Here is a 1153433-nt window from a genome sequence, read left to right on the forward strand (position 1 = left end):
CATTCCTGTGTTGCGTCTGGCTGTTCACTTACACTGGGACACAGCTAATCCCATGCCATGGCATGTGGAGGTTCACAATCTCCGTGTGTAGCTGGGTCTTGGTAGGAGTGTCACCTGGCAGCCATACGTGTCCAGGGCATGTGGCACATACCTCACTCCGTATGTCGCATATGTGTATTGACAGATTAACATGTGCTCAGCACCCAAAAATTGTTGTAGTAGTGCACTCACTCTTCCTTGTCACTTCCAAATTACTGTAGAGCGCCGCCTCTTCCCCGAGCAATTCCGGACTTGGCTGACATGCGGGAGAATGACTGTATCCGGTGCTACCGCTTCCCCCAACCGTTGATTCTGGAGTTGACGGCGAGGCTGGCACCACACCTGCAACCGCTGCACAGGTATCCTACGGCACTGACACCCAAGCTGAAGGTAATGGCAGCCCTACATTTTCTTGCCACGGGTACCTTTCAAAATACCATTGCTCATGTTGGTGGCATGTCCCAGAGCATGTTCTGCCGTGTGCTGCATGATTTCTTAGAGGCCATGTTGCTTCACCTGGATGAGTTCATCCATTTCCCAACCCCTGAAATGTTGACTGGGGTCAAGCGTGGATTCTATGCCCTGGGAGGGATGCCCCATGTCATTGGGTCCATAGATGGGACACATGTGGCTTTGGTACCACCACAGGCACAGGAGGTAGCGTACAGGAATCGCAAACACTACCACTCCATCAATGCCCTTGTGGTGTGTCTGTCCAACATGGTGATTTCACATGTCTGTGCTCGTTTTCCAGGATCAGCACACGATGCCTACATCATGAGGCGTAGCAGGGTGCCTGAAATGATGACGCAGCTGCGCAACGAACGAGCATGTGTTGTTGGTGGGTACACTCTGTCTGTCCTGTATTTTGCGTAGACTTCCAGCACGACCGCTTCTCCTGTCCTACTTATGTCCATGTGCTTTCCATGTAGGGGACGCTGGCTATCCCAACATGCCATGGCTGATCACACCTCTCCGCAACCCCATCACGCCGGCCCAGCTCCGCTACAACACCGCCCATGGCCGGACAAGGCGAGTGATAGAGAGGACATTTGGCCTCCTGAAGAGCCGATTCCGATGCCTCCAGAAGACCGGCGGCGCCCTCCCATATGCCCCGGCGAAGGTCTGCAAAATCTTCATGGTCTGCTGCATGCTGCACAACATGGCAGTTGAGAAAGCTGTGCCACTCATCCTGGATCAAGATGATCAGGACCATCCACCCGTGGAGGACCAAGGTCTTGGCAATGGGGCTAGTGATGTGGAGGATGTGGTTCCGCAAGAGGACATCCGGACTCGGCTCATACGCGACTTCTTTGCTTAGTGGTGAGTACCAGTGTCTGTGTGTGCACGCATTGCTCCCCGTGTGGCATGTGTTGCGATGTGTGTGTCCATCTGCATGTATGGCACGTGAGTCAGAGGTGTGTGTGGATGTGTCACTGGAGTGATGGTGCCAGTGATGTGTATTTCCCCAGTCATAATTGTGACCTAGCATGTTGTCATCCTTACATGTGTCGAGTACATGCACATGCAAGTGGCTGTGCTTTTTGTGGCTGACTTCTTGTGTGTCTCTCTTCCCCAGGTACATGCGCATGCCGTCTGCTGCTTGCATTGTTGTGGCACTGCTATTCCTCATGGACACGTCATCGTGTGCTGACTCAGCGTTACACGCACGGACAAGTTTGGAAGTCTCCTTAGGGTAAGGGATGCATCAGGGGTGTATTGGGTGTGGCAGTTGTTTACGATGTATGCACACTGCCCCTGTCGATGTTTGGTTCCTCTGCAGACATGTCGCATCACCATGGTACACATGACATGCAGCTGGGTACACCTGAATAGATGGTCAGACTTGTTGACAGTCATCAGTGATGGGATTGTGGAATGTGATGATGGCATCAATGTGTGTTACACTGCCCTCGGACACATACGGTTTGCATTGGCTTGACATGGTGTGGGACTTCCACATCAGCGGATCAATGGTGTATGGCAGTCTCTCCGTGAGCAGCAGGGGGTGTTTAGCTGTTAGCCGACACTTGTGTGCCAGTTCCATGGCTATCACGCATTCGTGCTGCAGAAGGGGGGTTCCAGTGTTGGACCCACATGTTACTCCACATGACCCGTTCATGTGTACTCCGAGTTGCCTCTGCAATCCCGAATACATGACTAATAAAGGTGTCCCTATGCTTCCAAGGTGCCTCTTCTCAGTCAATGCTGGTGTGTTGCCACGGTGCATCCGGCATGTCTGGCATGGTTTTCCGTGATAGTGGCTATGTGTCTATGTGTAGAGTAGCAAGATGCAAGCTGTTTGTGTGGGATTAGACTGTGTATTGTGCATGATGTCCATGACTGTGTGGGTATTGTGACATGTGCCATCCCCATGCATCCAACGTTGGCCAGGCCACCATTCTCTGCATCCACCTGACTCAAGCTTGCAGGACATGGTTCTGCCACCTGTCCACACATACCTGGGTGCCCCACAGGACACTCCACATGATCCCTGACCTCTGCGCATGGCTGTCGCTGTACTCAAAATGTCTGTCGGCACGGTTGTGCGGCCACCCCCTCAGCTGGTTGGGCCCATCACGGGTGTGTATGGTGCTCCATGTCTGTCTTGCCTAATACAATGTGACCCATGTGTGTCCTGTGCCAGACTCAGGCCCCAGGGTGTGGATGGTTGAAGTCAAATGAGAACTCAGGCATGGTTAGACTTTACAAGACACATATAAGGTAATAATGCAATAAGTAGGCATCTTCTCTTTATGGTGTGACTTTTTATTTTGGTTGGGGTAGGGGGGGGGGTTTGACATGAGGGGCTTTCCGGGTGTGTGGAATCCAAAGTTCACTAGGGGAGTTGGTGTCCTTGCCATTTGAAATCCTCAGAGTCCATGCCACAGTCTTTGTCAACATTGGTCAGACACTGACCAGCAAGTCCATGTGGCAGAGAATGTCTTTTGCTGCTGTGCTGCTGTTGCTCCAGTGGGCCAGGTGCCAGGCCAGGTGTCCTGGGAGATGGTGCTGTTGCACCGACCCTCACGGTCTTTTCCGTGGACGACCCGCCCTCCTGCGGGGACCCTCAGAAGCAGGCCGTGACGATGTTTGGGATGCTCCGTCGGATGTCTCCTCCTCCTCCTCCTGATCCCTCCCTGTGGGTGGTGATGTTCTACGCCTGATGGCACAGGGAGGGTTGCCCATGTTGTCGGCTATCCGACGGAGTGTACTGTGAATTCCCCTGAACACCGTCACGAGCTCAGCCTGTCTGTCCTCCATCCGCCCTTGGTGTCGCAGTAGACAGGCATGTTGCTCCGCATGTTGCTGGGCCTGCTGGGTCTTGATCTCATCGAGGGTCCCCTTCATCTCGTTGAGGGTGGACACAACCTGGGCCATGCCCGTGGTGTCCTGCCGGTATGTGTCCAGGATGTTTCGGACATGGGAATATACCGGTTCCCCAGCCAACCGGTCAGGCTCGCGCCTCCGCCGTCCTCCACTCCCACCACCCCTGCCCACTTGCACCTGGCCTGCCCTTGTGGGCACATCGGGTCTCCGGGACCCCTGAGGGGTGGCATTGGCGTTGTCGCCTGCCTCCTCCTGGGTGCCCGGGACACCGTGTCCCTTCTGGCCAGCCTGGCTGCATTGTGGTGGTGGGGCAGGGATCCTGGGTGTCTCCTGGGATGTGGCAGGAGTGGGGGTGGTGGTTGGCCCAGTTGTACCTGATGCAGGTGCTGCAGGTGGTTGGACACCAGAGGGGCCAGGTTGGTCGGGGTCTGGTTCGTCCACAGAGTGGTGAGAGTCGTCGCTGCCGGTGGGTCCGTCATCCCACCGAGCCGGGTCCTGTGAGTCTTCCCCCCCAGTGTTGGGGGGTGATCCATGACGTTGACCTGTGTGTGAGAGAGACAATGTTAATTTTGTTCCATGCAACATCCATGTTTCATTGGTTTCTAAGTTGGCACATTTCCTCTGGGAATTTGGATATGTCTTGCATTCCACTCACAGTGCACTTGTGCATGGGTATGTCCCTTGGCCACAGCTTTTGCGACTTTACCTATGTGTGGCACAGTCTTACTTGCTGCGTCAATTGTGACTGCAGTCAGCAGTGGAGTGGGCAGGTGTGGCGAGCTATGCATTGGCGCCTTCCGTGTTGCACTGTACGTGGGCACATGGAGTGGTTCCACACACTTAGATAATGCAGGTAGCCCTCGTTGTGCTCGTGCACAGGTTGTGACATGGCCCTGTGTTTTGCCATGGAGAAGAGGGGGGGTTCTGGCACTGGCCACCCTTGTCTACATGCACGCAGTCCACCTGCTGACGAGCAGACATTCCCACACCCCACAAGGCTGATTTGCTCTCCCTGTGTGTCCCTTTCTCGCTCCCTCTCTGTCCCCCTCTCCCTCCCTCTGTGTGTCAGCCTCCTCCCTCTGTCCGTCTCCCTGTGTCTCCCTCCCTCTCTGTCCCCCTCTCCCTCCCTCTGTGTGTCACCCTCTGTCACCTCAGCCCAGCTTCCTGGGCACACACTGTTAGCAGATCTTTGAATGGCCCTTGGATTGTTGATGTGAGTTTGTTTCTGATCTGCAGGCACCCATTGGGTGTAGTGTCTGTGTGTGCGCTGCTGCTGTGGTGGTGTGTGCTGCCACTCTTTCACAGTGTTGGCTGTTCATTAGCTGCTGTCATGTGCAAGAACGTGCCGTCACCCCTATGTGTTAATGCAAGGCGTCCGCCATTTGCTGGCAAGTCTTTCCTGTGTGGTGACACACTGTTTGTCTGGCTGTTACCTAGGCCATATGGGCAGGGGGCATTGTTGTCTGCTTCTGAGTTGCACTATGTGATTTTTGGGGCCCACACTCCCGCCATCCGGGTTACCGTGTCTTGTGTTGGTCTTTTCTGTGGCCTGTGACTTGGCATTGTCCAGCTGGGTGCATGGGGCATGGTGGCGCCAGTGGCATGTGCGTGTTCATGGAGTGTGGTTGAGTCATGCGATAGCTTGGGGTGGTTGCGTGCCTGTTTGTGAGTTTGGTTGTGGATGACGTTCCCCCCATGTGAGGTGAGTTGTTTGTGTACTCACCCGTGTCTCGGAGTCCTTCTAATCCGTCCACTGCCACCACCGGCAGTATGGCCATCACCCTCTCCTCCCAGGGATGGTATTCTACGGGTCTGCGGGGCGGCCCTCCTCCAGTGACGTTGGCCTGGTTGTGTTAGTCGGTCATTTTGGCTCGGACCCTCCTCCGCAGATCATACCACCTGGCTTTGCATTCATGCCTGGTCCTTCTGGTGTCCGCAACAGCATTCACAGCATCGACAATCGTCTGCCACATGGCTGTTTTTTCTGAAATGCTGGTCTGTCTGACCAATGTTCCAAAGAGGTGTGGCTCGACTCTGAGGATTTCATCGACAAGGACCTCCAGCTCTCGGCTAGTGAACTTTGGATTCTTGTTAGTGGGCATGGTGAGGGGTGTGGGGGTGGATGGTTGTGGGGGGTGTGTGTGGATGGTTGTGGGTGTGTGGGTGTGGTTGTGCAGGTGTGTGTGTGAATGTGATGAGGGTGTGTTTGTGAAGGTGTGTGTGTGAAGGTGTGCAAGTGTAAGGTGTAGTAAAGGTTCTAGTATGGTGCTGTAGGTTGTCTGTGGGGTCTGGCAGCAGTGAGTCTGTTGCAAAGGCTCATGGTGTGTGTGCCCTTTTTATTGGTCCATTGGTGGGTGTGGCTGTGTTTGAAGTTTGGGTGGGTGTGTTGTAAGGAGTGGTTGTGTTTTGGGCCTCTGTTTGGGATTTTGGCAGTTGCAGGTCAGTGAATGTGTTGTTTTTGTGCTTGTTGGACATGTTTAGTGGCTTTGTGCCATTCGAATGGTGTATTCTTGTGTTGTTTTGCTTTGTCCTGGTTGTGTACGTGCGTTTTTAACGTGTGTACGGTGTGTACTTCGGGCATTTTGTTGTACAGTGCTGTCCTTGTGTCTGGCTTGGTACGACTCGTACATGCGCGATGTTGTGTGAAGGTGATGGTGTTGGGGCCTGGGGTGCGCTCCGTACTTAGAATGTTGGGGTGGGGGTACGCTCCATGCATACGCGGGTGGGGGTACGCGTCGTACATACACGGTTGGGGTGGGGGTACGCTCCATGCATACGCGGGTGGGGGTACGCGTCGTACATACACGGTTGGGGTGAGGGTACGGGTCGTACATACACGGTTGGGGTGGGGGTACGCTCCATACGTACGCGGGTGAGGGTACGGATCGTACATACACGGTTGGGGTGGGAGGACCGGTCGTACATACACGGTTGGGGTGGGGGTACGGGTCGTACATTCACGGTTGGGGTGGGGGTACGCTCCATACGTACGCGGGTGAGGGTACGGGTCGTACATACACGGTTGGGGTGGGGGTACGCTCCATGCATACGCGGGTGAGGGTATGGGTCGTACATACACGGTTGGGGTGGGGGTACGCTCCATGCGTACGCGGGTGCGGGTACGGGTCGTACATACACGGTTGGGGTGGGGGTACGGGTCGTACATACACGGTTGGGGTGGGGGTACGCTCCATACGTACGCGGGTGAGGGTACGGATCGTACATACACGGTTGGGGTGGGGGGACCGGTCGTACATACACGGTTGGGGTGGGGGTACGCTCCATGCATACGCGGGTGAGGGTACGGGTCGTACATACACGGTTGGGGTGGGGGTACGCTCCATACGTACGCGGGTGCGGGTACGGGTCGTACATACACGGTTGGGGTGGGGGTACGCTCCATGCGTACGCAGGTGCGGGTATGGGTCGTACATACACGGGTGGGGTGGGGGGACCGGTTGTACATACACGGTTGGGGTGGGGGTACGCTCCATGCATACGCGGGTGAGGGTACGGGTCATACATACACGGTTGGGGTGGGGGGACCGGTCGTGCATACACGGTTGGGGTGGGGGTATGCTCCATACGTACGCGGGTGAGGGTACGGGTCGTACATACAGGGTTGGGGTGGGGGTACGGGTCCTACATACACGGGTGGGGATTCAACTCGTACATAGGAGGGCTGGGGGGGTGTTGGGCGCGTATGCGGGCACATGTCTCCATGGTTGCTATGGGAGTTCGGTGCGGACGGTGTTTTTTCCATCCGGTTGTAACATCGGACGCACGGGATGGATCGTGATTCCGCGGTCGGACTTCACTTTTCACATTTGTACGGTAAATCGTCCGAGGACGTGTCGGACACATTTTCCGACCCGAGGACGTGTGGGGAATAATTCCCAATGCGGTTCGTATGGACTTTTTACCATGCGAATCGTGATTCGCAGTTTGTACGGCACTTGTACGATTCGTACGGTAAAAAGACCGGATACGAGTCGTACGGGGAATTTTTTTACCGGATTGTGATCGGCACCTTTATGTATATGGAGAATGGATAATTTATTGACAGTTTTATTACTGTGATAATTAGTTAATTCCTACACAAGTTTTATTCAAGAGAATGCACAGGGCTTGTTAGATTGGTTCCCTTATCTCTTTGCCAGATGGAATTGATGTGCACTCATCAAATAAACTGAATGACCAATGACTTATGCAACGATTTTGGATCATTTCCAATATTTGCTAATTGGGTTATAGCATAGTAACTTCAGATAGATGCTTAAACCGACAGGTTCCTTATCTTATGAAATCTTCAATAGTTTCCCCATGCCCATGGGGGTAGGAGGCACTGGCTCAACTTCGTAGATGCTTCATGACATCACTGGAGGTATAAAGTCAACCCGTAAATGTGATGACGTCAGTTCCCTTTTTTCTGAACCAACGTGTTCCAGAGCTCTCCATATCTCTACAGGAGTGTCGACGTTGCAGACAAACTTTCTTCAAATATCCTATTTAGGTGCAGTTTTCCTTCACAGTGTTGCAGCCTAAGTGGTCCGGTTTCAACCCTGTTGGGATTGTGATGGGCAGATCTCGATTACTGAACACACAACATCTGCCTTTGATGCTTAGAACCAGACAATGATATTGGGCCCTGTACTTCCTGGGTCGTGAAACGCTGCCTGAAAGCGTCCCGACGTCACGTCGGAGAATTCCCGGATCACATTCGTATGTATATTTTCGTCGGTCGGTGTTTTGTACGACTCGTACGGAAATGGTGTTTCCGTGCGAATCATACTTCCATGTTTGTAATGTTTTTGTCCCGGGTACGAGTCGGACGGAGAAAACGCTCCGACCGACGGTTCGTACCCGGTTTTTCCAGGATCCTAATCGGCACCACAATGTGTATGGCATAGCAGATCATTCAGTTGTTTCCAATTTAGAGGAACCTCCATTACTCAGTCCTGTTGATTGGGCACAGCATGTTAATATATTTAAGTGTTTTCAGGAATGAGTGAACATTTTTTTCTTCCATCGACTGAAGAGCTAAGATGGTAGGTGCTTCCACAAGTAGTGTTTCCTCTTCATGGGACGGGACAAGGCATCTGCTTTACTGTGTTGATTCCCAGGTCTATAAATTATTTCATAGAGAAATCTAGAATAAAAGTGAGCATTGTGCATGTTGAGGATTAGAGCACTTCATTGCTTTGAGATAACCAAGATTATATTTTATGTAATTCCGGATTTAAAGAACTAGAATACAAGGCCACAAGATGCAGGGATGTGTAGTCAGATGCTCTTATGATAAAATAGCCCTAATGGCATAAGTTGAGGTGTCAGGTTCCGTGATACAAGGGGGTGAATGATCTGGATGCCTTTGTATCGAGGCACATATGAAAGCTTCCTTTCAATCAGAAAAAGCTTTTCTGGACCCTATGTAAAAGGAACTCCTTTCAAGATTAACTGAGTTAGTGGGAGGATTTGGTTGGGAAATCTTGAATGAATCATCTTAAAAAGTTAGCAAAACCAAGGAATCTCTCTATCCTTGATAGTTTGAGAAAAAGGGCATTCTCATGATACAGCTGTAACTATATCTGAATCAATTTGTACTCCATCATCAGCTAGATGTAACCCCAAAAAAGTGACAGAGTTAACCTCAACTAGGCACTTCTCTCAATCACTTCATGATTTCTTTAACATGTTGTTGATGTTCCTTTTTGGTTACAGAGAAGTTAGAATTTCACCCATATATATTACAACAAAGAAGTCTAGCAGGTCCCTGAAGATGTATTAATGAAGTGCTAAAAATCAGAAAACGCATTGCATAGGCTGAAGGGTATTACTAGGTATTCACGGTGGCCATTTTGGGGTTTTAAAGTGCTCTCCCATTAGTCACCTTCCAGGAGGCACTGTAGACTATATGCACCCCATCGATCTAAGTTTGTATAGTTCTTGGCATCCTTTAGTTGATCTAACAATATTAAAATAAGGGGTAGTGGATACAAGTTTCTGTTGGTAGTTTGGTTCAATTTGCAGTAATCTACACATGGGCGTAACACCTTGGTTTGATACAAAGAAAATAGGTGCTCCTGCAGGGATCGGTGAGTGTCTAATCAATCCTTCTTGTTATCCAGATATTCCTTAACAGATCCTCTTTAGGACGTTCAGTGATACATTCTTCAGTGCAGTATTATGGCATCAGGGAGCAAATCTATGGAGCAGCCATAGGTTTGATGCAGGGGTAAAATATTGGCCCCTTTCCTTCTAAGCACATCCACATACTCTTGATACGCAGCAGACATCCACATACTCTTGATAAGCAGTAGGAATCTGGAGTGTTTCTCGTGAAGCCTGTGATGCAAGACTAATGAAGTTGTGTTGAACTGCAAGATGAGCATGGAACGAGCAGCTATTTGTGCAGTAGTGATGTATAAATTAAACGATTTCTTATTGCCTATTAATTTGTGAATTATGTTTACATAACCACAATCTTCATAAAACAATAGTAAACGTGGAGCAACAATGAAATCAAAAATGAAAGATTATACATGTCTATGTAATTTAGCCATGATTAAGTTCCCAGTTTCCCAAACAGTATCTCCAGTAGTCAATTATATTATTTCAATACCTCTAATAAGTTCATTTTTCTTTTTTTCTTTTAGAATCTATACTCTTTCTTGTAAGGTCTGGCCCATTAGAACTCCTGGTGCTCCCGAATCATAAAAGTCAAAATTAAGAGTGGGTTTAAAGGAGTGGACAATTCGACCTATAAATGGGAATGTTCCTTAGCACTGGCAAACTCTCTATCTGAGTTCACCCTTCAAGGTCAATCACTGGTGTTTTCCAGCAGACGGAAATGGTTCTTACGGAAATATCCGGGTTTTCCTTGATATAGAAACAGGCCTTCTCTCCATCTCTTCTGTTTTTCCTGGGCTGTGAGGTGTTTCTGCAATCACCCAAACTGCACAGTTGCTTCTGACACTTCTGTAGGTATTCTATGAGTCATTTCCTTTTTTGCTCAGTGTCACTGTTTGTGCCGGAGTCTATCTGTAGTACTAAGTCTATGAAACCATTCCAATCAAAAGTTAGGCTCACCACAACTGAGATGGCATCTTTCAAATCTTTATGTACACAGCTCTCTAGAAGGCAGCAGTTGCCGCTTCATCTGTCGATCCTGGTTTGAGCCCAATTAATTGTAATGGAAAATATAGTTAATCAAACCTCTTGCCCCTTGTAAGAGATTAAGCAGCCCCATATAGGCATCTTGTTGAGTTTACAGTTTACCAAAGTTTGTCTTGAACTGTTGCAGGAAAAGTGAATAATAGACCACTAGGGACCATTATTATTAATTAACATAACTGTCCACACCAATGCATCCTTGGCCAAATATAACAGCAGGAAAGTAGCCTTGGATTGATCACTCTGAAACAGATGAGGCCGAGTAAAGATGTGTGAATTGCATTTATCGAAAAAGGCTTGAAAGGCTTTGGGTTCTCTGAAAGACTGTTCCGAAAGAGCCAGACTTGAAGTAGAAAGGGTGTTAGGCACAGGTACTGTTTGTGAATTTCCTGATGTATTTGTTAAGCCACTGTCAGAAGGGAGGGTAGAAAGTACCCACTTTCCTATTTGACTTTTTGCATCTCCTCCTTTATTTTACCAGTGGCCTGATCTATGGCCTGTAATCAGTTAACATTGGAATCTACAGAGTATATATTCCTTGCAAACTGTCAGAAATCCAAGCCAGGGATTTGGATGCTAACCCCATTCCTTACCCTTTTATTCAAATTATATCTAAAGTCAACTCAAAGTGACTGCATGGGGGAAGTAAGACAGAAAAGAAACACTATGAAGTGTCTCTGTGCAATAACATCAGGAGCACGGCTGGTGGAGGTAAACCCTGTAATCCTATAAGACAAAGTACCATTACATTGAATTTACTTGTGTACAACAGGATACAATGTCTTAAGAGTATCAGTAGAATGTGTTACCAGTGTTTGGAAAGCAAAGAGGTTGCGACTAACCTCCAGACGACCAGGGTACAGCCCAGCAACCCGAATACATATCCACTTCCAATAGTAGAGACACCAGGATGTGTTTGAAGTTGGAGCAGGAATGCTAGAGTGGCAGCAAGTTAAGCTCAGTATCTTTAAGGGTTAACCTGAGCTGCCTTAACCCCTGAAAAAAATGAGGGGAGCAAAACAAAAAAGGTGCAGGGAACACAAATGGTGCAAACCATGCTATCGGAATAGAGAACCAATCAACTGCTGTGGTCAGGCAAAGTGTAGCGCTGGGATTGTTCTGTACATCTTTCCACCTCTTACTGACTTTGAAATGTCTCCAACCGTCTAGCTCCTTCCAGATTGTTCCGGCAATTCTGGATATGTTCTGGCTTTTTTCATCTTGTCCTTGAAGTGCTGATCTGAGGTACCTTATGACTCTCCTCTCCTTCACCTGCCCAGCTGCCACTGGACCATATGCCATAGTCAACAAAGCCAGCCCATAGTAAGCATGTATTGTGGACTCTGAGAAATGTGACCACGTTCCTGCGAGACTGGACATGTTACACAGACAGAATCAACTACAGTACTCTCAACAGCTCATCTTTATCAGCATGACAAGGGATATATGCCATCTCTCAATTTAGTCACACAATCTATGGGTTGAGTTAGAGGATGTTATTGACCTGTAACACAAATAAACGTGCAACGCAATTTTGACAGATATGGCATGTGCATTACTTGATACAGGAGTATTATCACATTTGACAAAAACTGGAACAAACTTCCTCAGCACATCAGAACTGCTATTCCACTCTTCAACTTCCACAAGAAGCTGAAGACCTGGCTGTTCAGGAGCTCACACTCCTGCTCCTGGATACCCTCACGGGGATAAGCTGCGCCAATAAAATCAACAGAACAAAATATACATAGGAGTTAACACATCACTGACCTGGTTAAACATACTATGGTGCCGATCACGATCCGGTAAAAACCGGGTACGAACCGTCGGACGGAGCATATTCTCCGTCCGACGCGTACCCGGTCTTAAAAATATACAAACATGGAATTACGATTCGCACGGAAACACCATTTCCGTACGCAGCCTGCCATTCACGAACCAGGAATCACGATTCGCACCGACGTCATCCCGCACGGTGAATATTTTCCGGCAGCCAAAAACTGCCGGGAAATCAGGACGACGCGAACAAGGAGTACCTGTACGTGACGGACAGACATGGACCTGAACCTACGTGTCATCCCGGCCCTCATAGCAGTCGACCTCCTCTACAGGTTCGGACGCAGACGCCGCAGAAGGTCAGAACAACAACCAGGGGCAAAGGGGGGGGGCAGGGGCAGGACACAAAACCCCCACCCAAGTCACAAATCATACATGCCCTGGACATACCTGACCCCCAGGCCCTGGTCACTACGAGGGGGTGGGGGCGTGTCCAGCAAAGCCAGCGTCCGCCACAACGGAAGTGCTTGACGACGCGAACCGGCAACATAACAATACAGGTACGTCCCGTACCCACGCCTAAAGAGCGTGGGTACGAGTCGTACCATGCCCACACCTACGTCATCCCAACAATGGCGGGACGACTGTACCCACGTGGCAAAGGCCTGGGTACGGCCCGCACAAGCATCACATAGCGTGGGGATGCATATGTACGGACCGTACCCCCACCCCCGTATGCATGGAGCGTACCCCCAACCGCAACAGTGTAAGTACGACCCGTACCCCCACCCGCGTATGCATGGAGCGTACCCCCACCCCAACAGTGTAAGTACGACCCGTACCCTCACCCGCGGACGTATGGAGCGTACCCCCACCCCAACAGTGTAAGTACGACCCGTACCCTCACCCGCGAACGTATGGAGCGTACCCCCACCCCAACAGTGTATGTACGGACCGTACCCCCACCCCAACCGTGTATGTACGGCCCGTACCCACACCCGCGTATGTATGGAGCGTACCCCCACCCCAACAGTGTAAGTACGACCCGTACCCCCACCCGCGTATGCATGGAGCGTACCCCCACCCCAACAGTGTAAGTACAACCCGTACCCTCACCCGCGGACGTATGGAGCGTACCCCCACCCCAACAGTGTAAGTACGACCCGTACCCTCATCCGCGGACATATGGAGCGTACCCCCACCCCAACAGTGTATGTACGGACCGTACCCCCACCCCAACCGTGTATGTACGGCCCGTACCCACACCCGCGTATGTATGGAGCGTACCCCCACCCCAACAGTGTAAGTACGACCCGTACCCCCACCCGCGTATGCATGAAGCGTAACCCCACCCCAGCAGTGTAAGTACGACCCGTACCCTCACCCGCGGACGTATGGAGCGTACTCCCACCCCAACAGTGTAAGTACGACCCGTACCCTCACCCGCGGATGTATGGAGCGTACCCCCACCCCAACAGTGTAAGTACGACCCGTACCCTCACCCGCGGACGTATGGAGCGTACCCCCACCCCAACAGTGTAAGTACGACCCGTACCCTCACCCGCGGACGTATGGAGCGTACCCCCACCCCAACAGTGTAAGTACGACCCGTACCCTCACCCGCGAACGTATGGAGCGTACCCCCACCCCAACAGTGTATGTACGGACCGTACCCCCACCCCAACCGTGTATGTACAGTCCGTACCCACACCCGCGTATGTATGGAGCGTACCCCCACCCCAACAGTGTAAGTACGACCCGTACCCTCACCCGCGTACGTATGGAGCGTACCCCCACCCCAACAGTGTATGTACGGCCCGTACCCCCACCCCAACAGTGTAAGTACGACCCGTACCCTCACCCGCGGACGTATGGAGCGTACCCCCACCCCAACAGTGTAAGTACGACCGGTACCCTCCCCGCGTACGTATGGAGCGTACCCCCACCCCAACAGTGTAAGTACAACCCATACCCTCACCCGCAGACGTATGGAGCGTACCCCCACCCCAACAGTGTATGTACGGACCCTACCCCCACCTCGTATGCATGGAGCGAACCCACACCCGTGTATGTTCTAAGCGTACATATCCTGAAATAGGAGGGGTGGGTGCAGAGTCCTCCCAGCAGTGCCCAGAGACTGGAGGGGTGGGTGCAGAGTCCTCCCAGCAGTGCCCAGAGACAGGAGGGGTGTGTGCAGAGTCCTCCCAGCAGTGCCCAGACACAGGAGGGGTGTGTGCCTATCACTCCCAGCAGTGCCCAGAGACAGGAGGGGTGGGTGCAAAGTCCTCCCAGCAGTGCCCAGACACAGGAGGGGTGGGTGCCTAACACTCCCAGCAGTGCCCAGAGACAGGAGGGGTGTGTGCAGAGTCCTCCCAGCAGTGCCCAGAGACAGGAGGGGTGGGTGCAGAGTCCTCCCAGCAGTGCCCAGACACAGGAGGGGTGTGTGCAGAGTCCTCCCAGCAGTGCCCAGAGACAGGAGGGGTGGGTGCAGAGTCCTCCCAGCAGTGCCCAGAGACAGGAGGGGTGTGTGCAGAGTCCTCCCAGCAGTGCCCAGACACAGGAGGGGTGTGTGCAGAGTCCTCCCAGCAGTGCCCAGACACAGGAGGGGTGTGTGCCTATCACTCCCAGCATTGCCCAGAGACAGGAGGGGTGGGTGCAGAGTCCTCCCAGCAGTGCCCAGAGACAGGAGGGGTGTGTGCAGAGTCCTCCCAGCAGTGCCCAGACACAGGAGGGGTGGGTGCAGAGTCCTCCCAGCAGTGCCCAGACACAAGAGGGGTGTGTGCCTATCACTCCCAGCAGTGCCCAGAGACAGGAGGGGTGGGTGCAGAGTCCTCCCAGCAGTGCCCAGAGACAGGAGGGGTGTGTGCAGAGTCCTCCCAGCAGTGCCCAGACACAGGAGGGGTGTGTGCAGAGTCCTCCCAGCAGTGCCCAGACACAGGAGGGATGGGTGCAGAGGCCCCCAACAGTGCCCATGGAAAAAAAAGGGTGGAGTACCCACAGATCCAATAGCCACAATTGTCAGTCAGGTGCACAAAGACCCTGCAGTACATGTAACACATGTGTGCGAGGCTGGGAGTACACACATGCATACAGCCTAAAAGGGAACATGTCCACATGAAGTCATGTCAACAGACTACATACACAAGTACAGTGATCACCAAGGATGCCACGAATGATGCAGGTGGAGACATCGCTCTGCATGCATGGCCAAAGTTGAAGGGGTCCGTCACACACCCAGCTAATGTACACACAGCTCAGCGCTAAATATTGGGAACACCCTGCAGGGAAGATGTCAGGGTACACAGAGGAAGGAACACACCTTGGGACAATTTCACCATGCAGTAACTGCTTACATGAACAGAGAAACCTAGCTAACACCTTGTGATGGCACACAGATACCAGGGTACCACCTATGACCAGCACACTACTACATTTCCCACACACCCAACACATGATCACCACCCAAAATCATGTAGCAGCCCCACCAACAGCAATACCACAAAAGCAGTAGTGTTCTAAGGAAAAGAAAAAGGCTTTATTCAGCATTTCTAAGTTCAATATTTACAAAGCCCATAGGGCAGTCCATGAGTCACAGCTGGATGGGGGACACAGTGGGACGCGTGTCCCCTAGCTTGCCTGCACAGTCAGACTCCTTCGTCTTCCACAGCGGGGAGGGCATCATGTGGGGGGGAAGGACCAGGCACCGCAGGGACATGAGGGCGAAGGGTAGGCGTCGTGGGTGCAGGGATGGAGGACTCCACCACAGGGGGTGGGGCAGGGCCAAAGGCGGAGGCCAGGATGTCGCTGCACACCTTAGCAAGGTCCTCCAGAGTCTCCCTTGCACCCGAAGGAACCACAGGCCCCAAGGAGGAGGGGCGGCCGAGGGATGGGTCGCAGTGCCACTGGGGGAGGGTGTGGACAGGGGGGGGACTCAACCACCCTGACCGGGGACTCCCTTGACCGCTTGCGGGGTGGTGTCACAGTGGGGCTCAGGGATAGAGCGGCCATGAAGGAGTCCATGCCGGATATGTGGCCAGGAGAGCTGAGGGGAGGGGATTTGGAGGGAGTGGATTGGGTGGAATGCGGACTCCCACTCTGGCTGCGTGGCTTACGTTTGCCCCCCCACCCAGTGGGTGTGCCTACTTCACCCTGTGTGTGCGTGCCAGGAGGTGTGCGTATGACCTTCCCTGCTGGTGTGGTGCCTGTGTTTTTTGTGGTGGGTGCATGCTGACGTCTGGGTGTACGTGGGACAGGCATGGGAGTGGGAAGTGTGGAAGGGTCAGGGGTAGGGGGTGGGACGTAGCGCTGCAGGAGACCCACTGCTGCAGTCAGTGTCGAGTCAATGGACCTCAGCAAGTTTCGTTGGTCAGCCTGCGATTAAAAAATGCCCTCCAAGTATGCCTCCATGTTGTTCAGCACTTGGCTGTGGCCATGGAGGACATTAAGCATCGCAGCCTGACCAACCTGCAACTGCCGCTGGATGTCCACAGACTCGGCATTGGTGGCAGCAGTGGAGACAGGGGCAGGGGGTGCGGTGCCTGGCATGAAGGAGACATGTGGTGACCGGGCACGCTGGGAAGGGACACGAGTAAGTGGGAGGCGGCTGATGGCAATGGAGGGGGCGGGGTGAGATGTTGTGCCGCTGTCAGCTGCTGGTGCAGCCTCCGCCCACTCGGAGAGATCATCCTCGGACCCGTCAGCTTCATATTCTGTCGTGCCAGTGGACAGGTCCTCGGCCTCACTCTCCTCCGCCTCAGTTCCACTCAATGTGCCAGCCACGACGTCAACGCTGGCACTGGTGCTCGGTCCCTCCGCTCCGTCTGTGCTCATGTCTCCCTCCGTGTCCCCCGACGATGCTGTGGGCAAGGTGAAGAGACAGCAATTAATCACACACCTGTATACATATGTCACATGAGTCAAATCTACATAGGTTACAGTGCATAGCCTGAAAAGAAAGATCAGTAACATCTACAAAACAAGGTACAGATGTAGGGCATGCAACACACAGTTGGTTGACCCACCATGCCACTGAAAATCCATGGAGAGCATGACACAATAGCAAATGACATGAAATGGAGTTTGACATAGGAGCCAGGCCCTGGGGACAATCCAGCACTGCATCTGCACCACACAGCGTTGCCGAAAATAGGGATGAGCAGGGACCATATCCATGAACTTGAGGCACATGCTGCATAGGTAATACTGAAAACATGCCCACCATGACTGGCTCACTGCACCTTGAGTGTATGTCCAGACAAACATCACACACTGGCCAGACCTAGCAAGGAGAATTCTGGTTTTGACATGTAGGCTTGGCCCGCACCAACCACCCCCTACATGAGACAATTTGTTCAGACACAGGTGGCACTTACATCTCCTAGTCTGGGTGAAATACACAGGGGCTGCATGAATGCAAGATTGGACGCCAAATACCCAAGGTGCGCCTGTCCAAATAATCATGTACAAATGGCCATCATCAGATGATTGTAACAAGACACACAGGCACTGGCCACCGTGAGTATGAACAAGGAAAATCAGGTCAGGCTGTACAGTGGACACTTGTACTACATATTACGTCAATATACATGGTGCCAGGGGACAATGGCACAGAGCACAACCTATGCTGTAGACACTGAGAGTGTCCACGTTTTGTGATGACACACATGACACCTAGGAAAATATGCCCCAGGGGACAGTAGTGGCCACAAAACTCCATGGTCCTGAATGGGAATGACTGCAACACACGCCACCATCCCTGCACTATGCGTATCGCTCACTCCTGCACATCATGTCACAGCCCACAACATAGGACATGCTTGCTGTAAGGCATTACACTTCAGAGACATACTCCTATGTCTGGACTCAGCATCAGTGCCAATTGACATGGACCCCACAAGTACTGAACTGGACAGGGCACAGGCAAGGTCCCAAAACCTGTTAGACACCACCCCCACACATGATGCTACAGGCATAGTTCACGTGGAGAAAGCGCCAGCCTACATTACCTTGTGAAGGAGTGACTACACACAGACCAGGGAACACATTGCAAGGAGGGGAAGGGAGGCAGGAGAGCACCGCTATACTGTGGGTAACAGGATCTGCACAGCACCTTTAAACCCTGGCAGTGTATCCATGCAACTGTGCACTTACAAATGCTGGTGACACACAACAAACACACATGTACCTACCCCCTTCCTGCTGCTGCTTCTCCTGTAAGCGCCTCTCCAAGTCTGGAAATACCACCGCCAGCACACGCTTGTGGATGTGGGTCAGACGGCGGCGCCCGCGGTTCTTATGGGTCTCAGGTGAGTCCCCCAGCAGGACCCGTGCGATCCTCCGCGTCCAGCACCGGATATCCTGCCAGCGTTTCCTCACCTGGGCCAGGCGCCGCTTGCGACCATCCGCATTCCTCACGGCACTGACGGCGGTCAGCCATATCTGCTTCTTGGCAGAGGCGCCTACCTGTGAGGATGAACAAGTGACACTACATCAATACACCAGGCACATGTCACAGAGAGACATATTAGAACAAATTTGCTGTTTACAACAAGGCATAGTATGCATCCAACGCATTGCACCTTTGTCATAGGGACATGATCCTCTGGGGAAGGGCAAAAGCAGTACGTGCCATTGAAAGTACACAGGTGGAATGAGGGCAACTACACAATCAATGATCCAGGCTCACACTGTGCATCACAAGCTACACCAGGATAATGTGCAGCACCTCTAAGCAGTCACATGCCACAGGCCACTGACGCTACCGCAGCAGATTACACAGACACACACAGGCACAGGACATTCACCTGCCATTGCCAAATGCAGCTACAAACCTCACTCTGCACATGTGCCACTAGACGGGGGGGGCTCACAGGTGTGGGGCTGGCCCTGCACATCAGACACACAGCACTGCTCCCTGCTCACATCACATGGGCAGGGTATATCCATCCCTCATGCAGCCCTGGTGCCACACTCCACATATGCACCCACCCACATGACAGGGGACTTACACACACACCGATGTCCAGGGTAGGAACACATCATGTGGACACTCTCAGCACAGGTACACAAAACTAACACACATCTGTGGGTACAGTCACCTGTCACACTGGGCTGACCACATAATCACATGAGGACTGTAGAGGCTACATTCCCAGGAGGACAAGACAGGCAGAATGTGGCATGCACCATGCAGTGATTGTCACAGTAAACACAATGCAAGTGAGGACGGCAGACATGCACCACAGCATGCACTGGCTGGGAGACATCAGGCATTCAACCCCCTGGGACCCCCCCTACAGTACATAGCATGTGTGCCACACCTGGACACAATGCCAGAAGTCACAGTCACAAACAAGGGACACAGTCTGTGCTATTAGACTCTGCACTCACCTGATACCCTGGTCGCCCATACAGCAGGGGGTACTGTGGGAGGATCACATCCAGCAAAGCCAGGTTCTCCTCCAGGGTGAAAGGCTGTGACCTCTCCACAGACCTTGACATGGTTCCAGGGAATCAGTAGCAGCAGCTGGGTCGTCGAATCCAAAGATGTGCAGGCAAGTGGTCCCTCATGGGACCTGGCTGCCTTATATCTGCCTTGCTGGCCTGTTTCATGCACAGGAGTACAGAGTGATTGGTCACTCACATTTGCATTCTATGTTTCCTCCAATCCCTTCAAACCTAGCACAGTCAGTGGGTTCTCATTGTGTTTTTTTCTTGAGCATGATGTCAACTCCAGAACCACATTGCAACAAAGTAGATTCATTCAAACTGACTACTGCTGTGCACCTGCTTAAAAAAATTCCAACTTTAAACTTGGTCTCCATGACAACCAGCATGCATGTAGGCCTTTATACTTGTCCCTCATGTGTCCCATATGTAATTTGGAGTTTCACACACAGGTACGGTGTGTCCCGGGGCCCTAGGGCACCACAAATGCATAGCAACGGCCCGTACAGGCGTGTGTACGGTCCGTACCACTATGAGTACGCATACGCGGGAACACCCATAGTGAAAGTGAGCGTACGCAGGCGTGTACGGTCCGTATCACTATGGGTACGCATACGCGAGAACACCCATAGTGATAGTGAGCGTACAGGCGTATGTACGGTCCGTACCACTATGGGTGTTCTCGCGTATGCGTACTCATAGTGGTATGGACCGTACACACGCCTGTACGCTCACTATCACTATGGGTGTTCCCGCGTATGCATACTCATAGTGGTACGGACCGTACACACGCCTGTACGCTCACTATCACTATGGGTGTTCCCGCGTATGCGTACTCATAGTGGTACGGACCGTACACACGCCTGTACGCTCACTATCACTATGGGTGTTCTCGCGTATGCGTACTCATAGTGGTACGGACCGTACACACGCCTGTACGCTCACTATCACTATGGGTGTTCTCGCGTATGCGTACCCATAGTGATAGTGAGCGTACAGGCGTGTGTACGGTCCGTACCACTATGAGTACGCATACGCGAGAACACCCATAGTGATACGGACCATACACACGCCTGTACGCTCACTATCACTATGGGTACACATACGGCAGCACTCCCATAGTGATAGGGAACGTAAACAGGCCCTCTGAGCGAATGTACGGTGCCTTTCACACATCACAGTGGTGACAGGCAGCACACAGGAAGGAATAGGGCTGACATACTTGTCCATGGATGGACATCAAGGCATTGTCTGGGCAGTGCTACATGTGTGGGGCACAGGTGTGAAAGGCTGTGATGTGGCACATTACTCCTGAGTCGAGAAGGCACCAGATGTATGTTGAGATGTGTACAGATGTTATGTGTGACGGTGCAATGTGTGCCAGGCATGCCCTAACTCCTTTGACATGTGTGCATGTCGTACTGCACACTTGGGATGAGCATCACTGGCATGGCACAGTCAACAACACACGCAAGTGTCCCCTGATGCCCGCTACAGGGGTTACCACAGCACACATGTCACTACCCACGGTGCACGATGTGACTATGTCATGTATGTGTGGGGGTTCCCATTAGCTTGATGTTGGAGCTCCTTCAATAGCATCAGCTGTTGCAGCAACCAACATGTGTCTGTGTGTAGATAGACATGGCACACTGTTCCGCACACCAGGCCACATGTGGTATCGGTTGTGAGGTGCGTATGTATGCATGGGACACGAAGTAGCGTGACAAGGACATGTCTGCATCCTCTCTATGAATGTGTGGTGAGTCATTACATGTACACCTTATTGGCAAGGTGTGTGGGCTGTCCTAGTGTAATGTCATGTGACCTGTGGCTCCAGTGTTCCGCTACCAGTCTCTGCAATCGACATCCTACTTCTGCTGATGTGTTGATGTATGTCATTCCTGTGTTGCGTCTGGCTGTTCACTTACACTGGGACACAGCTAATCCCATGCCATGGCATGTGGAGGTTCACAATCTCCGTGTGTAGCTGGGTCTTGGTAGGAGTGTCACCTGGCAGCCATACGTGTCCAGGGCATGTGGCACATACCTCACTCCGTATGTCGCATATGTGTATTGACAGATTAACATGTGCTCAGCACCCAAAAATTGTTGTAGTAGTGCACTCACTCTTCCTTGTCACTTCCAAATTACTGCAGAGCGCCGCCTCTTCCCCGAGCAATTCCGGACTTGGCTGACATGCGGGAGAATGACTGTATCCGGTGCTACCGCTTCCCCCAACCGTTGATTCTGGAGTTGACGGCGAGGCTGGCACCACACCTGCAACCGCTGCACAGGTATCCTACGGCACTGACACCCAAGCTGAAGGTAATGGCAGCCCTACATTTTCTTGCCACGGGTACCTTTCAAAATACCATTGCTCATGTTGGTGGCATGTCCCAGAGCATGTTCTGCCGAGTGCTGCATGATTTCTTAGAGGCCATGTTGCTTCACCTGGATGAGTTCATCCATTTCCCAACCCCTGAAATGTTGACTGGGGTCAAGCGTGGATTCTATGCCCTGGGAGGGATGCCCCATGTCATTGGGTCCATAGATGGGACACATGTGGCTTTGGTACCACCACAGGCACAGGAGGTAGCGTACAGGAATCGCAAACACTACCACTCCATCAATGCCCTTGTGGTGTGTCTGTCCAACATGGTGATTTCACATGTCTGTGCTCGTTTTCCAGGATCAGCACACGATGCCTACATCATGAGGCGTAGCAGGGTGCCTGAAATGATGACGCAGCTGCGCAACGAACGAGCATGTGTTGTTGGTGGGTACACTCTGTCTGTCCTGTATTTTGCGTAGACTTCCAGCACGACCGCTTCTCCTGTCCTACTTATGTCCATGTGCTTTCCATGTAGGGGACGCTGGCTATCCCAACATGCCATGGCTGATCACACCTCTCCGCAACCCCATCACGCCGGCCCAGCTCCGCTACAACACCGCCCATGGCCGGACAAGGCGAGTGATAGAGAGGACATTTGGCCTCCTGAAGAGCCGATTCCGATGCCTCCAGAAGACCGGCGGCGCCCTCCCATATGCCCCGGCGAAGGTCTGCAAAATCTTCATGGTCTGCTGCATGCTGCACAACATGGCAGTTGAGAAAGCTGTGCCACTCATCCTGGATCAAGATGATCAGGACCATCCACCCGTGGAGGACCAAGGTCTTGGCAATGGGGCTAGTGATGTGGAGGATGTGGTTCCGCAAGAGGACATCCGGACTCGGCTCATACGCGACTTCTTTGCTTAGTGGTGAGTACCAGTGTCTGTGTGTGCACGCATTGGTCCCCGTGTGGCATGTGTTGCGATGTGTGTGTCCATCTGCATGTATGGCACGTGAGTCAGAGGTGTGTGTGGATGTGTCACTGGAGTGATGGTGCCAGTGATGTGTATTTCCCCAGTCATAATTGTGACCTAGCATGTTGTCATCCTTACATGTGTCGAGTACATGCACATGCAAGTGGCTGTGCTTTTTGTGGCTGACTTCTTGTGTGTCTCTCTTCCCCAGGTACATGCGCATGCCGTCTGCTGCTTGCATTGTTGTGGCACTGCTATTCCTCATGGACACGTCATCGTGTGCTGACTCAGCGTTACACGCACGGACAAGTTTGGAAGTCTCCTTAGGGTAAGGGATGCATCAGGGGTGTATTGGGTGTGGCAGTTGTTTACGATGTATGCACACTGCCCCTGTCGATGTTTGGTTCCTCTGCAGACATGTCGCATCACCATGGTACACATGACATGCAGCTGGGTACACCTGAATAGATGGTCAGACTTGTTGACAGTCATCAGTGATGGGATTGTGGAATGTGATGATGGCATCAATGTGTGTTACACTGCCCTCGGACACATACGGTTTGCATTGGCTTGACATGGTGTGGGACTTCCACATCAGCGGATCAATGGTGTATGGCAGTCTCTCCGTGAGCAGCAGGGGGTGTTTAGCTGTTAGCCGACACTTGTGTGCCAGTTCCATGGCTATCACGCATTCGTGCTGCAGAAGGGGGGTTCCAGTGTTGGACCCACATGTTACTCCACATGACCCGTTCATGTGTACTCCGAGTTGCCTCTGCAATCCCGAATACATGACTAATAAAGGTGTCCCTATGCCTCCAAGGTGCCTCTTCTCAGTCAATGCTGGTGTGTTGCCACGGTGCATCCGGCATGTCTGGCATGGTTTTCCGTGATAGTGGCTATGTGTCTATGTGTAGAGTAGCAAGATGCAAGCTGTTTGTGTGGGATTAGACTGTGTATTGTGCATGATGTCCATGACTGTGTGGGTATTGTGACATGTGCCATCCCCATGCATCCAACATTGGTCAGGCCACCATTCTCTGCATCCACCTGACTCAAGCTTGCAGAACATGGTTCTGCCACCTGTCCACACATACCTGGGTGCCCCACAGGACACTCCACATGATCCCTGACCTCTGCGCATGGCTGTCGCTGTACTCAAAATGTCTGTCGGCACGGTTGTGCGGCCACCCCCTCAGCTGGTTGGGCCCATCACGGGTGTGTATGGTGCTCCATGTCTGTCTTGCCTAATACAATGTGACCCATGTGTGTCCTGTGCCAGACTCAGGCCCCAGGGTGTGGATGGTTGAAGTCAAATGAGAACTCAGGCATGGTTAGACTTTACAAGACACATATAAGGTAATAATGCAATAAGTAGGCATCTTCTCTTTATGGTGTGACTTTTTATTTTGGTTGGGGTAGGGGGGGGGGGGTTTGACATGAGGGGCTTTCCGGGTGTGTGGAATCCAAAGTTCACTAGGGGAGTTGGTGTCCTTGCCATTTGAAATCCTCAGAGTCCATGCCACAGTCTTTGTCAACATTGGTCAGACACTGACCAGCAAGTCCATGTGGCAGAGAATGTCTTTTGCTGCTGTGCTGCTGTTGCTCCAGTGGGCCAGGTGCCAGGCCAGGTGTCCTGGGAGATGGTGCTGTTGCACCGACCCTCACGGTCTTTTCCGTGGACGACCCACCCTCCTGCGGGGACCCTCAGAAGCAGGCCGTGACGATGTTTGGGTTGCTCCGTCGGATGTCTCCTCCTCCTCCTCCTGATCCCTCCCTGTGGGTGGTGATGTTCTACGCCTGATGGCACAGGGAGGGTTGCCCATGTTGTCGGCTATCCGACGGAGTGTACTGTGAATTCCCCTGAACACCGTCACGAGCTCAGCCTGTCTGTCCTCCATCCGCCCTTGGTGTCGCAGTAGACAGGCATGTTGCTCCGCATGTTGCTGGGCCTGCTGGGTCTTGATCTCATCGAGGGTCCCCTTCATCTCGTTGAGGGTGGACACAACCTGGGCCATGCCCGTGGTGTCCTGCCGGTATGTGTCCAGGATGTTTCGGACATGGGAATATACCGGTTCCCCAGCCAACCGGTCAGGCTCGCGCCTCCGCCGTCCTCCACTCCCACCACCCCTGCCCACTTGCACCTGGCCTGCCCTTGTGGGCACATCGGGTCTCCGGGACCCCTGAGGGGTGGCATTGGCGTTGTCGCCTGCCTCCTCCTGGGTGCCCGGGACACCGTGTCCCTTCTGGCCAGCCTGGCTGCATTGTGGTGGTGGGGCAGGGATCCTGGGTGTCTCCTGGGATGTGGCAGGAGTGGGGGTGGTGGTTGGCCCAGTTGTACCTGACGCAGGTGCTGCATGTGGTTGGACACCAGAGGGGCCAGGTTGGTCGGGGTCTGGTTCGTCCACAGAGTGGTGAGAGTCGTCGCTGCCGGTGGGTCAGTCATCCCACCAAGCCGGGTCCTGTGAGTCTTCCCCCCCAGTGTTGGGGGGTGATCCACGACGTTGACCTGTGTGTGAGAGAGACAATGTTAATTTTGTTCCATGCAACATCCATGTTTCATTGGTTTCTAAGTTGGCACATTTCCTCTGGGAATTTGGATATGTCTTGCATTCCACTCACAGTGCACTTGTCCATGGGTATGTCCCTTGGCCACAGCTTTTACGACTTTACCTATGTGTGGCACAGTCTTACTTGCTGCGTCAATTGTGACTGCAGTCAGCAGTGGAGTGGGCAGGTGTGGCGAGCCATGCATTGGCGCCTTCCGTGTTGCACTGTACGTGGGCACATGGAGTGGTTCCACACACTTAGATGATGCAGGTAGCCCTCGTTGTGCTCGTGCACAGGTTGTGACATGGCCCTGTGTTTTGCCATGGAGAAGAGGGGGGGTTCTGGCACTGGCCACCCTTGTCTACATGCACGCAGTCCACCTGCTGACGATCAGACATTCCCACACCCCACAAGGCTGATTTGCTCTCCCTGTGTGTCCCTTTCTCGCTCCCTCTCTGTCCCCCTCTCCCTCCCTCTGTGTGTCAGCCTCCTCCCTCTGTCCGTCTCCGTGTCTCCCTCCCTCTCTGTCCCCCTCTCCCTCCCTCTGTGTGTCACCCTCTGTCACCTCAGCCCAGCTTCCTGGACACACACTGTTAGCAGATCTTTGAATGGCCCTTGGATTGTTGATGTGAGTTTGTTTCTGAACTGCAGGCACCCATTGGGTGTAGTGTCTGTGTGTGCGCTGCTGCTGTGGTGGTGTGTGCTGCCACTCTTTCACAGTGTTGGCTGTTCATTAGCTGCTGTCATGTGCAAGAACGTGCCGTCACCCCTATGTGTTAATGCAAGGCGTCCGCCATTTGCTGGCAAGTCTTTCCTGTGTGGGGACACACTGTTTGTCTGGCTGTGACCTAGGCCATATGGGCAGGGGGCATTGTTGTCTGCTTCTGAGTTGCACTATGTGATTTTTGGGGCCCACACTCCCGCCATCCGGGTTACCGTGTCTTGTGTTGGTCTTTTCTGTGGCCTGTGACTTGGCATTGTCCATCTGGGTGCATGGGGCATGGTGGCGCCAGTGGCATGTGTGTGTTCATGGAGTGTGGTTGAGTCATGCGATAGCTTGGGGTGGTTGCGTGCCTGTTTGTGAGTTTGGTTGTGGATGACGTTCCCCCCATGTGAGGTGAGTTGTTTGTGTACTCACCCGGGTCTCGGAGTCCTTCTAATCCGTCCACTGCCACCACCGGCAGTATGGCCATCACCCTCTCCTCCCAGGGATGGTATTCTACGGGTCTGCGGGGCGGCCCTCCTCCAGTGACGTTGGCCTGGTTGTGTTCGTCGGTCATTTTGGCTCGGACCCTCCTCCGCAGATCGTACCACCTGGCTTGGCATTCATGCCTGGTCCTTCTGGTGTCCACAACAGCATTCACAGCATCGACAATCGTCTGCCACATGGCTGTTTTTTCTGAAATGCTGGTCTGTCTGACCAATGTTCCAAAGAGGTGTGGCTCGACTCTGAGGATTTCATCGACAAGGACCTCCAACTCTCGGCTAGTGAACTTTGGATTCTTGTTAGTGGGCATGGTGAGGGGTGTGGGTGTGGATGGTGGAGGGGTGTGTGTGGATGGTTGTGGGTGTGTGGGTGTGGTTGTGCAGGTGTGTGTGTGAATGTGATGAGGGTGTGTTTGTGAAGGTGTGTGTGTGAAGGTGTGCAAGTGTAAGGTGTAGTAAAGGTTCTAGTATGGTGCTGTAGGTTGTCTGTGGGGTCTGGCAGCAGTGAGTCTGTTGCAAAGGCTCATGGTGTGTGTGTGTGGGCCCTTTTTATTGGTCCATTGGTGGGTGTGGCTGTGTTTGAAGTTTGGGTGGGTGTGTTATAAGGAGTGGTTGTGTTTTGGGCCTCTGTTTGGGATTTTGGCAGTTGCAGGTCAGTGAATGTGTTGTTTTTGTGCTTTTTGGACATGTTTAGTGGCTTTGTGCCATTCGAATGGTGTATTCTTGTGTTGTTTTGCTTTGTCCTGGTTGTGTACGTGCGTTTTTAACGTGTGTACGGTGTGTACTTCGGGCATTTTGTTGTACAGTGCTGTCCTTGTGTCTGGCTTGGTACGACTCGTACATGCGCAATGTTGTGTGAAGGTGATGGTGTTGGGCCCTGGGGTGCGCTCCGTACTTAGAATGTTGGGGTGGGGGTACGCTCCATGCATACGCGGGTGGGGGTACGCGTCGTACATACACGGTTGGGGTGGGGGTACGCTCCATGCATACGCGGGTGGGGGTACGCGTCGTACATACACGGTTGGGGTGAGGGTACGGGTCGTACATACACGGTTGGGGTGGGGGTACGCTCCATACGTACGCGGGTGAGGGTACGGATCGTACATACACGGTTGGGGTGGGAGGACCGGTCGTACATACACGGTTGGGGTGGGGGTACGGGTCGTACATACGCGGTTGGGGTGGGGGTACGCTCCATACGTACGCGGGTGAGGGTACGGGTCGTACATACACGGTTGGGGTGGGGGTACGCTCCATGCATACGCGGGTGAGGGTACGGGTCGTACATACACGGTTGGGGTGGGGGTACGCTCCATGCGTACGCGGGTACGGGTCGTACATACACGGTTGGGGTGGGGGTACGGGTCGTACATACACGGTTGGGGTGGGGGTACGCTCCATGCGTACGCGGGTGCGGGTACAGGTCGTACATACACGGTTGGGGTGGGGGTACGGGTCGTACATACACGGTTGGGGTGGGGGTACGCTCCATACGTACGCGGGTGAGGGTACGGATCGTACATACACGGTTGGGGTGGGGGGACCGGTCGTACATACACGGTTGGGGTGGGGGTACGCTCCATGCATACGCGGGTGAGGGTACGGGTCGTACATACACGGTTGGGGTGGGGGGTCCTGTCGTACATACACGGTTGGGGTGGGGGTACGCTCCATACGTACGCGGGTGAGGGTACGGGTCGTACATACACGGTTGGGGTGGGGGTATGCTGCATACGTACGCGGGTGCGGGTACGGGTCGTACATACACGGTTGGGGTGGGGGTACGCTCCATGCGTACGCAGGTGCGGGTATGGGTCGTACATACACGGTTGGGGTGGGGGGACCGGTCGTACATACACGGTTGGGGTGGGGGTACGCTCCATGCATACGCGGGTGAGGGTACGGGTCGTACATACACGGTTGGGGTGGGGGGACCGGTCGTCCATACACGGTTGGGGTGGGGGTACGCTCCATACGTATGCGGGTGAGGGTACGGGTCGTACATACAGGGTTGGGGTGGGGGTACGGGCCGTACATACACGGGTGGGGATTCAACTCGTACATAGGAGGGCTGGGGGGGTGTTGGGCGCGTATGCGGGCACATGTCTCCATGGTTGCTATGGGAGTTCGGTGCGGACGGTGTTTTTTCCATCCGGTTGTAACATCGGACGCACGGGATGGATCGTGATTCCGCGGTCGGACTTCACTTTTCACATTTGTACGGTAAATCGTCCGAGGACGTGTCGGACACATTTTCCGACCCGAGGACGTGTGGGGAATAATTCCCAATGCGGTTCGTATGGACTTTTTACCATGCGAATCGTGATTGGCAGTTTGTACGGCACTTGTACGATTCGTACGGTAAAAAGACCGGATACGAGTCGTACGGGGAATTTTTTTACCGGATCGTGATCGGCACCTTTATGTATAGGGAGAATGGATAATTTATTGACAGTTTTATTACTGTGATAATTAGTTAATTCCTACACAAGTTTTATTCAAGAGAATGCACAGGGCTTGTTAGATTGGTTCCCTTATCTCTTTGCCAGATGGAATTGATGTGCACTCATCAAATAAACTGAATGACCAATGATTTATGCAACGATTTTGGATCATTTCCAATATTTGCTAATTGGGTTATAGCATAGTAACTTCAGATAGATGCTTAAACCTACAGGTTCCTTATCTTATGAAATCTTCAATAGTTTCCCCATGCCCATGGGGGTAGGAGGCACTGGCTCAACTTCGTAGATGCTTCATGACATCACTGGAGGTATAAAGTCAGCCCATAAATGTGATGACGTCAGTTCCCTTTTTTCTGAACCAACGTGTTCCAGAGCTCTCCATATCTCTACAGGAGTGTCGACGTTGCAGACAAATTTTCTTCAAATATCCTATTTAGGTGCAATTTTCCTTCACAGTGTTGCAGCCTAAGTGGTCTGGTTTCAACCCTTTTGGGATTGTGATGGGCAGATCTCGATTACTGACCCACACAACATCTGCCTTTGATGCTTAGAACCAGACAATGATATTGGGCCCTGTGCATCATGCCAGTTAAAGATGTTCATGGCCAGAGCGCAGGAGGAATAAGGTAGAAGCCATAATTCTCAACCGAGGTCAAAGTCCTCATAGTCTCCACCTTCTTCGAGATCTTCTATGAAGAAGCACAGGAAGAAAAGAAGCCACAAATCTCACCGCCACACATCAATAAGAAAGTCGCCATGGCCTTCTTCACATCTCCTGGCATCGAATCAAGGGCCAATGGAAGAGGATCCATCGCCTGCAGGTCCATCTGACACGGCACGCAGTTCCAAACACTCTACCACCTGTGGCACAGTCACCATGGCCCCAGCCTTCTCAGCCATACCCAAAGTTTCCAAGACCTGAGATTGATTCATTAGCATTTCTGAACACGATGTTCAGCCTATTCAGCAGAACAATGGTCCCCTGTGGTTTGCCAATGCCCTACCACTCAGTGCCTTTCACATAATTTCTGCTGGAGCCTACTGTATTATAAGTGAATTCAATCCCCAACTCTGATACTTGGGGGATTGACGCCACCTCTCTTGGTCGTCCCGTATTCATCTTTCTCTGAGACGTACTCCATCTCTCCAACGCCACAGACAACACCAGAGCAGCTGTCAACGCCCCCATAACCTCCATCTCTGCCTCCGCTGGTGCCTCATACAACTCTGCCACTGACGGCCACCTGCTCCAGGAAAGAGATACAGAGGCTAATAGAAGGGGGCAGATATTTTGGGGGGAAACAGCCCTCAGGCTGATCCCAGTGCGGATGATGAGGGGACCCCACATTCGACCCGGACTTTGTGTGATTGAAGGATGCCAGTTAGCATGATACCTCCCCTCCCCAGCGTGGCAACTTACACCCCCAACATTCCTTCCCCCAGCAGAGATGACCTCCTATGTTTGTTATGTTATGCTATGTTAGGTATTCTTATATAGCGCGCAGCTGCCTCAGCGAAGAGGCATCCCGGCGCTGGTAGCAGTGTCAGTAGAAAGCTAGGGACTAAACCAAGGGGAATAGGTAGGTTTTGGTGGCCTTACGAAAGGATAGCAAGCAATCCAGGCGACAAATCTGAATAGGGAGGGAATTCCACAGTATAGCGGCTAGATACCGGAAGGACCGGCCCCCAGCTCTGAGGCGCTTCACCCGTGGGACTGTAGCCAAATATTGCTCAGCAGATGGGTACATAGGGAACCAGCAGATTAGACAGAATCTCAAGGGGATGAAAGCTTTAGTATTTTGAAAGTCAGGCATAGCGTTTTGAATTCAATCCTTTTGGACATGGGTAACCAATGTAGACGGCGCATTGCACCCATCACGGAACAAGTACTAGGGAGCCTCAACAGGACTCGGGTGACTGTATTCTGGACTCGTTGAAGACGAGTCACTTCTGCCTTGTTAGCGCTTAACATGACTAAGTTAGAGTAGTCCAGTCTGGACAAAATAGTTGCCTGGACCATCAACTGGCGGGTGAGTGGATCGAAGAAACCCAACATGGGCCTCAGTCACCTGCAACCTTCTTAGTGTGCTCCTGAAACCCAAGAGTGGAATCGAGCCAGACCCCAAGATTTTTCACAGCCGACTTAGGGGTGGGGGGCGCTGCCTAAGGTCGCCGGCCACCATTGCGTACTCCAGAGCCGCTTATCTCTCCCCACCAACAACACTTCTGACTTATTAGCATTGAGCTGAAGGCAGTTGGTGGTCATCCATTGTGCGACCGCCGCTAGGCCGCTCCGAAATTTGGAGGCACCCCGCGTAGGATCATCGGAGAGGGCCACCACCAGCTACGTATCATCAGCATACGAGAACATGGTCAAGCCATGGTCCCTCGCCACCGCAACCAGGGGTTGAACATACAAGTTGAACAGTACGGGGCTCAAGGCTGAGCCCTGGGGGACCCCCTGCTTGATGGAATGGGCGTGGGAGAGAAAGGGGGAGGCAGTGACCTGGAATGTTCTGTCAGACAGAAAAGATCGAAACCAATCCAAGGCAAGACCTACCACCCCAGCCTCCTCTAGGCGATGTAGGAGGATCCGGTGGGAGACCGTATCAAAAGCGGCGCTTAGATCGAGCAATATCAGGGCCGCGGTATGTCCCTCATCGAGAATGGTCCGTAGGTGTTCGGTCACAGCTAAGAGTGCAGTCTCGGTGCTGTGACCAGGGCGAAAGTCATTCTGGGAACGATCCAAGACGCCGGTGTTATTCAGAAAGCCCGAGAGGATGTTATTGGTGTGGGCCTCAGCAACTTTAGCAGCCCAAGGCAGTAAAGATATAGGACAGAAGCTTTCCGGTTTAGTCGGGTCCAGTGAGGGTTTTTTCAGCAAGGGGACCACCCTTGCTTGCTTCCATAGCAAAGGCACTACAGCAGTGGTGAAAGAGGAGTTGATTACCTGACACAAAGGCGTAAGGAGTACAGGTAGGGAGTCCCTAAATTGGGCAGGCCTCAGAGGATCCATAGGGGAGCCCGATTTGACCTTCTTTCTCAGCGTGAGAAACTCATCCTGGGAAATAGGGGGGATAGCTGCCAAGGTGAGAGTGGGGAGAGGGGCATGCGAAGCAGCGGGATCGATAGGGGATATAGGGAAGGATTTGTAAATGGCTTCCACCTTCTTAACAAAGAAGGTGGCCAGGTCCTCGCATTGCTGCCCAGACGTGATCACCGGGATAGAGGGGTCTTTCCTGTTTTTGTGGTCGTTAAGTATTTTGAAGATACTTTTGGCAGGGTTCTTACTAGACTTGATCTAATTAGTGAAGTAAGACGCTCGTGCCAGATGTATGGCCTTGTGATAGCACTTGATCGCATCCTGGTACGACTTCTTAGCCCCAGGGTCGTAATCCCTTCTCCAGGCCCGTTCTAGTTTTTTGCAGGTACTGCGCAGGGCGGCCAGAGAATCGTTGAACCAAGGATTGGAATTCGAGCAGCGACCCTTGGACCATTTAGCAGGAATGAGTGTGTCTAGGGCATGTAGGATCCAGTCGCAGAGTGATTTGTACACCAGATCCAGATCAGTGGCTGGGATAGGGGGACAGGATGACAGCTATGCCCCCACCTCTAGACTCCCCGTTTACAGTCAATATACTGAAACCGGGGGGGAGTGCTAAGCCCCGTTCAGCCACCGTGACATCAGTCAACCAGGATTCGGTTAGGATGAACACATCAGGTGATTTATCCTCTATTAAGTCGTAGGTCTCCATGTAATGCTTAGCCAGAGAGCGGGCATTGAGGTATAGAATTTTCATAGATGGCCTGGGTGGAGACGGGACGACAGGGGGGCAATGCGGGACGGGAGTCATAGCCACAGTTAAGACAACAGAAAGGCCCTTCCACAGCATCCACCAAGAGCTGTCTGCATGGGCTTACCCGCCGGCCGATGAACATCAGAACTTCTCTGGTATAAATTGGCACACCAGACTTAAAACCGCCAGTATTTCTGGCGTCTGGCGACATATCATTCACACATCAGAAGGCTGCTGGCATGTTGAACCCGTAGCTTCTATCCTCAGACGTTAAATCGAACATACTTACTGAGGTTCTGCATTCTACCTTACACATGTGTGAACCCTTGCTTCTGTTTAATGAAGTGCTGACAGAACCCATTATTGCCATATAGGAGAAAATGACAGCTACTAATGCTGTCTCAAAAACAAGTACCTGGCAATAGAAAATGGCTGTAAAGGAACCCAGCTTCTTATCAACTCACCCATCTCTGGAGAGCCTAGTTGTACAGGCTTCTTGGTCCTCTAAGTTGATACCAGGCTCCTTTCCCTCTACACCATCTGACAGGGAATCGAAAAAGAACAGTTCACCAAGATAATATTTTCGGCAGGAAACCTGGCACGTGAGTCAGTTAATGCTACTTGCCTTCTTGTTAAATGTGTACATGGATTCCACAAAGGCGTCTACACAGGCAGATGATCTGCAAGTGCACTTTAGGGATCTGTTCGGGGATAGTGAGGGTGCCGTGAAGCAGGGGATACAGTTTTGCCTGGATACTGCTGATTCAGGAGCAAGAAGCAGGTGGACAGCTATCTCCCTATGTTGTCATGCCTTGTTACGAAATTCTGGGTTTTCGCAAGACGTAAAGACCATGCTGATAGATCTTCTGTTCGATGGATCTCTACTCTTTGATACCAGAGTAGACTCTGCACTGGAAACATTCAAGGACAACAAAAGTACAACCAGATCCCTTGGTCTCCAATCACCAACCACAGACTATCATCAATGTATAATTTCTTAGTAAGACTGTGCGTTTTTGGGCAACATAAACGTCAAAACTGTGCGAGACTGAGTCCATGCACACCATTAGGATATGTTGGCCTCAGTCCTGGCTAGCTCACAGTGCACCATCTTAACCCCTAACCTTACAAAGTAACATGTGCTACGTGCAACCTCAGAGCATGACAACCCTGACTAACCAAGGAAATTGTGGCAACAGATCTAAACCCTTTCGTTTAGTAACTCATGCAAGTCCAAAGGGAGAAACACAAAATACTTAAATTGGCATTTCAAACCTTTTTTGAAGCAATATGTTTTTTATGTAAAATACGTGCACTGAAATTATTAATAGAAGGAAACAAAACAGAGTAATCAGCATCACAAGAATGGTAAAGAAAATGAACAGGTCAATCATTGTGCATGGACTATATGCTTGCATATAATTATAGTTATGCTCCTATCTAGCGCTCTCTCTCCTAGTGTGTCTAGAGTGGGTGAATCTGCCAGAATCCCTTAGGGTGATCAAACACCCCAGTAACATGTGGGAATGTTTCATCTAGGGGCCGACTTGGTGTAGAGCTGGGCACCATCCATCTCAGGAGGTAAACAGGATTCAGCTGGCCTGGAATTCCAGTATGAGGAGACCTCCACAGCGTCAGTGAAATGCTTCTCTGTCTAAACAAAGGATTGATGTCGTTTATATAATAAAATTCACCTATGTTACCATCTCGAAGCCCCAGTCATGCCGCCCTTATTGATTCTATCTTTAAAGAGCTATTGCCGAGCGGACAATAACAAACATCAACATTTGCACAGTGAACTTAGCCCTTGTACAGAATGTTCAAGGAATTGATAACATGCCTAAGAAGATATGTAAATGTAAGCAAAGCCATTTCAGATAATATTATCCGATACAGGCAAGTCAGCAAATGTGTGTCGAGTGTCAACGTTCAAGTAAGATGTCAAATTTAAACATGAGCATGTAAAATAGTGGTGTTCTTACCCGGGCCTAAGTGACGACATATCACTCACTCCTTGGACGTAAAGTGACCAAAGCTTCCTAAAAACGATGCTAATAATATATATTTAAACGTGGTAAAGACTAAAATCTTAAAAGCACAGTGCTCTTTCATAATAAAAGCACAGAGAAAGACAAACTGTATTTAAAAGTCAATATAAAAAAGTGAATACAACTGACTGCATTTAAAAGCAATTTAGCAAGTAAAAACATGGCCGAATTAAAACAAAATCTTCACCGCCCAAAACTGCCAGCTTGTTTAAATGTGCTGAGAAGCAGATGAGACATTGATGTTCCCAGCTACCACAGACGATGTTTCCGTTGGCACCCCTCTTACCAGTTCCAATGAACAAACATGCTCAAATCCACGCCCCCTCAGTAGCCGCTGAAGGTGTGATGGCCAGTAGTGCAGCACAGAGGATGAGCCAGGTTCCAGAACTCCTGAAGCTGAAGTATCCAGGGAAGGCTCATAATGTATGTTTTGGAGCAACGGCCATTGGGCAAGGCATCTGTGCACATGAGTTTTTTAAGAAACTCACCAGCAGTTTTATCTTTGTAGATGGGATCAGTTGCATTCCTAAGCATATATCCAAGGCACACTCGGAAGTGTATCATTGACAGCGGAATACAGGCTGCACAAAATGTAGCCACACAGGCCAAAAGGACAAGAACCAGTTCTCATTTAGTTCCTGAAGCAAAGGTGCACCAAAAGACTGTATCGTTCTCGCACGACACAGTAGCACATGTGGTTGTACCACACTCATTTGGAAGTGTTACAGAACTTCTGTTGCGGAGCAAACAAAATCAATATCCCAACATTGAGGAACAGGAAAAGTGGCAAGCCTTCAAAAAACGCTTCCAAGCACAGAGTGCATTAAAGATAGACTAACTCCTAAGACAATCTGGAAGGTGTTAGCCAACCCTTAATCAATTTTTTTTAGAAAAGTGAGCTACATCCACAGTGTTTGAGACATTGAAAATGCAGTGCACTAGCTCCCCACAATGGTGTAGGAGATTGGTGTGCAGTAATGACTGTATTTCAAAAAAAGTATTTTCAGCTTGAAGATCAAACACCTCCTGTGCAGATTTTAACGCCACTTCCTTCTAAAACAATAAGGGTTTCAGTCTGCTCAAAGCATCAAGTTCACATTTGAAATTGTAATCGAAAGCCAGATTGTCACATCCCTAACTGTATGGTCATATGGAAAAAGCACTTGTGTACAACAGGTCACGACCCCAGAAACCGTCACCAGATATGGTATTCCTGGTTTCATCTCAAAGCAACCTTAATCATTCGAAATCAAATAGCTTCCATTCGAAAGCAATCTGAATGCTGGACAAATTACAGCAGCTGGGGAACCTTTCAGGTAACAGGGCAAGTTCGCCTTGGACGCATTACAGGCGCTATGGAGTGTGACTTAAGTGTTCTTGCAGTCTGTACCACTAAGAAAAACCTCAGTTGCACCATTCCTACAATGTTTAGTGAAAGGTAGGATCCATGCCTCATGGACATATCCCTTCCCTAGCCCTTCATACCTACCTACCTAATAAGTGTTGCAAGCACTATTTGAAGTGAAAAGTTGAAATTGGCAGAGAAATAAACCTGTGTATTATCCAATCTGCTGATGGTACCTTCACAATGGTAATTGTTTTTATCTATTCTATGTGTAACATAGTGTATGTCGCATCTTTTCTGCCCATAGTGGTCAGTTCTTTTACTAAGTTGAGAAAAACAAACTAGTGGGGTTTAAGTGCTTCCGTGGAACACAACCTTTCTATAACGTCTGTAGAGTCCAGCTTAGTAGCATGATAGACCTAAGCTGTGATTGCCCATGTTGCAAAAGGGGCATGTCCCTCTGTATGATATCAGTAGCAGATGACACAATGTTACCCAGAGAATATATCCAAGTGGATAATGTAGTCATACCATTGTCAACCACTGCTAGAGCGTTTTCTAAATTTGCTCTTTCAATTTCACATATTCTCTCAGCATCTTCCTGCTGTGAAACTTTCCATACTTCATTGTATATAGCATACAGAAAGCACTTTTGACGTGGCTTTCTAGGACCTAACAAGAAATGATGTAAAACCATGTCTCAGAAAAGAGAGACAAGTGTTCCTTCACCTCAGTCAACGTTTAATGTTTTAGCCAGTCTAGGCACAACTTTGCAACACTGTATGTCGTTACCACTCTTGATTGCTGTGTCTGCACATAACGTGGGTCTGGCCTATTTATTCGGAACCCTTTTATATTGTTAAGAAAACGTGCCTGAAACACCCTTAGTATCTAACGGCCATACAAGCTATCCCTCTGGACCGGAACGTGAAGAATTGTATTTACCATTTCTAAGCATGCAGTCAAATGTGTCCTCCATGTAATTTGTGAATTATTCTCAAAACATGCAAAGGTGGGAATGTTTTGGTGTATTCATATTTTTTTATCTTGGCCAAGCTGAGGCAGGACATTTGCTGCACAGTTTTATGCAGATAAATTAGTTGTTGTGGTATAAGGCATGGTCTGAATAAAGCGTCATTCCCCTAATGTTGCTAATGTCTAGATCTCCCTACAAAGATTTCAAATCAATATTGTCTATCCAAAAGTCATACCCTTGTGTCAACAACTGTGAAATGGAAGAGGCAAAATAAATCAACTTTGTTTCAGTTAGTATATTTGTCTTTGCAGGGCAAGATGTAAGTTTATAATAATAGGATTCTGGGTCTACTGGATTGTGACCATAAAGATATGCAAACTTCTGTCTGTGCAAATGTCTTTGAGCTACCCTGGGGTGGTGTATGGCAGTGCTCCCATTGTGTGTAATTGAATACTGCACATGGAGTACTTGCTTTATGTAAATAATGGTGACCATAATAGTGCAAACAAAACATTTCATCATAATTAGATGTACCATCATACATTCCTTCACTTTCAAATACAATATAATGATCTAAATCATCAAGCATCTGTTTTACTATGTGAATGTCCCAATCATCATAGATACTACCAGGACTGGTGACATAATTTAAAGAAATCCGAAAAACATACGGAACTTGTAAAGTTCTGTAGGTCCAAATATATCCTAGGGTACCTTATCCCAAGCAATTCAATCAGGAACTGGAACCGCTGAAATGTTCACCAGGGAAAGGTCTCTTCTTTGCACTTTGTGTGATGAAGAATTAGGCGTCAATATCTCATTTACCAGTTCAACAGCAGGGCATTCCGGGAGATAATATCCATTCAGAAGCAAGAAAAAGACAGTCACAAAACAATCCAAAGGAAGAGGAAAAGCAACAAAAGTGTAATCCAAATTTATATCCAAGGTGGGAGGGACAAAGTATGTATCTTTGAGCCAAATTAAAAATTCACTGGGATGTGGCCGGCAGCCGAGGAAGATGGCTGTACACTAGTGAGGCTCACGTGACCCGCAGCCAACATCCCTTCCCATCCGATATGCAATACGGATAAAATGGTGCAGTAACTGCAGAAAATCATCCAGTAGCCACTACATGAGCATACCGAGGAACTATGAGAATTGGCGGCCGAGAAGGGGCTGAGAGTGGAGTGTGGCCTAGCGGCAAGGTGAACCTGAGATATAAAGTGGAAAGTGCGCCCGCAGAGGAGAACGCGAAAAAATCCTCACGCATGGGTCAGGAAGTGTGCAGAGAATGGCGTAAAAGGTGCTGCCAGACAAGCGGGAAAGAGCATGTGTCCCAGCAAGGGTGGTTGAAAAGTGGCGTCCGGCGAAGAACTGCAGCAGGAGTGAAGAAGACGATGGAAGAGGTCCAAGAAGGGGACATCTCAACCTCTGGCCTCTGACCGCTGGAGAAGCGACAGTGACGGTGTCCTACTGTGACTGTGCAGACTATGTTAAACCAGATTGGTCGCACACTGCTACACCTACCAGGCGTGTTCCCCCAATGAAAATGGTCCCTGAAGGTCAGCATCGGCGGATACACCTATGCTCGAGTGTGAATGCAAGTATGCGTGGCGTGTGCCAACCCTGGACACGTGTTTCGAGGTAGTTGCCTCTCGTCAGCAGGGAGTAGGAAAATGTGTGGGGTTGCTGTGTAAGCTGCTAAAATCGTTATCAGGTCTAGTACCTCTCGTAGCGCGCAGGTGCGTAACCATGAGTCCGTCGACTCCACCGGCTCAAGGGAGCCTGAATATAAAGTTAAAACAGATTGGTCGCACACTGCTACACCTACCAGGCGTGTTCCCCCAATGAAAATGGTCCCTGAAGGTCAGCGTCGGCGGATACACCTATGATCGAGTGTGAATGCAAGTATGCGTGGCGTGTGCCATCCCTGGACACGTGTTTCGAGGTAGTTGCCTCTCGTCAGCAGGGAGTAGGAAAATGTGTGGGGTTGCTGTGTAAGCTGCTAAAATCGTTATCAGGTCTAGTACCTCTCGTAGCGCGCAGGTGCGTAACCATGAGTCCGTCGACTCCACCGGCTCAAGGGAGCCTGAATATAAAGTTAAACCAGATTGGTCGCACACTGCTACACCTACCAGGCGTGTTCCCCCAATGAAAATGGTCCCTGAAGGTCAGCGTCGGCGGATACACCTATGCTCGAGTGTGAATGCAAGTATGCGTGGCGTGTGCCATCCCTGGACACGTGTTTCGAGGTAGTTGCCTCTCGTCAGCAGGGAGTAGGAAAATGTGTGGGGTTGCTGTGTAAGCTGCTAAAATCGTTATCAGGTCTAGTACCTCTCGTAGCGCGCAGGTGCGTAACCATGAGTCCGTCGACTCCACCGGCTCAAGGGAGCCTGAATATAAAGTTAAACCAGATTGGTCGCACACTGCTACACCTACCAGGCGTGTTCCCCCAATGAAAATGGTCCCTGAAGGTCAGCGTCGGCGGATACACCTATGCTCGAGTGTGAATGCAAGTATGCGTGGCGTGTGCCATCCCTGGACACGTGTTTCGAGGTAGTTGCCTCTCGTCAGCAGGGAGTAGGAAAATGTGTGGGGTTGCTGTGTAAGCTGCTAAAATCGTTTTCAGGTCTAGTACCTCTCGTAGCGCGCAGGTGCGTAACCATGAGTCCGTCGACTCCACCGGCTCAAGGGAGCCTAAATATAAAGTTAAACCAGATTGGTCGCACACTGCTACACCTACCAGGCGTGTTCCCCCAATGAAAATGGTCCCTGAAGGTCAGCGTCGGCGGATACACCTATGCTCGAGTGTGAATGCAAGTATGCGTGGCGTGTGCCATCCCTGGACACGTGTTTCGAGGTAGTTGCCTCTCGTCAGCAGGGAGTAGGAAAATGTGTGGGGTTGCTGTGTAAGCTGCTAAAAACGTTATCAGGTCTAGTACCTCTCGTAGCGCGCAGGTGCGTAACCATGAGTCCGTCGACTCCACCGGCTCAAGGGAGCCTGAATATAAAGTTAAACCAGATTGCTCGCACACTGCTACACCTACCAGGCGTGTTCCCCCAATGAAAATGGTCCCTGAAGGTCAGCGTCGGCGGATACACCTATGCTCGAGTGTGAATGCAAGTGTGCGTGGCGTGTGCCATCCCTGGACACGTGTTTCGAGGTAGTTGCCTCTCGTCAGCAGGGAGTAGGAAAATGTGTGGGGTTGCTGTGTAAGCTGCTAAAATCGTTATCAGGTCTAGTACCTCTCGTAGCGCGCAGGTGCGTAACCATGAGTCCGTCGACTCCACCGGCTCAAGGGAGCCTGAATATAAAGTTAAACCAGATTGGTCGCACACTGCTACACCTACCAGGTGTGTTCCCCCAATGAAAATGGTCCCTGAAGGTCAGCGTCGGCGGATACACCTATGCTCGAGTGTGAATGCAAGTATGCGTGATGTGTGCCATCCCTGGACACGTGTTTCGAGGTAGTTGCCTCTCGTCAGCAGGGAGTAGGAAAATGTGTGGGGTTGCTGTGTAAGCTGCTAAAATCGTTATCAGGTCTAGTACCTCTCGTAGCGCGCAGGTGCGTAACCATGAGTCCGTCGACTCCACCGGCTCAAGGGTAGGGGTGGGCGGAATTTGCGGAATTAACTTCCGCAAATTATCGCGAGAATGCAGAAAATCTCCGCAAACACGCCGGAAATATCGCGAAGATGCGGAAGTTTTTTTGCTGCCTGTTCGCGGTATTTTTTGGGTGTTCGCGGGTCGCCAACTTACCCATGCGGTCGCTCACGGGCGCGGCCATCTTGTTTTCACTTGTCCCGCCCTCTGGCATTGTTTACTTCCTGTTCCGGGTCGCGCAATGCATGTTCGCGGTCGATATTTCCTGTTCGCGATCGCTTTTACTTGATCGCGTTGCTTTTTGCTTGCTCAGGGAGAAAATATCGCGCGAACTTGCGCACGTGCTCGCAACGGGCGCGGCCATCTTGTTTTCCACTCTATTGCATGGTTCTGGGGCCTGATTTTCAATCCTCCCTAAATCTTTTCAATCCTTTGTTTATAGCCACTTTTTTTGGATCTTTATTACTTATTATTTCTCTAACTATTTTCCTGCCTCTATATTTTTTGTTTTTGTGTACTTTTTTTTTTGTTTTTTAGCTACTTTTTCTCTTTGTATTGCCCGCTATTTATTTCCTTTACTCCTTTATTTATTTTACCTTTTCTTTCCCGCCCCGTCCCCAGAACCATGTCCAAGGGCAGGGCTGTTCGCCGGCGCAGCCAGAGCCGCGACCGCCTTCCTTGCGGAAGGCGGCGCCCACAAGGGGTGCATGCACGGGCCTTATTTGGGGAGGCGGAGTTGGCTGCACTAATTTTCTTTGTGCAGCGCCACCTCCCCTCAACCCTGGCAGCAGGTGGCAGGCCTGGGTCCGGGTACGGCCTCCGGGAGCGTCGGCAGCGGTGGGGGAAGGTGCGCCGGGCAGTGTCGCGCATCTCTGGGGTCCGGCGCACCCAGGCACAGCTGACGCACCGGTGGTCCGACATCCTGGACCGTGAGCAGGACCTGCTGGACCTGCTAGGAGTGGAGGTCCCGGGGCTTGGTGAGTACCTATTTAATTATTACAACTTTGTGTCTGTTCTTCTGCTCTATGTTATATATTGCGAATATCTTTTTTTCCTTCCAACCAGCTAGAATGTTGCTGCTTGCAATACATTCCAGGTTAATAACGTTTAAAAGTCTTCTGTGATTATGACACAGGTGCTCTTCTGCGCTACTACTAATCTTACTTGTTTGCAGCTTTGCGCTTGCTTAGCGTGATTCTTTACGAGTTTATTTTAGAGAAATTAAGTTATGTAATGCTACAGTGACTCACGTCCACTCCTTACTTTGTCCTGTCACTAATAGATAGGGGCGGATTGATACATAGGTTTAGGTACTTTGTATGAGCTTCTAATTGGTTAGTGGTATGCGTGATGCCCCCCTCACTCAGTTACGTGACGTGCTGCTAGTACGCCAGTCTTTAGAACCTTTCTAGTTTGTTCAATGAGTGGAGGTAGGCTTTGCAGTTACTTAGCAGTAGCAGATCAGCATCAATCAAACCAAAATTTGGTGTATACAAAAAATGTAGTCATGTTCATGTGTCCTCCATGATTGGATCATACACATTGTTGAGGAATACAGTGGAAATGCATACTTAATGTACAATTGGCATGCCTGGAATAGGTGGGCTAGGTTGGGTGGTACGTTGTACTAATACTTAGGCTTACTTGTAACTTAGTTTTCTGGAATCAGAATGGAAGAATGGATTACTGTTGATAAATAGTAACTTAAGTAGTCGAACTGCGAATCCCCCGATATTACATGTTGACCAGATGAGATCGGTCAATGTAGCTATTGCAATTGTTTACATATGTGTTTTTTGACCGTTGTTGAAAAATATTGTATTTGCTTAAGTTGACACCATCCATCAATGTTTGTCTCTTTCTTATATCTTTCCTGTTCATCAGCACCCAGGGGCAGACGGGCAGGGACTGGGCAGTCGGCGGGACAGGAACACCACCAGGAGGACACCGCTGAGGGCTCCTCTGCTGGCCCCAGTAAGTCTTCTTGTTTTTAATAATATTTCTTATTCCATAACTTTTACTGCCCCATTTCTCCCGAACTATAGTGTGTTTCCAAATGCTATTTTTTTACCACCAATTATCCTTCGATCTGTACGGTTTCAAAAAGCTTATCCCTGCCTCCGCTATGATGACTGAGTACTACTACATACTATCAGTCTGTCTGTCTGTACTGTAGTAGCTAGTCTTGCCCAGTTGGCCAGTGCCACTCTTTGTGAAAGGTTGTAATATAAAACTCATATTCACCAGTAGCTCGTACAATCCGTTGGGTCGTTGTCTTGTACTACTTTTTACTCTTGTTGATGTTTAGGCTTTGAAAATTCACAGCAACAGCCCTACCAGATTTCTTAATATTTTGATATGATACCCTATAGGACATACAACTGTTGTAGGGATCTTGCACATACATTTGCACCAGAAAATAGGATGTTGGTGATGGTAGGTTGGACCTTCCTTGCACACCTCAATCAGAAATTCCGCACCCACCACAATTCCACTGCTTGACTATAGTACTGTCTTGTCATACCTATTAGGTCTCGGAACCCTCCCCCCAAGATAACCAACAAGTAGACAACCCAGAACATTAACACACCCAACCTCTGTCGTGGAAGCAATTCACATGCACACCCTTACTTTAATTTGCTCACTCGTGTAAGTTAGTCCACTCCACACCAAATACCACAAAGTCTATGTAAGTTTAAAATTTTTATTTCAATTTGAGAAGGTCTGTACACTGTTTTCTTAGCAGCACCAACCGGCAAATCAATAACATTAAAACAATATACATTGTTACACTTATACAGTTGGGAATTAAATCATGATAACTGAAGTGGTGGAAGGCAGCACCACCATCCCATAGCAATTTAGTTTATATATGAAGATGTGAGTGAAGGGACCCCTCACCTCAGAAGAACAACCTAGTACTGGTAGTTGGTGCATCGTTCAGAAGCTCTGGTTCGTAGAAGCGAATCTTGCGTCTGTAATGCGAAAAAAGAAATGGTGTGCGTTAGTATATTGCAACTTGCAAGCATTTCTCAGCCGTGCCAAAAAGTGTAGCATCTATGGATAAGCAATATGGACTAACAGTAACAGTAGTACACCAGTTCTTCCTAAAAAAGTGGCTTGTTAATGTTTGTTGACCGCCTGTACGCAGCGCGTAGACTAGACAGTAGCAGTGTGAGGCAGGTCATGTGGGCTCAAAGGTGTCTTAAGAAGCTGCAAGGTAAAGGTAACGTCACATGTGCATGGCTAGGGCTAATCAAGCAAATGCTACAATGATCATATAACTTAGTGTCTTCTCTACTACTACCTGATTTGTACTAGTGATTTATGTTAGTATTAACTCATTTTTCAACCTTGCTACTGATCAATAGGGGGGAGGTGTATATGTTGCCTAATAAATGTGTAATGTTTTCTAGGCGCACTACCGACCACCATTGCTGGGGCCAGCGAAGGCGACGCAGAGGGCGAGGATGCGGCAGTTGCAGATAGCAACGGAGGGGGAGTGGCAGCACCAGTGGCAGGCGGTGGTAAGTTAGATTCATAATCTTTAACTATTGTTGAACTTGACAGCACACTCACTGCAAAGGTGTACTGTATGTATATGTATACTGTACAGTTGTGAATTAGGGCCCCATTAGGATGGTGGGCGTATTGCCCCCGCCGGGCTGGCTGGAATTCACTGCCGTCACAGCAGGGGCAAACCTCCCGCCATCCCTGTAGAAAATATTCAGACATGTCTAGGCGTAAAAGGGTTCAATATGGCGGTGGTGTCTCTCTCACCACACCGGCAGCCTTATAATCTGCATTTTGGAATGCCTTTGCGTGGCGGCATTACCGTCCGCCACGGAAAGGCATGCACACATTGCAGAGTATGCTTGGGGGCCCCCATGGAGGGTACCTACCGATGCTATGGTACCCCCCCGACTTTCAAAGCAAAACGTGACAGGCTCCGTGCGAGGCCCGTCATGTTGTGCTTGGAAAAGCAGCACAACATTTTAGCATTGCTTTCAGCAAAGCCAACCAGAATTTAAATTTAAAATAACAGGGTGCGCCCGCCACTGTGCCGGGCGCATCATCCTAATTAATTGTCCCCACGGGACCCCCACCCTTTTTAGCAGTCGGATGGCGGGCGGACAAAGTCCGCCCGCTATCCGATGTCGTAAGTAAGTATGAGTTCTTGGGGACGTTTGAAGAGTGAACTAGAAGACTAGAATTCCCTTTAATTGGTATAGGACTAGGAGCCGGAGTATTGAGTAACCAATGTCCTCATCTATCTGATTTCAACTCCGCTTTGAAAGTTTTATGGAGAAGAGCACCTGGTGCACTGTTCAACTAAAAAGTGTAAGACAGGTGGAAGGAAGAAGGACGGGCGACATTTAAAATGTTATGTACTACTGTGCTTTATTTTATAGTGCTACTCTACCATGCCACTATGTGTATAAATAATTACCTTGTCCTACTGTTTTATTAAGACTATATTTTACAATTGTCTTGTTTTTTTCTTTTTGATACACAGCAACTCAGAAAGTCAACCGTAAGGAGTTGGCCGCCAAGGCACGGCGCCGGAAGCTGGAGGCAATCCAGCAGGAATACCGGCGGCTGGTGGTCCTAGCCGAGGAGGAGGAGGAGGCTGCTGCAGCTACTGAAGGCTCCTCCATTGCCCCGGGCCCCAGCCACCGCCCTCCAGCGGTACGGCGCCACCGCCGGGCGGCTGCCCGCCACCACCGTGCCATCTCCGGTGCCCCCCCCCACTGTGGCTGCAACTGCCGCGGCCTTAGACGCCGCGTCGCCCATTTAGAGGACCAGATTCGTGTCCTCCTCCAGTCCCGCCCCACCAGTTAGTCCCTGTCACTGCCACTTTTTTAATTCCTGTTCGTTCTTCACTCGTTTGGGCGTTCTCTATTTCTATGGACAGTCGTTGGGGTTAGGGAGGTGGGTGGGTTAGCTTTTGTGGGTTTAGTTTATTTGTTAGGGTCAATTAAATATATTTTTCTATGTTACATGCAATGTTGTTAATGTTTTGTAGGTGGGGTAACTGTTTTACATCACACTGTTTCTTTGCTGGTGCATGGCCGCCCATAGCGTGTGTTTGATTTCAATAATTTGCTGACTGTATAAGACACAAACAGATAGATGCGACACACCTCACTCATTGACTGGTCCTACTATGCATTCCTTGGAGTGGTGTTTGAAACTGACATCATTGACAACATGTCCATTATTGATTCTGCCTCCCCCAAACTTCTCTCTTACCGGTGCTTGATGTTTATGTCCAACTGTGGCACAGCACTGGCTGCATGGTGAAGATGGTTTCCTTTTTCATACATGCCATGATTGGGGTGGTGGTGGTAGTATAGTAGTAGTAGTATACACTGGCAGGGTGGCAGCATTTCCAAAAAAAGAAAAGGAGATAGTCAATCGCCTTTGAGAGACTGTTAGAGGAGTAGTTGAATGAAGTACATCACAGAATTTACCGAGCAACAATTATATGCTCAAATATTTGACAAAAAAACTGAATGCTGGTTATTATGAGGATAGCCTACTAGACAGAGTTACAAACTATAGTTTTGTCGACTTGGCTATGCCTACAGTCTAACAGTTAGTGCTGTATATGAGGAATGACAACGAACAAATCCAATCAATGCCGGCAATTCATGCTGAGGTATATGTTCCTTTGTTAAATAAAATAACCTGTGAAATATCCTACTCATGGGTGGGCAAGCAGAAGAAGATCATCGCTCTGCATTGAAATTGAAGTAGTGTTGCTTTCACCACATCCGCCCCAGCAAGTGTGTGATTAAGTATTGGTGTACATTTAATTTAGTTACACCTCGACAATAAGTCACACAGCCCGGGGGAAGAGGGTTAGGGTCCGTTGATTGGATGGGAAGGGGGATTTTGGGAAAGGTTTGACATAGAAAAACAGTATGCATACATAGACAAACAAACGACAATCATTGAAGACTACCATACCATATCCATTCCATATGTTAAGGTATAAAAAAGGAAATGCATGCATGATGAGACCCGGATTACATACACTTCTATTTCTTGTTCTGTTCCGGCCTTAATACTTTAACAGATAGCAAATAGAAATTTTAAATATTGGTAGTGAAGAATCGTAAACACAGAGCAAACGTAATGATGATTGATAATAACAACTCCAAGAACACACTGTTGTAAAGAATGTATACAAGATATTAATCAAATTATTTAAAAGAAGTGAAAAGTGGATACTGTTACTGTCTTATCCTGGTCAAAAATGTGGACTGGTTTTTTGCATCTCGGCATTCCTCTTGCTCCTCTCGTCCATCAATCTTGGGTGTGTCGCCTCACCACTCGCCACTGCCCGGCTGGAATAAAAAGGTGATTGATTGGTAAGGTAATTAATATGCATTGTAATGTTTTACAAAGTTTTGGACAAGGCCCGGCCTGTAATTTTAGATTGAAAACCAAAGGGGATATTCAGAAAGAAAGTGAAAACAAATGCACAAGTGATGGTGTAGTGCAACAAGAACACTTTCCGAGGTGGCATGTATGCATATGCATCATCTCTACTGTAGTCTGTTTCCAGCATAGACCTTCAACAGTAACAGGAGAGATCAGGCCCACAGTGCTTACCATTAGCACATCCTACGTTAACACTTTAGAGTCCTTTTTTTTTTTCTCTCAAAGAGTTGGACAAACGCAAAGCACATTATCCATTCCAGACATAGCATTTTACAGTTAAAGTTAGTAAAATCAATGCACTGCAGTCATCCCACCGCTACACTCTATTCAACTTCTACACGGACATTTGGGTGTGCTGTGGTTGTTGTTCACGTGTTTACCTTTAGGCTTTTCCGTTTTATGCCACTCATGAAACATCCTCCTGACTTCATCATCAGCTCTGATACTTCTACTGACTGAAGATCGGCCTGCAGTACAAGTGTAATTTTTATAACACAACAAGAGTAGAAATATAAATATTACTGACTTGAGTCATTCTTTATTGTGTACAGAAAGATAGATTACCACTAGTACACTTTGACATCACTTTGTGCACACACAAAGACCAATAGCTCAGAGTCAGGTGTCCAATGCATGCCATTAATTATCATCATTTATTACCTGTTCCTTCTCATCTTAAGTTAACGGGCCGTCTCTTTCGCCATCATCATGACGGACGGTGCTGTTAAGTCACAGTCATTTGCATTGCGCAGATTGAGTGAGTCCCCTCCCTGTATTGAATTAAAAGCAATGTATCACCAAGATGCAGGAGAAGTACACATTTCTTGTTTGCCAGAAGAGGAAAATTAGTAATTACTAGTGTGTTCTGTAGAAAGTTGATTAGTGGCAGTGCACAATTACATCAATTCATGCGCAACACACCACAAAATCTACATCATTCAGTCTGCTATTCTGCGGCCAATGCATGGCATCAATCATTACCTGTTGCATCTCATCTCGTTAACGCTGCAGGCCGTCTCTTTCGCCATCATCATGATGGACGGTGCTGTTAAGTCACAGTCATTTGCATTGCGCAGATTGAGTGAGTCCCCTTCCTGTATTGAATTAAAAGCAATGTATCACCAAGATGCAGGAGAGAAGTACACATTTCTTGTTTGCCAGAAGGGGAAAATTAGTAATTACTAGTGTGTTCTGTAGAAAGTTGATTAGTGGCAGTGCACAATTACATCAATTCATGCGCAACACACCACAAAATCTACATCATTCAGTCTGCTATTCTGCGGCCAATGCATGGCATCAATCATTACCTGTTGCATCTCATCTCGTTAACGCTGCAGGCCGTCTCTTTCGCCATCATCATGATGGACGGTGCTGTTAAGTCACAGTCATTTGCATTGCGCAGATTGAGTGAGTCCCCTTCCTGTATTGAATTAAAAGCAATGTATCACCAAGATGCAGGAGAAGTACACATTTCTTGTTTGCCAGAAGAGGAAAATTAGTGTGTTCTGTAGAATGTTGATTAGTGGCAGTGCACAATTACATCAATTCATTCATGCGCAACACACACAACAAAATCTACATCACTCAGTCTGCTTTTCTGCGGACAATGCATGGCATCAATCATTACCTGTTGCATCTTATTTTCAGTTAATGGCCAGTCTCTCTCGGCTCTGAAGGAGGATAGCTATAGAAGTCATCAGATTCATGGTCCACTTGTTTTGGAAGGACGAGGAAAGTTTGAATTTGTTGTTACCATCATCCAATCATCATTCATGAGGGAAATGGAATTGACCAGGAGATGCAGTATGATTGAGCGGAGGAGCTGGATTCTGAGGACTGTAGTGTCAAATGGCAGACACCTGAAACTTGTATCTTAAATTAGAAGATTAGAAGACGGTGATAATGCATTGGTTGCGATTCACAAGTTTATAACCGGAACAACAGACACAAACAAAGGGGGAAAAAAGGGAGGAAGACAGTAAGTGCGAGCCTAATTGTCAGGGAAGTATAGCTCGTCCTCAAACTCTGGGGGATCTTCCAGTAGTAGGTAATCATCTGACACAATACTTCCGTCACCTGAGCCGCTGTCCTCATCTTCCTCTGTTGATTCATGCATTGTGTAATTCGGTGGTATGAAGTGCTGATTCATTTTGATCATTGTTAACCTCTCCACGTTTTTGGGAGATAGACTGGTCCTTCTCAAGGTTACAATGGAACCTGCAGCACTGAAAACACGTTCGGAAGAGACACTTGCGACAGGGCAAGCCAGATAGCTTATCGCCAGCCTGCTGAGCTGTGGCCATTCAGACCTTTTCCTATGCCAATACTGCACTGGGTTTTGATCAACGTACACCTCTGTTGGGTCGTCCAGATAGGCCTGGACCATCCGCTCAATGTTCAGGGTTGCTGCTGTTTTTTCTGTGCATCAGCACTGTGCTTAAGGCCCATCTTTACATACCAATCTGATAATGATTGTACTCGTCCGAATGATCCAGTTATTGTTTTTGTAGTCGATGGTGATGGTGAGTGTTGCGATTGTGAGCCAACCGCACTGCCCTCAGCCGACGAAGTTGCACTTGATTCTGCATGGCCTGCTTCAGTATCAGTACTTGTTGTGGGTTGATGTGGCGGGCTTTTAATTAGCAGCCCTTCGTTTTCAAACTTGATGGCTGCTTCAGCTATACAACTTTTGTAGCGGGCAACATCAGTGTCGGAAAAAGAACGGAATAGTCCTAATTTTGCACGTGGATCCAGAATTGTGGCACAAATGTAATGTTCTTGTGACAAAATTTTATTTTGTATCCTTACATTTTCTGATAAGCGCCTGGATAAGCTCTCCACCAAGTCATGGGCTTGCCTTCTGTCCTCTACACCTTTGTAGGATTCAGACACATTATTCAGCTCATGCTCTAGCATTTGCAACAATGGGATAGCTTGGCCCATTGTACAGTCCTCCTTGCTGACTTCACGTGTGAAGACCTCAAAAGGAGACAGCATCTCAGTCAGGCATTGAATTAGGGTCCATTGCTCCCTCTGAAGGGTCATGCCTTTAACACTAGCATCACTGCTTCTGTACCAGACATAATCATTGAGTGACCTGTGCTGTTCGTACAGACGATCAAGCATGTAATACGTTGAGTTCCAACGTGTTGCCACCTCCTGGATGAGTGCCTTGACTGGCACCCTACGCTCACGTTGGAGGATCCTCAGCTGCTTCCGAGCTTTAAAAGAATGGCTGAAATGAGTGCATATTCTTCGGCAGATGGACAGTAAATTGCTTACTATGGGTTCTTTTTTCAGAAAGTCTTGCACTATAATGTTTATGCAGTGTGCCAAACACGGAACCCTGAAATAGGAACCAAGTTCCATGGCCTTAAGTACATTACTGCCATTGTCTGTGGCAACAAAACCAATACCAAGCCCTCTGGGCTGCAGCCATTCCAAAACCTTGGTGCGAAACTCTTCTAAAATTTTTTCAACCGTATGAGATTTCTCCATGGCGAACATGGCTACAGTTGCATATTTCCGAGTACCTTCAAAAATCGCAGCTGTGTCAACAACACCTCGTGCAGATAGTTGATCTTTAACACCCACAAAAGAGATCCAGTGTGCAGTGATACACATGTAATCTGTGGCTTGGCAACTGGTCCACATGTCTGTTGTCAGGTGGATATTGTGCACAGCACTCTTCTGCAAAGCTTGTCCAACCAATTCCAGCACATCATGATGTAGTGCCGGAACAGCAATTCTTGCGAAATAGGACCGGCTTGGAACTTTCCATTTCGGGCAGATGGCAGACACAAATTCAAGGAAACCCACCCCTTCCACAAATGAAAAAGGAAGAAGGTCCAGCGCTAACATTTTAGCCAGCTTCGCATTGTACAATCGTGCCGTTGGGTGGTTGCGTTGGAACTGCCCCTCCAACCTAAACATGCTGTCAATGGTAGGCTGGCTTACTTTCCTTAGTGGTGCCATTAACCCACTAAGGCTCAACGACACAGATTGTCTCATTGAGGTACTCGCCGGTCGCCTTGGTGTCTCACCCACACTCTGAGTATGGCTCTTACTGCGGTGCCACTCTGATGTTACTGAGGAGGATGTGGGCGTTACCACTGCAGTGACTGCACTACTGGAGACAGGGCTAGAAATGCCTCCCTGTTCTTCACCTGCCACCACAATAATATCGCTCCCTGATTCCTGACCAACTTCAAAGGGTTTAGTTTTCCTACTTTCTTTTAACTTAAGTAGGTGATCCTCCCACACAATAGTGTGGTGTATTCTGAGATGACTTGCTTGTCCTCCGGTACCATAGTTTGTACCAAGCTTACCACGCCGAACACCTTGCCGACAAATTGCGCATATAGCAACGTTCTCCTCCTTGGCGCTAACAGAAAAGAAGTCCCAAACTGGGGAGGAGAACTTTCTGGCACTGCTGGATGTGCCACTTTCAACAACAGATGAACTTGAGGGGGTGCTTGAAAATATGTGACCCTGTCCACCTACACTGTGACTTTTACTACCACTTCCTACTGAGGTGGTTGAGCTGGATGTAGGTCCCTGCCGGGCCTTGGAAAATATGGCAGCTGGAGGTAGTGGTGGTGTAACCTGTGTTGGTGAGATCCGTGCTACATCCCGCTCAGTAGCAGCCTTTCTGGATAGGGTTAGAATGTCGGTCTCCAATCCCTTTGGGGCGGGAGTAATGTGCGTGATGACTGGCTCGTCTTCATCAACATCATCACCCCCCTCTTCTACATCTACCTCCATAACTCTAAGTTTTTCTGGGACCTTCCTTTTCAGAAGCAATGTCTTGTGGCGTACTTCACTCTCAGACCGAGCTGGTGGGACCCAAGTGTCATCACGATCATCAGAAGCGGGGCTTGAAGAAGAAGATGATGGACTAAGCCTCCTTTTCCTTGCTGGTGGTCTGGAAGACAATAGATGTTCTGAAACAGTGGTTTGACTTCGCTCCGCTTTGTCTGCAGGAAGCTCGATTTCCTGAAATGCCCCTACGTCAGGAGCAACAACTACTATGGTGGGCTGTTGTGGCGGCTGCTGCTGTTCTGGTTGCGGCGGCTGCTGCTGTTCTGGTTGCGGCGGCTGCTGCTGTTCTGGTTGCGGCGGCTGCTGCTGCTGTTCTGGTTGCGGCGGCTGCTGCTGCTGTTCTTGTTGCGGCGGCTGCTGCTGCTGTTCTTGTTGCGGCGGCTGCTGCTGCTGTTCTTGTTGCGGCGGCTGCTGCTGCTGTTCTTGTTGCGGCGGCTGCTGCTGCTGTTCTTGTTGCGGCGGCTGCTGCTGCTGTTCTTGTTGCGGCGGCTGCACACTGATCTGCTGAGTTTGCGCCTGCGTTGAACTTGATTGTGTACTACTTTGCGGTAATGACATTTCTTCAACATCGCTGCCCGTTAGTAGACTGGCTACCTCTGCGACAGTAAAGCCCTTGGGCCTAGGTTGGTGGGGTTGCTGGACCGCTGTGCTGCTCCCAGCTTGGTTCCCGGACAACGCTTTGGTGCCAAAAAAAACCTTGGCCGGCACACCACCAGTCGTGGTTAATGGCACTTCCTTTTTCTGTTCCTTCTTCTCACCAGCAACTTTCTTGGTACTGGACCTGGTACCTTTCTTTGGGGCCATCTTATTCCGACGTCAGGCAGGAGGCAGATGCACAACAAGTTCTGGTCACACGTGGGCGTGATGCGCAGCAGGACTTTTGTCTGGCTGGCAGTACAACGGGTAGCCAGGTGATGCCGATGACACCTCCTACTCTGTCTTTTGTGCACCTAAAAGCAAAGAAGACAGGAGAAGAACATCAGTGAAATGTTGCATTTGTTTTTGTGGTTCAGTTACTTAGTACTGTACTAGTGCAAACAAAAGATAGTCTAGCCATTTATGAATTGTTTTTAACTAGAGCTATGTTATACTACTAGTACTGTGTACAGCCACACTACACTCTCAGGAAGGTGATGTCTAAAAATTCAACAGATCACATAGAAAACACTTGATCAATAAAGCTGTGGCTACCTGCTCTGGTAGCAGTGGATGAAAGCAGGCCTGCTGGCAGACAAGGCCAGGCAAGCTTGCAGGCCTAGGCCTCAAAATGGCCACCAGCCACATGGCCAGGCCCAACAACATCAGCAAGGCCACCCCAAAAAACACACTTCCCCAACTCAATCCAATGCCATCCATGCCCAAAATGATGCCTAAATTCAACAGAGCACACAGAAAACAGTAGATTACTAAAGCTGTGGCTACCTGCTCTGGTAGCAGTGGATGAAAGCAGGCCTGTTGGCAGACAAGGCCAGGCAAGCTTGCAGGCCTAGGCCTCAAAATGGCCACCAGCCACATGGCGAGCCCCAACAACATCAGCAAGGCCACCCCAAAAAACACACTTCTCCAACTCAATCCAATGCCATCCATGCCCTAAATGATGTCTAAATTCAACAGAGCAAACAGAAAACAGTAGATTACTAAAGCTGTGGCTACCTGCTCTGGTAGCAGTGGATGAAAGCAGGCCTGTTGGCAGACAAGGCCAGGCAAGCTTGCAGGCCTAGGCCTCAAAATGGCCACCAGCCACATGGCCAGGCCCAACAACATCAGCAAGGCCACCCCAAAAAACACACTTCCCCAACTCAATCCAATGCCATCCATGCCCTAAATGATGTCTAAATTCAACAGAGCAAACAGAAAACAGTAGATTACTAAAGCTGTGGCTACCTGCTCTGGTAGCAGTGGATGAAAGCAGGCCTGTTGGCAGACAAGGCCAGGCAAGCTTGCAGGCCTAGGCCTCAAAATGGCCACCAGCCACATGGCCAGGCCCAACAACATCAGCAAGGCCACCCCAAAAAACACACTTCCCCAACTCAATCCAATGCCATCCATGCCCTAAATGATGTCTAAATTCAACAGAGCAAACAGAAAACAGTAGATTACTAAAGCTGTGGCTACCTGCTCTGGTAGCAGTGGATGAAAGCAGGCCTGTTGGCAGACAAGGCCAGGCAAGCTTGCAGGCCTAGGCCTCAAAATGGCCACCAGCCACATGGCCAGGCCCAACAACATCAGCAAGGCCACCCCAAAAAACACACTTCCCCAACTCAATCCAATGCCATCCATGCCCTAAATGATGTCTAAATTCAACAGAGCAAACAGAAAACAGTAGATTACTAAAGCTGTGGCTACCTGCTCTGGTAGCAGTGGATGAAAGCAGGCCTGTTGGCAGACAAGGCCAGGCAAGCTTGCAGGCCTAGGCCTCAAAATGGCCACCAGCCACATGGCCAGGCCCAACAACATCAGCAAGGCCACCCCAAAAAACACACTTCCCCAACTCAATCCAATGCCATCCATGCCCTAAATGATGTCTAAATTCAACAGAGCAAACAGAAAACAGTAGATTACTAAAGCTGTGGCTACCTGCTCTGGTAGCAGTGGATGAAAGCAGGCCTGTTGGCAGACAAGGCCAGGCAAGCTTGCAGGCCTAGGCCTCAAAATGGCCACCAGCCACATGGCCAGGCCCAACAACATCAGCAAGGCCACCCCAAAAAACACACTTCCCCAACTCAATCCAATGCCATCCATGCCCTAAATGATGTCTAAATTCAACAGAGCAAACAGAAAACAGTAGATTACTAAAGCTGTGGCTACCTGCTCTGGTAGCAGTGGATGAAAGCAGGCCTGTTGGCAGACAAGGCCAGGCAAGCTTGCAGGCCTAGGCCTCAAAATGGCCACCAGCCACATGGCGAGCCCCAACAACATCAGCAAGGCCACCCCAAAAAACACACTTCCCCAACTCAATCCAATGCCATCCATGCCCAAAATGATGCCTAAATTCAACAGAGCACACAGAAAACAGTAGATTACTAAAGCTGTGGCTACCTGCTCTGGTAGCAGTGGATGAAAGCAGGCCTGTTGGCAGACAAGGCCAGGCAAGCTTGCAGGCCTAGGCCTCAAAATGGCCACCAGCCACATGGCGAGCCCCAACAACATCAGCAAGGCCACCCCAAAAAACACACTTCCCCAACTCAATCCAATGCCATCCATGCCCTAAATGATGTCTAAATTCAACAGAGCAAACAGAAAACAGTAGATTACTAAAGCTGTGGCTACCTGCTCTGGTAGCAGTGGATGAAAGCAGGCCTGTTGGCAGACAAGGCCAGGCAAGCTTGCAGGCCTAGGCCTCAAAATGGCCACCAGCCACATGGCGAGCCCCAACAACATCAGCAAGGCCACCCCAAAAAACACACTTCCCCAACTCAATCCAATGCCATCCATGCCCAAAATGATGCCTAAATTCAACAGAGCACACAGAAAACAGTAGATTACTAAAGCTGTGGCTACCTGCTCTGGTAGCAGTGGATGAAAGCAGGCCTGTTGGCAGACAAGGCCAGGCAAGCTTGCAGGCCTAGGCCTCAAAATGGCTACCAGCCACATGGCCAGGCCCAACAACATCAGCAAGGCCACCCCAAAAAACACACTTCCCCAACTCAATCCAATGCCATCCATGCCCTAAATGATGTCTAAATTCAACAGAGCAAACAGAAAACAGTAGATTACTAAAGCTGTGGCTACCTGCTCTGGTAGCAGTGGATGAAAGCAGGCCTGTTGGCAGACAAGGCCAGGCAAGCTTGCAGGCCTAGGCCTCAAAATGGCCACCAGCCACATGTCCAGGCCCAACAACATCAGCAAGGCCACCCCAAAAAACACACTTCCCCAACTCAATCCAATGCCATCCATGCCCTAAATGATGTCTAAATTCAACAGAGCAAACAGAAAACAGTAGATTACTAAAGCTGTGGCTACCTGCTCTGGTAGCAGTGGATGAAAGCAGGCCTGTTGGCAGACAAGGCCAGGCAAGCTTGCAGGCCTAGGCCTCAAAATGGCCACCAGCCACATGTCCAGGCCCAACAACATCAGCAAGGCCACCCCAAAAAACACACTTCCCCAACTCAATCCAATGCCATCCATGCCCTAAATGTGATTGAAAATGAAATATATTCAAAAAACAAAAGGAACAGTTGCTTCATCATGCACACACACACCCATGAGGCCATGCCCATGGCTAGCTTGGGCCTACTACTACAACCCACAAAATTAAAAAAAAATAAAAAAAAAAAAAGGAATGATGATAATTAATTATCAAAAATAAATTGTAGTTACACAACAACTGCAATGCCCACAATCAAACACAACAACCACTTACTTGTAAAATATCCTATTCCAAAAATCCTGAAATCCAATTGCAATGATGCAGCAGACAAAAAGAGTGATCTTTCCAGCTCCAAATCCAAAGGCAGAATGAGCAGGAGATGGACAAAGCACTGGGAGGAGCCTGCTGGACAGGAACAGGAAGTTGGAGAATCTGTGTCACTTCCTCCCTCTCTCCACCTTGTAAAAAAAAAATGACTCCTTGCACAAAAAAGGAAAGCCAAATGTGAATGTAAGGAGTTCTTTTCATCCAAAATCAGTATTTGCAGATGGTTTCATGCTGCTAGAGCCGATATTCCTCTCCAAATTGTAAATTTTACGTTGTTGAGTTCTCCAGCTTCACATTACTTCCACCGGCGTGTCGAAAACGATATGATCGCGTTCTCTTCTTTGTCCCTGTCGCGTTGGATATGACGTGTTCGCGGTCTCTTTCTCCTGTTCGCGTTCGATTTCATGTGCCCGCGTCCTCATTCTCTGGCTCGCGATGTAGAATGACATGTTCGAGATCTCAATCTTCTCATACTCGCGCGGTGCATGATCGCGAGAAGAAAGACGTGATCGCGCGACAAATGACGTGATCGCGTGAAAAATGACTTGAATGCGGCCGCGAACTCTCGCAAGACAGCGCAAAATGGCTACCAAAATTCAACATCTCGTGGAGAACGCGACCGGGTCAAGAAAACTTGTCGGAGAACGCAGGGATTCAGGTAAGGCGATCGCGCGTGCGCGAGAATGTATTGTTTTACAGCGCGAGCAAGAAAAAAATTATCGCTAAGCTGCGGAATGCGGAAATTTTGACATTTTCGCGCTTTCCGCGGAACGCGAAAATGCCAAAATATCGCAATTTCCGCGAACGGAACGGAATTTTGGCCCAGGCCTACTCAAGGGTGCAGACTATGTGATTGAACCAGCACAGAACTACACACATGGGTGCATGGAAAGTAGCCTAGAGGCACAACGAAGACCGGTGGAGCCGCCTACAAACAGAAGGCACCTGCCGAAGGTACACAGAAATAGCCCGGGGTGACATTGCTAGAGGGCTATCCAGTGAGACCCAGTATAGAAGCGGGCTAAAGACACTGAGTTCCATTATGGGGGGAAAGTAAAAGGAGCAGCAGTGAGTCCCCGCAACACATACGTACTGCAGAGTGCGGCGGAACGAGCAAAGCCTAATATTTGGGAAATGGCTACACCCGCGAGGGCCAGAATATAAAGAAAGGGAGCGCAGTGAGTCCCTGGCACACAGCAGAGGAACACTGGTGATCGCCAGCAATAAGCCTCCCGTGGAGGAGGTCAGTCCAGACTGGGCATCCTAAAGTGGTGAGATAGAGGCTCTCCTCGGCAAATAAGGAGACAGACCTCAGTGGGAAAAGTGCACGGATTAGGTGCCGCGGCCAGTGCTCACTGAGCTTCATGTGGAGGTAGACGATAACACCTGCCACCAGAATTCACACTACACATCAGCCAAAAGATTGGCGAGGGTGACAACCGAACACAGCCTCATCTTTTCAGATACGCACTTAATAAACAAGTGACTAAGAACTGAACAAACCTTGGCCCAGGCAACTGAAATATAAACCGTGCTTCAGCAAGGGTGCCCAGGGGTGGTGGTAAGTGAACAGCAGCGGGGAAAAACCTACAGACCACAAAGCGTGTACCTTACCAAGGCCGGCGGTGGTGATTACCCTGGCGAGCTACTAACTCCGGCCTCATTGACCAGACAACCTACCCCTAGAGGCGCAAAATGACTGGTGGGAAAGGAAGGCGCAGCTCTCACCAAACCAAACTGGATAAACATGGCAAAAGGGCCAAGAAGCAACTTTGAGATCTCAGGACCCGCTCCAGTATCTGGCAAACAAACGACAAAAAAGGAAGACTTCACCCTAGATGATATCATGGCAGCTGTTAACAAAGTGAGCACTTCTCTGGAAGCACCAATGGATCAGTAACAGCTGAGGTCTCCCTGATCAGAGCCGACCTATGTAAAATGGATGCAAGAGTCAAAGAGGTGGAAGACCCAACGATATACCTGAAGGCTGATACAACCGTCCTCCAAACAACATATCAGTGATCCTCAAGCCACGAGTATAACACTCAAAGCCAAACTTGATGACTATGAAGGCAAATTGAGGCAAAACAATGTAAGAATCATTGGCGTTCCCGAGCAGCCAAAGGGGCCTGCGGCAGACTGGTTTGTGGAAGACCTGGTCTTAAAGCACTTACAGCCTTGAGGTCTCTCCAAGTATTTCTCCATTGAAAGAGTGCATTGGGTCCCGGAAGGAAGACCGAAGCCAGGGGCCTCCCCAACACCGATCTTAGCCCAAGTCTTCAACTTCCGGTTCAAAGATGTCATAATGCAGATCTCCCGAAGTGCCCCGCCTGTTAAGTATAAAAACAGTACAATCATATTCTTTCCAGACTTCACCATGAAAGTGCAAAGGCGCAGCTTTATGGACATTAAGAAAGCCCTAAGAGAAAAAGAATACAAGTATGCCATGCTATTCCCGGAAAAGCTAAGGGAAGAGACTGAAGGTAAGACCTGTTTTTTTCCGGTCCTAAGGAAGCGTGGAAATGACTGGATGGGTGGCGGAGATTTGGAGGTAACAGTCCTCCAGCACAATGAGATAGACGAGCATGGCAGCCACAGAAAGTACTGACCCTAGCCCTGAAGAAACCAATCAAGGTGAAGAGACAGCAGAAGATCAACAAAGTGCAAACAAACATCACTGACGGATAAACATATTTACTCAATGACGGCAGTGGCAAGCAATGGCAAGTACCATACAAGGACTTCATATAAACACGGGTGGGTTGGGGGGTCACAGTCCTCCAAGTTTTAGTTGGGTTGGGGTGACAGGCACTCTGCAATGTTGGGGAGACAAGTAGTTTGTAAACTGTCATGCAAGGAGACGGGGGGTGGGCTTACCAAGTTAGGGGGAATAGGTTTAGCAATGTTACAGCAAGAAGAAGAGGGAGGAAAAGGGACAGTTATTACTCTACAACTCTAATATTCCACTTGGGACATAGAGGCGACAGAATCCCCAAGTGGCAAGCGTGAGTGGGACTAGACAACAAGTGGGGGATTAGTTTCAGCTTCCATCCACGATACAGTCCATTATAGGGAAAGTGGGTGGGTATGCTTCACTGACTGACTGAAAAAAATGGCTAACAATACTACCAAGCCCTTGCTCCAACTGCTCTTGTGGAATGTCAATGAACTGGAAGACAAACTGAAGAGGGGGAGAGTGCTTTAATTCATAAAGCGTCATACACCAGATGTAGTCCTCTTACAAGAAACGCACCTGGTAAGGTAACTCATGCAAGGCCTTAGACAGGTGGGGATACACATTAATAGCACATACAGGATTCACTTCAGGGTCCGGAGGGAAGGGAATACTCTTACGAAAACACTTCCCTTTCATATTGGAAACAGACCTGGCAAGCTCCCTTCGCTAGCGTCAGTGTGCCTCTCAGATGTGTACATCCTCCCAAGAATAGATCCCTATTCTTCCAAATCTCGCTCCGCATTCTCGTCTGTGTGCACTGCTCACAGGCGGCATTCTTCAGCCCCTCCCCATTCCCTCACATCAGCCAGCCATTTGTGGAGCCTGAGGGGGATGTGTGCATCCAGTGAATTGCTATGCGGCGCTTAGCCAGCACAAGGCCTAGAAGGGCAAACCTATGTCTAATGCGCGCACCCTTTTTCGGTGCGGGGAGGACCCCTAGGAGGCATTGACTGTCTCCTCAAATTGTACGCTTGTGGCCAATTGGAGTCTCTGTGTCACTTGCTGCCAGTATGAATGCTATCTGGCGCAAGTCCAGGTCATGTGAACGAACATGGCTGTGTCAGTTCCACAGCATGGGCACGACGGAGAGCAGTTGGTTTTAAATGAGCCAGCCTTTGTGATGTTAAATACCTATTTCATTATTTAACGCTGAGGCCAAAATTTTGGCCAAATTGGTGATGTCCAGACTACTCCACATCATCACTAAATTAGCCCACCTGGACCAATTTGGCTTCATGCCAGTGTGCAACACAGCGCTCAGCCTGTGCCACTTTAATAGAGTGTTGGGAATAATGAAGACAAGGAGGTATTATCTCTGGACACCTGCATGGTCTTCAACACCGTCAAATGGCCCTATATATTTGCAGTCTTGAAGCGAATGGGATTTGGCTCGAAATATTTGGCATGGCTCAAACTGCTATATGCGGAGCCTCTAGCATGGGTGGTGGTGAATGAATTTAAGTCGCAAGGCTGTACCCTGTTGCCACTAATCTTTGCTCTGATACTAGAGCCATTGGCAACTTGGGTCTGGGGAGACACGCTAATTCGTGGACTACGCTGAACTGAGGGATGGGTAGATAAAATCTCTTTATACGCTGACAATGTGCTATTATATGTGGCATCACCACGTTCCTCCATTAATAGAGTCTTACAGATCTTCACCAACTTTGGAAATTACTCCAGCTATACTATAATCTGGTCCAAATCCACAATATTTATTCTGCATGGCCCAACTCCGATTCTGCCCCCGGACTGCGGGGTAGCGGTGGTAACGGAGGGTTTCCATTATCTAGGGATCTTTGTCACAGCTGACAAGACCTCTTTTATACACACAACTTACAAGGCCCCATGACACACTTACAGAGTGACGCACAGCACTGAGATCATTACCACTCTCCTTGCTGGGCCGAGCAGCTCTCTTTAAAGTGATGGCGCTGCAGCGATTTCTGTACGCCTTGCAAAACACACTGTTCATGGAACAAAAAACATATCAACATCATAGGAGCGCACAAACCACTCCAGCATTAAGCGGACAATGAAGAACCCGACATGCCAACCAGAAGTTGCTTCCTTAAATTTAAATTTAATTTTAATAACTCAAAAAAAGAGCCAGCCAAGATAGGAAACTCCGTCCTGCCGCTCAGCCATCAGGAGCCTCCTCCTGATATGTACGCACTTTCCGCATTTTGCGTAGTGGCTGTTCGGCACTATTGTCTTACACAATAGATGCACACTGCAGGCCACACTAACCATTACCATCACAGCCATGTAGCACTGAAGCGCATACCTTTTAGGGCTCCTGCTTTTACTGTCAAATTTTAATGGCACCCATCGAAGGGTTTTATAAGCCTTTTTGTATATTTGTATTTAAGCACTGCTCAGCACTTTTATCATGTATATCAATGCTTTTACTGCAGATTTTTTATCCTGATAGCCAATGATTTTTATTAACTATGCATAATAAAAATAAACTTTAAACTTTTCAGGGTGTCAGAATCCTACTTTCGAGCAATTGATAGTGGGGTTAGAAACCTACTTTGGGTTGGATAGCCCATGCAAATAGCGACACAAAAGCTCACAAAGGGATGGTACGATGGTGGGATTGCAGTACCAAACATTCAGACATATTACTGGGCAGCCCAACTGGTAGTCATCAACCAGTGGGTACACCATCCACACGACGAACCAGCATACCAGATGGACAGGTTACTCATGGGTCCCGCAGGCTAGAGGCGAGCGATGAACACGAACCCTAGGTACCCACTTCTTACGGGCCCAACAAAACACACAGTCGCACTTTGGCACCAGGTGACCAAGAAGCTGAGGCGCCATAATAGAGAGACCCAGGCGACGCCGCTATGGGAGGCAAAAAAACTCTGTAGGCTAAGTGGCTGCCCGGGTTTTGATGATTGGGGCCTCATAGGTATTTGAGAGTTGGAGACCTGTGGTCAAGGGGGGGCGTCATCCCTTTTGCGGACTTACAGCGGGGATACAATATGGCGGCTTCAGAAACATTTAGGTACTTACAAATATGACATGCCTATACAGCAGCCATTCCACCAGATGGAGACCTGCTAGAAGCATTCCCACTAGAAGATAGACTTCAAAAAGACCATATGGCCTGAAGGGCAGGTTCCATGATGTATGAAAAACGAATCAATAAGTCACCTAAACCTCTCCTGCATCTTCACAAACATTGGCAGGCAGAGCGGGGGGACTTGGAGGATGAGAATTGGCAGGAGTTGCTAGCCTCCCCAAAAGAAGCGGCCATATCATCCATACTTAGATTAGTCCATCTTACACTACTTCACAGGTCCTAACTTTCAAGTGGTACTCAAGCAAAAATGGGAAGGAAAGAGGACTCTAAGTGTAGTAGACTTTGCAAACAAGAAGGAACGTTGTATCATATACTAAGAGAATGCCCAGCTGTGCTGTTATAATATATTGGAAGGCTATTACATCCAAATTGGCTATTACATCCAAATTGCAGAGTATGTGGGAGGGACCTTCAAACCACACAAAAATTGTGTCTTCTTAACATTTATTTATTTATATAGCGCAGCTAATACCCTTGGGCGTCTAGATGTTTGTCATCCAACAGCAAACCATCACTGAGATTTATTAGGAAGCTAGAATCTGACTCCAACAAAATTATGCAGTATATAGCCAGGTCTTCAAACCTTTCCTAAAAGAAAGCAAGTCAGGTGAGTTTTTAAGTTTGTAAGGCAACCAATTCCAAAGTCTGGTTGTGATATTTATAAAGCTTTTACCACCCCAATTTGAAAGTCGTGTTTTAGGGACCGCCACCAACTGTGTGAAGAGGACCAAAGCTTTCTGGTAGGGGTATACCAGAGGAATTGGTCAATCAGGTAGATAGGACCTCGGTTATGCAGGGCCTTAAAGGCGATGCAGAGGGCCTTCAAATTAATCTGTTTTCCCACTGGAAGCCAATGTAGAGCATTGAGGGCCAAATTGGCAGAGGAATATTTTGGACTACCAAACAACAATCGAGCGGCAGTTCTGGAGAACCTGCAGTTTAACAAGTAGTGTTTTATTTATGACAGTCAAGAGGGTGTAGCAGTAGTCCAGCCTAGATAAGACTAATGTAGAGACCACCATTTTCTGAAGAGCTAGCTGTATGAATGGTAAGATCTTCCTCAGCATATTCAATATATAGCAAGTGGATGAAGAGACCGCTTTCACATGATGAGAGAAGGACAAAATCATGTCAAAAATGACTCCCAGATTTTTTGCCTTGGAGGCTGGAATGGGGGTGCCTAATTCCGTGGGCCACCAATCAGAGGACCAAATGGACGGATCTCTGCCAAAAAAGAAAACCTTGTTTTTATTGGAGTTCAGCTTAAGGCAGTTCTCTGCCATCCATCTACTCACCTGTCGCATACAGGCGTGAAAGCTGTGAGCTGTGTCCCGAATATTATTTGAAATGGACACTATAATCTGGGAGTCGTCTGCATATGACACCATGGTAAAGCCATGTAATTTAATCAGTCTAGCCAGGGGCCCACATGTAAATTAAAGAGGGTCGGGCTCAGGGATGAGCCCTGAGAGACCCCACAGGGGAGCTTAAAGCTCTGAGACCTGAGGCCATCCACTTCCACAAATTGTTCCCGGTCCATAAAGAATGATTTAAAAAGAGACAGGGCAGTGCCCGCTATGCCTATTTCTTGAAGGCGACTTAATAGGAGGCTATGATCCACCGTATCAAACGCCGCTGAAAGATCCAGTAATATCAAAGCCGCCATGCCTCCATTATCCACCGAGCGCCTGATTTCTTCTGACACCCTGATCAATGCGAGCTCGGTGCTATGTTCACTCCGGAAACCATACTGTGTTGGATCCAGAATATGATTATTATTGATGAAAGTGGACAGTACTTGGTTCATATATTTTTCCAGAAGTTTGGCTGGTAGTGGCAGGCCGGCAATTGGACGGTAGTTGCAGGATCTAATTTATCCAAGTTAGCTTTTTTTTTTAGAAGTGGAAGAATGGAGGTCTTCTTCCACATTTTAGGAAATATTCCAGTTTTAATAACTAGATTAAATATCTCTGTTAGATAACAAGCGACTAGCTCAGTTGCAGAATGTATTACCTTAGGAGGGCATAGGTCCAGAGGTGATCCGGACTTGGTGGCAGAGAGACGTTTGATAACTTGTGTGAGAAGTTGGCCTGGTATATGCTGTCCACTAGTTAAAGTGGGCACCTTGCACCGGTCCAAACGACCCTTATTGATAATTAGGTTAAAGACAACCTTTATTGAAAGCTATCCTAGTGGTAGCTATGGGGAGCAGCCTTCAGGCTAAGTCTCAAAGGAATGTAAAGCAGCTTGGTTTACCAGATTATAACCTCTTGAATGACCAAATGAAAGGAGAAACACACAAGGTATATATATATAAAATATATGTATTTATTACTAAACACTCTCTACTAACCTCTTTCTGAGATTAGAGAACAAGGTACACAATATTAACACACTAGAATGACAGTAAATAGCACAATACACAGTGGGCCCGAGGGGGAGACCAAACCATATAGTAAGAAAGTGGTTTAACAACCACCACTTGACTAGACACAGTGCCTAGAGCAAGTAGAATCGCTGGGACCTCAAGGAACCACCCAAGGTAGTAACACAGGGGCCCCGCGGGGGACACGTGCAGTGTGAGAACACAGCCGCAAGCTTCGTACAATCCTATGGGAAAGTCGCGGTTGGAATTTTAAAGCTTAAGGACACTTAGGAGAGGACTTTGAGCAAACCCTTTCGAACTTAGAAGGTTCTAAGGCCAGCACCCATGTGAGCACCGGAGTACTCGTGTTACCTAACCCAGGGAAGCCAGGTGCATAGGTGTCAAATGGTGTCGGGAATCTTCGTCGTTTTCAATGGCGTGATGCTGCAAAGTGCTGCTGCCAGGAAGGTGAGAAGTGTCCGGTGTGATCCAAGCCTGGATCGGAGCTGAGAAGAACCTGAAAGCAGAGGGGACAGAGCCTAGGTCACTTCAGGGTGACCAGGGGCTCGGTAGACTAATGCCCACCGATGTCGGGTGTTTCAGGTGTGAAGAGGTGAAGCTTGACTCTGCAGCCACAGGGACCAGGAGACGTCGACAATGACCAAAGTCCGCAGGCAAACTGTCCCACGAAGGATGTTGAGTGCTGGGGGGGTCAGTATCCGGATTGGAGACCATGAAGCCTTGGCAACTGCAACCCACGCGGTCAGAGAGAAGATGCTTCTGTGTGGACCAGCAAGGTCCTGTGGGCTCCCAAAGTGATGGAGAGTCAGGGCAAATCTGGAGCAACCAGGAAAGCCCACTGAAAGTTAAAGTACCCTTCTCAGGGACCCACAGGTCAACGGACCAGGGATTGCGAAAGGACCTCGAGAGGAATCACACAATACCAGCCCACGGAACACTCGTGGAGTGTAGGCCAGTAATCTTCAGTGGAATCACTGCTCGGGGTCTGGACTACAAGTAGCCCAAAGCACAGCCTCAGGGGTCACCAAAAAGCATATGCTGCTGCAAATGTGCACGGTGTCCAGGGGTTCGGGTTGCACGGTCCCCACGAGGGCTGCGGGTCTTAGGTTTGCTGAGAGCACTGGTCGGCCTCGGGGAAGCTTAGGAACCCACCTCCTGTGTTGCAAAATCTTCGGAGTCCTTCAGGAGCTGCGTAGATGCAAACCGGTCAGATGCGTCTTTGGTGCCATACAACGTAGGGTAGATAGTTGAAGTACTTGGTTTCTGTAGCAGGGTTTCGGCCAGGTAAATCTAAAGTCCTGTAGCCAGGGGTTCCTACTTTATACCCAAGGAAGGGGTGGGACAAACTCTGGGAACCCACCTACCGGAGGGTCAGGACAGAGGGGCGGCTACACCCATGTCCTTTGTCCAGTTTCGCGCAAGAGCAGGGGTTGATAGCCCCTGCAATCGGTTTGAGCTGGACTATGCACAGGGACTCCAAATGTGCCCCCAGTGCAGACATCAAAGCACTCTCAGAGTGCACCCACCCAGCCCCAATACACTAAAGCCTGTCTGGGAGGTGGTCACACCTCCCTGTAACAGAAAACCTATTGTCCAGCCTTCCCCTGCCGGAGTTTCGTCCAACCGCAGGATGGCAGACTCGTGTCTGTGGCTGGCAGAATCCATTTTGTGATGCCAGGGTCTGTAAATCTGGTACTGGGTGTACCGGTGCTGTCATATTTCTCCCTCTAGTAGGGTGGAAACATACCTCTCACACCAGTTACTGGTGTGGAGGTATGATTCCAAGGTGTTTGACACCAAACATGTTTCCATGCAGCCGTTTTAAAGTTAGCATTTACCGCGAGGTTATAATGCACTTAAGTATATATGGTTGGCTGCATCACAAACAACCCCGGAATATAGGTTCCGAAAGCTGCAGAGGGGCTCTGCTCATGCATGGGCACCCTCTCACATAAAACCCAGCACCCTGCCTTCATGATTGACAAGGCCTGCCATAGGGGTGACTGATAGGTTTATATGTGCAGTGATATGGATATATATAGTGAACCTATATCTAAGTAAGGGGTGCATGCACCACCTTACACAGGCTGCTGTAGCAGACCTGTTGTGTCATTTTGAATGGTCTCCCATGGGTGGCATAATACATGCTGCAGTCCCTGAGAGGCCTCTGGGGTACCTAGGCCCTAGGCACATAGTATACCATATACTAGGGACTTATAAGGGTACCCCGGAATCCAATCTGTGGTGTACCTAAAGTACATGCAATCAATTTATAGGAGAAAGCAGCTAGGCTGGGGTCCTGGATAGCAAGATCCTAGCCAGACTAAGTTGAAAACAGTGAAACATCAGCTAAAAGTGGGGGTAACTATAAGAAGCAGATCCTACTCTCCTACAACTTGCTCATACATTATAGTCTGAAACTCTGAAAGACGTAAAGAGTAGGAAGTACAGCCTATGTTGGACCCGTATAAATCCGCTCTTTCTGCATCAGGGAATGCGGACTGGAAGTGGGAGGTGCAGGGAGTATTAGGATCATGTAAATCCATACTTCCAGCATCCAGGAGTGCAGACTTAGTGTTATTATCAAATACTGGTCGCGTTGCAAACTTATCGTAGATGCTCAGTACCTTACTACAAAAGGTGGATGCTAAGATATTACAGAAGGCTTGGTCTGGTATATTATGTCTGGATTCTTGAACTCGGCTGGAGCGTAGTGAACAATTCTTTGGAATTTTTTTGTTGCTTTTCCAATTTTCTCCGAGAAATAGTTGATCTTAGTGCAATGGATCCTTCCTTTGTATTGAGTTAATATTTCCTTATAGTGTTCTTATATTTTTCTGTCATACGAGTGCCTCCAGCGTCTTTCTTGTCTGCGACTCTGCCTCTTAATAAACCTAAGTTCTTCTGAAAACCAAGGTTCGGTGGGAGCTGTCCTTGTAATTTTCCCTGTTTTTTGCAGGATTGTTGCTTGAACTGAAGACCCAATCCAGTGATGATAATCTAAAGATGCTATCTCCGGATCTTGGTATATAAAGGGTCTGCTCATGCCTAGTTGGGTGGTAAACTTGATTTTTTCCAGGCGGTACCATTGATATCTCCTCTGACTTCTAATAGGAGGAGGTCTATTGCCGGCTGAAGAGGGTAAAGTGAGAGTTAGCATAAGTGCTGCAAGATCGGACCAGTGTAGTTGCAGGATATTTTTAAATTCCAAAAAAGGACAGTCTGAAAAAACAGTGTCCAGCTTTATTGGCAGGGCCCTCCGTTATCCCATCTGGGATGCGATGGACTTGAACCGCAGGGACCAACTCTGGGTCACTCTCAGAATTAAAATTGCAAAACAGAACATTGCCTGTAGATGGGGAGCCCATAAAGCGCCAAAGCTTGGGGAGTGGTAAAGAGACATGGACTAGTGCATAGGAGCGGAGAGGGTAGTTTCTCTGCCCCAAGAAATATGAACAAATATGGGGTAAATGGAATGCTTATAGCGGTGATATATGTCTCCTCGCCCCCCAAATGGGCAAAACTAACTCTAGAATGGCTACTTTGGAGGGAAATGGCATAGAAATGTAATGGGGAACTTGAAGTTGAAACTGAAATTTGTAAAACCATACTGTAGACCGATCTGTTGTGATAAATGCTGCTGTGGTCTATTGGATGCTGTACTAATGAACAAGGTTAAATAAAAGAGTAAAAAAAACAAATTCACATAGTCCACGCTCTGGAGGTGGCTCTGATGAATCAGAAGAAAAGTCAGAAATTTCAATAAAGTAGCCTGAGGTTGTTTGTGCAAACATGGGAGGCTCATGGAGCTGTGTAGATAGATTACTCCAATGGTGGGATGTTATAAACAACTTCATTGTCTGCTTCTTGTGTTGAAACCTGTGTGGTCATACATGATGATTGTATGGCGTTTGCAGATGTAACTGGAAGAAGTGAAACTTCAGTGTTAGCTGCACCCAGCCGGTGAGAAGAAACTTAATTGCTGGTTAAATCTCGTAACAGGTTTTCCTGTATAATAGTGAGAGAAGGCAGAACCGGCCACATAATGTGCTTTAATGAGATCACCAGAAACAAATCTCTTGTGTTTATTACCAGGAAGAGGCAGTAAAAGTACAGGTCTGGTACCTTCAATAGCAAGGACAGGCACAGATGGCCCGAACTCCTTTTTGTCCACTATTTTCTCATGCACTAAATCACCGATCTTTGGAATCCAACAAGGAGTTGCCAGTGCTTCCTTCACTTTACCAGTGGCAGAACGTGCCTGTTGGGCGTTACTCGAAGCATCTCTAAAGTCATTCAGTTCCTGTAAAACATGCAAATATTCACTGATATCAAAAGGCGTTTCCACTGCCACTGAACTGGGACTGTCAAGGTCTGGAACTCACAATTTAACCCCGAACAGGACCTCATAAGGAGTACAACCACCCAAGGATCTTTTTGGCAGACTAAGGCTCTCTGTACCCCATACAGGTGGTGGACCCAACTGCGACCTGAACCTAATACTCTAGCTGTTAAAGACTGTTTTAAATCACAGTTTTTCCTCTCCACAACTGCATTTCCCTCGGAATGGTATGGGAAGGGTTATTGCACGGTCACAGACAGTGTTGCCATGGTATCTCTGTAAGCCCTAGAGGCAAACACTGGACCCTGGTCTGAATGGAATGCAGCTACTGCATATGTGCCGATAAAGACTTGCAGGTCCTTTATAACAGTTCGAGCGTAAGCTGATTGCTGTGGCCATCTCCATAGTAATCAAGAGCAGGAATCTACTGCTAACATGATGTATTTATAAGACCCATCTGAGTGTAACAGTCCGCAATGGTCCAAGTAAACACAAGCCAGAGGCTTGTTTGAGATCAATAGAGGCGTCTGTGGTAGGCAAGCTGTGGTGGAAACCTTTATTTGATGACAAATGTCACATTTAAGGACATACTTTTTAGCCTGTTGTATAGACCTGGCCACCAATAGTGAAATTGTAGCTGCCACCCCTGCATGAGCAGATGCGCGAGCCTCATGTGCTGCTAGGATTAGCCATAATATGCGATCTAAATTAGGTATTACTCTATCGCCCACTCTGGGAAGGCGAGCAAATGAAATGATTTGCACGCTTAACTGGTAGGAATATTTTGTTGGACAACCTTTTAGTAAGGGGGTACCACTGCTTGACCAGGCCTCAGTGACCACATAACAGGTCCACCAACAGTTCACACATAATAACAGCAGAAGCATCAGTCTGATCCCCTCTACAAACAACATAGAGAACTAGGCAAAGGGTAAATGGGGCTATCCAGCTCCCTCCCTCCTCCTCTTCTTCCCCGACCAGTGCAGGGAAGCAGCCCTAGTTCCACTTTACCTGAATACGTACGACGTTTGGATAACGGGTATCCTTTTTTCCACAAGCTTGTAAGGCCATTACTCCAGGCCTTTGAGTCTTGCAAATTCTGAAGAGGGCCTATGCTCTACCCTTCCAACAGATGTACTCCCGACAGATCCTCTCCGGGTCCTACAATAAGCTCAATCCTCCCTCTTCAAGGGCCCATTGAAGTTGCTTCCAGAGCAGAAACAGGGTCGGGAGTTCTAACCCTAGTACTTCCTGGTCCCCAAAAAAGACAGAGGTCTTCACCCAATCCTAGACCACAGGATTCTGGACTGGTTCCTTAAGAAGGTAAAGATTCTCTTCAGGCCTATTTATCTTACATCTCACAATTTATCCTCTTGCTGTCCTGACAGAGTTACGCATTAAACACTGTTAAATGTTACTTATTGGCCTTTCTATGTTTGCCTGATCAGTCATCCCTCTTTAGGTCATCCTTCGTTATCAGATTCTTAAAAGAGCTCACATACGAATGTTTCCCTACTCCCTTTATAATGCCCCAGTGGGACCTCAATCTTGTTCTCCTATTTCTCATGCGTTCCCCATTTGAGCCATTGCACAGTTGCCTTTTAAGGCTCTTTTAGTTTAGGAAGGTCTTTCTGATCGCTATCATGTCAGCTAGGTGCGTCAGTGAATTGCCATCCTTATCTATAAAATCCCCATTTACCACTTTCTTTCCAGACAAGCTGGTATTATGAACCAAGACAGTCTTCTTGCTAAAGGAGGTTACCCCCTTCCACATTTCCCAGTCAATTACCCTTCCAACATTTTACCTTCCTCCTCATCCAATGAAGGAGGAAGAACGGCTTCACTGCTTTGATCCATAGAGAGAGGTCAACTTTTATGTGGACAGGACACATGATTACACACTGGATGACCAACTCTACATGGTATATGTTGGAAAGATGAAAATCAAGGCAGTGCATAAGAGGACATTGTCAAAATGGCTAATGCCAGACATGTGCAAGGCGGCAACATGGGCATCCATCCACACCTTTGCAAAACGTTATTATTTGTATTCAAAAGGGATCAGGGTCACTCTGTTCTTCAAGATTTCTTGGTATAAACGACCGTGTCTACTAAGTACCCTATCTATAGTCCTACTATGCTCAATTTCGTTTTTCCCTGTTATTAAAATATCATCCTGGAAACAATGCACATTGCTGACATGGCCAAACAAATCATGCACCATGTGTTGGAAAACGCTGGCAGCGGACTCCAGACCAAAAGGAAGTCTTTTGAACAGAAAAACACCTTCCATGGTAATGAAGGCTGTATACTCTCTTGCTTTTGGATGCAAAGCAATTTGATGGTGGGCTGATATTAAATATAACTTGGAAAAAACTTGGCTTCATTCATTAGTAATACCATCTCTGCTATGTTAGGCAAAGGACAATGATCTGCCACTATGCTCTGATTTAAAGATCTGAGATCCACACAGAAACTCAATCTTCCATCCTTTTTCTTTGTAATAACAATCGGAGAAAGCCATTCGGACACCTCCACTGGCTCAATGACCCCCTCTTTTTGCATGTCAGACAGCATCTCTTTTCACTCCTAATAGCAACCGGAATCCTTCTCAACCCATGTCTAACGGGTTTAGAACTTTCTTCTACTTTGATTTCCTGAACATACCCTTTGAGTTTACCCACACTTTTACAAAATACTTTAGCATGTTTGACGAGAATGGATTCAACACAGTGGCCCTCCTGTATAGACAACACTTGCTCTTTTTGACCTAGGATCCAAGGACTACTTGCAAATCATGTTGTTGTACCTATCCCAAAATGCCTAGACCATCCTTAGAAATGTACATTTTTCCACTGGCTTTCATTCCTTTGAACTCACATTAGGTGTCTACGAACCCTTCAATATGTATGGATTCTCCATCATAACATTTAGGTATAATGTCACTACTGCAAAGTACTGTATTTGGTCATTTGCCTTTAAAAATACTAAAGGGTTTTATTGTATATATAGAGCCTGGATCAACCATTAATTTCACAGACACACCATTCGGTGTAAAGTTAGCCTTTGGTCTTTGTGTATTCACTATATTATCCGATTATATCCACAACACTATGTCAGTAATGGGATTTTCATTATTACCAAACGCATCTCTATTCCATGAGAGGGTTTGCAAACTCTAGCCAGATGTCCTCTCTTTCTCCATTTCCTACAATCTTCGTCTTTAGCAAACCAGCCTCTAAAGTCAGCGGCATCAGTCATGCTCCCACACCTATAGCAACCATTAAATTTGCCTCTACCACCCACTAACATTTTGGGTCTGGCTTTAATTACAGGTGCCTTGTATTAACTTTTTTGTTTAATTTTGTCGTCAGCAGACAGAAGCTCTTCTTCCTTTCCAACTACAATTACAATATCATCTATTATTAGTTCTAATCTTTGCATTTCCCTCATGCACGTACCTGACTCGGCATCATCCTTGACTCCTCCCTCACCATGAACCGCCAGATCAACTCCATCGCCTCCCCCAGCTTCAACTGAATTCGGATCCTCTGCAAGACCTTCAAATGGATACCCCCAGAATGCAGAAAAAACGTCATCCACGCACTCATTACCAGCATCAGAAATCTCCTACACAGGCTACAGACCATCCAGAACGCCGCAGCCAGACTCGTCCTCGGAACCCCACGGCACGAACACATGACCCAACACCGGCGTACCCTCCACTGGCTCCCCGTCGAGAAGAGAGTCACCTTCAAACTGCTCACCCACGCCTACAAATCCCTCCACAACATCGGACCCAAATACCTCAACGAGAGAGTCTCCTTCCACGTACCCAAGAGGAACTTTCACTTCGCAGACCTCGCCCTCGCAGAGATCCCCCGCATCCGCAGAGCCAGAGCAGGAGGAAGAGCTTTCTCCTACGTCGCAGCCAAAGCATGGAACGAGCTCCCAGTGAACATCAGATGCTCCCCCACCCTCCACACATTCAGGAAGAACCTCAAGACCTGGCTCTTCAACTGAAACGGAGCTGCACTCCCCCCCCCCAGATCCTTGATACCCTCACGGGTGAGTAACGCGCTTTATAAACCCCCAGATTGATTGATTGACTCCTCCATGATTTTTGCTATAGTGATATCGTCTTTCGTCTTGCAAAGTGGGATTCCTGGCTGCCTACAGTCTTTCTTACATTCTTTTGTTTTTGTATTGAACTATTAACTGGTCATGAATCATATGATCTGTCATAGGACCAAAGACATATTTGATAGCCAGTTTAAACAAGTAACCATCTGATCAACTGTTTTACTCTCTTTCTGTGGTAAAGAATAAAACTTGTGTCATTGAATCACAATATTGACCTGCTTACCATGGTACTTTGCCAACCTATTCTTAGCTTCTAGGTAAGAATTATCGATGGGTTGACCATCAGCACCCATGCCTTCCGGCAAAAAGTTCAGCACATGTTGACCTTCTATACCTAAACAATTTAACAATAAAGCTTTTTTTCTAGAAGCAGGAAAATGCAAACTATCTATGGCTTCTATATAATTTTTTAAAAATCGCAAGCCACTCCTCCCACTTATTAGACGGTGGTTCACCTTCTTCAAAAATGAAGGAGGTGGTGTAACCATCTGATTGGCTGCCATAATGATGTAATAGACAGCTAAAAATAGAATTTATATACAAGAACTGTGTGTGCAAAATGTTGCATGGATTGCACATTGGAAAAACAAAATAGTACCCAATTAATCTTAGGTTGATGAGCTTAAATAAAATTACAAAATTCTACTTTGCTACTAAAAACTAATATCACAACTATATGTGAATAATACATAAGGAAAATTGCAGATATAAAATGTGTAGAATTGAACTTGACGGTAAACAGTTAGCGTCACCTTGTGAAAAATAAGAAGCCAAAGGAATGGTGTGCAAATCACCGTAATGTGATCTGCTTTGATACAGTGCACACATCACTGTATAATGATCTGCCTAGTACAGGTGTGCAGATCACCGATAGACAATCAGGGAGAAAAACAACGAAGATGTTGCCAAGCAGTACTTGCTATAGGTGTGCGAATTACCGTTGAGTGTACCCTAGGAAAATACTGTCGATGTTGAGAGCAGTAGAGACTGACAGGTAGTGTCCAAGTAGAATCAAAACTGCACAAAGATGGCGTCACATCACGTACAGTGTAAAGCGTGAGCTGCTATTCCCTAACGAACGCAGCTCAGAGAAGAGGTTGATGGGCGCGAAGGAGGAATGGTGCGCTCTGTAACTGTAGTGATAGGGAGGTCTTGTGCTTGTCACTGGGGAGGTCTTGCTTTTGTCACTGGGATATCGACGAGTAAGACAAGATAAATCAAACAGTACCTTAATGCTGTAGTCTCTCAAAGTAATGTAGCACAGCGAAAAACAAGGCTTATTTGAAGCGCTGCAATGCGTTGGTTTCCCAGACGTCTTCACACATTCATAGATAAACGCATAGGTTCCACCTCGCTGTGATGAAGCACAGGCAATTGTCGGCAAATTGTTGTAAACAGAATTAACGTGTAGCTTGCACTGTGTTTATTGTTCATCAGAAACCGAGGCTCCCAGCCTGCTCCATACCTCCTCCTTCCTCATAAACAGTCCATCCTCTGTCGAAGGCCCCATTAAATGCACAAGCACTATATAGTGTTCTGTCCTCGCGCTCTCCCGGCGCGCGGACACTCAAGAGATATTGTCTTGCGCTGCCCGTTGGCGCGCAAGTCACGCTAGACATTTTTGTTATAGCATGACAGTTGGGATGTGGCAGTTGGATGCAATACAGCGCGGTGCTTGCACGCAACCCCACATTTTGTCTGTGGGATCTTCGCAGTTACTGAATAAAAGAACTCACCTTAAGCTGCTGCTTCCTGTCATTACTACATGCTTTCGTGGCGACGAGCGAGGAGAGTGAAGATCCCACACAGCGGCCATTTCGTCAAAATAATCTAATAGAAAACTCATGGAGTGTCACGTAAGGATCGTAACATTCTTTGAAATTAAGGCGTACTAATCAGAAGCTGTCAACCGTTCAAAAGCTCTTATCTAAGGCCTACTTGTGTGGTGAGGTTGTTCTGAATAACAGCCTGCCGGCCGATCACAGTCGTTATTATTGCTCCACTCATCTGTCCATGCTCCTCATGCCTGACAGTGTTTCCGACATCCGGAGGAAGGCGAATAGGCACGTTACAGAGGTCTACACACGCCCGCTAAAATCCACAACGACTTCAACTGCACAACGTAACAGACATCGTCACTGAAGGAAACTGAGGAGACTAGTTTTTTAGGTCTCGCCTAGCTATTGCGTTTACGCAATCGCAATGCGAGACTCTAGTAAGAGGGGCATTTCAAAGTGCTCCCAAAAGTGGATTGAATGGCGAGCACGCGCACAATCACGTGCATCGTGCCACCATGCAATCCGTTTGGGGAAGCGCTTCAGCACACTGGCGTGTGCACGTGTAGCCACAGCCTCGGCATCATACTTCAAAGGGTCCGCTCCCCCGCCTGGAATGCGCTCCCCCGCCACAGCATGCCGAGAGATTGTTTCCACATGGCGCCTCTCACAACTGTCCCTCCCCCACCACAGGCCTAGTCTCACGGACGCATTGCCATCCATCGATTTCACTTTCATGCCCGTGTTCTCTTTGCCTTTCAGCACACAGCCGGCCCACCCCCTCCGTGTTTTCTTGCAGCTTTGCCCAGATCTGAGTCTCAAACAACCAAATTAATAAGTTTGCCCTGCACGCTTTCTGCGCTTACAAAGTTAACATATGCCGCGCTCATTCCCTTTTCATCCTTCTAAGGTCGATAACATTAGCTCCATTAATTGTGCGTCTAAGGATTTAAATAACCATATGTTTTCTTGCAACTTTAGGCACTTCACACACACAGCCCCACTGCTCACACACACAGGCATCAAGGCAGCAACAGAATACTCTGAGCACCACCAGTGTTTGCCATACACACATGCCTCTCGCATCTTGTGTTTTCTTCCAGCTTTGGCCCGTGTTCTCTTTGCCTTTCAGCACTCAGCTTCCCCGTAACCACCATTTAACTAACATCCTGCCACACTCATTCCATTTTCATCCTCGCTTTCACTTTCATGCCCGTGTTCTCTTTTCCTTTCAGCACACAGCTTTTCCGTAGCCACCATTTAACGACCATTGCAATGCCACAGCATGCCGAGAGATTGTTTCCTCATGGCGCCTCTCACAACTGTCCCTCCCCCACCACAGGGCTAGTCTCACGGATGCATTGCCATCCATCGATTTCACTTTTATGCCCGTGTTCTCTTTGCCTTTCAGCACACAGCCCGCCCTCCCCCCTTCCGTGTTTTCTTGCAGCTTTGCCCAGATCTGAGTCTCAAATAACCAAAATAATAAGTTTGCCCTGCACGCTTTCTGCGCTTACAAAGTTAACATATGCCGCACTCATTCCCTTTTCATCCTTCTGAGGTCGATAACATTAGCTCCATTAATTCTGCATATAAGGATTTAAATAACCATATTTTTTCTTGCAACTTTAGGCACTTCACACACACAGCCCCACTGCTCACACACACAGGCATCAAGGCAGCAACAGAATGCTCTAAGCCCCACCAGTGTTTGCCACACACACATGCCTCTCGCATCTCGTGTTTTCTTCCAGCTTTGGCCCGTGTTCTCTTTGCCTTTCAGCACTCAGCTTCCCCGTAACCATCATTTAACTAACATCCTGCCACACTCATTCCATTTTCACCCTCGCTTTCACTTTCATGCCCGTGTTCTCTTTGCCTTTCAGCACACAGCTTCTCCGTAGCCACCATTTAACGACCATCCTGCCGTAAACACCGTTTAACTACCATCCTTTTAGTTAAAATAAAAGAATTGCCTCTAAGGGTTTAAGGAACCATAGAAATACAAGGCAAGGCAGCAACAGAACGCTCTGAGCCCCACCAGTGTTTGCCACACACACATGCCTCTCGCCTATCTCTCCCCCGCCCTCCCCCCTCCGTGTTTTCTTGCAGCTTTGCCCAGATCTGAGTACACCATGTTCTGAAATAGTATATTCTAAATAATCTATATCCTTCAACAAAAATTTGCATTTGTCTTTCCTTACGGTGAGATCAGCATCTTCTTGTCTACTAAGTACCCTATCTAAAGTCCTACTATGCTCAATTTCGTTTTTCCCTGTTATTAAAATATCATCCTGGAAACAATGCACATTGCTGACATGGCCAAACAAATCATGCACCATGTGTTGGAAAACGCTGGCAGCGGACTCCAGACTAAAAGGAAGTCTTTTGAACAGAAAAACACCTTCCATGGTAATGAAGGCTGTATACTCTCTTGCTTTTGGATGCAAAGCAATTTGATGCTGGGCTGATATTAAATCTAACTGGGAAAAAACTTGGCTTCATTCATTAGTAATACCATCTCTGCTATGTTAGGCAAAGGACAATGATCCGCCTCTATGCTCTGATATAAAGATCTGAGATCCACACAGAAACTCAATCTTCCATCCTTTTTCTGTGTAATACCAATCGGAGAAAGCCATTCGGACACCTCCACTGGCTTAATGACCCCCTCTTTTTGCATGTCAGACAGCATCTGTTTTCACTCCTAATAGCAACCGGAATCCTTCTCAACCCATGTCTTACGGGTTTAGAACTTTCTTCTACTTTGATTTCCTGAACATACCCTTTGAGTTTACTCACACTTTTACAAAATACTTTAGCATGTTTGACGAGAATGCATTCAACACAGTCGCCCTCCTGTATAGACAACACTTGCTCTTTTTGACCTAGGATCCAAGGACTACATGCAAATCATGTTGTTGTACCTATCCCAAAATGCCTAGACCATCCTTAGAAATGTACATTTTTCCACTGGCTTTCCTTCATTTGAACTCACATTAGGTGTCTACGAACCCTTCAATATGTATGGATTCTCCATCATAACCTTTAGGTATAATGTCACTACTGCAAAGTACTGTATTTGGTCATTTGCCTTTAAAAATACTAAAGGGTTTTATTGTATATATAGAGCCTGGATCAACCATTAATTCCACAGACACACCATTCGGTGTAAAGTTAGCCTTTGGTCTTTGTGTATTCACTATATTATCCGATTCTATCCACAACACTATGTCCTGGCTCTTCAACTGAAACGGAGCTGCACTTCACCCCCTCCCCCCCCCCCGCGCCTTGATACCCTCACGGGTGAGTAGCGTGCTTTATAAACCCCTGATTGATTGATTGACTCCTCCATGATTTTTGCTATAGTGATATCGTCTTTCGTCTTGCAAAGTGGGATTCCTGGCTGCCTACAGTCTTTCTTGCATTCTTTTCTTTTTGTATTGAACTATTAACTGGTCATGAATCATATGATCTGTCATAGGACCAAAGACATATTTGATAGCCAGTTTAAACAAGTAACCATCTGATTAACTGTTTTACTCTCTTTCTGTGGTAAAGAATAAAACTTGTGTCATTGAATCACAATATTGACCTGCTTACCATGGTACTTTGCCAACCTATTCTTAGCTTCTAGGTAAGAATTATCGATGGGTTGACCATCAGCACCCATGCCTTCAGGCAAAAAGTTCAGCACATGTTGACCTTCTATACCTAAACAATTTAACAATAAAGCTTTTTTTCTAGAAGCAGGAAAACGCAAACTATCTATGGCTTCTATATAATTTTTTAAAAATCACAAGCCACTCCTCCCACTTATTAGACGGGGGTTCACATTCTTGCAAAAATGAAGGAGGTGGTGTAACCATCTGATTGGCTGCCATAATGATGTAATAGACAGCTAAAAATAGAATTTATATACAAGAACTGTGTGTGCAAAATGTTGCATGGATTGCACATTGGAAAAACAAAATAGTACCCAATTAACCTTAGGTTGATGAGCTTAAATAAAATTACAAAATTCTACTTTGCTTCTAAAAACTAATATCACAACTATGTGAATAATACATAAGGAAAATTGCAGATATAAAATTTCTAGAATTGAACTTGACAGTAAACAGTTAGCGTCACCTTGTGAAAAATAAGAAGCCAAAGGAACGGTGTGCAAATCACCGTAATGTGATCTGCTTTGATACAGTGCACACATCACTGTATAATGATCTGCCTAGTACAATTAAAAAAATTACCTAGGGGTGTCCAAAAAACGCTGTTTTAATATAACGGGACCCCTGGTAAAGTAAAAAGACCGGTAGGTCGGGGAGTCACTAATAAGCGCAAGGTGCTAGTGTGACTCATAAAGAGGTCGACATGTTTCACGCCTAATAAGCCTGGGAAGGTCAATGGCGTTTCTTCAGGTCCTAGTTGAGTGAAAGGGTGTGCACGATACAGACGGGGGTTCCAGGAATTGGAAGGGTAACCCGCGTCAATGGAAGGTGGTGTAAGGTACAGAACTGCGGGGTACAATGACCGAGTTAGCAGTGTGAGTCAAAGAATGATCTCTACGAAGCGTACCGAACTTGTGTTACCCTCGTTAGTGTAAGTGAGGGCTTTATAGGTATTGCCGTGGCTGCCTGCGCCCTATTTGGGTTGCGTCAGGGGCCGGCTCATTCAGCACCTACCCTCTGCCAGCGGCTGCCTGTAGGAAGTACGGGTCGTGTTCGGACTCTCATTGAAGTATGGTTGGTAAAGGCAAATTGTTGTAAACAGAATTAACGTGTAGCTTGCACTGTGTTTATTGTTCATCAAAAACTGAGGCTCTCAGCCTGCTCCATACCTCCTCCTTCCTCATAAACAGTCCATCCTCTGTCGAAGGCCCCATTAAATGCACAAGCACTATATAGTGTTCTGTCCTCGCGCTCTCCCGGCGTGCAGACACTCAAGAGATATTGTCTTGCGCTGCACGTTGGCGTGCGAGTCATGCTAGACATTTCTGTTATAGCATGACAGTTGGGATGTGACAGTTGGATGCAATACAGCGCGGTGCTTGCACGCACCCCCACATTTTGTCTGTGGGATCTTCGCAGTTACTGAATAACAGAACTCACCTTAAGCTGCTGCTTCCTGTCATTACTACATGCTTTCGTGGCGACGAGCGAGGAGAGTGAAGATCCCACACAGCGGCCATTTCGTCAAAATAATCTAATAGAAAACTCATGGAGTGTCACGTAAGGATCGTAACATTCTTTGAAATTAAGGCGTACTAATCAGAAGCTGTCAACCGTTCAAAAGCTCTTATCTAAGGCCTACTTGTGTGGTGAGATTGTTCTGAATAACAGCCTGCCGGCCGATTACAGTCGTTATTATTGCTCCAGTCATCTGTCCATGCTCCTCATGCCTGACAGTGTTTCCGACATCCGGAGGAAGGCGAATAGGCACGTTACGGAGGTCTACACACGCCCGCTAAAATCCACAACGACTTCAACTGCACAACGTAACAGACATCGTCACTGAAGGAAACTGATGAGAATAGTTTTTTAGGTCTCGCCTAGCTATTGCGTTTACGCAATCGCAATGCGAGACTCTAGTAAGAGGGGCATTTCAAAGTGCTCCCAAAAGTGGATTGCATGGCGAGCACGCGCACAATCACGTGCATCGTGCCACCATGCAATCCGTTTGGGGAAGCGCTTCAGCCCACTGGAGCGTGCACGTGTAGCCACAGCCTCGACTTCATACTTCAAAGGGTCCGCTCCCCCGCCTGGAATGCGCTCCCCCACCCCGCCACAGCATGCTGAGAGATTGTTTCTTCATGGTGCCTTTCACAACTGTCCCTCCCCCACCACAGGGCTAGTCTCACGGACGCATTGCCATCCATCGATTTCACTTTCATGCCCGTGTTCTCTTTGCCTTTCAGCAGACAGCCCGGCCTCCCCCCTCCGTGTTTTCTTGCAGCTTTGCCCAGATCTGAGTCTCAAACAACCAAAATAATAAGTTTGCCCTGCACGCTTTCTGCGCTTACAAAGTTAACATATGCCGCACTCATTCCCTTTTCATCCTTCTAAGGTCGATAACATTAGCTCCATTAATTCTGCGTCTAAGGATTTAAATAACCATATGTTTTCTTGCAACTTTAGGCACTTCACACACACAGCCCCACACACAGGCATCAAGGCAGCAACAGAATGCTCTGAGCCCCACCAGTGTTTGCCACACACACATGCCTCTCGCATCTCGTGTTTTCTTCCAGCTTTGGCCCGTGTTCTCTTTGCCTTTCAGCACTCAGCTTCCCCGTAACCACCATTTAACTAACATCCTGCCACACTCATTCCATTTTCATCCTCGCTTTCACTTTCATGCCCGTGTTCTCTTTGCCTTTCAGCACACAGCTTCTCCGTAGCCACCATTTAACGACCATCCTGCCACACTCATTCCATTTTCATCCTCACTTTCACTTTCATGCCCGTGTTCTCTTTGCCTTTCAGCACACAGCTTCTCCGTAGCCACCATTTAACGACCATCCTGCCGTAAACACCATTTAACTACCATCCTTTTAGTTAAAATAAAAGAATTGCCTCTAAGGGTTTAAGGAACCATAGAAATACAAGGCAAGGCAGCAACAGAACACTCTGAGCCCCACCAGTGTTTGCCACACACACATGCCTCTCGCCTATCTCTCCCCCGCCCTCCCCCCTCCGTGTTTTCTTGCAGCTTTGCCCAGATCTGAGTCTCAAACAACCAAAATAATAAGTTTGCCCTGCACGCTTTCTGCGCTTACAAGGTTAACATATGTCGCGCTCATTCCCTTTTCATCCTTCTAAGGTCGATAACATTAGCTCCATTAATTCTGCGTCTAAGGATTTAAATACCCATATGTTTTCTTGCAACTTTAGGCACTTCACACACACAGCCCCACTGCTCACACACACAGGCATCAAGGCAGCAACAGAATGCTCTGAGTCCCACCAGTGTTTGCCACACACACATGCCTCTCGCATCTCGTGTTTTCTTTCAGCTTTGGCCCGTGTTCTCTTTGCCTTTTAGCACTCAGCTTCCCCGTAACCACCATTTAACTAACATCCTGTCACACTCATTCCATTTTCATCCTCGCTTTCACTTTCATGCCCGTGTTCTCTTTGCCTTTCAGCACACAGCTTCTCCGGAGACACCATTTAACGACCATCCTGCCACACTCATTCCATTTTCATCCTCGCTTTCACTTTCATGTCCGTGTTCTCTTTGCCTTTCAGCACACAGCTTCTCCGTAGCCACCATTTAACGACCATCCTGCCGTAAACACCATTTATCTACCATCCTTTTAGTTAAAATAAAAGAATTGCCTCTAAGGGTTTAAGGAACCATAGAAATACAAGGCAAGGCAACATACACTCCGAATGCCACTCATAGCCACATAATTACATGCCACATAACTACAATGCACTCAATACAACAGACACTCCAAAAACTAATCAGTGCCACATAGTTACACACCACATAATTACACAGCGCTCAATGCCACATACACTTCAAATACCACTCAGCGCCACATAATTACACACCACATAATTACACTACACTCAATGCCACATGCACTCCAAATAACACTCAGTGCCAATTAATTATAATGCAAACAATGCAAGATACACTCAAAATAACACTCAATGCCACATAATTACACGCCACTAAAATCAACATACACTCCACACAAAACCACTCAGTGCCACATAATTATATTCTACATAATTACACTCTATCTATCTATCGCCCTCACTATCTATCTATCTATCTATCTATCTATCTATCTATCTATCTATCTATCTATCTATCTATCTATCTATCTATCTATCTATCTATCTATCTATCTATCTATCTATCTATCTATCTATCTATCTATCTATCTATCTATCTATCTATCGGACTATTGCACTCTATCTATCTATCTATCGCATCACCACAGCATCACTTAGCACCACCACAGCATCACTCAAGGGCACCACTACATCACTATGCGCTACCACAGCATCAATTAACGCCACAACATCACTCGACACCACCACAACATCACTCACCGCCACCACAGTATCAATCTGTACAACCATTCAACAACAACTGGCTCTAATATGTTCTCTCAATATTTAGACTTTATTACAAATGGCACAAAAAAAAAGGATAATATTTAACTTCTGTTCTTGGATTTTAGGCGTAATTAAATACACTAAACATAATCTTCACAAGAGTTATTAACAAAAGTTTAAATGATTGCCAATATAATTTACATTAACTTTTATTTAAGTATTAATTATTTGCAAAAATTAAAAGCCATTGTTATTTGTAATATCAATACATCTAAGTCACGTAAATACAACACATATTGCATTACAAATGCTATAGGTGTCACATTTGCAACAGTTAAAACTATTGACATTGTACATGAGAAAGCTAGTAATTTCAATATTTTCAATACCAACACATAAATAAAAAATTAGTCAATTTACAATACAAAAAGCTCAAACTTTCCTAATGCGAGACCTATTGCATTGCAAATGCTTGTTTCACTCGTAACCAAACTTCCGGTTACTACGTGAATACACTTCCGGGGTAAATCTTACACTCTTATTACTTAAGATGGTACTTCCCATTTACCGCTGTGCGCTCGCCGCAGAGTTCTTCCGTACGGTTTTATCCTGGGACCTCACGAGAGACCTCTCTTGAACTTTTCAAGTAAGTGAACACTGCACCCCCGTTTGGTCTCTTAACGCTCTCTCTCGATTCGAGTCTTGCCATGTGAGGGTTTATATAAGGTTCCGTTTGCATCAATTGACCTCTGACGTAGTTACTTGATGGCTCCTGTTCCCTTCCTCATTAATGACACTATCTTTACAGCCTATGCTTGCGGGAATTAGTTGTATCAGAGAAAGTGGCATACGTTTTATCAGTTTACTGTAAACCCGCAGTTCTGATAACCTACCTGCATAAAACCTGCGCTGTCTAAAATGACGCACTTATTCGTTAATTATCAGTCCACTAGTTGATAATGTTTTCCTGTCACGCATGTGGCGCCCTTGTTAACATTTTCGTACACACTTTTGAAAACCTTACCAACATTAAATCAAATGGGATCTGCAAGACCTTGCAGCCCTGACAATGCATCTAAATACTTCTTGCGCAACCTAAAACACGTACTCATTTGTTAGTCCATCTTGATATTTTTTCCTTCACTTTTTCTTTGCATGTCAAGCCTGTGTTTAGAGTAACGCACAGATACATATTTGTACTAACATCATTTTCCTTAATCAAAGTGTAATGTTATCTTGCAATTGGTAATGCTCGTCATAAATATGTTCCGCGGTATATGGATTACTAAAAATGATTTGGCATTGTTAATGAAGTTGCGACAACCTGTAGCTGAAGACCCTGAACCTTATGTAAAAAAACATTTGTTTTTTCAGAATTGGAGGTTTTTAATGTCGCTTCAAGAAAATTGGAAATGTACTGAATATTCGTCTGACCTTATGACGCTTGAACAGAATGACTCCATTACCATTAGTACTTTTAGACCTTTGACACCGTAACGCCCCGTTGACACTCCTAATGTTGCCAATACGCCTGTGCCAGCACCTACACTCATGTTTTTCTTTCTCTTTTCTCTCTAAAAGCAAATGCATGTATAAACAACCTCTGATCTGTTCTTTTACACACTTTTTACATATGTTTTGTCCAAGGAAACTCTTTTCAGATTCTCTTCGATATTTTAGGTATGAATTCAATAAAAAATATTTTAAATTCTATTTTTCATTTTAACAATTTGTTGGTGTCCTTCTCTTTGGGAGCCCCTTGTTTTGTTACTTTTCAGTATTGACCTCTCCTTTTCTTTACTCACAGCCCTGAGAAAGCCCTGGCTCAACTTGCCATATAGGGCGAAACACGCGCCGGCTGTTCTCCTTTTCAAAAAACTCTTTGTGGGAAAAGTTAAAAAAAGAGTGAAATGGATCGAATCAAGTGGTGAATGTAAATATAAATATATGTTTTCACTCAAACCAACCTGGATTACTGTGTTGTCATAATACGGAATTACCCGACCGAGCAGAACGGATCTTTTGGAAAGGAGGAACATATGCTCATACCCCCACTCTTACCTGTTAATATGAGGCTTTAAAGGTCCAGAGCTTTGAGTGAAGTTCCTCTAGCATCTTAGGGAATTATATCCAGAAGCAGGATCTCTGGACCTTTAGTTTTTTCCTTAAATCTTATACTATGTGTGATATTATTTTTTAAAGTCAGTGCTGTTCAATGAACAATACATTTAGCCTATTTTCTAGATCGATTTATTTTTTCCTGATGCTTTGAGAGTTGTTCTTTCCATTGTTCATTATATGTCTTGAATTGGAGGCGTTTAAATGCTTAAGTTTCCATTTGTTGAAATGCCTGTATTTAGTTCTCCGATTGCTGTTTTTTCTCCTTTCTCTTTAATCGCTGTTTGTTATGTGGACCTCCGTTGGAATTCCGTATCATAATAAACTTGAAGCGTGGGTCGAGGAACAACAGACCTTGTCCGGCCTGCAGGCAGGCTTCATAAATGGAGTCAGTACAGCTGTCCAGGCCATGAGATTATATTTGACTTACATCATTAACATAAAGTCTGACGTGTTCTTAACCTTCATTGATATAAAGTCTGCTTTCATTGAGGAGTTCTTGGACTGGGAGCTGGCTGGCAGCCTGGAGGGGCTAGCTCTGGGCAGACCAGCAGCAGCGGTGTACCCTCCATATGAGAGAAGGAGCCAACTCAGCTCATGCTTGCCGCTAGCCGGGAAGCAATCTCTTCTAGCTTTGTGGGGCCAACAGAATATTCCCACCAAGATGCATGGCTTCACAGGCTATGGTGGTTACCTTGCTTGGAGAAATTATCAAACGTGTCCCAAGCCAGTCCTTGGGGTGAAAACTGTTCCCTCTGCCTTTTGCGGGGCTGAACCTTTGCATTTTAAAGGCCAGACTTTTTCAAAAGACTGCATTTTTTAAATTGTCACTATTACACTTGTGTCTGGTACTCCAATGGCAGGTTTGAGATCGAATTGGGCCAGCACGATACTGATGTAACCATACATCTAAAACCTGTTCTTTTTTGGCAAGTGTTTTGACAAATATGCCAGAGATCACATACTTCCATTCGGATCTGGACATCTTAACTAGCAAAGGAGTCCACTGGCTACAACATGTAGAGCTCATCCTGAAATCCATGAAAAACATGGGCTGTCCTGAATTTTGGACGATCCCTTCCATAAATAAATGGGTCTTATTGTACGCAAACGACACCCAACTCATCCTCCCCCTATTCATCGAACCCAACATCTCCAAACACAATTTTCAGGATGGAATGGAAGCAGTCGCCAGGTGGATGAAGAACAGTTGCCCACAACTCAACATGGACGAAACCGAGGTTCTCATCATGGGCCCACACCCTGATGCCTAGAATGACACCTGGTGGCCTTCTGTCCTCAGGAACCCTCCCTCCCCCACAGACCACACTCGCAATCTCAGTATCATCCTGGACTCCAAACTAAAAATGGACTACCAGATCAACGCTGCCACCTCTTCCTGCTACCACACCCTCTGCCTGCTCCGAAAGACCTTCAACTGGATTCCCCTCGAACACAGGAAAACAAGGCAACGCACTCTACACCGGGATCAACAAGAACCTCACCCACAAACTCCAGAACGCCGGCGCCAGACTAGTCCTCAACCTACTGTGCCACTGCCACATCAGCCAACACCTAAGGACACTACACTGGCTCCCCGTTGAGAAGAGAATCACCTTTAAACTTCTTACCCATGCCCACAAAGCCCTCGACTACACTGGACCCGCCTACATGAATCACCGCCTCGCGTTCCACGCACCCTTTTCGTGTGAGTAGCTGCACTTTACAAACCCATTGATTGATTGAAACGTTATTGGAAAAGCAAAGTGGCCTCAATTAAACATTCAGCAAGGCAATGAGTCTGATGTCTTCCTACCTGGATTCAAATGTTCCTGGGATGTTGTTTCCATCTAGACTTGATCCGACAAGAAGTTAAGAGAAGACTGTTGTGTGTAACCTGGATACACAACCTGTCTTAGGTACATTAAGACATGGAGTGGAAATAAGGACCCTACCCATTTCCGTTCCTGCAATTAGGTGGACAAAAAACTTTGAAACATTTTATGCCACTTTACAGGGAAATAGATTCTCTGCCCTTGTTTCCGAATTACAAACTAAGGCATTGTAACGAGGCAATGATTTAGTGTCTTAGGACGGATCTACAATGTATATTTTTGAAGATAGCACCATTTATTGTCTCAGCGTGGAACCTTAGGAGACTCGACTTTCTGCAAATGTTGTGATTATATATTCCTTGTTAATGACTTGTGTGATTAACTTATCATTGTGATACTACACTCTGCAGAATATCGATTCATTTTTGATACACTTCGTAGCAATGTATGGTTATTTTCCTATCTGCTAATTGAGGGTTTAGAATGGATTTCTATTGTAAATTACCAATTGCAATTTTTTTATTGATTTATTTTTCATCAAAATATTTGTGTAGCTAATGATTTTAGTGTATTAGTAGCTACTTATTTTAATTGTATGCCTTTTTAAAGCTGAAACAATTGCTTTTTGATAAAGACTGAGTATGCTAACGATTAGAGATTATAGTATAAATTAATGTGATAAAGTGCTGGCATTGTCCATGACTGGTCTAGATACTCTGCTGGTAAGTGTTGGTACTTTGTTACTATAGGATTAGAGATCCTCCTGAGACATTAGTATAACTACTAGTGTACTAACACTTATCAGCAGAATTGCTATACTTCTAGTAACAAAGTGTCATTGCTTCCCAACAGAGTAAGTATAATGGTGATGGACGGCACTACTCATTTCTGAAAGCGCTAGTGTGGTGTAATGGACAATGCTGGTACCCTCCCAACAAGTCTACCAGGCGTTTATTGCTACAGCACTGGCACTACTGTGGGGTCTTCTAATAGTCGGTACCAGTACCCCTCAGCGTGTCTACCAGATGTTTATTGCTACAGCACCAGCAATACTGTGGGGGGATTCTAATAGTCTGTACCAGCACCCCTCAACGTGTCTACCAGACGTTTATTGCTACCTCACCAGCACTACTGTGGGGGGCTTCTAATAGTCGGTACCAGCACCCCTCAGCATGTCTATCAGACATTTATTGCTACAGCATTAGGACTACTGTGGGGGGCTTCTAATAGTCGGTACCAGTACCCCTCGGCGTTTCTACCTGGCATTTATTATTACAGCACCATAACTTCTCAGGTGGACTCTTATTAGTTGGTACCGGCACCATCAGTGTGTTTATTGTTACAGCACCAGCACTTCTCAGAGGGACTCGTAATAGTTGGTACCAGCACCCCTCAGCGTATCTACCAGACATTTATTGTTACAGCACCAGCAATAATGTGGGGGGTTTCTAATAGTCTGTACCAGCACCCCTCAACGTGTCTACCAGACATTTATTGCTACAGCACCAGTACTACTGTGGGGGGCTTCAAATAGTCGGTACCAGCACCCCTCAGCGTGTCTACCAGACGTTTATTGCTACAGCACCAGCATTACTGAGGGGGGCTTCTAATAGTCTGTACCAGCACCCCTCAACGTGTCTACCAGACATTTATTGCTACAGCACCAGCACTACTGTGGGGGGCTTCTAATAGTCGGTACCAGCACCCCTCAGCGTGTCTACCAGACGTCTATTGCTACAGCACCAGCATTACTGTGGGGGGCTTCTAATAGTCTGTACCAGCACCCCTCAACGTGTCTACCAGACGTTTATTGTTACAGCACCAAGACTACTGTGGGGGGCTTCAAATAGTCGGTACCAGCACCCCTCAGCGTGTCTACCAGACGTTTATTGCTACAGCACCAGCATTACTGAGGGGGGCTTCTAATAGTCTGTACCAGCACCCCTCAACGTGTCTACCAGACATTTATTGCTACAGCACCAGCACTACTGTGGGGGGCTTCTAATAGTCGGTACCAGCACCCCTCAGCGTGTCTACCAGACGTCTATTGCTACAGCACCAGCATTACTGTGGGGGGCTTCTAATAGTCTGTACCAGCACCCCTCAACGTGTCTACCAGACGTTTATTGTTACAGCACCAAGACTACTGTGGGGGGCTTCTAATAGTCGGTACCAGCACCCCTCAGTGTGTCTATCGGGCATTTATTGCTACAGCACCAGGACTACTGTGGGGGGCTTCTAATAGTCGCTACCAGCACCCCTCAGTGTGTCTATCGGACATTTATTGCTACAGCACCAGGACTACTGTGGGGGCTTCTAATAGTCGGTACCAGCACCCATCAGTGTGTCTATCGGACATTTATTGCTACAGCACCAGGACTACTGTGGGGGGCTTCTAATAGTCGGTACCAGTACTCATCGGCATGTCTACCTGGCATTTATTATTACAGCGCCATAACTTCTCAGGTGGACTCTTATTAGTTGGTACCGGCACCATCAGTGTGTTTATTGTTACAGCACCAGCACTTCTCAGAGGGACACGTAATAGTTGGTACCAGCACCCCTCACCGTGTTTATCAGACATTTATTGTTACAGCACTTCTCAGACGGATTCGTAATGGGTGGTACCAGCATTCCTCAGCACGTCTACCAGCCATTTATTGTTACAGCACAAGCACTTTTCAGGTCAACTTGTAATAGGTGGTACCAGCACCTCATAGCGTATCTACCAGACGTTTATTGTTACAGTGCCATAACGTCCCAGGTGGACTCGTAGTAGGTGGTACCAGCACCCGTCCACATGTCTTCTAGAAGTTTGTTGTTGCAGCACTTCTCAGGAGGCCTGCTATATTCAATAGGTGCTACTAGCATCTTTCAGCACACTTGCTGTACCTGCAGAGAGACAGCACCTGCACTTCTAGTTCTAAGCAGAGTGGCTATGGCAGTACATTTTTCACAGCTTAGATGCTATAGTTGTGATGGACAAGCAGGCCTCCGTACAGCTACCACCAATAGGACCCCTCGGTGGAGGGCTGTTCATTTCATGTTGTTGACACTCTGACAGGACATCATCCTGAGCACTCTGATAGGTCACATTTTCATTCACACCTACACCACACAGGAGGGATACAGAGTGGACGTAGCCAGAGAGAAGGATTCTTCTGGTCCTGATGAGGGCCCATGATGCAATATCAGAGGGCGGAACGAAGCGGGTTGGATTTGAGAGATGAAGGAGGTGTCCTGATACCATTCCTTGCCTCTTTTTGTTTTTAACCTTGCATGAGCGAGGATGAATGTTAAACAAAGTTAAACCCAGTGACTACACTCTATACCATTTTGAACCTGCTGTGACACTTCTCGCAGCCCATTAAACTGCTCAAATTGAAAGCATGGGTGAGCCCTCAAGAAGGTGCACCCCTATGGTAAAGAATGCCGCCATGTTTGGGGGAGGGACTAGCATCTTGTTTGACATAAACGATCAAAGTCTGTCATAATGGACATAACACGCCAATGGCTAGAGCAAAGGCTTTCAGTCAGAACATCCCAGTCCTTGCTGTGCAGATTTCCCCACAATCATTCCCAATGTAAATACACACAGACCCACAAACCTACTCCCAAAAATGATAAGATCGGAAAAGGTCAAACGCTTCTATACTTCTGAAGGAAGAAGGGGGTGGTGGGGATGGCTTCTTTGTGGCATTTGGTTTGTTTGTTCACCCTGATTGCCATAGTCTTCAGTCAAACACAATATACCTTCCTGCTCCAGAGCATGTGATCAGCCAGTGCAGCAGTGGAGGGCTCAAGATCCTGGAGTGCAGCACTTACTGTAAAGGACTTTCTGGAGCACAGACTTGTGGAGGGGACATGAAAGGATCTTTAATATTCTTCTTCTATCACTTGTCTTGTGTTGAAGAACCCCCCTTAGGTCTTTAAAGATGTTTCTGCAATGAACCTGCAGCTTTCTGCAACCTGTGAGTAAAAGACAGCCGAAGACACACCCCGTTCCGAAGCTTTAAGAGGTGTGCCCAACATCCCACAACAGAAACAACCCCGCTTCACCACCCTACAGGCACAGGATTTACTCCCTGACCTACTCTCACTGCCTTCTTGGGCATCTTTATGTATGAGTGCCAGCCCTCCAGGGACACCCTGTGTTCCTACCACCAGGTCGCCATTCACCCTATGCTTAAATACTTGGGTATCTCTTGCTTGTCTCTCCATTGGGCCCACTCCGCTCCATCTCCTTGTGTCCCTGCAGTGGACACTAATGACCTTAAATTTAATGTCTGATAAAGTGAATCATGACTGGGGGAATTTCACATCTGCAATGCGCTTTTAGGAAAGCAAATCTAAAACATTTGCCCATTTCTTTGAGTGTTACTGAGATGGGCACCTTGCAAAAGTAGTGTATAAACATGCACAAAGTTGTAAGTATTCACATACCTCCTACAAGTAGCTTCCCGCCCTGGAAACGCATTTACTTTGTTCTTGTGGAAAGGAGGAGAAAGGACTATGCAGTGATGGGAAGAGAGGTGGAGCATAGTGGAAGGGGGCACACCCAGGGGTAACAAATATTTCCTTAAGATAAAAAGAAACCAGAAAGGGCGACTTTGTTAAAATGCACTCCTATGCATTAATTACCAGTGCACAATTTTCCACAATTCAAAATTTTCCAGTGGGAATTTTGAAAGTTTAAATGCTTTTGTAAATGTGTGAGGAAATCTCTGACCATTGGGGGTTTCCTGCTGTGTTCCTGGGATCCATGTCAAGCTGACATTTTCCACAAACTTAAAAGAAGTCCTACAGCAGTACAATTTTAAACTTGTTCTTGGTGAATTGAGTCCCATGTTATCAGTATAACCACTGAATGGAGGTGTGCAAGCCACTGAAGGCTTGGCTAAAGTCCTTATAAATCGTTCTTGCCATTCATCTGGGGGTGATTTTTATGTGCTTGGTTTTTAAGGAAGAGAAGTACTCAGCTATTTCTTTTCCCTGCAAAGGGAATGTCAATTCACTACTCCTGAATGCGTTCATGCATTGCCGTTGTTTTGTCCAGGTTCGTGATCACATGCTCTGCTTTGGTGGACTCTACCATCTCCACCTTGGGATACTTTGAGCAGTCCTCTATTACAACTAGCATGTGGCGCCCAGCGAGGAGGGTGCCGAAATCTATGCTGCCCCATACCCAGGAATGACAAGGAGTTTCCTCGAAGATATGTGCTGGTGGCTCATAAGGGCTTGTGGTCTGGCATTGTAAGTATGCTCTGAGTGATTCTTCCAGCAGTTGTTCTACATCCTGGGACCATACCTTGGAGCGCAGCAATGAATTTGCCCTTACTATCCCCTGATGCCCCACAGGGGCTATCTGCACAGCTTGTTGGATGATGGAGAGAGGTATGATTAATCTCGTACCCCCGCCCGATGAGCTACCCTTCTGAGGGGACTGTCCGTTCTTGTTGAATGCAGTGAAAAGATTTAAGTCAAGACTGTGTGTCCAGCATACAAATGCACATAGTTTTTTAGATCGCTACAAATTTTTCCTGGTGCATTGCAGTTATGACTAGTTGGAGACACTTGTCTGCTGAAGTCTCTCTAGTTATGTCTTCTAGTGACATATATTTTGGTCTTGACCTGTTAAGGACTGGGTATATATACTCCGCAGTTTCTCAGGATTTCTTCTGTCTCTTGTGTGGTTGAGATCCTCGGATGCCATGATTGAAAATTCGGCAGGGTTCCTTAAGTCTGGGTAGTATACCACTGATAAAGAACTCTCCTAGTGTTGGAGTGTCCATGTCTCGATCCTTGGTGGTGGCTTCACAGAGGATCCCTTAAATAGCGTAATAAGGGGCTTGTTGTCTATGGCCATTGATAAGGGGTTGTCGTACAAGTGGAGATTAAAATGTCTCCACCCCCACGGTAAGATCTTCCTTCTCTGTGTGGGAGTAGCATTGCTCCTTAGGGGTTGTGGCTGTATGTGCGTAAATGAGAGCTACCCATTCGCCACAGGGTTTGGTGTTGGGAGAGGTCCGCTCTGAGCCTAGCAGGGCTGATGTCACCTGCAAGTTTTGTGTTCTCCCTTGACTTGAGTATTTTAGTATGGTTTCGCCTGACAGTGCTTCCTTGGTGGATTTGAAGGTGGCTTGTTGTTCTTCTTCCCACTACCACGAGACTGTGTACTTCCCCTGAGAGGTGCTGTAAGGGTCATAAAATTAGGTGCAAACATCCCACAATAGTTCACCATCCCTAAAAAACTCTTTAAGGCTGTTGTTGAAGACAGAGGGACTGTATTCTTATTGTCTTTGACTTTGTCTGGTTCTGGTGCTACGCCTTGGTCAAAGACCTTCTAGCCAAAGAATCCCCTTTCATGTTCGAGGAATTCACACTTTTTTCAGTTCAGCGTAGGCCGCATTGGTCAATGCGCCTCAGAAGATCCTGAGGTGTGCTTGGTGTTCTTCCATTGTAAATTTGTGTACCAAACTTTTGTTGCTGGCATTTCATGTCACTCTCCGGCCCTGCAATTACCTCATGGATGACACACGTCTGCAGCTTAGGACATGCTGGAAATTCTGCCTCTTGTAGCAGTATGGAAAAAAAATGGTTTGAGAATGTGATAAGTTTATAACTGGGGGTCTAGGAGGAGCTGGTGGTAACCTGACCTGAGTTCTACTTTCGAGAACCACCTTGAACCTCTGACTGCTATGGCCAAATTGTCTTCCATGGGAGCCAGGTGGCGTTCTGCAAGAACATTTCAGCACAGTCAGGCGATTCTCTGTTGTTGAAGGGTGATAGGTTCAATAGACCTCTATAGGTGTCATTTTACAATCTTGTCTCTTAGTCATTGATGCCTTTAAATAGATATCTATACTTCTTGATGAGACTGTCTAGATTGTGTGAGTGCACTCTGAAAGGAAACTGGATAAGTCGTAACTAGACTGTATTTTTACAGCTTAACGATGCCCCTTCTTCCGAGACGTAAATCTTGGTGGTTACCCAGTGACTGGCATGAGTTAACTGCAAGCAAAACATCCTACATAGTGGCTGTGGCTCTGTGCTCCTCTATGCAAAGTATTTTACTTTTGCTTATCCCAGTACTGGTAGAGATATTAAAAGTTCATAGTGGCTTTTGGCCATGATGTTTATCGTGACTCTCCATGAGGCTCATCGTGACTCCACTATATTTATGGTTTGCGATGGCACATTGGCCATTGTTGATTGACATTTTGGCAGTGCCAACAAACCTTTGCTTCTTTGTTCCATTGTGTAGACCAAATGTATGGCTTTGTCCTGATCATCCTCATCCATGTCTTTGTTGAGTTATCATGCGTGTGTTGTGTCCACAGTATTGACTGTCCTTTTTGTTCACATTTTTTCTTCTTATCTTCGTATTCACAGAGCTCCAGACCTTAGGAAAGTGGTAGCGCTTCCAGCAGTGTACGTATTGTTTTTCTTTAGCTGGGCAATCTCTACTTTGTGGGTAGCCCCTTCACAATACCAGCAGGTTTTCTCCTTTGCTTCAGGCACTATTACTATGGGGCAGGTTAGCCAACTTGTAACTACGTTCACTTTCTCTGCCGTTATGGGTTTCGTCAGGGTCGTTTCCATGTGTGAGGCTCTCGCTGCTGATAGTTTTAGCGACCTTCCTACTGTGAGAATGTCAGCAAGTGACTTTTAAGATTTTCACATTATTTGGAAAAGGTGCAGCCTTCGTTGAACTGCACTTGTATTTCTTGTTGAACTTTTTCAACAAGGATGGGACTTGTAGTGAATTTTCATACCCATGTGTGATTGCATCTTAAAATCTAACGAGTGTGCCACATTGTGTCCCGCATCATGTCATGGTATTCTCATATACCCACAAAAGGAGGAAATGTAAGAAAAACACAAGGTTTTTATAACATGCTCCAACCCATTAATAGTGGCATGCTTCATCACAGGACTGCTACAACATCTCTGCGTAGATCAACACCTGGTATGGAGCAAAGGGATGGGGAAGACAATATAAACAACAATATTGGTATCCAAGCAACAGAACAAAAAGACAATGACAGTAGACAAAACTATCTCAGGGATGCCCTAAACTGACTTTATTCTTGGACTCCTCAGATAGGATTAACAAGCATTGGCATAGCCAATACGTCTCGCCTTTGGGACCTTATAAGTGTTTAGCCATGCAACAGTTGATGTTGTTGCACCAAGGATATTGTGCTGGATAACTAAACACCTATAAGGTCCCAAAGGCGAGACCTATTGGCTATGCCAATGCTTGTTTTCCTGGCTGTAATTTGCGCATCCTGTTTCCTCTCCATTCGTCAAACAGGGAGTGACAGACGCTTCCTTACATCTTGGCATCCAAAATCGACAATGGTGTACTCCAAAATCTGCATCTATTCAGGTACCTCGCATTTGTCTGCTATGAGAGAATATACAGCTGTAAGCATCTACACACGGTGACTCACACACCGCTTTGAATTTCTATTTAATGACAGTTTGGTGTGAGCACAGCAACGCGGTTACTCGCACACCTGAAAATTAACATATATCGTTCATTTACACCCGGTGACTCGCACACCTCATTGTACTCTGGTAAAAATAACAGATTGGTGTGAGCACAGTAGAGCGGTGACTCGCACACCAGAAAATTTACATATATTTTTCAGTCACACTCGGGGAATCTCTTGCCTCATTGTACTGTTGTTAAACTGACAGATAGGTGTGAGCACACCTATGCGCACATCTTAAAATCTACATATCCATTATTAATTATTTCAAAATGGCACGGAGACATGTGTGTTTTGTATTCTATGCAGTATCCTAAGTGTGCACTGTGGAATAAAAAATAAAAAAAAGGCTGTTTAGGTGCAAATTTTACAGTGGGCACAGAGTATTTACGTTCTGTATGGTCACTAGAACACAAAATTGTTGTTTAGAAAAGAATACACAGACTGTGAAGTTCATTATATCTTGAACATATTTAGTTTCTACAGTCAAAGTAACTTTCTCAGCCTGGTTTTGAGCTAATTCTCAGTATGCAAGCTGTTCTGTCACCACCACCACCTTTTCTTGACGCAGGCTTGATGCCTTTGAAACTTATTTGGGTGCGATTGGAGCACACAGATTTAGACCGGAAAGGAAAAAAATTCTAGTATTGCACTCATTAGGTTTCGAGGGTAGGTCAACTCTCAAACATCTGCCTGAGGTTGTGGCTGAAGACAATGAAGAACTTGACGAATATCAGTCCACCATCAGAAAATTAGCAAAGAGATACGATGTACAGCCTAGCATTGTAGTCTTAAGGCACAAATTCTTCAAGCGAGTGTAAAAAAATGGTGAGGATGTAGACGCATACATTACAGCTCTTAGAAAAATGATAGCAGGTTGTGAGTTTGAGAACTTTGGCGAGCAGTTAGTAAGAGATCAGTTCATAAGCCAATGTTATGATAGAGCGATAAGACAAAAACTGCTTTCTCTTGAGAACCTCTCTCTAGAAGAATCCAGGATTGCAAAAAGTATAGAGACTTCGCAAGTTTCTATAAAGGAACTTGAAATTAAGACTCAAGAGGTTGCTGCACCCGTACGCACTAATTTCAAAAAGAAAAGAGACTGACATATGCTTCAGGAGTGGGTATACTGTCCATACAAGGAGTGAAAAACCATGTCCAGCAAAACACGTAACCTGCAGATCTTGTGGGAAAATTCGACATTATGATAAAGTATGCCAGAGCCATAAAAAAGAGAATCCCAGAATTAACCTTGTCAAAGAAACAAGTGACAGCGATAATGAATAAATCTTAGCAGAACTAAAAGATATGGTTCTTGTTGTCTCTGACAGTGAAATAAGGACTGGTGATCCTTCAGATTGCATTGACCCATATGCCAACATATTAGTAGGTGATAAGATACTTCGTCTACTTGTAGACTCAGGTGCACGTATCACCATGATTTCTAACTCACTTTTTAATGCCAATTGGAGTGGTAGACAGTTGTTTCCGGCTAATCGTGTTCCTGTATCCTACGAGGGATTTAAGGGTAGGTGTATCTCAGGAAAAATATACGTAGTCATACAGGGTTTGAACATCCTTAGGTGGTTTCATCAAGGTTTGTTTGACATGATGTTGTGTCCCGGAGCAAAGGAACAAGTGCTAGCCATTCGTGATACCACCCATGTAGAAGTGTTACTCAGCAGGTTCCCAAAAGTCTTCTCAGGGAAGATGGGTAAAATAAAAGGGCTCAAACACAGAATAAAAGTCAGAGAAGGTGCATTACCCACAAAACAAACTTAGGAGTGTACAATTCAGCATCAGGAAGAAGATCTTGAGAAAGAACTATATTGTCCATGTGTATATGAGGTGTAATCGAGCCAGTTGAATCTTCTGATTGGACATCTCCCTTAGTCATTGCGTGCAAAAAGAACAATGAACTCAGGATATGCATTGACTTGCGTAGTCTTAACAAAGAGATTTGGATCGATTCACACCCTCTTCCAAACATCTCAGAAATGTTAGCCATGGTAACGGGCGCTAACGTGTATTCAAAACTTGACCTGGCCTCAGCATGTCACCAGGTGGCACTCGAAAAGGAATTGCGCCATCTCAATGCCTTCAACTCACCCTCTGGCATGATCAATTCTGTCGTATGCCCTTTGGCCTCGCTTCAGCGGCGTCAGTTTCCCAGCGGCTAATGGTAAATCTGCTCAAAGGCGTATAGAATGTTGCCATCTTCCAAGATGATGTGTTCATTCATGGTACTGACCAAACATCACATGATGAAACTCTCAATCAAGTACTGTCACGTTTCCAAGATTACGGGGTGGTCCCAAAACGCGATAAATGTGAATTTTCTAAAAATTCCATTGAGTACCTTGGGCACACTATCTAAAGTGCTGGAGTAAACCCTAAACTTAGCCTTGTTCAAGCCATCTTAGACGCTTCCCCACCCTAGACGCTTCCCCACCCAAAGACAAAACAGGGGTGAAATCGCTCCTAGGATTGACTGAATTTTACTCTCGCTTCATACCTGATTACGCAACATATGTACGCCCCATTTCCAACCTGGTTAAAAAGCAAACTAACTTTGTATGGGATGAAGAGTGAAAAAATTCATTTGAATGGCTCAAGACTCGAGGAGGAGGCAAGATGGCGACCAACTGACATAGTCGCGGAGATGCTCTGCTGAGTCTCCCCTTATGAGACAGCTCTGAATGCCTTTGATCACTTTCTGGTAGCGGAATAATGAGGAATCGCTGAACCCAGCTATAAACCGCGTCTCAGTAAGAAAGAATGCGGCAGAAAAACGACCTCGAGATCTGGCAAGAATTACCCTCGCAGCTGGTACTCACGCTTTGCCCCTGATGCGAGGAGGTCAAGACAGCTCGGGCTTCACGGATGCAACTTGGCCTGCGGGAGTTTTTCCCGGATCGACAGGACAGAGGTAGAGCGAGCGGGAGACAGCACGCTCATCGCTCCGATCGGAAAGGCTGTCCGCTGAGGCAGCGCTGCAATCGCTATGGAGACGGAGCGTGGAGCGGCATGACTGTGGGGATATTTTGTATCACCAAGTGCGTCTGCATTCAGCTCACCCAAGTAAGGATGACCGGCAAGGGGGTGAGGGCAGGCAAGGGAAAGACCACGATATCAACCTCCCAGCTAAGTACAGCGCTTGCAATCACTTGCCCAAAAAAAGTGGATACTCTAAGCACCAAAGGCAGTGGTGGGGGAGAAAAAGATGACTGTTTGAATAAGGGCTTACAGGAAAAAGACACTGCAATCACGGCCACGGTTAAAAAAAAGCACCACTCGAGTACTTAAGGAAACCGATGTCTAGCAGCCCTTAATCACCAGTAGTTTCACTGCAACAACAGGGGCGGAGAACAATGTGCCTACCAGTGGTTCGGATAGTCAGTGCATAGTCGGTTTGACAGGACAGATATTAGACACTCTTTTACCTGGAGGTATAGACAATGCCCCCGCCCTCGTACCTGTAACTTTGGCAGCAGAAGGCAGCCCGGAGGGCAATTTGATCAGTACTTAAGATAACACCAGTACTTCTGTTATTGACTTTGCAGACACTGCAGACACTACTAGCCCTTTACCACCAGTTCAACCGGATAACAGTGTGCTTGCTGCTAGACTGTATTCCAAAAACGCCAGACAACCAGGACAAGTTTTTCTCTTTGACAGAGGAATCAGAAATGTCAGATATTAGTATCTTGTTGTCGAGTGGGGAGGAAGGTAAGAACTGGTATAGCAGTCCTAATACTGATAACACTGATACTCTGAGAAATAAACTGGGTACTAAAAAGTTACTCAAGAAAAAGAGTAGAGATCGATTGCAAAGAAACTGCGACAGATCTGATAAAGACGGTGCAAGAGAGCTGAAATGGGACTACAACGACACCCCTCTCATGCTATGTTCAAGCTCCACCACAGCTTCTGGGCGCAATCAAACAAACACTTGCAGCGGTAAGGGGGGAGATCTTGGAGACTCAAGAAGTGAACCTGCATTGTCAGATATTTTGCAGTCCATCAAAAGTTTCCAGGGGGAAGTCAAGGCAGACAGCCATAGATCCCGTCTGGCGGCCAAAAAACTGCAAGGGGCAGTCAGAAAGGTTGGCAAAACCTGTGCTGATATTGCAGATCGAATGGCCATGGTGGAGGAAAGGATGGAATAACTAGAAAAAGATGTTGCCACGTTGCAAACACAGCATGATGAGCATGAGGGGGTGGTGAAAGACTTGATGTGGAAGATGGAGGAGAAGGAAAACCGGCAGAGACGCAACAACCTCCGCTTCCTAGGAATTCAGGAGGGGCCAGAAAAAGATGACCCCAGGAAATTTATGATTACTTTGCTCAAAGGGGCTTTTCCAGAACTGCAATCATGGGATTTGGACAGGGAAATTCAACAAGCCCACAGATTTCCTCTGTTTCCTGGTAAACGCACCACGGCATCACAGCACCCTCGTGCCATGCTTTTATTCTTTGGTACTTTTCTACTCCGCCAAACTCTTTTTGACCTGGCCAGACCCACAAGAAAACGAACCTTTGGCGGGATAACCTTCTTTACCAGACCCGATTTCGCACACGCCACAGTAGAGCGCTTGTGGAGGCTCCGGCAGCTGTTTGAACCATTTCAAGAAACTAGGGGCCGAGGTGTATTTACAAAATCCGTCCAGGCTGAAAATCGTATACAAAGGGGCCACAGGCAGGTTTGTTTCAGAAATTCAAGCGCAAAAGTACCTAGAGGAACTTTCTGTTCATAAATAATGTAGACAATTAGCTCAAAAATGTATATTGAGGGTATCCCTGTGGCAATTGCTAATCATGCTTAGATACTGCTTGAGTAATATGTGGAGAATGTAGGATTGCAATAAGGCTAAGGAGCTCTTTTCATCTGCCATCTGCTGGACCTTTTTTTTTTTTGTTCTCCTTCCGCCTTTTGTTGCTCTTTGATTTATTTTTTCTTGTTGGTCATTGTTAGACCCGGCCTCGTAGCATAGCCATCCCTGTCCCCGCACCACATAACCTGACCCATGCACCTCACGCAGCCCCCGAGCACACGGCCTAGCCGATCCTTCCCACCAGAACCCCCACACACCCGACCCGGACTTCCCCGTCCGTGGCCTTCCTCCTTCCGGCCACACCGGGCCCGCGTGCCCACTTCATGCACCATGATGGCCGCCCGGCCCCAGCGCGACCCTGGCCTAGAGGCGCCACTCCGGCTGGGGGACATCGCGCTCCCATTGGGATGAGAGAGGGAGGAGCAGTTTCCATCGCACCTCTGAGCTCCCCTGGGAAGGTGGGTTTCGATCGGCCCGCCGGCCTCCCCGAGGGCTGGCTCCACGCCTGCTGGGTGTCTGGGACTCCTCCCGACCCGGCCCTGAAAGGATCAAAAGACAATGGCAGGAAACCCCGACAAGCGACCCCCATGTGACAAGACCCCTGCCTGCACAGACTCCGGACATCAAAGAGGAGTCGTCCTATAACAAGGGGTGCTCTGGGACTATCCGGCAGATTCGCTTTTGGAAACACCTGAGCCCTGCTGAGTGACTCGCGGCTCCCTGAAGATCGTAAGACCTCCGAACCTGTGCTTGAGCCCTGCTGAGTGACTCGCGGCTCCCTGAAGATCGTAAGACCTCCGAACCTGTGCTTGAGCCCTGCTGAGTGACTCGCGGCTCCCTGAAGATCGTAAGACCTCCGACTTGTGCTTGAGCCCTGCTGAGTGACTCGTGGCTCCCACAGACTCTCTTGGTCCCGCCGGACCCCGACGACGACAAGCGTATCCCCCAGCTCGAGGATTGTGAGCTGTGCGCCGGGTACGCCTCTGCATTTGATCCATATCCCCAAAGACTGTCCCGCTACCTCCTACCCCCCCCGAGACTCTGTGAGCCCGTGCTCCACTTGTATATATTTGCCTTGCTGATCATAAGGATCCTACAACTCTGATAAAGATTTGTTCTTAAGAACTGCCGGTGTGGTGTCTCTTTGTCGTGTGGTGCCGAGTGCACGATCCTAGATACGAGATTCCTCCCCTGAGGAGTCTCCCGCCAGTGCCCGGCTACGATACCTTGAGGGTTGACCTCAGGCTAGTCAGTGCCCATCCGGGCCCCTCTGAGGTCGCCTTCTAACAGTCATTAAGGAACTTTGTGTCTTTTGGTGTAACTGCTACCAGAGGTTATGGTGTTTCTTCTTTAGGGGGGTGAAGGCTCAGCGGGCTCGCGGAGCTCTGCACGTCGCATGTCAAATCCCTGACTCGGCCAGGTAACCTCCAAAGGTGGTGGTGGGTGGGGGGGCGGGAGAGGGGTTGGGGGGAACGGGTCAGACAGGTTGCTCTAAATTGCAAAAAACGGTACAGACAAATTAGGTATGTCGGTATTACCTGGTGTCGATATTTGCAAGGTTTTGGTTATATATACCCAATGTAAGAAGATGGGTCTGTTAAGAGTATTATCAATGAATATTTGTGGCTTAAATGATATCAAAAAAAGGCAAACGCTTGCAGTAGGACTACAGGCTTGGGGCACAAACATTGTTTGTTTCCAAGAAACACACATTGATGGGTCACAAACGCACATTCTAAAATCATTAGGGTATAGGTTGATTTGTGCCACAACACAAGGAGCTAGGGTGCGGGGGGTTGCTATTCTAGCCAGGGGCAGCGTTTTTTTTTTTAGTCACTCTAAGGTAGACAAATTTGGCCGCTGGGCAATTACAGAATGCCAGTATGGGAATGGGCAAAAGATAACACTCTGTGCCATTTATGGTAGTAACAGCGATGATCCGTCGGTTTTTGATGAAATCTCAAACGAACTTACGCTTTGGCCATTACCTTTAATGATTTGTGGGGATCTCAACATCAACCTTCCAAATGATTGGTCCATAAAAGATGGTTGGCATTATGTTGGCCGTAAACCCAAAGTATTTAAAGCACTGAGACAAATGTGTTGCATGCATGGGCTAGTGGATGGCTGGCAGACCTTAAAGCCTGATGATCCAGGGTACACATTTTTTTCCAGTCCACATCTTACCCATGTAAGATTGGATTATATATTGATGTCTAACTCAATAAAAACTAAATGCCAAATGAAGAAACTTCCCCGAATCCTATCGGATCATAAGCCACTAATCTGTTCTGTAGAAATAGATAACGGAAAAAGTACACCCAGCTCATGGACCTTTGAGAAATCCCTGCTTTCAGATGATAATTACTGCAGTCACATGAGAGAGTGGATCCCCAATTTGTTATCAGACAATGAGGGGAGCACTTCAATCGAAGTAGTGTGAGATGCTCTAAAAGCCAGGATCCGAGGGGAGACCCTACAATACTCCGTAAAAGCTAATAAACGAGTTAGGGAAGCTATGCAGGGGCTGCAAGAAAACTTGAGGATGGCCGAGGAAGGTTTAATAAGAGCAACAACTGGAAATACTCCGTGCGGGAAGGAAGAAATAGTAAAAATACAGAACCAAGTGGCAGTTACAAAGGCTCTAATTATGAATATCCTCACCGATAAAGCGATTAAAAAAGCACTCTCTCAAAAGGAAATGCTATATGAAGTGAACGAGCAAATCGGCCACCAGCTAGCCGTACTTATGAGGCAACAGGCCTCTTCAAATTTGATTCGTGAAATCCATGATTCTCAGGGAGACCGAGTATCTGACCCAGAACTTAAAAGAGAAGCTTTCTGGCGGTTCTATCGAGATTTATACACGGAAACAGGGGGAGGTGACCAGGCAAATATTGAGGAATACCTAGATAAGTCTGGCAATGAGAAGTTTGAGGACAAGGATGCAAATCTTTTAGAGGAAACGCCCACGGTAGACGAAATCGTAAGCATAATCAAAGATCTGCCAAAAGGGAAAGCAACGGGGTTGGATTGCATCCCGTCTGAGTTCTATGTTTCCTTTCTAGATCAAATTAAAAGTATCTTGATAGATCTTATCATACATATCTTTAAAGGTGGCCATCCCTCAAAATCCTGGTCCCAGGCAAAAATAGTCATTTTTCCTAAAAAGAATAAGCCTCCGGAGCAGTTAGGCTCATATCGTCCCATTAGTCTCAATAACTCGGATTCCAAAATATACTCGAAAGTCCTGGCCAACACAATTGCTCCCATTATTCACAAAGTGATTGCTCAAAGTCAACATGGCTTCGTTCCGGGCAGATCCACTATTAACCACATCCAGCGAGTGATCACTTTGTTTGATGGTATGGATGCTACAGGAGACCCTATGGCGCTGGTTGTGCTCGATGCAGAGAAAGCCTTCGATAGGGTCTCCTGGCACTTCCTGTGGGCTGCAATGTCTAGAATGGGTATAAAGGAAGGCTATATACAGGAAGTCCAAAAACTGTATGTGAATCCCAGTGCTGTAGTTATGGTAAATAGTAACTTAACTGAAGAATTGATAATATTGCGTGGAACACGACAAGGCTGCCCTTGCTCGCCGTTGCTCTTCGCAATCTATATAGATCCTTTTATCCGCAGACTAGAAGAGGACGGAGAAATTAAACCCATAATGTCACAGGACTATGCCACTAAATCGGTGGCCTATGCAGATGATATCGCAATTGTGACATCTGATCCGAATACGGCCATGATTGCTATTGAAAGGGAGGCGAACCAATTCGGTGCTATGTCCGGTTACGCACTTAATAAGGGAAAAACACAGATTGTGCTAAATAGGAAAAGCGAAATGAGGGATGCCCGAGTTGTGGAACAAGCTACATATCTAGGAGTATGCATCACATCTGATCTTGAAAATTTGGTTAATCTAAATCTGAAACCAATGACAGCTGCAATGCAGAAAGACCAACAACGCCTAGACAATTTACACCTTTCTATTATTGGAAGAGTGAATGCGATTAAAATGGTCTTTTTCCCCAAAATGTTGTATCTGTTTAGAGCGATTTGCCTGGAATTTTCATCTTCCTGGTTCAAATCAATAGAACGGATATTTTCAAGCTTTATCTGGGCATATTCACAACCTCGGCGGGCCTATAAGTTCCTTACTCTTCATAAAGATAGAGGCGGATTAGCTCTCCCAAACCTAAAGGCGTATTATTGGGCAACCGTGCTATTATATAGTAATGAGCTATTACAGAATAGCAGGGAAGGGGAGGAGAGAGAGGACTATACGCCATCCATTTTTCAATTACTTTTAGGCCGTGAGTGCAGAGGATATCTTTGGCGACATCTGCACGCAAGTTACCACAAAAAGGTTAAATTTAAAACATTATACAGTGGATTCAAGGTATGGAATTCTGTTAGAAAAATGCTTGGTACAGGGAGACTGTCTTTTTATACTCCCTTAAAGAATAATCCATTTCTTCCGGAAATTTTTAATGATAGTTATATGAACAAATGACATGACGCGGGAATTGTCCAAATTGGCTGTCTCCTTTCTTCTGTCGGGATTCAATCCTTTGAAGAAGTAAAAAGTAATTTTGGGCTGGATTGGCGGGACTTTTTTAAGTACCTTCAAATTTGAGACTTTTTGTCACGAAAGGTGGAGGGGAGGGGGTGGTTTGAAAAAGTCAATTTAGTAGAAACACTTATGCCTGGTGAAAAAAACACGATTGGTGTAATTTATTCTCTTATCAATGAACTGTTTCTGGACGAAATGGAGAAAACCTCGCAGAAATGGCAAGAGAAAGATGGAATATCAAATGACGAGTTTAATTTTGCTTATTTAATGTCACAAACAATTCTCATGTCAACCAAACTGCAAGCACAATTTTTTTAAAACCTGTTTTTTTCTATATTATACACCTGATAAAATAGCTAAGTGGGGAAGTGGCAAGAGCACGTTCTGTCCTAGATGTATGCTCTATAATGCTGACTGTGTACATATTTTCTCCACTTGTGAAGGATTAACATCTATCAAAAAAGAGAAATGGAAATTTTTAACTACAGTTCTGCGAAGCACGATAGTTTTATCCAGCGATGTTATCTTACTAGGAGCAGCAGATCCTAGCAATGCTAGAAAAGGTCATGAACTTATTTTCATAGCTATGGCTGTTTTCAGGTTGTGTATAGCCTCAGCGTGGCTGGATGCTACTGCCCCGTCATTCCAACAATGGTTAGCCAGATTACTCGCCATCACAAATATTGAAATCGCCATTTATAAACGGAAGGCCAGAAAGCGACGTAAAAGAGCGTTAAAAATCTTGACCCCTCTCATAGAATGGTGCCAATCTCAAGGCTGTACTTAAATGAATTCTAGGTTTTAGCTGAAGCCAGCTGAGGTTGTATTTTCTGTTCTCCTTTTAAGCCAATGTATTCAGGAATTACAGTCTTCGAAAGATATAATTTATTAATGTAACTGTATGTTTACTTGTATTCAGGAATTACAGTCTTCGAAAGATATGATTTATTAATGTAATTGTATCTATACTTGTTTGACCGGGAAGGGGGGGGGCGAAAAATTGTTATTAAAAACTGAATAAAGATATGAATGGCTCAAGACTCAGCTCACCTCTGTCAAGGCACTTAAACCTTTTGATCACACTCTACAATGCACTTTGACTGTGGATGCAAGCTGTTACGGTCTCGGTGCAGGCAGGGACTCAAGAACACACTATTGGGTTCGCATCGAGGGTACTGAGAACAACCGAGACACACTATTCTGTAATTGAAAAAGAACTGCTTGCGTGTTGGTGGGCCATTGAAAAGTTCAAATGTTATCTTTGGGGCAGAAAGTTCACTCTGCAAACTGGCCATAAACCGTTGGTGGCCATCTTAGTCAACTCCAGTCATCGCAACACGACACCACGTATAGCTCGCCTTACTTCAAAACTTCTCCAATTCAATTTTGAGGTCGTACACAAACCTGGTGGAAGGAACGTTTGTGCATGACAAGTCTGTTGATGGCAATAAAAATTGCTAATATTGAATTACAACATAGCAAATCACAGAGAAAGGTAGCGATGGAATACAGGGTAGCACAATCAGTTATACAGCAATATATTTCTGTCAGAGACAAATTTAGTTTTCTTATGAACACGAACCAGTATTGGTGCCGCTCAAGGTAAAATGATACATCCCGCTACCACAAATGTAACCACATTGAAGTGTCAACGACTCCCCTGCTAATTACAACAAACACAATATTTACCTCGGCACTCTACAAATGTATATAGCATTTACATTGAATGCTACAGCTAGTCTGTATAAATTTCTATTTAGCAAATCACAGGCAAGTAAATCAACTAGTCAGTTTAGACAAAATAGCATTATTTAATAAATTATTTCAATTTCTTATTGTGGTGACTATTTAGCAACAGCATCTAAATGTACAATATGAAACAATACAAGTGTCATTCATAATTTCACGGAGAATCTGTTCTTTAAATCTCTACGTTGTCTTTGATGGAAACAGCCGACACGTGTTTCGTTACGATTAGTAACTTCTTCAAGGCTTGAAAAATCCAGAAAGAAACGGCAGTACAAATCTCTAATGGATGTTTCCAAATATAAAGGAGGCACACGTATCTTATGTATCAATCAAAACCAAGAACCAAGAACTTCATAGGTGTGGCATATATTTTCAGAGTATACGACGCTCAGCTGAAGGTCCTATACACATATCTTTATCAATTTCACTGCATGTATTGAACGTAGGTATCAGTATACAAAATTCCAAGCAAGGTCTTTAGAGTTGTTAGTATGGCAACAGAGGCTATGATATGCCCACCTCTTGTTAGCACGACACCACGTATAGCTCGCCTTGCTTCAAAACTTCTTCAATTCATTTTTGAGGTCATACACATACCTGGTAGGAACGTTCGTGCTGATGCTCTCTCACGATTGCCATCTGTGCATGACAAGTCTGTTGACTGCAATAAAGCCAACAGCGAAGAAGATCAAGAAGACTGTATAATTGCTAATATTGATTTACAACATGTTTGTGCAATTGCAATTAACAAAAGTGATTGGTATGATGCTATGGGTAGGAATGATGTGCTTAAGAGTGTTAAGAAATACATAACCGAAGGGTGGCCTAAAGAGAAGAGTTTAAATGTTGATGTTCAACCTTTTGTAAAGATAAGTTAAGAATTATCTGTTGAAGATGACATTATATTCCGGTTAGATAAAATTGTACCACCTTTTAACATGAGAAAAACACTACATAACAATACACATGAGGGTCATCTGGGTGCCACACTCACCAAACGTAGAGTAAGAGAATATTTCTGGTGGCCTCAGATGGACAGAGAGATTGACGCACTCGTCCAAGATTGCACCATGTGTGCAAGTAGTGACACATCTTTTCAAACAGCCAACCCTCCGCTGAACCCCATTTCCCTCCCAAATAATCCCTGGGAGAAAGTAGGTATCGATGTCATGGGTCCATTCCACACCCTACCTCAGCAATTACAGTACGCTATAGTGCTGGTCAACTATTATTCAAAATAGCCAGAGGTCAAATTTGCATCCAAAGTTGACTCCAAAGAGATTCTCAATTTCATGAAAGAGGTTTTCATGCGGGAGGGTTTTCCCAAAACAGTGGTATCTGACAATGGTGTACAATTCATCTCTAGTGAAGTTGAAGTGTTTTTTAAAGAATCTGCCATCACCTACAGCAGAAGCTCACTTTTTCACCCACAAACTAATGTGCTTGTAGAGAGACTTAACAGATCCATTGGGGATTGTATACGATGGGCCAAAAATACATACCTAAGGCTGTCAGGAGCATGCTGTGGTTCTACAGAACCACCCCCCACTCGACCACGGGCGTATCCCTCATTGAATTGCTTAAAGGGAGATAGGCTAGTATAGAGTTCAGACCAGCGTGGATGTCTAAATGGCTCAAATCTAGGGCTTCCCCCTTTGAACTTGAATACATGGTTAGAGGAAAAGTCTGCGATGTACAAACCAAGCAAAAAACATACGTTGACACCAGAAAACATGTTGCTAAAAATAAATGTATTGTGGCTGACATGGTGAGAATAAAGAAACAAGGATTTGTCAGGAAAGGTGACTCCAAGTTCGGAGAGCCGGTCCGTATTGATAAAATCTGTGGTAGTGCTGTTCGCATTAATGGACGTAATTGGTGGAACATGAACAACATTGTGAAGGTTAAAGATCTCGGTGATATGAGGTCCGCACAAAGTTCTGATATGGACCAAATACATTTATCTGTTCAGAATCGCAAAGTTGGTGATGTTGCTAATGACCCCCCTGTTCTTCCTAGAAGAAGTTCCAGGGACATCAGAGTCCCCCTAAGGTTAAGATAATTTCCTCTGCTTTCCCCCCTCTTTTTTCCCTTCTCCCCCCTGCCTTTCCTCCTTCTATATGTAGTGTTCTGTCCTCGCGCTCTCCCAGGACGAAGACACTCAAGATATATTGTCTCGTGCTGCCTGTTGGCGCGTGAGTCACGCTAGACATTTTTGTTATAGCATGACAGTTGGGATGTGACAGTTGGATGCAATACAGCGCGGCGCTTGCACGCACTGCCACATTTTGTCTGTGGGATCTTCGCAGTTACTGAATAAAAGAACTCACCTTAAGCTGCTGCTTCCTGTTATTACTACACACCACATTCAATGAGTCTCCCAACAGCGGCACAAGACAGTCGCGAGGTCACAATACATAGGTATAATACTATGATATATAACAGAGGGAAGAGGGCACTTGTATATTTTCAGCCCTGTCCCTGTGATGACGGCTCTTCCCCTGCGATGGTTCCTTGTGTTGGGGGAGATGGTTGGAAGCTGCCTCTGCATCAGAATTGGATTTGAATGCGGAAGCTTGGAGTGTCCTGGGGGGGGGGGGGGTTGCTGGTACTGGGGGGCTGGGAGTAACAGAAGAGGCCTCTGCCAGCTGCTGTGGACATTATGGGCCCAAACTTGCGAGAGCGCTGCCCATATTGTGGGTTGCTCACACCACGTCTTTGAGTGCACAAGTGATAGATAAGATTTGTGCTATAACCTAATTGTGGTTAGTTGGTGCATCTTCCTTATTCTTGTTCTGTCCCTTGCTGCTCAGCCAATAGTGATGTCATTTGGAATGTTGAGTGTGTGGGACTTGAGGAGATGTCAGTTGGTAGAGATGAGCTGAGCAGCAAGGAGGCTGCTCCTGGTGGGGCATAACATGGACTTTACCACCTTCCAGTTACCTTTATCTGAAACTGTTACTCAATGAATAAACCTACAACTTGTTTCTACGTAACCTGTCTACGAGACAATCTTCATTTTAACTATTTTATTATGCATAGTTATTAAAAATCATTGCATACATTAGCTCATTTTAAAAACCTCTACCACGGTGTTTTGTAAAACATGCCTAAATATAAATATGTGCTAAAATTCTGAAAGTTACGGTTATAACCATCGCAGTGGCCTTGGATAAAAGGGTGAGTTCCACAAAAGGTCAGTAAGCTTAAAGGACCATAACCTCACAATTTTCCAGTTTTTTTGCCGCAAGCTTTAAAAGGTTTGTAAAACGACAGTTGAGTTCAGGGTGCCTTAAAGCCTGCAATCATGGCCTGCTAGCATGAGCGAATGCTACGTTGGTCAAAAAGCTCTCTTAACAACACTCTACTTTCGTTCAGTGGACCGGGGCACACACGTTATGTGAACAATGTTTTCCTCCCCAGATTTACACAGTCTGCAGCAAGCCTATTTGATGTCCCGATTCCAGGGCACACTGTGGGCCTGGCCTGGAATGAGGCCAAAGCGATATCTCATAAAATGTACTTTAAGTTGCCTGGACCACCAACCTTCAGATAAGGCTGGGGCTTAAGAATTTTATGGGCATTTAAAATCATCCAGGCATGAGATCTAGAAGATAGGGACTCTTTGTCTTTAAGCGCAGAGATTTCTTCCGTCCCGCTGCTAAACATTTTTTAAATAACTCTGGAGGCAGAGACCTTTTCCATAATGGTAAAACCCAGATCGTCATTAGCGAGATCTAGATACCGGCGGGAGGCCACATCTTTACTTGTTTGTACTTCCTACCAGAGAGCTTGGAACAGTTGATTTACTGTTAAGGACTTCATTCTTTTCCATACTTTAATATAGGCCCCTTTTCTTGCTATTAATTGATTTGTTAGACCAAACTCAAGCCTTATCTGGGCCGGCGAGGCATGGGGGGGAGAAGGCGAAAAAGCGATCTGAATGTTTTCATGGAGATCGAATTCAAAGCTGTCGCTTCACTTCTGTAAGAGATGCTCGGTGTTAGTTTTGCTGCGATTACCTTCATTAGTGGCAAGTAGCTTGGGCTGCCTAAAGTTCTCTGTAAAGTTCAGAAGGCAAGACACAAGGCATTACCCTTCCTCTGCAAGTCCAGACTGTGCTGGTGGAAGGATCCCTTGTCATCAAATGTTACTCCTAGGCATCTTTATCTTTTCACCAGCTCCAGTGGTTGTCCTTGTAGGTGTCATTTGTTCCTTTTCTGAATCTTATTACCCACTTTCATGACCTTGTTAGTTATTCAGTAGTGAGAGTTTGCCAGTTAGGCGTTCCAAACGGATTTTTGTTCGACTAAAGGAGAATCATGTCGTCTGCATACAGAAGGTTTGAGATGTCCATGTCTCCTACTTTGGGGGCGTGAGCATTTACTGCATCCAGGGCAGGGGTCAGGTAGGCCAAAAAGAAGTTGAACAGGTATGGTGCAAAAACACATCCTTACTTTTAGACCCTGAGAGGTTTCTATTTTCCTTGAAAGGAAAGAGCCCAATAATAGCAGCTGTTTTGCTTTTGGTAGTTAAGCTGGGAGGCCCCAGTGTGCTCGTTTTTGCCAGAGGGGGTTACACTGCACATAGTCGAATGTGACCTTAAAGTCCACAAAGCAAAGATAGACTGGTTGTTTTTTCAACTTTAGTTTATCCGTTATTACAGAAAGTGACAGAATGTTGGTTGCCGTGCACTTTTGGATTGATTTACGTGTTTGATATTCAGAAAAGCGGAGCATGGCATCATCTGAGCTTGTGAGGGTTATTGGGGTTGCTTTTCCCAACTTGTGGTTAAGAGATATAGTGACCTCTGGGGATTGTTTAAAGTGTTTAGTTAAAAAGTTAACCCAGCTTGTTTCTGTTAGATTTGAACTCAAGGCCACAGTAGAGGACCTGTTCAAGCTATTGACTATCCTCCAAAAATCTCCTGAGTTTTTCTTTTTGCTGAGGTACAATGCCTTTACCCCGAGGTTTTGTTCTGTTGTTTTTCTCTCCTCTCAAACCATCTTCTGGTAAATTGTATTTATGCGCCTCAGGTTAGCTTGGATCTCAGGGTTCCCTGGCTGCCTCTTGTCTTAGAATTCAGTTGCGATTCTTCCTAGCAATACGAAAAGAGGATGTTGTTTCAATCCTTTTTAGGTCATTAGGAGTACTCTGTGGCTTGGTGTACTTGGTGGACTAAAGCAGCTCGTCACCACCCCCATCCACAAAGCCGGAAACATCCTCGACCCCATTTTCGCAGGAGGGACAAACATCCACTTCAGCCACACCACGCAGTCCCTCTAGACAGACCACTACTGTATACATGTCACCTTCAACCACCACCCCCGCACCCGCGCCTGCCACGAGCCCGCCACTAAGGAACTGGATTAAGGTCAAAGAGGAACACCTCAATACCACCCTCTTCCATGACCCCCCTCTGCCACGACCGAAGCCAACTCTGCAGCCAAAAAACTACACCGCTGGATCACCAGCTGCGCAGACAAGCTCGCACCCCTCTGCCACCCCATCAGACAACGCCCCCTGAAGGCCACCTGGGTCACCTCTGACCTTAAAGAAGCCAAGCGCTCCTGCAGACGCCTCGAGAAACTCTGGAGGAACAGGAAAACCACCGAAGACCAGAACCCCTACAGGAACGCCATGAATGAATACCACCAGCGCATAGAGCCACCAAGAGGACCTTTATCCAGAACAAAATCCACACCAACGCCAGTAACGCAAAATAACTCTTCAACATCATACAGCAGTTCCCCAACCCCCCTGCGAAGCCACAGACGTCAAACCATCCCAGGACCTCGGCAACAAGCTCAGCTCCTACTTCCACCTGAAAATCAAGGCCCTCTATGACATCTTCAGTGAACAGACCCTCCTCTCCACCACCGACAACCAGCCCACCATCACCACCTGGAAACCGGCTACCACCGAAGACACCGCCACGACCATGAAGAACAACCACTCAGGAGCCCCCACGGACCCCTGTTCGCCGTACATCTATTACAGAGCCGTGTCCGCCATAGCACCCGAACTATGCTGGACCATTAACACCTCCTTCGAATCCATCATCTTCCTCGAAGACTGAAAGCAGGCAGAGGTCAAGCCCCTCCTCAAAAAACCCTCAGCTGTCCCGACGGACCTGAAAAACTACTGGCCTATCGCTCTCCTTCCCTTCGCAGCCAAAGTCACCGAGAGATTCGTCAACACATAGCTGACCACCTTCATCGATGAGAACGACATCCTCGACTCCTGCCATGTCCGGATTCCGCAGCAATCACTGCACCGAGACCGCCCTCCTCGCCGCCACTGATGACATCCGCATGCTACTCGACCAGGGCCACACAGCGGCCTTCATCCTACTAGACCTCTCCGCAGCCTTGACACCCCACTCTCGCCGCCAAACTCCATGACGCCGGCATACGGGGAACCGCCCTCGACTGGATCTGCTCCTTTCTCACCAGTAGAACCCAAAGGATCAGACTCCCACCCTTCCTCTCCGAACCCACAGAGATCAACTGCGGAGTACCCCAAGGATCCTTGCTCAGCTCAACGCTATTCAACATCTACATGGCCCCCCTCGCCGCCATCGTCAGATGGCACGGGCTCAGCATACGACACCCAGCTCATCCTCTCCCTCACGAAGAACCCCGAAGACACCAGACTCAGCTTCCAGGCAGGAATGAAAGACTTTGCAACCTGGATGAACAACAGCTGCCTTAAGCTCAACTCGGAGAAGACAGAAGTCCTTGTCCTTGGACCCTCCACCGCCTGGGACAGGACCTGGTGGCCCTCCGCCCTCGAAAACTTACCCACTATATCAGACCACGCCCGAAACCTAGGCGTCATTCTAGACTCCTCCCTCGCCATGACCCGCCAGATCAACGCCGTCGCCTCCACCTGCTTCAACTCCCTCCGCATCCTCCGCAAGACCTTCAAGGGGATCCCCCCACCCGAATGCAGAAAGTCCGTCACCCACGCACTCATAACCCGCAGACTGGACCACGGTAACGCCCTCTACGCCAGAATCAACAGAACCCTGCAACACAAGCTCCAAACCATCCAGGACACTGCAGCCAGACTTGTCCTCGGAACCCACGACATGAGCACATGACCCAGCACCTACGAGACCTCCACTGGCTCCCCATCGAGAAGAGAGTAACCTTCAACGCCTCCAAATCCCTCCACAACATCGGGCCCAAATACCTCAATGAAAGAATCTCCTTCCACGTACTCAAAAGGAACCTCCGCTCTGCCGACCTCACCCTGGCAGAGACCCCACGCATCCACAGAACCAGAGCAGGTGGAAGAGCCTTCTCCTACGTTGCAGCAAAGACCTGGAACGAGCTCCCAGTCACCATCAGACTCTCCCTCACTCTGCTCACCTTCAGGAAGAGCCTCAAGACATGGCTCGTCGACTGATCCGGAGCTGCGCCTCGAGAACCTCAAGGGTGAGTAGCGCGCTTTAAATAACCCCTGATTGATTGATTGATTGTTAGGGCACCTTTCTGACGATTGCTCACTCAGTAGGTTGTCTGTAAAGAGTGCCCACTTTGAGATCGGGTGAGGAGGTATTTACTAAAGCAGTGCCTGACAAGGGCCTAGGCAGTTTTCCCAATAGGTCCTATAGTGTCTGCGGACCAGTGTTGATCTCTATAATTTGTTGCCCATGGTCCCTATCTTCCATTTTTTAATCTGGTATGATGAGATTAAACGAAGTAGGGGATGTGGTATTACAGTGTAATCAATTGTAGAGTGCGAGCCAACTGATGAGTAGGACCACGCTAGTGGAGTATCTTGTTGGTATCTGACATTTAGTACTCTTAACCCAAGAGATTCAAGGCCTTTTACCAGCGCCACAGTCTTTTTGGGGACCTGGGTCTATTGCTTGTGGTTCCAACAGACTGGTTGGGGACAGTCCAGGGATGGCCCTGTTGTATAATTTGTTTGTCTCGGGCAAAGGAGCACAGCAGGTTTATATAAAAGTCACCTGAAACAAAAAAAATCTGAGGATGTTGGGTCTAGTATGCTGTCTAATAAAATATTTGACAATTTGGATGATATCAATTTCTTGTATCCTGGGTCTGGGGGAATGTATAGGTTAATTAGTAAAAGAGGTTTCTTTGTGCCACTTCTGCAGTTTGACTATTAGGATGTTATCAGCACCATATTCCACCAGTTCGCTTTTTATCTTAAGCTCTGCGGCTAGAAAGGTGCCCAAGCCTCCCCCCTTTTGGGCGACCAAACTTATTTGTTTTGAGTGCTAGGCTAAAGTAGCCGGCAAATCCGTCAACTGGGAATGCCATGTTGCCCATGTTTCTTGTAAGAATATGGTCTGATATTTGCTCAAGAGATTGGTCAGGTTCTTGTATTGGCTTTTAGTATGCAAGCCCTTTATATTCCATGAACACAGTTTCATGGGTTTCGTTAGATTAGGTGCCTGAGCTAACTTGTTAGGATTGTTTTCTACTGTGCAGGGCTGTTAACAGCCAGCCCAGGATTAGTCGTACAGAGTTGCCTTTGTCTGTTGGGGAGTATGTGTTATGTGTCTGGCAAGCAGATGGGGCTGATTTGCCGATGGGGTTCCTAAGGATCGAGTATGCTTGCTTGTTGCCTCATAGACCTTGCACCAGAGTACCCTTCCTCTGGAAGGCAAGCAGAACTTTATAGGCTGCAGAACGGTTCAGGCTAATCTTGATTCCTCAGCCGAGAAATGGCTCTTTTTTCAGGTAGACTTTCCTGGCAAGCAGATTTGAGGTCAAGGTCACGAAGTTAGACTCTTGTGCCTTGTCTTTCGTAGGTGCCAAGAATCGGATAGAATCAGTGTCTACCGTGGTCATCTTCTCAAGGATTGGAACTGCCTGTAGCAATTAGCTTCAAGATGTTACCACAGTTAAGAATGTCGCGCCTCCCCCTAAACTCGTATTCTGGGGTGAAAACTTGGGTAGTTTTCCCCATTTTCTTTTATCAAATAAGGGATATGGTTTGCTTTTCCTTATCAGTTCCTTGCTATCATGGCTTCGCATTTACGTAGGCTCTTGATTGAGTTCAATTGTTTTTTCGGCTGGTGTGATGGCTCTAGTGAAGGAGACGATTACTAGACTGCTTTTTAATTATAAGTTTCTAACTGTGTACTGCTTTTTCCTCAGTTTCTTTGTCATTGTTTTGTTTGATGGAGCTTGAGGGGGAAAGTTGAAATTTGCTGGGAGAACCCTCCTGTTGGATAATCTAGGATGTGAGGGAGAGGATGTGTTGCAGCGGCTAGAGCTGTCGGCTCAAGAGCTGGGGATCAGAGTTGGCATCTCGGTGTGGGCTCAACATTCTGTGATTCTGGGCAAATCAGTTTTCTCCCTGTGCCCATGGACAGTGCCTGGACACCCTCACAGGTGATAAGCTGCGCTATATAAATCTACAAATTTAATAACCTCGACTTTGGTGTGTTTACCTGCCACCTCAGTTCGAGTTGTGCATTGGCAGACATCCTCATCCCCAGATGGGCAGATGTTCATTTTAATAAGGTCACAGTTTCTGCCACATTCCAAAGTCAGTTGCGCTAGCGGATATAAGTCCCTTTTGCGACGAGGGATGTCAAGGTTCAGTTTTAGGTCTTCTATTAGGGTGCTCAGGCCATCTGAGATTGTTGTGAGCTATGCAAGTGCCTTCCATATTGGTTGTTGCAACATAATTTTGTGCCCAGATTATCAATTTGTTTAGGTCAGTCAGCTTCTGATTAATTCCTGAAACTGATTCGGCCATTATATTAAGCAGATCCACTTAGACATCCATTTTGTTTGACTGTAATGTTAGGGCGTCTAATGTCAGCTGTGACGTTCTGAACAGAATATCCCATACTGCCCTGGGTTTTATTGTTGCTGGGGCCTTGAATTTGGGAGGATTCAACAGTATTTTTTCCCAGGCTCTTACATAATTCAGGTGACCCTGTTTGAGACCCTATATCAGCTTGGGTCCGTGTAACTTGGGGTTTAGAGGTTTAGTTATTGATTAGACGCAGTGTGCTCCAGCTGTGAATTTACCCCTCGTCGTGGGCATGTGCATCATTTGTCCACTGATCTAGCCCTGTTGGGGTTAGACTACGGGGATGTAGATCATCCGTTGTTTCTCCAATTTGTAAGCTAAGGGTGGATTGAGGTGAGCCCAGTGTGGATCTAGGGCTCAGCTGTTGATGCTCCAGTGACCTATTTCTTATATTGTACAGTGAGGTTTGCGCTTCTGGATGCAACTGGGTTTCTAGGCTGTTTTGCCCTTTGTTAATTTCTACTCTAACCTCAATTGGTGGGGGGGCACTGTTTTTATTAGTGTCTGGGGGGTGTTTGTGGTGGTAATAGACCAGGAGAAGTTCGTGGTGGTAGTGACCTCAGTGAGGGTAGCCCCAGGTCATTTATCAAGCCCCAGGCTGACTCTTTGTTCTTTTCCTGCTCGGGCTTTACTGCTATGTGCATGGTTCCCTTACAGGGCTCAAAATGTTGGTTTGGCTCCTGGAAGACACTCGTGTTATTTATAGTCAGTTTGGCTCCTGGAAGACACTCGTGTTATTTATAGTCAGTTTGGCTCCTGGAAGACACTCGTGTTATTTATAGGCAGTGAGATTGGTGCTGGGAGGGAATTCATGCTGCCGAGGTGGAGAAAATAACCCCAATTGGGTCCTTTAAAAAGTCAAATTTATATGGAATTTTTGTAGATGCTTTGAACATACAGGTAAGATTAACAACTGGTTCTCCCAGACCGGCTTTGCCTTCTCATTTTTTACTTGAAATCTTTTTATTGAGAAATATTTTCCACAGCTCAACATAGCGGTCAAGACATAAAACTGTTCATGCATAACAATATCAATCTTGCTGCAGACTAAGAAACAGTAGAATTTAATCACTATAATATGGAGAAGAAATGTGCAACAATAAATTTCGCATAGATAACAAGACGACTGCAGGATAGCCAGACAGTCCTGAAATCCTTGCATGAGGCTGCGATTATTATAAAACAATAGAACTCAAACAACAATACAGGAGGTCGAGAAGGCTGGGTATATGAGAGCCTACTGTCAGTGAGGTCCCATATCCTCATGAAAGGTAGGAATTTGTAAGATTGAGTTGGCTGGTGGGGCAGGTTGGGCAGGGAGTGAGAGTGAAGAGCATACAAGACTCGCCAGGCTTGCGCCACAACCGCCTGAGTGCAGCTCAGGTTGAAGAGTTGGAGCGCTTTAAGTTTGGGAGGATTGAAGCAAGTATATTCCAGGCGTTTAAAGTAATCAATGAAAGGCTACCAGATGCGACCAAATTTAGAATCGGAGTGCAAAATTCTATAGGACAAAAGCTCCATGGCCATAACGTGCCAAAGTTGTGTGAACCATAAAGCCATCGGGGAGCAGAGAATTGCTTCCAATGAAGAGAAATAAGTGGCTTAGCAGCACCCAGCATGTGGCCTGTAAGGTGCCAATCTGTATACGTCAATACGTCATGGCCTCGAGTTCCATGGAGCGGATGCCCAAGATAACTGTAGGAGGCAGGTAGGGGGAATCCCAGCTTATCCTTAATGTGGGCTAGGATTTCTTTCCAATAATAAGATATGAGAGAGCATGACCACCATATGTGTTGAAAATCACCAGGGGCCGCATGACCGTGCCAGCAAAGATCAGATGTGGTGTGTTAAATAGTGTGTAGGCATGTCGGTGTGTAATACCACTGCATCAACATTTTGGATGCTGTCTCATGCTCTTGTATACTGCAATAAATCTTGGGGATATCTCGTCAGACTAGCTCCCATTGCTTCTGGGAGATACCCTCAGTGGTGTCCGCATGCCATTGTAATTGATATGTATGCAGGTGTTCCGGATCAGTGTTGAAGAACCTGGTGGTACAAGATATCAAGCCTCTCATGCCATCATAAACCATGAAAATGCTTCAAAGGGGGTAAATTGCCTTGTCGCTCCCTGAACGTTTGAGGGGTGCAGTGCCCAGTGGCACAACTGACAATATTGCAGTTGAGTCATTTCAGGTAATTGGAATTCCTGTTTGCATTGATCAGATGTCTTAAGTGAGGTTCCTATGAATAGATCGTGCAAGATGCGACTATCTCTCTCCTCCCAACTGTGGAATGAGTGAGGTTCCAGAGCCAGGTCAAATCTGAGTTACAGCAAAAGGGGTCTTTGGGGAAGGAAATGTGGTAAGTCCGTACATAAGTGCAATCTTATTCCAAATCTTAAGGACAGTCCTGGTAGAGGTTGCAAGGTAGGCACTCCGCGGTCGTGCATGTCTAGGGAGCCAAGCGAGGTCCCAAAGAGGCCTGCAAGCTACTGCCCAATCCATGTGGAACCAGTGCTTCTCACTCTTCTTCACCGTCCATTCAGATATTGAAACGAAGATGTGCTGCCCAACAGTATTCAAGCAGTTTGGGGCAAGCCAGTCCCCCCGGTCCCTAGGAAGCATCAGAACAGAGTTTAAGAACCTGGGTCGCTTCTCGCCCCCCTCCCCCCCCCCACCACCACCATCCAAGGTGCCGATGTCTCACTGGACGTGTACGATGTCATCGTGTGGAATGGAGGTAGTAAGCATTTGGAACAGGTAGAGGACCTTAGGGAGGATGGACATCTTGACAGCATTAAGTCATCGCACCCGGGACACATGCAGGGGCCGCCACCTAAGATAGATTTTGATATGATGCCCAATTAGCTCTTGTCCAGATCGATAGGTGGAGGTCAGGTTGAAACCTAAATAGCAGATGGCATGCGGTAAGATCCAGTTTGGATATCAGGAGATTTAGGGCATGAGATTTGGACATGTTAACCTCAAAGCCGGAGACCTGTTTAAAGGGCATCAGATTAAACCACCGCAGGAAGAGATGTCGCAGGTAGGGTGAGTGTAAGCAAAGGGTTGCCTGCGAACATACTCAAGTTATGAGCACGGCCGCCAAAGGGATGCCAACAATGGACTCAGTCTGCCGGATAGTGATGGCTAAGGGTTCTACCTCTAGGGCAATCAGCAGGGTCGAAAGAGGGTAACCCTGTGCCTCTTATTTAGTGAATTGGCAGCGTGTGTTGACCATTTACCCGAATGGTAGCAGTAGGGGCTAGATAAGAGGCCATGATTTGAGATATCATGCCCAGCCCAAGACCAATTTTCCCACATACCGCTCTAAGGACTGGCCAGCTAACCCTGTCAATTGCCTTCTTCGCATCAAGCCAGAGAAGGCAGGTGGGAAAATTATGGTAATGGGATTTCTCCATCAGATGGGCAACTTGACAGATGTTATCCGCCCCTAGCCGATTACAGATGAAGCCAACCTAATCAGGTTCAATCAGAACAGGAAGATATGGTTCCCGGCGATTCACCAAAATCTTGTTGTAGATCTTGGCCTCTGGATTTAAAAGTGCAATGGGGTGATAGGAGGTGCACAGAGAGGGATCTTTGCTGAGTTTGGGGATGAGGGCAATCTCTGTTGCTGCCATCTTCGGGGTGAGGCCTGTTTCCAAGAAGAGGGAAATAAAGAGCAGGCGGTCCTGCATAAGAGGAAGAAAGACTTGATAAAAGGTAACTGGCAGCCCATCAGGGCCATCAGGCAATTCAGCAAGAGTAATATGAGACTCCAGAAATTCAGCGTGGGTCGGGTCAATAGAGTCCTTTGTACAAGAACTAAGATAAGAGTCTATGAGCGCACAGGGAGCATTGTCCTCTGAGTAGAGGGTTTGATAAAAGCAGTGAAAGGCATGCTGTTTCGCCTGTTTAGTAGTGGCCCAGCTATCATTGTCAGTCTTAATCTAAGCTATATGTGTATGAGCATGCTGCTGGCGTAGTTTACGGGCTAAACCCGCTCCCACTTTGTCCCCCCTTCATAGAAATGCTGTTTTAAAGCAAGCAAGGACCTTTCTGCTTTATTCGTTCTATGGGTGCGTAACTGACCTCGTAACAAGGCCAGCTGTCACTTAAAATAATCCGTGATCCCCTTTTGAATCTCAGTAACATCCATCAGGTCCCTGAGGAGGGGCGGAGAAAATCGGCAGCGCCAGGCCCCCCCAACCCCCAAGTTCCATATAATTTCAACATGAGCATGGTCCGAAATGGAAATGTTCGAGATGGAGACAGTTTCCAGTTCTCGGAGCAGGAAGTGGGTGAAAAAAGGTGATCTATTCTGGAGTAAGATGTTTGTACATGTGAATAAAACGAATAGTCACAAGTGTCAGGGTGTCGATACCTCCAGGCATCCACTAAGCCAATATCTGTAAGATCTTTTTTTTTTTATTTAACATTTTTTCTTTTTATTAAATTTCACAAAAACCAAGAAAACAGCATGGCTCATTGCGTACATTTTGATGATCTCGGACAGAATGGAATGACAGTAGAAAGCAGCAATCTATAGTCTAGCTGGGCATAGGTCCCCAACCATTTAATGTCCTTCTGTGTCTTGTAACATCTGTCTTCTCGGGATGGATTCCTGGTCGCTAAGCAGGCCACAGGGAAAAGAGAAAATAAAAATAGAGGAGAGAGAAAGAAGGAGGGTGCAAAGAAGGGGGGAATGAAGGGGCAACTCTCTGGCCCTAATGGAGCCGAGTCTTGCCAGCCCCAGGGGCAGGCACAACGCACCCATGAGTGTTTAGTTTGACCAGTTCGCAGTGCCTAAGTCTCTACCAATGTGCTTTCCCCAAGGTCAGGAGGCTGAGAATCTAGATAGCTCTGAAGTGTCGCCAATATGTTCTTAGGTTGTGACTGTGCAGGCATTAATTTCCAATAATCGCACAGCTGATTGTGGCAGAACGCCGCGTCCTTGAGACACTCAGTTACTCTTAGACTGCGCCTGCGGCCCCAGCAGATTGTCACCCTCCTCTTTGCTAACAGTAGCAGCATGGCCACCAGTTTCCTGTGCTCTGCGGCAATTCTGCGTACATAACCCAGCTGGGCCACCAGAGGGGAACATTCAATTTCACCATCCGTCAGTAGGGCCAATACCTCAAAAATTCATTCCCAATTCCTCACCACCGCCGGACACTCCCAAGCAAGGAGAAGGCCTCCAGAGCTCAGCAACGCACGCATCTCGCATCCTCACTCAACCCAGCTCTGTACAGCCAGACAGGGGTCCTGTACAATCTGTGGATGAACTTGAAATGAATAAGACACAGTCTGTAATTGGGTGACATTACCTTGAATTGCGCACAGCAGTAAGCCCATGTGCCCTCCTCCAAAGGACCACCCAGGATCTTCTCCCATTTGCGCTGCGTAGGGGGGAGGGGGGGGGGTTATGGGGGACACATACCGGCGATGTGCACAGCATTCCTGAGTAAAGGCGGGTAATAAGCTTCCGCGGTGAGGGATTCGCTAGGAACTCCTCTAGCACTCGAAATGTTGGTGGCGCCACAGGGAAGGATTCAAATAGTGCGCACATTGCTGCTCTTAGCTGATAGTATGTCAGTCTATCCAGCATCCTGGTGTGATCTTCCCAAGCGCCTCATCTATGGTAGCGAATACCCCATTGGGGAATGCCTAACCCATCGTGTGAAGCTGTAGTTTTCTCAGTCTTTGACCCATTGACCCACCCCCTCCTCTTCAGTGAAGGGCAATTCTGGATGTCTGATGAGTGGTATCTAGGGGGCGAATTCTGACTCCAATCGAGCTCTACGCCTAAGCTCCCGCCATGCCGACACTGTGTAGCCCACCATATCAATCTTGTCTCGAGGTCTCCTTTGGGGTCCAAATAGCGCCATGTGTAGGGTATCGGGTCCGCCCTGTCACTCTGCGGGGCAGTGTGTGCCATAAAAAGACTTAGGTACACCCAGTGATAGGCAAATTGAGCCTGAGCACAATTATAATACAGTTCCATATCTGGAGCGACCACACCACCCTGCTCAAACGGCAGCGTCAGGACCTCCCACGCCACCCAGGGCTGCCTGCCCGCCCATGCCAGTGATATCAGGTTCGAATTCCACAATTTTTCCTTTAATGCATCCCAAGGTTTCCAGATTGTTAGACTCAAAGTACTCAGACTCGAGTTCTCAAATGTTCCCCTCCAAGCACCGGAGGTCTACCCTGAGTGAGTGCAGCACACCTGCCTGTTTGGAGATGCACTTGCCTCGAATTACTGCTTTGGAAGCCTCCCATAATACCGAGGGCGAATCCACAGTCCCACTGTTTAACTCAAAGTACTCTATTATTTCAGCACGGATCGACTCTGAATGCCTGATGCCGGAGTGCACCAGCGTGGAGCCTCCAACTGAAGGGCCTATGCGCCACATCCAGGAATGTGAATTTCAACAGCACTGGGGGGTGATCAAAGAGAGACCGGGCCAAGTGAGCGGCCGTGAGCAACCACACGTCCACATCACGCGACGCACGCAAATAATCAATTCTGGACCAGGTTGGGCCCGCTGTGGAGACGCAAGTGCCCTCCCGTCTAAGTGGGTGTCGGCGTCGCCAGACATCCACTAGCTCGTGGTCTTCCATGATAGCTCATAGCTGCTCCACTGCCCTCACTTGGGGCCAACGGGAGTCGCCAGACCAATCCATGCTCGTGTCCAAAGCCACATTAAAACCCCCCCCACAAGATAGTCCCAGATCCGAGCGATTCTGTTAGCCTCCAGACCTTACTAAGGAATTGCAGGTCATCTACATTCGGCCCGTAAACTGACACAAGCCTGACCGGTTACCTCCCCAACTCCCCCGCTACAATCACATACCTCCCCTGCGTGTTGCATAGCGCACGCGCGTTCGCCAGGGAAGACTCTTTTTCAGGATTAGAGCTGTGCCTCTGGCGTAACTGGAGTAGCCTGATTTAAATTTCTCTCCCATCCATCCCGCCCTTAGTCGCGCACAATTATTACTAGTTAAGTGTATCTCCTGGAAAAAGCAGATGTGCGCCCGTGTCGTTTGAGATATGCTGCTACCAGTCTCACCTTAAGGCAATCGTTCAGACCACGCACATTCCATGTCACTGTTTTGATCGCATTCGCCTATTTAGTGGTCTCACCCATCCCTTGGATCAAACGGGTCCTGATACACTGGGTACCTCAACGCCTCCATTTGTCGCTGAAGAAGGGCAAGAGAGAGGAAAAGAGGGGAAGAAAAAAAAGAGAATACAGAAAACATTGCAGCACACCAGGTGTGCCTCCCACCCAACAAGCCCACCCACTTCAGCCCCCCAACATGGCTGACAGACGAACCCCTTAAACCAAATAGGCCCACATCGGCCAACAATAAGAACGTCCATGGGACTCATCCCCGAGGGAGGGCTAGGTGCTCGGGAATACCCAGCAGTTGTATGCTGGGTGGCTGGACAGGATACGTTCGGGAGGAGGAAAATCCTCTCCACTACCAAGCAAGCAGGGCGAGCTTCCAGGCTATAGTTGCAGGGTAGACAGTCAACCCGAGAACGATAGGGGGTGTCATGGGGAATCTTCCCCGCCCGGTCAGTTGTGTCATTGCCTTGCTAGCCCGCTGCAAACCACCCAGGGCCTCAGTTTTTCTCATCCAGAGGGTCTCCCCCCGCAGGCTCTTTGCTCGCCCGTGCGGTTGATACAGATTGTTTGAAGGAGCGAACGAACTTGGTGGCAGCCTGGGGGTCAGTAAAGAACATAGTCTTGCCCTGATGAAAGATGCGGACCTTTGCTGGGTAGAGGAGTGAGTACTTGATATCCTGCTGCTGCAGCATTCTCTTCACCGGAACAAACTCTCTCCTTGCGGCCTGCACCGGTAAGATAAAGTCAGGGAAGAAGGAAACCACGTTGCCTTGATACCTCATGTCCTGCAAGTCCCAGGCTCTGCCCAACACGGAATCACAGTCCCTATAATTCAGCAGGCGCGCAATAATTGGCCTGGCCGGGGCTCCCAGTGGTGGTCTCAGGCCTAGGGATCTGTGAGTGCGCTCTACTATGCAGACCTGTGAGAGAGAGTCACCAAACAGCACCCTGAGCATTTCCTCAACATAGTCCTCAACTCTGGTCATAGCCGTGGTCTCCGGGATCCCCATAATGCACAAATTATTATGGGCGATCTCGTTTCGAGATCCTCGTTCTTACTGAGTATCACCTCCAACACGTTCTCCATGCGGAGCAGCTTCTCTCGGCTGGCGATGCCCTGGTCCTCTAGCACAGACGTGCGCTGCTCGACCTCTGTGAGTTGCTCATCATGGTTCGAAACCTTGTCCCTAAACAGGTCCAAGAGATTTGACAGTGAGTCGATTTTAAGATCTATATTTGAGAGTGACTGCTTCAGTTCAGTTTACATTTTGCGTATGTCCCCTTTGAGGCTATCCACCCAGCCATGCCACCTCAGTACCATTGTATGTCGGAGGATCATCTGGGCCTTCTCCAACAGAAAATCACGCCTCTCTTGGCCAAGGGAGCCATCGAGCGCATTCCTGCCCCAGAACTAGGACGTGGTTGCTATTCCCGCTATTTTCTGGTGCCCAAGAAGGACAAGGGCCTGCATACTATCTTGGATCTCAGGAACCTCAACCACTTCCTCCGGAAGGAGAAGTTCAAGATGTTCACACTCGCTCAGGTCTTGTCTGCCCAGACCCTGGAGACTGGATGGTAATGTTGGACTTGCAGGATGCTTACTTCCACATTCCTGTCCTGCCAGCACACCAGCGTTACCTGCGGTTCACAGTAGGCCACGAGCACGTTCAGTTTAATGTGCTTCCCTTTGGCTTTACCAGCGCCCCTTGGGTGTTCACGAAAGTGAGTGCGGTGGTCGCAGCTCATCCACGCAGATCAAGGGTTCCAGTCTTCCCCTATCTTGACGACTGGCTTCTGAAGGTGGGCTCGCCCCAGGCAGTCGCCTCCTGTGAGAAGTTGGCCTGGCATATGCTGTCTCCTAGTTATAGGGACACCTTGCACCAGTCCAATTCGACTCTTATTGATGATAGGTTTAAGACAACCTTTAAAGAAAGCTATCCTAGTGGTAGCTGTGGAGAGCAGCCTTCAGGCTAAGTCTTGAAGGAGTGTTAAGCTTATTGTTTTACCATAATAACCTCTTGAATAACCAAATGAAAGAGTAGCCCACACAGGTATATATATAAAATATATGTATTTATTCTAGACAGAATCCCACAGTCTCTTTATGAAGCTGTGGCAAAGTTACAATATCAAACAAGCATTGATAGACACAATAAATAGCACTATTAACATTGGGCCCCAGGGGGGGACCAAACCATATACTAAAAAAGTGGTACAAGAACCACGACAATTCTACAGGCAATGCCTAGGGCATTCAGGATCGCTGGCCCCTTAAGAATCCACCCCAGGTTATGCGCGTGCAGTGCAAGTAGCTGCTATCGGGATCTCTATTACAGCCTATGGAGAATGTCGCGGTTGGAAATAAACAGTTTAAAAATACTTCTAGCAGGAATACAAAGTTAAAACTTCAGACTTAAGCTTTTGAAGAGCCCACTACCACGGGAGTACTGAGGTACCACTGTTACCTGCCCCAGGGAAGCCGGGTGCATAGGTCGTTTCTGCTGTCGGGTCGCGGGCTGATTTTCAATGGGAAAATAGTCAAAAGTTCTGCTAGCCAAAAGCGTCGATGATGCCGTGAAGATCATAGATGTGAAGATTGTAGAGAAGTACCTGAAAGCAGAGGGGACAGAGTCTGGGTCACGGCAAAGTGACCAGGAGGCTCAAAGCAAAGAGCCCTTCGATGTCGGGTGCTTCAGGTGGAAAGTGGTGAAGCTTGGATCTGCAGCCACGGGCTCCGGGAGGCTTCAAGGAAGGCCAGCTTCAGGAGGGCGACTGTCCCATGTCGGATGAGGGTGGCTGCGGTGTTAGTGTCCGGATTGAATCCACTAAGCCTTGGCAACCGCAACCCACGAAGAATAAACAAATCTGCTACAGTGCAGACCCACGAGGTCTGGGAGAGGTCTCCTTCGAGGAGACTGTAGAGCAGGCCTGGAGCAACCAGGGGAACACTTGTTTGCAAAGATAGACCTCCGCTAGGGCCCACAAGTTGAGAGACAAGGGACCGCGGGAGGCAGCAATTTGGCGTGCGTAAAAGGGCACCCATGGGCCACCGGAGGGGGCTAGGGTGCTGGTCTTTGGCACAATTGCTGTAGAGTGGTTGGCTCATAAACGGGCCAAAGCACAACTTCCCCACTGGTCAGGGTCGTGTGCTATGCAAGAGGTAGCCGGTGTCTCGGGGTATTGGGGATCTCGGCACCCACGCGGTCCACGGTGCCCAAACTCGTTGAGCACACTCACTGGCCTCTGTGATGCACTGGAAACCCACCTCAAGGTTTCTGGAAGTCGTCGAAGTTCGTGAGAGCAGCGAAGTTCCAACCGGGTCACTTGCAGTGTTTCAGGTGCCTGCCAAGCAGGGGGATAACTCCTTTATCCCAAGGGAGATTTCTTCCGTCAGCTGGGCAGCAGCAAGTCGAAGGTCAAGACTGTAAAGTTCAAGATTAATCTGAGGCTCGGGGGCCACGTTATTCACCTTTATCCCCAAGATTAGGGGAGTGTCCAGAGTAGTGTCCACCAATGGTAGGTGAGGCGGGAAAGGGTGGCTACACCCTCTCCCCTTTGTGTGTTTCCCACCTGGGTGAGGGGCAGGATGCCCCTGAACCGGTTCCAAGCGGTGTATGCAGAATGAGGCTTCTGCAGCTGCCTGCGTGCAACTCTGAAAGGACTTTTGGTGCACCCACCCTGTTCCAATCCACATTATCCTGTCTGGGGAGATGCTAGCACCTCCCTGCCACAGGAGCCCTATTGTCCAGCTGGCGAGGCTGGGGTATTCCCCAGCAACAGCCAGCCAGGGTCGTGTAGGTGGCGGGTAGTAGCCATTTTGTGAAACTTGTGCACTTTTAAATTGGTGTCTAAATTCTGCCGCTTTTCCCATATCGCCCCTCTAGCAGGGGGGAATCGTACCCTCATGCCCATGGCTGTACTGGGGGTATGATTCCTACATGTTTGACACCAAACACGATATGGTTCTGTGTAGCCATTCTCAAGTTATCGTGTTATTGCGATAGACTTATAATGCGGTTAAGAGTATATGGTATGGCTACACTACAAACAACCCAGCAATGATTTTACGAAGGTTGCAGAGAGGCCCTACTCATGTAGGGGTCCCCCCTCACACATACCTCAGCACCCTGCCTTGTAGGATTACCAAGACCTGCTATAGGGGTGACCTATGAGAGTATATGTGTTGTAATGTGGTGGGATATAGGATACTATATCCCTGTAAGGGGTGCTAGCACCACCTTACCCAGACTACAGTAGTGGTCTGGTGGTGTCAGTTTGTATGGCTGTCCCAGGGTGGCACAATAAGTGCTGCAGCCCTGGTAGGCCTACTGAGGGACCCATGCCCTGGGTACCTAGGGTACCATCTACAAGGGACTGTCAGGGCATCCTCAGCATCCAATTAGTTTGTACCTAGGGTACTTCACATTAGTTTTAGGGAGAAAGCAGATAGGCTGGGGTCCTGGATAGCAGGATCCCAGCCAGACTAGTCAAAAACCACTCAAATACCAGGCAAAAAGTTGGGGGAAACCATTAGTCAGATTCCACCTTCCTACACCTCCCACCTCCAGACTACCGCCGACCTCCTGCATTCGCTGGGGTTCTCCATCAACGTGCCGAAGTCACACCTGACCCCCTCTCAGAAGCTCCTCTTCATCGGAGCAGTTCTGGACACAGCGCAGTTTCAGCTTTATTCTCCCAAACAGCGAGTCCGGGATATTCAGGCTATGATTCTGATCTTTCAGCCTATATCCCGGGTTCCGGTCAGGATGACCCTGAGGCTACTGGGCCACATGGCCCCCTGCATCCTGCTGGTCGATCATGCCAGGTGGCATATGCGGGCTCTGCAGTGGGACTTGAAATTCCAGTGGGTGCAGCATCAGGGGAATCTGTCAGATTGCGTCTAGATCTCGGAGGGCACTGCACGACAATTGCAGTGGTGGCTCACAAACCAGGATTGGGTCAACAGTAGATTCCTCCCCCTTACCAAACCAAAACACACAGTCGTGACAGATGCATCCCTTCGGGGATGGGGCAACCACCTGGGAGAGACAGAGATCAGAGGCCTTTGGTCTCCGGCGGAGTCCGGGCTCCACATCAACCTTCTGGAGCTTCGGGCGATCCGTCTTGCACTCAAAACCTTCCTTCCCTCTGTTCGGGGAAGAGTAGTGCAGGTGTTCACGGACAACACCACCGCCATGTGGTACTGCAACAAACAAGGCGGGGTGGGCTCGTGGACCCTATGTCAGGTGGCCCTCCACCTCTGGACATTGCTGGAACATCAGGGCATGTCCCTGGTAGTTCAACACCTGGCAGGTTCCCATAAAGCCAGGGCGGACGAACTCAGCTGCAGGCGCATGATGGATCACGAATGGCGTCTTCACTCGGAGGTGTTGCAAGGTCTCTTTCAGCAGTGGAGAGAGCCTTGGTTAGATCTATTCGCCACCAAAGACAACGCGCAATATCAGCAATTCTGCGCGTTGGAATTTTTAAGGCGGCACTCGCTTGGCGACGCTTTTCGTCGCCGAGTTGCGGTCTTCTATACGCCTTTCCGCCTATACCACTTCTGCCCAGAGTGCTGAAGAAGATCAAGCGCGACTGGGCCCAAGTCATTCTTGTGGCTCCAGATTGGGCATGAAGAGTCTGGTATCCTGAGCTGCTCAACATGGCAATCGAGCCTCTGATCAGACTGCCTCTTCGGGAGGATCTTCTGTTGCAGCAGCAGGGGACAGTCCTCCACCCGAACCTGTCCAGCCTCCACCTTCTTGTGTGGAGATTGAGCAGAAGTAGTTGATGTCATTCGACTTGCCTCCCGAAGTCTGTGATGTAATCTTGGCAGCCAGGCGTCCCTCCACTAAGACGGTATACGCCTGCCGATGGAAAAAATTTGTGGCATGGTGTGCAGCAAAGGCTGTGGATCCCCTTTCTGCCCCTCTTTCTGAGGTTCTCTTGTTCCTCCTTTCTTTGGCCAAGCAGGGCTCTGCTCTGGGCACTATCAAGGGCTATCTCTCGGCCATTTCTGCCTTTCGTAGGCTTCCTGATCAGCCTTCTCTCTTCAAGTCCCCGGTTGGAAATTGTTTCTTAAAAGGCATTACTCATCTCTTTCCTCCTATCCCTTTCGTAATGCCTCAGTGGGACTTGAACTTGGTCTTGACCTATTTGATGTGCGCTCCCTTTGAGCCACTTCACAACTGTCCTCTCAGATGCTTAACTCTTAAGGCTGCATTCCTGGTAGCCATCAAATCTGCCAGAAGAGTGAGTGAGCTCCAGGCTCTTTCATCCAAGCCTCCTTTTCTGGCTGTATATCCAGACAAGGTTGTCCTAAGAACTCGTCCATCCTGCCTTCCCAAGGTGGTCACCTCCTTTCATATTGGCTAAACTATCACTTTGCTCACCTTCTTTCCGCCTCCACATCCTTCTAAAGAGGAAGAGAGGCTCCACCGTCTAGACCCAAAACGTGCGATTTCCTTCTATCTGGATTGCACCAAACAGTTCCGGGTGGATGACCAGCTCTTTGTTGGCTACGTGGACACTAAGAAAGGTTGGGCCGTACACAAGTGGACCATCTCTAGATGGGTCATTTTGTGTATTAAAGCCTGCTATTCTCTAGCAAAAAATGAGCCTCCGGCGGGGTTATGCGCCCATTCCACCAGGGCGACCGCAGCCACTACTACTTTGGGACGAGGAGTCCCTCTGAATGACATCTGTCAGGCAGCTACGTGGGCCTCGCTGCACACATTTACAAACCACTACTGCCTGGACAGCCAAGTCCGGAGAGACGGCTTCTTTGGCCGTTCTGTTCTCCAGGAACTTGGTTCGCAGACCCACCTCCGGGGTTGATATTGCTGGGGTATCTACTCTAAGGTAAGGAACTCACAACTAACTGTTTCTTTCAGATGAACAAATTACTTACCTTCGGTAACGATATATCTGTAAGAAACAGGTTAGTTATAGATTCCTTACCGCCCCACCCATCCTTCCCGTTCTGTGAACTGATTTCTAGGGTTAAGGACATCCTTTCAGGGCCCTAGTTTTGTGCACCAGTGGTCAGTGTCTTGCATTGCTCTGCGTTCCTGGCATGGAAAGTCGTGTACAGAACTGACATCAGCGCGCGAGGGTGGCGTCTAAGTAGCTACCGCAACATAATCGCGGTGACCCCGATGCCAACGACAGACGCGGAGCTGACCGACGCCACCTTCCGACGCTCAGAGGTACTGCTGACGAAAAACTTTCCGGTTCCAGTCTGACGCCTGGGGGTAATTCTAAGGTAAGGAATCTATAACTAACCTATGTTTCTTACAGATATATCATTACCGAAGGTAAGTAACTTGTTCATCTGCAACAGCAGCCATCCATTCATTATGAGATACCACTCTATGGGTACTCAGAATGTCATCCAAAGTAGCTACCACTGACTTCACTTTTTCATATTCTTCACTCACAAAATGTTTCTGAATAGGCATTCTGGACAAAAAAAATCAGCTCTGGAGTTCTTACTACCTGGAATAAACTCTATTTTAAAGTTGTACTCATGTAAACGTGACAAGAACCTGACCAATCGAGAGGAAGCTTTCCCTGATCCATCTCCACTGAGGAGATGAATAAGTGGTTTGTGGTCTGTAAACAAGGTAAAACTCATTCCCCAGAGGTATGTCTTGAGTTTCTCAATGGCCCAGGAACAGGCCAAAGCCTCTCTTTCGATGGTACTGTAACAAGATTCTGATCATTTTAGAGACATTGAAGCGAAAGCAACAGTGTACATTATTATTGTAGGACTGTGAAAGAACTGCGCCTATTCCTCTTTGACTAGCATCAACAGTCACCAAGCATCTGGCACCTAGTTTAAATGCTGACAAAGCCGGTGCATTAGTGAGAACATTTTTCACAGTATTGAACGCTTGTTCAGTAACTTCATCCCAAATAAATTGAACATTCTTTTTTAAAAAGTCCGAGAGGTTGCACAATGGAGTATCCTTGAATGAATTTGGCATAATATTCACTAATTCCCAAGAAAGATCTGAGGGAATCTCTATCTTTGGGAGGAGTGACTCCTTGTATTGCCAGTACTAAAGAAAACTTTAGATGTATCCCTGTGTCAGAAACACAATGCCCAAGATAGTCCAATTCGGATTTGCAAATATTGCATTTGTAAGGTTTAAGAGTTTTCCCAACACTTCTGAACACTTCTAAAACATTTGATAAAATGGACTTGTGTTCTTCTCTTGTGCTTGAAAAAAATAAGAACATCGATCTGATAGGCCTGCGTTCCCGGAATTCCCAACAATATGGAATCCATTAATTTCTTGAAAACACTCGCTGCAGAAGCCAAACCAAAGGGCAGTCTTAAAAATGTATAAGCTCCAAAGAGAGTAATGAAGGTCGTGAGGTCCTGGGATTCTGCATCGACTGGGATCTGGCAATAGGCAGAGCGAAGGTCAAGGAGCAAGAAAAACTTAGCTCCATTGATGTTTGAGAGTAAATCACAGATTTTAGGCAAAGGGTGACAATCGATGACAATATTTTTGTCTAAAGTGCATAAGTCTGCACACAACCTAATATTACAATCCTTTTTGCGAACTATTACGATGGGACTGACCCACTCAGATGTGTCAGTCTGGGTGATAACCTTATCTTTGACAAGGTTATCCAGTAAGGTTTTGAGCTCAGGTCTAACTGATAAGTGAACAGACCTGAGTTTGTGTGAGACAGGAACGGCATTTTTCTTCAATTTAATTCTGTGCTCAAATGTACTTATCATGGCAATCCTATTGGAAAACACCCCAGGAAATATTTTGACATTTCAGCACTTAGATCGCCTTCAGAAACTTGTGTAGAAGCTAAATTAATATCACACACCCTGATCGGATTAGGTGATCCAGAAACTAACATAAAGCCCAATTTTGCTAAATCTTGCCACCCCAGATTAGTTTGACTTTCTTGGCTACATAGATTTTAGTATATGCTTCTTTACATTTATCCATAAAGAAACCAAGCATGTCAATGTCTTTATCACCGTAAGCTTTTGGAAAGACATCTGGTTTATCTTAGGGTTTAGATGCCAACCAAACTTGATTATACAGGCTATCCCAAATTATAGTGATGGGTGCACCTGAATCTGCCATCATATCAAGTTTAGTGTTACCAATATAGAAATCACAGATGGGTCCCTTGATAGGAATAGAATCAATTGTGTCACTTCAAGAGTGAGTATAAATCTGGATAAGTCTTTTGAACAATCATCAGTAGCGGAGGAACTGTCAACAGAGCCCACCCTGGTAATATTCCCGGAACTCCTGCATACCCACGAAAAATGACCCATTTTATGACATTTAGTGCATTTCTAACCAGCAGCAGGGCAAAGAGGGTTATTGCTAAGGTGAGTCTTAGATCCACACCTCTAGCAAAAAGTACTCTTTTTGCCCAGAACCTTGTTGCCCTTAGACCTGAAAGATAAAGTGTTTATGGAGTCAGAAACTTGAGCAGTGCTAACAGGTTGAGACACAATATCAGAAGAAATATATCTATGGCTGACAATGGAACGTTCAATTGCTTTAGCCATGTCAATTACTTCCATTAATGTTAGATCCCTGAATAAAAGAAGACGTTCTTGAACTTTCTTTGAATGGCAACCAAACACGAACTGATCTCTAATTGAAATTTTCAACAGACAATCCAAAATTACATTTTGTCACCAAAATCCTAAGCGCCGAGATGTATTCTTCCACAGACTCATCTGTTAATTGTTTTCTTTTGTTGAAGTTATAACTCACTAATAATACGCTTGGTTGTTCTGTGAATTTGCTCTTTAGTCTAGTGATAGATTCTACATATTCATTCCAACCTTCGCCTTGTCCTGATGAAGTAATCAGAGGTAGACTATCAAAACCTTGCAGTCGTTTAGTGCCCAAACTGCTATAAAGATTCAACTTTTTCCTTTTTGCAATGAATTTTTCAGCATCAATTGCAACAAGAACATTTTCAAATTAATTGTGCCATTTGTCCCAAGGTTGAATACGTTTTCCAGGAGTCTGAAGAAAAGGTTGAATCTGAACAAATTGTTGAAAGTTGGACATGTCTCTCAAAGGAGAAATTTCTGCTCAACTTAAGTATAAATCTTTTTATTTTTAAATAATTGTAAGATCCAGATTAAAAGGGGGGGGGGGGCGCTAGAGGGCACACGGTAAGATGACTGCGCCCTAGTGCAGCGCGGCCCGGCTGATCTAATATCCGACTAACATCTGCTGACTATTGAGTCATCGAGGCACCTAACCCTGCAGAATCGCAAGGCAACACACTCCTGATCTGTCTGGTGTCATTGCGGCTGAAATCGTTGCTGCTGGGTGGCGAAATTCAACTTTGTAATTTTCGGGTGAAGACGGCACAAAATGGTGTCCTCCGTGCTGCTGCATTGAACTGAGACGCGGTTCCGCTCCGCTGTTCATCGGAGGCGAAACATCTGCTGCCCACAGAAGAGTCCTGAAGGTGTGCTGTTGTTCGAACCACGCTTCGTTAAGCGCATTGCGAGCTGAGCTGTTACGGACTCACCTGAGAGGCACTCGGCACCTTGCGGCTGCTTGAGAGCTGCCCGTTGGAGCTGTAGGGCCGTGAGGAGATCTGTGGATGACAGAGGATGCTGGAGCGTACCCCACGCATGGCTGTGGACGGCTCGTGTCGCTGCTGCTGGCTGTGGTGAGTGGGGGCGTGGCCTTGCCTGAGCCTTCGGTGGCGGTCCCAGAGCGGGGCTGTGGCCTGCTGCGAACTGCGGCTGGTGGGGGCAGCGCGGGCCTGTTGCGCCCTGAGTCTGGAGGTTACGGGCCTGGGACATAGCCTTATGTCCCTGCCCTGAACGAGTGGAGCCGTTCTCCTCCCGGCGTGCACCGTTAACATTCCCGAAGGTTTCCTCACTGCTGGCTAGACGCTAGAAGGCTGCGATGGCCTTGCGGGCGCCAGACACCCCGGGACCTGCGACCTTGGTTGACTGTTGGAGGCCACTGCGTGGGCCCACCCTGCATTATCCCCACATGTGTACCTGCATAGCGGGTTTACTATACATCACGGGTGCAGACTCGCTCAATGTAGGCCCATTATTGGTGGTGCATCTTCCTGCCTTAACTAAGGGACATTTTGCCAGGTCCTGAGACTGCGACCAGTTACCCCCTCCTGAAGGCTGACGACAGCTGCGACCTAGCTGTGCTGCTTTTTCATGGTGGCGGCGACCTGAGTGTGCGGGACGGCCCTCTCATGGGCTCCCTTCTAATTCAGTGGTGCATGCTCCCCACTGCCTGCCTGTGGGACGTGCGGCATGGGGGCGGTGGGCGCCCTGCATCACGGGCCTGCTGTCTTCATCTGCCACTACGGGGCCCACCTGTGCATTTATCCTCACACTGGGGCATTCTTTTGGTAGTGATATCGCCGCAACACACAGGCACTGGCATCTATATCGCAGGCCGCCCATCGGGGGCATAGCCCAGCTCTTGTCCCACCTCTGGCTCCACTACACAGTGGGACTATTGCACGAGACGCCTACAGCTTCCTGCCCTACATTGCACCCTTGCAGCCTATTGGGTGGACTGATCCCACGATAACACTGTGCTGTCTGTTGTGTGTTGACGCCACTCCCACGCCTATCAGTACTAGGTTGACCCTGATTACTGGAGCACGTGGGATACCTGAAGTGGGATCCTCCTTTCTCTGGTGCGGGAGTGGTACTGGTACGCTGCCTGCTTGCCTGATTGAATCTACTGTGTTGTGGCCACATTGAGTTCTCATTCTGAGCCCATTGAATCACTGCGGGCTGCCTGTGACAGTTGTGGGGTAGCTGTGGTGGCATAGGCATCGCTGCCCTGTGCTGGTCTATTGTACACTTTATTATCCTGCCTGGCCGGTCGCTTGCACATTATGGGAAGGACGGACAAAACTCAGCTTCGCCTCACTTTTGAGGCACGCAAGCCCAACAAATCGCAACAAAAAGCAGCCTCTGTTTCGGAGGCGGATGCTCGGGGGGGGACGGCCCGTCCACACTGGAGGTAACCCTATTAACGATGCAGAAAAGCCTTCAGTCCATTGAGGGCACCATGGCTGCAGTGAACCATAGACGACCACATGTCGTCCCAGCTCGAGAAGCAGAACACCAGAATGGGGGAGATCAAGCAGCAAGTCTCCTCCGATGAAGATGGTCTGAGCGAGGTGACAGGCAAGGCCCTTAATATGGAGAAAGTTTGGCACTTATTCAGGCAAAGAACGAGGACTTAGAGGCCCGGTCTCGCCAAAATAACCTGCGAATCACCGGCCTGCCGGAATTGACGAACACTGGGAAGATGGAGACCTACATTGAGAACCTGATCAAAGATGTCTTCGGGCCTGAGAACTTATCATCCATGTTTATTGTAGAACGAGCACACTACTGTGGATGCCCAGAAAAAAAGGCACTGTTGAGCACCAAGGGAACTGTTTATCATTCTTTCCCGACTTCACGGTCGCTGTCCAGGCTGTGCGGCGGGAGTTTGGAACAGTTAAGAAGTTTCTCCAATATGAGGGCATTTCCTATGCAATGCTGTACCCTGCCTGACTCCGCATAGGTCAGGAGGGGGAGTCAAAAATCTTCTCCACCCCCAAGGCAGTGATGGAACACACCAAAAAACTGGAGCGTCGGAGGAGATAGTCCCAAGTGGATCCTGAAGAGGAGGAGCAATGATCTGCCCTGTAGCAGCGTGCCTGGTTTTTCTTTTCATGTCTTCCGCATCTACATGTTGGTCCTGTGATACTCTTGATGTGTTGGAAAATTATCGTTCCCTTTGACTGGTGCTATTGCAAGGGCACTGCTATCTTCAGATAATTGTTTGTGATGCATTACGTATTGCTTTTTCTATTGCATATCTCATTTTGCACAGGTCTATAGTCCTGATCAGCCACCTCCTACTTTGTGGGAGGCAAGTTGCTCTCTGGCGTTTCCCACATGGGAGTACCCGACTTGTTACAAGCTGTTAGGCCTTCTGTCCAGGGTTTGTTTATTCTGGGATGGGATGGTTTGGCATGTTGGGGTCGCTGAAGTGGGTGGGGGGAGGGGGAGTTTGGGGGGAGGGTTGTATGGCACTTTGAACTAGTAATGTTCTGGTACCTTGGCGGCAATTCACTGTAACCTTGCACTATCTTTTTATGACTACCTCTACCACTGCAGGGTCTGGGTGGGAATATCAAGCTTCTTACCTGGTATGTGCGTGGCTTAAATAGCCTCAAGAAAATACGCTCTGTAATAGCCTATCAGGATAGGTTAGATGTCCAGGTAGCGTTTCTACAAGAGACACATCTTACCTCACACTCTGAGAAAACTGTGGGAGCTCACTGGGTGGGGGTCCGGATTGCTTCCTCTTATTCTTCATATTCCTTTGGGGTGCTCATTTTAATCAAGAAAGGGGTCCCATTCACAGTCTTAGGGTCGGAGATTGATGACCAGGGCAGGTTGGCGCTAGTGCACAGCAAACTTGGCGGTGTGGAAGTATTGCTTGCTAATGTGTATGGACCGAATGTTGACGACCACTCCTTTTTTGCGGATGTGTGGCGTTGTATCTCCTGCTTTTCACCTGCTGCAATTGTGTGGGGGGGAGACTTTAATACTTGTCTGGACGTACGTATTGATAGACTGGGCAGTGGGGCCCCCCGACATAGACTTGTGTCAGACGCTCTACTAGGCCTATTAGGAGCCGGAAGCATACACGATGTGTGGCTGCTGTGACATCCTGGGGCACGGGAGAGCACCTTTGTATCCACAGTCCACGGGACATGGTCCCGTCTGGACTATTGGCTCGCGTCCGAAGCCGTCTGCACTTGGGTCACTGACGTCCGACATTTGGCGAAGACATTGTCTGATCACTCTCCAGTATTACTTGAGCTGCGCATTCTTGAGTGCCGCAAGCCCCCTTGCGTGTGGAGGCTGCAGCAGTCCTCATTGACCGATCCGGTGTTCAAGAGCACTGTTGGAGAAGCGATATGTAACTTTTTTAACCCCTTGTGTGCCCATGACGAGCTGGACTCGTCATGGGCCGCGGTTGCGCTGTGCCCATGACGAGTCCAGCTCGTCATGAACCCCGCCCGCCAATGCAACGCCCGGCACAGGGCGGGGAAAGGGCGTGGCACACAAGGGGTTAAAGGAAAATGCGGACACCGTAGATAGCGCCGGCATGCTTTGGGAGGCTTTTAAAGTTACCATACGTGGCTTGTGTATTGGTGCACAGGCCGGGGTTTTAAAAGATCTCAGACGCCTGATTGACAAGCTGGCGGCGGACATATCCACACTGGACCGTGACTATGAAGAAAATCCAGTCCCAAATAAACTGGCTGCGATACGGGAACTCGTCACGGAACATAATGATACTGCTGACCAGGAAATGGCCCATAGATTGCGGCGTAGTAAGGCCCGCTATTATGGGGAAGGGGGACGGCCTAGCCGCTCTCTTGCACAAAAACTGGTGGCACCTCGGAGCTAGGATTTCATTACTGAAATGCTTGACGAGGAGGGCGAGGCGCACTACACCACACCTGAGAAAAGCAGGGTGGTTCAGGCTTATTACTCTGGCCAGCGATCGCATGCCCCCGAATCCGATATCAATTCCTATCTGGACGGTATTGCGCTCAGTTGGCTATCATTGGACCAGCGTGAATACCTTACACAGCCATTTGACGTTGAGGACGTCAAACTTGCCATCGCGTCACTTCCAACATGTAAGGCGGCAGGCCTTGATGGACTCCCGAGTGAGTTTTACAAGGCCTACGCGGAGGATCTTGCCCCGAGGCTTCTGGATGTCTTCGCGGAGGCATATGACGCTGGGTCACTCCCGCCCATTCTTAGGTAAGCCCTTATTGTAATGCTTCTGAAGCCGGACAAACCGGCCAATATTTGTGACTCATACCAGCCTCTATCTATGATCAATATTGATGCCAAGATTCTGGGCAAAATGATCGCCAGTAGACTCCAGCCCTTAGTACCTAACCTGGTCCTATCGGACCAGTCTGGGTTCGTTCCGGTCCATTCGACCATGCATAACCTTCACACGGTGTTTGCTACCCTGCATTATTTTGACTCGGATTTCCAGGCTGTAGCGGTCCGTTTGATTCCCTGCACTGGGAATATATGTTCACCGTCTTGTTACGAATGGGACTGCCCCCCTTCTTCCTCAAATAGGTCTACCTGTTATACTCTGAACTGCGGGCCCTGATACGTGTGAATGGCTGGGTGTCTGACGCATTCTCGATTCACAGGGGCACGCGACAGGGCTGCCCTTTGTCACCTATTCTCTCCGCACGTTGCACTCGAGCCCCTGGCCTGTAAATGACGTCAGTGGCATGCTCAGGCAGCATTGCGATTCCGTCAATGTCCGTTAGTGGTCGCATTGTATGCGGACGACATGTTGTTGTACGCCCGCGAGCCGGCCACCTATTTACCTGAACTGCTTCGCAAGTATGTGAAGTTTGAACGGTATTCGGGCCTAGGTATCAACTGGGCGAAATCAATGGTGTTCCCACTGACTGCTGGTACACACGAAGTGGACTTGGACTTCCCCCTTGCGTGGTCCACCGACCCGGTTCGCTATCTGGGCGTGTGACTGCACAGGGACCCTGAAATGGTTATTTCCACAAATTATGGGTGAGTCATCACTAAAATCACTGAGCATGCGGCGAGGTGGGCTGCGCTGCCGCTTTCCTTAGCCGATCGAATAGCAGTCGTCAAGATGACGATTCTGCCAAAACTGCTCTACCTGTTTATTAACAGCCCAATCCGCCTTAATCTTGCTCTCTTTACTACACTTCAATCAGCCTTGTTCTCCTTTGTCTGGGATGGTAAGAAACCCCGTTGCAGCTGGGAGGTGTTGGTGCAGCCGTTTGAGCGGGGAGGCTTCGAAGCCCCTGATCTATGGCTCTATTGTCTGTGCGCTCAGGTGCAGTTTGCGCATTTTTGGTTTTACCTGCAGCGGTTCCAGCTGAGTATAGCAGTGAAGGTGGATTCGGTCCTCCCTGTACCGCTGGTGGTGGGCGCTCTGATGGGTGGACACGGCGGTCCGCGGTCCGAGATTAGCCCAGTACACTACACGGCGTGGGTCTGGCAGGCCCTGGTGAAGCGGGCACAGCTGTGCTACCGCTCCGCACCGACGCTGCCGATTGTGGCACATCCAGATATTTCCGCTACCCAGGAGCAGGTTACACTGCGCACAATGAAGAGCGCGGGAATTACACACTTGGGTGGCCTGTATCGGCAGGGCCGGTTTATATCCCTTTCGGACTTACAGGAGGGACGGGGTCAGGGCCTGATGTTAAGCTTCACCTATGTCCGTATAAGGCAGGCTATTCACGGGGGGTGTACCACGACTACCCAGCTGAGCCGAAAATGTTACGTGCTCTGCAGGCGGTGCTGGCTAGTGACTCCCGATGCGGTCTGATCACCAGACTCTATAGCGCCTCTCTCAGGGAGCGGGACCTTTCCGACAACCCCTCCTACATTAAATGGAACACGGCGCTAAGGGGCACCCTCTCTATGGAAGCCTGGAAATTTTGCTGCATATTGACGGGACGCCTGACTGCGAACGGCAATCTCCATATTATACACTTCAAAATATTTACACCAGATTTACTACACACCTGTTCAGCTGCGCAGATTTGGGTTGAAAGAAAGTGCGAGTTGTGTGAGGTGTGGACGAAAGGATGCAGACTTCCTGCATCTTGCATGGGGCTGTGCTGGCGTACAGGCTTTTTGGGTCAAAGTGACGAATGTTCTCCCTGAGGTGGTGCTAGAGCCTGTGCCGTGTACGCCTGATGTTTGTATTCTGGGTTCTTGTGAAAAACATTAAGCCCTGCAATAGACGACTGGTCATCTTCACGCTATTTGCCAAGTGGAGGACTAAGACCCTTCCTACAGTTAAAAGATGGATACAAGACCTGGCATACTGCAGGGACCAGCTGGGAATCTATGTAGAAGAACTGCCCATGGCCTCGCGCCCTAGGGACTTCTGGGCCCCACTAAGGGGTAATCTATTAGGCAATCCAAACCTACAGTAGGGAATTGTGATATTGTATTAGTAGATCGGAGTAATGTTTGAGGGGTCCAACTTGTGCTCTATGTTTATGTCTCCACTTATTTTCAACCCCGGGTTCCACCGATTCATTAAGTGCCGAGTTTAGGAGGTGGGGGGGAGGTAGAGGGAGTTGTTACAGTGTGTGACATGTTTTCTCTTCAATATTCATGTAAAATGCTTGTATTGCATATATGACCAAGTGGATCTGAGGTGCCCCTACCTGGGGTTGTACTATTGTGTTTATCTGTTACAAGCTGAACAATAACCAGAATTATAAAAAAAAGATCCAGATTCAAACATGTAAAAATGTGGTTTCCAACTAAACTTAAAACTTTTTCCCCAATCCAAGATGTCTGCCACAAATCTGTGCTCAAACCAAAATGGCTGCTGTGAAACTGTACAACAGAACCTATCTAAGATGCCCACCACGTCAAGATGATGCTGGACATCAGGTTGGCCAAACTAAAATGGCCGCCACATCGAGATGACGCTGGACGTCAGGCTGACCAACCCAAAATGGCCACTGCATCGTGGTGGTGATGTCAGGTATGACATTTTGGCTTAACGTGTGCACGTGTGCCGGAGTTCAATTGCTATCAATAAACTGAAAGGCAACTCATAATTGCTGCCTTGAGTTCCGGTTGTCCTTCGTTGGTGTGCCTGATCTTTGGTAAGCTGTGGCAGGAGCCAGGAAACAAATTGGAAGGCATTCGGGCATTTTTCAGCAATACATGATAGTATATTCAATAAATTACAATATGTGGGATCCGATGCTCATTAGCTGGGTTCCCAGCTATTGAGCATCGGATCTCACATCATTCTGTGCATTGCCACATGCTAATTTATTGAATATACTATCACGTATTGCTGAAAAACACCCGAATATCTTCACCACCTTATGGCTCCGGCCCCTCCTGAGTCCGTGTACGGCTATCCTTTTCCCGCAAGCACTATCCAAGCTATTTTAATTGATTTAGGCTTGCACCTTAACTGTCCTGAGGATGATCCTATTATTGTTTTTAAAGGATCAAAACGTCGTCGACTAATGTAAACAGTTTGCATGTTAATCACACATGATAAAAATGTGCAGTTACTGTTTCTCTAAGCTTGTTAGAAATTGTGCTCAATATTCCACATGCTACCCGGACTTGCCTGATATATTTTTGTTTTAAATGTATTTGTCATGTGTTCATGCAGGACTGTGTCCCACTTAATTGCTACGTTTGTATTTTTGTTCTTTGACATTTTTGATTTATTAAATTGATTGTCCGGCTGGACACTCGCATTATAGTACTGATTCAAGTCTATAATTATCCTATTAACTCAACTGTTGCATTTAAGGACCACTGTTCTAATACTAAACTGTTACCCAAGGTCCTTATCTACCTTCTGGGTTCCCTTGTTTTTGTAAAAGAGTGGTACTATCAGCGGCAGCTCCTCTGCTATGGCGGAGTAGCGTCGGCCCCCCCTGCCAGCTGCCCCAAAACAGCAGAAAACAGAAAATTAAAATGATAATAAATACGTTTTATAATCTTTTTATTTTACCTTTGTTTGGGGGCAGGGACAGGGGGAGGACAGTCACTGGTGGCGGAGTGGTATGCACTAGTATCAGTGCGCATGTGGGTTTAGCTGGCTGTCTCAGGCTAGCTTGTGGCACAGGCTTGCAGTGGCACAGTGAGCAAGGGACCCATGTTTGGGCAAACCCGTCCCACTTAGGGCCAAAAGTGCTGCAGCAACAAATGATGGTCCCATGCTCTCCATGCCACTGGAGTCAAGCTAGCCTGGCTGATGAGGGTGATGCCCCGAAAACGGTCCCAGGATGCTTGTTTCCGGTCCATGGAGGACCTGGCCAGGCAGCTCGAGCGGGACTGATCCCATAGGGAGCAGGGTCAATACTGATTTGCATATGGCTGGGTGTAAACTGGAATGGCATGGGGAGCAAACAAACTACAGATTTAAGCCCAGATATCTGTTCGGGGGTTAATAATTGACATTGTTCAACATTGTGCCCATCAATTGTCCTATTTGCATTTGTCTCCCCGAGTGAAATGGATACGGCCCAGACATGGGTCCAATCCTCTCCATGCACTGGCGTCAATCTAGCCTGGCTGAGGAGGGGTGAATCCTCGAAATCGTTCTCAGGATGCTTGCTTCCGGTCCAGGAAGGACCTGACCTGGCATATCAGGCTGGACTGTTCCCATGGTGAACAGGCTCATGACTGATTTGCATATGGCTGGGTGTAAACTGGAATAGCATGGGAAGCAAAAAATAGATGGATTCAGGCCCAGATCTCTGTACTGGGGTGAATGTTTGACATTGTTCAACATTCTGTCCATCAATAGTTTTTTTTGCACTACTCACAGATAACAGCATCAAGATTCACCAATGATACACATATCAACTACAAAGCCACACTTTTCACCTACAGGACTAACCCTGGGCGTAAAATCCGCTCCGCTCACGGAGTTTGCGGATTTTTGGCAACTCCGCATTCCTCGCAAGCGGGAACAACTTACTGGGATGACTGCAATCGCCGACGAGATTTCCCATCTGACCAAGGAAAAACAAGTATAATGCAGTAGAATGAATCTAACAACAATTAATTATGTAATTGATGGAAACCTGAATTAATCCATCAATGAGAGTATATTCTCTAACACACCAGTTGTTTTAATTCAAAAATACACTCACACTAGATTGTGGGTTAAATGTATGTCATTATACATTAGATTTTTTTAAATATATAAATATATATATATATATATATATATATATATATATATTACCTACTGGCGGTCGCCAGTAGGTAGTTATAGTTAGGACCACGTTTCCATAGGAAATCCGCAACATTCTATTTTGAATAACTTTGGCGCCGGTCGACGAATCCTCGCGAATTTTTCAAAATAGGTGGGGCGCTCCGCTCCGCTCCTACCCTGAAAGTCTCGGGGGGATTCGTCAAGCAGGGGCTGAGATAAAAGGGGGGTCCCAAAACGCGTTTTTCCCATGCATTTTTCCATAGGACCTTTAGACACAGCTACAGCCCGAACGGCTGAACAGAATTACTTGAAATTTGGCAGAGAGGTAGTCCTCAGGTCAAGGAAGTGCCTTTTGTAGGTTTGGTGTAAATCTGTTCAGTAGATTCTGAGAAAATAGCCTTTAAATCAATATATATATCTGTGGCAGCTTACCGTGCGCTTACGGTGCGCTTACCGTACGCGTACGGTGGCGTGCGCGAGCGCGATTCTGATTGGATCTTAGATCTTAGTAAACATTCGAATCGGTCTAAACCAGGAAGCGGCGGCCGCCATTTTGTGTATTTCACTCAGAAAAAAAAGGGTGATATCTTGAAAAGGGGGCAAGGGAGAGAGTTACAGACCCCGTAAGGGGGTCAAAGAAGGACAGAAAAGTACAAAGAAAACATTTATTGATTTTAAAAAAAATCGCGGGGTACGCGTACGGTAAGCTCAACGTACGCGTATGGTAGAAAAAAAAGAAAAAAAAAGAAATGAAATGCAGATTTAAGAGTTTAGATATTAGGGGGCTCTAAAAAGAGCCGTTGTGTTTATGAAGTAATTTTTTAGTGGTACCTACAAGTAAGTACCGATGCAGAGTCTAAGGTTCAAGAGGAAGACTCTGTTCCCTTCATCATTGAAGTGCACACCATCTCCTCTATAAATGTCTTGCATGTCGTAACACAAGTTGTTGTGGTAAATGGAACCCATACCATAGTCACGGAGGAAAGCAGAAACAGATTTGTTGACGTGCTTTCTTGCTTTGTCAATCTGCGGACAGAAATGATTGGACCAGTTCCATTTTTGCCTTTGGCATATGTTAGAAAACACAAAGGCAGTTTTAGGGAAAAGTGAAAACAGTTGTGCAAAGGTGTCCTTCATAAGCATTTCCAGACCTACCCCAGTCAAAGTGCCTAGGTCATTGCCACCACAGTGCACTATTATGAGGTCAGGGTGTTGGATTTGCATGAAGGATTTCACCAATGGCATCAATTGGTGCCACTTTAACCCTCTCTGACCAATCCATTTAATGTCTACATTTGGCAAAGCAAGGTCTCTCACCATATCTGTTTTCTCTGCATACTTTTTACTCCAGAAGACATAGCTGTGCCCTACAATCCACACTGTGAACATCTTCAAAGGAGAACTGGATGCACTCAGGAGGTGTAATTCAGTAGAATGGTAAAAAGAAATGAAAGACAGTTTGGAAATACATATTTAAATACATATTTTTTTTATAAAAAAAAGAACTGATTGGCTGTTTCATACCATTCTAGAATAAAAACTAGGCTGTATGTGTAAATTAATAGAAGCATGTTTTGTATTGGTATAGAAAAATGTGTTACCAAAGAACAGTACTTTGGATTTGCTGTTAGGTTTGAAAAGTCAAGCACTCCTGCTCTTTGGAAATGAAACATTGTGTGGTGAACTTCTGACCTAACTCCACACAGCAGTGTTCCATGAGCTGTTGCTATGGTAGCAGGCAGAAGTCAAGTTGGGGGAAGGGTACTAGGCAGAAGTCAAGTTGGGGGAAGGGTACTTTTGGAAAAGGGTTGGTTTTCAACCAATAGAAATGTGTGATTACATTTGAAAAAAAGGGGGAAGCACTGAGATTTGAAATTAACATGTATATGTGTGGAAAAAGAGAGGGAAAGTTTGCCATTATCTGGTTCTGCTGAGAGGAGAGAGGTGTAAAGAACAGAGATCCTGGCTCTGATAATCTGCTGTTTGAGTGCCACATTTCTTTCACAACTAACTAATTTTAAAGGTGAGTTTAGAGTTTGAGAGGGGATGTATATGGAAAATTAAGAAATGAATAATAGAAATGGAATTCCTTTTGTTGAAGTTGTGTTTATTATTTTCTGTTTTGGGAGAAATTTAAATGTGAGGAACATGTAAAATAATATGGACTATGTTTTCACGATAAATTAAGGTGTACTGGTAAAAATAAGGAATACTTTAAGGGTTTGAGGTTGCACTCAGTAATGCAAATACATACAGCATCAGTAAGGCTGGTTGCCCTTGCTGGAGTGTAGGCAGTCACCCAGGTTACAAATGGTGCTGGTTTGAAAAAGCAGTTTGGACATGTGCTGTTTTCAGAATCTGAAAAGTGGATTCAAGATGTGTCAGTCTGTAAAAGTGTTTATCACTTGTCAAAAAAAAGAAAAGTAAGTGTGCTTTCAAATTGGCAAAGAAATTTCGTTTTGTGACTAATGTGAAAACATGACTCTGTGTGCAAATAGGAATTACAGGCAGAGATTTATTGCGTATTGCTCTGGTGATTTCACAGTTGCATTAGATGGAAAGGGGGAGCCATTTTTTTTGTGCAGAAGCAGACTCTTAGTACACACCCAGCTGCTTATCCTGTGGAATCATGCACAGTATTCACAACCGAGTGGGGTTTGAGGTTTCAGTCAGTAATGCAAATACATTCAGCATCACTAAGGCTGGTTGCCCTTGCTGGAGTGTAGTCAGTCACCCAGGTTACACATGGTGCTGGTCTGAAAAAGTAGTTTGGACATGTGCTTTTTTAAGAATCTGAAAAATGGATTCAAAATGTGTCAGTCTGTAAAAGTGTTTATCACTTGCCAAAAAAAAGAGTAGTAAGTGTGCTTTCAAATTGGCAAAGGAATTTTTGTTTTCTGACTAATATGAAAACATGACTCTGTGTGCAAAGAGGAATTACAGGCAGAGATTTATTGCGTATTGCTCTGGTGATTTCACAGTTGCATTAGATGCAAAGGGGGAGCCATTTTTTTTGTGCAGAAGCAGACTCTTAGCACACACCCAGCTGCTTATCCTGTGGAATCATGCACAGTATTCACAACCGAGTGGGGTTTGAGGTTTCAGTCAGTAATGCAAATACATTCAGCATCACTAAGGCTGGTTGCCCTTGCTGGAGTGTAGTCAGTCACCCAGGTTACACATGGTGCTGGTCTGAAAAAGCAGTTTGGACATGTGCTGTTTTCAGAATCTGAAAAGTGGATTCAAAATGTGTCAGTCTGTAAAAGTGTTTATCACTTGCCAAAAAAAAGAGAAGTAAGTGTGCTTTCAAATTGGCAAAGAAATTTCGTTTTGTGACTAATGTGAAAACATGACTCTGTGTGCAAATAGGAATTACAGGCAGAGATTTATTGCGTATTGCTCTGGAGATTTCACATTTGCATTAGATGGAAAGGGGGAGCCATTTTTTTTGTGTAGAAGCAGACTCTTAGCACACACCCAGCTGCTTATCCTGTGGAATCATGCACAGTATTCACAACCGAGTGGGGTTTGAGGTTTCAGTCAGTGATGCAAATACATTCAGCATCACTAAGGCTGGTTGCCCTTGCTGGAGTGTAGTCAGTCACCCAGGTTACACATGGTGCTGGTCTGAAAAAGCAGTTTGGACATGTGCTTTTTTAAGAATCTGAAAAGTGGATTCAAAATGTGTCAGTCTGTAAAAGTACTTATCACTTGCCAAAAAAAAGAGTAGTAAGTGTGCTTTCAAATTGGAAAGAAATTTCGTTTTCTGACTAATATGAAAACATGACTCTGTGTGCAAAGAGGAATTACAGGCAGAGATTTATTGCGTATTGCTCTGGTGATTTCACAGTTGCATTAGATGGAAAGGGGGAGCCATTTTTTTTGTGCAGAAGCAGACTCTTAGCACACACCCAGCTGCTTATCCTGTGGAATCTTGCACAGTATTCACAACCGAGTGGGGTTTGAGGTTTCAGTCAGTAATACAAATACATTCAGCATCACTAAGGCTGGTTGCCCTTGCTGGAGTGTAGTCAGTCACCCAGGTTACACATGGTGCTGGTCTGAAAAAGCAGTTTGGACATGTGCTTTTTTAAGAATCTGAAAAGTGGATTCAAAATGTGTCAGTCTGTAAAAGTGTTTATCACTTGCCAAAAAAAAGAGTAGTAAGTGTGCTTTCAAATTGGCAAAGAAATTTCATTTTGTGACTAATGTGAAAACATGACTCTGTGTAATATATTGATTTATTAAATATTAATACTTTTTTCTTTTTTTTCAGATTGTGAAAGAACATTTTCAAAAAAAACCAACCATTTTTTCAAGTAATTTCAATTACATTTTAATTAAAAATTAAATTGTTGGGTGGGACAGGTAACTGAGAAATTAGAAGGTCTCTTTCTTCCACTTTATCTCAAAAAGATTTTTAGTATTTAGTTATTAATTCCTCAAGGATCTTGAGATGTGGTAATTGATTTTTAGTGTTTTAAAAAAAAAAAAAAAAAATACGCTTAAAAAAAAAAAAGTTTTAAAGAAAAAATAAAAAAAAGTTGAGAGGTAAGGTTGGCTCTTAAAAGAGCCGTTGTGTTCATGCAGGGACAGAGGAAAGGAAGTATGGGAACATTAGCTGGTTGGACATTTGTGCTGATCTATTCTGTTGTTAATGAGGGAAACACTGGTCTCCCTGTGAACAATTAGATCATGGCAAAATGAACACCGCATAGTAACCCTACCAAACCGAGGGTTCATTTCCAGAGGTTCAGAAAAAGGTGATTGTGCCCCCACAGATGAAGGGCTCTGCTGAGCTGCCGAAGAAGGACTCGGCTGAGCTGCTGTGGATGTGCTCGCTCGACTTACTGAAGGGTTGCCCCTAGTATGTCGTGCATGTGTCCTAGGATGCACATCCTCAAGGTGTCTCAACATAGTGTGATTCCCAAAGGAATACTTCTTGTTGGGATTACCTCGCGAAAGTACAAACTGGCACAGCTTGCAAGTCACCAGTGCAGCATTGACTTTTTTCTCACCCTCTGGAAAAGTGAAATACTCCCATATGAAAGAGCCCTTCTGTTTCCTCCTTCTCTGCCTGATGGTGGTGCTGCTAGCCTCACTCTCAGCAGCAGAAGAGTGCTGGTCTGCCATCGTATCCCAAAGACAACTCAGCTCCTTCTCCTAAGGGATCACAAGCAGAAATGAGGGGAATGGGTGTGGTGTAGGAGAGTTCTAGAACTGAAAGTAGTTTCAACCAATCAAAAGTTGTGTTTCATGATCACATGACCCACCGTGCGCGTACGTTACGCTTACGTTACGCTTACGGTGCGCTTACGGTAAAAGTGTGCATGCGCGTAAAAAAGACACGCACTCGCGCGCATGCGCAAAACAGTCACTCTACAACACTTCCGCGTAACGTGCGCGTGTAGCGTACACGCCTACGCGCCCCACGCACAGTACGCGCGGCTACGCAAATTGCGTAACTATACGCAAACAGAGTAGATAAATTACAAACATTGTGTAAACCGTACGCTTACCGTACGTGCACTAAAAAAAAAAAAAAAAAAAAAAAAAAAATATTTTCTATGTTATACTAATATATCTTACCTGTTTGGTAAAAAAAAAAGAGAAAACTTGATATATTGCATATTTTTTATTAAAAAAAAAAGTGTTTTAAGAGAATAAAAAGTTTAAAAAAAACTTGTTTTTAAAAAAAAAAAAACCACATTTAAGATAAGAATTTATAATAAAAAAATCATCAAAATCAAAAAAAAAAAAATATGGGAATCACATATGTTATAGGTAAGAATTAGCATTTAAAAAACCATACAAATTCACTGTAAAAACCATGGGTTTCACACACGTTATAGTTAGAAATTAGCATTTAAAAAACCTTGCAAATTCACTGAAAAAACCATAGGTTTCACACATGTTATAGTTAGGGATTAGCATTTAAAAAACCTTGCAAATTCACTGAAAAAACCATAGGTTTCACACATGTTATAGTTAGGAATTAGCTTTTAAAAAACCTTGCAAATTCAGTGAAAAAACCATAGGTTTCACACACGTTATAGTTAGCTGGACATTTCACTCGTAAAAAACCAATGAAATTTTCCCGTTATAGTTAGTTAAGCTAACTATAATTCGCGCGCCCGCAATGCACTGCTGATGACGTCGCATATTACATCACTCATGACATGGTCAGTGACATCACTCATGACATCACTAATGCGCTTATGTATCAAAATACAGAATCCTTGGAGCCCTAATATTTGTTGTGCTGCGAAACACACTTATAGATCTCAAGAATACGATCCGCAGTGCACATTATTCAAGAACGCCCTCATATCAACACCTCTTAGGGTATTTGTACATTACACCTTATTCTACTATCTACTGGTGTTGTAAATTTTTCTTTCAACATTAATTCAAATGGTACAGGGCTTCTTTCTATGTCAGGTCGATGCGTTTCAGCCCGTTTAATTTGGGCCTCATCAGGACTGGGGGCCAAAGGAAACCGTGCCAGTAGGACTACTTCTGTGCTCAAGTGGAAATCTCAACACTGAGCCAGGCGGGGCATAATTGGGATAAACTTCGATTCTGAGGTTGGCGGAAGGGGGTTAGCAAGAAGTCAATCTAGACTAAACACTCTCGTGCCGGGTCAAACAACTCATGGGCAGTATATCTCAACGTAGAACCCTCCGTTGACGAAATCCCTTGCTCCGTGTAGACAAGACGCCAAGCCATCCCATCTGTTCGCGTGCGCCACGAGAATTGGTAGCCGGCAGCACGTTCCCACGAGAGTGTGCGATCACGAACACGTCATTTGGGCGCGCCATCGGACTTCCGGCGGAAGTTTTGCAAAGCTTGTGATCCCAAACACACAGAATTTGCAATCAGGAGAAGAATCTCTCTCGAGCAGCATCAAAACCTTCACGAAATGGGGATTTTGATTAAAAAAAAAAATCCTCAGATTGACATTTGGCTGTACTTTTTTGTGCATGGAGTACTTTATCTTTATTTATTTATTTTTTTTAAGAGGAAGGAAGTGCCCCAGAGACTCCAACTTCCTGTTCCTGTCCAGCTGGCTCCTCCCAGTGCTTTGTCCATCTCTTGTTCACTTTTCATTTGGATTTGGAGCTGGAAGGATCACTCTTTGTGACTGCTGCATCATATATCATTGGATTTGAGGAGTTTTGAATCTGAGATTTCACAAGTAACTTGGAAAATTGGTGTTGTTTGTTTGGTTGGGGCATTGCACCTACATTTTGTTTTGTACTTTTCCTCTTTTTAAAAAAAAATATACTGTGGTGGGTGGCCTGTAGTTCAATGGGAGCCTAGTTGTTTCTTCGTAAGTAATGTTTCATCTTTTACAAAGGAAACATGTTGTACAGTTCACTGCATTTTCTCCAACTTTTGAAATTAATTAATTTGCAATATTTATTTAATTTACTAGCCCAGTAGGCTGCCAATACTATAGGCCTTTCAGATGGTAGGCCCAGAGCTACTCATCGGTGCATGAAACAACTCTTTCTGTTAAATTTAAACATCATTTAGGGCATGAATGACATTGGATTGAATTGCAAAATGTTTTTTGGGGGGTATTTCACTTGTTTTGTGTGTGTCAAATAAATGCCTTTGTTGGATGTGTGCGGTGTGGTTGTTGTGTAACTTGCAAATCTTTTTTGCCCTGTGGATTTTCGTTTTTGCATTGTTGCATTAAAGTTGTGTTGGTTAGCATGCCTCCTTTGTCTGGCCATATGGCGTGCTTGAGTTCATTGTTTTCCAGGCCTTCTGCTTGTTGTGAGTGACCATGTGGCTGGTGGCCATTTTGTGGTGGTAGTTAGTGTGCTGCTTTTGCCATAGGCCTGCATGTCTTATCTTTGTTCCTCTTGGCTTACTGCTTCCATCCCCATTGCCAGCTGCAGCTCCCTGAATGCTGCATCCCACGTGATGCACAATGCCAAACAGGTTCCATCCATTACATTTGTATTTTTGTTTTTGTTCTTCTTCTTTCCCATCCTTCCTCAGTGTACACAGTACACCATGAAAGACCTTGTTGTCAAAGTCTCACAAATGGCTACACTGTTATGTTTGTTAATCAACTAAGTTAATAAAATGTAATAATATTGATAATAATAACACTAACAAGTTATATATTATATATGTGTGTTTGTAAATTGTACTAGTAGTAATTGAACCACAACAATAAATGCCACGTTTCACTGATGTTCTTCTGGCTTCTTTGCTTTTAGGTGTACAAAAGAGGAGGAGGCGTCATCACCCATTGTACTGCCAAGCAGAAGTTCTGCTGCGCACAACGTCATGTGACGTGTGACTACAGACATCTCTTCAACTTGTGCCACTGCATGCTGCTGACATCTGAAGAAGATGGCACCAAAGAAAGGTGCCAGGTCTTCCAGCACCATGCAAGTTGCCAGTGAGAAGAAGGAAGTGCCACTTACCAAAAATGGTGTGCTGCCCAAGATCGTTTTTGGGAAACAAAAAATTGCACCTGCAGCAGCGGTGTCCGGGGAGCAAGCTGGGAGCAGCACCCCCGCATCAGTGGACCCACCCCACCAACCTAGGCCCAAGCCCATGTCTGTCACAGAGGCAGCCAGTCTTATCACGACAACGCCAACAAGCAGTGATGTTGAAATTGACTTATCATTATCGCAAAGTAGTACCCAATCAACGCAGGAAACTCAGATAAGTGGACAACAACAGCAGCAACCAACGCTCACAATAGTAGTTGTTCCTCCTAAAGTAGGGGCAGTTCAGGAAATTGAGCTTCCTGCTGAGGAAGAAGAAGAGCAAGCCACTCTTTTAGAAGAGCCATTGTCTTCCAGATCCCCAGCAAGGAAAAGGAGGGTTAGTCCATTGAGTTCTTCTGTAAGCCCCCTTCTGATGATCAAGACACCACTTGGATCCCTCCACCTCAGTCTCAGAGTGAGACACGCCACAAGACAAGGCTAGGGAAAAGGAATATTCCAGAAAGACTTAGAGTTATGGAGGTAGATGTAGAAGAGGAGGATGATGATGACGAGCCAGTCATCCTGGACATTAATCCTGCCCCAGTGGAGAATGACATTACCCCATCTCAAATTGCTGTGAGGGGTGTGGCACAGATACCACCAACACAGATAACATTAACACTACCTCCAGCTTCCATATTTGCATTTGCGAAGGCCCGGCAGCGACCTACATCCAGCACAACCACCGCAGTAGAAGTAGGTACTGCAGAGAGTCAAACTCCACGCCCACCTACCAGTTCATCCAGCATTGGAAGTGGCACCAGCAGCTCCAGAAAGTTCAGCTCCCAAGTTTAGGACTTCTTTTTAGTTAGCAGGAAGGAGGTGAACATTGCGATATGCTCCATTTGTGTACAAGGTGTTAGTCGGGGTAAGCTTGGTACAAACTATGGTACTGGAGGCCAAACAACCCATCTGAAAAAACACCATATGATCCAGTGGGAGGCGCACCTTAGCGGCCAAAAAACTGCACCCATTGTTGGTGGGGATGAAAGAGTAGTAGATCCGATCACGGTGGAGGATGAACAAGAGGGAGACGCTTTCTCTGGTACACAAAGTAGCCCTGTCCCCAGCAGTCCAGTGGTACCCGCCATATCCGCATCAGCAACATCGCAGTGGCACAAAAGTAAGAGTCAGGCTGAGACACCAAGGGGTCCCTGGCAAGAGAGTACCGCAACGAAATGTGTGTTGAGCCTAATAACATCCGGTGTCAAGAAGATGTCACCTGCATCAGTGGCACCAGAAAAGAAAAAAATCCAGGCTACCATTGTCAGCATGTTTAGGTCAGAGGGGCAGTACGAACGCAACCACCCAACAGCACGTTTGTACAATGCGGAGCTGGCTTAAATGTTAGCGCTGGACCTTCTCCCTATTTCTTTTGTGGAAGGGGTTGGTTTTCTTGAATTTGTGACAACCATCTGCCCAAAATGGAAGGTTCCCAGCCGGTCCTTTTTTGTCAGAGTTGCTGTTCCAGCACTACATCACGACGTGCTGGAATTGCTTGGACAAGCTTTGCAGCAGAGTGCTGTTCACACTATCCACTAGACAACAGACATGTGGACCAGTATCAAGCCACTGATTATATTTGCATCACTGCATACTGGATCTCTTTTGTGGGGGTTCGAGAAAAGATATCTGCAGGTGTTGACACTTCTGAGATTTTTAATGCCACTCGGAAACATGCAACTGTAGCCATGTTCGCCATAGAGAAATCTCATACTGCTGCAAACATTTTGGAAGAGTTTTACAGCAAGGTCTTTGAATGGCTGCACCCAAGAGGGTTTACCATTGGTTTTGTTGCCACGGACAATGGCAGTTGTAGGAGAGTAGGATCTGCACTAATGTTGCCCCCACTTTTTTTCTGATGTTAACACTGGTTTCTGACTATAGTCTACTGGGTCCCTGCTAATCAGGGACCCAGTCTCTCTGTTCTCTCTAAACAACTTGGAGTGCATATTAGATGCACTAGTGATTGGATACTGTGGTACCTTATGAGCCCCTAGTATATGGTACCTTAGGTACCAAGGGCATAGGTACTTCACAGGCCTACCAGGGGCGCTGAAGCATGTATTATGCCACCCCTGGGAAGCAGACTAAATCTGACACCACAGGCCTGCTACTGCAGCCTGGGTGAGGTAGTGTTAGCACTCCTCACTGAGGTATATGTTCCTATATCTCACCTTACACACACATATAAACCTATCAGTCACCCCTAAGGCAGGCCCTATCAATCCTGAGGACAGGGTGCTTGGTTAACAATGTGAGGGGGTGCCTCTGCATGAACAGGGCCCCTCTGCAGCTGGCAGAAACTATTCTCTGTGGCTCTTTGTGGATGTGGTTAAACCATATACTCTTAAGTGCATTATAACCTAGCGGTAAATGCTAACTTTGGAATGACTGCATCAAAACATGTCGTGTTTGGTGTCAAACAACTTGGAATCATACCCCGACACCAGTAACTGGTGTGGGAGTATGGTCTAGAGGGGTTGACATGTACCTACTGTGGAAACATGGTAGAAATCTGAAAGAGCCCTGGCATCACAAAATGGCTGAATAACAAGATATATCAAGAGTTGTCAAGGTATATCAACGGGGGTCTAAGGGAAATATATTTAAAGACCACTAGGTTCCTAGTCCCTTAATTACCTATATACTATAACAACAATGAAGAAACCTAGGGTCAAAATACACGATAAAGCAAGTGGAGCACTTTCTCATTAATGATAAATCCCATCAGCCACCAAAATAGCAGCCCACATCATTTGGGATTAGATAGCCCTTACTGAGCCCTCCATAAATCAGGACCACAGGCTGAAAGGGCAAACAAAACCTCTTTATCCATCTAAGATGTGGTATCTGCCCTAGTTCTTAATGTAGCTATCTTGTGTATTGATGGTGGTGATGGAAGCAGTGCAAATGAAAAATGAACAGTGAAAAAGTTGAAATCATCTACTGGGACAGAAAAAGTGCTTTAATAGTATCTGTCCGAGTGACAAAATTAAAACCAGTGTAGAAGCAGTTTTAACAAAATAACTGCTCAAATCCAACAGAGGGGGTCTACATGTTTCAGCCTAGAGATTAAATGATAATCAGTCTTTCGTCAGGACCAAAGGGAACTTATGCTACTGCTGTGTATGTCAGTGTGATCCAAAAAGTAAAACACACCAGTGAAATAAATTATACGACCTACTGAAAATAAGGATTTCTCAAACACTCCCCTTGAATTTCTCAGGAGTATTCTTTCGAATCCTGAAGAAAGAGAAAAATAGAGAAGTATACTCAGCCTAAATGATTATATTAGAAACCTACTTTATCAATATATAGTCATGCTACCAACTGACAAAACTATTCATTGGTCCATTTGTAACATATAACATTTTATCAGTGAGCCAAATTAAGTTAAAAAACGAAACAAACAAAAAACGCTGACCCGTCAAAGTACGGGAAATCGCCTCACCTCACCTGGCATCTGCTCAGATAAATGAGGCCCCACTCTATGTAAAGACAAATGGGTGTGAGATAAATCTCAAATTTGAAACCCTATGTCTTTATATTAAAAACACATCATACACCTTCCAACATTAGCGTCATGCCAGAATGTCTGTCTATATGGTTGTCTCACTGTTCAAAAAAAGGGGCATCATGATGATATTTAAGATGAACAGTTAAAGCATGTCTACAGAGCCGAGAAACAGCCACACATTGTGTCGCATTGTGTGTCTCTCTCGACAATCAACTCCTATGTAGAGAAGTTATATATCTCATTTTGCATACAAATTCCCTAAATTGTACGAACATTCAAGATCAAGATCGTGTTAGATACATTTAATGGAAATCTTTTCATAGTATATGCTTTATTATCCCTTTCTTAGGAAAATAGGGAACTGGCAGCACATGTTAGTATCCTAATAAGAATCTAACACGAGACAAAAGGCCACTTCATTGTCGAAACATAGTCCCCCAGAATACAGCCACGATAGTTCTTAGTTTTAAAAGAACCCGCGGTGCCCGCAGGTAAAAGCGGACCCGATCACTCCGAGGTTAGCGGTCTAGCTGCTTTTTCGCCCTACCCTACATAAGAAGCACGATGGCGTGGCCGCGCAGCGGACGCGCGCAGTGAGCGCGACGCGGGCGCCACGAAGGCGTGCCCAAGGCAAGCCCGTCTGCGCCCGTCAACGCACTGGCCACGCACAGCGCCAGCCACGCTGCCCGAGATGGCAGGGAGAGTGTTGGCTATAAGGAAAGAATTACTTACTCCAGTGAAGTATTAAAGCAGATTGGTAAGTTTAGGAGCAATGGGATTGGCACATCCCTCTTGAGAGGTGTAACAGATGTTGACCTTATTAGGAAAGACGCCATATTGGGAGGGTTGCTTAATGTTAGATCTCTGCCCAAACATCAGGTGGAGATCCAACTGCTGCTTGAATTCCACTATCTTGATGTTCTCTTTATGACAGAAACATGGACTCATTCAGATTTGGAGGTAGAATTGGGGTTGGCATGTCCTTTGGGCTATAACATTCTACACAAGCCTCGTGGGAGAGGACGAGGAGGGGGAGTGGGGATTATCTTTCGGGAAGCCCTGAACTTCACCCAGTTGGAGATTGATGAAGTGGAGGGCTTTGAAATCTTTGGCTTCTCACTTAACCCCTTCAGTGCCACGCCCTTTCCCCACCCTGTGCCGGGCGTTGCATTAGCGGGCGGGGTTCATGACGAGATAGTCTCGTCATGGGCACAGCGCAACCGCGCTCCATGACGAGACCATCTCGTCATGGGCACTGAAGGAGTTAAAGATCCTTAGGGCTGCTTGTTGGCGGGCATTATTTGCTATAGACCACCAGGAATAGTGAATTCATCTCCACTGCAGGGTCTAATAGATGTTGTTTGTAATTTGGCTATCACCCATGCTAATTTGATTGTTATGGGTGATTTTAATTTATGGTGCAATGAAACTCTGGATCTTAGCCTTAGTATTCTTACCCAGGCCTGTGAAAGCTTGGAATTACGTCAGTGGACCCATGAGGCAACTCATAGGGGGGGGGGGGGTAATGTGTTAGATTTAATCTTTTCTAAGGAACAGGCCCTGAAAGCAGTAGAGATTCTCCCGATCGGGTAGTCCGATCATCATCTGGTCAAGTTCCAGATACTTGACATTAGAAGAGCACAGCCTGATACCAGAGAAGTAAGGATATTTGAGAGCAGAGATTGGAAAAGACTTCTTAAGAGGAAGACTAATTCCTCCTCGGTATTTTCTTTCGAGAATAGTCTTAATAGTGAGAGAACAGTGGAAGAGAATTATACCGACCTCTGTGATCAGATTAAAAGCCAGCTTGACCAAATTGCCCCTATGAAAAATTGTAAGAAGATAGGTAGGTCGTCTGCATGCTGGTATAATGATCACCTTAAATCTCTGAAACTGGGCTGTCGGCAAGCCGAGCGGAATTGGAGAAGGACCTATTCGGATGAGGGCAAGCTATTTTGGAAAGCTGCGTTAAGGGAATATAGGAAGGAAATTGATTTGGCTAAATCCGAATATTAGTCTAAAATTATTTTAAACTCAAAATATAACTCCCGTACAATTTTTAGAATAGTGAGAGAGTGCGCACAATCTAAAACTTTGCCTACCCAAGATCTGTGTGATGATTTAGCAACTTTCTTTATGGATAAAATCAATAACATCATTGATGGGTTAAAAATGCCTGTTTCTCCTAGGAAAGAGGGATTTACGGACACAATTAATGAGGCTATAAAGCCGGCGGAGGCAAGAAGTATAGAGACGGATGGGATGCCTATTATGAGCTATTTTGAACCAGTCTCAGAGGAGACCTTTTACAGAGCTGCTGCAAGTGTGTCTTCAGGATCCCCTCTGGATCCTCTTCCACACAAAATTTGGAAGGAGCTAGGGTCTGAACTCTTCCCTTTCTTGCGTCAGATCTGTGATTGCTCCTTGGCCTCTGGGTCGGTACCGGTATGTTGGAAACAAGCAGTGGTTACACCACTTTTGAAAAAATCAACTCTGGACCCGACTTGTGCCGCTAGTTATAGACCTATCTCCCTACTCCCTTATCCGATAAAAATCATCGAGCGACTAGTCAGCAGAACCCTGTCTCAGTTCCTGGAATCTAATTTTATGCTGCATGATGTCCAGTTCGGCTTTCGGCCTGGCCATGGAACTGATACTGCCTTGGTGACCGTACTAGATGATCTTCGATTGCGAGCGGACAGGGGGCAATCTGGAATTCTTATTTTGCTTGACCTGTCCGCCGCTTTCGATACGGTCAATCATGGTGTTCTGCTGACTAGGCTAGAGGAGGTTGGAGTGTCAGGAATGGCCCTTGAATGGTTCCGCTCCTATCTTTCTGACAGGTGCCAGGCGGTCTCTCTTCCGCCGTTTTTATCTAAGTTCTCCAGTGTCCGCCATGGTGTCCCACAGGGGCCGGCAATAAGTCCCATTCTTTTTAATGTGTATATGCGACCCCTGATTAAAATCATGAAGGCACATGGTGTGAGACTGGTGAACTACGCCGATGACACCCAAATCTTCTTCTCGTTGGAGGGACACCAGTCGATCCCGCTAACTGCCTTCCACGACTGTATGCGAGACACTGCGCACTGGCTAAGAGCTAATTATCTCCAGTTTAATTCGGATAAGACCGAGGTCTTATACTGTACTACGGGAAGAGTTCCCCCCCCTTTTTCCAAAAATTTCTGGTCCTCTTCTTCTATGGTTACTTTGAAACCGGCTAAAGCTGTCCATAACCTGAGAGTTACGTTTGATGCCACTCTAAGCTTGGAGACACATGTAAATAAGGTGGTGGGGACCTGTTTTGGTCTGATCAGGGCTTTGAAGAAGATCCTCCAGTTTCTACCAGAGAAGGCTAGAGCATTGGTCGTTGGTGGTATCATTCTCAGTAGATTAGACTACTGCAATGCTCTACTACTGGGGGCTCCTAAGTTCTTGATTGAGCGTCTTCAGAGGGTGCAAACTATGGCGGCCAAATTGGCCCTGATGAAACCACGACGTTCATCAGGTTCGCTCGCCCTCGAAGAGCTCCACTGACTACCTTTAATGCAAAGGGTGCAGTTCAAGTCTTTATGCCTGGTTTTTAAGGCATTACATGGCCTTGGCCCCTCGCCCCTTCAAGAGATTTTTAATTGGTATGTACCTACAAGATGTCTTCGCTCTGCCACCGCCTACTTGGTGAAAGTTCCCAAGATTCGGAGAGCCAGGGCAGGGGGTGTGGCCTTTAGCTTTGCTGCAGCTAAGCTATGGAATAGTCTTCCTCTGGAGCTCAGACAAATAAATGACCTTCTTCAGTTCAGGAAACAGATTAAAACATGGCTGTTTCCTAGAGCCTGTTAGCTCCAGAACTGTTCCATCTGTACTAAGTTCTCGCTTCTCTTTCTACCACCTGATACTGAATCTTGTACTGGAGCGCCGAGATACCCGTTGGGTGTTTGTTGCGCTTTATAAATGCTACATACAATACAATACAATACCATAGACCAGTGATACCTCTTGTGTAAATGACGATAGCAGCAGAGTCTGTCAACAGCATCCTACATACTTAACGAGTAGTTCAAGCCACAATCGATTATCATCTGGCTCGATCATACTCAGAAACTACACAGTTTCAGAAGCAATGTCGATTACAAACTGTTAGTATGTAGTCGGCAGAATAAAACTAACCTGTCCATCGGTACCTCGGTATTTTACAGAGCAGGACGGGAAGGTGACGGCGCGCGTTTCTAAAATCTCATACACGCTTCGACTCCCACGTCAACAGAATGCGTCTAGGCATCATGAGAGTTGTAGTGTTGCCTATAAGTGTGCTTTCGACACGGAATCGCTATGACCACATATTGTCTCAAAAGAATTAAGAGTCTGTACACCTAAATGTTGTTCGTATTCAAAGATACCGCGCCTCATAAAATTCGCTTGAGAGCGCCTAGGTAAGGCCATTAAAATCTCATATTATATATCGAACATGTGGCGATTTGTAATGTCTCTTTACTTATCTCTGTGGCATTGACGGGCAAGGTGAAACCAACCCGACATGATAACGTGCATTTCAGAAGTTCGCAGTTGTGCCACCCCTGGTTGGCGAAGTGATTACTACTAGCGGACATGCAATTTGCACCTTATTCATAAACTCTAATCAATTTAAAAGGAGTTAGGACTAAGGAGACCCTCTATTAGCCAGGAGGGATGGCTTTCCAACTAGGTAGGACCGATGATCCACCTCTTATTTTTACTTGCAAAGAATCATCACGTTCCAACTGGTCTGGAAGATTACATGTCTAAGAGGTAGTCCAACACCAGATAGTTACCCAGAGAAAATAGTGCCATATACAAGTGTCGTAATCAAGTAAATCCTACTTTTGACCACTATGTCTAAAGAATGTATGTGGGATAATGGATAAGTATCCAAAATATAGGCATGTACACAGACTTCACACCATAGAACTCACAATGTAAGAAGTCCACCAGTCAGTATCAGCAACACAATGTTGTATTGTACATACTCATTCGTTTGTCATGCACCATTATGAACAGTATGATAGCAGTGATCTAAAGTGCTATCCACGGTATTTCATCATTTAATCCCAATGCGTCACTCTTGAGTCTATAAATCCATTTTTGTTCTCTCCTGAACAGAAAGCGTGTGATATCACTTATGCGTGTGGGGATGTATGGTTGTTCCAATACTATCCACTTCAAATCTTCAGCTTTGTGTTTATGTGTAAGGAAGTGGTTGGTTAGTCTAGTTGCCTGTTTCTTACACCGAATGGTGCTTTTATGTTCATTGATACGTAACTTTATTTTGCGTGTTGTCATTCCAACATATCAAAGCGATCATGGACAAGTGATAATGTAGATGACTTTTTCTGAATTACAGTTTGTATGTTTTATGAGGATCTATGGTCTTTCTGTCCCTATATCTACTTGTTTGGTATGTTGGGTCTCGGAACATACTGAACAGGAACCACAGGGAAAATGACCTTGCATAGCTGATAAGTTCCACAATGTGTTTGTTTTTACTAGTGTGGGTAGTCTTAGGTCTCGTATGTACCAAACTGTCTCTTAAGTTGATACCTCTCTTATACGGAAAAAGCAGAGCTGGTAGAGTTTCTGATCCAATGTTCAAGATCTGCCAATGTCTGCATATACTTTTTTGTACCTTGTTTGTGAGGGTACTGAAAGTGTGTACGAAGGTTAATCTGGTCAAGGGTTGTTTTATCACCGGAGGCTCTAAAAGGGCCTCACGGTTGTTATTGGAAGCTCTTTTCCATGCTCTCCTTACCAAGTGTGAAGGGTAACAGCGCTCTCTGAGTTGAGCAGACACATTTTGTGCATGTTTTTGAAAATTAGTTGGCTCAGAACAATTTCTCCATATCCGCAGAAATTGGCCCACAGGCAAATGTTCTCTCAGTGCTTTAGGATGATGACTTTCAAAGGTAAGTAGTGAGTTTCTAGCCATTGGTTTTTTATATAGCTCGCTACCCAAGTATACTTGAAAAGGATATATACAGATATCCAGGAATGGCAAACGCTCCTTAGTATATTCCACCGTGAATTTAAGAAAATATTCTGGTGGTTCAGCCACTGATGAAAAGTTGTAATGTCAGATGCAGGGCCTCTATAGATGACTAAAATATCATCTATGCATCTCTTCCACAGCAATATCCTTTCGCGGAATGGATTGCTGTGGATGAGAACGTGATTCTGTTCAAATTGATGGACATACAGATTAGCTAACGATGGAGCAAAAATACTGCCCATCGAAGTGCCTGAGATTTGGAGATAGATATTATCTTCAAATCTAAAAAAAATTCAGTCTTAGCCAATCTTGCACATTCGAGAATAAACGATATTGGTGTAATCGTGTCCATGTCTTGTGTTCTGTGTTCCAAGAGATCTTGGATGGTATCAAGAGTTTCTCCTTGGGGAATGGAAGTGTATAATGATTCTATGTCAAATGACTCTAAGTAATCCCTTTCTATATCAAATGGTGTCTCAGCTAAGTGTCTAAGGACATCCTTAGTGTCTTGTAAATATGTTGGCATCATTTTAACCATTGGTTTCAGGAAGAAATCTACAAAAGTAGACAAAGGCTCTAATAAAGAGCAAATTCCCGAAATTATAGGACGACCAGGTGGAGGTCTCTGCGTCTTATGAATTTTGGGTAAGGTGTAAAAATGAGGCATGACAGAGTATTTTGTCAACAGGAAGTCAGCCTCATTGGACGTTATCCACCCTTCTATTTTGGCTTCTTCTACTAGATTCTGAATTTCGTTGGTCAGTCTAGGTGTTGGATCAACTTGCAGGAGGCTGTAAGAACATGAGTCGCCAAGCTGGCGTAGGCATTCATTGCGATAGGATTCAGTATCTTGAATCACAATCGCTCCGCCTTGATCTGCAGGTTTTATCGTTATCGTGGCCACGATAACGATAAAACCTGCAGATAAACTACTCGTTAAGTATGTAGGATGTTGTTGACAGACTCTGCCGCTATCGTCATTTACACAAGAGCTATCACTGGTCTATGGTATTCTGGGGGACTATGTTTCGACAATGAAGTGGCCTTTTGTCTCATGTTAGATTCTTATTAGGATACTACCATGTGCTGCCAGTTCCCTATTTTTCCTATGAAAGGGATAATAAAGCATATACTATGAAAAGAGTTCCTTTAAATGTATCTAACACGATCTTGATCTTGAATGTTCGTACAATTTAGGGATTTTGTATGCAAAATGAGATATATAACTTACACTTCTCTACATAGGAGTCGATTGCCGAGAGAGACACACGATACGACACGATGTGTAGCTGTTTCTCGGCTCTGTAGACATGCTTTAACTGTTCATCTTAAATATCATCATGATGCCCCTTTTTTTGAACAGTGAGACAACCATATAGACAGATATTCTGGCACGACGCTAATGTAGGAAGGTGTATGATGTGTTTTCAATATAAAGACATAGGGTTCCAAATTTGAGATTTATCTCACACCCATTTGTCTTTACATAGAGCGGGGCCTCATTTATCTGAGCGGATGCCAGGTGAGGTGAGGCAATTTCCCGTACTTTGACGGGTAAGCGTTTTTTGTTTGTTTAGTTTTTTAACTTAATTTGGCTTACTGATAAAATGTTATATGTTACAAATGGACCAATGAATAGTTTTGTCAGTTGGTAGCATGACTATATATTGATAAAGCAGGTTTCTAATTATAATCATTTAGACTGAGTATACTTCTCTATTTTTCTCTTTCTTTAGGATTCAAAAGAATACTCCTGAGAAATTCAAGGGGAGTGTTTGAGAAATCCTTATTTTCAGTAGGTCGTATAATTTATTTCACTGGTGTGTTTTACTTTTTGGTAACACACTGACATACACAGCAGTAGCATAAGTTCCCTTTGGTCCTGACGAAAGCCTGATTATCATTTAATCTCTAGGCTGAAACATGTAGACCCCCTCTGTTGGACTTGAGCAGTTATTTGGTTAAAACTGCTTCTACACTGGTTTTAATTTTGTCACTCGGACAGATACTAATAAAGCACTTTTTCTGTCCCAGTAGATGATTTTAACTTTTTCACTGTTCATTTTTCATTTGCACCGCTTCCATCACCACCATCAATACACAAGATAGTTACATTAAGAACTAGGGCAGATACCACATCTTAGATTTATAGAGAGGTTTTGTTTGCCCTTTCAGCCTGTGGCCCTGATCTATGGAGGTCCCAGTAAGGGCTATCTAATCCCAAATGATGTGGGCTGCTATTTTGGTGGCTGATGGGATTTATCATTAATGAGAAAGTGCTCCACTTGCTTTATCGTGTATTTTGACCCTAGGTTTCTTCATTGTTGTTATAATATTACAAAATGGCTGCCACCAGCACAGACACTGGACTGCCCTCCTGCTGCTGACTGAAACTCGCAGTAGAGGAGGCCCAACAATAGGCATCCTGTCACAGGGAGGTGTCACCACCTTCCAGACAGGATTTAGTGTATTGGGGCTGGGTGGGTGCACTCCTAGAGTGCTTTGAAGTCCTGCACTGGGGGAGCAGTAGGCTCCTCTGTGCATATGCCAGCTCAAACCGGTTCAGGGGCTACCTGCCCCTGCACTGGCGAGAAACTGGATGAAGGGAAGTGGGTGTAACCACCCACTCCCCTGACCCTCCCATAGGAGTGGTCATAGAGCTAGTCCCTCCCTTTCCTTTATTATAAGATAGGGAAATCTTGCCATTGCAAATCAGATATCCCTGGACGACGCTCTACAAGAAGAATCCTGGACCTTCGACATTCCACTACCTTTGGAAGACTGAAGAATCTCCCTTGGAGTCGAGGAGTGACTCCCCTGCTGGGCAGGCACCAAAAAATTTGAATCAACGGTCGCAAACTTTACTTACCTGCCTTGGGTGGATTAGTGAGGCCCCAGCGATTCTACAGGCCCTAGGCCTTGTCCCCTTGCAAGTCAACTTTCCTAAACCTCTTTTTTAGTATATGGTCTGGTACGCCCCTAGGGCCCCAGCCATATTTGTGCTTAACTTATTGTGAAACTTTGATATTTGCATATGTTCCTGACTTCTAATCTCATAAAGAGATTAGTAGAGTGTGTCTAGTAATAAATACATATATATTTGATATATATATACCTGTGTGGTGTCCTTTCATTTGGTAATTCAAGAGATTATAAGGTAAAACAAGCTGCTTTACATTCCTCTGAGACTTAGCCTGAAGGCTGCACTCCACACCTACCACTAGGATAGCTTTCTTTAAAAGGTTGTCTTAAACCTATCTACCATAAGAGTCGAATTGGACTGGTGCAAGGTGGCCACTATAACTAGTGACCAGCATATGCCAGGCCAACTTCTCACATTGGTGGGCAGCGTGTGGGATTCCAGCTTGCCATTGTTTTACCAGAACATCTCAATTTGAATTACTAACTGAAAACCACTAAAGGTACTCAAGGTACATATAAAGTCAAGCTTAGTAGCGATAAGTTCTACTGAACTTAGAGCTGTTTGTGAAGGGATAGCACACCCTTGCTACAGCTCAAGCTAGGATCAGTAGGCCACAAACTAGTGTAGGTAGTACAACACTGCACAACACTAGAATGTCCTCAAGGGATGGAGCCAGTGGGTCCACCCAGCCTCAGTATAAGGACATGACTTTCTTTGACCTGAAAGCCATGTGTGTTGCAAGACACCTGAAGCTAGGGCAAAGTCCCTCCACACTATGCCTGATCGATCTGATGACAGCAGATGATCTGTGGTTGGCTCTAGGAGCTAACAGATCTGAATCAGGGAGTTGGTCAATTACAGTGTCTGGGTCAGATGATGAAAATCAAGATGACCAGGACTCTGTGATTGAAGGGCCAGACCCAAATGGGTCTGAAAAGGATGGAGGAATTCTCCCTAAGATAACTGACAGAGTGGAGGAGAGGCCTAGGTCCCTTTCTAGGGACTCTGACCACTCATATCACTCTGGCAGAGAATCTGTCCATCAGAGGAGCTCATACTTTAATAGAAGAGAGACCTCCACTGAAAGAATGTACAAACTGCTGCAGTATGAGGAAGCAAGGTTTGCCCTTAAGGCCAAGCAGTTGGCATTAGATAAAGAAGCCTTTGAGCTCCAGAGAGCTTCTAGAAAAGAGGGGTTAGAACCCCCTGGTGGCAGCAACAGTGTTCCTAGAGTCAGAGATTACATTCCAGACCATAGGAACCTGTCCAAGGTTGTTTCTCCCTAACAGAGTGGGGATGATATCCACAAATGGATAACTGCTATGGAGAGGGCCTATAGAGTACAACAGGCCCCCCAGAAACAGTGGGCAGCCATCTTGTGGCTCTCCTTTTCAGATAAAGGTAGAGACAAGCTCCTCGCTGTTAGAGAAGAGGATGCTTATGACTATGAAGTCCTGAAAAGTGCATTAGTAGATGGGTTTGGCTTAACCATTGAGCAGTACAGGTTGAAGTTCAGAGACATCCAGAAAGCACAGAATCAGGACTGGACAGACTTTGTAGATTGTGCAACCAAGGCTCTGGAGGGTTGGCTGGTTGTTAGTAGAGTTACTGATTTTAAGGGATTGTATAATCTTATGATGAGAGAACAGATCCTTAATAATTGCCAAAAACAGTTGTTGCATCAGTACCTGGTGGACTCTGATCTGACCTCTCCCCAAGAATTGGGAAAGAAGGCAGACAAATGGGTCAGAACCAGGGTGAGGCAGAAAACCCAGAACTAAGAAGCAGGATCCTAAAGGCTCTGAGAAAGGTGGGGATAAGTCAAAACACCAGAAGTCTTCACAAGGGCCCCAAAAATCTGCATCTGGTGGGGATTCACAGTCTACAAAGGGAAAAGGCCAAAAGAAGCCCTGGTGCAAATTCTGTAAACAGAAAGGGCACTGGACGTCTGATTGTAACAAGTCCAAAGACCAAACCACCACCACTCCTGCCCCTAAGGCATCTGTTCCCCCTTGTTCAGCTACTGGTGGAGGTGGTACTCAGAATAAGGGCATAGTAGGGCTGACCCTGGGTTCTGAAGTGGACTCTGGCCTAGTCAGAGTACCCACTCAGGCATTGCTGATTTGTGATGGAGACATTGATATGTCATTTCTAGTGAGCCCCAGTAATCTGGGCAAATGCAAACAGCAGCCTGTAATAAATGGCAAACAGGCTTTGGCATTCAGGGACACAGGTGCTAGTGTCACCATGGTGGCAGAGGATTTTGTGGACCCTGGGCAGATCATCCTGGGTGAAATGTACCAGATTACCAATGCAAGCAATGTCAGGACCAACCATAGTCTGGCAGTTGTGAATTTCTCCTGGGGAGGGGTAACTGGCCTCAAGAAGGTAGTAGTCAGTGCAGACCTCCCTGTCGAATGTCTAGTCTAATGTCATTGGAGTTTTCTCCAGAGTGGGTTTCCCTAAGGAGGTAATATCTGACAGAGGTACCAACTTCATGTCAGGGTATCTAAAAGCAATGTGGAAGGAGTGTGGTGTAAACTACAAGTTCACTACTCCCTATCACCCACAATGCAATGGGTTAGTTGAAAGGTTCAACAAAACCCTAAAGGGAATGATTAAAGGCCTCCCAGAAAAGCTTAGGCAAAAATGGGACCTTTTACTTCCCTGCCTTCTGTTTGCATACAGAGAGGTCCCACAGAAGGGGGTTGGCTACAGCCCTTTTGAACTTCTGTTTGGGCACCCTGTCAGAGGTCCACTATGTTTGGTGAAGGAGGGCTGGGAGTTGCCTCTCAAACCTCCCAAACAGGATGTGATGGACTATGTACTTGGTCTCCGCTCAAGGATGGCTGAATACATGAAGAAAGCGGTACAAAAGGGGGTGGTGATGGACGGAGCATCAGAACCAATCAAACACTCACACCCAGTCAACAGATCTGGGTTTGATCCATCACCGTTCTTTAGCCCACTCTGCCACCCCAGTTCAGACATGGCCATATGCAAATCAGTCTGACCCTGTGCCTCATGGGAACAGTCCAGCCCGAACTGCCAAGCCATGCCTTCCCTGGACCGGAAACAAGCTTCCTAGGACCAGTTTCTGGCATTTCAGCCGTCTTCAGCCAGGCTTGCTTGAATCCAGTGGCAAAGTGAGCAAGGGACTCACGTCTGAGCATACTCTGCCAACTTATGGCGAACAAAGCGGTACAAAAGGGGGTGGTGATGGACGGAGCATCAGAACCAATCAAACACTCACACCCAGTCAACAGATCTGGGTTTGATCCATCACCGTTCTTTAGCCCACTCTGCCACCCCAGTTCAGACATGGCCATATGCAAATCAGTCTGACCCTGTGCCTCATGGGAACAGTCCAGCCCGAACTGCCAAGCCATGCCTTCCCTGGACCGGAAACAAGCTTCCTAGGACCAGTTTCTGGCATTTCAGCCGTCTTCAGCCAGGCTTGCTTGAATCCAGTGGCAAAGTGAGCAAGGGACTCACGTCTGAGCATACCCTGCCAACTTATGGCGAACAAAGCGGTACAAAAGGGGGTGGTGATGGACGGAGCATCAGAACCAATCAAACACTCACACCCAGTCAACAGATCTGGGTTTGATCCATCACCGTTCTTTAGCCCACTCTGCCACCCCAGTTCAGACATGGCCATATGCAAATCAGTCTGACCCTGTGCCTCATGGGAACAGTCCAGCCCGAACTGCCAAGCCATGCCTTCCCTGGACCGGAAACAAGCTTCCTAGGACCAGTTTCTGGCATTTCAGCCGTCTTCAGCCAGGCTTGCTTGAATCCAGTGGCAAAGTGAGCAAGGGACTCACGTCTGAGCATACCCTGCCAACTTATGGCGAACAAAGCGGTACAAAAGGGGGTGGTGATGGACGGAGCATCAGAACCAATCAAACACTCACACCCAGTCAACAGATCTGGGTTTGATCCATCACCGTTCTTTAGCCCACTCTGCCACCCCAGTTCAGACATGGCCATATGCAAATCAGTCTGACCCTGTGCCTCATGGGAACAGTCCAGCCCGAACTGCCAAGCCATGCCTTCCCTGGACCGGAAACAAGCTTCCTAGGACCAGTTTCTGGCATTTCAGCCGTCTTCAGCCAGGCTTGCTTGAATCCAGTGGCAAAGTGAGCAAGGGACTCACGTCTGAGCATACCCTGCCAACTTATGGCGAACAAAGCGGTACAAAAGGGGGTGGTGATGGACGGAGCATCAGAACCAATCAAACACTCACACCCAGTCAACAGATCTGGGTTTGATCCATCACCGTTCTTTAGCCCACTCTGCCACCCCAGTTCAGACATGGCCATATGCAAATCAGTCTGACCCTGTGCCTCATGGGAACAGTCCAGCCCGAACTGCCAAGCCATGCCTTCCCTGGACCGGAAACAAGCTTCCTAGGACCAGTTTCTGGCATTTCAGCCGTCTTCAGCCAGGCTTGCTTGAATCCAGTGGCAAAGTGAGCAAGGGACTCACGTCTGAGCATACCCTGCCAACTTATGGCGAACAAAGCGGTACAAAAGGGGGTGGTGATGGACGGAGCATCAGAACCAATCAAACACTCACACCCAGTCAACAGATCTGGGTTTGATCCATCACCGTTCTTTAGCCCACTCTGCCACCCCAGTTCAGACATGGCCATATGCAAATCAGTCTGACCCTGTGCCTCATGGGAACAGTCCAGCCCGAACTGCCAAGCCATGCCTTCCCTGGACCGGAAACAAGCTTCCTAGGACCAGTTTCTGGCATTTCAGCCGTCTTCAGCCAGGCTTGCTTGAATCCAGTGGCAAAGTGAGCAAGGGACTCACGTCTGAGCATACCCTGCCAACTTATGGCGAACAAAGCGGTACAAAAGGGGGTGGTGATGGACGGAGCATCAGAACCAATCAAACACTCACACCCAGTCAACAGATCTGGGTTTGATCCATCACCGTTCTTTAGCCCACTCTGCCACCCCAGTTCAGACATGGCCATATGCAAATCAGTCTGACCCTGTGCCTCATGGGAACAGTCCAGCCCGAACTGCCAAGCCATGCCTTCCCTGGACCGGAAACAAGCTTCCTAGGACCAGTTTCTGGCATTTCAGCCGTCTTCAGCCAGGCTTGCTTGAATCCAGTGGCAAAGTGAGCAAGGGACTCACGTCTGAGCATACCCTGCCAACTTATGGCGAACAAAGCGGTACAAAAGGGGGTGGTGATGGACGGAGCATCAGAACCAATCAAACACTCACACCCAGTCAACAGATCTGGGTTTGATCCATCACCGTTCTTTAGCCCACTCTGCCACCCCAGTTCAGACATGGCCATATGCAAATCAGTCTGACCCTGTGCCTCATGGGAACAGTCCAGCCCGAACTGCCAAGCCATGCCTTCCCTGGACCGGAAACAAGCTTCCTAGGACCAGTTTCTGGCATTTCAGCCGTCTTCAGCCAGGCTTGCTTGAATCCAGTGGCAAAGTGAGCAAGGGACTCACGTCTGAGCATACCCTGCCAACTTATGGCGAACAAAGCGGTACAAAAGGGGGTGGTGATGGACGGAGCATCAGAACCAATCAAACACTCACACCCAGTCAACAGATCTGGGTTTGATCCATCACCGTTCTTTAGCCCACTCTGCCACCCCAGTTCAGACATGGCCATATGCAAATCAGTCTGACCCTGTGCCTCATGGGAACAGTCCAGCCCGAACTGCCAAGCCATGCCTTCCCTGGACCGGAAACAAGCTTCCTAGGACCAGTTTCTGGCATTTCAGCCGTCTTCAGCCAGGCTTGCTTGAATCCAGTGGCAAAGTGAGCAAGGGACTCACGTCTGAGCATACCCTGCCAACTTATGGCGAACAAAGCGGTACAAAAGGGGGTGGTGATGGACGGAGCATCAGAACCAATCAAACACTCACACCCAGTCAACAGATCTGGGTTTGATCCATCACCGTTCTTTAGCCCACTCTGCCACCCCAGTTCAGACATGGCCATATGCAAATCAGTCTGACCCTGTGCCTCATGGGAACAGTCCAGCCCGAACTGCCAAGCCATGCCTTCCCTGGACCGGAAACAAGCTTCCTAGGACCAGTTTCTGGCATTTCAGCCGTCTTCAGCCAGGTTTGCTTGAATCCAGTGGCAAAGTGAGCAAGGGACTCACGTCTGAGCATACCCTGCCAACTTATGGCGAACAAAGCGGTACAAAAGGGGGTGGTGATGGACGGAGCATCAGAACCAATCAAACACTCACACCCAGTCAACAGATCTGGGTTTGATCCATCACCGTTCTTTAGCCCACTCTGCCACCCCAGTTCAGACATGGCCATATGCAAATCAGTCTGACCCTGTGCCTCATGGGAACAGTCCAGCCCGAACTGCCAAGCCATGCCTTCCCTGGACCGGAAACAAGCTTCCTAGGACCAGTTTCTGGCATTTCAGCCGTCTTCAGCCAGGCTTGCTTGAATCCAGTGGCAAAGTGAGCAAGGGACTCACGTCTGAGCATACCCTGCCAACTTATGGCGAACAAAGCGGTACAAAAGGGGGTGGTGATGGACGGAGCATCAGAACCAATCAAACACTCACACCCAGTCAACAGATCTGGGTTTGATCCATCACCGTTCTTTAGCCCACTCTGCCACCCCAGTTCAGACATGGCCATATGCAAATCAGTCTGACCCTGTGCCTCATGGGAACAGTCCAGCCCGAACTGCCAAGCCATGCCTTCCCTGGACCGGAAACAAGCTTCCTAGGACCAGTTTCTGGCATTTCAGCCGTCTTCAGCCAGGCTTGCTTGAATCCAGTGGCAAAGTGAGCAAGGGACTCACGTCTGAGCATACCCTGCCAACTTATGGCGAACAAAGCGGTACAAAAGGGGGTGGTGATGGACGGAGCATCAGAACCAATCAAACACTCACACCCAGTCAACAGATCTGGGTTTGATCCATCACCGTTCTTTAGCCCACTCTGCCACCCCAGTTCAGACATGGCCATATGCAAATCAGTCTGACCCTGTGCCTCATGGGAACAGTCCAGCCCGAACTGCCAAGCCATGCCTTCCCTGGACCGGAAACAAGCTTCCTAGGACCAGTTTCTGGCATTTCAGCCGTCTTCAGCCAGGCTTGCTTGAATCCAGTGGCAAAGTGAGCAAGGGACTCACGTCTGAGCATACCCTGCCAACTTATGGCGAACAAAGCGGTACAAAAGGGGGTGGTGATGGACGGAGCATCAGAACCAATCAAACACTCACACCCAGTCAACAGATCTGGGTTTGATCCATCACCGTTCTTTAGCCCACTCTGCCACCCCAGTTCAGACATGGCCATATGCAAATCAGTCTGACCCTGTGCCTCATGGGAACAGTCCAGCCCGAACTGCCAAGCCATGCCTTCCCTGGACCGGAAACAAGCTTCCTAGGACCAGTTTCTGGCATTTCAGCCGTCTTCAGCCAGGCTTGCTTGAATCCAGTGGCAAAGTGAGCAAGGGACTCACGTCTGAGCATACCCTGCCAACTTATGGCGAACAAAGCGGTACAAAAGGGGGTGGTGATGGACGGAGCATCAGAACCAATCAAACACTCACACCCAGTCAACAGATCTGGGTTTGATCCATCACCGTTCTTTAGCCCACTCTGCCACCCCAGTTCAGACATGGCCATATGCAAATCAGTCTGACCCTGTGCCTCATGGGAACAGTCCAGCCCGAACTGCCAAGCCATGCCTTCCCTGGACCGGAAACAAGCTTCCTAGGACCAGTTTCTGGCATTTCAGCCGTCTTCAGCCAGGCTTGCTTGAATCCAGTGGCAAAGTGAGCAAGGGACTCACGTCTGAGCATACCCTGCCAACTTATGGCGAACAAAGCGGTACAAAAGGGGGTGGTGATGGACGGAGCATCAGAACCAATCAAACACTCACACCCAGTCAACAGATCTGGGTTTGATCCATCACCGTTCTTTAGCCCACTCTGCCACCCCAGTTCAGACATGGCCATATGCAAATCAGTCTGACCCTGTGCCTCATGGGAACAGTCCAGCCCGAACTGCCAAGCCATGCCTTCCCTGGACCGGAAACAAGCTTCCTAGGACCAGTTTCTGGCATTTCAGCCGTCTTCAGCCAGGCTTGCTTGAATCCAGTGGCAAAGTGAGCAAGGGACTCACGTCTGAGCATACCCTGCCAACTTATGGCGAACAAAGCGGTACAAAAGGGGGTGGTGATGGACGGAGCATCAGAACCAATAAAACACTCACACCCAGTCAACAGATCTGGGTTTGATCCATCACCGTTCTTTAGCCCGCTCTGCCACCCCAGTTCAGACATGGCCATATGCAAATCAGTCTGACCCTGTGCCTCATGGGAACAGTCCAGCCCGAACTGCCAAGCCATGCCTTCCCTGGACCGGAAACAAGCTTCCTAGGACCAGTTTCTGGCATTTCAGCCGTCTTCAGCCAGGCTTGCTTGAATCCAGTGGCAAAGTGAGCAAGGGACTCACGTCTGAGCATACCCTGCCAACTTATGGCGAACAAAGCGGTACAAAAGGGGGTGGTGATGGACGGAGCATCAGAACCAATAAAACACTCACACCCAGTCAACAGATCTGGGTTTGATCCATCACCGTTCTTTAGCCCACTCTGCCACCCCAGTTCAGACATGGCCATATGCAAATCAGTCTGACCCTGTGCCTCATGGGAACAGTCCAGCCCGAACTGCCAAGCCATGCCTTCCCTGGACCGGAAACAAGCTTCCTAGGACCAGTATCTGGCATTTCAGCCGTCTTCAGCCAGGCTTGCTTGAATCCAGTGGCAAAGTGAGCAAGGGACTCACGTCTGAGCATACCCTGCCAACTTATGGCGAACAAAGCGGTACAAAAGGGGGTGGTGATGGACGGAGCATCAGAACCAATCAAACACTCACACCCAGTCAACAGATCTGGGTTTGATCCATCACCGTTCTTTAGCCCACTCTGCCACCCCAGTTCAGACATGGCCATATGCAAATCAGTCTGACCCTGTGCCTCATGGGAACAGTCCAGCCCGAACTGCCAAGCCATGCCTTCCCTGGACCGGAAACAAGCTTCCTAGGACCAGTTTCTGGCATTTCAGCCGTCTTCAGCCAGGCTTGCTTGAATCCAGTGGCAAAGTGAGCAAGGGACTCACGTCTGAGCATACCCTGCCAACTTATGGCGAACAAAGCGGTACAAAAGGGGGTGGTGATGGACGGAGCATCAGAACCAATCAAACACTCACACCCAGTCAACAGATCTGGGTTTGATCCATCACCGTTCTTTAGCCCACTCTGCCACCCCAATTCAGACATGGCCATATGCAAATCAGTCTGACCCTGTGCCTCATGGGAACAGTCCAGCCCGAACTGCCAAGCCATGCCTTCCCTGGACCGGAAACAAGCTTCCTAGGACCAGTGTCTGGCATTTCAGCCGTCTTCAGCCAGGCTTGCTTGAATCCAGTGGCAAAGTGAGCAAGGGACTCACGTCTGAGCATACCCTGCCAACTTATGGCGAACAAAGCGGTACAAAAGGGGGTGGTGATGGACGGAGCATCAGAACCAATCAAACACTCACACCCAGTCAACAGATCTGGGTTTGATCCATCACCGTTCTTTAGCCCACTCTGCCACCCCAGTTGCTCAGACGTGAGTCCCTTGCTCTCCATGCCACTGGAATCAAGCTATCCTGGCTGACGAAGGCTGAAAGCCCGAAACCGGTCCTAGGATGCTGGTTTCCAGTCCAGGGAGGACCTGGCTTGGCAGTTCGGGCTGGACTGTTCCCATGAGGCACAGGGTCAAGACTGATTTGCATATGGCTGGGTTCAAACTGGAATGGCATGGTGAGCAAAAAAAGATGGATTTAGGCCCAGATCTCTGTACTGGGGTGAATGTATGACATTGTTCTGCATTCTGTCCATCAATTGTTGTTTTTGCATTTGTCACCCCGAGTGGGAAGGGTATGCTCAGACGTGAGTCCCTTGCTCTCCATGCCACTGGAATCAAGCTATCCTGGCTGACGAGGGCTGAAAGCCCGAAACCGGTCCTAGGATGCTGGTTTCCAGTCCAGGGAGGACCTGGCTTGGCAGTTCGGGCTGGACTGTTCCCATGAGGCACAGGGTCAAGACTGATTTGCATATGGCTGGGTTCAAACTGGAATGGCATGGTGAGCAAAAAAACGATGGATTTAGGCCCAGATCTCTGTACTGGGGTGAATGTATGACATTGTTCTGCATTCTGTCCATCAATTGTTGTTTTTGCATTTGTCACCCCGAGTGGGAAGGGTATGCTCAGACGTGAGTCCCTTGCTCTCCATGCCACTGGAATCAAGCTATCCTGGCTGATGAGGGCTGAAAGCCCGAAACCGGTCCTAGGATGCTGGTTTCCAGTCCAGGGAGGACCTGGCTTGGCAGTTCGGGCTGGACTGTTCCCATGAGGCACAGGGTCAAGACTGATTTGCATATGGCTGGGTTCAAACTGGAATGGCATGGTGAGCAAAAAAACGATGGATTTAGGCCCAGATCTCTGTACTGGGGTGAATGTATGACATTGTTCTGCATTCTGTCCATCTATTGTTGTTTTTGCATTTGTCACCCCGAGTGGGAAGGATATGCTCAGACGTGAGTCCCTTGCTCTCCATGCCACTGGAATCAAGCTATCCTGGCTGACGAGGGCTGAAAGCCCGAAACCGGTCCTAGGATGCTGGTTTCCAGTCCAGGGAGGACCTGGCTTGGCAGTTCGGGCTGGACTGTTCCCATGAGGCACAGGGTCAAGACTGATTTGCATATGGCTGGGTTCAAACTGGAATGGCATGGTGAGCAAAAAAACGATGGATTTAGGCCCAGATCTCTGTACTGGGGTGAATGTATGACATTGTTCTGCATTCTGTCCATCAATTGTTGTTTTTGCATTTGTCACCCCGAGTGGGAAGGGTATGCTCAGACGTGAGTCCCTTGCTCTCCATGCCACTGGAATCAAGCTATCCTGGCTGACGAGGGCTGAAAGCCCGAAACCGGTCCTAGGATGCTGGTTTCCAGTCCAGGGAGGACCTGGCTTGGCAGTTCGGGCTGGACTGTTCCCATGAGGCACAGGGTCAAGACTGATTTGCATATGGCTGGGTTCAAACTGGAATGGCATGGTGAGCAAAAAAACGATGGATTTAGGCCCAGATCTCTGTACTGGGGTGAATGTATGACATTGTTCTGCATTCTGTCCATCAATTGTTGTTTTTGCATTTGTCACCCCGAGTGGGAAGGGTATGCTCAGACGTGAGTCCCTTGCTCTCCATGCCACTGGAATCAAGCTATCCTGGCTGACGAGGGCTGAAAGCCCGAAACCGGTCCTAGGATGCTGGTTTCCAGTCCAGGGAGGACCTGGCTTGGCAGTTCGGGCTGGACTGTTCCCATGAGGCACAGGGTCAAGACTGATTTGCATATGGCTGGGTTCAAACTGGAATGGCATGGTGAGCAAAAAAACGATGGATTTAGGCCCAGATCTCTGTACTGGGGTGAATGTATGACATTGTTCTGCATTCTGTCCATCAATTGTTGTTTTTGCATTTGAATACATGAAGAAGGCAACCAAAAACCTGGAGGCAAGCCAAGAACTACAAAAAACTTGGCATGAACAAAAGGCTGTACTGACTGTATACCAGCCAGGACAGAAAGTGTGTGGAGCCTGTAGCCCCAGCAGCTCTCCAAGAAAAGTGGAGTGGCCCCCATACAATTGTTGAGCAAAAGAGAGAAGTCACCTACTTGGTGAATCTTGGAACTCCCAGGAGCCCCCTTAGGGTGCTCCATGCCAACAGATTGAAACCATATGTTGACAGGGCTGACATGGGCTTGCTCATGGTAACTGATGAGGAACAGGAGGAGGAGTGTGGCCCTCTCCCTGACCTGCTCTCACAGAACCGTGATGATGGGTCAGTAGATGGTGTTGCTTTGGCAAGCAGCCTCACTGACCATCAGCAAACTGAAAGCAGACAAGTCTGCCTGTCAAGAGCAAAATCTACAGGCAACCTGACCATGTCAGAGACTGTATCAGGACTGAAGTCCAGAAAATGTTGGAACTAGGTGTAATTGAGCCTTCAGATAGCCCTTGTGCTAGTCCAGTAGTCCTTGTGCCTAAACCTCATACCCAGGGTGGTAAGAAAGAAATGAGGTTTTGTGTAGACTACAGAGGCCTCAATGCAGTCACCAGGACTGATGCCTATCCAATTCCCAGGGCAGATGAGCTCATAGGGCTACTGGCAAATCAAGTTAGCTGATGATGCCAAGGCCAAAACAGCATTTTCAACCCCTGGTGGGCACTACCACTTTGTGGTGATGCCCTTTGGTTTAAAAAATGCACCTGCCACTTTTCAGAGGTTGGTGAACAAAGTTCTGACAGGTATGGAAATGTATTGCTCAGCTTATCTAGATGATATTGCTGTCTTTAGTTCCACCTGGCAGGATCACCTGGTCCACCTCAGAAATGTTTTGGTGACCCTGCAAAAAGCAGGCCTCACTATCAAGGCCATTAAGTGCCAGATAGGGCAGAGTCAGGTTGTGTACCTGGGCCACCTTGTAGGTGGAGGCCAGGTTCAACCATTGCAGAGCAAAATCCAGACCATAATGGAATAGGTAGCTCCAACCACCCAGACACAGGTGAGAGCCTTTTTAGGCCTGACTGGGTACTATAGGAGGTTTGTTAAGGGATATGGATCTATAGTGACCCCCTTAAATGATCTTACCTCAAAGAAAATGCCAAAAAAGGTTCAGTGGACAGCTAGCTGTCAAAAGGCATTTGAAGACATAAAGCAGGCCATGTGCACTGCCCCTATCTTACAGAGTCCAGACTACACAAAAAAGTTCATTGTCCAAACAGATGCTTCTGAGCTGGGTGTGGGAGCTGTACTGTCTAAACTGAATGATGAAGGTCAAGACCCGCCAGTAGCTTTTATAAGCAGACGGCTGACCCCTAGAGAGAAACGTTGGTCAGCTATAGAGAGGGAGGCCTTTGCTGTGGTGTGGGCCCTGAAGAAGCTGAGGCCATACTTGTTTGGCACTCACTTCATAGTTCAGACTGACCACAAGCCCCTCCTATGGCTTAAACAGATGAAAGGTGAAACCCCTAAACTGCTAAGGTGGTCCATTTCCCTACAGGGGATGGACTATACAGTGGAACATAGACCTGGGACCCAACATGCCAATGCAGATGGACTCTCTAGGTATTTCCACTTAGAACACGAAGACTCAACTGGTCAAGGTTAGTTTAGTGTCCCTGCGTTTGGGGGGGTTGTGTAGGAGAGTAGGATCTGCACTTATGTTGCCCCCACTTTTTTTCTGATGTTAACACTGGTTTCTGGCTATAGTCTGGCTGTGTCCCTGCTTATTAGGGCCCCAGTCTCTATGTTCTCTCTAAACAACTTGGAGTGCATATTAGATGCACTAGTGATTGGATACTGTGGTGCCTTATGAGCCCCTAGTATATGGTATCTTAAGTACCAAGGGCATAGGTACTTCACAGGCCTACCAGGGGCTGAAGCATGTATTATGCCACCCCCGGGAAGCAGACTAAATCTGACACCCCAGGCCTCCTACTGAAGCCTGGGTGAGGTAGTGTTAGCACTCCTCACTGAGGTACAGGTTCCTATATCTCACCTTAAACACACATATAAACCTATCAGTCACCCCTAAGGCAGGCCCTATCAGTCCTGACGGCAGGGTGCTTGGTTTACAATGTCAGGGGGTGCCTCTGCATAAGCAGGGCCCCTCTGCAGCTGGCAGAGTCTATTCTCTGTGGCTGTTTGTGGATGCGGATAAACCATATACTCTTAAGTGCATTATAACCTAGCGGTAAATGCTAACTTTAGAATAACTGCATCAAAACATGTCGTGTTTGGTGTCAAACAATTTGGAATCGTACCCCCACACCAGTAATTGGTGTGGGAGTATGATCCCACCCTTCTAGAGGGGAAGACATGTACCTACTGTGGAAACACGGTAGAAATCTGAAAGAGCCCTGGCATCACAAAATGGCTGCCACCAGCACAAACACTGGGCTGCCCTCCTGCTGCTGACTGAAACTCGCAGTGGAGGAGGCCCAACCATAGGCATCCTGTCACAGGGAGGTGTCACCACCTTCCAGACAGGATTTAGTGTATTGGAGCTGGGTGGGTGCACTCCTAGAGTGCTTTGAAGTCCTGCACTGGGGGAGCAGTAGGCTCCTCTGTGCATATGCCAGCTCAAACCGGTTCAGAGGCTACCTGCCCCTGCTCTGGCGCGAAACTGGACAAAGGGAAGTGGGTGTAACCACCCACTCCCCTGACCGTCCCATAGGAGTGGTCATAGAGCTAGTCCCTCCCTTTCCTTTAGTATAAGATAGGGAAACCTTGCCATTGCAAATCAGATATCCCTGGACGACGCTCTACAAGAAGAATCCTGGACCTTCGACGTTCCACTACCTTAGGAAGACTGTAGAATCTCCCTTGGAGTCAAGGAGTGACTCCCCTGCTTGGCAGGCACCAAAAACTGGAATCAACGGTCGCAAACTTTCCTGCTCCCGTCGGAGTCCGAAGTCCCTGCAGCCCTAGAAGTGGATTTCCTGACTTCTCGACAGCCATTGTGAGTCCCCAGCAAACCTGAGGCAAGTGGACCCCACGAGTGACGAGGAACAGCAATACCCGGGTACCGTGCACTATTGTCGAGTGCAACCCCTTCACGACATTCTACGAACTTGTGCATTGGACCACATGTGGTCCAAGCCTCCAGCAGGATTTCCCTTGAAAATCAGAGGCCTACCTCAACCCGAATGACCGTGGGCTCCTGTGAAGCGAATCCTCACGAGGCGTCTTCACGATCCCTTGCCTGCTGGCTTGTGGGTCCCCTGAAGACTTTCTCATCAAACCAAAGGGCTCCCCTGGTTGCTCCAGCCCTGCCTTACCCTCTCTGGGTGAGTCCCTCAGACCTTGCTGGTCTGCACCGCTGACTTTCTTCACTTTCCACGTGACTTGCTGTTGCCAAGGTTTGTTGGCTCCAATGTGGTTGCCGACACCTCAGTAAGCTGCAGACTTTGTGGGACACTCCGAATCCAGCTCCTGGTCATCGTCGACGCCTCCTGGACCTCGTGGCTGAAGAATCAAAACACCCTTGATCACCTGAAATCAACCGACATCCGTGGGCATCCATCTTCCTGGCCCCGGGTCCCTGGCAAGTGACTGTGAACACTGTCCCTTCTGCTTTCAGGTCTTCTTCATCTTGAATCCAGCCTTGGATTCCACCGGACACTTCTCCAGTCTTCGCAAGCAGCAAAACTTCTTCGGCTTCCATTGAAAACGACGACGCGACCTGACACCAAAAGACACCTATGCACCCGGCTTCCCTGGGTGAGGTAACTCGTGCACTCCGGTGCTTCTGTGGGGGTTGGCCCTCGAACTACTTACCTTGTAAGTGGCTTGCTTGTAGACTCTCTAGACGTACCCTAAAACTTTCAAATTCCAACCGCGACTTTCTCCATTGAAATAAATAGGGAACCCGTGGCTGTGTTCTCACACTGCACGCGTCCCCCGTGGGTCCTTTACTTACCTGCCTTGGGTGGATTAGTGAGGCCCCAGCGATTCTACAGGCCCTAGGCCTTGTCCCCTTGCAAGTCGACTTTCCGAAACCTCTTTTTTAGTATATTGTCTGGTACGCCCCTAGAGCCCCAGCCATATTTGTGCTTAACTTATTGTGAAACGTTGATATTTGCATATGTTCCTGACTTCTAATCTCATAATGAAATTAATAGAGTGTGTCTAGTAATAAATACATATATATTTGATATATATACCTGTGTGGTGTCCTTTCATTTGGTAATTCAAGAGATTATAAGGTAAAACAAGCTGCTTTACATTCCTCTGAGACTTAGCCTGAAGGCTGCTCTCCACAGCTACCACTAGGATAGTTTTCTTTAAAAGGTTGTCTTAAACCTATCTACCATAAGAGTCGAATTGGACTGGTGCAAGGTGGCCACTATAACTAGTGACCAGCATATGCCAGGCCAACTTCTCACAGCAGTAATATAGTTAGGGCCATGTACGATGGTGGCTATTTCAGGGTCCTGTGTTTGGCGCACTGCATTAACATTATTGTTCAAGACTTTCTGAAAAAAGAAGACCGAGTCAGCAACTTACTGACCACCTGCAAAAAAAGTCAGACATTCTTTTAAAGCCCGGCAGCAGCTGAGGATCCTTCAACGTGAACATAGAGTGCCAGTTAAAGCACTCATCCAAGAGGTGCCAACACGTTGGATCTCAACTTATTACATGCTTGAACGTCTGTTTGAGCAGTACAGACCAATTAATGACTATGTCATGCAAAGTGGGGATGCTACTGTGAAAGGCATGATGGTTTTTATGGACCAATGGGGCCTAGTTAAATGCCTGACAGAGACGCTACTTCCTTTCGAGCTCTTCACACATGAAGTCAGCAAGGAGGACTGAACTATGGGCCAAGCTATCCCATTGTTGCACATGCTACAGTAACAACTGAATGGGGTGTCTGCAATGTACACAGGTGTGGAGGTAAAAAAAGAAGCATATGAGTAGATGGAGAGCTTAACCTTTCGCTTATCAGAACAAGGGTGCAAAGAGGCATTGTGTCATCCAACCATTACATTTCTGCCACAAATCTGGATCCACGGTACAAAGCCGTACTGAACACTAACACGTTGATTTCTTTTTCAGAAGTGGATGTTGCCAAGTACAAAACTTGGATAGCTGCGGAAGCCAGTCACTTAGAAAAAGAACGGCTGGGAATCAGAGGCCCACAACTCCAGCCCACAAAAAGTACTGCAGGGCAGCCGGTGTCAAATTCAACTTCAGAGCCTGAGGGCAGTGCGGTTGGCTCACAGAAGTCAAAACCACCAACACCAAGAACAACAGCAAGAACAGGATCATCAGCCCCAGTAAAATCGGCACAGGAATGGTATGTGAGCATTGAGTGGATGCTCCAGGCCTATCTGGATGACCCAACAGAGGTCTACATTGATCAAAACCCATTGGTGTATTGGTTTTGGGAAAAGGGGCCAATGGCCAGTGCTCAGCAAGCTAGTGATAAACTATCTGGCTTGCCCTGTAGCAAGTGTCTCTTCTGAGCGTGTTTTCAGTGCTGCTGGTGCCGCTGTAACAGTGAAAAGGACCAGTCTCTCGCCCCAAAATGTGGGGAGGTTAACCATGATCAAAATGAATCAGCACTTTATACCACCAGATTACACCATACCTGAAGTAGCACAGCAGGAAGATGATGACAGCGACTTAGGTCATGGGTGCATGGCTGCTGCTGCCTCCTCCTCCGCCAGAACCACCAGCCGCTGATATTCTTTGCAGATGGCCTCCAGCTTCCGGCGCCGGGCAATGGCTGCCAACTCCTTCCTGTTTGGTGGTCCTTTTGGTTGGGAAGGAGTAGCTATATCAAGAAAGAAAAAAGACAATTGTAACCAATACTCTTAACAAAACAGTAACACTAAATTAATTCTACACATAGTGGCACAGTAGCACTAGCATGTTGTGTTTCAATGGGGATGCCCGAAATGCTACCGGGCCCGGGTCAAAATTGCACTATATCAAAAGAATGGTCACAGTGGCAACAATTTTTCAAACAACATAAACAGCATTCACAAAACCAATTTAAAGTTAAAACTGCAAGAAATGCGATTTATTTTCAAAGCAGATATGCAAGTAATTTATGGCAAAACAGTTGCTCTTTCATTTTAGAACGATTCAAATTATTGAACAGGTGCTCTAGTGAAAGGGAGGGAAAAGGATGATGTGTTGTTGGTCAAAGTGAAACCATGAGGGTAGTGGACAAGGGAGAGGTAGTGTGACATATATCCATCAAATTCACAGAGTGAGACCAATCAGGCCTAATATCGGTCAGTTGTTCCAATTATATCACATAGCAGTACATTGACACTGATAATGAATCACAGTCGTCGAGGCTTGTGTGCTAATAGTAGTCTGTCAGGCGCTGAGCCTGGGCACCTACCGGGAACACACAAGGGAAAGGACTTCAATTCCCAGAAGCCCGGCGGCTGGAAGGGGAGGAACCGCGGCTTCATAAACGATGTACGCGACCGAGTCGGTGCGCGTAATACTGACTTTGAGACTAGAGCCGGGAGGGCTTTTGTCTAAACGGACCATTTGCCTCGCGCTTCCCGCTTCTAAGTGGGTGCTTCTAGGGAGGCGGTTTCCTGGTTCCTCGGGGCGCTGACGTAAGCGCCGCCGAGTCGTGCTCGGCGTCTGGCCGAGATTTGGAAGAAACCATTGTTTCCGACGGAGCGCTGAGGTAAGCGCTGCCGTGCTGTGTCCTGCTCCGCTCTTCACCTCACCAGAAACGCGGAGGATGCCGGTTGGCAGACCGGAGTAAAGGGGCACTCTCTTGGATATTGTTTGGCGTTTTCAGGTAGCGCTGAAGTAAGCGCTATCTGCCTAATTTTGTTGGTAGCAGCGGTAGGAGGAGAGGAGAGCTAGGAATAGAATCGGACTGTTAATGAACCCCTTGGCCTCCAGCGCTAACCAGGTTTGGATTGTCGTGGTGCGGAGGCACTGCATATGGGACTACCAAACAGGTACTATGTGGTTAAGTTGTTAAGTCTGCAATCAGGACCACGAGAGGAACAGTGCTTCCAGGAACTTTTGTTCGGTGCTCTGTTTTCATGATTTAGGGGGGAGGATTACCGTGCATTTAAGGCCGGATCCTAAGGAGTCGCTGTGGACCGTTACATAGTCAACGTTTTGACCCCTGTGTGTTCAAGGTAATTCCAGCCTGGCAGTTGAAGCTGAGCCGGAAGGATATTTCGAAGATAATCGTATCTGGTGACTGTAGGATAATTTTTACCCACAGTTCTTCGACTAAGCTCGTACGTGCATGTTTGGCCGTACCCTCCCTCTAATCAGAGCTCTGTCGAGCCCACCGACCATTACCGTCCAGCCCAAAGTCACACGCTGGTTAGACAATTAGGTGCTGCCTGTCCATACAGTCCTAATGAAGACCCCAACCTAAGGCTGCAAGTGCCTTGAACACACAGGGGTCGAAACGTTAACAAGTCTTCTTCTTCTCTCTCTTGTTTAGCTAAATTAACCTTGTTGTAGGCATGCCAGATCAGTCAGCTGGCGCCCTAGACAAACCTACTCGTGTTGCAGGCTCACACTATTTTTATTTACTACTGTCTGCAGGTGTGAAAGCTGTAGTCGACAACTACACAATTATATTATTTTTCTATTATGGGTGGCCATACTCAGTTACATCAATGGCAACTGCTCACTTTCACTGTGACTACTACAACAAGGCAGATGATAATGATATCTGATCCAAATGGTCATTGATTATATATGAGACGACAAGAGGTACCTTTGATTGATTGTGCAGTGCAGCCGATAGGCCACCCATGACAGGCTGACACAGTCGAAAATAAATGAGTGAGTGGGCCTCGGAGTCGGAGGGATGCGCTTGAAAACATACATACACAATATATATGCTGTGCTTGCAAACTACTGTGAGTCAACGGAGTAGTCTGAAAATACAATCTTGAATCAAAAAACCTTGCAAAAAAATCAGCCCTGTTGTTTCTCTTCCAAGCGATTTTTCCATTTATCAATCATTGCATTGCTCTTCTAGTCTTATATTTTTTAAATTCTAATCTTCTATTCTCCTTGGCTTTGCTACTCTGGCGCGTTTCTTTTTCTTTTGCATTCTCTTCATCCAGTGACAATCTCCATCTATGCTATGATGATTGAATACCATCCAGGCATCCAAAGTAAACATGTCTATCATTCTTCTTAATCTCTCAACAAACCTTAGTTTCACCAACAACATACATTTGTTATTTTTTTTAAACCACCACCCATGCATCCTTCCTTGCTTGCCTTTGAGTTTGACCCATGAAACCCCCCGGAGGATTCTTCCTATCACCCATACAGTTTTACCCACCCACCCAGGCAGGCATCTTTTCTTTCACCTTCCACCCATCCTTCAACCACCCATGCATCCGATTCCGATCAGCCACCTATGCATCCCATGCATCCGTCTCTGCCAGTCACATATTACATCTCGCCCGTCCTTCCATCCTTCTTTCCCTTTTCGTTCAACCCATCCATCAATGTTGTCTGACTCTTAGTCTTTTCCATAAACCTTTCCCAGCTGAGTTGAAGTCAGACAGAAGAGGCCATTAGTTACTCACCTCCAGCCGCTAATGCGATTGCTAATGCTAATGCTAAGTAAAGGGTGTCTTCTTCTCCAACCGTTGTTCACAACAACTTAGTCTCTCTCTACATACAGTGTACACCCTTGCAGTGAATGTGTAACTATTGTCAATAAGTATGGAATATAAGTATAACTTACCACCACCCGCCACTGCTGCTGGCTCACCCACCCCTGTGGCAGCTGCTGCATCTGCCGCTCCCCCCTGGCTGGCGTCACTTGCCCCGCCGCTGGCCCCGGCACTGGTGGTCGGTACGCCTAGAAAAAACATTACACATTTTTTAGATCCCATGTACGCCTCCCTCTATTTATTCTTTTTCACGGGCAAGATTGAAAATAGTTAATAAAATACATACATACACCACATACATCACTAGTACAAATCGGGTACTAGTCTACTAAACAAAGTAGAGTAGATTGTAGTAGTATGTCCTATCCTATCAAAAATAGTAAAATATCTGTTTGGGCATTTTGTTGGTGGCAATTGTTGAAAAGCCTCTCAAGATTAAAAAGAGGACAACCCAAAGGACTGGACTCAGTGGCTAGAGCTATTGGTGAATCTGAGTTCTAAAACTTTTAAAAAATATAGAGTGGGCAACTGGGAAAGTAATGGACAGACTAATAGTAGTAGTACAGAGTCAGAGGCAGGGATAACAAGAATTTAGAAACAGATAGATTAAAGAAGATTTGGTAAAAAAATAGAATTAGGAAACGGAAATAATAGTTCGAAAACATAAGGTGCAGTAAAAGTTTGGGAAATATAATTATTAATATTAACAATAGGAGGACTTACTGGGGCCAGCAGCAGAGCCCTTGGTAGAGGAGCGTTCCTGGCCCTGGGAGGCATCTCCAGCTCCTGCGTCAGACTCCGTCGTCTTCTTGCCCCGGCGTGCTGATGATGTAAGATATAATAAAGAAAGAGACAAACATTGATGATTGGTGTGAAACAAATAAAATATTTAAAAAAACACTCTAGAAATATTTTTAGAAACAACAATTGCAATAACATTGACCTATCTAATCTTATCGACTAGTAGTATCGCGGGATTTGCGGTACGTCTAGTTATTATTTATTAATCCAGTGTTCCATTCTGATCCCAGAATCCTAAACCTAAGTACCACCTGACTTAGCCCACCTATTACAAAGACATAGGAAATGAATTGCCAAAAATATATTTGCTTCTACCGAGTTTCAGTATCATTCAAAATCATCAATGAATCAACCCCCTATGATGGGCCAATTGTTTACATTTATTTTAGTCCTCAAAAATGTATAGATTGACTCATGCATAAATTTGCATACACCAAATTGATGGTTGGTTGCTGCTGATGTGGTGATGACTTAGTTGCTATATTACTCACTTACTAACAAACTACAAAAGGTTCTACTAAGGACTGGAGTCAGCACTCAGCAGCACCTGAGTGACGTGACGGAGGACACATCACACAGACCACTAAAAAAATCAATCCACCACTATCCTAGTGATAGGAGGACAAAGGAGAAGACTGGAGTCTCTCTAGCATTACATAACTTAAGTTCTCTAAACTCTCTTACATAATGATCAACCCAAGCGAGCGCAAAGTTGCAAACAAGTGAGATTAGTAGCGCCTAGCACTTGTCTAGTATCTAGAAGGATAACAATCACATAAGATTTTTAAACGTAACTTACCAGCATGTAAGCGGCAGCATTCTTGCTATTTGGGAAAAAATAATATTTGTAATAACACAGAACTGAACACACAATAGTAATAAATTAGCTACTCACCAAGCCCCACGACCTCAACACCTAGCAGGTCCAACAGGTCCTGCTCCCAGTCCAAGATATCTGACCACTGGTGAGTCAGCTGGTTAAGGATGTGCCAGACTCCAGAGCAGTGAAACACTGCTCGGCGCACCCTCGCCCCCCGGCACTGACGCTCCTTGGTAGCGTAACCGGAGCCAGGGAGGTGGCGCTGTACAAAAAAACAAGGGTAGCCACCTCTGCCTTGGTAAAAAGGGCCCGGGGCTGCACCCCTTTTGGGCGCCGTCTGCCGCAAGGAAGGCGGCTCTTGGGTGCAGGCGCCTTCCTCTTCCCTTACTTGAGCCGGTAGAGGTAGCTGGGTGGGCGTGGGGAAAGAAGATGTAGGAGTAAAACAATTAAGCCAGGACAAGAAGTAGGAAAGTAAAAAAGCAAGTAATATAAAACAGTAGAAAAAAGTCTAAAAACGCAGTGAAAGTAGAAAGAAAACGTAAAATATACACTTAGGGAGAAAGAGGGATAGATTATAAAGAGAAAAGATCAGAAAAACTGTGTAAAAAACAAAGGATTGAAAAGAGTAGAGAGGGATGAAAAACAGGCCCCAGAACCATGCAAAGACTAGGAAAACAAGTTGGCCGCACCCATTGGCGACCGCGTGGTGAAGTTCTCGTGATATATCCCCCCGAACATGCGATCCGCGTTGCCGAACGTCAAAAACATCTCACGAGAATGCAGAACAAGCAACTCGTTGCGAAGTTTTTTTGCGGCTTCGCATTACGCGAACTCCGCCCGGGGTTATATAAGACCAGCTTTTTTCTCTTCCTTACTCTCATTAATTTCCTCTTTTAACATCTGAACTTTATTCATCCTATGTACTTTGGCATTGTGTCCCTTCTTTCTACACACACAAGTCCTCACAAAGCATTCCACTTTATTTGATGCGGTTTCTAACTTCCCAGATTTAAACCAACTCACTTTACTTAATTTTCACTTTATTTATAGTAGCCTCCCCCTGATTTTCTTCACATACACAGCTATATGTTTTATACTCTCAACAATACTTTTAGCATCTATCAAACTAGAGTTCTTTGACTGTAAGTCATCCTGCACCATGGGATTGTCGATGCAACCCTTAGGATTGTTGGTGCAGCAAACTAATTAACACTAAATAAGAGAATAAGTCAACTCTTCAAGCTTTCAAGTGGGATATAAGTTCTTCATTGCAAAGTAATCCTCTTAGTCTTATTTTTCTTGCACTATGGCATTGAATTTGTTTCTTTCCAGCACCATGTCTAAAATCTATTGCAAGAATTCAAACCGTGGTACAGCACACAGCCAACCTAGCTCAAAGATAGGCACACTAGCTTGGTTCTGGCTGCTCTCAATATCCTTTGGCTATTCACGATTTGACAGGCCATTTGCAGCAGTGGTGCGACGGGCCCAAAGTATCAGCAGTGAATTGTTTGCGCCTTGGGGTGAACCTTGGCGGGGCTGACAAGTGTACGGTTGCAGAGCAGTCCTTGTGATCAGGGTTGGTGTTGTTTTCCCTGCCTGCTCCCCCCAATGTAGAGTATCCAGCTAGCTGAAAACTTACCTAGCTAAAAATTGACTATGCGCGGCTGACTGGCACTGGCAGTGCTCACCTTATTTTGGATCCGTTAGTGGGCAGCTGCCAGCGTGCAATTTTGCTGAGGCGAGGCGGCCAACCCTAGTGCACAGGGTTCTGCTGGATTCATGGCACCTGCCAAGGAGAAAGTTGTGAAGTGCTGCCTACCTTTACATTGAGGAGTAATGTGGCATTTGGATCCCCGCCGTGCATCGAGCTGAGCAGCAGCTGCATGCTTCATATGCCATTGAGCACGAAGAACAGAGGAGTCCGGGCATGAGTGGAATCTCTGCAACACTAGTTAGATTGTTTTGTTCTCAATCAATAATCTTACTGCTGCTGTGACTAAGGTGCAGCACTTTCCCGGTGAAGGCTCGGTACATATTTGCACCTGTTTGTCAGAGACGGTTGACTGAGCTGGTTTGATATAGTATTAAGAACACTTTGTGCTGGTGGCCAGTGACTTAGGGTTAGACTGCTGCCCTGCAGTGCTGTACTGGCTACGTCGTAAAATAGTGCATACAATAGGGGACCTAGGTTTGAATCTTCTTTGGAGAATTTAACTTGCTGGATAAGGGTAAGTGTCATTTAATAGTATGAGGAATCGCTGAGTCATACTGACAAGTTATATTAATCTTGATAGATGGCTTACGAATACATCTTGATGTGGAAAAACTCTTTTATTGCACACACAAGACACTCATGTTGGAATATTCTCTTAATTAGGTAAGATTTCACATTGAGTATATCATGTTGTATAAAAATGAGAATCTGAAAGTCATGTGAACATTTTCAAGCTAATTGATTAGATAAAAGCATTGAAATTACAACTGGGTGGAGAAGATTGTGGATTGTTACATTGGGATTAAAAATGTGTTAATTGAATGTGTGGCTCACATAAGGAATTGAGGAGACGACAAGTGTAGCTGATGGATCAAGGACTCGTAAAAAGACTTGCTCGGATGCAATCCTCTCAAATAACGTATAACATTGTAATCAATCTGTTTGTAAATACTAATATTGCATTACACACATTACACTGAGTCTAGGGGAAGCTTGTCTATGTGTATTACTAACCAGTAACCCGAGTGTCATTAAAATGGCTGCCAAAACACGGGATTCTTACTGCGCATGCGTCTACTGCATCTACGTAGTATGACGTTTTTTATGCTTGGAGGGAAAAAACTTTGCAGCTGCGCAATAGTTTCTAAAATGGCCTCTTGAAACTCACATGTTAATGAACATGCTTTGCTTAAACTAAACCTTGCAAGTTCTACTAAATTGCTAATGCGAAAGATATACATAAGTAAATGGGATTAGAGTAGAGATAAGTGGTATACAGTGAATTCATTTATTTTCGTATTCTAACATGTCTTTTTCTGACTTTATTAATATTTCGTATTCGGGCCTCGGAGGGTGAATGAAATCCCTACCCCACCTAACCTCTGCGCAAGCGCACTCAAACTTGCCCGGAACTATGATGACACCATTGAAACTCAGCCAAGGTCGCGCTGGCAAGCATCTCTTGGGAACATAACCCATCGACCTGGACAGAGGAAGGAGAAGATATACAAAATATATACAATGTATTGATCATAATGTGAAATGCGGGTGGGAATAAAGCTTGGGAAGTAAATTAAGGGGCGGGAACATTGAACAATGAACCTAAAGTAAAACATTACATTTAGCATGGTGTGATGAACTCTTCCCCGTGCCTTGCCCAATCAGAAGTAGGGGTTTCCACGATATTGAAACATTTGGGGGAGGTACATGAACATAGAATAGTATAACTGAGGTAGTCTAGTTAGATAGATGTCACAGACCCTACACAGACTACAGATGCCAGCGACCCTGCTCGAGAGACCGAAATACTGATCGAAGAATCCAATCATCTAGAAGGGGATCACGGAAGAATCGAGGAGGCACATACAAGAAGGGATTCGCAGAAGAAAATCGAGGAGAGTAGTGCCAGAGAGGGGTGCGACGCAGGCGTTGCTCTTAGAAGAGCTCACCTTCCCTGTCCTGAACCTGTCCTGATCCTTTGTCACCCGACCTGTCCTTGGGGACTCCACCTGACTCATTAGCCAGGAGTTGGTTCTCACACCATCCTAGGTAACTATAATTTTGTGTAGTCTGTCCTTGTACTGCTCACTCTTTTTTCTCCCTCTCCAGGTACTGTCATCACGATATTATAATTGAGACTTATATTGAACCAAGCTTGATTTCTTTCCTGAAGGAAAACGGTGTATAACATGTATTTGATCTTTGACTCACAAAATTTTTGATTAGATAAAACTTTTAAAACTCTTTGAGGTTGTGGTTTTTGGAGAATAAACTTTAATGTCATTTCTACCTATTCATCTAGCAACTAGATTCATTGACCAGAGGAAATGTATTATCAAGGAGATTGGGTTGGTAAGAATTTGGTAAAGGTAAATACAATCTCGCAGGTAAATCAAAATTGACTCCAGTGGTACTACTAGCTTATTGTATGAATGTTTATGGGCCCAGGTGATTATATGGTGTGTGAATAACCCAAGCTGGTAATCTGCTGGATCATAGCATGATGTTTCAACTGAATATAGGAAACTCTATGCATTTCAGTTGCAGTCCCAGAGTCAAAATTGTTTTGAAATGTGTAAATAAACATTGTTGGTAATAATACTTTTGAGATTTGGCAATGTATTATGTATCTTTATTATGATTTGCTTATAATGTTTTGGACATTTAGGCCAGATATTATCCCTGGAATACTGTAATAACCAATTTTATTTCCTTTTACCGAAGAAATGCATGCCTCTTTTTTGTTACATCTGTGATTTATGCTTTATATACTGACTATATGGATAACCTTTGAATTATGTGTAGTTTCAATTCTTGATATTTAAGTGTTTGTGGAAACATTTCCCCCCATATGGCTTACTTCCATTATTGACAGTTTGGACATTGCAGCTTTGGAGTGTTACTCAGGGTTTTCTATTTCCAAGGTGGCTGATCCTGCTTCCGGTAGGTAGTGGAAATATTTTTTGGCATGTGATTTATAAGTGGGAACAATATTAAAATACAGGATGAGTAGACTTGAGTTTAGAATGCTACTTGTTGGCTAAGTGAACATCTGTCAGTAAGTACTGTGACTGACTTTATATATGAGGTTTCAGCACGGTTTTCTTTTCTACTTTGCAGGGTATGAAGTTTCACTTTTCTCCGTGATAATTATCTTTCTGGGAACTCATTATCATTTAACTGCTGTTCACACCAAACTTATTCTATTACTTATTATTATCATATATTATTTCTGATGTACTTATTCTTTAATTCCATGTCATGGGAGGGATTCAGGTTCATTTTCTATAATGCATTCCAAATGTGGCAATTAATTATTTACATATTTCAAAATAAAGATGAGCTTGGATTGTGTCATTTGTGCATTTTAAAGAGGTGAATTGAAGGTCTCTAATCAATCAAAAAGGAAAACCGTAGCATTTTGATTACTCAGTAAACTAATTATTTGGCTCTAAAGTATAGTAAAGAAATTCCGTATTTCATCTTCTGATTCTATTTTTGACACCTTGAGGATGAATTTCCATGTCTGTTCTGAAAAAAACACATAAACTTGAAAAGATTAAAAACTGAACTGTTAATACGGCTTTGTTGTTTGTGGATAACCTTGTAGATTGAGACACGTATCTTTGGTCTATTTTGTAAGATCAAGATGATATTAGATATAGATTTCCTCAAATGAGATAATTTGTTCACAATATTTTGTGATAATCAATCTGAACTTTCATGAACAATAAGATGTATTTGTGATAGGCTACTTTATGTAAGGCCATTTCTGTTCCAGTACTCTCTGACAGCCCATCCGCTCTAACAGAGTGTTCCTTACATTGCCAGGATGTTATAAAAAGTTCTGCGTTCATCAACTATTAATTATGGTGACATGTAAGGCATCTTAGCAGGCTGCACTTTTTCGCATACCTTAGGCATGTAGGAAGCATATTTTGTTGAAGTCGTTGCAATGCAGTTTTGAGAACGTTTTGGGGGATTACAGTTTAAAATTCGGAAAACCTTGCTTGTGAGAGGGCATTGGAGGGCGCTCCGCATCATATTGATATGGTGGCCTCTTCACTCTTTTTCCTAATATATGGACATTGATAGATATATGCAGAATTCCAGGGTCCCACATGCAGCAGCGACAAGAAAGATTCCTATAATGCGGAACCAGGACTAAACGCAAGTAACCATTTCATCTCTATGACTGAATTTGTTGAGTGTCACAGCTGAAACGTATTTAGTTTAATGTGTGTTGATGAAAGTAACTATTAATGTAACTTATCTATACAAGACAAAATGGGTTGCTTTTCACTAAAACCCTGAACTTAATTTCAGATTATCAAGGATAGAATGACTAACCTGCCCTGCGTGCCGCCGCGGTCCGTGCAGGTAGAGCGGCTGGGCGGTGGGGCCCAGTGGGGAAATTTTGACAGACGACGACAAGGGAATATTAGTTATTTACTTAATTTTCCCTTGTGGTCGTCTTTCGAATCCCCATCGCCCCCAACCCGGCCCAACCACTCTTACCTGCACGGGCCACAGCAGCCCGTGTGTAGCAAAGCACTCAGCACTTGTGCCAAGGCAACCCCTTCCGGAGGAGTATAGCTACACCACGCGCCTAATCAGAATAGATAGACACATGAGTCTCTGCAATCCATCCCGTGCACAGTCGAGAGTGGCCTGCATCCGTTAGGTGTAGCTCCTGTAATAGGCATATGTCAATGTGATGTCTTTTCAGGTATGCATGCACAATCTGTGTTTTGTGCTGATCATTGAGTCCCTGCACATTCCAGGTCAAACAGCTAATAGTTATCACTGAGTGTCGGGGGGTGTTAACTATGCTGTCTACGCATTCTATCGAAGGGACAGATGTACCAACGCCAATTGATGACTGTGAGACTAAAAAAAGGAAAAACAGCTTTTGGAAAACAACCCTCCATACGAGTCAAAATCCCTGCTCCTTCCCCCCACCCAACTGATCATGCACACAGATCAATATTAGAAAAGGAATCATCCCAGTTAGGCACCAAGAGGGCCAGGCATACTACTCAGCCACACAATTGATGAGTGGCTGGGGAAGATGCTGGATTCAAACTGTAGAAGGTTCTTTGAGCTGTTCCAACATTATCGAGGACAACTCGGGTGTATCGTGTCCCAAGACACACCCAGGCCTACGTCAATTAGCATCAGAACTTGTAGTTCAAATAGGGCCAAATACCAGCCACCCCGGATCCCACTGTCACCCTGCAGGAGTAGCATCCAAGTTGACAATTAGCAGTTAATCGTTATCAATAAGGCGGGCACCACTCGAACCCCCAGGTGAAAGCAAGTGTTTCGCCATAGGGCCACATGAAAACTTAATTGCGGCTCTGAGGTCTGTGAAATAGTAGAACTTCCTGTTACTAGTAATGCAAAGCTTAGCCGTATAAAGCAGGGAATAAGTGGCACCAGCCTTTTAATGCCTTCGGAGCCTAGATTATAGAATGCTTTGTGTACAAGGCAAAGGGCTTTAAATAAGATTCTCCAGCCTAAGGGATGCCAATGCAGCTTGCGAATGGATGCAGAGGCTGAGTGGAATTTGGGAAGACCCATCACCAGCCTGCCCACTGCGTTCTGCACAAGCTGCAGTTTGTGGGTTGATCCCTTATTGATGTCCAGACATATGGCATTTTACAGTAATCCAGTCTGGACAACACCAAGGCAACAACGCCTGCTTTCGGGAGGAGAAGGAAAGAAATTTAGAGGTCTTCCTGAGGACTCTAATGATTCCAAAACAGGTGGAAACCATTCTATTGACCTGGGGGCCAAAGTAAAGGGAGTTGTCAACTATGACAGCAAGATTTGTTGCTATAGGACTTGGGCAGGGACCTGAACAGAGCATTTCAGGCCACCAGGCGTGAGACCATATGGACTGTTGGTTTCCAAAGACCAGCACCTCTATTTTATCACCACTGAGTCTAAGGTAGTTATCTACCATCCAGGAGGCCACTGCCTGCATGCAATTTTTAAAGTTTGTGGCAGTTGGCAAAGACAATTCCTTTATTTTTATTTTTCATTTATTAAACTCAGAGCATTTACAAATTGTTGTTATACACAAATACCTTCATTTACACAATTCATATCTCGTAAACACGGTAATACAATAAATAGCAATATTAAGAACAGACTTAGTTAATAGTTTCTTCAATACAGTACAATGATATTGGCGCTACCGTTAGCCTGAAACATTACCACTCATGGGTTCTTCCTTCATTTAGTATTTATTATTAATAATAAAAATAATTCATTATTATGGTTTAATAAAAACCGACCCAGTTGATCTGCTGCGTGGTCCATTTTATCTTTCCAATCTATAATGGGGGACCAGATCTTTTCCCCAAGCTTCCTGGCTCGGCTGCCCCTGCATTTATAGAGAGGCATCTCCTGTTTATAAATAGCCAGCAGTTGAGCTAACCAAACCAGGCCTGAAATGGGGGGGGGGGCGGGGAGATCCGCGTCCTTCCACCTGGCTGCGATTAATATCCTAGTGACCGCTAGGGAGATGAATATAAAATAAGTCTGTATTGCATTTAAACTCATATTATTATCGTACCCCAGAATCAAGAGTTGGGGTAAATTCGACCCTGATCCCGAACAGTCCTTCCCAGAATAGTTCCATCCCACTTTTTAAGCGTTTTAATTTAGCACAAACATAAAACATGTGGGTCAAAGTGGCTGGACCTTCTAAACATCTAGGGCACTTATCATCTGCTCTTTTTCCCCCATTCGAAGATAAATAATGTTTTAAAAGGTTGCGCCTTCAGGCGCGCTGATAATAATAGTTTTGTGGCTAATGCCAAAGCGTTATCTACATCAACATCCGGGTCACCAAGCTTCCTAGCCCAACTTGTCTCCGTTTTTTCGAGCTCATCCGGGAGTTTTCTAAAATAATACTACAAATATATCTTTCATTTTATATTCATCAAGGATGATTACCTCCATCAGAGATATTTTGTCAGTATTTATAACCTCCCTGGGGTTATTAAAAAATTCTGTGATTTGCATATATTTAAAACACTGAGTTTCTGAGATCCCGAATTTTTGCTGTAAAGTGTTAAAAAGAAGTAGCTGGCCTAGGTGGAATATATCTCCTATTACTGTTAAACCACTGCGCTCCCACTGTCTGCCCATTACGTCATAGAATGGCTTAGGAAAGACAGAGGAGCGCCACAAGGGAGTATATCTGTTATATTTAGGGAAATTCATGACCTTGCATATTTTACTTCTTATCTTCCATGCACAGAGTATAGTTTTAAAGCGTACTTTTTTATAATAACTTGGCTCCAATTGCCACAACAATAACCCACCAGCCCTTTTTCCCAAGACAAGTTCATATATTGTTGGAAGTCTGTTATAGCTCTGCTGATCTGTCCCTTCCTCATTTTCCAACAGGAGTAAAATATGCATTTGTTGTATAACGGCCGCCCAGTAGTAAAATGTAATATTAGGCATTGCCAAACCCCCTCCTTTGTGGTAGAGAGAGATACTTCATAGAGCGCCTCACCTTACCATACTGCCAAATAAAGTTGATAAATATAGCTTCCAGGGTCTTTAATATTATTTCATCAATAACCACTGGTAGTGATCGAAAGAAATATAAAACCTTAGGCAGCATGGTCATCTTTAAAACATTAGTCCTACCAATAATTGATAAATGCAGCCCATTTATCAGTTTTAGATCGCCTGATATTTTCTCAATTAAAGGGTCAAAATTTATTTTTGCTATGGTGCTTATTTTGGGGCTGATGCGGACTCCTAGATACACAGCTGAATTGACACATCGAGGATCTTGAAAGATAAGATTCTCTGTACAAATGATCTGCGTTTTGATTTTATTCAGAGAATAGCCTGAAATCTTTCCAAAATCTTCAGCCATTATTTCTATTTCCCTGATTCCTCCTTCGGGATCTGTGGATGACGACAGCAATGTCGTCAGCATAAGGGAGGACCTTAGTCTTGTGCCCTTCGATGATTATAGGCCTTATCCCATTATTACTTATGATCTTTTCGATCAGGGGGTTTATATAGAACGCAAATAGAATGGGGGAACACGGACAACCCTGCTGAGTTCCCCTCGCAACCCTTAGAACATCTGACTCCTCTCCCATTATTTGAAGCCGAGCATATGGAGAAGAGTACATGGCTTTAATCGCAGTAATTACTTGTGGGCCAAACCCCTTTAATGCTAATATCTCCCATAAGAACCTCTAATCCACTCGATCAAAGGCCTTCTTGGCATCGGGGAAGAGCCATAGCCAGCCGTCCACCCGTTCCGGCTGCGATGTCGAACAGAGTTATCGCTCGCCTTATATGGTCCGTGGTCCCGCTGCCGGGTATAAACCCATGTTGCCATGGAGAAACTAGATGAGCTATGACCCTACCCAACCGAGTTGCTAAGATTTTAGAGTAGATATTGGCATCTGTATTTATCAGCGAGATCGGTCTAGATGAGGCTGGGTCATCCTAGTTTTTACCTTTTTGGGGGAATATCACTATGTCAGTACCTTTCCACGACCACGATTCTGGGAGGTTCCCAGTATACCGTATCCCCAGAAACAGATCTAATAAGATAGGGGCTAATTGGGGTTGGAGTATTTTATAAAATCCTATAGGTATTTTATCTGGCCGGCAGCTTTTCCCAAAGATAGGTGTTGTATAGCTACCATTACTTCTTCTAATGTTATTTCTGCCTCTAATTCTGCTCTAGTGGATTGGTCCAGAACCATTCCAAGATCCCTTTCTGAGATAATTTCAAAAATATCTAAAGGTGGCCCATCCTCCTCCTTGTATAGGTCCTGATAAAATCCTTGAAATATCCCAAGTATATCACTGGTCTTTGTGTAAGCTCTACTACCCTTCTGCATCGAGGCTATCCTACTTCTAGCTTTCCATGTCTTGTACGTAGCGCTAGTTCTTTATCAACTGACTCTCCAAATTCATTCGCCTTGGTCCTATGTGTTTGGTATTCCTCTCACATGCAGTAGAAGCAAGATGGCAGTTTCGTAGTGACTGCTAGCAGCAGCATGCTGACCGGTGGATAAACGGTGAAAGAAACTAACCTCTAATATGTCTGGGGTTTCAGACGCTCTTCATTGCTGCCTTGAAGACTCCGGGGCTCGTACACGAGCAGCGATAATCCTGAGAGGCCTCCCGGTTTGCAAATACTTGGTGGCAGTTGCCCGATCTCACTCGGGCTGCTCCCTCTGCAGCGAGTCAGCTGGCAGGACGGGACCCAAAACTGCCGCAAGTGGTGCCCAGAAGGACAAGACAGCCCATTCCTCCGCCCAGACAGCTACAGCACCGCAGGGAGATGAAGCCACGATCATGCGGTCAGGATGACGTGCTACCCAAGAGCCTGAAACTGAGCGGGAAGGAAAAGGAGGGGTTGCCGATGGTACACGTCCGGCCGGCCCTACTGTTGTTGATCTCCTGAAGGGGTCAGGGCAGAGGAGCGACCTACAGGAGCAGAAGCAGGGAGAGACGATAGGGAATGTGCAGAAACGGAAGAAAACAGTGGAGGCAATAGCGCTGGCACCGCCAGAGGGTCCCAATACGCGCTCTCAGTCGAGGGTGGATAAAACCTTTGCGCCAGAGATTATTATCGAGGAACAGGACAAAGGTATGCAGGAGCTTTCCTTTATCTAACGACTTCCCCAGAAAAAAGTAACTCAACGGTAATAAACAGTAACTCTCACAACTTGGTAGAGGGGTTACGTGTGAAGACTTTGGCTCTCGATCATGGGGGGGTGAGTAAAGGGGCTGCCGGGACTGGTGTAAAGGGGAGTGTAAGCCTGTGCAGAGCAAGCAAGTACTGGAAGTCGCATGTGAACAGCTTGATAGCAACCCTCCTGTAGTATTACTTATTATGACCACTTGTAAGACAGGCAAAAAGTCAAGCCAAAGAATCTTAAGGGGAAAAGATCTAGCCTGGATCTATACACCTACAGCGCATCTGGCCGGTCCCCCCTATGTGAATTTGCCGGGGGCAGGCGAGTCGGACTCCCCTACACGAGATGCTATTTTCCAAGCAGTTTCAATGCATCGTGAGGAGACATGCCAGGATAGCTGCAAGGCGCAAACTGCAATCAGGAAAGTCCAAGGAGTGGTCAGGAAGCTGACCAAGGTATGTAACACAATTGGGGATCGCCTCACAGATCTTGAGACAAGAATCACTACAACTGAGACAGATCTTGCTGCTACCAAGACGCAAACTATGTACCATGAAGCGCGTCAAGTGGATATACAATGGAAGCTAGAGGACCAAGAGAATCGCCAGAGGTGTAACAACCTTTGTCTACTTGGGGTCCAGGAAGGGGTCGAAGGTTCAGATGTCTGGACCTTTGTTATAGAACTTCTGAGGACAGCCTTCCTGGAATTATCAGGCTGGAACTGGGCGCAGGAAGTCCATTGAGCCCACAGGGTACCCTTTGTATTAAGACAACCTCCTAGAGAAGGAGCAAGACCCAGGGCTATTCTTATATACTTTGGGAACTTTCTCCTTAGACAAGCTATTTCAGAGAAAGCAAGACCTGAATCAAAATGCCTTAGTGGAGACATTTCGTTCTACGTCTGGACAGATTTTTGTCATGCAACGGTCGAGAGACGTTGGCGCCTGAGGCAGATGATAAATCTTTTCAAGATCTAAATGCACAGGCTTATGTGATCAACCCTGCCCGCCTTAAAGTGATCTGACAAAGCAATACACCCTTCTTTGACTCAGAGATCAAGGCAAAGGAGTTTCTAAATGACATTAAGCCATGATAATGATTAAGGGGGGGGATAAAATGAAATAAGAGAATAAGGTTATAAAACTACACAGTGGATTTAGATAATGAGAGCACTGATGTCAGGAGTAAGATAAAGCTTAGGGGGAGGGACATAGGAAATCACCTATTTTTGCACTAATTCACTGGTGAGGTTATGTTTGTGTTTCGTGTTTCATTATTGTTTAATTGTCACCGAGAGTCCATGGGTCACATGCGCTGCGTCCATCTCATTCAGACTGCTTAGCAGTCTGTTAGCTTCTCAGGGTGGGGAAGCAGGGAGGGTCTGGGGGAAGGGAGGGTGCCTCTGGGCCAGGGTAGCTCAGGGGGGCAGTGTAGGGGGGCCATATAATTAAAAAAACACTCAGAGCAGGATTTAAATTGGTTCGATGTATTTATTTTTATAATGAAATCAAATCCAATAAAGATATAATGAAGAACAGCAAGGTTTTTTCTGAGCATAATACAAATGGTTAATATTACGATATGCTCGATTAATGTGGGGGGGGCTAAATGATAGATCAAAACTGACAAAGGTGGCAGAGTTTATGGGGGTAATAGCACCTGATCTGATATGTATGCAGGAGACACATATTCCTTGGGAGAAAATAGAGTTAATGACAATGAGTGGGTATGACTTATTGGTATGTTCTACACAGAGAACTAATATTCGGGGGGGCCGTACTAGCCAAACCACAGATAGGGCTGGTCAAACGGAAGACGATGGATGCACAAGGTAGGTGGGCATTAGTCGATCTCGAGGTAGGGCTTGTAATCTGTGTAGTTTACGGATCAAATCAAGATGACCCAAGGATATTTGAGGACCTCGAAGTCGAGCTAGCATAATGGCCGCAGCCGCTGGTCATATGTGGAGATTTTAACATACATCAAGATACTGGTTTCCAGCTGGGGCAACAATACCAAGGGAGGAAACCTCAGTACATAGGGCATTAATGTCCCTTATAAATAGTCATGGGTTGCTAGATATATTGAACCATCAGCATTTCAATGACGTAGGGTACACCTATTACTCTTGCCCACATAAGAAACATGTTTGGCTCGATTATTTTTTAGTCCCAACAAGTTTACTAAGGAAAAGCAAAATCAGGAAACGTCCGAAGGTGGTTTCAGATCATAACCCCCTAGTGTTGGAGGCTGAAATTCAAGCAACTGTCAAACAGCGTAGAAAGTGGACTTTCGATAGGAAACTACTTGCGAAAACCACATTTGTTGAGCATATTAGGAATTGGCTGCAGGAGTTTTACAATGTTAATAGATATAGTGCTTCTCGCACCATAATATGGGATACCTGTAAGGCCACCTTAAGGGGGGAGATCATCAGTTTTGTTGCCCAGGAAAGGAGACAATTTGAGGCTGAAAAAGAAAGATTACTGGCAGAGATAGAGTAAGAGCATGTGCTGCAGATATCACAGGGGCAGTGGTAGGGGGTGGCTAGAACCCAACTTAAAATTATTACCTTGAAGGCAGAGATTAATAGCTGGATAAATCAAAGAACAGCTGAGGAATGGCAAAGACAATTCCAATGCTTCCACTACTTTTCGAATCACCAAAGTAAACAAGCATACTTCTTCTGAAGGAAGACCGGAGGGATAAAGGATGCCTCCTTTTTGGAGATGTGTCAAGGCCACTAGCATTTTGAAAGTCCAGATAAAAGAGCCCAGCATCTGTATTACAAGGAGGGAGGAGGTTATCAGCCATCTAATGATTGTGCTCAGTGCACCTATAGTCTATAGTGGGCATTCCTTAGGCATGTGGTCCGAAACGCTCCTCCAGCCAATCAAATTTCTGGGCTCTGGATAGGTGGTCTGCTAACGGTTCATATTCAAAACAGGCACTAATTTTTTCTTTCGACTTTTGGATAATGCCTGCTGACTTAGAAGGTGGAAGCAGCACTAAAGCCTGCTCTGATGGCAAAGCCTGTGTATGAGTCACAGGTGTCACCAAAGGCATGGGGGACGGCTCCTTAACAGGCAGTAGCTTCCTTGGAAGCAGCGCCAAGGTCTGTCAAGGCATGGATATCTTTGGTGTCGGAGCAGCTGAAATCACCAATCCCACATGATTTGACCCACCCTAGGTGAGTGGCCCAGGGAGTAGCTGGGTAATTCTGAAAATGGCTAGTATGTCCTATTGAAAGGCATTGAATTGACAAGAGCTGCCGATGGAATTAGGAACTACAGTTTCTTCTTTTACAGAATTGGAATCAGTTTCAGCAACTAGGAATAGACCAGAATTGTGGAACACCTTCATGTGTCTGAAAAGGTCCTGGGAGCAAGACTCTATCTTCAAGTAAGAAGAGATCTTTCCTTCCCATGGCAATTTGTGTGCTTTTTTGTAAAGATCTCTTTAACAATCCTTCAATTTCTTAGGACTTACTGTCCTTACTGTGGGAGAGGAAAGGGACCACTTTAAAGTATCTCTGCGGACCATGCTCTAAAATAGCTTTGCCTCCCTTTGTATTGAAGAACAAGAGACACAGTCCAAGGGATTATGGTTGCATCAAATACAACACAAAAGAATGTCCTGTGGATCCTTTTTTTACTGCCTTTTCATATTTCTTAGTGCTGCCTCTTCTTTTCACTTCTGTCCTTACTTTCACTCTAGTTTCCCCCTACCCGCTCTTACTGGTGCTCATTGCCCGCAGCCTGCTCCCTTCCAAGTAACGTTTTCCCGCCTCCCAGCAATCCAGCCCTCCCACCTCCCCAACACTGTTTAATGGCGGCCACTGTGCAGCTGTGCAGCGGGCGCTCCAAAGGCAAGCCAGTCTGTGCCCACTGGTGCCTGGACCACGCCTAGCATCACGGACCCTGGTTGCCACAGCCTCCACCACTACAATGCCAGCGCCCTCTATGCTCTCAACCCCAGACGTTCCACCGCCTGCCACCTCGCTTCACCGAAGAACACCCAAGGCCCAGTCTCCTGCCACAACTGCGCCTTCTCCAACCACCGCACACCAGACCCACCGACCGCACGACCCTCAGAACCAACCACCTGAGATGCATCCTACTCAAATCCCGCTCCCTCAAAAGAAACGCTGTGGAGATCTATGACCTGCTCGACTCCAGCACCCCTGACATTGCCTTCTTCTCCGGAACCTGGATGAACCCCACCTCAGCCTGAGCATCGTGCCCACCATCCCCAACGGCTACTAATTCATCCACAAAGACCACATCAACAGGCCGGGAGGAGGACTTGCCATCGTACACAAAAACACCCTCCCTCTCACAACCAGCTCCGACGACCACTTACCCGACATGAAACACCTCCACTTCCAGATCCAGTCCAACCTGAATGCCACCCTCTGCGGCACTCTCATCTACAGATCTCCCTGACCCGCCCCCCCCATTCAGCAAAGCCATATCCGACTTCATCGATCACCACGTTCTATCCTCATGGGACTACATCCTTCTTTGTGACCTGAATTTCTACCTGGACAACCTCAACAACCACAACTCCTCATCTCTACTCAAGAACCTCGCCACCATCGGACTCAAGCAACTGGTCACCTCTCCAACCCACTCAGCAGGAAACACACTCAACCTCATCTTCACCACAAACATCAAATCGGTCAGCCACACCTCAAAGCCACACTCCACCGACCACCACTGCAACCACTTCTCCTCCGCCAAACCCACTGTACGCCACCACGCCCGTGGCTATTCTTGCAGAAGCTGGAACAAGGTCACCGAAGACCAGCTCACCACCTCCCTCAGCCAAACCCCACCACCATCATCCATGGATGTCATCGCCTCAGCACGCAGCCTCCATCGTTGGATCTCCATCTGCCCAGAAACGCCGGCTCCCGTCAGGAAACCCTCAGGGAAGCAGCCCTCCAAGAAAGCCAGCGGGTTCTTTCCTGCTCTCTAAGAGTCCAGATGCACCTACAGACAGCTCTAGAAAAGATGGAGGAGCAGCAAGATTATGGCAAGCCACACAGCCTTCAAAACCCCTGTCACCGCACACCACCACCTAATGAGATCAATAAAGAAAGCAGGCATACAGGAACGCATCAACGCCAACGCGCACAACAGCAAAGAACTTACCATGGTCAAAGAATTTGCCAAACCCAGCATAGAGACAGCTGACATCCCCCCCCTGCAAGACCTCTGCGACAACCTCGCCCCCTGCTTCTACCGCAAGCTCAAGGAGATCAACAGCTTCGCAACCCGAGACCCATCCACCCCACCCACAACCACCACACCCAATGGCTTCAGACCCCAGCAGACCCTGCCCAACTGGACCACCCTCACTTCTAACGACACCCTCAGCATCATGAAGAGCATCCACTCCGGAGCCCCTTCGCACCCCTGTCCTCACCACATCTTCAACAAAGCCGGCACCCCAATCTCACCTGAGCTCTGCCGCACGATCAACTACTCCATTGAGTCTGCCATCTTCCCAGAAGACTAGAAACAGGCAGAGATTAACCCCGCTGAAGAAACCCTCTGAACTACAGACCCATCTCTCTGCTCCGCTTCCCAGCTAAAGTAATTGAGAAAGCCATCAATGCCTAACTCTCAGAGTCCATCAAAACGAACCAGATCTTGGATCCCTTCCAGTCAGGCTTCAGAAGCAACCACAGCACCTAGTCCACTTTCCTCGTCGCTACAGACAATATCGTCACCCTCCTCGACCGAGGCGAGACTGCAGTCCTCATCCCCCTGGACCTTTCAGCCACTTTCAAAACTAACTCTCACCACACCCTCTGCACAAGACTCCACGACACCGGCATCCATGACAAAGCCCTAGATTGGATCTGCTCCTTCCTCACCGGCCGAACGCAGAGAGTCAGACTTCCGCTGTTCCATTCAGAACCCACAGAGATCAGCTGCCGAGTGCCTCTGCGATCCTTCCTGAGCCTCACCATCTTCAACATCTACATGGCCCCACTTGCAGCCATCATCAGAAGCCACTGACTCAACATTGTCTCCTACGCGGACAACACCCAGCTGATTCTCTCTCTCGCAGACGAACCCATAGCCGCTGAGAGCAACTTCCACAACGGGATGAAGGCAGTCACCTCCTGGATGAAGGACAGCTGCCGCAAGCTCAACTCAGACAAGACTGAAGTCAGCATCCTGGGCTCCTCCGCCCGAGACAACTCGTGGTGGCCCGCAGCACTCGGAACTCCCTCTACACCCACGGACCTCGCACAAAACCTCTGCATCATCCTGTACTCCTCGCTCACAATGAACAGCCAAATCAATTCCGTCTCGTCCTCCTGCTGCAACACGCTCCAAATACTTCAGAAGATCTTAAAGTGAATCCCCACCGATTCCAGGAAAACAGTCACACATGAGCTCGTCGGCAGCAGACTTGACTACGGCAATGTACTCTATGACGGCACCACCCCAAATCTTTAAAAAAAACTGTAGAACATCCAGAACGCCTTCCGGCAGACTCATCCTGAACATCACCCGCTGCAGCCACATCACCGGTCTCCTGTGAGACCGTCACTGGCTACCTATCAACGAATTACCTTATAGCTCCTCATGCAGGCCTACAAAGTCCTCCACAACTACAGACCTGCATACCTCAACCACCGCCTCTCCTTCAACACACTCATCAGACATCTCTGCTCTGACTAACTGGCCCTGGCCACCATCCCACGGATCCGCAAGACCATGGCTGGAAGAAGATCCTTCTCCTACCTTGCGGCGAAGACCTGGAACTCCCTGCCTCTACATCTCAGGCAATCACTGTCGCTGCCTCAATTCAGGAAAGACCTCAAGACCTGGCTCTTCAACTGAGCCACAGTCCTACACTTACGGGTGAGTAGCTGAACTTTACAAGAACCATGATTGATCGATTGTGGATCTGATAAGGGCACCTATTTGTAGCATGTGCAGCAGGTTTTGTACCTCAAACCTTAGGAGACATCTGACCTAGTCACTGTTAATTTATTGAGAAATTCTGCCAAACACAAAGAAGAGGTCTGGACTCGCATCAATGAGGCACATAAAAAAAGAACTAACAAAAGCACATGGGCCAGCCCCCTATATCATCTGATATTGTTACATCCTGGTCGTGAAAACACGTGACATGGCTCCACTTGGTCACGCTGGAAAACTATTGCTGGGGGAGATTTTTCCAGATCCAGTCTTGAATACAGAGGATATTGATAACGTGAAAAATAGGGGAAAAGAAGTATCCATTAGAACTAAACTTTAAATACAATGCTTAAGCAATCTACAATTCATTCTGGTTCCAAGATGGTTCATACATCAAGGATTTTTTTTTTTTACATACAATGAAGAATGTCCGATGGTTGTCCAAAGAATCTAGACCACTAAACACATACTTAAGCATTAATTAGAGCATTAATGAGCGCAGAGGATGCTATTGACAGGAGTCGGGCTGACCACATACCCCCATCCGTTTACATCTATTCACTGGAACTCAGACTTCATACTTGTATTTAAGAGACAGGCCTTTCATAAGTGGGAGATGGGGACCTATTTACAAAGGGCAATATAAAATTCTTCAAGCAATGCAAAACACAATATAAAATTCTTCAAGCAATGCAAAACAGATTTAAATCACAGAACAGATACACTTGCTAAATTACAATTGAGACTCTACGTCCCATCACAAAACCAGGAGCGACCAGAGTGCTTACAAATTTTAAGAAGTATGTAAAAATCTGCCCAGATTCCAACAATGTAATTTCAAATACATATATAAGCACTTGGTGATAGGGGTACTAGAAAAGGTTTGACAAACTCCTAAAAATTGAAATAGAAGACAAGTAATGAGGAAAACTGTTGGAACATATAGTAAAGAATCATGAAATATTTCATGAAAATGGAGCATAGATAGAAGCTGATATATAATTGGTACCTCACCCAACAACGATTAAAGGAAATATACTCTACATCAAGGGACTGTGGAGATACAGAAGGACCACCACTTCATAAATGGTGATCAGGTAAAACGGAGAAGGAGATCCTGAGTAAAATGAAATAGATTGACTGTAACTAGATGGGGTTATACTTGAACTCAGAAATAGCAGGATGAAAGAGATGATGAAATCAGCAAGGAGATTGGTAAGTCAATTGTTAACAGCCGCTAAACAGCTGATAATGGCTGATTGAAAAAAATAATCTGAATCACCCCAAAAAAATGCAGAGTGAAGCACCTGACCAATATGCTTTTATATCTGACCATACTAAAAGTACTGCACTAAGACAGATCCAGCTGTTATTGAAACACAAAAGAGTGCTTGCAACTGAGTTGAGGAGAGAAAGAGTGAGCTTTGGGATGATACAGGGTTAACGCAGCTGTCCCCCTCCTCTAGAGTTTGTTTACGTGGTGGGGGCGCTGGAAATGAGTTCAGACCTGCTCCTGACGGGGAAGAATCAGAAGGTGGCACTACAGGAGCACCATACCAGGGGGTGTGACTAATCGCCGAATATGGCAGCCGTAGTCTAGCCGAGCCCCCGACCGGGCCTGCGATCCTGCAGACACCAGCGGCATTGCGGGGCCATCCTGAGTGCAACACATGCTACCTACCCCTTAACACCGACGAGGTGCCGGATGACAGCGCAAAAGCTCCGAATTCAGGCACGCAGAGAGAGCCGGTTGCAGCAGGAACTCTGGGCTGGGGTTGTGTTGGTGGTGCGGAGACCTCCGCGAGCTGCAAGTGGATTCGGCGATCCTCCAGACTGTAGGCGAGGGCGCAGACGTACTGTGCTGATCTGGTTGTAGTGCTGACATCGGAGTCCCGGGAGGTGGCCCCGGAAATGACCATTCGGAGACGCTCTGCCAAAACTGGGCGCGATCGGAGGCTTTTTGCGCCGGACGAGGTGAGGCCTACGCTACCAGGGAGGTTGCACGTTACGGTCTGCGGCGCAGAGTGGCAGTGACCCCGATAGAGTGTGCTACTCCGGGCTAGGAATTTCCCACGAGCTTGGTGCACGTACTACAGCAGGGCCTGACTGGCGGTAAGTGCGATGCCCCTGCGGGCTTGAGTACTGCGGTCGGGGCCTGGGGGCTGCTGATGGGCACGTTGTTGTAGTGGTGAAAGTACAGGGCAAGAAGCATCAGATCTCACAGTTTTGCATTATGAATCGTAGGCTTTATTTCCATTTAACAATTATTATTTCAGGGAGAGCGCCGGGGAACGTCTGACTCGTTCGCAGGCTCGGCGCTTACTATAGGCTTACAAAATGGCCGCCGCGCGTCTACGTCATCACGCAAGTGAAGACTAGAGCGCAACTCTACATATCTCCCCTTTTTACGGATAACACAGCCAACAAGAATACTTTTACTTGCGTGCATACTCCCTTCCGTCTCCCATCTCAAAGTCTCTAAGCATCGAAGGTCTCACCACCGTCCTTCCGGTCGAGTGCATCTCACCGGGGTGCACGTGGCGTGATCGGTACTCTCTTGGGAGATTCTCGCATCTCCCCCTTCGGTACTTGGGGGAACTCCCTTGCTGGGAGATCAACTGTAGTTTTCCAAGAGTTCTGAGGTACCCAGTTCACTACCATCATGTGCTTCTGCATTTCCTCCCCTTTCTCTTGGGCTGCTTGTGTTAGTGTCCACCGGGATGGTTTCAGTCCCTTGTGTCCAGGACGGTATCACCTGTCGTCTTTCCCTTCCGTTCCATTGCATGATCTTGTTCCATTTGGACATTTGGTCCTGTGACCACACCTTCCCGTCACTAAGTAGGGCTGACCGGTTATAAACTTCTTCCACCTGCAACGGTGCACTGAATTTACTGTCCACTTTTTTCCGTAACTGGGCTAGTTTGACTCAAACCCACTCTCCTCGCTCTAGCTCCGTCTCTTTGATATTTTTCCTTTTGTTGTAGTGTTCCACATATATGCTCTGTGCTTTCTCTAGATTGTGGCGCACTACGGCGGGGGACCACTTGCTCGTGATGGTGCGCTCCTTCCAGGCTACATTATCTTTCGTGAAGGGGTCTCTACCCCTTAGGATCTGGAAGGGGCTGTACTCCGTGCTGGTAGTTGTGATCCTATACGCCCATAACATGCTCTTCAGTTCCTTTTCCCAGTCTTTTCCACTCGCAATCGCCGCCTGTACAGACCCCATAATGACTCGGTTAAATCTTTCGGCCAGACCATTCCCTGCAGGGTGGTATATAGACGTGTGTTTAATCCTAATGCCATTCCTTACCATGTAGGTGTTCCATTTTTCTGATACAAATTGGGGCCCATTGTCACTTAGGAGAGAGCGTGGAATACCTTCTCTAAGGAAGACAGCCGTTAGGAACTTTAATATTTTGTCCGTATCCATGTCTTCTTGTACATCCACCTCCGGCCACTTGGAGTACCTATCAACAAGTACCAACACATATTTTTGGATGCCCTGATTGTCCAATATCGGGCCTAGGATGTCTATGGCTAGGTCCTCCCATGGGTTCTCTGGGTTGTCAAATTTCCCTAGGGGTGGTCGCATCAGGCTCAAAGACTTGTCCGCTTTTTGGCATTGGCTACACTCCCGCACATGCCTCTCTATCTGGTTGTCCATCGCCGGCCACCAGTACATCTGCTTTGCTCTCATTTTAGTCTTTACGATGCCCAGGTGGCCCTCGTGGATGGGAGTTAGAAGGTGAGGGATCAACTTGTTAGGGGGAACTACTTTCTCTCCTCTCCTTAGAAAAAAGTTGGACTGTTTGGGGGTGATGCCATGGTCACTGATCACATGCCCCAAGTACGTGACTGACGTCATCCCAAACCGGCACTTCTCCCATTCTGCCGTGAGTCCGTTGCGTTCCAGCACTTGTAGGACTTTGGACAACTTGGCGTCATGGTCTGCTTTGTCCAGGCCCATTATCAGGATGTCATCTTGAAAATATTGCACTCCTTCTACCTTGCGAAATAGTCTGTGCATTAACTTCTGAAATACGGCTGCCGCCGAGGCCAGTCCGAACGGCATTCTGCGGAACTGGTAGCAACCAAAGGGAGTTATGAAGGATGTTAGCTTCCTGCAAGTATGGTGTAGTGCGATCTGGTGGTAGGCGGACGCGAGATCAATTGTCGAGAACCACTTCACTCCTTTGGTTTTTGCTAGCATCTCGTCTGTCCTTGGCAAGGGAAACCGTTCTACGATTATATTTTTGTTCAGCTCCCTCAGGTCCACACATAGACGTATTTTCCCATTTGGTTTCATGGCGACCACCAATGGAGCCAACCACTCGGCGCTCGTTATCGGTTCTATGATGCCGTTTTCTTCCAGCCTATGAAGTTCTTGTTGCACCTGTTCTCTGATAGCCAGCGGGATGTTCCTCACCTTGTGACACACTGGTTTGGCATCCATTTTGAGATCGATCCTGTGCGTGAATTTTGTTAGTTTTCCCACTTTGCCCCCAAACACGTTGGGAAACTCTGTCTTCAGCATTCCTGCCTCTGGTCATTGTTCGTCGCCGGTCATTAAGACTTGTGTGATACCACTTGGATTCAACTGTATACCTAAATCTCCTTGGTCTACCCATCCTAGGACCGATGGACCTTTTTCTGCCACATATAATTTGCAACTGGCGTGTCGTTCCTTGAATTCAAACTTCAGGCGGCGGTATCCTACCATCGGGATGGGGTCTCCTGTAAAGGTGACCGGGCGGATGTCTGGAGTCTCCAGATGGTCACCAATGTGGTTCTTGAACTGTTCCTCCCACACGTTGCGTTGTATTATGATATAGGGTGATCCTGAATCCGCTACCATTTGTATTGGTACTCCTCCAATCACCAGGTCACATTGTGGTTTCTTTGATCGGTTGCAATTTATTCCCAGTACGTGTTCGTCTATGCATAGCACGCTGTCGTCATCATGCTCATTTTCCATTTCTTCCTCCTCCTCTTGTGCGATATATTTGACGGCTATTTTCTTCTGCTTGCGGCGACATACTTTCTCATAATGCCCTATTAATCCGCAAAACATGCATTTGGCTTTGAAGGCCGGGCATCGCTTGTCATACGCTGGGTGTGACAGACTGCCGCACCTGTAGCACATGTTCTTGCCCTCGATGCCTGGTTTCCTCGCCGGAGACGGCCTGGGCGTCCACTTGGTCTGTGTCCTTGTGTCCCCCGCTGCTCCTTTTCCTCTCTCCGGCGGTTCTGCTTCCGTGACTTTGTTCACCATGGGCCTCTTTTTCGCTGCTTCTGCGCATCTCTTTGCTAACTCCGCCTTTTTCACCATGGCTATCACCTCCCTTAATGTCGCATCGCCGTTGACCCACAACTTTTCCTGTATCGCCGAGTTGGTGGTGTGCATGACTATTTGGTCTTTGATGAACTCATCATGCAACGTGCCAAATTTACATGTGATGGCTAATTTCCTCAATGCCGCCACGTATTCGTCTATGGACTCTGCTTCTGCCTGCTTTCTTTGTTGGAAGTTATATCTATCAATGGAGGTGCATACCGCTGGTCTGTAGTGCTTGTTTAAGTCGTCTATCGCGTGCTGGAACACGTCGTCATCTGCCGCCTGCCTCGGCGTGGGGACTATATTCTGAAATACTCTGATTCCTTACGGTCCCAGATTGTGCAGTAAAATCCTTTTCTTCCTTTTGCTGGGGAATGCTTCTCCTGCCTCGTCGGCCGGGGAACGTCTGACTCGTTCGCAGGCTCGGCGCTTACTATAGGCTTACAAAATGGCCGCCGCGCATCTACGTCATCACGCAAGTGAAGACTAGAGCGCAACTCTACAGTTGTGACTGTCAACTGACTATGCAGTGGCTCCTGGAGTGCGGCGCTGTAGAACGCAGGCCATTTAGAAGACGGTATGACAGAATTGAGGCCCTTCTCTCTACTCCTAGTCCTGGATCTGTTCGTCTGGACCCCTGCATGCTGCAGCACCGGATGAGAACAATTGGGAAGCTGACTGTTGGGGAAGACTTCCTTTGTGTGGGCTACGGCAGCGCCTCCTCATTACTACGCGGGCCCCCCTGACATCTGGAGATTGTGGGATGTGGACCTCGGGCGAGGCGGGCAGAGGCTGGGAACGGGTTCCTCCCGCGATTGAGCAGTGGAAGACCTGGAATGGGGAACAGAGCTGGCCCCTGACATAGAATGCACTGAGCTATCTGCACCTGAATCCCGGTAAGGAGGCTGCAGCGGAGGAGGGAAGGGGGGGGGGGCTTTGCTGGAGTGTCACCCTGTTGGGTCGGTGGTGGTATCAGTGAGGGGTCCAACCACCCTCTCCCCTAGCAAGGGGGTAGAGTAGCGTTGACAGGAGGTCTGCGTCACACCCAGAGGCGCAACTAGAGCCAGATTTCGGGGGGGGGGGGGCTAAGAAAAAATTTCAGGGGGGGCTGAATCTTTAAGCAATAGACAGAGTGGAGCTGCAGGGGCTCTTGGAAGGTGTGAAACAACAGCAAGGCCTCATTAACATGCAAATGGTCTTTTAAAGACCTGTGAAGTGCTCGGGTGCGGCTGAGTGTCTGAGTGTGTGCCCGGGAAGCTGTCTCATCCCGGGCTGCCACACACGACGGGGGGGGGGCTGAAGCCCTTTCAATCCAGTGGGTGTTGCGCGCCTGGTCACACCCAATGCTGCTCCGTGCTTCCTACTGAAGTCAGTGATTTGAAGCAGTACTCGCCAATTGAGAGACCACGCTACCCCCTACTATCTTTCCTCACTCTCCACACTTGCTCAGCCCATGGCTGTAGACATCGGGATCACTGCACAGCTTGCGATGGGCCGTGCGAAAGGGAAGCAGCCTGACCCTCCGCTAGCTGGGGTGCAGACCACAATGGGCAGGATGAGGGGGACCATGTACCTGCCAAAGACTGCATACCGCCAACGGCCATGAGGTCCACCTAGAAAAATTGGAAATTATTTTGCAGGAGGTCTGTGACTCGCAAAAGGCAATCGAGTAACAAATCAGAACACTAACGATGGTATTTATGCTATTAAAAGCTGATCATGATAAACTGCCTACCACTGTGAAAAGCAATAAAAAGCACATCACCAAGATACTGCCGCAACACAAGGCCCACATGGAGCAACTAGAGCAGCTGCGACGCCAGGTAGCCGACCTTCAGGATAGGGTCGAAGATGCTGAGGGCCGGTCGCGCAGAAACAATGTTCGCATCGTGGGCCTACCAGAACGCTATGAGGGGGCCAACTCAACACGCTTTGTGGAGAAGTGGTTGCGTGACACGATAGCCCCTGAGGGGTTGACTGACTTCTTCAGCGTGGAAAGGGCAGATAGAATACCCACGGGTAAACAGATTGCTGGAGCGCCACCCCGAGCTATGATCGCCTGAATACTTAATTACAAGGACTGTAATACCTTACTCCGAGCTGCCAGAGAGAAGTCTCCTGTCCTATTCGAAAACCACCAGATCTCATTGTACCCAGACTTCACGATCGCGGTCCAATGACAAAGGGCTTCCTACCAAGAAGTCTAAAAGAAACTCGGAAATCTCAAAGTCATGCACGAGCAGAAATCGTACTTCTTAGGTGATCCAGAGGAAGCTACCGAATGAGTGGAAGTCATGTTCACCGCTGCTGCATCTCAGGGGTCGATACAAGCCATCAGTCAAAGGTCACGTGGGGAGAAAATCGTGCATAAGCGGCACAGAATATATGAACTGCTGACCAGAACAAAGGCACACATTGTTTTAATGCAGGAGACACATATCACTATCCAGGAGGCTACTAAATTACGCAAAAAGTAGAGAGGGCAAGTGTTTCGCACATCATACTCTGCATTTGCTAGGGTGGCCTCTATATGGGTCAGGAACCGCACCCCTGCTGTTGCTCTAGAGCAGAGCAGTGAATAGATATCCATGGCAGATATGCTTTAGTCCACGGTACATTTGATGGCATTCATTTAGTGCTAGGTAGCATATATGCTCCGAATTGTTGACAAGACAAATTCTTAGGTGCCCTAAATACAGTACTGACAGACTGGGTAAACTACCCCTGGATCTTGGGGGGGCGATTACAATGCAGTCTTGGATATAGGCTTAGACTGCTCTCACCCCCCTTTGCAGGGGACAGCTGCACGGAAACAAGCAGCCTCCGTTTGAGGCTGGGCCAGAGGCTGGTCTCTGACCGATGTGTGGTGCATCAAAAATGCAGATTGTCATGAGTACTCTCTTTACTCTCCCCCCACATGCTTTATACACTATTAGATAGGGTGTTCTGCTCCCTGACCCTTGTCACTCAAGCTACACACACCACGTACTTGAGGATAACGCTATCAGACCATAACCCTCTAGAGATTACTTTTTCCTGGGGGAAGATCCCCTCTCCAATCCCAACATGGAGGCTGCGCCCGCAATTGTTAGAGGACTCTGTGTTCCGTGCTGCATAGGGCCTATCTCACAACACACCGCTTAAACAGAATATATCCAGAAATGAAAGACCATTGCCCACGATGTCTTGCACACAACGCCAACCTCATACACATGTTATGGGCGTGCCTGGGCCTGTCTGCCTTCTGGGCCACCATCATAGTGGTCCTACGGACTGCAATGGAATTTGCAGGCGGGGATACTGCAGCATACTGTATATTGGGTCTGAGGCGCTGTCACAAGAAGCAGAAAGTACAAGCCCGATTTGCTAACCTGGCTTTGCTCATAGCAAAACATTAAATTACCATGAGGTGGAAGTCCGCTGTTCCCCCTGGGGAGCTTGGCTTTCATGGGGAGGTGGTCAGATGAGGGAGGGCAGAGAGCGCGGCGATAAGGCGGGAAGAAAACAGGGCTTACGGGAAGACGCAGATCTCACTGGACTGGGATTCAATGTTAGTCATTCATAGACTTGGAACCCCCACCAACATGACACACTGTAGGACATAGCAACACAGATCACACTAACCGTAGGTACCTTGCCAGAGCTCTCCAGGATACACCACTGGCCGAATATATACACCTGCACGCTGAGAAGCTAGGGCTGCACATACAAATATACTAGAACTGTGTGCCACGTTGCACACGAGTGGGCAGGAGTGAGTCAGGTAGAGAGGATAGGGAGGAGGGTTGGGGTTCATTTTCCTTGGGACTAACGGTATGTACCTAAAAACAGCATAATTGTGTAACGTCAGGATGTTAAGAAAAATCAATAAAGTATGTTTAAAAAAAAAAAGGATCACCATACCAGGGACAAAGTGGAAATTCAACAAGAAGCTATCTCCACCATAGGAGGCAGTGATGAAGTAGGCCCTGGTTACTCCCAGTTGTGGAATCTCAGACACATGCTAAGACTACAACACTGGACGAGCTCGGGCAAGGTATGAAGTACTGAACATAAGTTGATGCATTGGTTAATTTATATCTGAAAGAAACACGTTAGTTAGATTCCTCACCTTAGAATATCCCCAGGCGTCAGGCTGGATCCGGAAAGATTTTTCGTCAGCAATACCCCTTGCGCGTCGCTAGGCGTCGTCTGCGGCTCCGTGTCCGTCGTCGGCTTCGTGCGCCGGAATGACGTCGTCAGAGTACTTACACGCTGCCCTCGCGCGCTGACGTCAGATCTTCTTTTTTCCGCACCAGACAGCGCCGATCCGGGAAGAGCTTACCCCTTAGTCACTTTTTGACTAAACTTTTTTGACTCTTTTTGGTCTTCTGTCGACTCGACTCTGGTGCCAGTAGGATGCCTGGTTTTAAGGCCTTGGACTCCTGTCATCGACTGATATCGGTGACGGACCACATTCGCCGGTGCCTTTACTGCCTGGGGCACGACCACGATGCAGAGCCGTGCCTCGACTGTCAGGCCTTAACCTCGAAGGTTCTCGAGCTTCGGCACTCGGCACTCGGCTCCGCGCCGTTCACGGTCCTGGTGCAGGAGGAGGTCCAAGGACCAGTCGCGGAGCCGCAGTCACCATCATCGCTCGTCGGGCTCGAAGTCTTCGGGTAAGTTGAAGCGCTCGAAGAAGTCCAAACGGCGATACCGCTATTCGGACTCCCCTCGCCGGTTGCGCGACTCAGTCGAGGGTCAGGGTGGTCCCACCCCCGCGGCTCCGTCGGAGCCGCAGGAGCCGCGTCCGTCTCCATACCTGCCGGTCCCTGGGACTGACGCGACTCCGGCGGAGATCAGCACCTTCCTCTCGGCCATGAGGGGCCTGGCTCCGCCGTCGATGCCTGCCGGTGCGCCTTCGGGCCCTGCGGGCTCGACTGGGCGACCTCGCGAGCCAGCGGCTCCGGCCCCGGCGCCGTCGACGACTTCGGTCCCGATGCCGCAGGTCCCCGAGGGATCCAGGCCTGGATCTCTGCCGGCGCCAGTCGACCTCACGTCGCCTCCTCCGCCGGCGCCGACACCGGTTCCACCCGCGGCGCCATCCCTAGCACCATCCCCGGATGACGCCGTTCCCCGGTTTAGCCCCGGTCCGGGCCCGGCGCCAGTGCGGCGCCGCTCGACGCCGCATCCGACGCCAATGCATGAGCATTTCATCTACCGCCCGGCTCCGGTTATTCCTCCTGTTTATCAGGAATCGGATGACGGGGGCAACTAGGAGGGGTCTGAGGACCCTATGGCCAGACAGGCCGACCTTTCACAGGACTGGGAAGACGAACTGGGGGATGCCAGTGGTCTGGACACCTCCCTGGACGCTGGTTTCATCTCTACTCCGACTGTGGCCTCGGAGGAAGGTGCAGCTTTTTCAGTGGTGCTGGGCAAGTCGGCCGATGCCCTTGGGCTGGGGTTGCCTGCTGTGGCTGTGAGGACTAACGTCCTCACAGAAGTGCTTCAACCGTCAGCAAGCTCCACAGAGCCTCTGTTGCAGTTCAATGAGGCACTCGTAGACGTTCTGCAGGGCACCTGGTCCAAGCCCTCCACAGTACCTCCTGTGGATTGGAATGTGGCCCAGCGCCACCGCCCTGCTCCGGGCGACCCTAGTTTTCTGTCCCAACACCCCACTCCAGAGAGTCTGGTTATCCAGGCCTCGACTTCCCAATCCTCCTTCCCGTCCGCTCCTCCGGATCGGGAATCCAAGAGGCTGGAACAGTTCGGAAAGAAGCTGTTCTCTTCCCTGAGTTTGGGTCTGCAGTCCTTGAATACCGCTTGCCTCTTGGACCGTTATTCCCACATTCTGTGGGATGCGGTGGAGGACGTGCTGCCCCTGTCTCCGGAGGAGGCTGGGTCACGGCTCACCCAGGTGCTTGCTGATGGGCGAGATGCAGCACGGCATGCCATACGGTGTGGACTAGACACCACGGACTCGCTGGGGCGGGCAATTTCGACCACGGTGGCGCTTCATTGCCACGCCTGGCTGCGGTCCACGTCTTTCTCGGGGGATGTCCAGAGTACCCTCATTGATATGCCCTTTGATGGCACTCGCCTTTTTGGCGAGAAGGCGGATAGTGCGCTGGCTCGTTTCAAGGACTCCCGGGCTACGGCCAAGTCCTTGGGTCTCTCGGCCCCGCGGCCGCAAACTTCCGCCTTTCGTCCCTTTCGTGGCCAAGGAAGGGGCGCCTCCTCACGTCCGCCTAGCTACCGGCCGCAGAACCAACCTGCACGCGGACGTGGATTCCGCCGAGGCAGTACTGGAGGACAACGTGCCGGTCAGTCCACATCCACCCCGGCAGCATCCGCCTCAAAGACCTCCTAGTTCGAGCTTTCAGGCCCATTCCATGCCAGTGGGCGGCAGAGTTCACCATCACCTGCTCCACTGGCGTTCCATCACGTCGGACAGGTGGGTGCTGCAAATCGTCCGAAGGAGCTACTCCCTCCCCTTCGAGACGACCCCTCCAGCCATGCCACCACAGTACCACCGCATGTTGGGGGATCACTTGAATCTTCTCTGCGAGGAAGTTACGGCCCTCTTGGCCAAAGAGGCCGTAGAGCGCGTTCCTGGTCCAGAAGTAGGTCGTGGTTGCTATTTCCACTACTTTCTGCTTCCCAAGAAGGGCAAAGGGGGCCTACGCCCTATCTTGGACCTCAGGAGCGTCAACGCCTTCCTCCGGAAGGAGCGGTTCAAGATGCTTACCTTAGCTCAGGTTCTGGCTGCCCTAGACCCAGGAGACTGGATGGTAGCGTTGGACTTGCAGGACGCTTATTTTCACATCCCCGTCCTGCCGGCCCACCGGCGTTACCTGTGGTTCACGGTGGGTCAGGAGTATTTTCAATTCACCGTGCTTCCCTTCGGCCTCACCAGTGCCCCTCGGGTGTTCACAAAAGGGATGGCGGTGGTCGCAGCTCATCTGTGCAGATCAGGGGTTCCAGTCTTTCCCTATCTCGACGACTGGCTGTTAAAGGTGGGCTCGCCCCAGGCAGTCGTCCCCCACCTCCAGACTACGGCCAACCTCCTGGATTTGCTGGGGTTCTCCATCAATGTGCCGAAGTCACACCTGAGACCCTCCCAGAAGCTCCTCTTCATCGGAGCGGTTCTAGATTCGGCGCAGTTCCGGGCCTATCCTCCGGAGCAGCGGGTCCCGGATATTCAGGCTCTGATTCCCATCTTTCGGCCTCTATCCTGGGGTTCGGTCAGGTTGGTGCTGCGGCTTCTGGGGCTGATGGCCTCCTGCATCCTGTTGGTTCATTACGCCAGGTGGCGAATGCGGGCTCTGCAGTGGGACCTGAAGTTTCAGTGGGCCCAGCATCGTGGCAATCTGTCCGACCATGTCTTGATCTCGGAGGGCACTGCGAAGCAGTTGCAGTGGTGGCTCACGAACCGCGATTGGGTCAGCGGCAGATCCCTCTCCCTACCCCAACCGGAGCACGTAGTAGTGACGGATGCGTCCCTCCTGGGATGGGGGGGCCACATGGGGGAGGCGGAGATCAGAGGACTCTGGTCTCCGGCGGAGACTCGGCTCCATATCAACCTTTTGGAGCTGAGAGCGATCCGACTTGCACTGAAGGCATTCCTTCCCGTTGTCCGGGGAAGTGTGGTGCAGGTGTTCATGGACAACACCACCGCCATGTGGTATTGCAACAAACAGGTCGGGGTGGGGTCGTGGAACCTTTGTCAGGAGACTCTGCGCCTCTGGACATGGCTGGAACACCAGGGCATCACCCTGGTGGTTCAACATCTGGCGGGCTCTTTGAACGCCAGAGCAGACGAACTCAGCCACCGGTGCATGATGTATCACGAATGGCGTCTAAACTCGGACGTGGCGCAAGGCCTCTTTCGGCAGTGGGGAGAGCCTTGGTTAGATCTATTCGCCACCGAAGAGAACGCGCAATGTCCGCAGTTCTGCGCGTTGGAGTTTCCAAGGCGGCACTCGCTCGGGGACGCCTTTCGTCACGAGTGGAGTTGCGGTCTGTTGTACTCCTTTCCGTCTATACCACTTCTGCCCAGAGTGCTGTGGAAGATCAGGAGCGACCGAGCCCAAGTCATCTTAGTGACTCCGGATTGGGCACGAAGGTACTGGTATTCCGAGCTACTCAGTATGTCAAATGATCCTCCGACACGCCTGCCTCTTCAGGAGGACCTTCTGTCCCAGCAGCAGGGGACGGTTCTCCACCCGAACCTGTTCAGTCTCCACCTCCATGCGTGGAGATTGAGCGGCGACAGTTGATGCCATTTGACTTGCCTCCTGAAGTCTGTGACGTTATTCTGGCAGCCAGGCGTCCCTCCACTAAAACGGTATACGCCTGCAGGTGGAACACATTTGTGGCATGGTGCACAGCAAAGGCTGTGGATCCCCTTTCCGCCCCTCTTTCTGAGGTTCTCCTCTTTCTTCTCTCTCTAGCCCAGCAGGGCTCTGCTCTGGGCACCTTGAAAGGCTATCTATCAGCTATCTCTGCTTTCTTACGACTTCCTGATCAGCATTCTCTTTTCAAATCCCCTGTTGTTTCTCGTTTCCTTAAGGGCATTACTCACATGTTTCCTCCTGTCCCCTTCGTAATGCCTCAGTGGGATTTGAATTTAGTTTTGACCTTTCTGATGTGCGCTCCCTTTGAGCCTCTTCACAATTGTCCCATTCGTCTTCTGACTCTTAAGACTGCTTTCCTGGTAGCTATCACCTCGGCTAGACGGGTGAGTGAGCTCCAGGCGTTATCGTCTAAGCCTCCTTTTCTTTCAGTTCATTCGGACAAGGTTGTCCTCCGGACTCGTCCTTCCGTTCTTCCAAAAGCGGTAACTCCCTTTCACATCGGGCAATCTGTCACCTTGCCCACCTTCTTTCCGCCTCCGCATCCTTCGAAAGAGGAAGAGAGGCTCCACCGTCTGGACCCAAAACGGGCGCTGTCCTTTTATTTGGACCGCACCAAGCAGTTCCGGGTGGACGACCAGCTTTTTGTTGGATACGTGGGTGCTAAGAAGGGAAGGGCAGTACACAAGCGGACCATCTCACGGTGGGTCGTATTGTGTATAAAGGCTTGTTACTCCTTCGCTAAAAAGGACCCTCCACAGCGGCTACTACTGCCTTGGGATGGGGAGTCCCTTTGCAGGACATCTGTCAGGCAGCAACGTGGGCCTCGCTGCACACGTTTGCCAAGCATTATTGCCTGGACAGCCAAGTCCGGAGAGATGGCTTCTTTGGCCGTTCTGTTCTCCAGGACTTTCTGGTGTGATCTTGGTTCGCAGACCCACCACCGGGGTTGGTATTGCTGGGGTATCTATTCTAAGGTGAGGAATCTAACTAACGTGATTCTTTCAGATGAACAAGTTACTTACCTTCGGTAACGATGTATCTGTAAGAAACATTAGTTAGTTAGATTCCTCACCGACCCACCCATCCTCCCCGTTCTGCGATCCGACATCTAGGGTTAAGGCAATCCTTTCTAGGGCCCTAGATTTTTTGGCACCAGTGTCGGTCTCTTGCATGGCTTTGCGTTCCTGGCGCGGAAAGCTATGTACAAGAACTGACGTCAGCAAGCGAGGGCGGCATCTAAGTACTCCGACGACGTCATTCCGGCGCACGACGCCGACGACGGACGCGGAGCCGCAGACGACGCCTAGCGACGCGCAAGGGGTATTGCTGATGAAAAATCTTTCCGGATCCAGCCTAACGCCTGGGGATATTCTAAGGTGAGGAATCTAACTAACTAATGTTTCTTACAGATACATCGTTACCGAAGGTAAGTAACTTGTTCTTCTAGGCTAGAGATTTGCCAAACTGAGGCCTACAATTCTTGATGCTGCTCTGCTCAATGGGAGCAGCGTGCTGAATGGTAGACTCCTGTCTTCCACTACCGACACCCTGAAAGTAAATAAGGGTGACAGATGCTTCATGTTTGAAAGAGTAGGGATGGAGGGGGTTAGTAATTAGAATAGTTCTAGAAATAGTTTTTTGGGCAGTTGCAGTGGTTCATGTTCAGAGCATAGCAATCACCACTGTATGAACCACCATAACATACACTGATGTATTTATTTTTTTTTACTCTTGTATGCATGTTTTATTCACAAAAATGATTTTTCCAAAAATTAAAATTGTACAATTTAAAAGGATTTGCAGGAGCCTGGCTGGAAATATTCTTTTTATCAATAGAAAATCCCATAATTCATAACAAGTTGCTATTACAGCTATGAATTCTTTTTTTTTTTTTTTGCAAGACAAAACCCAACCCGAGGACAAAGCTCGGATATCACATCAAGTGGATTTCCAGTGCTTTGTTCAAATAGCTGCCATTGAACAGCTTTGACACCTTAAGAGACTGCATGGTTACTCCCTCAGACTGTGTGCAAGTAAAAGCCTTGCTTGATTCAAGCTTACACAAGACTGTTGTCCAGAAATCTTTGACTATTCTGTGCTGTATCACTGATCACTCTCCCTACAGAAGCTGTTTAGAAGCCTGGCTTTCTGGATTGAAGCCAGGGGTTTCTTTCGGGAAGCTAGTTGGGCTGCAGTTCATTTCTTGTCTGCTTACAGGGCATGGATGTGAGTACTGGAAGAAATACAGACGGGCTTTAGGAATCCCCCTCTTAGTACTGCCTTGCTTTTATACTTTAAAAAAAAAAATTATTTATTAGTTTTATTTCTTCAAACCATTAGAGCATGTGCAAATACGATCACACAGCATTTCCACCTCAGCCGGGGTGGTGTTTGTTGCCACAATAATACATGTCAAAGTGTAGACCGCATGTCACATCCGTGGAGATTCCGCTATCATCGGTATTCTCCTCTTTTCGCGCTTAAACATAACTCAAACAGTGATGAACTCTCCCCCAACCACCCATCCAAACCCCCCCCACCCAGGCCCCCCCCCTGCCGGGTCCTTATAACTTGAGGTCTGTGCATCCTAATATTTATCCTGGGTCTCTGCGTGTCTCTCCCCCTTTGTCCTGAGGCCTCCCCCCTCATTGAAGACGTCTCCCCTGAGCTTTCCAGTGTAGGTTGGGATGCCTGTCCTACTATCTTCTGAATCATCACTCCCCATGCCATTAGGACCTCAGGCAATTTAGCATCCCTCCTGGTGTTCCGTATGTGTCCCTCCTCAGCTAAAGCCCACTCCCTGAGGTCTGTCCTCCATTTTGCTAATAAAGGCCCTTGTTGGGTTAGCCAATGGGTTGCAATACCCCGCTTGGCTATAACCAGGCCCAGCATCAGAAATCACCTGCTTATCTTTCGCTTAGGATCTCGAGGAATCAAGCCTAGGAGACAGGCTCGTGGGTCCAGGGCGATCGTCCATCCCGTTATCCTGGTCAGATCCTTGAGGACCGCTACCCAGTACATCTGGATCGTTGGGTACTCCCACACCATATGCGTAAAATCCACCTGATCGTGGCGACATCTAGGGCAATGTGGATCCCTGGAGCTGGCGTGGAGCCTCCTGGGTGAGAGATAAGCCATATGTATTATATTATATTGGATTTGTTTGAAGCGGTTACTCACCGACACATTCCGCACATTCTCGTGTAATTTTTTCCCAGTCTCGCGTTGTGACCTCCTGCGGACACACCTGCTGCCATTTGTGTTCTTTCTTTAGGGGGCCAGTCTTATTATCTTCCCTCAATGCCCTGTAGAGGTGGGTAACAAACTTTCGTCCCCCTGCCATAGTGATCATGGTGACCAGGGTTTGGGTGTGCCCCGGAGACTCTGGAAACGAGGGCCATAGTTGCCGCGCCGTTGCCGCTATCTTAGCGTATTGCAGAAATTGCCCTGATCCCAGCTCAAAGGTGGTCACCGCCTCCTGATAAGTGATGAATTTATTTTCCAGGTAGAGGTCGGACAACATCAGGCAGCCCCCCTCCTTCCATTTAACCGTAGACATAACCTGGTCTATTTGAGCAAAGGGTGGCATCAGCCAGAAGTCCAACTCTGGGGCAAACAGCCATTCTCGGAATAGTTGTCGTACCACCCAATTCCATATTAACACACTCTGATGCATATGGGCAATACCAGATCATGTCCTGGAATGTGAATGACCTCAACAACAAGATTAAAAAGGGTGCAGTTTTACTATATGCCAAAACACTCCCCAGATGTGCCCGCAGCTGAAGAAACTCACCTGCTGGGCACAAATGCAGTTTCTTGGACTGCGGCACACCAGGTTATACCATGCGGGTGTCATCGGGGGTCAAGAGGGCACTGGGGGGGGAAAGCATGGACCCTTAAAAGTGCTTATGTCCCCATGACCCTAACTGATAGCACCTTAAGGTCTCACACGGAGCTGCTTGCTGAATCTCCACCAGGAATGTGAATTATTGATGGGGGGTTGGGGGGGTGGGGGGGAGAGAGACTTTAGTGCCATTATAGACCAAAACTTGAAATAATGAGCCCCAATATGTCACAGAGGATGACTGTCTCACCAAATGGGCCACAGTTCTGTGGCTTAGCAGACGTGGTGGAAAAGGCACCCAGGGGAGTAACAATATACCTTCTACTCCTCTTCACAACATTCTTTTTCCTAAATTGATTATCTCTTCAGCCCAGCGGCAGAAGGGACCAGGATGGGGCAGCTAAGATCCTAACAAGAGGCCTACTGGACTATTTCTTCACGGAAATACATCAGTGTGAATAAGGGCGGCTCTGGGGAACCTGGCACACAAATGTGTGGTTGCTAAGGGAGGAAGAATTCACAGCCTCTCTTGCAGAGGAACTTAAAATTCTACTTTGAACTGAATTTGGGATAGGTGCATTTGAAGGCAACCTTATGGAAGCCTTTCAAGGCGGTCATAACGTGCCAGTTAAGGATGTACTATGTGAGAAAATAAAAGACAGAAAACAGTAAGTTAAAACCCTTGAAGAAACCATCACCAAACTAAAACTGGGCTTGGAGATGGCAAATAATGATAATACTCTTAGAAACCTAAACTTGAAGCAGGAAGAATTTCACTCTAACAGTTTGACACATGCCCAACCTGCTTTAGAGGCCTCCTGATACAAGTTTTATGAGCTAGGCAACAAAGCTGGTAAGCTTTATTCTGACTGGCCAACAGTGAAATGGGTGCCACAATAATCCCTGTAATCCTGATCCCCCAAAAAGGGCTTTTCACAGCTCTCAATTACTGAGACTTTTACTGACTACCATCAGTAGGTGTACAAAAAAATAATCTCACTCCCCTCCCCCTATGATGGCGACTGAAAATCCCATTGCGGGTGCCTGATCAGTCAGTCCAACATGGGCCCTTGAAGCTTGCTTTGGGCTTGTGCTCCTTTGCTTATATAGCTTGCACCCGGTTTGCAGCTATAGAAGCAAAGGATCTTCTATATAGCTATAAAGGCGAAGGAGAGTCCTGCAGCTCTCTGTAAACCGTGCTGGGAAAGGCAAATCCAGGAATGGGATAAGCAAATCATGTGGCTAAATGTTTATTTTTATATATCTTGTTATCTACTTGCACAACAAATATAACATTATAAGCAGTTACATAGGTTCTCATCACACAATTCAATCTTTTACCTAGTGTTAGCCGGTCTTGTGGTTACTTTTATCAGTAAAATATCAGGCAGTAATGTTCTTTGGCCTTTGCACAGTGACAAAGCCACTTAGCCCCTCACAAAGTGGAGGGGCTTTCTCTAGGTCCCAATTACAAGCAATATCTCTTTTGGCCACAATCATATCCATAGCCACCAGGGTCCATGGTCCTCATGCTCCATCCCAAACTTCCACTATACCAAGGATTGCAACCTAAGGGTCAGCAACCACTGGTCATTCCACCACCCTCCCCAGTGTGTTCTGTTGCCAGTACTGCTAGATCACGAGACACCCACAAATCATATGGAAGAAAGTGCCGTTGTTTGAACTGCACCCTGGGCACTTTAGACTTTGTCTTCTACCCATGTGCCATACTCTTTCAGGATTATAGTAAGTCTTTTTAAAATACTTAATTTGTGTTAATCTGAGACGAGAGGAGGGTGCACAGTTTCATAAGGCCATTTTTATTTCTGTCCTCGCCTCCAGACTGCTCAGGTCCCTTTCCCAGCGAGATCTCAACTCTCTCAATGGGTCTGGTGTATTTAAAACTAGTGATCTGTATACCTATCCAAGTATTCCATAGTTCATTTTGGCTCCAGTAGGTTGAATTCATATGCATAGTCTAATTTGTCTCTTCATGACGTGATTGCAAATATTGATTGGTATCAATGTAGGGCACATTCTGCTGATAACTGCTCAGATGATTTCACCTGATTAGTTGGCCAAATGTCTCCGAGTTTTGATATTCCGATTGGGTCCCAGGCTCTGAGTTCACTCAGGTCTGAAAGATAGGGCAAGTCATGGACTATGCCACAGCAGTGTTGCACCCGTTAGGCTCTCGTGCCATTTTACATGCTTTAAGGCTTTGTGCCATGATATGAGTGGTGTGCCGATTATCACTGGCATTATAGGTGAGTTGGGTGTTGCATACAACACTGCTTCTAAGTCTGCTTCCTGTAGCGTCCTCCCTAGCCGACACCATGCAAATGACTATGCCACACATGGAGCTCTGTACTGCACGTCTTTATTCTTCAGAGTGCAAACATTAACTCCTTTGCAATTGTGTCACCAACTTTATTTAAACACACCTAGACACACCCCAACGCTTACGTCATTTAGGATCCTGCTATACAAAATATACAAGACACTGCACCTCCTGAAGGATCTCGACCTTAAGTCTAAATGTAAAGTTTGTCTTTATGTCAAGATATTCGGTCACTAATAGTGACCAGGTACCATGCACAATATAGGCGAGCAATGCCCAACTCGCCATTGTAAGGTGTTTGAACACATTTTGGGAATGAGACTATTGGAATAGAGCCCTCCCATAGTTATTTCCCTTAGATAGATTTCAGCTTTGTGATGAAGTATACTTGAAGATGTTCATCAGTCTTGGGATTGTGCATTCAGGTCTTGGTATTTATAAGAGCATGTTATGGGCATACAACAACACTCGATCTTTATATCTTTTTGGCCACTGCAATGGGGACTGGTTGACAAATGGAAGTCAAACCAATGGAACAAGATTACTTGCTTTACTCACCAGTACACATTTACACATTCTACATAGAGGGCCATATGTACAAAGTAATTTGGGGGTTGCAAAGCGTGTGCATCATAAAATCACATGGTTTGCAACTGGTAAATGGAGTCTTTCAATGTACTTAACCCGTTCTTTGATTTGATAATTTACTGAATCACAGAATGGGTTTAGAACTAAATACCGAATCACAATTTATAAGGAGCAGTTTTAGGGTGTTCTTTCTAAATTTCAGTTTGGAATGCTCTATTTAAATGGTCTACGGCTGCAATTTTAGTCACACACCACAACTCCTTAAAACAGTTGGTAACCTATTTGCAAAGGGGACGGGGTCCCTGTTGGGATCCTTCTCCTTTGTGAGTAGAAGGAAAAGGGCAGTGGTCCATGGGACTAACTACAGCCAACTCTTAAAGAAACTATTTTTTTAGAGTAAATGCAGAACCATTTCCTTCAAGGAAAACAGTCTGCATAAAAATGTTTACTTTATTTAAATGTGATCACAGACATGGTAATCCGATGGCCCCAGCATGCTACCATCCAGGTGATGGCATCCATTCGGAGTGATTCACAAGTTACATCCTACCTCATGAATATTTATGAGTTACATGGAATTATGACAGATGCCAAATATTGATTTTGTAAATCGAGTATATAGGCTGGTTGACGAAATCAAATTTGGTCTGCAAAATGTCGGTGTGCAATTTGAGACCACTTTTTGAGACTCAATTCTTTGTACATCATACCAAGAGTTATGCATACACATGACATACAATATGAGATAGCACACTTCGAAACCCTGGAGAGGACAATCTCTGACCACAACCCATTAATATTGAATATGATATGGGGATCTCCACAAATGATGATTCACAGCTGAAAATTTCTGAGCACCATGTTGGAGGACACCTCATTTAGGGAAATATTGAGGATGTGATTCAAAACTACACATTGTACCAAAACAGTGGTATGAGTGAGAAATACTATAGATAATGAACTGAACACACTCAAAACCTCAAATAGAGACCTGTCTCTTGAAGGACAAGGGGGACCAGAACAGTAGAAACAACTGTTGACTGAAAGAGAGAAATATCCAAAAATGAGAGAACAAGTTAGATGTCTCAATTATAAATAAAATGTGGAAAACACTCACTCTGTGGGAGATAAAGCAGGTCACGGCGGGCCACACCAGAAAGTACGTGTGTGTCCCTAATTGGAAGACAATCAACGGAACTTAATATTTTCTCATCCCATCATCAATCTGCACAGAAGTTACATCACAGGTTTCAAGCCAGGCAAAATAACTTAATTTTGCATCAACTATCTGTCACAATTCGCTCCCTGCACTCTTGTTTTGACCACCAGAGGGGTGCATAGTGTGACTTTCCTGTGTTCTAATATGCTTCCAGACACTCCCCTGCATGCATATCCTGACTTCCAGGCATTTGGACACCATTTGGGAATTGACATCCATTCCCAATGCATGCCGGGTTTTGTGGAAGTCAGTCTGCGCATGCTGCAAACTCCATTGTCTATAATCCCCTGCTCACTTCTTTGTCTCCACCCCTGCAGGTCAAGGATGGGTGAAGGAATTCAGCTCACCTGTGGCTGGCTGCTGCTAGTCTGCTCACACCTGAGGTGCATGAGTACTGTGAGCTTGTTTAAGCCGCCACCTCCCTTCAGCCCAGAGTTGGTCATTGTAGCTGTGTACCAGTGAGACCGACCCTTGTTTCCAGAGTTTCCTGAGCTTTTGATATCCTTGTTTCCAGCGTTTCCTGAGCTTTAGTTATTTCTTTATTCCTGAACTATAGCTATGCTTCTTTCTGAACCAGCACTGACTGCAGTGCTACCATGATTCCTTAGCATTAATAATTTCCCTGCTCCTGAACCCGCACTGATTGCAGTGCTACCATGACTCCTGAGCTTTAGTAAGTTCCCTGTTCCTGAAATAGCACTGCCTGCAGTGCTACATTGACTCCTAAAGCTTTAGTAATTCTCGGTTCCTGAACTCGCACTGCCTGCAGTGCTACCTTGACTCCTGAGTCTTGGCTCAATTCTGGTTCCTGCTCCAGCACTGCCTTCAATGCTACTTTGTTTTCTTGATTACTGAACCTGCACTATTCTAGTATACCCTTGTAGTCTCCCCTTCTGTTATCCTTTTCCAGTCCCTGCCATTCTTCCCATTTCTTTGGTTCCAGTTACTAGTTTGCTGTCTTTCTATTCCTGCTGTTTGCTTCTGATTACCTTGTATGTTTGTTACTTGCTTTCTACCAAGTGTGTCCTGTGATTTCCTTCCTTTACTATTAAGCGCTTCTCCTTGCTAGCTCCTTGTCTATCGTGCTTGTGTTTTGTTCTACCCCCTGCCGTTACTGCCTTGCATGTTCCTGTTTGATCACCAGGATCCGTGGGCACAGCTGACAACCTAGGTGGTGTTTCTTGTTCACTGTGAGTATTGTCTTTGAGTTACATTTATAATATCACCATAGGTATCAGCTCCACAGACACTGCCTTTGCATGCATATCCTATATGTGGGTATTTACAGTCAGTATCTGTAACAGCAATTGTGGGTGAGGAACTTACTGAGCTTCAGCCTTACAGTGTGGAGCTCCCGAGTGCTTTACCCCACATTCCCTTTATTGTTAATGTTGTTTTATATATATGTCTTGCATATCTGTCCTGTGTGTAGTTTTTCTAAATGCTAAATCACCTCTGAGGGCCTGTCCTTTCTGAGCCTTACCACTCTTATTCTCTTGTACAGAGCTTCCTCTTTGGAATCCCTTTCTCCTTTGACTTGCCGTGTGATCTTGGACAGCTCTGTACCCAGTATTCTGCATACTTTGTCTTACCTGGCACCAGTCGTTGCCAGAGTCCCTGGCACATGCCAGTGTCTCGGACTGAGTCCTGACAGAAAGACCAACCCACATTTTCAGGGTCACTTGTCAGGTTTCTTTGCGTTCAGTTAGCTACAATTTTTCTGTTAGATTTGTGTGTGAAAAAATTGAAGGTGCGTCATAATGAGAGGTTTAAGAAAGAAAAACACCAGTGTATTATTTAGGTTTGTGCAGGGCAGTTCCCCAGTACCCAACAATGAGAGCCATTTATTGTCTACTGTACAATGTGAGGATGTTAACCCTAGTCCTGAATCAAAAAATCTTCTTATGAGAAATGGACATTTACGTTCTGAATATTATACTTAACAGCTCTCTCTCAAACACCTCTTTTCCAGATTTTGACTGAATCTGCTGTTCTGATCCAGATTCAATGTCTGTGTCAGCATTGCGAAAAGAGAACAATACCTTACTCTGCCTGCTGAACAAGCATTCTGATTCTCACATATCTGTTGGAACTTGTAATAAAATAGCACATTTGACCACACAACAGACAAAGAAAGAACAGGTGCATTATAGAACCTCTGTTTTGCCTTTCAAAATATATAGCTCAGTCTTATGACCCAGTGAAGATCAAAGCCCCTGATACTAAGGAGGCAATGTTTAATGCTACATTCAAAGTAAACAATAGTCAGTTTAAACAAAATCCAAGGATTAGTTATGTTGCTTGTTGTGAAGTGCCAAGCCTACCACTGTCCTTGTAGAGACTGATGAGAGCAATTACGATTTGGATACTAGCTTCTTCAGTAAAGAGGCTAGTATCCAAATCATGATTGCTCTCATTCTATCTAAAATCGATTATGGAAACGCGCTGCATCTTGATCTCCCTCAAAATTAGAAACATCGCCTACAGATGATCCAAAACCAGGCTGCGAGACTCATCTACCTCCAGGACAGACGATTAGTCCTCTGCTTAATGATCTACATTGGCTTCCAGTGGAGCAGAGAGCTATGTTTAAAACTGGCTGCATCCTCTTTAGAGCTATTCAGGGAGCTGGCCCTAGTTTCATTTCCGCGCGTATTAATAAGTACCTTCCGCAGCGTACTCTGAGATCCATTCACCTGAATCTTTTGATGGTGCCCAGATTCAGACGCAAACGCATTGGAGGGACTCGGTTCTCCTTTCTGGGACCTAAGCTCTGGAATTCACTCCCAGTCTCACTCAGGCTTGAGGAAGACTACGTGCGATTCAAGAAACAGCTCAAGACATGGCTGTTCACTTTGGATTATAACTAGATGTTTCCCTGCTTGAACCTTCTCTACTCAGATCCTCAGCGCCAAGAGACCTGTCGGTGAACGTGCGCTCCTACAAATACCCATATAACATAACATAACATCTACAGTCTTCACAGGGTATAATTAAATCCAAGATTCTGGAACCACAACAAGAGAATAAAACTTTTCAGACCCTGTTAAAACACTATAACCCAGAGTTCCAGTGGGAATCTAAAACCTCTGTACAAGACTACTTTTCTGAATATATGTTAGACTCCTTACAAATGGAGAATGAAACCTTGCGCTCCCTTTTGCTCCCAGTGATTGTGTGAATAATACTGTGGCTGATCACTCAGATTCCTCTCAGAATAGCCATAGTACCTTGACTCGAAGTGCGGTTAATGAAAGTATTTGTTTGAATTCTGAATTGTCTAATTCCTCTGATGTTTTGTCTTCTAGTGCTAAATTACATCTAGGTGCTACATCTAAGATGTGTCCCGTCACTTCTCACAAACCCCAAATGCCAGGCAAAACACAAAAAATCTCTTTGCTTTCTTTTCCTGGTATTGAGGTCAGTTCTATCTCAGAGATAAGCCATAGACAGGCTATTGACATACAGACAACACCTGAGCCAGTGCCCAACATAATCCCTGATGTGACAATATCCTGTGACTCATACCACGCTCTTGATCAAACTGCTGTGACTGAAGCCAACCTCCTCGCTAAGAAGAAACAAGATCCTGACCCCTTGTTTGCTCTCTCGCCTTCAAGCATACCACATATTGAAAAGTCAGGTAAGAATATTACTCTGTGCTCTGATGCATCTGTTCCACCTTGTAATGCAGAAGAAATTGAAAGAATCTCCAATGAGCAAGAACTCTCAGACCTATTCCTTCTAAGAGGTGTGAACTGCCAAAAGGTAAAGAAAGTCTGATCAATGGGAGGCTCTAAGATAAGCACTATTCTTAGCCACCCCAAAGAAAGAGCTTCAGCATGTTTTAATGTTACAAGGAATGGTGAAGCTGTCACTACTGATAACAGGGAATCCACTGTTCAAGAGGTACTACCATTCCCAGAATTTAATGTCTTTCATCCTTGTGCCTCTCCGCCTTCAGCCAGCCTGCTGCTTTCAAAGTCCCCGTCGGCCTGCTGCTTTCAGAGTCCTCGGCAGGCCTACTGCTTTCAGAGTCCTCAGCCGGCCTGCCATCTGAGCCCGAACACGCAGCCTGCCTGTCAACTGAGCCCAAACACGCAGCCTGCCTGCCTTCAGAGCCCGAACCCGCAGCCTGCCTGCCATCGGTACCAGAGTGCCTGCCTTCAGAGCCCAAGCCCTCAGCTCACCTGCCTACAAATCCAGAGCCTCCAAAAAGGCTGTTTACAGAGTCAGCGCCTCCACCCTGCCTGCCTACAGAGCCGGAGCTTCCAGGCTGCCCGCCTTCAGAACCAGAGCTTCCAGGCTGCCCACCTTCGGAACCAGAGCTTTCAGGCTGCCCGCCTTCAGAACCAGAGCTTTCAGGCTGCCTGCCTTCAGAACCAGAGTTTCCAGGGTGCCCGCATTCAGAACCAGAGCTTCCAGGCTGCCCGCCTTCCAACCTTGAGCCTCTGTCTTGCCTACTTTTTGACCCTGTGCTTCCAGTTTGCCAGCCTTCAGAGGTCTCAACACGTATACATTCAGAGACTGATCCTCCAGCATCAGAGACAAAAGTCTCAACATGTATGCCTCCCGGGCCTGGGTCCACTGCATACCTACTTGCAAAGTCTCCTGCATGTGAGTCTTCTGTATGTTTTCCTACAGGGCCAGAAGTTCAGGTCTGCTTCCTGTCACCTCTTTCGTCTTCAGCCAGTTTGCCTTTGACCTCTGTGCTTCCTGCCAATCAGTTATCTGCTTTTGACCCTACAGTCAATCTGCTTTCATTTTCAGAGTGCTACTCTAGCGTGCCATCATCTGAACTTCAAACACCTTTGATTCAGGCTTCTAAGCCCCAGTTACTAGATTTGGACTCTTCAAATATGCATTCTATTCTGCTTCCTGCATCAGAGTGCTTCCCTCCTCAAAGTTCTACTTTGGATGCTGCTGTGATTTTACAGGCAATTATCCTACCCTCTAGAACATCACAGTTTTCCTGCAGTCCTCTGGTATCCTGCACTACATCTATGATGGAAATTGACTTACTTCTTAGTATCAAAGGCTTTGAATCCAGTTGCAAATTCCGGGAGCCAGTCTTTGGAGGGGGTGTACTGTTATGATTCGCTCCCTGCACTCTTGTGCCCATCACCAGAGGGGTGCATAGTGTGACTTTCCTGTGTATTAATATGCTTCCAGACACTCCTCTGCATGCATATCCTGACTTCCAGGCATTTGGACACCATTTGGGAATTGACATCCATTCCCAATCCAGGCCGGGTTTTGTGGAAGCCAGTCTGCAAACCCCATTACCTATAATCCCCTGCTCACTGCTTTGTCTCCACCCCTGCAGGCCAAGGATGGGTGCAGGAATTCAGCTCAGCTTTGGCTAGATGCTGCTAGCCTGCTCACACCTGATGTGCATGAGTACTGTGAGCTCTTTTAAGCCCCAGCTCCCTTCAGCCCAGGGTTGGTCATTGTAGCTGTGTACCAGTGAGATCGACTGTTTCCAGTGTTTCCTGAGCTTTTAATATCCTTGTGTCCAGTGTTTTCTTAGCTTTAGTTATTTCTTTATTCCAGAACTATAGCTATCCTAACCATAGCTATGGTATTGGGCACAGCCTCTCCCTTACAATTGAAGAGAGTCTCCACCAAAGACTCGAAACCATGGTATGATGGTAAACTCAATGAGGACAGACAATCCCTAAGATTAATTGAACGCCGATGGAGATCACCATCCCCTGACCACCTCATCCTGCTAAGAGCCACCAGAAACTCCTACTTTAGAAAGATCATACGATCAAAAGCAGACTTTTTCAGAAATCAATTAGACCAAGCCAAGAACCGACCCCAAAAATTATTTGAACTAATCAAAACACAATCTAATGGCTTACCTCCCCCCACCTCCCCCAAGCTAAACCGGGCACACTACACAACTGCGAAGAATTTGCCTCTGTCTTTACTATGAAGACAGAAAACATAAAGATGGATCTGCTTAACGACTTAGTAACTCATACTAACACTCACAAGGATATGGACATTTCATCTCCCCCTCCAGCAATCGTATGCTCACCCAAGTTTGACCTCAAAAATAATGCCTCATGGTCCTCGTTCAAAACTCACAGTGAAGATGCAATATTAAAGGTACTCATGGCTTTGAACCCCTCCAACCACATCACAGACCCTCTTCCCGCAAATTGCCTAAAAGAATTTATACCATTTTTACTGCCACTATGGACCAAGATTAGCAATACTTCTTTAATTTAAGGAATCATCCCGGAAATCTTTAAATCTGGGCAGGTATCCCCCAACCTAAAGAAGCCAACGGCTGACCTCACAGACTTAAATAATTACCGCCCAATATCCAACATCCCAACTCTAGCCAAACTCTTAGAAATATGTGTTCACATACAGCTTGGCAACCACATAAACCATTTCAACCTGCTCAACCAGTACCAATCCGGCTTTCATATAGGGCACAGTACTGAATCGGCCATGACCCACATAGTAGATGACGCACTAAAAATCCTAGACTAAATTGAAGCCTGTTTGCTAATCTTGCTTGACCTATCTTTGGCCTCTGACAACGTCAAACATGACAATTTGCTAGATCTCCTGAAACTTAGAATGGGATTATCTGGGTCAGCTCTAAATTGGTTCACCTCTTTCCTCCAGAACAGATCACAAAGATTCAAGGTTAACCAATGCTTGTCCAAGTCCGTCCCAGTCACCTTAGGAGTCCTGCAGGGCTCATCCCTCTCACCTACACTTTTCAACCTATTCATGGAACCTCTCACCGAAAGTCTCAGCTCCTATAACGTCCATTATCACATGTATGGAGATGATACACAACTATATCAAAAGATCCACTCTCTTGAGGACATCAAATTTCTCAACCTAACACTACAGAAAACTCAGATTGGCTGGCCGAAAACCACCTGAAACTAAACACCCTCAAAACTGCATTCCTCCTAATCGCTCCTCCCAACCAATCTACCATCATTCAAGAATGGCTCAACCATCTAACAGCACTCAACTGCCAACCTCTTATTATCGACTCAACGAAATCGCTGGGAGTAACTCTTGACAGCAATCTAAACATGCAGAAACAAATTAGCACAGCAACAAAAGGAGCAAACTTTCAGATGAACACCCTGAGAAAATTAAAACCCTTCCTTCCCGCAAATGACTTCAAACTGGCAGTTCAAGCACTAGTAATCCCAAGAGTGGAATATGGGAGTGTGTCTCTCTGCGGACGTCCCAGATCTACAATGGCCCCTCTAAAAGCATCAGGCAGCAGGCAGGCAGCTCACCGGACTGTGAAATGTTAGCCTTCCGGATACTACTTAATAACAACTGTAGGAGAGTAGGATCTGCACTTATGTTGCCCCCACTTTTTTTCTGATTTATACACTGGTTTCTGGCAATAGTCAGGCTGGGTCCCTGCTAATCAGGGCCCCAGTCTCTCTGTTCTCTCTAAACTACTTGGAGTGCATATTAGATGCACTAGTGATTGGTTACTGTGGTGCCTTATGAGCCCCTAGTATATGGTACCTTAGGTACCAAGGGCCTAGGTACTTTACAGGCCTACCAGGGGCTGAAGCATGTATTATGCCACCCCTGGGAAGCAGACTAAATCTGACACCCCAGGCCTGCTACTGCAGCCTGGGTGAGGTAGTGTTAGTGGTGCAGATTGGGGTGTACAAATTCTCCCTACTTCCACGGATAGAGTAAATTCACAGATACACGCACATACACTCATCATACGCTTGGGCCCATTTCACTAACATACACTCAGATTACTCCATTAGCACTGAACCTGTGGGAAGAAAACCTTCTAAACACCCTACATCTACACTTATGGTCGATAAGACCTAATTGACACTGTCTTGAGTCATGATTTAACCAGTAATAATCAACAATAATCAAAATAGAGTACTCAATAATTGACAAGAAATAATAACCAACACTGTATTTAAAATTATGATTCTTTATCTAAAATTAGTTCAAATGGAAAGGCAATCAAAATAAATCATTATTCTCATAGTTACCTATTCTAGCTAAATGTCATAAATGGGTCATCAGGACAGGTCTCTCGATAAAAGTCTCTTAGGTCACCGTCCTCACAGCATCGATCCTCACCAACGCAAGTTCGGAAAGAAGTGGCCTCAGAATCCAAAATGCAACGAACGAACCCTCTCTAAGCTAACAATATTTATAATGAGTTTAACAATAGAAGGCAACATAAAATGTTTTCGATATCCGCTGAACCGCTGAGCAAAGCGAGCAGGAAAGGATGTAGCATCGCTACATTTGGAAAATCTGCGCTCAGAAAAATCACAAAAATAAAAAGACGGAAGACGGAACTAAATCTTGAAATGTTTCTTTTTCATGTTCATATTTCCTCGGAACCAGCATGATGATCATAATGTTCATTGAGGCTCCTTTGTCTTCCAAGGACATTTGGATGTCCGCCCAGAGCTGCTGTCCTCACGGAGAACTTTTAACCAGGCGAAGACTGTGGTCAGATGACTCTCGACCATGTTCAGCAAGGCCTTCTCATCAGAGTTCGACTACCCAAATGCAGGCTTTAAACGGTAGCCATTTTTCACTAGGCCAAAACGTATCATCTTAATTAAAAGAGACAAAAACAACGTTACCACAGCATAGTGATTGAACAGTGTTAACCCCACTAATACCCTTATGTGTATCACCAAATAAACAACCCAAAAAAAAATTAGTAAAATTTAATCCCAATTTTTAGGAGAAACTGGAAATGTCTTTTTCTTTTACACAACACTAGACACCAGACTCCCTTTCATCATCCCTCTTTGTCTCCAAATAAACACTCTCCCTCAATTCTTCTAATTCTATTTCTTGTGGATCTCTTTTTCTTTTATTTCTCCTTTCAATATTTCTTTTAATTAATTTCTTTTTCCCTCCCCTGTTTTTACAACACAAACACACCAATCTTAGTATCAATAAAGCAACAATTATACAAGTCAAAGGAAACAATATCTTACCTATAATAGTACTACCTATCTTTGCAATAAAACTCTTAACAGCAACTATTTTATTAGCTATTTTAGTCCAAATACTTTCAGCTTCCAGTGGTACTAATTCTTCATGCAAATCAGTAATATTTTTGATATAGACCTTCAGGTCTTTGCTTTCGTCTGGAATGTAAGTGCAACAATGTTGAACTTTCAATATTCCACAGACCCCACCCTCCTTGGCTAATAGAATATCAAGGGCAAGTCGATTTTGCATAGACATCGCACGTACGGCAATCAATTCCGTATTCACCAAAACAAACCCTCCAGCGGTATTTGTCGATAAGCGATCCACCACTGTTGACAGTTTCCGAATCCCATAAGCATTCAAAGAAATTCCCACTGCTGGAATTAAAGCTCCAAAAATGTCACCCACTATTTCTGACCAAGTTTCCCTCTTAAAACGTGTTAGTAAATTAATATGTTCTACATCTTCTATTCTATCTATATGAAAAATCTTTGGAAAGACCAGGCCCACATAACACGTGCCATACCAATGGTCAGGCAACTTGTAATAAGCCTTGTTCCCACAAACATAATACACTCCTGGGAAAACTGGATCCTCTCCTCCTCTAAAACCCCATCCTGTCGCAATGAAGTATGTATCATGACACTCACTAGTCCCAACAAAGTATGTATCATATTGGGATTTCCTTCTTGTAATGCACAGCTTACCCTTCTGTGGTGCATCTAAAGCTAAAGTTGGACTAGCTCCATTTCTCAATTCTTTTCCCATCTCAATGTCCCAAATTGTCTCACTCACTTTGTATTTCCCTGCCTTTTCATGCATGCTCAATCTCCTTTCCTCCACCATGTTTAGGAAAGCTTTCTCCTCTTCTTTCAAACTGCAAGTTAAATTATTCTTAAAAATGTAATCTAATGTTAAATCTTCTTTCTCAATACAAATCTCACCAAAAATGTTAGCTTCTTTAGCTGGATTCAGCTTTTCATTCATAGGCAATTGCCCAAAAATACTATCTTTGTTAGACATCTCATAATCTATTTTCCCTAGCAAATAAAAAACACTACTTAACACACTACAAGAAATTCCATACGTAGCTGGTAAATGGTGATAAGTAACACCCTCTGAAACGGATGCAGGTAATTGCATACAAACATAGCAATCCCTCACTTCCATTGTCTTCACATATTCATACAACAATTTCGAAAAAACATTGCTAGAAAAATCATTAATTGACCTATCTTTATGCATGTAAGTATTACTAATTCTAGTTGGAACTACTTTTTGTGAATTCTTCTCTACATTAGTCTCATTCTCAGTATGTATTTCAAATGTACCTATTGTAACTCTAAATGTAACTAATAAAGCTACAACACCCCATAGTAGCATCAATAATCCAGTACAGCAACAGCACATTTTACACCACCTTTTCAAAAAGGCACATCTACTTTGATTATTCTCTATGTTAGCCATTTTACTACTTTGACCGTGTCTTTTGACTTAGCCTCTACTACTCCACTACTGTATTACTCTTTATTTTTGGATTACTTCAGACAGCTAAATTTCAGACTTTCTCTTATCACTTTTCTCCAAGTGATTTCTTCAGTTCACTCAATTTGGATATTCATCACTTTCCACTCCTTCTTCTTCAGCAACATCAAATTGTATCAGATCATCAACAACATCCTGTGCATCCGACTCTTCTCCAATGTCAGTCAAGATAACTTTTAAGATTCCAACAGACTTTTCCTCTTCCTCAACCACTTTTCTCAAGATCCCCTCCGGATTGTCTCGATTCACTGTTTCTTCTTCTTCTCCTCCTTCAGACAGTGCCACATAAGACCATTCCGGTGATCTGTACTTTTGGTTGGGTCTTCTAATTCTCTTTATCTCCTCAGGTTCTCTTGACTCCTTTTGCTCCTTTCTTTTTACTTCGTTTTGACTCGACACCTCATTCACTTGTTCAGCTTTCGATGTATTTGCTCTTATCAGTCTGTATCTCAGCCTCTTTACTCTGTTGTTAGGCCAAAAATCTCCTCTTACAACCTTTTTCGGTCTTGTTTCTGTATTATTTCTTTCTCCAATCCAAGTTCTCTTTCTCAGAACTCGACCTTCTGATTTTTCATTCTCACTTTCATCCGATTCGGTTTCAAATGCCTCTTGTTCTTCAGCAGTCTTCTTTCGCTCCACAGTCTTTTTCACCACTGTTTGAGACTTCCCTACTTCTTTCCCTCCTCGAGTCTCCGACACGCAATCTTCTTGCTGTCTACTTGTCCCTTCACCTAGCTTATCAGGAATGTTCCCTACACCTCCTCGGGGTCTTCCGCAATCTGTCCCTCTCTATCTTCTTCTGACCCTACTTCTTCAGGTATAATCTCAAGTGGTTCTTCAATCTCCTCCTCTGATTCAGGAGTCTCTGTGGAATTACTCTTTTCTCTTCTTTTTCCTCCACTGCTTTTTGGAACTTCAGGCTCTCTTACAGAATCTGATCTCCCTTCTGAGACTCTCAATGGTTCTCTTGAAGTCTTTTCTGCTTCTTTTCCTGAACTTTGATTTTTTCTCACTGGTTCTGGGTCTTCATCATCACTGGAATCTGATTCTTCAAAATACTCCTTGCCAGTCCCATCCTTTGGGTTTGGAACTCTCAGAGTATGACTCGCATGTACCCAGTTTTTCACACCAGCACACTTCACTGCAGTTGTCGTAGTCAAAATAACTTGTCTTGGTCTTCCCCACCTTGGAACCAAGCAATTTCTTCTTCTGTGTACTTTAATCCTCACCCAGTCCCCTGGACTCAGATCATGAGCTTGCTTCTTCTCAAGTGTGGTAGCTTCTTCTCCAACCTGGTGAAACACAGAATGAACTGCGTCAGCCAGGCCTTTACAGTAATCCAAAATCATGTCATCAGTTATTGTCATCAACTTATTGACAGGCACATATGCATGTCGCATTGCGCGTCCCATCAAAATTTCATGCGGACTCAACCCAGTAGTTCTATCTGGAGTAGATCTAATAGTCATTAGCACTAGAGGCAAGACATCAGGCCATTTCATTCCAGTGGCTAAACACATCTTACCAATCCTGTTCTTGATTGTGCCATTTATCTGCTCAACAACACCAGAAGCCTCTGGCCTGTATGCACAATGTAGCTTTTGCTGTATGCCCAATGCTTCACAAATCAAACTCATGAGCTCATTATAGAAGTGTCCACCTCTATCAGACTCAATCGTTACTGGAAACCCGTACCTAGGAATCAACTCTCTTAACAGTAACTTTGCCACTGTTATTCCATCATTTCTCCTAGTCGGATAGGCCTCCACCCATCTTGAGAACAAACAGACTACCACTAGAACATATCTCAGTCTGTTCACTTGGGGCATTTCAATGAAATCTACCTGCATTCTCGTGAAAGGACCACCTTCTCTACCTATCGTTCCCAGACTCACCACTGTCTTTTTCCCAGTGTTAAATTGCTGGCAAATTAAACATCTCTGACAGATGCTCTCTGCAATTGTCCTGAACTTTGCATTGTACCAAGTCTGTTTAAAAGACCTGATCATCGCATCCCTTCCCAAATGTCCCTGGCCATGATACATCCTTGCCATTGTCGACAGCATGGAGTTTGGCATGACTGGTCTGCCATCTCTATAGACCCAAACATGGTCTGTTTCTCTTGGGGCACAACCTGCCTTGATCCAGTCTTTCTTTTCTTCCTTTCCTGCCTCATCCTGCAACTGTTTCACTTCATCCCACGTCTCTAGGACATTAGTAAACATCACAGAACAAAAAGACATTTCTCCTTCTCGTTCCCTATTAATCGAGTGATTGTTCTTAGCACAATATTGTGCAATGTCGTTAGCAAATCTGTTGCCAACAGTCACAAAATCATCTCCTTGTCCATGAGCAGCACATTTCACAACTGCTAATTCTTTAGGCAGCTGTATCGCCTCAAGCAATTTCCCAATCACTTCAGCATTCTTTATTGGAGTCCCACTCGACGTCAAGAAACCTCTCTGTAGCCAAAGTTGGCCAAAATCATGCACAACTCCAAATCCATACTGACTATCAGTCATCACAGTCACTCTCAGATCTTTCCCAATCTCACAAGCTTTCGTCAATGCCACCAATTCTGCAACTTGTGCAGATTTCACTCCTTTCAATGATGATGCTTCCATCACTTCTGAAACCTTGCACACTGCATATGCTGCACTCAGCACACCCTCATCATTCCTCAGGCATGATCCATCTACAAACAGCACATGATCACTCTCAAGTAAGGGAAGATCCCTTATGTCTGGTCTCGGTTTTGTACAGTAATCCAGCACATCCAAACAATTGTGATCATCTTCTGTCTTCATACCCACATTTTCAATATCCGGCAACAATGTCGCTGGATTCGCATTCACACATCTCTCCAGAGTCACATTTGATGCTCCCAGAATGACTTTCTCATATTTAGTCAGCCGACTATGTGACATGTACTGAGTTCTGCTTCTTGTCAAAAGAATTGCCACATTATGAGGTACGAATACCCTTACAGGATATCCCATTATGATTCCATCACTTTGTTCCAGACTTCTGCATGTTGCAGCCACAGATTTCAGACAACCTGGTAAACCCACAGCTACAGGGTCAAGTGTCGATGAGAAGTACGCAATAGGCCTTCTCAGTAATCCATGCTTCTGGATTAACACTGAAAGTGCACATCCATTTCTCTCACTGCAGTACAATTCAAACTCTTTCTCATAGTCTGGCATACCCAAAGCAGGGGCTTCACACATTCTGCTCTTCAGCTCCTCAAATGCTGCCATTTGTTCTCCATCTAGTTCCAATGGATCTGTCATCTCACTTTTTGTCAGCTTAATCAGTGGCTTTGCTATCAGCGAGAAATTAATTATCCACTGACGACAATAACCCACCATTCCCAGGAACATTCTCACTTCCCTCTGGGTCTTTGGGGCTTTCATTTCTCTGATAATTCTAATCCTGTCATCAGTCACTTTTCTTAGACCTTTTTCAATATTGTATCCAAGATAATGCACCTCTTTCTTGCAAAATTGCAATTTAGCTGGAGATACCTTTAACCCTCCATCTGCCAGATGATTCAGTAAAGCTATGGTATCTACTTCACAAGCTTCACGTGTCTTTGATGCCACAAGTAGGTCATCAATATACTGCACTAACACTGAGTTTTCAGGCATAATCAAACTCTCCAATGATTTTTTCAATAACTGATTGAATATCGAAGGACTCTCCGTATACCCCTGTGGGATACGACACCATGCTAAAATACGCTGGCCAAACCTAAATGCAAAAATCGGCTGGCTGTCATGATGCAATGGAATTGAAAAGAAAGCATGACACAAATCAATCACTGTGTACCACTCAGCATCATGTGGAATCTGATACAAAATCACTGACGGATTTGGCACAATAGGACAACATGCCACCACAATTTGATTAACTTTTCTCAAATCCTGTACAATCCTGAACTTCCCATTAGGTTTCTTTAGCCCCATTATCGGTGAGTTACACGGGCTACTCAATAGTTCTCTTAAAACTCCTTGCTGAATCATTTTCTCAATTATAGGAGTTATTCCCTCAATTATTTCTGGTGTCATTTTGTACTGAGGAATGTTAGGATAAGTAATTCCCTCTTTCACTGAAATTTTCACAGGATCTACATTATTCATCAATCCCACATCCTCTCCAGTAAAATCCCAAACTGTCCTTTTCACTGTGTCTCTCAGCTCTTGAGGCAAATCCTCCGGATCAAACACAGCATATGCACCAATTAACTCACTCTCTCTATTTTCTAGAGTCACTCGGTACAAAACATCCTCATCTGGTGTTTCAAAAGCTATTCCATCCGGTGTACAAAAAATTGTACAGTTCATCTTACAAAGCAGATCCCTGCCTAACAAGTTCACTGGACTAGTGTCACAGACAATAAATCTGTGCATGTCTGAAAATTTCCCTATTTGTACTCTTACTGGTTCAGTAAGACGTGTCTTGATTTGTGTATTGGCTACACCAACTACTTGGATTGCTTCATCCGAGAGAGGAAGATTTCTAATATCTGTTGACCTGACAGTTGATCTTGTCGCACCTGTGTCTACTAAAAAAGTAACACCTTCTTCATTTATTTTTCCATCCACAAATGGTCCTGCCTGGTCTATTTCTAGAGTTGCACCAAGTATGCACTCTTCCTCCTCTCTTCGGCACCGTCAATAATCACCTTCAGACTCACTCCCTTCATTCTTTAACAAGTACTGCTGTACCTGGTTAGAACGCCTTGGTTTGTTTACCTGCTCATCATTGTAGAATCCCGAATCCTTATTATACTTTTGTGATCCTCTATTCTGCGGCAAGGGCGGTTTTGGCTCTTGACTCTGCTGTTTCACAACAGAAGTTTGTTGCTGCTGTCGATTATTCCCTTCGTTCTGCACCTGTTGATTTAAGGGTTTACTCTCATTATTCGCTAATGGTGGATTGGTACATTCAGATCTCCAATGTCCCAGTTGGCCACAGTTGTGACACGGGAACTTTTTTTTGGCTTCCTCAAGATTCCCCTTTCCTTTCCCTGCATATCTGGGCCTATTCCCTGGATTATTTCCTGCATTATTCGCCTGTTCCACCAACTGTGCTTCCTGTCTTTCCGCAACTTTCACTTGTGCCCACATTGCTTTCTCTTTCAGCTTTCTCTGTTTTGCTTCAATTTCATCACTGAAGTATTTTGCATGTCTCAAAATCTCATCTATTTTCTTACTCTGCCAGTCCACTGTATGCTCACGAATTCTCTCACTAATCTCAGGTCTCAGGCCATATACAAATCTGTATACAAAATGACTCAAATCCTTGTCACCCAGGTGTTCATCCCCACTGAATTGTTTAAAAGCCAGTATCAGCCTCTCATAAAAAGCATGAACCGATTCTTTTGCTTCCTGATGTGTTCGATCTATTTTAACCCAGTCTGTCTCTTTTGGAGGTACTTTATTTTTCAGGTATACGATCACCTGCTCATACTTTCTCATTACCTCTGGATCTGGTGCTCCTGTTCTCTGATCTCTTGGATATTCCTCAGTAGGCCAACTTACAACTATTTTACACTCAGCCCACAAGTCTGCTGGAACAATTATATCAAACAGACTGTTCAGGTCAATCCACAGCACTTTTGACAATTTCACAAACCTGTCTACCTGCCTATACCACTCGACGGGCTTTTCTCTCAGTCGAGGGAAATCATTCGTAAATGATAAAATATCCTGTCTGGTCCATGGAACATGTACATATCCTCCTCCAGGTATTTCTCTCATAGGATAAGCATCCACTGTTTTCTCTTTTTCTCTCACAGGAAATGCTGAATAAGTCCTATCCCCTGATTCTTCTCTTTTCTTGTACCACCTATCCTTCCACTTCTCAACATCACCCCATTTTCGCAATAAAGCGATCATCTCTTTAATCTGTCCTGTTCTACCAGCACCATTCAGATTCTCAATATCTTTGTCTGTGAAATCCATCCTGTAAGACTTCTGCAAAGCTTTCACTTTATCAATGTCAACTCCGTGCTCATTCGCTATTGCTCTTAATCTGTCATGTGTATTTTTAGCTCTCCAGGTGATATTTTTACACATAAATAACAATTCACCATCATGATGATTTTTTAGAATTTCTGTAGGAACTGTCCCTGCAACAAGCTCTTCTAATTCTACACGTAACCTAGCCACATCAATTGCCTGTGAATCTTTATCCCTCTTTTGAAGAACTTTCATCCATTCATTCAAATCTTCAGCTGTTATTTCAGTAGATTTTCTCACTGGAACCACTTTCTTCTGCGGTTCTAAAATCGGCATCCCTGAACAACTAGCTTCACTAGCATCCAATCTTGAATTAGACTGTATCTCTAATCCTTCACTACATGTCTCATGTCTGGATTGTCTCAAATCATCATTTTCTGTCCTTTTTCCTGAATCTCCTGAAGGACCAGCCAAACTTGTCAATCTATTCCCAACATATGGAACCACCAAACTATTTTCACCCATCCTCTGTTTATCAAAAACAGTCATAACCGGACCTATGGTTACAGGCACCGTAACAGCTTCTAGATTCTTTGTCAGCTCTCTAATCTTTTCAGTCAACTCCGATGTAGTTCTGGCGAATTCTCTCGTATTTTCGCCACCGCTTCTATTCTCTCTTTCCCTGAAAGGATTACCACTTCTTAACTCAGGTGTCACATTTTCTGTCTCAATGATACGCAATGTATCTCTTATGGGAGAAACAACTGGTGTGCTCTCTTCTGGTTCTGGTCTATATGGAGGTGGTCTTTTGTAAATCATGTCATTCAAGACTTCATCCTCATACTCATTAACTCCATATCTTCTCACTTCTGTCTCAGGAACCCTTTCTGTACCCTTCTCTTCAACTGTTCTCATAGGGTATAATCCCTCTGACATACTAGCATCTCGCCATCTCTTCATTCGATCATGATGAGTTTCACGATCATGTCTCCTCCCAAACATGTACCTATAATTTCCCCCAGACCTTTGTTTTTCTCGCTCATGTACTTCCTCTTCCCATTCCACTAAAGCCTCAAACTGTGTCGGCCTTGGTCTTGTGTCAAGACATAACATCTTTTCCCGCAAATTTTTCAACACGGCCAGATTAAATGAACCATGTTCTGGAAATGCTAGAACACCATCTTCCTTAGTATACCTAACCCAATTCTCCAACCATATACAGGTATGATACCCATATCTCGCAGCCATGAAGGATGCAGGCGTTTTCGATGGAGGTAACAATTCACCTTCTCTCGTTTTAACATCTTTATCCTTATCGAACCAATTTTTAATCTTTCTAAACAAAGATTTTTTCTTTTTCTCTTCTTGGTAATACATTTTAGTTTTTACCAAACTTTCTAATCCCTTCCGTAATACAACTGAATAGTACGATGTTTTATCCAATAACAGCGCGACTCACACTAACGCACCAATCCTGGGGCGTCTACGTCACAAGAATACAAGGTGACTCTTTCCAATCCTTGCGCGGCTCACACCAACGCACCAATCTCAGCGCGAGCACTGTTCTGATCCAATATCCAATCAGAGCGCGGTCTGTTTGACGTCAGCAGTCGCTGCAGTCTCTTGCTCCTGTCTCCTGTCAGTCGTCTACCCCTCCTTTACAAAACTTCTCAGTAGACTTCGTGTCAGATTCTACAAAATCTATTAGTTACAACGTATAAACATTTCCATTGTCTGCTTCGCTAACCAAAGAATAGTAAAGAAAATCTATTTCACAAGAATCCCGTTGACACAGTAGCATGCATTCATTAACTCTTTCCTCTAGGACTGCTCCAAAGAGTTTTACAATCAACTAAATATATGAGCATTCACGCACATTCATACAAGAAAATGTAGTACATACACACAGAATCCTGCTTTTCCCGAGAACAGCGAACAATCTGCCCCACTACAGAATTATAACATACGTTAACCAAGCAGTGTTTACCTCTGCCCAGTCCTTCAGACAAGCTCATACACACTCCTTTTATACCAGAAATATTTCTAATAGTAACACACAACGATGTCACTAATTCCAAACACAGACAATGTGACGCGCAACTTCAATTGTCACACGTTTTTCTCCTGCATACGTACAGGACCAACAATCCCGTCTTTCCCGAGAGCAGCATATACTTCCCTCTGCCCTACTACGGAACTGCTACCAGCTCCCAAATTCCAGAAGCACTACATAAAACTCAACATGACGACTTCAACATATAGTATTAGTACATATACCATCATCAATCAATAATCAATAAATCAAAAGCCAATGTACAAGCAATCTAATCAGATCAAGACAATCATCAAAACCATCAAATTCTGCTACCAGGAAATTGGTGCAGATTGGGGTGTACAAATTCTCCCTACTTCCACGGATAGAGTAAATTCACAGATACACGCACATACACTCATCATACGCTTGGGCCCATTTCACTAACATACACTCAGATTACTCCATTAGCACTGAACCTGTGGGAAGAAACCCTTCTAAACACCCTACATCTACACTTATGGTCGATAAGACCTAATTGACACTGTCTTGAGTCATGATTTAACCAGTAATAATCAACAATAATCAAAATAGAGTACTCAATAATTGACAAGAAATAATAACCAACACTGTATTTAAAATTATGATTCTTTATCTAAAATTAGTTCAAATGGAAAGGCAATCAAAATAAATCATTATTCTCATAGTTACCTATTCTATCTAAATGTCATAAATGTGTCATCAGGACAGGTCTCTCGATAAAAGTCTCTTAGGTCACCGTCCTCACAGCATCGATCCTCACCAACGCAAGTTCAGAAAGAAGTGGCCTCAGAATCCAAAATACAACGAACGAACCCTCTCTAAGCTAACAATATTTATAATGAGTTTAACAATAGAAGGCAACATAAAATGTTTTCGATATCTGCTGAACCGCTGAGCAAAGCGAGCAGGAAAGGATGTAGCATCGCTACATTTGGAAAATCTCCGCTCAGAAAAATCACAAAAATAAAAAGACGGAAGACGGAACTAAATCTTGAAATGTTTCTTTTTCATGTTCATATTTCCTCGGAACCAGCATGATGATCATAATGTTCATTGAGGCTCCTTTGTCTTCCAAGGACATTTGGATGTCCGCCCAGAGCTGCTGTCCTCACGGAGAACTTTTAACCAGGCGAAGACTGTGGTCAGATGACTCTCGACCATGTTCAGCAAGGCCTTCTCATCAGAGTTCGACTACCCAAATGCAGGCTTTAAACGGTAGCCATTTTTCACTAGGCCAAAACGTATCATCTTAATTAAAAGAGACAAAAACAATGTTACCACAGCATAGTGATTGAACAGTGTTAACCCCACTAATACCCTTATGTGTATGTAATTATCTAGCCTTTGCAACACAAGAAAAGCATTAGCACACGACATTTAAAAAGCGTTTTCGTGCTTTAAAATAAACAGCACTCAGCAACATTTATTAATAAAACATGCTCATTATTAGTAAACGACACAAATGCTTCCCCACGTGTAGTTTTCTCTTGTTATTCCGTATTGGTTAATTAAAACATTTACACAAAACAAATAATTAGTAATTATAAATTAATAATTTTAATTTCTTTCGACAATAGACAAACCAGAGCTTAAAAAACCCAATAGATTTTCAACCGAAAACTCTGCTCCAGCATTAGCACTCCTCACATAGGTATAGGTTCCTATATCTCACCATACACACACATATAAACCTATCAGCCACCGCTATGGCAGGCCCTATCAATCCTGAGGGCAGGGTGCTTGGTTTACAATGTGAGGGAGTGCCTCTGCCTGAGCAGGGCCCCTCTGCAGCTGGCAAGGTCTATTCCCTGTGGCTGTTTGTGGATGCGGTTAAACCATATACTCTTAAGTGCATTATAACCTCCCGGTTAATGCTAACTTTGGAATGACTGCATCAAAGCATGTCGTGTTTGGTGTCAAACATCTTGGAATCATACCCCCACACCAGTAACTGGTGTGGGAGTATGACCCCACCCTTCTAGAGGGGATGACATGTACCTACTGTGGTAACATGGTAGAAATCTGAAAGAGCCCTGGCATCACAAAATGGATGCCACCAGCACAGACACTGGGCTGCCCTCCTGCTGCTGACCGAAACTCACAGTGGAGAAAGCCCAACAATAGGCATCCTGTCACAGGAGGTGTCACCACCTTCCAGACAGGATTTAGTGTATTGGAGCTGGGTCGGTGCACTCTTTGAGTGCTTTGAAGTCCTTCACTGGGGGAGCAGTAGGCTCCTCTGTGCATATGCCACCTCAAACCGATTCAGGGGCTACCAGCCCCTGCTCTGGCGCGAAACTGGACAAAGGGAAGTGGGTGTAACCACCCACCCCCCTGACCCTCCTAGAGGAGTGGTCATAGAGCTAGTCCCTCCCTTTCTTTCACTATAAGATAGGTACTCCTTGCCATTGCAAGTTAGATAACCCTGGACGACGCTTTACAAGAAGAATCCTGGCCCTTCGACGTTCCACTACCTTTGGAAGACAGAAGAATCTCCCTAGGAGTGAAGGAGTGACTCCCCTGCTTGGCAGGCACCAAAACTTGAAACAACGGTTGCAAACTTTACCACTCCCGCCGGAGTCCGAAGTCCCTGCAGCCCCAGAAGTGGATTTCCTGACCTCTCGTCGGCCATTTTGAGTTCCCAGTGAAGCTGTGGCGTATGGACCCCACGAGTGACGAGGAACTGCAATACCTGGGAACCGTGCACTATTGTTGAGTGCAACCCCTTCACGATGTTCAACAAACTTGTGCTTTGGACCATTTGTGGCCCAAGCCTCCAGCAGGTTTTGCAGCGAAAATCAGAGGCCTACCCTGTCCCGAGTGACCGTGGGCTCCTGTGAAGCGTTTCCTCAAGAGGCGCGTTTGCGATCCCTTGCCCATTGGCTTGTGGGTCCCCCAAAGACTTTCTTATCAACTAAAAGGGCTCCCCTGGTTGCTCCAGGCCTGCCCTCACTCACGCTTGCTGGGTGAGTTCCTCAGACCTTGCTGGTCTGCACCATCGAATTTCTTCACTCCACACAAGACTTGCTGTTGCCAAGGCTTGTTGGCTCCAATCCGGTTGCCGACACCGCAGTCAGCTGCAAACGTCGTGGGACACTCCGAATCCAGCTGCGGGTCATCATCGATCTCTCCTGGACCTCGTGAGCGAAGAGTCAAAACACCATCGACGACCTGAAATCACCCAATATCCGTGGGCATCCATCTTCCGGGCCCCGGGTCACTGGCAAGTGACTGTGAACACTGTCCCTTCAATTTTCAGGTCTTCTACATCTTGAATCCAGGCTTGGATTCCACCGGACACTTCTTCAGTCGCCGCAAGCAGCCAGTCTTCTTTGGTCTCCATAGAAAACAGCGACGCGACCCGACACCAAAAGACACCTATGCACCCGGCTTCCCTGGGGGAGGTAACTCGTGCACTCCGGTACCCTAGTGTGTGGTGGCCCTCAAATTACTTACCTTGTAAGTGGCTTGCTTGTACACTTCCTCGAAGTACCCTAAAACTTTAAAAATCCAAGCGCGACTTGCTCCATTGTAATCAAAAGGGAACCCGCGGCTGTGTTCTCACACTGCATGCGGCTCCCGTGGGTCTGTTACTTACCTGCTATCACTGCAGTCATGAAGCCCCAGCGATTCTACAGGCCCTTGGCCTTGTCATTCTGCAAATCTACTTTCCTAAACCTCTTTTTTAGTATATGGTCTGGTACGCCCCTATGGCCCCAGCCATATTTGTGCTTAACTTATTGTGAAACGTTGATATTTGAATGTGTTCCTGGCTTCTAATCTCATAAAGAAATTAGTAGAGTGTGTCTAGAAATAAATACATATATATTTGATATATATACCTGTGTGGTGTCCTTTCATTTGGTAATTCAAGAGATTATAAGGTAAAACAAGCTGCTTTACATTCCTGTGAGACTTAGGCTGAAGGCTGCTCTCTACAGCTACCACTAGGATAGTTTTCTTTAAAAGGTTGTCTTAAACCTATCTACCATAAGAGTCGAATTGTACTGGTGCAAGGTGGCCACTATAACTAGTGACCAGCATATGCCAGGCCAACTTCTCACAACAACTATACACTAAAAGGACTCTGCTGATGGACAATATTAGTCCCTTCTTGGAGTCCAGTATAAACTGTTCAGATTTCACAGTATTAGGAGATTTTAAATATCACCTAGAAAAGGAAGAAGACCACAACACTACCGCGCTTATTGACGCTATGGCAAGTTTCTCTTTGGGACAGAGAGTCAGGCAAGAGACACATGTCGCAGGACATACCCTGGATGGAATCTTTACTTCTAGTCCCAGGGTAAACATTTCGGAAGTTATCCCTGTCCCTTGCTCGGACCACAAAGCTATAATATTCACTGTACAGGATAACTGGCAACAAACACCATCAACCAGCACACACACTACGGTCGCTTATCATGATTGGGCCAAAATCAACATCCCAAATCTACAGGCCCTACTACGCGCTTCAAAACTAAGTTTAGACTTAGACTCTAATGCTGTGGTTAATAGAGTAACCGCCTGGGTTAAAACAGCGGTAGATGCAGCAGCCCCCAAAAAGAGCTTTTTGCCCAAAAGGAAAAAACCCTCTGAGCCTTGGTTCTCAGAAAAACTTAGAGAACAGAAAAAAGTATGCAGAAGGTCCGAAAGAAAGTGGAGAGCTAACTATGATCATTTAATATGCATACACCCTGTCAGAATACAAGAAATTGATTATCGAGGAAAAAAGCAAACATTTTACACAGAAAATTTAAAGGCCAATAGCTCCAGCAGAGAGCTGTTTGATACAGTGAAAAAACTAGCCAACCTCCCAACGAATTCTCAGAAGATGAATAGCCAAAGATTTTGTAACACTCTAGGACAATTTTTTATAAACAAAGTTGAGACAGTGTACAAAACCTTTACAGATAGCAATCATTCCTCTTCTGAGAGAATTAAGCCAGGGCCAGATACACAAGCACCCGGCACGGGTTTCTCCTTTTCCTCACCCACGGTGGAACAGATTACCCAAGTGGTAAAGACTACCAAGCCAGGAGCCCCGTCTGACCCATGCCCTCCTAAAGTTTTTCATCTGTTCCCAGAAATACTCAGTGAGCAACTTAGAGCAGTGTTCTCTGAAATAATACAATCAGGTCTGTTCCCAGAGGCGTGGAAGACAGCCCCAGTCCGGCCTCTATTAAAGAAACCTAACCTCGACCCTAGTGAACCTAGTAGCTACCGGCCGATCTCCAGGATTCCCTTCCCGTCTAAGGTGCTGGGGAAACTACTCAACATGCCGATTACAACTTTTATTTCCGCCAGAGACCTCCTGGACCACTCACAATATGGGTTCAGAGAGGGCCACGGAACAGAGACTGCTTTGGTTATGGCAGCAAAGGAACTCCGAAGAACACTGGATGCTGGAAGGAAGGCCGCTTTGATCTTGTTAGATCTATCAGCGGACTTCGATACTGTCAACCATGAGATTTTAATTGGTAGACTAGCGGAGTTGGGATTCCAAGATACCGCCTTTACTTTCTTCCTACCTAACGGACAGAACTTTTGTAGTAGAAGTGGATGGATCGGCATCTAAATCTTTCAAACTGCCATGTGAGGTGCCTCAGGGCTCCTCTTTGAGCCCCACACATTTTAATATTTATGTGGCCCCTCTGGCAGCGATCATCTGGCAATGTGGTTTCTCTGTGGTCTCCTAGCCCGATTACACCCAGGTGGTGGTATCAGTCTCAAATAACATCGAAGAGACAGCCAATCGTTTCAACATCTGCATGTCGCAGATAAATACATGGATGCAGACTAACTGCCTTAAATTGAACGGCGAAAAAACAGAGGTTCTGCTACTAGGGTCAAATACCTCCTTTTGGTCTCCAAGATGGTGGCCGGCTGATCTGGGCGAATGCCGAACCCCTGTCCCAAAGGTCAGGAACCTAGTGGTTGTATTTGATGAAAGACTGACATTTGAGTGTCAAATTAATAAGCTTGCCTCCACCTTTTGGGGTATTTTAAAAATGATCAGGAAAATGTGCCCTTTTATCCCCCCGGATGCATTAAAAACGCTGGTCACAGCTTTTGCCCTTTCCAGACTGAACTACGGCAACACCCTATATGTGGGGTCTCAGTTCTTATTGAAGCTTCAGCGAATGCAGAATGAAGCAGCGAGACTAATTCTGGACATCCCTAAATATGAACCAGTTTCCCATCGATTGACAGACCTCCACTGGCTCCCAGCTGAAAAAAGAATTACTTTAAGTCACAATGCCTAGCATATAAGGCCCTACAGGGCAAAGGACCACTGTATTTGAGGACACACCTCAGAAGATATATGCCAGACAGAAATGTAAGGTCAGCTTATTCACAACTACTGTCAATTCCCAGGTATAAGCAGGCTCGCTGGGGGGACTGAAGCTTCCTATTAGGGACAGCGAAGACCTGGAACCGTCTACCGATCCCGATAAAGAACAGCACGTCGCTCATGTCGTTTAGAAGACTTCTGAAAACATGGTTATTCGCCAACTGAAATGTCAGGATTACCAGGGCCTGCCAAATTTCAGCACTCCTGCCAATTCCAGCGCCAAGACGACCTTGGGCACACGTGTGGTTTACAAGTCTATAAATCAAATCTATGAATCAAATCAATCAACGCAGCAGCCAGACTCATCACGGGCTCCAGAAGAAATTGCCAAATCTCCCCTGACCTTGGAGCTCTTAACTGGCTACCTTTTGAAGCTAGAATAAAAAAAAAACATCACCTGTATGACGCACAAGGCCATACATCACAACACTCCGAGTTATCTGGCCCAGAAACTGGTGTTCTCTTGTGGCAACAGATCCTCCAGGAGCTCCAGTAACCTTCTACTGAAACCACAACGATTTGCCAAGAAGAAAACATACAACCGTGCTTTCTGGGGAATCACTCCTAGGATTTGGAATGCATTGCCCCCAAAAACCAGAATGAATCCCTCTACTGCCTCTTCTCATGTTCTAAATTCAGATGAACAATTTATGTAACTCGTAAAATGACCGTTGGTTTGTATAGGACATAATTATGACTTTCAATGGTTTTTTTTGTTCAAATATCTGCCCTTGTAAAGCGCTCTGATACCCGCAAGGGTCACGTTCGCTCTATATAAAACCCTTAAAATAAATTAAAATAAAATCCTTGTTCCTGAACCAGCACTGACTGCAGTGCTACCTTGACTTCTGGACTTTAGTAATTTCCCTGTTCCTGAACTAGCACTGCCTGCAGTGCTACCTTGACTTCTGAGCCTTGGCTCAATTCTTGTTCCTGCTTCAGCACTGCCTTCAATCCTACTTTGTTTTCTTGATTCCTGAACCTGCACTATTCTAGTATACCCTTATAGCGTCTTTTCTGTTTATCCTTTTCCAGTCCCTGCACTTCTTCCCATTTCCTTGGTTCCAGTTCCTAGTTTGCTGTCTTTCTATTTCTACTGTTTGCTTCTGATTACCTTGTATGTTTGTTACTTCCTTTCTCACAAGTGTGTCCTGTGATTTCCTTCCTTTCCTATTAAGCACTCCTCCTTGCTAGCTTCTTGTCTATCGTACTTGTGTGTAGTTCTACCCCATTGCTGTTACTGCCTTGCATGTTCCTGTTTGATCGCCAGGATCTGTGGGCACAGCGGACAACCTAGGTGGTGTTTCTTGTTCACTGTGAGTATTGTCTTTGAGTTAAATTTATAACATCACCATAGGTAACAGCTCCACAGACCCTGCCTTTGCATGCATATCCTATATGTGGGTATTTGAAGTTAGTATCTGTAAGAGCAATTGTGGGTGAGGAACTTACTGAGCTTCAGTCTTACCGTGTGGCGCTCCCGAGTGCTTTACCGCACATTCCCTTTACTGTTAATGTTGTTTTATATATATATTTCTTGCATATCCATCCTGTGTGTAGTTTTTTTGAATGCTAAATCACTTCTGAGGGCCTGTCCGTTCTGAGCCTTACCTGTCTTATTCTCCATTTTACAGAACTTCCTCTTTGGATTCCCTTTCTCCTTTGACTCTCTGTGTGTTCTTGGGCAGCTCTGTACCCAGTTTTCTGCCTACTTTGTCTGCCCTGGTACCAGTCATTGTCAGAGTTCCTGACACAAGCCAGTGTCCCGGACTGAGTCCTGACACTATCTCAGGGGTCTCCAACCTTTTCTGTAGGGAGAGCTACTTCTGATTGGTTAAAATCATTGAGAGCTACTGAAGGCGAAGCAACACTTGGGTTAGGAAGTTCCACTTTCTCATAACGGCGCAGGACCATATCATATAATAAAAGTCTGCTGGTGAGCCTACGCATGGGGAAAACTTGGGAGTCTGGAGGTACCCCACCCTGTATAACCTGGTCAGTGTGAGGTATGCACAGTGAAGATAATTGAAGTGAATCAGCCTAAACCTTGCTGAGATGGTGATTATTCGAGGGGCCATGAGTGTGTCTCTCCAGTCGTCGTTTCCCAGGGACCCACCCAACCCTCCCAATGGGACCACAGCTGGTCTAAGGTATCTGGGGAATTAATCACCAGGGACCGGTAGATCTGGGATACTCCTCCCTTCTCCAAGGCTCCCATGAGGATTTTACCTTTGAAGGGGCTGAATTCTGGCAATGTGGTGTCCATGAAGATTAGCGGAGTGACAGCATGGCGAAGTTGCAAGTATTTGTAAAACTGATTGTCATTGAGGGAGTATAAGCTCTGCAATTCCTGGAAGGATGGCATGTGCCCCCCGACCAGATATCAATAAGGTCCCACTTCTGAAACCCATCAAGTGCCCCTACATCTCTAGTCCACGTACCCCGCTACAACGCTGTCTGGAGGGTGAGTCTGGTGTCCCACCGAGTGTATCGCAGTGCGGACCGCAAGGCCAAGAGGACTGACTTTGTCACCGCTGGTATGTTCTGTGGGATTGGTGATCCATAGAGCAGGTCCTGAATTTTTGAAAACCCCAGACCCTCCAGTTCTCGCTGATATGCCGGGTCCGACCATCCCCCAGCAAATCAGTCATTGATTACCAGAAGACGCATTGCTATATAGTAGAGAAAAAGGTTGGACATTCCTATTACCCCATCATATGTGGCTTTCCGACAATGTACCAATGCTACCCTCGGCCTAGAATTGCCCCAGAGGAACGATGTCACTAACTTGTCAAGGGAGCGAAACCATTGGCGTGGGAGATGAAGTGAAAGGTTTTGCAACAAATAAAGGAAGCGCGGGAGTATCATCATTTTATAGAGAGCTGTTTTCCCCATCTGGTTCAATGTAAGGGAATGCCATCTCTTCAGGTCCGCCTTTGTCGTTTTAATCAGTGGGGTCAGGTTAAGGGACCTGGTCAGTTCCGGATGTAACGCTACCCATATCCCCAGATATCTAAAACTAAGACATCTAATAGGAATGCTCAATTGCCAGTTTATGCAGTCCCATGAAGCATGCTGGGGAGGGCCGGCACGATTTTTGGGGATTAAGTCTCAGTCCCGAGGCTTCCCCAAACAGCTCCAAATTCTTCATACAGGGGGGGACCGTGCGATCGGGGTCCAGTATGTCGAGGAGAACATCGTCTGCATAAAGAGCGATATGCTCCTCATGGGACCTGTCCCATTGCTAAACCTGGATTTGGGTATCACATCTAATTAGTCGTGATGATAGCTCTATTGCCAGAATAAGGGGGACAAGGGGCAGCCTTGTCTTGTCCCCGGTGGATCGAAAATTCCTGGGATAGGACTCCGTTGACCAAGACTCAGGCCGACGGGTTTGAGTACAGAACTCGTACCAGCTTCCTGAAATAGGTGCTGAATCCCATCTGGATGAGTACCCCCTCCATATAGTGGCAATCTACGGTGTCAAAAGCCTTCTCAAAATCTATCAGGAGAAAGGCCAGATACGGGGGAAGGAGGTGCCGATATTCCAGTGCCACATGTAGGCGTCTTAGGCAATGTCTTGTCTCCCGGCATGGCATGAATCCACATTGATCGGGATGTATTAGAGTGGACACAACATGCTTGAGGCGAGCCGCCAGGATTGTGGCATACATTTTTACTTCCGTATTGATAAGTGATATCGGACGATAGCCCGAACAGGACATGGAAGGCGGGTTTCCCTTAGGGATGACCACCACCGTGGCTAGGTCAACATCTCTTGAGAATCCTTCTCGGTCCACCGCCTCATTATAAAGGGCCTGAAGCTATGGGACCAGAAGCTCCCTAAATGCCTAGGAATATTCAGCCGGGTATCCATCCGGGCCCGGGGTCTTGCCAACTGCCATAGCTGTAATGGCCTGTCCGATTTCTTCCTCCGATATAGGCTGGCCCAACATCTGAATTTCCACTTCCGACAGCCGCAGGAGCGGAACATCACGTAAGAAATCCAGGTTGGTTCTTGCTTCTGGGGTTGCGGAGTAGAGGTTTTTGTAATATATTGTAAATGTCTGCGCTATACTCTGGCCTTCCCTGAATGCCCCCTTCTGAGTCCATGAGCTCAGGAATTATCCGATTCGCTACAGACAGGGACACCAACTAATGCAAAAGCTTGCTATTTTTGTCTCCCCACCCATATACACGAGCCATGGAGGATCGCCACATTTGCCTGGCCGAGTCTAGGGAGATATGGCGAATCTCTTCCTGTATGAGCTTGAGTTGACGAGACTGCAAGTCTCTGTGTGAATCACCCATAGCACGCTCTAATCGGAGCGCACTCACCTCGAGGTGAGAGAGATGCTCCTCCAGGGAGCGATATTTCGCTTTGATGTAGCCCTTGGCAATACCTCTGATGGAGGCCTTGACTGCTTCCCATAACGTGCTTCAGGACTCAGCGCCTTGATTGCGTTGGAAGTATAACTGAATTTCTTCCCTCAGGATTCTTTTGCACTCCTGTTGTTGGAGGAACCAGGCGTTAAACCGCCAGATCAGGCAGAGTGCACCGCTTCGGCTTCCCAGGCAAAGGAGTCGGGATTAGTGGTCAGCGATTTCCCGAGCCAACGTGTGGACACCCGCCACCATACGGCAGTTGAGGGTGGGCAAAAACACCAGGTTGATGCGTGATTGGGTATGGTGGGCTTCAGAGGTATGGGTGTATTGGTGATGTCGGGATGCCACGTTCTCCAGACATCCCATAGCCCTAGCTGGGAGGCCCAGTCCGATAGCCGTCTGGCGCCCAAGCATCGGCTCCGTCCCTTAACTTTAAACAGAAATTGTGACTCTGGGCTTATTTAAAAATTAACTCAAGGCTCGGAGCTCGTTTAAAGGTGTCTACGAGCTGCTGGTAGCTCGCAATTGACTAGTTGGAGACAGCTGATCTATCTGCACAAAAAGTAACATCACTGCATTTCCCATAATCTATATATGTAGGCAATTACATCACTTCCTGCCTGTTCACCACTTCAATCAATTCTTCAGGGCATCCAATTACCCAAGGCATCCCAAGCAAAGGGTGAAAACAGACAAGGACACTGCCTGTTTGGGTCCGTAAGGCCCAAGAAGAGCACTGGGCCAGAACCCTGTTCCACTAAAACTGGTATGGTGAGATAGAATCAAGGGCCTCACCAAGCACCCCATACTGCAATCCCCATAGTCATACCCAGACCAAGATGACCTAAACACTCACAGCCATTTGCCCAACACAAAGACCCAACCCCATTAACTATCGCATACTCTCACACTACAGAACCCATATTCCAGCTCGTACTCATTAATTCTCGCACTGCAGTTCTGCACACACCAGACAATATAGATCTCCTCACCTATCACAAGCCCGATGTCCACTTCATTGCAGAAAGATGGTTTACCCCTAAATCCTTGCACATCCTTCTTCCCACAGGATGCAGCAGTCATTGTGTGGTCTCTGCACATCAGAAGTAAGGCGGCCTCACTGGTTTTCTGGTCCTACAGCCGGATGTATGATTGAACAACTACTGCCTAAACCACGAATTCCATAACCACGAAGGCTAAACAACGAGCAATGTCAAACAACTACATTTTTAACCACGAGTTCCTAAACCACGAAATATATTTAAATTGTTCAATACCCATTTTCACCACTATGTTCTTTTTAATCCGCATATTTTTGTCATTTTAAATAAAATAAATATAATAATAGATGACGCTATGCCCCCGACATACTGCCAAGTTGGAAGGATGAAAGCAGACTGTAGCCCCGCGCTAGTCAGAGCCCGCCAACATGGTGGCTATAATGCAGAGTCAATCGTGCCAGGGGGCGAGAAGCACGTCAGCTCAGGGGCGCCCTATACCCACTCACCACACAACATCCTCACAAAGCACCGGTCCTGGTCGCCTGCCGAGTGTGTCATACAAGGGGGCGAAGAGCATTACAGTTCTTGGGGAGGGGATGGGACACTCTTTACCTAGTCACCAAACCTCCAGCACCAAAGCAAAAGCATTCCCTGTGACGCTATACTCCGGATGTGCTGCCAAGCTCAAAAGATGAAGCCAGGCTGCAGCTCCGCGCTCGTCAATGCCCGCCAACCTTGTGGCTGCATTTCCGTGTAAATCATAGAAGGGGGCAAGAAGCATGTCAGGTCAGGGGGTGAAGAGCCGAAAGACACACAGGCGCACTGTATCCAGTAACCAAACCGCCAGCATGAAAGCAAAAGTATTCCCTGCGATGCTATCCCTGAAGGATGAAGGCAGGCTGCAACCCTGCAATATATACCCCGCATGGTTTCACGACTTGCTAAGCTAGAAGTCTGACTTTTCGTGGTTTATGTAAGTCGTTGTTTAGGATGTCGTTGCAAAGGAAGTCGTGGTTAACTGAATGGTCGTTGTTCGGGATTCGTGGTTCAGGTAATTCGTTGTTCAAACTTCGTTGTTTAGGATGTTTCCCCCTACAGCCTCGGCAATCAACTAACACATACCTCCAAGAAGCTGATTATATGACATTTCCCATTCTGTGCAACTACCAACTTCATCTCATCTGGAACAAAAACGTAATGAAAAATGTCCAGATCTCCTCTCCACTTAGTCCACCTGACATGCCAATACCACCCTCTTGGGTGACTTCACTGTTCCAGATAACATAAGCTTAAAAATATAAAAGACATCCTCCTCAACCTCATCAACATGCTCAATGTGGTACACTATTTCACACACCCAACACACTCCAAAGGCCATATCATAGACGATGTATTAGTGAAATCACCAACAATCTAATGCAAACAGCCCATACCAAAAAATCAGTCTATGCTCAACTCCAAGATCACTTTGATGCTAACTATGGCCTGTATGACTACCAGTCTGGATTCAGGTAAAGCTGCAGCATGGAGTTTGCTACCTTAAACATCGCAAACATTGCCATCCTGATCACAGATGGAGATGACCCCCACCTCCTGATAATGGTGGGTCTCTCAGCTGTCTTCGACACATGCCACTATCCCATCTTAATATGCCCCCTGGAGTCCTAAATGGGTTTCTCCAACAATGTCCTTCGCTAGTTCTCTTCCTACCTTTCCAACCAACCCCAGTTTGTTTACATGGGCACATTGAGATCCCAAAATATCCCTGTTACCAGCAGAGTCCCAGGGTTTCCATACTGTCTCCTGTCATCTTCAGCCTCTATATGGAACCCGTAGTGCTCTACTCACAGATAACAGTACCAAGATACACAAATATGCAGATGACACACAAGTCTACTTGAAAGTCTCTATTTCAGACATTTTCGACATCCAATGCTTCAAACAGTGCTTGCACATCAACCAGACCTGGATGTCAAGTGCAACCGACCCAAGACAGAATTCCTCTTATTTGCCATGAACAACAAACAAGAAACAATACAAACCTGGCTCAGTAACATCACCCTTGTTGGCTCCCAACTTTCACAGAATGCCAAGTCACCTGGATTTACCTTAGACACCAACTTCCACCTCAAGGAACACTTTGCCAAAAAACAAAGACAGCCATGTCAGATATCTCTTCTAAAGAAAGTGACCCTGTTTCTTTTAGAAAGCGACTTCAGAACTGCTGTTCAGGCCCTTAAACTCTTGCATCTGGATACGGGTACTGTGCTGCTCCATGGCCACCCAGACCCAACACTGCACCCCTTATGGACATCCTTTAAGCCGCAGCACGTCTCTTCCAAGGTCTGAAGAAGTATGACCACATCATCCCCATCTTGATGGACCATTGGTCCTCTTTGCCAACCCACAAACCGGCTGCATTATTTACAACGCTGTCTTATCTAACAGACAACCCCACCATACCAGGTGTATCTTGGCACACTCGCAGTCAGGACACCATCAGACTGCAGACTAAGAAGTGTATAAAAGAAAAACACAGGGCAGAAGACCTTTTCCATCTATGCACCAAGGATCAGGAACAACATACCCATCGCTATTCACTTTTGCGAAAAAAATTACTATATATATATATATATATATATATATATATATATATGTGTGTATAATATAATAAAACAACAGAATGCTTGGTTCAGTGTGGACAACCTGTGTCAGCACATTTTGAAGAAGGTTCTCTATAAAACCTTCTTCTCCCAAAGTCTCTGGGGTGGGCCATGGCCTCACAATGAAGAAAACAGGCAGAATACATGTAGGCATGGATATATGCCCCATTTGTAGGGCAATGCCTCTGCATTTACATGCTAAGCACATAAGCACGATTGTATCCGATTACTTTGCACTCAGCTCTTTTTTCCCTGTTTTCAAATCTCACCACTGAAGGACACTGCTTCTTTCCGTGCCATCACCTCTTACACCATTACCACTTATACAGCTTTTTACATTATCTAGTCAGCCTATTCTAAACACTAATTCACCATTAAATAAATACCATCGTCACGTTTTGACTTACAACTCGTTCCTTATACCTAAACCATATTTCCTATCAATAATACATATTCAGCTATTTTAGTATTCATTAAGGGCCATATGTACAAAATCTAGGGATTGTGAGTTCCTAATTGCAATTCTTAGCGAATCACAATTAGGAAATCACATTTCCCGATGTAAGAAAACTTACATCGTTTTAATAGTGATTACTAGTGGTTCGCAAATTGACCTAACTCATCAATATTAATGATGTAAGTCGCAATTTGTGACCCATTTTGCAATTGCAGCCAGGGTGTCGGGGATTGCATTTTCAATAAAGAAAACTTTTTTTTAAATGCATTTAAAAAGAATGTGTGTTAAGAAGAAGAAAAATAACTTTGAAGTTAAAAAAAACACAGGCAGCTGTTTGTGGGACTACTCCCTGCTCTTAAATTTTTTTTTTTACATTCTCAAAGGGGAAGGGTTTCCTTATGGATCCCTTCCAATTTGGGAATGGATTACCACTTCCTGCGAGGGGTTGGTAAAATTTTACTATTTTGCAGCCATAATTACCACTGCGATTCGCTATTTGGAAGGGATGCCCTAAACACGTCCCTTTCAAATACCAAATTGCTAAACCAAATTGTGGTTCGGTAACTTAAGGATGATAATTTGGTATATGTATATTAGAAACTGTTTTGTTACGGTCTCAATCGGGGCGATTCTGCTCATTTGCAGCCACAATAACTTTTGTTACATAGGATCCTAAATTATTTTCAATTAAATTAAATAATATACTATTAACATGATGCTATTGCTAATTAGATCTATGAGCTGTGATAAAATATCTAATTATTTATATTCATTTAAATATGGTTCCTAAATGTAACCCTTACACTTTCATTACCAATTTTCATTATTGAATTTCAATTACCCTAAATGAATTAAGGCACTTTCATCCTAATGCTAATATCAGCTTTAACTAATGTTAAATGTAATTTTTTTGTATTTTTATTTTATAAAATATGGTAGATAGCCTGATCCTAAATCTAATACTAAACCTATTACTAAACCCGACCATAATACTGAGCAATGTTTATTATTTCATTTGATTAGCTGAATTAAATTATACTGATTTTGAGTTTTAAAAACAAGGAACCATTATTCAAATGAAAGGAGTTTGTTACAATATTTATAAGCAATGATTCACTTATCCTAACTCTATAGCAACCCTAAGCTTATGTCTATCGAATGGTAATCACTTTATTTTATTAATTGTAATTACACTTTGTTAGTATTTCTAACCATAATAGCATTTAATCAAATTAAAATACATACAGATGTGAATATGTAATCTGTATACCCTTTTGACATGTTAATGGTGCACAATGTGGGAGCAAACAGGTTAATGATGTTGTAGAGGTATTTTTAATGGTAAACGATCAAAATGAGGTAATGGTCAACAGAGGTAATGTTTTTAGAGGTAATCCTATATACTCTATCATCATTACTAATTAATACCCAGTCAACCCAGTACGGCGGCACCACACTGAGCTTCATATTGCCACATATGGTTGAATGCCTACAGGACCCAGGAAGGGTGGAAATAGGTTCCATTGCACAGCCAAGCAAGAAAGAGAAAATAGTATTAAATAATTCTTTTGTTGAGTAAATTATAGCTAGGCTCAGCCTTGGGCTACTATGCACTATGTTAATGACATCTTTACTAAGCTATAGCCAATCAGAGATGCGTAAACCCTCTTTGAAGCATGTGACCTGTGATGTTGCAGTGATGTCATAACTGGAACTTGGGAACAGCTCAGATCCTATAGCAACCAGTCCTAGGACATAGAGAGGCAAAGTTGTCAGTATATATATATATATATATATATATATATATATATATATATATATATATATATATATATATATATATATATTTTCACTGAAAAAACCATAGGTTTCACACATGTTATAGTTAGCTGGACATTTCACTCGTAAAAAACCAATGAAATTCCCCCGTTATAGTTAGTGCAGGCAACTATAGCTCACGCGACCGCAATCCTCTGTTGATGACGTCAGATATTACATCACTGTATTTAGACACTTATTTACCCATGTCTTCTTCCATTAATCTTTAGCTATACATATATTACAAATATTTATTTTTCATAAAGACACATATGTCATCAGTGATGTAATATCTGACGTCATCAACAGAGGATTGCGGTCGCGTGAGTTATAGTTGCCTGCACTAACTATAACGGGGGAATTTCATTGGTTTTTTACGAGTGAAATGTCCAGTTAACTATAACATGTGTGAAACCTATGGTTTTTTAAGTGAATTTGCAAGGTACTAATTCGTAACTATAACGTGTGTGAAACCTATGGTTTTTTCAGTGAATTTGTACGGTTTTTTAAAGGCTAAGTTATGTATTTATTAGTTATTTTTTTTGCAGGTTTTTCACCGTGCGCGCACGGTGCGCTTCGAGCACTGTGTGCACGCAGTGAGTGCTCGGTGCGCTTCGCGCACCGAGCGCCCACGGTTCGCAGTGCGTGCCGTTCGCGCGCGGTGCGCGCACCTCGCCATTTTAAAAAAAAAAAAACAAATCTTTTTTTTCTCCCTTGGGGGTCCTTCTGTGACCCCCTGACCAAGGCTAGGGGGTCAGGAACTGTCCACTCTGCCCCCTTTTCACGTTCTCCACCTTTTTTTTCACCCCCTCAGACTGCGAGAGACAAAATAGCGGCCGACACTTCCTGGTTTCGACCGATTCGAATGTTTACCGACATCTAACAACCAATCAGAATTGCGCTCGCGCACGGCATGGTGCGCGCACAGTGCGCGCACGGTGCGCGCGTATAGATATTGATATGCTTTTAAATGCTATTTTCTCAGGAAATACTGAACAGATGTACACCAGACCTGCAAAAGGCACTTCCTTGACCTTATGGCTACCTCACCTCACCTAATTCTGTTCAGCCGTTCGGGCTGTAGCTGCGACTAAAGGTCCTATGGAAAAATGCATGGGGAAAACGCGTTTTGGGACCCCCCCTTTTTCACGGCCCCTGCTTGACGAATCACCCCGAGACTTTCAGGGTAGGAGCTGAACGGAGCGCCCCATTTGTTTTGAAAAATTCACGAGGATTCGTCAACCGGCGCCAAAGTTATTCAAAATAGGATTTTGAGATTTCCTATGGAAACTAGGTTGTAACTATAACTATCTACTGGCGAGGTAGTCCTCAGGTCAGGCATGTGCCTTTTGCATATATGGTGTAAATCCGTTCAGTAGTTCCTGTGAAAATCAAAAGTAAAATCATATACATATCTGGGCGGAGCCTAACCACACATCTCATTGTGAGATCTGATTGGCTGTCAGCACTTCATCCAAGAAGTGTTGGCAGCCATCTTGGGACCAATATACATGATAGCACCTCATTAAAAAGCATTGCAGTTAATAGAAGGTTTTAAGACTTTAGTTACATTATAAATCATTTGTTGATGGTACCATACTCATTTAAGGAATTGTGGTGTGTTCTAAGGTGATTTTACCATGTGAAAAAGCCTTCTGCTGTGATATCATGAACCATGTTTTAGAGAAAACTATTTTCTCATGCTTTTCCCACAGAGGTTTGGAAGGTGATCTATAAGCTAAACTGAGAGCATATTTTCTGTAAATTCACATTATCTTTCTCAGTCATGTGAGAATGAAGTCTGACATTCTCAGTAAAACATGTACATCCAACAAGGGCAGAGACTGTCAGTTGATTCCTTTGTGTTCTACTGCAGCTTCCCAGAGTGTTCTAAAGAACAACTAGAGCGCTAACAGTCTTACTTATGACAAAAGTATGGCACACCTGAAGCCATCTTGATTGGAATAAAGTGGTAACACTTAAAACATTTAATTTACAAAGGAACAAAATGAGGGGGTTCATTTTGCCATATAAATTATGATTAGTGCTGCAGAAAGAAAAACACATTTTGACTTCTGAAATCCTCTTTTATTTCATAAAAAAATTCTGACATGCAGACTGAAACATGCACTTTCAATACCAGCAGCAGATTTGCCTGGTGAGCAGTAGCTTTACTACAGTGATCTAATGAGAGACTAGAGTGCTAACATTCTGAATTTATGGCAAATGTGTGACACATCTGAATGCCTTCTTCATTAAATCAAAGTAAAAAACTGACAGTATGTCTACTGAGGAGACTGCAGTAAATGAGGAAATTAGGAATCTTCATAACAAGGTTCCCAAGATGGCCACCAGAGACAAAAGAGCCCAAATGTAGCACAAATATCACCGAGATGTAGCCCAAGTATAGCCCAATGACAGAAATCCCAGAGTGTTTTAAAGAACAACTAGAGCGCTAACAGTCTTACTTATGACAAAGGTATGGCACACCTGAAGCCATCTTGATTGGAATAAAGTGGTAACATTTAAAACATTTAATTTGCAAAGGAACAAAATGAGGGGGTTCATTTTGCCATAGAAATTATGATTAGTGCTGCAGAAAGAAAACGTAGGGCACATTTTGACTTCTCAAATCCTCTTCTATTTCATTAAAAAGTTCTGACATGCAGACTGAAACATGCACTTTGAATACCAGCAGCAGACTTCCATGGTGAGCAGTAGCTTTGCTACAGTGATCTAATGAGGAACTAGAGTGCTACCATTCAGAATTTATGGCAAATGTGTCACATCTGAATGCCTTCTTGATGGAACCAAAGTAAACAAGCATTGAAAATGCAATAGGTCTCGCCCTCGTTTAAGTTAGAGCAATTCTGTTTATAATTAGGTGGCTTTTTAGCTTTCCTTTTATTAGTGTTTTTCAAAATTTCATATACATACCATGCATATGTATGCATATATGTATATGTATATGTTTGCATGAATTTATATTTATATAGATATGCAGATTATATGTTTATATATGTATATATATATATACACATACATGTATAAATGCATATGCATATATATGCATATATATATGTGCATATGTGTGCATGTATAGAGAGGTAGAGAGGTAGAGGTGAATAGGTAGAGGTGTAGAGGTAGAGAGGTAGAGGTAGAGAGGTAGAGAGTAGTAGAGAGAGAGGTAGAGAGGTAGAGAGTAGAGAGCGAGTAGTAGAGAGTGAGTAGTACAGAGTAGTAGACAAAGTATCAGAGAGTGAGTAGTAGAGAGTAGTAGAGTGAGTAGTAGAGAGTGAGTATTAGAGAGTGAGTAGTAGAGAGTAGTAGAAAGTGAGTAGTAGAGTGAGTAGTAGAAAGTAGTAGAGAGTAGTAGAGAGTGAGTAGTAGAGGGTGAGTAGTAGAGAGTGAGTAGTAGAGAGTGAGTAGTAGAGAGTAGTAGAGAGTGAGTAGCAGAGTGAGTAGTAGAGAGTAGTAGAGAGAGAGTAGTAGAGAGTGAGTAGTAGAGAGTAGTAGAGAGTGAGTAGTAGAGAGTGGTAGAGAGAGTAGTAGAGAGTGAGTAGTAGAGAGTAGTAGAGAGTGAGTAGTAGAGAGTAGTAGAGAGTGAGTAGTAGAGAGTGAGTAGTAGAGAGAGAGTAGTAGAGAGTAGTAGAGTAGTAGAGCGTGAGTAGTAGAGAGTGAGTAGTAGAGAGTAGTGGAGTAGTAGAGAGTGAGTAGTAGAGAGTAGTAGAGAGTGAGTATTAGAGTGAGTACTAGAGAGTAGTAGAGAGCGAGTAGCAGAGAGCAAGTAGTAGAGAGTGTGTAGTAGAGAGTGAGTAGTAGAGAGTGAGTAGTAGAGAGAGTAGTAGAGAGTGAGAAGTAGAGAGAGTAGTAGAGTAGTAGAGAGTGAGTAGTAAAGTGAGTAGTAGAGAGTAGTTGAGAGTGAGTAGTAGAGAATCAGTAGTGTAGAGTGAGGAGTAGAGAGTAGTAGAGAGTGAGTAGTAGAGAGTGAGTAGTAGAGAGTGAGTAGTAGAGAGTAGTACAGAGTGAGTAGTATAGAGTAGTAGAGAGTGAGTAATAGAGAGTGAGTAGTAGAGAGAGAGTAGTAGAGAGTGAGTAGTAGAGTAGTAGAGAGTGAGTGGTAGAGAGTAGGAGAGAGTAGTGGAGTGAGTAGTAGAGAATAGTAGAGAGTGAGTAGTAGAGCGAGTAGTAGAGAGTAGTAGAGTAGTAGAGAGTGAGTAGTAGAGAGTGAGTAGCTTAGAGAGTAGTAGAGAGTAGTAGAGAGTGAGTAGTAGAGAGTGAGTAGTAGAGAGTAGTAGAGAGCGAGTAGTAGAGAGTGAGTAGTGGAGAGTGAGTAGTAGAGAGCGAGTAGTAGAGAGTGAGTAGTAGAGAGTGAATAGTAGAGAGTGAGTAGTAGAGAGAGAGTAGTAGAGAGTGAGTAGTAGAGAGTAGTAGAATGAGTAGTAGAGAGTGAGTAGTAGAGAGAGAGTAGTAGAGAGTGAGTAGTAGAGAGAGAGTAGTAGAGTAGTAGAGAGTGAGTGCTAGAGAGCAGCAGAGAGTAGTAGAGTGAGTAGTAGAGAGTAGTAGAGAGTGAGTAGTAGAGAGTGAATAGTAGAGAGTAGTAGTAGAGAGTAGTAGAGAGAGAGAGTAGTAGAGAGTGAGTAGTAGAGAGTAGCAGCGAGTGAGTAGTAGAGAGTGGTAGAGAGTGAGTAGTAGAGTAGTAGAGAGTGAGTGGTAAAGAGTTGTAGAAAGTAGTAGAGTGAGTAGTAGAGAGTGAATAGTAGAGAGTAGTAGAGCGTGAGTAGTAGAGAGTGAGTAGTAGAGAGTGAGTAGTAGAGAGTAGTAGCGAGTGAGTAGTAGAGAGTGAGTAGTAGAGTAGTAGAGAGTGAGTAGTTGAGAGTGAGTAGTAGAGAGTGAGTAGTAGAGAGTAGTAGAGTAGTAGAGAGTGAGTAGTAGAGAGTAGTAGAGAGTGAGTAGTAGAGACTGAGTAGTAGAGAGAGAGTAGTAGAGAGTAGTAGAGAGTCAGTAGTAGAGTAGTAGAGAGTAGTCAGTCAGTGTCAGTCAATGTCAGTCAATGTCAGTCAGTCAGTGTCAGTCAGTCTGTCAGTTTAAGTCAATCAGTGTCAGTCAGTGTCAGTCAATCAGTGTCAGTCAGTCAGTGTCAGTCAATAAGTGTCAGTCAGTCAGTGTCAGTCAATCAGTGTCAGTCAGTGTCAATCAGTGTCAGTCAGTGTCAGTCAGTCAGTGTCAGTCAGTCAGTGTCATTCAGTCAGTGTCAGCTAGAGCAGCTCTGCTGACCTGGTTCTCTGGCTCTAAAGCAGCTCTGCTGACCTGGTTCTCTCTCTCTAAAGCAGCTCTGCTGACCTGGTTTCTCTGGCTCTACAGCAGGTCTGCTGACCTGGTTCTCTGGCTCTAGAGCAGCTCTGCTGACCTAGTTCTTATGCTATAGAGCAGCTCTGCTGATCTAGTTCTCTGGCTCTACAACAGCTCTGCAGACCTGGTTCTCTGGCTCTAAAGCAGCTCTGTTGACCCAGTTCTATGGCTCTGAAGCAGTTCTGCTGACATGGTTCTCTGGCTCTATAGAAGCTCTGCTGACCTGGTTCTCTCCCTCTAAAGCAGTTCTACTGACCTGGTTTCTCTGGCTCTGCAGCAGCTCTGCTGACCTGGTTCTCTGGCTCTAGAGCAGCTCTGTTGACCTGGTTCTTAGGCTCTAGAGCAGCTCTACTGACCTGGTTCTCTGGCTCTAAAGCAGCTCTGCTGACCTGGTTCTATGGCTCTAAAGCAGCTCTGCTGATTTGGTTCTCTGGCTCTAGAGTAGCTCTGCTGACCTGGTTCTCTGGCTCTAAAGCAGCTCTGCTTACCTGGTTCTCTGGCTCTAAAGCAGCTCTGCTGCCCTGGTTCTCTCCCTCTAAAGCAGCTCTGCTGACCTGGTTTCTCTGGCTCTACAGCAGCACTGCTGACCTGGTTCTCCGACTCTAGAGCAGCTCTGCTGACCTAGTTCTTAGGCTCTAGAGCATCTCTGCTGACCTGGTCCTCTTGCTCTACAGCAGCTCTGCTGACCTGGTTTTCTGCACTCACGACGCACGCACCCGACTTCGCGAAAATATATTTAAAAATAATATAAGTTTCTTATAAATACAAATATATTATTTTGATGAATATCTTACATAATCTCTTGCCTTAATATGTATATTAAAGACACATACATATCATTTTGGAACATACATTTTTTTTGCGGGAGTCGCACACCCAGCGCGCCCCAGCACGTATATGTACCGTAATGCGCATGTGTCGCGAATGCACGGGAGCAGGAGTCGCAGACTGGTGGCATACCAATCGCGCATATCACGTGATATTAAATGTATATGATGTAACTGAAAAACACGCAGCCGTCGCACACCATACGCGGATCCTTCATGACTTTTCTAAAATGGCGGCTAGAATGCGCGCACCCACTGTGATGTGTACACTTTGAGTGCACGACTGCGAAAAAAAATTGAATTTTTTTTAAAGAAAATGATATAAATATATTAAAATATAAAATGAAAACAAGAAAATTAATCAATATTTCAGTTTTAATTAAAAAATGTTTTTTTGCAATTTTCAGAAAAATATATGTTATTTAATGAATAAAATATTTATAAATAAACAGTTAAAAAACTGTAGAAAATCAGTACAAAAAAATAGATATAACTACTATCACACTTAAAAGTTAGCATTTAAAAAACCTTTGAAATTCACTGAAAAAAACATAGGTTTCAGAGACGTTATAGTTAGAAATTAGCATTTAAAAAAACCTTAGAAATTCACAGAAAAAACCATAGGTTTCAGGGGTGTTATAGTTAGCTGCCCATTTCACTCGTACAAAACCAAAGAAATTCCTCCGTTATAGTTAGTTCTGCTAACTATAACTCACGCGCCCGCAATGCACTGCTGATGATGTCACATATTGCATCATTCATGACATGGTCAGTGACATCACTGATGACATCTCAAATGACATAACTGATGACATCATCCACTTGACAATCCGATACACCACATCATACACTATTATAACCTTTCATCACTCACTGTAAAATACAGAGTACCATATTTGAAACCATTGACACACCAATACCAGTTACTACATACCCACTCACTGATTCCTAAGTCTACACACACAACTACCCATTCAACAACAGAATCATCTATACATGCAGTCATTAATTAATAGAACACTATCAAATGCACTTATACACATATATAGACATTGACACATCAGCAGTCATCTTAGTCGGTTATGCAGTCATCCTACTCACTCATGAAAAAAATGTATCGCACTTAAATTTACTCATTTACACAATTATCCAACGACACCTAATTTATTGAAACACATAGTAACTCATCGTTAATATGTTAAAAAAGCACCATTACAATTATACACTCATACATATATTTACTCTCACAATCACTGACTCTTACACAAACTTATTTATATACACCAACTCTCACATACAATGCCTTTTATTTTTTTACTTTGTTGAAGATGTACAACTAAACATATATTCGCTCACCAACACACAAATAAATACACTCAGTCACCCAAACAACTGTTTCCACATGCACTCTTAAACCCATACACCTAGTCAATCAACCATTCACACATCTATGCATAGAGTTACACACACCCCATCCAACCACACACAAACTCAGTGTCCCATACAAATACTCACCCAACTAATCAATAACTAATATACACACTCATGTAGTTAGTGACACACTGAGGCAGCATGTTATACAACAACAGAGACAGTGCTGCACACATTCACATAGTTTCGTTACTAATCCATGTATTAAGTGAGACACTTTTAATTACTCACTTAAAAAGACAGTCAGACAGCTACTAAATCCTCCATCCAGACAGTTATATATCCACTCAATCTTCAATACAGATTGGTATATATATAATACATATTTAAATTTCAAACTAAACCACATTCAGTGGATGATGTCATCAGTGATGTCATCAGTGATGTCATTTGAGATGTCATCAGTGATGTCATCAGTGATGTCACTGACCATGTCATGAATGATGCAATATGTGACATCATCAGCAGTGCATTGCGGGCGCGTGAGTTATAGTTAGCAGAACTAACTATAACGGAGGAATTTCTTTGGTTTTGTACGAGTGAAATGGGCAGCTAACTATAACACCCCTGAAACCTATGTTTTTTTCTGTGAATATATATATATATATATATATTATCTACTGGCGGTCGCCAGTAGATAGTTATAGTTAGGACCCTGTTTCCATAGGAAATCCGCAACATTCTATTTGGAATAACTTTGGCGCCGGTCGATGAATCCTCGCGAAATTTTCAAAATAGGTGGGGCGCTACGCTCCGCTCCTACCCTGAAAGTCTCGGGGGGATTCGTCAAGCGGGGGCTGAGAAAAAAGGGGGGTCCCAAAACGCGTTTTTCCCATGCATTTTTCCATTGGACCTTTAGACACAGCTACAGCCCGAACGGCTGAACAGAGTTACTTGAAATTTGGCAGAGAGGTAGTCCTCAGGTCAAGGAAGTGCCTTTTGTAGGTCTGGTGTAAATCTGTTCAGTAGTTCCTGAGAAAATAGCATTTAAATCAATATATATATGTGGGCGGAGCCTAACCACACATCTCATCCTGAGATCTGATTGGCTGTCAGCACTTCATCCAAGAAGTGTTGGCAGCCATCTTGGGACCAATATACATGATAGCACCTCATTAAAAAGCATTGCAGTTAATAGAAGATTTTAAGACTTTAGTTACATTATAAATCATTTGATGATGGTACCATACTCATTTTAGGAATTGTGGTATGTTCTAAGGTGATTTCACCATGTGAAAAAGCCTTCTGCTGGGATATCATGATTGAGAGAAAAATATTTTCTCATGCTTTTACCACAGAGGTTTGGAAGGTGATCTATAAGCTAAACTGAGAGCTTATTTTCTGTAAATTCACATTATCTTTCTCAGTCATGTGAGAATGAAGTCTGACATTCTCAGTAAAACATGTACATCCAACAAGGGCAGAGACTGTCAGTTGATTCCTTTGTGTTCTACTGCAGCTTTCCAGAGTGTTCCAAAGAACTACTAGAGCGCTAACCGTCCTACTTATGATAAATGTATGGCACACCTGAAGCCATCTTGCTTGGATTAAAGTGGTAACTCTTAAAACATTTAATTTAAAAAGGAACAAAATGAGGTGGTTCATTTTTCCATAAAAAGTATGATTAGTGCTGCATAAAGAAAAATTAGGGCACATTTTGAGTGACTTCTCAAATCCTGGCATGCAGACTGAAACATGCACTTTCAATACCAGCAGCAGTTTTCCCTGGTGAGCAGTAGCTTTACTACAGTGATCTAATGAGCAAAAAGAGTGCTAACATTCTGATTTTATGGCAAATGTGTGACACATTTGAATGCCTTCTTGATGGAATCAAAGTAAAAAACTGAAAGTATTTCCTACTGAGGAGACTGCAGTAAATGAGGAAATTAGGAAACTTCATAACAAATAAGTCTCCCAAGATGGCCACCAGAGACAAAAGAGCCCAAATGTAGCCCAAATATCACCCAGATGTAGCCCAAGTATAGCCCAATGACAGAATGTCCAAGAATGTTCTTAAAAACAACTAGAGCACTTACTGTCTTCATTATGACAAAAGTATGGCACACCTGAAGCCATCTTGATTGGAATAAACTGGTAACACTTAAAACATTTAATTTAAAAAGGAACACAATGAGGGGGTTCATTTTGCCATAGAAATTATGATTAATGCTGAAGAAAGAAAATGAGGGCACATTTTGAGTGACTTCTCAAATCCTCTTCTATTTCATTAAAAAATTCTGACATGCAGACTGAAACATGCACTTTTAATACCAGGAGCAGACTTCCATGGTGAGCAGTAGTTTTACTACAGTGATCTAATGAGCAACTAGAGTGCTAACATTCAGAATTCATGGCAAATGTGTGACATATCTGAATACCTTCATGATGGAATCAAAGTAAAAAACTGAAAGCATTTCCGACTGAGGAGACTGCAGTACATGAGGAAATTAGGAAACTTCATAACAAATAAATCTCCCAAGATGGCCACCGGAGACAAAAGAGCCCAAATGTAGCCCAAAATCACCCAGATATAGCCCAAATATAGCCCAATGACAGAAGTGTGCAAAACACTTATTATTTTGTGTTTTTGCAGTGTTATATAATGCAGACTTGTCAGGTATTGGAGTGCTTTACATGAGCATTGGTTACATCACACAAGAACAAATTCATTTTGGTTGTAGACATGGGGAGACTAAGTGATTTGACCAGAATCACAGAATGTCGAGCTGAAGAAGAAACTTCAACCTGGTTCCCCAGTTGCAAAGTCTGCAGTTCTGGAAGTAACACCACATCCTCTCCCCTATGTGCAACATTTAATCAAGTTGTCAACTAGATAAAAAAACATAAAGATAACAAATAATTTAAAAGTGCTTTGTCGCTATTTGAAAACTCAGAAAATATGTCCTTATTTTAGTCTTTTAGAGCACTAACCACAATTTTGATGCCAATAAGACCCTCTCATATTTGTAATTTCTAAAGGAATGCTCTAGGTATTACAGTTTTGATTACATCAAGATGATGTCAGGCGCTCCACACTTTTGTAATAAATATAGAATGTTAGCAATCTAGTTGTTCATTAGGATACTGTTGAGAGGCAGAGGCCAGGGGCACGGACTCTGAAAATTGAAGGCAGGTAGGAGGGTGCAAAGGCAACAATTTAACCACACTGAGCAGGCAGGAAGGGCCGTGGAAGCACAACAGACTATGGAGGGCAGTGGAAAGGGGGGCAGGGGCAACAAACCAACAATACAGGACTTGCAAGAGAGGCTGTTGGAGGGAAGATCTATTACGGGTCAAGGAAGCTAGGGGCGGTCCCCAGAGCCCCGGGAGCCACCACAGAACTGAGCAGGAGAGTGAGTCAGGGACAAAAGGGGCACCTTAATTTGAGCCGGGGTGCCTAGGAACGCTTGCTCCAAAAATGAAGAAAACAGACATATGAGACATGGAATTGGAGGCAGAATACAATGGCAGTTTAATGAGAAGATGCAACTTCAAAGAAACCGCAGAATAGAGACCTAAAGTACAAAATACAGAATCCAGATAATCATACAGCTGTCATGATATTCTCTGTATCTCAATTAATGGACTGACAGAGAGAGAGAGAAAACACATCTATAAATGCATCATGAGAAACAAGTTACACCAAGGAAAATGTTACCTAGGGACACTCACATTTACTCTTAGAGCAAGCATTCCTGCAATTACAATACAACATCTTTTAAATGCAAAAGTAAAGAGAACAATGGTTAAACATAACATGACATTTCATATAGGTAAAATAGAATAAGATACTTCAATCAAAGCCGAGCAAGACATTTTAAGCAAAGGAAGACAAGAGCTCCCAGTTCTTGGGGAAAACCTGCACAGCCTGTTAACCTACATACAGACGGCGAGGTTGTCCGTCGATATCTGTGGGTGCTCCCTTTTTATATCATTTTGTGGGCTCCTTTGCACGCTACATCTACCTACGTATGCTACCCAAAAGCTTCATCTGCAGATTTTACCAGACATTTCGTCATTTACCCACTTAATGCTGACAATGGACTGGGTGAAAAGGTCAGTCTCTCAGGCCAATCGCTTATCGTAAGTTCCATAGAGCAAGCAGAAAATAATGGGTATTGTACAGGAATTCAATATATTCATGTATAAAATCTCCTCAGTTCTCCTAACTTGACGCTCTGCGGTTGCCACTTCCTTAAAAGCGGGAAACCTGCCCAGGAAGCAAGTACCAGTCCAGGATGCAGCCTACTGTATGTCGACAGCTTCAGGGGGATGTTGAACTTTGATACCGAGCACGGAGCACTCGGGTAGGGTGGGGGCTACTAGTTTGGAGCAGAAGGCCTCGCAGACCTGCCTTCAGACTGCTATACACTAAAATTGCAGAGCTATGGTCAATTTAACAAAGAGGCCTACATATTGAACAGAAGGGCCTACACAGGGGTTTTATGCTGGCTGAGTGGTAAGGATGTCTCAGGATAATTATATAGCAACACAGGACCCGCTGGTCAATTTAATACGGCCTACAAATGCGGCTGGCAGGGCAAGGACAAGGGTCTCATACTTCAGGTGTGGACAGAACGGGCCAGGGGCCCCCTGTGATACAAAATCTACCCTCCTTCAAGGCTGTGGCAATGTAATAGACCATTGTGGGCAGAAGGAAGAGGCAATGGTAGTACAACCATACATGCCAACAGACCCGATTCAGCCAGGAAACGTCCAATGTTTTTAAGCTCAAATGGGCTTTATTTGATCTGTCTCCTGTCTACAATATCCTCTTTTTCAATGTAACTCAAAGGGGAAAATCAATACCCCAGTTTTTTTCAAAATCTCCCTCTTACCAAGTTCAAAATGTTCGCAAGTATGGTACATTGGATCATGGAAGGAAATGGGATAGGGACATGGACTTGGATAACAGAGGACAGGAGAGACATGGAGAGGTGCACCAAACTGACCCTGCAGGGCAGGCATCAGGGTTTGCAGCAGCACAATACACCACACAGGGCATGCAGGACGGGAGTGCAGCACAACAATCCATAGAAAGCAAGAGGGAGGGGACAGGACCATGCACATGGACAACAGAGAACAGAGGGGCAAGAGGCAATGGTAGCTAGCTGACCATAATGGACAGACAGGAGAGAAGGCTGCAGCATAACAGACCATAAAGGGCAGGAGGGACAGATCAGGGGCATTACAATGGAACAGACAAGCCAGGAGGGAGGGAGTAGGGGTCTGCACATGTAAACAGAGGGCTGGGGGCAAGGGGGCAGGGCAGGAGCAGCAAGATGGCCATGGAGGTCAGGCAGGATGGGCACTAGAAGCAAGGCACAACATGAAGAGCAACAGTGAGACTGTGATGGCATACACACAGACCATGGAGGGAAGGTGGGAGGGGGTCAGGGGCAGCTAACTGACCACACAGGGAAGGTAGGAGGGGCCATGGCAGCTCAGAAGACCATGCATGGCAAGTGGGAGGGTTAGTGGCAGCACAATGGCTATGATGGGCAAGAAGGAGGGTGCAGGGGCATGCACAAAGGACGATGGAGGATAGAAGGGAGGGTCAGGACCTGTGCACAGACAAGAAAGTTCAGGGGAAGGGGCCTCACAACAGACCACACGGGGCAGGCAGGAGGAGCAGTTGCAGCACAACAGACCAGGGAGGGCAGAAGGGTGTGGCAGTACAATGGACCATGTAGGACAGGAGGAAGAGGATAGAGGCATGGCATGTGGACAGGCAGGGTGGAGGTGGCAGGGACAGGTTACAGTCATCTGACAATGCTAGGCAGGTGGGAGGGGAGTGGCAGCTCAACAGAACACTCAGAGTAGATAGGAGTGGCAGGTCCATGGGACATGGTGGGCAAAAAGGATGGAGCAGGGGCATGCACAAAGACATCGGAGGGCAGGGGGAAGGAGAATAGGGGCAGCAAGCTAAGCACAGAGTTTAAGCAGGAGGTCAATGATGGGGCATAGAATTGGGCAATGGAGGGCAGGAGGAGTGGACTGGTACATCATACTAAATTGAGGGCAGTGGCAGCACATCAGACCATGCATGGCAGGAGGGAGGAGGCTAGTCCATGGATTCACACAACAGAGGATAGGGAGGAGGGGGATGGGGCAGCAAGCTAACTGTTCAGAGAAGGCGGGTATTAGAAACTTTATTGTTTTTAAAACATTTTGTCTGTGCAAACTACTTAAAATATGAACAAGTATGCAGCATAATCTCACTTTTATTCAGGAAGAAGAAGACGTTAGTGACTGTGACTCCGGGCTCACTTGGCAAAAACACCCCCTGACCCTCCACCCCCTATCGCAAAATGTAATGCCCGTGAAAAGGGTAGGTAAACACAGTGTTATATAGAACATAGTCCTGAGAGCACGATTGAAAATGAAAACTAGATATAGTGTATGGTATAAACTATGCACCAAAAAGTGTGATATAAGATGAACCAGGCGTGAAATATAATATGCAATACATTGTGCGCAATGACAGATTCATTGGAGAGCGCGAGATAGCACAGGCACTAGCGTGTGCTATGCGATATGCGCCTTGGAGTGTAATGTGCACAGGGCAGTGTTGTGTAACCTAACTAGTCTCTAAAGTTGTAATATAAAATATGTGCTGGGGAGTGTAACGTTGCATATGCACTGTGACAAAGATATGGATCCCAAATTGTAATATGTATGGCATAGCACTGTGCGTTATAACATAGGCATCGAGGAAGGCACGTTAGATGGGGCAATATAACCCGTGCGAAGACAAGTGTGGCATGACATTTTCACGGGGTGGTGTTACAGTGCACATGGGCTAGAGAGTGTCATAGCATATGCACTAGCTAGTGGAATACAATACAGAGGTGTGTGGCACTCGGCAGGCAATGGTGGGTGTAACACAGCATTGGGCTCTGTCAGGAGCGCGCTGTGACTCGCAAGTGATGTTCGTCCCCTTTCCAGAGAGTAAAATAAAAAGTATTACACATCCGGCAGTGGATGTGTGTTTTATTAACTGTGAGGGGGGTTTCTTGCATAGTTTTGGTCGAATTTTTGTCGAATCCCCTTTGAATGGCTTGGTGTGCATGTGTATTAAATGTGCCCGTCAATAGCTACCCATGTTTGTATAAATAAACGACAAGGGTGTCTACCGGGATTAGGCACGGTAGAGCATCAGACATGTCAGAGCTTCACTAGTGGTGTAAATACATTCCACGTGGATTAATTGCATGCATAGTCGCCTTTTAATGAATATCACGCAAATCGTCATGGTGATAGGTACGTACGGTTTGTCCAGCATGTCCTAGGTGTGTCTATAAATATATATTTTTTAAAAATAATAAAAAACAGTGGCCGGCCCTGGGGATTGGGGTCAAAAAAATATAATTAGGAGACAGGCCCTGGGGGATGGGGTCATCAGGGCCAATAAATTAGAATAAGAAGGGGAACCACACAGCCCCCCTTCTTAAAAAAATAAAATAAATAAAAGACTGGCATCGTGCCGGAGGCCATGCCCCCTCCATGCAGCACTCTGCAAACGCGCCCCCAACAGGCATCTCCAGTATGCGCCAGGGAGCTGCGCTGCAGACAGGTGTTCTGAGGCCAAGCCCCTTTTTACACCTCTCTGCAACGCAGCTCTGTGGCGCTTACTGGAGGTACCTAGTGGTCTAGTGTGACCCTAGGGACCCTTAGGATTCAAGGGGACTTAATCTCTCAACTTAGAACAGCCACAGGGCGCGTTTACACAGTGGTGAAGGGAGGGGACGGGGCCTGAGGTGACGTGTGCAAACACGCACCATGGCACGTTTTAAATTGGGGATATAATTTCCCTTCAATACTGAGGGCCCCTGGGGGCTAACTAGCCCACCAAGTGCTTCCAGTAAGCGCCACTGAGCTGCATTGCAGAGAGGTGGTCCAGGCCGTGCCACTTTTTACACCTCTCTGCAACGCAGCTCTGTGGCACTTACTGGAGGTACCTAGTGGGCTAGTTGGACCCTAGGGACCCTCAGGACTCAAATGAACTTAATCTCCCAACTAAAAACGGACACAGGGCGTGTTTACACAATGGTGAAAGGAGGGGACGGGGCCTGAGTTAACGTGTGTAAAAACGCCCTGTGGCCTGTTTTAAGAGGTAGTTTTAATCCCCATGCCCTATTATATACTAGGGGCTTATAGAGGAGGTAAGGCTAATCACAGGGGGACCCCAACGCATAATGTTCCCTAGTGTATGTAGGTGTTTTCACTGTATTCTAAGTGTCTTTTAACATAGCACTGGCTCTAGGACTGGTTAGTCAGACTCAGTTACCACCAGTATCCGTCTGAAAAAGTTGAGGGTACAGGATGATTTTGCAACAAGGCTTCTTTCTGCTCTTCTTTTTGTTCTTTCTGCACGTTATCCTTCTTCCTGCACTTATCTTCGTATTTGAGGACTTCTGTTGCTTCTTTCTGCACTTCTTTTGTTTCTTTCTGTGCATTTTTTCTTCTTTCTTCACATGTCCTATCTCTGTAGGCATAGTTAGAAATTAGCATTTAAAAAACCTTTGAAATTAACAGAAAAAACCATAGGTTTCAGGCACGTTATAGTTAGGAATTAGCATTTAAAAAACCTCAGAAATTCACTGAAAAAACCATAGGTTTCAGGGGTGTTATAGTTAGCTGGACTTTTCACTTGTACAAAACCATTGAAATTCCCCCGTTATAGTTAGTTCAGCTAACTATAACTCGCGCGCCCGCAATGCACTGCTGATGACGTCACATATTACATCACTCATGACATGGTCAGTGACATCACTCATGACATCACTGATGACATCTCAAATGACATCACTGATGACATCACTGATGACATCATCCTTGTGATAGAGTGGCAGACCTCCTCTCACCCTAATATAACCTTTGATACACACATTCAAAAATAGAGACTAAAATTTTCAAAACAATGGACATACCAATACCAGTTACAAAAACCTCTTCAGTAATTCTAAGATCCACATACACATCCACTCATTCACCAACAGTCCAATACAGTCACTCATACATGTACTCACTCATCATATGTACTCATACACCTATACATCCTGTTACACAATGCCACTCATCCATAGTTACTCACACACATAGTCACTCATGCTAATAAAGAATCAAACATACATTTACTTGCATATACAGTTATACACACACCACCACACTTACTTCTACGGAAACTTACACATACTTAGTCTTTTAAACAATCACTTATAGAAACACATACTTATTCATACAGGAACTCTTTCAATCTCTCACTCTCACATATACTCACATATATACACCAATAGTCACATATACTAGTTTAAAACATATGTAGTTACTCATAAAGACACTATTGAGACAGTCATTCACTCACTAACACATCCATACACACACTCATCCACCCATACAGTCCTGCACACATACTGTGTTCAACACATACAAACAGTGAGTCACTCATTCATGCACCTATGCACTACGTAATACCCCCACCGAACCATGCAGACACTCAGACTGATACTCAAAAAACCAACTAATAACCTATATAGACACCCATGTAGCTACTCACCAACCCATGCAGCCACTTATACACAAAGTGAGAGACTGATACAGATATTTACATATTTAAACATTACTCACTAAGCCATGTATTCACTATGATACACTTAATCAGTCAGTTACACAATCAATTTTTCAAAAACAAATCATCCATTTAGACACTTATATACCCATTTGTTCTTCCATCGACCTTGAGATATACATATATAAAACATATTTAATTTTCAGAATAACACACATTCACTGGATGATGTCATCAGTGATGTCATCAGTGATGTCATTTGAGATGTCATGAGTGATGTCATGAGTGATGTCACTGACCATGTCATGAGTGATGTAATATGTGACGTCATCAGCAGTGCATTGCGGGCGCGCGAGTTATAGTTAGCTGAACTAACTATAACGGGGGAATTTCAATGGTTTTGTACAAGTGAAAAGTCCAGCTAACTATAACACCCCTGAAACCTATGGTTTTTTCAGTGAATATATATATATATATATATATATATATATATATATATATATATATATATATATATATATATATATATATATATGTTAGATCTGGGGGTCTCTAGTTGGCAGGGTAGGTACCACTGTCCAAGTAGGGACCCTTGTTTCTAGTCAGGGAAAGGGGGATACACTGTTAAGATAACCCCTGCTCACCTTCTAGGTAGCTTGGCCTGAGCAGTCTAGACTATCAAAGGCAATGTGTAAAGTATTTGTACCAACACTCACAGTAACACAGTGAAAACACCACAGATTTACTCCACACCAGTTTTAGAAAAATAAGGTATCTTTACTAAAAACTTCACAAGACCAAATACTACAGAAAAACCAACATACAATTAAAAAGGTTATTTCAAAGATAGTTCAAGAGTTTGCAGAAAGTACTCCAGGATGTAAAAGTCAGTGTCCTGCACAATGCGACTCTCAATGCACAAAATGCGACACTCTCGTGCCCAACAGTACCTGTAGTTGCGATAAGGTTCCCAAAAGCTATCACAAGGAAGATGGCAAAGGCGATGCAATACTCCTGAGATCCTGGGGAGGCTTTGCAGCAGCCCTGCTTCACGCAGCAGAGGTAGATGCGCCGGCTCCGATCTGTAGGGGGAGGATGCGATGACTTTGGCTTTCGTTGCGTAGGTTTCTTAGGGGGAAGCTTCACGCACAGGTACGATGCGACGATCTTCGGTGCGGCGCGATGCGCGGCGTTGACTTCTGGCGCCGCAACCCCCGATGCGTCGCGGTGCGCGGCGCAGCGTTGACTTCGGGCGCCGCAACCCTCGATGCGTCACGGGACGGGACTCTGCGTCGACACACGCAGCGACTGGATACTTTCACGCACCGGCAGTGGTGCGGCTCGCAAACTGGTTCTGCGACGACCCTCGCAGCGTCAGGAATCTTCTCGCACCGGGACGATACTCGACGCACTCGGCGATGCGGGGACTCCGGGTGGTGCGATGACGCCGCGATGAAATTCTCCTCGCACTCTCGTTCTTGCGACACGCAATCGGATGATGCGTTGGGTACCAGTTACTCTTTTTCACGCTTCTGCTTCCCAGCTCCCAAACACAGCAAAAATGACCTCCTGAGGCCCCAAGACTGGGCAAGCACTCCAAGGCAGGTCAGAACTCCTTCAGCAGAGTTCCAGGGGAGCTGGTGGTGAAGTCCTTTTGTTCCTGGGACTTCTGAACAGGGAGCCAGCTCTTCTCAGGCCCTTGGAGATCAGAATCAAAAGAAGGGGACACAGCAAAGTCCTTCCCCTCTCCTTGGCAGCAAAGCAAAACAGCAGGCAGGCAGTCTTCTCCTCTTCAGTCCTTTTCAGCTTTCTCCTTGGCAGAGGTTTCTTCTTAGTTCCAAAGTGATCTAAAGTTTAGGTGTCTGGGGTCCTCTTCTTATACCCCTCCAACTCTTTGTCTCTCTGTGTTTCAGTGGGGGGATTCCCCTGCTCAAACCGGTTCCTGGGTGTGCTCTGCTCTGGAGCACCTGGTTCCGTTCAGAGTGAGGGGCAGGGTCGTTAGACGCTCAGCAGGAGGTGGAGCCTTCTTTGTGCCAGCAGAGGCAGAGTCCTCAGCCTGGCCAGCAGGGGGTGGAGCCAGCATTGTGCTGGCAGGGGCAGCCCTATTCAAACCCAGGGACTACTCCTCCCACCCATCTAAAGCAGATCTCCCTTTTCACCCTGCTGCTGACTCATCCAGGCTCCTGGAGCCACCTAGCCCATCACATGACACCAGTCAGCCAACCAGCACACAGGCACACAGGAAGGTTAAACAGGAGAATAGCTACTTTCTAAAAAGTGCTATTCTCACACAGTGAATTTAAAAACCATCTTGCTAAAAAGATGTATAATTAAATTCTGAACACAAAGATACCAAACTTGGATTTTCTATCTTGCCCTTATGGGAAGATAGGCATGTAAACAGCCTCCCCCATTCTATCCTATGGGCAAGATAGCCTCTCAGCAGTGAAAAACGAAAATGGCTGTAATTCACTACCAGGGCATGTTACACACCTCAGTACATGCCCTACCTTTCAGATACACTGCACCCAGCCCAGGGGGGTACCTAGAGCCACCATAGGGATGCCTAACATGTACAGAAAGGGAAGGATAAGGCCTGGTCAGTGGGTGCACTGGCCAGGTCGACTTGGCAGTCCTGGACTGCACATAGGCACTGCAAGCAGGCCTAAGACATCATTTTAGCGCTACTCCTGTGGGTGGCACAATCAGTGCTGCAGCCCACTAGTAGCATTTGAATCACCAGCCCTGGCACACTCAGTGCACTTTACTAGGGGCTAACAGGTGAAACAAATATACCAATCATGGATAACCAATCAATATAACAATTTATACAGAGAGCATATGCACTTTAGCACTAATCAGCAGTGGTAAAGTCCCCAGAGTCCTATTGCCAACAACCACGGGTCAGAAAAAATAAAGGAGGAAGAAGCAAAAAGTTTGGGGATAACCCTGCAAAAAAGGGCCTTTTCCAACACAACCCCCTTCCAGCCTAAAGCCAGGGTAGACCAAACGATACCTCGATGGGATTCCCTGCTTAGGGCGATAGAACACGGAAACTGGCCCAAACAGCAGGGCACTATTCCTGTTCTACGCCTTCCTGAACCCGGTTGGATCTCTCCATCCATACTCTCAGGGTCCACCAAGCCAACCCATGTGGAACCCTTCTCTTCACCTGTGGACACCACCTGTGCAGCACCTAGCCTTAACTTGCTCACAGGTGTGTCCCAACAGACAGACAGCAGGCCACAGTGACCACTGACAGTGGTCAGGGATGAGACCCAGGCCTTATTCCTCTCAGGGCCCTCAAACCCCTGTGGCGTCAGAAGGTGGGGGGCAGTAGCCCCAGGTGCTTGGCAACCTTTGTCCACTTCCTTTCCTGTCAGGTCGGGTCTGATAACCTGGCACTGACCCACCAGCCCCGGGCCTGTATCCGGTGGCTGGACAGGAGGCTGGGGTAGGCTTTTCCATACCCAGTCCTCCTCTTCCTTGGGGCTCTGTACCCTCCCACCTGGAGCGGTACCCCCTTCTAGAATAGTCAGGGCACCTGTGGCAGGTGTCCTGCACCATTCGCCCACCAGTTCAGGGGTTCTATCCTGCAACTGGGATCCCAGGTCAGGGGGGACACCCCGGACCTGGCCCTCCAACCTAGGGTCTACACCCTCCAGGTGAACCGGGGTCAGAGGCGAGGACTCCCTCCCTCTGCACCTCCTTCCAGAATTCTGCACCCTCCCACTTGGAGTGGTACACCTCAAAGACAAACTGGTAGAGACACTGCTTACAGATGTCCCTCACTCCAGTTCAGGACCTCTCTCCAGCAACTGGTCTCCCAACCTAGGGTCTAAACCCTCAGGTTGCACCGGGGTCAGAGGCGAGGACTCTCTCCCTCTGCACCCCCTTCCAGAGTGCTGCACCCTCCCCACTGGAATGGTACCCCTGGAAGCCAAACTGGTCAGGACACAGCTTACAGATGTCCTTCCCCCCAGGTCAGGCAGATCCTGAACCTGGCCTCCCAACCCAGGGACTAAACCCTGTGGTTGCACATCTGCCTGGCATGCCAGGACTTCTGGGGACTCACACAGTATCTCCCCGAGGGTGACACATGACTCATGTGTCTCGTGACAGTCTGCCAGGCGCAGATCTCCCGGCCCCTGTCCACCTGACAGTGCGCGAAGATCCCCCAGGACAGAAGTGGTGTCACCATGGTCACTCCTAGGGGACTCAGCCCTTCTGGCTGGTCCCTGACCCACTGGTTCTCCCACTGGGGAACACATCCCCCTCTCACTCCTCAGTCTGGACTTCTGCACCCTCCCAACTGGATCGGTACCGCCAGACACCAGAACCACTGGAGCTCTGTTTACATAGGCTCCAGGTTCTCCTGACACTAGGAGATCCTCCTCAAATGGCCTACTAGCAATGTCTAGGCCCCCAACCTGGTGTTCCCTTAAGGAACCCTCCAGGCCCTGAGACTGGGTTTCGGGCACCTGGGGACCCACAGTCCCACACTCACCCCTTCTCCACTGAGACAGGACGTGAGCCCCTACACCCCTCCCACTACACTGGGACCTAACCGGGCTACACTGAACCTCTTCCACCTCACAGGTCTGGAAGATATCTGGTCCACTCCTTTTGGGATCACTCCCCAATGCCTCTCCAGACCTTTTGGCATCCAACCAAAGGTCTGCCTCCAACGCAAGCTCTCTGGAACCAGAGAACTCACACTCCACCGAGTGTTGGCATAGCTCTGGAAAACAGGGACTTAAAATATGCTCTCCAACAAATGAATCACACAGCCCCCCACAGTTGTTAACCAAGCTACCCTTTGCCTCACCCTCCAGTGCCTCACACAAGTACTCCACACCACTCTCCTGAGATTGGCAAGACAGTACCTGACTGTCTCTGTCACACAACTCACACTCTTCTGGGCGGTCTTCACACTCACACACCAAGGTTTCTACCATGGGGGATCCCATCTCCCTGTACCTCTCATCTAGGGTCAGTAGAGTGTCCCTCCCACCACTAGGAATATGGTCCCCTGTGTCAGTTCCCCAATCTACTTCAGGGACACTGCACCCCACTGGAACTACATCATAAACCTGAACCCCCTGGTGTATGTCAACCCCCTCCTTCAAGTCAGGTGCCACATCTCTGGGTGTTTGTACCTTTCTCTCAGCACTAGAAACTACAATCTTGCTGCCACCATCTGAGCTAGACTCCACCTCCAACTCAGCAAAGCTCACTTCTTGAGCTACCCATTTTTCTTCTTCAGCTGAGACACTCATGGCCTCAAGCCTCTCGAGCTCCAAATCAAGCTCCCTCATCCTCAACTCATGAGCCAAAAGCAATTTTCTTTCCTCCAACGCCTTTTCTACTTCCAATTGCTTCATTTTCATTTTCATTATTTCTAATTCATGGTTTCTCACCCTTTGATTCTCCTCCAACTCCTCTGGAGTGAGCCCCCTACTGGAATGGGAGCTGCCAGCCCTTGAGACTGGTCCGACCACGGGCAGATCTTGGGGAACAAAACCATTCTCTTCATTTGCATCATCTTCCTCTTGGGCCTCCCACCAGGCCTTCAAGACTCTTTGTAGCACATGCTTTCTAGATCCGCTTTTCACAGGGCAACCAAGGTCTTTGCAGAATTGCTTGAGCTCCTCAACTCTGTATGAATACAAATCCGCAATGGAAAACTCCAATTCTGCCCTCTCACTTGTTGCCACCTGAGACATGATGCTCTTGAAGAGTTACTCAAAAATAGAATCAAAAATACAGGATGTGGTTGTCTATTGGTCTGCACTCCTAGTGATGTACACCAATTACTGTGGGTCAAGTACAAATACAAGTTCAATCCCACCGCTGACCACCAATGTTAGATCTGGGGGTCTCTAGTTGGCAGGGTAGGTACCACTGTCCAAGTAGGGACCCTTGCTTCTAGTCAGGGAAAGGGGGATACACTGTTAAGATAACCCCTGCTCACCCTCTAGGTAGCTTGGCCTGAGCAGTCTAAGCTATCAAAGGCAATGTGTAAAGTATTTGTACCAACACTCACAGTAACACAGTGAAAACACCACAGATTTACTCCACACCAGTTTTAGAAAAATAAGGTATCTTTACTAAAAACTTCACAAGACCAAATACTACAGAAAAACCAACATACAATTAAAAAGGTTACTTCAAAGATAGTTCAAGAGTTTGCAGAAAGTACTCCAGGATGTAAAAGTCAGTGTCCTGCACAATGCGACTCTCAATGCACAAAATGCGACACTCTCGTGCCCAACAGTATCTGTAGTTGCGATAAGGTTCCCAAAAGCTATCACAAGGAAGATGGCAAAGGCGATGCGATACTCCTGAGATCCTGGGGAGGCTTTGCAGCAGCCCTGCTTAACGCAGCAGAGGTGGATGCGCCGGCTCCGATCTGTAGGGGGCGGATGCGATGACTTTGGCTTTCGTTGCGTAGGTTTCTTAGGGGGAAGCTTCACGCACAGGTACGATGCGACGATCTTCGGTGCGGCGCGATGCGTGGCGCGGCGTTGACTTCGGGCGCCGCAACCCTCGATGCGTCACGGGACGGGACTCTGCGTCGACACACGCAGCGACTGGATACTTTCACGCACCGGCAGTGGTGCGGCTCGCAAACTGGTTCTGCGACGACCCTCGCAGCGTCAGGAATCTTCTCGCACCGGGACGATGCTCGACGCACTCGGCGATGCGGGGACTCCGGGTGCTGCGATGACGCCGCGATGAAATTCTCCTCGCACTCTCGTTCTTGCGACATGCAATCGGATGATGTGTTGGGTACCAGTTACTCTTTTTCACGCTTCTGCTTCCCAGCTCCCAAACACAGCAAAAACGACCTCCTGAGGCCCCAAGACTGGGCAAGCACTCCAAGGCAGGTCAGAACTCCTTCAACAGAGTTCCAGGGGAGCTGGTGGTGAAGTCCTTTTGTTCCTGGGACTTCTTAACAAGGAGCCAGCTCTTCTCAGGCCCTTGGAGATCAGAATCAAAAGAAGGGGACACAGCAAAGTCCTTCCCCTCTCCTTGGCAGCAAAGCAAAACAGCAAGCAGGCAGTCTTCTCCTCTTCAGTCCTTTTCAGCTTTCTCCTTGACAGAGGTTTCTTCTTAGTTCCAATGTGATCTAAAGTTTAGGTGTCTGGGGTCCTCTTCTTATACCCCTCCAAGTCTTTGACTCTCTGTGTTTCAGTGGGGGGATTCCCCTGCTCAAACCGGTTCCTGGGTGTGCTCTGCTCTGGAGCACCTGGTTCCTTTCAGAGTGAGGGGCAGGGTCGTTAGACGCTCAGCAGGAGGTGGAGCCTTCTTTGTGCCAGCAGAGGCAGAGTCCTCAGCCTGGCCAGCAGGGGGTGGAGCCAGCATTGTGCTGGCAGGGACAGCCCTATTCAAACCCAGGGACTACTCCTCCCACCCATCTAAAGCAGATCTCCCTATTCACCCTGCTGCTGACTCATCCAGGCTCCTGGAGCCACCTAGCCCATCACATGACACCAGTCAGCCAACCAGCACACAGGCACACAGGAAGGTTAAACAGGAGAATAGCTACTTTCTAAAAAGTGCTATTCTCACACAGTGAATTTAAAAACCATCTTGCTAAAAAGATGTATAATTAAATTCTGAACACAAAGATACCAAACTTGGATTTTCTATCTTGCCCTTATGGGAAGATAGGCATGTAAACAGCCTCCCCCATTCTATCCTATGGGCAAGATAGCCTCTCAGCAGTGAAAAACGAAAATGGCCGTAATTCACTACCAGGGCATGTTACACACCTCAGTACATGCCCTACCTTTCAGATACACTGCCCCCAGCCCAGGGGGGTACCTAGGGCCACCATAGGGATACCTGACATGTACAGAAAGGGAAGGATAAGGCCTGGTCAGTGTGTGCACTGGCCAGGTCGACATGGCAGTCGTGGACTGCACATAGGCACTGCAAGCAGGCCTAAGACATCATTTTAGCGCTACTCCTGTGGGTGGCACAATCAGTGCTGCAGCCCACTAGTAGCATTTGAATCACCAGCCCTGGCACACTCAGTGCACTTTACTAGGGGCTAACAGGTGAAACAAATATACCAATCATGGATAACCAATCAATATAACAATTTATACAGAGAGCATATGCACTTTAGCACTGATCAGCAGTGGTAAAGTGCCCAGAGTCCTATTGCCAACAACCACGGGTCAGAAAAAATAAAGGAGGAAGAAGCAAAAAGTTTGGGGATAACCCTGCAAAAAAGGGCCGTTTCCAACTATATATATATATATATATATATATATATATATATATATATATATATATATATATATATATATATATATGTATATAGGTATATCTAGAGGTGCAAAGGTCTGCGGATTGAGGATCAAAAGTGAAGCAAAGACAAGAGGCAGTTGAAGCAAGAGAGCTTGGAAGACCAGGTGATAGAGGCGTGCCAGGAAAGAGGAGGCCATAGAGTCTGCTGCTGTTGCCGTGGACACTATTGTTGAGCCATCCAGCCCAGAACCCTTGGCTAGCATTCCAAGCAGACACTGGTGGTGGGGCCTATGACCAGTTGAAGGCATCTTGGACTGCGATGAGGGAGGGGGGTACGATGCTTCGCCCCCTTGGCCTTCTCACAGACTGACTAAGCCCCTTCCCCCCAACATAATCTTGCTCAGTTGGCTGGTCGTTGGCACCAGCCAGGGGAGAGGGGGGGAAGGGGCATCAGAAGGCTCTATCCCCCCCCACCAACACACGTACGCTATAAGAGAATGGCGACTGCAGGGGATGGGAGCCAGCAGGAGGTGCCCTGCCCAGAGGGGGCTGCTCCTCAGCAGCACACTATTATGGAAGAGTATGGCTATAAACTAGGCAAGACCATTGGAACTGGCTCGTATGGTATCGTCTATGAAGCACTGCTAGAGAAACAGAAGATACCGGTGGCTGTGAAGATCATTTCTAAAAGGAAAGCAGTTGGTGAATACCTCAGCAGGTTTCTCCCACGAGAAGTCCAGGTAATGTGCCAAAATGTATTATTACTAATCCAGTCCAAAATGTCAGAATGATATATGAATGCTTTCAATCCTACCTATTAAACTATGGGTAATAGAGTTCCATTTTCAATTCTCTCTAGCGCTCTCTCTATGCACAAGCATGGTCAACAAGGCGCTATTTCCAAATCTTACTGGAACTTCCCCATGGTACAAAGTCTGGTTCACAGTCTGTAAATTCTAATGCTTCAAGAAATCACTTTTTGCAAAAGGTCTAGGGAACATGAAGTCATGTCAAACTGTATATCATGTACCACATGACGTCTTGAAGACTCATGCCTACTTGCAGTCTTACAGACATTTTCTCATCACAACCAGTCATGGTAGAAGGGCTCCATTTCCATTACACAAAGAACATTTCAAAACACATTTATTCTGGCCTACACAGGACAATATGAAGTCTTTATGGAAATATTTTTTGCATTCAAGGTCTGGGCAATACAGCTTATTTATTTCCAATGGCAGTGATTCTAAGTGACGCAGGGATAAAAAAGGGGCCTTACACTGATAATGGGAAATGTGTGAACATGCAAGGTCTATAAAACACAGATCCATTCCAAGTCTGTGCTGGTGCTACTACCAGTTGTTACTAGAAGTCTCCCCTCTCACAGCGTTTTGTTGTATTGCACCGAACAAAATTGTAAGTGGAAATCTTTCATTGCCGGGTTTAAATGATAACTGACCAATTCCATTTTTTACCTAGAAAACACATGGTATATCAGTAATAGTTCTACTTGTAGCAAACTGTGGGATTGCCATGGCCAGCAAGGGTTCTTCTTTTATCCATTTATTTGCTGGAAATCGCATATAATGTGGATCTTATCACAAGAATGTCAGAAATCCGTGCAAAAAAGGCACTGGTATCATATTATAAAACATATATATATATATATAATGACCACAATTTTGTATTTTGTAGGTACAATCAAATATACCTCTCACAATTAATATATTATATTGTTGAACAGTGGAAAAGCACAAGAACGGCCTACTTATAGTTTCTGGTGATGCTAGAATATGAGGCATTTTTCAGCTCTTTCTTATGAGGGTTTAGAGCTGAATTGAAATGGTTTTGAGATATGGGATGCACTCCCTGTGACACCTTGTGAAATATTCTTTTTTTTTTTTTAGATCATTATTCTGAGGAGTACAGAACTCGAAAAGTGCTAAAACTTCCATAGACTGTCAGTTCTTGTATTAGGTATTTTGGAGTTCCAGAGTGAACAGCTTTGTGAATCATAGGGTTTATCTTGAAAATATGCTTTAATTTGCTAGGCAGCCACTAAAGTGTGATAAGAAAAGGTACAAGATGTTTTGAGCATTTTGTCTCTGGTGCCAGCTTGGCTGCAATGTGTAAGACCACTTTTAGAGGTGCAACCTTTGGAATTCGGAATAATACAAGGTTCCTGCAGTGTAGCCTAGAGAGGACTAAGGACTGGACTACCATTTTAAGTAGATGCTGGGATGTGGGATGTAATTAGGGCTCCTGGTTTTATGGTATTTATATTTTTGTCATTTCCGTCTATATTTATCCATATTTATTTTTTGTTAATTTTATCTGTATTTATCCATATTTATTTTAGGTTTTGTAAAAAAAATTAGGCTAAAATGTGTATATTTCTGCATTTATTTAACCAGTTGATGTACACTCGTGGCTGAACGCCTGACAGGTTTCAATGAAATATACACACTCAGATGATAAACTTTGCACTTTGCACTTATAAAAAAAACTTGCACATTTTACTATCAAAATTGTGCAAATCTACTGCTGTTTAAGGCTCTTTACTAAAAGTTCCTTTATTTGTGTAATCCCTTGCAAATATGAATGTTCAGTAAACATATAAAATAAATCAATATTTTGTTATATCATTGGTTTAGTGCTGTAAATAAAGTGATACCATGAATAAACATAAACGTTTCTTGAAGATAACTTAAACTGGAGGTTTGACCATGGATTCAGTTACCTCTCTTCCAAATTATACATCGTGTTTATCCCTATGCAGTGCACTTTCTTCAATATACAGAATCTGCCCTAGTTCGCAGGGGGTTACAGGGCTTCATTGGCATATTTCCATGAATGACTGGGCATGGCACATTATTGGTAGATGTCATGTGTTACCAGAAAGGGCTGTTATTAGTGGGGACTAGAAATGGCTCGGTGTTTACCAGCCCTAATACGATGAGAGATTTCTAGTAAGGACTAGAAGTAGCAAAGCATTATGAAATGCAAGATTTTTAGTAAGGACAGGAAACAGTACCATTTACCTGGACCTTGTGTGATCGGAGTTGTCCACTGAAGACTCAATGTGGCTTTCCTGGGGGGACTATCAGGCTGTGTTTAACCAAATGTTTATGTGAGAGGAGGTACTTAGGGCTGGAAACTTTCTTAGAGCTTCCATAATAGAAAGTTTTCAATAACTGCTTCACATGGCGCTTTGTTAATCAGGCCTTAAGTAGTGTGAAACTTTCAGTTTGGGCTGTATACGGTCCTGTTTACCACAATGTAACTGGAGATACAATACATGAGGCAAGTAAAGCACAGCCACATTCGAGGCACCCAATTGAAGGAGATTTGTGATCGCTGGTGTGTTTAAGTACAACTATTGCCTCTATCGTCATTGGGAGATCACAAGGCAATGGTTCCATTAAATCTGATCTCTGGGATACATTGGTTTTGTATGGTATAATCTGCTCATAGATTAGGTAAACCAGTCCATTGTTAGGCGTACTGCCTTTTGTCATGAGGATTGTTTATCTTCCAATCATCTCTGAAATGGAATACTGCTTATGTGAGAGACCCAGCAGCTCCATTGCCCCACTGGCAGTTGGAATCCCAGTTCATTTTTCCGACTCCTATGAGTTGGCTTTCTGTGCTATGTTCTTGACTCTTTTTTTTATTGTTCCTGATGAGTAATTTTGTAAAAGTGTAAACAGCTGCAGAATTGTCCCTACGCTCTGCTAAGATAGGTAAGCAAGGTCCGATTACACTTCTCTAAACAGAAAAGTCTTCAGGCAGGCCTTAAAAACAGCAGATGTTTCCCGAAGATGTTTCAGAAGGGAATTCCATAGGCTAGAGACCAAAAAGGAGAAAGGTATTCTCCTGCTTTCGCTTTATGCACCCTAGGAATGCATAAAAGATTTTGACTAGCAGAGCAGAGGGCCCTAGGGAGGTCTATATTTTGGGATTTTGTCCTGGATTTAATGAGGACCCGTTTCATGTACATCCCTATGGGTGATTATGAGCAATTTAAACTTTATCCTCTGCTTGATCAGCTGCCAATGCTGTAATGTCAGACCTTGCCGAATAGATTTGACATTTAGAAATTTCCAGAACAGGTCAAACTACAGCATTCTTCACACGTTGCAACCTATTAGTCAACTTGAAAGGAGCCCCCAGAAAGAGAACATTAGCATATTCCAATCTTGATGTAAGAAGCACATGAATAATGTCTTTCCGAGTGACCTCTGGGAGATTTTTTAAGGTCTATTACAATGATTTAAGAGAAAAACAAAAAACAATGCAATGTACTGTGCAAGAGGTTCAAATGATACTGGCATATCTATTTTCACCCCAAGATGTTTTGCAACTGATGTTGGAAGGGTATTCACACAACTCTGGAAGCCATATTCTCTTCATATTCAAAGGAGAGGGGGTACCAAAGACTATTTTTTCGGATTTATCAGAGATAACCTGTAGACAGCTGCTATGCATCCAATTTGCAACCGCCAAAAGGCAGCCCTGAAAAACATTAGCTGTGTGTCATCGCATATGACACAATACAGAAGCCACAGGATTGAATAGGGGCCAGGGTAGCCATGTAAATATGAAACCATGTGGGGCTAAGTTGTGACCCCCGAGGAATCCCACAACTCAACTCTCTGTAGCAAGAGGTATAGGGATGTAGATAGACAGCTTGTTGGAAAGATAAGATCTTAACAAATTCCATGCTATGTCATCTATAACCTCCTTTTCCAATCGCTTCAGTAGGATGTCATGGGATACTGTGGCAAAGGCGGCAGAAGAGTCAAGGAGGATAGCTAAAGATTTTTTTGCTAAGTTCAAGGTTAGCTCTCAAGAAATAGTTTACCTCTAAAAGGGTTGATTCTGTACTAACACCTGCATGAAAGCAAGATTGCTATGGGTGAATAATATTGTTGTTTTCAATAGGTCTGGTAATCTAGAGGTTGACCAATGTCCTCTAGCATTTTCACTAATCAAGGGATTAGAGAAAAAGGTCTGTAATTGCCTGTGTACATACTCTATTTCCACTTGCATCTGTGATTTTTTTGTGGAAAAAATGAAAATGCCAAACTAACAATGCCTTTTTTTCATTGATTTTTTTCTGCTGTTCAGACAGCCATGTTTCAATTTGTGAAGTGCTGTCTAGTGGCTGAAGAATTTGGCTATGCACCCTCACACACTTGTGAGGTGGATCTGATGGAAACCCATATTATTAAGAAGTGTAATTTCTGTCATGAAAAAAGCCAGGGAATGCCTGGGAATCAGGTTCAACAGTGATATGATGATTGTGAGCCATGCTCTAACTTGTTACCATTCAATGATGACGACAAATACAACATCAAGACCTTCCTTGACACATACAGTCCTAAACGCGACAGTCAACGTCAATACATTTATAACCATCTTCAAAGTCCTCTGGATACCGTTACTCAAGAAGACATTAGCTAAAAGCACCCTCACTTCACTGGCACTCAAATCAAAACAATGAGGCTACACTACTTCTGCAACGAAGAGACTCAACCAAGAGAAATGTCTTTTATTTAAAATCAAGGGAACACCACCACCAAAAGAGGAAAATGTGAGAAATACTGACTGTCTACATCTACGAATATGCATGCTGCTATAAAAATACGAAAGCCAGTGGTAGAGGTGGAGACAAGAGAAAGTGAATAGAGAGAAAGATACTGTCTCAACTGTTAGCTGGTCAGTGAAAGGGAATGTCATAAAGCCCTACAAAGCAATAGGATATCTTGAGCGTAACTGCGATTATAAATGGATATTTCTTAGCAATATCTCTGTGTAACCAACTCTCTCATCTTCAATGAATGTAATGGATAATTACTGAAAACTAAACCTCACCAAAATGAGTATCTCAAAGATAAATGTGCATTAGCAATTCTCCGTGAGTTACGATAACTACCTCAAGCTCCATCACTACACATTCTTTGGTGAAGGATAACTGGTGTAGAACTGAAAAATTGCCAGTACCGTTAATAACCTGTTGTTCCCTAAAGTTGGCAAACATATGAGCTTATTGAAGTTTTAATACTTATGCATAATTATTCATAAATACATAGGAGATAATCAACCTCAAGAGCACTTCTTGTTACTTCTCAGGGTAAACTAGTGCATAACCCTAGTCTAAATAGTTCAACAAATGTTCAAGAGAAAAGTTAAAGTTTGTTTTCATTGTCAATACCACTTCAGGATACTTCTGTGTAATCTAACTGTCCATTCAAAACAATTCTTCAAAGAGCAGTGAACTCTTGTCACCCCTCGCAGTAGCGTCAGCATCCACGGATGGGGTCGACTCCATCCTAGCCAATGTGCCCTTGTCTCAGGTGTCCGTGCAGCAGAGAGTGGAACTGGACAGCCACATTATGCCCTTCTGGATTCAACAAGCCATCCATGCGCTAGGGCCAGACAGTCTCCTGACCGAATTTTATATAGCATATACCCCACTTTCACCCCCTTGTCTGAAGATATTATATGATGAGGCTCTGCAGTCCGCCTGCCTTCTAGCCAAGCTCCGTGAGGTGCTGCTCATCTCCCTCCCTAAACACGATAGGGATCCCACTGCACTGGGGTTATAGAGGCCATTGGCACTCCTTAACACAAACTACAAAATATTATCTAAGATCCTTACTGGCACTCTTGGTCCCAGCATTGGTACATCCGGACCAAAATGGGTTTGTCCAGGCCTGCAGTACCTCTTTTAATCTGCGAAGCATTTTCCGGATCCTGAAGCATGCTCTCTCTCCCCCCCCAGGCCACAGGCAGGCTTCTGGTGCTGGATCTTTAGAGGGCTCTTGATTCTTTAGAGTGGGTCTTCCTGATCGAGGTGCTATGGTCTAGGGACTTGTTTCATTTGGTTGGTTAAACTTCTTTATACCCAAACACTAGCTACAGAGAAAACGTGTCCTCTTATTTCTGACCCCAATCTGATACGCAGGTACACTCGTCAGCAGTGCCCACTGTCCCCTGTGCTTTTTTCTCTAGCCATAAAGCATAAAGCTGCTGGCACTTGATCCTTCAAGCGTACGGTGAAACTGAGATATTCCACTGGGCGAGGGTCTGCACTCTGTCTCTCTGTACGCAGATGACCTACTCCTGTACCTTAGGGATATACATGCAATCCTGGCCAACATAAAACTAACATTTGACAAGTTTGCAGAACTTTCGGTTAATTGGGCCAAATCATGCCTTTTTCCACTCGATGGCATGACACCTGACCTTTCCTTCTGCCTCAATGGTACTCGTCTGATGTGGCAACCCATTGTGTTCTGCTATCTGGGCATTCACGTTTATCACAAACCTGCTGACCTGTTTGACGGCAATCGCACTCGGGCGGTGTCCTTGCTGTGGGTGAAGATGGGGTTCTGGAGGTCACTGCCACTCTCTGTGGTGGGACACATAGCACTTTTCAAAAGGGGTGATGCTGCCCCACCTACTAAACTACTTTGCCAACCTCCCCCTTTATGTTTCAAAGCCCTTTTTTTGGTCACTTGAGAAGCTAAAAAGGGAGTTTCTCTGGCACAGCACACACTGTAGGGTGGTCCTACATAAGCTTAACCTGCCTATGGACGGGGGAGGACTTGTGGTCCCAAACTTAGAGCAGTACTACCTGGCCTCCCAGCTTCAGTGGGTGGGCTGGTGGCTGGTGGCCCTCCAGACTGCTGAACAGCCACTACCTCCCTGGCTTGGAATTTTATGGCATGACACGTTGCCTCGCATAGTACACTTGTTTCACCTTGCTCTGGGGTAGCAACGCCTAGCTCCACTCTTTTACGAGTGGCATATCGCTGCTATAGACGGAGCCTTTTTCTTACTAGCGCAACTCAGTCATACCCCGCTCCCCACCACCCACCCCCGGCGCTACCGCTCCTAGACACATCAAAGGGAGGGTGGATCACCTTCTTGGATGAAATGACCCCCTGGCACGATATAGGGCTACATATACTGGGAGATTTATATCGCTATGGCTTCCTCACCCCCCCTTGAGTCTCTAATTGAGGAGGCAGTCTTCCTCCTCGCCACGTCTTACTATAAAACTCTCTCCTTGGGGCGCTGGGTGGACATGGGGGGTGGGGGATGTGGGGGTAACAACAGCAAGAACGCCCATTGCAGCTCACAATCCAATACCTCCATGTTATGGGGATGGGGCAGCACTTGACGCAATGACTCGCTGATTCTCTGCGTCCGCACGAGGTGATGCCACTTACCCTTTTGCGCTGATATTAGGAAACAGAACTGGGCTGCCCCTGCACAGCTAAGGAATGGAGTGCCATACTGGAGTGCCCTGCCCTTAATCAATGCCCACTTTTGTCTTATTCAATATTATGTACTCCATAGGGCTTACCTCACCCCTAACAAGATAAAGCATTATTTCCATTGCACATAAGCTGCCAGTCCCCGCTATTGTTTGCCTGATGCAAATTTCTTACACATGCTCTGGCGCGGTCAGTCCCTTCCCCAGTATTGGCAAGACCTCACTACATACCTAACGAACTGCACAGTACACTCCTCACTGTACACATGGGAGGTGTGAATGTTGGGCTTACGCCGCAGGGACAGAAAGTACAGGGCCACCCACCCCCCATTTCATTGACTTAGGGCTCCTGCTAGCCAAACGCCTAATCACTCGGAAGTGGAAATCGCCTACCTCACCTATGATCACTGCAAGGGAACAATCCAAGAAAACGTGGGCCCAGGCTGAAAGCCTTGACCTACACAGAGAGGATACAAGGGGTTTGCGCAAGTACCCTCTAGTATCTAGCTGGAAGGCTATCTTGGTAGCACTCGAAGCTCCCCTGCTGCACACAACTGTGTACCCCCCCCCCCACACCCACCCCCGAGGGGCGCTAACTCCTACTGGGGCTGAGGGCTCTCCAGATACCCACTTTGCAAAACGTACTGACTACATTACACTGACTGCTTTCTTCGCCACTACATTCATTGTACTAAGATGATGTTGCATTGCAGATGGATGTATGTTCACAAAGCAGGAAGGTGCAGGCCTGTTCAAATGTTCTAGGTTTGTTGTTCTTTACAAAGGTTTGTTTTAAATTGAATCTCCATATTGTTTATAGATTGCTGAACCGGCATGAACACTTTCAGGCCCGCCTGTATCTTGTTATCCTTTGTTTGCCGCATGGACTTTCATCCTTATGATTATATCAGCTGGTGATATACTGGAAGCATTGTACCTCACTGTCTGTATCTATTCCAAACAGGAACTGGTGTTGAACCGGTTGTAGATGTGATAAACATATTGTAAAAATTGAAAATGCTCAATAAACATAATTTAAACAAAAAAACTTACCACTGAAAAAGAAAGCAGACAAAAAAAAATTTTGATTTTGGAACTAAAACAGCAAACAAATGGGTGATAAAAGAGAAGCACCAGACTGTTCCCTAGCTTCACTTAAGAATTGAATGTATAAAATAGACATCTCAAATAGGGGCTTTCATCTCTTTATAGCTGCAAAATAACAGCAGTTCCGGAGTTTTATGGTAAAGACGAGTACTAATAAAAGGTATTGCCGTTCACCATAAAATCTGCTCCAAGTGCCTTCTCAGACTGCATGATGGCGGTACAGACTCATCTCGAATATTCATGTACTCTTGCTTGGATGAATTGTTAATGAATACAGCTTCTTTCCAGAATGCACAATTGACTTTTCAAAAATGTCCAAAATATTTCAAAATCTAGGGCTCTGCACAGTTACATATACTACATAGGAAAAAAAGTTGGATCACGGGAGGACAGACTTACCTCTTGTCCCTAAACAGACGCCTACTTAAAAGTAATCTGATGTTCTTCAGCTGACACTTCACCCAAATACACACCAGATTACCTCTTTACTGGGCTCTTCGGTGTCTTACATTTTTTTATAATCCCAAATACGTACATGAATACCTCTACATCCACCCTCAGGGACCAAAGATCACTAACAGCCCTTCAGCCTGTGCCATGTTACTGTCACCAGAAAGATACACTGAAAGGAGTTTCATCCTCTCAGTAACTTCCCTCCTAAGCAATAGTGATAGAAGTTTCACTCTTGGGCTAAGGCGATTATAAGGGACTGTTCCGGAGATAACGTACATTTTCAAGGAAAGAGGCGTCCTATCACAATAGTCTTCTCAACCGAAGGACAATCCCTTTAGCTCTTACATCCTTCATCCTATCCTTCATGGCTAATTATATCCTTGTTTTGATGTACAATATAACAATAATGTACTAACTTGGGAATTGGAAATCAGATGTTCTCCGTCTGGATAAAAACAATGTAGAGCTTAATCCACTTAGAAAAAGCTTCAAAGAAAACCATGAGAAGGTTCTGAAAGATGTGTTCTTGGCTAACATTTTTCAGGACTACAACTGTCCACAAATAGACTTATTCAAAGGCCTCTATTATTCATCAACATCAACAAAATAGCTCTTGCCGTGAAATGGCACCTAGCTGGCAGAACATGCATTAGCATTGAAAGATGTATCTCTGTCAGGGGATATGACAAATCAATAATTTGAGGAAGCAGTTACAGGTGTCGTGCTCTAGGAACATGATCAATTATGAAATCTCTTTGGGAGGCAAAAATCTTGAAAGGGGGCAAGCCTCTCACCTAACAGCAGGAGAGGTTCAAATCTCAAGGGGAACACAGAGTAGCCTTTCTAAGTGTAATGGTGGCAATCACTCACCAGTACCTGCATTGTCATCTTCCCTTTTGCGACTAAACCAATAAGATTAGATGGCTGAGGTATGTCGAGTTAACTTTGACCGCTCTTGGGCTAGTAGAATTATTTAAGGACCCAACTGCTTGTAGGAAGATCTCGAAACAGAAACGGATTGATATCTTTATGTCCACGGCCCATTATGACTGATTGGAAAGGAATCATGCCAAAAAAATCAGTCTTTGTATATCAGCGTGTGGTAGTAAGCCTCAGCAAGGCCTACCAGGGCAAGGGGTTCGCCCTTCTCTGCACAGAGTCCTCAGACCAATAGGAAGAAGTTGGCACAGAAACTGGAATAGAAAATACAAAGTTTAATAAACCTCATGATGTGGAACTACATTCACACAGCACCCTTCGGTAATGTATAAAGTAGCACACTGAATCAGAAGGAGCATGGTCCTTTTATAACCACACAGGGGCTCAAAAGAAGGCGGTACAAGTACAGAAGAAGGTTTTAGGTACATATAAGGTCATATAGAAATGCACAGTCGACAAGTAGGAGGAGTTAACAGTTTGCCAATGCTAGTAAACACATCCTGACAGTTACATACTACTAACAGCTGCAAGGACAGCTGCAAACTCAACTGGGCATGTGCAAAGGTGGAAGATGCTAAATATAGTTAGTTTCTAGGCAGATTACAAGAGCAGTCAACACTGAGGGAGGACAGAGCACATGGTGAAACGTGGCAGCACATGGCAAACAAAATGGCTGCCAGAAATACAAAATGGATTCCACAAAATGGACAAGATAGCCTCTAAATACAAGATGGCTTCCGCTAATGCTAACCCAATCGCTGCCAATTTACAACAGACGACCCTTTTAGCATTAGCTGAAGACATTCGTTCCTCTGGGGTAATCTAAATGTGCATCCCGTACATCTATTAGCATTATTTCGGCCACCTCTTTATTCAACATTTGTTGGGCCTTTGTTTCTGCAACATTCCTTTTGGCATGTATACAAGCAGAGATGCAAATGAAGCAAAGTATTGGACCACATTGAATACATACACAGCATGTAAAAAGTATTGTAATCATTACACACAGGATAGTCAGTAGCTTCCAGCCCCAAGCAGAAACAAGAGTCCAAAACCATCCAGCAAAAGTCCAAGTAGCAGTCTCTGGATGAATTTCTGCAGCAATCTTATGTAGTTTTGATATTGCGTCATATACTGAAGGTGAGTGATCCGGTATAAATACGCAACAGCTGCTACCGATGATGCGGCATGCACCACCTCGATCAGCCAGAACCACATCTAGAACCATTCGGTTCTGGAGAGCTACAATGCTTGCAATTTGCAGCTCCTCCGTAATGTTCCCAAGTGCCATAGCTGTCTGATTGGTAACAGCTTCTACAACTCTAGTCAATCGTCTTATTTTCCTACTGTTTAATGCAGCACCCACAAAGAAGAACAAACCTAAATTAAAATCGACATATTGTTGCAGAGTAGTGTCAGTTTGGTCTACTTCGTCAGCACTTATTGTCCTTTTGTATCTATTTCTAGAGATATCATCAAATAATTTAAGGTCCCAGTGGTATGATGCAGGTGCCAGAAACACAGGGGGCAATAGAAAGGACACATAGCACACAACTAACCACCCAGCAGGTAGTTGATAATATCCTTGGCTACCACAGATAAAGTAAGTATTATGTGAGACTATAAAACTACTGTTATTTACACCTTCAATAGTCAGAATTACAGTACATTCGCTTTTCCCCACTGGAATTCTCCCAATACTGCTTATACATAGATCTGCTTTAGCTCTAGTAACAGAAATCACAAATTGTTCATTACTGGTAAAAGTTCTCATATTTGTGAAGACATATTGTCCGGTTGATACTCTTCCCATTCCCATTTGGTCCCTTTGGCTTGAGGATAACCATTTTTATCTTGGTAGCATACTTTATTAAGGCGAAAAAGAAGCCCGCCTACTGCACGTCTTCCAGATGCAAACAAAAGCGCAAACCAAGCTTGACAAGAACCATTATGAGAAAAGGGAAGAGGAATAAAAGGTGTTCCTCCTTTCTTTTGATGTGCAGGTATCATCCCACACACCCAACAGTTGGTAGTATTTGTGGCATTATGAGTATGATGCAACATCTGGATAAAGGTATTATTTAAGTAGGATTGTCGATGCTTCTGCTCATGGTAGGAAAGTGTAAAGTAGTGGTGTTCAACTGGTACTGGAGTAGTGGCGATCAAAAGCTCTCGAACAGGAGCCACTTTCTCAACAAACCAGGTTATTACTGCTACAGCCACCATAGCAACAACAAACCCTATAGCACAAATGATCTTTCTCTTAGCAACAGTTGATCTCATTGTGGACATGATCAGCTCGTCGTTGGAAACAATCGTTGAAGCTCTTATCCCTGGGCAGCCGTTGGTTTCTTCACCGAGGATCAAGACGGGTGTTGCTACACTATACAGGACTGATCCCCCCCTTGCCACATCGGAATTCCGTTTCACTAACCCAGGGCGGTTGCTCAACCTGTCTATTTCGACGATGCAGGCTCTTTCCGTGGTCTCAGTTGGTATCGGGATACTCCAGGAAACGTGTGGTGCGGGAAGACCTCCTCAGATTCGTCTGGTGATATGGCATGGCCTTTCTCTGCATCCAGGATCTCTCGATGGTCGGTCAGCACAGCAGGTTCCACCAAGGTAGGTAGCACCTTCTTGCAGTGGGTGCTATGGACCCAGTTCTTCCGATTCGTCACTCGAACGGCTGTCCTCGTGGCCAAGAGCACCTGCTCTGGTCCTCGCCACCTCGGCTCCAAGCTGTTCGACCTTTCAAAGACTTTGACCATTACTTGGTCTCCGGGCCGGAGTTCATGGGCCTCACCTGTGGATCTGTCAGGAAGTGCTTCTCGAACCTGTTGATGAATAGAAACCAAACTGTCGGTTAACTGTGCCAAATAATCACTCCTTAGAACACATGGTACATCACGTATGGAGTGTGGCTTAGGAACTCCCCAAATGTTCATCGGTCTCCCAAACACCACTTCATAAGGCGTAAGGCCAGTTCGAGAATGTGGCACCGATCTAATAGACAATAATGTCAAAGGTAATGCGTCTGGCCAATTCAAGGATGTGGAAGCCAGAATTTTTGCTAATTTCGGCTTTAGAGTAGCATTATACCTTTCCACTAGCCCTGCTGATTGCGGGTGGAAGACCGCATGGAACTTTTGTTTGATCCCTAATCCTTTCAGGACATGCTTAATAATTTCCCCAACAAAATGAGGTCCGTTATCATTCCACAAAAGTTTGCAAACACCATACCTAGGGAAGAATTTGTTCAAAAGCACCTTCGCTGTGGTGATAGCAGTATTACCCTTCGTGGGGTATGCCTCTATCCATTTACTGAAGGTACATACCACCACTAGAACATACGTCAGGTTATTACAGCGTTCAAGTTGGATATAATCCATTTGCAAAACTTCAAAAGGTGCAGTCGGTGTAGCAAAACCTCCTGCAGGAGTTCGTGTCCCTTTTCCAGGATTGTACTGCAAACAGATCAAACAAGACTGTACTACTCTCTTAGCTGTGCTGGCAATTTCTGGATGCTCCCAAACTTGCGTAAGCAATTTCGTTATTGCTGAAGCTCCAACATGTGCCAGCCCATGTGCCATCTGAACCATAGGTTGTACAAAAGCTATGGGCAGTTTCCATTTGTCCATCACATGCTCGTGTCAAAGCTATTAGTTCAGCTGCTTGAGCTGACATCTGTGGTATGCGAGCTGTCTCCACTACCGTGTGAAGTGTTGTAATTGCATATGCAGCTGAGGTCGTACCATCTGGCAACTTCAAACAGGACCCATCAACCCACAATTCCCCATCTACATCTGAAAGGGGCGTATCTTGTAAGTCAACGCGACCCTTTGTCTGTTCTTCAGTAAGGAATATACAATCGTGTGATTCCTGCGACTGAGACTGAGTCACCGGGTATGGCAACAAAGTGGCTGGGTTTAGTGTCGCACATCTCTTCAGTGTAATGTGAGGGGCCAACAATGTCAATTCGTATCCTGTCAGACGAGCACTAGTTAAATGCTGCGTCTTCGTCTGATTTAAAAGGGCATCAACCGCATGGGGTAGCACCAACAGCTTATGTGACAAAACTATCCCTTCACTCTGACCTATTGACACAGCTGTTGCTGCAACTGAACGAAAGCATCCAGGCAACGCACGAGCAACAGGATCAAGTACTGCTGAAAAATATGCACAGGGACGCTGTTTGTCACCGTGTGTCTGCACTAAAACTGACAATGCGCATCCATCTTTCTCATGTACATAGAGTGTAAAAGGCTTCATATAATCTGGAGTACCTAACACTGGTGCTGAACAAAGTGCTTTTCCTAACTGTCTGAAAGCAGTCTCACATTCATCTGTCCATGGGAGGGGCATTGGAGTATCTTTAGTCAAAAGTGCTAGCAAGGGTTTAACAATGTGTGAAAAACCTAATATCCATTGCCTACAAAAAGAAGTAAGACCAATGAATGCACGGACATCTTTCTGAGTAGAGGGTACTGGTGTGTCTAAAATTGCTTGAATACGATCTGATGTAAGTGCACGACCCTCCTTAGACAGAAGGTGACCTAAGTAGGTTACTTTCGGTCTACAATATTGCAATTTCTTTCGTGACACTTTGTGATGATGTGAAGCAAGAAAAGAAAGCAAGGACAAAGTACATTTTTCACACTGTTCAGGGGTATCGGCTGCCAACAAGATGTCATCGACATATTGTATGAGAGCCACACCTTCAGGCAAAACGAAAGAATCAAGTTGTCTTTCTAATGCTTGACTGTAAATACTAGGACTCTCAGTATAGCCTTGAGGAACTCTACAAAATCTATACGATCGATTATTCAAAGTGAAACCGAACACATATCGGCTATCAGGATGAATAGGGATCGAAAAGAAAGCGTTCTTCAAGTCTATCACAGAGAATGTAGTTGCTGTCGGACGAACCAAAGTAAGAAGTGTTGTTATGTCAGACACCACAGGGTATTGTGGTACTACAATCTTGTTAACTTCTCGCAAATCATTAATGAATCAGTAAATCCTAGTGTCAGTATCTTTTTTCAGAATAGGAAGAATCGGACTGTTACAAACATTGTAAGGACCTTCCTCAACAACACCCACTTCAATGAGATCATGGACAATACGTATGAGTGCTTCTTCGCCTTCCTGTGACATTTTGTATCGAGGCAAATGTGGCAGCACAGCGCCCTCCTTGACACTAATATGTACTGGTGGAATAACCATTTGCCCTACATAAGTGTATGAAGTAGCCCACAAAGTACTAGGGAGTGAAGCTAATGCAATATCCTCTTTAACAAGACAAACTCTCTCCGTCACAGGATGGTTGTCATTCAAGATAACACGTACACCTTCTGGAGAACATCGTATCGTAGCTCTGAAATACTTGAGCATATCAAGACCCACAATATTTTCTGGTGTATTCGGGGAAAGCAAAAATGGACATGGAGCAGTAAATTTATCAACATGGAATGCAAGTGGTTGTGACAGTGGGCTAAGGGAAGGTGTTCCATCAAAACCTATCGATGTAATGGTTAAGCCAGACAAGGGAGCCCTTGGAACCAATTGTTTAGACAAGGCGCTATGAGTAGCTCCTGTATCAACCAGAAACTGATCAGTAGAACCCAAAACATGTGCTGTAACATAGGTACCCCTCTGATCTACTGGAACTTCAACTGATTCCTTACCCCATCCTAGGCAATCCTATGCATAAGCAGAATCTTGAAAATCAGACGGCACATAGTCGGACATTTGATATTGGTTCCTTCTATCAAAAGTGTTAAACCCATCCTGCCCACGTATATTAGCATCAAACCTAGCGCGATCACCTGTGCTTCCTCTAGGCCCTGAATATCCTGAATGATTTCTCATATGTCCCCGACCACGTGGACACTGCTGAGCACGCAGTGCTGGACAATCGGAAGCCCAATGCCCAAATTTCTTACAGTACACGCACTGGTCAACAGACAAATTCGAACGAGTATAAGAAGGGAAAGACGAACCATAAGATTCACGTCCACCTCTATCACTACCTCTAGAAGGCGGACCATAAGCCTGAGCCAACATAACCTTCGTTTTTAATTCTTTAGTCTTCTTATCCTCATTACCCTTTGCTTCTAATTCCTGGCGTTCATAATACTGAGCCATAGTCAAGAGAGAAACCGGAGAAGAGGTAGTCCATGAACTCTCACTGGCTTTTAGGCGACTAGCTATTCCTGGCAACAGGTTTGCGACATATTTATCGACAAACAGATGTCTGCCTGTGTCATCTGCCAATGACTGGCCACTGAAATTGTGGAATGCTTCTTCAAAGCGTGTAAAGAAATCAGAGACCGATTCATCTGCCTTTTTCTTACAAGACGCTAAAACAGTCCAATCTATATTTTTAGGGGGAATAATCGTTTTTAACTTAACTAATATAGCTGCGGGAAGATTTGTTCCAAGTCTTTCCATAACGCCCCAAAAGCTGCACGATCATCAATTTTACGAACAGTTCTCCACATATCAGGCGGTAATATCAATCCGAAAAATAAATCAATATCAGGCAAAGTCATAGTACAAGAGCTATTAGCACACTCAACTTCCTCATAAAAAGCGGCTGGATTTTTCCGCGGATCAGGCAATGCAATTTTAAGTGCTATGACATCCGTCCTATTCCAAGGAGTGTAAACCCAATTATAAATAAAATAACGCTTTGCATCGATAGAAGCCTTATCATCACTTGTACCCATTCCTTTAGGAGGAACATACAAAGGCGCGGCCTCCCGCATAGGGTTCGCATGAACTATCATAGTCTTATCTGTTCCGAAGATAGAAGCTTGTGCCATGCCAGTCTGAGATGTCTGTGCAGCTACATCTGCAGCCTTTTTCTCCTCTCGCAAACGGACTGCATCAACAAGCTGTTTAACAAAACACCTGATTGTATCAGCCACCTGGGAGAAAACAAAAAGACCATCACACATTTGCTTACAATTATCTGCTACATCGTCGGGCTCTAACTCCTCAGAATATTTCCTAAACAGCTCAAGGACCTCTGCGGAAAACACCTCAGTAAAATACAGCTGCTCCCTTTCCTGCTACCCTTTCAGGCTATAGAAGTTCAGAGGCGGGGGCAGTGCTACGAACTGCTTTACGAGCAGCAGATCTAAGCTGGGACGCACGCGCAGTGGTCAACATAGAACGAGTTTCTCATGCCTTCTGTTGCTCTGAACCAGAGTCCTCATCTGATGCTTGAGGGGCAGAAGGAACAGTATACAGAGATGGAGGACGATCTAATAATAAGAAATCATCTTGTGGTTTATTAAGTATAGGATAAAGGGGCCGCCAAACAGCGTATTGGCCAGTTACCTGTAAATTGCGCTCTCTATCTTCTCTCTCTTTTAACTCTTTTATTTCTTTGTCTTTCAACTCTAATGCTTTCGCATAAATGTTCTTTCGCTGTTCTTTTTCAATCAAGGCTTGCTCACGCTTCATTCGTTCACACACTTCTTTCTCCCACATTCGTACACAGTCAAACATATCTTGCCTAGTCTTTCGCTCAAACATACATTGTTCCACATACTCAATCTTTCGTAAATCAAATGACCCATGCACAGGTCAACGCAACTCAGAATCCTTACGAGTGTATTTATTCCACAATGTGCTGTACATTATAGAAGATAGACCATACTTACATATCCCTATTAGGCGTCCCCTCCGGGGGGGGCGGTTGTGCTTCATCGAGTCTCAAACTGGTCCCGCTACAAAAGCAACACATCCTACGAAGTGCGCTAAAAACAGGCATGCCAAAAATAGTGCAGAATGTGCAGTATTATAATCAAAGTAGCACTTAAGGTACCTTTAGTACGATGTGCCGTTCAAATCAATTCAGATAGAGAAAATTCTCCTCATTACCTGCCTATATAAATTGCAATTTATATATATGAATCCCATAGAAATCCAAGTTGGCCAACACAAGTTCCAAAATACAAAAGCTGCAGTAAGTGTTACAAAACTACCTTACCAATCCCAGGCATAAAAACCAACAGCAAGCGCCGCAGAACGACTCTTACCAATCACTTGGTGTCCAGGTTCCAACTGCCAAGTTCTAAAATCGACCAAATGGTCACTGCACGGCGAATCAACAGAAGAGATCTCAGTCGAGGACCTGTACCACCTGGATGGTCAGATCAGAAAGAAAGGAAAAACGCCGTGGTTGCCAAGACTCGGGTCTCATCGGGCAGCGATCGCGTCCAGAGCGAGATTCCAATCCTTCGTCGCGACCAATCCTTCGGGCATCCGAGTTGCCGATGAACCCCACGTATCGGGCGCCAATTTGTGGTAGTAAGCCTCAGCAAGGCCTACCAGTGCAAGGGGTTCGCCCTTCTCTGCACAGAGTCCTCAGACTAATAGGAAGAAGTTGGCACAGAAACTGGAATAGAAAATACAAAGTTTAATAAACCTCATGAGGTGGAACTACATTCACACAGCAGGTAATGTATAAATAGGGCTCCCGGTTTTATGGTATTTATTTTTTTGACATTTCCGCCTGTATTTATCCATATTTATTTTTTGCTAATTTTAGCTGTATTTATCCATATTTATTTTGGGTTCTGTGAAAAAATTAAGCTGAAATGAGTATATTTCCACATTTATTTAACCAATAAATATGCGCTCATTCTAGAATGTCTGCCAGGTTTCATTTATGTGAACACCTGTAGAAGATAAATCAGTGCACTTATATGAAAATATGCAAATTTCAGTATCCACCTTGTGCATATCTACTGCTCTTTAGTTATTTTATTTTTTAACCCCCTTATCTATCGATCCACACATCTATTAGCCCGGCAGTCATGGCAGACCGTATTCAGAATTACTCAAAAGGAACCTAATATCCGTTTTTATCCGCATTTTAAAATAAATACAGACAAGAAAATGAATGTTTCCTGTCTGTATTTATCTGTAAAAATCAGTAAAAACGGAAAACAGGGAGCCTTATGTATAAAGTAGCACACTGAATCAGAAGGAGCATGGTCCTTTTATACCCACACAGGTGCTCAAAAGAAGGCGGTACAAGTACAGAAGAAGGTTTTTGGTACATATAAGGTCATATAGAAATGAACAGTCGACAAGTAGGAGGAGTTAACAGTTTGCCAATGCTAGTAAACACATCCTGACAATTACATACTACTAACAGCTGCAAGGACAGCTGCAAACTCAACTGGGCATGTGCGATGGTGGAAGATGCTAAATATAGTTTGTTTCTAGGCAGATTACAAGAGCAGTCAACACTGAGGGAGGACAGAGCACATGGTGAGCACGTGGCAGCACATGGCAAACAAAATGGCTGCCAGAAATACAAAATGGATTCCACAAAATGGACAAGATAGCCTCTAAATACAAGATGGCTTCCGCTAATGCTAACCCAATCGCTGCCAATTTACAACAAGCGGACCCCGCCCATGATAGAGAGTGGGTATTCTTATTTAGTAAGTACCAGTATAGCGCAGCACAGATACATTGCTTTGAGCTTCCGTATGAACCTCATTTCTCTGATGCTGGGTTATCCGGAGAGAAGATTTAAGCACTCTGAACTGACTCTGTGCCCATGTGATAATCAATCATCCCAGTATGACTTGCATATAGTTCTGTTTTGCGGGTTTTATAAGAAAGAAAGAGAAGATTTTATCCTTCTGATTTTAAGGCGCTATGATTTTAGCCTTATACTTTTTAAAGTCTTTGCCTGACCCTTTTGTATGCTTATCGATAGCCACATTTTTGTGGGCCTGTATAACGAGGAGAAAACTGAGGGGACTCTAGATTGCCTAGAGCCTCTACTTTAAAACTAAGCTGCAGAGAAAGGGCGACTATATACATTCTGCATGTGGCTCATAAGATATGCCTAAAACCCCTTTTTTTAAAGGTCTCACTGATATATGGCTGGTTTTTACTCTATTTTTAATTTTATAGTATGACTGTTCATGAATTAAACAGGTAATTTTAGCTATTACATGGGTAAATTTTAAGAATTAGACAATGGATTTTTCAAGATATGAATTGGATTATTATGCCTATTATTGATCTTTTTACCCGTGCTTTTATGATTTATATTTTAATGGATCGAATAAAGAATTTGATTGATTGTTTGACCAAACAATCTGCCATATCCTAGTTGTTTTTACTGCCAATGGCGACCATTCCTTTACTGATTTTACAGTGGAGCACACACAACACATCTTACAGTCAAACAATGACTGTTTTTTAAGCAACAGATATTTTCCATTTGGAAGCATTTATTCCTTGTCCGTAATGGAGAAAGAAGTTATCAAGATTTACGTTGCAGTAAACTAAATTTGCACATTGGTCTTACTATTACTCTCACTAATCTGTACTGCCCTCGATGCGCTTTTTTCCAGTACCTTCTGTGCCTTTCTGCAAGTACTCCAAAGGATCAATAGGTCCATCCTGCAAAGGGCTGTCTGGTGCACCTATTGTGACAGTTTCCTTCACCTTTTCCCTCTCTTAGGACTGCACGCAAAGTGGCAGCCTGGTCTATTCCACAGTTTAATTATCACTGCTGCAGTCGTACTTTGCAGGATGAGCATTAGTGAATTCCTCAAAGACTCAGTTGTCACTGCAGGTGGTTAGCATTTCCACCTTACCCCTACTACCCCTCACCAGGCAGTCTCAGATCTGAATGTCTGTGAATCCTAAGCAGATTGTTACCTTGACTAGTGTAGTTTCACCCTCTTGGTACATGCTCCACAGGACTACATCCCCCATACCACAAACACAGGAGGCAATAGTAGCAATATGTCTTCTCCAGGTTGCTCTGCATGGTAACTGGAGAATCCCACCAGATTACTTACAACACAAGCACTCTGAAGTTCTCAAAGGTTGCAAAAGTTAGTTTGAGGGAAAACGGCTTCCTAAAAAAGTTTTTGGGGAGTTGCATCTCCAATGGTTGGCACCAGGTAATTTTCCCTGAGTGAAATGTTTGTGTTTTTTAATGCAAGTTACTCCTGTAGATTCATTGGTACGGACTCTAAAATCGACCCACCCTGCCATATAACAGGATTTGTGGTTTTCTGCCACTATGCTCATTTGTGGCCAAGTGACTGTCACCGAAAGGGTATCTACCAAAACAATTTAGGTCCCAGGATTTAGGATGTTTCTGTGCTCTGTACCTATCGGTCGTTTATTCAATCAAGGACCACTTTTGCCTGGATTCTTTGGTTTTCTGCCGAGTCCTGGATGATGTGCTTGCTTTGACAGTATACTCATGCAGAAACTGGAACCAGCAAGTCTTTATTCAGAACTACCACATTCTGATGTTCACACCATGCAAGCAGAAGAGAAGTATATGCTCCATCACCATCAGCAGGCCGGTAATCCAACCTGTTGGCCACTCACAAAACTGCGGCTGCCCTGGCGCCCGCAGGGTGCCCTAGAAGGGCGGGCCTCTAGTGCCAGCAAGGCACCAGCCCACCCCCCTTCTACTAGGGGACCCCTCGGGGAGGAGTCCCCTCTCTCTGCGGCCAGTGGCTGCGGAGCGCAGGGCGCGTCACTTCCGGGGCACGAGGAACAGGGGTATATAGGCCTCCCCCACCCTCTTACCTTCCTCTTTTTGCGCTTTTCACGCTGTGTCGCTTGACTGCCCATCTCGCTGTTAGATGTGCTCGGGAGCTGCCCAGTTACGCAGTGAGTGCAATAGCCCCCTCCCCCCGCCCGGTCTCCCCACCCCAGGGGTAGCATCCAGGGCAGGGCGGCCCGGCCATTGTGTGGTCCGCCTTGGGGGGGTGAAGGGCAGCTCTCCGAGAACACGGGCTTGCTCCGCCGGTGCTAGCCTGGAGGGGGGGGGGGGCAGCTGTTGGAGCGAGCACCCCCCGCTTTCCCTTCGCCATGTCCAGGTGGTGGCATTAGAAGAGCTCCCCCCTCAGCACATGGGGGGGCTAGGTAGGGCCCCGGCTCGGGGGCCTCTGTCCACGTGGGATATGGTGGCCAAGGTCCGAGTGGGTCTGTCGCGTGGGGGCAGGGTGACGGCAGCAAATGCCGAATGGCCCCCCCTCTCGCCCGCAGGTATCTTTGGAATTCTTTATATTAAAGCCAGCCCTCCACCGCTATCCCTCAGCGTGTCTGGCAACGATGGCCCGGCCATTGCCGGGGATGCAGTCTGCCGATGGGGGCGGGTACAAAGTATCACTGTCAGGTACCGCCACGGGTCACTGTACTTTTGTGACCGGCGGCGGGCAGGGGGCACTAGAGATAAGCACTGCTGCAGCTATTCTAAGCAGCCAGCTACACCCAGGGTGTCACGCTTCTCCTGCCTATTTGAGCACTTTGCTGGGCGCCCCGTTAGTCCTTTGGGCGGTTGTGGGCCTGAACAACCGGGGGCTTGCCTTGCTACGCTCTGCCCTGAAAGGGGCGTGAGTAATAAGGGACCATGATCCGGGAAGAGGATCACCGAAGGGGCAGCACAGACGGGGTTCGCCCCAGTGCTGCTTGGCTCATCAGGCGGGCAGTCGGCCCTGTTGGTTGCCTGCCCTTGGATCGTCCGTAAGATAACCCACCATATTACATAACGGTGTATATAATTAACCTGCAGCAGTTTCTTACCCAAACAAAAATGTGTGTGGTGTGTTCTATTTATGTGTAAGACAATGCATGCTATTGTGGTGGGGTGGGAACTGTTGCCTCCTGCTGGTTTCTCTCGCAGTCCAGGTTACCCAGGCACTCCAGCGCTGGATATTTGGTAGAGCTGCCATGCGTCAGGAAGGAGAAGTTACCCTACGCAGCTGACAAAGTGTTCCGGTAGCTACATCAGAGGAGAAAGCCCGAAGCTTATCGCTGCTACCTTCCGCACTTCAGGGCAATGAAACAGGAAGTGGTCGACGAGCACTTCGCTTGAACTCCGGAGATTGAGTTCTTCTCTCGCGCTCCAGCGCATCTGGTACAGACTGTTCAGCGTCCTCGGAACGGATAAGACAGTGCACAGCAGAAATGCACTACAAGGTTGTGGAGTTGTATCTGAGCTCGATTGACAAGCACCCTCAGAGGGAGGCGCTTAAATAGCGTGATACAGGTAGGACTGCTCCTCTGCTGTGGCATTATGGGAGTTGTGGTCTCTAAGCATACACACTTCATTCAGTCCCATTTCACGCCTGGTGTGTGTGATCAGAGTGTCTCCCTCGCTACGTGCACTGAGACATGACAAAAACCTGTTGTTGAAAGAACCCTAATGTGGCAGTATAAAAAATAAAAGTTAGATTCACAGAAAAAAATTATTACAAAATAGCTCCTACAATCAGCATAAAGACTGGTAATGTGCCTCTAACAATCATGGTAGGTATAACTGTAGGCATAACTCTTACACAAGTCTTATGAGTCCTAGAACGCTCTACACTTGGCTGGGACTCTGTCCCATATCTCTGTGCGTCAGGAGGCACTTGCAGCACCTGGGGGCACGATCATCAGTGCTACAAAAGAGCAGCCCTACCACCCGCAGAGCGGGAAACTCTACACTTGGTCGGGACTCCCAGTTCCAGATCTCTGTTTGCCAGGAGACACATGCAGCACCTGGGGGGGCAGGACCATCAGCACTACAAAAGCGATGCCCAGTCAGTCACCCACAGTATGGGACGCTCTACACTTGGCTGGGATTCTCTGTCCCATATCTGTTTGCTAGGATGTGCTTGCAGCAAATAGTGGCAGGTCCATCGGTGCTACAAAAGTGTGGCCGCACCACCCACAGCGCAGGATGCTCTACACTTAGCTGGGTCTCCCTGTCCTATATCTCTGAGCACCAGGAGGTGCTTGCAGAACCTGGGGGCAGGACCATTGGCGCTCCAAAAGCACGGCCCCATCATCCGCAGCGCGGGACACTCTACACATGGCTGGGACTCCCTGTCGCACATCTCTGTGCACCAGGATGCGCTTGCTGTACCTGGGGCAGTACCATCAGCGCTACGAAATGCAGCTCCATCACCCGCAGCATGGGACGCACGGGGGTCATGTCTGGGCAAAGACGGGCTCATCTTCGCCCGGAAGAGGTTGGGCTGGCCCACCTCTTTTGGATCCACCTTCAAGTACTCTGCCGTGTCTTCCAGAGGCCCCTGCAAGAACCAAGGTACTGTGTCAATTCAACTGCTAAGCATATTGTTTTTTTCGCCCTTCCCCTCATCTTTATTTACGCTCCTTATTTGTTAACTTGCCCAATGGGGAAACGGAAAGCCGCTCCTGGAAGAACTGTGCCTGGTCAGGGGCATTCCCATACTAGATACTACTATTGACAGTTTTTTAGGTCTCGGCTCGAAGGCTGCGCTTGCGCAGTCTCGCTCCGAGATTTAATGTTAGGAGTGGGGCTTTAACCCGCCCCTTTTTTTTACCTCTTCTCCATTGGCTGGCCTCTGAAATACTGGTCAGCCATTGGAGAAGAGCATTGTCTCTCCAAACAAGCCCCGTCTTTTTCGGATTCGGGGGCGTGTTTTTTCGATTCTTTCTCTCCTCTGGAATGTAAACATTCCAGCCACTGGCAAGAGGAGAGAAAGAAAAACACGCCCCCGAATCCGAAAACGCCACTGCGTTTCTCTGAGGCATTTCTGCTTGACCTCGGAGAAAGGCGGTGGTGTTCATGGCTCTCGCTATCCAGGTACGATCCAGACCGAGAAGAGAAGACCTTGGAGGCAGTCTGATGGATAGATCTATTGCAGTAAATGGTGCCCCTCCAAATGAAAGTAAGCCAGAGACATGGGCCCCTACGTGCACGCTTGTGGAGATACCCTGTATACAGAGCTGATTGTGGACGTTTAACTAGCTGAAGATGAATGCCCCCCTCTTACCTTCAGGGCCCGCCCAGTGTATTTCCACCGTAGTCCGGCACCGCTCAGCAGCGGCTAGCACTTTCAGGCAGTGCGGGGATCCCGCGGAGCACACAGTCAGCTACATGATCAACTCTCTCTCCCTTTCTGACTACACCGGTTCCGAAAAAGAACATGCAGTGACAGCTGATGCAACGCAAGGAAACGTGTGTTCACAGGCTTACTGGGAGTCGTAGTTCAGTATGCAGCCCGTGGTCGTTGGTGTTCATGATACCCTAGACAACATAAAACTACATCCCCCGGCGTCCTATACGAGGGAGGCATGTCAAAGTAAGGGAAGGTAATGACTTTCGCGCAGGTTGACGGGAATTGTAGTCTTATTGGTTACTCAATTATGTTCAAATAAGCATTCTAACCGTGCAAAAAACCTACATATGCCAATATGCACATGATGAAAGAAGCTCCGCAAATTCGGTGGGGCGTAGTTCTTTCGGGTTGAGATGTTCGGGAGTGCCCCGAGGTCCTTGAGTGGAGGTTCAGACAATCTATAAATTAAAAAAACAACTATATATTGCGTGCCGACCCTAGAATGCCGAGACCATTGCATTGTAAACCACCGGTGTTTTTGCAACACAAAGAGGCCTGGTGACTCACCGGGGGATGGCGCAGCTCTCGCGGGCGGCGCCAGGAGGACGGCAGAGCTCAGGGCCCTGTCTCCGCAGGAGGCACCGCTGCACCCAGGCCTGCAGCTGATAACGCTGTAATAGTCCTCCTTTGAGGATCGGGGCTCCCGCGCGCAGTTACTCATTTATCACACCTGGCAGCCCTGCTGATCTATAATTACTCTTCCCTTATCCGGCTGCACTGTCATGTCCACGCGCAGAGCAGAGCCACTGCGAGGCAAAGGCTCCTGCTAATGACACATTACTCTCCTGACAAGCACTTGAAGTTTTTATTGTAAATATTCACGATATAAGGCATCCAAGATTGCCTTTTTAATTATAAAAGTAGAAAAGAAATCTTCGGCGCGTTCCCATCCTCCCACGCTGCCCTGGGCGCCTCAAAACACAGTATTTTTAAGCTAGGCCTGGCTCGGCTTTCTGCAAACAGGTATGGGCTTTTTTTTGTTACATTAACACATGACTACAACCTCAGTATCTCGCTGCAATTATCAGACATATGGCCCAGGAAATTTGTCAATTAACGCTAGCTTCCCGACCAAAAAGAAAGGTTGGCTGATTTTATATGCCACATAATGCATGGAAATAGCTCTCTGTGAATGTAGAAGCGTTCACCAATGGTTTAAAAAAAAAATCAAATAATTTTTCCACATATTTGTAAAAATGGGAGTTTACAGAGAGAAAGCAAGGCCTTTAACCAAATCAAAAATAAACATACATACGTTGGCAAACAGCTGTGGAGAGAATTGTGTGTGGGTTGCTCTGTGTGTGTGTGTGGCTTTGTGTGTGTGGCTCTGTGTGTGGGTGCAAATGCAATAGGTCTCGCATTTGAGAGTGATTAAGCTATTGACATTGTAAATAACAATGCCGTTTGTTTAAATGTTTTAAAAACAAAAACATAAACAAAAATAATGTCATGAGCAATGCCAATAGCTCTAACTTTAACAATGCCGAGACCATTGCATAGTAAATGCTTGTTGGTTAGGGGTGTAGACGTCATATCAAAAAAGATTCAACTGGCTGAATAACGGTTCTCACTCTCATCTGATGAGCCATACGGTTACCCCACATTAACGCCTCCAGTTTAAGGCAACGCCCAGACTAATGGGAGCATCAGGGACTGTGCTCAACCCGTAGGGCTGCCAAAGGCCCAGGCAATACCATCACTGCAGGGACATGCAAGGGGGACATTTTACAAATGATGCGCATTTGCCTGGCCTTGATCATGCGGCTAAGCAGAGGAAAGGCTTTGATGAATCAAAGGGGGCAGCTACTAAACTACTAAGTCAAGTAAAGGGCAGCCGCCCCCAGTACCTAGCTCATCTGGGCTCTCCTCCACCTGCAGGTTTTACCTGCGCCTCATCCCTGGTGGTCCAGTGGACCTCTGTCTCCTTTCTCTCGCTCCGCTCTTTCTCTCCGTTTTCACTTGTTTTTCACTGATTTCAATCTCCCCCTTTTACTCTCCTTCTGTGTCTTTCCTCCGTTTTCTCTAGTTTTTTACTGATTTCAATCTCCCCCTTTCACTCCCCCTCTGTCTTTCCTACGTTTTCACTCGTTTTTTACTGATTTCAATCTCCCCCTTTCGCTCCCCCTCTGTGGCTTTCCTCCATTTTCACTCTTTTTTCACTGATTTAATCTTCCCCTCTCACTCTCCTTCTGTCTTTCCCCCTCTTTTCTTGCACCTTTCATTGCCTCATTTTGACTCTTTCCTCTCTTTCTGCCTTTTCTACCCATTTTTCCCTGCCGCTGCTGGCCCCTCCCCCCAGCACGACCAACGCGACCGGCCCAATCCAGCTCCCCTCCCCGCTCCCGCCTCCCAGCTGTCCAGCCCTCCCCGACCCCTACTTAATGGCGGCCGCTGCGTGGACGCGGGCAGCGGGTGCGCCGATGGCGTGCCGAAGGCGCACCAAAGGCAAGCCCGTCCGCGACCTGACCAGCGCCAGGAACCCTGGACCTCCTCAATGCCAACGCTACGACCCAGAGGCACTCCACGCTCTCAATCCAGGATGCAACAACAACTGCAAGCTAGCATCACCAGCCGACACCCACGGACCCTTCAGCTGTCACCGCTGCCGGCACACCTGCAGCACTGCCAAGACCACGGACCCGGCACAACCCAACCGAAGACCCTGCAATGCATCCTCCTCAACGTCCGATCCCTCCACAAACACACCACCGAAATCTGAGACTTCCTTGACAGCACCACCCCGGACTTAGCGTTCTTCACCGAGACATGGACCAACACCACCTCGGGATCGGACATCGCCTTCGCCATTTCCCAAGGATACAAGATCTCCAGGAAGGACCGCCCCACCCACCCGGCAGGAGGAATCACCATCGTACATAAATCCAACCTCCACCTGACACTCTCTGACGAACCCACAGACCTGATGGAACACCTTCACTTCAAGATACTGGCCAGCCCTACCACCACCCTCCGAGGAACCCTCATCTACCGACCCCCTGGACCCCCCGGACTTTTCGCCAACTCCATCACGGACATCATCTCCCCACATGCTATCGCGTCCACCAACTACACCCTACTGGGAGACCTTGACAACCAACTGGACCCCAGCACCACATCCCTCCTGGACAACCTCCACAACATTGGACTCCGCCAGATCGTGACCGAACCCACGCACTCAGCAGAACACACCCTCGACCCCCTCTTCACAACAGGTAACTCCATCACCTTCAGCCACACCACCGAACTCCCATGGACTGACCATTGATGCGTCCACTTCACCCTCAGAACACCCACCATCCACAGACACCTGCACCTGCTCCCACGAAGAAACTGGACCAGAATCACCGACGACCAGCTAACCTCATTACTCAGCAACTCCACCCCAACCATCGCGGAAAACAACCACCCCAACACCACAGCCCAAACCCTGCACAGATGGATCTCCGACAGCGGCAACACCATAGCCCCCCTCAAGAAAAACAACAACACCCATGCCCAGAAAGCCAGATGGTTTACCACTGAACTTCGAGAGTCCAGAAGCACTTGCCGCCGCCTCGAAAAGGCCTGGAGGAACACCAAATCCACAAAAGCCTACAACAACTTCAGAGCCGCCACCAACGCCCACCACCAACTCATCAGAAAAACGAGGAAAAAAGCAATTGAAGACAGAATCTCCACTCACGCACACAACAGCAAAGAACTCTTGAACATCATCAAGGAGTTCGCCCAACCCACCAGTGAGTCCACCGACATCCCTCCTTCACAAGACCTCTGCAACAAACTCAGCACCTTTTTCCACCACAAAATCAAGAGCATCTACGACCACTTCGACGAAGACAACCAACACACTGAACCCTCACCAACCACCCCCTATACCCTGAAGCCAGCAATCGACAACTGGACAGCCCTCACCACCGAAGATACACTGAAGACGATGAAGTCAATCCACTCCGGGGCCCCCACGGACCCCTGCCCCCACCACATTTTCAACAGAGCCGCCGACACCATCGCACCCATTCTCTGCCACAACATCAACTGCTCCCTGGCAACCGCCATGTTCCCCGACGACTGGAAACACCCCTCCTGAAGAAGCTCTCGGCGGACCCCACCGACCTCAGAAACTACAGACCCATTTCCCTGCTCCTGTTCCCAGCGAAAGTCATCGGAAAGCCATCAACAGCCAACTCGCCACATTCATCGAAGAGCACAACATCCTCGACTCCTCCCAATCCGGCTTCAGAAAAAAACACAGTACGGAAACCGCCCTCCACGCTGCAACAGACGACATCCGCACCCTACTGGACAAAGGAGAAACAGCAGCCCTCATCCTGCTCGACCTCTCAGCGGCGTTCAACACAGTCTCTCACCACACCCTAATAGGCAAACTCCACGACGCAGGGATTCAAGACAAGGCCCTCAACTGGTTCTGCTCCTTCCTCTCCGGCAGAACGCAGCGGGTCAGACTCCCCCCTTTCCTCTCCGACCCTACACCTACCACCTGCGCAGTCCCCCAAGGGTCCTCCCTCAGCCCTACACTCTTCAACAGCTACATGGCTCCGCTCGCCCCCATCGTCAGAACCTATGGACTCAACATTGTGTCATACGCAGATGACACGCAACTCGTCCTCTCCCTATCCAACAAACCCAATACTGCCAGACACAATTTTCGAGAAGGCATGGAAGCCGTCGCCAAATGGATGAAAAACAGCTGCCTACAACAAAACATAAGTACTCATCATGGGCCCAAACCCCGACGCATGGAACAACACCTGGTGGCCCCCTACCCTCGGAAGCCCACCCACCCCCACGGACTACGCACGCAACCTGGGAATCATCCTGGCTCAAAATGGACCGCCAGATCAACTCCGTCTCATCCTCCTGCTTCCACACCCTCCGCCTCCTACGTAAGACCTTCAAGTGGATCCCCCTCGAACACAAAAAGACCGTCACTCACGCCCTGGTCACCAGCAGACTCGACTACGGCAACGCACTCTACGCCGAAATAAACCAATACCTCACCCTCAAGCTACAGAACATTCAGAACGCCACCTCAAGACTGGTCCTCGACCTGCCAAGACACTGCCACATCTCTCAGCACCTGTGCACACTCCACTGACTTTCCATCGAAGCTAGAGTCACCTTCAAGATGGTCACCCACAAGGCCCTCCACGACACCGGACCAGCATACCTGAACAGCCAACTCAAATTCCACGCTCCCCAGAGGACCCTAAGATCTGCCCAGCTCTCCTACCACACCAGAAAGACCAGATCTAGAGGCCGCTCCTTCTCCTTCCTTGCCCTGCCACTCCACCTCAGACAGACAACATCGCTCCCCATCTTCGCAAGAAACCTCAAAACCTGGCTCTTCGACAGACGCCCCCACCCTTGATGGGCTGGAGCTTGCTAACCCCCCCCCCCCCAGCGGCTTGAGACCCTTACGGGTGAGTAGTCGCGCCTAACAAACACCTGATTGATTGATCTAAATCTCACACAGCCCCTTGGGATCCTTAGTATAGTATTTGTGGGCGACTGAGCGATCTCTGCAGGCCAGATGTACGACCATTCACTTTTGCGAGTCGCAAAATGCGTCAAATTGCGACTCGCAACAGTGAATGTATAACAGTGTCTCAGACACTGTTTGCGATTCCCAATAGGGTCGTAAATTGCATGCCTCAATAATATTTATGAGGCAAGCGCAATATGCGTCTGCGGAAAGGGTTACAAACTAGCCCTAAAAAAACTGAAAAGCAGAACAAAGGGTCAAGAAGTGGGACAGTTTAGTGGTTGCTTGCCAGGCTAAGTACACGCAAGCCTTTTGGAAATCAGTTAGAGCAATTTTTGCTCCAGGAGGTTCCCCTGATGAAGTGACCACTCACATTGGCCCTGATAGCTAGACAGAGCACTTGTATCTATTTAGCACTCCCTGTTGCGAGGATGGATTGCTGGATGTACCACTATGTTTGAGTGTTAACTTTACTGTTGAGGAAGTATCCAAGGCAATTCAAAATAGCCCTTAAAAAAAAGCTCCTAGGCCGGATGGGGTACCCATGGACTTATTTAAGGTTGCTGTTTGCTGCTGTCTTTAACTCTGTGTGTAAGGCAGGTGTCCCCCCATCCTGGTGCATATCTATTATTGTACCAGTCTTTAAGAAATATACTATGCATGATCCAAAGGGCTACCAGCCCATTTCGCTCCTGGATTCTGCTACAAACATTATTGTGCGTATTATACTAGATCGCCTGTTAGAGTGAACCTCGAAGAGAAACATAATTTCCCCGCCAAGTATGAATTAAGGAAATGACTTGGAACAATTGAACAGTGCTTAAATCTCCATCTATTAGTTTCCAAGTACAAGGATGCCAAGGGGAGCACCCCGTAGCTGGCGTTTATAGACCTTTCAAGCGCCTTTAATTGTGTTAATCGGTCCAAATTGTGAGGTATATATCAAGGCCTATCGGTGCCCTCTCCTGCTTTAACACCCTACAATTCCAGAAACTAGAGCTACCCCTGCAGCTGGAGGGAATTCACACAGCCATAAGTCAGGTGGTGCGTAATAAAGTTATGGGTACAGATGGATTTCCGTTAGAATACTATGCTACGTACTGGGCAATTGGGCACCTAGTCTGCTCAAGGTATTCCGCAAAGAACATAAGCAGGGCAAATTGCCCTCCTCCCTATGTGTGGCCCTAACAGTGGTCCTGCCAAAGGCTGGTAGAGACCCTCTGGAAGTGAGCTCTTACTGACCTTTATCAATGCTGAACATTGATTACAAGATATTAACTAAGGTGTAGGCTAATCGACAGCTCCCTACAGGCACTGGTACATGTTGACCAGTGTGGGTTCATACCCAATAGGGCCACTTTCTGCAACATACATAGGCTGTACCATATCATGGGGGCGGTCAAGGGGTCCACTGGGCTTCCAATAACAGTCTACCTTGTCTTCGAAAAAGCCTTTGATACCGTGGGGTTGTCTTAGCAGTTGCTTGTTTTGGAGGCCCTGGGGATGGGTCCAAGGTGCTTGTGCTGGAACTCCTGGCCCCTCAACTACGGGCGAGAGGCCCAGATTAGGGTGTCGCGGTGGGCCCTCTGTGGCACACAGTCTCTTTATATGCAGATGATGTCCCGGTGTATCTGCGGAGACCTCCAGGCCCTTTTGAACTTACTTGATATATTCAGTGATGTGACCGGACTCTGAGTAAATTGGGGTCAATTGTGTATCTTTCCTTGCGGGTGGCGAGCCATCAGGAAGTGGAGATGCTGGAAACTGATCACCTCCCTTATCGACCTGATATGTTTTGGTACTTAGGGGTCAATATTTACCACGCTGACAAAGATCTCCCTTACGGTAATCACGGCAGAGCCTTGACTGCCCTGCGCCAGTCGATAAGCTTCTGAATCCCCCCCTCCCCCCCCAGGATTCGGACTGAAATCTACAATGTCGGACGGAAAGCCACCAACAACTGGGCGTAGGCTTTCCGCCTAACATCGTAATCTGGCCCTAAGCCATGGAAGGCCGTACTGCCACCTTCAATAGATTGCTGGCTCCGGGTGGTCCTTAGGCGGAGGCTGATGTTGTGACACGGGAAGCACACGTGGGGAGTGAAGTTGGGGCTGCTACTCTCTGAGATACTTATGTCCTTAAGCTGCAAGACAAACTGGACGCCCACAGGTGAGCACTGCTGGAGCTCAGGATGGCTGATGACCCTTCCCTCCGGATAGGATTGTCCACTCGGGAGTCCTTTGAGCTCCGGGTGGTGGATACATGTAAATATCTATATATTCACTGACAAAACCATAGGTTTCAGGGGCGTTATAGTTAGCTGGACTTTTCACTCGTACAAAACCATTGAAATTCCCCCGTTATAGTTAGTTCAGCTAACTATAACTCGCGCGCCCGCAATGCACTGCTGATGACGTCACATATTACATCACTCATGACATGGTCAGTGACATCACTCATGACATCACTGATGACATCTCAAATGACATCACTCATGACATCATCCAGTGAATGTGTGTTTTTCTGAATTTCTAAGGTTTTTTAAATGCTAATTCCTAACTATAACGTGCCTGAAACCTATGGTTTTTTCAGTGAATTTCAAAGGTTTTTTAAATGCTAATTTCTAACTATGCCTGCAGAGATAGAACATGTGAAGAAAGAAGAAAAAACGCACAGAAAGAAAAAAAAGAAATGCAGAAAGAAGCAACAGAAGTCCAAAAAGACGAAGAAAAGTGCAGGAAGAAGGATAATGTGCAGAAAGAACAAACAAAAGAGCAGAATGAAGCCTTGTTGCAAAATCATCCTGTACCCTCAACTTTTTCAGACGGATACTGGTGGTAACTGAGTCTGACTAACCAGTCCTAGAGCCAGTGCTATGTTAAAAGACACTCAGAATACAGTTAAAACACCTACATACACTATGGAACACTATGCATTGGGGTACCCCTGTGATTAGAATGACCTCCTCTGTAATCCCCTAGTACATAATAGGGCAGGGGGATTAAAACTACCTCTTAAAACGCGCCACAGGGCGCGTTTGCACACTGGTGAAGAGAGGGGGGGCTGAGCTGACGTGTGCAAACACGCCCTGTGGCCATTTTAATTTGGGGGATAAAGTCCCCTTGAATCCTGAGTGTCCCTTGGGTCCAACTAGCTCACCAGGTATCTCCAGTTAGCGCCACAGAGCTGCGTTGCAGAGAGGTGTAAAAAGTGGCACGGCCTGGACCACCTCTGCAACGCAGCGCAGTGGCGCTTACTGGAAGCACCTGGAGGGCAAGTTGGCCCCCAGGGGCCCTCAGGATTGAAGGGGAATTAATTCCCCGACTTAAAGCATGCCACAGGGCGTGTTTGCACACGTCACCTCAGGCCCCGTTCCCTCCCTTCACCACTGTGTAAACGCGCCCTGTGTCCGTTCTAAGTTGGGAAATTAAGTCCCCTTGAATCCTAAGGGTCCATAGGGTCAAACTAGCCCACTAGGGTTGATAAACGTCCGTTCACTGAGGAAACATTATGTGGATGTTTTTGACCTCCTGGATGGCAACTCCCTGGACATGCTGTTTCTTACAGAGACCTGACTTGACTCCTCCTTTGATCCCATTGTCTCCCTGGCCATTCCAGTGGGTTATAAGATTTCTAGAGTAGACCGCCCTGGGGGTAGAGGGGGTGGCGTGGCTTTGGTCTACAGAAATATATGGGATCTTCGACTGGGGGATATCATGGCCTGGGATGGTTGCGAGGTACTTGATTTCAACATACGGTTCTCAGCCCACTTTACTTTGGGAGTTTCTCTCATTCATAGGCCCCCGGGCCCGGCGGGTCTATTCTTACAGAGCTGTGGGGACGCCATTGTCTGGAGGGCGGTTAGATTCTCCCATTACGTGGTCCTGGGCTATCTCAATATTCATTTTGAGCAACCTGACACCAAGGAGGTGATCGACCTGTTAGACATTTTACATCTGGCACAACTTACCCAGTGTGTTAGCCTGCCCACGCATCAGGCGGGCCACATACTGGATCCAATTTGTTCTAATTTTCCTATTGTTACTAAGGAGCCGTGCCCGGTGTGCTGGTCAGACCACTTTATCTCATACGTCTCTTGGGATGTAGTCAATGCTGTGAAAGTGGTGCCTTCTTTTCAAAGGGCAGTGTTTGGGAAAATCGATCCTCAAGAATTTAGCCTTGCTCTTGATCGGTCCAGGCCCATTCTGTCGGGGGATCTTGAAGAGTGCCTATCGGGATTTACTAACTGGGTGTCGCGTGCGGCTGATTCCGTGGCCTTTCCCCGGTCCTCTAAGCCGGCTAGAGACTCCCCCTCGAAACCCTGGTTCACCTCTGCCCTTAAAACGCTTAAGCACGAGTGCAAGGTTCTTGAACGGACCTGGCGCAGGTGCGGCTACTGTCCTATGGCTAAGCAAAGGCTTAGTGTCATGCAATAAAACTACTATGAAGCCATAGCGCAGGCTAAGGGGCAATTCTATGCTGCTTGCATTGACTCTGCCAGTAACAACTCCAAAGAGATCTTTTCCATAGTGCAGAGCTTTACATCTCCGCTTGCCCAATCAAGAGTGAGCCCATCCTCACTGGCCTGGTGTAACACACTTGCCTGCTCTTTCAGGAATAAGATCCGAGCTATCCAGGCGTCTTTTCTTCCTGGAGTGATTAGCAGGGCGTGTCCTGCAGTGGAGCTACCGGCTGCTTTTGCCTGCTCGCTGTCAGTCTTCAGTCCCGTAGATCCTTCGGAATCCCTTAAAATCCTCACGGGGCTCAAGTCAGGCTCGCCGTCGGATCCTTGCCCGGCCAGGCTTCTGGCTGCAGTGGCCATGAGCGTATACGTGGAGGTGAACCTCATTGTTAATAGGTCCCTCCTGACAGCCGCTGTCCCCCGGGCCTGGAAACAGGCGATGATTCTGACGCTCCTCAAAAAGCCCTCCCTGGATCATCTTAATCCAGGGAATTACCGTCCTATCTCCCTCCTCCCGGCCATTGCCAAGGTTTGTGAAAAGGCGGTGAATAAACAACTTACTGAGTAAGAGAGAGAGAGGCTCTTTTGCACCCAGCGCAATCAGGGTTCCGAGCCTCCCATAGCACGGAGACGGTTTTAGTGGAGGTGTCAGAGGCTATACGGGAGTGTCTTGACGCGGGTGGGAGAGCGGCTCTAGTGCTGTTGGATCTCTCCGCGGCGTTTGACACGGTCCCGCATGATCTTCTGCTGGCTCGTCTAGCAGAAATTGGTGTCACGGAGGCTGTTTGGAGTTGGGTAAAGTCCTTTTTGGAGGATCGTGCTGAGCAGTTCTGGCTCTCCCCGTGGTCTTTAATTGGTTAGCGGACGCACAGCTGAAATGTAATGAACAGAAATCCGAGATTCTGCTATATGGCAGATTCCCCTCCAACTTTCGAAATTTACTGTGGCCATCGGACTTTCCTCTGCCTTCCTCCACGGGCCAGCCTGCCAAAAATCTGGGGATATGGTTAGATGAGTCCCTTTCCTTTTCGACGCACATTAAGAAACTGACTGGCTGCTGTTTTGGCCTTTTTAAAACTCTTAGGTCTTTCTTTCCGCTTCTCCCACAGGCGGCGAAGAAAACAGTTACTTGTGCCCTGATCTTGTCACGCTTGGACTATGCGAATGCCCTCTATATTGGTATTCCGGCTTATACGCTGACAAAACTTCAGGTCAAACAGAATACGGCGGCTAGACTGCTATTGGGCATTTCAGCTAGGATCAGCGTGCACCATCATCTGCGCTCTCTCCACTGGCTCCCGGTGGCGCTTAGAATTAAATCTAAATCTTTGATCTTGGCTCATCGGGCTCTCCATGGGCACGGCCCTCTCTATCTTCAGAAACGTTTTTCCTTTTATGTTTCTTCACGTGCTCTCCACTCTATGTCCCTCCGCCTTGCCCGGGTCCCACGCTTTAAGCTTCAGAGGCTCCTTTGCTGTAAAGGCCAGTTTGGCATGGAGTGCTCTTCCCCTTGACTTACGCTCCATTCAGGACCCTGTATTGTTTAAACGGAGATTGAAGACTCATCTGTTTGCTTAGAACTTTTTCTTTTTCACCTTTGTGGCACCGTGCCGGGATACTCATGAGTAGCCGTGCGCGTTACAAGTGGATGTAACATAACATAACATAACTAGGTACCTCCAGTAAGCGCCACAGAGCTGCGTTGCAGAGAGGTGTAAAAAGGGGCGTGGTCTCTGAACACCTGTCTGCAACGATCTCCCTGGCGCATACTGGAGATACCTGGTGGGCTAGTTGGCCCTCTGGGGCCCTCAGTATTGAAGGGGAATTAATTCCCCAACTTACAACTCGCCAGTGGGCGCGTTTGCACAATGGTGAAGGAAGGGGGCGGGGCCTGAGGTGACATGTGTGCAAACACGCCCTGTGGCGCATTTTAAGTTGGGGAATTAATTCCGCTTCAATCCTGAGGGTCCCTGGGGACCAACTAGCCCACCAGGTACCTCCAGTATGCGCCAGGGAGCTGCGTTGCAGAGAGGTGTTCAGAGGCCACGCCCCTTTGTACAACACTCAGCAACTCAGCTGCGTGGTGCTTACTGGAGGTACCTGATGGGCTAGTTGGCCCCCAGGGACCCTCAGGATTGAAGAGGTATTAATTCCTCAACTGAAAAACCCCGGGGGGTGGCGGTCCCCGGGGTTGGGGGGCCCCTCTGGGCCCCCAATTCCAGTAAGCATATTTCCCCCGGGACTTGCCCCCCCCGGGGGCTAATTAAAAACAAAGCGCGGAAGCCCCCGCTTCGTATTTTTTTCACTGCGGGATGCGTGGATCCTAAGCCCATCCCACGATTTTAAAAATAATAAATAAAAAATTTTTGGGCCTTGGGGGTCCTTGTGGGACCCCCTGAGCAGGCCTAAGGGGTCAGGGTTTTTCTACCCTGCCCCCTTTTTGCATTTTTTGTTTTTATTTCACTGTTTTCTTGTGCCTCGGTTACCCAGGCACAAGATGGCTGCCAACACTTCTTGGTTTGAAGTGTTGACAGCCAATTAGCATAAAGCTTGTGCTCGGGAGGATCCGGGGCCCTAGATATATCTATGTTTTTACTTTTGAATTTCTCAGGAACTACCGAACAGATTTACACCATTTAACCAAAAGGCACGAGTGTGAACCAAGGGCTACCTCTTTGCCAAATTTGGTATAATTCCGTTCAGCAGTAACTGTAGCTGCAACTAACGGTCCCTATGGAAAATTGCATGGGGAAAACATGTTTTGAGACCCCCCTTTTTTTTCTCGGCCCCCGCTTGACGAATCACCCCGAGACTTTCAGGATAGGAGCGGACCGGAGCGGGCCTCGAGTTTTGAAAATTTTGCGAAGATTCGTCAACCGGCGCCAAAGTTATTCCAAATAGAATGTTGCGGATTTCCTATGGATAATAGGTCCTAACTATAACTACCTACTGGCGACCGCCAGTAGGTAATATATATATATATATATATATATCCAATCCACCTTCCGTAGTACCAGCTGGTACCACTAAAGACACGGACACGTATTCGCTGGTGCAAAGTGGTGCTCAGTTTATTTTCAAACAAACATTGTTCGGTTCAGTCCAGACGCGTTTCGACCGTCACAGCGGTCTTGATCACATGACTTTCCTTCACTGAACGTGACTATTTAAAGGTGCAGAGTCCCCAGTTATATGATTTCCTATGGACATAGAAAACATACTCATTCCGCTGTTGTTTCAAACCTGCAAAAACTTTACACAGACAAATCCAATATGAATGATTGCAGGGCATATCCAGAAAAATAATATAAAATAATATAAATAGTCCATATTGGTATGGGGCATTCTGGTCATAATTATAAATTTAATAAGCATAGTTTTAATGCATAATGCTGTTTAAATATCGCAAGACCATAGACATAGCTCAAGTTGATATATTGTGCCTGCACTGTAACGTATTGCCTCTTGCTTTAGGTCAAAATTGGCACCATTAATGGGAACATTCCCCTCTGGGTATGTGCAAATAACGCATATTATGTGCAAATAACGCTAATTGTTAATATATGTGCAAATACAGCAAAGAATGTGCAAATCCGCAATATAATGTGCAAAAAAATGCAAATATCGTACTTAATGCTCTAAATATCCTAAAAAGACTGAATTATTTTTATAAAATAATCTGGATAGCTGTATGAAGATACTATGTCACACTATGTCACTATTAGGAAATGCACTGGGAATCACATATAAACCCGTAGATATAATCAAAATTAAAACTCATTTTAAATCAATATCTACAACATTTCGAACATAGTCAGCCTAGAGGAAGCTGTCTTCCAAATCACTCTTACCCTTGTGTACAAATCTATACATATAGTAATGGTTTTAAGATCTAACATTACCAAATGTGATAAAAGAGTTTTAGTGTTTAAACTTGCAATAGTCAAAGATTTTTATAATCCGGAATGAGAAACCTCAAAAATGTAAACACATCGGAGCATCATAGAATCAATTTGAACCCAACAGGGACATTAGATGCCCCTGTTGCCTATTGCTGTAAGTCGCCACTCTATTCATAAGAAATGGTGTAAATCTTCCCCATTGTTCAGACCACCTGGGATGCGTGTATCCAACTCTAATATATACTTGCATTCCAACTGTCTTAAAGCTTTTTCCCGGTTGCCCCCTCTTTTAGGTTTTGGTACTGAATCAATGATAAAATATCTCAAACAGTTGAGATTATTATTATGACAAGCTTTAAAATGCCTCGCTACCGGGTAAGCTGGATCGGAATTGACGATGGCCCTTAAGTGCTGTAAAATTCGAGTATATGCTTGCAGCTTAGTGCCCCCTACATATTTCAATTCGCATGTACATTGTAATACGGGGAACAGCCATTACAACGCGGTTTTTACCACGCGCAGCTTTTACATCGCATGCGTTACAACGCATGCGATGTTACAACGCAATGCCATTACAACGCAAGTCTTTACATCGACTTGCGCTAGATGGCGTGCTAACATTACAAATAGTGTAGTTTACTATCCCAACACCTTCCCTACTGTTACGTGGACTGGAGTTGGAATAGTAAATTACACTTTTCTAATGTTAGCAAGCCATCTAGTGCAAGTCGATGTAAAGACTTGCGTTGTAATGGCATAGCGTTGTAACATTTCATGCGTTGTAACGCATGCGATGTAACTGCACGCGTTGTAATGACACGCGTTGTAATGTCATACATCCTTGTAATACATATACCACATGGTCAGTACGACATGTATAGTGTCCTTTCAGGCCCCTGGGTATATCACTGAAAGGTGTGGTATATTGGTTGGTATTTACTCCAAACTTACATGCTCTGCAAGAAGAGCATTTAAAACCCTTTTAACGGGCTTAGCCAAGTACTACTGGCTGAAATTTCCGGACTACTAGATACTAATTCATCCCTCATTGAAAATGCTCTTCTATATGTGATGGTTGGGTTCTTGGGGAGCACTGCTTTAAGAGTTGGATCCGTTAAAACAATGGGCCACTCCCTACAGATAATGCTCTTGATTTTTTTGGCCTGTCTACTATAGGTAGTGATCAGTCTTATTTTTCTTTGTGTCATTACCATGGATACTATTGGTGGGGGCTAGGATTTCCTGATTTGTTGTGTTGTTAGGTACCAATAAATCATTTCTATTTCTGAGGTTCGCTTTTTTCATTGCGCTATTCAATTTCTTTTCCTCATATCCTCGCGCCAATAGTCTATTTTTAGCATCCATCTGATGTTTGTCACGCGCTGCTATGGTGCTGCATGCTCTATGAATACGCAAAAATTCTCCATATGGTATGCTATTTATAGTGTGTTGCGGATGGAAGCTCTCTGCGTGCAACACTGTATTGCCTGATGTACTCTTGCGAAATAGACTAGTCTCCAGATTCCCTTCTTTCAAATATACCGTTACATCCAGGAAGTTTACACTACTAACACTCACTTCAGCAGTGAACTCTAAATTCAATTCATTATCATTGATGTTGCTGACAAACCCCAATGCCTCTTGTTCTGTTCCTTTCCAAATGACGAAAATATCGTCAATATACCGCCACCATGATATTATATTGGTAGACCACTGTTCAGCATGGCGGGTCATGAGGACATGCTTCTCCCACCAGCCAACATGCAAACATGCATAGCTGGGAGAGAAGCATGCCCCCATAGCCACGCCCCTCAGCTGTTGGAACATCTCGTTATTAAATTGAAACATGTTGTTACATAAGCAAATACGGATCATATTTAAAAGCATAACATTATGTCTGTACAGTTCAATACTCCTCTCCCCCAAGAAATACTCCACAGCCCTTAGACCATCATTGTGAGCTATACTGGTGTATAGCGCTGTGATGTCCATAGTCATTAGGATAGCATCGGAAGGTAGAGTTAGGTGGTTAAGTTTGTGTAGAAAGTCCATAGTGTCTCATATATAGCTCGGCAATTCAGTTACTAAACCCTGAAGATAAAAGTCAATATATTTAGAGGTATTTTCAAACATGCTGTTAATCGCTGACACTATGGGCCGTCCCGAAATAGGCACAGTTCCCTTATGCACTTTAGGGATAAAGTAAATGCTTGGTAGCACCGGATGTTCTTTGTATAGAAATTTAAGTTCTTCATTAGTTAACATACCCTCTCTGCACCATGCATGTAACTCATCTTTATATTGCTTATGTGTTGTAGAAATCAGAGCTTTGGGAATCCTACGATAACAATCAGTGTTATTTAAATGGCGATAGGCTTCCTCTTTGTATTCCTTTTTGTCCCACAGGACCACATTGCCACCTTTATCCGATTTGTTAATAATAATGTTGTTGTTCTTCTTCAATTTGGACATCAATTTAAAATAATCATTTGATTTCTGTGCAGGTATCCTGTTTCTTGCTTGGGTCTGATGCTGTAACTTTTTTAGTTCATCCGTTATGCGTTCATTGAATACATCTATTGCATCCCGCGGCATGGTTGGCATAAAGGCAGATACTGGTTTGAACGGGCTTTTGCATGGTTTGGAAATGTTAATCCCTTCGTTGTCTGCCACATCTTGTGTAGTGACTTCGATTTCTTGAGTGCACTTAAGGTGTTAATCGTATGCATATCTGATACCACCAGTCCTTTTGTAATTTTATCGGCCATTGGCATGCTCCTTGTATTCGTATCAATTTCGTCTCCATTGCTGGCTTTGTCGCTTAGTTTGTTCTTGATAGTGGAGTATTTTTTGAGTTTAATCTTCCTGATGAATTTAAAAACATCAACTCTTGTGTGCACATAATTAAAGTTACTTTCTGGGCAAAAAGAAAGGCCTAATGATAGTAATTGCTGTTCTGCCGCATTTAGTTCAACGTCTGTAAGGTTAACAATGGTTTTATCTGTTACTTTCTGTATTGTCTCCATTGTTGCCGCACACACACAAGACATAAGGGATGTGACCCCCCTGAAATCCAACAGAGGGGTGAGCGCTGTCCTACCTACAGGTCAGGTAGTTTACATGCACCCCCACTGCTCCCTCCCCTGCAGCCCCCATGTCCCCCCATCTTGCTGCAGTTACCCCCTGTTGTTTTGTCTTTCTGTTGATTATTACACTTTGTTGGTCATCCTTTTTACATAGGCACAACTGTTATCGCCTGTACACTGAGTGCAATGTGACACTCGTCCCCTCCCTTTACAGGTAAGAAACCTGAGTCTGAGGTTCTAAGGACATTATTCCTTACACTTGCCCCTACATTCTGCCTCATGTTTAACTTTTATTAGGCTGTATTTTTCTGAGCTACAGTGCAAACTACTGTAAGTTTTGTTTATTGCTTTGTACCACTGCCTTGGTCATTGTCGTATTGTCATGGTGTTAAAATGCCAATAAAGAAAAATCACTCTCATTCTGGAAAGTTATAGAAGGAAGTGCCTCCCTCCTCTGACGTATGGCTCTCGGTGTGGGGTTATAGGGACACCAGCAGGGTACAAGTGGAAGAGAACAGAGTCTGTAGGCGAATATTGGGCGTCTCTCCCACAACGCCTAACTTTATAGGTCATGTGGAGGACCAAGTAAACCTTGCCCCACTATTATTACGGTGCTCAATTTGGTAAACCGATGAGGCTGGTATAAACAGTGCAATTATGTGATTGCCTCTCTTGCCATTATGGTCCTAACATTCCTCAGGTCAGGTTGAACAGGGAGACAGCCCTCGCTTTAGGTTGCCTGTAAATCCAGAATGCATCCCCATGAAGGATAAATAGTGGATTAAGGATTGCTTTCTATCCCATAGAAGGTCCCAGAGGGGGGTGGAAGTAATGAAACCAACAGTTAGAGATTACTGCCTCTTTTAAACTACTTAAGCGGTAGCCCCTATTTAATTGTTGTATAGGACACATGGGAGCTGATGTTACTAACACGCTTCATAATAGGCTCTTTTAGATGGCTTTTGTGCTTCTCCCGGCAGGTTGTCCCTACAGATATATTAATTTGCCACTGCAATGAGTCGTCACCACAGAACCTAATATAATTTGCATTTTTTAAAATAAGTTTTATGCCCTTTTTTACTAAACGTTTTTTACTCTCATAGTTACACAAGCACAAGTTTAGCAGGTGCAGAGTTGCGCTGATTTTTCTTCAACAACTTGGAGGTCCCTCTACTTGCCTGGGGTGTAACACAGGCCCCCGCCTCCCCCGAGCTGCAGGAGGCCCCCTCAGCACTGTACTCACCAAAGAGCTCCGGACAAAAATCCGGAGCGGGGGCTCCTCTGCGTACCTTGCAGGGGGGCCCCTTCAAATTTCGTTACGCCACTGCTACTTGCAAGACAGTGGGTTCTTTTTTAAATAATGCACTTTATTTCTGTAAATATATGTTGTTTTAGTGTTTGATTTAATGGATATTTCCTTAAAGACCTTGCAGTTTTTATATCACATTCCTTTTTACAATGCACTGAATAAACTTGGTCTTTATATGCCTTTACTAGTGTTTTTATCTGTTTTTATTTATAATGTAATAGTGTGCTTTTATCATGTATATTTTATGATCTTCTTTCATGAGATAGAATAAACATAATTTGAATTGAGTCTGTGGCTTGAGCCCGAGCAAGATGGTTGCTTGATCCGACCGCTCCGCTCCGCAGTGATGGAGTCCTGGTGAGTTAATAGTGCGCCAACCCACCCGAAAATCTGAACACACGAGGTGCTGCTGTATAAAGGACTAAAATATAGTGCAGAAATGATCACGGATCAACAGACTGGCTCGGAAAGACATCCCCCCACACAAGCCCAAAGATTACAACATGGCGGCAATATGGCAGTCCCCAATACACAAACTGTCCTGACACTGCTGCAGTGATAGCTGGTGCTCATCAATTTATAGGAGGTGAATTGGACTCATAAATACACTGCTATGATGCACACAACCGCAGCTGCTCGTGTAGCCAAACATATCTAAACTCCATTGCCTCACCATTGTTTATGATATCTTGTTTAAGGAACATTGGTCGTCTGAAAAATCTTTGGAGGTCTTAGATATCATTCCTAAAGCATATGGTAGCACACAATTGACATGTTAGGTTATTTAGTTGAATCTATATCCTGTTTAGGTTGGAAAAATGTTACGAAAGTTTATGTGGCTATAAAAGGCAAGAACATTGTTGGCTGGCAAGATTTAGCCAAGATGGGTCTCAAGTTAGTTCCGGGATCTGATAATCCAATACAGATAAATGATGATGTTTGTATTTCCACAATTTCACATTGTTCAGAAAGTGATTCAAAAAAAATAATTTCTGAGTTTCCTGAAGTTTTTTCCTCAACCATAGGATATATTTCTAAATTTGAGCATGTAATCAAATTAAAAGACAATGCTGTTTCTGTTTCACACAAACCAAGACCCATTCCCTTGAGTGTGAGGGATGATCTTAAAGTGTTACTTGACAAATTAGTCTCTGAGGGCATTATCAAAACTACTGACTCATCTGAGTGGGTCAGTCCCATTGTCATTGTCAGGAAAAAGGATCAATCTATCCGTTTGTGTGCTGACTTACGCTCACTTAATCAAAACATAGTAGTAGACTGCCACCCTTTACCCCTTTACCCAAAATCCAGGATCTATTGGCAAATATATCTGGTGCAGCTTATTTTTCTCTCTTAGATCTCCGTTCAGCTTACCAACAGATTCCACTATAATGATATTTCTACTGACCTCACTACTTTTGTTACTCCGTTTGGAGCATATACATTTTTGAGATTACCGTTTGGTTTAGCCTCAGCAGCTAGCGTTTTCCAAAGATTCATGGATCATATTTTAAAGGGTATTGATTCAGTGCAGGCATACCAAGATGATGTTCTCATATTTTCAAAGAACAAATCAGATCACTTAGTTACTCAGAAAAGTCCTTCTTAAGTTCAAAGAGGTTGGTGTCACCCTAGGTACTGAGAAATGTAAATGTTTTGTTACTTCGCTTGATTATTTGGGACATACAATTTCTGCCTCTGGTATCACTACAAAATTCTCCCTCACAAAAGCCATTTCTCAAGTCTCAGTTCCCAACAATAAAGATTCACTCAGATCCTTCTTGGGCATGACCGAGTATTACTCTAGATTTTTTTCAGGTTATGCTCAAGTTGTCCAACCACTTCGCACTCTTCTCAAGAAGAACACAAATTGCAACTGGACACAAGAAATACAAGAGGCATATGATCTAAAAGTCTAATTCTGGAGGCACCTGCTCTTTCTGCCTTCTCACCTGGCCTGAAATGCACCATCTCACTGGATGCGAGTCAACGTGGTCTTGGAGCTGTCCTCTGTCAATGGTAAAGAAAACACAATTGGTTTCTCCTCTAGATCTCTCACAACTGCAGAAAGTAAGTACAGTACCATTGAGAGAGAGGCTCTTGCCTGTTCCTGGGCCGTAGAGAAATTCAGGACTTTCATTTGGGGTTCTCATTTTGAAAATTGTTCAGGTCACAAACCTTTAATTCATTTGCTCAATGGTAATGGCACAGGCAAAGCGTCTTCAAGATTAGTTTGTATCCTTTCACGTTTACATGAGTACAATTTTACTATAAAATATATTCCTGGTGGACGCAATTTAAGGGCTGATTGTTTGTCTAGACTCCCTTTACAGGATGATTCATCCTCTTCAAGGTTTGACGATGTTGAATGTGTGGTTGCCACCATTGAAGACTTCATTGGCAGCATGGCTTCCATTTCTCCAGATGATTGGCTTAAAGCTTCAGATGAGGACAATGTCCTTTTGGCAGTTAAGAATATGATCATTAATGGCTGGCCCAGAGAACGCTCTTTACCAGCTCCCCTGAAGTCTTTTGCACAAATCTCTGATGAGCTTTCTCTTGTTGAAAACTTGATTATGCGAGGTGATTTGACTGTACATCCTCTCTCTCTTTGCAAAAAGATTTTCTTATTAGCACACGAGGGGCATTTAGGTGTGGATGCAACATCTAGAAGATTAAAAGAAACTTTTTGGTGGCCTGGGTTCGAAAGAGATGTTTCTACTTGGATAAATTTGTGTCAAACATGTCTTGTTTCAGACAAGCACTGGAAAACTTTGAAGACTCCTTTACATAATGTGCCTGTTCCAGTTGAAGCTTGGTCCAAGTTAGCCCTTAACTTCGCTGGACCTTTTGAAATTTTACCAAGTGATAAAAAGTACATTATTGTCTTGAGTTAGACCTGCCAGCCCTTTGGCTGTTCCCTCCTCATTTTTTTTCCTTTTTTTCCCTTTACCCTCCAATTTTTCTGTCCACTAGTTTTGTTCTTGGTGTTGACATAGAGGCTCTGGGTGCCCCATTTTCACTGATTGAGGGTGAGGCGCAAGGTGCTTCTCTAAAATGGAGGGAGGGAGAGAGCTCTTACACAAAATGGTGGCCTAAACTGTCACCTCAGAGCCTGGGCCATAGACTGTCAGGAGGGGTTCCAGAACCTTCTGGCCCACTCTGGCCAGTCAGGGCCCAGGCTATATATAGAGGTGAGGGGCGGCGGCCATTTTGTAGGAGAAGAGGTAGTCAGGAGTAAGGCATCTGAGTGGGGGAGGTGGGTGCGCTAGAGAAGGAAACTGACAGATCCTAGGGCCTGCTTTTCTTCCTCCTCAGCTGACAATACCCCCTACCTCTTGACCTGACCCTGCCCTCAGCCACTGACCCTGGGATCACCTCAAGCTCTGGAGCTCCCCACCTTGCCAGGACTCCTGAGGAGAACATGGAAATAGAGTGATTATCTCTGGCTCTCCTGACTTTGCCTGGGACTCTTCTATCCTTTGACGCCACTGGCGTGTGGCCTGCCACTTCCTAGCCTGCCTGTCCTGAGTTGGGGCAACACTGAGGGAGAAAGGGGGTGCTTGGCGCATAAGAAATCGCCACCCCCTAGCCTGCAGATCACCCCCTTAACTTTGGCCACCCCCACTAAAAGACCCCATAAGGAATCACTCACCGCTGCGGCCCAAGGCCTGTAAGGTCAACCCTCCTGTCACCTGGGGCTTGTGAGGAAGACTGGGACCCCTCCGCTGCCGTCGCAGCTTTTGAAACGCGGCCCTTCATGTGGAGAGAGAGCCGCTGGAGTTCCCCGTAGGCCGCATTAGGCCTGAGGCCCAGAAACTCGGATCACGTGACGGGTGCGGCCGCCCCCGCCAATGCACGATTTGCTGACAGGGCCGCGCCCCCGCAGGTCGCGCTGCCAAGGGCGACTGCAGGCGCGAACCCTGGACGAATGAAGGGAGCCGAGAGCCCTCTTGCCAGAAAAAGACCATCGCAAGGGCCTAACTGAGGCCGAAGAACAAGGAAACCCCTCCCCCCGGGAAGAGGGCGGGAGGCCTATGTGAGGTTCGGAGCACGCCCCTCCCCCGGGTTGATTCCCCGTCAGTTCGTTGGCCCCAAATCACCCGAGTGAGCCCTCCACCGGCCGAGTCTACTTGCAAATGCCCACAAGTGAGGAAACCCCTGGGGGAGGAGGGCGGAAGGCCGGAGTGGCCCTGGATTCGCCCCTCCCCTGGGAAAAGTCTCTCCCCGAGCCAGGCGGCCTTCCATGATTACAGCGGAAGAAGTAACTCGGCTCCTGGCCCCTGCTCTCTCGAGTGAGGGAAGTAACAACTGCAGAGTAAACGGAGGATTTTGGGGGCAAAGGCAGAACCAGTCATGTGTAATAAGCCTATGTAAGGCTAGATTTCATGCATCCCGGTATGACCAAATCTGAAGTGTTAATGAGCTAATATGAACAGTTCTACAATTAGTAACTCAATTTCAAGAGCATAGTGATCGCTGTGAACTGTCCTATAATTACTGACCTGATAATCAGAGCATTGTGGTTGTCATGTGCGGCGCTATATTTATTGACTCTATTTAAAGCGCTACATCAATGCTATGTGCGGCGCTGTATTTATTGATTCTATTTAAAGCGCTATGTCAATGCTATGTGCGGCGCTATATTTATTGACTCTATTTAAAGCGCTACATCAATGCTATGTGCGGCGCTGTATTAATTGACTCTATTTAAAGTGCTATGTCAATGCTATGTGCGGCGCTATATTTATTGACTCAATTTACAGTGCGAAGTAATTGCTAAGTGCAGCATGATGATTGATGACTTTATTTAAAACGCTAGTGAATTTGCTGTACTGCCAATCTAGTAACGATGAAATGTTTGGACCCTAATGTGTTCTAGACAGACACTGATTGATTTGATTTGAAAGAAAAGAGAAGCAAGATAAAAGAAAGATAAAGCTTTTCTCCCTTTTCTAATTACCTGGTGTAGCGTCCTTTTTAAGTGGTGGTACGCTGGAGTGTGAAGTGAGTGTGATGCAAGCACAACATGTTTCTCGGGCATAGGCCTTCCCACTTGAGCCAAGCTACCCTAGGACGATAGGTCCAACAAGTTGGTGTTCAGCGGTGGGATCCTGAGCTTGTGTTTGCATCCACTCATTAGCAGTTTAGCGTGCGCTACGCACCCTTGTTCTGCTTGGGTTTTCGGATCAGGTGGAACCCGCTCAACAGAGCCTTTCTAACCCAAACCAGAACGTTACCCCCTCCCTAGGGCCTTTTTACACCTAAATAACCACATATATATGTACCACCTAGGGACAGGGAATTCCTATTATATATATATATATATATATATATATATCAAGACCTCACAGCCTCGCGATCTCAGACAGACCCAGAACTTCCTACCCAGACGGCAGCCACAGTCTCGCGGTCTCAGACAGACCCAGAACCTCCTACCCAGACGGCAGCCACAGTCTCGCGGTCTCAGACAGACCCAGAACTTCCTACCCAGACGGCAGCCACAGTCTCGCGGTCTCAAACAGACCCAGAACCTCCTACCCAGACGGCAGCCACAGTCTCGCGGTCTCAGACAGACCCAGAACTTCCTACCCAGACGGCAGCCACAGTCTCGCGGTCTCAGACAGACCCAGAACTTCCTACCCAGACGGCAGCCACAGTCTCGCGGTCTCAGACAGACCCAGAACTTCCTACCCAGACGGCAGCCACAGTCTCGCGGTCTCAGACAGACCCAGAACTTCCTACCCAGACGGCAGCCACAGTCTCGCGGTCTCAGACAGACCCAGAACTTCCTACCCAAACGGCAGCCACAGTCTCGCAGTCTCAGACCTCACAGCCTCGCGGTCTCAGACAGACCCAGAACTTCCTACCCAGACGGCAGCCACAGTCTCGCGGTCTCAGACAGACCCAGAACTTCCTACCCAGACGGCAGCCACAGTCTCGCGGTCTCAGACAGACCCAGAACTTCCTACCCAGACGGCAGCCTTAGCCTCGCGGTCTCGAACGGACCCAGTACTTCCTACCCAGACGGCAGCCTTAGCACGAGTTCATCCTATTATCACCGTAGTACACGATAGGGGAATCGGGGTTACTATGTATCAGATCACACAAAGACTATTAGTTGAGCACAACCTGTTCTTTAGTTCGAGGGGCTCTTTTCTCCCTCATTCAGTTACCACTTACCTGATCAGGATTAACATCTGTTCATGTCAAGTTGAATCTGACTAGAAGAATAGGCTATCCTCCTATACAAGGATACACAACACATGCTGACTCACAACAAGCTAAATACTTTATTTAATTGCTACATGCACACTCACAGAATACATCATATATACAACCTGCAAGGAAAGTAAAAGGTTAAGTTATACACTTCAATAAAAAGGGGTCGACATCACCTTAGTCGTATGTAGCCTGTGCTCAATGGTCATCTAGGTTCCCTTCTCGTCTGTGCCTCGGCTTCGCCTGGAAGTCACACCTCCGCAGTCTCGGATCTACTCCCTTCTCCCTCTCCGAGTCACTGGAACCTCTTCCTCATCGGCTACTCTCTCCTCTTTAGATTCAAGTTCATCATCTGTCTTCCCTGAAATAAGTAGTAGCTTTTCTGCTAACGGCCAGGTGCCGCCTATGGACTAGAAGCAAGTGCCAATATCTAACTCAGACTTTTCACTAATATAGAGGTGCATTCTCTCATGGAAAATTCCAGCTCGAAACCTGCCGCCCACCAAATTCCTGTACCTCCCCGTGCCAAGGACACGTTCCCAGCCGGCCGGCCTGATGTAGTGTCTTCGGCAGGGGAAGAATACACTCCTTCGATAAGGGCCGGCCTGAACTGGTTCTCTCCGAGCGAATAACACCTCATAACTAAAATATCACCCTTCACCTAGAAATGTCCCAAGCTGCCGGGGCAGAAAGAAAGATGGAGTCTCTCCTGTCTGAGGCCTACCAGGCCTGAATTCAGCACGACTCCATGAAATACCCTCACTATAGGGCAGGTTATCCTTAATACTAACGAATCTATCCCCTAGGCTATGTATGTAAGCCCTGATCTATGGGGAGGAGCACAGGATCGTGTCAAAGTGTCTAATAAATAGGCTCTATTCACTACTCTAATCCTTAGACTTGGATGGAAAGAGACTGAAGTCATATTAATCGCTCTACAACACAAGAAGGCCGGGAAAATCGAGCAGTACATTTCACCCTTGACTTCAGTCTAGTATACATCCATTAAACAGAACTAACATCGGTGGAAGAATAATATGAAACAAAACTAACTGATCTATGTCTAGTACCGAGTGTACAGAAGTGAAGCAGTGAAGGGATACACTGAATAAAGCAACAGATAGAAATCAAAACAGCGATAGCAATCAAAATGCCACCTAATGTGTGGCGTAACATATGCACGTCCGGTAACCAATTAAAGAGCCAGTCAAACCAGCCCTGATCAATGTGTTTTCTAACTTCATCCGTTAAGTCATGCAACTTATCTAGGTGTGCACGAATGGATTGTGTATGATCAGATAAGTTAAAACAGCAGAGGCCTTCAAAGTCCGAGCAACCATGTCCATGTTTAAGCAAAAGATAATCAATGGCTGCTCTATTTTGCAAAATGGCCCTACGTTCACCCTGGGCGTCCAATAGCAAGTCAGACAAGACTGTAGAAGTATGATTAATAGATTTCACCATCCAGCAAGCCATTTTCCCAATAGATTTGGCATTATAAACCGCCAAAGCAGGAACACCAATAATTGAAACAGCTAGGCTAAGATATTCAGACTTGGAATATAAATGCAAAGATGAGTCACAATCCTCCTGTAACATCATAGTATCTCGAAGCACACGAGAGTTGGCATTTGGATGTGATGAGAACATCAGCAAACTCAGTCTGGTAATGGCACACGGGCCTCCGGAAATGTTTGCAGGGACATATGGCCAGGAAGTGTTACCACATGAGAAAAGCCATCCGGCAGGTAGCAACATCGCACGATAGTGACTGGGAGTAACTACCAAACTATTGCAAGTCATATTGTTCTGGACTGAGACACATGTGGTCGGTGTCCTCTGAAAACACAAAGTCCGTTCGTGAGTTGTGAATGAAGTGGCGCCTCTTAACTTGAGGCGTAGGCATTCAGAAATTGCATTAGGATTACATGTAAGAAAGAAGCATAGGTCACCTCATGTGATATTATACGTAATTATTTGGGACTGGATGGGGAGTTGCTCATTCGGCAGTTCAGTGCACAAAGGACAATATACATGGGTAGCAAAATCACCCAGGATAATATTCGGACGAGCCTTCGAAACGTTAAAGATACTAATTAAAGTCTCCAGTGAGGCGGGGACAGCAACTAGACAAGTCGCTAGAATGTCATGCACAGATCTCATCGGTGTCAAGCAGAAGTGAGGGGCATCAGTCACTCTCTTGGCCAGTAATGTCCAAAAGTTCGATGACGAATCCCACGCATTGAAGGAACGCAACACTCGGGTTCTCAGTTCATCCCGGGTTGACGGGATCCCTTCTCTCTCGCCGAACCAATCCAAAAGGAGTCCAGTTCCGACACATCCTGCAGCAACAATCCAAAGAATGATCTGAAAAAGAACCAAATACAGGCATTAATCATTCTCGTAAATAACATTTATCAGCTGGGACAGCTTCCCAGCTATCTTTCCCTGGCCTCATAACCAAAATGGTATTGTCCTGACCGGTGGCAATAACCTCTGCTTGTTCAGGGGGATTCTTAGGCGATTGCACCCAAACCCTGGCGCCAGGGTTATCCGTAGAGCCAAAGCCTTTCTGGCCACGTACAGTTAGCAAAGTTGGGGCAGTGCCTTTCAATATCTCGCCACTGAAAACAGGCATAATGAGTAATTGAGCCACTCGGTCAGTGCGGTGTATCAGTAAGTCAATCTCACTGCTATTTAGCAGAAGTACCTTAATCTCTCCCTGATAGTCACTGTCGATGACACCTCCAAGTACCTGGATGCCTTTTACAGCCAGCCCCGATCTAGGGGCGATCAATCCAAAATTCCCAGGTGGTATATGAATACCAACACCAGTAGCAATGATGACCCGATTCTTACTCTCCAGAACGGTGTCATCCATGGCGTGCAAGTCTAAACCTGCCGACCCTGGGGTAGCTCTGCATGGAGTCAGAGCTCCGGGAGTAATTTCCCAATACATCACAGTTTCACTGATTACATTAGGCATAGTCTCAACATTTGGGGGAAACAAACGCATAAGTGGAGATTCAGCATTTAAAAAAGGACGATTATTCAGAATCAATAGTGCTTGTGGTAAAAAGTCTCGCCAGTTTTTATACTTGTCATCTGTTAACTTTCGTAATTGGTCCTTTAACAGGCCATTCAATCTCTCCACCAGGCCCGAGGCCTGCGGGTAGTAGGGTATATGAAATATCCATTCAATATTATTTTCCACACAGAATTCTTGTACCAATCTTCCACGAAAATGGGATGCATTATCAGATTGAATTTGGAATGGCACACCATAATACATCATAATTAATTCTAATGTTTTTATGGTATTCAATTGGGTAGCTTGCTTACATGGAAGAGCTACCAGCAAGCCACTATATGTATCGACAATTGTGCAAACATATTGACAATTCCTACTCATGGGAAGGGGTCCGATGTAATCAATCTGCCAAATTTGAGCGGGCAATTTCCCGCGATGTAAATGGCCTCTAACAATTTGGGGTACCTTACGCTGTCTGATATGTTGACAGACGGGACAATGTAAAATAACATTTTTGATTAGATCCAGGGGAATATAAATTCCTCTATCAGCAGCCCACTTGCTAGTGGCCTTCTCTCCAAAGTGTCCTGCCTTCTGGTGTGCCCATTTCGCCAATCCCGCAATATCAGGATCTTGTCTGTCCACCACTGCCTCAGCAATTTTAGATTTTTCATCTGCAATGTTATGAAAAAATTTGTCAAGGGAGTCTATTGGAGTGTGAGCATCCACATGGAAGATTGTAACAGTACTCTGTGGGAGCATCTCCCAAATCTCTTGCCATAACTCTTTTCCCCACAATTCTTTGGAATGTAACTTCCAATTATGGGAATGCCAAGTTGGCAACCAAACAGCCAGTCCATTGGCAGTTGACCAAGAATCGGTAAAAATATGACATGTACCAGGTAATTCTTGTTTCAAAACTTGGTAAACAGCGTAAAGCTCGGCAAATTGGCTACTCTTCCCTTCACCAGTTGTGCTCAACAGTTTCTGTGTGACCGGATTATAAGACACCGCCTTCCAGTGCCGTGTCGTCCCAATAAACTTCGCCGACCCATCTGTGAACCAAACATGGTTTCTGTCCTCAGCGGACAAATCATCAAAAGGTCTACCCCACTTAACAGGAGACTCCTGTTCTAAAGGTACGGAACACTCACTCTCAGTCTCAGTCGACGGTGCTTGCGCCACTTGCTCATGTAAAGACGCAACTCCTTTCGGGCCCACACGTGCCCTGTCTTGTATGTACCATTTCCATTTAATCACGCTCGCCTCTTGAGCATGCCCAATTCGATGAGTTTTCGGTGAACTCAGAACCCACTGCATAATAGGAATTTCAGGACGCAAGAATATATCATGTCCCAAAGTCAATTGCTCGGTATCCACCAAAGCCCAATAACAAGCAAGTAGCTGTTTCTCAAAGGGTGTATAACGCTCACCAGCATCAGGTAGCTTTTTGGTCCAAAAACCTAACGGTACCTTACTCCAGCCTTGTTTCTGCCACAAACTCCAATTTGCATAAGGGCCTTGCACAGACACATTCAAATCCACATCACCATCACGTACAGGCCATAGATCCATAGCATGTTGAATTGCCTCTTTCGCCAGACTAAATGCATCTTGCTGTTGCTTATCCCATTCAAATGCATTCTTTTTACGTGTAATTCGGTACAAAGGGGCCAATATTTGACTCAAATGAGGAATATGCTGGCGCCAAAAACCAAATAAGCCAATGAAGCTCTGGGCTTCCTTCCTATTCCTCGGAACCGAAAAATCAAGAATCTTCTGTTTAACTTGAGGGATCACCTCGCGGAGTCCCTCATGCCAATTAATACCTAAAAATTTTACAGCTTGGGACGGACCTTGTAATTTATCCGGATTGATCTCCCAACCTTTCTCACGCAGACACTCAATGACTCTATCTAATTGTGTCTGAACATCCTCTTGTGTTTCGCCTTGGATCAAAACATCATCAATATAATGACATATCTGAATTTTGGGATGAACTGGTACCTCAGCCAAATGTTCTGCCACCAGCCGGTGACAAATCGTAGGACTATGCACATAGCCCTGAGGAAGACTTCTAAACGTCATCTGACGCCCGTTCCACGTAAAACTGAACTGTTCCTGACACTCAGGGGCAATTGGAATAGAAAAGAAAGCATTAGCAATATCGATGGACGCATACCATGTACCTGGATGTGTTTGGATTCTTTCAATCAGGGTAATAACATCCGGTACTGCGACAGTCAAAGAGGGCGTGTGTTTGTTCAATTCTCGATAATCAACAGTCATGCGCCAAGAATTATCACTCTTACGCACCGGCCAAACAGGATTATTCCAAGCAGAAGTAACTGGAGTTATAACACCTGCATCAACCAACTCCTGAATGGTGGTACTAATCTCTTCATGACCACCCGGAATACGATACTGCTTCTGACAAACCACTTTGGTCGCCTGGGGAACTTGTATGGGGGGCATCCTTAAACGACCAACCCGTATAGGTCTGGACGAGATATAATGCGTCGTTCCAAATTGGTAACACCCATCATCAAGATGCAACGTCATTCCCTTCAAAATATCAATTCCAATTATGAATTCTAAGAGTGGCACCACTAATACAGAATATTCCTTTCTAGGGATTCTACCTATTCTCATTTCAAGCAAAGTTTGAACTGCAGGGGTTTCTTTTCCTCCTAATCCGGTAATAGTAAAAGGCTGCCCTGTAAACTTCTTTGATTTTCCATGAATAAGAGTGGCCTCCGCTCCTGTATCAACTAATGCTCGGGCCCTTTGGATATTACGATGTCTCCAATAAATATCAATATCTACATAGGGTCTATTATCTCTATGAGCCCATCTGTGTACCGGAGCTTGACCTATTTCCTAGTCATTCTTACTGCATTCTGTGTACCAGGACAAATCAGGATAAAGACTCTCACGTTTCTTAGGTATCGGTACCTCCTGTTCATATCCATTCCCCGTACGGAACGGATTCAAGTCTTCAGTATTATACCGTGGGTTACGATCAACCAAGCTGTGAATATTCTCTCTCCTCCTCAACTCAGGAGATTGATCCCTATCATCTCTACGCCTGCTGTAAGCATGATCATTTCTCCCCCTTTCCTTTTCCCCCTCTCTCTCCCTGTCCCGCTCTCGACGGGGGGACAGATCACGTACAGGACACCGATCATCACGACGATCAGAGCGCCCACGGCGATCGTCATCACCGCTACCATCAGAACAACCACGATCACACTCAGTCGTTCGAACACGCCGGGCACCCTCCTTCCGATCCAAGCCCCGTTTGCGAAACAACTCCCACAAATGAGCAGTAGTCTCACCATCAATGTCCTCCCGACGTACACCATCAGCCAAAAGACCAGTAAAGATATCACGTCTAGTAAATTTATATTCACCAGGAGTACGAGTGTCAGACCGGGGCTGACGTTCAGGTTTAAACCACTCACCCAACTCACCGAGTTGGCGCACCGATTCCAACACCGTAGATAGCACATTACCAGTCTGGTTAATCAACAAAGTCATCATGACCTGCTTGTAGGCGACAGGAGAAGAGCGAATGATACGATTCCGCACAGAAGAAGTCAACATCCCATCAAGCAACCTGTCAGCAGTGCCCAGAAAAATAGCCGTTTTCATCACTTCCTCCTTAAGACGTTGCGCAGCATCACGCAAGGTATACCACGGCTTGTCATTGACAGGCCAGTCAGATTCAGTAGGATACTTCAAATTACAACCCTCAGTCGCCAATTGGAGCAAAGAAATTTGACCACCACCATTATAGTTACGAAAATGATCTTGCACAGTAGAATCCAAACTCAAAGAACAAAATTTCAAACAGTCGCCAGTATCCAGCATAATACCGGCAGCGCCCAGTTCATAAAGGCGCACCATCCATGTGAGCAAGGCCTCACCAGTCCGCTGCCGAAAGCGCTGCAAAATATCACTAATTTCTTGTTGAGTAAAATCTTCTAAACAGTCCAAAGAAACACCCTGCGGAGCATTAGGAGATTGCTGCAACTTCCGACGAAAAACCGGATGCGCAGAGACCACGGGACGAGCATCACAAGGAGCCCGAGCAGTACTAGTAGAGGGACAATCAGTGTAAGAAGCATCGATCCCGCCCGAAGAGGAATGAGCATAATCACGGGGTGCACCATCAGAGGTGCGAGAAGCAGACTTACATTCATGACGGGAACGAGAAAACTCGTGCGTAACAGACTCCTCACCCGAGGAACAAGAGGTACTCGAGTCCCAGATATTACCATCCCATTCATCAGGATTCCAATCTAGTCCAGCTTTCGCCACGACCAGACGCACCTTACGCGTCGAAACTCGACCACGCCTGTTCTTGTACTTATAACGAGCAATCCGCACAGCCGCCCTTTCGGCAACCGTTTGGTAAGTGTCAAGTTTGTCAGAAAGCAACTTATTTTGACATCGCAGTAGAGTATTAGAATTCTGAATCTCAACAAAGTGTGCCTCCACATCCTTAAGAGAGATCTGTAATTTCAACAATCTCTCATGCAGAATCCGATACGCAGACAGAATAACCCAACCTCTGCGCCCCAAAGCGGGAACCTCCTCACCCTTCAATACAGGTGCCGTCTGCAAACAAGTAATCACGTCAGCCGGTTCCGCCGACTCCAAAGAAGAGTTCCAATTTTCACTCAGACCAGTAGAGTCAGCCCACTCACGGGCTAAGGCTCCATAAGGCGTTGAATCCCATCCGGGAATATCAACGGACAATTTAAGAGTAGATTTAGATTTCTTAGAAAACATCGCGAAAAAAGAAAGAAAAAGAAACGCAGAGAAAAGAAAGGAAGAGAGAAAGAGAGAGAGGAAAAACAACTATACACGCAAATATATAAAAAAGAATGCAAAGAAAACCACGCACACACCGAAAGCAAACATAAGACAAACAAAACGCACACAGGTTTCGTAAACAGTTCGTGACGCCAAATGTTCTGCTTGGGTTTTCGGATCAGGTGGAACCCGCTCAACAGAGCCTTTCTAACCCAAACCAGAACGTTACCCCCTCCCTAGGGCCTTTTTACACCTAAATAACCACATATATATGTACCACCTAGGGACAGGGAATTCCTATTATATATATATTACCTACTGGCGGTCGCCAGTAGGTAGTTATAGTTAGGACCACGTTTCCATAGGAAAACCTCAACATTCTATTTTGAATAACTTTGGCGCCGGTCGACGAATCCTCGCGAATTTCTCAAAATAGGTGGGGCGCTACGCTCCGCTCCTACCCTGAAAGTCTCGGGGGGATTCATCAAGCGGGGGCTGAGATAAAAGGGGGGTCCCAAAACGCGTTTTTCCCATGCATTTTTCCATAGGACCTTTAGAACGAGCTACAGCCCGAACGGCTGAACAGAATTACTCAAAATTTGGCAGAGAGGTAGTCCCTAGGTCAAGGAAGTGCCTTTTGTAGGTTTGGTGTAAATCTGTTCAGTAGATTCTGAGAAAATAGCCTTTAAATCAATATATATATCTGAGCCCGCTTACGGTACGCTTACCGTACGCTTACGGTAAGCGTACGGTGGCGTGCGCGAGCGCGATTCTGATTGGCTCTTAGATCTTAGTAAACATTCGAATCGGCCGAAACCAGGAAGCGGCGGCCGCCATTTTGTGTATTTCACTCTGAAAAAAAAGAGTGAAAACAAGGAAAGGGGGCAATGAGGAGAGTTACAGACCCCCTAACATTTGTAAGGGGGTCAAAGAAGGACAGAAAAGTACAATAAAAACATTTATTGATTTTAAAAAAAATCACGGGGTACGCGTACGGTAAGCTTACGGTAAGCGTCCGGTAAAAAAAATAAAAATAAATAAATGAAAAGCAGATTTAAGAGTTTAGAAATTAGGGAGCTCTAAAAAGAGCTGTTGTGTTTATGAAGTCATTTTTTTAGTGGTACCTACAAGTAAGTACCGATGCAGAGTCTAAGGTTCAAGAGGAAGACTCTGTTCCCTTCATCATTGAAGTGCACACCATCTCCTCTATAAATGTCTTGCATGTCATAACGCAAGTTGTTGTGGTAAATGGCACCCATACCATAGTCACGGAGGAAAGCAGAAACAGATTTGTTGACGTGCTTTCTTGCTTTGTCAATCTGCGGACAGAAATGATTGGACCAGTTCCATTTTTGCCTTTGGCATATGTTGGAAAACACAAAGGCAGTTTTAGGGAAAAGTGTAAACAGTTGTGCAAAGGTGTCCTTCATAAGCATTTCCAGACCTACCCCAGTCAAAGTGCCTAGGTCATTGCCACCACAGTGCACTATTATGAGGTCAGGGTGTTGGATTTGAATGAAGGATTTCACCAATGGCATCAATTGGTGCCACTTTAACCCTCTCTGACCAATCCATTTAATGTCTACATTTGGCAAAGCAAGGTCTCTCACCATATCTGTTTTCTCTGCAAACTTTTCACTCCAGAAGACATAGCTGTGCCCTACAATCCACACTGAGAACATCTTCAAAGGAGAACTGGATGCACTCAGGAGGTGTCTTTCAGTAGAATGGCAATATGAAAAGAAAGACAGTTTGGAAATGGAGGCATACATATTTTTTACAAAACAAAAAGAACTGATTGGCTGTTTCATACCATTCTAGAAAAAAAACTAGGCTGTATGTGAAAATTAATACAAGCATGTTTTGTATTGGTACAAAAAAATGTGTAACCAAAGAACAGTACTATGGATTTGCTGTTAGGTTTGAAAAGTCAAGCACTCTTGCTCTGTGGAATTGAAACATTGTGTGTCGAACTTCTGACCTAACTGAACACAGCAGTGTTCCATGAGCTGTTGCTATGGTAGCAGGCAAAAGTCAAGTTGGGGGAAGGGTACTAGGCAGAAGTCAAGTTGGGGGCAGGGTACTTTTGGAAAAGGGTTGGTTTTCAACCAATAGAAATGTGTGATTACATTTGAAAAAAAAGGGGGAAGCACTGAGATTTGAAACTTACATGTATATGTGTGGAAAAATAGAGGGAAAGTTTGCCATTATCTGGTTCTGTTGAGAGGAGACAGGTGAACACAACAGAGATCCTGGCTCTGATAATCTGCTGTTTGAGTGTCACATTTCTTTCAGAACTAACTAATTTTAAAGGTGAGTTTACAGTTTGAGAGGGTATGTATGTGGTAACTTAAGAAATGAATAATAGAAATGGGAATTGTTTTTGTTGTAGTTACACATGGTGGTTTCATAATGTGTCAGTGTGTAAAAGTGATTTACATTTGCCCCTGAAAAAATAAAAGAGCAGTAAGTGTGCTTTGAAATTGGCAAAGAAATTTCGTTTTGGCACTAATGTGAAAACATGACTCTGTGTGCATAGAAGAATTATAGACAGAGATTTATTGCGTCTTGCTCTGGTGATTTCACAGTTGCATTAGATGGAAAGGGGGAGCGAATTTTTGGGGGAAGAAGCAGAGGCTTAGCACACACCCATGTCCTTGCCGTGTATAGTCATGCACAGTATGTACAAGCCAGTGGGGTTTTCAGGTTTAAGTCTGTAATGCAAATACATTCAGCATCACTAAGGCTGGTTGCCCTTGGTGGAGTGTAGGCAGTCACAGAGAATGCACATGGTGGTGGTCTGAAAAAAAAACAGCTTGGACACGTGCAATTAAATAAAGCAAAAATAGTGGTTTCATAATGTGTCAGTCTGTAAAAGTGATTTCAAATTGTAAAAAGAGATTTTCACTTGCCCCTGAAAAAATAAAAGAGCAGTAAGTGTGCTTTGAAATTGGCAAAGAAATTTCGTTTTGGCACTAATGTGAAAACATGACTCTGTGTGCATAGAAGAATTATAGACAGAGATTTATTGCGTCTTGCTCTGGTGATTTCACAGTTGCATTAGATGGAAAGGGGGAGCGAATTTTTGGGGGAAGAAGCAGAGGCTTAGCACACACCCATGTCCTTGCCGTGTATAGTCATGCACAGTATGTACAAGCCAGTGGGGTTTTCAGGTTTAAGTCTGTAATGCAAATACATTCAGCATCACTAAGGCTGGTTGCCCTTGGTGGAGTGTAGGCAGTCACAGAGAATGCACATGGTGGTGGTCTGAAAAAAAAACAGCTTGGACACGTGCAATTAAATAAAGCAAAAATAGTGGTTTCATAATGTGTCTGTCTGTAAAAGTGATTTCAAATTGTAAAAAGAGATTTTCACTTGCCCCTGAAAAAATAAAAGAGCAGTAAGTGTGCTTTGAAATTGGCAAAGAAATTTCGTTTTGGCACTAATGTGAAAACATGACTCTGTGTGCATAGAAGAATTATAGACAGAGATTTATTGCGTCTTGCTCTGGTGATTTCACAGTTGCATTAGATGGAAAGGGGGAGCGAATTTTTGGGGGAAGAAGCAGAGGCTTAGCACACACCCATGTCCTTGCCGTGTATAGTCATGCACAGTATGTACAAGCCAGTGGGGTTTTCAGGTTTAAGTCTGTAATGCAAATACATTCAGCATCACTAAGGCTGGTTGCCCTTGGTGGAGTGTAGGCAGTCACAGAGAATGCACATGGTGGTGGTCTGAAAAAAAAACAGCTTGGACACGTGCAATTAAATAAAGCAAAAATAGTGGTTTCATAATGTGTCAGTCTGTAAAAGTGATTTCAAATTGTAAAAAGAGATTTTCACTTGCCCCTGAAAAAATAAAAGAGCAGTAAGTGTGCTTTGAAATTGGCAAAGAAATTTCGTTTTGGCACTAATGTGAAAACATGACTCTGTGTGCATAGAAGAATTATAGACAGAGATTTATTGCGTCTTGCTCTGGTGATTTCACAGTTGCATTAGATGGAAAGGGGGAGCGAATTTTTGGGGGAAGAAGCAGAGGCTTAGCACACACCCATGTCCTTGCCGTGTATAGTCATGCACAGTATGTACAAGCCAGTGGGGTTTTCAGGTTTAAGTCTGTAATGCAAATACATTCAGCATCACTAAGGCTGGTTGCCCTTGGTGGAGTGTAGGCAGTCACAGAGAATGCACATGGTGGTGGTCTGAAAAAAAAACAGCTTGGACACGTGCAATTAAATAAAGCAAAAATAGTGGTTTCATAATGTGTCAGTCTGTAAAAGTGATTTCAAATTGTAAAAAGAGATTTTCACTTGCCCCTGAAAAAATAAAAGAGCAGTAAGTGTGCTTTGAAATTGGCAAAGAAATTTCGTTTTGGCACTAATGTGAAAACATGACTCTGTGTGCATAGAAGAATTATAGACAGAGATTTATTGCGTCTTGCTCTGGTGATTTCACAGTTGCATTAGATGGAAAGGGGGAGCGAATTTTTGGGGGAAGAAGCAGAGGCTTAGCACACACCCATGTCCTTGCCGTGTATAGTCATGCACAGTATGTACAAGCCAGTGGGGTTTTCAGGTTTAAGTCTGTAATGCAAATACATTCAGCATCACTAAGGCTGGTTGCCCTTGGTGGAGTGTAGGCAGTCACAGAGAATGCACATGGTGGTGGTCTGAAAAAAAAACAGCTTGGACACGTGCAATTAAATAAAGCAAAAATAGTGGTTTCATAATGTGTCAGTCTGTAAAAGTGATTTCAAATTGTAAAAAGAGATTTTCACTTGCCCCTGAAAAAAAAAAAGAGCAGTAAGTGTGCTTTGAAATTGGCAAAGAAATTTCGTTTTGGCACTAATGTGAAAACATGACTCTGTGTGCATAGAAGAATTATAGACAGAGATTTATTGCGTCTTGCTCTGGTGATTTCACAGTTGTATTAGATGGAAAGGGGGAGCGAATTTTTGGGGGAAGAAGCAGAGGCTTAGCACACACCCATGTCCTTGCCGTGTATAGTCATGCACAGTATGTACAAGCCAGTGGGGTTTTCAGGTTTAAGTCTGTAATGCAAATACATTCAGCATCACTAAGGCTGGTTGCCCTTGGTGGAGTGTAGGCAGTCACAGAGAATGCACATGGTGGTGGTCTGAAAAAAAAACAGCTTGGACACGTGCAATTAAATAAAGCAAAAATAGTGGTTTCATAATGTGTCAGTCTGTAAAAGTGATTTCAAATTGTAAAAAGAGATTTTCACTTGCCCCTGAAAAAATAAAAGAGCAGTAAGTGTGCTTTGAAATTGGCAAAGAAATTTCGTTTTGGCACTAATGTGAAAACATGACTCTGTGTGCATAGAAGAATTATAGACAGAGATTTATTGCGTCTTGCTCTGGTGATTTCACAGTTGCATTAGATAGAAAGGGGGAGCGAATTTTTGGGGGAAGAAGCAGAGGCTTAGCACACACCCATGTCCTTGCCGTGTATAGTCATGCACAGTATGTACAAGCCAGTGGGGTTTTCAGGTTTAAGTCTGTAATGCAAATACATTCAGCATCACTAAGGCTGGTTGCCCTTCGCGGAGTGTAGCACTGTGGACATGGGCTTTTTAAAAAATCTGAAAAGTGGTTTCATAATGTGACAGTTTGTAAAAGAGATTTTCACTTGCCCAAAAAAAAGAGCAGTTTGTGTGAATTCAAATTGGCAAAGAAATTTCGTTTTGTGACTATTGTGAAAAGAAATTTAGTAATATATTTAAATACAATAACGGATTTTTTTTTTAGTTTTTTTCAGGTATTGCTGAAGAACAGTGAACAAAATTTAAGATGCCTACAAAATCTCGAGTTCAAAAAACGCTAAAAAAAAACTATATTTGAAGACAACTGGAGGACCAAAGTTAGTAGAAGATGCTGATGTTGGGAAAAAGAAAAAATCTTCTGGTAAGCAAAAAAAACAATTTCTAAACAAAATATTCAAAACAAAGAAAAATGTACAAAATGTCTGTTCTCGGAAAAATGTAACAAAAAATAGAGAACAGCAAAAAATTGAGAATTTAGTTAATGCAAATATACCTTCTGCAATTGAAAAGTTTAAGATAAACAGAAAAACAGCATTTAAAGAGATACGTAGAAAAATGTTTCAGAGAAGAGTTATGTCCAATTTGATAAAGGATATAAAGAAATATAAGCAAAAGGCCAAATATTACAAGAGAAAAAAAGAAATTGAAGCCATTGCAGCAAAGGCATTAGAATTAAAAAGGAAACTATTCATTTTAATTTTGAATAGGATGCGTACATTAGATAAAATGGTTAATGTACTGAAATCACAAAGCAAAAGCAAAAGAGTAGTGAACAGAACAAACTTTTGTAAAGTTTTTTTAGGAAAGTGGATGCATAGTTCAAGTAGTGAACCTTTTTTTAATGAAGAGAGCTATTTTCAAAGTAATAGTTTGCTGCATGCAGTTGACACCAGAGGTCGTTCATACGAAGTAAAAAATGGTTGCATAATGGAGAAGGAGATAATGGTTCCAAGAGATGAGGTACAAGTGATGGCAGATGAGGCAATGGGGAGACGTCCTAAAGCCCCAGTGTACACTTGGAATTGTAGTAGTATTTGCACTGTGCGTCAGGAATCTATTGACAGATTTCGAGAGTTTCTAAGAGAATATAGTAAAAAAAGTGTAAAACAAAAGATTAAGGTGCTTCAAAGTCTGGATCCATGCAGAGTGAGAGAGAATACTGGTTTGCAGGGTCATTCTCTTGCTTGTCTATCTAGAAAAGTGTGCAATAGTGTTTTCCATCATTTTAGGATGCTGGCTGTTCATCATACTGAAATGAGAAAGTTTGTGAGACGGTTGTATTTTGCCAAAAGTCCAGCAATAAAGTTAAATGAATTGAATAGGGCTCTGTTCCGAGGAACGGTATCAGATGTAGAGAAGGTTGTTGATGAAATTCAGTTTTGTTACTTTGGTCCTGAACAAAACAGTGCAGAGAAGGACACAGTAAATGAGGCAGAAGTGGAAGAGAATGTAGAACCTTGTGTAAGTAAGACATTTAATGATCACATAACAAAATTTGCAATAATCTCTAATGAAAGACCAAATGTTACTTGTATTTGTTGCCGCAGAACTCATTATAGAAAACAAACTAGGAATGTTGATCTCTACAGAAAGAGTGAAAATGAAGATAATTATAAGTGGATGGATTTTGCCACATATATATTTCTTGAAAATTGTTTTGAATTGGGTGAAGATCAGCGTATTTGTAAATACTGCTACAACAAGTTAGAGGAAAATAGAATGCCGACCAGAGCTGTACATAATAATTTAGAATTGGATGCTATTCCTGCTGAACTTTCTGAATTAAATACATATGAGTCTATACTCATTCAATGTGTTCATCCGTTCCAGACCATAGTACGTATGGAGCCCAAAACTGGTAAATTACCTCCTTCAGATTTACTGAGAGGTTTAAAAGGTAGAGTGGTGTATTTGCCCTTGGATTTGAAAAAAAATATGGAAACTATTGATGCGGATACTTTGGAAACTGAACCATTAATTATTCTCGTTAATGGTGTACCTACAAAGAATAAGAAGATTTGGCAGGAGCTGGTAGATGTGCGGAAAGTACAAAGAGCAAATTTGTATTTGAAAAAAAATAACAAATGGTATGAATCAATTTATATAGAAGAAGAAGAAGAAGAAGAAGAAGATTTACAAGGAGACACAGAAACACCAACTGGACAAATTGAAAAAGTGGACAAGTCAAAGGAAGAAGAAATTTATGAACATTTTAGCATACATCCTCTCCATTCGAAAGAAGTTATGGGAGACAATATTGATCTCTTTCAGATGAAGAAAGCAAAAGGAAATCCCGTGAGTGTATGGGAGGAGAGCTTGGAAGCTCGATGTTTTCCCCAGCTGTTTCCTAAAGGAAAAGGAGGACGATACGATGAACGTCCAGAACAGATTCCAGCTTCAGAGTATCGAACTACAAGACTATATGCTGAAGATCCCAGATTTCGACAAAGTATTCCTTATTTGTTCCATCTTTTATTTGAAAGCGACTTGTCTGCACTGTCTTATGCAGTAAATCACATTTTAAAAAGTGGAGTACATTTACAAAATGTGTCTGCTAAGGATTTTATGGAGAAAGTGCAGCACCGAGATGATCATTTGGAAACACAACTGATCAATCTGATGGCTTGTCAGCGTGGGACAAATGAATATTGGTACCGACGCCATGGTGAACTAAAATGCATGTTACGCAATTTAGGAACACCAACATGGTTCCTTACCCTAAGCTGTGCCGAGTACGCTTGGGATGATTTACTGGATTTTCTACGAGAGGCCAATTCAAACATTAAAAACATCGAATACAAGACAGCAGGAGAACTGTGCTCATTGGATCCGGTTAATGTTTGCAGATATTTCAATCATAGATTTGAGGCTATGATGTCCTTCATCTGCAATAAAAAAAATCCACCCCTTGGAGAAGTAATGGATTTCTTTTGGAGAAAAGAGTACCAGGCAAGAGGTGCTCCTCATATTCATATGCTGCTGTGGATCAAGGATGCCCCAAAGTTTGGAACAGATACTGATGAAGCAGTGTTATCTTACATTGAAGAATATGCAACATGTGCTATACCTAAAAGCACAGAAGAGAACAAGTTAAAGGAGCAAGTTCTACGTTTCCAAAGTCATCGGTGTGGAAAATACTGTCGACGGAAATACAAGAGCAAAGAAAAATACTACACTAAATGTCGATTTGGATTTCCTAGACCTGTTCTTACAAATGGAAGAGTCAACAGTTTTATGTCAGCTGTGAGACATACTATCACAAGAAAATCACCTAAGAATACCTACAACCTTAAAAGAAAAGAAGAATCAAAAAATATAAATGACTACAACCCAGTCATTTTATCCATGTGGAACGCTAACATGGATATACAGTATGTTGCTGACAATTCCATTGCTGTTGCTCGATATGTAACGTCTTACATTACGAAATCAGAAAAAACAGAATTGAAGGAAATGTGGGAAGAGATTTCTCACGAGAAGACTGTCAGTAAGAAGCTGTACAGTTTCAGTTTGAAGATGTTATCGCATCGAGAAATTGGATCCTACGAATGTTCAGATAGGTTATCTTCTGCAAGTCTCTACTCGAAGTCAAGAAGAATAATTTGGGCAAGTTTAGGCCTTGCAGCAATGAGAAATCGGGTACTGAAATCTGTTGGAGAAATTGAATATTTGGCTGAGAATGACCCAGAAAGTACAGACATATTGAAAACAAACATGTTGGACACATATTATCCCAAGAGAAGTCATCATCTGGAGAACATGTGTCTCTATGAAGTGTTACAGAACTACATTTATTCACGGAAAGCTGCAGAAGACATCAACAGTGGAAAATATAAAGTTGTTGGTGAAGAAGGATGTTTGGTGAAGCAAACCAAAGGAAGTTTGATAAATCACCGGAAGCTGAGTTGCGACACTACCGACAAGAAAGAATTTTACTACTTGGCTCTTTTACAGTTGTTTAAACCATGGCGTACAGAGGATGAACTACTGGGAGAATTCCAGAGCTATGAAGATTCTTTTAATGCTTGCAAAGACAGCATACAATGCAGTACATTCTCAACTTATCTGCAAATGTTAAATGAAGAAATTGAACAGGAAACTACAATTGCAGCAGAAATAGCTAGAGACAGTTCTCAGGACAGCCAAAGTTCAGGAACACACAGTCAAGATCCCCTAGGACAACCAATCGTTGAAAATGAAGCATCAATAGCCATGAATGAAGTGGAAACGGCTATGAATCAAGCTCAAGAAGAATTTATAGACTTAGAAAATTTGGAAAGACAACTGAATCAAGAGCAGCAACAAATTTATGAAGAGATCAAAAACAAAATTGATCACGGATTTCTACATATCAAAAAAGAGTGCTCATGCACATCATTTCATCCAATCAGGATGTATGTAAGCGGACAAGCTGGAACTGGAAAAAGTTTCCTAATTAAAGTCATCAGAAGCTACCTAAAGCAAAAAACGGATTCTACTTTGTCTTGTGTGGTTACTGCTCCAACTGGGTTAGCAGCATATAACATAAAAGGAATCACCTTACATCGTTTGCTAATGTTACCAGTGGAGCATGAGAACAAAATACAATTCAACAAGCTAACTGGAGAAGCATCCTTGGAAGTTTCACGAGTATTGAAGAAGATGCAAGTTCTCATTATTGATGAGGTGAGCATGGTATCAAACTTAATGCTTGCCTTTGTGCATTTAAGAATGCAGCAAATTTTGAAGACAGACTATGACGTGTTATTTGGTGGAAAACACGTCATAGTTTTTGGGGATCTTTTGCAACTTACTCCAGTTAAAGGACAACCAGTGTTTAATACTGTGACACATGAAGACACAAAGAAGTCATTGGGAAGCATTGGAAATACAAATATTTGGTCCTTCTTTGAGTACAAGGAACTTACAACTAATATGAGGCAAGCAAACGATGAAGAATATGGAAGTATTCTGAAAGATATCAGGATTGGACTACTCACAGATGTTGGGAAAAAAGCATTACAGAGTCGGCTGCTACATAATTTATTTCCAAAGGAAGAAATAGTTGCAGAGAAAATATACAAGAATATTGCAGAAAACAAAAGTGTCATCTGCTTAATGCCAACTCTACGTGAATGCTCAATATTTAATGAGGAGCTTTTGAAATTGGAAAAGGAAGACATCAGGAAATTGGAAGCAGTGGACAAAATTGAGGATGGAAGAATTACAGTCACAGTAACAGGCAAACTGAAAAATAAATTGGACTCACTAGAGAAGAACATCTCCAAAACAGCAGGATTAGAAAAAAATCTTTATGTTTGCATGAACTGTAGAGTGTTTTTAAGGAGAAATTTGGATGTTGAGAAAGGCTTAGTGAATGGAGCGATGGGAAGAGTTGTGGGTTTTATTAATTATCAGAAAAAAGAAGGAATTGAATGTTTACAGATAAAAATTTGATCAGATAGAGGAAGTTAAAGACATTTGTCGTTGTACAGTTCGTTTCATGCTTGTGAAAGACTTATATGTACGTAGGAAGCAGTTTCCGTTTTCACTAGCATATGCTGTAACTATCCACAAGTCTCAAGGATTGACTGTAGATTGTGCATTTGTGAACATTGGTTCAACTGTGTTCAAAGAAGGTATGGCATATGTAGCTTTGTCACGAGTCAAAACATTATCAGGTTTATTCATGATAGACTTTGATGACTCAAAAGTTAGTGCTGATACAAACTGTGTAAAGGAGTATAATAGATTAAGAAGAAGCTATGCTCCTCATTTAGGTCAGTATCCTGTGTTGGAGAAACGTGTAGTTTCTCGTAAAAGGAGAAATGAGAATATCTGTAATGAGGATGTAGAGAAGAGGAAAAAAAAGAGGAGTGATGTAATTGCAAGCAAAAAGAATAAGGAAAATGAAGAACAGGTTGTAGGATGTCATTTTGAAAATAGCTCTGGTGTCAACTGCTACGCTAATGTAGTGCTGAATGTTGCATTTTATCTGGAAAGTTTGCAAGAGCAGATAATAGTAAATCAGGGAAAAAGATTCTGTTCAGAGCTCAGTCTCCTTTTTCAAAAGCTGAGTAAAGATAAAACTCAAATAGAAAGTGCTACTGATATTAGAAAACTTTTAGATGTATGTTCAGGACGAACACAGTTTTCTCAAAATGAACAGCAAGATGCACACGAATTTTTGATGTATTTTCTTCAGGTAGTGGAAGAAGAAGGAGTTCCCATTGACATTTTTTTTGGTCTCTCTTATAAATGGGAACATAGTTGTGATAATTGTTATAATATATGTGGCTCTATTGTTGATAATGAAAGGTTTATTTATTTGACATTGCCAGAGAGTAAAACAGTCACTTTTGCAAAATTAGTTAAAGATGCTAATCATAGCATGAAATGTGGTGAGTGTAATTCTGACATGTTATCAACATTAATTTTAAGGGAATACGGACAGTATGTAATTTTAATGATGCAACGATGTAGAGCTGATGGATCAAAATTGGATACTTTAATAAAGAAGTTTACAGGACAGCAATTATCAATTTCAGGAAAAACTTTTGTAACTGTTGCAATAATTTTCCATGATGGACCTACTGTTACTTCTGGACATTACACAGTTTATCTAAAATGTGAAAAAGGCTGGACACTGTGTAATGATTCCCAATTGATTTTCAAACAACGTTTGCCTTTTGATTTAGCAAATTCCTATCTAATCTTCCTGAAACCTAAATTTTAGAGAGATTTGGCAAGATCTGGACAAAATAATTTTACCATTTTACTGGATTACCATTGCAATTTTGTAGAAAAAAGATTTTTAAAATTATCATTTGGCCTAAAGGAAAGATAACCAATTGTAATGTGGACTTTTTTAATTTTTAATGCAATTTTGAAAAACCAATAATTTAGAGATAATCGGTAACTTCTGCACATTTTAAATTTTGGAATGCTATTGGACTGCCATTGGAAATTTTTTCAAAAATGATTTAAAAAATTACTATTTGGCCATGTGGAAAAGTAAGCAATTCTATTGTGGACTAAATAAATTATTCAAAAAATTTTCGTGTACCAAAATGTTACAGAGAATTGGTGAGATCTGGACAGATTAAACTTTAGAATTTTAATGGTTTTCCCTTGGAAATTTATTCCAGGAAAAAAAAAAAATACTATTTGGCCTAAAGGAAATAAAATCAGATGTATTTTGGAGTTATTTGAGATATAATATTGTGATTATACTTCTGAAACAAACATATCAGACGGTATTTTAAAGAAAAAAGTATTGTTTTTAGATGATATTTTTTTAGAATAATATGCATTTCTGTAATGATAAGTTTAAGTGAGAAGACATTCTGGGCTTTTTTAATACAATCTTTGTGATTGTTAATTTTTTTTGCCCGCTGTAAAATGATGAATGCAATTGCTTTCACAATTAATAGTGAAATGCAATATATTCTGAAAACAGCAAAAATAAGGCAAAAATATTTTTTTGTAAAAAATGTAAATATGTGTATTGTATTATAAAATGGATAAAAAATATTAATACTTTTTTCTTTATTTTCAGATCGATATAGAAAATTTTCGGAAACTACAACCATTTTAAAAACTATTTTTTAAAAAAACAAATGAATAAATATTTTTTTGAGTGAGTATGGTAAGTTAAAAATAAAAATTGTAGTCTCTCAAGGACTTTGTAATGAGATAAATGATTTTTAGTGTTTTTTTTTAAAAAATAAAAAAAAGGTACGCTTACCGTACGCGTACGGTAAAAAAAAAAAAAAAAGTTTTTAAAAAAAAAGAAAAAAAAAGATGAAAGATAAGGTTGGCTCTTAAAAGAACCGTTGTGTTCATGCAGGGACAGAGGAAAGAAAGATTGGGAATATTAGACGGTACGACAAGTGTGCTGATCTATTTTACTGTTCACCAGGGAAACACTGGTCTCCCTATAAGTAATTAGATCGTGACAAGTGGCGCACCGTACTTCAACCCTCGCAAACCGAGGGTTAATTTCCAGAGGGCCAGCAAAAGGAGATTCTCCCCCCACAGATGAAGGGCTCACCTGACCTGCAGAAGAAGGAGTCTGCCCTGCAGATGATGGTCCAGGCTGAGCTGCTGTGGATGTACTGGCTCGTCTTTCTGAAGAGTTACCTCCAAAAAGATGACCATGTGTCCTTCTGTGTACTTCCTGGAGGTGTCTCTTCATGGTGTGATTCCCAAAGGAATACTTCCTGTTAGGATTACCTCTAGAAAGTACACGCTTACACAGCTTGCAAGTAACTAAGGGTGCATTCACCTTTTGCTGGCCTTCTGGAAAAGTAAAATACTCCCAAACGTAAGAAGGCTTTACTTTCCTCGCTCTCTGCCTCAAGACAGTGCTGCTGGTGCTAGCCTCACTCTCAGAAGAGCTCTGCTGTTCTGCCATCGTATCCCAAAGACAAACCAGCTCCTTCTCCCAAGGGATCACAAGCAGAAATGAGGGGAATGGGTGTGGTGTAGGAGAGTTCTAGAACTGAAAGTAGTTTCAACCAATCAAAAGTTGTGTTTCAAGATCACATGACCTACCGTACGCTTACGGTACGCTTACGGTACGCTTACGGCAAAAAGTACGCGTGCGCGTAAAAAAGACACGCGCTTGCGCGCATGCGCATAACAGTCATTTCCCGGCACTTCCGCGTAACGTGCGCGTGTTGCGTAAGCGCGCACGCGTCCCACGCGCAGTACGCGCGGCTACGCAAAGTACGTAACTATGCGCAAGCAGCGTAGATAGATTACGGACGTTGCGTAAACCGTACGATTACCGTGAGCTTACGGTACGCGTACTATAAAAAAAAAAAAAAAAATAAAAAAACAAAATCTGGAAATACATTTTACATGTTTATTTTAAAAAATATATATATTTAAAATATTTAAGGATTTTAAAAATTTAAGCATAGTCTTTATAAAAGATAAGAAAATTAAATTAAAAATATGTTTGAAAAAAATGAAGAAAAAAAGAAAAAAATAGCATTTAAAAAACCTTGCAAATTCACTGAAAAAACCATGGGTTTCACACACGTTATAGTTAGGAATTAGCATTTAAAAAACCTTGCAAATTCACTGAAAAAACCATGGGTTTCACACACGTTATAGTTAGGAATTAGCATTTAAAAAACCTTAGAAATTCACTGAAAAAACCATAGGTTTCACACACGTTATAGTTAGGAATTAGCATTTAAAAAACCTTAGAAATTCAGTGAAAAAACCATAGGTTTCACACATGTTATAGTTAGCTGGACATTTTACTCGTAAAAAACCAATGAAATTGCCCCGTTATAGTTAGTTCAGCTAACTATAACTCGCGCGCCCGCAATGCACTGCTGATGACGTCACATATTACATCACTCATGACATGGTCAGTGACATCACTCATGACATCACTGATGACATCTCAAATGACATCACTGATGACATCATCCAGTGAATGTGTGTTTATCTGAAAATTAAATATGTTTTATATATGTGTATCTCAAGGTCGATGGAAGAATAAATGGGTATATAAGTGTCTAAATGGATGATTTGTTTTTGAAAAATTGATTGTGTTACTGACTGATTAAGTGTATCTCTCACTTTGTGTATAAGTGGCTGCATGGGTTGGTGAGTAGCTACATGGGTGTCTATATAGGTTATTAGTTGTTTTTTTGAGTATCAGTCTGAGTGTCTGTATGGTACGGTGGGGGGTATTACGTAGTGCATAGATGCATGAATGAGTGACTCACTGTTTGTATGTGTTGAAGACAGCATGTGTGCAGGACTGTATGTGTGGATGAGTGTGTGTATGGGTGTGTTATTGAGTGAATGACTGTCTCAATAGTGTCTTCAGGAGTAACTACATATGTTTTTAACTAGTATATGTGACTATTGGTGTATATATGTGAGTATATGTGAGAGGGAGAGATTGAAAGAGTTCCTGTATGAATAAGTATGTGTTTCTATAAGTGATTGTTTAAAAGACTAAGTATGTGTAAGTTTCCGTAGAAGTAAGTATGGTGGTGTGTGTATTACTGTATATGCAAGTAAATGTATGTTTTATTCTTTATTAGCATGAGTGACTATGTGTGTGAGTAACTCTATGGATGAGTGGCATTGTGTAACAGGATGTATAGATGTATGAGTACATATGATGAGTGAGTACATGTATGAGTGACTGTATAGGACTGTTGGTGAATGAGTGGATGTGTATGTGGATCTTAGAATTACTGAAGAGGTTGTTGTAACTGGTATTGGTATGTCCATTGTTTTGAAATTTTTAGTCTCTATTTTTGAATGTGTGTATCAAAGCTTATATTAAGGTGAGAGGAGGTCTGCCACTCTATCACAAGGATGATGTCATCAGTGATGTCATCAGTGATGTCATTTGAGATGTCATCAGTGATGTCATGAGTGATGTCACTGACCATGTCATGAGTGATGTAATATGTGACGTCATCAGCAGTGCATTGCGGGCGCGCGAGTTATAGTTAGCTGAACTAACTATAACGGGGCAATTTCATTGGTTTTTTACGAGTAAAATGTCCAGCTAACTATAACATGTGTGAAACCTATGGTTTTTTCACTGAATTTCTAAGGTTTTTTAAATGCTAATTCCTAACTATAACGTGTGTGAAACCTATGGTTTTTTCAGTGAATATATATATATATCAAGACCTCACAGCCTCGCGATCTCAGACAGACCCAGAACTTCCTACCCAGACGGCAGCCACAGTCTCGCGGTCTCAGACAGACCCAGAACCTCCTACCCAGACGGCAGCCACAGTCTCGCGGTCTCAGACAGACCCAGAACTTCCTACCCAGACGGCAGCCACAGTCTCGCGGTCTCAAACAGACCCAGAACCTCCTACCCAGACGGCAGCCACAGTCTCGCGGTCTCAGACAGACCCAGAACTTCCTACCCAGACGGCAGCCACAGTCTCGCGGTCTCAGACAGACCCAGAACTTCCTACCCAGACGGCAGCCACAGTCTCGCGGTCTCAGACAGACCCAGAACTTCCTACCCAGACGGCAGCCACAGTCTCGCGGTCTCAGACAGACCCAGAACTTCCTACCCAGACGGCAGCCACAGTCTCGCGGTCTCAGACAGACCCAGAACTTCCTACCCAAACGGCAGCCACAGTCTCGCAGTCTCAGACCTCACAGCCTCGCGGTCTCAGACAGACCCAGAACTTCCTACCCAGACGGCAGCCACAGTCTCGCGGTCTCAGACAGACCCAGAACTTCCTACCCAGACGGCAGCCACAGTCTCGCGGTCTCAGACAGACCCAGAACTTCCTACCCAGACGGCAGCCTTAGCCTCGCGGTCTCGAACGGACCCAGTACTTCCTACCCAGACGGCAGCCTTAGCACGAGTTCATCCTATTATCACCGTAGTACACGATAGGGGAATCGGGGTTACTATGTATCAGATCACACAAAGACTATTAGTTGAGCACAACCTGTTCTTTAGTTCGAGGGGCTCTTTTCTCCCTCATTCAGTTACCACTTACCTGATCAGGATTAACATCTGTTTATGTCAAGTTGAATCTGACTAGAAGAATAGGCTATCCTCCTATACAAGGATACACAACACATGCTGACTCACAACAAGCTAAATACTTTATTTAATTGCTACATGCACACTCACAGAATACATCATATATACAACCTGCAAGGAAAGTAAAAGGTTAAGTTATACACTTCAATAAAAAGGGGTCGACATCACCTTAGTCGTATGTAGCCTGTGCTCAATGGTCATCTAGGTTCCCTTCTCGTCTGTGCCTCGGCTTCGCCTGGAAGTCACACCTCCGCAGTCTCGGATCTACTCCCTTCTCCCTCTCCGAGTCACTGGAACCTCTTCCTCATCGGCTACTCTCTCCTCTTTAGATTCAAGTTCATCATCTGTCTTCCCTGAAATAAGTAGTAGCTTTTCTGCTAACGGCCAGGTGCCGCCTATGGACTAGAAGCAAGTGCCAATATCTAACTCAGACTTTTCACTAATATAGAGGTGCATTCTCTCATGGAAAATTCCAGCTCGAAACCTGCCGCCCACCAAATTCCTGTACCTCCCCGTGCCAAGGACACGTTCCCAGCCGGCCGGCCTGATGTAGTGTCTTCGGCAGGGGAAGAATACACTCCTTCGATAAGGGCCGGCCTGAACCGGTTCTCTCCGAGCGAATAACACCTCATAACTAAAATATCACCCTTCACCTAGAAATGTCCCAAGCTGCCGGGGCAGAAAGAAAGATGGAGTCTCTCCTGTCTGAGGCCTACCAGGCCTGAATTCAGCACAACTCCATGAAATACCCTCACTATAGGGCAGGTTATCCTTAATACTAACGAATCTATCCCCTAGGCTATGTATGTAAGCCCTGATCTATGGGGAGGAGCACAGGATCGTGTCAAAGTGTCTAATAAATAGGCTCTATTCACTACTCTAATCCTTAGACTTGGATGGAAAGAGACTGAAGTCATATTAATCGCTCTACAACACAAGAAGGCCGGGAAAATCGAGCAGTACAACCCTACACCTAATTTTTGTTTTTATTGGAGTTTTTTCCAGGTTGTCTCCCTGATTGGAAATTTTTGAAATTATCTCTGACCTGTGGTGGGTTCTTGTTAAGGTTCATCTTATCCTCTGAGTCTTGTTCCGCATTGTTTAGGGCCCCACCTGGCGGGATGGAGTTTGAGTTGGGTAGGCTAGAAGAGTATACTGTAACCCAGTTAAAGGAATTCTGCCAGGAGAGGGGGGTATTTTTCAAGCAGGGAGCAAAGAAAGTGGAGCTCCAGACTAGCTTGAGAGCCTGGGTGATGGCCCACCCTAGCGGGGAACGGTGGGAGCAGGGACCGGAACCGGACACCACGGAAGGGACAGAAGCACTTTTCCCCCCTGAGAGCGGCAATATGGATATAGGACCCAGGGCACCTTCAAGGGCCGGTAGTAGCGCTTCAGGGGGAAGCCTGTGTTCAGCTGATTTAGCCGACAGGAGGGAGGAGAGGCAATTCAGGATGGAATTAGCTCGCTTGGAGAAAGAGAGGGAAGAGCGAAGGTTCCTTCATGAGCTCCATTTGAAGGAATTGGATCTCAAGGCCCTTCAGTTCGGAGCCCCCAGTAGTCCTGTTGGTGGCAGCGTACAGAAAGAGGTCACCAGGGAGCCCAGACCCTATTTACCTAAGGACGTAGTTGCCAGCTACGGTGTTGGCGACGACCTCGCCAAGTGGTTGGCTGCCTATGAGGTCTCCTTACGAGCCCATGGGATCCCGGAAGCTCAGTGGGGGGGTGGTCTGTACAGGTACATGCCTCCGGTGGGGAGGGAGGCCCTTTTAGCCCTAGAACAACGGGAGCAGACCAATTACCCCACCATGAGGGTCACCTTGATTAGGAAATTTGGTCTGACCCCTGAAAAGTACAGGCAGAGATTCCGGGGCAGCCAAAAACTGGCCACCCAGAATTGGGTGGACTTCCTGGACTACGCAAAAAAAGCTTTGGAGGGCTGGGTGCAGGGCATAGAGGTAAAAGATTACGAGGGGTTGTATAACCTGTTTTTGAGGGAGCACCTCCTCGAGAAAAGTTTTCCGGAGTTGCGTCAACACCTGGTGGACAGCAAGCTAACTAATCCTAGAAAGCTTGCAGAGGAGGCAGACATCTGGGCTAGTACCCGGGTGTCCTCAAAAGGGACTGTGGGGAGTTTCCAAGAGACTGGTCAGGGCGCCCCCAGAAGAAAGGGGGGGAAGACAAAAAGAAGGATTCCCTAAAGGCCCCCAAAAGAGTTCGCAGGGAAAGGGATCAGGATTCCCTCCTAAGGTTGGCCCCCACAAACCCCCTTATCCTGACCGTGGTCAGCAGCCTAGGGTTGTCCGTTGTTATGAGTGTGTCGAGATTGGGCACTACAAGGGAGATACTAAGTGTCCCAAGAGACCACACCCTCCCACTGGAGGAAAGACCCCTGGGGTGGCGAGTGTAGTGCTCGGGGCGGAGTTGCCCTTAGATAAGGGAGGTGAGTGGGCAGGGCTAACACTAGTGTCCCTGGGAGATTGCGAGATGGTTCCTAAGACCCATGTGCCCTCGAATACTGAAAAGTACAGGCAGTGGGTCACCATCAATGCCCAGAGGGTGGAGGCTCTGAGGGACACAGGAGCCAGCATGACTATGGTAAGGAGTCAGCTGGTGTCCCCAGAGCAGGTGATTCTCAACGTAGTCCACCCGGTTGTGATGGCTGGTCACTATCCGGTGGCTCAGATTCCCTTTGAGTGGGAAGGGGATGCGGGTCCTCTACGGGTTGCGGTAAGCCCTGCCATGCCGGTCGACTGTCTGTTGGGAAATGACCTTGAACATACCGCATGGAAGGAGGTCGAGTTCAAGGCTCATGTGGAGATGTTGGGGTCGCCCGAGTGGACTTGTGCCAACACGCGGTCCGTGACTGCCCGGAGAGGGAGTTCACAGAGGTTGGAGCCTGAGACAAAGGCCCAACCAGCTGCCAAAAAGGGTAAACGGGGACAGGGGAAGCCTGCCCCGGCTTCTGCACCTCGTAAGATGGATGGGGCAACTGAGGTGGTCCCGGAGTCCACAGAGGGGGATGTGACTCCCCTGGAGGGCTTACTTACCCCTGCAGAATGGCAGGTGGAGGGAGGACCTACCAGGGAGGAGTTTTGTCGGGCCCAGAAGGAGTGCCCCACCCTTGAGGGCTTACGGCGACAGGTCGAAGCCCAGGCGGCGAGTATCGATTCGGGGAACTTCCACATATATTGGGAAGATGGTCTCCTCTATAGCGAACCCAAGGCTCCGGTGCATGGATCATCCCGGGCCTTGGTGGTTCCCCAGCGTTACCGAGCCTTCCTTTTGGAATTGGCTCACGAGATACCCTTGGCAGGACACTTGGGACAGGACAAGACCTTTGCTCGGCTTGTCCCTCACTTCTACTGGCCTCAGATGAGGATTACGTCCGACACTTTTTGTAGGACGTGTGCTACCTGCCAAGCTAGTGGGAAAACAGGGGTGAAGCTGAAGGCTCCTCTGGAACCACTACCTGGCGTTGGCACCCCCTTTAAAAGGGTGGGCATCGACATTGTTGGGCCATTGGATCCACCAACGTCTGCCGGTCACAGGTTTATCTTGGTTCTGGTGGATCATGCCACCCGGTACCCAGAGGCAATCCCTCTGAGGACCATTACTGCACCTGCGGTGGCACGGGCCCTGATGGGGATTTTCACCCGGATGGGGTTCCCCAAGGAAGTTGTGTCGGACAGAGGTACCAACTTCATGTCGGCATACATGCGGGCTATGTGGAAGGAGTGTGGAGTAACTTACCGGTTCTCCACCCCTTATAACCCCCAGACCAATGGTCTGGTGGAAAGGTTTAACAAAACCTTGGAGGGCATGATCAGGAGTCTGCCCGAGAGCCTGCGGAGAAAATGGGACGTCCTCCTACCTTGTTTACTGTTTTCCTACCGGAAGTACCACAGAAGGGAGTGGGCTTCAGCCCCTTTGATCTGTTGTATGGACACCCTGTTCGTGGACCCCTCAGCCTGGTGAAGGATGGATGGGAAAAGACTCCCAGAAAACTTCCCCCGGATGCTGGCCTTTCGTAGCCAAATGGCTAGGTTGTGGAAGCAAGCTTCTGAAAACCTAGAAGTCAGCCTGACGGTCATGAAGGAGTGGTATGACCGCAATGCTCACCCGGTGGAGCTGGAGCCTGGCCAGAAGGTGTGGGTTATGGAACCTGGAGAGCTTAGCGCCCTCCAGGATCGCTGGTCAGGCCCTTTTGAGGTGATTGAGAAGAAGGGGAAGGTCACCTATGTGGTGGATCTCAAAACCCCCAGGCAGCCCCATCGGGTGCTCCATGTCAACCGCCTCAAGCCCCACCAAGAGAGATCAGAGGTCACTTTGATGATGGTGACTGATGGGTCAGAGGAAGAGGAAAGTGAACCTCTCCCTGATCTTTTTGCGTCCCAAGAAAAGGATGGGTCGGTAGAGGGATTAATCCTCTCACCATCTCTAACTCCCGAACAGCGGAGAGACTGCCGCCAGGTTTTGGAGCAGTACGCTTCACTGTTCTCGCTTATCCCGGGAAGGACTCACCTGTGTACCCATGATGTGGACACAGGGGACAGCCCACCTGTGAAGTCCAAGTCCTACCGCTTGTCGGATAAGGTGAAGGCTAGCATCCATGGTGAAGTCACCAAGATGCTGGAGCTGGGAGTGATTGAACCTTCAAGCAGTCCCTGGTCCAGTCCGGTGGTGCTGGTACCCAAAGCTGCCCCGCCGGGCACTACCCCAGAACTTAGGTTCTGTGTGGATTACAGGGGACTGAACTCTGTGACAAAGACCGATGCCCATCCTATCCCAAGGGCGGATGAGCTCATTGACCGGTTGGGAGCTGCCCAATATCTAAGTACCTTTGACCTTACATCTGGGTACTGGCAGATCTCCCTGACAGATGGAGCAAAGGAAAGGCCAGCCTTCTCCAAACCTGACGGTCACTACCAGTTCTGCGTGATGCCCTTTGGGCTCAAGAACGCCCCTGCCACTTTTCAGCAGCTGGTGAACCAGGTCCTCGCCGGGATGGAGGCTTTCTCGGCTGCTTACCTGGATGACATTGCCGTCTTCAGCAGCAGCTGGGAGGACCATTTGTGTCACCTTCAGGCTGTCCTTCAGGTCCTGCAGCAGGCGGGTCTGATGATTAAGGTCAGCAAGTGCCAGATCGGGCAATGGTCAGTAGTGTACCTCGGTCACTTGGTGGGGCGGGGCAAGGTGCCACCCCTCCAGGCCAAGATCGAAACCATCATGGCCTGGGAACCCCCCAAGACTCAGACGGAGGTCCGAGCCTTTCTGGGCCTCACCAGTTACTACCGACGCTTCGTCAAGGGGTATGGAACCATCTTGGCTCCCTTGACTGAGCTTACATCTAAGAAGCACTCTCGACGGGTAATCTGGACCGAGGTGTGTCAACGAGCCTTTGACACCTTGAAACAAGCAATGTGTGCGGCACCTGTCCTTAGGGCCCCTGACTTTTCCAAAGAGTTCATCGTCCAGACGGATGCGTCGGAGCATGGCATCCGGGCAGTGCTGTCGCAACTCAATGAAGAGGATCTGGACCAACCCGTGGTTTTCCTATCTAGGAGACTACTCCCCCGGGAACAGAGGTGGAGTGCGATTGAGAGGGAGGCTTTTGCGGTGGTGTGGGCCCTGAAGAAGTTGCGGCCATACCTGTTTGGCTCGCACTTCCTGGTTCAGGCCGACCACCGGCCCCTCAGATGGCTGATGCAAATGAGGGGCTAGAATCCTAAGTTGTTGAGATGGTCCATCTCCCTACAGGGAATGGACTTTAGGGTGGAACATCGCCCAGGAGTGGACCACGCCAATGCTGACGGTCTCTCTAGGTATTTCCGCCTTAGTGAGGAGAACTCCCAAGGGATTGGGTAGCTCACCCCACTTTCAGCTGGGTGGGACGCGTGTTAGACCTGCCAGCCCTTTGGCTGTTCCCTCCTCATTTTTTTTCCTTTTTTTCCCTTTACCCTCCAATTTTTCTGTCCACTAGTTTTGTTCTTGGTGTTGACGTAGAGGCTCTGGGTGCCCCATTTTCACTGATTGAGGGTGAGGCGCAAGGTGCTTCTCTAAAATGGAGGGAGGGAGAGAGCTCTTACACAAAATGATGGCCTAAACTGTCACCTCAGAGCCTGGGCCATAGACTGTCATGAGGGGTTCCAGAACCTTCTGGCCCACTCTGGCCAGTCAGGGCCCAGGCTGTATATAGAGGTGAGGGGCGGCGGCCATTTTGTAGGAGAAGAGGTAGTCAGGAGTAAGGCATCTGAGTGGGGGAGGTGGGTGCGCTAGAGAAGGAAACTGACAGATCCTAGGGCCTGCTTTCTTCCTCCTCAGCTGACACTACCCCCTACCTCTTGACCTGACCCTGCCCTCAGCCACTGACCCTGGGATCACCTCAAGCTCTGGAGCTCCCCACCTTGCCAGGACTCCTGAGGAGAACGGGGAACTAGAGTGATTATCTCTGGCTCTCCTGACTTTGCCTGGGACTCTTCTATCCTTTGACGCCACTGGCGTGTGGCCTGCCACTTCCTAGCCTGCCTGTCCTGAGCTGGGGCAACACTGAGGGAGAAAGGGGGTGCTTGGCGCGTAAGAAATCGCCTCCCCCTAGCCTGCAGATCACCCCCTTAACTTTGGCCACCCCCGCTGAAAGACCCCATAAGGAATCACTCACCGCTGCGGCCCAAGGCCCGTAAGGTCCACCCTCCTGTCACCTGGGGCTTGTGAGGAAGACTGGGACCCCTCCGTTGCCGTCGCAGCTTTTGAAACGCGGCCCTTCATGTGGAGAGAGACCCGCTGGAGTTCCCCGTAGGCCGCATTAGGCCTGAGGCCCAGAAACTCGGATCACGTGATGGGGGCGGACTGCGAGACGCCGCCCCCGCCGATGCACGATTTGCTGACAGGGCCGCGCCCCCGCAGGTCGCGCTGCCAAAGGCGACTGCAGGCGCGAACCCTGGACGAGTGAAGGGAGCCTAGAGCCCTCTTGCCAGAAAGAGACCATCGCAAGCGCCTAACTGAGGCCGAAGAACAAGGTAACCCCCCCCCCCCCCCGGGGAAGAGGGCGGGAGGCCTATGTAAGGTCCGGAGCACGCCCCTCCCCCGGGGTGATTCCCTGTCAGTTCGTTGGCCCCAAATCACCCGAGTGAGCCCTCCACCGGCCAAGTCTACTTGCAAGTGCCCACAAGTGAGGAAACCCCTGGGGGAGGAGGGCGGAAGGCCGGAGTGGCCATGGATTCGCCCCTCCCTTGGGAAAAGTCTCTCCAAGAGCCCAGCGGCCTTCCATGATTACAGCGGAAGAAGTAACTCGGCTCCTGGCCCCTGCTCTCTCGAGTGAAGGAAGTAACAACTGCAGAGTAAACGGAGCATTTTGGGGGCAAAGGCAGAACCAGCCATGTGTAATAAGCCTATGTGAGGCTAGATTTCATGCATCCCGGTATGACCAAATCTGAAGTGTTAATGAGCTAATATGAACAGTTCTACAATTAGTAACTCAATTTCAAGAGCATAGTGATCCCCGTGAACTGTCCTATAATTACTGACCTGATAATCAGAGCATTGTGGTTGTCATGTGCGGCGCTATATTTATTGACTCTATTTAAAGCGCTACATCAATGCTATGTGCGGCGCTGTATTTATTGATTCTATTTAAAGCGCTATGTCAATGCTATGTGCGGCGCTATATTTATTGACTCTATTTAAAGTGCTACATCAATGCTATGTGCGGCGCTGTATTAATTGACTCTATTTAAAGAGCTATGTCAATGCTATGTGCGGCGCTATATTTATTGACTCGATTTACAGTGCTAAGTAATTGCTAAGTGCAGCATGATGATTGATGACTTTATTTAAAACGCTAGTGAATTTGCTGTACTGTCAATCTAGTAACGATGAAAAGTTTGGACCCTAATGTGTTCTAGACAGACACTGATTGATTTGATTTGAAAGAAAAGAGAAGCAAGATAAAAGAAAGATAAAGCTTTTCTACCTTTTCTAATTACCTGGTGTAGCGTCCTTTTTAGGTCTCGCCTGATCCAGCGCTTGCGCTGATCTGGTCGAGACATGTTGTATACAGGCTTTTCGAAGTGCTGCCGTGGCCTAAAGCTTCAGTGCACGTGAACGTGCACGCGCGCAGCGCCATGTGTCTTTCCTCCGTAGCACGCGCGGCGATCGTGATCGCGATCGCGATCACTTTCGCGGCCGCGTTGCCAAAGCTTGTTATTTATTGACTCAGTCCTTCAGATGGGTTTATTGGGGCAGCAGCGGCGGCCGCGGGTAGACAACAGCCGGTGTGTCTCATTTGACGTCTGTGGAATGAAGAGTTTTGACTCCAGGACGGAGCAACATGTCCTGTGAGGCTCCGAGGGGCGTTGAGTGCAGGTAATATGACAGGGTCCTCATTCCTCCTGGACATGGCAGCACAGAGGGGAGGGCCTGGGCCACCTCTCAGCACCACCACACACTTTGTTAAGCCACAGGGCCTCGCAAGACTTTTCATTCGCTGCATACTCTGGCTGCCAAGTTTAACTGTGCCAGCTTTCGCCGAGGACAGGAATAGACCAATGGACAGTTAGCATGGTTCAAAGGCTCGACCACCTCTTCTGAACCGTATCCCCAGCACTGAACAGGACGATTCGGCAAGTACCGCTCTCATTGCCCCGCCCATTATGAATCTTGGAACACCGGTTTCGTTCTTGTGGTAAACACCTGCTTTCTTTTGGATAGCGCTTCATACAGTATTTTTTTTGCTTCTAGGCACAATAGAGGTCACTTTTTAAAGAATTATGTGATACTTCATTGCCAAATGTCAGGTTGTTATAGCTCGTCCAGTTAGGATAACAGTGCATTGATTGAATTAAATGCCATTTCAGATTATATCCGACTAAATAAAGGCAACTGTTGTAAACTGACTATTGAAACTGAATGGAATCATTTGAAATAAGCAGGATCATTCATGACCGCAGCGAAATTACACAGACACTAATCATTTAGATGACAAACTATTTATTGTAAAACATTCAGTGCGGAGTCGATTCTTTGCCCTGACACTAGACAATTATTGCTTCCCTTTACGCACCTCTCTAGCTGTTACGAAGAGGCATTTGCATTTGCATGCACTAATTGCAATTTGTGTACAACCCATAACTGGAAATCGGACGCACACACAGTTGGCACCCAATTCCAAAGTTGCCCTGGCACTTAGAATGAGGATGTAAATGATATTAATGTATTGACCTTGGAAGGATGAAAGGTCAAGTATTCAAAGTAAGATTTAAACCTGTAACCACAACGTGAAACGCAGACATCTGCAGTGAATTCACTATCCGCATAGAAACGAGACTGCTTGCAGTTTTGCTTCTGTGTCATTATAATGAACTACAAATCCCAGAATGAAATGCACAACGTGGAACTGGATGAGCTACTCACGCCAGCTGAAGGATAAAATCAGATCATTGGGCATATTAAAGCAATTTCTTTATAGTGATTTGTATTCATGGTCAGCTATTAAGATGAGCTAACGTTGTCTGCGCTGTCAGTCATTACACAAGGGTCAAATATCTTCCCTCTAGGAGGTTTCTTAAATGCATTCAGTGCGTAGAAAGGCGCCTTAAATCCAGCTTTGTCTGGCTTTATTATTATTATATTATTAGTATTAATACTATTCATACTGTTATTCCGAAGAATTGTAAGCAGTCACGGAACGTGTGAATCAGAATCTGGAACAGTGTGCGCTGTCGAGTTGCCAGCCGTGGGAGGTAAACCTGAAACCTGATGGAGGAAGATGATGTGAGCGTGCTTTAAAAATGAGGCCTTCTCTCATACTTAAAACATTGACATTCAAGGGATGTTGGCACTAGCCAAAAGGTCTGTTTTGGTAATCATCTTTGCAGCTGGGCTGACATGGCTTTATTCCCTGGTGGCTCCTTAGAGAAAACAGCAGTCACGTGGCCCACTCATCGCCCAATGAAAATGCAGAGTTTGAACGGACTACTGTTCACTATGCCGCCGCATACCCTGCCCATTCCTAGACCCCCCCCTCCCCCCTCCCCCCGCCAGGGTTTATGCCTTTTGATTGGCTTTGGAAAATAATTTGTGTGTAAAGCCTCAGGCGGGCTTGTAAAATATTCAACCCTTGAAAACGCAGAGTGGGAATTTCTGCGAAGACAGGTGGTTTCCGTCTGTGTCAATCAGGAACAAGCATTGGCATAGCCAATATGTCTCGCCTTTGGGACCTTATAAGTGTTTAGCCATGCAACAGTTGATGTTGTTGCACCAAGGATATTGTGCTGCATAACTAAATACTTAGAAGGTCCCAAAAGCGAGACCTATTGGCTATGAAGTCTACATTTTATACTAACCCATTTTACAACCCATGTTCATACCCCTACAAACTCTCTCTATCTGGTGTCGTCTTGTTAACTTGTACATGTTAAAGTGCTCTGCGTAGGGTCGGATGTACAGAATGTAAGCTAGTGACCATTGTCCTTGTGTTACTAACCACAATGTCAAGCATTGTGCCATCAGAGCTTCTAATATGTGTGAAAAGTTGTCTGCACATTTATAAGTCTGAGTTAGGGACTGTCTAGTCAAGGGTGACTCCATTAGTACAAAGGATGAGACATTTATTGTTTTACTAACACCTTTGGCCCAAATTTGTTTTAGTTTTTTTTTTTAAGAAATGGTCCCTTTTTGATGATTCTGAATAAAGCTTGGTGAAACAAATGCCACCTCCAAGGTCCACAGCTGGAGTTTGGAAAGCTTTGTGGAGATACATATCCCTCTCTTGCCCCCACCACCACCACCACCACTAACCAGCAGCGGGCTCCACCAGTGACAGCATCGCAGATGGACTAGCAAACTCATTCCATGCAATACTCTGCTAAAGGCACATAGGAGCCCCCATCTGGCAGCTCCTGGGATAACATGTTGGCAAAGCCCAGGTGTGCAAAAACATCAAAGACACTACTGTGAGAAGCGAGCTCTTTGGTATTGCAAGCATTTGCAATGCAAAAGGTCTCGCATTTACACAACTTTAAGCTATTGGCATTGTAAATGACAATGCCTTTTATTTATGTTTTAAAAACGAAAACAAAAATAAAAGGCATTGTCATTTACAATGCCAATAGCTTAAACTCCCGTAAATGCGAGACCTATTGCATTGCAAATGCTTGTTAAGTGGTGGTACGCTGGAGTATGAAGTGAGTGTGATGCAAGCACAACATGTTTCTCGGGCATAGGCCTTTCCACTTGAGCCAAGCTACCCTAGGACGGTAGGTCCAACATCTTCTTTCTAGGGTTTTCCTATCGGAAGGTTTTCCAAAAGAACTTGTCACAGACAATGGATCTTATTTTACTTCAATTACCTTAGCTGATTTCCTAAATGCTCATGACATTAAGCATTTGAGAGTGGCACTATTTTCTCCTTCCTCTAATTGCTTAGTGGAATGCATGAATAGGTTCATTAAAGAAGGTATTCAATCCGCTATAGCTTGTAATTCATCAGAAGATCTGTTTTTGAAGAAAAAGATTTGGTGTTATCTTACCACCCCTCACTCTTCCACGGGTGTCTCTCCCTTCAGATTGCATAAGAAGAGAAACCCCAATGGTACCCTGTGTCCTAATTGGCTAAATGTTTTAAGAAAAGAGGATGAACTTTGGTGTGTAAAGATACAAACAAAAGATGTTAAAGAATGTTACGAAAAATCAACTTGTTAAAAAAAAAATTGTTTGACACTTGGACTTGTAATATCACTGATGACTTTAAAATTGGTGATTGGGTCATGTTGAAGCTTCCCAATAAGGTTAAAAAAAGGTCTTTCGAAGTTTTCTCTCCCTATACAGGTTCTAAAGCTGTCAAAAGCTTCTCTTTTCTTTGGAAAAAAGGGTTGGTGGAGCACAAGAATGATTGTCAAATTAACTCCTGCTCAAGCTTCTAAAATTTTAACTCACAAAAGTATTGATTTACAAGAGGATTTGCATTTTTCGCATTTCTCACATGATTCCTCCTTTACAGAATCTGACACAAACAATGTTAATGAACTTCAACGTTCTTTGTCTCCCTCTTCCAGCACAGAGGCTTTATCTACAGACTCACCCCAACATCGTCATTCTATTCCCATGCCTGAACTTACCTTCTCAAGGTCCTCACGTAAATTGTTCTTTTCCATCCAAATTTAAGGATTATTAAATGTGTTAGTCAGGTACACTACACAAAATTTCTACCTTCTTTGGTTTAAAAGTTAAAATTAATTTCATGCTTTAGCTTGCTTATTTTATTTTGATAAGGGGAGGGTGATGTAGTGAGTGCTTAGTTCTGAGGCGCACGCACCTCTTTGTTGAGTCATCATTATGTCATCTTCCATCCGCTCATTCACGTGCTTGCATGTACGCTAATCTGCATCTTTTAAATGCCTTACTGTTGTTCTTTGCGTGCATATATGTAACCATATTATTGTTTATAATTGAATCTGCATTCTCGTGCTATCTATCTCTCGTTCAGGTATGAATGCCAGTTACTTACATTGGCAGTTCGTATTTCAAGGGGAATAGATGCACTCCAGTGGTGTTCATGTCCTAGCTTTCAATAAAGCTTAATATTATTGAATTTATACCCTGCTTTTGGTGGATTAATACAAACCTGTTCACCCACATACGCGGCCGCCGTCTGCTCACTCGCCGACAGCAGTGCTCAATCACCATATTTTTCAACTACTAGAGGTGGGCACCTCTCATGCAAGTTCACGCTGGCCTCACACAGTGACTAACTGGGGAAACTGTTTACATCCACCACGCATTCTCCATCGACTTCTCCAACCCTGAGCACAGAAGAATCGGAGCGGTCCACACACCACACCAAGCTCCCAAAACATTGTGCAACTATCTGTGGCGCCCTGCATGCACCTACCACCATGGGAGGTTCCGACAGATCTTAACGAAGTCAACTAACGGCCGACCTCTGCTTGAATTGTGATTGCCAATGGAACGCTGACCGCTGCACATTCCTCTAACCCGCAAGGCAGTGCATACTTAATTGAGCGGCCCTGCATGATCACAGTGTCTGAGTTTATGGCAAAACGCATAACCAACAATAAATCCAAGTGTGCCAAGGCCACCTGCACCCCTAAATATTTGCGACAGCTATAACACCATTAATCCAATCTCCCTCAAATACCTGCATCCAACCTCGAAGCCAGCAATGCATGTGCATAGGCAAATATCAATCAATCAATCAATCATAGGCATTTGTATAGCGCACTGCTCACCCGAAGGGTCTCAAGGCGCTGGGGGGGGGGGGACGCTACTGCTCGAACAGCCAGGTCTTGAGTTGCTTCCTGAAGGCGAGATGGTCTTGCGTTGTCCGGAGGTGGATGGGGAGGGAGTTCCATGTCTTGGCTGCCAGGTAGGAGAAGGATCTTCCTCCGGCGGTGGCTCTGCGGATGCGGGGGACGGTGGCGAGAGCGAGGCTGGCGGAGCTGAGCTGGCGGGTGGGCTTGTGGAAGGTCAGGCGGCTGTTGAGGAACTTGGGGCCCAGGTCGTGGAGGGCCTTGTGTGCGTGGGTGAGGAGTCGGAACGTGATTCTTTTGTTGACGGGGAGCCAGTGCAGGTCTCTCAGGTGTCCGGAGATGTGGCTGTGTCGGGGGATGTCCAGGATGAGTCGTGCTGAGGCGTTCTGGATCCGTTGGAGTTTCTTCTGGAGTTTGGCGGCGGTGCCGGCGTAGAGGGCGTTCCCGTAGTCCAGCCGACTGGTGACGAGAGCCTGGGTGACCGTCTTCCTGGTCTTGGTGGGGATCCACCGGAAGATCTTTCGAAGCATGAAGCATGAAGACGAGACGGCGTTGACTTGTCTGGTCATCGAGAGGGAGGAGTCCAGGATGAAGCCTAGGTTGCGTGCGTGGTCCGTTGGCTTGGGGGTGGCTCCCAGGGCGGGGGGCCACCAGGAGTCGTCCCAGGCGGAGGGTGATGATCCCAGGATGAGGACCTCCGTCTTGTCTGAGTTCAGTTTCAGGCGGCTGTTCTTCATCCATTCGGCGACGTCTTTCATCCCTTCGTGTAGGCTGGCTCTGGCGGCGTCCGGGTCGCTGGTGAGGGAGAGGATCAGCTGGGTGTCGTCGGCGTAGGTGATGATCTTGAGGTTGTATTGACATGCGATGGTTGCGAGGGGTCTCATGTAGACGTTGAAGAGGGTGGGGCTGAGCGATGACCCTTGTGGAACGCCGCAGATGACTTCAGTGGCCGCTGACCGGAACGGGGGGAGGCGGACTCTCTGGGTTCTTCCGGCGAGGAATGAGGTGATCCACTCCAGGGCCTTCTCCTGGATGTCGGTGTTGTTCAGGCGCTGTACCAGGGTGCGGTGGCAGACAGTGTCGAACGCTGCGGAGAGGTCCAGGAGGATGAGGGCCGCAGTTTCCCCGTTGTCCATTAGGGATCTGATGTCGTCTGTGGCTGCGATGAGGGCGGTCTCCGTGCTGTGGTTGGCTCGGAAGCCGGATTGCGAGTGGTCGAGGGATCCGTTGGTCTCGAGGAAGGCGGCGAGCTGTCTGTTGACGGTCTTCTCGTTGACTTTGGCAGGAAACGGGAGGAGCGAGATGGGGCGGTAGTTCTTGAGGTCGGAGGGGTCTGCAGTTGGTTTCTTCAGCAGGGCACTGATCTCGGCGTGTTTCCAGCACTCCGGGAAGGTGGCGGTGTTGAAAGAGGCGTTGATGATGTCGCAGAGGTGGGGTGCGATGATGTGGTTGGCCGTGTTAAAGATGTGGTGTGGGCAGGGGTCCGTAGGGGATCCGGAGTGGATGGTGTTCATTGTGCGTGTTGTGTCTTCGGTGCTGACTGGGGTCCAGGTGCGGAGGGTGGCGGTGGGGGGCATCGGATCGGTGGTGGGGTTCGTGGTTGGTGGGCCGAAGCTGTTGTGAATGTTGGCGATCTTGTCGTGGAAGAAGGCTGCGAGGGAGTCGCAGAGATCTTGCGAGGGAGTGATGTCATTGTTTCCGGCGTCGGGGTTGGAGAGCTCTTTGACGATGCTGAAGAGTTCCTTGCTGTTGTGGGTGGTGTTGTCCAGTCGTTCCTTGAAGGCTGTCTTCTTTGTGGCGCGGATCAGTTGGTGGTGTTTTCGGGTGGCGTGTTTGAGGGCCGTCATGTTGTCTGTGGTCTGGTTGGTGCGCCAGGTGTTCTCCAGGGAGCGGCAGTTCTTCTTGGAGGTGATGAGCTCGTCGGTGAACCAGGAGGCTTTCTTGCTGCCGCGTCTGCTGGGGGGGTTCTTCTTCAGTGGTGCGAGGGCGTCTGCGCAGTTGGTGATCCACTGTGTGAGGTTGTTGGCGGCTTCGTTGGGGTCCGTTGAGCTGGTGGGGGGGTTCTGGCTGAGGAAGGTGGTGAGCTGGTCGCCGGTGATCTTGTTCCAGCTCCTGCGGGGGGCTTGTTGAGGGTGGTGGTGGGTCGTCGTTTTACTGAAGCTGAAGTTGACGCAGCTGTGGTCTGTCCACTGGAGATTGGTGGAGTGGCTGAAGGTGACGTATTTGCTGGATGAGAAGACTGGGTCAAGCGTGTGGCCGGCGTAGTGGGTGGGGGTGGTTACCAGTTGCTTGAGTCCGAGGTTGGCCAGGTTGTCCAGCAGAGCAGTGGTGTTGCGGTCCTTGTTGTCCTCCAGGTGGAAGTTGAAGTCCCCCAGGAGGATGTAGTCGGTGGAATTGATGGCGTGCGGGCTGACGAAGTCTGTGATGTCTTCGCTGAACTGTGTGCGTGGTCCCGGTGGTCTGTAGACGAGGGTGCCTCTGAGCGTGGTCTTGGGGTCGGTGTGTATCTGGAAGTGGAGGTGTTCGGCGGAGGTGAAGGTGTCATCGGAGTTGGTCGTGATGCGGATGGTGTTCTTGTGGATGATGGCGATGCCTCCTCCTGTCTGGTTGACGCGGTCCTTCCTGGTGATTTTGTGGCCTTCCGGGATGGCGATGGCGACGTTGGGTGATGAGGAGGCATTCATCCAGGTTTCCGTCAGGAAGGCGATGTCTGGTGCTGTTGAGTCGAGGAGGTTCCAGAGTTCGACGGCATGCCTGTGAACGGAGCGGGTGTTGAGCAGGATGCACATCAGGTGTTTGTTGCTGGGGCTCGGTTTAGCAGGTGCGGTGTTGGGTCGGAGGCCGGTGAAGCGGCAGGTCAGGCAGGTGAAGGGTCCGTGGGTGCGTCTCGGGGTGGCTCGGTAGCAGGCGGTGTTTCGGCCGGCGTTGAGTGCGTGGAGGGTTTTGGCGTCGTAGATGTGCAGGGTGTGCTGGCGAGGGCGAGGACCAGGGGTCCTGGCGCTGGGCGCGGTCCGGCCGCGGACGGGCGCAGACGGGCTTACCTTTGGCGCACCTTCGGCGCTCAATCGGCGCTCCCGCTGCGCGCGTCCGCTGCGCGGTCGCTCTGGGGGCGTCATAAGTAAGGAGCCGGGAGGGAGGAGCAGCTGGGTGGCGGGAGCGGGGTGGCGAATGGAATCACAGGGGGGCGGCGAATGGAATCACAGGGGGGCGGGGCCGCAGGGAGGCAGCGGCGGGAAATTCCAAGAAGCAGCGGGAAATTCCCAGGAGCAGCGGGAAATTCCCAGGAGCAGCGGGCAGCGAGCCAAGGAATCTGCAGGCAGGAGGCGGCAAAGGCAGGCAGGAGCGGCAGCAGCGAGTGGGGCGACCAAGCCCTGTGGAGGGCTGAGCGGTCACCTCAGGTCTCAAGAGCTGCATGGCTGACAACTACCTAATCGCAATCTCCAGCTAAATACCAAATAGCTAACCGTGGCATTGTTGATTGAGTCCAGCGAGAAGAAGTTTGGGGACTCTCCTCCACTGCGCAGTGTGCCCAACCGATATCTCCCAGCAAGATGAACAAGGTAAAATAAGATGGCGGCTGTTCATGCCTGTTAATTGAGGAGCATGGTCTATTGCAAGCCTGCTTCTTGTCAAATTATCTAATTGCGTGTAGAGCGTGATGACTGTCTAGCACTGAGCTTACCATCCCTTATCTTCAGGAGCTTAAAGCACCACACATGTTCATGTAGAGAAGTACCGCAATTAGATCTACCTAGATACCAATCAGAAACACCGGAAGAAGACAGAGGAAGCAAAGGACTCCATCAACATAATTCCACTTCCAGCAGGCGGTACCTCCTAAAATATCTAAGATGCTGTAACACAGAGGTAAGGATCCCAAAGACATCAAAGAGAATAAAGCTTCACTAAAACATTCAAAGGCAGAAACTCCCATTCCGGATTCACCAATCAAAACCAAGCAAGACACAGGGTCCTGCCTAAAAATGATCCTCCAGTGCCTCAGCACACTACACGACCTTGCTCAAGAGACAAAGTTTAAAACTGATGCGATGGACCATGACGTCAAAGCCTTAATAAACGATCTTCAGACCATGTCAGAAAAGCTCTCAGAAGTTGAAACAAAAATTAGCACACTGGAGGACACCAACGCACCTGAAAGGATTAGATGGAATCTACGCATCTTTGGACTACCAGTAAGAGTGGAAGAAGACGCAAACTTGTGTGTATAGTTTCTGGAAGCCTGGTTACCAGGCACCTTGGGTATTACGTTCGGCCAAGATTTTGAGATAGGACGTGCATGAGTCCCAATGGGCAACCCACGCTCCACCCTTCCCAATGCGTGACCCAGACCAATGATTTTCAAACCACTAAGATACCATCATACAGAAATCATACTTGCCCACATGAGGAAATTTCAACAAGTTATATGGAATGGCTCACAACTGAACATTGCGCAAGACTATTTGAAAGAAACAGTTACTACCAGAAAAGGCTTTCTGGCCCTACATCAAACTCTGAAGGCCCATAATATCAGGTACGGATCTGAGGGTCCGGTGAAATTCTGAATTGTCATCCAAAGGAAGACACTGTTTTTCACAGATCCTTCCGAGCTACAGAAATTTCTGTACTCCTCTGTACAGTCATCAGTGAGCATTTGACAACCCACGCCAGGAAATTCCTATTCAGAATGTACAATGAAAGGCGTTCTATGAAACATCCACAATAGAACATAATAATCAAAGGTCAATCAACAATGAACTACGAACATTGAGCAAAGACCTGTGAGGCGCGACCAGAACTCTATGGACCTGATCTCTGGGAAAATCTAAAGAGCTCTCGCTGCCCCAGAAAATTTTATGCTCTGGCTTTATCCTCACAGGAGCTAGCCCAGACGACCTCCCTGGTTTGAACGTTTGCCACTAAGCTTTCTCTCTTGTAGGTACTGACAGAGACTGACAGAGATCCCATGAGGGTGAACTAACAACGTATACCAAGGGGCTAGTCATGTAACAAACCTATGATCGTGATTAAATGATTTAGTTGTGAAATTGTTAAAGAATTCTAAATGCATGTTTACTACTCTAACAATTTTCTTCTGGTGCTCTACACCATAGCGCACACATACATAAGTTACTATAGTCGCTGGTTCAAGTCTTATAGCATTACTATATGCTGGGTAACTACCTGGAGTTAAGTGTTATGTGTAGGTTCTACCGTACAGCTGATACCTAACACCCTACACGCCCCACCACCTACGTCACATAGGGACCAGAAACAAGTCCACACTCAACCCATTCTTGAATCTTTAACGTACATAGTTCATATACTGCCCGGAGACACAATAAGTATTCCCGCACGCAACTAGGTATATCCCTTAACCTACCTCGCTCAGTCTGCAAACTTGACTGAGGATTACAGTCCCCTAGCAACATCATCCGGGCGTTTAACCACCATCTTCCTTCTCTACCCAAAAGCTCCTGTCAGTAACTCCAAAACTTTCACCTCAGCAACACCAGGACACACATTTTACACCACACCTTCTCCCTCATTCTCTGCAATACTCACCCCCTCCAGTTATTCTCTCGAACCTATTTCCTTGAATTTATCAACAAAACATAACTGCAGGGCTGGGTAGCCTCCCATCCGGCTTTAGGACAGGCCCTCGCGTGGGCCAAAACTCCCCACTTAGAGCATGGGTGGGGGAATGCGTTGTCCATGCATTCCAAGGGCAGGGTGGCTGGGTGGGCAGAATTGAGTTTGGTTAATTTTGTTTTATTGTTGTTCATGGGTTTTGCTCCTTCTCTCTTACTCTGGCCATCCCCTCTCGACGCACACCCCCGGCTACCTGAGTGGGATGACTGACAACATCCACCGAATGGGACCCAGATCTCCTTTGCCTTGTATGAATTTCATCCTACCATGAGAAAAGACGGCATACACTAAAACACGCACATTGTCACCTACGCTCATTGAAAGGCCTTATGCCTCTCATACTATCATGAGAGAATCATAGAAACCACAGTCGCCCCCTATCACCTAGGCTCTAAATATACTCTATTTAAACACAGAGAAATAATCAACCGGTCAGACGAAGAGCAGTGGCAGACTACTGTAACTAACTGAAAAAGGGCATTACAAGAGGAGGCGCACTTAAAATCTGTCCAAGACACAAAATTCTATAGCCCCTGGATTTCAGATGTTGGAATTTCCCCACCCCACATAGAAAGAATGGGGTAGTGACGTTAATCTAAAAAAATCTGACATATCAGTCATTTCCCATACCCATGGCTGGCTGATATCTAAGTAGAAAAGACGGGATCTAGAATTCTTTACAGAAAACATTTATGCACCAAATGACAACGCCTCAGATGTTTGGAAGAATCTAGATAGAGAACTTGCAGACAGCATTGGTATTGTCCTAGGGGATACTTTAACCTTCCTATGGATGGAAATTTCGATAGGGTCTCTTCCCACAAACTTATAGCTAAAAGAGCAAGCAAACAATTGACATTATGTTGTAAAAACAATAACCTAGTAGATATTTCGAGTCTCCATAACCCTCGGGGAGCGACTACACCTTCTACCAGGCACCCTATCACTTTTTTACACGTACTGACTATATCATGATAAGTAGCTACCTAATACATCTCTCCCACTCACTGAAAATTGAGCCACTTGTGATCTCTGATCATGCCTGCATCTCTACTCAATTAAAAATCAAGGACCCTACTCTACCACCTCTCCAATGACATCTAAATGATGTCCTTCTGGAAAACCCCGATAACGTAGCACAGACAAGAATGTCTATTACCGACTTTGTCAAAGAAAATGACCCAGATGAGACAACTTCCATGACACCCTGGGACGCCCTTAAGGCCACGCTAAGGGGGATAGTAATAAATATCACAGCTGTAAATAACAAAACCCACTTGAATCACCTCAAAGAATTGAAGCGCTCCATCCACATTGTGAAACCTCTCCACCATATCTCAGCAAGTCCAACTGGCAATTATTAAACTCATCACCATTAACAAAATAACCCTAGCTATGCATTCCCTTAAAATCGGGAAGTCTACTCAGCAAAATTCTATAAGACATTTAGCAATGTGATGTCAGAACCTCTACATGCAGTCTTTAAGAATTTTGCATCCCCAGACCGCATTCCAGGCTTAGCAACAGAAGCGACTATAGTAATACCTAAAGAAGGGAAAGAACACCTGAATGTAAAAAATTATAGACCGATCTCCCTATGAAATAGACTGTAAAATCTATGCAAAAATCGTAGTCCACCGCTTAGTCGGTAATCCAACGACTGATCACCAGCTCGTAAACAGATTTCCTCAAAGGCAGGCTGCCGGCAGACAATATTAGGATGATCCGTCATGTCCTAGCAAGAGCTAAGCTATCCCTCCCCCCCACCCCGCCACCCCCAACAGCAGCCTTGGCATTGGATGCAGAAAAGGCCTTTGACAAGGTATCCTGGCTTTTCTTGCATGCCGTCTTACACAAATAAAACCTGGGGAGGACTTCATAAGCATTACCATGGCCCTCTCTGGAGTCCTAAAGACAAAAGTTAGAGTAAACGGCCACCTATCTCAATCCTTTTCTCTCTCTCTCTCTCAAGGTACCTGCCAGGGTTGCCCCATATCCCCACTACTCTTCCTACTGGTCATTGAACTGCCTATAGCCTCCTTCAGGGAGAATCTGGCAGATAAGTAATTGCCACATGTGGTCGACGTTTTGCTGTTTTTTGAGGATCCACCACAAGCCCTTCCAATTATCCTGGATAAAATAAACAGATACTCACAGGTGGCATGCTACTAGCTAAATAATACTGATATTTGTAGAGCGCGAACAGCTACCTCACAAGGAGGTGTCCCAGCGCTATAGACCGCTGGGGAACCCGTCCTGGCTATCCCTGTGAGATGGTCCCTTTCTGGGTATCTCCAAGGTGAAACCAGGCATCCCCAGCGTCTGTGGGGGGCCGTTGTAGAGATGAGGCAAGCTTAATGCCCAGAGTTGCCGAGTGTGCTCCTGGTTAGAGTAGGTACCGAGGCGAGAATTATCGAGTCTGTTTTGACCCTGGTCCACGACCCTGCCGCGTCGGGAATTGAACCCTGGTCCCTGGCCAATTCTCTGCTTACGGGTCTGCCGCCTCTAACCAGTGAGCCAGTGAGCCTAAAAACAAGATGGCGGTATTTCTGCTCAATGTCCACTGCACATCCGAGGTCATTGGTGAATTTGGTCCGAAATAGCAACCAACGGCCATTACATATCTGGGCATCTGGTTCTCCATGGACCTCAAGCACTCTGTTACACTGAATGAGTATAAGACCCTAACCAAAATCAAGGAACTCCTCTCCACATGGTCTCCTAAAAACATTACCCAGGGCAGGGGGAGTCAAGTGAACTCAGTAAAGATGATTTTTTTTTTGTAAATACTTTTTATTAGATTTTAATTGCCCACAAGTATTAGACAGTCCCCTTAGCTGTTAAAATCACATAAGAGTTTGTACATGCATTTTAGGATCTAATTTCATTGTGTACATCACAGCAGTATATATCGCCTAACACTAGTACAAGTAGCTACATAGCATTGCAACGCAATGGGAAATATAACGGAAAACGGGGGTGAGAACAACTGGGATACACTGTATAGGAGGATATACACAGCTCTGAACGTGGGTGAGCCTGGCGGTGAGTTTTGGTTTCTTGTCCCTTTGGGCCAAGTCTCAGGAGGAAGTGCCTTAACTGGGGTGTTTGTCCCATACCCATACCCCGTGGGCTAGGCGCCACGAGGAGGTTGTCCTGCGTGCTGCACGCGTAAGATTCCTCCTGGGGGGGCAGAGAGAGGGCGTGGTTATCTGTGAAGATGGTGCATGTGGTATAGCGTGCTTGAAAGTGTGGAGTAGTGTCGCCCACTGTATGGAAAAGGGATGCTTCCGATACTTCCTTGAGTCTGAGCGCGTCTTCCTCTGATGCTCCCCATTTAATGACTGCTCCTATTCAAGCTGCCAGAGATGGCCCGGTGGTCCTCCAGTGCATAGCTATACTTCGCTTGGCTAGTAGTAGGGCTAGGGACGCAAATCGCGTCTCTACTTTGTGATGTTTCCCGACGCTTTCATATACCTAAGGCACTTGCCTCCCATGTGGTGATGTCTTCAAGTCCTGTCACCTCGCATAGTGTGACGTGTATTGTTTTCCAGTAGGGTTGTAGTTTTGGGCAGCTCCAGAACATATGGAGAAATGTTGTGCTGGGTTCTAGGCATCTAGGGCACACGAATCGCATATTCGGGTAGTAACGCTGGAGGGTTTCTGGTGTTTGATATGCACGATGTAATATAATGTATTGTATATTTTTGAATTGATAATTGTGGGTTACTTTTTGGGGGAATTCCAGAGCTTGTTCAAATTCTTTGTTGTGGATTGACCGCTGAAACTCTGCCTCCCACATTTCTCGAAGAGGGGCAAGTGTGATCGTGCCAAGCGTTCGGATTGCCTTATAAAGCCATGTCACTATGTGACATCTGGGACCCATCTGTAATAGTGTATGGAGGACAGGGTGTGTGGGTGGCTCAGCGTCTGCCACCAGTTGCAAATGTGTGAGAAACTGTCCTCTCGGGAGGTCTGTGTCAGCTACCAGTTCTACAAAGGAAAGCAACTGTCCGTTTGCAAAAAGGGAGCTTGTTTCTGTGATTAAGTGGTCTGTCCATATGTGTAGGGTTACGGCCTCTGGGCAGGCCCACCAGCATCAGCAGTGGGAGCACAGAGAGGTTGTGCACGAAATCCGGTGTATGCGTTTCATACAAGTGTGCGCTATTCTCATTAGTAACAGGCAACTTATTGGAGGTCTGGCCCCTGGTATTAGCAGATGTAGGATCGTTGGGACAGCTATTGGCCCTGCGCTTCCGTGGGTCTCTCCAAAGCGCATGTCCCGCAGTCCATCTCGACATCCATTGTAATTGAGCTGCTAGGAAGTATGCCTCAAAGGAAGGGGCTCCTAGTCACCCTGGTCCATTGGCAATTGGAGTTTGGTCAGGGGTACTCGTCTGCAACCTGCCCCCCATATAAAGAGTGCCAAGGAGAGTGTCTAGTTAATAGAAGAAGGAACGGAAGGAACCACTGGGAGATTAGTGAAGTAATAAAGCAGACGTGGGACTAAGATCATTTTGGCAACCGCTATTTTCCCAATAGGGGCCAAAGGGAGAGTTCTCCAGAAGTTGACCGAGGAACGAATGCCTGTTAGTGCTTTTAGGTAGTTACTCTCAAAGATGTCCTGTGAGGTGTGGTACAGGCGAACCCCTAGGTAAGGCGTTGCTTGAGCACTCCACGTTAAATCAGTTCCCCCCGCTTGCACCAGGTGGGGAGTGAGATCGGCTGATGATGGGTTTATTGTGGACTTGGCCCAGTTAACTTTTATGCCCACTATGGCTTCAAAGTCTGTCAGGGTGGCAAAGTTCAGGATGAGGTCCGAGGTAAAGTCTCGGACATAAATGAGCAAATCGTCCACATACAGTGATACATTATGCATAGTTCCCGCTATTGGGATTTCTCACTGCTCGCCCTCCCTTCAGACCCGGATTGCTAGTGGCTCCATTGCTATGGCAAATAGCAGCAGGGAGAGCAGACAGCCCTGGTTTGTACCTCTCAATATTGGGAACAAGGGCAATATGTGACGTCCGAGTTTTACTCTGGAGGCTGGTCTAGTGTATATGAGTTTAGTGTAGGCCAATACGCGGGTCCCCACTCCCAACCGCTGGAGAACCTTAAAGAGGTAAGGCCACAGTAATCTATCAAAGGCCTTCTCCAGGTCCAGGAATGCAGCATGGGGGAAATGACCCTGAACTTGATCCTAAACATGGAACAGCCGCCGAATGTTCTGCAATATGTTTATCCCCGGTATAAACCTGCTTTGGGCCGGGTGTATTAACGTTGGGAGAATTGAGGAGTAGTGGTCTGCTAGGTGTTTGCCATAAATGTTGTAGTCTGCTTTCAGTAGGGCAATGGGTCGGCTTGAACCTAAGTGACAGGCGTCTCGGTCTGGCTTTAGAAATGAGACTATTATTGATTCAAGCATAGTTTGCAGCAGCACACCCTCTTTCAATGCTGCTTTGTATAATTCTGTCAGTCAGGGAACTAACTGGGCTGAAAAAGTGCGGAAAATTCCAATAGTAGGCTGTCCTGTCCTGGTGCCTTACGTGTAGCCAGGGCTTGCATAGCTTGTCTCAGTGAAGATGATGATAGCGTCCCTGATTAACTTTATATCCAGTATGCTCCTGATGGCCCTATCCTCACCTTCTTTAAATCTGCAGACACAGCTGTCTCAGAATTCATATGGAAATGGGAAAAACAAGAGGAGCTCTATGAAGATCCTAAAGAGGAACAAATCCTCTGGAGGTGTAAACATCCCAGACTACTTGCGCTACCAAAGCTCTTACTTGATTGCTCATGGTGCGTGGTGGTTGAATCCAAAAGAATATATAAAAAACAAATTGGAGAGAAAAGGGAAAGATCCAAAAAATGGAGGGAGATACTCCTAGTCCCCTTGAAGATACTTTAGAAAAACACAAAAAGGAGTAACCAATCAAGGTATCTCATTATCGTTTTTAACATTGACCAGTGACTCCAGAATAAAGTTTTTGGGCGAGTACATCTGGCCCATTTTTAATTCACTATTCACTCACTTGCACTACGAAAAACTACCAGCTCCACTGTAATCAGGTGTTGCAGCACACCCGGACGGCATTCGGCTGTTCGGGTGGGACCCCTATGATGAAGCATGTCACCAACTAGGTTCGTGAGTGAGGGGTCTTTTAAAGACAATAATGTCTTTCGTACTGTGCGTGTGTTTCCCAGGATTTCGGAGACTCTGATCAGTCTTCTGGATTTACTCCTTTTTGTGTTTTTCTAATGAATCCAAAAGAACCCTACCCTCCGCCATCGCTTGATATAGAGACCCACATCCTCGCATTGCTCCCCCTAAGCTCTGCTCTTACAATCCATAACATGTCAAAACTCCCTCTCGCACACTCCAGTCAAGGTAAAATCACTCCTACTCATAGACAAAAACTACAAAAACAAACATGTGGCTCGACCATCCAATTTGATCGAACAGTTATACCTTATGGTATAACTGTTCGATCAAATTGGATGGTAAGACACTCCTTTGAGATACATAGGATCATAGGGGTATAAACAACATTCTGTCTCAGTTCAGGGGCTAATCCGATCCCCTTCACCACCCTACAAAAAGACTTTAATCTATCTAATATTGACTTTTACAAATTCCTATGACTCAAGAGCATGCTCAGTAAACTAACTCCCCCACCCACTCCACGATCCAGACCTCTTCACCTTAATTAGTTCATCTTAAAAGAAAGGGCCACACAGCTTCCAACTTATACAAGCTCCTTGATACATACGATGGGTAGGCTCAAAAACTATTTATCAAAACGTGGGAACCATATTCCACCTCGATGACTACTCCCCGTATTAACGAATCAGCTTGGCGAAAACTTTGGAGCTCTCCTTACAAAACTATAATCTCCCCAGCTCCGGCACAATCCAAATTCTAGTCTATCCATAAAACATACTGGACTTCCAGACTTCACATGTTGGGGCTGAGGGATTCAGCTTCATGCTGGCACTATGTGAAAGAACCCGGTGACCTCTAACACATGTTCTACCACTGCAAGATGACTCTCCCACTATGGATAAAAATCCAAGACCTGTTGCACCAAATCACAAAAATACCAATAGGAATTGATTTCCTAACAGCAGTTCTAGGCCTACATGCGAATCATCTGGCGGTTGACTTTGACCTCCACACCTCCTCACTTGTTGACCTTCTTCTCTCCCTGGGTACCAAGACTGCTCTCTCGGATTGGAAATCCACCACTCCCACCTCCTTTGACAAATGGTGGAACCTACTTTGCTTAGTCAGAGGAGCTGATAACACCCAAAAATCTAAATTCAATGGCCTCTCGAGGATGCTCTTGATGAGTACCCACAGAAGAACAAACCACCATAACTCCGCCCATATTTTCATTTCAAAAGCATCCTATACTTAGTGTTTAGCCTAGACTCATCCCTGAACACTCATTGTAGCCATATCTATCTATCTCTCATCTCTCCTACCTTTACCCCACCTTTCTTTTCTCCTTCTCTCTCTACTACTCTTTTCTTTCTTGGGCCAGAGGACCTAGTTCGTGGTACACTCCATCCTTTATCTTTCTATTATGACCGCGTGGACCCATGTATGATATATATAACGATTTCACTGTCTACTTTGAAATGAAGCTCCCAGGCCTTCTCCCATCTACGTATGATTATATACACAATGCTGTCAATGATATTGTCATATGGAATCTGCTACCTCATTCTTCATGGTCCTGATCTCCTGGAGTGCACGGCTTTCTCCCAGCAAAGCTTTGTTTTCCTTTTGTTTGTTTGTATTGTTGTAAACTAATACAATTATCTGAACTAAAAAAAAATTGATTGCGTCCTAGAATGCAGGAAAAGTCCACATAAACAGACTTTAACAGGAAACACCAGATACCAGCAGGCAAAATCCATTGGTGTGAATTTTTATCATTTGACATGCATGACACAGAGTTTGTGGTCAAGGACAACAACTTTTCATATTTATTTTGTGCACGGGACAAGAATGCCTAACCCCCCACAGGACAAGCCCTTTGGCTGCCAGTTTATACTGCTACAGTATGGTCGGGAGAAACAGAATGGTCTACTGTGAAGGCAAGATATACATTTGTATGTTCAAAATATATGTAAGGTTTATTGGTCTGTACTTTCAGGGTGACCAATCCAAGAAATTTCAATCACCTTGCATTACTTACAGTGGTTTAAATATAAAAGTATGCTCACGTGATTGCAAAATTTAGCAAATTATGGCTATTGATAATGCCCCCAAGAAGCTCATTTCTAATAATCAAATATAAGCAGAACTATGGAAATAAGATCTGTTATTGTCTGCTTTCAAAATAAAATGTATCAAAGAAATGTTTGCAATATGAAAAAAGAATGAAGGTTGCAGACCATTTTTCTATACCATCATGCAATTTGTTTTCAAAATGAAATGTACGGAAAACTTGGAAACTATACACCAAGTTTACAGAGTTTTTACAGTTTATGGACAATGTTAAATAAATTTACAAAGGCATGATGTCATAAGATGTGTTTAATGCATACCACTACTCAAAATAAAATATCTGAAAGAAACACGTTAGTTAGATTCCTCACCTTATTTCCACATCCCCGTCCTGCCGGCCCACCGGCGTTACCTGCGGTTCACGGTGGGCCAAGAGCATTTTCAGTTTACCGTGCTCCCCTTCGTCCTCACCAGTGCCCGTCAGGTGTTCACCAAAGTGATGGCGGTGGTCGCACCTCATCTGCGCAGATTGGGCGTTCCAGTCTTCCCCTATCTCGACGACTGGTTGTTGAAGGCAGGCTCGCCCCAGGCAGTCATCTCCCACCTCCAGACTACGGCCGACCTCTTGCATTTGCTGGGGTTCTCCATCAATCTGCCAAAGTCGCATCTGAGTCCCTCCGAGAAGCTCCTCTTCATCGGAGTGGTTCTGGACTCGGTGCAGTTCCGGGCCTATCCTCTGGAGCAGCGGGTCTGGGATATTCAGGCTCTGACTCCCAATTTTTTGGCCTCTATCCTGGGTTTTGGTCAGGTTGGTGCTGCGGCTTCTGGGTCTGATGGCCTCCTGCATCCTGTTGGTGCATCACGCCAGATGGCGGATGCGGGCTCTGCAGTGGGACCTGAAGTTTCAGTGGGCCCAGCATCGGGGCAACCTGTCCGACCATGTCTTGATCTCGGAGGGCACTGCAAGACAGCTGCAGTGGTGGCTCACGACCCGCGATTGGGTCAGTGGCAGATCCCTCTTCCTACCCCAACTGGAGCATGTAGTAGTGACGGATGTGTCCCTCCTGGGATGGGGGGGCCACATGGGAGAGGCGGAGATCAGAGGCCTCTGGTCTCCGGCGTAGTCTCGGCTCCATATCAAACTTCTGGAGCTGAGGGCGATCCGGCTTGCACTGAAGGCATTCCTTCCCTCTGTCCGGGGAAGTGTAGTGCAGGTGTTCACGGACAACACTACCGCCATGTGGTATTGCAACAAACAGGGCGGGGTGGGGTCGTGGACCCTTTGTCAGGAGGCTCTGGACATGGCTGGAACATCAGGGCATTACCCTGGTGGTTCAACATCTGGCGGGCTCTCTAAACGCCAGAGCAGACGAACTCAGCCGCCAGTGCATAATGCATCACGAATGGCGACTAAACTCGGACGTGGCGCAAGGCCTTTTTCGGCTGTGGGGAGAGCCTTGGTTAGATCTATTCGCCACCGAAGAGAACGCGCAGTGTCAGCAGTTCTGCACGTTGGAGTTTCCAAGGCGGCACTCACTCGGAGATGCTTTTCGTTGCGAGTGGAGTTGCGGTCTTTCGTACGCCTTTCCGCCTATACCACTTTTGCCCAGAGTGCTGAAGAAGATCAGGCGCGACCGGGCCCAAGTCATCTTGGTGGCTCCGGATTGGGCACGAAGATACTGGTATCCCGAGCTACTCAGTCTGTCGATCGATCCCCCGATACGACTGCCTCTTCAGGAGGACCTTCTGTCGCAGCAGCAGGGGACGGTCCACCACCCGAACCTGTCCAGCCTCCACCTCCATGCGTGGAGATTGAGCGGCGGCAGTTGATGCCATTTGACTTGCCTCCTGAAGTCTGTAATGTTATTCTGGCAGCCAGGCGTCCCTCCACAAAATCGGTATACGCCTATAGGTGGAACATATTTGTGGCATGGTGCACAGCAAAGGCTGTGGATCCCCTTTCCGCCCCTTTTTCTGAGGTTCTCCTCTTTCATCTCTCTATGGCCTAGCAGGGCTCTGCTCTGGGCACCCTTAAAGGATATCTTTCAGCTATTTCTGCTTTCTTACGGCTTCCTGATCAGCCTTCTCTTTTTAAATCCCCTGTTGTTTCTCGATTCTTTAAGGGCATGACTCACATGTTTCCTCCTGTCCCTTTCGTAATGCCTCAGTGGGATTTGAATCTGGTATTGACGTTTCTGATGTGCGCTCCCTTTGAGCCACTTCATAATTGTCCACTTTGTCTGTTGACGCTTAAAACTGCTTTCCTGGTTGCCATCACCTCTGCTAGAAGGGTGAGTGAGCTCCAGGCTCTCTCTTCTAAACCTCCTTTCCTTTCTGTCCATCCGGACAAAGTTGTTCTCAGGACTCGTCCTTCCTTTCTCCCTAAGGTGGTGACTGCCTTTCACATTGGACAGTCTGTTACGCTGCCCACCTTCTTTCCGCCTCCGCATCCCTCGAAAGAGGAAGAGAGGCTCCACCGTCTGGACCCCAAACGGGTGTTGTCCTTCTATCTGGACTGCACCAAACAGTTCCGGGTGGACGACCAACTCTTTGTTGGCTACGTGGGCGCTAAGAAGGGGCGGGCGGTGCACAAGCGAACCATCTCTCTGTGGGTCGATTTGTGTATCAAGGCCTGTTACTCCTTAGCTAAAAAAGCCTCCTGTAGGGCTGAGGGCCCATTCCACTCGGGCTACAGCGGCGACCACTGCCCTGGGCTGGGGAGTCCCCTTGCAGGACATTTGTCAGGCAGCAACGTGGGCCTCGCTGCACACGTTTTCCAAACACTATTGCCTGGACAGCCAAGTCCAGGGAGACGGCTTCTTTGGCTGTTCTGTTCTTCAGGACTTTCTGGTGTGATCTTGGTTCGCAGGCCCACCACCGGGGTTGGTATTGCTGGGGTATCTATTCTAAGGTGAGGAATCGCTAACTAATGTGTTTCTTTCAGATGAACAAGTTACTTACCTTCGGTAACGATATATCTGTAAGAAACATTAGTTAGTTAGATTCCTCACCGACCCACCCATCCTCCCCGTTTTGCGAACCGATATCTATGGTTAAGGTCATCCCTTTCAGGGCCCTAGAATTTTTTAGCACCAGTGTCGGTCTCTTGCATGGCTCTGCTTGTCTGGCATGGAAAGCTATGTACAAGAACTGACGTCAGCGCGCGAGGGCAGCGTCTAAGTACTCCAACGACGTCATCCCGGCGATCATGACGCCGACGACGGACGCGGAGCCGCAGACGACGCCTAGCGACGCGCAAGGGTACTGCTGACGAAAAATCTTTCCGGATCCAGCCTGACGCCTGGGGATGATCTAATGTTTCTTACAGATATATCATTACCGAAGGTAAGTAACTTGTTCAATAATCGAAAAGCAATGTAAAGCTGATATAGCAACATAAAAAAAAATGTTTCTGGGGCCCACACTCACAGTCACAAAAGTGCTTCTGCGAATCTATACAGATTTTCTTCCGGGATTCACAGACGTCTACAGGAGTATGCCTGGAAACCTGCAACATTAGCAGGTTTTCAGGAGTACTCTAGAAGACATTAGTGAATTTAATTTTTGTATCAGTAAATATAAAACTGTATATTTGACAATGTGACAATCTGCTGAGTAAAACAAAATTCACTTATTTTGTTTCACAAAAATCCTCATGTGAGTAAATCCTTTGAGTGGATTTTTTGCTTGCAAGCCAAACTTGCATGTGTAACTAGCTTGATGAAATGGGTCCATAACATAGCATCGTCACTCTAATAGAAGGCTTGTGAGTTTAGCTACTTGTAAAATGTAAATGTCTAGTTATTAATAAAGAGCTTGGCAAACAAGAGACCCGAGGCACAGAGATATGAAGATTTATAAAATGTGGTCAAGCGGAGAAGGACAGACTGTGAGTGGTCTCTGAGGACATAAGCACTAGAATTCAAGTATAATTAGCAAGGTGGTATGATTAGAACCTTTCTAGAATCAAAACCCTGTCCTAATATAAGAACCTTTTATCAAAGCACTGATATAATGGCAATGTTGCCATAATTTGTGACCTTACTGCAAAACACCAAATGGGACAAGTGGAATATTTCTACCAGACAAGTAGATTTCTGGTGTATATCTTTCCTTGGACAAGTACATATTTTTATAAATTTCCACACCTTTGCATCCATAGAACAGATCTGGAATTTCCTAAATCTGTGAGCTCAATGGGGTGAAGAAGGTTCCATATTTCAGTTCATCATTGTTGAAAGCACATTGCAGTACTCGCCATTCCAGCCAATTGATGTTGTGCAAGTATCACCCTCCGGGCTTTCAGTGGCTCTTTGATTGTAGGCAGATGCTTGGTATTATGACTCATGACCACACTAGATAGTGGTAAAAAAATAATGTGTTCATGCCACCCTTTCTCAGAATGATCATGAAAAGATTGGACCAAAGTGTCTAACAACAGAAAATACTCATACAGCCCATTATTACAATCTGGTCTGGTCCCGATAAGTGCAAGAAGGGCTAAGAAGCAATACATAGCAAACTATCCTATACATAAACCCAGAGTTGGTGCAAACCGAGTTGTGTATCGCTGACCCCCAAACCACTGTCATCTTCCAATGCTCACATACCATTTTAGAAACGTGGTAGTCATTACGAATTTGAACCTCAACTTAATATATTTCTGAAAAATCTTTGCACCTCTCCAACTACAACTACTAAACTCTTGTCATCAACTAGAGCTAACACAAGGCCTGGTAGTGACATATTTTTACTACTAAAATATTTTCTACATCGGAATCACAAAAAAACTCATTGATAGACTTCCAAGTATGCATAATCAAGCAGGCAGAGCCACCAGACTTTGGGAATACTCTGCCCACCCCCATATCAGATCTGCATCTCCACTGCTGGCTTTTAGAAAGCTTCTCAAAACCTGGCTTTTTAACTTGTAATCTGTCTCTTACACCATGCTCCCATACTATGCCTAGCTATCAGCACCAAGACACCCTCATAATAGAAGATGCCCATACTTACACAGCTGTGACAATTTTAAGTTGGCCCGTTATCTCCATTTCCGAAAACACCTTCTAAACCGAGACTTTGAGATGAGTGTTCAGTTAGGTGCTTGCTACACCATGCTGCACAGCTGAAGAATATCAGATCAATGACCAGTCTTGCCACCGGACTAAACTCTATCCTCCTAATCCCATTCCTTCTGGTTCTGTATTTTAGAGCTCCGAAATGGCCAGGGAGGCATTTGGTGCTGTACAAAACATCTAACAGACAAATAATTTAAGTGCCAGGAGTGGGCTCCCCAGGCCTGTCTGCGTCAGGTTGACAACCATGTGTTGTATCTCGTTTGGCATCTTCAGTAAGAACTATACTTCTATGTGCCTCAACTTCAATTTTGACAGTCCACAAATTGAATCATCATTCCTCAAATATTCAAAGACCAGAATCAATCCTGGGCCATATATTATACTCAGTAAAAGAGGCAGAATGGTACGCTTTCATGCACACACAGGCAGGTTTCTCCACACAAACGCAGATCCTCCGAAAATATATTATCTACTGGCGGTCAGTTATAGTTAGGACCGTGTTTCCATAGGAAATCTGAAAATTCTATTTTGATTAACTTTGGCACCGGTTGACGAATCCTCGCGAAATTTTCAAAACTAATGGGGCTCTTCGCTCAGCCCCTACCCTGAAAGTCTCGGGGTGATTCGTCAAGCGGGGGCCGAGAAAAAAGGGGGGTCCCAAAACGCGTTTTCCCCATGCATTTTCCCATAGGACCTTTAGTCGAAGGTACAGCCCGAACGGCTGAACAGAATTAAATGAAATTTGGCAAAGAGGTAGTCCTCAGGTCAAGGAAGTGCCTTTTGCATATATGGAGTCAATCTGTTTAGTAGTTCCTGAGAAAATTGCAGTTAAAAGCACATACATATCTATAGGCGCGCACCGTGCGCGCATCGTGCGCGCACCCTAACGTGCGCGAGCGTAATTCTGATTGGTGGATTCGTGACAGTCAACATTCGAATCTGTCGAAATCAGGAAGTGTCGGCCGCCATTTTGTGTGTTGTGTGTGTGACAGGGAAAAAGAAAGGTGGAGAACGTGAAAAGGGGGCAGGGTAGAGAGTTCCTTACCCCCTAGCCTTTGTCATGGGGTCAATGAAGGACCCTTAAGGGTGAAAAAAAACATTTTATTTTTTATCAAAAAATCGCGGGGTGCGCGCACGGTGCGCGCACCCCCAGCCGCCATTTTGAGTTTTAGAGGTAGAAGAGAGTTAAAAACACAAGTGGAGAACGTGAAAAGGGGGCAGGGTAGAGAGTCCCTGACCCCCTAGGCCTTGTCAGGGGGACCATGAAAGACCTCTTAGGTCTAGGCAATAGTACTTAGTTAACTCCTTCAGTGGGGTTCGGATGCTTGTTGACTTTTAAACTTCCTTACCGGCATTTGCACTTTCAGCGCTTCTGACATAGCGCTCTTGGATCCTCCCTGGCTGCCCCTTCTCCTGCACGCGACCCAGACCGCCTCCACTCACTGCCCCCTCCTCACCTGGCTCTCGGAGTGGGACGGGCGGGTCCACCATCTTGGGCGGGACTGGGCGCCGCGCTGCAGTTCTTTGGCTCCTCCCCCCCTGGCAAAGTACTTTTAGGCGGTCGCCTGATCGCGCGCCTATTCCTGCATCTACCTCCTGATCTCCAGAGGCATTTCCGGGAGCAACGCTCATTTTAAGTGACTGCTTGTTGACTTTTAAACTTCCTTACCGGCATTTGCACTTTCAGCGCTTCTGACATAGCGCTCTTGGATCCTCCCTGGCTGTCCCTTCTCCTGCACGCGACCCAGACCGCCTCCACTCACCGCCCCCTCCTCACCTGGCTTTCGGAGTGGGACGGGCGGGTCCTCCATCTTGGGCGGGTCTGGGCGCTGCGCTGCAGTTCTTTGGCTCCTCCACGCCCTGCCACGCCCCATTGATCCTCCTCCCCATGTGTCCCTACATCATGGTTACTCATTTCCGGCAGCGCAGCGGACGAGTGCAGCGGGCGCGACGAAGGCGCGACGAAGTTGCGCCTAAGTTAAGCCCGTCTGCGCCCGTCCGCGACGAGCCGGGACCAGGGGCCACACACCCTGCTCTTTTTCTGGTTTACACGTCAGCCCAACTCACTGCTTTTTCCGCTACTTTCCCTCCTCCTCTCTCTCTATTGCATCACCTTGATTCACTCGGCATCCTTGCCTCTTCTTCTTCTTACCCGGTACCTGTCACTCATTGCCCCATTCCCCTTTCCTCTGATCCCCCTCCTGTCCCCCGTCCCTCTTCTGTTCCTACTCTAGCCTCTGCTCACTTACTTAACACCCGTTCTGCAGTTAAACACCAGACGGCACTGTTCAATCTCTTGACCACGGACTCTCCTGATTTTCTGTTCTTGACCGAAACTTGGTTTTCCTCCGATTCCCTTCCTGATCTTCTGGCCATTCTCCCCGATTCCTACTATGCCCTCCGAGCTGACCGTCCGGTCGGCAAGGCTGGGGGTGGCGTGGCGATGATCCTCCGGTCGTCTCTTAAATTTCAACTTCTTACTCACCCCCCCCATACCAAACGTGGACTACTTGGTGGCCCGTTCACCTAATCTCTCTGCCCCTGTTACTGTTGTGCTTGTGTACCGTCCCCCTCAATCTATGCCTTCTTTTGTAGCTTCCCTCCAGGACCTCTTGGCCACCTTGGTGGTTAATAATTCATCTGTCCTTTTGCTCGGCGATTTTAACTTCTGGCCGGGCGATCTTAGGGAAGATTCTTCCTCTAAAGATTTTTCTGCCACCCTTCAGTGTTTGAATCTCACATCTTATGTTACAGTCCCTACCCATGCTCAGGGCCATATTTTGGACCAAATTTGGTCTACATGTCCTATCATTTCATCTCCTTCCATATCTCCTTGTGTCTGGTCGGACCATTTTATTATCTCTTTTTCTATTCATTTGGGCGCGGTTGATAAGCCCCCTCTTCCGAAAAACCTGTTAGCCCGTAATTGGAATCAGACTGGTCTTGATTCCCTCTCGCTCACCTTGGCCTCCTCTGCCCCGGACCTTAATGACCTTTCTCTTGAATCCCAGGCCGACGCTGTCAGTATCTGGCTTTCTTCCTCCTGTGACCTAGTTGCCCCGCTTAGAAAGATCAAAGCGGTTCGCCCTCACGACGCGCACAAATGGTTCTCTCCAGAGCTAAAAGCGCTAAAACTCGATCTTAGGCGGTCGGAACGCCACTGGAGACGGAACTACAGTTCCTCCTTGCGCGTCAAATATAAATCACTCCTTACTGAATATAAAAAAGCGATCTTAGTGGCCAAAACCTCATATTTCACTGAGAGAGCCGCTCTTGCCGCTAACAAATCCCGTGAAATTTTTTCTTTGGTTCACAATCTTGCCACCTCTGATCGCTCTACCCCCAGCCTCGTCCCTTCACAGTCCCTTTGTTCTTCACTTAATGATTTTTTTATTGACAAGATTTTGATGATTAAAGCCAACATTCCTAGTGTGCCTCAACCTAGTTTTACTTGTCTCCTTCCTCCTCCCTCTTCTTCTTTTGCCCTCTTCCCTCCCATCTCCCTCGAATCATTTCTCAAACTCCTGGTCAAAGTCAAGTCTGGCTCTCCCGCGGACTGTGCGCCGGCTCGCATTCTTAAAACTCTTTTCACCAACTGTCCTGCCCCTCCTCTTGCTCTTCTTAATTCTTCTTTGGCTCTTGGCTCTGTTCCCTCTTCTTTTAAATCTGCTATAGTTTTTCCTATCTTAAAAAAAAACGGTCTTGATCCCTCTCTTCTTTCTAACTTTCGACCTATTTCTCTTCTCCCTTATCTTGGTAAGATTCTCGAAGCCTATGTTACCTCCTGCCTCTCCACTTATGTCGAGGAGAATGGCCTTTTGGCATCCCATCAGGCGGGCTTCCGCCCGGGCCACTCCACGGAGGCGGTGGTCCTCGTGGTCTTGGATGAACTTAAGGGGAAAGCCGACTCTAACCTCCCCCAAGCCCTGGTCTTCCTCGATTTGTCCGCTGCGTTTGACACGGTCGACCACTCCATCCTTCTCAACCGTGTCAGATCAGCTGGCATCCGGGGCGCGGCCTTCTCTTGGCTCGCGTCCTTCCTCCGCGAGAGGTCTCAGGCGGTTCATCTTCTTGGCTTCTCTGCCCCTTCCCGTCCGGTCACTTGCGGTGTCCCCCAGGGCTCCTCCCTTTCCCCTCTTCTTTTTAATCTCTATATTCAACCCCTTATCACTTCCCTTCTTGAGCTGGGGGTCTCTGTGTACAACTACGCAGATGACCTTCAGCTCGTCTTTGATCTGTCTTCCTCTCCTGATTCTCTTCCCAAGTTTTCTTCCACTTTAGTTTTTATTTTCGAGTGGATGAGTGCCAACCATTTGAAGCCTAATCCGGACAAGACGGAACTTGTCCTCACTGGTGGCCCTTCCAATCCCTGGTCTCCTGTACACTGGCCCCCCTCTTTTGGTCCTCCCCCTCTGCCCGTCCCCTCTGTTCGCACCCTTGGTATTAAAGTTAGCCATGATCTATCAATGCACAGTCAGATTAGTTCTGTTGTGTCTTCCTGCTTCTTGTCCCTCCGTCTTATCCGGAAGATTTTGCGGTTCTTTTCCACCGACGCACTTAAAACCATAGTCTTGGCCCTGGTCATCTCTCGCCTCGACTATGGGAATGGCCTGTATGTGGGCATACCCGTTTTCGAATCCCGCAGACTTCAGGCCATTCAAAACCAAGCGGCACGCCTCATCCTCTCTCTTCCTAAATCCTCACACATCACACCTGCACTTAAGTCCCTTCACTGGCTTCCTGTTCGTTTTAGATCTCTCTTTAAATTGGCTTGTTTAGCCTTTCAGGCTCATTCTCGCTCTGCTCCTCATTTCATCACCTCTCTTATCTCTTCTCACGTTCCCAGCCGCACCCTTCGTTCTTCTTCTTTGTCTCTTCTGCACATCCCCTGTTTTCGTAAATCCAGAACGGGGGGCACACGATTTTCAGTCCTGGCCCCTCAGCTTTGGAATAGTCTTCCACTCTCCATTCGTTCTATTCCCATTTACTCTCATTTTCGTAAAGCCCCTAAAACCTTCTTTTTCTCTCAGGCTTTTCCTTCCTAGTCCCTCGGGATGTTCTCTGTGAGCTCTGATCAGGTCCTCAGCGCCAGGAAGCCGCTTGGCCGCAGTGCGCTTTATCAAATATTTTTTTCATTTCATTTAAAAAAAAAAAAAAATTGGAAAAAATATCGCGGGGTGCGCGCACGGTGGCAAACAAAACATTAAAAAAATAGTTTAAAAAATCAAGTATAAGTGTTTAGATGTTGGTTGGCTCTAAAAAGAGCCGTTGTGTTCATTGAGTGTTTTTTTGGTACCTACAAGTAAGTACCGATGCAGAGTCTAAAGTTCAAGAGGAAGACTCTATTGCCTTCATCTGTGAAATGAACACCGTCTCCTCTATAAATGCCTTGCATGTTGTAACGCAAGTTGTTGTGGTATATAGAACTCATACCATAGTCTCTGAGGAAAGCAGAAACAGACTTATTGACGTGCTTTCTTGCTTTGTCAATCTGTGGACAATATTGGTTGGACCAGTTCCACTTTTGCCTTTGGCATATATTAGAATATACAAAGGTAGTTTGTGGAAAAAGTGACATCAATTGCACAAAGGTGTCCTTAACAAGCATTTCCAGACCTACCCCAGTTAAAGTGCCTAGGTCATTTACACCACAGTGCACAATTATAAGGTCAGGCTGTGGGAGATGTAGAAAAGATTTCACCAAGGGCATTAATTGGTGCCACTTTAACCCTCTCTTACCAATCCATTTAATGTCTACATTTGGCAAAGCAAGGTCTTTGAAAATACCTCTTTTTCTGCATACTTTTCACTCCAGAAGACATAGCTATGACCTACAATCCACACTGTGAACATCTTTCAAGGAGATCTGGATGCACTCAGAAGGTGTCTTTCAGTAGAGTGGCAATATGAAAAGAAAGACAGTTGTAAAATGGAGGCTTACATACTTTTTTTTTAAATAAAAAGAACTCATTGGCTGTTTCAGACCATTCAACACTAAAAACTAGGCTGTATGTTTAAATTTTTAAAAGCATGTTTTGTATTGGTTCAGAAAAATGTGTTCCCACAGAACATTACTTTGGATTTGCTGTTAGGTTTGAAAAGTCAAGCACTCTTGCTCTTTGGATTAGAAACATTGTGTGCTGAACTTCTGACCTCTCTGCTCACAACAGTGTTCCATGACCTGTTGCTATGGTAGGAGGCAGAAGTCATGTGGGGGGTAGGGATCATTTGGAAAGGGTTGGAATTTGCAACCAATAGAAATGTGCGTTTCCATTTGAAAAAATGTGGGAAGCACTGTGATTTGAAGTTAACATGTATATGTGTGAAAAAGAGAGGGAAACATTGCCATTTACTGGTTCTGCTGAGAGGTGTACAGTTCAGAGATTCTGGCTCTGATAATCTGCTATGTGAGTGCCACATTTCTTCCTCAACTAACTACTTTTAAAAGTGAGTTATGGATTTGAGAGGGGATGTATGAGGTGCATTATGATATAAAAAATAGAAATAAGATTCTGGTTTTAAAGTTGTGTTTTACATGTTATGTCTTGGAAGATATTTAACTGCCTTGAACTTGTCAGATATTATGGAGTATGTCTTCACCATAAGTAAAGGTGTACTGGTATCACCCAGGAATATAATATTGTTTTCTGCCTAGAATCACACAATGAGTCTGTGTGCACACAGGAATTTGTTGTCAGAGATTTAATTTGTGGTGGTCTGGTTCTGTAAGACTTGCATTCGTAGGAAAGGGGCAGCTTGTTTTCTTAAGTGTGATGGTTTGCATTCAGCAGAAATCACTATCTCACAAATGAGAGGCAAATGCTAACACGTTTGAAAAAAACAGGGTAGATTTTCCTTCCACATGTGCCATGTGTGAGGTAGATCCTACATGTTCAAAACTGCAATTAACCCTTACCCCACATGTACTCTTACATACATCTGTGCAGTCTTCATGCAGTTGTGCAAGCGTCCATGCAGATCTCTCTTGCACCTGACAATACACAGTCTCCAGAAGCACGCTCTTAGCACACAGGTAGTTGCTTCTGCTGCACTCCCATGCTAAGTATTCAGCACTGTGTGGTATTTTAGAGAGTAGTGTGTTACGCTACCACATTCAACATCACCAAGACTCATTTCCTTTGCTCTAGTCTAATCACTCACCCAGGTTCCACATGCTCATGCTCTCAAGTAGCTGTTAGGACATGTGCTCTTTTCTGCCTCTCTAAACTATAAGGAAAATGTGTCAGGCTCTTACAGTAATTATCACTTCTAAAACCACAGTAGTAAATGTGCTTTGAAATTACCAAAGAAAAATCGTTTTCTGCCTAGAACCACACCATGAGTCTGTGTGCACAGAGGAATTTGTTGCCAGAGATTTAATTTGTTTTGCTCTTGTTCTCTAAGACTTGCATTCGTAGGAAAGGGGCAGCTTGTATTCTTGAACTGTGATGGTTTGCATTCAGCAGAAATCACTATCTCACAAATGAGAGGCAAATGCTAACACATTTGAAAACAACAGGGTAGATTTTCCTTTCACACCTGCCATGGGCGAGGTAGATCCTACATGTTCAAAACTGCAATTACCCTTACCCCACATGTACTCTTACATACATCTGTGCAGTCTTCATGCAGTTCTGCAAGCGTCCATGCAGATCTCTCTTGCACCTGACAATACACAGTCTCCAGAAGCATGCTCTTAGCACACAGGCAGTTGCTTCTGCTGCACTCTCATGCTAAGTATTCAGCACTGTGTGGTATTTTAGAGAGTAGTGTGTTACGCTACCACATTCAACATCACCAAGACTCATTTCCTTTGCTCTAGTCTAATCACTCACCCAGGTTCCACATGCTCATGCTCTCAAGTAGCAGTTAGGACATGTGCTCTTTTCTGCCTCTCTAAACTATAAGGAAAATGTGTCAGACTCTTACAGTAATGAACACTTGCAAAACCACAGCAGTAAATGTGCTTTGAAATTGCCAATGAAAAATCGTTTTCTGCCTAGAATCACACCATGAGTCTGTGTGCACACAGGAATTTGTTGTCAGAGATTTAATTTGTGTTGGTCTGGTTCTGTAAGACTTGCATTCGTAGGAAAGGGGGCAGCTTGTTTTCTTGAACTGTGATGGTTTGCATTCAGCAGAAATCACTATCTCACAAATGAGAGGCAAATGCTAACACATTTGAAAACAACAGGGTAGATTTTCCTTCCACACCTACCATGGGTGAGGTAGATCCTACATGTTCAAAACTGCAATTAACCCTTACCCCGCATGTACTCTTACATACATCTGTTTAGTCTTCATGCAGTTCTGCAAGCGTCCATGCAGATCTCTCTTACACCTGACAATACACAGTCTCCAGAAGCACGGTCTTAGCACACAGGCAGTTGCTTCTCCTGCAGCCCCACGCTAAGTATTCAGCACTGTGTGGTATTTCAGATAGTAGTGTGTAACGCTACCACATTCAACATCACCAATGCTGATTTCCTTTGCTCTAGTCTAATCACTCACCCAGGTTCCACATGCTCATGCTCTCAAGTAGCTGCTAGGAAATGTGCTCTTTTCTGCCTTTCTAAACTATAAGGAAAATGTGTCAGACTGTTACAGTAATTATCACTTGCAAAACCACAGCAGTAAATGTGTTTCGAAATTGCAAATCAAATATTGGTTTCTGCCTAGAATCACACCATGAGTCTGTGTGCATACAGGAATTGTTGTCAGAGATTTAATTTGTGTCGCTTTTATTGTGTAAGACTTGCAGTCGTAGGAAAGGGATATCTCATATGATATGTTTTGAAAAGCTCATCAAAAATATAGTAATATATATAAATTACATAAAGGTATTTTTTTTTTAGTTTCTTTCAGGTATTGCTGAACAACACTGAAATAAATTACAGATGCCTATAAAATCAAGAAAGAGAAAAGAACAGCAACAACATCTATATTTGAAGACAACTGGACAAAAAAAAATAGTTGAAGAACCTCATGTTGGAAAAAAGAAAAAGCCTTCTGGTAAGCAGACTAAGGATTTTTTTAAAAATATCTTCAAGCAGAGAAAAAATGTAAGAAATATATCCACTGGAAATAGTGTTTCAAGTAGAAAACAACCAGACAATCGACAGAATATACTAAATGCTAATGTACAAACAGAAGTAAGAAAGAATGAGTTAAAAAGAAAAATAGATTTTAAAAACATTCGTAGAAAAATGTTTGAGAGAAGAGTGATGTTCAATTTGCTGAAGGATGTGAAAAAATATAGGAAGAAAGCCAAATTTTATAAGAAAAAAAAACATATTGAAACAATTGTTGCCAAGGCTTTAGAGTTAAAAAGGAAAGTATTCATTTTAATTTTGAACAGGATCCATACATTAGATAAATTAGTGAATGTAATGAAGTCAAAAAGCAAAAGAAAAAGAGAAGTGAAAAAAAAAACTTTTGTAAAGTGTTCTTAGGAGAATGGAAGCATAGTTCAAGTACTGAACCATTTTTTAATGAAGAGAGTTATCTTCAAAGTAATAGTTTGCTGTATGCAGTTGACACCAGTGGTCGAGCATATGAAGTTAAGGATGGTTGTGTAATGGAAAAGGAGAAAATGGTTCCAAGAAATGAGGAAGAAGTGTTAGCTGATGAGGTTATGGGGAGACGTCCTAAAGCCCCAGTGTACACTTGGAATTGTAGTAGTATTTGTACTGTACGACAGGAATCTATTGATAAATTTCGTGACTTTCTAAGAGAATATAGTAAAAAAAAGTGTTAAACAGAAGATTAAGGTGCTTCAAAGACTAGATCCATGCAGAGTGAGAGAGAATACTGGTTTGCAAGGACATTCTCTGGCTTATCTTTCTAGGAAAGTTTGTCAACGTGTTTTTCACCATTTTAGGATGCTGGCAGTTCATCATACTGAAATGAGAAAGTTTGTGAGAAGATTGTATTTTGCTAAAAGTCCAGCACTAAAGTTACATGAGTTGAATAGTGCTCTGTTCCGTGGATCTGTAACAGATGTGAAGAAGGTTTGTGAGGATATTGAGTTTTGTTACTTTGGTCCAGAGCAAGAAAGTGCAGGAAATGACACAGTTATTGAAGAAAATGTGGAAGAGAATGTAGAACCCACTGTTAGTAAAACATTTGAAGATCAAATGACAAAATTTACTATCATCTCTAATGAAAGACCAAATATTACTTGTATTTGTTGCCGGAGAAGCCATTATAAAAATCAAACAAGGAAGGTCGATCTCTATAAAAAAAGTGAAAAAGAAAATAATTCTAAGTGGAAGGATTTTGCTACATATTTGTTTCTGGAAAATTGTTTTGATTTGGGTGAAGATCAGCGTATTTGTAAATATTGTTATAACAAGTTATAAGAAAATAAAATGCCTGCTAGAGCTGTACATAATAATTTAGAATTGGTTGATATTCCTGCAGAACTTAGTGATTTAAATACGTATGAGTCTATACTCATTCAATGTGTCCATTCGTTTCAGACTATAGTTTGTATAGAGCCCAAAACAAGCAAATTACCTCCTTCGGATTTACAAAGAGGTTTAAAAGGAAGAGTTGTCTATTTGCCATTGGATTTGAAAAAAAATATTAAAACAATTGATGCAGATAGTTTGGAAACTGAACCATTAGTTATTCTGGTTAATGGTGTACCTACAAAGAATAAGAAAATTTGGCAGGAGCTGGTGGATGTACGAAAAGTACAAAGAGCAAATTTATATTTGAAAATAAATATTAAATGGTATGAATCAATTTATATGTATGAAGATGAAGAAGATTTACTAGCAGACACAGGAATACCAACTGAGCAAATTGAAAAAGTGGATAAGTCAAAATAAGAAGAAATTTATGAACATTTCAGCATACATCCTCTTCATTCTAAAGAAGTTATGGGAAACACTATTGATCTCTTTCAGATGAAAAAAGCAAAAGGAACTCCCGTGAGTGTATGGGAGGAGAGCTTGGAAGCTCGTTGTTTTCCCCAGCTGTTTCCTACAGGAAAAGGTGGACGATATGATGAACGTCCAGTACAGATTCCTGCTTCTGAGAATCTGACTACAAGGTTATATACAGAAGATCCAAGATTTCGTCAAAGTATTCCTTATTTGTTCCATCTTTTATTTGAAAGTGACTTATCAGCACTATCCTATGCAGTAAATCACATTTTGAAAACTGGAGTACATCTACATAATGTGTCTGCAAAGGATTTTCTGAACAAAGTGCAACAGCGAGATGATCATTTGGAATCACAATTAATTAATCTGATGGCTTGTCAGCGTGGGAGTAATGAATATTGGTACCGACGCCATGGAGATTTGAAATGTATGTTACGGAATTTAGGAACTCCTACATGGTTCCTTACCCTAAGCTGTGCAGAGTACGCTTGGGATGACTTACTGGATTTTCTTCGAGAGGCAAATTCAAATATTGAAAACATCCAATACAAGACAGCAGGAGAATTGTGCTCATTGGATCCGGTTAATGTTTGCAGATATTTCAATCATAGATTTGAGGCTATGATGTCCTTCATCTGCAATAAAAAAAATCCACCTTGTGGATTTCTTTTGGAGAAAAGTGTACCAAGCAAGAGGTGCTCCTCATATTCATATGCTGTTGTGGATCAAGGATGTCCCAAAATTGGGAACAGATTCTGATGATGCAGTTTTATCTTTCATTGAAGGATATGCAACATGTGCTATACCTAAAAGTACAGAAGAAAAAAACTTAAAAGAGCAAGTTTTCCGTTTCCAAAGTCATCGGTGTGGAAAATACTGTCGAAGAAAGTACAAGAGTAAAGATAAATTCTACACAAAATGTCGATTTGGATTTCCACGACCTGTTCTTTCAAAAGGAAGAGTAAACAGTTTTATGTCAGCTGTGCGACATACTATTACAAGAAAATCGCCTAAGAATACCTACAACCTAAGAAGAAAAGAAGAGTCAAAATATATAAATGACTACAACCCAGTCATTTTATCCATGTGGAATGCTAACATGGATATACAGTATGTAGCTGACAATTCTATTGCTGTTGCTCGGTATGTCACATCTTACATCACTAAATCTGAGAAAACGGAATTGAAAGAAATGTGGGAAGAGATTTCTCACGAGAAGACTGTCAGTAAAAAGCTATAGAGTTTCAGTGTAAAGATGTTATCGCATCGAGAAATTGAATCCTACGAATGCTGAGATAGGTTATCATCTGCAAGTCTGTACTCCAAATCCAGAAGAATAATTTGGGTAAGTTTAGGCCTTGCAGGAATGAGAAATCGGGTACTGAAATCTATTCGAGAAATTGAATATTTAGCAGAGTTCGAACCAGAAAGTACAGACATTTTAAGAACAAACATGTTGGACACATATTACCGAAACAGAAGTCATCATCTTGAGAACATGTGTCTCTATGAAGTGCTGCAGAACTACATTTATAAACGGAATGCAACAGAAGACATCAACAATGGAAAATATAAAGTCATTGGTGAGGAAGGATGTTTGGTGAAACAAACAAAAGGAAGTTTGATTAATCACAGGAAGCTGAGTTGCGACACTACTGACAAGAAGGAATTTTACCACTTAGCACTTTTACAGTTGTTTAAACCATGGCGCTCAGAGGATGAATTACTTGGACATTTTCAAAGCTATGAAGATTCCTTTAATGCATGCAAAGATACCATCGAATGCAGTACTTTCATAACTTATGTAGAAATGTTAAATGAAGAAATTGAACAAGAAGCAACAATTGCAGCTGAAGTAGCTAGAGACAGTTCTCAAGACAGTCAAAGTTCTGGGACGCTCAGTCAAGATCCCCTAGGACAACCAATCGTAGAAAATGAAGCTGCAATAGCCATGACTGAAGTGGAAACAGCTATGAATCAAGCTCAGGAAGATTTAATAAACTTACCAAGTTTGGAACAGCAGCTGAATGATGAACAACAACAAATTTATGAGGAAGTCACAAAACAAATTGATCATGGATTACTACATGAAAATAAAGAGTGCTCATGCACATCATTTGAACCAATCGGCAAACGTTGCTTAAAAACCAATTGGGAATCATTACACAGTGTCCAGCCTTTTTCACATTTAAGATAAACTGTGTAATGTCCAGAAGTAACAGTAGGTCCTTCATGGAAAATTATTGCAACAGTTACAAAAGTTTTTCCTGAAATTGATAATTGCTGTCCTGTAAACTTCTTTATTAAAGTATCCAATTTTGAACCATCAGCTCTACATCGTTGCATCATTAAAATTACATACTGTCCGTATTCCTTTAAAATTAATGTTGAAAACATGTCAGAATTACACTCACTACATTTCATGCTATGATTAGCATCTTTAACTAATTTTGCAAAAGTGACTGTTTTACTCTCTGGCAATGTCAAATAAATAAACCTTTCATTATCAACAATAGAGCCACATATATTATAACAATTATCACAACTATGTTCCCATTTATAAGAGAGACCAAAAAAAATGTCAATGGGAACTCCTTCTTCTTCCACTACATGAAGAAAATACATCAAAAATTCATGTGCATCTTGCTGTTCATTTTGAGAAAACTGTGTTCGTCCTGAACATACATCTAAAAGTTTTCTAATGTCAGTAGCACTTTCTATTTGAGTTTTATCTTTACTCAGCTTTTGAAAAAGGAGACTCAGCTCTGAACAGAATCTTTTTCCCTGATTTACTATTATCTGCTCTTGCAAACTTTCCAGATAAAATGCAACATTCAGCACTACATTTGCGTAGCAGTTGACACCAGAGCTATTTTCAAAATGACATCCTACAACCTGTTCTTCATTTTCCTTTTTCTTTTTGCTTGCAATTACATCACTCCTCTTTTTTTTCCTCTTCTCTACATCTTCACTACAGATATTCTCATTTTTTCTTTTACGAGAAACTACACGTTTCTCCAACACAGGATACTGACCTAAATGAGGAGCATAGCTTCTTCTTAATCTATTATACTCTTTTACACAGTTTGTATCAGCACTAACTTTTGACTCATCAAAGTCTATCATGAATAAACCTGATAATGTTTTGACTCGAGACAAAGCAACATATGCCATACCTTCTTTGAACACAGTTGAACCAATGTTCACAAATGCACAATCTACAGTCAATCCTTGAGACTTGTGAATAGTTACAGCATATGCTAGAGAAAACGGAAACTGCTTCCTACGTACATATAAGTCTTTCACAAGCATAAAACGAACTGTACAACGACAAATATCTTTAACTTCATCTATCTGATCAAATTTTATTTTTAAACATTCAACTCCTTCTTTTTTCTGGTAATTAATAAAACCCACAACTCTTCCCATCGCTCCATTAACTAAACCTTTCTCAACATCCAAATTTCTCCTTAAAAACACTCTACAGTTCATGCAAACATATAGATTTTTTTCTAATCCAGCTGTTTTGGAGATGTTCTTCTCTAGTGAGTCCAATTTATTTTTCAGTTTGCCTGTTACTGTGACAGTAATTCTTCCATCCTCAATTTTGTCCACTGCTTCCAATTTCCTGATCTCTTCCTTTTCCAATTTCAAAAGCTCCTCATTGAATATTGAGCATTCACGTAGAGTTGGCATTAAGCAGATGACACTTTTGTTTTCTGCAATGTTCTTGTATATCTTCTCTGCAACTATTTCTTCCTTTGGAAATAAATTATGTAGCAGCCGACTCTGTAATGCTTTTTTGCCAACTTCTGTCAGTAGTCCAATCCTGATATCTTTCAGAATACTTCCATATTCTTCATCGTTTGCTTGCCTCATATTAGTAGTAAGTTCCTTGTACTCAAAGAAGGACCAAATATTTGTATTTCCGATGCTTCCCAATGACTTCTTCGTGTCTTCATGTGTCACAGTATTAAACACTGGTTGTCCTTTAACTGGAGTAAGTTGCAAAAGATCTCCAAAAACTATGACGTGTTTTCCACCAAATAACATGTCATAGTCTGTCTTCAAAATTTGCTGCATTCTTAAATGCACAAAGGCAAGCATTAGGTTTGATACCATGCTCACCTCATCAATAATGAGAACTTGCATCTTCTTCAATACTCTTGAAACTTCCAAGGATGCTTCTCCAGTTAGCTTGTTGAATTGTATTTTGTTCTCATGCTCCACTGGTAACATTAGCAAACGATGTAAGGTGATTCCTTTTATGTTATATGCTGCTAACCCAGTTGGAGCAGTAACCACACAAGACAAAGTAGAATCCGTTTTTTGCTGTAGGTAGCTTCTGATGACTTTTATTAGGAAACTTTTTCCAGTTCCAGCTTGTCCGCTTACATACATCCTGATTGGATGAAATGATGTGCATGAGCACTCTTTTTTTACATGTAGAAATCCGTGATCAATTTTGTTTTTGATCTCTTCATAAATTTGTTGCTGCTCTTGATTCAGTTGTCTTTCCAAATTTTCTAAGTCTATAAATTCTTCTTGAGCTTGATTCATAGCCGTTTCCACTTCATTCATGGCTATTGATGCTTCATTTTCAATGATTGGTTGTCCTAGGGGATCTTGACTGTGTGTTCCTGAACTTTGGCTGTCCTGAGAACTGTCTCTAGCTATTTCTGCTGCAATTGTAGTTTCCTGTTCAATTTCTTCATTTAACATTTGCAGATAAGTTGTGAATGTATTGCATTGTATGCTGTCTTTGCAAGCATTAAATGAATCTTCATAGCTTTGAAATTCTCCCAGTAGTTCATCCTCTGTACGCCATGGTTTAAACAACTGTAAAAGAGCCAAGTAGTAAAATTCTTTCTTGTCAGTAGTGTCGCAACTCAGCTTCCGGTGATTTATCAAACTTCCTTTTGTTTGCTTCACCAAACATCCTTCTTCACCAACGACTTTATATTTTCCATTATTGATGTCTTCTGTGGCTTTCCTTGAATAAATGTAGTTCTGCAGCACTTCATAGAGACACATGTTCTCCAGATGTTGACTTCTCTTGGGATAATATGTGTCCAACATGTTTGTTTTCAATATATCTGTACTTTCTGGGTCATTCTCGACCAAATATTCAATTTCTCCTACAGATTTCAGTACCCGATTTCTCATTGCTGCAAGGCCTAAACTTGCCCAAATTATTCTTCTTGACTTCGAGTAGAGACTTGCAGAAGATAACCTATCTGAACATTCGTAGGATCCAATTTCTCGATGCGATAACATCTTCAAACTGAAACTGTACAGCTTCTTACTGACAGTCTTCTCGTGAGAAATCTCTTCCCACATTTCCTTCAATTCTGTTTTTTCTGATTTCGTAATGTAAGACGTTACATATCGTGCAACAGCAATGGAATTGTCAGCTACATACTGTATATCCATGTTAGCGTTCCACATGGATAAAATGACTGGGTTGTAGTCATTTATATTTTTTGATTCTTCTTTTCTTTTAAGGTTGTAGGTATTCTTAGGTGATTTTCTTGTGATAGTATGTCTCACAGCTGACATAAAACTGTTTACTCTTCCATTTGAAAGAACAGGTCTAGGAAATCCAAATCGACATTTAGTGTAGTATTTTTCTTTGCTCTTGTATTTCCGTCGACAGTATTTTCCACACCGATGACTTTGGAAACGTAAAACTTGCTCCTTTAACTTGTTCTCTTCTGTGCTTTTTGGTATAGCACATGTTGCATATTCTTGAATGTAAGATAACACTGCTTCATCAGCATCTGTTCCAAACTTTGGGGCATCCTTGATCCACAACAGCATATGAATATGAGGAGCACCTCTTGCCTGGTACTCTTTTCTCCAAAAGAAATCCACTACTTCTCCAAGGGGTGGATTTTTTTTTTTATTGCAGATGAAGGACATCATAGCCTCAAATCTATGATTGAAATATCTGCAAACATTAACCGGATCCAATGAGCACAGTTCTCCTGCTGTCTTGTATTCGATGTTTTTAATGTTTGAATTGGCCTCTCGTAGAAAATCCAGTAAATCATCCCAAGCGTACTCGGCACAGCTTAGGGTAAGGAACCATGTTGGTGTTCCTAAATTCCGTAACATGCATTTTAGTTCACCATGGCGTCGGTACCAATATTCATTTGTCCCACGCTGACAAGCCATCAGATTGATCAGTTGTGTTTCCAAATGATCATCTCGGTGCTGCACTTTCTCCATAAAATCCTTAGCAGACACATTTTGTAAATGTACTCCACTTTTTAAAATGTGATTTACTGCATAAGACAGTGCAGACAAGTCGCTTTCAAATAAAAGATGGAACAAATAAGGAATACTTTGTCGAAATCTGGGATCTTCAGCATATAGTCTTGTAGTCCGATACTCTGAAGCTGGAATCTGTTCTGGACGTTCATCGTATCGTCCTCCTTTTCCTTTAGGAAACAGCTGAGGAAAACATCGAGCTTCCAAGCTCTCCTCCCATACACTCACAGGAGTTCCTTTTGCTTTCTTCATCTGAAAGAGATCAATATTGTCTCCCATAACTTCTTTCGAATGAAGAGGATGTATGCTAAAATGTTCATAAATTTCTTCTTCCTTTGACTTGTCCACTTTTTCAATTTGTCCAGTTGGTGTTTCTGTGTCTTCTTGAAAATCTTCTTCTTCTTCTTCTTCTTCTATATAAATTGATTCATACCATTTGTTATTTTTTTTCAAATACAAATTTGCTCTTTGTACTTTCCGCACATCTACCAGCTCCTGCCAAATCTTCTTATTCTTTGTAGGTACACCATTAACCAGAATAATTAATGGTTCAGTTTCCAAAGTATCCGCATCAATAGTTTCCATATTTTTTTTCAAATCCAAGGGCAAATACACCACTCTACCTTTTAAACCTCTCAGTAAATCTGAAGGAGGTAATTTACCAGTTTTGGGCTCCATACGTACTATGGTCTGGAACGGATGAACACATTGAATGAGTATAGACTCATATGTATTTAATTCAGAAAGTTCAGCAGGAATAGCATCCAATTCTAAATTATTATGTACAGCTCTGGTCGGCATTCTATTTTCCTCTAACTTGTTGTAACAGTATTTACAAATACGCTGATCTTCACCCAATTCAAAACAATTTTCTAGAAATATATATGTGGCAAAATCCTTCCACTTATAATTATCTTCATTTTCACTCTTTCTGTAGAGATCAACATTCCTAGTTTGTTTTCTATAATGAGTTCTGCGGCAACAAATACAAGTAACATTTGGTCTTTCATTAGAGACTATTGCAAATTTTGTTATGTGATCATTAAATGTCTTACTTACAGAAGGTTCTACATTCTCTTCCACTTCTTCCTCATTTACTGTGTCCTTCTCTGCACTGTTTTGTTCAGGACCAAAGTAACAAAACTGAATTTCATCAACAACCTTCTCTACATCTGATACCGTTCCTCGGAACAGAGCCCTATTCAATTAATTTAACTTTATTGCTGGACTTTTGGCAAAATACAACCGTCTCACAAACTTTCTCATTCCAGTATGATGAACAGCCAGCATCCTAAAATGATGGAAAACACTATTGCACACTTTTCTAGATAGACAAGCCAGAGAATGACCCTGCAAACCAGTATTCTCTCTCACTCTGCATGGATCCAGACTTTGAAGCACCTTAATCTTCTGTTTTACACTTTTTTTTACTATATTCTCTTAGAAACTCTTGAAATTTGTCAATAGATTCCTGACGCACAGTGCAAATACTACTACAATTCCAAGTGTACACTGGGGCTTTAGGACGTCTCCCCATTGCCTCATCTGCCATCACTTGTACCTCATCTCTTGGAACCATTATCTCCTTCTCCATTATGCAACCATTTGTTACTTCGTATGAACGACCTCTGGTGTCAACTGCATGCAGCAAACTATTACTTTGAAAATAGCTCTCTTCATTAAAAAAAGGTTCACTACTTGAACTATGCATCCACTTTCCTAAAAACACTTTACAAAAGTTTGTTCTGTTCACTACTCTTTTCCTTTTGCTATGTGATTTCAGTACATTAACCATTTTGTCTAATGTACGCATCCTATTCAAAATTAATATGAATAGTTTCCTTTTTAATTCTAATGCCTTTGCTGCAATGGCTTCAATTTCTTTTTTTCTCTTGTAATATTTTGCCTTTTGCTTATATTTCTTCACATCCTTTATCAAATTGGACATAACTCTTCTCTGAAACATTTTTCTACGTATCTCTTTAAACGCTGTTTTTCTGTTTATGTAAATCTTTTCAGTTGCAGAAGGTATATTTGCATTAACTAAATTCTCAATTTTTTCCTGTTCTCTTCCTTTTGTAACATTCTTTCCAGTACAGACATTTTGTACATTTTTCTTTGTTTTGAATATATTTTTAAGAAATTGTTTTTTCTGCTTACCAGAAGATTTTTTCTTTTTCCCAACATGAGCATCTTCTACTAACTTTGGTCCTCCAGTTGTCTTCAAATATAGGTTTTTTTTTAGCGTTTTTTGAACTCTGGATTTTGTAGGCATCTTAAATTTTGTTCACTGCTCTTCAGCAATACCTGAAAAAAACTAAAAAAAAAATCCTTTATTGTATTTAAATATATTACTACATTTCTTTTCACAATAGTCACAAAACGAAATTTCTTTGCCAATTTGAATGCACACAAACTGCTCTTTTTTTTGGGCAAGTGAAAATCACTTTTACAAACTGTCACATTATGAAACCACTTTTCAGATTTTTTAAAAAGCCCATGTCCAGAGTGCTACACTCCAGCAAGGGCAACCAGCCTTAGTGATGCTGAATGTATTTGCATTACAGACTGAAACCTGAAAACCCCACTCGCTTGTAAATACTGTGCATGACTATACATGGCAAGCACATGGGTGTGTGCTAAGACTCTGCTTCTTCCCCCAAAAATTTGCTCCCCCTTTCCATCTAATGCAACTGTGAAATCACCAGAGCAAGACGCAATAAATCTCTGCCTATAATTCCTCTCTGCACACAGAGTCATGTTTTCACATTAGTCCCAAAACGAAATTTCTTTGCCAATTTGAAAGCACACTTACTGCTCTTTTTTTTTTCGGGGCAAGTGAAAATCACTTTTTACAAGTGAAAATCACTTTTACAGACTGACACATTATGAAACCACTTTTTTTGATTTATTTAAATGCACATGTCCAAACTGTTTTTTCAGACCACCACCATGTGTATTCTCGGTGACTGCCTACACTCCAGCAAGGGCAACCAGCCTTAGTGATGCTGAATGTATTTGCATTACAGACTGAAACCTGAAAACCCCACTCGCTTGTAAATACTGTGCATGACTATACATGGCAAGCACATGGGTGTGTTCTAAGACTCTGCTTCTTCCCCCAAAAATTCGCTCCCCCTTTCCATCTAATGCAACTGTGAAATCACCAGAGCAAGACGCAATAAATCTCTGCCTATAATTCCTCTCTGCACACAGAGTCATGTTTTCACATTAGTCCCAAAACGAAATTTCTTTGCCAATTTGAAAGCACACTTACTGCTCTTTTTTTTTTCGGGGCAAGTGAAAATCACTTTTTACAAGTGAAAATCACTTTTACAGACTGACACATTATGAAACCACTTTTTTTGACTTATTTAAATGCACATGTCCAAACTGTTTTTTCAGACCACCACCATGTGTATTCTCGGTGACTGCCTACACTCCAGCAAGGGCAACCAGCCTTAGTGATGCTGAATGTATTTGCATTACAGACTGAAACCTGAAAACCCCACTCGCTTGTAAATACTGTGCATGACTATACATGGCAAGCACATGGGTGTGTGCTAAGACTCTGCTTCTTCCCCCAAAAATTCGCTCCCCCTTTCCATCTAATGTAACTGTGAAATCCCCAGAGCAATACGCAATAAATCTCTGCCTATAATTCCTCTCTGCACACAGAGTCATGTTTTCACATTAGTCCCAAAACGAAATTTATTTGAAAGCACACTTACTGCTCTTTTTTTTTTCGGGGCAAGTGAAAATCACTTTTACAGACTGACACATTATGAAACCACCATGTGTAACTACAACAAAAACAATTTCCATTTCTATTATTCTTTTCTTAAGTTACCACATACATCCCCTCTCAAACTGTAAACTCACCTTTAAAATTAGTTAGTTGTGAAAGAAATGGGACACTCAAACAGCAGATTATCAGAGCCAGGATCTCTGTTGTGTTCACCTCTCTCCTCTCAGCAGAACCAGATAATGGCAAACTTTCCCTCTATTTTTCCACACATATACTTGTAAGTTTCAAATCTCAGTGCTTCCCCCTTTTTTTCAAATGAAATCACACATTTCTATTGGTTGAAAACCAACCCTTTTCCAAAAGTACCCTTCCCCCAACTTGACTTCTGCCTAGTACCCTTCCCCCAACTTGACTTCTGCCTGCTACCATAGCAACAGCTCATGGAACACTGCTGTGTTGAGTTAGGTCAGAAGTTCGCCAAACAATGTTTCAATTCCACAGAGCAAGAGTGCTTGACTTTTCAAACCTAACAGCAAATCCATAGTACTGTTCTTTGGTTACACATTTTTTTTTACCTATACAAAACATGCTTCTATTAATTTACACATACAGCCTAGTTTTTATTCTAGAATGGTATGAAACAGCCAATCAGTTCTTTTTGTTTTGAAAAAAATATGTATGCCTCCATTTCCAAACTGTCTTTCTTTTCATATTGCCATTCTACTGAAAGACACCTCCTGAGTGCATCCAGTTCTCCTTTGAAGATGTTCACAGTGTGGATTGTAGGGCACAGCTATGTCTTCTGGAGTGAAAAGTTTGCAGAGAAAACAGGTATGGTGAGAGACCTTGCTTTGCCAAATGTAGACATTAAATGGATTGGTCAGAGAGGGTTAAAGTTGCACCAATTGATGCCATTGGTGAAATCCTTCATTCAAATCCAACACCCTGACCTCATAATAGTGCACTGTGGTGGCAATGACCTAGGCACTTTGACTGGGGTAGGTCTGGAAATGCTTATGAAGGACACCTTTGCACAACTGTTTACACTTTTCCCTAAAACTGCCTTTGTGTTTTCCAACATATGCCAAAGGCAAAAATGGAACTGGTCCAATCATTTCTGTCCACAGATTGACAAAGCAAGAAAGCACGTCAACAAATCTGTTTCTGCTTTCCTCCGTGACTATGGTATGGGTGCCATTTTCCACAACAACTTGCGTTATGACATGCAAGACATTTATAGAGGAGATGGTGTGCACTTCAATGATGAAGGGAACAGAGTCTTCCTCTTGAACCTTAGACTCTGCATCGGTACTTACTTGTAGGTACCACTTAAAAAATGACTTCATAAACACAACAGCTCTTTTTAGAGCTCCCTAATATCTAAACTCTTAAATCTGCTTTTCATTTTTTTTTTTTTTTTTTTTTTTTACCGTACGCTTACCGTAAGCTTACCGTACGCGTACCCCGTGATTTTTTTTAAAATCAATAAATGTTTTTTTTGTACTTTTCTGTCCTTCTTTGACCCCCTTACAAATGTTTGGGGGTCTGTAACTCTCCTCATTGCCCCCTTTCCTTGTTTTCACTCTTTTTTTTCAGAGTGAAATACACAAAATGGCGGCCGCCGCTTCCTGGTTTCGACCGATTCGAATGTTTACTAAGATCTAAGAGCCAATCAGAATCGCGCTCGCGCACGCCACCGTACGCTTACCGTAAGCGTACGGTAAGCGTACCGTAAGCGGGCTCAGATATATATATTGATTTAAAGGCTATTTTCTCAGAATCTACTGAACAGATTTACACCAAACCTACAAAAGGCACTTCCTTGACCTAGGGACTACCTCTCTGCCAAATTTTGAGTAATTCTGTTCAGCCGTTCGGGCTGTAGCTCGTTCTAAAGGTCCGATGGAAAAATGCATGGGAAAAACGCGTTTTGGGACCCCCCTTTTATCTCAGCCCCCGCTTGACGGATCCCCCCGAGACTTTCAGGGTAGGAGCGGAGCGTAGCGCCCCACCTATTTTGAGAAATTCGCGAGGATTCGTCAACCGGCGCCAAAGTTATTCAAAATAGAATGTTGAGGTATATATATATATATACACACACACAAACCTTGTTTAACAAACTTCTCAAATCCTCTTCTATTTCATAAAAAAATTCTGACATGCAGACTGAAACATTCACTTTCAATACCAGCAGCAGTTTCCCCTGGTGAGCAGTAGCTTTACTACAGTGATCTAATGAGCAAAAAGAGTATAAACATTCAGAATTTATGGCAAATGTGTGATATATCTGAATACCTTCATGCTGGAATCAAAGTAAAAAACTGAAAGCATTTCCTACTGAGGGGACTGCAGTACATGAGGAAATTAGGAAACTTCATAACAAATAAATCTCCCAAGATGGCCACCGGAGACAAAAGAGCCCAAATGTAGCCCAAAATCATCCAGATGTAGCCCAAATATAGCCCAATGACAGAAGTGTGCAAAACACTTATTTTTTGTGTATTTGCAGTTTTATATAGTGCAGACTTGTCAGGTATTGGAATGCTTTACATGAGCATTGGTTACATCACACAAGATAAAATTCATTTTGGTTGTAGACATGGGGAGATTAAGTGATTTGATCACAATCACAGAATGTTGAGCTGAAGCAGAAACTCCAACCTGGTTCCCCAGTTGCAAAGTCTGCAGCTCTGGAAGTAACACCACATCCTCTCGCCAAGGTGCAACATTTAATCAAGTGGTCAACTGGATAAAAAAACTAAGATTACAAATAATTTAAAAGTTCTTTGTCGCTATTTGAAAACTCAGAAAATATGTCCTCATTTTAGTTTTTTAGAGCACTAACCATAATTTTGATGCAAATAAGACCCTCTCATATATGTAATTTCTAAAGGAAATGCTCTAGGCATTACAGTTTTGATTACATCAAGATGACTTCAGGCATTCCACACTTTTGTAATAAATATAGAATGTTAGCAATCTAGTTGTTCATTGGGATACTGTTGAGAGGCAGAGGCCAGGGGCACGGACTCTGAAAATTGAAGGCAGGTAGGAGAGTGCAGAGGCAACAATTTGACCACACTAGGCAGGCAGGAAGGGCAGTGGCAGCACAACAGACTATGGAGGGCAGTGGAAAGGGGGGCAGGGGCAACAAACCAACAATACAGGACTTGCAAGAGAGGCTGTGGCAATGTAATAGAACATTGTGGGCAGAAGGAAGAGGCAATGGTAGTACAACCATACATGCCAACAGACCCGATTCAGCCAGGAAACGTCCAATGTTTTTAAGCTCAAATGGGCTTTATTTGATCTGTCTCCTGTCTACAATCTCCTCTTTTTCAATGTAACTCAAAGGGGAAAATCAATACCCCAGTTTTTTTTCAAAATCTCCCTCTTACCAAGTTCAAAATTTTCGCAAGTATGGTACATTGGATCATGGAAGGAAATGGGGTAGGGACATGGACTTGGATAACAGAGGACAGGAGGGACATGGAGAGGTGCACCAAACTGAACCTGCAGGGCAGGCATCAGGGTTTGCAGCAGCACAATACACCACACAGGGCATGCGGGACGGGAGTGCAGCACAACAATCCATAGAAAGCAAGAGGGAGGGGACAGGACCATGCACATGGACAACAGAGAACAGAGGGGCAAGAGGCAATGGTAGCTAGCTGACCATAATGGACAGACAGGAGAGAAAGCTGCAGCATAACAGACCATAAAGGGCAGGAGGGACGGATCAGGGGCATTACAATGGAACAGACAAGCCAGGAGGGAGGGAGTAGGGGTCTGCACATGTAAACAGAGGACTGGGGGCAAGGGGGCAGGGCAGGAGCAGCAAGATAGCCATGGAGGTCAGGCAGGATGGGCACTACAAGCAAGACACACCATGAAGAGCAACACTGAGACTGTGATGGCATACACACAGACCATGGAGGGAAGGTGGGAGGGGGTCAGGGGCAGCTAACTGACCACAAAGGGAAGGTGGGAGGGGCCATGGCAGCACAGAAGACCATGCATGGCAAGTGGGAGGGTTAGTGGCAGCACAATGGCTATGATGGGCAAGAAGGAGGGTGCAGGGGCATGCACAAAGGACGATGGAGGATAGAAGGGAGGGTCAGGACCTGTGCACAGACAAGAAAGTTCAGGGGAAGGGGCCTCACAACAGACCGCACGGGGCAGGCAGGAGGAGCAGTTGCAGCACAACAGACCAGGGAGGGCAGAAGGGTGTGGCAGTACAATGGACCATGTAGGACAGGAGGAAGAGGATAGGGGCATGGCATGTGGACAGGCAGGGTGGAGGTGGCAGGGACAGGTTACAGTCATCTGACAATGCTAGGTAGGTGGGAGGGGAGTTGCAGCTCAACAGAACACTCAGAGTAGATAGGAGTGGCAGGTCCATGGAACATGGTGGGCAGGGGCATGCACAAAGACATCGGAGGGCAGGGGAAAGGAGAATAGGGGCAGCAAGCTAAGCACAGAGTTTAAGCAGGAGGTCAATGATGGGGCATAGAATTGGGCAATGGAGGGCAGGAGGAGTGGACTGGTACATCATACTAAATTGAGGGCAGTGGCAGCACATCAGACCATGCATGGCAGGAGGGAGGAGGCTAGTCCATGGATTCACACAACAGAGGATAGGGAGGAGGGGAATGGGGCAGCAAGCTAACTGTTCAGAGAAGGCGGGTATTAGGAACTTTATTGTTTTTAAAACGCGTGTCTGTGCGAACTACTTAAAATATGAACAAGTATGCAGCATAATCTCACTTTTATTCAGGAAGAAGAGGACGTTTGTGACTGTGACTCCGGGCTCACTTGGCAGAAACAGCCCCTGACCATCCACCCCCTATCGCAAAATGTAATGCCCGTGAAAAGGGTAGGTGAACACAGTGTTATATAGAACATAGTCCTAAGACCACGATTGAAAATGAAAACTAGATATAGTGTATGGTATAAACTATGCACCAAAAAGTGTGATATAAGATAAACCGGCGTGAAATATAATATGCAATACATTGTGCGCAATTACAGATTCATTGGAGAGCGCGAGATAGCACAGGCACTAGCGCGTGCTATGCGATATGCGCCTTGGAGTGTAATATGCACAGGGCAGTGTTGTGTAACCTAACTAGTCTCTAAAGTTGTAATATAAAATATGTGCTGGGGAGTGTAACGTTGCATATGCACTGTGACAAAGATATGGATCCCAGATTGTAATATGTATGGCATAGCACTGTGCGTTATAACATAGGCATCGAGGAAGGCACGTTAGATGGGGCAATATAACCCGTGCGAAGACAAGTGTGGCATGACATATTCACGGGGTGGTGTTACAGTGCACACGGGCTAGAGAGTGTCATAGCATATGCACTAGCTAGTGGAATACAACACAGAGGTGTGTGGCACTCAGCAGGCAATGGTGGGTGTAACACAGCATTGGGCTCTGCCAGGAGCGCGCTGTGACTCTCAAGTGATGTTCGTCCCCTTTCCAGAGAGTAAAATAAAAAGTATTACACATCCGGCAGTGGATGTGTGTTTTATTAACCGTGAGGGGGGTTTCTTGCATAGTTTTGGTCGAATTTTTGTCAAATCCCCTTTGAATGGTTTGGTGTGCATGTGTATTAAATGTGCCCGTCAATAGCTACCCATGTTTGTATAAATAAACGACAAAGGTGTCTACCGGGATTAGGCACGGTAGGGCATCAGACATGTCAGAGCTTCACTAGTGGTGTAAATACATTCCACGTGGATTCATTGTATGCATAGTCGCATTTTAATGAATATCACGCAAATCGTCATGGTGATAGGTACGTACGGTTTGTCCAGCATGTCCTAGGTGTGTCTATAAATATATATTTTTTAAAAATAATAAAAAACAGTGGCAGGCCCTGGGGATTGGGGTCAAAAAAATATAATTAGGAGACAGGCCCTGGGGGATGGGGTCATCAGGGCCAATAAATTAGAAAAGGGGAACCACACAGCCCCCCTTCTTAAAAAATTAAAATAAATAAAAGACTGGCATTGTGCCGGAGGCCACGCCCCCTCCTTGCAGCACTCTGCAAACGCGCCCCCTGGCGAATTGTAAGTTGGGGAATTAATTCCTCTTCTAAACTGAGGGTCCCTGAGGGCCAACTAGCCCAACAGGCATCTCCAGTATGCGCCAGGGAGCTGCGCTGCAGACAGGTGTTCTGAGGCCAAGCCCCTTTTTACACCTCTCTGCAACGCAGCTCTGTGGCGCTTACTGGAGGTACCTAGTGGTCTAGTTTGACCCTAGGGACCCTTAGGATTCAAGGGGACTTAATCTCTCAACTTAGAACAGCCACAGGGCGCGTTTACACAGTGGTGAAGGGAGGGGACGGGCCTGAGGTGACGTGTGCAAACACGCACTATGGCACGTTTTAAATTGGGGATATAATTTCCCTTCAATACTGAGGGCCCCTGGGGGCTAACTAGCCCACCAAGTGCTTCCAGTAAGCGCCACTGAGCTGCATTGCAGAGAGGTGGTCCAGGCCGTGCCACTTTTTACACCTCTCTGCAACGCAGCTCTGTGGCACTTACTGGAGGTACCTAGTGGGCTAGTTGGACCCTAGGGACCCTCAGGATTCAAATTAACTTAATCTCCCAACTAAAAACGGACACAGGGCGTGTTTACACAGTGGTGAAGGGAGGGGACGGGGCCTGAGTTAACGTGTGCAAAAACGCCCTGTGGCCTGTTTTAAGAGGTAGTTTTAATCCCCCTGCCCTATTATACACTAGGGCCTTACAGAGGAGGTCATGCTAATCACAGGGGGACCCCAACGCATAATGTTCCCTAGTGTATGTAGGTGTTTTCACTGTATTCTAAGTGTCTTTTAACATAGCACTGGCTCTAGGACTGGTTAGTCAGACTCAGTTACCACCAGTATCCGTCTGAAAAAGTTGAGGGTACAGGATGATTTTGCAACAAGGCTTCTTTCTGCTTTTTTTTTTGTTCTTTCTGCACGTTATCCTTCTTTCTGCACTTTTCTTCGTCTTTGAGGACTTCTGTTGCTTCTTTCTGCACTTCTTTTTTTTCTTTCTGTGCATTTTTTCTTCTTTCTTCACATGTCCTATCTCTGTAGGCATAGTTAGAAATTAGCATTTAAAAAACCTTTGAAATTCAACGAAAAAACCATAGGTTTCAGGCACGTTATAGTTAGGAATTAGCATTTAAAAAACCTCAGAAATTCACTGAAAAAACCATAGGTTTCAGGGGTGTTATAGTTAGCTGGACTTTTCACTTGTACAAAACCATTGAAATTCCCCAGTTATAGTTAGTTCAGCTAACTATAACTCGCGAGCCCGCAATGCACTGCTGATGACGTCCCATATTACATCACTCATGACATGGTCAGTGACATCACTCATGACATCACTGATGACATCTCAAATGACATCACTGATGACATCATCCTTGTGATAGAGTGGCAGACCTCCTCTCCCCCTAATATAACCTTTGATACACACATTCAAAAATAGAGACTAAAATTTTCAAAACAATGGACATACCAATACCAGTTACAACAACCTCTTCAGTAATTCTAAGATCCACATACACATCCACTCATTCACCAACAGTCCTATACAGTCACTCATACATGTACTCACTCATCATATGTACTCATACACCTATACATCCTGTTACACAATGCCACTCATCCATAGAGTTACTCACACACATAGTCACTCATGCTAATAAAGAATCAAACATACATTTACTTGCATATACAGTTATACACACACCACCACACTTACTTCTACAGAAACTTACACATACTTAGTCTTTTAAACAATCACTTATAGAAACATATACTTATTCATACAGGAACTCTTTCAATCACTCACTCTCACATATACTCACTTATATACACCAATAGTCACATATACTAGTTTAAAACATATGTAGTTACTCATAAAGACACTATTGAGACAGTCACTCACTCACTAAGACACCCATACACACACTCATCCACCCATACAGTCCTGCACACATGCTGTCTTCAACACATACAAACAGTGAGTCACTCATTCATGCACCTATGCACTACGTAATACCCCCCACCGAACCATGCAGACACTCAGACTGATACTCAAAAAACCAACTAATAACCTATATAGACACCCATGTAGCTACTCACCAACCCATGCAGCCACTTATACACAAAGTGAGAGACTGATACAGATATTTACATATTTAAACATTACTCACTAAGCCATGTATTCACTATGATACACTTAATCAGTCAGTTACACAATCAATTTTTCAAAAACAAATCATCCATTTAGACACCTATATACCCATTTATTCTTCCATCGACCTTGAGATATATATATATAAAACATATTTAATTTTCAGAAAAACACACATTCACTGGATGATGTCATCAGTGATGTCATTTCAGATGTCATCAGTGATGTCATGAGTGATGTCACTGACCATGTCATGAGTGATGTAATATGTGACGTCATCAGCAGTGCATTGTGGGCGCGCGAGTTATAGTTAGCTGAACTAACTATAACGGGGGGAATTTCAATGGTTTTGTACAAGTGAAAAGTCCAGCTAACTATAACACCCCTAAAACCTATGGTTTTTTCAGTGAATATATATATAAGCCGACAAGCTTTTTGGGGAAAGTGCTGAATGCACACAGCGGCGCCCCCCTGGCCGAGACATGGATTGAGGTATCGGGGAGAGAGCAGCAAATTATTGTTGAACGGGACACCTCCAGGTGAACATTATCGCCATTGATGACCCCGCAACAGAGAGTGGGCGGCCTCACAGCTGACATCGTCAGTGCATTACTAAATGCGCGAACCGGTTACTGAACCTACGTTCGCTGAACGGGACTGCCTACATGCCCTGTTTGATGGGATTTTTCGGATGTCACTTGACAGCAGGGGCTTCAAAAACGTCAGCACAATTGAATACCATACTGCAGATAGAGACTTTACCAGCAAGCTCTCTGATTGGTTGCACGAGCACCAATAGGATGACAACTAACAGTATGAAAAAGCCCCTTTCAAATCGACTCTGTGAAACACAATGCTGGCAATGAGGAAGGCATTCGCCGAAACGCGTCTGCCAGGTGTTTTATTTTGTGACTTTGTACCAGTCTGAGTGGTGAATAAAGCCTACCTGGAGAGGTCCCGAGCATGTGTCAGACCCGTTTTCGATGGCAGAGGTGGGATTGGTTTTGGATATTGTTGCAGCGGTCGGCGCGGCATTACTGACACGCCTCTCGTTCTGGAGCTCCGCCGATAAGCCGACAAGCTTTTTGGGGAAAGTGCTGAATGCACACGGCGGCGCCCCCCTGGCCGAGACATGGATTGAGGTATCGGGGAGAGAGCAGCAAATTATTGTTGAACGGGACACCTCCAGGTGAACATTATCGCCATTGATGACCCCGCAACAGAGAGTGGGCGGCCTCACAGCTGACATCGTCAGTGCATTACTAAATGCGCGAACCGGTTACTGAACCTACGTTCGCTGAACGGGACTGCCTACATGCCCTGTTTGATGGGATTTTTCGGATGTCACTTGACAGCAGGGGCTTCAAAAACGTCAGCACAATTGAATACCATACTGCAGATAGAGACTTTACCAGCAAGCTCTCTGATTGGTTGCACGAGCACCAATAGGATGACAACTAACAGTATGAAAAAGCCCCTTTCAAATCGACACTGTGAAACACAATGCTGGCAATGAGGAAGGCATTCGCCGAAACGCGTCTGCCAGGTGTTTTATTTTGTGACTTTGTACCAGTCTGAGTGGTGAATAAAGCCTACCTGGAGAGGTCCCGAGCATGTGTCAGACCCGTTTTCTATGGCAGAGGCGGGATTGGTCTTGGATATATATATATATATATTCACTGAAAAAACCATAGGTTTCAGGGGTGTTATAGTTAGCTGGACTTTTCACTTGTACAAAACCATTGAAATTCCCCCGTTATAGTTAGTTCAGCTAACTATAACTCGCGCGCCCGCAATGCACTGCTGATGACGTCACATATTACATCACTCATGACATGGTCAGTGACATCACTCATGACATCACTGATGACATCTCAAATGACATCACTGATGACATCACTGATGACATCATCCAGTGAATGTGTGTTTTTGTGAAAATTAAATATGTTTTATATATGTATATCTCAAGGTCGATGGAAGAATAAATGGGTATATAAGTGTCTAAATGGATGATTTGTTTTTGAAAAATTGATTGTGTAACTGACTGATTAAGTGTATCATAGTGAATACATGGCTTAGTGAGTAATGTTTAAATATGTAAATATCTGTATCAGTCTCTCACTTTGTGTATAAGTGGCTGCATGGGTTGGTGAGTAGCTACATGGGTGTCTATATAGGTTATTAGTTGTTTTTTGGAGTATCAGTCTGAGTGTCTGCATGGTTTGGTGGGGGGTATTACGTAGTGCATAGGTGCATGAATGAGTGACTCACTGTTTGTATGTGTTGAACACAGCATGTGTGCAGGACTGTATGGGTGGATGAGTGTGTGTATGGGTGTGTTAGTGAGTGAATGACTGTCTCAATAGTGTCTTTATGAGTAACTACATATGTTTTAAACTAGTATATGTGACTATTGGTGTATATATGTGAGTATATGTGAGAGTGAGAGATTGAAAGAGTTCCTGTATGAATAAGTATGTGTTTCTATAAGTGATTGTTTAAAAGACTAAGTATGTGTAAGTTTCCATAGAAGTAAGTATGGTGGTGTGTGTATAAGTGTATATGCAAGTAAATGTATGTTTGATTCTTTATTAGCATGAGTGACTATGTGTGTGAGTAACTCTATGGATGAGTGGCATTGTGTAACAGGATGTATAGGTGTATGAGTACATATGATGAGTGAGTACATGTATGAGTGACAGTATAGGACTGTTGGTGAATGAGTGGATGTGTATGTGGATATTAGAATTACTGAAGAGGTTGTTGTAACTGGTATTGGTATGTCCATTGTTTTGAAAATTTTAGTCTCTATTTTTGAATGTGTGTATCAAAGGTTATATTAGGGTGAGAGGAGGTCTGCCACTCTATCACAAGGATGATGTCATCAGTGATGTCATCAGTGATGTCATTTGAGATGTCATCAGTGATGTCATGAGTGATGTCACTGACCATGTCATGAGTGATGTAATATGTGACGTCATCAGCAGTGCATTGCGGGCGCGCGAGTTATAGTTAGCTGAACTAACTATAACGGGGGAATTTCAATGGTTTTGTACAAGTGAAAAGTCCAGCTAACTATAACACCCCTGAAACCTATGGTTTTTTCAGTGAATTTCTGAGGTTTTTTAAATGCTAATTCCTAACTATAACGTGCCTGAAACCTATGGTTTTTTCTGTGAATTTCAAAGGTTTTTTAAATGCTAATTTCTAACTATGCCTACAGAGATAGGACATGTGAAGAAAGAAGAAAAAATGCACAGAAAGAAACAAAAGAAGTGCAGAAAGAAGCAACAGAAGTCCTCAAATACGAAGATAAGTGCAGGAAGAAGGATAACGTGCAGAAAGAACAAAAAGAAGAGCAGAAAGAAGCCTTGTTGCAAAATCATCCTGTACCCTCAACTTTTTCAGACGGATACTGGTGGTAACTGAGTCTGACTAACCAGTCCTAGAGCCAGTGCTATGTTAAAAGACACTTAGAATACAGTGAAAACACCTACATACACTAGGGAACATTATGCGTTGGGGTCCCCCTGTGATTAGCATGACCTCCTCTGTAAGCCCCTAGTATATAATAGGGCATGGGGATTAAAACTACCTCTTAAAACAGGCCACAGGGCGTTTTTGCACACGTTAACTCAGGCCCCGTCCCCTCCATTCACCACTGTGTAAACACGCCCTGTGTCCATTTTTAGTTGGGAGATTAAGTTCATTTGAATCCTGAGGGTCCCTAGGGTCCAACTAGCCCACTAGGTACCTCCAGTAAGTGCCACAGAGCTGCGTTGCAGAGAGGTGTAAAAAGTGGCACGGCCTGGACCACCTCTCTGCAATGCAGCTCAGTGGTGCTTACTGGAAGCACTTGGTGGGCTAGTTAGCCCCCAGGGGCCCTCAGTATTGAAGGGAAATTATATCCCCAATTTAAAACGTGCCATAATGCGTGTTTGCACACGTCACCTCAGGCCCCGTCCCCTCCATTCACCCCTGTGTAAACGCGCCCTGTGGCTGGTCTAAGTTGAGAGATTAAGTCCCCTTGAATCCTAAGGGTCCCTAGGGTCAAACTAGACCACTAGGTACCTCCAGTAAGCGCCACAGAGGTGCGCTGCAGAGAGGTGTAAAAAGGGGCTTGGCCTCAGAACACCTGGCTGCAGCGCAGCTCCCTGGCGCATACTGGAGATGCCTGTTGGGGGCGCGTTTGCAGAGTGCTGCACGGAGGGGGCATGGCCTCCGGCACGATGCCAGTCTTTTATTTATTTTAGTTTTTTAAGAAGGGGGGCTGTTTGGTTCCCCTTCTTATTCTAATTTATTGGCCCTGATGACCCCATCCCCCAGGGCCAGTCTCCTAATTATATATTTTTGACCCCAATCCCCAGGGCCGGCCACTGTTTTTTATTATTTTTAAAAAATATATATTTATAGACACACCTAGGACATGCTGGACAAACCGTACGTACCTATCACCATGACGATTTGCGTGATATTCATTAAAAGGCGACTATGCATGCAATGAATCCACGTGGAATGTATTTACACCACTAGTGAAGCTCTGACATGTCTGATGCCCTACCGTGCCTAATCCTGGTAGACACCCTTGTCGTTTATTTATACAAACATGGGTAGCTATTGACGGGCACATTTAATACACATGCACACCAAGCCATTCAAAGGGGATTCGACAAAAATTCGACCAAAACTATGCAAGAAACCCCCCTCACGGTTAATAAAACACACATCCACTGCCGGATGTGTAATACTTTTTATTTTACTCTCTGGAAAGGGGACGAACATCACTTGAGAGTCACAGCGTGCTCCTGACAGAGCCCAATGCTGTGTTACACCCACCATTGCCTGCCGAGTGCCACACACCTCTGTGTTGTATTCCACTAGCTAGTGCATATGCTATGACACTCTCTAGCCCATGTGCACTGTAACACCACCCCGTGAATATGTCATGCCACACTTGTCTTCGCACGGGTTATATTGCCCCATCTAACGTGCCTTTCTCGATGCCTATGTTATAACGCACAATGCTATGCCATACATATTACAATCTGGGATCCATATCTTTGTCACAGTGCATATGCAACGTTACACTCCCCAGCACATATTTTATATTACAACTTTAGAGACTAGTTAGGTTACACAACACTGCCCTGTGCATATTACACTCCAAGGCGCATATCGCATAGCACGCGCTAGTGCCTGTGCTATCTCGCGCTCTCCAATGAATCTGTCATTGCGCACAATGTATTGCATATTATATTTCACGCCCAGTTCATCTTATATCACACTTTTTGGTGCATAGTTTATACCATACACTATATCTAGTTTTCATTTTCAATCGTGCTCTCAGGACTATGTTCTATATAACACTGTGTTCACCTACCCTTTTCACGGGCATTACATTTTGCGATAGGGGGTGGAGGGTCAGGGGGTGTTTCTGCCAAGTGAGCCCGGAGTCACAGTCACAAACGTCCTCTTCTTCCTGAATAAAAGTGAGATTATGCTGCATACTTGTTCATATTTTAAGTAGTTCGCACAGACACAATGTTTTAAAAACAATAAAGTTCCTAATACCCGCCTTCTCTGAACAGTTAGCTTGCTGCCCCATCCCCTTCCTCCCTATCCTCTGTTGTGTGAATCCATGGACTAGCCTCCTCCCTCCTGCCATGCATGGTCTGATGTGCTGCCACTGCCCTCAATTTAGTATGATGTACCAGTCCACTCCTCCTGCCCTCCATTGCCCAATTCTATGCCCCATCATTGACCTCCTGCTTAAACTCTGTGCTTAGCTTGCTGCCCCTATTCTCCTTCCCCCTGCCCTTTGATGTCTTTGTGCATGCCCCTGCTCCATCCTTTTTGCCCACCATGTCCCATGGACCTGCCACTCCTATCTACTCTGAGTGTTCTGTTGAGCTGCCACTCCCCTCCCACCTGCCTAGCATTGTCAGATGACTGTAACCTGTCCCTGCCACCTCCACCCTGCCTGTCCACATGCCATGCCCCTATCCTCTTCCTCCTGTCCTACATGTCCATTGTACTGCCACACCCTTCTGCCCTCCCTGGTTTGTTGTGCTGCAACTGCTCCTCCTGCCTGCCCCGTGTGGTCTGTTGTGAGGTCCCTTCCCCTGAACTTTCTTGTCTGTGCACAGGTCCTGACCCTCCCTTCTATCCTCCATCGTCCTTTGTGCATGCCCCTCCACCCTCCTTCTTGCCCATCATAGCCATTGTGCTGCCACTAACCCTCCCACTTGCCATGCATGGTCTTCTGTGCTGCCATGGCCCCTCCCACCTTCCCTGTGTGGTCAGTTAGCTGCCCCTGACCCCCTCCCACCTTCCCTCCATGGTCTGTGTGTATGCCATCACAGTCTCACTGTTGCTCTTCATGGTGTGTCTTGCTTCTAGTGCCCATCCTGCCTGACCTCCATGGCTATCTTGCTGCTCCTGCCCTGCCCCCTTGCCCCCAGCCCTACTCCCTCCCTCCTGGCTTGTCTGTTCCATTGTAATGCCCCTGATCCGTCCCTCCTGCCCTTTATGGTCTGTTATGCTGCAGCTTTCTCTCCTGTCTGTCCATTATGGTCAGCTAGCTACCATTGCCTCTTGCCCCTCTGTTCTCTGTTGTCCATGTGCATGGTCCTGTCCCCTCCCTCTTGCTTTCTATGGATTGTTGTGCTGCACTCCCGTCCTGCATGCCCTGTGTGGTGTATTGTGCTGCTGCAAACCCTGATGCCTGCCCTGCAGGGTCAGTTTGGTGCACCTCTCCATGTCCCTCCTGTCCTCTGTTATCCAAGTCCATGTCCCTATCCCATTTCCTTCCATGATCCAATGTACCATACTTGCAAACATTTTGAACTTGGTAAGAGGGAGATTTTGAAAAAAAACTGGGGTATTGAGTTTCCCCTTTGAGTTACATTGAAAAAGAGGATATTGTAGACAGGAGACAGATCAAATAAAGCCCATTTGAGCTTAAAAACATTGGACGTTTCCTGGCTGAATCGGGTCTGTTGGCATGTATGGTTGTACTACCATTGCCTCTTCCTTCTGCCCACAATGGTCTATTACATTGCCACAGCCTTGAAGGAGGGTAGATTTTGTATCACAGGGGGCCCCTGGCCCGTTCTGTCCACACCTGAAGTATGAGACCCTTGTCCTTGCCCTGCCAGCTGCATTTGTAGGCCGTATTAAATTGACCAGCGGGTCCTGTGTTGCTATATAATTATCCTGAGACATCCTTACCACTCAGCCAGCATAAAACCCCTGTGTAGGCCCTTCTGTTCAATATGTAGGCCTCTTTGTTAAATTGACCATAGCTCTGCAATTTTAGTGTATAGCAGTCTGAAGGCAGGTCTGCGAGGCCTTCTGATCCAAACTAGTAGCCCCCACCCTACCCGAGTGCTCCGTGCTCGGTATCAAAGTTCAACATCCCCCTGAAGCTGTCGACATACAGTAGGCTGCATCCTGGACTGGTACTTGCTTCCTGGGCAGGTTTCCCGCTTTTGAGGAAGTGGCAACCGCAGAGCGTCAAGTTAGGAGAACTGAGGAGATTTTATACATGAATATATTGAATTCCCGTACAATACCCATTATTTTCTGCTTGCTCTATGGAACTTACGATAAGCGATTGGCCTGAGAGACTGACCTTTTCACCCAGTCCATTGTCAGCATTAAGTGGGTAAATGACGAAATGTCTGGTAAAATCTGCAGACGAAGCTTTTGGGTAGCATACGTAGGTAGATGTAGCGTGCAAAGGAGCCCACAAAATGATATAAAAAGGGAGCACCCACAGATATCGACGGACTACCTCGCCGTCTGTATGTAGGTTAACAGGCAGTGCAGGTTTTCCCCAAGAGCTGGGAGCTCTTGTCTTCCTTTGCTTAAAATGTCTTGCTCTGCTTTGCTTGAAGTATCTTATTCTATTTTACCTATATGAAATGTTATGTTATGTTTAACCATTGTTCTCTTTACTTTTGCATTTAAAAGATTTTGTATTGTAATTGCAGGAATGCTTGCTCTAAGAGTAAACGTGAGTGTTCCTAGGTAACATTTTCCTTGGTGTAACTTGTTTCTCATGATGCATTTATAGATGTGTTTTCTCTCTCTCTCTGTCAGTACATTAATTGAGATACAGAGAATATTATGACAGCTGTATGATTATCTGGATTCTGTATTTTGTACTTTATGTCTCTATTCTGCGGTTTCTTTGAAGTTGCATCTTCTCATTAAACTGCCATTGTATTCTGCCTCCAATTCCATGTCTCATATGTCTGTTTTCTTCATTTTTGGAGCAAGCGTTCCTAGGCACCCCGGCTCAAATTAAGGTGCCCCTTTTGTCCCTGACTCACTCTCCTGCTCAGTTCTGTGGTGGCTCCCGGGGATCTGGGGACCGCCCCTAGCTTCCTTGACCCGTAATAGATCTTCCCTCCAACAGCCTCTCTTGCAAGTCCTGTATTGTTGGTTTGTTGCCCCTGCCCCCCTTTCCACTGCCCTCCATAGTCTGTTGTGCTTCCACGGCCCTTCCTGCCTGCTCAGTGTGGTTAAATTGTTGCCTTTGCACCCTCCTACCTGCCTTCAATTTTCAGAGTCCGTGCCCCTGGCCTCTGCCTCTCAACAGTATCCTAATGAACAACTAGATTGCTAACATTCTATATTTATTACAAAAGTGTGGAACGCCTGACATCATCTTGATGTAATCAAAACTGTAATACCTAGAGCATTTCCTTTAGAAATTACATATATGAGAGGGTCTTATTGGCATCAAAATTGTGGTTAGTGCTCTAAAAGACTAAAATAAGGACATATTTTCTGAGTTTTCAAATAGCGACAAAGCACTTTTAAATTATTTGTTATCTTTATGTTTTTTTATCCAGTTGACCACTTGATTAAATGTTGCACTTAGGGAAGAGGATGTGGTGTTACTTCCAGAACTGCAGACTTTGCAACTGGGGAACCAGGTTGAAGTTTCTGCTTCAGCTCGACATTCTGTGATTCTGGTCAAATCTCTTAGTCTCCCCATGTCTAAAACCAAAATGAATTTGTTCTTGTGTGATGTAACCAATGCTCATGTAAAGCACTCCAATACCTGACAAGTCTGCACTATATAACACTGCAAAAACACAAAATAATAAGTGTTTTGCACACTTCTGTCATTGGGCTATATTTGGGCTACATCTGGGTGATTTTGGGCTACATTTGGGCTCTTTTGTCTCCGGTGGCCATCTTGGGAGATTTATTTGTTATGAAGTTTCCTAATTTCCTCATGTACTGCAGTCTCCTCAGTAGGAAATGCTTTCAGTTTTTTACTTTGATTCCATCATGAAGGTATTCAGATATGTCACACATTTGCCATAAATTCTGAATGTTAGCACTCTAGTTGCTCATTAGATCACTGTAGTAAAACTACTGCACCATGGAAGTCTGCTCCTGGTATTAAAAGTGCATGTTTCAGTCTGCATGTCAGAATTTTTTAATGAAATAGAAGAGGATTTGAGAAGTCACTCAAAATGTGCCCTCATTTTCTTTCTTCAGCATTAATCATAATTTCTATGGCAAAATGAACCTCCTCATTGTGTTCCTTTTTAAATTAAATGTTTTAAGTGTTACCAGTTTATTCCAATCAAGATGGCTTCAGGTGTGCCATACTTTTGTCATAATGAAGACAGTAAGCGCTCTAGTTGTTTTTAAGAACATTCTGGGACATTCTGTCATTGGGCTATACTTGGGCTACATCTGGGTGATATTTGGGCTACATTTGGGCTCTTTTGTCTCTGGTGGCCATCTTGGGAGACTTATTTGTTATGAAGTTTCCTAATTTCCTCATTTACTGCAGTCTCCTCAGTAGGAAATACTTTCAGTTTTTTACTTTGATTCCATCAAGAAGGCATTCAGATATATCACACATTTGCCATAAATTCAGAATGTTAGCACTCTTTTTGCTCATTAGATCACTGTAGTAAAGCTACTGCTCACCAGGGAAAACTGCTGCTGGTATTGAAAGTGCATGTTTCAGTCTGCATGTCAGAATTTTTTAATGAAATAGAAGAGGATTTGAGAAGTCACTCAAAATGTGCCCTAATTTTTCATTCTGCAGCACTAATCATACTTTTTATGGAAAAATGAACCCCCTCATTTTGTTCCTTTTTAAATTAAATGTTTTAAGAGTTACCACTTTAATCCAAGCAAGATGGCTTCAGGTGTGCCATACGTTTATCATAAGTAGGACTGTTAGCGCTCTAGTAGTTCTTTGGAACACTCTGGGAAGCTGCAGTAGAACACAAAGGAATCAACTGACAGTCTCTGCCCTTGTTGGATGTACATGTTTTACTGAGAATGTCAGACTTCATTCTCACATGACTGAGAAAGATAATGTGAATTTACAGAAAATAAGCTCTCAGTTTAGCCTATAGATCACCTTCCAAACCTCTGTGGTAAAAGCATGAGAAAATATTTTTCTCTCAATCATGATATCCCAGCAGAAGGCTTTTTCACATGGTGAAATCACCTTAGAACATACCACAATTCCTAAAATGAGTATGGTACCATCAACAAATGATTTATAATGTAACTAAAGTCTTAAAACCTTCTATTAACTGCAATGCTTTTTAATGAGGTGCTATCATGTATATTGGTCCCAAGATGGCTGCCAACACTTCTTGGATGAAGTGCTGACAGCCAATCAGATCTCAGGATGAGATGTGTGGTTAGGCTCCGCCCACATATATATATGCTTTTAAATGCTCAGGAAATACTGAACAGATTTACACCAGACCTGCAAAAGGCACTTCCTTGACCTTATGGCTACCTCTCTGCCAAATTTCAAGTAATTCTGTTCAGCCGTTCAGGCTGTAGCTGTGTCTAAAGGTCCTATGGAAAAATGCATGGGGAAAACGCGTTTTGGGACCCCCCTTTTTTCTCGGCCCCTGCTTGACGAATCCCCCCGAGACTTTCAGGGTAGGAGCGGAGCGTAGCGCCCCACCTATTTTGAAAATTTCGCGAGGATTCGTCAACCGGCGCCAAAGTTATTCCAAATAGAATGTTGCGGATTTCCTATGGAAACAGGGTCCTAACTATATCTACCTACTGGCGACCGCCAGTAGGTAATATCTATATATTACCTACTGGCAGTCGCCAGTAGGTAGTTATAGTTAGGACCTATTTTCCATAGGAAATTCGCAACATTCTATTTCCAATAACTTTGGCGCCGATTGACGAATCTTCGCAAAATTTTCAAAACTCGTGGGGCGCTCCGGTCCTATCTGGAAAGTTTCGGGGTAATTCGTCAAGCGGGGGCCGAGAAAAAGGGGGAGTCCCAAAACGTGTTTTCCCCAATGCAATTTCCCATAGGAAACTTTAGACACGGCTACAGCCCGAACTGCTGAACGGAATTACACCAAATTTGGCAAAGAGGTAGTTCTGGGTTCAGAAAGAACCCTTTTTGTTAAATGGTGTAAATCCGTTCAGTAGTAGCTGAGAAAATCAAAAGTAAAAACACATATATATCTATGGCCGCGCAGGATCCACGCACCCTCCCGATCAAGAGCTTTATGCTAATTGGCTGTCAACACTCCAAACCCCGGGGCTTTTTGAAAATTATGTTGCGGGGGCTCACAGCCCCCCCCATCCCCGGGGACCGCCACCCCCCCCGGGGCTTCAAAAAACATGGGTGGGAGGCTCAAAGGCCCCCCGATCCCCGGGGACCGCCACCCCTGGGGCTTTATGACAATATATGGGGGGGCTCATGGCCCCCCCGGTGACCACCACCTTGAGGGGCTTTTGTTTTTAAAAAAAATAATAATAAATAACCTGTGTAGGGGGGCTCAAGCCCTGGGACCGCCACCTCCCAGGCGCACTAAGTCTTAATGGACCCCCAAGCCCGGGGGACCACCACCGCCCCGGGGCTTTGAAAATGTTGGGGGGGCGGCGCGGCCCCCCTCCTGGAGCCTTTGATGGCCCTGGGGACCGCCACAGCCCAGGGCCGGCTCCTGCAGTGTCCCGGGGTGCCCACCCCCGGGACACTATAGTTTGCTATGGCAGGGCGGGAGCCTCGCGGCTCCCGCACTGCCATAGCAAACTGCTTTGGTTTTTGGAAGAGAGAGCAGGGAATCCTGCTCTCTCTTCCAAAAACCAAAGACGATTCATTTTCCACACGGGGAGCTGCATCTTAGCAGCTCCCCATGTGGAAAAGCAATGCCGGCTCCCGCAGGACGCCGGGAGCCGGAGGGACCGTGGGGGAATTGGGGAACCCCCATGGTCCCCAACAGAGAGGGCTAGCCCCGGGGGAATGAGGTCCCCGGGGCTACAAGTCGCCCGGTAGGGGGGGCCACATGGCCCTTCTCCCCAAAAAATGTTTTTAAAAAAATTTAAAAAACAAAGGCCGGCCCCGGGGGATGGGGTCCCCGGGGCCATAAGTGGCCTGAGGAGGGGGGCAACGCAGCCCCCCTTCAAAAGATTTTTTTTTTTTTTAAAGGCCATGCCCGGGGGATGGGGTCCCCAGGGCCGATTAAGGCCTCGGGAGGGCGGCCACGTGGCCCCCTTCCAAATTTTTTGTTTTAAAAAAAAAAATTAGGGGACATCATCCTTGTGATAGAGTGGCAGACCTCCTCTCACCCTAATATAACCTTTGATACACACATACAAAAATAGAAACTAACATTTTCAAAACAATGGACATACCAATACCAGTTACACAAACCTATTCAGTAATTCTAAGATCTACATACACATCCACTCATTCACCAACAGTCCTATATAATCACTCATACATGTACTCACTCATCATATATACTCATACACCTATACATCCTGTTACACACCGCCACTCATCCATAGAGTTACTCATACACATAGTCACTCATGCTAATAAACATCCATTTACTTGCATATACAGTTATACACACACCACCACACTTACTTCTACAGAAACTTACACATACTTACTCTTTTGAACAATCACTTATAGAAACACATACTTATTCCTACAGGAACTCTTCCAATCTCTCACTCTCACATATACTCACTTATATACACCAATACTCACAAATACTAGTTTAAAATAAATGTAGTTACTTATAAAGACACTATTGAGACAGTCATTCACTCACTAACACACCCATACTCACACTCATCCCCCATACAGTCCTGCACACATACTGTCTTCAACACATACAAATAGTGACTTACTCATTCATGCATGTATGCACTAAGTAATACCCCCCACTGAACCATACAGACACTCATACTGATACTCGAAAAACCAAGTAATAACGTCTATAGACACTCCTGTAGCTACTCACCAACCCATGCAGCCACTTATACGCAAAGTGAGAGACTGATACAGATATTTATATTTTTAAACATTACTCACTAACCCATGTATTCACTAAGATACACTTAATCAGTCAGTTATACAATCAATTTTTCATTTAGACACTTATATACCCATTTATTCTTCCATCGACCTTGAGATATACATATATAAAACATATTTAATTTTCAGAAAAACACACATTCACTGGATGATGTCATCAGTGATGTCATCAGTGATGTCATTTGAGATGTCATGAGTGATGTCACTGACCATGTCATGAGTGATGTAATATGTGACGTCAACAGCAGTGCATTGCGGGCGCGCGAGTTTTAGTTAGCTGATCTAACTATAACGGGGGAATTTCAATGGTTCTGTACAAGTGAAATGTCCAGCTAACTATAACGCCCCTGAAACCTATGTTTTTTTCAGTGACTATATATATATATATATATTATCTACTGGCAGTCGCCAGTAGATAGTTATAGTGAGGACCTATTTTCCATAAGAAATCCGCAACATTCTATTCCCAACAAGTCTGGCGCCGGTTGACGAATCATCGCAAAATTTTCCAAACTTTTGGCCAGCTCCGCTCCGCTCCTACCCTGAAAATTTTGTGGTGATTCGTCAAGCGGGGGCCGAGAAAAAAGGGGGTCCCAAAACGCGTTTTCCCCATGCAATTTCCCATAGGATCTGTTGTCGCAGCTACAGCCCGAACCACTGAACGGAATGACACCAAATTTGGCAAAGAGATAGTCCTTAGTTCAGACTCGTGCCTTTTGCATAAATGGTGTGAATCCGTTCAGTAGTTCCTGAGAAAATTAGAGTTAAAAGTACATAAATATCTACGGCCAGGGAGGATCCGCGGACCCTACCCGCACCGTAAGCGCACCCTCCCCGAACCAAGCACGCACCCTCCCGTTCGCGCGCTGAATGCTAATTGGCTGTCGAGTGTCTGTCTACATTCGAAACCAGGAACTGTTGGCGGCCATTTTCTGCCTCGGTAGAAGCGAGGCTGAAAAAGCAAGGGGAATAAGTGTGTAAAACATATAAAGGGGGCAGAATGGAAATACTCTGACCCTCTAGAGGTGCTTAGGGGGTCCCAGAAGGACCCCATGGGGCCCCCTTTACTAAAAAAAAAAAAACAGCGAAATGTGGGCACGGTGCGCGCATCTTATCGCGTAGGATGCACGGATTCTCTCGCGGTGGGTTCGCGGATCCAAGGAAAAAAAAAAATGAAATTGTTGGGAGATAAAGATTAAGGTTAAGTGTTTTGTTCTTGAGTGGCTCTAAAAAGAGCCGTTGTGTTCATTCAGAGTTTTTGGTACTTATGAGTAAGTACCTAAACAGATTCTAAAGTTGTTGAGGAAGACTCGGTTTCCTTCATCAGTAAAGTGTACTCCATCTCTCCTATACATCTATTGCATATGAAAGCGCAGATTGTTATTGTAAATGGACCCCATTCTGTAGTCTCGGAAAAAAGCACAAACAGATTTATTCACATGTTTCCTAGCTTTCTCAATCTGTGGACAAAAATGATCGGACCAGTTCCATTTCTGCCTTTGGCATATGTTAGAATACACAAAGGCAGTTTTAGGGAAAAGTGAAATCAGTTCTGCAAAGGTGTCCTTCATAAGCATTTCCAGACCTACCCCAATCAAAGTGCCTAGGTCATTGCCACGACAGTGCACTATTATCAGGTCAGGGTGTTGGATTTGCATGAAGGATTTCACCAATGGCATCAATTGGTGCCACTTTTACCCTCTCTGTCCAATCCATTTAATGTCTACATTTGGCAAACCTAGGTCTTTGTGAATGCCTTTGTTTTCTGCATACCTTTGGCTCCAGAAAATGTAGCTGTGTCCCACAATCCACACTGTAAGCATCTTGTAAGGAGGTCTGGATGCACTCAGATGGTCTCTGTAAATAAAATGGCAGTTTGGAAAGTAAGATGTTTGTAAAATGGTGGCTAAGATGCAATTTTGAAAAAAGAAAAGAAATCATTGGTTGTTTGACAACCTTCTACACTGAAAGGTAGGGTGTATATTTCTGTTTTTTAAACGCATGATTCTTATTGGTTAACAAAAACTGATTGTAAGGAACATTATATATGATAAGCTGATATGTTGAAAAGTCAAGCACACTTGCTGTCTTGATTAGTAACATTGTGTGTGCTGAACTTGTGACCTGTGTGCTCAGTACAGTGTTCCATGACCTGTTTCTATGGTAACGGGCAGAAGGCAGATTGGGGGAAGGGTTAAAGTTTATGTCATTTGGAAAGGGTTGAAATGTTTAACCAATAGAAATGTGTGTTTGCTTTTGAATTTATGTGGGAAGGAATGTGATTTGATGTTTACATGTATGTGTGTGGAGAATGAGAGGGAAACTTTGCCATTCTTTGGTTCTGCTGACAGGTGCACAGTGCAGAGATTCTGTATAAGAAAATCTGGTGTGTGACTGATATCTGGTGTGTGACTGATATACTTCTTAATCTACAAAACAACTTGAAAGGTGAGTTATTTAATTGTGAGGGAATGTATGTAGACTATTTTGATTTTAATCAGACTAATGTATTTCTTCTGCTAAAGTGTAGGGAGTAATTTTTTTCTCTACAATCTTATTGACAGTGTGTGTGCATGTAGAAACCATTCTGTGATAAGCATTTGTTTTTTTCATGTGTTTGTAGACAGATAACTGTGTAGTTTTTATATTTTGGTAGAATTAGAAAACAGGTCATTGTTTATGAATTTGTGAAATGAGTTATGTTTCTGCACTAAAATGTAGTACTCCTTGTAGATGAAGAAATGTGTTTTGGTATAGTGCAAGGGATAGTGTTGTTTGTCTAGAATCACACAGTGAGTCTGTGTGCATTTGGGAACCACTGTGAGAGAAGCATTTGGTAACATCGTGTATTTGCTGACAGATAAGTCTTTTAAAACCGGTCATGTTGTCAAGTTTTAGTAGCATTAGAAGCTAGTCTTTGCTTATGCATTGATAAAATGAGTCAGGGTTTGACACTAAGTTGCAGTACTATGTACTATTCTCTTCACTGTGGCAGAACTGAAAATTCAAAAGTTTTACCCAGGCACTGTCCTAGAAGTAGTCTGATGATTTAGTCAGTTTCTAAGTACTTATGTTGTGAACCATTCATTACCAAATAGACTGCTTCAAATGTCTATGCAGTATGCATGTAATGTTCTAACATACTATACACTTGTCTTTTACACCTTCAATTCCCTAGTCAGTAGCCATACACTTCCAGGAAACACCCGGTCACTCCCTTTGCAGTCCTCTAGTGACCCATTCAGCACCATGTACTAATTCATTCACTGTGCCAAAACCCATACACTTATAAATTCACCAAGACATGCTCTTTCCAGTACTCTAATGATTCAGTCACTGCCTAAGTATTCATGCACCGAGCCAGGCCTTAGCACATGGACTTCTTCAAACCCCTATCCACTATGAATGCAGTCTTCTAACCACCTAGACACTTGTCTTTCACACTTTCAATTCCATAGTCAGTATCCATACAGTCCAGCAAACATCCTGTCAATCCCTTTGCACTCTTCTAGTGACCCATTCAGTACCAAGTACTAATCCATTCCCTGCGCCAAAGCCTACCACTTATAAATTCACCCAGGCAGTCTTCTTGCTGTACTCTAATCATTCAGTCAGTACCCAAGTACTCATGCAGTGAGCCAGGCCTTATCACATAGACTGCTTCAAACGCCTATTCACTATGCATGTAGTCCTCTAACCACCTACACAGTTGGTTTTCACACCTTCGATTCTCTAGTCAGTATCCATACACTTCCAGGAAACACCCGGTCACTCCCATTGCAGTCCTCCAGTGACCCATTCAGCACCATGTACTAATCCATTCACTGTGCCAAAACCCAAACACTTATAAATTCACCAAGACACTCTCTTTTCCAGTACTCTAAGGATTCAGTCACTGCCTAAGTATTCATGCACTGAGCCAGGCCTTAACACATGGACTTCTTCAAACCCTTATCTACTATGCATGCAGTCTTCTAACCACCTAGACACTTGTCTTTCACACTTTCAATTCCCTAGTCAGTATCCATACAGTCCAGCAAACATCCTGTCACTCCCTTTGCACTCTTCTAGTGACCCATTCAGTACCAAGTACTAATCCATTCCCTGCTCCAAAAGCCTACCACTTATAAATTCACCCAGGCACTCTTCTTGCTGTTCTCTAATCATTCAGTCAGTACCCAGGTACTCATGCAGTGAGCCAGGCCTTATCACATAGACTGCTTCAAACGCCTATTCACTATGCATGAGGTCCTCTAACCACCTACACAGTTGGTTTTCACACCTTCAATTCCCTAGTCAGTATCCATACACTTCCAGGAAACACCCTGTCACTCCCTTTGCAGTCCTCTAGTGACCCATTCAGCACCATGTACTAATCCATTCACTGTGCCAAAACCCAAACACTTATAAATTCACCAAGACACTCTCTTTGCAGTACTCTAATCATTCAGTCAGTGCCTAAGTATTCATGCACTGAGCCAGGCCATAGCACATGGACTGCTTCAAACCCCTATCCACTATGCATGCACTCTTCTAACCACCTAGACACTTGTCTTTCACACTTTCAATTCCCTAGTCAGTATCCATACAGTCCAGCAAACATCCTGTCACTCCCTTTGCACTCTTCTAGTGACCCATTCAGTACCAAGTACTAATCCATTCCCTGTGCCAAAAGCCTACCACGTATAAATTCAGTTCAGTTCAGTTCATACGTCTTTATTTCGATAGTTTCATCATAAAAGACAGTCATATAAAAAGGAAATACATACACCATAATTCATAAGAGACTGTTTAAACAGTTAAAAACAGCAATATGTAATCTTTAAAACATTTCATAAAAGATTATTAAACCTCAGTTCAAGACGTAATTTCAGATTTAAATTTGTAGTCATATAATTTTAGATATATCATGGTACATTGGACCTATCTGGCTCTAATGATCCATGCCCACCCTAAAAATTTCGCCACACCAATAACGATAAACTCCGAGGTATTAAATCTTAATTCGCATAATGCATCTGCACACCTCCTGGAGTTCAACCGTTTGCAGATAGGCGTTAACCATTTACACCTTGGCACCGAGTAGGCAGGACAGGCAAAGAAAAAATGACCAACACTTTCCCTGTGTTCCTTGCACCATGGACAGTATTCATTTAGCTGGCCTTGCCATTTTTTAGTAAAGGATCTCAGGGGTAAGGACCCCACTCTAAACTGATGGTATAATTTTCTATCTAGGCTCCTCGTAATTACATCCCAGTAGTCCTCCAGATGGGGATCCAATTTATATACTAGGAACTGACCCGTTAGTGTAAGCAAATCCGATTGCAAGACTAATTGCTGTTTAACAGTAGCCCAATATTGCATTTTAAAATCTTTGGTGGAGGGAAAGGCATTTGTACCCGGGTCAGACCACAGTAAACTAAGTCCCATGTTATCCAAAATTTTCCTTACTTCTCTAAACCAGGGAATTTTTGCATAACCCGGAATAGATCTTACATCTTCGATTTCTTTAGCAAATAGAGCCAGTTCTGGAGTAGTCCAAATACGTCTCCATAATGCTACCAACCGATACCGTGCTTGTTCCTTAACTGTTTTACAACCCATATCCAACAATAAGGGTTTAATTGGTGTGGATTGGGGTAAACTAACCAAATTGCGTAGGAATTTATTTTCTATCCTATCCAAGGGAGTTAAATCCTTATATCCCCAAAGATCAGCACCATACAATATGGCAGAACTAATCCTTGCATTATATATTTTTAGGGCTGGCTTTACCCTTTTAGTCAAAGATTTGCGCTGCTCCTGGATTAGGGTACCCGTAAGTCACGCAAATTTTAAGCAGAGAGCATCCACCTGTGGCTGCCAACGCAGATGAGAATCTAAAGTCACCCCAAGATAGGTCATGACATCCACCTGTTCAAGCTCAACCCCGTTCATACTAACATAGCTTTTTAAAGATCGAGTTTTGGTTAGTACCGTAAATTTAGTTTTGCTCACGTTAACCTGCAGATCATTTAGTTTACAGAAATCCTCAAATCTATTGATCGCTGTCTGTAGACCCTTACGAGTCTTAGAGAGGATTAACGTATCGTCTGCAAAAATGAGCAGGGGGAACTTAGTACCTCCCAAAGTTGGGGGGCAGTGGGGGTTTCAGAAAAAAAACGGACCACTTGATTAATAAATAACAAAAATAAAGTGGGAGCCAGAACACACCCCTGGCGAACTCCACGGGTTACAGGAAAACTATCCGTCACCTGGCCCTGTCTCCCCCACCTAACCCTAGCAAAATTGCCCATGTGTAGTCTTATCACTAGTTCAAGAATGTCCTGCGGCATCCCTATATCCCCTAGCACGGCCCATAACTTTGCCCTGGGCACAAGGTCAAAAGCGGACTTAAGGTCCACAAAAGCAGCGTATATAGTTCCTCCACCCAGTAGCACTACTTTCCAGTATATCTGGATAAATCTGAATACCTGGTCAATAGTGCTAATACTAGACCTAAAACCCGCTTGCATTGGTGAGAGAATACTCTCATTCTCCATCCAAATCTGAATTTTTGCAAGGATCATCCTTGCTACAACTTTCTGTAGGGCATCTATAAGGCTAATAGGGCGGTAGTTCTCCGGGACAGAACGATCTCCTTTTTTAAAAATTGGGAGGATTTCCGCCCCTTTCCATGAATCAGGAATCCTGGCCCCACTAGCAATGGCATTGGCAATCTTCGTAATATAAGGGACCCAGATCCACTGATCTAATTTAAAAAGATCTGCCGGGATGCAATCCATTCCGGGTGCTTTCCCCGAATGTATCAAACCCAATGCCAATTCTGTGTCCTCATTCAGAAACATTAAGGATTGGGATGATGGGGCACGCAATTGTACCGAATTTTTCATCACATAATCAGGTACGTTCGCTACTCCCTTGAACTGGGAAGAATAAAAATCCACCCAGGCATCAGTGGGGACATGATTTTCTGGAATTTGCGAGTCTGGGTTTCTGCCCCAATTCACCACCTCCCAGAATTTAATCTGATTGGAAGATAAACAGGCCTCGTAGAGGTCCTGCCAGTGTGACTCATCCCACTCTCGCTTTGCCTCCCACAGAACCTTTTTGTACCTCACACGGGCCTTTTTAATGTCAAGGCTAACTCTAGATTTAATAACTTTGATCAAATCACTATGCGCCTCCCTACATGATTTATTATACCATTTCTGACGGGATCGCATAGCAGCACTTTTCCCAGAGTTTGCAGGTTTAGAGAGTAGAGCTTTTAATTTTTTAAATAGCTGGTCATGTGTGTTGCTGATCAGATGTAGTGTATCTATAGTGATGGGCAAATCCTGAAGTGCACCCCAGGAAGAGGATACTTCTAGGGATAACTCATGCAACAACTCCGGGTCCTCCAAGGCCCTAGGCCAACGGACCCTACGTCTATCATTAGTTAGAAGTGTCTCTGCAGTGTAACATCTCACTGGATCTGTTCCACCTTGGCCAACTAAGTATTTTAAACTTAAGACTAAAGGATTGTGGTCGCTCTCTGGGCGAGCAACAACTTCCATATCATCCAGCAGAGACCAATACTCCATTTTTAACAAGATATAGTCAATTCTGCTAGTACTGGCCCCATTATCATAAGTAGGATGTCCGTTTTTATCGGAAAGGGAGCGATCATTAACCGCTCTTAGCCCCCATTCCAGACACAGACCAAGCCAGTGTAGAGTCGCCTCAGTTGCCTTTTTGATGGGATTTAGGGCCAGGACTGGAACATTCCAGACTGCATCTTCCTCCTCCCGTATGTCCTGACTTTCGCACGTCAAGGGTTCAAAATTACAGTTCAGATCCCCTGCTAGTATAATGGGGTTGTCCCTCCCAATTACTTCTAGATATGAGTCCAACTCATCAATAATTGCAGGACACCTCCCCCAGGTAGGCCACGAGCATAGATGTTTATAATAAACAAGCTCTTGTGGTCCGCCCTGCTTAATTTTATTCCCAGGATATCCGGGTTCAAAACTGGAACTTCCACTATCCTATAATTCTTAGTTTGCCTGACCCATATAACTAGGCCCCCAGAGGGTCTTCCTTTTTTCCCCTGTATTGCCGGTTTAAAAAAGTTTAGGTAACCTGTCCGAAATAACGGATCAGGTGCCCAACTTTCTTGAAAAATTATAATATCAAACCTGTCAATGAAAACTGTCCAATCCTCCGATCCTAACTTTCCCTTTATTCCAGCAATATTCCATGAAACAATTTTCAGCCCAGTGTCCTGAAATATTAATTTTGCTTGATTCGTTCCCCCCATTACTGGGCCCTGCTCACCCCCCTCTGATTGCAGACAACTGACAGGGGGATATCTAACTGTAACAATCCCACAAATCTTGTCATATTTCTCTTTATTCCTACCACGGTCTACTGAAACCAAGTCACATAAGCTACAGCTGGCGGCACCATCTGCTGCTGGGTCAATATTATTATTAGAACCCTCACCAACTCTAGCGTTAATATCTGGTAGACTGACCCCACCGTTGTTAGGAGGAAGTCAATCAATACACTCTAGGTCAGAGAGTGGTTCAAAGCGATTATACAGATGGGGGATGGAATAAGGGGTGTAAGGTGCCAATCCATTTAGGAACCTACCCTTGGATTTACCATGATTATTAAACATAGGTATAGTAGGAGGACCCCTATTTCTTTTTGTATAGAAGTAATTAAGGTCCAAAGATTGCACATCACCCATCCTACCAAATCTAGGTTCCCTACGTATGAAATCCACCACCCATGAGTCCCTGAAATTGACAATAATACAATCCCCCTCTAGGTCCTTAGGGCAATGCCCCACCCATTTTACTCTTCTGACATTAAGAATTTCCGTAACAGAGGTCGGTGGGAGAGGTCTATTTTTATTCAACCAAAAGACTACTTTATTTTTGAGCTCCCTAAATGTTTCAGAATTTTCACCTTTAACAACCGATACTCCCGTCAGAATTATTGTATATGGGGTGGCCTCGGGAGGAAGGTTGATGCTATGAACATTCTGTTTTGAATCCCTCTTAACGGGCTCTGCAGGAGGATTCTCTTGGCTCCTCAACGTTGGGGCGCTTTGATTAGACTTTAATTTTTCCTTTGCACTTCCCTTGAATTCCTTATCAATATTAGCATCCTTGGTATTTATGCTTATCAATGGTTGGATACTAGAATGTTCAGCAGGGGCTTGGGTTTCAGGTATGGTACTTACGCCCGTCCCAGAATCTTTGGGGGTTGTAGTTATCGTTTGAGACATATTTTGCTTATTCGACAATTCTTTTAACATCTCATTATTAGCGATAACTATTTCCTCCAAAGATTCCATTTTAGTATTCATCAATCTAGTACGTTCAAGTAAGGGTATCATAAGTGATTTAACTAATACTTCTATTTTATTTAATAAATCTTTCTCATTACCTGTGGCCGACAGGCAATGTGGGCTAGTATCGGTTAATACAGGTATGGGAGAGTGAGGGTTGGAATCAGCCGATGGATTCAATACTGTAGTATTAGATTTAGGAATCTTAGATATACCTCCCTTTTGTACTCTATTCACTCTTTTCCTTTTGCGACGTTTAATAGTTTGGGAAACCCCCTTAAATATTTGGGGTTGAGCAGGACAACCAGTATGTAAGGCAACATCCTCCCCACTAACATTAGCATCACTCAAGGACAAGCCATCACCTGTTAAAATTGCAATGGATTCATCCTTGTTATGACATAAGCCTACCGGCACTAAGGCAGGATCTTGATGTAGGCTTGTATTTAGGACTAAAGCGCTCACTTTATTAGGGGAAATCGCAGTAGCAATTTGACCTAAAGAAGAGCGCTTGCCTGTTATAAGATCTAAAGATAGACGTTTCTCTACAAAGGCTATTTCTTTTTCTAAGATACCCGTCGCTTTAATTAAAAAAGCATCAAGGGGGCCTTTTACCACCCCTGACGAAGTCTGGACTTGTACCAGTCTCTCTTTTCCTGAGCGTAAGGACATAATGGCAAGTACACAATAAGAGATATCAGTCTAAGTATAAATAACAAATTACAATACCTAGATTTACAAAACCAAGAGGGTAGGCCCAGCCCAGCCTCGGCAGCCCTCGGACGGCCTCAGACGGCCCGCCCTTTGCCCGGGCTTAGCCCGGCGACCGCCCGCGCGCGTCCCGCGTTGCGGGAAAATATTTGCGTTAAGTGGACCTCCCAGGAGGGGGTGTGTCCGCTGGGGAAGAGGCAATAGGTGTGGACAGCAGAGCCTGCTGGGCCTCGCAGTCCCGCAGCGTAACCTTGCAGCAATCCCAGAGTCCGGTGAACGGCGCCCGCGAAGCGGGGGTCGTGAAAGTTTCCCCAATACAGGCACTGGAGCCAAAAACCAGGAGACAGGTAAGAAGAGTCCAGTTTAAACGGCACCCGTGGAGCGAGTGGTTTCTTGAGCTTTTAAGCCAGGAGGGGGCATGTCCGCTGGGGAAGAGGCAACAGGTGTGGACAGCAGAGCCTGCTGGGCCTCGCAGTCCCGCAGCGTAACCTTGCAGCAATCCCAGAGTCCGGTGAACGGCGCCCGCGAAGCGGGGGTCGTGAAAGTTTCCCCAATACAGGCACTGGAGCCAAAAACCAGGAGACAGGTAAGAAGAGTCCAGTTTAAACGGCACCCGTGGAGCGAGTGGTTTCTTGAGCTTTTAAGCCAGGAGGGGGCGAGTCCGCTGGGGAAGAGGCAACAGGTGTGGACAGCAGAGCCTGCTGGGCCTCGCAGTCCCACAGCGTAACCTTGCAGCAATCCCAGAGTCCGGTGAACGGCGCCCGCGAAGCGGGGGTCGTGAAAGTTTCCCCAAAACAGGCACTGGAGCCAAAAACCAGGAGAAAGGTAAGAAGAGTCCAGTTTAAACGGCACCCGTGGAGCGAGTGGTTTCTTGAGCTTTTAAGCCAGGAGGGGGCGTGTCTGCTGGGGAAGAGGCAACAGGTGTGGACAGCAGAGCCTGCTGGGCCTCGCAGTCCCGCAGCGTAACCTTGCAGCAATCCCAGAGTCCGGTGAACTGCGCCTGCGAAGCGGGGGTCATGAAAGTTTCCCCAATACAGGCACTGGAGCCAAAAACCAGGAGACAGGTAAGAAGAGTCCAGTTTAAACGGCACCCGTGGAGCAAGTGGTTTCTTGAGCTTTTAAGCCAGGAGGGGGCGTGTCCGCTGGGGAAGAGGCAACAGGTGTGGACAGCAGAGCCTGCTGGGCCTCGCAGTCCCGCAGCGTAACCTTGCAGCAATCCCAGAGTCCGGTGAACGGCGCCCGCGAAGCGGGGGTCGTGAAAGATTCCCCAATACAGGCACTGGAGCCAAAAACCAGGAGACAGGTAAGAAGAGTCCAGTTTAAACGGCACCCAGGCACTCTTCTTGCTGTACTCTAATCATTCAGTCAGTACCCAAGTACTCATGCAGTGAGCCAGGCCTTATCACACAGACTGCTTCAAACGCCTATTCACTATGCATGTAGTCCTGTAACTACCTATACCGTTGTTTTTCACACCTTCAATTCCCTAGTCAGTATCCATACACTTCCAGGAAACACCCTGTCACTCCCTTTGCAGTCCTCTAGTGACCCATTCAGCACCATGTACTAATCCATTCACTGTGCCAAAACCCAAACACTTATAAATTCACCAAGACACTCTCTTTGCAGTACTCTAATCATTCAGTCAGTGCCTAAGTATTCATGCACTGAGCCAAGCCATAGCACATGGACTGCTTCAAACCCCTATCCACTATGCATGCACTCTTCTAACCACCTAGACACTTGTCTTTCACACTTTCAATTCCCTAGTCAGTATCCTTACCGTCCAGCAAACATCCTGTCACTCCCTTTGCACTCCTCTAGTGACCCATTCAGTACCAAGTACTAATCCATTCCCTGCACCAAATCCTACCAGTTATAAATTCACCCAGGCACTCTCCTTGCTGTACTCTAATCATTCAGTCAGTACCCAAGTACTCATGCAGTGAGCCAGGCCTTAGCACATGGACTGCTTTAAATGCCTATCCAGTATGCATTCAGTCCTCTAATCACCTACACAGTTGTCTTTCACACCTTCAATTCCCCAGTTAGTATTCATACACTTCTAGCAAACACCCTGTTACTCACCCAGTGTGTCTCCTTATAGTACTGTAATCATTCAGTCAGTTAGCATGTAGTCTTTTAGTGAGGTAGGCTTTAGGGCATGAACTGCTTCAAAGTAGAATGCACTATGCATGTAGTGTTTTAACCATCGTCACACTTGTGGTTCAGGGCTATAGTTTCTTAGTCAGTTTTTATATAAAATGTGTTTGTACAGTAATGGAATAGTGTAAATTTGAAAGTTATTAATATACATTTATAAGTGATTCTTTTTTACAGATACTGTTTTTCAACGTTAAAATAGAGAAATCATGCCAGAAAAAAAAAGAGAAAGTAAAGAACAGAGACAGGAGGATTATTTAAAGAAACATCAACCACAAGTATTGAATGAACAAGATAATGTGGCTAAAAGGAAAAAATATTCTGGTAAGATCAAGAAGCAATTTATTAAAAATGTTTGTAGGAGCAAAAAGAATGTAGATAATGCTGGAACTTCTGAGAATTTTTCAAGTAAGAAAAAAATTCAAAATAAGAGGAAAAGTAAAAAAGCAAATGTTCAGTCAAAGGAGATAAAGTATGGTAAAAGAAGGCAAAATCAGTATAAGGAATTACGCAAAAAAATATTTTACAAGAGAGTAGTGCATAATTTGCTGAAAGATGTGAAGAAATATAAAAAGAGAGCTTTATTTTATAAAAGAAGAAGCATATTGAAAGCATTGTGGAAAAGGGGTTTTGAAGTAAAAAGGAAACTGTTTATTTTAGAGTTGAACAGAATTTGATCACTAGATAAACCAATATATGTAATGAAGGCCAAAAGTAGGAGGAAAAGAAAAAAAAATTGTGAATGTTTTTTTGGGAGAATGGAAACACAGTTCTAATTCAGAGCCTTTTTTTAATGAAGAGATTTATTCACTGAGCGAAAAATTATTGTATGCAGTTGACACCAGTGGTAGAGGTTATGAGGTTAGTGACGGTTGTCCAATGGAGAAAGAGAAAATGGTTGAAAGAAATGCAGAAGAAGTGATAGCTGATGAAGTTTTAGGGAGACGTGCTAAAAACCCTGTGTACACTTGGGATTGCATTAGTGTTTGCAGTGTACGACAGGAATCTATTGAAAAAGTATGTAGTTTTTTACGAGCCTATACTAAAAAAAAGTGTAAAACAAAAGATTAAGCTGTTGCAAGGACTAGACCCTTGCAGAGTGAGAAAACATACTGGTTTGCAAGGTCATTTTCTGGCTTGTCTTTCTAGGAAAGTTTGTCAAAGTGTTTTTCACCATTTCAGAATGCCGGCAGTACATCATACTCAAATGCGGAAGTTAGTGAGAAGGTTGTATTATGCAAAAAGTCCAGCACTAAAGTTAAGTGAGTTGAACAGTGCTCTTTTGCGTGGGTCACTATCAGATGTGAAGCAGGTCTGTGAGGATATTGAATTTTGTTACTTTGGGCCTCAGCAAGAGAGTGAAGAAACTGACACATTAGTAGAACAAAATGTTGAAGACAACGTAGAACCCGTAATTACTGATAAATTTGAGGATGAAATCACAAAGTTTAAGGTAATTTCAGGTGAAAGACCAAATGTTTCTTGTATTTGTTGTCGGCGAAGTCACTATAAAAATCAGACTAGGGGTGTCAATCTGTATTTAAAAAGTGAAATAGAAGATAATGATAAGTGGATGGAATTTGCAACTTATTTGTTGGTAGAGGATTGTTTTGATTTGGGATGTGAGCAGCGTATTTGCAAATATTGTTATAACAAATTAGATGAGAATAAAATGCCTGCTAGAGCTGTTCACAATAATCTAGCGTTGGTTGCTATTCCTCCAGAGCTGATAGATTTAAATATGTATGAGTCTATTCTCATACAATGTGTTCACCCGTTTCAGGCTATTGTTCATATGGAGCCCAAAACAAGTAAATTACCTCCATCAGAGTTGCAAAGAGGATTGAAAGGAAGAGTTGTGTATTTACCATTAGATTTAAGGAAAAATATTGAAACTATTGGTGTAGACCATGCAGAAAATGAGCCACTAGTCATTCTAGTTAATGGTGTTCCTACTAAGAATAAGAAAATCTGGCAAGAGTTAGTGGATGTTGGAAAAGTGCAAAAGGCATCATTGTATCTGTTAAAAAATAATGAGTACTATAGAAATGTTTTTGTTGGAGAAGAAGAAATAGATTCAGCAGAAGATACTGAAACATTAAGTGGACAAATTGAAAAAGTGGACATGTCCAGATGTGAAGAGATCTATGAACATTACAGTGTACATCCACTTCATTCTAAAGAGGTGATGGGGAATACGATTGAGTTGTTTCAAATGAAAAAAGCAACAGGAAGTCCCATGAGTGTATGGGAAAAGAGCTTGGAAGCTCGTTGTTTCCAACAGGAAAAGGTGGACGATATGATGAACGTCCTGTGCAGATTCCTGCATCTGAATATCGGACAACAAGATTATATGCAGAAGATCCAAGATTTCGTCAATGTATCCCTTATATGTTACATCTTCTGTTTGAAAGTGACTTGTCTGGACTTTCATATGCAGTAAATCACATTTTAAAAACTGGAATGCATCTTCAAAATGTAACTGCAAAGGATTTTATGGATAAAGTGCATCAGAAAGATGATCATTTAGAATCTCAGTTGATTAATCTGATGGCATGTCAGCGTGGGACTAATGAATATTGGTATCGTCGACATGGAGAACTGAAATGTATGCTACGGAACTTGGGAACTCCTACACGGTTCGTTACACTAAGCTGTGCTGAGTATGCTTGGGATGATTTACTTGAATTTCTTCGAGAGGCAAATTCCAATATAAAAAATATTGAATACAAGACACCTGGAGAATTGTGCTCTTTGGATCCTGTCAATGTATGCAGATATTTCAATCATAGATCTGAAGCTATGATGTCTTTCATCTGCAATAAAAGGAATCCTCCTCTTGGAGAAGTTGTGGATTTCTTTTGGAGAAAGGAGTATCAAGCAAGAGGTGCTCCTCACATACATATGTTGTTATCGGTCAAGGACGCCCCCAAATTTGGAACAGATTCAGATGAAACTGTTTTGTCTTTCATTGAAGATTATGCTACATGTGCTCTTCCCAATAGCAGAGAAGACAAAAACTTAAAACAACAAGTCTTACGATTTCAAAGCCACAGGTGTGGAAAATACTGTCGACGAAAGTACAAGTCAAAGGATAAGTTCTATACCAAATATCGTTTTGGATTTCCACGTCCTGTATTATTCAAAGGAAGAGTGAACAGTTTTATGTCAGCTGTACCACATACCATCACAAGAAAGTCTCCGAAAAACACCTACAACTTAAGCAGAAGCGAAGAATCAAAATACATAAATGACTACAATCCAGTTAATTTATCCATGTGGAACGCTAACATGGATATTCAGTATGTTGCGGACAATTCCATTGCTGTTGCTCGATTTGTAACTTCTTACATTACTAAATCAGAAAAGACTGAATTGAAAGAAATGTGGGAAGAGATTTCTCACGAGAAGACTCTAAGTAAGAAATTATACAGTTTCAGTTTGAAGATGTTATCGCATCGTGAAATTGGAGCATATGAATGTTCAGATCGGTTATCATCTGCAAGTCTATATTCCAAAAGTAGAAGAATCATTTGGGTGAGTTTAGGTCTTGCAGGAATGCGAAATCGGGTACTGAGATCTGTTCAAGAAATTGAATATTTAGCAGAAAATGACCCTGAAAGTACAGATATTTTGAAAACCAATATGTTGGACACATACTATCCAAATAGAAGCCATCCTCTTGAGAACATGTGTCTCTATGAAGTGCTGCAAAACTACACTTTTAAACGGAATACTACAGAGAACATCAACGATGGAAAATATGGAGTGATTGGTTCCGTAAGGATGTCTGGTGAAACAAAGGAAAGGAAATTTAATTAATCACAGAAAACTGAGTTGCGACACTGCTGCTGACAAAAGGGAATTTTACTATTTAGCCCTTTTGCAAATGTTCAAACCATGGCGTTCAGAACTGGAATTACTTGGAGATTTTCCCAGCTATGAAGATTCATTTAATGCTTGTAAAGATAGCGTACAATACAGTGCTTTCGCATATTATATCAAAATGTTGAATGATGAAATTGATCAAGAAGCTATAATTGCAGCTGAAATTGCTAGAGACAGTTCTCAAGACAGTCAAAGTTCTGCTGCACTGAGTCAAGATCCACTAGGACAACCAATTGTTGAAAATGAAGTAGCGATTGCAATGAATGAGGTGGAAACAGCAATGTATCAAGGACAAGAAGATGCAATACAGTTAGGAAACTTGGAAGAGCAACTAAATGTTGATCAGAAACAAATATATCAGCAAGTAAAAGAGCAGATTGACCATGGATTACTTCATGAAAAGAGAGGGTGCTCATGTACATAATTTCAACCTATCCGAATGTATGTGAGTGGTCAAGCTGGAACAGGAAAAAGTTTCTTAATTAAAGTAATTACAAGTTATCTGCAAAAAACAACTGAGTCGCATTTGTCTTGTTTTGTCACTGCTCCAACTGGGTTGGCAGCACATAACATTAAAGGAATTACTTTACATCATTTACTAATGCTACCAGTAGAGCATGAGAACAAATTGGAATACCATAAGCTATCTGGAGAAGCTTGTTGTGAAGTTTCAAGAGTCCTGAAGAAAATGAAACTTCTCATTATTGATGAGGTGAGCATGGTTTCAAACTTGATGCTTGCCTTCGTGCATTTAAGAATTCAGCAAATTCTAAAAACAGAGTATGACGTGGTATTTGGAGGAAAACATGTCATAGATTTTGTAGATCTACTGCAACTGACTCCGGTAAAAGGACAACCGGTATTTAAAACACTTGCCCATGAAGATACCAGAAAGTCTCTTGGCAGTGTTGGTAATGTGAACATTTGAAGTAATTTTGAATACAAAGAACTGACAACAAATATGCGACAGGCAAATGATGCTGAATATGGAAGTATTCTTCAAGATATAAGAATTGGAATTCTTTCAAAACAAGGGAAAGAAGTTTTGGAGAGTCGATTACTTTGGAATGTCTTTCCAAATGAAAATGCAGTTCCTGCAAAAGTGTACGTGGAAATTGCTAAAAGTAAGTCAGTGATTTACTTAATGCCAACACTGCGTGAGTGTTCAATATTCAACGAAGAATTATTAAAACTGGAAAATGAAGAAATTGTAAAAATGGAAGCCATCGATAAAATACTGCATGAAGGAATCACTATTATTTTGACGGGTAAGTTGAGATCAAAACTGGATTGTTTAGAAAAAAAATATCTAAAACTGCTGGTTTAGAAAAGACACTATATGCGTGTGTAAACTGTCGGGTAATATTAAGGCGTAATTTGGATGTAGAGAAAGGTTTAGTTAATGGTGCAATGGGCAAAGTGGTGGATTTTGTGAATTATCAGAAAAAAGAAGGAATTTAATTTTTTAAAATTGGTCGTTGTTCAGTTCGTTTTTTGCTTGTTTAAGATTTATATGTCCGTAGGAAACAATTTCCATTTTCTCTGGCATATGCAGTGACTATTCATAAATCTCAAGGATTAAGTGTAGACAGTGCATTGGTGAACATTGGATCTACCGTATTTAAAGAGGGTATGTCATATGTTGCTTTGTCGCGAGTCAGAACATTATCTGGTTTGTTTTTGATTGATTTTGATGAGACAAAGGTTACTGCAGATGCAAACTGTGTAAAAGAGTATAATAGGTTAAGAAGGGTGTATGCTCCAAATTTAGGTCAATATCCTGTATTTGAAAAGCGTGTGGTTGATCGAAAAAGAAGGTTAGAGAATATCTGTTCTGAAGGTGTCAAGAAAAGAAAAGAACAAGATAATGTTGTGATTGCAGGTAAAAAGAAATTGAACACTGTTGGAGAGATTGTTGGTTATCAGTTTGAAAATAGTTCTGGTGTCAACTGGTATGCTAATGTAGTGGTCAATGTTGTTTTTTATCTTGAAGGTTTGCAAGAACAAATTATGGAGAATCGGCAAAAAAGATGTTGTTCTCTGTTGCATTCTGTTTATGAAAAATTGACAACAGATAGAAGTAAAATACAATCTGTTTCAGATGTTCGTAGTCTTTCGGATATTTGTTCTGGCTCTACACAATTTACACAAAATATCCAACAAGATGCTCAGGAATTTTTAATGTATATGCTTACCATTTTTGAAAATGAAGGTGTAGAAATAGAAAATATTTTTGGCCTTTCTTACAAATGGGAACATTATTGTGAAAATTGCATGTATACATGTAGCACCAATGTAGACACTGAGAGATTTCTGTATTTAACATTACCAGACTGTAAATCAGTGTCTTTCAATAAATTAGTGAAAGGTGCAATTCAAAACATGGAGTGTAGCCAATGTAAATCAGAAATGTTATCCACATTATTCAGAACAAAATATGGAAAATACATAATTTTAATGTTGCAACATTATACAGCTGACAGAAGAAAATTGGATACTTTAATAAAACAATTTGTAGCAGCACAACTATCAATATCAGGAAGGACTTTTGTAGCAATTGCAATAATTTTCCATGGTGGTCCTTCCACCACATCTGGACATTACACTGCCTATCTAAAATGTGACAAAGGCTGGACACTTTGTAATGATGCCCAGTTGGTTTTCAAACAACGTTTGCCTAGTGAATTACCAAATTCCTACCTAATATTTTTAAAGCCAAAGTTTTAGGAAGATAATTCTGAGGAATTTATTATTATAATTTAATAGGACTACCATTGGACAATTTACATAAAGAAGAAGTGAAAAAATACCATTTGGCCTCAAGGAAAGGTATATTTTTGAATTATGGACTTTTTGGTGGTCATTTATTCGGTGATTATTTTAATGCGGCAACATTTACAGTTTTTATAAGTTAAAGTTATAAAATTTTGTAATCTGTAAGCATTTCATATATGTATGATTTGTATTTTCTGGTATTTTACAGAGAATAGTATGTTGAGTTTTTTTTAACAATCTTTCTGATAGTTTTTTTTTGCCCGCTGTTAAGTGATGAGTACAATTGAAATCACTATTTCTAGTGAAATTCAATATATTCTGAGAACAGCGAAAAAGGCAAACAAATTACTTTGTGGAAATTATGCTGTGTTATAAAAAATGTATTATTACATGTTATAATTTTTTTTTTCTTTTCTTTCACAGATCCAAATTTTAAAACAAGCAATTTATATGAATTTAGATTGCAATGAATATATAAAAAAATGTATACCATTTTTTATTCCTGTTATTGTGAAGGTAAGTTTAACTAAGTCTCAATATGCAGAATGACGAGGTCTGCAAGACGCTACAAAGTTGAAACATGTTTCTAAAAACACTCTGTTTATACGTATGTAGTTTTCAAATCTGACCATAATCAGATATCATGTGACCTGCAAAAAAAGAGATTTGAGGGGTTCATAATATTTCCCATTGTACCTATTGAAGGACCGCAATCATTTCAATCATTCTTCTATGAACATCTTTGCAGACAAAACTCTATGCTTACCTTCTATCATTCGCAAGGAATTTTGAAACCGGAAATATTTCACTTTTTGTAACATAGTTATTGCGCTAGACACTCTTTCATATTTACAAAGAGAGGAAAAGGCACTCTGTGCACTTTTTATACTCCATGTAAATACAACCTCATTATGCACACCACTTTGCGTTGAAAGGGTGTTCTATAAGTGTTGTTGTGCATGATTGCACTGAATACTCATAGAACAAGAGACATGTCTAAATTTATTAGAAATCATGAATCTCGATATGTGTGTGAATGCAGCACCATTCTAAAATTGGTGTAGGAAAGCACAACAAGGAGAATTGTTTTCATTTCTCCACATTTTTATATCTTCAATGCATGCTGAAATGTTCAGCATACATTGAAGGAGAAAAATGCATTTTCTCATTGTTTTTTTGCAGGAAGGTGTGTCTTCCTGCAGAAAAAGAAACAGCACATGACAGATATCCTTGCACTATGGTGCAAGGGTGCCTGTGTCACCACATGGCTGCAGTTTAAGCAGCCGTGTAGAGAGAAGCATAGATTTGCAACATATTTATGTACATATGTTGCATCCCTGTGCTTCGGAAGTACTACAGCACACTGTAGTTAAAGAGGTTACTCTGTGATGCTGCAGCACTTCCTCATAGTTCTGCACTTATGCATTCACCATAGGCTACTAATGCATTCATTCAGTCAATTACGTACTACACATACATTTATCTAAAGTTTCACACACTAACAAAGAAATTTAGCTCTTTTTTTAAACCAGGAAAGGTAGTTCTTACAAGAACTGTTTTTTTTCTTCATTCTTCTTTAATATTTTTGGGGGGGTTTTCTAACAATTTTGTGATTTTTTTGGTACTTCTGGAAAAAATAAAAATAAAAAAAAACAGGAGAAACCGAACAATGAACTTCAGGGAACAATAAAAAAAATAAAAAATAAAAACTAGCAAATATGACTTTCTTGCCAGCGGCAGATCAGATCGATCGACTGCTCACCATAGCACAAAGTCGCATTGCACTTAGTGCAGAGCACTTTTAAAAATTGAAATTGAGGACGGATGTCCAAGGTTTGGGCTGATGGATGCACTCTTGATGTGCTCGGCTGCGATGAGGTGGAAGGCGCAGGAGCAGGAGTGTTTCTCATCCGTCTGCACTCTTCTCGTGCAAGATTGTTTGGATGAAGGGTCCTCATGTGCTTCATCATACTTGCCATGCCGCACGAGTATTTCTTGTTAGGATCCCCTCGCGACAGGACTCTTTTGCAAATCTTGCACGTGACCAAGGTGGCATTGGTCTTATTCTGCCCCTCGAGAAAAGTAAAAAATGTCCACACCACTGAAGAAAAACGTTGTTTGGGTGGTGCCTCCTCCCAAAATTAATCCTCAGAAATATGAGGAGATGCAGGTGATGCCTGCTGCCCTGAAGCCATTTTTGGTTGAAAAAAGTTAGAGCTAAGTGTAAACTTAGTCTAAAAAATCTTCTTCTCTCCAAAGAGATGGTGCTCTAAAGAAGGTCAAAGAAGAATGATTGAAATGGGTGGGGTCTTTCACTAGTTAGAAGAGGAAGTGTAATGAACCCATCAAATCTCTTTTTTTGCAGGTCACATGGGATCCGCGCACCCTGCGCTTACACAGCACGCACCCAGCGCGCATCCGCAAAATTGAATTATAAGATTAGATGTAAAAATATAATACTTTTAAGACTAGTTTAGAGTTTGTCTTCAATTAAAATTCACATGAAATACATAAATATGTTTTTTTTAAATATTAAATACTTCGTGGGATCCGCGCACCTACCGCGTCATAGACGCAAATGACGCATCGCGGAAGCGCGTAAATGTCGCATTACGTACATCGAACGTGTCGCTTATAGGCTGGGAGTGGAAAAAATATTTTGAAGAATATAAAAAAATATGTTTGAAAAACCCATTAAGTTCAAATAATATTTTTTAATTTTTAAAAGAATTTATTGAAAAAATAAGTTTAAAAAATGGTGATAAAAAAGTATTTAAAAAAAAATTTCATTAATGAAATTGACACACTGAATTTGAAAAATATACAAATCCAATCAAAATCATTAAACATGATATCTTCAGAGATAAGTTATAGATAGGAATTAGCATTTAAAAAACCTTTGAAATTCACTGTAAAAACCATAGGTTTCATGCACGTTATAGTTAGGAATTGGCATTTAAAAAACCTTTGAATTTCACTGAAAAAACCAAAGGTTTCAGGGGCGTTATAGTTAGGAATTGGCATTTAAAAAACCTTAGAAATTCACTGAAAAAACCATAGGTTTCAGGGGTGTTATAGTTAGCTGGACATTTCCCTCATACAAAACCCTAGAAATTCCCCTGTTATAGTAAGTTCAGCTAACTATAACTCGCGCCCCCGCAATGCACTGCTGGTGATGTCACATATTACATCACTCATGACATGGTCAGTGACATCACTGATGACATCATTGATGACATCTCAAATGACATCACTGATGACATCACTGATGACATCATCCATGTGATAAATTACTGCATCTTCTCACACCCTAATTTAACCGTTGATACACCAACTCAAAATTTCAGACGTCCATTCTCAAAACCATATATACTCCAATACCAATAACTACATACCCACTCATTAACTCGTAGGTCTACATACACCTCCACTCACTCACCTGTACAGTCACTCATACTTACAGTCACTCCGTACAAGACTATCATATGCATTTATACACCTACAAAGACACTCACACACCACCAATCATCCATAGAGGTACTCTCACACCTAGCCAGTCATTCAAATAATTAATCACACTCCCATTTACTCACCTATGCAGTTATACACACTCAAGTTCACTTACTCATAAAAATAGTACCACATTCTTACGCTCTTATACAATCATTGATACAAGCACACACTCATCCATACAGCCACTCTCACAATCACACACTCTCACATATACCCACTTATATACTCTTAGACGCATATATACTGCCTTTCACATATGTAGTTAGTCACACATGTACCACTGAGATATACATTCAATCCCTAACACACCCATACATACACTCACTCAACCATACAGTTTATCACAGATGCACTCTTAAAACCATGCACCCATAGAATCACCCACTCACACATCTATGCACAGAGTCACACACCCCCTACCCACACAAACACTCAGGTACCCATACAGATACTCAGACAACCAATCAATAACCCATATAGACACTCATATAGCTATTCACAAAACCATGCAGCCACTTATACACCAACAGACAGACACATACGTGCATTCACACAGTTTAGTCACTAGTCTGCAGTAAGATACATTTAATGACTCACTTATAGAGTCAGTTACGCACCTAGAAAATCATCCATTCACACACTTGTACAGCCACTCATTCTTCCACAGGCCTTTCACTATAAATATATAAAACATATTTAAACTTTACAGAAACACACAGTCACTGGATGACGTCATCTCTAACTTTACTGACATACACAGCAGCCAATAAAACAACTTTAAACTGGCATGACCCGGAAGGACCACCCCTTCCTATGTGTGCACCAATCATAACACAATCCATAACAATAAGAGTGCCCGACAAAGCCATATCTTCCTCTTTCTTTGCCATAGCCTCCAACAGTCCAACCCAACTGGTAAACTTCACGTGATGTAGATCCTTGTCTGCAGCCACCTCCTCCTTCACGTCACCGAACTGTACCTTGCAGATGCCGAAACTCCAGAAGCTCAAGTGTGCTTGGTCTGGTCACCTGGAATGGAAACTGACATCGTAACTTCCATTCAAACACCGACATTGCAGTCAATGTATACGAGTACAGGGTGGGTACAACATTATAGCAGTTACACAATATTGTTATCAATATTTAAGCTTGGGTGGGATAATCCTCGCCTCCGTGTCCTTAATAGAATTGAAAATTCTTTGTCGCGCTTGCTAAACAATTTTTCATTCTTTGGCAGTCCACGGAGGCTCCGATTATGCTAGTTTAAAGTTGATCCACCACCACCGAAGCCACATCCACAATAGGTTTGTGATAAAACGTTTTAAATGTGGAGTCAGCAGACCAGTCCACCACAGTCATGATATCTTGCAACCAGGAGCCCGCCCCCAAAGACTTGGAGGCCATAACACCTCTAACAGAATGAGCCCCAAAAATGGACGTATCCACCCCCGCAAGACCCAGTAAACAAGTGACCCACCTGGCCAGAGTTGCAGAAGTGACCGGGCGAAAAGGTCTCTGAAGTGCAATTAATAACTGTCCTAACACATCAGTTCTAAATTCCCTAGTACAATCTTCATACACCTTCAAACATTTGATAACACACAATTTGCTGTGATGAGGAAAAGCAGGATACGAAATGCAATGTGAATGCGTTTTGGTACGCCTTGAAATCGTGAAGGAAACTCCCGAAGGAGTAAATACTCTACCTGCCAAATCCAAAGCCCGTACATCTGACACTCGTCTACACGAGATTAGGCACAGCAAGAGTATCAATTTTGCTGATAATTGTTTCCTGTAAATACTTTTTATTAGATTTTAATTGCCCACAAGTATTAGACAGTCCCCTGAGCTGTTAAAATCACATAAGAGTTTGTACATGCATTTTAGGATCTAATTTCATTGTGTACATCACAGCAGTATATATCGCCTATCACTAGTACAAGTAGCTACATAGCATTGCAACGCAATGGGAAATATAACGGAAAACGGGGGTGAGAACAACTGGGATACACTGTATAGGAGGATATACACAGCTCTGAACGTGGGTGAGCCTGGCGGTGAGTTTTGGTTTCTTGTCCCTTTGGGCCAAGTCTCAGGAGGAAGTGCCTTAACTGGGGTGTTTGTCCCATACCCATACCCCGTGGGCTAGGCGCCATGAGGAGGTTGTCCTGCGCGCTGCATGCGTAAGATTCCTCCGCGTGGTTATCTGTGAAGATGGTGCATGTGGTATAGCGTGCTTGAAAGTGTGGAGTAGTGTCACCCACTGTATGGAAAAGGGATGCTTCTGATGCTTCCTTGAGTCTGAGCGCGTCTTCCTCTGATGCTTCCCATTTAATGACTGCTCCTATTCAAGCTGCCAGAGGTGGCCCGGTGGTCCTCCAGTGCATAGCTATACTTCGCGTCTCTACTTTGTGATGTTTCCCGACGCTTTCATATACCTAAGGCACTTGCCTCCCATGTGGTGATGTCTTCAAGTCCTGTCACCTCGCATAGTGTGACATGTATTGTGTTCCAGTAGGGTTGTAGTTTTGGGCAGCTCCAGAACATATGGAGAAATGTTGTGCTGGGTTCTAGGCATCTAGGGCATACAAATCGCATATTCGGGTAGTAACGCTGGAGGGTTTCTGGTGTTTGATATGCACGATGTAATATAATGTATTGTATATTTTTGAATTGATAATTGTGGGTTACTTTTTGGGGGAATTTCAGAGCTTGTTCAAATTCTTTGTTGTGGATCGACCGCTGAAACTCTGCCTCCCACATTTCTGGAAGAGGGGCAAGTGTGACCGTGCCAAGCGTTCGGATTGCCTTATAAAGCCATGTCACTATGTGACATCCGGGACCTATCTGTAATAGTGTATGGAGGACAGGGTGTGTGGGTGGCTCAGTGTCTGTCATGTGCCAGGTGTGGCGGGAATCCGCCACCAGTTGCAAATGTGTGAGAAACTGTCCTCTCGGGAGGTCTGTGTCAGCTACCAGTTCTACAAAGGAAAGCAACTGTCCGTTTGCAAAAAGGGAGCTTGTTTCTGTGATTAAGTGGTCTGTCCATATGTGTAGGGTTCGTGCTGTGTAATGGTTACGGCCTCTGGGCAGGCCCACCAGCATCAGCAGTGGGAGCACAGAGAGGTTGTGCACGAAATCCGGTGTATGCGTTTCATACAAGTGTGCGCTATTCTCATTAGTAACAGGCAACTTATTGGAGGTCTGGCCCCTGGTATTAGCAGATGTAGGATCGTTGGGACAGCTATTGGCCCTGCGCTTCCGTGGGTCTCTCCAAAGCGCATGTCCCGCAGTCCATCTCGACATCCATTGTAATTGAGCTGCTAGGAAGTATGCCTCAAAGGAAGGGGCTCCTAGTCACCCTGGTCCATTGGCAATTGGAGTTTGGTCAGGGCTACTCGTCTGCAACCTGCCCCCCATATAAAGAGTGCCAAGGAGAGAGTCTAGTTAATGGAAGAAGGAACGGAAGGAACCACTGGGAGATTAGTGAAGTAATAAAGCAGACGTGGGACTAGGATCATTTTGGCAACCGCTATTTTCCCAATAGGGGCCAAAGGGAGAGTTCTCCAGAAGTTGACCGAGGAACGAATGCCTGTTAGTGCTTTTAGGTAGTTACTCTCAAAGATGTCCTGTGAGGTGTGGTACAAGCGAACCCCTAGGTAAGTCGTTGCTTGAGCACTCCACGTTAAATCAGTTCCCCCCGCTTGCACCAGGTGGGGAGTGAGATCGGCTGATAATGGGTTTATTGTGGACTTGGCCCAGTTAACTTTTATGCCCACTGTGGCTTCAAAGTCTGTCAGGGTGGCAAAGTTCGGGATGAGGTCCGAGGTAAAGTCTCGGACATAAATGAGCAAATCGTCCACATACAGTGATACACTATGCATAGTTCCCGCTATTGGGATTTCTCACTGCTCGCCCTCCCTTCAGACCCGAGATTTACTCTGGAGGCTGGTCTAGTGTATATGAGTTTAGTGTAGGCCAATACGCGGGGCCCCACTCCCAACCGCTGGAGAACCTTAAAGAGGTAAGGCCACAGTAATCTATCAAAGGCCTTCTCCAGGTCCAGGAATGCAGCATGGGGGAAACGACCCTGAACCTGATCCTAAACATGGAACAGCCGCCGAATGTTCTGCGATATGTTTCTCCCCGGTATAAACCTGCTTTGGGCCGGGTGTATTAACGTTGGGAGAATTGAGGAGTAGTGGTCTGCTAGGTGTTTGCCATAAATGTTGTAGTCTGCTGGCAGTAGGGCAATGGGTCGGCTTGAACCTAAGTGACAGGCGTCTCGGTCTGGCTTTAGAAATGAGACTATTATTGATTCAAGCATAGTTTGCGGCAGCACACCCTCTTTCAATGCTGCTTTGTATAATTCTGTCAGTCAGGGAACTAACTGGGCTGAAAAAGTGCGGAAAATTCCATTAGTAGGCTGTCCTGTCCTGGTGCCTTACGTGTAGCCAGGGCTTGCATAGCTTGTTTCAGTGAAGATGATGATAGCGCCCCTAATTAACTTTATATCCAGCATGCTCCTGATGGCCCTATCCTCACCTTCTTTAAATCTGCAGACACAGCTGTCTCAGAATTCATATGGGAATGGGAAAAACAAGAGGAGCTCTATGAAGATCCTAAAGAGGAACAAATCCTCTGGAGGTGTAAACATCCCAGACTACTTGCGCTACCAAAGCTCTTACTTGATTGCTCATGGTGCGTTGTGGTTGAATCCAAAAGAACCCAACCCTCCGCCATCGCTTGATATGGAGACCCACATACTCGCATTGCTCCCCCTAAGCTCTGCTCTTACAATCCATAACATGTCAAAACTCCCTCTCGCACACTCCAGTCAAAGTAAAATCACTCCTACTCATAGACAAAAACAAACATGTGGCTCGACCATCCAATTTGATCGAACAGTTATACCTTATGGTATAACTGTTCGATCAAATTGGATGGTAAGACACTCCTTTGAGATACATAGGATCATAGGGGTATAAACAACATTCTGTCTCAGTTCAGGGGCTAATCCGAGCCCCTTCACCACCCTACAAAAAGACTTTAATCTATCTAATATTGACTTCTACAAATTCCTATGAGTCAAGAGCATGCTCAGTAAACTAACCCCCCCACCCACTCCACGATCCAGACCTGTTCACCTTAATTAGTTCATCTTAAAAGAAAGGGCCACACTGCTTCCAACTTATACAAGCTCCTTGATACATATGATGGGTAGGCTCAAAAACTATTTATCAAAACGTGGGAACCATAATTCACCTCGATGACTACTCCCCGTATTAACGAATCAGCTTGGCGAAAACTTTGGAGCTCTCCTTCCAAAACTATAATCTCCCCAGCTCCGGCACAATCCAAATTCTAGTCTATCCATAAAACATACTGGACTTCCAGACTTCACATGTTGGGGCTGAGGGATTCAGCTTCATGCTGGCACTATGTGAAAGAACCCGGTGACCTCTAACACATGTTCTACCACTGCAAGATGACTCTCCCACTATGGATAAAAATCCAAGACCTGTTGCACCAAATCACAAAAATACCAATAGGAATTGATTTCCTGACAGCAGTTCTAGGTCTACATGCGAATCATCTGGTGGTTGACTTTGACCTCCACACCTCCTCACTTGTTGATCTTCTTCTCTCCCTGGGTACCAAGACTGCTCTCTCGGATTGGAAATCCACCACTCCCACCTCCTTTGACAAATGGTGGAACCTACTTTGCTTAGTCAGAAGAGCTGATAACACCCAAAAATCTAAATTCAATGGCCTCTCGAGGATGCTCTTGATGAGTACCCACAGAAGAACAAACCACCATAACTCCGCCCATATTTTCATTTAAAAAGCATCCTATACTTAGTGTTTAGCCTAGACTCATCCCTGAACACTCATTGTAGCCATATCTATCTATCTCTCATCTCTCCTACCTTTACCCCACCTTTCTTTTCTCCTTCTCTCTCTACTACTCTTTTCTTTCTTGGGCCAGAGGACCTAGTTCGTGGTACACTCCATCCTGTATCTTTCTATTATGACCGCGTGGACCCATGTATGATATATATAACGATTTCACTGTCTACTTTGAAATGAAGCTCCCAGGCCTTCTCCCATCTACGTATGATTATATACACAATGCTGTCAATGATATTGTCATATGGAATCTGCTACCTCATTCTTCATGGTCCTGATCTCCTGGAGTGCACAGCTTTCTCCCAGCAAAGCTTTGTTTTCCTTTTGTTTGTTTGTATTGTTGTAAACTAATACAATTATCTGAACTAAAAAAAAATTGATTGCGTCCTAGAATGCAGGAAAAGTCCACATAAACAGACTTTAACAGGAAACACCAGATACCAGCAGGCAAAATCCAGTGGTGTGAATTTTTATCATTTGACATGCATGACACAGAGTTTGTGGTCAAGGACAACAACTTTTCATATTTATTTTGTGCACAGGACAAGAATGCCTAACCCCCCACAGGACAAGCCCTTTGGCTGCCAGTTTATACTGCTACAGTATGGTTGGGAGAAACAGAATGGTCTACTGTGAAGGCAAGATATACATTTGTATGTTCAAAATATATGTAAGGTTTATTGGTCTGTACTTTCAGGGTGACCAATCCAAGAAATTTCAATCACCTTGCATTACTTACAGTGGTTTAAATATAAAAGTATGCGCACATGATTGCAAAATTTAGCAAATGATGGCTATTGATAATGCCCCCAAGAAGCTCATTTATAATAATCAAATATAAGCAGAACTATGAAAATAAGATCTGTTATTGTCTGCTTTCAAAATAAAATGTATCAAAGAAATATTTGCAATATGAAAAAAGAATGAAGGTTGCAGACCGTTTTTCTATACCATCATGCAATTTGTTTTCAAAATGAAATGTACGGACAACTTGGAAAAAATACACCAAGTTTACAGAGTTTTTACAGTTTATGGACCATGTTAAATACATTTTCAAAGGCATGATGTCATAAGATGTGTTTAATGCATACCACTACTCAAAATAAAATATCTGAAAGAAACACGTTAGTTAGATTCCTCACCTTATTTCCACATCCCCGTCCTGCCGGCCCACAGGCGTTACCTGCAGTTCACGGTGGGCCAAGAGCATTTTCAGTTTACCGTGCTCCCCTTCGTCCTCACCAGTGCCCGTCAGGTGTTCACCAAAGTGATGGGGTGGTCGCACCTCATCTGTGCAGATTGGGCGTTCCAGTCTTCCCCTATCTCGACGACTGGCTGTTGAAGGCGGGCTCGCCCCAGGCAGTCATCTCCCACCTCCAGACTACGGCCGACCTCTTGCATTTGCTGGGGTTCTCCATCAATGTGCCAAAGTCGCATCTGAGTCCCTCCCAGAAGCTCCTCTTCATCGGAGTGGTTCTGGACTCGGTGCAGTTCCGGGCCTATCCTCCGGAGCAGCGGGTCCGGGATATTCAGGCTCTGATTCCCATCTTTCGGCCTCTATCCTGGGTTTTGGTCAGGTTGGTGCTGCGGCTTCTGGGTCTGATGGCCTCCTGCATCCTGTTGGTGCATCACGCCAGATGGCGGATGCGGGCTCTGCAGTGGGACCTGAAGTTTCAGTGGGCCCAGCATCAGGGCAACCTGTCCGACCATGTCTTGATCTCGGAGGGCACTGCAAGACAGCTGCAGTGGTGGCTCACGGACCGCGATTGGGTCAGTGGCAGATCCCTCTTCCTACCCCAACCGGAGCATGTAGTAGTGACGGATGTGTCCCTCCTGGGATGGGGGGGGCCACATGGGAGAGGCGGAGATCAGAGGCCTCTGGTCTCCGGCGTAGTCTCGGCTCCATATCAACTTTCTGGAGCTGAGGGCGATCCGGCTTGCTCTGAAGGCATTCCTTCCCTCTGTCCGGGGAAGTGTAGTGCAGGTGTTCACGGACAACACCACCGCCATGTGGTATTGCAACAAACAGGGCGGGGTGGGGTCGTGGACCCTTTGTCAGGAGGCTCTGGACATGGCTGGAACTCTGAACGTCAGAGCAGACGAACTCAGCCGCCGGTGCATAATGGATCACGAATGGCGACTAAACTCGGACGTGGCGCAAGGCCTCTTTCGGCTGTGGGGAGAGCCTTGGTTAGATCTATTCGCCACCGAAGCAGTTCTGCGCGTTGGAGTTTCCAAGGCGACACTCACTCGGAGATTCTTTTCGTTGCGAGTGGAGTTGCGGTCTGTCGTACGCCTTTCCGCCTATACCACTTTTGCCCAGAGTGCTGAAGAAGATCAGGCGCGACCGGGCCCAAGTCATCTTGGTGGCTCCGGATTGGGCACGAAGATACTGGTATCCCGAGCTACTCAGTCTGTCGATCGATCCCCCAATACGACTGCCTCTTCAGGAGGACCTTCTGTCGCAGCAGCAGGGGACGGTCCTCCACCCGAACCTGTCCAGCCTCCACCTCCATGCGTGGAGATTGAGCGGCGGCAGTTGATGCCATTTGACTTGCCTCCTGAAGTCTGTAATGTTATTCTGGCAGCCAGGCGTCCCTCCACAAAATCGGTATACGCCTATAGGTGGAACATATTTGTGGCATGGTGCACAGCAAAGGCTGTGGATCCCCTTTCCGCCCCTCTTTCTGAGGTTCTCCTCTTTCTTCTCTCTCTGGCCCAGCAGGGCTCTGCTCTGGGCACCCTTAAAGGATATCTTTCAGCTATTTCTGCTTTCTTACGGCTTCCTGATCAGCCTTCTCTTTTCAAATCCCCTGTTGTTTCTCGATTCTTTAAGGGCATTACTCACATGTTTCCTCCTGTCCCTTTCGTAATGCCTCAGTGGGATTTGAATCTGGTATTGACGTTTCTGATGTGCGCTCCCTTTGAGCCACTTCATAATTGTCCACTTCGTCTGTTGACGCTTAAAACTGCTTTCCTGGTTGCCATCACCTCTGCTAGAAGGGTGAGTGAGCTCCAGGCTCTCTCTTCTAAACCTCCTTTCCTTTCTGTCCATCCGGACAAAGTTGTTCTTAGGACTCGTCCTTCCTTTCTCCCTAAGGTGGTGACTGCCTTTCACATTGGACAGTCTGTTACGCTGCCCACCTTCTTTCCGCCTCCGCATCCCTCGAAAGAGGAAGAGAGTCTCCACCGTCTGGACCCCAAACGGGTGTTGTCCATCTATCTGGACTGCACCAAACAGTTCCGGGTGGACGACCAACTCTTTGTTGGCTACGTGGGCGCTAAGAAGGGGCGGGCGGAGCACAAGCGAACCATCTCTCTGCGGGTCGATTTGTGTATCAAGGCCTGTTACTCCTTAGCTAAAAAAGCCTGCTGTAGGGCTGAGGGCCAATTCCACTCGGGCTACAGCGGCGACCACTGCCCTGGGCTGGGGAGTCCCCTTGCAGAACATTTGTCAGGCAGCAACATGGGCCTCGCTGCACACGTTTGCCAAACACTATTGCCTGGACAGCCAAGTCCAGAGAGACGGCTTCTTTGGCAGTTCTGTTCTTCAGGACTGTCTGGTGTGATCTTGGTTCGCAGGCCCACCACCGGGGTTGGAATTGCTGGGGTATCTATTCTAAGGTGAGGAATCGCTAACTAACGTGTTTCTTTCAGATGAACAAGTTACTTACCTTCGGTAACGATATATCTGTAAGAAACATTAGTTAGTTAGATTCCTCACCGACCCACCCATCCTCCCCTAGAATTTTTTAGCACCAGTGTCGGTCTCTTGCATGGCTCTGCTTGTCTGGTGTGGAAAGCTATGTACAAGAACTGACGTCAGCGCGCAAGGGCAGCGTCTAAGTACTCCAACGACGTCATCCCGGCGATCACGACGCCGACGACGGACGCGGAGCCGCAGACGACGCCAAGCGACGCGCAAGGTTATTGCTGACGAAAAATCTTTCCGGATCCAGCCTGACGCCTGGGGATGATCTAATGTTTCTTACAGATATATCGTTACCGAAGGTAAGTAACCTGTTCAATAATCGAAAAGCAATGTAAAGCTGATATAGCAACATATAAAAAAATGTTTCTGGGGCCCACACTCAAAGTCACAAAGGTGCTTCTGAGAATCTATGCAGATTTTCTTCCGGGATTCACAGACGTCTACAGGAGTATGCCTGGAAACCTGCAACATTAGCAGGTTTTCAGGAGTACTCTAGAAGACATTAGTGAATTTAATTTTTGTATCAGTAAATATAAAACTTTATATTTGACAATGTGACAATCTGCTGAGTAAAACAAAATTCACTTATTTTGTTTCACAAAAATCCTCATGTGAGTAAATCCTTTGAGTGGATTTTTTGCTTGCAAGCCAAACTTGCATGTGTAACTAGCTTGATGAAATGGGTCCATAACATAGCATCGTCACTCTAATAGAAGGCTTGTGAGTTTAGCTACTTGTAAAATGTAAATGTCCAGTTATTAATAAAGAGCTTGGCAAACAAGAGACCCGAGGCACAGAGATATGAAGATTTATAAAATGTGGTCAAGCGGAGAAGGACAGACTGTGAGTGGTCTCTGAGGACATAAGCACTAGAATTCAAGTATAATTAGCAAGGTGGTATAAGTAGAACCTTTCTAGAATCAAAACCCTGTCCTAATATAAGAACCTTTTATCAAAGCACTGATATAATGGCAATGTTGCAATAATTTGTGACCTTACTGCAAAACACCAAATGGGACAAGTGGAATATTTCTACCAGACAAGTAGATTTCTGGTGTATATCTTTCCTTGGACAAGTACATATTTTTATAAATTTCCACACCTTTGCATCCATAGAACAGATCTGGAATTTCCTAAATCTGTGAGATCAATGGGGTGAAGAAGGTCCCATATGTCAGTTCATCATTGTTGAAAGCACATTGCAGTACTCACCATTCCAGCCAATTGATGTTATGCAAGTATCACCCTCCGGGCTTTCAGTGGCTCTTTGTTTGTAGGCAGATGCTTGGTATTATGACTCATGACCACACTAGATAGTGGTAAAAAAAAATTGTGTTCATGCCACCCTTTCTCAGAATGATTATAAAAAGATTGGACCAAAGTGTCTAACAAAAGAAAATACTCATACAGCCCATTATTACAATCTGGTCTGGTCCCGATAAGTGCAAGAAGGGCTAAGAAGCAATACATAGCAAACTATCCTATACATAAACCCAGAGTTGGTGCAAACCGAGTTGTGTATCGCTGACCCCCAAACCACTGTCATCTTCCAATGCTCACATACCATTTTAGAAACGTGGTAGTCATTACGAATTTGAACCTCAACTTAATATATTTCTGAAAAATCTTTGCACCTCTCCAACTACAACTACTAAACTCTTGTCATCAACTAGAGCTAACACAAGGCCTGGTAGTGACATATTTTTACTACTAAAATATTTTCTACATCGGAATCACAAAAAAACTCATTGATAGACTTCCAAGTATGCATAATCAAGCAGGCAGAGCCACCAGACTTTGGGAATACTCTGCCCACCCCCATATCAGATCTGCATCTCCACTGCTGGCTTTTAGAAAGCTTCTCAAAACCTGGCTTTTTAACTTGTAATCTGTCTCTTACACCATGCTCCCATACTATGCCTAGCTATCAGCACCAAGACACCCTCATAATAGAAGATGCCCATACTTACACAGCTGTGACAATTTTAAGTTGGCCCGTTATCTCCATTTCCGAAAACACCTTCTAAACCGAGACTTTGAGATGAGTGTTCAGTTAGGTGCTTGCTACACCATGCTGCACAGCTGAAGAATATCAGATCAATGACCAGTCTTGCCACCGGACTAAACTCTATCCTCCTAATCCCATTCCTTCTGGTTCTGTATTTTAGAGCTCCGAAATGGCCAGGGAGGCATTTGGTGCTGTACAAAACATCTAACAGACAAATAATTTAAGTGCCAGGAGTGGGCTCCCCAGGCCTGTCTGCGTCGGGTTGACAACCATGTGTTGTATCTCGTTTGGCATCTTCAGTAAGAACTATACTTCTATGTGCCTCAACTTCAATTTTGACAGTCCACAAATTGAATCATCATTCCTCAAATATTCAAAGACCAGAATCAATCCTGGGCCATATATTATAAAAGTAAAAGAGGCAGAATGGTACGCTCTCATGCACACACAGGCAGGTTTCTCCACACAAACGCAGATCCTCCGAAAATATATTATCTACTGGCGGTCGCCAGTAGATAGTTATAGTTAGGACCGTGTTTCCATAGGAAATCTGAAAATTCTATTTTGAAAACCTTTGGCGCCGGTTGACGAATCCTCGCGAAATTTTCAAAACTAATGGGGCGCTCCGCTCAGCTCCTACCCTGAAAGTCTCGGGGTGATTCGTCAAGCAGGGGCCGAGAAAAAAGGGGGGTCCCAAAACGCGTTTTCCCCATGCATTTTCCCATAGGACCTTTAGTCGAAGGTACAGCCCGAACGGCTGAACAGAATTAAATGAAATTTGGCAAAGAGGTAGTCCTCAGGTCAGGGAAGTGTCTTTTGCATATATGGAGTCAATCTGTTCAGTAATTCCTGAGAAAATTGCAGTTAAAAGCACATCCATATCTATAGGGGCGCACCGTGCGCGCACTGTGCGTGCACCAGCGTAATTCTGATTGGTGGATTCGTGACAGTCAACATTCGAATCTGTCGAAATCAGGAAGTGTCGGCCGCCATTTTGTGTGTTGTGTGTGTGACAGGGAAAAAAGAAAGGTGGAGAACGTGAAAAGGGGGCAGGTTAGAGAGTTCCTGACCCCCTAGCCTTTGTCAAGGGGTCAATGAAGGACCCTTAAGGGTGAAAAAAAACATTTTATTTTTTCTCAAAAAATCGCGGGGTGCGCACACGGTGTGCGCACCCCCAGCCGCCATTTTGAGTTTTAGAGATAGAAGAGAGTTAAAAACACAAGTGGAGAACGTGAAAAGGGGGCAGGGTAGAGAGTCCCTGACCCCCTAGGCCTTGTCAGGGGGACCATGAAAGACCTCTTAGGTCTCAAAAAAAAAAACAATTAAAAAAATATCGCGGGGTGCGCGCACGGTGCGCGCACGGTGGCAAAAAATACATTTAAAAAATAGTTTAAAAAATCAAGTATAAGTGTTTAGATGTTGGTTGGCTCTAAAAAGAGCTGTTGTGTTCATTGAGTGTTTTTTTGGTACCTACAAGTAAGTATCGATGCAGAGTCTAAAGTTCAAGAGGAAGACTCTGTTGCCTCCATCTGTGAAATGAACACCGTCTCCTCTATAAATGCCTTGCATGTTGTAACGCAAGTTGTTGTGATATACAGAACCCATACCATAGTCTCTGAGGAAAGCAGAAACAGACTTATTGACGTGCTTTCTTGCTTTGTTAATCTGTGGACAATATTGGTTGGACCAGTTCCACTTTTGCCTTTGGCATATATTAGAATATACAAAGGTAGTTTGTGGAAAAAGTGACATCAATTGCACAAAGGTGTCCTTAACAAGCATTTCCAGACCTACCCCAGTTAAAGTGCCTAGGTCATTTCCACCACAGTGCACAATTATAAGGTCAGGCTGTGGGAGATGTAGAAAAGGTTTCACCAAGGGCATTAATTGGTGCCACTTTAACCCTCTCTGACCAATCCATTTAATGTCTACATTTGGCAAAGCAAGGTCTTTGAAAATACCTCTTTTTTCTGCATACTTTTCACTCCAGAAGACATAGCTATGACCTACAATCCACACTGTGAACATCTTTCAAGGAGATCTGGATGCACTCAGAAGGTGTCTTTCAGTAGAGTGGCAATATGAAAAGAAAGACAGTTGTAAAATGGAGGCTTAAATACTTTTTTTTAAATAAAAAGAACTCATTGGCTGTTTCAGACCATTCAACACTAAAAACTAGGCTGTATGTTTAAATTTTTAAAAGCATGTTTTGTATTGGTTCAGAAAAATGTGTTCCCACAGAACATTACTTTGGATTTGCTGTTAGGTTTGAAAAGTCAAGCACTCTTGCTCTTTGGATTATAAACATTGTGTGCTGAACTTCTGACCTCTCTGCTCACACCAGTGTTCCATGACCTGTTGCTATGGTAGGAGGCAGAAGTCATGTGGGGGGTAGGAATCATTTGGAAAGGGTTGGAATTTGCAACCAATAGAAATGTGCGTTTCCATTTGAAAAAATGTGGGAAGCACTGTGATTTGAAGTTAACATGTATATGTGTGAAAAAAGAGAGGGAAACATTGCCATTTACTGGTTCTGCTGAGAGGTGTACAGTTCAGAGATTCTGGCTCTGATAATCTGCTGTGTGAGTGCCACATTTCTTCCTCAACTAACTACTTTTAAAGGTGAGTTATGAATTTGAGAGGGGATGTATGAGGTGCATTATGATATAAAAAATAGAAATGAGATTCTTGTTTTAAAGTTGTGTTTTACATTTTATGTTTTGGAAGATATTTAACTGCCTTGAACTTGTCAGATATTATGGAGTATGTCTTCACCATAAGTAAAGGTGTACTGGTATCACCCAGGAATATTGTTTTCTGCCTAGAATCACACAATGAGTCTGTGTGCACACATACATTTGTTGTCAGAGTTTTAATTTGTGGTGGTCTGGTTCTGTAAGACTTGCATTCGTAGGAAAGGGGCAGCTTGTTTTCTTGAACTGTGATGGTTTGCACTGTGTGGTATTTCAGATAGCAGTGTGTTACGCTAACACATTTAATGTCACTAAGGCTCATTTCCTTTGCTCTAGTCTAATCACTCACCCAGGTTCCACATGCTCATGCTCTCAAGTAGCTGTAAGGACATGTGCTTTTTTCTGCCTCTCTAAACTATAAGGAAAATGTGTCAGGCTCTTACAGTAATTATCACTTCTAAAACCACAGCAGTAAATGTGCTTTGAAATTGCCAATGAAAAATCGTTTTCTGCCTAGAATCACACCATGAGTCTGTGTGCACTCAGGAATTTGTTGTCAGAGATTTAATTCGTGTTGGTCTGGCTCTGTAAGACTTGCATTCGTAGGAAAGGGGCAGCTTGTTTTCTTGAACTGTGATGGTTTGCATTCAGCAGAAATCACTATCTCACAAATGAGAGGCAAATGCTAACACATTTGAAAAAAACAGAGTAGATTTTCCTTCCACATGTGCCATGTGTGAGGTAGATCCTACATGTTCAAAACTGCAATTAACCCTTACCCCACATGTACTCTTTCATACATCTGTGCAGTCTTCATGCAGTTCTGCAAGCGTCCATGCAGATCTCTCTTGCACCTGACAATACACAGTCTCCAGAAGCACGCTCTTAGCACACAGGCAGTTGCTTCTGCTGCACTCCCATGCTAAGTATTCAGCACTGTGTGGTATTTTAGAGAGTACTGTGTTACGCTACCACATTCAACATCACCAAGACTCATTTCCTTTGCTCTAGTCTAATCACTCACCCAGGTTCCACATGCTCATGCTCTCAAGTAGCTGTTAGGACATGTGCTCTTTTCTGCCTCTCTAAACTATAAGGAAAATATGTCAGGCTCTTACAGTAATTATCACTTCTAAAACCACAGCAGTAAATGTGCTTTGAAATTACCAAAGAAAAATCGTTTTCTGCCTAGAATCACACCATGAGTCTGTGTGCACACAGGAATTTGTTGTCAGAGATTTAATTTGTTTTGCTCTTGTTCTGTAAGACTTGCATTCGTAGGAAAGGGGCAGCTTGTATTCTTGAACTGTGATGGTTTGCATTCAGCAGATATCACTATCTCACAAATGAGAGGCAAATGCTAACACATTTGAAAACAACAGGGTAGATTTTCCTTTCACACCTGCCATGGGTGAGGTAGATCCTACATGTTCAAAACTGCAATTAACCCTTACCCCACATGTACTCTTACATACATCTGTGCAGTCTTCATGCAGTTCTGCAAGCGTCCATGCAGATCTCTCTTGCACCTGACATTACACAGTCTCCAGAAGCACGCTCTTAGCACACAGGCAGTTGCTTCTGCTGCACTCCCATGCTAAGTATTCAGCACTGTGTGGTATTTTAGAGAGTATTGTGTTACGCTACCACATTCAACATCACCAAAACTCATTTCCTTTGCTCTAGTCTAATCACTCACCCAGGTTCCACATGCTCGTGCTCTCAAGTAGCTGTTAGGACATGTGCTCTTTTCTGCCTCTCTAAACTATAAGGAAAATGTGTCAGACTCTTACAGTAATTATCACTTGCAAAACCACAGCAGTAAATGTGCTTTGAAGTTGCCAATGAAAAATCGTTTTCTGCCTAGAATCACACCGTGAGTCTGTGTGCACACAGGAATTTGTTGAAGGAGATTTAATTTGTGTTGGTCTGGTTCTGTAAGACTTGCATTCGTAGGAAAGGGGCAGCTTGTTTTCTTGAACTGTGATGGTTTGCATTCAGCAGAAATCACTATCTCACAAATGAGAGGCAAATGCTAACACATTTGAAAACAACAGGGTAGATTTTCCTTCCACACCTGCCATGGGTGAGGTAGATCCTACATGTTCAAAACTGCAATTGACCCTTACCTCACATGTACTCTTACATACATCGGTGCAGTCTTCATGCAGTTCTGCAAGCGTCCATGCAGATCTCTCTTACACCTGACAATACACAGTCCCCAGAAGCACGGTCTTAGCACACAGGCAGTTGCTTCTGCTGCACTCCCATGCTAAGTATTCAGCACTGTGTGGTATTTTAGAGAGTATTGTGTTACGCTACCACATTCAACATCACCAAAACTCATTTCCTTTGCTCTAGTCTAATCACTCACCCAGGTTCCACATGCTCGTGCTCTCAAGTAGCTGTTAGGACATGTGCTCTTTTCTGCCTCTCTAAACTATAAGGAAAATGTGTCAGACTCTTACAGTAATTATCACTTGCAAAACCACAGCAGTAAATGTGCTTTGAAGTTGCCAATGAAAAATCATTTTCTGCCTAGAATCACACCGTGAGTCTGTGTGCACACAGGAATTTGTTGAAGGAGATTTAATTTGTGTTGGTCTGGTTCTGTAAGACTTGCATTCGTAGGAAAGGGGCAGCTTGTTTTCTTGAACTGTGATGGTTTGCATTCAGCAGAAATCACTATCTCACAAATGAGAGGCAAATGCTAACACATTTGAAAACAACAGGGTAGATTTTCCTTCCACACCTGCCATGGGTGAGGTAGATCCTACATGTTCAAAACTGCAATTGACCCTTACCTCACATGTACTCTTACATACATCGGTGCAGTCTTCATGCAGTTCTGCAAGCGTCCATGCAGATCTCTCTTACACCTGACAATACACAGTCTCCAGAAGCACGGTCTTAGCACACAGGCAGTTGCTTCTCCTGCACTCCCATGCTAAGTATTCAGCACTGTGTGGTATTTCAGATAGTAGTGTGTAACGCTACCACATTCAACATCACCAATGCTGATTTCCTTTGCTCTAGTCTAATCACTCACCCAGGTTCCACATGCTCATGGTCTCAAGTAGCTGTTAGGACATGTGCTCTTTTCTGCCTTTCTAAACTATAAGGAAAATGTGTCAGACTGTTACAGTAATTATCACTTGCAAAACCACAGCAGTAAATGTGTTTCGAAATTGCAAATCAAATATTGGTTTCTGCCTAGAATCACACCATGAGTCTGTGTGCATACAGGAATTGTTGTCAGAGATTTAATTTGTGTCGCTTTTATTGTGTAAGACTTGCAGTCATAGGAAAGGGATAGCTCATATGATATGTTTTGAAAAGCTCATAAAAAATATAGTAATATATATAAATTACATAAAGGTATTTTTTTTTTAGTTTCTTTCAGGTATTGCTGAACAACACTGAAATAAATTAAAGATGCCTATAAAATCAAGAAAGAGAAAAGAACAGCAACAACATCTATATTTGAAGACAACTGGACAAAAAAAATAGTTGAAGAACCTCATGTTGGAAAAAAGAAAAAGCCTTCTGGTAAGCAGACTAAGGATTTTGTAAAAAATATCTTCAAGCAAAGAAAAAATGTAAGTAATATATCCACTGGAAATAGTGTTTCAAGTAGAAAACAACCAGACAATCTAACAGAATATACTAAATGCTAATGTACAAACAGAAGTAAGAAAGAATGAGTTAAAAAGAAAAATAGATTTTAAAAACATTCGTAGAAAAATGTTTGAGAGAAGAGTAATGTTCAATTTGCTGAAGGATGTGAAAAAATATAAGAAGAAAGCCAAATTTTATAAGAAAAAAAACATATTGAAACAATTGTTGCCAAGGCTTTGGAGTTAAAAAGGAAACTATTCATTTTAATTTTGAACAGGATCCGTAGATTAGATAAATTAGTGAATGTAATGAAGTCAAAAAGAAAAAGAAAAAGAGAAGTGAAAAAAAAAAAACTTTTGTAAAGTGTTTTCAGGAGAATGGAAGCATAGTTCAAGTACTGAACCATTTTTTAATGAAGAGAGTTATCTTCAAAGTAATAGTTTGCTGTATGCAGTTGACACCAGTGGTCGAGCATATGAAGTTAAGGATGGTTGTGTAATGGAAAAGGAGAAAATGGTTCCAAGAAATGAGGAAGAAGTGTTAGCTGATGAGGTTATGGGAAGACGTCCTAAAGCCCCAGTGTACACTTGGAATTGTAGTAGTATTTCTACTGTACGACAGGAATCTATTGATAAATTTCGTGACTTTCTAAGAGAATATAGTAAAAAAAAGTGTTAAACAGAAGATTAAGGTGCTTCAAAGACTAGATCCATGCAGAGTGAGAGAGAATACTGGTTTGCAAGGACATTCTCTGGCTTGTCTTTCTAGGAAAGTTTGTCAAAGTGTTTTTCACCATTTTAGGATGCTGGCAGTTCATCATACTGAAATGAGAAAGTTTGTGAGAAGATTGTATTTTGCTAAAAGTCCAGCACTAAAGTTACATGAGTTGAATAGTGCTCTGTTCCGTGGATCTGTAACAGATGTGAAGAAGGTTTGTGAGGATATTGAGTTTTGTTACTTTGGTCCAGAGCAAGTAAGTGCAGGAAATGACACAGTTATTGAAGAAAATGTGGAAGAGAATGTAGAACCCACTGTTAGTAAAACATTTGAAGATCAAATGACAAAATTTACTATCATCTCTAATGAAAGACAAAATATTACTTGTATTTGTTGCCGGAGAAGCCATTACAAAAATCAAGCAAGGAAGATTGATCTCTATAAAAAAAGTGAAAAAGAAAATAATTCTAAGTGGAAGGATTTTGCTACATATTTGTTTCTGGAAAATTGTTTTGATTTGGGTGAAGATCAGCATATTTGTAAATATTGTTATAACAAGTTAGAAGAAATTAAAATGCCTGCTAGAGCTGTGCATAATCATTTAGAATTGGTTGATATTCCTGCAGAATTTAGTGATTTAAATACGTATGAGTCTATACTCATTCAATGTGTCCATCCGTTTCAGACTATAGTTCGTATGGAGCCCAAAACAGGCAAATTACCTCCTTCGGATATACAAAGAGGTTTAAAAGGAAGAGTTGTCTATTTGCCATTGGATTTGAAAAAAAATATTGAAACAATTGATGCAGATAGTTTGGAAACTGAACCATTAGTTATTCTGGTTAATGGTGTACCTACAAAGAATAAGAAAATTTGGCAGGAGCTGGTGGATGTACGAAAAGTACAAAGAGCAAATTTATATTTGAAAAGAAATATTAAATGGTATGAATCAATTTATATGGATGAAGATGAAGAAGATTTACTAGCAGACACAGGAATACCAACTGGGCAAATTGAAAAAGTGGATAAGTCAAAAGAAGAAGAAATTGATGAATATTTCAGCATACATCCTCTTCATTCTAAAGAAGTTATGGGAAACACTATTGATCTCTTTCAGATGAAAAAAGCAAAAGGAACTCCCGTGAGTGTATGGGAGGAGAGCTTGGAAGCTCATTGTTTTCCCCAGCTGTTTCCTACAGGAAAAGGTGGACGATATGATGAACGTCCAGTACAGATTCCTGCTTCTGAGTATCGGACTACAAGGTTATATGCAGAAGATCCAAGATTTCGTCAAAGTATTCCTTATTTGTTCCATCTTTTATTTGAAAGTGACTTATCAGCACTATCCTATGCAGTAAATCACATTTTGAAAACTGGAGTACATCTACATCTTTAGGAACTCCTACATGGTTCCTTACCCTAAGCTGTGCAGAGTACGCTTGGGATGATTTACTGGATTTTCTTCGAGTGGAAAATTCAAATATTGAAAACATCCAATACAAGACAGCAGGAGAATTGTGCTCATTGGATCCGGTTAATGTTTGCAGATATTTCAATCATAGATTTGAGGCTATGATGTCCTTCATCTGCAATAAAAAAAATCCACCTCTTGGAGAAGTTGTGGATTTCTTTTGGAGAAAAGAGTACCAAGCAAGAGGTGCTCCTCATATTCATATGCTGTTGTGTATCAAGGATGCCCCAAAATTTGGAACAGATTCTGATGATGCAGTTTTATCTTTCATTGAAGGATATGCAACATGTGCTATACCTAAAAGTACAGAAGAAAAAAACTTAAAAGAGCAAGTTTTACGTTTCCAAAGTCATCGGTGTGGAAAATACTGTCGAAGAAAGTACAAGAGTAAAGATAAATTCTACACAAAATGTCGATTTGGATTTCCACGACCTGTTCTTTCAAAAGAAGGAGTAAACAGTTTTATGTCAGCTGTGCGACATACTATTACAAGAAAATCGCCTAAGAATATCTACAACCTAAGAAGAAGAGTCAAAATATATAAATGACTACAACCCAGTCATTTTATCCATGTGGAATGCTAACGGATATACAGTATGTAGCTGACAATTCTATTGCTGTTGCTCGGTATGTCACATCTTACATCACTAAATCTGAGAAAACGGAATTGAAAGAAATGTGGGAAGAGATTTCTCACGAGAAGACTGTCAGTAAAAAGCTATACAGTTTCAGTTTACAGATGTTATCGCATCGAGAAATTGGATCCTACGAATGCTCAGATAGGTTATCATCTGCAAGTCTGTACTCCAAATCCAGAAGAATAATTTGGGTAAGTTTAGGCCTTGCAGGAATGAGAAATCGGGTACTGAAATCTATTCGAGAAATTGAATATTTAGCAGAGTTCGAACCTGAAAGTACAGACATTTTAAGAACAAACATGTTGGACACATATTACCCAAACAGAAGTCATCATCTTGAGAACATGTGTCTCTATGAAGTGCTGCAGAACTACATTTATAAACGGATTGCAACAGAAGACATCAACAATGGAAAATATAGTCATTGGTGAGGAAGGATGTTTGGTGAAACAAACAAAAGGAAGTTTGATTAATCACAGGAAGCTGATTTGCGACACTACTGACAAGAAGGAATTTTACCACTTAGCACTTTTACAGTTGTTTAAACCATGGCGCTCAGAGGATGAATTACTTGGACATTTTCAAAGCTATGAAGATTCCTTTAATGCATGCAAAGATACCATCGAATGCAGTACTTTCACAACTTATGTAGAAATGTTAAATGAAGAAATTGAACAAGAAGCAACAATTGCAGCTGAAGTAGCTAGAGACAGTTCTCAAGACAGTCAAAGTTCTGGGATGCTCAGTCAAGATCCCCTAGGACAACCAATCGTAGAAAATGAAGCTGCAATAGCCATGACTGAAGTGGAAAATATAAATTTGCTCTTTGTACTTTTCGTTCATCCACCAGCTCTTGCCAAATTTTCTTATTCTTTGTAGGTACACCATTAACCAGAATAACTAATGGTTCAGTTTCCAAACTATCTGCATCAATTGTTTCAATATTTTTTTTCAAATCCAATGGCAAATAGACAACTCTTCCTTTTAAACCTCTTTGTATATCCGAAGGAGGTAATTTGCCTGTTTTGGGCTCCATACGAACTATAGTCTGAAACGGATGGACACATTGAATGAGTATAGACTCATACGTATTTAAATCACTAAGTTCTGCAGGAATATCAACCAATTCTAAATGATTATGTACAGCTCTAGCAGGCATTTTATTTTCTTATAACTTGTTATAACAATATTTACAAATACGCTGATCTTCACCCAAATCAAAACAATTTTCCAGAAACAAATATGTAGCAAAATCCTTCCACTTAGAATTATTTTCTTTTTCACTTTTTTTATAGAGATCAACCTTCCTTGTTTGATTTTTGTAATGGCTTCTCCAGCAACAAATACAAGTAATATTTTGTCTTTCATTAGAGATGATAGTAAATTTTGTCATTTGATCTTCAAATGTTTTACTAACAGTGGGTTCTACATTCTCTTCCACATTTTCTTCAATAACTGTGTCATTTCCTGCACTTTCTTGCTCTGGACCAAAGTAACAAAACTCAATATCCTCACAAACCTTCTTCACATCTGTTACAGATCCACGGAACAGAGCACTATTCAACTCATGTAACTTTAGTGCTGGACTTTTAGCAAAATACAATCTTCTCACAAACTTTCTCATTTCAGTATGATGAACTGCCAGCATCCTAAAATGGTGAAAAACACGTTGACAAACTTTCCTAGAAAGATAAGCCAGAGAATGTCCTTGCAAACCAGTATTCTCTCTCACTCTGCATGGATCTAGTCTTTGAAGCACCTTAATCTTCTGTTTAACACTTTTTTTTACTATATTCTCTTAGAAAGTCACGAAATTTATCAATAGATTCCTGTCGTACAGTACAAATACTACTACAATTCCAAGTGTACACTGGGGCTTTAGGACGTCTCCCCATAACCTCATCAGCTAACACTTCTTCCTCATTTCTTGGAACCATTTTCTCCTTTTCCATTACACAACCATCCTTAACTTCATATGCTCGACCACTGGTGTCAACTGCATACAGCAAACTATTACTTTGAAGATAACTCTCTTCATTAAAAAAATGGTTCAGTACTTGAACTATGCTTCCATTCTCCTAAGAACACTTTACAAAAGTTGTTTTTTTTAACTTCTCTTTTTCTTTTTCTTTTTGACTTCATTACATACTCCAAAGCCTTGGCAACAATTGTTTCAATATGTTTTTTTTCCTTATAAAATTTGGCTTTCTTCCTATATTTTTTCACATCCTTCAGCAAATTGAACATCACTCTTCTCTCAAACATTTTTCTACGAATGTTTTTAAAATCTATTTTTATTTTTAACTCATTCTTTCTTACTTCTGTTTGTACATTAGCATTTAGTATATTCTGTCGATTGTCTGGTTGTTTTCTACTTGAAACACTATTTCCAGTGGATATATTTCTTACATTTTTTCTTGGCTAGAAGATATTTTTTAAAAAATCCTTAGTCTGCTTACCAGAAGGCTTTTTCTTTTTTCCAACATGAGGTTCTTCAACTATTTTTTTTTGTCCAGTTGTCTTCAAATATAGATGTTGTTGCTGTTCTTTTCTCTTTCTTGATTTTATAGGCATCTTTAATTTATTTCAGTGTTGTTCAGCAATACCTGAAAGAAACCAAAAAAAAATACCTTTATGTAATTTATATATATTGCTATATTTTTTATGAGCTTTTCAAAACATATCATATCATATGAGCTATCCCTTTCCTACGACTGCAAGTCTTACACAATAAAAGCGACACAAATTAAATCTCTGACAACAATTCCTGTATGCACACAGACCCATGGTGTGATTCTAGGCAGAAACCAATATTTGATTTGCAATTTCGAAACACATTTACTGCTGTGGTTTTGCATGTGATAATTACTGTAACAGTCTGACACATTTTCCTTATAGTTTAGAAAGGCAGAAAAGAGCACATGTCCTAACAGCTACTTGAGAGCATGTGGAACCTGGGTGAGTGATTAGACTAGAGCAAAGGAAATGAGTCTTGGTGATGTTGAATGTGGTAGCGTAACACACTACTCTCTAAAATACCACACAGTGCTGAATACTTAGCATGGGAGTGCAGCAGAAGCAACTGCCTGTGTGCTAAGAGCGTGCTTCTGGAGACTGTGTATTGTCAGGTGCCAGAGAGATCTGCATGGACGCTTGCAGAACTGCATGAAGACTGCACAGATGTATGTAAGAGTATATGTGGGGTAAGGGTTAATTGCAGTTTTGAACATGTAGGATCTACCCCACACATGGCAGATGTGGAAGGAAAATCTACCCTGTTGTTTTCAAATGTGTTAGCATTTGCCTCTCATTTGTGAGATAGTGATTTCTGCTGAATGCAAAACATCACAGTTCAAGAAAACAAGCTGCCCCTTTCACTACGAATGCAAGTCTTACAGAAATAGACCAACACGAATTAAATCTCTGACAACAAATTCCTGTGTGCACACAGACTCATGGTGTGATTCTAGGCAGAAAACGATTTTTCATTGGCATTTTCAAAGCACATTTACTGCTGTGGTTCTGCAAATGATAATTACTGTAAGAGTCTGACACATTTTCCTTATAGTTTAGAGAGGCAGAAAAGAGCACATGTCCTAACAGCTACTTGAGAGCATGAGCATGTGGAACCTGGGTGAGTGATTAGACTAGAGCAAAGGAAATGAGTCTTGGTGATGTTGAATGTGGTAGCATAACACAGTACTCTCTAAAATACCACACAGTGCTGAATACTTAGCATGGGAGTGCAGCAGAAGCAACTGCCTGTGTGCTAAGAGCGTGCTTCTGGAGACTGTGTATTGTCAGGTGCAAGAGAGATCTGCATGGACGCTTGCACAACTGCATGAAGACTGCACAGATGTATGTAAGAGTACATGTGGGGTAGGGGTTAATTGCAGTTTTGAACATGTAGGATCTACCTCACACATGGCACATGTGGAAGGAAAATCTACCCTGTTTTTTTCAAATGTGTTAGCATTTGCCTCTCATTTGTGAGATAGTGATTTCTGCTGAATGCAAACCATCACACTTCAAGAAAACAAGCTGCTCCTTTCCTACGAATGCAAGTCTTACATAACCAGACCAACACAAATTAAATCTCTGACAACAAATTCCTGTGTACACACAGACTCCTGGTGTGATTCTAGGCAGAAAACGATTTTTCATTGGCAATTTCAAAGCACATTTACTGCTGTGGTTTTAGAAGTGATAATTACTGTAAGAGCCTGACACATTTTCCTTATAGTTTAGAGAGGCAGAAAAGAGCACATGTCCTAACAGCTACTTGAGAGCATGAGCATGTGGAACCTGGGTGAGTGATTAGACTAGAGAAAAGGAAATGAGCCTTAGTGACATTAAATGTGTTAGCGTTACACAGTGCTATCTGAAATACCACACAGTGCAAACCATCACAGTTCAAGAAAACAATCTGCCCCTTTCCTACGAATGCAAGTCTTACAGAACCAGACCACCACAAATTAAATCTCTGACAACAAATTCCTGTGTGCACACTGACTCATGGTGTGATTCTAGGCAGAAAATAATATTCCTGGGTGATACCAGTACACCTTTACTTATGGTGAAGACATACTCCATAATATCTGACAAGTTCAAGGCAGTTAAATATCTTCCAAAACATAAAATGTAAAACACTACTTTAAAACAAGAATCTCATTTCTATTTTTTATATCATAATGCACCTCATACATCCCCTCTCAAATTCATAACTCACCTTTAAAAGTAGTAAGTTGAGGAAGAAATGTGGCACTCACACAGCAGATTATCAGAGCCAGAATCTCTGAACTGTACACCTCTCAGCAGAACCAGTAAATGGCAATGTTTCCCTCTCTTTTTTCACACATATACATGTTAACTTCAAATCACAGTGCTTCCCACATTTTTTCAAATGGAAACGCACATTTCTATTGGTTGCAAATTCCAACCCTTTCCAAATGATTCCTACCCCCCACATGACTTCTGCCTCCTACCATAGCAACAGGTCATGGAACACTGGTGTGAGCAGAGAGGTCAGAAGTTCAGCACACAATGTTTATAATCCAAAGAGCAAGAGTGCTTGACTTTTCAAACCTAACAGCAAATCCAAAGTAATGTTCTGTGGGAACACATTTTTCTGAACCAATACAAGTCAAGTCAAATTCCACTTTATTCGATTAATTAAAATCATAAAAGCATACTACAACAAATATCAAGAGTTCATCTATAAAACAATTGATAGAATTAATACAATATTAAACAGTTTATAGGTTAAAAAGCAGATTAAAAGGGCGATAAGTACATAAAATAGATTAAAAAGCACTTGACAGGGTGAAATTGCTAAGTCCAAATTCCTATTGTTCTTCCAAACTAAGCCTTGTTCTCTTGCATCGCACAGATGCGGCTAAAAAACTAGCAGTGCAATACATAATAAGAGGAGAGAGCAACATTTGTAAAAAAAGTAGTGCAGGCTTGTACTGGATAAAACCCAAGTCCTTCAGAATAGATTTTAGGTATTTTGTACGCGGTTCATGATAGAAGGAACAAAAAAACAAAAAGTGGGCATTATCCTGAATAGAGAAACCATCACATTTGCATGGGGCCGATTCCTCCAGCTTGCACCAGTTTTTCACATCCCACAGCACTGTATAAATTTGGTTGAACCGAAATTTGGATAATAGCCATCTATGGAATGGATTAGTTACCATGGTTAAATAAGGGGCCAGCTCACAAGACGGGGATATCAGAACGTGAGCCCTCACAGAGGTTTTGCACAAATCGCGTGCTTCACGCTCAGCCGTGCGAATTCTCAGAAAATTAATTTTCACCCACTCTAAGTCAGCTCTACACAGGGCTTCAGGGCAACTAAAAATTTCAGGGCGACCCAAAAAAGCTGTCATAGTTTCGATATATGTCAGCCACTGAATATCCCTACTGTGGTCAAGTTGGAGGCAATCTTTGATGATCCGGTGATTTAGGCTAAGGTTTGGGTTTAGCCAAAGCTTTATCCACATCAAAAGTGGAGCTAGATTTAAAATGTCTAAGATGTAACCCATTCCCAGCTCTAAATGTACTGAGAAGGTAGCAGTTGACTGGGGTAACCCCAGCAATGAGCGAAAAAATTTATTTTCCTCTGTCTGGATATCTATAACGTTAACGTAACCCCAGATCGCTGCACCATATCTAGCAATAGCAATTGTCTTGGCTTTATAGATGGCCATAATGGCCTCCATGGGTTTCCCCCCCAATCTTTTCGCAAAACCCAAAATGGCACCGTACGAACTTCTTACCGCATTAATTTTGGATATTACCTGCGGTGTCCAAGATCCCCTCTGATCAAAGATCACACCCAGATAGGTGAAGACCTTAACACTAGTGATCACCTCTCCATCACAGAAAAAAGATTTTTCTTTACGCATGCCACGACCGACAGACATGGTATGCGATTTACTTTTATTAATCACCAGATCGAGACTACTCATAAAATTACAAAAGGCATCTAATAACTTTTGTAGGGCAACTGGGGTCCTAGCTATAAGTACCGCGTCATCGGCGTAGAGGAGCACCGGGATTGGTGCACCCCCCATGCACGGGAAATCTTTTGTGGCAGACGTTAGGTAACCCTCCAAAGAGTTTACATAAAGCGTAAACAACATTGGGGCCAGGATACACCCCTGGCGGACCCCTCTGGTGGATCTAAAGCACTCGGTGCACTTTCCATCGGTGGTCATTCTTATGCGGGCCCTCAGATCTTTGTGAAGCTCCGCTAGAAAGTGCACCAGGGAGCTATCGAGGCCCATCTCCAACAACATTGCCCACAGTTTTGATCTATTAACAAGATCAAAAGCTGTGGACAGATCCATAAAACCCATAAATAAGCTGCCCCCCTTTGCTTTAGTATATTTGGACAATATAAGGTGGAGGTTGAGGCATTGGTCCTCAGTACTCCTCCCTGACCTAAAGCCAAATTGAGCCTCAGATAAGATGTTATTTCCCCTGGCCCACGCGGAGATCCTCGCCAGGACAACCTTGCCTAAAATTTTGACCGAGGAGTCCAAAAGCGATATGGGTCGATAACATTTTGGATCTCCTCTCTGCCCTTTTTTAAAAATAGGGACGATTGTTGCGAGGGACCAGGACTCAGGGAAACCCACTATTGCGGCAGCGTTAAATACTCTAGTTAAGATATTTGCCCAAAACAGTGGATTTGCCCTGTACATATCTGCAGGTACTCCATCTGGACCGGGTGCCTTACACCCAGCTGTTTCCTCTATGGCTCTAAGTACCTCACAAGTTTCAAAACTCACAGGTTCCATTGGACTATCAGTTACGGGGATTATAAAAGGGTCCAGCTCTCTGTGACTGTCATATATTTTTTCAAAGTGAGACAGCCACTCAACTTCTGAGATATTTAATTCCTGTACTGAGTTTTGGGCGCCTGTGAGAAATGGAGAATTTATTATTGTCCAGAATTCAGCACTATTTTTTAGGGTAGCTTTATCCCTTAGGTCCTCCCAGGCTTTACATTTTAATTCTTTTTTACGTAGAGAAATGACCGTATTGTAATCCTTCCTCAGTCGTGCCACAAGCTCCTTATTCCTTGGGCGCGCACTAAGGGCTTTTTTGAGGCGGTTATGGGCTTTACTACAGTTTTTATTGAACCAGCCTTTTGCCTGATATTGTTTGTCCCCCTGCCCTTTGGCTAGAAGACTGCTAGACACAAACCTGCAAATACCTTCGAATGAAGATATGACATCATTGTGCCCGGCTAGAGGAGTAGCACACACCCGTAACTCATCTGCAACCGAATTAGATAGAGTCACAAAAAAATTTTCTGGTACAACCGCCTCCCATTTAAGTCTTCTCCCCTGATCCTTTACTTTAAAAGGCAAAATAGTCTGCTGGAGGACAACCAATTTTGACAGTAAGGCACTGTTTGTTAGCACCAGTCCGACAGGGTTGTGATCACTCATGGGCATATCAATAGCATTATAAGTAATCACATAATTAAGAAAAAATCTCGAAATAAAAATAAAATCAATAATCGAGTCGCTAGCCCTGCCCGTATAAGTGGCAACCCGTGTGGTAGTATCGGAAAATTCAGATTCAAATAACTCGTTTAGCAGCAATACATTTTCAAGTGCTCGACCATTCAGTGTGTGTTCTAAATGGGGAGGTGACACACTGCCTGGGCCCTCCATATCAACCATAACACATTTAGAACACAAATGGACATTAAAATCACCCATTAAAATGATCCGAAACAAAGTGGATTGCTTGTCTCCATAGAGGGTTAAAAAATCTAATAACCAGTTAAAATGCGAGGATTCTGGATTACTATTGGGAGCATTGTAACAGTTAACCAACAACAATTTACCACCATCCTCAACGGTTAACTCCAGAAAAATAAAATTTTTGGAGGCACAATCTAACATAATCAGTTTGCCTCTTATATTCACTGAGACCAACATCATAAGGCCGCCTTTGTTCCGACCAGCTGGGGAAGGCAAGGCAGGGACAAAAAAAGATGTAAAGCCGTCTATCCAGTAGTCGCATTCCAAATCCCAAGTCTCTTGCAAGGCAATGACATCATAACTCTTGACAAAGCTTACCCAGCTGGGGTCTCCCTTCTTAGCCCGCAAACCAGCAATGTTCCAAGATAGCAGCCTAACTGATCCCCCAAAGTCACTAACAACAACAATCTCAGGTAAATTGTTCTCGACCACCACAGAAGAGGGTACGTGGACCGTAGATGTACGGGCCGCAACCGCAGCGGCCTCTGTACCCTCTCCCTCTTCCCGTCAATCACAGAGGTCGAGACCTGAGAGCACATCAAACCTGTTATGTGTTGAAATGGGGGGACCCCATGAGCTGGCAATTTCACGACACTGCAAAGAAGGTTGCTGCGGCCGATTTGGCCCCACCGGGGTAAATGGATAAAGTCTTGGCCTTATTGTAAAAGTACCCCAATGGGCGAACACGGATGCTGTTGCTCTCCTCCAGCAAAGATGCTGCCCGCAGGAGGACAGTGGCCACGTGTTGTGGGTATTTGAAATTCACAACCACGCAGTCCCCTCTACAAGATTTCCTTGATGGGCCAATCCAGTTCACTCTCCTTGTCGTGATTATATCTCCAGCAAGTTTGGGCGGAAAATCGCATTTAGCGCCTAACCAGGCCACCACTTTGTTTTTAAGGGATTCATGCGCTTCCACTTGCGGTTCTAAGTTGCCTGGGTCGAGTAGTGGGACGTCTGCAAGTACGATGACATATGGAGCGCATTCCGGGGGCAAATTAATAGTATTGGCGCGTCTACTTTGTACAGCATTAATGTTATTGCCAGGTCTCTGCAAACCCCTCGCCTGATCGGAATCCACATCTGTTGATGGGGGATGAATTACTACGGGGACAGTACGATTATGGCCTGAACTAACAACAGAACGAGTCATAGATGAAGAGTTGGGAGCTTTTGTGACACTACATCCCCTCACCTCGAGGTTAGCTAAACTGTTATGGGAGGGTAAGGGATTCGCCTGAGAAGATTTAATCATTTGTCGATCCAGTAAATCTCCAAGTCTTTTAATTTCCGCATTAGCAGTGTCCAGTTTGGCTGTAAGACAGTCGATGCGAGCTTTAAGTTTTAGATCTACCGCAGCCTCAATACGCTCGATTAACAGATCAAACTGATCTAGGCTCAAAGCAGTCTTGGGATCCTTCATAGGCTCTACATTTAAGTTGGTTTTGGGAGAACTGTGTCTATCTGGCCGATGAGTTTCCACCCTTCTCCTCTGGGTGGTCTTACCCCCCTCTTACTTTGAAGCCTTCTACATGATCTAACTGGTCTCTTGCCCCTAGTTTCTTCCACTATTTCTGAGTCTTCCTCGGAGTCAGGGCGCAACGTGTCATTGAATATAGAAACCATTGCATCGTTATCCTGCACCTGGGCAATAGACGCTACTGTGTTACAAGTAAGTTCAGTAACGTTATGATCTTGTGGAAAACAGTTTGTGATTCTATCGCCATCTGAGAAGTCCTCCAATGTAGCGGTTATTGCTAGAGAGGGGGCATGATCCATATCGTCTATTTTACCCAAAGAGGCTCTTCTATCCTCGTTAATCTTGGTTACCCTCTTCACTAGAAAGTTGTTCATTGAGCCCGCCCCCGAGACTACCTTATTTTTCTTGGGACCTGACATCATGGAATTGGCAGTCCCTGCGACAGGATCCGGACAATAGCCACAAGTCCGTCTCTACTGCACAACACCACAACAGTGGACAAGGGGCGCGGCAGAAAGTATATCGTACAACAGCAGTACCTGTAAAGCGGCAGGAGCTCTGATGTCCGGTGTCAGGGGGATGGCCCCGCCCTGCCTCCTCCTGCCCCGGACGGCCACAGACAGCCCGCCCTTTGCCCGGGCTTAGCCCGGCGCGTCCCGCGAAGCGGGTCTCCCAGTAATTTATGGCGCCTCCTGGCGTCACTACGTCGCGCCGCCGCTGAGGCAGCCGGGAAATGCAGTCCCGGGGCGGCGACGCGGAAGCTGGCGTTTCCTCTGAGGACTCCTTGACTCTTGGCGGTGTCGGCGGTAATGGCGTGGCGTGGCCCAGCAGGTTTCAGGTAAGTTTTGACAGCCCCCCCGCTCCGCCGGTCTCCCAGTAATTTATGGCGCCTCCTGGCGTCACTACGTCGCGCCGCCGCTGAGGCAGCCGGGAAATGCAGTCCCGGGGCGGCGACGCGGAAGCTGGCGTTTCCTCTGAGGACTCCTTGACTCTTGGCGGTGTCGGCGGTAATGGCGTGGCGTGGCCCAGCAGGTTTCAGGTAAGTTTTGAGAGCAGAGAGGTCAGAAGTTCAGCAGACAATGTTTCATTTCCAAAGAGCAAGACTTTTCAAACCTAACAGCAAATCCAAACTAATGTTCTTTGTTCACACATTTTTCTGAACCAATACAAAACATGCTTTTAAAAATTTAAACATACAGCCTAGTTTTTAGTGTTGAATGGTCTGAAACAGCCAATGAGTTCTTTTTATTTAAAAAAAAGTATTTAAGCCTCCATTTTACAACTGTCTTTCTTTTCATATTGCCACTCTACTGAAAGACACCTTCTGAGTGCATCCAGATCTCCTTGAAAGATGTTCACAGTGTGGATTGTAGGTCATAGCTATGTCTTCTGGAGTGAAAAGTATGCAGAACAAAGAGGTATTTTCAAAGACCTTGCTTTGCCAAATGTAGACATTAAATGGATTGGTCAGAGAGGGTTAAAGTGGCACCAATTAATGCCCTTGGTGAAACCTTTTCTACATCTCCCACAGCCTGACCTTATAATTGTGCACTGTGGTGGAAATGACCTAGGCACTTTAACTGGGGTAGGTCTGGAAATGCTTGTTAAGGACACCTTTGTGCAATTGATGTCACTTTTTCCACAAACTACCTTTGTATATTCTAATATATGCCAAAGGCAAAAGTGGAACTGGTCCAACCAATATTGTCCACAGATTGACAAAGCAAGAAAGCACGTCAATAAGTCTGTTTCTATTTTCCTCCGAGACTATGGTATGGGTTCTATATACCACAACAACTTGCGTTACAACATGCAAGGCATTTATAGAGGAGACGGTGTTCATTTCACAGATGAAGGAAACAGAGACTTCCTCTTGAACTTTAGACTCTGCATCGGTACTTACTTGTAGGTACCAAAAAAACACTCAATGAACACAACGGCTCTTTTTAGAGCCAACCAACATCTAAACAGTTATACTTGATTTTTTAAACTATTTTTTTAATGTTTTTTTTGCCACCGTGCGCGCACCGTGCGCGCACCCCGCGATATTTTATTAATTTTCTTTTTTTTTTTTTAGACCTAAGAGGTCTTTCATGGTCCCCCTGACAAGGCCTACGGGGTCAGGGACTCTCTACCATGCCCCCTTTTCACGTTCTCCACCTTTCTTTTTCCCTGTCACACACACAACACACAAAATGGCGGCCGACACTTCCTGATTTCGACAGATTCGAATGTTGACCGTCACGAATCCACCAATCAGAATTACGCTCGCGCATGTTAGGGTGCGCGCCTATAGATATGTATGTGCTTTTAACTGCAATTTTCTCAGGAACTACTGAACAGATTGACTCCATATATGCAAAAGGCACTTCCCTGACCTGAGGACTACCTCTTTGGCAAATTTCATTTAATTCTGTTCAGCCGTTCGGGCTGTACCTTCGACTAAAGGTCCTATGGGAAAATGCATGGGGAAAACGCGTTTTGGGACCCCCCTTTTTTCTCAGCCCCCGCTTGACGAATCACCCCGAGACTTTCAGGGTAGGAGCTGAGCGGAGCGCCCCATTAGTTTTGAAAATTTCGCGAGGATTCGTCAACCGGCGCCAAAGTTATTCAAAATAGAATTTTCAGATTTCCTATGGAAACACGGTCCTAACTATAACTATCTTCTGGCGACCGCCAGTAGATAATATATATATATTCACTGAAAAAAACATAGGTTTCAGGCACGTTATAGTTAGGAATTAGCATTTAAAAAACCTTAGAAATTCACTTAAAAAATCATAGGTTTCAGGGGCGATATAGTTAGCTGGACTTTTCACTCGTACAAAACCATTGAAATTCCCCCGTTATAGTTAGTTCAGCTAACTATAACTCGCGCGCCCGCAATGCACTGCTGATGACGTCACATATTACATCACTCATGACATGGTCAGTGACATCACTCATGACATCACTGATGACATCTCAAATGACATCACTGATGACATCATCCAGTGAATGTGTGTTTTTCTGAAAATTACATATGTTTTTTATATGTATATCTCAAGGTCGATGGAAGAATAAATGGGTATATAAGTGTCTAAATGGATGATTTGTTTTTGAAAAATTGATTTTATAACTGACTGATTAAGTGTATCTTAGTGAATACATGGCTTAGTGAGTAATGTTTAAATGTGTAAATATCTGTATCAGACTCTCACTTTGTGTATAAGTGGCTGCATGGGTTGGTGAGTAGCTACATGAGTGTCTATATAGGTTATTAGTTGGTTTTTTGAGTATCAGTATGAGTGTCTGAGTGTCTGTATGGTTCGGTGGGGGGTATTACGTAGTGCATAGGTGCATGAATGAGTGACTCACTGTTTGTATGTGTTGAAGACAGCATGTGTGCAGGACTGTATGGGTGGATGAGTGTGTGCATGGGTGTGTTAGTGAGTGATAGACTGTCTCAATAGTGTCTTTATGAGTAACTACATATGTTTTAAACTAGTATATGTGACTATTGGTGTATAGAAGTGAGTATATGTGAGAGTGAGAGATTGAAAGAGTTCCTGTATGAATAAGTATGTGTTTCTATAAGTGATTGTTTAAAAGACTAAGTATGTGTAAGTTTCTGTAGAAGTAAGTGTGGTGGTGTGTGTATAACTGTATATGCAAGTAAATGGATGTTTGATTCTTTATTAGCATGAGTGACTATGTGTGTGAGTAACTCTATGGATGAGTGGCGTTGTGCAACAGGATGTATAGGTGTGTGAGTACATATGATGAGTGAGTACATGTATGAGTGACTGTATAGGACTGTTGGTGAATGAGTGGATGTGTATGTGGATCTTAGAATTACTGAATAGGTTGTTGTAACTGGTATTGGTATGTCCATTGTTTTGAACATTGTAGTTTCTATTTTTGAATGTGTGTATCAAAGGTTATATTAGGGGAAGAGGAGGTCTGCCACTCTATCACAAGGATGATGTCATCAGTGATGTCATTTGAGATGTCATCAGTGATGTCATGAGTGATGTCACTGACCATGTCATGAGTGATGTAATATGTGACGTCATCAGCAGTGCATTGCGGGCGCGTGAGTTATAGTTAGCTGAACTAACTATAACGGGGGAATTTCAATGGTTTTGTACGAGTGAAAAGTCCAGCTAACCTATGGTTTTTTCAGTGAATTTCTAAGGTTTTTTTAGATGCTAATTCCTAACTATAACGTCCCTGAAACCTATGTTTTTTTCAGTGAATTTCAAAGGTTTTTTTAAATGCTAATTTCTATCTATGCCTACAAAGATAGGACATGTGAAGAAAGAAGAAAAACGCACAGAAAGAAAAAAAAGAAATGCAGAAAGAAGCAACAGAAGTCCTCAAAGAAAAAGAAAAGTGCAGGAAGAAGGATAACGTGCAGAAAGAACAAACAGAAGAGCAGAAAGAAGCCTTGTTGCAAAATCATCCTGTACCCTCAACTTTTTCAGACGGATACTGGTGGTAACTGAGTCTGACTAACCAGTCCTAGAGCCAGTGCTATGTTAAAAGACACTCAGAATACAGTGAAAACACCTACATACACTAGGGAACACTATGCGTTGGGGTCCCCCTGTGATCAGCATGACCTCCTCTGTAAGCCCCTAGTATATAATAGGGCAGGGGATTAAAACTACCTCTTAAAACGCGCCACAGGGCGTGTTTGCACACGTCACCTCAGGCCCCGTCCCCTCACTTCCCCACTGTGTAAACACACCCTGTGGCCGTTTTAAGTTGGGAGATTAAGTCCACTTGAATCCTGAGGGTCCCTAGGGTCCAACTAGACCACTAGGTACCTCCAGTAAGCGCCACAGAGCTGCGTTGCAGAGAGATGTAAAAAGGGGCACGGCCTAGACCACCTCTCTGCAACGCAGCGGAGTGGTGCTTACTGGAAGCACCTGGTGGGCTAGTTGGCTCCCAGGGTCCCTCAGGATTGAAGGGGAATTATTTCCCCAACTTAAAACGCGCCACAGGGCTTGTTTGCACACGTTAACTCAGGCCCCGTCCCCTCCCTTCACCACTGTGTAAACACGCCCTGTGGCCGTTTTTAGTTGGGAGATTAAGTTAATTTGAATCCTGAGGGTCCCTAGGGTCCAACTAGCCCACTAGGTACCTCCAGTATGCGCCACAGAGCTGCGTTGCAGAGGTGTAAAAAGTGGCACGGCCTGGACCACCTCTCTGCAACGCAGCTCAGTGGCGCTTACTGGAAGCACCTGGTGGGCTAGTTAGCCCCCAGGGGCCCTCAGGATTGAAGGGGAATTATTTCCCCAACTTAAAACGTGCCACAGGGCTTGTCTGCACACGTTAACTCAGGCCCCGTCCCCTCCCTTCACCACTGTGTAAACACGCCCTGTGGCCGTTTTTAGTTGGGAGATTAAGTTAATTTGAATCCTGAGGGTCCCTAGGGTCCAACTAGCCCACTAGGTACCTCCAGTATGCGCCACAGAGCTGCGTTGCAGAGAGGTGTAAAAAGTGGCACGGCCTGGACCACCTCTCTGCAACGCAGCTCAGTGGCGCTTACTGGAAGCACCTGGTGGGCTAGTTAGCCCCCAGGGGCCCTCAGGATTGAAGGGGAATTATTTCCCCAACTTAAAACGCGCCATAGGGCGTGTTTGCACACGTCACCTCAGGCCCCGTCCCCTTCCTTCCCCCCTGTGTAAACATGCCCTGTGGCCGTTTTTTAAGTTGGGAGATTGAGTCCCCTTGAATCCTGAGGATCCCTAGGGGCAAAATAGCCCACTAGGTACGTCCAGTAAGCGCCATTGCAGAGAGGTGTAAAAAGGGGCACAGCATGCACCACCTCTCTGCAACGCAGAGCAGTGGCACTTACTGGAAGCACCTGGTGGGCTAGTTGGCCCCCAGGGTCCCTCAGGATTGAAAGGGAATTATTTCCCCAACTTAAAACGCGCCACAGGGCGTGTTTGCACACGTCACCTCAGGCCCCGTCCCCTCCCTTCACCACTGTGTGAACGTGCCCTGTGGCCGTTCTAAGTTGAGAGATTAAGTCCCCTTGAATCCTAAGGGTCCCTAGGGTCAAACTAGCCCACTAGGTACCTCAAGTAAGCGCCACAGAGCTGCGTTGCATAGAGGTGTAAAAAGGGGCGTGGCCTCAGAACACCTGTCTGCAACGCAGCTCCCTGGCGCACACTGGAGATACCTGTTGGGCTAGTTGGCCCTCAGGGACCCTCAGTATTGAAGGGGAATTAATTCCCCAACTTACAACTGGCCAGGGGGCGCGTTTGCAGAGTGCTGCAAGGAGGGGGCGTGGCCTCCAGCGCGATGCCAGTCTTTTATTTATTTTTTTAAGAAGGAGGGCTGTGTGGCCCCCCTTCTTTTTCTAATCTACTGGCCCCGGGGACCCGAACCCCCGGGTCATGGCCTTTTTTTAATTTAAATTCTTTAGGAGGGGGCTGCGTTGCCCCCCTCCTCAGGCCACTTATGGCCTGAGAGCCGGCCCCCAGGTCCGGCCTTTGTTTTTTATTATTTTAAAAATATATATATTTATAGAAACACCTAGGACATGCTGGACAAACCGTATGTACCTATCACCATGACAATTTTCGTGATATTCATTAAAAGGCGACTATGCATAGAATGAATCCACATGGAATGTATTTACACCGCTAGTGAAGCTCTGACGTGTCTGACGCCCTACCGTGCCTAATCCCGGCGCCCCCGCCGGTGGGTACTCTCCAAGTAGACACCCTTGTTGCTTATTTATACAAACATGGGTAGCTATTAACGGGCACATTTAATATACACGCACACCAAGCCATTCAAAGGGGATTCGACAAAAATTCGACCAAACTATGCAAGAAACCCCCCTCACGGTTAATAAAAAACACATCCACCGCCGGATGTGTAATACTTTTTATTTTACTCTCTGGAAAGGAGACGAACCTCACTTGAGAGTCACAGCGTGCTCCTGGCTGAGCCCAAAGCTGTGTTACACCCACCAGTGCCCGCCGATTGCCTCACACCTCTGTGTTGTATTCCACCAGCTAGTGCGTATGCTATGACACTCTCTAGCCCATGTGCACTGTAACACCACCCCGTGAATATGTCATGCCACACTTGCCTTCGCACGGGTTATATTGCCCCATCTAACGTGCCTTCCTCGATGTGTATGTTATAACGCACAGCGCTATGCCATACATATTACAATCTGGGATCCATATCTTTGTCACATTGCATATGCAACGTTACACTCCCCAGCACATATTTTATATTACAACTTTAGAGACTAGTTATGTTACACAACACTGCCCTGTGCATATTACACTCCAAGGCGCATATCGCATAGCACGCGCTACTGCCTGTGCTATCTCGTGCTCTCCAATGAATCTGTCATTGCGCACAATGTATTGCATATTATATTTCACGCCCCGGTTCATCTTATATCACACTTTTTGGTGCATAGTTTATACCATATACTACATCTAGTTTTCATTTTCAATCGTGCTCTCAGGACTATGTTCTATATAACACTGCGTCCACCTACCCTTTTCACGGGCATTACATTTTGCGATGGGGGTGGAGGGTCAGGGGGTGTTTCTGCCAAGTGAGCCCGGAGTCACAGTCACAAACGTCCTCTTCTTCCTGAATAAAAGTGAGATTATGCTGCATACTTGTTCATATTTTAAGTAGTTCGCACAGACACACATTTTAAAAACAATTAAGTTCCTAATACCCACCTTCTCTGAACAGTTAGCTTGCTGCCCCATCCACCTCCTCCCTATCCTCTGTTGTCTGAATCCATGGACTAGCCTCCTCCCTCCTGCCATGCATGGTCTGATGTGCTGCCACTGCCCTCCATTTAGCATGATGTACCAGTCCACTCCTCCTGCCCTCCATTGCCCAATTCTATGGCCCATTACTGACCTCCTGCTTAGCCTCTGTGCTTAGCTTGCTGCCCCTATTCTCCTTCCCCCTGCCCTCCGATGTCTTTGTGCATGCCCCTGCTCCATCCTTTTTGCCCACTATGTTCCATGGACCTACCACTCCTATCTACTCTGAGTGTTCTGTTGAGCTGCCCCTCCCCTCCCACCTGCCTAGCATTGTCAGATGACTGTAACCTGCCACCTCCACCCTGCCTGTCCATATGCCATGCCCCTATCCCCTTCCTCCTGTCCTCCATGGTCCATTTTACTGCCATACCCTTCTGCCCTCCCTGATCCGTTGTGCTGCAACTGCTCCTCCTGCCTGCCCCGCGCGGTCTGTTGTGAGGCCCCTTCCCCTGAACTCTCTTGTCTGTGCCCAGGTCCTGACCCTCCCTTCTATCCTCCATGGTCCTTTGTGCATGCCCCTGCACCCTCCTTCTTGCCTATCATAGCCATTGTGCTGCCACTAACCCTCCCGCTTGCCATGCATGGTCTTCTGTGCTGCCATGGCCCCTCCCACCTTCCCTGTGTGGTCAGCTAGCTGCCCCTGACCCCCTCCCACCTTCCCTCCATGGTCTGTGTGTATGCCACCATAGTCTCATTGTTGCTCTCCATGGTGTGTCTAGTTTCTAGTGCCCATCCTGCCTGACCTCCATGGTCATCTTGCTGCTCCTGCCTTGCCACCTTGCCCCCAGCCCTCTGTTTCCATGTGCAGACCTCCTATTCCCTCCCTCCTGGATTGTCTGTTCCATTGTAATGCCCCTGATCCATCCCTCCTGCCCTTTATGGTCTGTTATGCTGCAGCTTTCTCTCCTGTCTGTCCATTATGGTCAGCTAGCTACCATTGCCTCTTTCCCATCTGTTCTCTGTTGTCCATGTGCATGGTCCTGTCCCCTCCCTATTGCTTTCTATGGATTGTTGTGCTGCACTCCCGTCCCGCATGCGCTGTGTGGTGTATTGTGCTGCTGCAAACCCTGATGCCTGCCCTGTAGGGTCAGTTTGGTGCACCTCTCCATGTCCCTCCTGTCCTCTGTTATCCAAGTCCATGTCCCTACCCCATTTCCTTCCATGATCCAATGTACCATACTTGCGAACATTTTGAACTTGGTAAGAGGGAGATTTTGAAAAAAAACTGGGGTATTGATTTTCCCCTTTGAGTTACATTGAAAAAGAGGAGATTGTAGACAGGAGATAGATCAAATAAAGCCCATTTGTGCTTAAAAACATTGGACGTTTCCTGGCTGAATCGGGTCTGTTGGCATGTATGGTTGTACTACCATTGCCTCTTCCTTCTGCCCACAATGGTCTATTACATTGCCACAGCCTCTCTTGCAAGTCCTGTATTGTTGGTTTGTTGCCCCTGCCCCCCTTTCCACTGCCCTCCATAGTCTGTTGTGCTGCCACGGCCCTTCCTGCCTGCTCAGTGTGGTTAAATTGTTGCCTTTGCACCCTCTTACCTGCCTTCAATTTTCAGAGTCCGTGCACCTGGCCTCTGCCTCTCAACAGTATCCTAATGAACAACTAGATTGCTAACATTCTATATTTATTACAAAAGTGTGGAACGCCTGACGTCATCTTGATGTAATCAAAACTGTAATACCTAGAGTATTTCCTTTAGAAATTACATATATGAGAGGGTCTTATTTGCATCAAAATTATGGTTAGTGCTCTAAAAAACTAAAATGAGAACATATTTTCTGAGTTTTCAAATAGCGACAAAGAACTTTTAAATTATTTGTAATCTTTATGCTTTTTTATCCAGTTGACCACTTGATTAAATGTTGCACCTTGGCGAGAGGATGTGGTGTTACTTCCAGAGCTGCAGACTTTGCAACTGGGGAACCAGGTTGGAGTTTCTGCTTCAGCTCAACATTCTGTGATTGTGGTCAAATCACTTAATCTCCCCAGGTCTACAACCAAAATGAATTGTATCTTGTGTGATGTAACCAATGCTCATGTAAAGCATTCCAATACCTGACAAGTCTGCACTATATAAAACTGCAAATACACAAAAAATAAGTGTTTTGCACACTTCTGTCATTGGGCTACATATGGGCTACATCTGGGTGATATTTGTGCTGCATTTAGGCTCTTTTGTGTCTGGTGGCCATCTTGGGAGATTTATTTGTTATGAAGTTTCCTAATTTCCTCATTTACTGCAGTCTCCTCAGTAGGAAATGCTTTCAGTTTTTTACTTTGATTCCATCAAGAAGGTATTCAGATGTGTCACACATTTGCCATAAATTCTGAATGTTAGCACTCTAGTTGCTCATTAGATCACTGTAGTAAAGCTACTGCTCACCATGGAAGTCTGCTGCTGGTATTAAAAGTGCATGTTTCAGTCTGCATATCAGAATTTTTTAATGAAATAGAAGAGGATTTGACAAGTCACTCAAAATGTGCCCTAATTTTTCTTTCTTCAGCACTAATCATAACCCCCTCATTGTGTTCCTTTTTAAATTAAATGTTTTAAGCGTTACCAGTTTATTCCAATCAAGATGGCTTCAGGTGTGCCATACGTTTGTCATAAGTAAGACAGTAAGCGCTCTGGTTGTTCTTAAGAACACTCCGGGACATTCTGTCATTAGGCTATACTTGGGCTACATCTGGGTGATATTTGGGCTACATTTGGGCTCTTTTGTCTCTGGTGGTCATCTTGGGAGATTTATTTGTTATGAAGTTTCCTAATTTCCTCATTTACTGCAGTCTCCTCAGTGGGAATACTTTCAGTTTTTTATTTTGGTTCCATCAAGAAGGCATTCAGATGTGTCACACATTTGCCATAAATTCTGAATGTTAGCACTCTAGTTGCTCATTAGATCACTGTAGTAAAACTACTGCTCACCAGGGAGGTCTGCTGCTGGTATTTAAAGTGCATGTTTCAGTCTGCATGACAGAATTTTTTAATGAAATAGAAGAGGATTTGAGAAGTCACTCAAAATGTGCCCTAATTTTTCTTTCTGCAGCACTAATCATACTTTCTATGGCAAAATGAACCCCCTCATTTTGTTCCTTTTTAAAAAAAATATATATATTTTTTTTTTAACCAGACAGCAGTATTACAATAACAGGTTTCCTGAGGTACCAGCCAGCAGCAAGATCAAGTTCCAAGTCAAATTGGACAATGCAATACATACATAAAATACAGGGGATAGAAGACATAGGCGGCATCACGTAACCATAATAGTAATAGCAGGGGCGTAGAGTCACGACAGCCAAAATCCCACATACATGTCAAAGATTCTCCACCAATAGCTATTATTTATTCCATCAGTGGCCCCCAGATCTTTCGTGCCTTAGCCATGCCTTTCCTGCCTTTGCATTCATATAATACCCTCTCCAGGTTATAAATGTGATAAAGTCTAGCATACCAAGCCTGGTAATTTGGGGGATCTATGTCCTTCCACCTGGTAGAAATAAGTAACCGATAGATGGCAGTGACCATAAAGCAAAAGTAAGTTGAACTGTGGTTTAACTGTAAGCTTTCGTCAAAACCCAGTATCATCATAGTTGGAGTTAGTGGTATTGGTTGCCCCAGGTTTTGACATAGAAAATGTTCAATGCCTGCCTTTAAACTATTCAGTTTACTACAGTCAAAAAACATATGGCTAGTGTCCGCCGGGCCCTGGTCACATCTAGGACACTTATTATTATCCCTTCTTCCCCATGCCCAGAGTTTGGCTGGAGTAAAATACAGTCTAAACAACGTTTTAAAGGTTTGGGCTTTAAGATTGGCGGTCAAAAAGGTCTTATTAGACAGCTCAAGTGATCTACAAATGTCTACATCCGGGTTATTTAATTTGTCTGCCCAGGCACTTTCTACCTTAGAGAGATCGTCCATTGTGGCCGTCGTCAGCATTATATACACATCCTTAACTCGATATTGTTTTTTATTCAGATATTCTAATAATGGGATTGTAAGAAGGTTAAATGGTTGTGGAACCAAACTATTTATAGTCGCCCTAATTTGTATATATTTGAAGATGGTTCGGGAATCGACTCCGTGTCGTTCCTGAAGGTCTCGAAACAAAACCACCCCATTTAAATCAATAATATCTCCTATACTTCTGATTCCTGCTTCTTCCCATGTTCTCCCTATATTATCATACTGTATCGCCGGAAAAGCAGATGTGCGCCACAACAGTATATATCTATGAATTCTGGGAATTTCCAAATGTTTACAGATCTTCCGCCATACGTTCCCAGCTGCTCTAATAATCTTAAAACGCGTTTTTTTATAGTAACTGCCTTCCAGCTGCCTTAAGGCGAGCCCTGGCGCTAATTTACCCATTGCAAGTTCATAAATAGATGGTATATCCTTGTCCCCTTCTAAGACGCTGATTACCCCTGCTGAGTCTGGGGTCTGTGGCCTGAATAAAACACTCATATGTTGCAGCATTACTGCCCAGAAATAGAACAGCATATTTGGGACCGCGAGTCCGCCCCGATGTTGTGGTAAGGATAAGTATTTTATTGATCTTCTGATTTTCCCATAGCCCCAAATAAATTGACTAAACATTTGCTCCATCTGTTTAAATAGTAAATTTTCCGGTTCTAATGATATACAGCGAAATAAATAAAATATTTTAGGAAACATCGTCATTTTGATGACATTTACTCTACCGATAATAGATAAATGTAAGTTATCCAGTCTCTTCAGCTCACCCTTAATTTTTGTAACTAATGGTGACAAATTTTTATCCCATATTGTACCCACCTCCGCTGTTAGCGTTATACCCAAATACGTGGCTGACTCTGTCCGACGTGGATCCAGAAACTGCGTGTTTTTCAAACATATAATTTGAGTTTTGTCCGTGTTTAAACTATATCCTGACAGTTTCCCAAATTCTGCTGCAAGCCTCTCATTCTGATTTATAGCCGCGAGCGGATCCGTGGTAATTACAGCAATGTCATCTGCATAGGCTAAAAGTTTGGTTTTATATCCGAGGATCTCTACTGATTTAATTAGTTGATCCTCCATTATGGACTTAATCAAAGGATCGATATAAAGGGCAAATAATATAGGGGAACACGGACAGCCCTGCCGTGTCCCACGAGTAATCCTGATCCTACCAGACTCCTTTCCCATTAACTGAATTCTAGCATGTGCGTTATAATACATGGTCTGTATGGCAGTTAATATCCGTAGGCCGAATCCCTTAAGACTTAAGTTTTTCCACAGGTATGCCCATTCGACTAGATCAAAGGCTTTTTGAGCGTCGAGCAGAATCAGCGACATTTGTATCCCAGAGGCCTCGGCAATATCAAATAATGAAATAACTCTGCGGACATGATCCGTAGTACTTTTACCGGGGATGAAGCCATGTTGCCATGGACTAACAAGAGTCCCAATTATCTTAGACAATCTTATGGCCAATATCTTTGAATACAATTTCTCGTCTGCATTAATTAAAGAAATTGGCCTATAAGCGGCGGGATCCTCCGGCTTCTTGGCCTTCTTCAAAAATATCACGATGTTTGTATCCTGCCAGGATTGTGGTGGAACCCCCTTCTGTTGAACTGACAAAAACAGATCCAACAATAAAGGAGTCAATTCTGTTTGCAAAGCTCTATATATTTTGATCGGGATCCCATCCGGGCCCGATGCTTTGCCTAAAGCCATTGTACTTAGGGCCTCGGAAACCTCACTCAACGTAATGTCCGCTTCAAGTCCCAACAACTGACGATCTACATTACCCAATACTGTCCCTATTTCTTCCGTTATCGGGTCCCTAGATCTATAGAGGTCCTGATAGAAATCCATAAGTACATTTAATATACCTGTTAAATCTGTAACCAACGTACCATCTTTCCCTCTTAATTTTGAGATATTGTTTACCGTCGCCCTTTGTTTGATTCGCAATACCAGATGTTTCCCAGTCATTTCCCCATACTCATAGTTCTCCCGTGTAGCCATTTGAAACCTTTCCGCTCCCCTTTTATTATAAATTCCGTTAATTTTGGCCTTAGTCCTAATTACTTTTAACTCTAAATCTGTTTGCCGCTCAATCTGTTTATGTACTATAGCTTCCATATGTTGTCTCTCATTCGTACTCAGTTCCTCTATGAGGGCCAGTGTTTCCCCTCTCAGTTGTCTCTGATGGAATAGACCAAAACTAGTAATTTCACCTCTGAGTCCAGCTTTAAAAGCGTCCCAAACATTTTCTCTAGAGGTACTATATCTATTTATCTCAAAGAACTGATTGGTCCATCTCCTAATATGTACAATAAATCCTTCTGTGACTAACAGTTTTTTATCAAATGACAACTTTGAGAGACCCTTAGTATATGCGCACGCCTCAATACTCAGGACTAATGGATTATGGTCCGACAAGATTTTCGGAAGTCTTTTAATAGCCGCTCCCTCAATGAGAGAAGCGGAAGCCAGAAAATAATCCAATCTAACATACTTCCTATGTGGAAACGAAAAATAAGTATACCTGGGATCTGCTGCTTTCTTACAAGACCACATATCCACCAGCCCATAACTAGTAATAATAGCATTTATAGCTTCATAAACCTGAGGTTTCCGCCCTAAATAGCTATCCTTTCCCCATCTGCCGGTATCTACATGAATATTCATATCCCCACAAATGATTAATGGTGTTGGCCAGGCTACTAACTCAATCTCTAATTTAGACCATAAATCTATATCATCAAGGTTAGAGCCATATACTGTACAGATGGTAAGTTGATTTAGTACGGAGGCGATGGCCCACCGCCCAGATTTATCCGACTTAACCCGTTCAATTGGAAGCAATCGTCGAGATACATGTATAGCCACCCCTCTCGTGTTAGTAGATTGAGAAGAACAGACAACCTGAGCGTAGCCCGGTATAATATTAATCTCTCTTTTCTGCCATGGAATATGTGTCTCTTGTTGACATATAATATCTGCCCCAATTCCTCGCAGCATCTTTCCGGCCCTATTTCTTTTATTTCTATCATTTAATCCACCAATATTAATTGTGGATATAGTTAGCCTACCCATATTGAATTTTGCCCTTGTTTAGCCTGTCTCCTAACCCTTCCTTTGCGGCTTTCATTATACCAAAAGAAACTTTCCAACCACTCAAAGCCCTCCCAAACTATAACGGCTACCACTTCACTGGTACGTTTTACATTCTGTTCTAACTTACTGTCTTGGTATTTATGTTTTTTACCCCCCTTTCCCTCCCTTACTTTCCCACACACGAACCCACCCCTCCCCCCCCTGCTCACCTCCCTGTGAAATGAGGCATTCAGACCTAACTGGGTCTGTGAATGATGAATGGTGATCCAACCCTAGTGACGGCGTACAACATATCAACATATTGCTGTTGTCTTTTCATTAATATACTATTCCCAGGCAAAAGAGAAATCATAGAAACTATTTTTCAAAAAATATCCAACTCTACTTGGTACACATTCTCATAGCCCACTTTTTATTATTATTTTTTTTCCCCCTCCCCCATTTTATTCCCCCCCTTTCTTTGCTCTTCCTGTATAAATTGTAAATTTAGTCCACATACAATGACTCACTCCTCTGCATTCAAGAAGGCCTTGGCTTTAATTTCGGAGGAAAAAAATCGATTTTGGTCTTTCCATATAACTTTCAAGCGAGCCGGACTAAGAAGAAAAGCCTGTGCACCCTTTACTTGAAACTGGGAAATCAACTGCCGCAGACACCATCGTCGCTGGACAGTAACATGACAGAAGTCCGGCCGAGTAAAGAAGGTGAACCCATCCGCCACCCGTTGAGCTTCTGGTCTGGCTTTCTCAAACACATTCTGTCGCAATAGAAAGTTCCCAAAGTAAACCAGAAGTGCCCTAGGTTTTGCATCCGGGCGGGCTGGTTGTCGAATATTAAATGGCACTCGATGTGCTCTCTGCACTACTTGCGCCCTATTCCAGCCTGCCAGTTCGGGAAAAGACTTCTCCAGAAGCTGGACCATAAAAAGACGTGCATCAGACCCTTCTTTCCCCTCCGGAATTCCAAGAAAGCGCAAGTTGCTCCTTCTTTGTCTATTTTCTGCCTCCTCCAACTTCCAGTGGATGTCCGTAAGTTGTTCCTCATGTGAGGCAGTCAAACCTCTTCCACCTACTATGTCATCTTCCAGCGCCGATGTCCGTGTTTCCAGCTCTGTCATCCGATCAGATATATCATTGCATGTTTTAGCGACTTTCCGAACCGCACCCTGCAGTTTCCAGTTAGCATTTTGAGAGCGTTTGCTTTCCAGTCTGGCTTCTTCCCTGTGTGCCATTACGCACTGCAGTATGGACTCGAGGGTTGGGGAGGGTGTCAATGAACTTTCCGAGCCTATCTCCTCATTAAGCGGATTTCTAACCCCCAGTTGGTCACCCAAAGAATAATCCCATCTAAGATCGGTTTGCTTGCCTCCCGCTTTCCCAGACCGGGAGTGCGTTTTTCTACCAGAAGTCGCCCTTCCCCGACCATCGGTGCCTGAAAGGCTATCCTCCTCACTAGACCCGGAGTTGGTCTCTTGGCCAGAACCCAGACCCGACCAGGTATCATCAGAGAGCGAAAAAAAGTCATTGGCCTCATTCGCTTCAGAATCAACATCCCTCTCTTTACCCACACGTTGCAGCCCCTGAGTCTTATAAGGAGTTTTAGGAGCAGCTCCCTTCACCCCTTTAGCCTGTGGTTTTTGGGGCTGTCCCCTCCTTACCTCCTGTTGACAAGGGGTTACCCCTGAAGCGTCAATATGGGCAAGCCCAATACTTAAGTCAGTTTGAACTGTGCTTTCTTCAGCCGTAATTATCTCTGAACTAGTATGTTGTTCAGCGCATTCGTCCTGGTTACCTGACTCTCCTTGATTCAGCGGTGGCTTACCCGTCACATTCTGTTCGTCTGCAAGCTCCTCTGAAGTCGAGGGATTAACAACGGATAGATCTCCTGTCGGCGTGGAGCCTACGCTGCTCCCTATCCCCCGGAACAAATCCACGATTGACACGGGCCGCCGCGGCTGGGGCTGCGTTGCCAGGACCTTCCCATTTCCGTCTCGCTGCCGGCGTCCCTGTACTGTAGGAGGTGTCGATGAGACATCTCCTGGATCCGAAGACTGTTGCTGGGGTTGTTGGAGCTGCGGCAGGGGCTTGCCGGGGGCCGATTGTCCCGCTCCGCCTCTGGCTTTATTCCCAACTTTCGGAGGCATAGTCGACACACGGGAGTACAATCGCTCTCCTCTGCTCCGCTGCTTACGTTGCAACCCCTGCAGCAAGCCACGACAGCCCGCGATCAGCTCCTCGACAAATCTTGCCAGCACCGCTGTCCCACGTTTAAACGCAGGTGAGTACTGCTCCGTTTTTGAAAAAAGTCTTAGGGTGATTACTCCATGCGGGTAGTTTGCCATTCGCCGCGGATACCGCTGATACTACTGAAAAGCCTGCTAACACGCCATCACCAGGGTGGATCAACCTCGACGCGGCTAGCACAGGCTAGCACTCGGTCGCCATCTTGCCTCGATAACTCCTTTTTAAATTAAGTGTTTTAAGAATTACCACTTTATTCCAACCAAGATGGCTTCAGGTGTGCCATACGTTTGTCATAAGTAGGACTGTTAGCGCTCTAGTTGTTCTTTAGAACACTCTGGGAAGCTGCAGTAGAACACAAAGGAATCAACTGACAGTCTCTGCCCTTGTTGTTGTACATGTTTTACTGAGAATGTCAGACTTCATTCTCACATGACTGAGAAAGATAATTTGAATTTACAGAAAATATGCTCTCAGTTAGCTTATAGATCACCTTCCAAACCTCTGTGGGAAAAGCAAGAGAAAATAGTTTTCTCTCAAACATGATTCATGATATCACAGCAGAAGGCTTTTTCACATGGTAAAATCACCTTAGAACACACCACAATTCCTAAAATGAGTATGGTACCCTCAACAAATGATTTATAATGTAACTAAAGTCTTAAAACCTTCTATTAACTGCAATGCTTTTTAATGAGGTGCTATCATGTATATTGGTCCCAAGATGGCTGCCAACACTTCTTGTATGAAGTGCTGACAGCCAATCAGATCTCACGATGAGATGTGTGGTTAGGCTCCGCCCAGATATATATGTGATTTTACTTTTGATTTTCTCAGGAACTACTGAACGGATTTACACCATTTAAGCAAAAGGCACATGCCTGACCTGAGGACTACCTCTTTGCCAAATTTCAAGTAATTCTGTTGAGCGGTTCGGGCTGTACCTTCGACTAAAGGTCCTATGGGAAAATGCATGGGAAAACCCGAGACTTTCAGGGTAGGAGCTGAGCGGAGCGCCCCATTAGTTTTGAAAATTTCACGAAGATAAGTCAACCGGCGCCAAAGTTATTCAAAATAGAATTTTCAGATTTCCTATGGGAACTCGGTCCTAACTATAACTATCTACTGGCGACCGCCAGTAGATAATATGCATATATATATATATATTCAGTGAAAAAACCATAGGTTTCACACACGTTATAGTTAGGAATTAGCATTTAAAAAACCTTAGAAATTCAGTGAAAAAACCATAGGTTTCACACATGTTATAGTTAGCTGGACATTTTACTCGTAAAAAACCAATGAAATTCCCCCGTTATAGTTAGTTCAGCTAACTATAACTCGCGCGCCCGCAATGCACTGCTGATGAAGTCACATATTACATCACTCATGACATGGTCAGTGACATCACTCATGACATCACTGATGACATCTCAAATGACATCACTGATGACATCACTGATGACATCATCCAGTGAATGTGTGTTTTTCTGAAAATTAAATATGTTTTATATATGTATATCTCAAGGTCGATGGAAGAATAAATGGGTATATTACTGTCTAAATGGATGATTTCTTTTTGAAAAATTGATTGTGTAACTGACTGATTAAGTGTATCATAGTGAATACATGGCTTAGTGAGTAATGTTTAAATATGTAAATATCTGTATCATTTTTTCACTTTGTGTATAAGTGGCTGCATGGGTTGGTGAGTAGCTACATGGGTGTCTATATAGGTTATTAGTTGGTTTTTTGAGTATTAGTCTGAGTGTCTGCATGGTTCGGTGGGGGGTATGACGTAGTGCATAGGTGCATGAATGAGTGACTCACTGTTTGTATGTGTTGAACAGAGCATGTGTGCAGGACTGCATGGGTGGATGAGTGTGTGTATGGGTGTGTTAGTGAGTGAATGACTGTCTCAATAATGTCTTTATGAGTAACTACATATGTTTTAAACTAGTATATGTGACTATTGGTGTATATAAGTGAGTATATGTGAGAGTGAGAGATTGAAAGAGTTCCTGTATGAATAAGTATGTATTTCTATAAGTGATTGTTTAAAAGACTAAGTATGTGTAAGTTTCCGTAGAAGTAAGTGTGGTGGTGTGTGTATAACTGTATATGCAAGTAAATGTATGTTTGATTCTTTATTAGCATGAGTGACTATGTGTGTGAGTAGCTCTATGGATGAGTGGCATTGTGTAACAGGATGTATAGGTGTATGAGTACATATGATAAGTGAGTACATGTATGAGTGACTGTAGAGGGCTGTTGGTGAATGAGTGGATGTGTATGTGGATCTTAGAATTACTGAAGAGGTTGTTGTAACTGTTATTGGTATGTCCATTGTTTTGAAAATTTTAGTCTCTATTTTTGAATGTGTGTATCAAAGGTTATATTAGGGAAAGAGGCGGTCTGCCACTCTATCACAAGGATGATGTCATCAGTGATGTCATCAGTGATGTCATTTGAGATGTCATCAGTGATGTCATGAGTGATGTCACTGATCATGTCATGAGTGATGTAATATGTGACGTCATCAGCAGTGCATTGCGGGCGCGCGAGTTATAGTTAGCTGAACTAACTATAACGGGGGAATTTCATTGGTTTTTTACGAGTAAAATGTCCAGCTAACTATAACATGTGTGAAACCTATGGTTTTTTCACTGAATTTCTAAGGTTTTTTAAATGCTAATTCCTAACTATAACGTGTGTGAAACCTATGGTTTTTTCACTGAATTTCTAAGGTTTTTTAAATGCTAATTCCTAACTATAACGTGTGTGAAACCCATGGTTTTTTCAGTGAATTTGCAAGGTTTTTTAAATGCTAATTTTTTTTTTCTTCTATTTTTTTTAAACATATTTTTTTTTTTAATTTTCTTACTTTTATAAAGACTATGGTTAAATTTTTAAAATTCTTTAATGTTTTTTTTAATATATTTTTTAAAATAAACATGTAAAATTTATTTGCAGTACATTTTTTATATTTTTTTTATTATTTTTTTTAGTACGCGTACCGTAAGCTTACGGTAAGCGTACGGTTTACGCAATGCCCGTAATTTTTCTACGCTGCTTGCGTATAGTTACGCAATTTGCGTAGCCGCGCGTACTCCGCGTGGGACGCGTGCGCGCGTACGCTACACGCGCACGTTACGCGGAAGTGTCGGGTAGTGACTGTTATGCGCATGCGCGCAAGCGCGTGTCTTTTTTACGCGCATGCGCACTTTTGCCGTAAGCGTACCGTAAGCGTACGGTAGGTCATGTGATCATGAAACACAACTTTTGATTGGTTGAAACTACTTTCAGTTCTAGAACTCTCCTACACCACACCCATTCCTCTCATTTCTGCTTGTGATCCCTTAGGAGAAGGAGCTGGGTTGTCTTTGTGATACGATGGCAGAACAGCAGAGCTCTTCTGAGAGTGAGGCTAGCACTAGCAGCACTACCTTGAGGCAGAGAGCGAGGAAACAAAAGCCCTCTTATGTATGGGATTATTTTACTTTTCCTGAAGGCCAGCAAAAGGTAAATGCACCTTTAGTAACTTGTAAGCTGTGTAAGCGTGTACTTTCAAGAGGTAATCCTGACAGGAAGTATTCCTTTGGGAATCATACCATGAAGAGACACCTCAAGGATGTACACAGAAGGACACATGCTCGACTTTTTGGAGGTAACTCTTCAGAAAGTCAACCAAGCACATCCACAGCAGCTCAGCCTGGACCATCATCTGCAGGGCTGACTCCTTCTTCTGCAGGTCAGGTGAGCCCTTCATCTGTGGGGGGAGCATCTCCTTTTGCTGGCCCTCTGGAAATTAACCCTCGGTTTGCGAGGGTTGATATTCGATGCGCCTCTTGTCATGATCTAATTTGTCATAGGGAGACCAGTGTTTCCCTAGTGAACAACAAAATAGATCAGCACACTTGTCGCTTTGACTAATTTTCCCAGTCTTTCTTTCCTCTGTCCCTGCATGAACACAACGCCTCTTTTAAGAGCCAACCTTATCTTTCATCTTTTTTTTTACATATGTTTTTTTAAAACTTTTTTTATTTTATTTTTTACCGTACGCGTACGGTACGCGTAATTTAAAAAAAAAAAAAAAAAAAAAACACTAAAAATCAATTATCACATTACAAGGTCCTTGAGAGACTACAATTATTATTATTGACTTACCATACCCACTCAAAAAAATATTTATTCATTTGTTTTAAAAAAAAATTGCTTGAAAAATGGTTCTAGTTTTCGAAATTTTTCTATATCAATCTGAAAAAAAAGAAAAAAGTATTAATATTTTTAAAACATTTTATAATACAGTACAATTTTTCAAAAAATATTTTTGCCTTATTTTTGCTGTTTTCAGAATATATTGCATTTCACTATAAATTGTGAAAGCAATTGCATTCATCATTTTACAGCGGGCAAAAAAAAATAACAATCTCAAAGATTGTATTAAAAAAGCCCAGAATCTCTTTTTACTTAAACTTAACATTATAGAAATGCATAATATTCTAAAAAAATATCATCTAATACCAATACTTATTTCTTTAAAATACCGTCTGATATGTTTGTTTCAGAAGTATAATCACAATATTATATCTCAAATAACTTCACAATACATCTGATTCCATTTCCTTTAGGCCAAATAGTAATTTTAAAAATTTTTGGGGAATAAATTTCCAACGGTAATCCAATAAAATTCTAAAGTTTAATTTGTCCAGATCTCACCGATTCTCTGTAACATTTTGGTTCACGAAAATTTTTTGAATAATTTATTAAGTCCACAATAGAATTGGTTACTTTTCCGCATGGCCAAATAGTAATTTTTTAAATCATTTTTGAAAAAATTTCCAATGGCACTCCAATAACATTCCAAAATTTAAATTGTACAGATGTTACCGATTATCTCTAAATTATTGGTTTTTGAAAGTTTCATTAAAAATTAAAAAAGTCCACATTACAATTGGTTATCTTTCCATTAGGCCAAATGATAATTTAAAAAATCTTTTTTTTACAAAATTCCAATGGTAATCCAGTAAAATGGTAAAATTATTTTGTACAGATCTTGCCAAATCTCTCTAAAATTTAGGTTTCAGGAAGATTAGATAGGAATTTGCTAAATCAAAAGGCAAACGTTGTTTGAAAATCAATTGGGAATCATTACACAGTGTCCAGCCTTTTTCACATTTAAGATAAACTGTGTAATGTCCAGAAGTAACAGTAGGTCCATCATGGAAAATTATTGCAAAAGTTACAAAAGTTTTTCCTGAAATTGATAATTGCTGTCCTGTAAACTTCTTTATTAAAGTATCCAATTTTGAACCATCAGCTCTACATCGTTGCATCATTAAAATTACATACTGTCCGTATTCCTTTAAAATTAATGTTGAAAACATGTCAGATTTACACTCACCGCATTTCATGCTATGATTAGCATCTTTAACTAATTTTGCAAAAGTGACTGTTTTACTCTCTGGCAATGTCAAATAAATAAACCTTTCATTATCAACATTAGAGCCACATATATTATAACAGTTTTCACAACTATGTTCCCATTTATAAGAGAGACCAAACATATTTTAAATGGGAACCCCTTCTTCTTCCAGTACCTGAAGAAAATACATCAAAAATTCGTGTGCATCTTGCTGTTCATTTTGAGAAAACTGTGTTCGTCCTGAACATATATCTAAAAGTTTTCTAATTTCAGTAGCACTTTCTATTTGAGTTTTATCTTTACTCAGCTTTTGAAAAAGGAAACTCAGCTCAGAACAGAATCTTTTTCCCTGATTTACTATTATCTGCTCTTGCAAACTTTCCAGATAAAATGCAACATTCAGCACTACATTTGCGTAGCAGTTGACACCAGAGCTATTTTCAAAATGACATCCTACAACCTGTTCTTCATTTTCCTTTTTCTTTTTGCTTGCAATTACATCACTCCTCTTTTTTTTCCTCTTCTCTACATCTTCATTACAGATATTCTCATTTTTTCTTTTACGAGAAACTACACGTTTCTCCAACACAGGATACTGACCTAAATGAGGAGCATAGCTTCTTCTTAATCTATTATACTCCTTTACACAGTTTGTATCAGCACTAACTTTTGAATCATCAAAGTCTATCATGAATAAACCTGATAATGTTTTCACTCGTGACAAAGCAACATATGCCATACCTTCTTTGAACACAGTTGAACCAATGTTCACAAATGCACAATCTACAGTCAAACCTTGAGATTTGTGAATAGTTACAGCATATGCTAGAGAAAATGGAAACTGCTTCCTACGTACATATAAGTCTTTCACAAGCATGAAACGAACTGTACAACGACAAATATCTTTAACTTCTTCTATCTGATCAAATTTTATTTTTAAACATTCAATTCCATCTTTTTTCTGATAATTAATAAAACCCACAACTCTTCCCATAGCTCCATTAACTAAACCTTTTTCAACATCCAAATTTCTTCTTAAAAATACTCTACAGTTCATGCAAACATATAGATTTTTTTCTAATCCAGCTGTTTTGGAGATGTTCTTCTCTAGTGAGTCCAATTTATTTTTCAGTTTGCCTGTTACTGTGACAGTAATTCTTCCATCCTCAATTTTGTCCACTGCTTCCAATTTCCTGATCTCTTCCTTTTCCAATTTCAAAAGCTCCTCATTGAATATTGAGCATTCACGTAGAGTTGGCATTAAGCAGATGACACTTTTGTTTTCTGCAATATTCTTGTATATTTTCTCTGCAACTATTTCTTCCTTTGGAAATAAATTATGTAGCAGCCGACTCTGTAATGCTTTTTTGCCAACTTCTGTGAGTAGTCCAATTCTGATATCTTTCAGAATACTTCCATATTCTTCATCGCTTGCTTGCCTCATATTAGTAGTAAGTTCCTTGTACTCAAAGAAGGACCAAATATTTGTATTTCCGATGCTTCCTAATGACTTCTTTGTGTCTTCATGTGTGACAGTATTAAACACTGGTTGTCCTTTAACTGGAGTAAGTTGCAAAAGATCTCCAAAAACTATGACGTGTTTTCCACCAAATAACATGTCATAGTCTGTCTTCAAAATTTGCTGCATTCTTAAATGCACAAAGGCAAGCATTAAGTTTGATACCATGCTCACCTCATCAATAATGAGAACTTGCATCTTCTTCAATATTCTTGAAACTTCCAAGGATGCTTCTCCAGTTAGCTTGTTGTATTGTATTTTGTTCTCATGCTCCACTGGTAACATTAGCAAACGATGTAAAGTGATTCCTTTTATGTTATATGCTGCTAACCCAGTTGGAGCAGTAACCACACAAGACAAAGTAGAATCTGTTTTTTGCTGTAGGTAGCTTCTGATGACTTTTATAAGGAAACTTTTTCCAGTTCCAGCTTGTCCGCTTACATACATCCTGATTGGATGAAATGATGTGCATGAGCACTCTTTTTTTTCATGTAGAAATCCGTGATCAATTTTGTTTTTGATCTCTTCATAAATTTGTTGCTGCTCTTGATTCAGTTGTCTTTCCAAATTTTCTAAGTCTATAAATTCTTCTTGAGCTTGATTCATAGCCGTTTCCACTTCATTCATGGCTATTGATGCTTCATTTTCAACGATTGGTTGTCCTAGGGGATCTTGACTGAGTGTTCCTGAACTTTGGCTGTCCTGAGAACTGTCTCTAGCTATTTCTGCTGCAATTGTAGTTTCCTGTTCAATTTCTTCATTTAACATTTGCAGATAAGTTGAGAATGTACTGCATTGTATGCTGTCTTTGCAAACATTAAAAGAATCTTCATAGCTTTGAAATTCTCCCAGTAGTTCATCCTCTGTACGCCATGGTTTAAACAACTGTAAAAGAGCCAAGTAGTAAAATTCCTTCTTGTCAGTAGTGTCGCAACTCAGCTTCCTGTGATTTATCAAACTTCCTTTTGTTTGCTTCACCAAACATCCTTCTTCACCAACGACTTTATATTTTCCATTGTTGATGTCTTCTGCGGCTTTCCGTGAATAAATGTAGTTCTGCAGCACTTCATAGAGACACATGTTCTCCAGATGTTGACTTCTCTTGGGATAATAAGTGTCCAACATGTTTGATTTCAAAATATCTGTACTTTCTGGGTCATTCTCGGCCAAATATTCAATTTCTCCTACAGATTTCAGTACCCGATTTCTCATTGCTGCAAGGCCTAAACTTGCCCAAATTATTCTTCTTGACTTCGAGTAGAGACTTGCAGAAGATAACCTATCTGAACATTCGTAGGATCCAATTTCTCGATGCGATAACATCTTCAAACTGAAACTGTACAGCTTCTTACTGACAGTCTTCTCGTGAGAAATCTCTTCCCACATTTCCTTCAATTCTGTTTTTTCTGATTTCGTAATGTAAGACGTTACATATCGAGCAACAGCAATGGAATTGTCAGCTACATACTGTATATCCATGTTAGCGTTCCACATGGATAAAATGACTGGGTTGTAGTCATTTATATTTTTTGATTCTTCTTTTCTTTTAAGGTTGTAGGTATTCTTAGGTGATTTTCTTGTGATAGTATGTCTCACAGCTGACATAAAACTGTTAACTCTTCCATTTGAAAGAACAGGTCTAGGAAATCCAAATCGACATTTAGTGTAGTATTTTTCTTTGCTCTTGTATTTCCGTCGACAGTATTTTCCACACCGATAACTTTGGAAACGTAAAACTTGCTCCTTTAACTTTTTCTCTTCTGTGCTTTTTGGTATAGCACATGTTGCATATTCTTCAATGTAAGATAACACTGCTTCATCAGTATCTGTTCCAAACTTTGGGGCATCCTTGATCCACAACAGCATATGAATATGAGGAGCACCTCTTGCCTGGTACTCTTTTCTCCAAAAGAAATCCACTACTTCTCCAAGAGGTGGATTTTTTTTTATTGCAGATGAAGGACATCATAGCCTCAAATCTATGATTGAAATATCTGCAAACATTAACCGGATCCAATGAGCACAGTTCTCCTGCTGTCTTGTATTCGATGTTTTTAATGTTTGAATTTGCCTCTCGTAGAAAATCCAGTAAATCATCCCAAGCGTACTCGGCACAGCTTAGGGTAAGGAACCATGTTGGAGTTCCTAAATTCCGTAACATGCATTTTAATTCACCATGGCGTCGGTACCAATATTCATTTGTCCCACGCTGACAAGCCATCAGATTGATCAGTTGTGTTTCCAAATGATCATCTCGGTGCTGCACTTTCTCCATAAAATCCTTAGCAGACACATTTTGTAAATGTACTCCACTTTTTAAAATGTGATTTACTGCATAAGACAGTGCAGACAAGTCGCTTTCAAATAAAAGATGGAACAAATAAGGAATACTTTGTCGAAATCTGGGATCTTCAGCATATCGTCTTGTAGTCCGATACTCAGAAGCTGGAATCTGTTCTGGACGTTCATCGTATCGTCCTCCTTTTCCTTTAGGAAACAGCTGGGGAAAACATCGAGCTTCCAAGCTCTCCTCCCATACACTCACGGGAGTCCCTTTTGCTTTCTTCATCTGAAAGAGATCAATATTGTCTCCCATAACTTCTTTTGAATGAAGAGGATGTATGCTAAAATGTTCATAAATTTCTTCTTCCTTTGACTTGTCCACTTTTTCAATTTGTCCAGTTGGTGTTTCTGTGTCTTCTTGTAAATCTTCTTCTTCTTCTTCTTCTATATAAATTGATTCATACCATTTGTTATTCCTTTTCAAATACAAATTTGCTCTTTGTACTTTCCGTACATCTACCAGCTCCTGCCAAATCTTCTTATTCTTTGTAGGTACACCATTAACCAGAATAACTAATGGTTCAGTTTCCAAAGTATCCGCATCAATAGTTTCCATATTTTTTTTCAAATCCAAGGGCAAATACACCACTCTACCTTTTAAACCTCTCAGTAAATCAGAAGGAGGTAATTTACCAGTTTTGGGCTCCATACGTACTATGGTCTGGAACGGATGAACACATTGAATAAGTATAGACTCATAAGTATTTAATTCAGAAAGTTCAGCAGGAATAGCATCCAATTCTAAATTATTATGTACAGCTCTGGTCGGCATTCTATTTTCTTCTAACTTGTTGTAACAGTATTTACAAATACGCTGAACTTCACCCAATTCAAAACAATTTTCAAGAAATATATATGTGGCAAAATCCTTCCACTTATAATTATCTTCATTTTCACTCTTTCTGTACAGATCAACATACCTGGTTTGTTTTCTATAATGAGTTCTGCGGCAACAAATACAAGTAATATTTGGTCTTTCATTAGAGATTTTTTCAAATTTTGTTATGTGATCATTAAATGTCTTACTTACAAATGGTTCTACATTCTCTTCCACTTCTTCCTCATTTAGTGTGTCCTTCTCTGCACTGTTTTGTTCAGGACCAAAGTAACAAAACTGAATTTCATCAACAACCTTCTCTACATCTGATACCGTTCCTCGGAACAGAGCCCTATTCAATTCATTTAACTTTATTGCAGGACTTTTAGCAAAATACAACCGTCTCACAAACTTTCTCATTTCAGTATGATGAACAGCCAGCATCCTAAAATGATGGAAAACACTATTGCACACTTTTCTAGATAGACAAGCCAGAGAATGACCCTGCTAACCAGTATTCTCTCTCACTCTGCATGGATCCAGACTTTGAAGCACCTTAATCTTCTGTTTTATACTTTTTTTACTATATTCTCTTAGAAACTCTCGAAATTTGTCAATAGATTCCTGACGCACAGTGCAAATACTACTACAATTCCAAGTGTACACTGGGGCATTAGGACGTCTCCCCATTGCCTCATCTGCCATCACTTGTACCTCATCTCTTGGAACCATTATCTCCTTCTCCATTATGCAACCATTTTTTACTTCGTATGAACGACCTCTGGTGTCAACTGCATGCAGCAAACTATTACTTTGAAAATAGCTTTCTTCATTAAAAAAAGGTTCACTACTTGAACTATGCATCCACTTGCCTAAAAACACTTTACAAAAGTTTGTTCTGTTCACTACTCTTTTCCTTTTGCTATGTGATTTCAGTACATTAACCATTTTGTCTAATGTACGCATCCTATTCAAAATTAATATGAATAGTTTCCTTTTTAATTCTAATGCCTTTGCTGCAATGGCTTCTATTTCTTTTTTTCTTTTATAAAACTTTGTCTTTTTCTTATATTTCTTCACATCCTTCATCAAATTAGACATAACTCTTCTCTGAAACATTTTTCTACGTATCTCTTTAAACGCTGTTTTTCTATTTATATAAATCTTTTCAGTTGCTGAAGGTATATTTGCATTAACTAAATTGTCAATTTTTTCCTCTCCTTTATTTTTAAAAACATCCTTTCGAGTACAGACATTTTGTACATTTTTCATTCTTTTGAATATATTTTTAAGAAATTGTTTTTTGTGCTTACCAGAAGATTTTTTCTTTTTCCCAACATCAGCATCTTCTACTAACTTTGGTCCTCTAGTTGTCTTCAAATATAGGTTTTTTTTTAGCGTTTTTTGAACTCTGGATTTTGTAGGCATCTTAAATTTTGTTCACTGCTCTTCAGCAATACCTGAAAAAAACTAAAAAAAAAATTCCTTTATTTTATTTAAATATATTACTACATTTCTTTTCACAATAGTCACAAAACGAAATTTCTTTGCCAATTTGAATGCACACTTACTGCTCTTTTTTTTTGGCAAGTGAAAATCACTTTTACAGACTGACACATTATGAAACCACTTTTCAGATTTTTTAAAAAGCCCATGTCCAGACTGCTACACTCCAGCAAGGGCAACCAGCCTTAGTGATGCTGAATGTATTTGCATTACAGACTGAAACCTCAAAACCCCACTCGCTTCTAAATACTGTGCATGATTATACATGGAAAGGAGCTGGGTGTGTGCTAAGAGTCTGCTTCTGCACCAAAAAAATCGCTCCTCCTTTTTCCTACTAATGCAACTGTGAAATCACCAGAGCAAAACGCAATAAATCTCTGCCTGTAATTCCTATTTGCACACAGAGTCATGTTTTCACATTAGTCCCAAAACGAAATTTCTTTGCCAATTTGAATGCACACTTACTACTCTTTTTTTTTGGCAAGTGAAAATCACTTTTACAGACTGACACATTATGAAACCACTTTTCAGTTTTTTTAAAAAGCCCATGTCCAGACTGCTTTTTCAGACCACCACCATGTGTATCCTCGGTGACTACCTACACTCCAGCAAGGCCAACCAGCCTTAGTGATGCTGAATGTATTTGCATTACAGACTGAAACCTGAAAACCCCACTCGCTTCTAAATACTGTGCATGATTATACATGGAAAGGAGCTGGGTGTGTGCTAAGAGTCTGCTTCTTCCCCCAAAAAATCGCTCCCGCTTTTTCCTACTAATGCAACTGTGAAATCACCAGAGCAAAACGCAATAAATCTCTGCCTGTAATTCCTATTTCCACACAGAGTCATGTTTTCACATTAGTCCCAAAACGAAATTTCTTTGCCAATTTGAATGCACACTTACTGCTCTTTTTTTTTTCGCAAGTTAAAATCACTTTTACAGACTAACACTTTATGAAACCACTTTTCAGTTTTTTTAAAAAGCCCATGACCAGACTGCTTTTTCAGACCACCACCATGTGTATCCTCAGTGACTGCCTACACTCCTTCAAGGGCAACCAGCCTTAGTGATGCTGAATGTATTTGCATTACAGACTGAAACCTGAAAACCCCACTCGCTTGTAAATACTGTGCATGATTATACATGGCAAGCAGCTGGGTGTGTGCTAAGAGTCTGCTTCTTCCCCCAAAAAATCGCTCCCCCTTTTTCCTACTAATGCAACTGTGAAATCACCAGAGCAAAACGCAATAAATCTCTGCCTGTAATTCCTATTTGCACACAGAGTCATGTTTTCACATTAGTCCCAAAACGAAATTTCTTTGCCAATTTGAATGCACACTTACTACTCTTTTTTTTTGGCAAGTGAAAATCACTTTTACAGACTGACACATTATGAAACCACTTTTCAGTTTTTTTAAAAAGCCCATGTCCAGACTGCTTTTTCAGACCACCACCATGTGTAACCTGGGTGGCTGCCTACATTCCAGCAAGGGCAACCAGCCTTAGTGATGCTGAATGTATTTGCATTACAGACTGAAACCTGAAAACCCCACTCGCTTGTAAATACTGTGCATGATTATACATGGCAAGCAGCTGGGTGTGTGCTAAGAGTCTGCTTCTGCACCAAAAAATCGCTCCCCCTTTTTCCTACTAATGCAACTGTGAAATCACCAGAGCAATACGCAATAAATCTCTGCCTGTAATTCCTATTTGCACACAGAGTCATGTTTTCACATTAGTCCCAAAACGAAATTTCTTTGCCAATTTGAAAGCACACTTACTGCTCTTTTTTTTGGCAAGTGAAAATCCCTTTTACAGACTGACACATTATGAATCCACTTTTCAGATTTTTTTAAATGCACATGTCCAAACTGCTTTTTCAGACCACCACCATGTGTAACCTGGGTGGCTGCCTACATTCCAGCAAGGGCAACCAGCCTTAGTGATGCTGAATGTATTTGCATTACAGACTGAAACCTGAAAACCCCACTCGCTTGTAAATACTGTGCATGATTATACATGGCAAGCAGCTGGGTGTGTGCTAAGAGTCTGCTTCTTCCCCCAAAAAATCGCTCCCCCTTTTTCCTACTAATGCAACTGTGAAATCACCAGAGCAAAACGCATTAAATCTCTGCCTGTAATTCCTATTTCCACACAGAGTCATGTTTTCACATTAATCCCAAAACGAAATTTCTTTGCCAATTTGAATGCACACTTACTGCTCTTTTTTTTTGGCAAGTTAAAATCACTTTTACAGACTGACACATTATGAAACCACTTTTCAGTTTTTTTAAAAAAGCCCATGTCCAAACTGCTTTTTCAGACCACCACCATGTGTAACCTGGGTGGCTGCCTACATTCCAGCAAGGGCAACCAGCCTTAGTGATGCTGAATGTATTTGCATTACAGACTGAAACCTGAAAACCCCACTCGCTTCTAAATACTGTGCATGATTATACATGGAAAGGAGCTGGGTGTGTGCTAAGAGTCTGCTTCTGCACCAAAAAAATCGCTCCCCCTTTTTCCTACTAATGCAACTGTGAAATCACCAGAGAAAAACGCAATAAATCTCTGCCTGTAATTCCTATTTCCACACAGAGTCATGTTTTCACATTAGTCCCAAAACGAAATTTCTTTGCCAATTTGAAAGCACACTTACTGCTCTTTTTTTTTGGCAAGTGAAAATCACTTTTACAGACTGACACATTATGAATCCACTTTTTTGATTTTTTTAAATGCACATGTTCAAACTGCTTTTTCAGACCACCACCATGTGTAACCTGGGTGGCTGCCTACATTCCAGCAAGGGCAACCAGCCTTAGTGATGCTGAATGTATTTGCATTACAGACTGAAACCTGAAAACCCCACTCGCTTGTAAATACTGTGCATGATTATACATGGCAAGCAGCTGGGTGTGTGCTAAGAGTCTGCTTCTGCACCAAAAAATCGCTCCCCCTTTTTCCTACTAATGCAACTGTGAAATCACCAGAGCAAAACGCAATAAATCTCTGCCTGTAATTCCTATTTCCACACAGAGTCATGTTTTCACATTAGTCCCAAAACGAAATTTCTTTGCCAATTTGAATGCACACTTACTGCTCTTTTTTTTTGGCAAGTTAAAATCACTTTTACAGACTGACACATTATGAAACCACTTTTCAGTTTTTTAAAAAAGCCCATGTCCAAACTGCTTTTTCAGACCACCACCATGTGTAACCTGGGTGGCTGCCTACATTCCAGCAAGGGCAACCAGCCTTAGTGATGCTGAATGTATTTGCATTACAGACTGAAACCTGAAAACCCCACTCGCTTGTAAATACTGTGCATGATTATACATGGCAAGCAGCTGGGTGTGTGCTAAGAGTCTGCTTCTTCCCCCAAAAAATCGCTCCCCCTTTTTCCTACTAATGCAACTGTGAAATTACCAGAGAAAAACGCAATAAATCTCTGCCTGTAATTCCTATTTCCACACAGAGTCATGTTTTCACATTAGTCCCAAAACGAAATTTCTTTGCCAATTTGAAAGCACACTTACTGCTCTTTTTTTTTGGCAAGTGAAAATCACTTTTACAGACTGACACATTATGAATCCACTTTTTTGATTTTTTTAAATGCACATGTCCAAACTGCTTTTTCAGACCACCACCATGTGTAACCTGGGTGGCTGCCTACATTCCAGCAAGGGCAACCAGCCTTAGTGATGCTGAATGTATTTGCATTACAGACTGAAACCTGAAAACCCCACTCGCTTGTAAATACTGTGCATGATTATACATGGCAAGCAGCTGGGTGTGTGCTAAGAGTCTGCTTCTGCATCGCTCCCCCTTTTTCCTACTAATGCAACTGTGAAATCACCAGAGCAAAACGCAATAAATCTCTGCCTGTAATTCCTATTTCCACACAGAGTCATGTTTTCACATTAGTCCCAAAACGAAATTTCTTTGCCAATTTGAATGCACACTTACTGCTCTTTTTTTTTGGCAAGTTAAAATCACTTTTACAGACTGACACATTATGAAACACCTTTTCAGTTTTTTTAAAAAGCCCATGTCCAAACTGCTTTTTCAAACCACCACCATGTGTAACCTGGGTGGCTGCCTACATTCCAGCAAGGGCAACCAGCCTTAGTGATGCTGAATGTATTTGCATTACAGACTGAAACCTGAAAACCCCACTCGCTTGTAAATACTGTGCATGATTATACATGGCAAGCAGCTGGGTGTGTGCTAAGAGTCTGCTTCTTCCCCCAAAAAATCGCTCCCCCTTTTTCCTACTAATGCAACTGTGAAATCACCAGAGAAAAACGCAATAAATCTCTGCCTGTAATTCCTATTTCCACACAGAGTCATGTTTTCACATTAGTCCCAAAACGAAATTTCTTTGCCAATTTGAAAGCACACTTACTGCTCTTTTTTTTTGGCAAGTGAAAATCACTTTTACAGACTGACACATTATGAATCCACTTTTTTGATTTTTTTAAATGCACATGTCCAAACTGCTTTTTCAGACCACCACCATGTGTAACCTGGGTGGCTGCCTACATTCCAGCAAGGGCAACCAGCCTTAGTGATGCTGAATGTATTTGCATTACTGAGTCCAACCTCAAACCCTTAAACTATTCTTTTTTTTTCCAGTACACCTTAATTTATCGTGAAAACATAGTCCATATTATTTTACATGTTCCTCACATTTAAATTTCTCCCAAAACAGAAAATGATAAACGCAACTTCAACAAAAGGATTTCCATTTCTATTATTCATTTCTTAATTTACCATATACATCTCCTCTCAAACTCTAACCTCACCTTTAAAATTAGTTAGTTGTGAAAGAAATGTGGCACTCAAACAGCAGATTAGCAGAGCCAGGATCTCAGAGCTGTACACCTCTCTCCTCTCAGCAGAACCAGATAATGGCAAACTTTCCCTCTATTTTTCCACACTTATACATGTAAGTTTCAAATCTCAGTGCTTCCCCCTTTTTTTCAAATGTAATCACACATTTCTATTGGTTGAAAACCAACCCTTTTCCAAAAGTACCCTGCCCCCAACTTGACTTCTGCCTAGTACCCTTCCCCCAACTTGACTTCTGCCTGCTACCATAGCAACAGCTCATGGAACACTGCTGTGTGGAGTTAGGTCAGAAGTTCGCCACCCAATGTTTCAATTCCACAGAGCAAGAGTGCTTGACTTTTCAAACCTAACAGCAAATCCATAGTACTGTTCTTTGGTAACACATTTTTTTGTACCAATACAAAACATGCTTCTATTAATTTACACATACAGCCTAGTTTTTATTCTAGAATGGTATGAAACAGCCAATCAGTTCTTTTTGTTTTGAAAAAAATATGTATGCCTCCATTTCCAAACTGTCTTTCTTTTCATATTGCCATTCTACTGAAAGACACCTCCTGAGTGCATCCAGTTCTCCTTTGAAGATGTTCACAGTGTGGATTGTAGGGCACAGCTATGTCTTCTGGAGTGAAAAGTTTGCAGAGAAAACAGGTATGGTGAGAGACCTTGCTTTGCCAAATGTAGACATTAAATGGATTGGTCAGAGAGGGTTAAAGTGGCACCAATTGATGCCATTGGTGAAATCCTTCATGCAAATCCAACACCCTGACCTCATAATAGTGCACTGTGGTGGCAATGACCTAGGCACTTTGACTGGGGTAGGTCTGGAAATGCTTATGAAGGACACCTTTGCACAACTGTTTTCACTTTTCCCTAAAACTGCCTTTGTGTTTTCCAACATATGCCAAAGGCAAAAATGGAACTGGTCCAATCATTTCTGTCCGCAGATTGACAAAGCAAGAAAGCACGTCAACAAATCTGTTTCTGCTTTCCTCCGTGACTATGGTATGGGTGCCATTTACCACAACAACTTGCGTTATGACATGCAAGACATTTATAGAGGAGATGGTGTGCACTTCAATGATGAAGGGAACAGAGTCTTCCTCTTGAACCTTAGACTCTGCATCGGTACTTACTTGTAGGTACCACTAAAAAAATGACTTCATAAACACAACGGCTCTTTTTAGAGCTCCCTAATATCTAAACTCTTAAATCTGCATTTCATTTCTTTTTTAATTTATTTTTTCTTCCGTACGCTTACCGTAAGCTTACCGTACGCGTACCCCGTGATTTTTTTAAAAATCAATAAATGTTTTCTTTGAACTTTACAGTCCTTCTTTGACCCCCTCACAAATGTAAGGGGGTCTGTAACTCTCCTCCTTGCCCCCTTTTCTTGTTTTCACTCTTTTTTTTTCTGAGTGAAACACACGAAATGGCGGCCGCCGCTTCCTGGTTTCGGCCGATTCGAATGTTTACTAAGATCTAACAGCCAATCAGAATCGCGCTCGCGCACGCCACCGTACGCGTACGGTAAGCTTACGGTACGCGTACCATAAGCTGGCTCAGATATATATATTGATTTAAAGGCTATTTTCTCAGAATCTACTGAACAGATTTACACCAAACCTACAAAAGGCACTTCCTTGACCTAGGGACTACCTCTCTACCAAATTTCTAGTAATTCTGTTCAGCCGTTCGGGCTGTAGCCCTGTCTAAAGGTCCTATGGAAAAATGCATGGGAAAAACGCGTTTTGGGACCCCCCTTTTATCTCAGCCCCCGCTTGACGAATCCCCCCGAGACTTTCAGGGTAGGAGCGGAGCGTAGCGCCCCACCTATTTTGAGAAATTCGCGAGGATTCATCGACCGGCGCCAAAGTTATTCAAAATAGAATGTTGCGGATTTCCTATGGAAAAGGGGTCCTAACTATAACTACCTACTGGCGACCGCCAGTAGGTAATATATATATATATATATATATATATATATATATATATATATATATATATATATATATATATATATATATATATATATATATATATATATATATATATATACACACACATAAACCTTGTTTAACAAACTTTAAACATTTACTGTGTTTGGGGGCACAAATTCTGTAAGTTGATTTCCAAAATGGAGCTAGCAGTCCTTTGTGCAAGAGTAGAAAAAAATCAAGTTGGAAGTGGAAAATCCGCCTATTTATGGGAAGACACATTCTAGGAAGACACATTCTCAAAATGTGCTCAGATGAAACATGGTTAAACTTTCACAAAGTTGAAACATCTATTTGTTCAGCCTTTTAAATTAGGAGTGTATATAGAAATTCTTAAACAAGGCTTAAACATTCTCAAATGTGCCCATGTCAGCTACAAAAGACGTTCTCAGCATTGATGGTCTCGTTATTTGCAGGGCAAATCATATACAAGAGTCTTACAAATTGTATTCCTGAACTGAGCTGGTGTGCTCATAATGTAAGAGTAGGGAAAGGCACTTTGGCTGCCATACAGCTGCCTTTTTCATTGGAATAAAAACCTCAGAATGTGCCTACTTTAATTATAGGAATCTTTCACAAAGTTAACAATTTATTTTGGGAGCACAAATGGTGTGTGTGGGGTATAAAACTAGGCTTCCTAAAGGGAGCTGGTGAATCCTTTGTTCAGGAATAGAGAAAGACAATTTGATAGTCATGCATAGCTATTTTTGTGAGAAAAGAAACCTTAAAATGTGCCCATGTTAAAGATAGGAGTCCTTCCCAAAGTTGAAAAATGTGTTTTTGGCAGTGGGCATTTCATACATACAGTCTTAAACACTAAGGGCCTCATTTATGAGAAGTGTTGCATCGCTGCGTAAAAGCAGTGATGCGACACTTTTCAGTGCGCCCTCCTTGCGACATGATGGATGTGCCGCATTTATTGTATAACCAAAGGAACTGGGGTGGCAGAGTGGGCTAAAGAACGGTGATGGATTAAACCCAGATCAGTTGACTGGGGGTGAGTGCTTGCAATGTTCAACGCTCCGTCCATCATTTCCTTTGGTTTTTGCATTTATTGTATGGCGCACCATGTCGTAAGGAATGGCAGATATGCCAGGAATCCTGACATATCTGTCGACGCAAAACCCACGCATTGCTGGAGTTGTGTCATAGGCATGATGCAACTCCAGCAATGCATTGGGGAAGCCTAGTCCCATTGCACTGCGTCACCCTTATACCTGCTATGAGGCAGGCATAAAGTTGTGACGCAGTAGTGTCCTAGAAGTGGCAAAGTGAATTCTGATAGTTGCAGGGGAACACCCACCCTACATACGTTATACCTGACGCATCACTTTGTAAATATGGTGCAACATGGCACTTTATTTATGCCGCTGCAGCCTCAAAAAAAGTGACGCAACGGTGGGACAAAAGTTTAACAAGGGGATCATCAATAAGCTCCTCATTTTGCAATTAGGTTTGTGTTCCCTGTGTGCCGGAGTATAGAAAATGACTAATAGTTCTGGAACTACACTTTTCATGAGACAAGAAACATTTTCAAAATGGGTACATGTTAAATATGGTGAATGAAACAAATATTGTTTCCAAAATATCATGTGACATAAATATTTTGTCACAAATATCACCACTGCAAAAATATAGTGGAACAGAATATCAAAAATAAGAATGCAGGTTTTATTGTATACAATACAGCAATGAAGACAATTTTTGTAATTAATATTGTGTACTTTATTATCTACTGGCGGTCGCCAGTAGATAGTTATAGTTAGGACCGTGTTTCGATAGGAAATCCGCAACATTCTATTTGGAATAACTTTGGCGCCGGTTGACGAATCCTCGCGAAATTTTCAAAATAGGTGGGGCGCTCCGCTCCGCTCCTACCCTGAAAGTCTCGAGGGGATTCGTCAAGCGGGGGCTGAGAAAAAAGTGGGGTCCCAAAACGCATTTTCCCCATGCAATTTTCTATAGGGACCTTTAGTCCAAGGTACAGCCTGAACGGCTGAACAGAATTACTTGAAATTTGGCAGAGAGGTAGTCCTCACGTCAGGGAAGTGCCTTTTGCAGGTCTGGTGTCAATCTGTTCAGTAGTTCCTGAGAAAATCAAAAGTAAAATCATATATATATATGGGCGGAGCCTAACCACACATCTCATCCTGAGATCTGATTGGCTGTCAGCACTTCATCCAAGAAGTGTTGGCAGCCATCTTGGGACCAATATACATGATAGCACCTCATTAAAAAGCATTGCAGATAATAGAAGGTTTTAAGACTTTAGTTACATTATAAATCATTTGTTGATGGTACCATACTCATTTTAGGAATTGTGGTATGTTCTAAGGTGATTTCACCATGTGAAAAAGCCTTCTGCTGGGATATCATGATTGAGAGAAAAATATTTTCTCATGCTTTTCCCACAGAGGTTTGGAAGGTGATCTATAAGCTAAACCGAGAGCTTATTTTCTGTAAATTCACATTATCTTTCTCAGTCATGAGAGAATGAAGTCTGACATTCTCAGTAAAACATGTACATCCAACAAGGGCAGAGACTGTCAGTTGATTCCTTTGTGTTCTACTGCAGCTTCCCAGTGTTCCAAAGAACAACTAAAGCGCTAACAGTCCTACTTATGATAAACATATGGCACACCTGAAGCCATCTTGCTTGGATTAAAGTGGTAACTCTTAAAACATTTAATTTAAAAAGGAACAAAATGAGGGGGTTCATTTTTCCATAAAAAGTATGATTAGTGCTGCAGAAAGAAAAATTAGGGCACATTTTGAGTGACTTCTCAAATCCTCCTCTATTTCATTAAAAAATTCTGACATGCAGACTGAAACATGCACTTTTAATACCAGGAGCAGACTTCCATGGTGAACAGTAGTTTTACTACAGTGATCTAATGAGCAACTAGAGTGCTAACATTCAGAATTTATGGCAAATGTGTGACATATCTGAATACCTTCATGATGGAATCAAAGTAAAAAACTGAAAGCATTTCCTACTGAGGAGACTGCAGTACATGAGTAAATTAGGAAACTTCAAAACAAATAAATCTCTCAAGATGTCCACCGGAGACAAAGGAGCCCAAATGTAGCCCAAAATCACCCAGATGTAGCCCAAATATAGCCCAATGACAGAAGTGTGCAAAACACTTATTATTTTGTGTATTTGCAGTGTTATATAGTGCAGACTTGTCAGGTATTGGAGTGCTTTACATGAGCATTGGTTACATCACACAAGAACAAATTCATTTTGGTTGTAGACATGGGGAGACTAAGTGATTTGACCAGAATCACAGAATGTCGAGCTGAAGCAGAAACTCCAACCTGGTTCCCCAGTTGCAAAGTCTGCAGTTCTGGAAGTAACACCACATCCTCTCCCCTAAGTGCAACATTTAATCAAGTGGTCAACTGGATAAAAAAACATAAAGATAACAAATAATTTAAAAGTGCTTTGTCGCTATTTCAAAAATCAGAAAATATGTCCTTATTTTTGTCTTTTAGAGCACTAACCATAATTTTGATGCCAATAAGACCCTCTCATATATGTAATTTCTAAAGGAAATGCTCTAGGTATTACAGTTTTGATTACATCAAGATGACGTCAGGCGTTCCACACTTTTGTAATAAATATAGAATGTTAGCAATCTAGTTGTTCATTAGGATACTGTTGAGAGGCAGAGGCCAGGGGCACGGACTCTGAAAATTGAAGGCAGGTAGGAGGGTGCAAAGGCAACAATTTAACCACACTGAGCAGGCAGGAAGGGCCGTGGCAGCACAACAGACTATGGAGGGCAGTGGAAAGGGGGGCAGGGGCAACAAACCAACAATACAGGACTTGCAAGAGAGGCTGTGGCAATGTAATAGACCATTGTTGGCAGAAGGAAGAGGCAATGGTAGTAGAACCATACATGCCAACAGACCCGATTCAGCCAGGAAACGTCCAATGTTTTTAAGCTCAAATGGGCTTTATTTGATCTGTCTCCTGTCTACAATCTCCTCTTTTTCAATGTAACTCAAAGGGGAAAATCAATACCCCAGTTTTTTTTCAAAATCTCCCTCTTACCAAGTTCAAATTTTCGCAAGTATGGTACATTGGATCATGGAAGGAAATGGGGTAGGGACATGGACTTGGATAACAGAGGACAGGAGGGACATGGAGAGGTGCACCAAACTGACCCTGCAGGGCAGGCATCAGGGTTTGCAGCAGCACAATACACCACACAGGGCATGCGGGACGGGAGTGCAGCACAACAATCCATAGAAAGCAAGAGGGAGGGGACAGGACCATGCACATGGACAACAGAGAACAGAGGGGCAAGAGGCAATGGTAGCTAGCTGACCATAATGGACAGACAGGAGAGAAAGCTGCAGCATAACAGACCATAATGGGCAGGAGGGACGGATCAGGGGCATTACAATGGAACAGACAAGCCAGGAGGGAGGGAGTAGGGGTCTGCACATGTAAACAGAGGGCTGGGGGCAAGGGGGCAGGGCAGGAGCAGCAAGATAGCCATGGAGGTCAGGCAGGATGGGCACTACAAGCAAGACACACCATGAAGAGCAACACTGAGACTGTGATGGCATACACACAGACCATGGAGGGAAGGTGGGAGGGGGTCAGGGGCAGCTAACTGACCACACAGGGAAGGTGGGAGGGGCCATGGCAGCACAGAAGACCATGCATGGCAAGTGGGAGGGTTAGTGGCAGCACAATGGCTATGATGGGCAAGGGTGCAGGGGCATGCACAAAGGACAATGGAGGATAGAAGGGAGGGTCAGGACCTGTGCACAGACAAGAAAGTTCAGGGGAAGGGGCCTCACAACAGACCGCACGGGGCAGAAGGGTGTGGCAGTACAATGGACCATGTAGGACAGGAGGAAGAGGATAGGGGCATGGCATGTGGACAGGCAGGGTGGAGGTGGCAGGGACAGGTTACAGTCATCTGACAATGCTAGGTAGGTGGGAGGGGAGTGGCAGCTCAACAGAACACTCAGAGTAGATAGGAGTGGCAGGTCCATAGAACATGGTGGGCAAAAAGGGTGGAGCAGGGGCATGCACAAAGACATCAGAGGGCAGGGGGAAGGAGAATAGGGGCAGCAAGCTAAGCACAGAGTTTAAGCAGGAGGTCAATGATGGGGCATAGAATTGGGCAATGGAGGGCAGGAGCAGTGGACTGGTACATCATACTAAATTGAGGGCAGTGGCAGCACATCAGACCATGCATGGCAGGAGGGAGGAGGCTACTCCATGGATTCACACAACAGAGGATAGGGAGGAGGGGCATGGGGCAGCAAGCTAACTGTTCAGAGAAGGCGGGTATTAGGAACTTTATTGTTTTTAAAACGTGTGTCTGTGCGAACTACTTAAAATATGAACAAGTATCCAACATAATCTCACTTTTATTCAGGAAGAAGAGGACGTTTGTGACTGTGACTCCGGGCTCACTTGGCAGAAACACCCCCTGACCCTCCACCCCCTATCGCAAAATGTAATGCCCGTGAAAAGGGTAGGTGAACACAGTGTTATATAGAACATAGTCCTGAGAGCACGATTGAAAATGAAAACTAGATATAGTGTATGGTATAAACTATGCACCAAAAAGTGTGATGTAAGATAAACAGGCGTGAAATATAACATGCAATACATTGTGCGCAATTACAGATTCATTGGAGAGCCCGAGATAGCACAGGCACTAGCGCGTGCTATGCGATATGCGCCTTGGAGTGTAATATGCACAGGGCAGTGTTGTGTAACCTAACTAGTCTCTAAAGTTGTAATATAAAATATGTGCTGGGGAGTGTAACGTTGCATATGCACTGTGACAAAGATATGGATCCCAGATTGTAATATGTATGGCATAGCACTGTGCGTTATAACATAGGCATCGAGGAAGGCACGTTAGATGGGGCAATATAACCCGTGCGAAGACAAGTGTGGCATGACATATTCACGGGGTGGTGTTACAGTGCACATGGGCTAGAGAGTGTCATAGCATATGCACTAGCTAGTGGAATACAACACAGAGGTGTGTGGCACTCAGCAGGCAATGGTGGGTGTAACACAGCATTGGGCTCTGCCAGGAGCGCGCTGTGACTCTCAAGTGATGTTCGTCCCCTTTCCAAAGAGTAAAATAAAAAGTATTACACATCCGGCAGTGGATGTGTGTTTTATAAACCGTGAGGGGGGTTTCTTGCACAGTTTTGGTCGAATTTTTGTCGAATCCCCTTTGAATGGTTTGGTGTGCATGTGTATTAAATGTGCCCGTCAATAGCTACCCATGTTTGTATAAATAAACGACAAAGGTGTCTACCGGGATTAGGCACGGTAGGGCATCAGACATGTCAGAGCTTTACTAGTGGTGTAAATACATTCCACGTGGATTCATTGTATGCATAGTCGCCTTTTAATGAATATCACGCAAATCGTCATGGTGATAGGTACGTACGGTTTGTCCAGCATGTCCTAGGTGTGTCTATAAATATATATTTTTAAAAAATAATAAAAAACAGTGGCCGGCCCTGGGGATTGGGGTCAAAAAAATATAATTAGGAGACAGGCCCTGGGGGATGGGGTCATCAGGGCCAATAAATTAGAATAAGAAGGGGAACCACACAGCCCCCCTTCTTAAAAAATTAAAATAAATAAAAGACTGGCATCATGCCGGAGGCCACGCCCCCTCCTTGCAGCACTCTGCAAAAGCGCCCCCTGGCGAGTTGTAGGTTGGGGAATTAATTCCTCTTCAATACTGAGGGTCCCTGAGGGCCAACTAGCCCAACAGGCATCTCCAGTATGCGCCAGGGAGCTGCGCTGCAGACAGGTGTTCTGAGGCCAAGCCCCTTTTTACACCTCTCTGCAACGCAGCTCTGTGGCGCTTACTGGAGGTACCTAGTGGTCTAGTTTGACCCTAGGGACCCTTAGGATTCAAGGGGACTTAATCTCTCAATTTAGAACAGCCACAGGGCGCGTTTACACAGTGGTGAAGGGAGGGGACGGGGCCTGAGGTGACGTGTGCAAACACGCACTATGGCACGTTTTAAATTGGGGATATAATTTCCCTTCAATACTGAGGGCCCCTGGGGGCTAACTAGCCCACCAAGTGCTTCCAGTAAGCGCCACTGAGCTGCATTGCAGAGAGGTGGTCCAGGCCGTGCCACTTTTTACACCTCTCTGCACTGCAGCTCTGTGGCACTTACTGGAGGTACCTAGTGGGCTAGTTGGACCCTAGGGATTCAAATGAACTTAATCTCCCAACTTAAAACGGACACAGGGCGTGTTTGCACAGTGGTGAAGGGAGGGGACGGGGCCTGAGTTAACGTGTGCAAAAACGCCCTGTGGCCTGTTTTAAGAGGTAGTTTTAATCCCCCTGCCCTATTATATACTAGGGGCTTACAGAGGAGGTCATGCTAATCACAGGGGGACCCCAACGCATAATGTTCCCTAGTGTATGTAGGTGTTTTCACTTTATTCTAAGTGTCTTTTAACATAGCACTGGCTCTAGGACTGGTTAGTCAGACTCAGTTACCACCAGTATCCGTCTGAAAAAGTTGAGGGTACAGGATGATTTTGCAACAAGGATTCTTTCTGCTCTTCTTTTTGTTCTTTCTGCACGTTATCCTTCTTTCTGCACTTTTCTTCGTCGTTGAGGACTTCTGTTGCTTCTTTCTGCACTTCTGCTTTTTCTTTCTGTGCATTTTTTCTTCTTTCTTCACATGTCCTATCTCTGTAGGCATAGTAAGAAATTAGCATTTAAAAAACCTTTGAAATTCACAGAAAAAACCATAGGTTTCAGGCACGTTATAGTTAGGAATTAGCATTTAAAAAACCTCAGAAATTGACTGAAAAAAACATAGGTTTCAGGGGTGTTATAGTTAGCTGGACTTTTCACTTGTACAAAACCATTGAAATTCCCCCGTTATAGTTAGTTCAGCTAACTATAACTCGCGCGCCCGCAATGCACTGCTGATGACGTCACATATTACATCACTCGTAACATGGTCAGTGACATCACTCATGACATCACTGATGACATCTCAAATGACATCACTGATGACATCATCCTTGTGATAGAGTGGCAGACCTCCTCTCCCCCTAATATAACCTTTGATACACACATTAAAAAATAGAGACTACATTTTTCAAAACAATGGACATACCAATACCAGTTACAACAACCTCTTCAGTAATTCTAAGATCCACATACACATCCACTCATTCACCAACAGTCCTATACAGTTACTCATACATGTACTCACTCATCTTATGTACTCATACACCTAGTCACTCATGCTAATAAAGAATCAAACATACATTTACTTGCATATACAGTTATACACACACCACCACACTTACTTCTAGGGAAACTTACACATACTTAGTCTTTTAAACAATCACTTATAGAAACACATACTTATTCATTCAGGAACTCTTTCAATCTCTCACTCTCACATATACTCACTTATATACACCAATAGTCACATATACTAGTTTAAAACATATGTAGTTACTCATAAAGACACTATTGAGACAGTCATTCACTCACTAACACACCCATACACACACTCATCCACCCATACAGTCCTGCACACATGCTGTCTTCAACACAAACAAACAGTGAGTCACTCATTCATGCACCTATGCACTACGTAATACCCCCCACCGAACCATGCAGACACTCAGACTGATACTCAAAAAACCAACTAATAACCTATATAGACACCCATGTAGCTACTCACCAACCCATGCAGCCACTTATACACAAAGTGAGAGACTGATACAGATATTTACATATTTAAACATTACTCACTAAGCCATGTATTCACTATGATACACTTAATCAGTCAGTTACACAATCACTTTTTCAAAAACAAATCATCCATTTAGACACCTATATACCCATTTATTCTTCCATCGACCTTGAGATATATATATATAAAACATATTTAATTTTCAGAAAAACACACATTCACTGGATGATGTCATCAGTGATGTCATCAGTGATGTCATTTGAGATGTCATCAGATGTCATCAGTGATGTCATGAGTGATGTCACTGACCATGTCATGAGTGATGTAATATGTGACGTCATCAGCAGTGCATTGCGGGCGCGCGAGTTATAGTTAGCTGAACTAACTATAACGGGGGAATTTCAATGGTTTTGTACAAGTGAAAAGTCCAGCTAACTATAACACATATATATCTATGGCCGCGCAGGATCCACGCACCCTCCCGATCACGAGCTTTATGCTAATTGGCTGTCAACACTCCAAACCCCCGGGGCTTTTTGAAAATTATGTTGCGGGGGCTCACAGCCCCCCAATCCCCGGGGACCGCCACCCCCCCGGGGCTTCAAAAAACATGGGTGGGAGGCTCAAAGGCCCCCCAAGCCCCGGGGACCGCCACCCCGGGCCTTTATGACAATATATGGGGGGGCTCACGGCCCCCCCGGTGAGCACTAAGTCTTAATGGACCCCCAAGCCCGGGGGACCCCCACTGCCCCGGGGCTTTGAAAATGTTGGGGGGCGGCACGGCCCCCCTCCTGGAGCCTTTGATGGCCCTGGGGACCGCCACACCCCAGGGCCGGCTCCTGCAGTGTCCCGGGGTGCCCACCCCCGGGACACTATAGTTTGCTATGGCAGGGCGGGAGCCTCGCGGCTCCCCCCCTGCCATGGCAAACTGCTTTGGTTCCAAAAACCAAAGACGATTCATTTTCCACATGGGGAGCTGCATCTTAGCAGCTCCCCATGTGGAAAAGCAATGCCGGCTCCCGCAGGACGCGGGGAGCCGGAGGGACCGTGGGGGGATTGGGGAACCCCCACGGTCCCCAACAGAGAGAGCTAGCCCCGGGGGGATGGGGTCGCCGGGGCTACAAGTCGCCCGGTAGGGGGGGCCACATGGCCCTTCTCCCCAAAAATTGTTTTAAAAAAAATTTAAAAAACAAAGGCCGGCCCCGGGGGATGGGGTCCCCGGGGCCATAAGTGGCCTGAGGAGGGGGGCAACGCAGCCCCCCTTCAAAAGATTTTTTTTTTTTTTAAAAGGCCATGCCCCGGGGGTAGGGGTCCCCAGGGCCGATTAAGGCCTCGGGAGGGCGGCCACGCGGCCCCCTTCCAATTTTTTTTTTTTTTTTAAAATTAGGGGACATCATCCTTGTGATAGAGTGGCAGACCTCCTCTCACCCTAATATAACCTTTGATACACACATACAAAAATAGAAACTAAAATTTTCAAAACAATGGACATACCAATACCAGTTACAACAACCTATTCAAGAATTCTAAGATCTACATACACATCCACTCATTCACCAACAGTCCTATATAGTCACTAATACATGTACTCACTCATCATATGTACTCATACACCTATACATCCTGTTACACACCGCCACTCATCCATAGAGTTACTCATACACATAGTCACTCATGCTAATAAACATCCATTTACTTGCATATACAGTTATACACACACCACCACACTTACTTCTGCAGAAACGTACACATACTTACTCTTTTGAACAATCACTTATAGAAACACATACTTATTCCTACAGGAACTCTTCCAATCTCTCACTCTCACATATACTCACTTATATACACCAATACTCACAAATACTAGTTTAAAATAAATGTAGTTACTTATAAAGACACTATTGAGACAGTCATTCACTCACTAACACACCCATACACACACTCATCCCCCATACAGTCCTGCACACATACTGTCTTCAACACATACAAATAGTGACTTACACATTCATGCATGTATGCACTAAGTAATACCCCCCACTGAACCATACAGACACTCATACTGATACTCAAAAAACCAAGTAATAACGTCTATAGACACTCATGTAGCTACTCACCAACCCATGCAGCCACTTATACGCAAAGTGAGAGACTGATACAGATATTTATATTTTTAAACATTACTCACTAACCCATGTATTCACTAAGATACACTTAATCAGTCAGTTATACAATCAATTTTTCATTTAGACACTTATATACCCATTTATTCTTCCATCGACCTTGAGATATACATATATAAAACATATTTAATTTTCAGAAAAACACACATTCACTGGATGATGTCATCAGTGATGTCATTTGAGATGTCATCAGTGATGTCATGAGTGATGTCACTGAGCATGTCATGAGTGATGTAATATGTGACGTCAACAGCAGTGCATTGCGGGCGCGCGAGTTTTAGTTAGCTGAACTAACTATAACGGGGGAATTTCAATGGTTCTGTACAAGTGAAATGTCCAGCTAACTATAACGCCCCTGAAACCTATGTTTTTTTCAGTGAATATATATATATATATATTGCAAATTCACTGAAAAAACCATAGGTTTCACACATGTTATAGTTAGCGGAAATTTTACTGATAAAAAACCAGTGAAATTCCCCCGTTATAGTTAGTGTAGGCAACTATAACTCACGCGACCGCAATCCTCTGCTGATGCTAATACTGTATTTAGACACTTATTTGCCCATGTCTTCTTCCATACATTTTTAGCTATACATATATTTCAAATATTTTTTTTTCATAAAGACACATATGTCATCAGCAGAAGATTGCGGTCGCGTGAGTTATAGTTGCCTACACTAACTATAACGGGGGAATTTCACTGGTTTTTTATCAGTAAAATTTCCGCTAACTATAACATGTGTGAAACCTATGGTTTTTTCAGTGAATTTGCAAGGTTTTTTAAATGCTAATTCCTAACTATAACGTGTGTGAAACCTATGGTTTTTTCAGTGAATTTGTACGGTTTTTTAAATGCTAAGTTACTTTACGCCATTCGTGGCGTGCGCGCCCACTTAACGCAGTTCGTTCCGTAGGCGCACGGTGCGCTTCGCGCACCGTGCGCGCACAGTAAGCACGCGGTGCGCTTCGCGCACCGCGCGCCCACTTTACGCAGTTAGTGCCGTGCACGCACGTTGGGCACACGGTGCGCTACGCGCACCGCGTGCCCACGTTACGCTAGATGGGCCATGTACGCACGATGCGCTTCGCGCACCGTGCGCACATGGAGGACAATCATTTCATAAACACAACGGCTCTTTTTAGAGCCCCCTAATATCTAAACACTTAAATCTGAATTTCATTTATTTATTTTTTTTTTTTTTCTACCGTACGCTTACCGTAAGCTTACCGTACGCGTACCCCGTGATTTTTTTTAAAATCCATAAATGTTTTCTTTGTACTTTTCTGTCCTTCTTTGACCCCCTCACAAATGTAAGGGGGTCTGTAACTCTCCTCATTGCCCCCTTTTCTTGTTTTCACTCTTTTTTTTCTGAGTGAAACACACAAAATGGCGGCCGCCGCTTCCTGGTTTCGGCCGATTCGAATGTTTACTAAGATCTAACAGCCAATCAGAATCGCGCTCGCGCACGCCACCGTACGCGTACCGTAAGCTTACCGTAAGCGTACGGTAAGCGTACCGTAAGCGGGCTCAGATATATATATTGATTTAAAGGCTATTTTCTCAGAATCTACTGAACAGATTTACACCAAACCTACAAAAGGCACTTCCTTGACATAGGGACTACCTCTCTGCCAAATTTCTAGTAATTCTGTTCAGCCATTCGGGCTGTAGCTCGTTCTAAAGGTCCTATGGAAAAATGCATGGGAAAAACGCGTTTTGGGACCCCCCTTTTATCTCAGCCCCCGCTTGACGTATCCCCCCGAGACTTTCAGGGTAGGAGCGGAGCGTAGCGCCCCACCTATTTTGAGAAATTCGCGAGGATTCATCGACCGGCGCCAAAGTTATTCAAAATAGAATGTTGCGGATTTCCTATGGAAAAGGGGTCCTAACTATAACTACCTACTGGCGACCGCCAGTAGGTAATATATATATATATATATTACCTACTGGCGGTCGCCAGTAGGTAGTTATAGTTAGGACCGTGTTTCCATAGGAAATCTCAAAATTCTATTTTGAATAACTTTGGCGCCGGTCGACGAATCCTCGCGAAATTTACAAAACTAATGGGGCGCTCCGTTCAGCTCCTACCCTGGAAGTCTCGGGGTGATTCGTAAAGCGGGGGCTGAGAAAAAAGGGGGGTCCCAAAACACGTTTTCCCCATGCATTTTTCCATAGGGACTTTAGTCGCAGCTACAGCCCGAACGGCTGAACAGAATTATGTGAAATTTGGCAGAGAGGTAGCCATAAGGTCCATGAAGTGCCTTTGGCAGGTTTGGTGTAAATCTGTTCAGTATTTCCTGAGAAATTAGCATTTAAATCTATATATATATCTGTAAGCGCGCAGCGTGCGCGCACTGAGCAAGTCCTGTGCGCGCACCTTGCCGATCGCGAGCGCACTTCTGATTGGTTGTTAGATGTCAGTAAACATTCGAATCGGTGGAAATCAGGAAGCGGCGGCCGCCATTTTGTCTCTCGCATAAAGAGGGGGTGAAAAACAAAGGGGGAGAACTTGAAAAGGGGGCAGAGTGGGGAGATATTGACCCACTAGGCATTGTAAGGGGGTCACAGTTGGACCTTGTAGGGCAAAAAAAAAGATTTATATTTTGTAAAAAAATATCGCCGAGTGCGCGCACCCAGCGCGCACCCGAAAAAATTTTAAAAACAAAAAAATTTTAAAAAATTCGCAATTAAGTAAAAAGATATAAGGTGGCTCTAAAAAGAGCCCTTGTGTTTATTGTGTGTTTTTTGGTACCTACAAGTAAGTACCGATGCAGAGTCTAAAGTTCAAGAGGAAGACTCTGTTCCCTTCATCATTGAAGTGTACACTATCTCCTCTATAAATGTCTTGCATGTTGTAACGCAAGTTGTTGTGGTATATAGAACCCATACCATAGTCTCTGAGAAAAGCAGAAATAGATTTGTTGACGTGCTTCCTTGCTTTGTCAATCTGCGGACAAAATTGGTTGGACCAGTTCCACTTTTGCCTTTGGCATATGTTATAATATACAAAGGCAGTTTGTGGAAAAAGCGACATCAATTGCACAAAGGTGTCCTTAATAAGCATTTCCAGACCTACTCCAGTTAAAGTGCCTAGGTCATTTCCACCACAGTGCACAATAATAAGGTTAGGCTGTGGGAGATGTAGAAAGGTTTTCACCAAAGGCATTAATTGGTGCCACTTTAACCCTCTCTGACCAATCCATTTAATGTCTACATTTGGCAAAGCAAGGTCTCTCACCATACCTCTTTTTTCTGCAAATTTTTCACTCCAGAAGACATAGCTGTGACCTACAATCCACACTGTGAACATCTTCAAAGGAGATCTGGATGCACTCAGAAGGTGTCTTTCAGTAGAAAGGCAAAAAGAAATGAAAGACAGTTGAAAAATGGGGGCACACATACTTTTTTTTATAAAAAGAACTCATTGGCTGTTTCAAACCATTCTACACTAAAAACTAGGCTGTATGTTTAAATTTTAAAAAGCATGTTTTGTATTGGTTCAGAAAAATGTGTGAACAAAGAACATTAGTTTGGATTTGCTGTTAGGTTTGAAAAGTCTTGCTCTTTGGAAATGAAACATTGTCTGCTGAACTTCTGACCTCTCTGCTCACACCTGTGTTCCATGACCTGTTGCTATGGTAGCAGGCAGAAGTCAAGTTGGGGGAAGGGTACATTGGGAAAGGGGTTGAAGTTTTCAACCAATAGAAATGTGTGATTTCATTTGAAAAAATGTGGGAAGCACTGAGATTTGAAATTAACATGTATATGTGTGAAAAAAGAGAGGGAAACTGTGCCATTAACTGGTTCTGCTGAGAGGAGAGAGGTGTTCAGCTCAGAGATTCTGGTCTGATAAACTACTGTGTGACTGCCACATTTCTTTCACAACTAACTAATTTTAAAGGTGAGTTATGAGTTTGAGAGGGGGTGTTTGTGGTTAATTTAGATATAAAAAAAGAATTGTGATTATTTGTTTAAAGTTGTGATTTACATTTTCTGTTTTAGGAGATATTTAACTGTCTTGAATATGTAAAATATTATGGAGTATGTTTTCACCGTAAGTTAATGTGTACTGGTAACAATGAGGAATACTGTTTTGTGCCTACCATCAAACCATGAGTCTGTGTGCAGAGAAGAATTGTTGACAGAGATTTAATTTGTGTTGCTGTTGAAAAGTAAGACTTGCAGTTGAAAGAAAAGGACAGCTTCTTTTTAATTGTGATGGTTAGCATTTAGCAGAAATCACTTTGAAAGAAAAGAGAGGAAAATGGCAGCACATTTGAAAAAAGCATTAGTTCTGTAAGAATTGATAACCCAGGAAAGGGGCAGCCTGTGTTTTGTGCCTACCAACACAGCATGAGTCTGTGTGTATATAGGAATTGTTGTCTGAGATTTAATTTGTGAAGTTGTTGTTCAGTAAGAAATGCAGTTCCAGGAAAGGGGCAGCCTGTGTTATGTGCCTAAAATGATGGCATGACTCTGTGTGCACACAGGAAATGTGGGCAGAGATTTAATTTATGAAGTTGTTGTTCAGTAAGAAATGCAGTCCCAGGAAAGGGGCAGCCTGTGTTAAGTGCCTAAAATGATGGCATGACTCTGTGTGCACACAGGAAATGTGGGCAGAGATTTAATATATGAAGTTGTTGTTCAGTAAGAAATGCAGTCCCAGGAAAGGGGCAGCCTGTGTTAAGTGCCTAAAATGATGGCATGAGTCTGTGTGTGCACAGGAATTGTGGGCAGAGATTTAATTTGTGAAGTTGTTGTTCAGTAAGAATTGCAGTCCCAGGAAAGGGGCAGCCTGTTGTGTTTACACAAATTATCCCTTAGCACACATGCACTGTTACATACATCCCTGCAGTCTTCATGCAGTTCTGGAAGTCTCTTTGCTCATCTGTCTTGCACCAGACAATACAGTCTTCAGAAACACACTCTTGGCACACACGCAGCAGCTTCTCCAACACTCTCATGTGTAGTACTCAGCTCTGTGTGCTGTTTCAGATAGCACTGTGTAATGCAAACACATTCAACGTCACCAAGGCCTCATTTAAATTGATCTAGTCTAATCACTCACCCTGTAACACATGGTCATGGTCTTAAGGAGCTGTTAGGACATGTGCTGTTTTCTGCTTCTGTAAATGATATGGGAAATGTGTCAGGCAGTAACAGTAATTTGGTACTATTCAGGGACACTGTTTTGTTCAGAAAAAACATAGCATGAGTCTGTCTGCGCACAGGAATTGTGGGCAGAGATTTAATTTGTGAAGATGTTGATCAGTAAGAAATGCAGTCCCAGGAAAGGGGCAGCCTGTGTTATGTGCGTAAAAAGATGGCATGAGTCTGTGTGCACACAGGAATTGTGGGCAGAGATTTAATTTATTAATTTGTTGTTCACTAAGAAATGCAGTCCCAGGAAAGGGGCAGCCTGTGTTATGTGTGTAAAATGATGGCATGAGTCTGTGTGCGCACAGGAATTGTGGGCAGAGATTTAATTTGTGAAGATGTTGTTCAGTAAGAAATGCAGTCCCAGGAAAGGGGCAGCCTGTGTTAAGTGCCTAAAATGATGGCATGACTCTGTGTGCACACAGGAAATGTGGGCAGAGATTTAATATATGAAGTTGTTGTTCAGTAAGAATTGCAGTCCCAGGAAAGGGGCAGCCTGTGTTATGTGCCTAAAATGATGGCATGAGTCTGTGTGCGCACAGGAATTGTGGGCAGAGATTTCATTTGTGAAGTTGTTGTTCAGTAAGAATTGCAGTCCCAGGAAAGGGGCAGCCTGTTGTGTTTACACAAATTATCCCTTAGCACACATGCAGTGTTACATACATCCCTGCAGTCTTCATGCAGTTCTGGAAGTCTCTTTGCTCATCTGTCTTGCACCAGACAATACACAGTCTTCAGAAACACACTCTTGGCACACACGCAGCAGCTTCTCCAACACTCTCATGTGTAGTACTCAGCTCTGTGTGCTGTTTCAGATAGCACTGTGTAATGCAAACACATTCAACGTCACCAAGGCCTCATTTAAATTGATCTAGTCTAATTACTCACCCTGTAACACATGGTCATGGTCTTAAGGAGCTGTTAGGACATGTGCTGTTTTCTGCTTCTGTAAATGATATGGGAAATGTGTCAGGCAGTAACAGTAATTTGGTACTATTCAGGGACACTGTTTTGTTCCAAAAAACATAGCATGAGTCTGTGTGCGCACAGGAAATGTGGGCAGAGATTTAATTTGTGAAGTTGTTGTTCAGTAAGAATTGCAGTCCTAGGAAAGGGGCAGCCTGTGTTATGTGCCTAAAATGATGGCATGAGTCTGTGTGTGCACAGGAATTGTGGGCAGAGATTTAATTTGTGAAGATGTTGTTCAGTAAGAATTGCAGTCCCAGGAAAGGGGCAGCCTGTTGTGTTTACACAAATTATCCCTTAGCACACATGCACTGTTACATACATCCCTGCAGTCTTCATGCAGTTCTGGAAGTCTCTTTGCTCATCTGTCTTGCACCAGACAATACACAGTCTTCAGAAACACACTCTTGGCACACACGCAGCAGCTTCTCCAACACTCTCATGTGTAGTACTCAGCTCTGTGTGCTGTTTCAGATAGCACTGTGTAATTCAAACACATTCAACGTCACCAAGGCCTCATTTAAATTGATCTAGTCTAATCACTCACCCTGTAACACATGGTCATGGTCTTAAGGAGCTGTTAGGACATGTGCTGTTTTCTGCTTCTGTAAATGATATGGGAAATGTGTCAGGCAGTAACAGTAATTTGGTACTATTCAGGGACACTGTTTTGTTCCAAAAAACATAGCATGAGTCTGTGTGCGCACAGGAATTGTGGGCAGAGATTTAGTTTGTGACGTTGTTGTTCAGTAAGAATTGCAGTCCCAGGAAAGGGGCAGCCTGTTGTGTTTACACAAATTATCTCTTAGCACACATGCACTGTTACGTACATCCCTGTAGTCTTCATGCAGTTCTGGAAATCTCCTTGCTCATGTCTCTTGCAGCTGACAATACATAGTCTGCAGAAACACACTCTTGGGACACACGCAGCAGCTTCTCCAACACTCCCATGCGTACTACTCAGGTCTGTGTGTAATGCAAACACATTCAACGTCACCAAGGCCTCATTTTCTTTGCTCTACTCTAAACACTCACCCAGGTTGCAGATACTTATGGTATGAAGTAGCTGTTAGGAAATGTGCTCTTTTCTGCCTCTGTGATTTTCCAGGTAAAATGTGTAAGGCTGTAACAGCAATTATCACTTGATCTACCAGAGTAGTAAATGTGCTTTGAATTTGCAAATCAAATTCTGTTTTCTGCTTAGAAGCACACCATGAGGCTGTGTGCGCACAGGAATTGTGGCCACAGATATAATTTGTGTTGCAGTTGTTCTGTTAAAAAATGCACTTGCAGGAAAGGGGCAGCTTGTTTTTTTCAACTGTGGTGGTTAGTACTGTGCACAAATTAGTAAATCTGAAATGAGAGACAAATGGAAAAACATTTGAAATAAATGAAAAGTAAAAAAATATATTTTAATGAATTATAATTACAAAAATGATTTTTTTTTAGTTCCTTGCAGGTATTGCTGAGCAACAGTGAAAAAAAAAATGCCTTTAAGGACAAGAAAAAGGAAAGAAAAGCAACAACAAGTATATCTGGACAAAACTGGGAAAAAAAATAGCAGGAGAAGCTAGTGATGGCAAAAAGAAAAAGTCTACTGGTAAGCAGAGCAGAGATTTCTTAAAAAAGATTTTCAAAAAACAAAAAAATGGCAAAAATAACTGTAAAACAAAGAGAGTTTTATGTACAAAGCAACAACACAGTCAACAGCAAAAAAAAAGCTAATGTACAATCAGAAGTATGTCAAACTGATTTAACACGAAAATTAGATTTTAAAAACATTCGTCGAAAAATGTTTCATAGAAGAGTGATGTTAAATTTGCTAAAGGATGTGAAAAAATATAAGAAAAAAACAAAATTTATTAAGAATTTTTTTTTTATAGAAAATATTGTAAGTAAGGCTTTGGAAATAAAAAGAAAACTTTTTATTCTAATTTTGAATAGGATGCGTAGATTAGAAAAATTAGTGAATGCAATGAAGTCAGAAAGCAAAAGGAAAAGAGAAGTGAAAAAAAGTAACTTTTGTAAAGTGTTCTTGGGAGAATGGAAACACAGTTCAAGTACTGAACCATTTTTTAATGAAGAGAGCTATCTTCAAAGTAATAGTTTGTTGCATGCAGTTGACACCAATGGTAGAGCATATGAAGTTAAGGATGGTTGTGTGATGCAAAAAGAGAAAATGGTCCCAAGAAATGAGGAAGAAGTAATGGCTGCTGAGGCTATGGGGAGACGTCCAAAAGCCCCAGTGTACACTTGGAACTGTAGTAGTATTTGTACTGTGCGTCAGGAATCTATTGATAAATTACGTGACTTTCTAAGAGAATATAGTAAAAAGAGTGTAAAACAGAAGATGAAGGTGCTTCAAACACTAGATCCATGCAGAGTGAGAGAAAATACTGGTTTGCAGGGACATTCTCTGGCTTGTCTATCTAGAAAAGTGTGTAAAAGTGTTTTTCATCATTTTAGGATGCTGGCTGTTCATCATACTGAAATGAGAAAGTTTGTGAGAACATTGTATTTTGCTAAAAGTCCAGCAGTAAAGTTGAATGAGTTGAATAATGCTGTGTTCCGTGGATCTGTATCAGATGTAGTGAACGTTACTGATGAGATTCAGTTTTGTTACTTTGGTCCAGAACAAGAAAGTGCAGAAAAGGACACAGTAAATGAGGAAAATGAGGAACAGAATGTAGAACTCATTATTACTAAAAATTTTGAGGATGAAATGACAAAATTTACTATCACCTCTAATGAAAGACCAAATATTACTTGTATTTGTTGCCGCAGAAGTCATTATAAAATTCAAACAAGGAATGTTGATCTGTATAAAAAAAGTGAAAATGAAGATAATTATAAGTGGAAGGATTTTGCAACATATATATTTCTTGAAAATTGTTTTGAATTGGGTGAAGATCAGCGTATTTGTAAATACTGTTATAATAAGTTAGAAGAAAATAGAATGCCGACCAGAGCTGTACATAATAATTTAGAATTGGATGCTATTCCTGCCGAACTCTCTGAATTAAATACATATGAGTCTATACTCATTCAATGTGTTCATCCGTTCCAGACCATAGTACGTATGGAGCCCAAAACTGGTAAACTACCTCCTTCTGATTTACTGAGAGGTTTAAAAGGAAGAGTGGTGTATTTGCACTTGGATTTGAAAAAAAATATGGAAACTATTGATGCAGATACTTTGGAAACTGAACCATTAGTAATTCTGGTTAATGGTGTACCTACAAAGAATAAGAAGATTTGGCAAGAGCTGGTGGATGTACGAAAAGTACAAAGAGCAAATTTGTATTTGAAAAAAATAAATAAATGGTATGAATCAATTTATATAGAAGAAGAAGAAGAAGATTTACAAGAAGACACAGAAACACCAACTGGTCAAATTGAAAAAGTGGACAAGTCAAAGGAAGAAGAAATTTATGAACATTTTAGCATACATCCTCTTCATTCAAAAGAAGTTATGGGAGACACTATTGATCTGTTTCAGATGAAGAAAGCAAAAGGAACTCCCGTGAGTGTATGGGAGGAGAGCTTGGAAGCTCGATGTTTTCCCCAGCTGTTTCCTACAGGAAAAGGAGGACGATACGATGAACGTCCAGAACAGATTCCAGCTTCTGAGTATCGGACTACAAGACTATATGCAGAAGATCCAAGATTTCGTCAAAGTATTCCTTATTTGTTCCATCTTTTATTTGAAAGCGACTTGTCTGCATTATCTTATGCAGTAAATCACATTTTAAAAAGTGGAGTACATTTACAAAATGTGTCTGCTAAGGATTTTATGGAGAAAGTGCAGCACCGAGATGATCATTTGGAAACACAACTGATCAATCTGATGGCTTGTCAGCGTGGGACAAATGAATATTGGTACCGACGCCATGGTGAATTAAAATGCATGTTACGGAATTTAGGAACTCCTACATGGTTTCTAACCCTAAGCTGTGCCGAGTACGCTTGGGATGATTTACTGGATTTTCTAAGAGAGGCAAATTCAAACATTAAAAACATTGAATACAAGACAGCTGGAGAACTGTGCTCATTGGATCCAGTTAATGTTTGCAGCTATTTCAATCATAGATTTGAGGCTATGATGTCCTTCATCTGCAATAAAAAAAATCCACCTCTTGGAGAAGTAGTGGATTTCTTTTGGAGAAAAGAGTACCAGGCAAGAGGTGCTCCTCATATTCATATGCTGTTGTGGATTAAGGATGCCCCAAAGTTTGGAACAGATACTGATGAAGCAGTGTTATCTTTCATTGAAGAATATGCAACATGTGCTATACCTAAAAGCACAGAAGAGAAAAAGTTAAAAGAGCAAGTTTTACGTTTCCAAAGTCATCGGTGTGGAAAATACTGTCGACGGAAGTACAAGACGAAAGATAAATTCTACACAAAGTGTCAATTTGGATTTCCTAGACCTGTTCTTTCAAAAGGAAGAGTCAACAGTTTTATGTCAGCTGTGCGACATACTATAACCAGAAAATCTCCCAAAAATACCTACAACCTAAAAAGAAATGAAGAGTCAAAATTTATAAATGACTTCAACCCAGTCATTTTATCCATGTGGAATGCTAACATGGATATTCAGTATGTGGCAGACAATTCTATTGCTGTTGCTCGGTATGTGACATCTTACATCACTAAATCTGAGAAAACAGAATTGAAGGAAATGTGGGAAGAGATTTCTCACGAGAAGACTGTCAGTAAGAAGCTGTACAGTTTCAGTTTAAAGATGTTATCGCATCGAGAAATTGGATCCTACGAATGCTCAGATAGGTTATCATCTGCAAGTCTTTACTCGAAAACCAGAAGAATAATTTGGGTAAGCTTAGGCCTTGCAGGAATGAGAAATCGGGTACTGAAATCTGTTGGAGAAATTGAATATTTGGCCGAGAATGACCCAGAAAGTACAGATATTTTGAAATCAAACATGTTGGACACATATTACCCAAAGAGAAGTCATCATCTTGAGAACATGTGTCTCTATGAAGTGCTGCAGAACTACATTTATTCACGGAAAGCCACAAAAGACATCAACAATGGAAAATATAAAGTCATTGGTGAGGAAGGATGTTTGGTGAAGCAAACAAAAGGAAGTTTGATAAATCACAGGAAGCTCAGTTGCGAAACTACTGACAAAAAGGAATTTTACTACTTGGCTCTTTTACAGCTGTTTAAACCATGGCGTTCAGAGGACGAACTACTGGGAGAATTTCAAAGCTATGAAGATTCTTTTAATGCTAGCAAAGACAGTATAGAATGCAGTACTTTCACAACTTATGTCCAAATGTTAAATGAAGAAAATGAACAGGAAGCAAAAATTGCAGCTGAAGTAGCTAGAGACAGTTCTCAAGACAGCCAAAGTTCAGTAACACTTAGTCAAGATCCCCTAGGACAACCAATCATAGAAAATGAAGCTGCAGTAGCCATGACTGAAGTAGAAACGGCTATGAATCAAGCACAGGAAGATTCAATCGACTTACTAAATCTGGAACAACAACTGAATGAAGAACAAAAAGAAATTTATGAAGAAGTCATCAAAAAAATTGATCATGGATTACTACATGAAAAGAAAGAGTGCTCATGCACATCATTTGAACCAATCAGGATGTATGTGAGTGGACAAGCTGGAACTGGTAAAAGTTTCTTAATAAAAGTCATCAGAAGCTACCTACAGCAAAAAACAGCTTCAAATTTGTCTTGTGTGGTAACTGCTCCAACTGGGTTAGCAGCCTATAACATAAAAGGAATTACCTTACATCGCTTGCTAATGTTACCAGTGGAGCATGAGAACAAAATAGAATACCACAAGCTAACTGGAGAAGCATGCCTCGAAGTTTCAAGAGTGTTGAAGAAGATGCAAGTTCTCATTATTGATGAGGTGAGCATGGTTTCAAATTTAATGCTTGCCTTTGTGCATTTAAGAATGCAACAAATTCTTAAGAGAGACTATGACGTGTTATTTGGAGGAAAACATGTCATAGTTTTTGGGGATCTTCTGCAGCTTACTCCAGTTAAAGGACAACCAGTGTTTAATACTGTGACACATGAAGACACGAAGAAGTCATTAGGAAGCATTGGTAATGCGAATATTTGGTCGTTCTTTGAGTACAAAGAACTCACTACCAATATGAGACAAGCAAACGATGAAGATTATGCAAGTATTCTGAAAGATATCAGAATTGGACTACTCACAGAAGTTGGCAAAAAAGCATTACAGAGTCGGTTGCTACATAACTTATTTCCAAATGAAGAAATAGTTGCAGAGAAAATATACCAGAACATTGCAGAAAAAAATACTGTAATCTGCTTAATGCCAACACTACGTGAGTGCTCAATATTCAATGAGGAACTTTTGAAATTGGAAAAGGAAGAGATTAAGAAAATGGAAGCAGAGGACAAAATTCAGCATGAAAGAATTACTTTTACATTAACAGGCAAACTGAAAAATAAATTGGATTCACTAGAGAAGAAAATTTCCAAAACAGCTGGATTAGAAAAAAATCTATATGTTTGCATGAATTGTCGAGTGATTTTAAGGAGAAATTTGGATGTAGAAAAAGGTTTAGTGAATGGAGCTATGGGAAGAGTTGTGGGTTTTATTAATTACCAGAAAAAAGATGGAATTGAATGTTTAAAAATAAAATTTGATCAGATAGAAGAAGTTAAAGACATTGGTCGTTGTTCAGTTCGTTTCATGCTTGTGAAAGACTTATATGTACGTAGGAAGCAGTTTCCGTTTTCTCTAGCATATGCTGTAACTATTCACAAGTCTCAAGGATTAACTGTAGATAGTGCTTTTGTAAACATTGGTTCTACTGTGTTCAAAGAAGGTATGGCATATGTTGCTTTGTCACGAGTGAAAACATTATCTGGTTTATTTATGATAGACTTTGATGACTCAAAGTTAGTGCTGATACAAACTGTGTAAAGGAGTATAACAGATTAAGAAGAACCTATGCTCCTCATTTAGGTCAGTATCCTGTGATTGAAAAACATGTTGTTTGTCGGAAAAGGAGATTTGAGAATATCTGTAATGTGGATGAACAGAACAAAAAAAAAAAAGGACAGTGATGTGATAGCAAGGAAAAAGAAAAAGGACAGTGTTGAAGAGGTTGTTGGTTGCCATTTTGAAAATAGCTCTGGTGTCAACTGCTATGCAAATGTAGTGCTGAATGTTGTATTTTATCTTGAAAAGTTGCTAGAACAGATAATGGTAAATCATGGAAAAAGATTGTGTTCTCTGCTGAGTCTCCTTTATGAGAAGCTGAGTAATGATAAAACTGAAATAGAAAGTGCTACTGATGTTAGAAATCTTTTAGATGTATGTTGTGGTTCTACACAGTTTAAAGAAAATGTCCAGAAAGATGCTCAGGAATTCTTAATATATATTTTGAGTGTACTAGAAGATGAAGGAGTAGAAGTAGAAACCTTATTTGGTGTCTCTTACAAATGGGAACATTGCTGTGAAAACTGTATGAACACATGTAGTAGTAATGTTGATTCAGAAAGGTTCATAATTTTACCATTACCACAAAGTAAATCAGTGACTTTTAGTAAATTAGTTAAAGATGCCAATCACAACATGGAATGTTCTGAATGTAAATCAGAGATGTTTTCTACATTATTTTTACAGAAATATGGTCAGTATGTAATTTTAATGATGCAATGTTGTAGAGCTGATGGTTCAAAATTGGACACTTTAATAAAGAAGTTTACAGGACAGCAATTATCAATTTCTGGAAAAACTTTTGTTACAGTTGCAATAATTTTTCATGAAGGACCTACTGTAACTTCTGGACATTACACAGTTTATCTTAAATGTGAAAAAGGCTGGACACTGTGTAATGATTCCCAATTGATTTTCAAGCAACGTTTGCCTTATGATTTACCCAATTCTTACTTAATTTTTCTGAAACCTAAATTTTGAAAACTAAAAACTGCATCTGAAGAAAGCATTTTTTGTAATTTTAAAGGATTATAATTGAAGATATCACTTAAAAAGGATTTTGAAATTACTATTTGACCTAAAGCAAAAGTAATAAAAACAATTGTGGACTCCTTTGACAGAAATTATTTTGGCATGTGTGCTTTTGCGACAAGGTTTAGAGACGGTTTGTCTAGAAAATTTTTATTCATCTAGAGAAGTACTTGTAATATATATGTAATATTTCTAACAAGGTATATTTTACTGAGGTAATGTTTAGGGCTTTTTTTAAGCAATCTTTCAGATTGTTTTTTTTTTGCCCGCTGTTAAATGATGAATACAATTGTTTTCACTATTTTAAGTGAAAAATAAAAAATTCTGAAAACAGCAAAAAAAGGGCAAAAAATTGCTTAGTAAAATATGTAAAAACATGTAATGCTTTTTGTAATGTATGATTGAATATTAATACTTTTTTTCTTTTTTTGCAGAACTGGAAAGAAAAAATAAAAAAAAATTCTGTTCCCTTGCAAAATACTTTAAAAAAATTTTTTATCCTCCCTTTTCATGCTTGCATTTCTTCACCTCTTTATGAACATTAAATTTTAAAAAAAAAATAATAATTTTTTAAAACCCTTGGGTGCGCGCAGGGTGCGCGCACCTAAAAAAAAAATACAAAAAAAATCCCTCCCCAAAAAATTTTGGGGGTTTAGTTTATAAGTGGCTCTTAAAAGAGCCCTTGAGTTAATGGAGGGAAACAGGAAGAGAAAAACGAAAAAAAAGAAAAAACATCTATGGCCTACTTGCACTCATGGGCATCAAATTTTCTCTGAATGAGATCAAGACTGGTCTCACCCACAGAAATAAGTCGACCGCAAACAGTGCAGCGTGTGGACAAACTTGCAAAACAAGGTGGTCCAAAAAGAGGTGTGGAAGAAGGCAAAGGCACCACTGCAGAAGAAGTGCTCGGCTGAGCTGCCGAAGATGTGCTCGGCTGAGCTGCTGCAGATGTCGTCGGTAGAGCAGGTGGAGGGTTTGCTCCAGAAGCTCGACGAAAAGTCACTGGATGCATTTTGTCAACATGCCTCAACATAGTGTGAATGCTAGAAGAATATTTCTTGTTAGGATTCCCACGTGACAAGACTTTTTGACAAAGTACACATGTAACTTTAGGTGCATTTACCTTTTTTTGTCCCTCTGGAAAAGTGAAAAACTGCCATATAAAGCTGTCTTTCTGCTTCCTGTTCCTCTGCCTCTCAAGAGTGTCCTGGTCACTGTCTGAAGATGGTTGCTGTTCAGCCATTGTCTCTCAACAACAGAATAGCTCCTTCTCCAAAGGAATCAGAACTAATAATGAGGGGAGTAGGTGTGGTTTGGGAAGAATCTGGAACTGAAAGTACTTCAAACCAATCAAAAGTGATGATTCTTGATCACATGACTTGCCATGAGGGGATTGGGTGTGGTGTTGAAACAATCAGAAACTGAAAGTAATGATAACCAATAAGAAGTGCTGTTTTATTATGCATATACCCGAGGTGCGCGCACTGAGTACGAGCGCATGTACATACGTCATATGCGCGCACGTAACGCGCATACGTTGAACACGTGTATACGCGATCGTTATTGCGCGTAATTTTAGCGTATGCGGAAGTAAACCGCGTGGAGCGCGTAGGACGCACGCACGCATGCGTACGTACGTACGCATACGTACTGGGTGCGCGCTCCCAGCGCGCACTATAACGTATATTTGCGTACGTAAATAACGTACGGCGGTATTCATAAAAAACGTACGAAATTGTACTAGGAGCGCGCTCCGAGCGCGCACTCCAAGAATTTATATAAAAAAAAAACAAAGTGGAGAAAAATTAATTGCAAAAATTAAAAAAACTGTTCAACTTTATCCTAATTGAAATTTTTTTAAAAAAGCAAAAACAAATAAAAAGATACAGATAATATATAAATGAATACATAGGAAATTTATTAATATATAAAAAAAATTTTTAATTAAATAATACAAAAATTAGCATTTAAAAAACCGTACAAATTCACTGAAAAAACCAAAGGTTTCACACATGTTATAGTTAGCTGGACATTTCACTCGTGAAAAACCAATGAAATTCCCCCGTTATAGTTAGTTCAGCTAACTATAACTCGCGCCCCCGCAATGCACTGCTGATGACGTCACATATTACATCACTCATGACATGGTCAGTGACATCACCCATGACATCACTGATGACATCTCAAATGACATCACTGATGACATCATCCTTGTGACAGAGTGGCAGACCTCCTCTCACCCTAATATAACCTTTGATACACACATTCAAAAATAGAGACTAAAATTTTCAAAAAAATGGACATACCAATACCAGTTACAACAACCTCTTCAGTAATTCTAAGATCCACATACACATCCACTCATTCACCAACAGTCCTATACAGTCACTCATACATGTACTCAATCATCATATGTACTCATACACCTATACATCCTGTTACACAATGCCACTCATCCACAGAGTTACTGACACACATAGTCACTCATGAAACATACATTTACTTGCATATACATTTATACACACACCACCACACTTAGTTCTACGGGAACTTACACATACTTAGTCTTTTAAACAATCACTTATAGAAACACATACTTATTCATACAGGAACTCTTTCAATCTCTCACTCTCACATATACTCAGTTATATACACCAAAAGTCACATATACTAGTTTAAAACATATGTAGTTACTCATAGAGACACTATTGGGACAGTCATTCACTCACTAACACACCCATGCACACACTCATCCGCCCATACAGTCCTGCAGACATGCTGTCTTCAACACATACAAACAGTGAGTCACTCATTCATGTACCTATGCAGTACGTAATACCCCCCACCGAACCATACACACACTCACAATAATACTAAAAAAACTAACTAATAACATATATAAACACCCATGTAGCTACTCACCAACCCATGCAGCCACTTATACACAAAGTGAGAGACTGATAAAGATATTTACATATTTAAACATTACTCAGTAAGCCATGTATTCACTAAGATACACTTAATCAGTCAGTTATACAATCAATTTTTCAAAAAGAAATCATCCATTTAGACACTTATATACCCATTTATTCTTCCATCGTCCGTGAGATATACATATATAAAACATATTTAATTTTCAGAAAAACACACATTCACTTGATGATGTCATCAGTGATGTCATTTGAGATGTCATCAGTGATGTCATGAGTGATGTCACTGACCATGTCATGAGTGATGTAATATGTGACGTCATCAGCAGTGCATTGCGGGGGCGCGAGTTATAGTTAGCTGAACTAACTATAACGGGGGAATTTCATTGGTTTTTCACGAGTGAAATGTCCAGCTAACTATAACATGTGTGAAACCTATGGTTTTTTCAGTGAATATATATATATATATATTATCTACTGGCAGTCGCCAGTAGATAGTTATAGTTAAGACCTATTTTCCATAGGAATTCCGCAACATTCTATTCCCAACAAGTCTGGCGCCGGTTGACGAATCCTCGCGAAATTTTCCAAACTTTTGGCCAGCTCCGCTCCGCTCCTACCCTGAAAGTTTTGTGGTGATTCGTCAAGCGGGGGCCGAGAAAAAAGGGGGTCCCAAAACGCGTTTTCCCCATGCAATTTCCCATAGGATCTGTTGTCGCAGCTACAGCCCGAACCGCTGAACGGAATGACACCAAATTTGGCAAAGAGATAGTCCTTAGTTCAGACTCGTGCCTTTTGCATAAATGGTGTGAATCCGTTCAGTAGTTCCTGAGAAAATTAGAGTTAAAAGTACATAAATATCTACGGCCGGGGAGGATCCGCGGACCCTACCCGCACCGTAAGCGCACCCTCCCCGAACCAAGCGTGCACCCTCCCGATCGCGCGCTGAATGCTAATTGACTGTCGAGTGTCTGTCTACATTCGAAACCAGGAACTGTTGGCGGCCATTTTCTGCCTCGGTAGAAGCGAGGCTGAAAAAGCAACGGGAATAAGTGTGTAAAACATATAAAGGGGGCAGAATGGAAATACTCTGACCCTCTAGAGGTGCTTAGGGGGTCCCAGAAGCACCCTGGGGCCCCCTTTATTTAAAAAAAAACGAAACCAGCGAAATGCGCGCACGGTGCGCGCATCTTATCGCGTTGGATGCACAGATTCTCTCGCAGTGGGTTCGCGGATCCAAGGGAAAAAAAAATGAAATTGTTGGGAGATAAAGGTTAAGTGTTTTGTTCTTGAGTGGCTCTAAAAAGAGCCGTTGTGTTCATTCAGAGTTTTTGGTACTTATGAGTAAGTACCTATACAGAGTCTAAAGTTGTTGAGGAAGACTCTGTTTCCTTCATCAGTAAAGTGTACTCCATCTCTCCTATACATCTATTGCATATGAAAGCGCAGATTGTTATTGTAAATGGACCCCATTCTGTAGTCTCGGAGAAAAGCAGAAACAGATTTATTCACATGTTTCCTAGCTTTCTCAATCTGTGGACAAAAATGATCAGACCAGCTCCATGTCTGCCTTTGGCATATGTTAGAATACACAAAGGCAGTTTTAGGGAAAAGTGAAATCAGTTCTGCAAAGGTGTCCTTCATAAGCATTTCCAGACCTACCCCAGTCAAAGTGCCTAGGTCATTGCCACCACAGTGCACTATTATAAGGTCAGGGTGTTGGATTTGCATGAAGGATTTCACCAATGGCATCAATTGGTGCCTCTTTAACCCTTTCTGTCCAATCCATTTAATGTCTACATTTGGCAAACCTAGGTCTTTGTGAATGCCTTTGTTTTCTGCATACCTTTGGCTCCAGAAAATGTAGCTGTGTCCCACAATCCACACTGTAAGCATCTTGCAAGGAGGTCTGGATGCACTCAGATGGTCTCTGTAAATGAAATGGCAAAGTAAGATGTTTGTAAAATGGTGGCTAAGATGCAATTTTGAAAAAAGACAAGAAATCATTGGTTGTTTGACAACCTTCTACACTGAAAGGTAGGGTGTATATTTCTGTTTTTTAAACGCATGATTCTTATTGGTTAACAAAAACTGATTGTAAGGAACATTATATATGATAAGCTGATATGTTGAAAAGTCAAGCACACTTGCTGTCTTGATTAGTAACATTGTGTGTGCTGAACTTGTGACCTGTGTGCTCAGTACAGTGTTCCATGACCTGTTTCTATGGTAACGGGCAGAAGGCAGATTGGGGGAAGGGTTGAAGTTTATGTCATTTGGAAAGGGTTGAAATGTTTAACCAATAGCAATATGTGTGTTTGCGTTTGAATTTATGTGGGAAGGAATGTGATTTGATGTTTACATGTATGTGTGTGGAGAATGAGAGGGAAACTTTGCCATTCTTTGGTTCTGCTGACAGGTGCAGAGATTCTGTATAAGAAAATCTGGTGTGTGACTGATATCTGGTGTGTGACTGATATACTTCTTAATCTACAAAACAACTTGAAAGGTGAGTTATTTATTTGTTAGGGAATGTATGTAGACTATTTTGATTTTAATCAGACTAATGTATTTCTTCTGCTAAAGTGTAGGGAGTAATTTTTTTTCTCTACAATCTTATTGACAGTGTGTGCGCATGTAGAAACCATTCTGTGATAAGCATTTGTTTTTTTCATGTGTTTGTAGACAGACAACTGTGTAGTTTTTATATTTTGGTAGAATTAGAAACTAGTCATTGTTTATGAATTTGTGAAATGAGTTATGTTTCTGCACTAAAATGTAGTACTCCTTGTAGATGAAGAAATGTGTTTTGGTATAGTGCAAGGGATAGTGTTGTTTGTCTAGAATCACACAGTGAGTCTGTGCGCATTTGGGAACCACTGTGAGAGAAGCATTTGGTAACATCGTGTATTTTCTGACAGATAACTCTTTTAAAACCTGTCATGTAGTCAAGTTTTAGTAGCATTAGAAGCCAGTCTTTGCTTATGCGTTGATTAAATGAGTCAGGCTTTGACACAAAAGTGCAGTCTTGAAATATGTACATTGTGTGCAGTTTCCTTAACACTTCCATAGTAGTGAATGAGTTTTGGTAAACTCCTAGGGATAGTGGTTGTTGTCTAGAATCACACTGTGAGTCTGTGTGCATTTGGGAACCACTGTGAGAGAAGCATTTGGTAACATTGTGTATTTGGTGGCAGATAACTGTTTTAAAACCGGTCATGTTGTCAAGTTTTAGTAGCATTAGAAGGCAGTCTTTGCTTATGCTTTGATTAAATGAGTCAGGCTTTGACACAAAAGTGCAGTCCTGAAATATGTAGATTGTGTGCAGTTCCCTTACCACTTCCACAGTAGTAAATGAGTTTTGGTAAACTTCTAGGGATAGTGGTTGTTGTCTAGAATCACACAGTGAGTCTGTGTGCATTTGGGAACCACTGTGAGAGAAGGATTGGGTAACATCGTGTATTTTCTGACAGATAACTCTTTTAAAACCGGTCATGTTGTCAAGTTTTAGTAGCATTAGAAGCTAGTCTTTGCTTATGCATTGATAAAATGAGTCAGGGTTTGACACTAAGTTGCAGTACCATGTACTATTCTCTTCACTGTGGCAGAACTGAAAATTCAAAAGTTTTACCCATGCACTGTCCTAGAAGAAGTCTGATGATTTAGTCAGTTTCTAAGTACTTATGTTGTGAACCATTCATTACCAAATAGACTGCTTCAAATGTCTATGCAGTATGCATGTAATGTTCTAACATACTATACACTTGTCTTTTACACCTTCAATTCCCTAGTCAGTAGCCATACACTTCCAGGAAACACCCGGTCACTCCCTTTGCAGTCCTCCAGTGACCCATTCAGCACCATGTACTAATCCATTCACTGTGCCATAACCCAAACACTTATAAATTGACCAAGACACTCTCTTTCCACTACTCTAATGATTCAGTCACTGCCTAAGTATTCATGCACTGAGCCAGGCCTTAGCACATGGACTTCTTCAAACCCCTATCCACTATGAATGCAGTCTTCTAACCTCCTAGACACTTGTCTTTCACACTTTCAATTCCCTAGTCAGTATCCATACAGTCCAGCAAACATCCTGTCAATCCGTTTGCACTCTTCTAGTGACCCATTCAGTACCAAGTACTAATCCATTCCCTGCGCCAAAGCCTACCACTTATAAATTCACCCAGGCAGTCTTCTTGCTGTACTCTAATCATTCAGTTAGTACCCAAGTACTCATGCAGTGAGCCAGGCCTTATCACATAGACTACTTCAAACGCCTATTCACTATGCATGTAGTCCTCTAACCACCTACACAGTTGGTTTTCACACCTTCAATTCTCTAGTCAGTATCCATACACTTCCAGGAAACACCCGGTCACTCCCTTTGCAGTCCTCTAGTGACCCATTCAGCACCATGTACTAATCCATTCACTGTGCCAAAACCCAAACACTTATAAATTCACCAAGACACTCTCTTTCCAGTACTCTAAGGATTCAGTCACTGCCTAAGTATTCATGCACTGAGCCAGGCCTTAGCACATGGACTTCTTCAAACCCTTATCTACTATGCATGCAGTCTTCTAACCACCTAGACACTTGTCTTTCACACTTTCAATTCCCTAGTCAGTATCCATACAGTCCAGCAAACATCCTGTCAATCCGTTTGCACTCTTCTAGTGACCCATTCAGTACCAAGTACTAATCCATTCCCTGCGCCAAAGCCTACCACTTATAAATTCACCCAGGCAGTCTTCTTGCTGTACTTTAATCATTCAGTTAGTACCCAAGTACTCATGCAGTGAGCCAGGCCTTATCACATAGACTACTTCAAACGCCTATTCACTATGCATGTAGTCCTCTAACCACCTACACAGTTGGTTTTCACACCTTCAATTCTCTAGTCAGTATCCATACACTTCCAGGAAACACCCGGTCACTCCCTTTGCAGTCCTCTAGTGACCCATTCAGCACCATGTACTAATCCATTCACTGTGCCAAAACCCAAACACTTATAAATTCACCAAGACACTCTCTTTCCAGTACTCTAAGGATTCAGTCACTGCCTAAGTATTCATGCACTGAGCCAGGCCTTAGCACATGGACTTCTTCAAACCCTTATCTACTATGCATGCAGTCTTCTAACCACCTAGACACTTGTCTTTCACACTTTCAATTCCCAAGTCAGTATCCATACAGTCCAGCAAACATCCTGTCACTCCCTTTGCACTCTTCTAGTGACCCATTAAGTACCAAGTACTAATCTATTCCCTGCTCCAAAAGCCTACCACTTATAAATTCACCCAGGCACTCTTCTTGCTGTTCTCTAATCATTCAGTCAGTACCCGAGTACTCATGCAGTGAGACAGGCCTTATCACATAGACTGCTTCAAACGCCTATTCACTATGCATGTAGTCCTCTAACCACCTACACAGTTGGTTTTCACACCTTCAATTCCCTAGTCAGTATCCATACACTTCCAGGAAACACCCTGTCACTCCCTTTGCAGTCCTCTAGTGACCCATTCAGCACCATGTACTAATCCATTCACTGTGCCAAAACCCAAACACTTACAAATTCACCAAGACACTCTCTTTCCACTACTCTAATGATTCAGTCACTGCCTAAGTATGCATGCACTGAGCCAGGCCTTAGCACATGGACTTCTTCAAACTCCTATCCACTATGCATGCAGTCTTCTAACCACCTAGACACTTGTCTTTCACACTTTCAATTCCTTAGTCAGTATCCATACAGTCCAGCAAACATCCTGTCACTCCCTTTGCACTCTTCTAGTGACCCATTCAGTACCAAGTACTAATCCATTCCCTGTGCCAAAAGCCTACCACGTATAAATTCACCCAGGCACTCTTCTTGCTGTTCTCTTATCATTCAGTCAGTACCCAAGTACTCATGCAGTGAGCCAGGCCTTATCACATAGACTGCTTCAAACGCCTATTCACTATGCATGTAGTCCTGTAACTACCTATACAGTTGTTTTTCACACCTTCAATTCCCTAGTCAGTATCCATACACTTCCAGGAAACACCCTGTCACTCCCTTTGCAGTCCTCTAGTGACCCATTCAGCACCACGTACTAATCCATTCACTGTGCCAAAACCCAAACACTTATAAATTCACCAAGACACTCTCTTTGCAGTACTCTAATCATTCAGTCAGTGCCTAAGTATTCATGCACTGAGCCAGGCCTTAGCACATGGACTGCTTCAAACCCCTATCCACTATGCATGCACTCTTCTAACCACCTAGACACTTGTCTTTCACACTTTCAATTCCCTAGTCAGTATCCTTACCATCCAGCAAACATCCTGTCACTCCCTTTGCACTCCTCTAGTGACCCATTCAGTACCAAGTACTAATCCACTCCCTGCACCAAATCCTACCAGTTATAAATTCACCCAGGCACTCTCCTTGCTGTACTCTAATCATTCAGTCAGTACCCAAGTACTCATGCAGTGAGCCAGGCCTTAGCACATGGACTGCTTTAAATGCCTATCCAGTATGCATTCAGTCCTCTAATCACCTACACAGTTGTCTTTCACACCTTCAATTCCCCAGTTAGTATTCATACACTTCTAGCAAACACCCTGTTACTCACCCAGTGTGTCTCCTTATAGTACTGTAATCATTCAGTCAGTTAGCATGTAGTCTTTTAGTGAGGTAGGCTTTAGGGCATGAACTGCTTCAAAGTAGAATGCACTATGCATGTAGTGTTTTAACCATCGTCACACTTGTGGTTCAGGGCTATAGTTTCTTAGTCAGTTTTTATATAAAATGTGTTTGTACAGTAATGGAATAGTGTAAATTTGAAAGTTATTAATATACATTTATAAGTGATTCTTTTTTACAGATACTGTTTTTCAACGTTAAAATAGAGAAATCATGACAGAAAAAAAAAGAAAAAGAAAAGAACAGAGACAGGAGGATTATTTGAAGAAACATCAACCACAAGTATTGAATGAACAAGATAATGTGGCTAAAAGGAAAAAATCTTCTGGTAAGATCAAGAAGCAATTTATTAAAAATGTTTGTAGGAGCAAAAAGAATGTAGATAATGCTGGAACTTCTGAGAATTTTTCAAGTAAGAAAAAAATTCAAAATAAGAGGAAAAGTAAAAAAGCAAATGTTCAGTCAAAGGAGATAAAGTATGGTAAAAGAAGGCAAAATCAGTATAAGGAATTACGCAAAAAAATATTTTACAAGAGAGTAGTGCATAATTTGCTGAAAGATGTGAAGAAATAAAAAAAGAGCTTTATTTTATAAAAAGAAGAAGCATATTGAAAGCATTGTGGAAAAGGGGTTTTGAAGTAAAAAGGAAACTGTTTATTTTAGAGTTGAACAGAATTTGATCACTAGATAAACCAATATATGTAATGAAGGCCAAAAGTAGGAGGAAAAGAAAAAAAAATTGTGAATGTTTTTGGGGGAGAATGGAAACACAGTTCTAATTCATAGCCTATTTTTAATGAAGAGATTTATTCACTGAGCGAAAAATTATTGTATAAAGTTGACACCAGTGGTAGAGGTTATGAGGTTAGTGACGGTTGTCCAATGGAGAAAGAGAAAATGGTTGAAAGAAATGCAGAAGAAGTGATAGCTGATGAAGTTTTAGGGAGACGTGCTAAAAACCCTGTGTACACTTGGGACTGCAGTAGTGTTTGCAGTGTACGACAGGAATCTATTGAAAAAGTATGTAGTTTTTTACGAGCCTATACTAAAAAAAGTGTAAAACAAAAGATTAAGCTGTTGCAAGGACTAGACCCTTGCAGAGTGAGAAAACATACTGGTTTGCAAGGTCATTCTCTGGCTTGTCTTTCTAGGAAAGTTTGTCAAAGTGTTTTTCACCATTTCAGAATGCCGGCAGTACATCATACTCAAATGTGGAAGTTAGTGAGAAGGTTGTATTATGCAAAACGTCCAGCACTAAAGTTAAGTGAGTTGAACAGTGCTCTTTTGCGTGGGTCACTATCAGATGTGAAGCAGGTCTGTGAGGATATTGAATTTTGTTACTTTGGGCCTCAGCAAGAGAGTGAAGAAACTGACACATTAGTAGAACAAAATGTTGAAGACAATGTAGAACCCGTAATTACTGATAAATTTGAGGATGAAATCACAAAGTTTAAGGTAATTTCAGGTGAAAGACCAAGGTGCCAATTACGATCCTGGAAAAACCGGGTACGAACCGTCGGTCGGAGCGTTTTCTCCGTCCGACTCGTACCCGGTTGTAAAACTTTACAAACATGGAAGTACGATTCGCACGGAAACACCATTTCCGTACGAATCGTAAAAAACACCGACCGACGAAAAGATACTTACGAATGTGATCCGGGAATGCTCCGACGTGACGTCGGGACGCTTTCAGGCAGCGTTTCACGACCCTGGAAGTACGATTCGAACCGACAGCAGTCCGGACGTCAATATTTTTACGGCACCCAAAAAGTGCCGGAAAAGCGAAGTACGCCGCGAAACGACCAGATTAGGGGGCCCGGTACGCGCCGTACCCCCCCCCCCAGCCCCCGTGAGTACGCACCGAACCCCCCGTGTATGTACACCCGTGTACGTGTCGTACCCCCGTGTATGTACACCCGTGTACGTTCGAGTCGTACCCCCACCCGTGTATGTACACCCGTGTACGAGACGAACCCCCCGTGTATGTACACCCGTGTATGAGTCGAACCCCCCGTGTATGTACACCCGTGTACGTGTCGTACCCCCGTGTATGTACACCCGTGTACGTTCGAGTCGTACCCCCACCCGTGTATGTACACCCGTGTACGAGTCAAACCCCCCGTGTATGTACACCTGTGTACGTGTCGTACCCCCGTGTATGTACACCCGTGTACGTTCGAGTCGTACCCCCACCCGTGTATGTACACCCGTGTACGTTCGAGTCGTACCCCCACCCGTGTATGTACACCCGTGTACGAGTCGAACCCCCCCGTGTATGTACACCCGTGTACGTGTCGTACCCCCGTGTATGTACACCCGTGTACGTTCGAGTCGTACCCCCACCCGTGTATGTACGGTGCGTAGCGCTGGGGGTACGCACCGTACATACACGGGTGGGGGTACGACTCGAACGTACACGGGTGTACATACACGGGGGGTACGACACGTACACGGGTGTACATACACGGGGGGTACGACATGTACACGGGTGTACATACATGGGGGTACGACACGTACACGGGTGTACATACACGGGGGTACGACACGTACACGGGTGTACATACACGGGGGGTATGACACGTACACGGGTGTACATACACGGGGGGTACGACACGTACACGGGTGTACATACACGGGGGTACGACACGTACACGGGTGTACATACACGGGGGTACGACACGTAAACGGGTGTACATACACGGGGGTTCGACTCGTACACGGGTGTACATACACGGGGGGTACGACACGTACATGGGTGTACATACACGGGGGGTACGACATGTACACGGGTGTACATACATGGGGGTACGACACGTACACGGGTGTACATACACGGGGGTACGACACGTACACGGGTGTACATACACGGGGGTATGACACGTACACGGGTGTACATACACGGGGGTACGACACGTACACGGGTGTACATACACGGGGGTACGACACGTAAACGGGTGTACATACACGGGGGTACGACACGTACACGGGTGTACATACACGGGGGTACGACACGTAAACGGGTGTACATACACGGGGGTTTGACTCGTACACGGGTGTACATACACGGGGGGTTCGACTCGTACACGGGTGTACATACACGGGGGGTTCGGCGCGTACTCACGGGGGCTGGGGGGGTTCGGCGCATATGCGGGCACATGTCTCCATGGTTGCTATAGGAGTTCGGTCCGTACGGTGCATTTTCCATACGGTTGTGACATCGGACGCACGGGATGGATCGTACTTGCGCGCTCGGACTTCACTTTTCACATTTGTACGTATAATTGTCCGGGGATGTGTCGGACACTTTTCCCGGCCCGTGGACGTGTGGGGAAATTTTCCGAATGCGATTCGTATGGTCTTTTTCCCATCCGAATCGTACTTGGCAGTTTGTACGCTACTTGTACGATTCGTACGGTAAAAAGACCGGATACGAGTCGTACGGGGAATTTTTTTCCAGGATCGTAATTGGCACCCAAATGTTTCTTGTATTTGTTGTCGGCGAAGTCACTATAAAAATCAGACTAGGGGTGTCAATCTGTATTTAAAAAGTGAAATAGAAGATAATGATAAGTGGATGGAATTTGCAACTTATTTGTTGGTAGAGGATTGTTTTGATTTGGGATGTGAGCAGCGTATTTGCAAATATTGTTATAACAAATTAGATGAGAATAAAATGCCTGCTAGAGCTGTTCACAATAATCTAGAGTTGGTTGCTATTCCTCCAGAGCTGATAGATTTAAATATGTATGAGTCTATTCTCATACAATGTGTTCACCCGTTTCAGGCTATTGTTCGTATGGAGCCCAAAACAAGTAAATTACCTCCATCAGAGTTGCAAAGAGGATTGAAAGGAAGAGTTTTGTATTTACCATTAGATTTAAGGAAAAATATTGAAACTATTGGTGTAGACCATGCAGAAAATGAGCCACTAGTCATTCTAGTTAATGGTGTTCCTACTAAGAATACGAAAATCTGGCAAGAGTTAGTGGATGTTGGAAAAGTGCAAAAGGCATCATTGTATCTGTTAAAAAATAATGAGTACTATAGAAAAGTTTTTGTTGGAGAAGAAGAAATAGATTTAGCAGAAGATACTAAAACATTAAGTGGACAAATTGAAAAAGTGGACATGTCCAGATGTGAAGAGATCTATGAACATTACAGTGTACATCCACTTCATTCTGAAGAGGTGATGGGGAATACGATTGAGTTGTTTCAAATGAAAAAAGCAACAGGAAGTCCCATGAGTGTATGGAAAGAGAGCTTGGAAGCTCGTTGTTTCCCGCAGTTGTTTCCAACAGGAAAAGGTGGACGATATGATGAACGTCCTGTGCAGATTCCTGCATCTGAATATCGGACAACAAGATTATATGCAGAAGATCCAAGATTTCGTCAAAGTATCCCTTATATGTTTCATCTTCTGTTTGAAAGTGACTTGTCTGGACTTTTATATGCAGTAAATCACATTTTAAAAACTGGAATGCATCTTCAAAATGTAACTGCAAAGGATCTTATGGATAAAGTGCATCAGAAAGATGATCATTTAGAATCTCAGTTGATTAATCTGATGGCATGTCAGCGTGGGACTAATGAATATTGGTATCGTCGACATGGAGAACTGAAATGTATGCTACGGAACTTGGGAACTCCTACATGGTTCGTTACACTAAGCTGTGCTGAGTATGCTTGGGATGATTTACTTGAATTTCTTCGAGAGGCAAATTCCAATATAAAAAATATTGAATACAAGACACCTGGAGAATTGTGCTCTTTGGATCCTGTCAATGTATGCAGATATTTCAATCATAGATTTGAAGCTATGATGTCTTTCATCTGCAATAAAAAGAATCCTCCTCTTGGAGAAGTTGTGGATTTCTTTTGGAGAAAGGAGTATCAAGCAAGAGGTGCTCCTCACATACATATGTTGTTATCGGTCAAGGACGCCCCCAAATTTGGAACAGATTCAGATGAAACTGTTTTGTCTTTTATTGAAGATTATGCTACATGTGCTCTTCCCAATAGCAGAGAAGACAAAAACTTAAAACAACAAGTCTTACGATTTCAAAGCCACAGGTGTGGAAAATACTGTCGAAGGATAAGTTCTATACCAAATGTCGTTTTGGATTTCCACGTCCAGTATTATTCAAAGGAAGAGTGAACAGTTTATGTCAGCTGTACCACATACCATCACAAGAAAGTCTCCGAAAAACACCTACAACTTAAGCAGAAGTGAAGAATCAAAATACATTAATGACTACAATCCAGTTAATTTATCCATGTGGAACGCTAACATGGATATTCAGTATGTTGCGGACAATTCCATTGCTGTTGCTCGATATGTAACGTCTTACATTACTAAATCAGAAAAGACTGAATTGAAAGAAATGTGGGAAGAGATTTCTCACGAGAAGACTCTAAGTAAGAAATTATACAGTTTCAGTTTGAAGATGTTATCGCATCGTGAAATTGGAGCATATGAATGTTCAGATCGGTTATCATCTGCAAGTCTATATTCCAAAAGTAGAAGAATCATTTGGGTGAGTTTAGGTCTTGCAGGAATGCGAAATCGGGCACTGAGATCTGTTCAAGAAATTGAATATTTAGCAGAAATGACCCTGAAAGTACAGATATTTTGAAAACCAATATGTTGGACACATACTATCCAAATAGAAGTCATCATCTTGAGAACATGTGTCTCTATGAAGTGCTGCAAAACTACACTTTTAAACGGAATACTACAGAGAACATCAACGATGGAAAATATGGAGTGATTGGTTCCGAAGGATGTCTGGTGCAACAAAGGAAAGGAAATTTAATTAATCACAGAAAAGTTGCGACACTGCTGCTGACAAAAGGGAATTTTACTATTTAGCCCTTTTGCAAATGTTCAAACCATGGCGTTCAGAACTGGAATTACTTGGAGATTTTCCCAGCTATGAAGATTCATTTAATGCTTGTAAAGATAGCATACAATGCAGTGCTTTCGCAAATTATATCAAAATGTTGAATGATGAAATTGATCAAGAAGCTATAATTGCAGCTGAAATTGCTAGAGACAGTTCTCAAGACAGTCAAAGTTCTGCTGCACTGAGTCAAGATCCACTAGGACAACCAATTGTTGAAAATGAAGCAGCGATTGCAATGAATGAGGTGGAAACAGCAATGTATCAAGCGCAAGAAGATGCAATACAGTTAGGAAACTTGGAAGAGCAACTAAATATCAGCAAGTAAAAGAGCAGATTGACCATGGATTACTTCATGAAAAGAGAGGGTGCTCATGTACATCATTTCAACCTATCCGAATGTATGTGAGTGGTCAAGCTGGAACAGGAAAAAGTTTCTTAATTAAAGTAATTACAAGTTATCTGCAAAAAACAACTGAGTCGCATTTGTCTTGTGTTGTCACTGCTCCAACTGGGTTGGCAGCACATAACATTAAAGGAATTACTTTACATCGTTTACTAATGCTACCAGTAGAGCATGAGAACAAATTGGAATACCATAAGCTATCTGGAGAAGCTTGTTGTGAAGTTTCAAGAGTCCTGAAGAAAATGAAACTTCTCATTATTGATGAGGTGAGCATGGTTTCAAACTTGATGCTTGCCTTTGTGCATTTAAGAATTCAGCAAATTCTAAAAACAGAGTATGACGTGTTATTTTGAGGAAAACATGTCATAGATTTTGTAGATCTACTGCAACTGACTCCGGTAAAAGGACAACCGGTATTGAAAACACTTGCCCATGAAGATACCAGAAAGTCTCTTGGCAGTGTTGGTAATGTGAACATTTGGAGTAATTTTGAATACAAAGAACTGACAACAAATATGCGACAGGCAAATGATGCTGAATATGGAAGTATTCTTCAAGATATAAGAATTGGAATTCTTTCAAAACAAGGGAAAGAAGTTTTGGAGAGTCGATTACTTTGGAATGTCTTTCCAAATGAAAATGCAGTTCCTGCAAAAGTGTACGTGGAAATTTCTAAAAGTAAGTCAGTGATTTGCTTAATGCCAACACTGCGTGAGTGTTCAATATTCAACGAAGAATTATTAAAACTGGAAAATGAAGAAATTGTAAAAATGGAAGCCTTCGATAAAATACTGCATGAAGGAATCACTATTATTTTGACGGGTAAGTTGAGATCAAAACTGGATTGTTTAGAAAAAAAATATCTAAAACTGCTGGTTTAGAAAAGACACTATATGCGTGTGTAAACTGTCGGGTAATTTTAAGGCGTAATTTGGATGTAGAGAAAGGTTTAGTTAATGGTGCAATGGGCAAAGTGGTGGATTTTGTGAATTATCAGAAAAAAGAAGGAATTGAATTTTTAAAAATTAAATTTGATCAGATTGATGAAGTTAAAGAAATTGGTCGTTGTTCAATTCGTTTTTTGCTTGTTAAAGATTTATATGTCCGTAGGAAACAATTTCCATTTTCTCTGGCATATGCAGTGACTATTCATAAATCTCAAGGATTAAGTGTAGACAGTGCATTGGTGAACATTGGATCTACCGTATTTAAAGAGGGTATGTCATATGTTGCTTTGTCGCGAGTCAGAACATTATCTGGTTTGTTTTTGATTGATTTTGATGAGACAAAGGTTACTGCAGATGCAAACTGTGTAAAAGAGTATAATAGGTTAAGAAGGGTGCATGCTCCAAATTTAGGTCAATATCCTGTATTTGAACAGCGTGTGGTTGATCGAAAAAGAAGGTTAGAGAATATCTGTTCTGAAGGTGTCAAGAAAAGAAAAGAACAAGATAATGTTGTGATTGCAGGTAAAAAGAAATTGGACACTGTTGGAGAGATTGTTGGTTATCAGTTTGAAAATAGTTCTGGTGTCAACTGGTATGCTAATGTAGTGGTCAATGTTGTTTTTTATCTTGAAGGTTTGCAAGAACAAATTATGGAGAATCGGCAAAAAAGATGTTGTTCTCTGTTGCATTCTGTTTATGAAAAATTGACAACAGATAGAAGTAAAATACAATCTGTTTCAGATGTTCGTAGTCTTTCGGATATTTGTTCTGGCTCTACACAATTTACACAAAATATCCAACAAGATGCTAGGAATTTTTAATGTATATGCTTACCATTTTTGAAAATGAAGGTGTAGAAATAGAAAATATTTTTGGCCTTTCTTACAAATGGGAATATTATTGTGAAAATTGCATGTATACATGTAGCACCAATGTAGAAACTGAGAGATTTCTGTATTTAACATTACCAGACTGTAAATCAGTGTCTTTCAATAAATTAGTGAAAGGTGCAATTCAAAACATGGAGTGTAGCCAATGTAAATCAGAAATGTTATCCACATTATTCTTAACAAAATATGGAAAATACATAATTTTAATGATGCAACATTGTACAGCTGACAGAAGAAAATTGGATACTTTAATAAAACAATTTGTAGCAGCACAACTATCAATATCAGGAAGGACTTTTGTAGCAATTGCAATAATTTTCCATGATTGTCCTTCCACCACATCTGGACATTACACTGCCTATCTAAAATGTGACAAAGGCTGGACACTTTGTAATGCTGCCCAGTTGGTTTTCAAACAACGTTTGCCTAGTGAATTACCAAATTCCTACCTAATATTTTTAAAGCCAAAGTTTTAGGAAGATAATTCACTCTCTGAGGAATTTATTATTATAATTTAATAGGACTACCATTGGACAATTTACATAAAGAAGAAGTGCAAAAATACCATTTGGCCTCAAGGAAAGGTATATTTTTGAATTATGGACTTTTTGGTGGTCATTTATTCGGTGATTATTTTAATGCGGCAACATTTACAGTTTTTATAAGTTAAAGTTATAAAATGTTGTAATCTGTAAGCATTTCATATATGTATGATTTGTATTTTCTGGTATTTTACTGAGAATAGTATGTTGAGTTTTTTTTAACAATCTTTCTGATTGGTTTTTTTTGCCCGCTGTTAAGTGATGAGTACGATTGAAATCACTATTTCTAGTGAAATTTAATATATTCTGAGAACAGCGAAAAAGGCAAACAAATTACTTTGTGGAAATTATGCTGTGTTATAAAGAATGTATTTTTACATGTTATAATTTTTTTTTTCTTTTCTTTCACAGATCCAAATTTTAAAACAAGCAATTTATATGAATTTAGATTGCAATGAATATATAAACAAATGTATACCATTTTTTATTCCTATTATTGTGAAGGTAAGTTTAACTAAGTCTCAATATGCAGAATGACGAGGTCTGCAAGACGCTACAAAGTTGAAACATGTTTCTAAAAACACTCTGTTTATACGTATGTAGTTTTCAAATCTGACCATAATCAGATATCATGTGACTTGAGGGGCTCATAATATTTCCCATTGTACCTATTGAAGGACCGCAATCATTTCAATCATTCTTCTTTGAACATCTTTGCAGACAAAACTCTGTGCTTACCTTCTATCATTCGCAAGGAATTTTGAAACCGGAAATATTTCACTTTTTGTAACATATTTATTGCGCTAGACACTCTTTCATATTTACAAAGAGAGGAAAAGGCACTCTGCGCACTTTTTATACTCCATGTAAATACAACCTCATTATGCACACCACTTTGCGTTGAAAGGGTGTTCTATAAGTGTTGTTGTGCATGATTGCACTGAATACTCATAGAACAAGACACATGTCTAAATTTATTAGAAATCATGAATCTCGATATGTGTGTGAATGCAGCACCATTCTAAAATTGGTGTAGGAAAGCACAACAAGGAGAATTGTTTTCATTTCTCCACATTTTTATATCTTCAATGCATGCTGAAATGTTCAGCATACATTGAAGGAGAAAAATGCATTTTCTCATTGTTTTTTTGCAGGAAGGTGTGTCTTCCTGCAGAAAAACAAACAGCACATGACACAGATATCCTTGCACTATGGTGCAAGGGTGCCTGTGTCACCACATGGCTGCAGTTTAAGCAGCCGTGCAGAGAGAAGCATAGATTTGCAACATATTTATGTACATATGATGCATCCCTGTGCTTCGGAAGTACTACAGCACACTGTAGTTAAAGAGGTTACTGTGTGATACTGCAGCACTTCCTCATAGTTCTGCACTTATACATTCACCATACGCTACTAATGCATTCATTCAGTCAATTACGTACTACACATACATTCATCTAAACTTTCACACACTAAAAGAAATTTAGCTCTTTTTTTAAACCAGGAAAGGTAGTTCTTACAAGAACTATTTTTTTTTCTTCTTTCTTCTTTCATATTTTTTGGGGGGGGGGTTTCTAACAATTTTGTGATTTTTTGGGTTCTTCTGGAAAAAATAAAAATAAAAAACAGGAGAAACCAAACAATGAACTTCAGAGAACAATAAAAATAAATAAAAAATAAAAACTAGCAAATATGACTTTCTTGCCAGCGGCAGATCAGATCGATCGACTGCTCACCGTAGCACAAAGTCGCATTGCACTTAGTGCAGAGCACTTTTAAAAATTGAAATTGAGGACGGATGTCCAAGGTTTGGGCTGATGGATGCACTCTTGATGTGCTCGGCTGCGATGAGGTGGAAGGCGCAGGAGCAGGAGTGTTTCTCATCCGTCTGCACTCTTCTCGTGCAAGATTGTTTGGATGAAGGGTCCTCATGTGCTTCATCATACTTGCCGTGCCGCACGAGTATTTCCTGTTAGGATCCCCTCGCGACAGGACTCTTTTGCAAATCTTGCACGTGACCAAGGTGGCATTGGTCTTATTCTGCCCCTCGAGAAAAGTAAAAAAATGTCCACACCACTGAAGAAAAACGTTCTTTGGATGGTGCCTCCTCCAAAAATTCATCCTCAGAAATATGAGGAGAAGCAGGTGATGCCTTTTTGTAACATAGTTATTGCGCTAGACACTCTTTCATATTTACAAAGAGAGGAAAAGGCACTCTGTGCACTTTTTATACTCCATGTAAATACAACCTCATTATGCACACCACTTTGCGTTGAAAGGGTGTTCTAGAAGTGTTGTTGTGCATGATTGCACTGAATACTCATAGAACAAGACACGTCTAGATTTATTAGAAATCATGAATCTCGATATGTGTGTGAATGCAGCACCATTTTCATTTGAGATGTCATCAGTGATGTCATCAGTGATGTCACTGACCATGTCATGAGTGATGTAATATGTGACGTCATCAGCAGTGCATTGCGGGGGCGTGAGTTATAGTTAGCTGAACTAACTATAACAGGGGAATTTCTAGGGTTTTGTACGAGGGAAATGTCCAGCTAACTATAACACCCCTGAAACCTATGGGTTTTTCAGTGAATTTCTAAGGTTTTTTAAATGCCAATTCCTAACTATAACGCCCCTGAAACCTTTGGTTTTTTCAGTGAATATGTATATATAGATATAGATAGTAAAATTGTCTTTTTTTAAATATAGTTTGCAGTTTTAAATGTGCAATTGAAATTTTAAAAGGCAATTAGATGGGTCTGGTGGCTCAGTGGACTAATATGTCCACTGCAGGGCCCTGTGTTCAATCTCATGGTCATAAGTTCAAATCCCAGTGGGTCCACTCAGGCTTTCAACCATCTGAGGTCGATAAAATGAGTACTGTTGGGTAACAATAAACATATGTTAATGCCAAGATGCCTAAGAGTTAATGTGCGATCTATAAATACCTATGTTAAGTAGTTTATAATTTAGTAGCGGGGTATTGGGTTTTTGGGGCAATATGGGTTAGTTACATGTTAACTAATTGTTTTTTAAAGTTAAGTAAAGTAAGGTAAAATCAATATATAAATGGTTAGTATGTAATGTTTTAATTGTTTAATTGTTCTTTCATTTATTTGGGTTTAATTTCAGATGTTTTATTTATATTTTGTATAGTATAGTTAGTTATAGCTAATTTAGCAGCATGTCAGTTTGTAGGGGAATAGGGTGAGAAATTATTTCAATGAAAATAGTTTTCTTTATACATTTTTTGTTATTTAAATATTTAATTCCTAAATCATATTTTTTTCATTGAATATTTAAAATGAAAACATTGTTTTATTTAGACTATGCAAGAAATATTTAGTAATATATATCAACAAGTACATATTATGTTTATTATTTTTATATGTTTCATTTATTTTAGTTTTATTTTTGTTTTATTTATTTTTTAATTTATCTTCTTGGTGTATGTGGTGTTTTCAGTAGTAGCGAGAGAAGTGAATTCTATGTATGTTTATTTAAATATTTCATTTAAATTATACGTGTATTTTGTATATTTATAATAAATTATGCATTTTATTTAAATGTATACAATATATATTTTCTAGTTTAACTATGGTTAATCATTTTATGTTTTTAGGTATTTAAATATTTTTTTTTAAATGACTGTATTGGAATGGTATATGTAACCTTTCTGAAGTCCAACACTTTCCCTACTGTTGCTTAAATTGGAGTGGGAACAGTAAATCTAGTCCATCCAATTCCTATGCTTTCCTTAATATTGAATTTGGCATTGTGTGCAAACTAAGAGCATTCTGCTTACCGGGAGGCTGCGTGGGGTGGGTCTTGCCCATGATTGAGACTTGTGGCTCTCTTTCCGGACTGACGCATTCATTTTCGGTCCTCAGAGCTCCCGTAGGGTGGAGCGGGGATGCCATCTTGGCCTGCAGTGGTCTGGTCATGCAGGCTATGAAAAGAGAAGTCTGGCGTGGCCATACAGCGGGCGTGCCGCTGGCGCGCCAAAGGCAAGCCTGTCTGCGCCTATCCTTGCCGGGACAGCACCTGGGGCCAGACACTATGCCGATTGCAGGCCAGGTCTGGTGCAATATTCCGCAAACAAGCTACACACTCTAAACCACGAGCACAACACCATCTGTCTGTATTCAGTTCAGGTGGAGCTGGGACAAAGTTCCTGCGAGAGATTCTACTTTATGCCACGCCCGATAATGGTAAACTCCCCTGACAACCCTAAGAAAGGCCAATTTTTCCTATTAAATTGTCGCTCCCTCCGAACGCACAGATTTGAAATTGCAAACGTGATTGTGGGGAGACAAATGACTGCCCTTTTCCTGGTGGAAACGTGGCTTCATGCGCAGTCTGCCCTAGACATTGTAAACGCTGTTCCTAGGGGCTATTTAATAACCAGACTGGATAGACCTCTGGGAAGGGGGGTGGGGTGGCAGTTATACACAAGCATCAGCTACACTGCAGCCTGTCTGAAGTCCATATCAGTGGGGCAGAAGCAGCCTCCTTCTCTCTAGCGATTTCAGGCCTGTGCTCTCTCAATGGCCTGTTGATTTACAGGTCGCCGGGAGTAGCTGCTGCGTTTATCTCAGCACTTCTGGACATGATTCTGTCGTTTGTCATTCAACATTTTAAGTTCATAATATGCTACGCCACCTCTTCACTATTACACTAAATGTCACTACCCCCTACCCTACTCCACTCTAACCCACTCCAGTCCTCAATTTATCCAGAAGGATATTTCAGGTTTAACACCTCGATTAACTGGCAAACTGGTTATCAGGAACACTAGCCCTGGTCTTCAAGGATTCCTGCACAACTATGTGGAGCAATACTTGTAAGCATGAAGTCCTGGAACAATGACTGCATGCTTCATTTCTCTTCTTATACTCATAATCCAGACAGGGATGGTGGCCTCCTCATCTGTACTTTGAAACCAATCAAACCTGACTATCAGTTTGTGTATCCACCTTTGGTCAATCCAGACACATTCTTTGTCTTTGGGTGATGGTAAAAAGGAAGGGTGGCACTACCTACATACTCCTAGAACATAGGTGCAAAAGAGAGAACAGCATTCGCAGGTGCACTTCTCAACTGCTTGGGAGTGACATCTAGAGAAGAACAAAAGTGCTGACACAGGACAGGCCTTGTAGTTCTAAAGAAACTAAAAACAATTCTAAAGAGTAAACTGTCTCTATTCTCCCAATCAACAAGTATAGGAAGTTATACACAACACTTTGCTTGCCTGGTAAGCTACATACACTTGTACACTTTGTATAGCATATCTTTTAGTGGCTATCCAAGATGGATTCCATAGGGCCACTGTCAAACAGAACATCTGGCTCACACTACCAGACACCAGCTCTACATACACATGCCACATATAAGCTTGAAGAAGCAAAAGTCCTGGGGCCAGATGTATGTCTGTTTTTGCAGTCACAAACGAGTAATCAGACTGTTTGCAACCACAAAAAGGATGGTGGTATGTACAAATGCTATTAAATAGTGTTTGCAAGTCGCTATTAGGAAGGGGCGTGCCAAGGGCGTCCCTTCCTAATAGCGAGTGAGAATAGAATGTATCATTGATTTGCGACCGCATTTGCGGTCGCTAAACACTCGCAGTTTACCCCCTACTTCAAGTAGGTAGTAAGCCACTCACAAACAGTAAGGGGTCCTCAGGAGACCCTCTCGCAGTTTACCCCCTACTTCAAGTAGGTAGTAAGCCACTCACAAACAGTAAGGGGTCCTCAGGAGACCCTTTCCCTTTGAGATTGGCAGTGAAAATATTTTTGTGAGTTGCAAATTGCGAGTTGCAAAACGTCACAATTTACGACTCGCAAAATGGAATGGTTGTACACCTGGCCCCTGTTTACATGAGGCTGGGCAAAACTATCATGGCAAGACCAGTAGACAATTTACCCATGGCCAGTAGTTTGCAGGCAGGGCTAGGCACACACAGCTGCTCAGCGCCAGAATACCACTACGGTGCGTTTAACAAATACACATAACACCGCTGCTACTTTCAGGTGAAGCTCATAGTAGTCACACTTGCTAAAGAGGGCACGTTTGCTGCCCTTCACCAGATTACAGACACCTGCCCGGGGCAGCAGTGTCACAGACTAAAAAGAGTCACTAGCGTGCACACTTAGGTATTTTGTGTAATGAGGCAGAAAAAAAGTTAGAAATGCAACACTAATTCCTGCTCTCCATGCATTTGTCCACGTGAAATGCGGTTCTCCTCAGTTTTCCTGGTGGTGGAATATCTTCAAGTGTCTTCATCCTGCTTGTTTTCTGCATTTAAACAGCTACCGACTTGCAAAATAGCAAGAAAGTTTGTTCACGCAGCCCTGATATAGTTCTTTGAATCTCGATCTGTACATTTTTGTTTTCCCATATGCAGTTCCACAAGTATCAGAAAGTAAAGATAAAGCCATTCAGCTACCATTTTCGTTTTAGTGTCACCTATTTTCCTAGCTTCTTCCAGATGAGGCAACATTTTTCCTAGCAGCGAAGGAAAACTACTGTAGCCTCGAAGAGGAGCTGACATTGTACACTCATACTTCATGGGATTTAATATAAATAAGGAGCAGCTAATTCAGCTGTGAGCAGGTTATTTTAAATGCACCAGAGAATTACCTGTTTAAAAATAATGTGAATATCGGCAAAAGCCATGCGTGAAAGGGTCTCTGAAAGTCATGTATTCCTTTCATTGAAAGCATATCCTTGGACAGGAGAAGCGGTTTCTTTAAAAATGAAACGTATATTTTTCACAAAAACTGTGTGCCTGTGCACATTGAACTTTGCATGGCATTTTAAAGGTTGCGAGAGAAACATAGCTCAAAGCTGGAAGCTTTGCTGAAGGAGCACTTCCGTTCAGGTGTCTATCCTTTCTTTCCTCAGGCGCAAGTAAGTTACACACCATGCAGCAGCCGGCTCTCAACTATGCAAAGGTGTGTTTTGTTACAGCTAGTCCGATGCATGCTTTTGTGCTGTTACTTTTAGGGATCTGGTTAATTTATATTCCCGCTTTTCTCAGTTCAGAAAATCAAGTGAATCTGAGAAAATGATTAAATGCACTTTATCTGCCAACATTGAGCGCTTAGTGAGATTTGACACTGACATTTATAGTCTTGTAATACAAGTAGTGTGTTGCTTTTCTCTGGAAAACTCTGTTCTATTAATATAACCTGTGAGTGTTGCTTTTCTTTGAAACTGTTCTGTTAATATAACCTGTGCTATCTCCGACTAATTCATTTACAGGCACATACTTCATTGCCTATTGCTCACATTGCTCATCTACCATTCCTTTATCTAGAAAATACATATAACTAGGCAATTGAAATGCAAGGTGATTGATTGTCACAGTACATTTTTGTCCTAGGACCATGCAAAAGTGCGTAATTTTCCACCCCAAAGAATGGGAAATTATGATAAATTGCGCAAACTTTGGTTTGCCTTTATTGTGAGTGAAATTCTCACAAAAGAAAATACCTCCAGTGACTTTTTTTTAAATAAAAGATGCCAGCAGAAACAGTCTCATGGGTGAGATATCGTCTGTGCAGTCTCTCACAACCAAATTTTACTAATTAGTGCAACATAGAATCACTAAATAAAATGTTTGCACAGATACAGTTTAACCATCTCAATAGTCATGATATGAACTGAGAAATGAACTGTCATTCTATTCTGTGGTTTCACTAAACAAAAGGGTTTAGGTCTGTTAAAAGTGGTTATTTAGAGAGGTTGAATTTGCATTTTTAACCTGGGCAGCCAGATTACTGGTGGCAAGCGCCAACCATATTTTTCATTCTCACTCTAGTGATGGCACATGTGCTACAGTCCACTTGTGACATTTAACTTGCAGGCCCTGGGTACACTTTGTGCCTTATACTAGGTACGTATAGGTAAGTTAAATAAGTCAATGAAGTACACTGAGTCCGAGATTTATTAACACAATGCACAGGCTTTGTGCCTCTTATGATGCAAACCCAGCTCAAAGTGTTGGGGTGGGATATGCTACCCAAATCAAACCAGAATTTTCTTTGCAAAGTATCCCGAAATAATGCAGAGTTGTGCTATGGGTTACTTTTGTTAGGTCTCACCTGAGCCAGCGCTTTAGCGCTGCTCTGGCGAGAGTTTTAGTAAGCGGGATTTGGAAGTGCAGACTAGTGGCTTTTCAGGCCTCCAGCTACAGTGCATGTGCGCCGGAGCGCGCGCACCATTTGGCAGCCTGCGTGATCACTTTCGGGGCCGCTTTGATGTTCTCAGTGAGCTGCGCGGCCACTGAGAACATCAAAGCTGCCGCGAAAGTGCACACCATTGTCAGCCTGCGTGCCTCTCTCCGCCTACCCCCCTCCCTTATCCCACTTCCAGCTTGTTACAGATTGACCCCTGGGGTATGGGTACAGGACAGCCCTCTTTGACAGGGGGCCGTACAGAGTCGCATGCGATGGTCACTACAGGAGAGACAAGCAAACACTTACTTACAGCAAGCACTCTAAATAAACATGACATTTACCTAATCAACAGACCAGCGCTCCACCTCTGATCGGTTGCAGCCCATAATGCTAAAATCCATACATTTTGGGGCTACATTAATACACTGTTTGTTATTGCAAGTGGCTGATGAACTGTCTGACATTGATTAGATTCCAGAAGAGGAGCTCTTCTCTGACCGCCCAATGTCCGATCCTATGCCAGGTGCGGATGTTCGTCGCCTCTCCCTTTCCACATCATTTTCAAAGATTCTGCTAAAAGTGCAAAGTGGTGCCTTCCTCTGAAACCCTGATCCCTTCACCCCCAGCCTAGTCTTTCGGTTCTTCATTTAAACAGGCTGTTCACTCACACCTGACCTGTTCACATTTATTACAGTGTTATCTTACATTTTCTTATGTTATGTGGCGTTTCTGTTGCGCACATTCCGAATGGCATGGCTTCACAGTGCTATGGGTCTGATGTATTAAGGTGGAGGTCAGAAAGCAGTCAGTGTGTTTTGCACACTGGCTGCTTTGCAACCCCACCCTCGTGTTGCCCTGTGATGGGTGTATTAATCCATTGCATCGCAAAATTCCCCTTCAAAGCAGTTGCAAAAAATCCAACGCCATTAACATTTATGGGGTCAGAGACTTTTTGCCACTGCCTGAGAATGCAGAATTGAGGCCTGCGAGAGAAAGCAGATCTCTGTCCCTGCATTCTCATTCATGAAAAATGCTGAGATTTAAAAAAAAAAAAAAGTTGCATACGTTCATTTTGGCATGATGACATCTGTGTCACGGAGATTAGCTTCCACTTAGCAAATGGGATACTATTCTCTTTAGGGAGTCAGTTCCATTCTGATTTGGAGGGGGGGGGGTGTCCCTTTCATATCCCCTCTCTCTGCAGAAGTGTACGCAATCACAAAGGGCGTACTGCAAGTCAGAAAGTCATTTACAACTTACAAATATCTCCTGTGTATAAAGTGACATTACTTTTTTTTTTGAAAATCTTTTTATTGGCATTGCTGAAGGTCTCATACAGTGTACAGAAGTGTTCCAATGCATTACAAACCATCAACATGACATAGCGCAGATGTGGACTGACTAGGCAGCAAACTGGGCCCGCTACAACTGCCCACCCTCCCCCCCCACCCCGCATAGCTCGATACCTGCCCCATGGGCCCCACACCCTCTCTCATTTCTTGACACACCCTCTAGACTTATAGATTGTTTCCTCCGCCCTCTGGCACCAGTCCAGGTCCATGAGCCATTGGTCCCATTGTGGGGCCATCTGCGCCCCCTAGCTGCTCGCGATATTCCTTTTTGCCACCCCGGCCGCTGTAGCCAACCAGATCTCAGTGTACCTGGACCAGTCCGTGTCACCCTTAATCAGGAGAAGTAGCCACCTAGGCTCCACCGGGACCGGCGAGCCCACCACCGTCGCCATCGTGTGGGCTACCTTGGTCCAAAATGGCACTATGTTCGGGCACCCCCACAGGATATGGAAGAATGTGCCCTCCCCCTGACACCCCCTCACACACAGGTGAGACAGGCTCCTACCCGATGAGAATAAGTGGGTACGCGGGCAATACACCTGGTGCAAAATTTTAAATTGCACGAGGCGGAACCTCATCCGCATGGCAATTTCACGGGGGCCCTGCAGGGCGTCCTGCCAATCCTCATCGTCCAGGTGTCCAACCTCCCCCTCCCATTGTCCGTGTAGAGTCACCAAGGGGTCAGGCATGTTATTAATTAGCTTACAGTAGATGGTGGCTGATAGCTTCCCCGGGATAGGGTCCATTAGGAGCCTATCCTCCAACGGTGAGCATTCTGGGAGCGAAGACCCCAAGTGGATGTGCGAGCGCAGGGCCTGTGTGAGGCACAGATACTGATAATGCTGGGAGTCGTGCATGCGGTACTCCTTTCGGAGGTAGTCAAAGGATCTAGGGGCGCTCCCCTTCCACACATCACCCAGGTACTCTATACCAATCAGCCGCCATCCCCTGAAGCCGGACAGTTTCGATACCTCAGCCAACTGGTCCCCGAACCAGAGCGGCGTCCTACCCGTGAGGGTGCCCGCCCACCCCAGGAATTTATTGGCCTCCCGCCAGCACTGTATAACCACCGCGGTACGGGAAGGTAGGACCCTGCAACGCTTTCGCGAGTACAGAAGCTGTTCACAGTTGCCCCCTGGCATAACATGTCTATCCACCCTGTAAGCCGGCTCTGATCCCGCCGCGTACACCCAGTCATTGACCACCTGCAGCTGGGAAGCCCAATAGTACAGCTGGACGTCAGGGAGGGCCAGCCCCCTGTCATACACCCCCCGTGTAAGCTTTAGCAGCGCTATCCTCGGGCTTCCCCCATCCCAGAGCAGCGTCCGCAGCAACTGGGAGATGTGCTTGAACACTCCCCCAGGGATCGGGTAGGGCGAGTTTTGCAAGATGTAGAGAAGGCGCGGCAGGGCCAACATCTTGAAGAGCGTGGCGTGCCCCATCAGGGACAGAGGCAGGGATCTCCAGTGATGAACATCCGAAGCTAATCTCGCCAGGAGAGGTTCCAGGTTTTTTGCGAAAAACTCCCCCCTGTCCCTGGTAACATACACCCCCAGGTACTTGAAGCCCTCAGCCACCACCACGGCAGGGCACCCAGCCGGAATCTGCGGCGGGGGGCCGGAGAGGGGATAAATCAATGATTTGACCCAATTGATCCTATAACCGGAGTAGCTGCCAAACAGGTCAAAGAGATGAAGCGCCTGCGCCATGGAGTGATACAGTCTAGCCATGTAAAGGACAATATCATTGGTGTATAAGGATGTACGCTCCTCCCACTCCCCGCTAAGCGATAGGCCCAGAAAGCCCGGTCTCTACGAATCCAGTGGGCCAACGGTTCCAGAGCCAGGGCGAAGAGGAGAGGGGACAGCGGACATCCCTGCCTGGTACCTCTACGCAGGGGAAATGCACGGGACAGCGCCCCATTGACCCGCACCCTCGCCATCGGCTGTTCATACAACAGGCGCACCCAACTACAGAAGACCGGTCCACAGCCCAGGCGCTGTAAAACCATAAATAAGTATGGCCACTCGATGCTGTCAAAGGCCATGGATGCGTCCAGCGCCATCAATGCCGTTTGGGTGTCGTCCTCCCCCTCAGTCATGTACAAAACCCCGTAGAGGCGTCGTAGGTTGAGTCTAGTGCTCCTGTGCGGCACGAACCCCGATTGGTCAACATGTACCAAGTCTGAGAGAACCGTGAGCAGTCTCGTTGCCAGGGCTTTGGCCAGGACCTTGGCCTCCACATTAAGGAGCGAGATAGATCGATACGACGAGCACTGGTCGGCCGGCTTCCCAGCCTTGTGGATGACCACAATTGTGGCTTCTCGTTGATCCGACGGAAGCATACCCACTCTCCGTGCCTCAAGAAACATCTGCCTCATAGGGTCAATTACAATATTAGCTTAATAATACAGACCTCACCATGTAATCAAAGTATACTTTTCTGCCGGCTGTAACTTTACCATGCAGTAGTAAATTTCAAAGTCGAGATGTCAAACTGTGTCAGAAGCCTGACACTATGCACTGTAAACTGCTGTCTTGTTTCCTGGTCGGCAGTAATTATGACTGGAGGCATTAACCCCAGGCTCTAACTCTATACTGGAAGGCAATAATCAGACCTGGGGTAATATCAGCAGCGTGTCATTTACCACCAATGGCAATTCTTACATAATAAGGTTCTGCTCCTTTTGCATACTGATCTCTTTCTACCACTGAGTACAATTATGCTCTTATTGACTTAAGGTTGTTGCCAATAAAGAATTGCAATAGAAGGTATTTAATAGTGTTAATTGACCACAAACAGTTTCCTATCACTTTCAACTAAACAAAAAGAATATATATGTCAAAAGATGTTTTTGTCCTACTCATAAGGCCATCTGAGTATTAATTATAATACTGGCTATATATTAAAAAGTTCAGAGTGTAAACCATGTCACCACTGCCACTACAGGCTGACAGTTAATACCACTTCAGAAAAAAGCCATATTCTCATAAGAAGATTTTAATTATCATCCAAACACTACATGCCAGTGCTAAATAGGTACATGTATCAATAAAAGGTCTTTACAGTTTGGGTGACTTGTGAACAGTGGCGGCCTGCAATTTTAGCAGAGAGGGGACATGGGGCCACATGTCCATATACACACTCACACCCATTCACAACACTCCTCCCTGATCAACGTTTACATGGCACCTCTTGTCAGCATCATAAGAACACACAACATCAACATCATTTCCTACACCGATGACACTCAGCCCATCCTCTCCCTCACCGACATGAACACCACCACCAGGAACAAATTCACCATCTGCATGTCCAACATAGCAAACTGGATGCGAGAAAAATGCCTCCAGCTCAACACAGACAAAACAGAGGGCCTGATCTTCGACCATGCCAGAAACCTCTGCACCATCCTTGACAACAAGCTCTTGATGAACAAACAAGTCAACACCGTGATCTCGTACTGCTGCTCTATTGTCAGAATGCTTGCAAAATCTTCAAATGGCTTCCCGCACACACAAGACGCACAGTCACCCAGGGCGTCATCACCTGCAGACTCGACTACGGCAATAGGAAGAAACACTACATTTCAATTCTCAAACATCTCACTATTCTCAGTAAATAACAAGCTATAAGAAGTGCATACCTTGTAGGGTTCGATGTCAGCTCAGCCGACTCCCACCGAAGGGCATGTCGGACAATTCTATTTCTGAATATACAATTACGCCTAATCCCATGCCCATGTTCTGTGCTTCTTCCAAAAAGTGCCAACTGGGCTCCTTCTATGCAAATAGGAACATTTTGCCTTTGTATGTGAGTCTAGTTTTTTAGGTCGAGCCTAGAGCAGCACATGCGCTGCTTGCTCGACTTTTAGTAAAGGGGTAAAAAAAAAAAAAGTGCTACCAGATGCTGCCATGGCCGGCCTAGAGCTTGAGTGCATGTGCGAGGGCGCACGCTTTGCGTGCCTCTCTCCGCGCTTCGATTCCCTCCACGACCACAGATCTCCACTTTTGCGCGCACGCACTCCCGTTCGCAGCCGCCTTCGCCCCCCCTTTCTTCTTCAAAATCTGTCTGTCCCCTGACCTTGATTACTATCTGCTTTCCATTTCATCCGTCTCTCCCCGCTGCCTCACTGCTTCCTCCATCCTGCCCTCCCACACTCCTTACTACTCAGTCAGGCTCTTTTAAATCGTGCACACACTGCAATACAGTACATAGTGCTGCGAACGGAGGAAGAAAGCCAATATCGCTTTCTACTGCCGCGTGTCGCTCACCCCTATTGACGTCACATTTGATTGTAGAACAGACTAATCAGTGCAGGGTCCTTTTCCCCTTAATGCCCTGATTCACATCTCCTTTAATTATTCACAATTACTTTTTTATGGGGAGTAAATGCAGCGCCTGTCATGCGTGCTTCTGCTCTTGGAGAGCAATGTCTGTTTTGCCGTCTGGTGCAAAAAATATTCCTTCTGATAGGCGACGGGGAAGCATTCCTCATAGCTCCCCCGCAGCCTTTCCACACTGTGCATTCCTCTGACAACCATTTCTGAAACACTGTTTAAATCATTTAGTATTCTGCTCTAATCTTTCCTAGCTTTTGAAAGATTCTGCATTGGAAGGCTAGTCAATTACAGTGCACATTACCCAAAACAATTTAAAGCTTGTTACTGTTATGTTCTTTACACATTTCTTTTATTATTCCTACCGCTGTGGCTTGAAGTGGGATTACTTTCCCCTTTTGTGCCACATCAAAAGTAGAATTTCTTAAAATAGCCTAACTTGAAGCATTTAGTTTTCGCTTTTTAAGAGTGTGCTTCCTTCTGAGCACAAGCATATATGAATCTACTTTTTGATAGAAAATCGCTGCTGTGATCTATTCCCCCATATTTTTCTTTCGTCACATAATTTTATTTATAGCACAAGCCTAGGGCACTGGAAGGTTTTACAACAGAAACCGGTTTACGTTAACATTATTTCCTGGGCACAAAGATGTAGCGCGGCGGGGCCTATGTCGCAGTTAAAGGGCTAGCGCCAATAAAGGACACAAGTATACTGGTTGTGCACTCTGGGACGGAAGACGCGGTGCGGTCCCGCCCGCGTTTATTTATCCCCTCGGGACGAGCCCGCCCCGAGGGGTGTATGGATGCGTGTTGTAGCGCAACATTGTTTTAGAGAGTCCGGGTGGCTCTCTACATCCCTCCTTTCTTTTAGTTCAGAGACCCCAAGTTCGCCCCATCATGGGGAAGTATATACAAAGTCCTTCAGTCTCTGACTTGGGACCGGGTTAGGGCGGAGGCCATACCTCTGACTTCTGGTACAGGATTCCGGGGAACTGCCCGGCGGGATAGTCCGTGATGTCTCAGTGACCAGATCCAGACCGGTTGGCCTTCGGCAGTCCTCGCCACCCTGAGGTACCTGCTGGCCGGACACCGGAGGGGACATCCCTTCGCCAGGAGACGCCGCGGAACCACAATCCGCGGGAGAGCCTGGAGGCTGGGACTCCTCACAATCCGTGCCCAATTCCGAGACCGACTTGAAACTTTACACATTCCTTGTAATAACCTGTTGTCCTCTTCTTGCCGTAACCATAGTCCCTTGAACCTCTGTCACAGTCCATACATCCGGCTCATAGGGAGTTCGGAACTTCCATCCGGGGTGCCGATCCTTGATGACCACACGGTCTCCCACTCAAATCCGTGGGTCTCGGGCTCTTCGGGACTCACTAGCTTTCCGGTTTGTTGCTTCTCTTCTCGCCTGAATGGCCGCTCCGTCTCTCTCGGCAGGTGCCCACCCTGGATCGGACGGGATAATGTCCCGCGGGGCTCGCTTGAACAGGACGTGAGCCGGAGCACATTTGGTTGTGCTGTGGGGGTCTGGCGATACACTCCAGGGAACTGGTCTAGAGCTGCTTCCAGGTCTTCTCCATTCTCCACGGCAATCCGCAGCGCTCGATTGAGTGTTTTCATTAGTCTTTCCACCTCCCCGTTTGCTTGGGGCCATAGGGGGGGGATCTTCCGGTGTCGGATCGCTAGATTTGCAAGGTATTCCGAGAATTCCCGCCCCTGGAAAGGAGGCCCATTGTCCAACTTGACTTCTTCGGGCAGCCCCATCGTTGCGAACACCCGGTCTAGAACCCCTTTAACATGCAGGCGTGGCATTGTCGAACCATCTCATCTACTTTGGAGTCCATCGCCGGGAACCAGACCTTGTCGCGTAGCCGGGCCTTAGTCTTGGCCATTCCCTGGTGACCTACATGCGCCAGCGCAAGGATTCTTTTCTGGAGACTTTCGGGGACCACAATGAGGCGTCCCCTCAGAATGACTCCTTCCTCCCCCACGCTGAGTTCACTCCGGACCTGCCATAGTTGTTGGTGAGCATGGCTGACCTCTTGTCGCAGGGCACGGGCACTATCCATGAAATGGGCCCATCCATTGCTGTCCAACGCCCTGTGGACGCGAGCGAGGGTGGGGTCCTCCCAAGTGGCTTGACCGATTTCCTCCAGCGTCATGGCCTTGGGACACGCCCCCTGCGTTACCATGCTGACAAATGCTTCAGTGCCGCACGTGTCCTCTGGCGAGGCGGATGGTGGGGTTGAGTCCGGGTCACGGGACAGATAGTCCGCGGGGTTGTGAGCCCCGGGCCGATAAACTACCTTAAAATTGTATGCCTGAAGCTGTACGGCCCACTGTTCGATCCTCGGCGGTGCCAGCCTCGACAGTCCGGTGAACAGCGGGAGCAGTGGCTTGTGGTCTGTTACGACGGTGAAGTCCTGTCCACACAGGTACAGATGGAAGTGCTGGCATGCCCATTTGATGGCCAGCGCTTCTCTTTCGATTTGGGCATACCTCGTCTCGGTGGCGGTGAGGGCCTTGCTGGCATATGCAACGGGCTTCCACACTTCGTGGCCATGCTCCTGCAGGAGGACGGCACCAAGGCCCACCGGGCTGGCATCCACAACCAGTTCCGTTTTCCTCCGGGGATGAAAGTACGCCATGATCGTCTTGTCTAGGAGCCCCTCTTTGATATCTTGGAACGCCTTATTGGCTGCAGGTGTCCACTCCCACTGGTGATCGTGGCACGTGAGAGCGCGTAGTGGCTCTCACATGGCGGCTAGATTGGGGATGAACCGCCAGCAGTAGGTGGCCATCCCAAGAAAACTTCTCACTTCGGTGGGACTGCGAGGCGTGTGGGCGGCTCGGATGGCTTCCGCCTTCTTCGGGTCTACCAGGAGCCCTTCGCGAGTGAATGTGTACCCAAAGAAGTCTACGCTGTCTTGGTAGAAGGAGCACTTGGCTTTGTGTAGCGTCAGCCCACATTCTGCCAGTCTCTTGAGCGTGGCCCTGAAGTGGGAGTGATGCTCCTCCAGCGTGTTGGAGAAAACCAGGATGTCATCGCTAAGGTTAATCACTCCTTGCAGTCCGGACAGGGTCTCACGGATCGCATTTTGGAACACCTCGGCGGCTGAAGAGACTCCGAAGCTTAGCCTTTTATACCTCCTGAGGCCAACATGAGTCGAAAAGGTGGTGATGTACTGGCTACCCGGGTCTAGCTCCAGCTGGTGGTAGCCGACATTCAGGTCCAGCTTCGAGAACCATTTCGCCCCGTTGAGGTCTGCCACGATGTCGTCCATCGTAGGGGTGATGTGCCGCTCCCTCTTCACCGCTGTGTTGGGCAGCCGCATGTCAACACAGAGTCTGATGGCCCCCGGTTGCTTGGGCTTGGGTGCCACGACCAGCGGGGACACCCAGGGGGTGAGGCCGGAGACTTTTTCAATGACGTCTAGCTCTTCGAGCTTGCGCAGCTCCTCTTTCACTTGAGGGCGTAGGTTGAATGGCACCCTCCAATGCCTGAGGGCTACCGGTAGTACTGACTAGTCTATATGCAACTTGAATTTCTTGCCCTCGAGTTTCCCCAGGCCGGTGAAAAGTGTTGGGAACTCCTTGAGTATGTCCTCGGCGAGGGAGTCATGAACCTGGTTTGCAAGGAACAGAAGCCCCAAGTCCTCCGCCGTGTGACAGCTGAGTAAGGTCCCTTTCTTGCCTTCCGTGACATGGAACTGCGTCTTGGTCGAGTATCCCCCGCTGGCGATGGTAGCGCTGATGACGCCACGGAGGGGAAGAGGGTCCGTCCCTCCATACGTGTATATTCGCACCTTGGATGGCGTCAGGGGGGGTCGCGGTGACAGGCGGTCATACTGATCAGAGTCCATCACATTGACAGACGCCCCAGTGTCAATGAGGGCTTGTACTTCCGTGCCTCCTACTGAGACTGAACACATGGGCGGCGGCCTTCGCCGGGAGCCTGTCCGGCTGACGTAGGATACCACGAACACCTCGTCATCTTCATCTTCATATATCGGGGGCCGCGACTGTGGCTGGTGTTCCAGGCTCGGCAGCGGGTCCTCATGCGAGACCTGGCGAACTTGCTGTGGCCCGAACCTGGGTCTCGACGACGGCTGTCTGAATCGCCCACCCCGGCACACTCTGGCATAGTGATTCATTCTTCCGCAGCGGGAGCACGCCTTCCCTTTTGGCCCGCAGACGGCCGTTGCCGGGTGGTCGTCACCGCAGTACCCACACGACCCTCCTGGTGCGGGTTTGGACGTCTGGCGAGGTGTAGCGGGACGCCTTTGAATCACTTCCACCTTTTCTTCCTTGATGGGTGTGTTCTTGAACCCCCATCCCGTGGCCACGGGCACGTGTAGGGCCGCTTCCATTTCTTCCGCCCGTGTGTCGGATAACTCGTGAGAGCGTGCAAGTACTAGGATTTCATCCAGCGAGATCCCTGGCTGCCGGAGGATCCGCTTCCGTAGGAGCTTGGAACGACAGCCTAAGATGATCTGATCCCTTATCTCCACTCTTTGGTCTGTGAATGGGCACGTGCTGGCCAGCCGGCGCAGCCACGCTTAGAACATGTCAACTGATTCCGTGTCGGTCTGCCACGCCCTCCGGAACTTAAATTTCTCAAAATCAGGGTTGAGCTGTGGGTCGAAATGCCTATTCAGCGCAGCAACCGCCGCGTCGTAGTCGTCATCGTTCCCTGTGTTGGGAAGCGTGTCGAACAGGTCATAGATCTCAGCCCCTCCATAATAGATGAGTAGTGATCGCTTTACTGTCCCATTGGTTTCACGAGTCCCTTTTAAATAATGGTTTAATCGCCCTACCCATGCTTTCCATCTTGGCGCAGCAGTAGCCGGATCCGAGGTCTCGCTAAACGGTGGTAGCGGTGCAACCGCGGTGTGGGTGACCACTGGTGGTGGTGGGTTGTTGCCGGCGCCTAGGTTGGACCCACCAGCTTGCGGTGCGCCTGCACCTGCGGCGGGTACCGTGGTCATTGTGTGGCTTTTCTGGGTGCTACTGTGGTGCTACCAATGCTTGTTTGATCAGGGTAGCCTCTTCCCCCACTTGGTGTCGTGGCCTTGCCAATGCTTGCTTGTCCCAGCTACCCTCTTCTTTCTTTTGGAACTGTTTTCCTCTTTGTGTGCCCCAAATCCTGCTTCTCACCGTGTGAAGTCCTTGTCCAGGCAGGCAGGAGAAAGACAGCCCTGCCGAGGCCCCCTCCAGGAGATCGGCCGAGTCAGACGGGAGCCAGTGCGAGGCGAAGCACCCACGTGGACCCCAGAGCAGGGGGCAACGCCAGAGCAGGACACAGATGGGGCGCCGGGCCAGCCACTCACCCCTCTCACAGCGTGCTGAGGCGCCGCCGACCTAGCACGCTCCCGATGATGCGGGATGCGCGTGGGCAGGCACAGCGCTGACGATCCGCAGCAGGCAGCATGCGGGTGGGCTCCGCGATCTTCAGTCTGCATCAGGTGAGCGGTGGGAGCGTCAGCATCGCGGGTGGGCTCCGCACGCTCCGACAGACCAGCCGGACCTGCCTCGTCACCAGTGTAGCGCAGCGGGGCCTATGTTGCAGTTAAAGGGCTAGCGCCAATAAAGGACACAAGTATACTGGTTGTGCGCTCTGGGCCGGAAGACCCCGTGCGGTCCCGCCCACGTTTATTTATCCCCTCGGGACGAGACCGCCCCGAGGGGTGTATGGATGCGTGTTGTAGCGCAACATTGTTTTAGAGAGTCCGGGTGGCTCTCTACAAAAGAGAATACGTGTTTTGCCCAAAATCACATGCTGCTGAGCTGAAGTCGGGATTCGAACCTTTGTGCGCCAGTGATTCAAGGTCGGCAGCTACAGTCACTAGATTTACTGGCCCACACTAGTGTGGGAAGTGTGTCCCCCTTTCTTGAACTATGGCCACTCTCGTTTTGAGGAGGAAAATAAATCCAGACTTCAATCTCCACAAGTTTTTGAAGGGCAGCATCGTAACAGGCAGCGTTTTATTCTCGGCTCTCCCTTTAGAGTTCCCTTGACGTTTTAGCTCCCGTGGTTTGCTGGAGGTTTCTGATCCTTGCATCTGCATCTCCAGCAGGTCACACGGGTACTGTTCAGGTGAGTTCATTGCTCCAGCCCACCCCGAAGGAGGCCAGGCTGCGGTAGACTATTGCAAGCCGACTCAGCAGACGAACGCTGTGGTGAAGGTGGAAGGACGCCGAGACATACAACATTGGAAGTGGAAATAGGATTAGCAAAGTGAGCAGAAATTAATTTACAGCGAGGCTGGGATTCTAATAACACTGATCACGCACAGGGGATTACGAGGTTTATTGAAAACCCGATACTGAATGTCAGCTCATTAAAGCTAACTGAGTTTTAATCAGCGGTGGAAGAAAACGAAAAGTATGGGACCTGTGATACTAGCTGCAAAGGGGACAGTGTTAGATATATGGTTGAAAGCAACAACATTTTCTGTAACTTCTTTTGTTAGCCTTTCACCTACAGGTAACTGATATGAAATATAATGCACACATCTGAAATGAACAAGCATTGGCATAGCCAATAGGTCTCGCCTTTGGGACCTTATAAGTGTTTAGCCATGCACCAGTTGATGTTCTTGCACCAAGGATATTGTGCTGCATACCTAAACACTTATAAGGTCCAAAGGTGAGACCTATTGGCTATGCCAATGCTTGTCTTGCTTTGTGTCAAGGGAGTGTTCCAGGGGTGGTACATAGGCATTGCCAGGCACAACCAACCATGGGTTTTGACACAAATCCCTATCTACTAACATTTGTGGAGAGGAATTAGCCCCACAAACCTATGCCTCCTCAGGGCAGGCTTAACGTGGAAACATATTTAAATTTCACAATATTTTGCCCGCTTTGCTTGTGTGCTGCATTGTATGGAAATAAAATGAAAATAGTATTTGTAAAGTGCAGCTACTACCCAGGGATGTCTAATTGCTAGCTTTTGAGGTACAGATAGAAATTAATGACCCTAGATTTACTAACAATCAGGTTTTTACATTTTTTCTGAATATCCCCCAAGTTTTGCTTGTTCTTAATCATAGGGGGTAAAGAGTTCAACAACATGATGTTGCTGGAGACAAAACTCTTCTCACCCCATCTGACAGCTTTGGATTTGGGGATGACACGATTGCCACTCAATGAAGAGCATACAGAGCTGGATGGGGCATACAGTTGAAAAAACTGTGTTATTTGAGCTGGACCAAGGCCATGTATAGATTTGAAGGATTTACACAAGGCCTTGAACTTAGTTCGCTTATCAACTGGCAGGCAATGTAGCTGGACTAGAGCCTGATCCGCAGATTTATGTCTAGGAATATCTAGGAGAAGACGGGTAGTAGCCATTCTGAAGCGTCTGTAGCTTATTTAAGCCTCTTTTTTGTGAACTTGTGAAAAGGACATTACAGTAGTCAAGTCCGGATGACATGAGTGCTGTGACTACTGTTTTCCATTGGGATATAGGAAAGGACCTTCCTGAGAACTTTTGGGATAAAGAAGCATGAGGAGGTAATGTGGTTGACATGTCCCTCACAAGATAATTTTGCACACATGCTCTGTGCCAAGACGAAGAAGGAAGGTCCGTTAGTCCATGCCGGTCCCCGTTAGTGTGAAGATTTATGTCTCCCTAATGAAGTTGGCACCACATAGTTTATTTGAGGTCCTGGAGTTGTGCCTGTGATTGGGATAAAAGAGTCGCTCCTCCCCTCTGCCGCAGTTGGATTTACTCCTTCTGGATTAGTGCTGACAGATGGAATTCTGGTCACTTTTCTTCACCCCTGTCCTGAGGCCGTGATGTTTCATTTGGCCGAAACGCGCCCGCGTCGACAGACTTTGTTTCCAGGAGTCTGATGAGAAAATTATATGATTTATTCTAAGAAGAATTCAAGCACATTTTTTGATTGAGGCTCTGTAGTGATCCTAGAGCCAATTGTGTTTATAAGACTTCATCCTAGTGTATTACCTATAGGTTATAGGTGAACACTTCCTTTCCAATAATTTGGGTGCTAGGAACTTGATATTGTTGCTATTATTTTGCACTACTATTCTAAACATTCTGTGTTTTCCCTTTTGCCATTTTGTACATAAGTGTTATATATGTGTGTAAAACATGTCTTTTTGTATATGTATGTAAATATGTCCGTTGCATAGAAAAAAAAACCTTTAATCTAGATGAAGTAATCCCTAGATTACACTAATTAAATTATGTGATCTTTGGTATGTGATTGTTTCTTTTGTTGAATTGCTTGCGTATGAAGAATAGGACTATGTACTACCAATAGTGGAATATATTGCCCTCTATTGAGAATTTATTTTCCCTATATATTTTTTCCTCCTGGCCACTTGCTCAATTTTGCCACATGCACATGTATAGCACACATAAAAAGTGGGAATAGTTTCAAAAGATAGTTCATGTACTGACTGGGTCACCTTTCATTACAAAACCTATGCTTTAGCAAATGCACATACCCTTGCACTATGGTTCAAAGGTTGTGTGATTTGGCACAAGGCAGTCAAAATTGCACTACCTCTGGGTTAAAGAGAAAAGGTGCCATATCTTAGTAGATGTGGTGCATTTTTCTCGCTGCCTTTGACGCAACGCAACATAGTGTAGCAACTTTATAGGCTGCTCCACGTTGTGTCAAATATTGGTGTATCTGGGTATGAGTCTTTTCACACAGGGCATTGAATTGTTTTGCAGTATTTATATAGCACTTACTACCCCTAAGCAGGCCCGGAAGCGCTTACCTACCTGGGTCAGTGTTATGCATTGTGATTGTTTGCACCCGGCACACCTTTTAAAAGGTGCGCCAGGCACAAACCCTGGGGGCAGCACCCTGGGGGCAGCATGTTTGTGTGAAAACACGGAGCAGCTGCTCTGTGTTTTCACATGCAGGCAGCATCTGCCTGCACTTTTACAGGGTAATAGAGGTCCCCTTGAAGGCGGGTGCAGTCAGTGACTGCACCAGCCTGCAAGGGGATGTTTGGGGTGTACATGGGACCCCCTTTACACTCCGCAGAGGGCTGTTGTCAGCAGGCGTACTGACAGTACGCCACCTTTTAAATGATGCACTGTCAGCACGCCTCCTGAGGGCTTCTTTGACTCTGCACCCGCGTCTGTAATATGGAATAGGAACAGAGTCAAAGGAATTCCCTCATTTGCACAGGGCATGCCCCTATGTAAATGAGGGAACACCCTCTGTTGATAGAGCTGCCTCAGTGACAGACACACCGCAGGCAAGGGATAGATAGAAAAGTCTCCTATCTGACTGCAGATCCTGTACTCCTACAAAAAGGAAACACAAGCGCATAGAAGGTTGCCACCCATTACTTACTGCTGGATAATATAAATATAGGCCAAGAGAAGAATCAGCCCTTTATACCTGAACACAACAATGTGTTCGCACAAGTGATGTGGATACACGGACCAGCACCTGCTGTCTCAGCTGATTCCCATTCTCATCCCCATGTGCTTTGTGAGCCTATGCAAAGCGCAAGAAGGGAGTGCAAACCAGCCACTTATGGCTGGCCTTCCTCCTGTCAGGACATCACTTTCACAATAAACATTTAAAGAGATGCATGGTTCATGTGAAGCGGTTCTGGAAATTGTAACTTAAGAGAATGTTTTTAAAAGAGCAGGATGTAGTTAATTCAAGTCAGCGCCTTATCTGCTGACATCGTCTGCAGACCATGCTTCATTTGAAGGGCAGACATCAGCAATCACTTCAGTCCCATTAGAGCCCCTCACCCAGTGACTACAGCCTGGGGTGCAGGGGCTGCCCTTGGAGGGCTCTCTGCTGTGCGGATGGGACGGTCAACCTCTCGGCCCTTTGTTATGTTGAACCTGGGACAGAGCGCGAAGACACCTGATCTGTCAGCCACTATTATGCAGCAGAGGTCGACAAAAGAGACAGCAGAGGTATGGGGGATGGTTGCAGCAAGGGATGGGACACTGAAAGTGTTCTGTTTAGAAGAAACTCTCTTCCACAGTCGTTAGGTATAATTTAATACATTTAATACCTGTTCGTTTGTAAACAGGGACAGGGAGAAAGTAACTTTCTTTCTCAGGCTGGCAAAAAAAGCACGGGCATTTCAGCACCTCGAGATCTTTGAAAATGTAAAAATCGGCTGGCAACAATAAGCCACTTTCAGAAATAAAATAACAGCACATTCCTGCATAAGATGTAAATCCCCAGTAAAAGGAGACATGTTTAATTTCAAGTCCCCAAACAGTTATTTAAAAAATAATGTTATTTGCATTAAAGAGGCAGTATAATTGAAATGTGCACAATGTGTACCAGTTTATGTTTGTACTTTTGCTCTTACTTTTAATTTTACATGTGCAATGTTTCTGGTGTTTCCAATTAAGTGCTTCCGGCTTGACACCTCCACATTCGGTCCTAGCAAGCAACTTCTTGCTTTATTCAGCGTAAACAGTGCACACACCTCTAAGTAGTCTCTCAATTATGGTTTTATTATTTGTATTCTGCAAACTGTAGCTGTGCTTTTCCAGTTACAAATGCAGAAGTAAAAACACTAAAATGCAAAAAGAAACCAGATGATGTGAGATACGATTTTTAATAACATCAGAACTATATATGTGTATATTTATATATCACACAGCTAGCCAGTGGCAACGCAGGGAAGTACAAGGCCAAAGGAAAATAATATAATCAGAGGTTATAGGGTGAACATCTGGGTTCAGAGAAAGGAAGGGGACTTTCTAAGGGTAGTGCGATGTAGTGCTGTCTATCAGCGGTCAGGTCGTTTGTAATTTTACAGTAAAGAATTGATGATGGTGTTGCACTTGCATGCTGAGTGTGGGGTTAGTCAGACTTGATTTCATTACAAGATCGGAGGCTACATTATGCATATCACTTTTAATGCGTCTCCAAGCAGCCGCATACATCATAAAGCATATGTGTTCCAGAATAGAACACTCAAAGCAAGTAAAAGGCATGAGCCCATAATAAACAGCCTCTTTTGAATGCGGCTCCGAGCAGATAAGTTCACTTTCCATATCTCTAGAGTTATACCTGCTTAGTTTATTTTAATTAGTCATACGATGTTCTTTTATTTTCAGGTAACCTTGGTACATTGTGTTTACTTAGAAAATGTTAAATAATGCCTGCTTTTACCACATTACTGCCTCGCTGCCTCTTTTCCTTCCGGGACGCTCGCGCTCCTCCCTCTCATCGCCCCGCTCCCTCCGCTCTCCAATTTACGTAGACAGGCACTTCTCTTTACATTTTTGATCCCGTCGCGCCCCTGCCACCTAACTCTGTCCGCGTACTACGTTGCTTATCGGGAATTAGAGGAAGATACCCTGGCAACACCCACGTTACGAATTCGCGTTGCCAGGGATCTTTCCTCAACCCACAGTGTCACAAATAACTCTCCAGCTGATCGACGCGCGAGCAAGCTTTCAGTTGCTCGCGTTTAGAGATCAGCTGGGGATTTTCATCACGCTACGTTTAACTACTCTATTCACGGCTTTCTCTGCAAATATCCTTCCCTAAATTTATTTTAATAATTCTTAATCTTTTGAAAAGGGTACCATTCTTTATCTAAACTTAGTTTATATACCAACAAAAAAAAGAAAAAAAAGGGGAGATCTAATTAATTTGAGGTATCTCATTTGATTATATACCAAAAAAAAAAAAAAGGGGAGATCTATCTAATTTAAGGCATTTCTCTTTAATATACATTTTATTAAAAAAAAAAGAAGAGAAAAATAATATCCTTGTTATTAAACCACATTAATTTGTATTTAATTTTAATAACAAATAAAATTCAAGGTGCACAGGCATAATGTCTGACATAGACTCAGATGAGGCCAGCGCACCTATCCCTAATATGGATAACCAAGCATTTAAGAGCATCATCCACAACGGAATGAGATCTTGTATGCTGGAGACTCTGTCCAAAGTCATGCCTCACAAGAGGTCACTCCCTATCGTGGTGGACGATTCCAGCGACACGCAAAATAACTTCTCTAACGATCTCACCGAAACAAGGGGGAAAAGAAGTAAAAAGAATAAAAACATTGATTATATGACCCCCAAGAGCACTTCAGGAGTTCAAAACTCAGGAGGTCACCGCACCTCGAATACTTCGGGTGTCCTTGGCGGCACACAATTTATGGGTGTCCCTAGCGGCACAAACTATCCTAGTGCTCAAAGTAATTTATTAAGAGATGATGATGACTCATTATATGATGATGCCTCAGACATTTTCGATGAATACGTCTTGGACTTAGACAATGATGATCAAGAATTTTACGATCAACCATTAGACAATGAACTCCCCTCTACCTCTAAAGATGTAATCTTAGATACCTCATGAGAAGAGATGTTCTCTCCCCTTAATATCAAACACCCTCGTAGCTCTGAATGGTACCCTCAAGAGCATGTGAGTAAATTTATTAAGAAGTGGTCAAGAAACTCTTTGGAGAGAGAAACCCGTAACTTATTGAGAGCTGAATGCGCTAGACCCTGTATTGATGATAAAGTATGTCAGACCCCTAATTTTGATCCAGAGCTAATTAAATACCTCTTCAAACTCGGAAGGGATCCAAGAAAAGGCATGGAGAGATCCCTTAAAGGTTGCCAGGATTGCGTCTTAGACATCCTAGGCCCCCTAGCAAGGATCATCGACTATGCAGAAGAGAGCCACACCAACGGCACACCTCTGGACACCGAAGCAATCAGAGGTTGGTCACAAAGAGCCTTAATCCTCCTGGGCAACACAAACGCTAGCCTAAACTCGGAAAGGAGAAGGGTGGTCCTCACCAAAATTAGTCCGAAATTAGGCGACCTAGCTGATAAAAAACCCTCAGCCAATCCTAGAGGCCTACTTTTCGGAGAGGATCTTATCAAGATACTTGGCAAATACGTTATGACATTTACGGCTTTGGACAAGGCTCACCAAAACATGAAAAGGGTATTCAATAATAACATTTTTGGCAGGGCCGGAAGACGGGGCCTACCTTCCGGCCGCTTCAACCGCAGGCCATATCCAAGAAACAGAAGATTTGGGAGAGGCTACCATCCCTCTAATCCCCCTCAATTTTACCCTCAAAGAGGAAGAGGTCCACGCTCCAGAGGCTTCAGAGGAAGAGGTATCTCCAGCGACATTAATTCCCACAGTGAGTACAAATTTTCTTTCTCCTCCACCCTCCTTTTCCCCTAAAGTCGGAGGCAGACTCAGATATTTCTATCAGAATTGGAAATTGATCAGTCAAGATCCTTGGGTTCTGAATACTGTAAACAGATTTACAATAAATTTCATTCACACTCCGATTCAATCTTCTTTCCCCAGAAACATCCCTCTCAACCTAGATCAAGAGAAAATAATAGAAGAAAAGATACACTCCATGCTACAGAAAGGTGCGATTATAGAAGTTCCTTTGGAAATGCTAACCTTCTTCCTAGTAAAGAAAAAGGACAAAGCGTGGAGACCGGTCATAAATTTACGAGAGCTCAACAAATATCTCGTCTACAGACATTTCAAGATGGAAGGCATCCATCTTCTCAGAGACTTATTACTGAAAGGGGACTAGTTAGTCAAATTAGACTTAAAAGACACCAACTTCACCATCCCTATGGCCAAACATCACCAACCCTTTCTCCAGTTTATGTGGAAGAATCACCTCTTCCAGTTCCAAGCCCTCCCCTTCGGCCTCTCCTCCGCACCATGGTGTTTCACCAGGGTGATGAGATCGATCATCTCTTCCCTAAGAGAAAAGGGAATTTGTCTAATTATTTACCTAAACGACATCCTCATCCTTTCACAGGACCATTCTCAACTCCTCCGGGACTTGAAGTCTGTAATAGATCTTCTAGAGAACCTTGGCTTCATTATAAACAAAGAGAAATCGATATTATCTCCCTCAAGATCCCTGGAATTCCTGGGCTTTACTATAGATACTACGAAGTGCCTTCTCTTACTCCCACCAAAGAAAATTTCAAAAATCAGGAAGGAGATAAGACACGTCCTGAAACAAGACAAATTATCCTTAAGAGAACTCGCCAGACTTCTAGGTCTCCTTTCTTCCTCCATTCAAGCTATCTTTCCAGGCCCTCTGAACTATCGAGCTCTCCAAAGAGTAAAAGGGAGAGTTCTAAGATCTGGTTCTTTGGTACGGGGATCTCATTTCTCTAGACCAGGAAGCCAAATTGGAATGGACATGGTGGCTAGACAACCTGGATGCCTGGAATGGCAGGGCAATCTTTGGCTCTACACCAGAATTTATCCTAGAATCCGACGCGAGCCTTCATGGCTGGGGAGCCTGCCTCCTAAACCAAAACACTGGCGGAGTTTGGTCTCGAGAGGAATCCTCTCACCATATAAACTATCTAGAACTCACCGCCGGCTTTTATGCCCTCATGAGTTTCAAACATTCTCTTCAGAGCAGATCTGTGATTTTAAAGATGGACAACATGTCCGCCCGCTGCTGCTTATATGAACCGACTCGGAGGAACGAAATCTGCGGATCTTTCGAATTTAGCCAAAAAATTCTGGATGTTCTGCCTGGAACACAAGATCGCACTGAAAGCAGAATATCTTCCAGGAGAAACCAATCTTTCCTCACATTGGAACTCGAGATTCCTCTTAGACCGCAGCGATTGGAAATTAAACGTTTCAGTTTTCAATTCCATCAACAAATTTTGGGGTTCTCTAGATTTAGATCTCTTTGCGAGCAGACTAACCTTCCAACTAGACAATTATTTCAGCTGGATGCCCGACCCGGGTGCTCTAGCAGTCAACGCCTTCCTTCATTGCTAGAAGGGGACCAACGCATACGCTTTTCCCCCCCTTCTCAATGATCCAGAGAGTCCTTCAGAAAGTGAGACAACAACAATGCTCAATAGTTCTAGTAACTCCCTTCTGGGCATCTCTAGCATGGTTCCCCACGGCCTTGGAACTAGCTAACGACCTCCCCTTCCTAATTCCTTCCCTACCAGACCTTCTTACAGACACAGATGGTCTAACTCACCCACTGGTTCAAGCAGGGACTTTGACCCTTCTTGCATGGAAAGTGTCAGGAGATCCAACCTACTCTCAAAACTTTCATCATCTGCTGCAACTCTCCTCAGTGAATCCTGGGCTCCCGGCACACATTACAGATACAACAGCATTTGGAAATCATGGTCACGTCGGTGCTTGGAATGGAACTTAGATCCCGTGGAAGCACCTATCGCTGACATAATTAACTTCCTCGTCGAACAATTCGATCGAGGTCTCAGCTATAGATCGATCAATTGTTACAGAACCGCTATCTCCGCAGGTCATTCTCTGATCAATGGTAAGACGATTGGTAAAAACCCCATTATTTGTAGAGTCCTAAAAAGTATTAGACTCAGGAGACCTCCCAAGCCCAGATACCAATCTCTCTGGGACGTTAATCTAATTCTGGATCTTTTTTCAAGCTGGCCCGATAATATTCACCTCAATAGAAAAAACTTCTCTATCAAACAGGCCACTCTACTTTGCCTAATTTCTTGTCGCAGGGTCTCCGATGTTAAAGCTCTGGAGATCTCTTCTAGGTCCTATAACATGTTCGGAGTCAAATTCAAACTTTTTAAAAGAACCAAGACTATGTCCGATTCGATTTTCTATCCTCGCTTCAATTCATGCAAAAAAACTTTGCGTAGTCGACTGTATGAAAGAATATGACTGCAGAATGAATCCTCTTCGCCCTCCTGGTGTTAACCAACTTCTCATTTCTTTTGTTAAACCGCACAAAGCTATATCCTCTTTTTCTATCTCTAGATGGGTTAAAATTGTAATGAATTTAGCTGGCATCGATCTCAACCGGTTCCAAGCACATTCAATCAGAGGTGCTAATGCCAGCAAATCTTTCTGGTCTGATGGTAAGTTGGATGATATTCTTAAATCTGCCGACTGGTCTAATGCTAGTACCTTTTCTCAGCATTACTGCAAACCAATTAGTCACATGTCTGATGTAGTTTTACATGGCTACAAACATGCATAATGTAGCCTCCGATCTTATAATGAAATTGCGATTCTCCTATTAACATGACAAGAGAATCTGGATTTCATTAAAGACTCGGAGGCTAACATTATCCCACCCACCCTTTCCCCTAAGACCTTAATATTACTCACTGTTTACTTAATGTTATTCTTGTATTCTATTACAAAATTTGTTTATTAGAACATATTTACAGCTTAATTTTATATTGTAATTTTTATCTTCATACCTAACTCACATTTATTCCTTCCCTTCAGGAATGCCTTTTACCCAAGAAATATTTTACTCTTTACTTTCTTTTTTGGAGATTTTACCTACTTATCTTTACCTTTCTTTCAGATAATCTCTCATGAACTGATCCAGACATCCATCGCTCCCTCTGTTCTTCACATTCTTCGTTTGGTGTTGACTTAATGGACTGTTTGATCGACTTTTTCCAACGACTTCTTCAACGTTAGAAGACCTTTCCTGTTTTACGCCACATTCAAAAGAGGCTGTTTATTATGGGCTCATGCCTTTTACTTGCTTTGAGTGTTCTATTCTGGAACACATATGATTTATGATGTATGCGGCTGCTTGGAGACGCATTAAAAGTGATATGCATAATGTTAGCCTCCGAGTCTTTAATGAAATCCAGATTCTCTTGTCATGTTAATAGGAGAATCGCAATTGTTTTGAATAGCATTCCACTTTTGTTGAGCTACCTCATTGGTGGTGTTTGTGTTGCACGCATGGGTTTTAGAAGTATGAAGTCATCAGTGAATTTGCTTTTCTTCCATGGTATTTCTTATTGAAGAAGGGAGCGATTGATGTCATCAAGGTCTACACCATACCAGGGTGTCAGTGGTTTGGTAATATAGTGTAAATGGCTTTTGGTGGGGTAGATTCTACAAAGTCTCACATCCAGAAATAAATAATTATTAAAAACGGACATTGAAATGGGCACCTACCAGGCCCTATATTCATGTCCTTAATTTTCCAGGAAAATAACACTGATTGTTTTTCCAGCAATTACTATAAAACCCGAAAGGTTATCAATGTCAGCGATGCAGTCCCCGTTTACAATTCACGTGTACATTCCCTAACAGTATTTTCTTTTCCTAGATAATGTGTTTTTATAGGTTATTTTCTTGCAACATAGAACTCTTGCCTAGTGCAAACTATGAACATAGTTGCCTTTATGTGTCTGGGTGAATACTCGTTGAGGGCCGCAGCTCATCACAGGTTATTATTGAGAGCTGTGGAGTTGAGGATGAAGCCAGTGAGAATTTTTCACATTACGGGGCCGATTCCGATGGCCGGTCGGACAGCTATCCTTACCCTACGACCGACACGTACCCGGAGCCGGTTCGTCCTGTCGAGTAAGTACGATGCGCATAGTTGCCAAAAATACGACCGACACGTAGGCTGTGAATCAAGCCCCATTCTCCGTCCGAGCCGTAACTCCTAAAGATGAACCGAGTCGCCCGGAAGCAGTATCCATAGCAGTTTCCGGCATGACAAGTACGATGCGTACTTCCTACGCGCTGGACGGGTCGTCACACACGGGACGTCACAGCATCCGGAAAACAAGCATATCAGCTACGATTCGTGCCACAAATCAATACACGGCTACGAGACGGACCAGCTTGCAGCGGGTACGAGACGGAGCAACAAGCAGCGCGTACGACACAAACACATCATGAATCCCATCGCGCACGTCATACCAGTACTCTACATCTATGACCGGATCAGGGACCGACGGCATGTCAGACACCTACCACACAAACAAACGACACGTACCCGCAAAATGGCACACACACACAGGGGATCCACATCATGGCCACTAACAACAGCCCCCCATAGTGGATCTGTTGCCCATCACCCCTGCCACCCCCAGCCATAGGGCTTATGTTGCCCATCACTACAGCCACCACCACCCATAGGGGACCTGTTGCCCATCACCCCTGCCACCCCCAGCCATAGGGCTTATGTTGCCCATCACTACAGCCACCACCGCCCATAGGGGACCTGTTGCCCATCACTACTGCCACCCCCAGCCATAGGGGACCTGTTGCCCATCACTACAGCAACCCCCACCCATAGGGGACCTGTTGCCCATCACTACAGCCACCCCCACCGATAGGGCTTATGTTTCCCATCACTACTGCCACCCCCAGCCATAGGGCTTATGTTGCCCATCACTACAGCCACCCCCACCCATAGGGGACCTGGAGCCCATCACCCCTGCCACCCCCACCCATAGAGCTTATGTTGCCCATCACAACTGCCACCCCCAGGCGTAGGGCTCATGTTGCCCATCACTACAGCCACCTCAACCCATAGGGGACCTGTTGCCCATCACCCCTGCCACCCCCACCCATAGGGCTTATGTTGCCCATCGCTACTGCCACCCCCAGCCATAGGGCTTATGTTGCCCATCACTACAGCCACCCCCACCCATAGGGGACCTGTTGCCCATCACCCCTGCCACCCCCAACCATAGGGCTTATGTTGCCCATCACTACTGCCACCCCCACCCATAGGGCTTATGTTGCCCATCACTACAGCCACCCCCACCCATAGGGGACCTAGTGCCCATCACCCCTGCCACCCCCACTCACAGGGGACCTGTTGCCCATCACTACAGCAACCCCCACCCATAGGGCTGATGTTGCCCATCACTCCTGCCACCCCCACCCATAGGATGGGTGGTGCGCAACACATCCAGCATACTCCAACATCAGGTATGTCCGCAAAATACATCCCCCTAACATCATGTCAACAGTGAGTAGTCTGTGACAATTGCCCACAACAGTGAATATGCCTACGAGCATACAATGTAAGTAACAGCACATGTGTGACCAACACATGAGTGTGACATACACAAGGCAAGCATCACCAAAGCACTGTGGCAATGTAAAAAGAACACCCCCTCACTGTGTAGAACAGAAGTTAAGTGGGGGCTTCCAAAATGCAGCAGATGTTGAGCATTGTGGTGATGGGGACTAAACCCCCCTCATCACAGTGACCAAAAGGTAAGTGTCATCATGGTCAAAGCTGCAAATAATAAACAGCATGTATGATCCCTGCTCCCAACACATCAAACACTTCTGGGGCAAACTAGTGGTTGTGTCCCATACACACAGAGATGTGGTGAGGCCAACAGTGCTGTGAAAACATAACACACTCTCGGCCATGTGAAGACAAGCACCACACATGGGGGCTGACAATGCATACAGCGTACAATGACACAACAGCAGAAGTCACCATCAACAAGCATGCACACATCTCGAAAATAGACACACCAATCAAAACAACATGTGTAGACTGTAGGTGTCAGATCCCAAACTCACATTCCATGCCAGCAATGGCACCTAACAACCAGGATGAATGTGCACAATGATGTGACATGACTCACAGGGACAGCATGCAAAATCACAGAAACAGCATCCAGACAAAGGCCCACAACAGCAATACCAATGCAAACAGGCAAACTCACACTGCACATCTGTGTGTGTGTGTCACAGTATCCCCAGGCAACTACACAACACATGAGGAGGGCTGAACCACAGTAACACAGATGTGGACACCCTTAGTGGGCAATCAGGCATTGTGAGATGAAAGTGAGCACTAAAGACACATGTGACACAAGCGGGAATTAACACCAACTAACACAGCAAGAGACTGACACACAACAGCACTACCCCCAGGGACCAGACATTGGGGTGACACAAGCATGCATGACACCTCCACTGTGATGACAAAGGCAGATGTCGTACAAACTGGGAAACTCAGACATGTGTCCTGTTCCACAAATGTACATCACACATACACAAACCACTCAGCATGGCCCCTCAACCATGGACAAACATTTACATCAGTCCAGCCTCAACACCACACACCCTAAACTGCAACAATGTGCATCTGTGAAGCCCACATGGACAGGTGACATTGCACATGCACCCATGACAAACACAGGAATGTTGGGAGGAACTAAGGTGCACAGACACATCACACAAGGACAGTTTACAACCCTGGGGAATGACAGACATACTGCACAGTATGCGGTACATGGCCATGACTTCAAAGCTCACGTAACCTTCAGAATCCCTGCCACAGTCCCAGGACAATGCAGAAGCCAAGGAACCACAAGGCACACATGCTGACACCTGCCAACATTGCAGCTATGAACCCAACAAGTGGGAGCAGTCACACACACATACACATGTCTCAATCACTGAAAGGTACCACCTAGGGACAACTACATGATTTTGCAAATAAACAAGTGCCTTGGGGAACCCTGACTGTGTCCCATCTGTGTCTGACAACATCATCAACACTCAGAACTGACAAATCCCAATGATGATACACCAATTAACAGTAGTGTGTCATGCACCCACACATCTGGTAGCCCATGGCAAAGTAGTGGGATGAACACAGTACCACTCAGCAAGCATCAACAACAGGAACATATCAAGGGAACACTGCCTGTGCATGAAAAGGGATGTGGACACATGCTCATACAACAAACACCATGGGCCCAGGCTATGTCACAGGACAACACACTTGAGGGGACCCAACTCCTTGGAAGCCCAGCTGTACCAAACATATTCACAGCACGTCTCACTCATGTCAGCAGAACACTTGGTCAGTTAGCCATCAGTTACCACACAATGAAGGCTCTGCTCACAACAGCCTGGGTACATGAGTCTCCCCTAAGTCATCTGCACATATTCAAAACATATTCAAAACATATGTCTAGCAAGTTGCACAGAGGACACAGTTGCTCCTATGCCAATGATGGTATGCCCACACCTGTAGGTCCTGTGGTAATGCGCACAAAGTCTGTGAAATTGACAAATTGGACAATGGGAAGCACATTATATGTGCATGGGTGCAAGCCACAGATGTGACCGTGCTAATGAAATGTACACAGAGATGTCCACAAATAGTTGATCATAACACACAGGTAGCTACAAAGCATGACACGGATATCCACCAGAATAGGATACACATCTCATGGACCACATGGAGTACCTCACATCAACACATCAGTATTCAACATTGGAAACCAAGCATTACAGGTGCAAGGGCATGTAAAACAACATCACCATAATGTACAGCTAAATCAAGTTCACATGGATAAAGAAAACAGCTTTATTCAGCATATTAAAAGTTAAACGTCTGTTCTAACAAAAGGCCAATGGCCAGTCCATGTCCAAATGCCAAGGAGTGAACTAGAGTGACAAATTCCAGCATATTAACAGTTAAACGTCTGTTCATACAAAAGGCCAATGGCCAGTCCATGTCCAAATGCCAAGAAGTGATCTAGAGTGACAACTGTCACATGTTGCTTGCCTGCACTGCTAAGGGCCAGGGTCATCCCCTCGGAGGGGCATACATGGGGGCAGGCCAGGCACCGCAGGGACAGGATCAGGGCGCAGCAGAAGGAGGCAGTGAAGAGGTGGGGGATGCAGGCGAGACACTTGCAACTGCAGTGGAGCTGACTGAAGTGGTGGGTGCCGTCACAACTGTGGGGCACAAGTCAGATGGGGCGGGTGCCGGGAAAACTCCAGTGGGAAGGTCAGATGGAGTGGATTGGCTCACCTAGTGCTTAATTTGTAAAATATGAAGTCCAGGTGCTCAAATGTTTGTCGGAGGCCACACCTACTTTTCTCCGGCTCCACCCACTTCCTCCACCGGCTCCACCCACTTAGTCTATTGGCTTCACCCACATCCGCAACTCGCACTGTTAAAAGTTAGATGTAACCGATCTGAATTTCAGCAAGGGAGCCTTCCTCATAAGCAAATGCAACAATAAACGTAATTTTACTGAAAGTAATGAACAATGAAATAGTGATGTTTGAGTTTTTCAAAACTGTTTCTGAAGCTCACTTGGATTATACCATAAAAAAGAATGCGTGAGGGCGTACTTGCCTGCATACGATTAAATATCTTCAGATTTGTGAGTTTGAAAGTTGCCTCTAATGGGTGTTCTATATTTAAAAAGAGTTGGACAGGCTTGTGAGGCACACTGAGATTTGGCAATGCCTGATATGCTAGTACAACACTGCGTTTGAAAGCGTGCATTTATAAAAGCTATGGGCAACAATTTTTCTCTAGTAAAGTCTTTTAAAAAAGCAATAGTTGATGGTAAAGGCAAGTGCAAAACCAGAGTAAGCCCAGGCTGTGCTCGGCTCTTGGGTTCTTATGCAAAGGTAGTACAAAATATACTGTTAGCACCCATTTTTGCACTCCCTACAATAACCCACAAGTACCTTTTGTTTCAAAATGATTTCGAAGGATTTTGATATTGTAAGAAAACCGAGATAAAGGTTTTCACGTTCTAACATGAACATGAGAATAAACTCATAGCTGTAGGTTGAGAAACAACTATCTATCTATTTATCTAGGAAGAGAAAGCCACAGCAATTTTTCATGGATATCCTTCCTCTGGGATGATGTATACAAACTTCAGATTAAAAATCTTTTTTTTTTATAAAGTGACATAATGCGTGCCAGTTTGGACAAAAACACGTTGCCATGCTTTCAATATAATGTCTTGCAGAAAAAACTATCAGGCTCGTGGGAGGGCTACACCATTTCCATCAACATCGTCTTTCACATCAAAACGAAATATAAGTCAGTGCTTGATTACTCAAAATGCTGTCACACTGTGGTGTTCTGAGAAGGACAAGCATGTAATAAAAGAGAGAGGTAAAGGCTTCGACGGAAAACGAAAAATATAAGGAAGCATCAAGATGGAGCATGTAAGAGACAAAAGGATATAAAGAAAGAGAGGGAAAAAACAAGAGCAATAGAGAGCGAAAACAGAGTCAGAGGGGCAGGGAAAGAGAGGGAGGGGCAGAAAAAGTTAGTGAACAAAGTGTGGGAGACAGAGAAAGACAAAGAGAGACCACTTTCCAACTGTAATTGCATTAAAGGTATCTTCATGTGGTGTATTCCTAGAGGAGGGAGTGCCTGAGCAGGAAATACCAGTACTTAATGACATTGTCATAGTATTTACCATTTGGCTTCAAATCACGTTAATAACAGGTATTACTTTAACATGAAAATATTAAACTTGTTAAACTGCAGGATCACAAAAGGCTGCGACACCCACCATGCCTCAAAATTGTGCCCCTCCGGGTGCTGACATGTCTTTACACTTGTAATTCTCAAAGTTATCTTCTCAGATTGTACGACCTTCCTGCGGCTTTATGAGTGGAGTCAAGTATGAAAAGAGACCTTATTAATAGGACTGGATGTGTTTTCACGTCGCTGCAAATGTCTTATGTTCATAAAATGGCTTTGTGCTCGTCTTGTAAAGAGAACGTTCTCTTCACCATCCCGATGCGAATTGATTATATTTAACTGTAAGGTCTAGTCAGTGGCTATGTAGACAATTAAAATCATTGCAGGACGTGGCAATCTGAAAACAAATCTGCACACGCTGCGTGCCGCAAACAGAACTAAATTATCCAGATTCCAGCCCTTGGCAGGGCCTTAAGTTAACTGCACCTCGGTCCTAAATTAAGTTTACACATACTACGGGAGCCTATGCAAAATGAAATCACACTTCTTCTACTGTGCCTGTTTGGGAACCAGGACTTACCCATGGACTCGCTGACCTCTCAAAGTATCAATCAAACCAACGTCAAGCCTATTTGGCCTTGATACTGCTTAAAACCATGCATAGCTGCCAAGGTTTCAGATGGCTATGTGTGACATTTGCATAATTTTAGTGTAATTATGAGTGACATTTCACCGACTGTGAGTGACACTTATATATATATATATATATATATATATTTAGAAATTACACCCATTTGAGCAAAGAGAAAGTCTAAGATGATTTTAAAACTGATGCGAAGCACTAGAAATGGAAGGTATTGGTGGACTTGTGAATGACATTTAACTGCTAACTGTGTGACATTTCGAGTGACACTTTCTGATGAGTAAAAACTATGTAATGAGGTGCACGGAAAGAGATAAATATCAGAACTTATCCACAAGTTCTAATAATATCTTGCAACTGGAGCAAAACCCCATAAATGAAAGTTTACACTTGCTTTATAATGAACTAGGTCTGTAAATGTTGTGGTAGGCTAGCATATTGACAGCAGTCAGGTGGCTAAGCAAGTGTGACATACTTGATCTACATACTCCTGAGGCCCAAGAATTGGAATCCCCTGCTGCATGGGATTGTTTGGAATACCCCAGCCACATGTTGCGAGTCAGACCAGCAATTTGTACACATCTCAAGGGCAGACACAGATCACATGTCAGATCTCAGCCATTGTGTAAACAATTGACCCACCCATGAAACACACAACAGATTCACGGGAACTGATGCTGACCGGTACCTGAATCATAGCTGACTGCAGGGACACAGTGCCCTAGTGACACAAGCAACAGGCTGTAGGGGCCACACCTGTGGAACAGATGAGGAGGGTGCATCACACAATTGAGGGACCGGAGTTTTGGACTATAAGACCTACGTAATGTGGCAGTGTGAACAGTACAAAAGACTGCTATTTGCATGTCAGACATAGTACACAGATCAGACATGGACTCTCCCCCTTCCTGCTGCTGTCTGGCCTTCAGCTGCCTATCCAAGTCCGGGAAGACCACCGCCAGGATACGGAGCATGTGGGGAGTCAGGTTCCGGTGTCCACCCCTCCTGCGTGGAGGTGACAGCTTCAGCTGAACTCTAGCTATCCTCCGGGTCCAGCCCCAAAGGTCCTGCCACCTCTTCTGGCAGTTGCGGATCCGGCGCTTGTAGACCCCCACAGAACGAACAGCCCGGGTGATGGTCAGCCAGATCTCCTGCTTCTGGTGGGCATCAACCTGTGAGGAGGACAAAGTGAAATGTACATTAACACACATGCCCCAGATTTATGCTGCACACATTTGGATATACATGTCATCATCACACAGGCAAATGAATTACACAGATAGTGCAACTATGGGGAAGGTAAAATCACATGCATGTCTGACATGTTAACAGTGCCTGGATAGTTTAAGCTTGCAATAATGCACTTTAGCAGCAGGAAAACTATTCATTACATGTACCTACACACTTTGGGAGATGAAAGTAGTCATTGAGAATGCTTGCTACTGGTGTACACACTGCTAGTATTGCTAGTCAGACAACATGCATAATTAGGAAGGCAGTGGACTGCACACTCACCTGCTCCCCTGGTTTCCCATACAGCTTGCTGTACTGTGGAAGGAGCCCATCCAGCAGGGCCTGGTTCTCCTCCTCAGTGAAGGCTGGGGCCCTCTCCAGAGTACATACCATAGCAGGAGCCAGAGGATGCAGAGACAGCAGCAGTGGTAGCAGGGATGTGGTCCAGTAGCATGTAGTGCAGGCAAGTGAGCTCCCTGGGGGCCAGCCAGCCTTATATCTGTGCTGCAGAGGCAGACTCTGTGCCATGTGTCCCAAGTGATAGGTCCAACACGGTTGCATTCTATGAATCTGGCCAATCCATTCAAAAGTACGACTCGTACGCGCCTTCTGCATCGTTCAAATCTTCACCTTCATGGAACACTTGCAATTGCAACATTGTTGTAGGCATCCAACTGAATTTCCAGTGCACAATTCGTACAAGTTTAGAATCCGTATCTGTCTCCATGACAGTCCTGAGCCAATGGGTGCGCCCGGCTCGTTCAACTGACTGTACAACGCGTATTTTGAAAATACACATGCACCCGTCTCCATACGATTCAATGGCCTGTCTCAGACCATGCCTCCCGACGCGTACGCATTGTCACCCGCGTCGGACCTCATTGCATTCAATGACAAAGCGTACGCACGGCTCGGTCATGAACCGTGCAATGCGTACGCATTGTCACCCGCGTGGGACCTCACTGCATTCAATGACAAAGCGTACGCTCAGCTCGGTCATGAACCGTGCAATGCGTACGCATTGTCACCCGCGTCGGACCTCATTGCATTCAATGACAAAGCTTACGCACGGCTTGGTAATGAACCGTGCAATGCGTACGCATTGTCACCCGCGTCGGACCTCATTGCATTCAATGACAAAGCATACGCACGGCTCGGTAATGACCCGTGCAATGCGTACGCATTGTCACCCGCGTCGGACCTCATTGCATTCAATGACAAAGCGTACGCACGGCTTGGTCATGACCCGTGCAATGCGTACACATTGTCACCCGCGTCGGACCTCATTAGTGTGACTATTATACGGATGCAACACACATATACTGGCCATGGACAGCTGCGCACATCTGCCACACTATAGCATTGGCCACACAGTGTCCTATGGCATGTAAGGCTGCATTCCCTGGGTGTTTGGGGGGGCCCCAGCATTTTCTTTGGCTGGCACTTTGTGCAGCCACTCCCAGGCTGTGCACGTGTACATGGGGGCAGAATCCTTTGTGTGTTGTGCACATTACCACTGTGATGTGCAATTGGACAGTAATGGGCATGAGTCAAGGCCACAGTATCAGGTTGGATATGTTTAAGACATGTCACATACACCCTGAGTCCTGGGGGTGATGGCATGTACGTCACAGTGAGACCTGTAGCCCCAATACTGATGTGCACCCACAGTCTGCGTGCATGTTGTGTCTCAGATGTGTCTGATCACATGTTACCAATGGGTGACAGTCTCCACATCCATGTGGTATATGCATCAACCTTGATGGGGTGTGTGTCTAAGAGACGTACATATAGGGCCGGCAGGAACAACACTGGCCACTTCCTGTGGGACTTACGCTTGCCTTGTGGTGTGTATGTGCTACGCCATGTCCATTGCTGTGTTGATGTGGCAATACAGGGAGCCTGGGTTTCTGCATGGCAAAGATTTGTGATGCCTGGGAGACATGAGGCCTCAATTGTCACTGGGGTGTGTTTTTTGAACGTTGCAGCAGCACACAGGTTGGGTGACACAGCCAGATGATTGGCCCATTGCACTACATGGGACTCATGTGGACATGTGGAATTGAGATGTGAGGTGGTGGTCTTGTAGGTGACATATGTGTCCATACACAACAGCACACACCTCAGTACATTGTGTAATGTCATGAACTAGCATGTGATAGTGATCTTAGTCATGGCCACATGGGTGGATGTACTGACAATCTTCCTTTGTGCATCTCTGTACTGCAGGGCACCAGCTGTCCATCGTCCGTTCCCAGACCTTGCAACTATGCAGGAACGCGACTGCATCAGACGGTACCGCTTCACCAGGCCACTGATTGTGGAGTTGGCGGAGCAGTTGGCGCGACATCTGCTACCTGGCCGGACATACCCTACAGCACTGACCCCAGAGGTGAAGGTGATGGCAGCCCTGCACTTCTTTGCTACCGGTACCTTCCAGTACACTGTGGCTACTGCTGGTGGTATGTCACAAACGATGTTTAGTCGGGTGCTACGCGATGTCTTGGAGGGGATGTTGCAATTCCTCGACCTGTATATCAAGTTCCCGAGCCCAGATGAACTCCCTGAAATTAAGGAGGTCTTTTATACACTGGGCAGGATGCCGAACGTCATTGGATCTATTGATGGGACACATGTTGTCCTGATACCACCACAGGCACATGAGCAGGCATACCGGAACAGGAAGCACTACCATTCGATCAATGCTCTGGTGGTCTGTCTTGCTGACATGTCGATCACACGTGTGTGCATGGTTCCCTGGTTCGGCGCACGATGCCTACATTATGAGGAGTAGTCGCATTGCAACGCTGATGTCACAGATGCCAGCTCAGCGTGCCTGGCTTGTCGGTGTGTACTGACTGTTTTTCATTGAGTGTGTTTGTCACTGTTGTATTCCGCACTCCTACAAAACTCAGCTACTTGTTCATTTTTGTGTGTGTAGGTGACTCCGGATACCCCAACATGCCGTGGTTGCTGACACCCCTCCGGAACCCTGTGACACCAGCCGAGCTGCGCTACAATGAGGCACATGGTCGGAGCAGGAGGGTGATTGAGAGGACATTCGACCTCCTGAAAAGCCGCTTTCGCTGCCTGGACAAGACCGGAAGGGCCCTCCCATATGAGCCTGCAAAGGTGTTCAAAATAATACTGGTCTGCTGCATGCTACACAACATGGCAGTGCGGAAGGCGGTACCTCTCATCCAGGATGACGATGACGACGACCAACGTCCGGCACCTGTGGAGGATCCCGGCCTGGGCCAAGATGCCAGTGATGATGAAGATGATGGTGACGTCCGCTCCCAGCTCATCAACAACTTCTTCACCTGAATGTGAGTTTGCAGGGTTGTTATGTGAATGTATGGAGGTAGCCTGGAATGTGTTGAGCCAGCTCGTTTGCTGTCTGAGTGTGTCTGTGTGCCACTTGACTGGATGCGTGCTGTGATGTGTCCCTTCAGGTGGTGTGTACTCCACAATAGGGTAGTACTACTAACTAGTGTTTGTGTAGGTGTTTTGCAACATGTTTTGTGCATTTCTCTCCTGTTCTTCTGTGCTTTTGACTGTATCTTGTCTGTCCTTCCCAGGGTACTTTGCCTATTGTATTGTCAACAATGACCCCTAACACCCAGAAGCCAACACCAGTGTGGAAGTTGACAATTCCCATCAACTGATGTACCCCACATCCCTGGACTTCCATTCTCCAACACTTTGTGAGCGTGTGTCCACTGTTACGTAGAATTACCGTGCAACTAGTGTGGAATAAACGTGTTGCTGATGTGTAATGAACCTGTGCTACGCTTTGTTATGTGCGTAGTCTGTCTTCCCACATCTGAGTGACATCTGCTTACCTCACCTGTGGACTTGTTATCACTGACTGGGCTTGGTGTTGTGTCTGTGCATGCCAATGTGTTTCAGGTCAACATCATTGTGTGTGATGAGTAACATGGTCATGGTGAGTATGTTTTGTGTTGCCATAGTGGTGTGTCTCCCTCATATGTGTCACATCCCCATGACTCCCCTTACGTTGGTCACATTGTTGCAGTATTTGGCATGCACTGTGTTGTGTAGCAGATCGACATCTCCCTGAACATGACAAGTTGGAATCACAACAGAGGTAAGTATGGTGTACTGTACAGTGGTTTTGGAATCCAAAGTTCACATTGGAGTTGGAAGTGCTGGTAGATGAAATGTCCAGAGTAAAGTCCACAGTCATATGATACATTGGCCCAACATGAACCCTCCATGTCATGTGGGCGAGTTGTGTGCGATTGGACAAGGTAAACGGGTTGCGCACAAAGAACATTATCCAGAACAGGTTTGGAGGCCCTGGGGGATGCGCTGGGACATCTGCCTCTCACATGTCCTTCTTCGGACGACCCCTCTTCTTCCGGGGGGGAGGGGGGGGGATCCTCATGTGCAGGCCTCTGCGGTGCAGGGGACTCTCCGCCAGAGTCCGCCTCCCTCCCTGTGGCACTGGCAGATGGTGTTACGACAGATGTTGTGGGCACACAGGGGGGTGTGGACAGGTTGGTGTTGATCTGTCCCGATGCACCGCAGTGATGTCATCCCACTTGGCCTCTATGTGGGCATGGTGGGCGACCTGCTCATGTTGCATGTCCCTGAGGATCCCCACTACCTGGCCAAATCCTCCGGTGCTATCCTGGTACGCATCTAAGATGCGTGCCAGTTGGGGGTCATCATGCAGTCCAGTCCCATCTGCAAAGTGCGCCCTGTGCCTCCCACCCCTCTCAGCATCCCTCTTCACACGGGCAGGACCAGTGACGGTACGCACAGGTGACACTGGGACCCCTTGGGTGGTGTTGCTGGTGGTGTTGGCTGTAGCTTCCGGGGGGTCCTGTGTCCCTGTGCTGTGTGTGTTGATTGTCCTTGGTCTGCCCGTGTTGGCGGGGGTGCCCTGTCGGTGTCCAGATGCTGGTGGCGTGGGTAAAGGGGGGGCAGATGTTGATGCTGCTGGTGCTGCATGATGGCTCACACCGGAGGGGCCAGGTTGGTCGTCGTCATCCGAAGAGGACAGTGAGAGAGTCAGACCAGAGAGCTCAGTGTCCACCAGAGTCTGGGACTGGGTATACTCGTCATTTGGTGCTGGGTGCCCAGCACCACCTGTGTTTGGAAGAGACACACAATGTGATGTATGTTTCTACATGCATCGTTGGTTCACAAACATGACATTTTCTACTTTTCAAACAGATGCCTGTCTGTACACTGCTTTGTCCCAGCTTGTCACAGAGTTTGATATTGTTGTTGGCCATTTCCCAGCATGGCCTTGTGCTCCCCACAACAGAGCCCAGTGTCAGACATCTTGTCAGTCCCTTCCCACTCCCTGTGAGGCGAGTATGTTTCAGTTTGATCTTGCTGGGCCATGTGGGTGGGTGTAGGTTATCTGTGACTGCGACTCCCATCATACTCTTGGCTACACCCCCCTTCCCAGCATGCCCATGCTTCCTCCCTCTTGACTCTGCTTCCCTGTGAGGGGGTGTGACAGCAATGGCAAGATGGCTGACTGTGAAATCCTGGTGTTTGTTTGGTTACAAGTCTCAAGTGCGCCCCTGTGCTTCACACAGCAGCACCCAGTACGGGGTATCTTTTGCTGATATTTCAATGAAGTGTGTGTCAATGCATTGTACCCGGTGAGTTGTGTGGCGTTTGTGTTGAGGGGGGGTGTCTCCCCATGCTGAGTAGTCTGGTCAGGGCTGTCACTTCTTCCCATCATGAAACGTGCTTCCATTGTAGGGTGTGCAAGTTGTCTTTCAGGATGTCAGTCAGTGGTGTCCTGCTTGTGATTTGCACACAAGCCCTAGCAGGGCCTTTTGCTCCCCACAGCAGGACCCAGTGTCAGCCATCTTGTCAGTCATTTTCCACTCCCTGTGATGTGGGCATGTTTCAGAGAGGTCATGATGGGCCAATCAGGAGGGTGTGCATTATCTGTGACTACAGGCCCCATCATGCTTTTGGCTACACTCACTTCACCTGCATTCCCACTATTCCTTCCTGACAGTCAGCTGCACTGTGAGGTGGTGTGTTTGTGGTGTCAAACTGTCTGGCAGGGTGTATTTGGCTTAGTGCCACTGGCTTGCTCTATTTGTTTGTAGGTTGGTGCATGTCATGACACAGTCCCCAGTCACTATGAGATGGCAGGTATTGTGTTTGTGTCACTGGCATACACATCTTGGGCTGATTATCTATTGGTTAGTGTAGCTTTGCTTGCGGTGCATGGTTTCACTGTCCCCTTGCCACACAATCTTGGGTATGTTGTTTGTGTACTCACCAGGCTCTGGGATGTCTGTTAGGCCATGGACGCTCTCTGGTGGTAGGATGTCCCACACCTTCTCCTCCCAGGTCCTGAAGTAGACTGGTTTGGCAGGAGGGCCACCGCCGGTGCGCTGACTCAAGGCGTGATCTTTCTCGATGAGTTTCTTGACCCTCCTGAGCACGTCATACCACCTGTTCTGGATATCGTCCTATGTGTGCAACGTTGGTGCTTGTGCGTTCACCTTGTCCACAATCCTCGCCCATATCTTGGTTTTCTGTGAGATGGGGGTCCTTTGAACCAATGTACCAAACAAATGTGGCTCTACTCTGATGATCTCGTCTACCAGCACTTCTAACTCACTATTTGTGAACTTTGGATTCTTCTTTGGAGGCATGATGATGGGTGGTGGTGGTGAGGGATGTGTGTGTGAGGGTGCAAGTGATGGTGAGTTGGTGTTGGTTTTGCTGTGTGTATGTGTGTGTGCTTTTGTATGTGGTGCTGATGGTGTGCTAGTTGTGTGATGGGTGAGTTGTGAGTGTGTCTGTGGTTGCTGTGTACTGGTGTTTGCTGCTGGCTGTGTCTCCTGTTTGCAAGGGATGATGGTAGTGATTGTAGTCCGTTATATAGTTGGAGTTGTGGGTGTGTCTTTGTCCCATGTTGTTTTCTTTGGTATTTATTGGCTTTGTCATTGCTTGTTGGGTCCTTTTTTTGTCTTTTTTCCTTTGTGTTTTGTAGGCATGAAGGAGACGTTCATGTGACGGATACGCACGCTGATGTTGTCTCGTGCGGGCTTCTCCGCCTCGTTCACGCTGCCTGTCTTTTGTGTTTGGTATGCGTCGGTCACGGCGGTCTCTATTGCTTGTGTGCCCGGTTGTCTGTGCGTGTTGGTCGTGCGGTTTGGTCTCCATGCGAGTCGGTCTGGTTTTACACGCATTGCATCGTACTGTGCTAATCGTACATCGCGGGCACGGGTCGGTCGGCTTCATTCCGGGTTCGTGTCGGTCGGTGAAAATCGCGTCGGTTTTCCGGCCGGATCACTATTTTCCCTACGGCTCGGTCGTACGGCTTGTATTCCGTACGTGTCGGTTGTAATTCACACGCGTTGCATCGTACTGCGCAGGACGTACGGCGCTGGTCCGTGTCGGTCGGTATTCGGTCCGGGTCCGTGTCGGTTGGTTAGTTTTGCGGCCGAAATCGTAATCGGCCCCTACATGTCACTGAGTCATAAATGGTTCAGAATAAATGCTCATCCGATCCTTGGCCTCTCTGCACAACTCACAGATTGATGGTTACTTATGTGGAAAGTGTAATTACCAGTTTGAATGAAAATATGCATAGTAGGTACACTCCTGTTGAAATATTGGCAGTACTAAAGGAGAATAAAATGTTATGTTTTTAGGTAAGAAGGAAGAGAGATTGTGTGTTTGTGAGAGAGAGAGAGTGAGGGTATAGTAAAGGAAAGGTGACACAAGAAAGTACATGCAGAAGGACAGAATTAAAAGAGTAAATAAAAGTGGAAGGACATACGTGTAAAATATGCAGATGGATGATTTCAGAAAGATGTGGCAAGGAAAAGACTGTGCCTAACCAAGTGAGAGACTATAGAGGAAAGTGGTGTGCAGGGGTAACAGGAGTGAATGAGACACTGTTCAGTTTAATTCACTGTCTCATATTTACAGAATTGAAATATTTTCAATTTTAATCATTAACCCCAAAATCATTTTTGTTCATTATTTTTTTGATACTATTAACATGCCTTGGAAAAGCAAATAGGTCTGGTTTGTGTTAGGCATATGTTTGCTGTTGTGTGATATGTCTGGATGCAATGACCAAAAACTAACAGAGGCCCAAAATGAAGATCAGATTGCCTGCTATATGAAGCACAAGATTCTAGTGCACATGTTTTACATACCATCATTGATTACATAGGCTACAACTCTTGGAAAGGATTTCTAGTTAGCTCTCTTTGGCCAGGCCCCTTCTACACACGCTCCACCAATTTCATCCTACATAAAGCTCTAATCTCACATGTTTTCGTTGGTGTATGGATGGTTGCATGTTTTTTGAGGAATGTATTGATGTTTTCAAGAAGAATACCACCTTCAGAGAGCTCGGGGATATGTTGGGGTTAATAGAGCAGGTGATATGCTCAAGCTGTAGATTGTCAATGGAAGTGTCCTGGAAAGATATGAAGGTTTGCTGTTTTCATTAGGGCCGATGTCGATATGTCCATTTAATGTGGAGCAAGCTGATAAAGATGGGGAAATTGTTGTTCCAGTTGAGTGGTATAAGTTGGTTTGTGTTGAGGATGTGGCCTTTGGAATGGCTTTGTTCAGGGCAAAACTGAATAACGTTGAATTTTCCAAAGGGGTTCAAGAGGGTGTCAAATGATTTCTATGTGCTTTAGTTATCTGGGAGTTTGAAGTCTTTGAAGAGGATGGCATGGTGTGTTGATTGGATGAGGTAGTGAGAAGGTCAGGTTCTTTGCTCTATCTGGAAGATCTGTAGGCGAGATAGAAGGTGCTGGATTGGTAGTATAAAGTGGGAAGTGGTGTGTTAAGAGTATTAAGTATTTAATTTTTTTACCAAGGATGCAAGGCCAGGCAGCATTTGTTGATGTCCACAAGCCTCCTCCTGTGTAGTGTGAATGATCGGTATATTGAATATTTTAGCCTCTGAGTAAGAAGATGCATAGGAAGCGTGAGAATGGGGCCAGGTTTCCATGATATCGAATGCATTGAAATTGTGGCTTGTGATAAGGTCTGCAATGTCTGGTGCTTGGTAGGCAGCACAATGTGCTTTCATGAGCATCAGTTGAGATGTGTGTTTGGTAGTTTATGGGTGTGTGGAGTTTAGTTAGATGTATATGTTTCTGGAATTGTGTGTTGTTTGGATGCAGAATGGTAAAACTTAATACAAATGCCGCTATTTCTTCAGGTAAACATGGGTGGCAAGGAACCCTAGTGTTGACCACTATGGTGTATTTCAACATTTCACGAGTCAGGGACAGGGCCCCAGCTGGTGCACTATGAAAACCTTACTACTTGTCTTTTCTATAAAGTCCGTGCATGATTCAGTTAACTGTGAGTCTGAGACCACCTGGGTACATGGCTCTCTGAGAGCATAGCTGGATGTCAGTGACCTTGCTGCTACAGTTAGTGGTCACTGGTGACCTCCTCTGCCATCTCTAGTGATGCTGTGTGTACTTGTCAGTGTCGGACTTGCTAGGTGCAAGATGTTAATCGAACTGGCCTCTGCAAAGCATGAAAGTCGCTGTCACAATATTTTTTATTATGACCCCATGGCTGTGTCACAACATCCTTTGGGTGGCAAAAGTGAGGTGCCCAAGACTTTCAGGCCGCTAAGGCAAGTTAGACAAATGATTAGGCCGAATGCCATGCAAGAGGAGACAAGGGTCTCTGGCAGCCCTCCTCCATAAAGCACATTAAAGTGCAGATTTACTAAAGTGTTAACCAACAGCTAAAAATGCTGCGATGCGTGGTGTTGTGTGACACTGAAGTAGCATAGGCTTTGTAATGGAGAGGTTTCCTTCTGGTACAAAATACTATTCTTAGATCAGTTTTAAAACTTTTAAACTCTCAGGGCGTGGGTACGGCCCGTACCACGCGTACCCCTGCATCACCACTACAATGGTGGTACGGGCCGTACCCAGGCTCTGAGGGCGTGGGTACGGCGCATACCCCTACATCACCACTACAATGGTGATACGGGCCGTACCCATGCTCTGAGGGTGTGGGTACGGCGCGTACCCCTACATCACCACTACAATGGTGGTACGGGCCGTACCCACGCTCTGAGGGCGTGGGTACGGCCCATACCACTATTGTAGTGGTGATGTAGGGGTACGGGCCGTACCCACGCTCTGAGGGCGTGGGTACGGCCCGTACCACCATTGTAGTGGTGATGTAGGGGTACGCGTGGTACGGACCGTACCCAACCTATGAATGCGGGGGTACGGACCGCATCACCCGTACCCCTAGGGCACCAGTACATTTGTGATACAAGGCGTACACACACCACGAATGTTGGCTTAGGGCCTGGTGCAGCATATAACTAGTATATTGGGGTGTGTTCATGGCCAGGACAGCAGTGTACTGCACCAAGGGTGCGGGTGGGTGGGTGGGTGTCTGCCTAGGATTCCCAGCAGTGGACAAAGACATGTGAGGTGTGGGTGCAGAGGAATACCAGCAGTGGACAGAGACATGTGAGGGGTGGGTGCAGAGGAATACCAGCAGTGGACAGAGACATGTGAGGGGTGGGTGCAGAGGAATGCCAGCAGTGGACAGAGACATGGGGGTGGGTGCCTATCACTCCCAGCAGTGGACAGAGACATGTGAGGGGTGGGTGCCTTTCACTCCCAGCAGTGGACAGAGACATGTGAGGGGTGGGTGCCTATCACTCCCAGCAGTCGACAGAGACATGGGGGTGGGTGGGTGTCTATCACTCCCAGCAGTGGACAGAGACATGTGAGGGGTGGGTCAGAGGACTCCCAGCAGTGGACAGAGACATGGGGTGGGTGCCTATCACTCCCAGCAGTGGACAGAGACATGTGAGGGGTGTGTGCCTATCACTCCCAGCAGTGGACAGAGACATGTGAGAGGTGGGTGCCTATCACTGCAAGCAGTGGATAAAGACATGTGAGGGGTGGGTGCAGAGGACTCCCAGCAGTGGACAGAGACATGGGGGTGGGTGCCTATCACTCCCAGCAGTCGACAGAGACGTGTGAGGGGTGGGTGCAGAGGACTCCCAGCAGTGGACAGAGACATGTGAGGGGTGGGTGCCTATCACTCCCAGCAGTGGACAGAGACATGGGGGTGTGTACATCATTAGCAGATGACCACAACTCCATGGGTGTATGTACGCATCCCTAATTTTCGACTATGTTGATAGTGCCATTACAACACATCACTGACAGCAGTGTCCCACTCCCATGAGGATGGATGTCTTTCCCCCACTGCATGACACACCACATGTGGGTGTGAGGACAAATGACACATGCATACCCACCCCTGGCGGATGCAGCACAATACACACACAGAGATCATGCCACAAGACTGTATAGTCATGTCAATGCCTACTAAACTAAGAGAGCCAAAGGGAACACACACTGTCACGCACATCCCAGGACTGATAGGAATGTACAGGTGCTGGGACAGCCACCAAGATGTTTTCTCTCATGGAAGGAATAGGGTGGAGTTCCCACAGATACAATGCCCACAATTGTGAGTCAGGTGCCCAAATACCCTGCAGAACAAGTATCATATGTGTGCTAGGCTGGGATTACACACATGCATAGTGCGGAAAAGGGACAATTTCTCCATGAAGGCATGGCAACATACTCAATACACAAGTACAGTGACTAGCAGGAATGGCACAGACGATGCAGCCGGAGACATTGCTGAGCAGGCGTGGCCATAGTTGAAGGGATCCGTCACCAACAGAGGAAATGTAGACACAGGTCAGCACAACAATTGTGCAACTCCCTGCAGGGAAGATGTCAGGTGCCACAGAGGAAGGAACACTCCTTGGGACAATGTCTCCAAACACAAATAGCACACACGACCAAAGATCCTTTGCAGAGACCTTGTGATGGCACGCAGATACCATGGTCCACCTCATGAGCATCAGACTACAACATCTCCCTGAAACATAACACATTACCACAACCCCAACTCCTGGAGCATCAGCACCAACATCAATACCTGAAATGCAATAGTGTTCAAAGTAAAAAGAAAATACTTTATTCAGCATTAAATGAAAAATAATTAAAGGACATTATTTACAAAGGCCAATGGCCAGTCCAGATCAGATGTCCTTGGGGGGGGACACATGGCCACGCGTCTCCCCTAGCTTGCCTGCACATTAGAACTCTCAGGTTCGTTGACTAGGGGGGGTGGGCATCATGTGGGGAAGGACCAGGCACCGCAGGGACAGGAGGTGTAAGGGTAGGTGTGGTGGGTGCATGGCTGGACGCCTCCACCACAGGGGGTGGGGCAGCGCCAAAGGTGGAGGTGAGCTCGGCGCTGCACACTTCTGACAGGGCGTCCAGAGTATCCCCTGCACCCGAAGAAACCACAGGCACAAAGGAGGGGGGGGGGTCGGAGGGATGGGGTGCAGCGCTACTGGGGAGGGGGTGGACAGGGGGGGGAGGACTCACCTCCCCTACCCGTGGAGTGCCTTGCCCGTTTGCGGGCTGGTGAGCCAGTGGGGCTGAGGCCCAGCACAGCCAAGTAGCTCTCTTTGTCAGACTGTGTGGCAGGGGAACCGAGGGGAGTGCCTTTGGAGGGACTGGGTAGTGAGGCATGCGGACTCAGACTGTGGCTGCGTGTATGCCTGTGTGCCCCAGACCCAGTGGGTGTGCCTTTATCCCCCTGAGTGTGCGTGCCAGGAGGTGTGCGCCTGCCCTTACGTGTTTGTGTGCTGCCTGTGTCTGGTGGGGTGCGTGTTTGGGAATGTCTGGGTGTGCAAGGGACAGGCATGGGAGTGGGAAGTGTGGATGGTGCAGGGGTAGGGGAGGGGACGAAGCGCTGCAGGAGACTCACTGCTGCCGTCAGTGAAGAGTCCATGGACCTCAGCAACATCCGTTGGTCAGACATCGCTGCTGACATGCCCTCCATGAACGACACCATCTGTGTCAGCAGTGTGGTTTGGCCATGGAGGACATTCAGTCTGGCCAACCTGCAACTGCGCCTGAATGTCCACAGACTCTGCAGTGAGGGCAGCAGGGGGGACCGGGGCAGGGGGTGCGGTGCCTGGCACGAAGGAGACATGGTGGTGCCCTGCACGGACAGAAGGGACCGGAGCAACTGGGAGGGCGGTGATGGGAATGGAGGGGGCGCTGACAGATGTGCTGCTGCCAGGTGTTGTAGCAGCCTCCGCCCCCTCGAGGAGTTCAGCCTCGGACCCGTCAGCATCGTAGTCGGTGTCGCCACCAGACAGGTCCTCCGCCTGACTCCCCTCGCCCTCCGTGCCACTTGCTCCCGCAGACTCGCCAGCAGTGGTGGCACCGGTGCTGGATCCCTCCTCCAGGTCCGTGCAGGTGTCTCCCTTGGTGTCCTCCGATGATGCTGTGGGCAAGGTGAAGATACAGAAAATAATCAGTCACCTGTATACATCTGACACCTGAGTCCAAACAAAATATGTCACAGTGCTTATCAGGAAATGCATCATGAGTAACATCTAGAATACTCCGCACATATGTAAGCCCTGCAATCCCCAGTTGGTTGACCCACCATGCCACTTGGAAACAAGGAAAATTAGGACACAACAGCAAATAACTCGATATCGAATTAAACTGAGAAGCTAGTGTCTGGGAACAGTTGAGCACAGCAAGACTATGAAGGCATGCCACCTCTTGTTCACTGTGAACGAAACAGTATTGGTGCACCCAAGGCCAAATAACAGACCTCAATGCTGAAGGTGTCCCCACATTCAGAGCCCTGTGAGTACTTTGGAAACCCAAACAAAATAAATTGTGATCCCTTGGGAATAACAACTTTACACAATCTCCATGTTTAGAATGTGTGAATGTGCCACTTTGTGAACAGAACACACATGTGCCTGTATAAAAGAAGTCACACAATGAGGTGCACACAAAACTACATTTACACAGTCATTGTATGAGCTGCCAGCCTTATTCAAATAAGCCACTGTTAGGAAGAAATGGGGTTTCAGTAAGTACATATACATGGCACCACGGTGGTCTGGATGACTTGACACTCGTAAGTTGGTATCAGCAACAACCAAGGACTTACCCAAATGCAACCACACTGTGGGAACATGTATATGTATAATCTGAAAACAAGTGTTATTCGAACTGTGCCTTCCTTTAAAATGTGCCAGCGTGTCCCCGGAAAGTGTAAAGGTGGTTTCTTGTGCACTTCCTTGGGAGACATCTGTCATGCAGGCACATTATTGTCCTTCACAACAAAACATCAAAGTCAAGCATTGAAAAAATTGAGACATGTTGACAAGTGTAGTGAGTGCCAAGGTACAAGACTTCTTGACTAACAACTTGAATCATGCCACCTGTCACATGGCCATCTGTACCATGATGACACAGTTGGCAACACATCTGACCCACTGCCTGTCATGTGGAGTGGCACACATGTCCAAACACATGACAATGCATAAGCTAATGGGCCTGCAATTGTGTCGGTATAAGAGGCACCTGCACTAAGGAGACACCCTCATGGGAACCAAGAATGTCCACACAGATGTCAGCACACAAAGACCAAACTACGTAGCATCTGGACCACACACTGGTGCCAAAAATGGATGAGCAGGAACCATGTATTTTAACTTTTGACACATGCTGCAAAGCACAAACATTAAACCCTGCACAACATGACTGGGTCACTGCATGTTGAGTGTCTGTCCAGACAATTATCACACACAGGTCAGACCTGGCAAGGAGACATAAGGTTTGGACATGTAGGCCTTGCCCGCACAAACCCCCCATACCTGAGAATGTGATTGAGACAAATCAAGAAGTTACATCTCTTAATCTGGGTTTACTAAAATGTGCATCAAGATCTCCTAAATGTACTCCACATCACCTTGTGAGGCTGCCAACACATATTTGTGACAAACAAACATCAACAGATAGTTGTACATAGACACACAGGCACTGCCCAGTGTGAGGATGCACAAGCCAAATGGGGTCAGCCTGTACAGTGGACACATGTAGCACACTTTACATAAATACAAATGAGGCCAGGGAACAATGCCACAGAGGCCAACCTATGCTGAACACACAGAGAATGGGCACAGTGTTGGATGACACACATGATTCCGAGGCAAGGGTGTCTCAGGGGACTGTAGTGGGCACACTGCTCCATGGTCCTGGAATGATCTGACTGTAACATGAGCAACTCATGCACATCATGTCTGAGGCCACAACATCGGTCTTGCATGCTGCAAGTCTGTTAATTTGAATCCTCACATGTCACAGACCACCCCCACACATGATGCAGAATGCAATGTGCACATGGATTAACTGGCAGCCTAGATTACCATGTGCAATAGTGTTTACACACAGACCAGGGAATACATGTCAAGGAGGGGAAGAGAGGAAGAACAGCACCGGTTGACTTGGGGGAAAAGGATATGCACTGCACATATAAACCCTGGCAGTGTATCCAGGCGACTGAGCACTTCCAAAAGCTGGTGACACACAACAAACACACATGTACCTACCCCCTTCCTGCTGCTGCATCTCCTGTAACCGCCTATCCATGTCAGGGAAGACCACCGCCAGGACACGCTTCATCTGGTGGTTCAGGCGTCGGCGCCCGCCGTGGGGGCGTGGAGGTGAGTCCTTCAGCAGGACCCGGGCGATCCTCCGGGTCCAGCACCGGATGTCCTGCCACCGTTTTCTCACTTGTGCTAGGCGCCGACTGCGACCCTCCACCGATCTCACGGCCCTGACGGCCTGCTTCCAGATCTCCCCCTTGGCGTAGGCAGTTACCTGTGAGGATGTCAAAGTGAGACAACATCACTACACCTGCTCCATGTCAGAGAGACACACATTTGAACATCTTTGAAATGTTGAACAGGGCATAGGATGCTGCCAAGGAATTGCATCTTAGTCATATGGACATTGGCCTCTGTGGAAGCCCCAATGCGCTACATGGCATGTAAAGTACACAGGTGGCATGAGGGGTGCGACACATGCCATGAACATGGCACACACTGTGCATCACAAGAGACACCAGGCTGATGGACAGCACCTCCAAGCAGTTACATGCCCCATGCCACTGACACAACCTCAGCAGAGTACATAGACACACACAGACACAGATCAATCACATGCCATTGGCAACAGCGGATGCAAACCTCACTCTGCACATGTGCCTCTTGCCTGTGGGGGGTGACAGGTGTGGGGCTAGCTCAGCAAGTTAGACACACAGCACGGCTTACTTCTCACATCAGATGGGTAGAGCTGTTGCCTCCTCCATGCAGCTGTGGTGCAACACTTCACATAGATACTCACCAAAATGACAAGGAACATTCACACACATCAATGTCCAGGGGGCGTACACATCACTTGGACACTCTCACCACAGCTCCACTCAACTCAGACACATCTGTGGGAACAGTCACCTGTCACACCAGGGGGACCACTGAATCACCTCAGGACAATAGACAAAAAATGCCACAAAGGATTAGCCAGGCTGAATGTGTCATGCACTATGCAGTGAATGTCACAGTAAGCACAATGCAAGTGAGGAGTGCACACATGAACTACATCATGCTCTGCATGGGAGACATAAGCCATTCCCCCCCCTGGGACCCACTCTAAACAACATTGCATGTCTGTCACACCTGGACACAATGCCAGAAGTGACAGTCACAAAAAAGGTGCACAGTCAAAGCTAGTGGAGTCAGCACTCACCTGCTCCCCTGGTCTCCCATACAGGCTGGGGTACTGTGGAAGGATGACATCCAGCAATGCCTCATTCTCCTCCTGGGTGAATGGCTGGGCCCTCTCCAGAGACCTTGACATGGTGCCAGAGGAAGCACAGACAGCAGCAGTGGTGTCGACTGAAAGGTTGTGCAGGCAAGTGCCCTCTCATGGGTCCTGCCTGACATATCTGCCTTGCTGGGGTCTTTCATTTACAGGAGTACAGAGTGATTGGTCAGACTCATTTGCATCCTACGTTTCCTCCAATCCCTTTAAACATACACCAGTGACAGCATTTGCATGGTTCAAATTAGCAGCATCATGTCAAGTCAACAACCACTTTGCAACAATGTATTTTGTGGCCAACTGACTTTTCAAGGCCACCTGATGGAAAAATTTGAACAGAAAACTCGGTATCCATGACAACGAGCATGCATTTATGGCCTAAAACTTGTCCCTTATGTGTCCCCTATGTAATTTTCAAATTCCCACACAGGTACGGTGCATTTCACACATACGCATAGGCACTGGGAGTACACGTACGTGTACTGAGGTAGTACACGTATGTGTACTACCAGTGCCTACATGCCTCAGTACACGTACGTGTAGGCACTGGTAGTACACGTACGTGTACTACCTCAGTACACTGGTAGTACACGTACGTGTACTACCTCAGTACACGTACGTGTACTCCCAGTGCCTACGCGTACGTGTACTGAGGTAGTACACGTTCGTGTACTACCAGTGCCTACACGTACGTGTACACATACGTGTACTACCTCAGTACTGTTCAGTACACGTATGTGTACAACTAGTGCGTACACGTACGTGTACATGTACGTGTACTACCTCAGTACGCGTACGTGTACGTGTACAACTAGTGCCTACACGTACGTTTACTGAGGCAGTACGTGTACGCACTAGTTGTACACGTACGTGTACTAAGGCAGTACACATACGTGTGTACGTCCCGTAACACGCGTGCTCCTACAGCAACACTACTATAGTGATACGGACCGTACACACGCCCTCAGAGCGTGTGTACGGTGCGTTTCACACGCTTACACTGGTGATAGGGGGCGCACATGAAATCCATGGAGGTCTCAGAATCGCACAAGGCTGTACATCAAGTCATTGTCATTTATGTCCTTCATGTGCAGGGCCTCGGTGTGTCAGGCAGTGATATTGTACATGTCTCCTCATGTTTGAGCGCAATAGATGTGTGATGATCTGTGTACACATGTCATGTGTGATGTGGCACTTTGTGGCACACTTCCCCTTCACACTTTGCACATGTGTGCATGTAGTCCAAACGTGTCAAGCACAGCATCACTGGTATGGCACAGTCATCAACACCCGCAACTGTCGCTTGATGCCAGCGACAGGGACACGAATAACTGACATAGAACGACCAGCGTGCCACGATGTGACTATGTCATGTGTGTGTCCTGTGTTCCCATGAGCTGGCAGTTGGTGTCCCGTCAACTGCATCTGCTGTTGCTGCATCCAACATGTGACGGTGTGTAGATGGGCATGGCACACATCTACACACACCATGCCACGTGTGGAATCCCACGTAACGTGTTTCTGTATGCATTGAACATGGGATTTTGACATGAGGACATATCTGCGTTGTCTCAATGTCTGTGTTTTCAGTTTTCCCGTGTACCCCTTCATCGCAATGTGTGTGATCTGTACATTTGACCTTCCATGTGACCTGTGCGTCTAGCTTGCCGTCAGCTGTCTGTATGAGATGACATCCTTCAAATGCAGATATGTGGATGTATGTCACTCCTGTGATGTCTATGGCTGTTCACTTACACTGGCCCACAGCTCGTTTCAGGGCATGTCATGTAGACTTGCCAATCAAAGGTTGTATCTGGCTTTTCGTAGGAGTATCACCTGGCTGGCATACGTGTCCTGGATGTATTGCACAGACCAGACTCTGTATTAAGCAGATATGTATTAGCAGTTGAGCATGTGCTCACTTCATTGACATTGATGTTGTTATGTTCTCACTCTTCGTTATTCATTCCAATTTTCTGCAGGGCACCGCCTCTCCCCCGACCAATGCCAGACTTGGCTGCCATGAAGGAACGCGACTGCATAAGACGTTACCGATTCTCTCAACAGTTGATTGAGGACTTGACCGCCAAGCTGGCACCACACCTCCAACCGCGACACAGGTATCATACAGCGCTGACCCCCAAGATGAAGGTGATGGCAGCCCTACATTTTTTTGCCACCGGTACGTTTCAATTCACCATAGCTGATGTCGGTGGCATGTTTTAGACGATGTTCAGCCGTGTCCTGCATGATGTTTTAGAAGCCATGTTGGAGCACCTGGATGAATTCATCCATTTTCCGACTCCTGAGCAGTTGACAGGTGTCAAGGGTGATTTCTATGCCCTGGGAGGGATGCCCCATGTAATTCGGTCCATTGATGGGACACATGTGGCTTTGGTACCTATCGCAACCGTAAACATTACCACTCTATTAATGCCCTTGTGGTGTGTCTTGCTAACATGCTGATTTCCCATGTCTTTGCACGTTTTCCAGGGTCAGCACACGATGCCTACATCATGAGGCATAGCAGGGTGCCACAAATGCTGCTGCGGCTGCACAACGAACGAGCATGTCTTGTTGGTGGGTATACTCTGTTTGTCCTGTGTGTTGCGGTATCTTTGTATCTTACGGCATCTCCTGACCCACTTCTTCACATGATGTTTCCATATAGGGGACTCTGGCTATCCCAACATGCCATGGCTGATGACGCCTCTCTGCAACCCAAGATCAGCTGCAGATCACCGTTATAATAATGCACACGGGCAGACCAGGCGAGTGATTGAGAGGACGTTTGGCCTCCTGAAAAACCGATTACGGTGCCTTCACAAGACAGGCGGGTCCCTCCAAATGCACCGGCAAAGGTCTGCAACATCTTCCTCGTGTGCTGCATGCTGCACAACATGGCAGTGGAGAAGGCAGTGCCACTCATCCTGGATCCGGATGAGCTGGAACATCGACCCGTGGAGGATGAAGGGCTTGGTCACGAGGCAAGTGAGGAATAGGAGGAGGAGGAGGAGGAGGAGGAGGAGGACATCCAGAGTCAGCTCATACGCAACTTCTTCTCATGATGGTGAGTCACTGGGTCTGAGTGTGCACGCTTGGAGCCTTGTGTGGCAGGTGTTGCAATGTGTGTGTCCAGCAGACTGTATGCTAAGTGACTTAGAGGTGTGTTCTGATGTGTCACTCGAGTGATGATGTAATTCCACACATTTTAGCTGAGACACTAAATTTTGAATTAGCATGGTGACAATATTATTCATGTAGAGTAAATGACCATGCATGCGGATAACAATATTTTCGCTGTCTCCTTGTGTATCTGTCATCCCCAGGGTCTTGCGCATGTTGTCTGCTTGTGTCATTGTTGGCCTCCTGATATTCCTCATGAGTATTGCAACGTGTGCTAAATCAGCGTTCCATGCACGGACATGTTGAAAAGACATTTTGGGTAAGGCTTGCAGCAAGGCATTTTGGGGGTGTTACGTGTTTTGAATGTGTGGGGATTGCTCCTGTGCATGTTGTGTTACCATGCATACATGTTGACTCACCATGGGGCACATGACATGTAGCATGACTCCCATGAATTGATAGTCACTCTTCGTGACAGTCATCTGTAAAGGTTTGTAGATTCTGAGGAAGGCATCAATGTGTGTAAAACTTCACTCATGAATCTGTAATGGCCCGCAACTTGCAGGTCATAGCGAGTTGCACAGCTGTATACACTGTAGTGTTCCAAATAATCCACTTTTACCATAGTTATGCCAAGTTTTAACAATTTTATTTCCAAGTTTTGTCCAAATCTCATTGTCCTGAAATTCATTAAACTTCTGCGTTACATTACTACATGATTGCCTATCCGGGCCTAAACATGAGTTTTGTTTGAATCTCGAGTCTTCAATATGGTATTCGAGTTACATCACACCCAATGCATTTCGGTAATCAACCTTCGTCAGGTGTATCTATGATATAAACATACACATATGTCGTCACTTATTTTAAACATTGCACAGTAACTCATAATAAGCTTTGCATGATATGCCCACTTTAGATGTAAACAAAAACACCCCGTTACCAACACATCTCTAATCCCCCCATCTATTCCGTGCTCATAATAATCATACCGCAACATCGTAACTGAAATCAATAAATCACAAACCTCCCAACTCCTGCTTACAACATGAATCAAACCACCCCCAAAAAAACTGTGACCTACCCAGTCTTATAACTTTAAAACCTCCCGATGTTATCCCCTCTTTCACATAAATCAGCGTCTACAAACCCTCTTCCTCCTCATGCCCTGACGGGTCATAGTTTATCCCCATGTTGCTCTCGTGCGTACCTGATGTAAATCTGCCACAGAACTCCCTCCATATCTGATCTTCATTTTACCCGTCCGCCAGAAAACCACTCTATTTAAAGTTACCTGACCACCTGTAACTCATTAGTGCAATCCATCACGTGTCAATGTAAGCCCTCCCCTTTGCTATCCCATTCCCAATCGTATCCGTGAACAGAAACAAACTTCACGTTTAATTCTGAGATACATTTTGAACATTCCCCCTTCACATGAAATAATAATGAAATGATAATCCTTGTTATGGAATATCCGTTCGTGATTAAATGTCCCATATTTGAACGTCAAAGTGACGCGTGCATAATCCACCATTCTTATATGCTGATGACTTCATGAATAGTCCTTGGCGTGACCATCATATGGTTTCTGAATAATCTTGATTTATCAGCGGGGTGCTGACAGTTTGGAACGGAACGGTAATTATCAACAAAACAAGTATCTGGAGCACACCCTTCGTTTTTTTACTTTGTGGTTCATTAATTTTATCCGATTTAGCGTGCATGCACTCTTGCGTGCTCCATTCCTTTTGCACACAATATTCAAGTTCATGAATCTGTAATGGCCTGCAACTTGCAGGTCATAGCGAGTTGCACAGCTGTATACACTGTAGTGTTCCAAATAATCCACTTTTACCATAGTTATGCCAAGTTTTAACAATTTTATTTCCAAGTTTTGTCCAAATCTCATTGTCACGCCAAAGTTCCGAAATTCATTAAACTTCTGCGTTACATTACTACATGATTGCCTATCCGGGCCTAAACATGAGTTTTGTTTGAATCTCGAGTCTTCAATATGGTATTCGAGTTACATCACACCCAATGCATTTCTGTAATCAACCTTCGTCAGGGGTATCTATGATATAAACATACACATATGTCGTCACTTATTTTAAACATTGCACAGTAACTCATAATAAGCTTTGCATGATATGCCCACTTTAGATGTAAACAAAAACACCCATGGGGGGGGGATTAGAGATGTGTTGGTAACGGGGTGTTTTTGTTTACATCTAAAGTGGGCATATCATGCAAAGCTTATTATGAGTTACTGTGCAATGTTTAAAATAAGTGACGACATATTGATTACCGAAATGCATTGGGTGTGATGTAACTCGAATACCATATTGAAGACTCGAGATTCAAACAAAACTCATGTTTAGGCCCGGATAGGCAATCATTTAGTAATGTAACGCAGAAGTTTAATGAATTTCGGAACTTTGGCGTGACAATGAGATTTGGACAAAACTTGGAAATAAAATTGTTAAAACTTGGCATAACTATGGTAAAAGTGGATTATTTGGAACTTTCAGGGTGGCATCACACGGACACACACTAACTAATCCTACTGTAAGGGACTCAAAGAGAGCCTCATACAACGTTTTTAAAATCTTATGGTGGAATTCCTTGATTTCCAGAGTCTTGAGGTTACAGTCCCAGTATAACACTCCCCATTCTTTGTATGAACCTTTAACAACTCGAAAACAAAAGAAAAACAAGCATTGGCATTGCCAATAGGTCTCGCTTGTTGGACTTTATAGGTATTTAGTTATGCAGCACAATATCCTTGGTGCAACAACATTAACTGTTGCATGGTTAAACACTTAGAAGGCCCCAAAGGCGAGACCTATTGGCTATGCCAATGCTTGTTTTTTTTTTAATAAAAGGACAAGCAGTGTTATCAGCCTCCGGCTGCCACTTAGAGGTAGAGAGAGAGAGAGGTGTGTAGAGAGACAGAGGGGTGTGTAGAGAGAGAGAGAGGTGTGTAGAGAGAGGTGGGTAGAGAGAAGTGGGTAGAGAGAGGGGTATAGAGAGAGGGGTATAGAAAGCGGTGTAGAGAGGGGTAGAGAGAGGGGTAGAGAGAGGTGTAGAGATATATAGAGAGGTAGAGAGGTAGAGAGGTAGAGAGAGGTAGAGAGGTAGAATGGTAGAGAGGTAGAGGGAGAGAGAGAGAGAGGTAGAGAGAGAGAGAGGTAGAGAGAGAGAGAGGTAGAGAGAGAGAGAGGTAGAGAGGGAGCGGTAGAGGAAGAGAGGTAGAGAGGTAGAGAGAGAGGTAGATAGGTAGAGATAGAGAGGGCAAGAGAGGTAGAGAGGTAGAGAAAGAGAGGTAGAGAGAGAGAGCCCTGCCTGAACATGAGAGGTTGAACTGGTGACCAGAGATAGTAACCAGAGTGGTGCTCTTAACTTGACTTAGGTCTCTGCACCTAGACATGTAAACGGAGGAAGAGTAGTGAGAGATATGTCTTTTTTGCTGCTGCAGCACTCTGTGATAGTCTCTGTGGCATTTAGAGACCTACAAAACTCCTCACAAATAAATAATGAATAAACGTCAACATTTAGAGATACACAACTAGGATGAAGATTCACTTGATATGTTTTTCTTGTTTGAATCATCATTAAAGCGCATTTCAACTTGGTGTGTATTTTTGATCCCTAATAGGGTAGAGTATTTTTGTTGCTTTGGATTTTATTGGCCTCTTGTATCTGTTCTGTTGACAGCTATGCTCTACTTAACACAAATAGCAAAACAAAAAACCCCAAAAAAATCCACAATGATCACTCATTAGGCGAGAAACCACATGCAGGTGTAATTCAAATGAAAGGTCTGCCAGGGGTCAACAAATCAATTGCAAATCAATGATAATGGCCGATTATAATTGAACTAGACCTACCACGAGCCTGTTGTACTGAGAGTACATGCACATGCAGGCTGATGAACAGATAAAGCATCGAGGCTGTGGCCAGTTAATAAGAATGATGCATCCCAATCAGCATCCCAATCATTGTGTGCGATTCCCTAATAAGAACTTGAGAATGGCAAAAACATCCTCTGCAAATTTAGGAAAATAATGATAGAACGTGCAGAGTGGTTAAAAAAAGTTATGTGTTTGTGCATACGGCGAGGTGAGTTGTAGTGTTGTGTTTCGACTACCCGTTTCAGGATTGTCATTCTGATTGACTGAAAATAGTGTAATCCCCTCCCGCCCACCCCCCACACACACACACACACCCTCCCACGCCTGCTCTGCCCAAACACGACTACTTCCAGAGACTCCCCACTCACTACTCGTTTGAAATCAAGTCATGCAAGCACCATTTTCAAACAGGCCACGCGTCAAAAGTCCACATCTCCTCTCATGTTTGCACAGGGCTATGAAATAAATGAGAAGAGCAAACACAGGGACAAAGCCAGTGCTTGAATGAATGCACAGTCTAAGGTCCTCATTGCGAGTTAAGGGTTGAATTCTGATAGCACTTCAAACATGTTTTCACAGGTATCGGAATTACCCTCCTCGTGTTTATTTCATTGATAAATTCTGGCAGGCCGTGCCGGTCCAAATTTATCACTGAAAAAGGCCTGGAACAAGGCAAAACATGCAGAATTCGGCGAGTCAAAAAACGATTCCCGTGTCATGCTTCATTTTCCTGTAGGATTCTCAGAACAAGAGGCATTTTCTAAATGTGACAAATGCAACCTGGGGTAATGACAGTTTAACATGGAAGAGCGTCACTGACATGACAAGTAAAGCAACAGAGCAAATTATGACGGGGCATGTGTGCAATGGTGTACTAAGAGTGCAGGGGCAAGATGACTTTTTGTCTGATGTGGGACCATCCCTAATACACAAGAGAAAAGTGAGGCCAGCGCCTTTATTGCAAGTTGCAAACTAAGAAAAGATGCAACGCAAGGCAACGTATGTCCTCAAACAGAGTAAATTAGTTAACTGGCGGCGCTAACAGGAGAAATGGGCTGGTGCAAGCTGCCTCCTGACGAGGGCCCCAGCACTTATGCTATTTTTTTTTACCAATTAACCACTGGATAAATTAACCATCCCCTTGAACACCATGCCAGAGCGTTTAGATTTTACGTGTCTTGCAGTGTGTGGCCAAACATAATTTGGTTTACCAGCAGCACAGGAACATGAACTTTTAGTCTGCTGGAAACCGGAAGCCAGAAAATGTTTTTGGGTAGGGCAGGCATTCTTTCGATCATCGTTCATATAGTCCAATGTACATGTTGCTGGGACACGTCACTGTAATACATTCATGCTGAGTGTTGCTGCTAAGAGTTCTATTGATAAGAAATGCTGTTAACCACGAATGACTGATGTGTTACTGAGTGCGCCCCTGTTATCTACTATCTGGTATTTCAATGATAGCAGAGGCGAAGCAACAGGCACTTTGGTCCGTATATCATCTGACAGATAATGTTGCAAAAAGGGGCACTGATACAGTTGTTTCTCTTTTTGCGGCCCACCAATGGTTAACTCCGGCTGCTGAATGTGAACCATTTAGAGTTGAATCGGTTGTTAAATTGATGTAACATAATGCAAGTGCTGATGTGCAGGCCACGTCTACAATTTAAAGGTAGTCTTGCGTCATACGTGCAGGCAAGGAAACCCACTGCACGTTGAGTTAAACGTTGCTAGGTGATTTAACAAAAATATTTATCATACGAATGAGAGCAAAGACTCTTTTGAGGGATCATTAATGCGTTGCGTGTTGTGAGTCTTGTGGTTTTTGACCTGTGCCACTCAACGAGCAAAGTATTATTCATTTACAAAGTGAAGAACCTTTGGTACAGCGCCAGTGCTTAGTTTGTAAAAAAAACCAAGAAGGGCTGAACGAGAAGGGAGGGGGGAATGCCAGCAACAGAAGGGCTGGGCGAGAAGGGAGGGGGGAATGCCAGCAACAGAGGAGCCCGCGAAAGTGAAAGTGATCGTGATTACGATCACTACGGAGGAAAGACACATGGCGCTGCGCGCGTGCACGTTGACGTGCACTGTAGCTTTAGGCCACGGCCGCACTTTGAAAAGCCCAGATATAAAATGTCTCTTAGAGCCTTTGGCTCACGAGACCTAAAACAAGCATTTGCAATGCAATAGGTCTCGCATTTACGCGAGTTTGAGTTATTGACATTGCAAATAACAATGCCTATTGGCATTGTCATTTACAATGCCAATAGCTTTAACTCGTGTAACTGCGAGACCTATTGCATTGCAAATGCTTGTTATCTTAAGTGTTTTAACCCACGCCCTTAATTACATTGGCTACTCCCCTTTGAGAGACCCGCAGTTTTTTCATCCCACTTAAAGCCCTGCTTAACACTCATAAGGTCCCAAAGGCAAGAACTATTAGCTATGCCAATGCTTGTTTTTCAAAAATGCAGCCAGGAAGCTTTGCAGAAAGGTTTCATTTTTTCCAGTCAATGTTTTCGTTTTACAATGGAAAATAATTCTCACAACCTCCTTCTCTCAATGTAGATGTGTCAGTAAGTTTGCTACGTGGCGGATATTTCAATTACCTCTTCTGCAAAGTACCAAGGCATACATTTTGAAGCGATCTCGAAAGAACGTATTTCAGAAAACAAATATCGCCGAAGCCAACATACAGGCCTCCTACTTACTGCTCTTTTATATAATGTAGTGAACTGTAAAGCGAAGGTAGTACCTAAGGTCTTGATAAAGTAAATGTTTACTCTTCCTCGTAGTCCCTCCCACCTCTTCGCCTCAGAGCTGTGTGGCCGTAGTTTTAAAGTCTGGGGCAGAGGAGATGTAATCTAGCCTTGATTAAGAAACTCAAGTGTACCCCCAGCGGGTGAAGCGAAGATTTGCCTGCTAATGTCCTGTGAACCGATGCTAATGAGACCTTCAATATGTAAATCTGGGAGTTCAAAGGGGACTACGGGGTAGAGAAGCTGCGGGTGGCAGCTCGTCGCCGAGTGAGTGTATTACTGCCAATTATCAGGGTCTTCTGATAAACCATGCCTGCTGTAGGATATGAGCTCTGCAGACTGCCCTCCCAGGGCGGTGTCCAGCCCGGCGAGATAAAGCCCCGGAGTCAGGAGAGGGGCATTTGTGGAGCTTTTCTGGCGTAATGTCCAGAGCTGCCGTCTTCAGAGGGAGGGAGCCAAGTTCGAGTCTGGGCATGGGCTCTAACAAAACAATTAATGAGTCATTGTGTAACGTAACTGCTGCTCATGTAAAGCCCTCCAATACTTTGGGGTCGAGTTCGTGCGATATAAAACTGCAATTTTTTTTTTTCTAAAAACAGAAGAACCATCCATCAAGGTGTCAGATGTCAGATGTGGCAACTTGGTCCCCTGATGTAGCGAAATGCACATACTGATGTTAATCTTCGTCTGTGGGACACCGGGAGTAGACATCGAATTATCCTCCTATGGAGGAAGTGATGGGAGGTGCAGGGGTGTGGAATTTAGTAAAATATCTACTTGTCCATGGGACAGGTAGCTTCATAAATCTACATGTCCTGTACAAAATCCACTTGTCCCTTTGGTGCCTTGATGTGCACCGTCAAATAATGGCAGCACTCATTATAGAAGAGCTCGGATAATAGCCTCTCTGGTTATGTCAGGCTCATAGTATAGAAGGATTTGAAAACTAGTGATTTCCGTATTTTGCCTCTTTTCTGCAGACCTACACATTTATCCTTTCAAACATAGCCATCAATCCATCTTTTCGCTCACCCATTCTTCCTCTCATCCATCAATTTACCCCTTCACTCATCCATCCTTCCACTCATCCATCAATTTACCCTTTCACTCATCCATCTTTTCGCTAACTGATCCATCCACCCTGCAACCCATCTATCTTTTCACCCTTTCCTTCATCAACACATCCATCGTCCATCCAACATCCCTGTCACTCATCCACCCTTTCACTCGCATCCATCCTTTCACTCACTCATCCTTACACGTTAATTATGGGCTTTTGTCTGCCGAGCTCCAGACAGAAGAGGCTCATCCAAACCTATCCATCCAGCTCCAAATCGACCATTCAAACTCATCCATCCCTCCTTCCACTCATCCATCCATCCTTTCGCGCATCCATTCATCCACTTTCACCCCCTCCATCCACCTTTTCACTCATATCCATCCACTCTTTCACTCATCCCTCCATCCAGCCATCCTGTGCTCTTCCATCTTTCACTCCTCCATCCCACTCAAATCCATCCACCCTTTCACTCATCCCATCATTCATCCTTTTGCTCTTCCGTCTTTCACCCCATCCATCCTCCTTTTCACTCAAATCCATCCACCCTTTCACTCATCCCTCCAGTCATCCATCCTTTTGCTCTTCCGTCTTTCACTCAAATCCATCCATCCACCATTTGACTCATCCATCCATCCACCATTTGACTCATCCATCCATCCATCCACCATTTGACTCATCCATCCATCCACCGTTTCACTCATCCTTCCACCCATCAATCTTCACATCCTTCCACCCATCAATCTTCACATCCTTCCACCCAGCCATCCATCCATCCATCCTTCCACCCAGTCATCCATCCTTCCCCCCCAGCCATCCATCCATCCTTCCACCCAGCCATCCATCCATCCAGCTAGCCATCCAACCATCCATCCTTCCACCCAGCCACCCAGCCACCCACCCACCCACCCATTCCATCAGCCATTCATTCACTCACTCTCTCTCATCCATTAATCCACCCTTTCATTCAACCATCCATCCCTTCACTCATCCATCCTTTCACTCATCCATCCACTTTCACCCCATCCATTCACCCTTTCACTCATCCATCCACACACATCTATTCACTTTCACCACATCCATCCATTCACCCTTGCACTCATCCATCCATCCATTCTTGCACTCATCCATCCATCCATCCACTCATCCATCCATCCTTTCACGCATCCAGCCTTATATCCACCCATGTATATATCCATCAACCCTTTCAAGTAAATTATGAACCTTTGTATGGAACTGCAGAAAGAAGAGGCCCATCAAGAACTCCACAGCTGCTGTTAGCTACAGTGGCGTGTTCAGATGCCCCTGGTGCAAGCACAAAGTGAGAGGAGAGGCCCAGTGCAAGGAGAGAAATTAGGGTGCACCTGAGGATTGCACGAATTCCCCATGGGTAAACTAATGAACATTAATGTAAGCCCTGGATGATGTAAGATATGAGAGGCCAAGGGGAGCGGGGTTAGCAAGTACAGGCACTGGGTGAAACATAAGGTGCACAGGAAAGGCAAAGTGCAAAGGAGGGTTATGCAGGGGCTGCAAGAGAAGAGAAAGCATGGGCTTTACTGTAGGCCCCCGGAGATGAGGGCAGGAGGGATCTTGGGGCCGATTTGAGGCTGAAGGGTGAAGCACAGAACAAAAGGCACGGGTCACAAGGTTAAAGTCAGAGCATGAGCCAAGAGGCCCAGCCTCTTACATTTCAGTGATGTGAGTGTTCTGGAGCTGCATCTTGTGCTCGAAGAAAAGGAAAGGGCAAGAGGAGGGCCTGGAAGCCTCGGGGAGAAAGCAAAATGACTCTTGCCTGACAGTGCTGTGGATGTTTTATATGGAGCTGCAACTTTGAGCTCAGCTCACTCATGTTGTTCTGCTCTGGTGAAATTAAAGTGCAGGCCCCAGCTTTTGAATTGCCCCTTTCACTGCCAATAAACTGCTCAGAGCTCCTTATTAACTGGCTGTGACCAAGAGGGTTAAACAGTTGTGTATCAGATTACCGTAAACCTGTCTACTTGTCCTTTGGACAAGTTAGAAATTAAAACCTCTTGCCCTTGTAAGAAATCTAGATGTCTCGGGCGTCGGGAGATAGGAATTCCCCACCCCTGAGGTGCATACTGTATTAGGAGAGTCGTAAAAACGCTTTGTTATGATATAATAAAGCCAAGTCCCTAACAGCCTGTTGGACTGCGGTTGCTGCTCCAGAGTCATGTTTGCTGTACTGTGCAGACAACAGTGGCGTAATGCAAAACAAGCGCGCACTGAAGCGGACGAAGTGGGAGGGGGGAGTGGGGGCGGGCACGCAGGCTGCCAAATGGTGCGCTGAAAGTGATCGCGATTGCGATCACATCACGGCGAAAGTGAAAGCAAACGAGTGCTTTCAGGCCTCCAAATGGTGCGCGCGCCCGGACGGCGCACATGCACTGTACTTTTGAAATATTGCGTCATCTATCGTTGTGTTGACTGGACAGTTTTAGTGAGCAGCATTGCTCACATGGCCAAGTACGCCGCAATATTGCATGAGTGTCAAAAGCACAGTATGTAATAATGTTAACATTAAAAGCTTATGATCCTGGCAAAACTTGTGCTGTGCAAATTCGCAATGTAGTTTAATGGCACGGCAAGATGCAAATGTCTTTGAGAGTCACAGTGTCAATATTGTGATTACGTATGAATTGCAAGAAAAGGGGGGATGGCAAAGAGGTTCTACATTATTCTTGGAATCTGAAGGAAATGTATAAATGCTGTAGGATTTATCCAGTAGGCTCCTGGCTGCCCTTGTAAGTCGGCAAGGATTCTCATAGTAGAAGCTGTCTGTGACTGACAGCAGTGGAGAAACAGACACATTGGTGAAGCAGACACTGATCTCATGGGATGCTGCATGCTGCCCCTGATGCCTTCTCCGAAGAATTTATTTTGGCACTGCAACCCTCGTCCTTGCAAGTGTACAAATAGAAGTTTCCTCCCAGCAGGCCTTTTGGGCACTTGCAACACCAGTTCAAATTAAGCACTGCTTGCAAACATCCTCTGTGCTGGATTGATACATCCTGTAAAGACCAAATAAGTGGCTGTTCACGTCGCAATGCTTCGCTGTGATAACACCCGCCTAACGGTGTAGCTGTCATTGGTGCAGCAGGGGCAGTGCCACTGAGGTCCATAGTCTTGAGGGCCCTTTAAACCCTGTAAATGCTGTTGTATATTACTATCCCAACGGCAGTCAAAGTGGCTATTTTCCATGCTTCCACTAGGGCCTGTGGCATCCTCACTACGTTACTGACCCAGACAATAATACATCAGTCTCAACATGTTCCTTAAGAAGTGTACGATGCTCGGGGGTTTCAGCCTCGCGCAAATTAACAAGCAGGCAGCAACCCTTTCTGTGCCAGGCAGTTGCACTCAACATGTTTTGCTTACCTTTATTTGAGAATGTGCGCTTCAGGAATGTGCTTTGTGGTGCACCACCATGTTTACTAGCACAACACAAATTCCATGTGTCACGAGATAAATTAACATATTTTGTTTTAATTTCACTGGTTGAAATTCCATTCTGAAATCTGTGTAAAGGCGTTTTGCTAGTTTCAGTTGCTGCACTGGGTTTTACAGCATTACGTATTGTATGCCCAGTAGGAAAATATAAGGGGAATTTTACAAGTTAACAAAAAAATATGTAGTAGAAAGGCACTGGCACGATAAACAGTTTAAAAATGCAAGCAACTCAATTTAGCTGGAAATGTCTTCATAGCAGATCTTTAGATGTTCAAAAACTCACATCCCAGAAAACATTCACACCAGGTGCAGAGAAATAAAACAAACCCCAGCCTGATGTATCGGTGTAGACTTGTGTTTAGATGAGAATATGTCAAAATAATATTTTTTCAGATTCTCTGTTAGACACAACTTAAATGTGCAACAGCTGCCGAAAATGTAATATTCGCATCTGCGTTTATCACAAACCCGGGTGTGTGCACAACTTAATGATTCGGCATAACAATGACTGAAATACGACGACAGCTGTGCAAACGACGGTGCACAAATCAGTGTTTGCATGACAGCATATTGTTTCTGACATGGCTCCTTGACGTGTGGCACATTTTCCACATGATGCACACGGACATGTACAAATTGTTCTTTTACCCCACCCGTGCACACGTCTAGAGGGGTTGAGAGGGGTGTCACCCTGGTCCACTATATTCACCACCCCTCCACGGAATCAGGAGGAAAGCAGAAGTCAAGAACTGTCACAAAGATCTTGAAAATGGACCAACGCTCGACCCCATCCCAAAATAGATCGTGCAAACAGCAAAGCGCCTGTTTTGGGGAAAAAGTAGGATGGAACTGTGATATTTTTGTACATTATGTAACTAGGCCCTTCAGAAGCCTGGGAGGGGCAAGGGTCATTATTCTACAGGCCCCGTGCATGTTGAGAGCCCGTGTTCATACTGTATTAGAGTCGTAAAAACGCTTTGTTATGATAAAGCCAAGTCCCTAACAGCCTGTTGGACTGCGGTTGCTGCTCCAGAGTCATGTTTGCTGTACTGTGCAGACAACAGTGGCGTAATGCAAAACAAGCGCGCACTGAAGCTGACGGAGTGGGAGGGGGAGTGGGGGCGGGCACGCAGGCTGCCAAATGGTGCGATGAATCACGGCTAAAGTGAAAGCAAACAAGTGGTTGCAGGACTCCAAATGGTGCGCGCGCCCGGACGGGTCACATGCACTGTAGTTGGAGGCCTGCAAAGCCACTGTTTGCACTTCCAAAACGCGCTTACTATAAGTCTCGCCAGAGCAGCGCTAAAGCGCTGGTCAGGCGAGACCTAAAAAGGGGTGAAGGAAACCATACTTAGCTTCACAATTTCATTGATTATAAATAAATACGTAATGAGCAAAAACGTGAAAGTTCACTAGCCCACAAAGTTGACAGCCTAGATAAGAGCGGATGATGTACAAGTATGCCTTTAAAATGAAAAACAAACTCTAAAGCAAGATGAGCACACACAGTTCGTTTTGGTTTAACGCTCTGCATAATACTGAACACTGCTTCAGCAATCTCTGCGCCAGAATCTCCAGCACCGTTTTCAACCCTGGCGACTCCTTGCAACTCCCTTGAATTCAAAGTCCTTCACCTATGCGACTCATTCCCATTTTCCTTCTGCCCATTTCTAAATCAACGTAATTGTTCCAATCCCTACTATTTTATAATAACCTTGAACTATGAGAATCCTTGCCCTGCTCATCCTGACTTCACCTTCACCCAATCGTCTTTCACAATCCTCCCTCGCATTCTTCATTTTTTGCACATCATTTCCCACCTTTTTCTTCAACCACTTTTTTTTACTAACTTTGAATTAGTCTCTCTTTCTCCCATTATGCTCTGTATGTACAAAACCTGTCTACCACATCTTTCTCTACTTTTAGCCTGTTTTTCCATGCCATCCCTATGCAAAAGCACAGCATGTTTTGAACCCTGCTGATTGTTAGGAAAGCTGCTTTTAAATATATTCTAGTAATATTTTAAGTAAAATCAGTTTCCTTGCCCTGATCTGGAAGACCTCTGTCATATTTAACAGCAGCCAGTTCTGACTTTTTTGACATCTCTTTGCACTGTGGGTCATGCGGTTTTACTGACATAGTATACCGGGGATAACATCTATGATTATAATACCTTCATCCCAATACGAGAAAAATGAAAGTACTCCAGAGACCGGACTTATATCACCGCACCGGCAAAAAAAAAGTAACATAATGGGGAGCCGCAGCCAACGACCCATATGTCAAGGGAGCCGCATGTTGAAAAAGTTTGGGAACCACTGGGTTAAGGGATGGGTAGAGGTAAAGGAAGATATGGGTGATTTTAGGATTCAGGGGCAGGTAGGTTTTTTTTTTTTATTAAAAAGGAGGGCTTACCCTCAGAACAGACCAAAAAAGAAGAAAGGGGGCTAGGGGCCTTACCCCCTAAAAAATAACAGAAAAATATATCGATATATACATATGCATTTCAGAGTGCCAGCAGCCACTCTGTAGTTCTAATTATAATTCCCAGAGATAGGAATTCCTCGCATTTTTGCTTCCTAATAACTTTGCTCACATTTGACGAATCTCCACAAAACTTTACAGACCTTTAGCTATGTTTACATTGGCTGTTGATGTAAGGTTTTGTGGTAAATCGCCAAGAGGGTGCAAAGAAAAAAGCGGGGTCCCAAAACAGGTTTTTCCGCTACTGCAATTTCTATAGACTTTTGTGTTGCACATAGCGCAAAAACGGTTGCACTGATTTTTAATGAAATTTGGCTGGAGTATAGATTATGGTGAGCAGATGATCCTTTTGTATATGGACGTATAAGTACATATAAGTAGGGTAAGTCTTTTTCATAGTTATAAGGCATTTTAATCTAGTGATAACTGTGGCCATTGTGGTACATGCTGATGAGGGATTGATTGGCTAATGTCTACCTTTACAAAGGTTAAAGGCATCCATGTTGTTTTAAGTACACTTCAGCTTCTCTGGGTTAGGGCCTTAGATATAGGTTGGTAATAGGTTTTATATTTTTTTCCCAAACCATTACCAATTTAATAAAGTGGTAATAGGTAGGGGAAATTATTTATAAGTTTCCCTATATTTAAAAAAAAATTCACGGAGTACAGCTGTACTTAAATTTAGTTTTTTAAATTACATATTTAGCAAACTTAACAACCACTGTAGTACACTATATTTTGCAAATCTAATGTACTACAGTGTATTTCAAATTTTTTGCAAAAAAAAGTACCACAGTAAGACCTACAAATTACCACACTACTTAAAAATAAAAAATACATAATTTGGAAAAAAATGATAAATACACGGTACTACACTGTATTTAACTAATATATTGTACTACATTGTATTTTTTTCAAGTTTTTCTTTTTTTCTGTAACTAACGTGGTATTTTGAAGGTACTAGAGTGGTTTCTGTAAACTGTTTTCAAAATATAGCAAAATATATAAATATATTTTCTCTACTTTTTAGCACTTTAATAAAGTGGTAGGGTACAACAATAAAAAAAGACTACTTGCCTATATCTAAGGCCCTAACCCTGAACGCAGCAGAAGTGTGCTAAAAACTACATGGCTGGCTATTATGCTTTGTAAACACAGCCATTTGCCAGTCATATGCTGCCTTGTTAACGGCATTTACCATGTTATACCGCAAAGTTACCGTATCATACCACATCACAAAATATAAGTATTGTCAGATATATACCTTTAACACTAAATACACCATTTACATCTACTGCTAAAAATTACCGCACTCCATAGTCTACATTCCTGCCACATTACATCAACATCCGTTCACCCACTTTCACGCTACGTCTGTGTAAAGTACCACACTCCACTCTGTGCCACCCCACTCTATGGTAATCCACTGTACACCAGTGCACTGTACCCCACTTCACTGTACGCCACTCCCCTGCAAGCCATGACACTCCAAGCCATTCCATTCTACGACAACCCAGTCTATGCCACTCCACTGTAGGCCCCTACACACTATCCTATTCAACTGTAATCCACTCCACTCTATGCTGTTCCACTGCATGCTTGTCCAGTGTATGTCACTCCGCTGTACGCCACTCCACTATACACTATTCTACTCTAAGCCACTCCACTCTAAGCTACTCCACTATATGCCACTCCACTCTACGCTATTGCACTCTACGCCACTCCACTATATGTCACACTAATCCGCTGTACGGTATTACACTCTATTCTATGACACTCCAGTCTACGCCATTCCACTCTATGCTCCTCCAATCGACGCCACTGCAATCTACGCTTTTTCTCTGCAAGCAACTCCACTCTACGCCACTACACTCTACGCTATTCTACTCTGTCACTACACTCTATGCCACTCCACCCTATGCCACTCCACCCTATGCCACTCCACCCTATGCCACTCCACCCTATGCCACTCCAGTCTACGCTATCCCACAATATGCCACTGCACGGTGCGTCACTCCACTATATGCCACTATACTCCATGCCACTTCACTCCATGCTATTTCACTATACGGCACTCCACTTTATTTCAGTCGGATGTATGCCACTGCAGTCAATGCTATTCCACTCCACTCTATGCTACTCTACTATATGCCACTCCACACTACGCCAGTAGACTCTACGTTATTCCACTCTATGCCACTCAACTCTATGCCACTCCAATCTACACCACTCCACTCAACACCATTACACTAAAGGCCACATACACTCAACCCCACTCTACCCCACTCCACTCCCCTACATTAACTATAACTCACTCACATCCATGAACTGCTTTTATCCTTTCATATTACATCACTTGCACCATCTGAAACTATAGCATTCATCAAAACACTTACGATATCACAAATCGCAGTTGTCAGAAAACAGTGCATGGTAGAATGGTGAGCTATAGGTAATGTAGTGTGGTAACCAAGCTCACTACACTGTATACGTATTTGGAGGTGCATGAATTACAATAATTCAAAGGTGGTGTGTAAATGATAAATTTAAGGTATAACTAAAACTTTAGAACATCTAATGTTTGTTTAGTTTAAGTTTGGTTTGTATAGATAGCAACAAAGGTATAGTATTTAAAGATGGAGTGTAAATTATACATTTAAGGTATAACTATAATTTAAGAATTTCTGATGATTGGGTACTTTAAGTTTGCTTTGTATAAAAAGAATAAATAAAGTGTCCTAACTATAACAAAGGTTTAACCTCTGTTTTTGTTATTTCAAAAGTTATTAATAATGATTTATAGTGTGTAACAAATGGTTAGGGGTTCTCCTTATGGGCTGTTTTAGAGTTGAATGATAAAATGTAATCTGCGAAAACTCTGCCTGAGACATTCAGTGCCTCAAACCCTGCGTGCATGCCATCCAGACAAAACAGAATTCCTGGGGAGCAGATTTACAATAACTGGCGTATCTCTGCATATTTGCAGAGATGCGCTAGTTCATTTGTGTGACTGAAAAATACCCTTGCGACACCATGGATGCACAAGGTCAGACAGATGTGTGACACATCTTTTGTCAGAAAGGCAACGCATTGCTGGAGTCGAGTCGTAAGCATGACGCAACTCCAGCAATCGTCAGGAATGCCTATTCCGACCATGCTGCGCCACTCCTTATGCCTGCTTCAAGCAGCAGGCGCAAGGGTTTGATTTTGTAGATTTCACTGAGTCACTTTTACGAGGCTTCTTTGCGACGGAATGCCCACCCTGCATACATTATACCTGACGCAGGTATAAAGTAGCGCAGGACTTTACAACGTGACGCATCTCCCTAGATGCGTCATGTTGTAAATATGTCACATTGTGGCGCATTGTTTACAACACCGCTGCGTCACAGAAGTGATGCAACAGCGGAGTGAAGTTGGCGCAAGGGGCTTGTAAATCTGCCCCCTGTTATTTACAAGGTACAATAAACAAAATACAGTACAAACCTAGCTCAATGACAAACCTTGAGAGCTTCGAACCATAAATGTAACTAAATGCAAGTCACTTGGATTCACACTAGGCACCAACCTCACCCACAAGGAAAACATTGACAAAAAACAGAGATCACCTGGTACCAGCTCTCTCTTCTAAAGAATGTCAACCCATTTATTGCAGGACTTGACTTCTGAACTGCTGTTCAAACCCTTGTACTCGTGCATGTGGATAGTGGTGATACCCTGCTTCCTGGCCTCTAAGGCTTCAAAGCTGGCAACCCTTAGGGGAGTTCTTCATGCTGCAGCATGTCTCATCCAAGGCCTGAAGAAATATGATCACATCACCCTGATCCTGAACCCCACCGGCTCCCCTTGCCAACCTGCAACCACTTCAAAACAAGCTGTATCATTTGCAAAGATATCATGATTAGCACCACCGCTTATTTTGTTGAAAAGCTCATGATCTCTGGTGATCTCGGCACACCTGTAGCCAAGACACCATCAGACTGCGACTAAGAAGTGTAAACAAGAAAAAAGCCAGGATACCAGGCATTTTCCATCCAAACACCCAGGATCTGGAACAACATACCTGTATCCATCAGGACTGCCACAACACTGCTCCAAAGATTTGAAGACTAACCTCTTTAAAAACACTATTCCACAATGCATTAAGCACCCTCTACGCAGCTCCATCTCCTATTACTCTTTGAATTTATGATTATCTATGACCATGTACAGGCGCTTCACTACCTTTTGGCTAGGTTTGAGCTATAGGAATACCATAAACATATGTACGTTCATACATGACAACAAAGTTTAAATTATTTTAATTGAAAAGAATGCACTAGATGAAAATTGGTCATCAGAATGACATCTGTCGTGCTATGACTATGATGATGAAAACTCTCTGCAGTCAAAGGATGCGCTAATGATGAGCATACCTCTTGCACCACAAGGTGTAGAATTTTCCATTACTATTCAGCTTTAAAATCTACTTATCTCTTTGGGACATTAAAAGTAGTATAAAATAGAAAATACAAGTTTTATTTAGAGTTGGGTCATAATGGAAAATCTTCCAAAGTTTAGAGGAGGCACGGAACCTCTTCCCCTTTGTGAGTGGCTCTCAAAATATTTTTTACGGTCCCAGGGACCACTGCTTGCCCTTAAAAAATTCAACTGAATAGTTTCATTTTATTTTTTGAATGCATCCCGATTTCCATTAAGAAAAAATGGGGTTCATTTTTTTTAAAAAACTGCTTTATTTAAAAGCAGTCCCAGACTTGGTGGTCTGCTAACTCCAGCAGACCACCCTCCCAGGGAGTGCCAGCCTTTCCCAATGGGGTCGCAAATTGTGACAGCCTCATTAATATGCATGAGGCATGCAATTTGCGACCCCATTGGGAATCGCAAGCAGTGTCTCAGACACTGTTGTGCATCCCAATTTGCGAGTCGCAAATTGTGAGTCACAAATGCAACGCAATTTGCGACTCGCCAATTGGTGGGTCGTACATCTGACCCTTAATGCTTTCCCCAATGGAAAGACTAATTGTTATTATCCAACTCCTAACCAAGAACTAAGGTTGCTACGGCAGTGATAATTCAGAGCTACACTCTTCATTGGCAGAAAATCCACTAAAAGAAAGTCTTGCCCTGTTGCTGTAATACCCATCATTAAATCAGATTGCACCAACATCTCAGAATGACCAATACATCTGCTTAACCACACCAATCCAGGAGAGTGAATACTGCTATCAGGAAACCAACTAATATCCCAGACAAACAAACCTTTGCTCAAGCTTAGAACCAATAGTCTGATGTAAACAATTTACTGGAAAATGAGACCGTACCCTGAGACATACTTACATTATCTATGATAGTGTCAATCAGATTATCCACAGACAGCCATTAATTCCAGTGCAGGTGACCTCTTACTGCCACAGCGAGCTACATAAAGAAGACAACCCAATTCCCACTAGCTGACCCTGAAGCCAGACATCCTGATGGTATAGGATCAAAATTCCCTCCAACACCAATTCACTTCAACACAATTCACTTTTGCTGGAACCCTCGGTATTCTTACCTGGAGCCATAGTATACACATTGCACACTGTCTCAATCTGCATCATGGTGCACTTTTAACAGGCCAGGAGAATGCATTCTATTGGAGTCAGTGCTGTGTTCAGAGTGCAGAAAGTTGGACCAACTGTTTGAAGCCACCACTCTGCCATTCTCTGCAGGCAGGGGAAAAGGATTTTCCCTGGTAGAGAGAGCAGTGCCCAACTGCACCACCCAACAAGGGTTTCTGCCTTGAGGTTCCCTAGAACCTCCATCCCTCATTACAAAGGACATCATCAGGGTGCACCGACAAGAAGGGGGTCTGTCGAACAGCCAGGTTTTGAGGATTCTTGCTTAGATAGGGAGCGATGTCTGTCTGAGGTGGAGCGGAAGGGCGCTCCAGGCTTTGGCCGCGAGGAAGGAGAAGGAGCGGTCATCCGATCTGGTCTTTCTGGCGTGGGGGACCACGGCGTCGGGGAGCTGGGCTGACTGTAGGGTCCTTTGGGGTGCGTGGAATTTGAGTCTGCTGTTCAGGTATGCTGGTCCGGTGCCATGGAGAGCCTTGTGTGCGTAGGTGAGTATCTTGAAGGTGATTCTCGCCTTGACGGGGAGCCAGTGGAGTGTGCGCAGGTGCTGGGGTACGTGGCAGTGTTTTTGCAGGTTGAGGATCAGTCTAGCGGCAGCGTTCTGGATGTTCTGTAGCTTGCTGGTGAGGTTTTTGTTTATTTCGGCGTACAGCTCCTATGCTAGATAGATACCTTTGCATTATGGTGTGTGTGGCTCTAGGCAGCCTGATTGCGCTACAGTGCTAGGGAGAAAGAAGGAGAGTGCCATGTCTTTGTAAATATGGCAACTTTTTGCTTTCTTCCACTCATGCAATGCAGAAAATGTGGTTGCTGCGCTGCTTTGCATGACACCTTAGTAAATCTGGGCCCCAAGTCTGCCATCCTTCCTACTTCGGTAAATTGAGCACCATAAATTGGATAATAAATATTAACATTTCTTATTTTTGCCTTTGCATGTGTTATGAAACACTTTCTAAAAGCCTTTTATTGACACTAGCTAATACAAATTGATTATAGTTACGTGCAATTATGGGAAATACAATGCTTTCTGAAAGTGATTACATAATTACAGTATCAGGGGTATTGCCTTTGCTTTTTGCACTCACCAATAGAGCCTGCCATTTCTCTTGAAGGTTTTGTTTCTAACAAGGGGAATGTCAATTTAGTTAGTAAGTTAGGGCCTGATTTAGATCTTGGTGGACAGGTTACTCCGTCACAACTGTGACAAATATCCTGTCCGCCGAAAAATAAATCCCATTATATCCAATGGGATTTATATTGCAGTGACGGGATATCCATCATCATTATGACGGAGTAACCCGTCTGCCAAAATCTAAATCCGGCCCTGTCCTGCTTGGGTTTTCGGATCAGATAGAACCCGCTCATCAGAGCCTCACTAACCCAGCCAGAACGTTACCCCCTCCCTAGAACCTATTTACAATCCTGCAACCACATATATCTACCACCTATGGACAGGGGATTCCTACTATGCATACCAAGACCTCTTATCACAATCGGCGGCCTCGCGATCCCATACGGATCCAGACCTCTCTGCCCATACGACAGTATCACAAGTGGCGGCCTCGCGGTCCCATACGAACCCAGACCTCTCTACCCAGACGGCAGTCTCAGATCACAAGTGGCGGCCTCGCGGTCCCATACGAACCCAGACCTCTCTACCCAGACGGCAGTCTCAGATCACAAGTGGCGGCCTCGCGGTCCCATACGAACCCAGACCTCTCTACCCAGACGGCAGTCTCAGATCACAAGTGGCGGCCTCGCGGTCCCATACGAACCCAGACCTCTCTACCCAGACAGCAGTCTCAGATCACAAGTGGCGGCCTCGCGGTCCCATACGAACCCAGACCTCTCTACCCAGACGGCAGTCTCAGATCACAAGTGGCGGCCTCGCGGTCCCATACGAACCCAGACCTCTCTACCCAGACGGCAGTCTCAGATCACAAGTGGCGGCCTCGCGGTCCCATACGAACCCAGACCTCTCTACCCAGACGGCAGTCTCAGATCACAAGTGGCGGCCTCGCGGTCCCATACGAACCCAGACCTCTCTACCCGGACGGCAGTCTCAGATCACAAGTGGCGGCCTCGCAGTCCCATACGAACCGAGACCTCTCTACCCAGACGGCAGTCTCAGATCACAAGTGGCGGCCTCGCGGTCCCATACGAACCCAGACCTCTCTACCCAGACGGCAGTCTCAGATCACAAGTGGCGGCCTCGCAGTCCCATACGAACCCAGACCTCTCTACCCAGACGGCAGTCTCAGATCACAAGTGGCGGCCTCGCGGTCCCATACGAACCCAGACCTCTCTACCCAGACGGCAGTCTCAGATCACAAGTGGCGGCCTCGCGGTCCCATACGAACCCAGACCTCTCTACCCAGACGGCAGTCTCAGATCACAAGTGGCGGCCTCGCGGTCCCATACGAACCCAGACCTCTCTACCCAGACGGCAGTCTCAGATCACAAGTGGCGGCCTCGTGGTCCCATACGAACCCAGACCTCTCTACCCAGACGGCAGTCTCAGACGACAGTTCATCCTATGATCACCATAACATACAAAAATGGAATCAGTCTCACTATTCATCAGATCACACAAGGATTGCCAGTTCGAGCATAGCCTGTTCTCAGGTTCGAGAGGCTCCTCTTTCCCTTATTCAGTTACCACTTACCTGATCAGGGTTAACATCTGTTCGTGTAGCCGCAGCTGACTAGAAGAATAGGCTACCCTCTTATACAAGAACACGCAGCACATGTTGGTTCACTACAAACTGGATACTTTATTACTCATTATATAACATTACGATATAACACATAACCTGCAAAGAAAAGTGAAAGATTAAGTTGTACACTCTAATAAGAAAGGGTCGACATCACCTTAGTAGTATGTAGCCTGCACTCAGTGGTCATCTAGGTTCCCTTCTCGTCTGTATCTCGGCTCGCCTGGAATCACCCTTCTCCGAGTCACTGGGACCTCTTCCTTATCGGCTACTCTCTCCTCTCTGGCTTCTGCTAGGAAAGCATCTGTCTCTCGGTTCTTCTCCGCCTTCAAGATGGCGCCTGTCTTCCCTGAAATAAGTAGTAGCTTTACTGCTAACGGCTAGATGCCGCCTACGGACTGAACATGTAACTGCCTCAAACTTTCACTAATATAGAGGTGAGTTTCCTCATGGAAAATTCCGGCCTGTAACCTGCCGCCCACCAAATTCTTGTACCTCCCCGTACCAAGGACACGTTCCCAGCCGGCCGGCCTGATGTAGTGTCTTCGGCATGAAGAAAAATACAATCCTTCAATAAGGGCCGGCCTGAACCGGTTCTCTCCAAGCGAATAACACCTCATAACTAAAACATTACATTTGACCTAGAAGCATCCCAAGCTTCCGGAGCAGAAAGAAAGATGGAGTCTCTCCCGTTTGAGGCCTACCAGGCCTGAATTCAGCACGGCTCCATGAAATACCCTCACTACAGGACAGGTTATCCCTAATACTAACGAATCTATCCCCTAGGCTATGTGCGCAAGCCCTGATCTATGGGGAAGAGCACAGAATCATGTCGAAGTGCCTAGTAAATAGGCTCCATTCACTACTCTAACCCTTAGACTTGAATGATAAGAGACTGAAGTCACATTCCTTCATTGTGCCTCACAAGAAGGCCGGGAAAATCGAGCAGAACATTTCACCCTTGACTTCAGTCTATTATACATTCATTAAACAGAACTAATATCTGTGGAAGAATAATATGAAGCAAGACTAACTGATCTATGTCTAGTACCAGGTGTGCAGAATTGAAATAGCGAAGGAATACACTGAATAAAGCAACAGATAGAAATCAAAATGCCGATAGTAATCAGAATACCTCCTAATACCTGACGTAACATATGTAAATCAGGTAACCAATTAAAGAGCCAGTCAAACCAGCCCTGGTCAATGTGTTTTCTAACTTCCTCTGTTAAGTCATGTAGTTTATCAATGTGAGCTTGAATGGATTTCGTATGATCCGACAAGTTAAAACAACAAAGACCCTCAAAATCAGAACAATCGTGTCCATGTTTAAGCAAAAGATAATCAATGGCCGCTCGATTTTGCAAGATAGCCCTACGTTCACCCTGGGCGTCTAATAGCATGTCAGACAGGACTGTAGAAGTATGATTGATCGATTTTACCATCCAGCAGGCCATTTTCCCAATAGATTTGGCATTATAAACTGCCAAAGCAGGAACACCAACAATTGAAATAGCTAGGCTAAGGTATTCAGACTTGGAATATAAATGCAAAGACGAGTCACAATCCTCCGGTAACCTCACTGTATCTCGAATCACACGAGAGTTGGCATTCGGATGTGGAGAAAACATTAGTAAGCTCAGTCTAGTAATGGCACAAGGGCCTCCAGAAATATTTGCGGGAATATATGGCCAGGAAGTATTACCACATGAGAAAAGCCATCCGGCAGGTAGTAACATCGTGCGATAATGACTGGGGGTAACTACCAAACTCTTGCAAGTCATGTTATTCTGAACAGAAGTACATGTTTTCGGTGTCCTTTGAAGGCACAAAGTTCGTTCATGAGCGGTGAATGAAGTGGCACCTTTCAATCTTAAACGCATACATTCAGAAATCGCACTAGGATCACAAGTAAGGAAAAAACACAAATCACCTTGTGTGATATTATAGGTAACTATTCGGGACTGGATGGGGGGTATCGGGTCTGACAATACAGTACACAAGGGGCAATACTCATGGGCAGGGAAATCGCCCAGAAGAACATTGGGGCGAGCATTTGATACATTAAAAATATGAGTCAAAGTCTCCAATGAAGCAGGAACAGCAACTAAACAAGTTGCTAAAATGTCCGTCACCGATCTCATCGGTGTCAAGCAGAAATGAGGGGCTTTAGTCACTTGCTTGGCCAATGTAATCCAAAAGTTCGACGACGAATCCCACGCAGCGAAGGAACGCGACACTCGGGTTCTCAACTCAGCCCGGGTTGATGGGATCCCTCCTCTCTCGTCGTACCAGCCCAAAAGGAGTCCAACGCCGACACATCCTGCAGCAACAGTCCAAAGAATGATCTGAAAGAGAATCAAATACAGGCATTATTCATTCTCGTAAGTAACATTTGTCAGCCGGGACTGCTTCCCAGCTATCTTTCCCTGGTCTCATAACTAAAATGGTGTTGTCTTGACCGGTTGCAATGACTTCTGCTTGTTCAGGGGGATTCTTAGGTGACTGCATCCAAACTCTGGCCCCAGGATTATCTGTGGAGCCAAAACCTTTCTGGCCTCGTACAGTTAGCAACGTTGGGGCAGTGCCTTTTATGATCTCACCACTGAAAACAGGCATTATTAGCAATTGAGCCACTCGGTCAGTTTGATGTATCAGTAAGTCAACCTCACTGCTATTCAGCAGGAGCACCTTAATCTCTCCCTGATAATCACTATCAATGATTCCTCCAAGCACCTGAATGCCTTTTACAGCCAGCCCCGATCTAGGGGCGATTAATCCGAAATTTCCAGTTGGTATATGAACACCAACACCAGTCTCAATGATGACTCGATCCTTACTTTTTATAACGGTGTCATCCATGGCATGCAGGTCTAAACCTGCCGACCCTGGTGTCGCTCTACATGGAGCCAAAGCTCCGGGAGTAATCTCCCAGTACATCACGGTCTCTCTGATTTCATTGGGCTTAGCATCAACATTCGGAGGAAACAAACGCATAAGTGGGGATTCAGCATTTAGAAAAGGACGGTTATTCAAAATCTCGCCAATTCTTATACTTGTCATCTGTTAATTTACGCAATTGATCTTTTAGCAGGCCATTCAACCTCTCCACAAGACCCGAGGCCTGTGGATAATATGGTATATGAAACACCCATTCAATATTGTTTTCCACACAGAATTCCTGTACCAATCTTCCACGAAAATGGGATGCATTATCAGATTGAATTTGGAATGGCACACCATAATACATCATAATCAATTCCAATGCTTTAATAGTATTCAATTGGGTAGCTTGCTTACAGGGAAGGGCCACCAACAGGCCACTGTATGTATCAACAATGGTGCAAACATATTGACAATTTCTACTCATAGGAAGTGGACCAATGTAATCAATCTGCCAAATTTGAGCGGGCAATTTCCCGCGATGTAAATGACCTTTAACAATTTGGGGCACTTTGCGCTGCCTGATATGCTGACAAATGGGACAATGTAGAATAACATTTTTGATTAAATCTAGGGGAATATAAATTCCTCGATCAGCAGCCCACCTGCTAGTGGCTTTCTCTCCAAAGTGTCCTGCTTTCTGGTGGGCCCATTTCGCCAATCCCGCAATATCAGAATCTTGCGTGTCCACCACTGCCTCAGCAATTTTAGATTTCTCATCTGCAATATTATGAAAGATTTTGTCAAGAGAGTCTATCGGGGTATGAGCATCCACATGGAAGATTGTAACAGTACTCTGTGGGAGCATTTCCCAAATCTCCTGCCATAATTCTTTTCCCCACAGTTCTTTTGAATGAATTTTCCAACTATGGGAATGCCAAGTTGGTAACCAAACTGCCAGTCCATTGGCAGTAGACCAAGAATCGGTAAAAATATGACATGTGCCAGGTAACTCTTGTTTCAGAACTTGATAAACAGCATAGAGTTCAGCAAATTGACTGCTCTTACCCTCACCAGTTGTACTCAGCAATTTTTGTGTGATCGGATTATAGGACACTGCCTTCCAATGCCGTTTCGTCCCTATGAACCTTGCTGAACCATCCGTAAACCAGACATGGTTTCTGTCCTCCGCCGACAAATCATCAAAAGGTCTACCCCACTTAACAGGAGACTCCTGTACTAAAGGTACGGAACATTCACTCTCAGTCTCAGTCGATGGCGTCCGTGCCACCTGCTCATGCAAAGATGCAACTCCTTTTTGTCCCACACGTGCCCTGTCTTGTATATACCATTTCCATTTAATCACACTCGCCTCTTGAGCGTGTCCAATTCGATGAGTTTTCGGCGAACTCATAACCCACTGCATGATAGGAATTTCAGGTCGCAAAACTATATCATGTCCCAAAGTCAATTGCTCGGTATCCACCAGAGCCCAATAACATGCAAGTAACTGTTTCTCAAAAGGTGTATAACGCTCACCAGCATCAGGTAACTTTTTGGTCCAAAAACCTAACGGTACTCTACTCTTGCCTTGTTTCTGCCACAAACTCCATTTCGCATAAAGGCCTTGTACAGACACATTCAAATCCACATCACCATCACATACAGGCCATAAATCCAGAGCATGCTGAATTGCTTCTTTTGCCAGACTAAACGCATCTTGCTGTGGTTTACCCCATTCAAATGCATTCTTTTTACGAGTGACCTGGTACAAAGGGGCCAATATTTGACTCAAATGAGGAATATGCTGGCGCCAAAAACCAAACAAACCAATGAAGCTTTGGGCTTCTTTCCTATTTCTCGGAACTGCAAAATCAAGAATTTTCTGTTTAACCTGAGGGATCACTTCTCGGTGCCCTTCATGCCAATTAATACCCAAAAATTTCACAGCCTGGGACGGACCTTGTAATTTATCCGGGTTGATTTCCCAACCTTTCTCACGCAAGCACTCAATGACTCTATCCAATTGAGTCTGAACTTCCTCTTGTGTTTCGCCTTGGATCAAAATATCATCAATATAGTGACATATCTGAATTTGCGGATGAACCGGTACCTCAGCCAAATGTTCTGCCACCAGCCGGTGACATATCGTAGGACTATGCACATAGCCCTGGGGAAGACTTCTAAACGTCATCTGACGCCCGTTCCACGTAAAACTGAATTGTTCCCGACACTCAGGGGCAATCGGAATCGAAAAGAAAGCATTAGCAATATCAATGGACGCATACCATGTACCTGGATGTTTTTGGATTCTTTCAATTAGGGTAATAACATCCGGTACTGCAACAGTCAAAGAGGGTGTGTGTCTATTCAATTCTCGATAATCAACAGTCATGCGCCAAGAATTATCACTCTTACGTACAGGCCAAACAGGATTATTCCAAGCAGAAGTAACTGGGGTTATAACTCCTGCATCCACCAACTCCTGAATAGTGGTACTAATCTCTTCATGACCACCTGGAATACGATACTGCTTCTGACGAACCACTTTTGTTGCCTGGGGAACTTTTATGGGGGGCATTCTTAAACGACCACCCCGTACGGGCTTGGACGATATATAATGTTTAGTTCCAAATTGGTAACATCCATCATCTAAGTGCAAAGTCATTCCTTTCAAAATATCAATTCCAATTATGAATTCTAAGAGTGGCACCACTAATACAGAGTATTCTTTTCTAGGAATTCTACCTATTCTCATTTCAAGTAAAGTTTGAACTGCGGGAGTTTCCTTTCCACCTAATCCGGTAATTGTAAAAGGCTGACCTTTAAACTTCTTTGATTTTCCATGAATAAGAGTGGCCTCCGCTCCTGTATCTACCAATGCTCGGGCCCTTTGGATATTACGATGTTTCCAATAAATATCAATATCTACATAGGGTCTATTATCTCTGTGAGCCCATCTGTGTACTGGAGCTTGACCTATTTCCTAGTCATCTTTACTGCGTTCTGTGTACCAGGATAAATCAGGATAAAGACTCTCACGTTTCCCAGGTATCGATACCTCCTGTTCATATCCATTTCCATTACGAAATGGATTCCTGTCCTCTGCATTGTACTGCAGGTTTCGATCGGCCAATCTGTGTCGATCCTCTCTCCTTCTCAACTCAGGGGATTGATCCCTATCATCTCTACGTCTGCTGTTAGCATAATCATTTCTCCCCCTCTCTCTTTCCCCCTCTCACTCCCTGTCTCTCCCACGACGGGGGGGACAAATCACGTACATAACGTCGATCATCACGACGATCAGAGCGCCCACGGCGGTCGTCATCACCGCTACCGTCAGAAAAACCAAGATCACACTCAGTTGTCCGAACACGCCGGGCACCCTCCTTTCGATCCAAGCCACGTTTGCGAAACATTTCCCACAAACGAGAAGTAGTCTCACCGTCAATGTCCTCCTTCCGCACACCATCGGCCATAAGACCAAAAAACATATCACGTCTAGTAAGTTTATTGTCACCAGGAGTACGAGTGTCAGGCCGGGACTGCCGTTCAGGTTTAAACCACTCACCCAACTCCCCGAGTTGGCGTACCGATTCCAGCACCACAGACATGTTACCAGTCTGATTAATCAATAAAGTCATCATGACCTGCTTATAAGCAACAGGGGAAGAACGAATAATACGATTCCGCACAGAAGATGTCAAGAAACCATCAAGCAACCTGTCAGCAGTATTCAGAAAAATCGCCGTTTTCATCACCTCCTCTTTGAGACGTTGTGCAGCATCGCGCAAAGTATACCACGGTTTGTCATTCACAGGCCAGTCAGACTCAGTAGGATATTTTTGATTACAACCCTCAGTCGCCAATTGAAGCAAAGAAATTTGACCACCAGCATTAAAGTTACGAAAATGATCCTGTACAGTAGAATCCGAACTCAAGGAACAAAATTTCAAACAATCGCCAGCATCCAACATAATGCCAGCAGCGCCCAGTTCATAAAGGCGCACCATCCATGTGAGTAAGGTCTCACCAGCTCGCTGCCGAAATCGCTGCAAAATATCACTAATTTCTTGTTGAGTAAAATCCTCCAAAGAGTCTAAAGCAATACCATTCGGAGCACCGGGAGCCTGCTGCACCTTCCGCCGAAAAACTGGATGCACCGAGACCGCGGGACGAGCATCACAAGGAGCTCGACCAGTACACGTAGAGGAAGCATCGACCCCGCTCGAAGGATGAGCGCAATCACGGGGTGCACCATCAGAGGCGCAAGAAGCAGACTTACAATCACGGCCGGAGCGAGAGGACTCGCGCTTGGCAGACTCCTCACCCGAGGAAGGAGAATCACTCGAGTTCCAGATATTACCATCCCATTCATCAGGATTCCAATCCAGTCCGGCTTTCGCCACGACCAGACGCACCTTTCGCGTCGAAACACGACCACGCCGATTCTTGTATTTATAACGAGCAATTCGCACAGCCGCCCTCTCGGCAATAGTTTGGTACGTCTCAAGTTTATCAGCAAGCAACTTATTTTGACATCGCAACAAAGTATGAGCATTCTGAATCTCAACAAAGTTCGCTTCCAAATCCTTATGCGATTTCTGTAACTTCAACAACCTCTCATGCAGAATCCTGTACGCAGACAGAACAATCCAACCTCTGCGTCCCAAAACGGGAAGCTCATCACCCTTAGATACCGGCGCCTTCTGTAAACAAGTAATGACATTAGCCGGCTCCACCAGCTCCAAAAAAGAATTCCAATTCTCACTCAAACCAGTAGAATCAGCCCACTCACGGGCTAAGGCTTCATAAGGCGTTGAATCCCAACCGGGAATATCAACGGGCAACTTAAAAGTAGATTTCGACTTTCTAGAAAACATTTCGGAAAAGAAAGAAAAAGAGAAAAAGAGAAAGAAGAAAGAAGAAAGAGCAAAAAACTACACTCACAATTATATAGAAATAATATACAAAGGAAACCACGCACGCGCCGAAAGCAAACACGATACAACCACAACGCACACAGGTTTCGTAAACGGTTCGTGACGCCAAATGTTCTGCTTGGGTTTTCGGATCAGATAGAACCCGCTCATCAGAGCCTCACTAACCCAGCCAGAACGTTACCCCCTCCCTAGAACCTATTTACAATCCTGCAACCACATATATCTACCACCTAAGGACAGGGGATTCCTACTATGCATACCAAGACCTCTTATCACAATCGGCGGCCTCGCGATCCCATACGGATCCAGACCTCTCTGCCCATACGACAGTATCACAAGTGGCGGCCTCGCGGTCCCATACGAACCCAGACCTCTCTACCCAGACGGCAGTCTCAGATCACAAGTGGCGGCCTCGCTGTCCCATACGAACCCAGACCTCTCTACCCAGACGGCAGCCTCAGATCACAAGTGGCGGCCTCGCGGTCCCATACGAACCCAGACCTCTCTACCCAGACGGCAGTCTCAGATCACAAGTGGCGGCCTCGCGGTCCCATACGAACCCAGACCTCTCTACCCAGACGGCAGTCTCAGATCACAAGTGGCGGCCTCGCGGTCCCATACGAACCCAGACCTCTCTACCCAGACGGCAGTCTCAGATCACAAGTGGCGGCCTCGCGGTCCCATACGAACCCAGACCTCTCTACCCAGACGGCAGTCTCAGATCACAAGTGGCGGCCTCGCGGTCCCATACGAACCCAGACCTCTCTACCCAGACGGCAGTCTCAGATCACAAGTGGCGGCCTCGCGGTCCCATACGAACCCAGCCCTTTCTACCCAGACGGCAGTCTCAGATCACAAGTGGCGGCCTCGTGGTCCCATACGAACCCAGACCTCTCTACCCAGACGGCAGTCTCAGACGACAGTTCATCCTATGATCACCATAACATACAAAAAGGGAATCAGTTTCACTATTCATCAGATCACACAAGGATTGCCAGTTCGAGCATAGCCTGTTCTCAGGTTCGAGGGGCTCCTCTTTCCCTTATTCAGTTACCACTTACCTGATCAGGGTTAACATCTGTTTGTGTAGCCGCAGCTGACTAGAAGAATAGGCTACCCTCTTATACAAGAACACGCAGCACATGTTGGTTCACTACAAACTGAATACTTTATTACTCATTATATAACATTACGATATAACACATAACCTGCAAAGAAAAGTGAAAGATTAAGTTGTACACTCTAATAAGAAAGGGTCGACATCACCTTAGTAGTATGTAGCCTGCACTCAGTGGTCATCTAGGTTCCCTTCTCGTCTGTATCTCGGCTCGCCTGGAATCACCCTTCTCCGAGTCACTGGGACCTCTTCCTTATCGGCTACTCTCTCCTCTCTGGCTATTCTGCTAGGAAAGCATCTGTCTCTCGGTTCTTCTCCGCCTTCAAGATGGCGTCTGTCTTCCCTGAAATAAGTAGTAGCTTTACTGCTAACGGCTAGATGCCGCCTACGGACTGAACATGTAACTGCCTCAAACTTTCACTAATATAGAGGTGCGTTTCCTCATGGAAAATTCCGGCCTGTAACCTGCCGCCCACCAAATTCTTGTACCTCCCCGTACCAAGGACACGTTCCCAGCCGGCCGGCCTGATGTAGTGTCTTCGGCATGAAGAAAAATACAATCCTTCGATAAGGGCCGGCCTGAACCGGTTCTCTCCAAGCGAATAACACCTCATAACTAAAACATTACATTTGACCTAGAAGCATCCCAAGCTGCCGGAGCAGAAAGAAAGATGGAGTCTCTCCCGTTTGAGGCCTACCAGGCCTGAATTCAGCACGGCTCCATGAAATACCCTCACTACAGGACAGGTTATCCCTAATACTAACGAATCTATCCCCTAGGCTATGTGCGCAAGCCCTGATCTATGGGGAAGAGCACAGAATCATGTCGAAGTGCCTAGTAAATAGGCTCCATTCACTACTCTAACCCTTAGACTTGAATGATAAGAGACTGAAGTCACATTCCTTCATTGTGCCTCACAAGAAGGCCGGGAAAATCGAGCAGAACAGGCCCCTAGTTAAATAATTGATAGTTTTAATACAAGGTGAAATTTGAAGGTGCATCATAGGAAGTTGAATTTCTCTATGACTTGCCTTCTGTGTATGAAAATGTCTCTATGACAAAGCAGTGCTAATTTGTAGACTGCCTGAACATAGATGTGGTTTGCTTATATTTTAGGGCCATAAAGGATTTTGCACACAATCAGCCAACCATCACATATTAACCTAACTTTAAGGGCATGTGATCTAACCAGTTCCTACATAAGAAACCCATAATTTTCACAATGCTACCTTCTAAATGGAAAAGCAGGAATTCAAGCATTCTGTTAAACTCACCAGTCATATATGGAAAAATGTTTTGTGTGCTGACCTACTACAAACTTATGCTATAGTTAAAGAGCAACTTGCAACAGTGTACTGATTTTGCACTGAAAGGAATGAATCTGTCATGCACTGATGTCAAACTGCATATTGTTCTACACTTTAAATCACTCAAAATAAATAATATTGTGATATTTGAATATCTCTTTAAAAGTTCACTAATTTTATAAGAACATGCCTTTTCTGTTAAAAATATATTTTAGGCATTACAATGTATCGTAGGCATGACTTTGCTATAGTGCACTGTCTGTGAGAAAGTAGCCCCTAGTGCATTGCAAAGCCAGTCAGTGGCTTATCTATATATCATCAAAAAGAACATATTCCATAGTGCATATTTTCCATAGTGCATATTTCTATGTGAACAAAGACAAAGCGACATAAAGACTCTGAATTTCTGGTACAAGTATTAAGTGTAACAATATGCACTGATGCCTCTAGGTTAATTGCAGAAAAAAGTCAGATCAGATTATGTTGTATTGCAGTACAGTGTACCGTCATTTTTTAATTACAGATAAGGATCAAAAGACCAAGGTGAAGCATTCTACAATTTAAAAATGGCCCTAATTAATGTTAGATATGTTTACAAAACAACGAACAATTTACAGGCACAAAACGGAAAAATTTAATAGCTTCATGTCAATACTTTTTTATTTGAATAGAGAAAAGGTCAATTTGTCTGAAACATATTTGGATAAATACTGTATTGTGCAGCTTTCCCTTTGAAATGTCTGTCCTTTCTGCTGCTAACTTGTGTTCTGGTGAGAAATGTGTGTTTAAATGCAAAGTGTGTTTAAGGCTGCAGTACCACCACCTGTCTCCGGGGGCAGAGCTGAGCATAAATATAAACTCACTTGGTGAAACACAGGTCCCCACAAGGCAATTTTTTAAAAAGTTGTAAAAATTGGCACAGATGTTCCTGAAGTCATTTTATATAATTCAGAAGACATTGCCTTGTGGGGACCTGGGTTCAGGGCCCCACAGCGTGAGTGTGTTATCACACCCAAGTCCCCACAAGGATAGTAACACACACACACACACACACACGTGTTACCATCCTTGTGGGGACTATGTGTGAATACCTGCCTTGTGGGGACTAACCTTTCCCAATGTTTTTAAAACACACTAATAACAGAAGAATGTTAAGAAAAAATTCATGATACAGGATCCTGCTTCAAATTTGCAAATATATTGTTATTTAATCATGCGCACTGCACCATCCTTGTGTGGACCTAGTCGGTAACACTATTTGTGATTGAATACAGTCGAAGGCACATGGCTAAATGTTTATTTTAGTAACAATATACACAAACAGCATTATAATCTATTCATATATGAATTTCTGCATATATACTAGGTGAGTACATTACAGACAGATTATGTTAATGTGCCAGAAAATATCATATCATGCTTAAAGAAAGACACTTAAAGCTGTATTCAACCTATTTATTAGTGCTTAAAATCAACTTAGGAGATAAGGGAACTAACACAAAGAAATTAACATATGGAACCAAGGAATATGGTCAAGTGGAACGCGAAGCTTCATTAGCTGCTTACATATTTGCCAAAATAGATGTTCAAGTCCCCACATAGATAGTGGGTGAAGATCATTGTTTTTAAGTCTCCCTAGAAATAGTGTGTACATTCAAAGCTTAAATCCCATTATAAAGAGTGTGAAGCTAATAATGTTCAAGTCCACACAAAGGCTGTGTGTAATTATAGGAATGATCCCCACAAAGATGGTATGTTATTATAGAAATGTTGAAGTCCCCACATAGATAGTGTGTTATCTTAGAGATGTTCAAGTCCCCACAAAGATAGTGCGTTATTACAGTGTTGTTCAAGTCCTCACAAAGATAGTGTGTTTTTATAGCGATGTTTAAGTCCCCACAGAGATAGTGCATGAAGGTGATTGTGCTTAAGTCCTCATTAAAAACGGGCCCGATTCACAAAGGTAAACTTAGACAAAGTCTAACTTTACTACTTTTTAGTGTTCACAAAGGTAAATTACACCAAAAGTCAAACGTTACTACTTTTCAATATTCACAAAGCCTCATCAGAGAATGTGAAGCTGATGATGTTCAAGTCAAAGCAAGCACAGGGAGATGATGGATGGAGTGCTGAAACCTTCCAGTCACTCACATCCAGTGGCAGATCTGGGTTGAGTCCGATATCGTTCTTTAGCCCAATTCGCCACCCCAGTTCAGACCCAGCTATATTCAAATCAGTCTTGACCCTGTGCCTCATGAGAACAGTCCAGCCCGAACTGCCAAACAAGGTCTTCCCTGGACCGGAAAACAAGCATCCTGGGACTGGTTTCGTGGTAAAACCCCCTCATCAGCCAGGCTAGATTGAATCCAGTGGCAAAGTGAGCAAGGGACCAACATCTGGACATACCCTGCCAACTTAAAGCAAACAAAGCGTTTGCAAGGAGCTGATGGACGGAGTGCTGAAACATTTCAGTCACTCACCCCCAGTCACAGATCTGGATTGAATCCATCATTGTTCTTTAGCTCACTTTGCCACCCCAGTTCAGACCCAGCTATATGCAAATAAGTCTTGACCCTGTGCCTCATGGCACCCCCTGGTGCTTAAAGTAGAAACAGAGCTTGCGTTTAGTTACAGGAATGCTCAAGTCCCAACAGAGATGGTATGTTTTTATAGTGATGTTCAAGTCCCCACAAAGATAGTGTTTTATTATAGATTTTTTCAAGCCCCCACACAGATAGTGTGTTATTATAGTCATGTTTAAGTCCCCAGTGCATCAAGATTATTGTGTTTAAGTCCTCATTAAAATAGGGTCTGATTCACAATGGTAAACTAAGACAAAAAATCGAACTTTTCTACTTTCCAGTTTTAACAATGTAAACTTAAACCAAAAGTCTTTTTAGTATTCACAAAGCCCCATACAGAGAATGCGAAGCTGATGATGAGCTGATGAGAGCTTGCGTGTAATTAGAGGAATGCTCAAGTCCCCACAGAGATTGGCGATACCCCCGCCAATTCCTGGCTCAGCTTCCGCCTCATACAAGAATCCGAGATTGTCACGCTGATCTCCTCCTCCAAACCATCAGCACATGACCTAGACCCCATTCCTCCCCTATTGACCAAAAAACTGAAGCACACCCTAGCCCCTCTTTGGTGCACAATCATAAACAGTTCCTTAAAAAATGGAGTCGTTCCAGACTGCCTTAAAATGGGACAAGTCACACCTCTGCTGAAAAAACCCGGCCTTGACACTACGGAACTGAATAACTTCAGACCCGTTTCGAATCTCCCTCTTCTGTCCAAAACCCTAGAAAGATGCGTGCTCCAACAACTAACCCAACACCTGAACAACATCAACCTACTGGACTCCCACCAATCAGGCTTCAGAAAAGGCTGTAGCACAGAAACCGCGATCCTCAACATCATTGACGATATCCACAGATCACTCGACTCTGACCAATGCTGCCTCCTCATACTCCTTGACCTCTCGGCAGCATTTGACACGGTAGATAACAATCTGCTCCTTAGGGCTCTCCAAGAAAGAGCCGGCCTTGGAGAAGTGGTCCTCCAATGGTTCTCCTCCTTCCTTCACAACCGCACGCAAAAAATTAAAATCAAAAACTTCACTTCCGACCTCCACCAAGTCAACAAGGGTGTCCCGCAAGGCTCAGTGCTATCCCCACAACTCTTCAACATCTACATGGAGCCTCTCGCTAAACTACTCAAAAAAGCCAACGTCCGCTTCCATCTCTACGCTGATGATACTCAGATATATTTGGAAACTACCTCCCTCAAAGACATTCAAAGACTCAATGACGTACTGAGCGATGTTCAACACTGGCTATCTTGCAACCACCTTAAACTAAACCCGGACAAAACTGAGACACTCCTCATCTCGAATAAGGAAGAAAACCCCCAAATTGCCGAATGGCTAAAGGCTGTCGATGCGCTCAAAGGAAATCTCACTCTTGCAGATTCTGTCAAATCACTAGGCATCACTCTAGACCCGAAAATGAACATGACCAGACATATCAAAAATTCGGCCAAGAGTGCTTTCCTTAACCTCCGACTACTGAACAAAATAAAACCCCTCATTCCTCCCTCCGATCTCAAACAGGCCACCCAAACTCTGGTACTGTCAAGACTGGACTATGGGAACGCAGTCCTATCTGGAATTCCAAAATCGCACCTGGCTCCCCCCAAAACGACGTTGCATGCGGCAGCCAGAATGATCACCGGTATCAAGAAATTTGACCATATTTCTCCAGCACTCAGGGAACTTAAGTGGCTTCCGGTCGAAATGCGGATTAGCTTCAGAACAGCCTGCCTCACTCAAAGCACTACACACCGGCAAACCCGAATATCTGGCAAAAAAACTCAAAAAAGCCGGTCAGGCTAGGAATCTCAGAAGCTCAAACTCACTTCTACTCATCCCACCAAAAACTCGAAAACATAAAACTGCAGATCGGTCCTTCGCCGGTAGCGCTCCAAAAATCTGGAACTCTATTCCACCTCACATCAGAACCATGCCCTCCTTTGCAAAATTCAAAAGCCAACTCAAAATCTTGTTTCTCAACCGTTCCCTAGGGAATGGATAGGATCAATCGGAGCAGCGAGCCGACACTGTGCTCTGCTCCAACGCCAAGGCCCCGAAGGACTACAAAGACTCAGTCTGTCTTGCACTGTTATTCTGACACTCTACTGTTTTGTGTTGTTGAATCTATGCAATGTTTCCCACTGTAAAGCGCTCCGATACGGAGCAGCGAGCTGACACTGCGCTCTGCTCCTACGCCAAGGCTCCGAAGGACTGCAATGACTCAGACTGTCTTGCACTATTATTCTGTCACTCTACTGTTTGTTTTGTTGAATCTATGCAATGTTTCCAGCTGTAAAGCGCTCCGATACCCTAGGGTCTGGCCAGCGCTATAAAAAACTTCTTAAATAAATAAACTATAGTATTACCACCGTCGCCAAAGAGAATGTGTGTGATTATAGACATGCCCAGGTCCCCACAGAGATAGTGTGTGATTATAGACATGCCCAGGTCCCCACAGAGATAGTGTGTGATTATAGAGATGTTAAGGTCCCCAGAGAGATAGTGTGTGATTATAGACATGCCCAGGTCCCCACAGAGATAGTGTGTGATTATAGAGATGTTAAGGTCCCCACAGAGATAGTGTGTGATTATAGACATGCCCAGGTCTCCACAGAGATAGTGTGTGATTATAGAGATGTCCAGGTCCTCACAGAGATAGTGTGTGATTATAGACATGCCTAGGGCCCCACAGAGATAGTGTGTGATTATAGACATGCCCAGGTCCCCATAGAGGTAGTGCGTGACTATAGAGATGTCGAGGTCCCCACAGAGATGGTGTGTAACTATAGTATTACCATGGTTGCCAAAGAGAATGTGTGTGATTACAGACATGCCCAGGTCCCCACAGAGATAGTCTGTGATTAATAGGATGCACAGGGATAGCACACAGAGATAGTGCATGATTTTAGTCATGTACAAGTCCTCACAGAGATATTGTGCGATTGCATTGATGTTTAAGTTCCCACAATGATAATGTGTGATTCCATCATATTCAAGTCTCCACAGTGATATGTGTAATGATAGGTATGTTGAAGAACCCCTACAGATCATATTGGTCTGGTGGCCAATTAATTTAAGGAATCCACTTGAGGGATATGTGTTGACCACTCTCTCGCATGTTTGAATCCTGGTGCTACCACTCAGCCTTTGTTCCTTCGAAGGTCTATAGAGTAAGTACTATTTACATGGATAACAAAAAACATATGGTATTCAGCAACAAGATACGCTCAGGTGTGAATGTGCACTTTATATACGCACATGAGATGATATGATGTGATAATAGTGTACTCAAACCACCACTATGATAGACTGGAATTATCCCATATCTACGAATCCCACTTCAAATGCAGCATTAACTGATTTAACCTGTGTTCATCCAGGAAGGTTCACACTTCCTTAAAAGTCCAAGTATCTGAGTTCTCATTTTGTTTTCTAGCCACCATCTTATCAACTCTAGTCTCCATTAAGAAGATAAAACTTTATTTCTGATTGCCATAAACTCCCCATACTGATTTGTTCTGACACTTTAGGATTATTACAATAGAGAAATACATTTATAGAACTGGAACATCTTTATATTTTTTGTCTCTATAATTCGAGAATGAAATGATCCTCTCCTCACAAAGCATATTTCCTCACGTGAGAAGTGGGATTTTTCGATTGTTAGAGGGGTGAGGTGGCATCGCCTCAACCCAGCAACCCAGATTGGGAAGCACTCCGGAATCCACAAAACCCAGGTTGCAATATATATATATATGATTGAAAAAGGATTCCTGAAAGCCGAAACGCGCATATACAAGGTATATGTGCACATATACCTTGTTTAACAAACTTCAAACATTTACTGTGTTTAGGAACACAAATTCTGTAAGTGGATTTCCAGAATGGATCTAGCAGTCCTTTGTGCAAGAGTAGAAAAAAATCAAGTTGGCAGTGATACATCCGCCTTTTTATGGGAAGAGACATTCTCAAAATGTGCCGAGGTGAAACATGGGAAACTTTCACAACGTTGAAACATCTATTTGTTCAGCCTTTTATATTTGGAGTGTAAAATAGAAATTCTTAAACAAGGCTTAAACATTCTCAAAAGTGCCCATGTCAGCTACAAGAGACTTTCTCAGCTTTGATGGCTGTGTTATTTGAAAGGCAAATCATATACAAGAGTCTTACAAATTGTATTCCTGAACTTAGCTGGTATAGAGAAAGTCACTTTGGCTGACATACAGCTGTCTTTTTCATGGAAATAAAAACCTCAGAATGTGCTTACTTTAATTACAGGAATCTTTCACACTGTTAACAAAAATCTTTTTGAGTAGTGAGCCTAAATGTTGTACTTCAGTGTGTGTGGGGTATAAAAGTAGGCTTCCTAAAAGGAGCCGGTGAATCCTTTGTTCAGGAATAGAGAAGGACAAGTTGATAGTCATGTACTAGGAATCCTGACATATCTGTCGGCGTGAAACCCACGCATTGCTGGAGTTGTGTCGTAAGCATGATGCAACTTCAGCAATGAATGGGGGAAGCCTATTCCCATTGCACTGTGTCACCCTTATGCCTGCTGTGAGGCAGACGTAAGGTTGTGACACAGTAGCGCCCTAGAAGTGGCACAGTGAAATCTTTCACTGTGCCACTTCAACTAGGCTTTTTGCGGGGGAACACCCACCCTAGAATACATAATACCCGACGCAGGTATAATGTGGAGCAGGGCTTTATAAAGTGACGCATCTGCTGAGATGCGTCACTTTGTAAATATGGTGCAACATGGCACATATTTTATGCTGCTGCACCCTCACAAATAGTGACGCAACAGTGGGGCAAAAGTGTAACAAGGGGCTCATAAATAAGCTACTCATTTTGCAATTAGTTCTGTAACTACACTTTACATGAAAAAAGGAAAATTTTCAAAATAAACAATAAACATCTGTTAGTGCTAAGGTGCCTAAGAGTGTATGTTTGATATACAAATACCTATTTTAAGTAGTTTATAATTTAGTAGTGGGATATTGGGTTTTTGGGGGAATATGGTGGGAGGTTAATAACATTTTAACTAATTGTTTTTTAATGTTAAGTAATGTAAGGTAAAATCAATATATAAATGATCAGTATGTAATGTTTTAATTGTTTAATTCTTCTTTCATTTATTTGGGTTTAATTTCAGATTTTTAATTTATTTATTTTGTATTGTATAATTAGTTACACCTAATTTAGCAGCATGTTCAGTTTGTAGGGGAATAGGGTGAGAAATTAAATGAAAATAGTTTTCTTTATTAATTTTTTGTTATTTAAATACTTAATTTATAAATCATCTTTTTTTCATTGAATATATAAAATGAAAAAATTGTTTTATTTGGAATATGCAAGAAATAATTTTTATTATATATCAGCAAGTGTATATTATATTCATTATTTTTATATGTTTCATTTATTTAAATTTTATCATTTTATTTATATTTTAATTTATCTTCTTGGTGTTTGCAGTTTTTTCAGTAGTAGCGAGAGAAGTGAGTTTTACGTATGTTTATTTAAATATTTCATTTAATGATTCGTTTATTTAGTATATTTATAATAAATTGTGCATTTTATTTACATTTATACAATATGTATTTTCTAGTTTAACTATGGTTAATCATTTTATGTTTTCGGTATTTAAATATTTTTTTTAATGACTGTATTGTAATTGTATATGTAACCTTTCTGAAGTACAGCACTTTCTCTACTGCTGCTTAAATTGGAGTGGGAACAGTAAATCTAGTCCACCCAATTCCTATGCTTTCCTTATTATTGCTTAATTGGGGCGGGGATAGTTAATATAACCCTTACAAAATCCAAAACTTTCCCTACTGTTGCTAGGATGGAGTGAGAATAGTAAATATAACCCCTTTTAAGTCCAATACTTTTCCTTCTGTTTTGTATATATTGGGGTGGGAATAACAAATCTCTCTGAAGTTCAACACTTTCCCAGCTGTTTCTTACATTGCAGTGGGAGTAGTAAATCTAACCTTTCCGAAAAGCAGCACTTTCCCTGCTTTTGCTTAGTGTGGAATGGGAATAGTAAATTTGACCCCCTCAGAGGTTCAACACCTTCCCTACTGTTGTTTAGACTGGAGTGGAAATGGCCATTTGAACCCCTCTGAAATCCAACACTTACCCTACTGTTACTTAGATTGGAGTGGAAGTAGCAAACACCGACTTTCTAGAGGACTTGCTCCATTCACAGCGAAGCTTCGCCTGGTAGCTGCTGCTGCCCCTGTTGCTGCTGCTGACCCCTGGTCGAGGCCCACGTCGTCCCGCAGGCCCCTTCCTGTGCCTCATATCTGGTGGTCTAGTGGTAGAGCATAACTGCTCTGCTGCTGGGCTGTCCCTCTGCCTCTCTTTTCTGATTTCTGCCTTAGAGCCTTTATTCAGCTTTTTCCTTTTTTACCTTTTTCTTCTATTTGTTTTTCAACCTCGTCCCTGTTGCAGTAATCCCCATGGCTCGCCCTCTCCAGTGACACTTCCCGCTCCCACATTTCCTGCCACCCAGCTGTTTAGCCCCTCAGCACAACTGAATGGCAGCTGTTGGGATGCCAAAAACAGGTCCGTGTGTGGGCCATCCACAGCGCCTGGTATCCAGGTTCTCCGACATTCCACCGCTATGACGCCAGCACCCTCTTCGCCCACAACTCAGGACGCCATACTGCCTGCCACCTCGCATCACTGAAGAAGACCCAAGGACCCTTCTACTGCCAGAACTGCAGCCACATCCTCACCCATGCCAGCATGCCAGATCCTCTTGTCACCCAACCGACCAACAGCACACTCGACCGACTCAACTGCATCCTCTTCAATGTGCGATCCCTCCACAAATACGCCACAGAAATCTGGGACCTCATAGACGTCGCCTCTCCCGACATCACCTTCTTCACGGAAACCTTAATCAACCCCTGATCCGGACCGGACATCGCCATCACCATCCCTGACAGCTACAAAATCACCTGCAAGGACTGCACCGGCTGACTGGGAGGAGGCATCACCATCATCCACGAGAACACCCTCCGACTGACCATGCACTCAAACGACCCAATGAGAACCATTTTGAACCTGGACCTTGAAATGGTTATTATGTAATGTTTTAATTGATTAATTGTTCTTTCATTTATTTGGGTTTAATTTCTGATTTTTAATTTATATTTTGTATAGTATAATTAGTGAATGATAATTTAGCAACATGTTCAGTTTGTAGGGGAATAGGGTGAGAAATGATGTCGTTTTCTTTATTATTTTTTGTTATTTAAATATGTACAGTTGCTCCAAGGTGTTGACAAATAGTGGAAATTTGGGTGTACTAAAGTATTTTGCAGTCTCAAACACTGTGATTTACAAAACAAAAGGGATTGTGATAGTAAAATAAATTTCGAATATGTACTAACCCCATTTTGCCATTCAGAAAATTGTTTCCAAATCATAACAAGCATTGGCAGTGCTAATAGGTCTCGCCGTATATTGGAGTTTAGAATATAAAAAGTATTAAAGAGTAGTGACAGTATTAAAGAGCAGTGGTAGCAAAATGGAAAACAAACCCCGACAACATCAACAGAAAATGAAAAAATAAATGATCTACCGTATTTTGTAATAAGGCGCAATGCTTAATATTAGTGAAATAAAATACCCTGTTTTTTTAAATATTATTTTTAAGTTTGTCTGGTATAGTTTATTAATCACACTAACAGGCAAAGCTTAAATTGGGCCGGGTCCTGCCGGTGCTCACCATTGTTAGCTCTAAAAAGCTGGTGCAGAGACAACTGCATATGCACTTTGATTTACTTCCAGCCACATCTTACATGACTCCGGCATCTCTGTCCATGTCCGCTGGCAAAACGGAAAACAAACCCCGACAACGTGAACAGAAAAGGAAAAAAAATCATCTGCAGTATCTTTTATGTACACGCAAAGCTTAATATTACTAAAATAACATGCTCCGTGGTTTTTTAATATAATTTTTAAGTTTGACTGTTTGCTATAGTTATATTAATGACCCCAAGAGAACCAGTTTTAATTGACCCGGGTCCTGCCGGTTCTCACCATCGTTAGCTCTAAAAAGCTGGTGCTGAAACAAGTGCATATGCACTGCGATTTACTTCCAGCCACACCCTACATGACTCCAGCATCTCTGCCCATGTCCGCTGGCAAAACGGAAAACAAACCCCTGCAATGTCAACAAAAAAGGAACCTAAAAATGCTCTAACTTATTTTTTAATAATACTAGCATTTATTGACCCGGGTCCTGCAGGTGCTCACCATCATTAGCTCTAAAAAGCTGGTGCCGAAACAAGTGCATATGCACTGCGATTTACTTCCAGCCACACCCTACATGACTCCAGCATCTCTGCCCATGTCCGCTGGCAAAACGGAAAACAAACCCCTGCAATGTCAACAAAAAAGGAACCTAAAAATGCTCTAACTTATTTTTTAATAATACCAGCATTAATTGACCCGGGTCCTGCAGGTGCTCACCATCATTAGCTCTAAAAAGCTGGTGCCGAAACAAGTGCATATGCACTGCGATTTACTTCCAGCCACACCCTACATGACTCCAGCATCTCTGCCCATGTCCGCTGGCAAAACGGAAAACAAACCCCTGCAATGTCAACAAAAAAGGAACCTAAAAATGCTCTAACTTATTTTTTAATAATACCAGCATTAATTGACCCGGGTCCTGCAGGTGCTTACCATCATTAGCTCTAAAAAGCTGGTGCCGAAACAAGTGCATATGCACTGCGATTTACTTCCAGCCACACCCTACATGACTCCAGCATCTCCGCTCATGTCCGCTGGCAAAACAGAAAACAAACCCTGACAACGTCAACAGAAAATGAAACAAAAAATGCTTTAACTTATTTTTTAATAACACCAGCTTTAATTGGCCCGGGTCCTGCCGGTGCTCACCATCGTTAGCTCTAAAAAGCTGGTTCCGAAACAAGTGCATCTGCACTGCAATTTACTTTCAGCCACACCTTACATGACTCCAGCATCACTGCCTATGTCCGCTGGCAAAACAGAAAACAAACCCCGACAGGGTCAACAAAAAAGGAAACAAAAAATGCTCTAACATATTTTTTAATAACACCAGCTTTTATTGGCCCGGTGCTCAACAGCGTTAGCTCTAAAAAGTGCATATGCACTGTGATTTACATCATTCATGACATGGTCAGTGACTTCACTGATGATATCTCAAATGGCAGTACTGATGACATCACTGATGACATCATCCAGTAACTGTTTTTCTGAAAAGTTTAAATATGTTTTATAAATATATTGGTCAAGGTATATTGAAGAATGAGTGGGTGTATAAGTGTGTGGATGGAGGATTTAGTAGGTGTGTGACTGACTGTATAAGTGAGTGATTAAATGTGTCTTACTGAATTCATGGGTTAGTGACTAAACTGTGTGAATGTCTGTATTGGTTGATGAGTAGCTACATGAGTGTCTATATGGGTTATTGATTGGTTGCCTGAGTATTTGTATGGGTGCCTGAGTGTGTGTGTGTGGGTGGGAAGTGTGTGACTTTGTGCATAGATGTGTGAGTTCTTTATTCACTGGTTGTATGGGTTCAAGACTGCATGTGGAAACAGCTATATGGGTGGATGACTGTGTGTATGGGTGTGTTGGTGAGTGAATGGATATCTCAGTGCTACATGTCCAAGTAAATACATATGTAAAACACAGTGCATGAGAGAGTTGGAGTATATAAATGACTATACGTGAGAGTCAGTGATTGTGAGAGTGCTGTATGGATGAGTGTGTACTTGGGATCAGTGATTGTATAAGAGAGTAAGTATATGTTAATATCACAATGAATACGTGAGGTTGTGTGTGTATAACTGTATAGCTGAGTAAATAGACGTGTGATTGATTCTTTGCATGACTGACTACATGTGTGAGTAACTCTGGATGAGTGGCAGTAAGTGAGTATTTGTATAGGTGTATGAGTGCCTTTAATAGTGTTGTATTGATGAGCCACTGCATGTATGAGTGACTGTATGGGTGAATGAGTGGATGTGTGTGTAGACCTAGGAATCAGTGCGTGTGTACGAAGTAAATGGTATTGTGTCTGTATTGTCTCGAAAATGGCAGTCTGTATTTTAGAATGGGTGTATCAAAGGTTTTATTCAGGTATGAGGAGGTGCATCAGATTTTCACGTGGATGATGTCATCAGTGATGTCATTTGAGATGTAATCAGTGATGTCATCAGGGATTTTATCAGTGATGTCACTGACCATGTCATGAATAATGTAATATGTGACGTCATCAGCAGTGCATTGTGGGGGTGTGAGTTATTATAAGCTCAACTAACTATAACGGCGGGATTTCTATGGTTTTGTACAAGTGAAATGTGCAACTATATATATATAGATATATATATATATATATATATTCACTGAAAAAACCATAGGTTTCAGGCACGTTATAGTTAGGAATTAACATTTAAAAAACCTTAAAAATTCACTGAAAAAAACCATAAGTTTCAGGGGCGTTATAGTTAGCTGGCCTTTTCACTCGTACAAAACCATTGAAATTCCCCCGTTATAGTTAGTTCAGCTAACTATAACTCGCGTGCCCGCAATGCACTGCTGATGACGTCACATATTACATCACTCATGACATGGTCAGTGACATCACTCATGACATCACTGATGACATCTCAAATGACATCACTGATGACATCATCCAGTGAATGTGTGTTTTTCCGAAAATTACATATGTTTTATATATGTATATCTCAAGGTTGATGGAAGAATAAATGGGTATAACTGACTGATTAAGTGTATCTTAGTGAATACATGGCTTAGTGAGTAATATTTAAATATTGGTATCAGTCTCTCACTTTGTGTATAAGTGGCTGCATGGGTTGGTGAGTAGCTACATGAGTGTCTATATAGGTTATTAGTTGATTTTTTGAGTATCAGTATGAGTGTCTGTATAGTTCGGTGGGGGTATTACATAGTGCATTGGTGCATGAATGAGGGACTCCCTGTTTGTATGTGTTGAAGACAGCATGGGTGCAGGACTGTATGGGTGGATGAGTGTGTGCATGGGTGTGTTAGTGAGTGAATGACTGTCTCAATAGTGACTTTATGAGTAACTACATATGTTTTAAACTAGTATATGTGACTATTGGTGTATATAAGTGAGTATATGTGAGAGTGAGAGATTGGAAGAGTTCCTGTATGAATAAGTATGTGTTTCTATAAGTGATTGTTTAAAAGGCTAAGTATGTGTAAGTTTCTGTAGAAGTAAGTGTGAGAAGGTGGCCTGGCATATGCTGGTCACTAGTTATAGTGGCCACCTTGCACCAGTCCAATTCGTCTCTTATGGTAGATAGGTTTAAGACAACCTTTTAAAGAAAGCTATCCTAGTGGTAGCTGTGGAGAGCAGCCTTCAGGCTAAGTCTCTGAGGAATGTAAAGCAGCTTGTTTTACCTTATAATCTCTTGAATTACCAAATGAAAAGGACACCACACAGGTATATATATCAAATATATATGTATTTATTTCTAGACACACTCTACTAATCTCTTTATGAGAATAGAAGCCAGGTAAACATTCAAATGTCAACAGTTCTCAATAAATTAAGCACAACTATGGCTGGAGCCCTAGGGGCGTACCAGACCATATACTAAAAAAAATGGTTTAACAAAGTCGACTTGCAAAATGACAAAGCCTAGGGCCTTGGGAATCGCTGGGGCTTCACTACTGCAGTGTTAGCAGGTAAGTAACAAGCCCACGGGAGACGCGTGCAGTGTCTAAACACAGCCGCGGGTTTCCTATAGGTTACAACGGAGCAAGTCGCGGTTTGTATTTTAAAGTTTTAGGGCACTTCGAAGAAGTCAACAAGCAAGCCACTTACAAGGTAAGTATTTCGAGGCCCAACACACACTTGGGCACCGGAGTGCACGAGTTACCTCACCCAGGGAAGCCGGGTGTATAGGTGTCTTTTGGTGTCGGGTCGCGATGCTGTTTTCAATGGAGACCAATGAAGACTTGCTGCTTGAGACGACTGAAGAGGTGTCCGCTGGAATCCGAAGGTGGATTGAAGATGAAGAGGACCTGAAAATTGAAGGGACAGTGTTCAAAGTCACTTGCCAGTGACCGGTGGCCAGCAAGATGGATGACCACAGATGTCGTGTCGCTTCAGGTCGTCGATGGTGTTTTGTCTCTTCGCTCACGAGGTCCAGGATGGATCGACGATGACCAGCAGCTGGATTCGGAGTGTCCCACGACGTCTGCAGCTGATGACGGTGTCGGCAACCGGATTGGAGCCAACAAGCCTTGGCAACTGCAAGTCTCGTGTGGACTGAAGATAGTCGGTGATGCAGACCAGCAAGGTCTGATGGACTTACCCAGCGAGGGTAAGTGAGGGCAGGCCCGGAGCAACCAGGAGAGCCCTTTGAATCGTTGAGAAAGTCTTCGGGGGACCCACTAGCCAACGGGCACGTGATCGCGAAGACGCCGCCACAGGAAAAGTTTCACAGGAGCCCACCGTCACTCGGGACGGGGTAGGCCGCTGATTTTTGGAACAAGACCTGCTGGGGACTTGGGCCACAAATGGTCCAAAGCGCAAGTTCGTAGAACGTTGTTTAGGGTTTGCACTCGAAATCAGTGCACGGTTCCCAGGTATTGCAGTTCCTCGTCCCTCGTGGGGTCCAGATGCCACAGCTTCGCTGGGGACTCAAAATGGCCGTCGAGAGGTCAAGAAATCCGCTTCTGGGGCCGCAGGGACTTCGGACTCCGGCGGGAGCGATGAAGTTTGCAACCGTTGATTGAGGTTATTGGTGCCTGCCAAGCAGGGGAGTTACTCCTTGACTCCAAGGGAGATTCTTCAGTCTTCCAAAGGTAGTGGAACGTCGAAGGGCCAGGATTCTTCTTTGTAGAGCGTCATCTAGGGTGATCTGAATTGCATTGGCAATGCTTGCTATCTTATAGTGAAGATGGGGGAGGGACTAGCTCTATGACCACTCCTCTAGGAGGGTCAGGGTAGTGGGTGGTTACACCCACTTCCCTTTGTCCAGTTTCGCGCCAGATCAAGGGCAGGTAGCCCCTGAACCGGTTTGAGCTGGCATATGCACAGAGGAGCCTACTGCACCCCCAGTGCAGGACTTCAAAGCACTCTAAGAGTGCACCCACCCAGCTCCAATACACTAAATCCTGTCTGGGAGGTGGTGACACCTCCCTGTGACAGGATGCCTTTTGTTGGGCTTCCTCCACTGCGAGTTTCGGTCAGCAGCAGGAGGGCAGCCCAGTGTCTGTGCTGGTGGCATCCATTTTGTGATGCCAGGGCTCTAGGAGATTTCTACCGTTTAGTACAGTGGGTACATGTCATCCCCTCTAGAAGGGTGGGATCATACTCCCACACCAGTTACTGGTGTGGGGGTATGATTCCAAGTTGTTTGACACCAAACACGACATGTTTTGATGCAGTCATTCCAAAGTTAGCATTTACCGCGAGGTTATAATGCACTTAAGAGTATATGGTTTAACCGCATCCACAAACAGCAGCAGAGAATAGACTCTGCCAGCTGCAGAGGGGTCCTGCTCATGCAGAAGCACCCCCTCACATAGTAAACCAAGCACCCTGCCCTCAGGATTGTTAGGGCCTGCAAGAGGGGTGGCTGATAGGTTTATATGTGTGTGTATGGTGAGATATAGGAACCTATACCTCAGTGAGGAGTGCTAACACTACCTCACACAGGCTGCAGTAGCAGGCCTGTGGTGTCAGATTGAGAATGCTTCCCAGGGGTGGCATAATACATGCTGCAGCCCCTGGTAGGCCTGTGAAATACCAATGCCCTAGGTACCTAAGGTACCATATACTAGGGGCTCATAAGGTACCACAGTATCCAATCACTAGTGCATCTAATATGCACACCAAGTTGTTTAGAGAGATCAGTGAGACTGGGGCCCTGATTAGCAGGGACCCAGCCAGACTATAGCCAGAAACCAGTGTATACATCAGAAAAAAAAAGTGGGGGCAACATAAGTGCAGATCCTACTCTCCTTCAGTAAGTGTGGTGGTGTGTGTATAACTGTATATGCAAGTAAATGGATGTTTGATTCTTTATTAGCATGAGTGACTCTGTGTGTGAGTAACTCTATGGATGAGTGGCGTTGTGTACCAGGATGTATAGGTGTATGAGTACATATGATGAGTGAGTACATGTATGAGTGACTGTATAGGACTGTTGGTGAATGAGTGGATGTGTATGTGGATCTCAGAATTACTGAATAGGTTGTTGTAACTGGTATTGGTATGTCCATTGTTTTGAAAATTTTAGTTTCTATTTTTGAATGTGTGTATCAAAGGTTATATTAGGGGGAGAGGAGGTCTGCCACTCTATCACAAGGATGATGTCATCCGTGATGTCATCAGTGATGTCATTTGAGATGTCATGAGTGATGTCACTGACCATGTCATGAGTGATGTAATATGTGACGTCATCAGCAGTGCATTGCGGGTGCGCGAGTTATAGTTAGCTGAACTAACTATAACGGGGGAATTTCAATGTTTTTGTATGAGTGAAAAGGCCAGCTAACTAGAACGCCCCTGAAACCTATGGTTTTTTCAGTGAATTTTTAAGGTTTTTTAAATGCTAATTCCTAACTATAACGTGCCTGAAACCTATGGTTTTTTCAGTGAATTTCAAAGGTTTTTTAAATGCTAATTTCTAACTATGCCTACAGAGGTAGGACATGTGAAGAAAGAAGAAAAAAGGCACAGAAAGAAAAAAAAGAAATGCCGAAAGAAGCAACAGAAGTCCTCAAAGACGCAGAAAAGTGCAGAAAGAAGGATAACGTGCAGAAAGAACAAACAGAAGAGCAGAAAGAAGCCTTGTTGCAAAATCATCCTGTACCCTCAACTTTTTCAGACGGATACTGGTGGTAACTGAGTCTCACTAACCAGTCCTAGAGCCAGTGCTATGTTAAAAGACACTCAGAATACAACGAAAACACCTACATACACTAGGGAACACTATGCGTTGGGGTCCTCAACTTACAACTGGCCAGGGGGCGCGTTTGCAGAGTGCTGCAAGGAGGGGGTCTTTATTTATTTAATTTTTATAAGAAGGAGGGCTGTGTGGCCCCCCTTCTTTTTCTAATTTATTGGCCCTGGGGACCCCATCCTCCAGGGCCTGCACCCTAATTTTTTTTGTTGGAAACATTTTTTTTGGAAGGGGGCCGCGTGGCCCGCCTCCCAAGGCCTTAATCTGCCCCAGGGACCCCAACCCCAGGGTCATGGCCTTTTTTTTTTTTTCTATTTTAGGAGGGGGGCTGTGTTGCCCTCCTCCTCAGGCCACTTATGGCCCCGGGGACCCCATCCCCCGGGGCAGGCCTTTGTTTTTTATTATTTAAAAAATATATATATTTATAGAAACACCTAGGACATGCTGGACAAACCGTATGTACCTATCACCATGACGATTTGCGTGATATTCATTAAAAGGCGACTATGCATACAATGAATCCACGTGGAATGTATTTACACCGCTAGTGAAGCTCCGACGTGTCTGGCACCCTACCGTGCCTAATCCCGGCGCCCCCACCGGTGGGTACTCTCCAAGTAGACACCCTTGTCGTTTATTTATACAAACATGGGTAGCTACTGACGGGCACATTTAATACACACGCACACCAAGCCATTCAAAGGGGATTCCACAAAAATTCGACCAAACTATTCAAGAAACCCCCCTCACGGTTAATAAAACACACATCCACCGCCGGATGTGTAATACTTTTTATTTTACTCTCTGGAAAGGAGACGAACCTCACTTGAGAGTCACAGCGTGCTCCTGGCTGAGCCCAATGCTGTGTTACACCCACCAGTGCCCGCCGAGTGCCACACACCTCTGTGTTGTATTCCACCAGCTAGTGCATATGCTATGACACTCTCTAGCCCATGTGCACTGTAACACCACCCCGTGAATATGTCATGCCACACTTGCCTTCGCACAGTTAAATTGCCCCATCTAATGTGCCTTCCTCGATGCCTATGTTATAACGCACAGCGCTATGCCATACATATTACAATCTGGGATCCATATCTTTGTCACAGTGCATATGCAACGTTACAATCCCCAGCACATATTTTATATTACAACTTTAGAGACTAGTTAGGTTACACAACACTGCCAGTGCATATTACACTCCAAGGCGCATATCGCATAGCACGCGCTGGTGCCTGTGCTATCTTGCGCTCTCCAATGTATCGGTCATTGCGCACAATGTATTGCATATTATATTTCACGCCCCAGTTCATCTTATATCACACTTTTTGGTGCATAGTTTATACCATATACTATATCTAGTTTTCATTTTCAATCGTGCTCTCAGGACTATGTTCTATATAACACTGCGCCCACCTACCCTTTTCACGGGCATTACATTTTGCGATGGGGGTGGAGGGCCAGGGGGTGTTTCTGCCAAGTGAGTCCGGAGTCACAGTCACAAACGTCCTCTTCTTCCTGAATAAAAGTGAGATTATGCTGCATACTTGTTCATATTTTAAGTAGTTCGCACAGACACACATTTTAAAAACAATAAAGTTCCTAATACCCACCTTCTCTGATCAGTTAGCTTGCTGCCCCATCCACCTCCTCCCTATCATCTGTTGTCTGAATCCATGGACTAGCCTCCTCCCTCCTGCCATGCATGGTCTGATGTGCTGCCACTGCCCTCCATTTAGCATGATGTACCAGTCCACTCCTCCTGCCCTCCATTGCCCAATTCTATGGCCCATCATTGACCTGCTTAGCCTCTGTGCTTAGCTTGCTGCCCCTATTCTCCTTCCCCCTGCTCTCCGATGTCTTTGTGCATGCCCCTGCTCCATCCTTTTTGCCCACCATGTTCCATGGACCTGCCACTCCTATATACTCTGAGTGTTCTGTTGAGCTGCCACTCCCCTCCCATCTGCCTAGCATTGTCAGATGACTGTAACCTGTCCCTGCCACCTCTACCCTGCCTGTCCACATGCCATGCCCCTATCCCCTTCCTCCTGTCCTCCATGATCCATTTTACTGCCACACCCTTCTGCCCTCCCTGGTCTGTTGTGCTGCAACTGCTCCTCCTGCCTGCCCCGCGCGGTCTGTTGTGATGCCCCTTCCCCTGAACTCTCTTGTCTGTGCCTAGGTCCCGACGCTCCCTTCTATCCTCCATGGTCTTTTGTGCATGCCCCTGCACCCTCCTTCTTGCCCATCATAGCCATTGTGCTGCCACTAACCCTCCCGCTTGCCATGCATGGTCTTCTGTGCTGCCATGGCCCCTCCCACCTTCCCTGTGTGGTCAGCTAGTTGCCCCTGACCCCCTCCCACCTTCCCTCCATGGTCTGTGTGTATGCCATCATAGTCTCACTGTTGCTCTCCATGGTGTGTCTTGTTTCTAGTGCCCACCCTGCCTGACCTCCATGGTCATCTTGCTGTTCCTGCCCTGCCCCCTTGCCCCCAGCCCTCTGTTTCCATGTGCAGACCACTATTCCCTCCCTCCTGGCTTGTCTGTTCCATTGTAATGCCCCTGATCCGTCCCTCCTGCCCTTTATGGTCTGTTATGCTGCAGCTTTCTCTCCTGTCTGTCCATTATGGTCAGCTAGCTACCATTGCATCTTTCCCCTCTGTTCTCTGTTGTCCATGGTCCTGTCCCCTCCCTATTGCTTTCTATGGATTGTTGTGCTGCACTCCCGTCCCGCATGCCCTGTGTGGTGTATTTTACTGCTGCAAACCCTGATGCCTGCCCTGTAGGGTCAGTTTCGTGCACCTCTCCATGTCCCTCCTGTCCTCTGTTATACGAGTCCATGTCCCTACCCCAATTCCTCCTGCCTACCATGATCCAATGTACCATACTTGCGAACATTTTGAACTTGGTAAGAGGGAGATTTTGAAAAAAAACTGGGGTATTGATTTTCCCCTTTGAGTTACATTGAAAAAGAGGAGATTGTAGACAGGAGACAGATCAAATAAAGCCCATTTGAGCTTAAAAACATTGGACGTTTCCTGGCTGAAACGGGTCTGTTGGCATGTATGGTTATACTACCACTGCCTCTTCCTTCTGCCCACAATGGTCTATTATATTGCCACAGCCTCTCTTGCCAGTCCTGTATTGTTGGTTTGTTGCCCCTGCCCCCCTTTCCACTGCCCTCCATAGTCTGTTGTGCTGCCACTGCCCTTCCTGCCTGCCCAGTGTGGTCAAATTGTTGCCTCTGCACTCTCCTACCTGCCTTCAATTTTCAGAGACCGTGCCCCTGGCCTCTGCCTCTCAACAGTATCCCAATGAACAACTATATTGCTAACATTCTATATTTATTACAAGAGTGTGGAACGCCCGACGTCATCTTGATGTAATCAAAACTGTAATACCTAGAGCATTTCTTTTAGAAATTACATATATGAGAGGGTCTTATTTGCATCAAAATTATGGTTAGTGCTCTAAAAAACTAAAATGAGGACATATTTTCTGAATTTTCAAATAGCGACAAAGAACTTTTAAATTATTTGTAATCTTTATGTTTTTTTATCCAGTTGACCACATGATTAAATGTTGCACTTAGGGGAGAGGCTGTGGTGTTACTTCCAGAGCTGCAGACTTTGCAACTGGGGAACCAGGTTGGAGTTTCTGCTTCAGCTCAACATTCTGTGATTCTGGTCAAATCACTTAATCTCCCCATGTCTACAACCAAAATGAATTTGATCTTGTGTGATGTAACCAATGCTCATGTAAAGCACTCCAATACCTGACAAGTCTGCACTATATAAAACTGCAAATACACAAAAAATAAGTGTTTCGCACACTTCTGTCATTGGGCTACATGCGGGCTACATCTGGGTGATATTTGTACTGCATTTGGGCTCTTTTGTCTCTGGTGGCCATCTTGGGAGATTTATTTGTTATGAAGTTTCCTAATTTCCTCATTTACTGCAGTCTCCTCAGTAGGAAATGCTTTCAGTTTTTTACTTTGGTTCCATCAAGAAGGCATTCAGATGTGTCACACATTTGCCATAAATTCTGAATGTTAGCACTCTAGTTGCTCATTAGATCACTGTAGTAAAGCTACTGCTCACCAGGGAAGTCTGCTGCTGGTATTAAAAGTGCATGTTTCAGTCTGCATATCAGAATTTTTTAATGAAATAGAAGAGGATTTGAGAAGTCACTCAAAATGTGCCCTAATTTTTCTTTCTTCAGCACTAATCATAATTTCTATGGCAAAATGAACCCCCTCATTTTGTTCCTTTGCAAATTAAATGTTACCACTTTTTAAGTGTTACCACTTTATTCTAATCAAGATGGCTTCAGGTGTGCCATACGTTTATCATAAGTAGGACTGTTAGCTCTCTAGTTGTTCTTTGGAACACTCTGGGAAGCTGCAGTAGAACACAAAGGAATCAACTGACAGTATCTGCCCTTGTTGGATGTACATGTTTTACTGAGAATGTCAGACTTCATTCTCACAGGGAAAAGCATGAGAAAATAGTTTTCTCTCAAACATGATTCATGATATCACAGCAGAAGGCTTTTTCACATGGTAAAATCACCTTAGAACACACTACAATTCCTAAAATGAGTATGGCACCATCAACAAATGATTTATAATGTAACTAAAGTCTTAAACCCTTCTATTAACTGCAATGCTTTTTAATGAGGTGCTATCATGTATATTGGTCCCAAGATGGCTGCCAACACTTCTTGGATGAAGTACTGACAGCCAATCAGATCTCACGATGAGATGTGTGGTTAGGCTCCGCCCAGATATATCTATCTTTTTAACTCTAATTTTCTCAGGAACTACTGGACGGATTTACACCATTCAAGCAAAAGGCACGAGTCTGAACTGAGGAATACCTCTTTGCCAAATTTGGTATAATTCCGTTCAGCAGTTTGGGCTGTAGCTGCGTCAACAGGTCCTATGGGAAAATGCATGGAGAAAACGCGTTTTGGGACCCCCCTTTTTTCTCGGCCCCCGCCTGACGAATCACCGTGAAATTTTCAGGATAGGAGCGGACCAGAGCTGGCCAAAAGTTTGGAAAAGTTCGCGAAGATTTGTCAATTGGCGCCAACGTTATTCCAAATAGAATGTTGCGGATTTCCTATGGAAAATAGGTCCTAACTATAATATATAGATATATATATATATATATCTCTCTTTTTGGGTGTTCCTTCTCTGGCGGCACCCGTCCAACAAACTCCGACTCCACTTTTCAGGTCAGTTTAAAAATTCATATTTATTTGGCTTTAACAATTGGCATTACACAGTCCTTCTGTTTACAATCCCGGACCTACGCGTTTTAGCGAATTGCCTTCCACTGGGTATATATATATCCAAACAACAGGTTACCCCTTGTGAGGATGCCCACACTGAAGGTTACCCTCTGTAGCTCAGCATTTGCAGCAGAAACAGCTTCATGCTTTCAATCAGATAAATGCGGTCTACGCGTTTTAGACTTTCCGTCCTTGTTGATGAGACAAACAGCAACTGAAATGTAAAACACCTGTTTAGCTTTATTGTATTCCCGCCCCAATTGGCGTGTTCTTGTGCCCCAATGAGCAACTGTCCAAGTGCATTCTGGGTTTAGCAGTGTTTTACATAAAAATTAATTCACAGTGGATGTTGCCGTCTGTCCAATAACGTAAATAAATTCCACAGTGGGTTGATTAAAACTGAAGAGCTGGATTTGCTGCCAATACCAAAGTCACTCAAGCATGAGCCTTCAGTTCTAAAGTGGCGCCCAGTCTTCTGAGCGCCGTAGATTCGCGTCTCAGTGACGGGTCGTCCTCGCGACCGGGCACGGCCGCTAAACATCCAAACAAACATCAAAACGACAACAGGTTACCCCTTGTGAGGATGCCCACACTAAAGGTTACCCTCGGTAGCTGAGCATTTGCAGCAGAAACAGCTTCATGCTTTCAATCAGATAAATGCATCGTTTCAGACTTTCCGTCCTTGTTCACGAGCACAACGATGAGACACACAGCAACTGAAATGTAAAACCCCTGATTAGCCTTATTGTATTCTCGCCCCAATGGGCATGTTCTTGTGCCCCAATGAGCAACTGTCCAAGTGCATTCTGGTTTTAGCAGTGTTTTACATAAAAATTAATTCACAGTGGATGTTGCCGTCTGTCCAATAACGTAAATAAATTCCACAGTGTGTTGATTAACAACTGAAGGGCTGGATTTGCTGCCAATACCAAAGTCACTCAAGCATGAGCCTTCAGTTCTAAAGTGGCGCCCAGTCCTTTGAGCACCGTAGATCCGCGTCTCAGCGACGGGTCGTCCTCGCGACCAGGCACGGCCGCTAAACATCCAAACGACAACAGGTTACCCCTTGTGAGGACGCCCACACTGAAGGTACCCTCTGTAGCTGAGCTTTTGCAGCAGAAACAGCTTCATGCTTTCAATCAGATAAATGCGGCTCAACGCGTTTCGGACTTTCCGTCCTTGTTCACAAGCACAACGATGAGGCACACAGCAACTGAAATGTAAAACACCTGTTTAGCTTTATTGTATTCCCGCCCCAATGGGCATGCTCCTGTGCCCCAATGAGCAACTGTCCAAGTGCATTCTGGTTTTAGCAGTGTTTTACATAAAAATTAATTCACAGTGGATGTTGCCGTCTGTCCAATAACGTAAATAAATTCCACAGTGGGTTGATTAAAACTGAAGAGCTGGATTTGCTGCCAATACCAAAGTCACTGTAAATGTAAAAAACCAAAAGCCCCTTTAGAAAAATAATGCTGGAATCAATGTCGAAGTTGGGATTGTGAAATCAGGCTCTGTGATTTTAAGGTCTTATTCCTAGTGATTATATTAATTTTCGTATTAAAGGTTATGACGATTGTATCAGGAAATGCGGCTTAGAAAACAGCAGTAGGCTGCTGTGTTGGGAGTCCATTTTTTGACAGGGTTTGCCCCCATCTGGGCATAGTACATACTCCAAAATAAATGCATGTGCTGTGTGTGTGAAGGGCTCGCAGAAAATTGATCTATCTCACTGACCACAAGTCACAGTGGTAACCTGAACAGACGAAATTATAAAACAAACTTTGTTAGAACAATTTTTAATGAGTTTTTGCTATTAGCATTTCTTAAATGTACATTTTTCTTAATTTTATGCAGTATAAATAATTCCGAGCTGAAGGATCCCCTGTTTGAACGTAGCTCAGTTCTGGTGGGATCAGGGTGTAAAGGTGTATTTTTAGCGGCAGAACCCATTGCCCAATCATGATAATGAGCCTTTTGTTATCTGCTACTGTACATTTTTACCTCTGCAGCTGGGCATCCTGAAGTCTGCTCTCAGCTGATGCAGATAGTCCAACTTGCCTCCACTCTGGCAAAAGCCTTTACTAAGCTAAACAAAAACCTAAATGCTTGAGGTGATGAACAAAATGAGTAGAAAAAAGGATTCCTTCTTTAAAGCATTTTTTTTTTTGTTTTATAGCGGTGGATATTCATTTTTACATAGAGTCCATAATCCTCAAACTGGATGTAGTTTCACCAGTGCTATTTCAAGGTATTGGTTTTTGCAAGAGAGTACAAAGTTTAGAATAGTCCCAAACATGTTGCATCTCTTTCAAAAGTCTGGTGACTTGACTTTTGAGGCATTCCTGTATGAACAAGTAGCTAATGCACAGAAATGTTCTGACGACTGTTTTATAAAAGACAGAAGAAATCGAAGCCCGAAAGCATGAACTCGGGGTTATCCCTATACTGAAGGCAATATTTTAAATGTAATTGAGAGGTGCAGAAAAATGAAGGCACACTTTTTTATTACACGTTCAACAGTGGATATGTTTTATAATAATCTGCTGATTTCATCTTGGGCTAATTTGTGGACTCGTTAGAGACTAGTGCTGTAGCTGTGGCTATGTACTGTGAGGCCACGTACAGTGAACATAACAAAGAGAGTTGAATTTCAAAGTGTTATAAAATAAACTGTCAGTACCTGTGTCAAATTGGGGCCAAACAGTTAAGCTCAACAACCTTGTGCAAGTGTTGGTGCTTGCCCAGATCATCTGTGCAAGGTAACAAAAAAGCAGCATGAAGTAATTTATGTGGTAAAGCATGGTGTGCAGAGGTTTCTCCCTTGGAAAAATGAAACTCTTTTCAACACAAACTGCATATTTTGGCTCATCAATCGGAGTCATACCAGGCAGAGACACTCAACAGAAACTCACATAGAAACCTGCATAGGCATCACCGGTGTGGTGGAGGCGCAATCACAACTGTACAGTTGTACATACCAAACCCCACACCATTTTTTCCACTTGCCATCTCCTGCAGGGATATTTGAATACATTGGATGGTGTTTCCCCTCATCTAAACACGTGTGCTATATATGCTGTGGTCCACTTGAGTCTCTCAGAACTTCTCCATCACTGACCTAATCCAGGAATCGGCTCCTCTGCCTTCAGGCACAACCACCCTACGTCACACACTAACAGATTCCTCTGCCAGGGCTCACTCCAGTGTTATCACACAGGCAGCATGCATTGGTCTTAGACAGAAGCATTGGTGAGTAGGAGAAATTCAAGACTTAAGTCAAGAATTCTAACTTGTGCTTTAGTGGTGACTGAATTCAATGGCAAAAAAGATGATATATTGGCCAGTCTACTACTGCCCCCACGATGATCATGATGTAGGACAATAGTGTAGACTGAGCTATCACATTACGATCTAAAGAAGGGTGTGGTCATGGAATAGAAAAGGCTTTAGGTCGAGAGCTCTTATTTGAGGAATGCCAGAAGAACATGCTGCATTACACTAACATTTAAGTCACCATGATGTATAACAAAAGATGGGGTTGATATGGTTGGAGGTCTGAGATATCCGGCATTTTAAATAGGATCTTGAGCAAAAGTCAGTCTATTACCTCTATACGCCTTTTCCATTAGGTTGTTGCTCTTAGTGCTACTGTAATAAATGTCTATATTTCCCACAAATGTATGTCTCCTGGGTCAGAGGTGTAGCTCTCTCCTCCTCAATCATGGACTACACCAGGCAGAAAACGCACTGCATAGAAGTTGATATGGATTCAAGGTTCTGTCCCTGTTCTTGTTCTTTTCCTATCAGTTTTTTGGCTCTTTTTGGATAGTTACAGAAATTTCCTGGTGTTGAATGTATTGAGAGCTTTTCTCTTGAGACAGTAGCATACTTTCTTCCTTTCTATCATATTATTAAACCTGTTGTCCACCATTTAGATTCCTCAGCACACAATTAGTGTATGATTTTAAGTTTGACAGACAATACTTTGTTCATCAAGGTGGGGGAAGACAGTACCTCCGCCATCCTGAAGGACTACCGCCCATCAAATTTAGAAATGACTGCTGGCCTATCAGTCATCTCTTTACCTTGTTATGTTAAGTTAATTAATTATCTATAGAGCTCGAAAACCTGAGGGTGTCTTAACGGTAGCTCTAAATGCAGTGAAAGAAAAACTGAGAGATAGCAGAGACTTTTCAGGGTTTTCCTGAACGTCAGTAATTTAGGCCTGGCTTTGATTTTTAAAGGAAGTATGTTCCAAGCTGTTGTTGCTCCCAACACAAAGTTTTGGCCACCCCAGGCTAAGTGTTTATATCTAGGCAGGAGTGCAGATTTTGCTGAAGCAGCCCTTAAGATTGAGTAGGAGTATACCGCTTGAAGCGGTTTTTAAAAAGTCGTGCCCTAAGCCGTGAAGTGCTTTATAAGCAATGCAAAGTGCTTTAAAGGCAACTCTCTGCCTGATGGGCAACTAGTGAAGTTTCCTTATAGATTTAGCCACCAAATGGTGTTTTGTGATTTTCAACAGGAGATGGGCGGCCACATTGTGTAGGATTTGAAGTTTGTTAAGTACATTTTGATGAGCATTGAGATAAAGACCATTGCAATAGTTTAGCTTGGATAGCACAAGGGATGCAACTAGTTGCAGAATCTGGCCCCAGTGCCGGAGGCCTCGTTGGCCAGAGAGACGAAAACAATTTGTGTCATCAGCTTAAGATGTAAGAGAGAAACCAAAATATTGTGCTAGCTTGGCTACAGGGGTAACATAGACACTGAAAAGCTTGGGGCTGAGCAAGGGCCGCCGTGGAACCTTTCTAGGAAGAGAGTAAGACAGTGAGACAAAATCAACCAGTCGAACAGACTTTTCTCGACCATGGAGAAACTAGTTAGGCAGTTCCAGACTGTTCCAATGATTCCGATGTTGGCTAGGTGCTCCATCATCAGCCTGTGGTTAACAGTATCGAAAGCTACTGACAGATCAAGTAGAATCAGGGCCACACTTCCCCCTGGTCTAGGAACAGGCTGATCTCTTCAGCGGCTTTAATTAGAGCCTGCTCTGTACTGTGGCCGCTATGGAAGCCAAACTCGGTGGTGTCCAACATGTTGTGGGATTGAATAAACTCAACTTGAGTATTCATCACTTTCTCAATGAGCTTTACTGGCATAGGTAGACATGAGATGAAACAATAGTTGTTTGGATCAAGAGGGTCGAGGGAAGGTTTTTTTTTATTAATGGAAGCACTGACGCTTTCTTCCAACTAGAAAATTAAATAGAAGATGGCCATTAATTTCAGCACAATAGTCTCAGCTGTTAGTGTGGCATTCCTAGATGGACAAGGGGATCCGGATCCGATTGATTTGACCAATCTTGTGAGCTCATCTTTAGATGGAGGAGTAAACACATTACAGGTAGTACCCACATCAGTGGAGTTTGGGCTGGTCATGTCGCAGTGGGAAGCAGTGGGAAAGGTCGAGAATCTATTGAAAACTTCTACAACTTTCTGTAAGGAAAGGTTAGGCAAAATATCGCAGAAGGTTTGAGTGTTAGTGAGCTTTACCTGCTTCAATCCTATTTGTGAAGTAAGATGTTCTTTCTTTAAAAATCATAGCCTTATAGTCACCTAGGCATTTCTTGTATTTAACCCTTCCTTCATCCTTGTAATCTGATCTCTACCTTTTCTCCTGTCTCCTATGGCTCTGTTTGAGTGCCCTCAGGTCTCCTGATAACCAGGGGACAGAAATATGGTTTCTCTTGTATTTAGATATTGTAACTGGTGCCGGGAAGCAATCAACTTTGTCTAACCAGTGTGTGTACTGTGAAACAGCTGTTTCCAAGTCATCTGAGTGGGCTGATAGTGATTCCTCTAGCAGAATAATTAGTAGGTCTCATTGAATTTTGCAGAAAGCATGAGAAAATATTGCGTTTGGAGTGATTTAGGGAATCTGAGTTTAATGTCAAATAGGACTGCATAGTGGTAGGTCCAGGCTAAGGGAAGAGTATTGGCATTGCCCCAAGAGGTGTTGTTGGTAAAGAGACCATCTAAAGTATGTCATGCCAGATGAGTAGGACCTTACACCAGTTGTGATAGGCCAAGGGACGACATAGTTTGGAAAAGTGCTGCTACGTTGGTATCTCACAGGGCATTGAGGTGACAATTGAAATCATCCAAAACTGTATAGTCACTTTACAGAATGTTGGCTTCTATCAGGAAACTAAACTCCTGATTTGAAATAAATTGAGGGCCAGCTGGGTGAATAAACAATGGTCCCATTGAAAAACTCAGTTAGAAATTTCAATGCTAAAGGAGACGGCCTTACAGTGAGGTGACAGTAATAAATTACAGCAAACCAGTAAATTGGTTCTATATATAATTGCTAAAACGCACCCCGCCCCAGCTCCTGACTGGTCTGTTTGGACGGTGGATGGCAAAACCATCAGGAATGGCTGCTAGAATTTCCCTGTCAGTTGAGGAGCCGGCCCAGGTTTCGGTAATAAAGGCAAGAGAGGGTTTATATGTTTCAATGAATGGTAGAAATTCAGGACTGTGTTTCACCAATGACCTAGCATTGATGAGGACACAAGACAGTTATTACTGGGCTTATTGCACCTTAACTGATGTCTGAAGGAGGTCAAAGATGGTGAACAAGGCTCAGCTACTGGCGAGCCCAAATGTGAACCGTAAGTGTGACAAATGTGATAGCCTTTAGTTATATAAGAGAGGGGATCCAACTGGCAGCCAACAGCGCATTCACCTGAGAGTTTAATAGCAAGCAGCGCATTCCACATGTAGATCAATTTAGGCCGCAGTTCTGGCCTGAAACAAAAAGGGGGACTAGCGCTCAAAGTGATCCAGGCGTGAATGGCCCGGATGGGCGCGGATGGGCGCAGAGGGGTGCAGACAGGAGCAGAAGGGAGCAGTTGAGATTGCCTTAGGCGCGCCTTAGGCCAGCAGAGTAGGTGCGCTTTGCTTCCCTGTAAGTAGCCTGCCATAGACAGGGGGTAGGTAGAGAAGTACAATAATCCAAAACATTTATTCATTGCGATTGTGGATGCACATCCATTGCAGAGGAATCCAAGTAAGAGATAATTGAAATGGTAAAGTAACCCCAAGAAATCTCACAGGGATAGTTTTGAAGCTGATAAAGGAACTTTGATAGAGACTAAGGGTGGGCGACAATTTCCGTTCCGCTCGCGGACAAGAGCTATATCCCTTTCAGTGTGTGGAAACGCACAACAGCATTGCAGTATGGAATTACTTCTTATGCAATTTTATATAGCGCAAACTCAACCCGAAGCTATTGGAGCGCTTTACATGCACTCACATTAAAATAGGAGCAAAAGGCAGGGCTTTAAGTGGGCAGTTTTTTAAAGGAGGCCTCGAAATGGGTCTCTCTCTGGCTCTGTTTTGTGCCCTGGCACAGGTGGTTCGTTTTTTTCCAACTGCTGTGACAGCAGGCACATCGATGTGCACGTGCTCACACTGCTCACTTCTCACTAGTGGATAAGTTACGGCATAACGTCATGCCAGGTGAGCGTTGTACAGGAAGGGAAATCCTTTAAAGAGAGTCATTTTCTCTCTGGATTTCCCTTCTCTTTTTAAAACTCAAGAGTAGCAACATTGTCGTGGTGTCACAAGGGCTTTAAGTGGAAACTTTCTGAATATTATATACAAGCTATAGTTGCTGCTTATGTATCTTATGCAACTAACAACCATTGACAAAGCCAATAGTCCTGACTTGTAGGTATGATGTGACTTGTTGTATCAGTCAGTCATATACTTTTATTCGATAAAATAAATATCACAAAAAGAGACAATTACAGAAAATTACATCAGTAAACAGGTTAAAAGTAGAAACAGATATAGCACCAAAAATTCAATAAATTAACATTATATAAGGCAAAAGACAGGGACCTAAGACACGTTCCCTACAAATTCATACAGGGGTATACAATAAAAATTCCATACAGTTAAAATCATAATAAATATTAGACTTAAAATCAGATTAAAAGTCCTAACCATCTAATGAAGTCAGAATAAAAACCACAGCGTCATACCGGATCAGAGTACAGCGTGCCCTGAGCCAACTTTTTTTTTTTTCTTCTTGTTATTGATACGAACAGCAGCGACTAAGAAATTAGCGACATGGAAAATTGTCCGGACATTACTCAGTAATTGTAAATGTACAAGTGCTGGTCTAACCTGAGCAAACCCTAGTTCCTTAAGCAACGGTACTAAATACCTTTTCCTAATGTCTGAGTAAAACCTGCAAAACATAACAAAATGTAAAGTATCTTGTGATGATAAATTATCACACTTGCAGGGCTCAGCTTTATCCGGCACACCCCATTTGGGCAAAACTCCCAAAGAGAAATGAATTAAGTTAAATCGAAATCTGATTAACAGAAAACGATGGAAGGGGCGTGTTACCAGCTTCAGGTAGGGTTCCAGACCAGGTAAACTCACTAACCCAAAGTGTAGTCTAACTAAAGGTTTTTTCAACTCTAATTCTTCTCTTTCTGCAAGTTGAAAGTTTACCATTGCAGTTTTTATCAAATCCAGGTCTGCTTTCTTAATAGTATCTGGAGCCGAAAAAATCTCCGGCCTGCCGAGTTTTTTAAGAGTTAATTCAATATATGCTAACCACGGGATTTTACTGGCCATATCTAGAGCCAGACAATCTTTTAAAATCATGTGGTTCAAAGATATCTCATCATTGAGCCAGGTCTTGAGCCAACATATTATCGGGGCCATTTTCACTTTGTCTAAAACATAATCCAGCCCCGTCTCCACGTGTATCGAAAAAGTAGGGGTTGACTGTGGCACGGATAATAAGATTCTTAGAAATGCATTTTCCACCACTTGGATCTGCTGGTTTTCAGTAACATACCCCCAGATCGCAGAACCATAAGTGGCTATTGCAAGGCATTTTGCCTTGTAAACCTTTAAGATAGCTTCTATGGGTCTAGCTCCTAGGCGTTTTGAAAAACCCATAAGGGCTGATGTGGATCTTGCGAATACATTTCTTTTAAGTTTCATTTGCGGACCCCAGGTCCCCCTCTCATCAAATAAGAGACCTAAATATGTATAAACAGGGACCCTGCTAACCTCATCTTTGCCACAAAAAAATGTCATTGTGTTTTTCTTTTTTCTTTGTTCCCCTACTATCATTACGTGGGATTTCTTGGCGTTTATTTTTAGATCAAGTGATTCCATAAATGTGTCAAACTTCATTAATAATTTATTTAGCCCAATTCCTGTGCGCGCCAGTAGAACTGCGTCATCAGCATAAAGGAGAACTGGAATGGTTGTGTCTCCTACTCTCGGGACATCTAATGAGGCTCCCTTCAGGGCAGGTTCTAAAGCATTAATATATAATGTGAAAAGCAGGGGGGCCAAAATGCACCCCTGCCTAACTCCTCTTTCTGATTTAAAGTACCTTGTACATCTTCCATCTTGGGTGACTCGTATAGAGGCGATCAAGCCACAGTGGAGGTCGGCGAGGAATTTAACTAAAACACGGTCGATCCCCATATCAATTAAAATTTGCCACAGCTTAGTCCTATTGACTAGATCAAAAGCTGTTGATAGGTCCATGAATCCCAGGTAGAGGGAACCCTTTTTAGCAACAGTATACTTACTGATAAGGAGCTGTAAATTAAGACATTGATTTAATGTGCTCCTTTTTGCTCTAAATCCATATTGAGCATTAGAAAGGATCCCCCTTCCCTCAAAATGATCTGTCAATCTAGCTAATATAACTCTGCCTAAAATCTTCACAGCAGAGTCTATCAGGGAGATGGGCCTGTAACAGGCTGGATCATCTCTTTGGCCTTTTTTAAATACCGGGATAATAATGGATTTTGACCAAGATACGGGCAGTATGTTTGAGTCTGAGGCGTTAAAAATGTTAGTCAGTATCCTTGCCCACAATCTAGGATAACTTTTAGAGAGGTCCGCCGGTACCCCGTCTGGGCCTGGCGCCTTATTAATCGTGGTCTCCGTTATTGCTTTAAATACTTCACTCTCCTGGAAGACCACTACTGACGGTAGTTCCAAGTTAAAGATATGTTCTTGTAGACTCTCGGCCCCCTGACTGCCATATATTTTCTCAAAATGGGCAGTCCATTGCTCATCTTGGATATTACAATCAAGACGTGAATTATCCTCACTGGAGAAGTAAGGATCATTAATAGTTTGCCAGAATTTTCCACTATCCCTCAGGACCTCCGGGGACAAAAGTTTGTCCCATGCCTCGTCTTTAATCTGATTTTTTCTTGTCTGAATGGCTTGTTTATAGGATTTCCTTAACCCCCTAATTTGCTCCCTATTTCTGGGGCTCTGCTTTAATGCTTTTAGGAGGGCAGAATGTGCCCTGGTACAGTCTCTGTCAAACCATCTTTTCCCTCTAATAGTTGATTCGGGGTGCATTTGCCTCCTCAACTTACTACTGATTTGCTTACAAATAGTTTCAAAAGCTTCTATAATCAGTGTGTTTGACGCGTCAGGGTCCAAACAGATATTAACTTCCTTCTCTGTATTGGACAAAACTTTCCCTACAAAGATTTCTGGGATCACTTTCGACCATTTCAATCTCCTTCCTTGATCCGTTGATGTCACCTCTCGACTGATGGCCCTATGCTCAGACACCGTGAGTGTTAGTTGTGCCCCCTGGGCCATTTCTAAAATTACAGGGTTATGATCACTAAAAGCAGAAAACCCCACCTTATAAGAAATGACCCTACTTAGGACTGCAGCGGTCATAAAAATATAGTCTATAATTGTACCAATGGCCGTACCCTTAAAGGTAGCTACCCTCGGGCCTCCCTTAATACATCCCGATTCATAGAGATTTGTGGTGGCCAGAAGTTTCTCGAGGGTCTCCCCTTGCTCTGTGTGTTCAAAATGTACCGGAGCAGAATATGGGGGACCATCTAGGTTGTCAAAGATACAATTTTGTCCGCATGGGTGAATGTTAAAATCGCCCATAACAATAACCTCAGCCCACGGATTATGTGCTTGATAGGCAATTAAAAAGTCCTCTAGGCGAAGTAAAAATTGATTGGTACAGTCACTATTGGGAGAATTATAAAAGTTAACCAGTAATAATTTCCCGAAATGTGGACGAGATAGCTCCACTGCCAAACAATTGTGGCAGCTCGCTTCAATCTGTTTTAATGAACCGTTCACATTTAGGGAAAAAAACATTAATAACCCTCCCTGTGCCCTACCATATTGTGCCTGTTTAGCAGGAATAAAAAAATGTGTATACCCATCTATATAAAAATTATGATCTGTGGCTCAGGTCTCCTGAAATGCCAAAATGTCGTAGGACTTTATCTCTTCCAACCAAATCTTGTCCTTACATTTACTTCTCAACCCCGCAATATTCCAACTCAGAATTTTACAGGTAGAAGTCTGGGGAACAGTATTAAACACTGAGTTGTCTATAGCAATTGCCCTGTGTACTGTGGCCACCTCTGCCACGCTAGGGGCTCTATTAGCTTCCCCCTGACCGAAATTAACCCCTTGAAGTCAGTCGCAATCTTCCAAACCAGAAAGCACTTCATACCTATTGTACAACTCTAAGTTTTCCCCAGCCCTCCGCTCCTTATGTCCTCCATAATACTGGCGCCCTGGTGATTCCTGCTCCCCCCCCTCCTCAGCGGGTGACAATAAAACCAAAGAATCTTGAGTCTTATTCCGGGGTAAATCCGGAAATCGAGCTTCGGCTAACCTGCCCATGGAGGATCTTTTCTCAAAGGCAATGTCAAGGGATAGTCTCTTTTCTGTGAGTTCAATATCCTTGGCAAGAGCAGAGGACACTAACTAAAAAATTATCCAGAGTGCCCATTAATACCCCTCCTATAGGCTTTCTCATGTCTTTTGCAGGGCAGATTGGTGGTGACGCAGACATTATATATATATGTGTAGTACCTGACCTAGCGTCGACAGATAGTGCACGAAAAAGTTGTTAGATGTTAGATCCACAGACTGACCTTTGTCTTGGATGGTGCGTGAAAGAGACCGGGCCCGTCCCGGCCTAGTCCGGTCTAGAACGGGCTAAAACGGGCCCGCCCTTGGCCCGGGCTTCGCCCGGCGCGTGCGGCGAAGCGGGCCTCAGCGTTACTTGTACGCGCCTCCTGGCGCTGGCGCTGCGTCGGGATAATGCGCCGCCGCTGGGGCAGCCAGGAATTGAAGTCCCGGGGCGGCGACACTGAGAAGTGCACGTTGCTGACACTCGCTGGCTCCCCGTGACTCTGTTGTATCATATATCTGGACGCAATGACAGAAATAGCAAAATACAAGTCGGGTGGCACACTATGCTAAGCACAGATTTTTTGTTTACGTGTTTTAAGCCACGCTCTTAATTACATTGACCACGCCCCTTTGAGATAACCCCCAGTTTTTTCATCCCACGTAAAGGCCAGGCAATAGGTTGAATCATGGGTTAACTTGATATGATTTTAAAATGAGTGTGTTTCTGATTGTCCAAACGGTGAAGGGTGTATGTAAGTAATATGCAGGGATGAGAGGACAAGGGGCTACAAAGTATTCAACAGCTTTCCAGCCTGACATGCAGCACCGCAGCTCCATGGTGTCTGCTGTGTCTAACCATGCACCACCAAGTATCCATGTGGCAATGTAGAGCGCAACCCTAGAGCAACTGAGCTTTCAGCAAGGGTGGGAGCCCTACCTGAAGATCCTGGATCAGTTACACTGAATCAGGAGGTTTGTAGATGGTGCATCCCATCATGGGTAGAGATGTTAGGAGTGTGTGCTCCACAGAAGGCCACCAGTAACACCCTTAAATACCCATTGATTAATGTGTTTTTTCAGTCAAAGCAGGCAATAGGAACAGTACTCTTAGGTGATTTTCCATTGTTGATGCCTTCAACATTAATGGATGCAGTGAGACACCTAGCTAGAAAATGCAGAGCGGTGTGCCTTGAGCGCTCCTGAAATTTCAAGAGTGGCTTGAAATGCAGAAAAAAAGAATGGTCTGAAGTGATGTAAGTCAGAGGATGTGATAGAGACACAGCGCAGTTGGCCATGCACATGCAGTCTAGTGAAACCTAGGATATTGCGGAGACTGGATAACACCACTGAACATGAAGGAAGCCCCACGCTGGGATGAAAAGCCTGAGGGTGGGATGCTATCTACAGGCCGACTTTAGAGCGGTGCAGCTGGTGAGGCCGCACCTGGCGCTGAGCTCAGGGGTGGGCTGTGTTTAGAAACAAGGTATGAGCTTAAAAGCACCTGCTGTAGAGTTCTTTGTGTGTACATCAGTTTTCAGACAACAATAAAAATGTCAAGATAACTCTGGTGATTAATCTTCCTGTTGGAGAGAGTTCAAAGTTTTTGCTAGTGGTAGTTTTGATTCATCTGAAAGTAGAGCAGAGAGTTAATATTGGGGGTGGGCGTAACTCGCGTAATTCAGTGTAGCATAATCAAGTGGAATTATCTAAATATTCTGTGAGATTATGCATAATTATGCAAAAAGAATAATTTGCATAAAAAATCTTTTTATGTTAAGAAATAGTGCTAAATGCAACAGAACACGAATAGAAAGGGCAAGAAGCCGATCATGCTTGCGAAATGTGCTCCTGGGGTAGCTTTTCCCAAAATTTACCTCCTCCCGTATTTAGCACTATTTTCTTATTGCCAAATGCCCTCCAAACATCCATAATGGGAGTGAGAAGGCATTTTGTGCTAAGCAGTAGCGCTAAATGTGCTGTTGCAGTTGAATTTTCCCTTCAACTTACTCCCAGCTTCTAGCTCTGAATTCCATTTTGGACGCAAGGATGCGTTTTACATTGAGAAATAACACTCGATGCAGCAGGACACAAATAGCAAGCTCACGCAGCCACTCGCACTCACTAAATGTGTTCTCCCGGTAGGATAGTTTTCCCCCAAATTACTCTTAGTTATGCGAGCAGGTGTAATTGCGTTATTATCGGTATTTCTACATCAAAGAGTACCTACCGAAAAGTAATTAAAAAAATTACTCTGATGAGCGTGATAAAAATTATGCCCAGGCCTAGTTCAGATGCCTATTGCAAAGAAAGTGTACCATGCAGACAAAAGGACTGTATTTTATGTGAGTTGCTCATGGATAACTACTCTTGTTGCAGAGACCTTTTTCTTACTTGCAGTTCATAAATTACAATCTTAAATATCACAGTGACCAATGAACTTTCATCAAAGCTGCATGCAAACTGCTTGGTATAGGTTAGAATGTTATGTTTTCCCCCAGACTTTCATTATCCTATTGTTGCTAAAAACGGTTTGTATGGATAGTAGTACATTTGGATTAGAAAGCGTATCCCAACCACTGTGGTATGTTTTAAATCCTGAGTTTGTGCGTCTCCAGAAAAAACACTCAATGGATGACAAGCGATTCATACACCTCGTAATCCTTAGTGTCTTTTGTAGCATTACCTAAAGACTAATTTAGAGACGTATGATTCATTGTCTCTGTATAATGAGTGTGATGTATAATGCTCTGACAACCTACACTAGTATGAGTAGCACAATAAAACAAATGTGAGAGAGGGGCTATGAAGAGATGAGGGGCACATTTGAAGGGTTGTAGTGAGGTCATCCATGCAGAAGGAGGTCATGGGGGGCACCAAAAAAGACTGTTGGGCCAGGCACTACCAGCACTGAAGTCGACTCTGGCTAGCTAGTCCACCAGAGGATGGTCAGAGTCTTGGAGTGAATTGACTTGGTCATAGCGAAAAACAGACAAGGGCTCTGAACACTGGGCCTGAATAGCCCTTTAAGTTATTTGCAAAACATGATCAGAATCATTTACATAATATCACAGTGCAGTGCACCATCATTCTTTAATTGAAGATAAAGATCACATGGCAATAGTGAAGTGTTCCAACTCACATAGATTTTAAAAATGCTCATAAAACCGCTAACAATTTTCAGACACAAAAAGATTAAATTCAATAGCAGCATCATGTAAATAAGTTTTTATGTAGAGAAAAGGTTAACCTCTTCAGCGCTGCGCGGATTCCCGCGCAGTGCTGAAAGATCTGAGCGCGGGCGGGGCCATGACGGAACGGTTCCGTCATAAGCACAGCCCAACCGGTGTGCATGACGGAACCGTTCCGTCATAAGCACAGCCCAACCGGCGTGCATGACGGAACCGTTCCGTCATCGGCATCGAAGAGGTTAATTTACATTTAAAATATTTGGATAAATAAAGGATTATGGAGCTTTCCCTTTGAAATGTGCATCGTTTCTGCTGCTAGTATTTGTTGCTGGTGAGCAATGTGTGTTTAAATGCAAAGTGTGTTTAGAACTGCAGTACCACCTCCTGCCTACGGGGGCAGAGCTGAGCAAAAATATAAACACACTTGATGAAACACAGGTCCCCACAAGGCAATTTTTTAAAAAGTTCTAAAAATTGACACAGATGTTCCTGAAGTCATTTTTAATCATTTAGAAGACATTACCTTGTGGGGACCTGGGTTCAGGTCCCCACAGTGCAATCAAGTCCCCACAGCGTGAGTGTGTTATCATGCCCAAGTCCCCACAAGGATAGTAACACAAACACACACACACACACACACACACACACACACACACACACACACACACACACACACACGTTACCATCCTTGTGGGGACTATATGTGGACACCTGCCTTGTGGGGACTAACCTTTCCCAATGTTTTTAAAATATACTAATAACAGAAAAATATTAAGAAAAAATTCAAGATGCAGGATCCTGCTTAAAATTTGCAAATATATTGTTATTTAAGCGCGCGCACAGAACCATCCTTGTGGGGACCTGAACACGTGCTACCATCCTTGTGAGGACCTACTCCATACCACCATTTATGATTGAATACAGTCCATGGCACATGGCTAAATATTTAATTTATCAACATTATACACAAACAACATTATAATCTATTCATATTTGAATTGCTGCATATATGCTAGGGGTATACACAAAGGCAGTTTATGCTGGTGTGTCAGAAAATATCATATCATGGTTACAGAAAGACAGTTAAAAACTGTATTTAACTAATTTATTAGTGCTTGAAATCTAGGCGATAAAGCAACTAACACATACATGAATTAACATATGGAATCAAGGAAGATGATGTTCAAGTCCTCACAGAGATAGTGTGTTATTATAGTGTTGATCAAATTCCCACAAAGATAGTGTGTTATTATAGTAATGTTCAAGTCCCCACAGAGATAGCGTGTGAAGATGATTGTGTTTAAGTCCCCACTGAAATAGTGTGTAAGTTCAAAGCTTAAATCCAATTATAAAGAGTGTGAAGTGAATGATGTTCAAGTCCACACAGAGGTTGCGTGTAATTAGAGGAGTGCTCAAGTCAGCACAGAGATGGTATGTTATTATAGCAATGTTCAAGTCCCCATAGAGATAGTGTGTTATTATAGTGTTGATCAAGTCCCCACAAAGATAGTGTGTAATTATTGTGATGTTCAAGCCCCCACAAAGATAGTGTGTTATTATAGTGTTGTTCAAGTTCCCACAAAGATAGTGTGTTATTATAGTAATGTTCAAGTCCCCACAGAGATAGCGTGTGAAGATGATTGTGTTTAAGTCCCCACTGAAATAGTGTGTAAATTCAAAGCTTAAATCCAATTATAAAGAGTGTGAAGTGAATGATGTTCAAGTCCACACAGAGGTTGCGTGTAATTAGAGGAGTGCTCAAGTCAGCACAGAGATGGTATGTTATTATAGCAATGTTCAAGTCCCCACAGAGATAGTGTGTTATTATAGTGATGTTCAAGCCCCCACAAAGATAGTGTGTTATTATAGTAATGTTCAAGTCCCCACAGAGATAGTGTGTGAACATGATTGTGTTTAAGTCCCCACTGAAATAGTGTGTATATTGAAAGCTTAAATCCCATTATAAAGACTGTGAAGCTAATGATGTTCAAGTCAACACAGAGGTTTTGTGTAATTTGAGGAGTGCGCAAGTCCCCACAGAGATGGTATGTTATTATAGTGATGTTCAAGTCCCCACAAAGATAGTGTGTTATTATAGTGATGTTCAAATTCCCACATAGATGGTGAGTTATTATAGTGATGTTCAAGTCCCCACAAAGATTGTGTTATTATAGTGATACTCATGTCCCCACAGATATATTTTGGTATCATGGCGGTGTTCAAGTTCCCACAGAGAAAGTGTGGGAAGATGATTACATTCAAGTCTCCAGGGAAGTAATGTGTAAAGACAAAGCTTAAATCCCCATACAGAAAGTGTGAAGCTAATGATTTCCAAGTCCAAACAGAGACTGTGTAAAGTTACAGGAATCCTTACGTTCCCAGAGCGATTGTATGCTATTATAGTGATGTTTGTGTCCCCACAAAGATAGTGTGTTATTATAGTGTTATTCAAGTACGCACCGAGATAGTGTCTGAAGATGATTGCTTTTAAGTCTGCACTGAAATAGTGTGCAAATTCAAAGCTTAAATCTCATTGCAGAGTATGAAAGTAATGGTGTTCAAGTCCACACACAGGTTGTGAGCACTGTTCCCTTTAAAGGTGAGCGCACGCACCTCTCTTCCTGAGAGCGCACACTGCCATGTGGAGCTCACGCACACACCGAGTTAGCGCCGCCGCTTTAAAAAAGCGAGCGGCGCGAAAAACTTCCTGGATGCGGCATTTGGACTCCGGAGTGCAGGTAACGCTGACTGTCTGGCTTGGGGCTTGGGGTTTGGGGCTGTTAGGAAATCGTGGTGCAGGGCATATTGTGCGCTTTTGTTTAAGTATTCATGTTAATCACAGCCCCTCACGAGCTGTGATTAACATGAATACTTAGACAAAGGCACACAATGTGCCCCGCACCGCGTTTTACTTACAAGAGTACAGCAAGTTTAAAAACGCAGCGTGCACTTTCAGAATAAATTGAAAGTACATGCTGTGTTTTGTAAACTTGCTGTACTCTTTTGAGTAAAGCGCTATGTCCCAAAAAGGAGGCAAGTTTAAGTTCAGGTACCCATAGCTGCCAAGGTTTCAGATCGCTATGTGTGACATTTTTATAATTTTAGTGAAATTATGAGTGACATTTCAACGACTATGAGTGACACTTTCTTTGCAAGCAAAACCAAGCAATGAAAACGCGGGAAACATAAATATCAGAAACTACACCCATTTAAACAACGTGACTGAGACACCAAAAGCAATTTTATATAGCATAGCAAGTCAGTGCAACAGTAGGAGATCAGGACGTACACCATAGCAAACACGGTTTGAGGGTGTCCTCATAGCTATGTACGTCTTTTGCATGTCAGATCCCGTCCATTTAAGCTTACTGCAGGGGGGGGGGGGGGGGGGGGGGTTTACTTCAGAAAAATCTGCAGTCCAGTCCAGCCCTAGCTTGATAAGCCCACAAACAGACAAAACACTGACCTGACATGCCACCTCAAGATCGGAAAGCACTGGTGGCAGAACAGCAACGAAAGAGATAGCTGCAACCTCATCTCAGGGGGCAAATCGCCATGGTCTCAGCTCTACCCTTCATGTGCTGACAAAAAGCTTGAGGCCAGTGTAGGCTTCATTGAAGCTCCGGGCAGCCCACCCCTCCAGTGCCAAGTTAGCTATAGATTCCCTCATTGTGGCCTTTCCAGACACAACCCCTTCCACCCTCCAGGGCACAGGCTTCCTCGCTGTGCTGTTCTGGGGTCAGGAGGAGCGATCTGCTGCTCTCAGTGCTTGAATGTCTGCCGCAATTGTTTAATGCGCATTCACTTTACAGGTGCAAACTCTGTCCTGCACCGGGTAACCTAACGGTGCTCTGGCCTGTGTCACCCGAGATTCGCTGTGAGTGGGAGGGATCAGCTGTCACCACCACTGCTCCCCGATACTATGCCGATGTGGCCCTTTCTGCCTGAGAGTCCCGGTCAGGACCGAAATGAAAGGCCGCCGGGCACGAGTCCCAGTAAGGATCGAACTGGTGGCACACAGGGCACGGGACACTGAGACAGGGCGTGAGCAGAGCTGTAACAGGTTCTCGGCATGTATGCTCATGACGCTTTAAAATTAAAAAATAATTAGGATTTACCTTACCTGTGAGTATACTGGCAGAGTGAGCCACGGTACTGCAGACAAGCTTATGAGAGGCTGCAGACCTCAAACTTGACTCCGGCAGCTACGGCCCGGACGAACTCATTAAGCCGGACTGCTTGCAAGCACTGGCTGTTAACTCTCTCTGCAGGACTGCAGCGGCAGCAGGTTCAACTCTCTGGTAGAGACTCCACTGACCACAGCACCTTGATGAGTCGAGGCTGCAGCATGCACCATACAGGCCGTCAGTGCGAGCAGTGGCACGCTCCATGCCGGTGTTAATCGGCAGAGAGTGTGGGCTGGAAGACAGCCTGGCGCACGGTGCCACGGGCAGCCTGGAAATTAATTAATTAATGCAGCAAGGCTGGCAGGCGGCTGAGGCCGCAAATGTAACATTGTAGCACTGCAGCCAGCACTCTGTGATTCACTCATCCAGAGCTGAGGAGAACACAATAATTTAACTGTTTATGAACAACACTGCCAGAGCTGCTGGTGGCAAGTCTGGAGCAGCAGAGCCGGCGCGATATCACCAGCGCGGTAGCCAGTTTCAGTGGCATTAAAAATGCGTGACAAATTATTTCAGTGCGGTGATGCGGAACACCACACTGAAATGCGTTAGTGTCACACGTGATGCGTGATACTTGGCAGGACTCAGTACCAGGTCAACGCAATCCTTTCTGCTTTTGAAGCAGCCGCCGCGAGCACCCATTGAAGCGAGGCAACAGTGCACGCATCTTTGACGCGGGTATAGCTGCAAAAACATACATGGCTGCCAAGGTTTCAGATTGCTATATGTGACATTTTCATAAATTCTGTGCAATTTTGAGTGACATTCAACAACTATGAGTGACACTGTATCGTGAGCAAAAATCAAGCAATGAAGATGAGGGAGACATATAAATATTAGAAATTACACCTATTTCAGCAGCCAGAAACTCTAAGATCTCAAACCGCTGCAAAGCACCAGTGATGCTGGGAAATTCCATCTGCAGCTGGTTCTGCATGAGGCCGTTATTGTACAGAAGCAGCGCTCCTACAGGCCCACCCACTCCTCTAGTGGTTATCAATGCTGCTGGCCTCAGTCAGTGAGCACCTCATCAACTTCAGTGCTCCCGGGTCCCACATATCTCAGGCGGTTTTGCCTATTTTTTGTGCATTTTCACATAGCATGTTGTGATTCCTCCCCAGCATTACCGGCCTGTATGGTTCCCCGTGCCATGATAGTGTCTTTGTGGTTGCAGGCCCACGGGCACTGCAAGCAGGTAGGGGGATAGGCTCTGGTGCTGTTAGTGTTAGGGATGCACCCTGGGCGTGCCCCAGCCCTAGAATGCATTGCAGGACATTGTGGTGAGAGTGGTCCCCAAGCGGCACCCACTAGCAGCTTCAGTTTAAGCGGGACCTAGGGCAGTGAGGGACTAGTGCGGCCCTCCGGCCGTCTCAGGTCGCATCCTCCTGATGTGCACACTGCACTGCCGCCATGTCAGAAGTCTTGCGCACATACAGCTGCCAGTCAGAAGTAGACTAAACGTCACAGGCTGCTGCAGTAGTCCAGGGGGCAGGGAGATTCACATGTGCCAGCCTGCAGGGTTGTGGGCGTGCAATAGAAATGCAGCCATGCACAATAAGTTTGCTACCATTAGCAAGAAATTAGATGGGGAAGCAATACTTTTATTGCCTGCAGGGATGGCATTCCAGCTAGTTTCATTTAGCAGAGAAGCGCTTCGGCTGAACTACCGAGCCAAGCGCTATACCTAAAATGCGTGACTTTCCATTTCAGTGCAGTGATGTTGAACACCACACTGAAATGCGTTAGTCCCACGCCTGATGTGTGGCACTTGGCAGGCATGCACATAAATGATGCTGTTAATGTCGGTATCTATCGCATTGTGATTGACTGCTGAGCCCATCGGTTGCTCCTTAGCGCTGCGCAGTGCTCATGGAGCTATGTTTAATGTGATGCTCCTGTTATTGAGATTTTCGTGTAACCTCCAGCGCGCTGTGTTTTTAAACTAGCTGTACTCTTGAGTAAAGCGCAGTGCAGGGCATATTGTGTGTTTTATAAGTATTCATGTTAATCACAGCCCCTTTACAAGCTGTGATTAACATGAATACTTGAATAAAAGCACACAATTTGCCCCGCAACGCGCTTTACTCAAAAGAGTACAGCAAGTTTAAAAACATAGCGTGTACTTTCAATTTATTCTGAAAGTACACTCTGCGTTTTTAAACTTGCTGTACTCGTTTGTTTTGTTAGTAAAGCGCAGTGCGGGGCACATTGTGTGCTTTTGTCTAAGTATTAATGTTAATCACAGCTCATGAAGGGGCTGTGATTAACATGAATACAGCAGTGAACAATCAGGGTTATGGCAGAACGGAGCAGAGAAAGGTGGCGTTTCTGACTTACTAAAATCTTATGATGGTACCGCCGTTGGAGTCTTGTGCTTTTCTAAACCTGGAGTGTACATGTCTGTGTAACCAATTCATGTCATGGCGTGTTTATCCAATTTGCAAACCTGCTTTAAGACCCTTAATGTGGCGCTGTATGTGTGGGAATGCACCATCTTTTCACTTTTTTACATAAACGTTTAGTGACATTTGGCGCTGCACACACGCGCGGTCTAGTTCCTAGCGCACATAGCCATGGTTGCAGCACACAGAGACCCTCCACTGCCGCACACAGATGAAAAAAATTAGAGGGAACATTGGTTGTGAGTAATTATAGGAATGTTAAAGCTCCCCCTGAGATAGTATGCTTTGAACGTGATTTTCATGTCCCCACAGAGATAGTGGGTTATGATAGTGTTGTTCAAGTCCCCACAAAGATAGTGTCATTATAATGAAGTGTCAAGTCCGCCAATAGATAGTGTGTTATCTTTTTGATGTTCAAGTCCCCACAGAGATAGTGTGGAAAGATTATTGTATTCAAGTCTTCACTGAAATAGTGTGCAAAGACAAAGCTTAAATCCCCAATGAGTGTTAACCTAATGATTATCAAGTCCAAATAGAGGTATAATTATAGGAAGGATCAAGCAGCCACAGAGATGGTATGTTATTATAGTGTTGTGATAGTCCCCACAATGATAATGTGTTATTATAATGATGCCAGCGCCAAGAAACCGATGGTGAAAGTGCGCGGTACAAATATTTTAACATAACATAACATTTAACATAACATGTTCAAGTTTTTTTTTATGTTTTTTTATTTGAGTTTTATATAGCGCTGGCTAGACCCGGAAGTATCAGAGCGCTTTACATGAGGTTCCACATTGTTTCAAATTACATCAGTTACAAATCACATCTGTTGCAAGCATTTAAAGAGCATAGAAGACAAGATAAAAGGAGCGTGGAAGGGTAAGGTAAAAGGGTAGGAGGGAGATACGGCGGAGAGACAAAGGAAAGTCTGCCCAAAGTCCGGCTGGGTAGGAGACGGCTGGGGGGGGGAAGTCCACAGCTCCTCTCCTCTATAGCTATCAAGGTAGCTCCACCGGGCATCGGTCAAAAAGCAAGGTCTTAACGGTGAGTGGTAACGGTCAGAGAGGGAGGAAGGAGACACAGCGGGGAGACACGGAGAACTATGCCCAATTTCCGGCTGGGTAGGTGACGGTCAAGGGCGTGAACCAGGGCCAATTTCCTCTATAGCTGTCTAGCAGCTCCACCGGGCATCAGCCATGTTGCTCAGGTCTCAGCGGTCACGAAGAACAAGAATAGTCAAGCATAGAAGAACAAATCCCCACTAGAGGATAAAGGGAATGGGGGAAGGGAGTAGAAACAGGAGGCAGGGAAGGAGATCAGTTCTGGAATCCTGGCAGTGGAGGAAAAGTATCTCATGGGGAGGAGAGGCCAGCCTGCTGGGACTCAACGGTCAGGGAAACATCCCCCAGGGTGATGCTGCTGCTGAGATCCCCGTGAAGGCGGAGAGGACGGTGGTTGGTGTAGACCAAGTCTCCAGAGATAGTGTGTTATTATAGCGATGTTCAAGTTCCCAAAGAAATAGTGCATGAAGATGATTGTGTTCAAGTCTCCACTGAAATAGTGTGTGTTTAATCCCCACATGGAGAGTGTGAAAATAATGATGCTCCAGTCCAAATTAATTTGTGTGTAATGATAAGAATGTTCAGGTTCCTGTAGAGACAGTGTGTAAAGGAAATCATGATCAAGTACCCACACAGATAGTGTGTTGGTATAGTAAAGTTAAAGTCTCCATAACGATTGCTTGTGATTACTGCGATGTTCATTATGTGGGGTGCGGCCTGCGTGGCCAATATGACAGACACCGGAAGCAAGTCTCTCAGCTCAAAGCTCTTTTAAACAGGCTGTTATCTGTCCATCCAGTGGAAATTTCACCCCCAGGTCTGTAACCCAATGCTGGAGGGGCTGGGGAACACGCCACCTGTTTCCGGGTCCTGCTTTGAGCAAAAGTCTGGGCCCCGCCGCTGGGCCTCGTGGGCCGGAGGCAGAATGGGGACACCTCGGCCCGGCAATGACCCTATTGGCTGGGTAAAGTGACCTGCAGATTGCTTCCTGGAGGAAATCAAATGGTCCCAGGCGGGCCAATGGCACGCTGCAGTGCCCTACTGCTAATCATGTTGGAGAGTCGGAGGACCCACACAGCGAGTCAGCAGAGCGACAGCTCAGAGCGATCAGCTATGACCTTGCAAGCCCTCACAGTGGACCCATGGTGCCTGATCAGAAGCAGCTGATGGTTAACCACCCTGGGTAGCCCTGTAGCAGCCCCCTCCTATACCAGAATAGTTGCCTGCATAGCACCTGCACTGCACATTGGTGAGTCTGGACTTTCAGGGCGTGCAGCCTGGACTCATTGTCTGACACTGGTCTAGAGGTATGATGGTGGCATGGGACCCTGGTGGCTGGGCCTAGTTTTATAGGTGCAGAGCAGGTGCTTACCAAGAGACATAACAGGAGGTGCTTTCCAAGCCTAGAACCTGGGGATTCGTCAGTGACCTCTACTTTGTGGATGCTCCTACATAACAAAGCTATCTAACAGGGGAGCCCTGTGACATCGCCTACACCACTGGTCTGCTGTGGGACTCCCAGGCTGGCGGCTGCAAGTGTGTCCACTCACCCCCCAATCTCCCCTCCTTTGCTGTCCCCAACACCTGCCTATAATATGTGATGCACCAAAGCAGCAAAGAACGGGTCCCAGTCTCTGCCTGGACTGCCCCCCACCAGCCTGGCAGCCACTGAATTAAACAAACTGGACACTATTCTGAAGTCCATAGAGTCTTCCAACATCTCCTTCGAAGTGATGGTGGATTCTGTGGCAACCGATGTGAAACTCCGGTGGAACAATCACAAGTACCTGGTGGAGCACATCACTCGCTCACAGAGAATATTGGCTGAGCCACAAACTTTTGATCTTCATACTCAGGTACAGGACTTGGTACGTACTCTGGAACACAGTGCAGAGGATGCGTAGGACCACTCTTGCCTGAACAATATTTTCAAAGCCGCGATATGATTGACTACCTGGTTGAAAGACCTGGTCCCTCACCACAGCATCACATCCAACTTTTTCATTAAGAATACCACTCCTGTGTACGGGTCTCCATGCCCCACAGTGGCCCAACTACTCCCTTAAGAAGGCAGATGGCCAAGGCGCCAGCAGCTACATTCCGCAAACGCTTCGGGCTCTGCCTTTGAGGCCTTGGATAATGGAGACACTTCCTCTGGAGTGCTACGGGCATATTTACAAGGGAGTGGCAGAGCACGGCGTTAGCCTCCTCGGCTTAATGTAACGCTCCACCACATATGAAACATAGGGCAGCACCGTATTTAAAATGCTACGGTGCAGCCTTGTGTTTCCCCCTGCGCTGCGCTAATTTTACTGCCTAGCACCAACGCAGGCACCCTTGCACCATAGTGCAAGGGTGCCTGTGTTGAGGGTAATGTTTGTTTATGTGTAGGAAGGTGTCCCCTCCTGCACATTAACAATCTTTAAATGGGGTTTTGCTTAATGCAGCACACAGAAGTTGCAACTCGTCATTTTTTTTTACTATTAAAGTCCCTTCCTGCACATAAACAAAGTGGTAATAGGTAGGGGGAAAATATCAAACCTAATACTTACCTATATCTGAAGGCTTAATGAAGAACACTGTCAAAGTGAACCTAAAAACAACATGGCTGCTTTTAACTTTTGTAAAGGCAATCATTAGCGAATCACATAATTTGTTATCACTATATACTGCGCCATTTCTACAAAATACTGCAAAATGTTGGAAAAATACCACAACTACAGATATCACTGAGGTAAAATAGCTTGCAACTTAAAATATACCTGTAGTCCCCAAAAGAGCCATCTGTGCACAATAATATGTAATCCTGCCAAATTTAATTCTAATCCATTCAGCTGTCTTCATGATGCTCCTGAGTACAAAGTCTATGGAAAATGCATTGGTGCACAAACACGTATTAAGACCCTCCTTTTTACTTCACACCCGATTGATTAATCTCTGCAAAATGGGCCCAATTATTAATGTTTAAATTCAAGGAATTCCTATCTCTAGTAACCCTTCCTATAAGTACAGAGTGGATACTGTAATCCACTAGTTAGAGTTATCTCAAGTAAATCTAACTCATACCCTAAAGTAACTATAACTCATGACACCATCATTCACTTCTTCTACCCTTGCATATTGCATCACTGATTAAATTTTCAATGACTGCATTGATAACATCCCTAATGATATCTGAAAGTACATCATTGATAACAAAACTGTGCATGACGAGGGTGCAAGTCATAGTTACTTTAGTGCATAAGTTCTAGTAACTTGAGATACCTAAAACAGGTAGATTTCGGTGGTTTTGTTAGTTTAAAAAATGTTGTTTTAACTGGCATTTTCTCCTAACACATATGACCGAGCACGTATTTGTGACCGCGACTGCCTCTGAGGAAGAAGAATTTACCTTCGAAACGCGGTAGGCTTATCGCGTTTGCAGCTGTCAGATTGTAACTACCAGCATCACTCGTCTGTACTCTTTAATAAAGGCTTGCCACCTTAGGTCCAGCATTTGAGTGCAGCTCAATTTTGGGGGTAAGGCAAATGAGCATTCATATATATATAAAATTGCACTAAATTAATATTTGATATACTGTATGGTTTGCATTTGCACATTGTATTTTGCACATTGTATATTTGCACTTTATATTTTTCCGGCCCGGAAGCAGAGATTCCGGCCCGATGGCTTACACTCCGGGTGCGGAAATTCCAGCTTGAGTGCGGACGTAAATTTAGGACAATCGTAAATGCATTCTGTGAATACCATGAGTAGTAAGTTTAGGATTTTGTCGTAAGTTAGTTCTATGAATCTGGCCCAAGAACTTTGAAAAAGAGTACGAATTTCAAGACTGAAGATGTAATAAAGTCATCAATAAAACAAAAAAAGGACAAATTGATAGTGGTATGTGAGTCAGACAAAGGGGGCAATGTGGTCCTTTGGCCACTATCAATGTATAACCAGGAGGCAAAATCACGACTTAGTGATAGAAGCTGCTACATGAAGGTACCACAGAGCAACCTGATGGAAATCAAGAATAGGCTGCATAAGGAATTGGCACGTTGGAGAGGATTAGGGTTATTGTCGCAAGCTGAATATTTGTATTTGGAGATAGATAATCCTGTGACACCGATCATGTACCTGATCCCCAAAGTCCATAAAAACAAAAAGAAGATGCCAGGTAGACCGATCATTTCCGCGATCAAGAGTTTATTTGAAACCACTTCAACATATCTAGATCATTTCCTGCAAGAATTTGTCATAAAACTCCCAGCATACATACAGGACACTCGTGATTTTCTGAATAAAATAGAAGCTTTGATATGGAAAGATACCTATTTGTTGATCACGCTTGACGTGACCTCATTGTATACTAGTATTGAACATGAGGCGGGACTGAATGCAATGCGTCACGTTTTGGTCACTCGGCACATCTCCGATCATCAACACTCGAGAATGCTTTTAGAGATGGGTAGAAAGTGCTTAGAGAACAATTGTTTTTTATTTGGAAGTAAAACGTACAAACACGTTCGTGGTACGGCAATGGGCACCTGCTTCATCCCGAGCTATGCTAATTTGCATATGGGCTGGTGGGAGGAGCAGGTGCTCAGAGTCAACCATTCAAAAGAATGGAATGAGAATGTGGTGATTTGGAAATGATTCATAGACGACCTCTTTGTGGTCTGGGAAGGTTCAATGGAATCTGCAAAGGATTTTATAATGCAATTGCGTGATAACACACTTAATTTAAGATTCACAGACACAATAAATAGGGAGTCAGTAACATTTCTGGATCTAGAGATCTATGTGAGAGTTAATTTACTACATACACGCACATTCAGAAAAGCGACAGCAGGAAATTCGATCCTGCATGCGGACAGTTTACACCCTACCAAGCTGAAAATGAGCATCCCCTATGCCGAGCATTTTAGGAGGAAGAGAAACTCTAGTGAAGGACAGGCATTAGAGTATGCACAAAACAGCTTAACAAAGAGATTTAAAGAAAGGGGGTATAAAGAACAAGTCCCGAGTCAAGCACTTCAAAAGGTCAGCAGAATCAAAAGAGAGGTCTTGTGTTAGAAATGGGATTTCTGGCTGGCTAAGGAGTGCTCCAAAGCGAGGCAGAAACCACCACTCTAGTCAGGGCAAGGAAGTTACACGCCAAAGATAACCCCTGCTCACCCCCTTGGTAGCTTGGCACGAGCAGTCAGGCTTATCCCGGAGGCAATGTGTAAAGCATTTGCGCACGCACCGACAACATCCCAGGCCCACCACAAAAGAAACTCCACACAAGGTTATATAAAAATAGCCTTTGTATTATCATAACACATTAGAATAGTACGCACATATTATACACTGTGCCAACTGGCACTGGACAATATTTACAAGGGATTATGTACACATGACAGGGCCACATGGACCACTGTCAGAACCATCACAAAGTGAACTTGGTAAATGTAGAAATTAGCATAAACATAGAACACAACCAGTACTACTGGTAATCACTGCACTTAGCATCAGCCTGTAACAAACGACATTATGCACAGTATCACATTAGGCGCCAAACGCATTGTACGCCAACTTCATCAACATAACCACATTATGGAATAACTCTCACTAGTATAAATCATCATATGCGAACCAACCTCATAATCATAAAACACATTTTAGAGCTATCAACACAGGGTGTGTAAATCATACTAAATGAATAACATTTCTTAGCACTACACTCACATTAGAAGTCTAACGCATAAGACACTAACATTCTAATCATAACTCACAGTAGGCATAATCACTTGAACATACATCACATTAGGGCCTGGCGCCCTACAAATCTAACAATTCCCCCCTGGCCAACTGGCCATCTCAGAAAGGGGGCTCAAATGCCCTAGGTCTCAAGAGTCAGGGTTGCTGCCTAGGCAGCGAAAGTCAAGGGTGCGCCACTGTGCCAACCTAAACCTGGCAGCTCTGTACATAATGTGAAGCGTAGGAGCCACTTAGGCTCTAGAAATTAATATTCCCTTAGGGGGCGCACTGGCCCCTGGAATAATTATGCCCGAGCGGTGGAGCCACCGGGACTCTAAGAACAAGGATGCCCACGTCGTTGGGGCCACGTAGGCTCGGGAAACAGCTGGGCCCCACTGGAGCGCACAGGCGCTTTAAAGGACACATGCCCACGAGGTTGGAGCGGCCCGCTGCCATCCGGGGCCGCTCTGAATGCAAAAAACTGGCACCGTGCCTTCATCAGGCACCAACATTAGCCCCCACGGAGCCCCCCAGCCCTTCTCAACACACCGGGCTGCTCTCAGGGGACTCCGCTCCGTGGGTGGCGATCTCCTCACTGTAGATGCGGCGGGGGGGGCAGGCACCGGCAATGTGCCTTGTGCCCTCTCCGCCGGAATCAGGCTGCGGCGCTGGCGGGGCTCTCTCTCTTCACAGGAGCTCTGCCTTCTTCCTGCGCCATCCTTCACCCGGTGCCCCATCTCGGGACCGGGACTTCCAGAGTGTAGCCTAGCGAGGCTCCAGGCTGCCGTCTCCTCCTTCTGGTCCTGCCGCGCCCCCGCCCCCATCACAGTCGGACTTGACTGACTTCCGGGGCGGCGGGACTGCAGCGGCAATCTCGGTGGCAGCAAAGTCGCGGGGTGGGCACCCGCGCATAACAAGGCAAGCAAAGTCGCGGGGTGGGCACCCGTGCACACAAGTACTGGCGAAGTCGCGGGGTGGGCACCCGCGCACATAAGTAATGGCAAAGTCGCGGCGTGGGCACCCGCGCATATCAAGGCAAGCAAAGTCACGGGGTGGGCACCCGTGCACACAAGTACTGGCAAAGTCGCGGGGTGGGCACCCGCGCACATAAGTAATGGCAAAGTTGCGGGGTGGGCACCCACGCACGAAATATAAATCAGCGGCCACAGGCGGGGTGGGCTCCCGCCAAACAAGGCAAAGGTGGGGGGAATCCCTACACTGGGGATTCCCTCTGAGGCGACGTGCAGCCCAGTGCTGCGACGATCCAGCGCTTCTCTTTAGAAAAAAAATAAAGCGCTCGGTAGCAACATGAGATAAGCGCTCACCAGGCGCTAGTATCAGGACAAGCTCCCCCAAGGTCCCGGGGAATCAGAGCAAAAGGGTCCCAAAAAAAAGAGTCTTCCAGGCATCCAGGGGCAGGGCAGCGTCCAGGGAGGCAAGCCTTCCCCTGAGCCCCAGCAGCAGCACGCCCCTGGTAGATTCAAGTCCAGAACAAGAACACCTTCATGGGGTCACAGCCCCTTCTTTTATGCTACATTTTCCTTTGTCTCAAAGTGTAGGCAATGGGAAAACCAGCTACAACTGGTCAGGAGCACTTTGTTTTGCTCAGCTCCCCTCCCTATTCACAGGACAGGCCAGGGACATCAGACGCACCACAGGAGGTGGAGCCAGCATTGTGAAGGGAAGGCCCAGCCCCATTCAGGTCCCAGGTGCAACTCCTCCCTCCCATCTACATGCAGATCTCTCCATTCACCACCGGGCAGACTCACCCTGGCTCCTGGAATTCCCCAGCCCTCTCAGCTCTTGTCAATCACAAGCCAGACAGGCAATTCACATCACACAGCACATAGACATGCCAACTTCTAGAAGTGGCACTTCTCCACCCGTCACCATAAATCTGCGCACACCATTGCACAGCATTTATTCCCATGAGTTCGCACATACCAAACTCGCCCCTGCACTCCTCTCACATCAGGAACTACCATGGACACACATATCCCCCATGGGCAGGCCAGTCTCACTACATGTAACACAGAGTGCACGCACTTTACACTGGGACACAGTGCTAAAGTGCCTAGAGGCCTAAAACTACTAACACTACATAGGGAAAAAGGCTAGGATAAATGCAAAAAGTTTAGGATTGAACCTGCCAAAAGGGTCAGGTCCAACATCTTGTTAGAACCAAAGGGAGGTAAGGAAGACATCAAAAAGCAGGACAAAGGGGAAATGAGACTTATCACCGGATACATTGTCTACCACACAAAAGTGAGAGATTGTGTGACTAGGCACTGGCATCTAATAAGAAGTGATCCAATATTGGGTACAACAATAAAACGGAGACCCCAGGTTACTTTCAAAAGAGGAAAGTCCATGAGGCAGGAATTGGTGGACAGCAGCCCAGAATTAATCCAATCGGGAAATTGGCTCAAAGCAAACCCCGGCTTTTACAAATGCCAAAAGTGCAAAGCCTGTACAATAGCCCAGAAACCAAACAAATATTGTCCCCATTAATGGTTAACCCTTGGAGAATCAGATGCTTTTTAAATTGTCGAAGTGACCATGTGGTTTACATCTTAAAATGCTCCTGTCCTAAATTATACGTGGAAAGCACCATCCACATGGTCCATGTTCGCATTTTACAACATATGCGTGCAGTAAAAAATAACGACAAAACTTATCCGGTGGCACGTCACATTAATGACATCCATAAAGGAAAATTGGAAGAATTGACTTATTTTGCAATAGATCAGGTACCCAAGATGAAGAGGGGAGGAAATAGAGAAAAGAAGCTGCGGCAACTCGATTCAAAATATGTAATGCTGTTCGACTCTAGAATCCCGTCGGGTATGAACACAGACGAGGATTTACATGTACACCTTAGTCATTAACAGTATCTAGATATTATGGTTTATTTTTAATTTTTAATTTTAATTTTAGATTCCCGTAAATACATAATCAAACCTAAGATCATTTAACTTGCCGTTGCCAAGAGTAAAAATGTAGAAAAAGATATGAAGAAATAAAAAATGTATTACCTGAGGTTTGGAGTCCAGTATGCAGTAATACAGACATCACGAAATTCAGCATTTGGAAGTTTAGGGTTTTAATAATAGACATGCACTTGATCTAGAAATCTACAGTTCTAAGCAATGAGAAACCAAGATATTTTGAAACTAATAACTGCTAAAGCACTTGCACTTTAACGAAAATTTGCACTACATTAATATTTGATGTACTGTATGGTTTGCATTTGCACATTGTATTTTGCACATTGTATATTTGCACTTTATATTTTGCACAGTGCACAGGCACTTTAAATAGGACCATTGAGCCAGTTAACCAATGTGATCAATTAATGGTTATTTATCGTTTGGAACAAACAAATCAGCAATAGAAAGCAAATAAATTGCACCGTGCATGGAGTAATATGATTTAATCCATATTGAACAAAACGATGAAACATATATGGAATCTCTCTGAAAATAATTGATTTTTAGAGGTGTTTTATTAGTGTATATATTTTAAGAATACCTATGAATTTAAATATGGTGTTTTTAGAAAAATGTATATGAGAGATGAACTATTTATGTGGAGATTTGCACAAAATATTCAAATCCTGAAGTTTGTTAGTATGACTTAGGACATGGGTACTCACAAACTTTCTCTCGGGGGCCAAATTTACAGTGTGGTTTGTGGCCGAGGGCCGCACTGGTGGGGGCGGGGTCAGTGGGGGAGGGGGCGGGGCTAGAGCCACACAAAAACTGTGACCACGAGGTTGAACACAGGTCCCTGCAGCGGACACCTACGTCCACTGAGCCTCCAGACCCGATATATATATATATACATATATACATATACACTCTCTCTCTCTCTCTCTCTTTCCCTCCCTCTCTCTCTCTTTCCCTCCCTCTCTCTCTCTCCCTCCGTCACTCTCTCTCTCTCTCTCTCTCCCTCCCCTTCCCGTTCCCTCCCTCTGTCACCCTCTCTCTCTCTCCCTCCCCCTCCCTTTCCCTCCCTCTGTCAGCCTCTCTCCCTCCCCTTCCCTTTCCCTCCCTGTCACCCTCTCTCTCTCTCTCTCTCTCTCTCCCTCCCCCTCCCTTATCCTCCCTCTGTCACCCTCTCCCTCCCCCTCCCTTTCCCTCCCTCTGTCACCCTCTCTCCCTCCCCCTCCCTTTCCCTCCCTGTCACCCTCTCTCTCTCTCTCTCTCTCTCCCTCCCCCTCCCTTTCCCTCCCTCTGTCACCCTCTCTCCCTCCCCCTCCCTTTCCCTCCCTGTCACCCTCTCTCTCTCTCTCCCTCCCCCTCCCTTTCCCTCCCTCTGTCACCCTCTCTCCCTCTGTCTCCCTCCCTCTGTCTCCCTCCCTTTGGCTCCCTCCCTTTGGCTCCCTCCCTCTGTCTCCCTCTCCCTCCGTCTCAACCCCTTTTGGCTCCCTCCCTCTGTCTCCCTGTTCCTCCCTCCTTTGTAGTGTAACCAGATTGCTGACTTCTTTGCTTCGAAGGTATCTAAAATATACGATTCCTTTCCTGATGAGGCCCATAATGGCAATTTTTCCCAATCGGAGAGAACTTCTGTACTTGGGGCAAACTACCTCTCAGAGTTTTCGCCCCCTCGCTGGAAGATTTAAAAAGTATAGATCTAAGTATCAAATCTGGTTCTCCAATGGACCTAGCTCCCCTAAAACCATTAGGGAAGGGCTGCACATACTTCTACCTTATGTACAGCAACTTCTGGAGCTATCCCTCCATTGTGGTGAGGTCCCGAGCAAGTGGAAGCAAGCAATTGTCCTCCCCTTAAAGAAAAAATCATCTGCAGATCCGAGTTTGTTGGATAACTTGCGTCCTATTTTACTCCTGCCTTACTACTTTAAAATAGCAGAGAAGGTGGTGAACACGCAATTGGTTGCGCATATTAACCAGCTTACCTATTCCACCCCACGCAATCATGCTTTAGAGCCACGTACTCTACAGAGTCGGGGTTACTCCTCGCTACGGAGACACTATGCACTCGTGCGGATGATGGCCAAACTGTAGCTTTGGTCCTGCTGGACCTCAGCGCAGCCTTTTACACGGTATCCCAGAAACTGCTCCTGTAGCAACTTTGGCCAGGTGGACTGGAGGGAGCAACTCTAAAGTCGATGATTTCCTTCCTTCAGGATCATAGTTTTCAAGTTGCACAGCGTCCGCATATGTCCAAAAGCATTCCACTCTCACAAGGGGTCCCACAGTACTCAATTTTGAGCCGAACTCTTTTAAATCTTTACATCAGAGCCCTGGCGGAGATTGTGGAAAAACACAATGTCACCATTGTGTCCTATGTGGACGACACACAGTTGTTGTCACTTTATCCCACAACTCAGAAGATGCACCCATCCAGTTCTCTTCCTGTCTGAGGAACCTTGCTTCCTGGATGTCAAGTAATTTCCTTAAGCTGAACCGCACTAAAACTGAGGTCTTGGTCGTAGGGAAGTTCCCTTCCATATGGTCCCTAAGGAGGAAGTTAAAAATCAAAAATCAAAATGTTGAGGAAAACACTGGACATCCTACCATCTCAGCCAGGAAAACCCTGGTCCATACTCTTGTAATGTCCCAGTTGGACTATGGATATGTCCTCTATCTTGGAGCAACAAAAAAAAAATTTCTCCATAGGTTACAACGCATTCAGAAAGCGGCAGCATGCCTACTTCTCAACTTACCTAGGAGAGCTTCCTCTGTGAAAGCCCTTGACTCCCTGCACTGGCTGCCTGTCAATAAAATAATTCTTTTTAAAACCCTGTGCTTTTGCCACCGGATTCTGCTGGGCAAAGGACCCAGCTATCTCCATGATCTTCTTGTCCCCCATAATCCGAGACGTCAACTTAGGTCAATGTGGGTTCACTTGGTTGAAGTCTCTAAATCCAAAGAGCAAGAATGGGTGCACGTTCATTTTGTTATTTGGCAGACAAAAACTGGAATGCATTACCTCTTTTTCTTTGAGTAGAGCCATCAGAGAACATTTTCCGAAAAGATTTAAAACTTGGTTATCCAGCTCTGAGGTCCTATGTTGGTATTGCCCCGGTTTCACTGCTTTTGGGTCCTCTCAGTCATCATTACGTAGTAGTTCCTAGCGCGGGGACAGGCCAGCTGGTGTAACCAGGCGTTTTGTAAATGATTTTTTATTTATTATTTATTTATAACACTATCTACTTTTGCAACTCTATCTATATATTGATCAATCTATCTATGCAACTCTTTCTGTCTATCTATCTATTTATCTTTACAACTCTATCTATACAACTCTTTCTATCTATACAACTATATCTACCTATACAACTCTATCTTTATAACTCTATCTGTAAAACTCTATGTATACATCATTGTCTATCTATCTATCTGTCTATCTATCTATCTATCTATCTGTCTATCTATGCACTCGACTCATGGGTTCACACTCTGCGACTCTGGGCAATAGCTTGCTTAATCTCCACATGGGCCCCTCGCGGCGGGATGCCTGGCTTTCACCTTGCGGATGCCCTGCTGGGTTATCTCACAGGGGAATACCAGGACGGGTTCCCTAAGCAAGCGCTTAGAGACCGCTTGGTGATTTGCGCTATATAAATTCCTGCACATTTACATTCTCTATCTATCTCTCTATCTATCTAGCTGTACAACTCTATCTACCTATCTATCTTTCTATAACTTTATCTATACCACTCTGTCTATACAATCATTCTGGACTGTGAAAGCCTTTTCTTTCACACCTCACTATCTCCCTCCCACTCCTTTGCTGGAGTTCTCATCTACTGCAGCCCAGGAGGGTATGGCCAATTTCTTAAATCCCTTCCTGAGGTGGCAGCTTCGTTAGTGGGCATGTCCCCCAATAGCACCCTCATGGGGGACTTCAAACTACATTTTGATGCCCCCAATTAGGCGGATGCATCAGAGCTCACCCAGGACCTTCTAGCTATTCAATTTGCACAGAAGGTCAAAGGCCCTACAAACAAGAAAGGCCATACACTAGACGCTATCTTTAGTAACAGCACCGAACTGTTGGTGGGCGATCCCGTCTGCATTCCCTGGTCGGATCATTTCCTGGTTCCCTTCTGCATAAGCCCTTTATTGCGACCCTTGGGCATCAAAGCCATTAATAGGAAAGTACGCCCTTGGGCTAAACTTTCTGTAGACTCATGGATTATAGCTCTTGGCAATCTCAAACCTAAAGCCAACTTAAATCTCACCATAGCCTCGTAAAATTTTACTCGCTGGATTGAGGCCTCGCTTGATATGGCGCCCCAGCTAACCCCAGCCACAAAACTAGGGAGAAAAAGACTACCTGGTACTCCCCCAAGCTGCGAGTACTTAAACAGACATGCAAAAGACTGGAGAGGGAATGGAGGAAAGACTATCAGGACTCGAATAAACTAAAATATAGAGAAGCCATAAAAGGCTATCAAAAGGAAATAAAAGTAGCGCAGGCCAGCTACTACAAAGGCATCATTACCGTTGCCGCTAATACTCCTAGGGAATTTTTTTGCGCTGCGAAAGATCTCCTAGAGCTCCCAAAATCTGAACTAGCTCTCGTGGAATCCCCAGATCATTGTAATGCACTGGCAGATTTCTTTCAGGGAAAAATCAAAAAGCTTTATACTACATTCCCTAGCACCCCCGCCCTAATGACCTCCTATTAATGGACAAGCCCATGCTCCATCCAGAATATGTGCTTAAGGAATTCTCAATCCTGAATCTGGATAAGTTGTCAGAAATGTTCTCCCAAATAAAATCAGGCTCCCCTCTAGATCCAGCCCCCCACACATCCTACATAAAGCAGGAAATGTGATCCTCCCTACTATTTTGGAAATTGTAAATCGGTCCATTTCCATGGGATTAGTCCCCAGTCCATGGAAGCATGCCATGGTCAAGGCCTTATTGAAAGAACCCAGGCTAGATCCAGATGACTTAAAATTATCACCCAATTTCGCTGCTGCCGGCGATCGTTAAATTTTTAGAAAAACATGTGAACGCTAGCTACTCTTTCTGACTTTCTAGAGACCCATGACCGCCTGCATTCCACCCAGATTGGTTCCGTCCTAAACACGGAACTGAAACGGCCCTTCTGGCCGTGGTCAAAGACTCTAAACAAATCCTGGACCAAGGAGGAGCAGTTGCCATCATCCTCCTTAACTTAAGTTCAGCCTTCAACACAGTCAATTTTACCATCTTAATAGAGATACTCAGGAGGTTACGGATTCAAGATGAGGCGATCACCTGGAAACAATCATACCCAGACAACAGAACCTTTTAACTTTTTCAGGGGACGCAGCGCTCAGCTGCGGAGTCCCTTAGGGATCCTCATTGAGCCCCACATTATTTAATGTATATATGAGGCCACTCGCTGAGATCATCCTGCCTCACAGGATTAAAATCGTCACCTACGCGGATGACACACAGCTGGTCATCACTCTTAATGGCCCCCATAATTTCTCCTCCGACTTTGAAACATGTCTGGAGGAAGTGGCATCTTGGATGGAGCAATCCTATCTCAAACTTAACGGAGGAAAAACAGAACTCATGCTCCTAGGTAACCACTCCAGCATGGATCTTAAACAGATATGGACCAAGTGCCTAGCCCCCCCCCCCCCCCAACTCCCAAAACTAGGATAAAATGTCTGGGTGTTCGAGTGACAGGGGCTTGCTTTGGTACACTCAGACTACTTCCAAAGATCCTCCCTCTCCTTCCAACGCCTGTAAAAAGAATCATGATTCAGGCCTTGGTCCTGTCGTGACTAGACTAGGGCAACTCCCTCTACCTAGGGGCTCCCAAAGCAACATTAAGGAAGTTACAAGTTGCTCAGAATTGTGCCGCCAGGTTGCTGCTCTGGATTCCAAAAATCCAGTTAGCCAAACCATCCCTAAATACACTACACTGGCTGCCAATTCCCGAAAGAATAAAATGCAAGGCTCTTTGCATTTCTCATAAGAATATGTGAGGAACTGGCCCGGCCATCAACAGATCCCTCATCACCCCCTATCGCCCTAAGAAGGACCTGCGATCAGCTAATCTCAATCTTGCAGTGGTTCCCAAAATCAGGAGGACAAGAAGTGGCGGAAGATCCTTTTCATTCAATGTGGCAAAACTCTGGAACACACTTCCCCCACACCTCTGCTTAGAACCCCATCTCTTTCCGTTTCGTAAACTTCTAAAAACCTGGTTATTTCAACAGTCGGTCCTATAATTCCACCCATTTCTCTGTTCAGTCGCCAGCGCTGGTATGACCGAGGGTAGCTATGCGCTCAACAAATGCTGAATAATAATAATAATAATAATACTACAACTCTCTCTTTCTATATAACTCTATCTGCACACCTCTATTCATACAATTCTATCTAAACAACTCTATCCATACAACTCTATCTGTATATACACACTATCTATACAACTCTATCACAACTCAATCTATCTATACACAGTGATACAACTCTATCTGTACAAATCTATCTATACAACTCTATATATCTATCTATCACACCCTATGTATCTGTCTTTGCAAGTCTGTCTATCTGTCTTTGCAAGCTTCCTTATCTGTCTGTCTTTATAAGCATCTCTATTTGAAGAGTGTTTTACAAAACCTTTTGATTTTTCTAAAAGTTTATGTATAAAATAGTTGCTTATACGAGGTTTCAACCAGACTTCATCCATTAGACTGTTGTGTCATTTACATTTTTTATCCAGCTACTAAATTATGCATCATGTTGCAATTGGCCAACACACTTAAGCCTCTTGCTGGGCTGACTTTACTGTTAGATATGGTATGCTGCACTTTCACAAGAAACACATGAACACACAAAGCAGTCCCCTTCTGTGCCAGGGGCTACTACATTAATTTGTGAGGGGGTTTTAACCCCCAAATATTGTTGCCTTAATCAAATGATGTTTATTGATGACAGTCCTGCTGCTTTCCTAATAATAAGGTTTAGCACAAACCATGATAGAACAAAGAAAGAACTGCAAAAGGCTAGCAGACTATTGTCTTTGCTAATGCTTGCTTGTTTTGAAATTAACTTTGGCGTTTGCTGATAAATCGTCACAAAAATATGGCCAAGAAACAGGGTGTCCTAAAACATGTAAATTCCTATAGGATGTTATAGGAAGTGATACAGAAAAAACAGCTGAATTGAATTACACCAAATTTGGCAAAACTTTAGAACTTTACAATGAAAGTTTGCTTTTCTTTATTTAGTATAAATCAGGTCAGCCATTTTGGAAAAACTCTCGTTGAAAGAGGTGATCAGCGTGGTCGTGAAGGGGCCAAAACTATAGTGATATCTGGGTGTTGGATCCCATCCAATATAAGTAATTAGGTTATTAGTTGTGAAGTACGTGGGTCCTGCACAAGTAATAATTTCGCAATTACCTGTTAACTGGGAGCCAGGTACTCCATTGTAGCACTAGACCCTATCAGGGTAATTAAGCAGAACAGTCAAAGGCATATTTGGGGGGGTGGTGCAGACTAGTAACAATAACCACACTCAAAATATTTTCCTTTCAGTTCCTATTCTTTTAAAAAGGAAAATTACATTTATTACACACACACACTACTAAATAATATGCATCAAATTACAAATATATGCCTAAGTTAGATGGAAATCCCATTGGTGACATCCTCATATTTTATTCCACTTCCGACGGGTTCTGAAACCAATAATTGCAATACCCCAACTTTGCCAGCTGCAATACCTCAATATAAGGGGATGTCATTTTAAATAAGGCAGACCTACTAGCTTTGTCATTGCGTCTCCACGTTAATAAATTAAGCCACATGTCACTATTAAAAATCAATAGGGACAATAAAGACATTCAAAGTTAATCATCATAAGCATTGCAACATTCATCAGCAATATTGCCAACAAAGTATTTATATTCAAAACAACAACAAACATGCGTCAGAGCCTTTCTTTTATACTCCTCTGGCCACATAATGCAGCCATAGGGACAATAGGCAACTGGTCCTGTCAGCCCATCAGAGGAGTTTGTCAGTGATGGAGGTGAAGTGGTCTCAGTTGCTGGCATGCCGAAGGTTCACCTAACTCTAAATGAGGCGGGTGAACCTTCAGTTTGGAAGAGAGAGCACTCTCTCTCCATTGACTCAGAGTATCCCCTTTACCAAACTCTAAATCAGCACCTAAGATTTAGAGATACAGAGCATGGGCAGTATGAGGGGAGCACAGACAAAGATAAAGAGAGATAAAGACACAAACGGGGAGAGAGGCAGAGAGACAGCTAGCGATGACGAAACAGATAGAGGTGAAACCAGATAGAGGGGGGAGCAATGAATAGACAGATAACCATGAACAGAGACAAATAGAATGAATGGTGGACATAGTGAATTCAGGGGGTGCCTGCCTCGCCTTTTTTTTTCACTTGCAGCCTATTTTTTTGGTGTTTCTCTATCATCCTTCTGTGTCTCTGCCCCCCTTCGTGTTTTCCCCCTTTCCCTGTCTTCGTCTAGCTGTTTTTCTCTTTTCTTACTACCTCCATATATATCGCTCTGTGGTTATCATTCTGTAAAACCTGCTTTCCCAGACTTTGCCTCACTTTTTCTCACCCTACTGATCTCTCTTGTCCAGTGTTCTCCCTATCTTTCTCTTCCACTATCTCTGTGTCTCTCTGCCAGTCTTTTTCAATCTTTCTCTTAGCGTTTCTTGCTGTCTTTTTCTGTCTCGTGGTCTTTCTGTACATATTCATGTCTCTCTCTCTCTCTTTCTCTTCGTTTTTCCGGGCTCTACCTCTCTGTCTTTCTTTTTTCCCCTGACTCTCCCAGTCTATCTATCCTTGTGTTCCTGCCTCCATTCCTGGCATTCTCTGTCTTTCCATGTCTGCCCATATGTTTCTCTTCATATCTTTCCACGTCTCTCTCTTCTGTGCCTCTCTCCTTTTGTCTTTCTCTATCTCTCCCTGTCTTTTTAGCCTGGTCTCTCTCTCTCTCTCTCTCCCCCTGATTTGTCTCTCTTGCTTTCTTTCTCCCCACCCTCCTTCTTCTCCGACTTTATCTTTGTCTTCTTTCTCTTTGTTTCTCTCTCTCCCTTTCCTAGGCCTTTCTTATAATGTTGGACAAATTACAAATGGTTTGGTACTCTGCACGTTATTTTTTGCAGCTTAATTTGCAGATTGAAATCAGTCTTTTGTATTACTACCCTTTGTCTTTGCATCCGTGGCTACAATAGACTCTTCACCCTCTTAAATCTCAAATATGTTTTTCTGTATTTACAAATGTTCCATGTCACACTAGATTGCACCATTTCTACGTCCTCGTATATTCCACATACCAGACTTCAAATTCCCTCCTTTCTCCGGTTTCAAACCTCAGCTCTTTCCATTTTCTCCTTCGTGTTCCATCCTTTGACAGGTTCCCTATTTTTTACCTTCCTCATATTACACTCTACAAACCTTTCATGCTCTGTCTGCAGTCCCTCCCCTCTCCCCTTAAATGCATTTGCACATCTCAGTCTCCATCCCTTCCAATCTGCCCTTCTCTTCATCTGTCCATTTGTAGTGCACAGTGTGCTCAGTGTGAGAATCTTATGACAACGCTACAAAATATGTTGGTGTTCAGCTTTTGAAGGGATTACAGACGCATGTTCCTTTTACTTAATGCAAGCGCCTGAACCAGCTGTTGGCATGGACAGAAGGAATTATTTGCAAATGTACATATATTTGAAGAACAGATCCATTTAAATGTACTATGCACCTAAAACGTTTGCATGTTGCTTTATTCCTTTTAAAGAAATTCGCTGCGAGCTGGAGGTTACGAGTCAGCCCCTTTTTGAAGGCCTTAGCCCCATCCTTGCTGCAGCCAGGGTCTGAGATCACAGGCACCTGACGCTCCTTGATTCTCAAAGGTGTTTCTATGCACAGGGCCCATCCCCCAGTCTGCAGTGTGAAGGATTCCGGCGGCGCACTGGCCTCTCTTCACATGCTAATGGGCCTTTTGTTATGCGCAGGTGACTACTTGCATGGGGGCAGCTGCCCATCCTGAAGTCCTGCCTTGAACTTCCTCTCAAGGCTGATAAAAGCATCTCCAATGGCAGACCGGGGAAGGACTTTTTGTAGTTGGTGGAGCAAAAAACGGCTTGCATGCTGTAACTAGCGCTTAAAAGCAATGTGAAGAAGAATTTCTTCTTAGACATGAAATTCTTCCTTTCATTTGATGTGCGTTCACGTGTAAATTACAGGAACTATTCTAAATGCAGTGATTTATGTTACAGACTTTTCTGTAATTGGTTAAAGAGGGCACTCGCATTTTAAAATAAAAGCCAATATATCGCATCTCTTTTTTAACGATTCAGGGCTTCCATGTAAAGATTCTTCCTAATTAAACATTTGTGTTAAATAGGAAATGTGTCTTAATGAAAACAGGCGCGCCCAGAGGCTCTGCAGTGTGAATGCAGTTTATGCCCAACACTGAAGACAAGTTTTAAAACATAAATGGGATGTGTAGAATGACAAAAGCGCACATTTTATTACAAGTATATTTATGTTTTCTATAGAGTGCAATATATTTGTCATACGCAAACCGTTTTAAAAATACGTTCTTTTTCCTCGAAGCAGAAAACCCATTATGTTGCTGGTGTATAATATTTCGAACAGAATTTGCTGATTATTTCTTAAAAAACGTGCATTATCTATCAAAATTGTAACGTGTCATAAACACAAAATTGCTAGTAAATATTGTGTGGCAGATTAACAGTAAATAAACGCAGCGCGGTGCAGCAAGTCATTTTGCTGCGCTGCACTAGTTTGGAAGCACTGGATGTGACATTTTTACAACAATATGTCGCATCTCTGTGCTTCCCCCCTGTGTTGGTGCAAAAACCTGCTGCCATTCGCTGATGCAGGCACCCTTGCACCATGGTGCAAGGATGCCTGCGTCACGGGGATGATTGTTTATGTGCAGGAAGGGAACCCTTCCTGCACATAAACAATCAGAAATGGTGTTTTACAACTTCTATGTGTGCTGCATTAGCATACATAGGGGAATATCAGCAAGGGCCGGCGATAATTATTGCTCAGCGCTCTTAGCGTGAGGATAATTATCGCCGGCCAACTCTGAATTTTATCGCGGAGATAGCATGCTATTAGCAACGCTTATCTCCAAAGCGATAAAATTCAGAGAGCAAGCTGCCAAATGTGCGATTATCGCTGGAAATCCAGCGATAATCACACAACTTTTGGCAATAGCTTGCTGATAGGGCCTCAGATACTTAGCCATGATATCCACCTTACATAGGATATCATGGCTAAGTCAGTTTCAAATCAGGCATAAGGAAAGTAGCGATAACAGAAGTTATCGCTACTTTTCTTGTCGCTATGCTGCTTTGCGTGAGGCTTGATAATAGGAGAAATGTCGCTTAGCGACATTTCTCCAGTTATCCTGGGGAGGAACGCCCACTTTGCATCTCATTAGAGATGCAAAGATGGGCGTTAAGGGAAATGGCGATCAGGCAAGGTTTCACGCGATAGCGTGACCTTGCTGATTAGGTGATAAAATTATCGCCGCTTTTCGTCCGAAAACGCACGCAAAAGCGGCGATAATTTTTTATTGCCTGCTTGCTGATATGCCCCATAGAACTTACAAAATGTCATTCTTTAAAGGATTGTTTATGTGCAGGAAGGGTCACCTTCCTTTACCTAAACAATCATTCGCAGTTATTTCCTCGTTCTATGTGTGCTGCAGAATGCAGCATGCATAGAAAGAGGGAAAAAAACAAGGAGAAATAAATACATTTCTTCCCCTGGGGAAGCGTAGCATTCACAGGCATTTACAGATTTACGATTTCTTGTAAATCTGGAAATGTCTCTGGTTCCATGGGTGTTGCGTGGGAACACCCACAGCAACACCCATGTAACCCCCCTTTCACGCAAAATGCTGTGTATGAAGGGGCTGTATTTACAAGGACAGAAAAAGCCATGCAGGGTGGCTTTTCCTGTCCTTGTAAATATGGGGCAGAAGAATGTGCTGCTGGTGTGTCACAAAAAGTGACGCACTGGCAGCGCAAGGGGCTTGTCAATCTGCCCCTGTGTGTTTGACTTAATTTCATAATATGCCGCTTATTTTTTGTTTTCTCTTTTCTGAACAGGAAATGTGTCACAGAGGGCGCTTACACATCATTTGTACAGCAAAATAAAATCAAACCCTACTGTTTCCTGAAAAAGCGTTTAGCCATTAGTTATTCTCTTATTATTTTAGAGTAAACCCAGCACAATAAGTTTATTTTAAACAATAGAGCAAAAGGTAATTTGAATGGAAAATATTTGGATAAACACAGGGTTATGCAACTTTTACTTTGGCAAAGTGTGTTTAAATGCAGTCCTTTCTGCTGTTAGTATGTGTTTCTGGTGAGCTAAGTGTGTTTAAATGCAGTGTGTGTTTAAGACTGCAGTACCGCCTCCTGTGTACAGGGGCAAAGCTGAGCAAACATCTAAATCCACTTGATGAAACACAGGTCCCCACAAGGCAATTTTTTCAAAAGTTGTAAAAAATTGACATAGATGTTCCTGGAGTCATTATTTATAATTTAGAAGACATTGCCTTGTGGGGACCTGGGTTCAGGTCCCCACAGTGTGAGTGTGTTATCATACCCAAGTCCCCACAAGGATAGTAAAACAAACAAACACACACACACACACACACACACACTTTCTCTCACTCACTCTCACTCTCACTCTCACACTCACTCACTCTCTATATGAGTCACCCAAGCTGTAGTTTTGCAGGTCTTAGCAGTTCGCTCCACCAGCCCATCTCCAGCCTTCACGACAAGCATTTGCACTGCAATAGGTCTCGCATTTGAAATAGTTTAAGCTATTGGCATTGTAAATAACAGGGCATTTTATTTATCTGTTTTGCTAATTAACACATAAATAAGAGGCGTTGTGATTTACAATGTCAAAAGCTCATACTCTTGTAAATGCAAGACCTATTCAAAGAAGTGGCAGCTATTGTCACAGGCTGTTCGGAAAGTGAAAGCGTGCATAGCGCGCAGAATGGTGCAGGAAAGCATGTTGTGTCTGCAGTAGGACAGAACTCATTAAAGAAAATAGTGCTTACAGACTAAACAAGCATTTACAATGCAACGGTCTCGGCATTGTTAAAGTTAGAGCTATTGGCATTGCTCATGACATTATTTTTGTTTATGTTTTTGTTGGGTGGGTCTCTCTTAGGGAATTTTAGTTACGGATTTGCTTAGGCTTCGATGTTCGAGCGCACTGAGGAAGTTTTTACGGGCCTTTGTGAGATGAATCAGGCCGAGCAAGGGATTCAGGGGTATCAAAATCCCTACTCTTTGGCACACGCCCCTTTCATCTGGACAGGGGGCGAGGAGCACAGTCCCAAAAGCCCTTCCATAACCAAAAATATTAATCTTGTTTTATGGTTTAATCCACGCCAGCGCTTTTCATCCAGCTGAACGGTGCGATTTTATAGGAAGCGTTTCAAGTTTGGCTTTGAATGCCCCGTGCAAATTCGGTCGTGCAATGCATCGGTCTCGCCTTTGGGACCTTATATGTCAGTGGACTTATCTATTCCGAATAACAAATGGCTTTTTTTTGTAAAAAAAAAAAAAACACCTCAGAAGAATATATTTGGTTGTATATTATTTTTTAGGAGAAACCACGACTAGATGCCGAAGTGCCAGCCACCTTGCCAGGCTGATGTGAGGGAGAGCACAAAAGCAGACAGGGGTTGGCAGGGACATCGCAGATCAAATCTTTTCACAACTTTTGTTTGTGGACGAGAGGCGTAACTGTGAATAGTGCAGCAGTTGCAGTGGCACTGAGCCCCCGACGTTTTAGGGGTCCAATGCCCCTTACTACGCAGCCAGCGGCTGGCTGGCATCTTCCGTACTTGCATTAGGGTTTATTGTCAGCTTGCCAATAAATCTAAACACAAGGCCCCCCTTAGTATACTTTGAGGTCCAAGAGAAAGGGGGAAGGACTAAACAATAAGGGAAAAGCTCTTTCAGGACCTATATAATTTTGTTTGAGACTACAAGGAGTTCTCACCTGCCAACAGCGAAAGAATTAAACAGAAAGATACATATATTTATTAACAGTTTTTATTTATATTTTTTTAAATTTTTTAAGTATTCATTAAAAGGATTTCTCTATTGTTCTCATTGCTTGGTCACATATATATTCTCATTTGATAATATCCAAAAAACCCTAACACATGATCCCGTGGCTAATCATATAAAAAAACACAAATCATACTCTCACACATACCTCAGTCATACTCATATTAAAATATAGCACTAAACATTTGGTTGTTTAACATAGTCTCCAGGACAAAGAAATAACAGCAAATACAGTTATATCAGGTGGTATCGAGTCTCTGGGGACCTCTCCTCTGGATGGAAAGGGGCCTACGCGCGTTTCGGTGACAAGACACCTTCTTCAGGGCCACCAACAGGAGGGGCAACAAGCCCTAAATGATGTGGGGGAATCTGTAAGGGGTTAGATATAATAATTATAATTATAGATAAGGCAGGTAATGTATTTTGAAAAGTTTTTCTTTAGACTTCATACTATAATTTTTGGTCAAGGATAACTCATCAATTTTAACAAAAAACCAGCAAAGAATGGTTCTGTATGTGTATAGCTTATATCTTTAGAGTGACTAAAAGAATAACCCCTTCACCAAAAACACAAGTGAAATTCAATAGTAAATAGAAAAAGGAAAAGGAAAAAGGTTTATAAACAACAAAGTACCTTAATAATTTGATTCAGAAAAATGTAATTTTTGACAAAAACCAGTCTTGCTCGGTAACTGCTTTTTAGGAAATTCTGCGTCTGTGCTGAGAAAATGTTTATAGTTGATATTCTGACTTGCTCTGAGTAATTACAATGTTATACATACTCTACGTAAAAGGAAAATACTTACCTTTACAAAGATACTCTTAGTTTCACTATTATAGAGGACATGTAGAGGTGCAGATAAATTGCTACCACTTCTATCTTAGCGCAGCGTCCCAATGGGTCCGAGATGTAGATGTGGTTTAATACGTTCTATGGAGAGTGTCAGAAAATAGAATGAAATCGATTGCACCATATAGATAGTCAGTCTGATGTTTGGCTTAGCTGTGCAGCATTTACACAAATGTGTCTAGTCTCTTACCCTTATGCGGGCTTCAAGCGTCCCAGAATAGAGGTTTCTAGTGGATCCTTAAGATATTTATTGCGGTGCTCTGATTTTGTTCGATCGGTTTACTCTTGCTGGTAATCTCGATGTCTATAGAAAGAAGACACGCATGTTTGTAACTAATCAGGTCCTGTCGTTACTGATTGCGAAAATCGGTTGGTAGGCTAGGCTTCTATACAGAGGAAACACATCTGTTTGTTACTACCCAAGTCCTGTCTTTTCTGATTAAAAAAAGATGAATCTTTTATTTAATTTATACTACTAGCGGTTAAATTCTACGCACATTCCGAAGCGAAAAGCTCGTTCCTGTTTAGAGTACCCGGATTTTAACAGGTAAATACGATCTAGCGTCTGCGAGCTAAATTCGTCACAGATCTGAAGTTCATGGGAAGGGATTCTACGTGGCGCCACTAATCCCGCAGACATCTAATGCCAAATATTAGGTATATCTTATTGACAAAATTTAAATGCTGCGTACCTAGTGTCAAACCATAGCAGTATTTGCCAGCGCTTATTCGATGATTACAAAGTAACGACTCACAAACTATTCAGTCTTAGTGACGAAATGTATCCTAAGGCTTACCTGACATCCGCAGAGTACGGACCTCACGGGTACGTCCACTTCCGAGGAACAATCAGGGTGTATGGTGTTGGCGCCAGTTTTAAACGAAATACTGGGCGGATGATTGGCCAGACAATGAATCACATGGGCTTTACGATTGGAGCTAAGAGTGATTGGCCTAGTGAGTGGTCACGCGATGTATTACGCGATCACCGCACAGATATCAGCAATCTAGTACAAGGTCTGATATGTTGGCGCAGCCATTTTGTAGTGTGTGAATGGCTATGGTTTAGCTGCATCTATTAACTGCTTTTAGCGAGTATAGTCGTTATATAGTCTTCGCAGATGTCGAGTAACGATAGTCTCGTTTTTATAGATATTTATGTACCAGCCAAACAGATGATATTGGTTGGAAAAACATTTCATATTTTCTAAATTTAGATATAAGTGCTAAGGCAACACGAGTATAATGTCATCTGCCTCAGGCTTTTTAGAAAAAGGATAAGTATCTCAATATCGATATTTTTACTCACCACATAGGCATTATATATACACACAACCACACACAAATGTGATTATTATACTGTATTAGTCATCCGCTGGTGTGGCATGGACTAAGGGACTATTCAGAGAATATATGGATGCGATAAGGTTGAATTAAATACAATGGCGTAAATGAAGATTAGGCTAGTGGCTCAGCCATATGTCTAGTGGGCATATTAAGTAACTAGCCATATAATTTCCTCATTAAGCCCATGTCGTACTGTATCGAAATAGAAAATCCAAAAGGATTCTCGTTCTTTCCTCATCTTCTCTGTGTCTCGTCCCGCTTTTGGAGTGATCTTCTCCAATATCAGCCACCGAAGATCTATCTCAGAGTGGTGTTGGTCCAGGAAATGATTAACCATTGGAGCTTGTCTTTTTCCCGTTTTGATTGCGGATTTGTGTTCGGACAGTCTTGTTCTGAACTCACGGCTTGTTTCTCCTATGTAGCCTAGTCCACAAGGGCACAATATCATGTAGACTAGGTTACTGCTTCTGCAATTAGTGTGGCTCTTCAATTTAGCTGTTTTAGAGCCATAGTTGCAGATTTGGGTGGTGATCGCTGAGGGGCAAGCATGGCAATTACCACATCTGTGGTTGCCTAGGATGGGAGGGAGTCCATCAATAGTCATCTGCTGTCCTTGTCGTAGTCGCGGCCTGCTGTGAACCAATTTGTCTCTAAGGTTTGTATTTCTTCTGAATGCTACGATGGGGGGAGCTAGAGCACTATCTTCTTCGCAGACATTCAGTATTTTCCAATTCCTGTGTAACACCTTCTAGATCTTATTGTTCAGACTAGAATGGTTGATTACGCAGACGATTTTGTCCAAAGCTGGTTTTTGTCTACCAGAGATTAGGGCGTCTCTGTTGTAATACTTAGCACGCTTCATTGAGTGCCTCACTAATCGTCTGGGGTATCCTCTAGCGAGGAGTCTTTTATGGAGTTCTTCTGCATGGATATTGAACTCACTTATGTTTGTACAGTTACGCCTGATCCTTAAAAATTCTCCAAAAGGAATGGAGTCCTTTTGACAACTGGGATGGAAGCTGCCATGTTGTAAAATTGTGTTTTTCGCAGTTGGTTTTCTAAAGAGGCTAACTGCAATTTTGCCTCCACAATCCATAATCCAGATGTCTAGGAATTCCACTTTTTCTGTGGAGTATTTAGCTGTAAATTTAAGGTTTACGTCGCTAAGGTTAAGCCATTCAATATATTCTAGAAGATTTTGTTCATTTCCTGTCCAGATGAAAAAGATATCATCTATAAATCTGTGCCATACCTGTATGTTTTCGTAAAAGGGGGCCACTTCATTAAAAATGTGCTTAAGTTCGAATTCGCCCATATAGATATTCGCTACACTAGGAGCACATGAAGCTCCCATACTGGTGCCTTTGATCTGATGGAAAAGTGTCTCTCCAAATTCAAAAAAATTGTTATGGAGTACTATGTCCAGGCAGTCCAGTATGAATCCGTTCGGTCTGTTACCCGGGGTTCTAGTAAGGAGCGCTGCCACCGCTTCTAAAGCTAGATCTTGGGGGATGTTTGTATACAGAGATTCAATATCTAGTGTAACTAGATATTGAGTCTTATGATTGAACGGCAAGTGCTCTATGGTCGTAATCATGTGTCCTGTGTCTTTAATATAGGAAGCATACAGCTTGGTAAGGGGACAGAGGAAAGTATCTACATATTTTGAAAGAGGCTCTGTGCAGGAATTGATAGAAGAGACAATAGGTCTCATGGGAGGATTGTCTGCATTTTTATGCGTCTTAGGTACTCCGTACAGAGCAGGGACAACTGTATGTGTCTGATTTAAAAAGTCCAGCTCTTTTTGACATATATAGCCGTCTCTGAATGCTCTAGTTGTGCAATTTTCAATCAGTTTCTTTAATTCTGGTAGGACTGATCTATTAGCCCTACAATAATGATCTGAAATCGATAGCATGGATTTCATTTTATCATTATAGATGTCACTATCCATGACGACTATACCTCCTGCTTTGTCGCAGGGTTTAATGGTGATGGAGTCATTGTTCTGTAGGTTATTGAGGGCAATTTTCTCCGAGACCGTTAGGTTGGAATGGGTAGACGGGATATACTTAAGAATTCTTTCAATTTCTTTAAGGACTGATTTTTCGAAGATTGTAAAATTTAAAAAAATATAAATAAAAACTGTTAATAAATATATGTATCTTTCTGTTTAATTCTTTCGCTGTTGGCAGGTGAGAACTCCTTGTAGTCTCAAACAAAATTATATAGGTCCTGAAAGAGCTTTTCCCTTATTGTCAGCTTGCCAAGCCACTGGTGTTCAAAGGTTCAATGTCGTCTTTTGTTCTCGCTGGTAACCCTCAATTACAGCCTAAAATAACAGCCTCCATTTTGGTGAATCCAGCACAACACAAAGTGCAAAAAAAACAGGCACCGCTTTAAAACCAGAGAGACACTGCTGTGTAATGTTAAACTGGGAAGTAAAACCGAGGAAAAAAATATGACTGGAGACTTACACAGTGATACGTTTTAAAGCCGGGCTATGTCCCTTTCCACCTCTCCTGCTCCTACGCAGAGTTCGCACAGCGCCCGGTGCGGGTGGCAAACTAACAGCGCCTAGAATGCAGCTCCAACCCGCAGTCCACTGTTAAGGTCCTAGCGAGGATTCCTGGAGAGAAGCAGACTCCTTGAGGACCAATAAGACAAAAAAGCCCCCAAGTGCCCTCTTTCCATCCACTGAAGAAAGTGGAGCGGATTGCCCACCCCAATCCGAATGAATTGGTGTGCACTCTGTCACCATCCTTGTGACTCTTTCCATCCACACCAGAGTACAGAAAGATAAACACAACGAAAACATAACTAGTGTGCACGGGGGGAAACAGACACGGGCTGAGGGGACAGAACGCGGAGCCCTTACCTCAATTGACCATCCTGGCTCCTGCCACCTCGGAGAGAAAAGATGCGAGTCCCATTCAGAAGTAGACATTGGAGTTTCACGGGCTGAAATGCAGATGTGTCTGTCCAGTTAGCAAAGGGGGGCTCAGTGCGGCCAGGAGCTGAGGCAGGAGTGGGAAGCGCAGAGAAGAGGAGGGCGGGAGGAGAGCGCGTCTGTATGTGTGTCTGCATGCATGTGAGCTGAGGGGGTGGGGGGGGGGGGGGGAGTGCTAGATTGAGGAGGAGAGCGAGGCAGCAGATCTCATGATAGCTGTACTTCCCGAGTCAGTGCTGCTAGGCGGAGACAAAGTGTTTTTGGCCGGGCCGGGCTGGGTGGGGGGCCACGGGCTGCAGTTACAATGTGGTGCTAGGGGTCTGAAGCGCCGGCCTGGGCAGGCCTGCGTGTGATTTTTTCGGCCTTGTACCTCCTGCAACAGGCCGTTTTAATGACGGTGCTCAGAAAAAGGCTTTTAATTTTTTCACCGGTTGCTGCCCGCCCGCCCGCTTCACCTTTACTCCCTTGTGTGGCCCAGCTGGTCGTCAGTTGGACGCCATTAGTGAGTCGAGACCAATGCTGTAGTCACAGGCTCAGCAGCCAGTGACACGACGCTATGAATAAAAAATATCCTACAAGAATGATAAATACCTGTGAATAAGTGACAGGCACTCAGAGCAAGCCACAGTATGTATGGGCCAGCGCCATAAACACCACCGCCTTTCTCCGAGGTCAAGCAGAAATGCCTCGGAGAAACGCAGCGGCGTTTTCGGATTCGGGGCGTGTTTTCTTTCTCTCCTCTTGCCATTGACTGGAATGTTTACATTCCAGAGGAGAGAAAGAAAGTAAAAAACACACCCCCGAATCCGAAAAAGACGGGGCTTAAACGGACAGACGCCCCTCTCCTCCAATGGCTGGCTTCCGTTTAGGAAGCCAGCCAATGGAGAAGAGGGGCGGGTTCAAGCCCCGTACTGAAGTCATTAAATCTCGCGAGCGAGACTGCACAAGCGCAGCCTTCGCTAGCCGAGACCTAAAAAGACAACCAAAGTAAAGGGGCCAGTCCTCATGGGAGGTTACAAATGAAGACAAGGCGGTACTAAGGAGGGACTAACAAGCCTTTTAATGAATCAGAAGCCAGCATTTACGAAGGGCAATGACACAAGCCAATGACAAATATGGGCGGAGATGGAGCAGGGTTTCTATTCCATACTCCAATACAGCATGCTGCAGCGCAGCGCATATGCTGCCCGGGCTCAACCAAAAAAAACAGCAGTTTAGAGGGTAAGCAGGTGTAAGAGATTTAGATCTTCTTCACCACCAACTAAGAAAAACTTAGGAACCGTCTGCCCTGAATACTTTAAAAGGATTCAGTCTAAGCTACTAAGAGGTTTGCTGCCAGTATGAGATCCAGCAACCATCCACTAAAAGGTGGTGGACTGCAAGGTCCCCAGGCCCACCCACAATATTGGTAGCCCTATTGTAGTAAGAATAAATGCCAGCTCATTCACTGTCGTCCATGTGGACTTTGTGTAGCGTCACCACAGAAATCCATGGCACTCAATGATAAGGTGGATGGGGACTAATACTCTGAACGAGAAAAATTGCATTGGCTCACAGGAACTGAATGTCCATATTCTCGGCTTCCCACTGGAGTTTATTCCAGCACTTGGCTGACTATTTCCAGGAAACTGAAATCATCCTGGATTGTGCAATATCACCAGCCAACCTCGAAGCTCCATCTCATTCTGGCACTCTTTACAGACTAAATCATCCACAGTGGATCATTTCAGCCCAGGAAGTTTGCATGTGTGCCATTCTATCCACTTGATCATTCAAACTCACTCTAGCACACTGGTCAAGCCCTGCCTACGGAGTCCATCAAACGATCTTTCCGCTGGTAGGAGAACCCAACAGTACAGTAGACAGTGAGAAGCAATACAAAGACAGTGAGCACCAATGCAACCTACAGGAGCCAACAGGGTCCAGCTAATGCATTTACCAGACTACTGACTTTGTTGGGAGGGTTTATTATTTTTCTAAGGCCAGCATCTCAATGTTCACTATCTGGTAAAGTTGATAAGACTACGGAAATTTCCCACTGCTCACACGCTGTGTACATTCATGATGCCTCTAAGAAGAGCTCAATTAAGGGAAAACAGTTGATGAGCTGTTGAGCACTGACAAACATCCACCTTGTATTATGTCTTTTCTGGCTTTCATTTGAACTTTTAGGACATGCAAAGAGTAGCCTTTGTCTCACTTTCTATGAAGGATACAAGGGATGAAAGGGACAGACTGACTGGCCTTGATGGCGATCTTCCCATTCTCCATAAGACAGATCCATCCACGTCTCATATTTCTGCTATATTGGGATTTTAAGTAACTAATTTCTATAGATGGCTTTGACCCACAGCGCAAGAGCACAGCAGATAAATAAAGTCCTGCACCATAGTCTTCAGCATCTGATTAAAGCGTCTTTTTCTAAAATCGCTCTAGGAAAGGATTCTATGATTTAAAGAGCTAATCAACCAAAATGTGGTAGAGCCTCTGAATTAGGGTGCTGGAGAACTGAATCTAATACAGACTCCTCTGGGAATGCTCCCCATGTATAACACTCCATGCAGCAGTGAATCTCATTGGCACTGGTTACAGGTATCCGATTACCCAACAATAAACAGAAATCTTTATTTGCTACTTGCACACTTCAAGGCTAGAGAAGCCCATTAGAACCATCTTCACCTTGTTGAACCTTGTGGCTGGGCATAGGATTAAGGTTACTTTCATCGTCTTTAGTGGCTACTGACCTGAGAATGATTTTGTTAGCCACCCTACACATCTCAGCTCCATATTGCTTGGATACTACCGAGGCTCATTCAATCAATCAATCAATCATAGCATTTATAAAGCGTACTACATACCCGCGAGGGTCTCAAGGCGCTTGGGGAGGGGGGACGCTGCTACTGTTCGTAGAGCCAGGTCTTGAGGAGTCTCCTGAAGGTAAGGAGGTCTTCGGTCTGCCGCAGCCGGATGGGGAGGGTGTTCCATGTCTTGGCGGCGAGGTGGGAGAATGATCTGCCGCTGGCGGTCACTCTTCAGATGCGGGGGGACGGTGGTGAGGGCGCGGTCTGCGGAGCAGAGCTGGCGGGTTGGGGTGTAGAGGCTGACTCGGCTGTTGAGGTACGCTGGTCCGGTGTCGTGGAGTGCCTTGTGTGCGTGGGTGAGGAGCTTGAAGGTTATCCTCTTGTTGATGGGGAGCCAGTGCAGGTCTCTCAGGTGGGGTGTGATGTGGCTGCAGCGAGGGATGTCGAGGATCAGGCGTGCAGAGGCGTTCTGGATGCGTTGTAGCCGTTTCAGGAGTTTGGCCGGGGTTCCTGCGTAGAGTGCGTTGCCGTAGTCCAGGATACTGCTGACGAGGGCCTGGGTAACCGTCCTTCGTGTTTCGGTGGGGATCCACTTGAAGATCCTGCGAAGCATGCGGAGGGTGTTGAAGCAGGAGGAGGAGACGGCGTTGACATGCTTCATCATGGAGAGGGTGGAGTCGAGGAGGACCCCTAGGTTGCGTGCGTGGTCGGTGGGTGTGGGGGGTGCTCCTAGTGCAGTCGGCCACCAGGAGTCGTCCCAGGCCGAGGGGGAGGATCCGAGGATGAGGACCTTCGTCTTGTCTGAGTTCAGCTTCAGTCGGTTGTTTCTCATCCAGTCGGCGATGGCCTTTATTGCTTTGTGGAGGTTGGTTTTGGCGGTGTGGGGGTCTTTGGTGAGGGAGAGGATCAGCTGGGTGTCGCCGGCGTAGGAGATGATGTTGAGGTTGTGCGACGTGGGCGAGTTGTGTCATGTAGACGTTGAACAACGTAGGTCTGAGGGATGAGCCTTGGGGTACGCCACAGATGATCTCGGTGGCTTCGGAGCGGAAGGGGGGGGGGGGGGGGAGGCGGACGCTCTGAGTTCTGCCGGAGAGGAAGGAGGTGGTCCAGTCCAGGGCCTTCTCTTGGATTCTGGCGTCGTGGAGGTGTGTTCGTAGTGTGCGGTGGCAGACCGTGTCGATGGCGGCTGACAGGTCCAGGAGGATGAGGGCCACGGTTTCGCAGTTGTCAAGCAGGGTCCTGATGTCGTCGGTGGCGGCGATGAGGACAGTTTCGGTGCTGTGATTGCTGCGGAACCCGGACTGGGACAGGTCCAGGATGCTGTTCTCCTCGAGGAAGCTGGTCAGTTGTTTGTTGACGGCCTTTTCGATGACCTTCGCAGGGAATGGGAGCAGGGAGATAGGTCGGAAGTTCTTGAGGTCCTTGGGGTCCGCCTTGGGTTTCCTGAGTAAGGCGTTGATCTCTGCGTGCTTCCAGCTCTCCGGGAAGGTCGCTGGCTCGAAGGAGATGTTGATGGTTTTCCGGAGATGGGGTGCGATAGTGCTGCTGGCTTTGTTGAAGATGTGGTGTGGGCAGGGGTCTTCCGGGGATCCGGAGTGGATGGTGTTCATGATCTTGATGGTGTCGTCGTCGTTGATGTTGGTCCAGGTGAGCAGGCGATTGGTGCGGGTGGTGGTCGTGGGAGCGGGGGTCTCAGCGGTTGCCGGGGTGGGGACGGCGTAGAAGCTGTCGTGGATGTTGGTGATCTTGCGGTGGAAGAAGGTGGCCAGCGAGTCGCACTGGTCTTGTGGCAGCGGGATGTCGTTGGTGTTGGAGCTGGGGTTGGAGAGTTTCTTCACGATGTTGAAGAGCTCTTTGCTGTTGTGTGCGTTGTTGTCTAGGCGGTCTTTGAAGGAGGTCCTTTTGGCGGATCGGATGAGGTGGTGGTGTCTGCGGGTGGCGTTCTTGTGGGCTGTGTAGCTTTCCGGTGTTCGATCGTGGATCCAGTTTTTTCGAGTTTTCGGCAGGTTCGCTTGGAGACCTGGAGGTCTTCAGTGAACCAGCTGGCTCTCTTGCAGGTGTGGGTGTTGGAGGGCTTCTTGAGCGGGGCGAGGGTGTTGGCGCAGTCATCAATCCATTGTCTGAGGCTGCGATTTTTCTTTGGAGGGGTGGATGGGCTAGACAAATAGCAATTCCTTACCTTCAGAGAACGAGGAACAGCCCTGTGATGGTAACGTGGACTACTTTGAATTGACCTACTTTACTTCCAAAATGTGTTATCAAGACCAAGGACAGAAGGCATCTGGAAAGTGGGGAGATCATTGTTTTCATCTCTCTTCTCATCAATATGAAGGGAGCATCTCTACCTTTTCCTTATGAAAACTACCATGCACAAGAAACGTGTCTCCTCCAACGCTGTACTATCTCTGCTTAAAGGTAAGATGTTAGGAGCATCAAACCTATACTAATTGCCAACAAACACATATGGGCTTGTACAGCGTACTTTAGTGACAATGGCTCCGTTTTGATGAAAGGTTACTTTCCTGCCCCCATGGCCTTCTGTAGCTGTGTTAGTGTCTGGCAGCCAAAGCCCATGTTCTTCATTGTGTTGAGTTAGTTGTTACCAACACCATCAGAAGGAAGCACTGCTACTTGCCGTGGACTTTGTATAAGGGTCTTGTCATCTTCCTATTGGAGATGAGCACAGGCAATGGGGGACTGAATAAAAATTATTTGATAACAAGTTCATGCTTTACCAGCTGACCTGGTTTCGCATAGCTAGTCGCATTCAAGCCTGGCTGCTCCTGCATCCTGCAGGCACTCATTTATTTACATGTTTATTCGTTTATCGAGTTGGGCATTTGCTATAACATTGTTCCTAGTCTGGGCAGCTGTCATTATTCTGCTCTACCTTTCCAGAGCGCACGTGATCACCTTATGGGTTGATTCCTCTTAAATGATCTTGTGCATCATCCTCAGTGGTAAATGCACTATTCTCTTACACCTGCATCTTTTGGGGCCGGTCGCCAACCTGCAGACTTGTTTCTTGTAAAAATTGTAAAAGATAGCACTTCTAGCAAATTATTTGATGGCTAGTGTTGGATCTGACTCTATGATCTTCACTCGCTACAAGTGTGGGTGGGATCCTTTTTGGGGTCTGCTGGGTTGCGTGACTGCACTTTGGGCTTGGAAAAAGTGTTTTCTGTCCCTCTCCATCTAGTCACCCCATCAGAAGGATGTAGTTCCAAAATGTTGGTATTTATCAGGAGAAGGCTTGTTGTCCGGTCTTTTAGTTGCACTTTCTGGTTTATCACCTGGGGATGTGAAGACTATGGACCTCATTTAGAGAAGGTGATAATGGAACATCTGCCAAAAAAGCTGGATATCCTATGAACTCCTGTCTCTACTCTTCTACCAAAAACCAAAGGAAATGATGGACGGAGTGTTGAACATTGCAAGCACTCACCCCCAGTCAACTGATCTGGGTTTAATCCATCACCGTTCTTTAGCCCACTCTGCCACCCCAGTTCAGACATGGTCATATGCAAATCAGTCTGACCCTGTGCCTCATGGGAACAGTCCAGCCCGAACTGCCAAGCCACGTCTTCCCTGGACCGGAAACAAGCTTCCTAGGACCGGTTTCTGGCATTTCAGCCGTCTTCAGCCAGGCTTGCTTGAATCCAGTGGCAAAGTGAACAAGGGACTCAATTCAATTCAATTCAATTAAGCTTTATTCGGTACAAGTTAATGACCATAAAAGCACAATACACAAACATGATAAGAAAATACAAGGGCAAGTTATAGTAGACATGAAATAAATTAATCAATACTAATTAAAAATTAAGAGTATTTGCACCCTTGATTAAAAACACATACTTTTCCTGGAATTGATGCATTTGTTTAAAAAGGTTGCAGTATAAAAACAAATATCCGCAGATTGCAAGTTAAAAATCAGTTTCATTGCATGCTCAACTGTCCGTGTTTCATATTTAACAAACATCGGTTTGAGAAGGGCAATACGAAAATTAGAATACAATTTACAAAACAGCATAAAGTGCAATGTACTTTGCGTGGAAATCCCGTCACATCTACAAGGCCCATATGGATGTTTTTTCATTGTTGGATGGGCTACCAGATGGTGCACCATTCCAAATCTGAGTCTTGTTAACACAAATTTATGCGACGGTCTAGTGACCAAGGTTAAGTAGACAGGAAATCCATCCGTAGATAAATATCTGTTATAAAACGTGACAGTGGACAGAGTTCCGGCGGCAACAGCCCTCTTTCTCTCACCAAAGGCCAGAAAAACCCTTTTTTAGCTCGACTTTGGGGATCAGTAAAACTGCTTTGGATCATTTACAATGTTCAGGTTAAAAATATCTGAAAAACATACAATAATGTATTTTATCCAGGGTATTGCTACAAATTTGTCTAATCGCAGACAGTCCTGGATAATAGACCTAGTAAAAGACTTCTCATCCTTCAGCCAAATAGACCGCCAGGTCATCAAAGGCCTAAGGGATAAAAAGTCAAGTAGATAATTAACAGATAATTCCTGATGACTCAAGACATTGGAGGCCGATGCGGGCAAGCATAGAAGTTTTTAAGGAAAAAAATTTCTTCCAGCTGCAAGTTATGGGCGCAATGATAACCCCAAATTCCTGCCCCATACAGTGCAATTGTTACACATCTGGCCTGGTAAATTTTAAGCATGTCCTCAGTCCTACGGTCCCCAATTTTAGCGGCAAATCTAAAGATGCCGTGGGCATTTCTAGCCATTTTGTTGCGTATATTATTAAATTCATAAGTCCACTTCTTATCACTAGAAAAGGTAATACCTAAATAACAGAATTTATCCACTTGTTGCACCTTTACATTGTCAATAAAATACCCTTTCATAGTCTGTTTTGGACTCTTGGGACCACAGATCATGGTGTACGTTTTTCCTTTGTTAATAACTAATTTCCTATCTTTAATAAAGGATGCAAAGCTATCCATCAACCGTGCAATCCTACAGGAGTTCTTGATAACAAAACAGCGTCATCGGCGTATAATAACACCGGCACTGAGACACCATTGCTCATAGGAGCATCTGCGTTAACTTCCTTTAAAATAGCATCGATTCCAATAATAAATAAAATGAATAAAAGAGGAGCTAAAACACAACCCTGCCTAATACCACGTTTGACACTAAAGTTCGGGGTACATTCTCCCTTCCTACCAAAACGCACACAGGTTTTTAATTTCTCATACATCCTGGCAAGAAAGAATATTATACCCTCCGGTGCTCCCATATTCAACAAGGTTGGCCACAAAATTGAGTGGTCAACCATGTCGAAAGCGCTGCTTAAGTCAGCGAAGCATAGGTACATAAGGCCGGGTTTTGCATCACTGTACTTCCCGATCAACAGTTCTAAATTGACACATTGATCAAGCGTACCCCTGCCTTTCCTAAAACCATACTGGCTGTCTGCCAGAATACCATCCTGTTCCGCCCATTCTTCCAGTCTTACAAGCATAATTCTACTCATAACCTTTATAGAGGAGTCCAATAAGGAGACAGGGCGATAATTCTTTGCATCAGACCTGCTTCCTTTTTTGTAAATTGGGGCGATAATAGACTCCCCCCAGGTTGGAGGGGGCTCAATACAAACAGCAGCATTGAAAACAACGGCCAGCAGGGGCCCCCAGACTTTAGGTGCGGCTTTATAGACATCAATCGGGACCCCGTCCGGGCCTTGAGCCTTCCCGCCCTTACTCGCCCGAATTCCACTTTCAACCTCTTCCACAGAGATATCGAGTGGCAAAATAGGCCAACTAGATGAACCAGCATCAGTAATTTTACCAGAGTCAAAAATAATCGAAAAATGGGTAATCCAGCCTTCGCTGGAAACATTAGCTGTTAACTCGGGTACACTGGCCTCTTTGAGAAATGGAGAGTTAACCGTTGCCCAAAATAGTGAGCAATTAGAAAGTTCTGCAGCTTGGTTACGTGAATCCCAAGCTTGCTGCTGTAGAACCCCCTTCCTAGATTTAATAGCGTTTTTATAATCTAACCTTAAGTTTATGACTAAGTTTTTATCCCTAGGCTTCATTGCTAAAGCCTGCTTGAAGCTAGTCAGAGCTGCCGAACAGGTGTGATCAAACCAGCCAGGTCCAGTTCTTAAACAACCCCTGTTACGACCGGAAAACTTGGCATCAATGGCAGTGTTGATCCCTTTAAAAGAAGATAAGACCCGCTCATGGTCGAATCTATTTTCTAAAATAAAAACAATGTCTACCAAATTCCCCTTTATTATAGATGTGGTCAATTCTGAAGCTTTCTCCCCTACCCACCTAAGTCTTACCCCGTTAGCCCGATGAGCTGCTATATTATCAATTGTTGTCCCCACTTCTACATCACTCTCCTCCCACAGAGACATGGCCACAATAATAATATTGTGGTCACTTGTGACCGATATTTCGATTTCCAGTGGGGCAAATCAGTCGACAATACTAGAAGATACTAACACATGATCAATCACGGAGTTAGAACGCCAATTCTTAAATGTAGGGATGGGTAAACAGTTTCCGTCCTTACAGCAATCCAATATTTCTAGGTCATGACATCCCATTAAATTATTCAAGATTTCCCCATAAGTATCATGACCGAAGTGCGGTACCTCCCATACAGCGTTATTAGTGACCCCACATGCCTTTAAAGGTAACAATTCACACAACGTAGTGTTAAAGTCCCCACACCAAATAATATCAAATACAACGTTAGATTCCGAACTCAGAGTATCAATTGTATTGGCCAAGTCTGTTACTATTCTACCCCTGGTGCTGTCGAATATATTATTATAATAGTTGATCAGAAGAATATTACGGCCTTTGCCTTCAGAGATCCAGAGCATCTGAACAAGATCACCCAACGGTATATACTTTTTCACCAATATTCGGCGATGAACCGATATAAGTGTAAGTAAACTCCCCTTAGCTCTTCCAGGTCCCTCTCCCCGTGCTGGCAGATTATATGACACAAATCCCTCATAATCAACATCTCTTTTGCACCAGGTTTCTTGGAAACATAAGATGTCATACTTGTTGATAAAAGATTCCCAACCTGGGTCTCTACCCTTAGATTTTAAACCGGCCACGTTCCAGCAAACCAATCTGGAACATGCGCCTATTCTGGTAGCATTCCTAGTTACAGGGCCAATAACATATTCGGTAACAGTGGCCCCCCCAATAGATTGCCCCAAATTGCATGGATCCACAAGACCCTCATGGACGGTATCTGCCTGAATCAAAAGGGGCGTGGGTGGTGTGACCGTAAATATAATTTTATCAACACAGTCGTCTACACCAAACCCTTTAATCCTCCCTGAGTACATCTCACTCTCTTGTATAAGTCAATCATTAGAGTCCAGGGAACTAAGGACATGAAATCTATTTTGGGTTGGAATACCAAAATGAGGTCTATAGGTAGCCGGGTGAGTAATGGTTCCGCTACTCTCGCGTTGATTGCTATTAAGATGACTATAAAAGAAACCTAGCGATCGGGCACATATATTGACATCAGAGGTTGGAAGGGATGCAGCTCTTAGGAGGACAGTGGCAACATGTTGTGGGTGTTTAAAATTTACAATCACACAATCCCCCTTCGAGCTTTTCTTAGAACTCCCTATCCATTTAACTCTCCTGGTAGTCAGGACTTGGTCAGAAAAGTTTAATGGGAAACCGCATTGCCTATTCAACCATGATAAACTTTTATTTTTTAAAGAGTCATGTGTTTCTTGGTAACCCCTTCTTTCTAGTGGTGGGACATTTGTTAATACCACCACATACGGTGCACACTCGGGCGGAAGATTGGTAACCTGTCCTCTATTAATTTCTTCCCAGCCCTCGTTTTTAATAACAGTAGTAACCTGATTGTCACAATGAATTGGCACGTGAGGTGATATGGGGTTAGCTATGACATTTCCTTACTGCCTGTAGCCTTAATAGCAAGAATGCCCTGGGTGTTGCATTTACTATTAATTGTGGCAGTAGTTATTTGTTCCTGGTTCTTCCAAGGCTTTTTTAAGAAGTCCGCCTAATCTCGCAACTTCTGCCGTTAAATCTTCAATTTTTGACACAAGAGGGTGTATAATACCTCTGATCTTTAAATCAATAATATCCACTAAGTTCTTTGTCGTATCAACATCTAAACTAACATTGTTCGACTTAGCAGCCACATCTATTTCAGGTTGTTTTAATGGTGAGGCTACCCGTTTCCTTACAGTTCGTGTCCCCCCCCATCTTGTTTTGGGTTTTCCTACATGTTCTAACTGCCCGCACTACTGGGGTAGGGCAACGTTGTAGTACCATATCAGGGCAATCCTCTAAATCCACTAAAATGGGGGGAGTCTGCTCAAGGTCGGGCAGTCCCTCCACCACAACATCCACATTGGTAATATTAAATCGACTGGTCTCATCCAATGATATAGGAACAGACGGGCCCTGAGTAGGGGTTACCGGTGGTGGAGAAATGCTTAACCCTAATGACTGTCGCCTTTCAGTATTTATTTTGCTCACCACCTGCACCAAGTAATTGTCCATGGTACGTGGCCCAGAAGGAGCCTTCTGTTTCAACATACTGATGAGAGACAACAGCCCGAAACAAGGCTTACTGAATTGAACTAATAGTTATACCATCAACTGGTAGAATTACTTATGTAAAACAAATATGACCTAAAACAATTTCCCACACGCAATATAATGTGTCACAACTCACTGAGTGTTTCTATCCTTCAGTCAGCAGTCTCATAGGGTCAGAGTCTCCGGCCCAGCCCAGCTTCCTCTGGCCTCTGAGGGCCACAGAGGGCCCGCCCTTTGCCTGGGCTTAGCCCGGCGCCGCCCGCGCGCGTCCCGCGACGCGGAGGAAGCCGCGATCTTTTGTGCGCCTCCGGGCGCGTGGGCAGCGTCACCGGGCGCTCAGGCGTCTGGGGGTTGAAGTCCTCCTCCCGCAGTGGCACCGGCAGCAATGGCGAGGGAGACACACAGGCCACAGGACCCAGGAGCGGCGGCAAACACACAGGTAGGGCAGGACACCACTAGAGTCTGCGAAGTCCCCCAAGCGCAGATGCAGTCCTCTGCGTTTTAAATTTCCCGCTCCCCCGAGGGAGCCACGATCTTTTGTGCGCCTCCGGGCGCGTGGGCAGTGTCACTGGGCGCTCAGGCGTCTGGGGGTTGAAGTCCTCCTCCCGCAGTGGCACCGGCAGCAATGGCGAGGGAGGCACACAGGCCACAGGACCCAGGAGCGGCGGCAAACACACAGGTAGGGCAGGACGCCACTAGAGTCCGCGAAGTCCCCCAAGCGCAGATCCTATCATTTATTAATTACAGTTCCTTCACTGGTGAAGAAGAGCCCCGCGGTGTGAAGCACGGATCAGGAATAACACGGCCCAGCAAGGGACTCACGTCTGAGCATACCCTGCCAACTTATGGCGAGCAAAGCAAAAACCAAAGGAAATGATGGACGGAGTGTTGAACATTGCAAGCACTCACCCCCAGTCAACTGATCTGGGTTTAATCCATCACCGTTCTTTAGCCCACTCTGCCACCCCAATTCAGACATGGCCATATGCAAATCAGTCTGACCCTGTGCCTCATGGGAACAGTCCAGCCCGAACTGCCAAGCCATGTCTTCCCTGAACCGGAAACAAGCTTCCTAGGACCGGTTTCTGGCATTTCAGCCGTCTTCAGCCAGGCTTGCTTGAATCCAGTGGCAAAGTGAGCAAGGGACTCACGTCTGAGCATACCCTGCCAACTTATGGCGAGCAAAGCAAAAACCAAAGGAAATGATGGACGGAGTGTTGAACATTGCAAGCACTCACCCCCAGTCAACTGATCTGGGTTTAATCCATCACCGTTCTTTTACCTTCATTTAGTGTGTGGGTAGATGTGTCTTTTCTAATGGGTGAGCAGCAGCTAACTCAATAACGTGATAGCCTTAAATATGTCCATAAGGTGGCCCCTTCTGTGGCCATTCCTCCAGCGTCCATTCTCTTCGGGTGTGCCATTCTAACCATGGTGTTCCTGGCCACAGAAGGTTCACAAATGTCTCCTAGGCACTGGCAGAAAAGTCGCAGTTCATGGTGGACATTAGATATATTATTCCGAAGATGTACCCCAGCTCTGGGGGTCCATATTCATTAACAGAATAAGAATGACAGCCAGCATGGGATGGTGGACCTGATGCTAAGTTTTTCCATGATACAGCTCCTACCAAGGTTATGTGAGCCTTTCAAGGGAAAGATTTTGCTGACATGCCAGGCTCCACTAAATTCAAAGATTAGATGAGCAGGGCACATCCTCTGTCCAAGTTGACAGGACCAATGATTAGACATTGATTATAAAGTTGGTGTCCAGAAGACGTGTATTCAATGCACAGAAGTAAGGGAAGGTGCCAGGCTATATATGTTTTATTAGCTTGATGAGTCATGAGGGTGAGATTACAATCAATCAAAAAGCCATGATTTGGCTTTGTACATGATATGCAGTGTGAATCAGTCCATGTTCATAGCCTAGAGAAATGTGTGCTTGTCTGTTGGCATTGACAACAAGAAAAAACTCTTCACAGTGCTCAGTTCCAAGTAGGCCTTTTTTTTGTGGATGAAGAATGAAAGATACTCTTTCAAGTGGTTAATGTTGCTGCAATTTTCAAATTTTCAAATATAGCGCAAGCCCTGAGAATTAGAAATAGATCATTATGAGGTTGGAAATGTAACTGCCAATGCACAGACTGGGATGTGATGTTTGAACTGGCCACTTGCTAGTGTATGGTGTTACAGCTTGTATATTCTGCATGTCAGGATGTGGCACTGTTTGATTTACTAATATTTGTGTTTTTTAGGTCTCGCCTGAGCAAGCGCATGCGCTGCTCTGCGATGCATTTAGTTAGGGCTTTTAAAAGTGCTGCCACACGGCGTAGCGCTTGCGTGCACGCGTGCAGCCGGCAGCTTTCAGCACCCGCGGCGCCATCTGGAGCTTTCACTTTTTCCGCTGCTGTGCGCGCACCACTCGCGTGTTTGCCGTCGCGCTCGCACCCCTGCTTTCATTTTTGCCGTCTTGTTCCTTTGAGGTGCACTGTTTACACTTATCCCGTTTTTCTTTTTCCTTCTATGGCATGGTCCCATGGTCACTGAAAAAAAAACCAAATCTTTGCAATCACAATACTTGGAGCGATTACCACTCCCAAGCACCCTTTACATTTTCAGATTAACTCATAGCTGCATTTGCATTTCATTCAGCCAAGCAGGCACCCTGGTGTGAAGGACTGTTTTACCTGTCTGCACTGTCTCTCTTTTTTCACAGCACAGTGACTCAACATCAGCAGAAGCATTTTACCGATCATAGTAAAGCGGCCCTGACTGGTGTCTTTTTCCAAAAGGAAAAGCACATTTTGGATTCCAGGCAGAAGCGAGGCCTGGAAATGTGCGACCCCCTTTCCATGACTCCAGACCCCCCTGGGGGTCGCGCCCCACAGATTGAAGACCTCTGGATTAGGGTTATGACGGTGCGTTTATTAGGCCCCTCCCATTTGTAGGAGTGCCCAAGAAATGCCTGAGTTAATCAGAAAAAACATATCTCTCCTAAACAACCACTTCCCTCGCCCATACTGTACCGATTCACTCCCTGTGCTCTCGTGCCCACCACCAGGGGGACGAATTGTGGGGCTTTCCAGTGTTCTAATATGCTTCCTGACACTCCCCTGCATGCATATCTTAACTTCCAGGCATTTGGACACTATTTAGGAATTGACATTCATTCTCAATCCATGCCGGGCTTTGTGGAAGCCAGTCTGCTCATGCTGGAAACTCCATTACCTAAAATCTCCTGCTCACTGCTTCGTCTCCACCCCTGCAGGCCAAGGATGGGTGGAGGAATTCAGCTCACCTGTGACTGGCTGCTGCTGGCCTGCTCACACCTGATGCATGTGAGTACTGTGAGCTCTTTTAAGCCCCAGCTCCCTACAGGTCAAGGTTGGTCATTGTAGCTGTATTCCAGTGAGACCGATTCTTGTTGCCTGAGCTGTTTGATATTCCTTGATTCCTGAGCTAGTTAATCCTTGTTCCTTAATTCCTGAGCTATAGCTATTCCTTGTGCTTGAACTAGCACTTGACTCCTGAGCCTTAGCATTCCTTGTTCCTAACCTGCAGCAGTTTCCCTTGTTCCTGAACTAGCACTGCCTGCAGTGCTACCTTGACTTCTGAGCCTTAGCATTCCCTGTTCCTGAGCTTCAGCAGTGTCCCTTGTTCCTGAATTAGCACTGCCTCCAGTGCTACCTTGACTTCTGAGCTTTAGCTCCATTCTAGTTCCTGCTCCTGAGCCTTAGCACTCCTTGTTCCCGAGCTAAAGCGGTTTCCCTTGTTCCTGAACTAGCACTGCCTACAGTACTACCTTTGCTTTTCAGCTTTAGCTCAATTCTTGTTCATGCCCCATCACTGCCTTCACTGCTACTTTGTTTTCTTGAACCTGCACTATTCTAGTATACCCTTGTAGCCTCCCCTTTTGTGTATCCTTTTCCAGTCCCAGCCTTTCTTCCCATTTCCTTGGTTCCAGTTCCTAGTTTGCTGTCTTTCTATTCTGCTGTCTTGCTTCTGTTGCCTTGTATGTTTGTTACCTGCTTTCTGCCAAGTGTGCCCTGTGATTTCCTTCCTTTCCTGTTAAGCAGTCCTCCTTGCTAGCTCCTTGTCTATAGTGCTTGTGTTTAGTTCTACCTCCTTGCTGTTACTGCCTTGCATGTTCCTGTTTGATCGCCAGGATCCGTGGACACTGCTGACTACCTAGATGGTGTTTCTTGTTCACTGTGAGTATTTTCTTTGAGTTGCAATTATAACATCACCATAGGTATAAGCTCTACAGACCCTGCCTTTGCATGCATATCCTATATGTGGGTATTTGTAGTCCGTATCTGTAACAGCAATTGTGGGTGAGAAACTTACTAAGCTTCAGTCTTACCACGTGGAGCTCCTGGATGCTTTACCCCATACTCCCGTTTACTGTTAATGTTGTTTCATATATATGTCTTGCACATTCGTCCTTGGTGTAGTTTTTCTGAATGCTAAATCACCTCATGAGTGCCTGTCCTATCTGATTCTTAGCCATCTTGTTTCTTCATGCAGGCTTACCCTTTGGATCCCTTTTCTCCTCTGACTTCCTCCTGTATGATCCTGGGCAGCGATGTACTCCTGCGCACTTTTACTACCCATTTCCCAGTCCTTGCCCAAGTCCCTGACTGTGTCCCGGACAGTCCCTGACACATACAAGCACAATTGAGAGGAAAAGGGCGATAGTGCAATTTGGACAGTCCTGTTTGAAATCCCATAACAATGCCAAAATGAGTAACAAAACGTCTAATTAGTCAGCTTTAACAATAAGTTATCATTTTCAAATCCAAAAATTGCTAATAAAAAGGTGCAAAGTAATTGTTTTGTAGTCCTTCATTCAAAGAAACTGCTAGTTCATTTTATGTATAATTGAAATGTTTGAACGATTATTATGTTTTGCAGCGTCATCTGTTACTCATTATTAACATTGAAGCTGAAAACAGCCATCGTGTTTGCTATCTGCTGATGGTGGTTGAGGCAGGCATCTGTTTTCCTAGTCCTTCCTCAATGCCTATGTTCTTTCCGGTAACCTTGCACTTCCTGTCATACAGAGCAGCTCGAAGGCAGAAGCTGTTCGAGAGAGCATTGTAGTTCGGGTGGATGAGCAGGCAGCTTAGAGGCTCTGGTTATTGATAACTAAAGGTGGAGGTATTAATACAAAAGCTATAACGGGCAGGAGGGGAGCTATATAACTTGCAAGGTGTCTAACTTTTAGGCCATTTAGATAGGCAATACGTTTCGGAGCAAAGCGACAATGATTGAACGAGGATGTGTTTATCCAATGGGCATTGATAACATTGGCAGATTGTTATCAATACCACTGAATGAGTGGCATTGATACCACTGGATAAAGGCTTACAGCTACAATTAGTTGGATTATTGCAATGCAATAGGTCTTGCATTTGTTAAAATTAGAGCTGTTAGGATTAATATTGCCACCATCGGTTCAGCTTTGCGCACCTCCCTGCCGAAGAACTACTAAACCCACTTGTCATACAGAGATCCGCTTTCCTGCTTGCGTCTTGTCACGAAATTTGTGTTTAAGAATGGACTGCACGAACTATTTCCTTACATAATGAACAAAACAACACAATGTCTACCAATTTGTTGTTAAAAAGAAACCAATTTTAACTGTGCTGCAATCCTGACGGGATTTTTAAAACTGCCACCTGCAGTGTTTACAAAATTTCCTTTTTGTATCCATTCACACCATACTGCCATAAAAAATAAAACACTTGTTTTGCAACTGAATGTTGCTTTCTCAGGGCTTAAATAATCCTTTCAAATGCACCTTGTAAATTGCTCACCTTTCTGTGAAAATCATTCCCTATTGAAAAAATGTTCATGATATGGCATCGGTATATTCAGTTGATGGGAGTTCCCCGCCTGGGTGTCCCCGTCTTGGTGTACTTTCCTCGAGACACAACGTTCAAGCAAGCTTACTTCTTTTTTTTTTATTTTTTATTTTTGAAAGACCTTTATTGAGAGAAAAAACAAATACAAATCAACAAAGAGCCCTGGGGGCTCACACATACGGTACATTACAACTTACTGAAAGCACAGAGGATACATTACAGAAGGACTGAGGTCTAGTTTTAAAAGTTTTCCTTGTAGGATAGACATAAGCAGGATATCGTAGCACAACAAGTCAATACTGGTGTTGGACAATCAGGATAGATAATCTTATAGCAGAAGAAAACACCAGAGTCGCTGCGTGGCACCCAGAAAGGAACGTCTAAACCCCAGGGAAGGAAAAAGGACAAAGAATAGAAGGCCCATAGAACAAAAAGGAAAAACAAAAAAGAAAGCAACCCCACCCCCCAAGTACCCCCCACCCTGCACCCCTGCAGCTGGCTACGGCCTGTCCCCCCCTAGCAGTGTGCCTGTCGCCCAAGAAAAGGAGTCCCGAAATATAGAAAGTAAGAAAAAGATAGAAGCCGAAGACTCTCATAAAATTGAGAAAGGTGGGGAGGAGCCCACTATTCGTCCCCCAGCTCCGCCATCTCGCACCAATAATAGCAACAGTAGTCTGACACCCAATAATAATAACATGCCCAATATGACGAGAAAACTGGGGTCACAGCAGCAGCGCGCAGGGTAAGTAAGGCAGCAACACCCAACCGAAACATCCAAAATATCAACAAGGAATCTTCAAGCCATGATTGATAAGCGTAAGCCCCCGCAATAGTCTTCTAGCACCACCGATACATGTCCCGGTCACTCAGAGAAACCTAGGTCCCCGGCTGCCCCACTCGCCAGAACGGTGCAAAACATTTATCAACGGAGGAGGGCCAACCCATGATAACAAAAATAATCGACAGGAGTGTATCCGGCCATCGCTTCCCGGACCCCTATGCAAACCATACCCAAAGTCCAGCTTCCTCGTCAGTCCAGCACAGTCCCAGGAATGTAGTGACCGGTATCAAGGCAAGAAAAAGACAAACTCAACCCTGACCCCTACGTTCCAGTGCGCCAGCAAAGTGCAGTTGCGGCGTAGCCCCGTAGAGTAGGAAGAGCATCCGATGTGACCACCTAGAGAGATGGCAACAGCCAGTAATCGCCATCCAAAGCAGGACAGTGTTATCCCCAAGAGTGCAGTACGGGCAGGCGTACAGTGATAGCCCACCGAAATTAGGCAACTCACTCCCGGGCAACATGTTCAAAGTAAGCAGAGCAATCTTGTCAGCAGCACCCGCTGGCGGTGGTAGTCCTGGCATCCGACGGCGAACTTCTAGTTTCCGTCCAAATATAGAATGCACTGTGTCCTCCATAGTTGCGACAGTCCGAGCGGCGGTGATGTTAAGTGCACTCACAGTCAGTTCCTCTACGTCTCCCCGGAGAGGCTGCACACGACTGCCGAGTCCTGGGCTCGGCGATCCGCTCCGCGCACAGCCGCCCGTCCGGTCAGCCAAGGAGAGATCGGGCACAGCGTCGTCCAACCGGCGCTCCAGGTCACGGGCGTTGGAACAAAAAGCAGCTCGCATAGCAGCCAAAGCTTCCAGGACGTCGCCGATGCTCACGGGCATAACGTGAGAGGAAGAGATGCCAGCTCCCTGTCCCCGGAATCCGCAAGCGTATGGCGACCCTCGAGCCCAGTCTTTAGCATACATGTCCAGGCGTTGTTTAGTAGGTCAGCTCCCAGAAAGACAGGGCCAAACCACGGGGACAGGGCAGCAACCTCTAGTCCAGCGCCACGCACAGGGACAGCACAGTGACGGTCCAACCAGGCGCCGTGTATAAGCGCCGATCACTCAATACAAATGGCCCCTTCCATTACACTACGTAGCGAGAAATCAAAGAGAAACTTCCAAAAAGGGGGGATACATTTGTTGCATCGGTGGTAGTAAAGCAACGTAGCGGCGAGACTCCAAAAGAAACTGTTGCGCCACTTCTGAGGATCTCGGTGGTTTGTCGTGTCTCGCCGGCGGTTTCAGATTCTCATGTAATGGCCGCTGCTGTTGCCTTCCAGCCGGACGCTGCCGAGAACAAAGGACCGGACCCACTCAGCAGCCGTCTGCAGGAGTTCAGGGCATTTCTTCATTCCCGGTGCAGGAGGAACGACGGGGAGCCTACCATCGGATGCAGCGTCGCCTCCCAGACCCGTTACCGCACAACAGGCACGATTCCGCAATCAGGAGAAGAAGCGGTACGGGAGGGAAGCGGACGAGTCGGCGGAGCCGAGGGCTCAGGCGGCCATCTCTGTTGCAGGCTAGGCTCCTCCCCTAAGCAAGCTTACTTCTTGAGCAGGCTTAAACCTCCGAACTAGTAAGTATTACGCTCTCATTTTAAGGTGCTGAAATTCTATACTGCTAATAAAATGATTTTCGGAAAAAACTTTCCTGCTAGATTCAGTTACCTTTCTTTATCCCAGGGATGTGGAATTCCTATAGCCCGACGCCCAGGACATATTGCTTGGGGTCATTGGCAACAAGTTTTCATGTGCACTTTGAACTTGGGACAAGTAGGTCCAACCCCCTGCAGCACAAACCCTTTGGCAGCCAGTTTGCAATGCCACACAATGCATCAGGGAAGGGCACGGTCTGCAGCTAAGGTAATATTTTTGCCCATATGTTAATGCTGTTCAAAATTTATTTATGGTTTAATTTATTATTAGGATGAGCGCTCTAAGTAAATGTTGTAAGGTCTAACTGCACTACTGACAGTGTTTCCAGTATAAAAATGTGTACACACTTTTTCAAAGTTTAGCAATATGAGGCTATGTATAATGCTCCCGGAATGCTCTGATTTGATGCAAATATTTGCAGAAGCTTGAAAGCAAGATTGAGTATTCTTTGCTTTCAAAATATAATGTCCATAAAAAAATGAAAGCAGGAAAAAAACATTTTGCTAAACTACTGTAAATTTTCAGGTACCATTTCTTTGCAGCATCATTCAGTAACATGTGTTGATGCATGCTAGTATTTCCCAAAATATTCATAATGGAAAATCAGTGTAACCTGTATCAATACAATTATGGGACACACAAATAAATAAGCACTGGCAAGGCCAGTAGGTCTGAAATTGGTGGTCAGCTTTTTACTTTTGTCAATGAGTGGCATGGCTTTTGTAAAACCGTATTGGTGTGGGAGCTGACAGGCCCACGCCATTATAACAAACATTGGCAAAAGCAAAAATTGTTTTTTTTGGTCTCAAAAAGCACACACTGCCACAGAACAAACCTACTTAGTGTGCCGACATTGGGGGGGGGGGGAGGAAGAGAAGAGAGAGAGAGAGTGAGAGTGAGAGTGAGAGTGAGAGTGAGAGTGAGAGAGAATTTTAATAAGCACAAAAGGTCACGGTTCGCGCCAGACTAAATTAGGGGCCCAATTATTAAAGAAGGTCTCAAAAGTGCACCCATGGTATATGTCCTTGCATTAAGTGCAGCTATATGGCTTTCGCGAATTCCCAAGAATTACAGAAGTAGGACAAGAATAGTACTCCCAGAGAAGATTGGTTAAATGCATATTTGAATGAGCAAATAGGCATGTGTAGATTTGCTCATTCGAAAATCTGACTGTTTGCAAGTTCACTTTCCTTCTAACCACTTTCTTCCCAACTCTGGAAGAAGGTTTACGTCTGCCATTGTCAGGAGTAAATTTCCAACATTTCTCAGTATGGGAAAAGATTACAGAAGAGTTGTTGAAAACCTTTAAAACATGCAAGTTAGTAGGTTTGCACAGACTCGAAAGGGCATTATAACCCTGGATCTATTGCTTACCACTACCCTCAGCCCCAGTATGTAGATCTGCGGAAACATGGCAAAATAAGGTGATTGCAAGTATTCAAACACTACTATGGTATGTGTCCTGACATAATCAAAGAGGCTATATCAGAGCTCTTATATATTGCTGCCATAATTTGTCACTACAGAACATTGCACCAAATGGTAAGTGGATTTTGTTACAGGGCAAGTAGATTTATGATGCAACCTGCCCCATGGACAAGTAGATATTTTATTAAATTCCACAACCCTGTTTTCCACACAGAATTATAATTTGATAATTCATTACTACTCACTTTTGCCCCACATTGTCCAATAGTGAGCTGTTCTACACGCTTCTTTGGAAGGATTCCCTACAAGATGCTTCCTGTAACTCCCCCAGTCTTTGAAAATGTGACTAGAGGCATGAACAATAAATCTGATTTGGAGAGAAAATTGCTTTCATGGCTGATTTAGCTGAAATTCTTAAATGCCTCAAAGCTTTATGCAGTCATGCAGTTTCCTTTAGTTTATTATACAGTTATTTTGTGTTTGTTATGAGGAGTGTGTGAAAAATACCCAGCGCCAAACATTCTGTGTGGTTGGGCTGGAGATTAAACCAAAACTGTATGTAACTACACCTTTTCTAACCCTATTCAAGGAAGTACAATAACTCGACATAAAGAAAACAAGCATTGAAAATGCAATAGGTCCTGCCTTTGATTAAGTTAAAGCCATTTGCTGTGCTAATGGTATTATATAGCAAAGCAAAAGGCTTTTATCTTATTGAAAGGCGACACCTATTGCACTTTTAATGCTTGTTAATTCTGGCAACAATCCGAAGAAATCCCGCTTGGATGCTGAAGCTGCATTAGCACCTGTAACATGAACGTGTTTTCCGTGCAGGTATTTAATTTTGAAAATGCTGAATTAAAAAAATGGTAGTTTTACATAGTGTGAACACGACCAAACGATATTGTAGCGCTTTACATGAGCACCAGTTACATTAAGCAAGACCATCAACATTTTTTACATTGAGGCAAAGGGAGATTAAGTGATTTACCCAGAATCACAGGATGTTGAGCCGGCGCCGAGATTCAAAACTAAATCCCCCAAAACCTGCAGCTCTGGCCGTTACACCGCATCCTCTTCCTCGTTATACCTGGATGGCCTGTTTGCTTCTAAAAGTCTCTCCGAAGGGATTTCCTAGCTTCAAGGCTGAAGCTTTGTTATTTAGAGACTAACAGGCTTTTGTTTCTGGCTGTACCTACCGCAGCTGGCGGCACTAGGCGCTACACACACATATTGTAATTGCAGGTGTAATCATTAGTAGCAGAGAGTGACGCTCACAAGAGGGACTGCACCGAGCGGTGTTCTGCACATAACGTACGAACCTGCTATAATTAATGCAGCTGGTGGCACTAGGCGCTATACATACACATCTGTTGTACTTTCAGTTGTAATCAGAGAGTGATACTCACAAGAGGGACTGCACGAGCGGTTGGTCTGCACTTGTGTACAAACCTACTATAATTAATGCAGTTGGCGGCACTAGGCGCTATACATACATATACACATGTTATCATTACAGTTATAGTCAGTAGTAGCAGAGAGTCACGCTCACAAGAGGGACTACACCAAGCGGTTGGTCGGCACAATCTACAAACCTGTTCTAATGAATGCAGCTGGCTGCACTAGGCGCTATACACACACATCTATTGTAGTTGAAATCAGAGTCATTCATACTCACAAGAGGGACTGCACCGAGTGGTTGGTCTGCAGGGCCTCGGCCAGCAGCCGCACCTGCTCCAGGCTGCCCACCACCCTCAGGTTGAGGTTGAGCTGGGCCAGGGAGTGGGACTCTGCCAGGCCCCGGCAGACGCGCCCGGAAGTCCCGGCCGGAGAGGCGTCAGCCCCGTAGCGAGAGCAGGCGCACAGAGTTTTCCCGCAGGCTCCCGACCACGTCCTTCACCTCGGCGCTGGACAGGCTCTCCCCGGAGATCTGGATGGAGCCGGGCAGCATCTTCAGGGGATTCGGGCACCTGCGGTGGAGATCCGTGTGCAGCCCGCGGGTCACAGGCTCGACTCCTGGGAAGCTAGATCAGTGGGGTTATGCACCTGAGGCGGCGACCCAAGGTCAGAGGGGTCCTGTTCTACGATTATGGTAGATCAGTGGAGTAATACACCCGAGGGAAAATCAAAGCGACATGCAGCTCAAATTCCAATATGAAAGGCCGGTGGGTTAATGCACCTGCCACTGGGAGTTTAAATAAGTAAATAAACCGCAAGGCGAGACCTAAAAATCGGAACCGCCCAGAAACAAGACAGACCGACCAATTAAAGAAAATAATAGTCGCCGCTGCTGCACCGGAAGAGACAACACTGCTCCGGTTTACATTACCCAGCCTCACGTGAGGCGGCACTCCAGGCTGTGTGCATGGAAATGCAGTCTGTGAGGTGAAGGAGGCGCGCGACTAGACTTCACTATTGAAATTTGACTTCCTGGCGTATGAGAGGATGCGCCACCTGCTGGAAAGAGACAGGAGCTGGACCAGTGCCGCTGCTTCAGCGCCGCTCTGTTAATCACGTGAGCAGGGGGTGACAGTGTTAAGGTCGCATCACGTGACAACGGCGGGGTATCTTGCTGCTTGTCATTTCCAGTTCTGATGTGCCCTGGGAGCTGGAAGAATTGTGGAAGGAGTGGATGTTTCGGGACAACAGAGAGATGGATGATGTTGTGTCCTGCTGGACACAGTCTAGTGTTTTCTGCCAGCCACTCCCCCGAGGGCTGGCCCACACACACACCCCCTCACCCATCCAACACGGACGTCACCAGTCAGGTGACCCGGCGAATAAAGGGGCCCGAGTGCACGTGCTCGTGGCCAGTTAGCTAACGATAGCCACGGTGTCTGTGCCAGTCATTGTTCATCATGTGGGCCTAGGCCCACGACATAACATTTGGCGACGAGCGGGTCTATCCCGCGTGTGCAGCCGCCGTGTTCCCGCAAGAGAAGGGGGACTGTGCATCGCCCTTACAGAGGGCAGACCCTGAAGCAGGTGATCATATCGTCGACGTATCCGAGGGGCGTGTGAAGGGCCCCACGGTGAAGCTGAGGTGGCGGAAGCCCGCCCCGCGCATGACGATCCTGCAGTTCCTACCGCTGGCGTGAGGTAAAGCCCCATGAACGCAGACGGAACACGGGCGAGGCCGGACTGCTGAGACTTGCCCTGAGGAAGAAGTGAGCCTGTCCAGCGATCGGGCCAAGGTGAGCCCGGGATGGCGATAGTGCCGGGCTGTCATGGAGCTCCGCACAGTAAACGGAAGCGGCCCGTTGCTGACCGGAGAAACGCCGGTGCACAGCTGTGTCCAGCGAGGACTGCAGGGATGAAGGCTGGCCACAACGCAATCGAGCGGAGCAGGGGCCCATCCCGCTGTTGATCCGCCTACAATTCCCGCGGGTGTAAGGTGAGCCCTGGCTGCGGGACATCGGGGGCATTGAAGAGAGCGTAATGAGGGGAGAGTAGGAAGTAAAGCGGTAGCCCGCTATGTCACCCCTCGAAGGAGACTGACACTGCCCCATACCGGCAGCTGCGCTAAACTTACGCCCCCCCCCGCGCAGCGTGTGAACTGCGAGGCTGCAGCGATGGGGTGGAGTAAGGAAGAGACCGTGTCCCGCCAGCGGACGATCAGAGCATCGCAAGTGCAAACTCTGTCCAGGCGGCCGTCAATGAAAAGTGCCGAAGCACACGAGGGCTGCCGGGTGTGGAGTAACATTAGCTTAAATGCCCATTCAGATCTGTGCAGAAAAGAAATTAAACGGAGCGGAATCTTACCGCAGTAGAGAGTGGCCGTGGCGCCACGAGGACCGCTGGTGCCGTGCACTGAGGCCCAGGAACGTCCAGGTGTATCTGCAGCTCGGTGGGCATCGGGGCTGGAAAGAAGAAGGTAGCACCCTCCACGAGGTGCCTGCCCTCCATTCCTCTGCCCCATCGAAGCCCGGGGAGTACAGGACAAACGGCAGCATAAAGGAACCGAGCGTGGTTCCAGAACGAAGGAAAACGACCGCAGACGGCCAGAGTTTGCCCTGCAGCGCCATCTAGTGGCCGTTTTGCGCTATTGCGGCCAAGGAAAAGAATAATATCGACAAGCAGACCAGAAAAAGGATCCAATTTCTGCAGCATGCACTAAGTGCCAGAGAAGAATGTTATCCATGTGTTAAAAAGAATAAATAAATAATAATAATAATACGCTAAAGAACACAACCAGTGCCAGCAGCAGCACCGAACTGGTTGTTGCAGCACAACACAAGTGAGGGACAATATTGCACTAGCAGAAATAAAAAGGCAACGCTGAACAGGAACACAGTGAAGTCTGACAAGGGCATAAAGTGATTGTGCAGGAAAGCCGCCATGCCAAAGTGGTGCCAAGAAACTACACAGCTCTAAGGATAAAGAGATAAGGCGCAGTTAGGCGCCAGGAGCACAGACACACAGCGCCAAGCACGTACGCAGCCACACAGTGAGTGCATGACGTAACACAACACTGCACCTAAAACGAAAAGCGCCCACGCCCACTGTACTGGTCACCCCAGCCAAACATAAGGAGAGGACAGAGTGGGAGGAACTAAGCAATGGTCAAGACATCACAGCAATAGATGGATCAGAATGGTGCCACCTGCCCCATGGACTGCATGTCAGGTTGACAATAAGAGACTGATGCAGAGTGAGAGACCCCCCAGGCCGGTGGAGAGAGTGAGAGACCCCCCAGGCCGGTGGAGAGAAGAGACCCCCAGGCCGGTGGAGAGAAGACGAGACCCCCCAGGCCGGTGGAGAGAGTGAGAGATCCCCCAGGCTGGTGGAGGGAGAAGAAGAGATCCCCCAGGCTGGTGGAGAGAGTGAGAGACCCCCCAGGCCAGTGGAGTGAGTGAGAGACCCCCCCAGGCTGGTGGAGAGAGAAGAGACCCCCAGGCCGGTGGAGAGAGAAGAGACCCCCAGGCCGGTGGAGAGAGAAGAGACCCCCAGGCCGGTGGAGAGAGAGAGACCCCCGACCAGGAGAGAGAGACACCCTGCTGCCATGCACACGGAGCCACCCTGATGCCACTACCAATGTCTTCAGTCAGAGAATTACCTACCCTGGAAAGCTGAAAGTGTAGTGAACCGAGAGAAGAAGCCACACAACAGTGACTGAGAAATGCGAGCATTTTGCACGCCAACTTGCGGTGAATAGTCCCATCGCAGTAAAGAGAACCTGGCTGATATTTCTCAGAAAAAGTGATAGACAAGTATATACACTATTTGTGGCAAGTGACCACCGCAGCAAGAAAAGCAAGTATACAGCGCCACTGCTGCCAGAGCAGAGGCAAGGAAAAGAGGAGACGGAAGGGCGATTACCCGCCATCTGTAAAGCACCAAGGAAATTCCCAGAAGGGAGAGGGGCCCTGTGTGGCCCGAAAGCAGGAGGAAGAGAGATCGTAATCACCCCACCTGCACCAACGTCGCCCAGCAGTGAGCCAGAGATTATTCAGGGAGTGCCCCCAATACTGCCTTAAGACACTGGTGTGCAACAGTCCGGTGCAGGCAGGAGGAGAGTCCAGCACTCCGAGTGGCACGTCACCACTACTGACGCAAGAGAAGGGAGATACATACCTCCCAAGCGATCCGAAATTACAGCTGGAATACTCTGTCAAGGAGAGGAAGGGTATGGAAGGTCTTACACAACGGATCCATTAAAACTCACCTACCTCCACTGCCGTTCCTGAAATGGCTGACGCACCTGAGAAGCACAGGTGTAGAAGCGACTTGCACTGCAACACGATGCCAGTGCAGCACGATGCTACTGCAACACGATGCCTTTGCAGCATGATGCTACTGCAACACGATGCCTTTGCAGCATGATGCTACTGCAACACGATGCCATTGCAGCATGACGCTACTGCAACACGATGCCACTGCAACACGATGTCATTGCAGCAAGATGCCACTGCAACACAATGCCATTGCAGCAAGATGCCACTGCAACACGATGCCATTTGCAGCACGATGCCACTGCAACACGATGTCATTGCAGCAAGATGCCACTGCAGCAAGAAGCGACCTGCATTACGTGGTCTGTTGACACATTCTAGAGAAGATAAGGAGTGGCGAGATATAGGACAGTGAAAGTCCTATTCCAGGAAAACGGACGACAACAAGGGAACAGTGGGAATCAACAAAAGGGGACTAGAACAAATACTCGCACGATCACCTGAGTGCACCTTCTAAGATACGACAGCCACTGGGGTGGGGTGACATCATTCTTCATAGCGACCGTCATCCACCTGTCGCCGGCTGCTTAAAGAAAAGGGCATCCCTGTTCTACTTACACAAATGCAAAATCAGAAGAGCTGCACCAAGTGTCCGACGAGTATCATGACTGCATAGATTCGCCAGTCATCCCTATTCACTGCCAGCTATCACCAGATGTGGTGCAAGTCGTCTCATGGCAGCCACTCCATCATCTGTCATGTGCATCACTGCCATCGTTGGCGCGTCAAGAACAATAACTGGAGTCCCACACCATTTGCCAGAACCAGCGACGATCCGAAAATACAGTGACCATCTGTTGAACCAGCGCATGTCCTGATCCTGGTAGCGAGAGCATGTTTCTGGCCAAGACACATCCACCCCTGAAGTTTGCACGAGTGACGAGGCAGTGGCTCCAGAGTCAGAGCCCATATGCAGTCCCGGGGCAACTCATCCAAGGGGCCTCCCAGAGCGTGAGAGATGGTCTGTACTGTGCCCCACCAATGGATTCCAGGAAGTACCCAGGCCATCCAACCGAGAATCTCAACAGGTCACAGAAGGCCAAGACTGTCGTCAAAGGATCAAGCGACGCAATCGTCTGGTGTGTTACAGTGGACTCATCTATACGCTCCTGATGCACCCATGTTGAACAATAAGATACCGATTGCCTCACAGCAAGAGTACGCTGGACCGATGAACATCACGTAGGTGGACCATCCCTCAACTGAAGCGAAGCTGAAAGGTCCGGATTTCAGCAGCATCGTGTTCATCCCCAGATATACCTGGTTAAAGTATGGACATGTGCAAAGACGTCCGGGTGCTCCCAGCTGCACCTGTCCATCGGTGTCCTGCGAACTACATCTCTGAACTGTGGGACTTCCATTATTTTAGTTGTTTTTCTCATTCCTTCACATAGGTTGGACTTTTGTTTGGTGTTTTTCGTTTTATTAAAATTTGGGAGGAATGTTGTGTCCTGCTGGACACAGTCTAGTGTTTTCTGCCAGCCACTCCCCCGAGGGCTGGCCCACACACACACCCCCTCACCCATCCAACACGGACGTCACCAGTCAGGTGACCCGGCGAATAAAGGGGCCCGAGTGCACGTGCTCGTGGCCAGTTAGCTAACGATAGCCACGGTGTCTGTGCCAGTCATTGTTCATCATGTGGGCCTAGGCCCACGACATAACAGATGAAGGGCTGACGGTTACGAGGACACCAGGCTTCCGCTGATGATGTAAGCGGTAAGTGTGTTGGATATATGTCTCTTTGCCAAGACCATAATGGAGTTGCGGGTCGCAAATTTGGGGAATTTTGAGAATTTAAAAATCTTGCTCTTCCAAAAATATGCCTCTAGCAATTATCTCATGGCGTAAATAGTCCTGTTAGATCTGCAGTGGCCTGCCGGTTGAGGGCAATAGTGCCAATATCGGCAACAGTTGTCCCAAAACACATAAGTACATAAATAAAACACACAACACTGTATTGTAAGTGGAGAAATATTGCTGCAGGTTTATTAGCATAACCAATATGCAAACATGGTGGGTTATCTTACGGGCGATCCCAGGGCAGGCCAGCCCCTATGCCGCCTGCCCGTCTGATAAGCCTAGAGTCACCATGGCAACGCCAAATGGTGGTTACCAAATATTGGGGGGGGCCACCCCTCCCATCCGTGGACCACCAGTCCACTTGCTTTACACGCCCCCCGTGATGGGTGGGCGGAGCATACATGGCAGCCCCCGGTTGCTCAGACCCACAACCGCCTGTCGGCTAACGGGGCGCCGTCGTTCTTCCAGGGGACACGCTAAAACATCCCTGGGTATCCTGGCTTAGCACCCCGCGGTGCTGCTGCATGATGAACCCCTTGGTATGTGCAGACCCTGGATCGCCCTGTAACTCCTCCACAGCCTTGGGAGTGGCCACCGTCACTACCAGGGCCCCCCACCAAGGTAGACCTATTTCCATACAACCTGCTGCAGCCAAAGATTCCCCTAGGTCCAGTAGGAAAAGATCCATGCCTAAACTAGAGAGGAGCACCCCATCTCCCTCTAGGCACCCTGTGGACTTGCGTGCATGAGACCATGCCTGATGAGGCCAAGACCTCTTTGCTCTGCGCAACCGCGCATGGCTCCAGGTAGTCCTTTTTACCTACCGCATGCTTATACCGGGCTTCTCCCAGGTCCAGCCAAAACAAGTCTACGCCCAACCGGGCCGGCGGCCAGCATGCACCATCAGGACAGGTTCCCCCAACCTCTAAATTCCCCCGTGGATTTGACTGAAATGACCTTAAACCCAAGATAGGCGATGGTCCAAAGTTGCCTTTGCATGGCTAAAGAACAATCCCTTTGACAAGACACTCCTGCCTGGCAGTGCCAATGCGGGAGGAGGTAAGCGTTGCAAGCCCCCTTACTTCCTCTTTCACTCAGTTGGAGTACGCCCATCGTATTCCATCAGTCACCACCAACTGTAAAGCCTTGCCCTCCCAAAAATCTGCTAGTATGCCAGGGAGAGACAGGACAGAGTGACCACGGAGGAGAACCAACGTGTAAATTTCTTCTCTATTTTGAATCTTGGGAAAGCCAATTAGTCTCCTGCTAATTTGTAGCTATAAAAGTGTTACCCCGGGGTTTCCCTTAATCAATGGACCATATCGCCCCCGTTGGAAGGCCACTTCCACAACCTGCATAGCTGCCAGCCAGTGCTGGAGGGCGGGAGAAGTTACCCGGTACCGATACTCGCATCAAAGGTACCTGTTTCGTTGAACTCAAGGGCGGGCTACTAAGTGAGCAACCAGGCTCCGCCCTAGTATCCAGAGGTCAAACCCAAGCCCCTCCAAGATCTGCTGCTTCACCTGCCTGTTAACACGAATCCCAGGGCAGACCACCGGCCTATAACCCATGTTTGGCCATGCCTGAGCTAAAATACCTCTGAACAGCATGACAACAGGCTAACCACCAGCATTGCGTTCTGAATGTTTCTCACACTGCCAAGAAACATGCGCATAACTAAAGCAACTGGCACCATGCCATAAAAGCATCAATTCAGCCTTCTATGAATGCAAAATGTGCCCTTGTGGCGATCCGAGTAGTGCTCCCTCCAAGCCAGTAGCCCTACCCAGGCAACCCGCACCCTCTTGGCACTGGCACACCCCCGCTGCCCTAGAGTGCCTGGTCGTGTGTAGCCACAATCTATGTTTCATCACTGACGTTATACCGGGGTATGATGACACATCTAACTCTACTGCTGAATGCCCGTTTCACCATCACAAGTATGCCTTTGCCTGCTCAGAGTCTGGCTGCAAAGTTGGATGACATTGACACCCCAGCCCAGGGCGAGAATGGCAGCTTTACAGTATCTGGTGCTATAGACGGTCCCCGTACCCTGATGGAACAGAAAGCAATTCCCTTGCTCCTGTTGAGCACGAACCCAAAACCAATTGCTCACCATGGTTCAATACCTTCCTGCTGCTAATCAATTCCTAGCAGGATGTTGACAAATCTATGTACTGCAATGGCGCTACTGCGCAGCCTGCACCATTCTGCCCGTGCCGAAAAGACCTTTGTCCTGCTGCCCGGCCTAAGCAATCTAGCCCTGTTCTAGAAGTGCCCGCTTCAGCCCTGGAGCAAACAATTCGCCAGTAACCCCAAACTGGCCCTGATGCGAAACAAACCATGCCAAGGCACACAGGTGTGTGTAATAACTAATAGCAGGTCCAACAGCGTCAACCAGCATCCTCAGCTTACAATAGGCGTGAAGGAGTAGGGGTTTCCAGTGAGAATAAGATGACAGCAAATACAGCGGGAGGAGCTACCAATGACCTGCCCAAAGAATCTTCGAGATCCTCCTACCGAATGATGTGGGAGCTCGCCACCAACCTCTGTCCAAGCCTGCCAACCCCACCAGTATTTGGACCCCTATTGCTCCAAGGATTGGGGGGGGGGTGCGGGGGGGGAGGAGGGGCAGTCTGGTCTGAAGCGTGTGTGATGGAGGACATGCGTCCTAGAGTACCTATAGTTGGGTTCCAACAAGTACCTGATGTGTTTAATACTAATAACAGTAGTAGCAACTCAATCAGAAGGTTAACGGAAGGCTAACCCCAGACCGACACAGAAAACCCACCACGTGGCTGTGCCCAAAGAAAACACCATCCCACATCAAAACAACCAGATGAAAAGACAACAAGCGCCTAACGCTCTACACCCGCGGATAACACTGGAAATAACCAATCGAATAACAAATCGAGAAAATAACAACGGACATCCTTTCAGCACCTGAAGGCCTAGCCCTTCAGAAGTAACCTGGGAGCCCAACGCCAGGCATCAGAACCGGCCTCGGCACCTGTGGCGTGTGTGATCTTTGCCCACTACTGTGTGAGCCAGGGCCCCCGTTGCATATTCTTTATTTATTTATTTATTGATTGCTGAAGCACACGTAAACCACCCTAGCTGTTCCTTGCCGCTAGGACATCCTACCCTCAGGAGCTAACGGGCATATCCTCTTTGGAAAATGCCTCCGTTCAGGCATGGTAAGGGAGGGTCACCAACACTAATAGCCAAACTTACTAAAGTTGTACACTCCCAAGCCCTTGCAGTGTAAATATTATTTGAATCAGAAGGCACATGGGATACCTACGGGCCCGAGCCCATCCCGAGAAGGATGTGCATTACCAACAGTGAGAGCCGTAGTCATTACTGGTGACCCAGGCTGTTAGAAATGGGATTTCTGGTTGGCTAGGGCTTGTGCCAAAGCCAGACAGAAACCACCACTCTAGTCAGGGCTGGGGAGTTACACGCCAAAGATAACCCCTGCTCACCCCCTTGGTAGCTTGGCAAGAGCAGTCAGGCTTATCCCTGAGGCGATGTGTAAAGCGTTTGCGCGCGCACCCAGCAACAACACCCAAGGCCCACCACAAAGGAAACTCCACACAAGGTATTCTATAAAAATAGCCTTTGTATTATACACAACACATTAGATAAAGACACACACTCTACAATGTGCCAACAGGCACGGGCAGAATTTACAAGGGATTATATATACAGGGGACAGGGCCACCTGGACCACTGTCAGGAATTAGCACTTTTTAGAACATAGGAATAATACTGTAGTACAAAATAACATATGTAGCACACAACCAGTAACTACTGGTATCAGGTAAGTACCACCTACGCAACCCTAACCACCTTAGGAATATATTGCGCAGAGAACCAGGACCTCCTTAGTACCACCTGTACTAGGGGAAAACAAACAACCACCGAAGTATCACAATACCCGTAGGGGTCTAAGCACATAAACACATGATGCATAACATTCAGAGGTGTAAAGCAAAGCACATGACGCATAACCACATTCAGAGGTGCAGGAAAGGTACAATGGCGCAAAAACTCACATTAGCCACTATCTGTGGCAGTCCCTGGGCCAACTGGCCTAGTAGGGGCAAGGACGCCCTGCGTCCAGAAAAGTCAGGGCACGCCGGCGCAGGCTGCGCCAACCAGCGCGCACAAAGCACAACCTACACGTAGCAGTTGCCCACTAAGTGCTGGGCAACTGGAGAAATGCTGGGGCCAACGTTGGAGCCTCCCAGGGCTCTGAAACAAATGAAATGCCCCCTAGAGCCTCGCAGGCTCTAAATAATACTGTGCTCCTTCGTTGGAGCCTCGTGGGCTCAGACAACTGGAAATGCCCCCCAGAGCCTTCTAAGCTCGAGAAATAATGGCCCCTTCGTTGGAGCCCCTCACGGGGGACTCGTGAGCCTCGCAGGCTCTGAACGACAATGGGCCCCTTTGAACAATGCCCCCAGAAACGTGGGAGCGGCCCGCTGCCTTCCGGGGCCGCTCTGCTGGTCAGAGAATGCCCCCGTATGGTGGAGGGGATAGGGAAAGGATACGGAGGAGCCCTACGGGAGCTCCTCACTCAGCCCCCACTCACCGGACAGACGCAGGACTCCTCACGGCGGGGGCGCCTCCTCCGGGGTAGGCGCGGGGCTCTCTCCTCCTCACGGGAGCCCCGCCAACCACTGCTGCTTTTCCTCCCTACCTTCGGCGCCGTCCAGCGCGGGGTGGGCTCCCGCCTGGGTGGGGGACACGGCGCTTTTCCTCCCGAGTGCCCCGGGGCGCAGGGTAGGCTCCTGCCTGCTCCGGGGCTCGAAATTAGCCGTGAGTCGTCGGAGGGAGGCGGGGTAGGCTCCCGCCCTCCTGTTTCCTGTTCCGGATGTCCCGGAGTCCCGCCCCCGGCCTGCCTGACTTCCTACAAGCCCGGCCGCGGCGGTGATTCTACAACTCGGCAACCAGAGGGGTAGGCTCCCTCGGGATGATAGAACAATGTTTCGCGGGGTGGGCACCCGCTTACAGTTACAGCAATGTCCCTGGCAGGGTGGGCACCTGCCAGGAGACTCTAGAATCGGCAAAAACGGGGCAAACGCCGGGTGGGCACCGGCTAGCAGAAATAAAGCGCTCCTAGCGCTAGGGATCAAAAGTGAAAGCGCTTTCAGCGCTAAAGGCCAATAGAAGCTCCCAGGCGCTTTAGGGATACAAATAAAGCGCTCCCAGCGCTTAGGGGAAAATAAGCATAAAAGTCCAGCAAAGTCCTCCCCTGCACACAGCAAGGCAGGGGTGGGGGGCAAGGCTGGACCCAGAGCCAGCTCACTGGGCCTCCAGGCAGGGAGGTAGTCCAAGTGGCGGTCCTCTGGTCCAGCGGCAGCAGCAGCAGCCCCCCTCAGGTAAGATCCTGGCAGAGAACAGTTTCTGTGGGGACACAGCCCCATTTTTATACAGTCAAACCCTTTGTTCTGGGTTCAGGGTGAGGGGGAAAACCAGTCGCAGCTGGTTGGGGAGCACCCTTGATGTGCTCAGCCCCTCACTCTATTCACTGGCAGGGCTAGGGTCGTCAGTCGCACCACAGGGGGCGGGGCCAGCATTGTGTGTGGAAAACCCTGTCCTATTCAGGACCCAGGTGTACTCCTCCCACCTATCTAGCTGCTGATCTCCCCATTCACCACTGGGTGACTCATCCTGACTCTGGGGAATCCCTAGCCCGTCACATGACATGACCAGCCAATCACGCGACAGACACACTGCACACAGAAGTGCCCACCTCTAGAAGTGGCACTTCCACATTAGGTACATGCACGCCGCACACATCATCGCGCAGCATTCACTCCCACGAGTCCGCACATACCAAACTCGGGCCTGCACACCCCACGCATCAGGAACTACTAGTGACACATACACTCCCCATGCATTCCTATGGGAGGGCAGGCCTATCTCACCACATGCACTCAGAGCACGCACGCACTTTACCCTGGGACACAGGGAAAGTGCGCAGAAACCAAAAAAATTACCACACCAAGTCACTAATAAAAAGCCAAAAAGTCCAGGGGTGAACCTGCCAGAAGGGCCAAGTCCAACACAGGCAAAGTCAGGCAGATCATTGCTTCACCAGGTCTATTTACAACATTCACTGCGAACCTGACTGATCACCATTCATGGCGTTAATCTATGCACATTGAGAAATGGATTCCAATAAGAGTATGTGAACGCAAAGGTGTTGAAACGTTAAACATGACTCCAGTTACCTGACATCCTAAGCACGTCATCACATCCCTATATTTACTACACACGGTGCACTACCTACAACAAGCCCCTCTATTGACTAATCAGTGCTGCTAATTGCATGTAGTGAAATAATTCCCCATTATAGCTCAGTTGCATGGCCAACCGAGGGCTATTCTACCTCATGTCAGACTTGCAGCGAAACGAAAGCTGGGCTGGCATCCCCACACCAGCAGACAGCAAATTCTATACAACACCCGGAGGAGCCCTTAATAAAAGGCGAGGAAAAAGGAAATGCACAGGCTATACAGTGACCTCCTCCGAAGGAAGGCCCCCCCCCAGCTCTTCCCTTTCCGTTAGAGGCAAACCTTCAGCACCGCCGATCCTCACTCAACGCCAATAACAATATAATTCCACAGTCATCGTAACCTGTTGGGCATTTACCTTAACCTCCTACTCTTACCACATAGTGCCTGTGTGTGGCAAGTGCGGCCCCATTTTTTTTTTTTTTTTTAAGATAGTTGCCTCCGTAACTTAAGCAACAACTGTGGCTCCGTTGTACATGTAATGGTTCCGGAATGATGAGGCTGTGTAAATCCTAATCAGTCACTTAGAAGTTGCATCCCCATTACAACTGTCTACCAAACTACACTTTATCACTGCATTGTCCCGACGGCAGGAGAAACCGCGCTGAGACCAGGCGAAAGCCAGGCTCCTGGACTGTTGTCGCTATTCACCAGTTTTTAATTTGTAAATGAATGTGTGCCTGTGCACGGGCCGCTGCTCAGAAACCCGCGGCCAGCACTAGCACGTTTCCACAACCAAGGCTGCTTAGACTTGATTAAAATTATCCATACTGGTGCACGCATCCACGCACACATTGCTGCAGGATATGTGGATGAAATGCGCTCATGGCGAGCACCGGCACCTGGACTGCAAGACACGCGGACATGAGGGGTGCCCAAGCCAGGCGAAGGTCCCACCCCTCACCTGGATAGAACTGGGGATGCCGGGGGTTAAACCCGGGGCCGGCCTAGGTGTTGGTGGCGCCTTCTGCAACAATGTTTGTTGACACACCCCAATGCCACCTCCACCACACATTCCCTCACTAGCCCCCTTTAACAGTGACCAAGTCTCCCTAACCACACTCAGCCGCATAGAATTAGTATATAGCGACACTCCTACGAGTGTAGGGTGTCCGAACACTTTGCATCGCACACAAATTACGCAGAGCCAATCATTCATAAGCGTGTGAATCGGTGTATCGGAAATGTTACCTAGGCCAAAGGACTCAAAGTGTATGAGTCTCATGACATCCCTACTGGTAGGCAATATAGTTAACGGTTGCTTAGTGCGGAGAATCACAAGCTCAGAGTCGCTTTCTGGCCAAATTAACTCATTTGCCACAATAATCAATGTTCTAATATTGTATGCTTTGCGATGTGTATGCAGTACAACCTGGAGACTCGATAATTCAATAGGACGGTGTGGGCCGAACGAACACAATGCGGCAGTGACACCCGGTGGCCAATACACCACTGGCCTCAATCCTACCCGTCAGAACTATAGACTTCGTCAATGGTTGTTCGTTGCATAAGAAAATTAAGCAGCAACGAAGGCTTGGGGATACTAAAGAAAGCTGACAACTTGGCCGCAACAAACCTGATATCGCCGAGGCAGGGCACCAGACAGCCTGAGATCATGTCCGAGTCCGGATGTGCTCCCGCAGCCCATGGACCCAGGGGGCCGCCGGGGGAGCACTCGACGTGAAACCGGACCCCTACTACTATCCAACAACAAGCTTACAGTATTCTGGGCATATAAATGATATAAGCGGAACCCGGGACCACCAACAGCCCCCGGCACAAAGAAAAGCCGAAGATACTGCAAGCGGCTGAGGAGGAAAATCCCCAGCAGACAGAGAAGGAAGGCCCTATAAACTGCGGGAGTTCTAGCCCCGCCTGTGTAAAATCCAGAGCCAGCGGAATTCAAGAGGAAATCCTGATCCCTTATTTCTAGATCCAGGCTTATTCTCAACTGTTTCGAACTTCCTAACCAAATCACCCGACCTCTCCAATCCCAGGTAATCATAACAACAAGGGAGCACGTTCACCCGTAGGTAACTTTGCGCTAAATAATAGATGGTTCTTGTTACCCAACTCAATGGAACTCATTCTATCGCCGCAGGTGGATGAAAGGCTTAGCAGTACGATAACTTGGCACTCAATCACAGGTAGAGTACTCCACCTTTCGTTAGTGAACCAGCCCTCCATGCATAGATTTGTATGAGTGTTGGGGCATTGGGGCCCGGCACCCTTGCTAAGCCCACTGTGCCTTTGCACATTTTTATCTATGCCTTTCCCACTAGAATGTTGGCGATCATTAGGACGTGGGTTTTATGCATTGCTGTGACGTGGATTTATTTACCTTGTAACTGACATAGTAAAATTCAAAAACGATGCTGTGTTCCTGTGGGACTTACAATGTGTGTCAAATTTGGGACTTTCAGCACACATTTGGGGATCGCACTAGTAAAGTGTCATGTTATGCTTCCGCTTCATTAAATCGTTATTTAAATCTCACTCTAAATATTTAAAAAGCATGCCTTGTTTGAACTTTTCCTGCTGCTGGTGTATTTTGAATTACTTGTAAACTTCATTGACCAGTATTTCAAAAGCAATAGGGGCCGTGTAGTCTAGTTTCACACGCCCTGGAAACACGCCAGACTCTAGTTAGGCTCTACAGACAAGTCAGAAAGGGAAAGTAAACATAGTGCCATGTCCAAATGACGACGCAACGATTTGTTAGTGGGGAAGGCGACCTGTGACCTCTAGAGGAAAACATCAAATTGAAAGGCATAGTTCTTGCTCATTTTCCTTTTAAACGCCTTCGAGATTGATGTTGTGGTGATGCCGCCCACTCAGCGCCGACACCTCTAATCCCAGCGCCCCTTCCTTTCTAGAACTTGTAGACCTGTTCATCACGTTATGAAATCAAGACCACAAGTCACAAAATGCAAAGCAAATGTAGACTGGATAGGACACTAGCTCCTGCACCTATGAACTTGAGACGGCTTCGAGAGCATAGATACCCCCAAGAGAATAGACTGGAGATGGTGCTGCTCGAGATTACGCACAATTCCCGTCGCAGCGCTACGTGTAATACCAACCATGAACAGTACCTGTCCGATTTAAAGAAACACGTTAAAAACTGCAATACCACTACACCAGGGGGGCGTGACACGAAGTCCCTGTCCCTTCGCGACAAGACCGCTGTACCTCTGAAAAATAATGACGTTTTATATAGCGCGAACTGTCCCCGAGGTATCGGGTATCAGAGCGCTTTACATACCACCAGTTGCGTTAAATGTGGGAACATTCAACATTGGTTTTCGTTATGTACGGGAAGAATAAGTGATTTGCCCTGAATCACAGGACGTTTTATTGTAATGGCTAGACTCGAACCCGGTTTTCGAGGTCGACCGCCCTTGCCGTTAGGCCAACTCCTCTCCCCGAACAAACACGGGATCCTGCAATGGACACGTTAGTCCACTGCGCCACGAGACCCGGCAATGAATATCAGGTCATCGAATAGTTGACAAGACGAAAGGGGGCTCTGAAAACTAAAACAGCTTACGTTGTGTCGTAAACGCACACGGTAAACGACTTGGCACACCTCCTGCAGGCGGCGCATGAAACCTCTCCCCCAAACGACACCGCGGCCAAGACCCACCATAAGCGTCCCTGCTCGCTCTCCCGCGAGACATAGGAAGCTACCGGGTGGAAGAGCCAGCTACCTTGCCCCTAACAATACCCCAATCCCTGTCTCGCACGATGGGTCGTGCCTCTGCACCGACACTGAGGCTGGAGTGGAGCATGGCCGCCCGAGGGCCAAAATGCCTCCCGCGCCCTAGCGAGCCATCGTGCCGCCCGTGGCCAATCTACCAAGACCCCCCAGAGCGGGAGGGAAGCGAGGGTAACGGCGCCAAATTCCACGACCTAGGCGTGCTCTAGCCCCCCCACCAAACTCGCCCCGCAGCCGACATACACTCTAGCACCGTCCCGGCCCCCCCCCCCCCCCCCGCCCGTGGTTCGCCGACCACAGGGCCCCATCCCTAGCCCCCCCACCAAACTCGCCCCGCAGCCGACATACACTCTAGCACCGTCCCGGCCCCCCCCCCCCCCCCGCCCGTGGTTCGCCGACCACAGGGCCCCATCCCTTTAACTGCACAGGGACAGGGCCGGGGCGAGAGGAAGTCACCGGCAAACTCACCAAGTAGAAGTGCTGGAGGTGGAGCGCACGACTATACCACGCCGGCGAAATGATGGCGCAGCGACCTGCGAAAGGCGAACGAGCGGACAAGAGGGCGAGGAGGGGGCGGAGACAGAATATATACCCCTGTCTCCTCCCCGCCCCCGCCGGAAGCAACCATCTGCTGGGGTCTCCCCTGGAGTAGCCCAGGGACTCGACCTCCCACCCCTGTGCCTTCCTGTGGCACTAAGGCGGCCGCCCTCTAAGGGGGCGGGCCGCTACGCAACCCCCCCCCCCCCGGGCAGCCTTACAGGGTATGCAGTCAGGAGACACTGCATCAACAAGACAAAGTCACGCTGGTAGGCGTATTAGAACTAGCGTCAGGCGCGCAACACCCATTGGACTCAAATGGCTGCAGCCCCCCCCCCGTCGTGTGTGGCAGCCCGGGATGAGACACCTTCCCGGGTAAAAAAGCAGCCGCACCCGAGCACTTCACAGGTCTTTGAAAGACCATTCGCATGTTAATGAGGCCTCGCTGTTGTTTCACCCCTTCTAAGAGCCCCTGCAGCTCCACTCTGCCTATTGCTTAAAGTTCAGCCCCCCCCGAAATTTTTGCTCAGCCCCCCCCCCCCCCCCCCCCCCCCCCCCCAAAATTTGCCTCTAGTTGCGCTTCTGACTAGCGTCCACTGTTGTGGCTGCTGACTGGGTTGGGCAGTCCTTTTATTAGGTCTCGCCTGACCCAGCGCATGCGCTGGTCTGGCGAGACTTATTGAGAGGGCTCCAAAAAGTGCTACCAGGCCAGCCTAGAGCTACAGTGCATGTGCGCGCGCGCCGCGCTTTACCGCGATTACTTTCACTTTTGCGGCCGCTTTGATGTTTGATCGCGATCGTGATCACTTTCACTTTCGCGGCCGCTTGGCATAGCCAATAGGTCTCGCTTTTGGGACCTTATAAGTATTTAGTTATGCAACTGTTGCATGGCTAAACACTTATAAGGTCCCAAACGCGAGACCTATTGGCTATGCCAATGCTTGTTTTTCTTAATGCGACCATTCTGGCATTTCCCGCTTAGCGACAAGCGAGGTACTGCTTGTATGACTGGATGGGATAATAAGAACCAGGGCTTTAAGTTGGATGAAAAAACTGGGGGTGGACCTCTCAAAGGGGTGTGGCCGATGTAATTAAGGGCATGGCTTAAAACAAGCGAAAATGCTGGCAGTAAATCTGCAGCGGCACCTATCTGATGTCACGTGTAATCTCCGCCGCACATGCACATCTTCTGTACGCCAGCATGCACGCTTTGGAATCTGTATTGATTCCAAAAGGCCCTCGCATGCGCGCTGCTAACGCCAGACAAGACCTAAAAAATAAGTTGTGTGCCTATTTTAAAAATACATTGTGATTGGTGCCAAGCTCCCTTGAAGGGATTGCTGTAGCTCACCAGGTAGTAAGAGGTTAGTCTAGAAGTTGGAGTAATGGTATCGAACAGTTCTGTCTTAGAAGTTGCTAAAAAAGATTTTCAATCACTTGAAACTTTGAATCTAGCTCTAAAGTTGTCAGCACAGTGTGTTTCTTTCTGTTTAGTTCAAGTAAAACCTCCATTCCTCTTAACAGTCTTGGCTCTGTTGTTCTGGAATGACTTCAGACACTCAGTGTTTGCTGAAAGCATTTGGAGTGATGGCTTTGCCTGCACGAATAAGAAATATAGATTTCACAAAGTACTGGGGCATGTAGTAATACCGGTCTGGAAATATGTCGATATACAATCCTCATGCACATCGACTCTGTCGTACAATTGATGGGTCTGTCTACTTTTGGCTCTTTGCCATTTACCCTAAGGAGAGGAGAATAGTCTGACTTAATTCAAGGCACTGGCGTCATTGGCGCAAGGGACACTGCCTGCACCACCATTGACCACAATGAAACCATAGAAACTGTATGAACAAGCACTTGCAGTGCAGTAGGTCTCGCATTTGCGAAAGTTTGAGCTATTGGCTTTGTAAACCACAATCGATAAAAGGCATTATCTTTTACAATGCCAATAGCTCAAACTCTCGGAAAATACCTATTGCATTGCAAATGCTTGTTACATATGCGACACTGTCTGGGCAAAGGTTTCACCCCATTAGTAGCAGTTTAACACCTAGATACAGCAAGCACCAACTGAAATATGACCAGTTAAACTCTGTGTGCCAAAACGTGCAGAGCTAGAAACATGTATTTGTTTTTCCGGTTAAAATCTACAATTTATGAAGGAGACTATGGATTATTTGCTCTTTTTGGTAAATCCATAATTTTGTGGAAAACGCTCAGATCGTAGAATCGCATAATTCAAGTCATGTCTAAGTTATGGATAGCATGAGTAGACATCATCGGCCCTACAAAATCCCTGTGATCAGTGAGTTGAATGCTTGCTGGGTCATGAGTTAGAGTCCCAGCAATGGGTATCTCGGCCTTCTTTCATTCTGAGATGTGTAAATGGAGTTCCATAAATCGGATAATAGTAACATTTGCGCTTACTATGCTTAGAATCAGCAGAAATGCTATTAAACAAGATATTATTTTTATTATTAAATCTGGTAGATTATGGTTAGTTGTGTCTACACAAAGTTGAGAAGCACCAAGAAAAAAAGAGCAAAAAAACAGTTCGGCACAACGAAGAAATCCATGTTAAATATTAAAAGTACCTTATATTGCATCTTCTCCAAGTTTTATCCTGGCCCTTTCCATCAGCATAAACGATGTGCGCCATGCACAGGCATCTCAGGGAACCATAGGCTCTTCAGCATCTCATTAGGGAGCCCTTGCCGGGCACTCTTCTCACTACTGAGCATGTTCTTCCCGACACTAGTGCCTTCAGTGGAGCTCCCACTAACATCCTAACTCCACTATAGAAGTTCCTGAGAAACGAGAGCGCGGCCCACAGCTGACAGACGTCGCATGGTTCTTCTGCTAGCGTAGTCTTTCTTCCCCCTTTAGCCCGGAATGCGTACTCATGCGTATGTGCACTCGCGATAACAGCAGCAAATGGCCACCTCGTTAAGCATGGCTGCCCCCTTTGCGGTTTGGCTCTTCTCTGCAGTCGAATGTCTCCTGCTTTCCAAAGTTTCACGCATCCTACATTCAGCCTTGTCGGCTACTGCGTAACACCTGGTAAGGAGTAGCATAAATGAATTTAGTGTCAGTCTAAATGCAGGTTTAATACACTTCATTTTATTGTCCTTCCATGTATGGTTGTTTAGGTCAGTCTTGACTTTATGTGATCAAGTGAAAAACGAGCTTTCAGAGTACTAATTAGAGAGGGGCTTAGGCTCCACCCATATGTTTGGTTCTAAGTACAGTATCTGATTTGTCCGAAGATGTGTGCTTCTACTTAAAAGAGAGTTTGTATCATACATGCCAGTAGACACCATTCAGGTGGGAAACTCCCGATTTTGATAATATGTTTCCCTGATTATTTTTTTTCAAATCTCCCTCTTTCAGCTTTGCAAATGTTTTCATGCTTGTATTGCACATTTTAGTTTGTGGCAAACTTAGGACAAAGTGGTTAAGGTGGCAAGCCAATGGTGTTATGTTTTGTGTATTTGTAAAGTGCTCTATAACCTGCAAGGAGATCCTGCCTCTGAAGAGGTGAGTGTACCTAGCCCTGCATATAGTAGGTTGGTTAATTGAAAAGACAGGTTTTTGACTTCTTGTGGAATTCAGAAAGAGAGGAGAAGGTCCTGATGTGGAGTGAGAGGCCGTTCCACACTTTAGGAGCGATGTAAGAGACCGTCAGTCCTCCAGACAGTTTTTGTGGATGTGTGGGATGTGTGCAAATAGGAGTCCTGTTGAGCCGAGGTGTCTGGGTGGTTGGTGGAAAGAGATGCGGCTGTTTAGGTAGTTGGAGCCTGAGTTGTGGAGTGCCTTGAATGTGTGTGTGAGTAGTTTGATTTTAGTTTGCTTGTGTATAGGGAGCCAGTGTAGTTTCCTGAGGTGTTTGATGTGAATTCTGCGTGGGAGGTTGAGGATTATGTGGAAGTTAAAACACTCACCGAGGCATTAGTTGTAGAAGAGACGTTTATTAGACAACCCTCTGTCAGCTTCCCCACGGCAGCAGTAACCGTTCAGACACGAACCTTCCAACACAGGGCATTCTGGCGTTCTGGAATACTACGCAGAGAATTCCACCCTGATAGAATAACAAGACATCACCACACATTTCCCTCCTCTAAACATTCTGAAGAGAAACAGCAGTAGAAGCAAATAACAGTTACAGAAAAACAAAAAAACCCTAAAACAATATAAAATACTAAAACAACATTATTGCACTTAAGTTCTCGTCGCTCCTTTATACATCACGAAACCTGACAGGCTTGAGAGCACTCCTTTTGCTTCTGCGCAAAACAGGAGACGTATTTTCATCAGGGACATTCTTGCTGCAAACTTCTGATATTGTGTTTCTTCTACTACCACCGCTCACACCTTGCACACTCACACCTTGGACATTCTCCTCCTCCCTGTTCGTATTGATTTTGTATACTCTATTCTTATTCCACCAGTCACGCCCATGAACCCTCACAGCATTTCTTGACACCGCATCAACCTGCACAGGATCTCTAAATTTCGAATTTCCTTTTACCACATGTGTGGGATTCTTGATTCGAACCCAATCACCTACCTCTATGTTTGTTTGTTTAACACCAACTCTATGCTTCTCATCATAATACTCCTTCATCTTCTCCTGGTATTGTTCAACTTTATTTCTCATTGTCTCATCTCTGGGGTTCACCCTGTCCATTTTAGATTGAAATGACCTCAACCAAGGAGGACATAATTTAGACGCAGAAACACGTCCCCTCATAAGTTCAAATGGAGTCTTACCCGTCACAGCATTGGGAGAAGTGCGATGCGACCACAACATACTCTCAACCGCCTCATTAACAGGCACAGAATTCTGTACTGCCCACTGAATGCATTCAACCAATGTCCTATTCATTTTCTCCACCAACCCATTTGCTTGCGGGTGATAAAGAGCAACTCTCTTATGAACCATGGCATTATTCTGCAGAAAAACCCTCATTTCACTCGAAGTGAACTGGACACCGTTATCCGAAACTAACTCTTTTGGTAACCCCTCCCTCTGAAAAATCTTCTTGAGAGAATTTAAAACTGAATTAGTGTTAGGCTCCTCCATGAAGTCAACCTCCCACCATTTGGTAAAATAATCCACAATGACCAAAGCAAACCTGTATTGACGTGGCAACATATAAAAAGGACCAATAAAATCAATGGCAATCTTTACCCATGGCCCTTCAGGTAATACACAAGGTTGTAATGGAAAAGTTGTAAGTTTGATCCCCTTGTCACTGTTTGCACAAATGACACATCTTTCAATTTTATTATTAATTTCGGTGTCCATGGCGGGCCACCAAAAATCTTCTCTGATTTTCCTTTTCGTAATGGTTTGCCCCAAATGTCCCTCATGACCATTCACAACAATTCTCTCCCTTAAACCGAAAGGTGGGACAAACCTATCACCTCTCATCAGAATCCCATTTTTTTGAAAATGAAGTTCATCTGCAATCTTTGCATACACTTGCAAATTAACAGGCAAAACTCGTTCCCTCGGCCGACCTTCGATCACACATTTTTTTACAATGGCAAGATCTGCATCATCTTCCATACTCTGAATCCACTCTACTTCACTAATAGCCTGACCTTGGCACACATCCACAGAAGCAAACATTCATCCAAATCCTCATCACATAGATCAAATTTGGTTTCACCTGACATTGGTGCACGTGATAAAAAATCTGCCCTCACATTTTTTCCCCCAGGTATGTATTCAATCTTGAGATCGTACTGCAATAATTTCGCACTCAATCTCGAAATTCTTGGTGTATGGTCTCTTATAACTGTACCCGTTAAAATATTGACCAAAGGTTTGTGGTCCGTTTGCAAAACAAACCTCCTTCCCCAAATGAAACATTTGAACCTTTCTACAGCCCAACAACATGCTAACAGTTCTTTGTTGATCACAGAGTATATTTTTTCACTGTCTCTCAATGATCTAGATGCAAACCCCAATGTGACTTCTTCTCCATTCCTGTTTATCGGAGATAAAGTCGCACCCAAACCTTCATTACTTGCATCTACAGTAATGATGCATTGTCTTGAAGAGTCAAAAGGTGCCAACATAGTAGGAGAACTGATCTCTTTCTTTAGATTTTCAAATTCTCTTTGGCACTCAGAAGACCATGTGAAAACCTTCTTTTTCTTAAGCAATTCCCTCAAATTTGCCGTCTTGCTTGAAAAATTCTCTACAAATTTAGCATAAAACTCACAAACTCCTAAAAATGAGGAAACATGTTCTTTTGTTGTTGGACACGGTGCTTTGACTATTGCGTCGACTAGGCCAGGTCTTGGTGAAACCCCTTTCTCCGATATAACATGACCAAGATACTCTATACTGTCTTTAGTGAACTCACATTTCTTGCGATTAGCAACAATCCCCGCTTTCTTGAGTCTAATTAGAACTTGCTCCATTAATTCATCATGATCCTTTATATCTTTCCCTGCCACCAGAATATCATCTTGGAATGTCACTACGCCTTTTAGACCTTTCAGAACATTTTCCAACACACGCTGGAAAACCGACGCAGCAGAGGCTAGCCCAAAATGCATTCTCTTGAATTGAAAAGTACCGATGGGAGAAACAAAAGCCGTGAATTGTTTGGATGAATCTTCTAGAACAATTTGGTGGTAGGCGGAGGATAGATCTATTTTGCTAAATACCTTTGCCGAACCTTCCAACACAGGGCATTCTGGCGTTCTGGAATACTACTCCGAGAATTCCACCCTGATAGAATAACAAGACATCACCACAGATTAGTCTGGCTTCTGAGTTCTGGATGGTTTGTAGTCTTCTAGTGAGTTGCTTGGTGATCCCGGCATAGAGTGGTTCCCTAGTCCAATCTGCTGGTGACTAGGGGGTGAGTGACAGTTTTTAGGTCTCGCCTGGCATTAGCAGCGCGCATGCGCTGCACTCTCCATGCGAGTGCCTTTTGCGATCAATTCTTCCAAAGCTTTCCATGCACGCGTACGGATGGACAAAGATGGTTGCTCTCGCCTTTCAGCCAAAGCTAACATGCACGCGTCGTATGGACAGTCCGACGCCATCTTGTGCCAAATAGCTTTGTATTGTCCTGGCAACTTACACGGAGGGACAAAAAAATGCAGGCGCATGTGGACAGCCTCCCTCCCTTCCTCGCGCATGGCGGCGTGCTTGCGCTTTCCCTCCCTGCTGTAATTTAGTTTACAGGTAGCGGTACATGAGAATGAACTTGAAATTGACCGGCAGCGCTGTTTACAAATTTGTGCCAAGTCACGAAGCGAACTGACAGATCTGGCAGTGCTTAATTCACCAAAGGGACTTTGGTGGTGCACTCATTTAGACACGAATTACGCCTAAAGGTATTTCTATGAACTTTTCGAACTTAATTGGAGTGTGTACACCATTGAGGTTGCATTTACCTTCAAAGTTACTCACCTCAACATCTCAAGCTGCAAGATTGCACGGTGGCCGCGTGTCAGATTAAGCAGAGTGTATATGCTGGTGAGTCCAAGCTCCGATGTCGGCTCGTGCTGGGAGCTCGTGAGCCTGCAAGTTACTTGCCTCGAGATTCCTGGATTGGTATTTGTGTGACGCGTGTCGATCTTGTGCGCGTCACACATCAGGGTACTCCGGATTGGTGTCGCGCAGCGCCTGTTCGCATCACACTACGGCGTATGGTGACGTTTAAACTGCAACTTCTGATTGATGTGATGCACGTTTATCTGTGCTTCCCAGGAAGCAGCTATGGAAGGGCGAGTCTGCACTGTGCAGGAAAGGAATTATGTGGCTGTGCTGCTGTTGTGATGTGTTCGTTGCCAAGGGAGGGGCATGCTTGTCATGGCCAGCGCGTGGAATAGGGTCCTGGTCTCATGCAGAGTATTGGAGGGTGCGTTCAGTCAGGCGCGTTGTGATGTGTGTTGCCAAGGTGTGTCTGCGCAGTGGTGCCTATCCACGTCACAGGAAGACTTGAATCACCCACAAGCGGTTGCAGCATACGGGAAGGACTGGTTGGTGTTACCTTAAAGTGAACGGCAAGCAAAGGAGCGAGCCGGCTATGGACAATTGGACCGGATACAACCTGCGGTACCTTTTAGCAAAAGAACTGTGTAATATTTTACTGATTTTATTCAGGTGAGAAATCGCTCATGGGGGAGGGGGAGGACTTTGATGGTTTTGGTCACTTTTATCCTTTGCCATCATAAGTTTGGTGATGATGCTATTCTATGTATTTTTCTAGTTCTGGTATCATTCTGCTGCCATATGTCATTTCTGCCTAGATGTGTTTCTTTTATGCAAGTCTGATCTTCTGCATGTGGATGTTTTTGTATCCCCAGTATGGTGGTGTTATGCCACTCTTATTTTGCTGTCTGAGTGTGTTATTTATAGCATGCTGATCTATTGATGCTTTTGATGCCCTGGGTAGAGCTTACTACACAGTCACACACAGGCCAAACACTGTACACGAGCCCCTCTGATATAGCCGGGCACTGCAAGTCTGAACAAGCATTAAAAATGCAATAGGTCTCGCCTTTGATTAAGTTAAAGCCATTTGTGTTGCTATACAATACCATTAGCATAGCAAATGGCTTTAACTTAATCAAAGGCGAGACCTATTGCATTTTCAATGCTTGTTCTAGTACTGCTTGGGAGCGATTTGAAGAACTTCATCAGCATCTTCAGGGTGTGGAAACAGGATGCAGTCATGGCTATAGCCCTGATCTTTTTATTATGAAATGTTAAGATAAAGGCAGTAAGCCTGACATATTTATTATGAAAAGCATATATTAACATCAGTCCATTTAATGGGGAATAGTTATTACTATGTATGAAACCTGCGGGGAAGATTTTGTACATGAAATCTCACAGTTTTCTGTAGTAAGAAAGGGATTTGGTGTTGGTTACTCCTATTTGACAAACCACGAATATAGAATGTTTGCTATGTGAGAATCCTTGTTAGGTCCTATTCGGAATGATAGTATTATGCTTCGCCAACTGTAATTGTGTATTCCTGTGTAATTTTCTGACTGTGTGACTGATGATTACTTTGTGGGAAAGGTTACATGCAAAACAGTAGGCATGGGATATGGCGGCAAGCTAAAGGCCTGATTGGTGGACTGGGAGAAGTTATGTCCGATGCCATAGATCGGATCTCCTTTTAATGAGAAGTTATGACAAAGGCAGTAGACTTAGCTTATTTATGGTGAAAAGCATTTGTTAAATTCAGCACTTGTGTATATTATTTATGCAGTACCAAAGCAGTAATAAAGTCAAAACACCCAAAAATTAAAATCCCAACCAAATTAGAAAAATGTTAATAAAAAATGCACTAAATGACAAAAATCTAATAAGGGGAACTTAAGAAATGAATTTTTAAAGTTTTAAGTAAAAATAGCGCCAAGCACTAAACACCAATATTAGTCTATGGAGGTGGTAGACCAGGTCCTAGATGCAATTTCATACCGACTGCAATGGTACATGGGTCGGATATATAACCAGTGGATTGGTCTCAGCAAAGTATGGAAGTAAACACTTCTGAAAGGGTTACTTTTTTTTTTAAAGAAAAGTGTTGAAATGTCTCTGAAGTCTCAATGCAGAAAAGGACTTTGCCACTTTTGGAAGAGAAATGTCCTCCCCAAGAGGACCACAGCTGAAATTATAGCCGCTGCCATGGAATCGAGCCGCAAATACATGAAGCAGGTTGGTCCTACTGGAACTTTGGAGATTTCTTCCTGGAAGTTTTGAGCAGGACCAAACTGAAATTCAATCCGACGCCATGGAATTGCCAATCAAATACTTCTCGCAGCAGGCCCCCCTGAAGCTCTGGAAAGAAAGTTTTCAAACTTTCTTTAGGTGCCACACAACCACTCAGGCAGAGACTAACAGCAAAGTCCGGTAAAAGTCCAGTTGCCACTGGTAAGCTGGCCACCTTTGAGAAAAGGACCTTTGCAGCTTGTGTGATCCTGTAGCCATACAAGAAGTCAGCCTGTTGTAAGGATCATGTCTTCCAGTGCAGAAACTCCTTTTTTAGTTCGAGCCTGGGCAGTGCATGCGCAGCTCTGCAAAGCATGCTATATTCGAGTATGGACTTGAAGCCCTGCCCTCTCTCTGACCATATTTGTCATTGGCTTGTGTCATTGTCCTTCCTAAATGCTGGCTTCTAATGAGTTAATAGGCTTGTTAGTTCCTCCTTAGTACCGTCTTGTCTTCATTTGTAACCTCCCATGAGGACTGGCCTTTTTACTTTGTTTGTTACACAGTACGTCTTATTTAGTCTGTAAGCACTATTTTCTTTAATGAGTTTCACCTACTGCAGGCACGACATGCTTACCTGGAACATTCAGCGCACCATGTGGGCTTTCACTTTCCAAGCAGCCCGAGACAATTGCAGCTGGTTCTTTGAAGTGAAATAGGTCTCTCATTTACAAGAGTTTGAGTTATTGGCATTGTAAATGACAATGCCTTTTATTTATGTGTTAATTATCAAAACAGATAAATAAAAGTCATTGTCATTTACAATGCTTAAACTCTCGCAAATGCGAGACCTATTGCATTGCAAATGCTTGTCATTTTAGTTTGAAGACGTGTTAATGAAATGTAATAAGTTATGAATTTCTATCTCAACAAATACACGTTTCTGACGTGCTTTTTATTCTGGAAATGTATAATGAATATGTCTGAAACAAGATCAAGCAAAACACATTCAGTGATCATTTTGTGAATATTTAGCTTGAAAATTATTCCAGGAATGTCACAAATCTTATGACTGTTTCCTTCTACAATTCTATTATTTTATCTACTTTAATCAATTGCTTTTAGGATTCATTCTTTTAGTTTTAGTTTCCTAAACACATACAGGACAGGTTCAATTTTAGCTATAGTCTCAATTTTAGTTAGTCTTTCCAGCTTGTTTACCTTTGACCCCGAATCCATCCTAGGTAATGGAGGCTGCCATCGCTGACAATGGAGGCTGCCATTTTTCCACAAATTATTCAGAATCATCAACATGTCTGCCTTTGACGCTGATGTCGCCTGTGCCTATCTTTCCAAGAACTGGGAAAGTGTTGTCATTCAGATACAGATATCAACAAAACCCCCAGTGCCACATCAGTCTGGGACAGATTCCTTGTTTGAGGTTCATTTAACATCCATAGCATCTGAATTAATGTCCTCTGACCTTATATGTTCTTACGGAAATGTCTGGGATGCATAAGCGTACCACCTTTCCCCAAAATAGTTTCCATCGGCAGCTTAATTCTTGCTCCGCAGCTATACCATTTTTTGTGAAAGGTGTTTTGCAGCTCCCCCCCCCCTTCCTATGCTCAGTTCATGAGATTAGACACAAAGCTTCCGCTACATACAGAGCGGGCTACTGTAAACGAGCCTTTACGGCAAGTGTTTGATCGGAGTGCTGACCTCTTCAAGCTCAGGTTCCGACTAGGCATTTCTGATACGCGCACCACCTTGTCCCAGCAATGATGGTTATGCGCATCCACAATGCGGTATTGGTAGTTTAATCCTTGCTCCACAGTTATACTACTTTTGCGAGGGATGTTTTGCGGCATTTCCCCCTTCCTATGTGCAGTTTACATTACACACGCGCTACTACCAACGCTTTCATTGCTTGCACTTCTACTGTCCTCCCTTGGACTAAGCCCTACAGGCTCCATTCGTGCCACTCGTTCATCCTAACTGTGCCTCCACCCTTACACCGACCAACAGCTGAGGCACACCTCCAGCATATGCTGGCCTACATTTACACACACCCCGCATTGCCGAGCGGGCGTTTGTTTGTTGCCAGCTCCTGATCTATGTTAGGACAGCTCACACTCCGCTTGGTCTGTTCAAACCCTTCTGAGCAAACCCCCTGTTACTTTTAGCGATACTCTTACTCTCTTCTCTTTCTGACCTTAACGCCACCAACGTTATTCACTAGGCTAGTTGGCATATGTACCTTTGGCTGAAAGCCCAGGACAGATGCTTTAATTCCCTGACTTTTGTAGGGGAGTCTCACATTTATAACCACTCATTACTGTTTTAGGGTGGTTTGATTGTTTACATCATGTGATGTATCGTTTGTCTTTTTGTGCAGTGGTTCTACCATGCGTTATATGTTTATCTTCCACATTGTAAATGGCGCGGTACGCTGTATGTTCGTTTCACCACAGGTTCCACCATTGAATCTACTGAACAGAACAACTGGTTCAGTATTACATACTATTGTCCATTGTGATTTCATTTACTATTGTACATATTCACTGATTGCAGTAGCTGAAATTTGATCCTGATGAAGGCCACAACACTTTTATAGGTCTTGAGGCCGAAACATGTTGATCCTTTTCGAATGCAGCTGTCTCTAATGTTGGCAGCTACATTGCAAACTATTTGTTTTTAATCCTGTCACAGGGTAGCAGAATAAAGTTTGCCTTAGCTAACCTTGAAGTCAGTTTTAAACTACTACTCACTATAGCACTGCACTCCACCCATAACACACCACTCTCACGTAGGGGTTTAGGACCACCCTCTTTCAAAAAACATCCCTGAGCTCCTCCCTCATAGCGAGGGTGTTGTAGCCCGCATCATGACTAGGTTCTTGACACGAGGAGGCACCTCTATGATGAAGCATGACACCTCTAGTGTGTGAGGGGAACCATCCTTAAAAGGGATTCCCCTCCTGAGCATGGTAGGCATAATCCAAATGCCCTTTAGACTCACGATTGGGACCCGTGGGCTCTTTCTGTGTTTGGGATTCCTCAACATATGTCAGAAATTCCAATCTCTGATAAGATTTAGTATATAAGGACTGTCACTTGACCACTTAATTAGGAGAGAAACTTCACCCAGGTCGCAGACAAACATCGCAAATGAGCACGGCACCAGATTCCATCCTGACCTAAAGAACCTCAAGCATGCTTATCCAAAGTTCTGCGAAGCATTCCATTCTGCCTTCATGAACTAGTGCCAGGATTGTGTTCTCTTCTGGGGTGGTTTCTGTTCTAGGGCGTTGGGGCCACGCCCCTCTACCTTTCAAAGTTCTAATGCATTGCCTCGGTCTAGCAATGCTAAATCTATCTGGTTGTCCATCCCTAGTAAAGAGCATGAGCAGGGTCAGGCAATGAAAGGCAGCCCACTGCGCATGTCTGGGCTTACCTTTTCACAGCCCGTGGATATTATACCTGAGGGGGCTGCATCAAAGACGAGAATGTTGCCGAAGGTGTATTGTGTTACGCCCGATGGATTCTGAAGCCCTGCATGATACCGTCTTCGCCACACGTTATGTTCCAGTTTAAACTCCTGTTTTACAGTCCGTCTTCAATGTTTACTTTAAGACAGAGCCTGCCCAGGAACTTATTGCCTTTGCACTGATGGAGCTAACAAAGAGGGTATGTCATTGATTTAAATTAACATTGTCAAAACATTTGTTAAGATGAATTGCCCAATATTCCGCACACGCACTCCATGCAGAGAGTCGATTTACAAGAGGAGCGTTAGCTTTTCCGAAGCAATAACATATATAGACTAGAGGTAATTATTTTTACAGTGAGGTGTCTTAAATTAATGTACTGGATTTCACCTTACATTCACAGTACATTACATAAGTATGCCTGTGAGACTCGGTTCTTTTTCACACTGCTGCTTAAATCATATTCAAAGTCCCTCACATACTGCTAGACACTGGTGAAAACTACAAGGACACCAAAGTGCCACGAGCAGCACCCTGGTCTTGCCAATAAATATACCCATTCCGTATGTTTCCAACAATCACCTTATTTAAGACAAGAGTTTCTGCTGCTTGAGTATGCAGTGCAAAATAAAATTTTCTGTAATCATTTGTTTGCCACATACTTCCATCCTGCAGTACCAAGTCATGAGCAAACACTGTTGAAATGTACATTTATAGAGTTATCTGTCTACTGTTTAAAGGTAAACAAAGGCACATACTACGCTTTAAAAGGTGCACATTTTTCATAGGAATTCTAGGAACTCTAGGGCGTTTTGGCAGATCTTTTTATCATACTAAAAACTATATATATTTTTATCTTCAGTCTTTATTTCTGTATCAGAATTATTGTGCATATAAGATCCAATTAACCCATTAAGATTCTGACCTACCAACTGCTGTTCAGAAACAATCGCAGCAGGTGGTGCATAACTCCCTGAGCAATCTCATAGGTTTTGAGCCCGTTGATTCCCAACCTGGAGGAGGAAATGGAATTAATGTAAAAACAATACAACATTTTCCAGCTATCGCGACAAGAATGTTAGATTCTATTAAGGACACGGAGGCGAGGATTATGCTTTCTCAATTTCTTTACTACTCAACAGCAGCCAATGAGAAAAAAGTAAACATTGACAAACTACATTACCCATGAGGCTTTGAACCATGCCTCCTTAATCAACCAATAACAACAGAGGTTAACATGCAAAATAATGAGGCACCATCTTGGCTTCCTCTTTCTTTGCAAAAATCAGTCCTGAAAGTGTCCAAAAAACAACAACAGTCCTGGCTCTCAACGGAGAGCAATAACATCAGATCCAACTCTCAACGGAGAGGACGTCCCAACATCCTTGGATACAACAGCAATCCTCCAACAATGAGGAGTTCCATACCATAGATCATCGTAGCATTAATTCTGTTTGGAGTCATTTCCTGAACCAGAAACAGGTTTGAAAATAGGGAACTCACAAGGTTTGATATCTCAGGGTGGGAAAGAAGCAACATTACACAGTAACCTGCAACATGACAGTTCACATCTTACCTGTCCCAACAGGTGGGATAATCCTCGCATCCGTGTCCTTAATAGAATCTAAAATTCTTGTTGCGATAGCTGGAAAATTTTGTATTCTATGGCAGGACCGGAGGCTCTGATTATACTGGTTCAAAGCTCACCAACAACAACAGAAGAAACATGCGTATTAGGTTTATAGTAAAACACCTTAAACATTGAGTCCGAAGACCAATCTGCAGCTTTCAAAATGTCTTCTAAGACCCCAAAATATATGCTTTAGAGGCCATAGCGCCTCTGGTGGAATGCGCACCATAAACAGAAATGTCGATCCCTGCTTCGGACATAACCCACCTGACCCAATGCACCAAGGTGGCCGCTGAAACTGAACGGAAAGGCTTTTGGATTGATAACAGCAATTGACCCGAAAGGTCAGTACTTTGAGCTAACGTGCATTCCTCATATACCTTTAAACATTTTAAAACACATAATTTGTCATTGTGAGGAAAGGCAGGATACTCAACCGAACGTGACATGGTCTTAGTCCTCCTAGATATGATGAAAGACACACCCTGTGGAGAGAACATTCTTCCTGTGAAATCTAAAGCGTGCACATCAGAAACCCTTTTACAGGAGATCAAACACAATAACATAGTAAGTTTAGCCGATTATTGCTTTAACAATAAGTCTTTGTTATCTGGACAAGATTCTAATAAAGACAAAACCTTAGAAACATCCCATAACGTAGTACATCTGGGACGAGGCGGCTAAGCCACTCTGATGCCCTTTAGCAACTTACACACAAGGGGATGCATCTCCAACGGCTTACAATCAATGGAATATGTCCAGCCGAGAGAGCTGACCTGAAATTATTAACAGACCGGTATGCAAGACCTGACTCGCCACATTCAGATAAAAGTTTAATACTTCCTTCACATCTGATCCCACAAGATCCACCTGTCGTTGAAGGCACCAGCCCACCTATCACATCCATGAAGCAGAATATCGTTTGTGGGTGGATGGAGCCCAAGCTTGATGTATAAACTCGGCAGCCGCCGATGAAAGGCCCTCAATTCATTCGTGTTTCCTGAGAGCGTCCAAACCATGAGGGATAACTGTTTCTGCTGGACCAGAGGATGAGGGGATCCCACTGGGTCCTGGAGAAGCATCGGAAACACAGGTAACTGGAAAGGTAAGTCCACTGTTAACTCCAACAGTGTCAGAAACCACGACTGAGTCTTCCACAATGGTGTGACCAACACTACTGACGTCACCCGTTGACGGACCTGGGCCGCCACCCTCGGAATCAGAGCAAAGGGGGGAAAAGCATAGTTCCTCTGAGACCCCCAATGCTGAAGAAACGCATCCGTTCCCATCGCCATCGGATCCAGTCTCCAGCTGAGGCAAAGAGGTCTATCATGCAAGGGCCTCGCATAATCATGATCTCTGCAAAAAGCGAAGGATGGAGTTTCCAATCGCTGTAGTTCCTCAGGAACCTGGAATTCTAATCCGCTACTTCATTGAGCTTGCCCGGCAGATACTCCGCTATTACACTGATCTTCTGATCCAGGCAAAAATGCCAAAACTCCCTCGCAATGTTGGACTCCTAGGCAATTAATGTACCGCACCGCTGAAACATTGTCCATCTTCAGGAGAATGCAAAAATTGCTCTTCAGAAATGAGATTGACTTTATGGCAAAGGAGCCCGCTAATAGCTCCAGACAATCGATGTGCAACTTTAACTCTTCGGTGGACCATCGTACGCCGGTGGCAAAGTCTCCACATCTTGCACCCCAGCCCCACTGGCTGGCATCGGACTCTATTATGACTCTATTATGACGTCCGGGGAGGCTCCAAAAATGGCTTTGCCATTCCATGCTTCCATGTATTCTAGCCACCAAAGAAGCTCTTCTCGAGCATCTAGAGACAGTGGAATAAGGTGGTCGTAGGAATACCTATTTTGAAGATAATAAATCTTGAGTCACTGCAAGGCCCTGTATTGAAGGGGACCTGGGAAGATGGCTTGAATAGATGAGGCCACAATCCGAGCTAAGACTCAACAAAATCATCTGCATCGAGAGGGTGGAGCGGATCTCTCTCTTTATTGATTTGATCTTGGTCATGGGCAGGAGTAACTGAGCAGTAACTGAATTTATCTGAAACCCCAGAAAGTCCATCTGTTGGCTCGGGATGGTCATTGATTTCTTGAGGTTTATCACAAACCCTAACTCCTGTAACAAGGAGGTTGTCCACCTTAAATGTGTGAGTAGGAGGTTCCGATCCTGGGCCAGAATTAACATGTCGAGGTAGACTATCATGCAAACTCCCATCTCCCGCAGATGAGTGACCACTGGCTTTAACAGCTTGGTAAACACCCATGGGGCTGAGGACAGGCCGAAAGGGAGAGACAGATACCGATACCATCGCCCTTTGCAGGAGAATTGGAGAAATTTCTGATGGGAAGGGCAAATGGAAACCGTGAGGTAAGCATCTTTTAGGTCCAAACGGACATTCCAGTCTTTTTCCAAAAGAAGATCTCACAACAGATGGATGCCCTCCATCTTGAAGTGTCTGTATACCACAAAAGGGTTGAACTCCCTGAGATTTAAAACTAATCTCTGGCCTCCTCCTTTCTTTTGCACCAGGAAAACGTTGCTGCAAAACCAGCCGGGAATGAAGGCAAAAGTGCTGACAAATTTCGTTATATCCTTGACTAAGCGTTCTCCAAAAAGCTGACCCTCAGCCAGAGGGCCTGGTTCGGCTGAAGTCAACTCCACAAGTTGCGGGTCGATTCGCAAAAGGACAGACTTGCGCCTCTCCGATGAGACAGCGCAATTGGCGTTGCCAAGGAGGCAAATCGCCCTCTGGGTCCACCCTGCCAGGACCTCCGGATGCATAGCAGTTCTGGTCTCTTGCGCTTGAAGGGCGAACTCAAGGATTTTTGCCAGGGGGCCCGCAACATCTAACAATTTATCTTGGCATGCCCTAAGGGTGCGATCTATGCCCTTTTTTGGGTCCTTCTTATACTTCTTCAAAAACGTGGTCATGGATGAATCAATATCTGGGGTGACAGCCACCTTGTGAGCCAGATCAGGGCGGGGACATTCGGATTTCAGGCGGGCTGTAACTTCTTTATCGAAGCTCCTGCGCAAATGAGTTTGCATATATTCCGCCACTGCCGGGGCGGGAGCCCAGTCTGAGGAGCAGGGAATGTACGATGTCTGAGGGGTCAAAAGAGAAGGGGGAAGGTTGGACGGGCGGGGAGTAATGTTTGAGTTCTTGGCGCGTTTGCGGGGTCGGGATTCTTGGGATGAATCTGTGTCAGCATCAGTAGTGGGATCAGGGATAGAGAGTGTAGGGGTAGGAGAAGAAGGGGCAGGAATGTCACCCTGGGCCTGTTCTTTGGAACTGTGCAGTTTTAAATAAACTTGAACGTGAGACCAAGGAAGGGAGAAGGGCGGGGGTCGGGGTACCAGAATGGAGGAGGGTTATTACCAACTAGTTGTTCCAGATGTTGGGAAATGGGCAGTAAGGCGGAGGAGAGGACTTTATCCAGCTTGGATCTTATCAATGATAGCTTCCATAGAGTCTTCATAATACCACCCTTCGTCCTCAGGGGCCTCAAACGCAGCCACCTCCTCCTCATAGACCGACATTGTAGTATATAGGATTATATATGAATCAAATAAATTCCCCAGAGAGAAGCTTGATTTTACTACCCAAAACCTCTCAAGAGATAGGGTGTCGGTCAGGAGCAAAGCTGTGGCAGTGGGGGCCACACAGGTACCAAAACTAGCCCCTTGCCGATAGGACTAACGGAGGGACCCTATCTGCCTAGTCGGCCAAGGGTTGCCAAAAATTATTCCCCAGTGAAGTGGGGGTGAAGGGGTTAATATTCTCCCCAAACGCTGAAAGAAAGAAAGAAAAAAACTGCCTGATTAATGAAGGCCTGGTACCGGCCTCGCCGACTGCCAGCTGCGTATCCCTAATCACCAGCCCGGGACGTGGCGTCTTTCCAGCTTGTGTTCGAGGGAGCTGCACACGTGCAGGCTCCCGAAACGCACGCAGGCCTCCCCATTGGGCTCCAGCATGCGCCTCGCTCCCAGGATTTGGGGGGGGGGCAACCCCAAGCAGCGCGCGAGTGCGGAAAAGAATTGCAAGAAAAAACACTGCAAAACTTGAATTGGACAATAAAAAATGCACATTACGGGGAAAAAACAATTGGATAACAGTGCAACACGCGCTGAGATGCATAACGCGATCGCGCGCGCCGTTCGCAGGGCAGCGCGAGAGCGTTACAGCAATAGGGAAATACAGCAACAAGCAAAAGTAATCACAAAGGCTTTATCAATAAAACCAGTAGGTTAATAAAACACAATACTCAATATCAAAGACAGAGTAAGCACAAAATAATGAGGCACTTATCTTGACTGTGGATCAGCAAAGAAAGAGGAAGCCAAGACGGTGTCTCATTATTTTGTATGTTAACCTCTGTTGTTATTGGTTGATTAAGGAGGCGTGGTTCAAAGCCTCATGGGAAATGTAGTTTATGTCAATGTTTACTTTTTCTCATTGGCTGCTGTTGAGTAGTAAAGAAATTGAGAAAGCATAATCTGAGCCACCGGTCCTGCGATAGAATCACGGGCCATCATTTATTTCAGCTTAATGATTTGTGTTTGAAGCAAAGTACTACAGAAAGGCAGTTTCATTCCACCCAATTAATCAGAAGATTGCGCCTTACGCCTACCAGATGGGAGCAGTTTATCCACTCATTTGATTATTTCCATTGTTTATCACTACAAATGTAGAGCTGCAAGGAGCACGATGCAAAGAAAAATAGGACAGGATAATCTATTTGTTATTTTAATGGGTCAATTTCAGATGTCTGTAAGAATTCCAACTACTAGACACAGCGTGCTCCAGCCCCCAAAATCTGATAATAAACAAAGATTGGGTACACTAGCCAAACAGCTCGACAGTATGGAGATATAGCACTGAACAGAATGTATAAAGAAATGATTCTTTGCAAAGACATGTGTACACTGAATATGTCTGCGGCATGCCTATGTATATTTATGTAGATTTAAAAGTATGGATCAATTTAGGTATGTAAGTACGTTTAAACATGCCTTTCTGTATAGATGTAAAAATTGGCATTTTGTTATGCAAACATGTACATACCCTTTATACATCTAAGTGTAAATGTATTTATGCACAAATAAATGTATACCTACAAGTATTAATACATGTACATTGGTTTCTTGAAACATCATGGATAAATCAGAATTGATTCATAGTAAAAACGAAACACTTCTACGTAGTTATCAGGGACCACGCAATTAATCCTTGAGTATTGCTTGAGTACTTTTTGGAAAATACACCATTTTATCTTTTGTTTAAAAACAAAAAGATATTTGGGTTTGTATCTAGCAAGCACTCCTTGATCGTGTTAGGCTAACACTGATATGTAGCACTTTTGGTGGACACTTTGCGCCTACCACTTTCAAATTTCACCAGCCGCCACTGGTTCTCTTGTACACCCAGTTTCCTAGCTGCTGGCCTTGTGCTTGAAATAGGTGAGAGGCTATTCCAAGGTACGTGCAGCACTTCCAAACGCAGGCTTATTATTTATTAATCTGCTAGAACTAGCATAGTGCTTAGAGGTAGCACAGTGAGGGTTAAGGGCTATAAATTCTTATGTTAAGATTTTTCCCTGTTTTTACAGTTATTGAGACGCTTAGCTGCCTTTTATTATCTGCTGTCATGTTACCAATATTACCAATATTATGTGCATTAGATCCCAGCATTCCAATGTTGATTAGAAAGTGCGTCTGACGGACCCTTGCTTCTGGACTCTTGGCCTTGGGCTGTTGTACTGTCTCTAAGCCCACTGTTCGCCGGACCCGCTTTGCGGGTCCCGCTTCACCGGAATTGCCGCTGGGGAATCTGTAGAGAGGCTGTGCAGTTTGTGTTGTGCTGGGGCTTTTGGGCAGGGCTGCGAGCGTTTCTGCAGGGACTCCGTTTCCCAGGAGTCCCTGCCTGGCCGATTGAGAACACCTGGCCCGCTCTCCCTGTCAGCCCCGCCCCCTGCGCACAGAGTGTGTTAAAGAGCCTGCCTGCCTCTTACCTGCGGGATCCAATGTTGATTAGAAAGTGCATCTGACGGACCCTTGCTTCTGGACTCTTGGCCTTGGGCTGTTGTACTGTCTCTAAGCCCAATGTTCGCCGGACCCGCTTCGCGGATCCCGCTTCACCGGAATTGCCGCTGGGGAATCTGTGGAGAGGCTGTGCAGTCTGTGTTGTGCTGGGGCTTTTGGGCAGGGCTGCGAGCGTTTCTGCAGGGACTTTGTTTCCCAGGAGGCCCTGCCTGGCCGATTGAGAACACCTGGCCCGCTCTCCCTGTCAGCCCCGCCCCCTGCGCACAGAGTGTGTTAAAGAGCCTGCCTGCCTCTTACCTGCGGGATCCAATGTTGATTAGAAAGTGCGTCTGACGGACCCTTGCTCCTGGACTCTTGACCTTGGGCTGTTGTACTGTCTCGAAGCCCACTGTTCGCCGGACCCGCTTCGCGGGTCCCGCTTCACCGGAATTGCCGCTGGGGAATCTGTGGAGAGGCTGTGCAGTCTGTGTTGTGCTGGGGCTTTTGGGCAGGGCTGCGAGCGTTTCTGCAGGGACTCCGTTTCCCAGGAGTCCCTGCCTGGCCGATTGAGAACACCTGGCCCGCTCTCCCTGTCAGCCCCGCCCCCTGCGCACATAGTGTGTTAAAGAGCCTGCCTGCCTGCCTCTTACCTGCGGGATCCAATGTTGATTAGAAAGTGCGTCTGACGGACCCTTGCTCCTGGACTCTTGGCCTTGTGTTGTTGTACTGTCTTTAAGCCCACTGTTCGCCGGACCCACTTCGCGGGTCCCGCTTCACCGGAATTGCCGCTGGGGAATCTGTGGAGAGGCTGTGCAGTCTGTGTTGTGCTGGGGCTTTTGGGCAGGGCTGCGAGCGTTTCTGCAGGGACTCCGTTTCCCAGGAGTCCCTTCCTGGCCGATTGAGAACACCTGGCCCGCTCTCCCTGTCAGCCCCGCCCCCTGCGCACAGAGCGTGTTAAAGAGCCTGCCTGCCTCTTACCTGCGGGATCCAATGTTGATTAGAAAGTGCGTCTGACGGATCCTTGCTCCTGGACTCTTGGCCTTGGGCTGTTGTACTGTCTCTAAGCCCACTGTTCGCCGGACCCGCTTCGCGGGTCCCGCTTCACCGGAATTGCCGTTGGGGAATCTGTGGAGAGGCTGTGCAGTCTGTGTTGTGCTGGGGCTTTTGGGCAGGGCTGCGAGCGTTTCTGCAGGGACTCCGTTTCCCAGGAGTCCCTGCCTGGCCGATTGAGAACACCTGGCCCGCTCTCCCTGTCAGCCCCGCCCCCTGCGCACATAGTGTGTTAAAGAGCCTGCCTGCCTCTTACCTGCGGGATCCAATGTTGATTAGAAAGTGCGTCTGACGGACCCTTGCTCCTGGACTCTTGGCCTTGGGCTGTTGTACTGTCTTTAAGCCCACTGTTCGCCGGAATTGCCGCTGGGGAATCTGTGGAGAGGCTGTGCAGTCTGTGTTGTGCTGGGGCTTTTGGGCAGGGCTGCGAGCGTTTCTGCAGGGACTCCGTTTCCCAGGAGTCCCTGCCTGGCCAATTGAGAACACCTGGCCCGCTCTCCCTGTCAGCCCCGCCCCCTGCGCACAGAGCGTGTTAAAGAGCCTGCCTGCCTCTTACCTGCGGGATCCAATGTTGATTAGAAAGTGCGTCTGACGGATCCTTGCTCCTGGACTCTTGGCCTTGGGCTGTTGTACTGTCTCTAAGCCCACTGTTCGCCGGACCCGCTTCGCAGGTCCCGCTTCACCGGAATTGCCGCTGGGGAATCTGTGGAGAGGCTGTGCAGTCTGTGTTGTGCTGGGGCTTTTGGGCAGGGCTGCGAGCGTTTCTGCAGGGACTTTGTTTCCCAGGAGGCCCTGCCTGGCCGATTGAGAACACCTGGCCCGCTCTCCCTGTCAGCCCCGCCCCCTGCGTGTCACGTCTGACCTATAACAGTGGTGCTTACTTCCGCTGCGCGGGAGCGTGCGGGAGCATCCTGGGAGAAGCCCGGGACAAGGGCGGGACCGTCTGTGGTCGTCAGGGGCTGATGGAGGCTGGGCTGGGCCCGCTCTTTGACATTGCGCCTTCTGACTACTTGTTACAGTACGTTCCCTGTATCTAGAGATCTCTGGTGTTTGCATATATAGTATTGTTCTTTTTAAAGCTCGTTGGCTGCAAAGTATGTCTTCTCCTTCAAATACCACTGCCCAGATCTCTACTCAGGCCGAGGTGGGGTCAGCCATCTTGGGTCCTCTAGACAAATACTTTAGTCGGGTAACCCAAGATATTGACAAAGAGATCGCTTTGGCGGAGAGGCGCGCCGAGCGTAGGTTATCTATTGAACTCTTTAAAATTCCTTTGGAGAAACGGCCACCTCAGGGTTTCCCTAACCCTGCCAGCTGTACTGGAAACGCCTTATGCTTTTCCCCCTTCACTAGAGCTGTTGGCTGGCTTGTCTGTGGGTCACGACGTGCCCATTTTGCCTTCTACCTCGTCCACTATACCAACTTGCTTACCTACAGGGCAGGTGACCACTGCCCAACCGAGTGTGTCAACTCACATGGTTAAAACTAAACCAAGTAACAAAAGAAGTGCTGCCCCGAAGAAGTGCTATCTTCCCAAACATCCGAAAAAAAAGGAAGGTTGGAATATGCCTGCGCCCTCCCTGCGAGCCTATTGGGGCTGGCTCTGGTGGGGTTAAGATTGTCAAGGACGGAGTTATTCCGGCTAGTCCCGTATCTAACATGAATGACTCCTCAGCGATGGTATTGGCTGAGACCTTATCTTCTACTCCACCCCTGCTCCTCGAGTTGGAGAGGTTGATGAGGTCTCTCCTGACTCCTATTGAGGAACGAGTTAAAAAATTAGCTGATCGGTTAGATCATTTCCAGCAGGCTACTCTAGATAACTTTTTTTCCACCAAATCCCTAATCAAGTCCCACCCTAGGACGGGGGATAGCATCAATCCTCTGAAACCAAATGGCCAGGCAAATGGTGTGTCCATCGCTGAGCCTCCTCCCCCCGTAGTCAGCATTGCAAGTAGGCCTCAGTCGAAGGGACAAATCCCCATGACTAATTTAGATTTGTCGGACCGTCCAAGTAGTAACACCACTAAAAAAAAAAACAAGCTGCCTGATACTGTGGCTATGGGTAATAAAGATAGCCCCAAAAGTGGCAATCCTGTATCTAATGGTTCCCAACCCTCACCAAGCATTTCAACACCCAGTCTTGGCGTTCCTGTTAGGGGTAACAAAGACAGTTCCAAAACTAATAACACTGTATTGAATAGTTCCCAACTACCACCAAGTATTCCAACATCCCGTCCTGCTGCTCCTGCCATTAGCCTGCCTAACACCCTCCCGATGAAGGCACCTCGTAGGATACCTCCTATGAATCTCACCCCAGATTCTTATCCTTTCGTGGCTGTCCTCACTAATGTACCACCTTTGTTGGCCGGGCAAAGAGAATCCTTCCAGATGCTAAAAAACAAGGTAATGCACTGGTTAAAGGCAAATAGACCACTGCCCGGGGAAGTGGACGGGCTGATTATTGGAGTAAGAAGGACAGACTGGATAGGTTGTACTCCTAAGCACTTGGGGGGGGAGTGTATAGTTGTTAATTTCCAAGATCCTAGGGTGGCACGTCTGATTACGAAGCAAAATTGGGGCACAAGCAGTGGTGGAATTGGTGTTGTTGATCTTACATTCTTTTATCCAAGACCAACAGGTGTTCAATTTGGTATGACCAGTGAATTAGGTTGCTATAACAATCTCCCCTCCCCAGGGTTTGTTCCTTTCACTGTACCCTTACAACGGGGTAACTTTTATAATGGACCAACGTACAATCGTTTTGAAGTGATGAAAGATCCGGGGTGGGTTCATTGACCAAATTCCGATTATTCCACGAACAGTAGGGAAGGTATGACCCGTTGGGATATATGTGGGAAGCCTGCGTTAACTGTTTTGACTAAAAACGTGGAATCAAATGAAATGAGAACTGGTTGGGAGACTGTGATTTTGGAGGAAACATGTGGGGAGTGTATTCCAATTTCTGGGGACTCTGGAAATGAGGAACTAATTACACTTAGCACTGTTGGCACCCAGGAGGTTGATCACAACACTGAGGATACCAACCGAGAGAGGGAGGGGTATGACGGAATCTTAACAAACGACTTTGGGATGTCCTGTGTAGGAGCAGTACCCATGGACGGCCCCAGTTTAGGGAAGTTTTTTTCATGGAACATCGCGGGGTTGAGTAGCAAGCTGATGTCCCAAAACTGGATGGATTTCGTCAATGGCTTTGAAGTTTGTTTATTCCAGGAGACATGGGCTTGCGACCCTATATTTCTTCCTGGCTACTTAAATTTTTCAATCCCGGCCAGTAGAGGCGCTAGGGGTCGACCGATGGGAGGCCTTACAATCTGGGTAAGGCAATGTCTTCAAATAACAATCAAAGTGGTGGATCTGGGTTGTAAGGACATCCAAATGCTAAGAATAGCCTCAGAAAAGTGGGGAGGGATAGATATATACAACATCTACGCCAGGGGCAGTACCACTGGGAGTTCACCCATTCTAGAGGCTTTGTCCACTTTTTTGGAATCGCAGTCCCTGGGTAACAAAGTTGTAGTAGCTGGTGACCTAAATAGGACTTTCAAACCATTGGATAGTTCGGATGATCCCCTAGGGCAAGAGGAGGATACGCAATGGGGTGTTCCGACTTTAAATCTGGCTCCTGTTAAGCGGTGGACGAAAGATATATTACAACTGAATGCCATTTGCCTGGAACATGGGTTGAGAGCCCTAAATGAGAGGACGAAGGGCGATAGGGAAGGTGCCTGTACATTCGACAATGGTCATAACCAAAGTCGGATAGACTATGTCCTTTGCAGCCTCAATTTGTGGCAGTTGGTATGCAACATGAAAATAGAGGGTAGACTGGAAAGTGACCACAATCCCCTCTGTGTGACCCATGACTGGTGGATGGCCATATCAGGGAACCCTCAATCAAGTGACGGCCCAATGCCTACCATGGCCAATGACATGCGCAGACTTAAATGGCCGAGTGTATTGACGAATGCAGAATCTATGGACTTTATAAGTTCCGAGGTGGATGCTGCAATCGCTGCTATGGAGGCTGCAAACCCCGTAATCCCAGGTTCTAGGGAAATAACGGACATACACAACAAGCTCTTTTCCCTTTTAAAACCGCATTTCTTGAGGTCCCGCAAGATAAATAGGAAACAATCACCCAAACCGGCTAGGTGGTTTAATCATCAGTGCAGGGAAGCCAGGTTAAGCTTGGGAAGAGCAATCAGGAATAGGGACAGGGCAGCGATTAGCGAGGCTAGGAAGCACTACAAGGTTAGCGTATCGCTAGCAAAAAAAACATGGGACGAAAAGTATTGGGCAGAACTAAAGGAGGCCTCGGGGGCTAAGGATTCCAGGTTATTCTGGAATATTGTCAAGTGGGGTAGAGGTGGAACTCCAAATAAACCCGACAATAATGTCGCTGAGGGTGCCTGGGTGGATTATTTCAAACCCCAATATGCTGAGACTACCGAGTTTAAGGATGTGGAAGTAATTTCAGCTGTATTCCCCACTGGGAATTTATTTTCCCCTAAAGAAACTGAAGTTGCAATATGCACTGCCCAAGGGGGAAGGGCCCCGGGTCTAGATGGGATACCCTCTGATGTTTTCATAAACGATAAGGCGAGGTGGGTTAGGTATGTATTCCTTTTGGGAAACGCTATTGCGAAGGGAACGGCAGTCCCAGAGCTATGGAAGGGAGCAAATATTATACCCATATATAAAAAAGGGGATCGGTCCCTCCCGGCCAATTATAGGCCGATAAGTTTGATTGCCACTATTCAAAAAGTAGTAGGGAGAATGGTGGTAAACCTATTAATGGATTGGGTAGACGAGAACAACGCCCTGTCCCCTTATCAGGCAGGTTTTCGGCGGGCTACAAGCACAGTCGACCAGGTGTTTCGCTTTGCTCTGCTGCAGTGGGGGACGGTGGTGCTCGGCGAGGGCAGCCTGTATGTTGCCTTTGTCGACTTGCGGGCTGCCTTCGACCTGGTCCCAAGGAGAAAGCTCTGGGCAGTTCTGAGCGAAATAGGCCTTCCGGCTGAGTTACTCACCCTGATAATGAGGCTGCATGAGTGTAACTTCGCCAAAGTTCAGTGGGGTATGAATGGTGAATCATCTGCCGACTTTCCGATTGAACGCGGAGTACGACAGGGGTGTGCTATGGCCCCCCTGCTTTTTTCCCTATTTATTAACGGTTGTGGCTCGGATGCTGGATGCCAGTGTCGATGCACCTTCGTTGGCGGGCCTCAGGGTTCCGATCCTGATGTTCGCCGACGATATGCTGATTTTATCCAAAACACCGGCTGGCTTGCAGCGAGCTTTAAACATCTTCGATCTTTTCTGTGGGGAACATGGCCTGGAAGTTAATGTGGGTAAGACCAAGCTGATGGCCTTCTCACCAAAACGTAGACCCCGGCCTACAATACTTCTGAACAATTGTGAGCTTGAGGTGGTTACTGTATTTACCTACCTTGGGGTGCAGATAGCAAACAATCTAAAATGGTCCCAACATATAGAAAAGGCGGTCCTGAGGCATCTGTCAAAAAAAGGGAACCAAAAAGGATCCTGATAAAGCCTACCTAGAAAAATATATGTATGAGTGCTCTATGAATTAATAGAGTACTACACTAGAAAAAACACTTATTTTTCTAGAGTCCCCTCACTCACCTAGGGTTGCCCCAGGGTGACATGCTTCATCATAGGGGTCCTCCCAGACATCTACTGTCTGGGGCGTGCTACAACTTAACGAAATACGCAGGAGCACTTTTTATATTTTTTCAACTATGTGTAGTGATGTGTTGTGCAGTGCTGTGTGGATTGAAAAGTGAAATTAATTCAATAAAAATTACCTGGATAATGAGCCCTGATTTTATTCTGCTCCTATCCGGTAAATGTACTTAAAAATGGGGCTAGTAATAGAGTACAGTAACGTTATGTGTGCATGTACCTAATTACTTGGTCGACATGTTTCGTGGTTACCCCAACCACTTCCTCAGGACCATACAAGGACCAGCCTTGCGTGTACCACTCCATGTTTTTACAGACAAACAACTAATTTGTACTGTTTTTATACCATTGTTTTTTTAAAAATACATACGATTCCCATGTTTATCAGGATTTCTTAGATGTACTGGGTCGTAGTTTCTGTATGAAAATACAATGACATATAAGGATTAGTTACACACCCAAGTCCACAGATTGATGTGGACTAGGGATCTTAATAACTTTACATCTCTTTTACATGTCAGAAAAACCTTGTATTTCTTGAAAAGTAAAAGTGCATATTTAATAAGTGCTTTTGGTGAATAAAGTGAAAAACACATAGACATATACACACATATATACAAAACACATGGTTACGGTAGGTTGCATCAATAAAACCTACTTTAATGGAGGTGTAATTCTACTCCATAGTGTTGCTGGGGCAGAGAGGCTCTAGACATCTAGGACATGATATAAGAATGTAAGTTAAGCGCAAGTGGATCTTACTAATAGATGCCAGAGAATCAATCATAAAGATTCGTCAAAGTATTTTGCTTCTTCTTCAACTTACTTGTCTAGATTGCACCGTCTGCTTTTGAATCTATGAGCTCCCAGAGTCCTGAGGCATCAACAGATTTCGGGGGCACTTCGGGTGGAACACAAAAAGTCTAAATCAAAGCCTATAAAACCAGTCCTGGCAGTATATGATGCCAAGGCTATTGGGTCTGCTCTATATGGGGCTGAGCTGTGGGGTTTCGAGAGGCTTCTCCCCTTGCAAATATCGGAGAATAGGTTCCTCAGGGGAATCACGGGTCTCCCTCAGAGTACACCACTAATCCCGCTTGGTCTTGATTTAGGGAGAAGATCAGTTAGTGAACGAGCGCGATTGCGCCCGATTCTCTATTGGAGACGCCTCTGGACTACCCCAGAGATACGGCATTATGCAGAGGGGTTCCTTGCCATAATTAAAGCTGACACCTTTCATAAAATAGTTTGGTTAAAAAACCTTAGGACTGCTTTAGGTGACCTCGGCCTCTCCAATCTATGGGATAATCCATCTGGGGAACCCTTTCCAAACAAAAACATAATTAAAAGCTTATATTGGGATTGGATAGATGGCAGGCTCTGGAGTAGAACGAGATCAGACACAATGGCGGGGCGTTTCTTAGAAATCAAACTGTGTCCTGCATTGGAACTATACTGGGACAGTATTACTAACCCAGGGGATAGGAAGCTTTTCTTCCAGTTAAGATTAGGTGCTCTTCCACTGAGATCACTGACGGGTAGGTGGAGGAGTTCAATCACCTCATGCTGCCCGGTTTGTGGTGCAACTGAGGAAAATATAGGTCACTTTCTATTCTTGTGTAAAGCTTATGCCACCCCGAGAAGAGTTTGGTTAGCTCCTGTTTGTAGAAATCTAGAGACATCCAGGGGTGTTGAGGCGCTACGAATTATTTGCACCGCTACTGATATGCCTATTGTTCTAGGAACAGCAAAGTATCTGGGGTGGGCATGGTCCATTAGACGGAGGGCAATTTCTATTAATGTAATATAACTGGGGTATCAAGTGATTTCTGTGTAAATGTACACCAAAGATTTTTATTGTTTATGTACGCACAACTGTTTTAAAAGTATGTATAAATAGGAAAAAAAATTTAATGTGATGTATTTTAAATGTATGTTTGTGCTTTTATGAGTATATTCCTCGAATAAAGCTTTGAATACATACTATTTTAAAATAAATATGTTAAAATACATATTCTGTTTCTAGTTATATTGAGTGTGTAAACCATTAACAAACAATCCTTTGATTACCCCGGCTTCCTGTTAGTAACCCAAAATCATTGACATCACCTTATTTATATATTGGGTATATATTGGGTGGGGTTCTGCAGAGCTGCAATAACCTGTCTTTCAGCGCTGGTACACTGGACTAAGTTCAGTCGTGTCACCCGTGGGTGTGAAACAAATCTTGCAGAACTGAGCCAGAGACTCAGTTTACCAGACAAGTCAACTGACCCATGGAGTCCACTGCTTTGTCCTGGATACAAGGGGGAACAGGCCAGTACGTTAGGGCTCTACTCAGCTTACAGACAGCAAGTCCAGTGCTCCTCTGTTGTTCTTCAGGTCCAGAAAGTTTTCTGAGGATTGGACCTTGCAGTGTCACATATATGCCTGGCATTAGCTGGTGGGTGGGGGTGATTCCTAGGCACTCCCTAACCAACTGGGTAAAAGTTACCAGTGGCAACCCCAGGGGCGTAACACAGGCTCCAGCAGCCCCTGCGGTGCAGGGGGCCCCCAAGCTCCAGGGGCCCCCTCAGCACAGCACTCTGGCTCTAGAAAGGTCCTGATTGAGCCCAGAAGGGGCCCCTCAGCGTACCTTGCATGGAAGACCCCCTCAATTTTCGTTACGCCAGTGGGCAACTCAACCCACTTTTTCAGCAGTTCCTGTATGCCCTACTGTAAACAATCTCACAGTGCCCCTCACTCTCAAAGTCCAAGATAGGAAACCCCTCTTTTGTGTAGAGCCTGTATGCCCACCCTGAGGCCTCTATGGTCACTCAAAACCAGTTCTGTATGTAGCCTTCCTCCCACTGTGTTTGTACCAGCCTGACAAGGGGGACAAAAGCGCTGGAGCCTTTCCGGGTGTCACCTAACATTTACTTGTGACAGGACAGGCCCATTTGAAGTTAATTAAGTTCCTGGGCCCACCCAAACTGGTCTTCCTGCCAGAGAAACACACCTCCCCGCTCCCAGGCCATTGTCCCTGCTCTGGGAGCGGTTTTCACACCTCTTTCAGGCCAAGTAAAGGCTGGGCAGTGGCTGGAGAGCTAATGCAGCTTCCGGCAGGGTAAACGTCTTAAAATGTACCTTTCCAATATATTAAATAAACATCTGACTACACCATTTTAATAAGATTGGTAATAAATGCAAAAATAAGTCTGTAAATTGAATCTGTAGGTGCTACAGGTCAAAATTTACATATTAGTGTATAATCTATAACTTTACTTTTCCAATGTAGCAGCTACAGCCTAATCAGTGATAGTTTTATTTTGGGCCTCGTCAGTGGGTGGACATGCCATTTTTAATGTCACAGATGTTCCATATTATGCACCCTACAATGTGGGCTGTTAGAGGTGAGATATTTAATATCTAAAATCAAGTTTGCATGTCTGTCAAATGGGTGATTGTTACAGGTCTGTGCAACAGGGTTTAAACTGCTGCTATCATGCTACACAGGCCTGAAACAATGTTTCCACTGCCAATGTGGTGAATGGCACAATAGGTGCTGCAGTCCACAGGCGGCATTTAACTTTCCATGCCAGGGATGGATTGTACCATATACTATTGCCTCATAGAAAAGTTAATTGCACCAATCAGGTTTAGGCCAATTTCGACATGTTTAAAGTGGGAGCACAGGCACTTTACTTGTGTTTAGCATGGAGTAAACGGCTCACAGTTCTACGTCCAGCAAAAGTAGGGTCCAAGAAAGTGTGAAACATCTGGGGAGACCATGCAGAAAAGGCAGATATTCTAAAAACACTGACTAGGTTCTGAAGGTATAACACGCTGTTACATATTACTTACAGGGCCGGACTGGCCTTAGTGGGCACCAGGTGTTTCCCCAGTGGGACGGAGGAGTTTGGGTCGGTTTTGCAGCAGTGCTGCAATATATGCCCCCTGTAACAAAAGCGGGAGTGATGCTTCTTACTAGCACCCCCACCCCCAGGGCCAGTCGAGCAGCAATCTACCAGGGCTGGTTGCTGTTCCCAGTCCGGCCCGGATTACTTAAATTACTCCAAATCATAATTGAATGCCATGAACCTTTGTATTACATTTAATTACCTCTTTCTTTTGATAAAAGGAAAAGGGTGTAATCTTATTTAGGAAAATCAATTCAAACTTTGCAAATCTAATGGAAACCTTTTGGTAGAGGTAGAAGCTTTAATCATTTCATTCCATAGTAGAAGGACACCCTTAAGAGAAAACTGGTTAATCCTTGTGGGTCCCTGTGATCACTACATGAAGCTGTGAGAGGATAACTGGGTACAATAGTTACAAGAGAACCACTATTTCTGTACCAGCTGCAGTAAGTGACTGTTTACACCTGTGCACTTGCATGAGGAGAGTCCAGACTCTGTTTCTTATGTCTAAGAACGGAATGGTGCATTATATTCAGAGATTTTTTAATTCTCTGAAGAACACCCCCATCCCATACAGGTGATTGTTTTTGAACTTTTGATCTGTCTGTAAATGCTTCTCAGGCCGCTTTTGTCTTCTTTTCTCTCTAGGTCATGAAGGCTCTGCGTCACAGGAACATCATTAACTTCTACCAAGCCATTGAGACAACAAGCCGAGTGTACCTGGTGCTGGAGCTGGCCCCACAGGGCGACATTATTAGACGGCTGAAGAAGCTAGGGCCCTTACAGGAGTGCCAGGCCGGAAAGTGGTTCAGCCAGCTGGCCAGGGGCATGGCGTACATCCACAGCAAGGGCATCGTGCACAGGTGGGAATAAGATGCACAGTTAGATGTCAAACACAAGTGAAACACAGCAAGAGCATCAAGGAAAGGTGCAATGTAGAATGGGTACAGTGTAAAGCAAGAACGTTGCACACAGGTGTGAAATACAGGCAGAGCAATAATGGTGAGTAAAGTTTAGACACAGAAGAGGAATTGCAGGTAAGATAGGGCATGGTTAACCGGTGCGACACTCCCTGCAAGACCATAGTGGACAGGTAGACAAGACAGTGGTCTCAGACCTGGTAAGACAAACCCATCATTAAACCCATCATCAAGCACACGGAAACAGCAAAAGCATCAAACACATGTGGAACCCAGCATGGGGGTAGTTTACAAATATGACACATCAAGAACATTGATTGTAGAGAGATACATGGCAAAGGCACCAAGCACAGGTGATACAGCGTGAACATCGAGTGCAGAATTGTGGCTTGTCTGGTCTTAGCTGCATCTGTTACGAGGTCTCTACTCCTTACGCATTATGGCTAGTGCGTACCTCGCTGCCTCACTATCTGTGTTTGTGATTACCTTTCTAGTATACCCTTCTCTAATTCCTCCACTGCTTCCCTCTTATCTTTCCGGTGGCCCACTGTCATGGAAAGTGCTTGACCTTTGATTACGGTCTTGAACGCTTCCCAAAGAATCTGCGAGGATTGGCCCTGTTTTCTTTAAAATAGTGGTTGGGACCTGGAGGAATTTCTGGCGGATGTGAGGGTTCTTTAAGTGCCAGGGGTTCAGAGAAATCATTTTCCTATAGGGTGTCGTGTTCTGAAAGTATCTTGCCCATATGGGGAAGTGGTCAGATATACCCCTTGCGAGATGGCGCGCGTCCCTAAAATTTAGCACCCTACCAGTTAAGGTCAATATGTAGTCTATCCATGATTGACTGTTGTGGGCCCCAGAGTGGAATGTGTATTGTAGCCGCTGAGGATTAAGTGTCCTCCACACGTCAACCAATCCCATAGCTGTAAGGAAGTCAGTCAGGTCCGAGCGATTGCTTGTTTGGCTCCTATTGAGACAGCGATCCTAGTGATCGCAGAGTGTCAAATTTAAATCTCCCCCTATTACTAAGTCTCCAGCAGGTAAATCTATTAGTAGCCTACACAAGTCAGGCACAACCACTCTGTGGAGTGTGGGCGGGACATAAACTGAAGGAATAGTAATCTGCTTCCCCTCCCACGTGCCCGTCAATGCCGCATACCTGCCCTGTGTGTCTGTCCTGGTCTTTTCAACCATGAGGGGAAGGCGCCTACGCACTAATAACCCGGTTCCTCTGGATCCCGAGGTGAACCCGACATGGACTACAAGTTTGTAACCCCCTCTTTCTAAGGCCTTACAGGTGTTGCCTTTTAGATGTGTTTCTTGCAATAAAGCGACATCCAAGTTATGTCATTTAAGGATACTATCCCCCTCTTCAGCTTATCACCCAAGCAGTTAACATTCCAGGAAAGGATCCGGAGACATGTTTCTGTTACACTATGTGCCCTAGTTTATGGAGGAACCTCAAGCCCTCTCCCACCTCCGCGGGAAGTAACAGGGGCAAACATACACTGGGTCCTTCCTTGAGGTATATAGTGTCGATATGGGCTGTTTTTGCAGTGTTTCAGTCATATCTCGCCATGTGAGTAGTGAATGCGACGTTAAGTCGCCTGTACTCTCCACACTCTCCCATGTGTTAACTATATCATAACTGTAGTCCGAAACTGTAACTTGCAAACGCCCCTCCCTGCCTCCCTCCATGACGGTTTGATAACCCCCGCCTCCCCAACATTGCAGAGTGCCTGTCGACCCACCCCACCCAGAATAGGGGCTTGGACCCACTCATGCCCCGCCCCCTCCACCCCACCTTTCAGTGAAATATATTTACGGTGTCATCGTTAAATGTTCAATAGTCTTTCTGGTGATTGCAAACACATTGTCCCAGCAGAATAAAATTTGAGAATGAGTGGCCGGCCTTGGTGGACTATCCAGTGTTAGGGTCTGGTATGATCCAGCGTCCACTCCCACCCCCTCCTCGGAATAGGTTACCTGCAAGTGGAGCTCATTACCCGTGTGCCTTGCCAGGGGATGTGTTCAGTCATTTCAGTCTGTGGTTGGCTCCAGTACTGTTGTGAAAGTTGCAACAGGATCAACGCGCTTTGCTGGTTTCTTGACCCGCCTATACTTTTTCCAGGGTTTTGTTGGGGTCTCCTACTCTACACCACTCCTCCAGCCATTCCCAAGCGACCTTAGGGCTAGTGAAGAACCAGGTCTTTCCTTCTGCTTCCACCCGCGCTTGGCCGGGAAAAGCATGGCATATTTGAATTCTCTGTCTCTGAGGATTTTCTTAACCTCGATGAAACTGCATCTTTGTTTTTGCACTTTTACGGTAAAAGCAGGAAAAAAAGTGATCGAGCAGTTAACATATTTGACGGGTGGGGTGCTCCTGCCAGTCTGGAGTATGACGTCGCTGTCACGAAAGGTAAAGACTAGGGCTAGTATTGGCTTCAAAGAAGCCCCCGGCGTTGGTACCCCCGGTATTCGATGAGCACATATGATTGAGAAGTAGTTGGACAGCCCCTTGGGCTGAAGGTGCTTGAGGATCAATTCCTCTATGAACAGGTCTGTGGTCGGTCCTTCCCCCCGTTCAGGAACACCTAGAATACGTATGTTATTTCTTCTTGACCTTCCTTCGTACTCATCAAATTTAACTTCAAGAGTATTGGTTTTTTCCCGTAGAGTGTTAACTTGTTTTTTATGGACTTTGGTATCAAAATTTAGCGGGTGTGTCACATCTTCCACCTCTGTGACGCTTTTATCCAATTTACCCGGATCTACTGAGTAGGGAGACTTTGGTTGCCACAGTTTGCAATACTATATGCACTGCAAGTACCAAGATGCCGCGTGGCAGCATGCGCTGTGACTCGGCCCCGCCCACTGGGGTGTGTACTTATGGACATTTAAGTGCACAATTCGCTGAAGCTGTGTCAGTTACGTTCAGCCCAGGAAGAAGGGAAGAGTCCCGAAACGCGTTGGCTATTTATGAACTGCTGTGATCCTACCAACCTTGTGCATGCTGCTCCGTCTAATAAAGAAAGCTGTACTTACCCGATTGTTTGGGCTCCTTAGTTCGTGGCAGAACTTTTGGATGGATATATATATATATATCTCCAAAACCAAGTTCCCCCACGTCCAAACTCCGACGGAAAGAAAAGGTACGGACTCCTCTTTTCGTGCCAAACTTCTGTTCATTCAAACTCCTGCTCCAGCTAGTTTTGACGCGTTTCGGTTACTGCCGTGACCTTGATCACATATATATCTGTTGGAGAACAGCCATTACAACGCGGTTTTTACCACGCGCAGCTTTTACATCGCATGCGTTACAACGCATGCGATGTTACAACGCAATGCCATTACAACGCAAGTCTTAACATCGACTTGCGCTAGATGGCGTGCTAACATTACAAATAGTGTAGTTTACTATCCCAACACCTTCCCTACGGTTACATGGACTGGAGTTGGAATAGTAAATTACACTTTTCTAATGTTAGCACGCCATCTAGTGCAAGTCGATGTAAAGACTTGCGTTGTAATGGCATAGCGTTATAACATCGCATGCGTTGTAACGCATGCGATGTAACTGCACGTGTTGTAATGACACGCGTTGTAATGTCATACATCCATATCTGTTCATTGTAGTTGTGATTTAGCCACACTTTACGTTAAATAGGCATTTATTTATCAGTCTGTAACTTTGGACTCAATGGACTAATCTGCTCCAAATTTGGCATTTTCTTAGTGTAGGTAGCTAAGGTCTGGCATGGCAAATTTCATCATAAGGTAATGGAAGAGGAGGGGGCTTGTAAAATATTTGTTTTTCCATTTTAGCTCCCAATACAAACTTTGTTTGCTAAAACTGCTCCATAGATTTACATCAAATTTGGAATTAAAGTAGTATGGTGAAATCTGTTCAGTAGTATTTGAGATATTAGCATTTGAAAAAAAAGGTTCCAAGTGGGCTTTAAAGGCTTAACACTTTTGTATATCTTGACAGTTGAAGAGATATTTTTCAATTATCTTATTACCTTTTCAAAAACAATTCTTGAGTTTAAACGTAATTGTTATCAGCAGTATGAAGAAAGCAGAAAAATATTTTCTTTGTTTATATATAGAAAAAAAATCAAACAGTCCTGGGGGCCATCACAGAAGACGATCAGTGAAGATAAAGCTAAAACCTTTGTATACAAATTGCAGCAAGCATCTCAAATTATTAATATGCAGGAGGTCTCATATGTCACATTTTCCAATACTTTGGGAGTGCCTATAAACCATTTGTTTTTGGTAGCCTGTCTATCTTTGTTTAGTGTGCTGCCTTTTTATAGGGCAAGTTAATTGGGTTCAAAACATTTTTAATTTTCTAATAACTTGGGCACTTTGAATAGGCTGCACCTTTTTTATTAGGTTTTTGTCAGTATGCCAGGACCTTAGCAGATAGATCAGTGGTCAACAAACAAAAATGGCCTTCCCTCAGAAATTGTGCTTTTTTTGCTAGTGTAAAGCCATTTAGTAGTTTCTGAAAATATTAGCATTAAAATAAAATGCTGAGTGGGCATCAAAGAGTTCAACTTTTGAGACTGGCCCAAAAGGACGACTTCCCGCTTGGTGTAAATTTAAAAAAAAATGTTTTTTTAACTCGGTGTTTGTGAATCTTTAGTGACCAAAATTCAAAAACCACATGTATGAGGACCCACATTAAAAAAATTATACAAAAGTGATGTGAGAGCGTTTTTCTTATATCATCCACTTCTGATCTACAAACCAGGTTTACAAACTCTGAAACCCAAAAGCATTTGCAAACCTGGTACCCAGGGCACAAGTCCTAAAAAAAGAAGTGGGGGGACGCTGTCACCGGAAGTGACGTCACAACAGGAATCTCATGAAAAGAAGTGGGGGGACGCTGTCACCGGAAGTGACGTCACAACAGGAATCTCATGAGTATTCATATGCCTTTAGATGACGGGGCATTTCACAGCACTGCTACCCCTGGTCTGTTCCTCGATGTCCTTTGCAACCCCCCCTCCCCCCCACTCCCCCAGGGGGTGCCCCAGTTGCACAACGAAGTGCTCAAAAGTGCACAAGATACAGAAGGACACACATTCCAAGCGTTAACCGCCAACGCCTGCTCGCTCCGCCTCCCAATCACTCCAGCCTGCACACACCGCCGGTGCCTCTTAAAGTCTCCAATTACAAATATTAGCATATCTTTGGTGATTTACGGGAAACTTCCCTCCCACCCGGGCTCTCTGCTCACACAATGCTGTCCAGCTTTTGGGCAGGGGGGACGGCGTCCACCCGGAAAAACCTGGTAAAATAAGTGGGGGGACGCCGTCCACCCGCGTGGTACCCCGACTCGAGCCCTGCTGGTACCAATGTCTGCAAACTGCAATGTTTGACTTGCTGCTACAAACGCCTGCAGCAGATGCGTTAATACTGAGCAACTATTGCTCTATTTATCTCCTTCCTTTCCTTGTAAAATTCTGGAAATAAAAGTTAAATTACAACTCTCTGCGTTTACAAAGTGCAATAACATCCTTGACTCCCATAGGTGCGCTTTAGCCCTCTACATAGCATGGAGATAGCTCTACTTGTTGTTGCAGATAACATCACAGGATGCTAACTAGACCAGGGGTGGAGCGCAACACTTGTTCCAGCACTTGCTCTACTGGATCTTGGTGCTGCCTTTGATGCTGTCTTGTCTGCCTTTTTTTGCCAAAGACTGTATTTTATTACCACTCAGAATAAAGCTTTGAAATTGCTCCTCTTTGTTCTGACGAATTGCCTCCAGCTGGTTGTGGCATTGTGTAATTTTTCAAAATGTAAGTCTTTAATACGTGGTTCTAAACATTTTATTATCTACCTCACATCACTTATTGTTGTAATCCGCAGCTATGGATTCTCATTAATGTTGCATGCCGATAACAGCAAGATTGTTGTCTCATTTGCTAATAGACTTCCACGGCCTCTGCCAACAAATTCCACTCCTGTCTAATGCCTGTAGTTGCCTGGATGAAAAACCCTTCTCTAAAATTAAATGAAGAGAAGACCGAGCTCCTGCTCTTTGGAGGGGCCTCTATAATTTGGTCCTTTTCCTGCTGGCCTTCGGAAGTGGGAGATGCCCCCGACCAAAGGAGTCGGCAAAAACATTGGGTTGATCATGGATGTCTCTCTACTTTTACAAAAAAATTCTGCCCTGTGCTTCCCGCGTATTCTGCACAAGTGCTCCATCTGAGCCATCAGCCTTTCTGGCATACACTACTGTAACTCTTTACATCTGAAACTGCCTAAAATAGCAGTACAACTATTCGAATTATGCCATAGTCTTTCTGCAAGGCTGTTGCTATGACTGCCTCTGCAAAGCCCCATTTCATCTTATCTCGAAGACTTACACTGGTTGATTTTCAAGGCTGTTTGTGCCTGCCATAGAGCATTTCACAAACAGGGCTATATTAATTCAGTATAGAATCCATCACTACATTCCTAAGCAGAAACTACGTTCTGCCAAAATCTCTTTGGTGAAGGCTCCCTGTATACATCGAGCTCAAAGGAAGGAGAGCTTTCTCTTACCTGGCTCCTAAACTGTGGAATTCGTCGTCCATCCACATTCGTTCAGAAATGGACTATCTGAACTACTGTATAGGCTTCTTTAAAATCTGGCTTTTTTGACAATGTGACTAGGCTACTCTGTTACTATATGCGCTCTACAAGTATTTACCCTCAACATAATTTGGAGAAAGATCTAAATAGAGTTGACCTCTTTGGTAATTCGTGACTACAGCCAGTATCTATAAGAAGCATGCAGAAAGGATAACCTCACTGTCCTGATCATTGCTCAACTGGACTATTGCAGGGCAGCAAGAAAACGAAGTGATCATGATTCAGTCTCGCACTTAAGACCAACCAATTATAGTTGTGCAGAAGACTTGGGAGTTTATTGACATGACAACTTCAGACTCCTGACGTTTTAGCTATAAATATCACTCTAAATGCCTCACCCAAACAATCAGGAAGAAACCAGGGGTCTGTAAGTTAGCTTCAGGACTGTTGTATAAAAAGAAAGACAAATTTTTTGGGCTCAGACTAAACTGTATACAAATAGTCCAATTAAAGATATATAATTTGGGCATGGGCATCCTTATCGACAATATATGTGCTCCGCCATAAGCACTTGCACCATTCAAAGAAAAGTTAGGTATCCATGTCTTTTTTAATGCGATACACGGTTCTTATGGTAGAGAAAGCAGCAAGCACGAAAAAACAAAAAGGGAATGGATAGCACCTTTCTTTGCACACACTAGGAAAGGAGAAAGACTGAATAACTTTTCTTGTCGACAGCCCGGCAAACACCTTGTACACAAGTTATTGTGAAGCGCTGTAGATGCCATCTTACTGTTTTTGGGACCGCTCAATGGGTGACTGACCTGTGACCTATCAACAGGTGACTGTATTTTCATCCAATTGACAATAAATACTTGTCAAGATGTATTTATCTTTGACTTCTCAGAGGTATTAAACTTTGTGTACCTGCAGCTCTTTTGGCAAATTTGAGTGAGATGAAGCTGTGGTCCACCTACTGTCAATTGTAAAATGAGCAGGAGGTTTTGTAAAAGTGCCTCTGAATGGGAAATACATTTTTACGTGGTGCCTGGGAGAGAGGAGTTGTAGCAGAGCTGCACAAGGAAGCTTTAGAATCACTCATACTCGTTAATGTTTGTGACCACCTGAACAGAGACAACCCTAAACCAGAATGCAACCGGCATTATAGCCTTTAAGAAAGCATGCATTCTCCTGCTTATATCAGTGCTTACTGAATGGTCAGTGTGTCCTTGCCAGAACCGCGTGGAGGAGTAGCAAAATACAGAGACAGAGAGAGGAAATGAAAGACACGAGACAGAGGTTGAGCAAGGCACGATGGAATGAGATTGATGAGGACTATGAAGTAAATAGAACATTAAAAAACGAACTGAAGAGACAGCAGGGGCACAAACGAGAGAGCACAAGTATGAAGTAAGGCTAGAGGTAAGGTGGGGATGCAGATACAAGAGCTAGAATGATAATTTAAAAAAAAGTTAGAGGGGAGAAAGAAGAAAGAGCAAGACCAAGAGTGATCAAAAGAGATGCAGCAAGGATGGGAGACAGGTGAGTGTCTAAAGAGGAATACATATCAGAGTCAAGATGAAGGGAAAGAGAAACTGGTGACAGAAAGGGGAGTGTGTAGTGATCACAAGAGGCACAGGAGAGAGCGCAACGTTTATTGTGTATATTAAAGCGAGATAAAAACCGAAGGATAGAGATAGAGAAGTAATGGAGAGACATTTAGCTACTTAAGCAACCAACAAATGCCCAGAAGACAAATATAAACAAGCATTTGCAATGCAATAGGTCTCGCATTTGCGAGAGTTTGAGCTATTAGCATTGTAAATGACAGTGCCTTTTATTTAGGTTTTAAAAAACCAAACTTAAATAAAAAGCATTGCCATTTACAATGCCAATAGCTCAAACTCGTATAAATGCGAGACCTATTGCATTGCAAATGCTTGTTATGACGTGATTCATTCAATGCATATAAACTGAAGCTGAGTGGTTAAAACAAGACCTCCAGACAACCTACAACGTTAGCAAGTACGACCCACGGTCCATTGTGGTAGCACGAACATTCAATAGGTGAGATGAGGAAGGCAGGTACTCACTGTCTGTTCCTGTAGTCCGCCACACGCCACTCTATTGTTTACAGAGCATCACAGTTGTGCACGCGTTTCCAGTCCCCAATCCACGATAAACAGCAGAGTAAAAATTGAACAAGCCGGGCCACGGAACGGAAAGCGAGAGGCCAAAATTCTAAGGGGACTATGTGGGCGTGTGACACTAGGACCCTCGATCAGTGCTCCGTCGTAGAAGAAGGACTAAAAAGGATAGAAGCCTTTCGAAGCTGGTTAAGGCTAAACAGGGCGGCCATCTTACAAAGACACAGTTGTGGATGGAGTGGAGGAGAAAGCGGACCTGCTGCATAATATCTTCTTTAATTTTTATAGTGTTTTTTCTTAATTGAAAAAACGAAAATTAAAGATGGACGCTTCATACTTAACCAGACGGGTAGGGGACTCGTCGGTGATTATAGGTGCATATGTATAGTAGTGCTTTAAGCGATATGAACAAGCATTGGCGTGCGAGCGGCCGCGAGACGCGATGCGGGGGGGGGGGGGGGAGATAGAAGCGGGAGTTATGAAATGAAAGTTAAAGATGGACGTGATACAGATAAAACGGAGGTGGTTAAAGGATAAGGAAGCGGATGGTTGACGTACTTTCACATTGGAAAAAAAATTAAAATTAAAGATGGACGCTTCATACCTAACCAGACGGGTAGGGGACTCCTCGGTGATTATAGGTGCATATGTATAGTAGTGCTTTAAGCGATATGAACAAGCATTGGCGTGCGAGCGGCCGCGAGACGCGATCGGCGGGGGGGTGGTGGAGGGGGGTTGAAGCGGGAGTTCTGAAATTAAAGTTAAAGATGGACGTGCTACAGATAAAACGGAGGTGGTTAAAGGATAAGGAAGCGGATGGTTGACGGACGGCGAGAGCGCACTGCCTGTGGCCTAAAGCTTGAGTGCAAGCGAGTGGTGCGCGCGCAGTCATTGGCGGCTACGCGCGTGCACGCTCACGTGCACTCAAGCTTTAGGCCACAGGCAGCACTATAAAAATCCCAACTACAAAATGTCTCTCCGAGCCAGCGCATGCGCTGGCCTCAGCGAGACCTAAAAAGGCTAACACGTTGTCTATGCAACATGAAGAGTGTTTTTTCAGCTGCAGTCAGATGCTTGGTAAGTAGACAAACATGATTTGTATAGCAATAGCGTACCCAGCACTAATTTTAACAATTCATTCAGACCCTTCGTGTGAGTAGCCCGTTATTTGGTATCCCTGCACAAAACAACAGGGATTATGAGTTATTGACCCCAGAATGATAAGTAACATGCTTTTCCGGGAATACTGTCTTTTTCCACGTCCTTTCCAATTGGTGACTAATAAAGAACCCTTTACTATTTTCTGCTCCGGGTGTGGGGCAGGGCACTGCAGTGCTGGGAGAGTGTTAGCTGCTCCTCCCATGGCACAGGAGACAGGTGCGGTGCCCCCACTAAGGCGGAGGAGCTTCGCCCCACTGCTCTTTGAGCAGGAAAAATAAAATGTTAATAATAAAGTTATTATAATTTTATTTTTCACAGGTTCGGGGCTGGGTTAGGGCAGGGCGGGGCTGGAGGCACAGAGAAAGGAGTGATTTATACACTCCAAGTGGGCATGACTGCTTGGCTGCCCGTTCTGGCCCAGCCAAAAAGTCATGCTCACTTTGCATGTTCCCCAACCGGCTACATTACAAAGCCTGATGAGGAACATGCCTAGGCCCCCAGTCTCCATCTGAGCGCCGATCCACGGCGTCCGTCCCAATCACAACTCTGCATTGCTTAGGGGAGCCAATCGCAACCCTGCATTGCAGCGTTGTGATTGGCTATAGGGAGCTTGGGTGCTTCCTGGTTCCAGAGAAGCTGAGGAGAGACGCGGCTGGCAGATGAGGTGAGTGGTATTTTTTAAATTATTATTTTGGCCCTCAACCCCTTTTCCTCCCCCCGCCCTCCACGCTCATTTCCTGCCAGCCACTACTGGCAGGAGATGAGCGGACTGTGCTTCTCCATGTCATCTGCAGTTTGCCGTGTGTTGATTCTCAACATGTAAAAAAAGATCGAAGGCAAAACAAACCACAAGTATGTACTGCATTGTTGAGTTGTAAGATAGATTTAGATATTTTAGACTACTGGCAGCTCAACAATCCGACTAAACGTGAGTATTCTTTCTATTCAGCAAAATATGATTAGTCATCAAGGCTAGATTTTGTTTCTAACCTCCCATAATTTGGAAGTCAGTAAATATGAGCATATAGCGAATGCCTTCTCAGATCATGTCCTCATTAAGATGGAAACCATTTTAGGGAAGAAAGATGAACAACCATCAAGACGGTGGTATTTTAATAAACTTAATTTAGCAGATAAGCAATGGCGTGCAGATTTAGGGAAGGAGATTGGTTCCTTTTTTCTATAAATAAAGATTCTGCCCCAATTAACATAATATGGGATGCTTTTAAGGCTACACTGAGAGGCATAATCACCTCAAAAGAGATATCTTTTTTTTTTTTGGAAAATATTTTTATTGACAACACATGTAAAACACACAAAAAGAAAAACAAAAGAAAACAAAGAATAGCTGATGGTGGAAATCTATACATTTGATGTTGAATAGGCCAAACAAATAGATAAATAATAAAGACATGAAAAGGATTAGAAAAAGTTCCCCAGATTTTTTCAAGTTTTTTCAAGGATTTCAATCCTCTCGTTTTAGCGACAGCACACTCCATAGTATAAATTTCGTTGATCAGAAACCACCATTCCAGAATGTGTGGGGGTTTCTGGGAGATCCATGCCCTAGCAATTGTCAATCTAGCACAAGAAAATAATACAGTTAATAAGTCTGTGTGTGGGCAGTTCACAGATTGTATGTCCAATAAAACAGACAATGGCGAAAGAGAGCCAAAGACGATCTGTTTTTGCAATAAAATATCTTCAAATCCAGACCAGAACTCAGATAAAGCTGGGCAGGTAAGAAATATATGAGTGATATCAGCCGCAAAGAGATCGCATTTGGGACACTTGGATCGTAAATTTGATATAGAATTTGGAGACCATTTGGAGATTCTAAATGGGGTATAATATAGAGAGCAGATGGTTTTATATAGCTGAATTCTAATGTTCGAAGATTGAACCACTCTATTTATATTGCAGAGTGAAGCTGAAATTTTGGTAGAGGTAATGTTGGTCCCAAGTCTAGATGTCCATTTCAAAGCAATTTTGGAACAATTATCCTCTTTAAAATTATTCAAGCATTTATAGCCCCTACTAATTAGTGACTTCTGTTTATCTAAATAGAAACATGTCCATAGATCTGAATCCGGAACTTGATTGATTTTCATTTTGCAAACCAAATAATCTCTAATTTGGATATATTTAAATCGCATAGCTTCGGTTAAGTTAAAGAGAAGTTTAAGTGTTGTAAAGTTCAGAAATCCCTGATTGCCGTAAAGGTCTCCCAAACAATTAATTCCCAAATTTGCCCAAGCAGTCCCATGTCCGTCGTTAAATATTTCTGGTAGACCAGGGTTTCCCCACAAAGAAAGCTTTGAATGAAAAAACGATGTTTTACATATAACTAATAAGGATTTCCATACCGCAACTGTCTCCCGGGCAGTCTTAAACTTAACCCTCTTAAAATAGTTAGGGTCATTAGTTCTTGCAAGAAATTGATTAGAGTCAGTACCCTACAAGAATTGGTGGTAATAGTATGAGCTCTTTCGAATAAATAAACTACGGAGGCGACCCAAAAAAGTTGCCAAGAAATACAGCTTGAAATCGGGGAAATTTAAACCACCTTTGTTAATTGGTAATTTAAGCAGGGCAAGCGATCTTCTAGCTTTCTTATAACCCCAGATATAGCTGCTAAGGATCCCATCAAGTTTCTTAAAAAAAAAATTATTGACCCGTAAGGGTATAGATCTAAATAAGTATAAAAATTTGGGCAAGATCTTCATTTTAATTAAATTAATCCGACCTATAAGACTTAAGGGTATTTTATGCCATTTTTTAAGTAGGCCAGCAGTTTCTTTCAATAAAACATCATAGTTTAATGTATTTATATCACTTACTTTAGCTGATATTTTAACCCCTAAATATGTCGCCACCCGGCAGGTACCTTGTATAAATGTCGATGGTTGGAATTAATCCAAAGGTATTAGATTCTGCAATTATTGTTGTAAGAGCTTTTTCTGCTTCGGTGGAATATATAGCGATGTCGTCGGCATATGCAGTGATTTTCAGAGAATTAGAACCGACTTCCAATGGACTAATATGGGGTTGAGTAAGTAAAGAGTTTATAAACGGTTCCATGGAGAGCGCAAACAGCAGGGGTGAAAGTGGACACCCCTGACGCGTGCCCCTAAGTATTTTGAAACCTGGGGAGATCAAGCCAGCATAACTGATTTTAGCAGTTGGGGAATCATATAAGGCCCGTATCCATCTTAGATATTGACCTCCAAAGCCGTATGCTCTCATTACAGCCCAAAGGTATTCCCACCCGACTCGGTCAAATGCCTTTTCAGCATCTAAAAGTATCATGCCGAGTCGGGTGGAATTAACCGTAGCTAGATCAAAAGCGGTAATTGCCATATTGACATGGGCTGTGGTATCCCGGCCTGTGATAAATCCATGTTGTTGTGGATTAACTAGTTCAGGCATATAAGGAGCTAATCGGAGTGCCAGAATTTTAGAGAATATTTTAGCATCTACATTAATTAATGAAATAGGCCTGTGAGAAGCACATTCCTCAGCAGGTTTCTTTTTTTGAGGAAGATGATAATTTTAGCAGAATTCCAAGAGTTTGGAACCTTCCCTGTTTGGCCAATCAGATTAATTACTGAACAAAAAAGGGGAAGTATTTCATCAATGCAAGTTTTATAGAATTCTATAGGGATTGTGTCTTCCCCTGCAGCTTTACCAGATGGAAGAGAGGTAATAGCCGTTTTGATTTCGGCGATAGTAACATTCTCCCCAAGTTGCCTATTATGTTCGATATCTATATTATTAGTAACACGATTGCCAATGTATGCCTGAATATTATGTAATGTGGGGTTATTTTCGGGAGTATATAAATGACTGTAATATTTAACAAATTGTTCTATTATGTCTGTAGTCTTATCATACATAGTATTGTCGGGGCCTTTGATGAATTTGATTATGGTGTTGGCTTTATCATCCGCAATTTTATAAGCCAGAACCTTACCAATTTTGTCGCCGCTCTCATATTGAGAGATTTTAAATTTATGTAATTTAACTCTGGCTCGTTCTCTCAGGACGTTTTTAGTAGCAGATCGGAGACTGATTAGCTCTAAACCGAGTTTATCCGCTTCTAATGACCCTTGTACGAGAGCATCTGCTAATTGATTTTCCAGCGACAAAATTTTTGTAATAATAATCTTATCTTCTCTGCGCAGTTTGGCGTTTTGTATGAAAATAAATTGTTGAGTAAACCCTCTTATGCTAGCCTTACAGGCATCCCATACGTAGATTGGAGAGGTAGAATGGAGGTTTATATTGATAAATTCAGAAATATGCTTTTTAAGTTGTGATATGAATTCTAAGTCTGAAAAAAGATATCTAGGGAAAGAGAATAATCTTACATCTTGTCTTCTTGAAATTGTATTGAAAGAAAAAAGAATGGGGTTGTGGTCTGAAGAGAGTCTAGGGCAAATATCGATGGTACTAGATTCTAGGATCTTATCAGAGGCCCATATCATGTCTATACGAGAACATAGTTTATGAGGTGCGGAATAATATGTATACCCGGGTATTTTAGGATGAAGAGTTCTCCAAGCATCTTTTAGGTTATGTAGGCGACCTAGTTCTAATATGGCCGCCCGTGTCTTCCGCATACGTTGAAACCCCCTATGTTTGGTAGTGTCTAAGTCGTAGTCAATTATACAGTTAAAATCGCCGCCGATTAAGAGTTCGCCTTCCCATTCCAATAGTTCAATATTTAACCAGTCAAAAATATAAGGGTCATCAATATTGGGTCCATATATGGAACATATAACATATTTACAATTTTCCATATCAACTTGTACTATTATCCATCTACCCCTTTTGTCTGCAGCAGTTTTGATAACATTTAGTTTCAGTTGTCTCTGTTTTAGTATAGCCACCCCTCTGATAGTAGCATTTAAAGTAGTACAAACAACAGTCTCATATCCTAATAACTTTAACAAATTCCTATCTTTATAGCAAATGTGTGTCTCAGTGAATAAGGCTAGATGGGGATTATACAGCTTAAGTTCTTCTTGAACTAATCGTCTCTTGTTCTTGCAATTAAGGCCAGCAACATTCCATACTAAACAACTAAGTCTAAGCATTTCAAATATATTAAGAAGTCAGCTATTCTAAAAAAAACAGCCATATGTATCAGCTTTTCTTTTTTATTACTATTTTCAATAAGTGTTATTATTGTGTTGTCATTTTTATCGTTATTAACCACCACCCGTGAACCCCTCCTACGAACCCATCCCAGCCGGAACCTCCCCCCAGACTCTCCGGGGGAGAGCACCCCTTGGTTCCATGCTGCCGTTGTTAGGCAGCCTAGTTGAAAGGCAGCATCGGAAAACTCCGAAAAGGGAGTTTTCCGATGCTCAAAAGAGATATCAAAACAAAAAGCTAAGAAGGAGGAAAGAATGGCAATAGAAAATAGTCTAGCCTATGCAAATCAAGAATACTTTAGAATTAGGACTTTGAATAATAGGCAAGAAGTACTGAATGCAAAAACAAGAATGAGGGAATTTTATTATGACTTAGGGGATAGGGCAAGTAGATTATATCTCCAGACAAGCTATGAAGATAGCGAGTACACGGGAAGATTGCTAGCTTGGCAAGCAAAGGAAAAGCAAGTCCGAAACAGAATCGAATAAATTCAGGACAAAGTAACTAAAACTCGCGTAAAAACTACGCCACTAATAGGCGAGGTGTTTCTTAAACATTATAAAGACATCTATCAGACATCTCACCAGGTCCCTTCAGAAATAATTAATGAATTCCTGCGGAAATTGCCAATTCCAACTTTGGAAAATAATTTTAAAGAGCTGCTGCTAGCCGAATTTACGAAGGAAGAATTAGATGCGGTTATCAGCTCTTTGCCTAATTGCAAAGCTACTGGAGAGGATGGCATCCCCGCAGAATTTTTTAAAGCATTTTCTACTGTACTCTGCCCGAATTTGTTAAACTTGCAAATTATTTATTACAAGGGGGTCACCCACCTGTATCTTTTCGCACGGCAGTAGTGGTCAGTATTTTAAAAAAAGATAAAGACAGTGAAAATGTGAACTCTTACAGACCAATAAGCCTTTTAAATACCCATTACAAAATGGTTACTAAACTCCTTGCCAATAGGCTAAATAAGATGGTGAGATCCCTTATTGGGACAGATCAGTGCGGCTTTGTAGCAGGGAGACAGCTTTATAATAATACAATTTTTTTATTAGAGGCACTTGATCTTTTAATATCAATAAGGTAGAGGCGCAGATTTGGTTTTTAGATGCCGAAAAGCATTTGATCTTGTTTCCTGGAACTGTCTTTTTATAATTTTAGAAAACTTCGGCTTCCCAAATGAGATTTTTGATTGAAACAACTCTATATAAATTCACAGGCCCAAATTTTAATCAATTTTGTTAACATAGGGACATGCCAAATGAATAGAGGCACCAGACAAGGTTGTCCCCTTTCCCCGATTTTATTCGCTTTATTTATAGAACCATTAGCAATTGCAATCAGGGAAAAAAGAGCCCATACGGTTCCGATTCAAGGAATGACGAACATAAAATTATATGCTGATGACATCGTTCTCTTCCTGAACCCAAAGATAAATACCCAGACGGAAGTTATGAGAATCTTTGCAGATTTTGAAAAGATAGGGGGTTATAAAATTAATAAGTCTAAAACAGAAATTATACTATACAATTGCGATGTGAATTCTCTCTTATTAGAATTTAGACAGACATACAACACCCGTCCGAAGAGGTATTTAGGGATCTATGTAACTGAGAGAGTAGAAGATCTTTTTTCCCTAAATTATATTCCATTGTCAAAAAAGGTACAGTCTCAGTTAAAACGATGGAATCAGTTGCTGTTGTCAATAATAGGATGAGTTGCGTTAATTAGAATTTCTATTCTTCCACTTTTTAATTTTCTTTTTAGTGCAGCTCCTTGTGCAATACAGACCACTTTTTAAAAAAGAAATAGACAGTATGTTCTCTTCTTTTTTATGGACAAATAAGGTACCAAGATTAGCCCGTAGCACTTTAAATTATCCTGTCGCTGATGGAGGACTATCTCTTCCGAATATTAGAAATTATTATTATGCGACATTTGCACATCACAGTTTTAGATTTTTTTTTTTAGATCCTCAAGAGGTAGATAACCTTTATATGAAAAAGATCCTAAGGGACTGCAATATAATAGACCCCACAAGAGTGACTAAATACCCTAAAAAAGTCAGTTATAAGACCGTACAATGGCTACTTAAACAAAACACACAGCTGTTAGCACACTACGATATTTTAAGAATTCATATTTCAACAAGGCTTTCAAATATATATACGGGGGAAACAGGTCTCTTAGAGAATAATATACTAAGGTTTGGGAAGAAAACGGGTATGTTCAAATCCAGGATTTTATTAAGGGGAACTGTTGGAAAATCTGGGCAGAGATTGAAATGGGGCTTCAACATTCAAACACAATTTTAAAATGGTCATGTATTAGATTGAAACCCATATTGGAAAAACTAGATATGGAAAGCCTGTGTTATAAAACTATTATCAGTGAAGCCCTTAACTTCCCCACGCAACGGAAAATTAGTAACTGGAATAAGATCTTTGATGACAATAAATCTCTCTCACTATATGAAAAAGTTAGGGATAGATGGAAGAAAAGGGAAGATATGCAGATTCTTAAATCAACCTGGAATAGGCTTAATACATTTAATACAGTTATATTCAGGGGGGCAAACTTCAAATGCATGCAATATTATGCGACATGGCTGATATATAGAACACTCTCTTTTCTTCATAAAATATACCCGCAAATAGAAGATAAATGTTTTCGCTGTGCAGAGAAAGGAACGTGGACGCATATCATCTGGGAGTGCCCAAAAATCCAGAGTTTCTGGGAGGAGCTTGAGAAATATCTTAAATTTATAATTGATCCCTGTTAGACCTGGCATCTTTGGCGTGGCTACCCCTGACTTTTTGCCTCTACCTCCTGTATTTTTGATGCTATGCTGGATTTCGATTTTGCTGGTTTAGATGCTTTGGGCACTTTGCCACTGCTGATCAGTGTCAAAGTGCAAGTGCTCCCTTGGTAAATTATTGTGTTGATTGGTTATCCATGATTGGTATATTTGTTTCACCTGTTAGCCCCTAGTAAAGTGCACTGCGTGTGCCAGGGCTGGTGATTCAAATGCTACTAGTGGGCTGCAGCACTGATTGTGCCACCCACAGGAGTAGCGCTAAAATGATGTCTTAGGCCTGCTTGCAGTGCCTATGTGCAGTCCAGGACTGCCATGTCGACCTGGCCAGTGCACCCACTGACCAGGCCTTATCCTTCCCTTTCTGTACATGTAAGGCATCCCTATGGTGGCCCTAGGTACCCCCCTGGGCTGGGTGCAGTGTATCTGAAAGGTAGGGCATGTACTGAGGTGTGTAACATGCCCTGGTAGTGAATTACAGCCATTTTCGTTTTTCACTGCTGAGAGGCTATCTTGCCCATAGGATTGAATGGGGAAGGCTGTTTACATGCCTATCTTCCCATAAGGGCAAGATAGAAAATCCAAGTTTGGTATCTCTGTGTTCAGAATTTAATTATACATCTTTTTAGCAAGATGGTTTTTAAATTCACTGTGTGAGAATAGCACTTTTTAGAAAGTAGCTATTCTCCTGTTTAACCTTCCTGTGTGCCTGTGTGCTGGTTGGCTGAAGGGTGTCATGTGATGGGCCAGGTGGCTCCAGGAGCCTGGATGAGTCAGCAGCAGGGTGAATAGGGAGATCTGCTTTAGATGGGTGGGAGGAGTAGTCCCTGGGTTTGAATAGGGCTGTCCCTGCCAAACACAAAGCTGGCTCCACCCCCTGCTGGCCAGGCTGAAGGACTCTGCCTCTGCTGGCACAAAGAAGGCTCCACCTCCTGCTGAGCGTCTAACGACCCTGCCCCTCACTCTGAAAGGAACCAGGTGCTCCAGAGCAGAGCACACCCAGGAACCGGTTTGAGCAGGGGAATCCCCCCACTGGAACAAAGAGAGACAAAGGCTTGGAGGGGTATAAGAAGAGGACCCCAGACACCTAAAACTTTAGATCACTTTGGAACTAAGAAGGAACCTCTGCCAAGGAGAAAGCTGAAAGGACTGAAGAGGAGAAGACTGCCTGCTGCTGTTTTGCTTTGCTGCCAAGGAGAGGGGAAGGACTTTGCTGTGTCCCCTTCTTTTGATTCTGATCTCCAAGGGCCTGAGAAGAGCTGGCTCCCTGTTAAGAAGTCCCAGGAACAAAAGGACTTCACCACCAGCTCCCCTGGAACTCTGCTGAGAGAGTTCTGACCTGCCTTGGAGTGCTTGCCCAGTCTTGGGGCCTCAGGAGGTCGTTTTGCTGTGTTTGGGAGCTGGGAAGCAGAAGTGTGAACAAGAGTGACTGGTACTCAACGCATCATCCGATTGCGTGTCGCAAGACGAGAGTGCGTGGAAAATTTCATCGCGGCACCATCGCAACACGCAGGGTCTCCGCATCGCTGAGTGCGTCGAGCATCGTCCCGAAGCGTGAAGCTTCCTGCCATTGCGAGGGTTGTCGCAGAACCAGTTTGCGGGCCGCACCACTGCCGGTGCGTGAAAAGTCTCCAGTCGCTGCGTGCGTCGACGCAGAGTCCCGTTCCGTGGCGCATCGAGAGTTGCGGCGCCGGAAGGCAACGCTGCGCCACGCATCGCACCACATCGAAGAGTGTCGCATCGAACCTGTGCGTGAAGCTTCCCCCTAAGAAACCTACGCAACGAAAGCCAAAGGTATCGCATCCTCCCCCTACAGATCGGAGCCGGCGCATCCACCTCTGCTGCGTGAAGCAGGGCTGCTGCAAAGCCTCCCCAGGATCTCAGGAGCATCGCATCGCCTTTGCCATCTTCCTTGTTATAGCTTTTGGGAACCTTATCGCAACTACAGGTACTGTTGGGCACGAGAGTGTCGCATTTTGTGCATTGAGAGTCGCACTGTGCAGGACACTGATTTTGACATCCTGGAGTACTTTCTGCAAACTCTTGAACTATCTTTAAAGTAACCTTTTGAAGTATATGTTGGTTTGTCTGTAGTATGTGGGCCTTGTGAAGTTTTTAGTAAAGATACATTTTTTTTCTAAAACTGGTGTGGAGTAAATCTGTGGTGTTTTCACTGTGTTACTGTGAGTGTTGGTACAAATACTTTACACATTGCCTTTGATAGCCTAGACTGCTCAGGCCAAGCTACCTAGAGGGTGAGCAGGGGTTATCTTAACAGTGTATCCCCCTTTCCCTGACTAGAAGCAAGGGTCCCTACTTGGACAGTGGAACCTACCCTGCCAACTAGAGACCCCCAGATCTAACAATCCCCGCATCTTACTTGATAAATCGACAGTGGTTTTGGGCTGCTCTCCTGCTACTTCTGCACACGAGGAAGGCTTGTTTATTGCAGTTTCAATAGCAAGATCTCTAATTCTGCAATTGTGGAGAACAGAGAAGGTACCCACTTTTAATACATGGAGGGCAAAACTGTCTAGAATACAAGAATTGGAAAAGAAATATGCAATAAGATCAGGAGCTGTAAGAAAATATGATAAATATTAGAGTGTGTTTGAAATATAGGATAACATCTTGTAGTGGGTATAAAAGGAGAGAACATATATATAGGTATCTGTCCGGATTTAGCACTCTGCACTTTAGATTAAGTTGATCTTTTTCCATACTCCTCTCACATTCGGTATAAGAAGATAGGGCATATATATAAGCAAGTATTCTGATTTAGCACTTTGCACTTTAAATTAATAGGTTCTTTTCCTGTTTTGTAGGAATATTGTGATTGCACTATTGAGTATTTTCTGAAATATATATTTATAAAACTGTAATACTTTGAACTTTAGATTTAAATCAATTTTTCTTTTCAATATTTTGAAATATGTATTTATATATGATAATATTGTATGTTGATTAAGTCTATGAACTCTCAATAAAAAAAAACCTAAAAAAGAATTTCAAAAAAGTAAAACCGGGTTCCAGGATTACCTGGTCTGAAAACACTGGGTCACCTATAGTTGCCCACAGCAGTATCCTGCCCCCTCTGGGGATACTGTTCCAGACAGCTCATAAAGATCCCAGAGCCTTGGGGTGTGGCCAGGCCACTGACCAAGATGACCATGTAGCACTGTAGCTCTGCTGGCCAACCCGTAATTTATGGCCCAAAAAAATCCTTCCCGTAACATCCTACCTGCTGAAAAGCGGTATAAGGTACGGAGCAAAGAACTGTGGGCAGGGAAGTTGCGGAGACAAACGTGCCGTTAAGGAGCGGGCCACGGTTCTCAGTCAGACAGACTGCGGCCGGCGGCGAACAGCAGCGTGGTGCAGCTCAGCGGTGAATCCGGAGGCACCTGCTCCATCTGTGGACGGCGCGAACAGGGACCACACACCGGGGACAGGGGCACATTAAGGGAGGAGCGACGTGAAGCACTGACCTGGTAGGGATCCTCAGTGTCCGTTTATCCAGACTTCACCGCCATGGTACAGGACGCATGCTGTAAATACACGGGCGTCAAGGCCATCCTGCACAACCTGGGCCTCGCATATGAGATGATATACCACGCTCATCTTTGCATCATGGTGGACGGTAAGGGGCGGATATTCGACACCCCAACAGAGGTACAAGACTTCTGCCGCAATTACCCAGTGGATCAAGGAACACGCAAGAAAGAAGCACCGTGAGGGTCACCCACTAATAGCAATTCCGGAACCAGCACCGACCTCTTCTCCACAGAGTGAAGCTCTATCAGCCGCACCATAATTGTGGACAGATTAATAATACGACAGACTTAGATGCATAAAAGAAACCTCACATGTCTCCCTTAGAACTTCCATTTTTCTTTTGTTTCAAATTATGGCAAGCATAATACATCATTCCAAATTACCAACTGTAGGTAGCTGGCGAGGCGTCGCCACACCCTTAGTGTTGATCACAGCCCCCCCCTTTTCTTTTTAATTGGTAAGGTATTTTGGACTGACACTACGATACGTAATTTAGTTAAAAAGTTGGGAAGTCCCTACTATGTTCTCGGTAGGAATGAGGGGGGTAGGGAGGGGGGGGAATATTACCGGAATACAGGTGAAAGTTAACACAGCTTTAAATGTTCTTGACGACACTTCTGATACACAGCGGTACCTTTCGCAAACGACAGAACACACAAGACTTCTCACATGAGTTCTCACAATAAGATAAGCCCTAACCTAGACTTAACATTAATAACGTGGAATGTCAGGGGAGTGAACAACGGGCGCAAAGGCAAGCAAGTCCTACATTACCCACAAAGACACCAGGTAGACATAGTCTTTCTACAGGAGACACACCTCCCCCGCACAATCACCGGTATTTGCAACCCCATGGGGGACGCATCAATATTTTGCAGGTTATAGCAACTAAACCAGGGGGACTGCCATCCTCATACACAAACGAATACCATTCCAACAGTTAATGTCCCGGGTAGACGATGATGGTTGCTATCTTCTAGTGGTGGACCGCTCTATGGGGCACACCATAGCCCTTCTGAACATTTATGCTCCCAACACTGACAGCCCTGAATTTTTTCATAGTTTACAGGCGCAATTAGACCAGGTAGAAGCAGCCTACATATGCATAGGAGATGACTTCAACCTTGTCCTAGATCCTCAACGCGTTAGCACGGCCAACACCCCGGACCCTAAGCCACTGGCACGACACACGCTGGCAGAGCTCTTTGACACATGTAATTTAGTGGATATTCAGAGGAACAGACATCCAGTGGATTCATCCTACACACACTACGCGGCCCCCCATGACGCATGGTCAAGATTGGATTATTGGCTGCTCTCGCCTAATGTCATGATGTGAAATGTGCCACTTCCCTAGAACGCTCTTTGACCACTCCTCGGTTCTGTTTAAACTCTGCATACCCATAACAGGTGGAGTTAAACGACAATGGAGATTCCCGGGTTGGCATGAAGAGACGAGGTATTCAAGTCAGAGGTGCGCAAAGCTATAGTAGAGTACTTTGAGCTGAATAAGGGGTCGGTGTCCTCCTGTCCCACACTATGGGAAGCATTTAAAGCATATGTGAGAGGGGTTTGCATTGCCAAACATGCAGGGATACTAAAAGATTTGAGATGTATGCTATTCTGACTCGAAGTGCTAGACCGGAAGCACGGGCCCCAAGAAGCGCAGGAAACCTTGCACTGCTGTGCGGTCTTACCAGCAGAGTTCCGTGAAGCGGTAGAGATGGAGACACACCTTTTAAGTAAATATGCCATTGCCATGAAATACGTCAAGGGGAAGCAGCCGGGGAGAACACCTGCGCGAATACTACAACCACCTAGAACCCAGCCATATATCACTTGCCTCCGAAATGGAGAGGGCACCCTTTTAACTGACACTAGCTATCCAAATAGAAATTATTGCATACTACTCGGATCTATACACAACCCGAATGACGGACGATGTGGAGGAAAGGACACATTACCTAGAGGAGATAGCAATGGTGTAGCTCAGCTACGCACACCAGCAATTTCTGGGGGAACCCTTTACAATAGAGGAAATCACCCAAGCAATTGATGCACTGGAGGGCACCAGGGTTAGACGGACACACCGGGGTCTTTTATAAGACGTACAAACATCTGCTTGCATCACACCTTCTCGAAGTATATAGAGGCCCTGGATAACGGTATACTGCCCCCACACTAAGAGAGGCAAAAATCAGACTGCTTCCAAAACCTGGCAAAGATCCGCAGCTGTGTGGATCGTATAGGCCGTTTTTAGGTCTCCCCTACGCAGCACGCATGCACCGCATAGGAGGGCCTTTAGCCGTCACTCTGCTAATTTTCAAGCACACACTCATGCTTGTGGCGGCATCCACCTTGCGGGAGAGAGCAGGGGCACGCCACCAGCATGAGTACAGGGCTTGAGAATGAGCAGGCTGCGCACGCAAGCACCCCTCACAGGCTCACCTCCTGCTCCCCTTCTCCCTTACAACAATTAACTTTCAAGGCCGCGGGCTGCGCTTGTGGTTTAGCGTTTGCCTTTTTTGTTTTCTTTCCCTCTTTTCCCCTCTAGTTCATGCTTTCTTCTGTCCCTATATCCCTCGCTCCTTTCTCTCTAGTGCAGTTTTCTTTTTCACCCGTCCGCCAGTGCATTAACAACAACAGCTGCATGCCAGTTTGAGGTATATGACTGTGTAGGGGTGTCTTAATTTTAGCCATTTCCCCGTCACGCTTCTGCCCACCCACTGGAGCATGAAATGCCGATTATAAAACAGCACACAACATGTGTCTTCCTACTTTCAAACTGTGCGTTGACAGAAACCACGCAATGCCACAGCAGTTAGACAACACCAAATGTGATGATTGGCATAGAACATCTGGTCTGTACCTTTCGGAGGAAGAGCTGTGTTGGGGTAATTGTTTCTACATTCCACTGTTCCATTTTTGCCGATTATAAATTCGTAAAGAGGGTCCGGGTAATCCGTGTCGTTCCCCTGCTGGAAATCGTGGAAGTCCTAGATCGCCTCCATCCTCCGGATGTCACAGATGTTCCTGCTGGGGTGGAGCAGGCACCTCCTCACTCGCCCTGTTCTTCAGCACGCGGTGAGGAGTCCTCGTGCAGCCTGTTCTGGACGGACCTGGCAGTGAGGGCTCGCTTCAGTAAAGGGTCGCGTGCAGCCATCTGCAATTGCCAATGCTTGTTTTATTTATTTACACCTTTTGCGAACAGATCCGTGGGTGTATAAGCGCTCATGCTCAACACAGTGCATAGTTCGAAGCCGCCTCTCTGCGATCTAAAGGTTCACATTTGCCAGCCGTGATGGTCTGCATGCTCCGCCTCTCGCTCAGTTTCGATTTTATTTACGTTGCTACACCACAATCAAGCAGAACAGAGACCCGTTTCAGAAGAAGAAAAAGCAGTTATAGGTAAAATAAAAACTTGAATTCGTTGTGTTTGTTATTTAGAACTAAAGATGGCTTTATGTTGTGTAAGGTTGCGTTCCCATGAATAAAAATAGCACATTTCTAATGATCGCCCTACTCCATTCCTAGAGGAGCAAGGCCGTTTTATTTTTTATTTTGCGCTAACTCGACCGGAAGCTATAGAATTGCTTTACATGAGCACCAGTTACATTAAACGGGGAAACATACATTTTTGGGTTGGCACGGGGAGATTAAGTGATTTGTCCAGAATTACAAGATGTTGAGCCAAAGCCGAAACTCGTTCCGCCACTCTCACCGTTAGGCCACATCCTCTTCCCGTTAACCGTGATATTATTGTTATTGGAGTCTGCTAATATTATGGGTTTTATTTGTATTCAAGTTCCATCCAGTGTTAAATGAGTATGGGCATGACAGTGGTGATGAACAACGTAAGACAGTTTGGAGGAAAAGCACACGAATTCCGTAAATACCAATCAATGGTGCGGCAGGTGTAGTTTCGCTGGAGCACAGAGGTCTAGAGGCCCAGTCAATCCTGTTAAGTATTGTATTTACTATCTTTTCAGCCTTTATCAGTATTGTGAATAAGTGGATAACCCCACTAACAAAGAATTCACTGTCATATTGCTCAATTTTTATAGATCTATCGTCGACCCAGGTTTCTTTGCGTTATGGGACCTGTACTCCTGATCTCACTACGGATTAATCAGCTCTACAATCTCAGAATGCAAAGAAAAAAACAAACTGAACTCGATAGGCTACACACGAGTAAGGGAAAATATTATGTAACATTTAGTAATTTTGAAATTTGTGACGAACATACAAGTGCAACTTAAAACAGAGGAACGTTTTTTGAAGATATATTGTTCCACAGTATGCTACATACACAATCATAGACTGCCCACATTTAAAATATAAAAGCCTATCACATACATTTAGCAACACACGACTTGATGGCTTGTGAATACTGGGAAATATGATGTGGGCGTTTTTTTGTCCATGTACCTTTTTTTCTTTTGGGGGGTTGCACGTTCACTGGGCATGGCCGCTAAATCGACTAAATGCACCTGCATCCATCATCATCAGTGTTTTACCCTGAGGGCAAAGGTTTGAATCCTGGCGTGTCCTCTCACCTTTCAGTAAATGGGTACCATTGAATAGGATAACAACTAACGGCTGTTATATTGCGCCAAGAGGCTTCTCGGGATTGAACATTTTTATTTCTTCTTTTTACAAATACACAGGTTCAGTTTAAATATGCTTCCTTTTAGATGCATTGAAAAAACATACAATTGCCATCACAGACATCCACTTCACTCCAAAACACATAAGTTAAAAACATTTACATTACAATGCCAATAGCACAAACTCTAAAAAATGCGAGACCTAATGCATTGCAAATGCCTGTTTCCTATTGAATTTCGACAATAAGATTCTGGCCAAAATGATTGCCACGCGTCTCTCCTTCCTGCTTGACCAAATAATAGCACCAGCGCAGACAGGATTCGTCCAGCACCGGTCACCGGCCCCGAACCTGCGCACGCATTTTTTGGTACTACACAGAATTGCACCCAACACCTGCCGTAACAACAATGTTGGATGCTGAAAAAGAATTCAACTCCTTGGAATAGCCATTCCTGCTGGCCACATTACAGAAGATGGGTATGCCAAAGGGGTACATTGCGCTCATAACCTTGCTGTATACCCACTGCAAGACTTCGACTGAACGGGACTCTGACCCCCCCCTTTCCTTTAATGTGTGGCACACGACAAGGGTGCCCACTGTCACTCCTGTTATTCATTATCGCCCTCAACCCATTAGTATGACACCTGCAAGAACGCCACCTACAAAGGGGGTGGCAATTTAAACCAGGCTCCTGCTGATCACACTCTACGCAGATGACCTCATCCTTTACATCCGGCGGCCCAGCGAAACCTTAAGCCCCGTACTGGAAGAGCTAGTCTGCTATGGCAGGCTGTCAGGGCTTCAAATTAATTGGAGTAAATCAGAAGCGTTCACCTGAACAGCGGCAGCCAGCGTGGTACGCTGGAATGGTGTTAAGCGTCCGTGAAATACCAGGCTTACATGTCCATAAGGAAGCTGAGCAGATGGGGAGACTGAACTAGGGACCTGCGATGGCAAAGTTAAACATGCAGGTAAACGTTGGCTGAACCTTCCTTTGTCTATAGTAGGACGAGTGGCTATTATTAAAATGGTAGTCCTGCCTAAATTATTGTACATTTTTCAGAACATTCCCATTCAGCTTGCCCAAAAATTATTTAGCACATTGCGTACCACTCTCACTCGCCTGGTCTGTGGGGGCAAACAGCCCAAGGTAGGCTAGGACATGATGACCCTTCCATACAAATGTGGGGGGCTCGGGGTCCCCAACTTACAGCTATACTACTTGGTGGCACAGTGCAGTTTTGCTCATAACTGGTACCACCCAGATGCGCGGATCCCATATACAAAACCGGAGGCAGACCTTACCGACCCAACGCCCCTGGCAGTGCTATTACCAAACAGCCTGCCCAGAGACCCCAAAGACATTCAAACAGTATCGACAACCAGCTGGGCCTGGAAAAGACTGGCCCAAATAACCGGTAACCGGCCTCTGTACTCGTCCAATATCCCTCTGATTGGCAAACCATGGCTGCCCAATACGCAGGAGGTCCTGTTTCGCTGCACCCTAAATTAGTACTCTCTTACCACTATGCTAGAAGCCAAAAAGGTTGCGGTCCAAGGGCTAATCCAGTCTCGCCTTGACTCGAACAATGCCCTATACATGGGGGCACCTGAGTTTACACTTCGAAAACTGCAGGTTGTCCAGAACTGTGCAGCTCGTTCCTTGCTAGAAATCCCGCGCACTCAGTCTGCTAAACCTGCCCTAAAAATTCTCCACTGGCTGCCAGTGAGGCAGAGGATAGCCTTCAAAGCACTGTGCCTGGCGCACCGCACTTTCTGGAACACAAGCCCAGCGATCAACAGAAATCTTGTTAACCCCTACCATCCCAACCGGAACCTACGATCAAAGGAGGCCTTCCTTGCCGTCATTCCCAGAGTAAAGCGAGCCAGAGCAGGGGGAAGAATGTTCTCGCTGAATACCGCCAGGCTCTGGAACGACCTTCCCCTCCCACTCCGGTCCAACTCAAATCTTCTATCATTCCGCAAAAACTTAAAAACATGGCTGTTTGACAAACCCACTGTACCATAGCACCTCCTCCGTCACTTCTGGTCAGCTTAGCGCTTGGACGCCCATGGGCAGCAATCGCGCTCTACAAATACCATTACAATTACAATTACAATTTTCCCTGTGGGACATGTGTATTCAAGGACAGAAGACGCCAGGTTTAGAGGTGCTCCATACATGGATCAGTTTGTCCTGAGTAGAATGCAGGGAGCCTTAAGATCCTAGATACAGTTTCCCACTGGAACCGGACAATTCCTCCCCTCCCCCCAACACAAATCATCTCTGACTTAGAGAGAGAGAGAGAAATAAAACTTTGTTTATTTAGACCATAGTCTTTAAAACAGTACAAAGCACAATTGGGATCCAATAGTAGGGACAATATGAATTCTATACCAAATAAATAATTACATTTCCATCAAAGTAAGAAGAAGGTAACACTCTCAAACAATCACAGTTCATTAAACACAATTTATAAAATCTCTAAATTTACGATCAATGTCCCTCCTTTAATTTCTCCCTTACAAATTCTCTTGTTGCCTTCAGAAATTTTCCCAATGCAATTGCAATTTCTAATGATGGCATATCTGTAAGTAAGCAAACCGCTTGGGCACGTGAATTTAATTTGTGTGATAAAAATATTGGGCGTAAAAACAATTTCTGTATGACTAAGACAAATGTGCAATCAAGCAATATGTGCAAAATGTAATTTCTTATTCCTAGCCCACACTTACAAATACCATGTGAGCCAATCAATGCAGCCTTTATTTTTTCTTCCGACTACCAAGGATTAATCCCAACTCGGGTCCTTAGGATTTCATGTCTTAAACCTTGGTTGGGCAAATTATCTAAATACGGAAACCAGGCTTTGTTTGCCCATGAGCTTTTTAACCACTGGACCGATTTTTTCTCTATCATATAATCTAGGTCCTGTGATCTTGAGTAAGCCTGCCCTTGTTCCCTAAGCATTCTCTTTGTAAAATCGACTACCAGGGATTGCTGAGAGAGTCTCACATTAAGGCGCACTGCTATTCTCTGGAGATTTCTTCTCACCTCCTTTGCCCAACTAAGGCTACTTGTTTGAATCTCCTCTCTGCACCACTGTGAGACCTTCTGTACATCCCCTAGATCCTGACGTTTCCAAAATCTTAACAAAGACATTTGAATCTGCACACTCCATGATGTTAACCCTAGCTCCATTCTGATTGCTTGGATCATTGTGCTGCTAGGTAGTGACATTAATATTTTTAAAATGTTTCCTTCTTCCCGATCCCACCCGCATTTACCACTCAGGTAAAGGACCTCTGCCCCGTACAGTAGTTGCGGGGGGATCATTGCTTCAAATGCTTTTAGCATGGGTCTGTGTGACATATCACCATATTCTTTGTTACATTTTTTAAGTCCACATACTGACTAAAAAGCTTTTGCTTTTTGTGCTTCTAGGTGGGTGAGCCATTTTAGCTCACTATCAAACCAGAGGCCTAAGTATCTATATTCTTTGACTACCTCCAATTTGTCTTGACCTAAAAACCAGTTAAAATTCATATAACTCTTCCCAAAGCATAAAACCTTAGTTTTTTCCATATTTACAGTTAAGAACTTTCAATCACAATAATTTTTTTAAGCATTTAATTTCCTTTGGAGTCCTAATTCTGTTTGATCAAGGATCACAAGATTATCTGCATATAGAAGGCAGGGCACTTTATTACCATTCATTTTTGGGCTTGCGCTTCTTTCTACTTCTAATACTACATGGAGGTCTGCTAAAAAAGTTGCAAATAAGAGGGGTGCCAAAACGCACCCCTGTCTAAGGCCGTTCCCTACAGATATCTTATGAGTTAATGACCCCTGTGTGTCTCTAATGACCTGGGCCCAATTCCCTCTATGTAGCTCTTTTAAAATCATCAATATACCATCCGGTATTCCATATTTTATCATGTCTTCCCAGAGGCTATTATGGTCCACAGAGTCGAAGGCTGCCCGAAAATCGACAAAGCAACAGTGCAGCTTCCCATTTTGCTCTATCGATTTCCGGGCCAGTGCCCATAGGGCAAAACAATGATCTATTGTAGAATGGCCTTCTTTAAAACCAACCTGTTCAACTGGAATAATTGATCCCCGTTCTGCCCAGTCTTTTAACTTACCTAGAATTATTTTAGCAAAGATCTTTTCACCAAAATCAAGTAAGTTAATTAATCTATAATTCTTTGGTGCATAAACATCCCCTTTCTTATGGATCGGCCTGATTATAGCACCCTTCCAATTAAACGGAATCGTCCCCGATTCTAAAATTACTGAGAACATTAGGGAGAAGAATTCTGCCCACCAGGACGGGCTTGATTTTATTATCAGAGCTAGCAAGTTATCTGGGCCTGCAGCTCTTGTTAAGTTCAAAGACTTTATCGTATTAGACACATTATCTACTGAAAAATCTATTTTTAGGTCATCTACCAGGCCGCTCCAATCGCCTAATACTTCCTCTTCTATTTCTCTCCCCGGGGTATATAATTCCTTCAGGTAGTCCTCCCAGGCACCCTCTTCTACCCCGCAATTCATTGAGGCAGCTGAAGGTTCTGTTGCTGATTGTACCAACTTCCAGAACTGCCGTAAGTTCTTAGATTCAATGGCCTCCAGCAATCTCAGCCCTAGTCTTATCAAATTTTTTGCGCAGGCTACGCTCTTCTCTCCTTAGTTCTCTTTTCTTGTTTAGACAGTCTAAGTTGAACCAATTCCTTGTCTAACCAATATATTTTGTTTACTCTTAGTAGCCCTTGCGTCTGTTCCAAGTTCTACCTTGATCCTTTGTACCACTTGATTTATTTTTTCAATATACCAAGCCAGGTTTAATCCACTCACACATCCTAGATCAATGTTTTGTTGGAGCCTGGTTAACCTTTCAATATATTCTTCTGTTAACCGTGTTGTTATGCGCCTTGGATAGTCCATCTGTTGTATAATTACTTTCTCACAGACAATCTGCTGGAAGTTTACCAGCTCTAATTCTAGGATATTGTGGTCACCGCCTTCTATTTGGCAAATCCTGAAGCCCTTTATTAAAGCAAAATTCCATGCTGGCATAAAAATATAGTCTATGGGGCAATTTTGTGTACCTTGTTTAAAGGTTTTCTTTGCTGGACAATCTTAGTATAGCCTACCGTTCAAACAAAAAAGACTTTTTGTCGCTAGGTAATTTCCCAGCTCTGCATCTTGCATTGAACAAACGCTTTCAAGAAACTTTGCTTGATTTAGATCATAGGACTCCAAGATTTCTAAAAACAAAAGATCTAACTGCTTTGGGTTTAATTTATGATTAAAATCTCCCACCAACATGATCATATCTGAATCATATTTTTCGCACAATAGATCTATATCATTTTTAAAATGTCCCATTTCAACACCATATTCCTCCTGAGAACCCCATTGCATATATACATTTAAAAGCAACACATTTTCCTTCTTTTTATCAGCAGCAATTATGGTTATTCTACAACCAAGCAGCCATTTGCATGTTACAGTGAGCTGAAATACATTTTTCACTAGTTTTGTGGATAATAATGTCAATAAGACACCTGTGGGGCGGCCGGACCTAGATTTTATTGCCGGACGGTACAATTGGCGAAACCCATCTACTACAGGGGTCTCGCCACATAGCCAGGTCTCTTGGATACAAATGATCTCATTATTTTTTGCCAATTCTTTTAACCGTTCATGCTTTATTTGATTTCCTAATCCATTTATATTCCAAGCGACCAATTTTAAGCCATGTGGCAACCCCATTGCCTATTCTATGTCACTAAGGAGGCCATACCGATTGGTTTCCTCTAAGTGACGCTGCGAAGGCCCTGGGGGACTTGTACTATAACTCCAATTCTTCCAGGAATCCTCCAGAGCAGAGTTATTTATTACTATATTTAGATTTCCCAAGCCTAAACCTACCTCTCTTTCCAGCAGTCTCACTTGCCTCTTTCCTAACCCTGCGTGGTATTTTAGGAAAGCTTTCTCTTGCTGGACATTGTATTCTGCCCCTACTTCTTCATTAGGTACTAGCCGAATCGCTGCTTTTAGTATCTCACCCTCTGCCTTCACTATGGCAATTTTTACCAGTTCGGAATACACTTGTACCCTTGTAAACTCTTTTCCATCAATGGTTGATTGAAAGCCCACCTGACGGAGGTCTTTTGAACCTATTCCTTTCAAGTTGAATGAGCAAATGAGTTAAGGAGAAGGGACCTATTCAGATACGACCTCTTCTTCGTTTTTTTCCAGCCCCTTCCCATTTTCACTTGTTCAAAATACAGCCACCTATTCCCTTTAACCTCCATTCCTACCAATATTGGCTCCCTGTGTGGCTGTTGTATGTTATTTTTAGCCACTTCATCTAATGTATTACCCAAATAAGACCTCTCTTTAGGGGAGGTAGTAATACCAGGTATTCTAGGTACATATTTTATATATCTTGTCAACTTCTCCTGGTAATTTTGTTTGCTGCTGCAGATCCCCCTTTTCGCTAGTATCTTTACTGGTTCCTTAAAACTTTCTGTTCGAATTCTACTCACTCTTTCTCTCGTGTTTTTAAAAGGTTTTAATTTTGGCTCTTGTTCAGCTAATCCTGACAATTCCTCCATCTCTCGCCCTTTTCCCACCGCTCTAGCTATACCCTTTCTTTGAACGCCTCTTCTTACGGATTCCCCCCATTTTAGTAAGCCATGTCTGGTATAACAGCCCCTTCTTTTTACCTGATAGATGTCGTGGACAACCCAATATACCCTTGAGGGCTTGGGCAAATTTTGATACACGGGTAAAAGGGTGCCTTCAAGGGATTTATTTGAATACTTAGTTATATGATTCTTAGTCTCTGTTATGAATAGGATAGTTATATACCTACAGACCTGGTTACTTTCACAATATGTACTAGAAACAGAATCAATTTGTCAAATTATGCATCAGTCATATGCATGTATATCCATCAAAATCAACATAAATGAAGAACGAGGGATAAAGGAAAAAGAAAAAGGAAGACGGGTGTATATAAAAAATCAAATTTTATCATCAAATTACATAAAGGGTACTTAGGATAAGAACAATTGTAAGTGTGTTGGAAGGAGATGGTTAACTTATTGATTCCTTCACTATGATGTTTCAAACACTTTTTCACAATAATAATCAATAATTTTGCAGAAAACAGTGTGAAGGTCGACGTTTCGGTCTTTACATTTTCATTAATAAGACCATCTTCCTCCTCTTGCCTTAAGTCCCCACTATTTGTTTCCTGGAGATCACTGTGTAAGGGCAACCTTGGAGATGAGGATAGTCGAGGTGACATTATTAGTCCTTTATAACCTGTTAAGGACTGTAGGGATTGGTTGATCAAATTTACCGAGTCCATCATTTGTTCATCAAAGATGAGGGAGGAACCCCGCTTCCATGATTCCTCCCCTATTATTTCTGTTTCAGCTGCAGAAGACTTAGCTGGTGAGAAGACCCTTTTGAAAATGCTTTCCCACAAAGTCTTTCAGGGAGTTTGATGCTGTATCCCCTTTTCGTCCCACGTGTAATGACTCCTTAGGTATTATCTCTTTTTTCTTCAGTACACTTTCAGCTTTTGGTTTTATCCCTGGGCACACTGGGCTTTCTTCTGAAGCTTTTTGATCTATAGAGAAGTCTTTTTGCTTCTGAGTCTGTCCCGGAGCGTTTTTATTCCTCCTTGGAGCCATCTCTTAATCTCTTCGAGTTATATTTAATAACTTCACTGTGCCCTACCTGGCACTACCCCTTGTTTCCAAACTCAATCCTCAGGACAGGGGTGGCCAGTAATACTATTAAAAGAAAAAAGAAAAGGGAGAAGAAAAAGAGGGGACTCCCTTTTTCCACTTACCTCTGTTGTGGTTTATGTATATACCTGCGCCCATGCCCTTCCCCACTAACTCTTTGGGGGACCCTTCTTGAGGACGGAGTTCCTCTTGCTGCTTAACTCGCTTTTTTTTTTTTGATGTAGCGAGATTTACTGAGGAACTAATTTAATTAATTATTATTATGCCTCCCAAGGGAGCATACACAGTTATTTGCTGGTTTAATTGCTGCGTAATTTTACTTACAGCACTTTGAAAAAAGACGCCCTCTTCGGCGTCTGCACCGAACACTCACCGCGCCTTCCCGCAACCCTGTCCCTTACTTCACCAGCAGTCTGGGACCGAGGGTCAAGTAATGTCGGGTAAGGGAGGTAGATGCTACCAGCACCTCACACCTTGCGCCTTCCCCCAAGATAATCCAGCTTTGTGCGGAGTTAGTTGCTGAGGCGGCATCGCGGCTTCACGGGTGCTGGATTCTACTCCTCGCGTCTCTCGTCCTCTTCCTCGCGTAATGTTGCTGTGCGTCTCTGACTTAGGAGAGGTACACTTAGTATCTAAACTATATAAGACCAGTTTAAACCTACTTCCCAGCAAGGACGCCAGTGTTAGAGAGGCATGGGAACAGGACATTGGTTGCCAAATCTCAGACTCCCAGCGGAACTACTGTTGTGAGCAGATCAAAAAAGTATCCCTTAATCATAAATCAAGCTACTTCACTTCAAATTTCTTAGGCGCGCCTATGCTACCACGGAAAAACTGAACAAGATAGACCTAACTCGAACACCAACATGCCCCAAATGCAACGCGCCGGACGCAGATTTTGCACATGTGACATGAAACTTTACAGAGATCAAACACTACTGGGGGGAGATATTTACGGCTCTATCCCAAATGGTCCACAGCACCATCACACCAACACCAGAAGTGGCACTAATGGGCTATGTACACAAAATCTTTAAAACTATACGCCGTTTCGCAGCGATCGATCTCCTTGCAAAGCGGGAGATAGCAGTTCACTGGGGAAGTAGACACACTCTTACACAGAGGGCGTGTCTCAACAGTTTAAATCACTGTAACACCAATGGTGACCTATACGTCGACTTGCAACCGATTACATCCAGGCCACGAGTCATCTGGCAACCGCTGCAACAGTATCTCCTGGAGAGGGCTAACACCTAATACCCCAGTTTCAAGAACTCGGCGATACATCGACAAACATATGGAAGTGTGACTCATAACTGACTGAGGGGGCGAGGAGGAGGAGGGAAGCACCCACACCCCTCCAAAGACATAGCGGGAATAAAAAAGGAACTTATACTAAATAAGCAAATCTGGAAATCTACGGTAGGGCTTTATATGGTAAATTTGAAAGCAGTGTTAACCTCATGGGCACAATGTATACAAATGTACTGCACATACGCGCATCCATTAAGTGCATTGTCAGAACAATGTTGTATGTTGTTATCAAAAAATTACAAATAAAGTTTTTTTTAAAAGAGCCCAGTGCTGATTTTGATGGGTGAGTTAATTTGGAGTAAAATCCATTTTAGAGGCTGAAATAATTCCTCCAGATTCGATATTTGCATTCTATTTCTTTACGTAACTGTGTGGAGACTGCCTATTACTCCAAAATTATTGGAGATATTTTCATCTAATCCACTGACAATTTCCCTCCAAACATTTGGAGATCCTTCTGTGGTTACCACTGCTGTCGGTTTTTACCCCAAGTGGGTTGTTATGTAGCTAATTTTAAAATCCATGTTAACCACAGTTTTCTTGTGCTATTTTTGGAAATAATTTCATCCTGGGACAGTCTGGCGTCAGCAATTTTATTTTGCTTAACTGACAAGGACTGGGGTAATTAAGGCCAGGGAAACTAGTTATATCTTTGTTACTTGTACATTTTAATTGCAAAATGCACTTGTTTATCAGAATTGCGCTTAGAGTTACAAACCACATATTGGGCCTGGGTCAAGTTACAGCGATATTTGAATGCTGACCACCTCTACTCCCCACACATACCATTGCTAGATAATACCTGGCTGTCTCCAACCACAGAAACACTCACTTAGCTAAACCTAGCCTTGTGTGGACTGCATTCTCTGGGTGACCTTTTTCAAGACACACAACTGGTCACTGTTGCGGACTTAACAGTGGGACGCGACGTGTCCTACATGGACAGGTTTATTCTGCATAGATTGCGAAACTCTATACTGACGTACTCCCATCTCCCCCAGGGTAACCAACAGAACACCCCTACTTACATTAGTTATCACGTCCACTAGTGGAGCCCATCTGGTTTCCCGACTCTATCATTTATCTTCATCACTTCGCTCAGTGGTTGGGGTGGGGGCCCGGACAGCATGGGAGAGAGACTTGGTCTGTCCCCTACCGGCCCAGACGTGGCTTTATTGCTGCGAGCAAATGCAGTATATCTCTAGCAATCATAGGCATACATTGTTACATTTTGAATATCTACACAGAGCATACATCACGCCACACCTGCTAGCAAAGATGGATCCATCAAACCACATTGTTGCTCTAGATGTGCAGTGGAACATGCAGATTTCTCTCACTTGGCGTGGAGCTGCGCACCCATACTGGCATATGGGGGGGAGAGGTCTTCCACCATCGATCCTGGATGATTGAATCCGGATTACATCCGATCCTGCTGCTGGCCCTGTTGGGTTATGTCAAGCCTTTACCGGCGGGAGTAAGACGATTTGTTGCTAATGCTCTGCTTCTCGCTAAGAGACAAGTCTTGTTACATTAGGGGGGACCCACTGTTCCAATACTACTAGTGACACGTATATGCGACATGTATGCCACATTACAACCACTTGTCTCACGACCCAAAAATATATGGCAGCCATTGCGGACCTATTTATTGCTTCACCATGAGGAGATTGAATGATTGTACTGTACCCGAACTAAGCCCCGATAGATTACATATATACAGGCAATGCATAATTGTCTATTGCCTCATTTATACCCCCATACACATTCAGGGGTTTATAGAGTCCTCTTGTTATAATAAAATACTGACATGGTGGACTGCACATGCACATAGACTGGCTCTTCGGACCCCCTTTTCATTTCCTCCTATTGTTAGTCCAAATGTAACTGGTGCCACTCACTCCTTTTCTGTATGTGTGAATGTGCTCTCTACCGAATATAATGAAATATAGTTACTGAAGCTGCATGTGCGGGTGGTCATATTATGTCATTCTGTTGTCCCTGTCCTTTTTCTTTTGCCACGTGTTCTCCTGTCCCTTGTTTTATTGGTTTTTGTTCACTGTTTGAAAACTTGATAAATAAAATAAAAACAAAAAAAGAGTAGCAGATTTGTGGAACAAAGTTTTACATCTTGGAAAGTTCATGGAGTAATACATTTTGAAGTGCTTAAAGTTATGTTGGTGTGTGTATAATGTACAATTGCGGAAAAATTACATGAAACAAAGTGAAAGACTGACATTTAGTGCTAAAAAAAAAGCAGGAAGAAACATAATTGCTGCATAGAGTGGCCACTTGTGTTCTGATTGTTCAATATGTTCCGTGAGCTTGCGCTACATTTTTGCAGCAGATGGTACTTAATTACTCCACATGGAGTAATTGAGTAATTTGGGTTATTTTGCTTCACACAAAATTGACCCTAACCACACAAGATTACACCCACATAGTCAAAATTTCACCTGGGTGTAAAGTTATTTTAACAAAAGGAGCAGGAGAAAAATCTTATCTAACTGTTCATTTTCTGTACGTTTCATGGTGGTATCAATTCCTTCTAGTCCTTCCAAACTAGTAAGGTCCATACTATCTAACATTTTTAGTTTTACATTAGTAAGGCTAGACTCTAAGGAATGCCCACATTCTGTTCCTTTATCATGCAGCTGTGCCTTGCTATAATCTTTGCGCACTTTCTTGCACAGGTAATGCCATTTCTTTTTAATATCAGTTACAAGGGGTTTGGTAATGGATATGGCATTTATCTTCTGTCTGATACTCTCCCAGATAATGTTTTTGATGTGCAGAGATGTACGATGGGACCATGCACCAAATAAAACATATTTAGGCAGGTGCATATTCAATATATTAAAAAAGAGTGAATATCACTGCTACAGTACTTTGAAAATCAGTTGGCATTTGCCATTCTAAAGGTGCATGTGACAGTGAGCAACTATTCGGTTAGTGCAGTGAAATTAAGTATAAAAAGTAAATTAAAGGACACCTGGCAGTGCTTGAAAAATGCAATACTTTTCTATCTAGTATGTTATTAATATCTAACTGAAGATGTATATATATATATATATATATATTACCTACTGGCGGTCGCCAGTAGGTAGATATAGTTAGGACCCTGTTTCCATAGGAAATCCGCAACATTCTATTTGGAATAACTTTGGCGCCGGTTGACGAATCCTCGCGAAATTTTCAAAATAGGTGGGGCGCTACGCTCCGCTCCTACCCTGAAAGTCTCGGGGGGATTCGTCAAGCAGGGGCCGAGAAAAAAGGGGGGTCCCAAAACGCGTTTTCCCCATGCATTTTTCCATAGGACCTTTAGACACAGCTACAGCCCGAACGGCTGAACAGAATTACTTGAAATTTGGCAGAGAGGTAGCCATAAGGTCAAGGAAGTGCCTTTTGCAGGTCTGGTGTAAATCTGTTCAGTATTTCCTGAGAAAATAGCATTTAAAAGCATATATATATGAGGGCGGAGCCTAACCACACATCTCATCCTGAGATCTGATTGGCTGTCAGCACTTCATCCAAGAAGTGTTGGCAGCCATCTTGGGACCAATATACATGATAGCACCTCATTAAAAAGCATTGCAGTTAATAGAAGGTTTTAAGACTTTAGTTACATTATAAATCATTTGTTGATGGTACCATACTCATTTTAGGAATTGTGGTATGTTCTAAGGTGATTTCACCATGTGAAAAAGCCTTCTGCTGGGATATCATGATTGAGAGAAAAATATTTTCTCATGCTTTTACCACAGAGGTTTGGAAGGTGATCTATAGGCTAAACTGAGAGCTTATTTTCTGTAAATTCACATTATCTTTCTCAGTCATGTGAGAATGAAGTCTGACATTCTCAGTAAAACATGTACATCCAACAAGGGCAGAGACTGTCAGTTGATTCCTTTGTGTTCTACTGCAGCTTCCCAGAGTGTTCCAAAGAACTACTAGAGCGCTAACAGTCCTACTTATGATAAACGTATGGCACACCTGAAGCCATCTTGCTTGGATTAAAGTGGTAACTCTTAAAACATTTAATTTAAAAAGGAACAAAATGAGGGGGTTCATTTTTCCATAAAAAGTATGATTAGTGCTGCAGAATGAAAAATTAGGGCACATTTTGAGTGACTTCTCAAATCCTCTTCTATTTCATTAAAAAATTCTGACATGCAGACTGAAACATGCACTTTCAATACCAGCAGCAGTTTTCCCTGGTGAGCAGTAGCTTTACTACAGTGATCTAATGAGCAAAAAGAGTGCTAACATTCTGAATTTATGGCAAATGTGTGACACATCTGAATGCCTTCTTGATGGAATCAAAGTAAAAAACTGAAAGTATTTCCTACTGAGGAGACTGCAGTAAATGAGGAAATTAGGAAACTTCATAACAAATAAGTCTCCCAAGATGGCCACCAGAGACAAAAGAGCCCAAATGTAGCCCAAATATCACCCAGATGTAGCCCAAGTATAGCCCAATGACAGAATGTCCCAGAATGTTCTTAAAAACAACTAGAGCGCTTACTGTCTTCATTATGACAAAAGTATGGCACACCTGAAGCCATCTTGATTGGAATAAACTGGTAACACTTAAAACATTTAATTTAAAAAGGAACACAATGAGGAGGTTCATTTTGCCATAGAAATTATGATTAATGCTGAAGAAAGAAAATGAGGGCACATTTTGAGTGACTTCTCAAATCCTCTTCTATTTCATTAAAAAATTCTGACATGCAGACTGAAACATGCACTTTTAATACCAGGAGCAGACTTCCATGGTGCAGTAGTTTTACTACAGTGATCTAATGAGCAACTAGAGTGCTAACATTCAGAATTTATGGCAAATGTGTGACATATCTGAATACCTTCATGATGGAATCAAAGTAAAAAACTGAAAGCATTTCCTACTGAGGAGACTGCAGTACATGAGGAAATTAGGAAACTTCATAACAAATAAATCTCCCAAGATGGCCACCGGAGACAAAAGAGCCCAAATGTAGCCCAAAATCACCCAGATGTAGCCCAAATATAGCCCAATGACAGAAGTGTGCAAAACACTTATTATTTTGTGTTTTTGCAGTGTTATATAGTGCAGACTTGTCAGGTATTGGAGTGCTTTACATGAGCATTGGTTACATCACACAAGAACAAATTCATTTTGGTTTTAGACATGGGGAGACTAAGTGATTTGACCAGAATCACAGAATGTCGAGCTGAAGCAGAAACTTCAACCTGGTTCCCCAGTTGCAAAGTCTGCAGTTCTGGAAGTAACACCACATCCTCTTCCCTAAGTGCAACATTTAATCAAGTGGTCAACTGGATAAAAAAACATAAAGATAACAAATAATTTAAAAGTGCTTTGTCGCTATTTGAAAACTCAGAAAATATGTCCTTATTTTAGTCTTTTAGAGCACTAACCATAATTTTGATGCCAATAAGACCCTCTCATATATGTAATTTCTAAAGGAAATGCTCTAGGTATTACAGTTTTGATTACATCAAGATGATGTCAGGCGTTCCACACTTTTGTAATAAATATAGAATGTTAGCAATCTAGTTGTTTATTAGGATACTGTTGCGAGGCAGAGGCCAGGGGCACGGACTCTGAAAATTGAAGGCAGGTAGGAGGGTGCAAAGGCAACAATTTAACCACACTGAGCAGGCAGGAAGGGCCGTGGAAGCACAACAGACTATGGAGGGCAGTGGAAAGGGGGGCAGGGGCAACAAACCAACAATACAGGACTTGCAAGAGAGGCTGTTGGAGGGAAGATCTATTACGGGTCAAGGAAGCTAGGGGCGGTCCCCAGATCCCCGGGAGCCACCACAGAACTGAGCAGGAGAGTGAGTCAGGGACAAAAGGGGCACCTTAATTTGAGCCGGGGTGCCTAGGAACGCTTGCTCCAAAAATGAAGAAAACAGACATATGAGACATGGAATTGGAGGCAGAATACAATGGCAGTTTAATGAGAAGATGCAACTTCAAAGAAACCGCAGAATAGAGACATAAAGTACAAAATACAGAATCCAGATAATCATACAGCTGTCATAATATTCTCTGTATCTCAATTAATGTACTGACAGAGAGAGAGAGAAAACACATCTATAAATGCATCATGAGAAACAAGTTACACCAAGGAAAATGTTACCTAGGAACACTCACGTTTACTCTTAGAGCAAGCATTCCTGCAATTACAATACAAAATCTTTTAAATGCAAAAGTAAAGAGAACAATGGTTAAACATAACATAACATTTCATATAGGTAAAATAGAATAAGATACTTCAAGCAAAGCAGAGCAAGACATTTTAAGCAAAGGAAGACAAGAGCTCCCAGCTCTTGGGGAAAACCTGCACTGCCTGTTAACCTACATACAGACGGCGAGGTAGTCCGTCGATATCTGTGGGTGCTCCCTTTTTATATCATTTTGTGGGCTCCTTTGCACGCTACATCTACCTACGTATGCTACCCAAAAGCTTCGTCTGCAGATTTTACCAGACATTTCGTCATTTACCCACTTAATGCTGACAATGGACTGGGTGAAAAGGTCAGTCTCTCAGGCCAATCGCTTATCGTAAGTTCCATAGAGCAAGCAGAAAATAATGGGTATTGTACGGGAATTCAATATATTCATGTATAAAATCTCCTCAGTTCTCCTAACTTGACGCTCTGCGGTTGCCACTTCCTCAAAAGCGGGAAACCTGCCCAGGAAGCAAGTACCAGTCCAGGATGCAGCCTACTGTATGTCGACAGCTTCAGGGGGATGTTGAACTTTGATACCGAGCACGGAGCACTCGGGTAGGGTGGGGGCTACTAGTTTGGATCAGAAGGCCTCGCAGACCTGCCTTCAGACTGCTATACACTAAAATTGCAGAGCTATGGTCAATTTAACAAAGAGGCCTACATATTGAACAGAAGGGCCTACACAGGGGTTTTATGCTGGCTGAGTGGTAAGGATGTCTCAGGATAATTATATAGCAACACAGGACCCGCTGGTCAATTTAATACGGCCTACAAATGCAGCTGGCAGGGCAAGGACAAGGGTCTCATACTTCAGGTGTGGACAGAACGGGCCAGGGGCCCCCTGTGATTCAAAATCTACCCTCCTTCAAGGCTGTGGCAATGTAATAGACCATTGTGGGCAGAAGGAAGAGGCAATGGTAGTACAACCATACATGCCAACAGACCCGATTCAGCCAGGAAACGTCCAATGTTTTTAAGCTCAAATGGGCTTTATTTGATCTGTCTCCTGTCTACAATATCCTCTTTTTCAATGTAACTCAAAGGGGAAACTCAATACCCCAGTTTTTTTTCAAAATCTCCCTCTTACCAAGTTCAAAATGTTTGCAAGTATGGTACATTGGATCATGGAAGGAAATGGGATAGGGACATGGACTTGGATAACAGAGGACAGGAGGGACATGGAGAGGTGCACCAAACTGACCCTGCAGGGCAGGCATCAGGGTTTGCAGCAGCACAATACACCACACAGGGCATGCAGGACGGGAGTGCAGCACAACAATCCATAGAAAGCAAGAGGGAGGGGACAGGACCATGCACATGGACAACAGAGAACAGAGGGGCAAGAGGCAATGGTAGCTAGCTGACCATAATGGACAGACAGGAGAGAAAGCTGCAGCATAACAGACCATAAAGGGCAGGAGGGACGGATCAGGGGCATTACAATGGAACAGACAAGCCAGGAGGGAGGGAGTAGGGCTGGGGGCAAGGGGGCAGGGCAGGAGCAGCAAGATAGCCATGGAGGTCAGGCAGGATGGGCACTAGAAGCAAGACACACCATGAAGAGCAACAGTGAGACTGTGATGGCATACACACAGACCATGGAGGGAAGGTGGGAGGGGGTCAGGGGCAGCTAACTGACCACACAGGGAAGGTGGGAGGGGCCATGGCAGCACAGAAGACCATGCATGGCAAGTGGGAGGGTTAGTGGCAGCACAATGGCTATGATGGGCAAGAAGGAGGGTGGAGGGGCATGCACAAAGGACGATGGAGGATAGAAGGGAGGGTCAGGACCTGTGCACAGACAAGAAAGTTCAGGGGAAGGGACCTCACAACAGACCACACGGGGCAGGCAGGAGGAGCAGTTGCAGCACAACAAACCAGGGAGGGCAGAAGGGTGTGGCAGTACAATGGACATGTAGGACAGGAGGAAGAGGATAGGGGCATGGCATGTGGACAGGCAGGGTGGAGGTGGCAGGGACAGGTTACAGTCATCTGACAATGCTAGGCAGGTGGGAGGGGAGTGGCAGCTCAACAGAACACTCAGAGTAGATAGGAGTGGCAGGTCCATGGGACATGGTGGGCAAAAAGGATGGAGCAGGGGCATGCACAAAGACATCAAAGGGCAGGGGGAAGGAGAATAGGGGCAGCAAGCTAAGCACAGAGTTTAAGCAGGAGGTCAATGATGGGGCATAGAATTGGGCAATGGAGGGCAGGAGGAGTGGACTGGTACATCATACTAAATTGAGGGCAGTGGCAGCACATCAGACCATGCATGGCAGGAGGGAGGAGGCTAGTCCATGGATTCACACAACAGAGGATAGGGAGGAAGGGGATGGGGCAGCAAGCTAACTGTTCAGAGAAGGCGGGTATTAGGAACTTTATTGTTTTTAAAACATTGTGTCTGTGCGAACTACTTAAAATATGAACAAGTATGCAGCATAATCTCACTTTTATTCAGGAAGAAGAGGACGTTTGTGACTGTGACTCCGGGCTCACTTGGCAGAAACACCCCCTGACCCTCCACCCCCTATCGCAAAATGTAATGCCCGTGAAAAGGGTAGGTGAACACAGTGTTATGTAGAACATAGTCCTGAGAGCACGATTGAAAATGAAAACTAGATATAGTGTATGGTATAAACTATGCACCAAAAAGTGTGATATAAGATGAACTGGGCGTGAAATATAATATGCAATACATTGTGCGCAATGACAGATTTATTGGAGAGCGCGAGATAGCACAGGCACTAGCGCGTGCTATGCGATATGCGCCTTGGAGTGTAATATGCACAGGGCAGTGTTGTGTAACCTAACTAGTCTCTAAAGTTGTAATATAAAATATGTGCTGGGGAGTGTAACGTTGCATATGCACTGTGACAAAGATATGGATCCCAGATTGTAATATGTATGGCATAGCACTGTGCGTTATAACATAGGCATCGAGAAAGGCACGTTAGATGGGGCAATTTAACCCGTGCGAAGACAAGTGTGGCATGACATATTCACGGGGTGGTGTTACAGTGCACATGGGCTAGAGAGTGTCATAGCATATGCACTAGCTAGTGGAATACAACACAGAGGTGTGTGGCACTCGGCAGGCAATGGTGGGTGTAACACAGCATTGGGCTCTGTCAGGAGCACGCTGTGACTCTCAAGTGATGTTCGTCCCCTTTCCAGAGAGTAAAATAAAAAGTATTACACATCCGGCAGTGGATGTGTGTTTTATTAACCGTGAGGGGGGTTTCTTGCATAGTTTTGGTCGAATTTTTGTCGAATCCCCTTTGAATGGCTTGGTGTGCATGTGTATTAAATGTGCCCGTCAATAGCTACCCATGTTTGTATAAATAAACGACAAGGGTGTCTACCAGGATTAGGCACGGTAGGGCATCAGACATGTCAGAGCTTCACTAGTGGTGTAAATACATTCCACGTGGATTCATTGCATGCATAGTCGCCTTTTAATGAATATCACGCAAATCGTCATGGTGATAGGTACGTACGGTTTGTCCAGCATGTCCTAGGTGTGTCTATAAATATATATTTTTTAAAAATAATAAAAAACAGTGGCCGGCCCTGGGGATTGGGGTCAAAAAAATATAATTAGGAGACTGGCCCTGGGGGATGGGGTCATCAGGGCCAATAAATTAGAATAAGAAGGGGAACCAAACAGCCCCCCTTCTTAAAAAACTAAAATAAATAAAAGACTGGCATCGTGCCGGAGGCCATGCCCCCTCCGTGCAGCACTCTGCAAACGCGCCCCCAACAGGCATCTCCAGTATGCGCCAGCGAGCTGCGCTGCAGCCAGGTGTTCTGAGACCAAGCCCCTTTTTACACCTCTCTGCAGCGCACCTCTGTGGCGCTTACTGGAGGTACCTAGTGGTCTAGTTTGACCCTAGGGACCCTTAGGATTCAAGGGGACTTAATCTCTCAACTTAGACCAGCCACAGGGCGCGTTTACACAGGGGTGAATGGAGGGGACGGGGCCTGAGGTGACGTGTGCAAACACGCATTATGGCACGTTTTAAATTGGGGATATAATTTCCCTTCAATACTGAGGGCCCCTGGGGGCTAACTAGCCCACCAAGTGCTTCCAGTAAGCGCCACTGAGCTGCATTGCAGAGAGGTGGTCCAGGCCGTGCCACTTTTTACACCTCTCTGCAACGCAGCTCTGTGGCACTTACTGGAGGTACCTAGTGGGCTAGTTGGACCCTAGGGACCCTCAGGATTCAAATGAACTTAATCTCCCAACTAAAAATGGACACAGGGCGTGTTTACACAGTGGTGAATGGAGGGGACGGGGCCTGAGTTAACGTGTGCAAAAACGCCCTGTGGCCTGTTTTAAGAGGTAGTTTTAATCCCCATGCCCTATTATATACTAGGGGCTTACAGAGGAGGTCATGCTAATCACAGGGGGACCCCAACGCATAATGTTCCCTAGTGTATGTAGGTGTTTTCACTGTATTCTAAGTGTCTTTTAACATAGCACTGGCTCTAGGACTGGTTAGTCAGACTCAGTTACCACCAGTATCCGTCTGAAAAAGTTGAGGGTACAGGATGATTTTGCAACAAGGCTTCTTTCTGCTCTTCTTTTTGTTCTTTCTGCACGTTATCCTTCTTCCTGCACTTATCTTCGTATTTGAGGACTTCTGTTGCTTCTTTCTGCACTTCTTTTGTTTCTCTCTGTGCATTTTTTCTTCTTTCTTCACATGTCCTATCTCTGTAGGCATAGTTAGACATTAGCATTTAAAAAACCTTTGAAATTCACAGACAAAACCATAGGTTTCAGGCACGTTATAGTTAGGAATTAGCATTTAAAAAACCTCAGAAATTCACTGAAAAAACCATAGGTTTCAGGGGTGTTATAGTTAGCTGGACTTTTCACTTGTACAAAACCATTGAAATTCCCCCGTTATAGTTAGTTCAGCTAACTATAACTCGCGCGCCCGCAATGCACTGCTGATGACGTCACATATTACATCACTCATGACATGGTCAGTGACATCACTCATGACATCACTGATGACATCTCAAATGACATCACTGATGACATCACTGATGACATCATCCTTGTGATAGAGTGGCAGACCTCCTCTCACCCTAATATAACCTTTGATACACACATTCAAAAATAGAGACTAAAATTTTCAAAACAATGGACATACCAATACCAGTTACAACAACCTCTTCAGTAATTCTAAGATCCACATACACATCCACTCATTCACCAACAGTCCTATACAGTCACTCATACATGTACTCACTCATCATATGTACTCATACACCTATACATCCTGTTACACAATGTCACTCATCCATAGAGTTACTCACACACATAGTCACTCATGCTAATAAAGAATCAAACATACATTTACTTGCATATACAGTTATACACACACCACCATACTTACTTCTACGGAAACTTACACATACTTAGTCTTTTAAACAATCACTTATAGAAACACATACTTATTCATACAGGAACTCTTTCAATCTCTCACTCTCACATATACTCACATATATACACCAATAGTCACATATACTAGTTTAAAACATATGTAGTTACTCATAAAGACACTATTGAGACAGTCATTCACTCACTAACACACCCATACACACACTCATCCACCCATACAGTCCTGCACACATGCTGTGTTCAACACATACAAACAGTGAGTCACTCATTCATGCACCTATGCACTACGTAATACCCCCCACCGAACCATGCAGACACTCAGACTGATACTCAAAAAAACAACTAATAACCTATATAGACACCCATGTAGCTACTCACCAACCCATGCAGCCACTTATACACAAAGTGAGAGACTGATACAGATATTTACATATTTAAACATTACTCACTAAGCCATGTATTCACTATGATACACTTAATCAGTCAGTTACACAATCAATTTTTCAAAAACAAATCATCTATTTAGACACTTATATACCCATTTATTCTTCCATCGACCTTGAGATATACATATATAAAACATATTTAATTTTCAGAAAAACACACATTCACTGGATGATGTCATCAGTGATGTCATCAGTGATGTCATTTGAGATGTCATCTGTGATGTCATGAGTGATGTCACTGACCATGTCATGAGTGATGTAATATGTGACGTCATCAGCAGTGCATTGCGGGCGCGCGAGTTATAGTTAGCTGAACTAACTATAACGGGGGAATTTCAATGGTTTTGTACAAGTGAAAAGTCCAGCTAACTATAACACCCCTGAAACCTATGGTTTTTTCAGTGAATATATATATATATATATATATATATATATATATATATATATATATATATATATATATATATATATTCACTGAAAAAACCAAAGGTTTCAGGGGCGTTATAGTTAGGAATTGGCATTTAAAAAAACCTTAGAAATTCACTAAAAAAAACATAGGTTTCAGGGGCGTTCTAGTTAGCTGGACATTTCCCTCGTACAAAACCCTAGAAATTCCCCTGTTATAGTTAGTTCAGCTAACTATAACTCGCGCCCCCGCAATGCACTGCTGATGACGTCACATATTACATCACTCATGACATGGTCAGTGACATCACTGATGACATCACTGATGACATCTCAAATGACGTTTTTAGAAACGTGTTTCAACTTTGTAGCTTCTTGCAGGCCTCTTCATTCTGCATATTGAGACTTAGTTAAACTTACCTTCACAGTAATAGGAATAAAAAATGGTATACATTTTTTTCTGTTTTTCATTCAAATATAAATTCATATAAATTGCTAATTTTAAAATTTGGATCTCTGAAAGAAAAGGAGAAAAAAATGATAACATGTAATAATACATTTTTTACAACACAGCATAATTTCCACAAAGTAATTTTTTTGCCTTTTTTGCTGTTCTCAGAATATATTAAACTTCACTAAAAATAGTGATTTCAATCGTACTCATCACTTAACAGCGGGCAAAAAAAACACAATCTCAAAGATTGTTAAAAAAAAAACAACATGCCATTCTCAAAATACAAATCACAGAAATATAAAATGCACACAGCTAACAACATTGTTAACTTTAACTTACAAAAACTGTAAATGATGTCGCTATAAAATATTCACCAAATCTAAAGTTGAATTTTTGGAGGATGCACCACGCCCACAACGTTTTCCTTTAGTGATGTGGAAATGTTCTACTTTTCTCGAGGGGCAAACAAAGACCAATACCACCTTTCTCATGCACAAGATTTTCAAAAGAGGTCTGTTACGAGGGGATCCTAACAAAAAATACTCATGCGGCACAGCAAGTATGATGAAACACCTAAGGACCCATCATCCAAACAATCAACAAGAGAAGAGTGCAAACAGATGAGAAACACTCCTGTTCTGTATCTGTAATAAAGAATCACAAATAAATGTATATTAATAACTTTCAAAATTATACTATTCCATTACTGTACAAACACATTTTATATAAATACTGACTAAGAAACTATAGCCCTGAACCACAAGTGTGACGATGGTTAAAACACTACATGCATAGTGCATACTACTTTGAAGCAGTTCATGCCCTAAAGCCTACCTCACTAAGGGCCATATGTAGGTGGCATACACTTTACCGATTCTTAAATACCGAATTTTACCGATTCGGTATTTAAGAATCGGTAAAGTGTATGTAGGTAATAATTCGGTAAATGTTACCGAATCGGAGAAATTCGGTAATTACCGAATCGGTATTTACCGATTCGGTAATGAGGCATACATTCCCATTGATTGAATCAATGGGAAGGTATGCCTCATTACCGAATCGGTAAATACCGATTCGGTAATGGGGGGAGCACATTCAAGGGTGTCAGGGTGTCACATTGACACCCTGTTGCACCCCTGATTCCTGCATGTGTGCACATGTGGCGGACATACATGCCCTAAGGGCATGTATGTCTGCCACATGGCACTGTTATTTCAGCAAAATATTGCTTTGTGCAATGTATTCGGTATTTAGCACCAACCTATATTTGGTGCTAAATACCGAATTCTTTTTCCTAGACATCACTCATTTGAGTGTTACCTACATATCATTTCAGGTTTCGGTATTTACCGAATCGGTAAAATTACCGATTCGGTAATTTTACCGATTCGGTAAATTACCGAATCCTGAAATGTGCCCCCTACATACCAAAAGCCTAAATACCGGTCGGTAACGGGATATTTACTGAAAATCGGCCGTTACCGACCGGTATTAGGCTTCCTACATATGGCCCTAAAACTCTACATGCTAACTGACTAAATGATTACAGTACTATAAGGAGACACACTGGGTGAGTGACAGGGTGTTTGCTAGACATGTATGAATACTAACTAGGGAACTGAAGGTGTGAAACACAACTGTGTAGGTCATTAGCGGACTGCATCCATACTGCATAGGCATTTAAAGCAGTCCATGTGCTAAGGCCTGGCTCACTGCATGACTACTTGGGTACTGACTGAATGATTAGAGTACAGCAAGGAGAGTGCCTAGGCGAATTTATAAGTGCTAGGCTTTTCGCACAGGGAATGGATTAGTACTTGGTACTGAATGGGTCACTAGAGGAGTGCAAAGGCAGTGACAGGATGTTTGCTGGACTGTACAGATACTGACTAGGAAATTGAAAGTGTGAAAGACAAGTGTCTAGGTGGTTAGAAGACTGCATGCATAGTGGATAGGGGTTTGAAGCACTCCATGTGCTAAGGCTTGGCTAAGTGCATGAATACTTAGGCACTGACTGAATGATTAGAGTACTGCAAAGAGAGTGTCTTGGTGAATTTATAAGTGTTTGAGTTTTCGCACAGTGAATGGATTAGTACATGATGCTGAATGGGTCACTAGAGGACTGCAAAGGGAGTAACATGGTGTTTCCTGGAAGAGTATGGATACTGACTAGGGAATTGAAGGTGTGAAAGACAATTGTGTAGGTGGTTAGAGGACTGCATGCATAGTGGCTAGGGGTTGAAGCTGTCCATATACTAAGGCCTGGGTCACTGGATGAGCACTTGGGTACTGACTGAATGATTAGAGTACTGCAAGGAGAGTGCCTGGGTGAATTTATTAGGGTTTGGCGCAGTGAATGGATTAGTACATGATGCTTAATAAGGTCACTAGAGGAGTGCAAGGGCAGTGACAGGGTGTTTGCTGGAAGTGTATGGATACTGACTGGGGAATTGAAGGTGTGAAAGACAAGTGTGTAGGTGGTTAGAGGACTGCATGCATAGTGGATAGGGGTTTGAAGAAGTCCATGTGCTAAGGCCTGGCTCAGTGCATGAATACTAAGGCAGTGACTGAATCATTAGAGTACTGGAAAGAGAGTGTCTTGGTGAATTTATAAGTGTTTGGGTTTTGGCACAGTGAATGGATTAGTACATGGTGTTGAATGGGTCACTAGAGGAGGACTGCAAAGGGAGTGACAGGGTGTTTCCTGGAAGTGTATGGATACTGACTAGGGAATTGAAGGTGTAAAAGACAAGTGTATAGTATTTTAGAACACTACATGCATACTGCATAGACATTTGAAGCAGTCTATTTGGTACTTAGAAACTGACTAAATAATCAGACTACTTCTAGGACAGTGCTTGGGTAAAACTTTAAAATTGTCAGTTCTGCCACAGTGAAGAGAATAGTACATGGTACTGCACCTTAGTGTCAAACCCTGACTCATTTTATCAATGCATAAGCAAAGACTAGCTTCTAATGCTACTAAAACTTGACAACATGACAGGTTTTAAAAGAGTTATCTGCTAAAAAATACATGATGTTACCAAATGCTTCTCTCACAGTGGTTCCCAAATGCACACAGACTCACAGTGTGATTCTAGACAACAACCACTATACCTAGGAGTTTACCAAAAATCATTCACTACTGTGGAAGTGGTAAGAGAACTGCACACAATCTTCATATTTCAGGACTGCACTTTTGTGTCAAAGCCTGACTCATTTAATCAAAGCATAAGCAAAGACTGGCTTCTAATGCTACTAAAACTTGACAACAAGACCGGTTTTAAAACAGTTATCTGTCAGCAAATACACGATGTTACCAAAGGCTTCTCTCACAATCCTTACCCAAATGCATACAACTCACAGTGTGATTTTAGACAAGCAACACTATCCTAGGAGTTTACCAAAACTCATTCACTAGTCTAGAAGAGTTAATGGTACTGCACACATTCTACATATTTAAGTACAGCACATCAGTGTCAAAGCATGACTCATTTAATCAACGCATAAGCAAAGACTGGATTCTAATGCTACTGACAACATGACAGGTTTTTAAAAAGTTATCTGTCAGCAAATACATTATGTCACCAAATGCTTCTCTCACAGTGATCCCAAATACACACTAACTCACAGTGTGATTCTAGACAAGCACCACTATCCCTTGCACTATACCAAAACACATTTCTTCATCTAGAAGAAGTACTACATTTTAGTATAGAAACATGACATAACTCATTTCACAAATTCATAAACAATGACTGGTTTCTAATTCTACCAAAATATAAAAACAGCACAGTTATCTGTCTGCAAACACATGAAAAACACAAATGCTTATCACAGAATGGTTTCTACATGCACACACACTGTCAATAAGATTGTAGAGAAAAAAAGTACTCCCTACACTTTAGCAGGAGAAATACATTAGTCTGATTAAAATCAAAATAGTCTACATACATCCCCTCACAATTAAATAACTAATCTTTCAAGTTCTTTTGTAGATTAAGAAGTATATCAGTCACTCACCATATTTTCTTTTACAGAATCTCTGCACTGTGCACCTCTCAGCAAAAAAAAAGAATGGAAAAGTTTCCCTTTCATTTTCCACACATATACATGTAAACATCAAATCACAAACCTTCACACATAAACTCAAAAGCAAACACACATTTCTATTGGTTAATCCTTTCCGTGCTTGTGACGGAGCGGTTCCGTCATGCGCGACGGTCGCGCTGTGCGCATGACGGAACCGCTCCGTCACGGCCCCGCCCGCGCACGGTACCTTCAGCGTGGCACGGAAATCCGCGCCGCGCTGAATGGGTTAAACATTTCAACCCTTTCCAACTGAAATACATTTCAACCCTTCCCCCAATCTGCCTTCTGCCTGTTACCATAGAAACAGGTCATGGAACACTGCACTGAGCACACAGGTCAGAAGTTCAGCACACAAAGTTCCTACACAAGAGAGGAAGTGTGCTTCACTTTTCAACATATCAGCTAATCGTATATAATGTTCCTTACAATCTGTTTTTGTTAACCAATAAGAATCATACCTTTAAAAACAGAAATATACACCCTACCTTTCAGTGTACAAAGTAGTCATACAACCAATCATTTCTTGTCTTTTTTTAAAAAAAATCTGTGGATCCACGCACCCAACGCGATAGGATGCGCGCACCATGCGCGCATTTCGGCGTTTTTTTTTTTTTTTAAAGGGGCCCCAGGGGGTCCTTCTGGGACCTCCTAAGCACCTCTAGATCAGATCTTTTGAAACTTTCCGGATCCTGCCCTGATGGTATGACACCATCCACTTTCTTAATAAGGCGGCAGCACACTTGCTTGCTCTGTGGACTTTGGCGTGGTGGGCCAGCATGTCTTGTTTGATTTCCTTTCGACCAGCCTAAGGGCTTTGGACACCACTAATAGATTTTTGCAAATATTTATGGTAGAATGACCGCAATGGGTCAACCTTGGCATCTTTGCCTCTAAGGGTAGTCCTGCCTTCTGCCACCCAGGTATTCATGAGGATTTCATCCCATCTGACTTCATGCAGAGAATGGAGCCGGGGCTAGATAATATTCAGACCTGGATCACCGCAGATTACATTCAGTTTAATGGATGTAAGAGGAAGGCCACTGTCTGAGGTGCAACAGGCAGGTCTACACTTAAAGCCCTTAAGCCCCTAAAATATTAGGGCTAGACTGGCCTCCCTCTGAATAAATAAATGGGTCCCCTGCTTGATACCAATACAACATTCTCTTCTAATGTAAATGTAATAGTTATAGACTGCTTCAATTGACTCAGCATACTGAAATGATACTACCCCTACTCACAATAAACAAGCATTGGCATAGCCAATAGGTCTCGCCTTTGGGATCTTATAAGTGTTTAGCCATGCAACAGTTGCATAACTAAACACTTATAAGGTCCCAAAAGCAAGACCTGTTGGCTATGCCAAGCGGCCGTGTGGCCACGAAAGTCAAAGTGATCGCGATCAAACATCAAATCAGCCGCGAAAGTGAGGCGCGCGCACATGCACTGTAGCTCTAGGCTGGCCTGGTAGCACTTTTTGGAGCCCTCTCAATAAGTCTCAATAAGTCTCGCCAGACTGCGCTGGGTCAGGCGAGACCTAATAAACATGTGTAGCTAGGAGGAGCAGCAATGAACTCCCATTGTGGTGTGCCATATATTAACTTTATTAGCAATGAAGGGAACGGGATACAACTGCTAGGGCCATTATTGGGCTTAGCAAAAACATTATGTCTCACCTGTGGATCAAATCATTTTCAGGATCGGCTATTTGACCTTTAAATGCCTAAACCGACTGGCCCAAGCCATCTGTTGTTATCACTAGCTTATATCCTACTCTATTGAAGGCCCCTTGATTTAACCTTACATGTTCGGATGGTCATTTCTTCTTGATCCAGAGACTTTTACCCTTCTTCCTGATTTTCTTCAAGAAAAAGTATTAAAAAAGACTGTTTGGTTGTGCAGTATTCAAGACTAGCCCAACAACTGTACACATACTTTCAGTCGGCCAATCGGTTAAAAAGCTGTGAAAGGGGAACCTTGAGTATTTGGGAAAGTGTTATAAAACCTGGGGAGTACAAGGTGTTGCAGCTTTGCCATTAGCAAAAAAAAGACATGGCAATCTCTATCTCATCTTTAGTGCACTTTATTTTAAGTTCTCAAGATTCATCTAATAAGAGCGGCAACCTTGCAGAGTCTACATTCTGCATGGAAATATTGTTCCCTCTCATCTGCTCTTTGTGCTTCAAAAGGGTTGCGATTTTTTCCCCACATTTAGCTTCATTTTGCTAGCTTTATCAAAGACGAGAGAATCCTCATTGTTTTAAGCTTTGCAATGAAGTTTCTATTGCTACATTTTTGTTTTATTCCCACAACTGTGACAATTCTGTTTTGTATACAATCGTTGTTTTTCTACATCACTGCGCTAAATGAGTCTAGATTATCTTCAAGGGCATGCAATTGGCTGTACACCCTATTGTTGCCTGCTTTTTCTGTTTATATGCCAACTTCTTAGCTTTAGTTTAACCATCCATCCCTTAGCCTTCCTTCTTCTGAACCACCAAGTTTTAATGTGGTACTTCATATTGCTCCTTTTAGTAGTTATCTCAAGCTACTGCTAGTAACTTTCATAATAATCTGTTCAATTTCCGGAACGTTTCCTAGCATTTCATACAATTTGTATGAAAACGGGGCTTTTTGTAAAAGATAAGTGCTAGTAATGCATAAGTAACACTAGCGAAGAGTCGGAAAGCATCCTCAATTCTATTTTGGTGGAAACCTTTCTATCCCTAATGTGCCTTTCAGTCATGAAGAAATGTATCTGTTACACGTGCAGGCATTGTATCTCATCTTTGTGTTGGACACTTAGGTGCCGATTCTGATCCTGGAAAAACCGGGTACGAACCGTCGGTCGGAGCGTTTTCTCCGTCCGACTCGTACCCGGGAAAAAAACATTACAAACATGGAAGTACGATTCGCACGGAAACACCATTTCCGTACGAGTCGTACAAAACACCGACCGACGAAAATATACATACAAATGTGATCCGGGGAAGGCGCCGACGTGACGTCGGGACGCTTTCAGGCAGCATTTCACGAGCCAGGAAGTACGATTCGAACCGACAGCAGTCCGGACGGCAATATTTTTACGGCACCCAAAAAGTGCCGGAAAAGCTAAGTACGCCGCGAAACGACCAGATTAGGGGGCCCGGTACGCGCCGTACTCCCCCCCCCAGCCCCCGTGAGTACGCGCCGAACCCCCCCCCAGCCCCCGTGAGTATGCGCCGAACCCCCCGTGTATGTACACCCGTGTACGTACGAGTCGTACCCCCCGTGTATGTACACCCGTGTACGTACGAGTCATACCCCCCCGTGGGGGTACGCACCGTACATACAGGGTGGGGGTACGACTCGTACGTACACGGGTGTACATACACGGGGGGGTTCGGCGCCTACTCACGGGGGCTGTGGGGGTTCGGCGCGTACTCACGGGGGCTGGGGGGGGTTCGGCGCGTACTCACGGGGGCTGGGGGGGTCGGCGCGTATGCGGGCACATGTCTCCATGGTTGCTTTGGGAGTTCGGTCCGTACAGTGCATTTTCTATACGATTGTAACATCGGACGCACGGGACGGATCGTACTTGCGCGCTCGGACTTCACTTTTCACATTTGTACGTAAAATCGTCCAGGGATGTGTCGGACACTTTTTCCGACCCGAGGACGTGTGGGGAAATCTTCCAAATGCGATTCGTATGTACTTTTTCCCATACGAATCGTACTTGGCAGTTTGTACGCTACTTGTACGATTCGTACGGTAAAAAGACCGGATACGAGTCGTACGGGGAAATTTTTTCCAGGATCTGATTCGGCACCTAAGTAGGAAGAAGTCTTCTTTACAGTTTAGAAACGATAGATGGTTTTTAGTGAGGTTCAGATATTGCTTGGGGTCCGTTACAGAGTTGAAGTCTTCAACAATGACCAGGGTTGAATCTGATAGAGCAGACAGTCTGGAAAGTACTAACGTTGCCTTTCAGTGGGTGCATGTAGTGCAAAAAATTAAGTTGTCTCTTTCCCATAATTGCCCTATCATGCCAGTGTTCATCCCAAATGTATCCTTCATAATCTTATCTAATACAAATCAACTCCAGGATTTACCAAAACAGCCATCCCCTCTTTTTAGTAGATGACGAAAAACACCCAGTCGTAATTCTCACTGAGTGCATCATCACTTATCTTTCTTGGTAAAATTCCTCTCCTCAAGCAAGCCAAGTCATTATCCAAATCAATAAACCTCCTTCACATGGATTGCCTCTCCTTGGTTCGGTATAAATACTATGTTTAATTGTATGATTCTGATATTGAACATTCTGACATGCAATCCAACCAGGCAAGTTAGTATCCATGAGCTTATATCCTGTCTATCCCCTCTTCAGAACTCCCTGTTATCTCCATGGCCTATGTTACTGTCACAGCTATAAAAAACATTCTGAGACTGCATTGCTCTTTGAATACAAAATAACACCTTTCGGTACACATAATTCCACCCATCCCCCTCTAAAAGAAAAGCTGTTGTAATGGGCTGAAACCCCATCAAAGCTAAACTCTTTTTTAAGCCGCTAATTAAATTAAGGACTCAAAAATGTAAAACTACGGGAGGGTGCCTGTATCAGACCCACAAACAAACCTAGGTGAGAGGAGGAGGAAATGCAAGAGGAGTAGGAGGACACCAGAGGGGAGGAGGAGACGCAAATGAGATCCGAGCCAGCATGCAGAGGACGCGCATGCACAGGAACAGGAACAGCACAGCCTTAGGAGACAAGAGAGGCTCCTCAAGGTGCCTAAGGGTCCCCCTAACCTAGCCTGGTGGGGGAATTCCAGGAACAGGGTGCCCTGGTCTCAGGCAGACTGGAGCCAAGGCAGAAGCCCAGGTAACTAGGTCAGGCGTTCGGAGCTCAGGAAGCTCGGGCTGCATAGGTCGCGCAAGTCCAGCTGAACTGGTGTTAAGAGGAGCTTGGACCGAGAGGTGCCTAGAGGCCCCTAGGGGAAGAACGCAGTGACTACCTGGTGAGAAACTGGTCTTCGCTGAAGTCTGCACTGTTTGCCATCTTCCTGTCAGCTGCCTGTTTACCTGCATACCTGTCCTGCCAGCTTGTACTTTGCCTGTGCCTTGAATGAACTGGGTTGCGAGTGAAACAACGGAAGTGGTTACCAAGCAATTACCAAGTGGTTACCAAGATCTGTCCAGCGGTTACTAACAGTAAGACAATATTTGCAATGTTTCCCAACGACCCTTCTGTCTTTCCGTTTTTTTGTTGTCCTGCCAACTGTCAATTTATGAACTTACTATAGAGCATTGACCGTTTTCTTTGGCGACTGAGGATTGGCTGGTTATTCGGGAGCTATGGACATGCTGCTTGCTTGCCTGCCACTTTACGCCTGTCCCGCCTGCCCACCTGCTTGACTGCCTGCCCACCTGTCTGCTTGCCCTGCCTGCCCCACCTTCCCTATTACAGGAACCTAGCTCTTTCCAGTCTTCCTCTGCTTGGCTTGAGGATTGAGGTAGTAGAGTAGAGGTTGTGTGCACTGGGGACGGTCGCTGTCTCAGTAGCTAATGGTGGTGATGGGTGTGGTGGGGTGAAGTTCGTGAGAGGTAGAAAAGAGCTGGTGCAGAGTTTAACTGGAGAGTGAGGTAGTGATGAGTTAAAGCCACTACTATCCTTCAAAATCAACTACAATCTCTCCTCTTGGGGGTATTAATGTTATCATCTGACTATGTGATACTTGCTGATCAGTATACAAACAGCGTATAAAACAGATGCTGCTGGTTGGATTGGTTGGACCTTGGTTGGCCCTTCAAGAATTTTGAGGCAAATTAAGGAAATTATGTCACCAGAGAACTTGAGGCCTGTGGCGTAAAAAAGACCAAAGAGGGCAACTTTTTGGAAAGCAAGGAAGGGGCAAATGTCAAAGTTCTACAGATTGTCCAGTCATGTCAACCAGCTCCCTTTGAAAATCCTGAACTGATAACTCTGTGGGACTGTTAGATTCAGATGACTTTCTCAGGCCTGGGAGTCCCTGGACATTACTTAGAGGGCAGAGCGGGTTAGAGGAAATTCAGTGCTGATGGAGACACTGAGAAAGGAGAAAAGAACAAGGAGGCTGTCAGGAAAGTCACTTGAAAAGAAGAGTAAATCTGTTATGTAAACTTCAGTTCGTAATTGAGTGAGAAAACATCTTAATTCTGCAGAGTCTTTGAAAGGTCTACTACAAAATTAGTGTGAATCCAAATCCTAATCCTAAATTTCAGCATCGTACTAACTCTGATAGTGCTGCAGAGGTTGCCGTGTTTGGGACCCCCAAAATGAATTCTGCTGACAGGGGATTTGTCTCATCAACTTTGCAAACTCCTGCAGTTGTGGATTTGATTTGTGATCAGTCACCAGTTATACAAGTAGCAGAAAATGTGGACTCTAATTCTTATTTTGACCATGACTGTTTCTGTCTCCCAGGTGATTGACAATACTGTTTTTGAGTGAGGAAAGTGCTTGCAGAACAATATTAGCCAAAACATCAGAGGTAACCGTGAGGGTGGGGGTTGAGCCCCACAGCTTTCATTCTCGCCCAGGTAAATGCTCGATTGGCTGGAGCTTTACTAGATGCAGGTCTGGAAAGAGAGAGTCCAAATCTTTTCAATTTTACGTCCCATTGTGGAGTAGATGTTGATGATGCATCTCAACGCGAAACATCAGGCATAGGCTTTTCCCTTTTCAACTCCGTTGAGATCTTTTCTGATTTTCCAACGTTAAAACTGCTTGGACTGAAGCACACTACTTTCCAGAGGATGTTTAAAGCCTTAGTGTTAGCAAACTCACAAAATGCTAAGCAGATTCAACTATTGGAAGGCATTCAGTGTGTACTAATCTGAAATTTAAAAGTAGGTGTTGTAATTAAGGAAGAGAGTGAGCTGAGAAAAAGTGAGGTTGAAGAGATTGGTTCGGTCTCATCAAACACCTTTATATCTCGCTGTTCCAGGTGGATTTATAAACATGGAGACCATATGTTTAAAAAAGGGTTCCTACAAGATTTAGTTTAGTCCAAAATTCAGTAAGGAGGAGGGTAGCTTCCCCTGCCCTCCACTTAGCGAACAAGTGGATACAAAACTCAGGTCTCCAAGAAAGTAGTTATTCTTCCTGGAAAAGATCAGGAAGGGGAAGCTAGCAAGACAGGTGAAGTAGAAAGTGAAGTCTGTGTTTCAAAAATGGTTGGAAAAGCATCTGCAAAATGCCAAGGCAGGCAAAATTGAAAATTACACTTGCCTTCAAGAAGATTCTCACCCCTGTGATCTACAAACAGAGGGAAATGATTATTTGAAAAGAGGGTGGAAAGAAGAAATTCACAAGACGCTGTATTTTCAGCCCAAAATATGTTAAACGGGAATTTAAAGCTACGTTCCTTATGTCATTCTAGACTCTTAGCTAAATTTAAGTCGCTTTCAGCATTGAAGGAGATTTATTCATCGGACTTATGTATTGTGGGGTTTAGTATGGTAAAATGGTCTGAATTAACTTTTGTTGTAGTCGTAGTAATCATGGATTTGGTTACTACGAATTTCTGTCATGCTTATCTGCTGTTCACAGTATTGTGTGAAAGAGCCACCTTTTAATGTTCTCCATTGGTCCTTTGGCAGCGAGCAGCGATATAATCCGCCTTTGATGCAGGTCAACTGCATACCTCTCCTCTCTTCTTCCAAAAGAGAAGCGGTGCCCTGCCCATGATTATAAGGTGATATGCTGGACTTGAAGCATCAAAGTGTAGTCAGCTAGAGCTTTTGCTCACACAGACTGGTGCTGATATGCGGGAGGTCTTGGTCTGCCCTCCACAGCCTCTCTCTTCAAAACCCCGATCGATCTGTGGCAAGTTAAGTCCACAGTTCAAGTTTAGTTGCAGGGTAGTGTTTATAGTAGCAAGAACGCTGCAAGGCCGCTGGAGGCCGTAAACTTACCTGGGATCTGTCTTCTTGGTCCCCCAGCGATCGTTCCTGTGCGGGAGGCGGGACCAGCGTTCCCGACGCCTTAAAGGCATTTGCTGTGCTCCTGCAGCACGGAACGCACGCCGGCGTGGCCGTCTGAGGTCGGGCTGGCCCCCCCCCCCCTCTTGCTTCCAGTTTTCTTCAACATCAAAAAAATAGTAAGTGCTTAGCAATTTATCCCCATCAACATTTAATTCTCTGAATCATCTACAACCTGTTCTGAAATGGCAAAAAGGAAACTAACAGGGGATAAGGAGGACCCATCCAAGTATCACCAAGGCACTATTCTTGACTCTTTTTTAGTATGTGCTGCAAGAGCCTTAGACAATGAAATTGCTCTGGTTGAACGCCGCACATCACTGGACACGGGGGAACCCTTTGCAACACACTCAGATCTCAATCAATGCAATGGCACTGTAGACACCGTTCCTGACAACCCACTGGGGGCCGAAATGGCATCTGAGTTCCTGTCACCTATTCTTGTTCATATCTTACCCCATCAATCACCTGTTCAAACTACTGGGCCCCCTCCAAAAAGGAAGAAGAAAGTGAAACACGTGGTACCAACTAAAGGAACAAGCACCAGAGCGAGAAAGAAAACTCTAGACATACACCAGCTGAGGGGGGCAATTGTTAATCCACCACCGCCTACTAACATATCCAATAATCCACAATGCACAGCAGGTTTTTCTTGGTAATCTTCACTGTTTAATCCATGTGGTGATTCATTATTTTTCGGTAGCTATTAGTAGCTGGTCCAACATTCCAACGTACAAAGCCCGAAGTCAAAACGTGTTTCGTCGCTATTAGTTTTATATACACGCAACTTTTTCAAGGCTGAATTAAAAACAAATATGGACCTGAGTCAACACATATCAAAAACGAATAGTTAAGCAATTCTAGTCTGGATATCAATATATACCACCACCGTGATGATTCATTGAGCAGATGTGGTCTTTTAGCTTGTCACTTCACACCAACAAAACAGAAGAGAATCAATACAATAGACAATGTTTGCCAAAAATAAGTAAATAGCCAAATAGTGAGAACCCCAATCCAGAATTCATCATGCTCAATAAAGAAGAATAACACAGAATGTATTATGTGTGCAGTAATATCTAATGTGAGACTAGTCATCAATATCGATATCAAAAGTCAGTAGTGTGTCAGAAGAAAGCAAACAGCCAGCAACACCCAGTGTTTGCCAAAAATCCGGCAACAAATATGTGACCAGTGGGCAAACTGACCTGAAAAGGTACACGTCATGAAACTGGAATAACACAGGAAAAAGGTATAAGGTACCACATTCTCAAATAATCCATTTTAGAAGTAGACAAATGACATTCGGGAGAGGAACACTGTAAATGCCTACTTGGCAGAGAAATAAGTTCCAAAAGAGTAGTAAGTGATGTGGCAGAACAGCAATTTAAAGGTAACTGCAGGGTCCGTGTACAGATCAACAAAAGGCATTCAGTACTGTAAATAGATAGAAAAACAACATCTAGTATCCATGAAGTTAAACATACGTGAACAAGTCACACATCAATCCAAAGTATGACTGTCGCTTCTCAAAGCGAAGTCATGGGAACGTACTATCTAGAATATGCCGTTATCCCAGCAATGTAATGTCAAACATCTATCTCACATAAAGAAATATATATCAGGGGTGCCTGTCATACACATAAGAAACTAAATGGGGCTCGGCGCATAATGTCAAACAAGCCTCCACACCTATATGTCAAGTACCTGTATAAATATGACAGGTAAAGGACCTAATGTAACATGGGTCACTATCCAGAACAAAAAATCACATCACAACTCTACTCACCAATATGAGAGTTCTGAATTCTACTCTTCAGTCTGCCACAACCCAGCCGGCGTTCTCGAGTGCGAGAAAGCAGCCAGCTTCCCCGGCCGCCATTTGAATACGTGGCGCATCCGGGTACCGCATCAAAATAAAAGATGGCAAAGAACATTACGCACCCCGGAGTACAACGGGTGCCATATTTGAATGGGAAGTACGCATAACATATGTAAACAAATGAAATACTTAAATGCGCGCATACGAGATGGTGAGGCAGTTCAGCAAGATCGTAAGACTAGTGAACAGCAGAAAATTAGGGAACAATCTATGTACACCAAACCAAGGGCAAAATAAATCCTATTAACGCCAAGTAGTAAATCGCACAATCATGAAGTACATGCCAAGAATTAGCAATACAGAAACCATCATGTCAAAAAACATCTATATATAATATCCATAGATGAACGGAGCGAGTACTCTAATACACTCAATGACGATATACGCCCAATTATAGATCGCACAGTAGTGAAATACATGCCAATATTTAACTTAACAGAAACTATCATGCCAAAAACCATCTATACCTTATACCGATTGATAGAAAGGAGAGAGTGCTCTGATATACTCAAAGGCGATATGCGCCATGGGGAACCAGTAACTAAATAGTGAATAAAAGTCCATAGTCACTTAATACATCATAGTTGCGGAGAAACTCAACCACCAACCGTTTACTGTATAAAGTAAACGTCCTGCCAAAAACCCACCAAGTCTGGCGGTACTAGTCAATTGGAAATACATAAAAGGGTCTCCCTACTCATTAACAAAGGTGATCGCAAAACAAAGGAGATTCTGTCACAATTATTGTCTCAGGATACCATTATGATGATATATATCTATGTGTCATGGACAGCTAAGTATAGTATAATTAGCATATATCTAGTGTAGAGGTTATGACATTGGGGCCCCGACTTAACCGCCGGTCCAATATTTGAGTGATTTTCCAACAGCAGGAGGGTGTCCTAGAGGTGATATGAGGCATAGGTATAGGGATAAGGAGGCCGGTCCCTCCCAAAGAGAAATAGATCTAATGGAGTGCTTACTAATTAAGTAGGCATTAGTGCACAAACCATTTCAAACCAGGTAATCCTGGATCTTCCCCCAGAGTGCTGCCCATATGTGGCAGTATTAACACATGTCACCTGTCTGTGGTAAATAATTTAATTACCGGGACTTAATTTGATGCGGAAAATCTATAACAATAGCTCAGTAAAATAAGAGGCAGAATCCGTGGTATTAGAGGTTCGGAACGGGCTTTATTCCAGAATCAATTTAAATCGATGAGCTCCATATTCCATCACCACGAAGGTTCAGGAAGTGAAGACCGTACTTTATTGATAGGTAATCATTTTTATACAATAGGCATTACAGTGAAACAAATGGAGGAGGCGTAACAATTGATAGTAAAGATAAAACATACATGCGTAGCAAAAGTGGGTGTAACTGGGCGTAAATAAAGAACGTCATCAAGTATGATGTCATAATAGGGTGGTACCATGAAAGAATTTCGCAATGTCAGCAGAAATACTTGGCAGAAATGCGCGCGCAGCAGCATGACGTGTGATTGACGTGCAACTAGGGGGTGAAGGGGACTTGACATTTAGCTCTACATGTGGCGACAGAAGTCTGGAGGGTCAAGTCAACCTAATCCCAAATCATATCTAACATCCTATGTTTAGAGAACTATGTTATCCAAAAGAGAGGTCTCTTAGAGTAGAATCTTATTCTATACTGACTATACTGACTGTTAGTGCGTGTACAAGCGTCTAAGTGTCTACACTAGATGCGAGGGCAGGAATCTTCCATAGTAACAGGGCTATGAATTACTTGCATAAAGACAGAGAAGCCGGGCCCTTTGCTCGGTAGCTGGAAGAATGTTTACTTAAACTACTAGACAGGAATGCATTGGGTAGGGAGCGGAGCAGATAATTTCGAAGGTGAAATACAGTTTTTTGGCAGGCAACAGGCTGATGTCAGGCACCGTTAGCTGCGCAGAGAATGAGGACAAAGTTCATGGATACAGATGTGAGCTCAGACTGAAGCTTTCAGAGGCAGAAGGCAGGAAAAGCTTGATGGCAGAATCAGGGCCTACTTGCCTGGACTGTAAAATGGCATAAGTGAACCATATAAAGCCGGTGGCCTTTCGTACTTAGGAATGGAATATCCGGCCCATTTATGGCGGATCTGAAAGAGGACATGTTGGCGGTGGACGCACATGTGTTTGCGTCTTCATAACTGGAACTGGAGGGAACATACATGTACTTGTGATTTATACATGAAACCGTTGGGGTCCAAGATAGGGGACATAACTGACCAGAAAAAACCATATTTCCACATGTCTTCCTGAAAACAAAAAATAGTCAACCTCCCAACCGAAAAAAAAAAGTTTGTCACTGGCTATCATGTTACACTTAGTTTACAAATCTGAGCTATCACGACATTCTATTCGTGAGAAGAGTATGATGGGTAGGTCTGATAGGGCCGGATTCTTGACTACCTGATTATCTCCAAGAATTAACTCAGGTCGCCAGGATCTTTTTATCTGCTAAATAGCGTAGAGGAGAGGAAATCCAAATATTAGTACATATTCACCCAAATCAAATCTCATTTAGGAAGGAACACTCACTCCGAATCTAGAATTTATAAGATTTTATTACAACCAAAAATAACTGCACATACAAACACCTTAGTACAAGGTGTAGAAGATAAATGGGCACTAAAACAAACGCAAGTCTGCGCAGGAGTCTCATACGACTCAGAACAAAAAGAATAACAAGCTCAAGAAGCATAAGAAATGCAATGGTCAATCCAATATCTACATTAGGAATCATTAGCCTAAAAGGAAACAGTTAGTCTTTCCCTACTCTATCTCTAAAGTGACATCCCTGCTTAGCATTTCCCATCCCAGGCAAGAGAATATAAGGTGTCAGAAGTGAAGAATTCCTAAGAAGTGCATTCACTTAGGGTTGAGGGAGCAAGATGGCGGTCGAATAGACCGTTGTGGAGAGCTGTGGTGATGTGAGCCCAGTGGTCTTTTCATGGTTCAGTGCAAAATAAGCATTTTTGGAGAGTTTGGAGATACATTTTAAAAATTTGCACTGAGCGACGGTTGGTGATCGATACGACTTCAGGGATGACGGTTGCTGAAACCCTCGTTAATCCGCGCCCGAACCCAGCGGGTTTAACCCGGCTCTGTTGGCAGCTGGTTACTGCATCAGTTTACCTGGCCGTCCGCGGTCGCTTCCTGTTGCTGGCGGCGCACCGTATTCCCCGGGATCAAAGGAGAGATCTTATCGGCACCAGGGATATCAGCTGCCCGGGAGCTTCCACAGCTATGGCGCCTAAAGTGAACGCAGCGGCAGTAACAGCAAAGACGAGAGCAGCTCGGGGCCACAGATTGTGGAGATTTCAGAAAATGCCCATTCAGCGGCAACACCGAGACGAGGACGCCGAGCGCAGCTGCAGTTGTGTGATCCCGTAGAGAAAGGAGCCGCAGCAGTAGGAGGGGCCCTGAGCAAGACGCGACCGACGGTGGTGGAGCTGCTGCAGGGGGTCGGCGGGCGGGGGGGGAAGAGCCGAGGGCCCCCCGATACAGCAGGATTGTGGTGAGGTGCTAGTACAGGAGCAGAGTTTCTCGGACCTAGGCAACGGAGGGGGGAAAAAACAAGAACAGAAGTTGAAATCTGGACTTAAGGCTGGCGTAATGGGGAAGAATATGCCTATAGTAATGACGGGAGAGACAGGGGGGTTCACGAGGAAGAAGTGAACAGTGCTATCTGGAGCGGGCCCCCCATGACGCAGGTAGGGGATAAACAGGGCTCGCCTGGGCCAGAAGTAAACACTGATTTGGGGGGCAGGGCGAAAAAAGGGATTGAACTCGGAACTGTTGATGGCCAGGTTGAGAATATGGAGTCGGAGGTAGGCACAGTGAATTCCTCTATCGCAATTTCTGCCAAGGCAACTGACTGTATGGGGCCCAAATCATCATTGGCACTCAAAAGGGCTCAAGTAGAGACTGAGCGTCGAGACATGAGGGAGTACCCAGAGCAGAGCAGTAGTGGTCCTACGATAAGTGAGGCCATTAAGCCGGATCAGGAGCAGGAGAAAGTCACTAGCGAGATTTTATTTTCACTGTCAGATGAGGGCGAGTGGTCTGATACTCGCTCAGGTATCTCCTCGATTAGCAACGAGAGTGGCAGCCTTAGCTACAGTTTGGATGAAGAGGGTGGTGAAAATCCGTTAAAAACTATAAGGAAGAAAAAGGGGGGACCGGGTGAAAAGGAACTTGCTTGGGATCATAGCCCTCCTGTTCATCTTGCTGGTCCCTAATACGCAAGAATCAGCAAATTCTAGATCAAATATGTCTGATTTATCACTATCTCTGGAGACTATACAACAGGCCATTAATACTCATAGGGATGAAACACGGCAAGATGCCCGACGGGCTCAGACTGGCCTGAGGAAGGTACAAGGAGTGGTAAGGAAACTGACAAAAACGTGTAGCTCCTTTGGGGTTCGTATAGCCGCGGTTGAAGCTAGAATTGATCTGGTTGAGTCAGAAGGTACTGCTACTAAGACCCTTGCACAATCTCATGTGTCTCGCCTGGTTGACATTCAGTGGAAGCTAGAAGAGCAAGAAAACTATCAGAGGCGAAACAATCTGCGGCTGCTGGGTATCCCAGAGGGGGCCGAGGGGACTGACATCCGGGGGTATATCGTGACTTTATTTCAAGACACGTTTCCGGAACTAAACAACTGGAACTGGCCCTTGGAGGTGCAACGTGCACACCGGGTCCCATTTACTCTAAAACAGCCAGCTAGGGAGGGGGCACTCCCCAGGGCAGTATTAGTTTTCATAGGGAGTTTTCTACTTCGACAGATTATCTACGAGAAAGCAAGACCGGAGACTAAGAGAGTGAGGGGGGAGGTCTCCTATTTCGCCGACCCGATTATTGCCATACCACTGTCGAGAGGCGATGGCGCCTTCGCCAATTGATCAAGCCGTTTCAAGACAAACAGGCACAAGTATATTTGAACAACCCTGCGCGCCTTAAGGTTGTCTTTGGAGGTCAGGCTCATTTTTTCACCTCGGAAATAAAAGCGAAGGACTATCTGGAGAGCCTGTAGGATTTGCCAGCAATTGTAATGTAATAATGTAGAATATTTTTTTTTTAGGGCGGGCAGGTGTTTATTGAGTTTATTTTTCTGTATGCTGCTGGGGGAGAGGGGGAAAGAAAAAAAAAAGGGGACTCAAAAACAAAACCTAGGGGGAATGTAAAGAGGCAAAGGTTTCACAGAGGATTGAGTAAAGGGAGAATGGGTAATAAGCATTTCTATATATTAGTCATTAGTAGAATCAGAGGGGGCTCACACACACATGCACTCTGCGACCATCTAGCAACAGACTTAGTCTGTGCTCCTATTTTTGGGGATGTTCAGGGAGGGGGGAGGGGATGGGGAGGGTGTGGTGGGGGTGTAGGAGGGCAAAAAAAAGGGGGGGTGGGTTGGGGGTAAGAAGGGGAAAAGAGCGCATTCCATGTTTTGGGAGATTGGGTTTTAAAAATATTAAACTGAATGTAATTTTGAATGTTTGGGGAAAAGTAATGAAGAGAAATTTGGTTATCTTTAAGTTTTTCAGTCTTATAGTAGGGGGTAGAGAGGAAGACAAGAAGAGGATGAAACAAGTAGGGCAGAAAAAAAGTAATGCTTATGGGTAGGATAAAGATTTGTTCTATTAAAGAGACGCATATTTCTTAAGGGAAGCGTGGTTTGTTGGATATAACAGGGTACACCACGGTGGTCTGCTCATCCCAGAGTTCTAATACCAGGGGGGTTGCGATATTAGCAAAGAACTCGGTGGGGCAAAGTAAGAGAAGTGCAGCCAATACAAAGGGAAGATGGGCAGTAGTGGAGCTAATTTTAGGAATAACCCTATGCACAATTTACGCTTCTAACCAGGATGATCGTCAGATCTTGGAGGAGCTGGAAATCGAGTTGGCACTTTGGCCTACTTCCTCAATTATATGTGGGGATTTTAATATATCAATAGATCCAATATTGGGGGGGTACATGGAACATCAAGGACTGGGTACAAGGGCAGGAAGCCTAGGGTTTATAGAGCATTATCATCATTACAAGAGAGTCATGGGCTGGTGGATGTTTGGAGATATAAATACCCACAGGATCCTGGCTATACCTATTTTTCATGCCCCCACAGGAAGTATGTGCATATTGACTACTGCTTTGGGGCTAAGGGGTTGATAACCAAGTTAAATATTATGAAACATCCTAAATTAATATCGGATCACAATCCCTTGGTATTTGGCTTGGAAGTTGAGGGGCTCGGCAGGAGATATAATAGGTGGTCATTTGACAAGCGGCTCCTTGCTAATTCCAACTACATTGAGCATATGAAATCCTGGGCTCAAGAATTTTTTTGATTTCAATAGGTACAGCACGGGTAGAAATACTGTCTGGGACTCATTTAAGGTGGCTTTACGGGGGAAACAGTGAGCTTTGTGGCTAGGGAACGGAAGATGCAAGAGACTAGCAAGAAGGAACTGATGGGGAGGCTGGCTAAGGCCGAGGAGAAGCATGTTGAGCTAATTAAAGAAGGTGGGGATATTTCCAGCACACTGCTACAAATAATCGCAGTTAAAGCCGAAGCCAATAGCTGGTTAGCTAAGGAGGCAGCAGAAAGATTTCAAACTAGGAATGATAAACTATATGAGAATGGGGAGGCAGTAGGCAGAACACTTGCACTGCGTACACGGCAGAAGGCTACCCAAAGTACAATTAGGGTAATAACAGGATGATAAACAATATATGGACCCGGTTAGTATCACGGAGGAATTCCAGAAGTACTATCAAAAACTCTATAAGGGTCCAGTTGTGGGGGATAATACACTCGATTTGGAGTACCCTCTGACTAAAATATCTAAAGAACACTTTGGGGAACCTTTGTGCGCGGATGCAAGAACTGAGTTAGAAATAGAAATTACGCGGGAGGAGATTGACCTAGCATTAAAAGAACTTGCTGTAGGGAAAACCCCGGGGCCAGATAGGCTGCCAATGGAGATTTATAAACTATTGGATAAAGTCACTACGCCACTGATGCTTGACCTGTTCAGGGGTATACAGCATAGTGGAATTCCTCCAGCTACATGGCAGGACACTGACATAATAGTTTTTGCTAAGAAATGGAAGCCTGCGGATACCCTGTCCTCATATCGGCCTATATCATTAATAAACTCGGATAATAAGATTTATTCAAAAATTATAGCTAATAGGCTCAGGAGGGTTGTAGCTTCTTTGGTCTCCCCGTGGCAGCATGGGTTTATTCCAGGACGGGATACTACGGATCATATCCGTAGGGTAATAAGCCTATTTGACATCATGGCTGTCACGGGGGGACCAATGGCTATGATCCTTCTGGATGCCGAGAAGGCATTTGACAGGGTGTCTTGGGCTTTCCTATGGGGTGTTCTTCAGCTTAAGGGATTCGGCCCAAATATAATTAAGACAATCAGAGCCATGTATTTTAAACCAAAGGCTCGGATTCAAATGATGGGGTTGGAGTCTGGGATTATATCTATCTCTAGGGGAACTAGGCAGGGGTGTCCCTGTTCCCCTTTACTTTTTGCCCTTTATATAGATCCCCTGTTGTCTCTGATTATGGGGAGTGACAAAATCACCCCAGTCAGGACTAATAGCTTTGAGACTAAAGTTCTCGCGTATGCGGATGATGTCGCCGTAATTACAACAAACCCAGTAGAAGCAATTAAGGATGTTGAGCACATTGCAGAGGACTACAGGCTCTTATCAGGCTATTTACTAAATAAGGGGAAGACAGTAGTGGTCTGTACGGAAAGCACTGTCTGTACCGATTCCAGGCGAGCTGACTCGGCAGTTTATTTGGGGGTAAGAGTTGCCTCAAATATCGGCACTATTAATAAATTAAATTATGATCCTCTATTGGAGTCAATAACAGGAGACCTGCGCCGAGTCAATAATCTTCATCTTACGGTAATAGGGCGGGGTAATTATTTGAAGATGAATGTATTGCCCAAACTGCTATATCTGTTTAGGTCTATTCCGTTGGCAATGGAGGAAGCAGCCTTAAAACGAGTGGAGTCTATTTTTTCAGGGTTTATGTGGCAATTTGGGAAAGTTAGGCGATCATTGAAATTACTATCATTCCCTCTAGATAGAGGGGGGCTTCTAGTCCCAAATATTAGGCTGTACTATTATGCCGCACTGCTACAGCAGATGATCCCGCTGTTTGTACCATCTAGACCAGGAGATTTAAAAGAGAGGATCCCATCTTGCTACAAATTGACCCTGGGTACCGAGGCACTTGGACTTTGCCTTCGGCGAATTGAGAGAGGATACTATAACAAGGTGCGTTTTAAAACTAAACAGGGAGTAGGGAAGGTGTGGAGGTATGTCATCAAATTGATGGCTATCCCCAAGATAAATCGTTACACCCCCCCCTCCCCCCTTGGCAATCGCCATTATTTCCGGCATTAACACTCGACAGAGCCGGAGGCAGATGGGAGCAATGGGGAATAGGAACGTTTGGTGATATTGGGAACGAGGAGGGGGTTCTTTCGTTTAGTAAACTACAATTAGTCTAAGGTATGTCTGGTGCGGATTGTATGAAATATCTTCAGATTAAGAGCTATATAGCAGGCATAAGGCCTAGATTTAATTGGAACAAGATCCCCATGCTGGAAGTTTTGGGGAGGGTCTTGTCTAGAATAAGAGGGTTTTATGGTCTTTTACTGGAGAAAATCTCTGATGATCTGGAAACGGTAGAGGCGTCGTGGGCGGACAAACTTGTGGATCCTGAAGTAGACGTGTGTATGAGCCTTTTATTGTTCGATCAGGTTTTTATAAGTAATTGAAAGCCCAGTCATAAAAAACCCAATTCAGTTTGTACTATACCCCAGCTAAATTATATAAGTGGGGGATGCGGGTGGATGATCGATGTCCGAGGTGTGGGGAAGGGCCGGCTGATGTGAAACACATGTTCTACGAATGCGACAAGCTTGTACCGCTGAAAAATGATATTTTTAGTTTTTTTCAACAATTATTTGCCCCCTGTATAGATTTTACCCCAACGGTTTTTATTTTGGGTTATGACTGCACTCTGGGTTTGAGTAACAAGTAGGCTTACTGTGTTCTTATGGGTATGGCGGTATACAGGATAATGATAGCCTCACGCTGGAAGGATTTGGAGTCTCCAACATTTCAGATGTGGCTGGCAAGATTGCTTGGCACATATAACCAGGAAAAGGCTTTGTACGCCTGTAGAGGAGCAGGATCTAAAACGAGAGGAAGGAAAATATGGTGGTATGTTGCAGAGTGGTATGAGGATAAAATCGGGGTAGGATGAAGCCACATGTATGAGGGATAATTTGCATTCCATTATTATATTTTGGGTAAAATGGATATATGCATACGGAAGCTGTATTATTTCCTAATTCTAATGTTTGATTTGTGTAATATATCTCTCTCTGTGGTTACTAATGGTGGTTCTGTAAAACATTTTTGGATGTGCTAAATAAAAATAAAAAAAGAAGTGCATTCACTTAGTCAGAGCTCGTTCTAAGATGCTCCTTCTAGTTCTCCATCTAAACCTCAACTGCCCCACCCACGGGGCACTGTCCCTAATACAAAATCCCAAAAACGTAGAACACGCCCTTCGGCACACCTCTTCGTCCAGGTCTTCTTCCAGTACTTTTCCAGCTAAACTAGTCTCTCATCCAACGATGGTTAGCTTGACCTTGGGTCCCAGGCACCTTCTCCGCTGAAAGTATCATCCTCACATTCCAATGTACTCCCCTGTTGGCTTCTCGTACCATCCTAACTCCTAAAGAGCTAGTCTCACTAACGAGCTAAATGTCCTTGCACCTGCAACAGAAACATGGGAACAAAAACTTTTCTCTTCTCTAAGATTTCCATTCTCCTGCAACCCAAAGCCTTTACCAAGGGAAATCATTTTCGACCTACAACGTTCAGCTAACATAAGAAAATGAACAGCCCTTTCTCTTCAAACGTTTATGCAATCAGGCCTTTACACTGTTAAACACATTACTGAATCACACTCTAAGCATCAGTTCATCACTTTTATACGTGAATAAGCAAACTTCCACGTGCAGCTTTAACATGGCACACGTTTAACCTAATACATTGCATTACGTAAAACTAATAATTATGCTTTTACTAAAATACACTCACGATAATCTGCAACGTTATTTGTCACGAAAAGCATGGTTACATTTCTAATCACCTCTATGTTAAACAATTCTAGTAATACATTTCTATGACACTCTTAACCTACATCGATTAATATGCGGGTGCTGACTTAACAGTGAAAATGGGTCACCCTTACAAATTTCAGAATAACATGACGCTCGATCAGTTCCCCCCTTTGATGAAAAATGTCATCACACCATCACACAATTAACTCCCTTGGAGAAAGAACCGACCTAAACAGTACTTGTTGCCATCCTCCCCCGTCGGAACCTCGCCATATTCTTGATATTCTGATACTGACTGTCGTGCAGTCTAGCCATTCGCACTTCACTCGCTCTGAGAGCTCTTTCAATTCTGTTTCCTCTGTATCGCTTGTAGGCTCTGATGAGACCCCACCAGCAGATCACACAAACCACAACAATGATGAGGGGTTTTAACACGAACCCAAGGAAACCTTTTCTCAAATTCGCAAACCATCTTCACACACGACCAAATCCTTTACCAACCTTTTCCCACACACCTTCTTCAGTCAAATCCTCAATCTCTTGATGAATCGTGGTAATGTTATCTATATATCTCTCCAGGTCCTTGCTATTGTCTGGAATATACGTACAACATTCCTGAACTTTCAATAATTTACAGACCGCCCTCTTTTGCCAATAATATGTCTAAAGCAAGGCGATTCTGCAAAACCATCGTCCTTATCGATAACATCTCTCCATCCACCATTATCAATGACCTCGCTGTATTCATTGACAACTCATCAACCACAGTTGCCAACCTTCTTATCTTCACATCATTCAGAACCACACCCAAACTTGGTATCATTGCTCCAAAAACATCACCATTCACTGCTCCCGCACTCACAGCTCTCCGTACTTTAGAATGATGTCTAGTTTCCAAAAGCTCCAAATCTTCCGCATGATAGATCTTCGGAAAAATTATAGCTAAATAACATGTACCATACCAATTCGCAGGCAACCTCACATAGGCATTTCTTCCACACACATAATACACAGTTGGAATCACTTGCACCGAGCCTTGCAAAAAGTTCTTAGCAGAATCTTCCATTGTAAAGGTAAGGTCCCACGTACTTTGTCTTACCGAAACCTTTTCATAGTAGGTCTGAGGACGTCTCACACACAACTTCCCCTTTTGCACCTGGTCCAATGCTATGGGACCATAAGTCCCCTTAGATCTGTGTAATCTCTCCTCGTCAGTCCAATCTACTGGACTATCTCCTGTATATCGTGGCTGTTAGTTTTCTATATCTATCTTCTACTTGACCTACAAACTTCTTTTCTGTATCTGACAATGAACATGTCAAATTATGTCGGTGAGCATAAGCCGTATCCAATTCCAAAGACGGTATGAATTACTTCCGAAGTCTGTCCTCTGACTTGTAATAATCATATTTATTCAAATGCTTGTAAGCTGGAACTTCGGGAAGTACTGCATCGTAATTGGAAAAGAAATATTCAAACTGTCTTCTCTCATAAAAGATACTAAGCAGCAAACTACAAGAAATTCCATACATTAGTGGAAGGTGATGGTATCTAATACCCTCATCTACAGAGGAAGGTAACTGCATGCACACATAGCAATCTTTCGCATCCATCGCATCCACATATTCATACAACAGTTTTGCATACACATTAAGCTTAAAATCACTTCTAGATATATCTATGTGAAATGTACAACTCTCTTCGAGTAGCAAAGCTCTTTTAGCTCCTATAGTAACCTCCCTTTGGCTAGAAGTGGTGGGTGTAGGTGTCCCCTGTTCCTCCCCCTCCTGCTCATGTGAAACGATATATGAGGCTTCAACTATTACAACTATAGAAACTATCACCAACCCTAAGAGTGTACCTATCAATAATTTAGCTCTACGGTGAGTATTTCCAGCATCTGCCATCTTTGCAAAGTTCTCAAAGTTCTTGGCTCGACAGCAACAAGTAAGAGTCTCTTTCTCCTCCAAATATCGCTTGTCAACCAGTTCAAACGACACTTCAAAAGCTAGAAATCCCCTTACAATTTTCAGTTCCTTATTTACACAGTCCACAAAAAGACTTCCCTAGCCCTCTTTCGTCGACTTGACGGAAAGTCCCTAAATTTATTCTTCTTCCACTCGGGCCTAGGTTATCTTCTTCTTTGGACTTTTATATACAACAAGGTTTTTACGTTCAGTCCAGGACAAGATCAGCTCCCCAAATCTCCAAGACACCTTGCAAAAGTTCAAGACAAAGCACCATTAACTCTTGATGCGGTGGTACAATACCAAAAGTTGGAAAAACCAGCGTCTCCAGAATCAATTCCCGAATCTTGCTCAGAAGTGGTGGATTTGGAATATTGAGAGTCAGTATTCCTTCGATTTCCACCCCTGGAACCAGTAACAGCACGTCTATTTTCAGGTTCGGAGAATCGCTGACCAGCGTCCAGGACCTCAGCCTCCCCGTGCTCAATACACCTGGCATCAGTCACAGAGTATGTCCACTCTGGTGAGGCGTACCTTTGGCACGGCACTCTTGTTCTCCTGGACCTCCTCAGGTTAGCTCGAGCTTGCTCTTCGTCACTTAGTTCAGATTCAAACGTTTCAGCGACTGGGGCAAGATCTCTTTCAGGTGCCAATCTAAAGTTCAGCCGCCTCTGACTCACGGGCCAAACTCTTTCTGCTTCTGTGGCACTTCTGCTCTCCCTTCGGGTACCCTGTGCACTACTTCCTTCTTCAGCAGAATTTGACTCTACTCCACCCACAGCAACACTTTCTCCATCTGAGTCAAATTTGGGGCTTCGATTTGCACAACCCCTTTCAGCTCGATCTAGTACACAACCAACTGCATCAGCAACCCTCACAGCTTGGCTTGCCCTCTCAGTTGACCCTGCCACCTCAGCTGGATTTTCATTTACAAGAGGGGCTGTATCCTCCAAGGGTGCTGGAACTCTGCAGGTATGGGAGGCATGCACCCAGTTCAGCAGTCCTCCACACTTCACTGCCGTGTTCGTGACCAGTATTACCTGGTACGGGCCACGCCAACGAACATCCAGGTAACTCTTCCTCACATGTTTACGCACAATCACCCAGTCTCCCGGACACAAGTCGTGGCACAGGTCACTTGCGGCTGGAACAGTTACTGCTTGCACCTGCTGGGACACAGAACGGACTACGTCAGCCAGTCCCTTACAGTAGTCGAGAATCAAGTCATCAGTGATGTTAATCAAAGCAGTGGCAGGTATCGCTGGTACTCGCATTGCCCTCCCCATTAAGATCTCATGTGGTGACAACCCCGTCCTCCTATCAGGAACACTAGGAAGGCTCATGAGGACCAAGGGCAGTGTGTCAGGCTATTTCAGGGAGGTCGAAGAACACACTTTCGCCATCCGCGCTTTCAAAATCCCATTAACTTGTTCCACAATGCCAGAAGCCTCTGGTCGGTAACTGCAATGCAATCTCTGATCCACATTCAAGGCAGCACAGAGCAATTTCATGATTTCGCTATGGAAGTGTGTCCCTCTGTCTGACTCCAAAGAGGTCGGAAAACCGAACCTCGGGATAAGCTCCCTCAACAACAGCTTAGCTACAGTGAGTGTGTCACACCTACGTGTTGGGTAAGCCTCCACCCATCTTGAAAAGACACATACCACCACTAAGATGTACCTCAACCCATTACACTTCGGCATCTCAATAAAGTCCAAGTGCATCCTATTGAAAGGCCCTCCTGACCTTCCAATGTGACTTAAGGTCACGGCCGTTCTCTTTCCTGCATTCATCTGCTGACATGTAACACACCTCTGGCATACAGCTTCGGCGACCGCATGAAAATTTGGATTGTACCATGTCTGTCTGAACACTCGCACCATCGCATCTCTGCCAAGGTGTACTGCACCATGTATCAATCTTGCCATTGGACTCAACAGACATTCCGGTAGCACAGCGCATCCATCGCTCGAAACCCACACATCCACATCTCCCTTCTCACATCCCAATCTTATCCAGCCATTACTTTCTTGATCAGGAACCTCATCCTGCAATCGTTTTAGCTCCTCCCATGTATCGGCCATGGCTAACATGCTGAGATCAGTTCTTTCTTGGCTTTCTCCAGTGTACCCTCCTGTAAATATGCATCCCTGTTCTGCACAGAATCGGGCAACTTCGTCAGCATAGTTGTTACCTAAAGACACAAAATCACTCCCTTTGGAGTGGGCAGAACATTTGACAACTGCAATTTCTTTCAGACAATGTAATGCTTTCAACAACTATCTCACATATTCCCCATTTCTGATGGGCGCACCTAAAGATGTCATAAACCCTCTCTGTGACCATAACTGTCCGAAATCATGAACACCACCAAACCCGTACTGACTGTCGGTATAAATCGTTATCCGAATCTGATCAGCAGCCAAACAGGCACGGGTCAACGCAATGATTTCAGCTACCTGTGCGGAGTGTACTCCCTCTAAACAAGCAGCTTCAACCACCCCTGTGATGGTACATACAGCAGATGCTGCTCTCAATCGACCAACATTGTCTCTTAGACATGAACTGTCCACAAAGGAAATTTCATCAGAGTCAGGAAGCGGTTCATCAACAATGTCTGGTCTCGGTTTGGTGCATAATTCAGTCACATCGAGACAATCGTGATCCTCACAATCTTCACCATCTGCATTTGGAATAGGCATAAATGTTGCCGGATTTAAAACAGAACACCTCTTCAAAGTTACATTTTCTGCAGCAAGTATGACTTGCTCGTAACGTGTCAGCCTGTTGTTCGTGAGGTGCTGCGTTTTAGTCCTTGTCATCAACAGTTCAACAGAATGTGGCACATAAACTGTGAGTGGATGTCCCATTACAATACTCTCACATCTTTCAATACTGACACCTGTTGCAGCAACGGATTTAAGACATCCGGGCAACGCAGAAGCTACTGGATCTAAAGTAGCTGAAAAGTAGGCAACTGGTCTACGGACACCTCCATGATTCTGAGTCAGGACTGACAATGCACAACCTTCTCTCTTGCAACAGAACAATGTGAATGCCTTGTTGTAGTCCGGCATCCCCCAAGCTGGAGCGCGACACAGGGCTTCTTTCAGCCTCAAAAATTACATCAAACAGTCGTTGTCCCATGGTACCGGAACACTCACATTCTTGTGCGTCAGCCGTTGCAAAGGCTTCGCTTCAAAGGAGAAGTTGGGAATCCATTGGCGACAGTAACCAACCATCCCCAAGAACATTCTGACTTCTCTTTGAGTGGTGGGCACAGGCATATTCATAATTGCCTCAATACGATCTGGTGACACCTTCCTCTTGCCCTTCTCAATTCTGTGACCCAAATACTGCACTTCACTCAGACAGTACTGCAATTTGTTCGGAGACACCTTGTGTGCATTCTCTGCCAAATGATTCAGTAAAGCAATGGTATCAATCCTGCAAGCGTCTTCAATTTCTGAAGCAACGAGCAAGTCGCCAATTTATTGCACCAGCACAGAGTTCTGCGGCAACACAAGACTTTCAAGATTCTTCTTCAGGATCTGATTAAAGATCGATGGACTCTCTGTGTACCCTTGTGGGATACGACACCACATTAACACACGGTCTCCAGCCGGAAAGCAAAAAGAAATTGGCTTTCCTCATGGAGTGGAATCGAGAAGAATGCTTGACACAAGTCGATCACTGTAAACCACTCAGCTTCACATGGGATTTGAAACAGGATCACAGATGGATTCGGTACCACCGGACAACATGGAACAACCATCTCATTGATTTTTCGCAGGTCTTGCACAATCCTGAATTTCCCACTCGGTTTCTGTAGTCCCATGATAGGTGAATTACACGGGCTGCCCATGATCTCTTTCAGAATTCCCTGCTTGATCATAAGACTCAATTACAGGTTTGATCCCTGCAATTGTCTCAGGTGACAAATTGTACTGGGGCGTCCTAGGAAATTCTACATTCGGCTTGACCTGTATCTTCACTGGCTCAACACCTTTAACCAATCCGATCTCTTCTCCACTCAGGTCCCACACATCAATTGACACAGAATCCCTCAAATCAAGTGGAAGCTCCTCCACTGTCAGCGCCGGGTACATTTCTATACACACGCGCTGATTTGCAACCTTAAAGGTCGCATCATCGTCCTTTGTCTGTACTTCAACTCCCTTCGGTGTGCAATAGATGGTGCAGTTCAGCTTGCACAACAGATCTCTTCCTAACAAGCAAACTGGACTTGAGTCGCACACCACGAACTAGTGTTGATCTTTGAAGGTTCCTATTCTCACAGGAATTGTCTCTGTCAGTTTCTTATTTGCTACGCCAACAACTTGGATCGATTGTCCCGAGAGGGGTAGGTTAGGGACTACTGCTGATCTTACAGTAGACCGGGTAACACCAGTGTCAACCAAAAAGGTGGTAGGGTGACCATCAATATTTGCTTCTACAAATGGTCCCCTCTGGTCTACCTCCAAGACTGCTCCAAGCGTGCAGTCTTCCTCCCCTCTCAGGCACCGTCATGCCAACGGGTCTGGATCAAACTCCTTGTACCCTTTGAACAAGGGCATCTGTTGGTAAGTTCGAACTCCTTGCTAAACATTTTGGACCCTAGGTGGCTGAGGAACTTGTACCTGCAGATTGCTAATCCCCCCTTTCACCATCCTAGGTCTAGTCACAGTGGGTACCATTTCAGGTACAGGGACCTGAGCTATCTCTACTTCTTGCTGCACCTGATTCATCGGATTCCAGGGACACTCGCTTTTCCAGTGTCCCACTTGGTGACAAAGATGACACGCAGTGGTCTTTTTCAATGTCGCCAAATCTATTCCTGTCCTAGGATCAACTGACTTTGGTCTTCCCTGACCTTGGGCATTCTGATTTCCTCCTTGGTTATTTCCCTGCTTCCTTCCTAACGTCCCTCCATTAGGCTGTCCCTGAGCCATTTGCATCTGAACAAGCATCAATTTGTCCTTCAACTTCCTGTGCTTCGATTCTATCTCATCACTACAGTACCTGGCATACCGCAAAATCTTATCCACCGGCTTGTTCTGCCAACAAATCAAATGTTGCTGTATCATGAGACTAACCTCTGGCCTCAATCCCAACACAAACTTCAAAACAAACTGTCCCATGTCTTTTGTATCCAAAACATCTAATCCACTGTACTGCTTAAAGGTCTGCAAGGGGCGTGGCCAAGATGGCGGAGTAAGCGGACATCTCGCTTCTCTGCTCCCGCCGACGGCCTAATATAGCACCGAGGGTGGCCACACCAGTGTCATCGGGCCATGGCATTTGGACCGCCGGGGTCGCCAGCCTTGCTGAGGGTTCTTTCGTGCCGGACGGGGCACCGACGAATGCAGCGGAGGTCGCGAGTGGCGCATTGCTGTGTACGCGCCCTTCACCTGGAGCCGCGAGGAGGGGCCCGCGCTGGTCGGTGCGGTCCGGCGTAGCTTCATCGGAGTGTTGGTGGCCTGAAGCTTTCGCCCGCGGCGGTGATCATGGCTGCGGGGTCCGCGCAGGCGGGACGGCAGTGGGAAACAGTGGCGTCAGCAAAGTGAGCCAGCGCAGACCCAGCAGCGGCGCCGGAGGTGAGCTGCGCTGCCATTTTGAGAGTGGGCCCAGGCGGCAGAGCTAATTGCAGACTCGGTGGAGGACCTGGCAGTGGGACCGGTGCCCTCCTGTGGTGGCTCTACGCCGGGGGCGCCCAGGGACCCTCATTGCTTGGAGAGGCACGGCCAGGAGAGGAATGCGGGGGTGAATGTGAGACCCACCGGGACAGCGTCTATGAGGCCTTGGCCGGAGGAGCAGGGCCGATCTGGAGCGCACACCTGAGAGGGGCCTTTGTGACGAAGCTGCCTCACATCGATTGCTTTGTGAGCTTAGTGAGGACTACTGAGGACGGATCACTGGTGTCGTTGCGAGGCCGGAGGACATGGTGAGAGGTCTGCTGAGCGGTGGCAGCCCTGCGGGCGCTGGCGGTCTGGTTTGGCTGTGGTCGCCTTGAGGGACGGACTGTGGGAGCCCACTTTGTTTGCTGCGGGGTTGGCGCCAGTGGAGGAGGCCCTCGCGGGAGTCTTGCAGATCCTCATAGCAGCAGACTTCTGGCATCTGGATTGGTGTGGCGTCTTCTGGTACAGAGAGGTTCTCGGGGTCCGCGAGAGGCCCTGTCCTGGATATTGCAGCGTTGGTGACTGGCGGAAAGTGTTCTGGCCACCTGGCGGACATCGGACGGAGTGGTGGTGTCTCACGAAAGCCGCAGGCAAGTGACATTCTGGGTGCGTGAGTTTCGGACAGGATAGAACGGCACGGGAGGCACCCCTCACGGACACTGGGTCACGAACAGAGGGGGCAGCACGGTGACTGGGAGCTGGGCCTTTTGGGGGCACCCTGCGGGGGGGAGCTGTTACACTTCCGGCTATGAGGCACGGGGTTGTCCCTCACTTCAGCCCCTCCGTTTTTGAGTCCTGAGACACCCAAGCATTGCGGACAGAGTGACAGCTCGATACTTTGCAGCTCCAGGTCCCCTGGTTTTCTGCCATAGGTACTCCCCAGGAATGCAGCTGATCCTACGTTCTCTTGTGGCCTAGTTGGCGGCGACCTATGTCATCTTCTCGGTGGGGCAAGGACAAGAACTTGAAAGAGTTGTTCGCCAGGGTGCAGACCGTCCAACAGACTGCGGCCATGGCGACGAGCACTGCTCGGCCTGCACCCGAGTGAGAGGAAGGAGCGGAACCCATTACGAAAGCGTTCTTGGAGTCCATGTTTGCTGCGCTGAGAGAGGATATCCAAACCTTCAAGCAGGAATTTACTGCAGAGCTCAGAGAGGTCCGCAGAGACGTGGACGGCATTGGCGAACGCGTTGCCGATCTAGAAGAGAAAAGTGACGGCACCACAATATCCGAATTCGAGGGGTGAAATTGGTCGAAGACACGAAAGATCTATTCACGTACACGAGGGAGCTTTTCAATCACATCCTGGGCAGGCCTTCAGAGATGGAATTATGACTGGACCGGGCGCACAGGGTGGGCCCCTCGCGGGGCCCCTTGGCTCCGCCATCTGACATCCTGGTCTGCGTTCAAGATTATCGTACCAAAGAAAAAATCTTGCAGCGGGCGCGCCAGTTACATCCCCTGACATTCCGCGATCAGACGCCGCTTCTTTATCAAGACTTATCAGCCCTCTCCCTGCAAAAACGCAGATCCTTCCATCCCGTCACGGCGCATCTACAGCAGCGCAGCATTCCTTATAGATGGGGTCATCCGTTCCGCTTGGTGTTCCGCATAGACAATACACTGTACCAGTTGCAATCCCTGTCGGAGGCCTGTCGTTTACTGGGCATAGATATCCCAGTGGAGGGGTGTAACGAGGATGACCACAAAACTGATGGGGAGGACTCTAGGCCCCGGTGGCGCCAGCAGGGCCAAAGACGCCGCACTAAAAAGCCTCCCGCCGCAGAAATCGAACAAGGCCAGCAGTCTGCTCTTGCGGCAGCCTCGGCGGACCTGGCCGGGTCTCCATCCAGCTGAACCTTGCGATGCCCCACGGCCGACTGATTACCTGATTTTTGCCCTGGGCCGTTGGTGCATACTGATCCTTGGTCACCTACCCCTTGCGCACCATTACCGATCATCTGTGGATGATGGATGATTTGTTCTTGCTCTCTTACTTCTTACTTTCTTTCTTGGGGAGGGGTTTTGGAGGGAGGGTTCCATTGTTCCTTGTTCACCTTCTCTTTAGGCCCAGCACAGCTTCCCGATATCGAGGTTTCTGCCAGCCTGGGACCACCACGTACCTCAGTAGTCTCTGCACTGTCCCGTCGCCCTTGGTCTTCTTGTCTCTCTGAATGCCAGCTCACAAGCTTAGGATACTTACCCTCAATGTGAGGGGTCTTAACAATCCGGTGAAGCGCGCAGCGGTGCTGTCATGTTTGGAACAGGCCCATGCAAACATCTGCCTACTGCAGGAAACGCACCTCTTAGCTAAAGACTGTCACCGCCTTCGTTCCCGGAAATTCCCCACTCAATTTTTTTCTTCCAGCCCAACTATAACAGCTGGGGTAGCCATTCTAGTAACCCAGCAGTTTCGGGGGGAGGTCCTTCACAAAGAGGCCGAAATACAGGGCAGATTGTTGGCTTATAGATTTGCCTTGGGTCATTTTACACCATTGGTTCCGTGTATGCCCCGAACGATGGCCAAGAACGGTTCTTGCATTCAGTCCTTACCAACGTAACAGCCACAGTGGTTCGCCACATTCTCCTGGGGGGGACCTGAACCTGGTACTAGATAATACACTAGATAGATCTTGTCAACGCACGCACCAGGCTGGCGTCCTGTCCGCGGAGGGGCTTAATCGCCTGCGCGAATTAGGCCTCACTGACTTATGGCGCTGCTTCCATCCCCATAGCCGCGAATATTCATACTACTCGAATGCGCACAAGACGTATGCCCGGTTAGAGTATCTCTTGCCATCCACACCTGTCCACACGTTAACCACAGAGGTAGAAATAGGAGTTGCTTCCCTTTCAGATCACGCACCTGTAACGGCAGTCGTCACTCTTCCACCCATGCATCCACCACCCAGGACTTGGCGCCTTCGGGATACTCTATTGCATCACGAGGAGATGGTCAACCGGAAACGGCGATCCATCACTGACTATCTCTCACACAATGCTAATACGGACACTACCCTTGCAACACAGTGGGCAGCATTGAAGGCAGTCATTCGGGGGGAGTTCATAACTATCTCAGCTGCGGGTAATGTAGACCGTAGACGCAAGCGAGAAGAACTCACCCATCAAACCAGGGAGCTGGAGCGAATACACCAGAGAAACGGAGCCCCCAGGGTGTGGAGGCAACTTAAGGCGGTGCGCCAACAACTTGCTGCGCTTGCCCTCAACAGGGCGGAATATGCGGCACTACGATTGCGTCATGCCTATTACACGGGGAGGGATAGATGTGGGCGCCTTCTCGCACATAAGTTACGCGAGACCAGGCACAAACAGAGGGTGCAAGAAATTCAGCGAGGGGATGGTGGACGGGCCACGGAGGATGGCGATATTGCAGAGGTATTTCGCAAATTCTATGCCGATCTCTATGCTAGCTCTACCGTGGAGAGCTCGGACGGGGCTGCCTTTCTGGACTCCATCACCTTGCCAGCTCTGACCACAGCTCAAGCGGACTCCTTAGATAAGGACATTCGCCCAGAAGAAATTATAGCCGCCATCGCCCGCCGTAAACCGGCGAAAGCCCCCGGGCCGGATGGCCTCTCTGCCGCCTTTTATAAGACGTTCTGAAGCCAAATTACTCCTCTCCTCACCCACCTTTTTAATTCCTTCGCCGAGCCCGGTGCGATCCCGTGAGATCTCCTGGAAGCCTCTATTGCAGTGATCCCGAGACCAGGGAAAGACAAGTCACGTTGTGGTGCATATCGTCCTATTTCCCTGTTGAATATAGATCTTAAGTTGTACACGGGGATCCTAGCGGCCCGCCTTGCACCCTATATGCCTGGTCTTATAGATCCGGACCAGGCCGGTTTTATTCCGGAACGCCAAACCTCAGACAATACAAAACGGGCCCTACATCTCATCGAAAAAGCCTCGCGAACTCGGGGGGAATATATGATGCTCGCTATCGATGCTGAAAAAGCGTTCGATAGGGTCCATTGGCCCTATTTAGAGCAAGTTCTTGAGCGAGCAGGAATAGGCAAGAAGTTCCGCACATACGTCCTTAATTGCTATTGATTCCCGACGGCCGCAGTCCGCATGAATGGCTACACGTCCTCCCGATTTACCATTGAAAGAGGTACAAGACAGGGATTCCCTTTGTCACCCCTTCTCTTCGCTGTCTATATGGAGCCCTTGGCCCAAAGGATGCGGCACAATCCCATGATCACCGGGATCAAATTCGGCGGTTACACTCAAACGATAAGCTTATACGCTGATGATGTGTTGATTTTCTTATCTCACCCACGAGACGCGCTCCCAGAATGTCTAGCGGATCTGGACTTATTTACACGGGTTGCAGGGTTCAAGGTGAACATGGAGAAATCGATCGCTTTGGCCCTCTCCCTGTCCCGATCTACGCGTGACTATCTACAAGAGCTGCATCCACTTCAATGGGCGACAGACTCAGTCCCGTATCTGGGGATTCAGCTGGCCCCTTCCCTTGCAGGAACAGTTGCCATTAATTATTTGCGGCTGCGGCAGAAAATTCGACGGGAGTTGGGATGTTAGAAGCACTATACCCTATCGTGGTTAGGTAAGATAGCGGCGGTCAAAATGACTATACTCCCCCAAATTCTCTATTTATTTTGCACCATCCCCCTACGACCGCCTCCGGGTTGGATAAGACAGATGCAATCAGATCTTGCTCAATTTATCTGAAACGGTCGGAAGCCACGAATGAAGCATCGGTTGGCAACGTTCCCTCCGGAGAGTGGCGGACTCGGGCTTCCCGATCTGCAGCTATACTTCCAGGCGGCCCAGCTGCGCTATCTGGTCGAGTGGAGCCGCTGGGAGTCCGAGAAACATTGGTTGTTCCAGGACCAGGCGGTAGCTGCCAGGCCACTGCAGGAAATCCCCTTTCTCTGCAAGTGCCACAGACCCCCTAATTTATATGCTTCCTACATAACGCGGGTACCCCTGGAGATATGGGACCAAACAAATATTAAACACGACTTCACAACTTTCCCGTCGCCGCTCACCCCATTGATGGACAACCCTGACTTTACCCCGGATATGGATGGAGTAGTCTTTGCTAGGTGGCGACCATCCGGGTGCCGAGTCCTCCACCAAATGTACACCGAGGAGGGAGTTATTCCGCTTCACCAATTTAAGCAAGACTACGGGTTGCCTGAGGTGGAGAAACTTTGATATATGCAGGTCCGCCACTGGGCACTCCAGGACCAAGTCCGCTCCGCAGCCGACAGAAATCTTCTTCCTTACGAGAGGTGGCTTATTACCCGCACGTCCGATAAAAAGCTTATATCAGACTTATACCGGATGCTACAGGCCCGACACGCACACACCTACTGCTCAAGGCGAGCACGTTGGGAAAAGGATCTAGGTTGAACGCTCAGTCTTAAAGAATGGGAGGGGATCTATTATAGGGCCCGCCACTCAGCGTACCACATGGGGCTCACTGAAACCCTCACAAAAGTTGTGACTTACTGGTATTACACCCCAGAACGCCTTCATTTCATGGATCATACTAGGGAAGCTACGTGCTGGCGGGGCTGCGATTTAGTGGGAACTCTGGTACATTTATTATGGGAATGTGACCGTATACAGCCTTATTGGAAACAAGTGTTAGATGAAGTGGACAAACACTTTGAGACAGAGATCCCACGTTTTCCAGCATATGTTCTCTTGGGCCTCCCGAACCCCCTGACTTACCCACTGCGCTCCCGGAGGGGCCGACTCATAGCCATTGCATTGGGCTCAGCGATACAAAATGTGCTCACTCATTGGCGTACTCCGCACATTACGACATTCACAGAGTGGTTATATCACCTCTGGCATGTACTGGGCATGGAGAGACTGACATTAACGATTGCAGGGGAGGGATCCAAGTATATTGCGTTGTGGCAACCCTTTCTATCCCTACTAGCCTCTGAATTTCGGGAAGTTACCTGTCCCCGATACCTCCGTTTATTACACCTTTCTGACACAAACCGGGGCAGCGTTGACCGAGCCTAGTTGAGTCTCAATAACTCCTGAGGTGGACAAGGAACAGGGGTGGTGGGTGGGATGGACGGCAGGGGGTTTGTTATGTTTTGTATTGTTGTCATTTGTCTTTTAATTTAGGTAGGTTTCCCTACCCTCCCAAGCACAAGCAGTTGTACCGGCGGATTTCGCCTGACACTTCCAGGACATATATTTAACGATATCAATGGCATAGTGTCTCAACCTAAGATTCCCTGTTTCCCTTCATTTCATTTTGTGTGACGCAATATGTTGGAAATTTCAATAAAGAGATTTAAACAATAAAGGTCTGCAAGAGTCTTTCATAAAACTCATGCACTGTCTCCTTTGGCACTTGCACTGTCAGATCTATCTTGACCCAATCAATATCCTGAGGTGAAATTTTCGACTTCAGCCACGTAATCACCTGTTCAAACTTCTTCATGACTATGGGTGACGGACCATTCGAGATAGGATCCCTGTCGGGCTCTGAAGTTGGCCACTCAGCAGCGATCTTACATGCCAACCATAAATCGCTCGGAACCACAATGTCAAACAATGTGTTCAAATCAATCCACAACACCTTCGAGATTTTGACATGTTGCCCCATTTCATTCATCATACTCGCATTCCTGTTCTTGATGTCTATTCTCTTCTGTCATATTCCTAGAGACTGGTCGGTTTCCTGAATTGCCTCGCTCCTCACTCTCTATCATTCTTTCACCCTGATTCCTTGCAGGAGGTACCCACATCCACAGGTCCGACCTTGACTCGGCCAAAGACCTTGGTCTTGATGATCTCACATCCACCTGTCCCCTAGAGGAGCCGTAACCAATAGGTTTTGGAGTCTGCTCCATTCCACTTACTGTTCCATTTCCCTCTACCACACTCCTCGATCCTACAGCTGACTGTACTGAACTCCCAACCCTCTCTTGATCCGGGTCGTAAACTGAGACAATAGGTCAAATGGTAACCGGTACCTTTAGAGCATCCGGTAACCTCACACCTCTTCCACCCTCTGTGTTTGCTACGGGCTGATTTTTCATGCCCTCAGTTCCTGTCACGATCTTCCCTTCTTCTCTCACCTCTGAGTCGGTAATCCACTAGTCCCTTCTGCTGGAGCCGACTTCCCTTCATAGGAATCTGGATTGTACGGAGGTGGTCTCTCAGACAATAATCTCTCTACTAGACTGTCATCTGTATCACTGTCGTCGTCATCCACACTTTTGACTTAGTCTGTCTTCTCCAGTAGTGGGTACAACCTGTCCCCCTCTATAGTTTGTACTCTCCACCTCTTTTCTTGTGCGTCCCACCTCGCCTCCTGAAATGCCTTAATTGACTTCTTCACCCTTTCTTGACTTCGGTCTCTCTGCTTATCATGTGCTGCTCTAATCCATGCATGGAATGCCTCAAACTGAGTCGGTCTCGGCAAAGGTCGCAATGAAGACATTACAGATTTCAATTGATACAACACTTCCAACCTGAAGGAGCCATATCGTGGGAAAGCTAGTTCTCCCTCGCCTTGGGTCATTTTATGCCAATTCTCAAGCCAAATTATAGTATGCAACCCCACATTTCTGGCCATATAATGCGCCGGAGTATCCTCAGGAGGGGCTTCTTCTCCCCCACGAGTAACCACATGTTTGTCACCTCTACCTAATTCTCGGAAAACCTCAAAACATTTCATGATGAACAGATTTTCGCTAGCGCACAATGTTTTCGTTCACTTCCTGATGTCAAATCCACCAATAGCAGCGCGACTCACACCAACCGACCTATCGCAGCGCAACACCTTCTGACGTCACTTTCTTCCGCTCGCAGCAGTTCCCCTCCTTCACAAGTCACGTCTCACCCTTGCAGTCGTCCCATTCACATGCTGAAATAACCGTTTGTCCCAAACAAGTTACTTCTCTGAATGTCCGTCCACAGTCTCTCGAAATTGTCGACCTCAACTGGCAACTGTCTGTCCGCGAACGACCGGACAGTCGCCTCAACTGATAGGTTTCTGTTAGACCTGTCAGCCCTTTGGGTGGTCCCTCCTCATCATTATTTATTTTGTCCCACTTTTGCCTCAAACCCTGTTATAATTTTTCCTTTTTGGGAACCACCAGACTTTTTAGTGTTGATGCAGGGTCAGGGAGCCATTTTCCCTACCCCTGGAACTTCTGTCTGAGGGCCTGAGACACAAAATGGTGGCCACCCATTGTTACCTGTGACATCATCAGAACCCACTGGAGATTTCTAGAACCTTCCGTAACATTCTAGAATCCTGGGATAGTGGGAGGCAGCTTTAGAATGTTGGGAAGCCATCTCAGGGAGGCAGTTGGCAGTTGGCACCTGACTGGAGAGAAGAGAGGACAGAGATTCAGAAGGAGGAAGGAGTGAGACAGCAGGGGTGGAAACCAGTGCTTGGAGTGGGGTCCAGAAACCCACCCTTGATGCTAGTCCCTACTGACCAAGCCCAGCCTAGAGCCCTGTGTGGGACCAAGACCAGAAAAACCAACTTAAGGACCTGAACATTTGGAGCAGGCCTTACAAAGGAAGAACAGCAAGTTCCTGACCTGTACAGCAGTGTCCTCCTGGAGTCCTGACGTCGAGAAGCCTGGAGACCTGGAACCCGAGGTGGAGAAGCGGCGCTGACAGAAAGCAGACGTCGTACCCGGAGCCGCCAGAGGTCGAGAGAGGGCGCCGACGGAGGTCGTGGAGAGTCACCGGAGGTCGAGTAGGAAGTCACCTGAGGTCGAGGTGAGGCGTCGACGGGGGAGTGAAGTCCGCCCTCCGGAGTCGCCGGAAACCGAGGTGAAGCGCGCAGGAGGTCGGGAGTGGAGGTCGCACTCCGGGGTCGCCTGAGGTCGAGGTGAAGCGCGCAGGAGGTCGGGAGTGGAGATCGCACTCCGGAGTCGCCGGAACCCGAGGTGGAGCCGACGGAGGTCGGGAGTGGAGGTCGCACTCCGGAGACACCCGGAAGCGGGGAGACCGTGACCCTGTGACGCCGGAACACGACATCGAGCCAAGGCCGCCCAGCGACATCGATCCGGAGCCGCCTCACGGCACCGACCCGGCGTCAGGTAAAGCAGATTGACGTGACATCGAACCGAGGCCGCCCAGCGACATCGAACCGGAACCGCCATACAGCACCGACACGGCGTCAAGTGGAACAGATCGACGCGACATCGAACCGGAACCGTCTCACGGCGTCGACCCGGCGCCAGCGGAGCCGATCATCGTGAAAAGGGCAGTAAGTGGTAGAAAGGGCATCTGAGGCCCTGTGGAGCCCTAAAAGACCATTCTAGGGGCTAGAGGGGTGTTAGGACCAGCCTGGGAGTGCTAGGGGGTGAACTGAGACTGGTGCAGGGACCTGTGTGAGGGACGGTGTAGTTGGGAGAGCCAGAACCTAAGGTTACCCTCATTTTACCTCAGCTTAGGCCCCAGCCTTGACCAATCTAGTTGGGACATCCCCAGGCCACCCCAGTGACCACAAGCTGTACTTGGGCATAGTAAAACCAAACTACCTCATAAATGTGATCTGATTTGCAATTGTTATTGATTGCTTATATTATTTATTGAAGGTGCTTTATTTATTGTCTGACTGTATTTATTCCTGCATTGTATTTATTGTCTGACAGTATTTATTTGCCCTCTGTATTTATTGCCCCCCTATTTATTCCTTGCTTATTTATGACCTGATCCTATTTATTGAAACCCCACTGTGGTATTATTTATTTGACCTGCTATTTTCAAGAAAAGTCTTATGGTATTGTATGTATGTTTTGAAACCTGCAACTAAGAGAAAATAAGATAAAGACAAACTACTTTCTTTCATAATTTTTACGGTGTAGTGTCCTTTTTGGCATGGATGAACGCATGGTTATTGTGAGGGTGTGACGTACGCTTAACACGGTGCCTGTCTTCCTTACCGCTCGAGCCAAGCTACCACTGTGCTGGGAACCTGGTGACTGCTAACCCGGTTGCCCGGTTTCCAACAGTTTCAATTACTCAAATTCCACGTACAACAACCCACGACCAGCGTCGGTTCCTCACGCACTCACACATTCGCACCCCCTATCTCGGTCCGGGTAATTGATGACGTCTCAAGATCCCCTTTCGGTCGTCAACAAAATCTACCTTGGGTGTCTTCTACACCACAATCACTTAAGCTACTCGTCGAGCCTAAGATTTTCCCGGGCTGCGCGCGCTCACAGCCTGATCTCACAGTCACTCAACACTCACTCCAACTCCGCAAGACATCACACAATCAAATCAACACCGCAATCTACAAACATCTCACCCTATTCATACTCACACCTCCACGAACTGCTGCTTCCCGCCGCCCCGCTACTCTCCATCAATCTCCGTCAACCGCCGTCGTCCGCTGCTCACCATCCGATGAGTCAGCATCACTTGACTTCTAAGGGCCTCTAGAATCTCTTATCCTGATCTAGATCTCTCCTCAGTATCAGAGATAACCATCCTCTGCTACCAACTGATAGGGCCGGATTCTTGACTACCTGATTATCTCCAAGAATCCTCTCAGGTCGCCAGGATTTTTTTATCTGCTAAATAGTGTAGAGGGGAGGAAATCCAATTATTAGTACATATTCACCCAAATCAAATCTCATTTAGGAAGGACCACTGACTCCGAATCTAGAATTTATAAGATTTTATTACAACCAAAAATAACTGCACATACAAACACCTTAGTAGAACGTGTAGAAGATAAATGGGCACTAAAACAAACGCAAGTCTGCGCAGGAGTCTCATACAACTCAGAACAAAAAGAATAACAAGCTCAAGAAGCATAAGAAATGCAATGGTCAATCCAATATCTACATTAGGAATCATTAGCCTAAAAGGAAACAGTTAGTCTTTCCCTACACTATCTCTAAAGTGACATCCCTGCTTAGCAATTCCCATCCCAGGCAAGAGAATATAAAGTGTCAGAAGTGAAGACTTCCTAAGAAGTGCATTCACTTAGAGCTCGTTCTAAGATGCTCCTTCTAGCTCCCCATCTAAACCTCAACTTCCCCATCCACGGGGCACTGTCCCTAATACAAAATCCCAAAAACGTAGAACACGTCCTTCGGCACACCTCTTCGGCCAGGTCTTCTTCCAGTACTTTTCCAGCGAAACTTGTCTCTCATCCAACGACGGTTAGCTTGACCTTGGGTCCCAGGCACCTTCTCCGCTGAAAGTATCATCCTCACATTCCAATGTACTCCCCTGTTGGCTTCTCGTAACATCCTAACTCCTAAAACAAAGAGCTAGTCTCACTAACGAGCTAAATGTCCTTGCACCTGCAACAGAAACATGGGAACGAAAAACTTTTCTCTTCTCTAAGATTACCATTCTACTGCAACCCAAAGCCTTTACCAAGGGAAATCATGTTCGACCTACAACGTTCAGCTAACATAAGAAAATGAACAGGCCTTTCTCTTCAAACGTTTATGCGATCAGGCCTTTACACTGTTAAACACATTACTGAATCACACTCTAAGCATTAGTTCATCACTTTTATACGTGAATAAGCAAACTTGCACGTGCAACTTTAACATGGCACACGTTTAACCTAATATATTGCATTACGTAAAACTAATCATTATGCTTTTACTAAAATACATTCACGATAATCTGCAATGTTATTTGTCACGAAAAGCATGGTTACATTTCTAATCACCTCTATGTTAAACGATTCTAGTAATACATTTCTATGACACCCTTAACCTACATCGATTAATATGCGGGTGCTGACTAACAGTGAATATGGTGCACCCCTACAAATTTCAGAATAACATGAAGCTCTATCAGATCCTTCGCACAAATCTACAGTTGGTGACTGTGTGGTGATAAATTGTAGATTCCCAATTCTCGCAGAAGAACTGATTAAAAGAGGGGAGGATCTACGCTGGCAGGGCTCAAACCAGGGGTGGTATTTTGCCCCAGGGCTATTTTTATAGACATCTTACATAGACCAGTTAGTGGCCGGCCAATTTCGATCCTTCAGTAGGACAGAGATCTATTCAGTCTAACAAGTAGCAATAGGTACCAAGCTCTTGCTGAACTAGATAATCCCGACTGACTTGAGTCGGCCACTGTGGATAATGGGATGTTCCCTGACCCAGATCTTTCTAGAGGCTCAAAGAGGCTTAGTCCACCTTATATCAATTCGACCATTAACCAGCACCACAGTTTAGTCCCCCCAACCCGGCCAAAAGGGCTGCATACATACTCAGTGAGAGATAAGGCATTGGCTGGATACCATATATAGGAAAGACCAAGTGGTGAACAACAAGTAAAAATCCTTTTGTGGAACGTCGCTGGGCTAAGGTCCAAACTGGCTGACCCAAATTGGGGTAAGTTGGTAGACGGATGCCACATTTGCCTGTTCCAGGAAACTTGGGCAACTGAACCAGCTCATAGGGTGGGGTATACTACCTACTGTGTTCCAGCCAGACCATCCCCAACAGGTAGACCAGCTGGCGGCCTATTGATTTGGATTAAGATAAGTGTGTAAAATATATAGGCTCGAAATTGGTTCACCTGATATTTTGGGCCTTGACTTGGGAAGTTTGAAATAAGACTAAAGAATATTTATAATCTTTTTAGTAGCCAGCATAAGCTCTCAAACACAATCTCGACGTTATCCAACTTCCTTAAGAGCTCCAGAAGGGAGCATTACTTCATAGTTGCTGGGAATTTTAAGGTTACTTACGAACCCATGGACTATGTGCAGGATATTGTTCAGGAGGAAGAGCCGGCTAGAGGCATAAAAAGATTGCAGATACCCCATATCAAAAGATGTACAAAGGTCAGCCAACAAGTATTGTCCTTCTTGTTCATGTCTGTAATGGGCGGATGTGCTTGGACCAGGAGGCAACTTTTACCTATAAAAGGGTGAATGCGCAGAGTAGGATACATTACATTTTGGTTAATTTAGACCTTTGGTCTAAAGTGTATGACATGGCCGTCATAGATAGACAGGACAGCGATCATAACGCACTTGTCATGGGTCTAGTTGGTAGTCTTTTTTTAACTAATTATATCAGCCCAGCGTCGGCCCCCGTGGCCACCTCAAACAATAACAGGAGGATCACATGGCCCCAAGTGGCCTCAGATGCAAAGACACTATCTGACATTTATACAGAGGTAGCACAAACCCTCACCACTCTGGGAGATTCCTCCCCTAATGTTGCAAGTATCACGACTAGCTACTTTACTAACAAGTATAAAACGCCACTTTTGTAAACGGCGCATAATAACAAACAGGTGGAGTGACGCACCATGGTATAATGAGGCCTGGAGACAAGCTAGAATAGAGTTGATATTTACAGTAAAGAACAGAATTAGTGGAGATGTTGTAGAGGGAAGGAAAGTCTACCGTAAATCGCAGGCTGAGGTTAAAAGAAACTGGGAGGAAGAGAAATGGCGTACCCTAGTAGAGGCATTAGGTTTGAAGGATTGCCAGTTATTCTGGCATCTACTTGCTAAGGGGTCAGTAAATCTGGTTAAAGAGGAGGACTTCTCCATCCAGCCCCATGTCTAGGAAGATCAATTCTGAAAACTATATACTGGAGCTGACAGGGAGTCTGACAATGACTGTATCAAGGATGGGATACCCTCCCCTTCTGAGCTGGGTGTAGGGGATCCAGTTAGTTTCATCCTCGAAGAGACTAAGACTGCAATTAGTACGATGCCACCCGGGAAATCCCCAGGTCTAGATAGAATTCCAGAAGATCTCTATCGCTCTGAAACAAATATATGGGGCCCTTTATTGCACTCAGTTTTTATTGCCATTGTATGAGGAGGGATATCCCAGGGACATGGAAGGGCGCTGAAATAATCCCCATCTTTAAGAAAGGGGAAGAAGGGGATCCATCCACTACAGACCAACTAGCCTCATAGACAGCGCACAGAAAGTTTTTTGTAAATTAATCCTGACCCACTTGCAATCTTTGATAGAGGGAAATAACATTTTGTCCCACCTGCAAGCAGGATTTAGGGCATCCACAAGCACGCTGGACCAGGTGTTTTGCTTCCTCCTGCTTATATAGAAGGAAGTCACGATTAATAAGGGGCACCTGTATGTTGTGTTTATGGACCTTAAATCGGCTTTTGACTCCATAAATCGTGCTAAACTATGGGCTGCCCTTAGGGACATGGAGCTGGCGAGTGGTTTGTTATGACTCATAATCCAATTGCACCAAGAAAATTATGCCCAAGTTAGATGGAGCACTGGAGGTGATTTAACCAAGAGGGTAAGTATAACGAAAGGGGTGTGACAAGGCTGTGTACAAGCCCCAACCCTGTTCACTCTATTATTATTATTATTATTATATTAAATTTATAAGGCGCACAGCTACCCAGAGGTTTCCCGGCGCCCAGGACAGATTGCAGACAAAGCAGACAGCTTTTACTGGTTGAATAGTTAGGTCTTCAGGCCTTTGCGGAAGCTTTTGTGGCTAACTTTGTGGCGAAGTAGGAAAGGTAGTGAGTTCCACAACATTGGGGCCAGATACGGGAATGAACGTCCGCCCATACTTGAAAGTTTGAATCTATGAACTATGAAGTTAGCTTGGGATGAGGAGCGAAGTAGACGGGTCGGAAGATATGTCTGGGCTAGGGAGCATAGGTAATGGGGTGCTGTACCTAGCTTAATCTTATGCATATAGCATAAGGCCTTAAATTTATATATATATGAATGGGCTCATCAATGATTTATATGATTGTGGGGGATCCTCCCAAACTAGCAGGCAGACAAATCCTGTCCCTTCTCTTTGCAGATGGCACGCTGCTTATCTCAAAAACCCCAATGGACATTCATAATATACTAAACAGGTTCATGGCAGCATGCAATAATCGGAGTCTTGATATCAACTGCTCCAAAACGAAGTTTATGGTTTTTAACCCAAGTAAATCTTTTAAAGGGAAATTGATGCTGGCCCAAAACTTTATAGAACAGGTTAAGGTTTTCGACTATTTGGGAGTTAGGTTAACTTGTAACCTGACATAGTCTGACAAAATGAGCACTCAAACAATCCATCATGCAGATAGCGCAATTGCAAAGAAATTTAAACAATCTGTTTTCCGGCCAATCTCCCCTGCAATCGAAATCCATAGGGTGAAAGGGTTGGGAGCTGCCCTGTATGGCGCCGAACTATGGGGTATGGAGCATCTGAAACAACTTAAGATGGCGGAAAACAATTTATAGATCAATCCTAAACTTACCAACAAATACAGCACTGCTCCCGGTTCGTCTCGACTTGGGGCTAAAGCCCATCTCTCTCATTGCAGTTTTGAAGGTCCTAGTATTCTGGGTAAGGCTGTGGACCAGTAACACCCAGATCATGGTCAGGAAAGTAGTAGACAATCTATTCACCCTAGATAAACAAGTTGGGCGACTGTGCTGATTTAAGGAGGTTAAGCAGTGATTATATAAATTGGGGTTGAGGGCACTGTGAGAGAACTCTAACTACATGACCGTCAAAGTGCTCCCTCTTTTAAAAAACTGATTTTGGGATTATACCGATCTTGTTCTTTTTAACAAATCTGCATCATGCATTTTAAATGACAGATTCCTTGATTTTAAAAATTGCTTCCAGTTTGAAACTTTTATAGATGAAATTGAACCTTCTCATGCATGTGCACTTTACTTACAAGTCAGGGTTGGGGTTTTACCACTGAATGACACCATAAGGAAATAGAAAAATGTATCTGTAACCACACTGTTCCCCCTGTGTAGTTTAAGTGCAGAATCAATTGAACATTTTATGTTCATTTGCCCTTTTTATGCATGCGTTAGAAAAAGGTGGATAACCCCTTTATGCCTCCTTCTGTCCTTCAAACGATCAGCTGATGCCATACGTATACTCAGATCTGACACTACCAAATGGTTAGTGTTTACAATACCGAGATACCTTTTATATGCTTGGCGCATTAGGTTTAAACAGATATCTGTCAATCAGGAACCAACACGCTGATCACTTGTTGGAAGGAGGGGCCTTTATCTATAAAAATATGTTCGAGGCATATGAGCTGCAGATCACACACTAGGATAGTAGATCGCCATCTGGTGTTGGGCTCGGATGCTTGCAGGTTGTTGTTGTCTTCGGAAGAAGTCTTTGTGGTCACGAGATAGGTGACTCCTCCCTTGGATGACAGTGCGCATGGGCATCAACTCCATCCTTAGATTGTTTTTTTCCGCCATTGGGTTCGGGTGCAACTTTTCCGCTCCGGTTGGAAATTTAAATTCCAAGCTTTCCAAAGCGCAAAACTACCACAAAACATCGAAGCACCTTCATTCTCGACATCGATTTCATCGGCTCGATTCCGGACGTCGACGCGGGCTGTTGGGCCTATCTACGCCGTGAGGCCTACAGCTCATGGAAAGGACGCCTTTCAAAAAATGCCCCCAGTGTGGAGCAAAATTTCCGCACAGTGACCACCACAAAGTCTGCAACCTGTGCCTATCACCTGAACACGACAAGTCCAGCTGTCCAGCCTGCGCATTCTTTCGATCCAAAAAGACCATTCAGGATCGAAGGGCTCGAAGACACATCATGGCACAGAGACCAGCTCCGGAACCAGAGGACATCTTTGATGAAGGCCCCGATGTCCCAGAAGAAGACTCCGAAGATCTACAAATAATCTCCGAAGCAGACGACTCAGACGTCCCCATCACTCCTGGGCAACGTGTGAGTACTACTGCCTCTGCCCCAACCCCTCCAAAACCAAAGGCATTGGTAAAGACTTCGCCTGCTGGCCCCAGTCGAGACCGAAAACATCCTTCAGAAGCCCCGCCTCCGGGCTCGGCTCCGAAGAAACGTAAGCCTGACGGTAGCTCGGGACCGAGCAAACCGCATGTCATTGTTCAACCGGCACCTTCGGCACCGAAGACAAAAGACCACTTGGCACCGAAATCGGCTCCGACGCCTTCGGCCCGGAAAACACCAAGGCCAATAGATAAACCGGCACCGAACGTTCCCAAGCCTACAGATACTACTTCGGCTCCGAAACCATCATTGGCACCGAAACCAACGGCCAAGGACGCTCATACGCCTCCTAAAGCCAAAAACTCCACCGATCAACCAAAACCTCGATCAGAACCAAAAAAAATCGGCACCAAAGACTGTTCCTGAGGAACAAGAACTTTTTCATCCAGATCCCATCGACCCAAGGCAGAAAAAGATTTATATTAATCCAAAGACTGGCCATGTCACCACGGTGCCATGTAAAAAAATGGAAAATGGACACACCACCTGCCCCAGTTCCTATAAACAGTAAGGACTCTGCAACATCGCCTATGCCCCCTTCCTCTACTATTCTGCCTTCTAACCCACCCCCTCTGCCTACACCACCCTTACCTATACCCTTTCCATCACATACACCACCTCCACAAGATGATGATGATGATGACCTAGGGGTGGGGGTGACCCTAATGATCCGTTCACGGATCCAGATACCTCACCACTGGATGATTGGGCTTTCCCTCCACCAGACATGCCTGACCCTCAGCCATATCCCTCCAAACCATCGCCTCCAGACGATCACCTGGGGTTTGGCCAATAATTAAATAGAGCGGCACTTTACCACGGCGTCACAATGCACTCCGACGCACCAGAGGAAGACTTCCTATTAGATACTTTTGAACAATCTCAAAAGTCTGTACAAATTCTACCCATTATTAAAGGAGCCATAAAACACGCCACCGAGGTATTTAAAAACCCCGTCCATGCCAGGGTTCTTAACCCAAGGATAGAAAAGAAATATAGGCCTGCCCCTGAAGATCCTAATTACATCAAAGGGCAGCTCCCTTTGGATTCTTTGGTCGTTTCCAATGCCAGGAAACGTGCCAACTCCCAAACCACAGGCGACACACCACCCCCGACAAAGGATCCAAACTGTTAGAAGCCTCTGGCAAAAGAGTAGCAGCACAAGCCGCTAATCATTGGCGTATTGCCAACACCCAAGCCCTACTAGCACGCTATGACAGGGCCCACTACGACCAGTTAGAGAATCAATTACAACATCTGCCAGAGCAATATAAAACCCAGGCAAATGACCTCATACAGGAGGGAAAACTTATTTCAAATGCGGCAATTAAATGTGCGCTTGACGCCGCAGACACTGCCTCTAGAGCAATTAACACAAGTGTGCTCCTTAGACGACATGCCTGGCTACGCATTTCAGGCTTTAAGCCAGAGGTACAAACCACCATACTTAGTCAGCCATTCAACCAGGAACAGCTATTTGGGCCAGCAGTAGACACTGCACTTGAAAAAATGAAGAAAGACACCGAGACTGCTAAGTCCATGGGAGCATTACAGTCTCCACAACAACGTGGCTCCTTTCTGCGCTCCTTCTACAGAGGAGCCTCCAAACATATGGGAGCGGACACCTCCTCTACACAAACATCCCCCAGTAGAGGATACTTTAGAGGTGGATACAGAGGAAACAACAACAAGGGGCAAGGTCGAGGTAATAACAACACTCGTACCTCCCCTGCCACAAAACAGTGACTTTCCTCCACTCCCCCCAGACCATTCCACTCCAGTCGGGGGAAGACTAAAACAATTCCTACCTGTCTGGAACTCCATCACAACAGACAAGTGGGTAAGACAAATTATCCATTATGGTTACAGCCTGGAACTCACAACTACCCCCCCACTTATACCACCCAAACAGCGTTCCCTGTCACCAGACCATCTTACGCTCCTCAAACAAGAGGTTCTCTCATTGCTCCAAAAACACGCAATAGAACCAGTTCCCTTAGAACATCAGGGTACAGGGGTATATTCACTCTACTTTCTAATCCCCAAAGAGGACGGGACTCTAAAACCAATACTCGACCTCAGACCCCTAAATCTGTATATAAACTCAGATCATTTCCATATGATCACTCTTCAACAAGTGCTCCCACTACTGCAACAAGGCGACTTCCTTGCCACACTAGATCTCAAGGACGCCTACTTCCACATTCCCATACATCCTGCCCACAGGAAGTATCTAAGGTTTGTGGTGGACGGATAACAATACCAGTTTACAGTCCTTCCATTCGGGGTAACAACCGCGCCCAGAGTATTCACGAAATGTCTGGCAATAGTAGCAGCACATCTCAGAAGACAACAAATTCATGTCTTCCCGTATCTAGATGACTGGATAATAAAATAACAAATGTGTTCTACACACTCACCAAACCATCCAAATCTTACACAACTTGGGATTCACAATCAATTATCCCAAATCTCAACTCCAACCCTCTCATATACATCAGTATCTAGGAGCCACCATAAACACCTCCACAGCCCTAGCATATCCCAGCCCAGCCAGGATAGCCAATATACAAGCTCTTCTAACCAACACTCTCTTCTGGCAAGAGTGTTCATGCAACTCATAGGCATGATGGCGTCATGCATCTTCATTGTGCGTTATGCAAGACTTCAAATGCAATCCTTGCAAGAATGTCTAGCACGACAGTGGAACCAGGCTCACGGACAACTCACAGATCTGATGTTGGTGGACAGCCGCACACATCGCTCTCTGAAATGGTGGAACATAACAAACCTGTCCAAAGGGCGGCCGTTCGTAGAGCCTCTTCCACAGATAGTGCTGACAACGGACGCATCACTCACAGGATGGGGAGCCCATCTCCTCGGACACACCACTCAGGGAAAATGGACCACTCAATAAAAAGTGCTCCATATCAATTACCTGGAACTACTAGCAGTGTTTCTAGCACTAAAATCATTCCAACTACATCTGCAGAACAAAACTGTCCTCATCCGGACAGACAACATGACAGCCATGTATTACATTCAAAAACAGGGAGGCACACATTCTCTCCAGCTGTTGCAGCTCGCACAGAACATTTGGAGATGGGCCATTCCTCAGAAAATATACCTACTTGCAGAACACCTTCCAGGGGTTCACAATCAGATTGCCGATCTGTTAAGTCGACAAACACAACAGATCCACGAATGGGAACTACATCCCCAAGTCCTACTGCCCTTTTTCCAACAATGGGGCCAACCAGACCTAGATCTGTTCGCCACACACGAAAACGCAAAATACCCAACCTTCGCCGCCAGGTTTCCCCACCCGGAGTCAAAGGGCAATGCGATATGGATGAACTGGTCAGGCAGATTTGTGTACGCTTTTCCGCCTCTCCCACTCATTCCATTAGTGGTACGCAAGCACAGAGAACAGTCTCTCAAACTGATCCTAGTAGCTCCCACATGGGCATGCCAACCGTGGTTCACAACACTACTGGAACTCTCACTAGTTCCACACCAGAAACTGCGTCTCTCCCCGTCCTTACTAACCCAGAACCATGGAGAAATCAGACACCCAGATCCAGGTCAACTGAATCTGGCGATCTGGCTCCTGAAGTCCTAGAGTTTGGTTACCTCAACCTGCCACCAGACTGCATGAACATTATAAAAGAGGCCAGAAGACCTACCACTAGAGCTTGCTATGCTGCAAAATGGAAAGGATTTTCCATTTACTTCACTAACAATCATATAAACCCACTGGATGCATCCATCCAGGACATCATTTGCTACTTACTACACTTGCAAATATGTAATTTGGCATACTCATCCATACGTCTCCACCTAGCAGCATTAGCAGCCTACTTACAAAATCGACAACACTTGTCACTCTTTAGAGTGCCTGCGATCAAAGCCTTCATGGAAGGGCTTAAAGGGATTATTCCTCCCAGATTACCACCTTCTCCGGTGTGGAATCTAAACATTGTTCTTACCAGGCTCATGGGACCCCCCATTTGAACCTCTGCACAAATGCGAACTACAGTTCCTCACATGGAAAGTGGCTTTCCTTATCGCTATCACATCCCTCAGAAGTGAAATCCAGGCTTTAACCATACAAGAACCATTCTTACAATTACACCGTAACAAAGTGGTTCTCAGGACAAATCCCAAATTCCTTCCAAAAGTCATATCTCCGTTCCATCTTAACCAATCAGTAGAGTTACCAGTGTTCTTCCCAAACCCAGACTCGGTAGCTGAAAGAGCTCTTCATCCCTTAGACGTTAAAAGAGCCCTTCTTTACTACATTGACAGAACCAAATCATTCCGCAAAACAAAACAATTGTTTGTAACTTTCTCTCCACCACATAAAGGCAACCCCATTTCCAAATCTGGGATAGCTAGGTTGATAGTTAAATGTATCCAAATATGCTACCATAAAGCTAAACGCACATTAACGGTTCCCCCTAGAGCGCATTCCACATGCAAAGTAGGGGCTTCCATGGCATTCTTAGGAAACATTCCCTTAGAAGATATTTGTAAGGCAGCCACATGGTCTACAACACACACCTTCACTAAACACTACTGTGTTGACGTGCAAGCAAAGCAACAAGCTTCTGTGGGACAGGCTGTCCTTAAAACTTTATTTCAAACTGCTGCAACCGATACAGGTGACCACAGCTAGGGGAGATACTGCTATATAGTCTATCCTAGTGTGTGATCTGCAGCTCATATGCCTCGAACGGAATATGCTACTTACCAGTATGCATCTCTTCTTGGCATGTAGAGCTGCAGAGCCACACACGCCCACCCACCTCCCCGGGACCTGTATCTGTTCCAGCACTGTCTTACCTAGACACCACACATGGACATCTCTCTCTTTTCTACAAACGATGGAGTTGATGCCCATGCGCACTGTCATCCAAGGGAGGAGTCACCTATCTCGTGACCACAAAGACTTCTTCCGAAGACAACAACAACCTGCAAGCATCCGAGCCCAACACCAGATGGCGATCTACTATCCTAGTGTGTGGCTCTGTAGCTCTACATGCCAAGAACAGATGCATACTGGTAAGTAGCATATTCCTTTTTCACAAAACAGGTGCCTTTCCCTTATGGAACTTATATGATTTTTTGCGACTGTGCAAGAAGTTAACTTGATTGAACTGTAGTCTGATTAAATCTTACCTTTTTTATCTTTTTAACCAAGTCTAAAATTCTGTTGTTTGTATGATGTGTTTTAATTACATTATTCTCTGATACTTTCTTGCATATGTATTTATTGTATGATGTGAAGTGTTTTGTTTTCTTATGCGAATGATAACCAAATCATCAAAATAAACTACTACTACTAAAAAGGCAGGCTTGTTTCTCCTTGTTATAGAGCGTTGTGAGGGTCATGAGCTCTGTATCAAAACTAAAGAAGGATGTGAGTGCCCCAGAAACTTATTTTATCCAAAATCATGGCGGGTTGTCCTCTACACAAGTCAAACTCTGTCATCTAGGAGTTAATTGACGCAGGATGTCCCGAAATCAGTCTATTGAATGCCGTGAACCTGTGTCTTGAGCAATTTTTGCCCATTGAGGATTTCAAGGTGATTGACTTGGGGTAGAAAGATCACTTGACAATGGAGATAGTTCTACATGGTCGATACATTATGAGAGATAAGCCTTGCCTCGATAGTGAAGTAACCTACAATCGTAGGATAAGGGTGAATATTACAGACGAAAGCCTTAAAGAAGTCTCACAGTTTAAAATAGATAACAACCTGATAGAAAAGAGAGCCACGAAAATACAGAGGTCCAACTCATTGATACAAGTATAGACCATTTTGCAAGTTATTCCGAAACTTAAGCCAGGGAAATGGGCGGTAAAAAAGATTCCATTAGGAGGCGGTTTGATGAAGAGTGCAGAATAGTCAGAAAGGATGTTAATAAAATGCTCGGATTATTGAAAAAGGGTGAGGATGAAATTGCGGTTAGATAGTTTAGAGGTCTGGGAAATAAATATATACTTGTGCTGAGTGATAAAAAAAGATAATTCTATATTACCTAGAAAAATATGCTGGAGGCTTTATCTCAAAATAATTCCAAACACTTTTAGAGAATGGAAAATAGTGAAATGGTACCTTCACCAGCTAATTTGAAAGCGCATGTAACTGAAATCCAATTAACTGAATTTACTTTACAGTTCTATCACACTGATAGATCAACTGATACCGATCCAGTTGCGGATCCCTTTTTTGGAAAATCTGCTAATGTTGGCCCAAAGTGTACAGACAGTTTCTGAAATAATCAGTAATATGAAGTCATCATGTGTGGGGGGACCAGACAATCTGCCGTATGTAGTGTTTAAGGCCGATCCATAGGTGGGCTGCTATCCTTTTGTATTTTTCATTTATTCTTTTTATTGAACAGTTGCTCAGTAGAAATCAATCAACGTTTACAATTGTGAATAATAGCATGACGATCCAGTGTGGAGAGAATTCAAACCACAGCAGTTTCAAATAATGACAACATTAACAGATGTATAACTTGGATAAAAGTGTAGGCATAGTGGAACATAAAGGAATACGATCTACGTCAAAGCTACCTTCCTTCCGCCCTAGTTCTCTCTATATTGGCGCCCAAATCTTTTCTTACTTTCGAGAGCAGCCCGAACTTTGATAAATCTCACGTTCTGCTAGTTGAAACCAGTCCAGATCATTCATCCAGTCCCGGATATTCAGGGGTCCACTTATCCCCCATGTTTTTTGAGATATTTTGTTTTGCTACTCCTGCTGCCAACATCAACCATATTTTTAGATGCCAGGGCCAGGTTTCTTTCTTTCCTTCTCCGCTGTGCATAGCACCAGCCATTTAGCCTCAAGAGAGACTGCAAGTCCGTGACTTCAGCCATGATCTGTGTGACTCCCCTCCAATACTGTTGGATCACTGGACAATCCCTGAGGATGTGGATGAAGGAGCAAACCACGCCACAACCCCTTGCGCAAAGGCCGGAGTCATAACGACCCAAACGGTGCAGCAGGGATCTGGGGCCACGTGCATCAAGCAAAATACGGGTCGCAAACGGGACGATTCGCAGAATCGGCCCCTTTGCGACTGGTATTTTGCCCTTTGCAATGCATCAAGCCAAACCCGATTCGCAAAATAGATTATTGCAAAATTTGCGATTACCTATTTTACGAATACATTTAAGATTGCGACTTTGCATTTAAGGAATCCCAAATTGACACCAATTTCAAGTTGGTGGTAATTTGCAATTCCTTGGAAAAATGTTCAAAAGTGAATTTTTCTAATTGCTTTGTGGCGCACAGACATGACCTTAGGGCATGTGTGTGTGTGCCACATGTGCACAAATGCCAATTTTAGGGGTGAAACAGGGTAGCCTTTTGGCCCCCTATCACCCTTGAAATTGCATTCACAATTTTGATTACCTATTTGGTAATCGCGAATTGCGAATGGCTTCCCATTTATTCCCTTGGGCTTAGGCCCATAGGAATGAATGGGAAGACATTCCTTAATTGCTAATCCCAATTTGCGACTCGCAATTAAGGAATGTGTAGGAATCGCAAATATTTTTGCAAAACCTACATGCATAGGCAATTGTGATTCCTTAATAGCGATTCCTTAATAATCACTAGTAAGGAATTGTAAATGCCTAACTTGATGCATGTGACCCCTGGAGTAGTAGGATCTGTGTAATATGAGGCGGAAATTAGCTTGTATGGCTATTTCTCAAGGGCTTTGGAGGGCCTCTACCCAGTCATCATCTTGTATGAAGCCCATGTCTCCCTCAAGGTGGGCTCCTATACTTAGTATTTTATTTAAATGAGTGTCAGTATCGGGGTTATACCATGAATCAATCATGGAGGAGGGCAGTCATAAAGCCAATGTACAAGAAGGACCCCATTTCCGATCCTGCAAATTATAGATTGATATTGCTGTTACGCATGTCCTCTAAGAACTACGCCCAAACCTTACTGAAACAGCTTTAGGAATTGGCATTTGGAGAAGACATTATTCCAACAGAGCAAGAGGGTTTTAGACAAAATCATTCAACAATTGGCCACTGTTTTACCCTATGGGGAGGAAAGGTTGATACACTTTGTTGCTGTTTCGTCGACTTTCAGGCTCTCTTTGACCATTTAGATTGAGGCATCCTTTGGGAGAAATTGCGTTGATGGGGCATACCATCCGAATTATAATTCATGATCAAAAAAACGAATTCTAATGATTGAATTCACATATATCTAAATGGTACAGGTGTATTATCTGAACAAATTCTTGTTGTGTTAGCCCCCTTCTTTTTAGCATGTTAATTTCAGCTCTGACAAGTTCCTTGAGAAATACGAACTTTTTCTTATCTAAAATAAGAACACTACATTAGCTCTCTCATGTATGCAGATGATCTTGCTGTAATGGATTATACGCCAGTAGGCCTTCAAGGAAAACTATAGGTCCAGCACTCCTAGTCCACACTCAGTAAACTCACAGCCAATGTAGAAAAAACGAGGACCCAGATTTTCTCAGAATCCCTGACAAAATATACATGGTATTTAAATAGTATTCCCCTGGAGCAAGTTAGTGAGTATAAATATCTTGGACTCACATTTGCCTATCATCTAAAATGGGATAAGCACATAGCAAATAGAGGAGTCCTAGTGCTGTCATCTGTAAACATACTAGAAAAGATGATTGACAATTTTGGGGGTTATACATTTTTGCTGTAGGTAAGCTTATTCCCAAAGCGCTTTATGGCGCTGATTTGTTGGCTCTTGATAAGTGCTTGGATTGGCAATCTTTCGAGAATCTCAGTTTAAAAACACTTTTGGATCTACCACCTAACAGTCTCTCTGTCTCATCCATCACTAATCAACCTTTGGGTTCCGGAGTAGCATGCTACTTGCTGAAAAGAGCTCCAGCGTCTCGTCAGAGGTAGTAAGCGCTATATAAGTACAATTACCAATAATTGTGAGGATCCAGGCAATTATGCAGCTATTGGGCTTTTTCTCCTGGGGCCAGATTTACTATCATTTGACGCAGTGCAATGCAGCAAGAAAACTTGCTGCTTTGCGTCAAATGAAGAGGGCAGGAATGCGCCATATCTAGAAAGATATGGCGTATCCATGCTTTCACTGCGCTGGTGCACTACATGCTGCCTAGCGCCAAGCAGGCACCCTTACACAACGGTGCCTGCATTACAGTAGGTTTGTTTGGGCGGGGAATAACACCTTCCAGCATAAAACACAATTTTTAGAGGCTTTATTGTCTTACTAAGTGTGTTGTAGAATGCAGCACACTTAGAAAGAGGAAACACCAAGGAGAAATAAAGATATTTCTACTTGTTGCATCTCCGTCAGGAAAGTGTAAATTTTTGACACATTCCCAGGTTTACTTCTCTTGGTACATCTAGGAATGTATCGAAAAGCATGGGTGGATGCGTGGGAACACCCACTCTCCACACAAATAACAATGTGGACTTGCGCTGCCTTGCGTTACTCTGGATTTACCAAACCATGCAGGGCCACACAGGCTGGCTGTGTGTGGCTTGGTAAATCTGACTTAAGGATTTGATTGCCTTTGTGCCACCTTGCGTGACAAAAGGGCAACGCAATCCTTTTGTAAATTTTGCCCCTGATCTCTACTTGCTTGTTCATGAGCTTTGGGTTTTCTTTTTTGTACTATCTGTCCAAGTAGCCTAACAACTTTCTACCCAAATTTTGCAGGATTTACTGGCGCAATGTGCTAAATCTTTCAGTTTCATTCACAAATTCCACGCAAATTCAGAACTAGGAATCTATATTTTAACATTTGATAGTAGCATGCTGTTTAAAAAATAAAAAAATGCTTTGAAAGATGTAGTACGTAGCACTGACAGTAAGTAGTCTTGGATACTCTAAGACGTTTCCCCATATTTATAGCATACCAAACAGAAGTGTAAGGGGTACAATCTTAAAATTGCAAATAGGAGTTGACCCTAATTGGAGAACTGTAGGCTTCAGAAGAAAAGTTGCTGAAAACCTTGGCTACTGTCGAATTGAAATATTCAGCAGTACATCTCTTATTAGATTGTCCACTTTTTATGGGTGAGAGAAAAAAAGACCTTTTATCCAGTGTTAAAGAACTATGGGATTAGAGGACGGAATGGTGCACAAGTCACTTTATGTTCTATGAAGAACCTCGATATCGCAATTGTAATTGGAAATTTTAGTCGGCTTAAACAGGCAAGATCATATTACTAAACTGTTAAAGCTAAAAAAAATTGACTTGATTCAGATGTTTTGCGTTTGTTTTTATTTATCACATACTGCACGTATTACTGGGAATTTCTACACTGTATGAATGGGATATAAAGGTCTTAATCTTTGTATATTTTAATTATTTAAAAAAAATGTTATACAATGTCTAAGTTGTTGTGTTTTAATTATTGTATATCTGTAAGAATTATTTCTTGGAACTAAAGAAATTCATTTATTGAAACCTGGGCCCATAAAGACCCTATATTACCTGCTCCAAGTTAGAGAGGTTGCAAATTTCAGAAACAGCAGTGTACAGCAGGATGATATTGTTGTTCAAAATCATGCCAATTTGTTCTTGAAAATGAAAATTATAATAGTCTTTCAAATTCCAAACGTTGTGGAGTTTGCCCACAGTCTTTAAATATTGAGTACAGACCTGCATTTTTGACAAAATCCACATTATGCTGCTAAAGTACACACTTTCCCAGCTCTCATAAAACAAGGAGGTCCTACAAAGAGTGTTGGTTATTCCCAAAAACCATAGTTGTCGTGCCTCAAGGTTATGACAGCTTCAACTGACTTACAGAATCTAGTGCATACCTCATTAAATAATCATACATGAACCAGTTGCAGCATGCTGAAGCGCAGTGCCATTAAAATCTGCTGTGGGAGATTAGGGTATATGAGAGTGATCAATGGAGTTCTCTAGCATTAGACCTTTCATTAATACACACATGCTTTCAATACTCCCTGATGCCAAGTGGAACCTCTCTGGTGTTTTTTGGCATTAAGTGTGCCACTATGAAAATTCATGATATCCTCCTGGGAAAATATTAGGAACTGCAAATAGGTTATTTAGATGGTTTTTAGCATTCAAGTTCTGCGGAATACATTAGGGTGGATGGCATAAGCAATCATGGTTCCATAACTTAAAGTATAATCTGAATCTAAAGTATCTCTCCTCTGTTTTCTTGCAACAGAGACCTGAAGCTTGAAAATCTTCTGTTGGACAAGAAGGAGAACATCAAGATATCAGATTTTGGGTTCGCCAAGGTGGCCATGATGCCCACCGAAGGGAATCCCAACATATACAGTCAGAAAAACCTCTGCCAAACTCACTGTGGAAGCTACGCATATGCTTGCCCTGAGATCCTGATGGGTCAGCCCTACAATCCCTTCCTGTCAGATGTCTGGAGCATGGGGGTAATCCTGTATGCCTTCGTGACAGCCACCATGCCTTTCGATGATACCAACCTGAGAAGGCTCTTGAGAGCCATGCAGGACCAAGCACACTTTTCAGACAAGAGTGACATCTCAGATGATTGCAAGGTAAGTCCGACCAGGAACCACAGCTATACAAATGTTAAAATACAATACAATCACCTATGAGTATGCACCTCATTTGCACAAATATGCCTGAGATAAGGTTTCCAGCAATGAAGACAGAGTACCATTTGTAGACCAATGGTGAACAAAGGCTTTTGCCACAGAGATGGGTTTCCTGCAAAAGAGACTATGGAGATACTGTTGTTCCCTATGAGTCTCTATTGTCAGGCATTAAAGGTAAGGTTTCCACATATACCCAAAAATACCATACATATAGATCTGAAAGTTAATGGTGTCCACCAACCAAGATAGGTCTGCCATACACACAGACTTTCTAGATACCACCTCTATTTCTGGGATGGGACTGCAATACCTTTGAGTTGTGGCTTGAAGTACTTAGATGTGTAATTTCATCAAATATACAGTGCAAATCTAAAATTCACCTGATTTTCTAGATGCATCCATAAATTAGTAGTAACATCTAAATATGGACTATGTAAACATTACAATTGTGGCTGCATCTATCTAATTTTTTACCATATATTTGTATCACGTTAGAGAAACGTCACTTGCACATATTCAACAAGCATTGGCATAGCCAATAGGTCTCGCCTTTGGGACCTTATAAGTGTTTAGCCATGCAACAGTTGCGTAACTAAATACTTATAAGGTCCCAAAATCGAGACCTATTGGCTATGCCAAGTGGCCTTGCGACCGCGAAAGTGAAAGTGATTGCGAGCGTGATCGTGATCAACATCAAAGCGGCCTTGCGGCCGCGAAAGTACATAAGACGGAGCGCGCGCACCCGCGCACATGCACTGTAGCTCTAGGCTGGCCTGGTAGCACTTTTTGGAGCCCTTTCAATAAGTCACGCCAGACCAGCGCATGCGCTGGGTCAGTCGAGACCTAAAAAGGTGGACAGGTCTCATAATTAATGGTGGGTGTGTTTTTTTTTAAAAAGACATGGATGTTACTTTATGATTTGCACATAATATACTGCATTTTCTAGACAGCCACATGCATCCCACACAAAGGTTTGGAAAAATAGAGCCTTTCTTGATATGATATACATGCTGCAGTGTACGGAATGACATACATGTTACAATGAGATATGCAATGAGATTTAATGTGATATGCATGGCTATTATTGGGCTATTTTACCTCAAACATACATGCTTTATATAGTTGCAACCCAGAGACCTATTGAACTGCTGTACATACAGTAATTATAAATGGAAAAACCTCATTTGAAATGTGATCCTTTAATTGTTCAACTTTCTCAGTCAGATATTTCACCATTCTACATACCTCTTTGAACGTCTGCAGGCCCTTTGCGACTGTCTCCAGAGCTATGCAGTGAGAACTGACGAGAGACTCCGCCCTCTTCCCCACAGCCCTCTGCTTTCTTTTTTTCTACAATAAGGACACCCCTTTGTTTCCCAAAACATGTGTGATACTTTGCTATCTGGTATAGCCTGTGGGATGTATTTTCTCCTCTAAGATTCATCTTACTCACCAACCATGAGGAGTCGCAGTAGCATTGTCACAGATATGGCAGAGTTGTAAAAAAGAACCAAAGAGCCATATATTACGACCATGTTCAAAGGCTAGGGTGATTTCCAATCAGTATATTTTGAGAGCATTCCTGCCTGAAGGTGGACACATTTCTGACAGTTTCTAATTGGACGAGGATCCTCCAGCACTCTTTCTTGACATTTGCCTTTTTTCTTCTGCCAGTGAGCAGTTCACACGACTCGTATCTGCCATATCTTCTTTCTGAGATCTTGACATAGCTGATCACCAGCATTCTCTTTGCCCAGATGCCACTGCCCCTCTGTTCTCCTTAAATCTCCTTGCATGGGTTAGCTCGTACCCTATGATCAAATGGCTTCTGTGTTTTTCATCCCCTTATTGGTACATTCTTTCTGGATCCCCACTGTGCATGGTTGGCTTGGGTTACCATGGTTAGACCTACCAAGTATGCCACTGAGCAATCAGGCTTCATGATCTGGCAGCTTTTGCTGTGTGACATTACACAGATGAGGGCTCCTCTTTCCCAGGTCTGAAACAACGATAAAAGGTGAGCATTGGTGAAAGTGTTTCTTTCAACCCATATTCTCAGAAGAACTGGTGATTTGCCAAGTGTTCTGGAGTTTTCTGTAGCAGAATGTTGAAAACATGGTGATTGTTTTACCCATACTCATTTTGCAGGGCATGATTGGTAATCAGCATGCTGGGATTTATGCAAGCCCAGACAATCTTGATTTTTTTGTGTTTAGAAATGTTTGGGGATAGTAGAAGATTAAAATCACAACACGGAGGGACAGGAAGCCAAAAAGAGGTCCAGTACCCTTGCTCCCAAAAATAAATGTATAAATGCAAATAGGGTAACTGTTCCTAAGAAAGGTTGTTTACAAGTGGAAAGAAAGGTACAGATGGGGGATATTCCTATTTAGGAATTACTGCTCTCACACACCCATAAGGGTGTCATGCTTCATCATTGGGCTTTTGTTCCTTGTGGAGTTGGTGCTGCAATACCCCATGGGTCACACAAGAGGTCTTTTAAGCATAGATCTTTTAGTCAAAAAGCTGTGATGGTGGGTGCAAGTGTGTGTAACAGGTGAAAAGGTGAGTTAAAAATACCTAAGGAGTACCTAAAACCATTTATTCCGGTGTCCCCTTGGTAAGAAAAAAAGCAGTATCTTAATTGTTAGCTCCTGTGATGAGGAGAAACAATTCAACAACAAGTCAGGTTGACATGTTTCACACCTCAGTGGTCCAGGAGGGATCCATGGTGTTTCATCAGAATCGAAAAAGAAGATAGATGAGTAACCCTACCCTTATTTAGGGTTGAGAAAGGTAGTGCTGGTATCCAATGATTACCAAATGTATTCAAAGACAATAGTACATTGAATGGGTAGCTAGTATTTTGGGTAAACCTATTGCGGTTGTCTTAGATTGCAGCCCTACAGTTACGAAATTAGTACCGGTTAGGTCAAAGCAGAAACCCGCATCAGTGCTGCGGCATAAAATATAGTCGGCGAGGTGTAGCCAAGCAGAGGCGGGGTAGATGACTACATACTGCATACAGTCTGTCTGTTGTAATGATAGCTGACCTATTTAATGTCCTCATGATAGAGGATCACGCTTTAATCAGTTGATTCTTCAAGGCTAATGATGTAGTCCAGGCATAAATTATGAGGTTGTTGACGTTTCAAACCAAAAGAGTGCAGTTATTCAAAACCTTTAATGTGGGTCTTCATCAGGACTGAAAATGAGGGGCAACTTGTATAGGGATAGTGGCCGTTAAAAAACACGTGTCTAGTGTGTGTGCAAAAAACTCAATAATCTCCTAAACGTGCAAGAACTCGCCTAGAGTAGCACAGAAAATTGTCCCAAAGCTGGTAAAACAAATGTGTAAAGACAAAGGTTCAACGGCTACTCGTTTAGGGCAAACGAGTCCTCAATGTTATGCAGTGTGGAAAAAACACTGATCAAAAGAAACATGTTTATCATGATAACTATTAAAGGAATATATCAATGTATAGGGTCACTCACACAATCGGGATCGGAATTTCCATGGGAGCGGCATATCAAAAATAAATGCCCTTCTCCAAGAATGTGGATAAAGCTGCAAAAAACGAATGCCAACTATTTTAAAAACAGTACTGATTGGTAGTACTAAAACCTATTGGTGAAAAAAATGAAGATAATGTACTTACCCAACGTGTTTGTTAAATCTATACTTTGGGGTAGGAGAGCCCTTTAAAACAATTGATGAATGAGCTGAAAATATAAATGAAATAGAAGGCCCAATCTAATTGGAAAATGTCTCGTAGCATGCGCTCGTCTTATCTGCCTCAGATACAAAGTATCTCTATCTCCCCTCTCAGCCGCACTGAACAGCGAGTGGTAGTGAGAGGGAGAAAACAAAGCAGAGCCCCGCAACGTGTACGTGCACAATTGCGGATGTGATTCTTCTCCCAAAATGGAGGAACATCAACTGAGGTGCTCTAGTTGGAAAACTGCCTAGGCCCGTGAGTGCCCGCATGGGGATAGTACTTGAAGGTAGTGGAGTCCTCACAAGAAAAAGAAATGTGATAATGATTCGAAAGAAAATTCACCCTTCTGAGACAGAGTAAACAGGATGCTCGCTTGGTGAAGGTTCAATTAAGGGCAAAAAATAACTGTTGTAATATGCAAAGAAGTTGGCATCAAATAACAAGCATTTGCAATGCAATAGGTCTCGCATTTACGTGAGTTTAAGCTATTGGCATTGTAAATGACAATGCCTTTTATTTATATATTTAAAACGAAAACAAAAATTAAAGGCATTGTTATTTGCAATGTCAATAGCTGAAACTCGCATAAATGCGAGACCTATTGCATTGCAAATGCTTGTTTCAGTATTTCATGTGGACATTACCATTTCAGTTTGCTGTACCACTGCATCAAATGTATGCTTTGTGCATGAAAGGGGCGGAATGTAGACCCCAGTTACCTGCTTCCACCTGCCACACACGTGAAGGGGATCAATTTAGATTAATGTATGTAAAGTTATTTTATATCGATAGTCCAAAAAAATCTGTCCGGAATCCCTCTACCTTGGCCATGTTGAACATACTATAGCCGCCTTTACTATCAATAGCTTTTCAGCTGGACCTGTACGGGCTGACAACGATACAGCAGTCTCACACCTGCATTTAATGTATTTAAATATACTGACTTTCTTAAACTGATGTAGCATGTATTGTCAACACCACTTCAGCTGGGACTTGCAGATACTGATACAATTATAAATTGAAAAGGTGCGTTTACCTGTCCAAAGTGAAATGCAAAAAAAAACTGTAATGCAGCCTTGCAACTACTTTTCATGTTGTAGTTGTTTAACACAGCTGTGTTTAGAGTGGAACTTGAAGTATTCTTTCTATATTTCTGTGGGAGAATCGAGACGTTGACGGCGGTGCTACAGACATACATAATTTTAGTCTGAAGATGTTGATGAATGGAGAGCGCCACTGCAGTCGTATTTCTGTGCTCTATAAATTATCAGAAGAGACTAAAAGTGGTAGTTCAGTAAAAATAACAGTTCTCTCCCCTGTCCATATGTAACAATCGTAAATAGACATTTTTGAATGGCCCTTTGATTAAGTCAGCTGCGTTTTTAGACCTATTGTGACATCATTCAGCGGCAGGCACCCTTAACGTCTGGTAGGCTATACATTACTTGTAATGGAAGCTGTAGTAGTCTACAATGCTCATATAAGCTACAAAGCATTGCTACGTCATTGATGTCAGAGGACACCATTGGTGACGACATGCGCATGGTTACCCGTTATATCAGGGATGACGTTGTTAATTGTATCTGCGGATTCTGCGCCATCATGGGAGGTCTGAAGCGCTTCGTCAAAATACTGATGCAGCAGAGAATAGAGCAACACAGCTCAGGAAAACCGAAGGGTTTATATAATACCCCGTCTTTAGTTTATTTGAAAGAGAGATGTTTAATTAATTCATTACATGAATAATACCAGATATTACGAGGTAACTGAAACTTACTAAATAAAAATCTATACGTGTATTGCTTATTAGTACACGTTTCCCGTCAGCTGAATAGACAGTGCGGTTCCGACCAAAACAGTAAAGCGCCTAAAGGTCCACAGTAATTGTGACTACAGAACCATGAGGCATGCGACACCACTAAGAACCTCGGAATCGCATCGAAACTGCGTCAGAAGTAACAGGTACGCCCACAACTCGTATTGCATGGGGGTAAAAATAAAGTTGAATCAATAACTACAAATACAGGAAGGTTACAAAGAGCATGAAATGATGATTTACACGTACCAGGCAATGGAGAATATCACCGGGGTATTCACGTGCGCACCTATAAACGCAGTCTCTGGCTTATGCCGTGTGAGAGCCGCTTTGCCAGAACGCTTTTCATTCTGGTACGTGTATCCACCCCGAGTCAATTATAGCAAAACTACTAGAGGTGGGCGCGTCTCTGAAGTCTCCAGCCAGATATGCTCTGGCTTGGAACCTCCAGCCAAAAACGAGCCAAGGGACTAGGTGGCTTCTGTCACCCACTAGCTTGCCTCAATCGCCATTTTCTAGAAGGTATTCTACTGTAAGCCCGATTTAACATGTAATGTGCATTCATTTAACAGAGTCTCTCCCGATATACCTCCTCAGAGAATTAAAGATGAAGTATTAAAATTGGATGCAACATGGGAAAAAGATACCCATCTAGTGAATGAATTGTGCAAGGACACTGGGGATCAATCCCAGCTTCCTCGCTTGACTAAATTGTCTGATCCTGGGCAATTACTATATATTACTGTGACTGCTTTTCCTTTCATTCCATTCCAAAGCACCTTGAAGTACATCCGTTCAGTATGTACCCGACGAAAGCGTACGACTTTTAATATACTTTAACATTGTTCTATTTAGAGAGTGAATACATGCCACTAGGCACGATTCTAGCGACAGACTCCCGATTTTTTTTTTGTTTAAATTTCTTTTATTGCATTTCAACAAAAAGCGCAGTAGGCCAATAGATGCCTTACCTTCATCGGAGTGCAATCCGGCTTTAGACCCATATAACTGGCCTGCAAAGCAGAACAAGAAGGAAACAACAAGAGAAAAAAACTCCCTCCCCTCCCCCCCCCCCCCCTCCCCTTCCTCAGCTAATGGTGTCCAAGTGTGGTGGGTTTCAAGTGTTTGTAGTGGGCGTATTGGGAGTATGGGCCATTAGGTGGTGGCAGTGCGCAATGGGCGTGGGGGATCTGCGAGACGTAGGAGTCTGAGGTACTTGGGGCATGTAATCTCCGTAAATTCAGAGGTGAGTAGAGCAATGAACGGGATCCAGAGGTCATGGAAGGTCGCCGTTGGTCGGGACAAGGTGAGCGAGATCTTCTCCATTCCCAAGATCCCCCACAGTCTATGGAGCCAGCCGAGCCGTGTCGGTAGCGTCGTGGTACCCCAGTGCGTAAGGATGTTGTGAACCGCCGCCCCAAGCGCCAAAGCCATCTGCCTGCCCCATCGAGATTTAAGGGGGAATGTGAGGGCATTTGGGAGGCCTAAGAGGACGTACGCCAGGAAGCGAGGGATCTGAGTATCGAAGTGAGAGTCGATGTCATTCAATATCTGTCGCCAATAGTCCCCCAGCAATGTGCATTCCCAAAGGAGGTGAGTGAGTGTGCCCTGGGAGCCGCATGCTCCCCAGCAGAGAGGGCTACGTAGAGGTTGCCACGGTGTAAATGTTATGGGGTCAGGTTCCAGTAGGATGCCACTTTGGTGGCAGTCTCAGTGGAGGCCATGTTACGGGGCCGTGTGTCGGGCCCTGTAGTAGATTGTTGACCATTCCTTCTGTGTCAGTTCTCTGCCCATCCTTCTCCCACCGTAGGTGTCCCGGGACTTTCCCTCCTCCGGCTACCGGGCGCGCATATTTATAGGAGGTCCGAGGTTATGCGAGCGTCTGAGTGTAAGGATCCATTTTTCAAAGGCAGTAAGGTGGCGCTCCGCGCCCGCGCGAACGTCGCTCTGAAGTACCCAATTCCGGATCTGGAGGTACCGGTATCGCTCCGTCTCGGGCATTCCCAGTTCCCTGCGCATATCCGTGAAGGATCTAATGCCCTCCAGGTCAAAGAAATGGCCGATGGACCTGCTCGCTTCTCCCGTCCAATGCTTGAACCCGATCTCGTTTAGCCCGACTCCTGACTTTTTAAAAGTTGAAACATGCTTTATTTTGGCTGCCGCACACCTGAAATTGCAGCTGCTTCATTATAGGTCAATCAACGTAGGAAATACATCCTCTTCTAAAACGTATGCATATATGCATTAATCCATGCTACAAATAGAGTACATGTAAGAACTGACTTGCCATATGGTTCAATAATTGGGTAGTAAAAGGCTGTGTTCTAGTAAATGCCACTCAATACACCAATAAAATGTAATGCTCTTTAGAGAAACATGTCCATATGTTAAACACACTAACTTTTCACTCATTGTCAAACATTACATCTCTTGCACAATTTATATGCTAAATTGGGTGTCAGCTCTGTTCGTGTTCAGCTTGGTTCTTACACCTAAAGCTGGCCCCTGGTTTCGGCTCCCCCTGAGACTGTTCAGGCACGCCCACCTCTATGAACTCCAAACACTTAAACGCACAAGAAAACTGAGGACTTGCTGAGCTACTCACGTCGAGACGAGAATTAAGCTTGGTTGCATCACAATTCGGATAAGGCTTTAGGCACTTTCTCAACACTGACCTAGTTTGATAAACCATAAACAGTTGAGCCGGTATGCTGAAAAAAAAATCAAAAAAAAGAGTCAGGGCTGCGTTTTAAGAGTGTTTTACCAAGAATTCCAATCAAGCACACAGTGGTGTAGCATAGGTTTCATTTGTCCTAATGCATCCCCAACCAAAAAGTTCCCCGGGTGGGCATTAAAACGCAGCCATGCTCCTTTTTTTCACTATTTGATGCTTTTAGTAAGCAGCGCAGCCAAGAGTACCCCTGAGACCATAAATAGAAAAGTATTCACTTAGAGTCTAGCCACAGTACGTTGCCTACACTAAAGTTCCACTACAGAACATCATTGCATCATGAAAAACTTTTTTACAACTGTGAATCCAGGTATACATAAACTTATTACCATCACCACTAAGATTTTATCCAAAAGGTTATTTTTAATTTAATTATTCATAACCATTGCCACTTTTTTATTTCTTTTTAAGAAAATATCATTTTCGTTATTACAAAAATTAAAACGCCACAAAAAACATTATTAAATCATAATTGATACATAAATAATAAGATATACACAAATTCTTAACATCTTTTTTGGTCCTAAAGTTGGAGAAACCAGATATTTATCATACATCGGGAAAATCATACATCATTGTTTCCTCGATTGATTTTTAATTTTAACGGTCCAAAAAGTGAGAGGTAAGAGATAGCATTGGAATAGATTGTGAACAGTTATACCGCAATTAATTCAGTACATTTTGACATTTCATAGAGTCTCCAAAACTTATATTCTGTTGCTGCTCTTGACCTTGTGCGTGAAGAAGGGAGAAGGTTGTGAAAAGTTGAGAAAGTGTGATTAAACCAAAAAGTAAGCCGACGCGTTTCGACCTTCAAGTGTGAGGACCACAATAATTTTCTAGGAAGGTCTTCCTCAAGGCTGTACTACTTTGTGTAGGACACTAAAGAAAAAAATCAAATAACGATCAGTATGGTACCTACTCGTATTGTCCATCATACTGACTATAAAAGAGAAAAGTGCAATTTGCAAACTAAAATGCGAAAGGCAGAAGGGCAAATTGTAGAGCTTACATACCTGAAAAGATGGAATTGCAGGTCGCTTTTTGAAGAAACCACTTTGTTCTAAATGAAGGCAGCAGCCGCTGCCTATGCTTCTAAATTTCTTTAAATTAGAAACCCCTGGCTAGCTCTACCACCAGTTACATCAAAGACACCATGCAAGCCATCAATATGCTGGAAGGCCAACCCTTTGATCAAGAAAATGAGATTCTAGTCACTCTAGACATCGTGAGTTTGTACACAAATATACGACAAGATGAGGGGCTAGAAGCAATGGAGTTCTTTTTGGATCAACGACTAAGGCCGCATGCAGTACCCACATCATTTTTGATAGACCTGGGTTCTCTGTGCTTAAAATACAACTTTTTTTAATTTAACAAAGAACAATATTTGCAGATCAGAGGTTCAGCAATGGGTTGTCCATTTGCCCCTGAGATGGCCATAATGTTTATGGCCCTCTATGAAGAACGTTGGATCTACCACAATAACCCCTTTCAAATCAAATCAAATCAGGAGAATTTATATTGCGCACATATCACTCAGCAAGAGTCTCATGGCGCTTGCAGACTGCTCAAGTGGGCAAAGACCAGGCTAATTGACATAGAGCCAGGTTTTCAGCTCTTTACGAAATTTACCATGTTCTTTTATGGTACGAAGATGGAGAGGCAATTTGTTCCAGAACGATGGGGCCAAAAAAGAAAACGAGCGACCTCCTTGTCTGACGGTGTTGATTCTTAGCGGAGTTAGCAAAGCCGCATCACTAGAACGCAACCTTCTAGACGGGTAGTACCATTGCAACTTTTTACGCCAGTATTTTGGACCAGTTCCATATATGGACTTAAGTGTAAGACATAATACTTTAAAGCGGACTCGTTTTTTGATCAGGAGCCAATGGAGGGTATTCAGACAGACTGCAGAAGGAGATCTATACGGGCGGTCCAGAATCAGTCTTGCAGCTGTGTTCTGTAGAACCTGGAGTTTGTCTGTAAGATCTTCATTTATAGACAGCAATAGCGCGTTACCATAGTCCATTCTGTTTGTTATCAGTCCTTGTGTCAGAGGTTTGCGCGCCTCCATAGGGAGCCATCTAAAAACCTTTCTGAGACTGCGCATGACACCAAAACAGGTACCTATAATGTGCTTGACATGGCTGCGCATGGATAGGCAATCATCCATATGAAAGCCCAAATTTCGGACTGTGTTCTTTGGAACAGGACAAAGTCCAAGCTCGGAAGGCCACCAGTCCTGTGACCAATGGTTGCTGGCTTTTCCGAAAAGCATAATCTCTGATTTGGCCCCGTTTAGCTGAAGATGGTTTGATCTCATCCATTCGTCAACACTAATAAGACAGTCCTTAAAACGCTTTTTAGTATCACTTGGATCGGGACCTAGGGTGATCAGAATCTGCGTGTCATCTGCATAGGATATGACATTGAAACCGTGCGATCTGATCACCTCAGCCAAAGGGGTCATATAAAGGTTAAAAAGAGTGGGGCTCAAAATGGAGCCCTGAGGAACTCCCATTATTACTGGTCTCGCACTGGTAACGAAGTTTCCCAACTGAACAGTAGTGGAGCGTTCGGATAGGTAGCTGATGAACCATTTCAGAGCGCTTGCCCTGACACCAACCTCCCATAGTCTTCGCTCAAGGATCTTATGGGAGATGGTGTCAAAAGCAGCAGACAGGTCGAGCAGGATAAGAATAGCAGATTGGTGTTTGTCCAAAGTTAATCTGATATTATCAGTAACTTCGACCAATGCCGTTTCTGTGCTGTGTGCTGCTCGAAAACCGGATTGAGAGGGGTCCAAGAGTTCATACCTCTCAAAATGGCCTACCAGTTGCTGATTTATGATAGATTCCAATATTTTTCCAAAGTAGGGAAGCAGTGAGATTGGACGATAATTCAGAAGCACCTTAGGATCAGCTGTTGGTTTCTTTAGAATCGGTCTAACACTAGCTACCTTCCAGACAGAAGGGAAGACCGCATCAGCCAGAGATTGATTAAAAAGTGCGATCAGACTGTCAAGGACAGTGGCTGCCATTATGGGAAAATATTTGGAGGGGAAAGGGTCGGCCGGAGAGCCAGATTTTATTTTCAGCATGGCTGAGGTGACGGATTTATGGTCGCATTTGATAAATTTATCTAAGAGACCCAACAGGTTTGATAAAAAACAGGGTCGTTCTACTAGATGACTATGATTGGGTATAGGGGGAAAAGTCTTATGAATGGTCATAATTTTTTCCTCAAAAATATTTGACAGTGAGTCGGTCCAGCCTTGGGATATGGGTATAGTTCGTAGATTAGTAGAAGTAGTGAAGTCTTTTAAAATATGAAAGAGTTCTCTTGAGGTGTTCTCTGCCATGGTTATCCGGTTCAGCAGATAAGATTTTTTTGCCTGTTTTATGTTATTCATATACAAGTGATGTTGTTTTTTATAGCCTTCCTCGTTGGCAGGGCTTCTGTTTTTCCGCCATAATCTTTCGGCCCTTCTGCACAAACTTTTGGTAGTTTTTAATTGATCGGTAAACCAAGGGGCATTTCTGGTCTTAGGGTTAACCTTCTTCAAGGGGGCAATTTTATCAAGAGTAGTCAGAATATCTTTATTCAATCTTAACGCCCTTTGGTTAGTACTAGTTTCTAAAACTTTCTGATCAGAACAGAAAAGTTCTTGAAAAAGATGTGGGGTGACCTTACGCCAGGATCTGCGCAGAACAGTTTCATTTTCTGGATTATTTTTCCCTATTAAGGCCGTGGGGATAACAAATTTCAGTAAATAATGATCAGTCCATATCAATGCTTCTGGGGGTTCCATGACAATTTCAGGAATATTCGTGAACAGGAGGTCTAATGTATGCCCCGCCTGGTGAGTAGAACCATCGACCAGTTGTGCAAGACCTAGCAAACTCATGTTAGTAATTAGTCTATCCGTATCAGAGTTTAGTAGCGCCTCTGCATGATGGTTAAAATCGCCAATCAAAAGGAAGTTATCCGATGCTAATACGCGAGGTGCAATAAATTCCAATAACGGATTAGAAAAATTCCCTTTAACACCAGGAGGTCGAATATCATTTGGGAGGCCAGTGATCTTGACAGCGCATATTTCCATTTGGGCATTCATTATATTATCCACGATTGTAATCGCTAAAGTGTCTTTATGAGCAATTAATACACCGCCCCCTCTTTTTCCTTTCCTGTCAACTCGGATAGTTTTGTATTGTGAAGGAAAAGCGACGTGTATATCTGGGCCGGCACCTGCGTGAAGCCAGGTTTCAGTAATGAAACATATGTCAGGGTTATTTAGGTCTAATATATTCCATACCTCAATAGAGTGTTTGGGAATAGAGCGGGCATTTAAGTAGATTGCTCTAAGGGGCGTGTTTTGTTTGCTGGGCTTATGAGGAAATTTTGGGGTCTTACGACCAAAGGGTGCAGAAGAACGCCATATGTCCTGGACCTTGGACGGATCCGTTTCCCATGATCCCGTATAACTGCCTGCATAGATATTCAGATCTAGTATTTCCTGACCAGTATATTGAATGAAACCCATGTCTCTGGCAGCGTGCTAGGACGTGGCTGTACACAAGCCGATGCGGGATACTAACCAAATACACCAAAAGGCCTGGCTCCTGGCTGCGGTCAGCCGCGGACGAGCGCAGACGGGCTTGTCTTTGGCGCGCCTTCAGTGCGCCGCCCGCGCGCCGCTGCGTGCGTCCGCGCCCTTTGTCTAACTAAATAGGGAGCAGGGTGGACGAGGCTGCAATGCTAACCTGCAGTTTGCGGTAGCAGACCGGAGGCGGATGCCAGCCCCAACGACCCTCCGCTCAGTCGGCACAGGCCGTGACGGAACGGGGTCAAGGGCAGCTAGGTAGGGTGGAGCTATGATTAGGTATGTGTTCACAACTATAGTAATTTTAAAAACAGACTGTGCAAATATAGCGGCTTTTCTAGGTGTGTAAAATGGCAATAATTTAAAACAACAATGTCGTAGGCTGAAAACAACGTAGAATACCTCCTGAGTCAGATAGCACCAGCAGCGGCCCCAACTTGAGCGGCGCTGCGCGCGTCCGCGCCCTTTGTCTAACTAAATAGGGAGCAGGGTGGACGAGGCTGCAATACTAACCTGCAGTTTCCGGTAGCAGACCGGAAGCGGATGCCAGCCCCAACGACCCTCCGCTCAATCGACACAGGCCGTGACGGAACGGGGTCAAGGGCAGCTAGGTAGGGCGGAGCTACGATTAGGTATGTGTTCACAACTATAGTAATTTTAAAAACAGACTGTGCAAATATAGCGGCTTTTCTAAGTGTGCAAAATGGCAATAATTTAAAACAACAATGTCGTAGGCTGAAAACAACGTAGAATACCTCCTGAGTCAGATAGTACCAGCAGCGGCCCCAACTTGAGCGGCCATATAAAGATTTGGCACAGATACATTGATGATGTATTTATGTTGTGGAGGGGTCCGAAGCAAAAACTAGAAGACTTTAGCTCCTGGTTAAATCAGAGGAATCTTAACATCCAGTTCATTTTCCATTCCAGTAACCAAGAAATTAATTTCTTGGTTTTGATGATAAAACATGAAAACGGCAAGATTTTCACTATCCTTTTTACTAAACCAACTGACCGTATCACGTTATTACATTTTTCCAGTTTCCATCAAAGAAATCTAAAAGATAATCTCCCATTCAGCCAGTTTTAGAGAATTTGTCGAAACTGCTCGCGGAAAGAGGACTACTTTGTCAACGCAAAAAAACTTTTAGAAAAACTGGTCCAATGCCATTACCCAAGAAGACTAACTAAAAGAGCAATGAAGAGGGCTTGGTATACCCCTAGGAAATCGTTATTAACACCTAAAGACAAGTCCACAGAAATGCCATTAGTCTGTGTAACAACCTTCTCGGGATCCACCAATGAAATCAAAAAGATTGCGTAACTGGCAATGTGTCAAAGGGTTAGATTATTTTGGGTCACTCCCCATCTTTGTGTTGAAGAAAAACCGTAGTATTAGAGACCATTTGGTGCGGGCAAACACACATGCCATAAAATCCCCTCCTACTATACAATCGATGTTGTCTTTACCTCCGGTTCAAGGTCATCACCGGTGTGGTAATTGTACATCTTGCGACAGCACTATTGAAGGCAGCCAATTCCAATACAGAAATAGAATAATTAAACACTTTGAGTTCACTAACTGTAACACGACAAATGTGGTGTATTGCATAGTGTGTCCTTGTTCTCTAGCCTATGTGGGTACGACAACTCAACAGATTAGAACATGTATCACCCAACACCGATCACGTATCAAATGTAGGACTTTAACAGCTCCTCTGGTGAAACACCGCATTGAAAAAAATCATGGCTCTCATGAAATAAAATGGACAGTGTTAAAACAGATTAAAGGCACTATGATTGACACTCTTTTAGCTAACTATGAAGCTAAATATGTATTGAAATTGGGCACTACTGACTTTGGGCTAAATGAGCTATCTGAAATCATGCATTGTATCTAAAAATTGTACATTGTATTGCACAATTTTCTGGTCTTTGGGTTAAATGAGCTATCCGAGATCATGCATTGTATTTAAAACTGTACACTATATTGAACAATTTACTAGTTGGTAACATTTGTGTGCCCTGTTCACCCTTTTTATTCCAATTGTGCATTTTGAGTAAGTACCATTCATTGTATGTCATTGGGTGACAATTTCACACTTATGGTGCACTGTAGCAGTGCCCTTGTATTGTAACAACAAGCACTGTTTCCGCCTTGTACAAAATATATGTTTAAAAGTACTGTCGATGCCTTGGACGTAATTGATGCTCTGTGTAAAAGAACACCTCTTTTCTTGCTTACAACATCCATTGTGGAGATCGACTCCAATACTCGATAAAGTTTTGTCTCACACTTTTGAAAAAGAAATTCAGTAATTCCGTAGCTAGATGGCGCTGTCACATGTTTAGACATCTCCCACATTATAGGAAGTCACTTATACAAAGCTTTATAAACGCACGGCGAACTAGGGATCCGGAAATGACCGTTTGAAAGAAGTGTTTGAAGTGTCTATACTGATCGACCGTTTACGAAATCGGCGAAAGTGATTACGCACCGTGTGCGTTTGATGAATAAACTTCGGGGATTACGTCGATTAACTAAGATCGCGCCAGCATCCAGGCAATGTGAGTACTCCACGTTTGAAAGCCCGCATTACTATCCTAATGTGTGCTACTACACAGCATATTTAAAGCTTCACTGTTGAGCACCATACATTACTTTAGTCGGCTGCATTTAAATAGAGGGCTGCAAGTTCCACCTCTATTACAAGGTATGCGCTGATACTCGGGAAGTGTATGAAAGTGTTATCGTAAGTGAACGCTACACATGCCCTGCCATTCTAATTGCAGAATAGCATCTATACGCTAGATGCTGAGTATGTCTAGTCCGTTTAATATACGGTATCAAGGCTATGATTTACCAGGCACAAAGTAGAATAAACAACTAACCAACCTTGATGCTGCAACAGTTACTTAATGTTTTGAAACGCATACTACGTTCATTGTGTACATTTCAGGATATGCTCTTAATCAGACCGTTAGTGTAAGATAGGGTAGAAGTGCGTAATTTTTAAGTTTGGTTGAGACCACGCATTAAACCCTGCTTCCCCTACAATTTATGTCGACCGCAATGCGTGTATAATGAGAAACAACGTATATCTTACTAATAATGTCACTGTGCATTGTCCTTGGGTTGTCGCACAGTTCATGTTCAGACAGAGATGAACTAGTTTTCTCTTTTCAAATTTAAACATGTGTGTGCCTGCACTGATCATGTTGCTCACGTTTTTAAGTAGCTCCTAAAATATAAACGCTATGACTCGGTGTTTAGCTATCATAAAAACGTACATGAGTTTGACTCAGGCCCTTTAAGCCCAGTTTGGCTGATCCGTCTATATGCCAGATGAAATAAGACAGTAAGATCGATACCCACTTGTAATGCCTTTTGAAACCACGTTGCTAAAAGAGAGATATATATACATGTATATATATTTTTTCTAATTTACAGAAATTTAGAAGCATAGGCAGCGGCTGCTGCCTTCATTTAGAACAAAGTGGTTTCTTCAAAAAGCGACCTGCAATTCCATCTTTTCAGGTATGGAAGCTCTATGATTTGCCCTTCTGCCTTTCGCATTTTAGTTTGCAAATTGCACTTTTCTCTTTTATAGTCAGTATGGTGGACAGTACGAGTAGATACCATACTGATCGTTATTTGATTTTTTTTCTTTAGTGTCCTACACAAAGTAGTACAGCCCTGAGGAAGACCTTCCTAGAGAATTATTGTGGTCCTCACACTTGAAGGTCGAAACGCGTCGGCTTACTTTTTGGTTTAATCACACTTTCTCAACTTTTCACAACCTTCTCCCTTCTTCACGCACGAGGTCAAGAGCATCAACAGGATATACGTTTTGGAGACTCTATGAAATGTCAAAATGTACTGAATTAATTGCGGTATAACTGTTCACAATCTATTCCAATGCTATCTCTTACCTCTCACTTTTTGGACCGTTAAAATTAAAAATCAACCGAGGAAACAATGATGTATGATTTTCCCGATGTATGATAAATATCTGGTTTCTCCAACTTTAGGACCAAAAAAGATGTTAAGAATTTGTGTATATCTTATTATTTATGTATCAATTATGATTTAATAATGTTTTTGTGGCGTTTTAATTTTTGTAATAACGAAAATGATATTTTCTTAACAAGAAATAAAAAAGTGGCAATGGTTATGAATAATTGAATTAAAAATAACCTTTTGGATAAAATCTTAGTGGTGATGGTAATAAGTTTATGTATACCTGGATTCACAGTTGTAAAAAAGTTTTTCATGATGCAATGATGTTCTGTAGTGGAACTTTAGTGTAGGCAACGTACTGTGGCTAGACTCTAAGTGAATACTTTTCTATTTATGGTCTCAGGGGTACTCTTGGTTGTGCTTGTTGTATTTTGAATTCCAGCCCCTGTTGTTCCTCAACTGAATTAGTCCCCCCAACTTTTTTCCTAACTTTAGTAAGCAGCGCAGCATGCCGCGCTGCTTATTAAAAGCATCAAATATTGAAAAATAGAGTTTGCCGAGCTGCGCCTTTCATTGGAGTGGGGCGAGGCGGGGCTTGCAGAATGCCCAACAGAGTTTGTCGAGCGGCGCCGAGTAAAAGAACGGCGGGTCTCGACAAACTCATTTTTTCACTATTTTATGCTTTTAGTAAGCAGCTCAGCATGCTGCCTGTGGCGCGCTGCTTATTAAAAGCTTGTTTAAATTTACATTGCGCTTCATGGCCGAAAAAGCTTGTTTATAATTGCATCGCGCTTCCCGGCCGAATGAAAACAAGCGCTCACCATCTGTTTTCATTCAGCCACTTGTTTATAAACACGGGGCTAAGTGAAAACAAATGGCTGGCCCCCTAAGATAGGAAATACCTTTGCGAGAAAAGGAAAGCAGGAGAGCCAGTCCGGGTGGGCTGGCCAAAAAAGCGACAAGGAGGCCCACTAGAAACCTTATTCCCAATGGCAGCCCACCGTTTAACATAAACAGTGATGCAAGCCAATGGGAATAAGGGGCAGAGCTTCAATCCCTTTTCTCAAAGTGCTCATCTGCAATAAATCTCGCCGATCGAGCTACGCATTGGCGCAGCAACGCTAGGCGAGACCTAAAAACGTCCTAAAAGTATCAAGGGGTGAGGTCTTGCTCATAGTTGAAATAGATGTAAAGAAAAGTTAGTATTCAATATAAGGTGGGCAACAGAGAAATGAGTTGTTCCCACCGAAGACATGAACACGTCAACTGTAATTGATATTACTGGTCATAACAAAGCACCACATATAATGTGCTTATAACAAACAAAAATAGAAAACAGAGTGAAATTTCAATGTACATAGCCATGTCACCTGAGCATATATGGGCAATCATAATACAGGACATTGATGGAAAACCTTCCAATGGATTACTTTCTTAATTCTTTCCATATAAAGATGGTTCACACATTTTAGGGTAAGTGGAAAAACGGGCACACACATAAAATAACAATTAAAAAACAGATTACAATCAGATCTGCTATCTAGGTGGTAATAACAGCAAAAAAAGTGATAGCGAACAAATCATGTCCATGCCAGTTATGCTACACCTTCATACACTCAGTGTGTCCCCAGTTCAGTTTAACCCCCAAGGATATTACGGTTGCACTACACTGACGCAATTACTGCATAACACAAAGGAGATACATGTGTTATAGTAACAATGAAATTGACCGAAGTCAACGCATACATGGACCAGCGGAACACAGACAGGACGCTGGTCAGAGTGGTAGACCTATGGTACATTAGCAGAACCTGTGCAATCAAAAGACAAATGCATGTTTTTATCTCCAGTGTATATCTTAATTAACAGAGCTGTATCCCTCTTGATATATATATGTAAAACTCAATAAAACAGTTTACAAAAAAAAAAGAGAACAAATCATGTCTATGGATTCAAGCTACAAAGGACTTAGGATCAACCATTATTCAATGTGGAAACCTTTCTCGCTATTTTCTGAAACTCATTTAAACCATGTAGCACTGTGTCTAGATTATGTATCCACTTGCAGTCACGCAGATTTAGTGTGTTAGACAAATTTCAACCCCATGGAATAGCGATGAGTTTCTTGATAGCCAAACATTTCAAACTTTCTGTTAGGTGATCAAAGGAGGTAACATGATCCACTAAAGACGCCCCCTGTACCTTACATCTATTTTGGCTGAAATGCTGCAGAATGCGAGCATTGACCTTACGGGTTTGACCAACAGCAAAAGTTGCAGGGGTACTTGATCAAATAGATAACATCAGTGCTATTACAATTAGTATGCCCATTCTGTAGGAAAGGTGCCCTTTTTGACATTGGCAACCCCACTTTTTGTCTACTATTCAATGCAATTTTGACTGAAAGTACTCCGGGTTCCTGCTAACCAAATTCCCAGTGCCAGTTCTCTTTCCCTAAACTTTACAATTGTCTCCCTAATTGGCAATACCTTTGGTACCCTTTGTAAGTCCCCAGTAAATGGTACTCCTAGTACCTAGGGCCTGGAGTACTAAAGAGGGTCCCTGAGGGCTGCAGCATACATCGTGCCACCCTAAGCGACCCCTCATCACACTCATTCAGACTGCCAATGCAGGCTGTGTGCCTTGGTGAATGCCTGCAGACACTGCATGTCGTATAGGTAAGTCACCCCTACAGCAGGCCTTACAGCCCTAAGTCAGGATGTACTATACTACATGTGTGTGCGTAACTGCACAAGCAGATAGGCCCCTGTACTGACCAGTCCCATTACTGCCAGTACAAGTGACCAGAGCAGCCATTTTAAGGACATATGCTGGACCCTGGTAAAAATAAGTTTCCCAGCTACATAATGGCTTCACTGAAACTAGGGATGTTCGGTATCAAACATCTCATATTAATAAATCCCTACTGATTCCAGTGATGTATTTATTAATACATGCACCAAGACTGGACCTTGGAGGTACCCCCTGAAAACCTACCAACTAGTGTGCTGACTGACTGGTCCTAGCCAGCCTGTCAACAAAGACGAGCTTCTGACCCCCAGAGGTGATGGCCTTTGCTCTCAGGAGGTCAGAAACAAAGCCTGCTCGAGCAAGAGGGAGTTTACAACCCCTCCCATAGGACGACATGTGTATTAGCATTCCAAGCCAGGGGGCTTCAAAGAGCCCACCTTCTTTGGTATGTCAATCTGACTTTCCTCACAGGAGAGGATGCTGACCCCCTTCTGTCCAGGGCCCATTTGGCACCTGAACAGACGGGAAAATTAATAGTCAGAAGTGTGTTCACCTTCAGGCTATTTCGACCCCTAAGGTGGGCTACCTGAAGTAAAGCCAAAAATTAGAAGTGTGCCTTCTTTGTGATGGCAACCTTAGGAACTCTTGGACAGGTTTATGCCCACTTCCCACAGGAATTGGTCATATAGGAGGCATAGTGAACCCAGAGGTCAGTAGTCCATTGGCCACTACCCTACACTCCCCAAACGCCCCTAAATCTAGTATTTAGGGGAGCCCCTGGCACCAGAAAATCAGATACTGCCAACCAAAAAGAAGAAAGACTGAAGAGCCGCGAAAAGCAAGAACTGTGGAAGAAGCACCTCACTTGACGTCAACCCTGCCAGCCTGTTTGCTGTTCCAGATGATTGTGCCAAAGTTGACTCATCCTGTAAGCTGCTCTGCGCCCGAAAGCCTGGGAGGACTACTAGCACTTCTGCCAAGAAACAGGAACTCCCAACAACCAGCGGAGCTGCTTCTCTGTACCCTGCAGGTACTAAAGAAGGAACTGTGTGGACTCCGGACCACATAAACTCGATATCGACAAGCACCACTGCTGCATCTGTTGCTCCAAACCCGAGTTGAAATGGGCCAATGGTGCCAGCATGGTCCCCCAGCCCTCCAGAGAAGAAGCCCACCTTTTCCAGGAGGGGCTCCTCAACGCCGCCTGCAGCTTCTTTGTGCAGCCCCCCCTGACCGCGAGTGATTAGGCTGTTAAGAACCCGACGCCTCAAGACACCTATGCACCCATTGCCCCTTGCCCGAGTGGAAGTGAACCAGAAGTGTTCCCATTTTCCCGAGCATCGTGAGACTTGAGCCCCCTTGTTGGTTCAGTCTGACCGGTTTCCCAGTCCAAACCTTCAGCCTCTTTCTGACCAGACTGATCCCCATTGACCTGATGACGTAACACACATCTGCACACGGACTCCCCCCAGGAGGGTGATCTCCAAGCAGGGATCCACCCACTCGGCACAAGGGATGGGGGAGCGGCCCCTTAGGCAAGGGCCTTTGCTCTCCCATATTAAGGTGGATAAATGCAGTCTTTCTGCCACCCCGGGGGGGCTGATGCTGGCCGTAGCCTCCAATCTGCCCCCCCTCCCTCCCCGGGTGGCAGAAAGCCCACTAGATACCAGGGATTTTTTCAAATTGAATTAGGGGTGAGGGCTGCCCAATATGGGCAGGCCAATGCCCCCATCCCCCCCACAAATGTACAGTCTGTCTGCCCCCCCCCGGGGGCAGATGGGGCAGAAGCCCCCAATCTGCCTCCCTGGGGGAACAGAAAGACCAATAGACGCCAGGGATTTTTTTTGTCATTGAATTTAGGGGTGGGGTCTGCACAAGATGGGCATGCCAATGCCCCCACAGAATTCCAGTCCTCTGCCCCCCGTGAAGCAGATAGCCCACTAGATGCCAGGGATGTTTTTTTATTTGATTTAGGGGTGGGGCTGCCCAAGATGGGCATGCCAGTGCCCCCACCCCCACAAAATCCAACAGTCTTTCTTCCCCCCCCGGGAGGCACTCGGGGCAGTAGCCCCCGATCTGCCCCTACTAGATGCCAGGGGTGGGTGCTGCCCAAGATGGGCATGACAGTGCCCCCACCCCCACCAACTTCCAGTCCTTCTGCCCCCAGGGGAGCAGATAGCGCACTAGATAGCAGGGATGTTTTTAAAATTGTTTTTAGGGGTGGGGGCTGCCCAAAATGGGCATGCTAATGCCCCCACCTCTAAAACAAAAAATCCACAGACTTTCTGCCCCACCCACCTTGGAGGCAGATGGGGACAATGGCCCCAGAAAGTCCACTAGGAATTATGTTTTTTTTATGCATAGGGGTGGGGGCTACCCAAAATGGGTATGGCACCCAAAATCCCACACTTTCTGCCCCCCTCTACCCCCGAGGCAGATGGGGCAATAGCCCCTGATCTGTCTCGGGAGGGGGGGGGGCAGAAAGCCCACTAGGCCCCATGGATTGTTTTTTTTTATATGTAGAGGTGGGGGCTGCCCAAAATGGGCATGCCATTGCCTCCACACCCTCATAAAAAACTGCCACAGCCTTTCTGGATCGCAACATTTTGGCTGTTTCTGTAATATTTTTATTCTCATCTACACCCAAGCGGGGGTGGAAAACCGCTAGAAACCAGGGAGAGTTTGTGTGTGTGTAAACTGGAGTTTGGCTGATGGTCTAGGTGTACCAACCCTCTGGCTGGCATTTTGCTTGCGGTGTGTGTGGACCTGCACTTAGCTAAAGGTGTGGGTGGACTCGCGCTTGATGACGGTGTATGTAGATTGGCGCTTGCCTGGTGGTGGTGTGCTTGGAGTGGCGCTTGGCTGGTGATGTACATGGACTGGTGCTTGGCTGGCTGCGTGCATGGATGGTGCTTAAGTTGGCTGGGGGTGTGCGGGAATGGCACTTGGCTGGGGGAGTGCGTGGGTGGTGCTTGGCTGGCGGTCTGCATGGATGGCGCTTGGCTGGCAGTGTGCATTGATGGTGCTTGGCTGGCGGTGTGTGTGGATGGCGCTTGGCTGGCGATGTGCGTGGATGGCACTTGGCTGGTGGTGTGTGTGGATGATTGTGTGCGTGTACGGACTTCCTGGCTGATTGTGTTGCTTGCATGGATCCCCCAGCGTTTTCTTTCCCAGAATCCACCTCTGCCTCAAATTTACTTAGGAAGTAAAATTTTCCTCACATTTCTGTGTGGGTAAGTTGTAGGATCACCGTGCAGGCACAAATTTCCTACTACCCAGCATTCTCCTTGGTCTCCCGAGAAAAATGCAAGCCATACCTCCCTGGACTCCCCCGGGTGTTGGTTAGGTAGGTTTTCCTAGATGGCCGCCGAGCCCGGGGCCAAAAACCCAGGTGACCCCCTTGCAAAACCAGGTAGTTTTGTGATAGGTAATTTTGAAGTCTCCTCAATATGTTTTTGGCCCTTGCCTGTCGTGGGTACTTGGGCCACCGATACGAGTGAGGTACCATTTGTATCTGGAGACCTGGGGGAACGCTGGGTGGTAGGAAATTTGTGCCAGCTCGATGATCCCACAACTTTCCCACACAGAAATTTGAGAAAAAAGTGTTTTTTTTCAACTAAATTTGAGGTTTGCAGGGGATTCTGAGTAGGAAAACGTTGGGGGGTCCATGCAGGCCAGACCTCTATGGACTCTCCCGGGTGTCTAGTTTTCAGAAATGTGTGGGTTTGGTAGGGTTCCCTGGATGGCCGCCGAGCCCGGGGCCAAAAACCCAGGTGACCGCTCCTTGTAAAACCAGGTTGTTTTGTGATAGGTAATTGTGATGTCTCCACAATACGTTTTGGGCCCTTCCCTGCCGGTGGCTCTTGGCCCACCCACACGAATGAGGTACCATTTTTATCTGGAGACTTTGGAGAATGCGGGGTGGGTGGAATTTTGTGGCTCCATGCAGATTCCAGAACTTTCCATAGCAGAAATGTTGGGAAAATGTGTTTGTTTTGACAAAGTTTGAGGTTTGCAAGGGATTCTGGGTAACAGAACCTGGTTAGAGCCACACAAGTCACCCAATCCTGGATTCCCCTGGGTGTCTAGTTTTCAAACGTGTATAGGTTTGCTAAGTTTCCCATGTGCCGGCAGAGCTAGTGTTCAAAATCTACAGCTAGGCACTTTGCAAAAAAAAGGTCAGTTTTCACTGTAAAAATATGGTGTGTCCACATTGCGTTTTGGGACGTTTCCTGTCGCGGGCACTAGGCCTACCCACACAAGTGAGGTACCATTTGTATCAGAAGACTTTGGGGAATGCGGGGTGGGTGGAAGTTTGTGGCTCCATGCAGATTCCAGAACTTTCCATCACAGAAATGTGAGGAAAATGTGTTTTTTTTAACAAAGTTTGAGGTTTGCAAGGGATTCTGGGTAACTGACCCTGGTGAGAGCCAGACAAATCACCCCATCCTGGATTACCCTGGGTGTCTATTTTTAAAAACATTATAGATTTGCTAGGTTTCCCTAGGTGACGGCAGAGCTAGGGTTCAAAATCCACAGCTAGGCACTTTGGAGAAAAAGGGTCAGTTTTCACGGTAAAAATGTGTGTGTCCACGTTGCATTTTGCGCCGTTTCCTGTCACGGGCACTAGGCCTACCCACACAAGTGAGGTCCCATTTTTATCGGGAGACTTAGGGGAACACAGAATTGTAGAGCAACTGTTATTACCTATTGACTTTCTATGCATTTCTGCCTTCCAAATGTAAGACACTTTGAAAAATGTCCTATAATTCAAATTCTAGTATGGGTACCCACAATTTCAGAGATGTGGAAATAGCTACTGTTTCTAAACTCTATATTTTGTTCCCATTTCAGAAATACATAGGTGTCTTTCATACCGATTGTTCACTGTTTATATTACCCCAAATTAATTGCTACATACCCGGTGCACAATAAAAAAAAATTACAAGAAGCTGCTTAGTTATTGCCTCTGGGCTCCTCTGGTTCTTGGTAAACCAACTAGTCCTATACATTCCCACAACCAGAAGGGTCCAGCGGATGTAACAGTATATTGCTTTTAAAAATCTGTCACATTTAAAAGAAGTTATAGGTGAAAACATTGGCACAAATGGCTGTTTTTTTCAACTCATTTTAAATTTTTCCTGTTTTCAACTGCTTCTATAAAAAAAAACCTTGAAGGATCTACATAAATGACCCCTTGCTAAATTCTGAATTTTGTCTACGTTTCTCAAATGTATAGCTTTCCAGGATCCATTATTGCTTTAATACCCATTTCTACCACTAACTGGAAAGAGGTTGAAAGCACAAAAATAGCAAAAATGTCCCAGTAGAATGCCACAAATGTGTAAAAGATTTAGGTTTTCTGACAAAAGTCTGTCAATCCCTGAAAGCTGAGAAGATTGTGATTTCAGTACCACAAACCCTTTGTTGATACCATTTGCAGGGAAAAAAACGGACGCTTTCATCTGCAGCACTTTTTTCCTATTTGTCCCCCAAAAAATAAATGTTGCTGTATTTTGGCTAATTTCTGGGTCCCCTCCAGGGGAATCAACAAACATACCTTTGAAATCCCCATGATGTTGGAAGAGAAGGATGCAAATTTGGCGTGGATACCTTATGTGGTCAAAAGGTTACAGGGGCCTAAGCGTAAATTACCCCAAATAGCCAAAAAAAAAGGCTTAGCATGGGGGGGGAGGCCTAGCAGCAAAGGGGTTAAAGAAAATCAACATTATTCCAATCAAACTTATGGCTGCTTGACCACACTAACCCCTAGAAGAGCGCCTTGGGATTGCTAGAGCAAGCCCCTGTCCACATATAAGGGAATATGTGGACTCTTTACACAGTATACCTCTTTTTGAAATACAGGATAAAGAGCCAGCTTCCTACTACTTCAATGTGTAAGTACAGTCATTATGTCTAAAAGTCTTGGTTTCAATGGTAATTCCACATGCTTTACAGCCCCCGCACTTAAAATGACCAACGATTTGGGGTAAGTTCCACTGGGTGAAAAGATTCGATTTAATGACATCACCTAGAAGGGAGCTCACTGCGTGTTCCTTCACACTTTTACCCTTCCTAAAGGCTTACATCGGTAGCTCACTAGTATCGACCTCATCTGCCACCAAATTCGGATGTTTATTAATGATCTTTTTAATATTATTACTATGTGTGCAGAAGGAGGTCACAAAAATCATCCATTCTTTAGAGTGGTCTGATCGCTGTTTGGGTTCAAGAAGTGCCTCAAGGGGACAATACCAGGCCCTCTTGCATGATTTTCTTAAGTAGTCCTTTGGGATATCCCTGTATGGCTAGATGCGACAACAGGTCATTAGATTCTTTAAAATAGTCAGTTCTATGGGGACTATTCCTATGCATTCTAAGGAATCAGCCATATGGCAAGTTGTCACAGAGATTTCTTGGGTGATGGCTTGAATATGTCAATAGGGTGTTCATCTGACTCTTTTGGCTCAATAGTGTAGTGTAAAGTTGGCTATTGTCTGCTCTTATGGTAATATCAAGGACAATGATCTCAAGAATTTGGGAAGGTATCTGGAAGAATTTGGGAAGGTATCTGGAAGAATTTGGGAAGGTATCTGGAAGAATTAGGGAAGGTATCTGGATATGCCCTTAACAAAACAAAAACGCAGATTATCTTAAATGGGAAAATAAACTGGGCTGACGATAGAGTAACTCAGAAGGCCAAATACCTAGGGGTTAATATAGTAGTGGACCTAGACTCAATAGTAAAGGAAAATCTGATCCCGTTAGCAGCTGATATGAAGAAGTCACTTAAAAAAATTAACAACTTACATTTGACAATAGTAGAGAGATGTAATGTTTTAAAAATGACCTTTTTCCCCAAATTACTTTATTTTTTCAGGACAATCCCATAGAGTTTAACAACAAAATGTTGCATATATTTGAACAAATCTTCTCCCAATTCATCTGGGTCTACTCACAGCCGAGAAGGGCCTTTAAATTACTTTCACTACCTAGAGATAGAGGAGGGTGGGCTCTTCCTAATATAAAACTGTATTATTGGGCTGCCGCTCTGCAATATACCTCCGAATTAATGCACGATCATTCCATTGAGAACCCCTCAGGACTGCCCTCTCCCTACACAGCACTATTAGGTGAAAGCGTTAGGGGCTGTCTCTGGCGGCAGCTGGAATTCGGTTACTATAAGCGGGTCAGATTCAAGACTTTAACGAACGCTTACAGGGTTTTCTCTAATATACGTAAACTGCTTGGACTTGGCAAATTAAATCATTATACCCCCATCAGAAATAATAATAACCTACCACTTACTTTTGAAAAAGCATACCTTCCACAGTGGTATCAAGCCGGTATTTCTAAACTGGGATATGTGATGACTTCCGAAGGCACCCGGTCTTTCAGTGATCTTAAAACCTGCTATAATTTGAACAACAATCAGTTATTTCAGTACCACGCTATTACAGGCTATTTGACACACAAGTCTGGTGGAATAGCAGGGTTTGCAAAGATCGACCTTATGGACAAATTACAGAGGCCAAGCCTACCACGGATTGGAAGTATTTATATAATATTAAATAAACGAATGCCCGATGATTTATGTAAAACAGACAAAAAGTGGCAGCTGAAACTGAATGTCCCCCCTAACACCTTCTGTCATGCCCTAAGTCTGGCACAAACCCATCTGCTGTCAGCTAAATTGCAGGTAGGGGAACAACGTGTCTGAGATGCGCCAAGTTCAGTGCAGACTCGGTGCATATGTTTACCACCTGCCCAAAGTTAGAACCTTTACTGGATAAAGTGCAGCGGTTTTTGGGTGGAGTTCTATTTTTAGACATCCAACTCACACCAACCACTATTCTGCTGGGGCTGTATGACACGATCGAACGACATGAAGACGGAGGGAGCTCTACTGTTCGTGGCAATGACTATTCTCAGGATTTGTATTGCTTCATACTGGAAAGATCTGAACCCTCCTTCATTTGCCCAATGGCAGGCTCGACCGTTGGCTACTTACAAACTGGAGAAGGCTATATATGCCAAAAAAGGCAGACTTGCAAAAAACAAAAAAGGGCTAGAGATATGGGACCCCCTAACCAGGTGGCTCAATACAGTGAATGTACAGGAATTATAGTAATGTCTTATGTCTTCATGATGTCCTTATGTCTTCCTTTCTTTACCTTTCTTTTCACATCTCCCTCTGCTGCTCCTCCACCCGCTTTCCCCTCTCTTCCTCCCTCTCTTCTTTGCCCTCTCTTATGCTCTTCGCTGTTTTGCTTCTGTTCTTCTCTTTTTCTCTTCGTTCTTTCTTTCTTCCGTATAGGATTTAACGCATAAGTATTGTTACGTTGATTCCCCATTATTCTGTAGACTCTCACTGCTTGTAATACTCACTGATAATGTTGATGGACCCGGGGAGGGGGGTGGGGGTGGGACTACGTCATGTAATTAATTATTTGACTTTGTAATCTATTGTAAGGTAAAATAAAATAAAAAATAAAAAAAGGGATGACAAAAAAAAAAATATCTCAAGATTGTTGTATTCTAGAGAGAACTTGATATCCTGGTACCTATCATTGAGCCATGAATGGAACCTCTGAAGACACTCCCTGTCTAGATCATGAGCACATAGTCGATGTATCTCTTCCACAACGTGATATTTTCAAAAAAATAATTGTTAACATATATGTATTTGTGCTGATAGTTATTCATATAACGTATGGCCAGATCAGGTTCGAACCTAGCTCCCATGGCAACACCCCTTGTTTGCAAGAAGTAGTGACCTTGGAAAAAGAAAAAAACATTATTTGTCATTGCTATATCCGAGATCCACTATGAATTTTGTAGGAACTTGAGTGGCTAAGGGTCTTTTATCAAGTACCTCCCTAAAAACCTCAAGGGCTGGACTCTGAGGAATGTTAGTATATAGGGAGATAATGTCCATGATTACCAAAATTTGTTCTGTGGGTGTAAAGGCATAGTTGTGAATCGGTTTGATTGTATCCACTATGTCCTTCAGATAGGACCTGGTGGGCTCCACTCAAGGTTTGAGAAAAAGGTCTACATATTTACAGAGGGGCTCAAGAATGAACCCACAGCCTGAAACTATTGTGCGGCCAGGAGGTTTTTCCATATGGGAATTTTCGGTAGGGTATAGATGTGAGCCATAAGTGGTTGTGTTTTATTCAGGTAGTCATGTTGTCACTCTTTAAGAAACCTTCCAAAAGTCCTTCATCAGTGACCCTCTTTATGAGGTCAGATATTTCTTTTGTGGGGTCCCCTTTAAGTTTTTTATAATTAGCGGCATCATTTAATTGGGACATGATCTCTAATTCGTAGTCCTTAGTGTTGTACACTACAGTCGCCCCACCCTTGTCCACTGACTTGATCACTATATTCCTGTTTTGTTTGAGTGACTCCAGGGTGCAACACCCATCCTTAGAATTGTACTATTTCACATATTCTTTCCTGCTCAAAGGCATGAACCTTATGGGACATGGTGTGCTGGTGGTGTGAAATTAAAAGGCGTTCTTAACCTTGTTGTGGAAAAAGTGGGAAGGGAAGGTACCTTGTTAAAGTAATGAAAATCTGATGCAGTTCCATTTTTATATTGAAAGTTTAAGGTATTGTGGTGGGTACAAATGAAAGGTCCTTAGACAGTATCTGTTGTGTCCCTGCTGAAAGTACATGGTTGGAAAGGTTAACAATCAGGTTTAAGTTAGAAGTGTTCACCACATGTAGTACTGTCTCCGAGTCTGGATCTCTCTGTGGTTCTCTATTTGGAAACGTACAGATCTGTTGCCCCTGTCCCATACTTGTTCCCTGCCCTCCCTCTGTTCCAGGGTTCGTCATGTCCCCTCCCTCTGTGGGGTACTCATCAACCTTCCCCTAAAGAAAATACCATCTGATGGATCTTGATAGCTGAAACATGGGTCCTGTGAACCTGAGCTAGTGCATGATTGTTCAGAATCACTGTCACCATCCCACTACCGCACGGATATGTTACTGTGCAAAAGAGACTGGTTTTGAAAAAAATGCTGAAAACCTGACAAACGTCTTGATAACAACTCTACAAAATTATCCCTGTAAGCAAAGCTTTAATCATAAAAAAGAATCTCCATTGTGAACTACTTGATTGTTACTCACATTCAGAGTAAACATTGCTCAAAAACGTGCACATACAATATTTTTTAGAGAAAAGGAATTTCAAAAGGGGATGGCAACAAATTACTTTATATATAAAAGCATCAAAAATATTTATTGAATAATTGTTTGTCATACGTTAATAAGAACAGGTTAGCTCATACAAAATGTCAAACAAACCATAAACAAATACAATACACTACAAAAATACATAAGAGACTGTTATGCATAATGAGCACCTCTTCTAAAATAAAAATGAGACTCTGGATTTAATCACACCACAGATTTCCAAGCAGTCTGTGGGTGTCACCCAGTTTATTATATTTGTTGATTCTTTGTTAGTTGTCACTTTTAAAGGGCTGTTATTAACCAGTTGCCCAAGTGGTGTTAAAAAAGATGACCACCTTAGAAGCAGAGCCAATAGCACCTTGGTGAACACTCTTGCAGCTCACCTTAGAGGTAGGAAGTTATACTGGTGATGAATTTAACTGATTGGGAATCTGAGATCTTTCTGTGATCTTCTTTTAATGGGATCTAAAAACATGCATGCTGTAGGTCAACACAGCACATTTAGTGCTAATTCTCTTAGCTATTTTTTTTCTCTCCAGAGTTGCTTGTTTAAGACAGGCTTACTCAGATGGTGAATATTTTAGAAGATCGTTCGCTGCGAGAGGGAACCCATATGGCCTTTGGCCTTGTAGAGTTAGGGAGGGTTTTTCTATGGGAGCGGGGGGCGCAGGGTGCACAGAGTGGGGATCAGTAGGAAAAAAAGAAGAAATAGTTCCTCTGAAGTCTCTTTTAATGTTTCAGAAGCAGATTATTCACTTAGTGGTCATCGATGATGGGTGAGAGGAAGGAAGGTATAATTAAAAAGTCTTGAAATTTAAATGGTCTTAAGGTTAGGGGAAGGAGGGCGAAAATACTCCAGTATCTTAAAGATTGCTCAGCTCAAATTATAATTGCTCAAGAGACACACCTAACAGAGAAGGAAGCAACAGATCTGTTTAGGTCAACGAAATTGATCACCCACGTGGCATGCACAGCTCAATCAGCCGTGACAAAGGGGGTAGCAATTTTAATCAAACGAGGGCTACAAGTGAATCTGGACTCTTTTGTATCAGATAAAGCTGGAAGATGGATAGTAGCTATAGTAAAAATCTCAGCTCGGCCCTATACGTTGGCCAATTACTATGGTCCTAACCAGTGCTTAATTTGTAAAATATGAAGTCCAGGTGCTCAAATGTTTGTCGGCGGCCACACCTACTTTTCTCCGGCTCCACCCACTTCCTCCACCGGCTCCACCCACTTAGTCTATTGGCTTCACCCACATCCGCAACTCGCACTGTTAAAAGTTAGATGTAACCGATCTGAATTTCAGCAAGGGAGCCTTTCTCATAAGCAAATGCAACAATAAACGTAATTTTACTGAAAGTAATGAACAATGAAATAGTGATGTTTGAGTTTTTCAAAACTGTTTCTGAAGCTCACTTGGATTATACCATAAAAAAGAATGTGTGAGGGCGTACTTGCCTGCATACGATTAAATATCTTGTGAGTTTGAAAGTTGCCTCTAATGGGTGTTCTATATTTAAAAAGAGTTGGACAGGCTTGTCAGGCACACTGAGATTTGGCAATGCCTGATATGCTAGTACAACACTGCGTTTAAAAGCGTGCATTTACAAAAGCTATGGGCAACAATTCTTCTCTAGTAAAGTCTTTTAAAAAAGCAATAGTTGATGGTAAAGGCAAGTGCAAAACCAGAGTAAGCCCAGGCTGTGCTCGGCTCTTGGGTTCTTATGCAAAGGTAGTACAAAATATACTGTTAGCACCCATTTTTGCACTCCCTACAATAACCCACAAGTACCTTTTGTTTCAAAATGATTTGCAAGGATTTTGATATTGTAAGAAAACCGAGATAAAGGTTTTCACGTTCTAACATGAACATGAGAATAAATTCATAGCTGTAGGTTGAGAAACAACTATCTATCTATCTATCTATCTAGGAAGAGAAAGCCACAGCAATTTTTTATGGATATCCTTCCTCTGGGATGATGTATACAAACTTCAGATTACAAATCTTTTTTTTTTTTATAAAGTGACATAATGTGTGCCAGTTTGGACAAAAACACGTTGCCATGCTTTCAATATAATGTCTTGCAGAAAAAACTATCAGGCTCGTGGGAGGGCTACACCATTTCCATCAACATCGTCTTTCTCATCAAAACGAAATATAAGTCAGTGCTTGATTACTCAAAATGCTGTCACACTGTGGTGTTCTGAGAAGGACAAGCATGTAATAAAAGAGAGAGGTAAAGGCTTCGACGGAAAACGAAAAATATAAGGAAGCATCAAGATGGAGCATGTAAGAGACAAAAGGATATAAAGAAAGAGAGGGAAAAAACAAGAGCAATAGAGAGCGAAAACAGAGTCAGAGGGGCAGGGAAAGAGAGGGAGGGGCAGAAAAAGTTAGTGAACAAAGTGTGGGAGACAGAGAAAGACAAAGAGAGACCACTTTCCAACTGTAATTGCATTAAAGGTATCTTCATGTGGTGTATTCCTAGAGGAGGGAGTGCCTGAGCAGGAAATACCTGTACTTAATGACATGGTCATAGTATTTACCATTTGGCTTCAAATCACGTTAATAACAGGTATTACTTTAACATGAAAATATTAAACTTGTTAAACTGCAGGATCACAAAAGGCTGCGACACCCACCATGCCTCAAAATTGTGCCCCTCCGGGTGCTGACATGTCTTTACACTTGTAATTCTCAAAGTTATCTTCTCAGATTGTACGACCTTCCTGCGGCTTTATGAGTGGAGTCAAGTATGAAAAGAGACCTTATTAATAGGACTGGATGTGTTTTCACGTCGCTGCAAATGTCTTATGTTCATAAAATGGCTTTGTGCTCGTCTTGTAAAGAGAACGTTCTCTTCACCATCCCGATGCGAATTGATTATATTTAACTGTAAGGTCTAGTCAGTGGCTATGTAGACAATTAAAATCATTGCAGGACATGGCAATCTGAAAACAAATCTGCACACGCTGCGTGCCGCACACAGAACTAAATTATCCAGATTCCAGCCCTTGGCAGGGCCTTAAGTTAACTGCTCCTCGGCCCTAAATTAAGTTTACACATACTACGGGAGCCTATGCAAAATGAAATCACACTTCTTCTACTGTGCCTGTTTGGGAACCAGGACTTACCCATGGACTCGCTGACCTCTCAAAGTATCAATCAAACCAACGTCAAGCCTATTTGGCCTTGACACTGCTTAAAACCATGTGTAGAATCTGCTATTTGCATAGCTGCCAAGGTTTCAGATGGCTATGTGTGACATTTGCATAATTTTAGTGTAATTATGAGTGACATTTCACCGACTGTGAGTGACACTTTATATATATATATATATATATATACACACAATCAGAAATTACACCCATTTGAGCAAAGAGAAAGTCTAAGATGATTTTAAAACTGATGCGAAGCACTAGAAATGGAAGGTATTGGTGGACTTGTGAATGACATTTAACTGCTAACTGTGTGACATTTCGAGTGACACTTTCTGATGAGTAAAAACTATGTAATGAGGTGCACGGAAAGAGATAAATATCAGAACTTATCCACAAGTTCTAATAATATCTTGCAACTGGAGCAAAACCCCATAAATGAAAGTTTACACTTGCTTTATAATGAACTATGTCTGTAAATGTTGTGGTAGGCTAGCATATACTGTAAAACAATGTGAAAATTCATGTACCTACAGTCGCAGGCTGGGTCCTCGTAGCACTGTAACATAGAAGTAACTAGCCACTACTGAGCCAACAAGCATTTGCAATGCAATAGGTCTCGCATTAATTAAGTTTGAGCCATTGGCATTGCAAAATATTGCAACACCAATTGCAACAAAAGTCTATAAATTGTAGGTCAAAAAAATGTGTATTTTTGTAGCAATGGTGGCATGCTGCGCTTTAGATGAATATGTGTAAAAGTAAAGTGCGCCATATTGCGATTGCTACAATAGTTAATTGTGGATGCGTTAACAATTGATGTGTGCACTGATGGCTGGTGGCGTGTGTGCCTGTAGAAATTGTGCACTGATGGCTGGTGGTGTGTGTGTCTGGTGGAAGTGTGCACTGCCGGCTGGTGGTGTGTGTGCCTGGTGGAAGCGTGCACTGACGGCTGGTGGTGTGTGTGCCTGGTGAAAGCATGCACTGACGGCTGGTGGTGTGTGTGCCTGGTGAAAGCGTGCACTGACGGCTGGTGGTGTGTGTGTGCTTGGTGAAAGCGTGCACGGACGTCCGGTGGTGTGTGTGTGCCTGGTGGAAGCGTGCACTGACGTTCGGTGGAATGTGCCTGGTGGAAGCGTGCACTGACTGATGGTGTCTGTGCCTGGTGAAAGTGTGCACTGACGGTGTAGTTGTGTGTGTGCGGTTGTGGGTGTGTGTGCGGTTGTGGGTGTATGTGCGGTTGTGGGTGGGTGTGTGGTTGTGTGTGTGTGGTTGTGGGTGTGTGTGTGGTTGTGTGTGTTGTGCTTGTGTGTGGGCTTGTTTTTGTGTGGTTGGGTGTGCTTGTGTGTACGGTTGTGTCACGGTGCAGCGAAGGGGACAGAAGGAGAAAGGCACAGAATCACGGGGGCAGCGAAGGGGACAGAAGGAGAAAAAGGCACAGAATCACGGGGGCAGCGAAGGGGACAGGAGAAAACAAGTGCAGAATGGCACATATAGAGCCAGGGACCCTAGTCGAAGTCAGGCCAAGGAGATGCATCACTTCCAACAAATCTGAAAGGAACGATAAAATGTTTGACTCAGACCATTAATGTTTGCTTTTCCGCAGCTGGACAACTTAAATACAATCTTTTAAAGTATATGACGTCAGGCACTGTAATTGTTAAGTACGTCATATTTAATATACCCCAAAACATTACATATTCCAAGGCATGTGAGGTCATGCACATCCATGTATAGGTCTATCACATTAAATATACCGACATGGAATAAAAGAATTTCACGAAGAATGGAAGATCCTTAACATTAAATAATGTGCGTCTTATGTTATATTTACTTTAAAAACAATGACCCTGATTGAGGGACCCGATACCACAGTTAATACAAAGAACGTTTGAGCGTAGACCGTTGTACTGTGTTTTATCTCATGGTTCGTCTGTAGGCAATAGCCGTAAGACTGTAACCCTGCACTGTAAGCATGCACCCCACAGCGCTCTGAAGCAACCTCATTGTGGAATGCAGCGCTACAACAAGGACCCCAAATATCCATGGGTCAGACAAACCGAACAGTGACGTAGATCTATTTAAAAACATGAGCACGTGCGGGAATCACAATATTGCACTCATTTCACTTCTTGGTGTAAAGAAGGAGCTGCGTGACTCACTGACGCCCCACTGCCGAAATAAATGTGATATTTATTGCACGGTGCACTCGCACATATACTGTCCAGGTTACCAACCCACCTGCTTGTGGGTGTCTTACAGGCACACTTTACAGCATAGGACTATACATAAGAAACAGCCCTGGCCTGTACACTAATGTGCACACTGCACAGTTCTTTGCTGGAGGTATGTTGGCCAAAAGACTGCTATATGCGTTTTGCTGTAAAGAAACACTGCATATATATTGATTACTGTGATCATGCTCCCTTTAACAATGAACTGTTTCGGTAAAAAAAAACCGAGATGTGTAAAACTGAACTTGTAGCCTACGTAGGGTTTATGGAATGTATGCCATTTTTATGTGTGATATGGCTATCTTAAAATCAATAAAGAAATTTAAACAAAAATAAACAAAGTCACAATTCAAGGCAGCACACAATGTTCTAACCGCAAAGGATTTCCAGGAATATGAGTAATGAGATACAACTTTATCCCTCTCTCTTCCCTGAACAAAAAGGAAAGATTCTTCTGTTATTTCAATGGTAGGCGTGAATAGCCCATTTCGTACTGTTGTTTTACACATGCATTCTGGTACTTGTGGACCTGTGTTAACAATGGGAGGCAAATCCAATAACAATATTAATATTACGTACTGATACTGGACATAGTGCCCCTGAGATCTCTGCGCACACGAAAGCAGGTCCTCGCATGGTGCACACCCTTGGTTGTACACACTGAAAGGAGGAAGCACTGACTGCACTGCGATATGTGATTTTAAAGGACATTCTGGGTCACCACTACCATTATTTCTTAGTGCTGCAATGTGATTATATACAGCTCATTACAGCCACACAGGGCCATCTTTAGGACAGTGCGACAGGTGCGGCCGCACAGGGCGCTGACCTTGGGTGGGGAAAGGGGGGGGGCGCTGTGTTTAGCAGTAACTTATTACTGTAGACATGAGGGGCACTTTTGCCTGGAGGTAGTGAGAGAATCCGAGCAGGAGATCCTGGGTGTGGGGGCACTAAAAATGACTGTCGCATCGGGTGCCTACAACGCTAAAGCTGGCCCTCAGCCACACGCCGGATACGGAATACTTTAGGTGGCCCCTATAAGGCCTCAAGAATGCACAGAAAAACACATTGTGGCACAGTGGTTTGGGTGAGTTGCAGAGCTCCTTTCCTAATTTGCAGGTCAAGGGTTTCCATCTCTGCATTTTATCGTCTCGATATCGTTGACATGCAGGGGCTGCGCTTACACAAATGCACACACACACGTACATCAACGATCCAGATTTAGTGCCCTAAAACTTACCTAAAAGGAGCAGCGCTATGTCCCTCGCCGAGAAGCGCATTGTTGCAGTACGGAGACTGGGGCACGGGGCTTCCTTCTGTTTCGGTGCAGATCGAGCGATGGCTGTTGATCGGACCCAAGAGGCAACCGCTTCACCTAGTGGCCGGGGCGGGGCGGCTCATGCGCACCGGTGCCGGGCACGTCTGGCGAGTTTCCAGCCTTCGGTACGATCCCAGGAGATCAAAGTTGTGGAAACGATTTTAAATAATCCATATGTAAATCAACCATTAACGAGCGCTGCAAGCGCGGGATGTGAAAGCAACAATCACACGAGTTTACAAATTTCTAAAGGCACTGCAATTTAAAACAAGTTACACCGCAGCAACAAACAAAACAAGATCAACTAGGACGTGCGTGTTGACGAAAGTGAAACTGCATGCTGGCTTGCGAGGGAAGGGGGACAGGAGATGTGCACGCCGCGTGGCTGTAGGCGCGTACACCAACTCAAATCCGCCAAAAGCCTGCGCGTGCACATCTCCTGTCCCACTTCCGAGGCAAGTCAGCAACAATAGATCTCGCTTGCTCACAGCGCTTCGCGCTGCGTTCGCAGGCGAGACCTAAAAAGGACACACTTCTGTTCCTATCTGGTTACAGCTATTCTGCGCTGGATATTGACTGACAATTTATCGCAGTTTCAACATAAATACAATTTGTCCTGTGTGTGAAGAAATAAACTGCCAGGCTCAGTCTGAAATGAATGGTGTGCACTAACTGACATTGCGATCTAGTATTAATCAAATGCTGCAGAGATCAGTACAGAGTTTGTAGACCGAGAATGCATGAATGACTCACCGGACTGCTGCTGGTAAACAGGCGCTGGGGAGTATATGCTCCATACCGAGCGCTTCACTGCTTGGTTTCGTCTTGGGCCTGAACTCTTCGGTTGGCTGGGCACGGGGGCCAAGAGGGCACAAGCAACAGCAGGCCTGGCGGCAGTTAGAGTGTGCCTGAAAAGACGTCGCTGGAGCCTGCCAAGCAGCACCTGTTTTCGCTTAGAAGTGCTTTATTCTACCTGACTGGCCGGTAGTGGCACATCATTTTTGCGTGCTGTTCACCCGGCTGCCATCTGTGCCAGCCAGAGAGACCTCCACAGCACCGATCCCCCTAAATAAAAGAGCTTACTGTAAAATTGAAATAATTTCTTCAGGTAATGAGAGACACTGCAAAGTTAAAGGTTTCTCTCTTGACCCGTTCTGTGTCGTCCTCCGCAGCAGCAGTAGTAAATCCTCCTACGGACCACCTTCTGTGAGCTTGGTGTACTACACAACGGTCGGCACAATCCTAATGGCGCCACTTTGAAACGCGGGCTCCCGTGACAGCATAACTCTTTACTGATCTTTTACCGGCGCGAGTGATCAAAGTGTTTGGGGGCCTTCCACAAGATCATTTGGATATTATAATGTGTATGATCGACAGTCACGGGCCTCTACTAGGCCAGGGCAGGCACTGCAGTAGTGCAACATGGACTCTGAAGCCGACGAGCTACCACCACGGTGACCGGCGTCACGCCACCAAGCTAAAAAATATAAAAACAGCTTTGGTATGGCAATTGTATACTTACGGTTTACTCGTGGTGGGGGCTCGTGGCACTGCCTTATTCACTGGATATGCCTCTGCTTCTCAACGCCGTTGGGCTGACTATGACTCGTGGGTGGGGTGCGGCCGCGGGGGAGTGTCAGGGCGTCACGTGACACTATGGAAAACAAACTGCGCAGGCTGCCTGCAGCACACAGCCCTGCAGAACTAAATACATCTAGATTCCTGCCCAATTCAGTGTTCCTACTCCCGCCCACCAGCAACACTGAACCAAGGGCCGTGACCTCCATCGTATAACATGAATTTGGCTTAGGCAGCAGCCCTCACAGCCGCAATACTTCACCGGGACTGAGTTTGAAGACAATAACAACACTTTGCGCAACAAAGCAGTCATGCCGATGTGACATGCAGAAGCCGCCATGTGTAGACCCGGCGCTAAGCACCGGAAAGCCCCGGCACAAATTAAGCACTGGTCCTAACTATGATGAAGTGAAACCTTTAGGTGAACTGATGGCCGAACTTTTAAACTCTTCAGATCCAATTATTCTGGCCGGAGACTTTAATGTAGTGTTGAATTCCGCTCTAGAAAAGTCTTCACACAGTAGAGCACAGGTCAATCCTAAAACGCTTGGATTAATAAAACAAATGATGTAACAACTAGGCCTGCAGGATGCATGGCAACAAAAAGTGGGGTCACAAAAAGGTTTTACTTTGTATAATAAGAAGTATAAACATCAGTCCAGGATAGACTACTTCCTCATCGACTGCAAGTTAAGAGATGACGTGCTGCAGATTGATCATTTAGGAGTTCATCTGTCCGACCATTCGGCAGTGATGCTTAAATTGAAGATCAGTAAGGTGGGCACTCAATCTAGATGGACTCTCAATCGCACAATATTGCAGGATGAGGGAGTTAGTCAGCTACTCAGAGAAGAGACAGAAGAATTTTTTGAGTATAATTGGGGGTCTACTTTCCCTGGAGTGACGTGGGATGCTTATAAAGCGTTTCTAAGGGGCAGGATCGGGGCTCTGGCCGCAGAGAAGAGAAGTTATTACAAGGAGCTGGCGATGCAGGAGGAAAAGGTTCGCTCCCTAGAAGATAAATTAACCAAGTCAAGGGCAGGAGAGGAGGCCAGGACAGGGTGGTTGCAGGAAGTGTCACAGGTTAAGTCAAGTTTAGCTATTCTACTACAAGATAGGGTAAGGAAGAGATGGGAGGCCAGCCAAATGGCTCACTTCGAATATAGCGAAGGCTGCAGCAAGTTGCTGGCCTGGAAGGCCAAAAAAGAGCAAGCAAGTAATAGAATCGTGGAGGTGATATGCGAACAAACGGGGACCCTGATTGGCGATAGTAGCGGGATTGAGCAAACATTCCATAATTACTTTAGTAAAGTCTATCGAGAGGAGCTCAATCCATCTGAAAATAACTTAAAAACATGGCTAGGTATGAACGTAGAAAACCCGCTGACATCAGAAAAATCTGATCATTTAATTAAGAGTTATAGATACCTCCGAGATAGAACAGATAATCAGAATGGGAAAGCACCAGAGCCGGATGGCATTCCCCAAGAGGTCTTTAAAGTTTTGGCAAGCACTTTATCCCCCATATTCGTGAAACTTTTTAACGATTTTTTTGTTAATGGGTTTTATCTGCCAGCCTCTTGGAAAGAAGCAACAATTTCTTTAATTTTGAAGCCCGGAAAATGCCCTAAGAAATGTGACTCCTATCGGCCAATTTCTTTATTAAATAGTGATTATAAGATATACGCAAAGATCTTGGCAGACAGGTTGAATGGTTTAATGGTTGAGCTGATAAATGAGGATCAGAAAGGGTTTATTCGGGGAAGACTTCTGAAAGATCTGACCTTTACATTAGTTGGTACAATAGACTTGGCGACCTCTTATAGCCTTCCACTGGCCGTGGTGGCCTTAGATGCCACCAAGGCCTTCGATCGAGTGAACTGGGTCTATTTGAAAGCAGTAGCAGCCTCTTTGAATCTGGGCACACATTTCTGTAATGCACTGGCTGGTTTCTATCGAGCCCCAGAAGCTGGAGTGTTAATTAACGGCTCTCTAACTAAGCCTGTGATCATATCCAGAGGGACAAGGCAGGGATGTCCTCTGTCACCCTTGCTTTTTAATCTTTACATAGAGCCTTTAGCAAGGAAAATTAGAGAGGATCCCGAAATTTTACCCTTTAATTTTATAAGCTGGGAGAAAAAACTGGGGCTCTATGCAGATGATATTTTGATATACACCATAAATCTACAGAAAACTCTGCCCCGTCTGATGGCTTTAACGACAGATTTCAGAAAGGTTTTGGGTTACGAGATCAATAGTGATAAGACTGAAATCCTGACCTGGAACATCGAAGGGACAACCGGGAAAGACTAAATCAGATACCTGGGAGTCATGATAGCCCATGACATCAATAAATTAGCAAAACTTAATTTCGACAAAGCCCGGAAAGAGATCTCAAAACTTCTGAAAACCTGGTCCCATCTCCAGCTATCACTTTTCGGACGGAGTAACTTAGTTAAAATGATAGTTCTCCCTAAGCTTACTTTTTTATTTGACTCCATCCCCTTGCCATTCAAGAAGGAATGGATAAAGAAGCTACAAAGCGAGCTCTGTACTTTTATCTGGGCAAGTAAAGGACCAAGAATAGCTTGGAAAAAGCTGAGAAGTAGGGTTGAGAAAGGGGGCATAGCCCTGCCGGACTTACTTTTCTACTCTTGGGATTTCTTTTAAAAAATGGGAAGTGCCTTTTTAATACACCTAGTCGAACCATGACAGTGGGCTTGTGGTTGACAATTTCAAGTTTGGAACCAGGGGGCAAATAGGGGTTTCTCTTTAAATATGCCGACCCAAAGTTTTTCAAAAAGGTCAGGCTAAAGATTCTGAGGGGGCTTGCAGAGACATGGTACAAGGTCAGAAGAATCCTCAAAATACCATATTACAGTTTATTGGCCCCCATCTGGGATGGACCCGGGTCCCCGGAATGGACAAAAGATGCTCTCGCTAAACCGTTGTTTGAGGGGGGCTTTATTCGTTTGGAACAGTTAACAGTAGATGGCAAGCTTATTTCGTGGGAAGAATGTAGTCAACAAGCAAATTTCTGCCTATTTAGATTTAAATACCTTCAAATGCGAAGTTGGTTTCAAGGTCCAGAAACAAAGATAGGTGAACAGAATGACTTGGAAACACGACTAAAACAAGAGTCGAACCACAAGAAGGAGTTAGCAACTATCTACTGGTTATTGGTTGAAATTGAGGATGGAGATTTTATGCTGCCTGCAGAGTTATGGGGAATTACTTGCCGGAACCATCGCTGGGAAAATACTGGCAAGTATCTATGTCTATGCTATTCAAAATAGTTAAGCCTGCGCATCTGAGGAGAAATCATCTCTTTTCAATCCACAGAGCGTATTGGTCTGCTCTGAAATTGTCAAAGTTTGGGAGAGGAGGTGATGTCCCCTGCCCGAAGTGTGGTAATATAAGAGAGGATGATGTCCACATGTTTGTTAAATGCCCGAAATTTTGGGAGAGGAGGTGATGTCCCCTGCCCGAAGTGTGGTAATATAAGAGAGGATGATGTCCACATGTTTGTTAAATGCCCGGAATTGCAATCTTTCTGGAGTGAAGTGTGTGGGGCACTGTCTGAAATGTTGGAGCTTAATGTTAAGGTAAGCGTTAAGCTTGTTATTTTTGGACAGATGGAACCAGAAGTTATGACTACTAAAAATCAGGCAAGGCTTATTTTTTATGCTGTATTATTGGCATGGAGGGAGATATGTAAGTTGTGGGTGGCTGCCCTCCCCCTACCCTTGACAATTGTTTGTGTTCCATTAAATATACAGCTACTTTAGATAGGAAAAGCTCTAGGAATGTCAACTTTTGGCTCCCGTTTTTTGAATGGTGTGATTTTTTAAATACCAACAGGAGTGGTCTAATGTTCCGATGATTAAGCCTTCTCAGCCTCATCAGGTTTTGGGATTAGGTTTTTGTTGTCTAGTCTCCCGGCTGGATAGTGAGAGTGTTGAGACAAAAAAAAATAGGGTACACGAAGATCATGCCCGAGGGTCATACAGGATTACTGTCTCCGTTTGTTTTCCAAGCCTACCCGACCTGTTAAATAGCACATGAGTTAAGGTTTTGATTGCCCATCAACATGTACAAGTGGAAGAACGTCATTGTTTTTTCTTTCCATTAAAGAGGCTAATGAGGACACAAAAAAAAAAGTATAGGTTTGCTAGGTTTCCCTAGGTGCCGGCATAGCTAGGGTTCAAATTCTACAGTTAGGCACTTTGCCAAAAAAGGGTCAATTTTCCCTGTAAAAATGTGGTGTGTCCACGTTGCGTTTTGGGTCGTTTTGTAGAGCAACTGTTATTACCTATTGACTATCTATACATTTCTGGCTTCCTAATGTAAGACAATGTGTAAAAAATAAGTCACTTTGAAAAATGTCCTACAATTCACAGGCTAGTATGGGTAACCACAATTTCGAAGATGTGCAAATAGCTACTGTTTCTAAACTCTATATTTTGTTCCCATTTTGGACATACATAGGTGTCTTTGATACCAATTTTTCACTCTATATTTGCCAAGTTAATTGCTATATACCTGGTACACAATGAAAAATCACTGCAAGACGCTGTTCAGTTATTGGCTCTGGGTTCCTCGGGTTCTTGGTGAACCTACAAGTCCTATATAACCCCACAATCAGAAGGGTCCAGCGGCTTTAATGGTATTTTGCTTTCAAACATCTGTCATACTTAGAAGAAGTTACAGGTGAAACCCTTAGCACAAATGGCAGTTTTTTTCAACTCCGTTTCAAAATTTCTTATTTTCATCGCTTAGTTTCTTTAACAAAAAACCTTGAAGGATCTACACAAATGACCCCTTGCTGAATTCAGAATTTTGTTTACTTTGCAGAAATGTATAGCTTTCCCGGTCCACTATTGCTTTCACACCCATTTCTACCACTAACTGGAAGGAGGTTGAAAGCACAAAAAGTACAAAAATAGGCTGTGTCCCAGTAAAATGCCAAAACTGTATAAAAATGTTGGTTTTCTGACAAAAGTCTGCTTGTCGCTGAAAACTGGGAAGATGATGTTTTCAGCACCACAAACCCTTTGTTGATACCATTTGCAAGGGAAAAACCAGACGCTTTCTTCTGCAGCAGTTTTTCCGAATTTTTCCAACAAAAAAAAAACAAATTTAGCTGTATTTTGGCTAATTTCTGGGTCTCCTCCAGGGGAATCCACACACCCTGGGTACTTTTAAAATCCATATGATGTTGGAAGAAAAGGGCACAAATTTGGCGTGGATACCTTATGTGGACAAAAAGTTACAGGGGCCTAAGCGCACTGGCACCTGGTTATTAGAGACCTAAACATCAGTGGGCAAAAACTGTGGGTGACCATGTCTAAAAAGGCACTTTCCTACAGCTTGGTGTTATGGACTTGAACTTTGTGCAGGGCTGGAATTTCCTTGCACATGACTTTTATTCAGTTCATCCGCAGGGCTGTGTTTTAGGTCAGTAATACTGTTTTTATTGCTGAGGTTGGTATTGCTGCCGAAAAAGATTTAAACACTTTGCTAATAGCAGCACTTCCACAAAGATGTTTAATAACTGTGAGCTGAACCATAGTCTTATGTCTGGTTATGGACCAACAACCCCTCAATTTGGATTTCTTGGAATCCTACTCCTCCTCACTGAGTAAATGCTTTGCAGAGCTCCACCTAGACGGCCGTAGAAATACATCATTTCATGCAAGGAGTGCAGATGCAGTTGTAGCCCTTGTTGAAGTAGTGGATGGTCCTCATATCTTGTTCTCAATTGTCTTACCCTCCTTGTCTGTGGGTGTAAAAGAAGAGCTTGAGGGGCTACCTCTTGCAAACCTTCGAAACAATGAATATACTAGGCTAAGGATCGATTTTTACTGAACAGAAACCTGTCCTGGGTGCCGTTCGTAGAGGAAGTTCAGTCTTCTATTACTTTTTGCCTGGTTATCCCTGTGAGAGCACAAGCCCAGGAACAGTGCTTTGAACTTGTGGTGTATTGACAGCGGGAGGACTCGAAGGACGGGACTGCGAGGACCAGCAGCCCCGTAACAGCGATCAGCTGCGTCCTCTTCCCGCCCCTGCTGCCGCTGCCCGAGGCTACATAACTCCTCACGGCCCCCGCTTCGCGGGAGCCGTTCGTAGAGGAAGTTCAGTCTTCTATTACTTTTTGCCTGGTTATCCCTGTGAGAGCACACGCCCAGGAACAGTGCTTTGAACTTGTGGTGTATTGACAGCGGGAGGACTTGAAGGACGGGACTGCGAGGACCAGCAGCCCCGTAACAGCGATCAGCTGCGTCCTCTTCCCGCCCCTGCTGCCGCTGCCCGAGGCTACATAACTCCTCACGGCCCCCGCTTCGCGGGAGCCGTTCGTAGAGGATGTTCAGTCTTCTATTACTTTTTGCCTGGTTATCCCTGTGAGAGCACACGCCCAGGAACAGTGCTTTGAACTTGTGGTGTATTGACAGCGGGAGGACTCGAAGGACGGGACTGCGAGGACCAGCAGCCCCGTAACAGCGATCAGCTGCGTCCTCTTCCCGCCCCTGCTGCCTGCAGCTGGTATTTATTCAACCGAGCACACCGCAGCGCGGTCGCGCGCCTGGAGAAGCCCGGGACAAGGGCGGGACCGTTTGTGGCCGTTCGTGGACGGCAGAGGACGGGACGGGCTCTGTCCCCAACGTCTGGTCTGTTAAATGTTCATCGGGGGACGGTATTTGTGTGAAATATTGTGCCTATAGTCCTTGAGATTGTTTTAATAGTTATAGTTATATTATCGTGAGACTATGAATTCATCCCCGGGTTGTTTAGGTCACAAGTCACCCTTTAGAGGTTCAGTTGCAGGGACGTTAGATAGATTTATTATAAGAGCATCATCGCTACTAGCTCATGAAATAGAACTTACGGAGAGGAGACTGTCGCTGGATACCGTTGATGATAAACTCTCTTCACTGGGTTCTATCAGACATGCTAAATCTCCCATTCCCTCACTTACAACTATACCTGGTTTACCCGATGACACCATGATAGGGAGTAGGAGTCCCTCACCCCCGATTGAGACAATGTTGGAAGTTATGCAGAGGTGTTATCCAATTCCGGAGGAAGAAGGCATGCCTAGTAATAAGACCTCAAGCCGTTTTAACAGCTTAAATCCATTAGCCCTTCCTACCCCATCGTCCCCAGTACGAACTAGATCGACTTCTGTTATTAAGCAGGGTCTGTCTAAGTTACCTTCCGCTATTGCCACGAAGGGGGTATGTTCTAAAAGGAAAAGGGGGAAGTTGCCCAAAAGCCGCAAACTTGGCCCCCCAAAAACAACTTAGTAGCCCCTGTAAGTCGAGGTCAAGGGGAAGTCTCGTTTGAAGATCTGCCTAGCTCCTTGGCACTGGCAGATAACAAGCATACTAAGCTGGGTGACGATTTTTGGCATAGACTAGACTCAATGTTAAATAAATCTGTCTTTCCGATTCATGATAGACTAGATCGCATTGAAAAAAGGATTTCTTGTCTTAAATTGGCCTTTGCCTCTTTTCAAACTAGATCTGATTCGAGGGGTAGAGTCAACAAGAGTGATTCAAGATCAATACCTCATACCCAAAAGGGACCGCAGGTTAACGTAGGGGTAGCCCCTCCTTTACAGGTAATTTCGACATCTCCGATTGCACTACCTGGTCCATCGGATACTAGGGTACAACCTAACTTATCTGGTGAGAAGGATGGGAATGGGCATGGGTTTGGAGGTAATGTTGTTACTACTAGACCTATAGGGCAACGGGGCCTCCAACCTTCTGGTTCAGCAGATCGAAGGCAATTTTTAAATCTTCCGCCTGAATCAACCCCTTATGTCGTTGTTCTTACGGGAGTTCCAAAACTGATTGAGGGGAAACGAGAGGAGTTTTTGGACCTAAAACATAAATGTATTCACTGGCTAAATCAACACAGGCCGCTACCAGTGTCGGTTTCAGCAGAAATTATCTTCGCACGTCGGGTGGACTGGGTGGGTCCCAAAGTTAAATCGGTGAAGAGAGACTGTGTTGTCTTAAATTTTAGAGACAGAAGGGCCGTGGAGCATATTTGCGCTTGGCCCGCAAACAACTCGGTCTCCCAGATCAACTCTTTACCGCTTACATTCTTTTACCCACCCTTATGCTATAATAAGAGTCCCCTGCGTTCGTTAATACCCGGTATCTCTGTTGAAAGGTTGGATGCAGGAATCCCTTTGTTTAACCGGTTTGAAGGTCTGTCGGGCTTGGAAGACTGTGATTGATGGTCCACCGTTATGCAAGATGAATCTCCCTTTGGAGAGCTAATCGACACGAATAATATAGTGCCCCCTGTTGGGTGTGTTGGTAAACTTGCTGCGACGATAGTGGGCTCTATTCTTGAGCAGGTTACTATTAATTTCGATCCACCAGCCCGGGGTGCGGCGGCCATCCCATTGGATGTAGTTGATGACATGGCCCCCAGTTTGTCAACAGGTCCCATTTCTACTGAGAATGTATTTTTGCCCTTAGGTCTATTGCCTCAGATACACCATGATTGTTCTGGCCTTACCGGTACAGGTTACTATTTAGCCACCTGGAATATAGCCGGGTGGCAACGTAAGCGGGATATTCTGGGCTGGAGGGAGTTTGTTGGTAGTTGTGACTTATTTTGTATGCAGGAAACCTGGTGCAAGGAACAAATCAATTTTGATGGGTTTGTTTCCTTTAATCTCCCTGCCCAGGAATCCTTGTCAGGCCGTGCGAAGGGTGGTTTACTAATATTATTGTCAATTAAACTACCTGTGGTCGTTCAGGCATACAAAATGATTGGACACCACTCCCAAGTGTTGTGGTTACAGCAAGAGAATGGTCGCAATGTTTTGATTATTAACTATTATAATAACTTATTTAATCAGACGCGATTATTTGCGGTCTTGGAATTAATGGGTGCCCTTGATAAACTGTGCTCTGATAATTCTATTCATTTTGATGTTATTTGGGTGGGTGATATCAATACTCCTCTTTGTCCTTTATCCCTAATAGAGGCCTGTGGGTATGCTTCTGATAGTGATGAGCCGGAGGTTCACTTCCCACATAACTCCTATGGAAAGTTGCTGAACTCTGTTATGGCTAAATATGACCTAGCAGTATTACAGAGTGTAAATGATGTTCACGGTAACCCAGTTCCTACATTTACTGGTAGGGGCGCTGGTACTGTAATTGATCATTTAGTTATTTCAACGAATATTAATACTCTCTGTGGAACCCCGGTGACTTTGGACCTATCTGTTAGCGATCATAACTGTATTATTTTAGGTCTGTCCTTATGGGGTCATAAGAAACAGGGGTCTGAAACTATTGTAAATGATGTTGTTTTAAGTAGGCCTAATGGCCATAGGATCAAGTGGACTGCCACTAACTCAGACACGTACCTGAACAGAATTGTTACTCTCTGTCTACCCGAGATAAGCATGTGTCTTGAAGCTAAGGTTGGTTACTTAGGTATCCTACAATGTTTTAGTTCAATTAATGACAATATCAACAAGGTTCTGACTACCTCTAATGCAAAGCGGCTTGTATTGCTTGATTAGCTGTGGTGAAGTCACAGTGTTAGCAGCTGGGGAATTTTATCAATTAGACACATTTTTGTAATGAAGAAAGTCAGTCTAATGAAATCAGGCTGACGAAACTCCATTATGGAGACATCTCAACATGATGAAAGATATTTTCCACAAAAATAGTGCATTTTCATGGAAAAGCTATATGTGTATTTGAAAGAAAAGGGTAACATCGGTTTTAGCAGGAGGTGGTAGACGAAACAGGCAGGATATTTAGTTAAAGCAATGGAAGGGAAAGAGGAGAAGAATGAGTATATGGGGGAGGTCCCTTGAAAGAGACAAAGAAAAAAACACGAGGAAACGAACGTTTTTTCCAAGAATGTTTTTTTCCAGGTTGGCTTTGTCAACCCAGTACAAACTAGTCATGAAGAAAAATGTATCAGTAATGGTTCAATTAAATACATTTGTCAGAATCATTTTCTTCATGTTGAAACACATCACACCAGCTGCTGGATTCAAAAATCTTCCATGGCTCCTTCAAGCAAGCCAACAATCAATGGTAGAGTGGTTTGCATGGAGCCTGGTGTTTGGAGTCTCCCAATGTGACCAAATAGAGTGCCTGGAAGTTAACAAATGATTATTCAAGTTTGCTGCTCGCGTGATTAATACTTCATGGAAATCAGTTATACCCTCTATAGAGATTATTTGGATAACAATTTTACAGGTAAATAGGAATTCCAAAAGGATACATGACTGACATCCATGGCTGCTAGGTGATCTCTAGTTGGAGCATTTACTTTTAAGGTATGTGAGTGACTTTGCGTTGGAGAATGAAGTCCAGATGGCACAAGTTTTCTTTTAATAGGTATGCACCACAAAGGGGGGGGGGGCTCTTTTCCTTAGATGTGCCTGCAACTGGTTGGATAATGGGGTAATTAATTTTACTTAGAAGAACACTCACTTAAAGGAGAAAAATGCACAAATTCTCAGGCCTTGAGTCGCGGATCATGTGTCTCCCAGGAATGATCTTTCCTGTTATATTGTGACTGTAGGTAGGTACAGGTGTAGTTTTATATTCAGAGAAAGCGTCTAGGTTTCTATGACCATCCAATTGATCAGATAATTTAACGTCACACACTTTAATGTTGATGAGGGCTTGGTGACTAACAGGCCACTGAAGATCCTGTGGGTACCCATGGTATTGTATGCTTTGATGGCAAGTAGAAGTGTAGCTCACTGGTTAGAGGAGGCATACCCTGAAGCAGAGATCAGACCCGGGACCTGGGTTCGATTCCCGACGCGGCAGGGTCCAGAGCCCAATCGTCCACGGACTCGATAATTCTCGCTTCGGTGCCCACTCTAAGCACGAGTTCACACTATGCAGCTCTGGGCAACAAGCCTGCTTAATCTCCACAACGGCCCCCTGCGGCGGGATGCCTGGCTTTCACCTTGGGGATGCCCAGTACGGGTTATCTTACAGGGAAAAACCAGGACGGGTTCCCAATGCAAGCGCCAAGATGCCCGTAGGGTGATAGCTGCGCTCTATAAGTACATCAATCAAGTATCTCAACATCAATCAGGAATGGCTGGAGTCCTAGTCAATCTTTTTGTGTCAGTGCCCCTGCAGACGGGCAAGGGGAGTGGTGAGGGTTACTGTATGCTCAATGTTCTTAGGTGAAAGTAAAACATACTCCAGACTTCTTAGCGGGATCAAACCATAAATCAGACTCTGGCTGCTCATATCTTCTCTCACTTTCCATCATTCTTCACCTCACCCCAATAGCTTCCATCTGTGATGGTCCCATGAGACATTTCACTTAATATGACTTCTGCAGAATTCAAGTCTAAAACGCACACAGTACAAACGGTCTTTTTTTTTTCTTTTTCCTCCCACTGCGTGGACAAATAGCAAAATTGATGGCATATTGCTCCTAAGAGCATCAGCCAAAAGGGAAAAACATTAAAAAATTGAAAAGGGGAAATCCTTATGGGGTAAAAGAGTTGAAAACATATGTTGTGTTGCATCCAATAATCTATTGCTAAAAAGATACTGCCTGTGAGAAATCAGGAAATATTTGCAGAGCTCGGACTTCAACGATCCTATGCATGAGCAGAAAAATAAACTGAGTTCCAACTTTCACCGCACTGCATAACAGCTCTTTGTAGCTGCTGCTTCCTGGCAGATACATATTTTTCATAAGGAGGCTACTGCAACATTACTTTATAAAACAGGATGGCACAGCCACATTTAAAGACAATTAATAAGTAATATTCTGTAAATGATGCCTTCAGGCAATCATTCTTTTTAAAGAATGAGAAAAAAGATCCTCTCTGAAGAAGTGTTCTGTTCTCTGACAGACCGGGGCCAGGCATAGATGTTCAGTGTACTGAGATTTAAAGATCCCATAATGGAGTGTGTTCCTTCTGCAATGCATGTGGAGTTCTCCCTTTCCTTACTACTTCACCTGAAGAACGGTGTCATGAGCTTGTGTGGAAATAAATATTAATGAAAACAAACTGACTATGGGGCTATTTAGGCTGCAGTTTCACAGCAAGGCGGTCAATTTAGTCATTGTGCATTCATGCCATCTTCTGCAGATGTTACAAGCAGATGTTCACTACCCTTATATTCAACCTGGAGAAGACTTGAACTCAGTAACAGAAATGAATGAGGGGAGGCTGAGGGATAGTGGGGCTTCAGAATGAGACAGGGAGAGATCCAAGCAATCCTGCACTTCAGTTCAACACACTTTAGTCTAACATTGATAAGCAATGGGGACCCAAGGTTGGAAAGGGAGGGTGCTGGCAAGTGAGTGCGGGTACGGGTGGAATTCGGGAGCGAACTACTCCATCTGTACTTGTTAGAAGGCGACCTCAGAGGAGCCCGGAGAGGGCCCTGACTATCCTGAGACCAACCCTCGAGGTATCGTAGCCGAGCACTGGCGGGAGACTCCTCAGGGGAGGAATCTCGTATCTAGGATCGTACACTAGGCACCACACGACAAAGAGACACCACACCGGGAGTTCTTAAGAACAAATCTTTATCAGATCGGAGTTGTAGGATCTTTATGATCAGCAAGGCAAATATATACAAGTGGAGCGCGGGCTCACAGAGTCTTGGAGGGGGTAGGAGGTAGAGGGACAGTCTGTGGGGATATGGATCAAATGCAGGGGCGTACCCGGCGCACAGCTCACAATCCTCGAGCTGGGGGATACGCTTGTCGTCGTCGGGGTCCGGCGGGACCAAGAGAATCTGTGGGAGCCGCGAGTCACTCAGCAGGGCTCAAGCACAAGTCGGAGGTCTTACGATCTTTTCGGGGAGCCGCGAGTCACTCAGCAGGGCTCAAGCACAGGTTCGGAGGTCTTACGATCTTCAGGGAGCCGCGAGTCACTCAGCAGGGCTCAAGCACAAGTTCGGAGGTCTTACGATCTTCAGGGAGCCGCGAGTCACTCAGCAGGGCTCAGGTGTTTCCAAAGGCGAATCTGCCGGACAGTCCCAGAGCACCCCTTGTTATAGGATGACTCCTCTTTGATGTCCGGAGTCTGTGCAGGCAGGGGTCTTGTCACCTCGGGGTCGCTTGTCGGGGTTTCCTGCCATTGTTTTTTGATCCTTTCAGGGCCGGGTCGGGAGGAGCCCCAGGCACCCAGCAGGCGTGGAGCCAGCCCTCGGGGAGGCCGGTGGGCCGATCGAAACCCACCTTCCCAGGGGAGCTCAGAGGTGCGATGGAAACTGCTCCTCCCTCACTCATCCCAATGGGAGCGCGATGTCCCCCAGCCGGAGTGGCGCCTCTAGGCCAGGGTCACGCTGGGGCCGGGCGGCCATCATGGTGCATGAAGTGGGCACGCGGGCCCGGTGTGGCCGAAAGGAGGAAGGCCACGGACGGGGAAGTCCGGGTCGGGTGTGTGTGTGTTCTGGTGGGAAGGATCGGCTAGGCCGTGGGCTCGGGGGCTGCGTGAGGTGCATGGGTCAGGTTATGTGGTGCGGGGACAGGGATGGCTATGCTACGAGGCCGGGTCTAACAGTACTAATGTACAATTTGGCAATAAAAGCATCAGTTATAGCTAAAGAAAATAGACATTGGCAAATTGTGTGCCAGCCTCTCTAATTGAAGATGTGCTCTCTGGAAAAAGAAACACAGCACTCGGTTGTGGTCATTACCTGATGATAAAGGAAGCAGCACAATCTTCAGTGAATGTGTCCCCCTGAGCGCTAAAGTGGTCTCCACGTGGAGATTTTTATAACACAAGTTCTTGATAAAAATTAGTCAGAAGAGATGTGACGTTTAGTCATGAAGTTTAATTCTTTTGCACTTCAAACTTTCAAATTTAAGACATCTTGTATGTTTCAGGCATTTGTTTGTCCTGTCCAATGCATTTCGGGTTGGGATAACCCTTCGTCAGGGACAAATCTAGAATGCAATCATATAATGAGGAAACAATGGGTATCTTTATTGTAGCGTGCACTATCCACTGTTCATCATTACCTGATGATGCAACATTGCTCCCAAATTGCTTTTGCCATCTTAGTATTAAACATAGAAAACGGACTACCAAAAACAAAAGTGAGAATTATGGAAAGGAGGTTCAGGGGTGTTGGTATTTGGCGATGCCACAGTGCATGACCATACATGTTTCGGCAAATGCCCTTCAAATCAAATGACCTTGAAACCATCACTGTCTCTGTAGTAGAAGGGCTGGATGTCGGGCTCCCATTGGCTGTGTATAACTGACTTTTCTCTTGTGTTGCAGGGTTTGGTGTGGGGCATGCTGAGACTGGCCCCCCGTCGGATCACCGTCCTCACAGTGCTGCGCTCGCCGTGGGTGCTGAAACACCTGCCCGAGAGGCCGGAAGTCGAGCTGAAAGACCTGGAAACCTTCTGCGACCCTCTAAACATCGAAGGGGACAGCAGCACTTCGAGTACAGACCAGGCGGACGGCCTGAAGTCACGGTCCCACAGTAAACCCCAGCTCCAGGGGACTGGAGAGGCCTGCGCGCAGTAGGAAGCTCGTCGGGAGCAGAGGACACGAATGGGGCGATTGGCTGTTGCTCGACCCGGCTGCTTGAATGAAAGCTCTGCATCCCCCGCGCCCCCAAACCATCCCTTCCATGCAGAAAAGGCTTGTGATACACACGTCAAGGAGGAGGGAAGCGTGTGATGTCCCGACATTCACTAAATAAAAGCAGCACTTAATTTTCCAAAATTAAAATGACGCCGGTTCTTTAGTCAGCACAAGTGAAGAGGGGTTGGGTTCGGGGGAGGGACGGAGTCACGCATTTCACCAAACCACATCTGACACTTGGACACCGAGTTTAGGGGCGGGAAGGAGGGGTCAGCTCACGGGGTGGGTTGTATAATCAGTGGCGTCACTAGGGATGGTGTCACCCGGTGCGGGTAACTCATGGTGTCACCCCCTTACGACTTATCCCATAAATCCATGATGGACGTCCTCGAGGAGATGTATTCATCTGTGCAGCACCCACAGAGAGGGTCCTTCTTCTTCTGAGTCCTTTCCAAGCCCACTCATCTACACCGGAGTCTAAAGCACTGCAGAGGTGTTTCCCATCCTTTCATAACTTCTCCCCTTGCTCCTGGCCAACATAGAAAAGTCTTAACCACGCGCGGGAAAATGTGGAGTGTGGCTTTGACGCATTCCTTCGAGGCAGAGACGCCTGCCCCATTCCAATGTAGCTCTGCACATGTCAACGGTTACAACAATGCCAATTGTCTTACCAGGCACAGTGTCATTGCTATTCATTCTGCTCAAGACATCACTCAACAACTTTCTTTAACATGGAAGACGAGAGGGCAAAAATGTTGCCAAATAAATAATACAGGGCACAAGTAAATTGTTTGAGAGCCTGTAAATCTATTAACCAATTGGTTTCCATCACCAAAGAACGTTACATGATAAAAACTAATGCTACTTTTTTATTTATATTCAGAAGTGCAGAGCCAGTGTTCACCTTTCCGACTCTTCCTTTTCAGTGCATTATTTCTCACGCACTGAGCAGCAGTGCCACTCGTTTTGACACAGGGGTGCAGGTGTATGTGAGGCCACTGCGAATGGCTACTTTTGTTGACTACGCACCTATTAGGCTTTTAGCGCGGACAAACATTTTATATGCTGCACCTTCACGCCATGAGGCGCGCAGGAAGATAATAGGAAGAAAATATTAAACCAGCTGGTGCCTAATGAGTCCTATTGACAACCTCCTTGATACTGTTCCGAAAAGCACTAGGGACATCAAGAAAGACCCCGGATGGTGACCGTCAGCAAGTGAAAGCAACGTGTTCGCCTCAGGCTGGAAAGTAGCTCATAGAGTCTTCTTGCAGAGAAGAGCAGCAGCCATGGTAAAAGGGGGAAGTAGAAAGCAGCAGATTAGAGCTTGTGCGAAGAGAAGCACAAAGAAGGGTGCAAAGGGGCCAAAACCCCTGGACGATTATTATAGGAGAGTTCCAGCTGGAATCTCAGTGTGCTCAACATTTGACTCCAGTGCTATTATGATAGCGGAAAATGACAGTGACAGGACGTCAAAGAGAGGTGGTCGAGAGCCCTCCCCGATAAAGAGGGGCTTAGCATCAGTAATGAAATGGACTTGGATGCCCCCAAAGTAATGAAAAGGCTCCAACGTATCAAACAGTCACCAAGAATAGCGTCAGAAGTTGTGATACCTACGCCACTCACATACAGGCGTGATAGAACTTTCCTCAGGTTCATTAGTAGTGCCCTGTCAAGGGGGCGACAAACCCATTTTGTCGTCTACAAGGATGTCAGGCTCCAGGTCCCCACAACAGGCTCGACACGGTGAAATCACTGTAGAAATACACACCAAGGATGCAGTGAGTGTTCTAATGGACCTAATTGAAACTATCCCAACCAGCCCCTTGACATCAAGAGACAGCTGTATTGAGCTGAGTGGAAACAGACCTATGTCGTGGTTGGAGGTGCAATAGCAAGGGGCTAGTCTGCTCAGTATAACACACACACATCTGACGTCCCATGACAATTTCCAGGAGACCAGGCATGAAAAAAGCCAAGACTTGCACAGAAACCAAGATATCCTGCTGTCATCAATTAATGACACACTTTTAGAAGCCAGTAATGCCCTCACTTGGCAGTCACATAAGCTGGAGGTCCAAATGGACATTATGCAAACTATAGCACTGGCCATCGCTAGAACACTTGGAAAAAAAGAGCTACTCCAAAAGACTGCCACTGCAGAATCATAGTGGAGAAACTAGCAACGTTGCCTGAAGTTTTTACATCGATGATTAAGGACCTGAAAAATCTCCTTTAACCAGCTGTGCCAAAAAAAGCATAGAAACAAGTATAGAAACAGAGGCAATATTGCAAATGATAAGGAGCTCGAAATCCAAATAAGGCCAGGGAGCCAGAGAGAGGAGGGGTCCCTGACGGAAGCCCAAACATCAGATACCCATCACCAAAATGACTCAAAGGTGCAGACATCCTTGCCAAACAGAGCCAGCAGCAGTAACAACAATTTAATGTTGGCTGGCCTGAATTCAGAAGGCAATATTATTAGCATTACAAATATATAATTAGCATTAAATATAGCACAAGCAACATAAGCAAAAAAAAAGCAAAGATAAAAGAATCATCCAGTATAAAACTCTTTCCGATATTTGACGCAAAAAAGGCACCCCGAGGGTCACAAGAGATCCTGAATCCACTAGAGGGGGAGGGTCCAGCCCCAAGCCAAATGTCAGCACCAAAGGATTCTATGCCATCTCAAGAAGCAGATGGTCTGGGCCCAGGGTAACTAAGAGGAGGGGGGAATAGATTGAGCCTGCCAGGCTATGCAGGAAGATCTAAACGATTCAAAAAGAAAGACCTCTGGGCTAGTAGAAATACATGGTGAGTTGCCACATAGTGGACAGGAAAGTGTCAGATTGATTGATACCCAGACAGAAAGCACGGCCCAAGAACTTCCAATAAACAAAGGGCATACTTTCAAACACAGCGAAGGGAAGGGGTGCTACCAGAGGCGTAGCTAGAGCTTGTGGCGCCCGGGGCTATCCCTCAGATTGCCGCCTCTGGGGAGGGGGGGGGGGTTGCTGGGGAAAAAGGACGGCGAGCACTTGAAAGAGGTCCGAGAGACACGTAGGATCGCCTCTAATAGTTACCTCGATCATGCAAATTACATGCGCATACATGACACGGTCCATGGCTACACAGTTGAATACACCGGTGACTGGCAGTACAAAAGAGAACACACAGACTGCATGATCTATCTAGGTACTCAGAAAAACCGCATGTGACATCCATCAGAGAGCTGCGTGAATAATTACCTGGTAATCCCCTCAGCACAATGCAAACATGCACATACATGACACTGTTCAGGGATCCATCATCTACAGCTGACATTAAATGACCATTCATCATGGTCCCCCCATTAAAGCAGTGCACTTTGTGATCTGCATGGTACATGTTCTTTGCAGCAGGCACATTAACCCTCTGTGCTACCTTTCCAGGAGTCAACACTTCCACTAGACAAAACTCAGATCTCTCTCTAGGAAGAACATTAAGCACCAAAGCTATCATGAAATTTTAATTGTTTCTGAAAATTGCTGGAGGCCAGGAAGGAGGCAGTAAGTTTTTTTTAAACCATAATATACTTGCAAACACTACGCACCCACCCGAAATAGGTACCCAGCGCAGTCACACCGTTAGCATCGCCCCAACCTGCTCAAGGTTCATGTGACCTCAGTGACAGAGTCACAGCGACTGGATCACTGTTGCTCTAGGGTGTGCTGCTTTATAGGCCTGCCCGCAAGACTGGAGATGAACTTCAGTATGGATTGTGGTGGACAGGCCTTCAAGGTTAACCCACAATTGACACCACTAGGGTACACCTGCTTGTGCTAAGACATCAAGCCTTCTAAGGTCTAGTGGGGCCTTCTAAGGTCTAGCATGGGAATGTGCTCCCTCAGTAGAGTGGTCTGGTGGACTGGTCATGAAGGCTGAACCCGGTTCCCCAGTTCCAAATTCGACAGCTCTGGCCATAGTGCCACACCCTCTCCCCCACTGAACACCATACTTCCCCACTGAGAGAAACTCGCACTGCCTTCAGCTATAACCTAATTGTGCCCGCTATAAACACTTGGATGTGGCTCAATTCAAATTATGCACTTGATAAGAGTAATATCCTGCCTAAAAAAAAAGTAAAAGCAACCACTCATAGGGAATGCAAGATTAAGTAAAGCATGTGAAATGTAAGCAGAAACAACATGGTTACCTTAACGATCTCTCACTCACTATTCAGAAATCAGCGAGTGGTTTTACCTGAAAAGTTAAGGACATGACTAGAGGGCCCTGAAGAGAACCGTTTCAATGTCCATTGCTTATATCCTTACAAAACGTAAGCAGTATGGTTTAAAAAGACCACATCCATAAACACAGAGCCATGGTACACATTTTGTTTTCCAATCCACCCATCAACCAGGTATTGCAGTACCTCCAGGAATGGTACACTTTCCCACCTTGGAACAACAATGCTGTTCAAAGAAAGACGAGAAAACAAAAGTAGCCCTTCACTGGCAAACTCTGTAAAGGGATGCTGATTTATTTGGATGTAAATAAAACCAATCTGGCCACTTTGCAACCACTCTGTCTTGCTTTATTTAGTTATGTATTTATTTTTCATATTTAAAACCTATTTCTCTCCATCCCGCTGCACTTTGAAATAGAAAAATGTCAGAAAAAGGGCATTTCTCGCAAGAGTGTTTTTCTTTTTTGGATCCATTTCACAGGGAAGCAACTAAATGAAAGAAGAAAAGATAGGTTGTGAACCGTTTCTTCAAGTCACGGTTTTCAGTAAGTGAGGAGCAAGACAGAAAGAGAGGGAATAATAGGAAGAGAGGTGGGGACAGCTGCCAGCACAAAAAAGAAGAGGACATTGCCCGAGTCCTATTCCTTCTCTGCCCGTCCACGAAAGCAAGCCGAGTCTTATCTAAATGCCTTTGTCCTCCCCCACAATAGTGCCGCCTGGGGCGGACTGCCCCCACCCCACCGCCCCACCCTAGCTACGCCACTGGGTGGCCCTTACCAGCTGCAGGCTGCAGAGGAAGACAAGCGTGCACTAGACAGGCGTGCACCTGGCGCTGCAAAACCCCATGGGCAGTGATGAAAATGGTGGGGCCGGGAGCCACGTCACGTGAGTGACGTTTCGAACGTCGTCTGGACGCCCACGTCGTAGCTTAATTGGACAATAATCTTGACCGGCGGCCGGGTAAGGTTCGACAGACAGTAATATTATTTAGCATTTTGGTGTCACGGACTCCGTGACACCAAAATGCAAAATAATATTACTGTCCGTCGAATATTACTGGCTGCCGGCCAAGATTATTGTCGACACGGACCACGGTGTCACCCCATGCGATGGTGTCACCCGGCACGGTCCGCATCCCTCTAGTGACGCCACTGTGTATAATCAGTATATAATTGGAAGTCCTTTTACAGGTGGATTACACACACACTCCCCACACCTTCTGGCGCTAAACACTATTCATACGGCTATGAGCTTGTACTCGAGATAGGCAATTTTGTCATTTCTATTTTTGGTTAACCTGTGATGTCCGTTCCTTTAATACAGCTCCATGCTGCAGTTTTATTTTATGTCATAAAAGGGATCGTTGGTTCTGGTCTTCGTGACCCTTTGAGCAGTTCTCAAGGGATTAAATTCTGTCCAGGAAAACCCAGTGGCGTCACTAGAGGGGTGCGGGCGGTGCGGACCGCACCGGGTGACACCATCGCATAGGGTGACACCGTGGTCCGTGTCGACAATAATCTTGGCCGGCAGCCGGGTAAGGATCGACAGACAGTAATATTATTTTGCATTTTGGAGTCATGGAGTCCGTGACACCAAAATGCTAAATAATATTACTGTCTGTCGAACCTTACCCGGCCGCCGGCCAAGATTATTGTCCAATTAAGCTACGACGTGGGCGTCCAGACGACGTTCGAAATGTCACTCACGTGACGTGGCTCCCGGCCCCACCATTTTCATCACTGCCCATGGGGTTTTGCAGCGCGAGGTGCACGCTTGTCTTCCTCTGCAGCCTGCAGCTGGTAAGTGCCACCCAGTGGTGTAGCTAGGGTGGGGCGGTGGGGTGGGGGCAGTCCGCCCCCGGCGGCACTATTGTGGGGGAGGACAAAGGCATTTAGATAAGACTCGGCTTGCTTTCGTGGACGGGCAGAGAAGGAATAGGACTCGGGCAATGTCCTCTTCTTTTTTGTGCTGGCAGCTGTACCCACCTCTCTTCCTATTATCCCCTCTCTTTCGGTCTTGCTCCTCACTTACTGAAAACCGTGACTTGAAGAAACGGTTCACAACCTATCTTTCCTTCTTTCATTTAGTTTCTTCCCTGTGAAATGGATCCAAAAAAGAAAAACACTCTTGCGAGAAATGCCCTTTTTCTGACATTTTTCTATTCCAAAGTGCAGCGGGATGGAGAGAAATAGGTTTTAAATATGAAAAATAAATACATAACTAAATAAAGCAAGACAGAGTGGTTGCAAAGTGGCCAGATTGGTTTTATTTACATCCAAATAAATCAGCATCCCTTTACAGAGTTTGCCAGTGAAGGGCTACTTTTGTTTTCTCGTCTTTCTTTGAACAGCATTGTTGTTCCAAGGTGGGAAAGTGTAACATTCCTGGAGGTACTGCAATACCTGGTTGATGGGTGGATTGGAAAACAAAATGTGTACCATGGCTCTGTGTTTATGGATGTGGTCTTTTTAAACCATACTGCTTACGTTTTGTAAGGATATAAGCAATGGACATTGAAACGGTTCTCTTCAGGGCCCTCTAGTCATATCCTTAACTTTTCAGGTAAAACCACTCGCTGATTTCTGAATAGTGAGTGAGAGATCGTTAAGGTAACCATGTTGTTTCTGCTTACATTTCACATGCTTTACTTAATCTTGCATTCCCTATGAGTGGTTGCTTTTACTTTTATTTTTAGGCAGGATATTACTCTTATCAAGTGCATAATTTGAATTGAGCCACATCCAAGTGTTTATAGCGGGCACAATTAGGTTATAGCTGAAGGCAGTGCGAGTTTCTCTCAGTGGGGAAGTATGGTGTTCAGTGGGGGAGAGGATGTGGCACTATGGCCAGAGCTGTCGAATTGGGAACTGGGGAACCGGGTTCAGCCTTCATGACCAGTCCACCAGACCACTCTACTGAGGGAGCACATTCCCATGCTAGACCTTAGAAGGCCCCACTAGACCTTAGAAGGCTTGATGTCTTAGCACAAGCAGGTGTACCCTAGTGGTGCCAATTGTGGGTTAACCTTGAAGGCCTGTCCACCACAATCCATACTGAAGTTCATCTCCAGTCTTGCGGGCAGGCCTACGAAGCAGCACACCCTAGAGCAACAGTGATCCAGTCGCTGTGACTCTGTCACTGAGGTCACATGAACCTTGAGCAGGTTAGGGCGATGCGAACGGTGTGACCGCACTGGGTACCTATTTCGGGTGGGTGCGTAGTGTTTGCAAGTATATTATGGTTTAAAAAAAACTTGCTGCCTCCTTCCTGGCCTCCAGCAATTTTCAGAAACAATAAAAATGTCATGATATCTTTGGTGCTTAATGTTCTTCCTAGAGAGAGATCTGAGTTTGGGCTAGTGGAAGTGTTGACTCCTGGAAAGGTAGCACAGAGGGTTAATGTGCCTGCTGCAAAGAACATGTACCATGCAGATCACAAAGTGCACTGCTTTAATGGGGGGACCATGATGAATGGTCATTTAATGTCAGCTGTAGATGATGGATCCCTGAACAGTGTCATGTATGTGCATGTTTGCATTGTGCTGAGGGGATTACCAGGTAATAATTCACGCAGCTCTCTGATGGATGTCACATGCGGTTTTTCTGAGTCCCCAGATAGATCATGCAGTCTGTGTGTTCTCTTTCGTACTGCCAGTCACTGCCAGTCACCGGTGTATTCAACTGTGTAGCCTTGGACCGTGTCATGTATGTGCATGTAATTTGCATGATCGAGGTAAATATTAGCGGCGATACTACGTGTCTCTCGGACCTCTTTCAAGTGCTCGCCGTCCTTTTTCCCCAGCAACCCCCCCTCCCCAGGGGTGGCAATCTGAGGGATAGCCCCGGGCGCCACAAGCTCTAGCTACGCCTCTGGTAGCACCCCTTCCCTTCGCTGTGTTTGAAAGTATGCCCTTTGTTTATTGGAAGTTCTTGGGCCGTGCTTTCCGTCTGGGTATCAATCAATCTGACACTTTCCTGTCCACTATGTGGCAACTCACCATGTATTATTACTAGCCCAGAGGTCTTTCTTTTTGAATCGTTTAGATCTTCCTGCATAGCCTGGCAGGCTATTCCCCCCTCCTCTTAGTTACCTTGGGCCCAGACCATCTGCTTCTTGAGATGGCATAGAATCCTTTTGTGCTGACATTTGGCTTGGGGCTGGACCCTCCCCCTCTACGGCCATGGATTCAGGATCTCTTGTGACCCTCGGGATGCCTTTCTTGTGTCAAATACCGGAAAGAGTTTTATACTTGATGATTCTTCTATCTTTGCTTTTTTTTTGCTTATGTTGCTTGTGCTATTTTTAATGCTAATTATATATTTGTAATGCTAATAATATTGCCTTCTGAATTCAGGCCAGCCAACATTAAATTGTTGTTACTGCTGCTGGCTCTGTTTGGCAAGGATGTCTGCACCTTTGAGTCATTTTGGTGATGGGTATCTGATGTTTGGGCTTCCGTCAGAGACCCCTCCTCTCTCTGGCTCCCTGGCCTTATTTGGATTTCGAGCTCCTTATCATTTGCAATATTGCCTCTGTTTCTATACTTGTTTCTATGCTTGTTTTGGCACAGCTGGTTAAAGGAGATTTTTCAGGTCCTTAATCATTGATGTAAAAACTTCAGGCATCGTTGCTAGTTTCTCCACCATGATTCTGCAGTGGCAGTCTTTTGGAGTAGCTCTTTTTTTCCAAGTGTTCTAGCGATGGCCAGTGCTATAGTTTGCATAATTTCCATTTGGACCTCCAGCTTATGTGACTGCCAAGTGAGGGCATTATTGGCTTCTAAAAGTGTGTCATTAATTGATGACAGCAGGATATCTTGGTTTTTGTGCAAGTCTTGGCTTTTTTCATACCTGGTCTCCTGGAAATTGTCATGGGACGTCAGATGTGTGTGTGTTATACTGAGCAGACTAGCCCCTTGCTATTGCACCTCCAACCACGGCATAGGTCTGTTTCCACTCAGCTCAATACAGCTGTCTCTTGATGTCAAGGGGCTGGTTGGGATAGTTTCAATTAGGTCCATTAGAACACTCACTGCATCCTTGGTGTGTATTTCTACAGTGATTTCACCGTGTCGAGCCTGTTGTGGGGACCTGGAGCCTGACATCCTTGTAGACGACTAAATGGGTTTGTCGCCCCCTTGACAGGGCACTACTAATGAACCTGAGGAAAGTTCTATCACGCCTGTATGTGAGTGGCGTAGGTATCACAACTTCTGACGCTATTCTTGGTGACTGTTTGATACGTTGGAGCCTTTTCATTACTTTGGGGGCATCCAAGTCCATTTCATTACTGATGCTAAGCCCCTCTTTATCGGGGAGGGCTCTCAACCACCTCTCTTTGACGTCCTGTCACTGTCATTTTCCGCTATCATAATAGCACTGGAGTCAAATGTTGAGCACACTGAGATTCCAGCTGGAACTCTCCTATAATAATCGTCCAGGGGTTTTGGCCCCTTTGCACCCTTCTTTGTGCTTCTCTTCGCACAAGCTCTAATCTGCTGCTTTCTACTTCCCCCTTTTACCATGGCTGCTGCTCTTCTCTGCAAGAAGACTCTATGAGCTACTTTCCAGCCTGAGGCGAACACGTTGCTTTCACTTGCTGACGGTCACCATCCGGGGTCTTTCTTGATGTCCCTAGTGCTTTTCGGAACAGTATCAAGGAGGTTGTCAATAGGACTCATTAGGCACCAGCTGGTTTAATATTTTCTTCCTATTTTCTTCCTGCGCGCCTCATGGCGTGAAGTGACTCAGGTGCAGCATATAAAATGTTTGTCTGCGCTAAAAGCCTAATAGGTGCGTAGTCAACAAAAGTAGCCATTCGCAGTGGCCTCACATACACCTGCATCCCTGTGTCAAAACGAGTGGCACTGCTGCTCAGTGCGTGGGAAATAATGCACTGAAAAGGAAGAGTCGGTAAGGTGAACACTGGCTCTGCACTTCTGAATATAAATAAAAAAGTAGCATTCATTTTTATCATGTAACGTTCTTTGGTGATGGAAACCAATTGGTTAATAGAGTTACAGGCTCTCAAACAATTTACTTGTGCCCTGTATTATTTATTTGGCAACATTTTTGCCCTCTCGTCTTCCGTGTTAAAGAAAGTTGTTGAGTGATGTCTTGAGCAGAATGAATAGCAATGACACTGTGCCTGGTAAGACAATTGGCATTGTTGTAACCGTTGACGGGTGCAGAGCTACATTGGAATGTGGCAGGCATCTCTGCCTCGAAGGAATGCGTCAAAGCCACACTCCACATTTTCCCGCGCGTGGTTAAGACTTTTCTATGTTGGTCAGGAGCAAGGGGAGAAGTTATGAAAGGATGGGTAACACCTCTGCAGTGCTTTAGACTCCGGTGTAGAGGAGTGGGCTTGGAAAGGACTCAGAAGAAGAAGGACCTCTCCGTGGGTGCCGCACAGATGAATACATCTCCTCGAGGAGGTCCATCATGGATTCATGGGATAAGTCGTAAGGGGGTGACACCATGAGTTACCCGCACCGGGTGACACCAACCCTAGTGACGCCACTGGGAAAACCAAAAGGGCGAGCAATTCCTTTCCCCATTTTGATAGTCTAGGGCAGGGCTTTAAGTGGGCCGGGTCTCACTGGTGCTGAACACCAGCAGTTTTTTAAAGGGGGCATCGAAACGGGTCTCTATCGGGCTCTGTTTTGTGCCCTGGCACAGACGGTCCGTTTTTTCCGGACTGCAGTGAGTGTAGGCACACCGATGTGCACTGCTCACACTGCTCACTTCTCACTAGTGGAGAAGTTACGGCATGACGTCATGCCAGGTGAGCGTTGTTGGGGAAGGGAAATCCTTTAAAGAGTCATTTTCTCTCTGTGTTTCCCTTCTCTTTTTGAAACTCAGGAGCAGTAACATTGTCGTGGTGTCACCAGGGCTTTAAGTGGAAGCTTTTTCAATAATATACAAGCCATAGTTGCTGCTTATTTATCTTATGCAACTAACAACCATTGACAAAGGCAATAGGCCTGACTTGTTGTATCATATATCCGGATGCAATGAAAGAAATAGCAAAATATAAGTCGGGCGGCACACTATGCTAAGTACAGATTTTTTGTTTACTTGTTTTTAAGCCACGCCTTTAATTACATTGGCCACGCTCGTTGAGAGACCCCCCTTCCCTTCCCCCTCCCCCCCAGTTTTTTCATCCCACTTAAAGCCCTGGTCCAGGGGATGGCCCTCCAACCCTAGAGCTCTGCTAAGAGCTTCTCAGCAGAGAAATCTGTCTAAAACTGGCAGGGGAATTTTTTGGACCCTTTTTATATAGCGGAACTAGTATACTTCCCTTCCAGGATTGTGGAATATCACCATGGATATAACAATGGACGAACAACGGATGCAGAAATTGCGCCCACTCTTCACAATCCTGTTTTATTATGGCTACTGGTACATCATCTGGGCCCATTGCGCTGGAATATCTTGCCCCTTTAATGTAACCCTCAATCTCCATATAAGATGGTGCACCATAGTATAGTCGTGCCCCGCAGTTGGGGTAATGCTAACCTCTTGGTTCTGTCCAACTGCGAGATTTGAAGCATAAAGCTGGGAAATATACATGGACCATTCTGCTTCTGGGATTAAAATAGGTTTTGACTTCTCTCTCCCATCCCAAGTTTTGCTATCAGTGCCCAATACTTCCTAGTGTCCCCAGAAAGAGCCACCTCTCAAAGTCTAACCCATTTTGCGTCTTCAGCCCTCCTACAATCCGATGTTATTTTCCTTTTCCGTACCTGTTTCAGTCTACTTATTTCTCTCTGCCTTTGTATCGTGGGCTTCCTAAATTGGGGGCATTACATCTACGAATCGGCCCGTTTGCGAACGGGAAAAGGCCTTTTGGGATGTATCATCCCAAAAGGGCATCGCAAATTAGAGAATCGCAAATTTGCGATTCTCTATTTTGCGATTGCATTTAATGAATTGCAAATTGCGATTCCTTAAATTCGATGTAACAAGCACCCAAGTTGTGCAATTTCTCCTTAAGAAATCGAAAATTACCACCAACTTCAAGTTGGTGGTAATTTGCGATTTCTTTGAAATATGCACTTTTTGGCATTTTTCAAACTGCCATGTGGCGCACATACATGCCCTTAGGGCATGTATGTTCGCCACGTGCGCACACATGCTCATTTCAGGGGTGCATCAGGGTGTCCTTATGACACCCTTGCACCCTTGAAATTATTCTCAATTTGCGATTCTCTAATTGTGAATCGCTAATTGAAAATGTCTTCCCATTCATTCCTATGGACCTCCTGGCCCATAGGAATGAATGGGAAGGTATTCCTTAATTGCGATTCGCAATTTGCTAATCGCAATTAAGGAATGCCAAAGAATCGCTAACAATTTGCGAATTTTATCTTACATCTCGTTTGCGATTCCCAAATAGCGATTCTCAAAAAATCACAATTTGAGAATCGCAAATAGAGAATTTGATACATATGCCCCCAAGTCTCTAATTAAACTATTAATTTCCAGATTCAGTTTTTTAATTTCCCATGGTATTATTACTAATGGAGTAAAACTAATGACTTGCTTCTTTCTGCCAAAAGTTCTAATTGCAGCCAAGACTCTCTCGAACCTCTGAACCGGGGTTTTTTGGCTGGAAATAAAGGCTGTATTTTCAAAGACCCTCTTAAAATTTGGAAGCAAATTATTTGACCAGCAAGTACGCCCATTATTACGATTATATGAGTCCTTTCCATCCCTCTGATTCCAAAGTTCAGGCTTCTCAATTTCTATGTCCATTTTTACAGCTAAAATACTATGGTCACTCATATTTGTGGCAGATATCTTAAATTGTGTACATACATTAAATAGTTGAAGAGATACTGCCATATAATCAATTAAGGAGTGACCATATACACCCCGGAAGGTATAAGCAGCGGTGGGAGTCCTCTGGGAATCTACAATTTAACGTTACAAGGTCTAAACTTCTAAAATTTTGCAAAAGTAACAAGCCTCGTTTATCTGACCTTAGAGTACAGAATCTGGGATGGCCCATACCTCCTCCAGTTCCAGATTAGAAAAAGACTTGAGCCTCACAAAACAGGCCACCGTTACACGTGTACTCTACAAGCTTCCCAAAGCTGGTGAAATCACATGATAGCTATGATGGCAATGCAGGGGGTCTGCTATTAATTTCCTGCATAAGTAAAACTTAGCAGCCTGTACCAGACTTACACCAAAGGACTGACAGCGTCATCTTGACTTCCGGGAATTGACAAGGGAGATGCAAGTAAACAAAAGAGTGGAATGATGCAACGCTCAGACGCTTAACAGCAGCGGTAGGTGGCAACTTGAGTGTGCTGCACACCAACAGCACACACAGTAAAGCCCAGAGGAGAGGACAGCCTAAGCCAGACATTCTGAAGGTACTGTGGCACAAACACAACCAGTGCTTGAAATTGAAAAATAGAAGTGCAGGTACTCTGTGCCAGAGTATGATTTAGTCCCGTCACTCAAAGACCCACAGGCGCGTGTGCAGCGTCCTTGCAGCTACTCATACAGAGATCTAACAGTAACATCCAAACTGAAGTGAACAATGTGCCAAATTCAGATTGGCTGCAGGAATCTCAGCAACACATACCTCAACTGGGGGGGGATAAGATGTGAAGGTGCGAGGTAACTGGGGCAAAAGTATATGAGACGCTTATACCTCTTAGAGCATAATGAGAGCCTTGAAATGGCAGCATGGATTCAACCCAAATTGCCGGTGACCTCAATACTGAAGTCTGCAAGTCTCCATTAACATACTCAAGCACGAACAATTGTGTGGCTTGGAAGTTGAACAGTGACACAAGTAAATTGTGCAAAATCGTGTTAGATGTGCCTTATACAACAGAGAAGGCTCTGCTGGAAGTGCTCCATACGGCTTTAGTCCTCTAGGATACAGAATGCACTCAGTAGTGGCTGGCAGGGGTGGAGGGGTGGGGGTGAGGGGGCTTGACGGGGGGGACAAAATAAAAAATACCACTTACCTATTCCGCCGATCGTGTCTCTCCTCCGGTTCTTCAGCAAGTCCCAGAACCAGGAAGCACCTAGGCTCCCCATAGCCAATCGTAACGCTGCAATGTAGCGTTTTGATTGGTCTGTGCTCCATGGATTGGCGCTCAGATGAGGACTGGGGGCCTGGGCATGTTCCCCACCAGGCTGTGTAATGCAGCCTGCTGGGGAACATGCAAAGTGCTCATGACTGTTTGGCCGGGCCAAGATGGCTGGCCAAGCAGTCATGCGTTTTGGAATGTGCAAACCACTCCTCCCCCAGTGCCTCCAGCCCCACCCTAACCCAGACCTGAACCTGCTGAAAATAAAATGATAATTACTATGGTATTATCATTTTATTTTTTCCTGCTCAAAGAGCAATGAGGCGACGCTCCTCCGCCTTAGTGGAGGAGCCGCCGCTGAATGCACTGTTGGACAAAACACGGAGGCCCAGATTTGCTTCAGTTTGACGTAGCGCAACGCAGCAAGACAACTTGCTGTGCTGCATCATATGGAAAGAGCAGAAATGCACTATATCTTCTAAGATAAGGTGTATTCCTGCTCGCTCTCTGACCTGGCACACACTCTGCTGCCTGGCACCAAAACAAAAACAATATCCGAGGCATTTCTCACTTTCTACATGTGCTGCAGATGTAGAAAAAGGAAATAATAAGGAGAAAAAAAAATTCTCCTCGTTATGCCTGCTGGGAAGGATTACCATAGGTTTGCTATTCTTAGTAAATCTGGAAATGCGCTGAAATCTATAGGTGGATGTGTGGTAACACCTACACCCCAGCCATGGAATGCATTCCCAACACACGGTAACACAGATTTACGAAGCCATGCAGAGCCACGCAATGTGGATTTGCGTACTTTCGTAATCTCACTAAACCCTTGCGGCACCTTGTGTGAAATCTGGGCCATAGTGTGGGTATCCTAAACCTGACAAGATACTATTGGAAAAAGGTCATGTTGCTAGAAGTTCCTCCTATCACAGACTTGCTCCCTCCAAGTTGCTGCGAAGGGTCTAGTTATATCACTAGAGCCACATAACTGTAGCCTGTGCCCTTCTACTTCAGGCTTTTGGTACTGCAGTTCTGCCCAGGGACTCTGGAGAGTTTGAGCAGCTCTGGGAACAGGTCTGCTGGTTTTGCTGTTTTTGGTGGGCTACATTGGTCTCACTTGACTAGAATGGTCTGAAGGTTGCTGGAAATTTTCCCTCTTGATTTAGAGATCTCTACTAGCCTGGTAGGGATCTCTAAAGCAGTCACTGCATCCGCATTGCAGCATTTTCACAAGAGTGTGCTGATCAGGTTCTATGTTTTTTCATCCATTAGGCAAACATTTTTCTTTTACACAAACAAACCCTCATGGTGGAGGTTGCTAGTGTAAAACAAAAGCCCCAACTGCGTAGGCACATGGGGAGTATTCATTCTGCGCTTGGTGCCCACCCCCCCCATAGGCTTCACTGCCTGGACGTTATGCATCTCATTCCACTTTCTGGTACTGAAATCTAGTGATAGTCGCTCAACCTAATCTACAAGCTGCAAAGGCTTTTCATATTGTAAGATGTTGCTGAGATTTGAAAATCTGGGAGGAATGACAGTCACTGTGCAGGACACCACAGACATTTTTGCAATCATGAGAAGTTGAACATTTACAGCTACAAGGTTGTCCCATGCCAGACCTAAGTAGCTCACTCATGCGTGCTTTTACTTTACATTGTGGAATTTGTACTGCTAGAGCGTCCTGTTATTCTGAAATGTGTAGGGGTGCACCATACTCACCGTTAGTCAGCACCCGCATATTAATCAATGTAGGCTAAGAAGTGCTATAGAAATGTATTGCTGTAATTGTTTAACATAGAGTTGATTAGAAATGTAATAATGCTTTTTGTGAAAAGTAACGTTGCAGATTATTGTGAATGTATTTAGTAAATGCATAATGATTAGTTATGAAATGCAATGTATTAGGTTAAACGTGTGCCATGTTAAAGTTACACTTGCAAGTTGCTTACTCACGTATATGAAAATAATGAACTAATGCTTAGATTGTGATTTAGTAATGTGTTTAACAGTATATAGGCCTGACCGCATATACGTTTAAAAGAGAAAGGCCTGTTCATTTCTTATGTTAGCTAACATCGTAGACCGAAAATGATTTCTCTTGTCAAAGGCTTTGGGTTGCAGGGAGATGCAAAATTCTAGAGAGTGAAATATTTTCCGTTCCCATGTTTCTGTTGCAGGTGCAAGGACATTTAGCTTGTTAGTGAGACTAGGTCTTTGTTTTAGGAGTTAGGATGCTTCGAGAAGCAAACAGGGGAATATGTTGGAATGTGAGGATGATACTTTCAGCGGAGAAGGTGCCTGGAACCCAAGGTCAAGCTAACCGTCGTTGGATGCGAGACAAGTTTGTAGGAAGAATACTGGAAGAAGACCTGGTTGAAGAGGTGTGCCGAAGGGCGTGTTCTACGTTTTTGGGGTTTTGTATTAAGGACAGTGCCCCGTGGGTTGAGCAGTTGAGGTTTAGATGGGAAGCTAGAAAGAGCATCTTAGAACGAGCTCTGACCAGGTGAATGTACTTCTTAGGAAGTCTTCACTTCTGACACCTTTAATTCTCTTGCCTGGGAAGGGGAATGTTAAGTAGGGATGTCACCTTAGAGATAGAGTAGGGATAGACTAACGTTTTTTTTCTTTTAGACTAATGATTCCTAATTTGGACATTGGCTTAACCATTGCTCTCTTGATGCTTTTAGAGTCAGTGATCCTTTTTGTTTTCAGTCGGATGAGAATCTTACATAGGCTTGCATTTGTATTAGTGCCCATTTACCTTCTATACCTTGTATTAAGGTGTTGTATGTTCAGTTATTTTTGGTTGAAATAAAATCTTACAAATTTTAGATTCGGAGTCAGTGGTCCTTTCCAAATGAGATCTAATTTTGGCGATTATGTTTTGATAATTATATTTCATCCCCTCTACACTATTTAGCAGATAAAAAGATCCTGGCGACCTGAGAGGATTCTTGGAGATAATCAGGTAGGCAAGAATCCGGCCCCATCAGTTGGTAGCAGAGTTGGACAGGTTATCTCTGATAGTGAGGGGAGATCTAGATCAGGATAAGAGATTCCAGAGGCCCATAGAAGTCAAGTGATGGTGACTCGTCAGATGGCGAGCAGCGGACGGCAGCGGTTGATGGAGATTGATGGAGAGTAGCAGTGCGGCGGAAAGCGGCAGTTCGTGGAGGAGTGAGTATGAATAGGGTGAGATGTTTGTAGATTGCGGTGTTGAATTGTTGTGTGATGTCTTGCGGAGTTGGAGTGAGTGTTGAGTGATTGTGAGGTCAGGCTGTGAGCGCGCGCAGCCCGGAAAAGTTTTAGGCTCGACGAGTAGCTTAAGCGATTGTGGTGTAGAAGACACCCAAGGTTTATTTTGTTGACCACCGAAGGGGGATCGTGAGACGTCATCGATTACCCGGACCGAGATAGGGGGAGCGAATGTGTAAGTGCGTGAGGAACCGACGCTGGTCGTGGGTTGTTGTACGTGGAATTTGAGCGTTTGTAACCTATCAGAGGCGATTGTCCGGTCGCTTCGCGGACAGACAGTTGCCGGTTGAGGTCGACAATTTCGAGAGACTGTGGACGGACAGCAGTGGTGTCACTAGGGTTGGTGTCACCCGGTGCGGGTAACTCATGGTGTCACCCCCTTACGACTTATCCCATGAATCCATGATGGACCTCCTCGAGGAGATGTATTCATCTGTGCGGCACCCACTGAGGGGGTCCTTCTTCTTCTGAGTCCTTTCCAAGCCCACTCCTCTACACCGGAGTCTAAAGCACTGCAGAGGTGTTACCCATCCTTTCATAACTTCTCCCCTTGCTCCTGGCCAACATAGAAAAGTCTTAACCACGCGCGGGAAAATGTGGAGTGTGGCTTTGACGCATTCCTTCGAGGCAGAGACGCCTGCCCCATTCCAATGTAGCTCTGCACCCGTCAACGGTTACAACAATGCCAATTGTCTTACCAGGCACAGTGTCATTGCTATTCATTCTGCTCAAGACATCACTCAACAACTTTCTTTAACACGGAAGACGAGAGGGCAAAAATGTTGCCAAATAAATAATACAGGGCACAAGTAAATTGTTTGAGAGCCTGTAACTCTATTAACCAATTGGTTTCCATCACCAAAGAACGTTACACGATAAAAATGAATGCTACTTTTTTATTTATATTCAGAAGTGCAGAGCCAGTGTTCACCTTACCGACTCTTCCTTTTCAGTGCATTATTTCTCACGCACTGAGCAGCAGTGCCACTCGTTTTGACACAGGGGTGCAGGTGTATGTGAGGCCACTGCGAATGGCTACTTTTGTTGACTACGCACATATTAGGCTTTTAGCGCGGACAAACATTTTATATGCTGCACCTGAGTCACTTCACGCCATGAGGTGCGCAGGAAGAAAATAGGAAGAAAATATTAAACCAGCTGGTGCCTAATGAGTCCTATTGACAACCGCCTTGATACTGTTCCGAAAAGCACTAGGGACATCAAGAAAGACCCCGGATGGTGACCGTCAGTAAGTTAAAGCAACGTGTTCGCCTCAGGCTGGAAAGTAGCTCATAGAGTCTTCTTGCAGAGAAGAGCAGCAGCCATGGTAAAAGGGGGAAGTAGAAAGCAGCAGATTAGAGCTTGTGCGAAGAGAAGCACAAAGAAGGGTGCAAAGGGGCCAAAACCCCTGGACGATTATTATAGGAGAGTTCCAGCTGGAATCTCAGGGGGCTCAACATTTGACTCCAGTGCTATTATGATAGCAGATAATGACAGTGACAGGACGTCAAAGAGAGGTGGTCGAGAGCCCTCCCCGATAAAGAGGGGCTTAGCATCAGTAATGAAATGGACTTGGGTGCCCCCAAAGTAATGAAAAGGCTCCAACGTATCAAACAGTCACCAAGAATAGCGTCAGAAGTTGTGATACCTACGCCACTCACATACAGGCATGATAGAACTTTCCTTAGGTTCATTAGTAGTGCCCTGTCAAGAGGGCGACAAACCCATTTAGTCTACAAGGATGTCAGGCTCCAGGTCCCCACAACAGGCTCGACACGGTGAAATCACTGTAGAAATACACACCAAGGATGCAGTGAGTGTTCTAATGGACCTAATTGAAACTATGCCAACCAGCCCCTTGACATCAAGAGACAGCTGTATTGAGCTGAGTGGAAACAGACCTATGTCGTGGTTGGAGGTGCAATAGCAAGGGGCTAGTCTGCTCAGTATAACACACACACATCTGACGTCCCATGACAATTTCCAGGAGACCAGGCGACCAGGCATGAAAAAAGCCAAGACTTGCACAAAAACCAAGATATCCTGCTGTCATCAATTAATGCCACACTTTTAGAAGCCACTAATGCCCTCACTTGGCAGTCACATAAGCTGGAGGTCCAAATGGACATTATGCAAACTATAGCACTGGCCATCGCTAGAACACTTGGAAAAAAAGAGCTACTCCAAAAGACTGCCACTGCAGAATCATAGTGGAGAAACTAGCAACGTTGCCTGAAGTTTTTACATCGATGATTAAGGACCTGAAAAATCTCCTTTAACCAGCTGTGCCAAAACAAGCATAGAAACAAGTATAGAAACAGAGGCAATATTGCAAATGATAAGGAGCTCGAAATCCAAATAAGGCCAGGGAGCCAGAGAGAGGAGGGGTCCCTGACGGAAGCCCAAACATCAGATACCCATCACCAAAATGACTCAAAGGTGCAGACATCCTTGCCAAACAGAGCCAGCAGCAGTAACAACAATTTAATGTTGGCTGGCCTGAATTCAGAAGGCAATATTATTAGTATTACAAATATATAATTAGCATTAAAAATAGCACAAGCAACATAAGCAAAAAAAAGCAAAGATAGAAGAATCATCCAGTATAAAACTCTTTCCGATATTTGACGCAAGAAAGGCATCCCGAGGGTCACAAGAGATCCTGAATCCACGGCCGTAGAGGGGGAGGGTCCAGCCCCAAGCCAAATGTCAGCACAAAAGGATTCTATGCCATTTCAAGAAGCAGATGGTCTGGGCCCAGGGTAACTAAGAGGAGGGGGGAACAGATTGAGCCTGCCAGGCTATGCAGGAAGATCTAAACGATTCAAAAAGAAAGACCTCTGGGCTAGTAGTAATACATGGTGAGTTGCCACATAGTGGACAGGAAAGTGTCAGATTGATTGATACCCAGACGGAAAGCACGGCCCAAGAACTTCCAATAAACAAAGGGCATACTTTCAAACACAGTGAAGGGAAGAATGGGGGTGCCACCAGAGGCGTAGCTAGAGCTTGTGGCGCCCGGGGCTATCCCTCAGATTGCCGCCCCTGGGGAGGGGGGGATGCTGGGGAAAAAGGACGGCGAGCACTTGAAAGAGGTCCGAGAGACACGTAGGATCGCCTCTAATAGTTACCTCGATCATGCAAATTACATGCACATACATGACACGGTCCAAGGCTACACAGTTGAATACACCGGTGACTGGCAGTGACTGGCAGTACAAAAGAGAACACACAGACTGCATGATCTATCTGGGGACTCAGAAAAACCGCATGTGACATCCATCAGAGAGCTGCGTGAATATTTACCTGGTAATCCCCTCAGCACAATGCAAACATGCACATACATGACACTGTTCAGGGATCCATCATCTACAGCTGACATTAAATGACCATTCATCATGGTCCCCCCATTACAGCAGTGCACTTTGTGATCTGCATGGTACATGTTCTTTGCAGCAGGCACATTAACCCTCTGTGCTACCTTTCCAGGAGTCAACACTTCCACTAGCCAAAACTCAGATCTCTCTCTAGGAAGAATATTAAGCACCAAAGTTATCATGACATTTTTATTGTTTCTGAAAATTGCTGGAGGCCAGGAAGGAGGCAGCAAGTTTTTTTTAAACCATAATATACTTGCAAACACTACGCACCCACCCGAAATAGGTACCCAGTGCGGTCACACCGTTCGCATCGCCCTAACCTGCTCAAGGTTCATGTGACCTCAGTGACAGAGTCACAGCGACTGGATCACTGTTGCTCTAGGGTGTGCTGCTTCGTAGGCCTGCCCGCAAGACTGGAGATGAACTTCAGTATGGATTGTGGTGGACAGGCCTTCAAGGTTAACCCACAATTGACACCACTAGGGTACACCTGCTTGTGCTAAGACATCAAGCCTTCTAAGGTCTAGTGGGGCCTTCTAAGGTCTAGCATGGGAATGTGCTTCCTCAGTAGAGTGGTCTGGTGGATTGGTCATGAAGGCTGAACCCGGTTCCCCAGTTACAAATTCGACAGCTCTGGCCATAGTGCCACATCCTCTCCCCCACTGAACACCATACTTCCCCACTGAGAGAAACTCGCACTGCCTTCAGCTATAACCTAATTGTGCCCGCTATAAACACTTGGATGTGGCTGAATTCAAATTATGCACTTGATAAGAGTAATATCCTGCCTAAAAAAAAAAGTTAAAGCAACCACTCATAGGGAATGCAAGATTAAGTAAAGCATTTGAAATGTAAGCAGAAACAACATGGTTACCTTAACGATCTCTCACTCACTATTCAGAAATCAGCGAGTGGTTTTACCTGAAAAGTTAAGGACATGACTAGAGGGCCCTGAAGAGAACCGTTTTAATGTCCATTGCTTATATCCTTACAAAACGTAAGCAGTATGGTTTAAAAAGACCACATCAATAAACACAGAGCCATGGTACACATTTTGTTTTCCAATCCACCCATCAACCAGGTATTGCAGTACCTCCAGGAATGGTACACTTTCCCACCTGGGACCAACAATGCTGTTCAAAGAAAAACGAGAAAACAAAAGTAGCCCTTCACTGGCAAACTCTGTAAAGGGATGCTGATTTATTTGGATGTAAATAAAACCAATCTGGCCACTTTGCAACCACTCTGTCTTGCTTTATTTAGTTATGTATTTATTTTTCATATTTAAAACCTATTTCTCTCCATCCCGCTGCACTTTGGAATAGAAAAATTTCAGAAAAAGGGCATTTCTCGCAAGAGTGTTTTTTCTTTTTTGGATCCATTTCACAGGGAAGCAACTAAATGAAAGAAGGAAAGATATGTTGTGAACCGTTTCTTCGAGTCACGGTTTTCAGTAAGTGAGGAGCAAGACAGAAAGAGAGGGAATAATAGGAAGAGAGGTAGGGACAGCTGCCAGCACAAAAAAGAGGAGGACATTGCCCGAGTCCTATTCCTTCTCTGCCCGTCCACGAAAGCAAGAGGAGTCTTATCTAAATGCCTTTGTCCTCCCCCACAATAGTGCCGCCTGGGGCGGACCGCCCCCACCCTAGCTACGCCACTGGGTGGAACTTACCAGCTGCAGGCTGCATAGGAAGACAAGCGTGCACAAGACAAGCGTGCAACTGGCGATGCAAAACCCCATTGGCAGTGATGAAAATGGCGGGGCCGGGAGCCACGTTACGTGAGTGGCGTTTCAAACGTCGTCTGGACGCCCACGTCGTAGCTTAATTGGACAATAATCTTGGCCGGCGGCCGGGTAAGGTTCGACAGACAGTAATATTATTTAGCATTTTGGTGTCACGGACTCCGTCACACCAAAATGCAAAATAATATTACTGTCTGTCGAACCTTACCCGGCTGCCGGCCAAGATTATTGTCGACACGGACCATGGTGTCACCCCATGCGATGGTGTCACCCGGTGCGGTCCGCACCCCCCGCACCCCTCTAGTGACGCCACTGACGGACAGTCAGAGAAGTAACTTGTTTGGTACAAACGGTTATTTCAGCGTGTGAATGGGACGAATGCAAGGGTGAGACGTAAATTGTGAAGGAGGGGGAACTGCTGCGAGTGGAGGAAAAGTGACGTCAGAAGGTGCCGCGCTGCGATAGGTCGGTTGCTGGGAGTCGCGCTGCTATTGGTGGAGTTGACATCAGGAAGTGAACGAAAACATTGTGTGCGAGCGAAAAATCTGCGCATCATGAAATGTTTTAAGGTTTTCCAAGAATTATGTAGAGGTGACAAACATGTGGTTACTCGTGGGGGAGAAGAAGCCCCTCCCGAGGAAACTCCGGCGCATTATATGGCAAGAAATGTGGGGTTGCATACCATCATTTGGCTTGAAAATTGGCAAAAAATGACTCAAGGCGAGGGAGAATTGGCTTTTCCACGGTACGGCTCCTTTAGGTTGGAAGTATTGTACCAGTTGAAATCTGTGATGGCGGCACTACGACCTTTGCCAAGACCAACTCGATTTGAGGCGGTGCATGCATGGATCAGAGCAGCGCATGATAGGAAAAGAGATCGAAGTCAGGAAAGGGTGAAGAAGTTAATTAAGGCATTTCAGGATGCGAGGTGGGACGAGGAAAAGTTGGAGAGTGCAAACAATAGAGGGAGACAGGTTGTATCCACTATTGGTAAAGACTGATGGTTCGAGGGTAAAGAGTGCAGATGATGATGACAGTGATACAGATGACAGCTTACTAGAGAGGTTGTTGTCTGAGAGACCACCTCCATACAATCCAGATTCCTTTGAAGAGAAATCAGCTCCAGCAGAAGGGACTAGTGGATTACAGACTCAGTCAGAGGTTAGAGTAGAAGGGAAAATCTCGACAGGAACTTAGGGCATGAAAAATCAGTCTGTGGCAAGCACTGAGGTTGGAAGAGGTGTGAGGTTACCGAACGCTTTAAAAGATACCGGTTACCATTGCACCCATTGTTTCTGTTTACGACCCAGACCAAGAGAAGGTTGGGAGTTCAGTGCAGTCAGTTGTAGGAGCGAGGAGTGTGGTCGAGGGAAATGGATCCGTGAGTGGAATGAGGCAGACTCCAAAACCTATAGAATGGGAGTACGCCATTGCCAGCTACAGCAGACTCCTCTAGGGGACAGGAGGACGCGAGACCAGTGAGGCCGAGGTCTTTGGCCGAGTCAAGATCAGATTTGCGGATGTGGGCACCGCCAGTGAGAAATCAGAATTAGAGTGAGAGGACGGTAGAAAGTGAACGAGGCACTGTAGTGAATCGTTCTGTTCCTATCAGTATGTCAGAAGAAAGTAGGTCCCAGAACGGGAATGCGATTACGATGAACGGAATGGAGCAGCTTGTCGAGAAATATTGAAGGGAGCTCTGAAGGGAAGGATGTTAGATGTTGTAAGGTTGAAAGCAGAGGTAGATGAGATAATAAGCGGAAATTTGCCTCTTGAAAGAACGTACATGTACGAACAAGATGAGTTACATTTTGTAGCGAAGGATGTGACTCGCAGGGCAAGAACTGCACATGAGAAGTTGTCAGATTTGGCTAAGAAGTATGATGTGGACCTGTCTAAAACGAAATCATTGCAGGGAAGCCATAGATTGCAGTATAGCGACCAAGAATTTGAAGAGAAGAGGGTCATGGGATTGAGGACCCATATCAAAGATCTGATTGTGGCAATGCGTGCATGGACTATGCTTGACAAGCGGGAAGAAAGGTGGTCCAAGAAAAAGTGTTCTAGAAGAACAATAGGAGAGACGCCACCTCCAGGTGGGGGAATTTCCCTTTACGAGAGGTACAGAATGGCGGCTACGTGCATGTGCCTTGGAGTAGGGGTGATCTGGCTGCATTTACAAATGACTTTCCCCGTTTGAGGGAAAAGCCAGTGGAGTGGTATAAGCAGGTTGATCGGTTTGTTAAAATCTCGAAGGTGTTGTGGGTCGACTTAAATACATTGTTTGAAATTGTGGTTCCGAGTGACCTATGGTCGGCATGCAAAATCACCGTTGAATGGCCAACCTCGGAGCCAGACAGGGATCCAATTTCAAATGGTCCGTCACCTATAGTCATGAAGAAGTTCGAACAGGTGATCACATGGTTGAAGTCGAAAATTTCACCTCAGGATATTGATTGGGTCAAGATAGATCGGACAGTGCAAGAGCCAAAGGAGACGGTGCATGAGTTTTATGAGAGACTCTTGCAAGCCTTTAAGCAGTACAGTGGATTAGATGTATTGGATACAAAAGACATGGGACAGTTTGTTTCAAAGTTTGTGTTGGGATTGAGGCCAGAGGTTAGTCTCATGATACAGCAGCATTTGATTTGTTGGCAGAATAAGCCTGTAGATGAGATCTTACGGTACGCCAGGTACTGTAGTGATGAGATAGAATCGAAGCACAGGAAGCTGAAAGACAAATTGATGCTTGTTCAGATGCAAATGGCTCAGGACAGCCCAGTGGAGGGATGTTAGGAAGAAAACAGGGAAACAACCCAGGAGGAAACCAGAATGCCCAAGGTCCGGGAAGACCAAAGTCAGTTGATCCTAACACAGGGATGGATGTGGCGACATTGAAAAAGACCTCTGCGTGTCATCTTTGTCACCAGGTTGGACATTGGAAACGCGAGTGTCCCTTGAACCCGATGAATCAGGTGCAGCAGGAAGTGGAGATAGTTCAGGTACCTGTATCTGAAATGGTTCCCACTGTAACTAGACCTAGGATGGTGAAAGGGGGGACTAATAGTCTGCATGTGCAAGTTCCTCAGCCACCTAGGGTTCAAAATGTTCAGCAAGGAGTTCAAACTTACCAACAGATGCCCTTGTTCGAAGGGTGTGAGAAGTTTGGTCCAGATCCGTTGGCATGACGGTGCCTGAGAGGGGAGGAAGACTGCACGCTTGGAGCAGTCTTAGAGGTAGACCAGAGGGGACCATTTGTGGAAGCAGACATTGATGGTCACCCTACCACCTTTTTGGTTGACACTGGTGCTATCCGGTCTACTATAAGATCAGCAGTAGTCCCCAACCTACCCCTCTCGGAACAATCGATCCAAGTTGTTGGCGTAGCAAATAAGAAACTGACTAGCCCATTGACAGAGCCAATTCCGGTGAGAATAGGAACCTTCAAAGATCGACACCAGTTCGTGGTGTGCGACTCGAGTCCAGTATGCCTGTTAGGTAGAGACCTGCTGTGCAAGGTGAATTGCACCATCTATTGCACACCAAAGGGAGTTGAAGTACAGACAAAGGATGATGATGCGACCTTTAAGGTTGCAAACCAGTGTGTGTGTATAGAAATGTACCCGGTGCTGACAGTGGAAGAGCTTCCACTTGACCGGAGGGATTCTGAGTCAACTGATGTGTGGGATCTCAGTGGAGAAGAAATCGGATTGGTTAAGGGTGTAGATCCGGTGAAGATACAGGTCAAGCCGAATGTAGAATTCCCTAGGATGCCACAGTACAATTTGTCACCTGAGACAATTGCAGGGATCAAACCGGTAATTGAGTCTATGAGCAAGCAGGGAATTCTGAAAGAGATCATGGGTAGCCTATGTAATTCACCTATCATGGGACTACAGAAACTGAGTGGGAAATTCAGGATTGTGCAAGACCTACGAAAAATCAATGAGATAGTTGTTCCATGTTGTCCGGTGGTACCAAATCCATCTGTAATCCTGTTTCAGATTCCATGTGAAGCTGAGTGGTTTACAGTGATTGATTTGTGTCAAGCATTCTTTTCGATCCCACTCCATGAGGAAAGCCAATTTCTTTTTGCTTTCCGGCTGGAGAACCATGTGTTAACGTGGTGTCGTATCCCACAGGGGTACATAGAGAGTCCATCGATCTTTATTCAGATATTAAAGAAGAATTCTGAAAGTCTTGTGTTGCCGCAGAACTCCGTTCTGGTGCAATACATTGACGATCTGCTCGTTGCTTCAGAAACTGAAGACGCTTGCAGGATCGATACCATTGCCTTACTGAATCATTTGGCAGAGAATGGACACAAGGTATCTCCGAGCAAGTTGCAGTACTGCTTGAGTGAAGTGCAGTATTTGGGTCACAGAATTGAGAAGGGCAAGAGAAAGGTGTCACCAGATTGCATTGAGGCAATTATGAACATGCCTGTGCCCACCACTCAGAGAGAAGTTAGAATGTTTTTGGGAATGGTTGGCTATTGTCGCCAATGGATTCCCAATTTCTCCTTTGAAGCGAGGCGCTTGCAACGGCTGACGCACAAAGATGTGAGTGATCCGGTACCATGGGACGAAGACTGCTTGAGATCATTTTTGAGGCTGAGAGAAGCCCTGTGTTGCGCTCCAGCTTTGGGTATGCCGGATTACAATAAGGCATTCACATTGTTCTGTTGCAAGAGAGAAGGTTGCGCATTGTCAGTTTTGACTCAGAATCATGGAGGTGTCCGTAGACCAGTTGCCTACTTTTCAGCTACTTTAGATCCAGTAGCTTCTGCGTTGCCCGGATGTCTCAAATTTGTTGCTGCAACAGGTGTCAGTATTGAACGATGTGAGAGTATTATAATGGGACATCCACTTACAGTTTATGTGCCAAACTCGGCTGAACTGTTAATGACAAGGACTAAAACACAGCACCTCACGAACAACAGGTTGACACGTTACGAGCAAGTTATACTTGCTGCAGAGAATGTAACATTGAAGAGGTGTTCTGTTTTAAATCCTGCGACATTGATGCCTAGTCCAAATGTAGATGATGAAGATTGTGAGGATCACAATTGTCTCGATGTGACTGAACTGTGCACTAAACCGAGACCAGATATTGTTGATGAACCGCTCCTTGACCCTGATGAAACAATGTTGGTCGACTGAGAGCAGCATTTGCTGTATGTACCATTTCAGGGGTGGATGAAGCTGCTTGTTTAGAGGGAGTACACTCCGCACAGGTAGCTGAAATCATTGCCTTGACCCGTGCCTGCTTGGCTATTGATCAGATTCGGATAACGATTTATACCGATAGTCAGTACGGGTTTAGTGTCGTTCATGACTTCGGACAGTTATGGTCACAGAGGGGGTTTATGACATCTTCAGGTTCGCCGATCAGAAATGGGGAATATGTGAGACAGTTGTTGGAAGCATTACAACGTCCGAAAGAGATTGCTGTTGTCAAATGTTCTGCCCATTCTAAGGGAAGTGACTTTGTATCTATGGGGAATAACTATGTTGACGAAGTTGGCCGGTTTTGTGCAGAACAAGGATGCATATTTACTGTTGGGTATACTGGAGAAAGCCAAGAAAGAACTGATCTCAGCATGATGTTAGCCATGGCCGATACATGGGAGGAGCTGAAACGATTGCAGGATGAGGTTTCTGATCAGGAGAAGGATGGCTGGATAAGATTGGGATGTGAGAAGGGAGATGTGGATGTGTGGGTTTTGAGTGATGGACGAGCTGTGCTACCAGAATGCCTGTTGAATCCAATGGCAAGATTGATTCATGGTTGTAGGAAGGTGGAATCTGACTATATGGTCGCCCCCAACTTTTTGCCTGGTATTTGGATGGTTTTTGAGTAGTCTGGATGGGATCCTGCTATCCAGGACCCCAGCCTATCTGCTTCCTCCCTAAAACTGATGTGAGTACCCTAGGTACATTCCAATTGGATACTGAGGACACCCTACCAGACCCTTGCAGATGGTACCCCAGGTACCCAGGGCATGGGTCCCTCAGAGGCCTACCAGGGCTGCAGCACTTATTGTGCCACCCTGGGACAGCCATACCAAATGACACCACCCGACCACTACTGTAGTCTGGGTAAGGTGGTGCTTGCACCCCCTTACAGGGATACAGGTACCCTGTATCCCACCTATGTACAACACATGTATTCTCATTGGTCACCCCTCCAGCAGGCCTTGCTAATCCTACAAGGCAGGGTGCTGAGATATGTGTGAGGGGGACCCTACCTGAGTAGGGCCCCTCTGCAACCCTCGTAAAACCATTGCTGGGTTGTTTGTAGTGTAGCCATATCATATACTCTTAACCGCATTATAAGTATATTGCGATAGCGTGATAACTTGAGAATGGCTACACAGAACCATATCGTGTTTGGTGTCAAACATGTAGGAATCATACCCCCAGTCCAGTCATGGGCATGAGGGCATGATTCCCCCCTGCTAGAGGGGCGATATGGGAAAAGCGGCATCGACGACTCCTCTCAACCTTGAGGTGGGTTTCCTAGCATCCCAGAGACCAGTGAGCGTGCCCAGCAAGTCTGAGCACCGTGGACCGCGTGGGTGCCGAGATCCCCGATACCCCAGGACACCGGCCACCTCTTGCGTAGCACACGACCCTGACCAGAGGGGAAGTTGTGCTTTGGCCCAATATTGAGCCAACCTCTCGGCAGCAACTGTGCCAAAGATCAGCGCCCTAGCTCACTCCGGTGGCCCGTGGGCACCCTTTTACGCACTCCCTTGTCTCTCGACTTGTGGGCCCTGGCGGCGGACAATCCTTACTTTTAAGAGTTCCCCTGGTTGCTCCAGGCCTGCTCTACAGTCTCCTCGAAGGAGACCTCTCACAGACCTCGTGGGTCTGCACCAGCATCTGATTTGTTCAGCTTGCATGGGTTGCGGTTGCCAAGGCTTAGTGGATCCAATCCGGACACTAACACCGCAGTGACCCTCATCCGTCGTGGGACAGTCGCCCTCCAGAAGCTGGCCTTCCTTGAAGCCTCCTGGAGCCCGTGGCTGCAGATCCAAGCTACACCTTTTCCACTTGAAGCATCCGACATTGAAGGGCTCTTTTCCTTGAGCTCCCTGGTCACTGTGCCGTGACCCAGACTCTGTCCCCTCTGCTCTCAGGTTCTTCTCTACAAGATCTACAACTTCAATCTTCACGGCATCATCAACGCTTTTGGCTAGCAGCAGTTTTGTACATTTTCCCATTGAAAATCAGCCCGCGACCCGACATCGAAAACGACCTATGCACCCGGCTTCCCTGGGGCAGTTAAAAGTGGTACCTCGGTACTCCGTGGTAGTGGGCTCCTCAAAAGCTTAACTCTTAAGTTTTTAACTTTGAACTCCTACTAGAAGTGTCTTTAATCTGTTTAAATCAAACCGCGACTTTCTCCATAGGCTTCAATAGAGAACCCGATAGCAGCTATTTCCACTGCACGCGCCTCCCGTGGGTCCCCTTCCTCATAACCTGGGGTGGATTCTCAAGGGGCCAGCGATCCTAAATGCCCTAGGCATTGTCTGTAGAATTGTTGTGGTTCTTATACCACTTTTTTCATATATGGTTTGGTCCCCCCTTGGGGCCCTGTGATTCCAGTGCTATTTATTGTATCTATAAATGCTTGTTTGAATTGTAACTTTACCTCTAGCCTCATAAAGAGACTTGTGGGATTTTGTTTAGAATAAATACATATATTTTATATATATATACCTGTGTGGACTACTCTTTCATTTGGTCATTCAAGAGGTTATCTATGGTAAAACAATAAGCTTAACACTCCTTCAAGACTTAGCCTGAAGGCTGCTCTCCACAGCTACCACTAGGATAGCTTTCTTTAAAGGTTGTCTTTTAAACCTATCACCTTAAGAGTCGAATTGGACTGGTGCAAGGTGGCCACTATAACTAGTGACCAGCATATGCCAGGCCAACTTCTCACAATGGTGCAGTACATCTTGGCAGAGATGCGATGGTGCGAGTTTTCAGACAGACATGGTACAATACGAAGTTTCGTGCAGTTGCTGAAGCTGCATGCCAGAGGTGTGTTACATGTCAGCAGATGAATGCAGGAAAGAGGACTGCTGTGACTTTAAGTCACATTGGGAGGGCCTTTCAATAGGATGCAGTTAGACTTAATTGAGATGCCGAAGTGTAATGGGTTGAGGTACATCTTAGTTGTGGTATGTGTCTTTTCAAAATGGGTGGAGGCTTACCCAACATGTAGATGTGACACGCTCACTGTAGCTAAGCTGTTGCTGAGAGAGCTTATCCCGAGGTTCGGTTTTCCGACCTCTTTGGAATCTGACAGAGGGACACACTTCCATAGTGGAATCATGAAATTGCTCTGTGTTGCCTTGAATGTGGATCAGAGATTGCATTGCAGTTACTGACCAGAGGCTTCTGGGATTGTGGAACAAGTTAATGGGACTTTGAAAGCACGGATGGCAAAAGTGTGTTCTTCAACGTCTCTGAAATGGCCTGACGCACTGCCCTTGGTCCTCATGAGCCTTCGTAGTGTTCCTGATAGGAGAACTGGGTTGTCACCACATGAGATTTTGATGGGGAGGGCAATGCGAGTACCAGCAATACCTGCCACTGTTCTGATTAACATCACTGATGACTTGATTCTCGACTACTGTAAGGGACTGGCTGACGTAGTCCGTTCTGTGTCCCAGCAGGTGCAAGCAACAACTGTTCCAGCCGCAAGTGACCTGTGCCAAGACCTCTGCCCGGGAGAATGGGTGCTTGTGCGTAAACACGTGAGGAAGAGTTGCCTGGACGTTCGTTGGCGTGGTCCGTACCAGGTGATACTGGTCATGAACACGGCAGTGAAGTGTGGGGGACTGCCGAACTGGGTGCATGCCTCCCATACCCACAGAGTTCCAGCACCCTTGGAAGATACAGCCCCTCTCGTGAATGAAAATCCAGCTGAGGTGGCAGGACCATCTGAGAGGGCAAGCCAAGCTATGAGGGTTGCTGATGCAGTTGGTTGTGCACTAGATCGAGCTGAAAGGGGTTGTGCAAGTCGAAGCCCCAAATTTGATTCAGACGGAGAAAGTGTTGCTGTGGGTGGAGTAGAGTCAAATCCTGTTGACGAAGGAAGTAGTGCGCAGGGTATTCGAAGGGAGAGCAGAAGTGCCACAGAAGCAGAAAGAGTTTGGCCCGTGAGTCAGAGGCGGCTGAACTTGAGATTGGCACCTGAAAGAGATCATGCCCCAGTTTCTGAAACGTCTGAATCCGAACAAAGTGACGAAGAGCAAGCTCGAGCTAATCTGAGGAGATCAAGGAGAACAAGAGTGCTGTGTCAAAGGTACGCCTCATCAGAGTGGACATACGCTGTGACTGATGCCAGGTGTATTGAGCACGGGGAGGCTGAGGTCCTTGACGTTGATCAGCAATTCTCCGAACCTGAAAATAGACGTGTTGTTGCTGGTTTCAGGGGTGGAAATCGAAGGAATACTGACTCTCAATATTCCGAATTCACCACTTCTGAGCAAGGTTCGTGAGTTGATCTTGGAGACGCTGGTTTTTCCGACTTTTGGCATTGTACCACCGCATCAAGAGTTAGTGGTACTTAATCTTGAAATTTTGCAAGGTGTTTTAGAGATTTTGGGAGCTGATCTTGTTCTGGATTGAAGGTAAAAACTTTGTTGTATATAAAAGTCCAAAGAAGAAGATAACCTAGGCCCGAGTGGAAGAAGAATAAAGTAGGGACTTTCCGTCAAGACGACGAAAGGAGGGCTAGGGAAGTCTTTTTGTGGACTGTGTAAATAAGGAACTGAAAATTGCAAGGGGATTTCCAGCTTTTGAAGTGTCGTCTGAACTGGTTGACAAGCAATACCCGGAGGAGAAATAGACTCTTACTTGTTGCTGTCGAGCCAAGAACTTTGAGAACTTTGCAAAGATGGCAGATGCTGGAAATACTCACTGTAGGGCTAAATTAGTGATAGGTACACTTTTAGGGTTGGTGATAGTCTCTATAGTTGTAATAGTTGTAGCCTCATATATCGTTTCACATGAGCAGGAGGGGGAGGGACAGGGGACACCTACACCTACCACCTCTAGCCAGAAGGAGGTTACTATAGGAGCTAAAAGAGCTTTGTTACTTGAAGAGAGTCGTAGGTTTCACATAGATCTGTCTAGAAGTGATTTTAAGCTTAATGCGTATGCGAAGCTGTTGTACGAATATGTGGATGCGATGGATGCGAAAGACTGCTATGTGTGTATACAGCTACCTTCTTCTGTAGATGAGGGTATTAGATACCATCACCTTCCACTAACATATGGAATTTCCTGTAGTTTGCTACTTAGTATCTTGTATGAGAGAAAACAATTTGAGTATTTATTTTCCAATTACGATGCAGTACTTCCTGGAGTTCCAGCTTACAAGCATTTGAATAAATATGATTATTACAAGTCAGAGGGCAGACTCCGGAAGTATTTCACACTGTCTTTGGAACTGGATACGGCTTATGCTCACCGACATAATTTGACATGTTCATTGTCAGATACAGAGAAGACGTTTATAGGTCAAATAGAAGATAGATATAGAAAACTAACCCAGACACGAAATACAGGAGAGCGTCCCGTAGATTGGACTGATGAGGAGAGACTACACAGATCTAAGGGAAGTTATGGTCCCATAGCATTGGACCAGGTGCAAAAGGGGAAGTTGTGTGTGAGACATCCTCAGACCTATTATGAAAAGGTTTCGGTAGGACAAAGTACGTGTGATCATATCTTTACAATGGAGGATTCTGCCAAGAACTTTTTGCAAGGTCCGGTACAAGTGATTCCAACTGTTTATTACGTGTGTGGAAGAAATGCCTATGTGAGGTTGCCTGCGAATTGGTATGGTACATGCTACTTGGCTATTATTTTTCCAAAAATCTATCATGCAGAAGATTTGGAGCTTTTGGAGACTGGACATCATTCTAGAGTTAAGAGAGCTGCGAGTGCAGGAGCAGTGATTGGGGATATTTTTGGAGCAATGATTCCAAGTTTGGGTGTGGTCTTGAATGATGTAAAGATCAGAAGGTTGGCAACCGTGGTTGATGAGTTGTCGATGAATACTGCAAGGTCTTTGCTACTGGTAGATGGAGAGATGTTGTCGATAAGAACGATGGTTTTGCAGAATCACCTCGCTTTAGATGTATTATTGGCAAAAGAGGGCGGAGTTTGCAAATTACTGAAAGTTCAGGAATGTTGTACGTATACTCCAGACAATAGCAAGGATCTAGAGAAATATATAGACAAAACACACAAGATGATGGACGAAATATTGCACATTGGCAAAACATTCACCTCCAGTTACAGATCTGGGTTTAATCCATCGTTATTTTGCTCACCATGCCACCCCAGTTCAGACATTGCCATATGCAAATCAGTCTTGACCCTGTGCCTCATGGGAACAGTCCAGCCCGAACTGCCAGGCCATGTCTTCCCTGGACCGGAATCAAGCATCCTAGGACTGGTTTCAGCCAGGATAGCTTGACTCCAGTGGCGTAGTGAGCACGGGACCCACGTCTGGGCATACCCTTCCCACATAGGGTCAACAGCAAAACACAGAAGATGATGGACGAAATGTTGCACATTGGCAAAACATTCACTCCCAGTCACAGATCGGGGTTTAACCCCTTCTGTACCCATGACGAGCTGGACTCGTTATGGAGCACAGTCGCGCTGTGCCCATGACGAGTCCAGCTCGTCGTGGCACCCACCCACGGGGGAAGCGCTGGCGCTCCCCCCGTGAATGGTCGATCTTATTTTTTTTTACTGGGAAGGCAGGGGAAGACGTTCCCCTGCCTCCCCCCGCGTTATCAATGACGTCAGCGCGCGAGCCGCGCTGACGTCATTGGAGGTTTCCCCTTTGCTCTCCGAGGCGCAGGAAGCCATTTGCTTCCTGCGCGTCGGAGAGTAAAGGTGAGTTTTGGGGCTGGGGAGGGTTTTTTTTTTGCATCGGTGGGTTTGGGTTAGGGTGGAGGCACTTTGGTATGCCCAGGCATGCCACGAGGCTCGGCTTCATTCGTGTGTGCCTGTTGTTGCTTCCCTGTGAAATGGATCCAAATTTGAAAAAAGCTAGCCTTTCTAGTTGCTTTCCTGTGAAATGGATCCAAAAATGCCGAGAAATGACCTTCTTTTTAATTTTTCAAATCCAAAGTGCAGCAGCATGATTTTTGCATCGGTGGGTTTGGGTTAGGGTGGGGGCACTTTGGTATGCCCAGGCATGCCACGAGGCTCGGCTTCGTTCGTGTGTGCCTGTTGTTGCTTCCCTGTGAAATGGATCCAAAAATGCAGAGAAATGCCCTTCTTTTTAATTTTTCAAATCCATAGTGCAGCAGCATGTAGAGAAATAGAATTTCTTATATGAGAATTAAATACCTAACTAATAGCAAGACAGAGGGATTGCAAAGTGGCCAGATTGTTTTTTTACATCCAAATACACCAGCATCACTTTACAGAGTTACAGAGTTTGCCAGTGAAGTGCTACTTTCATTTTCTCGTCTTTCTTTGAAGAGCATTGTTGTTTCCAGGTTGGGAGAGTGTACCATTCCTGGAGGTACTGCAATACCTGGTTGATGGGAGGATTGGAAAACACAATGTGTACCATGGCTCTGTGTTTATGGATGTGGTCTTTTTATACCATACTGCTTACGTTTTGTAAGGATGTAAGCAATGGACAGTGAAACGGTTCCCTTCAGGGCCCTCTAGTCATGTCCATAACTTTTCAGGTGAAACCACTCGCTGATTTCTGAATAATTAGTGAGAGATCGTTTAGGTAACCATGTTGTTTCTGCTTACATTTCACATGCTTTGCATTCCCTATGAGTGGTTGCTTTTTTTTTTTTTAGGCAGCATATTACTCTTATCAAGTGCATAATTTGAATTGAGCCACATCCAAGTGTTTATAGCGGGCACAATTAGGTTATAGCTGAAGGCAGTGCGAGTTTCTCTCAGTGGGCAAGTATGGTGTTCAGTGGGGATGTGGCACTATGGCCAGAGCTGTGGAATTTGGAACTGGGGAACCGGGTTCCGCATTCATGACCAGTCCACCACACCACTGTACTGAGGGAGCACATTCCCATGCTAGACCGTAGAAGGCCCCACTAGACCTTAGAAGGCTTGATATCTTAGCACAATCAGGTGTACCCTAGTGGTGTCAATTGTGGGTTAACCTTGAAGGCCTGTCCACCACAATCCATACTGAAGTTCATCTCCAGTCTTGCGGGCAGGCCTACGAAGCAGCACACCCTAGAGCAACAGTGATCCAGTCGCTGTGACTGTCACTGAGGTCACATGAACCTTGAGCAGGTTAGGGCGATGCGAACGGTGTGACCTCACTGGGTACCTATTTCTGGTGGGTGTTTGCATTGTGCTGAGGGGATTACCAGGTAATTATTCACGCAGCTCTCTGATGGATGTCACATGAGGTAAAATACTGCAATAAATGGCAGACACTGTGAAAACAAGAGCAAACGTTATGTTACATGAAGCAATGGTGGTAATTGTGCATGTATCAAAAGCAAACAAAATACAAGAGGTAGCAAACAATACGTTACAAGAGGAAAAGTGACATGTGTGCAAGTTACAAAAGAGTACAAAGTACAAGTAGAGGTATAAAAGTGCAATACATGGCAGACACTCAAAACACAGGAACACACTGGGAAGGCACTTCTACGGGCATGGAGAACAGAATTTCCTATAATGTAAAGACTTCCTTCAGACAATAGAGAGGGTGTGAATTAAGTTTGGAAGTGTCTTTGCAGGAGGAGAACTTTGAGGTCAGTTTTGAAGGACTGGGAAGAGGGAGGGGGTGGTCCGGAGCTGAGGCTGAGTTCCAGATTCTCGCCAAGTTGCTTGTAAAGGATTGGGCCATCGATCTTTCCTTCTTGAAAGTGGGAGGTTCAAGTAATACATTTTGCGCAGTACGTGATGGTCTAGAGCATTATATGCATATGTGACAGTTTTTTTCTCCTTTTTATTCTAGTCTAAAGCTTTTGATTCCTGATTCCAGTTTCAACAGTGGTTGTTCTGCAGTTTTGTGTAGTTGCATTGTTGTATTTACTCCAAATGAGTAATATTGTAATGTCTGAATGAATTTTTTTGTAAGTGATGTCATAATGGCGGCATATTTAGTTAGTGGTTTGAGCATGAAATTCTTTGCAATGTGTTTTGCATAGTCTTATGTGTAATTGCTTTTCTCTTTCTTTTTTAGTGGGATATTGTTGATCCATACTGTGTCTGTACAGAGTAGGTGGTGGTGAGTAGTTTAGCTGCCTCTGGCAAGTGAGTGGTATTGTTTTGGAGTATATATGAGTTTTTGATAAAGGTGCTTTTTGTTTATTACTTATTTTACAAAGTGTTTGTTGTTGTTGACTTGTTTGACAAGTTACCTTTATTAGTAAGCAATATGGCTAGCCGTAGAATGACTGCTCAACAGGTGGTTGGTATGCTTCTTGAATCTTCCTCTGAGCATGATTATGAGACTGACAGTGCGTCTGAGGGAGAGGAGGGAGGTGAAGATTCTGGCAGTGAGTTTTCTCTCAACATGGAATCATCAGATGATGAAGGTACTCTCAGTGCAGATGAAGGTACTCTTGGTGTGGATGAAGCAACTCTCAGTGCGGATGAAGTGCCTGTCTAAGAGGAGGAAACTGCTGTGCCGATGGTGCAAGAGGCATCTGGATTGCAGTCTGAGGCTGCTAGGCTTCCTACTGGAAGTGCTGGACTTTGGGTTGATCCAAACATGGTGCAGCCGATGTTGCCTGCCTTTAGCGGTGATGCAGGGTGTACAGTGGATTGTGAACACTTTTTGCCTATACAGTTTTTTCAGTTGTTTATGGATGATGTATTTTTGGGTGAGATTGTTGAGCAGACAAATTTGTATGCTGAACAGTTTTTGAGGGACAACAGCGACAAACTTAGGCCCCTGTCTAGAGCTACCCGGTGGACTCCCACATATCTGGAAGAGATTAAGAAGTTTTTGGGTTTGACTTTATTGATGGGTGTGATAAGGAAGCCAACCTTGGCTTCATATTGGTCTACTAGCCCCTTGTTGGCAACTGCCATATTTCCTGCAGTTATGACTCGTAATCGGTATTTACTTTTGCTACGTATGCTGCATTTTGTTGATAATTCTATGGCGTTGCCACGAGATCACCCTGACTGTGACCGTCTTTTTAAGATTCGGCCCGTTCTTGATCACTTTGTAGATCGATTTTCTGAGATCTATACTCCAGAGAAAGAAATATCTATTGATGAGTCTTTGGTCTTGTTCAAGGGCCGTTTGGTTTTTAGGCAGTACATCCCTAGCAAGAGGGCACGCTATGGAATTAAGCTGTATATGTTGTCTGAGAGTAGGACAGGATATGTTTTTAATTTTCGTGTGTACACTGGTAAAGATTCTACTATTGACCCCCCAGGTTGTCCGTCCACTATTGGAGTTTCAGAGAAAATTGTGTGGGATCTTGCTAAAAGACTGTTTAACAGAGGCCACCATTTGTACCTTGATAACTTCTATACTGCTGTGCAATTATTTAAGGAATTGTATAAAGTGGACACTTTTGCATGTGGCACAATCCGCTCTAACCGTAAAGGTTATCCGAAAGAGCTTGTTTGCAAAAAACTTCAGAGGGGGCAGTGCAGTTCCTTGCGTAGTGATGAACTACTAGCTGTAAAATTTGTGGACAGGAGGGATGTGTACATGCTGACTACCATCCATGATGAGAGTACTTCAGCTGTGGCTGTTTGGGGTCAGGTTGCTGAAGTGCGCAAACCTGTGTGCATTCTAGACTACAATAAGCACATGGGTGGTGTTGACAGAGTAGATCAGAGGTTGGAACCTTACTCTGCTATTCGGAAGGCTTATGTTTGGTATAAGAAGTTGGCCATCCATTTCTTCGAATTAGCAAATTTCAATGCTTTTATTGTGTTCAAGGAGTTTTCTCCTGCGTCAAACTTGACATTTCTTCAGTTTCAGCACTCTGTGATAGCTAGCCTTGTTGTTGTGGAACATGCAAGTGTTCCTAGATTTGGAGTGGTGGAGGATGTGGTTCGATTGAAAGATCGCCACTTTCCTGATTTCATCCCTCCCACACCGGCAAAAGATTTTCCCACTAGGAGATGCAGAGTCTGTTGACGAAGAGGTACGCGGAAGGAGATTCGTATGTACTGCCCCGACTGTCCTTCTAAACCTGGGCTGTGTGTGTCCCTGCTTGTTTTAGAACGTACCACACGCAAAATAATTTTTGGGAGCATTCATGAGTGGTAAAGTGAACTGCCTGGTCTGTATTCTTTGAAAAATTTGATTCTGTTTCAAGGTTGGCGTTAGAGCAATGTATTTAGTTTCTGATTTTGTGTTTGTAGATTTGTATCGATTTGCGATTTGTTTGTGTTTTTATTTTTGTCTAAAAAAAAATCCTAAATGTGTTGGCAGTGTGTGTGGACTGGCACTTGGTTGGCAGTGTGCGTGGAATGGTGCTTGGCTGGCGGTGTGTGAGTAGTGACTTGCTGCTGGTCACTACACTCACTGCTAGCTGAGTGCCACTCCACGCAATCCATCAGCTTGTGTAGTTGCTGTGTCAGGAATGTGGGCGTGTGAAAGTGATGGGCCCTTGAATGGCGCTGTGTGCTGGTGTGAGTTTTGTTATGTGATGGGCTCGCGGCTGGCGGTGTGAATGGTTTTGTATGTCTCACACGTATGAAAGGTGTATGAATGGCCTGTAAAGAGGTTGGCGCCTTGTCATGGCTTTACAGCTCACGAGCTGTGAGTCAATGGTTCAGTTTTTCACCCTTTCAATTATTAACAGTGCATTTCATTTTTGTGGAATCACTTGCTAATACAATTGTATATACTGAACCATCACTCACCCTCGTGCCAAATTCAACCAGTATGTGTGTGCGTTTGAGGAATAGATGGCTGTGCAGTAATATTTGCCTTTCTGAAGCAGGGTGTACCTTGTCCCTTTTGTGAATTTTGTAATGTGTTGTTTTTGTGCCTGGTGGTGCGAATGGTCTTGTATGTATCACGTATGAAAGGTGTGTGAATGGCCTGTAAAGCGGTTGGTGCCTTGCCGTGGCTTTACAGCTCACGAGCTGCGAGTCATTGGTTCCGTTTTTTCTCCATTTAATTATTGACAGTGCATTTCATTTTTGTGAAATCTCTTGTTAATAAAATTTAATATACTGAACCATCACTCGCCCTCGTGCCAAATCCAACCAGTATGTGTGTGCGTTTGAGGAATAGATGGCTGTGCAGGAATCTTTGTCTATTTAGTTTCTCTGCCAAGGTGTATGTTCCATGTAAGAATAACCCACCAACTGTAGATATTGTCGTAAACCCACGGGAGTTCATGGTGATGTCTCTCTTGTGAATTCAAAAAAGTTATTTTATCCACAATGTCCTGCAAACCTCAAAATGTCTGTCACATTTTCCTTGCAATATTGTGCCGAAATTCTCACGCTGTAGAAACAAACAATGTCAAAACAATCTGGTTTTGCAAGGGGGTCAACTGTCTTTTTGGCCTGTGCTCGGCGGCCATTTAGGAAAACCTACCAAACCCATACATTTCTGAAAACTAGACACCCGGGGGCTTCCAGGGGGGTATGGCTTGCGTGGATCCCCCAACGTTTCCTTACCCAGAATCCCCTGCAAACCTCAATTTTAGCTGAAAAAATCACTTTTTTCACACATTTTTGTGTGGGAAAGTTGTGGCATCACCGGGCTCACTCAAATTTCCCACCTCCCAGCGTTCCCCTGGGTCTCCCGGTAAAAATGGTGCCTCACTTGTGTGGGAGGCCCAAGTACCCGCGACAGGCAAGGGCCCAAAATGTAGTGAGGTGACATCAAAATTGCCTATCTCAAAACCACCTGGTTTTGCAAAGGGGATCACCTGGGTTTTTGGCCCGGTGTTCGGCGGCCATCTAGGGAAACCTACCATACCCATACATTTCTGAAAACTAGACACCCGGGGGCTTCCAGGGAGGTATGGCTTGCGTGGATCCCCCAACGTTTCCTTACCCAGAATCCCCTGCAAACCTCAATTTTAACTGAAAAAATCACTTTTTTCACACATTTTTGTGTGGGAAAGTTGTGGCATCACCGGGCTCACTCAAATTTCCCACCTCCAAGCGTTCCCCAGGGTCTCCTGGTAAAAATGGTGCCTCACTTGTGTGGGAGGCCCAAGTTCCCGCGACAGGCAAGGGCCCAAAACGTAGTGAGGTGACATCAAAATTGCCTATCTCAAAACCACCTGGTTTTGCAAGGGGGGTCACCTGGATTTTTGGCCCGGTGTTCGGCGGCCATCTAGGGAAACCTACCAAACCCATACATTTCTGAAAACTAGACACCCGGGGGCCTCCAGGGAGGTATGGCTTGCGTGGATCCCCCAAGGTTTCCTTACCCAGAATCCCCTGCAAACCTCAATTTTAGCTGAAAAAAATCACTTTTTTCACACATTTTTGTGTGGGAAAGTTGTGGCATCACCGGGCTCACTCAAATTTCCCACCTCCCAGCGTTCCCCTGGGTCTCCCGGTAAAAATGGTGCCTGACTTGTGTGGGCCAAAAACCCAGGTGACCCCCCTTGCAAAACCAGGTGGTTTTGAGATAGGCAATTTTGATGTTACCTCACTATGTTTTGCGCCGTTTCCTGTCGCGGGCACTAGGCCGAACCACACAAGTGAGGTACCGTTTTTCTCGTAAGACTTTGGGGAACGCGGGGTGGGTGGAAATGTGTGGATCCACACGGATCCCGGAACTTTCCACCACAGAAATGTGGGGAAAATTTGGTTTTTTTGACAATTTTTTAGGTTTGCAAGGGATTCTGGGTAACAGACCCTGGTGGGAGGCAGTCAAGTCACCCCATCCTGGATTCCCCTGGGTGTCTAGTTTTAAAAAATGTATAGGTTTGCTAGGTTTCCCAAGGTGCCCGCAGAGCTAGGGTTCAAAAACTACAGCTAGTCATTTTGCCAAAAAAGGGTCATTTTTCACTGCGAAATTGAGGTGTGACCATGATGCGTTTTGCGACGTTTCCTGTTGCGGGCACTAGGCCGAACCACACAAGTGAGATACCGTTTTTCTCGTAAGACTTTGGGGAACGTGGGGTGGGTGGAAATATGTGGATCCAAGCAGATTCCGGAACTTTCCACTACAGAAATGTGGGGAAAATGTGTTTTTTTTGACAATTTTTTAGGTTTGCAAGGGATTCTGGGTAACAGACCCTGGTGGGAGGCAGTCAAGTCACCCCATCCTGGATTCCCCTGGGTGTCTAGTTTTAAAAAATGTATATGTTTTCTAGGTTTCCCAAGGTGCCCGCAGAGCTAGGGTTAAAAAACTACAGCTAGTCGTTTTGCCAAAAAAGGGTCATTTTTCACTGCGATATTGAGGTGTGACCACGTTGCGTTTTGCGCCGTTTCCTGTCGCGGGCACTAGGCCGACCCACACAAGTGAGGTACCGTTTTTCTCGTAAGACTTTGGGGAACGCGGGGTGGGTGGAAATTTGTGGATCCAAGCAGATTCCGGAACTTTCCACTACAGAAATGTGGGGCAAATTTGTTTTTTTTGACAATTTTTTAGGTTTGCAAGGGATTCTGGGTAACAGACCCTGGTGGGAGGCAGTCAAGTCACCCCATCCTGGATTCCCCTGGGTGTCTAGTTTTCAAAAATGTATAGGTTTGCTAGGTTTCCCAAAATGCCCGCAGAGCTAGGGTTAAAAAACTACAGCTAGTCGTTTTGCCAAAAAAGGGTCATTTTTCACTGAGAAATTGAAGTGTGACCACGATGGGTTTTGCGCCGTTTCCTGTCGCGGGCACTAGGCCGACCCACACAAGTGAGGTACCGTTTTTCTCGTAAGACTTTGGGGAACGCGGGGTGGGTGGAAATTTGTGGATCCACGCAGATTCCGGAACTTTCCACCACAGAAATTTGGGGAAAATTTGTTTTTTTTGACAATTTTTTAGGTTTGCAAGTGATTCTGGGTAATAGACCCTGGTGGGAGGCAGTCAAGTCACCCCATCCTGGATTCCCCTGGGTGTCTAGTTTTCAAAAATGTATAGGTTTGCTAGGTTTCCCAAGGTGCCCGCAGAGCTAGGGTTAAAAAACTACAGCTAGTCGTTTTGCCAAAAAAGGGTCATTTTTCACTGCGAAATTGAGTTGTGACCACGATGCGTTTTGCGCCGTTTCCTGCCGCGGGCACTAGGCCGACCCACACAAGTGAGTTACCGTTTTTCTTGTAAGACTTTGGGGAACGTGGGGTGGGTGGAAATTTGTGGATCCACGCTGATTCCGGAACTTTCCACGACAGAAATGTGGGGAAAATGTGTTTTTTTGGACAATTTTTTAGGTTTGCAAGGGATTCTGGGTAACAGACCCTGGTGGGAGGCAGTCAAGTCACCCCATCCTGGATTCCCCTGGGTGTCTAGTTTTCAAAAATGTATAGGTTTGCTAGGTTTCCCAAGGTGCCCACAGAGCTAGGGTTCAAAAACTACAGCTAGACATTTTGCCAAAAAAGGGTCATTTTTCACTGCGAAATTGAGGTGTGACCACGTTGGGTTTTGCGCCGTTTCCTGTCGCGGGCACTAGGCTGACCCACACAAGTGAGGTACCGTTTTTCTCGTAAGACTTTGGGGAACGCGGGGTGGGTGGAAATTTGTGGATCCACGCAGATTCCGGAACTTTCCACTACAGAAATGTGGGGAAAATGTGGTTTTTTTTTGACAATTTTTTAGGTTTGCAAGGGATTCTGGGTAATAGACCCTGGTGGGAGGCAGTCAAGTCACCCCATCCTGGATTCCCCTGGGTGTCTAGTTTTCAAAAATGTATAGGTTTGCTAGGTTTCCCAAGGTGCCCGCAGAGCTAGGGTTCAAAAACCACAGCTAGTCGTTTTGCCAAAAAAGGGTCATTTTTCACTGCGAAATTTAGGTGTGACCACGATGCGTTTTGCGCCGTTTCCTGCCGCGGGCACTAGGCCGACCCACACAAGTGAGTTACCGTTTTTCTCGTAAGACTTTGGGGAACGTGGGATGGGTGGAAATTTGTGGATCCACGCTGATTCCGGAACTTTCCACGACAGAAATGTTGGGAAAATGTGTTTTTTTGGACAATTGTTTAGGTTTGCAAGGGATTCTGGGTAACAGACCCTGGTGGAGGGCAGTCAAGTCACCCCATCCTGGATTCCCCTGGGTGTCCAGTTTTCAAAAATGTATAGGTTTGCTAGGTTTCCCAAGGTGCCCGCAGAGCTAGAGTTAAAAAACTACAGCTAGTCGTTTTGCCAAAAAAGGGTCATTTTTCACTGCGAAATTGAGGTGTGACCACGATGCGTTTTGCGCCATTTCCTGCCGCGGGCACTAGGCCAACCCACACAAGTGAGTTACCGTTTTTCTCGTAAGACTTTGGGGAACGTGGGGTGGGTGGAAATTTGTGGATCCACGCTATTTCCGGAACTTTCCACGACAGAAATGTGGGGAAAATGTGTTTTTTTGGACAATTTTTTAGGTTTGCAAGGGATTCTGGGTAACAGACCCTGGTGGAGGGCAGTCAAGTCACCCCATCCTGGATTCCCCTGGGTGTCTAGTTTTCAAAAATGTATAGGTTTGCTAGGTTTCCCAAGGTGCCCGCAGAGCTAGGGTTAAAAAACTAGAGCTAGGCACTTTGCCAAAAAAGGGTAAATTTTCACTGCGATATTGAGTTGTGACCACGTTGTGTTTTGCGCCATTTCCTGTCGCCGGCACTATGCCTACCCACACAAGTGAGGTACCATTTGTATCGGGAGACTTAGGGTAATTCAGATTTGTAAAGGAACTGTTATTATCTATTGACCTTCGATGCATTTCTGCCTTCCAAATGAAAGACATTGTGTAAAAAATAAGTCATTCTAAAAAATGACTGATAATTCTTATGCTAGTATGAGTATTCCCAATTTCAGAAATGTGCAAATATCTACTGTTTCTAAACTCTATATTTTGTTCCCATTTCAGAAATACATAGGTGTCTTTCAGACCGATTTTTCCATGTACACATTTTTACAGAATAATTACTATATACCCGGTACATAATAAAAAACCATTGCAAGTTGCTGCTCAGTTTTTGGCTCTGGGCTCGTCGGGTTCTTGGTGAACCTACAAGTCCTTTATATCCCCACAACCAGTAATGTCCAGCGGATGCAACGGTATATTGCTTTCAAAGAGCTGTCACAATTTGAAGAAGTTACAGGTGAAAACGTTGACACAAAAGGCTGTTTTTTTCAACTAATTTTCAATTTATCCTATATTTAACTGTTTGTTTCTATAAAAAAACCTTGATGGATCTACACAAATGACCCCTTGCTGAATTCAGAATTTTGTCTTCTTCTCGAAAATGTATAGCTTTCCAGGATCCATTATTGCTTTTGTACCCATTTCTGCCATTAACTGGAAGGAGGTCAAAAGCACAAAAAATAGCAAAAATAGGCTATGCCCCAGAAAAATGCCAAAACTGTGTAAAAAATGTTGGGTTTCTGACAAAAGTCTGGTATCCCCGAAAAGCTGGGAAAATGGTGATTTCAACCCCACAAACCCTTTTTTGATAACATTTGCAGGGAAAAACCCGATGCTTTCATTTGCAGCCCGTTTTTCCAATTTTTCAGAAAAAAAACAAAATGTTGCTGTATTTTGGCTCATTTCTGTGACCCCTCCAGTGGAATCCACAAACCCCGAGTACCTTTAGAATCCCCATGATATTGGAAGAAAAGGACGCAAATTTGGCGTGGATACCTAATGTGGTCAAAAAGTTACAGGGGCCTAAGCGCGCACTACCCCAAATAGCCAAAAAAAGGCCTGGCACAGGAGGGGGAAAAGGCCTGGCAGCGAAGGGGTTAAATAATGATGGTGCACCGCACTGTGATGCGATGTAAACACTTCTGATCATGATTTGCAATACCTTAGAGGGCTAATCAGCCCCATTGTTCAGAGCCCTTGTCCTATTTCGCCATGACAAAGTCAATTCACTCCAAGACTCTGACCCTCCTCTGTTGGACTAGCTAGCCAGAGTCGACTTCAGCGCTGGTGGTACTGATTCAACAGTCCTTTTTGGTGCCACCCCACGGTCTCCTTCTGCATGGATGACCTCACTACAACCCTTCAAATGTGCCCCTCATCTCTCCATAGCCCCTCTCTCACATGCATTTGTTTTATAGCGCTACTCATGCCAGTTTAGGCTGTCAGAGCACTTTACCTCACACACATTATACAGAGACAATGAATCATACGTCTCTAAATTAGTCTATAGGTAATGCTACATAAGACACCAAGGATTACTAGGTGTAGGAATCGCATGTCATCCATTGAGCGTTTGGTCTGGAGACGCACAAACTCTGGATTTAACACATACCAAAGTGGTTGGTATTGGATTTTCGAATCCGAATGTACTACTATCCAAAGTGTTTTGAGCAACAATAAGATAATGAAAGTCTGGCGGAAAAAAATTACATTCTAACCAGTCTGCATGCAGCTCTTTGATGACAGTTCATAGGTCACGGTGTTATTTTAGGATTGTGATTTATGAACTCCAAGTAAGATGAAGATCTCTGCAACAAGAGCAGTTATCCACTGAGCAAGTGTCTTTGCAGTAGGCTTATTAACTAGGCCTGGGCATAATTTTAATCACGCGAAACAGAGTCATTTTGGTAATTCTTTTTCGGTAGTTACTCTTTGACATAGAAATATTGATAAGAACGCAATTACGCCATCTCACGTAACTAAGAGTAATTAGGGGGGAAAAAATCCCACCGGGTGAAAACATTTAGTGGCTGCAAATGGCTGCTTGAGCTATTTTTTAAAGTAAAATGCATCCTCGCGTCCAAAATGGAAATTAGCGCTAGAGGTTGGGAGTTCGTTGGAGGGAAAATTCTGCTGCAACAGCACATTAAGCACTATTTATTAGTGCAAAATGCCTTCTCGCACCCATTTCAGATGTGAGGGGGGCATTTTGTAATAAGAAAATAGTGCTAAATACCAGGGGGTTACATTTGGTGAAAAATCTACCCCAAGAGCACATTTAGAAAGCACGATCAGCTCCTTGCTGTTCTTGTTCTGCTGCATTTAGTACAATTTCTTGCATAAAAAGCATTCTTGTGTCTATTGTTTGACCCAAGGGTGTATTTTTGCATTAAGAAATAGCACTAAACCTAGAATTACTCTTTTTGCATGATTATGCATGATATCACAGATATTTTAGATAATTCCACTTGTTTACACTACACTGAATTACGCGAGTTACACCCACCCCCAACATTAACCCTCTGCGCTACTTTATGATGAATCAAAACTACCACTAGCCAAGATTCTGAACTCTCTCCAGCAGGAACATTAATCCCCAGAGTTATCTTGGCATTTTTATTGTTGTCTGAAAACTGATTTACACACAAGGTACTCTGCAGCAGATGATTTTAAGCTCATACGTTATTTCTAAACATAGTCCCATACATGCCAACATTTTAGGACAGGGACGTGGGAGATTTAAAAAACAAAAAATCGGGAGAATGAAAATTCCCCATTGACTTCTATTGTAGAAAATACAATTTCAGGCAGGAGACAGCTAAAATGAAGCCATTTTTGGCCTGAAAAATCGGTAGTCCCCCGCCTGACTTGGGTCTATTGGCATGTATATAGTCCACCCACCGAACTCAGTGCCAGGTGCGACTTCACCAGCAGTACCGCTCTAAAGCCGGCCTGTAAATAGCACCCCACTCTCAGGCTTTTCATCCCAGGGTGGGGCTTCTTTCGTGTTCAAGTGGTCTTATCCAGTGCTCCCCGATATCCTTGTGTTCAATAGACTGTATGTATATGGCCAACTGTGCTGTATTTCTATCACGTCCTCTGACTTACATCACTTCAGACCATTTTTTTTTTCTGAGGCAAGCCACTCTTGTAATTCAGGAGCGCCCAAGGCACACCACTGCATTTTCAAGCCAGGTGTTTTATCGCATCCAATAGTGTTGAAGGCATCAACAATGGAAAATGACCTAAGAGTACTGTTCCTATTGCCTGCTTTGACTGAAAATACATTAATTACTGGGTATTTAAGCGTGTTACTGTTGGCCTTCTGTGGAGCACTCACTCCTGAAATCTTTTCAGAGAGCACTACTTCCCCACATGATGGTATTCACAATCCACAAAACTTCTGGTTTTTGTAACCGATCCTAGATCATTACGTAGTGCTCCCACTCTTATTGAAAGCTCAATTGCTCTAGGGTTGCGCTTTACATTGCCACATGGGTACTTGGTGGTGCTTCGTAAGACACAGCAGACACCATGGAGCTGCGGGGCTGGTTGGCAGGCTGGAAATCTATTGCAACCTTTGTAGCCCGTTGTCCCCTCATCCCTGCATACTACATACATACATCCTTTACCATTTGTACAATCCGAAACATATCATTTAGGGGGAAAGAGAATATTCTATTCTTGAAGTGCACATCAAGTGAAATCATATCAGTTTTAACCTATTGCTCTTATTTTAATGTGAGGGCTAATCTAAGAGCAAATACTGTTGCTTTGTCTTGTTGTTTGCAAAGTCCATAAACATGCCACGTCATTAAGAGGCATGCTGCATAAAAAAAAGTTAGAAATAAATCAAGCAAGGGGTACGGTAATTACTGATGAGTAATGTGCTCACTGTTCTCAGTTTTGCACTTAGAGCTGGGGGATGAGGTAATGTGCAAAATTTATGTTTCCCCATTCTTTCCTGATGAAAATTCTGCCGGTAAAATTCTTGGGTTGAGAAATGTGTGCCCTGTTTGGGTTTAAATGGGATTAAAGTTAGTATTGGTATGAAGGAAGCGTGTTTCCAAGAAGAGGACAGAACTTGTTATAATTTATCATTTGCACATACAATTAATGGATTCTTTTAACTTGAATTTTTATCTTGAATGGAGTAATACTTTCCTAAAAATGCCCTTTTTATGTTTCACCTTAAAAGACTTCGTGTGGGGCACAGAAAACAATTGTTCATGAACACGCCTGTGATGGAAGGTGTTTCGTTTTTATTAAGCACATAGCTACCCTTGAAAAATTGTACCAGTGCTGAGTTTAAATTGCAGTGGTATTATTAGGTGTTTTGAAGCATCTCCAACCCGTATGAGGGAGAAATCAGGAGCAGTAATGTACGATTTATAAGATATTTGCCTTGCATAATGTTTTGGACTTTTCTGAACTTTCAGCGCTTACTTTAAACGTACTTTTTTAGGTCTCGGCTAGCGAAGGCTGCGCTTGCGCAGTCTCGCTCGCGAGATTTAATGACTTGGAGAAGAGGGGCTTGAACCCGCCCCTCTTCTCCCCTGTTCTCCATTGGCTGCCGTCATCAATGCTGGCCAGCCATTGGAGAAGAGGTCCCGTCACTCCGATCAGGCCCCGTCCTTTTCGGATCGGGGGGCGTGTTTTTTGCAGAAAGTCTAATTATCTCCTCCAGCCAATGGCAAGAGGAGATAACAGCAAAACACGCCCCCGAATCCGAAAACGACACTGCGTTTCTCCGAGGCATTTCTGCTTCGCCTCGGAGAAAGGCAGTGGTGTGCTTGCCTTTTGCTCTGCTTGTTTGAGGTGGCCTAAAGAGTTAAGCTCCAGCAGCATGCTTATATTTTCGAGTGCTATTTTGGAAGAAGAGACAGTCTCGTGCTCAGTGTGGTGAGACACCGCAACGAGGAGATGTTCTCGAGGGCATCACGTTCGCAAATCATTGCATCCCCAGGCTTGTTCCTTATTTGCTGCGGTTGTGTTGTGCTTGGAATTCTCAGCCCCCTTTCCTGCCCCTTTTCCAAAATCCCCGTCTTCCGATGAGTCCCGCTCCCGCCTTCTTACCGGAATCATCCGAGTTCTTCTGGCGGCATGTCCCGGTTCCGGTTCCTGCTCCCGCTGATTTAGAAGGGGAGTTTCCAGGATGCACTTCCCGCTGCTTTTTTCGTTTGAAATATCTTAAGCGGCTCTTTGGACCTGAGTTCTATCGATGCCTCTCCGTGGAAAGCAAGTCCTGGCGGCAGCTCCGACTGAGCCGTGCTGCTGCCTCCGCCCACACTCCTCCCAGCGTCTCACCGACTCAACCTTGCCATTCGCGGCTCCGAGGATTCTCGGCAGGAATACCGACCGTGAACACGTGACAAAATAAAAAGGGAATCAGCCCCGCATCACCCCCACTCTACCTTTACTCCGTAGGATCCAAGCGGTAAGCACAATACTAAGGCTTCTGAAGTATAATTTGCTCCACCGGCAAAGGAGAGCTTGCGACAGTTACTGACTAGCGGCCGCCATGTTCACCCTGAATTTGCCCATAACTTTTCATTCCAACTACCGTGGACAGAAATCTTGAAGAATTATCTGACACTGTAGGGAAGACTAGGTTATGGGGTGGAAGCTCTTGTTATTAATTAGAAAAATGGAAGGCCTAAAACATCACAACACCATCTCCACAATTATTATCTCTGGTAACATTGTCAGTGATTCTTTGATAGGCAGCACACTTGACCACAGGCAATTTAGATGGTAACTGGATGGCAGTGAGCATTGGGACTGCCCATGTTCCATTTTGAACCGACGTGTGGGTTGAATTAAAGTAACCTCTCCGTGGGTTCAAAGGTTATTAGCTCTTCAGGGTGTGTTATTTGTACGGTCAGAGCAGGAGAAGGGGGCGGCTGAAACTGGTAGCATCCGCGCTCTGAGCTCCTCTCTCCCTCCACTCTGTTCCCCTTCCCTCACAAACTCAACTCCCCCCCCCCTTTTCTTCCCTCCCATCGCGGCCACGCGCCCTCTCTGTTCATCTCTTGAGCTCCCTCCTTGGCGCCACATTTCTTCTTTTCGCATCTCCTTTGCTCTGCGCTCTCCTTATCAGTTCCTCTCTGCCCCTCCAGTCCTGCTGTGTCACTTCCTCCCTCTGTGTCACTCCCTCCCTCCTTCCTTGTGACCCCTCACTTCCTCCTGCTGCCCTTCACCTCACACGTTTCTCTTCCACCACCCAGCTATCTCCTCTCTCTTCCTTTGGGTCACTCTTTCCCTCAAACTCCCTCCTATCTTTCACGTGCGCTTCCTCTTCTTTCGTGCCGGCCCCCCCTTCCGCCCCCAGCAGTTACACTTCCCTCACCAATCTCTCTCTCTTCATCTTACTTTCTCTTATCTTCTCTCATCTCATACTCTTTCCTCGCACCCCGCCCCCCTTTCTGCATCTCGTTCTCTCCCTGCTCTTATCTCGTTTTACCACACTCTGCCCCCTCCACTACCGCTCCTCTTTCTCTCTCGGGACCCACTCTTTTAACTTCCAGCGGTGTCATCTCTCCCCCGCCTTCCCCACCCCCACAGAGAAGGTATGTACTGGGAAGGTTTGGACACAGAGGGGGGATGAACCCCTTCACTCTGGGGTGTGGGGGAAGAGGGCTCGGAGCAGGCGCGCAACAGCCATTGGACTCACAGGGCTTCAGCCCCCCCCCCCCGTCGTGTTTTTATTTTTTTTTATTTATTTAATGCGTTTTTATATAGCGGGGACTTTACCCGAAGGTGTCAGAGCGCTTCACAATAGGCAAAGTAAAGATACGAGAGGAGAAGAATTACAAGTGAGCCTGTTACAAAAACAAACGTTACGTTACATGAGGCAATAGTGACAATTGTGCAAGTATCAAGAGCAAATAAAATACAAGAGGTAGCAAACGATACGTTACAAAAGGAACAAGCATTTACAATGCAATGGTCTCGGCATTGGTAAAGTTAGAGCTATGGGCATTGCTCAAGACATTATTTTTGTTTATGTTTTTGTTTTTAAAACATTTAAAGAAACGGCATTGTCATGAGCAATGCCAATAGCTCTAACTTTAACAATGCCGAGACCGTTGCATTGTAAATGCTTGTTTAAAGCAGAGTCCGTGAAATGAATGGTTTGAAAAACATGCCAGTGGGCAAGGATTTAATACTGCCCCTTGGAATGATAATACTGGCTGCCCCAAGACAAAAAATCGTGTAAGGTTTCAGGACGGCCGGGCACAGATATGCAAATGCGCCATAGCGCATAACAAAGGGGACATTAGCTCATCAAGAGGCCAGTGCGCTGGAGTCACCTCAAACAGATAACTCTCCCAGACCGGGGGATGGGCCCTGCTGAAAAGACGGCACCTTTGCAGGAAAGGCAACATGAGATGCGACTGACTGGGACACTGAGAGCAGAGAGAGGTTTAGGCATCCAGAGACTGAGCACAGACTACCGTTTATAGCGATTTTACAAACATTAATAAATCAATAAGTGTAATTTAGAAATGCAAGCATAAAGTCATTCAGAGGTTCATTTGTCATAAAAATTAATTGGCAGAATATGTGGCATGTCGGTTTAACATTCTGTGATTCTGGGCAATTCACATAATCTAGTGCCTACAAAAACAAGCACTGGCATAGCCAATAGGTCTTGCCTTTGGCACCTTATAAGTGTTTAGCGATGCAGCACGTTATGCTGGGTGTTACAACATCTACTGTGATTTCATGTGCCATTGGTGATGTAAGGAGGCTATGTACAACAAGGATGTGTGTATACTGAATGAATGAATGAAGAATTATCTGACACTGTAGGGAAGACTAGGTTATGGGGTGGAAGCTCTTGTTATTAATTAGAAAAATGGAAGGCCTAAAACATCACAACACCATCTCCACAATTATTATCTCTGGTAACATTGTCAGTGATTCTTTGATAGGCAGCACACTTGACCACAGGCAATTTAGATGGTAACTGGATGGCAGTGAGCATTGGGACTGCCCATGTTCCATTTTGAACCGACGTGTGGGTTGAATTAAAGTAACCTCTCCGTGGGTTCAAAGGTTATTAGCTCTTCAGGGTGTGTTATTTGTACGGTCAGAGCAGGAGAAGGGGGCGGCTGAAACTGGTAGCATCCGCACTCTGAGCTCCTCTCTCCCTCCACTCTGTTCCCCTTCCCTCACAAACTCAACTCCCCCCCCCCCCTTTTCTTCCCTCCCATCGCGGCCACGCGCCCTCTCTGTTCATCTCTCGAGCTCCCTCCTTGGCGCCACATTTCTTCTTTTCACATCTCCTTTGCTCTGCGCTCTCCTTATCAGTTCCTCTCTGCCCCTCCAGTCCTGCTGTGTCACTTCCTCCCTCTGTGTCACTCCCTCCCTCCTTCCTTGTGACCCCTCACTTCCTCCTGCTGCCCTTCACCTCACACGTTTCTCTTCCACCACCCAGCTATCTCCTCTCTCTTCCTTTGGGTCACTCTTTCCCTCAAACTCCCTCCTATCTTTCACGTGCACTTCCTCTTCTTTCGTGCCGGCCCCCCCTTCCGCCCCCAGCAGTAACACTTCCCTCACCAATCTCTCTCTCTTCATCTTACTTTCTCTTATCTTCTCTCATCTCATACCCTTTCCTCGCACCCGCCCCCCTTTCTGCATCTCTGAGCCTGTTACAAAAACAAACGTTACGTTACATGAGGCAATAGTGACAATTGTGCAAGTATCAAGAGCAAATAAAATACAAGAGGTAGCAAACGATACGTTACAAAAGGAACAAGCATTTACAATGCAATGGTCTCGGCATTGGTAAAGTTAGAGCTATTGGCATTGCTCAAGACATTATTTTTGTTTATGTTTTTGTTTTTAAAACATTTAAAGAAACGGCATTGTCATGAGCAATGCCAATAGCTCTAACTTTAACAATGCCGAGACCGTTGCATTGTAAATGCTTGTTTAAAGCAGAGTCCGTGAAATGAATGGTTTGAAAAACATGCCAGTGGGCAAGGATTTAAGCAAAATAACTTTGCAAGTCTGCTCAAAGAGGAATCACTTTACCCGGTTTGAATAGCATTTCCTCTGCCCCTCGGAATGATAATACTGGCTGCCCCAAGACAAACAAGCATTTGCAATGCAATAGGTCTCGCATTTATAAGAGTTTGAGCTATTGGCATTGTAAAATTACAATGCCTTTTATTTATGTTTTGTTTTTAAAACAAATAAAAGGCATTGTCATTTACAATGTCAGTAGCATAAACTCGCATAAAAGCAGTGTGTGGAGTGCAGCAGTGTGCGGCGTGCAGCAGTGTGCGGCGTGCAGCAGTGTGCGGCGTGCAGCAGTGTGAGGCGTGCAGCAGTGTGAGGCGTGCAGCAGTGTGCGGCGTGCAGCAGTGTGCGGCGTGTAGCAGTGTGCGGCGTGCAGCAGTGTGCTGCGTGCAGCATGGAGCAGTGAGTAATGCAGCAGTGTGTGGCATGCAGCAGCGTGCAGCAGTGTGCTGCGTGCAGCAGTGTGTGGCGTGCAGCAGCATGCAGCAGTGTGTGGCGTGCAGCAGCGTGCAGCAGCGTGCGGCAGCATGCGGCGTGCAGCAGTGTGAGGCGTGCAGCAGTGTGCGGCATGCAGCAGTGTGCGGCGTGCAGCAGTGTGTGGCGTGCAGCAGTGTGTGGCGTGCAGCAGTGTGTGGCGTGCAGCAGTGTGAGGCGTGCAGCAGTGTGAGGCGTGCAGCAGTGTTTCATGTAGCAGTGTGAGGCGTGCAGCAGTGTGCGGCGTGCAGCAGTGTACGGCGTGCAGCAGTGTCAGGCGTGCAGCAGTGTGAGGCGTGCAGCAGTGTGAGGCGAGCAGCAGTGTGTACTGCAGCAGTGTGTAATGCAGCAGTGTGTAATGCAGCAGTGTGTGGCGTGCAGCAGTGTGTGGCGTGCAGCAGTGTGTGGCGTGCAGCAGTGTGTGGCGTGCAACAGTGGGGCGTGCAGCAGTGTGAGGCGTGCAGCAGTGTGAGGCGTGCAGCAGTGTGAGGCGTGCAGCAGTGTTTCATGTAGCAGTGTGAGGCGTGCAGCAGTGTGCGGCGTGCAGCAGTGTGAGGCGTGCAGCAGTGTGAGGCGTGCAGCAGTGAGGCGTGCAGCAGTGTGAGGCGTGCAGCAGTGTGTAATGCAGCAGTGTGTAATGCAGCAGTGTGCGCAGCAGTGTGTGGCGTGCGGTAGTGTGCGGCGTGCAGCAGTGTGCTGCGTGCAGCAGTGTGTGGCGTGCAGCAGCGTGCGGCGTGCAGCAGCGTGCGGTGTGAGGCATGCAGCAGTGTGAGGCATGCAGCAGTGTGAAGCGTGCAGCAGTGTTTCATGTAGCAGTGTGAGGCGTGCAGCAGTGTGCGGCGTGCAGCAGTGTGTGGCGTGCAGCAGTGTGAGGCGTGCAGCAGTGTGAGGCGTGCAGCAGTGTGAGGCGTGCAGCAGTGTGTGGCGTGCAGCAGTGTGTGGCGTGCAGCGTGCAGCAGTGTGAGGCGTGCAGCAGTGTGAGGCGTGCAGCAGTGTGCGGCGTGCAGCAGTGTTTAATGCAGCAGTGTGCGGCGTGCGGTAGTGTTTAAGCAAAATAACTTTGCAAGTCTGCTCAAAGAGGAATCACTTTACCCGGTTTGAATAGCATTTCCTCTGCCCCTCGGAATGATAATACTGGCTGCCCCAAGACAAACAAGCATTTGCAATGCAATAGGTCTCGCATTTATAAGAGTTTGAGCTATTGGCATTGTAAAATTATAATGCCTTTTATTTATGTTTTGTTTTTAAAACAAATAAAAGGCATTGTCATTTACAATGTCAGTAGCATAAACTCGCATAAAAGCAGTGTGTGGAGTGCAGCAGTGTGCGGCGTGCAGCAGTGTGCGGCGTGCAGCAGTGTGCGGCGTGCAGCAGTGTGAGGCGTGCAGCAGTGTGAGGCGTGCAGCAGTGTGAGGCGTGCAGCAGTGTGCGGCGTGCAGCAGTGTGCGGCGTGTAGCAGTGTGCGGCGTGCAGCAGTGTGCTGCGTGCAGCAGCTGCGTGCAGCATGGAGCAGTGAGTAATGCAGCAGTGTGTGGCATGCAGCAGCGTGCAGCAGTGTGCTGCGTGCAGCAGTGTGTGGCGTGCAGCAGTGTGTGGCATGCAGCGGCATGCAGCAGTGTGTGGCGTGCAGCAGCGTGCGGCAGCATGCGGCGTGCAGCAGTGTGAGGCGTGCAGCAGTGTGCGGCATGCAGCAGTGTGCGGCGTGCAGCAGTGTGTGGCGTGCAGCAGTGTGTGGCGTGCAGCAGTGTGTGGCGTGCAGCAGTGTGAGGCGTGCAGCAGTGTTTCATGTAGCAGTGTGAGGCGTGCAGCAGTGTGCAGCGTGCAGCAGTGTGAGGCGTGCAGCAGTGTGAGGCGTGCAGCAGTGTGTACTGCAGCAGTGTGTAATGCAGCAGTGTGGCGTGCAGCAGTGTGTGGCGTGCAGCAGTGTGTGGCGTGCAGCAGTGTGTGGCGTGCAACAGTGTGGCGCGCAGCAGTGTGAGGCGTGCAGCAGTGTGAGGCGTGCAGCAGTGTGTAATGCAGCAGTGTGTAATGCAGCAGTGTGCGCAGCAGTGTGTGGCGTGCGGTAGTGTGCGGCGTGCAGCAGTGTGCTGCGTGCAGCAGTGTGTGGCGTGCAGCAGTGTGTGGCGTGCAGCAGCGTGTGGCATGCAGCAGCGTGCGGTGTGCAGCAGTGTGAGGCATGCAGCAGTGTGAGGCATGCAGCAGTGTGAAGCGTGCAGCAGTGTTTCACACTGCTGCACGCCTCACACTGCTGCACGCCTCACACTGCTGTGTGAGGCGTGCAGCAGTGTGAGGCGTGCAGCAGTGTGTGGCGTGCAGCAGTGTGTGGCGTGCAGCGTGCAGCAGTGTGAGGCGTGCAGCAGTGTGAGGCGTGCAGCAGTGTGCGGCGTGCAGCAGTGTGTAATGCAGCAGTGTGCGGCGTGCGGTAGTGTGCGGCGTGCAGCAGTGTGTGGCGTGCAGCAGTGTGGTGTGGTTTGTAAACAACAAGAAAAGCGGACATCAAAGGAAGGGTGGGAGGGAACGAGCATATGGGGTGTGAGTTATAACGAAAGTTAATTGTTGTAAGAGGAGATGCAGGAAGTGAGGCCGCTACCGGGATCGAACCACAGGCTCTGCCGTCCGGAGTCCACCACTCTGACCACTGCACCACGCCTCTCCCTCTCTTTTGAAGAGATACCTCTGTGTCGGCGATTTGTATGTGTTGATGCATAGCCACGAGTGTCTGCGCTTGTGAAAGCGTTCCTTATCTTGTGCCCAGGATAATAGCCTTCTTTGTTTGTTTACTGAGAGTTTAGAAGTGTGATGCGTTAAGTGTGTTTCCCACAGATGTTGCGAGGCCAGTTCTCCTAAAGCCTCACTCCTGTTTCATTGGTCGAATGACTGTGCCACTGCATTCCATACAGTTCGCAGTATCCACTACCTAATGTCTGCTATTCCATGTCCTCTCTATTCCTCTTCCGCTCCCGGCAAATGTTTGTCACCAATCTTAAAGAAAAATAATAATAATAATAACTGTAGGCTCCAATTCGCAAAGTCGTCACGGGTGAACACACAAGGGCGGATTTCCAGGTGCAATCACAAGCCGGCAAAAAGGGGCAAACATTACATGTGCTGCCACTGATTTCGCATGTTGGCTAAACTCCAAGGAATTGTATTCTAATCGTGTTTGTTCTTTGCATTATTAGACTTATCCAAACATAGCAAAATAAAGCATAAACTCAAAAGCAACTGGCCCTTGTTTACATCCGCGTGCGCTAAATAGTAGTTGCACAAAACATCACGCCCAAACAAGTGCTTGCTAAATCACTGATTTGAGCATCAATCCGTGTGATTGACAAAAGGTAAAAATAAACAAGCTGTTACCATGATTCTTTCTTGCGCACAATCGTTTAAACAAACAAAAAGCGACGGAAAAAAACTCTCACTGAAACTGCACATGCACAGAAATAAAAAGCATCTAATTAACATAAAACAAAACAGCGCACACTGGCCTAACGTAAGCAAAGGATGTGTGTGACTTTAGTCATTTCACTTTGTTTTACGTATATCTAATCACCTCCTGTTCGGCCATGTCACTGAGTGGTGGAAACACTGAACGAGCAAGGAATGAAACCACGTACGTGCCAGCATTTTGGAAGAGGAAAAGCTGGGAGCCTTAAAAAAACGATAATCGGGAGAATGTATTTTCTTCATTGATTTGTATCGAATCAGAAGCAATGTAGACACCAAAATAGACATGTTTGGCGTAAAAAAATCGGGTGTATCCCTCCTGAATCGGGTCTCTAGGCATGTATGCAACAATTATATAAAACGTGATCATATATTACATCCGCTACCGCGGGTCCCCAGAGACAAGAAAAAACTAGCTCACTGGGTGTGTCGGCGGCCATTTCCAGGGTTAGGAAGGATAGCATGTTGCGTCTATGGTAACATTATTATGGGGCTAAATGCGCATTCTGTGTGGTTTCTTAACCGGATCACAGAGCAAGAGACAGTTAATTGGGTCAATACGACACCGACCGTCGTGTCTCATGTGCGGCAGGGTTGGGAACCCTTCACACGCGGCAGCGATACCCACAGGCGTGATTCAGGAATAATTTCAGGGACGCCAGGAGTGTGGTAAAAAAAAAACAAGCGCGCACTGAAGTTGACGAGGAGGGAGTGGGAGGGGGGAGTGTGGGCGGGCACAGTGCAAATGGTGTGCACTTTGATGTCCTCAGTGGCCGCGCGGCTCACTGAGGACATCAAAGGGGCCGCGAAGTGATCAGGCAGACAGGCGGGGAGGGTTTTAACCAGTTTGATACTCTCACTCCAAGATTATTTTTTTTAAACGATATACTGCTTGAGGCTACTCCAGGGAAAACCCTCCCAAAAGATGGCACTGCGCCTGTTTCAATAACATACGTCAAGTCGGTTTCTCTCTTTAGCACACTGACCCAGAATTGGAAACCTGAACTTCACTTTTTCATCAGACTCTCTCAGAGCAAGAGAGAGAAGGGCAGAAAAAACAGAAGAGAGAAGGAAAGGAAATAAAGGAAACAGTGACAACGGCAGATGGAAAAGAACTTGTAAGAGATAAAGAGACAGGAAGAGAGGGTGGTGGGACTCATAAGGTGGAACCAAGAGTTGGCAGCCTTGGGATTCTGCACCAGCAGCTTTGGTATTCAGCAACCCTGGCATCCAGCGGTGCTGCCGAGGGCAGTAAGGAAGGGGGTGGCCACGCCGCCCGCAGGATGACAATAGAGCACCCAGCCTCAGTGTTTACCATCAGCCGGTGACGTGTGTCTTCTGTGGCTACCACAAGGTCATTTCGGCGGGTGCGGGAACTGCTGCCCGGAGGGGCGGGGCGGTAGTCCAACCTGGGCGGCTCCGCGAGGCTTGGGATGGGGGCATTGGCGAGGGCTCACAGCTGCTGCTCGCCCTCTTTCCTCCTCGTGGCTGCAGTAAAATCCGCCCGCCCGGCTTCGAGAACAAGAAGCTATTAAGTGATGTTTCTGTTTTTCAGTGTCACAAGCGGAGTTACAGGGCCATCCTAAGGCAAGACATATAAAAGGATCCAATTAATGGAAATGGGGCCACACACTTCATGTCCTCAGGCCATAGGGGGCCCTGAGAAGGAATCGATGTTGACCCCTTTATCCATTAAGGGCCAGTTGGTATAATGACAACTGGGGAATATGCTTTTAATCGCTCTGTGTCTCGCGGGTGCCGCTACTTAAGTATTCTACAAGGAGGCCGTAGCCCAGCACAGCGAGTACCGGATGCCGTGCACTGAAGTATTGTATTCCCGCTGCTCTGGCTTGGTGGTCAGGATGGGGTGTCAGCGATTAGATTGTAACACTGCGCTGAACACTCGGATCGCCCGTAAATTAACCCCACCTGTGTGTCAATAGGATCAATAAACTTGCGTCACTTTCTTCCAATCCATAAACTGCGTAGTTTATTTTTGTGTTGAATTTAGAAGCAATGATTGGGTTACAATGAAGAACGAGGCTTGGTGTACAAACCCAAAGCCCTGGGCCCCTGTGGTGAACTGATTTACAAATTAAGCGCTGCAGGCATGCTCTATCTTCAAGCCCCCTCTGGCGTCCATTCTTTGGAATAAGTTGGTGGTCTTTCCGGAATACATTGCCTCTTTTGTGTGCTCAGTAGTGCGGGCCTTGCTGCTGGGATTTCCCCAGAACTCCTCAGGCCAGAGCCTGCCCGGGGCGTGTTTACTCAGGTCAAGAGGGCCGCAAGAATGTTAATGGCCTGCCCCAGACCCCGCACACCTCAGCAGAGCGGTCGCCGCCCAAGCCCTAAGGCGGGAAACTGCAGGGCCCATTGGAAGCCTGCAAGAGCCATTGGAAGCCTGCAAGAGCCACAGAGCAAGAGACAGTTAATTGGGTCAATACGACACCGACCGTCGTGTCTCATGTGCGGCAGGGTTGGGAACCCTTCACACGCGGCAGCGATACCCACAGGCGTGATTCAGGAATAATTTCAGGGACGCCAGGAGTGTGATAAAAAAAAAAATGGAGAGCTATTGGCTTTGTAAATGGGATAGAAATGTGCAATCCGCCTGGTTTTGTTTTGAAATGTATTGACTCTTGTAGCAATCGCGGCACGGCTTAGATTTAGATGTTAAACGCTAAAGCGTGGTGTGTTGCCATTGCTAAAAAAGTTACTAAATCGAAAGAAGGTTTGTGGCTGCCGTATTTTTTGCTATTTATTTACTATTGTAGCAATCCTGGGACGCTGCGCTTTAGCTTAATATGTGTAAAGCAATGCGTGCCGTGATTGCTATAAAAGTATATCAACGGAAAACAATGCACCTTCCTCCCGCCTTTGTTTTTCTATTTATTGACTTTTGAAGCAATGATGGCATGCCGCGCTTTGGCTTTAGATGTTTAAAGCTAAAGGGCGGCGTGCCCCCATTGCCACAAGTCACTAAATAGAAAATAAAAGTTGTGCGCCTGCCATATTTCTTTTTTATTTATTTACTTTTGTAGCGATCGCAGCAGATAATAGGTGGCATTGATGCGTCATGTTAAAAATTCATTTTGTGCTTTGGTCACGTCAGGTTTCAGCCGCAAAACGAATTTGCTGAACGGTGTTGTCACGCAAGCTCCCAAGTTAAAGATAGGAAAGTAGACCTTATTTAGATATGCCATGGTGAGTGTTAGGAAATCTCAGGCTCACATGCTCCCCAATTTTACTGACCAGCTACGCCCGTTTGGATGTGAAGGCGGCAGTAGGGTTCTGAAGTTAAAGTAATGAAAGGGAGAAGGCTTTGGAGCAGGGTCAACTTTGAGTTGAGGATTGCCTGGATGTATAAGGTGTAAGCCTGAAGCCATGGGAGCCGGTTGAGTTCAGGACACGAAAACACCGCTACGTGAACCATCCCGATGTGGAAGAAAAAAACACACACACCCCCCAGCAGATGTCAGAGTGCAATTTAAACAAGAACAAGCGGCCGCGAAAGTGAAAGTGATCGCAATCGCGATCAAACATCAAAGCGAAAGTGAAAGGAAATGAATGCTTTCAGGCTGCCAAATGGTGCGCGCGCCCGGAGCACATGCACTGTAGTTGCGGCCTGAAATGCACTCGTTTCCACTTCCAAAAGTCCCTTACTATAAGTCTCGCCAGAGCAGCGCTAAAGCGCTGTCTCAGGCGAAAACCTAAAACTCGTGTAAGGTTTCAGGACGGCCGGGCACAGATATGCAAATGCGCCATAGCGCATAACAAAGGGGACATTAGCTCATCAAGAGGCCAGTGCGCTGGAGTCACCTCAAACAGGAAACTCTCCCAGACTGGGGGATGGGCCCTGCTGAAAAGACGGCACCTTTGCAGGAAAGGCAACATGAGATTTGACTGACTGGGACACTGAGAGCAGAGAGAGGTTTAGGCATCCAGAGACTGAGCACAGACTACCGTTTATAGCGATTTTACAAACATTAATAAATCAATAAGTGTAATTTAGAAATGCAAGCATAAAGTCATTCAGAGGTTCATTTGTCATAAAAATTAATTGGCAGAATATGTGGCATGTCGGTTTAACATTCTGTGATTCTGGGCAATTCACATAATCTAGTGCCTACAAAAACAAGCACTGGCATAGCCAATAGGTCTTGCCTTTGGCACCTTATAAGTGTTTAGCGATGCAGCACTTTATGCTGGGTGTTACAACATCTACTGTGATTTCATGTGCCATTGGTGATGTAAGGAGGCTATGTACAACAAGGATGTGTGTATACTGAATGATAGATGCTAGGAACGAAGGGAACAATTAACATCAATCTGTCTTTTATTAAATAAAGCTGCCTAGAATGTTGTGAGGCCAGTGTTGTGCACTGTTATTAGAGATTACATAGAAAGAGGTTTTCTTATTAGAGGTCTGCTCTAACGTTAAGTGTCACCTCTCGGCCACTTCTAATCATTTTACTGGAAAGAATGGATATTGGTGTAGCTACCTCTTTTGACTATACACGGAGTCAAGGGGGAGGATCAGTATGTGTATGGTAGAACTGCCAGATTAGTCAGCTCAGCTTCCATCCTGTTTGAGGATTACATCGCTTTTCTGTGGGAAGGAGTACATAGTGCTGGGGCCTGGGCAAATGAGTAGTGGCAACTAAACCCCGGCACTGTGGTGTTGCAAATCTCTGCCTCTCAAGGATGCACAAAATGCGATTTTGATAAAACTTCAAAAGTCAACAGCTGGGTGCGTGAATGCCATCTTAAAAACGTTTTGGATTTATTAAGTCATCAGAACCGATCTATGTTGCCCTTCATAATAGATGTTTAACAACAACAAACATTGCATCACATCCAATTCCTAAACCGTGCACACAATAAAAAAAGACACATAATAAGCAGTAACAGCAGCCAATCACAAAGGCATCTGTGGTGTAAACGCAATTTACTTTTCGTCTAATTGTCTTATTAAGTAATTTAGTGGACACGACTTTACTTTGGTAAGTTTACTGCAGCATTTAAAATTATTTTGCTCATCCATGCGCGGTTTAAAGGTCTAACACGCAAAACATGTTGCTCAGGGGAATTGAGTATTGAGAGTGGAGCATAAATATCAAGGGGAATATGTTATGTTATAACGTTTTATTGAGCGCGAACAGCTGCCCCAGCAACGAGGCGTCCCGGCGCTGAACTATAACGATAACCTGAGGGGGGAGAAGGAAAGGACGGGCTGTAGGAGATTAAGATGGGGAGAATAGAAATGTTTTGATCGCTTTGCGGAAGGCCAGCAGGTTAGTCATGGAGCAAATGTGAGGTGGCAGGGAGTTCCAGAGTCTTGCCCCCAAGACTCTGAAAGAGCGACCGCCCATTCTGCTTAGCCTTATACGTGGGGTAACCACCAAGTTTTGACCCGAGGAGCGTAGGGCCCGCTGAGGGGTATAGGGCTCTAGGAGTGGAAGCAGGAGGCCAGGACAGTCAGTCTTGAGAATTTTAAAAACAGTATATGTTACAGTACAGTATATGTTACAGTACAGTATATAAAAACGTCTATATGACGAATATAGAGCTCAAGGTAAAAGGAGAGAGAGTGTCAAACAGAGAGGGAAGAAACAGTGAAATAGAGAAAGTGAAATAAAGCAGAACAAGAGAGAGTAAAAAGGAAAAGAGGAGAAAGGAAACATCCAAAAAGAAAAGGACAACGAACATGAGTGAAGAAAGAAATATAGGAATCAAAATAAAGAGAAAATGTGAGACAGGGAGAGGGGAGAAAGGGAGAAATAGAGGAAGTGGAATTTAAAGAGAATAGGGTGGAGTAATATCCAAAAAGAGAAAGGAGGAAGAGAAAGATGCAAAGACAAAGAAGGAGAAAGAAATAGGCGGTCTTAAGAGAGGGTAGGAGCGAGCGGGGAACAAAATGAGACCGAGATTTAAAGTTAAAGAGAGAGACAGAAGGAGCGGACAAGAAAGAGAGCAAGAGAATGAGAGGAAAGAGAGTGTGCCTTACAATTGGGACAGTTGCAGACGTCTGACTACAGGGCTAACTAGTAATGCGTGACAACGTCAGCCTGGCTTTTAGCCAGCAGCAAGTTGTGTTCTGTGACTTGTAGTTTCACTTTTAACATATACAGTGCGCTAAAATATTAGAGGTCTGACTGAAAGTGCCATATACAGCTTTTCGGCTATCAGTAGACCAAACGCGTTCCTGAATTAAAGGGTGCACTCCTTTAGTTCTAAACATATCTTTAGCGCCTGAATACCCTTGAGGTTGATTAGCCGCTATAGAAGTCCCGATTGATTAATTGTAAATAGATTCTCTTAAATCTCTCCTCCTGAAGCTATGGTTATGACCTGATGGGTAGAGTAAACAATAACTGTTCACTAAGTATAAATGGTCAGCTGGTCCGTTCTGGAGTCCTTATTGTCTTCTTTTTATTTATATATCACTTACGACTCCCTGTTGAGGCGATACATCTGGAAACTAAATGCCATATCCCATAGGCGTAAATTATGTCTCCATATTTCCATAGCATATGGCCTAGGCAGCGCAAACCTCGCAGGGGGGAAGCATGCATGGCTTAGAACTGCATTAAAAATGCTAATGCTCACAAACTAGAAAGATAGCTCAGTGGGAGAATGTGCCAGTGGCGTAAACCTGCATGCCATCTTCAGCCACGCTTAAAACCAGGTGAGGCATTCAGCAGATCAAGAACTAACGGACCAGCATGGTTGTAGAGGCTATCCAAGCTTACCGACTGGACCACTTCCTTCCCAGTGCTCTCACTGGACCAACCAGATCCCTACTATACGGAAGCTTTAAAAACAAGCATTTGCAATCCTGCTCCAATTTTGTTTTCTGTAAATCAAGCGAATACAAGCCACTTCCTCCAAATGCAATAGTTGCTATCCTTCCTCTTCTTCACAAATCCATATAAGTATCGCAAGGCCATATCATACCAACGGGCATAATATAATTTTATGCTTTTAAAAACCGGTCTGGCCTTCAAGTTGAACAGCACAAAAAGTGATACATGGGATGCTTGAGTGAATCTCAGTCACTGGTAATTAAATTGGGTCACATTCCAATGCACCCTTTTTAGGTCTCGCGAGCCAAAGGCTCGAAGAGACATTTTATATGTGGGATTTTCAAAGTGCTACCCACAGTTTTGGCTGGCCTAAACCTTGAGTGCACAATCACATGCACAGCTGCTCCCACTCCCCCCTCCCTCCTCCCTTCTCTATAGCTTTGGCTCCTTTGAGCACTTCAAAGGGTCCGCTCCCCCGCCCCCAAGCGCTCGCGCCCACTCTCCGCCGGGCTTGTCTTGTTTTGTGTGTTGTAGGGTAAATACAGACAAATGTAATTCATTCAAGCAAGATGCTAGCAACGGGGATACAATGACCATCTTTTATTCATTTCATATTACCTAGAGTGATTTTTGTTGGGCACACACCTCCATGAGGAATATTCCTTCAAGCACAATGCTGTCAGTCAAGTACCTGATGGCACTGTGTGTTACTAACAAAAAAAACCGCTTTGTGGCCACGTGAAGCCGAACATCATGAGATATAGGGTTCAGTAATGCTGACACTACGGCAAAACCAGCTTCAGATAAACGCAAATGACGGGACTTTTATTATAGCCGAGTAATTAACTGACGTTTCAACAAAACTGGAATAAATTGACCCATGAACTGAATTTATTTTAATTTTTCTTCCCTCGGTACAACCCTACGACTTCTTTTATCACACGCTCAGAGATAGTAAACTGTGTGCGCATATCACAGTTCAATGCGCTCCGTGGGAAGCATTCATACAATCGTTAATTACCTCTCTTTGTTTACCATTTTGAAAGGAAACTTGGCTAAGTGCGCGCAGTTTAATCATATCAAAGACAGATTTAATACCCTACGCATTGATTTCCGAGTGTTGTGGCGCTGGCTAATGAGTACAGATGGAAACACTTGTGGTTTTCGCCGGAATTGTGTCTTTCGCGGAGCACACACGCCTCGTTTAGCAGCTCTGAGTTAAACACTGCACGTATCTCAGACTTCAGGGAGCGCGAGGAACTCGCTTTGAAATAAGGTAAAGCAGGGGGGCTTAATTTGAGCCGGTGGTTGTCGGTGGGGGCCACCAACACTTATGTTTCCTGGGTGTGGCCTAACGACCAGGAGCTGCTGATCTTGGAGCCGGGGATTAAAGTTCGAGTCACAGCATCGGCTCGATATCCTGTGATTTTGAGCAAATCACTTACTCTCCTGCGCCTACCATAAAAAAACAAAAAAACATTAATGTGTCTTTCTGTAATGTAACTGCTGTTCGTGTACAGCACTTCAATACCTTCAGGTCAACTTCGCTGGTTTTTTATGTGACTAGCCATGAGACCCGACCCACTTAAAGACCAGGCTACAATTCATGCACCTACCAGCCGTCCTTTATCAGAGAAGACTCTTACAGACAGAGCGCCGAAGTATTTGAGCAGCTCTTCCTTGTCCTCGTACGTTAGTTCTGCAGTGATCTGCTGTCTGTGAAGATGCGTTTGCAAGCTTTAGAAAGCCGTTCTTCCACAGGGGAGCCCCCTTTCAGGCAGTTTCAGTAGATGAAAGAAGCCATATTAGACACCTCAGTTGTCACCCCACGACTTTAGTATACCATGAAAAAAAATGAGTTAGGTGTTAGTGCAATGTTACGTTTAGTGTGATTTCTGTATCGTTTATTGCTTTTTCATTAGTCAGGCGTGACAACGCTCCCTGCCATGTCATTAAAAATGCTAATTACTTGTCACGATACAAAAGACAAACTGGCGGGATGAAATCAGACTTTCAATTGACTTGTAAGACCTTCAGCACATTGCAATGCAGCGATTGGTCATCCTCAACAACAATCGCTTTCGTTTGCAATCCCCGGGACAGAACTCACACCCTACGTGGTCAAGAACAAAGCAATTTCTTCGAAAGGAGTAAAGGGCAAATAAGTCGAAGGGTCATCATCATTAAAAAAAAAGGAATATTTTCTGGAATATTAAATCTGATCCAATTAATATGTGCAGAGCTCAGTGTAGCAAACGTCGTCAGATTACTCTACGTAAAACACGTCTCTAGTCTTGTACGTTCAGTTACCAAATCTTAACAAAATATTACATCTGAGAGTTTATATCTTGCTTCAAGTTAACTAACTGAATTAATATTTATGACAACAATGCATTGTGCAACGAAAGCCGAGGATTTAATTAATTTGCTTGGCATACATGGAGCAATTTGTCAAACATAAACGTGACACGAGTTAGTACTTAATAAATGTAGGTATTATGGATGAAATTAGCATGCCGAGTGCACTGCAGTTACCCACAGGTGATTTTTCCAAAGACTTCAAATAATGGAATAGGCACATAGACTGAAATATTCTTTTACCCAGTAGGAGTGATTGCAACAAACAGAGGCCAAGGACTGAATGGGTATTGAACCTACACTTCTATCTCTACCTCAAATGTGATTTTCACTGCCTTGGGGCTCCGGAATAAGCTTACGTCTCTCCAGCATCCGTTTTGGATCTATCCATCTGACACCGTCCATCAGTTCTTCATTTTTCTGTCTGTCACATAGTATATGTATGGCTCTATGATCATTGTATGTGATCGGTGACTGTGTGACATCTGTGTCTGTATGTGTGAATGAAAGAGTGGCTACATGTTGTGCGCTATACACAAGTCATATATATTGGCTTCATCAATGCTTTTAGGGTCTGTCTTGATAGTGAAGGTATCTGCGAAACTACCGGTATCAGTACTCTAATACTTTGAATATATACATAGAGTGGGATTTGGCCCTGCCCAGATTCTTATCTTTTGCTCTCATCTCATGCGTCAGTCGGCATCCTATGGATTGTTTATATTGTAGTTCACGAGGGCTAATCTTACAACTGAAAAGTACATTGAATCATCAAACATTAAATGCTTTATCTCATAGTTGCATTATATAGAGAACGTAATCGATTTTTTTTTTCTTAGTTTTTTCACTGTAGCAGTTTTTTAGGTCTCGCGAGCCAAAGGCTCGAAGAGACATTTTATATGTGGGATTTTCAAAGTGCTGCCCACAGTCTTTTGGCTGGCCTAAACCTTGAGTGTACGATCACATGCACGTGCACAGCTGCTCCTCTGCTCATTGCATTCCCCCCTCCCTTCTCACCCAGCCCTTTGATGCTCTGCTCGCATCTCCCTCCTCCCTGGGCGTGAAGAGAGACATTAAAGTTCAGCCCCCACGGAAAGCGTGGCCCCCGTTTGCTTTTGTGAATGCTTTGTTTGCACATACAGAGCTACCCCGCCACGCTTCATCACATCCAACCAACTCTGCTATAGGAAGATAGCAAAAGACCCTACATGTGAACTACAGAACAAACTTTTCCATATTCTCCAAAAAGGCTTTGACCAAGGATTCCTGGGCAAAAAAGAATTCGAGTATCTAAAAAACATCCATCCTCGCACCCCAATTTTTTATGCACTTCCCAAAGTACATAAAGATCAACATCACCCACCAGGGAGACCCATAGTCTCCGGCTGCGAGTCATTAATAGAACCCATCTCCAAATTTGTGGATTTCTTCCTAAAACCATTTATGATAGAAGTAAAATCTTATTTAAAGGATACCACCGACTTCATAAATAAAATTGAGACAATGGATTTTGATGTTGACACACAGGTTTTGGTGACGCTGGATGTAACATCCCTTTATACGGAGATACCGCAGGATGAAGGGCTAGCGGTGATCAAAACATTCTTGGACAGCAGACCCAAACCCGAAAAAATTCCTACTGAATTTATTATGGAATTAGCTGCGTTTGCATTAAAAAATAACTATTTTTGCTTCAAAGAGAACTTCTACTATCAAGTCAAAGGCGTGGCTATGGGCTGCCCCTTTGCCCCAGAGTTAGCTGTACTTTTCATGTCTAAATATGAAGACAGATTTGTCCATAACAATAACCCATTTGCAGACTGTATCAGCAGTTGGGTTCGATACATCGACGACGTCTTTATGATCTGGACTGGTGATCAAGAAAAGTTACAATCTTTCTTCAACTGGCTCAATAACAGGACACCGGACATAAAGTTCAGCATAAACCATTCCAAATCCAAAATGCCTTTTCTGGACGTCGAGGTGCACCCCACAGATGGACGCCTAATGACTACCCTATATAAAAAGTAAACTGACCGAAACCGAGCGCTACACTACTCTAGCAACCACCCACGCAGTCTAAAAGAAAATCTGCCCTACGGTCAGTTTCTGCGAATACGCAGAAACTGTTCATGTAAGGACGAATTTTTCCCTCATGCAGAACACCTGAAGGCAAATCTACTAGCTAGAGGATACCCCAAGAAACTTTTGAAAAGAGCCATTAAAAGGGCATGGTGGACACCACGAGAAACTTTACTGGAAAGACGTGAAAAACCTAAAACGGATAGAATTGTTTGTGTTTCCACGTTCAGCCCAACATCCAATTGGTTTAAGAAGATCATTAACCAAAACTGGCATCTGATAAAGCACTTGGATAAAACACTAAACGAGATCCCTTTATTTGCATTCAGGAAAGATAAAAACATTGCAAATCAGATAGTGCGAGCAGCACTTCCTAAAACAAAAGACGCTAATCTACGAAATATGTTGAGTTTACCACCTATACAGGGACATCATAGATGTGGCACTTGTGTATGCTGTGATTCCACCATAGAAGGAAATTTGTTCTCCCACAATGGTATACATTGGAAACATGAAACATTCTCGAACTGCAAATCAAAGTTTGTAGTTTATGGCATCTGCTGCCCGTGCAACAAACTCTACATTGGCAAGACCAACCAAGAGGTAAGATATCGAATCCAGCAACACAAATCAAGGATTGGAAAAAAAATTCAAAATGCTCCACTAGTCAACCATTGGCTGCTACAAAAACATACAGAAAAGGAGTTCAAATGGTCAGTGATTTCCAAAGTGGAACAGGATCAGAGAGGGGGTGACCTAGACACTAAACTCCTCCAAAGAGAAGCGATGCTCATCATCAAATTTAATACGTCGGTAGATGGATTAAATGAGCTCTCCGAGATCTATAATCTTTAATCCAGCACATTTGGTGTCCACACAACGTTTGATAAAGTTCCTTTCCCTTCATCTATACTCATACGCATTGGGGCTCAGCGCGCCTTGAGTTAAAATCAATGATTTGGATCCCACCAGATCTGCCCCCTTGCACTATGTTTTTAAGCACTTCACATACTGCAATTTTACGGGCCAGCCCCTGAGCCGAGCATCCTACGCCCGTCCAAATATTTGCTCCAATTGGATTACGTTTTTGGTTGCACCGAGAAACTACAGCTCCCATGAACCTCCCAGCCAAGAATTCTCGCGCATGCCTCAAATAATGGCTCCAAAATAGACCTCCCACAACTTGCACCAATTACGGAGTTGAATCTTGGATGCAGATACACACGGACGTTGTTTCCCGAGGTAAGAACCTTTGCCCTGCAACTATTCTGCACGCTGTCTCTTGCTTAAGCGCACATTAACTGACGCCCTTTTGCGCTTATCTTCGTATTTTTTAGACCTGTAACCTGTGGAGAGATTCACTTCTCGCCGGCCGGTTCTGCGCCGAGCCAGTTTTCTCGGGCGCTGTGAGCGTACGAGGGATAGAACAGTGTTATTCCTCCCGTCCTCGTCCTTATAGGTAAGCGTTCATAGACCTGCGCTTTTACAATTCAAGCGATTTCATGCTTTATTGAAACACATCTTGACGGACTGTGCCTTTGTGTCTTTAGACTGCGGAAAGCATCCACTACATTTGGCACTTTACAAGTGATGACGTACAGTTAAAGTTTCAGAAAGAAGCCTTCTTCAATTTCCTTTCTTGTACACCACAGCCTTACAAGTAAGATTAGCTGTTTTCCGGATATTCACGCGTTCATTGTGGTGCTCTCGGTTTTGGTTTTCTAATTGTAGTAGTGACAAGTTGTTGATCTCACTTTTTTAGGATTCGGGTTGAGTTCCTATCCTCAGACTAAGGTAAGAACTCCTTTCTCTCAGCAGCCACACGCCTATCTAGTGGGTCAGCTCAGTAAAAATATTTTTTCTTTTCTTTATTCACAGTCAAGTGTTGGTCCTGATGAGAATCCCTGTCTACTAGGGGATTCGAAACGCGTAGACCCTTGGCACCTTCGGCCAATCTTGTGCATAATACAGTATAGAGCTTCACAACCATGTATAGTTTTTCGATGGCCTTTGTGTAGTGATTTTTGATTTTTATTGTTGTTCATTTAGTATGTTGTGTAGTGTGGATGTATGAGTAGTATGATTGTCGAGCTCATGGATGAGTGTTATGTGGTGTCCAATTGTACAAAAAATTGCATATAAATGTCTATATTGTTGTATTGATTGTATTTATGTCTTTGTAATGAATATGTTCTGTCAAATGTAAATGTCTTCAAATGTTTACTTAACAAATTAATTTCAAGATTAAATCCAACGGAATAAGTGGTTGGTAGTGTTTCTGTTTCAGTCAGCTCACTATTCAAAATTTAGGGAAGTGATCTGTAGCATTGGCGTTTGTTCTGTTCTTTCACGCTTCATCACACAGCATGGTCAGATGCTTTCGTTATTTATGCAGGGCACAGCTTTCACTTTAAAATTCCACCCTACCGGAACGCGTGGGTCCTCTTTTGCAGATGCTTTTATTTTTTTTAAATGCGTGTAAGACGCTGTCATTTAGAGCCGCTTCATCCGAGATATTTTTTTTAAATGCGTATAAGACGCTGTCATTTAGAGCCGCTTCATCCGAGATATTTAGCCTTCCAATTTAATTAACAAGAAAATAATTTTTGGCTGCTGCCCACACAGTTATGATTGCTGTCAATCAAGGCCCCGGGCCCAGTCGCCGTGCAAAATGCCTATTATTGCTGAGTGTTTCTTTGCTGTACAATGCCCTCTCGCCCATGTTTCAACAGTGTTGTCTCTGTTTAGCACTGCTCCACCAGACCCCGCACGTTTGGTGCAGAGGCGCTGGAGGCTCCATTAGCAACACGCAGACTACTACTAGTGTTTGTTCTCCGGGTAGCCAGGCGTGCTTTGACACCTTTACACACACACACACACCGTGTCTATTTAGCGGCCGCTCGGCACAAACACCATGCAAAAATAAAATTATTACTGATCAGGCTGACAGAATGGCTGAAGTAATTGCGTCTCACAGGAGGTGGAGCATGTTGGTGGAAACTGGATGCTTTTATTCCAGCAAGGGAGCCATGCAGTGGGTTCATTGTAATGTATTCTGAGCAGATGACTTTGCAGTTATGTCCTCAGTCTTTGCTACTCTTTATCCAACCACAGTTGATCCTAATATTCCTTTCTTCTCAGGCAATGGTTATGTAGGGCGATGTTTACCTTCAATTCATTGCGCCTTTCCAAACCTACATTACTTTTCACTGTCATGTTTCAGTAGGTGTGAACATTTTTTACATGCACAGATCCCTGAATTTACGGTCTCAATTAAGATCTTAGGCTGACGATCTGCTTTAGATTAAATATATCTGCTGCATTATTTTAAGTCTATTTAGTTATGTTCATGCCAGGCGCGCAACACCCATTGAACTCAAAGGGCAAAGGGCTTCAGCCAGCCCCCCCCCCCCCCCCCCCGAAATTTGGCTCTAGTTGCGCCTCTGGTTCATGCAGCTGATAGGTGCCAACTTTCACGTGGTGTTTGTAGTTGGTGCTCAGTCTCACTGCGTCGTTTCAGCGCTCTATTCCAGTGGCTGTATTTTTGGTCTTTCAGGTCGCATGGAAACAGTGAAATGAGCTGGTCCTAATAATATATTATTCACCATCACAAGACCGCACTTTCAGAGCACAGTTGACAAGGATCATTGCAGCTTTTCTCCATCCTATGCAGTTAAAGGGGCAGTCACACACTATCAAATGTTAGTAGACTGGCGTTTCCCATTTATTGGTGCTCTAGATTTTTAGTCTGCGAAGGAAAGTTTGCTCCCTACTCCTCCTTAACTCTCAGAGTAGATATGGCAATGCAGGCAACGTCTAGCTAAAGGAAGTTATATGGGGCGAGTGTAAGAACTTTGCCACACAGTTATCACAGTTGTAATAAATATGAATGTGTGAGCACTAAACACTTGATAATGCCTCAAAAGATTCAAATATTTTTACAATAAGAAATGTGATGCAAATAATAGGAAAGTACACAAAACAAAAAGATGCGAACTTAATGCAATGACAACAGCCCTTGTTTTTACTGGTGCTAATCTCAGCTACTTCACACAGATGGGCGCCAACAGAGCAAAGTATTTGTGAGGTTATTTAACTGCATCTTCCAACCTATTTTTGGATGTAGTGACGCTGTCCAGGTTTTTTGTAAACATTAGGCACTTCTTCTGACACTGCCACCACAACAGTCATTCACTACCCAGACGACACGGATGCATCCGTGCATCTTCCAGCCACTAGGTAACATACTGTCTTCGTCACACATTACGTGCTCATTTGCACGTTCCATGAGCCTTTCTCCGCGCTTTTTCTTAGTATTTATCCGGCACCTCTGCCACCCGTCATTTCACCTCACTGGACGGAGAAGAAGGCAGGAGATATCTCATCCTACAGGTACATCTCCACACCCGCATGGTCCCTAGCATAGCCTCCACCTCCAACCTCGGCCTATTCCGGCCGTAGCCCTGCTTACTTGGGAACGTTTTCTTTAAAATGTTTATAATTTTGTTCTATTATTCTCGCAAGTTCCGTTGCGCTTTTAAATATTTTTAAATATATTATAGTTTCTACGGCCGCAGCATTGGTCTCTGGAAATCACTGCCTGGCTCCAACTTTGTTCCACCATTTGCATATTCTATGGCCTCCTTTAGCTTTCTATTTACTTTTGTTTGTTTATCCTAATGACGCTCACCACCAACCCAAACGTCAAGCCGCACCAACCGCGGATGATTGGCGCTACACCAGCCTGTATTTATATTTAATTATAGCACGTCCTACCACAACTACACACCAAGCCGCTCACAACCTGCCCGGTTATCTACCCTCTAACTGTTGTGCTCACATCCCATATGACTCTCTCGTCCATCTTACTTAGCGAAATCGCGCATCACTTTTAAAATGTATTGTACCTCATTTACGGCCCTCTTGCCTACACTTGGTCCCAAAAGAAATCCTTATTATTATTTCCTCATTCGGCTTTTCATAGGCCGTAGCCTTGCCGGCACATTAAATTGCCATTTTCACCCTTTTGACCCGCGTTTCATTGATAATTACCGCTACAACTCGCTGATTCAGCTACCGCTTTATATCATCTTTCTAATTGATTTATGCGGACCTTTCATAGTCTCGCGCGCACTCATATAACTATCCCCATGACAGATGGTCATTCATATACATGTTTTTCTTTTCTTACCAGACCGCGAGCGCTTATCAAGGCGGACCACGCAGCCCACTGCACATGCTTATATTTCATACGAGACGCGACATAATTATATGGTATGTACTCCTCTTACTATTGTGCATTTACCTATTTCAAATATTGGGGTACATCGATCCTCATAGATCATTTATTAATTAACAGAGAAACGTTTTCTGCAGACACCGCAAGCCACACATCTTTCTCCATTGACTTCTGTGTTTATACTTCATCGATTCCTAATATACTAGTAGCGACCTACCTAATTCCTCTTTTTCCTATAAAACTTACCTCGCCAAACATCAAACCACAGAATAGGTCTCTGGTCGCTGACCCATCATTTTACATATTGTTCTTTACCTACCTTACAATGCACGAGACCACAGAATAGGTCTCCGCTCACCCCATTACTCTCTCTTGTTATTCAAAAACACAACCAGGAGACAACATTTGGGACCTTACGCCTGCAGGACACACTGTGTAGCCCACATACTAATATTATAGTGAGAACGAACCTTAAAAGTGATTTTTTTTTACCAAATAACACTATGTCTTTTCACCTTTCTCCCAAACACCCCTTTTCGCTCTTAATTCACTATACCTCCTGCTCCCATCACACGCCCTGACCATCCCCTACCCCAGTGCTTAATTTGTAAAATATGAAGTCCAGGTGCTCAAATGTTTGTCGGCGGCCACACCTACTTTTCTCCGGCTCCACCCACTTCCTCCACCGGCTGCACCCACTTAGTCTATTGGCTTCACCCACATCCGCAACTCGCACTGTTAAAAGTTAGATGTAACCGATCTGAATTTCAGCAAGGGAGCCTTCCTCATAAACAAATGCAACAATAAACGTAATTTTACTGAAAGTAATGAACAATGAAATAGTGATGTTTGAGTTTTTCAAAACTGTTTCTGAAGCTCACTTGGATTATACCATAAAAAAGAATGTGTGAGGGCGTACTTGCCTGCATACGATTAAATATCTTGTGAGTTTGAAAGTTGCCTCTAATGGGTGTTCTATATTTAAAAAGAGTTGGACAGGCTTGTCAGGCACACTGAGATTTGGCAATGCCTGATATGCTAGTACAACACTGCGTTTGAAAGCGTGCATTTACAAAAGCTATGGGCAACAATTCTTCTCTAGTAAAGTCTTTTAAAAAAGCAATAGTTGATGGTAAAGGCAAGTGCAAAACCAGAGTAAGCCCAGGCTGTGCTCGGCTCTTGGGTTCTTATGCAAAGGTAGTACAAAATATACTGTTAGCACCCATTTTTGCACTCCCTACAATAACCCACAAGTACCTTTTGTTTCAAAATGATTTGCAAGGATTTTGATATTGTAAGAAAACCGAGATAAAGGTTTTCACGTTCTAACATGAACATGAGAATAAATTCATAGCTGTAGGTTGAGAAACAACTATCTATCTATCTATCTATCTAGGAAGAGAAAGCCACAGCAATTTTTTATGGATATCCTTCCTCTGGGATGATGTATACAAACTTCAGATTACAAATCTTTTTTTTTTTTATAAAGTGACATAATGTGTGCCAGTTTGGACAAAAACACGTTGCCATGCTTTCAATATAATGTCTTGCAGAAAAAACTATCAGGCTCGTGGGAGGGCTACACCATTTCCATCAACATCGTCTTTCTCATCAAAACGAAATATAAGTCAGTGCTTGATTACTCAAAATGCTGTCACACTGTGGTGTTCTGAGAAGGACAAGCATGTAATAAAAGAGAGAGGTAAAGGCTTCGACGGAAAACGAAAAATATAAGGAAGCATCAAGATGGAGCATGTAAGAGACAAAAGGATATAAAGAAAGAGAGGGAAAAAACAAGAGCAATAGAGAGCGAAAACAGAGTCAGAGGGACAGGGAAAGAGAGGGAGGGGCAGAAAAAGTTAGTGAACAAAGTGTGGGAGACAGAGAAAGACAAAGAGAGACCACTTTCCAACTGTAATTGCATTAAAGGTATCTTCATGTGGTGTATTCCTAGAGGAGGGAGTGCCTGAGCAGGAAATACCTGTACTTAATGACATGGTCATAGTATTTACCATTTGGCTTCAAATCACGTTAATAACAGGTATTACTTTAACATGAAAATATTAAACTTGTTAAACTGCAGGATCACAAAAGGCTGCGACACCCACCATGCCTCAAAATTGTGCCCCTCCGGGTGCTGACATGTCTTTACACTTGTAATTCTCAAAGTTATCTTCTCAGATTGTACGACCTTCCTGCGGCTTTATGAGTGGAGTCAAGTATGAAAAGAGACCTTATTAATAGGACTGGATGTGTTTTCACGTCGCTGCAAATGTCTTATGTTCATAAAATGGCTTTGAGCTCGTCTTGTAAAGAGAACGTTCTCTTCACCATCCCGCTGCAAATTGATTATATTTAACTGTAAGGTCTAGTCAGTGGCTATGTAGACAATTAAAATCATTGCAGGACATGGCAATCTGAAAACAAATCTGCACACGCTGCGTGCCGCACACAGAACTAAATTATCCAGATTCCAGCCCTTGGCAGGGCCTTAAGTTAACTGCTCCTCGGCCCTAAATTAAGTTTACACATACTACGGGAGCCTATGCAAAATGAAATCACACTTCTTCTACTGTGCCTGTTTGGGAACCAGGACTTACCCATGGACTCGCTGACCTCTCAAAGTATCAATCAAACCAACGTCAAGCCTATTTGGCCTTGACACTGCTTAAAACCATGTGTAGAATCTGCTATTTGCATAGCTGCCAAGGTTTCAGATGGCTATGTGTGACATTTGCATAATTTTAGTGTAATTATGAGTGACATTTCACCGACTGACACATACATATATATATACACACAATTAGAAATTACACCCATTTGAGCAAAGAGAAAGTCTAAGATGATTTTAAAACTGGTGCGAAGCACTAGAAATGGAAGGTATTGGTGGACTTGTGAATGACATTTAACTGCTAACTGTGTGACATTTCGAGTGACACTTTCTGATGAGTAAAAACTATGTAATGAGGTGCACGGAAAGAGATAAATATCAGAACTTATCCACAAGTTCTAATAATATCTTGCAACTGGAGCAAAACCCCAAAAATGAAAGTTTACACTTGCTTTATAATGAACTATGTCTGTAAATGTTGTGGTAGGCTAGCATATACTGTAAAACAATGTGAAAATTCATGTACCTACAGTCGCAGGCTGGGTCCTCGTAGCACTGTAACATAGAAGTAACTAGCCACTACTGAGCCAAAAAGGACACACTTCTGTTCCTATCTGGTTACAGCTATTCTGCGCTGGATATTGACTGACAATTTATCGCAGTTTCAACATAAATACAATTTGTCCTGTGTGTGAAGAAATAAACTGCCAGGCTCAGTCTGAAATGAATGGTGTGCACTAACTGACATTGCGATCTAGTATTAATCAAATGCTGCAGAGATCAGTACAGAGTTTGTAGACCGAGAATGCATGAATGACTCACCGGACTGCTGCTGGTAAACAGGCGCTGGGGAGTATATGCTCCATACCGAGCGCTTCACTGCTTGGTTTCGTCTTGGGCCTGAACTCTTCGGTTGGCTGGGCACGGGGGCCAAGAGGGCACAAGCAACAGCAGGCCTGGCGGCAGTTAGAGTGTGCCTGAAAAGACGTCGCTGGAGCCTGCCAAGCAGCACCTGTTTTCGCTTAGAAGTGCTTTATTCTACCTGACTGGCCGGTAGTGGCACATCATTTTTGCGTGCTGTTCACCCGGCTGCCATCTGTGCCAGCCAGAGAGACCTCCACAGCACCGATCCCCCTAAATAAAAGAGCTTACTGTAAAATTGAAATAATTTCTTCAGGTAATGAGAGACACTGCAAAGTTAAAGGTTTCTCTCTTGACCCGTTCTGTGTCGTCCTCCGCAGCAGCAGTAGTAAATCCTCCTACGGACCACCTTCTGTGAGCTTGGTGTACTACACAACGGTCGGCACAATCCTAATGGCGCCACTTTGAAACGCGGGCTCCCGTGACAGCATAACTCTTTACTGATCTTTTACCGGCGCGAGTGATCAAAGTGTTTGGGGGCCTTCCACAAGATCATTTGGATATTATAATGTGTATGATCGACAGTCACGGGCCTCTACTAGGCCAGGGCAGGCACTGCAGTAGTGCAACATGGACTCTGAAGCCGACGAGCTACCACCACGGTGACCGGCGTCACGCCACCAAGCTAAAAAATATAAAAACAGCTTTGGTATGGCAATTGTATACTTACGGTTTACTCGTGGTGGGGGCTCGTGGCACTGCCTTATTCACTGGATATGCCTCTGCTTCTCAACGCCGTTGGGCTGACTATGACTCGTGGGTGGGGTGCGGCCGCGGGGGAGTGTCAGGGCGTCACGTGACACTATGGAAAACAAACTGCGCAGGCTGCCTGCAGCACACAGCCCTGCAGAACTAAATACATCTAGATTCCTGCCCAATTCAGTGTTCCTACTCCCGCCCACCAGCAACACTGAACCAAGGGCCGTGACCTCCATCGTATAACATGAATTTGGCTTAGGCAGCAGCCCTCACAGCCGCAATACTTCACCGGGACTGAGTTTGGAGACAATAACAACACTTTGCGCAACAAAGCAGTCATGCCGATGTGACATGCAGAAGCCGCCATGTGTAGACCCGGCGCTAAGCACCGGAAAGCCCCGGCACAAATTAAGCACTGCCCTACCCTGCTTACCTTCCTGACGTCAGCATTTGCAATGCAATCGGTCTCGCATTATTAAAGTTTGTGCAATTGGTGTTGCATTATTTAGCAATGCCAATAGCTCAAACTTAAATAATGCGAGACCTATTGCATTGCAAATGCTTGTTTAACTTACCTCTTCTTTTACAGTCAGGGAATAAGTATTTTTTCACATACAGAAAACGTCCCAACAAACATCCCTATATGGCATTAGTAATAAATTGCTTTCGGGATGAAGTGGCTCCGACCTTTTGTCATTCCAAAATGCAGTCTAGCAAGGCAGCGTCAAAAACGGTGTTCCAGGGATGATGACGCTACGCTGACATCAGGCGTTTCATCCATGGATCGATGAATGAGAGGCAGTTGGGGTATCAGGGAGGGTGAAATATGGCATGCCGTTCGACCCTGTTGAGTGGTGGTGCAGGTTAAAGTGAGCCCCACAGACCTGAAGATGGCCCGTAGCGCTAGACTGCTGGTGATTTGCTGCAAAGGCCCCTGTCCTGCTTCAATCTATCACATTTTACCTGCGACTGCAGAGGTGGTCCCAACAGGGCTGCTGACAACAGTTCTTATCTTGGGATCATTGAGGTGGTTTCCCCCTTATCTTGCTTCTCATTATGTAACCAAGCAAACACCGATAGCATCTAATGGGGCCCGGCCTCCATTAGCCCGTGCATTTAGCAGCCACTGGAGGGCAGAGGGGAAGAAAAGCCCAGAGCGCAAGCGTTTATTGAAAGAGTCCCAGGCACACAAAGCACATCTGCGAAAAAGCCCAAAGTGTGGGTGCATAATTTCGTCAGACTTTAAACGGTAGTCCTCCTCCCCAGGAAAACCTGGTGGGAAATGCCAAAGCTCGGCTAAATATTTACCTAAGACTTTAACGAGCGAAACGCTCACGTGCGCAGTTGCTGATCTTATTTCAGGGATGCAGGCAGTGGCGCTGAGTGCAGGCAAAAAACAGATATAAATAAATCCGACGGGAGGGAGGAGAGAGGAGAAGCCATCACACTCTTTACAGTGTGATGGTCAAACAAAACGATCTCTTAATGAAATCGCCAGTGAGGCAGCTAAGTCCACAAAGGAGGGACATTTAAGCAAATGCACCAATAACAAGACAGCATTTGTAAATGACCCAGATGGCAGCCAATGGCAATTGGTGGGTGTGCCAAATCCCACAGAAGAGATATAACAGGTCGATCAACGTTGGACCTAAGAAGGGGATGCGACCTTGTGCAATGTAACTGGTAATCATGTTAAGCGCTCCAATACCTTCGGGTCAAGTTTGCACTATATAAAAAAGCAAAAAAAGTAATTCCAGACTGCAATGCTGTTGTGAGTTTCCATACACTGAAAGGGATATAGCTCTTGTCAATGCCCTACAAAGTCCTAATGCTTTCAGCTATTTATTGCTCATTCAAATCTCACAGTCAAGGCAGGAAAGCAAAGCTTGTCAGCGCAGCTCCTCTGCACGAAGAGGAACCCACCATTGTTTCCTTTCCTTGTAGACAGTTTCGGCTGCCATCTTTTGGGAGGTGTCTGGCTCCTAGTACATCATGGGCGTCATACTCAAAGGGTCTATCCCTTTTTATTCATTTTATGTTTTCATTTTTCACTAGCCACGCCTCTTGTCAAGCCCCCTGACTATGGCAGGCTACTTACAGGGAAGCAAAGCATGTCCGTGCTGCTGGCAAAGGAGCACCTAAGGCAAGCCCATCGGCTCGTGTAAGCGTTCGTCCGCACCAAACCGCACTCGGATTGTGCTGAGCGCCAGTCCCCTGTTTGTTTCAGGCCAGAACTGCAGCCTAAATTGATCTACAAGTGCAATGCACTGCTCTCGCTTAATCCCTCAGGTGAGTGCGTTGTTGGCTGCTAGTTGGATCCCCTGTCTTGTATAACTAAAGGCTAACACATTTGTCACACTTGCGGTTCACATTTGGGCTCGCCAGTAGCCGAGCCTCGTTCACCATCTTTAACCTCCGTCAGCCATCAGTTAAGATGCAATAAGCCCACTAAAAATCTGTGTTGCGTCCTCGTGAATGCTAGGTCATTGGTTTAACACAGTACTGAATTTCTACTTTTCATAGAAACACATAAACCCTCTCCCCTCTCTTGCCTTTAGCACCAAAACCTGGGCCGACTCCTCAACTGACCTGGAAATTCTAGCAGCTATTCCTGACGGTTTTGCCATCTATTGTCCGGACAGACCAGTTGTGGGGGGGGGGGGGGGGGCATCTTAGTTATTATATATAGAACAAATTTACTGGTTTCCTGTAATTTCTTACTGTCACCTCACTGCGAGGCTGTCTTCTTTAGTGTTCACATATCTAACTCTGAGGTTTTCATTGGGTCTACTGTTTAATCGCCCACCTGGCTCTTGATTTATTTTCTCTCAGGAATTCCGTTGCCTGCTGGAAGCCAACATTCTCTCCAGTGACTATACAGTTTTGGGTGATTTTAATGTTTCACCTCGATGTCCTGTCAGATACCGACATAGCAGCACTTTTCCAAACTATGTAATCCCTTGGGCTATGACAACTGGTGAAAGGCCCTACTCATCTGGTATGACATACTTTAGATGGTATCCTGACCAACAACACCTCTCTGGCAATGTCAAGACTCTTCCCTTAGCCTGGGCCGGCCACTGTACACTCCTGTTTGACTTTAAACTCCAATTCCCTGAGCACACCCCCAGAACCACTCCAAACACAATATCCTCTCGTGCTTGGTGCAAAATTCAATCAGACCTATTGATTAATATGCTAGAGGAATCACTATCAGCCCACTCAGATGACTTGGACACAGCTGTCTCACAGGACACACACTGGTTAGACATAGTTGCTTGCTCCCTGACATCAGTTAAGATATCTAAATATAAGAGAAACAATATTTCTGTCCCCTGGTTCTAAGAAGACCTGAGGGCACTCGAACAGAGCTGTAGGAGACAGGAGAAAAGGTGGAGATCAGATAATAAGGAGAAAGAAAGGTTCAAATACAAGAAATGCCTGGGTGACTATAAGGCTATGATTTTTTTGGGAACAGTCTGGGAACTGCCTAACTCATTTTTCCATTGTCGAGAACAGTCTGTTCGTCTGGTTGAATTTGTCTCACTGTCTTCCTTGTAGGATTCCACAGAGGTCCTCACTCAGCCCCACACTTTTCAATGTCAAAAATACCCCTTTAGCCTAGCTAATACAATCTTTTGGTTTCTCTCTTACATCCTACGCCAGCGACACACAAATTGTCATCTCTCTGGCTAACGAGGACTCCGGCACTGGGGCCAGATTCTGTGACTGTGTGTAGATAGTCAGCCTTCGGATGTCTGACAATTGTTTAAAATTCAATTCTGGAAAGACAGAAGGACTGCTCTTTGAAGTCCATTCCTCTTTCTGGAATCCCACCTGTTGGCTACAAGACACTGGTTCTCTCCCCATTCATGTTAGTAAAACCGCAACTTGGGAGTCCTAATCAATGACAAATTGACTTACATCGATCAAGTCAATGCTGTCACTTCTGGAGCTTTCCATTACCCTTAGGATGCTAAAGAAGATACTACTTTTATCCCATCTAATCTTCAGAAAACACTAGTTACATCCCTTGTGCTATCCAAGCGAGACTATCAGTCTCTATAACAATGCTCATCAACATGTACTTGACAAACTTCAAATCCTACACAATGTGGCCTCCTGTCTCCTGTTGAAAATCCCAAAACTTATTTGGTGGCTAAATCTATTAGGAAACTTAACTGGTTGCCCATCAGACAAAGAGTTAACTTTAAAGCACTTTGCATTGCTTATAAAGCACTTCACAGCTTAGGCCCCGACATTTCAAAATACAGCTTCAAGCGGTATACTCCAACTCGGACCTCAAGGTCCACTTCATCAAAATTTGCTCTTGTGCCTAGATTTTAATGCTCAGCCTGGGGCGTCAGCAACTTTGTGTTGGGAGCAACAAAAGCTTGGAACATGCTTCCTTTAAATATCAAAACCATGCCTGATTTACTGATAATCAGGAAAATCCTCAAAACGTAGCTGTTTAGCAATGCATAGAGTCTCCACTATCGCAGAGTTTTTCTTTCATTGCAGTTAGAGCTAGCGCCAAGACACCCTTTAGTATTCAAGTGCTTTAGATAATTAATTAACATAACACAACAAGGTACAGAGTTGACTTATAGGCAAGCAGTCATTTCTAAATTTGATGGGTGTTAGTCCTTCAGGTTGGTGGAGGTACTGTCCTCTGCCACAATGATGAACAAAGTATTGTCTATCAAACTTGAAATCATACCCTAATTGGGCTTTGGGAACCTAAATGGTGGACAATGAGTTTAATTATATGACGGAAAGGAAGAAAGTATGCCACTGTCTCAAGAGAAAAGCTCTCAATCCATTCAACCCCAGGAAACTCCTGTAACTATCCAAAATGATCTAAACAACTGATTGGAAATGTACAAGAACAGGGACAGAACCTTGAATCCATATCAACTTCTATGCAGTGCGTTTTATGCCTGAAGACGTCCATGATTGAGGAGGAAAGAGCTAAGCCTCTGACCCAAGAGCCATACATCTATGGGAAATATGGACATTTATTGCAGTAACACTAAGAGCACCCACTTGCTGGAAAAGGCATATAGAGGTAATAGATCAACTTTTGCCACAAATGGCTAGAATGAGGGAGCAGGGTCATGGACTTGGACAATGGATGGCAAGAAGGGGGGTGGGCAGGAGCAGCAAGCTGGATGATGACATCATCCAGTGATGGTGTTTTCTAAAAGTTTGAGTTTTAAACATGAATACAAGGGCACTACAAAAGTACCACATATGTCCTGATATACAAATTTGGTTTCCTATAATATCTCAATAACTACTGAACGATTTACACCAAATAATAACAGGTGTGATCTCCAGAACATAATCTACCTTTCTCCAATTTGTTTTATAATACTGTCCGGCAATTCGGGCTGCAGGAGTGTCTAAAGACTCTAGGTAATTAACATGAGAAATGCCGTTTTTTTTTATAACTCTGCCTTTTTCTATGCCCCTGAAACTTTCCATGCACAGCTAGAATCACTAGCACACTTTTTTGGGAACATTTTGTGAAGATTCGTCAACCGGCACAAAATATATAGGCCAGTCAAAAAATACTAAAAATGATGTTGCCATCCAATAACCCATACCCGCCCTAAACCCTAAAAATTCCCATGCTAAATAAAAAACCCATACCCACCCTAAACCCTAAAAATTTCCTTGCCACCTTAAACCCTAACAAATCCCTTGCCGCCTGTAGACCCATACCCACCCAAAACCCTAAAATTTCCCTTGCCACACTAAAAAAGAAAAATACCTTACTGCCCCAAAACCTTAAAAAAATAATTGCCACTGAAAAAAACCCATACTCACCCTAACCCTATAAAAACTCATCTGCCACCCAAATACCCATATCCAACCTAAACCCCAAAAATACCTTACCACCCAAAAACACGTACCAACCCTTATCCTTAAAAATTCCCATATCACCCAAAAACCCATATCCACCCGAAACCATAACATTTTCATTGCCCCCAAAAATCCACATCCACCATAAACCTTAAAAATGTCATTGCCACCCAAAAACCCACACCCATGCCAAACCCTATAATAGCCCTTACCACCCAAAAACCTATACCCACCATAAACCCTAAAAATTCACATGCCACCTAAAAAACGATATCCATCCTAAACACTAAAAATGTACTGGCCACCCAAAAACACATACCTATCCTAAACCCTAAAACATCCCTCACCACCCAAATACCTACCCTAAACTCTAAATATTCTCTTGCCACCCAAAAACCCATGCCCACCCGAAACCTTAAGAAATCTTACCACATAAAAACCCAGACCCACTCCAAACCCTAAAAAATCCAATGCCACGCAAAAACACATACCCACCCCAAATTAAAAAAATTCCATTGCCACCCAAAAAACTATTCCTACCCCAGCCAAAATACTTGACCCGCTCTAAACCCCAAAAAATTCTTTGCCACCCTTAAACACACAAATGCTAAACCCCAAAAATGTATTACCACCCAAATACCAATACCCACCCTAAAGGCTCCCTTGCCACCCAAAACCCATACCCATCGTAAATGCTAAAATTTCCCTTGCCACCCATAAAACCCCTACACACCCTAAACTCTAAAAAAATCCCTTACGACGCAAAGACATACACCCACCCTAACCCCTAAAAAAATACTTACAACACAAAAACCTATTCCCACCCTTGACCCTAAAAAATCCCTTGCCACCCAAAAACCCATAAACCCTAAAAACTCCCGTCACCAAAAACACATACAAACACTAAACCCTAAAAGGTTCATTATCACCCAAAAACCCATACCCTCCCTAAACACTAAAGGTTCCCTTGCCACACAAAACCCATACCCAATCTAAACCCTAAAAATTCCTTATCACCCAAAAGCCCATATCCACCCTAAACCATACGATTTCCCTTGCCCCACAAACACCCATAACCTTAAAAATTCCCTTGTCTCCCAAAAACCCAAACCCACCGTAAATTCTACAAAATCCCTTGCCACCAAAAATACCACACCCATTTTAAATGATAAAAATTCCCTTGCCACCCATAAAACCTACACCCACCCTAAACCCTAAAAATTCACTTGCCACCAAGACTTATACCCACCCTAAATCCAGTGGCGTCACTAGGGTTGGTGTCACCCGGTGCGGGTAACTCATGGTGTCACCCCCTTACGACTTATCCCATGAATCCATGATGGACCTCCTCGAGGAGATGTATTCATCTGTGCGGCACCCACGGAGGGGGTCCTTCTTCTTCTGAGTCCATTCCAAGCCCACTCCTCTACACCGGAGTCTAAAGCACTGCAGAGGTGTTACCCATCCTTTCATAACTTCTCCCCTTGCTCCTGGCCAACATAGAAAAGTCTTAACCACGCGCGGGAAAATGTGGACTGTGGCTTTGACGCATTCCTTCGAGGCAGAGACGCCTGCCCCAATCCAATGTAGCTCTGCACCCGTCAACGGTTACAACAATGCCAATTGTCTTACCAGGCACAGTGTCATTGCTATTCATTCTGCTCAAGACATCACTCAACAACTTTCTTTAACACGGAAGACGAGAGGGCAAAAATGTTGCCAAATAAATAATACAGGGCACAAGTAAATTGTTTGAGAGCCTGTAACTCTATTAACCAATTGGTTTCCATCACCAAAGAACGTTACATGATAAAAACGAATGCTACTTTTTAATTTATATTCAGAAGTGCAGAGCCAGTGTTCACCTTTCCGACTCTTCCTTTTCAGTGCATTATTTCTCACGCACTGAGCAGCAGTGCCACTCGTTTTGACACAGGGGTGCAGGTGTATGTGAGGCCACTGCGAATGGCTACTTTTGTTGACTACGCACCTATTAGGCTTTTAGCGCGGACAAACATTTTATATGCTGCACCTGAGTCACTTCACGCCATGAGGCGCGCAGGAAGAAAATAGGAAGAAAATATTAAACCAGCTGGTGCCTAATGAGTCCTATTGACAACCTCCTTGATACTGTTCCGGAAAGCACTAGGGACATCAAGAAAGACCCCGGATGGTGACCGTCAGCAAGTGAAAGCAACGTGTTCGCCTCAGGCTGGAAAGTAGCTCATAGAGTCTTCTTGCAGAGAAGAGCAGCAGCCATGGTAAAAGGGGGAAGTAGAAAGCAGCAGATTAGAGCTTGTGCGAAGAGAAGCACAAAGAAGGGTGCAAAGGGGCCAAAACCCCTGGACGATTATTATAGGAGAGTTCCAGCTGGAATCTCAGTGTGCTCAACATTTGACTCCAGTGCTATTATGATAGCGGAAAATGACAGTGACAGGACGTCAAAGAGAGGTGGTCGAGAGCCCTCCCCGATAAAGAGGGGCTTAGCATCAGTAATGAAATGGACTTGGATGCCCCCAAAGTAATGAAAAGGCTCCAACGTATCAAACAGTCACCAAGAATAGCGTCAGAAGTTGTGATACCTACGCCACTCACATACAGGCGTGATAGAACTTTTCTCAGGTTCATTAGTAGTGCCCTGTCAAGGGGGCGACAAAACCATTTAGTCGTCTACAAGGATGTCAGGCTCCAGGTCCCCACAACAGGCTCGGCACAGTGAAATCACTGTAGAAATACACACCAAGGATGCAGTGAGTGTTCTAATGGACCTAATTGAAACTATCCCAACCAGCCCCTTGACATCAAGAGACAGCTGTATTGAGCTGAGTGGAAACAGACCTATGCCGTGGTTGGAGGTGCAATAGCAAGGGGCTAGTCTGCTCAGTATAACACACACACATCTGACGTCCCATGACAATTTCCAGGAGACCAGGCGACCAGGCATGAAAAAAGCCAAGACTTGCACAAAAACCAAGATATCCTGCTGTCATCAATTAATGACACACTTTTAGAAGCCACTAATGCCCTCACTTGGCAGTCACATAAGCTGGAGGTCCAAATGGACATTATGCAAACTATAGCACTGGCCATCGCTAGAACACTTGGAAAAAAAGAGCTACTCCAAAAGACTGCCACTGCAGAATCATAGTGGAGAAACTAGCAACGTTGCCTGAAGTTTTTACATCGATGATTAAGGACCTGAAAAATCTCCTTTAACCAGCTGTGCCAAAACAAGCATAGAAACAAGTATAGAAACAGAGGCAATATTGCAAATGATAAGGAGCTCGAAATCCAAATAAGGCCAGGGAGCCAGAGAGAGGAGGGGTCCCTGACGGAAGCCCAAACATCAGATACCCATCACCAAAATGACTCAAAGGTGCAGACATCCTTGCCAAACAGAGCCAGCAGCAGTAACAACAATTTAATGTTGGCTGGCCTGAATTCAGAAGGCAATATTATTAGCATTACAAATATATAATTAGCATTAAAAATAGCACAAACATCATCCAGTATAAAACTCTTTCCGATATTTGACGCAAGAAAGGCACCCCTGAGGGTCACAAGAGATCCTGAATCCACTAGAGGGGGAGGGTCCAGCCCCAAGCCAAATGTCAGCACAAAAGGATTCTATGCCATCTCAAGAAGCAGATGGTCTGGGCCCAGGGTAACTAAGAGGAGGGGGGAATAGATTGAGCCTGCCAGGCTATGCAGGAAGATCTAAACGATTCAAAAAGAAAGACCTCTGGGCTAGTAGTAATACATGGTGAGTTGCCACATAGTGGACAGGAAAGTGTCAGATTGATTGAAGCACGGCCCAAGAACTTCCAATAAACAAAGGGCATACTTTCAAACACAGCGAAGGGAAGAATGGGGGTGCCACCAGAGGCGTAGCTAGAGCTTGCGGCGCCCGGGGCTATCCCTCAGATTGCTGCCCCTGGGGAGGGGGGGTTGCTGGGGAAAAAGGACAGCGAGCACTTGAAAGAGGTCCGAGAGACACGTAGTATCGCCGCTAATAGTTACCACGATAATGCAAATTACATGCACATACATGACACGGTCCAAGGCCACACAGTTGAATACACCGGTGACTGGCAGTGACTGGCAGTACAAAAGAGAACACACAGACTGCATGATCTATCTGGGGACTCAGAAAAACCGCATGTGACATCCATCAGAGAGCTGCATGAATAATTACCTGGTAATCCCCTCAGCACAATGCAAACATGCACATACATGACACTGTTCAGGGATCCATCATCTACAGCTGACATTAAATGACCATTCATCATGGTCCCCCCATTAAAGCAGTGCACTTTGTGATCTGCATGGTACATGTTCTTTGCAGCAGGCACATTAACCCTCTGTGCTACCTTTCCAGGAGTCAACACTTCCACTAGCCAAAACTCAGATCTCTCTCTAGGAAGAACATTAAGCACCAAAGTTATCATGACATTTTTATTGTTTCTGAAAATAGCTGGAGGACAGGAAGGAGGCAGCAAGTTTTTTTAAACCATAATATACTTGCAAACGCTACGCACCCACCCGAAATAGGTACCCAGTGCGGTCACACCGTTTGCATCGCCCTAACCTGCTCAAGGTTCATGTGACCTCCGCGACAGAGTCACAGCGACTGGATCACTGTTGCTCTAGGGTGTGCTGCTTTGTAGGCCTGCCCGCAAGACTGGAGATGAACTTCAGTATGGATTGTGGTGGATAGGCCTTCAAGGTTAACCCACAATTGACACCACTAGGGTACACCTGCTTGTGCTAAGACATCAAGCCTTCTAAGGTCTAGTGGGGCCTTCTAAGGTCTAGCATGGGAATGTGCTCCCTCAGTAGAGTGGTCTGGTGGACTGGTCATGAAGGCTGAACCCGGTTCCCCAGTTCCAAATTCGACAGCTCTGGCCATAGTGCCACATCCTCTCCCCCACTGAACACCATACTTCCCCACTGAGAGAAACTCCCACTGCCTTCAGCTATAACCTAATTGTGCCCGCTATAAACACTTGGATGTGGCTCAATTCAAATTATGCACTTGATAAGAGTAATATCCTGCCTAAAAAAAAAAGTAAAAGCAACCACTCATAGGGAATGCAAGATTAAGTAAAGCATGTGAAATGTAAGCAGAAACAACATGGTTACCTTAACGATCTCTCACTCACTATTCAGAAATCAGCGAGTGGTTTTACCTGAAAAGTTAAGGACATGACTAGAGGGCCCTGTAGAGAGCCGTTTCAATGTCCATTGCTTATATCCTTACAAAACGTAAGCAGTATGGTTTAAAAAGACCACATCCATAAACACAGAGCCATGGTACACATTTTGTTTTCCAATCCACCCATCAACCAGGTATTGCAGTACCTCCAGGAATGGTACACTTTCCCACCTGGGAACAACAATGTTGTTCAAAGAAAGACGAGAAAACAAAAGTAGCCCTTCACTGGCAAACTCTGTAAAGGGATGCTGATTTATTTGGATGTAAATAAAAACAATCTGGCCACTTTGCAATCACTCTGTCTTGTTTTATTTAGTTATGTATTTATTTTTCATATTTAAAACCTATTTCTCTCCATCCCGCTGCACTTGGAATAGAAAAATGTCAGAAAAAGGGCATTTCTTGCAAGAGTGTTTTTCTTTTTTGGATCCATTTCACAGGGAAGCAACTAAATGAAAGAAGGAAAGATAGGTTGTGAACCGTTTCCTCAAGTCACGGTTTTCAGTAAGTGAGGAGCAAGACAGAAAGAGGGAATAATAGGAAGAGAGGTGGGGGCAGCTGCCAGCACAAAAAAGAAGAGGACATTGCCCGAGTCCTATTCCATCTCTGCCCGTCCACGAAAGCAAGCCGAGTCTTATCTAAATGCCTTTGTCCTCCCCCACAATAGTGCCGCCTGGGGCGGACCGCCCCCACCCCACCGCCAAACCCTAGCTACGCCACTGGGTGGCACTTACCAGCTGCAGGCTGCAGAGGAAGACAAGCGTGCACAAGATAAGCGTGCACCTGGCGCTGCAAAACCCCATGGGCAGTGATGAAAATGGTGGGGCCGGGAGACACGTCACGTGAGTGACGTTTCGAACGTTGTCTGGACGCCCACGTCGTAGCTTAATTGGACAATAATCTTGGCCGGCGGCCGGGTAAGGTTCGACAGACAGTAATATTATTTTGCATTTTGGTGTCACGGACTCCGTGACACCAAAATGCAAGATTATTGTCAACACGGACCACGGTGTCACCCCATGCGATGGTGTCACCCGGTGCTGTCCGCACCCCCCGGACCCCTCTAGTGACGCCACTGCCTAAATCTAAAAAAAGCTCCCATCACCTAAAAACCTATATTCACATTAAACCCATACTCAACCTAAACCATAAAATTTCCCCTGACCCCAAAAACCCACACCCACTCTAAACCTTTAAACTTCTCTTGCCACCCAAAAACCCATACCCGCCCTAAACCCTAAGAATTCCCTTGCCACCCAAAAACCCATAAACACCCTAAACCCTAGAACTTCCCTTGCCATGCAAAAACCCATATGCACCCTAAACCCTAAAAAAGCCCATATCACGTAAAAACCCATACCCACCCTAAAACCTAAAAAATCCTGTACCGCCCAAAAACCCATGACCACTCTAAACCATAAAAATTCCCTTGCCACCCAAAAAACCCATACCCACCCTTACAACTCAAAAACCTATACCCATGCTTAACCCTAAATTTCAATTGCCACCCAAAAACTCATACCCACCCTAAACCCAAAAATATCCCTTACCATTCAAAAACCCATACTGACCCTAAACATAAAAATTCCCTGGCCCCTCAAAAACCCATACCGGCCCTAAAAAGTTCCTTGCCACCCAAAAACACTAACACAAACTCTTAACTCTAAAAGATTCATTACCACCCAAAAACCCATACCCACCCTAAAAGTTCCCTTGCCAACCAAAACCTATGCCCACCCTACACCCTAAAAAATCCTTACCACCCAAATACCCATACACATCCTGATCCCTAAAAAATCCCTTACCACTCAAAAACATATAATCACCCTAAACCCTAAGAATTCCCTTGCCACCCAAAAGCCCATACCAACCCTAAACCCTAAAAAATCCCTTACCACTCAAAAACCCATACCCACCCTAAACCCTAAAAAATACCTTACCACCCAAAAAGCCATACCCACTCTAAACCCTAAAAATTCCCATGCCACCCAAAAACCCGTACGTACCCTAAACCCTAAAAAAGCCCATATCATTTAAAAAAAAACATACCCACCCTAAAACCTAAAAAATCCCTTACCACCCAAAAACCCATACCCAAACTAAACCCTGAAAATTCCCTTGCCACCCAAAAACCCATACCCATCCTAAACCCTAAAAAGCTCCTATCACTTAAAAACCTATATTAATTTTTTTTAACTCTATTGCCTTTAGTAGCAAAAGAAATGGTCATCCGAGCCCTCGTTACCTCCCGCATTGATTATGCAAATGCACTGTATGTTGGCCTTCCCGGTCACCTTATGGACAAACTTCAGGTGGTCCAAAATGCCGCCGCTCGTCTGCTTTTGGACTTCCCCAAACGTACCAGTGTCAGGCAGCATCTGCGTGAGCTACACTGGTTACTGGTGAGGGCAAGGGTCACTTTTAATGTCCTGGCAACGGATCATGCTGCGCTTTATGAGTATGGCCCTCTGTATCTCAGGAAACGCTTCCAGTTCTATATCCCTAGTAGACACCTGCGTTCCTCTAACATGCTTATGGCCACCATCTCTAGATTTCATCTGAAAAGAATGGGTGGCAGTTCCCTGTCCTATCTGGCAGCTATGGCTTGGATCTTCCCCCCTGTTGACTTGCGCAGCTTACAGAACTCTACTCAATTTAGGAAGAAACTTAAAACTTTCCTTTTTAACTAAGATGGTTCTGTGTCTTGACTGTTCTCTTTCCCTTTCCCTATTGACTCTTGGGCTCACGCCGGGACACTCTTGATTAGCTGTGCGCTCTATAAATTCCGATAACATAACATTCACACTAAACCCTAAAAAATACCTTACCACCAAAAACCCATACCCACCCTATACCTTAGAAATTCCTTTGCCACCCAAAAAACCATACCCACCCAAAACCCTAACACAAACCTCACAACCCAAAAACTCATACGCACCCTAAACCCTGAAAATTCCTTTATCAATGGAAAACCTATACTAAACATAAACCATAAAATTTCCCTTGCCTCTAAAAATCCACACCCACTCTAAACCTTAAAACTTCTCTTGCCACCCAAAACCCATAACGCCCTAATCCCTAAAAATTCCCTTGCCACCCAAAAACCCATAAACACTCTAAACCCTAGAATTTCCCTTGCCACGCAAAAACCCATGCGCACCCTAAACCCTAAAAAATCCCTTACCGCCCAAAAACCCATACCCACCCTAAACCCTAAAAATTCCTTTGCCACCCAAAAAATCAATACCCACTCTAAACCCTAAAATATCACTTACCATTCAGAAACCCATACTCACCCTAAACCCTAAAAGTTCTCTTGCCAACCAAAACCTATGCCCACCCTAAACCCTGCAAAATCCTTACCACCCAAATACCCATCGTAAACCCTAAAAAATCCCTTACCACTCAAAAACATATAATCACCCTAAAACCTAAGAATTCCCTTGCCACCCAAAAACCCATACCCATCCTAAACCCTAAAAAATCCCTTACCACTAAAAAGCCATACCCACCCGAAACCCTGAAAATTCACTTGCCACCCAAAAACCCATATCCACCCTAAGACATAACTTACCACCCAAAAACCCAAAACCAGTCTGAACACTAAAAATTCCTTATCGCCCAAAATCCCATACCCACCTTAAACCCCAAAGGTTCCCTTGCCACCCAAAACCCATGCCCACCCTAAAACCTATAAAACTCCCTACCACCCAAAAACCCATACCCACCCTAAACTCAAAAAATTCACTTGACACCCAAAAACCCATACCCACCCGAAACCCTGAAAATTCACTTGCCACCCAAAAACCCATATCCACCCTAAGACATAACTTACCACCCAAAAACCCAAAACCAGTCTACACACTAAAAATTCCTTATCACCCAACATCCCATACCCACCTTAAACCATAAAATTGCCTTTGCCCCCCAAAAACCCACACCCACTCTAAACCTTAAAAATTCTCTTGCCACCCAAAAACCCATACCCGCCCTAAATCTTAAAAATGTCCTTGCCACCCAAACACCCATACCCAACCCAAACCCTAAAAAAAGCCATTATTTTAACCCCCCCAAAAACCAACATCCACTCTAAACCTTAAAAATTCTCTTGCCACCCTAAAACCTATACTCACCCCAAACCCTAAAAAGGAACCTTACCACCCAAAAACCCTAGAAATTCCCTTGCCAGCCAAAAACCCATACGCACCCTAAAACCCAAAAAAGCCCATATCACCCAAAAACCCATACCCACCCCAAACCCTAAAATTTCCCTTGCCACCCAAAAACCCATGCCCACCCTAAACCCTAAAAATTCCTGTGCTGCCAAAACACCCATACTCACCCTAATAGAGCCCTTATCTAAAAAACCTATAATCACCCTAAAAAATACCTTGCCACCAAAAACCCATACCCACCCTAAAACCTAGGACATAGCTCACAACCAAAAACCCATAACTACCCTAAACCCTAAAAAATTCCTTATCACCATAAAACCCATACACACTGTAAACCATGACATTTTTTTTGCCGCTCAAAAACCTACACCTACCCTAAACTAGGCCCTGGGTGGTAAATTCCCTTCCGCTCGCGGAGTTTGTGGAATCTGGGTAATTTCGCGTTCCGCGGAGAACGCGGAATTGCCCAAAAATCCGCGATCCGCGGCTTTGCGGAATTTTTTGCTTGTTCGCGCTTTCAAAATGCGTGTTGGCGAGATATTTCCCCCGAGCACGCAAACAAGTTTGCAAACAGGAATAAAGCATTGTGAACGGGCGGAACATGCAATTCCGCGTGTTTGCAGAATTTCTGCGTGCTCGCGGAGATTATTTACCGTTTCACGGAGCTTTGCATAGCACGACTACGCAAATTACGCCCACCCCTACCGTAAACCTTAAAAATTCTCTTGCCACCCAAAAACCAATACACACCATAAAACCTACAAAATTCCTTGTGACCAAAAATCCCACACACATCCTAAACGATAAAAATCCCCCTGCCACCCAAAAAACCCATACCTATCCTAAACCCTAAAAATTCCCTTGCCACTCAAAAACCCATACCCACCCTAAACAAAACTATTGCCACCCAAAAACCCACACAAACACAACCCTACAAGATTAATTACCACCCAAAAACCCATACCCATCCTAACCCCTAAAGGTTCCCTTGCCACCCAAAACTAGTGTCAGGCATTACTATCATTGCTGTTTACATAGATAGAACATACATAATTACAGTTGTTACAGGCTAAAGGACTCACCCCAGGCACAATAATCTGACAATCCGTGGGGTGGCCAAGCTGTAAAGCCTTTAATTGGTTTGCAGTGTAAGTTAACCTGTCCAGTAGACAGGGACCAGGGTTAGTGGTCCCTAGCCCCGGCGAGAAATGGACGGGCGCAGACAGGCTTGACTTTGGTGAACCAGCGGCACACCTGCTGCACGTGTCTGTGGCACATCCACTCCTCGGCCATTTTAAATCAGGCCGTGTCACTTGGAGCTAGACCGCAGGCAGCAGAGAAGTTATGGCACGGCAAAAATGGCTGTCTGGCGCGGAAACAGCACTTGAACACGTGCTTTTCCTGCAGCCCAAATAAATAAGGCACAACCCCAAGTCCCCCTGAAACGCCCTTTGTTCCCACAGCAAGCAATGATTTTAAAAAACAAAGCAAGCAAAATTAAAAACAGTAATTAAAAAACATTACTAGCCAACATACGTAGGAACACGGGAAAAAGATATATTATTAAAAGGCACTAGCAGACCAAATAATATAGGCAGAATGAGCAGTAGTAGAGGCAGCTTGAACTAAGAAATTAGCCCCTACCTAGCCGCTGCGCATCCTCTCCCCGGCCATCTTAAAAAGGGCTGTGTCGCTTGGTGCTATACCCGAGGCGGTAGAGAAGTTATGGCACAACAAAAACATCCATAAGGCGAGGAAACAGCACATGAACACATGCTTGTCCTCCAGTCTAAAAAGAATAACACACAAGCCCCAAGTCCCCCCGAAACACTATTTGTTCTCAAAGCAAGCAAGGATTTAAAAAACAAAGCAAGCAAAATTAAAAACAGAGTGATTAAAAAACAATATTAGCCAACATACCGGGGAATGCAGGGAAAAGCTATATTTTTGAAAGGCACTAGCAGACATGATAATATAGGTAGAGCAAACAGAAGAAGAGGCAACTTTAATCAAGAAACGACCCCCTACCTAGCCGCTAAAGCAAATGCTTACATTCATAGGCACCAAGAGCAACTCTGTGGTCGAACATCTATGAAATCAAAAGATTTCCCACTAAGGAAGATAATAAATACAACACTCTGCCAGCCTCACATGCTACCTGTCCAAAAATGCACTTTGGCACCACACATGAACTACTGTACAATGCAATACAATAGCAGCACCTCAATCCTTAATGTCGGGAACAGGCTGCTGTTGGCTCTTCACCCCACCTTTTCCCAGTTCCACTGTACCTGCTACACTAATGATAGCTAGGCCCATATGCTCAGGCTCACTGGAATTATGCAAGTGTGACGCTGTTGAGATTTTCATACAAGTATAAATTTGCTGCATTTGCCACATAATCCATCATCTGTTGCATAATCTGCAGATTTTAACAAAAAATGTTGTTTCCGGCTCAAACGGTTCAAAAGTTACTAAAAACGCAGTGACACATGTTGCCGGGCAGTGGATTGCAACTAATCAAAGGGGTTATATTTACTATTCTCACTCCATCCTAAGCAACAGTAGGGAAAGTATTGGACTTTGTAAGGGTTATATTAACTATCCCCACCCCAAATTAAGCAATAATAAGGAACGCATAGGAATTGGATGGACTAGATTTACTGTTCCCACTCCAATTTAAGCAACACTAGGGAGAGTGTTGGACTGCAGAAAGGTTACATATACCATTCCAATACAGTCATTGAAAAAAAAAAAACTTAAATACCTAAAAACATAAAATGATTAACCATAGTTAAACTAGAAAATACATATTGCATACATGTAAATAAAATGCACAATTTATTATAAATATACAAAATAAACATATAGTTAAATAAAATATTTAAATAAACATATGTAAAATTCACTTCTCTCGCTACTACTGAAAAAACCACAAACACCAAGAAGCTAAATTAAGATAAAAATAAAATTATAAAATCTAAATAAATGAAACATATAATAAGTATAATATGCACTTGCGGATATATATTACTAATTATTTCTAGAATAGTCTAAATAAAACTATTTCATTTTAAATATTCAATGGAAAAATATGATTTATAAATTAAATATTTAAATAACAAAAAATTAATAGCGAGATTATTTTCATTTAAATAATTTCTTACCCTATTCCCCTATATACTGAACATGCTGCTAAATTAGGTATAACTAATTATACTATACAAAATATAAATAAAAAATCTGAAATGAAACCCAAATAAATGAAAGAACAATTAAACAATTAAAACATTACATTCTAATCATTTATATATTGATTTACTTTACATTAATTAACATTAAAAAACAATTATTTAAAATGTAGTTAACCTCCCACCATATTCCCCCAAAAACCCAATATCCCGCTACTAAATTTTAAACCACTTAACATAGGTATTTGTAGATTGCACATTAACTCTCAGGCATCTTAGCACTAATAGATGTTTATTGTTGCCCAACGGTACTCATTTTATTGACTTCAGATGGTTGAAAGCCTGAGTGGACCCACCGGGATTTGAACCTATGACCATGAGATTTAACACAGGGCAATCGAGTGGACACATTAGTCCACTGAGCCACCAGACCCATATAATTGCCTTTTAAAAATTCAATTACACATTTAAAATTGCAAACTATATTTAAAAATAGAAAATTTTACTAATATTCTAAGTATATATAGATATATATATATTTAATAAAAAACTGTTTATTACAAGTATACTAAAGTACACAATATTAATTACAACAATTATCTTCATTACCATATTGTATACAATAAAACCTGCATTCTGAAATTTGATATTCTGTTCCACTATATTTTTGCAGCAGTGATATTTTTGACAACATATTTATGTCACATGATATTTTGGAATCAATATTTGTTTCATTTAACATGTAACAATTTTGAAAATGTCCCTTTTCTCATGAAAAGTGTGGTTACTGAACTATTAGTGATTTTCTCTACTTCGGCACAAAGGGAACACAAACCTAGTTGCAAAATGAGGAGCTTATTGATGAGCCCCTTGTTACACTTTTGTCCCGCAGTTGCGTCACTTTTTGTGAGGCTGCAGCGGCATAAATAATGCGCCATGTTGCACCATATTTACAAAGTGACGCTTCTAAGCAGATGCGTCACTTTATAAAGACCTGCGCCACATTATACCTGCGTCGGGTATTATGTATGTAGGGTGGGTGTTGCCCCGCAAACAGCCTAATAGAAGTGGCCCAGTAAAATCGTTCAGATTTCATTGTGCCACTTCTAGGACGCTATTGCGTCACAACCTTGCGCCTGCATCACAGCAGGCATAAGGGTGACACGCAGCGATGCAACACTTTTCATAAATGAGGCCCTTGGTGTTTAAAACTGTATGTATAAAATTACCACTGCCAAAAACACGTTTATCAACTTTGTGGAGGACTCATATCTTTAACATGGGCACATTTTAAAGGTTTCTTTTTTCACAAAAACAGCTAGTGTATGACTATCAAATTGTCCTTCTCTATTCCTGAACAAAGGATTCACCGGCTCCTTTTAGGAAGCCTAGTTTCATACCCCACACACACCACACAGCAGTTGGGCTCAATCCTCAATTTTTTTTTGTTTGTTTTGTTAACAGTGTGAAAGATTCCTATAAATAAAGTAGGCACATTCTGAGGTTTTAATTCCCATGAAAAAGACAGCTGTATGTCAGCTAAAGTGACATTCTCTACTCTTACATTATGAGCATACCATCTCAGTTCACGAATACAATTTGTAAGACTCTTGTATATGATATGCCCTTCAAATAACAAGACCATCAACGCTGAGAAAGTCTCTTGTAGCTGACATGGGCACTTTTGAGAATGTTTAAGCCTTGTTTAAGAATTTCTATTTTACACTCCAATTATAAAAGGCTGAACAAATAGATGTTTCAACTTTTGGGAAAGTTTCCCATGTTTCACCTGGGTACATTTTGAGAATGTCTCTTCCCATAAAAAGGCGGATGTACCACTGCCAACGTGATTTTTTTCTACTCTTGCACAAAGGACTGCTAGCTCCATTCTGGAAATCCACTTACAGAATTCATGCTCCCAAACACAGTACATGTTCAAAGCTTGTTAAACAAGGTGTATGTGTGTGTGTGTATATATATGTATATATATATATATATATATATATATATATATATATATTACCTACTGGCGGTCGCCAGTAGGTAGATATAGTTAGGACCCTGTTTCCATAGGAAATCCGCAACATTCTATTTGAAATAACTTTGGCGCCGGTTGACGAATCCTCGCGAAATTTTCAAAATAGGTGGGGCGCTACGCTCCGCTCCTACCCTGAAAGTCTCGGGGGGATTCGTCAAGCAGGGGCCGAGAAAAAAGGGGGGTCCCAAAACGCGTTTTCCCCATGCATTTTTCCATAGGACCTTTAGACACAGCTACAGCCCGAACGGCTGAACAGAATTACTTGAAATTTGGCAGAGAGGTAGCCATAAGGTCAAGGAAGTGCCTTTTGCAGGTCTGGTGTAAATCTGTTCAGTATTTCCTGAGAAAATAGCAATTTAAAAGCATATATATATGTGGGCGGAGCCTAACCACACATCTCATCCTGAGATCTGATTGGCTGTCAGCACTTCATCCAAGAAGTGTTGGCAGCCATCTTGGGACCAATATACATGATAGCACCTCATTAAAAAGCATTGCAGTTAATAGAAGGTTTTAAGACTTTAGTTACATTATAAATCATTTGTTGATGGTACCATACTCATTTTAGGAATTGTGGTATGTTCTAAGGTGATTTCACCATGTGAAAAAGCCTTCTGCTGGGATATCATGATTGAGAGAAAAATATTTTCTCATGCTTTTACCACAGAGGTTTGGAAGGTGATCTATAGGCTAAACTGAGAGCTTATTTTCTGTAAATTCACATTATCTTTCTCAGTCATGTGAGAATGAAGTCTGACATTCTCAGTAAAACATGTACATCCAACAAGGGCAGAGACTGTCAGTTGATTCCTTTGTGTTCTACTGCAGCTTCCCAGAGTGTTCCAAAGAACTACTAGAGCGCTAACAGTCCTACTTATGATAAACGTATGGCACACCTGAAGCCATCTTGCTTGGATTAAAGTGGTAACTCTTAAAACATTTAATTTAAAAAGGAACAAAATGAGGGGGTTCATTTTTCCATAAAAAGTATGATTAGTGCTGCAGAATGAAAAATTAGGGCACATTTTGAGTGACTTCTCAAATCCTCTTCTATTTCATTAAAAAATTCTGACATGCAGACTGAAACATGCACTTTCAATACCAGCAGCAGTTTTCCCTGGTGAGCAGTAGCTTTACTACAGTGATCTAATGAGCAAAAAGAGTGCTAACATTCTGAATTTATGGCAAATGTGTGACACATCTGAATGCCTTCTTGATGGAATCAAAGTAAAAAACTGAAAGTATTTCCTACTGAGGAGACTGCAGTAAATGAGGAAATTAGGAAACTTCATAACAAATAAGTCTCCCAAGATGGCCACCAGAGACAAAAGAGCCCAAATGTAGCCCAAATATCACCCAGATGTAGCCCAAGTATAGCCCAATGACAGAATGTCCCAGAATGTTCTTAAAAACAACTAGAGCGCTTACTGTCTTCATTATGACAAAAGTATGGCACACCTGAAGCCATCTTGATTGGAATAAACTGGTAACACTTAAAACATTTAATTTAAAAAGGAACACAATGAGGAGGTTCATTTTGCCATAGAAATTATGATTAATGCTGAAGAAAGAAAATGAGGGCACATTTTGAGTGACTTCTCAAATCCTCTTCTATTTCATTAAAAAATTCTGACATGCAGACTGAAACATGCACTTTTAATACCAGGAGCAGACTTCCATGGTGCAGTAGTTTTACTACAGTGATCTAATGAGCAACTAGAGTGCTAACATTCAGAATTTATGGCAAATGTGTGACATATCTGAATACCTTCATGATGGAATCAAAGTAAAAAACTGAAAGCATTTCCTACTGAGGAGACTGCAGTACATGAGGAAATTAGGAAACTTCATAACAAATAAATCTCCCAAGATGGCCACCGGAGACAAAAGAGCCCAAATGTAGCCCAAAATCACCCAGATGTAGCCCAAATATAGCCCAATGACAGAAGTGTGCAAAACACTTATTATTTTGTGTTTTTGCAGTGTTATATAGTGCAGACTTGTCAGGTATTGGAGTGCTTTACATGAGCATTGGTTACATCACACAAGAACAAATTCATTTTGGTTTTAGACATGGGGAGACTAAGTGATTTGACCAGAATCACAGAATGTCGAGCTGAAGCAGAAACTTCAACCTGGTTCCCCAGTTGCAAAGTCTGCAGTTCTGGAAGTAACACCACATCCTCTTCCCTAAGTGCAACATTTAATCAAGTGGTCAACTGGATAAAAAAACATAAAGATAACAAATAATTTAAAAGTGCTTTGTCGCTATTTGAAAACTCAGAAAATATGTCCTTATTTTAGTCTTTTAGAGCACTAACCATAATTTTGATGCCAATAAGACCCTCTCATATATGTAATTTCTAAAGGAAATGCTCTAGGTATTACAGTTTTGATTACATCAAGATGATGTCAGGCGTTCCACACTTTTGTAATAAATATAGAATGTTAGCAATCTAGTTGTTCATTAGGATACTGTTGAGAGGCAGAGGCCAGGGGCACGGACTCTGAAAATTGAAGGCAGGTAGGAGGGTGCAAAGGCAACAATTTAACCACACTGAGCAGGCAGGAAGGGCCGTGGAAGCACAACAGACTATGGAGGGCAGTGGAAAGGGGGGCAGGGGCAACAAACCAACAATACAGGACTTGCAAGAGAGGCTGTTGGAGGGAAGATCTATTACGGGTCAAGGAAGCTAGGGGCGGTCCCCAGATCCACGGGAGCCACCACAGAACTGAGCAGGAGAGTGAGTCAGGGACAAAAGGGGCACCTTAATTTGAGCCGGGGTGCCTAGGAACGCTTGCTCCAAAAATGAAGAAAACAGACATATGAGACATGGAATTGGAGGCAGAATACAATGGCAGTTTAATGAGAAGATGCAACTTCAAAGAAACCGCAGAATAGAGACATAAAGTACAAAATACAGAATCCAGATAATCATACAGCTGTCATAATATTCTCTGTATCTCAATTAATGTACTGACAGAGAGAGAGAGAAAACACATCTATAAATGCATCATGAGAAACAAGTTACACCAAGGAAAATGTTACCTAGGAACACTCACGTTTACTCTTAGAGCAAGCATTCCTGCAATTACAATACAAAATCTTTTAAATGCAAAAGTAAAGAGAACAATGGTTAAACATAACATAACATTTCATATAGGTAAAATAGAATAAGATACTTCAAGCAAAGCAGAGCAAGACATTTTAAGCAAAGGAAGACAAGAGCTCCCAGCTCTTGGGGAAAACCTGCACTGCCTGTTAACCTACATACAGACGGCGAGGTAGTCCGTCGATATCTGTGGGTGCTCCCTTTTTATATCATTTTGTGGGCTCCTTTGCACGCTACATCTACCTACGTATGCTACCCAAAAGCTTCGTCTGCAGATTTTACCAGACATTTCGTCATTTACCCACTTAATGCTGACAATGGACTGGGTGAAAAGGTCAGTCTCTCAGGCCAATCGCTTATCGTAAGTTCCATAGAGCAAGCAGAAAATAATGGGTATTGTACGGGAATTCAATATATTCATGTATAAAATCTCCTCAGTTCTCCTAACTTGACGCTCTGCGGTTGCCACTTCCTCAAAAGCGGGAAACCTGCCCAGGAAGCAAGTACCAGTCCAGGATGCAGCCTACTGTATGTCGACAGCTTCAGGGGGATGTTGAACTTTGATACCGAGCACGGAGCACTCGGGTAGGGTGGGGGCTACTAGTTTGGATCAGAAGGCCTCGCAGACCTGCCTTCAGACTGCTATACACTAAAATTGCAGAGCTATGGTCAATTTAACAAAGAGGCCTACATATTGAACAGAAGGGCCTACACAGGGGTTTTATGCTGGCTGAGTGGTAAGGATGTCTCAGGATAATTATATAGCAACACAGGACCCGCTGGTCAATTTAATACGGCCTACAAATGCAGCTGGCAGGGCAAGGACAAGGGTCTCATACTTCAGGTGTGGACAGAACGGGCCAGGGGCCCCCTGTGATACAAAATCTACCCTCCTTCAAGGCTGTGGCAATGTAATAGACCATTGTGGGCAGAAGGAAGAGGCAATGGTAGTACAACCATACATGCCAACAGACCCGATTCAGCCAGGAAACGTCCAATGTTTTTAAGCTCAAATGGGCTTTATTTGATCTGTCTCCTGTCTACAATATCCTCTTTTTCAATGTAACTCAAAGGGGAAACTCAATACCCCAGTTTTTTTTCAAAATCTCCCTCTTACCAAGTTCAAAATGTTTGCAAGTATGGTACATTGGATCATGGAAGGAAATGGGATAGGGACATGGACTTGGATAACAGAGGACAGGAGGGACATGGAGAGGTGCACCAAACTGACCCTGCAGGGCAGGCATCAGGGTTTGCAGCAGCACAATACACCACACAGGGCATGCAGGACGGGAGTGCAGCACAACAATCCATAGAAAGCAAGAGGGAGGGGACAGGACCATGCACATGGACAACAGAGAACAGAGGGGCAAGAGGCAATGGTAGCTAGCTGACCATAATGGACAGACAGGAGAGAAAGCTGCAGCATAACAGACCATAAAGGGCAGGAGGGACGGATCAGGGGCATTACAATGGAACAGACAAGCCAGGAGGGAGGGAGTAGGGCTGGGGGCAAGGGGGCAGGGCAGGAGCAGCAAGATAGCCATGGAGGTCAGGCAGGATGGGCACTAGAAGCAAGACACACCATGAAGAGCAACAGTGAGACTGTGATGGCATACACACAGACCATGGAGGGAAGGTGGGAGGGGGTCAGGGGCAGCTAACTGACCACACAGGGAAGGTGGGAGGGGCCATGGCAGCACAGAAGACCATGCATGGCAAGTGGGAGGGTTAGTGGCAGCACAATGGCTATGATGGGCAAGAAGGAGGGTGGAGGGGCATGCACAAAGGACGATGGAGGATAGAAGGGAGGGTCAGGACCTGTGCACAGACAAGAAAGTTCAGGGGAAGGGACCTCACAACAGACCACACGGGGCAGGCAGGAGGAGCAGTTGCAGCACAACAAACCAGGGAGGGCAGAAGGGTGTGGCAGTACAATGGACATGTAGGACAGGAGGAAGAGGATAGGGGCATGGCATGTGGACAGGCAGGGTGGAGGTGGCAGGGACAGGTTACAGTCATCTGACAATGCTAGGCAGGTGGGAGGGGAGTGGCAGCTCAACAGAACACTCAGAGTAGATAGGAGTGGCAGGTCCATGGGACATGGTGGGCAAAAAGGATGGAGCAGGGGCATGCACAAAGACATCAAAGGGCAGGGGGAAGGAGAATAGGGGCAGCAAGCTAAGCACAGAGTTTAAGCAGGAGGTCAATGATGGGGCATAGAATTGGGCAATGGAGGGCAGGAGGAGTGGACTGGTACATCATACTAAATTGAGGGCAGTGGCAGCACATCAGACCATGCATGGCAGGAGGGAGGAGGCTAGTCCATGGATTCACACAACAGAGGATAGGGAGGAAGGGGATGGGGCAGCAAGCTAACTGTTCAGAGAAGGCGGGTATTAGGAACTTTATTGTTTTTAAAACATTGTGTCTGTGCGAACTACTTAAAATATGAACAAGTATGCAGCATAATCTCACTTTTATTCAGGAAGAAGAGGACGTTTGTGACTGTGACTCCGGGCTCACTTGGCAGAAACACCCCCTGACCCGCCACCCCCTATCGCAAAATGTAATGCCCGTGAAAAGGGTAGGTGAACACAGTGTTATATAGAACATAGTCCTGAGAGCACGATTGAAAATGAAAACTAGATATAGTGTATGGTATAAACTATGCACCAAAAAGTGTGATATAAGATGAACTGGGCGTGAAATATAATATGCAATACATTGTGCGCAATGACAGATTCATTGGAGAGCGCGAGATAGCACAGGCACTAGCGCGTGCTATGCGATATGCGCCTTGGAGTGTAATATGCACAGGGCAGTGTTGTGTAACCTAACTAGTCTCTAAAGTTGTAATATAAAATATGTGCTGGGGAGTGTAACGTTGCATATGCACTGTGACAAAGATATGGATCCCAGATTGTAATATGTATGGCATAGCACTGTGCGTTATAACATAGGCATCGAGAAAGGCACGTTAGATGGGGCAATATAACCCGTGCGAAGACAAGTGTGGCATGACATATTCACGGGGTGGTGTTACAGTGCACATGGGCTAGAGAGTGTCATAGCATATGCACTAGCTAGTGGAATACAACACAGAGGTGTGTGGCACTCGGCAGGCAATGGTGGGTGTAACACAGCATTGGGCTCTGTCAGGAGCACGCTGTGACTCTCAAGTGATGTTCGTCCCCTTTCCAGAGAGTAAAATAAAAAGTATTACACATCCGGCAGTGGATGTGTGTTTTATTAACCGTGAGGGGGGTTTCTTGCATAGTTTTGGTCGAATTTTTGTCGAATCCCCTTTGAATGGCTTGGTGTGCATGTGTATTAAATGTGCCCGTCAATAGCTACCCATGTTTGTATAAATAAACGACAAGGGTGTCTACCAGGATTAGGCACGGTAGGGCATCAGACATGTCAGAGCTTCACTAGTGGTGTAAATACATTCCACGTGGATTCATTTCATGCATAGTCGCCTTTTAATGAATATCACGCAAATCGTCATGGTGATAGGTACGTACGGTTTGTCCAGCATGTCCTAGGTGTGTCTATAAATATATATTTTTTAAAAATAATAAAAAACAGTGGCCGGCCCTGGGGATTGGGGTCAAAAAAATATAATTAGGAGACTGGCCCTGGGGGATGGGGTCATCAGGGCCAATAAATTAGAATAAGAAGGGGAACCAAACAGCCCCCCTTCTTAAAAAACTAAAATAAATAAAAGACTGGCATCGTGCCGGAGGCCATGCCCCCTCCGTGCAGCACTCTGCAAACGCGCCCCCAACAGGCATCTCCAGTATGCGCCAGGGAGCTGCGCTGCAGCCAGGTGTTCTGAGGCCAAGCCCCTTTTTACACCTCTCTGCAGCGCACCTCTGTGGCGCTTACTGGAGGTACCTAGTGGTCTAGTTTGACCCTAGGGACCCTTAGGATTCAAGGGGACTTAATCTCTCAACTTAGACCAGCCACAGGGCGCGTTTACACAGGGGTGAATGGAGGGGACGGGGCCTGAGGTGACGTGTGCAAACACGCATTATGGCACGTTTTAAATTGGGGATATAATTTCCCTTCAATACTGAGGGCCCCTGGGGGCTAACTAGCCCACCAAGTGCTTCCAGTAAGCGCCACTGAGCTGCATTGCAGAGAGGTGGTCCAGGCCGTGCCACTTTTTACACCTCTCTGCAACGCAGCTCTGTGGCACTTACTGGAGGTACCTAGTGGGCTAGTTGGACCCTAGGGACCCTCAGGATTCAAATGAACTTAATCTCCCAACTAAAAATGGACACAGGGCGTGTTTACTCAGTGGTGAATGGAGGGGACGGGGCCTGAGTTAACGTGTGCAAAAACGCCCTGTGGCCTGTTTTAAGAGGTAGTTTTAATCCCCATGCCCTATTATATACTAGGGGCTTACAGAGGAGGTCATGCTAATCACAGGGGGACCCCAACGCATAATGTTCCCTAGTGTATGTAGGTGTTTTCACTGTATTCTAAGTGTCTTTTAACATAGCACTGGCTCTAGGACTGGTTAGTCAGACTCAGTTACCACCAGTATCCGTCTGAAAAAGTTGAGGGTACAGGATGATTTTGCAACAAGGCTTCTTTCTGCTCTTCTTTTTGTTCTTTCTGCACGTTATCCTTCTTCCTGCACTTATCTTCGTATTTGAGGACTTCTGTTGCTTCTTTCTGCACTTCTTTTGTTTCTTTCTGTGCATTTTTTCTTCTTTCTTCACATGTCCTATCTCTGTAGGCATAGTTAGAAATTAGCATTTAAAAAACCTTTGAAATTCACAGAAAAAACCATAGGTTTCAGGCACGTTATAGTTAGGAATTAGCATTTAAAAAACCTCAGAAATTCACTGAAAAAAACATAGGTTTCAGGGGTGTTATAGTTAGCTGGACTTTTCACTTGTACAAAACCATTGAAATTCCCCCGTTATAGTTAGTTCAGCTAACTATAACTCGCGCGCCCGCAATGCACTGCTGATGACGTCACATATTACATCACTCATGACATGGTCAGTGACATCACTCATGACATCACTGATGACATCTCAAATGACATCACTGATGACATCATCCTTGTGATAGAGTGGCAGACCTCCTCTCACCCTAATATAACCTTTGATACACACATTCAAAAATAGAGACTAAAATTTTCAAAACAATGGACATACCAATACCAGTTACAACAACCTCTTCAGTAATTCTAATATCCACATACACATCCACTCATTCACCAACAGTCCTATACAGTCACTCATACATGTACTCACTCATCATATGTACTCATACACCTATACATCCTGTTACACAATGCCACTCATCCATAGAGTTACTCACACACATAGTCACTCATGCTAATAAAGAATCAAACATACATTTACTTGCATATACACTTATACACACACCACCATACTTACTTCTACGGAAACTTACACATACTTAGTCTTTTAAACAATCACTTATAGAAACACATACTTATTCATACAGGAACTCTTTCAATCTCTCACTCTCACATATACTCACATATATACACCAATAGTCACATATACTAGTTTAAAACATATGTAGTTACTCATAAAGACACTATTGAGACAGTCATTCACTCACTAACACACCCATACACACACTCATCCACCCATACAGTCCTGCACACATGCTGTGTTCAACACATACAAACAGTGAGTCACTCATTCATGCACCTATGCACTACGTAATACCCCCCACCGAACCATGCAGACACTCAGACTGATACTCAAAAAAACAACTAATAACCTATATAGACACCCATGTAGCTACTCACCAACCCATGCAGCCACTTATACACAAAGTGAGAGACTGATACAGATATTTACATATTTAAACATTACTCACTAAGCCATGTATTCACTATGATACACTTAATCAGTCAGTTACACAATCAATTTTTCAAAAACAAATCATCCATTTAGACACTTATATACCCATTTATTCTTCCATCGACCTTGAGATATACATATATAAAACATATTTAATTTTCAGAAAAACACACATTCACTGGATGATGTCATCAGTGATGTCATCAGTGATGTCATTTGAGATGTCATCAGTGATGTCATGAGTGATGTCACTGACCATGTCATGAGTGATGTAATATGTGACGTCATCAGCAGTGCATTGCGGGCGCGCGAGTTATAGTTAGCTGAACTAACTATAACGGGGGAATTTCAATGGTTTTGTACAAGTGAAAAGTCCAGCTAACTATAACACCCCTGAAACCTATGGTTTTTTCAGTGAATATATATATATATATATATATATATATATATATATATATATATTCACTGAAAAAACCATAGGTTTCACACACGTTATAGTTAGGAATTATCATTTACAAAACCTTGCAAATTCACTTAAAAAACCATAGGTTTCACACATGTTATAGTTAGCTGTACATTTCACTCGTAAAAAACCAATGAAATTCCACGTTATAGTTAGATCAGGTAACTATAACTTGCGCGACCACAATAAACTGCTGATGACGTCACATATTACATCACTCATGACATGGTCAGTGACATCACTCATGACATCAATGATGACATCTGAAATTACACATTGTGGATTGCGGTCGCGCAAGTTATAGTTACCTGATCTAACTATAATGTGGAATTTCATTGGTTTTTTACGAGTGAAATGTACAGCTAACTATAACATGTGTGAAACCTATGGTTTTTTAAGTGAATTTGCAAGGTTTTGTAAATGATAATTCCTAACTATAACGTGTGTGAAACCTATGGTTTTTTCAGTGAATTTGTACGGTTTTTTAAAAGCTAAGTTATGTATTTTTTTATTTATTTTTTCTGGTTTTTCACTGTGCGCACACCCTTTCAGGGTAGGAGCGGAGCGTAGCGCCCCATTAGTTTTGAAAATTTCGCGAGGATTCGTCGACCGGCGCCAAAGTTATTCCAAATAGAATGTTGCGGATTTCCTATGGAAACACGGTCCTAACTATAACTATCTACTGGCGACCGCCAGTAGATAATATATATATATATATTATCTACTGGCAGTTGCCAGTAGATGGTTATAGTTAGGACCGTGTTTCCATAGGAGATCTGAAAATTCTATTTTGAATAACTTTGGCGCCGGTTGACGAATCCTCGCGAAATTTTCAAAACTAATGGGGCGCTCCGCTCAGCTACTATCCTGAAAGTCTCGGGGTGATTCGTCAAGCGGGGGCTGAGAAAAAAGGGGGGTCCCAAAACACGTTTTCCCCATGCATTTTCCCATAGGACCTTTAGTCGAAGGTACAGCCCGAACGGCTGAACAGAATTACTTGAAATTTGGCAAAGAGGTAGTCCTCAGGTCAGGCATGTGCCTTTTGCATATATAGTGTCAATCTGTTCAGTAGTTCCTGAGAAAATTGCAGTTAAAAGTACATAAATATCTATAGGCGCGCACGGTGCGTGCACCATAACGTGCGCGAGCGTAATTCTGATTGGTGGTTACATGTCAGTCAACATTCGAATCAGTCGAAATCAGGAAGTGTCGGCCGCCATTTTGTGTGTTTTGTGTGTGTCAGTGAAAAAGAAATGTGGAGAACGTTAAAAGGGGGCAGGGTAGAGAGTTCCTGACCCCCTAGCCTTTGTCAGGGGGTCCCTGAAAGACACCGAAGGGTGAAAAAAACATTTTTCTGTTTTTTTAAAACCGCGGGGTGCGCGCACCATGCACGCACGGTGAAAAACCTTAAAAAAAAAAACATTTTAAACGAGCCATTCCATATTACAGGATACAGTCAATCTATAACTATATACATAGGTAGCTTATTGTAAAATAAATATATAAAACATATAATACAACATACATAACTTAGCATTTAAAAAACCTTAAAAATTCACATAAAAAAACCATAGGTTTCACACACGTCATAGTTAGGAATTAGCATTTAAAAAACCTTGCAAATTCACTTAAAAAACCATAGGTTTCACACATGTTATAGTTAGCTGGACATTTCACTCGTACAAAACCATTGAAATTCCCCCGTTATAGTTAGTTCAGATAACTATAACTCGCGCGACCACCACTCTATCACAAGGCTGATGTCATCAGTGATGTCATGAGTGATGCCACTGACCATGTCATGAGTGATGTAATATGTGACGTCATCAGCAGTGGATTGCGGGCGTGCGAGTTATAGTTATCTGTACTAACTATAACGGGGGAATTTCAATGTTTTTTTACGAGTGAAATGTCCAGCTAACTATAACATGTGTGAAACCTATGGTTTTTTAAGTGAATATATATATATATATATATATATATATATATATATATATATATATATATATATATATATATATATATTATCTACTGGCGGTCGCCAGTAGATAGTTATAGTTAGGACCGTGTTTCCATAGGAAATCTCAAAATTCTATTTTGAATAACTTTGGCGCCGGTTGACGAATCCTCGTGAAATTTCAAAACGAATGGGGTGCTCCGTTCAGCTCCTACCCTGAAAGTCTCGGGGTGATTCGTCAAGCAGGGGCTGAGAAAAAAGGGGGGTCCCAAAACGCGTTTTCCCCATGCATTTTTCCATAGGACCTTTAGACACAGCTACAGCCCGAACGGCTGAACAGAATTACTTGAAATTTGGCAGAGAGGTAGCCATAAGGTCAAGGAAGTGCCTTTTGCAGGTCTGGTGTAAATCTGTTCAGTATTTCTTGAGAAAATAGCATTTAAAAGCATATCAATATCTATACGCGCGTACCGTGCGCGCACTGAGCAAGCCCTGTGCGCGCACCTTGCCGTGCGCGAGCGTAATTCTGATTGGTTGTTAGATGTCAGTAAACATTCGAATCGGTCGAAATCAGGAAGTGTCGGCCGCCATTTTGTCTGTCGCACTAAAAAGGAAAGGTGGAGACCGTGAACAGGGGGCAGGGTAGGGAGTTCTAGACCCCCTAGTCATCGTCAGGGGAGCACAGTAGGACCACGAAGGGCAAAAAAAAGATTTAAATTTTTTTAAAAACATCGCGAGGTGCGCGCACTCTATGCGTACCCGAAAAAACCTTAAAAACATCACGAGGTGCGCGCACCCGAAATTTTTTTTTAAAAAAATCACTTTTAAGTGTTTAGATATTAGGTGGCTCTAAAAAGAGCCCTTGTGTTCATTGAGTGTTTTTTGGTACCTACAAGTAAGTACCGATGCAGAGTCTAAAGTTCAAGAGGAAGACTCTGTTCCCTTCATCATTGAAATGTACACCGTCTCCTCTATAAATGTCTTGCATGTTGTAACGCAAGTTGTTGTGGTATATAGAACCCATACCATAGTCTCTGAGGAAAGCAGAAACAGACTTATTGACGTGCTTTCTTGCTTTGTCAATCTGCGGACAAAATTGGTTGGACCAGTTCCACTTTTGCCTTTGGCATATATTAGAATATACAAAGGCAGTTTGTGGAAAAAGTGAAATCAATTGCACAAAGGTGTCCTTAATAAGCATTTCCAGACCTACCCCAGTTAAAGTGCCTAGGTCATTTCCACCACAGTGCACAATAATAAGGTTAGGCTGTGGGAGATGTAGAAAGGTTTTCACCAAAGGCAATAATTGGTGCCACTTTAACCATCTCTGACCAATCCATTTAATGTCTACATTTGGCAAAGCAAGGTCTCTCACCATACCTCTTTTTTCTGCTAATGTTTCACTCCAGAAGACATAGCTGTGACCTACAATCCACACTGTGAACATCTTTCAAGGAGAACAGGATGCACTCAGGAGGTGTCTTTCAGTAGAATGGCAATATGAAAAGAAAGACAGTTGAAAAAAGGAGGCATACATACTTTTTTTTAATAAAAAGAACTCATTGGCTGTTTCAAACCATTCTACACTAAAAACTAGGCTGTATGTTTACATTTTTAAAAGCATCTTTTGGATTGGTTCAGAAAAATGTGTTCCCACTGAACATTACTTTGGATTTGCTGTTAGGTTTGAAAAGTCAAGCAGTCTTGCTCTTTGGATTTGAAACATTGTCTGCTGAACTTCTGACCTCTCTGCTCACACCTGTGTTCCATGAGCTGTTGCTATGGTAGCAGGCAGAAGTCATGTTGGGGGAAGGGATGATTTGCAAAGGGGTTGAAAGTTGCAACCAATAGAAATGTGTGATTCCATTTGAAAAAATGTGGGAAGGACTGTGATTTTACATTAACATGTATATGTGGGAAAAAAAGAGAGGGAAAAATTGCCATTTACTGGTTGTGGAGAGAGAAGAGAGGTGTACAGCTCCGAGATTCTCGATCTGATAATCTGCTGTTTGAGTGCCACATTTCATTCTCAACTAATTAATTTTAAAGGTGAGTTATGAGTTTGAGAGGGGAAGTATGTGGTGTATTTTGATATAAATAATAGAATTGTCATTCTTGTTTTAAAGTTGTGTTTTAAATTTTGTGATTTAGGAGAAATTTAACTATCTTGAACTTGTAAGATATTATGGAGTATGTCTTCACTGTAAGTTAAGGTGTAGTGGTATTAGTGAGGAATATTGTTTTGTGACTAGAATTACATCATGAGTCTGTCTGCACACAGGATTTGTTGACAGAGATTTAATTCGTGTTGCTTTTGTTCTGTTAGCCTTGCACTCGCAGAAAAGGGGTAGTTTGTTATCTTAAAGTGTGATGGTTAGCATTCAGCAGAAATCATTTACTGACCAATGAGAGGCAAATGCAAACACATTTGAAAATAGTATGGTACATTTTCCTACCACTTTAAAAGTTGTGTTTTACATTTTATGTTAAGGAAGATATTTAAGTGGCTTGAACATGTTATATATTATGGAGTATGTCTTCATTATAAGTTAATGTGTACTGGTATCACCCAGGAATACTGTTTTCTACCTAGAATCATACCATGAGACAGTGAGCACACAGGAAATGTAAACAGAGATTTCATTCCGGTTGGTCTTGCTCTATTACCCTTGCACTCGCAGGAAAGGGGCAGCTTGTTTTTTGTAACACTCTAGTCTAATCAGTCACCCTCTAACACATGGTCATGGACTCAAGGAGCTGTTAGGACATGTGCTCCTTTCTGCTTGTCTAAACTAGAAGGAACATGTGTCAGGCTGTTACAGTAATTATCACTTGCTCTACCCCACTAGTAAATGTGCTTTCAAATTGCCAAAGGAAATATCGCTTTCTGCCTAGAATGAGACCATGAGTCTGTGTGCATACAGGAATTGTTGTCAGCGTTTTAATTTGTGTTGCTGTTGTTCTGTAAAACTTGCACATTCAGGAAAGGCCCAGCTTGTTTTCTTCCAATGTGTTGGTTAGCACTCAGCAGAAATCAGTATCTCAAAAATGTGAGGCAAATGCAAACACATTTGAAAATAGCATGGTAGATTTTTCATCAATTTTTGCAATGGCTGAGGTGGTTCCTACATGTTGAAAACTCCAATTAACCCTTACCACACATGTACTCTTACACACATGTCTGTACTCTTCATGCAGTTTTGGGAGTCTCCATGCAGATCTCTCTTGCAGCTGACAATACACAGTCTCTAGAAACACACTCTTTGCACACACGCAGCAGCTTCTGCTACACTCCCATGCGTAATAGTCAGCTCTGTGTGCTGTTTCAGATAGCAGTGTGTAACGCAAACAGATTCAACGTCACCAAGGCTCATTTCCTTTGCTCTAGTCTAATCACTCACCCTCTAACACATGGTCATGGTCTCAAGGAGCTGTTAGGACATGTGCTCCTTTCTGCCAGTCTAAACTAGAAGGAACATGTGTCAGGCTGTTACAGTAATTATCACTTGCTCTACCCCAGTAGTAAATGTGCTTTCAAATTGCCAAAGGAAATATCGCTTTCTACCTAGAATCAGACCACGAGTCTGTGTGCACACAGGAATTGTTGTCAGCGTTTTAATTTGTGTTGCTGTTGTTCTGTAAAACTTGCACATTCAGGAAAGGCCCAGCTTGTTTTCTTCCAATGTGTTGGTTAGCACTCAAAAGAAATCAGTATCTCAAAAATGTGAGGCAAATGCAAACACATTTGAAAATAGCATGGTAGATTTTTCATCAATTCTTGCAATGGCTGAGGTGGTTCCTACATGTTGAAAACTCCAATTAACCCTTACCACACATGTACTCTTACACACATGTCTGTACTCTTCATGCAGTTGTGGGAGTCTCCATGCAGATCTCTATTGCAGCTGACAATACACAGTCTCCAGAAACACACTCTTTGCACACACGCAGCAGCTTCTGCTACACTCCCATGTGTAATAGTCAGCTCTGTGTGGTGTTTCAGATAGCAGTGTGTAACGCAAACAGATTCAACGTTACCAAGGCTTATTTCCTTTGCTCTAGTCTAATCACTCACCCTCTAACACATGGTCATGGTCTCAAGGAGCTGTTAGGATATGTGCTCCTTTCTGCTTGTCTAAACTAGAATGAACATGTGTCAGGCTGTTACAGTAATTAGCACTTGCTCTACCCCAGTAGTAAATGTGCTTTCAAATTGCCAAAGGAAATATCGCTTTCTGCCTAGAATCAGACCATGAGTCTGTGTGCACACAGGAATTGTTGTCCGAGATTTAATTCATGTTTCTTCTATTTTGTAAGAGTTTGACTCGTAGGAAAGGATCAGCTCATGTGATAGGATTTGAAAAGTTTAAAAAAAAAAATGTAATGAATTTAAATTACATAAAGGTATTTTATTTTAGTTTTTTGCAGGTATTGGTGAGCAACAGTGAAAAAATATAAAGATGCCTATAAAGTCAAGAAAAAGAAAAGAAAAGAAACAACAACTATATTTGAAGACGACTGATAAAAAAACAAATAGGAGGCGAAGCACGTGTTGGAAAACAGAAAAAGTCTTCTGGTAAGCAAACTAAAGAATTTTTTAAAAATATCTTCAAAAAAAAAAAAATGATCGAAAGATACATTCAAACAGTGTTTCAAGTACAAAACAACAACAGAGTCGACAGCAAAAAGAAAATGCTAATATAGACTCAGAAGTTAGGAAGAGTGACTTAACACGGAAAATAGATTTTAAAAACATTCGTCGAAAAATGTTTCAGAGAAGAGTGATGTTAAATTTGCTGAAGGATGTGAAAAAATATAAGAAAATTTTTTTTTATAAGAAAAAGAAATTCATTGAAAGTATTGTTACCAAGGCATTAGAAATAAAAAAAAAACTATTCATTTTAATTTTGAACAGGATGCGTAGATTAGATAAATTAGTGAATGCAATGAAGTCACAAAGCAAAAGGAAAAGAGAAGTAAAAAAAAACAACTTTTGTAAAGTGTTCTTAGGAGAATGGAAGCATAGTTCAAGCACTGAACCATTTTTTAATGAAGAGAGTTATCTTCAAAGTAATAGTTTGTTGCATGCAGTTGACACCAATGGAAGAGCATATGAAGTTAAGGATGGTTGTGTAATGGAAAAGGAGAAAATGGTTCCAAGAAATGAGGAAGAAGTGATGGCTGATGAGGTTATGGGAAGACGTCCTAAAGCCCCAGTGTACACTTGGAATTGTAGTAGTATTTGTACTGTGCGTCAGGAATCTATTGATAAATTACGTGACTTTCTAAGAGAATATAGTAAAAAGAGTGTTAAACAGAAAATTAAGGTGCTTCAAAGACTAGATCCATGCAGAGTGAGAGAGAATACTGGTTTGCAAGGACATTCTCTGGCTTGTCTATCTAGGAAAGTGTGTCAAAGTGTTTTTCACCATTTTAGGATGCTGGCTGTTCATCATACTGAAATGAGAAAGTTTGTGAGAACATTGTATTTTGCTAAAAGTCCAGCACTAAAGTTAAATGAGTTGAATAATGCTCTGTTCCGTGGATCTGTATCAGATGTAGTGAAGGTTACTGATGAAATTCAGTTTTGTTACTTTGGTCCAGAACAAGAAAGTGCAGAAAATGACACAGTTATTGATGAAAATGTGGAAGAGAATGTAGAACTCACTGTTAGTAAAAATTTTGATGATGAAATGACAAAATTTGCTATCATCTCTAATGAAAGACCAAATATTACTTGTATATGTTGCCGGAGAAGCCATTACAAAAATCAAACAAGGAATGTTGATCTGTATAAAAAAAGTGAAAATTAAGATAATTATAAGTGGAAAGATTTTGCAACATATATATTTCTGGAAAATTGTTTTGATTTGGGTGAAGATCAGCGTATTTGTAAATATTGTTATAACAAGTTAGAAGAAAATAGAATGCCAGCTAGAGCTGTACATAATAATTTAGAATTGGTTGATATTCCTCCAGAACTTTCTGATTTAAATACGTACGAGTCTATACTCATTCAATGTGTCCATCCGTTTCAGACCATAGTGCGTATGGAGCCAAAAACTGGTAAATTACCTCCTTCGGATTTACAAAGAGGTTTAAAAGGAAGAGTTGTCTATTTGCCATTGGATTTGAAAAAAAATATGGAAACAATTGATGCAGATACTTTGGAAACTGAACCATTAGTTATTCTGGTTAATGGTGTACCTACAAAGAATAAGAAAATTTGGCAGGAGCTGGTGGATGTACGAAAAGTACAAAGAGCAAATTTGTATTTGAAAAAAAATAATAAATGGTATGAAGCCATTTATATGGATGAAGATGAAGAAGAAATACTAGAAGACACAGGAATACCAACTGGGCAACTTGAAAAAGTGGATAAGTCAAAAGAAGAAATTTATGAACATTTCAGCATACATCCTCTACATTCTAAAGAAGTTATGGGAAACGCTATTGATCTGTTTCAGATGAAGAAAGCACAAGGAACTCCCGTGAGTGTATGGGAGGAGAGCTTGGAAGCTCGTTTTCCCCAGCTGTTTTCTACAGGAGAAGGAGGACGATATGATGAACGTCCAGTACAGATTCCTGCTTCTGAGTATCGGACTACAAGACTATATGCAGAAGATCCGAGATTTCGTCAAAGTATTCCTTATTTGTTCCATCTTTTATTTGAAAGTGACTTGTCAGCACTATCTTATGCAGTAAATCACATTTTGAAAACTGGAGTACATCTACGTAATGTGACTGCAAAGGATTTTATGAACAAAGTGCAACAGCGAGATGATCATTTGGAAACTCAATTGATCAATTTGATGGCTTGTCAGCGTGGGACGAATGAATATTGGTACCGACGCCATGGAGAATTGAAATGTATGTTACGGAATTTAGGAACTCCTACATGGTTCCTTACCCTAAGCTGTGCTGAGTACGCTTGGGATGATCTTCTGGATTTTCTTCGAGAGGCAAATTCAAATATTGAAAACATCCAATACAAGACAGCAGGAGAATTGTGCTCATTGGATCCGGTTAATGTTTGTAGATATTTCAATCATAGATTTGAGGCTATGATGTCCTTCATCTGCAATAAAAAAAATCCACCTCTTGGAGAAGTTGTGGATTTCTTTTGGAGAAAAGAGTACCAAGCCAGAGGTGCTCCTCATATTCATATGCTGTTGTGGATCAAGGATGCTCCAAAATTTGGAAAAGATTCTGATGATGCAGTTTTAAGTTTCATCGAAGGATATGCAACATGTGCTATACCTAAAAGCACAGAAGAGAAAAATTTAAAAGAGCAAGTTTTACGTTTCCAAAGTCATCGGTGTGGTAAATACTGTCGACGAAAGTACAAGAGTAAAGATAAATTCTACACAAAATGTCGATTTGGATTTCCACGACCTGTTCTTTTAAAAGGAAGAGTAAACAGTTTTATGTCAGCTGTGCGACATACTATTACAAGAAAATCGCCTAAGAATACCTACAACCTAAGAAGAAAAGAAGAGTCAAAATATATAAATGACTACAACCCAGTCATTTTATCCATGTGGAATGCTAACATGGATATACAGTATGTGGCTGACATTCTATTGCTGTTGCTCGCTATGTCACATCTTACATCACTAAATCTGAGAAAACGGAATTGAAGGAAATGTGGGAAGAGATTTCTCACGAGAAGACTGTCAGTAAGAAGCTATACAGTTTCAGTTTAAAGATGTTATCGCATCGAGAAATTGAATCCTACGAATGCTCAGATAGGTTATCATCTGCAAGTCTGTACTCAAAATCCAGAAGAATAATTTGGGCAAGTTTAGGCTTTGCAGGAATGCGAAATCGGGTACTGAAATCTATTCGAGAAATTGAATATTTAGCAGAGTTCGAACCAGAAAGTACAGACATTTTAAGAACAAACATGTTGGACACATATTATCCACAAAGAAGTCATCACCTTGAGAACATGTGTCTCTATGAAGTGCTGCAGAACTTCATTTTTAAACGGAATGTCACAGAAGATCTCAACAATGGAAAATATAAAGTCATTGGTGAGGAAGGATGTTTGGTGAAGCAAACAAAAGGAAGTTTGATAAATCACCGGAAGCTGAGTTGCGACACTCCTGATAAAAAGGAATTTTACTACTTGGCACTTTTGCAGCTGTTTAAACCATGGCGTTCAGAGGACGAACTACTTGGAGAATTTCAGAGCTATGAAGATTCCTTCAATGCTAGCAAAGACAGCGTCGAATGCAGTACTTTCACAACTTATGTTCAAATGTTAAATGAAGAAATTGAACAAGAAGCAACAATTGCAGCTGAAGTAGCTAGAGACAGTTCTCAAGACAGTCAAAGTTCTGGGACATTCAGTCAAGATCCTCTAGGACAACCGATCATCGAAAATGAAGCAGCAATAGCTATGAACGAAGTGGAAACAGCTATAAATCAAGCTCAGGAAGATTTAGTAGACTTAACATATTTGGAGGAGCAACTGAATGAAGAACAAAAACAAATTTATGAAGAAGTCAGACAAAAAATTGATCACGGATTACTACATGAAAATAAAGAGTGCTCATGCACATCTTTTGAACCAATGAGAATGTATGTAAGTGGACAAGCAGGAACTGGAAAAAGTTTCTTAGTTAATGTAATTAGAAGCTACCTACAGAAGAAAATGGATTCCATTTTGTCTTGTGTTGTTACTGCTCCAACTGGGTTAGCAGCGTATAACATCAAAGGAGTTACCTTACATCGTTTGCTAATGTTACCAGTAGAGCATGAGAACAAAATACAGTACCACAAACTAGCAGGAGAAGCATGCTTGGAAGTTTCAAGAGTATTGAAGAAAATGAAAGTACTGATTATTGATGAGGTAAGCATGGTATCAAACTTAATGCTTGCCTTTGTGCATTTAAGAATGCAGCAAATTCTGAAGACAGACTTTGACGTCCTATTTGGAGGAAAACACGTCATAGTTTTTGGAGATCTTTTGCAACTTACTTCAGTTAAAGGGCAACCGGTATTCCATACAATTACACATGAAGACACAAAAAAGTCATTAGGAAGTATAGGCAATGTAAATATTTGGACATATTTTGAGTATAAGGAACTCATTACCAATATGAGGCAAGCCAATGATGAGGACTATGCAAGTATTCTGAAAGATATAAGAATTGGACTACTCACAGAACATGGCAGAAAAGCATTACAGAGTCGATTGCTGAGTAATTTGTTTCCAACAGAACAAATAGTTCCAGAGAAAATATACAAGGAAATTGCAGAAAAAAATACTGTAATCTGCTTAATGCCAACACTACATGAATGTTCTGTATTCAATCAAGAACTTTTGAAATTGGAAAATGAAGAGATTATAAAACTGGAAGCTGTGGATAAAATAGAACATGAACGAATAACTGTTATATTGACAGGCAAATTGGGTACTAAATTGGATTCTCTGGAGAAAAACATTTCAAAAACAGCAGGTTTGGAAAAGAATCTTTATGTGTGTATGAACTGTAGAGTAATTTTAAGACGGAATTTGGATGTAGAGAAAGGTTTAGTGAATGGAGCTATGGGAAGAGTTGTGGGTTTTAATAATTACCAGAAAAAAGTTGGAATTGAATGTTTAAAAATAAAATTTGATCAGTTACAAGAGGTTAAAGACATTTGTCGTTGTTCAGTTCGTTTCTTGCTTGTGAAAGACTTATATGTGCGTAGGAAGCAGTTTCCATTTTCTCTAGCATATGCTGTAACTATTCACAAGTCTCAAGGATTAACTGTAGATAGTGCTTTTGTAAACATTGGATCTAGTGTGTTTAAAGAAGGTATGGCATATGTTGCTTTGTCACGCGTGAAAAAATTATCTGGTTTATTCATGATAGACTTTGATGACTCAAAAGTAAGTGCTGATGCAAACTGAGTAAAGGAGTATAATAGATTAAGAAGAAGCTATGCTCCTCATTTAGGTCAGTATCCTGTGTTTGAAAAACGTGTTGTTTGTCGGAAAAGGAGATTTGAGGATATCTGTAATGAGGATGTACAGAAGAGAAAACAAAAAGATAGTGATGTGACTGCAAGCAAAAAGAAAAAGGACAGTGTGGAAGAGGTTATTGGTTGTCATTTTGAAAATAGCTCTGGTGTCAACTGCTACGCAAATGTAGTGCTGAATGTTATATTTTATCTTGAATTTTTGCAAGAGCAGATAACACTAAATCATGAAAAAAGATTCTGTTCTTTGCTGAGTCTCCTCTACGAGAAGCTGAGTAATGATAAAACTAAAATAGAAAGTGCTTCTGATGTTAGAAATCTTTTAGATGTATGTTCTGGATGTACACAGTTTACACAAAATGTCCAGCAAGATGCACAGGAATTCTTGATGTATATCCTGATGGTACTGGAAAATGAAGGGGTAGAAGTAGAAAATGTATTTGGTGTCTCTTATAAATGGGAACATTGTTGTGATAACTGTATGAACACAAGCAGTAGTAATGTTGATTCTGAAAGGTTCATATATTTACCATTACCAGAGAGTAAAACAGTGACTTTTAGTAAATTAGTTAAAGATGCTAATCACAACATGGAATGTTCTCAATGTAAATCAGACATGTTGTCAACGTTATTTTTAAAGAAATATGGACAGTATGTAATTTTAATGATGCAACGTTGTAGAGCTGATGGTTCAAAATTGGACACTTTAATAAAGAAGTTTACAGGACAACAATTATCAATATCTGGAAAAACTTTTGTTGCAGTTGCAATAATTTTTCATGATGGACCTTCTATAACTTCTGGTCATTACACAGTTTATCTTAAATGTGAAAAAGGATGGACACTGTGTAATGATTCTCAATTGATTTTCAAGCAACGTTTGCCTTATGATTTACCCAATTGTTACCTAATTTTTCTGAAGCCAAATTTTAAATACTAACACCATCATTGGAAGAAAGCATTATTAAAATTTAAAAGGATTTAATTGGATAGTTCGCTCAAAAGAGATTTTAAACTTACCATTTGGCCGTAAGGAAAGGTAAAACAAACAATTGTGGACTTCTTTGACAGATATTATTTTGGAAAATGTTCTTTTGCAACAAGGTTTACAGACGTTATTTTTGGGAAATTGTTATTCTTCTTAAAAGGTATTTTTAACATTTCTATTAAAGTATGTTTTAGTGAGGATACATTTGGGGCTTTTTTAAACAATCTCTCAGATTGTTTTTTTTTTGCCCGCTGTTAAATGATGAATACAATTGATTTCTCTATTTTCAGTGAAAATCAAAACATTCTGAAAACAGCAAAAAAAGGGCAAAAAATTGCTTTGCTAAATATGAAAAAACATGTACTGTTTAATAAAGTGTATTGTTGAATATTAATACTTTTTTTCTTTTTTTCAGAACTAGAAAGAAAATTTAGAAGATATTATTCAGTTATCTTTGCAATTAAATAAAAACATTTAATTCTAAATTATTTATTTTGATGGTCAGGTAAGTTTAACATATCTGTATGTGTCACTGGTTTCGTTTCATGCTTCCTTTTCTTCACCTCTCCTTACTCTACTTTTCTCATTTCTCTTCTCACTCTCTCTTCCTGCTTTACTACTCTTTTGTAACTTCCTCACTCCTTCTATACTACTCCCCTACCTTTACTACCTCCATCACTAATTTTTCATCCATGTTTCTTTTTCTGTATCCATATGTCTTAGTCTTTTTAACTGCCTTACTCCTTCTCCGTTGTTTGCTCTCTGTGTCTGTATCTGTCACTCTTGGTTTGTCTGTTTTACCCTTAATTTCCTTAACATCTCTGGGGCACATTTACAAGCCACCTGCGCCACCACTACGTCAATTTTCTTGACGAACTAGTGGCGCAGGGTGCTTTTCTATATTTACAAGGAGAGGATAAGCCTCTTTGTGTGTCTTTTCCTCTCCTTGTAAATACAGCCAATTCACAGCCAATTCAAATGCAGCACTAAAATGAGCTATTATGTTTTTTGGGTACCTATACATAAATACTGATGCAGAGTTTAAAGTTTAATAGGAAGACTCTCTTCCCTTCATCTGTGAAATGTACACCATCTCTTTTTTAATTACTTTGCCACTCCCCTCTCTTTCTCAGGGAGTTCCTGAAGGATTACTAAAGGTGAAAAAAAAAATTTTTTTATTTTTTTTTATTTTTAAAAACCCATTGGGTGCGCACACTCTAAAAAAAAAAAAAGGAAAAGATTCTAAAAAACAAGTTTTGGTGTTTTGATTTTAGGTGGCTCTAAAAAGAGCCCTTGAGTTAATGTAGGGACAGAGGAAGAGAAAAACGAAAAAAAAAAATAAGAAAATTATGGCCTCTCGCAAGGATGCTCCTCAAATTTTCTTTGAATGAGATCAATACTGCTCTCACCCAAAGAAATAAGAAGACCACAATCCATGCAGTGTGTACTCATCCTCCCAAAACAAGGACGAATATCCAGAGGTGTGGAAGAAGGTGAAGGCACCACTGCAGAAGAAGTGCTTGCCTGAGCTGCAGAAGATGTGCTCGGCTGAGCTTCTGCAGATGTCGTCGGCTGAGCAGGTGGAGGGTTTGCTCCAGAAGCTCGACGAAAAGTCACTGGATGCATTGCCTCAACGTGCCTCGTCATAGTATGAATCCTAAAAGAATACTTCTTGTTAGGATTCCCACGTGACAAGAAGCACTGACACAGTTTGCAGGTGACCTTTGGTGCATTCACCTTCTTTTGTCCCTCTGGAAAAGTGAAAAACTGCCATATAAAGGAGTCTTTCTGCTTCCTCTGCCTCTCAAGAGTGTCCTGTTCACTCTCAGAAGATGGCTGCTGCTCTGCCATTGTATCTCAACACACAGATTAGCTCCTTCTCCTAGGGAATCAGAACTAACAATGAGGGGGGTGGGTGTGATTTTGGAAGAATCTGGAACTAAAAGTACTTTGAACCAATGAGAAGTGATGTTTCTTCATCACATGACTTGCCATGAGGGGAATGGGTGTGGTATTGAAACAATATGAAACTGAAAGTAATGAAAACCAATTAGAAGTGTTGTTTTATTCATCACATACCCCGAGGTGCGCGCACCGAGCAAGCTCCCTGCGCGCACGGTACAATTACGCATGCGCGAACGCGTATGCGCGCATGCGCTTACGTACTATGCGCGTACGTAACGCGCATACGCAGCACACGCGTATGCGTAAACGTCAGCGCGCGTACTCTACGCGTATATGGAAGTGTACCGCGTGGAGTAAGTACGACGCACGTAAGCATGCGTACATACGCATGCGTACTAGGTGCGCGCTCCGAGCGTGCAGTAAAATGTATATATGCGTACGTAAATAACGTACGCCGGAATTCATGAAAAATGTACGCAAATGTACTAGGTGCGCGCTCTGAGCGCGCATCCCAAGAATTTATATAAAAAAAAAGAAAAGTGGACATAACTTAATAGAAGATATTAACTATGCTGTTCAACTTTATCTTAATTAAGACTTTAAAAAAAAATGAGCCACACCAAATTAAAGGATACAGATAATATATAAATGTATACATAGGGAAGTTTTTGAAAAAGAAATATTTAAAAAATATAATTCAAAAATACAAAAATTAGCATTTAACAAACCTTTGAAATTCACTGAAAAAACCATAGGTTTCACACACGTTATAGTTAGGAATTAGCATTTAAAAAACCTTGGAAATTCACTGAAAAAACCAGAGGTTTCACACACGTTATAGTTAGCTGGACATTTTACTCGTAAAAAACAAATGAAATTCCCCCGTTATAGTTAGTTCAGCTAACTATAACTCGCGCGCCTGCAATCCACTGCTGATGACGTCACATATTACATCACTCATGACATGGTCAGTGACATCACTGATGACATCACTGATGACATCTCAGATGACATCACTGATGACATCATCCTTGTGATAGAGTAGCACATCTTCTCACACTCTAATATAACCTTTGATACACCGACTAAAAATTTAAGAGTTTCATTCTCAAAACCATACATACTGCAATACCAATAACTACATACCCAATTATTAACTCTTAGGTCTACATACACCTCCACACACTCACCTGTACAGTCACTCATACTTACAGTCACTCCATACAAAAGTATCATATGAATTTATACACACACCTATATAGACACTCACACACTACCAATCATCCATAGAGGTACTCTCACACTTACTCAATCATGCAAATAATCACACTCCCATTTACTCACCTAGGCAAAGAAACACACTCAAGTTCACTTACTCATAAAAATAGTATCACATTCTTACGCTCTTAGAGAATCATTGATACAAGCACACACTCATCCATACAGTCACTCTCACAATCACACACTCTCACATCTACCCACTTATATACTCTTACACGCATATATACTGCCTTTCACATATGTAGTTAGTCACACATGTACCACTGAGATATACATTCAATCCCTAACACACCTATACATACTCACCCAACCATACAGTCCATCACAGATGCAGTCTTAAAACCATGCACCCATAGAATCACCCACTCACACATCTATGTATAGAGTGACACACACCCTACCCACACAAACATTCATGAACCCATACAGATACTTAGACAACAAATCAATTACCCATGTTGAGACTCATATAGCTGTTCTCAAAACCATGCAGCCACTTATACACCAACATACAGACACATACATACATTTACACAGTTTAGTCACTAGTCTGCAGTAAGATACATTTAATGACTAACTTAAAGAATCATGTTATGCACCACAGAAAATCATCCATTTACACACGTGTACACCCACTCATTCTAAAACAGGCCTTTCCCTATATATATTAAACATATTGAAATTTTTCAAAAACACATACTCACTGGATGATGTCATCAGTGATGTCATCAGTGATGTCATTTGAGATGTCATCAGTGATGTCACTGACCATGTCATGAGTGATGTAATATGTGACGTCATCAGCAGTGGATTGCGGGCGCGCGAGTTATAGTTAGCTGAACTAACTATAACGGGGGAATTTCATTGGTTTTTTACGAGTAAAATGTCCAGCTAACTATAACGTGTGTGAAACCTCTGGTTTTTTCAGTGAATTTGCAAGGTTTTTTAAATGCTAATTCCTAACTATAACGTGTGTGAAACCTATGGTTTTTTCAGTGAATTTGCAAGGTTTTTTAAATGCTAATTCCTAACTATAACATGTGTGAAACCTATGGTTTTTTCAGTGAATATATATATATATTCATATATATATTCACTGAAAAAACCATAGGTTTCAGGCACGTTATAGTTAGGAATTAGCATTTAAAAAACCTTAGAAATTGACTGAAAAAACGATAGGTTTCAGGGGCGTTATAGTTAGCTTGACTTTTCACTCATACAAAACCATTGAAATTCCCCCGTTATAGTTAGTTCAGCTAACTATAACTCGCGCGCCCGCAATGCACTGCTGATGACGTCACATATTACATCACTGATGACATGGTCAGTGACATCACTCATGACATCACTGATGACATCTGAAATGACATCGCTGATTACATCACTGATGACATCATCCAGTGAATGTGTGTTTTTCTGATAATGACATGTTTTATATATGTAGATCTCAAGGTCGATGGAAGAATAAATGGGTATATAAGTGTCTAAATGGATGATTTGTTAATATCTGTATCAGTCTCTCACTTTGTGTATAAGTGGCTGCATGGGTTGGTGAGTAGCTACACAAGTGTCTATATAGGTTATTAGTTGGTTTTTTGAGTATCAGTATGAGTGTCTGAGTGTCTGTATGGTTCAGTGGGGGTATTACTTAGTGCATAGGTGCATGAATGAGTGACTCACTGTTTGCATGTGTTGAAGACAGCATGTGTGCAGGACTGTATGGGTGGATGAGTGTGTGCATGGGTGTGTTAGTGAGTGAATGACTGTCTCAATAGTGTCTTTATGAGTAACTACATATGTTTTAAACTAGTATATGTGACTATTGGTGTATATAAGTGAGTATATGTGAGAGTGCGAGATTGAAAGAGTTCCTGTATGAATAAGTATGTGTTTCTATAAGTGATTGTTTAAAAGACTAATTATGTGTAAGTTTCTGTAGAAGTAAGTGTGGTGGTGTGTGTATAGCTGTATATGCAAATAAATGTATGTTTGATTCTTTATTAGCATGAGTGACTATGTGTGTGAATAACTCTATGGATGAGTGGCATTGTGCAACAGGATGTATAGGTGTATGAGTACACATGATGAGTGAATACATGTATGAGTGACTGTATAGGACTGTTGGTGAATGAGTGGATGTGTATGTGGATCTTAGAATTACTGAAGAGGTTGTTGTAACTGGTATAGGTATGTCCATTGTTTTGAAAAGTTTAGTCTCTATTTTTGAATGTGTGTATCAAAGGTTATATTAGGGTGAGAGGAGGTCTGCCACTCTATCACAAGGATGATGTCATCAGTGATGTCATTTGAGATGTCATCAGTGATGCCATGAGTGATGTCACTGACCATGTCATGAGTGATGTAATATGTGACGTCATCAGCAGTGCATTGCGGGCGCGCGAGTTATAGTTAGCTGAACTAACTATAACGGGGGAATTTCAATGGTTATGTACAAGTGAAAAGTCAAGATAACTATAACACCCCTGAAACCTATGGTTTTTTCAGTGAATTTATGAGGTTTTTTAAATGCTAATTCCTAACTATAACGTGCCTGAAACCTATGGTTTTTTCTGTGAATTTCAAATGTTTTTTAAATGCTAATTTCTAACTATGCCTACAGAGATAGGACATGTGAAGAAAGAAGAAAAAATGCACAGAAAGAAAAAAAAGAAGTGCAGAAAGAAGCAACAGAAGTCCTCAAAGACGAAGAAAAGTGCAGGAAGAAGGATAACGTGCAGAAAGAACAAAAAGAAGAGCAGAAAGAAGCCTTGCTGCAAAATCATCCTGTACCCTCAACTTTTTCAGACGGATACTGGTGGTAACTGAGTCTGACTAACCAGTCCTGGAGCCAGTGCTATGTTAAAAGACACTTAGAATACAGTGAAAACACCTACATACACTAGGGAACATTATGCGTTGGGGTCCCCCTGTGATTAGCATGACCTCCTCTGTAAGCCCCTAGTATATAATAGGGCAGGGGGATTAAAACTACCTCTTAAAACAGACCACAGGGTTTGCACACGTAAACTCAGGCCCCGTCCCCTCCCTTCACCACTGTGTAAACACGCCCTGTGGCCGTTTTAAGTTGGGAGATTAAGTCCCCTTGAATCCTGAGGGTCCCTAGGGTCCAACTAGACCACTAGGTACCTCCAGTAAGTGCCACAGAGCTGCGTTGCAGAGAGATGTAAAAAGGGGCACGGCCTAGACCACCTCTCTGCAACGTAGCGCAGTGGCGCTTACTGGAAGCACCTGGTGGGCTAGTTGGCCCCCAGGGTCCCTCAGGATTGAAGGGGAATTATTTCCCCAACTTAAAACGCGCCACAGGGCTTGTTTGCACACGTTAACTCAGGCCCCGTCCCCTCCCTTCACCACTGTGTAAACACACCCTGTGGCCGTTTTAAGTTGGGAGATTAAGTTCATTTGAATCCTGAGGGTCCAACTAGCCCACTAGGTACCTCCTGTAAGCGCCACAGAGCTGCGTTGCAGAGAGGTGTAAAAAGTGGCACGGCCTGGACCACCTCTCTGCAACGCAGCTCAGTGGCGCTTACTGGAAGCACCTGGTGGGCTAGTTAGCCCCCAGGGTCCTCAGGATTGAAGGGGAATTATTTCCCCAACTTAAAACGCGCCATAGGGCGTGTTTGCACACGTCACCTCAGGCCCCGTCCCCTCCCTTCCCCACTGTGTAAACACGCCCTGTGGCCGTTTTTTAAGTTGGGAGATTAAGTCCCCTTGAAACCTAAGGGTCCCTAGGGTCAAACTAGGCCACTAGGTACCTCCAGTAAGTGCCACAGAGCTGCGTTGCATAGAGGTGTAAAAAGGGGCGTGGCCTCAGAACACCTGTCTGCAACGCAGCTCCCTGGCGCATACTGGAGATACCTGTTGGGCTAGTTGGCCCTCAGGGACCCTCAGTATTGAATGGGAATTAATTCCCCAACTTACAACTGACCAGGGGGCGCGTTTGCAGAGTGCTGCAAGGAGGGGGCGTGGCCTCCGGCACAATGCCGGTCTTTTATTTATTTTATTTTTTTAAGAAGGAGGGCTGTGTGGCCCCCCCTTCTCTTTCTAATTTATTGGCCCTGGGGACCCCATCCCCCAGGGCCAGCACCCTAATTTTTTTTGTTGAAAATAATTAATTTGGCCCTCCCAAGGCCTTAATCGGCCCCGGGGACCCCAATCATGGCCTTTTTTTAAAAAAAATCTTTAGGAGGGGGGCTGCGTTGCCCCCTCCTCAGGCCACTTATGGCCCCGGGGACCCCATCCCCCGGGCCGGCCTTTGTTTATTATTTTAAAAATATATATATTTATAGAAACACCTAGGACATGCTGGACAAACCGTATGGACCTATCACCATGACGATTTGCGTGATATTCATTAAAAGGCGACTATGCATACAATGAATCTACGTGGAATGTATTTACACCGCTAGTGAAGCTCTGACGCCCTACCATGCCTAATTCCGGTGCCCCCGCCGGTGGGTACTCTCCAAGTAGACACCCTTGTCATTTATTTATACAAACATGGGTAGCTATTGACGGGCACATTTAATACACACGCACACCAAGCCATTCAAAGGGGATTCAACAAAAATTCAACCAAACTATGCAAGAAACCCCCCTCACGTTAATACAACACACATCCACCGCCGGATGTGTAATACTTTTTATTTTACTCTCTGGAAAGGAGACGAACCTCACTTGAGAGTCACAGCGTGCTCTTTGGCTGAGCCCAATGCTGTGTTACACCCACCAGTGCCAGCCGAGTGCCACACACCTCTGTGTTGTATTCCACCAGCTAGTGCGTATGCTATGACACTCTCTAGCCCATGTGCACTGTAACACCACCCCGTGAATATGTCATGCCACACTTGCCTTCGCACAGGTTATATTGCCCCATCTAACGTGCCTTCCTCGATGCCTATGTTATAACGCACAGCGCTATGCCATACATATTACAATCTGGGATCCATATCTTTGTCACAGTGCATATGCAACGTTCCTCCCCCCAGCACATATTTTATATTACAACTTTAGAGACTAGTTAGGTTACACAACACTGCCCTGTGCATATTACACTCCAAGGCGCATATCGCATAGTACGCGCTAGTGCCTGTGCTATCTCGCGCTCTCCAATGAATCTGTCATTGCGCACAATGTATTGCATATTATATTTCACGCCCCGGGTTCATCTTATATCACACTTCTTGGTGCATAGTTTATACCATATACTATATCTAGTTTTCATTTTCAATCGTGCTCTCAGGACTATGTTCTATATAACACTGCGTCCACCTACCCTTTTCACGGGCATTACATTTATGTGAGATTATGCTGCATACTTGTTCATATTTTAAGTAGTTCGCACAGACACACATTTTAAAAACAATAAAGTTACTAATACCCACCTTCTCTGAACAGTTCGCTTGCTGCCCCATCCACCTCCTCCTTATCCTCTGTTGTCTGAATCCATGGACTAGCCTCCTCCCTCTTGCCATGCATGGTCTGATGTGCTGCCACTGCCCTCCATTTAGCATGATGTACCAGTCCACTCCTCCTGCCCTCCATTGCCCAATTCTATGGCCCATCATTGACCTCCTGCTTAGCCTCTGTGCTTAGCTTGCTGCCCCTATTCTCCTTCCCCCTGCCCTCCGATGTCTTTGTGCATGCCCCTGCTCCATCCTTTTTCCCCACCATGTTCCATGGACCTGCCACTCCTATCTACTCTGAGTGTTCTGTTGAGCTGTCACTCCCCTCCCACCTGCCTAGCATTGTCAGATGACTGTAACCTGTCCCTGCCACCTCCACCCTGCCTGTCCATATGCCATGCCCCTATCCCCTTCCTCCTTTTTACTGCCACACCCTTCTGCCCTCCCTGGTCTGTTGTGCTGCAACTGCTCCTCCTGCCTGCCCCGCGCGGTCTGTTGTGAGGCCCCTTCCCCTGAACTCTCTTGTCTGTGCCCAGGTCCTGACCCTCCCTTCTATCCTCCATGGTCCTTTGTGCATGCGCCTGCACCCTCCTTCTTGCCCATCATAGCCATCGTGCTGCCACTAACCCTCCCGCTTGCCATGCATGGTCTTCTGTGCTGCCATGGCCCCTCCCACCTTCCCTGTGTGGTTAGCTAGCTGCCCCTGACCCCCTCCCAGGTCTGTGTGTATGCCATCATAGTCTCATTGTTGCTCTCCATGGTGTGTCTTGTTTCTAGTGCCCATCATGCCTGACCTCCATGGTCATCTTGCTGCTCCTGCCCTGCCCCCTTGCCCCCAGCCCTCTGTTCCCATGTGCAGACCCCTATTCCCTCCCTCCTGGCTTGTCTGTTCCATTGTAATGCCCCTGATAAGTCCCTCCTGCCCTTTATGGTCTGTTATGCTGCAGCTTTCTCTCCTGTCTGTCCATTATAGTCAGCTAGCTACCATTGCCTCTTTTCCCTCTGTTCTCTGTTGTACATGTGCATGGTCCTGTCCCCTCCCTATTGCTTTCTATGGATTGTTGTGCTGCACTCCCGTTCCGCATGCCCTGTGTGGTGTATTGTGCTGCTGCAAACCCTGATGCCTGCCCTGTAGGGTCAGTTTGGTGCACCTCTCCATGTCCCTCCTGTCCTCTGTTATCCGAGTCCATGTCCCTACCCCAATTCCTCCTGCCTACCATGATCCAATGTACCATACTTGCGACCATTTTGAACTTGGTAAGAGGGAGATTTTGAAAAAAAAAGGGATATTGATTTTCCCCTCTGATTTACATTGAAAAAGAGGAGATTGTAGACAGGAGACAGATCAAATTAAGCTCATTTGAGCTTAAAAACATTGGACGTTTCCTAGCTGAAACGGGTCTGATGGCATGTATGGTTGTACTACCACTGCATCTTCCTTCTGCCCACAATGGTCTATTATATTGCCACAGCCTCTCTTGCCAGTCCTGTATTGTTGGTTTGTTGCCCCTGCCCCCCTTTCCACTGCCCTCCATATTCTGTTGTGCTGCCACTGCCCTTCCTGCCTGCCCAGTGAGGTCAAATTGTTGCATCTGCACTCTCCTACCTGCCTTCAATTTTCTGAGTCCGTGCCCCTGGCCTCTGCCTCAACAGTATCCCAATGAACAACTAGATTGCTAACATTCTATATTTAATACAAAAGTATGGAACGCCTGACGTCATCTTGATGTAATCAAAACTGTAATACCTAGAGCATTTCCTTTAGAAATTACATATATGAGAGGGTCCTATTTGCATCAAAATTATGGTTAGTGCTCTAAAAAACTACAATGAGGACATATTTTCTGAGTTTTCAAATAGCGACAAAGAACTTTTAAATTATTTGTAATCTTTATGTTTTTTTATCCAGTTGACCACTTGATTAAATGTTGCACCTAGGGGAGAGGATGTGGCGTTACTTCCAGAGTTGCAGACTTTGCAACTGGGGAACCAGGTTGGAGTTTCTGCTTCAGCTCAACATTCTGTGATTCTGGTCAAATCACTTAATCTCCCCATGTCTACAACCAAAATGAATTTGAATTTGATCTTGTGTGATGTAACCAATGCCCATGTAAAGCACTCCAATACCTGACAAGTCTGCACTATATAAAACTGCAAATACACACAAAAAATAAGTTTTGCACACTTCTGTCATTGGGCTACATGTGGGCTACATCTGGGTGATATTTGGGCTACATTTGGGCTCTTTTGTCTCTGGTGGCCATGTTGGGAGATTTATTTGTTATGAAGTTACCTAATTTCCTCATTTACTGCTGTCTCCTAAGTAGGAAACACTTTCAGTTTTTTACTTTGGTTCCATCAAGAAGGCATTCAGATGTGTCACACATTTGCCATAAATTCTGAATGTTGGCACTCTAGTTGCTCATTTGATCACTGTAGTAAAGCTACTGCTCACCAGAGAAGTCTGCTGCTGGTATTGAAAGTGCATGTTTCAGTCTGTATGTCAGAATTTTTTTATGAAATAGAAGAGGATTTGAGAAGTCAAAATGTGCCCTCATTTTTCTTTCTGCAGCACTAATCATACTTTCTATGGCAAAATGAACCCCCTCATTTCGTTTCTTTTTAAATTAAATGTTTTAAGAGTTACCACTTTATTCCAATCAAGATGGCTTCAGGTGTGCAATACGTTTGTCATAAGTAGGACTGTTAGCGCTCTAGTTGTTCTTTAGAACACTCTGGGAAGCTGCAGTAGAACACAAAGGAATCAACTGACAGTCTCTGCCCTTGTTGGATGTACATGTTTTATTGAGAATGTCAGACTTCATTCTCACATGACTGAGAAAGATAATGTGAATTTACAGAAAATATGCTCTCAGTTTAGCCTATAGATCACCTTCCAAACCTCTGTGGGAAAAGCATGAGAAAATAGTTTTCTCTCAAACATGATTCATGATATCACAGCAGAAGGCTTTTTCACATGGTAAAATCACCTTAGAACACACCACAATTCCTAAAATGAGTATGGTACCATCAACAAATGATTTATAATGTAACTAAAGTCTTAAAACCTTCTATTAACTGTAATGCTTTTTAATGAAGTTCTATCATGTATATTGGTCCCAAGATGGCTGCCAACACTTCTTGGATGAAGTACTGACAGCCAATCAGATCTCACGATGAGATGTGTGGTTAGGCTCCGCCCAGATATATCTATCTTTTTAACTCTAATTTTCTCAGGAACTACTGAACGGATTTGCACCATTTAAGCAAAAGGCACGAGTCTGAACTGAGGACTACCTCTTTGCCAAATTTGGTGTAATTCCGTTCAGCAGTTCGTGCTGTAGCTGCGTCAACAGGTCCTATGGGAAAATGCATGGGGCCCCCGCTTGATGAATCACCTTGAAATTTTCAGGATAGGAGTGGACCGCAGCTGGCCAAAAGTTTGGAAAATTTCGCGAAGATTCGTCAATCGGCGCCAACGTTATTCCAAATAGAATGTTGCGGATTTCCTGTGGAAAATAGGTCCTAACTATAACTACCTACTGGCGACTGCCATTAGGTAATATATATCTATCTATATATATATTCACTGAAAAAACCATAGGTTTCACACATGTTATAGTTAGCGGAAATTTTACTGATAAAAAACCAATGAAATTCCCCCGTTATAGTTAGTGCAGGCAACTATAACTCACGCGACCGCAATCCTCTGCTGATGCTAATACTGTATTTAGACACTTATTTGCCCATGTCTTCTTCCATACATTTTTAGCTATACATATATTACAAATATTTTTTTTTCATAAAGACACATATGTCATCAGCAGAAGATTGCGGTCGCGTGAGTTATAGTTGCCTGCACTAACTATAACGGGGGAATTTCATTGGTTTTTTATCAGTAAAATTTCCGCTAACTATAACATGTGTGAAACCTATGGTTTTTTCAGTGAATTTGCAAGGTTTTTTAAATGCTAATTCCTAACTATAACGTGTGTGAAACCTATGGTTTTTTCAGTGAATTTGTACGGTTTTTTAAATGCTAAGTTACTTTACGCCATTCGTGGCGTGCGCGCCCACTTAACGCAGTTCGTTCCGTGCGCGCACGGTGCGCTTCGCGCACCGCGCGCCCACTTTACGCAGTTAGTGCCGTGCACGCACGGTGGGCACGCGGTGCGATGACAAAGCAAGAAAGCACGTCAACAAATCTGTTTCTGCTTTCCTCCGTGACTATGGTATGGGTGCCATTTACCACAACAACTTGCGTTATGACATGCAAGACATTTATAGAGGAGATGGTGTGCACTTCAATGATGAAGGGAACAGAGTCTTCCTCTTGAACCTTAGACTCTGCATCGGTACTTACTTGTAGGTACCACTAAAAAATCATTTCATAAACACAACGGCTCTTTTTAGAGCCCCCTAATATCTAAACACTTAAATCTGATTTTCATATTTTATTTTATTTTTTTCTACCGTACGCTTACCGTAAGCTTACCGTACGCGTACCCCGTGATTTTTTTTAAAATCAATAAATGTTTCCTTTGTACTTTACAGTCCTTCTTTGACCCCCTCACAAATGTAAGGGGGTCTGTAACTCTCCTCATTGCCCCCTTTTCTTGTTTTCACTCTTTTTTTTCTGAGTGAAACACACAAAATGGCGGCCGCCGCTTCCTGGTTTCGGCCGATTCGAATGTTTACTAAGATCTAAGAGCCAATCAGAATCGCGCTCGCGCACGCCACCGTACGCTTACGGTAAGCGTACGGTAAGCGTACCGTAAGCGGGCTCAGATATATATATTGATTTAAAGGCTATTTTCTCAGAATCTACTGAACAGATTTACACCAAACCTACAAAAGGCACTTCCTTGACCTAGGGACTACCTCTCTGCCAAATTTCGAGTAATTCTGTTCAGCCGTTCGGGCTGTAGCTCGTTCTAAAAGTCCTATGGAAAAATGCATGGGGAAAACGCGTTTTGGGACCCCCCTTTTATCTCAGCCCCCGCTTGACGGATCCCCCCGAGACTTTCAGGGTAGGAGCGGAGCGGAGCGCCCCACCTATTTTGAGAAATTCGCGAGGATTCATCGACCGGCGCCAAAGTTATTCAAAATAGAATGTTGAGGTTTTCCTATGGAAAAGGGGTCCTAACTATAACTACCTACTGGCGACCGCCAGTAGGTAATATATATATATATATATATATATATTTTTTTTTTTTTTTCATGCTCCACAACACCAGCCAGTTGCACTCTCGAACGGGTGCACGCCAAGCGGGGGTGTTCCCGCTTCAAATATCGAGCTCACAGTTCCATCGGGTAATCGTACCCGTCACGGACGACAGCACTCACGGGGGAGAGTTCAAAAAAGATTTATTGCTTTGAACCCTGGGCAAAGACGCGTTTCGGCACTCAGCCTTTGTCAATTTCTGCAATGAAACGCGGCGGCCATGACACATTTATAAAGTACATTCAAAATTTCCGGTGTGGAGACAGACAACAGACTAATCACAAATCGGCGACAAATCATTACGCCATCTTTGAATGTCTGAAAAGAAAGGAAAGTAATGCAATAAATGACTTCATACAAATGTAAAGATATGCAGCCTACATTCTATATAAGAATTCCTTGTAGGAAAAACATATAGTTTGATTTAGCCCGCAGATGGGCATTGGTCTACTGCCTCAAAATTCCACCAGAACTGAGTAGAACACAACAACATAGGGGAATCATACGTGAATCATGCCCACAGATGGGCTCGTATTCTCTCACCTATGGCAGGGCTCGAAAATTCGCACCACATATACATATGTAAAATTTGTGTCCAAAAATGAAATTACAAAATGCAGACTATATACAAGGATTAGAGGAAAATCAGAGGAAAAAATCCATCATAGTTTAACAGTGTGAATCAAATCATCCTAGATGCACAGCGAGTTCTTCACTACTATTCAAACCCAGTGGATTCTTGCTTTGTAGGTCGATGATGTAGCGTGATTCTAAACGCCTAAGTTTCTGTATCCTATCGCCACCTCTAGGGCTTTGTGGTACATGATCTAAACAGAAGAACGATAGGAGATCCTTATTGTGACAATGCATCTTGTTATAATGTCTCGCTACTGGGTAGGATTCATCTACATTGTTTATCGCCCTCATATGTTCAAGGATCCGGATCTTAACCGGATGAATAGTGCTCCCGATATAACAGAGCCCACAAGGGCACAGTAAACAATATATAGCATAAGGAGTAGTGCATGTAAGAAACTTGGTGATCTTTTTGGGTGTGCTAAGACCAGGTACATCATACGTTAAAGTGCGTTTGCTTTTCTTGCAAGCTTTGCACTTACCACACGGGTAAAAACCATTCAGCGTTTTAAATGATATCCTAGTGGGTTCTACATCATGATAGCTGTGGACCAAATGGTCTCTAAGTGATCTAGCCTTCCTGAACGTAACCAAAGGATTAGTTGGTAGATCCTCTTTAATGATATGATCAGTGAGGAGGATATGCCAGTTCTTGCGCAGTATTCTCCTCAATTGATTGGCATTTTCACTGCTGGCTGCTAATCTGCTCCCGCTCCCGTCTGTGGGGATGGCAGGTGCACTAACAGTTGGCAGTCTTTGTGGGTCATTAGACAGCAGTATGTACGGAAAATGTAATGATATTATATCTGAAGACGAAGGGGCTTCTGAGCCGAACTTGGAGGAAAGAGCGAGAGAGAGAGCGCGGAGGGAGGACAGTGAGCGAGCGAGAAAGAGAGAGCAAGAGAGGACAGGGAACTAGAGAACAAAGGGGAAGGAGAAAGGGGATAGGAGGGGAGAGGCCGAGAAGAAGAAAAAAAGAGGGAGGGTAAAAGAGGACAAGGAGAATGCATACGAGGTAGAAAAGAGCACACCATCGAGAGAACAGGGGGTGGGCAGACGAAGGAAAATCAAAGACGGGGGGGAGTGAAGGTATGCGGAGAGAAGTCGAAGAGGGAGCTGGGGTGAGAGAAGCGGAAAGAGAGCGAGGAAAGGCAGAATGAGGAGAAACAGAGAATATGGGAAAAGAAAGAGTGGGGAGAACAACAGACGGAGGGAAAGAGAAGAATACCTGCCAACCTGAAGAACAATCTCACATTGTGAGGAAGGGCGGGGCCTTGAAGGGGGTGGGGCTTCGTGCTGAGAAGTTCCTAAGAAGCCCTTTTGAACCATACCGCCCCAAGATCCCTCCTCCCTAATAAAAAACAAGCATTTACAATGCAATGGTCTCGGCATTGATAAAGTTAGAGCTATTGGCATAGCTCATGACATTATTGTTGTGTATGTTTTTTTTTTTAACATTTAAAGAAACTGCAAAGTCAATGCTATTATTAAGTCGATAATCTCCACGGCTGCTCCGTCGTGTCGCGGTGCACACATTCCGGTGGGTTACATCTGCATCACAACAATTAGTGAGACCATTTCATATTTCGGGTACGAATTTCATCAAGAACCCAGAAAAAACTGACCTTTGGCTACCAAGACATTTCAAATGTATTTAAAATATCGAAATAATTACGCGGCATCCGGATTGAGCAGGGTAAAGATTAATATTTTGTTGTTAAAATAAATATAAATAGCTCTTTGATCCCAGACAGAGCTGGTTTCAAAATAAAGATCACTGCCGGCACATAACACGCCGAAAGCCGGCTGCGAAACCTTCTGTATTCGGGTCTCAGAATCAGCGCTCTCCTAAATGGGTGCAGCGTTCATTTGTGCGGCAGGTGCAGTGACACCGGGGCCTCTGCCTTTAATCACTCAGTGGGCGGCGGGACGTTTTCATCGCTTCCTTGAGAGGCCAGCGCGCTCTTGCTACTATTAATCACAGTTCTAGCGCTGCCGGATGGGGCAGGAGCACCTCAGAGGGAGCCCAGCAGCGGCAGGGACACTGGTGAAGCCCGGCCCAAATGCAGACTGTGGATGCTGCTGGGTGAGTGCGCCTGTAGCAAAGAAACCAACTTCACCCCGTCCTGTCCATCTCAAGTTCCACCTTAAAATACTATTATTGCTCATCCGGCGGTGCCTCAAGGGAGCCCCTGCTGGAAGCCCACGTCTTTATGTGAAAGCGCTATGTTTCTGTAGCTTAGGGCGCTCCAGACCTCTTTGCGTTATAGTTTGGTGAAATATTGCCAACACACGAAGTCCCAAAGTCCGCTTTTCATACATTTACTATTTTAGTCAAGTTGCCAGTTTCCCCTAAACCGTGATTCTCCATTCAAACCCTACACGCATTAATTGGCACGGATGAAAGGAGCGGTTAAGATTCGGACCTGCAGAGCACACCCAGCGGTGAGAGGCTGCCTCAGTGCGCTGTACTTTGTTGCGAGTTCAGCTCTGTGTAGCTGCTGGTTGGTAACAAGAGCTCGCTGTCTTAGGACCCCTTGAAGTAGAACCCCAGGCCTTAGGCACACAGAGACGTTCAGCGCCTGTGGGGGTGCACAGCGGCTGTTTTCGCTTCTATTAGTGTGTGCTGCTGTGGGTTTGTGTTTAGTGAAAGTGAGTGTGCAAAGCCCTGCAGGGGGCTGGGTGAGTGCTCGCGTCCAGCTGTGCTGTCTCCAGCAGGTACCGGGGAAGGGAGGTCTGACACGGGCTCCCGGGGTCACAGGGATGAGCTGGTCTCCGGCCAATGGCTGGCAGGGAGGAGGGCGCAGGAGGGGAGAGGGCGAGCCTTGGACTGAGTGCCCGTCCCACCTTCCCTCACTCTCAGATGAACCATCTGTCTCTCCGTGTCCTAAGCACAGGCAGCAGAGGCAGGGTTAAGGTTATAGAAATGGGATCTGCTTTGTGTGATAGTTCAAGAATTGAAATCCTTTATCCTTTGAGATTTGGGAATCATATTTCAGCCAGCAACATCACTTAGATAAAATGAAAGGGGTGTACGGGCAAAAATGCTTCACTCCTTAGCTAGAAATCGGTCAACCCACTTCTGGGGTAACATTGTACTGGTAATATCTTCATCACGTGTAAACTGTTCAGGGTGCTCGTCTATAGTTCATCCTAGTAGTCTTGTCCTTATGTTATGCATAGTAACAGAATCAAAATCAGTTTTTAGGTCTCTTGTGTATGTGTGTGTGGCTCTGTGTGGGTGGCTTTTTTTGTAGGTGGCTCTATGCGTGGGTGGCTCTGTCTGTGTGTGGGTAACTCTGTGTGTGTGTAGGTGGCTCTGTGTGGCTGGCTCTATTTGTGTGCAGGTGGCTCCATGTGAATAGCTGTGTCGGTGGCTCTGTGTGTGTGGGTGGCTCTGTGTGTGGGTGGCTTTGTGTGTGTGGCTCTGTTTGTGGGTGCAAATGCAATAGGTCTCGAATTTGAGAGAGATTAAGCTATTGACATTGTAAATAACAATGCCGTTTCTTTAAATGTTTTAAAAACAAAAACATAAACAAAAATAATGTCATGAGCAATGCCAATAGCTCTAACTTTAACAATGCCGAGACCATTGCATTGTAAATGCTTGTTTGAGTATCAGTCTGAGTGTCTGCATGGTTCGGTGGGGGGTATTACGTAGTGCATAGGTGCATGAATGAGTGACTCACTCTTTGTATGTGTTGAAGACAGCATGTGTGCAGGACTGTATGGGTGGATGAGTGTGTGTATGGGTGTGTTAGTGAGTGAATGACTGTCTCAATAGTGTCTTTATGAGTAACTACATATGTTTTAAACTAGTATATGTGACTATTGGTGTATGGTGTATGTGAGAGTGAGAGATTGAAAGAGTTCCTGTATGAATAAGTATGTGTTTCTATAAGTGATTGTTTAAAAGACTAAGTATGTGTAAGTTTCCGTAGAAGTAAGTGTGGTGGTGTGTGTATAACTGTATATGCAAATAAATGTATGTTTGATTCTTTATTAGCATGAGTGACTATGTGTGTGAGTAACTCTATGGATGAGTGGCATTGTGCAACAGGATGTATAGGTGTATGAGTACACATGATGAGTGAATACATGTATGAGTGACTGTATAGGACTGTTGGTGAATGAGGAGATGTGTATGTGGATCTTAGAATTACTGAAGAGGTTGTTGTAACTGGTATTGGTATGTCCATTGTTTTGAAAAGTTTAGTCTCTATTTTTGAATGTGTGTATCAAAGGTTATATTAGGGTGAGAGGAGGTCTGCCACTCTATCACAAGGATGATGTCATCAGTGATGTCATTTGAGATGTCATCAGTGATGTCATGAGTGATGTCACTGACCATGTCATGAGTGATGTAATATGTGACGTCATCAGCAGTGCATTGCGGGCGCGCGAGTTATAGTTAGCTGAACTAACTATAACGGGGGAATTTCAATGGTTTTGTACAAGTGAAAAGTCCAGCTAACTATAACACCCCTGAAACCTATGGTTTTTTCAGTGAATTTCTGAGGTTTTTTAAATGCTAATTCCTAACTATAACGTGCCTGAAACCTATGGTTTTTTCTGTGAATTTCAAATGTTTTTTAAATGCTAATTTCTAAATATGCCTACAGAGATAGGACATGTGAAGAAAGAAGAAAAAATGCACAGAAAGAAAAAAAAGAAGTGCAGAAAGAAGCAACAGAAGTCCTCAAAGACGAAGACAAGTGCAGGAAGAAGGATAATGTGCAGAAAGAACAAAAAGAAGAGCAGAAAGAAGCCTTGTTGCAAAATCATCCTGTACCCTCAACTTTTTCAGACGGATACTGGTGGTAACTGAGTCTGACTAACCAGTCCTAGAGCCAGTGCTATGTTAAAAGACACTTAGAATACAGTGAAAACACCTACATACACTAGGGAACATTATGCGTTGGGGTCCCCCTGTGATTAGCATGACCTCCTCTGTAAGCCCCTAGTATATAATAGGGCAGGGGGATTAAAACTACCTCTTAAAACAGGCCAAAGGGCGTTTTTGCACACGTTAACTCAGGCCCCGTCCCCTCCCTTCACCACTGCGTAAACACGCCCTGTATCCGTTTTTAGATGGGAGATTAAGTTCATTTGAATCCTGAGGGTCCCTAGGGTCCAACTAGCCCACTAGGTACCTCCAGTAAGTGCCACAGAGCTGCGTTGCAGAGAGGTGTAAAAAGTGGCACGGCCTGGACCACCTCTCTGCAATGCAGCTCAGTGGCGCTTACTGGAAGCACTTGGTGGGCTAGTTAGCCCCCAGGGGCCCTCAGTATTGAAGGAAAATTATATCCCCAATTTAAAACGTGCCATAGTGCGTGTTTGCACATGTCACCTCAGGCCCCGTCCCCTCCCTTCACCACTGTGTAAACGCGCCCTGTGGCTGTTCTAAGTTGAGAGATTAAGTCCCCTTGAATCCTAAGGGTCCCAAGGGTCAAACTAGACCACTAGGTACCTCCAGTAAGCGCCACAGAGCTGCGTTGCAGAGAGGTGTAAAAAGGGGCTTGGCCTCAGAACACCTGTCTGCAGCGCAGCTCCCTGACGCATAATGGAGATGCCTGTTGGGCTAGTTGGCCCTCAGGGACCCTCAGTATTGAAGAGGAATTAATTCCCCAACTTACAACTCGCCAGGGGGCGCGTTTGCAGAGTGCTGAAAGGAGGGGGCGTGGCCTCCGGCACGATGGCAGTCTTTTATTTATTTTAATTTTTTAAGAAGGGGGGCTGTGTGGTTCCCCTTCTTATTCTAATTTATTGGCCCTGATGACCCCATCCCCCAGGGCCTGTCTCCTAATTATATTTTTTGGACCCCAATCCCCAGGGCCGGCCACTGTTTTTTATTATTTTTCAAAAATATATATTTATAGACACACGTAGGACATGCTGGACAAACCGTACGTACCTATCACCATGACGATTTGCGTGATATTCATTAAAAGGCGACTATGCATACAATGAATCCACGTGGAATGTATTTACACCACTAGTGAAGCTCTGACATGTCTGATGCCCTACCGTGCCTAATCCCGGTAGACACCCTTGTCGTTTATTTATACAAACATGGGTAGCTATTGACGGGAACATTTAATACACATGCACACCAAGCCATTCAAAGGGGATTCGACAAAAATTCGACCAAAACTATGCAAGAAACCCCCCTCACGGTTAATAAAACACACATCCACTGCCGGATGTGTAATACTTTTTATTTTACTCTCTGGAAAGGGGACGAACATCACTTGAGAGTCACAGCGCGCTCCTGGCAAAGCCCAATGCTGTGTTACACCCACCATTGCCTGCCGAGTGCCACACACCTCTGTGTTGTATTCCACTAGCTAGTGCATATGCTATGACACTCTCTAGCCCATGTGCACTGTAACGCCACCCCGTGAATATGTCATGCCACACTTGCCTTCGCACAGGTTATATTGCCCCATCTAACGTGCCTTCCTCGATGCCTATGTTATAACGCACAGCGCTATGCCATACATATTACAATCTGGGATCCATATCTATGTCACAGTGCATATGCAACGTTCCTCCCCCCAGCACATATTTTATATTACAACTTTAGAGACTAGTTAGGTTACACAACACTGCCCTGTGCATATTACACTCCAAGGCGCATATCGCATAGCACGCGCTAGTGCCTGTGCTATCTCGCGCTCTCCAATGAATCTGTCATTGCGCACAATGTATTGCATATTATATTTCACGCCCGGTTCATCTTATATCACACTTTTTGGTGCATAGTTTATACCATACATTATATCTAGTTTTCATTTTCAATCGTGCTCTCAGGACTATGTTCTATATAACACTGTGTTCACCTACCCTTTTCACGGGCATTACATTTTGCGATAGGGGGTGGAGGGTCAGGGGGTGTTTCTGCCAAGTGAGCCCGGAGTCACAGTCACAAACGTCCTCTTCTTCCTGAATAAAAGTGAGATTATGCTGCATACTTGTTCATATTTTAAGTAGTTCGCACAGACACACGTTTTAAAAACAATAAAGTTCCTAATACCCGCCTTCTCTGAACAGTTAGCTTGCTGCCCCATCCCCCTCCTCCCTATCCTCTGTTGTGTGAATCCATGGACTAGCCTCCTCCCTCCTGCCATGCATGGTCTGATGTGCTGCCACTGCCCTCAATTTAGTATGATGTACCAGTCCACTCCTCCTGCCCTCCATTGCCCAATTCTATGCCCCATCATTGACCTCCTGCTTAAACTCTGTGTTTTGCTTGCTGCCCCTATTCTCCTTCCCCCTGCCCTCCGATGTCTTTGTGTATGCCCCTGCTCCATCCTTTTTGCCCACCATGTTCCATGGACCTGCCACTCCTATCTACTCTGAGTGTTCTGTTGAGCTGTCACTCCATTCCCACCTGCCTAGCATTGTCAGATGACTGTAACCTGTCCCTGCCACCTCCACCCTGCCTGTCCACATACCATGCCCCTATCCTCTTCCTCCTGTCCTACATGGTCCATTGTACTGCCACACCCTTCTGCCCTCCCTGGTCTGTTGTGCTGCAACTGCTCCTCCTGCCTGCCCCGTGCGGTCTGTTGTGAGGCCCCTTCCCCTGAACTTTCTTGTCTGTGCACAGGTCCTGACCCTCCCTTCTATCCTCCATCGTCCTTTGTGCATGCCCCTGCACCCTCCTTCTTGCCCATCATAGCCATTGTGCTACCACTAACCCTCCCACTTGCCATGCATGGTCTTCTGTGCTGCCATGGCCCCTCCCACCTTCCCTGTGTGGTCAGTTAGCTGCCCCTGAACCCCTCCCACCTTCCCTCCACGATCTGTGTGTATGCCATCACAGTCTCACTGTTGCTCTTCATGGTGTGTCTTGCTTCTAGTGCCCATCCTGCCTGACCTCCATGGCTATCTTGCTGCTCCTGCCCTGCCCCCTTGCCCCCAGCCCTCTGTTTACATGTGCAGACCCCTACTCCCTCCCTCCTGGCTTGTCTGTTCCATTGTAATGCCCCTGATCCATCCCTCCTGCCCTTTATGGTCTGTTATGCTGCAGCTTTCTCTCCTGTCTGTCCATTATGGTCCTGCCTCTTGCACCTCTGTTCTCTGTTGTCCATGTGCATGGTCCTGTCCCCTCCCTCTTGCTTTCTATGGATTGTTGTGCTGCACTCCCGTCCCGCATGCCCTGTGTGGTGTATTGTGCTGCTGCAAACCCTGATTCCTGCACTGCAGGGTCAGTTTGGTGCACCTCTCCATGTCCCTCCTGTCCTCTGTTATCCAAGTCCATGTCCCTACCCCATTTCCTTCCATGATCCAATGTACCATACTTGCGAACATTTTGAACTTGGTAAGAGGCAGATTTTGAAAAAAAACTGGGGTATTGATTTTCCCCTTTGAGTTACATTGAAAAAGAGGAGATTGTAGACAGGAGACAGATAAAATAAAGCCCATTTGAGCTTAAAAACATTGGACGTTTCCTGGCTGAATCGGGTCTGTTGGCATGTATGGTTGTACTACCATTGCCTCTTCCTTCTGCCCACAATGGTCTATCACATTGCCACAGCCTCTCTTGCAAGTCCTGTATTGTTGGTTTGTTGACCCTGCCCCCCTTTCCACTGCTCTCCATAGTCTGTTGTGCTGCCACGGCCCTTCCTGCCTGCTCAGTGTGGTTAAATTGTTGCCTTTGCACCCTCCTACCTGCCTTCAATTTTCAGAGTCCGTGCCCCTGGCCTCTGCCTCTCAACAGTATCCTAATGAACAACTAGATTGCTAACATTCTATATTTATTACAAAAGTGTGGAACGCCTGACGTCATCTTGATGTAATCAAAACTGTAATACCTAGAGCATTTCCTTTAGAAATTACATATATGAGAGGGTCTCATTGGCATCAAAATTATGGTTAGTGCTCTAAAAGACTAAAATAAGGACATATTTTCTGAGTTTTCAAATAGCGAGAAAGCACTTTTAAATTATTTGTTACCTTTATGTTTTTTTATCCAGTTGACCACTTGATTAAATGTTGCACTTAGGGGAGAGGATGTGGTGTTACTTCCAGAACTGCAGACTTTGCAACTGGGGAACCAGGTTGGAGTTTCTGCTTCAGCTCGACATTCTGTGATTCTGGTCAAATCACTTAGTCTCCCCATGTCTACAACCAAAATGAATTTGTTCTTGTGTGATGTAACCAATGCTCATGTAAAGCACTCCAATACCTGACAAGTCTGTACTATATAACACTGCAAAAACACAAAATAATAAGTGTTTTGCACACTTCTGTCATTGGGCTATATTTGGGCTACATCTGGGTGATTTTGGGCTACATTTGGGCTCTTTTGTCTCCGGTGGCCATCTTGGGAGATTTATTTGTTATGAAGTTTCCTAATTTCCTCATGTACTGCAGTCTCCTCAGTAGGAAATGCTTTCAGTTTTTTATTTTGATTCCATCATGAAGGTATTCAGATATGTCACACATTTGCCATACATTCTGAATGTTAGCACTCTAGTTGCTCATTAGATCACTGTAGTAAAACTACTGTTCACCATGGAAGTCTGCTCCTGGTATTAAAAGTGCATGTTTCAGTCTGCATGTCAGAATTCTTTAATGAAATAGAAGAGGATTTGAGAAGTCACTCAAAATGTGCCCTCATTTTCTTTCTTCAGCATTAATCATAATTTCTATGGCAAAATGAACCCCCTCATTGTGTTCCTTTTTAAATTAAATGTTTTAAGTGTTACCAGTTTATTCCAATCAAGATGGCTTCAGGTGTGCCATACTTTTGTCATAATGAAGACAGTAAGCGCTCTAGTTGTTTTTAAGAACACTCTGGGACATTCTGTCATTGGGCTATACTTGGGCTACATCTGGGTGATATTTGGGCTACATTTGGGCTCTTTTGTCTCTGGTGGCCATCTTGGCAGACTTATTTGTTATGAAGTTTCCTAATTTCCTCATTTACTGCAGTCTCCTCAGTAGGAAATACTTTCAGTTTTTTACTTTGATTCCAAAGGCATTCAGATGTGTCACACATTTGCCATAAATTCAGAATGTTAGCACTCTTTTTGCTCATTAGATCACTGTAGTAAAGCTACTGCTCACCAGGGAAAACTGCTGCTGGTATTGAAAGTGCATGTTTCAGTCTGCATGTCAGAATTGTTTAATGAAATAGAAGAGGATTTGAGAAGTCACTCAAAATGTGCCCTAATTTTTCTTTCTGCAGCACTAATCATACTTTTTATGGAAAAATGAACCCCTCATTTTATTCCTTTTTAAATTAAATGTTTTAAGAGTTACCACTTTAATCCAAGCAAGATGGCTTCAGGTGTGCCATACGTTTATCATAAGTAGGACTGTTAGCGCTCTAGTTGTTCTTTGGAACACTCTGGGAAGCTGCAGTAGAACACAAAGGAATCAACTGACAGTCTCTGCCCTTGTTGGATGTACATGTTTTACTGAGAATGTCAGACTTCATTCTCACATGACTGAGAAAGATAATGTGAATTTACAGAAAATAAGCTCTCAGTTTAGCTTATAGATCACCTTCCAAACCTCTGTGGGAAAAGCATGAGAAAATATTATTCTCTCAATCATGATATCCCAGCAGAAGGCTTTTTCACATGGTGAAATCACCTTAGAACATACCACAATTCCTAAAATGAGTATGGTACCATCAACAAATGATTTATAATGTAACTAAAGTCTTAAAACCTTCTATTAACTTCAATGCTTTTTAATGAGGTGCTATCATGTATATTGGTCCCAAGATGGCTGCCAACACTTCTTGGATGAAGTGCTGACAGCCAATCAGATCTCACGATGAGATGTGTGGTTAAGCTCCGCCCACATATATATATGATTTTACTTTTGATTTTCTCAGGAACTACTGAACAGATTGACACCAGACCTGCAAAAGGCACATCCCTGACCTGAGGACTACCTCTCTGCCAAATTTCAAGTAATTCTGTTCAGCCGTTCGGGCTGTACCTTGGACTAAAGGTCCCTATGGAAAATTGCATGGGGAAAACGCGTTTTGGGACCCCCCTTTTTTCTCAGCCCCCGCTTGACGAATCCCCCCGAGACTTTCAGGGTAGGAGTGGAGCGGAGTGCCCCACCTATTTTGAAAATTTCGCGAGGATTCGTCAACCGGCGCCAAAATTATTCCAAATAGAATGTTGCGGATTTCCTATGGAAACACGGTCCTAACTATAACTATCTACTGGCGACCGCCAGTAGATAAAATATATATATATATATATATATATATATACACATATTGCAACCTGGGTTGTGTGGATTCTGGAGTGCTTCCTAATCGCCAGTGGTGCTGGTTTGAGGCGATGCCACATCATGCCTCTAACAATCAAAAAATCCCACTTCTCACATAAAGAATGGACCAACACTCAAATCTCTGGAATTATCCAAATTAATTCAAAGGCAGTATTTGTGTGGTCATATATATATACACTCAGGTATTCAAAGAATGTCAGCCTGGTTAGCTAGAAAGAGCCCCAAGAGAAGGTAGAAGGAATAATTTGAGAGAAAGAAGGAATTTCTAAGGTTTTTTAAATGCCAATTCCTAACTATAACACCCCTGAACCTTTGGTTTATTCAGCGAAATATATATATATATATATATATATATATATATATATATATATATATACATGCAGGTATTCATAGAGTGTGAGCCTGGTTAGCTAGAAAGAGCCCCAAGAGCAGGTAGAAGGAATACTTTGAGAGAAAGAAGAGCTTTGTGAGGAGAGGATCATTTCATTCTTGAATTATAGAGACAAAAATGATAAAGATGTGCCAGTCCTTAAATCGATTTCTCTATTGTAATAATACTAAAGGGTCAGAACGAATCAGTATGGGGAATTTATTGCAATCAGAAATACAGTTTTATTTTCTTAATGGAGACTAGAGTTGATAAGATGGGGGCTAGAAAAGAAAATGAGAACTCAGATAATTGGACTTTTAAGGAAGTGTGAACCTTCCTGGATGAACAAAGTTTAAATAAGTTAATGGTGCATTTGAAGTGGGATTCATAGATATGGGATAATTCCAGTCTATCTCTAGTGGTGGCTTGAGTACCACTATTATCACATCATATCATCTCATGTGCATATATAAAGTGCAAATTCACACCTGAGGGTATCTTGTTGCTGAATACCATATGTTTTTGTTATCCAAGTACATAGTACTTATTGTATAGACCTTGGAAGGAGTAAAGGCTGAGTGGTAGCACAAGGATTCAAACATGTGAGAGAGTGGTCAAACACATATCCCTCAAGTGGATTTATTAATTTAATAACCCAGCAGACTAATACGATCTGCATGGTTTCTTCACCATACCCATCTTGAATATGACTGTAATCGCACAATATCTCTGTGAAGACTTGTACATGACTATAATCATGCACTATCTCTGTGTGCTATCCCTGTGCATCCCATTAATCACAGACTATCTCTGTGGGGACCTGAGCATTTCTCTAATCATACATCTCTGCAGGGACCTGGGCATGTCTGTAATCACACATATTCTCTTTGGCAACCATGGTAATACTATAGTCACACACCATCTCTGTGGGGACCTCAACATCTCTATAATCACACACTATCTCTGTGGGGACCTGGGCATGTATATAATCACACACTATCTGTGAGGACGTCGACATCTCTATAATCACACACTATCTCTGTGGGGACCTGGGCATGTCTATAATCACACACATTCTCTTTGGCGACCATGGTAATACTATAGTTACACATCATCTCTGTGGGGAATTGAGCATTCCTGTAATTACACGCAAGCTTTGTTTTGGCTTGAGGATCATCAGCTTCGCATTCTCTGTATGGGGCTTTATGAATATTGAAAAGTAGTAAAGTTAGACTTTTGGTTTAAGTTTACATTGTTGAAACTGAAAAGTAGAAAAGTTTGATTTTTTGTCTAGGTTTACCATTGTGCATCGGACCCTATTTTAATGAGGACTTAAACACAATCATCTTCATGCACTATCTCTGTGGGGACTTAAACATCGCTATAACACGCTATATTTGTGGGGGATTGAAAAAAACTATTATAAAACACTATCTTTGCGGGCACTTGAACATCACTATAAAAACATACCATCTCTGTGGGGACATGAGCATTCCTGTAATCAAGCGCAAGTTCTGTTTCGACTTGAAGCACCAGGGGTGCCATGAGGCACAGGGTCAAGACTGATTTGCATATAGCTGGGTCTGACCTGGGGTGGCAAAGTGAGCTAAAGAACGATGATGGATTCAACCCAAGAGAGCAGAGGTTTTAACTGTTTTAGTAATATTTTTATATGCAGCAGCTCTCCGCAAACGCCAAGCAGATAGCTAGGCTCAAAAACTTTGGCTTGGAAAGGAATCTCAACAATTGAATGTATGGAGTAATATAGATAAGGATGGCATGAAGCAACACTCTTGTTGGGGTGCTCCAAAATCGCTGAAATGGCTTACAGTTTGGAGGCTGAGTTCGTAGCAAAGCAAGTTCAGCAGGATGTTTGTCTGCAGCTACGTTTCTTGCGACATTAGCAACAAGAGAGTTTTGCATACCATAAAAGCAATATCTGAATAAAGCATATCCAAGGGAAAAATAAATTGCTGTGGGATGTTTCTATAAGCTGTCCGGTTTGGGAACTGCTAGAAATAAATACGTTCTGATTTGTATTGCTCATCCCTATCTTTAGATGAAGCGGCAGCGTGAATACTGTTACATGATAAAATCATCACCTCTGCTATTTGTGTGTTACAGTTACTTGTGCACCTGAAAGATATTGTTGTAAGCCTTAAAGTGCGTTGAGCAAAAGTCTATTTTTCGAGACAGCTTCTATTTAGAGGCCTGCGATCCTTTCTGTCTCCTGACATCGTCTCCGGTCAGGTGAAGCTCGCGCTACTGCTCTGTTGCAAGGTGTGTTCTTTAGAAGTGATGCCCATCCCCCCAGTAGGGAAGATTGCAAGACTTCAGTTGTTTCCAGGGCAGCGCCATGGCCTCTTGACGTGGTAATGGCTCTTTTGTAATGCGCAAATGAACATTCGAACTTCTTTGACTGTTAATCCTGCAGTCCCACCTTGAGTTTCTTTTAGTGTCAGGTAGTATTCCCCTCGAAGGGATGGGGAGTATGTCATGTCAAAGACACTGATCAAATTCAAATTCAAAAATTCTTTATTTCGGCCAATTTGGCCATAAAAGAGTAGAAAATAAAAGACAAAAGGGAAGAAGGAGGGAAGGCAAGGCAAATAACATTTAAAATTCATATATATACAGATGGCAATATTTTCGTACAGGCAGAAATACCCTCTCATCTGTAAAATATTTAAAAATAAATCAGGTTCCAAACGCTCATTTCGTAAACATTAAAGCTAGCAATCAATATCAATTAAATTACGCCGCTTGCACCACATAACTAGCAAAAATTTAGAAAGTGCAAAAACAATAGGGCTCGATGTATTAGTTTTAAAAATTCTAAAAGCATTCAAGCAATGTTTAAAACCCAGATTTCTGCACAATGGTATCAACCAGTGTTTTCTTGGTTTGGTACTAGCTGGACAGAAGAAGAGAACATGAAGCCCATCCTCTAAGTCACAGCTACAGCCCGGACAAGACTTATTAGAGGAGGCCGTCCACTTACTTGTGACGGCCTTGAGGGGTAAAGTGCCATGGCGCCATTGGATAAAAAGTTTACGCGCTAAAATCGGGAAGACAACATCCATGAAGTTCTCAAAATAGTAAGAATTTTTGAATTCTAAAAAAGAGTTAGTAAGGGAACCTGCATTGGGGGCCGTGATTAAAACTTCCAGCTTTTGCCCTTTGTAAATTTTGGTGAGCATCTTTCGTGATATCCGGCTGCATGCCCTATCTGGGTCTTCCCAAATGGATTGTAGGCCTAGACTTATAAGTTCACGCTTAATGAACGCAAGCCACGGGATTTTACTTACACTATTAAAACTAAGGATGTGTTTAAGTTCATCCCTGTAGTTTAGAAGATCTGCAGTAGTCCATAGTCTGTGCCAGAACCTTAGGGGTTTTACTGCTAGCTCGTTTGCAATAGGCGTCAATGCCAGGTCTAACCTCAGCGGTGTTAGTGGAGTACTCTGAGGAAGCGATAGTAATCGCCTTACAAATTTGGACTCAACTTTAGTGATTTCAGGGGCAGCACTGTGACCCCAAAGCTCACCCCCATAGAGAGCAGCTGCCCTTGCTTGAGTCTTGTAGACCTCCAGGGCAGGACTCACTGGTCTAAAGCTAGATGAATTGGAAACCTTTGAGATAGCACCCGACAGCTGTGAAAGTCTCATGTGGGATTTGGCCTTTTGCGGACCCCATGACAAATTTTCATGAATTGTAACACCCAGATACTGGAAAGTCGTAACCCTTTCCAGACATACATCGCCCAGTGATGGATTTACGCGAGTATACACTGGCGGGTTGAAAATCATGAATTTGGTCTTGTCGGCGTTGATCTCAAGGCCTCTGCTCCGACAGAATTCCCCAAAGCCGTTCAATATCCTCTCGATCCCCATTGGAGATTTGGAAAGTAAGAGGGTGTCGTCCGCGAACATGATCGCCGGCACCCTCCTACCAGCCAGCCTTGGTGCGTCATTGTCATGGACACTGTCCAGATGTGGGATTACCCCATTGACATAAAGACAGAACAGGGTCGGTGCTAAGACACAACCCTGTCTCACCCCTCTGGCAACGGGGAACCTTGGTGACAGCGTCCCATTCTTACCACAACGAACCTGGGCAAAGTTCCCCTCATGCAGTCTCATGAGTAGCACTAAAATCTGATGCGGGAGGCCCAGATCCTGAAGGACAGTCCACAGTTTCCCCCTAGGAACTAGGTCAAACGCGGACCGGACACTGATCTCAAGGCAGTAGATTTTTCAAGGTCGTGCTTCACTTTCTAAGGTCTGATAATTTACATTTTAAAGTGTGCCTTATTGTCCCTTAGTGAAACGTACTTAATAAATGTAATGTATTATAAAGCACTTCATGGGTTTTTCTAATAGAAAAATGTGTTTCCAGAGGTTCTAAACACAGTGAGCAAGGGCAAAAATGCTTTTAAAGATTAGCTTCAAAGCATGACTGGGGTGAGTAGAATAAAAGAGGCATGCCTCATTTCATTTGTGCCCTGTATGTTTCTTTTCTGCTGAGTGTGTGGATCATTGTGCAAGATTTTTTCCACAAACTGTTTTACTCTGAGACTTGGAAAGGACAGCATTAATAAAGCAGTGAACACGATTTTCCATTCAAGACAAAAAAAATAACTGCTAATCGATCTTATTGACTAACATCACTCAGGGAGCTAAAGACATACCGTTTAACTATGCAGCTATAAATGGGCATGTACCTTCCAGTGCTGAGCACCTGCGCTTCTTTAATTTGAAAGAGAGAGTACCTACACTTCTCCTCATTGCTGTTATACATTTAATGGGAGAGAATCAGTAATTAAAATAAGCTGGTATTTTGTAAAGCGCAAACTAGTCACCCCTAAGGGCCTCAGGCGCTGGGGTGACTTCCCTTATTAAGCCACTGAACACAGGAAGAGGTGTGGCGCTGCGGAATCTGGGGATCACGGTTCGATCCCCGGCGCCAGATTAGCCCAGCACCATGTGACTCTGGGCAATAGCTTGCTTAATCTTCCCGACGGCCCCCAGCGCCTAGAGACCCTTACGGGTGATTGTTCACGCTTTACAAATGTGTATTATTATTATTATAACACTCCAGTCTCTGTATGTTTTATGCAACTAAATATTTAATTGTGTACAGTCACATTTCGAAAGATAAAACAAGTGCTGTGGTTAGTATAAGGTCGACGCCACACTTCTAGGTGCATCTACTTAAACACTTGGAAAAAAATAGTTTAGTATAAGAATATTGAATAAAACTGAACTAAAGAACCTGCAGTAAGCAAGGGAAAAGAATGTTAAAAATGCTTTCAGTAGTAGACAAATATAAAGTCGCTCCAGGTCTATATAATTGGGGATGTGCACACAAATATGTAGATAAGCTACCGATCAAACTTTGTGGACATCACCACTGACAGGGCTTCTGCAAAACATTCTTAAGGACTGTCCCACTCAAATATGGATTGCTGGGTGGATGGCAGTCTGTGTCTGGGGGCGGGAGAGGGTTACTTGGTGTCAGCTGCACTCTAGCAAAAGGTGTGTCACTAGCGAGAAAGATGGAAACAAAAGGGAACGATCTACACACATCACCATGCTGATTGCTTAGTTACAAGCAGTAGGCAGCATTAAATCTGTGCTCCCCTTCTGTCTGTTCAGTGAGCAGGCTTTTCTTCACTTATTTTGTGACCAACTCATTTGAAGTTCAAGGGCACACAAAGTCAAAAGGTTTTTATATGATGGAGGGAACACCCGCCTACGATAGTATTTCATGGCTTTTCTGTTGTTGCAGGACAGGTTAAATAAATGTTTAAACACAGTACGACCCAGCTCTCCTGTATTTTTATATTTTTTCAAGGCAGATGATTACAGGGATCTGTTAGCATGAGCTTAAAGCCATTTTGTACTTGGCAGCCATTTTAGTTAGCTATGTGCTGGCCATTTGCTGTTCCCTCATTCAGAGCCTTGCACATGCTCAGAAGGGCCTAGCTAGTAGAATGCACCTGCTCCTGGTGTAGAACTGTCAGGCTGTTCTAAATGATGTCAGCAACTTATTACTCCTCCTACTTGTTGACTGTGCATTTTCTGTATGATCATCTATGTGTGTAACTCTTCTCATGTGTACTTGTACCACCTTCTTTTGAGCCCCTGTGTGGGTATATAAGGCCCCTGTTCTCTGTACTCCTTAGAATGCCTCCTACAGTGACTTGAGATTACTGTATGACGCAATCTCCCTCTTCTGAGGTTAATAAAAAAGATGTCTTTTATATTACAGCTTCTGTGCCAATCTCTTCTTTGCTGTTGGTTTAAAAGGACCAGGTGTATCAGTGAAACTCCTGAGAAGGTTTTGATTTCTTCAGATGTATGAAATATGCTCAGAGCTGTATATTTAGTGTTTCAGATTGCAAGACATCCTGACTTTCAGACGTAAATTTGCCAATTCCTTCGATTTTACCTTACATTTTTATTATTAGATATGCATTTAGTTAAACATTGACTGACCCAGTTCTTTATTTGTAAAGAGTGCAGTGGGCTTGGTCCGGGGGAGTGGTATTATATTATCATAACCACTCATCTATTTGAGGAACAACATTTATTAAGCTATTACCATACTCAAATGTACTTGTTTTGTTTGCCAAAATAAGTGAAAATCCTAGCTGGGCAACTATGGATGGAAAACTATAATCTGCATATGTTACTGTGACTGAAACTTGCAATCTGCGGGGTAAAGGTAGGTATATATATATATATATATATATATATATATATATATATATATATATATATATTACCTACTGGCAGTCGCCATTAGGTAGTTATAGTTAGGACCTATTTTCCATAGGAAATCCGCAGCATTCTATTTGGAATAACGTTGGCGTCGATTGATGAATCTTCGCGAAATTTTCCAAACTTTTGGCCAGCTCCGGTCCGCTCCTATCCTGAAAATCTCACGGTGATTCGTCAAGCGGGGGCCGAGAAAAAAGGGGGGTTACAAAACGCGCAAGGCCGACTGGAAACACATGTGTTTCATGAGCTAGATGATAATTCCCCTTCTAACCAGAATTCTATCTTAAATTTGTTTAATGATAATATGAGACTAGACCTTAACCACGATAGTGTATTCAGGCCAAAATCTATATTTTGACCGCAAATAGTCAATGAAGCAATTGATATATTCGAGAAGGGTGTTATTAATGAGTTGAAGAAAATGTCAAAACACACTAGTTATGTGAAAAACAATTTTTCAGAAAGCCGGACAATGGCGCTTAAAACTCTACAAAATGACGAGAGTATCGTGATTAAGAAATCAGATAAAGGGGGAAATATTGTAGTATTACCAAAGGAACTGTATATCAAAGAAGGCTTACAACAATTAAGTGACAAAAATAAATATGAGACCAGTACAAAGAAAGAGTATGAACTGGCTAACACTAAGTTCCTCGACCTGTTGGAAGATTGGAAAGACAGAGGCCTACTTGAATTAGAAGAACACAATTTTCTTAAATGTAAATATCCTAAACTTCCAGCGCTCTACCTCCTCCCCAAAGTACATAAAAGCATGACAAACCCTCCTGGAAGACCAATTGTATCCTCCAGAGGGAGTTGTCTTGAACACACGTCGAGGTATGTAGATTTTTATTTACAGCCTCTAGTGCAAAATTTGCCTTCGTATTTAAAAGACTCAGGTGATTTTGTACGATTAATTGACCCAATCGAATGGCACCCGGGATGCCTACTCATGAGTCTGGATGTCAACAGCCTCTATACAAGCATCCCCCATGAAAGAGGAGTAGAGGCGTGTCGACATTTTTTAAATACAAGATCCTTATCTTTCTACTTTCATACAGAAATGATTTTGGACATGATTTTGATTTGTCTGACAAATAATTTTTTCTTGTTTGATGGAACTATTTATCGTCAAATCCTTGGTACGGCGATGGGCACTTGTTTCGCCCCCAGCTTTGCTGGGTTGTACCTGGGCTGGTGGGAGGAGCAAGTAGTCAGGCCACTGGAACAATTTAAAACACATGTCAAAACTTGGGTAAGATATATTGACGACATTTTCTGTGTGTAGGACGGCAACAAAGAGGAAGCGGAGGAATTTGTTGAAATTTTAAATATAAATGATTTCAATTTGACATTTACAAGTCATATTGATGTAGAAAGAATTGAATTCCTTGATCTTTTAGTCAGTACAAGAGATAATAAACTCGTGACTAAGCTCTTCAGGAAGAAGACGGCTGGTAATAGCCTACTCCATGCACACAGCTGTCACCCAGACAGTCTCATTAAAAGTATCCCTTTGGGTGAGTTGCTACGAGAAAAACTTAATTGTAGCATTGGAGAAGATTCTGTGATAGAGAGTAAAATCATGTGTGAAAGATTTAGAGACAGAGGTTACAGTACCAAATGTATTGAAGCAGCACTGTCTGAGGTCCAGACCAGAGATAGGGCTATGTTAATCAAGCCTAAAGACAAACAAGAAAAGGAAGTGACAGAGATTACTGATGATAAAGAAACGATACGGTTCATAACTACCTTTAACCAGCAGTCGTGGAATGTTAAAGGAGCATTGAATACATTTTGGGGAGTTCTACAAACTGATCATGATCTTTCAGAATGTCTTCAGGACTATCTCAAAGTTACGTACCGTAAAGCTAAATATCTAAAAGACTCATTATGTCAAGCAATAACACAAACAGGGAAAAAGACAAGTGGCATTCAGGGATTCTTCACATGCCGGCAGTGTTAAGCCTGTAAATACAGTCACAACGTTAAAGAAGTGCAATTGTCATCTCATTGTAAACCTTTTAAAATTGTTAACCACTACCCTTGTAACACAGAATTCGTTGTATATGCCCTTAGGTGTCCATGTGATAAGTACTACATCGGTAGTACCATTCACAAAGCTAAAAAACTAATTCTTGAACACCTAAGAGCAATTAAGAACAACGATAAGCAGTATCCAATCGCAAGGCATTTTGCCACTTATCATAAGGGTGACAATACACTTCTGTCTTTCTGCGTTCTTGATAATATTCCAATCAGAATAAGAGGAGGAGACAGAGTACAGGAACTTAGACGATTGGAATCGAGATTTATTATCAAGTATCACATTCTACAACCTGATGGCCACAATTGTGATGAGGGGCTCTCAACGCATTTACGTTAAAGTCGTTCCTCTGGCTGTATCTCCCCGTATAAGATCTGAATGTACATTCATTAGAAAGCTTGTCTAGCCTGTTAAATGATGTTAAGTGCTTGTGAATTCTTTCACAAATTTTAAATCTGTGTTTCACCACTGTTTATTTTTGTTTTGATTTGACAGACACACGGCAGGGTACTGGAGGAGAGTTGAGTGTAAGACTGATTTGAAGTTTTTTGATTATTGATTTTTTTGGATGAAATCAAGTTTACCCACTTGGGTCGGATGAATTTAAATTCATAATTTTGAATTAACGAATGGACCAAGTCTTAAATGCCCACTGGGGCTTCGATTGTTTTTTGTTCCAATTTTCATGGAACAATAAAGTTTGTACAAAAGATTGATTAATGAACAGTTGTTCATATATTACAATTATTGTACTTTAGTTACCATGAATTAATGTAGGTAAACAAATACCGACTAATGTCTAAATGAAATACATTTGATATGATTGAAAAGATGGTTTTCCTTTAGCTCCTTGCACTGAAATATGCCGTTATGTCTGTTTTCACTGTCTACTCTTAAGTGGGTGTGGCAAGTTAAGTTTTGTTCTGTACTCCGAAACGCGTCGAGTGACTGGCCGAATAAGATAAAATAAACACGCTGTGAAAAGGAATACATGGCTGTGGCATCGTTTTTTTCGGAACGATAAAAATACGATTGTGTTGGAGATTTGGGGTTCGCGCCCACTGCTGCAAGAGGCTTGGGTCTCTTCGCGAATTGTTTGCTGTGGATATATATATATATATATATATATATTCACTGAAAAAACCATAGGTTTCACACACGTTATAGTTAGGAATTAGCATTTAAAAAACCTTAGAAATTCAGTGAAAAAACCATAGGTTTCACACACGTTATAGTTAGGAATTAGCATTTAAAAAACCTTAGAAATTCAGTGAAAAAACCATAGGTTTCACACATGTTATAGTTAGCTGGACATTTTACTCGTAAAAAACCAATGAAATTGCCCCGTTATAGTTAGTTCAGCTAACTATAACTCGCGCGCCCGCAATGCACTGCTGATGACGTCACATATTACATCACTCATGACATGGTCAGTGACATCACTCATGACATCACTGATGACATCTCAAATGACATCACTGATGACATCACTGATGACATCATCCAGTGAATGTGTGTTATTCTGAAAATTACATATGTTTTATATATGTATATCTCAAGGTCGATGGAAGAATAAATGGGTATATAAGTGTCTAAATGGATGATTTGTTTTTGAAAAATTGATTGTGTAACTGACTGATTAAGTGTATCTCTCACTTTGTGTATAAGTGGCTGCATGGGTTGGTGAGTAGCTACATGGGTGTCTATATAGGTTATTAGTTGTTTTTTTGAGTATCAGTCTGAGTGTCTGTATGGTACGGTGGGGGGTATTACGTAGTGCATAGATGCATGAATGAGTGACTCACTGTTTGTATGTGTTGAAGACAGCATGTGTGCAGGACTGTATGGGTGGATGAGTGTGTGTATGGGTGTGTTAGTGAGTGAATGACTGTCTCAATAGTGTCTTCAGGAGTAACTACATATGTTTTAAACTAGTATATGTGAGTATTGGTGTATATATGTGAGTATATATGAGAGGGAGAGATTGAAAGAGTTCCTGTATGAATAAGTATGTGTTTCTATAAGTGATTGTTTAAAAGACTAAGTATGTGTTAGTTTCCGTAGAAGTAAGTATGGTGGTGTGTGTATTACTGTATATGCAAGTAAATGTATGTTTTATTCTTTATTAGCATGAGTGACTATGTGTGTGAGTAACTCTATGGATGAGTGGCATTGTGTAACAGGATGTATAGATGTATGAGTACATATGATGAGTGAGTACATGTATGAGTGACTGTATAGGACTGTTGGTGAATGAGTGGATGAGTATGTGGATCTTAGAATTACTGAAGAGGTTGTTGTAACTGGTATTGGTATGTCCATTGTTTTGAAATTTTTAGTCTCTATTTTTGAATGTGTGTATCAAAGCTTATATTAAGGTGAGAGGAGGTCTGCCACTCTATCACAAGGATGATGTCATCAGTGATGTCATCAGTGATGTCATTTGAGATGTCATCAGTGATGTCATGAGTGATGTCACTGACCATGTCATGAGTGATGTAATATGTGACGTCATCAGCAGTGCATTGCGGGCGCGCGAGTTATAGTTAGCTGAACTAACTATAACGGGGCAATTTCATTGGTTTTTTACGAGTAAAATGTCCAGCTAACTATAACATGTGTGAAACCTATGGTTTTTTCACTGAATTTCTAAGGTTTTTTAAATGCTAATTCCTAACTATAACGTGTGTGAAACCTATGGTTTTTTCACTGAATTTCTAAGGTTTTTTAAATGCTAATTCCTAACTATAACGTGTGTGAAACCTATGGTTTTTTCAGTGAATTTCTAAGGTTTTTTAAATGCTAATTCCTAACTATAATGTGTGTGAAACCCATGTTTTTTTCAGTGAATTTGCAAGGTTTTTTAAATGCTATTTTTTGTTTTTTTTCTTCATTTTTTTCAAACATATTTTTAATTTAATTTTTTACCTTTTATAAAGACTATGCTTAAATTTTTAAAATCCTTAAATATTTTTTTTTAATATATTTTTTAAAATAAACATGTAAAATTTATTTCCAGTTCTTTTTTTTTTTTTTTATTTTTTTTTAGTACGCGTACCGTAAGCTCACGGTAAGCGTACGGTTTACGCAACGTCCGTAATCTATCTACGCTGCTTGCGTATAGTTACGCACTTTGCGTAGCCGCGCGTACTGCGCGTGGGACGCGTGCGCGCTTACGCCACACGCGCACGTTACGCGGAAGTGCCGGGGAGTGACTGTTATGCGCATGCGCGCAAGCGCGTGTCTTTTTTACGCGCACGCGTACTTTTTGCCGTAAGCGTACCGTAAGCGTACCGTAAGCGTACGGTAGGTCATGTGATCTTGAAACACAACTTTTGATTGGTTGAAACTACTTTCAGTTCTAGAACTCTCCTACACCACACCCATTCCCCTCATTTCTGCTTGTGATCCCTTGGGAGAAGGAGCTGGTTTGTCTTTGGGATACGATGGCAGAACAGCAGAGCTCTTCTGAGAGTGAGGCTAGCACCAGCAGCACTGTCTTGAGGCAGAGAGCGAGGAAAGTAAAACCTTCTTATGTTTGGGATTATTTTACTTTTCCAGAAGGCCAGCAAAAGGTGAATGCACCCTTAGTTACTTGCAAGCTGTGTCAGCGTGTACTTTCTAGAGGTAATCCTGACAGGAAGTATTCCTTTGGGAATCACACCATGATGAGGCACCTCAAGGATGTACACAAAAGGACACATGCTCAACTTTTTGGAGGTAACTCTTCAGAAAGACGAGCCAGTACATCCACAGCAGCTCAGCCTGGACCATCACCTGCAGAGCTTACTCCTTCTTCTGCAGCTCAGGTGAGCCCTTCATCTGTGGGGGGAGAATCTCCTTTTGCTGGCCCTCTGGAAATGAACCCTCGATTTCGGAAGGTTGATATTCATTGCACATTTTGTAAAGCTCTAATTTGTTATAGGGAGACCAGTGTTTCCCTAGTGAATAACAAAATAGATCAGCACATTTGTAGCTTTGAATGATTTTCCCATGGTTCCTTTCCTCTGTCCCTGCATGAACACAACGGTTCTTTTAAGAGCCAACCTTATCTTTCATCTTTTTTTTACATTTTTTTGAAAAAACTTTTTTTTTTTTTTTACCGTACGCGTACGGTAAGCGTACCTTTTTTTTTATTTTTAAAAAAAAACACTAAAAATCATTTTTCACATTACAAGGTCCTTGAAAGACTACAATTATTACTATTGACTTACCATACTCACTGAAAAAAATATTTATTCATTTGTTTTTTTAAAAAATAGTTTTTAAAATGGTTGTAGTTTACGAAAATTTTCTATATCGATCTGAAAAAAAAGAAAAAAGTATTAATATCTTTAAACCATTTTATAATACAGTACACATATTTACATTTTTTACCAAAAAATATTTTTGCCTTATTTTTGCTGTTTTCAGAATATATTGCATTTCACTATAAATTGTGAAAGCAATTGCATTCATCATTTTACAGCGGGCAAAAAAAAATAACAATCTCAAAGATTGTATTAAAAAAGCCCAGAATCTCTTCTCACTTAAACTTATCATTACAGAAATGCATATTATTCTAAAAAAATATCATCTAAAAACAATACTTTTTTCTTTAAAATACCGTCTGATATTTTTGTTTCAGGAGTATAATCACAATATTATATCTCAAATAACTCCAAAATACATCTGATTTTATTTCCTTTAGGCCAAATTGTATTTTTTTTTTTCCCCTGGAATAAATTTCCAAGGGAAAACCATTAAAATTCTAAAGTTTAATCTGTCCAGATCTCACCGATTCTCTGTAACATTTTGGTTCACAAAAATTTTTTGAATAATTTATTTAGTCCACAATAGAATTGCTTACTTTTCCACATGGCCAAATAGTAATTTTTTAAATCATTTTTGTAAAAATTTCCAATGGCAGTCCAATAGCATTCCAAAATTTAAAATGTGCAGAAGTTACCGATTATCTCTAAATTATTGGTTTTTCAAAATTGCATTAAAAATTTAAAAAGTCCACATTACAATTGGTTATCTTTCCTTTAGGCCAAATGATAATTTTAAAAAATATTTTTTCTACAAAATTGCAATGGTAATCCAGTAAAATGGTAAAAATATTTTGTCCACATCTTGCCAAGTCTCTCTAAAATTTAGGTTTCAGAAAGATTAGATAGGAATTTGCTAAATCAAAAGGCAAACGTTGTTTGAAAATCAATTGGGAATCATTACACAGTGTCCAGCCTTTTTCACATTTAAGATAAACTGTGTAATGTCCAGAAGTAACAGTAGGTCCATCATGGAAAATTATTGCAACAGTTACAAAAGTTTTTCCTGAAATTGATAATTGCTGTCCTGTAAACTTCTTTATTAAAGTATCCAATTTTGAACCATCAGCTCTACATCGTTGCATCATTAAAATTACATACTGTCCGTATTCCCTTAAAATTAATGTTGAAAACATGTCAGAATTACACTCACCACATTTCATGCTATGATTAGCATCTTTAACTAATTTTGCAAAAGTGACTGTTTTACTCTCTGGCAATGTCAAATAAATAAACCTTTCATTATCAACAATAGAGCCACATATATTATAACAATTTTCACAACTATGTTCCCATTTATAAGAGAGACCAAAAAAAATGTCAATGGGAACTCCTTCTTCTTCCACTACCTGAAGAAAAAACAACAAGAATTCCTGTGCGTCTTGCTGTACATTTTGAGAAAACTGTGTTCGTCCTGAACATACATCTAAAAGTTTTCTAATGTCAGTAGCACTTTCTATTTGAGTTTTATCTTTACTCAGCTTTTGAAAAAGGAGACTGAGCTCTGAACAGAATCTTTTTCCCTGATTTACTATTATCTGCTCTTGCAAACTTTCCAGATAAAATACAACATTCAGCACTACATTAGCGTAGCAGTTGACACCAGAGCTATTTTCAAAATGACATCCTACAACCTGTTCTTCATTTTCCTTATTCTTTTTGCTTGCAATTACATCACTCCTCTTTTTTTTCCTCTTCTCTACATCTTCATTACAGATATTCTCATTTCTCCTTTTACGAGAAACTACACGTTTCTCCAACACAGGATACTGACCTAAATGAGGAGCATAGGTTCTTCTTAATCTATTATACTCCTTTACACAGTTTGTATCAGCACTAACTTTTGAATCATCAAAGTCAATCATGAATAAACCTGATAATGTTTTGACTCGTGACAAAGCTACATATGCCATACCTTCTTTGAACACAGTTGAACCAATGTTCACAAATGCACAATCTACAGTCAATCCTTGAGACTTGTGGATAGTTACAGCATATGCTAGTGAAAACGGAAACTGCTTCCTACGTACATATAAGTCTTTCACAAGCATGAAACGAACTGAACAACGACAAATGTCTTTAACTTCCTCTATCTGATCAAATTTTATTTTTAAACATTCAATTCCATCTTTTTTCTGATAATTAATAAAACCCACAACTCTTCCCATCGCTCCATTCACTAAGCCTTTTTCAACATCCAAATTTCTCCTTAAAAACACTCTACAGTTCATGCAAACATATAGATTTTTTTCTAATCCTGCTGTTTTGGAGATATTCTTCTCTAGTGAGTCCAATTTATTTTTCAGTTTGCCTGTTACTGTGACAGTAATTCTTCCATCCTCAATTTTGTCCACTGCTTCCAATTTCATGATGTCTTCATTTTCCAATTTCAAAAGCTCCTCATTAAATATTGAGCATTCACGTAGAGTTGGCATTAAGCAGATGACACTTTTGTTTTCTGCAATATTCTTGTATATTTTCTCTGCAACTATTTCTTCCTTTGGAAATAAGTTATGTAGCAGCCGACTCTGTAATGCTTTTTTGCCAACTTCTGTGAGTAGTCCAATTCTGATATCTTTCAGAATACTTCCATATTCTTCATCGTTTGCTTGCCTCATATTAGTTGTAAGTTCCTTGTACTCAAAGAAGGACCAAATATTTGTATTTCCAATGCTTCCCAATGACTTCTTCGTGTCTTCATGTGTCACAGTATTAAACACTGGTTGTCCTTTAACTGGAGTAAGTTGCAAAAGATCCCCAAAAACTATGACGTGTTTTCCACCAAATAACACGTCATAGTCTGTCTTCAAAATTTGCTGCATTCTTAAATGCACAAAGGCAAGCATTAAGTTTGATACCATGCTCACCTCATCAATAATGAGAACTTGCATCTTCTTCAATACTCTTGACACTTCTAAGGATGCTTCTCCAGTTAGCTTGTTGAATTGTATTTTGTTCTCATGCTCCACTGGTAACATTAGCAAACGATGTAAGGTGATTCCTTTTATGTTATATGCTGCTAACCCAGTTGGAGCAGTAACCACACAAGACAAAGTAGAATCCGTTTTTTGCTTTAGGTAGCTTCTGATGACTTTAATTAGGAAACTTTTTCCAGTGCCAGCTTGTCCGCTTACATACATCCTGATTGGATGAAATGATGTGCATGAGCACTCTTTTTTGATATGTAGAAATCCGTGATCAATTTTGTTTTTGATCTCTTCATAAATTTGTTGCTGCTCTTGATTCAGTTGTCTTTCCAAATTTTCTAAGTCTATAAATTCTTCTTGAGCTTGATTCATAGCCGTTTCCACTTCATTCATGGCTATTGATGCTTCATTTTCAACGATTGGTTGTCCTAGGGGATCTTGACTGTATGTTCCTGAACTTTGGCTGTCCTGAGAACTGTCTCTAGCTATTTCTGCTGCAATTGTAGTTTCCTGTTCAATTTCTTCATTTAACATTTGCAGATAAGTTGAGAATGTACTGCATTGTATGCTGTCTTTGCAAGCATTAAAAGAATCTTCATAGCTCTGGAATTCTCCCAGTAGTTCATCCTCTGTACGCCATGGTTTAAACAACTGTAAAAGAGCCAAGTAGTAAAATTCTTTCTTGTCGGTAGTGTCGCAACTCAGCTTCCGGTGATTTATCAAACTTCCTTTGGTTTGCTTCACCAAACATCCTTCTTCACCAACAACTTTATATTTTCCACTGTTGATGTCTTCTGCAGCTTTCCGTGAATAAATGTAGTTCTGCAGCACTTCATAGAGACACATGTTCTCCAGATGATGACTTCTCTTGGGATAATATGTGTCCAACATGTTTGTTTTCAATATGTCTGTACTTTCTGGGTCATTCTCAGCCAAATATTCAATTTCTCCAACAGATTTCAGTACCCGATTTCTCATTGCTGCAAGGCCTAAACTTGCCCAAATTATTCTTCTTGACTTCGAGTAGAGACTTGCAGAAGATAACCTATCTGAACATTCGTAGGATCCAATTTCTCGATGCGATAACATCTTCAAACTAAAACTGTACAGCTTCTTACTGACAGTCTTCTCGTGAGAAATCTCTTCCCACATTTCCTTCAATTCTGTTTTTTCTGATTTCGTAATGTAAGACGTTACATATTGAGCAACAGCAATGGAATTGTCAGCAACATACTGTATATCCATGTTAGCGTTCCACATGGATAAAATGACTGGGTTGTAGTCATTTATATTTTTTGATTCTTCTTTTCTTTTAAGGTTGTAGGTATTCTTAGGTGATTTTCTTGTGATAGTATGTCTCACAGCTGACATAAAACTGTTGACTCTTCCATTTGTAAGAACAGGTCTAGGAAATCCAAATCGACATTTAGTGTAGTATTTTTCTTTGCTCTTGTATTTCCGTCGACAGTATTTTCCACACCGATGACTTTGGAAACGTAGAACTTGCTCCTTTAACTTGTTCTCTTCTGTGTTTTTAGGTATAGCACATGTTGCATATTCTTCAATGTAAGATAACACTGCTTCATCAGTATCTGTTCCAAACTTTGGGGCATCCTTGATCCACAGCAGCATATGAATATGAGGAGCACCTCTTGCCTGGTACTCTTTTCTCCAAAAGAAATCCACTACTTCTCCAAGGGGTGGATTTTTTTTATTGCAGATGAAGGACATCATAGCCTCAAATCTATGATTGAAATATCTGCAAACATTAACCGGATCCAATGAGCACAGTTCTCCTGCTGTCTTGTATTCGATGTTTTCAATGTTTGAATTGGCCTCTCGTAGAAAATCCAGTAAATCATCCCAAGCGTACTCGGCGCAGCTTAGGGTAAGGAACCATGTTGGTGTTCCTAAGTTGCGTAACATGCATTTTAGTTCACCATGGCGTCGGTACCAATATTCATTTGTCCCACGCTGACAAGCCATCAGATTGATCAGTTGTGTTTCCAAATGATCATCTCGGTGCTGCACTTTCTCCATAAAATCCTTAGCAGACACATTTTGTAAATGTACTCCACTTTTTAAAATGTGATTTACTGCATAAGACAGTGCAGACAAGTCGCTTTCAAATAAAAGATGGAACAAATAAGGGATACTTTGTCGAAATCTGGGATCTTCAGCATATAGTCTTGTAGTCCGATACTCAGAAGCTGGAATCTGTTCCGGACGTTCATCGTATCGTCCTCCTTTTCCTTTAGGAAACAGCTGGGGAAAACATCGAGCTTCCAAGCTCTCCTCCCATACACTCACGGGATTTCCTTTTGCTTTCTTCATCTGAAAGAGATCAATATTGTCTCCCATAACTTCTTTCGAATGGAGAGGATGTATGCTAAAATGTTCATAAATTTCTTCTTCCTTTGACTTGTCCACTTTTTCAATTTGTCCAGTTGGTGTTTCTGTGTCTCCTTGTAAATCTTCTTCTTCTTCTTCTTCTTCTATATAAATTGATTCATACCATTTGTTATTTTTTTTCAAATACAAATTTGCTCTTTGTACTTTCCGCACATCTACCAGCTCCTGCCAAATCTTCTTATTCTTTGTAGGGACACCATTAACCAGAATAATTAATGGTTCAGTTTCCAAAGTATCTGCATCAATAGTTTCCATATTTTTTTTCAAATCCAAGGGCAAATACACCACTCTACCTTTTAAACCTCTCAGTAAATCTGAAGGAGGTAATTTACCAGTTTTGGGCTCCATACGTACTATGGTCTGGAACGGATGAACACATTGAATGAGTATAGACTCATATGTATTTAATTCAGAAAGTTCAGCAGGAATAGCATCCAATTCTAAATTATTATGTACAGCTCTGGTCGGCATTCTATTTTCCTCTAACTTGTTGTAGCAGTATTTGCAAATACGCTGATCTTCACCCAATTCAAAACAATTTTCAAGAAATATATATGTGGCAAAATCCATCCACTTATAATTATCTTCATTTTCACTCTTTCTGTAGAGATCAACATTCCTAGTTTGTTTTCTATAATGAGTTCTGCGGCAACAAATACAAGTAACATTTGGTCTTTCATTAGAGACTATTGCAAATTTTGTTATGTGATCATTAAATGTGTTACTTACAGAGGGTTCTACATTCTCTTCCACTTCTGCCTCATTTATTGTGTCCTTCTCTGCACTGTTTTGTTCAGGACCAAAGTAACAAAACTGAATTTCATCAACAACCTTCTCTACATCTGATACCGTTCCTCGGAACAGAGCCCTATTCAATTCATTTAACTTTATTGCTGGACTTTTGGCAAAATACAACCGTCTCACAAACTTTCTCATTTCAGTATGATGAACAGCCAGCATCCTAAAATGATGGAAAACACTATTGCACACTTTTCTAGATAGACAAGCAAGAGAATGACCCTGCAAACCAGTATTCTCTCTCACTCTGCATGGATCCAGACTTTGAAGCACCTTAATCTTTTGTTTTACACTTTTTTTACTATATTCTCTTAGAAACTCTCGAAATCTGTCAATAGATTCCTGACGCACAGTGCAAATACTACTACAATTCCAAGTGTACACTGGGGCTTTAGGACGTCTCCCCATTGCCTCATCTGCCATCACTTGTACCTCATCTCTTGGAACCATTATCTCCTTCTCCATTATGCAACCATTTTTTACTTCGTATGAACGACCTCTGGTGTCAACTGCATGCAGCAAACTATTACTTTGAAAATAGCTTTCTTCATTAAAAAAAGGTTCACTACTTGAACTATGCATCCACTTTCCTAAAAACACTTTACAAAAGTTTGTTCTGTTCACTACTCTTTTGCTTTTGCTTTGTGATTTCAGTACATTAACCATTTTATCTAATGTACGCATCCTATTCAAAATTAATATGAATAGTTTCCTTTTTAATTCTAATGCTTTTGCTGCAATGGCTTCAATTTCTTTTTTTCTCTTATAATATTTAGCCTTTTGCTTATATTTCTTTATATCCTTTATCAAATTGGACATAACTCTTCTCTGAAACATTTTTCTACGTATCTCTTTAAATGCTGTTTTTCTGTTTATGTTAAACTTTTCAATTGCAGAAGGTATATTTGCATTAACTAAATCCTCAATTTTTTGCTGTTCTGTAGGTTTTGTTACATTTTTCCGAGAACAGACATTTTGTACATTTTTGTTTGTTTTCAATATTTTGTTTAGGAATTGTTTTTTTTGCTTACCAGAAGATTTTTTCTTTTTCCCAACATCAGCATCTTCTACTAACTTTGGTCCTCCAGTTGTCCTCAAATATAGTTTTTTTTTTAGCGTTTTTTGAACTCGAGATTTTGTAGGCATCTTAAATTTTGTTCACTGTTCTTCAGCAATACCTGAAAAAAACTAAAAAAAAAATCCTTTATTGTATTTAAATATATTACTACATTTCTTTTCACAATAGTCACAAAACGAAATTTCTTTGCCATTTTGAATGCACACAAACTGCTCTTTTTTTAAAATTTATTTAAATGCACATGTCCAAGCTTTTTTTTTTTTTCAGATCACCACCGTGTGTATTCTCTGTGACTGCCTACACTCCAGCAGGGGCCACCAGCCTTAGTGATGCTGAATATATTTGCATTACAGACTTAAACCTGAAAACCCCACTCGCTTCTAATTACTGTGCATGACTATACATGGCAAGCACATGGGTGTGTGCTAAGCCTCTGCTTCTTCCCCCAAAAATTCGCTCCTCTTTTCCATCTACTGCAACTGTGAAATCACCAGAGCAAGACGCAATAAATTTCTGCCTATAATTCTTCTATGCACACAGAGTCATGTTTTCACATTAGTGCCAAAACGAAATTTCTTTGCCAATTTGAAAGCACACTTACTGCTCTTTTTTTTTCGGGCCAAGTGAAAATCTCTTTTTACACTTTGAAATCACTTTTACAGACTGACACATTCTGAAACCTTTTTTTTAAATTTAGTTAAATGCACATGTCCAAGCTGTTTTTTTTTCAGACCACCACCGTGTGTATTCTCTGTGACTGCCTACACTCCAGCAGGGGCAACCAGCCTTAGTGATGCTGAATGTATTTGCATTACAGACTTAAACCTGAAAACCCCACTCGCTTCTAATTACTGTGCATGACTATACATGGCAAGCACATGGGTGTGTGCTAAGCCTCTGCTTCTTCCCCCAAAAATTCGCTCCTCTTTTCCATCTACTGCAACTGTGAAATCACCAGAGCAAGACGCAATAAATTTCTGCCTATAATTCTTCTATGCACACAGAGTCATGTTTTCACTTTATTGCCAAAACGAAATTTCTTTGCCAATTTGAAAGCACACTTACTGCTTCTTTTTTTTTTGGGCCAAGTGAAAATCTCTTTTTACACTTTGAAATCACTTTTACAGACTGACACATTCTGAAACCTTTTTGTTAAATTTATTTAAATGCACATGTCCAAGCTGTTTTTTTTTCAGACCACCACCGTGTGTATTCTCTGTGACTGCCTACACTCCAGCAGGGGCAACCAGCCTTAGTGATGCTGAATGTATTTGCATTACAGACTTAAACCTGAAAACCCCACTCGCTTCTAATTACTGTGCATGACTATACATGGCAAGCACATGGGTGTGTGCTAAGCCTCTGCTTCTTCCCCCAAAAATTCGCTCCTCTTTTCCATCTACTGCAACTGTGAAATCACCAGAGCAAGACGCAATAAATTTCTGCCTATAATTCTTCTATGCACACAGAGTCATGTTTTCACATTAGTGCCAAAACGAAATTTCTTTGCCAATTTGAAAGCACACTTACTGCTCTTTTTTTTTCGGGCCAAGTGAAAATCTCTTTTTACACTTTGAAATCACTTTTACAGACTGACACATTCTGAAACCTTTTTTTTAAATTTATTTAAATGCACATGTCCAAGCTGTTTTTTTTTCAGACCACCACCGTGTGTATTCTCTGTGACTGCCTACACTCCAGCAGGGGCAACCAGCCTTAGTGATGCTGAATGTATTTGCATTACAGACTTAAACCTGAAAACCCCACTCGCTTCTAATTACTGTGCATGACTATACATGGCAAGCACATGGGTGTGTGCTAAGCCTCTGCTTCTTCCCCCAAAAATTCGCTCCTCTTTTCCATCTACTGCAACTGTGAAATCACCAGAGCAAGACGCAATAAATTTCTGCCTATAATTCTTCTATGCACACAGAGTCATGTTTTCACATTAGTGCCAAAACGAAATTTCTTTGCCAATTTGAAAGCACACTTACTGCTCTTTTTTTTTTGGGCCAAGTGAAAATCTCTTTTTACACTTTGAAATCACTTTTACAGACTGACACATTCTGAAACCTTTTTTTTAAATTTATTTAAATGCACATGTCCAAGCTGTTTTTTTTTCAGACCACCACCGTGTGTATTCTCTGTGACTGCCTACACTCCAGCAGGGGCAACCAGCCTTAGTGATGCTGAATGTATTTGCATTACAGACTTAAACCTGAAAACCCCACTCGCTTCTAATTACTGTGCATGACTATACATGGCAAGCACATGGGTGTGTGCTAAGCCTCTGCTTCTTCCCCCAAAAATTCGCTCCTCTTTTCCATCTACTGCAACTGTGAAATCACCAGAGCAAGACGCAATAAATTTCTGCCTATAATTCTTCTATGCACACAGAGTCATGTTTTCACATTAGTGCCAAAACGAAATTTCTTTGCCAATTTGAAAGCACACTTACTGCTCTTTTTTTTTCGGGCCAAGTGAAAATCTCTTTTTACACTTTGAAATCACTTTTACAGACTGACACATTCTGAAACCTTTTTTTAAATTTATTTAAATGCACATGTCCAAGCTGTTTTTTTTTCAGACCACCACCGTGTGTATTCTCTGTGACTGCCTACACTCCAGCAGGGGCAACCAGCCTTAGTGATGCTGAATGTATTTGCATTACAGACTTAAACCTGAAAACCCCACTCGCTTCTAATTACTGTGCATGACTATACATGGCAAGCACATGGGTGTGTGCTAAGCCTCTGCTTCTTCCCCCAAAAATTCGCTCCTCTTTTCCATCTACTGCAACTGTGAAATCACCAGAGCAAGACGCAATAAATTTCTGCCTATAATTCTTCTATGCACACAGAGTCATGTTTTCACATAAGTGCCAAAACGAAATTTCTTTGCCAATTTGAAAGCACACTTACTGCTCTTTTTTTTTTGGGCCAAGTGAAAATCTCTTTTTACACTTTGAAATCACTTTTACAGACTGACACATTCTGAAACCTTTTTTTTAAATTTATTTAAATGCACATGTCCAAGCTGTTTTTTTTTTCAGACCACCACCGTGTGTATTCTCTGTGACTGCCTACACTCCAGCAGGAGCAACCAGCCTTAGTGATGCTGAATGTATTTGCATTACAGACTTAAACCTGAAAACCCCACTCGCTTCTAATTACTGTGCATGACTATACATGGCAAGCACATGGGTGTGTGCTAAGCCTCTGCTTCTTCCCCCAAAAATTCGCTCCTCTTTTCCATCTACTGCAACTGTGAAATCACCAGAGCAAGACGCAATAAATTTCTGCCTATAATTCTTCTATGGACACAGAGTCATGTTTTCACATTAGTGCCAAAACGAAATTTCTTTGCCAATTTGAAAGCACACTTACTGCTCTTTTTTTTTTGGGCCAAGTAAAAATCTCTTTTTACACTTTGAAATCACTTTTACAGACTGACACATTCTGAAACCTTTTTTTTAAATTTATTTAAATGCACATGTCCAAGCTGTTTTTTTTTCAGACCACCACCGTGTGTATTCTCTGTGACTGCCTACACTCCAGCAGGGGCAACCAGCCTTAGTGATGCTGAATGTATTTGCATTACAGACTTAAACCTGAAAACCCCACTCGCTTCTAATTACTGTGCATGACTATACATGGCAAGCACATGGGTGTGTGCTAACCCTCTGCTTCTTCCCCCAAAAATTCGCTCCTCTTTTCCATCTACTGCAACTGTGAAATCACCAGAGCAAGACGCAATAAATTTCTGCCTATAATTCTTCTATGGACACAGAGTCATGTTTTCACATTAGTCCCAAAACGAAATTTCTTTGCCAATTTGAAAGCACACTTACTGCTCTTTTTTTTTCGGGCCAAGTGAAAATCTCTTTTACAGACTGACACATTATGAATCCACCATGTGTAACTACAACAAAAACAATTCCCATTTCTATTATTCATTTCTTAAGTTACCACATACATCCCCTCTCAAACTGTAAACTCACCTTTAAATTTAGTTAGTTGTGAAAGAAATGTGTCACTCAAACAGCAGATTATCAGAGCCAGGATCTCTGTTCTGTACACCTCTCTCCTCTCAGCAGAACCAGATAATGGCAAACTTTCCCTCTATTTTTCCACACATATACATGTAAGTTTCAAATCTCAGTGCTTCCCCCTTTTTTTCAAATGTAATGACACATTTCTATTGGTTGAAAACCAACCCTTTTCCAAAAGTACCCTGCCCCCAACTTGACTTCTGCCTAGTACCCTTCCCCCAACTTGACTTCTGCCTGCTACCATAGCAACAGCTCATGGAACACTGCTGTGTGCAGTTAGGTCAGAAGTTCGACACACAATGTTTCAATTCCACAGAGCAAGAGTGCTTGACTTTTCAATCCTAACTGCAAATCCATAGTACTGTTCTTTGGTTACACATTTTTTTGTACCAATACAAAACATGCTTCTATTAATTTTCACATACAGCCTAGTTTTTTTTCTAGAATGGTATGAAACAGCCAATCAGTTCTTTTTGTTTTGTAAAAAATATGTATGCCTGCATTTCCAAACTGTCTTTATTTTCATATTGCCATTCTACTGAAAGACACCTCCTGAGTGCATCCAGTTCTCCTTTGAAGATGTTCACAGTGTGGATTGTAGGGCACAGCTATGTCTTCTGGAGTGAAAAGTTTGCAGAGAAAACAGATATGGTGAGAGACCTTGCTTTGCCAAATGTAGACATTAAATGGATTGGTCAGAGAGGGTTAAAGTGGCACCAATTGATGCCATTGGTGAAATCCTTCATGCAAATCCAACACCCTGACCTCATAATAGTGCACTGTGGTGGCAATGACCTAGGCACTTTGACTGGGGTAGGTCTGGAAATGCTTATGAAGGACACCTTTGCACAACTGTTTACACTTTTCCCTAAAACTGCCTTTGTGTTTTCCAACATATGCCAAAGGCAAAAATGGAACTGGTCCAATCATTTCTGTCCACAGATTGACAAAGCAAGAAAGCACGTCAACAAATCTGTTTCTGCTTTCCTCCGTGACTATGGTATGGGTGCCATTTACCACAACAACTTGCGTTACGACATGCAAGACATTTATAGAGGAGATGGTGTGCACTTCAATGATGAAGGGAACAGAGTCTTCCTCTTGAACCTTAGACTCTGCATCGGTACTTACTTGTAAGTACCACTAAAAAAATGACTCCATAAACACAACAGCTCTTTTTAGAGCTCCCTAATTTCTAAACTCTTAAATCTGATTTTCATTTATTTATTTTTATTTTTTTTACCGTACGCTTACCGTGAGCTTACCGTACGCGTACCCCGTGATTTTTTTTAAAATCAATAAATGTTTTTTTTGTACTTTTCTGTCCTTCTTTGACCCCCTTACAATTGTTAGGGGGTCTGTAACTCTCCTCATTGCCCCCTTTCTTTGTTTTCACTCTTTTTTTTCAGAGTGAAATACACAAAATGGCGGCCGCCGCTTCCTGGTTTCGGCCGATTCGAATGTTTACTAAGATCTAAGAGCCAATCAGAATCGCGCTCGCGCACGCCACCGTACGCTTACCGTAAGCGTACGGTAAGCGTACCGTAAGCTGGCTCAGATATATATATTGATTTAAAGGCTATTTTCTCAGAATCTACTGAACAGATTTACACCAAACCTACAAAAGGCACTTCCTTGACCTAGGGACTACCTCTCTGCCAAATTTCTAGTAATTCTGTTCAGCCGTTCGGGCTGTAGGTCGTTCTAAAGGTCCTATGGAAAAATGCATGGGAAAAACGCGTTTTGGGACCCCCCTTTTATCTCAGCCCCCGCTTGACGGATCCCCCCGAGACTTTCAGGGTAGGAGCGGAGCGTAGCGCCCCACCTATTTTGAGAAATTCGCGAGGATTCGTCGACCGGCGCCAAAGTTATTCAAAATAGAATGTTGAGGTTTTCCTATGGAAACGTGGTCCTAACTATAACTACCTACTGGCGACCGCCAGTAGGTAATATATATATATATATATATATATATTAATATATATATATATATATATATATATATATATATATATATTACCTACTGGCGGTCGCCAGTAGGTAGTTATAGTTAGGACCACGTTTCCATAGGAAAACCTCAACATTCTATTTTGAATAACTTTGGCGCCGGTCGACGAATCCTCGCGAATTTCTCAAAATAGGTGGGGCGCTACGCTCCGCTCCTACCCTGAAAGTCTCGGGGGGATCCGTCAAGCGGGGGCTGAGATAAAAGGGGGGTCCCAAAACGCGTTTTTCCCATGCATTTTTCCATAGGACCTTTAGAACGAGCTACAGCCCGAACGGCTGAACAGAATTACTAGAAATTTGGCAGAGAGGTAGTCCCTAGGTCAAGGAAGTGCCTTTTGTAGGTTTGGTGTAAATCTGTTCAGTAGATTCTGAGAAAATAGCCTTTGAATCAATATATATATCTGTATGCGCGCAGAGTGCGCGCTGGGTGCGCGCACCTTGCCGTGCGCGAGCGCAATTCTGATTGGTTGTTAGATCTTAGTAAACATTCGAATCGGTGGAAGTCAGGAAGCGGCGGCCGCCATTTTGTCTATCGCATAAAGAGGGGGTGATAAACAAAGGGGGAGCACTTGAAAAGGGGGAAGAGTGGGAAGAAATAGACCCAGTAGGCATTGTAAGGGGGTCAAAGTAGGACCTTGTAGGGCAAAAAAAAAGAATAATATTTTGAAAAAAAATATCGCCGAGTGCGCGCACCCTGCGCGCACCCGGAAAAAAAAAATAAAAATTTTTTTTTTTTTAAAATTGCATTTAAGTGTTTAGATATAAGGTGGCTCTAAAAAGAGCCCTTGTGTTTATTGTTTGTTTTTCGGTACCTACAAGTAAGTACCGACGCAGAGTCTGAGGTTCAAGAGGAAGACTCTGTTCCCTTCATCATTGAAGTGCACACCATCTCCTCTATAAATGTCTTGCATGTCGTAACGCAAGTTGTTGTGGTAAATGGAACCCATACCATAGTCACGGAGGAAAGCAGAAACAGATTTGTTGACGTGCTTCCTTGCTTTGTCAATCTGCGGACAAAATTGGTTGGACCAGTTCCACTTTTGCCTTTGGCATATGTTAGAATATACAAAGGCAGATTGAGGAAAAAGCGACATCAATTGCACAAAGGTGTCCTTAATAAGCATTTCCAAACCTACCCCAGTTAAAGTGCCTAGATCATTACCACCACAGTGCACAATAATAAGGTTAAGCTGTGGGAGATGTAGAAAGGTTTTCACCAAAGGCATTAATTGGTGCCACTTTAACCCTCTCTGACCAATCCACTTGATGTCTACATTTGGCAAAGCAAGGTCTCTCACCATACCTCTTTTCTCTGCAAATTTTTCACTCCAGAAGACATAGCTGTGTCCTACAATCCACACTGTGAACATCTTCAAAGGAGATCTGGATGCACTCAGGAGGTGTAATTCAGTAGAATGGTAAAAAGAAATGAAAGACAGTTTGGGAATGGGAGGCATACATATTTTTTATTAAAAAAAAAGAACTGATTGGCTGTTTCATACCATTCTACACTAAAAACTAGGCTGTATGTGTAAATTAATAGAAGCATGTTTTGTATTGGTTCAGAAAAATGTGTTACCAAAGAACAGTACTATGGATTTGCTGTAAGGTTTGAAAAGTCAAGCACTCTTGCTCTGTGGAATTGAAACATTGTGTGGCGAACTTCTGACCTAACTCCACACAGCAGTGTTCCATGAGCTGTTGCCATGGTAGCAGGCAGAAGTCAAGTTGGGGGAAGGGTACTAGGCAGAAGTCAAGTTGGGGGAAGGGTACTTTTGGAAAAGGGTTGGTTTTCAAGCAATAGAAATGTGTGATTACATTTGTAAAAAAGGGGGAAGCAGTGTGATTTGAAATTAACATCTATATGTGTGGAACAATAGAGGGAAAGATTGCCATTATCTGGTTCTGCTGAGTGGAGAGAGGTGTAGAGAACAAAGGTCCTGGCTCTGATAATGTGCTGTGGGGTTTTGAGGTTTCAGTCTGTAATACAAATACATTCAGCATCACTAAGGCTGGTTGCCCTTGCTGGAGTGTAGGCAGTCACCCAGCATACACATGGTTTGTGGTCTGAAAATGCAGTCTGGACATGTGCATTTAAAAAAAATGGGAAAAGTGGATTCATAATGTGTCAGTCTGTAAAAGTGATTTTCACTTGCCAACAAAAAAGAGCAGTAAGTGTGCATTCAAATTGGCAAAGATTTTTCGTTTTGTGACTAATGTGAAAACATGACTCTGTGTGCAAATAGGAATTACAGGAAGAGATTTGTTGCATTTTGCTCTGGTGATTTCACAGTTGCATTAGTAGGAAAAAGGGGGAGTCTCTCAAAAAAAAAAAAAAAAAAAAAAAAAAAAACTTGGGTGCGCGCACCTCAAAAAAATTTAAAAAAAAAATTAAAAAAAAAAAAACATTTTGGTTAAGTTTATAAGTGGCTCTTAAAAGAGCCCTTGAGTTAATGGAGGGAAACAGGAAGAGAAAAACGCAAAAAATGAAAAAAAAATCTATGGCCTAGTGCATGAATGTGCATCAAATTTTCTCTGAAGGAGATCAAGACTGGTCTCCCCCACAGAAATAAGTGAACCGCAATCAGTGCACCGTGTAGACAACCTCGCCAAACAAGGTGGACCAACAAGAGGTAAAGAAACAGGTGAAGGCACCACCGCAGCTGAAGTGCTCCCCTGAGCTGCCGAAGATGTGCTCGGCTGAGCTGCTGCTGATGTCGTCGGCTGAGCAGGTGAAGAGTTTTCTTCAGAAGCTCGACGAAAAGATACTGGGTGCATTTTGTCAACATGTCTTAACATAGTGTGAATGCTAAAAGAATATTTCTTATTAGGATTCCCACGAGATAAGACTTTGCCACAAAGTAAACAAGTAACTTTTGGTGCATTTACCTTTTTCTCATTCTTGGGAAAAGTGAAAAACTGCCATATAAAGCTGTCTTTCTGCTTCCTGTTCCTCTGCCTCTCAAGAGTGTCCTGCTCACTGTCTGAAGTAGGTTGCTGTTCAGCCATTGTCTCTCAACAATAGAATAGCTCCTTCTCCAAAGGAATCAGAACTAATAATGAGGGGAGTAGGTGTGGTTTGGGAAGAATCTGGAACAGAAAGTACTTCAAACCAATCAAAAGTGATGATTCTTGATCACATGACTTGCCATGAGGGGATTGGGTGTGGTATTGAAACAATTAGAAACTGAAAGTAATGATAACCAATAAGAAATGTTGTTTTATTATGTATAAACCCGAGGTGCGCGCACTGCGCAAGCTCCGAGCGCGCACCCCGTGATGACGTATGCACGAACGCGTAAACGCGCAGGTGCATACGTCATATACGCGCACCTAGCGCGCATACGTTTAACACGCGTATACGCGACCGTTATTGCGCGTAATTTTAGCGTATGCGGAAGTAAACCGCGTCGAGGGCGTAGGACGCATGCGTACGTACGTACGCATGCGTACGTACGTACGCATACGTACTGGGTGCGCGCTCCCAGCGCGCACCAACAAGTATATTTGCGTACGTAAATAACGTACGCCGGAATTCATAAAAAACATACGAAATAGTACTAGGAGCGCGCTCAGAGCGCGCACCCCAAGAAATTATAAATAAAAAAAAAAAGAGGACATTAAAGAATTTAAAAAATTATAAAAAATAAATATCCAAATTGAATTATTTAAAAAAATAATTTATAAAAAAATACAGATAATATATAAATGAATATAAAGTAATTTTATTTAAATAAAAAAAATATCTTTAATTAAAAATACATAACTTACCATACAAATTCTCAGAAAAAAACATAGGTTTCAAAAACGAAATATTTAGAGATTAGCATTTAAAAAACCTTGCAAATTCACTGTAAAAACCATGGGTTTCACACACGTTATAGTTAGGAATTAGCATTTAAAAAACCTTGCAAATTCACTGAAAAAACCATAGGTTTCACACACGTTATAGTTAGGAATTAGCATTTAAAAAACCTTGCAAATTCACTGAAAAAACCATAGGTTTCACACACGTTATAGTTAGGAATTAGCATTTAAAAAACCTTAGAAATTCAGTGAAAAAACCATAGGTTTCACACACGTTATAGTTAGCTGGACATTTTACTCGTAAAAAACCAGTGAAATTGCCCCGTTATAGTTAGTTCAGCTAACTATAACTCGCGCGCCCGCAATGCACTGCTGATGACGTCACATATTACATCACTCATGACATGGTCAGTGACATCACTCATGACATCACTGATGACATCTCAAATGACATCACTGATGACATCACTGATGACATCATCCTTGTGATAAAGTGGCAGACCTCCTCTCACCCTAATATAACCTTTGACACACACATTCAAAAATAGAGACTAAAATTTTCAAAAAAAAAGGACATACCAATAACAGTTACAACAACCTCTTCAGTAATTCTAAGATCCACATACACATCCACTCATTCACCAACAGTCCTATACAGTCACTCATACATGTACTCACTCATCATATGTACTCATACACCTACACATCCTGTTACATTATGCCACTCATCCATAGAGTTACTCACACACATAGTCACTCATGCTAACAAAGAATCAAACATGCATTCACCTGCATATACAGTTATACACACACCACCACACTTGCTTCTACAGAAACTTACACATACTTAGTCTTTTAAACAATCACTTATAGAAACACATACTTATTCATACAGGAACTCTTTCAATCTCTCCCTCTCACATATACTCACTTATATACAACAATAGTCACATATACTAGTTTAAAACATATGTAGTTACTCCTGAAGACACTATTGAGACAGTCATTCACTCACTAACACACCCATACACACACTCATCCACCCATACAGTCCTGCAGACATGCTGTGTTCAACACATACAAACAGTGAGTCACTCATTCATGCACCTATGCACTACGTAATACCCCCCACCGAACCATGCAGACACTCAGACTGATACTCAAAAAAACAACTAATAACCTATATAGACACCCATGTAGCTACTCACCAACCCATGCAGCCACTTATACACAAAGTGAGAGACTGTCACAGATATTTATATGTTTAAACATTACTCACTAAGTCATGTATTCACTATGATACACTTAATCAGTCAGTTACACAATCAATTTTTCAAAAACAAATCATCCATTTAGACACTTATATACCCATTTATTCTTCCATCGACCTTGAGATATACATGTATAAAACATATTTAATTTTCAGAAAAACACACATTCACTGGATGATGTCATCAGTGATGTCATTTGAGATGTCATCAGTGATGTCATGAGTGATGTCACTGACCATGTCATGAGTGATGTAATATGTGACGTCATCAGCAGTGCATTGCGGGCGCGCGAGTTATAGTTAGCTGAACTAACTATAACGGGGCAATTTCACTGGTTTTTTACGAGTAAAATGTCCAGCTAACTATAACGTGTGTGAAACCTATGGTTTTTTCACTGAATTTCTAAGGTTTTTTAAATGCTAATTCCTAACTATAACGTGTGTGAAACCTATGGTTTTTTCAGTGAATATATATATATATGTATATATATATATAACCTACTGGCAGTCGCCAATAGGTAGTTATAGTTAGGACCTATTTTCCATAGGAAATACGCAACATTCTATTTGGAATAACGTTGGCGTCGATTGATGAATCTTCGCGAAATTTTCCAAACTTTTGGCCAGCTCCGGTCCACTCCTATCCTGAAAATTTCACGGTGATTCGTCAAGCGGGGGCCGAGAAAAAAGGGGGGTTCCAAAACGCGTTTTCCCCAGGACCTGTTGACGCAGCTACAGCCCGAAGTGCTGAACGGAATTACACCAAATTTGGCAAAGAGGTAGTCCTCAGTTCAGACTCGTGCCTTTTGCTTAAATGGTGTAAATCCGTTCAGTAGTTCCTGAGAAAATCAAAAGTAAATCACATATATATCTGGGCGGAGCCTAACCACACATCTCATCGTGAGATCTGATTGGCTGTCAGCACTTCATCCAAGAAGTGTTGGCAGCCATCTTGGGACCAATATGCATGATAGCACCTCATTAAAAAGCATTGCAGTTAATAGAAGGTTTTTAGACTTTAGTTACATTATAAATCATTTGTTGATGGTACCATACTCATTTTAGGAATTGTGGTTTGTTCTAAGGTGATTTTACCATGTGAAAAAGCCTTCTGCTGTGATATCATGAATCATGTTTGAGAGAAAACTATTTTCTCATGCTTTTCCCACAGAGGTTTGAAAGGTGATCTATAAGCTAATCTGAGAGCATATTTCCTGTAAATTCACATTATCTTTCTCAGTCATGTGAGAATGAAGTCTGACATTCTCAGTAAAACAAGTACATCCAACAAGGGCAGAGATTGTCAGTGGATTCCTTTGTGTTCTACTGCAGCTTCCCAGAGTGTTCTAAAGAACAACTAGAGCGCTAACAGTCCTACTTATGACAAACGTATGGCACACCTGAAGCCATCTTGGTTGGAATAAAGTGGTAACTCTTAAAACATTTAATTTAAAAAGGAACAAAATGAGGGGGTTCATTTTGCCATAGAAAGTATGATTAGTGCTGCAGAAATAAACATTAGGGCACATTTTGAGTGACTTCTCAAATCCTCTTCTGACATGCAGTCTGAAACATGCACTTTCAATACCAGCAGCAGACTTCCCTGGTGAGCAGTAGCTTTACTACAGTGATCTAATACGCAACTAGAGTGCTAACATTCTGAATTTATGGCAAATGTGTGACACATCTGAATGCCTTCTTGATGGAATCAAAGTAAAAAACTGAAAGTATTTCCTACTGAGGAGACTGTAGTAAATGAGGAAATTAGGAAACATCATAACAAATAAGTCTCCCAAAATGGCCACCAGAGACAAAAGAGCTCATATGTAGCCCAAATATCACCCAGATGTAGCCCACATGCAGCCCAATGACAGAAGTGTGCAAAACACTTATTTTTTGTGTATTTGCAGTAATATATAGTACAGACTTGTCAGGTATTGGAGTGCTTTACATGAGCATTGGTTATATCACACAAGATCAAATTCAGTTTGGTTGTAGACATGGGGAGATTAAGTGATTTGACCAGAATCACAGAATGTTGAGCTGAAGCAGAAACTCCAACCTGGTTCCCCAGTTGCAAAGTCTGCAGCTCTGGAAGTAACACCACATCCTCTCCCCTAAGTGCACCATTTATCAACTGGATAAAAAAACATAAAGATTACAAATAATTTAAAAGTTCTTTGTCGCTATTTGAAAACTCAGAAAATATGTCCTCATTTTAGTTTTTTAGAGCACTAACTATAATTTTGATGCAAATAAGACCCTCTCATATATGTAATTTCTAAAGGAAATACTCTAGGTATTACAGTTTTGAATACATCAAGATGACGTCAGGCGTTCCACACTTTTGTAATAAATATAGAATATTAGCAATCTAGTTGTTCATTGGGATACTGTTGAGAGGCAGAGGCCAGGGACACGGACTCTGAAAATTGAAGGCAGGTAGGAGAGTACAGATGCAACAATTTGACCACACTGGGCAGGCAGGAAGGGCAGTGGCAGCACAACAGACTATGGAGGGCAGTGGAAAGGGGGGCAGGGGCAACAAACCAACAATACAGGACTTGCAAGAGAGGCTGTGGCAATGTAATAGACCATAGTGGGCAGAAGGAAGAGGCAATGGTAGTACAACCATACATGCCAACAGACCCGTTTCAGCCAGGAAACGTCCAATGTTTTTAAGCTCAAATGGGCTTTATTTGATCTGTCTCCTATCTACAATCTCCTCTTTTTCAATGTAACTCAAAGGGGAAAATCAATACCCCAGTTTTTTTTCAAAATCTCCTTCTTACCAAGTTCAAAATGTTCGCAAGTATGGTACATTGGATCATGGTAGGCAGGAGCAATTGGGGTAGGGACATGGACTCGGATAACAGAGGACAGGAGGGACATGGAGAGGTGCACCAAACTGACCCTACAGGGCAGGCATCAGGGTTTGCAGCAGCACAATACACCACACAGCGCATGCAGGATGGGAGTGCAGCACAACAATCCATAGAAAGCAATAGGGAGGGGACAGGACCATGCACATGGACAACAGAGAACAGAGGGGAAAGAGGCAATGGTAGCTAGCTGACCATAATGGACAGACAGGAGAGAAAGCTGCAGCATAACAGACCATGAAGGGCAGAAGGGACGGATCAGTGGCATTACAATGGAACAGACAAGCCAGGAGGGAGGGAATAGGGATCTGCACATGGAAACAGAGGGCTGGGGGCAAGGGGGCAGGGCAGGAGCAGCAAGATGACCATGGAGGTCAGGCAGGATGGGCACTAGAAACAAGACACACCATGGAGAGCAACAATGAGACTATGATGGCATACACACAGACCATGGAGGGAAGGTGGGAGGGGGTCAGGGGCAGCTAGCTGACCACACAGGGAAGGTGGGAGGGGCCATGGCAGCACAGAAGACCATGCATGGCAAGCGGGAGGGTTAGTGGCAGCCCAATGGCTATGATGGGCAGGAAGGAGGGTGCAGGGGCATGCACAAAGGATCATGGAGGATAGAAGGGAGGGTCAGGACCTGGGCACAGACAAGAGAGTTCAGGGGAAGGGGCCTCACAACAGACCGCGCGGGGTAGGCAGGAGGAGCAGTTGCAGCACAACAGACCAGGGAGGGTAGATGGGTGTGGCAGTAAAATGGACCATGGAGGACAGGAGGAAGGGGATAGGGGCATGGCATGTGGACAGGCAGGGTGGAGGTGGTAGGGACAGGTTACAGTCATCTGACAATGCTAGGCAGGTGGGAGGGGAGTGGCAGCTCAACAGAACACTCAGAGTAGATAGGAGTGGCAGGTCCATGGAAAATGGCGGGCAAAAAGGATGGAGCAGGGGCATGCACAAAGACATCGGAGGGCAGGGGGAAAGAGAATAGGGGCAGCAAGCTAAGCACAAAGGCTAAGCAGGAGGTCAATGATGGGCCATAGAATTGGGCAATGGAGGGCAGGAGGAGTGGACTGGTACATCATGCTAAATGGAGGGCAGTGGCAGCACATCAGACAATGCATGGCAGGAGGGAGGAGGCTAGTCCATGGATTCAGACAACAGAGGATAGGGAGGAGGTGGATGGGGCAGCAAGCTAACTGTTCAGAGAAGGTGGGTATTAGGAACTTTATTGTTTTTAAAATGTGTGTCTGTGCGAACTACTTAAAATATGAACAAGTATGCAGCATAATCTCACTTTTATTCAGGAAGAAGAGGACGTTTGTGACTGTGACTCCGGGTTCACTTGGCAGAAACACCCCCTGACCCTCCACCCCCATCGCAAAATGTAATGCCCGTGAAAAGGGTAGAGGGACGCAGTGTTATATAGAACATAGTCCTGAGAGCATGATTGAAAATGAAAACTAGATATAGTATATGGTATAAACTATGCACCAAAAAGTGTGATACAAGTTGAACCGGGGCGTGAAATATAATATGCAATACATTGTGCGCAATGACAGATTCATTGGAGAGCGCGAGATAGCACAGGCACTAGCGCGTGCTATACGATATGCGCCTTGGAGTGTAATATGCACAGAGCAGTGTTGTGTAACCTAACTAGTCTCTAAAGTTGTAATATAAAATATGTGCTGGGGAGTGTAACGTTGCATATGCACTGTGACAAAGATATGGATCCCAGATTGTAATATGTATGGCATAGCGCTGTGCGTTATTATCATTATTTAGGTTTTTGTAGAGCGCGTAGTCACCCAAGAGTATCCCAGCGCTAAACCTCGTAGTCCTGAGGATGAAAGTAAGGGGTCCAGTCGGTTTTAGGGAAAGAGGAAAGTCTTGAGGGATTTCCTGAAGCGCAGGAGGTTAGGTTCTGATCTGATTCTTAAGGGGAGCGCGTTCCATTGTTTGGCTGTGTGGATTGAGAAGCGACGGCCTCCTGTGCGGGCCTTTTTCACCCTCGGAACCACAAGTAGGTTTTCCTGGTCTGAGCGGAGCGCTCTTGTGGGTTTATAGGGGGTGATGCATTTGTTGAGGGCTGGAGGGCCTGCATTGTGGAGTACCTTGTGAGCCAGGCATAGGGCCTTGAAAATCACTCTTTCCCTGATCGGAAGCCAATGCAGTCTTTTCAGTGCGGGTTTGGCTGATGTTCTGGCTGGGGTATTCGTGAACAGACGGGCAGCGGCGTTCTGGGTTTTCTGCAGTATTTGAAGAGTGGATTCCGGGGCTCCTAAGTAAATGGCGTTGCTGTAGTCAAACCTGGACACAACTAGGCCTTGGATCAGTAGTAGTTGGGACTGGAACGGGAGTAGGGGGATTACCTTTCTACATGATCTTAAAATGCCGTAGCAAATGCCGGCCGTTTTCCTTGCCTGTGTTCTGAAGGTGAGATCTTTCTCTAGCCATACTCCCAGACTCTTCACTTCCGTTTTAGGGGAAGGGGGTTCACCCAGACAGACTGGCCAGATGTTAGGGGGTAGATTCAGCGTCTTTTGACCTAGGAGAAGGATCTCCGTTTTTGACCCGTTTAACTTTAGGGCGGAGTCGCTCATCCATTGGTGTAAAATGGAGAGGCAGTCATGAAGATTGGAAGGCTCTTGCTTGGGGTGGGAGAGAGTCACTACAAGCTGAGTGTCGTCAGTATAACTGACGATGGTGACTCCGAAAGGGGCGACCAGCTCTTCCAGTGGGGCCGTGTACACGTTAAATAACGTGGGGCTTAGTGATGAGCCCTGTGGCACACCACACCGGAGGGGGGTGGCGGGGGAGCGGCTTTCACCCTCCCATACTTGGAAGGAGCGACGGTAGAGAAAGGACGAGAGCCATTTCAGTGCTGTATCCTTCACACCGATGTATTCTAGACGTTGGTTTAGGACCTGGTGGCTGACAGTGTCGAAGGCCGCGCTCAAGTCCAGGAGGACCACTGCCACTGATCCTCCTGTATCGAGAATTTCTCTGGTCTTTTCCACTGCTGCGAGGAGAGCGGTGTCAGTGCCCTGACCTGGTCGAAAACCTGTTTGAGAGTCTTTGAGGAGATGGTTGGTTTCCAAGAAGTTGGACAATTTTTTATTTACAAATTTCTCTGCGACCTTACCAATCCACGGGAGGAGGGAGATTGGTCTATAGTTTGATAAATCCTCAGGATCCAGTGAGGGTTTCTTAAGGAGCCCTTTAACTACCGCTTTCTTCCAACTCAAAGGGACTTCGCCTTGGGTTAGTGAGATGTTAATAAGGGCTGTCAATGGGGGCACTATGGTGTGGATGATATCTTTAAGGAATCTTACGGTTACTGGGTCGCTGGGGGCACCACTCTTAATTGAGGTAAAAATTGCCGCGACCTCCTCTGTAGTGGCAGGTCCGAAAAGCGCCAGATGGGGTGTGTCGGGTTTCGTGGAGGGGTTCCTCTGTGGGAGAGATGGGTCCTTAGCTTTTCCAGTAGTGTCTACTTTAGCGAAGGGAAGGGAGGCCAGGATTTTTTTAATTTTTTCGTCAAAAAAGGTGGCTAGGTTGACGCATTTTTCTTCCGCTGCTTTGGGATCTAAAGATTTTTGAGGGGGGTCAGGGACCTGTAGGAGTTCTTTAAGAATCAGGAAGGTTTCCTTAGCTAAGCAGGAGGAATTCCTTATTTTCTCCTCATAGAAAGCACTTTTAGCGTTCCGAAGTGCTAGTTTGTATGCTTTCATAGATAGCTGAAAAGCGTCTTTTTCTTTCACAGACTTATGTCTTCTCCAGATGCGTTCTGTCCTTTTGCACTCCTTTCTTAGTGCATTCAGGGAAGGAGTATACCATGGCGCTGGGTTGATCCTTTTGATGTGTTTGAGGGTGCTGGTTAGTGGGGCAAGGCTGTCTAGGGAGTGGGTGAGCCAGTCGTTGAACTCTCTATCCGCCATGTTGGGGTCCGAGGAGATAGGTGTGGTAGATTCTCTCAACTTCGCTTCCCATTCTTCTGGTATCAGCTTATGCCATCGTCTCCCAAGTGTCCTGGTTTTCTGTGCGAGGGCCGGGGTAGTCTGGAGGTACCAGGCCATGGGGACCAATAAGTGGTCTGTCCATGGGAGGGGGGTGGGATCTTGAGTTTTGAGGTTCCTGATATTTGTAAAAATCGGGTCCAAGAGTTGACCCTTCTCATGGGTAGCTTTTGAATTCATGGGGAGTAGGTCGACTGATGCAAGGTCAGCTAAAAGGCTGGCTGCGGTGTTATCCGCAGGGTCTAGGAAGTGCAGATTAAGGTCCCCTAGAAGGAGAAAATTGGGGGCAGTGATTGCTTTTAGTGTGATGTGATCCATCAGGGTGCCGGGGAAATCCCCTATGGGGCCAGGCGGTCGGTACACTAGTAATCCCGACAGTGAGATTGCAGGCGCAATCTGGAAAGTAAAGTTGCAATTTTCGCAGTCTTTGACAATTCCATTGTCGATTCTGCAGGTGAAGTGGTCTTTATAGAGTATAGCTAGGCCGCCGCCTCTGCCGACCGGTCTGTTCACGGAACGAATTTGATAACCTGGAGGGACTGCATTGACCATGTCAAAGTCACTGTTAGGTGTTATCCATGTCTCTGTCAGGAACAGTATGTCCGGCCTGGAGTCCTGAACAAGGATGTTTATCTCATGAGCATGTTTTACAAGAGATCTACAGTTCAGAAGGCCGAGTCGAAGTGCTTGGCCCCGTTCCGATTCCTCTGACGGATTGCAAAGGGTGCAGCCCGTAAAAGGAGTGTCTTCCTGGAGGATATACTTACACTTGGGATGTTTATTCGTGTTCCAGGCTCGGAGTGTTTCTTGGGAGTAGGTTATGCGCCTTTGGGAATCGGGCATAGTGTCCAGGCCTGAGGCCGTCTGGGCCCAGACGGGCCCAGACGGGCTTGCCTTTGGCGCGCTGACGGCGCGCCCGCTGCGCCTGTCCGCTGCGCGTCCGGTGGTTGCACATCTTTTAAGGGTGGAAAAGGGGCGATTGGGCGTGGCCTAAGGGTAGGCGTGGCCTCGTTCCTCGCCGTCAATGGCGGCTGAATTGGTTCGTTTTTGTGGCGTTTGGTGCAGCGAAGAGTTCGCTGTTTAGGCGGTTCTGGAGCACGCTCCGGTGGTGCCAGAAGGGTGAGTGCAGTTTAAAATACAGAGAGTCTGCAATTTGTGACACAAGAAATACAATTTTTAAAAGCAAGTGATCTCCCGGCTTCCGCCTCAGGAGTGTGCGAGGTTCTGGGTTGATGCGCTGTCAGCAGCGTTTTATAGTTCGGTGGGCGAGTGGGCGTGGCCTAAGGGTAGGCGTGACCTCGTTCCTCGCCGTCAATGGCGGTTGAATTGGTTCGTTTTTGTGGCGTTTGGTGCAGCGAAGAGTTCGCTGTTTAGGCGGTTCTGGAGCACGCTCCGGTGGTGCCAGAAGGGTGAGTGCAGTTTAAAATACAGAGAGTCTGCAATTTGTGACACAAGAAATACAATTTTTAAAAGCAAGTGATCTCCCGGCTTCCGCCTCAGGAGTGTGCGAGGTTCTGGGTTGATGCGCTGTCAGCAGAGTTTTATAGTTCGGTGGGCGAGTGGGCGTGGCCTAAGGCTAGGCGTGGCCTCGTTCCTCGCCGTCAATGGCGGCTGAATTGGTTCGTTTTTGTGGCGTTTGGTGCAGCGAAGAGTTCGCTGTTTAGGCGGTTCTGGAGCACGCTCCGGTGGTGCCAGAAGGGTGAGTGCAGTTTAAAATACAGAGAGTCTGCAATTTGTGACACAAGAAATAAAATTTTTAAAAGCAAGTGATCTCCCGGCTTCCGCCTCAGGAGTGTGCGAGGTTCTGGGTTGATGCGCTGTCAGCAGCGTTTTATAGTTCGGTGG

The 1153433-nt window shown here is 44.6% G+C and overlaps 1 protein-coding gene and 2 long non-coding RNA genes across 3 annotated transcripts; 2 read left to right on the forward strand and 1 right to left on the reverse strand.

The window, feature by feature from the left end:
• Positions 1 to 287773: 287773 nt before the first annotated feature.
• On the forward strand, positions 287774 to 966257 carry LOC146869955 (testis-specific serine/threonine-protein kinase 4-like). Its single transcript, XM_085654840.1, has 4 exons — positions 287774 to 288016; positions 804893 to 805107; positions 913063 to 913411; positions 965829 to 966257. Exons 1-4 carry the CDS (start codon positions 287774 to 287776, stop codon positions 966078 to 966080), a joined length of 1059 nt encoding a protein of 352 aa, XP_085510966.1. The 3' UTR covers positions 966081 to 966257.
• On the reverse strand, positions 728276 to 756388 carry LOC146869956 (uncharacterized). The gene is made up of 3 exons (XR_014981588.1): positions 756282 to 756388; positions 750639 to 750807; positions 728276 to 728637 (listed from the first exon to the last, which is right to left on the reverse strand). It is a non-coding gene; the product is annotated as an uncharacterized LOC146869956 (long non-coding RNA).
• LOC146869957 (uncharacterized) lies at positions 928770 to 930128 on the forward strand. Its single transcript, XR_014981612.1, has 3 exons — positions 928770 to 928914; positions 929798 to 929884; positions 930020 to 930128. It is a non-coding gene; the product is annotated as an uncharacterized LOC146869957 (long non-coding RNA).
• Positions 966258 to 1153433: the final 187176 nt, after the last annotated feature.

This window comes from Triturus cristatus, chromosome 1_1, assembly GCF_964204655.1.
Source record: "Triturus cristatus chromosome 1_1, aTriCri1.1, whole genome shotgun sequence".
Lineage (NCBI taxonomy): Eukaryota > Metazoa > Chordata > Amphibia > Caudata > Salamandridae > Triturus > Triturus cristatus.

What these genes read in the sequence shown, in the direction of transcription:
- LOC146869955 (XM_085654840.1), top strand. Translation starts at nt 287,774, where the DNA reads ATGGCGACTGCAGGGGATGGGAGCCAGCAGGAGGTGCCCTGCCCAGAG. An exon ending in AGCAAGGGCATCGTGCACAG is followed by an intron (nt 805,108 to 913,062) that starts GTGGGAATAAGA and finishes TTCTTGCAACAG; the next exon opens with AGACCTGAAGCTTGAAAATC. An exon ending in ACATCTCAGATGATTGCAAG is followed by an intron (nt 913,412 to 965,828) that starts GTAAGTCCGACC and finishes CTTGTGTTGCAG; the next exon opens with GGTTTGGTGTGGGGCATGCT.